Below are 1,153,433 nucleotides of genomic sequence, written 5' to 3' on the forward strand. Positions count from 1 at the left end.
CCCCTCAGTGCCGCCTGAAAGAAGAGAAAGCTATGTCTTGTTTACCCTACTGTTTCTGTTTTTCCGATTTGTTCTTTGTCTTCTGGTATGCTTGCTAGGGTGGGTCTGTTGGCTTCAGTTTGTCTCAAGTTTTTTCAGTATTAGTACTAAGGTTTGCAATAGAAGAGAACTTGGAGCATTAGAAGGGGGTGAGAGTGTTGGCATATGGGAGTGCTAAGAGTATACTGTTGAGAGTGTGCATCAGAAATCAAACTATTTATTTATTTATTGTATTTATATCTTGCCTTTTCGTCTATTAGTCCAGCATGAAGAACAATAAAAACACAAAAATACAATTTAATGAAAGTAAGTACTGAAGTAAGAACAAGCAGGACGGGAGAAATTTTGATTGCCAGGAAGAGCAATGGAGTGCAGATCATGCTAAGAGGAAAAAGAAATGGATGGGAAGGTTCAGCTGCAGAGTAGGCAGCTCAAGGAGGTAGAGGAAGGAGGGCATTGTTAAGGCCCAGCAGACATAGGAAGGAGGAAAACAGGAGAGGATAGGAGGGGGAAAGGGGCAAGGGAGGAATCAGCAGGGAGGCTTGACAGCGCTGCCCTGCAATGTACATGCAACGTGAGGAGGTAGAGGCAGGACTGAGCACCTGTGGCACAGAGCTAATGGCTTGCTTGAGGATGCTCAAGTACAGCCAGAAGAAGAATGGCAGGTTGCTGGAACTTATTCTTGACAATTACTGTATCTTGTTCGGCAAGGATTCAACATGAAAGTCCTTGGCAGCAGAGAAGCACATCAGGAAAACACTAGCAGCAGAAGTCATCAACTTGTGACAAATGCCAGGACAATCAAATTCTACATTGATACCAGGAATGGATGTGCACTACCAGGAAGAAGGCAGCCAGGGCACAGCAATATCAGATCGAGATAGAAAGTGGGTAGTGCTTGTCCTTATCAACTGAGAAGACTTCAGGAAAGACTCAATGGCATTATGGGCATGGAATCCATCTTTGATCTTTCCGAGATCCTGGATAAGCAAATAAGTAGCTTACTATCTTAAAACAAAGTTAAATGTCCAGTGGACTATTCATCTTGAAACAAGGTGGTTAGGCTTACATGCCACTTGTGCTTATTGGCATGTGGGAGTAGACCCATTCCTCTGAAGTGGGGTAACCATGGAAGGGGGATGGCAAAAAGCTTATGTACAGTTGTGGGCAAAAGTTTAGTCAACCCCTAGTCAAAATGTATTTTTTTCAATGAATGTAAGTGAACAGAAACTAACACAGCCTCTACATAGTACAAAGTTAAATGTAACAGCTTTCTGCAATTTTTAATGCAACATTACTAATTTTTTTTTGCTGATTTTTAACATATTGAAAATGATAAAAATGTTTGGGTACTTGCAAGGTACTTGTGACATGGTTTGGCCACTGTTGGAAACAGGATACTGGGTTTGATGGACCCTTGGTCTGACCCAGTATGGCAATTTCTTATGTTCTTATGAATAAGGCACATGCAATAGTTTGGACAATCTTCTAGATGATTCATTACTACTTTTATTAAAAAGTTATTAATAAGGCCCAAACAGTTGATTGATTCATTAGGGCTTCAATTAGGCAAAAAACAATTCCATGGTTAAACAAATGCTCTGACCCTTCTAATCTCTCAAGTTGTGATTTCTATTCTGGAATACTTTCAACAACTATGGGTTCCTCAAAGCAGTTGTCTGAGCATTTGGAAATGAAAATAATTCATTTTTGAAAAGCAAGAAATGGCTATATATATATACAAAAAACAAACAAACCTCCAAACACTTCCAGCTAGCATTTCCAACTGTCAGAAATATTGTTAAGAAATTAAAGTTACATGGAACTGTTGAAATTAAAGCAAAATCTAGAAGAACAAGACAAATCTCTGATAGAACTCCCTAAAAACTAGTCAGACATGCAAAACAGAACTCACAGATCACTGCAATGACCTACTGAAAAATGTATCTGGCTCCAGAGTAGATGTCCACAGAGCCACAGTATAGCATTGCTTATCCAATAATGTTCTGCGTGATAAAGTTGTCAAATATCTGGGTCTAAAAGGCAATGGAATAGCTGCACTTTTAATCCAAGAAGCCAAAATTTAAAAAACAAAACATGTGCTTCCTGACTTATAGCTTTCAGGGAAACAACCAAAGTAATCTCTTACCAGGTAATCTGAGGAAAGAGATCCAAGCCAGCTCTCTATATTGTGGCACAGCCTTGTCCAGAACCAGCAATGAAACACTCAGCAGACAATGGCAGCAGAGAGTTCTCTGCTGGCTAGCACTTAAGAACAGCTGGGCTTACCTATAGCCAATGGAAGCCTGACTGGGCATAGTCCAGCCCACAATACCTGAGAAGGTAACAACACTACAGCTTCTGTAAATCCTCATGGGTAAAATAGCTTTCTCTGCAGAACTCCTGTCTACTCTCTCCAGGGCTAGTAGTTCAACTCTCGCCCCCGCTGCCGTAATAGCAAAAGGAAGATATGTGAGTGCCAATGTGGTGGCCTGGATAGCAAACTGGATGAAGGACAGAAGACAATGTGTGATGGTAAATGGAACTTACTCTAAAGAGAGAGCGGTGATGAGCGGAGTGCCGCAAGGGTCGGTGTTGGGACCGGTCCTGTTCAATATCTTTGTGAGCGACATCGTGGACGGGATAGAAGGTAAGGGTTGTCTATTTGCGGATGATACTAAGATCTGTAACAGAGTGGACACGCCGGAAGGAGTTGAGAGAATGAGACGGGATTTAAGGAAGCTGGAAGACTGGTCAAAGTTATGGCAGCTGAGATTCAATGCCAAGAAGTGCAGTCATGCATATGGGGAGTGGAAATCCGAAAGAAATGTATTCGATGGGGGGTGAAGGGCTGATGTGCATGGAGCAGGAGAGAGACCTTGGGGTGATATGTAAAGCTGTTCTATGTAAAGCCCCCTTATCTATGTTGGGCAGTTTATCGTTATATGTAAACCGGAGTGATTTATAGTCTCTATAAGAACCTCGGTATATAAAAATTAAAAATAAAAAAAAAAAATAAATAAAATAAATAGTGTCTAACGATCTGAAGTCGGCGAAACAATGTGACAAGGCGATAGCTAAAGCCAGAAGAATGCTGGGCTGCATAGAGAGAAGAATATCGAATAAGAAAAGGGAAGTAATTATCCCCTTCTACAGGTCCTAGGTGAGGCCTCACCTGGAGTACTGTGCTCAGTTCTGGAGACCGTATCTCCGAAGGGACAGAGACCGGATGGAGACGGTCCAGAGAAGGGTGACGAAAAAGGTGGAAGGTCTTCATAGAATGACTTATGAGGAGAGATTAAAGAATCTAAATATGTATACCCTGGAGGAAAGAGGAGCAGGGGTGATATGATACAGACATTCAGATACTTGAAAAGTTTTAATGATCCAAAGACAACGACAAACCTTTTACGTTGGAAAAAAATCAGCAGAACCAGGGGTCACAATTTAAAACTCCAGGGAGTAAGACTCAGAACCAATGTCAGGAAGTATTTCTTCATGGAGAGGGTGGGGATGCCTGGAATGCCATTCCAGAGTAAGTGGTGAAGACAAAAACTGTGAAGGATTTCAAAGGGGTGTGGGATATACAATGTGGATTCATAAAGCCTGGAGGATGGGAATGAAGAAAAGAGGTATGGGGGTGGCTTGCGGGAATGACGGCTACTACCTAGTGATTAATACCCTTATTCAATAAATGGGCTTTCTGTTAGTATCTATTAAGTGCTGTGGTATTTATTGTATGATATTTAAGTCTGGAAAAATCTTGCCTCCAAAGTTTGATGTAAAGTGCAAACTGCTTGAGGAAGAAAAGCCCACAACTGACAGGACAAGACTCTCTTATTTAGCTTTTCCTGCAGCAACAGAGGCAAATGAAGGAAAAATAAAGAGAAAAAGACCTGAAATAGCAAGGGAGACAGAAGGAGAGGCCTCCACAAAAAAACAAACAAACAAAAAAAAAAACAGTACAGACTGGATTTTGAGACCCTGGATCTTACGTCTGGGCCTTCAATCTGTTAACTTCCTGAGACAGTCTTTAGCCTTTTCCTCCATGGTGCTCAGCAGGGCAGGCTGTACGATGAATTGTGGGAGGGGAAACCAGTTACTCTTTTTCGGGGAGAGGGCTCTCTCCCTCCTGCATAATCCTCTCCCTGCCCCTGTGATTCTCTCTCTCACCCAGCTCTTCTCTCCCCGCTACCCTGCACAATCCTCCTCCTTTCTTCATGGTCCTCTCCTATCTCACCTCCCCCGTACCTTTTGGGTGATCCTCTTTTTATCCCCTGCACCTCCCATGTGATCTCTCATTCTATCCCACGATCCTCTCCCCCAACCTTTGGCCGGCAGAAGAGCAGTACTTCTTGTGGCATCTACTGCCTCTACCAGTCAGCTTCACTCTGGTAGCTTGAATGCACGGTGCTGGCAAATCCCGCAAGACTACAGGGTCCTAACACATCCAAACTGCAGAGCGAAGCTGGCCGGCAGAGGAAGCACACATGGCATGAAGGTGCTGCTCGCCTTCTGCTAGCCAGAGGAAGAGTGAGAACATTGTGCTGCTGTTGGGGGGGGGGGGGAGGGCTGGACAGGGCAGTCACAAGGGGATGGGCAAGAAAGGCAACTGCCCTGGATGCCAAACTTGGGGCAGGGCGACGCTGCTCTTTTCAGTCAGTCTATGAGCCTGCGAGTACATGAGCCCAAAAGGGAAGGGGGCATCAAATGGGATCAAAATTTGGGAGGAAGGCAATGGCCCTCTTGGTTCCAGGTTTGGAGCTGAGCTAAATGAAGCATGGCCTCCTTCCTCTGGGATTGGTTGTATCTTTGTTCCCATCTTCTGGGGTAGTTGCTTGCAACGTCCTGTACCTCTTCTTGCAATGGGATGCAGTAAATACACTGGGACACCCCCAAACTGGTGACAGCCTTGGCAATCTCCGTTTCAACTCCTTTGCCATGATTGACCTTTTGCTGGACTTATTCCTGGGCTGAGAAGTTTTTTCTGTCTCTACCATATTGATTCGGATACTGTGGATCGGCCAAAGGTTGACTGTCCTGGTGCTTTTGACTTCCTTCTAAATCCAACAGTTCAGGCTGTTAGGCTGCTCTGAAAAGGGTTTCCTCTATAAATGTAGTATTACTGCACTGTGAATGTACAATTCAATAAACAAATTATTGAAGGCTGCTGACCAACTAAAATGCTAATGTACGTCAAATGTAAAAAAGATATGGGTTTAGTCTTAAGTTTCATTTCTCTCTCTGGGCTTAATTTACAAGAAATCACATGATTTACAAGAATCCAACTTCATTAATGTAGACGTGAGAGAGAATTATAAGACCAACCTATTAAGAAAATGTTTTGTTAATACTAGCCAATTAGGAAATTATGAGAAAACAAACAAACTTACGGGTAGATTTTCAAATAGCGCGAATTGGCCTACTTTTGCTGGCGCATCAGGCGCAAGCAAAAGTAAGCTGGATTTTAGTAGATATGCGCGGAGCCGCGCGTATCTGCTAAAAAACCTGTATCGGCGCGCGCAAGGCTATTGATTTTGTATAGCCGGCGCGCGCCGAGCCGCGCAGCCTACCCCCGTTCCCTCCGAGGCCGCTCCGAAATCGGAGCGGCATCGGAGGGAATCCTCTAACGCCCTCCCCTCACCTTCCCCTCCCTTCCTCTACCTAACCCACCCGCCCGGCCCTGTCTAAACCCCCCCTTACCTTTGTTGGGGGATTTACGCCTCCCGGAGGGAGAAGTAAATCCCCGCGCGCCAGCGGGCCTCTTGCGCGCCGGGCCGCGACCTGGGGGCGGGTACGGAGGGCGCGGCCACGCCCCCGGACCGCCCCGGGCCGTAGCCACGCCCCCGTACCCGCCCCCAAAACGCTGCCGACACGCCCCGAAAACGCCGCTGCGCTCGGTCCCGCCCCCGACACGCCCCCCCTCCGAAAACCCCGGGACTTACGCGAGTCCCGGGGCTCTGCGCGCGCCGGTAGGCCTATGTAAAATAGGCTCACCGGCGCGCAGGGCCCTGCTCGCCTAAATCCGCCCGGATTTGGGCGGATTTAGGCGAGCAGGGCTCTGAAAATCCGCCCCTTAGTCATTAATTTAGAATAGTGGTTCCCAACCTTTTTTGCTTCGTGGCACGCCTTGCACAGGGTTCATTTCATTCAGGCGCACCACCCACTTCCCTATCATCACTTTCTCTTCTCTTCCCTGTCCCCCACCACTTAGCATCATCAACTTCTCCCTTCTCTCTTCCCCCAGCATAATCATGCCTCTCCCCTGGCATCATCTTCTTAATGTCCCTATCCCCCCCATGGCCCTGGAGGCATCAGTATCATCACCTCTCTCCCATCATCTCTCCCCCCTCCCTTGTATTGTCATCACCTTACCTCTCCCTCACTCTCTGGCATCAACATCACCTCTCTTTCCACCTCCTCACCCCTGGAATATCATCATTACCTTCTCTTTCTTTATACGTCTCTCCCACCACCCCTATCATCATCATCTTACCTCTCCCTCTTTCCATCCCTCCCCCCATCCCCAGGCATCATCACCATCTTCCACCAGCTCTTCCCCATCCCATCCCCTCGCATCATCATCGCCTTCCCTCTCCCTTCATCCCCATCTTCATCATCATCACCTTCCCTCTCCCCCTGCCATCTCCTTCCCTCTGCCTCTACCCCTCTTCATCCCTTGACATCATCATCACTTTCCCTTTTCCTCCACCCCTCTCCCTCCATCATCATTTCCTTCCCTCTTCCTCCACCCCTCTCCCTCACCCCCTGGCATCATCAGTTTCCCTCTCCATTCCCTGACATCATTGCTTTCTCTTCACTCTCTCTCCACTCCCCATGACAATCACCTTTCTCTTCCCTTTCTCTTCACCCCCTGGCATCACTTGCTCTCTCCCTCACTTCCTCGCATCATCACCTTCCTTCTCTCTCCATTCCTCTACCCCACTAGCATTATCATCAACTTCAGTCTCCTCCACCCCTGGGCATCACCTTCCCTCAGTCTCACTCCTTGGCATCATTATCACCTTCCCTCTTCCTCCACCTTTCCTCATCACCCCCAATCATCATTATCATCATCATCATCCTCCCTCACCCTCCACCCTTCTTCCCCAAACCCTGGCATCATCACCTTCCCTTCTCTCTCTCCCCACACCCTGTGGCACATTCATCCATCCCTTTCCCCAATGAACCCCCAACCCTTGAACAGCTAAAGTCTGGAAGCAGTTTACAAAATATGCTTCTTCTTTCTTTGCTGGCTTCCCTCTGCAATCTGAACTGCACGAGGCCAGCAGGTCTCACAAGCTTACAGAGACCTGTGCAGTTTCTGTTGCAGGGAGAGCCAGCAGAGGGGAAAGCAGGAGTAGCTGCAGATAAGTGCTGCTCTCTTACGCCCCCTGCTGATGGGAGGACATCCTGCAGACAGGAGGGAAAGAAAAAGAGAATGCAGCCATGGCACACCTAAGAACATAAGAACATGCCATACTGGGTCAGACCAAGGGTCCATCAAGCCCAGCATCCTGTTTCCAACAGTGGCCAATCCAGGTCATAAAAACTAAGTCTATTCCATGTTACCATTGCTAGTAATAGTAGTGGCTGTTTTCTAAATTAATAGCAGGTAATGGACTTCTCCTCCAAGAACTTATCCAATCCTTTTTTAAACACAGCTATACTAACTGCACTAACCACATCCTCTGGCAACAAATTCCAGAGTTTAATTGTGCGTTGAGTAAAAAAGAACTTTCTCCTATTAGTTTTAAATGTGCCACATGCTAACTTCATGGAGTGCCCCCTAGTCTTTCTATTATCCGAAAGAGTAAATAACCGATTAACTTCTACCCGTTCTAGACCTCTCATGATTTTAAACACCTCTATCATATCCCCCTTCAGCCATCTCTTCTCCAAGCTGAGAAGTCCTAACCTTTTTAGTCTTTCCTCATAGGGGAGCTGTTCCATTCCCCTTATCATTTTGGTAGCCCTTCTCTGTACCTTCTCCATCACAATTATATCTTTTTTGAGATGTGGCGACCAGAATTGTACACAGTATTCAAGGTGTGGTCTCACCATGGAGCGATACAGAGGCATTATGACATTTTCCATTTTATTCACCATTCCCTTTCTAATAATTCCCAACATTCTGTTTGCTTTCTTGACTGCCGCAGCACACTGAACCGACAATTTCAATGTGTTATCCACTATGAGGTCTAGATCTCTTTCTTGGGTTGCAGCACCTAATATGGAATCTAACATTGTGTAACTATAGCATTGGTTATTTTTCCCTATATGCATCACTTTGCACTTATCCACATTAAATTTCATCTGCCATTTTGATGCCCAATTTTCCAGTCTCACAAGGTCTTCCTGCAATTTATCACAATCTGCTTGTGATTTAACTACTCTGAACAATTTTGTATCATCTGCAAATGTGATTACCTCACTCGTCATATTTCTTTCCAGATCATTTATAAATATATTGAAAAGTAAGGGTCCCAATACAGATCCCTGAGGCACTCCACTGCCCACTCCCTTCCACTGAGAAAATTGTCCATTTAATCCTACTCTCTGTTTCCTGTCTTTTAGCCAATTTGTAATCCACGAAAGGACATCGCCACCTATCCCATGACTTTTTACTTTTCCTAGAAGCCTCTCACGAGGAACTTTGCCAAACACCTTCTGAAAATCCAAGTATACTACATCTACCGGTTCACCTTTATCCACATGTTTATTAACTCCTTCAAAAAAGTGAAGCAGATTTGTGAGGCAAGACTTGCCTATGGTAAAGCCATGCTGACTTTGTTCCATTAAACCATGTCTTTCTATATGTTCTGTGATTTTGTTGTTTAGAACACTTTCCACTATTTTTCCTGGCACTGAAGTCAGGCTAACCGGTCTGTAGTTTCCCGGATCGCCACTGGAGCCCTTTTTAAATATTGGGGTTACATTTGCTATCCTCCAGTCTTTAATGATAGATTACAAATTTTTACTAATAGGTCTGAAATTTCATTTTTTAGTTCCTTCAGAACTCTGGGGAGTATACCATCCAGTCCAGGTGATTTACTACTCTTCAGTTTGTCAGTCAGGTCTACCACATCTTCTAGGTTCACCGTGATTTGGTTCAGTCCATCTGAATCATTACCCGTGAAAACCTTCTCCAGTACGGGTACCTCCCCAACATCCTCTTCAGTAAACACCGAAGCAAAGAAATCATTTAATCTTTCTGCATTGGCCTTATCTTCTCTAAGTGCCCCTTTAACCCCTCGATCATGTAACGGTCCAACTGACTCCCTTATAGGTTTTCTGCTTCAGATATATTTTAAAATGTTTTTACTGTGAATTTTTGCCTCTACGGCCAACTTCTTTTCAAATTCTCTCTTAGCCTGTCTTATCAATGTCTTACATTTAACTTGCCAACGTTTATGCATTATCCTACTTTCTTCTGTTGGAGCCTTCTTCCAATTTTTGAATCAAGATCTTTTGGCTAAAATAGCTTCTTTCACCTCCCCTTTTAACCATGCCGGTAATCGTTTTGCCTTCTTTCCACCTTTCTTAATGTGTAGAATACATCTGGACTGTGCTTCTAGAATGCAAAAACTACAAAAGGTATCGCCAAAATTATCTTCAAAGAAAGCTCTTCACCATCAGCCAAAAAAATCTTTATATAGGGAATGGTGCAGCAGGAAAGGATCCTGTAGCAAGGACCTGCTCTCCAGGTGATGCATTGTCCTTTCGCACCGAGGATATCTCCCCAAGGCCTACTGCCCAGGAGGGATGGGTTAGGTCAGCCGTCATAGTTGGTGATTCAATTATTAGGAATGTAGGTAGCTGGGTGGCTGGTGGGCATGAGGATCGCCTGGTAACATGCCTACCTGATGCGAAGGTAGCAGACCTCACGCGTCACCTAGATAGGATTTTAGACAGTGCTGAGGAGGAGCCGGCTCTCATGGTACATGTGGGCACTAATGACATAGGAAAATGTGGGAGGGAGGTTCTGGAAGCCAAATTTAGGCTCTTAAGTAGAAAGCTTAAATCTAGAACCTCCAGGGTAGCATTCTCTGAAATGCTCCCTGTTCCATGCGGTCACCAGAGGCAGGCAGAGCTCCAGAGTCTCAATGCGTGGATGAGATGATGGTGCAAGGAAGAGGGATTCAGTTTTGTTAGGAACTGGGGAACCTTTTGGGGAAGGGGGAGTCTCTTCCGAAGGGATGGGCTCCACCTTAACCAGGGTGGAACCAGACTGCTGGCGCTAACCTTTAAAAAGGAGATAGAGCAGCTTTTAAACTAGAACAAAATTAGGATGGGGGTTTTGAAAATTATAAAAGTTGATGGTATGTATAAGCTATATGTTGTACAGTAACTCTTCTTTGTTTTAGCATGCCACAATAAAGAAATTTGAATTAGGATGGGGGTTTTGAAAATTATAAAAGTTGATGGTATGTATAAGCTATACGTTGTACAGTAACTCTTCTTTGTTTTAGCATGCCAAAATAAAGAAATTTGGAAAAAAAAAATAAACTAGAACAAAGGGGAAAGCCGACAGTCGCTCAGCAGCGCATGGTTATTCCTAATAATCGAATCACCAACTATGATGGCTCCTGGGCAGTAGGCCTTGGGGAGATATCCTCGGTGCGAAAGGACAATGCATCTCCTGGAGAGCAGGTCCTTGCTACAGGATCCTTTCCTGCTGCACCCGGTTGATGCTCTCCAATCATGAGACCTTCTTCCTCCACCTGCACGTAATCTGTACGTAATCAATCCAAACGTAATCTGCACGTAATCAATCCAAAACAGCACATCAGAGAAAAGAGCACTCCAAAAACAGTTATCCACACAAAAAAGGAGATGCAAACAAATAAAATACAGTCCAGATGTCAACATAAGTTGAGAAGAAATCTTTTTAAAGCATTTATTTCTTATAAGTTAACAGCATGTTTTGAGCTGTATATTATGGGGCGGATTTTCATACTCCGCGAATAGGCCTACTTTTGTTTGCGCTCCAGGCGCAAACAAAAGTATGCTGGATTTTAGTAGATACGCGCGGAGCCGCGCGTATCTGCTAAAAACCTGGATCGGCGCGCGCAAGGCTATCGATTTTGTATAGCTGGCGTGCGCCGAGCCGCGCAGCCTACCCCCGTTCCCTCCAAGGCCGCTCCGAAATCGGAGTGGCCTCGGAGGGAACTTCCTTTTGCCCTCCCCTCACCTTCCCCTCCCTTCCCCTACCTAACCCCCCCACCCGGCCCTGTCTAAGCCCCCACCTTACCTTTGTCGGGGGATTTCCGCCTCCCGGAGGGAAGCGTAAATCCCCGCGCGCCAGCGGGCCTCTTGCGCGCCGGGCCGCGACCTGGGGGCGGGTACGGAGGGCGCGGCCACGCCTCCGGACCACCCCGGGCCGTAGCCACGCCCCCGTACCCGCCCCCAAAACGCTGCTGACACGCCCCTGAAACGCCGCGACGACCGGGCCCGCCCCCGACACGCCCCCCTCGGAGAACCCCGGGACTTACGCGAGTCCCGGGGCTCTGCGCGCGCCGGTGAGCCTATGTAAAATAGGCTCACCGGCGCGCAGGGCCCTGCTCGCCTAAATCCGCCCGGTTTTGGGCGGATTTAGGCGAGCAGGGCTCTGAAAATCCGCCCCTATCCGTCTCCCTCAAAATAGTCAAAATAGTGTGTAGTTTTTCTCTTAATAAATGTTATCAAGCGGGAATCAATTTAAAACTGAGGGCACACTTGATACCAAAGCTAAATCCGTGACTTACTTTTTCAGTCCTGGCATGGATTCTGCCAAAAGTAGGGGGAGGAATAATCTCCTTGATCCCAAGGCGAGCTGCTGGCAAGTACCAAAGGAGACTCTAGAGACCCAGGTATGGTGTTTCAATATAGTAGTCTTTACTGAAAAAAATTGTTTAAAATGAAAAATTGCAATTTGTATAGTCTTTGCTTGGTGAGTCCAGGTACAGGTACAGAAATGTATAGTGGCTAACTGATCCTTGCACATAAAACACTTGTCGTGCCCTCCTGGGTTCCTTGCACTTCATTGTTTAAAGTTTAAGGACTCCTTTGGATGGTTGAGGGCTCCCTGACCCCAAAGACCCTTGTTATACCTGAATGCTCCAATGCTTGAATCTCTCCTGTACTTTTTCTCCTGTCCTTCTGGACTATAGTATCACTGAATGTACAGCCCTAGCTCAGTGGCTTACTCCTCGCCTCTTCCCATACATCTGGTCACTTCTGGACAGGTAACTGACACTTCCTATCTTACTGGCTCCTATGAAGATCTTGTTTGCCATGAACTTAGACCAGGGCTCTCTTCCACTCTCCCCCACCCCGCCAAAAAAACAAAAAACAAATAAGACAGACCCAGGGTGAAACGTTCACTTAGGAATGGGATATTCTCCACCCCACAGCTGGCACCAACAGAACACAATTACTCTAGGAAAGGTATTTGAAGCACCAGCATAGGGAACAATTTGTGTGGCTTTCTTTTCCTACCATAGAGCACTGGGACAAATACAGGTTTTACCTTCCCAAATCTCTGTCCATCATGAGAGAGATGAAAGATTAGACTTCTCACTTCCTCTACTCCAAACTTTCCTTCTGAATAGAATTCCTCCGGCTGCTCTAACCCAACCCAGGATTGCATCACTGTGGCCACTCCTGGAGGGGAAAGCCATAGCAAAATGGTTCTGTCAAAACCTCTGCTGTGACATCATAAATATGTCCTACATTGGGAGGACAATAGACCTAGTGAAGAGACCATGGGCCCATTTGCATTAGTTTCATACACAGGACGATGTTCACTGTTTGTTTTTTTCCCAAAGATAATTTTAGTAAGTCGCCTGCAGTAAACTTCCAAGATTATCATATTTTAGTTCATCTACACCTTTATCTCCCTGTGCCTCAGGCATGGCAGAAGGGCAGAGCAAGCCCTTCTTCTGCCACTCCAAATGATGCCAGCTGACTTCACGTCAAAACTTTAAATTGCCTTCACAATATTTAGGATCTATATACACAACTGTGCTGTCTACATGAGATTCTAATGAAGGTCAACACAGTAGTGCCCTCATTTATGTATAGTCATAATGGCAGAAGTGAATAAGCAGAAGCAGCAATGTAGGACTTAAAAGCCCTCATCTCCTCGGCAATTAAATAGCAATCAGAATGAAGTATTTGAACTGCTAACTTGAACATCTCAATTGTTTTCTCAGTTACTACTGCCTTAAATAACTAATCAGCTAAGCCAAACATACAGCATACTAAAATGTGAAATATGTTAGCATGACAAATATTCAGCATAATTGCTTGTACTCTATTAACACCGCTAATGTTTATCATTTAATATATTTCTCCTTGTACTCGGTCCCTGGCCACTGATTGACTGCGGCACAGTCCATTCAGTTTGACTGGGTGTTATTATGCAGTCTGTAAAATGCTTAAGACAAATAAATCATTGTGACTATACATTGATTAAATACACAGTCAACAATCCAAGGCCCTGATCTATCCGACACAAAGGTGCCTTCACCAATGCAGCAGCTGCCGGCTCTTCTGCCAGCACTCTCTTCCTGGGCTAGGGTCAGACAGGGTGAAACCGATGGACCAGGGGATGCTTTATATTCTCCAGGGTTCCTTTTTAAAAGAAAAAGGAAAATGGGAACCTAGGTAGCAGTTACGGATTTCATTTTTATAACTCACTTTTTGTCCTATGGCTCTTTCTGTGCTGACTTTGTTCCTGTTGAGAGATCTGCCTTCTCAGCCCTATGGAATAATAAGGCCAGTAGTGTCCAGGAGGTGCCAGTGCAACAAAAAAAGGTAACAGCTAAAAGAAGGGGGGGGGGGGGATTTTTTTCTAAAAGTATTTTAAGCACTTCCTTCTCACTTTTTTTCTTTTCTTTCAAGGAACGAGGGGAGTTCCTGTAAAGAAACGAATGCTGTGAAATTTTGGGCTGACACAATAACCCCCCTTTTAGAAGGAAAAGACAGATCAAATCTGTTTAAAATATAATCAGTAAGGGGACGAGACAAGCAGCAGTAATGCAACCTTCCTCATAACCTCCCAGTAGTGTGCCTCAGCCTTGCTTCTGAGGGCCTGCAGTATCTTTAGGCAAAGGATAGGAAAATTGGTTCTTGCGTGCTAATTTTCGTTCCTGTCATACCTCAGATCATTCCAGACCAGTCGGTTTATACCTCCCTACCAGGAGATGGAGGCGGAGAACAAAACCTTGAGGCACTGCAATAAAATCGAGAGTGCCACCTGTAGTCCCTCAATATGAACCTGTACCCAAGCCATGGAAACAGTACCCCCTAATAGCATGGCAAACTAGAAATTAGGGTTGGAATATCCCGAACTGAACAGTATCAATTCCTCAGCCAGCTGTGGAACTCAGCCAGATTAAAAATTCTCAACAACAAAACTTTTTTTTTTTCTTTTGCAGAACGCATTAGAAACCTAATCAGGAATCAGTCTTTCAGCAGCCATACCGGGGTGGGCCTCTGGAATGATCTGCAGTATTACAGGAACGAAAATTAGCAGGTAAGAACCAATTTTCCTTTCCTGGACATACCCAGTTCATTCCAGACCAGTGGGATGTACCAAAACTCCCCTACACTGGGCGGGAACCCCAAAAAACCAGCTCTAAGAACGCTTTCCCTAAAATTAGCTGAATCCGGAGCATGCACATCCAGGTGATAATGCCTGGTAAAAGTATGGAACGAGGACCAGACGGCTGCCCTACAAATCTCCTGGGGAGAAAACAACTGACATTCTGCCCAAGAGGTCGCTTGCACCCGCATGGAATGCGCTTTAAGGCCAGTCAGGACAGAGCAACCCTTGCAAATAAAGGCCAAAGAAATCGTGTCTTTTATCCAGCGGGCACGGTAGCCTTTGACGCCCTTTCCCCTTTCTTCGCTCCACCGAACAAGACAAAAAGGGTGGTCTGACCATCTGAAAGAATTAGTGAACTTCAGATAACGTAACAAGACGCGATGAACATCAAGGGGGTGAAGGTCCCTGCCCATAATAGAATCCCGAGACCACTCTGGGAAGCCCAGTAATCCCACCATCTGATTAACATGAAAGGCAGATACCACTTTAGGCAAAAAGGAAGTCACAGTACACAAGGACACCTTGTCGCTGGAGATCTGCAAGAAAGGATCGTGACACAAAAGGGCCTGAAGCTCTGAAATGCATCTAGCGGAGCAAATGGCCACTAGAAAGACCGTCTTCAAAGTAAGATCCTTCAGGGTGGGCTGATGTAAAGGCTCAAAGGGAGCGCCACAGACAGCCCACAATACTAAATTGAGATTCCATTCTGGGCAGACCTTTCTAACTGGACACGAGAAACTTGTTCCTGTACCTTTCGTATCCTGTCAACCGACAAGAACATTTGGCTGTTCAGGGTGTTGAAATGGGCTCCTAGATACTTGAGAGACTGAGATGGAACCAGGTGGCTCTTCACCACATTGATCACCCATCCAAGTCCCTCAGAGTCTGCATCACTCACCACACCGAATGAGCGCAGTCCTCTTCCGTCTTCACACAGATGAACCAATCGTCCAAGTACGGATAGACCAACAGTCCTTCCATCCTCAGGGCCTCATCCATAACCATCACCTTCGTGAATGTTCGAGGAACCATAGCTAGGTCAAAAGGGAGAGCCCAAAACTGAAATGCTGACCCAGCACTTTGAAGCGCAGAAACTTCTGATGGTTCTTTTGAATGGGAATGTGCAGATGGGCCTTGGTCAGATCCAAGGATGCCAGGAACTCGCCTTTGCGGACCACAGCAAACACTGTACGCAGCATCTCCATCCTGAAACGCGGCACTCGTAGGCTCAAGTTCACCTTCCATAAATCCAAGATGGGGCGTAAGGTGCCCTCCTTTTTTGGAACCATGAAATAAATGGAGTACCTTCCCGGTGCCTGTTCGTTGGGTGGCACCAGTACTATGGCATCCAGAGCTATTAATCTTCGAACGATCACCTCTATTGCTTCCCGTTTGTTTCGGGAAGAACAGTGCGACTCCAGGAAGGCTTCTTTGGGAGGCGGCATAATCATCTTTCACTACCTCTAGAACCCACTGGTCAGAGGTGTTTGACCCACTCCTCATAAAAATGGGACAGCCTGCCCCCTACCACTGTTCGAGAGGAGTGGGCCAGCCTGGTATCATTGGGACAGCTTGCCAGTTCTGGCCCCTGACCAGCACCACCTCTGGAGGATCTGCAAGAGCCCCGAAAGAACTGCTGGCGACCAGACGGCTGCTTGGAACCTAAAGAAGAGGCCCCTCTGCCTGACCGAAAACATCTCAACTCGCATAAACACGGACGAGACGAATAAGGCTTCTTACTGCCCTTTTTGTCTTTTGGCAATTTAAGGCCCTTGGTTTCACCCAGGGACTTCATCAGTTGATCCAGATCTTCTCCAAACAGAAGCTTCCCCTTAAAAGGCAAATTACATAACTGAGTCTTGGACAACATGTCTGCCAACCAGTTGCGCAGCCACAGGAGTCATTGTGCAGCAACCACCGAGACCACAGTCCTGGCCGTTGTGCCCATGAGATCATACAATGCATCCGCCACATAAGCCACTCTTCCTTCAATGTGCACTGCCCGATTGGGAGATAGCACTCCTGAGGATGTTGGCTCCTGCAGTTTCTGAATCCAACATTATCAGGCGCGTTGCATTAAGCTAGCACCACTTCAAATGCCCTTCCAGCTTGCGATCCTGGCCATCCTTCAATGCAGCCGACCCTACTACTGGAATGGTAGTCTTCTTGGTCACTGCACAGACTGCTGCATCCACCTGAGGTGTTCTCAGACAATCCAAATGCTTGTCCAGCAATGGATATAGCTTGGACATTGCTCACCCCACCTTCAAGCCCACTTCTGGGGAATCCCACTCCTGTCTAATGAGCTTTTGAATCCTCTTACGAATGGGAAAAGTGCTGGGAGGACCCCGCAGACCATCAAGAGCTGGGTTGACGCCCTCACCATCCGACTCCTCTGGATCCAACTTGACTCCCAGCTCATCTAACACCTGGTGAATGAGAGGGCAAATCACACGAGGGTCATCACCATCCGTCCTGGAAGCCTTCACAGAATCTGTATCATCCTTGGTGGCATCAGGGTCAGGACGCAGACCCACATCTGGGTCTACCTCTGGGTCCTCTGTGGTTCATCTGAGTCATCCAGGTCCCTGGGAACAGGGTCCAGACGAGAGTCCTGTAATCCACGACACTTGGCTGCACGGTCCAGAGAGCCCGCATACCCAGAGCATGGTCTCTTGGATGTCCAATAGGACCTTTCCCTGGTTCTCCAAGAACCTGCCTTGCGAGCCAGGAAGGCATCGTGTATCAGCCAAATAATCTCTGGGGAACAGCATCCTGGACCCCCCAAGGCCCGAGTCCCTGCACCGCAGGGGAAAGAGGAGGAGGGGATTCAGCGACACAATGATCTCCCGTGGGAGCAGCAGGTGGGGAAACACCCCCTTGCCCCCTGCCGCGGACCCCCTCTCCCAATCGTGAGGCTCTCCTGAGCTTGTGCCCCTTGGAGGAGAGCTCCTCCCCCCAAGGCACAACCTGTGAACAGGGAGAGGGGACTCAGGCAGGTGGCCCAGGTCCCATAGGCCTTGCAGGCCGCTACCCGCAGTTTTTCTGCCATCCTGGCAGAAATTCAATCTCCCCATTAAGCAGACGCACTGCTGCACGAAGTGGTCCTCACCACATAGTGGCTGCGCTGCCACAGAGCAACCATCAGAGCGCGGGACAAAGGCCAAGATGGAGGCAGAGCGCACAAAATATGGGTCTACAGAAAAAAAAAACGCAGTGTGCTGAAATCACACGTCCCCTATCGGGAGAAGGCTCCTGCATCTGCCCACACTGCTCCCACTCCCTTACCAGCCCCAACAGCTCTGGAGGCCAGCCACCCCTGGTACAGCCCCCCTGGCTGATTACTCTCCACAGAAGCAAATGCAGGCTTTTTTTTTCCCAATTAGCTTTACCCATAAAGAGAAAGAAGCAAAGATCCCTAGCAGGGATACTTCCCTGAAGAGTCCAGCAGCAGCAGGAATGGACCTCAGAGCACCGAGAATGAACATAAGAACATGCCATGATGGGTCAGACTAAGGGTCCATCAAGACCAGCATCCTCTTTCAAACAGTGGCCAATCCAGGCCATAAGAACCTGGCAAGTACCCAAAAACTAAGTCTATTCCATGTTACTGTTGCTAGTAATAGCAGTGGCTATTTTCTAAGTTAACTTAATTAATAGCAGGTAATGGACTTCTTCTCCATAGAGTCTAACAGGATAAACATCCTGCATGAGACTAAAGGCAAAATTGAATCTTTATGGGTAGAAATCCCTTGTGTGTCGGGGAAGACTATAGTGATATGAGTATACTACCGTCCACCTGGTCAAGATGGTGAGATGGACAGTGAAATGCTAAGAGAAATTAGGGAAGCTAACCAAATTGGTAGTGCGGTAATAATGGGCGACTTCAATTACCCCAATATTGACTGGGTAAATGTATGATCGGAACACGCTAGAGAGATAACGTTCCTGGATTGAATAAATGATAGCTTTATGGAGCAATTGGTTCAGGAACCGATGAGAGAGGGAGCAATTATAGATCTAATTCTCAGTGGAGCACAGGATTTGGTGAGAGAGGTAACGGTGGTGGGGCTGCTTGGCAATAGTGATCATAATATGATCAAATTTGAATTAATGACTGGAAGAGGAACAGTATGCAAATCCACGGCTCTCGTGCTAAACTTTCAAAAGGGAAACTTTGATAAAATGAGAAAAATTGTTAGAAAAAAACTGAAAGGAGCAGCTACAAAAGTAAAAAGTGTGCAAGAGGCGTGGTCATTGTTAAAAAATACCATTCTAAAAGCACAGTCCAGATGTATTCCACACATTAAGAAAGGTGGAAAGAAGGCAAAACAATTATCAACATGGTTAAAAGGGGAGGTAAAAGAAGCTATTTTAGGCAAAAAATCTTCATTCAAAAATTGGAAGAAGGATCCAACAGAAGAAAGTAGGATAATGCATAAACGTTGGCAAGTTAAATGTAAGACATTGATAAGACAGGCTAAGAGAGAATTTGAAAAGAAGTTGGCCGTAGAGGCAAAAACTCACAGTAAAAACGTTTTTAAATATATCTGAAGCAGAAAGCCTGTGAGGAAGTCAGTTGGACCGTTAGATGACTGAGGGGTTAAAGGGGCACTTAGAGAAGATAAGGCCATCGCGGAAAGATTAAATGATTTCTTTGCTTTGGTGTTTACTGAAGAGGATGTTGGGGAGGTACCTGTACTGGAGAAGGTTTTCATGGGTAATGATTCAGATGGACTGAACCAAATCACGGTGAACCTAGAAGATGTGGTAGACCTGATTGACAAACTGAAGAGTAGTAAATCACCTGGACCGGATGGTATACACCCCAGAGTTCTGAAGGAACTAAAAAATGAAATTTCAGACCTATTAGTAAAAATTTGTAACCTATCATTAAAATCATCCATTGTACCTGAAGACTGGAGGATAGCTAATGTAACCCCAATATTTAAAAAGGGCTCCAGGGGCGATCCAGGAAACTACAGACCGGTTAGCCTGACTGCAGTGCCAGGAAAAATAGTCGAAAGTGTTCTAAACATCAAAATCACAGAACATATAGAAAGACATGGTTTAATGGAACAAAGTCAGCATGGCTTCACCCAAGGCAAGTCTTGCCTCACAAATCTGCTTCATTTTTTTGAAAGAGTTAATAAACATGTGGATAAATGTGAACCGGTAGATGTAATATGCTTGGATTTTCAGAAGGCATTTGACAAAGTTCCTCATGAGAGGCTTCTAGGAAAAGTAAAAAGTCATGGCATAGGTGGTGATGTCCTTTCGTGGATTGCAAACTGGCTAAAAGACAGGAAACAGAGAGTAGGATTAAATGGACAATTTTCTCAGTGGAAGGGAGTGGGCAGTGGAGTGCCTCAGGGATCTGTATTGGGACCCTTACTTTTCAATATATTTATAAATGATCTGGAAAGAAATATGACGAGTGAGATAATCAAATTTGCAGATGATACAAAATTGTTCAGAGTAGTTAAATCACAAGTAGATTGTGATAAATTGCAGGAAGACTTTGTGAGACTTTTTAAAACACAGCTATACTAACTGCACTAACCACATCCTCTGGCAACAAATTCCAGAGTTTAATTGTGCGTTGAGTGAAAAAGAACTTTCTCCGATTAGTTTTAAATGTGCCACATGCTAACTTCATGGAGTGCCCCCTAGTCTTTCTATTATCTGAAAGAGTAAATAACCAATTCACATCTACCCGTTCTAGACCTCTCATGATTTTAAACAACTCTATCATATCCCCCGTCAGCTGTCTCATCTCCAAGCTGAAAATTCTTAAACTCTTTTGTCTTTCCTCATAGGGGAGCTGTTCTATTCCCCTTTTCATTTGGTCGCCCTTCTCTGTACCTTCTCCATCGCAATTATATCTTTTTTGAGATGCGGCGATCAGAATTGTGCACAGTATTCAAGGTGCGGTCTCACCATGGAGCGATAGAGGCATTATGACATTTTCTGTTTTATTCACCATTCCCTTTTTAATAATTCCCAATATTCTGTTTGCTTTTTTGACTGCCACAGCACACTGAACCGACAATTTCAATGTGTTATCCACTATGACGCCTAGATCTCTTTCTTGGTTGGTATCATCTAATATGGAACCTAACATTGTGTAACTATAGCATGGGCTATTTTTTCCTATATGCATCCCTTTGCACTTATCCACATTAAATTTCATCTGCCATTTCGATGCCCAATTTTCCAGTCTCAGAAGGTCTTCCTGCAATTTATCACAATCTGCTTGTGATTTAACTACTCTGAACAATTTTGTATCATCTGCAAATTTGATTACCTCACTCGTCGTATTTCTTTCCAGATCATTTATAAATATATTGAAAAGTAAGGGTCCCAATACAGATCCCTGAAGAACTCCACTGCCCACTCCCTTCCACTGAGAAAATTGTCCATTTAATCCTACTTTCTGTTTCCTGTCTTTTAGCCAGTTTGTAATCCACGAAAGGGGCCTCAGAAACATCGGGCTGAAACAGTCAGGGATATCCAACCCCTCGTTCGCCCAGCTCGACCCAAGGGATGGCCCGCAAATCGTAACTTGGCAGCTCGGGGAGCTGCACCACGTCACAAACTTCCAAGTCAGTCAGGACTGCAGGTTTGCACCTCTACCATCTGCTGGAAACAGAGAAATACTGAGGGATGCAGGTGGCACTCTCGGTTATGTAGCAGTGCCTCAAGGTTTTGTTCTCTGCCTCCATCTGCTGGTAGGGAATAAAATTAACAAGAGAATGTAAGAATCTCAACACAACATACTAAGATGTGAAACTTGCTATAGTATTTTATTTTATATCCTAGATCTTTAGTTAACATGCACCGGAAAATGTCATTAGAATAGATACATGTTAATGCCTCTTCATGAATACTACCTCTGTAACCCGTCATTATTTGTTGATTTATAGCTATGAATGTTACTTTTGTAAACCGTTGTGATCTTCACTTGGAATGACGGTACATAAATGTCTAAATAAATAAATAAGTAAAGTATAGAAAAGTATGAGTACTACTTTTTTTGTTCCTTAGTTTCCTTTTACTTTATGAGGGCTTGTTGCTTAACTAGAAAAAAAAAAACCAACCTAGGGCTATGATAGCATGAGCTTTTATTGATAGCCAGCTGCATGTGTGTCCGAGGATGGTGTTCCTATTTCTATCCCTTTTTTCTCTCTTTTTTTTTTTACCCTCTCTCCCCTTTCTAACACAGCCATTATAGACTGTGACAATCTGCAACCTGGTATGCATGCTCCTTTTAAACCGGTCATCATGCATTGTTATTGTACAATGAACAGAGCAGATGCCCTCCCTCCCAGAGGCTGTGAACATTCCCTCTGCGGCTTGTCAGCCCCCGCTGGCCTGAGTAGCAGGAGCCATGTCTGGGGAAACAAACCCAGGTCCTCTGTATGATGATGCAATAGTGTCAGAACACATGAAAATGATCTTTTGAGCAACCTAACAAGTACTACAGCTCTTATATCACAAGAACATAAGAAGTGCCATGCTGAGTCAGACCAATAGTCCATCAAGTCCAATATCTTGTCTCTGACAGCAGCCAATCTGGATTAGATACGAATGGGGAGAACCTTTCCCTGTTCCTCCAGAAGGACAGGGTAGCAACTTCCACATCTATGGCCACTAAACCTCATGAATGTTTGTAAAAATATCCCCATACACACGTCCATCCTATAAATATGGCATATTTATTTCCAGGTTACCTATAGCCTTAATCACATCATAAATAGTATTTTAGAGGACAAATAAAAATATTTATCACATTTTCAACTAGGTTATGTGAGATCTGAATCATGCACTTTTCTGATTTGTAAAAATGGTTTAATTAGCATCACTTTGAAATGTCAATCTTGATTATTAGCCCTATTGTTCACAAATTTCAAACTGGGTGCTACTTCAAAAAAATTTATTTTACATATTTTACCATGTGGTCAATATAGGCTCATGGAGCTTTCTGATTCACAGTCCAGTCCAGTTAATAGAAACTCATTTTGGAATTGTTTGGTATATCCCAAAGCCAAAGTTTCATTTTTCTCTTATGCTTCATTTTCATGTAAATGTTACAGTTTGAGTACAGGCTGTGGCTAAAGATGTACCCAGGCATTTGCAGCAAAAGCAAAAACTAGGTCTGTCACCTCTGTGCAAAGGTTTACAGACCATGTCTACTTCTGAGAATTTTTCTAGAAGAAAATTTAATGGGTATTATTACATTTTTTTTTTTGGCTTGGTGTATCTTCTTATATACCTGAATGTCAAGTTGGAACTTGCCCAAGGAGGGAATGAGAAACTGAGGCACCCTGGGTTTGCATTTCTGGTTTGCAATTTTTCCCTTTCTCCCCAAACCCTTGATTAGTTTTACATTCTGCTCCCTCTATAATAAGGTGGCCAACACCGGTCCTCAAGAGCCACAAACAGACCGGGTTTTCACGATATCCACAATGAATGTACATGAGAGAGATTTGCAGTCACTGCCTCTCAAACATATTCATTGTGAATATCCTGAAAACCTATTTGTGGCTCTCGAGGACCAGAGCTGGCCATTCCTGCTCTATAAAAGTTAGTACAGCGGCAGTCCCGATGGAGGTCCACTGACTGCCATTTCCTTCTGAACTCATTCTAATGTAATAATATTTAATGAAAGGCAAACAAATGGTACATTTTTCCCATTTTACTGCATTTCTAAACTGAGCTCCATTTCCTTTTACTTGGTGAAATTGGCATATGCCCCATTTTCCATGGAAATGTTTCTATTATGGCTTAAGGTAAATACGTTTCCAAATATTGTGGAATATTCTAGGTGAAAGCTGGTTTGCTGCCAAGAACTATTGCACTCTCAGTCTGCATATGGCTGCTCTGATAAGGCTGAACACTCCAATAGTTTTCTGACATGATCTATCTCCTAGGAACGTGCATTCATTTTCTTTTGTTAAATTTCTGTGCATCTGTAAATTTTGTATGCATATATAATTGTATTTACGTGTATAAAATTGATTTTATGAGTGTAAATGTGACTTTATTTATATAAAGTCAGGAAATAAAACTAAATCGAGAAACACAAAAAAAAAAAAAAAAAAGAAACAACATTTTTGGCACTCATCCCTAATATCTACTAGCTGCAACCTACTGAAAATTCAACGGATGATAATGGCCCTGCAACCAAATACACAGACTTTTTGTGTTCTACAGCAGCATTTCCCCAGCAGTGTGCCTCGGCAATCTTTGGTTTCTCTTTTGCTATAACCGTAGGCCTGCAGGATATCCTCCTACCAGCAGGCGGAGCCAGAGAGCAGCGCTTAATTGCTGCTGCTTCTGCTTTCCCCCCCCCCCCCCCCTGCCGGCTCTCCTCCACAGTTGACACGGCATGAGGACTCTGTAGTCTCAAAAATCCCGCTGGCCTTAAACAATTCCGATTACAGAGGGAAACAGGCAGAGGAAAAAGAAGCAGCACCAGGTAAGTGCAGCTGGAAGAGGCAGCTGAATTTGCAAGGAAGCTGGGGGTGTGGGGAGAGACGGAAGAAAAGCGAAAGTACGGATGCCAAGGAGGGAAGAGGGTAAGAAAGGGAAGGTGATTGGTAGAGGGAGGGGTGGGTTGGAGTGAGAGAGTAGGAGAAAGGTTGCTGGAGATTATATCGGGGGAGGGGTGGAAGGAAAGGGGAAAAAGGGAAGATGATGGAGATGTCAGGGAGGTAGAGGGAGAGGTTAGGAAGCGGAAGTCAGGGGGGTAGGGGTAGAGGGAGAGGTGTGGAAGCGGAAGAGGATGTCAGGGGAGTGGAGGGAGAGGTTAGGAAGCAGAAGATGTCAGGGGGTGGAGGGAGAGGTTAGGAAGCGGAAGAGGATGTCAAGGGAGTGGAGGGAGAGGTTAGGAAGCAGAAGAGGATGTCAAGGGAGTGGAGGGAGAGGTTAGGAAGCGGAAGAGGATGTCAGGGTGGGTGGAGGGCGAGGTTAGGAAGCGGAAGAGGATGTCAAGGGAGTGGAGGGAGAGGTTAGGAAGCGGAAGAGGATGTCAGGGGAGTGGAGGGAGAGGTTAGGAAGCGGAAGAGGATGTCAGGGGGGTGGAGGGAGAAGTTAGAAAGAGGATGTTAGGGAGGTGGAGGGTGAGGTTAGGAAGCGGAAGAGGATGTCAGGGGGATGGAGGGAGAGGTTAAGAAGCGGAAGGTGATGGAGATGATGTCGGGGGAGGGGTGGAGGGAGAGGTTAGGAAGCGGAAGTTGATGGAGATGATGTCAGGGGGTGGAGGGAGAGGTTAGAAAGATGATGTCGGGGTTGGAGGGTGAAGTTAGGAAGCGGAAGAGGATGTCAGGGGGATGGAGGGAGAGGTTAGAAAGATGATGTCAGGGGAATGGAGGGAGAGGTTAAGAAGCGGAAGGTGATGGAGATGATGTTGGGGGAGGGGTGGAGGGAGAGGTTAGGAAGCGGAAGTTGATGGAGATGATGTCAGGGGTGGAGGGAGAGGTTAGAAAGATGATGTCAGGGGGGTGGAGGGTGAGGTTAGGAAGCGGAAGAGGATGTCAGGGGGATGGAGGGAGAGGTTAAGAAGCGGAAGGTGATGGAGATGATGTTGGGGGAAGGGTGAGGGAGAGGTTAGGAAGCGGAAGTTGATGGAGATGATGTCAGGGGGTGGAGGGAGAGGTTAGGAAGTGGAAGGTGATGGAGATGATGGGGGTGTGTTGGAGCGAGAGAGAAGGGAGAGGAAGGTGATGATTCCAGGGAGAGAAAAGGAAAGAGAAGGTGATATATCTAATCCACTCTCTACTGCCACCAGAGGTGGCAGTAGAGAGTGGATTAGATAGCAACAGTCTGTGATCCTCGGCGGAGGAGACCCATCCCACAATGCTGGTATAAGGCCCCGATGCAGATATCCAGTGAGGCGCTGTAGGAGAGACAGACTGGCAGAAGTGGTACTCACTCGTTGTAGCTGATAGGTAGTGTTCCAGCAGGTAGAATTGGTAGCAGACACCAGGATAGACACACAGGCCCTCGAGGTGCGAGTACCTGGATTCAGGATAGGCACCTGGAAATAAGCAAAGGGCCCCCTAGGAGCGGGTACCCAGGTTAGTAGAACCCCGGAGGGTGTAGATGGCTTCCAGCAGCAGCAGAAGCAGCAGAGCAGCTTCAGACCAGAACGAATCCAATCCGATGCTAACTCAGCGAGACTCAGCAAATGGGCAACCTTTGTAGTCGGTAGTAGTGACGTCACTCGAGGGGGACGCCCCCGAGGTACGCGCCAACACTGCTACAAGATGTGAGGCGTGTGCACGCGCGCACCCTAGGAGACCTCAGGTACAACAGGGTGGGACGCCGCGCCGAAGCCGCTCTGGGGATGCCGGATGGTGCAGCAAGGAGATGCTACGGATGCCATTCTCCTGAGGCTGGTGGAGAAGGCTGAAATAGAGGTGAGGCATGTCGGGCGAAGCCGTCTGAGACCGACGGACGCAACAGAGAGAGGGGAGAGAAAAAAGGAAAGAGAAGGTGATGATGCAGGGGAGAGAAAAGGAAAGAGAAGGTGATGATGCAGGGGAGAGAAAAGGAAAGAGAAGGTGATGATGCAGGGGAGAGAAAAGGAAAGAGAAGGTGATGATGCCAGCAAGTAGAGAGAAAGGGAAGGTGATGATGGTGGGAGAGAGGGAGATGGGAGGAGAAGGTGATGGGGCAGGAGAGGGACGGGAAGAGAAAGTGATGATGCCAATGGTGGTGGAGAGAAGAGGCTTGCAGTGGAGTGAAGGAAAAGAGAGGAAAAGATGGTGATGAAGGGCGGGGGTGGGAGATGGGAGAAAAGGTGATGATGCAGAGGGGCAGAGAATGAAGGGAAGGTGATGATGCCAGGGGAGGGAAGGAAGAAAAGAGAATGATGATGCCAGAGGGGTGGGGAATAGGGAAGGTGCTGGTGTGCCATGATGAAGTGAGCCCAATGCCAGGGGTGCCACAACACAAAAAAGGTTGGGAACCTCATATAGAAAGACATGGTTTGATGGCACAAAGTCAGCATGGCTTTACCCAAGGCAAGTCTTGCCTCAAAAATCTGCTTCACTTTTTTTGAAGGAGTTAATAAACATGTGGATAAAGGTGAACCGGTAGATGTAGTATACTTGGATTTTCAGAAGGCGTTTGACAAAGTTCCTCATAGAGGCTTCTAGGAAAAGTAAAAAGTCATGGGATAGGTGGCGATGTCCTTTCGTGGATTACAAACTGGCTAAAAGACAGGAAACAGAGAGTAGGATTAAATGGACAATTTTCTCAGTGGAAGGGAGTGGACAGTGGAGTGCCTCAAGGATCTGTATTGGGACCCTTACTTTTCAATATATTTATAAATGATCTGGAAAGAAATACGACGAGTGAGATAATCACATTTGCAGATGATACAAAATTGTTCAGAGTAGTTAAATCACAAGCAGATTGTGATAAATTGCAGGAAGACCTTCTAAGACTGGAAAATTGGGCATCCAAATGGCCAATGAAATTTAATGTGGATAAGTGCAACGTGATGCATATAGGGAAAAATAACAGATGATATAGTTACACAATGTTGGGTTCCATATTAGGTGCTACTACCCAAGATAGAGATCTAGGCCTCATAGTGGATATCACATTGAAATCGTCGGTTCAGTGTGCTGCGGCAGTCAAAAAAGAAACAGAATGTTGGGAATTATTAGAAAGGGAATGGTGAATAAAACGGAAAATGTCATAATGCCTCTGTATCGCTCCATGGTGAGACCGCACCTTGAATACTGTGTACAAATCTGGTCGCCGCATCTCAAAAAAGATATAATTGCGATGGAGAAGGTACAGAGAAGGGCGACCAAAATGATAAGGGGAATGGAACAGCTCCCCTATGAGGAAAGACTAAAGAGGTTAGGACTTTTCAGCTTTGAGAAGAGACTGCTGAGGGGGGATATGATAGAGGTGTTTAAAATCATGAGTGGTCTAGAACGGTTTAATGTGAAACAGTTATTTACTCTTTCAGATAATAGAAGGACTAGGGAGCACTCCATGAAGTTAGCGTGTGGCACATTTAAAACTAATCGGAGAAAGTTCTTTTTCACTCAAGGCACAATTAAACTCTGGAATTTGTTGCCAGAGGATGTGGTTAGTGCAGTTGGTGTAGCTATTTTTAAAAAAGGATTGGATAAGTTCTTGGAGGAGACGTTCATTACCTGCTATTAATTAAGTTGACTTAGAAAATAGTCACTGCCATCTGCTATTACTAGAAATAGTAGCATGGAATACTCTTAGTTTTTGGGTACTTGTCAGGTTCTTATAGCCTGGATTGGCCACTATTGGAAACAGGATTCTGGGCTTGATGGACCCTTGGTCTGACCCAGTATGGCATGTTCTTATGTTCTTATTCTACAGCTGAGTGCACCCTCTTGTGGTCAGAGCCAGACCAGTGCAGACAGAAAGATATCACACATTTTGAAGGCTAAGCATAAACATCTGGAGGCAAATATTCCAAAAATAGCTAATTTATCCGGCGAAAGTTAACCAGATAAGTTATCGGTAGGGACTTTTCAGTTTTCACTGTATTATTTTCCTGGAATTTAATGTGTTTATTATAAAAAATGAGAGAAAAATTAGGGGGAAAAAAATCACTCATTTTTGTTCATTATAATAAACACTGATAAGTTTCAGAGAAAAATAAAATATAAACTGAAAACGATGGTCCCTAGCTATCAGGAATAGTCAGCAGGATAAACATTCTGCTGAATGTCCCTGAATAAAGTTTTCCGGCTATATGTAGCTGGGTAACTTTGAAATCTAATCAGCTATCTTTAAATATCTCTGGTTAGGTTTCAAAGTTATCTGGGCATGTGTACCCAAATAACTTTACCCTTAACCTACCCCAAAGCCTCCCGCTTCACCTGGAACTCCTCAAACCTCTCACTGTTGCCAGGAGCTTAGAAGCAGTACTCCACTCTTGGTACATCCAGCAATGCTTTGACAGCATTGTTTGGTTGAAGTGTACTGGCGAGGCGTGGCCTCTCTGAATGGAAGGGGGCAGTGCTGTCACAGTATTGCTTTGACAGCAACACTGGTAGGTTATGGAACCAGCTTTGCTCTCAAAGCAAAGATGGATGTGCCCAGAGGTTTTAGGTGAAGTGGGAGGATTCAGTGTGGGTTGACGGGGGGAGAGAGGGGAAGGTAGGCCTCTACCAGCACATTACATTATTGTGAATTCTGCAGTTTTGTGGGGGAAGGGAAGGGTGGGTTTTCAGGCCTATAGGCCTGCTTCCTTTATGCCTTATCTTGGAGGGGATTGGGAGGGGAGAGAGGCTTGATTACCAGGTGCCTTATGTATTTCATTGCGGTGGAGTTTGGACAGAACTAGTAGGCCCACACTGCAGTCTCTTTCTTTTTGTGATAGCATTGGAACTTTACCAGCTATATCCTTTGAATATTACCAGTTAAGGGAAAAGTTATTTAGGGACACGTATCCAGACAACTTTAACCTTGCTCTTGTCCATGTCCACAGTTGGCTGATAAAGTTACCTAACTAACTCGGAATTAGCCAGACAACTTATTCAGCTAACTCGACTCCACCTTGGAATGCCCCAAAATGCCTCTTACTTATTTAGCTAAAATGTAGTCAGATAAGTGCCTTTGATATTCAAAAGTCATCATTTAACCAAGTAACTCATGAGTTATCTGGATAAATGCCTTTGAATATTGGCCTCATGGAGTTTTCTTTTCTCACCAACAGATTGTAGATACTGAAATATCCTGGAGCTCAGTGCATGCATTTGCATTCATACATGGGCATACTCTACAGCCTATATTCATTTCAATATAACAAAACAAAAATCCATCCTCCCCTGGCCTTTTCTGAATGTTGTTAATGTAATAGCCAAAAATTTAATAGCCTTAGGGATACTGAGCTAAAAAAAAAATAATGTCATGTTGTCTTTTTTTAATACCATTGGCTAGTGGCATTCAGCATAGCTGAGAAAAGTGTTTCTGGGACATGTTTAAATGCCTAAAACAGCATTTGCTTCTCTTGTGAAGAACATCAAGCCATAATAGGCAAAGTAGCATTGCATGCTTAGATGGAACGCAACATGTTCCCATCTTTATTTAAGAAGGATGGGAGGAGGAAATGCCCTTATGGTCTGTGACAAGTGCTTACAGATGCAGGGCTTATTTTTGATCCGTATCTCAATTTATCATCACATTCATGGCTCAGCTCCATTATTTCAATTGTCTTCAGATTTGAATTTTACCAGTTCTAAAAACCGATTATTTTTTTTTTTTTTGAAGGACAATGAACCAGCTGGTACCTGCACGTTTCTCTCCCCTATTAATTTAGGAAGGATTTGTGGTCTACCGGTTAGATATTTGACCTACTGGTCAGAAGAAATCCATGGATAAGAGTCTTAAGAATACATTTGCAAAGGGATTTCACGCATAAAAATGCCATGTACCTGCACACATTTGATGTGCCCATGTACAAGTGATTTTAAAAAGCAGGCAGAGTATGTGTGAACTCACATGTTCTCATGGAAAAGCATGTGCAAACAAAGTGGGCATGGTTTGGATATTTGCACCTACTTTGCTATTTTATAACAGATGGACTCATGCACATCATCAAAAATGTTCAGGCACTTTATATCTGCTAATTAACGCATCAAATTCAAACTTTCATTGTCTTTTCAACCTGGTGTTTGGCATGCTGGATTCTCCTGGTGAGTGGAAAGGGCAGCTTGCTAGAAGCAGAGGCAGACGTGTGTGTGTGTGTGTGTGTGTGTGGCTATCTGGCAAATCGTTGTCCTTGCCCATATACTTGTTTGTGCTGGGCTGTGACTGTTTTGCAGGTTGGTGTTTCTGTCTGATCCAAGGTTTGCTTACATTCTTCGGGGGAAGCTTTCGGTGAAGGGCGCTGTACTTCTTAGTGTGTGTGTGTATGTATGTCTGGTGAGTGGAACTGACTAGGAGTGGGTGGTGCTGGAAGAATGTCACCGGGGCTGACTGTAGGGATGGGAAGTGGTGGGGAAGTGACATTCAACATCAGTATTATAAACTTATGGATACTCAAGAGTGCAGCATTTAAGGAGTCTGACCAAATGGTCCATCCAGTCTGCCCAGCAAGTTGCTCAGGGTAGAAACTGTTCTGTGAAGTTACCCCCATGCTTTCTGTTAAGGTCGTAACTGCTGCTCAGAGCAGGTTATCACCATGCACCCCTTTCTTCATTTCCAAAATCTAGCATTTAGGGATCCGCAGTGTCTATCCCATGCCCTTTGGAATTCATTTACTGTTTTCGTCCTCACCACCTCCTCCAGGAGGGCATTCCAGGCATCTACCACCCTCTCCGAGAAAAAATATTTCCTGATGTTGGTTCTGAATTGTCTCCCCTAAAGTTTTTTTTTGTGACCCTTAGTTCTACAGTTTCCAACAGCAAAGGTCTGAAGATTGTGCATCATTAAGACCTTTCAGGTATCTGAAGGTCTGTATCTTATCTCCTTTGCACCACCTCTCCTCCAGGGTATGCATACTTAGATCTTTCAGCCTCTCTTCATAAGTCTTCTGATTCAGACCGCATACCATTTTGGTCACTCTTCTCTGAACCGCCTCCATCCTGTCTCTATCTCTTCTGAGATACGGTCCCAGAACTGAACACAGTACTCCAGGTGAGGCCTCACCTTCTATCCCTTCTGCAATTGTTTACGGAGATATTGAACAGAACCGGTCCCAAAAACTGATCTTTCAGGCACTCCACTTAACACCGTTCTTTCTTCAGAATAGGTTCAATTTACCATTACATGCTGTCTCCTGTCCGTCACCCAGTTTGCAATCCACTCTACCACCTGGTGCCCACTCCCAGGCTTCTCATTTTATTCACAAGCCTGCTATGTGGGACCATATCAAAAGCTTTGCTGAAATCCTAGTAAATCACATCGAATGCTCCTCCCGGATCTAGTTCTCTTGTCACCCAATCAAAAAAATCAATCAGATTTGTCTGACCGAACCTTCCCTTGGTGAATACATGCTGCCTTGGGTCCAGCAACCCACCAGACTGGAGGCAGTTCACTGTCTTTTTCTTCAACAGAGTCTCCATTCATTTTCCCACCATCGAGGTAAGACTGACCAGCCTGTAGTTACCAGCTTCCTCTCTGCTACAGCTCTAGTGAAGTGGGACCACAACCACTCTTCTCCAGTCCTGCAGTACCTCCCTCATTTCCAGGTATATTTCAGCGGACCCGCCAGCATATCTCTGAGCTCCCTTAGTGTCCTGGGATGTACTTCATCCGGCCACATGGCCTTGTCCACTTTCAGTTTTCTTAGCTCCTCCCATACATTCACTTCTGTGAATGGGGTTACATCTACCCCACTCCCATCCATGGCCTTGTCAACCAGCAAAAGTCCATTGCCAGGGTCAGCTTTAGTGAACACCGAACTGAAGTATTTGTATAATTTTGCTATTTCTTCATTTTTCCCCCACACATTGCTCTTTTTCACCTTTCAGTTTCACTATACCAACCTTGGAACTTCCTCCTTTCTCTGATGTATCTGAAAAATATTTTGTGACTTTGGTTTATCTCTTTGGCAGTTCTTTCTTCCACTTGATCTTTTGCTTTCCTGATTTCTTTCTTAGTCTCTCTCACTTTCATATTATTCTCCCCATCTTCCTGTTTTCGAGATCCTTTATACTTCTTGAACACTGTTCTTTTTTGCCTTTATTTTTTCAGCCACCTCCTTTGAGAACCAGATGGGTTTCTTTTTCCTCTTACCTTTGTTTAATTTTCTGACTTATAAATTTGTTGCTTTTGTAATAGCCTCTTTTAATTTGACTCACTGTTGTTCTACTTTGCCCATTTTCTCCCAGTCTTCTTCCTTCAGGTACATCCCCATTTTGACAAAATCCGAACTTTTTAAATTCAAAACTTGGATCTTCGTGTGACTTCTCTGTATCCTATTAGCTATATCAAGCAGAGGTGCAGTGAGCGTCTCCAGAACCCAGGGGCCAATGCATATGTGTTGTCTCCCCTGCGGCTCCTCCACCAATCCTCCTTGTAGAAATGATTAAAGGCAAGGAAGTCTCACTGATACAAACCCCAGGAAAGGATTGAACTGCCAGACTGTCGTGAACAGTCTATGGGGCAAAAGCTTCTCTGCCTGCAGACAGACTGCCAACATTGTCCCTTCCATCCGTGACAGTGCAAGCAAACAAAAACATTCTCTGATAAAGAATAAGATCAAGAGTCAAGGACTGTGATGTCAGATTTATAAATTCTTCCCAAATTTCCAATTTTTCCACTTCTGACCATCAGAGAGAGAAAAAAAAAAAAGGAAAATCCATTCTAAATTTGGCCTTTTTTCCAGACCTGCACACATCACTGCAGCAACATTATGGCACTGTCTGTCCCTTCAGCAAATGCAGAATATACACATGGAGACAAAAGCCGAACTGGAAACCCTAAAAAGCCAAACTCTGCCTGTAGTACAACACCAGAGAAATAAAAACAAATTGCATTTTCCCTGTACTTAAAAATATAGACATATTCAGATGCACATTTCTCAAAAATCACACAGAAAATCAAAGTTTTACCACTTCCCATCTCAGAGAAACAGAAGCAGTAGCAGTCTCCTACCCTCCCAGGCCCCAGCAATCTTGTTCCCCAGCTCCCTCTCCCCTCCCAGACCTCCCAGCCAGGCTCATATGCAGTAGAATAATGAAAAACAGAAACATCAGAATTCTTCATAAATAAAATCAAGAAATATAAATCCCATCATAATAGTAAACCATGCTAATAAAAACAAACATAATTCTAAACAGATGTAGAATAGACCATCTAATAAATAAGGATAAAAACAACTTTAAAATAGAAACATAGAAATGATGGCAGAAAAGGACAAAATGCTCCATCCAGTATGCCCAGAATGCCCACGGGAGCATCTGCTGTGCCATGCAGATTTCCCCTATGCTTGATAGATTCCCAGTCCATAAAAGTTGAGCCCTCATTGGTTGCTGTTTGAATCCAATTCCCCGTTACCTTTTGCCGTTGAAGCAGAGAGCAATGTTGAGTTGCATCAAAAGTATCAGGCTTATTGGTTAAGAATAGTAGCCGCCGCATCAGCAAGTTACCCCCATGCTTATTTGTTTCCCCATACCATAGAAGGCAGGGTCCTTGTTGGTTGCTGTCTGAATCCAAGTCCCCTTTTCCCCTGCTGTTGAAGCAAAGAGTGATGATGGAGTTGCATCAACAATATGAAGGCTCATTGGTTAAGGGTAGTAACTGCCACACCAGCAAGTTACCCCCATGCACTCATTTCTTCATTTCCATCCTGTAGTTTTAGTATCCACAGTGTTTATCCCAAGCCCTTTTGAATTCTTTCACTGTTTTTGTCGTCACCACCTCCTCCGGAAGGGCTTTCCAGGCATCCACCACCCTCTCCATGAAGAAATATTTCCTGATGTTGGTTCTGAGTCATCCTCCTTGGAGTTTCATTTCGTGACCCCTAGTTCTACTGATTTCTTTTTATCGGAAAAGATTTGTCAATTATGCATCATTAAAACCTTTCAGGTATCTGAAAATCTGTATCATATCTCCCCTGCATCTCCTCTCTTCCAGGGTATACATATTCAGATCCTTCAGCCTCTCCTCATAGATCTCATACAGACCCCACACCATTTTGGTTGCTTTTCTCTGGACTGCCTCTATCCTGTCTTTGTCCCTTTTGAGATACGGACTCCAGAACACAGTACTCCAAGTGAGGCCTCTCCATGGACCTGTACAGGGGCATTATCACCTCCTTTTCCTTATTGGCTATTCCTCTCTCTATGCAGCCCAGCATTCTTCTGACTTTAGCTATCAACTTGTCACATTGCTTTGCCATCTTTAGATCTCCAGGACAGTATTACCCCAAGATCCCTCTATTGATCCATGCAAATCAGTCTTTCATCCCCCATCACATACAGTTCTTTTGGATTACCACACCCCAGATGCATGACTCTGCACTTCTTGGCAATGAATCCCAGCTACTAAGTCTTCAACCACTCTTCAAGCTTTCTTAAATCATTTTTCATTCTCTCTACTCTTTCAGATGTGTCCACTCATTGCAAATCTTAGTATCATCAGCAAATAGACAAATTTTACTTTCTATCCCTTCCGCTATGTTTCTTACAAAGATATTGAACAGAACCGAACACAATACTGAACCCTGTGGCATTCCACTTAATATGGTTTTTCTCTTCAGAGTGCATTCCATTTACCATTATTCTCTCTCTCCTTTCAGTCAACCAGTTTGTAATCCATTCCACCACCTTGGCACTCATTCCCAAGCTTCTCATTTTATCCACAAGCCTCCTATGCAGGACAGTATCAAAAGCTTTGCTGAAATCCAAGTAGATCACAACGAGTGTTCTTCCCAATTCAGTTCTCTAGTCACCCAATCAGATTTGTCTGACAGGATCTTCTTCTGGTGAATCCATGCTGCCTCGAGTCCAGCAACCAACCGGATTGTAGATAGTTCACTATTCTTTCCTTTCCTTTATTCAATTTTTAAATTCAAAAAATAAATAAAATTAACATAAAAAGGCAATAAACAGTGAACCATTCAGGCAAACTTATTACAAGAAGACTAATACAGTCAAAGGTAAATTTGATTGTCACATTTATCCAATAAATGAGGGTCTTTATACGGTAAAGAAAACTTACATAATGCAATTAACAAGGAGGAGAGGGGTAGAAATCTTTATTTTTACAGACCTGTTTCTGCTGCTTCAACCTGATTTTCCTTTACTAACTCTTTATCTCTCAAAAAACTTTCTAGATGTTGTGGCATACCAAAAATAAATTTCTTGCCTTGATAATTGACTAAACATCTACATGGGAACCTTAAATAAAAAGTTGCACCCAATTCAATAGTCTTACTTTTCAAAACCAAAAACTGTTTCCTGCGCACCTGAGTGGCCCTTGAAACGTCTGGAAAAACATACATTTTTTGACCACAAAATAATAGTTCCCTATTTTTTTAGAGATTTTTCAAAAATAAACTCTTTATCCTTTTCTAGGGAAAAAGATACAAGAAGAGCTCTCTTATTTATGATGTCAAGATTCTTCCAAAAAAGTAGACACTCCTGGGGATTGTAGGTCTCCCTGATTCCCAGGAGTGTCTCTTAATTGGAGAGGAAAATAATAGATCTTAGAAATGATTGGAATCTCATTATTTTTATATGCTAAATTTTCCTTAAAATATTTTACAAACATCTCATAAGGAGACAAAAGTCTTGTATAAGGAAAATTTACAAACCATAAGTTTTTAACTTTTAAACAATTCTCCAAATTCTCTATCTCATTATGTAACACTATATTATATGAAATACAGTTAGATTCAACACTTTGAGCGTTCTGAATCTTCAATGATAAACTATTTGCCTTAGATTCCAATTCAGTTAATTTTTTCCCCGATCTTTAATCATTGATCTATTTCCACCTACCATAGCTGAAAAGGATAAATTCATTTGTGTTACATTAGTATCTAGTTTCTGCAGCATTCTCCACAAGTCACCCAGAGTAACATTGGTGGCATCTTCAGCAGTCGCCTGTATGCCACCAATGTTTACAGAGGGACTTCCATTTACTCCCTGTTGATGAATATTCAAGGGCTGTGAAGCTGCTGAATCTACATATAACTCACCTACATTTGCAAAACTCACACTTGCTGCTTCATTTTCAATGGAATTGCCCTCCTCTGTAAATCCTGGGGGCTGTATAGGAGTTGGCCCAGCGCCAGGATTTAAAGAGACATCTAATATGTCTCTAACACTGTCCTTTCTTGGCAAGTTGAGCCTACTTTTCAAACCCACTTCAAATTTTACAGAATGCTGCAGCAAGAGTCCTAACTGGCAAAAAGAAATCTGACCACATTACACCAGTCCTCAATAGCCTACATTGGCTTCCAGTCGAAAAAAGAATCGAATATAAAATACTCACAATCCTCCACAATGCAATTCACAAAACAGACAACACAGCCTTCGATAATGTCATACATGTACTTAGACCAAGTCAGACAACCAGATCAACAAGTAAATTACAACTAGAAATTCCTTCACTCCCATCAGCCAAACTATACAACACAAGGAGAAGAGCCATATCCATAGCTGGTCCAAAATTATGGAACTCTCTACCCGCTCACTTATCCGCTCAAAACAACATCAAGACATTCAAAAAAGAACTTAAAACTTGGTTATTCTGTCAAGTTTCAAAGATGGTATTGGCTAATTGCACACATCATATCTAGTTTCACAATTGTTTATCAGAACATTTACAAACTAAGGACTACATGGTTTGATGATAAACACATTGAATGTTAAACGTGTTCTTTCTCCACACCTGGAGTTAATTGTTAAACTTATTAATTCTGTTTATTCTATAACATTGCTAATTTCAATTAATTAGTTCACGAATGTATCCTCTGTTTTCTTCTAAGTTCTCTGTTTTTTGTAACATGTTGTTTTAACTGTGAACCGGGGTGAAGGCTTATAGCTAAACCTCGGTATAGAAAAACTCTGCAAATAAATAAATAAAATACTTAGATAAGCATCCATCGGACCGAGTCTTAAAGTAGCTGGAGAGGAGGTGATCTTGGCCTTCCTCTTGTGCCCCATATATCCCAAAACAATTGCAAAATAAAATACGGCAATCAGAAGACAGTCAAAGCCAGTCTAAGCCATACACGGGGTTTTAAAGCCCCAGTCCAGCTGATAGTCTGTCTGTAGAAGCCCTAGCTGCAGCAGCTGATTTCAATCAGGGCTTACCACGAGTGCTTGGAGGGCTCCGACTGAGCTCCCTTCTCTGTCCCTTCAAGGCCCTCAGTTCACTATTCTTTCTTTCAGCAGAGTCTCCATTAATTTTCCAACCACCGAGGTAAGGCTAACTGGCCTGAGTTTCTGGCCGCCTCTCTGCTATCACTTTGTGAAGTGGGACCACCACTGTTCTCCAATCGCGTGGCACCACTCCCATTTCCAGGGATCTATTGAACAGGTCCTTCAACGGACCTGCCAGAACATCTCTGAGTTCTCTCAGTATCCTGGGGTGTATCTCATCCAGCCCCATGGTTTGTCCATTTTCAGTTTGCCTAGCATTCTCTTCTTTAAATAGAGTTTCATCTACTCCATCCAATCATGGAAATCAGTGAACCAGGTTTCCATAACAGCAACAGAGTCCAGGTCCGACTCCAAGATTAGAGCCTGTAGGTCTGGAATTTTGTTGCCCAGACTGCGAGCATTTGTAGTCATAGCTTTCCAACTGCTCTTTGTAGTTACCTTTTCTGCTTTATTGAACTGATTGATTTTGTTACTTTCCCTTTCCTCTTCCTGTTTTGCTTGGGGGTGATATGCCAAATTCACAGGCCACCTCCTGCCACCCCTGCTCCCTAGTTTAAATGCCTGATAATGTATGATCTGAATTTTTCAGTTAGCATCCTCTTTCCTGCCACAGACAAATGTAGGCTATCCTTACCATATTTTCAAAGATCAATTAAATAATTTAAAATAGACCTATCAAATAACACCAAATGAAAACTAATAAGAAAAAATTGTTCCCATCTCCATCCCTGGGAACTTTTGATTTCCAGTCACCGAGATTGTCCTGGATTAGTGGAGAGGAGGAGGGGGGGGGGGTGGGGGGCAGGAGAGGAGGGAACACCCAAACTTTCTTCTCTCTCTCTCATATACACACACTTTCATTCAAACACATGTACTGTTCTACCCTGTTCTTCTCGTTTACCTCTTCCATGTCCTCGCCGCACCTTCCCCCTTCCTTCCCTTTCACTCACCTCTGTCATTTATCCCCTCCTCTTCCCTCTCAGTCCTCAACACCCTTTCCCTCACTCTTACCTCCCTCCCAGTCACTCACCTCCTCACCTCCTCACTCCCACTCAACCCCTTTCCTCCCCTCACTCATACCCCTTCCCTTCTCTCTCAGTCACAACCTGCCATATGACTTCCCCCCGCCCCTCCCCCCGTGATCCATGTCTTCTTCTTCCTGTTGGCTGGAAGCCCATCGGCAGGTCTTCATTTGGCCTACCATATTCACACAGGCTCTCACATACACGCAAGCTCCCTGTCTCTCATATGCACTCGCAAATGCTTCCTTTCTCTCATACACACAGGCTTTCATGCACATACATAACAAGCTCTCTCTGTCATGCACATGCTCCCTCCTTCTCTCTCATGTACACATGCTTACACAAAAGCTCCCTTTCTCTCATACGCTCTTGCACAGGCTCCCTCTCTCTCTCTTATGTACATATGCTCTCACACATACACACACGCTCCCTCACTCTTATATATATAGGCTCTCACACACATACATACACGCTCCCTCTCTCATACGCATGCACAGGCTCCCTCTCTCTCATACACACACTCTCACTCCTCCCTCTCACCCAGTCCTATGCCACTCATGGAACCTGAGTGGCAGAGTGCAGTCTCCTCCTCTTACGCTTTTGGCAGATTGGGGAGTGCTGGTGGGTCATTCAGTCTCTTGATTTCAGCAGCAGCCGAGAGGGGTAATTATATATATATATAATTTTTTTTTTTAATATTTATTACCTGCCCTTCCTTGGTTTAGGGCAGGGTACAGTAAAACAGGTGTGCGGCTCACGTCGTCTTTTTGATTTTAGCCAGTAGGTGGGTTAGAGTACACCAGTGGCTCGATGGACCTCTTCTTTCGCCTCCGCGAGATGGGATCTGCAGCAGCCTCGATGGACTTTTCCTTCTTCATGGCACATGGAAGCCTCCATGAGCCTTGCTTCCTTAGGCAAGTGACCCTGTGACATTTTCATCTGGGCCTACTTCTGCAGCAGAGCCTGAAGTTTTCAGGAAAGCTCCCAGTATACACTGATAAAAAAAATATCAAAAAAGGCCCCTACATCCCAGTGGCCAGGGTCCTTGGCCCCACCCCCTGGCTACACCATTGATATCAAACCGTACCATCTGATGATCGCTGGTGCTCAGGTGAGCACCTACCCTGACATTAGAGACATTTATACCCATTTTTGAACACTAGGTCGAGTACACACCCTCCCTCGTGATTTATTTTATTTATTTAAAACATTTTTATACCGCCTCTGAAAAAACTATCCAAAGCGGTTTACATCTCACAATTTCAAATACAAGTTGAAAAATAAAAATAATATAAAAATACACTAAAAATTCAATGATGTGGATAAACAAAATGAGATGGGGCTTTGCCAGTCACCAGAAATGATCCCGTGTAATATTTTCCATCAATGGGTAGTGGGAGGGTTTTTGAGCTTTGTTGGGTCCTCCCATAACCAGAACCCCACCTTTTTGGGAGAAAGGCTTCTAGGGGATATATAATAGAGATGTGAATCGGAACCAGAATCGGTTCGGATTTCAGTTCCGATTCACATCTCTATAGATATGAATCGGAACCAGAATCGGGTCGGATTTCAGTTCCGATTCACATCTCTATAATCCCTTAAAGCATGTTCATTCTAGAGGGCTAGTGGTTAGGCTCTGGAGAGTAGATCGGTGGGTCTAGAGATTTCCTCAGGATCTCAAGACACTGACTGTCGACTTTGTGGACAGAGTTTGGAGCTTGACTGTGGGATCTTTTATTTATCTATTTATCTATTTATTTATTTATTTATTTATTTAAAAGTGTTTGTATACCACTTTTACAAAATATGTTTAATCAAAACGGTTTACATAAAAATCGTTTGTAAAAATAATTAAATTAAATTAAAAATCAAAGAAAAGAGAGAAACAGGGAGAAAAATTACAAAAGACATATTATAACATAAAATGGATTATTAAAATATAAAAGAAAAGCTAATTAACATGGTAAAAATAATAAGATAAGAATATAAGGTGCCATATAATTAACGTGGGTAGTTAGTTGGTAGGTGTAGTTTTGTAAAATTATGTTATTTTGTAGATGAAATTTTGAATGCAATTTGGAATTTCCCCTCATCCCTGGAGGGGTGGATCTGCAATTTGGATTTTTGGGTTTTGGAACAGAAATAAGGGATTTTGTGATGCAGACAGGATCAGCCTGGATGGAAGGGCATTCCCCTGGGATCCTGAAGGACTGAATTCAAAGGATCTTTTTTTTTCCTGAGCATAAGATGCAAGAGTGAGACGTGTTTTTTGGACTCTTGTATTAGAGACATCTGAGAAGAAGGATGGAACTCTTTTGCTAGAGATAATTGAGATCTTTTTGGATATTTTTGAAGCTGGATTACAGTTTTTGACCCAAGTCTGAAATTTTTGTAAACCTTTTGTGCTTGGTGATAATTGTTCCACTTTGGCCAGCCTATGTTGGAGCGGTACTCTAGTTATCCTACCCTACAAGGGGAGGAAATATTGGCTGTGAATGAAGGTGCCAGAGAAGGGAGAGTGTTCAGAAGATCAAAAATGGACAAGGAAGCCTTTTCATTGTGTTAATATTTTAATGCTATTTTTGATTCTTGTGATTCTGGCTTGGATACTGCTATTTAAGTTACAGCAAATACACTTTAATTTGAACACCACATTGAACTCTGGTTTTGCATTTTGCCCTTTTTCGAGTACACTGGCTGAATGGACAGATACTGGTGTGAGTATTCCCTTTTACTTTTGGCTTAATTCCTCTTTTTTGGACACTCTTCATCTGGTGGTGATCAACAAACTAGAGTGTAAGCTTTTGATTTAAAATTCTGATGGACTGTGCCAGGGGCCCTGAAAAACCTTCTTTCTACCCATCTGGATTTGGACCCTGACCTGTAGCACCCTTGGATGTAGTTTTACCGACCAAATGGGGGACCAGCTACAACAAGATGTTACTAACTGTGATGTAAAATAAGACATATGCCCTAGTACCAGCATACTATTCGATCTGCAACTCCTGAAATTCATTCAAGAATTTGTCCACACAATGCTACCCATCAACAAATGATATAACAAACCCCAGACAGCAAGTATACATTGACAGGCCCTGGAATATCATGTTCTAATAAAGCCCAAAAATTCACAAATCCACCATGAGCAGACTACATTAAAAACCAAACCCCGGCATCTCAGAAATGTAACCCTCCAATCAGACAAATTAATCATTAGTAACCTCAAGAGTCATAATACAATCAGCCACACACAAATCAACTCTGACCTGCAGCAAAAACACAAGTTTTAAGCTTTTTTTCTGAAGGTCAGTAGTTGAGTTCAGATCTTATATCAAAAGGGAAACCATTCCAGAAAAGCTGAACCATGACTGATAGAAGAACCCTTGACAGAAAAACAGGCCTTCCTATCTCCTCTCCCTCTGCCCCTTCTCCCGGAGATCCATTCTTCAGCTCCCTCCAACAAAACCTTTCTGATGCAGCAAACCAGGGGCCTCTGACTATAGCTTTTCTTGTAAAAGTAATTTCTTTGATAATACATGTTGCCTAGTGACAAGGCAAATTGATACTTTGCAGCTGGTGAAAAGGAAATGCTCCTGCCTAAATGCATTATCATTTTACTATTAAGAAGGTGTTTACTTGTCTCACATAGAGCAGAAGATTTGAAAGTGTGTAATAGGAATAAAGTAAGTGTACTATCTTTCCCTGCATTATTCAGATTAGACATGTATCTGCTCTAATTTTTCATCCCTACCGTTGGGAAAGCCTTTAGCTATGTTGGCACAATTCATTTGTTCATTGGGGGGGGGGGGGGGGGGGTCATTTTCAAAGCCATTTACATGGCCAAGGCACGGTTTTATGCCCGTTAATGGCTGTTCTAAAATTGACCATGTAGTACACGTTTAGCCCTGTTATGTGGTTACATTTGCACGAACTGCAGAGAGGCATTCCGGAGAGGAGTTGGGGTAGAGTTGGAACTTATGTGCAAACATTTGATTTTAAAAAGTATGTCCATATCTTAACCCACACAAGGTATGCCCTCCAAAGAAGAGAGAGAGAATTTGCAATTTATCTGTGCTTGTACGTGCCAATTATCCAACCATTTTTAAATTGAACTTAAGAAGTTTGCCTTGATTATATTAGTTAAAGTCTGCTTGTACAATTTAAATGCAGGCTTTGACCCTACTGTAGGTGGGCTACCCCCACGGGCCGCCACTCTTACCTCCGGGCCCGGGCTGATTTTATTTATTTATTTATTTAGCAGGTTTTCTATACCGACATTAAAATACACATCATATCGGTTTACATAATAACAATAGGTGGAAATTACAAATAACAGGGGAAGGGGGGAGAGGGACAACTGATAGAGGTCCGAGAACAGTGGAAACCTGAACAAGGTAGAAGAGAGGAGGAAGAGATAACAGTCTGGGCTGATGCAACAGTACGCTACCAAACAGTACGCTACCAAACAAGTCCAGGCCAAGCCGATTGCCACTTCCCGATGCGGTGAGTTGCTGCCACCCACCCCGATGCGGCTGGTCGCAGTTTTTCCAGTTCCTCATCTTCATCTTCACTTCCAGTTGTGTGTCTTGTCCGTCTCTGTGGTCGACTCTTCAGTTCTTCAGGTCTTCATGTGTCTTGCCTCCTGTGCTGCCCTGCCTGTCTTGCCTTGCCTTCCTGCCCTGCCCTGCCTCTCCACCCCACCTTCTCTGTGGACAGATACCCAGTATTGACCTCCGCCTGATTCCTGGACACTCTTGAACACCACCTGCCATTGACCACTGCTTGACTTTTGGACTTGCTTTGAATGTTGTCTGCCAGTGATCCCAGCCTGTCTCAGGAAATGCCTGGTTTGTCTGCTCTGACCCTGCGACATCGAAGAATCTCCGTCACCTGCAGAGGCCCTGTCCTAAGTCCTGCTGGCCCTGGCACCTGCAGGCTCAACCAGAGGGCAATGAGGGCTGGTAGAGGCAAAACTCCAGTTGGGCCTGTTCCTCATCCGCCTCTGCCTGCCAATGGTGGGGATCTGCAGGGCTCCTCCCTGCAGGTTGTGACAACTTCCCTATGGCCCAAGGGTCCACGCCCACAACACCTATTCACATAGTTATAAAATTACTCTCCCTAAGAACAGATGCGATCCTGGTCTCAAATCTGAGACCTTTAGTATTCTATGGCCCATGCTTAACCACTGTCTAACATTTACTTAACTTCTACCCATAGAAAACAAAAGACTAAATTAGTTTCAGTGGTGGATGGAGTAATATGGTATTTGTACCTTTAAACGTGGTTGGTGTCATATGATGACATCTAGTGGTATAATGGGTGAGACTTGCAGACAGTGAGTGACATTTATTTGCCTTCCAGTTTGTCTGCTTTTTTCCAGCTCTCTGCTGATTAGCTTTGTATTTTTGCTCCCTGCCAGTTGAGGCAACACAAACCATGGAGAAAGTACAATTAGGCTTAAAGCCTAGCTCTCTTTTTGGAGGAGCTCCTGAGAGGAATCATGGGGACACCGCTAGAAAGAATAGCTGGGTTTAGAAGTTTCATTATTTATCTCACCTTCTGAGTTGATGCATTTCATTTTTAAGGACTTTGCAGATATTTTGGAAAGAAGTCCCTTTTGTGAAGAATTAGTGATACTGTTAAACTGCTTATTTTGCCTACTGGCTGCTTGTTGAAATTCTTGTTGTGGAAGCCTGTGGAACTTGTTGAATAGTTATTTTTATTTATTTATTTATCTCTTCAGCTTATATACCGCCCATTCATAAAAAATTCAGGCTGGTTTACAAAAACAGTAAATGTAAAGGACCTGATACTCAGTGCCACTTAGTCGGATAAGTTTGGACTTATCCGACTAAGTGGTGGATTTTAAATATTCGACTGCATTCAGCAGCCATCACTTAGCCAGATAACTATTTATATGGCTAATTAGTTATCAGGCTAAGTGGTGGGCAGGATGAGGTTTCAGGGCATGGCTGCTTATCCAGCTAACTTAGCTATATAAGTGATTTTATTCACACTTAAGAACATAAGACTTACCATACTGGGTCAGACCAAAGGTCCATCAAGCCCAGCATCCTGTTTCCAACAGTGGCCAATCCAGGACACAAGTGCCTGGCAGGATCCAAAGAATAAACAGTGGATTTCTGCAACTCTACCTTAATATTGGTCAATGTACTTTTCCTCCAGGAACTTGTTCAAACCTTTTTTAAACATAGCTACACTAATAGTTTTCACCACATCCACTGGCTATGAATTCCAGAGCTTAATTATGTGTTGAGTAAAAAAAATATTTTCTCTTATTAGTTTTAAATGTATTACCTAGTAACTTCATTTGTGTCCCCTGGTCTTTGTCCTTTTTTAAAAAGTAAACAATTAACGTTTACTCATTCCATTCCACTCATTATTTTATAGAGCTCTATCATATCTCTCCTCAGCTGCATCTTCTCCAAGCTGTGAAGAGCCCTAACTTCTTTAGCCTTTCCCCATAGGGGAATTGTTCCACCCCCTTTATCATTTTGGTCGCGTTTCTCTGTACCTTTTCTAATTCTGCTATATAGTAGGCTATTCCAGCCTTTGTTGTCTTCCTGTTTAATTTTTACATTCCCAGACTTAATTCAGCATCCAGACCCTTTTCCATTTTTTCCTCACTAAAACTAGTGAGGCCATTGTCCAAAATTATCTGGTCTCCCACTGCTCATTGATGTTAAGGTTTTAGCCATGCTTTCTCCCTGCAGATCACTACAGCCTTCTTGGAAGACTCCTTGCATGTTACCCCAGAGTTGTTAGGGTTTAACTGTAATGCAGTCTAATGCAAACCTAATATAGTTCTACCTCCACGCTCTGATCATTGGCCTCTATTTTTCCATGTATGGCCTTCCAAATTTCATATTCCTGGGTAAACACTCAAGCCCCCTCCAGCATTTCATCCACCTGTCACCTGTTAACTGACCTTACTGTGTTCTGTGTTTGTCCCAAGTGTTTTTAAACTGTGCCATAATTTTAGTTTGCCATCTCATTCTCTCTTTTTGTTTCCTTTTACCCTCTCCAGCATGCCCCACTCTAAGCTGTTCCTCTAGTGCTGTTTCATAATATTCATTCTGTGCTTTTCTAAAATGGAAACAAATTGAAAAAGCTAGACATACAGCAAAATAAAATCTGAAACTAACAGCATGATTTATCTTTACAAGTAAACTCTTTGCATCAGATGGTGTTTTTGTTTTCCGAAGAACATATTTTATGTCACTGTTCTGCATATCTTATAGACTCATACTGTCTGCTAGAGTGATAGAGGTAACAGAGATATTAGTAAACTTCTATATCATATTCAACAGGTTGCACATATTTTATCAAACTTAAATGAAGATACTGTTTATATGCTTTAAATAATGAGGTCCATATTCAGTAAGCCGGCTTGCACTGGCAAAGCTGCTAACTTTAAATGGACAAAAAAAAGAGTATCTTTTTGCTGGTAGGGCCTATTATGATCGGCTAAAAATCAAATGTATTTCTGTTTATATGAGGGTTTTTCAACAGTCTCATTATTATCATTTCCCCTCATTTTCCTTAGCATTTGTATTTTGAATGTCTACCCCATCTTTGTCTTGAAAATGTATTCATTAATCAGGAAAGAAAATACTTTTGATAAGGGTTGCCAACAGCCTCCAGATTTTCAGGACAGGGTGATCCAGTCCTGGTTTTACTTCCCTGCCCACAGGTACTTATAGTCTTGATTTTCTGAGGGAGTGCAATAGGTAAATCAGAATAAGTCCCAGCATGCAATGGGGTAAAACCAGGACTGGATCAACCTGTCCTGAAAATCTGGAGCCAGTTGGCAACCCTGCTTGTGATGCTGAACAGCTACAACCAAAAGCAAATGTACATGTGATAATTTTACATGTGAAATACAGTTTCAAAACAATTATCTGGCTGCACCCATATAAACTTACAATTTTTTCCACTACTTGTAAGAACCCTTATGTGTAGGCTTTGTGATCCAAAGACAATGACAAACATTTTCCGTTGCAAAAAAAATCAGCAGAACCAGGGGTCACGATTTAAAACTCCAGGGAGGAAGACTCAGAACCAATGTCAGAAAGTATTTCTTCACGGAGAGGGTGGTGGATGCTTGGAACGCCCTTCTGGAGGAAGTGGTGAAGACCAAAACTTTGAAGGATTTCAAAGAGGTGTGGGATAAACACTGTGGATTCATTAGGTCTAGAGGATGTGAATGAAGTGAAGAGGCATGGGGTGGCTTGCGGGAGTGACGGCTACTACCTGGAGATTAATATCCTAATTCAATAAACATACACACGGTTAATGCGATTCCAACATTGCTCTATGCTTCAACGGCAAGAGGAAATGTGAAAAAAAGGATTTGCATCCACAAAAAAGCAGGGGAGTAGCTTGCTTGATATGGCGGTTACTACCCCAAACCAAATAAGCCTGATACTTCACTTTCAATGATATCCAGCATAGTTCTCTGCTTCAACGGCAGGGGGAATGATGAAAAGATCTCTGCTTCAACAGCAGGGGGGAATGTTGAAAAAATGATTTATATTCAGACAACAAGCTACAAGGACTGAGTTGCACAGGCTGGATAAACATGCGTGGGAGTAGCTTGCTATGACGGCGGTTACTACCCCTAAACAATTAGCTAGATACTTCATTTAGATGCAGCTCCAGCACTGATACCCCTAACCAATTAGCTAGATTCTTTACTTAGATGCAGCTCCAGCACTGCTAACTTCATTGAAGGCGGGGGTGGAAGGGAAATAGATCGATGACAAGGGTGGAAGGGAAATAGATTGATGGCGGGGGTGGAAGGGAAATAGAACAAAAAAAGTCACTTACAAGGGACAAGAGTAACATAAGTATGGGGGGGGGGGGGAAGTGAAAGTTTGCTGGGCAGACTGGATGGACCATTTGGTCTTCTTCTGCCGTCATTTCTATGTTTCTATCCCCAGAAACCTTTCTTTATGGAAGCAGATGCTTTACCAGTTGGGTTCAGTGCCTTACTTTCCTAACCTAATGCCAGCAGCAGAATGATCCTGTGTTTCTTCTTTTCAAAGAAGTTTACACCCACTGAGAGAAACTATACTATTGATGACCGGGAGCTTTTGGCTATAAAGCTTGTCCTTGAACAGTGGAGACATCTCTTGGAAGGAGCTTTTCATCCCATCACCACTATCACCACTGATCATAAAACCTGTATCTTCAGCAGGACCACAGGTTGCACCAATGGCAGGCAAGGTGGTCACTCTTTTTTAACCGCTTTGATTTTCAGCTAACCTATTGCCCAGCCAAAAAGAACCAAAGAGCAGATGCCCTTTCATGTTTTTTTGAACAAGTAGATATCCAGGAAACACTGCAGGACATAATAGATTCAGTCAGCATTTTGGCTATCACTTCCATCATGGTACCACCCAGGAAAACAGTGGTATCCAACTGCTGCCGGGAGAGAGACTTCAAGTGGGCCCATAATTCCAGATTGACTGGACATCAAGGCAACCACAAGACTTTGACGCTTCTGTCCTGGCACTATTGGTGGTCTCAGCTTGCCAGGGACGTCCAGTGATTTGTCGAATTTTGTCCAATCTGCGCCACCCACAGGGCTCCCCACACATGCCCTTGGAGGTCTTCTGCAACCATGACTAGTTTCAAAGAGACCATGGACCCATATATCTATTATAACTGATCTTCTGCCCTCCAAAGGATGCACAGTAATCTGGATCATGGTGGATCAATTTTCAAAGATGGCACATTTTGTGCCTCTCCCTGACCTAGCCATGGCTCCCTAACTGGAGCCACACTTCTTTCAAAACTTGTTCCACCTATATGGACTACCCCAGTACATCATCAGCAATCAGGGAACCCAGTTCACATTCAAATTCTGTAAAAACCTATGCCAGAAGTTCAGTATAATGCTCGACTTTTCCTACACTTGTCACCCCCAATCTAATGTCAAACCAAACATATAAATCAAATCCTGAAGACCTTTTGTAAGGAACTATACCAACACCAGGCAAGATGACTGAGTCTTCCTGCTGCCTAGGTCACAGTTCTACTACAACAATCATGTGGGAGAGGCAGCGGGGTCTTTGTCTTTTTTATTGTATATGGGTAAACCCTAGAATTCTGGTCCTGGTATCACTGACTATCTCTTGCCCCATAATGGACAACACTGCTCAAAATCTTGAAGGACTTTAGAAAAAGACTCGTTGGCTTCTCCTTCAGACCACGAGTGATATAAAAGAGGGGCTGACAGGAGATGCCGTCCAGCACCCCAATTTCATCCAGGTTTGGTTCTGCCCTTGGAATCTCTACATGAAAACCCCCTCTATGAAGTTCACTCCCTATTTCATCAGACCCTTCTCAGTGGGGCCCATCAGATACCAGCTTCAGCTGCCCCCAGTGCTACAGATTCACAACTCTTTCCAGGTATCCCTACTAAAGCCTCTGGTCCTTTCATGGGAATCACGGTGGACACCTCCTCCAACTATCATGTCCATCAATCCAGATAAGGAATATGAGGTACAGATCTTAAATGCCAAGAAGATTTAGGAAAAACTCCATTATTTAATCTCATGAAAAAGATATGGTCCAGAGGAGAACCCTGGGAGAATACAAAGAATATCCAAGCTCCAAGATAACCAGAAGATTCCACAGCCTCTTTCCTCATAAGCCTAAACCAACAAGTTTGGGGAGGGGGTGTAAAAGTGGGTACTGAAATAAATGTTACACCGACCATGGTGCCAATCCCATGGCCAGTGCACCTTACCCTCAACCAGGCCTGGCTCTGACATAACACCAACACCACACTGCTGTGGCCATGGATCACCCTAAGAATGCATACATTGTCATTTCTTAAGTTCCCACCGAGGGACCTTTGTCCATGGTGCTCCCTGATGACATCACCCTGACTTGGGCATTTAAACCCCAACTGCATTCCCAGCCAGCCCCTCAGCAACAAGTCCTTCTGCATTCACTGTTGTTAGCTGCTGTTCGTTCCAGTCTTCGTTCCTGCTCCTTGCCTTGTTCCTGTTCCTGCCTGCCTTACTCCTCACTTTGCTCTTGTACCTGCCTTGTTCCTGCTTCGCTACATGCCTTCCCAGTTCTTGCCTGCCTCCTTCCCTGCCTTGTTCCAGTATGTCCCTACAGCTCTCCTATACGTGTCCCTTGCTTTCCTTACTCTTCTGACTGATCTCTGATTGCCTGACCTCTGCCTGGATTCTTTTTCTGTCTCAACATCTGTCTACCTCGATCCCTTGCCGCTTGACCTCTCCCTACCTCAACTCATTACCTGTCTACTGATCCCTACTGACTGCTGCCTGCCTGATCCATGGATGTTTCATCGTGCTGTGGATATTTGTCCAAGTCCTGCTGGTCTTGGAACCCAAGGGCTCAACCTGTGGGGGAAGAAGCTGATATAGGTGAAGCCTTCTCTGTCACAGCTGTAGTGGGTCTGCCTGCTGTCAGTGTGGGCCCAGCATTCTCGTGAGCTGGGTAGTACCAATCATACCACAGCCCAAGGACTCTCACTCTGTGACAATTTGCTCCACATTACAAAAGCTCAGGGAAGACTACTGTTTCCTGCACGTGCTCTATACAACAATGACCTTATGAGCTGAAGCCTCAATGTGGCACTAACATTTTCCAGGCAAATCAAATATGCTATTTGTTACCACATCTCTATATAGCCAGAACAGAGAGACATCCATGAACAATGATAGCCTTTCTAAACACGTTTCCCACAGGGCATGCACAGAGATATAAAGGATTTGTGGACCATAATACTTGGAAGATTACCTGCTAGCAACATAATATGCAAGGGATCAAGAATATAGGTAACAAAATCATTACCACATGGGCAGTGCGTACTATAAAAAGACCAGCCAAAAGGATTTGAGAAGGCATTTCCTAAGAGGCATTGTGCTGAGAGAGTCCTAGCTTTTGTGTTTCCGTAGTTTTGAACAGCTCGGTCATCTGAAAGGTTTCAGAAAGTACCAGAGATTAAACTCTGAAAGTTTCCCAGTACTACTCCTTTACACACCTGACACTGTACTCTGCAAACAACCTCTCTACTGTTAGGTATGGCATGAAATCCATTTGTTCACATGTGGTCTCTTTTGGCATTACCACCATTTAATATAACAAAGGCTAATGTATTAACTATCTACAGGCTGTTGCATAACCTAGTGTTAACTGTGTAGTTCAGATATTCTTCCAATGCTATGTCTGTGACATTTGAACATGCCTTTTGTTCTAATTTTGAACCATGTCTGGCTATGCTAATTTAATCTGTTATATCACACTCTCCAGTAAAGAGCTTAAATCACCAAAAATAGACACCTTTAGACATATTTATTATGACCTATCATCTGGGGACTTTCAAGTACCAGCACCTGAAAGTGCTACTTGCCATGCCTAGGGTAGCGCATGCTGTAAAGCTGGTTTCACATGTAGCTCTAGTACCGGGCTGACGAGTTATTAAGCTTGGTGCCAATCCTATCGCTGAGACTCCATGAAAGAGCCTAGGATCTTTTTTTTTTATTTTCTCTTTGTTCAATTTTCATATTTAAACATAAGCATTATTACATGCCTTAATTTCAGGAAGAACATGAAAACTTATCACATATCATATCAAATAAAGGAAACAGAAAAAAAATAATTACTTGACAAAATGTTTCTATATTCAGCATAATAAAAGTTAATCATGAAAGAAATATTTCTCACTATTTCTGCTTGACTATACAATGCAATTTAGGAGAGAACAAAAAGTAATATAGGAGCAAAAATGTTTTTTTGTCTTAATAAACAAATAAACTGAAAAAAGAGAATTGTAGGGTTACTTAATTTGTGCTGGTATTACTAGGTGGATCAGATCTGAATTCACTTTTTTGAATTAAAAAATATTTCCAATTGGTCTGGCTCCATAAATACATATCTACGATTTTCTAGAAAGTATACATTTGCAAGGAATTTTTATCATTACTTTTGCGCCAATTTGACATGCTCTAGGACAAAGAGTAAGAAATTTTTTTCTTCGTAGTTGCGTTGATCTAATAGTATCTGGAAAAATCTATACTTTTCCTCCAAGGTATAGCTTTTCTCTATTACGGAAAAAAATCTTTAATGTCATGTCTCTTTCAGCAGAAATTGCAAACTTCACAAATAAAACACCTCTCTAAAATCCTGACAGATCTTCAAGTGGAGATATTGACTTTGAATGACAACCTCGATTTTCATTGTCCCCTGTCTCTCCACCACTTCTCTGTTCTAGCCCAGGTAGAAAATAGGCTTTTAGAATCGAAGGCATTTTATCATTATTTATTTTATTTATTTATTTAAAATCTTTTCTATACTGTCGTTTAGTAGAATACCGTCACAACGGTTCACATATAGGCACATATAGTACATTGTATATGCAATTGTTCCTATTATTAGTAATGGAGGTGCCTGATGATCTCGGTAACATCGTTTCATAGTAGTGGCTAAGAGTTTAGTGATTTTGGGAGGTCTGACTTACTTAGCAGCCAATCCCTTGAGATTTCTTCACAGTCAAATTCCTCTGTCAGGCCGGAAACATAGAAATGACGGCAGAAAAAGACCAAATGGTCCATTCAGTCTGCCCAGCAAGCCTATGGCAGCATCTGCTGTGCCGTGTAGGTTACCCCCATGCTTAACAATTTCCCACACCGTAAAAGTCAGGGCCCTCATTGGTTACTGTTTGAATCCAATTCCTCATTACATCTTGCCATTGAAGCAGACAGCATTGTTGGAGTTGCTTCAAAGTATCAGGCTTATTGGTAAAGGGTAGTAACCACCACATCCAAAGATACCCACATACTTATGTTTCCCCAGACCGTAAAAGTCGGGGCCCTCATTGGTTGCTGTATGAATCCAATTCCCCTTTTCCCTCTGCCGTTGAAGCAGAGAGCAATGATGGAGTTGCATCAACAATATCAAAGCTTACTGGTTAAGTTAGTAACTGCCGCACCAGCAAGTTACTCCCATGCAATCTTTTCTTCACTTCCATCCTTTAGCCTTTAGGGATCCACAGTATTTATCCCATGCCTCTTTGAATTCTTTCACTGTTTTGGTTTTCACCAAGGGAAGGGCATTCCAGGCATCCACCACCTTCTCTGTGAAGAAATATTTTCTGACTTTACTTTTGAAACATCCTAGCTGAAGTTTAATTTCATGACCACTAGTAATATTGATTCCTTTCCAATGGAAAAGGTTTGATGTTTGTACATCATTAAAACCTTTCAGGTATCTGAAGGTCTGTATCACATCAACTCTGAGCCCCCTCTCTTCCAGGGTATACATATATCCTTCAGTCTCTCTTCATAGGTTTTCTGATACTGATCCCACACTATTTTGGTAATCTTTCTCTGGACTGCCTTCATCCTGTTTCTATCCCTTTTGAGATAAGGGCTCCAGAACTGAACACAATACTCCAGGTGAGGCCTCAACAAGCACCTGTACAAGGGCATCACCACCAGTATTTCTTACTGTTTATTCCTCTCTCTATGTAGCCCAATATTCTTCTGGCTTTAGCTATTGCCTTGTTACATTGCTTCACCATCTTCAGATCGCCAGACACTATCACCCCAAGATCCTGCCCTTGGTCCATATATTTCAGCCTCCCCCCCACCCAACACATACAGCTCTTTTGGATTACCACATCCCAGATGCATGACTGTACTTCTTACTGTGAAAAAAACTGGATGTATCAGTGGTAAAAATATAACACCTTTTGTGAAAAAAACCATGTCATATGAAATGCCAATATTATTAGAGAAATGACAAAACCCTTATTGAAGAGCCAATGTCCAAAAATGGCTATGCATTATTTTCTGTTCACTTATAGGGTGATACTTTCTATTGAACGCCTTGACAACATCATTGAGAAGCACAAGAACGCTTTAGAGGACTCTCGATCATCCTTAAAACAAGCAAAAGTCAAGAAATTAAGAAGGGATGAGAATGATTATTCAACAAATAATATTTATCACTCTTTAAATAAAAACGATGAACAGTTCCACGCCAAGTGGCTTTTGAAGATTCCAGTGATAGTTCTGACGGTTCTGACAGCGATGGATCACACGGGGCTTATGGGAGAGGCCTTTTTTAGGCCGCGGCAGGAGAGATCGTTGGCAACAGCGGGGTCATCACAGACAACCACGCAAAGACCCAATATCGCAGGCACACAAGGATGGGGAAGGCCACCAGACGAGATCCAAAGCACGTCATCATCCACAATAATTAATTTATCTCATGTCACTCTTACAGATACACAAAAAGAAATACTGGATTTGGGACTATCGTTTGTTCCTCACAATTATCATGATTCTTTTGACAGTCACATTTCCCTTCATTGTTTCATAAGGAAACTTCAACTAAAGCTATACTGCAAATCTCATGATGTTCCTCAAGACATGATTTCTTTAGTATGTCCCAAATCTAAATGGGTTCCCCTGGGTCCATTGGACCCCCACATAGCCACGTTCTGTGATCTTATGTTACATGATATTGGCAATATAGAATCCACCTCGAGGAAACAATATATCAATTTTTCATCCGGAATGAGAGAGGCACTACGAAATTCATCAACCAATCCCGGAATAGTGATTAAACCCGCAGATAAGGGGGGGCAGCATGGTCATTCAGGACAAAGCACAGTACATCAACAATTTGAAAGAACAAGTAAAGGATGTCAAATATTATCGGATACTGTCAGAGGACCCTACTCCTCATTTAAAAGCACACATAGAGGATTTATTAATTGAAACCAAAACTCCATTTCTTACTAAGAAAGAATGTCAGTTTTTGGTTGTTTCACATCCTCGCATTCTCGTTCTTTATGGGATTCCCAAAGTTCATAAGAGTCTTGACAGTCCTCCATTAAGACCCATCATCTCAAGTAACGGGTCAGTTCTTGAGCCACTAGCTGTATTCCTTGATAAATTTCTACAGAAACATGTAAGAGAAATGCAATCATACTTTCAGGATACCACACATGTCCTTAAGAAACTGGAAAACATTTCAACAACTTTAGAAAAGACCATTCTTGTATCCATGGACGTAATATCTCTTTACACTAATGTCTCTCAGACAGTGGCACTTGAAATAATTGTAGAGGTGCTTTCTACTCAAGTTCATCGTGTTCCCGGTACTTTTTTGATATCTATTGCACGTTTGGTTTTGCAACAAAATTATTTTCTATTTGAACAGCAATTTTATTTACAGATTCACGGTATAGCCATGGGTTCTTCCCTTGCCCCATCAGTGGCTAATCTTGTTATGAAAAAACTGGAATCCACACATATTTACAAATCTTTATTTTTTGACAATATATCTTTTTGGGTTAGGTACATTGATGACCTTTTGTTTTTTTGGAAGTCAGATGAAAATCAATTAAAACATTTTCTTTCTTGGTTAAATTCGATTTACTTACCAATATGATTTTTGTCAAATTTCTTTTCTGGACATTACAATTATTAAGGAAAGCAGTGTCATCAAAACCATGCTTCATCTTAAAGTTACCGACAGGAACACTTTTCTTAGATATCACAGCTTCCACCCAAAAACCTTCAAAAATGGTTTACCTGTTAGTCAATACTTCCATTTGCGACGCATTTGCTCTTCATTGGATGACTTTAAACAGCAGTCTTATTTTATGGCTATAAGATTTTTGGAGCGGGGTTATCCTTTGCAATACGTGCAGCATATAAGAGGGCACGTTATTCTCCACGTCAGTCATTACTGGAATATCAAACCAGAAATTGTACTCGGAATGTTTATGTTGTTCAACACTCTGATCAATCTGCATCTATCATCCGCAGTATTCATCAACATTGGCACGTCCTCACATTCCATATTTGCTGAACCTCCTTTAATATAATTCCAAAGGGGATTGAATATTAAAAATCATATTGTGTGTGCATTATCCTTTACCTCCAATGTGCCATCGCAACCGGTGGGTCATAAAGCATGTGGTCAATGTGACATGTGTATCACCACGTTGGAAGGTCATTCATGGCAACATCCACTGACAGGAGCTAATTTTAAAAAACATTTTCCTCAGATTGCAATACGGACCACGTAGTATATGTTATACAATGTGGGCTAGATTTTATAATTTTGCGCAAGGGCGTACTTTTGCATCAGGCGCGAACAAAAGTATGCTGGATTTTATAAGATACGCGTATAGCCGCGCGTATCTTATAAAATCCGGGGTCGGCGCGCGCAAAGGGGTGCACATTTGTGCAACCTGCGCGCGCCGAGCCTGGCGCGCGCTGCCTGTTCCCTCCGAGGCCGCTCCGAAATCGGAGCGGCCTCGGAGGGAACTTTCTTTCCACCCCCCCGCACCTTCCCCTCCCTTCCCCTACCTAACCCACCCCCCCCGGCCCTATCTAAACCCCCCCTACCTTTTGTTGGCAGATTTACGCCTGCTGAAAGCAGATGTAAATCTGTGCACGCCAGAGGGCTGCTGGCGCGCCATCAACCGACCCAGGGGCTGGTCCGGAGGCCTCGACCACGCCCCCGGGCCGGCGCCACGCCCCCGGGCCCGCCCCCGAAATGCCACATCACGCCCCCGAAACGCCGCATCATTCACGGAACGCCCCTGACACGCCCCTTTTATGAAGCCCCAGGACTTACGCGCGTCCTGGGGCTCTGCACGCGCCAGCGACCTATGCAAAATAGGCGTGCCGGTGCGCGTGTGCCCTGCGCGCGTAAATCCGGCTGGATTTACGCGTGCAGGGCATTTAAAATCTGGCCATGTGTGTCTCGACCCATCAAAATCCATCTCAGAGAACATAGTAGTCGCCTGAACACTAAAAACATTGAAGCTCCAATAGTGAAACATTGCCTAGCAGCACACCATGAATTTTCTCAGTTGTGTTGGACCATTTTGGATCACATCACCTCTACCTGTTGTGGAGGGGACAAGCGTTCATTGTTAAACTACAAAGAACAACGATGGATTTTTAAATTATCCACCAAATATCTGTTACGAGCGCGCGCGGGCGCGGTCGTCTCAAGCGGGTGGTGAGCCCTTGGGCCACGGCAGGACTCAAGGAGGAGCCCAAAGCCACACCGTGGGAGGTGAGCTGAGCAGGCATGGGGAGCCAGGCGGGTACAAAAGCAGGGAGTCCGACCCTCAGCCGGACCTGCACGCCCATGGTAGCCAACACTGGGGAGTTGACTGATGAACGGTCCTCCGACTGTTCCCGGCCCTTTCGGACCTGCCGCTGGGAACGGCAATGGGCAGCAGGCCGGACAGAGGCGAGGGCAGACAGAGTCCTTTACACTGAAGACATCGTAGACAAGGCAGGTGCAGACATCGTAGACAAGGCTAGTGCAGACATCGTAGACAAGGCTGGTGCAGACATCGAAGAAGAGGGCTGGAAGGAGACATGGCACTGTCCAACAGGGCGCCCTACTCAGCCCACCCACGGGACTGAGTCGCGGACCACCCCGTCCCAGACACGCCCTACACAGCCCAGGAAGGCTGGTCGCGGACCACGCTGAGGAAAGGAGGGTGCAGGGAAAGGTCCAGTGAGAAGGAACTCCAATGCCGGGACCAATGACATCCGAAGCCCCGTCGGCTGGCAGGAACAGAAGCTCAAGAGCCCGGGGGACGAATCCCTCCTGTTGGCCACTCCAGGGCCCAACAGGACAGAAGGCTCAGGAACCAGACGAGGACATAGGGCAGAACAACCGGAACTGGAACAGGAACAGGCAGCTTCAGGAACAGACATCAAAGCACGGACTGGAACAGACATCAAAACAGGACAAGGCACCATCAACACAGGCAAGTCCACGGATGACCTGGATCGAGGAGAAGGTTACAGGCAACTGTAGAACCCGATCCGAAGGCCAGTTGCAAGTGACAAGAAAGTCCTTATATACTGGAGGTTGTAGGCAACTCCCTGGGAGGAGTTTGCCAGGACCGCCCCTCACTGGTCCTATAAGTAAGGTGGAGAGCTGCGAGCCAGCCCCTAGGGAAATGGGCGTGGCTGGAACCCAGGAAGTCCAAACAGCCAAGCAAGCCACAGGAACAGCTAGGCCTCTCAGGCCCTGGAGCAAGTCCCGGATGGAACACAGGCGAGGCCCTGGCTTCGGAGCGGCCTCCGGTGGAAGGTGAGAGACCACCTGTAGCGCAGCAACAGGGGGGATCGTAACAATATCCCTCCGGTATGAATGAAAACATAGAATGGATGACTCTGGTTTAAAGGGCTTGTTCAGAGTCACCCATTGGTTGGTTCAGTTTGTTTCTTGTTTCCTATTGGTCAGTTCATGAGTCAGTAATACACTTAAATATCGTGGGTTTCAATATGGTGGTTCCATCCTGAAATGCCGAATTTCAATACTATACTTGTAATTGTATATTTGTTTAATTGTTCAATCTGTTTGATGTAATTTTCTGTTCCTTGTTCTGTGTAAACCAAAGTGGTATGCACTAGTGCATGAACTCTGGTATATAAAAGCCTTTAAATAAATAAAATAAATATACTTGGATGAGTTCAACGCTCAAAGACATATATGTTATGCTTTTCAAAAAATGGACTTATAATGTGGGATAATTTTTTGTTATCTTAATTATACTTTTTCATTTTTTAGAAACATTGCTCCTGAGCCCCTGACAAAGTTTAATCGAAACACATGCCGTTTCGGGCGAATGAGGGCGCAATGAGCAGGGCATTAGAACTTCCTTGCCGCTGCACATACTCTAACAATAAGTGTCTTTTCCGTTACTATGTGGCATTAAAACAAAGGTTAAAAAAAAGGTTTAAAATAAAGTTTAAAAAGAACTGTTGAACATCTTGAAATATTCATGGCAAACCCTATGATTAAAATATTTTGAGCGGTCCATTATGTGTCATTTGGGTATTGAAAGTATCACCCTATAAGTTAACAGAAAATAACGCATAGCCGTTTTTGGACATTGGCTCTTCAATGAGGGTTTTGTCATTTCTCTAATAATATTGGCATTTCATATGACATGGTTTTTTTTCACAAAATTACTGTATTTCATGGCATTGAATCCCAGCTGCCAAATCTTCGACCACTCTTCAAACTTTCGTAAATCACTTTTCATTCTCTCTACTCCTTCAGTCATGTCCACTCTGTTGCAGATCTTGGTATGATCTGAAAATAGACAAACTTTATCTTCTATCCCTTCCACAGAATCGCTCACAAAGACACTGAACAGAACTGGTCCCAATACCGATCCCTTTGACACTCCACTTAACATGGCTCTCTCTTCAGAGTAGGTTCCATTTATCATTACACGCTGTCTCCTATCAGTCCATCAGTTTGTTATTAAAATGTTTTAATCACCTTGTGCATGAGATCAAAGCAATTTACATAATAACATACATAATAATTAACAAATAAAATTAACATAAAATTGAGAACAAAAATTACATAAAATTATGAACATAATAGGGAAATTGACAATCATTTGTAATCCTCACCACCACCTTGGTGCTCACTCCCAAGCTTCTCATTTTGTTTACAATTATATTTATTTATTTAAAAATCTTTTATATTCCGTTTATATCAAAATTATGTGCTAAACGGATTACAACTTTACATATGAAACAATAATAAAAACAGATAAAACAAATCTTTGACAATACAATAACCTACATTATAAACAGAAAATTCACAGGATCATAAATCACAATATATCAAGAGCCTGTCTGAAGAGTTCAGCCTTCAATAACCTTCTAAACTGTTTCAAATCATCAATCGAACGCAAATCGGATGACAAGGCATTCCCCAATATCAAGCCAATGACAGAACAAGATCTTTGACAAGTTTCACTAAGTCGTAACGTTTTTATTGTAGGAATAGATAATAAATTTTGATTTGCGGACCTTAATTTTCGTTTGGAAATATAGGCCAGTAAAAGGCTTGATAGATAACTTGGTGCATCAGATTTCAAACATTTGTATACTAACATAATAATCTTAAACTGTATTTGGTACTCATTGGTAGCCAATGGAGTTCTTTTAAAACAGGAAGAATATGCTCACAACATTGGCAACCAAGTATCAGACAGGATGGTATCAAAAGCTTTTCTGAAATCCAAATAGATGACATCGAGCGCTCTTCCTCCATCCAATTCTTTAGTCACCCAATCAAAAAAATCAATCAGATTTGTTTGACAGGAGCTTTCTCTGGTAAATCCATGCTGCCTCAGGTCTAGCAACCTACTAGCTTGTATATAGTTCAGTATCCTTTCTTTCAGCAGCATCTCCATTAATTTTCCCACCACCAAGGTAAGGCTAACCAGCCTGTAGTTTCCAACCTACTCTCTGCTCCCACTCTTATGAAGCAGGACCACCACCGCTTTTCTCCAAGCTCGCGGCACCACTCCCATTTCTAGGGAACTGTTGAACAGATTAGTGTACCTGTCAGGACATCTCTGAGTTCTCTTAGTATCCTGGGATGTACCTCATCCAGCCCCATGGACTTGTCTACATTCAGTTTTCCTAGCTCTTCCCATATATTCTCTTCTATAAAAAGGAGTTGTGTCCAGCCCATTCCCTTCTACGGTCTTGTCAACCAGCACTGGTCCTTCTCCAGGGTCTTCTTTAATGAACACAGAACTGAAGTATTTTTTTTAAATTTCCACCATTTTCTTGTCTGTCTCGACACATTGCTCCTCGTCACCTTTCAATTTCACTATACCACTTGGGCTTTCCTTCTTTCTCTTATATATCTGAAAAATGTTTTGTCACCTCTCTGTCTCTTTGCCAATCCTTTCTTCCGCTTGACCTTTTGCTTTCCTGATTTCTTTCATCTCCCTCAGTTTCAACAGGTATTGTTCCCCTTTTTTGGATCTTTTATACCTCCTAAACGCTGTTCTTTTTGCCTTTATTTTTGCAGCTACTTCCTTTGAGAACCAAATTGGTTTCTTTTTCCTTGTACTTTTGTTTACTTAACTGTGCGAGAATGAAAGCATTATGACAGGATCCTGGATACTTGGCAAGGACATCAATGATTTTGCCCTTGGCGTAACAAATGACCTGCATTTTCATTAAATGAAAACCTTTCCTGTTTAATGCTGCATTGGAGGCCTTAAAGCCATAGTTTCTTCTAGAGCCATAGCCAGGCCATTTGGCACCTATGGCCAAGTGAAAAGGTGCATCCTCACTCTGAACACAACATATAACACCATGAACTGGGAGACTCTGTTACATGGAGGGGGCTTTAATCTTCATGTTTATTTTATCCCAGCAGTTTCCTCCTGCTCCTTTGGGCTTCCAGCTCAATCGAAACCAGTTTGGAGATCCTGGCGACATAAACCTTCATTCCAAAATTGATCTGGAAACCTCCAGAAGCCAGACTATGCATGCCATGCAATACCAAGGAAATAGAAACACATTTCCTCTTGTATTATGCAAAGAAAAGATATCATGAGCTGCACATTCCCAAAGTGGACATATTCCATTCACTAAACAGAATATAAAATGCTTTTTTCTACTCTAGCTGTCTGGACTTTTTTTTCCTAATCACTTTGGTCCTCATCTCTTTATATTGCTTTCCTCTTCTTGGTCTCCTAACTCCTTTACAGGATCTCCTAACTCCTTTTCTGTTTTATCTCTCTCCTGTCTCTTCAGTTCCTCCCCTATGCCTCTGTCTAATATCGATCTTTCCCTTTTCTTCTCCTTTTTCTTCCTTCTCTTTATCTCTTTATCTCTGCCTCTATGCATTCTTCTAGGTTTCATCCCCCTTCTCTCCCTCCAGTTCTCTCTGTGTCAATCCTACTCCTCACCAAGTTTCCCCTCTATTGCCCCCTCTCTGTCCTCCATCTCCTCCTCATTGAGTTGCTCCTTTTACCATCTCCAGCTGTCTGGTCCCTTATCTTTCCCCTCAACAGCTGCATCCTTTCTTGTTCTCTTGAAACTCCCTCACCCCCAAATCTTCCTTCTCTTCCTCCCCCCCTTCCTCATCTTCCTCTGTCATCTACCAACCAATCATATCTTCCACTCTTACCTAAAAATGTATGTGTATTAAGCACCCTAGGTGAACCTTACAGCCTTGCACCCCTCTCCTCCCTGGTTGCACCCTCCCCACACACACTATAAAATTGTGCATTTAAAATAACAGATTTTACATGAGAGAGGACTTTCTCAGGTAAAATTATAATTTACAGCATGTATATTATATTTACATGCACTGCTCCGGTGCCAACCAGAAAGCCCTGCCAAAAAATAGTAAAAAAAAAAAAAAAAAAGACACTTGAAACCCATAAGGAATTAGGTCTATGCTACCACATAGGTTGGGTGTGGGTTTGGCCCTGGAATGCTATGAGTAAACTGAATTGCAATTACAATATTGTAAACCTCCCATACCAAAACAGTTCTAACTGCCAGCACTCAAACAGTAGAACTCCTACCTATGAAAAAGCAACACTGCAAATATTACACCAGGTCCTAAAACACCAATATACCTCCTATTAGAAAAACAAAACAAGCCAGGTTGCTGTAGATCCTTACACAGAAAATATACGCTAGCAGAATACCTCACCTCTGTCACAGGTACAGAACATAGACAGACTCCCACTGAATACAGAATAAAAAGACCATAAAGTATAAATAGACATGTGCAAACAAAAACTGAACTGGAAACCGCAAAAAGCTAGAATTTATTTATTTTATTTATTTAAAAGATTTCTATACCTTCTTTCACAAATGATAATTTGACCAAAACGGTTTACAAATGTCAGAATAAAATCAGATAAAAATAAAATAAAATACATCCAATTAAATAAAATAAAATAAAAACACAACAAAATTAAATGAAGAAAAGTAAAGTTAAGGAAAAAAAATACAATGTATACTTTAGGCCCTAATTCTAACTAATATATTCTTAGATTAATTAATTAACTATACTACATTTTTACACAAAAAGCAGAGTAAAGGCGGAATTTTAAAATAAAAAAGAGCTAGGTTTCCCAACAATTTCATATGGTTTATAGCAATATGAATCATTGGATAATCACAAATAACAATATATGAGGTCTCAAAATGATTTCATTTCTTCATATTCTGCGAAAGCTACTTTGAATAGGTATGCAGTGCAACAAGGGAAAAACAGAAACAACACCAGTCCTCAAAACATCAAACAATAAAATCAAGAAATATAAAACATCAATTATATTAGTAAAATCATACTAATAAAAAGAGATATTTCAAAACAGCTGACAAATAGAACAGCATCTAATAATTAAAAACTCATATACCGGTAAAACATTTCCAAATGGCAATAAAATATTTCAAAACAGCAGAATCATCAAATAACATTCAATAATTAAAACTAATAAGGATTAATAAATCCCCTGCTTTCCATATCTGGGAACATTTGATTTCCAATGCCCTGAGATTGTCGTGGATTAGCGGAGTGGGGGGAGGTGGGTGGTCTGTTGCACACAAATTTTCTTCCCTCGCTCTAACACACACATGCTCATTCACTCTGTCACTCTTACATGCTCAATCACATACACACACACTAACATGCTTGTTCGCTCTCTCACATACTCAACCATGCATATACACATGCTCATTTGCCCTCTCACATGCTCAATTACACACATACACACTCGTTCGCTCTCTCATATGGTCATATACACATACACACTTGCGCTCTGTCCCACATGCTCATTCTCAAACACACATGCTTATGCTCAAACACACATGCTCATTCTCTCTCCCATGCTCAGTCATGTACATTTGTACATGCTCGTTCACTTTCTCTCATGTGCATATACACAGACACTTGTTTGCTTTCTCACATGTGCAATCATATTCACACATGCTTTTTTTCTCACTCTTGCATGCTCAACCGTACACACAAACACATGCTACTGTGCTCACACAAACACATGTTCAAATATATATACATGCTCAGTTGCTCTCACACATCATACACACACTTCGCACAAGCTCAGTCATACACACAGACAAATGCTTGTTTGCTCTCACATGCTCAATCTTACACACACACATCATATACACATATGCCTGTTCACTCTCAAATGCTCAATCAGTCATGCAGCCACACATGCTTGTTCTCTTTCACATGCTCACAACATGCTCCTGTGCTGTCCCTCTCACACACACACACATGCTCCTTCTTTCTGTCTGCAGGCAGTGCTTTTTTTGACTGCTGGAGCAAGGTGAGAGGCCCTTTTTCGGTCCATGGGACCCTCGCTTCTTAAATGCGGAAGAGGTGGAGGAGGCCAGTGCTATTTCTCGGGCTGTGCTCCTCCTGACTTCTGGGGTGGTAGGTGCATGCTGCTTCTTGCATCTGTGTGAGCCGTGCTCATTCTGACTGCTGAGGTGGGGTGGGAATCTTCTTAGAACTCTGCAGGCTGTACTTCTTTTTTCAGGGTAGAATGGGAGGCTGAGGTCTCTTTTTCTGGCCCACAGGACACTCTCTCTCTGACATGGAGGAGGCTGACACTGCTCCATGGGTGCACTCCTTCTGACTTCCGGAGTATGAGGCTGATACCGCTTCTTGCAGCTCCACGGGCCTCTCTGCTCCTGATAGCGCACGCAGGTGGCAGCATTGGTGATTTTTTTTTTTGTCCCAATTTGAAGGGGCGCTGCTGTTCCTCCACCTCTTTTTCCCTCCTGCAGCTGAGCTCATGAAGTGCCAAAACTCTGTTGGTGAAGGGTAGGCTTGCAGATCGCCTACCATATTTTGAGAGTGATGGCACTCCTATTGAATGGCGCTCATGGCCGAGGCCATATTGGCCATAGGCTAGCTATGACTCTGGTTTCTTCTCTCTGCTGACTTGCCAATGACAAGGATATATAGTCATTCATTCTTTGGCACAGAACATTAATAAATTGTTCTATGCAATGAGAAGTGGCTGATTGAGTTATGCCAGTAGTGTCGCCTACAGTGGTTTGGAAACTACCAGCGGCTAAGAAGACCATGGCTGTGGTGACTTTTATATGTACTGGCAAAGCATGGCTTCTCTGCATGGCATTCTCTAGATCCTCTTTGACCAAGCTACAAATATCCAAAATGGTTTGTAAGGTAAAATGATACCTAGTGAATACTTGCATTTCTGAGAGGTCAAAATAGTTAATTCTGGGTCTGCACACGCTTCCTGGGTGATATTTGCTTCTTATCTGCTGCCTTTTGCCTTTGCATATCATGTCTTTGCAAGCCTACAACCAGAAGTCATGCTGCTACAGACATTTAAATTGCTATCCAGAGAAACCTCTTCACATACATTGAAAGGCCTGCTGCTGCAGACATCTAAAAACTATCCTAAGTCTAGCTGGGTGCACATCATTTAGGCTCCTCTGAAAAGCTGAATATGGGACTTATCCAGATTTATTTTGGTCACACCCCCGACACAATCTGAAATAGCTTCTTTTTTTATCTGGCTAAATGGTGTCATTCATCTACGATATTCAAATAAGTTGCCACCACTGAGAGTACCCTGCAGATGGATAAGTACTATTTATCCGGTTAAGTGCTGACTTTTATCCGGTTAAGTGGCGCCTACATTTTTGAATATTGACCTCAACATGTACATGGCTACATTTCTTTTACAGCGTGTATGGAGATTAGGAGGGCCTGATTAAGGTAATACTGGTCCTGTTGCCCCTCTCCCTTCATTTCTGATCTGATCCAATAGGGCAGAATCACGAAAGAACAAAGGGGCTTGGTTGGGGTATTACTGCCTTGAGGGATAAGAGCTGAAATACAGTGCTGTATCTTCCTTAGTTACATACCTAGTCATCTGGTCGTAATACAGCTGTGATGAGAAGTACAATGGGGAGTAGAGGGGCAAAGGGATGGGATGGTTCTCAGTGTCATAGCAAGCAGCTGTAAGAGACCTGAGTCATTACCCCAAGGAGAAGGTACTGTCAGCATTCCTGGTCCTTTCGAGCCAGAAGACGTTGGCTGGGCTGCGGTAGTACTGATTTCAAAATCCAAAGGTGTCATTAGAATCAGGGCTGGTGTTAAACATGCTAGAAACCAGGGCAGAGACATTCCCCACCCTCAATCCTTGGCTCTCTCCCTCCCCCATTCAGTCCCAGTGGCTGGTCCACTCTAGTACCGATTTCAAAATCCAAAGGTGTTTTAAGAATCAGGGCTGGTGTCAAATATGCTGGAGTCCAGGGCAGAAACATGCCCGCCACCTCTTTGATCCTTGGTCCTCTCTCCCTTCCCCATTCAGTTCCAGCTCTTGTCCCATCTCTTTCCAGTATACTCTTGGTATAATCTTTGTAAGCTTATAATGGTGTTAACAATTCATTTTCCCCAATGTTCTGGTTTCTAATAAGTTTGCCTGGGGAGGAAGGGAAGTTCAGGACTATGGGGGTTAGAGCACCGGGCATGGAGGAAGGGGGTGAGCTCTAATTACCCTTGGTAAGGGACAGGGAACAGGCATAGAGTGCTACTTACTGGCAAAAACAAATTGGCCAGTAGGGGTGGAACATCACTTGTCTAGCAGTCTGGGACAGAGGTGTTCAGAACCGTTTTGTAAAGAGGACCTACAATGGAGGCAGAATGTTTCCTTTAGTCATGGATTAGAGAGGCTCATAGTTTCATTATATTGTTTGTACATGTTTTCAAAGCCCTGCACAACATAAGCACATCAAGACGTTGTGGGGTTTTTTTCTGTAATAACCTATGCCTCTGGTGGCTGAAGGTATTTCTCTGTGCCTTTGCCAAATGAACCACTATGAAATTAGGCTGTTACAGCAGAACAAGCACATGTGTTACTGTTTACACATGATATGGTGCCCATGCAATTTGATCACTAATTCTGAGGAATTTTGTAAATTTCAGAAATAGTCTGTAGAGAATAAGGCAGTTACTGGCATTAAGAGGCTTATTTATCAAATTACGTTAACATGTGTTGCTAGTAAATAGGTCCCATTAATCTCAATGGGCTCCACTTGTTAATGCATTATCACAATGACAATGCATAGTCCAAGCTTTAATTACCTCTTGTATTGACCTACTGTAATTCGTTATTGGTAGGATTACCAAAATGTCATTTACAAAGGCTTCTGCTCATGCAGAATACAGCTGCCTGGATGATTACAAGAACAGCCCTAGTAACACATACCAAAAGCTTTAAAATCTCTTTACTACTTGCCCAAATCCCAGAGAATAAATTTCAAAATCTTATGCTTGAGTCTTCCAAACTGTACATAAGCATGCACTACACTATCTATTCAAATCTTTACATCTCTATCAATCACAAGGATCCTTGCACACCTCGCGCAGCAAATGTTGTTACAGTTCCCCTTATTCCAATTGGTAGAAAATAAACACAGAGCTTTCTTTTCTGCTGGCCTCTGCTTCGGAATGCTCTGCCTTTATCCATTAGCTTCATTGATGATTGTTCGACCTTCAGAAAGATGTGCAAGACTTAGATTTTTGTTAAAAGCTTTGAATGATTACTTTTGTTTCAAAATGAGTCTGCACTCCATTATTTTATGTTTATGAATCTGCATTTATGTTGTATGTTTGCTATTGCTGAAAATTATGTTTTGTGTAATTGGTACTATTTGGATTGCTTTATTTATGTACTCACTGATTTTGTTTATATTGTATTTGCTGTACACTGCTTTGTAGCCTAATGGGAGAAATGGTTAACAAATTTAGAAATAACTAAATAAATACATTTGATTAATAGGCTTCTTAATGAATACAATGCCACAATACAATGGGTTTTTTCCCATTGTTTTCCATTTATGATCTTTACAAATTGTCTGCATAACCACTAGGTCATATCTCACCCAATCAGATTTTATGCAGAGGTACCAGCAGGTCTATTTAGTTGTGCAGTTCTAGCAACCATTTTGGTCCTGGAGAAAACATCTCTTAGTAAGTGATGACATCTTTTAAAGATATTGAGAGGTACATGAGCTTTTAAGTCCACACAGATCCCTTTTTTAAATGTCCCTTCTTTGTTAGCTGACAATATTTATCTACTAGATGCTTATATTAATAAAGGAGAGCTTAGATATTGTAGCACTGTATGGACTGCGAAGCAATTGCTATTTAGCTGGCAGCCTGGCATATATGGAGAATGGCTGAGATGGGCTTTCTGCAGAAAAAATAAATCCAACTAAACTCGGATATCTTAAACGTGAGGCCCAAGAATGCAAACTTAACTAAAAAAAAAAAAAAGTCTAAAAGTAAAGCTTTCAGCTCTGCATGGTGGAAAAGCTGAGGCTAATTTATCTCCCCCTTTGAGTTAAAATTACCTTTTGATTGACTGAGGCTGAGTTTCGTAACGGCAGGGAAGAGCTGATACTTGTGTTATAAGGCTAACCTAATAATTTCAGGGGAAAGGTTCCAAGTCCAAGTTGTCATGGGGGTAGTGCCTGGGGGGAAACTAAGGGAATTGAGCAAACGTGTGTCTGTTTCTCTGTTTACATTTTTTTTTTCTCATTTATTATTGTGGAAACTAATTGGAATAAAACTTAGCATGGGATCCCAGAGCGAAAGCATAACAACTTTGAAATAAAGTCTAAGCATACTCTGTAACTCTGTGTTTAGCTGTAGTTTGCTGGTCTACAGGCCATGGGTTTGTTTGGTATTGTGGATACCAGAAAACAAAGCTTTGGAGATGGGGCACCGTTTGCTGGCTTCAGTTGCTGGTTGCAGGAAGCTGGCCCTCCCAAAACAGTTGACTGTTTATGGATTATAACTTTAGAAAACTGCAAATGACATTTTTGAGCCATGTTATCTTTAGGCATCAGCAAGAATCTTACACCAGGAAGCATTGGGTTACTCCAAGAAAAGCTGTTGCCGTATTTCAGTATCATGCATAACCTCTTTGGCTTCATCCATGTAACCTCATAGAATTACACCATCTAGACTGCTTTGAATAGTGATTTATTTTCATCTTGCCCTATATACATAAATACAGTTGCTGAAACCTGCAAAAGTAATAACATAATTACAACATTACTTCTGCACCTTCAAGATGTCTAGTTATGCTTGCACCAAAGACTTTAACAAAATCACAACTTCAGGGGAGAATCCAGACTGAGAGAGAGCAGGAATGATCAGGAACGAGGCGAGACAGGGAGGAGGCGTCCCTCCCTTAGCTCCAGTTCTGTTCCCCCTTGCATTTTCACCCTCTCTCCCCCACTCCCTAATCCCCTCCTTTCTGATCCCAATCTCTGGAGCCTTGTATCCCTGATACCTGTTCAAATACATACTCATCCCCGTGCCAGTCTTTTCTCTCACACACTGATTCTTCTCCCCACCCATCAAATACATGCACACATACACATACACCAAGACAATCCCTTTTTACTCTTCCCAAAGCTTATCCCCTTTTCTACCCTGCAAAGCCTATTCCCTCTAACTCTCCACTTTCTCACCCCTCAGTCAATTCCTAACATTTTCTATAGCCAATTCTTTCTCTCACAGTCCCCAAACCACTGCCAATCTCCTCTCTCACCCCATGTATTCCATCCTCCTGCTGCCTGGCATCTGCCTCCTATGCAGCTCCCAGGGCACCTGGTACCACCTTTATGGCGCACTGGCCATGGCCTCACAGTGCTCTCAAAGCACAATGTAGCCAATGCCATGGCCTTCACTGCCACTATCACTGCTGCTGCCAAGTCACCAGTCCTCCCACTGCCTGTGTAGCATCAAGCATCAAGGACTCACTAGTAGTCCATTGACTCTTTCCAACCTTCGCTCGATTTAGATGAACACTATTTGTCCTTCTAAAGTCCCAATCACTAGATCATTTGCCAATACTACTGTCTCATACCAATTATAACCCTTGTAGACTTTATATATAGTTTTGAGTTATACCCCTGTTTTCATCAATTCATGATCCTAGTTTGTACACCCTGTTTCAATGTAATTGCTCTCTCCGAGGCACTGTTAAAGTTACAATGTAAACCGAATTGATTTGTAACCTCTTACAAGAATTTCGGTATATAAAACTGTTAAATAATAAATAAATAAATAAATAAATAAATAAATAATAAATAAGTGCCCAGCCGCCTCCACCCACTGGTGGTACACCTGATGCGGCCCATCCCTGCTGGTGCTGATGCTACTGCAGTTGGTACAGCCCACTTCCCCAGCAAACACAGCCCACTTTGGCATCCCTCAGTCTCCCCGGTGTACATTTTTGGTGTGCCTGCTTCTGATGCAGTAAAAGGACACTGCAGCCCCACACAGACCAAAGTTGCAGTCTAACTTTATACTTTTGCACCATGGCCTAACTCTACATGTAGAGATACTGTCTATTATAATAATACTCTCGTTTGATCTATTCAGCGAACATGAGAGGCAGCAGTATTAGCAAGGTGTCAGTATCTTATATTAGAGGATGCAGTACAAGCACTGGCCAAAGGGACAGACAAACAGGCTGATGTAATATAGTGTGCTCAGCCGAGTGCGTGGCTTTGCACGTGCGTGGATGCACGTTTTGGACACGTGTCCAAAACCCCTCACGTGATAAGGGGATTAGCGCGTCCAAAATGTGTGTCCAAACCAGCGCGTAGCTAATAGCGCTCATCACATGTAAATTCATGTTGATCAGGCGATTAGCTATTACCCACCGATGTAAAAAATTGCTGTGCGGTCACGGCACCCATTTTAACATTGCCAATTTAACGCCTGCCTGGGAGGGAGGCATTAAAGCACGCCTGCTCAAGGGCTGACAAAAACCCTGCTTTCTATGACTCCTCCTATTAGTATCCTGGCGATACTAAATAGGAGGAAGCACAGAAAGCAGAATTATGTCCCTCTCAATGGCTTAACAAACAAAAATCCCGCTGCCTGCAGTTCCTCATAGGGGGAACCAGAGAAAGCAACATCCCCAAGGCTTGGCCCAATTGAAACCGCTTCCGGCACTGAGTGAAGAAGTGAATACATTAATATTAAGGGTTGGGCACTTTGATATTAATTTATTGACTGCTTCACATGTCAGCGAAAGGACCGATCCCCTTTCAGAAGGCTGTCAGTGAAAAGGACCAATCAGGAACAGCCCTGCCAGTGGTGGGGCGGGAGCTCTGGCCAGGCTGTTCTAGACAACAGCCCCTTCTCCTCGGAGCCCAATGCAGAGCGCTAGGGACGCACAAATCACCCATTGCGCATCCCTTTTAGCGCGGCAGCACATTTGCCTATTGTATCGAGCGCCCAGGGCAAGTGGATGTGCGTGCATTCAAAAAAAAAATGCGGGCCCAGTTTGGACGCATGTTTCTTACGTGCTGATATTGCATCATCCTGAAAGTATTGTCTGTTACAAGAGACTGGAGTAGATTAAATGTATTCTTGAATATGTTCTGTAATTTGATCAACTTCTTTAAATCATGATTCGGAAGGTCAAATGCTCCAAGGAGCACTTATCTAATAGCCACAATCTCGGCTACTGTAATGCTCTGTTAGAAACCAACTCATAGTACAATAATGATATCTGTGCGCACCAAAGAGGGATAAGCTAAAGGGAAAGAGTGAAGGATTGCTGGCCTAGCGTTTACACACAGGGGGTCGTTGCTAATGAAGAAAACCATCAAACCACACTTTTCAGGCTTCTTGGAAATGGGGTTTATACCACACGTTTCACGAATACAGTATATATCTGGGAGACAGCTCTGATTTTGAAGTACTTCTAATAGGATGGGTTTTCACAGTTTTCTAGCTTATAATTAATATTAATTAGATATTAATGGGAACTTTATTTCCCCTATTACCTTGATCCAATAAATTTCATCCAGTGATAAAGATCTCAGTAATGCACATGGTTCTGGAATATGATGCATAATGGCTAGTATCTCTCTCTCTATATATAAATATATTAACGAAAAGTTCCTGATGTTGCTCGGATAGTTATTCTATGTGTTCACCTATGTGTGTCTACATGTGCCCCGGGATGTGGGAGCCTGTGTGTGTGTATGTGTGTGTGGGTGCCTCTCTGTGTGTGTGTGGGTGCCTATGCATGTATGTGTATTTTGGGGGAGCCTGAGTGTTTGGGTGCCTGTATGTCTCTGCCTGTAGTCTTTGCCTGTGCATACTCCTGTGTGTGTGTGTGTGTGGGGGGGGGGGGGCATGTGTTTGTATCTGTTTGTGGTGCCTCTGCCTGAGTATGGGGGGGGGGGGAGGCTGTACCTGTGTGTATGTGTCTCCCTGTGAGTGTTTGGGATGGCCTGTGTTTGTCTGCCTGTGTGTGTTTGGGAGGGGGTGGCCTCTGTGTGTGTGTTTGCCTATGCCTGCCTGTACATTTGCCTGTGTGTGTTGGTGTGTGCTTCTGTGTGCTTATGCAAGCTTGTATGTGTTTGAGTGTGTGTGTGTGTGTGTGTGTGCCTATGCCTGCCTGTCCCTGTGTGTAGGAGCGTGAGAGTCAGGGCTTCATAGACAGAGCATATTTGTGAACAGTACCCAGCATTGTTCAGGTTGTCAGGTCAATAATAGCCTCTGTGTGTGTATGACTATGTATCTATGCCTGTGAGTGTGTGTGTGCCTATGGGGGCCTCTGCCTGTGTGTGGGGGAGGTGCCTGGGTTTGCATGTCTGCCTGTGTGTTGTGTGTGTGCATGGCGAGGTGCCTGTGTCTGTGAGGTGCCTGTGTGGGTATGTGTGTCTGCCTGCATGTGTTTGTGGGAATGACTGTGCCTGCGTATGTGTGTGAGCCTGCATGAGTGTGTGCCTGTGTATGCATGCGCGTGTGTGTGTGCCTATGTATGTGTGTGACAGGGCTTTGCAGACCAAGCATGTTGCCTTTACACAGTGCATCTTCCATTGTTCTGGGTGCCACCCGGTGGCCACCGTCAGACCCAGCAGCGTGACTGGTCAACCATTCAACACAAGCCTTTTATATATAGAGATAGAGATCAGAAGCATAAGCTGTTTGAACCCTTTAATTGTTTTTAGGTTCTAAACATGCTAAGGCAATAAAGTATCAGTTTTTACCACTGGGTGTATTAGAGCATAACAATGGCAGCTTTTGAACTTCTGACAATGGAATGTCATTACTGCTGCCTGAACTAATCATTAGTGCTATGATTGTTACTCCTTAGCAACAGTTATCTATGTGTCTGTAACAGTTTCAAATACAGGGACTTCTCTGTGCGATTGCATTAACATCATATTATATTGATCGCATTCCATCCGGCGTTCGTAGTCCCAGTGACATGTTTTGCTACTAACTTGTCTTCTGCAGGCAAGATCTGCAGTACTTCAACATGTGTTTTTCTGCTTCTTGTAGATTAGAATTTCCCAAGATACTCCTAATCTCTGGAATAAAGGTTCATGTCTATAATAGAATGAAGTAAGTTTTTTCTTAAATGTAAGTTCCATTCTACAAACTTATGGTATTTCAAGTGTTTGATCATGTTGACAATGATCAAAAGGTATCATATTTCAGGAAATAACTACAGCACTGTTACCTAATTCAGTATCTATGTGGTTTTTATAGCTGGGTCACAGTGAAATCCTGTTGACAGAGGAGCAATGCAAGATCCATTTATCATTGCTGCGATCTGGACACTGTGCAGAGCCTTTTGGCACTGCCGACCCATCTTCCAGGGCAAAGCATACAAATCAAAGGAAATTTCCGTTGCACAAAATAAATCTCTTTCACTTTCATTGTTGGCCTGAGTTGCAGCTGCAGTGCTTGTTGTGCTGAGACACAGAATACAAGACCATGCTTGTTATAGGAGTCTTTTAAAAGAGGACTAGTTTCTCATTTATATTTTAACCCTGAATTGACTTTAATTCTTGCAATTCTAAGAGTCCTAACTCATCATAATTCATCATGAATTTGTCCTAGAAATATATTGTGTATTTCACAGCTACTCTAAATCTGGGCTGACTTATTTTGGGACATAAGCTATATATCGCATACTATAAGATACCATTTCAGTAATATCAGTTGTACTGCTGTTTCACGATACTTACTAGATTAATACTCCCTTTGGATGGCACCAGCCACCTGTGCATGAAAATCTTGGAGGAATTTAAATGTCTGAATCATATCTTTCCTATCCCACCTTTCCTCCAGGACATACATGCTTAAAGGTGAATTGTCTAAAGTTGTGCGAGTTAAAAATGGCACTTACATGTGTAAAATAGCATGGGTGCGAGTATATGCCATTAGAAACCTCAACGTACATGCATAAATCAAGGTCTGCCAGTAAATTTACACATGTATAAAAGGAGCAGGCTAGGAGCATTCCAGGGAGGGATCAACATTTAAGGGAGTAAGTTGCTATTTTATAAGCAGTTTACGCATGTAAATTTTGCAGCTTACTCACATATATTTACTTCTGCTCAATATCAGCCCAATTTTAAAAGGGCCATGCGCATAAAAACGGGGGGGCTATGCATGTGGCTGGGCCTTACGCGCACAGCGCACATTTTCAGAAGGGCCTGGCCACACGTGTAAACCCCATTGCACGCCGAAGTGCCGGGCCTCTCCAAAGGGGCGGGTCGGGACATCGCTGTCCCGGGGAAGCGTGCGCCGGCAGTCGGCCGGCATGCGGAGGTTACTTCAACTCAGAAGTTGAAGTAAGTACTAAAACAAACAAAAAAAACTAATAGGTAGGCGGTAGGGGGAGGAGAGGAGGAAAAGGTAGGAAGGTTAGATAGGGGTATAGGGAAGTTCCCTCCCAGTCTGCTCCTTAATTGGAGCGGACTGGGAGGGAACTGGGGAAACCCTACTCGCGTTACTTTGTAAAATTCCCTACCCCCCCCCCTCCGGCACGCAAGTTGCAGGCCGCCCGCACGTGTGCGCGCGACCATCAGATTTTATAACATGCGGCGGCAACCACGTGCACATGGACATGCGGGTCTTAAAATCGACCCCTATCTGCAGTAAGTGATCGTTAACAAATTAAAAGTAAAAAAACAACTGAGTCTTGATGAAATGGGGGAATTTACTGTAAGGCTAAAGAGGCAGGAGGGTCTTTATGAACTGCAAATGGACTGTGCAAACTGGTAGACTAATTGGTAATACTGGTAATTTCATTGCCACGTGCATGTTACAAAATCCCCTGACTTACACCTGCAAAAGCCGACTTACAGAAGATAAATGCTTCTAAATAACGTGTGTAAAATCTACTTGTGTATCACTTTAAAATTTGAAGTAAAAATACATGGTCATGTCATTTGCGCACACTTATCCAGCTAAATTCTGACTTCTCTGAGTAAGTAACACCTTTACTACTATTTACACAAATTCTAACTTATTTTGCTATGTAATGCCATCTATCTGGCCAAAATCTGATTTATCCAGTTAAGTAGCAGCAGACGCTACTTAGCTGGATAAGTCTGAAGAGTGCTATTTGTCCATCTAAGAAGCACTTTTCGGATAGGTCTTAAAACACTACTTGCACAGCTAAATTAGATAGCCAGATAAGTCTAAAAGCATTACTTATCCTGCTTTCTGACTTAAGTGCCACTACCTATCCAGAAAAGTCCAAACTTGTGCAACTTGCAGTTTTTACATATGTGCGCATATGCACTCGTATTTTATAGCCTGCACATATTGTTTGCATGCAGGTTATAAAATACTGTAGCAACTTGTGCACACCCATATACATGCAGATATGGGCACATGCTAGCAAATATGAAAGTTATTCTCGCTGATTTTAAGTCTGTCCCCATATGCTTTAGAACAAAGACCACTGACTATTTTAATATCATCCTTTGGACTGACTTCAACTGGTTTATATTCTTTTGCATTTGTGGTCTCCAGAACTGCACACAGTATTCCAAATGAGGCCTCATCAGGGACTTATATAGGGGCAATATCACCCCTTGTTTCTGATGACCATTCCTCTTCCTATGCAGCCAAAAGCCAAAAAGATGCTTGGCTGCAGAGGAAGAGGACTGGTCGGCAGAAAAAAGGAGGTGATATTGCTCCTTCTTACCTACCAGAGCTCTTTGAATTGGTTGAAGAGTGAAGTGATGTATGATAAAGGAGTCATAGTAGGACCCAGGCTTCTGGCCACTACATTTAGAATAAACATGCAAATATCACACACCATTTGAACATTCAGGGAAGAAAAGGATTTCCTGTTCCAATAAATCCTTTCCATCTCATGATGTGGCATAAGCACTATATCTGTGCAATCTATTACACCCATCATGTTAGACAGGCTGGTAATATAATTAAAATCTCTTTTGAGGTCATGCCAGTTTTACCACTGATAGGAATATTGAATATACATTCCAACTCAATTGTACAGGGCTAGCAGTACTTGATGGAAATATTTGAAGAAAATGCCTTGTTCCATCCCACCAACTGCAACCACTGTGGTTTGAAAAGACCCAAAGGCAAGATACTAGGCATGTGCAGAGTAAAATAATCAATTTAGATTTGTTCATTCATTTCATAAATCACATCATTCATTTAGTTTGGTTTATTAAAAAAAAATTATTTGTTCATTCATTCACCATTATAGCCAATGGAGGAATCAATGCAGTCTAGTTTATTGGGCTCCCAAATTAGGATTTTCTAAGCATTTCTAATTAAATTAGACATTATCAGAAGAGTGAAGGCATGCCACCACATCAAAACTATGTCAACGTTTCACCAAAAGTGGTATGAAGAGCCCAAGGACCCGCAATGGAACAAACTGGTACCAGCAATGGCATGGGTTCTTCAAATCACCATCTTAGAATGCAAAACAGTATCAAGAGTAGCTAGAGCACCCCAAGGCTGCAAAAGTGGAGCAAAGGGCGCCAACAACAGTAGCATGATCACTCCCAAGGGTGCATAGGCGGTGCATAGCAACACCAAGTGTGGCATGGAGAGCTCAGGGGATAATGAAGGGGGAATAAAACACCAAAAGAGGTAGAAAACTCCCCAAGGCAGAGACAGAGGGTCAAATCAATTGAAAGAGGGGCAAGAAGAACACAAAGAATCATGCGAGGTACAGAGCGTCCACATAGAGTGTGGACCTTCTAGGTTCCAAATGAGGGGCAAAGAACACCAACCAAATTGGTAGAAAGCCCTAGGCAGGGAGAAGCCAGAGGAAATCCGTGGAGGAGACATGATATTATTTGCCTATGGCATCATTAGCTGAAGGAGCTGGCAGTTTGGGCTTGACATTGGGCCCTGGAGGCTAAGATGCTACTGGCTACCAATACCAATGTTCTTTAGTCACTAATATTCTGTGATTTAGGAAATCCAGGACACAATTCTTTTTTTAAATCACGTTTTGCAAATACTATCTCCATTACCTCAAAAAGCAGTAATCATGGACGAGCACAGTCCTGGTTTTGGGTGATGCACTTCTGCAGTCTTTGCCTTTTGCTGTGGTATAATCTATCAAAGGCAAAATACCAAATGAGACTAATAATTGTAAAAACCATTAGGGACCAAAGTTTGAAGAAAATGTCCATGAGGGCATGGGAAATTAAAGATAACTGGGTGTGTAAGGCCTGTGTAAAGCATCAGATGGTCAGGATAAGACCAAGAGTCATCACATACCACAGGGAAGGAGAATTTGAAAAGAACCTTGAAGACAAATGGAGCAGATAACAAAGCACCCTAAGGTACCAAGACTGGCTTGGTTCAGTGGCAGTAGCAGTGGCACTGGCAATTTAAAACAGAAATAGTAGGAGCAGAGCAATGCAGCAAGAAGAGCGATTGAAAACTCCTTAAGGTTTATGTCAAGGGTTGAAAAGGGATGAGGAATGGCATCAAATCCAAGGCACTAGGAGGGGAAAATTGGTACCAGGAATGACAAGAAGGACCTGAGAAATTGAGCAGAAAATTTGCAAAGGAGCAGGTAGACAGGGCAAGACTAAGAGTTAGCAAGAACCATAGGGGAAGGGGATTTGGAAAGAACCTGGAAGCACCATAAAGTTCTAAGACTGGTTTGAATCAACAGTGGCAGCAGCAGTGATGCTGGTTATTAAAAACAGAAATGGTAGAAGTAGAACATTACAGCAAGAATAGTGGCTAAAAATGCCCTCAGGTATATATATCTGGGGGTGAGGGGAGGGAGAGAAAGAATAGTATCAAAAGACTCAGGAGTGGTACAGCAAGCATGCAAAGTAATGGATGGCCAGGGCAAGATCAAGAGTTGGCAAGTACCATAAGGGAAGTCAATTTGAAAACCACAAAGCAGCCCACTGGAGATGCCTGTCCCAGTCAGAGGCAAGGCTACCTGGTTGATCCTTCCAATAGCATATACTTCTGTCAAAGTTTAAGCCATGCATGTCTTAAGTATACATGGCTGGTACAGTAAAACTGTAAAAGAATCATTAAATCAGTAATGGTTCCATCTGTTATTTGGATAACTGTGGTATTTATAGAGCTAAACATGCTGATAAGCACTGACTCCCAAGAAATAGTGCAGGGGAATCACAAACAGCACAAAAGTGTCAAAATCCATAAGGAACACAGTGCAGGGAAACACAAACAGCACAAAGGTGTCAAAAACCCAAGTGTAGCGTGCAGGAAATCACAAACAACAAAAAAGCATCACACCCCCCCCCCCCCAATGTGTACAGTGCAAAAAATTGCAAAAAGCATTAATGTATCAAAACCCAAAAATCATAGAGTGCAGTCAATCAAACAGCGCAAAAGCATCTTAACCCTGCCAAGGCTTATATGGCAGTCAATTGCAAACAGCACAGAGTTGATATAACCCCAAAGGTATGGAGTGTGTTCATTCACAAGCAGGGAATGTGGTCAATTGCAAACATCACAATGATGTCATAACCCCCCCCCCCCCCAAAGCATGGAATGCGGTCAATCACAAACAATACAAAGGTGTCATAACCCCCGAGGCATAGAGTGCAATAATTCGAAACAGTACAAAGTTGTCATAGCTCCCAAGAAATAGTGTATGGTTAATCACAAACAGTACAAGGTATCATAATCCCCAAGGCATAGAGTAACGTCAATTGCAAACAACACAAAAGACCTAGACAACAAGATGGACAAACAAAATAGAAGTGGAATGGGAGAAGAAACGTGTATTTTTTTTGTCTTTTTTCACATTTTTATTTCAGGGATAAAATACCCCACTATAACCAAGAAAGAGAAGCAGAGTAGGAGACTTAGGCTAGGATTGTAGAGAGGTAGAAGAAAACATTGAAACAAGGAAAAAGAGAAGAGGTGGGGTGAGAGGAGAAGCTTGTATGTTTTCTTTGCTCATATTTTTATTTTTGGGCAAAATAATAAAGTGTGGGAAAACTAGGCTGGGATCTAAATAGTAAACAACTTGGAGGCATCAAAACTCCCAAATAGGTAGGCATAGTGGTAGCAAGACCCCAACGATGGTACATTAGGGGCAAGATAGAGTGGTATCAAGACCTTTAAGGTGCTTTCAGTCATCTTCCCACTTGCATGGAAATTTTATTTATTTAAAAAATTTCTTAATCGCACATATCACTATAGTTCATGGTGATTTACATAGATAATATTCATAAGATGTAATTCAAATAAAAATAAGTATAAAAATACAAAACAGTCAGATAAAGGCCACATCATATAAGAAATTCTGGAAAGGCCAACAAAGTTCAGATTGATTTTCAAAAACACCAATTTTTCCATCAAGTCTGGCACCAGCATGGAATGATGAGTGTTCATGATGTCCCCTGCCATTTAGAAGACATGTTCACTGGGAATGCTGGCTAGTGGGTAAGAAATATAGTGCTGAACCATCTTGGCTAGGACTGGCCAGATTACTGACTTGCATTCTTAATATGCCAGTCATCTGTGCCCATGTCATCGATGGGCTCTGTGAGATAGCATGTCACAGACATTTCTGCTGGGGTCTCCTTATAGTGGAAGGATGTCAGCATTACTTGAGCCATATGGCAGCTATAGGCTAGTTAAAAAGATGTTTCACTGTGATCTGTCTCCATCTGGTCTCTTTGCCAACTTGTCCTGCCTTGGTTCCCAGGAGGCTGTGATGTCACACAGACAAGAGTTAGTTGCAATAATTGTCAGCTGTATATTTGCTCAGCCATATACTCGAATGTGCCGTAGACTTGAATGAGAAACAAACAAATGAGACTAAAATTTTTGTTCAAATTCATGGACCCTTCCATTTATTACGGCAGTCTACAAATGTCATGAAAATGCACTCATTTGTTGTATTTTACCCACACATTTAAACAAATGCATATTCCTACAAGATAATGGAACAAACTGAAGAGATGGATAAGCCTCTGAGCTCAATCTGTACATGCAGATTACGTCTTCCTCTGGCAGGCCAAGTAGAGTGATTATGCACCTGAAAATGCTTGCGTTCAGCTGCCTCCTTGCTATCTTCTTCAGCTCCTAGCCTTCACCTACCCCTCTGTCTCTAGCCCTTGTCACTTCTCCTCTCCATCTTCTTCTCTTCCTCTGTCTTCTCAGCCTCTCGCTCTCTTCCTTCTATCTTCTCCTCTTTTCCCTCCATCATTCTTTCTCTCCTTAAGGCCTCCTCCACTGTTTTTCATACTGTCCTTCTCTATGTCTCCTCTGATTCTCTCTCCATTGCTGCCACACTTTCTCCTGCTCCAACAACAAATACATATTGTCTATTATATAACCCATAATACATGTTGGCAGTTGAGCCCTTTATATAGTATATAAGCTAAAAAGCTAACACATGGTCCAAGGCAGGTGTTAAAAATTAGGCTTAAGCAAGCACACAATTTAGTGTGCACTCACTAACTACTAATTTGCATATTATAACCATTTATATTTGCTTATACGCTAACATCTTTTCATAAACTGTGCATGCTAGTACCTTCTTGTACAGCATGCTATTTCTTACACCCACTAAATGGCCTTTGCAGGCATGTTAAGTTTTAGTGCATAGGTTCCAATGTTTGAAATATGTGTCTTAAGTTTTCAGCACAACTAGAGTTTCACTTTTAAAGTTCTCAGATAGTTATACTTTTTTTCTTTTTCACTTTCTATTCATCTCATTCCCTCCCATCAATTACTTCGCAGACATACTAACAATGACAGGTCCTCCTATAGTATATACTATATTTTGTTCATTCCTAAGCTTGAAATATTTTCCAGGTCAATGTAACCCAGAAAATGAAAGGTGGATATTTACAGAAGAGAATGAAGTAATTCCTTTTTTAATGTAAGTTCTATTACACGAGATTGTAGTACTTCATCATGTTTTTCATCATTTGACAATGATTAAAAGGGCTATTGCTGCTGTCTTACCTATTTCAGACTATCTGGCTTTTAAGCCTAATGATAATTGGATTTAGTTTCACAGTGTTGATGTTTCCCATCAAGATTACAGGAGAAAGTTAATTTGTATATGGAAATATGCAGAAATCTTCATAGCACTTTTTTTGTAGTCTTGTTGAGTTGTTAAACTGTATCCTGTGATTTTTACCAGTTTCCCTCATCTTGAAAACTTAAGTGCAGCAAGTTAGGAAGAGTGATTTTCAAACTGCCCAGAGAGCAGACTACCAACTATTTTGAAAGTGAATTTATGCACAGAAGTTTGCTTTAAAAATGCTCAGGTAATTTGCCCTAATGCACACACACATCACATTGCACAAAGTGACGCAATTTACATGCCTACATTTTTAAATCAATAAAATGTGTACATAAATTCCAACTATTCTCCAATTCTTCCCTCAGAATGCCTTTCTGCAGTTTGTTTAAAAGTATGCACAAAACTAGGTTATGAGTATACTTTCATGCATCCAGAGACCGAGGCTATTTCAGTGCATCCATTTATGCACATAAAAGCCTGATTTTATGGGGGTAATTTTTAAAAGCCTTTCCACATGTAAAACATGGTTTTATGCATGTAAATGGGCTTTTTGAAAATTACTCGTGTTTTGTGCATGTAAAAGTATACACAGAAGTGATTTTGCTCATTCTTTTATGCAATCTTGAAAAAGGCATGCCCGAAGATGGAGTTGGGGCAGGGAAACAATTTACATGCATATATTTGATTTTCAGAAGTATGAATGTAAATGTATGCATATACCTTTACATCTCCTACCAAGCAGGCATCAATGTCTGCACATATGCTGTGTAAAGTTCCACATAAACTCAATAATTTTCAAAGCAGACTTATGCACATCAGCCCTAATTTTCAAAGTGGACTTAAGTCCATGTTTATAAGAATAAATATTCAATGTGTTACAGATCTTACATAATTCCCATTATTGATAATAATATTAATATTCTTCTTCTTCTCATGTCCATCCAACAAAGTCACATTTCTTTCCATGGATGAGCACATTTCAATGCAAATAAGAACACATTCAGGAGTCATCCTTAAGCAATGCACAAACAAAAAGGTGTTGCATACTCTGCCTTTCACCACAAATGGAGGTCTCAGATGTAGTAAAGTACTTCCATTGTTCCATGTTGGCCTATCACATGCTGACTTCGGTCCAGAGGTGATTTAGGGTCTTCCAAATGGTTCATCTCCAGCCCTGCAAGAAGATTCTCAATTGCCCTGATGCCCATTCTAACTTCAAAGCCAAGATCTCCAAGCCATATCTGCCACATCTCCTCACTGGCAATCACAAATGTAATTACCTCTGTTTAATAAGGAAGCTCATATGCAAATATTAATAAAATATACAACCTGAAAGCTAAGATATTACTTTATGAACAAGAACACTGCTTCAACGGCAGGGGGGGGATGAAGAAAAAAGGAATTATATTCAGACAAAAAACAACAAGGACTAAATTGCACAGGCTGGGCAAACAAATAAGCGTGGGAGTAGCTTGCTTATTGCGGCGGTTATTACCCCTAAACAATTAGGCTTGATACTTCACATTGATGCAGCTCCAGCACTGCTCTCTACCTCAATAGCAGGGGTGGAAGGAAATTAGAACCAAAAAGTTACCAATAAGGGCCCTGGCCTCAGCGGTCAGAGTAACAGATAAGTATGAGAAAAATAAGTATGGAAGCTTGTTGGGCAGGCTGGATGGGACATTTGGTCTTTTTCTGCCATCATTTCTATGCTTCTAAGAATGACCTTGCTTGTATACTTACAATTTGGTACCAATTGACATTATTATTGGCAGTCTCAGTAGGGAGGTGGTCCTGCAGAACAGAGTCAAGGCCAGCATCACTAGCCTGCAGCTCTTCTGCCATGGCAAGAGCCACAAAATCTGGCTCATGCCACAGAATTAGTTAGTCCATGAAAAACTGCAGAAGACTAGGGGCTGGATCAGGTCAGATGGTGGTAGGAGCTGCTTGTGCATGCAGGTAGGCACCTTCTACTACATTTATTTATTTTATTTATTTAGAGATTTTGTATACCGACATTCATATCGGTTTCCAGGTAACATCAAAGGTAGCAACAGTGCTTTACAATTAACAGGGAGAATTGGAAACTGGGAATAACAAGTGATATGTAGTAATCAGAGGCTAACAATATTGCAGAAATAATACAAAGGAAAGAGGAACAGGGGGTAGAAGGGATAAGGAGGCTAATAATATTACAGATGTACAAAAGAAAGAGGAGCAACAGTGTTTAACAATTAACAAGGAGTATTGTAAACTGTGAATTACAAGTAATATGTAATAATCAGCGGCTAATAATATTGCAGATATAATACAAAAGAAAGAGGAGCAGGGGGCAGGGGGATGATAGAGGGGGTGATGGAAAAAGGAAATGGGGTAAATAGAAAATTTGTACATATTTACAGTAGTTTGGAAAAATAGGTATAAAACAGGTAGTATTTACGTTAATAAAACAAAATGAGAGAGGTGAGGGTTATGTCCTGCTCCAAGAGGTAGGAGAGGGTTATGTCCTGCTCCAAGATGATTGGCCAGTAATAGAATGAAGTGAGAATCAGTGCCATGGGTTACTCTTTTTCTTCCTTTGCCCTCTGTGGTCCAACTTGTGGTTCAGACTGCAAGTTAGCCCCAGATAGCAATGGCCTGAATGGTGTTATATTATGCCATAGAACATACACACACAATCTTATAAAAGCAAAACTCAGTTTAGTAAATTTAGTAAAAATTGTATAAATCAGCAAAGACAAGTAATATTACACAGCATCACAACAATATTGTATAAATCAGTGAAAAGCAAATATCGTTATAATAATAACAGATAAAGATCTATACAGAGAGGATAAAATGAGAAAGAGATGATACTTTCCTCACAAGTTTCCCTATTGTGAGTCAATGTATCTGTGAAAACCAGGGAGCCAAAGCAGGCCTGGAGACCCCATGCACAACTACCAGCTTTTGTCCATGGATCATCCAAAGAATATCGTCAATTGCTATTCTCTTATATTCTCATTCTCTGGCTTTAATCCAGGGTCTGCAAGTTTTAGGTGTTCTAATTTGCACTCACAACTTTGACAAGATTTATGGTTCCGCTGTAGCTCGTTAGAGACATCCTGTGCCTAACTCTCAAGTATTGGTCTTATTAGTTAGAAGAACAGATGTCTCCTGCCTTATCTCAGCTCATTAGTATCAGGCAGGCTAGAGAAGGAAAAATAAAACCCAATATACAGCAATATTATGTTTAAAAATGTCTTGCCAATTCTTTATGCTAAGATATGCACTATATATTGATCCACATTTATTGGTGTATGTGGGACCCAGCGGTGATACCTCCAGGCCTGGAGACATAAATGTAACCTGACTCCAGTCTTTCTTAAAACACTATATTTTTATTCAGCTTTACAAGCAGTCAACAATAGACTGTCTTTCCCTTCAGACAAGTATACTTCAGTTACTCACAGTTCAGTACTACTTCCCTCAGTACTCACAGCTCATTGTTTGGACAGTGTTACTCAAAAGGAGCTGCCTTCCTTCTGGAGACCTGGGCCTGGTCTGACTATCCCCACCTGGTTCCCAACTCTTAGTTCTCCCCTGCTGGGCCCCACCCACAGAGCTCTTTCTCACAAGGAGAATTAAGGTGGACCAGGCATCCTGCTTGGTCCCACACCGGTTTAAGGGGGAAAATAGGGACACTGCCCCCAGTGTATTGGTGATTGCTTTGATCCACTATTAACCCCACCTTTGCATACAATGCTTTTCTGATCCGCTAATTAACTAGCTCCCTATATCTTCAAACAGGCAAAAGGGAGGAAGAAGTGATCATTCTTCTCCCTATACTGCTGGCCCAATTAGTGAGGAGGAGTAGGTATGAGAATGAGAAAGGAGGTTGGCTGGGGAAGGTTTTCAGAGGGGGTAGGGTTGAATGGGGTGAGAGGGGATTGGCAACAGAAGGATGTAAGAAAGAGGTGGATGGGATGAGAGTGGGCACTTAGAATGGAAGGGATGAAAGAATGAAAGAGGGAACCTGGAATGGGGAGGAGCAGAGAGAAAGTGAGGATTTGAGGGGTAAGGAAGGGAGGAGATGTAAAGGGAAACAGAACAGTTTTATGGAGCAATTGAATTAGGAACTGATGAGAGAGGGAGCAATTTTAGATCTATTTCTCAGTGGAGCACAGGATTTGGTGAGAGGTAACGGTGGTGGGGCCGCTTGGCCATAGTGATCATAATATGATCACATTTGAATTAATGACTGGAAGGGGGACAGTAGCAAATCCACAGCTCTCGTGCTAAACTTTCAAAAGGGAAACTTTGATAAAATGAGAAAAATAGAAAACAACTGAAAGGAGCAGTTACAAAGGTAAAAAGTGTGCAAGAGACGTGGACATTGTTAAAAAATACCATCCTAGAAGCTCAGTCCAGATGTATTCCACACATTAAGAAAGGTGGAAGAAAGGCAAAACGATTACCGGCATGGTTAAAAGGTGAGGTGAAAGAGGCTATTTTAGCCAAAAGATCTTCATTCAAAAATTGGAAGAAGGAGCCAACAGAAGAAAATAGGATAAAGCACAAGCGTTGGCAAGTAAAATGTAAGACATTGATAAGACTGGCTAAGAGAGAATTTGAAAAGTTGGCCGTAGAGGCAAAAACTCACAGTAAAAACTTTAAAAAATATATCCAAAGCAGAAAGCCTACAAGAGAGTCAGTTGGACCATTAGATGATCGAGGGGTTAAAGGGGCACTTAGAGAAGATAAGGCCATCGAGGAAAGATTAAACAATTTCTTTGCTTCAGTGTTTACTTAAGAGGATGTTAGGGAGATACCTGTTCTGGAGAAGGTTTTCATGGGTAATGATTCAGATGGACTGAACCAAATCACGGTGAACCTAGAAGATGTGGTAGGCCTGATTGACAAACTGAAGAGTAGTAAATCATTTGGACCGAATGGTATACATCCCAGGGTTCTGAAGGAACTAAAAAATGAAATTTCAGATCTATTAGTAAAAATTTGTAACCTATCATTAAAATCATCCATTGTTCCTGAAGACTAGAGGGTGGCTAATGTAACATCAATATTTAAAAAGAGCTCCAGGGGCGATCCGGGAAACTACACACCAGTTGGCCTTACTTCAGTGCCAGGAAAACTATTGGAAAGTGTTCTAAAGATCAAAATCACAGAACATATAGAAAAGCATGGTTTAATGGAACAAAGTCAAGGCAAGTCTTGCCTCACAAATCTGCTTTACCTTTTTGAAGGGGTTAATAAACATTTAGATAAAGGTGAACTGGTAGAAGTAGTGTATTTGGATTTTCAGAAGGCATTTGACAAAGTTCCTCATGAGAGGCTGCTAGGAAAAGTAAAAAGTCATGGGATAGGAGGCGATGTCCTTTCGTGGATTACAAACTGGTCAAAAGACAGGAAACAGAGAGTAGGATTAAATGGACAATTTTCTCTGTTGAGGGGAGTGGGCAGTGGAGTGCATCAGGGATCTGTACTGGGACCCGTGCTTTTCAATATATTTATAAACAATCTGAAAAGGAATATGATGAGTGAGGTAATCAAATTTACAGATGATACAAAATTATTCAGAGTAGTTAAATCACAAGCGAATTGTGATAAATTGCAGGAGGACCTTGAGAGACTGGAAAATTGTGCATTCAAATGGCAGATGAAATTTAATGTAGATAAGTGCAAGGTGATGCATATAGGGAAAAATAACCCATGCTATAGTTACACGATGTTAGATTCCATATTAGGAGCTTCCACCCAGGAAAAAGATCTAGGCGTCAGAATGGATAATATATTGAAATCGTCGGCTCAGTGTGCTGCGGCAGTCAAAAAAGCAAACAATGTTAGGAATCATTAGAAAGGGAATGTTGAATAAAACGGAAAATGTCATAATGCCTCTGTATCACTCCATAGTGAGTCCGCACCCTGAATACTGGGGCGGATTTTCAGAGCCCTGCTCGTGTAAATCCGCCCAAAACCGGGCGGATTTACGCGAGCAGGGCCCTGCGCGCCGGGAAGCCTATTTTACATAGGCCTCCCGGCATGCGCAGAGCCCCGGGACTCGCGTAAGTCCCGGGGTTCTCCGAGGGGGGGCGTGTCGGGGGCGTGTCGGGGGGGGCGGGCCCGGTCGTCGCGGCGTTTCGGGGGCGTGTCGGCAGCGTTTTGGGGGCGGGTACGGGGGCGTGGCTACGGCCCGGGGCGGTCCGGGGGCGTGGCCGCGCCCTCCGTACCTGCCCCCAGGTCGCGGCCCGGCGCGCAGGAGGCCCGCTCGCGCGCGGGGATTTACGGCTCCCTCTGGGAGGCGTAAATCCCCCGACAAAGGTAAGGGGGGGGTTTAGACAGGGCCGGGCGGGTGGGTTAGGTAGGGGAAGGGAGGGGAAGGTGAGGGGAGGGCAAAGGAAAGTTCCCTCCGAGGCCGCTCCGAAATCGGAGCGGCCTCGGAGGGAACGGGGTAGGCTGCGCGGCTCGGCGCGCGCCGGCTATACAAAATCCATAGCCTTGCGCGCGCCGATCCAGGATTTTAGCAGATACGCGCGGCTCCGCGCGTATCTGCTAAAATCCAGCGTACTTTTGTTTGCGCCTGGAGCGCAAACAAAAGTAGGCTATTCGCGCGCCTTTTAAAATCCGCCCCACTGTGTACAATTCTGGTCGCCGCATCTCAAAAAATACATAGTTGCGATGGAGAAGGTACAGAGAAGGGCGACCAAAATGATAAAGGATGGAACAGCTCCCCTATAAATTTGAATCGGTTATTTACTCTTTTGGATAATAGAAGGACTAGGGGGCATTCCATGAAGTTAGCATGTAGCACATTTAAATCTAATCAGAAAAAAATATTTTTTACTCAATGCACAATTAAACTCTGGAATTTGTTGCCAGGGGATGTAGTTAGTGTAGCTGGGTTTTAAAAATGTTTGGATAAGTTCTTGGAGGAGAAGTCCATTACCTGTTATTAATCAAGTTGACTTAGAAAATAGCCACTGCTATTACTAGCATCAGTAGCATGGGATAGACTTGCCAGGTGCTTATAGCCTGGATTGGCCACTGTTGGAAACAGGATGCTGGGCTTGATGGACCCTTAGTCTGACCCAGTATGGCATATTCTTATGTTCTTAACCAGAAGCATGAGAGTGACACATCCCTCCCTCCATATCTCAGACCCTCCTTTCACCGTATATCCCAGAATATGCCCTCCTGTTCCTTCCCACAGCCTTCCCCCATCTTCTTCCTTCTCCCCTCATTCCTTCTCCCTCCTAGATTCCAGAAATTCCATCCTTCTGTTTCCTCTGTCCATCCCCGATTCTCCTATTTACAATTCTACTTCTTCCCTCCTCAGTCCATCCACCTCATTCCAAAGTTCTTCCTCTTCTTCTCCCTCCCATCCTAAAGATCTCCTTTTCTTCTCCTTTGCCTCACCCTGAGATCCATTCCTCCGCACTGATAAAAACCATCAGAGAACAAAACAAATTATACAAACCCACAAGGAAGGTTGTAAATTACTTACTTTTTATTGTGTAAATAATATTTTTCAAAATGATGTACATTTCTGAAACTGTGTCATAGAATTGCTGAGAATTTCAGAAACTTTGCTACAGAGCCTACCAATGAGTTACACAGGAAATTTGGGGCTGTGGTTGGGGCACATTAGGGAAGTTATCAATGCTGTGCCTTTCTGTGCATAGGACTTCAGTTTCCAGTTCTAGTAATCTGGCACTTTTCATAAACATTAAATTACTTTGATGTCATTTGGGTAAATTATTAGTAGGACCTTCTAAATGGCAGTCTGTGTGCTTAATTTTTTAGCTTGCACAAATCCAGCTGACATTCAATCATAAGGTACCTGTGCACATTTTGTTTGAATAGTGGATTGTTATGTGGCCAAAAGTACACATGCAGACTTGCTCCATCTAAAACAATGGTGTAAGATGCACCCATCCACTCTGCGTGCACATTATTTAAACTTTCATGTATGCATGTAGATTTTTTCCTCAACCGAGTTCTGCACCCAGGAATGTCTCTTTTTTTACTCTGCCTAGAAGCATGCCTATTGTAAAACTATGTGAATAGCTTCTGCAGGCCGATTCACCGGTTCTACTCATATACTAGGCATTTGAACAGTTACCCCATTATTTTTTTGCATGGCAGCTGGACTTGTAACCTAACCAGAACTGGCTCCTATTGAAGCCTTGGCACCGTGATCCTTCATTTATAGCTATCAGGGATTATTTCTCTCTTTTCAACCCTCTCCTTCCTCCCATCTAGCTCAGACATCCCAGTGGCAATCCTAGACCAGTAGGTGCTGCTGTAGCATGATGACTGGAATTCCTTTCCTTGTGTGCTGCTGTGAAAACATTGAAATAATAAAAAAAAAAAAGACCCATACTATATACACAGCATCACTCTTCACTGTGTCTTCTCCACTTTTCTCCTCAAACTGCATTCTCTTTTCCACAAAACTCAATATCATACTGTTTCAAAGAAAAAAAAGGAAACCATCTAAAGGGAATTCTCCTCCTTGTTCTCATTTCATGATGCCTTTCTTTTCTTCCAGCTCTCCTCCACATCAATCCTTGATTTGCTGTCCCCAGTATCTGAATCTGAAGTTTGTTTCTTTCTTTGCTTTTATTTTTCTACATCATATTTCCTTGATCCTTTACAGTTCCATCTTCTTTTTGCAGTTTTCTTTTCTCTTTCAATCCCTGTTGCCATTTCTATTCCATTTGCCTTCAAATGCCTTGAAAGCTTGAATCTATACCAATGCTCTCTCTTTCCTTTCCACTCAGTTCCCATTTTGGTTTCTGTCTCAACTTCATTACAATTAGGAACATAAGAAGTTGCTGGGTCAGACCAAGAGTCCATCCAGCCCAGCATCCTATTTCCAAACAGTGGCCAAGCCTGGTCACAAGTACCTGGCAAGATCCCAAGAGGTAGATAGATTACATGCTACTTGTCCCAGGGATAAGCAGTAGATTTCTGCGTCTTCACCTCAATAAAGGTTTATGGACTTTTCCTCCAGGAGCTTGTCCAAACTGTTTTAAAATGCAGCTTCACTAATAGCTCACACCACATCCTCTGACAATGAATTTATTTATTTATTTATTTATTTAAAATTTTTTTCTATACCGTCGTTAAGTTAAATACCATCACAACGGTTTACAGAAGGCCACGATAAAGAGAAACCCTGCTTAATTATGCATTGAGTAAAAAAATATTTTCTTATTAGTTTTAAACGTATTACCTAGTAACTTCACTGTGAGTCCCCTGGCCTTTGTACCTTTTGAAAGAGTAAATAACTGATTTAATGTTTACTCGTTCCATCCCGCTCATTATTTTATATGTCTCATCTCAACCATCTTTTCTCCAAGCTGACGAGTTAATCTCTTTAGCCTTTCCTCATAGAGGAATTGTTCCATCCCCTTTATCATTTTGATCGCCCTTCTCTGTACCTTTTCTAATTCTGCTATATCTTTTTTTAGATGTGGTGACCAGAACTGCACACAATATTCAAGATGAGGTCGCACCATGGAGCAATACAGAGGCATTATGATATTCTCTGTTTTATTCTTCACTCCTTTCCTAATAATCCCTAACATTCTATTTGCTTTCTTGGCTGCTGCTGCACACTGAGCAGAAGATTTTAATGTATTATCAACAATGATGCCTAGATCCTTTTCCTGAACAGTGACTTCATATTTTGCCATTCAAAATATCTAATGATCTTCTCCTAATCTCATAGTCATGAACTCAATCTTAACCTTAATCTCTCTGTAATGTTCAGTGCCCCTGTCTTCTCCATTTCTATTACTCTAGGAATCCACAACTTTTTTCCTCTCTCAGTTTTTTTCTTTAGTGCTTTATGTTGCTCCTTAAGGGGGTAATTTGGTAACTGCCTGCACTGGTGAAAAGTCAGTGGGTACTTTTATCAACAGATTTTACACTAATTTTCAAAGAAAATTATCTCACTAAAACTACCCATACACATTTATACCTTCTTTTCAAAAGTATGCCCATAAGCTCAAATTCCATCCGAACACCACTCCCGGGAACACCTGCGATCACTATGAGTAAATGTGCACGCATACAGGCTATTACAGGTATACGTTTACCTGCATACAGGGTGGACGGTTTTTCGAAAGGCCATTTCTGCAGGTAAAGCACTGTTCCACCCATGGAAATAGCTTAAATTGTACTCCCTCTGGCTTTTCCTCTTCTTTACCATCTCTTTCAGTGTGCATGAACCAGGGTTCTGTCTTTAGCCCTTAATACAATAAGAAAAGACTCTAGTTATGAAAAGATTTTAGAGGTAGAGGGATAAGGGATAGGTACAGGATAGGTACAGGATAGGTAGTTGCTGCCTCTCTATACTGTAAATATATCAAGTAAGCTCTTTTCCTTTTTCAGTTTTCTTCAGAACCATTATTTCATTACATGTTTTCCTGAGCAACATGCAGGCAAACACATTCCAAATTTCTATGATTCTTTCACACAGCTCATAAATAGATCTTCTGTTTGCTTAAGCACTAGTTTATATATAATTCCAAGATATCCTGTGCCAACATGCCAATGGGATTAAGCTGGTTAAGAAAAAAAAACATTTCTTTCTCTAGAATATACCAATGGGGTTTTTTTTGTTTTTTTTTTTTAAACAGTGAAGGCTTCATAACACTACTGAAAAAGAATCGGTAACTCAGTAACTCTATCCCAATATCCTTCTTTTCCCAGCATTTAATGCACACAGAACTTATTTTAGCTCCTAAATTTTTTTTCAGCCCTGTAGTTTCTTCCTGCTCCTCAAGGCAGGTTACAAGAAATTTAAACAGAGGCAACAGAACAGATTACAGTCAAATCAGAATTTGCAATTAATGAAGCATTGGGATCCAGTATAGGAAATCCCATTTGTGAATATTTTCAAGACCCAGTTATGTGCCCTTGTCGTATATAGCACTGTCCTTCATAGAGAGTTCAGGAAGTTGGATCAAAGATGTGGATCTTAGGGGAAGGCCTGACTGAAAAGCCATGCCTTCGCTTTTTTTTTCCTGAACTAAAGGTAGCACAGCTCCAGGTGCAGGGTTAGTGGTACTTTGTTCCAAATTTTTGGTGCATAACAGCTGAAAGCACAGAGTCTTGTGCAGGACAATTTGGCAGCTGTCAGAGAAGGAGAAGAAGGAAGAGCCATTTCGGCAACTGACATTCTTTTAAGGGTGTGTAAGTGGGAGAGAAACTGAGCGAGGTATTCCGGGGCCTGTTTATTCAAGCATCTGTAGACTAAGCGGAGAGTTTTAAATTTGATCCTGCTTTTTACCAGAAGCCAGATAATGACGAATAGGCTTGATATGATAAGTTGCTTTTGCACTTACCAAAATTCTCATGGCAGTACTTTGTATAAGTTGGAAACCCTTCATACTGTATTGTATGCCTTTGTATAAGGAATTGCAATATTCGATTCAGCTAGTAATTAATACATAGATTACAGTAGCAAGATTGTGTTTATCAAGGAAATTTTATGGTGTTAGTGGATCTCACGCAAATAATGATACATGAAGAAGAACTTTACTACTTTCAAATTTTGAGGTTCCATTTTGACATTTTGGTTGAGTTGAACCCCTAGGCTTTGTACCAACTCCTTAGGAGATTGTCATGGTGCCTGTGATCAGGGTACACCCCTCCCCCCCCCAGGGGTGGTATAGGGCTGCAAGGCAGGACATTGGATTTGACAAGAGGCTGGTCTTCCGCCTAGCCAGTCCCCCTTCCGCAGCATGGACCCTTGGGCTCCGGGGGCTAGTAGGGCTTGACTGCGGTGGCAGTACATCATGGTGAGTCAGTACTATTAGAACACAGCTCAACAGGTTGAGCAGGTTGGATAAGCTTGGTAGACTGTAGCAAGGCTGGACACAGACACTGGATAGAAGCCTGGATATGAAATACAGACAGGACTTGGACACGCAGTGCAGGCAAGGATTGGCAAGGATTTGTAGAGGCTGGATGAGGCAAGGCTTGATGCAGGCTGGAACAGAGTAGGACTGGATACTGGTGGTGAACACAGAACAAGGACTGGGGCTGCCTATAGACAGAGACAAGGCAAGGTAATGAGCATGATTGGAAAGATACAAGCAAGGCAGGATATAGGGCAGGACACTAAGCAAGGACTGGGACTTGGTACAGACACAGGCTAGGACAGGATACTGACCATGAACTGGGACAGAGAATGGATGTTAGGGGCTCAATTGTCAGGGCACAAGAAGACCAGACAAAGATCAAACAAGGAGTAGGCAAGACAACAAAGAACAAGGAAAATAGAAGCCTAAAGGCAGCAAGGCTAGAGGCCTGTAGACCACTAAGATATAGGCCAAAGGCCCCTAAGGAAACAACAGAAGAATAGATGTCAGATGTCTTTGAACGTATTTATTGTAGTGGAGAACTGCTTTTATAAAAAGCCCGACTCAGCTGAGTTTTGCCACACATCTAGTGAAACCAAAGCCATGTCGGAATATATACAGGAAAACCTGGGATGGTTCCTAATCCTCTTTTGGTTCCTTCTCTGGCTGCGCAGCTCTCCACCCAGCAGATGCTGGCACTCTGGACTCATACTCAAAGGAACCTTGGCAAAGCAGGAGACCAAGCCAAGAAAATAGCGACAAAAACAGGAGACCAGCACCTCTTGTCAACCGCGGGGACTGAATGTGGCTAGGCACTCACCACATCCACCTGCGGGAACCCTCAATGTGATTGGCTCTGTGATACATTGGCCCTTTTGCCATCACCGAGCACCTTGGTCCAGTTACCTACCGTCTAAGACTCCCATCATCCTTGAAGTTACATAACTCATTCCATGTGTCTCTCCTCAAACCGCTGATACTGTCATGGCCCCAACAGAGCCACAGCGACTGGCAGCAGAGGAGGAGCAAGTATACCAAGTGAGGGAGATCTTAGACATAAGACGCCATTATAGATGATGGGAATATTTGATGGCTTGTCTGCTGCCTGCCCTGATCATCAACCTAGTCCACCGTTCCTGTTAAGAACATAGGAACTGTACATAATTTTCTGTACTTAGGGCCAGGCACACAAGAACACTTAGACTCAGTAAACGGTATAAAGTAAATTTTATTTGGCATTATAAGTGTTCCTGGAAGATGCTGGATACTGGGTGCCCTTTGTCTTTCAAAACAACCAGCATCTCATTGAATACAGGAAGTGACCCTTCTTTTATAGTTAAACACATACATAGAAAAAATGCTTGTCAAAGGATCATTCACCCATTTGAGAGTTTTTCTCCACCTAAACCTGTCTATCCTGAAACCACCCTCCCACCATAAAAGTTCCTTTATCAACATGGCTTTGATGCACTTTGTTTCTTCTGATCTCCTTTTGATCTTCTGTGTTGTGTAAACAGATAGTAGGTCTGTGTTCTGAATAGAGAGTAGGCCTGAATTCTGTTGCTGGTGCCAGGACTTTAATTAAAGCTGTAACCTTAGGGAATCTTCGTTCACCTGGCTCCTGTTAGTAGAGATAGGCATCTGTGAGACACAAGCTTGTATTTTGGTTTCGTGAGAACCAAGCTTCCTTGTATTATGATTTAAATATTGCCATTGATGCCCACCTGGCCTTTAATTATAGGCTTTGCAGAGCATACAAGTTTCCCAGATCTTCTACATTCTTGAGTCTGAGATGGTCAGAAATTCACTGTATTTCAACAGTGTCAGTGTGAATCAGCCAGCTGAGGATTCTGGGACTGGCTAAATGAGCCAAAGTTCTGAACCAAAGTTCTGAATTATATCATTTTCCCTCTTGTGGCACCGTCAATGGGAAAGGTGACACACCAACCAGTCTTCGATGATGAGCCATAACAAAGGAACTTAAAAGTGTGTCCTAACCACTAACCTTGGTATTTATCAGGTGTAGTGCATAGTTGTGTATCCCTCTAGATTCCTAATTAATGAGAATGATACTCCCACAAGCATTCACTAGTTAATCAAACAATAACATTAAAACTGAATTACAATAGAAATTATCCAGTTCTATGGTTAAAGTACAAATGTAATACTATCATAATTTTAGTCTTACACTCAAAATTTCATTGCATAAGAAGGAAATACTATACTTAAACTAATAGTATGAAGAGAGTGATTTGTTCCTACTAGAAAATAGTCTGTATGCTACAAATCATATAATATTGCATCACATACTAATATAACTAATTTTCACTAGGTAGCCATTAGCTCTATAATTGAGCTATACAGATACCTGCGTTATAAAAAGGACCTACTTTATAATAACAAGATCACATATGTTATCTTTCAGAGTCAAGTAAGTACATAATTGTGGTGTAACAGGTAAAGATAAGAAGAACAAAGAGATGATACAGCTGTGGATGCAAGGTGACTAAACCAGTTTCGGTCAAGGGGTATAAGTTATTAAGATAGATGAGGGCTAGTAATACTGCTTCGTCTTCAGGTACTTCTAGAAAAGTGGGGCTAACACCCTTCTTAGATGATGGTAAGTCTAAGTGTATTTGGGGATAATCATAGAAACAAGAAAAAGCTGACTGTGAGAAAGTCTTTAGCATATTATGTGATCTGAAACAAAATAATGTACTTTGCAAGATTGATAAACCATCAGTGTGAGTCTTTGCACAAGGAAAGGAAGGAATGTAATACAAATAAAAAACAGAAATAAGGAAAATTATATCTTCCCCTTTGGAATCCTAAATGAAAACAAACTAGCTTATAAACAGAATATTTTAAGTCACAGATAGGGTTTATAGTAAAGGGGCCAAGATAAGAAGAAAAGAACTATGAGCAATTAATATACCAATGATATAGTAATAGAATTGGTGCAGATCCCTATGACAATGCTCCTCATGTGTAAGGTATGTATTTGTTTCAAGGAGAACAATCTCATAATAAATATCACAGGCTACACTAGTAAGAAATCTTTGTGAAAGAGAGTGAAACAGTCATTAGGTAAAATCTAATAGATAGTGTCATAGGAAAAAGATATTTAAAAAAGGTGCAGCGAAGAAATTAGAATAAAAAATAGAATATTGAGATATTAAAGATCAGCAAAGTGATTACCATAAGTGCAAGCTGCAAAACAAAAGAATAAGAATAGCTTATAACTTATGCTGGTGTGGAAGAGAAATATATATATAGATCTCCCTCTTGAACCCTGAATTATCATATTTGAATCACACTGAGACACATTGCCCTCTATGTGATCAAAGCAGCTTCCATAGATAAAAATAAAGAAAAACCTAGTACATATGCATTTAAGTATTAGAAATTCTAAGACTGAAAAATACTACTAAACTTGAAACATACAAACTAATAAAAATAGCATCACTTCAGATGATATCATTAAACTTGAACACCTAAGTACTGGCAGAGAATGAAAGAGCCTAGATTCTGCATAAAGTCACTCCCATAGAACGAAGAGAAAAGCAAAAATCAGGTATAAATTGTAAGCATTTCAGTCCATATAGTATGTAAGAACTTCTGTGGCCAAGGATAATTTCTGCAATCAGTGCATATATAGTTCTTAGTAGGATTCAGTGCTGATGGCCGAGCCGAATGCCTTAGCTCATTAGATGAGATGCATGTGTATGGATTTAAACCTAAATAAAAGTACAACAAATCCGATTAAGTAGTAAGAAAATACTATTATGTCACCTACTCCCTATATTTAATTTGCAAAATAATCCCCACATTATTTCAAAACATCATGCAATGGTCCAAACCACAAACATAAATACTCAGACATTACATTAAAACAGATATTTCACAAAACTGACTACATAATGCATGCATTCATTCATTCCACCTTCAACACATAACAGACCACATGACATACGTTTGAGCTCAAAAAATTAAAAAGTACTTTAAAAATATAAAAGAATTGGATCGATCCACAAAAGAAAACAAAAAATCAGGATTAAAATTAAAATAGATCTATTAAAAAATTGAAAAGGAAGCAAACTGGAAAAAACTGTAACCTTCATCTTCCATGGAACAGAGACAGATGTGCTTTGTGCTTTGGTACCCTGGAAAGAAATCTAGTATATAACAGTTAATATAATGATTAAAATTAAATTTAAAAATGACATTACAGGTTCCTTAAAAGTCAAACTGCTGTTATACCTTAATTCAGCAAAAAGCAGTCATAAAGCTATTTTCCTTTCTATTGTTCCACCTCTAGGAGGCGCTGTCCCCTGTGATAAGAGCTACTTCCATTTACAAATCTAAAACCTTTTTCTTTTTTTCTGTACTATAAACTCCTAACTCACTTAAAGGATAGACGTTGTTATACCCAAGAGCAATTCATTCCCTACTGTGCCCAACCCTGAGCACTCATTCATATGCATTAGCCAGAACCTGCAATTATATATGAGGCATCTCCCTGTTTTATTATGTTGTTGTTAAGCTATTTCTCCCTTTGGATCTATATACCTAAGCTCCCCTCAACAAAAACCCCAATCATTCCCTTCATCTAAAAGTTAGCATCTAGTGAGGTATAATCAAAACTGAGAAATATTATCTATTATCATTAGAATATAACATAACTATTGTAATTAACACATACTGCCGCATGGAGTTCATGCATATTAGTGCCTTCTGTTTGTTTCTGACCTGTGTTTAATTTAAAATAAATCATATCTTCACACAATTGTTTAAAAGCAAATCCATAGTAAGAGGTTTAAATGCAACTGACTCACATTTTTTCTCTACTTCATACAAAACATTCTAAATTTCGCACCACACAGCCTTCTGCATATTCATTCTGACATTGTAAAGCACTTTACCTACCCACGTCAGCATCAAAATAAATCTCTTCCCTCTTTAACATTACTATGTCCCTGCGAATGGCATCCAATTCACTTTCTTCCACTTTCCAATGATAAATCAAATCTAATTATGAATGGCTTTAAATAAACACAGTTTCATGCTTTCTTTCTTACCAAATGAAAATCTGGAATTTCTCAAAAATGAAACACACCTCACATTGTGCTAAAATCTCTTCACAATAAACCCTCATTAATAACCCGTTTCTAAAAACTTAGATGCAAATAGGAGCATCCCTACATTAATGGTGGGAAATAGAACCAAAAAGCTAAGAGAAACAGATAAGTATAAGAAAAAATGTGTGAAGCTGGCTGGGCTGGTTGTTCTTCTTCTATGTTTACAGTAAACATAGGAGTCCTTGTAGCCAGCAAGGGCTACATCACTCGGCCCTGTACTACCTTGAGGGGGAGGGGGGAGAAGAAAAACAGCATAGAACTGAAAGATTCCTTTCTCTGTTTAATGATAACCTAACAGCAATCACGCGTTAACTCCAAAGCAAACTTAAGTATGAACTTATAAAAATAAATCTCATAGACTGAAAGAAACTGGATGCATTTGTGTACCTCTGATCACAGACAGCTGTAAACTATAATATCCAGCCATGCAGTTTCTAGTTTTAAAAGCACCACATTTTTTTTTTCACTCCTGCTTTCTCTCTGCTCTACACAAAGAATGCCTACTGCTCCAATAAAACAAATATCCATTTTAGGTTTAACTACAATCACTAATCTATTTAGCAAGGAAACCTTTTACACAAAATCTTAACCTATATAAATAGATGCACACCGACAAAAAATAGGCTTCCTTGTTAAAGCGAATCAGAGGAGGAAAAGAAAGAAATTAACCACATGTAGCCTGCTTTAAAAGATTAAAGCCGTTAGCACCTTCCTGTACAAAAAACAAACAACCAAACTTTGGTAAAAAATCCACTAACTAAAAACTCCTTATCATACTAATTATAACTTTCAAACTTACCCAATTTAACTTCAAACATTTCATAATTCCCTCTTCCTCCTTCTGAAGCTACACAATCACCACTGCTCACTCTGCAGCGTCCCGTCTCCTCACAAACCGCTGCTTCTAAGCCATGCAGTCTGAGGACAAAAGACCCCTATTGCTACCTAACCCTCTGTTTTTTCAACTGTTCAATCGGAAGAGAGCATAACTTAATTTGGATTTTAATCAAATCATCCACTCATTTCCTATCTCCCTAACATATATTAAAGAACATTTTGCAAAAAGTATTCTGATCCCGATGTAACACACAATCTATACACTGTACAACAGATAGAATAAAAACATTGATACTTACAGATTTTTTTTCTGAAGAGTATTTATATACAAAAATGGATCCTGCAGCTTAAAAACTTCATTAAACATCTTCTCTGAGCTCTTCTGTCATCCGGGTACTACCTCCAGTCCATCTGGGCAAAACCTTCGGACGGAAAGCCAATTAAATGTTCGAGAACTTAGTGTACACTTTTGTCCACTAAAAGTAACACTACAGCAAAGAATAATAATAATAATAATAATAGCAATAGCTATCAAGCCCCACGTTGCTGACGCCAAAAATGTACATAATTTTCTGTACTTAGGGCCAGACACACAAGAACACTTAGACTCAGTAAACGGTATAAAGTAAATTTTATTTGGAATTATAAGTGTTCTTGGGAGATGCTGGATACTGGGTGCCCTTTGACTTTCAAAACAACCAGCATCTCATTGAATACAGGAAGTGACCCTTCTTTTATTGTTAAACACATACATAGAAAAAATGCTTGTCAAAGGATCATTCACCCATTTGAGAGTTTTTCTCCACCTAAACCTGTCTATCCTGAAACCACCCTCCCACCATAAAAGTTCCTTTATCAACATGGCTTTGATGCACTTTGTTTCTTCTGATCTCCTTTTGATCTTCTGTGTTGTGTAAACAGATAGTAGGTCTGTGTTCTGAATAGAGAGTAGGCCTGAATTCTGTTGCTGGTGCCAGGACTTTAATTAAAGCTGTAACCTTAGGGAATCTTCATTCACCTGGCTCCTGTTAGTAGAGATAGGCATCTGTGAGACACAAACTTGTATTTTGGTTTCATGAGAACCAAGCTTCCTTGTGTTATGATTTAAATATTGCCATTGATGCCCACCTGGCCTTTAATTATAGGCTTTGCAGAGCATACAAGTTTCCCAGATCTTCTACATTCTTGAGTCTGAGATGGTCAGAAATTCACTGTATTTCAACAGTGTCAGTGTGAATCAGCCAGCTGAGGATTCTGGGACTGGCTAAATGAGCCAAAGTTCTGAACCAAAGTTCTGAATTATATCAGAACATGCCATAATGGGTCAGACCAAGGGTCCATCAAGCCCAGCATCCTGTTTCCAACAGTGGTCAATCCAGGCCATAAGAACCTGGCAAGTACCCAAAAACTAAGTCTATTCCATGTTACTGTTGCTAGTAATAGCAGTGGCTATTTCTAAGTCAACTTAATTAATAGCAGGTAATGGACTTCTCCTCCAAGAACTTATCCAATTCTTTTTTAAACACAGCTATACTAACTGCACTAACCACATCCTCTGGCAACAAATTCCAGAGTTTACTTGAGTGTTGAGTGAAAAAGAACTTTCTCCGATTAGTTTTAAATGCGCTACATGCTAACTTCATGGAGTGCCCCTAGTCTTTCTATTATCTGAAAGAGTAAATAACCGAATCACATCTACCCATTCTAGACCTCTCATGATTTTAAACACCTCTATCATATCCCCCCCTCAGCCGTCTCTTCTCCAAGCTGAAAAGTCCTAACCTCTTTAGTCTTTCCTCATAGGGGAGCTGTTACATTCCCCTTATCATTTTGATCGTCCTTTTCTATACCTTCTCCATTGCAACTATATCTTTTATGAGATGCAGCGACCAGAATTGTCCACAGTATTCAAGGTAGGGGTGTGCATTCGTTTTGAACTTAAATGGAAAACGCAACTTATTTTTTTTTTTTAACTTAAAAAAAAGATGAGGCTTAAACGATCGGATTTCCAACTTATTCAACATAGCTATGTTGAATACGTTGGAAATCACGATTGTTGATCTAAATAAAAATTTAAACCCCTCACCCTCCTTAATCCCCCCCCCCCAAGACTTACCAAAGCTGGCCAAAAGTTCCGTGAGGGTCCGGGAGCGGATGCGTGGGGAATCACGTGACGTCCGTGTCACGTTGGAGTGACGCGGCGTCACGTGATTCCCCTCGGGTTCGCTCCCGGACCCCTCGTTGGGCCCAAAAGGCACTTTTGGCCAGCTTGGGGGGGCCTCCTGACCCCCCCAAGCTGGCCAAAAGGGGGGTCAGGAGGCCCCCCAAGCTGGCCAAAAGGGGAGTCAGGAGGCCCCCCCAAGCTGGCCAAAAGTGCCTTTTGGGCCCAACGAGGGGTCCGGGAGCGAACCCGAGGGGAATCACGTGACGTCGCGTCACTCCGACGTGACGCCGACGTCACGTGCTCCTTGCAAAGGAGTACAGGAATGGCGTCCTGACCCCGCTGGACCACCAGGGAGTTTTGGTAAGTCTTGGGGGGGGGGGGATTAAGGCGGGTGAGGGGTTTAAATTTTTATTTGCACATATGGACATAGACTCAACTTATGGAATTCTCCATATGTCCATATTGACCGCAAATGGGACCCCCTTTCGACTTATGAACTTAAACTTTTGGTCTGCACATCCCTAATTCAAGGTGCGTCCTCACCATGCTGCGATACAGAGGCATTATGACATTTTCCGTTTTATTCACCATTCCCTTTCTAATAATTCTCAACAGTCTGTTTGTTTTTTTGACTGCCGCAGCACACTGAACTGACGATTTCAATGTGTTATCCACTATGACGCCTAGATCTCTTTCTTGGGTGGTATCACCTAATATGGAACCTAACATTGTGCAACTATAGCATGGGTTCTTTTTCCCTATATGCATCACCTTGCAATTATCCACATTAAATTTCATCTGCCATTTCAATGCCCAATTTTCCAGTCTCACAAGGTCTTTCTGCAATTTATCACAATCTACTTGTGATTTAACTACTCCGAACAATTTTGTATCATCTGCAAATTTGATTACCTCACTTGTCGTATTTCTTTCCAGATCATTTATAAATGTATTGAAAAATAAGGGTCCCAATACAGATCCCTGAGGCACTCCCTTCCACTGAGAAAATTGTCCATTTAATCCTACTCTCTGTTTCCTGTCTTTTAGCCAGTTTGTAATCCACGAAAGGACATCGCCACCTATCCCATGACTTTTTACTTTTCCTAGAAGCCTCTCAAGAGGAACTTTGTCAAATGCCTTCTGAAAATCCAAGTACACTACATCTACCAGTTCACCTTTATCCACATGTTTATTAACTCCTTCAAAAAAGTGAAGCAGATTTGTGAGGCAAGGCTTGTCTTGGGTAAAGCCATGCTGACTTTGTTCCATTAAACCATGTCTTTCTATATTTTCTGTGATTTTGATATTTAGAACACTTTCCACCATTTTTTCTGGGACTGAAGTCAGGCTAACCGGTCTGTAGTTTCCCGGAATGCCCCTGGAGCCCTTTTTAAATATTGGGGTTACATTAGCTATCCTCCAGTCTTCAGGTACAATGGATGATTTTAATGATAGGTTACAAATTTTTACTAATAGGTCTGAAATTCCTTCAGAACTCTGGGGTGTATACCATCTGGTCCAGGTGATTTACTACTCTTCCGTTTGTCAATCAGGCCTACCACATCTTCTAGGTTCACCGTGATTTGGTTCAGTCCATCTGAATCATTACCCATGAAAACCTTCTCCGAACAGGTATCTCACCAACATCCTCTTAAGTAAACACTGAAGCAAAGAAATAGTTTAATCTTTCCGCGATGGCCTTATCTTCTCTAAGTGCCCCTTTAACCCCTCGATCATCTATCGGTCCAACTGACTCCCTCACAGGCTTTCTGCTTCGGATATATTTTAAAAAGATTTTACTGTGAGTTTTTGCCTCTACGGCCAACTTCTTTTCAAATTCTCTCTTAGCCTGTCTTATCAGTGTCTTACATTTAACTTGCCAACGCTTATGCTTTATCCTATTTTCTTCTGTTGGCTCCTTCTTCCAATTTTTGAATGAAGATCTTTTGGCTAAAATAGCCTCTTTCATCTCACCTTTTAACCATGCTGGTAATCGTTTTGCCTTCTTTCCACCTTTTTTAATGTGTGGAATACATCTGGACTGTGCTTCTAGGATGGTATTTTTTTAACAATGACCACGACTCTTGCACAGTTTTAACCTTTGTAGCTGCTCCTTTGTAGCTGCCTGCACTGATCTTCAGCCTGGCCCATCATTCCTGCTCGTCCGCTGCCTGCCCAGACCTCGGACTAGCCTCTATCTCCCTTAGCCTGCTGTCTGTCTTGACCTTGGCACATCCGACCTGTCTTCTGCCTGCTCTCTGAGAGACCCGCTCCTAAGTCCTGCCGGCCTGGCACCCAAGGGCTCAAGCTGTGGGGAAAGTGGGCTGGTATAGGTGAAAGTCCTGTTGGGCTCTCTCCCTCGGAACCACCTCCCGACGACGAGGACCACCGAGGGCCTCTCCTTGGGTAGTGGTAACAATGTCGTCTCGGCTCAAGGGTCCACCTTCCTTACTTGTTGCTTGGGTGTGGCCCAAATATGCGTATATAGGGCCATTTTTGCATGAACAATGCTTTTATAATCTATCTGTTATCGCACTAGAGTCAGAACTCAGCTTGGTATTCAGTTGTACCCTCTGCCCTGAGGATGACCAGGAAGAGGTGTTACAACTACAAAATATTTGGTAGGGGTGCTGAAGGGAAAGACATAGGGTAAGGTTTGTGTAGGATGAATGGGGAAAATAATGCATTGGTAAGGAATTATAAAATTAAAATGGGGCAGGAAAGCACTCATGTTAAACTGCTTTCTGGGCCGGGAACTCAACCAGACATTAGGTTAATGATACGATGGAGCAAGCTGAGTCTCTCAAAGGATTGTTAGCATTACTACTCCTTCTAAGGAATTACCAAGTTTATGCATGGGAATAACAGCTGCATCTATGGGATTAGGAATCAGGACCACTTGGGTCTAGGGCCAGCACTGCGGTTTATTTCCTGAGCTTAAGCAAACCACTTTACTTCCTCGTGCCTCTGCTATTGTACTTGGATAATGGTTATAAATATCATTCTTCCTCTTCTGTCTTTCAGAAGCTATCTGGCAGAGTGAAAACACTAAATCACTTGTAAGGCCTTTCACTCCGGAGACAACTGCAAGTGTACATTTAAAAGGCTATGATTGGAAAGCTATTAGAATGAGAGATACTACATAAATGCACAAATATTCTAAATGTTACCAAGTTGGCAAGTCTGCTGTAAAATACTTGAGAAATCTTCTACTAATGGGAAGTCTTTGATTCCATTTTGTCCTAAGGGTATTTCCTTTTTGCAGCACAGTACTGTGCCGTTGTCGCTGCAGCAGAGAGCAGTTGATATGAAGAGAACTAAATGTACCAAAATAGTGGTTTCTGTGGTCTTCTGAAAGCATTGCATAGGTGAATCAGACAACTAAAAAAGCTCATTCTAATTCCCAAACACACTATGGGGCTCACTTTTAAAAAGATTAGATCCAGTGCTAACTTTTTTCTTAGCAACTCACTAATCAGTGCTGAGTTCTCGTTGAAATTAGGGATGAATTTACTAAAAAAAAATATGCAAACTGCTGGCAGTTTGTGGCTGATTGCCCTGCTACTTCATTACACTTTAAGGTGAATTTTCAAAGAATTATGTGCATAACAATTAGCATATATATGTATAAGTAGCTTGTATTTGCGTAATTTGTCATTAAGTTTCGCATGCACATAGATGTGAATCCTGGAGTGGGGCCAGTTGTGTGTGTAAGTTGCTATTTTAAAAGAGACACATGCATATTTGGCAACTTTGCTTGCATAATTTTACCCCTGATAATTATTGAATGTCTGTATTGTATAGTATGGGCTGGGTAGGTGATCTGGATGAATTGTGAGGAGTTCAGCTGAAGAACTAAGAGGGCCTTCGTGACCTGAAGAAGGGTGAAGGGGTGGAGGAATTGAAAAACTGGTAATTTCAATAATGTGCACATGTTTTAAAATATGATGACTTACAAGAGCAAGTCTTACTTTATTTTGCATATAAAATATACATGTGTATATTTTTCAAATTGGTAGGAAAATTACATGTATTCAAAACATTGAAATTCTTGCTTTCAATGAATTGCATGTATTTGCACATAAGCATACATACGCACACATTTTGCGGGGTGGACATCAACATATTTTATAATATACATGTATCTGATATGCGTAGGTTGTAAAATATTAACATAGGTCTCTGTGCGGCCTTATACATGTACATATGTGGCTGGGCAGAGTTGTCTGAAAGTTATTTTCACCGTGTCAGAAGACAGGGCTAACAGTTAATGAATGCAAATTAAAACAAAGGGAAAGAACAATGCTGTAAATTGCCATTTAGGAAAGGGTACATTTTCAGTGGATCACTCAACTGGCGATATACATGTGTACTTTTCAGTCCCCCACGATCTAGATGATTCTCAGATAGAAGGTACCCATTTTTTAATATTGGCTTAATACATGGCTAGAAGTATGTGTGTACATTTACACAGGTTTAAACAATGGCACAAAGTATACACTTTAGTGGTGGCATGCCTACTACATGAGTACATTTTTGAAACTTAATCCAATCCAGTCTTTTTATAGTCTGCCTTTCAAACACTTCAGTGTGGATTACATTCAGGTAGGTATTTCCTTGTCCCCAAAGCCTTAGATTAATCAAAATGCTATAAATATAGCAGAAATAGCAGCCGCAATAAAAAGGGGTGTGTTTAGGGAAATTAGCAGCCTGCTGCATCACATAGGTAAATTCCGCACATGGCGTTGCGTCAGCACGCCGCACATTGTGTCAGCGTGTGCTGTGTCATTTTATGCGATTTGCTTAAATTAGTGCATGGTGTGGGTTTTTTCCAGTTTATATATACATGCTTCCTGCAGTTGCCTCTTTGAGGGTGTGTCGCGGCATGGGTTAGAGGAGAGGAGGTGAGTAGTGGTTAGTGGATTAGGAGTTAGTTGTTATTGCAAATTCTGAGTCCGCTGTCTCTTTACCTTGACCTTTGTCTTTCGTCTATCTCTGTGTGTGAAAGCTTTTGTTTGTTTGTCACATTTGTCAGTTAGGCTTTTTCTGTGAAGGAGGTGAGTGGAGGAGTGAGGAGGTGTGTAGAGAAGTGAGGAGGGGAGTGGAGGTTATGGAGAGGATGGAGCATGAGAGGCGTGAGGAGAGGAAGGGGAGGCGAGGAAGGGGAGGAGAGGAGACAGGAAGACGAGGGAAGGAGGAGTAGGAGTAGGGACAGGAGTAGAGAGAGGCAGGAAGGAAGGGATAGGAGGAGGGGGAAGGAGATAGGCAGGCGAGGACAGAAGGAGGAGGACCGCAGGCTAGGGATAGACAGAGAGGGCGGAGGGGAAAGGAGTTGGCAGGGCAGGGGCAGGAGGGGGGAGGAAGGGAGGGAAGAGGGGAGTGGAAGGGAAAGTGAGGAAATGGAGACACCTATCCAGAAGCAGAAATGGCACCCCCTTCTGGCAGCCAGGCAGCAGGAAGCCCTCATCTCAGGGCTCTCAAGTTCAGCATGCAGGAGAATGAGATGGTCATTGCAGGGGTCCTGGAACATTATGCCATGCTGTTCAGCAACTGTGCGGCCAAGACTTTGAAGGCAGCTAAGGGACAGATCTGGCGCAACATAGCCCAGGGCATCACCAGACGCAGTGGAGTTCTACGAAGCAGGGAGCAGGTGGCGCACAGGTACTGGGACATCAAGACTCAGCAGAAAGCCAAGGTGGTGGCGAGAAATAAATATCAAAGGCAGACAGGAAGAGGAGCCCCTTGTCCAATTGTCCTCACCCCCATGGAGGAACGCCTCGTGGAAAAGCTGGGACCAGAAGTCTTCGAGGACATGGATGATCGACTGGACACCACACGAGCCACAGCCGCTAAGCTCACCTTACCTGTGAATGGGCAGGCAGCAACAAGTGTACATATCATTTGGCATAAGATGCTCACAAGAAGCAAAGTGTACCTCTATTGCCAAATGAAAAAAAGGATACTAGCTGCCATTGGTACTTATGTCTTATGCTTTGTTTCCACAGCTCTTGCCCATGAAGTTGCTGGTCTCAGCCAGGAAGCCCCAGGGAGCAGCCAAAAAGCCCCAGGGACCAGCAGCGCACTACCACCTGTTCACAGGCCCTTCCTCATAGAGCACAGACCCAGGTCTGCGAGGAAGAGGAAGAGCAGCAGCAGCAGCAGCAGGCACAGGAGCCATTGGCGATGCTGAAATCCCTGGGTTCACCTAGCCCACTCAATGTGTCCCTCATCCTGTCTGGCTTCATGGAGGAACAGAGCCTTGACTGGGAGGCTACAGATTGTGCACTACCTCAAGCCAGCACAAGCATGATTGTGCCAAAAGGATAAGAGATGCCATTTCAAACAATGTATGTACACGTCTACATAGAATGTGCTGTGCATATAATGTACTATGTTTTGTGCTGTTTGCTATCTTGTCCATGCAGATTGTGATTACCTAAGATATTGACTTGATTGTAGTGGCCTACATGTCTTCCCTAATAAATTGGTCACTGTTTTGAAAAATACACTTCCTTGTTGGCTCCTTTTAATGTGTGGTTTTTGTGTAAAGGCTTCACAAAATACAAGGCTTGTTTTCCGCATGACCTTGCATGCTAGAATGCCCTGGAACATTCCAAGTAGCCAGTTATCTAGCAGGCAAGATCATATGGGCTAGACATATAACTGAACGCTCAGTGTATGCTCCTAAGGAAGACAGCAAGAGGTAAGAATTTTATTACTGGGGACCTTCAGTATTGCCTCCTGTTGCCTTCTTCACACTGCATACTCTTAGCTAACTCCTGCTTACATGGGCCTGTATGCGAGATGGACACTAGCTAGCTACCAAACACAGTATATTGTATACATGTAGAGCTTGTGTGGTGTTAAGGGGATGTTAGAGTCATCATCACACAAGACGTGATCTTCGGACTCCTTATTTGTTTCATGACTCAAAAGCTATCTGTAACCAACCATTTGTAGATTTCACATAAAACCAAAGATGACATCTACTTGCTGACTGTTAGAACTGAGTGTAAGTTGCTGTGTGACAACTAGGGAGGAGGAGTGAGGAAGTAGTGTCTTGTCCAGAATGTCCATAGGTGAAGAGCAGAGGGCCGCTGGTGCTGCTTGGGACCAAGCAGACTTTCGCAGACTGGCTGGCACCCCTGAATTGAATTGGCTTGGGGATATGTATGAATTGTGTAAGGTAAGGTAAAGTAATACACATCCCCTACATTCTACAGCACATATGGGTGCGCCACCTCTATGTATGCACAGGAAAGACTTTGACCTACATATGGCAGAAAGAAGGTAGCCCTACCCTGGCAGCATATATAGAGGACAGAGTTAGTGTCAAATAATGCAGCCTGGAGTGGCAGCCTCTTTGTGTATTGTGCATGATATGATCAACTGAGTGGAGGCTAAGTAGACCAGTGACTGCAAAAAGGGTCTGAAAGAGGACTTCTGCCTGGCCTCAGCCAGCTGCCAAACCAACCCCTCATACACACACACCCCGGCACTGGCTATCTCAGTACATGCTGCCACCAAACCATCATTATGCCAACCATTCATCTGAATCAGTCCAATATCGATGGCATTAGGCTGGTCCTTGACACTCCACGTTCATTGGACAGCTTCATAACACTAACTACCTCCCTCCCTAAAGTTGCAAACCTTTGTGAATGCTTTAGCTCTGGGTAGCCTGCACACCCCCTAATAACTGGACTATTAGGCCAACTCCAAGTACTAGGTGGAAAAGGCTCAGGGGGGGAGAATGTGTGCATGATAGGAAAATGTCTACTAATACGTACATGTAAGACTCCACATTAGACATGTCACGCTGGCTACTTTCACACCTCTGCCACTCTCTCAATGCTAGGTATAAACTGTGAGTGTACTAGGGCAAAACTGAGAGTACAAGGCGTTGAGCTCATATGCTCAACTATCAGAGGTGCACCTTCTTAAGAGTGCAAGCACTCGATAACTGCTGTCCAAAAGCTGTGTGTGCTCAAATAATGCACACACTGCCTGTTCTGGGTTATGGATTTCTGTGGCAAGGGAGAGAACTCTGAGTGCAACAGCACCCCCAGACACAGAGATTGACAGAGACTAACACAACACATCATTCACTGAGTCGCACACTCACACACTTATCTTTTGAATTGGACTACCTGCAGCACTTCCTGCATCTACACATGGCCAATGCATACGTTCCTGGAATGTTTGTCATCAAACAATTGATGTCTGTGGCTGCTTGTCCCTAACTGATAATGAGGAAGTCTGAGTCTTTCCTCAGCACTTATTATCTATACCTGGTCACATAAAACACATCTGTCAGAGGCATATATGCACCTACTTTGACTGAGGTACTAACATGGGCCCCTCAAGGGCTTAGGTGACACTAAATGCGTGTCTGGCAAGAGACCATCAGCCATCATGGCAACCACATGAGACCTCTGGGAGCAGTAGGTCTATACATTCAGCACTGTGTATGGAGGCAGCTTATAAGCTCATTAAGTCATTTAGCCATAATGTTATACACAGAGCAGATAATTGACAGTGTAGGAGCTCACCAGCCTTGCTCACCTCTAACTGTAAAAGTGACTAACACCACCTAGACTAACGCCTAGTGGACAGCAGCTCTTCCTGACTGGCCACAAGTTGTGGCAGCCATGTGGATCTGCCAGGGACTGCAACCACAAAACCACAGAGTGGCAGAGGTGTGAAAGTAGCCAGCGTGACATGTCTAATGTGGAGTCTTACATGTACGTATTAGTAGACATTTTCCTATCATGCACACCATTCTCCCCCCCTAAGCCTTTTCCACCTAGTACTTGGAGTTGGCCTAATAGTCCAGTTATTAGGGGGTGTGCAGGCTACCCAGAGCTAAAGCATTCACAAATGTGTGGAGTGATGTTGCCAATGGAGCTATCTGAAAGCTGTTTGGGGCAGGAGTGCACAGCCTATGATCTTTAAGGGTGTTCACAGATCACAACAGGACTGTAAGTGATATTAGCTATTGCTACAAGAAAACTATTCTGCATATTCTGCGGGTACATACATATGTACATACTGCAGTGCCACATGACTATCCATGAGCCATTATGGCGAAGGGCCTTGCAGCATCCTGACATATCCATATCTGATTAAGGCTACCTATGATGGCTCAGTTGAAGCCAAGAGCTTCTAAAACACCTTAGCGTTGGGTTCTATGAGGTCAACCTTTGCTTAGGAGAGATGTGTGTGCTCTTAGAGTCTTTAGAAAATATACTGTGATGGTAGCATCTCAAAGGTCATTGGAAATTACAAATGAAAGGACACCATCTGATTCCCAATCCTGCCTTCACAGATCCAGTCATGCATCCTTGTGTAGCCTCCACGAGAAGCTAACCGAACCTACTTGACAACCCAATGGCCAAAGCCCTCATCTTGTGCACATTATCATTTACAAATTGCATAGCTAGGTATAGTGGGGTGCATCTGTGTAGGGGGTGCATGCAACCACCAAGAGGTATGCTGGCTTGGGAAGTCCTGTGAGCATTGTGGGAATGGCACCAGGTAGCAGAGGCGCTTTACACAAGGCTGTAAATGAAGGCTTCCTACTTGAGTACTCTGATGTCAGCAGTAGGGTTGGCAACTGGCTCCTATTTTCAGGACAGGTAGTCTGGTTTAGAAGCCATTGCATGCTGGGATTTCATATGATTTCCCTATAGCTTTTCCTAGCAAAACAAAGACTATAAATAACTACATGCATGGGAGTAATACCAGGACTGGATCAATATGTCCTGAGAATCTGGATCCAGTTGGGAAACTTAGTCAGCAGTGACTCTGAAACTGCTGAGGCAGTGGTGTCAGTTGTGTCTTGGCACGTCCATGTGACACTCAGCCTCCCCAGTACAGGTCTATAACTTCACATGCACATGTATCTCGGCTATGGAATGAAGCATTAAAATGGGAATTCTGTCATTAAAACCTTCAATTGTCTACCTGAATCTTTAGGCTGTGCCTTTAAGCTTCACTGCTATTTGAGATTTACAGCATTTCTAGAACTGTTGCTCTGCATGCTCGAGGCCCAGCTGGGGTCCCATCACACTTATGGCACTATCTAATCTACATGTGAGTGCTAGGATGGGGCCCGCTGAGGAGGACCGGCAAGCCAAATTTATTTATTTATTTAAAAGTATTTATATACCGCTTTTTAAAATAAAATTTTATCAAAACGGTTTACAATATGTTAAAATAAAGTAAAAATAAAATATAACTAAATAAACTTAAAATACATAAATTTAACTAAATAGCTAGATAAATGTTAGCTAAAACAAATTATTAAATAACAAAATAATAATAATGGTAACATGCCATGGGTAAAGAGTAGGGAGGGTAAAAGGGATGGAGGGGGGGAGGGGGGGGAGGAGAGGGGGGGGGGTAGCAACTTATCGAATTGTAATGTCCTAGAAAGAACATGGATGGGATAATAGAAGAGAGACGATAATGTAATATGTATCTGATGAGAGAAATTTAGGGGATGGAGTTTCATTTTTGATCGGGGAGATGTTTAGTGCTAGCTGGGCCAAACTATTACATAGTGTTGGCAGTCATACACATACTCGTGTGCCACACATGCCTCTTTGTGTGTCACTATCAGGCAGAACACATTATGGCAGCCACATGTATTTGTTATCTTTACTTTGACTATTGTTTTTCAAGTACAGTCTACTGCTCCATTGTGAAGACAATTCCTGAGTAGGCATACATGTTTTCTGTTACACAGTGACCCAGACAGAGAAGCAGTGAGAGAAAGAAAGATGATAGAGAGGAGAGCAGCAGCTAACACTCTACTGGCCTCCCTTCCCGGGTAGGTGAGGCCTGTCAGGCAAAGTAGCATTGTATAAGGTTTTGGTGAAGCTGACTACCACTCACCGTGCTTTCCTCGGCTCATGAGAGGACACATGGGGGATCTGGGGGGAGATCTGGTTGTATCTCCATTCGTAGTCCGTGGCGTAGAGCAAAATTATGGAAGACACAGCAAAGCAGCACTATATCTGCAACTTTGGGTGGTGCATACATTAAAGCTCCACCCAGCGAAAGTGATTTTTGAGAACTCCGAAGGTGCATTCAATGACACAGCGGGTAGCACTTAAGGCCTTGTTGTACCTCGTCTCTGCCAGCATGTTGGGAATGGCAATGGGGCTGAGAAGCCAAGTCCTGCAACTGTACCCAGAATCTCCTGCGGCAATCACAGATTTTAGCCATCAATTATAGTATTGTCACTTGCAGATCTGGATGGCAAACTGCAGCATCCTATAAGACTGTGTAAGGTAGCCTGTACCCTTCCTGAGCTTTAAAGGGCAATTTGCCTAGCCTAAGTTCATATCACAATGTTCTGGGCAAATATATGTGCAGGATAGCAGTAGCCAAAGGTAGCTCAGCTCTTCAGGACTAGTAAATGGCATCTGGCTATTCCAACAATTGTGTGCCAGGCCCTCACAATCAAGCCAAGGCTACTGGTGTGTAGCAGGCTGCCAACCTTGAAGCAATACATAAGAGCTGCCACAAAAACGGTACCTCATGGTGTGATTGCAAATTTCCCTGCTGGCTCTGCAGTATGTCCTTCATAGAAACCAAATTGTGAGCCCCGACACAGGGAATATGGCACACCACCAACATGCACAATACACTGCTTCTGGTTGAGTTGTGTGATGGTCAAGACAAACTGAGGCTGACAATCTGGATGACGCCTCACTAATCGGCCACATGTGATTGGGCAGTACCAGCAGTGTGGACACTTCAAGCTTGTCATTAATCAGTGAGATTTAATTAGCTCCCAATGGGAGGATAGGAACAGGGCCATTTTAAAAATGAGCACATTGAAAGTGTATAGTGCCTGTTCACACAGTAAGCTTTAAGGCAGGAGCATTGTTTTCCCTGACAAGATTTGCTGGCCTCTGCAGCATGAGGCGAAAAAGCCAGACCCTGCGCCAATGGCCTGAAGATGTAACTGTACAAGCCACTTGTCATGGCAGCAATGCTTGCCCACTCCCCCATGTCCCCCATTTTTGCCACAAACACATAGCTAGAGATGGAATATAGAAAGAAGCATCTCTCTTACCTATGAGCCAACTGTCACTATACAGGCCGTCCTCAAAATTTTCAAAGAGGCCTGATTGCCTAAGTATAAAGGAATTGTGCACAGCTCCCAGGAACCTGGCCACCATGTCAAGAATGTGTATTCGAGCATCGTAGACCACTTGCACGTTGATGGAGTGGAAGAGCTTTCTGTTGCAGTACATCTCCTCCCTATCATGGGGTGGACTGATGGCCACATAAGTGCAGTCGATAGCTCCCAGAATATTGGGAAAGTTTGCAAAGGCATAAAAGCCTCACTTCAAGTCCATCAAGTCCTGCCTGTCCTGAGGAAATGCTATGTAGCGATTAATGTGGTCAGAGACTGCTGTGATGGCCTGGTCCGACAGCAGGAAAAAGTGGTTTGGGACATTCCCTGCATGACAGTAATCAAAGTGTGTCAAAATGATTGTTTGAAGGACAAGCCATAAATGTTAGGCTGAAAGAAAAGGGTTTTTTTTTTTAATTCTTTATTTATCATTTTTAGACATTACAAAAAACCAAATACTGAAAAATATCATAAAGAAGGGAAGACAATTTTTTTTTATCCATACATTACCAAAGTAAAATAAATTGAAATACCTTACTTTATTAATCCATAAATCAATATAGTATATTTACCAGATCCAGAAACTTGAGAGAGATAATTATAGATAAAACATAATAGATAATCAACTGCACGTCTTCATTCGTTATCTTAATTTTTACACATTTATGGGAAATGAAGTAATGGGAGTTTTTAATTGCAGGAAAGTTTTCAACTGTTCAGCTGTGAAAAAGATATTTACTTCTGAACCTTTCTTTATTACACATTTGCAAGGAAATTTTAACTTAAAGGAGTATCCCAATGAAATTGTTTCTTGGTGCAGGGTTAGAAAGGCCTTGCGCTTCTCTTGTATTATAGAAGAAAGGTCAGGAAAAATTTTTACATTTTCAGCAAAGAATGAGGTCGGAAACTTTCTAAATTAATTTTTCATTATAGATTGAACATCCACCGAGGATATACAAGAAACTAATAAAGTACCTCTATCCAATACTTCTAGTGATGAACTTTCTAGTATTTCAATCAAATTATCTTGTAGGTTAATTCTATTTGTGGAAACAGCTTTAAGGAAATAATATTTATTTATAACAGGTAAATTAGTTTCTTCAAAGCCAAGGACTTCTGAAAATATCGTTTCAAGGAAACATATGGAGTTTCACCCAAGACATGGGGAAAATTTAAAATTCTAATATTTAAATGTCTAGAAGTATTTTCAAGGGCTTCCACTCTTCTAGCGAGAAATTCTTTATCTTTAACCACAGCAACTTTAAATTTCAAATTTTCACGTTCCTTCTCCTCCAGCAAGTCCACTTTAGTTGAAATCAGATCAACTTTCCTTTGAAATTCTTGAGAGGTAAAGGCGTTTTGAGACGCCAAACTCTCTACCTTCATACTCAAATTATTTACCGTGGTAGCTACCCCCACTATCAGGTCCCACAATGCGGCCATGGTGATGACCTCAGGGCGCTCAGGAATTATTAGAGGCTTAATTTCAGGGGTAGTCACTTGTAACTGCAGGATGTTGCTCCCGTGACTTACCCCTATTACCCCTTCTTCATGGCCAGCTCTAGATATCCCCGCATTGGGCGTCTCATCCGTTGTTGCCGCTGTAGCTGGTAAAGCCTGAACAGCAGCGGTGAAAGTTGGTGACTCGCCTCCAAACCCAGAAGAGGTTCCCTCGCTCAATGCTCTGGGCTGAAACTGCGACCCTGATCTTTGCGTCGGGGCTGGCCTCAGGTCTGGGCTCAGTGTAGTCTCCTCCGGGGCTGGAACCGCTCTCTCGGTCTCATGCTCCAAGGGCTCCTCGACTCCTGGCGTTTCCAAAACTGATGAGGTTAGGAATCGGATAATCTCCTGCTGCATCGCTGTAGACGTTGAAGGTAAGCGTGTAGATGGGTAAATCCTAATTTTCCCTTTCCTTTTGGGAGGCATTATGATACAGAAACAAAGTTTTTCCGCTTGCAGTCAAGACACCACTCCGCTCCTAGCCGCGACGTGCAGCCATCTTGAAAAGAAAAGGTTTTAAATGGCATAAAGTTCATAGTTTGAACAATGATGACCTAATTACTTGTTGAATGTACATTTTCATTGGCAAGTCTGATTCCAATAACACATCCAAATTCGTACATATTGTGAAATCAAAACAAAAAATGGATGGACGATCTGGCACAGGAATCCAACTTAGAAGGATCAGCTCTGTCTTGCCAATGCTAAGGAGGAGTTTATTGTGATGTAGCCATTGTTTAATAGTTGAAAGGAAGATAGAGATAAATTTTAAAGTAATAGATCAAGAAGAATTAATGGGAAAGAAGAACTGTATATAGTCTGTATATAATTTATAACTAAGGCCAATGCCTGCTAAAAATTTGCATAGTGGAATGAGATAAATATGGAATATCATGGCAGATAGAGCTAATCCTTATGAAACACCCATGACCAGATCATACCATTTAGATATGTTAGGTCCGATCCTAACTTGGGATCATACAGAGAGAAATGAAGAGAACCATTGAAAAACAGTATCTGAAATACTTATTTCCAGTAGCCAAGTGTGTAGGATGCTATGATCAATGGTATCAAATGTGGAGGACAAGTCTAGCAAAAATAGAAAATAACATCTTCCATCCTTGAACTCCCTGCAGGTGATATCACAGGAGAAAGTAGCATCTTGGGATTCAGATTTTTACGAAAGCCATTTTGATGAATGTTGAGTAAGCAGAGATTATCTAAGTACTCACTTAACTGCTTGAGTACAACAGATTCAAAGACTTTTATGAGAAAAGTCTGGGAGGATATTGGTCTGTAATTTCTCGGTTGTGTTGGGTCTAGAGAAAGTTTCTTCAAGAAAAGTGTTGGGTGATATTTGATATTTTATCATGGAAAAATATCGCAAATAACTCAAAGCTTAAGGAGGGGTCAGGAATTAGCTTGGAATTGCTATATGACATTGTCAGACTTTTGACTAAAGAAAAGAGTTCTTGACGATTATTACTTGCTGCAGCTATTCTGGAACTAAAATAATTTTTTTTGGCTTCATTTGTATGCAATAGATATCTGGGCTGAGCCTTTCTACAAATTAGTAAATCAGGGAGGGTTCAGGTTTTGTGCCATTTTCTTTCAGCATACCTTAGGGATCTTTTAAGTAGGCTTAGGTCATTGAAGCAATACTGGGCCCCGACCCCTCCTCAGTCACTCTCCTGCACCTCCCCCCCCCCAAACCTCAAAAAGGATTCTGCGTCAGGGCTGGGTATGAGAGAGGTCTAGATTTTTATTTGATGGAGCGGGAGGAGGGAGGAGGTGGCGTGCCAGGGGCCTGGACCCTAATTTGGATTTGGGGGGAATGAGGGGTGGTTATGAGAAGGAGGCCGGAACCCTAGTTTTACTTTTTTAGTTCTTGGGGTAAATAAAGAAAGGGTGCTGGGACCCTAATTTTTATGTTTTAGCACTGGAGGGGAGGGTGGGGGTCAGAAGCGGGACAACTTTTTTATTTGATGGATTGGGGGGGATGGGGTGCTGGAGCCTTTGCTGCACAGGCTCATTTTTTAATTTTTACACTTTGAGGGAGTCAGGTACGCCTCAAGTGGCGGCCACTGGTTGAGACAGGAGTCTGTCCTGACCCCTGCTCAATCTCCCCATTTGAAAGCACATTTTTTTGGGGGGGGCCAAGTGGCTCCTTAAGGCCAGGGCAGTCCCTTGAGGATGAGGCTGCCATAGCATTAAAGGGCTGTTGGGCACATTCTTTTGCCACTTGGTGTTTGGCCATGAGACAAAAGAATGCGCCATGCAACCAGGATGTTTTTTAAGGGGAGGGGCCTCACTATTGTGCTGACACTCCCCACCATAGTGGGGCCCCTCCTGCAATATTATCTTGCAGCTTAATGCATCTACGGGTATGTTTGGCAACTGACTTTTTGGGAATTGATTGACATACAGAAAATGAAATTAAATAATGGCCTGACCATGGAATCAATTGTGATGTTGTAAGATCATATTTCAGTGTAAAGAAGGATTTAGTATGAGTAGATTGTTTAATACATTGGTTCCATCCCAACAAGGATATAATGCTCAAAAGCAACTCATGAGAAGAGTTACAGATGGATTATCCATGTGTATATTAAAGTCACTCAAGATAATGGTGGATTTAAGACTGTTATTAAAACTGGTCAAAAATTAAAATGTGGGAAAGCTGTCGTGTTCCAAAACACATGGTGGAAAGTAAAAAAGGCAGACGCTGAAAGTATGAGAGGACAACACTGGTCACTGGGATCCCCATTAAAAAGGCAGTAAATAATGGTTACAATTGCCCATTTCTAACTATGATATTTTATAAAGGCTCATCACTTATTTATGGTAAGTAACATATTTTGCTCTCACTGAAATCTGAATACTGACCGGGTCATTTATCAACTCACGTTATGGCGTTTTCGCATGCAAAAAATGCCTTAACGCATGGTGCAATGCAAATTTTTAAAAGGGGAGGGGATTGGGGAGGAGTCAGGGGTAGGATTTCTGCAAAAGTGGGTTGGCTTCACGAAGCCATAACACATTATATCACACAGTTTTAACATAGAAAATAACTACAATTGTGTTATGCCACACAATTTGTTCACAAATCTTTCAGGGAGGCAGAGGGAGAGAGAGAGAGCCTCTGGGGAAGACACCATAGTAAGCAGCTAATTATGTTACTATAGGAGGCCCACCTAGTAACTTGAGGTGAGGATTAGGTAGTAGTGTAGGGGTTAGGGGCCACTTTTACATGCAGAGTGAGACGTACGAACAGAACAGTGCACTCTTGTGAAGATTTGATGTCCTTTGGAGTGAGGAAACTCACACAACGATGAGATTTGTACAATGTTCTCTCAACCTAGCTTGATGTTACCCAGGTAGAGTCTATCAAGCTAGGTTGAGAGAACACTGCACAAATGTCATAGTGAAAATGCAATTATGTAGGTATTATCGCAAAGTGCGAAAATTAACGCCACTTTGTGGTAATACCTATGCGAAGCGCTAAGATAATGCACATTGTAATAAATAGGCTATTACCATAAAACATGCTCCTTTTTCTATCGCATGCGATATTTACTGAATTTTGATAAATCTAGGCCTGAGATTGCTAAAACTGTTTTCCTGAAGAACATTAAACTAGAAGAAGCTCTACCTTTTTCAACTTTGGGGTGATTTTTCTAAGCCAGGGAGGATAACTTTCAAAGAACTATGCATGGCCCCATATACACATGTATATGGTTGCATGGAGATCTACTACAGTATTTTATAACCCACGCATAATAGATCCAAGTATATTATAAAATGTGCATTTATATACCCACCATATATGCACATATGTTTGCTTATGTGCAAATACATACAATGAATGAAAGCAAGTATTTCAATGCACTGAATGCACGTACCTTTCCTTCCAATTTGAAAACCATGAGATAGATTTCAAAAGCATTACTCGCATGTATGTGGGCCATGCACAAGGAATTTAGATTTTAAAAAGATGCAAAGTATGCGCATCAAAAATCAGAGGGCGGAAAAGGGGCCGGGAATGGGCAGAGCATTGGTGTTTCAGAGTTACGCATATAACCCTGCATTTAAAAACTGGAAATTGCAGCGAGTATAGACTTGTTATTCATGTAACTGTATGGCTGCTCCAGACGAGCAGCAGTAAAGCTCCATGGATAATTTGAGATTTTGAGGACAGGGTGTTGCCAATTAGCTCCAGATTTTCAGGACAAGTTGATCCAGTCCTGGTTTTTATCCTCTTGCCTGCATGGACTTGTTGTTCTGGTGTCCCTATTGATTTCTTTCAAAAAGCAAAATTACAATTCCATGGTGACAATAGAGTAAAACCAGGAATGGATCAGCCTGTTACGAAAATCTGGAGCCAATTGGTAACACTAATATGGGTTTGCTGGGGTGTGTGCAGGATGAAGAACCAGAGAGGTCTGGAAGATCTTGATATTAATCGTGAAAACTGGTGGACTAATTGAAAAAACAATTGTCCCTCGCGTGCCCAACCCCCCTACTTCCCCCACTCCCCTTGTTTCCATTCAGCACCCTAGCTCCCTCCCACCTCAACCCCACTCTCCCCCTCTGCACCCCTCATATTACGGCCCTGATGCAAACATTCCAACCGTTTTAGCTCTCAGCTCACATTACAGCTCCCCCACTAGAATCTCTATTCTCACTCTTGCTCCATCTAAACACACAATGATACATCCTCTACCAATCCCTATACTCAAATACCCCTTCGTACACTCTAGACCAGTGGTTCTCAATCTTTTTTTCTGTCGGGACACACCTGACAGATGATTCTCACATGCATGACACACTGACTCATGATCGTCAGGGGACTAGATGTAAAAGTACAGTTTGCATCTACGAGAACCCCTCTGACCCACAATAATGGATGTAAAGCAGAATTATGACATTCCCCATTCAACTCACCCTACAAAAATGATATCCTGGTTCTGGTGTCATCTCAGTAACAGCAACTCAAACTCCTTCTACTTCCAGGCTCAATAGCCCTACTTATGAAAAGACAGCAGTTTACCACCAATGCATGTCCTCTTGAGAAAACACAACAAATAAGACTGATACAAACGCTTACATGCTAGTAAAATATCTCATCTCGATAACAGACACAGAACTGAACTAACATACTCCCGGGATCTGTAGTAATGCACATAAACTAAGCTGCACACAGTTACACCTGTATTATGGAATACACTCAAACAGGAGCAACCCTATATATGAAAAGGCAACACTACAAATATTAAATCAGGCCCTAAAAATCAATACACCTCTTATTAGGAAAACAGAACTAGCAAGCAGCTATAGATCCCCTCACAGAAATAATTGTAAAACTATACTAATAAGCAGAATAAATGTTACAAAACAGTTATGAACAGAATAACATCCAACAATTAAAAACTCATAAAAACTATTAAAAATTCTCCAAACACCAATAAAATATTTCAAAAAGCAGACACATCAACATAATATTAAATAATTTAAATGGCAGTCAATCAGAAAAATAAACTTAAAAAGCCACCTTTACTACCCCCTCCAGCAGCTCTCCTACTCCCCTTCCATGCAGGCCATGGCACATACTAGAAGCAGGCAGTAGAAGCTAAGCTCTATACTCATGGTTCCTCTTCCTTAGGGCCCATGTCTCTCACCACACACACCATACCAGTCATGCCCCCATGACCAGTTTCTGGTCTCTCACATACCAATCATCTCCCAAAAGTCTTTGACACACATACCAGTCACCTTCTGAAACAGTTTCTCTAATGCCATACACACACACAGGCTCCCACACCCGTGTTTTACTTACATATATGAGCTTCTCACTCTCATAATCACTTTCCTCTGTCTCACACACACACACACACCACACACACCACACACACAACACACACACCACACACTCACCAGTCTCTCACTCCCATGCTTGTTCTCTCCACATGCACAGGCTTCTAATTCCCTTAATCATTTTCTTTCCTCTCACACACACACACAAACACACCAACAGTCACCTGACCCTCTCATGCATACACACACACACCACACACACCACACACACCACACACACACACACACACAGGCTTCCCCCACTCCCATGACTCTTTTCAGATATACAGGCTTCTCACTCCCATGCTGTGTCTCACACACACCCAGGTTCTCAATCCCAAGCTCACTCTTCACATGCACAGGCTTCTCATTCCAGGCGTGGGAAGAAGAAAAGGCCAGCCGCAGGTGCCACAGCTTCTTCTAGCACCGCTGCCATTCCCATTGGGCTTGAACGTGCTGATAGCCCGGCGGCAATGGCAGCAGGGAAGGAAGAGCAGCGGGAGAGACCGGGAGCACGCGACACACCTGCCGGTGCTTGGCGACACACTGGTGTGTCGTGACACATCGGTTCAGAAGTGCTGCTCTAGACAACCTCCCCACACTCATCAACCCCACCATAAAAGATCCCTCATTCCCATTATGACTTCACTGCTTACACAATTTCTAGGCCTCACCTTTTTCTCCATAATACTATTTAATGCACAATGCCTGGTAAAAAAAAAAAAAAAAGACTACCATCCTCAATGACCTCCTACTTAACTCCAAGCCCGACATCTGCGCCATCACGGAATCCTGGCTGAAACATACTGACACAGTACTCCTAAACCAATTACCAAACACACATTTATGATATACTTTCCATTCCCAGACCCAAAAAAAGAGAAGGTGGTATACTGCTAGCTACAAGAAAAGAACTTAGACTTATTCCCCAAAATGTCACCATCCCACCTAAACACGAAATTGGCCTCTTCAAATCCTCACAACTACAAATATGTCTAGTCTACTCACCCCCAGGTCTCCCTGAAAACAACCCATCCTTTCTTATCGAATTTATTACTGAAAACCTTGACCTTGACATCCCAAAGCGATTGGGATGTCAATCCCAAGGCGATTTCAATCTCCATGTGGACTCCTCCCCTCAGTCTCCCTCCTTTGAAGCTTTTCTTTCCGCCCTCAATGCCATGGGACTCCACCAAAATATACACTCACCCACACTCAAAGCCGGACACACACTGGATTTAATCTTTACCAATGAAACTATAGCGGGGCCTCTGATCATGGACGTCCGGAAAGAGGCGGGAACGTCCATGGCGTGGTCTGAGGCAGGGCCTCGCTACCTTCCAACGTCCATGGCCACTGTGCCTGCATGAAAACAACACAAGAAAATCAGCATAACCTAATACATCTTGATTATTCATTTAACAATAGAAGCGGAGCCTCAGGGACGCCTAATTCTAGACGCCGGAGGAAGGCCTGGCGTGGCATTCTTCTCTATGGCATCCGTAGAAGCGTCCATGTCTACGCTGGACCCACAGAGCCTCAGAGACGCCTAATTCTAGATGCTGGAGGAAGGTTGGGTGCAGCGTCCTTCTCCTGGCGTCCGTAGAGGCATCCGTGTCTCCGCTGGACCCTTGGAGCCTCTGAGACGCCCAGACAGAAAAATGCTACCGTTGGATATTCACAAACAACACATAATACATACCTCTTGCAGTCTTTGTGCCGGGTTCCCCTGTTGGCTATTGTCTCCAATAGGCCATCTAGAATTCGCTCGCAAAGCATTTCTTAATCTGGTTCTCACCTGTAGAAAAAAGATCGCCAAAGCCAATATATACATGTAGTCTATGACACTGTCCGATGCTGTCCATTGGATATTCACTGACTGTCAAGAGCACAGCACCACATTAACGCCAGGGTCAGGGTAGGCGGTAAAAATAGAGGGTAAAGACGTGGAAAATGTGCAGGTTAAAGATGTGATATTTTGGACGCGCGTTACTGTATCGAGGGGAATAGTTAATCTGGTCATTAAATACCATTAACATACCATCTACATGCTGCGGGCGCTAATTGTAATGCGTCGTTTTCAGCATGTGCTAAGGACGCATTACAGCATATACTGAATTGCGCATCCATCTTACGCGCCTAAAATGCGAGTCTAATTCGCGTTAAAAAGCGCACAAGCTGGGCCACGCTTTACTGTATTAGCTCGTTAGTCAGCAAAACAGGTGCTCTTATTGATCCAGCCCCTCCACTCCCAGGCAGCCTGCAGGGAACAGGAGGAGAAGGGGTGAGTTTGGAGTGGACAGTAGAAAAATGAAGCATTCAGGTTTTGCATGCATATTTCTGTTTCTAAGTTGTGGTCACTTGTTCTGTATTCGGGGAGAGTCTTTCCATGTTCTGCATGTGTGACCAAGGTAAGAGTATTTGCTAGCATGTAGTTTCTATGTAGGGATCTGTAGCAGTTTGGCTTGTTCTGTTTTCCCAATAGGAGGTGTATTGGTGTTCTGGGACTTGCTATAATATCTGCAGTGCTGTCTTTTCATAGATGGGGTTGGCGCTATTTGAGTTCTGAGTTAGTTCTGTTTTGGTATGGCAGATTTGCAATATACATAAGAACAAAAGAAATTGCCATGCTGGGTCAGACCAAGGGTTCATCAAGTCCAGCATCCAGTTTCCAACAGAGGCTAAACCAGGCCACAAGAACCTGGCAATTACCCAAACACTAAGAAGATCCCATGCTACTGATGCAATTAATAGCAGTGGCTATTCCCTAAGTAAACTTGATTAATAGCAGTTAATGGACTTCTCCTCCAAGAACTTAGCTAAACCTTTTTTGAACCCAGCTACACTAACTGCACTAACCACATCCTCTGGCAACAAATTCCAGAGCTTTATTGTGCGTTGAGTGAAAAAGAATTTTCTCCAATTAGTCTTAAATGTGCTACTTGCTAACTTCATGGAATGCCCCCTAGTCCTTCTATTATTTGAAAGTGTAAATAACCGATTCACATCTACTCATTCGAGACCTCTCATGATCTTAAAGACCTCTATCATATCCCCCTCAGCCATCTCTTCTCGAAGCTGAACAGCCCTAACCTCTTCAGCCTTTCCTCATAGGGGAGCTGTTCCATCCCCTTTACCATTTTGGTTGCCCTTCTCTGTACCTTCTCTATTGCAGCTATATCTTTTTTGAGATACGGCAACCAGAATTGTACACAGTATTCAAGGTGCAGTCTTACCGTAGAGCGATATAGAGGTATTATGACATTTTCCGTTTTATTAACCATTCCCTTGCTAATAATTCCTAACATTCTGTTTGCTTTTTTGACTGCTGCAGCACACTGAGCCGACGATTTTAAAGCATTATCCACTATGAGGCCTAGTTCTTTTTCCTGGGTGGTAGTTCCTAATATGGAACCTAACATCGTGTAACTACAGCAAGGATTATTTTTCCCTATATGCTTGCACTTGTCCACATTAAATTTCATCTGCCATTTGGATGCCCAATCTTCCAGTCTTGCAAGGTCCTCCTATAATGTATCACAATCCGCTTGTGATTTAACTACTCTGAATAATTTTGTATCATCCGCAAATTTGATAACCTCACTCGTCGTATTCCTTTCCAGATCATTTATGTATATATTTTGAACAGCACCGGTCCAAGTACAGATCCCTGAGGCACTCCACTGTTTACCCTTTTCCACTTAGAAAATTGACCATTTAATCCTACTCTCTATTTCCGGTCTTTTAACCAGTATGTAATCCACGAAAGGACATCGTCTCCTATCCCATGAGTTTTTAGTTTTCTTAGAAGCCTCTCATGAGGGACTTTGTCAAACACCTTCAGAAAATTTAAATACACTACATCTACCGGTTCACCTTTATCCACATGTTTAATAACCCCTTCAAAAAAATGAAGCAGATTTGTTAGGCAAGACTTCCCTTGGGTAAATCCATGTTGACTGTGTTCCATTAAACCATGTCTTTCTATATGCTCTACGATTTTGATCTTGAGAATTGTTTTCACTATTTTTCCCGGCACTGAAGTCAGGCTCACTGGTCTATAGTTACCCGGATCGCCCCTGGAGCCTTTTCTAAATATTGGGGTTACATTGGCCACCCTCCAGCCTTCAGGTACAATGGATGATTTTAATGATAGGTTACAAATTTTAACTAATAGATTAGAAATTTAATTTTTGAGTTCCTTCAGTACCCTAGGATGCATACCATTTGGTCCAGGTGATTTGCTACTCTTGTCTCTCCCATCTTACTTCTTAGACTTCTGGCATTGGCATACAGACATTTCAAAGTGTGTTTTTTGTTTGTATTAAAAACCTGCTTTTCAGTTGTTAGGGATAATTCAGAAATCATTAGCTTCGGTGACTTTTTACATATAGGCACATGGACCTTGTTTGCTTTTAATGGAACCTCTCTGTTGGGATGCCCTAACTCTCCTGTTTCACTAGTATCCTTCAAGGATACATTTCTCCGAACCATGCACTGCTGAGTGACTGTCGGCTTTCCCTCTTGTTCTAGTTTAAAAGCTGCTTTATCTCCTTTTTGAAAGTTAGTGCCAGCAGCTTGGTTCCACTCTGGTTAAGGTGGAACCCATCCTTTCGGAAAAGTCTCCCCTTTCCCCAAACGTTTCCCCAGTTTCTTACAAAGCTGAATCCCTCTTCCCTGCACCATCGTCTCATCCACGCATTGAAACTCTGGAGCTCTGCCTGCCTCTGGGGACCTGCACATGGAACAGGAAGCATTTCAAAGAATGCCACCCTGGAGGTTCTAGATTTCAGTTTCCTACCTAAAATCCTAAATTTGGCTTCCAGAACCTCTCTCTGACATTTTCCTATGTCATTGGTGCCCACATGTACCACGACAGCTGGCTCCTCTCCAGCACTGTCTATAATCCTATCTAGGTGACACGTGAGATCTGCTACCTTCGCACCAGTCAGGCAAGTTACCATGCGGTCCTCACATCCACCAGCCACCCTGCTATCTACATTTCTAATAATCAAATCACCAACTATGATGGCTGGCCTAACCCTTCCCTCCTGGGCAGTAGCCCTGGGAGACTTATTCTCAGTGAGAGAGGACAATACATCACCTGGAGAGCAGGTCCTTGCTACAGGATCACTTCCTGCTATACCAGGGTGCTGTTCTCCTACTGGGAGACCTTTCTGATCCAAGGCAGCACTGGGATTGCCAGACTGGATTTGGGACTTGGCTACTATGTCCCTGAAGGTCTCATCAATGTACCTCTCTGTCTGCCTCAGCTCCTCCAAGTCTGCTACTCTAGCCTCAAGAGATCAGACTCTTTCCCTGAGATCCAAGAGCTCTTTGCACCGAGTGCACACATACAATCTCTCACTAGCGAGTAAAAAATCATACATGTGACACTCAGTGCAAAAGACTGGAAAGCCCCCCCTCTTGCTGCTGGACTGCTGCCTTCATCTTAGTTTTATTGAGTTCCTAGTTAAGTTTAGGATACTAAGGGAGTTGGAATGAGAGTACTTTAAGTTTACAGGTGAATTTACTAATTAATCAGCTAGTGTCCTACAAGGGAATGATTAACTATTGTACCACAAGGTCCATGTGGTACAATAGTATGATGTAGATAAGACCCTGATTGATTTTTAATGAGAAAGTTTCTCGTGCCTAAAAATCAAGGGTTGAGTGGGTGGGAAAGATAGACACTAGAATTAACTATCTCTGGCTTGCTTATTACCTCACACACACACAAACTCTAAAGAACATATCCCTTAATTTCACCTTTCACCAAACGTTTATAAGCCCAAAACTTTCTGAAAGCTATACTTACCAATCCTCTTTAACCACCGTTAAATTAATCTTCACTCAGTTAGTTGAAGGGTGTGCTTCCAGTCCTCCTCTACTGCAAAGGGTGTGGGGCCTCTGGAAGCTGGGGCTGTGGAAGTCAATCCCTGGATCGCTTGCAATGACCTCTGGACTCCTCTCCTGGGGAATGCTGGTAGCAGTATGCAGATGAGCCTTCCGGTCCTCCTCTACTGCAAAGGGTGTTTGGCCTCTGGAAGCTGGGGCTGTGGAGGTCAATCCTTGGATCGCTTGCAGTGACCTCTGGATTCCTCTCCTGGGGGATGCTGGGAGCAGTATGCATAGGAGCCTTCCAGTCCTCCTCTAGCTTTAGTGTCCTTTGAAGGGTTTGTTACAACATACCTGGTAATAGAAGGAATCTGTGTCACTGTTAGTGAATTAGGAACAGAATTTGAATTTCTTTTGTATGATGATTAGTGAGGGGAAACATCATAGTTCAGGCCAGGCAGCCACTAAAAGAGATTATCTGCAGGAGATGCGATATGGATTTCTTTTACTTTATATTTCTTGATACATTTTTTGACGTCTACCCCCAAAAATCACAGATTGCACATTCATCAAACACTGTGATATGATTTCTGAAACATATTTGTGTGTGTGGATAAATCTATATATCCACACTCACACACACAATCTTAATATTTAAAAGTATGATGTCCAATTATATGTTTTTATTGTTATGGTTTTGATGAAGTTGTGAACCCCGGCCCGAGGTGAGAGATGTCTCCGCCCACAGGGAGGAGCCCCTTGGGCCTCACCATCGCTGGGTGTGGTCTCAATGACGTAGGACACAGCTGTGAGAGAGACTTTATTAGGGAGAAAAGCTAGTACATAACCCGAGGAACGGGAAATGTAATAAACACAGTCTTTGAGCAAATACAATTGTCAAGATGATAATGTAGATACGAAGATCCAGTAGTGGCCCGCAGTGCGGGGTACACCAGGAGATTCCTGTAGGCTGATGGAAATACCTCTGAGTGCAGTTCTGGTAGTGGCCCGTAGCGCGGGGTATGCCAAGGAAACTGTACTATAGATGCCAAGGAGGCAGAGGTCTGTGATACAGGAACCAGGCTGTAGACCTTGTATAGATGGAGCAATATCCTGAGGCACAGGGTGAGTAGCATAGACAGACTGAAGAATGGTATTGGCCCGAGGAACGGGGTATGCTGTGGAATCTTCAGTGAGGCTGACAGAAGTTGGAGAATGTACTTACACAAGGAAGTCCCAGCAGATATACCTGAGGACCGGGTCAGGAAGTCCTAGGCAGGAGGACCTTCCGAGGAGCGGATAGCCAAGATGTGGAAGAGCCCCCGAGGAGTGGGTACTCAGAGCATCCGAATGCCAGGAGGAGAGCCTGGAACAGAAGGTCCAAGTAGAACGAATTTAACAAGCGAGAGAACTCCTTGCTAACTCGTTTTAGCAATGGGCCAGTGAGTTTAAGTACACTAGCGGTGATGACGTCATCAGGAGGGGATGCCCCCGAGGTTTCCGCCATGACGTATACATAAGGACGTATACATAAGGCCCTACACGCGCGCGCCTGGGTGATGCCAGAAGTGAGATCGCGGTTGGCAGCGCCCAAGCTGTCCCGGGGATGCTGGGGATGTTGGCGTTGGTGGCGGAGGCCGCCATTCTCCCAATGATTGACGGTGCAGGGAAAAAGGTGAGCATGAGAGGTTGCAGCCGTCTACGACCAACGAGCGCAACATTTATAAGATTCTCTGGAATGGGTGGTGGCATCCTAATGATTGCTGAATTAAATTATCAAAAACTCATGGGTGGGGGGGGGGGGCAATGGGCTTGAAAGTTAATTTGGGAAGGGAAGAGGTATGCTCAAAGCTGATGATTTGCCTATGGTTCTTAATACCTTGCAGCAGCCTTGTACACCGGTATCCTTTGTCTGAAAATTGGCTGATTTGTACAGGCTAAAATGTTGGCACCCTACTGAAAATATCCCCCAATAAGGAATAAAGAAGTGAAAGACTATTATAGTACATTTATTTTGATTCTGTTCTTAGGTTGGTTCAACTAAATTAGCCAAACAGCAAGATTTTTCACCCAGAAGCACAGAACTCCAGAGTGCTGATGTTCTACCTTATATAGATTTAGAAGATTAATGGCCCTTGTAGGTAGGACTTTAACTATGGGTACACGCACGAAGAAAGAAATGAGCTCAGGTGTTAGACCAATCAAAACAAGGTTTGGATAATACTCAATAGTACATCTCCGATGTTTCTCTGCAAATAAATTTGTCTTCATATAAAGCAAGCTACCACTGTTTTAAATCATTAAGTCTGAGCGGGGAAGGATGTCATTTCTGCAGATCTGTTATCTCAACATTTTGCATTTAACAGAAATACTCCAGTTTTTGCACATACCTGCGTTTTCCCCCCCCTCATTGATATTGCTGACCTTCCACCAGCTGCAATGATTTACTCTTTTTCGTTTCTGACACATTTTATTCCTCCCACTTGACCTTTCTCTCTGTACCCTTCCTCTCTCAGCCTCTGAAATACTAATGGGGGGGGGGGGGGGAGCACATTGGTTAGCTGTGAAAACTACAGTCAGGCATTATTCAGACTGCCACGCAATAGTCTGCCACTGGGCTGCTATAACTCAAACAAAGTGCCAGCTAAGTAGTCCATAAGTATATTAATTGACTCTGAGTCCCCTTTCTTTTGTTTTTTTCCCCAGATGATGTTTTATTTCTTAGACTTTACTTTTAGAGATGGAAAAATCTTAGTGATCTAGAACTCTGCCTATTATTAGGGGTGTGCATGGTGAATTTTAAAAGACGGGTGTGCACCAAAATCAAGAGATGTGCACACATCTAGCACATGCGTGTGTCCACCTGATGCTATAAACCGCCCACATGCATGCACAAGTACTGATGCGTGAATATCTTGCATCAGGAAAAAAAGGGGCGAAATGTGTGCGAGGATGGGCATTTCGGGGCGAAGCCAAGAGATATGCATGCAAGTAGCTATTCGCCTGGGCATATGCCCAGGTATATTTAAGCGCAAATTTCCTTTTGCTATGGAGGAGGTGTAAATTTTTATAAAACTATTTCCAGGCATCTCTGCAGTGTTTGAGGTTTCTGAGTTAACTGGGGGGTGGGGCGCAGGCTAAAGAACCAGGTGGGTTTGGAGGCCCTTGCTCTAGACTGGGCAAACTGGAGGATGAACTGGTGAAACTGGTCAGGGCTGGACATATGTCTGTTATTGTTGCGTTCGTGCCTGTTCTCGCCTTCGCTCCACCCTCTCTACCTTAGTGGCGACTCCCTTCGGGTCTGACAGACAGATGCTGCCACGGCTTCTCCTCGCCGCTTCTCCCTGGAATCCCCGGGCTGGCCTGACGCTGCGGATCCGCCATGTTCCTGATGATGTAAGGGTGCGCGCTCCAGAGTTTGTACCGGCAAGGGGGTGAACCTCAGGGGCGTCCCCCCGTAGTGATGTCATCGCTTCCAACTTAAAAGGTCTTTGCTTGCAACTACGAATCGAGTTAGCGAGGGGAATTCTTTCTCCACTGCTCTGCCTCCACAAACTTACCTAGGGGTACCCGCTCCTCGGGGGCCCCGCTCTCTCTCTTCTTGATTTCAGATTGCTAAGATCCGGTACTCGTTCCTCAAGGGCCTACGTCCCTGAATGCTCAGAAGACTCCTTACTAGGGATGTGAATGGTGTGCCCGATCGTTTTAACGATCGGGTTCGGCTGGGGGGGGGGGGGGGGAAATCTGATCGTTACGAGATGTGAATTGGAATCAGTTTCCATTCCAATTCACATCACTAATTTTTTTTAGTGAGGCCCACGCCGATAAAAAACCCCACACCCGACCCTTTAAAATTACCCCCTTAGCCTCCCCCACTCTCCCGACACCCCCAAAACCTTTTACACATACCTGGTGGTCCAGGGGGGCCACGGGCACAAGATGGTGCCAGCCGACCTTTACTCCTACCATGTGACAGGGGCCAACCAATGGCACCGGTAGCCCCTGTGACACAGTGAGGGCAAAGGCTATTGGCGCCATTTTGAATACCGGCAGCCGACAGCCCGAGGGCAGGAGATCGCTCGAGGACCTCCGCTGGACCACCAGGGACTTTTGGTAAGTCTTGGGGGGGGGTCAGGAGGGTGAGGGGTTTATTCGTTAGATACGTTGTATTCGCGGGGGTTCGCCATTCGTTTCGTGACCCCACGAATACAACGAATAGGGACATATATGTTGCGGATTGCCAATACGTTGAAAACGAATGCACACCCCTACCATGTATTGACTCTTCAGCTCCTCAGTAAAAGAGGGTTTATTGAGCAGGTCTTTTGGTGGGTGGTTTTTTTTAAATATATTGTTTTATACTTTGCATTTATTAAGCATAATGTTTTAAATATATTTCTTTCTTTCAGATAACAAATCAGACAGATAAACCCCTTGCATTTTAAATAGCTGGGAAGGGCATTCCAAATTAGCCAGTGTGTGATGCACCACTTTGGTGGTGCTGGAGAGAGAGAGAGAGAGAGAGAGAGAGAGAGAGAGAGAGAGACTCTTTATGGGGCTCAGTCTGATACTCTATATATGGATCGTTGTAAGGGGGCATGTTGATTCGGGGTTAGTTTTCGGGAGATAGGTTGGGGTTAGGGGGGTGGTGTTACAGACCTTATAGTGACCTTATAATTGATGAAAATTCTAACAAGAGGAGTTGATTTGTACACTACAGTCTCTGCTAGCTGCAGTGTTCAAATGAACTCCTTTTCATCACTTATAAGGTCAAAAATTCTTTAATGAGGTCAATAATACAATGGTCCATATAGAGAGTATCAGACTGAGCCCTATAAAGAGTCTCTCCCCCCCCCCCCCCCCCGGATGTTCTCCTGCATCTAACAAGGAGTAGTAGCAAAGTGGTGTATGTATGTGCGTACAGCTCCAGACTTGTGCATGTGGAGAGTATTTTATAACCTATACATGTATGTTATAAAATAGTGTGTATTTTTGTGTGCGGTGAGATATATGCATTTATGGGTGCATGCTCAGTGCTTTTAAAATTTACCATATAATACCATTAAACTACTAAGAAACTCTAGATTTCTGTCCCATTAATAACATACCAACAGGTATCTTAGTTCATCCAAAGTGGATGAGCTCTTCTTATAAACCATGCCTACCAACTGCCATTCTAAAAATACATCTCAAACCCATTCCCTATCTTTTCAAACCATTAGCATCTTAATTAGTATTGTCTAGGAAGAACATTCACTCTCCAAAAGCTTGTTGAAACAAATGAGTTTTTAACAACTTCCAGAATCTGACTATTGAAGTTTCACTTTTCATTTCATTTGGCAAGGCATTCCATAAACAGGGCCCTGCTATGTAGAATAAACGGTCCCTCGATTCTGCTAAACGCACCTGCTTGGCAGATGGAATATACAAAAGATTTTGAGAAGAAGATCTTAGGGTTCGGGTTGGCTGATATATTTTTAATGCTGTGCTGAAACAAACTGGGGCAAGGCCATGAATGACCTTGAGTACTAGCATGACCCTTACCCAGGCTGTTTAGTCCCGAGGGCACACAATCACATTTATAACCTCTGGGGCTGCCCTGGCTAGCTGATTCCTTCCCAGTTTGACTCTTTATTCCTGAGGGGTATTCTTTCTATGGGGGGAGACTCTCGTTTATGGCCCAGACAGTGAGTAAGAACGTTAGTTGTCTCTTACGGGGTTTTGTAGCTGTGGCATTCCCGGGAGGGAGACGCTGCAAAAGAACAGGCAGGACCAGGAGCTGGGAGTTAAATAATAATTTACTGATTAGTTTAAGGCAGGATAAAGTCCATAATTCAGAAGTGTGAGATTACATCTGACCGATGGTACAGGAATGTCTTTTGAGTAGGTAGGTGTCCTTTGTTTCAGACGTCTGAGTAGAGCCCATGGTGATTTTAAAAGCCCATATTCTCCCAGCAACTGTAAGGGATTCCTATGGAAGGGGGTCCCACTTGCATTGCAAAAATCCTACCTTTAGACCTCTTCTTCCCCTTAGAATACCCAGCCTGTCCTGGTTCCTTGATGTCCAGAGATCTGGAAGGGGTCTCCTCCTCTTGCTCTTTCTTCCTTTGACTCAGTTGTTCATTTTCCTTAGCTATTACTTCTGGGATTTCTCTTGTGGAAAAAATCATGGGATCAGGCTATTTCTCAGCACTGCCATCCCAGTGGGGAAGGGCAGGGGCGGATTGTGGGAAAATAGTGGCCAGGGGGATTTTTCTCCATACTGGCCCATGGGTACCCAATTACATATACAATATAATTTACATATATAATTTACATATATATGTACACACCCCTATATTTCGGCATGGTCCTCCCGTATCAACACAGTACTATTTGCCAAAACTCAAAGAATAACAACCCCATCTATGAAAAAGAATACCACAAATATTACACCAGAATCTAAAATATCAATACACCCCCTATCAGGAAAACAGAACAGGCCAAGCTACTACAGATCCCTACAGAGAAACCATATGCTAAAAGAATGCTTCATCTCAGTCTTTGCATGCAGAACACAAACTCTCACCAAATACAGAATAAAGCCACATAAAGTATAAATAGAAATGTGCAGACAAAAACTAAACTGTAAAACGTATCACACCAGACTCTGTACAGTGCAACAATGGAAAAACAAAAATGTCACCATTCCTCATGAAACAATCAATAAAATCAAGATATATAAATCATGAATCATAATTATAAAATCATACTAATAAAATAATTTCAAAACAGCTGATGAATAGAATATCCAATAATTAAAGACTCAAGCAAATTTTGAAACCTTTACCAAACACCAATAAAATATTTCAAACAGCAGACACATCACATACTACCCAATAATTAAAATGGTAGTCAATCAAGAAAAATGAACTTAAAAAGCCACCTTTACTTACCCTCTCCAGCAGTTCTCCTACTCCTTTCCCTTGCAGACCACACCAGAAGCAGCAGTAGCTGCTGAAGCTGTCCTCACGGTCCTCTTCTTTAGAGACCACAACCAGTCTCTTCTCTCTATCTCTCTCATACACACACCAGTCATATCCTCAAGACCAGTTTCTGTCTCTCACACACCAATCATCTTCCCAACCAGTCTTTCTCTCTCTCTCTCTCTCTCTCTCTCTCACACACACACACACACACACACACACAAGCACACACATACCAGTCATCTCCCTGATCAGTCTCACACATACACTCGTCACCTCTCTGGCCAGTCTCTCTCAATCACACAATGCTCTCACTCACTCTTACACACAGGATTTCAATCACACACATGCTCTCTCTATTTCACTCACACACAAGCTCTCAATCACTCATATGCCCTCTCTCACAGCCACAAGCCAGCCAAAAACGTGCTCCATCTCTCTTGCACACACACACATTGACACACAAGCACCCTCCCTGACTCACATATACATCACACACATACAGAAGCACCCTCCCTGTCTCACATACACATTACACTCTCACAGAAGCACCTTGCTTTCAGACTTGCAGCATTTTTTCACTTTTACTAAAAGTGAAAGTGATTATCCCAACCATTAAATAAGAAAACCACATTCCAGTGAGCCTGACTTCAGTGCCGGGAAAAATAGTGGAAACTATTCTCAAGATCAAAATTGTAGAGCATATAGAAAGACATGATTTAATGGGACATAGTCAACATGGATTTACCTAAGGGAAGTCTTACCTAACAAATCTGCTTCATTTTTTTGAAGGGGTTAATAAACATGTGGATAAAGGTGAACCGGTAGATGTAGTGTATTTGGATTTTAAGAAGGCGTTTGACAAAGTCCCTCATGAGAGGCTTCTACGAAAACTAAAAAGTCATGGGATAGGAGGCGATGTCCTTTTGTGGATTACAAACTGGTTAAAAGACAGGAAACAGAGAGTAGGATTAAATGGTCAATATTCTCAGTGGAAAAGGGTAAACAGTGGAGTACCTCAGGGATCTGTATTGGGACCGGTGCTTTTCAATATATATATATAAATGATCTGGAAAGGAATACGACGAGTGAGGTTATCAAATTTGCGGATGATACAAAATTATTCAGAGTAGTTAAATCACAGGCAGACTGTGATACATTACAGGAGGACCTTGCAAGACTGGAAGATTGGGCATCCATATGGCAGATGAAATTTAATGTGGACAAGTGCAAGGTGTTGCACATAGGGAAAAATAACCCTTGCTGTAGTTACACGATGTTAGGTTCCATATTAGGAGCTACCACCCAGGAAAAAGATCTAGGCATCATAGTGGATAATACTTTAAAATCGTCGGCTCAGTGTGCTGCAGCAGTCAAAAAAGCAAATAGAATGTTAGGAATTATTAGGAAGGGAATGGCTAATAGAACGGAAAATGTCATAATGCCTCTGTATCGCTCCATGGCGAGACCGCACCTTGAATACTGTGTACAATTCTGGTCGCCACATCTCAAAAAAGATATAGTTGCGATGGAGAAGGTACAGAGAAAGGCAACCAAAATGATAAAGGGAATGGAACAGCTCCCCTATGAGGAAAGGCTGAAGAGGTTAGGGCTGTTCAGCTTGGAGAAGAGACGGCTGAGGGGGGATATGATAGAGGTCTTTAAGATCATGAGAGGTCTTGAACGAGTAGATGTGACTCGGTTATTTACACTTTTGAATAATAGAAGGACTAGGGGGCATTCCATGAAGTTAGCAAGTAACACATTTATGACTAATCGGAGAAAATTCTTTTTCACTCAACGCACAATAAAGCTCTGGAATTTGTTGCCAGAGAAGGTAGTTAGTGCAGTTAGTGTAGCTGGGTTCAAAAAAGGTTTGGATAAGTTCTTGGAGGAGAAGTCCATTAATGGCTATTAATCAATTATACTTAGGGAATAGCCACTGCTATTAATTGCATCAGTAGCATGGGTTCTTCTTAGTGTTTGGGTAATTGCCAGGTTCTTGTGGCCTGGTTTTTGGCCTCTGTTGGAAACAGGATGCTGGGCTTGATGGACCCTTGGTCTGTCCAAGCATGGCAATTTCTTATGTTCTTATGTTCTTATGTTCTTATGTTCCTATCAGAAGGCGAAATGACACCCTTCCTTCAGGTTCTGTCCTCCCAAGGGACAGCCACCCACACCGTACAGCTTCTCTTGTTTTACGCTTTCAGGCAATAAAGCAAGTGTCTTTCTTCAAACTATCAGTCATATGATTATTCATGTGGGAGATATGGAACCGAAAGACATCCTTAGTCAACTTCCCTTTTAAATGGGAAGATTCCAGTCCTAGTCATTTAAAAATATACATTTTCTAAAGGCTTAAAAAAGATAGCAAAACCGTTTCAGATTGGAACTATTCTAGTCTTCATGCTTAAATAATACTTCAAAAAAAAAAACCTAAACCCCACCTGGCATCAGTATCTTAAATTTGTGATTTTGCTGAGATGAACATTTTAAATATTTTAATTTTTTTTTGCTTTAGTATTTGTCTCTACCCACTTTGCTAAATTGTATTTTCCAGAAGAGGGATGCTTAAAATTCAGTAATTTCTAGGGATGTGAATCGTTTTAGGACGATTAAAATTATCGTCCGATAATTTTAATATCGTCTTAAACCGTTATGGAACACAATACAATAGAGATTCTAACGATTTATAACGATAAATCGTTAGAATCTCTATTGTATCCCCAGGGGGATACAATAGAGATTACAATATCCTCTATTGTATCCCCAGGGGCAGATTGGCCCACCGGGGGATGCCCGATCCCCCGGTGGGCCAATCTGCCCCTGGGGAAGGGGGATCCACTTAACTCAAAATTAAAATCATACTTTCAAAGGTTAAAATAAACATCTTCACTGCCCTCGCTGTCTCTCACAGCAGGATCAATCACTGGTGCTTGCCTACCTAGTAAGTAGAGTAGGCTCACAGGTCTTTGGTCCCCTGAAAACAGTCCCTTTGCCCCAAAGGGGTATCAGGCTTAAAATCTATCTCTCTGTAAAATAGGAGGACTCTTAGGCAGGGAGAGCACTGGGAGGTGTCACTTCTAAAAGAAACTCCTTGGGGCGAGACTGGGAGGCCTTACCAGAGTGTGGAAAAAAATACATCTTGCTCTCTGAGGCCTCTCTAACTGATACCCATGGTGTCTTAAAATGGCCGGGCTAAACAGCACAGAATCATCCAATCAGAACCTCCAGATGGGGGGGACTGAAGGATATGGATGGATCCCTTTCTACATGTATTATAAGGACAGGGATAGTGACATCTAGTGGCCAGACCGGGAGGGTCTGCCACACTAGTAAAATCATTTTAAATCTAATACGAAATTTCATCAGTAACCAATCCAACTTTTCTAAAATAGGGGATGTACATTCTTGTATTCTTGTGCCAGTCATGATCCTGGCTGCAACATTTTGCGCTAACTGTAAAGCTTTTAAAGTAGAGTCAGACAATCCAATGTATAATGCATTACAGTATATTTCATTAAATATTGGATTATGTATATTTAGAATGTTTGTGATTATGTATTTATATATTTAATTTTCATACATTTGTTTATGTAATACCTCATATATCTGATTATGCTGGTTTATTTAATTATTTACTTACTTTTTTTACTTTTTGTTTGCAGTAAACTCCATGGGGTAGTCCATTGATGAACCAGAAAGATATTATATAAACTCCAGATTAGATTAGATTGTTCAATATTTTTTCACTTTTTATTTATAGATTTTAATGTTACAACACAAGCACAAACTTGTAGCAGAAAAACAAGAGATCCACGAAATATTTGTTATTCCAAGTCTGAATATTAAAGGTAATAAGGAAATTGAAGAATCAGCTCCAAAGAAGTGTAAGACAAAAACAAAAGAAAATGTTAAAGAGAGGGCAAAACATTCAATTTTAATTCTTCCTACGAAACCACAAACTGAGAGGGGTACAGTTTTCTGTTTATTGAATTGTCAGAATAATACAGTATTGGCTTTCATTTCTTATTACTGGTTCTTTATTGTGTGTATATTATCCTCTTACTGCATGGACTGAATTAAGAAAAAGTGTTACGATTCCTCCTGTAGCTGTGCCACAGGAGGCCTCTCACCTTTTCTCTGGAGGCCGCACAAAGCCGGGGTCTTGCCTGGACAGTCTATCCCGATTTTGCTCTATGGCCTGGGAAGCCTTCGACACCCTTGGGGCCTGCCTGAGGCCTGCTCCAGTCCCAGTTTGGACTTCCTGGTTTGGGCCCCGCCCTTCTTCCTAGGAGCCGGCCCGCAGCTCTTTGCTTTAGTTATAGGGCCAGCTGGGTGTGGTCCATCTGCACTCCTCCCAGGGAGTTGCCTGCTTACAGCATTATAAAAGGATCTTCACTTCAGTTCCTGTTTGCCTTCGGATTGGGTTCCACAGTCATCTGTGTCTTCTGACTGGTCAAGGTCTGCTTCTGCTTTGACGGCCTCGTCTTCATGTTCTTGGTTGGAGCTCCATGTCTCGTGTTGGTGTCGTGATACAGTCCTGATGTTCCACCCTAATGTCTTCGCTTTCGCCCCTGCCTCTGGCTCCTTGATGTCCATCTTCCTGGCGTGCCATGTTGTGGTCCGTGACCAGCCCATGGGTAGTGGCTGTGTGGGGCGCTCATGGTACTTGGCCATCTACAACTGCGCAGTACAAGCCTCCGGAAGAATTCTGCTTCAGTTCTTGCTTGCTTCCGTCCCGGTCTTCAGAGTCCCTTGATTTGTATCCGTCCATGCCCAAGACTCTGACTGAACCTTTGCCTTTCAGCGTGGTCCGTGACCAGCCTAGGAAGTGCTTTGTAGGGTGTGCCTGGGTACAGGCTTCTACAGTATCTTTGTCATGTTCCAGTTCATCTACTCCACATCTCGTCTGGAGCCTGTCTCGTGTTTGGCGTGGTCTGTGACCAGCTCATTGGTAGTGGCTGTGTAGGGCGCGCTGTGTCACAGTCTCAACCCAGCTCTTGACCTTGCTTCTGAATACCTTTGCCTGCAGTACCTAGCTTCTGAACCTTTGTCCAAGTCCCTGCACGAGCCCTCGTCTGTGTACCCAAAGCACCTCGTTCCTGAGTCTTCGTCTCTGCACCCAAGTACCTTGCTCCTGAAGTTTTCATCTAGAGTCTCTATGTTCCAGAGCCTTCATCTGCCCTCGTCCTCTGTCCGGCCTGCCGCTTATTGCCGTAACCAGCGGCAGGTCCGAAAGGGCTTGGAACGGTCGGAGTTCACTGATCAACATTGTGTTGGTCATCCTGAGGCGTGCAGGTCCGGTAGAGGGCAGACCTTCAGTTTCCTTGTGTCCGCTTCCACCATGTCCTGTTCCTCGCTACCCATGCTCGCACTAGCTCACCTCCCGCAGTGTGTCTTGGGGCTCCTCCCTGAGTCGTGCCGTGGCCCAAGGGCTCACAACACCCGCTATAGAAACGACCGCGCCTCCGCGCTTGTAACAAAAAGGAAATAGAAAAATAATATACAGTCTGGGAAAACGGAAGGGTGTTTAACAGTCTTTAACATGATCTGAGATTTTGTAAAAAAATGTACTACAATTTTCCTGTGTCCTTTTTTTTTTTTCTGAAATCTGTGATGGTGATAAAAAAATCACAGTTAACCAATAATACTTGAATAATGGATGGAGTTTCAGATTTTGATCATTTTGCCTCTATCTTTTTCAGATATTTTGGGTAATCAAACGTGTGCACCATTTATTTTTTACAGCCCTTTATTTTTCAAAATCTCCTCTACTGTGGTCACTCACATGAAAAGATCCTTAAATTCCCCCCCCCCTCCCCCAGCCCCATAAACAGCGTGTGTAATTTTATGCGTGGGAGAAAAAAGGTGGGGGTTAGCTCACAGGGAGGAAAGTATCCCCAGGCATTCTTTCACATGGGTGCTTTGTACCTGCTTCAGAACAAGTGCAAAGACAGAGGTGCATAGAACCTGCCTGAATTTTCAAAGAGAAACCCTGTGGAGAGTTTCCCTTTGAAAACCAATGTGCAGGCCTGTGGGTACATTGCAAGCTAATTTTCAATGTACCTGTGGGCCTGAAAGCTCTGCAGGCAGACTCAAAATTTGTAATAGAGGGAGGGGTTTCTAACAATTCACAGCAGCACCTCCTTTGCTTTGAAAGTTGTTTGAACCCTTTGGGGTAGATTTTCAAAGGGTTACACGCGTAAGATACGCGTGTAACCCCCAAAAAGCTGCCTCAAGCTTCCCCTGCGCGCGCCGAGCCTATCTTGCATAGGCTCGGCAGCGCACGCAAGCCCCGGGATGCCCGTATCTCCCAGGCTTTCAGAAATGGGCAGGGCGGGGCTGGGGGTGTGGTGGTGGTTCTGGGGCGGGGCTGGGCCGTGGTGACGGAGCAGGGCCAGGGAGTTCCCGAGTCCTCCGGCACTGCAGGCTGCTGGCGTGGGCAGGCATAACATTTGAGAAAAAGGATGGCAGGGAGATTTAGTTAAGGCTGGGCGGTGGGTTAGATAGGGGAAGGGAGGGGAAGGTAGGGGGGAGCAGTTGAAAAGTTCCCTCCGAGGCCGCTCCAATTTCAGAGCGGCCTCGGAGGGAATGGAGGCAGCCTGCACGGCTCGGCACGCGCAAGTTGCACAATTGTGCACCCCCTTGCGCGCGCCGACCCTGGATTTTATAACATGAGCGTGGCAGCGTGCACATGTTATAAAATCGGGCGTAGATTTGTTCGCACCAGGTTGCACGAACAAATCTGTGCCCACGCGCAGGTTTTAAAATCTGCCCCTTTGAGTATAAGGAGCTTTCAAGAACTCTTATCACCTATTTCTCCACAGGGATGTTATAAAACTCAGAAAACAATAGGAGCACCTGTAAAGTCTGTATATTTTCTAGCTACATCAATTATTACTAAATCTATTAAAAATATTTTTGGTCGTGCTACAAGTTACCACTGAAATGGAAGAGATCTCTTGCTTTGAAAAAACAAATTGGGGGTAGGGGGGAATGCTAAAATCTAAAACCAGATATGTCTTTAGACAGTAATTTTCAAACTGACGGACAGGTGCACATTTGTGCACATGCATCAGCTTGCACCCAGGGTCGCGGGTATTCTGTAACTTACCTGCGTATATGTACGTATGTTATAAAATAGGCTGACCGTGTACATGTGTGACAAATTTTAAGTGAGCATGTGCATGGGTGCGCAAATCCCGTTTCTATTGCGTAAATCGGGGAGATTTTAAAAGGGCTGTGCGCTTACGCCATTCCCAGTTTTACCAGTATGTTCGCAGTTAAGAGACAGTTCATCCAGTTAAGGGACCAAAACCTCCTAGTTCAATAGCCTTCACTTCCCCTAGCTAGCTCCGATTTTTAAAACCCCATAGATCTGCATAGTTTTCTTTATTTTTTAACCTACACCTCCTCCGTAGCAGAGGTAAACTTACGCAACAGGGTTCTGGACGCGTGCCAAGGCGCATAAGTATTTATGTGCACATCTCTGGTTCACACCCCAAAATGCCCATACCCTGCCCAGACCATACCCATGCCCCACTCCTTTTTGAAACTTTTGAGATGTGTGCTTATCTGGGCAGCTTTTCAATTATGCTTGGCGTGCACGAGCCCGATGAGCATCCTCTAACTGATGCATGTGCCGGGCTTTTAAAATTCACCTTTTAGGCTCTTGGGATGCATTCATGGCAGCATGAATTATCTTCCTCATTTAAAGTTGAATTTTCAAAGAGTTGCGCAGATAAAAATCAGCACATACGTGTGTAAACAGCATATGCTTGCATATATGCTATTTTGTAAACCTTAAAATACACGTGTAAGTAAGATGCAGCCCCACTGAGATGTGGCTGACTCTATAGCTGCTGCAGAACTGCACAATGCACAAAGTACTTTACTGGAATTCCTTTGTTAATAGTTACTTCCAATTGTTGCAGTGAATCGGCGCCGGGAAGCTCCGCCCACCACAATGCTGACGCCACTGATGCTGCTGACATCATCTGCCAAAGTGCTGCGGGATGCTAAAAGCAACAGTCCCGCTTAGAACTGGCTGACTCTATAGCTGCTGCAGAGCTACACAAAGTACTTTACAGGAATTTCTTTGCTGGTAGTTACCTCCAATTGTTGCAGTGAATCGTAGCCGGGTGGCTCCACCCACCACAACACTGATGACGCTGACTTTACCTGCCAAACTGCCATGTGAACTAAAAGTGGCAGCCTGCAGGTGGGCCCTTCAGTGGCTGTCTGTCCACGAAGGGCCAAGGCAAAGGGCCGTGTCCTTTTACTTGGCTATTATAAAGTACTTATCTGTTCAGCAAATTGACCCTATTTGGGGAAGAGGTCGCTATGGCTCTTTGGGGCCTTGTAGGAGAGATTATTAATTACATTCCCGAGTTTTAGTTTATCCAACCTTTCATCCTCTCCCAGCATCTCAGTCTATTGCAGAATGTACGACAGTTCCTTTACCTCTGGGATATGTTACTATCTGTTCAATTATGGGTAAAGTTGAAATTGTATTTGATTTATTGACTGATCGCAATTTTGATTTGTTAATTTTAACTGAAAGTTGGCATAGTGAATCTGATATGGCTATTCTACAGTTAGCCTGTCCTAATGAGTTTTCATTTTGCCATAAAGCTCACCAAAATTGACAGTGAGAGGGCATTATATTGTACTATAAATTCTCTCTTTCATTAAGGATTACTGCTTTAGAGCTAGGGGGATAAAGTGACAGCCTGGCGGTAAAGTATGATACTTGATTTTTAGGTTTGGTATATTGTCCACCTGGTCTGTTTAATATTGATCTTTCATTGCTTATGGTTTTTTACTTTATTGCTGTCTAGGGCGCAAAGAATTTTAGTTTTGGGGGATTTCAATATCCATAAGGATAGTAGACCAATGAATGTTTTTAAGGATTATCAGTTACTTTCATCTTCAATTTCTTTTTCTCATATTATCCAAGAACCAACCCATAGTACTGGCCATTCTTTAGACTATATTTTTGTTTCTGATTGCTTATTGGTACAGAATATTGATTCAGGGTTGTCAATTGAACCAGTGGTTTGGTCTGACCATTTTTAAATTACTTTAAATTTTCTCTTTGGAAAAGTTTCTAGTCCTGTTCTGAATATTCAGTTTCATTTAAGCTCAGGAGAGGTCCTATCGACCTTTCTGACTACAAAACTGAATGGCTTAAACAAAAGAGTATTGTTTGGCTTGAATCATCAAATAACTTAGCGGGTTCTCTAGTGCAAACTCTTCAATTAGGTATTGACATGCTTGCTCCAGTTAAACCTGTTTCAATTACCAGTAAGCATGGAAGGTTTTCATGATTCTCTTCCGAACTCAAATTAAAAAAGCATTCCCTTCGAAGAGCTAAAAGGCTCTGGCGGAAAAGACCTTGTACTGAAAATAAGGCTAGTTTTCAAGGCTATACATTTGGAGTATAGATCTCTGTTTATTTAAGTTCAGAGACAGTATTTTAATTCACAATTAAAAACTTCTCTTAACCACTCTTTTGACCTCTTTGGCTTGGTTGATAAATTACTGGAGGGATCAAATCAGAAGCTGGGAATTTATGATATTTCACCCCCAGTTTTTGCCGATCATTTGAAGAGCAAGGCAGGGGTAGTTCCACAGGTTGGGACTTTTCCCTGGCTTGTTGAGTTGGTGATTTTGTCAAGTTGGTGATTTTGAAAATAATAGGAGTTGGGATATTTTTGATGTAGCAACTAAGATTGAAGTGGAGAAATTGTTATTGTAGATGGCGACCTTCAAATGTTCTTTAGATCCTTGTCCTATGTGGGTTATTAGGTCCCTTAAGGTTGAGTTTTTGGAGATCGTTACAAAATTGGTTAATCTTTCCCTGACTGAGGGTTTGGTATCTGATATTTAAAAAAAACAAAACAAAACACTAGTTCGCCCAGTTAAAAAGAAAGGAAAACTACTGTTAGACGACCCTAAAAGTTGCAAGCCAATTTCTAATTTGTCTTCGTTAGGCAAGCTGTTAGAAAAAGTTGTCTTTTGACAATTGAAGAATTACTTGCAAGACTATAATATTTTACACAACAATCAGTGTAGTTTTAGTACCGAAACTGTTCTAGTTTCAGTTTATGATTACCTGCTAAGGGTAATGGATGGGGGAAGGTGGTTATTGCCATTTATTTAGACCTGTCATCAGCTTCTGATTTAGCAGATCATGATAGTCTTCTTTTTAGCCTTAAATCACTTGGAATGGGTGGGAGTGTTTTATAGTGGTTTACCTCTTTTCTGTCTCAGCATAAACAACAGGTTAGAGTTGGGCAGAAGTGTTCTGACTGAATAATAGCAACTGTAGGGGTTCCCCAGGTCGCTGTATTGTCCCCTACTCATTTCAGTATTTTTATTCAGCCCTTGTGAGAGTTGTTGGATTCTTTTAACATTTACTTTAAGGCTTTTGCTGATGACATCCAGCTGTATTTTGAGGTTGCAGCTCATCTGCAGACCACATGTGATTGGATTCCTTCCTATTTATCCACAGTGAGTACCTGGCTGGGGGAAAATGCTTTGATCCTTAATCTTTCTAAAACTGAGGCCCTTTGGTTTTCCAGAAATTCTTGGCCAGAAGGGTTCCCCAGTATTTTGATTGATAGGGTCAATATTGAATTCCGTGATTTGGTTCGAACCTGGTGATTTATTTTGATCCTTTACTTACTTAAAACAAGCAGTTAAGTTCTGTTTGTTCTTCTGGTTATTACAAACTAAAATAATGTAGACATCTCAGATCTTTAATAGAACAATCTGATTTTTGGACAATAATCCAAGCTTTCGTTCTCACCACCTTGGACTATGGTAATTCCAGGGGTGGATTGTGGGAAAATATTAGCCAGGGGGATTTTCATCCATACTGGCCCATGGATATACAATTGCACGTACACACACAAAAAATGTATATATATATATATATATATACAGTACATTAAATATGGGATAGATTTTAAAAGGAGAGCGCGCGCATCCATGTGTGTGTGGTTCCCGGCGCACACACATACATGTGCCGATTTCATTAACATGCACGCTGGTGCGCACAAGTCATAAAATCTGTTGGCCGCAAGCGCAGGGGAGGGCACATTTTCAATTAATTTGTGCGGTGATGCAATCAGGCCTCCCCCAGTTCCCTCCCAGTCCGCTCTAATTAAGGAGCGAATTGGGAGGGAACTACCCTACCCTGCTACCTAAACTCCCTCCCTCTTCCCCCTCCTCCCACACCCCCTAAACCCTTCTTTTGAGCTTATGGGGGTTTTTTTTGTTTTTTATTACTTACTGCTCCTCTGGAGCAGAAGTATTCTGTACACGCTGGCCGGCTGCTGGCATGCGCTTACCCGGGACAGTGGCTAATGGCCGCTGTCCTGGCCGGCCTCCGTCCCTCCCTGCCCCTCCCCACCCAGATCACGTCTCCCCGGTCCGCTCCTTTTTCAGGGCCTGGCATGTGTGCACGATTTGGGACTTATGCACGTGGCCGGGCCCTTTTGTATTTAGTAACTGCTGAGAGGGGTGTGCCGGCCACGTCTCTCTAAGCCTCCTATTTATTTCCACTAGTTCCTTCCTTCTGCCGTAGGTAGGAAGATTGGGTTTTTGATTCAATCGTGGGCAGGAGGGGAAATATCAGTGGTATAAAATAGGCTGAATGTGCACACATGTGCGTGTAATTTTAAGTGGGTGCGCGCATGTGCGCACAAATGCTGCTTCTGCCACGTAAGTGGAGCGGTTTTAGTAGTCACGCACATTGACACAATTACCAGTTTTACCAGTTTGGTCCCAGTTTACCCAGGCAAGGGATAGGACTTCCAAATCCCCCAGGATTAATAGCCTCTCTTCCTCCATTAGTCCCGACCCTTAAAACTCTGCAGACATTCAGGCCGGCTCAGTATGGTGCGCATGTTGATGAGCCTATTAGTGAGTCCCGCGCGATACAGAAAGTAAAATGTGCAGCCAAGCCACACAATTTACTCTCAGAAATTAACGCCTGCCCAAAGGCAGGCGTTAATTTCGGCCGGCACTGGGAAAGTGTACAGAAAAGCAGAAAAAACTGCCCCAAAAAGTAAAAAAAAAAAAAAAAAATCTGCCCGCAAATTGGAAAACGGACGCTCAATTTTGCCAGTGTCCGTTTTCCGAACCCGTGGCTGTCAGCGGGTTTGACAACCAACGCTGGTAAAATTAAGCGTTTGACTGTCAAACCTGCTGACAGCCGCCGCTTCTGCCAATAAGGAGGCGCTAGGGACGCGCTAGTGTCCCTAGCGCCTCCTTTTTACCGCAGGCCCTCATTTGCATAGAGAATCGCGCGTCCAGGAGAGTGGCCTGGGCACGTGTCAGGAAAGCGGGCGCTCGCCTCGGAGCGCCGGCTCTCCCGCTGAATCGGCCCGATTGTTAGATTTTTTTATTTTATGACTTACACACCATCTATAGCAGAAGAAAAGTTATGCAGCGGAGGACCCTGGTGCGCGCTTGTGCGCTTAAGTATTTACTCGCTGGCTTCATTGAGAAATCCAGGAATGCCCGTGCCCTGCCCGCACCATGCCCACTCCGTGCTCCTTTTAAAAAAAAGGTTTTGTGTGTAGCGGGAGAGCCACACATACTCAGGTGCCTTTTAAAATCTGCTCGGCGTGCGCCAGCCCTCTTGTGTGCGCATCTCCCAGTTCTGGCATGCCGGGCTTTTAAAATTCACTTATTAGTGTTTAAGTCAGTCCAAGAAAACACCCCATTTTTAATTGATCTTTTTAAGACCTATGTTCCTAACAGATCATTATGTTCAGCTGACAAAGGACTCCTTGAGATGGCATCAGCAAAAGCCATACATTTTCAAGATACTAGGCAATGAACACTGTCTATTGGAGGTGCTGTCCTTATCAGATGATGTTCGAGGAGCAAAGCAGTAAAAAGTGCTTTATTTGTAGAAGCGTTCCAGCAGGTGGAATTTTATAATTTTAATGTTTTGATTGTGATTTGTTTTACGTTGTTCATTTTTTATCTTTACTTTATAATTCGCCTAGCATGATATACTCAATGTTTTAAATAAATAAATTTGCATGTGTTAAAAAAAGGGAGGCCAAGGACATTCTGAGGCAGGGCTACCTATACATGAGTAAGTTGCTATTTCATAATCAAATTACGAATGTAAATTTGACAGCTTACTTGTGTATATTTACACCTGCTCTATATCTGGAGTAGGTGATTGTAAATGTCATAAAAGTAAAATACTGACTGGGTAGAGGGACTGAGTGACATGGGTGGCAGTTCAAAATGAAAAGCCAGGAGGGTCTCGATGACCTGCAGATGGACTGGGGAAAGTGGTAGACTAATTGGTAAAATTGGTAATTTTATTTGAATGCGAGTGTTGGAAAATCTCCCAATTTACACGCATAAAACCTGACTTACAGGGTATAAATGTGTGTAAATTATGCAGGTATATTCTCCACGCGTATATTTTTAAAGTTAGATGCAAAAATATGCAAGTACAGCAGTTGCACGCTTTTTTATCTGGATTAATTCTGATTTATCTGGTTAAATCTTGAAGAGGCACATATCCGGATAAGTTCCGATGTAACCAAATTTATATGCTTGTGCATGTTGCAGGGTGTATTTATGCATATATGTGCAGGTTATAAAATATAGGAGTAGATTTTTGCACGTCCATATACATGCATGTATGGGCACGTGCGCAGCTCTTTGAAAGTTATCCTCCCTTTGCATTGCCTTACCTATGTTCACCTTGCACAATTTCAATTCAACAGCAACTATAATAATAATAATAATAATAGTAATAATATCAAAGCAGAGGAAATAGAATTCCTTTGTAAAGGAATCTTGATTATGCTTTGGTAATGACACACATGGGAGATCAAATAATATGTACAAATCATTCAAGCTCACAGATGTAGTGGAAAGGGAAAGAGGGATAATATTTATTAGCCAGCTAGGACACTTAAAATGTGACAGTGGCTGTATGTAATCATCTGCCCCCTCAAAATGTTATTAGTCCAGAAAGACATTGCAGTCTAAAAATGTAAAAACTGCAACATAAGCATAACTAGGAGCATGGTCACCCAAAAGATGGCCACTGTTTGAATAAGAACTCCTGCTTGAAGGGTTGAACATCTGTCAGTGTAATCTCATAGATGGTAACTCATCTTGTTTAGAGGTGAGCTGCCCGAGGAGAGACATTTTGTCCACTATCCAGTGCTAGGACTGTAGAATTTTTTAAGAAGATAAATTACTTTCAGTGAGGTTACACACTGACAGATGTTTTACCCCGAAGTAGGAGTTCTCTTCAAAACAACGGCTACTGTCAGGTGCTGCCTTTTAGGTGACCATTTTCCTCTTTCGATTTTTTATAGTAATTTTTACCTAGCAGATGATTTCATACAGCTAGCTGACTAATAAATACGATACCTCCCTTTCCTTTAATAAGATTTATTATTCTCTGTTAATCAACTACACTTGTTGACTATGGAGGTAATTTTCAAAGCATGTATGGAAGAACAGCATGCAAGTGCATCTGTGGTGCATATGCACGCACACCCAGTTTTACAAAAGGGAGACATACTCACAAACTGTATTCTCATGTTCGTGAGCAAACGTGCAAGTGAACAAAGTGGGCTTGTTTGGAGCATGGTTTGCAACTTCACAAGTGCTTCGCTATTTTATAAAGAATGTACAGGCGAACGTCATCAAGACTGTGTGAACATTTTTACTACAGGTAATGTACTTGCCAAATTGAAGGGTGTTATTTTTTTTTTATTTTTGTTATTTATTTATTTAATTTTTTCAAAAAAATATACAGAACACAACGTTCATGATTTAGACAACAGGTTTCGGAATTTGATACCATATAGCAAAAATCAATAACAAAAACATAAAATTTCCTCCATTTGTCATATTTCTAGGAAATTGACGGATTCAAGATGTAAATCAAGCAGTGATACTAGGAAATACAAACAAATGTAATATACAATTGCTTCAATATTAACCGGTGCTTTACTTTTATGCCTTCCTATCCCTTTGGAGGTTATTCAGAGCGGGAGTCGAGGTATACTCGCAGTTGTTCTGGCTCTCTGAATATATACCGTGAGTTCTGATAAGTGATCAAACAATAGCACGGATATCTAAGCATATACTTAGCTCCTCTTGCAAGGACTTCTGCCCTCATGGCAATACATTTTTTCCTTTTAACCTGAGTGTGCTTGGTTATATCCGGAAATATCTTTAATGGATATCTGTAGAATTTTAAATGCTGGTTGCCAAAAAAAAAGTTCTCAGAATTAAATCTCTGTCGGATGAAGTTGCAAATTGAATAAAAAGAGTAGCGGGGGCGTTTCCAAGATGGCGATCTAGACGGTGTCCCTGTCGTGCTCCCGCTTGCTGTTTCTACTAAAAATAAATTTTTCCCACTTATTAAGTGGTTTTTGACTACTATTATGCCGCATAAACGCAAGGCCAAGATTAGGGTATTCCCAGTGGACCCTGATCTTGTGGTGGAGCAGCGTTTGATCACCCAGTACGCCGTTACTGCAAAACCCAAACCGACGGAGAGCCCCATTGGCGGTTCGGGGAGAGAAGCCACGATATCGCCTGGGGAAATCACCTTAAGCCCGCCGGACCCAAAACAACCTCTAATAGCATCCTCACCGAATCCTGTCGCCCCTGCACTAACGCTGACGGAGGGTGGGGGTCTCATCGAGGCGTTCGTGCTGGCGGGGAGGAGCGGCGGTGAAGCGGAGAAGCTACCAACTTCCGTGTTGTTGAATGCCCCGGATCCAGCGGAGGGAGGAGCGGTTGGAGGTGGGATCTCTCAGGTTGGAGAGGAACGGGACCCAGCTAAGGAACTTGGATTAAAAGATCTGGAAATAGAGGAATTTGTCAAACCGGAGGTTGTCTCGATGGATTCCCTATGGGGAATGATGGCAGGTATGGCAAAACTGATTAAGGAACAAACCTCTCAAATTGCAAGTTTGGGGAAGAAACTAGATTTGGTGTCAAAAGACAGTTTGCAAGCGCAACAAGAGCAAGTGCATGTGACTGAGACGCTAAAGATAGAAGTGAAAAAGTTACAAGACACATCAACAGGCCTAGTGCGGGACTCTTTGGCTTCTTCAAGGCGTTTAGAAGTAGTCGAGAATTTTCTTAGACATTTGAATATTAGACTCCTGAACTTTCCTAAAGTTTTGGGCGAAATACCTATTGTGACTTTCAAGAAATATCTCCAAGAGGCCTTAAAAATCCCAATTGATCAGATACCTCCTGTTAAAAAAATCAGTTTTTTATCTCAAAGAACTGGTAATGTCTCTTTAAGGGAGGGGAATAGGCCTGATTTATCTAATCTTACCCAGTATTTGGAAAATTCTGAAATAGAGATAACAGAGAGAGCTGTATTGTTTATCTCATTATATTCGGAACAGGATTTCAGCTTTATAATGAAAGCTTATTTTAAGAATATGAAAGAATTATATTTAGGTCAACTGATCCGCATGTTTCCTGATTTATCTCGACCCACTCAATTGCGACGAAAAGTTTTCCTATCGATGAGAGCGGAAGTGTTGGCACTGGGAGCGAGGTTTCATCTTCGATACCCATGTAGATGTGTAGTAAAAATTTCTAGTAATGTTTATGTATTTTTCAACCCGGACCATTTAAGAGAATTCCTTGTTAGTAAAAGCCAACTGCCTCCCACTATTGGGTAAAAATTAATGTTTGTGCAAGAATTTGTGCCGTCTTATTTTCTTCTCTTTTTTTTTGTATTAGTCTTATTCTTCTCAAATTGTAGAAAATACACCCCCACTCTTTCAAGATTACTTATATAAATCCGATGGGATACAAAGTATGAGAAGGATTATATCAATGATGTAATTAGACTCATGTGATGTATGTAAATTTTATTTCTCTTTATTTTTAATTACTTGTATCTCATGGAAATGTTATCAAACAAAGTTTATTCTTGTGAATTATGCAAAATTGATTAAAAAAAAACAAACAAAAAAAAGAGTAGCTCTTTCTTCCACAATTAACTCATGTGATTTTTCTAATATAGATGTTAGATCAAACGAAAGATTTTCCTTCTCATTTTGTTCTGAATTTTTCCCTTTATCAATCTGAGGCAGATAATATATTCTGACAATCGTTGGAATAGCTTGCTCAGGAATTTTGAGCAGATTCTGTAAATAACTCTTGAATAGTTCACGATGAGATAACAACCTGAGCTTAGGAAAATTTAATATTCTTAGGTTATTTCTTCTGAGGTAATTTTCAAGATTTTCCATTTTTGCCATCTGTATATTTTCAGATTTAATCAGGTTCCCTTGAATTTTTTCTAGCTCTACAACTTTTTGTTCAATTCCCTTGACAGAAATTTCCATATTTCCAACTCTATTTTCTATACTTTGGTGTTTCTCAATACTTTCTTTCACCATTGAAGTTAAGGAAGTGATCGATTTTTCCATAGATGATATAGCTTTCAAAATTTCTACTAATGTTACATTATTTGGATTAAGTTCAGGAACTCCACATACAACGCGAATTCCCTCATCACCCTTTCTCTTTTCCAAGGGCTCACCTCTCTCCTCGGCTCGATGCTGGGCTAGGTCTGGTCGGCCCCTGGAGCCCTCTGTCTTAAGGATCTCCGAAGGAGATAGACCACTGTCTCTCCTTCTCCGGGCGTCGTCCTCCCCAGCAGTACTTTCCTCCAGCAGAGCAGCTGAAATCTGCTCAGGAATCATCTTCCCGAGCGGGGGTTCCGGTGTGGAAGGCGCGCCTGGGCTCAAAGATGTCTCGATAGCCAGGGGGCTCGGAGTCTGCTCTCCTCCAAAACCGCCAGTGGCTCCTCCCTCAGGCTGCTCCTGCACCAGTCTGGTGAAGACCTCCTCGAACCGGGGCTGCCTTGTTGTCAATATCAGGGTCGAGGTATTATCTCTTATTTTTGCTTTTCGCTTCGTGTGGGGCATCTTGCAGCCCAACCTTTAGGAAAATTATAAAATTTTGAGGCCAGCGGGGGCCGAAGAAATTAAAATCGAGGTCGGCGGGGACCGAAGAAGTGAACACCGGTGCTGCTAACCGCCGGAGACCAGCTGTTCAACCTTGGATCTGAAGGGTGCTTCTGTGTATATGTGAGAAAGGAACGGTGTGTGTGTGTATGTGAGAAAGGAATGGAGCTTCTGTGTGTGTGTATACGGTGTGTATGTGAGAGAGGAATCTGCCAGTTAAAAAAAAAAACTTTTGTGCTAATAGTGCAACTTTTGAAAAGTTGGATGAAAGATTAAATTACTGAATGTTAAGCATCCCTCTTCTAGAAAATAAAATTTAGCAAAGTGGGTAGAGACAAATACTAAAGGAAAAAAAATTAAACTTTTTAAAATGTTCATCTCAGCAAAATCACAAATTTAAGATACTGATGCCAGGTTTGTTTTGTTTTTTTTTTAGCATAATTTAAGCATGAAGACTAGAATAGTTTCAATCTGAAATGGTTTTGCTGTTTTTTTTAAGCCTTTAGAAAATGTATATTTTTAAATGACTAAGACTGGAATCTTCTCATTTAAAAGGGAAGTTGACTAAGGATGTCTTTCGGTTCCATATCTCCCACATGAATAATCATACGACTGATAGTTTGAAGAAAGACACTTGCTTTATTGCCTGGAAGTGTAAAACAAGAGAAGCTGTACTGTGTGGGTGGCTGTCCTTTGGGAGGACAGAACCTGAAGGAAGGGTGTCATTTTGCCTTCTGATAGGAATGTGGTTTTCTTATTTAATGGTTGGGATCATCACTTTCACTTTTAGTAAAAGTGAAAAATGCTGCAAGTCTGAAAGCAAGGTGCTTCTGTGAGTGTAATGTGTATGTGAGACAGGGAGGGTGCTTCTGTGTGTCAATGTGTGTGTGCAAGAGAGATGGAGCATGTTTTTGGCTGGTTTGTGGCTGTGTGATAGAACGTGTGTAATTGAGAGCTTGTGTGTAAGTGAAATAGAGAGAGCATGTGTATGATTGAAAGCCTTTGTGTAAGTAAGAGAGAGCGAGAGCATTGTGTGATTGAGAGAGACTGGCCAGAGAGGTGACATGTGTATGTGTGAGACTGATCAGGGAGATGACTGGTATGTGTGTGCTTGTGTGTGTGTGTGAGTGTGAGTGTGAGTGAGAGAGACTGGTTGGGGAGATGATTGGTGTGTGAGAGACAGAAACTGGTCTTGAGGGTATGACTGGTGTGTGTGTGAGAGAGAGAGAGACAAGATTGGTTGTGGTCTCCAAGGAAGAGGACCATGAGGACAGCTTCAGCAGCTACTGCTGCTTCTGGGGTCGCCTGCAAGGGAAAGGAGTAGGAGAACTGCTGGAGAGGGTAAGTAAAGGTGGCTTTTTAAGTTCATTTTTCTTGATTACCATTTTAATTATTGGGTAGTATGTGATATGTCTGCTGTTCGAAATATTTTATTGGTGTTTGGTAAAGGTTTCAAAATTTCCTTGAGTCTTTAATTATTGGATATTCTATTCATCAGCTGTTTTGAAATTATTTTATTAGTATGATTTTATAATTATGATTCATGATTTATATATCTTGATTTTATTGATTGTTTCATGAGGAATGGTGACATTTTTGTTTTTCATTGTTGCACTGTATAGAGTCCGGCATGATACGTTTTACAGTTTAGTTTTTGTCTGCACATTTCTATTTATACTTTATGTGGCTTTATTCTGTATTTGGTGAGAGTTTGTGTTCTGCATGCAAAGACTGAGAGGAAGCATTCTTTTAGCATGTGGTTTCTCTGTAGGGATCTGTAGTAGCTTGGCCTGTTCTGTTTTCCTGATAGGAGGTGTATTGATATTTTAGATTCTGGTGTAATATTTGTAGTATTCTTTTTCATAGGTGGGGTTGTTATTCTTTGAGTTTTGGCAAATAGTACTGTGTTGATACGGGAGGACCATGCTGAAATATTGGGGTGTGTACATATATATGTAAATTAAATATGTTAATTATATATGTAAATTATTTTGTATATGTAATTGGGTACCCATGGGCCAGTATGGACTAACAAAAACCGTTAGATTTTGTTACTTTTAGTTAGTTTTTGTTAGTGTGCGCTAACCGGAGTTAGCGCGCACTAACGGGATTTAGCGTGCACTAACGGGGAGATAGCGCGCACTGACTCCCGTTAGTGCGCACTAATCGGAAAAACGAATTTTTGCGAAAAAACAGGAAAATCCTGATTTTTTTCGGGCTCCCTGAAACATGCCGAATTGGACAATTTCATTGCAATTTTCCAATTCGGCAAAAACGAATGCACATCTCTAGTTTTTACTACTTTTTAACAAATTGGTTGCTGGGAGGGATACGTTCTTATCCTTGGTGAAGATTTCAATATCATGGACAATCCCTTGGTTGATTGTCATCCTCCAAAGACACTAAAATCAAAATGATATAGGGATAGGTTTCTTAACACAGGAACTCCAACTAATAGATAGCTGGCATATTTCACACTTACGGGCGGATTTTAAAAGCCCTGCTCACGTAAATCCGCCCGGATTTACGCGAGCAGGGTCCTCATGCACCGGCGCGTTCAGAGCCCTGGGACGCGCGTAGGTCCCGGGGTTTTTTGAAGGGGGCGTGTCGGGGGCGTGTTGGGGCGGGGCCGGATGACGCGCCATTTCGGGGGCGGGACGCGGCGTTTCGGGGGCGGGACCGGGGGCGTGGTGCCGGCCCGGGGGCATGGTCCAGGCCTCCGGACCAGCCCCTGGGTCGGATGACGGTGTGCCAGCAGTCCGCTGGCGCGCGTAGATTTATGTCTGCTTCTAGCAGGCGTAAATCTAGGGACAAAGGTAAGGGGGGTTTAGATAGGGCCGGGGGGGTGGGTTAGGTAGGGGAAGGGAATGGAGGCAGGCTGCGCGGCTCGGCGCGCGCAGGCTGCCCAAAATCGGCAGCCTTGCGCGCGCCAATCCAGGATTTTATAAGATACGCGCGGCTATGCGCGTATCTTATAAAATCCAGCGTACTTTTGTTTGCGCCTGCTGCGCCAACAAAAGTACGCGATCACGCTTTTTAAAAAAATCTACCCCTTAGAAGATAAGGAATATTCTTATTACTCTGACATTCATAATGTGTAGTCCCGCTTAGATTATTTTCTTATTTCAGAGTCTTGGTTTGTTAAAATACAATCTTGTGATATGTTAGAGGTGTCGTTTTCAGATCTCTCCATGATACTTACGAAGTTGAAATTTGCCAATCATAGGGGCAGAGTTTCTAAATGGAAAATGTCTCTGCTGCTATATTATGATAAGGATTTTGCTAAGTTTTTGCATTCACAATGGGATGAGTATAGGCGCTTTAATTCAAAACCCGAGATTAATGTTCTAACATTTTGAAATGCTGCTAAAGTGTACTATGGGAGCACATTATTGCATATCAAACATGTAAACGTTGTGACCATTCCAAAGAAACTCTGGTAGATTTTAAAAGTGTTGTTTGTTCAAAATCTGCCCCATACACATGTACGTAGGCCGTGCGAGCACGCAAATTTTAAGAAGCTGGGAAGTATGTGCATACATGCTTGTGTGCGTTAAGAATAAGGAGACAGAAAAAAGGCACTTTACTACTAGTCCTGATGAGGTGCAAGTCAGGAGAGAGAGAGAGAGAGAGAGAGAGAGAGAGAGAGAGAGAGACAGAGACTCTGTTAGAAAGACAATCTGACACTCTATATATCTCCCACTGTAAGAGGGACACTTTCAACACAGGGTGGATTTGGGGGGGAGGGGCAGTTTGACATTGGTCTACTTAGGGCACAAGGATCTATAGACCCTTGTAACACCACCTCTCCCCCCAAAAAACCCACCCTGAGTTGAAAGTGCCCCCCTTACAGTGGGATATATAGAGAGTGTCAGAGTGGCCCTTTAAAAGAGTCTCTCTCTCTCTCTCCCAGTACTTGTGAGTATTCACACATCTTTTAAAATGTACTTCTTAGAACTTACCAAATGATTAACAATTCTTAAAAGTTTACACATACAAATGCTCACACCTACCCTTTAGCAACAAATAACTAATACCCATAGGGAAATTAGCTGCATTGTCAATGATCTCATAGCACTCAGGCACCGCTAATCATTCAGCTAACCAGATACCAAATCTCCAATGAAGATACCTTGCCTAAATTCCAACAATGTTTTATTCCAACAGGTAATCAAAATATATAACTTATTGGTTGCAGTCTTCTGGGGGAGGGAAGAGGAGAAGTTGATCTCAGGTTCAGAGCACTGACTCTAGAGTTGAAATAGCTGTTGTAGAAATAGTACTGGAGATTTAAGTACACTAGGGTATAATTCAATGGCATATATTGTAGCAATTTTCAAAAGCCCACTTACTCAAGTAAAGTACATTTACTCAAGTAAAACAGTTTTATGTGTGTCAATCCTTCTGAAAATTGCCCCCTTATTATATGATTTTGTATGGTAAAGAGGAAATGCCTTTTCAAGGAACAGGAGAGATCAGAGGCAGCTTGCTTCTTCTTTCTCTCAGAAGCATACATGCACACTGAAAGTCTCCCAGCAGGCATGAACCAGAATCTGAGCCAGGAGGAAGTGTCCAGAATCAGTGGGGCTTGAAACGTGACCATAAAGGGTTAACAGCAAGACTACAGGCTTATAAGGTCTTGTAATCCTTCTGTGACATCACACTAGCTTATAGGCAGGATCAGAACAATAATATATATATATATAAAACAAACAAATCTGCTCACAGTTAATGGAGCCTAAACGTGTTATTAGACTTTAAATCAAAACAAAATATGTTGTATTTTCAATATAATCTTTTTCAAATAGAGCAATAAATCTGGTAAGCTATTAGCTAATTTGATAAGGAATGCCAAAGCTAAGTCCTTTGTCACCAGACTATCATATGACAACCGAATGTATAATAGTTAATGTAAATAGGTTATTTACTCTCTCAGATAACAGAAGGACTAGGGGGCACTTCATGAAGTTAACAAGTAGCTCATTTAAAACAAATCAAAGAAAATTCTTTTTCACTCAGCGCATAGTTAAGCTCTGAAATTTATTGCCAGGGGATGTGTTAAAGCAATTAGTATAACTGAGTTTAAAAAAGGTTTGGATAAGTTCCTAGAGAAGTCCATAAATTGCTATTAATCAATAAGCAATAGTAGCTTAAGATTTATTTAATGTTTGGGTACTTTCCTGGTACTTGTTACTTGGATTGGCCACTGTTGGAAACAGGATACTGGGCTTGATGGACCCTTGGTCTGACCCAGTATGGCATATCTTATATTTTTATGTTCTTATGTTCTAATAGCACTTTCTCGAATTTGTCGTGTTGAGTCCTTTTTTAAACAGCTATATACAAATAAATTTACATCCATTGATAACAGATAATCCTGTTTTCAGGATATCATTTTCCCTCAGCTATCACAAGAAATACAGATGCTTTTGTAGCTCCTTTTCACAAAGAGGAAATTAGAAAGCTATTGCAAAGTTAAAATTAGGGAAGGCCCAGGACCGGATGGCTTTGGGGTAGAGTTCTATAAAATAATGAGGGTGATGTTTATAGTAGCTCAAGGGTCTGGATACTTTGACGAGGGGCATAATAAATGACTATTGTGTTGTTGTTGTTGTAGTTGTTAAGGCCTAAACAAATTGGAGTGGAGGAGGTTATTTGGCAGGAAGAAGATAATCAATATGTAGCAGAAATAGCAGAATAGATCTTGCAGGGGGGTCAGTACTCTCACCTCTATTATTTAATGTCTCTGTGAGCCCTCTGATTTCAATTATAAGGGAATTTGAAATTAATTGTCATATTTATGCAGATGGTGTACAATTGCGAGTCAGATTTGAGTGGAAGCAGGAAGTAGCAGTGACAAATTTGAGCAAGTGTTTGGTAGCAATTGCATCTTGGTTAAATATGAACAAATTAAAATTGAATCCAAAAAAATCTGAAATTTTATGGATCGGTACTAGTCATGCCTGAGAATTGAATGTGTGTCCTAGTGTCCAAGATGTGATGTTATGACCTAAGTCAGTGTTAAGGAATTTAGGGGTTCTTCTGGATTTGGTGCAGTGACACATAAAATGTTTGCTAATCCTCATTTGGTTCATTGTATCCATCATTTAATAAAAAAAAAAAACCAAAAAACTGTAGGACTTGGCAACTATTACTCATTCTAATGTAACATGTAGGCTGGATTACTGTAATATAGTATATGAAGGTTACCTAAAAAAGGAGTTTGAAATGGTTGCAGATCATGCAAAGCACTGCTACAAGATTGTTATTGAATAAGAAGGGGTTGGATCACTCTAAACCTCTTCTTTTTAAGTTGCTCTGGCTGTCAATTGAGCAAACAGAGATATTGAAGGCAGTTTATATGATTTTTAGAGCCTATCGCTCAGGTATTCCTAGGTATCTGGTCAACTTTGTTGGTAGACTATGTGCTTTCATGACCTCTTCGGTCCTTGTAACAGGCTCTACTGGTAGTTAAAATTAGGGAAGGCCCAGGACCGGATGCATGGGATGACACAAGTTAAATTGACAAGTATATGGCAGAGGACATTTAGCTATTTCTGGCCTTGGTTGTGGAACTCAATGGCCCTAGAATTGTGAGCTGCATTAAATTGTTTGACGTTTTGCAAGAAGTTGAAATCATGGCACTTCGTAAAATCATTTGAAGGTGCTGAGCAGAGTTTAGTTTTTACTAGTTGATGGTAAAGCATGAGCTGCAGAAAATGTGAACAATTATTTTAACAGAGTTTAAGGGGAGGTGGGTTAAGATTGGGGTTGTATTAGGGGGGATGTTGTGAATGAGAGTGGGGAGGGATGATGGGGTGGGAAGTGAATTGGTGGAATAGGTTGGGGTAAGAGGAATTTGTAAGTGTAAAGTCATAATTGTTAAATGTTTAATTGTAATTGTGATATAGCTCACCCTTTTGGTGAATATGTTTATTGTAACTTATTATTATGTCATAATGCCTCTATATCGCTCCATTGTGAGACCACATCTTGAATACTGTGTACAATTCTGGTCGCTTCATCTCAAAAAAGATATAGTTGCGATGGAGAATTACAGAGAAGGGCAACCAAAATGATAAAGGGAATGGGAACAGCTCCCCTATGAGGAAAGGCTGAACAAGTTGGGGCTGTTCAGCTTGGAGAAGAGACGGCTGAGGGGGGATATGATAGAGGTCTTTAAGATCATGAGAGTCTTGAACGAGTAGATGTAAATCTGTTATTTACATTTTTGAATAATAGAAGGACTAGGGGGCATTCCATGAAGTTAGCAAGTAGCACATTTAAGACTAATTGGAGAAAATTCTTTTTCACTCAACACACAATAAAGCTCTGGAATTTGTTGCCAGAGGATGTGGTTAGTGCAGTTAGTGTAGCTGGATTCAAAAAAGGTTTGGATAAGTTCTTGGAGAAGTCCATTAATGACTATTAATCAAGTTTACTTAGGGAATAGCCATTGCTATTAATTGCATCAGTAGCATGGGATCTTCTTAGTGTTTGGGTAATTGCCAGGTTCTTGTGGCCTGGTTTGGCCTCTGTTGGAAACATGATGCTAGGCTTGATGGACCCTTGGTCTGACCCAGCATGGCAATTTCTTATGTTCTTATGATTCTGTAACCTGGCAAGAATCTGCTATATCCTGAATCCTACCGCCCTATATCACTCCTTAACCAGGATATAAAAATCTTGGTATCAGTGTTGACAGATAGAGTTAACAAGGTTATACAATCACTTGGCTCTCCTGATCAAACCAGGTTCATCAAAGATAGGCACTCTTTGTCGAATGTACTGAAAGATCTAATGGCTGTTTACAGAGCCCAAAAAGATCATAGAAGATGGCCTTTTAGTAAGCTTAGAAGCTGAAAAGGCCTTTAACTGTGTTGCATGGCCTTATATGTGGTGGGTCTTCAAACAACACAATTGTGGGGATCAATTCATGAGATGGGTACAGGTGTTATATACTAACCATACTGCCCAAATCTTGGTTAATAGAGCATTTTCTGAAATTTTTTTTTTGAACAGAGGCACGCAACAAGGATGTATGCTATCCCCGTTACTTTATGTTTTAGTGTTAGAGCCTTTGGCCATTAAACTGCATCATTTACCCATTTTTCAAAATATATCGATCAAGAGGAAACAAGTTAAACTCAGCTTATGTGCGGATGACAAGCTGCTTTTCATAGGTAATCCTAGGAATAGTCTGATGGATATAAATCTTTGGTTCCTTTTTGGTCCTGAAGATAAATTATAGTAAATCTGAAGCATTTCCATTGGATCCAGACCTACCAGTCAGGTGGGACACTCCTTCCTATTGAGATGAATTTTAAACTCTATGAGATATTTGGGAATATGGATCACACATTTAGTATGAGACTTGTATTCCTTCTAATATTATTTCCACTCTGGATAAGACAAAATCATTACTAAATAGATGGATAGCTTTTCCTTTATCTGTCATGGGAAGGAGTGTGGTGGTCAAAATGGCAAGTCTCCCTAATGTACTATATGCTTTGCAAATGCTTCCTTTATGGATAAAAAGATATGAAATGCAAGCTTTTAATTCTATGATGTTTAGTTTTATTTGGCGAAATAAGTGTGCGCGTCTAAAATTTGATGTGTTGATAGGGGAGAAAGAATTGGGGAGGTGGGGGATCTAGCATTATCTGACCTATGCATCTATAACATTGCTTCTTCAATGCTATATATTCAAGATTGGGTATTATATCACTCGATAATAAATTAGATGGAGAGAGTTTACTGGAAGACTGGACCTGGCCTCACAAAACTATCAATCTGCTTTATTTTCCCAAGGAAAAGATACTCTTGCTGAGACTCTTAAGCTTTTGGGTCATAGCTTTTTGGAAAGCGTGGAAATGATGGAGACAGAGTGCTCAACATTCTCACTCTCTCCTTTGTAAATTTTTGTGGGCAATAATGACTTCCCCACAAGACTTAGAAGATTGGTATTTCACCTTTGGGAAAAGAAGGGTCTTTACTGTTTAGGTCCACTGATGCATTCAGATCTGAACTGTTTGTACTTGTTTCAACAGCTGAGAGAAAACAATGGTCGATTCCAGCTAATAGTTTTTTCAGCTACCTTCAAATTAGGCATTACTGTAACAAGGTGTGTAGTGGTAATCTTAGTCACATCACTTTTTGTGATGATGATGATGAGACTTTTATTGACACCATTCCCAAAGTCAATAAGATTGGCATCTGGGTGTCATTCCTAAAACAACATCTCAATGCACCTCATTTGTACAAACTGGCGACCAAACAAAGTACAGATTTAGGTCTTGTTCTGGATGATACGGATATTACCACTCTTTTTTGTCTATTTATAGTCAGATATTGCCAGCTAATTTTAGAGAAATTCAATTTAAAGTGATATACCACATACTATATATATTACTCAGTCAATGGATGTCAAGATGCATTTGTGGGACTCTATGTTTAAAATGCAATTATCTCACAGGAGACTGATGTCACATGTTCACTGAGTGTTATAAATCACAAGCTTTTTGGAAACAGATTTTGTATTCTTGGAAAAATGACTGGGGAAATCAATCGAATGGACGGGTAAATTGCTATATCTTCATGTAATTGATGTTATTCTGCTTAGTGAGGGCAAAAGATTTCTAGCTGTCTCGTTCACACTGGCAAAGAAGATATTCACTCTCAGTGGCATAGTGATCAGCTGCCAGCTTTTCGAGCCTGGAAATCGGCAATGCTAAGCTATGCATCTTTGAAATCACTGCACAGGTGGAAAGAGGTACATGGTCAGAGGACTCTGCTGTACCAAAGGGGATATTTCCAATAATGGGATAAGCTGTCCCACAACTGCTTAATGGGGTTAGTGGGATGGTTTCCTCCTAATAATGGTTTGTTAGTTATGTGAATGAGTGAAGGTAGTATGTAATTTGGCTTTGGGGCTCTCTTTCACCCAGTGAATTGTAATACTTCATGTGTATGGTGGCAATTTTACTCTGCTGGCATATATGTTTCATATAACTTGTTGCATTGTTTCATTCATAACACTTATCCAAACTCATTTCAATAAAGATAATATTCCAAAAGAAAAAAGGAAAATTAGATTGCCCAGGAAATGAGGATGTGGTAAAAGCTGATTCCAAATTACTGGAATCAATTGCTACTAAGAGGATTGTGGAAAAGACTAAAGAGAATACATAAGGAGCCTAACTTTCAAACCTATTTGTGATACTGCATTTGCACATGTAAGTGGATGTGCTGAGATTTAGCCTAGCATTATATAAAATGTGCAGTGGGTTGCTGCACAGTTTATAAAATATAGTGTACTTTGGCTCTGAAAGCACACATATAAAATTTAGGGGCAGATTTTCAAAGCCCAACGAGCGTAGGGCCTATTTTCAAAAGACCCGGCAGTGCACATAAAGCCCCAGGACGCTGTGCCCGGGATCACGGGCCGGCCATTGGCCGGCGTGCACAACCTACGCCTGCCCGGAGGCAGGCGCAACTTATAAAATAAAGGTATGGGGGGGGGGGGGGGTTTAGGTAGGGCTGGGGGGTGGGTTAGGTAGGGGAAGGGAGGGGAAGGTGGGGGGGCGGAAGGAAAGTTCCCTTCGAGGCCACCTTGGAGGGAACGGGGAAAGCCAGCAGGGTTCCCCAAGGGCTTGGCATGTGCAAGGTGCACTATTGTGCACCCCCTTGTGCGCACTGACCCTGGATTTTATAATATGCGCGCGGCTGCGAGCGCATGTTATAAAATTGGACATACATTTGTGTGCGCCGGGTTGCGCACACAAATGTACGCCCACACGTAGGTATTATGGCCCTTAACATGTATGCATAAACCCCTCAATTTATACACAGAGGCAGGCATAATTTAAAGTGCATGCATACCACTTTGAAAATACTTGGGTGCGTACTTGAAATAATCAGTCTTCTGATTTATTTATTTATTTATTTATTTTAAAACATTTCTATACCGACATTCATATAAGCATATCACATCGGTTTACATGGAACTGGAATAAAGTAAAATAACATGGAAAAGAGGCAAAGTTACATTGAACAGGGGGAATTGAAACTTGGAAGTGGGAGGAAACAGATATCAAAATTCGAGGTTAATATAGTAAAGTGGTAAAAACGGTGACTAACTATGGCGTAATTAAGCTAACTGTAGGTACCATAGTTCTTACAGGGTTCTTACTAAGTTCTTACTAGGTTGTGAGAGGGAGTTGGGGGTGAAGTGGTAGTTACAAAAGGGAGGGACGGGGCAATAGAAGTTCATTAATAGCAAGGGAGATACAGTAGAGGAGGATGAGGTTATGAAAAGGCTTGTTTGAACAACCAGGTTTTTAGGTTTTTTTTAAAGGTTTGGGTGCAGTGTTCTAGGCGTAAGTCTGGAGGCATAGAATTCCATAATGAAGGTCCTGCTAAGGAAAATGCACGTTTTCCGGTGGAAATGTGGTGGAACAGTTTGGGGGATGGTATGTGAAGGGATCCTTTGTAGGCGGATCTGACGGGTCTGTTGGATGTGTAGTAGTGTAGGGAATCATTTAGCCAATGGTAAGGCTGTTATGGAGTATTCCAAAGTGGATAGGGAGCCAGTGGAGATCTTTGAGGATGGGTGTGATGTGCTCTTTTTTGCGGGTATTCGTGAGGATTCTAGCCGCCGTATTCTGGAGCATTTGGAGGGGTTTAATGGTGATCGTGGGGAGGCCTAGGAGCAGGGAATTGCAATAGTCAATTTTAGAAAATTGATATCTTTGCCAGTTCACCCAGTCCACTTCCAAATCACCTTAGCCCTGAATTCTACCTAGTTCACCCAGATCTCCCACCCAAAAATTCCAGACAGCAGACCAGTCCAATTTCACATATGCTAGTCAATTTGCAGGTGTAAAATTATATGAATAAGTCTGATTATTTATACATGTAAATCTCTTATAAGATAGCAACTTCCATGCCTACCTTTTGACCCTGCGCAGAACACCCCTAGAATGCTCCTTTTATGTGCTGGTTAATGTGTGCTTGAAACAAAAAATACACACGAACCTTCAAGGTTTATAAAGTAGCATTTATATAAGTACATGCTACTTACACACATATAAGCTATTTTTCTCTCTGAAAATGTAGTTATTAGGTGTCTGTATGCAAATGCAAGAAGTCTAAAAAATAAGATGGGAGAGTTAGAGTGTATGGCATTAGATGAAGATATTGACATAGTAAGTATCTCAGCAACCTGGTGGCAAAAGGATACCAAGGTACAAAATATATCACAATGAGAGCAGATTGAAATGATGGTGATATAACAATATATATATTGAGGATTCCACAGACTCAAGCACAATACAGATTCTACAGGAAACTATCTGCACTCTGGACCCTCTATGGATAAAAATTTCACTTGTGCCATCCACCGAACTAGAATGGTGAAACAGATTTTGAAATGCTAAGTGTGGAAACATCATAATTAAAGATTCAATTACCCTGATACTGGAGATTCAATTACTGTGATATTGACAGGGCATGTCAGGGAGGTTAAGTTTCTAGAAGGCATAAATGACTGCTTCAAGGAGCAACTGGCCCTAGAACCAGTAAGGGAAGTGGGGAGCGTGGAGAACGAGCTACTTTAGATTAAGTTATCACTGGAACACAGGAACTGGTGCAAGGTATAATGGTGCTGAAACTGCTTCTCAATAGTGATCATAATTCAATCACATTTGAGATAATCACTGGAGGGAAAATAATAAACTTACTACAATAGCATAACTATGATAATAAGAAAAAACAAATTAAATGAAACTAAAAGGACCAGTTAAAAGTCTGTATGAGGAATGGATAAAACAAATGGCTTAAAACAAATCAAATCACGTCAAATCTAAAAGACTACGTAGTACACAATGTTACAAAATGGAAAGCAAGAGCAAAGGAAGAAAGTAGGAAGGTATATAAATATTACCAAATTAGATGTAAAACCTTAATAAAGCAGGCCAAGAAAGAATTTGAGGAGAAACTTGCCAGAGACAAAAGCTAATAATAGAACCTTTTTCAAGTACATTAAAAATAAGAAATCTGTAAGGGAGTGAGTTGAGCTATTAAACGAGCAGGAAATAAAAGGGGCACTCAGGGAGGATAAGGCCAAAGTAGAAAAACTAAATAAATTCTTTGCTTCAGTCATTACTGAAAAGGATGTTGGGGAGATAACTTGTAAGTAATCTTTCAGAGGAACTAAATCAAATCACTTTGAATCTAGAAGAGGTTTTAGAGCAAAATGTCAAACTAAATAGAGACAAAGCACCAGAACCTAATGGTAATCACCTCAGACTTCTAAAGAATTCAAGTATGACATTTCAGACTTGCTACTGATAATCAGAAACCTGTCATTTTTTAAAAATTAGCCCTTGGTTTGATGGGTATTTTATGGTTGTTATGCGTGCCGTCCCCGGCAGACCCGCAGCATGGCCATCTCACCTTTCTTCAGGGACTCCAGCCTCTGGTTCCTCCTCGCGGTGGGCCATCAGCTCCATCCTCGGGCCTCCCCCGGTGCCTCCGGCTCTGCAATAGTCCTCGGCATTCCCGGTCCTGCTACCACCTCTCATCGGGCCTCTCCGCATGGCCCGCGGAAAGATGCTGTTACTCGCCCCACACCCCTCCCTAGGCGCACGCACCATTGATCCTTAAGTAGGGACCGCGGCAGGAACCTAGCCGCAGCCCCGGATGACGACATCAATGCAACTACAGTATTTAAACTCAGGCTCCGCTCCCTAGCATTGCCTTTACAACAGGTCTCCTCGCTGGCTGAGTACTCATTGCCTCCTAGAGATTCGTCTCATTCTTGCGTTCCTGTTCCTCATTGTTCCTGGTTCTTGTCTCTTTGTTCCTATCCTGCTTCATATTTTGGATTGACTACTCGGACTTTGACTTTGCTTTGCCTGACTTCGCCATTGATTATATCCAGACCCAGACCTCTGCTTCGCCTGACTACGCTATTGCCTATCTCCAGACCCAGACTTCTGTTTCACCTGTCTACACTTCTGCCTATCTCCAGACCCAGACCTATGCTTTGCCTGACTACGCTATTGCCTATCTCCAGACCCAGACCTCTGCTTCATCTTACGTGACTGCCTATCTCCAGACCCAGACCTCTGCTTCGCCTGACTACGCTACTGCCTATCTCCAGACCCAGACCTCTGCTTCACCTAATTACGCTACTGCCTATCTCCAGACCCAGACCTCTGCTTTGCCCGACTATGCTATTGCCAATCTCCAGACCTATACCTCTGCCTTGCTTGACTACGCTCTTGACTATCTCTGTGATCAGACCTCAGCTTTGCTTGCCACTGCCTTCTGATTGCCACCAGCCCTCACTCAAGCCTGCCCTTGGACGCCTCTTCAGCTTACTCCCTGGACATGGTTTCTTCAAGCTTTGGCCTGCTCTTGCTTGAGCGCCCTCTGTCTGCCTCTGGTCCATTGGCGCCCGAGTTTCCAGGACATTACCCAGTCCAGGGTAAAACTGTATCATCTCTCACCTGCTGTCTCTGGGCTGAACCAACTACTACCGCAACTACATACTGAGGCCCACCTAATTCCTGCCGACCCCGGCACCCAAAGGCTCAACCCACGGGGAACGAGGGTTGGTATAGGTGAAGCTCCAGCGGCCTCTTTCTATCAGCCCACTCTGCCTGCCGATGGTGGGGGCCCGTAGGTCCTTATCTACGGGTTGCGTCAACCCCACCTCAGCCCAAGGGTCCACTTCCGACGCAACAGCTTGCAAAGGCCATGAACTCGGGGGAGCCACATGCCCCTCAGGCCATTCCAGGCCTGGCATCCAAGGTACAAGAACAGCTGCAATTTCTTGAGGCATTGGCCTCCTCCATTGATCATCTCCATGCCCGGCTTGATGCCCTCACCAGTAACCCGGTTTCTACGCCGGCTCCTCCTCATCCACAGCCATCACCATCGATGCCTCGGGCCCTTCTGGCCCTACCAGTGCCCCCATACTTCAACGGTGACTCCAGACTCTGCAGAGGGTTTATCAACTAATGCTATATGCAATTCGCTCTGCAGCCCTACGTCTTCCAGGATGAACTGGCCAAAGTCACCTTCATCTTATCTCGTCTTAAAGGGAAGGCACTGGCTTGGGCTTCCCCCCTATGGGAATGGTCAGACTCCCTCCTAAGGGAGTTATCTCAGTTTGTGGCTGTGTTTCGACAGACATTTGATGATCCTGGGTAGCATGCTGTGGCAAGCACCAACTTATTACATCTTCGTCAAGGTCAAAGAAGTCTCTTCGACTATCCCATTGAGTTTCGGACTTTGGCTTCCAAGCTCCCCTGGCAGGAAGACTGCCTACGAGCTATCTACCTGGATGGACTTTCTTCACAGCTGAAGGATGAGCTAGCTGCAAGGGAGCTCCTTTCCCCTCTTGAGGGACCTTATAGACTTGACAGGCTGAATCGACCACCATCTCCAAGAACATCACCGGGAGAGTCGGATGCCCAAGAAGCCCTCTTGGGTTCGATCCCGTTTGCCACCGACCATCAGCCCTGCCCCGAGCAGGGTCACTACTGTGGCCAAGATGGAAGAGCCCATGCAGTTGGGCCATGGGCAGCTGATACCGGAAGCCCGCTTCTGGCGGAGACAAACTGGTCTGTGTCTGTATTGCGGGGCACCTGGCCACCATCCACAGACCTGTCCTATCCATCCGGGAAACTTCCCAGCCTAAGTTCAGTAGGGGTCCTGAACTTGGGAGCAACTTCTCCAGCCCCTCAATTGTCTGTACCGATCACCTTGATTTGGGGCTCTCGGTCCTTCCCAGTTCTTGCTCTGGTGGATTCCGGAGCAGGAGGTAATTTCATTCTCAAGGAACTAGTCCAGCTCCTGGGTATAAAGACCCGTCCTTTAGAGACCTCCTTGTGTATAGCGTCTATTTATGGAGAACCATTACCCGGTCAAATCTTCCTTACCATGGAACCAGTCCAGCTGCGCACTGGCGCCATGCATACAGATGAACTTGAACTGTTAGTATTGGAGAAATTCATCCATCCGGTAGTCCTCAGACTTCCCTGGCTTCAAAGGCACTCTCCCCAATTTAATTGGGGTTCATTGCAACTGGTGGAGTGGGGCCCTGCCTGCCACCAGTCCTCATTTCAGAAAGTGGTACTGCCTATCTCCAGACCTAGACCTCCACTTTGCCTGACTACACTTTGGACCATCTCTGTGATCAGACCACTACCTTGCTTGACTACACTTTTGACTATCTCCGTGATCAGATCTCAGCCTTGCTTGCCACTGCCTTTGGATTGCCACCAGCCCTCACTCAAGCCTGCCCTTGGACGCCTCTTCAGCTTACTCCCTGGACATGGTTTCTTCAGGCTTCAGCCTGCTCTTGCTCGAGCGCCCTCTGTCTGCCTTTGTTCCATTGGCGCCCGAGTTTCCAGGACATTACCCAGTCCACGGTAAGACTGTATCATCTCTCACCTGCTGTCTCTGGGATGAACCAACTACTACCGCAACTACATACTGAGGCCCACCTAAGTCCTGCCGGCCCCGGCACCCAAAGGCTCAATCCACGGGGAACGAGGCCTGGTATAGGTGAAGTTCCAGTGGTCTCTGTCTATCAGCCCACTCTGCCTGCTGACGGTGGGGACCCATAGGACCTTACCTATGGGTTACATCGACCCCACCTCGGCCCAAGGGTTCACCTCCAACGCAACAAGGGTGTCAATGTTTTAAATGTAAAATTGAGTATGATATTAGTTATTACTTTTATTTTAATATGTATGTAGTTTTATTATGATTTTTGATTTATGTGCTGCATATATTGTTTTATTATACACTGCTTGGGATGATTCAATGTCTGCATCAGGAAAGTGGAATAAAAAACTTTTAAATAAATCTGACTCTATATCTGAGGGCTGGAAGGTAGCAAATGTAACACCGATATTGAAAAAGATCTTCAGAGATGACCCAAGTAACTACATCAATGTACCTGATAATTGTATCAGGGAGGCTATCGATAGGAACAAAGTTACCGTCATATGGCTTAATAGGGAAGGGCTAACATGGATTTTGCAAAGAGAGATGGTGCTTTATAGGGATGTGCAGGGTCAAAAAATTTGTTTCAGTTTGTTCATTCATTTCATAGGTCACAATCATTCATCAGGTTTGTTTGAAACAAAAATAAATATTTGTTTTTTCGTTTCATTTATTTTTACATTGAAATCAATGGTGGAAGTCCAGGCCTGGGCCTACAACATGGCCTGAGATGAATGAAAATATAGTTGACAATATAGAAATATGTTTAAAAATAAAAAAGTCTGTTATATATTTTTTCTATACAGTTTATAAGAGTTATACTGCTCTTCAGAGAAATGCAAACATGACTGTACTTTCCTGTGGGTGTGCAGTAACTTCAGCATTACTGCACACCTTATTGTGAGCTCACCTACATATGCTGTTGTTGAATGAGGGATTCATGGGAGAGGATTATGTCTTGTATGTATTTGTTTATACAGAAAATGCTCCCCTGTTTAAATCTAAGGTCAGTATTTTCCGATGGTAAAGATATAATAGACCAGAGGAACATAATGACACTGTGCTGGGAGTCCTCTGACAGATCACATTCTGCACATTCAGCTCTTGGCTGAAGCATCACAGATGCTGTGTAATTTAGAACCACTTTTCCCAAATTGCAGACCTTGTACTGCAAAGCCACCCAGTTCACTGTGAATTGTGACCATCCTCCTGCCCTCTGAAAGAACTGACTATGAAGGTGGAACAAAAGAATGGATATTGTATTTTTTAATATTGTTTTCTTTTTTCTGACTCTCATGGATTGAATTTTGAACAGTTCAAAATTCAATCTAGCAAACTAATACTTAATGTCAATTTAAAGTGAATATTGGAATTTACATTGGAAATTGTAGGCATTCTGTTCATACTATATATAGATAAGATATACACATATATACAAATATATACAGTATGAAAGATAATGGCTTTAAACAGTTTTACAATATGTGGGTACTCAAAATCAATTAATATGCACATATAAAAAAGAAGTAACATCATTAGTATCTCAACCAATATTGCTGTGATTTACAAACTCTATTATCCATTTGTAAAAAACTATCATTTCATAAAAAGCTAACCGGGCAGTAGATAATTGAAAAAGAACCAGAATTCAACATATACCTATTAACATTCATACCTTCCACTACTTAGACTCAATTCACTATCCACTCACACATACCGTAAAACCTTCCTAAAAATATTGCACTTATATACCGCTATACGTATTGGGGTAGATTTTATAAATTTGCGCGAGCGCGAACAAACGTACGCTGGATTTTATAAGATACGCGCGTAGCCACGCGTATCTTATAAAATCCGGGGTCGGCGCGCTCAAGGGGGTGCACATTTGTGCAACTTGTGCGCACCGAGCCCGGCGCGCGCTGCCTGTTCCCTCCAAGGCCGCTCCGAAATCGGAGCGGCCTCGGAGGGAACTTTCCTTCCACCCCCCACACCTTCCCCTCCCTTCCCCTACCTAACCCACCCCCCCCGGCCCTATCTAAACCTCCCCCTATCTTTGTTGGCAGATTTACGCCTGCTGAAAGCAGGCGTAAATATGCACGTGCCAGCGGGCTGCTGGCGCGCCATCACCCGACCTGGGGGCTGGTCCGGAGGCCTCGACCACGCCCCTGGGCCAGCGCCACGCCCGGTCCTGCCCCGAACTGCCCCCTGACCCTGGACACGCCCCCCAGACACGCCCCCTCCCTGGCCCTTTTACGAAGCCCTGGGACTTACACGCGTCCTGGGGCTGTGCGCGCGCCGGCGCGCGAGTGCCCTGTGTGCGTAAATCCAGCCGGATTTACATGCGCAGGGCTTTTAAAATCGGCCCATTACTTATTACACATTTAAGTTATTGCACATTTAAAATGCTCTTTCACAATATCTCAGTTCACTCACACTGAAAACACCTCAAAGTCTACCGCTTAATTTCCACTTATTGCCATTACTCTAATTAATCACAATATGTTTAAACAATTCCAGTATTCAATCCTTTTCACCAGTCCCAATATTCATTTCTCTAAAGCGTTATTTATCCAGCTCACAGGGTCACTCTTTAAACTGCGATGTGCCATTATCGTGTGCGTTAAGGGCCCTATCACACACGATAAGTCCCTAATGCATGCGATACCAGCCGCATAACGGCAGTACTCAGGGGAAGGAGGAAGAGTTTGGACGGGGTTATCGCTGGCAGTACTACGGGAAATAACAACACCTTTTCCCGTGGCACTATGGGGGCGAAAGTGTGGAGCCCGGCTGTAACCGCGTTGGGCGAAAACGCACTGCCGCGATGCGGCCGGCTGCATACTTTCACCCCCCACCCCTTATATTTATAGTGGAATGATGAATCCAGGGGTAAGTAAGATAGCTGGTTAAGTCTTCAAATGCTATTTATATGGGTATTTTATTTATCTGGCTAAGTAGCGTTTTTGAGACTTATCTGGCTAAGTTGCAGCAAAACCTCAGATAGCACATATTGACTTGAAGATACAATAGTGAATTAGTGCTCAAAAAACCCATCTTAGGAAAAAACCCTTTTATTGAAAAACAAAAGCACAATACATTTACGGGCGGATTTTAAAGGCCCTGCTCGCGTAAATCCGCCCGGATTTACGCGAGCAGGGCCTTGCGCACCGGCGCGCCTATTTTCCATAGGCCGCCGGCGTGCGCAGAACCCCGGGACGCGCGTAGGTCTCGGGGTTTTTGGAAGGGGGCGTGTCGGGGCGTGTCGCGGCGGGGCCGAACGTGCAGCGTTTTGGGGGCAGGATGTGGCATTTCGGGGGCGGGCCCGGGGGCGTGGTTTTGGCCCAGGGCATTTCGGGGGCGTGGCCGTGCCCTCCGGAACCGCCCCGGGTCGAGTCTCGGCGCGCCAGCAGCCCGCTAGCGCGCGTGGATTTACGTCTCCCTCCGGGAGGCGTAAATCTGTGGATAAAGGTAGGGGGGGGGTTAGATAGGGCCGGCGGGGGTGGGTTAGGTAGGGGAAGGGAGGGGAAGGTGAGGGGAGGGCGAAAGAAAGTTCCCTCCGAGGCCGCTCCAATTTCGGAACGGCCTCGGAGGGAACGGTGACAGGCTGCGCGGCTCGGCACGCGCCGGCTGCCCAAAATCGGCAGCCTTGCGCGCGCCGATCCAGGATTTTAGAAGATACGCGCGGCTACGCGCGTATCTTATAAAATCCAGCGTACTTTTGTTTGCGCCTGGTGCGCCTGGGGCGCTTTTTTTAAAAATCTACCCCACTATAGTTGCCTAGGGTTAATTTCTTTAGCACCTCAGCTTGTCATCTCACAGACCCATGATAGTCAGTTTTGTACCTTACATGATTTGCACTGATCTTTCTGAAGACAGATCAGTTGCTCAGAGGCCTTCCACTTGGCCAACCTGGTGTCTGGCTGCTAATTTCTACAGATATGCAAGCAATATTTTTTCATTTTCTGATTTTTTTTTGTTTTTCATTTTCAGGGATTTTTATTTTTTATAGTTTTTGTTTTAGGCAAGTAGTGAGCACTATTTACAGTAAACAAAAAATATACAATTTTGTTTCTTTTGGTTTGTTTGAAACAAAACAAAAATGGGCTCATTTGTTCCATTTTACACTTTTGTTTCAAATTAATGTGCATCATAGCTTACAAGGAATGTGAAAAAAAGGTAGCCCAAAAAAACACCCATCGTTTTTTTTTCTTTGATCCTTTCACTACCATTTTCTGTTTACTTTATTCTATTTTACTTTTATGTGCTTTTATGCTAGAATCTTGGTATTTTATCCTTTATCTATTAACACTAAATTTTAAATTTTACTAATGTGCTTTATGCTTGTGTGTTTTGTACCTTTTATCCTCTTATTTATTATTACTAAGACTGACTTCTTTAATTTTATGTAATCCTGTATTTTTACTTTTAAATTGTAAACTGTTGTAATGACATGTCTGAATGACGGTAAAGAAAAAGTTGATAAATAAAAAATCCTTACAGGTTTCCACCATCCCTGCTAGAGACACATGCATTGCTGCACAATACAACTGCTTCCTCTCAATATGATCTGCTTCCTGGAAGCTCCAGCCCTTGAATGGGACTGCTGAGGATCATTACAATGTACTAGATAGTAGAGATGTGAATCGTGTCCTTGATCGTCTTAACGATCGATTTCGGCTGGGAGGGGGAGGGAATCGTATCGTCGCCGTTTGGGTGTTTAGAGTATCGTGAAAATCGTTAAAATCGTGAACCGGCACACTAAAACCCCCTAAAACCCACCCCCGACCCTTTAAATTAAATCCCCCACCCTCCCGAACCCCCCCAAATGCCTTAAATTACCTGGGGGTCCAGCGGCGGTCCGGAACGGTCTCCTGCAATTGAATCGTGTTGTCTTCAGTTGGCGCCATTCTGCGCCGCCATTTTGCAAAATGGCGGCGCAAAATGGCGGCGGCCATAGACCAACACGATTCGACTGCAGGAGGTCGTTCCGGACCCCCGCTGGTCTTTGGCAAGTCTTGTGGGGGCCAGGAGGCCCCCCCAAGCTGGCCAAAAGTCCCTGGGGGTCCAGCGGGGGTCCGGGAGCGATTTCCTGCCGCGAATCGTTTTCCGTACGGAAAATGGCGCCGGCAGGAGATCGACTGCAGGAGGTCGTTCAGCGGGGGTTCCGGACCCCGGCTGAACGACCTCCTGCAGTCGATCTCCTGCCGGCGCCATTTTCCGTACGGAAAACGATTCGCAGCGGGAGATCGCGCCCGGACCCCCGCTGGACCCCCAGGGACGTTTGGCCAGCTTGGGGGGGCCTCCGGACCCCCACAAGACTTGCCAAAAGTCCAGCGGGGGTCCGGAACGACCTCCTGCAGTCAAATAGTGTTGGTCTATGGCCGCCGCCATTTTGCGCCGCATTTTGCAAAATGGCGGCGCAGAATGGCGCCGGCTGAAGACAACACGATTCAATTGCAGGAGGCCGTTCCGGACCGCCGCTGGACCCCCAGGTAATTTAAGGCATTTGGGGGGGGGGGTTCGGGAGGGTGGGGGATTTAATTTAAAGGGTCGGGGGTGGGTTTTAGGGGGTTTTAGTGTGCCGGTTTTCCTGCCCTCCCCCTTCCCCCGATTTACGATTTTTTGACGATAAATCGGGGGAATTGGTATTGTATCGTGGCCCTAACGATTTTTGACGATTTAAAATATATCGGACGATATTTTAAATCGTCAAAAAACGATTCACATCCCTACTAGATAGTAACATCTGGGCATATATATTGGACATATGGTAACAAACACACTACAGTTTTGAATTGGCGTTAGGTTTGAAATTTCAGAGCAGTAGCATCAATCCTCTAGGCCTCAAACATAGACTTGTATTACATAGAAAGATAAGAAAAACACAAGTACAGTGAAGTAATTTGTAACAATGGAAGGAAGGCAATGCAGGAAGACAATATAGGAAAATTATCATCTATTAGTTTTATATGAAAAATCTACCATATGCTGTAATAAGTAATCTTCTGCAAACTAGTTTCATATTACTAACAAGTACTGAATTAATAAAACTATACATAGCTCTCTGCACTATCTTTATATTTTCTTCCTAATTTTTTCATGAAATACGTCTAAGTAAATATTCACACATTTTCCACTTATTTATTGTCATTTACCAAATGGCTCATGCCAAGGGATATTTATTCTGAAACAGTATTTACTTTTTCCCATGATTTTCTCTGATTTTTTTTAGAAGTAAATGCTTATAAGATTGATTGTAAATATTTAAGAAGTAATTTTGCCCATTACTAATTATCATGTGTTAGAACAGCTAATAATGAACAATGGTATCTCCTGTTTTAGGTAACCAGAACTTGAATTCATAGGTAAAGCATAAATGCAGTCTCTTTATAATGTTTTCAGAGTTGGTCTCATTCACCAAAAGGTTCATTCACCCAAATTCCAGACACTGAAAAATTTCTGGCATAAAATTATTTTCTGAGTTTGACATGTAAAAAAAACAGGACACATCCTGTATTTAAAAAACTTGGCTCAGGGTTACTGCATAACTCGGGAAAAGTGAGTAAACCCCGTTTATGCAGATCTTTCAATCAACCCTTAGTGTCCCTGAAGGCTTCCTCTACATACCTCTCCATCTGCCTCAGCTGCTCCAGGCCTGCCACTCTAGCCTTCTCTGAGAGCTAGGAGCTCTTGGCACTAAATGCACACATACAAAATCTCTCCACCAGGCAGGTAATCATACATGTGGCGCACAGTACGAAAGACAGGATAGCCCCCAACATGTTATAAAATTGGTGCGTCCATGTGCACACGCCGGGAACCACGCATACATGGACGCCCGTGTGCGGCTATTAAAATTCCCGTTTTAGGTTTTAAAACGAGTGTTTTGAAGTCCAAAACTTTGTGGCCTTAGAGGTTAGTTTAGGAATTTAATACATCTAAGCTTTCAAAGGTTTGATACTGTTTAGGTTGTAATAGCCTAGTCCTTCAGTGTCTTTCCCCTATAACCTAATTCTTACAGTAGATCACTCTGCCAACAGCTCATTCCACAAGAGGGTTTCTCTGCTTCAGCAGAGCGCTCTTACAGGGAGATTTTAATTTATATGTAGCGGGAACCCCGTTTGGGTGGGGTGCTGCATCCAGGGAGCTACATTGCCAGGGATCATCCAGTGGGGGGAAAGCTTAACTTCCTGGGGCCCTTGACGTGTCTGTGGGTGCTTTACTCCAGCCACCAACCACTGCTCTTTCTTTCCTCCACATCAAACCAGAGAAACCCTTACTCCTCCTGGTCAGTCCACTTGAAGTTTTCTTTTTTTACAGTTTTGCCCTGAGCCTTCTGACTGGCAGAATCCCCTGCTCGGTGGGATTCAGGAGGGGGCTGTGAGCCTCTTTGCCCAGTTCAGTTGTTGTGCCTTTATGTGAACCCTTGTGATGGTGAATTAACTTAACGATGGTATAGAAGAGTTTTTAAATAAAATAAAATAAATAAATAAATAAATAAAATAAAGAGGAGGCCGCAGTGACCATGCAGAGAGAAGTGTCTTGATCAGAGATTTAGGTTCTTTACCAAAAGGGAAGGAAGCTGTTTCTGCCACTCTTCCTTGCCCTAAGCTGGAAGTTGTCAGTGGCTGGCCTTTCCTCCTGGAGGGCTGCGGCTGCATCTGTTTTGAAGAGGAGTCCAGAGGGAGAAAATAGAAGAAGGACATCTGGAGACCCCAAAGGAGTTTCCACCCTGGGATACTTCCAGGGGAAGTCAGGATTCACCGTGGACCTCAGGTACTGTGGGAAGGAATCCAGTCACTGTTAGGATTTCCCGGCCCCCGTGGTATGAGCATCTCTCCCTACCATGGAGGATACCACAGTTCCAAAGCCCTGCCTGGAGGGTCATTTCCACAGACTCAGAGAGGCCTATCTCATGTAAATCTGGCACCACTGGAAGTATCTGGACACTTTATGTTTTGTATCCATTGATTCTATTACACGGAATTACAGTAAACTATAATTTGAACACCCATCCGGTGAGTCCTGCCTGGTTTGTCAGAGTACCTGTCCCAAAGAGCTATGGTAATACACACACATAGGAGAACACTACTGCCTGGCCAAGAAGGTTAGCCTTTACCCCCATAGAAAGGACCCATATCTTGGGGTCTCAGGAAAGAGGAGTGAGAAATGTGAGCATGGCCCCAGCTATAAATTCTTTTATGGCCCTTCAGGATATGTGCCATCTGCCAAGAAAGAGTTACACTAACCTCCCACAAAAAGGTGGGGATAAGACAAAGGAAGAATCCCAAAAATGCCCACCCCATACTACACTAGAAAAGTAGAGCAAAACTCCCTGACAGGTAAAGTCTAGATTGAATGATTTGTTCTTTAAGGGACAGCTCCTCTTTGAAGAGGAGCTTGACGCCGTGGCAAAAGGGTGGGTAGAGAAAAGACCACAGACTTTCGGAAGATGGAGGTAGAGCAGTTGGGAAGGCTTTCAGAGCCAGATCAAAGGAGATGACGCTTTATAGGCCAGTCAGAGCACAGACCACACAGTGGAGTTAAGCCCCAGCCGAGGCAGTCCTTTCAGGGGAACTAGAGATGAGACCTCCCCAGGAATCAGGGGAATCTAAGGGCACTATATATGATGGTTTGGGGACTCAATCCTTAATTCCCCCAACAGGCAGCCTTCTAGCACTTTTTTCAAGGAATGGGCCTGGATAACCAAAGACAGGTGGGTTCTGGAAGTTACTCAGCAGGATTATGCCCTAAAATTTGCTTCCCCAATATCAGAGGTTTTTTTACTATCCTCTTACAAGTCCCCCATAAAATCAAGGGCCACCCGAGAGACTCTAGATCTCCTTCTGGCACTAGGAGCGATAGTGCCGGTACCCATTCTAGAAAGAGGAAAAGGGTGCTATTCCCTGTATTTTGTAGTTCCCAAGAAAGAAGGGACATTCCACACAGAATTGGACTTAAAAAGGGTGAACAAAGCACTCAGAGTGCTTTGATTCAGAATGGAAATGTTAAATTCTGTGATAGCAGCGGTCAGGAAGGGGAAATTTCTCATGTCACTGGACTTAGTAGAGGCCTGTTTACACATTCCCATCAGGTAAGCTCATCGGAAGTTTTTAAGTTTTGCGGTTCTAGGAAGCCATTTCTATTGGGATTCTGCCTGCGGGCTTAGCCACAGGCAATCCCTTACTTTCCCGCGGCAGGCCACTGTTAACGCCATCCTTCACGCGGCCTGGAGGCCGCTGCTGTGCTGGCTTCCCTGCGGTCCTAGTGCCGCTGTCCAGCCCGATGCTTCCTGTTTCTTCGCGGCTCCTAGCCGCCACTGCCGGTTTCCTCTTCGCGGCAGGGATGGCGCTGCCTGCTTGGCCTCTCACGTGGCAGGAATGCTGTCAATGCAGCCTTCCCCTCCGGACGTCCTATAGGTGCGGGCGCACACCCCAGCTGCACTTTTAAAGGGCCAGCGGCGGGAAAAGCCCCACAGCCCTCATCGATGTTGTCATCACTCTTCGCCTGCTTCAGCCCTATAAAAGGGCTGAAGCAGGCAAAGAGTTCTGTGGTCTTCTTCGGATCCAGGTCCTCCGTGGTCTTCCTGTGCCTTGATAGATCTTCGTTCCCTGTTCTTCATATTCCTGAACTTCGTCTCCTTGATGTTCCTGGTCTCGTCTCTCGTCGGAGTTCCCTCGTCGCCTGTCTCGTGTTCCCGAAATTCCAGATGTCCAGTTCTGATGTCCAGATGTTCTGTGTCCTGAGGTACCATGTTTCACATTCCTGATGTCCGATGTTCCTGTCCTGACTCCATCCATCTCATCTTCAGCTCTTCGTCCAGTTCCTAGGTCCCTCGGCTGTTCACCCTTCCTGTCATGCCACCATCGTGGTCCGTGACCAGCCCATGGGGGGCCGTGTAGGGCGCCTCGTGGCACATGGCCTTGTTCTCGTTGGCAGCACAAGCCTCCAGAAGACTCCTGTTTTTAATGCCTTACTTCTGATAATCCTGAGTCTTGAATCCTGTCCCGGTCTTCGGAGTTCCTTGTGCCTGCTTCTGTCCATACCCAAGACTCTGCCAGAACTTGCTCCGCTCTAGCGTGGTCTGAGACCAGCCACAGGCAGCTGTGTAGGGCCTGCCCCGGTCCAGGCCTCTACTGAATCTTCGTCATGTTCCAGTCTCAATTTCCACTTCTTCACCTGGAGTCTGCTTCACGTTCAGCATGGTCCGCGACCAGCCATGGGTGGCTGTGTAGGGTGCGCTGCGATGCAGTTCTCACCCAGTACTTTCGCCTGACTCCTGAATCCTTGCCTGAAACCTCCGAGCAACCTGAATCCTTGTCCGAGAATTCTGAGTAATCTGAATCCTTAAGAACATAAGAACATAAGAAATTGCCATGCTGGGTCAGACCAAGGGTCCATCAAGCCCAGCATCCTGTTTCCAACAGAGGCCAAACCAGGCCACAAGAACCTGGCAATTATCCAAACACTAAGAAGATCCCATGCTACTGATGCAATTAATTCTATAACATATACCAATACAAGGGATGCTTGTGTCCTGGTATTACTTATGTACGGTGGCTATTGTTCAAGGACAGCCAATTTTATGGGTGTCCTTCTTTTTAGCCCCGTCTATTAATCTTTATTATCCAAAATTCAATGTAGATTTTCTATTTTGTCTTTTTCTTTTTTATCTAAAAAGATCCCCTTATCTCCCCGTTTTATGAGGTGACCCGCTACTTGTTTGTCAATACTTATCAGGACATCCGTCTCAATTGCTTCTCGCGGGGATCGCGTCTGCCTGCCCGACATGGGCCATGTTTCGGCACTCTTGTGCCTGCTTCAGGGGCTACGGGGGGGGGGGGGTTGTGCTGTGTCCTAAACAGGTACTCGATATCTGTTAGTTCTCCAGTGTCATGTTGATAATGTTCCTACTCGTGGACGGCGCCTACCTTCTGTAGGTAGGCGCCTTCTGTAGGTAGGTGCCTACCTTCTGTAGGACGGCGCCTACCTTCTGTAGGTAGGCGCCGTCCACGAGTAGGAACATTATCAACATGACACTGGAGAACTAACAGATATCGAGTACCTGTTTAGGACACAGCACAACCCCCCCCCGTAGCCCCTGAAGCAGGCACAAGAGTGCCGAAACATGGCCCATGTCGGGCAGGCAGACGCGATCCCCGCGAGAAGCAATTGAGACGGATGTCCTGATAAGTATTGACAAACAAGTAGCGGGTCGCCTCATAAAACGGGGAGATAAGGGGATCTTTTTAGATAAAAAAGAAAAAGACAAAATAGAAAATCTACATTGAATTTTGGATAATAAAGATTAATAGACGGGGCTAAAAAGAAGGACACCCATAAAATTGGCTGTCCTTGAACAATAGCCACCGTACATAAGTAATACCAGGACACAAGCATCCCTTGTATTGGTATATGTTATTAGGGATGTGAATCGTTTTTCAACGATTAAAATTATCGTCCGATAATGTTTATATCGTCTTAAATCGTTATAGAACACGATACAATAGAAATTCTAACGATTTATCGTTAAAAATCGTTAAATCGTGTTAGTGCGCACTAACTCGAGTTAGTGCGCACTAACTCGATTTAGTGCGCACTAACTGAAAATGATACAAATAAACACTTTCCAGGTCACTGAAGGTCAGTTAGGAATGAATATGTGTTCCTATTGGCTGGCTGCCCTCTTATCTATTGATGTTACCAAGGTTACCACTGAGGTGATGGTTGGGGGGATGGGAAATGGAACTGGAAACTAACGAACACCAACAGAAAATGAAACAAAGTGTTCACACTTCCCAGGTCAGTAAAGGTCACTTAGGAATGAATATGTATGTATGTATTCCTATTGGCTGGCTGTGCTCTTATCTATTGATGTTACCAATATGGTTGGGGGGATGTGAAATGGAAACAGTTGGAAGCTTGACAAAAAAAGTAATGTAATGATCAGCACTCACGTGACTAGAACTTGTTTGTTTATTATTTTTGTTAGCAGGCACCTGAAATGCTAGTGCATGTTGAATTTGCCAATCACTGTGCATTTTAGAAAGGTGGTCCTGGCTGGAACTGTAAACAGTTCAAATATATGTAATTGATTGTTGGTAAGTGTATTTTTTAAGTAGCCACACTGGCACCAGTATGTTTACTTTTCCTCCTACTTAACTCACTAGCTCAGCTTTGTAAGAAGGGCTTCTCTGCTTGTGTGTTGTTTTTGTTTGGTGTGAGGAGAGCAGAAACATCAGATCTTTATTCAATCTACTACAGTCATCTCTTACAGTGCCCTATCCCTATTAATACCAGGAGTGTTGTGATCTTCCTGCACACAGTGCCCTAACCCTGATACCAGTCTGAGACAGCTCCCTCCCTGCATTACTAGTGAGAGGCTGGCTTCACAGACAGGGGGGAGCTGCCTGACCCTCACTCCTGACTTCCCCCATGTCCCAGCTAGTGAATGGTGTGTGGGTGAGGGGGGGGGGGGAGGATGGTGAAGTCTGAGACAGCTCCCTCCCTGCATTACTAGTGAGAGGCTGGCTTCACAGACAGGGGGGAGCTGCCTGACCCTCACTCCTGACTTCCCCCATGTCCCAGCTAGTGAATGGTGTGTGGGTGGGGGGGGGGGGGGAGGATGGTGAAGTCTGAGACCGCTCCCTCCCTGCATTACTAGTGAGAGGCTGGCTTCACAGACAGGGGGGAGCTGCCTGACCCTCACTCCTGACTTCCCCCATGTCCCAGCTAGTGAATGGTGTGTGGGTGAGGGGGGGGGGGGGGAGGATGGTGAAGTCTGAGACAGCTCCCTCCCTGCATTACTAGTGAGAGGCTGGCTTCACAGACAGGGGGGAGCTGCCTGACCCTCACTCCTGACTTCCCCCCATGTCCCAGCTAGTTAATGGTGTGTGGGTGAGGGGGGGGGGGGGTGGATGGTGAAGTCTGAGACAGCTCCCTCCCTGCATTACTAGTGAGAGGCTGGCTTCACAGACAGGGGGGAGCTGCCTGACCCTCACTCCTGACTTCCCCCATGTCCCAGCTAGTGAATGGTGTGTGGGTGAGGGGGGGGGGGGAGGATGGTGAAGTCTGAGACAGCTCCCTCCCTGCATTACTAGTGAGAGGCTGGCTTCACAGACAGGGGGGAGCTGCCTGACCCTCACTCCTGACTTCCCCCATGTCCCAGCTAGTGAATGGTGTGTGGGTGAGGGGGGGGGGGAGGATGGTGAAGTCTGAGACAGCTCCCTCCCTGCATTACTAGTGAGAGACTGGCTTCACAGACAGGGGGGAGCTGCCTGACCCTCACTCCTGACTTCCCCCATGTCCCAGCTAGTGAATGGTGTGTGGGTGAGGGGGGGGGGAGGATGGTGAAGTCTGAGACAGCTCCCTCCCTGCATTACTAGTGAGAGGCTGGCTTCGCAGACAGGGGGGAGCTGCCTGACCCTCACTCCTGACTTCCCCCATGTCCCAGCTAGTGAATGGTGTGTGGGTGAGGGGGGGGGGGGAGGATGGTGAAGTCTGAGACAGCTCCCTCCCTGCATTACTAGTGAGAGGCTGGCTTCACAGACAGGGGGGAGCTGCCTGACCCTCACTCCTGACTTCCCCCATGTCCCAGCTAGTGAATGGTGTGTGGGGGAGGGGGGGGGGGAGGATGGTGAAGTCTGAGACAGCTCCCTCCCTGCATTACTAGTGAGAGGCTGGCTTCGCAGACAGGGGGGAGCTGCCTGACCCTCACTCCTGACTTCCCCCATGTCCCAGCTAGTGAATGGTGTGTGGGTGAGGGGGGGGGGGGAGGATGGTGAAGTCTGAGACAGCTCCCTCCCTGCATTACTAGTGAGAGGCTGGCTTCACAGACAGGGGGGAGCTGCCTGACCCTCACTCCTGACTTCCCCCATGTCCCAGCTAGTGAATGGTGTGTGGGTGAGGGGGGGGGGAGGATGGTGAAGTCTGAGACAGCTCCCTCCCTGCATTACTAGTGAGAGGCTGGCTTCGCAGACAGGGGGGAGCTGCCTGACCCTCACTCCTGACTTCCCCCATGTCCCAGCTAGTGAATGGTGTGTGGGTGAGGGGGGGGGAGGATGGTGAAGTCTGAGACAGCTCCCTCCCTGCATTACTAGTGAGAGGCTGGCTTCACAGACAGGGGGGAGCTGCCTGACCCTCACTCCTGACTTCCCCCATGTCCCAGCTAGTGAATGGTGTGTGGGTGAGGGGGGGGGGAGGATGGTGAAGTCTGAGGCAGCTCCCTCCCTGCATTACTAGTGAGAGGCTGGCTTCACAGACAGGGGGGAGCTGCCTGTCCCTCACTCCTGACTTCCCCCATGTCCCAGCTAGTGAATGGTGTGTGGGTGAGGGGGGGGGGGGGTGGATGGTGAAGTCTGAGACAGCTCCCTCCCTGCATTACTAGTGAGAGGCTGGCTTCACAGACAGGGGGGAGCTGCCTGACCCTCACTCCTGACTTCCCCCATGTCCCAGCTAGTGAATGGTGTGTGGGTAAGGGGGGGGGGGGGGAGGATGGTGAAGTCTGAGACAGCTCCCTCCCTGCATTACTAGTGAGAGGCTGGCTTCACAGACAGGGGGGAGCTGCCTGACCCTCACTCCTCCGGGGTATTGTGATCTTCCTGCACACAGTGCCCTATCCCTGATACCGGGGGTGTTGTGATCTTCCTGCATGCAGTGCCCTATCCCTATTAATACCAGGAGTGTTGTGATCTTCCTGCATGCAGTGCCCTATCCCTATTAATACCAGGAGTGTTGTGATCTTCCTGCATGCAGTGCCCTATCCCTGATATCGGGATGTGTGCAAGAAGATCACAACACCCCCGGTATCAGGAATAGGGCACTGTGTGCAGGAAGATCACAACACCCCCAGTATCAGGAATAGGGCACTGTGTGCAGGAAGATCACAACACCCCTGGTATTAGGGATAGGGCACTGTGTGCAGGAAGATCACAACACTCCTGGTATTAATAGGGATAGGGCACTGTGTGCAGGAAGATCACAATACCCCTGGTATCAGGGTTAGGGCACAAGTTCTAGTCACATTGACTGATCACATTACTTGTTTTGTCAAGCTACCAACTGTTTCCATTTCCCATCCCCCATATACTGTCAGTAGGAAACTTGGTAACATGAATAAATAAGAGGGCAGCCAATAGGAATACATATTCATTCCTAAACTGACCTTAACTGACCTGAAAAGTGTCAAATTGTATCATTTTCAGTTAGTGCGCACTAACTCCCAGTTAGTGCGCACTAACTCCCGTTAGTGCGCACTAACTCGAGTTAGTGCGCACTAATCGGAAAAAAAACGATTTTTTAACGATTTTTTAACTAAAAAATCGTGCCTAAGACGATTTTCTTGCCCTGCCACACGATTTCTATCGTTAAGACGATATGGAAAACGATTCACATCCCTATATGTTATAGAATTATTATTGAAGGGAAGAGGTTGGTTGATGAACTGATGCAATTAATAGCAGTGGCTATTCCCTAAGTAAACTTGATTAATAGCCATTAATGGACTTCTCCTCCAAGAACTTATCCAAACCTTTTTTGAACCCAGCTACACTAACTACACTAACCACATCCTCTGGCAACAAATTCCAGAGCTTTATTGTGCGTTGAGTGAAAAAGAATTTTCTCCAATTAGTTTTAAATGTGCTACTTGCTAACTTCATGGAATGCCCCCTAGTCCTTCTATTATTTGAAAGTGTAAATAACCGAGTCACATGTACTTGTTCAAGACCTCTCATGATCTTAAAGACCTCTATCATATCCCCCCTCAGCCATCTCTTCTCCAAGCTGAACAGCCCTAACCTCTTCAGCCTTTCCTCATAGGGGAGCTGTTCCATCCCCTTTATCATTTTGGTTGCCCTTCTCTGTACCTTCTCCATCGCAACTATAACTTTTTTGAGATGCGGCGACCAGAATTGTACACAGTATTCAAGGTGTGGACTCACCATGGAGTGATATAGAGGCATTATGACATTTTCCGTTTTATTAACCATTCCCTTCCTAATAATTCCTAACATTCTGTTTGCTTTTTTGACTGCTGCAGCACACTGAGCCGACGATTTTAAAGTATTATCCACTATGATGCCTAGATCTTTTTCCTGGGTGGTAGCTCCTAATATGGAACCTAACATCGTGTAACTACAGCAAGGGTTATTTTTCCCTATATGCAACACCTTGCACTTGCCCACATTAAATTTCATCTGCCATTTGGATGCCCAATCTTCCAGTCTTGCAAGGTCCTCCTGTAATGTATCACAGTCTGCTTGTGATTTAACTACTCTGAATAATTTTGTATCATCCACAAATTTGATGACCTCACTCGTCGTATTCCTTTCCAGATCATTTATATATATATTGAAAAGCATCGGTCCAAGTACAGATCCCTGAGGCACTCCACTGTTTACCCTTTTCCACTGAGAAAATTGACCATTTAATCCTACTCTCTGTTTCCTGTCTTTGTCCGAGTCTTCTGAGTAGCCGGAGTCCTTGTCCGAGTCTTCTGAGTAACCTAAGTCCTTGTCTGAGTCTCCTGAGTCTCCAAGTTTTCATCTGGGTCTCCTGAGTATCCAAGTCTACATCTGAATCCTCCGCGTATCCTGAGTCTTCCTCTGAGTCTTCTTGTTCCTGCCCTCAGCCTCCATCTGGCCTCACACACTCGTCGTTCCCAAGCAGCGGGTCCGGAAGGGCTATCGAGTGGCCGGAGGGCTACTCTCGAGACCAGCATTGCATTGCTGGATCTCATTGGTGCATGGATGTCCAGTGGAGGGCTGAGCCTGCCTTGTTCCTGTTCCGGATATTCCTCACCTTGTCTTCAGTCCAGCCTTGCTCCTGCTCCACCCGTGCTTGTACCTGCTCACCTCTCGCGGTGTGTCTTGGGGCTCCTCCCTGAGCCACGCCATGATCTAAGGGCTCACATTCTCCCTTGAGATGGGACCGCGCCTCCGCGCTCCTAACAGGGCCTGAAGGGCGCGCTCCCTAACAGTTTCTAATTTAAAGCCCTACTTTTCGGTTTGGCACAGCACCACAAAGCTATACAAAGATGATGGCAGCCTCCTTGAGAAAGGAAGGCATTCCAGCCTTCCCATATCTGAATAACTAGTTAATCAGGGCTGCATCAAGCAACAGAGCGAGATTTTTACCCAGCGGATAAGAGGCCATCCCAAATCATTAGGTTGAGTGGTGAACGAGGCCAAAAGCTATTTGTATCCCTCCCAAAATTAGTGAATCTGGGAGCCTTATTTGATACTAGTCAAGGGAGAGTGATCATGATGCAAGAAAGAGCCAAAAAACTGAGAACTCTGGTGAGGAAGTTGGTAATGAGCAGAAGGTCAAGAGCAAAGGAATATCTGCAGGTATTAGGCTCGATGGCAGCAATGATAGATGTGGTTCCCTAGGCAAGGATGCATAGATGCCTGCTGCAGAAAGCATTACTCTCCCATTGGAATCCCAGTAGCTGAAGATAAGAGGAGAGAATCAGACTGCCATCTGAGGCCAAGACTAGCCTCCAGTGGTCATAAAAGAAAGCCTGGCCCCTCTGCTATGGAGGTCAACATTCAAAAGATTGTTGAGTTAAGTTTGTGACAGCTTGACAAAACAGAGATTTAAAATCTCCTCCCTCCACATTAAGGCCTAGCGCCAAATCCCCAACCCCCAAAACATTTGTCAATGTTAGTGAGAATAGTGGCCTGAGGTGCTCCTCAGCCCTAGCAGATATGAAAATTGAAGAGCTGGCTTGGATCCCCTGTTGTTCCCCACCCTCCTGTCTGAGCCGAAACCCTGCTACCCCACCCCACCACCCCCAAACCTCCAAGGCCTAACCAGGAAGTGGTACACTTTCATTACGCTCCTAGCTGTTTGCAGCATTGCTCTGATAGCAATTCTGGTAGTGTACACCACCATGTATATGGACCTCTAGGTGTCCACTCCACGTTGAGCCAGACAATTTTTCTATTGGATGGTGAGAACTAAGGAAGTAGGATCTGCACAATGAGGACTCAATAATCAAACTGTTCGCATTGCTACCAGTTTTGTAGGTACTTTCTACCTGCAGGGTTTGCATCAATAATCAATAATAATGCCTTTATTATTACCCCTGTAGAGATTTGTGTCTGCTTTTTCTGTGAGTGCTTTGTCCAGTGAAAACAATGTGTTTTGAAAACCCAAAACTATGCACGTTTTGTCCCCCCAATTTAAACTTGTCCACAAGAATACCTCCAAACAATGCAGGTAAAAAATGCATGCATCGTAGAGCAATGCTTATCATTTTATCCACATTGAGAATGGTCAGTTTGTGTAGAGCCCATTTCCATGGATAAAGTATTGTTCAACTTGTGGAAATGGCTTTGAAAATTGCCCACTGAATGAGTATCTGGAAGAAGAGAAATACAATTATAGACCGAATGCAGAAATATTGGCCTTGGCATAGCACAATGCCTAAATATAGGAAAAATGAGGACTGTGAACACTGCACCATAAAAATGGGCCTAAATATGCAAGTCTGACATGTGGAAATCCAAATGACAAACTTATTGTGGCATTAGTACCAAAGATATACTTTGCATGGTAACTTGTATCTCCTTCAGCAAGTTGTGTTTCAGTCTAGTGGCCTAAGACTGATCAGAAGACAGCTAGCATATGAATCTTTTGGCTATGATTAAAATGATTTTTGTTTGGTTGGCCTGAAATCAATTGTTCAATGATGTATTATATCACCTATCTATAAAACAAACCATTCTTCACAATGTTTTATTTTTGCCTCCAGACTGCATTTCCTGTAGGTCAAGCTTAGGACATGCTTAGTAGTTTCCAGTTCTGATGTATTTTTTCAAAGTCATGGTACTTGAGCTGTAAAACGTATGACAAAACTATCATTTCAAATGACAAGGTCTGACATTTGTCATACACTGAGGAACTGGCAAGTGAGCACTGAGTTTGAACCAAAGCATCCGAACTGGCCAGACAAATGTAACACTGCAGACCTGAGGGTTGGCTCTGGGGTTTTTTTCCCTAGTGTTTCTAGGTCTTACTGGTGGTTGCTCTGTATTTCAAAAAGCAAAGGAACAGTAAAAAATAAAAATGAATGCCACACATAGCTGTGTTCCCAAATAGTCTTTAACTTGAGTACAGTATTCAGGTGAACACTAGATTGGGGTGGCCAACATGCTTATTCTGGAGACATCCCTTACAATCCTGGAGAGCCACAAACAGGCCAGGTTTTCAGGATATCCACAATGAATTAGCATGTGATAGATTTGCATGCACTGCTTCCATTGTATGCATATCTCTCTCATGCATATTCATTATGCATATCCTGAGAACCTGCCCTGTTTGTGGCTCTCGAGGACCAGAGTTCACCTCCCCTGCCTTACAGTGTTTCCCCTTTAGCACCATTGAAAGAAAGAGTCCAAATACTCTTATAGGTTCTTGGTCCATCCTCTGACCACCTCTGGCAATCTATCCCTTATTCTCTGGAACAAGAGTCTGTTTCTCTACCAACTCCCTGGTGCTTCTGAAATCACACCTATACTGTTCACTGCCAGGTTCTTCCTCCTACATCCTTTTGTAATGGCTCTCTCCTGTTCAGGTTTTTTCTTTCCTCCTCCATCCTTAAACTCATGCCCCTCTGCAGGTTCTGTTTCATCACCTCGTTTCATCACCCTAGACTGCTCCACACATAATGGAATAAGCTAACCTGTACCAGTTTTTTGGTCTTACTTTTGATTCTCCTTTTTTCCTAGTCTAATATTTAGATATATTTTGTAGGCATTCTGTTAGTCCCCTATTAGAGTTAGTTAGGACTTTATCATTTGATATGGGGAGAGACAGATAGGGATAGACTGTTGCAGCCCCCCCCTGTGGAATTTCTTTCCACCCTCTCATTCCATTTATTTAAGTTCGGAGTACCAAATTCTTTTGGACTCATTTAACCTAATTTAAATGTACTCTTTGAAACAATGGGAGGAGTAGCCTAGTGGTTAGAGCAGTGGGCATAGACCAAGGAAAGCAGCGTTCAAATCCTGCTGTTGCTCCTTGTGACCTTTGGCAAGTCACTTTGCTTTCTACAAGATTAGCCCCGTGGGGCTAATGAAATACCTAGAGTAGCTTGAATGTAATCTGCTTTGATTAAAAAATATGTGGGAGAAGTTCCCTTCTAGGAAGAGGAATCTGCCGTATCCAAGAAGAGGATGATTTCCAGCCATCCTGTGTGAAAGGCAAAAGGGGAGAGAAGGTGAGGAGATGGCCCACCTCAATGGCTCATGAATGTCTACTGAAGGTTGGGGGGTGAGGAGGTAAAGGTATCATCCTTCCTGTTACTTCAAGAGGAAGCAGGAGCTAAAAAGACTAAAACTTTAAAGTACACCTTTGATACTTCAAACTGGGAGGGAAGCACCAAAGCTTTGCCCAGAACCCTAGGGGAAGGAAGAGATCAAGTAACTAAAAGAACTGATTTAACTGGAGAAACATCTGAAGTCACAAACTTACTAAAAGCACTTGTAAGAACTTGAAAGTGAAGTGCACAGCTGTAAAGCCTTTAAATCATCATCTGCACCTTATCAGAAAAAGAGAAATGTTGGAAAGCACCAAATCCCTTCTCGTATGATTTATTGAGTAGTCAGGTCATTATTCTCTAATGCTGTGATTATCTGTGCTGTGTGCAAAGTGATTTAAATAGTGGGAAGCAATAAGGGTCTTGAAGGGAAACTCCAACCCCCTCCCCCCCCAGGAAACCCTGGAATATATATCATGTGATAACGTGACAGCATTCCACCTTTAATAGAAATGTGGGCTATGGCCTCTGGAACTGTTATCTGGGTTCGACCATCACATGGTTACATATTGTGCACTTTTCTGGAACCAAAGGTGTAAACCTCTTATTATAGATCCATCCTCTGTTTCTAAAACTCTTTGTTCCGGAGTTCCCCCGTTGGCTGCTCGTGTTTTAATTGTGCTGTACGTGTGTCTGTGGGAGGCCTACATGTGGTTCTAATAAGCAGTACTACTGCAATGTTTTTATTTACCCAGATTCACAGCAATCAGAACAACTATGAAGTTGTTTCCATCCTCCAGAGTGAAAGAAAGCACAGAATGAAAAGGGCAAATTTTATAAATAATTATTTGTTCATTAGAACAGACAAGCAGACAAATCATAAATTCAATTTTCATTTCCACATGGGGTGTTTCAAGAATACTATTCCCTCTCTGTCCGCATTTTAAGAAGTTCACTTGCACTGTGGTTTTCTACAAACTGGACATAAAGAGCTTAAGACTCAAACAGGAAGTTGGCAAAAAAACCCAAAAAAAACATAAATTAACATGTCAGCTTTGAAAATGATCCCACCAAAACTACCCTGCACAAGTTACACCTGCAATTTGGCATGCACAGAATGTTCCTGAAAAGTTATCCTGCCTACTGGTGAAAGTTATAAGTTGTGCAGGTAAATCCAGACCCTCCCCCGAATCCGTCTGCCAGCAATGCCTCCACTCAGTCTGGGTAAAACTACATGCAAGCGTGACATACATATGTAAGTTTATCCGCATTTCAAGCAGGCAATTTTATAACAGTCGGAATATAGACTTCATGATTTATGGATATAAACCATGAGGCCTATATTCAGATACAGTCCTTTTAGCAACGTTAGCTGGATAAACTTATCCGGCTAACTTTGGAGATATATTATATTCAATAGTGAAATCGCACTTTCACTATTCTCCTAACTTTAGAGCAGCTCTTTGGCTCTTTGCTAACTAACTTCTGAGTTAGTCGGCTAAATGCTTTTGATTATGGACGTCCAAATTTTCTCTGCATAAAATATGTTTTATGCGCACAAGAAATGTTTTCTGTGTAGGTTTTGTTTGCAGAAATCATACTTTTTGTGTAGAAAACAATTTCTGTGCACAAATCAGGTTTCTGCACATGAATCCTAAATACAGGATCCTCGCACCACAGTTCAGCCCCATAGGCTAATTCAGGCTCCAGGAACATTATGCCACACCTGAGGAGGAGTTAAATTTCGAGCATTAAGAATATATGAGTTAAGCCTGCGCACTTCTCTGCAATGGGGATAATAACCAAGGCCTTCATTAAAATTAGATTAACACGCAAAGGCGCTAATACAAGTATTTTTATGTGCACATTTTTTTTTTGTGTGCATCAGAAGTAAAGTCTATACACAAAACATGTGCACAAAACTGTGTGCTCTTTTGAGCACACCCTATTACATTGGGTCCTAAATTTGTTTGCCTTTTTACCTATAGTCCTGCTGCTTTAAGTGGAGCAGGCTTCAGCTCCCTCTGCCTTAGGTTGCCTGTGGAGTGGAAGAACAGCCTAAAGCAATGGGCTGCAAGCCAGAGTTCAAATCCCGCTGCTGCTTTTTGTGACCTTGGGCAATTCACTTTCCCCTCCATTGCCTCAGGTACAAACTTAGGGCCTCGTTTACTAAGCATTTTTCCCATAGACACAGAATGGGAGAAAAGCCTTAGTAAATCAGACCCATAGATTGTAAACCCTCTGGGGTCAGATAATTACCTACAGTACCTGAATATAATCTGCTTTGAAGTCCCTGAAAGGCAGATTATAAACCAAATAAATACATTGTCTGCAGAAGTGCAAACAAGTAAATCCATAGTTCTTTGTAATATTGATTCCTCTGTGATCAGATAGGCAGAGTAGTGAAATTAAGCACACTTTCAGCCCTCCCTTATCAAGCTTTTGTTTGGATTAAATTGCTAATTCAAGCACAGGGGCTGTCAGAACAGCTGGAGAAATATTTTAATGAAGGGCTGGCTTGTTTACATCCGTGATCCACTTCTGTTTTGCCATTGCATGGATATTTCCATTCACTCTGCCATCACATAGAGCTTTCCAAGGGACACAGGAAATACCAAGCATTTTTTATGTCCATCAAGAGATTTATGAAGCATGCTTCATCGCAAGCACGCAGCTCTACACATGCAAGCAACCAGGAGAGAAAGCCAGACTTCAGAATCTGGAGCACAACCCCTTGCACTGCCCCAGAGTCAATATACTGCTTATTCATTTCTAAAGTGAAGCACAATTCCAAGTTTCCAGTCATTAAGCTTTAACATATATATATATATAGATATAGATATAGATATATATAAAATCTATCTATCTATCTATATATAGTATCTTTCAATCTATAGACACTGCTATTTCCACTGTTTCAGTTACCTCCTGTTTAGCTAAGTATAAATAATACTGTCTATTGTGCTAGTGTACAAAAATGACAGGGGAAAAACAGCATACACGCATGTAGACACACTCCCCCGGTAACATCCCTTTTCTCTACTGCATACTTGCAGAAGGGGGTAAAAATAGGCTCACTGTTACACAGAGCGTGCACTTTTATCTGCAGGGATGCCAGAAAATGCTCAGAAGCAGGGTCTACAAGCATACACACGTATGCATCCACCGGAAATGCAAAGAAGGCAACACATTTTAATTGTATTTCTTCTTTAATTGTAATTCCCAAGGGACAATTTTGGGTGGAGTAAAAAAAAGTGCATCCTAAGGAAACAAAATTGAACATTAAATGGCCCAAGAAGGCACGACAAACATGCTGTTTTGAGCATGACTAGAAGAGTGACCATAGAAGTGATTATAGAAGACAATGGGCCTTATTCATAAAGGGCCTTTTCTCACTCTTGTGTATGTGGAAATTTTTTTTTTATTGAAAAAGGACAAATGCCGTATAAGTAGGATGCTTTTTCTTTATATCACTTTTCTACCAGTTATAGTGATGGCAGCTTTGCTCTATGATAAGGCCTATGATGAGATGACTTAGTAAGTGCCAGGCTGAAAAATTTGATAATTACTACTGAATTCTTGTGTAATTAGAGATAGTTATGAGGTCCATATTCAGAAGCATGTAGCTGGAAAACTCAAACGTTATCTGGATAAATGCTGACTTTTGAATATTTTGGGCACTTATCAGGCTGAACTTTAGCTGAATATCTTATTATCAAGGCTAAAATTTAATCTGCTAACATGAGACATTCTGGGGATAAGAACATAAGAACATGCCATACAGGGTCAGACCAAGGGTCCATCAAGCCCAGCATCCTGTTTCCAACAGAGGCCAAACCAGGCCATAAGAACCTGGCAAGTACCCAAAAACTAAGGGGTACATTTTAAAAGACAGCACGCATGTGTACGTTTGTTCGCCCATCAGACGCGAACAAAAGTACACTGGATTTTATAAGATACGCGCATAGCCGCGCATATCTTATAAAATCCGGGGTCGGCGCGCGCAAGGGGGTACAAGTAGTAACTTACGCGTGCCGGCACAGCAGGCCCCAACACAGGCCGCTGTGTCGGGGCACTCGGCCACGCCCCCGGACCACCCACACGCCCTGAACACGCCCCTGATCGGAAACCACACCCCTGGCCACGCCCTCGACCATCCCTTTTTGGAGGCCCCGAGACTTACGCGCGTCCAGGGGCTTGCACACGCCGCTGAGCCTATGCAAAATAGGCTCAGTGTGCGCAGGGGGGGTTTAAAAGGGTTACGCACGTACCTTGTGCACGTAACCCTTTTAAAATCCGGCCCTAAGTCTATTCCATGTTACCGTTGCTAGTAATAACAGTGGTTATTATCTAAGTCAACTTAATTAATAGCAGGTAATGGACTTCTCCTCCAAGAACTTATCCAATCCTTTTTTTTTTTTTTGTTGTAAACGTTTTTTATTGGTAATCAGTACAACAAACAACATATCACATCATATTCTTCTATGAGCCAAAAGTGAATACAACCCAACACTGACGGAACGATGTGAGGATTACAGAAATAACATCTGGAAATAGCAACCTGCCACTGATACCATTTAAAGAACCTACCATACAATCCCCCTCTGCACCCCACCCCCCTCCCACACCTCCCCCCTCCCCGGACCAGACCAGTCAGGTACTGTACATGAGGAATGATCTGCCTTCAGGAACCAACTTGTCAGCTGATCGCATAGTGTATGCCGGCAACAAGAGAACCCACCCATTCAAACCAAACTATATGACATAGACAGAAAAGATTACGGGAGAACATCAGGGAGCTGGCAAATTTAAACCTGTGCAAGAGTCCTGTAATCGTAACCAGTCCGTATAAGGCCTCCAGACTTTATGAAAGTCCGCGACTCTATCTCGATGTAGCGCCGTGAGATGATATAACCTGTAGTAAGCATGTAATCGCTGCTGAATAGCTGCCAGGGTCGGGGCCCGTTCCTGTTTCCAGTGCAGTGCTATCTCTGCTCTGGTCGCGATGAAGATCTGTAGAACTAGTCTCTGTTCCATACGAGTGGCTCCAGGAACCGGTAGCCCTAAGAGAGCGTGCCATGGTTCCACCGAAACAGCTATATAAAGGGCTTGAGCTATCCAGTCCAAGACCCTCTTCCAGCAATGGGAGACCTCAGGACATTGCCACCATAGATGAAAATATGTACCCCTTGCCGCACATCCTCTCCAGCAGGTGTCAGGAACGTCCGGTGCGAATTTGTGAAGGGAAACTGGAGTGTAATGCCATCTGTAAATTAATTTGTAACAGTTTTCTTGGAGCCCCGCTGAGATGGAACATTTTCGTGCAGCCAGGTATATTTGCTCCCATTCCTCATCCCGTAGAGGAGCACAAAAGTCGCTCTCCCATTGTTTCTGATGCCGTGGCGTGTCCAGTCTCCGGCCATTCAAAAGAGCATAAATCTTGGAAATCACTCCTCTGATAACAGAGGCATTCTTGCACAGAGATTCAAACAGTGTCCCTTTAATTCGGAGAGAACCTTTGCATAACCCCTTACATGTAAAATGGTATAGCTTAGCGTAAAGAAAAAAGTCAATCCTGTCAAGGTTATATGCTGTACATAATTGTTCTTTAGTAAGTAAAGACCCTTGTTGAAACACATGTCCAAATTTACAAATACCCGCTTGATTCCAGTGCTGTTGATCCCTGGAACCTTCCCCCCATGGGGTAACCACATCAGTAAATAAATAGGACATCAAAGAAAACTGTTCCGGACCCACCAGAACCTTTTTCCATTGCTTCCAAACCTGCAAAGTAGTGTTCAGAGCATATGTCACTACTATATTCGTAGCGGTAGGGAGTGACGGTTGCCAGGGGATGGCATCGATGGGAAATCGGCCCAGGCAGGCTTGTTCCAATTTAACCCATTGCGGCCTATCGTTATTGCTATGAAAAACTACCAAAGCACGCAGCTGAGCCGCCCCATAATACCAGAGAAGGTTAGGAACCTGTAATCCACCCCTCAGTTTGGTCTGAAACAATGTAACTCTGGCGATCCGCGGCGGTCGCCTCCTCCAGATAAATTGACCCAATATTTGCTGCCAATTCTGAAGCAATTTACTAGGGAGATAGATGGGTATGGTAGTAAAAAAATATAAAAAACGCGGTAACACAGTCATTTTGATAATGGCTAGTCTACCCAGCCAGGAATGTGAATGCTCCAACCATTTATCCAGATTAGCCTGTATCTTAGCTATAAGCGGTTTATAGTTCAGGTCAAAAAGTGAATCATTGTGAGGACCCAAACGAACTCCTAAATATTTAAGGGAGGTATCTGCCCATTTAAATGGAAAACGGCGCTGCAACACAATAGCTGCCGAGGCCGGTACCGTTAAATTTAATATTTCTGATTTGTCATAATTAATTTTCATTCCCGACCTTGCTGTAAACTTCCCCAGCTCCTCCATGACTTGGGGCAGTGAGCTATTCGGATCCGTAATGGTGAACATAACATCGTCCGCAAAAAGGGAGATTTTAAACTGAGCATCCCCTTTCTGGATCCCTCGGATGGCCCCGTTATTCCGAATGCGTATAGCAAAGGGTTCCAAAAATAGGGCAAATAATAGGGGAGACAAAGGGCACCCTTGCCTAGTACCCCGCTGAATGGGAAACTGCGGGCCGTAGCTCCCATTAACCTTCACCCTAGCCACTGGGTTATTATAAAGTTGACGTAACCAGGTAACAAACCTAGTCCCGAAGCCCATGGCTTGTAGAGTGTGAAACAAGAAATCCCAATGAACTAGGTCAAACGCCTTTTCGGCGTCTAATGCTAGTAGAATAGCTGAATGACCTTCCCTGTGAACCAGATCGATAATATCCACTATCCGCCGTACGTTATCCGCCGCTAGGCGACCCTGCACGAACCCCACCTGATCATTATGAATGAGCCCAGGTAAAACCCCATTCAACCGAGCTGCTAAAACCCTGGCCAGTATCTTCAGATCTATGTTAATGAGGGAGATCGGTCGGTACGAACCGCAAAGGGTTGGGTCCCTCCCAGGCTTAGCAAGCACAGTGATACCTGCAGTGTTGGCGTCCATCGTGAAAGCCGAGCCATCTAATAAGGAATTAAAAGCTTTAACCATCGGCTCCACCACCACATCCGCCATTTTGCGATAGTAGCTACCCGTGAAACCATCCAATCCGGGTGCTTTACCCTGCTTCAATTTTTTGATGGCCGCCAGCACCTCCTGGGAAGTGATGGGTTTTTCTAGAAAAGCTTGTTGAATAGGTGTAATGTGAGGCAAAGAGACATCCCACAGGTAAGCTTGTATATCATCAGCCCGTATGGAATCCTCCCTAGTATACAATTTAGAGTAAAATTCGGTGAACGCCTGACGTATGTCCTCAGAAGCGGTCACCGTTTGCCCCCCAGAGCTAGAGATCTTGGTTATAACTGTTAAGGCTCGCGCCGCCCTCAATTGCCTAGCCAAAAATTTACCAGCTTTATTTCCCCCTTCGAAGTATTGCTGTCTTAAAAGCGTGAGAGAATGACTGATAGCAGAGTCCTCTATTGACTGGAGTTGGGATTTAACGGCAAGGATTTTCTGATATAGTTTTGTAGATTGTGATCGACTATGTTGTTTTGTCAAATCAGCTAGGTCTGCTAGCAGCTGTGTCCATCTGGCATTACGTTCTTTATTACAATGCGCAGACTGCGCTATGCAGTGCCCTCTAATCACAGCTTTGGAACACTCCCACACCGTCAAAGGGGACATACCCTCCGTTTGGTTATCCTTAAAAAAATCTTTGAGATGTGATAGCAGAGTGGCGGCAAAAGATGGATCAGCTAGGAGACTGTCATTGAGTCTCCAAGACCTGAGGCCTCCCCCTGACTCGCTTAACCTACAGACCATCCACACTGGGGCATGATCTGACCAGGTGATGGGGTCTATGTCTATTTTGTGTACTCGGGTCTGAATAGTAGCAGAGGTGAAGAAGTAGTCAATGCGCGTATATGTAGAGTGGGGGCAAGAATAAAATGTGTAAGACCGGGAATGCTCATACCTGGATCTCCAGTTGTCCACCAGCCCCCAGTTGGTCACAACCGCTTGCCAAGCCTGTCTTATCTCAACATGTGACTGTGCACCTGAACTAGAATCCAAACAGGGATCCATGACAAAATTAAAATCCCCTCCCACAATGATCTCCCCTTCAGCATGTTGGAGCAGCAAGTTAGATATATGTTTAATAAACATTTTCTGACGTTGATTGGGAAAATACACATTTAGGAGCGTAATAATCCGATTATCTATTTTAATTTTGTTAAGTATATACCGTCCATTAGGGTCCTTGACAACTAAAATCTGCTCATGCACTACAGCAGCAGCAAACAAAATCCCCACCCCAGCATATCTAAGTTCCCGAGTACTTGCTGCCCAAATAGCAGTGGGAAATTGGTGAAATTGCAATAAACTCTCATGATGTTGTTGCACATGAGTCTCTTGTATAAAAACTATGCCAGCTGCCTGTCTTTGCAGTTCTCTCTTCAGGAGCTGCCGTTTTTGGGGCGAGTTGAGACCCTTGACGTTAAAAGAAAGCAATTTAGTGGCCATATTGGGTCCACGACCTCTGTCTCCTCCCCTTCCCCAACAGTGTGATAACCGTACTTGCTTCAAATCGCACCCTCCGGCTCTCACTAAAGCAGAGCTGACCCTGAAATGTCCCCCCATTCTCCAAACAAACTGATCTGTAGTGATCTGGCCTGAGCCCTACACATCCTTCGGTATCCCGGTGCCAGCCATAGGATACCAGGCTCCCGAGGGCCCGTGGGCTCCCGATCAGAGGTAGCCGCAGTTGTATAACTCCGTCCTCAATCCCCCCCCCCCCCCCCCCCCCCGGACTCATGAGAACATACCCCATGATGCAGAACAATCCGAAACTATAAACATGATAGATAACTATAAACCTTCATAAAGTAGACCCATCCTTATAAAACCAATGAAATACCAAACATATTGAGAAACAGGTGAAAGAAACCCCTCAAACACCAGCGTCTGTGTCCATTAGTTACCAAGTGTGTGTCCGCTTAAGCCTCCTCAACCTGCAGGCCACTAAAAGACCTAAAACTTGCAGTAATGAAGGCACAGCCATCTTCATCCCTGTTCATGTTGCAAGGCTTGAGACCCCTCAGCGTGGCGACGAAGCCTCTTGCCACCTTTCCCAGCTCTTTGCCATCCTGAAGCTTTAGCTGTAGTTGCAGCCGATGCTGTTGTAGTAGGAAGGGAAAAAGACACCGGCAGTTGGGCCGTTAAGAATGCTTCATGTGCCTCCGCTAGAGAGGCCATTTTATATGAGATGCCCTGATGTTGAAATAACAATCCGAATGGATAAGTCCATCTGTACCGTATGTTTCTTTCCCTGAGTGCAGCGGTAACCTCACGCATCTCATAACGCTTTTTAAGGGTAATAGGAGCCAAGTCCTGATACAAGGCAATATTACAGTTTTGCCAGGTGATTGTCTTCTGTTGTCTGGCTGCCGCCAGAATTCTTTCCTTCAGGGGAAAACTGGTTAAACATAACACAATGTCTCTGGGCTGCTGATCCCGACGGGGACCAAGTGCTCGATGGGCCCTTTCAAAACTTATAGAGGGCGGGAGGTCCTCACTTTCCCCCTGTGCAGTCCCGGCTTGTTTTAGTATAAAGAGGCAGATATTAGACGCTATTTGTTTTACGTCTAAAAAATCAGGAGTTTCAGGAACCCCCCTGATCCTAAGGTTATTTCGTCTGCCCCTATTGTCAAGATCTTCCAGTTTGTCTTGAATTGCCTTGATTTCAGCATTAGAGGCATCACGCTGGGTCACCAGCCCATTCAGCAACTCACCCTGGGCATCGATGCGGGTTTCAGTTTCCTCCACGCGGCATCCGAGAGCCGCCATGTCCGCCTTCAGATCCGCTACAGACGCCATGATGTCGGCCTTATTTTTTTTTCAGATCGGCTCTCAGCTCCATGAACCATCGGCGCACCTCATCACGATCCAAAGGAGTGAGACTGGTTCCTGCTCCGCTTGCCGTATCAGGCTGCAAAGCACCCGCCATCTCCTCCGCGTCAGATAAATCGCCATCTCGGCCCCCGGCGCCATCTTGGTCTGGATCTGGTGGCAGTTTGTCATAAGAGAATTTTCGGAGGTCGGTCGTTTTTCGTTTGCTGGTCATCTTGAATAAAAGCTGGAGCGATACCCCTCAGCCTCAGGGCAAAGTATGTCGAGAAAAAATGCGTTCTTTACCGGTTTCGGAGTGATTTTAAGCCCGGGGAGAGCGGAGCTAAGGAAACCTGCGTCCTCTTACATCGGATGCAAACCACGCCCCCCCATCCAATCCTTTTTTAAACACAGCTATACTAACTGCACTAACCACATCTTCTGGCAACAAATTCCAGAGTTTAATTGTGCGTTGAGTGAAAAAGAACTTTCTCCGATTAGTTTTAAATGTACCACATGCTAACTTCATGGAGTGCCCCCTAGTCTTTCTATTATCTGAAAGAGTAAAAAACCGATTCACATCTACCCATTCTAGACCTCTATCATATCCCCCCTCAGCCGTCTCTTCTCCAAGCTGAAAAGTCCTAACCTCTTTAGTCTTTCCTCATAGGGGAGTTGTTCCATTCCCCTTATCATTTTGGTTGCCCTTCTCTGTACCTTCTCCATCGCAATTATATCTTTTTTGAGATGGGGCGACCAGAATTGTACACAGTATTCAAGGTGCGGTCTCACCATGGAGCGATACAGAGGCATTATGACATTTTCCATTTTATCCACCATTCCCTTTCTAATAATTCCCAACATTCTGTTTGCTTTTTTGACAGCCGCAGCACACTGAACCGACGATTTCAATGTGTTATCCACTATGATGCCTAGATCTCTTTCTTGGGTAGTAGCACCTAATATGGAACCTAACACTGTGTAACTATAGCATGGGTTATTTTTCCCTATATGCATCACCTTGAACTTGTCCACATTAAATTTCATCTGCCATTTTGATGCCCAATTTTCCAGTCTCACAAGGTCTTCCTGCAATGTATCACAATCTGCTTGTGATTTAACTACTCTGAACAATTTTGCATCATCTGCAAATTTGATTATCTCACTTGTCGTATTTCTTTCCAGATCATTTATAAATATATTGAAAAGTAAGGGTCCCAATACAGATCCCTGAGGCACTCCACTGTCCACTCCTTTCCACTGAGAAAATTGTCCATTTAATCCTACTCTCTGTTTCCTGTCTTTTAGCCAGTTTGTAATCCCCGACAGGACATCGCCACCTATCCCATGACTTTTTATTTTTCCTAGAAGCCTCTCATGAGGAACTTTGTCAAACGCCTTCTGAAAATCCAAGTACACTACATCTACCGGTTCACCTTTATCTGCATGTTTATTAACTCCTTCAAAAAAGTGAAGCAGATTTGTGAGGCAAGACTTGCCTTGGGTAAAGCCATGCTGACTTTGTTCCATTAAACCATGTCTTTCTATATGTTCTGTGATTTTGATGTTTAGAATACTTTCCGCTATTTTTCCTGGCACTGAAGTCAGGCTAACCGGTCTGTAGTTTCCCGGATATTTCTGGGAGGAGTAAGGTTAGTGGTATAAGTTATCCAGATAACTGATATTCAGAATTAGGCAGATAACATATCTGGCTAACTCTGATCGTGGCATAGAGGAGTCCTAAAGTTAGCTGGATAAACTTATCTGGCTGTCTTTAAAGATAGCTGTCATTGAGTGGTGTAGCTGCACCACTAATTATTCCTCTAAAGTTAGCCAGATAATTTTGTCCAGCTAACTTTGCAATCCAGCTAGTGACTGAATATTATCCCCATAAGTTCTTATGTAGTGATAGCTTACTCTGAGTATGCGATAGACCTAGGGGCTTTTGTCCAGTGGGGGAAGATTACTCTTCAAGGACCTCTGATGGGAAACATACTTTAAGTCTTGATTTATCTCAGAAGTGGAATGCCTTCTTGGTTTAAGGTCCCTAATACAGGGTCACAGAAAGCCATAAATAATTACAATTACAATACAATAAACCTCCCATACCAGCACTACCAGCACTTTCATAGGAAGCACTACCAGCACTTCCTATGAAAAGGCAACACTGCAAAACTTATACCAGGCCCTAGAACACAAATATATATCCTATTAAGAAAACAGAATAAGTCAGGCTGCTATGGATCCCTATATAAAAACTACATGATAGCAGTATAAACAAGATGGCCCAAACAGGGCATGAGGCTTGCTAGGTGAAATTTAGAAGGCCCGAAGGCCACAAAGTAGGACAAGAAGGCCCAAGAGACCACTGAGCATGACAGGTAGGCCTGGAAAGCCACAGAGCAAGGTGGGAAGGCCTGGAAAGCCACAGAGCAAGGCAGGTAGGCCTGGAAGGCCACAGGGCAAGATAGGAAGGCCTTGAAGGCCACAGTGCAAGGCAGGAAGCCACGGTAGGTCACAAGGCAAAGCAGGGAAACGATACAACGATGGAAGCTCAACGAGCCGAGGAGACTTGATAAAGAGGCAAGGAGGGAGTAGACAGACTGGGTTAATTAGGGCTGGAACTGCCGGATCATGTGATCAACAAGGTGGTGGCTAGAGCATCTGTGAGCGAGGCTCTCTGATGACCTCTGTTGGCAGGGAGACTGTGTAGCAGGAAGAACCGTGATACCCAGACAGCAAGAAAATATTTCAAAACAGCAAACACATCACCAACTCTGTTCTGGTTCTCCCTGTTCCAACCAGCAGACACCTTTGAACCCGATCACACTCCCCCTGTCTCCGTGGGCTACCAAAAAAAATCCCCTGCTTTCCATACCTGGAAACATCTGATATCCGGATACCCTGAGTTTGTCTTGGATTACTGGGAGGGGCTAGGGGGCAGCACAAAATTTCTCTCACACACACACGCACAAATACACATGCTTTCTGTTGCGCTCGCGGGAGGACACTTGTCCTGGGGCAGAGGTGGAAAGCCTCCTGAAAGGGAACAGGAGGTAACTGCCTCCAGGGGGCGGAGCACTGGAGGAGACAGAGGCTGTGAAGAGCTTCACCACTGGAAGCCCGAGGTCCCCCCGGGAGGAGCCCGTAGGGACCCGGGCCGCTTGGACTTAGGTGGGCCTCGCAGGGTCTCCTAAGAGAGTGAAAGTCTGGCGTACCCACGGAGACAGGGGGAGCGTGATCGGGTTCAAAGATGGCTGCTGGTTGGAACAGGGAGAACCAGAACAGAGTTGGTGATGACAAGGCGAGGAAAAGAGTCAGAATCTGGAGACGAGGTCAGGCAGGCAAAGGTCAATGTCCAGAGGTCAGTCCGAGGAGTGGTCAGCAAAGCAGAGGTCAGGCACCGAAGGTCAGATGAGTTCAAAGGCAGGCTGAGGTCTTGTGGCAGGCGGCAGGCAGGCAGGTCAGGAGCAAGCTGAGGTCTTTGAGGCAGGCAGGCAGGTCAGGAACAGGCTGAGGTCAGTACCAGTAAGACAGTCTGAGGGCACTAACTGGGTAGACAGACAAATGAACACAGGATCAAGCAGGGCACAGGAACTAGGATGCAGGAACGAGTCAGGAACAGAACTGGAACAGAAGGATCCTGGAACGAGACTAGGAACAAGTACAAGCGCAGAGGCAATATCAGAACAAACCGACCCGATTGCCAAGGCCAGGAAGCAGAGACAGGAACTTTCTTATATCGGGGGATCAAACAGGGTGCGCCGCGGAGCTAGGACCCGCCCTTGGCCCTACATGAGTTTGGGCAGTCCGCGCGCGTGTATGGGCGTGGCCAACATGGCCGAGGACGCCGAACCTCAGCGTGAGGCCCGGTGCTCAGTGGAAGGCCCGGCGACCGCCGTCGCAGGACGCCGGGGCCTGGCAGGACTGGCAACTACTGCGAGGGAGGTCGTCCCGGGACCCGCTGTGGAACCATGAAGGTGAGCAGGCCCACACGTAGGATGGCCGCGGGCGGGGCGCGTAACACTTTCTCTCTCTCACATGCACATACTTTCACACACACACACACACACACACACACACATAGTTTCTCACACACAAAAACATTCTCTCACAAACATACATGCTTTCTCTCACACCAACATTTTTTTTTCTTACACACACACATGCTTTTTCTCACTCACACACACTTTCTCCTAAACACATTCATACCAATTCTTTGTCTCTCATGTACACCGACACCTACACACACACACAGGCATTCTGTCTCATACACACACAATCACGCTTTCTGTCATGCATACACACATGCTTTCTTTCTCGCACACACACATACACATATGGTTTCTCACACAGCCTTCTCAATCTCATTCCTTCCTTTCTCTGGCTGCTGGCATGATGAGTTCTACTGGCAGCTCGTTGGAGCTTCTCTCTCTCTCTTGTGCCAGGCCCAGCCAAGCAATGGCGAAGATTGCAGGGCTGGAGAGCAGGAGTCGGTTGTCGGTGGCAGAAATCCATTCTGCCGCTCCTCCCTGTGTGCCAACCCTGTATCATGTTTGAAACCGGTGGGGCTTGTACTTCCTCCTTGCTGATCTCGTGCATTGCGAGATCAGTTTCATGGTAGTACAAACCCCGCCAGTTTTGAATATTGCAGGGCCCTCACATGAGGAAGGAAGTGCAGTGGAACGGGTTCCCTCTTCTTCTTCTTCTTCTTCTCCTCCTGGGCCAGGTTTTGCAGGGTCTGAGGTGTGGCATGCACAGCTACATATGTACGTACTTTGAAAGAAACACTGCTTGCCAGTAGCTTAAGAGGAAAAGCCTATACTCTTTTTTTGGTGGGTCATGAGGATTCTTTCTGTCTTTTATAGCGGATAAGCCCTCTCCCTTTCTTCTGCTGCTGCTGCCACTGCCCTCCTAGGTGTGTCAACCCACACATTTGCACAGCCTGCACACCGAGTTGCCCCATGCCTATGTACTTATATCATTAGATCTATGTTAATGTGCTGATAGTAACTTAGAGTTGCATGGCTTTAAAATCTTTCACCCTATAGGGAGGATTTACATATCCAAAAAGATCTAATTAGACAGATTATTTAAGCAATCTTCTTTCCAAATGCAGATGCCCCTTCATGCAAGAGATATGAACCAACTCATCGGGTTGGAACAAAGTTGTTAATTTGGCTGAAGGAAGATATCAATCAATTTTCCTTCAAAGTTATGCTGTATATATATATATATATATATATATAAGTCACAAATGTCTGTCTGTATGTCAATTACACTTTGTGGGAACATTTTAGATGGAATTAAGGAGTGAAATTTGGCACACATTGAAGACTGTAGTTTATGGCCTTGAAAAATCTAAAATTTTGGAAAAGTGGCATGGATTGAGGCCCAAGATGGATTTTCCTTCCAGTATTTTCCTCGTCAACAACAACAAATCAGAATTTGAAAATACCATGAGGTAGACCATAAAAAAGGCGAGCTCTAAGCACAGAGGTAAGAAACGTATGGCCTATGGGCCACATGTGAATAACAGGAGGTTTCCATCTAGCCCACGGCAGCAAGTCAGGTCTCTGCCCACATTGGCAAGAACATGTCACTTCTGGTCAGAAGTGAAATCACTGGGTTGTGACACTGCTATCAGCCCATCAGCCCATTGCACCTCCAGGGGAGATCCTCTGTTCTTCAGACTTCCCAGGAGACTCCTCCTTGACCATCCTTATCCATCTCCCCCACCTGGACCATGTCCCCAGTGTAGCCTTCAGGCCCCAAAATTTGTCCACCCCGTCTTAACCTGATTCCAGCTACAAGAATGGAAAAGAAGATAGGGATTAATTTAAGTAACAAAGTATATTGAAAGGAAGAACAACAAATACAGAAGCACATAGATTAGTTCACATGAATGAAGAGAAGAGCAAAAAAAGAAATATTGACGCACATAAGGTTGTATGCATAAATGAAGCGAACAGAACATCAAGGAAATACGGAAGCAACTAATATCATATTGTTAGTGAGCTAGGGGGAAGCCATCATGGTCCAAAGTACTTAGGATTTGATGGTGTTGGGTCAATTCCTGGAATTAAAACTATATTTGATTATCACAGTTTAAATGGGCAGACTAGTCTGTTTCTGATCCAGAGGAAGTAAAAAAAATCACATGCAGAACTTACCTCCTTGTTTCTGAGTTTAATCAAGTATAATTAAATAATCTACTTGGAGCAAGTTAACTGTGGCCTACCTTGGAAGCTCTAGGTAGATCCAGTTGCCAAACCTTATTATAGTGAATTGGAAATTCAGTTTGAATTGATTGGACCTGAGTCAGAATTTCATCTACATCAGAAATCTCATGAAAACCTGCACAGAAATAGGTAATGGAGGGCTGAGTTGGCAATCCTAGAAGAGAAGAAGATTTACCTGCACAATCAGGAAAGGTAGGGTGCTGTGTACAATTTTGAGAGTTGCTTCTGGGGGAGACCATCAGTGTTTGACCTTCCAGGTTAGAGCGTTACATAGGGTTCACAAAACCTTTGAGCCATGGGGCATCCATATTCAATCGGAACCACTCTGCCCTACTGAAAATATGAATCCTTCTTTCCTATCCCCTCCAAAAGTGTCCTATAGTGCACGTGTTTGTATACATTATTTCTAATTTTCTACTCAGAGATTCCTGCCTGTCCAGACAATTTCTAAAATAAAATTTCAAAGCAAATTGAAATTCTGTGTGGATGAATCTTTCCTTATAAATTCTGCTTTATAGAGATTTAGAAAGAAAGATCAGTAAGCAAGTTGCTGGAACAGTATTTTTATTATAACTTTCATGCTTTTTATTTTCACAGGGAAGCTGAATCTGATAGAGAGTAGTTCATGTCCCCATTCTACCACTTACATAGAACAATCTTTACCTTCATGTTCTTCAGTTCACCCAACTGAAAGTGAGTAATTATAATAGTAACATCATCCTCTCTGTCCTTCAGAAGCTCTCATGCATCAATCTTCTTCTAAACACCCTGCTGTGATATCTACTTTAGAGGTAACCAACTACAAGTTTCTGGATGATAAAGAGATGATTGAGATCTGATGAGTGGATGAAAGATAGTATGTAAATTCAATTAATGTTGTACTATCTTTAGCATGTTTTAAGATAGCTTTTAATAGCTATTATATCATAGCAAAGTCCCTTCTGATTGCTCAGATTTTCAGTAGCACCCTTATGACAATGCTTGCTTTTTAATAACACAGAGCATGATTGATTTACCATCTGTTACCAAACTCTGGAAGTGAGAGGTCCATATTCAGTTACTGTCCGGACAGCAAAGTTAACTGGATAAACTTATTTGGCTAACTTTGGAGGTATATTTAATTATAGTAGCACTACTGAATATAGCTGGCCAGCTTTATCTGGATACCTTTAGGAATGCTCTTTGGTCCGACTAGACTTAGCTAGCTGTTATTTGGAGAAATCTGAATATCAGCATTAGCTGGCTAATGCAACTCTTCCCAATTATGCCCCGGAACTTGTCCAGCTAGAATTTAGCATGTTAACTTATTAGCAGGTGAGAATTTAGCTAGATAAGTGCCTAAATCTTCATTTATCCAGATAAGTTTGAGTTATCTGGCTAAATGTTATCTGGACCTCTGAATGTCTTGTGAAATTCGGCTTTTCTCTGAACAAAAACTGTCAGGAAAGGGGATAGTCCATAGATATTTAGGCTGGTCAAAAAGATATTCATCACCGTCTGAAAAAAAACAAAAAACGGTGCCATTAACACCTGCTGCTTCACCCAAAAAATTGCCAGAGAAGAGTTATTTACCCACACACACACATGGACAACTTGTATTCACTTCCCGACCTAAATATATTTACTCTGTTTGTTATCTCCGGCCCTGAGCAGCTGCACGGATCTCATTGTAGTCAATGGGAATAATTTTGATACATTTACATTTGTTCCCTCTCATGAGGATCCATAGCATTTTACTCTTTCACATGCCATGAGAAGAAAATCTGAAACAATCTTCTGTTTAAAAATGACTTCCTTTTCAGATGACAAAGGACAGTGTCTCTTTCTCTTCTAGGGATTTTGGCACTCAAAATGATTTGGCTCTGACCACCAGTGCCCTTCATAACATAGACATTTATTTGTATCCTCATCTCTTCTATCTTCTGTTCAACATTATTTCACTTCCCTTTACCCTTCAACTCTTCTCTCTCACACATAGATACCTAATACATACCTGCATTTGCAGCTCATCACCAGCCTCCCTATTTTATCACGCTTCTCGTCTAGGAATTTCATTTAAGTAAAAGGCCATTTTTCACATTTGTAACCGAAAGAGAAATCTAACACATTGATGGAACGATTCCCCTACGAGGAAAGGTTAAAGAGGTTAGGGGCTCTTCACAGCTTGGAGAAGAGACAGCTGAGGGGAGATGTGATAAAGGTCTATAAAATAATGAGTGGAGTGGAACGGGTAAACGTTAATCGGTTATTTACTCTTTCAAAAAGTACAAAGACCAGGGGACACACAAGGAAGTTACTAGGTGATATATTTAAAACTAATTGGAGAAACTATTTTTTTTTTTTTTTTTTACTCAACGCATAATTAAGCTCTGGAATTTGTTGCCAGAGGATGTGGTGATAGCAGTGTTTAAAAAAGGTTTGAACAAATTCCTGGAGGAAAAGTCCATAAACCATTATTAAGTTGGAGTTGCAGAAATCCACTTCTTATTCTTGGGATAAGCAGCATGTTATCTATCTAACCCTTGGGATCCTGCCAGGTACTTGTGACTTGGATTGGCCACTATTGGAAACAGGCTACTGGGCTTGATGGACTTTTGGTCTGACCCAGTGTGGCAAGTCTTATTTTCTTATGATCATTGAACAACTGAAAGAAACCTTCAGTTCCCTTAACAGAAACACAAGGAAAACATCATGATTCTGCTGTAAGCTACCACCTCTGCATGCATGTAGATTGCCTGCTAGCACAACAGCTCTAAGTTAAGCTTGAATCCCAATGCATGAAGCTGATGTATAACATGTCATCCTTGCTCCAGAATTTGCCCATTCACCATATCCTCTTTCTTCTTCCTGAAGTGACTTCCACCTCTGCTTTGGGAAATCTGAAACTCATTGGGAAAATTCTTACCAAGATTCCCAGGGCCAAAGAAACTCATGGGAAGGAGCAGGGGAGGGGAATGACTTCCATTCAAATGCTAACATGTATCTAACACGTGTCAGCTCAGCACTGAGTATCAGCTATGCTCCTGATTGTGATCCAAGTTCATATCTCTACTGTAACTTCCTGTGCGGCTTTTGTCTCTGCAGGTCTGCTCTCGCTGGGATCCATTGGGCTGGGATCCACTGTTTGCTACCCTGCTTCCGTTAAGTGCCAAAAATATTGCTATTTTGTCTGTAGCCATCATCTCCCTGGAGCTGTACACACTGATCTGGTTCCTGCCTCCATCCATAGGCAGTGACTCTGTACTGTGGTTGCTGCAACCTCACTTTCTGCCCTGACAGATGATGTCATCCCTGAATGACTGAAGTGAGCCCCTGCAGTCCTGGGTGAATTCTTTCAGCCAGGCAAATGTGGACCCTAGGCAACAGAACCACGTGGTGGTAAGGCATCTTCTGCAGCCATAACTATGGCCACTTGCATATACTACTCCACCTGCATGGACAGGACTGCTTTCCTTGCACACTCACCCAAACTGAAGATAACCTTCTTCCCAGGGATATAGTCTATGCTATTATTAGCCTACATTATCTGACCAGGCAGTAAGCCTGTACCAGACCTACTCAGTCACTTCACATAGACCCCAGAGCTTTGCTGCAGTACAGATGTACTCTTATTTTTATGCATCTAAACCTCCACTATCTGCTGCAAACAGTGAAGCATACAAAGGGTGTGCAGCTGTATTTCTGCAAATACTATCTAAACTTGGCCCACATTGCAGACTTATTCATATTAGGCTTGTCACATCAGCAAAGGACAGTCTGGATCATTGGCAGGGGTGCTCAAGGAAATCTGCTGCCTAAGGTAAGGAAAGTTGCCACCCAAGGCCCGACCCAGGTCAAATCAGCGAGAAGGCAAAAGGGGGAAGGGTGTCCTCCTTGTCATCTAGACCTTTTGGCTATTTTAAATGCTGGGGAAGGGAGATGTGAGGTCAGGATTCTGAAGGAACTCAAAAATGAAATTTCAAATCTATTAGTTAAAATTTGTAATCTATCATTAAAATCATCCATTGTACCTGAAGACTGGAGGGTGGCCAATATTACCCCAATATTTAAAAAGGGCTCTAGAGACGATCCAGGAAACTATAGACCAGTGAGCCTGACATCAGTGCCAGGAAAATTAGTGGAAACTATTCTAAAGATCAGAGCATATAGAAAGACATAGTTTAATGGAACATGGTCAGCATGGATTTACCCAAGGCAAGTCTTGCCTCAGAAATCTGCTTCACTTTTTTGAAGGGGTTAATAAACATGTGGATAAAGGTGAACCAGAAGATGTAGTTTATTTGGATTTTGAAAAGGTGTTTGACAAAGTCATGGGATAGGAGGCGATGTCCTTTTGTGGATTACAAACTGGTTAAAAGACAGGAAACAGAGTAGGATTAAATGGTCAATTTTCTCAGTGGAAAAGGGTAAACAGTGGAGTGCCTCAGGGATCTGTACTTGGACTGGTGCTTTTCAATATATTTATAAATGATCTGGAAAGGAATATGACGAGTGAGGTAATCAGATTTGCAGATGATACAAAATTATTCAGAGTAGTTAAATCATATCCATAGTGTTTAAATTGCAGGAGGACCTTGCGAGACTGGAAGATTGGGCGTCCAAATGGCAGATTACATTTTTTTTTCAAACTCTTTATTTTAAATTTTACATCAGTAGAGCAGAAACAGTGACTGACATTCCAAAACATTACAGAGTTAAAACCCTTTCCACCCCATATCCTCCCCTTCCCCCCACAAAAAATCATATATCCGCCTGGTCAGCAATTATACCTGTACACTTCTGGGGATGAAAGCATCAAACAAGGAACATAGCTACACAGACCCCATCACAGTAAGCCCTGATACCCAAGATGACACAGATATTCCACATTAAGATAAAGAAAATAGAACACTTCGTGCTTTAGAGTTCAAGTACATAATGTATGCATGCCAAATATAAAAAAAAAAGATCATATTTTTTCCGGAAAGAGCGTCTCGCTGATATTTGCTCAAACACCATCAGCTAGTGTAATTTTAATTTCCATTGCACCAACAATGGTTTCTCTATTTGTATCCATTGTTCCAGGATTGTTTTCTTGGCCAACAGAAATGCCTTTCTCAAAAAAAAATTTCTGTGGATTTGTGGCTACAGAAGGGACCAGACAGAACAGATAGAGAACTGAGGATTGCGGTACAGAGAAGCAAAGGATTATTTCTAAATAACCCAAAACTGCTTTCCAAAAGACCATTATCTCTGCACAGACCCAGAAACAGTGAAATAAAGTTTCTTTCTCCCCCGGGCATTTGGGGGATTTATCCATCAATGATAAGTGTGCCTTAAATGCCCGTGAGGGGGATACATACATGCGATGAAGAAATTTGAACTAGGTCTCCTGGAGAGAAATATTTTCAGAAACCAAAATGGAATTTTCAAAATATGTTTTCAGCACCTTAGAAGAGATTGGAACCTCCAATTCCTGATTCCATTGTAATGCCAATTCTTGTAAATTGTCATGTATTTTAATATTTGTAATTGCTTTCATCAGAGAGGCATAAGTCGGGCTTGGAAAAACCAATTAAACAGTTGAACCTGTGGCGATGCAGATCTGGCACAGAGATCATGCTCAATGAAATGTCTGACCTGCAAGCATGCATAAAAGTCTTTGTGCGATAAATCAGACCCAGACTGCAGCTCGGTAAAGGAACAAACAATTCCACTTTCTGCATGCAAACATTGTGATAAAGTAGCTAACCCCTTAAGGGCCCACTGAGAGAATATCAAAGTTTCCTACCCCGGGATGAACCTAGGATGTCAGAAATCAAGAGAAAAGGGGACACTTCCCCGTGGGCTTGTAGCCTATCACATAATTTCTGCTCTGCTTGTTGACAGGCAAGGACAATTGGCTTCTGTTGTACATACTCAGGTAAACTGGAACACGGAACATGTAATACATTTCCCAAGTTAAACAGTTTGCAACATTCTGTCAAAAAAAGCAGTGGTGGAAATCCTTTGCATACCATGCAGCCAGTCTTTCACATACCTTAGTAGACAGGCTAAATCATAATTCTGCAAACTAGGGCACCCCATCCCCCCCCTTGCCCAAGGTATACATTATCTTGTGTATGGCCAAGTGTGCCCTTTTGTTCCCCCACAGAAATCTCCCTAAAGCTCTATATAACTCCTCAATATGTCTACATTTAATCCAAATGGACAGCATTTGTAGTATATAGAGCCACCACGGTAGTTCCATCACCTTAAACAATCCCTGTCCCTGCCATATAGGACAGGGACAGGGATCCCTGCTCTGCTTTTTGGTCTTGTCTAATAAAGGTAAAACATTACTATCCTACATGTTTTGGATAACTACTGGGATTTTTACCCCGAGGTAGGTCATCTCCTTCTCCCCCCAGCGTAAGGGAAAAGGACCTGGCCACTTGGACCATAAGGAACCCAACACATCCAAGGTCTCTGACTTGTCGAGATTGATTTTAAGCCCCAAAAATATACCAAATTGCATTTGCATGCCCATCACTTTCAGCAAAACCAGGATGTGATCCACAAAGGCCGCTATTTTGAAACATTCTTTGCCGATTTCAAAACCCCTTATATATGTGCACTCATCTATCTTCCTTAAAATAGCGTCCAGGGTGAGGATATACAATAACGGGGAAAGTGGACAGCCCTGCCTCGTACCCCGTTGTAACTCAAAACTCTTGAGACATACACCCATTTGCCAAGATGATGGAACAGGGTTCCTGATAGAGTAAAGAAATATTATGGACCACATCACCCTCAAACCCATACTTACTTAAAACTGAAAATAGATAAGATCATGATACCTGGTTGAATGACTTTCCAGCATCGAAACAAGTGCCTGGGACTGAGAATATCTACTCTGCACTATAGCTGACCATAGCCTCAAAATATGTTTACCTGCGGGTCTCCCTTTCACAAACCCCACTTGATTATAAGAAATCAGAGAAGGGAGCACTACACTAAGCCTATCTGCAAAGATTTTTGCAAAACGTTTCAAATCAAAGTTCAAAAGGGATATAGGTCTAAATGAAGCTGGATGACAGGGGTCTTTACCTTCCTTGGGAAGAACTGTAATATATGCCTGTTTAACTTCTTTGGGAAAGGAGACCTTAAGAAGAGCTTCTGTAAAAAATCCCTTCAGCATGTCTCCAATTTCCCCCCTTAAAATCTTATAAAAATCAGTGTTGAACCCATCCAGGCCTGGGGTGTTGTGTAGTGGGCTAATCTAAATACTGCCAAGATTTCTTGTGGCTCAAGTGGCCTATTCAGCAGTTAATCTTGGCAAGGTTAGATCCCGAAAGAAGCTCTCCTCCACTTCACCCTCAACCTCCACCCCTCACTATTAGGATCATTTATCAAAATGCGTTATGGCGTTAATGCGTTATTGCACGCATTAACGCCATAACGCATGCAAAAAGTATAGCAGCGCATGGCGTGAATGCAAATTTTTGAGGTGGGCAGGATCAGGGAAGGAGTTTGGGTGGATTTTAGTTAAATTAGGGGCCATAACGCCCTGTGCAATAGCATAACACATGCTATTGCATGGTTTTTTGTTTTGTTTTTTATATTTTATTGATTTTGAAATACAAATAAAGAACAGTTACATTAAATTGCAAAGCAGAATAATTCAAGTAACCCATGAAGAACAAGACATAGGCATGAATTCTTTGTAGAAATATGTCAGAAGCAATTCTAATACAATGGTAGCTATTACACCTCTCAAATCACACTGCTGGTTTTACAAGTATCATTCATCATGAGAATTCCCCAATCCCCTACCCTCCCCCCCCCCTTCCCCGCAAGATATCGTAGATAATGTGCAGTTTCCATTGATGACACTAGAAAATAGCGTCTTTATTCAGACATTTCTCTATTAACCACTAACAAAACTGTTGGATATACACAGCCGTATCGAAACTAATCATCTTCCAGAGGGTTTGTGACCCTGATAGAATCCTAATAATGATGATCCAGCCATGGTTATTCCCCATCTAAAGTTGTCAAACAGTCTACTCAGTTCAGTAAAAGAGCCATTCACAGCAGATTAGGAGTAGTAAGTATAATGCATAAATAATAATAATCGGCTCAGAATACCCGCCTTGTGTGGAGTAGATCATCACTCCTTAGCCAATACTGCCAGGAGGGCTGAGTGGTTTCCATACTAAGACGTGAGCAGATAATCTCTCACTTCTTATGGCCGTCAGATAATCTAAGCGACGATGAATCTGTAATTGGTTATAAACTTCACTCATGGCTGGCAATCGTTTAGATTTCAAATATCTGGCTATCAGTATGCGAGAAGCCAGCATAATATACCTTCCACGCATAATATACCTTCCACGCATAATATACCTTCCACGCCAATCCTTACCTTCACATACACCATGACTAACCTTCTTGTTTGAATTTTATATTATTTTACACTATCGTTACATGTTTGAATTAATAACCTGTCCTTTCTCTTCTCTCTCTGCCAAGTTCTAATCTCCCTGTTATTTGTAACTGCCTTTTTCCGCACCATTGTTTTAGTTTTGTTTACGATGCACACTTGTTTTAATGTGAACCAGCATGATGGGACTGCGTTCTCGAATGCCGGTATATAAAAACCCTAAATAAATAAATAAATAAATATATGTACTTAACCTTTGTTGATGACCATTAAACCCTTCAATGGGTGCATTTAATAAAGCTGACCCAGGAGGCAATGAAATATTAGTCTAAAATAAGTGATTAAGCCATAGGGAGATGGCTTGCCAAATGGCAGATGAAATTTAATGTGGATAAGTGCAAGGTGATGCATATAGGGAAAAATAACCCATGCTATAATTATACAATGTTGGGTTCCATATTAGGTGCTACAACCCAAGAAAGAGATCTAGGTGTCATAGTGGATAACACATTGAAATCGTCGGTACAGTGTGCTGCGGCAGTCAAAAAAGCAAACAGAATGTTGGGAATTATTAGAAAGGGAATGGTGAATAAAACGGAAAATGTTATAATGCCTCTGTATCGCTCCATGGTGAGACTGCACCTTGAATACTGTGTACAATTCTGGTCGCCGCATCTCAAAAAAGATATAATTGCGATGGAGAAGGTACAGAGAAGGGCTACCAAAATGATAAGGGGAATGGAACAACTCCCCTATGAGGAAAGATTAAAGAGGTTAGAACTTTTCAGCTTGGAGAAGAGACGACTGAGGGGGGATATGATAGAGGTGTTTAAAATCATGAGAGGTCTAGAATGGGTAGATGTGAATCAGTTATTTACTCTTTCGGATAGTAGAAAGACTAGGGGGCACTCCATGAAGTTAGCATGGGGCACATTTAAAACTAATCAGAGAAAGTTCTTTTTTACTCAACGCACAATTAAACTCTGGAATTTGTTGCCAGAGGATGTGGTTAGTGCAGTTAGTATAGCTGTGTTTAAAAAAGGATTGGATAAGTTCTTGGAGGAGAAGTCCATTACCTGCTATTGAGTTCACTTAAAGAATAGCCACTGCCATTAGCAATGGTTACATGGAATAGACTTAGTTTTTGGGTACTTGCCAGGTTCTTATGGCCTGGATTGGACACTGTTGGAAACAGGATGCTGGGCTTGATGGACCCTTGGTCTGACCCAGTATGACATTTTCTTATGTTCTTATGGACATGCGAGTATGTATGAGAGAGAGGATAAAGTTTGTGCGCGCCCCCCCCCCCCCCCCCCCCAATTCACAACAATTTTAGGGTGACTTGAAATCTAAAGATATCAGGTATGGAGAGAGGGGAATTTTAAAAATTCTTATTAGATTTAATTGATAAATGTTATTTGATGTGTCTTGTTTTGAAATATTTTTTTTTTTTTAGAACATTTAATAAAAAAAAGTTGGTCCTGTTCATCAGCCATTTTTAAATATTTATTCTTTCTATTAGTATAGTTTTGCTATTATGATTAATGTTAGATTTCTTGATTTTTATTATTGTTTTATGATGAATGATGGTGTTTCTATTTTTCCACTGTTGCACTGCATACAGGTCTGGCTTCATGCAGTTTCCAGTTCAATTTTTGTCTGCATATTTCTGTTTATATTTTATTCTATATTTTGTGTCGATCCATCTGTGTTCTATATATGTGATTGAAGGGACGTATTCTGCTGGCATTTAGTTTCTGTGTAGAGATAAAGCAGCCTGACTTATTTTGTTTTCCTAATAGGAGGTGTATTGATGTTTTAGAACCTGGTGTCATATTTGTAGTGTTGTCTTTCAAAGGTAGGGTTGTTACTGCTTGAGTTCTAGCATTTAGTGCTGTTTTGGTATGGGAGGTTTATTTATTTAAAATATTTCTAGGCCGCTTATAGCAAACATATTGTACTAAGTAGATTACAATGTAAATATAAAATACATCATAATAGCTTTACTATATTATCATTGTTATTCAGTTTACTCATGGCTTTCTGAGGGCCAAGCCCATATCAAATGTATTTTACAATAACAAATATCTTTTATACAGAGTTTTCATGTTTGGCACCAATGCAGTGCATTTAAAAATAATATACATGTTGCTGTGATATTTTTACCTTGGAAGACTATGAATATCTTTTTCATGTAAAATCAGTTACATGATTTTACATGATTTACAGTTTTTAACAGTGTGTGGTGAGGGCTAGTGTGTAAAGTTTGCCTAGTGTGCCTGATATCCTTACACCGACCTGGAGAGAGTGTTCCACACACCGACCCCCCACTATTCACCCATTTCCCACTTCTCCAGGAGGCAAATGCTTTGGAAATGTGGGAGGCAGGTTGTAGTGTTCCTGGGAGTGTAGCAGGGTTGCCAGCTTCCAAGAAATATCATCAGTGATACACTATCTGCCATTTCTTTGGAATTCTGACCCTTCTTTTCCCCCTTCTGTAGAATTTCTAATCATCGGAAGGGCCAGACTCCAAGGGGACTCTCTGCACCCCATGACCCGCTCGATGATTTGACCTGTGCTTTGCCTTTGGGGCACGGGTGGGTGCCATCTCATCCCTCGCCTCAGGCAACAGATTTCCTTGAACCACCCCTGATCAGTCACCTGGAAGCCCAGGCAGTCCAGTTGGCACGCTTGCAGTTCAGCCACAGGCTGCAAGATCAAGAGGTCCGCATGATGTCGGACAACGCGTAAGAGTGAACTTTATCAGCAGAGAGAGTCTGGACCCAGGAGAATGTGTGTTGTCTGCCGAGGTATTTCAACTGATTGTGGATCATTGGGGCCTTCCTTTCCTAGACCTGCTGGTGACTTCTCCTAATGCGAAAGTTCCTCGATTCTACAGCCACAGGAAAGATTCGTGGTCTTGGCATAGATGCTCTTGTACAGGTCTGCCCAGAAGACAGATTGCTTTAAACCTTTCCTCTGTGGCCATTGCTAGGCAGGATGATTCGCAAAATCGAAGGCCACAGGGGGCTAGTACTCCTGGTGGCACCAGATTGGCCCAGGTGTCTGTGGTATGAGGATTTGCGAAGACTTCTGGTAGAGACCCCTCTTTGGCTTCTGCTGCACCGAGATCTGTTACATCAGAGTCCAGTTCTTCATGAGGATCTGACTCGGTTTGTCTTTCGATTCTGTCTTTTGGTTTGGTCCTTGAGAGGGCTCGCCTGTTGAAGAGTCGGTATTCTTCCGTGGTGATTTCCACCTTATTCCATGCTCGGAAGTTCTTCACTTCCTTAGTCTATGTGCGGGTTTGGAGAGTATTTGAGACTTGGTGTGAGGAGCGTGGTGTTTGTCCTCATTCAGTTAAGATCCCACTCATTCTGGATTTTTTGCAGGATGGGTTGAATTTCTTGAAGGTGCAGGTTGTGGCTCTTGCCTGTTTCAGGAGTCTGATGAATGGTGATTTCTTGTTGTCCCATCCTGATGTGGTGGAGTTTTTGTAGGGACTGAAGCATCTTAGGCCTCCCTTGAGGTTACCGGTCCCCTTGTGGAGTCTTAATTTGGTGCTGGATTTCTTGGCGGGCCCTACATTCCGACCACTGCGTAGCCTTTCCTTGCAGTTGTTGACCTTGAAGATGGTGTCCTTGGTAGTTATATGTTCTGTGTAGCAAATTTCTGAGCTGCAGGCCTTGTCTTGCCAGGAGCTGTTCCTTCAGGTGACTCCAGCGGCGATACAGCTGCATTCTGTTCCATCCTTCTTGCCCAAGATAGTCTCAGACTTTCATTTGAATCAACTCATCTCCTTGCCATCCCTGGATAAGGTCAAGGATGAGGAGGAGTTTCACTTTTTGTGCTCCATGGATGTTAAGCATCTTGTCATGTGGTATCGGGAGATCTCTGAGTCTTTCTGAAAGATGGATCGCCTGTTTGTTCTTGTTGGATTAAGGAGGTGGTTATAGCCGCATATGTGGATGCTGGAAAGCTGTTGCCTATTCAGGTTAGGGCTCATTCCACTAGGGCTCAGGCAGTGTCTGTTGTTTCCCTTCAATATCTGCAAAGCTGCGATGTAGTCCTCCTTACACACTTTTTCCAGGTTTTATCATCTGGATGTGCAGGCCCAAGAGGATGCAGACTTTGCACGTGCAGTGTTGGCCCGGACCACAGGCAGCCTCCTACCCTGTTGGGGAGTAGCTTTGGTACATCCCCCTGGTCCTGAGTCCATCCGTCTACATGAAAGGAAATGGAAAAATTACTTACCTGATAATTTTGTTTTCCTTAGTGTAGGTAGATGGATTCAGCTTCCTGCCCTCGGCTGCCTCATGAGTGTGTCAATAGTCCTTCTATGGGGCTCTGGGTCCCAAAGGATTACTGGTAAGTGTTCGAGTCCCTAGCTTGGGGTACCTTGAATCATATGTGAGTTCAGTGTTTATGGTTGGTTGAGTACAGTTCTGGTTATCTATTTTTAATCAAATTTTTAATCGTTTTTTGCTAGTCTGTCCACAGTTGCTTTTGAAGAGAATACTGGCAGGCTGGGGTCCCTGCAGGATTATATGTACTGTAATGTCAGCTTGCTCCATCTCCATCTGCTGGCAGGGGAGCATAAACCCACTAGTCCTGAGAGCATCTGTCTACACTAAAGAAAACAAAATTATCAGGTAAGTAATTTCTCCATTACCAGCATTCAAAGCTTTCATTGCTTAATAGATTAATTTATGCATTTCAGAAGCATATAAGAGGAACGAAACTCCTCTGAACTTTAGAGCACATTCTACAAGAGCAGTTTCCACTTTGTTTGCAGAAAAAGTTCATGCCTTGGTGGAGGAAACCTGCATGGCAGTCACCTGGTGCTCTATTCATACCATTAGCAAACATTACACAATTGACAAATGGGCTTTGGCAGATGAGATCTACAGGGTGTTGTCAATCCAACCCAATATGTTGCTAAGGTACTGTACTTCCCAGATGCTGCTCTGCTTCTACTTACCTATTTGTTTTCTTTCTGTTAACTCCAAAAAATCCCATCCTGGTTTTTCTTTTGAGTGGCAATGACATAACATGTCTTCTTAAAAGGTAGTTCATTTATGCACTTTCAGTGCACTTACGCATCTAAGAGCTATTGATTATTCTTCCTCCCCATCTGGACTCCACCCGGACCTCTAGCACTCCTAGCTAAGGCTGAAGCACAGAGAATGGGGGACCTATGACACATTTCAAACAGTTAAAAAATAGATTATCAGATAATTAATATTTCATATAAAATGTATAAAAAATTTTCCAAACACCAATAAAATATTTCAAAACAGCAGACAATACCCAACAATTAAAACCAATAAAGATTTAAAAATCCCCCATTCTTAAATAATTAACATGTTTCAGAACATTTTCTTTTGATTCCAAAAGCTCAGAGATGGTCAGGAGTGAGGGATGTGCACAGACTTTCTCCTTTTGCTCTCATATACACACATTTAACACATCCACACTCTCTCCGGAACTCACTGACACACACATGTTCAGACACACACAGTCACACACACTCATTGACTCATACGCACAGGCAGTCACATAAGCTCACTGACTGACACTTTCTCACATGCTGACACACAAATCCTCAGTCTCACACACTTTTTCAGACATAAAAATGCTCAGTCTCACACACACTTTCTCAGATACTCACTGATACAAATGCTCAGTCTCGCACACTTTTTCAGACATAAAAATGCTCAGTCTCACACACACTTTCTCAGATACTCACTGATACAAATGCTCAGTCTCATACATTTTGTCAGATGCTCACTGACACAAATGCCCTGTCTCACACACACTTTCTCACATGCTGACACACAAATCCTCAGTCTCACACAATTTTCTCAGTGTCACACATGCTTACTCACACAGTCACATGCACTCACATATTGTCTCTCCTCCATCCCCCCAAAAATGCAGAAGCAATAGCAGCAGCCTATTAACTTTAAAAACTCGGGGTTTCTTTGGTTTTTTTTTACTCACATTGGTGGTTAGGGGGATACAAACAAAGCCCTGGATTAACAGGTTCCTGGTGAGCTGACTGCCTGTTGCTGCGGGAGGAGGCAGGCTGTAAGCCTCCATACTGGTTTTTGTTTTTTTTGTCGTGGCCCAAGGAGTAGGGGGACCCGCAGCAGAGGATCAGAAGTTCTTGCAGCATGGAGGCAGCTGTGAGCCAGCAGTGGGAGGCCTACAGCCCGCCTCCCGAAGGGAGAGAGACAACCCGAGCCGACGAGGGGAGTGCCTACATAGTTTCAGGCCTCCCTGGTGATGATGGGGGGCGGGCCTAGCCAACACAGCTGCAGCCCTGCCTCCTCAGACCTTGCAGCTTCTTCCTCGACCTTGGGCTGCACCACCCCGCCGACGCAGCTACGGCCTCTTCTCCTTGTGCCGTGAAAGCCCCCGCCGACACAGCTGCATTGCGCCGCCTCCTTAGCGAGAGCTAATGCTGAGACTCGGGCAGGGCCGATGCAAGGGGATTAGGTGCCCTAGGCGAGCCTTCTCCCTTGTGCCCCCCCCCCAGTCTCGACCCCGACTCGTACATCGTTCTCGATCACGCCCACCGGCTGTGTGGTTTTCTGGGTCGCAAGCAGGTTGGGCACTGCTCACAGCCCACCAAATCTCCACTCCTCTTTGCTGCCACTTGCGGCCCCATATGGTTCGCACCTAGTGGCGTAGCAGGGGTCTCCGGCGCCCGGGGGCTAATGCCTTTGTGTGCCTCTCCAGCATTGCCCCCTTAATCCTTCTTGTACTAATGCTTAAGGTCACAGAAAATCAGTGGCATCTCTAGACAGAAGAATATTTTTTTTTGGGGGGGGGAACCAAAATGACATTTCTTCATCACACCCACCTCTATAGCATGGATCCTGCTTTAAAATTGGTTAAAATGTATTTATTTATTTATTTGCTTTTATATACCGACATTCGATCGAAATATCACATCGGTTTACAATAAACTGAACTTATAAGACAAGGACTGCTTATTTTACATTGTAACAGTAGTAACTTAAGTGTTGGATAAGAGAAATGTTATATTACATTATATTGTAGCAATAGAAACTAGAGTAATAATAGAAGGGAAACGTTTATTTAAAACTTTGCAACATTGAGGATTGGGAGGGTAAGTTATAGAAAAACAGTCTATATAGAGTCTTGGGGTGTTGGAGTAGTTAACTCGGGTAAGGGTATGAGGAGATAGCGTGTATTCTGTGGTGTTGTAGGGGGAAGGAGGAGGGATGTAGGGAGAGATTGGCTGGGTGGGAAGATTAGGTTGGGGGGTTTGATTTTAGGGGTGGATATGAGCCCACTGTTAATAAAAGTGTTAATAAAAAAAGTCCAAAGGGTCTTCTGCGTAATTTTAAAAAGCTGGCCAGTTTCACACTTCTAGTAAAACTACTATAAAATTATTTGATAGCCATATAGAATTAGTTGAATGAGGCTATGAGAGTGAAGTCTGGAATATATAGTAAGGGACAGAATGTCAATACAAATCCTGCACCTCCAGTTCTGTAACTCTGTGCATCCACTGAAATTCCTCCAAACAATGGAGCTTGGATGTTTCCCTTACAGCTCATCATTCTAAAAGATATTTTCAAATTCTGGTGTCACCTCACAGTAACAGCAGCACAAACAGCTTCCACTGCCAGGCACATTGTGAACTAACACAAAACCCCGCAAAAAAAAGACACTCAAAATCTATACTGCAATCCCTTCGTAACATAACAGTAATAACACCAAGGACTCAAACAACAATAACCCTACCTGGGAAAAAGCAAGGGTAAATATTACACTGGGTCCTAGAATACCAATACACCACCTACTGAGGAAACAAAACAAACCTGATTGCTATAGATCCCTATACAGACACTACATGCTAGCAGAATCTCTCATCATGGTCACACACACAGGACAGAGACAGGCTCTCACCAAAAACAGAATACAAAATGAAGGAGCACAAATTAGACAAAAACTGAAATGGAAACCCCAAGAAGCCAGACTCTGTATATTAACAATAGAAAAATAGAACCACCATTCCTCATAAAACAAATAAAATCAAGAAACATAAAGCATCAGTTATAATAGTAAAACCATAATAAAAGAATATTTTAAAACTACTGATAAATAGAATTTCTATTAATTAAAATCATATACATTTTTTACAATTTCCCAAACACCAATAAAATATTTCAAAACAGCACATATATCAAATAACATTAATAATTAAAACTAATAAGGATTTTAAAAAGCCCCTGCTGTCCCCTTCTGTGGGAGCTCTTGATTTCCAGTCACCCTGATATTGTCGAGGATTAGGAGGTTATCCTCTCTCTCTCACACATACTTACATGTCCATTCTCTCTCACACATACACTGTCACATACATACACATTCATGCTCTTATATCCACCATAACCTCTCGCTCTCACTGACACTGACATACTCTCAGGCTCTAAGACTCTCTCTACCCCTCCACCCCCCCCCACAAACTCTTACTCCCTTGGATTTTCTCATACACACTCATGCTCTCACACTCACTGGCTCCCTCACATACACACAAACACAGGCAAGCTCCCAGTCATTCACAAACACACACACACACACACACACACACACACACACACACACACACACACACAGTGACCCCCAGGCAGGCTCCCATTCATTTTCACACCACTCCCTCCCCATCTCCCAGGCATGCACACATTCATTCTCACACACACAGTCCCCCAGGCAGGCACCCATGCATACACATACATACACCCCCAGGCAGAGTCCCATTCATACACATGCACACACTAAAGGCAGACCCCTCTCTCTTTCTTTTGCCAGCAACCTCGGAACCTCTCTCATTCCTCTGCTGCCACTGTCACTGCTGCCACATGGCTATTGGGGAGGTGCCGATTGCTGTTACTGACACTGAAGCCCATTCTGCTGCCTCCATTGTGCAGGCCCCATGGGCTTCCACTTTCTCCATGCTGATCTCGTACATTGTAAGATCTGCATAGAAAAAGTGCTACTCTTGCACATTACCAGAGATTACATTGTGCCAATCAGTAATAAGTAATTTATTTTTTTTTACATTTGCTGTCTGATCTTAGTTTTCTAATCGGTTGGTCACAGGCTTTTTTTTTCCACCTTCCCTTTCTTATTTTTTTGCCAATTCCTTTTATATTGTCTTTTTTTCTATTTCTTTTCTCCCCATCTTCTTCCCTCAAACACACAGTCAGGTTCTCATTCTCACATGCATTTCTCTCTCATACACACACACAGCCTCTCACTGGCACATGCTGTCTGAATCTCACACACACAGGCTCTCTCTCACTCCCACATGCTGTCTTGCTCAAGCACAGGCTCTCACTATCACATGCTCTCTTTCATACAATCATTCATACACACAGGCTCTCACTGTCACATGCTGTCTCTCTCACACACACAGAGGCTCTCACATGCTGTCTCTGCAAACATTCAGGTCATCACTCCCACACACAGTCTCTCAACTCATCTCATACACACGCACACACTCACTCTACAGACCCTCAGCCTCTCACCTCTGGGCCTCCTCTTCGTGGGTCTCCACAGGATGGGCTCTGCAGCGGCCCTGATCTTCTCGGGCTGCAGCGGCCCTGCTACCAGGCCTCTTCCTCTTCTTGGGCCGTTGCGACTTGGGATTCGTGGCGGCCCGTAAGCGCTGCTCCTCTTCTGCATGCGCTGATGCTCCTCCTCCTTCCTGCCCGAGCGGCTCCAGCAACGTTTACTTCCAGGGCCACAGAGGCAGGAAGGAGGAGGAGCACCTACACGTTTAAACACGATCTTTTTCTTTGGGCCGTGGTGACGTGAGCTTCACCACGGCCCTGCCAATCTGCCTGCTATGTGCGTGTCGCTGCTGAACCGCCAGTGGGATGAGGTCCACTGGCGGCCGTATGAGCCTCCCTGCGCCCGGGGGCATTGGCTCCCCTTGGGACACCGCTGTTCGCGGCGCCCCCTAATACTCAGCGCCTTAGGCCCAGGCCTAGTTCGCCTAGTGCTTCCACCGGCCCTGGACTCGGGGCACCGATGGGGCTAACGATGCCCCTGAGGGAAACTCTTGTAAAAGAAACGCAACTGGGGACCCAGTGTTAGTCACAGCAGCCTTGCAGGCATGTGGACTGCTGCGACCAACACTAACCACGTGATTCACTGGTCGGCCCCCTGGGGCATGCCTGAAGCCCCGATAGGCCAATCCGCCCCTGCACCAAGCCATGCCAAATCTCAGGGTGACCTCAATTCAAAAGCTCCCTAATAGCTGCATGCATACAACTGGAGAAGATCTCAAACTGGCTAACAGCTTCTGTGCAGCTGCTGCTGTGAAGAGAAAGGAGGAAGAGCTGAGAGTTACACTTTCTAGTGGACCTTAATGGTAAGCCTGGTTTATTACAATTCTTGAGTCAGACACAATGGTTCTGACTGATCTTCAGAATACACCCTGGGAAATTGTGTGATTATATGGGAGAAGAGGACGGAAGAGGGGAAGAAGGGGAAAAGGGCCTGAGTGGGCAGCAGCAGATCAGATTCTTAGGGTGATTGGGGTAGCAATGGGAGGGATAGAGGGAGAGAGCCCAGGGTGAGAGGGAAAGAGAGCAGGGTAGCTGGAGAAAAATAAAACACACCTGACACAGGTAACCCGAAAAATGTTTATTCTGTACTACTTAAAATTAATTTGCTTACAAGATTTTCACTCACTACAACAAAACTTCTTTTATTCTTGTATTGCAGTCATAATATCACTGCACCATGTTTGATGCAGAATTTTCACACCAGTTGTGTACACGTGTGTGTGTTTATGGTTTTGTGTGCATGTGTGGGAAATGAATAGGGAGTAAGGGGCATGAGCTGTTTGGTCCCAGAAATATTCTTTGATCATTGGAACGATAGAAGTTTTATCATCATTGTAATGTGCTGAACTACTTGCATATGTTGCTAAGAGTGCACAGACATTTTTATTTAATATATTATAAAGAATTATATCAATCAATGCTGCATATTTTTTACATTTTTGGAACATAATTTAGATTTTTTAGCACATAATTTTGATTTGTTTTTGCCTGCAATTCTGAATTTTGTGGCGCATAATTCCCTGTGGTGTATTCAAAGTTACTAGAAAGAAAATTGACAGGTAAGAACATTTTTCTTCTGTTCAGACTAGGAAAGTGCAACAGGATTAGTTTTCTTTTGTGCTAGTGGGGTTGATGCCAAAATTCCATTCACTTACATTCCTACAATTTCTACTGCTTCCTAAACACTGAATTTTGGAAGAAATCTGCCTCCATAGTTAATGAGGAACTTACTTCTTAACTTCATTTTACTAGGAACACAAAACAAGCAGGAGCAATTTATGAACAATATAACAAAGACCCCTCCTTCTCCCCCAGAACAAGTGCATATCTACTACTCTATGAAAAGGTTTGTATCAGACTCACATCCATTTAGCTCCTGTTGAGGTCTCTAGGCTTTATGGAATGAATGCGGGATGAGCATGGACTAGCTCACCTCGCCTCTCACGTTTATTAAGCATTCAGTCTTCAGTGCCAAATGACGCATTGGTGAGTGAAAAGCTGATAGAAAGGTTGACAAATTGAGACATATTAGAAAAGGCTCTTTCGTCTATCAATCCTGAGGCTTGATTTCAAGGCTATTTCCTCCTATTATATACGCAGCTAGGAGGTGAAATGAGAGATGTCTTGCCAGATCTGACTGCTTGTATGATTTTTTTTTTTTAACTAAAATCAATACTCCGAGTTTTCACAAAAAGGCAATACATTTTCAATTTATCAAGAAAATATTAGTGAAGAGAGAAATTGATGTATATATTTTTGTTCTTAATTGACAGGTAACCAAAGAAAACTAAGATAAATCCCTCCCCAGACATTCACCCTACATCTCAGTTTATAGTATGCAATATCTAGTCCCAGACTCACATTTTCTTTTTCTTGGCTTAGCAGTTTGCTCCTGCTCCTGTGGGCTTCCACATCAGTTGGAGTTAGCAACTCTTGGACTATTGCACCATCACCTTATATACTCTTTCAACTCAACCCAGTCACTGCAGCAACAAGCCTGAACCTGGGGGTCACTCATGAAAGCTCCTTCCAGAAGCCCACAACTGTAGGCCCTATGAATGAAGAAAGGTGGATCTATATACAGACAACAACCAACGAGGACTGAATTACATAGTCTGGGTAAACAAATAAGCATGGGTGTGGCTTGCTGTTGGCGGCAGTTACTACCCCTAGCTAGATATTTCACTTAGATGCAGCTCCAACACTGCTCTCTGCATTAATGGTGGGGGTGGAAGGGAAATAGAACCAAAAGTTTACTAAGGGCCAAGAATAACAGATAAGTATGAGAAAAAAAAAAAAAGGTGCAGGACTTGCTGGGCAGACTGGATGGGCCGTTTGGTCTTCTTCTGCCGTCATTTCTATGTTTCTATGTTTGGCCATTAGATATCACTGCTGTGCAATGGATGGGATTCCCACCACCCACTGATGCACCCAGCTAGATCCCATACTGAAATTGTAAGCTCTGAGAGGCCAATTTGCAGTCTCCTCGCTGAGCTTGCAGGCCACATGGGAGCTCTGCACCTGCTGGTCTGCGAACCAATCATCGAAGAAAACTCCTCATGGATTTTCCCTTTGAAAATCCCATTGGTGACCCCCCCCCCCCCCCCCCCCCCCCCCGGTGCGTTGCCGGTGCAAAGTAAATGGCCTAAAGAAACATAAGGAAGATGGCGGGATTTCAAAATGAAATGCAGCTGCATTCTTTCAGGCGGCTTTTCCTAATCTCCCCCCCTCAGCTCCACTGCTCCCCTCCTCCCCCCCTCCCTGGGGAAACGTATGCGTGCTGTGGCAGCGCATGTACCTTTCCCTGCAGGGAGGGGGAGAGTTTGAAAGGCGTTTCTCCCTGGGTATTCAGCTGTTTATCCACAGACAACCTTTTGAAAGTTGCCCCCCCCGTCTGAAGGACCTATGCTGTGGAAGATTTGCTTGATATGAAAAAGGGCCATTGCCAAGTTTACCAGCCGGCAACATGTTCTGTGGCAGATGGAAAAACATTGCAGGGTCCTACAATCTGTGGCAGGTAGATTCCTGGACATCAGCATTTTATGAATCTTCTGGTAAGCTCGCTATAGCTACTAGCCAAACTATTGTATACATTTTTTCCTATGCTGCATATATTTAGCTATATGCACATGGGACCCACATTTTTTTTTAATTTAGTATGGTATAAATACAATAAAATATAATTGTACTTAAAACCTGAGAATAAAAATCATAAAATGGCTTTCTTTCCTCCATCATAGTGATCCATACTTGCAGTCACGTCTTTTTTGTTTCTGGTTTTCTCCTTGTTAATTCACATTTTGCAGTGCTGGTGATTACTGACATTTTCCTTGGTCTAAATAAGTATGCCAGCATACAAAGGTGAATTTTAAAAGCCCTACCAGCGCCAAAGCCGGGAGATACGCACAGAAGTTGGGCTGGCGCACGTTGCGTTTGGATTTTTTTTTAAAAAGTGTCCGCGTAGGCGCACGCAATTTTTTTTTGCACAAAAAAAGGGGCGGGGTGGGCGGGGTCCGGGCAGGACATGGGCATTCCTGGATTTCTGAATGAAACCGGCGGATAAAGAAATTACGCACACAAGCTCACGCCGGGGTCCCCTATCGCGTAACTTTACTTCTGCTATGAATGGCGTAAGTCATAAAATAAAAAAAAAAATCAAGGCATGTCAGCGGGGATTTTAAGGGCAGTGCTCACAGGGTAAAAGGGAGGCTATTTAACTAGGGGGAGGGGGGATTAGGAAGTCCCATCCTTTACTTGGGCGAACTGGGGACACTGGTAATTGCGTCAGTGCATGTCTTTACTAAAACTCCCCCACTTATGCGTTAGAGGCGGCATTTACTTGTCCCTATAAAATTGTGTACACACGTACGCGCATGCAGCCTATTTTATGCCATGTGCGCATATACTTGCATATGTTATAAAATGGCCGCGTCTCTGGGCACAAGCCGCCATGTGCGCCCGTGCATTGCTATCAAAGTTATTCTCCCTGGTTGCCTTAGTAACTATGGAGAATGTATTGGGTGTGCTCTAATGAAAAAAAACCTCACCAGGACAGCAAAGAAGATAACTTTCAACATATTAAACATGATTCTTGTCACAGACTTACAACCCCACGATAAAGACCTAGTTTAGTATGATATGAATCTTTATTCAACCACATTTACCTTTGGGGCCAGTCAGATAAACATACAGTATATTTGGAATATAAATCTTCAACACATTTATTTGCTTTTATAATCTAATACCTTTCCATGTTCTTATTACATATGCAATTATAAAATAGAATATGTAAAAGCACATTAGCAGAAAAGTATTTCATCATGACCTGCAATTCGACTTGCTCATAATTCCTGCGTATGCAATTTGATGCAAATTTTTTGCTGAAAAGACTGCTCGCTACTCCATTAATAGACCTAATGGGTGAGAGGCCACAAGCACTTTGGAATAAAGGCTTTGTAAAATAATATTTCTCCTTTTTGCAGCTTCTTGCATACGCTATATATATATATACCAGAGCAGCTACATAAGGAAGCTAAGAAGCATGCACTGCATACTTAAAAATGAAAATGTCAGATATTGAACATTGTCACATTAAATAGATATATAGGCATGCCTCATCCTTCAGATGCAAAAAAAAAAAAAAAATTGCCAAGGAGTTACAAAACTAAAACACGTTTTATTAATGGCATATGTACATCGTATAGGCAGAAGAAGAGAGAAGTGTGTCAAGATGTTTCTTCATTTACTCTTTGGTATTGCTTTGAAACTGCTCTTCCCTGCCTGCACATATGCATACATTAGAGTTTTTTCTTTTGATTAATAGATCCTAAGACAGTCTTTCAGGTTAATTACTAATTCATTTATTTCATTTTTTTTTTTAGCAGGAAGTTATAGTAACAAAAGTACAGCCTTGCTAAGCTATTAGACTCATTGTAAAGAATATTTACAGTTAACAACCTTTAGAAGGGAGTTTTTCTTATCATTTTTTCACGCTCTCATTTTTTAATTTTTTTTTTTTGGTTTCCAGATTCTTTCGCTTTCTACTGGGAGACAAGACACTTCTTTTACCTGCCACCTGGAGATTACAGTGCTATCCTGTGCATCTTTACTAACTCAGTGAGTCATCTGAGCCCTGTCTCAGTGGCAGGCTGGTATCTTACCTTCAGGGAGGGTAACATTTAAACAGGCGCATGGGTGCACATGTGCGCATGTTTGCTGGCTCGTGTCCAGAGACGCGTCCATTTTATAACATATGCACGCGTGTTCTAAAATAGCCTGGATGTGCGTGCGTGTGCGCACAATTTTAAATGGATTCACGCATGTGAGTGCAAATACCGCTTCTACCGTACAAATGGGGAATTTTATAAGGGATGCACGCCGATGCCATTCGCCATTTTCCCAGTTCATTCTCAGGTTCGTCCAGTTAAGGGATAGGACTTCCAAACACTCCAAATTTAATAGCCGCTCTTCCCGTTAGCCCCAACCCTTAAAACCTCGTTGACTAGCCTACATTTTTTTTTTTTTTTGATGCCATCCACAGAAGTAGATTTACGCGGCAGGGGACGCCAGCACGCGCAAGGCTGCATAAATATGTATGCATACATTTCTTGGCCAGGACCCGAAATGCCCAGGCCCCCACCCAGACCGTACCCATACTCCACCCCTTTTTAGAAACGTTTCACTGGTGCGCAGAGCGGGAGATACGTGCAGCCATGGCCGGCTTATAAAATCCGCCCGCCGGCCCGACTTGTGTGCGACTTGTGTGCCGGTTTTGGCACGCGCAGGGGTTTCAAAATTTGCCTTTGACAGTTTTAGCCATGGTTCAGCTTTATTCCTTGCTGCCTCAAAATATACCCCATGGCATAAACATGTGTCCTTGAACATCCACAAGATAAATCGAAATGCAAAACAAGCAAAAGAAGGCATGGAGGAACTTTTTTTGGCTTCACTAAATGAGATGTACAGACTGATAACGTGTGAGCACTTTGTGTAGACTGTGAGCCACGATGAGTAGGCTCGTGACGGCTCAGGTTAATTGAAAAGGACACTTGTCATCACGTATACGTCTGACGGTGAGAACCTCTTTAATCAGTCTCAAATTTTACATTGAGAGGAAATCTATGCAAATGTTTTATCTTCACTTTAGCTAATCAAGAAATGCTTGTTAGAGAGTTATACTTAAACAATGTGTCTCTTGCTAAAAGAGCATTCCTGATTAAAATTGCTTTGGAAAAGGTAGGCTGTGTTGACCTTTAAGTCAGTTGTAAACGTCTGGCTTTTGGATCCTCTCATGCACAGGGACCCAATTTTATTTCGTTTTAGTTCCAAGAATTTTATCAAAGGAAAAAAAACAACATTTTTTCTTTTTTTTTTCTGACTTTTTACTTCCTACCAACACATGGGAACATAAACATAACCTGCGAATTAAGGGACAGGTTTCAAAACTGCGTGAGCAGTCTGTGGCTGCTTTTGCCCAGAAATTTTGTTTTTTGCTGCAGGTACTTTTTCTGACCAAAACTGCACGCCTAGGTTTGAAAATGCAAAACTAAGCAAGCTGTTGCCTCCGCCAGTTTAACCCCTACCCCAGGAACACCTCCAGTTAAATGCAGTTAAAAGCAAGCAAGCAGGGTGCGCAACGACATGCAAATCCCCCCCAGTTTCCATCCACAGAATGGGCAGACACCGTGGCACGCTGAATCAAATACAAACAGATCACGTGTTAACACTGCCTTCAGGGAAGGGGGGGGGGGCCAGTACTAGCCTAGGGACCCCCAGCTGCCAGTCACAGAAGCAACAGGAAGCAGCATCAGGAAAGTGCTAGAACAGAGGAAGTCACTCCCCCTAGCTGACCCCCCCCCCTGGGTCCTATCTCCAGTGAGGTGACAGTCAAGGGGCCCCCAACCCGGGTAAAAGGGCTTTTGGAAAATCCCTAGGCTAGTACTGACCCCTCTTCCCTGAAGCCAGTGCCAACACGTGTTCATGATTCAACATGCCACTGTGTCTGCCCATTCCGTGGATGCTCCCCTCTCTTTCCATCCGAGTTCCAACCACTTATGCCAATGCCACTTTGGCTGCTGGGATGCGGGTTCAAGCCCCGCCTTGGGTTGAGGATTACCATTAACCATTTAAGATTCTCCACATTATTCGTGGTATAGAAAGTGCTCACCCTGGATAAAGGTCCTGTAGCAGGCCGACACCAAAGCGCTATGCTAAAGGGCCTGACTCTTTGTGGGCACCTTAGTGCATACAGTGCACCTAGATGTGGAACTGAATTATTTTTTTTATCTTTCTCTGATTTTTCTGAGATGGCGGGTTTTGATGCTTCATTAGGACAGATTAAAGTGTTGTGGGAATAAAGGATGGACCCAGTGATTAGGCATAGTTGTTCTGCAAAACCAAAAAGTGAGAGTTTTTTTTTTCTGGATTCGATATGTCTGTGGGGTTAATTAATGCATAATCTGTTCAGAACAAAATTCCAATTATATCACATCTAATCATGGAATATCATCTCCAGATCCTGATTATCACTGAAACTTGAGTTATGGAGGGTGACACTTTTAGTCTGACCCAAATTTGCCGGGAAGGTTTTGCTTATGTATACAATTGCAGGGTAAAGAAAAAAAGAGGATGGAGTGGCAGTAACACATAATTTCTAACAAGCTCATTTGAATTACAGGACAAACTCTAATATTTCTGAGTTTTGGGGTATAACCATTTTTAGGAAGAACTGAGTTCATTGTGTTGGTAATCTATCAGTCACCTAATAGTGAGATTAGAGCATTGGATAAATTATTGGGTTGGATGTCTAGTAAGAGTCTGTTCACTCACCCTTTATTTATTGTGGGTGATTTCAGTATCCATGCCGTCTGCCCCTAAAGTAGTGTAGAAGCTTATTGGACTCTCTAGAGGACCTGGGATTCCCTCATTTGGTTCAGCACCCTACTCATACTGCAGGTCATATACTTGATCTAGTCTTTAGCTTCCATCTAGAAGTATTTTATTTATTTTAAAATGTTATATACCGTCGTTCCAAATCAAGATTACAATGGTTTACAAAGTAACATTCATAATATTGGAAAACAAATTTGACACATTTCAGATGCAGAATGCTATTACAGTCTTATTACAGATAAGATATCTAACAGCTAATACTTAATAATCAGCACATTATAAATTAATACATGATAGCAGTACATTATAAATCATTGTGTTTCATTACATTTTAACCTCTATGCAAGTCATTTTATATTTGTAATTCCCTCACTCTCTTGTTATAGTTAATTCCTCATGATTCAAATATCGATTTCTCATCATTCTTAATATCGTGGTTCTCTTACTCTCTCGATATTAAGTAAGATTATAAGCATTTCTAAAGAGTCATGTTTTTAGTTCGCATTTGAATCTTTTTCTATCTGGTATCAGATGTAGCATCTCAGGCAGTGAATTCCAGAGCTTAGGACTGGCTATGGAGAACACACAATCTCTTATTTGGGTCATGTGTGCACTCCAGAGGATGTGGTTCGTGCAGTTAGTGTAGCTGTGTTTAAAAAAGGATTAGATAAGTTCTTGGAGGAGAAGTCCATTACCTGCTATTAATTAAGTTGACTTGGAAAATAGCCACTGCTATTACTAGCAACAGTAGCACAGAATAGACTTAGTTTTTGGGTACTTGCCAGGTTCTCATGGCCTGGATTGGCCACTGTTGGAAACAGGATGCTGGGCTTGATGGACCCTTGGTTTGACCCAGTATGGCATGTTCTTATGTTCTCCTTATTGTTGGAATAGTCAGCAGTCCTTTATTTTGTGTTCTCAATGTACGCTGAGATGTGTGTAGATGTAAAGTCACACCAATCAGTCCAGTGTCATTTGAATGAATAATTTTGAATATTAATGTTAATACTTTGTAATAATTTCAAAATTGTACTGATAACCAGCACAGTGCGTTCAGTGTGGGTGTAATGTGGTCAAATTTCTTAGTTCCTAATAGAAGTCTGGGAGCAGCATTTTTTAGTAGTTGTAATAGTTTTAAGCAGCTTGCGAGAAGGCCCAGTAATAGCGAGTTACAGTAATCTAAGTTTGAGAAAGTAAGAGTTTGTAATACTGTACGAAAATCTTTAAAGGATAATAAAGGTTTCAACCGACATAGTGGGGCAGAATTTAAAAGGTAGGCGCGCGGTGTACATTTGTGTGCTACCCGGCGCGCACAAATGTACACCCAATTTTATAACATGCGCGCACAGCCGCGGGCATGTTATAAAATCAGGGGTCAGCATGCGCAAGGGGGTGCACACTAGGGCATCTTGCGCACGCCGAGCCCTCGGGGAGACCAGCTGGCTTTCCCCGTTCCTCGGAGGGAACTTTCCTTTCCCCCCACCTTCCCTTCCCTTCCCCTACATGTCCCGTCCCCCAGCCTGAAAAAAAAAAACAAAACCCGTACCTTTATCTCACAAGTTACACCTGCCAGAGGCAGGCGTAAGTTGCGCGTATCAGCCAACTGCTGGCGCGTGATCCCCCGGCACAGCGGCCGTGCGGAGGCCTCTGGCCATTCCCCTGCCCCGCCCCCGGACCGCCCCGCCCACGCCCCACCCCTTTTTGCAAGCCCCAGGACTTACACGCGTCCCGGAGCTTTACGCGCGTCGCTGGGCCTTTTGAAAATAGGCCCGGCGCACATAACCCTCCCTACGCACGTAAATCTACCTGGATTTACATGTGTAAGCCTTCTAAAATCTGCCCCTGTATGCGCAATTTTGTGTAACCCATATTAACTAAATTTTTGATGTGCTTTTCCATTGTGAGATTTTCATCTAACTGGATATCTAAACCATGAACCTGGTTTGAGGGTGCAATTTGAAAGATACCCAGGGACAGCACCCAGTGTTTATCCATATTGGAGTTTCTGCCCAGCCAAATGATATCAGTCTTCTTAGGATTTAATATAAGTCTAAGATTGGTCAGGACTTGCTGAATAGCTTTCATATAGGTTGATAGCATCGAACTTTTATTTTCAAAAGATTTAGAGTGGAATGTAAAACTGTATATCATCAGCAAACAAGAAGAAAGTTATCCCTAAACCTGCCAGTAGTTTACACAGAGGAAGCATATAAATGTTGAATAGTGTAGCCGAGAGGGATGAACCTTGGGGAACTCCCTTTTCAATGTTAAATACGTCAGATAGGTGATTTCCTAGTTTAACTTGAAAGAAAGTTTTAGCTAGAAAGAAAGAAAACCACCTGAGAATACTACCATCAATCCCAATATTGATCAGCTGTTGATAAAGCAGGGTATGATCCATGGTATCAAAGGCTGTCGTTAGATCAATTAAAACAACAAAGTAGGATTCAACGGTGTCAAAACCTCGTAGAACAGGATCCATAAAGGAAAGAAGTAAAGTCTCAGTAGAGTGTTGTTTTCTAAATCCAAATTGATTAGGAAAAAGAATATTTTGGTCTTCTAAGTGATTCACCAATTGAGATACAGCTTTTTCCAGAATTTTTGTGAGAAAAGACAAGTTAGATATAGGACAGAAGCAGGGGTAGATTGCAGGAAAATATTAGCCCGGGGGATTTTTTCAAAATCAGTTCATGGGGGTAACTGACGCACTCAATGCACTTTCCCTGCAGCACTTGTCAACTGCTCCGAAAAGAATGCCAAGTTAACTCTGGAACTCGACAGAATTGAGCCAAAATATCTCCAAAATAAACTTCTTCTTTCCTAAATAACTTACATTGAGCACATTCTAAACCAGGGGTGAGCAGAGCTGCAGCCCCCCGTTTTATCCATGCAAATTGGTTGGTTACCCTACATATCTGCTTTAATCTCTTATAGAGATATATCCTCGATTCCTTGTCTGTCTCTTGAACTAATTGAAACTGCCAGCCAGTGTCAGTCACATAAATTCTCAGTCACAACCAGATCTTTAGATTTCAGAAACTTTATTGGCACATACACACTGACACAAAGACACACAGTCTTTCTCAGACACAAAGGCACACCCACAGAGAGTATGTGTCTGTGTCTGAGAGAAAAATACCCACCCACACACACTCTCTCTCACAGATAGTGTGTATGGGTGTAGATCTCTCAGGCTCTCTGACACAGACACACAAATACGCTCTCTGACATGTTACTGTTGTGCTGCTGCTTATGTACTCACGCAGTGATGGCCCCCAGACCAGCAATGCTGCATCGTTCTTGCTGGCTGCCAGCCCTTCCCCATTCTGCAGCAGCCTCCTCCCTTTCCCAATCCCATTCTCTAGGAGACTCAGCTGGTTCCACAACTAACTGCTTCTCTCAGAGCTCAGTACAGTCACCTCAGACAGAAGCCTCCCCAACAGTGCACAGGCACTTCCTCCTGGCTTGCTCTCTTCCTTCCTGTGTCTGTAGCTTGCCTCCACTTCTCTGCAACCCTCCCACTATTCTGGTTCATCCCCACTGATTGCAGGCTACACAGTTTGCTGCTTTTATGGTTCCCTAGGCTCTGCTGTGCCTACCGACTCCTGGGGAGCGGGGGGGGGGGGGGGGGACCAGAAGTGACCCATACTCTTCCCTGGGCTTATAAAAAGAGAAAATTAAACTCTGGCCAAGACTGGGGAGAGCCTCTAACCCAAAGTAGCACATTTCCAGATGGAATCCTGCTTTTCCTTGAAGAGCCAGGGCTGGTGCCAAGGGTATTAGATGTGATAAGTGAGCCTTACAGCCTGGCCCCACCCTTCCCACAAATATTTTAAAAAATATGCTTTTATAGTAACAGATTTTACATGAAAGATCATTCAGTGTTCCAAGGTAATAATATCACTTACAACATGTATATTTACATGCACTGCTATAGTACCAATCAGAAAATTGCAAAAAAGACACCTGCGGCCATATGGTATTAGGACTATTGTAAAGCATGTCGACCTTCAGAAAGCTTTAAGTAAACTGAATTACAATATAGTAAATCTCCCATACTCAAACTGTAACAAACCTATCTATGAAAAGACAACACTGCAAATATTACATCAGGCCCTAAAACACCAATACACCTGATATTGGGAAAACAGAACAGAACAAGCCAAGCTGTTATAGATCCCTAAACAGAAACTATGTGCTAGGAGAACATCTCATCTGAGTCATACTTGCAGAACACAGACCCTCACCAAATACAGAATAAAGAGACAATAAATTATAAATAGAAATATGCAGACAAAAACTGAATTTGAAACCGTAACAAGACAGACTCCATATGTAGTGCAACAATGGAAAAAAACCAGAAGGATCACCATTCCTCATTAAACAACAAACAAAATCAAGATATATAAACCATCATCATAATAATAAAACCACACTCATAAAAAGAATAAATATTTTAAAGCAGCTGATGAGTAGAGCATCCAATGATTAGAAACATAAAATATTGTTTTTTTACATTTTCAAAACTTCAATAATAAAATATTTTAAAACAGCAGACACATCAAATAACACCAAATAATTAAAACTAAGGCTAAAAAATATCCCCTGCTCTCCATATCTGGAAACGTTAGACTCCAGTCACCATGAGATTGGCATGGATTAGCAGGGATAGGAGGTATGCACAAACTTTCTCCTCTCTCTCATACATGTTCATTCTTACACAAACTCCCTTATATTCTCTCTCACACACATGCTGATTGACTCACAAACTCTGGCTCACACACATGATCACTGACTTGCTCTTGCTCTTATTCAAGCTCACTGGTTTAAATAGTCCTCTTGCTCGCACATATGCTCACTGGCATGCTTGTTCTCTCTCACTCACACACATGCTCACGTGGCTGACTTACTCTCACTCACACATATGCTCTGGAAAGCACAGAAAAACTGACTGCACTATGCAGTGCAACAATTTAAAAACAGAAACATCATCATTCCTCATAAAACATTAAGCAATAAAGTCAAGAGTTATAAAACATCATTCATAATATTACAACTATACTAATAAAAATAATAAATATGTCAAGCAGGCAACAGGCAAGGAACATCCAATAATTAAAATGACTCATAAAATTTTCTAATATTTCCCAAACACCAAATATTTCAAACAGCAGACACATAAAATTGTTGCTCTCATACACATACCGTCTCTCTCTCAACTACACATGCAGTCTCTCTCTCACCTACACATGCAGTCTCACACACACATTCACCTTTCAGGCCTCCCTCTTTTTTCTGGGCCTTCTCTTTGCTGGCTTTGAATCACAGCACTGCTCCTCACTCCCTGAAGGAAGGTGGAAGGAAACCATGCTGCTTTTGCAACATGGGGGGGGGGGGGGTATCTTGCAGGCCTCTCTTCAGGCTGCGGCAGGATGGGCTATGCCACGGCTCGCAGGCAGGGCCGGGTCAAGGATAACTTACTGCCTGCCGCCCCCCTCTCCCCCGGTCACATCCTCCCCACACACAATTAAAAATTATGCATTTATAATAATAGATTTACATGAACAAGAACATTTAAATACAGTCTTGTGAGGTAAAAATATTACTTACAACATGTATATTACACTTGCATGCAGTGCTGTAAAACCCTGCAAAAAAAAAAGTTAAAAAGTCCCTTGGTCTATTGTAAACTGGATTACATTTTCAATATAGTAAATCTCTATATCAAAACTGCAATATGCCAGCACTCAAGCACTAACAACCCGACTTATGAAAAGACAACACTGCGATTATTACACTAGAACCTAAAAAGCCAATACACCTACTATTAGGAAAACAGATAAACCTACAGATCCCTACACAGAATCTACACACTAGCAGAATATGTCAAATCAGTCTCACATACAAAGTACAAACAGACCCTCACAAAAATGCAGACTAAAGTAACTATAAAGTATTAATACAAATGTGCAGACAAAAACAGAACTGTTAACCGCAACAGGCCAGACTATTCTGCAGTGCAACAGTAGAAAAACAGAAATATTACAGTTCCTCAGAAAACATCAAAATCAGTAAATATAAATCATCAGTAGAAGTAAGACCATACTAATAAAAAGAATATTTCAAACAGCTGACAAATAGAACAACATCTAATAATTGAAAACTCATATAAATTTCCCAAAGACCCATAAAATATTTCAAACACCATCCAATACTTAAAACTTAGAAAGGATAAAAAATCCCCTGCTGTTCATACCTGGAATCTTTTGATTTCCAGATGCCCTGAGATTGTCATAGATTAGCAAGGAAGAGATGAGGGGTTGTTCCTCACAATCTCTCTCTCTCTCATATATATATATACACGTGCTCAATCATAGAACATGCTCTCACACACACAGACACAGATATATTCTCTCAGGCACAGCAACACACACACACACACAGACAGACATGCTCTCACAGACACACACACAGACATGCACAAACACATGCTCTTCCATATACATACACGCAGACATACCCTCACAGACACACACAGAGACATGCTGTCACACACACACACACACACACACACACACACACACACACACAAGCACATGCTCTTCCATACACATACACACAGACATGCCCTCACAGACACACACAAAGTCATGCTGTCACACACACACACACACACACACACACAAACACATGCTCTTCCATATACATACACGCAGACACACAGACACACACAGAGACATGCTGTCACACACACACACACAAACACATGCTCTTCCATACACATACACACAGACAGACAGACATGCTCTCACAGACACACACACAGACATGCACAAACACATGCTCTTCCATATACATACACACAGACATGCCCTCACAGACACAAACAGAGACATGCTGTCACACACACACACACGCACAAACACATGCTCTTCCATACACATACACACAGACATGCCCTCACAGACAGAAGTGCTCTTTCATCCACACATGCTCTCACACACACAGAAATGCCCTCACAGACACATACACATATGCTCTCTCATTCACTTCCTCCCCCCTCCCCAGTAGAAGTACAGCGGCAGTCTCCTCTTTGATACCCCATGGCAGAGGGACTCTTCATTTTTCTTGAGGCCCTGGGAGCTGGTGCTGCTCTGTTTCCTACAGGGGGGCACGGGTGGGGGAAGGTGGCACTGTTGCTTTTCCTCCGGTGCTTGGTGTCTCTTCCTGTAACAGCCCAGGGATGCGTTCTTCTTTTTCCTGCATGGCCTCTTCTTCTTCCCGCCCGTGAGGACCCACCACTTCCTCTTCCGGGCCGCGTGGGCTTCCACCGGCCTTGCACGCAGGTCCCTCTTCAGCGGCCCCGCAGATCTCTCTTCATGCCGTGGCAGGATGCAACTCGCAGGTCCTCTTCAGGCACAGCAGAATGACGCAGCCCACAGGCCTCACTTCCAGCCCGACTTCATCGGCTCTGCTGCGACTTTGTAGATCTCTCTTCAGGCCACAGCAGCCCATCTCATTTTCTTTGGCAGGAATCTTTATTTTTAAAAAAATCAGGAGATGGGAGCAAGCGGCCCACCAGGGGAATCCCGATCCCCCAGTAGGCCAATCTGCCTCTGGACGGTAGTTGTCCCAATCATCAGTTCTACTGGTTTTGTTTTTTAGATTAGGCTTTTTAACCCGGATGGAACAATTCCTTCTGAAAGCGAAAGATTGATTAAGGTGGTGATTGTGGGAGTAATGACATAGGGGCCGATTTTAATTCCTACGCGCGCAGGGTACATTTGAGCGCGCTACCCGGCGCGCACAAATCTACACCCGATTTTATAACATGCACGCGCTACCGCGCGCATGTTATAAAATCCGGGGTCGGCGCGCGCCGAGCCCAAGGGGAGCCCCTTGGGCCTCGGAGGGAACTTTTTTTTGGATCCCCCCCCCACCTTTCCCTCCCTTCCCCTATCTAACCCCCCCCCGGCCCTACCTAAATCCCCCCCCCCCCTACCTTGTTCGATGGAGTTACGCCTGCCTCTTTTTTACTAATTATCAACAAACCTCCACCTTTCCTCATAGGTCTAGGAAAATGAATACATTATAATTAGAATTTGAGATTTGGTTTATAAGGACATTATCAATGGTATTAAGATAGGTTTCAGTGATGCAAAGAATAGTAGGATTTAAATCCTCTAGCTGGTCATTAATCAGAGGGATTTTTTTTTTTTGTAAGAGATTGAGCATTTAGTAAGAATAGAGTAAACATTAAGCAAGAAGGAATAGCTGAGATACTGTTGCTTATAACTGGAAAAATCAAATTTGTGTTCTTCCTTCGAACTTTCTGTGTCTGATTTGGTGTATTCCTGTATCTTGGTCTGATCACTATTTCGGTCTTTTCCAGGTTAAGAATAAAATGCAGGGTTCATCAAAATAAGGTCATGAACCACTCTTCTAGAAATTTGGGGGATGTTGACCTTGTTACCTTTTCTACTTAAATTAAAATGATTTTTTGGGTTATCAAGCTTGGGAGAGAATATCAGTGGCTCAGATGTTGGGGAATTCGAATAATTTGTTGAATGATATTTTGAATTAGGTTGTTCTGTTAAAAAATATTCCAAGGGTGTCACTCAGTTTTAGTGTCCCACTGTTTCATGGGGGACTATGTTTGTTTAAAGCAGCAAATATTGCCAAGTAGAATGTAATTGCTGTTAATTGCAATTGGCAATCTTATTTGAGAAATGTGGAACTGAGAGGCAAATCTACCATGAGGTGATGAAACAGGCCAAACAAAGTTCTCACTGAGAAGGTAATAGCAGCAGAAAATCGGTTGAAGAAACTGTTTTAGTTATCTGTAATTCAGCTCCCATGTTGTTTCATGATAGTGAGGTATTATCAGCTGATGTATTTGCATATTTTTCTGATGACAAAATTACTTAAATCCAGATAGAGCTGAATGACCTGAGAAAAGTTTAGAACCTGAGGAAGGGCTATGTCAAAAGAACTCAAGAGATACAGAGACACTTATCAGAGCCCAAGCAGGCTAGGGAAAGGCTGGGAGATAGTGAAGATTTTAGCCAAAAGAGTAGGAATTGGAGGAGCTTAAGAAGTTCAGCTAGTTTGGTCTTGAGCAAATATTGCAGGATATGAATGGAACAGTTTGTTCGCTCGATTCATTTCCTGCTGGATTTATTGAGAAGAAGTTAAGTCTTTGGCATTTTTAACTCTTATAGTAAATATTGGTCTGTCTCAGAAAACAAGCACTCATCCATCCTCTGCTGAAAATAATAGGTTTGGGACCAATGTAATAAGTAGCAGGTTTTTACTTCTACTTAGTGTACATTTTTGCTAATTTTTCAGATATTTCAAAGAGTTTTAATGCATATTTTTCTAGTTTTAAAAGGGTTTAAACTCCAAAACAAGTGTGCCAAAACAGGAGTAAACACCAACACTCATATTAGTGAGTTGCAAGCAAATTCCATGTTAAAGAAGGCACTAGCTATTCTCCAGCAAAGCAGAGAGGTGTGTTAAAAAGCAGACAGCATAAGGCACATTTTCTTATTGCTGGAAATGTAACTCCTGGGTCAGAGCCGGAACATCCTGTTCAGCTGTTCAGGTAAAGCAAGAAACCCTGTGACTGGTGTCTGTCTCAGAGAGCTTAAGCTGAAATGTAACGCCTGGGTCAGAGGTGGAGTAAACTCATATTTCTGGTGGCCACTGTTATCTATCTTTGTGCCCAGTGTGGTACTCAGAACCAGTAAGAAATTAAATTTCCAGAATAAGATCTCTGGGGCAGACACCTACTGTTGCGATCCTGCCCGCGAGGATAATAATCGTCGGGTTCCTCCCCGGCTGCCTCTGGTCCTGTGCGGCAGGGTCGGGCCGCCGGGAGCTCCCTCATGCGGCTGGGGATTGCCGCTGCCGCTCCTGCTTCCCCGAATCAGCTGGGGCCGTCCCCACAGCTGTTTCCACGAGGCTGGGGTCTTCAGCCAGCAGGGAGGCCGTCCCTGCCGGTGCCTGCTGCAGTCCGGGTCCTCGCCCGGCAGGGAAGCCGTCCCTGCCGGTGCCTGCAGCCACCTTCAGCTTCCTGCTCTTCCTGCAGCCAGCCCTTCTTCTCTTCCTGCGGAAGGCGATTAAAATTATCGTCCGATAATTTTAATATCGTCTTAAACCGTTATGGAACACAATACAATAGAGATTCTAACGATTTATCGTTATAAATCGTTAGAATCGTGAGCCGGCACACTAAAACCCCCTAAAACCCACCCCCGACCCTTTAAATTAAATCCCCCACCCTCCCGAACCCCCCCCAAATGACTTAAATAACCTGTGGGTCCAGCGGCGGTCCGGAACGGCAGCGGTCCGGAACGGGCTCCTGCTCCTCAATCTTGTTGTCTTCAGCCGGCGCCATTTTCCAAAATGGCGGCGAAAAATGGCGGCGGCCATAGACGAACACGATTGGACGGCAGGAGGTCCTTCCGGACCCCCGCTGGACTTTTGGCAAGTCTCGTGGGGGTCAGGAGGCCCCCCACAAGCTGGCCAAAAGTTCCTGGAGGTCCAGCGGGGGTCAGGGAGCGATTTCCCGCCGCGAATCGTTTTCGTACGGAAAATGGCGCCGGCAGGAGATCGACTGCAGGAGGTCGTTCAGCGAGGGTTCCGGCGCCTCGCTGAACAACCTCCTGCAGTCGATCTCCTGCCGGCGCCATTTTCCGTACGAAAACGATTCGCGGCGGGAAATCGCTCCCTGACCCCCGCTGGACCTCCAGGAACTTTTGGCCAGCTTGTGGGGGACCTCCTGACCCCCACGAGACTTGCCAAAAGTCCAGCGGGGGTCCGGAAGGACCTCCTGCCGTCCAATCGTGTTCGTCTATGGCCGCCGCCATTTTTCGCCGCCATTTTGGAAAATGGCGCTGGCTGAAGACAACAAGATTGAGGAGCAGGAGCCCGTTCCGGACCGCTGCCGTTCCGGACCGCCGCTGGACCCGCAGGTTATTTAACTCATTTGGGGGGGGGTTCGGGAGGGTGGGGGATTTAATTTAAAGGGTCGGGGGTGGGTTTTAGGGGGTTTTAGTGTGCCGGCTCACGATTCTAACGATTTATAACGATAAATCGTTAGAATCTCTATTGTATTGTGTTCCATAACGGTTTAAGACGATATTAAAATTATCGGACGATAATTTTAATCGTCCTAAAACGATTCACATCCCTACTCAGCATCCATTCCAGCTTTGCCTTCGCAAGGAGTTGGTCACTCCTGGGATCCTGCTGTCCTTCGCTCCAGGAGTCATCCTTGTTTCAGCACTTCTTCAAGGTCCTGTGTTTCCTGTTCTTTGTTGGAGCTCCTCGTCTTGTCTTATTGTCTACGTTCCAGTCCTGATTTTCACCTGCTGTTCCAGATGTCCGTGTTCCAGCCCTAAGGTCTGTCTCCTGTTCCAGTATCCGTGTTCCAGTCCAGATGTTGTTTCTGATGTCCGTGACCCAGCCCCGATGTTGCTTCTCCTGATCCTGAAGTCCGTGATCCTGTCTTGCTCTCCTGAACTCGTGGTTCCTCGTTCCTGAGTCTTCTGTACGCTTGGTACCCCGCGGCAAGCCATGTCATGGTCCGCGACCAGCCCCACGGGCGGGCTGAGTAGGGCACTTCATGATGCAAGCTTTGTACCTTGTTCCTGAGTCTTCTGTACGCTCAGTACCTCACGGCAAGCCATGTCGTGGTCCGCGACCAGCCCCACGGGCGGGCTGAGTAGGGTGCTTCATGATGCAAGCCTTGTACCTTGTTCCTGAGTCTTCTGAAAGCCAAGTACCTTGGTCCTGAATCTTCTGAAAGCCAAGCACCTCGTTCCTGAATCTTCTGAAAGCCAAGTACCTTGTTCCTGAGTCTTCTGTATGCTTGGTACCTCGCGGCAAGCCATGTCGTGGTCCGCGACCAGCCCCACGGGCGGGCTGAGTAGGGTGCTTCATGATGCAAGCCTTGTACCTTGTTCCTGAGTCTTCTGAAAGCCAAGTACCTCGTTCCTTCCTGCGCTGGTCCCGCTCCCGCGGATGTAGGACAGGGTGGTCCATGACCAGACCAGTAGTACTGGCTGAGTAGGGCGCCCTGAGGGATCGTGCCACTGTCCATATACCCCGAAGTCTCGTCTGTGCATCCAAGTACCTCGTTCCTGAGTCTTCATCTGTGCATCCCAGAACCTCGTTCCTGAGTCTACGTCTGTGCCTGAGTCTACATCTGTGCATCTAAGTACCTCGTCCCTGAACCTCATCTGAATCTCCATGTTCCGATCTTCGCTGCCCTGGCCTCCATCCAGCCTGCCGCTTCTTGCCGTACCCTGCGGCAGGTCCGAAAGGGCTTGGAATGGTCGGACTGTTCATAAGACCATCATTGCGTTGTTGGTCTTCCGAAGCGTGCAGGTCTGGAGGAGGGTCAGTATCTCCAGTCTTCAGTCCAGCCTCGCTCCCGCCCAGCCCATGCTCGGGCATGCCTCGCTTACCACGGCACCTCTTTGGAGTTCCTCTGGGGTTGAGCTGTGGCCCAAGAACACACTCCTCTTGGTAAGTGGGACCGCTCTCCTAGCGCTCCACAACACCTACAGCTAAATAATGTATAAGCTCTTAGGAATGGGCACCTGCAGATGAACAGCATGCCAAAGTTTGGATCCACAGCACCAAAGTGTATACTGTTCAGATGAAAGTGCCTTTCCAAGAGAGCTTACATTAGAAATATAACTGCAAAATTGTATCCTGACTTGTGCACATTTTTGCATACAAAGCCATCTGGGCAAGGCATGCCAAGTGAAATGAATGGAGTGGGCAACTACAGACATACAGTTCTCACTCTTTTGTACCCTAGTCGGGATGCACAAAATCAAAATGTGTACTGTTAGGCTGCCCAAGAGAGCTTATCTTTTGATTTCACTTGCCATTCTCTACCCAAATCGTCTTGCATGCAGATTGTGCCCAAGTTGGGATGCTCAGAATTCTCCTGTTTTAAAGAACTTTTTAAGCACTTTTCTGTATTAGTGCAGATTTTAAGGTATGCTTTTTTTTCACTCCTGCTTGATTTGCATCCCATCAGTTTACTGCATCCTGTAGTATTGCTGGTTTCTACTGCACATGAGCTAATCAAATCCCATACTAAAATTTAACTCCTGTTTGTTGTGCTCCGCGGCCGTGGGAGCCACAGCCGCGGACCCCCTACCGCACCGCGATGGCGACCTGCCGTGGGAATCCCGGGGGAGGACCCCGACACTAGGTCCTCGTTCCGGCATGGGTTCCCCATGCCGACCGCCGCAGGACGAGCCGTCTCTGCTCCTCCCTCGCGGCATCCTGCAGCGTTTCCCCTGAAGAAAATCCAAGATGGCCGCCACCATCTTTAGGGGTGAGGCCATGCCCCCTTCCAAGGCTTAAAGGGACCTGATCCCTTTAACCAGCTGCACCTGTGTCTAATCAGCCTGAGCAAGGGAAGTATAAAGGAAGGCTTCCTCTGCTCATTCCTTGACTTGGCAACGTCCTTCCTCGCTGTCTAGTCTGCTTGCTTCGGTGAGTTCCCTGCGCTTGGACTCCGGTTCCTGTTCCGTCTTGGTGTTCCTGGTTCCTGACTTCGGCTTGGCTTCGGTGATTCTCTGGTTCCTGACTTCGGATTTGCTTACGGTGATTCTCTGGTTCCTGACCTTGGATTGGCAAGCGGTGATTCTCTGGTGTACGACTTCGGACTGGTGAGCGACGACCCTCTGGCACTCGACCTAGGACTCCTTCAAGACTCCATCTCCAAGGGCCCACCTAAGTCCCAGCGGCCCGGGTCCCTATGAGCTCCTCCTGGGGGGACCGCGGGCTTCCAGGGCGAAGCTCCAGTTGGCCTTTGCACCGTTGCTCTGACCTCCCTAGATCCACCTAAGTCCCAGCGGTCGGGTCCCTACGGACTCCTCCCAGGGGGACCGCAGATCACCAGGGGTGAAGACACAGCGCCTTATCTCGTCTCTCCATCGTCTCCGTGTTTGCCTCAGTCTCCAGTGCCAAGAGTCAGCTTGTCCTGCCTCCTGTTCTGCCTCGCCACCCGACGAGAGAACCTACGGACCCCCCGAAAGGTATACCATCCTCTCGCCGGCCAAGGGTCCACAAGCCCGAACATAACACTGTTTTAGTGTGGGTTTTAATACATCTGCTCCTTTATGGTAACGTCTTAGAGAAGTTCTTAAAGATATACCTCTTGTTAAACTTCTATCTTCCTCTTCTTTTACTCCCAGTTAGAATCATCCCTGTTTTATTGTAACTTCTTCTTCTGAGCACTTGTTATAATTTGTTATAATTTATTATAAGTTGTAATGTATACATTCAAGTTATAATTTTGTATTGCTCACCCCTTGTTTTATGTAAACCGACATGATACGAACTCCGTGAATGCCGGTATAGAAAAATCACAAATAAATAAATAAATAAATAAATATAGGGCCTGATTAAAAAAAAAACATTTACATGCTTAAAATTGGGTATTACACATGTAAATGCACTTTACCCATGTAAGTGAGATTTTGAAAATTGCTACAGTATATACCATTGAATTGTCTATAGAAGAATTGATCAATCACCACCCATATCACGGTGGTGCCATTAGAGATGGAGAGGTCCATGATAAAGTCTGTAGACAAGTGGGTCCTGGTTCCCTGGGTGTTGACAATAGCTATAACAACCCCTAGGGTCGGCCATGCAGAGCTTTTTGCTGTACGCAGGTGGAACACGAGTCGACATAGGCTTTGACATCTTGCTACATTTGGGGCCACCAATAATGCCACTGAAGCACTTCAAGGGTACATGCTCGTCCAGAATTCCCTGCTACACAGGAGTTATTGACCCATTTTAAAACTCTCACACAATCTGGAAGTTACTACCATCTTCACTGGAGGAAAGGGTCCTGTAGAGGCCAGGAGTATCTTAGCGGGATCAATGATGTGCCTAAGAGGTTCCGGAACATCCTTGGAATGGAAAGAATGAGAGAGGGCGTCTGTTCATTGATTCTTGAGCACCAGGCAATATCATAACTCAAAATCGAAGCAAGCAAAGAACAAGGACCAATGGGCCTGTCTAATATTGAGCTGCTGATCTTGATGTAGATGTTCGAGGTTCTTATGGTCTGTGTATATAGTGATGCGGTGTTGAATCCCCTCAGAAAAATGTTGCCATTCTTCGAGAGCCAGTTTCACTACCAAGAGCTCTCAATTTCCAATGCTGTAGTTGCGTTCGGCCAAGGAGAACATCTTAGAAAAGAAGGAGCATGGATGAAGAACCCCTTCAGGAGTGTGTTGGCTGAGGACAGCCCCTACCCTCAGGGTAAAGGCATCTACCTCTAAAATGAAGGGTTGTGTGGGATCTGGGTAACAAAGGCAAGGTTTGTCAGCAAAGGTGTTCTTTAATTTCTGGAAAGCCTCAGTAGCTCCTGGTGGCCAATCTTTGATGTTAGCACCCTTGCAGGTAAGGGCAGTAAGGGAGACTGCCATGGAGGAATAATTTGGAATAAACTGGCAGTAATAATTAGCAAACTCCAGAAATCTTTGTAAGGCCTGGAGCCCCACTGAACGAGGCTAGCCCATGATGGCTTTTACTTTGGCAGGGTCCATCCAAAATCTGTCTCGCAAGTCTATGTTCCCAAAGAAGGGGAATTCTTCTTGTTCAAAGAGACATTTTTCCAGTTTGGCGTAGAGGTTATTCTTTTGCAGGATGGTGCAAACATCTCTATGATGGGAACTCAAGGTCTTTGTTGAAAGATCAATATGTCATCCAGGTATACAACCATGAAGGTGTACAGCAGATCACGAAAGATCTTGTTGATCATTTTCTGGAAAACCACCGGAACGTTGCAAAGCCTGAAGGGCATGGCCAAATACTCGTAGTGCCCATTGCAGGTGTTAAACGTGGTCTTCCATTCGTCACCAGCCTTGATGCAGATGAGGTTGTATGCAGCCCCAAGGTCCAATTTCATGAATATCATGGCACCCTGTAGTTACTCGAAGAGCTCCACTATTAGAGGTAGTGGATAAAGGTCCTTCTTAGTAATAGCAATAAGGCTGTGGTAGTCTATGCATGGCCTGAGATGTCCATTTTTCTTAGTGATGAAGAAGAAACCAGCTACTAATGGAGAAGAGGAGGGCCAGATGAATCCACGTTCCAGATTCTCTTGGCTATAGGTCGACATAGCCTGATATCTGAAAGAGATAGGGATAAATCCGGCCCCGCGGGGGCATAGCTCTGGGAATGAAATCTATGCCACAGTCATACATTCATTGAGGAGCCAAGATCTTGGCACTCTTCTTTGAAAAGACATCCTTGTAATCTGCATACTGGAGAGGAAGCCCCAGAAGTATGGAAGCCATGGTCACCAGATAAGAAGGTTCCATAGGTACCAAGCAAGAATCTGTACACCCATGGCCCCAGCGGGCGAGTTCTAAGGTGGACCAATCAAAGGGGCCGATGCAATAAATGAGTGTGGAAAATGAGCGCTCAGTGTTGAGTGTCCGCTTTCCGAATGCATGCCCAGGCACCTCTTCTGAGTGCGTGTTTCAATATTTAAATAAGGGGACACGTTGCCAAGGAGGCGCTAGGGACAAATGTGCACCCCTAGTTCCTCCTTGGCAACAGGTGCCCCGGAGAGGTGTTAGTGTTCGTGGTAGTTGTGGGTGGATCCTTGGGCCGGTGGCAGATGACCACGCCCCTGGGGGAAGATCCCGAGAGGGACCACCGGTCAGGCTCAGAGTATGGAGACAGACACACACTAGTTCTTTTATTAAACAGTATATCGAACCACCAGAGGTGGCAGTAGTGAGCTGGAAGTGCCCGGCTGGTCTGTAGTCCTTCAGATACTGGAACAGCGATCCTGAATAACTGAGCTATAGATAAACTGAATGTAGTGAGTAGGCAGGGTATGCAGAGTTCAGGAACAGAACCTTGATGGTAACACTCACACAATAGTCTCTTAGAAGCAGCCCAGGAGCTGGAATGAAGTAGGCCCTCGAGGAGTGAGTACCTGGTTCCAGGGAACGCTCTAAGAGAGAGATGGTAACTCACTGGTGTTGTAGGCAGCGATGACTTCCTGGCAGAAGTGGTATTCAGTAGCAAGTCCGAGAACGTGGGCCCTTGAGGAGCGAGTACCGGTTCCAGACTACGACCTGAAAAGCAAAAGAGAAAGCAAGGCCCCTGAGGAGCGGGTACCCCTGGTAAGTCTGAGGCAGAGTAGCAAGGTATGCGGAGAACGAATCCCATCCGCCGATACCTGGAGGAAAGCCCTTGCTAACTCGGTTAGAGAATTCAGAGACCTTAAATATCCAGTGAGGATGACATCACCTCAGGGGGATGCCCCTGAGGTTCGCGCCACTGCTGGTACTTGAGTTGGGGCTGCGCTGTGCGTGCGCCCTTAGGCTCCTGGGAAACATGGCGGAGTGCAGCATCTAGCTGGTCCAGGAACGCCGGAGGGGAACGGCAAGATGACGCCGCGGCAGCCAAACTTCCAACAGGCAAAGAGGGAGTCACCAAAGAGGTAAGGTGGGCGTAGTGGAGACGTCGGGCAGCGACGGTCGCAACAAGGGGTGGCTGTCAGCAGGTTAGGAAAACAGATGCTCAATTTTACGAGCTTCTATTTTCCTAGCCGGTACACAGCCACTGGTTAGGAAAATGGATGCTTGTTAATTGAGTGTCTGTTTCCCTAACCTGACTCCAGCGCTTTTTTTTTTTTTTAAACCTTTTGTTTCCTCTGACTTAATATCGCCATGATATTAAGTTGGAGGATGTACAGAAAAGCAATATTTTCTGCTTTTCTGTACATTTTTTTGGGCTGCTCAGAAATTAACGTCTGCTCTAGGCAAGTGTTAATTTCTGAGTGGAAAAATGTGTGGGACGGGGGCACATTTTTTTTTTTAGATCAGGAAGAATAACTAATAGCCTCATCAACATGTATTTGCATGTGATGAGCACTATTAATTTCGCTGGGGGTTAGACACACATTTTGGACGTGCTAATCCTCTTATAGCATAAGGGGCTGTGGACACGCACCCAAATTGCACATCCAACCATGGGTTAAACAGTGCATTTGGCTGAACGCACTGTTTTTCATCGGCCCCAAAGTGTGATTGATGTAGTTGGAGCCACGGCAAACCTAGTATAATGGGATTAACAGTTCTGGAGATTGCATGGAAACTGATCTCTAAGTACAAGAGGCTGGTGCGTAAGGCTACAGGCACCTTGGTCCGGGTAACCTGGCTTGGAAGTGGATCTCCCTAGACTGAGGAGATCACCAGCGGGGAAGTCATCTGGACCGTGAGGATTTGGAGTTGAGTGACCAGGTCTTGCAAAATGAAGGTTCCCCTAGAGCCGGAGTCTACAAAGGCCTGGGTGGAGAAACACATGGAGCCCAGCAGCAGCATCCCAACTGCATCACTTCTTTAGGAGGAGGAGGAGAGGTGGAGGGTATGGCAGCCAGGGGCAAGAGCGGATGTTGGAATCGGGGTGCCAGGAATGGGACTCTCGAGCCCTTTGCTGCAAGTAATGATCTATTTTGCTGGTTAGGACAATGAGAGCCTCTAGTGAGGTGGGGAGATCCCAGGCAGCAAGCTCTTCCTTGATTTTCCCAGAGAGATGGCAACCAAGCTATCCCCCTGCCAGTTTAGCTCTGAAACCAGTGTCTGAAATTCCACAGCATACTCTACAAGGTTCAGGAGCCTTGACGGAGATGGAGCAGATCAGAGGCCATCGCCACTGCATGACCTGGCTCCTCAAAGATGGAGAAAACTGTTCCATGCACTGTTGGAGGTCGAGCAAAATAGGATCTCCTTGCTTCTAGAGGGGACAAGCCCAGGCCAGTGCCATTCCATCTAATAATGAAAGGATGTACACAGTCTTGGCTTGGTTGTCAGGGAATAGTGGACCCTGTAACAGGATGTGATTTCTGCACTGATTAAGGAATCTCCGACCTCACTTAGGATCCCTGGCATACGGGGTGGAGCTGGCAGCTGAGGGACCAGCCGACTGGGCACTGAAGGAGGTGGTGGTGCTGGTGTGGATGGAGGTGGTGCCACAGGAGTGGTCAGGGCGTCCAGACGTGGTGAGGGGTTCTGTAACTGCAGCCAGGAGTTCCAAGGCACCCTGCCGGTCCTGTAGCCTGCAGGCTATACGACGGATGGCTTGGAACATAGTCAAATCTGCCAAGTCCATGGCCTCAGCAAACTGTTGTGTCTGTGGACCCTTGGGCTGAGGTGAGATTGACTCTACCTGCAGGGAGGAGCCCTGCAGGTTCTCACCATCAGCAGGCGGACCCAGGCGAAGCAGAGACCAGTCAGGAACTTCACCTTTACCAGCCTATGTTCCCTTCGGGTTGAGTCTTTGGGTGCCGGGGCTGGCAGGACTTGGGCAAGGTCTCTGCTGATGACTGGAGAGGTGGTTCAGGGCTTGGCTAGAGTCATAGGAAGTGGTCAGGTGTGTCAAGGGTTCAGTCAGGGGTCAGGGGCAGGCAGCGAACAGGCATATCCAGTGTCCAGGCAAAGGTCCAAGGCAGGCAGTGGTCAAGTGTATACAGAGTCCAGGCAAAGATCAAATAGGGATCTGTCTAAGGAAGGGAAGAGGAATGCATAGGCAGAGGCAGGCTGGGCGGGTAAGGCTGGAACAGGCAGAAGCAAAGGCAGGATCAGGCTGAGGAAAAGCCAGGAACAGGATGAATAGCAACACACACTACACAGGGTAGCTGGACCTGTTGCTGAGGCAAAGAAGTACTGTTGGTGAGATCCTTAAATAGGACCCAGGCGGGTGATGTCATCTTTGGGCGCAGTGGCCTTTTCTCACCATGGGCCCTTTAAAAGTCAGGCATCAGGCATGTGCGTGCCTAAGGAGGCCGCGGGGATGCAACTGTCATGGCAGCATCCTGCTGTGCGATGAAGAAGCTTGACGTGGGGGGTGAGTAGCGTGGTTTGGGGGTGTTTCCCACGAGCTGCGAACGCAACAATGAGGAATCAACAATGCTTATGAAGAGAAGAACACCATCCCTACAACTATCACAAAAGACTGCAAGCCATCATTGATTGAAAAGGGGGCAATACATGATATTAAGAACTGAGGGATAGATTTTAAAAGGGTGAATGCAAGTTATAAAATCAGGGGTCGGCATGCGCAAGGGGGTGCACAATTGTGCACCTTGCACACGCCAAGCCGAGCTGCCTTCCCCCATTCCCTTCCCTCTAGCCTAACCTTCCCACCCCTTCCCTTGACCTTCCCCCCCCCCAGCCCTACTCTAACCCCTCTGACCCTTGTCTTACCTTTTGCGCCTGCCGGCACACTATCCTCTGACACAGCAGCAGGGCGTGGGCTATGTCGGAGGCCTCTGTCCCCGCCCTGCCGACACCCTGCCCCCGGACCACCCCTTTTTGCAAGCCCTGGGACTTACACGAGTCCCAGGGCTTTACACATGTCGCCGGGCCTTTTTAAAATAGGCCCAGCGCGAGTAACCCCCCTTTAAAAGGGTGAATGCAAGCTATAAAATCAGGGGTCGGCATGCGCAAGGGGGTGCATTTCCTCACTCCGAAGGTCATCAAATCTTCACAAGAGAGCACTGTTCTGTTGTACGTCTCACGTTGAATGTCAAAGTGGCCCCTAACCCCCTACACTAATACCTAAACCTCACCTCGAGTAGGGCTTTTAAAATCCCCCAAGTGTATGTAAACTTTTAAACAGGACCATTTAATTATTTTCTTTATTGCTATGGTTTGTTTAATGATTGGGCTATTCTGTGATGCATAACAGTTTAATTTGAAACACATTAAAAATAACAGATGTGTTTTGTCTGATCACTCATGTTTCTTTTAAAATACTACATATGTTATAAATTCTGCCAGGGATATGTAAACTTATGAGCACAACTGTAATTATAGGACAGCCAAATAGCTTTCATTGACTTATTTGGCTATCAGGTCGATACTGTAACGTGCGGTTGAAGATTTCCCGTCTGTAACGTGCTGGGAGTGCACAATTCGGACGCGTAAGGCGATCCAGCGATACAGTCTCCAGTTTCATGTGTCCTTAGCGCTTCTTAAAACAGACGCATAACCCTTTCCGCACGCAGCATGTATATGATATGTAAATGAACGAATTAGCTGTATAATGAAGGAATTAGCTATTCCCCTCCGATACTGTAACGCGCGCCCCGACTATCGCTGCCATTTTGCCCCACGTTTAACCTGCTAACTTACCGCCTACCCCTATCCCTGCGTTAGAGGCAGGGGTAAGGGTAGGCGGCAAGCTTTCCCCCAGCCCCCTCTCACCTGCCCTGGCCGCGTCCATGGATGCTGGCCTCCGGGGCAGCCCCAGTCCTCCCCCCTCCTCCTGAAGAAAAAAAAAGCGAAAAAAAAAGTTGCGAGAGAGAGGGGAGAGGACGGCAATCCTACGCTCGGCGACTTACTTTTGCAGCCCCCCTCCTCCGGACATCGTGGCTTCCCCCGTGCCAGTTCCCCCTCCCCTCCTCCCGAAGCAGGGCGCGAAAAGCAGCCTTGTTCCGGGAGGAGGGAAGAAGGGACTGGCAGTGTAAAGCGGCGAAGCGACTTACTTTTTGCAGCCCCTTCCGGACATCGGACGACCTCTCCTGCCTCCAGCTGCTCGCGAAGATGGACGCGTACACGGCCTCTGAAGACGTGATCTAGGAGCATGCATCCTAATGAGTAAGGGATATAGTCAGCTGGGCATGGCAGACTGTCTCATGCACAGTAATTGTGACTACCCAGAAAAGCTGACTCCCTAGGTGCAAACCAGTCCTAAGGGTACAACGTATTGATGGACATAACAGCAGGAAACCATTTTATATTCCATGGGAAAGTAACTGCCATCTCTTCCTTACAGCATTTACAATACTTATAGCAGTAAGGCTTCAACCATTCCATGTAAATTTGGCCTAACGTCATTGGTACCTAGTATGACCTCATTGTAACTATGATCATCCATGCAAATAATCTTAGGTCTTAACATTACAGTTTCCATCCATAACCATATCCTATAACACTCTAAATTGCCCACTAGCATCCCCCCAGGCATAACCTGACCTTCACACTCCCACAGTGCCTCCCATATGCAGTAGCTTACATATCTGTAAAGACTGTCAACTTACATCACGGCGGTGGGAGGCACTCTGGTTAAATTGCAGCTGGAGCTGTCTCCAGGACCTCCTCAGCAGGTGGAAATTGGTGCGCCGCCCTCACACCAGGAAGAGGTGTCTCTCTTTTGCCACCACCAGGTATGCCAGAAGAGCAACGTCTCTGGTGGTGAAATTGGGTTGTCTCCCTCTCCTGGCCACTTTGCACGCAGTGACGAAGAACAGGAACTCTTGCCTTTGTGTTTCCTTGCGCATTTATGGCCGTGTGCGCATGTTTTAAAATCTACCTTCCAGATTCTTAGATGCTTTGCATAGATTCTGAGTTTAGAGATGTTTTTTTTTCTCTTTCCTTCAACAATTGCATTCCTCAAATTCTAATATTTGCTCTTCTAACGTAGATAAATACTTGCATGCAGTATCCCAAATTTAAATGCAAGAGATTATAAAGTAGGACAGAAATAGAAGTTTTGAATGCTATGAAGCCTAGAAAAGCTAATACATTGCTTGGTATAGATGGCTTGACTAATCTTTTAAGAAAACTTTTAGGTGATCTTCTCATTGCTCCCCTGCTAATATATTTAATTCTCTGCTAATATATTTATCTCTAGATGAATGCTCTATACTACCTTGTGTGCTTGACACATGAATTTTCCTTATATCAAAGAAAGGAAAGGATATAATTAAATGTTTCTTACATAGGCTTACACCTCTGCTAAAAGTCAATGTTAACTTTTTAGCAGATTTTAGAGACTAGATGAGGTTTTTCCAGCATTGATATATCATGATCAGTCTGTTTTTGTTCTGGGCTGTCAAACATCTGATAATATTCATAAGTGGTTCAGTCAGCTCATTATATTGTATTATTATGTGCAGCTGGGATGACCCCATTTAATGCATTGTACTAGATGTGATAATTGGTTAGTACATAGGGTGCTGCGTTTACAATATGACAAACATTTATCTCAGTTTAGTACATCTGCCCCTTAACTTTTCCCTGGGGCTGTTCTCCTACTGAATATTTCTAGGACTCATGTGCAGGGCTGTTCACCCTATCACAACGTTTAGTTTATCAGACACCTCACATTCTGTCCCTTTGACAAAAGTTTTGATAATCTACACACAATATATTGATATAATAGAGAGTATCGCGTTCACTTTGATCTGCCTTTCACGTTTCATGTAGCATGTCTTAGATTTGTATCATCTGGTTTACAAGTGTATAGCACCAGCATAACTACTGTATAGAGTAGGCATTAAATTTGCTCACAAAGAAACAGATTAGTGTCAGCACAGATGAGGCATTGCTTAGCTTGTGTAACTGCTTACTGTTAACGTCTGGGACTGTAGTAAATACTCCCCAAATGCCATACTTCAGACCCTATCATCTGCTTGCTTACAGCAGACAGGAAAAGCAATATTTAACTAGCAGGGCAACCTAGAGGGGCCCACTAATGCCTGACAACAGCACTCAATGTGACATATTAACGAAGAGGTGTCATTGCTTATTTCTGACATGGTGGGCTTCAGTTGTTGTTAAATGTTCCTCAGACACCAGTATACATTCCCCATAATGTGCTTCGCTTAAATCAGAGACTGAGAACAGTATTTAGCATTCAGTGGGGCCGCACGGGAGAGAGCCTCTAAACAGATGCCAGATGCTCTGCCGTGACATTGCACTCTAGGCAGGTTCTTTAAAAAACCCTCTGCTGTACTGCAAAGGAAGCTACCACTTCTCTGTTTAAATAGAATTTAAATGCAATGTTATATTCACAGTATAACTTATATATATATGATTAGAGAGAGAAGGGATGAATGGAAGGAAGTGATGGTGAGAATGTATGCATATTAAGGTAAACCACAAACAAATAAATATAGATATACACACAGTGTAAAGAAAATAAGGTAAAATAAGCTAAGAAAAAAAAAAAGAAACAGAGTACTTTCTTGTATATTAGGAAGTGTGTGTATTGGTTCTTGAGTGCAGAGACATACACACCAAAGAACCAAAAGTGAAGAAATGCAAGAATAGATGAGTGAAATTACTTTAAGCAGAAAATACTGAAAAATAAATTTATACTGAAAATACATGTGCAAAAATGCAGACAGAAAAGCATGAAAAACAAATGTCATACAAGAGTGAGAACTAATTTCAGATAAAAAGACATGTATGTCAGATAACGGTAGACTTTAAAAGAGCTGTTGAGTGGTGAAGTTAATTGGTTAGTTTTAACTGGTTAACTTTTATTGGATATTGAACCGCAGCTAACTGGTTGAAGTTGCAGCTGAATATCCGGTTAAATATAACTACTGAAAACTTGAGTGGTCAGATTTAGGACAGGCATTGGTGTGGTTGCACTCAGGGGGTCAAATTTAGCAGGTTAGCACTGAATATTGAGCAAAGCAATTCAATTTGAAAACCTTATCTTTCCTGGCCACGCCAGCTAAAGTTGCTCACATAGCAATTGTGTGCTGACAGGATTTAGAGCCTGATATTCCAAATGACACTTAGCTGGCTAAGTGGCACCACTGAATATCCGGCTATAGCCAGCAGGCACCATTTAGCTGAATAAGTGGCTTAGCCTGATAAGTTTTTAATTGGCTAAGACAGAGGCGGGGAATGGGTGGATCATTGAGGAGTCAAGTTGGCTGGATAAATTAATCGGCTAACTCACTATTCAGAGGTAACCGGATGATTTATCCGGCCAATTTTGGTCAGGCCAAAGGGCTATCTTAAAGTTAGCCAGTTATACATAACCGGATAATTTTAAGATAGCTGGGTATTTTCAGCGGTTTGGTTGTGCCACTGGGTGGTCTGGTGGACAAACTGGTGAAACTGGTCATGGTGTGGATGTGCGCTGATTTTAACATTCCCTCACTTATGTGAATGAAACCCAATTTGTACAGTCAGGCATGCCTACTTGCACACACACACGGACACCTCGGCTATTTTATAACATATGTGCGTTTTTAATTGAAGTTTAAAAGATGTCATCCTGTATTCCCCCTGATGCAGTCAGAAATAAGCACGGGCAATTGATGGTGGATGATGAAGGATTCAAGCTCTGCACCTGAGTTTATTTTATATGCATAAAAATAAAAAAAAACTATATTAAAAAAAAAAATATCTGAGCAAATAAATAGAGCACAGAATTCACAGTATTAAGTTCACTGCTTGACTGATGTGTTTGGCCGGTAGTGCCTATTATGAATGGTCACTAAGCAGCATTGAATGACATACGGGGGATCTTTTAATCAATAAATTGAGTCCATATAAAAATTTGATCCACAAAAGGTGCGGCATAAATCCAGTTGTTCTCAAAATTGGCCATACACAAATTGGCCAGTGAGGGAGCCAGGGTGGCACCCATGACAGCTCCTGAGTTCTGAAAATAAAAATGACCATTGTAAATGAAAAAAACATTTTTTGAGAGCCATAGCTCAAATTAACAAAAAATTCTGATAGGCCATTATGTGGTCTCTTTCTAGCTTTAACTACATCAAAATCACTTTTAAAGCTTTGTCTTGAGGTATTTGAGGTATATAATGATGGTAACTTTTAAACAGGTGCATGCATTTGCCAGCCCGCATACAGGGAAGCAACCATTTTATAACATACGCGAATATATATACCCGCACATTATAAGATAGTATAATGTTCTCGGCCACTGGGGAGGACCTGTGCGATCGGCGCCGAGCCCCACCGGGGGAAGGTCAGTATAGCACGCTCCCCACCCGGAGGGCCTCAGCGCCGACAGCGCGATCAAAATAACAGCAGAACCTGCAAAGAAAAACGAAAATCGCGCCAAGAAACAGGACCCGCCCACCACCCAGCGCAGCCAATCAGAGCGAGCCCTGCTAGGGCTTTAAATTCCTGCTCTGACCGGCGCCGCGCGCCGAAGGAGCGCGACAAAGGGGCAGGCCCCTTTGTTCGCCCCTTCGTGCAGCCCCGAGGGAGCCCCGACCCACACCCACGGAGGCAATCACATCCATAATACGGTAGCCGCCAGCAAAAAAAAAAAAAAAAAAATACTGAGCCAAACAGACTTCACTGCCTGGTATAAATCCAGCACCTACCACAGCCACGTCAGCATTCAACCAACCGCTCCTGCTTCCACTCCAGCCGCTCCAGCTTCCACTCCACTCCAGCCGCTCCAGCATCCACTCCACTACAGCCGCTCCAACTTCCACTCCAGCCGCTCCAGCTTCCACTCAATTCAAGCCGCTCCAGCTTCCACTCCAGCAATCTGGGAAGAAGGTCTCCATCATTCCCAATCCCAATCCTCCCACACTGTCCATCTTCCAAAGGACATTCAACTCGTCACGCCCATCACCACAACCTTAAATCCCTCTCTCCAATCATGATCACTCCCATTACCCAACTGCTAGGCCTCACACTATTCTCATTAACACTGTTCAATGCTCAATCCCTAACTAAGAAAGCAGTAATACTAAACGACTATCTCATCGATGTGAAACCGGATATATGCGCAATTACTGAGACATGGCTCAAACCTTCAGACACTGCAATAATCAACCAATTACCCACAGAGACATACAACTTCTTCTCCATCCCACGCCAGGGAAAAAAGAAAGGAGGAGGAATCCTCCTAGCTACAAAAAAGGACCTCAGATTCACTCAGCATTCCACCAATACTGACTCGAAACTCGAATTTGGCTTCTTCTCGTCAGACAAACTCCAAATTCTACTTGTCTATGCTCCTCCAGGTGTACTGGAAATAGACGCCTCTCCTCTGGTCGAAATAACTACTTCCCTTATCAATCTAGATGCCCCAGCTATAATCTTAGGTGACTTCAACCTGCACGTTGACAACTCCATATTATCACCTAACTGCGAAGCCTTACTCACAGCATACTCCGCTTTAGGTTTCACTCAACTAGTTAACAAATCCACTCACAAAGCCGGACACACATTAGACCTTATCTTCGTCAATACTGCAATCAAACTGGTCCAGCACCCCACCTGCACGAAGGTACCATGGTCAGATCACTCCCTCATAACTTCCTCATTCTCAATAAAAGATACCATTCCATCTCGCATACCCTCACATTGCTTCACTTACAGAAAAACATGCACCATAGAAGATCTTAGCAACCACTTATCATCACATCTCACCCAAATAGACTGCACCAATCCGAACTCAGTGCTTCGTTCGTGGAACAACATCACGGAATCAATAGCCAACAAGCTATGCCCTCTGACAACAAAAAAACCTCACCCCAATTCTTCCAAAAGACAACCATGGTTTACCCTAGAGCTAAGAAAGCTTAAACTACTGCTAAGACAAATTGAGGCCAAATGGCGTAAAAACCCATGCACCATCACCCTATCTACCTATAAATCAACTCTTCACCAATATAAATCCAATACATTAAGATCCAAGAGGAACTACTACGCATCCAAGATCCACCATCTAATCTTCGACGCTAAAGCCCTCTTTAGCTACGTCTCTAACCTCACACAAATAAACCCATCAGAAATCGCTCTCAACCAAGCCAAATCTAAAGCGGAAGAACTAGCGCTATTTTTCAATAACAAAATAAGCAAACTACTAACTCAGCTGCCCCATAACATCACAGCTACTTCAACACCACCTCAGACCGCCTTCAAAAATACCCGCTTAGAAGAACTAGAACTCACCTCTTCCATTGAGATCCAAGGTATACTACGGAAAATGAAACCATCTTCTCACCCTTCGGATCACATCCCCTCGAAATTGCTTCTATCAATTCCTGACTCCATCGCCAAATCCCTGTCAGATATCATAAATTGCTCAATAACACAAGGATCTTACCCAGATGACCTAAAATTGGCCTCTCTCAAACCACTACTCAAGAAACCTAATCTAGATCCTAATGACCCAAACAACTACAGACCGATCGCCAACCTCCCCTTCATAGCCAAGATTATGGAGAAATTGGTGAACACCCGACTCTCAAACTACATTGAAGAAAATAACCTCCTATCCCCATCACAATACGGATTCCGCAAAACACTAAGCACGGAGTCCCTCCTCATCTCCTTAACAGATTACCTCATCCTGGGCCTCGATAAAGGTCAAGCCTTCTTATTGATCCTACTGGACCTTTCTTCAGCCTTTGACACCGTCAATCATTCCCTACTCATTAACCAGTTAACCTCCATAGGCATTTCAGGCACAGCACTATCTTGGTTCATATCCTTTCTCAGCAACAGAGGATACAAGGTCAAGATCCAGAACAAAAATCCTCTCTACACCCGTCGTCAGTAGGAGTCCCACAAGGGTCCTCCCTGTCTCCTACTTTATTTAACATTTACCTTATACCATTATGCCAACTACTCACAGACCTCAACCTCAAACACTTCCTTTATGCAGACGATATCCAGGTCCTGATACCCATTAAGGATTCCTTCGCAAAAACTCTGGCTTACTGGGATACATGCCTTCAAAAAATTAAACTCCTCCTCACCAGCCTAAACCTGGTATTAAATTCCGGCAAAACTGAACTACTGCTCATCGCCTCAGAGAACAACTCCATTACCTCTGCACAGCAAGCCACGCCAACAATCACACAAGTGAGAGACCTAGGAGTCCTAGTTGATAATCGCCTGAATTTCAAAGCCACTATTAACAAAACCACCAAAGACTGTTTCTATCAATTACAAGTTCTGAAAAGAATTAGACCTCTTTTCCATGCCCAAGATTTCAGAACCATTCTGCAAGCAATCATTTTTTCAAAATTAGACTATTGTAACACCATCCTACTTGGCCTTCCCGCTTCATACACCAAACCGCTTCAGATGGTGCAAAATGCAGCTGCACGAATTCTGACAAATACCAGGAGAAGGGACCATATAACCCCTATTCTAGAGAACCTCCATTGGCTACCGATACACTTTAGAATAATATACAAGGCCATTCTCACCACATACAAAAACATCCACCAACTGGCTCCCATTGACCTACAGATCCCTCTCCGACTACACAATTCGTCAAGACCGACAAGAGATGCATACAAGGGTTCGCTACAGGTACCACCGTCCAAATCCACCAGACTCTGCACACTAAGAGACCGGGCTTTCTCTACAGCCATTCCACCGTTATGGAACTCCATACCCTCAAATCTCAGAATAGAACCATGCATCTCAACCTTCAAAAAAAGACTAAAGACCTGGATATTCATACAAGCCTTCCCAGACGTCAATTGATCTAATACTTCCAAGCCACCCCTAATCTCCATCTACACTATGGTTGACCTTATCTCCTATCGTTTACTTGTGTAAATTAATAACCTGTCCTTTCTCTTCCTCTAAGCCAAGTTCTTATCACCTTGTTATATGTAACTGCCTTTTCAGCACCATTGTTATTGTTATGTTTACTTTGCACCCCTGTTTTATGTGAACCAGCATGATGTGACTGCTGTCTCGAATGCCGGTATATAAAAAATTTAAATAAATAAATAAATAAATAAATAAGTGTGCGCAATTTCAAATGGACAGCGCATGTGCCTCTACTGCATAAGTGGGGGAATTTTATAAGGGTTGTGCGCTGATGCCATTTGCTATTTTCCCAGTTCATTTCCAGTTCACCCAGTTTAGAGACAGGACTTGCAACCCCCCCCAGTTTATTAGCCTCCCTTTCCCCTTGTTAGCGCCAACCCTTAAACCCCCACTGATTAGCCTATGTTATGAACTGCTGCCCGCGGGTCTCCCCGCGAGCAGGCTCACTCACCCTCGCTGCTTCTCTTCAGCCGACGCGGCAGGACGCCGCCGCCGGCCTTCCCGTGCGGCTGGTGCCGCGGACTGTAGTTCACCACGCAGCCCAGAGGCTGCCCCAGATCATCCTCTTCGCCATGGTTGGAGCCGCGGACTTCCTGCCGTCCTCTGCGCGGCCGGGACCGCCACTGACGTCCTTGTGATCTTCTCGGCCTGGAGGCCGCATCCCCGGGCTGGAATAGCGGCTGGAGCCTCCCCCGGGGTCTCCTGCAGCAGCTGGAGCCACTGCCGTCATCGGGCCTGCTCTCCAGGCCCAGCTCTGCGTCTATGCGATGACGCTGTGCAGGCCGCTGTCCATGGTCCTGCACAGCCCTGCTTCCTGCTCCTTTGGCGCCGGCGCACGCCTCTCTTCAGGATTTAAAGGGCCAGGCACAGGAAGTGTGCTGACCCCACCTAGGGAGTGGACTTCCTGCCCAGCTCTATAAAAGGGCTGCTCCGTCATTCTGTCTTTGCCTTGCATTGGAGTTGCTTCACTCTGGAGGCTCCTGCCTGCCAGAGCTCCAACAGGTCTTCTTGTCTTCTCCATGGAGTTCTTGTTGCTTCGTCTCGTCATGTCAAGCCATGTTCATGCCTGAGGTCCCTGTCCAGGTGTCCTGGTGTCTCGTCTTGGTCTTCTGTTTCCTGATGTTCCAGGTTTCTTGATGTCCTGTTCCTGAGTCTTCGTCTTCTGCGCTCTTGAGCCTTCTGGTACCTGTGAGGCCGGGGGTCCCTCGGATGAGGTTGTGCCCGAGTGGACCAGCCTACAGGTGGACTGGTGTCCTGTGCTCCTGAGCCGTCATGTCCTGCCAGCCGTTGGTGGAGCTTTGGGCGACATCGGCTCCGTCGTTGGAGTTCTGCTTCGACTGGATCCTTCCCTGCGCTTGTCCCGCTCCCAGCGTGGTCTGTGACCAGCCTCCTCGGGCTGTGTAGGGTGCACAGTGGGACAGGGTGGTCCGCGACTCAGTCCCGTGGGTGGGCTGAGTAGGGCGCCCTGAGAGACAGTGCCAATGTCCTTCTGCCCAGCTTCTCGTCTCGTCTGGACTTCGTCAAGTTCCTCGTCTCGTCATGGATGCCGTTGAATCACTCTTGGTATCATGTATTGTTCCTGATGTCATCGCATCGACCCTGGTCCGGGATGCCATCGCATCGACCACTGGTCCGTGATGTCTTTGCATCAGCTGTGGTGTCATGTCTTCGTCCGCGATGCCGTTGCATCGATCCTGCTGTCTTGTCTTCGTCCGCGATGCTGTTGCATCGATCCTACTGTCATGTCTTCGTCCGCGATGCCGTTGCATCGATCCTGCTGTTATGTCTTCGTGTCAAGGCCCGTCTGCCCTCGACCTCAGGCCAGGCCTGCTGCTCCATGCTGTTCCATGCAGCAGGTCCGAAAGGGCTCGGAATGGTCGGAGGACCATTCACATTCCAACATCATCATGTTGTTGGCCATGGGAGCTTGCCGGCTTGGCAGAGGGTCAGACCGTCAGCCACGGTGGAACACGCCATCAACCCCCGGTCCGGTCCTGGATCCATCTGGGGTCGGGCGGAGGCTCAAGGGCACACTAAAACACCCTGGTGGGGATCGCTTCGTAGCGCCCCCGTTATTTGACAGAATGCAAGGCCTTTTGAGGCCGTCCATCATGACAGAATGCAAGGCCTTTAGAGGCCGCTGCTTGCTGACAGCCTAGAATTGTTTTTATACTTACACAATCCAAAAGGTGGGTAGCAAAATCAATTGCAAAGGTCCATGTAAAACAAACCAGAAAAAACAATTTAAACAGGAAAAGTTCAATAATTCCAAAATGCCAAATCTTTATTGAAATGTCAGTACCCCGACATGGACTGTGTTTCGCAAAGGCTGCATCGGGAGGGACCAATTGCATGTGGTAAAATAAAGCGGCATTATTTCATTCTTGAGAAATGTGTCCCAAGTGTTGTGGTGCCCAGCCAAGGTAGACCTCGGCCAGTCCCCACTACCTCCTTCGCCGCCCGTCACTGCCGCAGCCTGGCACGGCGCGGCTCGCTATGCGGCAGGCCGACCGTGGCCCTCCACATGGCCACTAACACCGTCTTCCTCCGACCAGCAGGGCTCCTCCTAGGCGTGTGCGCTCGGGGAGGCCCCGCCCTTTAAAGGGGCCGCAATGGGAAACCTCGGCCCAGCCCCGGGAGATGATATCATGCTACCAGGGTATTTAGACCCCACAGCAGTGTCCAGCTCCTTGCCTTTGCAACAGGTAGTCTCCTTGGAGTGCTAGTTGCTGTTCCAGACGTCTCTTCTTCCTGTTCTTGCTTTGATCCTGTTCCTGGTTTTGTTCCTGCTCCTGTTCCAGTCCTCGTGATCCTGTGTCCAGTCCTGCGTTCCAGTTCCTGCCTTCCTGACTGTGCCTTCGTCCCTGCCTCCGGCCTCCTCCTTGATCCTCAGTTCCTCGGCTTGATCTCCTGGTTTGACCTCGGCTTCTCCTCTCGTCTCTGCTTGTCTGCTGCCCATCTTGACCCTTGGCCTGGTACTCCATTCTTGCTTGACTGCTGCCTGCCCTGGTCCTTCGGATAGGACTCCATTCCGCACCTTCGCTGCCAGCCCTGACCCGGACCTCCGACCCTGTATTCATCTTCAGCTTCGTCGTCTTCACCGAGGCACCTGCACCTAAGTCCTGCCGGCCTCGGCACCCAAGGGCTCAACCTGCGGGGAATGAGAGCTGGTATAGGTGAAGGACCTGCCGGGTTGTCCTTGCCAGCTCCACCTACTGGAGACAAGAACTACTGGGGGCAATCCTTCAGTGTCACACCATCACTCATCCTGGCCCAAGGATTCACAACCTCAACAGTTTACAAAGGCCATGGACCCGGTGGACTTGTCTGGTCTTCAGGCCATTCCGGGCTTGGCTCAACGTTTGCAGTAGCAGCAGCAGCAGCAGCAATGCCTTGAAGTCTTGTCTGCTACAGTGGAGCACTTGGCTAATTGCCTGGAGCCTGCTTCCGGGTCCGGGGCTGCTGCCCCTCCCCCAGTGGTTCCTGCTTCACTGTCTCCATTGCTACATTTGCCTGCTCCACCTTGTTATGCTGGGGATCCAAGGCAATGCCGAAGGTTTTTGAACCACTGCTTTATGAGGTTCTCTCTCCAGGCCTTGCAGTTCCCAACTGATCAGGTTAAGACTACATTCATCCTGTCCCTACTGGACGGCAAGGCCCTGGCCTGGGCTTCTCCGCTGTGGGAACGCGGGGATTCTGTTCTCGGAGACCTGCCCCGGTTTGTCCAAACCTTCCTTCAGGTGTTCAATGAGCCTGGTCATCAGTCCACTGCCGCCTCTGAACTGCTTCATCTCCGCCAAGGTTCCCGAACGCTGGACAAATATGCGGTGGAGTTTTGCACCCTGGCTTCTGAACTGGGCTGGCGAGAGGTCAGCTTACACAGAATCTTTCTCGAAGGTCTGTCCTCTCGTATAAAGGATGAACTGGCTGCTTGAGAACTCCCAGAAGAACTAGAGGCTCTCATTGACCTGGCATGCTGGATTGACTGGCAACTTCAGCAGTGCATGAAGGAACTGAAACCAGCCCGTCAAGCATTTCCTTTGGCTCCTACCTTTTCTCGCCCCTTGATCTCACCAGTAGCCCCTAAGACTCTGCTGGAATGCAGGGAGGAGCCCATGCAACTGGGCCAAAGCCATTTAACCACTGAGGAGAAGCAGCACCGCAGGTCCCTTGGACTTTGTCTGTACTGCAGCGGCAAGGGTCACCTATTGGCCCAATGTTCTGAGCGTCCGAGAAACTCACGGGCCTAGATGTCACCAGGGAGCTGACCCTAGGCTGCATCAATCCCACTCCTCATTGTACGGTTCCGGTGACACTCCAGTTTCCCAGTGGTTCTTTTTCAACTCTTGCTTTCGTTGACTCCGGTTCTGGAGGAAACTTCTTTCTGGCCGAATTGGTACACCAACTGCAACTACCAGTGATGCGTCGTACCCCGCCATTGCTGGTCTCGTCCATCCAGGGTGATCTGCTTCCTGGGCGAGTCACTCTCTGCACCACTCCATTGACCCTCCATACTGTGGTTATTCACAAGGAAGAAGTGTCCTTCTTTATCCTGAAGAAGTCAATTCACCCGGTGGTTCTAGGTCTTCCTTGGTTGCAAAAACACTCGCCTACCATTGACTGGAAGACTCTACAAATCATGGCCTGGGAGTCCAACTGCTTTACTACCTGCCTACAACAGAGACCTCAACCACAACTCATGCTCGCAGTTACCGCCCTTCCTCTACCTTCACAGTACGCAGTCTACTCTGACGTGTTCTCCAAAGAGGAGGCAGAGACCCTTCCAGAGCAGCGCCCTTTCGATTGCCGCTCTCTCTACCTGAGACCCAAGCAATGTCCAATTACATTAAAGAAAACCTTGACAGGGGCTTCATTCGCCCCTCTTCTTGGGGCGCTGGATTCTTTTTTGTAGCCAAGAAAGATGGCTCATTACGACCCTGCATACACTACCGGGGGCTAAACGCTATCACTCGCAAGGATCGCTACCCACTCCCACTGATTCCAGAACTCTTGGACTGCCTCCACGGAGCCAGAGTCTTTACAAAACTGGACCTCTGCGGGGCCTATAATTTGGTCTGAATAAAGCCTGGGGACGAGTGGAAAACCGCGTTTAACTTGCACGATGGTCATTACAAATCTCTCATAATGCCATTTGGATTGTGTAGCGCTCCCACGGTTTTTCAAAACCTAAGGAATGAAGTCTTTTGGGACATGCTCCATAAGGAGGTAATTGTCTATCTTGATGACGTCCTAATCTACTCTAAGGACCTGGTTACACATCGCACTGACGTCCGTTGGGTTCTCCAGCTCCTAAGGGAACACCGCCTATTTGCAAAGCTTGAAAAATGCCTCTTTGAATGAGAGTCCCTGCCCTTTCTGGGCTTTATTATTTCCACCACCGGCTTCCGAATGGACCTGGACAAGCTAATCAGCATCCGGGAGTGGCCGCAACCTGTGGGACTTTGCTCGCTTCAGCTTCGCCAATTTTTACAGGAATTTCATCCCACGTTATTCCCATATCATGGCACCTCTAACAGCCCTAACCAAGAAAGGCGCTGACCCTAGGCATTGGCCCGCTGAAGTTGTCCAAGCCTTTGAGGAACTAAAGAGATCATTCCTACAAGAGCCTTGTCTCCACCACCCTGACCCTGCTCACTCGTTCATTGTGGAAGTGAACGCCTCTGACTTAGCCGTGGGGACAGTCCTCAGTCAGCATTCCAGCCAAGGGGCTCTACTCCCCTGTTCCATCTTCTCCCGCAAATTTTCCCTTGCAGCGAAGAACTACGGAATCGGAGATAAAGAACTGCTGGCCATTAAAATGGCCTTTGAAGAATGGAGACAATGGTTAGACGGGATGCAACACCCCATTACGGTCTACACCAACCATAAAAATTTGGAGAACCTCAGCAAAGCACAGCGTCTGAACCTGCGCCAGGCCCGCTGGTCTCTTTTCTTCAGCCGGTTCAACTTTGTACTGTGCTATTGTCCCGCAATGAAACACGTCCAGGCGGATGCTCTGTCTAGACTTCACGAAGCAGAGGACAAACAGGATCTACCTTGCTATATCTCGGACCCTGCCAAGGTTCTACTGGCTGTTACTGACACCACACCTCAAGGGAAGACTGTGGTCCCACTCTGTCTTCGACCTAAGGTATTAACTTGGGCTCACGATTCCCTCACTTCCAGACACCCAGGCAGAACCTGAACTTTGGAACTGCTGTCTCGATATTATTGGTGGCCCCAGATGGCCCAGGATGTTCGGCCTGTGTTAGTTCCTGCCTGACATGTGCGCAACAAAAGCCACTGCCCGGCTGGCCATGGAGACTTCTACAGCTTCTTCCAGCTCCTCAGGAAACGTGGGCCCACATCTCCACGGACTTTGTGATAGACCTGCCCACCTCCTCCAGCAACCACGTGATATGGGTTGTAATTGACAGATTCTCCAAAATGGCACATTTTGTTCCTCTACCCAAGCTGCCTTTGGCCCCTGAGTTGGCACGGATCTTTACCTTGCATATCTGCCGCCTACACGGCCTTCCTCAGCACATCGTGTCTGATCGTGGCCCCCAATCTACGGCCAAGTACTGGCGTGCTTTGTGCAAAACGTTCAGGGTGCAGTTGGACTTCACTACAGCCTTTCACCCTCAAGGGAATGGACAAGCCAAACGGATCAACCAGGGGTTGAAGACCTTCCTCCGCTCTTTTGTGTGGAGCTGCCATGATGACTGGTCCACACTACTGCCATGGGCAGAGTTTTCACACAATTCACATGTCCATTCTGCCTCTGGGACCTCTCCCTTCCAAGTTGTCTATGGGAAGCATCCAAGGCCTCCATTGCTCTTATCTCTCTCCGTACCTTCTCCGGCAGCCCAGCTCATGGCTGAACAGATGCATGAGTTATGGGAGCCCACCAACACTAACCTGTTGAAAGCTGCCAATTCAGCCAAGCGCATGTCGGACAAGCATCTTCGCTCTGCTCCACTCTTTAACTCGGGGAACCGGGTTTGGCTCAGCATGCACCACATCCGACTTCGGGTCCCATCCATGAGGCTGGCACCTAGGTACATTGGTCCATTCTCTGTCAGTGAAGGTCTGGGTCCTGTGACCTATCGCTTATGGCTTCCTTCCAGTCTCCAGATACATAACTCCTTCCATGTGTCCCTACTGAAGCCCTTGGTGCTCTCTCCATACCACGCTGCTCCACCCAAGCCCCCAGAGGTGGTTTCTGCAGATGACCCTGTCTACCAGGCCTGGGATATTCTGGATATCCGTTGTAATCACAGATGATGGAAATATTTAATCTCCTAGGAAGGCTTTGGTTCCGAAGAGAACTCGTGGGAGCCATTGTCTAATATCTTGGATAAATCCTTACTTCATTTCCATCAAACACACCCCGGCAAGCCTGGTCCTTCTCGGAGGGGGGAAGGAGGGTACTGTTGCAGCGCTTGGCCGTGGTAGGCCTCGGCCCGTCCCCCCTACCTCCTTCGCCGCCCGCCATAGCCGCAGCCCAGCGCGGTGTGGTCCGCTCCGCGGCAGGCCGACTGCAGCCCTTCACGCGGCCGCCAACGCCATCTTCCTCCGACCAGCAGGGCTCCCCCTAGGCGTGCGCGTGCGGGAGGCTCTGCCTTTTAAAGGGGCCGTGGCGGGAAACCACAGCCTGGCCCTGGGAGGTGACATCACGCTACTGGGTATTTAAACCCCACAGCAGTCTCCAGCTCCTTGCCTTTGCAACAGGTCGTCTCCTCGGAGTGCTAGTTGCTGTTCCAGACGTCTCTTTTTCCTGTTCCTGCTTTGATCCTGTTCCTGGTTTTGTTCCTGCTCCTGTTCCAGTCCTCGTGATCCTGTGTCCAGTCCTGCTTTCCAATTCCTGCCTTCCTGACTGTGCCTTCGTCCCTGCCTTCGGCCTCCTCCTTGATCCTCAGTTCCTGTGTCCCAGTCCTCAGCTTGATCTCCTGGTTTGACCTCGGCTTGTCCTCTCGTCTCTGCTTGTCTGCTGCTCGTCTTGACCCTTGGTCTGGTACTCTGTTCTTGCTTGACTGCTGCCTGCCCCGGACCTTCGGATAGGACTCCGTTCTGCACCTTCGCTGCCAGCCCTGACCCGGACCTCTGACCCTGTGTTCGTCTTCAGCTTCGACATTTTCATCAAGGCACCCGCACCTAAGTTCTGCCAGCCCCGGCACCCAAGGGCTCAACCTGCAGGGAACGAGGGCTGATATAGGTGAAGGTCCTGCTGGGTTGTCCTCACCAGCTCCATCTACTGGAGACGAGAACTACTAGGAGCAATCCGTCAGTGGTCACACCATCACTCATTCCGGCCCAAGGGTCCATAACCTCAACATCAAGGGGAATTTCCATAGGATAATTTGGGGGTTTGAATCAATTACAATTGGAAGAGCACCGTTCTAATGTGTGTGAAGAAGGATGTTATATCCTAGAAAACAATGGCAGTAAGAGGCAGGTTGATCAAAATCACCGCATCTCATGTATGTGAATGAAGTGCCTTTCAAATGTGCACTGATGAGGTGTCAACATTTGAAAAGTCACTTGGAGTTATTTAGTCTGAGGCATTCGGTCACGATTCAGGAATGATCCCTCAGTATAAGGAGAACTTGTATTAAGGTGCAGCTGAAGCTGGTACAAAGTTAAGCAGTCTTTGCGAAACATGGTCCATGTCGAGGGACTGACATTTCAATAAAGATTTGGCATTTTGGAATTATCATGCCTTACTGTAAACCGTTGTGATGGTTATCTAACTTAACGACGGTATAGAAGAATTTTTAAATAAATAAAATAAATATTGAACTTTTCCTGTTTAGTTTTTTCTGGTTTGCTTTACATGGACCTTTGCAATTGATTTTGCTACATACCTGTTGGATTTTATTCATATTAGTGTGTTTGCCCATCGCTCCACACTTCATTGTGGGTTTATTACTTACATGCCATCCATAGCAGTAGTCAAGTTACGCAGTGGGGGACCCTGGCATACACATCTGTTGGCCTTCCCTGGCACACCCATGCCCCGCCCACGCTCCATCCCCTTTTCAAAACTTTTAACTTATGTGCATAGTGGGAGATAATGCGTGTACACGAGTGGTTTATAAAATCTGCTCGGTGCGTGCCAACCCAACTTGTGCGCATATCTCCTGGCTTTGGTGTGCGCAGGGCTTTTAAAAATCGCCTTAAAGACTTTACTTCAATTCTTGCTGAAGACTGGACATGCTAGAAATAAAAATTTCCAATATGAGTGGTATTTTTAATGTAAGAAGGTATCTTATTTACAAACGTTTTATGTACATATTGAGACAAGGGTTCTAAGAAAGTCATTAGCTGATACGTTGGGGCTTACTGGGGACCAATTAATGATATATGAATTTTTGGTAATATATAAAGCGTCGGAATATTAGGGTATGATTTGTACAAAAAGGAAAATTCTTAAGATGTTAAATAACTTTCTTTTAAAGCTTTTGTTGTGATCTGATGAACTAACGCTTGAATGCTCTTTTATAACATGAAGCATCAGACAATTGGCATAGAACTTCTTTATGGTAATTTTCTCGATTTTGTATAACAAAGAATTATGATTTTGAGATTTAGATTCAAGATTAGTTTTTCACTGTAAAGTGTAATAAGTTGTACTAAAATTTATATAGGTTGTTTTAGACATTATTATTCCTCCGCTGTGAATCTTGATTCTTATTCCTAGCAGGCTTACAAAGTCTTTTTCCTTCCTTAAATAATTTACCTTTTAGGGGATTTAAAATCTTTTGTGCAGATTTTGTTTGTGTATAGTGTTATCTCTTGTACATCTCCATTTGATAGCTCTAGTGCTTGTGGTTAGTTGGGTTCTTTCAGTTAACATCTGACCTGAGGCAGGGGTTCAGGTTTAGCTTTTATTGGGTGCATTGCAAATAGTGGATGGAGGGAAGCAAACCAAATTAAGTACTGTGTGCCTGCTAACGTATTCTGACCCCAGTTTTCATGTGCATGCGTGGAACATGGAAGCCAATATGCAAAGAAAGCTGAGTGCCTGATCTAGAGGTCTCAGTTTTAGGAAAGTAAAATTAGGGACATTTTCAGCCAAATTTAGGCCTGGATTTATCAAAATGCACTAAATATCGCCTGCGATAGGAAAAGGGGGCGTGTTTTATGGTAACAGCAGTTTATCGCAAAGTGCGCTATCTTAGTGCTTCGCATAGGTATTATCGCAAACTGCGATAACTTTTTCGCACTTTGCGATAAGTGCCAGAATTGTATTTCCTATGTACAACCACTGGGGTGACCATTTTAAGCTGCTGGAGATCCAGCCTAGCTATCAGGGCCCTTCTACAATCACTGGGGGGGGGGGGAGGAGAGAGAGAGAGAGAGCTTAAAACTACTAAAAATGGTATTTGTGAAAACATCGCAAAACGCGATAAACGCCCTATCGCATGGCTTTACGCAAATGAAAAAGTTGTAGTTAAAATACACGTTAAAGTTGTGTGATAGGGCTTTGCAAATCATGAAGCCAGCCCACTTGGCCATCTTATGCGTGTAAATGGCTTTTAAAATTGCTACGAACATATTTTACATTTACGCATGTAACATTTAAAATTACCTCCTTTGTGAGGACTGTTCTTTTGAACGACTGTGCTTGATTCCATTCACCCCCCCCCATGAAGAACCTTATCCCATGAGTAAGCTTGAGGTACAACTAAAGCAATTAGTTACTGGCGACAGAAATCCATCAGTTGCCTTGCCTTGTGCCAAGAGGCACAATGGTACCAAAAGCCTGTACCTCATACACAGTAGGCACACACTAGAGAGAAAAGGCTGAATTGACCAATCAGCTTGGCTTTACATATCTCCTCTGTCTCTTGCTGCACCAGCATCACAGATTTGAATCATAGGTTTCTCCGTTCTGTCAGTTCCATGTCTTTCAACGCTTAGTTCTCAAAATCACAGTAACATAGAAACATAGTAATGACAGATAAAGACCAAAATGGCCCATCCAGGCCGCTCAAACATTAGAAGCAACTGCCCTGCACAGGTATCATTGAATCTCTGAAAATAATCAGCACTCTCCTGTAAAGGATATCATGTGACATTATTTCAACCAATCAGCTGAAAAAAGATGGTAGCTGACGTGGGAAGCATGCTGGATATTCTGGAAATTTGTTATCTTCCAGCTAGTTGCGGCACAAATGGCATTTAACAGAAAGGTCATCTGATCTATCGAACTTACAAATGGCAACCGTATTAACCCAAGGTGACCATGCCGTAAGGCCCAGGCTGAGCCAGTCTTGGTTTTATCTCCCTGCAGCTATGCACTTACAAGTCCACAAATGCACTGTGGCAAAACCATGATTGGCTAAGCTGATTCTGTACGAAATGGGAGCCATCTAGTCCCCTTAAAATAATCAATGGATGACAAACAAGTGTAAATAACTTGTTACAATGAGATGAAGGAACCTCTGATGGAATGCAGAACTCCCCCACCAATAGATTAGCAAAGAATTGCTCTTTCCAAACAGAGTATCTTCATAAACAAACACAAAAACAATCAAGCAAGCTAAAAAATGTGCACACCACTGGGTTTAAATTTTTTTTATTGTGCTGCTGAGAGTCAAATTACAAGAAACTGCTTTACAGGAACTTTTTTTTTTTTTTACATTTTTTTTTAAAAAAGTAAACAAGCAAACTGCAATATTGCAATGCACTCCAAGTGCACATATGCATCTATTTTATTGTATTTTTTTTATATTTTACTCAGGAAATCATATCTGCATTTCTTTTACAAGAGCACAACAGGAACCAAAGTCAAGGAGTGTAATGGATACAGCACATAGGAGAAATCATATCATCTTTAAAATAATAAAATAATAAATCATTAAAAAACAAAAAAAAAACATTTTACACCATGTCCTACATCCTGTTAGTATATATTTTTTCTTCTGAATATGGCCTTGATTGTAAAACAAAAAGCAAGCATTGAAATTGGTTTTGGATAAAGACTGCTTTTTTTCCTCTCTCTCTCTCTCTCGCTCATGCAAGGGAACGGATGGTTTTGTCTTGACAAAATCTTTGTGCTATGAAGAAGGCAGAACTGACTCAGCTCCGATCCTCACCCCCCCCCCCCCCCAAAGAGGGCTCAGTTAAATTAAAATTTATTTTTTTTTGGAAAGCCAAAACGTCCCAGGTTTCTTAAAAACGTATAAATTATTCTCATGTTTTCAGATGGCAGATTAGTGATACCCCCAAACTTTAGAAGACCTAAGCAAATCAGTTTTGGAATATTTTGGGTGGTATTTTGAAGTTAAAAGACATCTACTGAAGTCCTGGTTGTCGCATCAGGTTTCTTACAAAGGCAAGGGGACATTTTTCCTTGGGTTTTCTTTCCGAAACCAAAAGTTTCCTTTTGGAGTGTGGTTTTTTTTCTCTCTGATGCAAACAGCTATTATATCTTTATTTTGATATTTTAAATCAAAATAATTTTTTTTCCTGTTAATTTTCAAATTAATAAATTAGGTCATAACAATAAATTAGTTTTTTTTCTTTTTTTTTTTTTAATTCAGCAAGCTTTGTCCAAGTATTTACAACAATACTTGAGAGTTGCGTTACAAAAAAAAATACATTTTTTCTTTTCTTTTCACATTAAGCATAGCGGGTATCTGTATTTCATGATGAGCATTTGTAAAAGAAAAAGGCATTACATAAAGGGGTAATTGGTATAAAAGTGCCAAGACCTGTCCAAAAAAAGTTAACTCCATATAGGTGTACAGTCAAAGTTATTATATAATCGAGGCAAACTACAATAAACTTCCAGGTTATTGTGGATATTCCAGTAGTTCATTTCAAAACATTTGCTCATTAAAAAAAAAAAACCCACCAACAATAAAAACAAGACACAAATGAAATCCAGATATGGGTTGGATGTTATTCTGTAGAGCTGCTGCTTAGAGCTGTGAAGAGTCTCTAGCCATTGTGATCATTTAAATGCTTTGCCAAGGTCAAGCAGGAAAAGAAAAGAAAAGAAAAAAAAATCCAAAATACTTTAAAACACTTCCACCCTCAAATCCGCAAAATAGCAACAACAAAAAAAAGTCAACATATCAAGCAGCAAGAGTGATCTTACCACTTGATGTCACCCACGCAGACGTCCACAATGTACACGCATATGCACTCATGACCCCTTCCCCCCCAAAATAAACCCTTTTCAAATAAAATGGTAGGTAGAATGAGATATTCTGTCTTGTCCTATCCCCCCCCCAAACCTCACAAGCTATTATTAAGCTCGGATATGGAATGCCTGTTCTCTGTTTCAATATCGAGCGAAATCATCTCTCTTTCTCAGATAAAAATACATTCAACAGGAAAAAAAAACATAGAAAATTATATATATATATATTTATATATATATCTATATACAAATACTTTTTTTTGTCAGTTTTTTAGCGCAATATATTTACATAAATATTCCTATAATGCTTAAGTTTAAAGACACATAATCTGGGTTCTTTTTTGTTTGTTTTTAATTCTGAGCTTCAAAAAAAGGTGCTTGAATAATATACAATTAAGCAGCTTCCTAGTACGGAAGCAGTTTCTAATCTGCATAAAACTGTAAATAAAAATAAAGAAATCCCCCTCCCATTGAAAAACACCCCTGCATCTCTCCCCTCAAAAAAAACAAACAAACCAAAAACAACAAAAGTCTCAGCAATTCTCTTTCTTTAAGCAAGAGCTTTGTCCAACAGAGAATAATTTGTTTTTCTCTTCATTTTTTGAAACTCTACAGAGATCTAAAGTGGATGAAAAAGAATAAGAAAATATAATTGTGATAACTCGAAAGAATGCGATCTCCACTGGAACCGCATGGAGTTCTTGTCGTTTTCCTTCCCTCCGGGCTGTTGTCAGACAGAGATCCGCTGTTTGTGTGATACTGAGGCCCCAGTCACTCACTAACTCTGTTAGCGACTGATCAGCTTTGCTTGGGGGGGGGGGGCGGTGTGAGGACATTGGAGAGGAGAGAAAGCAAAAAAGGGAAAAAAGAAATAAAAGAAAAATCTAAGAAAGAGAAAAAGAAGACACAACATGAAAGAATGAAAAAAGGAAGAAAATTAGAAAAGGAAAAGAAGACATGGGAAAGATCAAAGAAAAGCAAGGAAAAGAGGAAGAAAAATGAAGGAAAGGACATAGGAAAGAAGCATCCCATGGTATGACTATACATATCTAGAACGAGCCCACCCTTTCTGTTTCCTGCTATAACTCATTTTCTTCTTCTCTGGCTGGCATCTTTCTTAGCTCCTGCAGCCCCCTGACTGCGTTCGAGACACTGTCTGCAGCTCTAGCAATTGCCTGTGATTCCCTGCCATACAGCAGGGTCTGCTCAGGGAGTGATCTCCTGCATGTAGTAACAGCTCAAAACATCAGATGCTCTTTTTACATGTGGGTTTTTTTTTTCTCTTTTAAAGTGGATTAGACTGCGTCAGAAATGAATGCGGGTTCAGAGAAGCAAGAAAAGCCACTAATCTTTAATGCTTTGCAAGCTTTTATTTAGGTTGTCCTTTTTTTTCTTTCTTCTTCCCATTAACCTTCGTGTCCTCCCCAAGGCCCGAACTAAGCTGACCAACTTTTTCTTCCAAGAAAAAACTTCTTCCAAGAGGTTCCACCTTTCTGCCTCTCCCCCTACCACCTTTCTTAACCCCCTTCCCTGTAAACTCCCCTCTTCCCCTGCAAATAGTTCCTCCCCCCCAACCACAAAAAAAAAATCTCTACAGCTATGTTACAAGCAGATACATCTTAGCAAGTTTTTTTTTTTTAAAACTTTGGTTCTAAGAAAACACTTGGTCAGTTATCGCAAGGGAATATGGGAATGCTTGTTCTGACACAATGCAGGAGCCAGAGCCTGCCCTGGGAAGGTCTCAGAGCTGTACATGGAGTCACACAATCCAGTAAGCAAGTGCACAATTCTAGCTGTATTTTAATAGCAGGTTTAGTCTCTCTCCGTCTCTTTCTTCTTCTTTTGTTTTGTAAATCCTAGGCAAAGGTGCAGTTCTTCACACTGTCTGATAGAAATTATCAGCCTGTAGGTTGTTCTGTTTTTGCATGCTGTAGAACCCACTGTATCTAGAGTCTGGGTCCGCCATTCTTAGCATCCTCTGGGAACTGTCCACCTGCACCATAGTTCCTTTCTTGCAGTCCACATACACCAGTTGGTTGTTGAGGCAAGATGGCTGTTTGAAAGAGAAGAACAGACAATAACTGCTGCATGTTTTCTGAGGAGACAGGGTAGTGCAGAGCTTTGCTCCGGGGTTTTTTTTTTCACTTTCAAGACCAGTTTACAGGAGACCTGCACCAGCTCTGAGGTCACCCATACGGCAGATGAGAAAGGTGTCCTTTCTGAAATAACTAGCAGCAAGGGGGGAGGAAGGTTGCTGCACCCCTCCCCCGACTTCTCAGTTTGTCCGAGGGACAGCAGATAGAAAGGGCCCTTCATTTCCAGTCTTTATTTTATTTTCCCCAAGAATTTATCAGTGTTTATTATAACCAACAAAAACTGGAGATAATCAGTGGAAAAAAAGAAGTCATTTTTTTCCACTGATTTTGTGCCATTTTTTGTTGTTTTTGTAAAATTCCAGGGAAAACGAAGAGCCCTACAGATAGATCAAAACTATGTCCCTTTTGGATCTTTCCTGTTTCAATGCCCCGTCAGAGCTGCTGGCCATTGTAGGAAATCACTTTGCGCCTCTGCTGTGAGCTTCTGTTAAGCTAAGGGAAATGCTGCAGCTGTGTGTGCTCATTAAATACAGATTTGCATTTCTTTTTTAATTTTCTCTGCTTCCAAAGCCAAAGAAAATGCTCTGTCCAATTTAGTGCTTGTAGCATGTGCACGACTGACAGTACTGCCGCTGTATGTCCTCCATGTATCCACAGAGTAGGTACAAGCACAGGTGGCAGCAGGGCCCAGCTTCCCCACAGTGGTCCTGCCAATGTCTCCCTCTGCTCTAGAATTCAGACTCCATGCCTGTGCAGTCTTTGTTCTCTCTCTCTGCTAAGATTGACGTCTGGGATGCCCATGACACCTAAACTGCGATGGTGGTTTCTGTCATGTGCACAATGGTCCACTGAGGACTGGGACGAGACCACCAACTCACCAACTCACCTTCTTAAGTACCTATTGCCCGGAACTAGTTCTGAACCTGTGAGATGGGAGGTGAAAGGCTCTGCAGCCCTGTGCTATTTCCCTTGCCCCAGTCAGTCCTGAATACCCCTTTACATTTAAAGAACAATGGAGCTAACCAAAGCTTACATCCAAGCGTACACTGCGATGGCTGGGCTGGACCAAAAGGGGTGGTGGGTGGGTGGGTGAAAACTGGGAGAAAACCCCTACATAGCTGCAAATGAAGGTCCATGGTACCATAGCCTCAAAAGGGCCTAGTTTCGATTGAGATGGAAGCCCAAAGGAGAAGGCCAAAAAAACCCAAAACTGAAACCAAAATAGCCTAAGAAATCATGCAAATGCATTTCAATTGAAAAAGGATAAAGCATAATTCCACATGCATGTATGTGGATTTAGCAGTTCATTACTGGAAGGGGGCAATACGTTTTCCTACCTTTGTTGGAGCTCTGTAGCAGGGCACTGGTATCCACTGCTTCTTCTGATTGATGAGCAGAAGGGCTATTATCAGGACCAGGGCTGTCATGATGGGGACTGTCACCCACGCCACAGAGTGGAGGGAAGTATCTTCGCTCGCACTGGGTATATTACCATCTCTGTAGCCCACCTGAAGGTGGCCCATATCTGAAAGTAGAAAACTGGCATAAGTAGTTGTTAGCATGCCTGTCCACTTCTACACTGCCATGAACTACAATTTATTGAGGTAATGATATACTCGTCTCAGCACACCATGGCAGGGTAGCTATGCACTTTTTTATATTAACTCTTGGCAGGAAGGTGTCATCATTTTGATAGCAATGATTAAAATCAACTTCAGATGAACAGTATCTTGAGGGGATTCTCATTTCTTTTGGCACTTGTCCAAAATACAAGTCAAAAGCTGGATGGAACTGAAATAGGTCTAGGCTTCTTGGTTTTTTTGGGGTTTTTTTTAATAAGCTAACTCTTTTTCACTAAATTTCAGCTAAAGGATCCAGGTCTCACATTTTCCCATGATGCAAGATTGTCTCACTGTCATAAAGCCATGGCATGCACCATAAAATAAATTCCCCACTTTAATCAAACAGCTGCACAGGTGTTTTCCCATTGCTGTAATGCAGTGGACCAAACAAGCACATAGAGGAAAGCGCTCCCATATCTGTCCTACATTGGAGGGTGGTGTGAGTGTGTGAGAAGGGAAAAGATAAAGAATAAACATTACCAACAAAACAGACCAGAGCAAAAAGCACAGAAAAAAACTTGTACTCTACCGGCAAAAAAAAAAGCCATAAAATCGCAATCCATGGCAAGTCTCGTTAAAAAAAATATCTAAATTCAATTTAATGTGGCCAACAAATATCAAACATGGGCTGCAAGTCCAGCAACTCGATAGCATTTTCCACAGATGCTGTTCTCACAGGGGGGGCCTCAGATGGATTATCATTTTACATTTTGATGGCAGCATGTGAGACTTTTTTTTGTGCCACTACTAAAAACACGGCAAGCAAAGAATTCCTATCCCCAGACTGGAAATTATTAGAGAAGAGAATTGTTTGCTCTAATTGGGTGACGATTCATCTACTCCTGTGCTGGCATTAACCTTACAGGTACATGTACACGGGCTGACTGGACTTACTATAAAAGTTGAGGCTAGTTTTGTTTGTTGATTGGTGACAAGCACTGCAAAAAACTTATACTGGATAAAGAAACTACAGAAAGGGAATCATTGCCACAAATCCTTATTAAAATCAAGAGGGTCTACAAAGAAATCCTGTCAAAAAACTGGAGAAAGAGGAATACCATGAAAAAAAAAAAAGCTGCAAAAAGCTATGGATGTGAATTAAGAGCTTCAATTAGAAAAATCAAAGACGTATGTGAGAATTAACATCTTTATATATATATTAAAAAAAAGGGCTGATGCAGAGTAAGAAACAGAAAGAAAATGAGGAGATTTGGAGAGAAGCGATAGAAGAGAGGAGCCGGAAGAGCCAAGAGCACCAGACAAAAGACATCAAAACAGCCCCAGAAGAGGGGAGCCAGAACAACTGGAGGAGTTAATGGGAGAGATGTCAGTGATTCATAATGGTGCAACACAGGAAGCCGAGAACAATGAAAGACAAACCAGAAAGCAGAGTGGAGCAACCAGGAGATAGAGTGGTTGAGCTCCTTGCCTATGTGGAGATGGATATGCATGCTGAGGTCTAGGAGAGGTAAAGACTATCTCGAGTTAAAACTGACCCCCAAAGCAAAAAGCATGATTAGTAAGCAGGGGCGGACTGACAGTGATCTTGGCCCCTGGGCAATAAGGGTCACTGGCCCCTAACGACCCATCTGAGGCTAGGGGAGAGTGATGTGGGCCCTTGGGCTCTGCCCTATTGCACAAATGGTGAGTTCGCCCCTGTTAGTAAGATCAACAAGGCCATAACCAGCATAAAGGGACTCTCTATTGGTATCACACAAATAAATACAGTATTGTGCAGCAAAAATCAGTACTTGAGAGTCCTACCAATAAGCATACAAGGTCTGAAGAAAAGGAGAAAGATAACAATTCCTCCTTGGAAAAAAATGTATAGAAACAAAAAATAAAATCCCAATGTGTAGAGATGTCATTGGAAAATGAGTACCTCAAAGGATCAAGCACATCAAAAATTATGAGAAAAATCCAAAATATCAAGCTGAAACATGCGGCAGTAACAGAAGACCTCAAATTCATGTACTCTAATAACAAATTGAACAAAGCAGCAAAAACTCAAAAGTTCAGGAAATATGAAGAAAATAGAAATGATAGACAAGAAAATAAAATGTTTAGAATGTCAAATTCATCTGCTGGTCAAATAGGAATGTTAGCCAGATAAACTCATCCGACTAACTTAGCAGTGGTATGGATGTACTGCTGAATATAGTTGGCTATTTTAAAATTATGTGGATAAGTTTATCAAACTAATGTCAGGACTGCCCTTTAGCTGTACTAAAGTTATCAGACTACGTTAAACGAAAAACGCTGAAAATCAGGGGTATCCGGATAACACAGGGAGATTCATCAAGCCGTAATAGTGCTCTATTGCGTATTAGAGGGATTATATCCTACAATATACACAATATTTTGAATATACTGCCAAAGTTCCCTCCCCTATTACAATGACTTTCTTTGCATGTGATTTGAATGTATGAATAATGCAAATACATGCAAAGATGGTCATTAACAGGCAATCCCATGCAAACATTTTATCACAGCTGACTGAGAAGGTGGTCAGCTGCGATAAAATAACAACATCTTTTTGAAAAGCATTAAATGTGAGGCAGGAGGCCCGGGACCTGCCACCTCACATTTAAAGAGGCGGCAAAAAAAAACAAAAAACCACAGGCAAACAGGGAGGTTGAGCAGGGGTCAATGCTGACCCCCTCTCAATCTTGGGCCGCCAACCGAGGTGGCCCTGACTCCCCCAAACTGAAATAAAATTGAACATGTAGTCAAATGTCAACTGGCCCTGGGTTGAGATGGGTCAGCACTGACCCCACTAAAAAGTACCTCTCCATTTGGTGGTACTTTTGTTTTGGGCCAGTGGCCCTTTAAGGCAATGGTGGTCCCTTGAGGATGGGGCCTCCATTGTATTAAAGGGCCGCTAGGTGTGTTCTTTTGCCTCGGGGGGGTTTGGTCGAGAGACAAAAGAATGTGCCTTGCATCTACAATGCTTTTTCGGGGGAGGGGCCCCACTATTGCGGCGACACCCCCTGCAATTAAAACATTGCGGCTTAATGAATCTAGGCCTTAGCCAGTTTTTAGCTATAGCTATATCAGGGGTGGTCAGACCTGTGGGATTTTTAAATTTCAGAATCTGTACCCACGGTAAGAAAAAGGGACATGTTTAGAATTACCACACCATGTGCTAACATAGCACTTTGCATAAGTATAGTAAAGTTTTCATGCTCCACAGAGAGAGAGAGAGAGAGAGAGAGAGAGAGAGAGAGAGAGAGAGAGAGAGAGAGAGAGAGAGAGAGAGAGAGACTATATACAATGCCTTCATATTAGTCAACTATTTATATCACTATAGGAGGGCCAGCTAATAACTCGAGGTGAGGTTTTGGTGGTGGTTTAGGGGCCAGTTTTACATGCAGAGTGAGACGTACGAACAGCACAGTACACCTCGGTGAAGATTTGACATCATTTGGAGTAAGGAATGTCTCACAAAGATGATATTTCTACAATGTTCTCTCACCCTAGCTTAATGGACTCTATAATAGTATACTATTAAGCTAGAGCGAGAAAACATAGTAGAAATCTCAACTTTGTGAGACTTTCCTCACTCCAAATGACGTCAAATCTTCACCGAGGTGTACTGTGCTATTTGTACGTCTCACTCTGCATATAAAACTGGCCCCTAAACCCTAAACCACCACCAACACCTCACCTTGAGCTATTAGCTGGGCCTTCTATAGTGATATAAATAGTTGAATACTGTGCAGGCCTTCCCAGAGCTGCTCTTTCTCTCTGTCATTTCGGGGCATATCACACAGCTTAACACCAGGAAGAAAGGTGTAGTTATTTCCAGTGTTAAAAATGCATGATATTGGCCTTCATTTTAATTGATCCTGCCTGCCCAAACCCCTCCCCAATCCCACCCCTTCAAAAAATTTGCATTCGTTCCGTGCGGTAACATGACTATTGCATGCATTATGACTTTAATGCCATAATGCATTTTGATGAATGACCCTATTTGTCAGACAAATGTGATGAATATAGCCCTCTTAGAACCCAAAGCAATTTTCCAGAGTACTGCGAAAGAATACTGGTACAATTAAAACACTACCAACCAAAGCTGAAACAAAAAAATGTTCTGTACAAATGTATATGAGGATCCTGTAGAACACAACAGAACATCAGAATGGCTTACCCAGCATACAAGAGAACACGGAAAAGGCAAATATCAAAACTACGGTATGGTCTGAAGTAACAACAAAAGTGCTGGAAACCTAGCTGTGAAGACTTTCTGCAAGAGTTTGTTCTTGTAAACAGAACAACAGAGCTCTTTTGCAGTCCAATGCATGAAGAACCTTCTTGCACTTACTGGCATGCGGTCTTGGAAAAACTGTTGGGGAAACCATGACTTTAAATGAAATTGAGGGATAAATTTTGGTATAAATTTAGGATGAGTTTGAAAAAACTACTTTGTTATGAAAAATATGAGTATGTGTGGAATAAAATGCCAAGGCTTGTAGCTCGCCTATTCTCTGGGCAGAGGTAACCTGCTATTAAAAATAAAACTTTCTAAGAAAGGAATTTCAGTTCTGCTTTAGCCCTAGGTTTAAATGGCGGTTTCATGGGTTGAGCCAGAACTACACTTATATTCCAGGGTATAGGAGAATCTTTAATCAGAGGCTTAAATTAAGGTGATTTAGGCTTTATATGAATCTGGCAATAGTAGGTTGATGAGAAATAGGAAGACCCTTGAAATGTTCATGGCATGCCGCTATAGCATGGATATGAACTCTGAGAGAGTTGGTCTTCAATCCTGTTTTAGAAATTTTCAACAGATATTAAAGTAACCTGGGAACATGGCACATAGATGGATCTTGTTGTACAGTAAAGCACCAGATGTGAACCTTTTCCATTTGAAGTTATAAGATCTTCTTGTTGAACATTTTCTAGATGCTAGCAGGAATTTGCCCACTTCAGAAGGCAACTGTGAAGAAGATATTAGTTTGCTTTCAATATCCATGCAGTCACAGCCAATGACTGAAGGATGTAGAAGATTCCCATCACTGAGTGAGATCAGGGAATGGGAATATGTGTCGTTTTACTGGATGTTGAATATCTAGGTATCGTATCAATGGAACCCAAACCCTGCAAGGCCAAAATGGGGCTATGAAAATCATTTAACCCTTCTCTCTTCTTATTTTCTGAGTACTTTGGTTATTAGTGGAAATGAGGGAAATGGTTCCACAGAATTGAGAAAGCATCTGCTGCTAGTCAGTTCTCCACTGGTATCCTGGATCAGTACGTGAATTTTGTTGCTTAATGATGTCGCAAATAGATCTGAAATTAGAGTGCTCCAGAATTAGAGCAGCGCTTGGGTTACTCCATTGTTTAATGACCATTGTGTGGCTGTTACTGGTGATTTAATCTGTCTGCTATTGGGTTATCTCTCTCCAGAAGATAGCTTGAAATTCTTTGGGAAATTGCTCATTTTCAAATCTTACAGGTTTCCTGACAGGGATGGAAAGAAGCTATTCTTCTCTGTTTGTTGATACAGGACATAGTTACTTCGTTATCTATTTGGATTAAGACGACCTTGGTCTTTAGCCAGGGACTGAATAACTTGAGAGCACTGCATATGATTCTTAATTCATGATGGTTTGTGTAATGACACTAGCTGCTAGGTGGCCCCCCCCCCCCCCTGCCAGCAGTGGCCATACTGAATCCTGCTCTAGTTTCTGCCTTGAAGGCTGCATGACACAGTAGGCCAGCCCTATAAAACCCTCACTCCTTCCTGCTCAGGGCCTCATCATCGAGTCACCTTGGCTCCTTGCTTTGGCAAACCTTGCACTTAGCCTTGTTTCCTGTGTAGCCTACTAGAGGCCTTTTTGCCTTGCCTTGTCCATGTTCTCAGTGTGGTCTGTTTAGGCTTTCTTGTCTTGTTCTGTTTGTTCCTGTGTTCCGTGCCTGTCTGTTTGTTGTGCTGCTCCCTGTGGCCATCCCAGCTCAGTGCCCTCCTGTGTCCTGTCTAGGTCTCCTGGTGGCCTAGTTTGTACTGTGCCTTGTTCCTGTCCTGTCTGGGCCTCTTAGTGGTCCTCCTTGTTTGTGTATCCCTTGCCCTTGTGATGTCTAGGGGCTAGATTTTCTAATGACGCAGATCTCTCTGAATTTCGCGGTAACGGGGGGGCGGGCCTGCAAAAGCCGGCAGCGATCTCACCACCGTGGTGTTATCGCTGCCAGCTTTCGCACCCAAAAGCGCCAACATTAAAGGTGGTGCTATTGGGCGCACTACTGGCAGCGATAAGGGTTCTTACCTTTTTGCCGCCAGCAATTTTTCTGCCGCATCTGCCCGACTCCTCCTCTTCTGATGCTGACGCCGCCCCGACTCTGCCCCTATGAAGTTATCGCACTTGAAAAGGGACTTTTTGCGTGCAAAAAGTCCCTTTTCATGTGCGATATCAATAGAAAACGACCCCCTAGGTCTCCCATTAGCCTAGCTTGTACTGAGCCTTGTTCTTGTCCTGTCTCTGTGTTCCCTGTCTTGCCCTTGTCTTGTCCAGGCCTCCTGATGGCTTTCTAGCCTGTCTGTACCATGCCTTGCATTCATGTTCCAGTTCACCCTTTGTTTCACCTTGTTCCTATAAGTGTGTTCCCAGCCTTGTCCATACTGTTCCTGCCTGCCTTACTCTTCCTTCTGTATTTGGTTTGACTTCCTGCTATTGAGCCTTGCCTGTTCCATGACACTACCTTAACTCTGCCAGTCCTGACTCCAGCCTGCTGGCCAGCAGAACCTGCGAGCTCAACCTGTCATGGCCGCCGGCCGCGGCGGTCCGCAGCCGGGACCAGGTACTCACCCACATCGTCAGGTGAGCCCGGAGGCTCCTGCAGGAGCAGGGAGCGTCCTTCGGCGTTCTTCGCGCAGCCTTGGCCGCTGCCTAGGCCGGCCGCGGAGCCCAGCGGGGCTAAGCTGACTTCTCCCCCTTCCTGGCTGCCTTAGAGCCGCGCGCGTGGCTGAAGATAAGATTTAAAGGGGCCACGACAGGAAATGGTCGCGGCTCCCTTCTGTGACTCCTTCATCCTGGTATTTAAGGCAAGGTCTGCCCCTCAGACCTTGCCTTGGTAATGAGGCTTCTAGTTCCGGATTTTGCGCTGGTGTTCCTGGTCTCCATTCCTGGTTTTCGTCCCGCTTCTATTCTCCTTCCTTGTTGGACTGATTCTTGGCTTTTGACCCCTGGACTGGCTGTCATTCTTCGTTTAGCTTGACCTTGAACTGGCTGCGGACCCTTCTCCTGGCTTGCTTCTGGACTGGCTGCGGACCCTTCTCCTGGCTTGCTTCGGGACTGGCTGCGGATCCTTCTCCTGATTTACTCCTGGACTGGCTGCGGATCCTTCTCCTGATTTACTCCTGGACTGGCTGCGGACCCTTTTTCTGGCTTCGACCCTTGGAACGGCTTTCGACTACTCTTCAGATTCGACTCCTGGACTGACTCGACCTGCTGGAGACGCCAGCTGTCTGGAATCAACAACCTGCAGGAGGCGCCTGCATCCAGACCAATCTTCAGTCCTGAGGGAGTCTCCTAAGTCCCAGCAGCTGGGTTCCTATAGGCTCCTCCTGGGGGAACCGCAAGCTTCCAGGGCGAAGTCTTTTACTCGACTGGCGAACCTTCAAGCCTTGCCCTCCGACGGTAAGGACCAGAGAGGGTTAACTCCCCCTTTGGCAGTGATAATCTTACCTTGGAACAGGGGTCCACATCCGGAGGCATAACACAACCCAAGGGGGAGGTAGCTGACTAGGCAGAAGACTTTGCCCTGCTCTGCTGTAGAGCCCTGCACTGCTCTTCTCAGCCATGGTAGATTATTATGAAGACATTTTGTTTTTGACCAGGATCTTTGAGAACATAGGTGATTGAAATGAGCTCCTCAGCTCTGTTTGGAAGCATCCGTTGTTATTGTTTCCTAATACTGAAGTTGGTGAGAGAACTGATCTCAGTAAGTTGAAAGAGTTTAATCACCATTTGTGAGAATGGATGAGAGTGTTGGATATTTGCAAGTTGTGAGATAGAGGCTGAAGATACTGGTTCCATAGAAATTTTAGATGCCATTGAGCAAATCTCATGGCAAGACATGCGCAAGGGATATTAATTGTTGCTGCCCTGTGACCCAACATTTGAATAAAATGATGGGCCATAATTTTTCTTTGTTCAGAGTATGTTGGGATTTTGTTAATCAAAGAGGTTGCTCTATGAAGAAGAAGAAAAGGTTTCCCCTGGGTTATATCAATGGCTGCCCATGAAATCTATCACATGAAAGGATTTTATGTTGGACTTTGGCAAACTGATAATAAATCCTAGGGACTAAAGGGTTCTCATAGCCTTTCATAAGCTGCAAGGCAGTTCCTGATCACTCTTGGAGCCAACTCGATATTGATAATGATGATTCTGTATAGTAAAATGGAGAAATTACCTGAAATTTTTATGAATTGAAATGTTTGTATATGAATCCTTGAGATCTAGGGAAGACAGCCTCCAGTTGAGGATGATACTTAAAGGTGTTCATCTTGAACTTTTCCTTTTTCATATGCTTGTTGAGGTTCTTAAGGTCCAGGATAGAATGAAGACTTCCTGTCTTTTTTGGAATTAGAAAGTTCTTGAAGTAGAAATGTCTTCCTTTCCTGTACTAGCACAGGCTCTACTGCACTTGCTGAGGGTAGGGTTGATAGTTTTCATTGCTGAAGTTTGATTTGAATTGTAAATAGTCTTCTTGGAGGATTGTTTGGGAGTGTTGGAGAGCATTATCCCCACCGATGGAATAAACACTGAACACTGGCAGTTGGAAAGAAGTTCTTTATTAAGTTAGAGAGTTTCCCATGGAGCAGTGCACAACAGTACACAAAACTGCATAGAGTTGGAGTGTAATTTGGCTCACAGCTGCTCTGCTCCTTTTTCTATTTCCCTGTACACTCCTAATATATTTACCAATGCAATAACCCCCCCCCCCCTTTATCATTTCTACCACTTAAGAGGTTACTATACTTCTCTTATCTAAGCTTAGCTCCAATCAACTAATTTTAAAGTTTGGCTCGTGATCATAGCTTACTTCAAAGCAATGGCATACATTCTTGTTCAGCATGCACTACCAGCTGGTCTGTTTCCACACAGCAAGCACCATTACAGGGGGAGGGAATTAAAATTTTAATTGTACCTTCATGCTGTAAATACCCAATGATCTGTTGTTATCAAAAACCATGAAGGAATGAAGTACTGAATTCCCGCCCACTTTAAGACTGTTTAAAGCTCAGAGTTCTGTTTTATGTTATAATAAAAAAATCTGGTTTGATTTGGTTTGAGAAAGCTACAAAGATTTGGTTTGAGAAAGCTGCAAAGATTTGGTTTGTGTTCTTTCTCTGGCACACTGTTGCTTCTACTGCTGAGGATACGGTCTTTGAAAAGGATAAGGATTATATCTTCTTCCTGTATAAAAGAACCGTCTTTTGTCGTAAAGTGGTTGAGGCTTTTTAGACATAGAAAATTGTTCTATCATCACTGCTGATGATGTCAGGAGAGTGGAACAATGGTCCTTAATAAGATTTACTATTTCTTTCACATTTTCTCCAAAGAGATTACCTCCTGTGCATGGAACATCAGCAAGTTTTTCAAGTACATCTTCATGGAGCCTTGAAGCTCAAAGTCAAGCTAATCCTCTGGATCCAATGGCTATTGCTAATGTCCCAGAAGAAGTCCCATAGGTTGATCGGATGAGGTACTTACTACAATCTTCAGCTATGTGGAAAGCTGATATGAAACGTTGCTTGAAATCTGCTGGAAGTTCTTGAGTCATATCCTGCATTTTTATAAGTAAGAATACAAATACTGCACCATGTATAATTGATGCACAGCTATTCTAGAGCTTAACATATCTAACTGGAAAGCCTTTTTTGCTGTGGTATCCAACAAGGCAGAATCATTCCCCAGAGGAGTTTTAGAATGAGGTTTAGATTTTTGTTTGCCTTTCCTAAAGCTGATTCTACCATTAGTGATTGGTGGGGCAGTTGGACAAGACTGAATATTATTCATGATATCCAGTTTTTTTGACACTGGAAGTGTTGACAAAGGTGTCTACCACATCCTTTTCTGAAGTTCATGTTGTAGTCTACATATTGGTACCACTACAACTTTTTTTTTGGAAGTTCAATAAACTTTAATAAACCTTCTCTAGGTTCTGTCTTTTAAATTCAGTGGAAAGGAATCTCCTGGGACATTTTTTGGACAAAAGCAGAATATGGCATATCCTCAGGAGGAGACGTACTCTTATATTTCTCCACTGAATGGTACAGTGGAGAAATATAAGAAGAAACAGACTATTATAGGAGGTTCATCTGACATCAACCTCTCCCTAGATGAGAGTCATGAAACTTAGGCTGTGATATGTGTTCTCTACCTGAAAAGGTGAAACAGAAGACTGGCTTTCCATCTTAAATGTCAATGACTCTAAAATGGGAGACATTTGCTACAAGGAATTTTACAAATTCAATCCATAACTTCCTAACCATGCAATGTTGGTCAATTGTAGGAAGAACAGTAAAAAAGAGCCTGTCTGATTCAAGAACCAAAATTGGGATTAGAATGCTTTGTTCTTGTTTTGATTTTTCTGTGCTGAAAATTGATTCTCCATGCCGAGGTCTCTGTGCAGAAGATGGCACAGTGACTTTGCTTGGATATGGTGGCAATAAGTTTGGCACCAAAGAGATATTATGCTAAACGGGTTGTCTCTGTGCTGATAAAGAGACTGTCAGTGAGGAATATGACTCTTTTTAGACCCATGGTACTGTTCATGAGAGGACTATGCCTTATTTAATTTAGGTGATGGCCTCTTCGCTGAAAAATCCTTCGCTTTAACTGCTGTTGTGGGAGTCTGAGATTTTAAAAACCTTTCAAGATATCACCTCTTGACATTATGGCCCTTGGTGACCTGCATAAACAGGCCACACAGTTAGGAACATCATGGGAAGGACTGAGACCCTGGATTCATTGGTCATGCTGATCCGAGACAGTCATTTTAGAAGACCAGCAGAGACATCTTTTGAACCCCCATCTTGTTGTCCACTGTCTTGAATACGAGTGATGCTAAATCAAATTCAGTTCTGAAGAAAAAAAATGCTACTCTATTGTTACTTTTTTTTTTTAGGAGGAAGAAACTCATGAACAAAAAATAAAAATCTTGTCATGAGCAAGAAAAAAGAAAAAACCCTTGAGGGAAAAAATGACTACGAGTGGCTGTAGTTTTAAAGAGCAAAAACACATCCTTTTGCGCCAAAGGAAGAACATAGATTGAGGAGACTTGTTCTGAGGCAGCTGTGTGGGAATAACTGTGTATGCTCAGAAAGACCTTCTTGATCTTTTTGAGTACTGAGAGTGCCATCTGTCTCAGTGCTGACAGAGGACTTCACTCACTTGTGTGGCTGATACTTCTCCTGTTTCTCCATGGAAAATAGGAAGAACATTTTTTCTTCCAAAGTGAGACACAAGTAGCATTCTCAAAAACTGAGCACCAATAACTTGTTGTAAGTTAAGCCCTTGGACTTGAACAAGGGCTTAACGTGTTGGAGGGCTTGTGCTCTACTCATGACCCACTCGATGGATCTTTGCATTTGCAGCCAAGCAAGCTGAGAAGGCTTGCATACTTTTTTTCAGCCCAGACATGCAACCCCACCTCTGAGGACTTGGACTGATCTTTGGGGGCTCATTACAGATCACTGGGGATATCCCTGAGTTCCTGGCAACCTGAGGAACTTGAGAGCTGCCTGCTGTGCTGTGAATCGTCAATCCATAAGATTCATAACCTTGTCTGAATTGAATACCTGTGAAATAACACTGATCTGACTGTGAATACTGTGAATCCACGTTCATATATTGGGGCAGATTTTCAAAGGGGTATGTGCGTAAGATACGTGTATATCCCCCGAAAACATGCCCCAAGCTCCCCCTGCGTGCGCCAAGCCTATGTTGCATAGGCTGCCGGCACGCGCAAGGCCCCGGGACGCGCGTAAGTCCCGGGGCTTTCCTGGGGAGGCATATCGGGGGGGCGTGTTGCGGCCGGCGCGTCATCGGGGGCATTCCAGGGGAGTGGCCACAGCCTCCGGACCAGCCCCAGGACAGAACCATGGCGCGCCGGCAGCTGGCTCGGCGCGTGCAAGTTACGCCTGCATCAGGTAGGCATAACTTTTGCGATAAAGGTGTGTGTGTGGGGGGGGGAATTAGTTAGGGCCCGGGGGCGGGTTAGTTAGGGGAAGGGAGGGGAAGATGCGGGAGGGTGGAAGGAAAGTTCCCTCCGAGGCCGCTCCGATTTCGGAGCGGCCTCGGAGGGAACGGAGGCAGGCTGTGCAGCTTGGCGCGCGCAGGCTGCCGATTTTGCGCAGCCTTGTGCGCGCCGACCCCGGATTTTAAAAGATACACGCGGCTACACGCTTATCTATTAAAATCCGGCATACTTTTGTTTGCGCCAGGTGCGCGGGCGTACTTTTATAAAATCTACCCCATTATGTTCAAGTTAATGAAGATGAAGAGAAGCTATTACCCTTTATTTTATGAATAAACCTTACACTAAATGAGAAGATATTTGAGAACTTTGTTGTTTACTGGTGTTGCAAATAGATCTATGTTCAGAGTGCCCCAGAGCTGGAACAGTTCCTGGTCTAGCAACCTGACAGTTGTGACTTTGAACTGTGTCATGTACCTTGCCAAGCCCTAGCCTTTTCTACAATCTACACTGCAATTGATGGAGAGAGAGAATATACAATCACAGACTTTAATTACATCATTGAGACAGACCGAAAGGGCAACAAAAGAGGAGCATATGGAACCAGAGACCAGTTGAAGCTGAATAAAGCCATCATGGCCAGCGGCAAGAAAAATCAAAACCTCAGTATAGCACAAATTGACTATAAAAAAGCTTTCAGGAGCATCCCATGTTCTTGGATAATAAATTGTCTTGAAATGTACAGGGTGAACTTTGGATTGATTAAGTACATTGAGTTTGCCATAAAAATGCAGAAGACTACACTCCATCTGAATTATCAAGAGCCAAGTAGGAATATTTTAGTGAAATTCTTTGTTACCACTCTTGTTTTGTCTGGCACTGATCAATCCACTGAGTTCTCTTATTAACTACATGGGCTGTAGATTTAGTCTTACTCCTATAGATATTAATGATCAACAGATAGCTTTGCGCCTACTATTTGAAGATGTTTTCAAGGTTTACAGCTTCTTTGGTAATCACTAAATAGAACAGCTCAGAGTGGTGAAGAGCTTCTCAGATGGCATCAGGATGACATTTGGCTTGGACTAATATGCTAACGTAAATTTCAAACCAAGAAAAACCGAGGACATCTCTTTCACAAAGCCTGTAACAAAAGAACTTGGGCAGGAAGATGTATATATATATATATATGTAAAGAATAGCACAGGAGACTGAAAATGACTTTGAAAAATAATTTAACAGCACAGAATAAGATGCAAGCTATCAATCACCTTGCAATCCTCTGCATTCTCCTTTAGTTTTGGAATTGTAGCTGGCCCCATAAAGATCTCAGATAGTTAGATGGAAGGACAGGAAAATTCCTCCATGCCCCCCAGGTAATCTATAAGAACCAGTGTATGCCAAAATTGTATATCCCAAGAGATGAAGGTGGTATGAGTCTTATAGAAATTGATTGCACATATTGAGTTGCTAAAATAGACATCCAGGCATATCTAACTGAATCAGCAAACTTAAATACTCAAAAAGTGCTGAAGTTTGACACTGAACAGCCAGAACTGGTCTCCATCCTTAAATTTGGACAAGTATTCCGACATATGGAAGGAACAAGTGAGAATCTACAAGCACATATGGGGAAAGAGGCAACAGAATTTGCAAAACAATAAAAAATGTTTAAAGAATCAGACCAAGAAAAAAAGAAAAATATTTGGCAAAAGCATTAAATACAAAGAGCTATTTCAACAATTACATATAGATCAAAAGCTGACACAGGAATGGCTAAGGAGAGGCGAATTTAAACCTAAAGATGAGAGATTGAGACTTGCAGCACAGGACAGTGGACTTCCCACCATGAGGTATGGGTGGGGGAGAGGAATGGTAAAATAGATAAATACAGAATCTGTAAATCATCAGTGGAAAAAGTCACACATCTCATCACTGGGTGTGATGGGCTGATGTCAGAAGGCCTGTATCCTGAAAAGCACAGTAAGATCGCACCGCTCATCTACTGTAAACTGTGTAACACCGCTGTGTCAGAAAAGCACTGGGATCATGACCCTGAGAGAAGGGCAGAGAAGGAAGAAGAGGTGATCACCTGGGACATTCGCATTTCAAGTCATAAAAAGCTTGATGAAGAAACTTGGACACTGTGGTAAAGAAGGAAAACATAAGAACAGCATAGCCAAGAGAGTTGTCAGTGCCAAGCAATCATTCTGTACAATGTATAGTGAGGGAGAAGATCTTTAAACTTCAAGAAGTGCAGTCGGAGACCAAGAAAATGAGAATACAGAAGGATACAAAAATAGTCCCAACTGTATTAAGCGTCAGTAGACTGATTAAAAAGAACTCCCATGTACATCTTGACATGCTGCCTGTGTATGGCACGTCCTAGAAACTCTAGAAGGAAGCTCTCTTTGATATAAAGAACATTAGAGTAAATTGGAGGGACTGAGATCATACCCTAAACACCCTGGCTTACGAGTGAGATTCATTCCCGTCATGGCATGCCAAAACTAACCCATCTGGAGACAGTACCACAGGGTGCAGGAATGGAATCAATGCCATCATACATTCTTGTGGTATATAGCCTTATGTTTCAATAAACACTACAACAATCTAATGGCAGGAAAAGATATTAGAGCGCTGTATTTGCAGAGCTGCGTATGGTTGTTATTGCATGTGCGCAAATCCTACAGCTAAATGGGACTGACAAGGGCAACTCAGCCCCATGTTGCCCTTTCAAGAAAATATTTTTGATTACTTCGCAATGGAAACGTGTCCTTCTTTGAGTCTTTCAATTAAAGGGCCTGGCTGCTGGGCCTTTTACTTTATCTCCAGTATCTTTTCTTTAGGTGTTCAAGATAAACACTCAAGGCACGTATTTGGATAGTGTGTGCCTCTTTGCTTGGCCAACAGTCAGAACCATCTGAACTATGCAGGTGTTAGATGAGCTGCCACTAGTACAGATGTGCCACTGATTGTGGCATGTCCCTTGCCCTCAGCTCTTGAGGCAACCCCACCACTGCCTATATCAGAATGCATACATTCATAACACTTTGGGAGACGAAACCTGGACAGAGGAGGAGGTTATTTTGTTTATTTATAATTAGACTTTTATTCCACTTTTACAATATTAACTTACTGTAACCCATCCTCCCCAATTTATAGTCATAAAGAATAATTTAAAACATTATTAGAATGGAACAGGTTGCTTAGTTATTCTACAGTAGCTATGGACATCCATGCCAGATAATTTTCCAAAATAATTCAACTGATGGTTCATGTTATCATTTTTTTTCTTTTTACTGCAGGATAGATATTGAGTAATATGCATGAGTTTTATCATGCTGGATGCAAGCCAACATCTGCATGACAGCTGTGAGCTCTGAAAACATCATGATAAAGCTGCTATAGGCCACTCCACAAAGTTCAGTTGGCAGTCCAAGGTGGGTCTTACCTCTGTGGTGATGGATGATGTCATTTTCACTGGGTGTGGGCCACATGGGTGCAGCCAGCTCAAACTCTCCCCTCCGATCTGTCTTTTCAATGGGAATGTTTGTGGGCTCCGGTATGTACATCTCTGCAAAGGAAGAGCAGCAGTGTTGAAGACCAATGCACTGTGCCCATGCCAGACTAACTACTGTTGCTTTATACATTGTGACTAAATTGCGAAACACTAGGCACGTGCTCAATAAACATCATTATTCTTGTTTTTTATATGGCAGCTTCTTCCTGCTACTTTGCGCTTCCAGCTTCACCAGAACTGGTACCTACTGCGGCTATGACATCATAAACCTTCATTCCAAACTACCTTTTTTTTCTTCACTGTATTTACCCATTTTTAATCCTAACTCTCTCCCCTTCTAGCTTGGTCACCGCAGGAACAATCCTTGGATAATGACTACAGCCTGCAACTCCTTTCAGAACTCTTTCTTTGTATCAAGGGCTCTGAGTTTTACACTGGCTGGGGCACTGTCCTCCTGGGAGATATGGTCACCATCTCCTACAACCATCCCTATTCTCTCCTGGCTCAAGGAACAGAAGTCAGGCTTGGGGACTGAACCCAGGTCTTCCACATGGCAGCTCTGTCAGACAGGCCTTAATAGACCCTTCTTTGACGTTTGAATGGATTTCTGGGGCCCTGGTTCTTCTGGACCTACAGTAGTTGCCTGCAGTTTGAGGAATGTGCTAATATGTATTTTCTCTTGGTGCTGCTTCTTAGCTTATGTGCCACAGTTGCCCACTGCAAAAGGGTAAATGGCAGAATGTGGGTTTATTATCTTTGCAAAACTGTTTGTAAAACATTTTTTTCAAAACTTTTACTATCCCTATCAACTGGAAAATCGATCTATGAAATGTGGCTGTTTTCCAATTGTATCCCATAATCCATTCCATTTCCCCAACACATGTCCCAAGAGAGGACTGGCAAAATCTACTGATGTTCTTTTTTGGCATCTTGAAGAGAAAACAAGGCCACTATAAAGTCTGTGGCAAATCTTTTCCTGAAAGATGTCAAGTTGATCAAGCTTTTGCTATACTAAATGAAAAAATATGAAATATTTGGCTTTGTACCCATCCTTTGCCACTATATTGACTGTCATGGATTCAAAGAAATAGTCAATTTACACCTAGATATATATATATATATATGAAATATGGGCCTGACAATAATGTTCACAGTGGGTAGTATGGATGTGAAAAGAGGAATAGTAGCAGAGATGGAAGCCAAAGGCTGGCAAAGTTTTCTGCTATGAGCCAAAATCCCAATTTGCATATCATTTCTGAAACCCTGCTGAATTTTGAAAGTAGGTAAAACAAACAAGGGATGAGCTGATGCAACTTCTGCTCAATTGAAGGGGTCGTTCACTTTTTCTTTACTTGAGAGAATTCACCTTCGTTTGGATAACTATTTTCGCATTCTTTGAATCTTTCCCATTTAATGACATTCTTGAGATTGGTTTTGTGCACTGAGAACACAGGAGTCTTGTTAATTCAATAGTACTAGACATTCAAGATGGCCGAGAATATTTGTTTGTGAGGAGACACGAGGGTTGCCTGGAGTTTATGATAAAATCAAGCTGTGCATAGCCTGGCTCAGGCGCATGGGCTGAGGCTTCAGGGGACATGCATGCATCTGTTTTATACAGTGGTACATGCATAAGTCTTTATTCTGGGACATTTTGAGAGCGTAATAATGCTTCCCCACACCCCACCCTGTTGGACAGTATCAAAAAAAATATAGCATACATTTAAGGGTTCTAGATAATTGGTCATTTATGCGATACAGGAGTTTTGAACAATCAAGACTGATTTTTCTTTTCACTGGGTCACATTAAAAGGAGGGATTTCTGTAACACACATTTGGCAAATCTACAAGTCAGTTATGGACTCCTTCCCATGCCATGTGCTTTAGTATGGAGTAAAAGTGCACTGACCAGGCCATGGAAGATTTTCCTATATACTGGTCCCACACTGGACTCTAACTTCATCTTCATGCCTTAGCTCCAGGCTATAGCCCCTTCTTAGATAGCTATTGCTCTTCCCACAGTCATTCAGGCCTGTGTGATCTCTACCTTGATTACTGCAACTCGCTTTACATCGCAATCCTAAGAAACCCCCCCCTGGCATTTGCAACTCACACAGAACACTACAGCTCGAATGCTGTTAATGCTAAAAAGTCTGGGAAGATTATACACATCTTAAAATCCCTATATTGGTTAAAATAGTTCACTGAACAACTCTACCTGAATCACTGCTGAATTCCTACATTGCCTTTCTACTTTCTGAGGCCACTATCACAAACCACTCAAGGACCAGCATCTTAGGTGCAATGCCAAAACTTTGCAACTCCCTGTCTCTCAACATCAGACTAGCAATGGACATGCTACTAAAAACATAGCTTTCTATACCTGCCTTTCCAACTTAAAACTCAGCTTAAGATATGCACCTCTGGCAAATATGCTACTCTGAACCTCAAACACACTTATAATATGGGTATAAAACAATATTTCTTACAGCCCTTACATTATTAATGCCTACACTTCAGTAGATATATATTCTCTGATGTCCAACAACCTACCCCAAGTGATACCCAACCTAATTTTTATTGTTTAATTGGTTTTGAGAGTTGTGGTTATGAGCTGTTGTTAGTTCTCATTTATTTTTTTTTATTTGTCATTTGTTATTATTTATCATGGATATTCAATTGTACCTCACCTAGAAATATTGATAGGCGGGTTAAACAAATAAATTACACTGCAAATGTAATCATGCATCTGTATATGCGGTTGTATTTTATATGCAATCCCCATTTATGCTTCTGTCCCCTACTGTGCTGTATATGTCTGTTCTATTTTAACATGATTTGAGGTCCCTTGATGGAAAAGCATGAAATAAATATAGGATGATGATATCCTAGTCAGCTTACTATCTGCTCACTGTATGCCACTGCTGTCAGAAGCTGTCCAATAGCTTTGCAAATCGACATATAAATTATTAAAGGAAGGCAGCAGGATCATGGGATAGCCATGTGGCTGTATACAGACAGGAGCTTGTGATGCTCTTTGCTAAAACTTCATGTGCCTGCTCCCTGTTAAATAATGGACGGTGTTACAATACAGCTGTCCCAGCCTTGGCCCTAGTGCCTCTGAATACTACTATCATGTCAGTATCAAGACCAAAATGCAGAATGTTGGGGTACTGGTTTAAAATTCTGACCAATTCCAAACCTTGTAATATATTCAGTATGTTCCATAACGCTGCAATACTTAAATTATTGATGCAACAGTGAAATCGACTTTAGGGACCAGAACTTCAGATGTTTGCAAGTAAAGTCAAGAGCATATAATGAGCGGCAAAAGCACGTATCTGATAAAGATTTATGCCAAGAGTACTGCTGCTGTTAGAAAACAGAATTACAAAAAAAACCAAGTGCGAGACAATCTATGGCCTAGATTCAGCATTCCTGCGGAATGATGAGCTGCCACGGTAAAGGGGGCGGGGGGAGAAAAAAGGGGTGGGGGCGCTAGTGTGCAGCCAGCCACGTCACGGCAGTGCAGATTCGCCTGCCGTGGTACAGCCGTGCCGCACACTATCGCCTCCATAGCGCCACACTAAAAAGCGGTGCTATTTCCTGCGCTACTGCTGGCGATTAATGTCCAAAACATTATCGCCGCCAGCGGTGCCACCGCCCAATTTCCCTAAACCCCTCCCTAACTCCACCCCTTCCCCTAATTTTAATGTTACCTCTGCGATAAGCCCATCGTGGCGGGCGTTAGGGCGTTATCGCGAGCGATAACGCTCTAACGCACGTGATGATGGGCTATCGCACCTTGGACAATGACCCTATATATTTGAAATGTTGTGCTTTATTTTTGAACTGTGTCGGGTGGCAAGGTTCAACGGGTTTCTGCTACGCAAACTAGATAGGCCTTTTGGACTTTATCCGTCATCATTTATTAGATTACTATCAGCTAATATCCACTGAATCTGGTTGCCGATTAGCCAGCATATACGTTCCATGGGCTAATTTGAACTTAGGAACCATAGTGGACCACTCTTGTACGCTCTATTGGCAGAACTGGTTACGAGCTGCGATGGGGTATGTAGTGGATGTTGGGACCTGGATGACCAATCCCCAGTGCAGAGCAGGTGCTATCCCTCTTGTTACCTGGACACATAGGGCAGCAGCTTCCCTCGACGTTGATGGGCTGCACGCAGGGCAGAGGGGGGCAGCTGACGGTGGAGCACAGGGTCTGCCCCTGCAAGCAGTAGCAGTGTGTGCAGCTGTCAATGTCCCATCGCTCCTCATCAGCGTACGTCTTCCCACTGAAGTGACACACCACCTTCTTTGGTATCGTATCTTCTGCAGAAGGGAGACAAGCACTATTTATTTATTTATTTATTTTTGTGATCGCCTTACAAGACAATCTCTTCCCCCCAAATACAAGCAACACAAGAAATCTTCACAGGGACCTTTATAGGCAGTAACGTTTTCTCAGTTCATCAGTCAGTTCTCAAGGCAAAAGTCATTTGAAGATACAGCCTGGTGAGGCAGTCTATAAAAGAAGAACTTTTATAAAGTAGGAAGAACAACCAGAACCCCATATCCCCTGCAAATGTACTAAACTCACAAATATACCAGTTTCTATATGTTTTATGAACTCGTGTCAGAAGGGAAAAATGTCAATCATAGTACATGTTAAATGTCTTCCGAACTGCAAACTTATCTATGAAAGGTTAACAGAACAAAAATGTTGCCAAAATGTGGCAAGTAGGTACTGTACATTTCAAATATAAAACTTTTTGGTTTGGTTGCTCTGTGTATTTCTTCCTCGGTTTTTCTTATTAAGTAGTATAAATTTTAAATTTAGAATTAACACAAGAAATAAATCAAAATGTTCCACCTTCTCCTCCCTGCCTACCTCTGCAGCAGCAGGCAAAGAACCACAGGGTATGTAAAGGTTAAAATAATTATTGAAGTCTGGGAACCAAAGTAGTGATGCATGCTTTTCCAGCTTCTAAGGTTTAACCCTTTGCAGGCCCTTAGAATATACCAGTGTGTTCTAGGGGTTTCCATCTGCCTGATCCCTAGACTGTTCAGGGTAAATTTTTAAAGGCTTAATTGGAAACTGTGCATGTAAAATAAGGAGTTAACACAGGTGGGTTGGCTGAATCTACACGTTTGGTTTTCAGCAGCCAAAAAATATGTATGTGCTTTTACAGCCTGCGTAATTTTGGCCATAGTGAAAAGATGTGCTCTGGCAGATGGGGGAGGGGAGGGGGAGGCATTTTGTAAGGGTGCCTGTAAACTACACACATACATTTCGGTTTAAAAAATGGATTTGTGGAGCTGTCATAAGCCATGGTTTTCTACTCACATAATAACCTGAGTACTTTGTATTTGAATATCCCATTGATTTGCATGGGCTTAAAAGTAGAAGCGTAACAGGATGTTAACTAACTTACGGCTCGATACAGTAAGGCCGCGGTAAAAATAGTGCGGCAGTGTCAGGCGCACCCTTCCTCCCCGCACCCACAGTTCTCTTCACTAACTCCCCGATACTCTCCTCTAATCGCATGCAAATGCATGCCGCGGCTGTGAAGCATTAGGGAAGGGTTATGCCCGCGCAACCCATTTTACTGTATAGGCGCTGTAACAGCGCCTATACAGTAACCTGGGTGCGCTGGTACCTGTCATTTCAAATGACATTTGAAATGACAGGCACCAGGAAGTGTAAAAAGTGTAAAAAACAAAAAACCTGTGTGTTATATAAAAAAATAAAACAATTTTAAATACCTGTCGGAGGGCCGTGGGTCCAGGCGGCCGGTGGGCGGCGGGCAGCCATCAGCGGCATCCGGTAGTCCCTTCTCCCTTCCTCCCTCCCTCCCCTGCCTGGATGAGCGCCAAAATCGCACGGGCGGGGCAGCGGGGGGGGGGCGGCAGCAGGATCCGGGAGCGGCGGGTAGGCAGCAGCGGGGTCCGGGGGGGCAGCGGCAGCGGGGTCCGGGGGGGCAGCGGCAGCAGGATCCAGGGGTGGCAGCGAGATCCGGGGAGCGAGTAGCGGCAGGTGTTCGATCGGGCAGGCAGGTAGGTGGCAAAATAAAGATGGCCGCCTGCACGGGAAAATCGTGCAATTGGCCGCTGAAGACGTGACGTCACACAACGGCGTGACGTCACACAACGGCGTGACGTCACGTCTTCAGCGGCCAATTGCACGATTTTCCCGTGCAGGCGGCCATCTTTATTTTGCCACCTACCTGCCTGCCCGATCGAACACGCTGCCGCTACTCACTCCCCGGATCTCGCTGCCACCCCTGGATCCCGCTGCCGCTGCCCCCCCGGACCCCGCTGCCGCTGCCCCCCCGGACCCCGCTGCTGCCTACCCGCCGCTCCCGGATCCTGCTGCCGCCCCCCCCGCTGCTGCCCCCCCCCCCCCGCTGCCGACCCGCCCGTGCGATTTTGGCGCTCATCCAGGCAGGGGAGGGAGGGAGGAAGGGAGAAGGGACTACCGGATGCCGCTGATGGCTGCCCACCGGCCGCCTGGACCCACGGCCCTCCGACAGGTATTTAAAATTGTTTTATTTTTTTATATAACACACAGGTTTTTTGTTTTTTACACTTTTTACACTTACCATAGCAGGCCCGAGCCTTGCTACTTTTTCGTTTGTTTTTTTTTTTGCTTCGGGAGGAGGGGACCGGACGGGGCTGCAGGAGACCGGACAGGACCAGGGCGGGTAAGCAATTTTTTACACTACACTACACTAACTCCTACTAGGGGGAGGCGGTAAACTAGCAGGTTAAGGCCGCGGCAGAACAGCGGGTTACGGAGGAGATAATATCAGCGCCCGTTACAGTATCGCAGGGGAATAGCTAATTCCTTCATTATACAGCTTTTTCGTTCATTTACATGCTGGGTGCGGAAAGGGTTTAGGAAGCGCTAAGGACGCGTGAAACTGGAGACTGTATCGCTGGATGGCCTTACTCGTCTGTATTGTGCGCTCCCAGCACGTTACAGACCGGGAATCTTTAACTCAACGTTACTGTATCGACCTGATAGTTAAAACTTAAATGGGATTGAAATGAGTTTCCCTTGACGAAAGCTATCTATGGGAAAGTGTTAAAGACACCGGTTGCAATATGTTCAGAATTTAGGAAATTTTATGAGAGGCTGTATGAAGCCAAGATAGGAAATGCAGTTAACAGGGAACAGTTTATGCATGAGCTATATGCTCAACTTATTCATCAACTGACGCAGAAATCTTAAATAGGCCTAGTTCTAATTTAGGAATTTTAATAGTGATTAAGACCCTGCCAAATTTCATATCTCCAGGTCCAGATGGATTAGATACATGTTTTTATAAGATTCTTTTTTTTTTATTTATGAATTTCAAATTACATAGCCACATTCTTAAGACAAGCAAAGGCAAAGCAGAGGGAATATTCAGATTACCACAGAGAAAATAAATACATAGCCATAGTCCACAGTAAAAGAGGGGGTGGAAATATAAGCATTATGGGAGTTGTAAACAGGAAAATGGTAACAATAAATAACAAAAAGCATTAACTTGCTAGATGGTCATGGCAACATAATTAAATGTAAACATTACCTTCAGGCACTACAATTGGAGACTTCTTCTAGTCAAGGAATAACCGCAATTGGTCAGGAATAAAGAAATGATATATATATCCAGCATATGTGACAACACACTTACAAGGGTATCAAAGCAAAAAAATAGCACCCATAGACAAAACTTCCGTCGCATAACAAAGAACAATTTCCTTCTCTCCTGTGTAGATTTAACTACATCTGGATAAATTCCAATGTGTTTCCCATAGAACAAAGATTGAGCTTTATAAAAGTAAAATTTCAATATCATATTCAAGTCTTGCTCGAATACAAATGAAACCAAGAGTCTCTCTATTTTCAACATCTTTGATGAAACTCTCTAGTAAAGCAGACACATCCAATGGAGAGTCAGATGCCAAAGATCGAATATTCCCTTCTCTTCTCCAAACTGTCAAAAAAATAAGCTTTACTAATTGGTGGACAACTCTCAGATGGTAAACCTAGAATTTCAATGAAATGTGTCTTTAATGTGTCTCTAACAGGAAACCTTGATATCTTGGGGAAATTTAGAAAGCGCAAATTGAATCGCCTTGAAATATTTTCAAGCTGTTCAATTTTCTTGTGAACAGAATTCTTATCTTGAATTTGAGCAGCATTTACTTTCTGAATATCCTGCACTTGTTTTTCCATATTGTCTACCTTTGATTCAATCAATGAATCCTTTGTGAATGAACTTCATGGAGTTCAGAGACTGTTTTCACCAGCAAACTGAGGTCAGAAGCACACACACCAAAACTGTCTAAAGAATATCTAAAGAGACTTCAATTGGTCTTATCAAAGTTTCTAGGGGACGGTTCAGGAGAAAAGCAGATGAAGCTCCACACTGAATGCTCCACAGGATGCTGCCAACTAGCAACATGTCCTCATTTCCCCCAAATCTGCTGGCATCTAGCCGAGGCAATTCTTCTCCAGCAGTGGCCCCTCCCAACAGAATAGCCATCTTGTCATCTTCCTGTGACAACCTCAGTGCTGTGTTGTTGGAGTGTCCGGCTAAAGTTGGGGAAGGCATTCAGGAGGGCTTAGAGTGATGTCCAGAGGATCTATAGCCCCCGATAGAAAAAGCAATGGAGCTCTCCTCCCTATTCTCACCCATCAACCTTCAGATCAAATTATCCAACATGCACTGACCAGGCAAGACCACCGGTTTGGAGGGGTATTGCCTGGGCTTGCCTTTCCACTTAGGTGGCATTACTTGCAGGTAAAATATCTCCGATGTGCACAAAGAGCCTAGCAAGTCACCATATTGGCTCTACCCCCCTGCCTCCACGTATATCATTTTTAAATGATATACGTGGAGGGAGGGGTAGAGAATTCAGGTTGACCTGAGATGCTTATATGGGTCAATACCTACTTTGGATTGTATGCCTGATACCCTAAAGAATGCTATTATCATCATTATACCTAAAGCAGGAAGAAATTTGATGGACTCAGCTTCTTATAGGCCAGTATCATTGAATCACGATATAAAAAATGCTAAAAAAAAATCGTGAACAGATTAAAATATTATTCCCAAATTAATCTTCCTGTTATGCTATGCAAGTGGTCTTGGGCTTTAGAAAAGGGCTGAATAGTCTGGATGCCAACATTTCTCCACAGAAAATGCTTTATTCACAGTGAAACAATCAATAACACTTCACTAGCTCCTACCTGATAAGTCTTTATGCTCCCTGAGTCTATCAGGGCTTGTATAGAGACCTCTTCCAGCTCAACTGGGATCACAAATTTACTAAGTTCAGGGCGAGGAAATATCTTCAAAGTTACAACTGTAAGATGTTAGATGGACATCCATAACTTCTTCTTCAGTCCAGGGACATCCTTTGGTGACGTGCCCTCTCTCCCCTTAATGAAAGCATGTCTGTGGGTCTAAGCTCTATGTCCATCGCTTCTCTGGACATTTTGCTTCCCAACTGCAGACTTTAGGATCCAGTGCCGAACGTCTCTCTTGTACCATGGGATGCTCCAGCACTGATTGAGCTTGATATAAGGCATCAGTGACTTATAAGGCAGATTCAAGGGTAAGCTTTGAATGCTGGCGTAGCCACCCTCTAGTCTATAAACTGCTCCAAGAGGATGAGGTTGGCCACTTCCATATCAGTTTTTCCTTCAGGCTGAAGTCACTTCCATTCTATATCTTTTAATTAATAGAAGAAGTTCCTGGGACTTTCTCCTGGGTAGAGGTTTCCCTACTGGAACCATTGTCAGTACGCTTCTGGGGTACACCCTGCTCTCTCAAGTGTGGCACCTTTAACCTCTGCGTAGTTGGCCTTTCCATCCAAGTTTTCCATTTGAACAGCAGTCTGGATGCTGCCTGTCAGTAAATTGCCCAGATAGGTGGTCTAAGTAGACTTTGGCCAATCTGCAAGCCAGGCAGTTCATTCAAAGTTCAATAAGAAACAGTCTTGGGCTTCTCCTGGACCTATCTTAGGTATCATGTGGTTCAAAGGGGTAGATCAGGTTATAACAGCTTGCAGGGCTTCCACCATGTCCATCAAGGAAACCTGTTTGCTCAGTTGATCCTGCAGTATTTGCTGCTGGGCACCCTGAACCTGTATAATTGTTTGTAGTTGCTCTTGCAAAGCTTCTGTAATCTGTCCCAAAGAAGCCCACTGCTTATTCAAATTCTTTTTGTAGGGCTTGTACAACTATTTGCAGGTGCTGTTGTCACTCTGCAAGGGTCTGTAGTATTTGCTCCAGTTTAGCTTAGTGTGCCCTGGTACCACAGAGACATCTCCTCCTAAAGGGTCGCTGCCCTGTTCAGGAGCACAGAAACAAAACCTTTCCCCTTTGCTTCTTGGCTATTCAAGCAGGGCTAGTAATCTTAACCTGCTGTATTTGACTCTTGGGCTGCTACTGCAGCCAGGCCCAGGGAAAAAGAAAAACAACCCCCCCCCCCCCTTTTTTTGTTTCTCTACTGGCTTGGCTCTCTATCTTTGCAGCGCTTAAACCAGAAATCCCACTGCTACCACCATATGTAGTACTGTGTGAGTGGTCTTGGGCTTTAGAAGAGGGCTGGAGGACAAAATTGTCTGGAATCTACCTTTCTCCACAGAAATTGCTTTACTCATAATGAAACAAACAATAACAGAAACAGCCTGCTTACCTCAGCAGCTGAAATCAAACATTCATAGTCTCAGTAAGATATCTGTCTTCCTCAAATGCCAGGGCCTTTCTCCTTCCTATTAGACATCCTCTCTTAAGCCCCTGCTCAGGGAAACGTCCTGGGCCTGTGCCTTAAGGTGGATCAGGCTAAATGTCTTGTCCTGCTCTTTTAAGGGGGTCTTGATATACACTTCTTTACACTCTTCTAGACAGATGGGCTTTGTTTATAATAAAAGTTCTAGTATCAGTTTGCGTACCCAGCTCACAGCTTTAGAAGTTGAATGATCCAAGACCTAATGATTGTTAGATTTGACGCCGAGAAAACATTCAACAGGGTATGTTGGTTATTCTTAAGATATATATATTTATATGCCTTCCAAATGTAGAGCCCCCCTAGGCCTCCAATAGATGGCCCTAGCTCCCTGCCCTTGGGTTAGCCAGCTGTAGAGGGGCATACCATTCTGAACAGCACCTTCCCAAAGGATTTGTTGGAATGGAGTGCTAGTGCACAAAGGAGGGTTAGGAGAGAGCAGCGTGTGGTCACTTGGGTTTGGAGTTGAATGAGGAGCTGATTTTTCTTACTCTATGATTTGAGTTTGGGCCTATCGACCTGACATTTCGTATGGGAGAAGGATTCCTTTCAGTGCACCCCTGGCCTATCAGGGATTTGCCTCCAATTTGGAAAAAGAACTATTGTTAGTAGTTCTGAAGATATACTTTTGGGACTTTTTTTTTCCTATCGTGAGAACCTGGTCTTTTCTGGAGTAAGGACATTCCTATATCCAGAAGCTAAGGGCAAGATGACCTGCCTGTGAAGGAGCAGCAGTAACTCATCACCTTAGAGAAAGCTTTGGACTTTGATAGATTTTTTTTGCCTTTTCCCCTGAAGTTGGAGAGGAAGTGTTGACACTGCACTTCCTCACCCTGAAGCCGGGTTGGAACAGCCCTGCATGTGTCCCTCAAGAGACTTTTCTCCAAGAGAGGTCCCAGGAGGAGTTTGGAGTGCAAAGTAACAGTGAGAAGAGCAATGATCTTTGGAGATCCATCACTAGTATCTCCACCTTCAGGGACACGGGACATGGATTGGGGTTTGAAGACCAGGACTCTCGTGGATCTCAGGCCTGATTGTTTGGAGGAAAAGGGGTATCCCCCTCTCACCTAGGAGTACCCTGCTCCACTGGGACACTTATCCATTCACTTCAAGGAGGAGAAAGCCCTGTCCCAAGGACAACTGCACAGAGAGGGACGAGGAGTCTAGTGAGGAAAAGGACCCAGTTCTAACACAGATGTTTCTTGGAAAGTTTTTTTTCAAAGTGACTGGACTTTATTTATTTTGATGAAACCACAGTAAACTTTAATTTTTGAACACTCGTTACTATGGTGTGTCTGTTCCCCTGCAGCATTTTTGTCATGAGGGGTGCAGTAACACAAAATGGAGAAGGATTCCAGCACATACCCTGGTCTTAGGAGGCCAGTGTCCTTCCCAAATATTAAGAGCTCACAACCAAGGCAAAAATGGATTCAGCCCTGGCTCTATGAGAATTCAGTCATCACTCTGAATTGGGGTTACATAAAGAAAGATATTTTATTATATAAATGTTCTATATACCAATCCTTCAGCTCAGATGGCATTCATGGCTGCTTAGTAGAGCTGTTTGCATTATGCAGAGATACATGGCAGGGATACCCCCTTTCCCCATGTTTGTTCATTTTGGAGCCGTTGATTTGTAGAGTGGAAAAAGAAGAAAGCACAACAAGTATTGCAATAGGAACAGATCCCCAGCAATGCTTTTGTTTGCTCATGATGTGTTGATGCTTTTGTCAAAGGCAAGTGATCTTTACCTAAAATTCTATCACTTTTTGTCAGCTATGGAGATTTCTCAGGTTTAAAACTAAATTTAGACAAATCAGAAACCTTAGGCATATATAAGTCCTAGAGAGGGTTATTAACAAACAACTAACGGAGTTTTTAGAAGACCACAATATCCTCCACACTCAACAGTTCGGTTTCCGTAAAGACCGAAGCACCGAAACCTTACTAATAGCCATGACAGACACCATACTTAAAGGTATGGACCACGGAAACTCGTACCTACTCGCCCTACTAGATATCTCAGCTGCCTACGATACTGTCAACCATCAGATACTAATGACACGCCTAACAGAAATAGGTATCGCCGACACAGCCCTCTCATGGCTCTCCTCCTACCTCACACACAGAGAGTATCTAGTAAAAATCGACAAGCACGAATCCTCACACATACCTATCACGCAAGGCGTACCCCAAGGATCATCCTTATCCTCCACCCTATTTAATATTTATCTCATACCCCTATGCCACCTCCTCTCCAAACTAGGCCTGAAATTCTTCCTGTATGCAGATGACGTGCAGATTCTCATCCCGTTTCAGGGATCCATAAAAGAACCTTTGCAACGCTGGGAATCTTGCCTCGCCACCATAAGCGCCTCACTATCCAAACTCCATCTAGCTCTAAACTCGTCAAAAACAGAATTACTCGTCATCTCTAAGCAGCCTGAACGTTTCACTCTCCCCATGCGACAGAACACTCCTCAAAATACAACCACAGCCACCCCTCAGACCCAGTTTGTAAGAGATCTGGGCGTCTACATAGACCAACACCTAAGTTTCAAACCCCACATCAAAAATCTACTAAAGGGGGGTTTCTATAAACTTAACATCATAAAAAAACTCAAACCCCTCCTCCACACCCACGATTTCCGCACAGTCGTACAGACCACAATGCTCACAAAACTAGACTATTGCAATTCCCTATTACTAGGACTCCCCGCCACCACCATCAAACCCCTCCAAATTCTACAAAACTCCATGGCTAGAATCATAACAGGCACACAAAAAAGGGACCACATCACCCCATACTATAAGACCTACATTGGTTACCCATCTCCTTCCGCTCACAATACAAAACCCTCACCATCCTTCACAATTCCCTACACAAACATAATCACACCTGGCTCGACGAAATGCCTCGTTACCGTTCCTCCGACCGACCCACAAGAACAACCCATGCAGGTACTCTACACACCCCATCTCTAAAGGCAGCACATTCTACTCACACCAGAGAGAGAGCCTTCTCCGTCGCTGGCCCCACCATCTGGAACTCCCTCCCCACCCTCCTACGCCAAGAGACATCCCTGCAAATTTTCAAGAAAGGAGTCAAAACATGGCTATTCCGACAGGCCTATCCCGACACAAACCAAATTTAATTTCTCCCCAGCCCCCCTGTTCGAACTTCTCCACCCCTTCCTATGTTTCCCCCGCACCACCCATGGATACCCTAGAAGAAACAACATCCCCCCCTACTGCTTAATTTATCTCTTTTTGATCATGATCGGTTAATGTGTCCTTTTGTAAGAAATAGTATTTTGTTCTAAGGTTACATTGTTATGGTTTTACGTATATTTTATTCTTTGTACATTGTTTCATTGTTTTATTGTATCGCCCACCTGAGTTCTTTGTAAACCGGTATGATGTGCTGCACGAATGTCGGTAAATAAAAGTTAATAAATAAATATATATATATATATATATATATATATATGTATGTAAGATATATGGTCAGACTTTCCTTTAAAGTGGCCTCTGATATGATAAAATATTTGGGAATATATATTCATAAAATTCATAAATTTTGGTATGTTCATAATATGAAACCTATCAAAACAGAATCTGAAGAGAAAACACAAAGCTGGCTGAAATTCCCAGTGTCACTGCAGGGTAGAATAGCTTTGGTAAAAATGATTCTCGCTGCAAAATTATTCTATCTTTTACAAATGTTCCCACTTAAGAAGGATATTAAGCTCATTAATATTATCTGGAGGACATTTTTATGGAATGATAAAAAAGGTGAGAATTTCGTTTTGGAAGTTGATGGCACCAAAAAAAAAAAAGAGGGTGGGATAGGATTTCCCAACTTTCGACTCTATAATATGGCAAGTCTGATGCAGATAATAAGGCATATACTGATTTAGAGTTAAATAAGCAAATGATATATTTATTTAATTTGAAATATGTTCTTCATGTGAAGAAAGAAATACTGACTGAATCTCTTGGTCTTTATTGGTGAAAGATAAGAGGGCAGCATGGCAATTTTTTGTTTTCGAACAAATATGGCTCTATCGCGTTTTGTCTCCCTTCCTTGGTTCAGTTTTAAAATTAAAATCAAAATGGGGCTCTCCCCCTTCACCCACCTGCAATTCCTAAGCCCTGGGCTGCCCCCCCCAACCCCCTGGACCCCCCTGATCTTAAAAATCACAGCCAAGAGCGAGGTGTGCACTCCTCCGCTCCTGGCGCTTCCGGCGATACTCTGTCAGAAGCAGCGCTGGAAGCATAAACTGCAGGTAGCTTACGTTTCCCGTGCTGCCTCTGACAGAGCGGCAGTGGAAACAGGTGAGTACACAACCTCGTTCCCGGCTGAGGTTTTTAGGGTTGAGGTGGGTTAGGGAGTGTCGGGGGCGGGTCACGGCGGCATGTCATTCGGGGGCGTTCCGGGGGCATGGCCGCGGCCTCCGGCCCAGCCCCCGGACCGGACCATGACGTGCCGGCAGCCGGCCTGGTGCGCGCAAGTTACGCCTGCCTCGGGCAGGCGTAACTTTCGTGATAAAGGTGGTGGTGGTGGTGGGGGGGGAATTAGTTAGGGCCGGGGGGCGGGTTAGTTAGGGGAAGGGAGGGGAAGGTACGGGGGGGTGGAAGGAAAGTACCCTCTGAGGCCGCTTTGATTTCGGAGTGGCCTCGGAGGGAACAGAGGCAGGCTGCGCGGCTCGGCGCACGCAGGCTGCCTATATTGCGCAGCCTTGCGCGCGCCGACCCCGGATCTTAAAAGATACGCACACCTACGCGCGTATCTATTAAAATCCGGCGTAGTTTTATAAAATCTACCCCAATCTGTTCGTCTTGATAATGGGATGAAGCTGACCCTCTCTGGTAGCCCTGTAATGTACTGAACATTGCTCTCTCTTTGGTCTGGTTCTGTATTTGATATGAGTGAAGGGAGAGATATATGGGACAAAAATGTTTTCATTCATAAATGGTGTTGTAATTGTTTTTTGAAATCAATAAAGAAACTATTAATTTTTTTTAAAGTACAAGCATAATTAAGTTTAAGCATGCTACTGAAAATGTACCTTTATATGAATATATATGAATGCATGTATACATCCCACTGAACACACCCACTGCTACATAGGTGATCCCTTTGCCATGGCCCTGCTCACATCTCTTGGAGGGGTGGAGAACCACAGTCTTGATCCTGGGATGGAAATAAAATTGAATTGCTTGGCAGTGGGTGAGGAGATATGCTGACCAAACCACCACTGTGTGCATTCTGCTTTTTTGCTAGCTGCGGGCCTCCTCGCAGAGGCATGGACGCCATTACTTCCGGCTCTGATGTCGGGTCCTCCTAGGCACGCGCGTCACAAGTCCCGTCTTTGAAGCCACCTTGGCGGGAACCTCGGGGGCGTCCCCTGTTGATGTCATCGGACTCTGGTATTTAAGCTCCTGCTTCGCCCCCAGCAAGCCGACTTGGCAACAAGTTCTGTTTGAGTCCTACACCTGCCTTGTTCCTGAGATGCCGCTCCTGCCTGCATCATGGACCTTGTCTGGCACCCCCTCCTCGGGGGTCAGTGTGCGCTCTGTGGGGACCTGTTTGCTGGCCTACCCCGCTCATCGGGCTGGCCAGGAAGAGGGAAGTAATATTATGGTAGACATATCAGACATGGTTGAGAAGATGAAAGATAGCTCTAAAAGATTAGAACAATGGTGAATAGTATGGCAAAATCCATTCAGAAAATGGATGGCCCTGCTCACATCTCTTGGAGGGGTGGAGACTTGAGAAAGAGGTATCACTAGTAGGAAGAGGGAAGTAATATTACTCTCTACAGGTTTCTAATGAGATCCCACCTTGAGAACTGTGTTAATTTCTGGGGACTACATCTACAAAGTATAGTTTGCTAATTCAAAGAAGGGCCACCAAAATGGTGCATGGCCATGCACAGAGAAACAGAAGGAACTAAAGCTTTCTTCTTTAGAGGAAAGAAGGGATAAGGGAGATATGATACAAACATTCAAATATCTAGTAGGCTTCAACAAAGTACCAGAAGTTAGCATTCTTTTTTATAAAATGAAAATTTAAAGGACAAAGGGTCATCCTATGAGGCTGAAGGGAGAGCAGCTCAGAAGGAATGCAATGTGACAGGTCTCCCAAGAAGGAGCCATTTTTCAAGACTAAGAAACCCTTGGAAAGGACTCTGAGTGAGAGAGACTATCTAACCTCTTTTGGGTGCGATTGATATACATGTGGAATGAATGGGGAGTGTGGATATACTGTAGGACCGCAGAAGCTGCAGTTTCTGCAAAACTCCTGTGGATAGTGTGGTATCATAAATGACCACTAGATGGCTTTGTTTCTGGTAAAGGTACAGGATGCATTAGAATGGAGCAAAATGTGGGAAGAGTGGTTAATGGTTTACTGTATATGGGAATGTTCTCCTTTAAGAAGAAGGTGGAGAAACGTCCTGTTCCTCCAGTATAAAATGCTGGGTTTAGGATTTAGAGGGAGGATTTAGAGTGTGTTTGATGGCTTCTCTTCTGAGAAAGCCCTGCAGGGGTTTTCCTCTTCAAGGGGAAAGGCCTGAGGTGAAGAAGGGTTTCTCCTCAAAGGGAAACAGCCAGGGGATCCGACCTGAGTCCTGGAGGTAGAGAGGATAGTTTGGGAATCCCACACTTGGTAGGGAGAATATGAAGGGAAGAAGCCTCAGAAAGGTGAGAGCCAGGGACACTAGGGAAGTCCTTTGCTATTGCTTGGCGGGGCATCAGAAGAAACTTCTGAAAGGCTACAGAGTTTCTATAGAGAATGAGGAGAACTATTATGTTTCTGTATATTGGGAGGAAAGCATGTTTCTAATCATATTTTATAAAACACTGAACACCGATCACAACCAACACAGTGCCTGCACCGCAAGAATGTCGCTTCTCCATAGACTACACTCCCAAGTGATAGAATTATAATATCTAGGATCGGCCCGCCAGATCATAATCATCAGACACAATACCAAAAGAAATTCAAGTGCCTGTCTGCCACTAGGTGGAGTAACAAGATCACACAATACAGCAGTTCAAGCTTTTTCAACAATGCATCTGCAACTCTGCACTGCTTATCCTGTTTCAGGGAGGGACAGGAAGGTGAAAGAGGATGTCCCATGGCCTTTTCTACTCATAATTACAGAATACCTTTGCTGACAGCGAGAGAGTGTTTTAATACCATACGGAGCATGTATTGCATGTAGAGAGAAAAAAAGCCATCCAATTGTCACTGGACATTGTTTTGCACATTGTTGCGGTAGTAATCAAAGATTTTCCACAAAATTACATTAAGATTCTTAGGTGCAAACGAGACTTCAAACACAGAGATTTGCTACATAATTATTTAAGTACAGCTGGACAACTGGCAGCACTGTGACATAAGCAGTCTTACCCAAGATGACAACGAAAACAACGCCGGGCTGCTAGCTGTTAACGCTTTCAACAAGTCATAACAAGGGCCACAGGTTGAAAACTACCGAGGTCTCTTATTCAGATTCTGGGATCCCTGTGTGCTCAAAAGCTTGTGCACTGCAACACCTTTTTATGTTGGTCCAATGAAAAGTACTACAACCAACAAAGTTTCCAGGCTTCCCATGCACTAAAACTCGGCAATGCAACAATGTACGAGCAGCAGGATCTACAATTCCTGCCTAGAAAACCTGCAAGCCAACAGAACAGCAAGTAAAACCGTCTCCTTTTTCAATTTAAATATCACAGGCATCATCAGTCTGACTTGGCAGACCGATAAAATTCCTTTCCCCTGTTCCATTTCAATATAATTTGCCTTTGAGCAATTTTATGTAGTATGCAATGTGCTTTTAAAAAGTTTTTAACGGCACTAAACAAAGCATACTGCATGTATTTTTTTTTCAAGCTCAGTGTATTTCTGTTTTCCTGAGTGAGAGTTTATAGCACTGTTCTGCCAAACCTCTGCCAACTGAGAGCCCAGTGTTATCGTTGGGTCTCACAAAAGGAAGGGGAGAGGAAAGGCATGTAGGCAAAGGGATGGGGTGGGCAGAGTCTTTTAAGCCCTTCTAGGGACTCCTTAATAAAGGCTTAATAGATCTGGCAAAAAAAACCCCAAATGTCAGTGGTTCAGACTAAAACTCTTACAGTACATGTATGAAGCCTGAGAGCTTGAATTCACTAAGACATTGGACAAATGGCCAACAGACACTAACCGGAGGGATGCAAAACTGATAACTTGTACAAGACGGGTGGGAGGGATATGTGAGGCATGCGGTCGGGAGACACACAGGATCTCTCTTTCATAGTGATTATATGAAGGCAATCTGGGATCGGAAGCTGTAACCCTTCCTCGGATTTCTGTTCAATTTTAACTCCATGCAGTCTGCCTTGTGGGAGAGGTCGTTAATACATTTTTAAAGAAAATAAAATCTATCCTCTGGTTATTTTTTTTTCTTTTTTAAGTTTTCACAGAAGTTTGAAGGTGAAATGAGATGCATAGATAGTTAATACGACTCCCTTCTAGTATTCAGAGGCCAGGATTCAACTTAACTTTCATGATAAACATTTATATGCAAACTGAACTATTTGTTAAGTAAATGTCTGCACAATATGCAAATTGGGGCTGTAAAAGTTTAAATGGTAGACATCAAACTGCTAAAAAAAAACAGTAGGGGTGCACCTGGCCTTTAAGGCTCTGAGATGAACATCGCTGTGTTCCAGGACGTGTGAGCTCTCTGGCAAACAGTACATGTGCCATACAACCTCTTATCCATAATACTCCCATTAAAAGTGGCACATTAAGGAGGAATCCGTTCCCGAGTGTTACTGATGGCCATTAAAATGAATACTTTATTTTATTTATTTTTAAATTAGGAACATCCTATATGTTGTTGTTGTTGTATCCCATCAGGCTCCCCTATGCATCAGGCTGCTTGCTGCTCATTACAGAAAGGCACATGTGCTGCATGCAGGCACTTCTGCAAGGAGTAATGGAACTGGCTACCAGAATCAGTCCCTGGGGCCCTTCTAACCCACAGAAGAACCACTCGCCTTCCTGAATGGTAGCTACAGATCCAGCCTCTTTGTTTTCCTGGTTCAAAGTGTTTGGGGTAATGCAATGTTTGCCCATCTGAAGCTAAGAGATGCCGCCACCCGCGGGCCTCGCTGTTCGAATCTGCTGCCCTGGGTGAGGTTTGGCTGTGAGGACCTTGAGAGGAGCAGAGTGAAATAAGAGGTTCTCATAAACCAGGCCTTTCTTGGGGGAAGGGGAGAGTGGAAAAGTGCCATCCACTCTAAAGTCTCAGTCAAATAATTTCAAGTACTCTAATGTGTAGGTATGCTGATATTTTTTTTAATCAAAATAATAATCAACCTTCATTTTTAAAGACTTAGCAGAACAGAACAGTTTGTGGAAGTTAATTACATCTGCTGTCTTAGTTTTAGAGGTATTTTTTCACATTTTTGGTAGTAAAATATATATTATATATACATATATATATATAAACAAAAACAGGAAAGAAATTAAAATTAGTTGACGGCCTGGAAACATGCTGAAATGGATAATGCAGTAGTTAGTTCAATGGTATATGCCCAGAATCCTTAAGATTAGCTAATGCAGATCAGTCTGCAGCAGATGCTTGCCTTCCTTTTGTTTTATAAATAGTTTTTGGTTGCACTGTAAGAAAGCAGGAAAATAGGGAGAGGTGAGCAGAACTGTCCACCCTGACACATCCACGGGGCTACAGAAGTGAGGGGCACCACCTGGCCACGCAGGATCAGCTTTCATCTCACGTCCGAACCCTTCACTGCAAAGTCAGGGCTCACTGTGAAGTCTGGGCATGAAGAAGGGGGGGGGAACGACGACACGGGACATCGCCTGCTTCCCTTCTTCCTAGTCTGAGGGCACCACTAACGTTCAGACTGAAGGCAGGAATTCAGCCAGCGAAGGCTGCTGCACGTGGCGCGCCTCCTGAGCCGCGCTGCATGTCTTAACAGCAGGCACAATAACTTCAAGCAACGAGGAATGCAGAGGCCGGGGCTGCCTCTGGCACCATTCCTTATTCCCATGGGTTGTGCTGCATTTTCACTTTTGGGAGCTGAAGAATTCCAGCGACCCAAACATGGAGATTTTGTTCATAGACTTTCAAAGTCAGAGTTAACGGGGACCAACCCCTGAGTTTAAAAGAAAAAGAAATATATATATATATATATATAAAAAACAAAACTCGGTTACTTTCACGCCCTGGCACTTGGACATCAACAGCAGCCCTGCACACCTTGACTCCAGTACGAATATGGGGGACGAGGGAGGGAGGATCAGATAGGGGAACAGGGAAACCAGGACACCTCCCGCTTTGGAGCTTTAATAAGTTTTCACCATCAAAATGACCCCTAAAGGCACGTCATCCTGAACTCCTTTATTCAGATCTTCGTCCCTCTCGCTGAAACCAACACAAAGGCACAGTTAACCCCGGTGGAAAAAAAAGCTATGGTCTGTCTATCGAAACTCAGAACTATGAAAAGAATTCAGCTTTGTTCAATGAATGCAAAACAGATGATTGGTTCTTGAGCAATAAGTTATAGTTCCCTTATTTTTCTTATTTCTACAGAAATAAAAGATTATTTCTAAGGTCAATTATTCTTAAATGCTCTATGCTCTAAATGCATGCAAAATGAACATTGCAGAAAAGCATATACCCCACTAATAGGGGGGGCGAGAGGAGGAGGTGGTCATGGAAACAGCCAAACCCTGGGAGTGGAAGACACCGATGGACAACTGGAGAAGCAGCAGTGACAATTCAGCTGAAAATTCAGCTCTGATGTTCACTGGAACAAATCAGAAATCAGGCAGTATTCTTTTCAAGATCTGCTCTTGCAGAAAATTGAAAGGCCAGTTCTTCATGCAGGCTGCCGCCTGCCTGGAGGTGGAAGGACAGAAAGACAAGGAAATGGAAACCCAAGCAAAAACCTTTAAAGTGGTTTCCTCGGCATGCAGCTGGATCTACCCTCTCCCCCGACCCACGCTCGTCCCAACTCCCCCAAGAACTATCTTGCCTTTGGATTTAAAAAAAAAAAAAAAAAATAGCGCACAGAAAGAATCACCCTGGGAAAACTCCAGTTATGACTTGTTTGAAAGCTTGCTGTGGTATGTGATATAAAGAGCTAACTGCTTTTTAATGACATGTAGGGCAACAAACTCTGTGAACAAAAATGCAAGGTATTTCACTGCTTTGCACCTGTCTGGTGCTTAAATTCATAAAAGGGTGGGGGGAGGAGGAGGATGTTGGCAGTTTACGGACTTCTACAAAAGTTAGAATCTCTTGCAGGCCAAAATCCTTGGTTTCACACAATTTCTCATAACCAAAGGAGACCCAGCACTCTTTAGTAATGTTGCCAACTGTCCTGATTTTTTCCGGACTGTACAGAAAAAAAAGTGGAAAGGATAAAATACTCAGGCATGTCTTGGTTTTAGCTCTTCAGCTGCAACTCGGTGTCTGATCCTCCACCGTGTGCGCTTTGGTTGCTATTCTGCATTTAGTATGAGCTGGATACATTTATTCTGTGTCACTTACATAGACTTCAGTCCATGATTTAATCAGAGGCCTTACAAAACAGTAGTTTGGTGCTGGGTTGCTAAAAGCAAACCTTTTTTGGTGGTAAAGAAGTTTGAGAACTGGTGATCATGATATGAGGCTCCAAAGAAGCAGGAGCAGGAGCAGAAAACATTTCTTCTTATAGAGGCTGGTGGGTGCATGGAACAATCACAGTTCAGGAAAGCACAGGGGCAAATACAGAGGATCATTAATTGGAAAGAAGCAAAAGGAGAGCCTGAGATCAACTCAGGTCTATGACATTATAGCAGGATGGAAACTGGGCAGACTCGATGGTCCTTTTCTGCTGTTATATTCTACCCGTGTTTTTCTAATGGTGAAGAGTGGCAATTAAAGTTGCATGTGTGGAAAAAATAATCAGCATAGATATTAAACAGCATCTCCAAGTGTCTGGAAATCTGATGGTTGAAAGTTGGTAACCCTACACCTTACAGTTATTAAACTTCAGATGCACACAGGCAGCAAGCTCGTCGGCAAACGACTTTGCAGAACGTTAGCAGGATGGAACAGGAAAAAATAGTATTAATTATTATTACCTATAATCAACCACACTATGCGAAAGAGCTGAGCAAAACTATTTGCTATGAAAGCAAAAATGATGAAAACTAGGTCACCTCAAAATTTAATGAGAAAATATTTCGACTACATAGGCAAAAAAAATATGACAAAATTAGAACTATTACTGTATTTGTAACACTCCCCCCTTTTTCAAACGAGGACTATTGCCATCGTTTGCCTTCTCCTCTGGCGAATAGGTTTGCATATATATGAATTTGCAAACTATCATGCACTATGAAAATGTGGACTTTCTGAATGCCCTTAGGAAGGGATGCGATAGTTCTTGGGAAATAAACATCATTTCCCCAAAGCTGCACAGAGAGTCACTGGCAAATGTGGGCCTAGATCCCAGGAATCTGATTCCCATTACATAAACCAAACTTTCTCTTAGATTTGCTATGCAGAATCATTCAATGCGTGCACTTTTCTTCTCCTCCTCCATGGTGGCTAGAGGGGTTCATGCTTACTAACAGAAGATAGGGAGAGGCTAGCTCTTATGCTGTAGAGGCTAATTTTCAAAAAGGCACAAAATGGATAACTTACATCAAATGGATAAAATTTATCCAGATAAGTAGTAGCAAACTACAAAAGTGGGCATTTATCCAGATAATTCAAAAGTTAGGCAGATAAATGCCTTTGAGTAGTGACCTTTTATTTTTCTCATTTTACCTATGCAATATGGGCAGCACTGTCCCTTTCGCAACACAGGCCTCTCGCAGGACACCGGTGGGCAGGACTCAGAGTAGCAGCTGATCATCCCATCCATGCACACACAGCTAGTACAGACATTGGGCTTCCAAGATTCAGCTGCCAGGAAAATGTCACCTTCGTCGTTTTTGCAGTAATTGGGCATGCTCTCGTTGCCTGGTGTGGAGGGCTGCAGAGGCTCATCTGGAAGAGTATACACACAGATCCATAGTTATAAAGCGATTGATTGATTTATTTACAAGTTATAAACGGGCTATCAAAAATGTCTAGGTGATTTCCATAAAAACATTCATAATATTATATATTAGCATAAAAACAATACAATGCAATACAATAAAACAAATGAAATAATAAAAACAATAAAACATTAAAGAATATCATCAACATCATAAAACTTGCAGTATCTGTTCCCAGCCATATTAACAAACATAGGTTAAAAGCCTGTTTATCTTTGTTAATTTAGGAAAAGACCATTTAAATTCTATGGGAGGTTGAAGAAACATCCTACCAATCAAAATCCTGGAGATGTTAACCAGATATGTTTCTCTAGTTAACTTGTTCAGCCAGAGAGCGGCTGAATATCAACCTCTTGGTTTACTAATAGTTCTGCAGATGCTTGATCATGGTTTACCATATTAAGGCAATACCTCCTGTCCAGGTTTGATTCCATTCAGACTATTTATGCAAATGTATCATATGCATATTCATTTTGGGTACAGTGAAAATCTGACTGCTACCTGCCAGCCCATGAGAACTAGAATTTGATTACTTTTGAATTCAATTATATCACTGGATTGGACACTTTTCAAATACCAGGCAATAGTAAGAACTTTGGAGTCACTTCCATGTGAAGTTTTCCCCACAAGAAAGACATTTCAACCTAAGTTACTCCATAGTTGTACCTACTATATATTCCTAGAAATAAGGCTATTTATGTATTATTTACTTTTTATGAACATTTGATAAGTTGGTCTCAAGGGGGATTACAATAACATTTAAATGAACAAGAGGACAGAACAGCTTACAGTCAAATCAGAATTTGTACTTAATGAAGCACTGGGATCCAGTATAGGAAAACCCATTTGTGAATAGTTTCAAGACCCAGATGTGTCCCTGTTATGTTTAGCACAGTCCTTCATAGAGGATCAGGAGGTTGGGTTGAAGCTGTGGATCTTAGGGGAAAACCTGGCCTAGGTTATTACAAAACGAAGGAGCAAGGACAGAGCTGAGTCAAGGCATCCAGAATGCAGTATCAGAAATAGTCTTTAGCTCAAGACCTACAGTCTGCAAAGGAGTTGAGGAAACCTATTAAACCAGATAACAAGGAAAGTGCTTAGCACACCGTGGGTCTGATGTACTAAGGGATTTACCCCCGTTTTGTGTCTACAGGAAAAAAATCTTAGGACATCTGGCCCTACATTTGTAAAGTTATTTCTCTCTTGTTTCCCTCGAAGTTTCCCTTCAATTTAGGCATCTGCCAGCTACTGAGTTTCTTTGGAAAAAGAGTTCAGCCCTGCCTGTTGCCAACTTTTCAATGAAAGACCAAGAAAAGACAGGAGCTGCTATATTTAGCAACTGCAGTTTTAAGCACAGTAAAGTTTTTGTATCCATCGGTTTGTCTTTCAGTTTGAAAACAAAAGTATGAACTCAATCCAGGACCTCCAGTCTAATGAGACAGCACAGTCCAGGCCAGAGGAATATGCCTACCGTGGAAACCGACAGACGCTGGATTGGAAGCTTTTTTTTTTTTTTTAATCACTGCCAGCTTTCTTCTTTTCAAGGTAGCACATTCCAGAGCACAGTACTCATTTAACCCTCGCTTAAACATCTCGCTGCCCCATACACATTCATTTGAAAGTGAAATGGAATGCTTTCCAAGCTCACTGGAGTGAAAATTCATGGAGGACTTGTACTGCGCTATACAACCAAAACAACAACAAAAAAAAAAAACCCGGCACAATCTCCCAGCGCCTAGAGTCAAAATGTCAAATTACAAACAGGGTGTGCATTAGCAAATCAAGTAACATGGAAGATTTTTACAGAATGAAAATAAACAATCAAACCACAAGTAACTTGTCTGACTGGAATCCAACAAGTTATTTAAAAAAAAAACAAAAAAAAAACAATGGGAAAAAAAGGGGAGTCTCTCAAAAGTGTCTGCCTCAGGAGCCAAGCATCTGAGTAGCATTCTCAAAACACCTTCCACCCCTCCTGACCTGATGACAACACCATGAAGTATAAGGCGTCCTGAAATAGTGGCAAGCCCAACCCACAAAGGTTCTGGCATGCCGGACCTATCCATGTCTGTGTCAAAGGAAACCTTTTTTTTGTATACACATAGCAGACACCATTCAGGTGTAACACTATACAAGCTGTTTACCTTCCTGCAGGATATGCTGCCCCTGTCTGTGGCCTGCTCCTCCACTGTTAACTCCCAACCCTGCGCTTTTCAACTTGCTATGCTGTATGCCTGGAAACAGCCTTTCTAATTTGGTGAGCCACATCCAGATTTCACCTAGAAAACCCTATCTCTTGAGGCCACTTAGCTGTTCCTGATTATAGCCGTGTTGATTTTAAATCATGTTTTCTTTAATAAATGCATTTCCTGAAGCTTGTCTGTGCATTTTGACTGGATTGAGTGTGGAACAGGGACTGTCTCTTATGTATTTCGCTAGAGTGTTGCATACATCTGGTAATGCTATAGAAATGATAAGTAGCAGTGGCGGCAGTAATATGCACCCTTCCAGTTGCCACAGCACAAAGCTCCCTGTCAAGGCTACAACATGAAGCTCTTCTATGAAGCAAACCTGGTGACAATGCAGATCTCAGGAAGCGTACGTGAGTTTTCCATGTTCTTTTGAGAATGCTAAAGTTTCTACTGATCCTTACTTTGCAATCTCATGGGGAGGATCAGGTTTCTTTTGACTGACAAGGCGTTGTAGATGACCGTGACCTTGTAACCACACAGGACAGCACTGGTTGGTCGTTGACCAGGGTTCTATTAAGTTTTTCATTTCCAGAAATTCAAACATTTCCTGCATCTGAATTTGGAAACAGCCTCATCTTTTGGGGGTAAAACTTTATATAGCATGCTGATGCTTTAGATCTTTGTTTGGAGGGTTTACGCACAGGTTGGCACATTATCCCATATTTTATGCTTTTGTCCAGTGATTCAGGCGCATTGGAAAGAAATTACGGATGCATTCAGGGCAGTGTTTCCCTTAGATGTACCTGATGACCTAAGAAGCTTTATTTTATATTATGGAAAAGGATTTATTTATTTATTTATTTATTTATTTATTTAACAGTTTTTTATACCGACCTTCATAGTAATAACCATATCGGATTGGTTTACATTTAACAGGGAATAACTGGAGTAACAATTCAAGTAAACGAGAGCTAAACAATAGGAGGGAATAAGTCAAAGTTACAATCAACAGGGAAAGAGAACTTGGAAGCTTGCGACAAGCTGGAAGGAAGATAAGGCAGGAGAAATATAAAGTATTACCGTAGAGTGTACGGTTAAATGCTTAATAGGTGCTTTAACCTGGAAGAATCAGAATCAGGATGATTGCTCCGCTATGAAGCTGATAGCTCTTGGGAGGCGTGTGCTGCTCCGCTTTTGGAGAAGATTGTGCTCATCCTCTTTTACGGAGTGGTCCGAGGAACTCTGCAAATGGGTGGGACTGGAGTTACTTTCTGCCAGGATTGTTGGGAAGGTAATCTAGCCAGCTAGTACAGGATCCGAAGATTTGCCATTTTAAGGCGACGCCAATAAATGTATGGAGTGCTTCTCCATCTTTTACACTTTTATTTTATTTTATTCTTCTTTTCACCGGGCATTCTCTGGAGGGAGCTGGGTGGGAAAGGGAGGGGAAAAAAAGGGGGGAAAAATTTGTCTGAGTGTATTGATATTGGCAACTCTGGTTGCTTGAATGACCGTCAGAGATATATGTATTAGATATGCTTTATTACTTGTGGCTTGATTGTTCTTAGACTAGTTAAGATTATTTCGCTGGCCTGTGTTTTTGCATTGTATTGAATTTCAATGATGGATGGACTCAATAAAAACATTATAAACAAAAATTACATAAAATTTTCCCAAAGTGCATGAAACAAATTTGGAAGTCAATTTCTTCCATCCTCTTTGTAATTGGAAACAGAAAAATAAAAGTCCTAATCAAATGGAGGGTACTCGCTTTCCTATGGAGAAAAATGGTCACCTGCATACAAGAAACAGCATTATTCTGAGGATATTCTGTATATAATTTCCCCTGTTTACAGTATTATCAAACCTCACATACTATGCCTATGCAGATGACCTACAAATCTTACTCCCCTTAAAAAAAACCATCAAAAGCACACAAAAACCTGGGACCAACTCCTATCTAAAATAACCCAGCTACTCTCACAACTATCCCTCTCCTGCAATCAAAACAAGACTGAAATCATAAACATAACAAACAACCACACAACATTCCCCTCCATTGACCCCCACACCCAAACGCACTGGGACCCAGCTCATGCACACGGTAAAAAACCTCGGAGTAACAATTGACAGCGAACTAAACCTCAAACATCACATCTCCACAACGATCATGGACGGCTTCTTCAAACTACAAACCCTGAAAAAGCTCAAACCGCTCCTCCTCGCCCAAGACTACAGAACCTTCCTCCAAACTCTCCTCTTTTCCAAGCTCGACCTCTGCAATTCGCTCCTCCTTGGCCTCCCTGCCTCCACCCTCAAACCCCTACACATACTTCAAAACGCCGCTGCCAGATCCATCGCAAACATCAGAAGATGTGACATCACCCCCATCCTCAAAGACCTTCACTGGTTACCCATTATCTACAGAGTGCAATACAAAACCCTCACCCTCATCCACAAAAAAATGCTCAACAACAAGATGACTGGCTAACCCAGCCCTCCTCCCCTACACCCCACAAAGAAGCCTCCGATCTGCTGAATCCGGACTCCTCACCATCCCCCCTCCCAAAGCAGTACACCTCACCTCAATCAGAAAATGCGCCATATCATAAGAACATAAGAACATGCCATACTGGGTCAGACAGGGTCCATCAAGCCCAGCATCCTGTTTCCAACAGTGGCCAATCCAGGCCATAAGAAACCTGGCAAGTACCCAAAAACTAAGTCTATTTCATGTTACCGTTGCTAGTAATGGCAGTGGCTATTTTCTAAGTCAACTTAATTAATAGCAGGTAATGGACTTCTCCTCCAAGAACTTATCCAATCCTTTTTTAAACACAGCTAAACTAACTGAACTAACCATGTCCTCTGGCAACAAGTTCCAGAGTTTAATTGTGCGTTGAGTGAAGAAGAACTTTCTCCGATTAGTTTTAAATGTGCCACATGCTAACTTCCTGGAGTGCCCCCTAGTCTTTCTATTATCTGAAAGACTAAATAACCAATTCACATCTACCCGTTCTAAACCTCTCATGATTTTAAACACCTCTATCATAGCCCCCCCTCAACCGTCTCTTCTCCAAGCTGAAAAGTCCTAACCTCTTTAGTCTTTCCTCATAAGGGAGCTGTTCCATTCCCCTTATCATTTTGTCGCCCTTCTCTGTACCTTCTCCATCCCAACTATATCTTTTTTGAGATGTGGTGATCAGAATTGTACACAGTATTCAAGGTGCGGTCTCACCATGGAGCGATACAGAGGCATTATGACATTTTCCGTTTTATTCACCATTCCCTTCCTTATAATTCCCAAAATTCTGTTTGCTTTTTTGACTGCCGCAGCACACTGAACCGACGATTTCAATGTGTTATCCACTATGACGCCTAGATCTCTTTCTTGGGTGGTAGCACCTAATATGGAACCTAACATTGTGTAACTATAGCATGGGTTATTTTTCCCTATATGCATCACCTTGCACTTACCCACATTAAATTTCATCTGCCATTTCGATGCCCAATTTTCCAGTCTCACAAGGTCTTCCTGCAATTTATCACAATCTGCTTGTGATTTAACTACTCTGAACAATTTGTATCATCTGTAAATTTGATTACCTCACTCGTTGTATTTCTTTCTAGATCATTTATAAATATATTGAAAAGTAAGGGTCCCAATACAGATCTCTGAGGCACTCCACTGCCCACTCCCTTCCACTGAGAAAATTGTCCATTTAATCCTACTCTCTGTTTCCTGTCTTTTAGCCAGTTTGTAAACCACGAAAGGGCATCGCCACCTATACCATGACTTTTTACTTTTCCTAGAAGCCTCTCATGAGGAACTTTATCAAACGCCTTCTGAAAATCCAAGTACACTACATCTACCGGTTCACCTTTATCCACATGTTTATTAACTCCTTCAAAAAAGTGAAGCAGATTTGTGAGGCAAGACTTGCCTTGGGTAAAGCCATGCTGACTTTGTTCCATTAAACCATGTTTTTCTATATGTTCTGTTATTTTGATGCTTAGAACACTTTTCACTATTTTTCCTGGCACTGAAGTCAGGCTAACCGGTCTGTAGTTTCCCGGATCACCTCTGGAGCCCTTTTTAAATATTGGGATTACATTAGCTATCCTCCAGTCTTCAGGTACAATGGATGATTTTAATGATAGGTTACACATTTTTACTAATAGGTCTGAAATTTCAATATTGAGTTCCTTCAGAACCATGGGGTGTATACCATCTGGTCCAGGTGATTTACTACTCTTCAGTTTGTCAATCAGGCCTACCACATCTTCTAGGTTCACCGTGATTTGGTCCAGTCCATCTGAATCATTACCCATGAAAACCTTTTCCGGAACGGGTATCTCCCCAACATACTCTTTAGTAAACACCGAAGCAAAGAAATCATTTAATCTTTCCACGATGGCCTTCTCTAAGTGCCCACACTATGGAACTCCCTTCCATCCCAGCTCAGAATGGAACCCTCCACTCAAACCTTCAAAAAACACCTCAAAACATGGCTATTCCTGAAAGCCTTCCCACCAAAAACCTAGCCTACCTCCCCTACAATCCCAGATATCGAAGAATACACCCCTCGGCCCTAGCCAATGCCCGCAAGTGAAAGCGTTCCCTCCATCCCGAATCCCCCCCAAACCCCCCCCCAACCCTCAACATAACCACCCCCTCACCCCTACTCTAGTCAAACCCAACCTATAAAACCCCTAACACCTCACTCTCCCCCTCACCCCCTCTCCCCCCAACCAATCCCTTATTCCTCGGTTCTAGTTTATTCGCATTCAAGTTGTCATGCACAAATCCTCTTTACTCCAAGTTACCCTTGCACCCTGTTAAAACAGCTCATGTTAATCTATTCCTAAACCATGAATTAAGGAATCCATTCCTTAGCTATGTTTCCAACCTGCATGCCACCAATTTTCCTGGACACATGCATTATATACTTCTCCTTGTTAACTGTTCTAAGTTATACTATAAAAATAAGGAACCCCTGTCTTATTTACTATTCAGTTTTATGTGAACTGATGTGATATCTCGATCGAATGTCGGTATACAAAAACAAACAAACAAATAAATAAATATTATGATAAACTTTTGTTCCCTGTCAGGTTCTCATTCTTTATGAGATCCTGATTTATCACCTTCTTCATGGAATAATCAACATGGTGAAAGGGCTTTAAACTATCTAATTATTGTATACTTGAGCAGGGACATAAGTGGCTTCCACTGTGTATTCAATTAAAAATTACAGAAAACAGGATCAAAGAGCCCTGGGGGTGTCAACAAGTTAATGACAGCAAAGCTCTTCCATTTTTCTGTTTATAAACTGCATTTCCACTCCTAAACCTGTGCGTCAAGTGAGACCATTTTGAACTGGGTCTTTTCTTCTCTCCTCCATGAAAACAAAATCAAAAGTCCTAGCAACGGACCCTTAAGGTGTTATTTGAAGCATTTGACAGCAGGGTTCACCCACTCAGAAAGGTTCTTTCTGCCGGGCGGCAGCACTTTGGGTGGAAAGGAACTGCCGATCCCCTTGTCATGTTTGTTTCCTAGTAACCAAATACAGGTGGCATAATCTAGGATATAAAAAGCATCTCTGCATCAGAAATATCAATGGATACCTCGTACAGGGAGTGCGGGAGGGAGAAGGGGAGAGGGCTGGTATGGGGTGACTTCTCTTAATGTCACTCCTTCATTTCCTCTGGCTAAGACAGTGAACCTGAGTGCCAGAAACACAATCTCTCAACTCATGTCCCACTCTCATACAAACAAAATCTAAAAGTGTGCTCTTAGCCAGATTATAGCTGTTGCTTTTATATAATGTGCACTATTTCAAAAGAGCACTTAGTAAACAGTAGCATTACATTAGCTAAAATGTTACTATTCTAATAGCCATGCATGGTACTGGAGAAAAATCTGCAGCTTTAGATATTTTTTTTATTGAAACAACAGAAGGATTAGCCAGAGATTATTCTTTATAACCCATAAGCAGATATAAGAGTAGCCCTGGTTCCAAAAATGCGACCCTTAGGTCTGTATGGATGTGATCCTTAATCTCTATCAAAACTGACCCTTAACCTCTATCCAACTGATTAATAATCTCTATCTTGTTAAGCCTCAGAGAGTTGAAAAGGGAGTATGTGCCTTTAAGTCAAGATGATGTCAAAGTTCGCAAGGAGAATTTATGTTCAAACCTTGGCAGGGAGTTTGCACCTACCTCATTTAGGAGAAGCACTGACAGGGAGCGTGTGTTTTGGGCAGGATCGCATAATAACACCAGTAGATTGCATTTTCTACGGGTTATTCTCGTTGCAAAAACTCTCCCCGCACAAAAAGCAGATGCAACATTCCAAGGGTACTTTGTGTATACAGCAAGTTTAAAAGGGAATGTGTGACACTTTCTCTTCGAAACCTGATGCAAAGTCCACAAATATAAAGTACCAAGGAACCTTATCTCAAAGCGGACAGCATGAAAATTGCCCCATTTCGGAGGCATATTCAGTTTACATCATTTTCTTTTGTTTGTGAAGAGTAATTCACTAACCTTACACTTATAGGTAACATTCTTTGCAGCCTCATTACAGGAGAAGTTGGCATAACGCTATCATTATCTGCTTCGTGGTTTTGCTAAACTCCCGTGAAAAGTTTGCAAGGAAGACTGAAACGTGTGTTACCTGGGCACTGCGGACAGCAGGAGTCTTGCGTACGGATGGGATTCTGGCAAAGAAGAGGTGGGCAGACTTCGGTCTCACAAAGGACGCGTCCACTGTGACATGTGCACTGGGTGCAGGTGTCGATATTCCACGTCTCCCCCTCCACAAAATACTCTCCACCAGGCGCATGGCAGATGGAGGGGTTGCTGAGCTCTGGCTTCCGTACACCTGAGTCATCTGGCAAAATGCAAACCAAGAAAGTACATGCAATTACTGATTATTACCAGCAACTTATGTTGGCTTCAACGTGGTTAGAGGGAAGGCAATTTTCAAAAGGGTACCTGCAAAAAATGGCCTTTAGGAGACTTGCGTGACCGACATGCACGCACCCTGTGTGCCCATTCTTTAAGCACCAAGGGGAGTTTCAGGGGATGGAGTCTGACTGGGGTTGGAACTTGTGCACATACTTTTTCATTTAAAAATGTATGCAAGTAAATACTCTGCAAAACTATGCACACCAAATAGCAGGTGTGACTGTGGGCATGAGGGCTTTCCAGAATGATTATCTAGCGGGATTTAGGCGCATAAGTCCACTTTGGAAATGGTTGGAACTTATGTGTCTATTTGCCAGCCAACTTATGCAATGTTACAAAATTACCCTCCCTTAAGGGCAGATTTCAAAAAGGCCACGCGTGTAAAATCCGGCCTAGCTCACGCCGAGCCTATTTCCAAAAAGGCCCGGCCACGTGCGTAAAGGCCTGTACGCACATAAGTGTGGGTCTTCCTGAAAGGGGCAGGCCGGGGGGCATTTTCTGGGTGGGGTGGTCCGGGGTGGGGCTAGAGGCGCCCGGTACAGCAGCCATTTGCTGCTGTGCCAGCGCGCAACTTGCCAGTGCGCGCATGTTATAAAATTGTGCGTCCATGTGTGCGTGCCGGGTAGCAGGAGCACAATGTTCGCATGCGCATATTTTTTGAAAATCTACCCCTTACAGTTGAAAGGTTTCAGTTCAGAGTCAATCAGAGTCCATCAACTTAAGTGCCATTTAGACTTTTTTCTCTTTTAGCTAAGATCAAAGTGATTTACAGTTAATTTGCCATCCTTATTCTTTCTTGTATTTACATATTTTGTCCAGCTAAATGAATCCTCAACTTCCATGGTGCCTAGGATTACCAGATAATTCCAGTTCCTAAGGAACACGACAAGCAGTTCTGGCTTAGCCCCACTGAAACACAGGCCTGAAAGGTCTTAAACGTTCATGTATTGCAACATTTTTTATTGATCCTTTCAAAAAGTTTCAAAATGTACTACTGCTGCTGCTACTACTATTTACTTCTTACATGTCTTATTGTCAAAGGTGTCCAAAACGTGATAGAATACCACATACAATCAATAAAAACAACTACAAAAGATCCATTCTCATCCCCTTCAAACAGATGCCCCCCCTCAAAAAACAAAACCTCCATTAAAACATCATTCATTTTTTTTATCTAAATATACCTCCATCCATTTTCCAAGACCAAATTCTGCCTCACAACTATCCTGAAAAATCATTACCAGACGTAACATTATAACCAACAGATCATTACCAACCTTCTGGAAATGCCAGGAAAAATAACCATGCCATAAGGCTCGTCTTATAAAAAAAAGAAAATCTTGACTAGAACTCAGCTCCATAAAGAATCTGTTCCTGAGGTCAGGAGGTGCACAAGAAAAAGCCCCTCTTCCTATTCTTGGATAATAAACTTCTTTGATTGATGGGATAAGTGGCCAGATTGCCATAAGGGATAGCAATGTCCTTTCGGGCCCCTACAACTTTAAGCAACCCCAAAGAAATTTAGGAGCTTAAACTGCACTGGCAACCAGTGAAGAGACTTCAGTGCCGGCATTATATGATCCGTGCCATGAGTCTTGCTGCAGCATTCTGGACCTGCTTCAATCATTTTAGAGTCTTTGAAGGTAGACCACAATAGATATTATTAATTATAGTAGTCCAACCGAGACAATATCAAAGCCTAGACCAAAGTATGGAGGCTAGCTTGGTGCAAAAAAACATCCACATCTGATGGATGTCATGAAGCTGGAAAAAAAAGAATATCCTTAGAAATGTTTTCCTCCATTTTCAACTCGCTATCCAGAATCACACCCAAAATTCCTTGCATGCTTAATTAATGGAACTGACATATTCCGAATAAACACTGGTAATCCTACATCTCCTTTTGCACAGATCCCCACTACCAGCATTTTTGCTCTTTGCTGGATTCTCAGGGATCTTCAAAACAAGGAGACAAAAAAAAGGATTCCGCCAGCTTCTTCCTCTTCAGAAAGGAAAAGAATTAAAGCCAATGCATTTCCAACCACACCAGCATCATAGAGTCTTGCCAAAAGAAAAACAAACCGAAGGGTGTTAAACGCTGCTGTGAGATCTAATAAAATAATTGTGTTTAACATACTTCTATACTGACTAACCCTGGATGCCCAAAGCCCTTTCATCAGTATCAAAGAGCCCTAATAAATTATCCATCAGGGCTGTCATCAATGTTCCAGTATTAAACAATACATGGAAGCCAGATTGCCTATCATCCAAACATCCCATTTGCTCTAAACCTTGGGATAACTGGTTTATCGCTGCCTGTTCAATCACTTTAGCTAAAAACAGTAAATTGGCTTTAGGCCTATAATTGTTCAAATCTTTCAGATCAAGAAAAGGTTTTTTTTTGGGGTTTTTTTTTTTTTACAATGATCAAATAATTGACACCTTCAAAGGATGCCAAAGTTTACTCTCAGAAAATGAAGAATTTATAATCAGTGCAATCCAAGGGATCAAACTTAACTATATCTTCTTCAAAAGCCATGGGGGCCAAGGCTCTAAAACTGATCCTGTACAGTTAACTTTTGAAAGCGTCCCGTTAACCTCATCCTCTGACAGCAGCTGCAATTTCTTCGATAGTTCGCGCCCTTTGGCCTCTACTGACGTACCTCATTTACCCTGACCCCCACTCCCAGCTACTTCCTAATGTTTACAGTTTTCTCTGAAAAATGGAAGGCAAACTTCCACTGATGGCGCCAAACCATGGAGATCTCAAACTTGAAACAATTTTAAACTGTTCTTTTGTAGCATTTTCAGCTTTCCCTAGTCTTCACACAAATCAACCTTTCTTAGCTGATGTAATTACCAACCATATCAAAATTCCCCCGTGCTTTTTAAATGCCGTTCTTCCAGGAGGAGATGGGTGCTTTATCCACTGTCACTCCAACCCCTGCTTCTCCAACTTCAGATCTTACAGCTTCTCCTAGCAAACCAAGGAGCAGGAGGTGGATCAGAAATAATACTTCTCTTAATAGGGGCAAGCTCTCTTCATTTCTCAATCCCACAACATAACTAACTCTTCTCCCCCATCCACAACTTTCCCTAAACATGATCTATCTAAAACCTTTAAAAACTAATCGGCATCCATTTTATGCCTGGGGCAAACACTTCACCACTGCTGTTTCCAACCTTTCAGCTCAATAGGTATAATAACATCATAAGATACCAATGCAGCACCGCAATTTGGTAAAAATACAAATTCTGTGTCCATTCCCCATAGACCCTGCAGTTCAGGCCAAAAAATGTAATCTAAAATATGCCCGGCCAAATGAATGCACGTCGGCACTGTTTGCATGAAGCTTAGCGCAGCCATACATGGGTGAGACACTGTAGGTCCCACTTCCCAATGGAAATTAAAATCCCCCAACAAGATTAATTCATTCATCTCAAGTCATATGTCAGGGAGCTATTCAATCAATTCTACCCATGAATTGGCTCTAGAAGTAAAAAAACAAAATTGGGACATGCTTGTTTTCTCATACATTGTAAATACAGATATTTGCACCCCAAAGTTTGTTTAACAAGCAGTTTCTCCCATAAAATCAGTTTCTTCTAAATCATTGCTAGTCCTTCTTCTTTGTCCTCTGTTCCAGGCTGTTGTTGAAACATCCAACCAGATGGCACAAGTTGAGAAATGATTACACTGTCCTCCAACGTTAACCACACTTTGGTGAAAGAGCAACGACCTGGTTGGCTTTCTTCTACCAAGTCAAAAAAATCAGAGCAATCTTATTTCTCACAGTTTTACAAAGATTATAATTCAGATGGTCCAGATAAATAAAGGCATTGAGCCAAAACTAAGATTGGTTCAGCTTGCCCCTTATGACTTAAAAGCAACTGGAGGCCCTAAGAACGATCCTTTGCTTCTCATATTTCATGTAATATATATGACCTTTATTGACATGTGTAGGTGTGCAGTACTGATTGTGACCATCAGTTTCTTTCTGCATGTCTGATCCCTGCCCACTCACTCGGAAACTGCCATTCAGCTTATCAGAATAAATTGCCAAGAGACCTTTTGAAAGGGGGATGACTGAGATTCCAAAAAATGATAAAAACTATGTAATTTAGGGAACCATTTGCTTACATGCTATGACCCTATTGTTTCCATAATGTATGTGATCCAGTTGAGTTACAGTTTTTTTAAGAATTTGTATTATTTATAAGTGTGTTGTATATTTAAATGTTTATGTATGTTTTGATGAGTTTCACATTGGATGTAATTGTGGGTTTGTAGAATACAAAAACATTAAATACATAAATAGATAGCAATTATGCAGTTCAGTACCCAATGATTTGGTCCTATTTTTGTGTGCTAAATCGACAGTGTAGTATGTGCAAACCTGCAAAATAAAATGCATTAATATTAACAGTGCCAGTCAGCTCAGTTCAAATTTCATTTCATTTCCTTAGGCTCCAAGAACAGTCTGATATTTAGAGAAACACATTGGTATAATTCCTCAAAAACTCTGTATTGCACCCAGATGACAAGCACCACATTTTGGAAAATTAAGCCTGCATCAGGGAAAACAAAACCGCTTTATGTTAAACATCTATACACAGAGAGATCTTTTGCTCTGGCTGAGAAAATTTCCAAAACATTGCTAGAAAATAAGGCATCATGGGCAATGTAACAGACAATGGATCAGGACAGCATCAACCATGATCGCCAGCAATGGCTGGCTGAAGGACAAATTCACACCCAGATACCGTATTTTCCAGTGTATGAGTCACAGGTTTTTCAGCAATTACAGTGACTGCGACTTATACACTGGTGCGACTTATATACTGTCACAATCTCTCTCTCTCTCTCAGTGTGTGCTTTAACATCGTTGTACAAATAGATGTGCCTTATCAAAAGGTGTGACTTATACAAAGGTGCGTCTTATCTACCAACTTTTTTCCATCAAAATGGCAATTTATAGGGGGGTGCGACTTATACACTGGAAAATATGGTATGCCTTTCATTCACTAAGCCTGTGCTGCAGAGGGTCTGCAGAGTATCACCAATCAACTGGTAAAGTAACACAGACATGCCAAAATGTGATGTTCATTCACAAAACACATCACTGCAGGTACAATCAACGCTGCCCCCCACACACTAGGGATGTGCAATTGTTTTTCCCTAATTCGGAATGGTTCTGGAGAAATTTCAGAAAAAATTCATTTTTCGGGATGTGAATCGTTTTTTGATGATTTAAAACAATCGTCAGATATATTTTAAATCGTCAAAAATCGTTAGAGCCGCGATACAATAGCAATTCCCCCGATTTATCGTCAAAAAATCGTAAATCGGGGGAGGGGGGGAAGGCGGGAAAACCGGCACACCAAAACAACCCTAAAACCCACCCCGACCCTTTAAAACAAATCCCCCACCCTCCCGAACCCCCCCAAAATGTTTTAAATTACCTGGGGTCCAGTGGGGGGGGGGGGGGGGGGGTCCAGGCGCGATCTCCTGCACTCGTGACGTCGGGTGACAGGAACCAAAATGGCGCCGGCGCTACCTTTGCCCTGTCATATGGTAAGGGCAAAGGGCCACCGGCGCCATTTCTATTAACACAGCCGTGGCCCAAGAGCGGGAGATCGCGCTGGCACCCCCCCCACTGGACCCCAGGTAATTTAAAACATTTTGGGGGGGTTCGGGAGGGTGGGGGATTTGTTTTAAAGGGTCGGGGTGGGTTTTAGGGTTGTTTTGGTGTGCCGGTTTTCCCGCCGATTTACGATTTGACAATTTTTTAACAAAAAAACCCATGACGATCAGATTTCCCTCCCCCCCCCAGCCAAAATCGATCGTTAAGACGATCGATCACACGATTCACATCCCTATTCATTTTCGGGTTAGTGCACGCTAACTCCCGATAGTGTGCACTAACATGGCAGAGTTAGCGCGCATTAACAGGGAGTTAGCATGCACTAACCCGAAAATCAGGGCGCCTGGAAAAAAACCCCCGAACTGCGGGAAAAATGAAATTCCCGTGGGCCAAAACGAAGCCCAACACAATAAAGCAACCCGAAGCACATTTCTACCATGCACAGGTACAGTATAAAGCTAACTTGAAAAACCTTCATGCACACATTGAAAAAAGTACTCTTTACTTGCAACTATTCTACCAGGTTCTCCAGATTTCTCTCTATATCCATTTACATTAGAGCAAAATCTATGTAAATGAAATAAATTAACATACAAGAAGATTGTGTTTATATCTATATGCATGAAAGCTCTGAAAGTGGAGCAGGGCATTACAGTCTGATACTTTGGATTGCTTGGGTGCCTAGCACTGAGTCCTTGATTTATGACCTTTGTGGATGTTTTCAGTCGTCAGCATATCACACTAACAGAGACACATAACCGCCATGTCATATAATTCCATTATTGCATTAGTTCTTTGGAAGGCAGCCTCTGTCCCACTTGGGGCAGAATTGATTTTATTGGAAATTATGTTTTCCTGTGAATGAACACCCCATTCACTGGTGATACACTAAAGACTATCTGTAGGATCATGATTCATGATGTCCGGATGTGCTGTTGGTTAAATCGCCCATGGTGTTCTTTTGTCTGTCAGGGCATCAGACGTTTTTTTTTCTGCAAGAGTGGATTTCTGCGTATAGATCTTTGACATAAAGCAGATCTGTATTCCCTGATGCAGGAATGATTTGCACACAATGCAGTCTGTGCCGGATGGATTTGATACATAGGTTTTGGGGAAAATATCCCAATGTGTTTTCCCAAACCTTAGGAGACAGCTATTCTCTACAGTTTAATGAAATTGTTATGATCCGCTGCCCGCGGGCCCCCCCGCGAGCAGAACTACTCACCCGGGCTGCCCTTCTTCACCCGACACGGCATGGACGCCAACGTCGGGCCTGCCTGTGCGGCCGGAGCCGCAGTCTAGCCTTGCCCATGCGGCCCGGAGGCCGTCCTGGATCTCCTCCTCTGCCGCGGTTGGAACCGCGACCCTCCTGCTCCTCCCTGCGGGCTGAGCCTGCCCCTGATGTCACCAGCATCTTCGCGGCGTTAAGGCCGCATCCCCGGGCTCAAGCGGTGGCTGGAGCCACCCCCGGAGCTTCCAGTAAGCAAATTCACCAACACAGGTTCTAGTAACCTGAAAGTGTCCTCTTTAGCATGACATGTGGGATTAATATTTTTCTTCAAGCCGCAATACTGCTGGGTTCTTACCCGAGACTGTGCAGTTAAATTACGGAAATGTTTTTGTGGAAAGATGAGTTTCATGCATAATAATCAGAGTTGTTCACAAGTGTTTTGAAGCAAATCAGACCGTATCTCAAAAACATGCTAGCAGCAGAGCTGCAAAACAGCAGCTGTTATTTAAAAAAAAAAAAAAAAAAAAGGAGTAAATAACTATCGTTTCCTTGTAACAGGCTAATTGTGGCTGTAAGATATGAAGCTCCAGAGTAAGACTGTCCTGTTTGTACTTCATACTATGCAAGTTGTATTGCATTTGTCAGTCATCGGAATCATAACCTGAATAGACCACTACATAAAGTAGTTTGCTGCAGAAATATTTGCAACTTGCTGTACTCAGCTGTGGTTCGGCATGCAGTTATCTCATCCTCAAAGCTCAGAATAGTTGTTGTCATGGAATATCCAAGAAATGTTCAAAGGGAGAGCAACAAGAACTGGGGATAATTGGTAAAGATGATACATTCCAAGGTAGTGAGACCTTGTGGTAACCCTGTGATGAGCATATTGTAAACTCTCATGCCTTAATGCTGTTATAAAGATGTTTTTGAGTGTTACACATTCAAGTTATTAATTCTTCCTACTTTGAATGGGTGTATAAGAAATTTGGTTTAAAGAAAAGTGATAAATCCAATGTAACAGATGCGTAATAATAATGACTCTTGTACATAACCAGGGTAGAAGTGATGCTGTTTAGGACCCAGTTCATAATCTTTGGTCCACAGTTTTTTTGTGCTACAAAGACAGTGTGCAAACTCTTAAAATAGGGAGGGTAATTTTCAGAGGCATTTTTACCAGTTAAACAGTGTTTTATCGATGGAAATAGTGTTTTATAAAATTGCCCATGTAATTTGCGGGTAAAGTTACACAGAGATAACATAAAAACATAAGAAATTGCCATGCTGGTCAGACCAAGGGTCCATCAAGCCCAGCATCCTGTTTCCAACGGAGGCCAAACCAGGCCACAAGAACCTGGCAATTACCCAAACACCAAGAAGATCCCATGCTACTGATGCAATTAATAGCAGTGGCTATTCCCTAAGGGGCGGATTTTAAAAGCCCTGCTCGCGTAAATCCGCCCGGAATTATGCGAGCAGGGCCTTGCGCGCCGGCGCGCCTATTTTCCATAGGCCTGCCGGCGCGCGCAGAGCCCCGGGACTCGCGTAAGTCCCGGGGGTTTTTGTTGGGGGCGGGGCCGATCGACGCGGCGTTTTGGGGGCGGACGTGGCATTTCGGGGGCGGGCCCGGGGGCGTGGCTTTGGTCCGGGGGCGTGGCCGCACCCTCCAGAACCGCCCCCGGGTTGTGTCTCGGCGCGCCAGCGGCCCGCTGGCGCGCGGGGATTTACTTCTCCCTCCGGGAGGTGTATATCCCCGGACAAAGGTAGGGGGGGGGTTAGATAGGGCCGGGGGGGGGGGGTGGGTTAGGTAGAGGAAGGGAGGGGAAGGTGAGGGGAGGGCGAAAGAGAGCTCCCTCCGAGGCTGCTCCGATTTCGGAGCGGCCTCGAAGGGAACGGAGGCAGGCTGCGCGGCTTGGCGCGCGCCGGCTGCCCAAAATCGGCAGCCTTGCGCACGCCGATCCTGGATTTTAGCAGATACGTGCAGCTACGCGCGTATCTGCTAAAATCCAGCATACTTTTGTTTGCGCCTGGAGCGCGAACAAAAGTACGTGAACGCGCCGTTTTTAAAAATCTACCCCTAAGTAAACTTGATTAATAGCCGTTAATGGACTTCTCCTCCAAGAACTTATCCAAACCTTTTTTGAACCCATCTACACTAACTGCACTAACCACATCCTCTGGCAACAAATTCCAGAGCTTCATTGTGTGTTGAGTGAAAAATAATTTTCTCCAATTAGTCTTAAATGTGCTACTTGCTAACTTCATGGAATGCCCTCTAGTCCTTCTATTATTTGAAAGTGTAAATAACCGAGTCACATCTACTCGTTCAAGACCTTTCATGATCTTAAAGACCTCTATCATATCCCCCTCAGCAGTCTCTTCTCCAAGCTGAACAGCCCTAACCTCTTCAGCCTTTCCTCATAGGGGAGCTGTTCCATCCCCTTTATCATTTTGGTTGCCCTTCTCTGTATCGTCTCCATCGCAACTATATCTTTTTGAGATGCAGCTACCAGAATTGTACACAATATTCAAGGTGCAGTCTCACCATGGAGTGTTATAGAGGCATTATTACATTTTCTGTTTTATTAACCATTCCCTTCCTCATTCTGTTTGCTTTTTTGACTGCTGCAGCACACTGAGCCGATGATTTTAAAGTATTATCCACTATGATGCCTAAATCTTTTTCTTGGGTGGTAGTTCCTAATATGGAACCTAACATCATGTAACTACAACAAGGGTTATTTTTCCCTATATGCAACACCTTGCACTTATCCACATTAAATTTCATCTGCCATTTGGATGCCCAATCATCCAGTCTTGCAAGGTCCTCCTGTAATGTATCACAGTCCGCTTGTGATTTAACTGCTCTGAATAATTTTGTATCATCCGCAAATTTAATAACTTCACTCGTCGTATTCCTTTCCAAATCATTTATATATATATTGAAAAGCACCGGTCCAAGTACAGATCCCTGAGGCACTCCACTGTTTACCCTTTTCCACTGAGAAAATTGACCATTTAATCCTACTCTCTGTTTCATGTCTTTTAACCAGTTTGTAATCCACGAAAGGACATCGCCTCCTATCCCATGACTTTTTAGTTTTCGTAGAAGTCTCTCATGAGGGACTTTGTCAAACGCCTTCTGAAAATCCAAATACACTACATCTACCGGTTCACCTTTATCCACATGTTTATTAACCCCTTTAAAAAAATGAAGCAGATTTGTTAGGCAAGTCTTCCCTTGGGTAAATCCATGTTGACTGTGTTCCATTAAACCATGTCTTTCTACATGCTCTACGATTCTGATCTTGAGAATAGTTTCCACTATTTTTCAAACTGTGACCCCTGGTTCTGCTGATTTTTTTTCCAATGGAAAAGGTTTGTCATTGTCTTTAGATCATTAAAACCTTTCAAGTATCTGAAAGTCTGTATCATATCACCTCTGCTCCTCCTTTCCTCCAGGGTGTACATATTTAAATTCTTCAATCTCTCCTCGTAAGTCATTCGATGAAGACCCTCCATCTTTTTGGTCACCCTTCTCTGGACCGCTCTCTGTCTCTGTCCTTTCGGAGATACGGTCTCCAGAACTGAGCACAGTACTCTAGGTGAGGCCTCACCAAGGACCTGTACAGGGGGATAATCACTTCCCTTTTCTTGCTCGATATTCCTCTCTCTATGCATCCCAGCATCCTTCTGGCTTTGGATATCACCTTGTCACATTGTTTCACCGACTTCAGATCGTTAGACACTATCACCCCAAGGTCTTTCTCCCGCTCTATGCACACCAGCCCTTCTCCCCCCATCGAATACTGTTCTTTCGGATTTCCACACCCCATATGCATGACTCTGCACTTCTTGGCATTGAATCTCAGCTGCCATATCTTCGACCACTCTTCCAGCTTCCTTAAATCCCGTCTCATTCTCTCCACTCCCTCCGGCGTGTCCACTCTGTTGCAGATCTTAGTGTCATCCGCAAAAAGACAAACCTTACCTTCTATCCCATCCGCAATGCTGCTCACAAAGATATTGAACAGGACCGGTCCCAACACCGATCCTTGCGGCATTCCACTTAACACCGCTCTCTCTTCAGAGTAAGTTCCATTTACCATCACACATTGTCTTCTGTCCGTCAACCAGTTTGCAATCCAGGCCACCACCTTGGCACTCACTCCTAAGCTTCTCATTTTATTCACCAGCCTCCTGTACCGGACTGTATCAAAAGCTTTGCTAAAATCCAAGTAGATGACATCGAGTGCTCTTCCTTGATCCAATTCCTTAGTCACCCAATCAAATGGGATTGATAGAGAAGAAAACACCTCATGCTTCTCTGAGTTCTTTCCTAATGAGGGGGGAGGGTGGGTGCTCTACGTTTGTGGAATGTCCTCTTGCACCTCCCAGTAGAAATACATACATGGCCACATAGTCTATAATGTTACAAAATAAATCCTTTTGCTGGGCATCTTGATGCAGATATACTATCTAGCAAGGTGCACCTGAGACTCTGGGTGCCTTCCAAACAGAATATAAAGCTGCCACAGGGTCTGAAAAGTTACAGTCACTGCAAATCTGCACTCTCTAGCGATTGGTACTCTTTAGAAAAGGAACCTTCAGGGCTTTCTCCTTTAGTATTATTTATAATTTGGCCGCATACTCCCTCCTCAGAAGAAGCACTATACTACTCCTCCTGAAAATACTGACGATGAACTCCTGCTGACACTGTTTAGTAGCAGCTATGAAACCAGTTCTCAAGTATGTTTAGTCCTTCTTCTGACTCCTGTTTAAAACTCTTCTTCTTCGAAAAACAAGGAGGCAAAGGAAGAGTAGGGGACTAACCCCCCTATCTTCCACAAGATCATATTCTGATTTTCTTTATACTCAAGATCCTCTTTGGACCCCAAGAAATCTCTCTGATCCTCAGGACATGGGAATCCCATCCTTGGGTTCACAGCCAACCTCGAAGGACAGGAGATAAAGGAGAAAGAACACGAGCCAGAGTGGGCATATTAGTTTTGTTCAACACACATCTCCCAAAGACCACTCTCACTGGGGAGTGTCCAAGAACCACTATGCTACTACTTTCCTGCCTCACTCTCAATATCTCTGAAGACTGATGTTTCCAGTGAGGAAACCTTTACATGTGGATGACCCAATGCCACTCACCTCAGTCGCTCCGAAGTCTCAGTGTCTCCTCTGTTCATGGCAGCAAGGCCCATGCCGCTGCCTCCTCCGCTGCCAGGCATGGCAGGATGCTACTCCTTCTTCCCCTGCCTGACAGCTGGGTGTTGCTGCATCCTCTACCAGAAAGCCATGCTGATTCCTGGACTGGCCATGCCATAAATATAAGATGAGGTAAGTTTTGAAAAAAAAAAAAAAGTTGGTTTTTTTCATAAAAATCCACTTCTTAAATTCTGGCCAATAATGTGGCTGGAGGCCTATGGTGATGAGATCTAGGAAGTGTGCATTATTTATGACTACAATTTATCACACTCCTTAGTTTCACCTATCCATGCCTAATTCAGTTCTTGCAATAGAAGGCAACCAGCATTTCAAAGTTCCCTCTGAGACTATATGTTCTCTCTGCCTTTCAGGATCACAGAAAGGTGACTTCTAGGAGGAAAAGATTGTTCCATTTTCTGATGGTGTCATCTCTGTAGCATTTGTAGTCCTTCATGTTCTGAAGTACCTGAGGTCCAAAATGTATTCCCAAGCCATGATCTCCTAGGTGGGAACTTGTTCCTTGATCTGCTGAATTAGCTCCACTAACTCACTACTTGCTGAAGACATGATCTATATATGGCTCAAGAAGTACCACTAATTCATGGATGTTTTAGGGGTATGAAGGTGCAATGCAAATGTTATTTATTTATTTAAAATACCTCTATCCTGTCTACCTATAAACTTAGGTGGCTTACAAAAAACATACATACTGTATCAACATAAAATTACATTAAACAAATAAATGATGCTCCATTGTTGCTTGATTGATCGATTAAAATGGAGCTGACCTGAAGCCAGGGCTGGTTCTAGGGCAAATAGTGCCCTGGGCAAAATCGTCTTTGTGCTCCAAACCAGCATAACGGGCAATGTCTAGGATGCCCCTCACTCACGGTGCCTTAGGCGACAACCCAGCAGCCCCTGCTCAAAGGCTGGCATTGCCATAACCATCAGTCTGCATAAGTTTGCTCAAACAGGAGGCCTTTTCGTTTCTTCCTAAAAGTTTTTATACAGGCCTCGGCCCTCAAACTCTTTGGCGAGGAATTAGTCTACTAGATTTACTGGAAACAAATATGACTGAATTACACAGAGGTCTCAGAGACACATAAAATAAATTAGCCACCTATATCAACCACATTTTAAAAAAATGATTTAACCCTAAAATAGACAATTTTTAATTGTTGCTTATGACATGGAGATTTCAATCCAGTCTACAGCTGAGAAAATAAAAACATAAGAATTTTTGATTGAGAAAAAGGACTGAATATATCCACAATTTTTAATTGCAGGCTAGAAGGATTTTTTTTTTTTGAGTTTTTACACTGCTGACATGCCGGCCTCTAGGCTATTATTTGAATATTGTGTCTTGTGTGTAACATTTTGATGCTTGTTCAAGCTGGATTTTGCTTTTTGATATAAAAAGATAAAGAGCATATTTGCTTTAAGCCAACACAAGCAAAATTTGTCCACTTCTCAGCCTCAAATGACAATCTAGCATCATCCTTAATGCTTTTCTTCACCAATAACATTTTTATTACATGTTATTCTTCAGTTTTGAAATCTAGACCTAACTGTTGCACAAACCAAACTACTTCCTATATATAAGCTTATACATATAACATCACTGTTTGCTTTTGTACGTACAGCTACAAGAAAAGCTAGAACTAAGGACCAAATGTGCTAATAATTTGTCCTCTTAGACACAAATTGGGAAAAAGCCCTTAGTACATCATTAAAATATTGACCAAGAATCAAGAGGTGCAATTTTCAACAGTTGCAAATTATGCAGGCACTTACAGGTCGATTTTAAAAGCATTGCTTGCGCAAAAATGGCTACAGACGTGTGAATGTGGGCCTCGCGCGAGCTACGTGTATTTTAAGAAGCCGCGAAGCAGGCGCGTAGAAACTTGTGCAGGCGTCCAAGAAGAAGGGGGCAAAAAAGAGGCAGAGAATGGGTGTTCTGCGCTGGGGGTCAAGTTCGCATTTTAAAACAGCCAAGCACGGCACGCGATGGCTTTTTATCTGCATAACTTTACTTCTGGTCCTGATAAGGAGCAAGTCTGGAGATCTCGAGTTTTAATGCGTTTAGCAAGGGTTGAGGGTTCGGGGTCAAGTGGATGGCTTGCAGAAAGACGAACCAGAGGGATCTTGAAGACCTCGATATGAACTGGGCAAATTGGTGGACTCATTTGAAAATCCATAAACCAAAAATGAGAGTCAGAAGGTGACTGCAGCGCCGAATAGTCCAATCAAAGAAACAGCATTCAATTTAAATTTAGTTATACTTCTCAATTAGTAGAGAGCGACACAAATACTACAAATAGGAAAATAGCAAAAGGGACCATCATAACACCCATACGTGCAGATCAATGTTTCAGTACGAAATGCCCGGGTCATAACTAATCATAGGCCCATCATTTAGACGTGTGTAAAGTGTCCCATCACTCTTAAATTTTTTGAGAATTTTTTATGCAAATTAAAAAAGGGAAAACTTCCCTTAGCAGTTAGGAGCAATGGTTAGAAGTATTTGGCAGCAGTAGAGTTTGTTCTTATGGGTGCGTGTGCCATAAAAGCAAGCTCTACTGCTGCCGATACCTCTAACCGGGTGTCTAAACGATGGACCTATGATTAGTTATGTCCCGGGCATTTCGTGCTGAAAAATTGATCTGCACGTACGGGTATTATGATGGTCCCTTTTGCTATTTTCCTATTTGTAGTATTTGTGTCGCTTTCTACTAACTGAGAAGTATAACTAAATTTAAATCGAATGCTATTTCTTTGATTGGACAACTTTGAAAACAGTTTTTTCCCTCACGTGAGCATGTTTTAAAATTCGCTAAAGCCATTAAAACCCTAGCTGAAATACGCGCAGGAGGGGTACTTTAATTGATATGCACGTGCTCATGAGTGCAATTTAAAAATGCAATGTCTCTCCGCTCGCATGCCGATATGCTTGTTTATGGGCGCATGCATGTTCCTTTTAAACTTACCCTTTTAGGGAGGGTAATTTTCAAAAGAATCTTTGCGAGTAAAAACAGTGTTTTATCCACAGAAATGAGGTTTTTTTCAAAATTGCCTACTCAATGTGAGGGTATACTTACACATGTAAGTCATGATTGTGCGTAAGTTTTCCTGCACTGAGCAGAGGTCTTCCTAGGGTCTTTGTACTTATGCGCCTACCTTTGGATTTTCAAAAGCACAAATCTAAATTTTCCTGGGAAATCTGTGCAGGCATTTTAAGCAGGTGCAGCTTCTGTGGGACAGATTTGGTGGGATAATCTTCAAAGCAGCTTTATGCACACGAGCCTGCTTTGAAAACTGGTGAAATGTATGCGCATATTTGCCGGCTAACGTAATGAGCGATTTTACAAAATGGGAAACGTATTGGGTAGTTCCCTTTGAACAGGAGCGAGTGCAGAGAATGTGCACAGAAAGCACTTGTACATTTTGCCCCTGCGGTTTCTGTAGGTGGCTAAGGAGTAACAAAGGGTGCATATATTTGGAAATGCAAACGCATGTGCTCTGTTTACTCCCCAGGAACGTCTCCTTTTAACCCGGCTGAAAGGGCACGTGCTACAGAACCCTGCACATGCTTCTTGCAGGATTCAGTGAAGGGTCATTTTCAGACTGCCATCCCACCTAGGTAAAGTGGATTTGAATGTTGCCCTCCCCATGTATTTAATTTGGACAAAAATATTTCGCTCTTTGGCAGACTACAATCTGAAGGTCCACATATGGGGGAACATCAGTAAGACTAAGCATGCCTCAGTCCCTATATCGAGCTAACCACATCTGTATCAAATGCAAATTAATGAACCTGAATGTTGTAGAATATTGCTAGACTGGATTTTTGACAAGGGACTGCAAAAGGTGATAAATGATATCCAAAGGCTAAGAAATGCCATTGGTGACTAGGCGCAAAGTTTTCTAACCATTACTTGTACTGTAGGACATATTTTTGGTCATTACCAATCCTGAGACAAACATATCCCTAACTGCTTGGGTCTAAAGTATTTTGCAAAATGCTGTATTGCTATCTCTTTAGTCAATCAGGATCAACAGCAGCCCATGAGGAGAGGCATATGCTCAATACTTAAGGCTGTTAATATTTGCATGACAAAGCATATGTGTAGGATGGCATTTACACAAGTATCAAAGTGCTCGCAGAAAAAGGCAAAATGAACATCTATTTACTAACGCTTTCTCCTGAGTACAGTAAGTGTGCTTAAGTGGTACTTTAAGCTCCAATAATGTATTTAAAAACATAGCATATGGAAAGAGGAAAGCAAAGTGGTAATTTACTCTCAATACACTAAGATGCATTACAGCAATGCTGAACTGTATCTTAAGCATTTCTGTAGGAGCTGCAGAGCTGTGTTGCTAATACAAACCAGGACTGTATGTGTATGTGTGTCTGTGTGAAAAGGGGAAATGTTTATGCCGCCTCACCACCTAGTAACTCTTTTTTTGTATGAAATTGCAGCTTCTATGGAATGTCAAGGGAGACAAGCACTATTCATAATGACCATGAAAAATTAATAGATCAAGTAATTAGTAGGAAAATTTAACCAGAAATGCAAAAAAAATAAATAAATAATAATTCCAAAATATTAATTTATCATTAACAAAAGAACCCATCCCTCCCAAACTTAATCTGAAATCCAAACAATGTTGAGAGAGACCTTGAAAGAGATGGAATTTTACTAGGTATCATTCCTGGTCACTAATTACTGTATTTGGACAGTGGCTTGAATTTAATCAGAGGAAAAAATAAATAAATTGCGCATTGCAATATTTTAGTAGAAATAGCAACACCAATTAACTCAAAGGAATAGATAAAGGCTACTTGTTAATTCTTGCACTTCTAGACATTTCAGCGGCCTTCGACACCATAAATCACAACGTGCTCCTTGATCGGCTATCCGAAATCGGTATCACAGGAACCCCCCTCTGCTGGTTCACCTCTTACTTAAAAAACAGACAATACAAAGTTAGAATAGGCAACCAAGAATCCAAAGCATTCAATCTACTACAAGGAGTCCCCCAAGGCTCCTCACTCTCCTCAACCCTATTTAACATTTATCTTCTGCCCCTCTGCAACTTTCTTTCAAATCTTGGTCTCAAACACTACATATACGCAGATGATGTACAAATCGTCATCCCAATCACAGACTCACTAACTAAAACCATAAAAGCATGGGAAACCTCACTTGCAGCCATCAGTAACTTCCTCTCCAGTCTCAATTTGGCACTCAACACTGCAAAAACAGAAACCTTAATAATAACTCATCCATTGAACCAACTCATCCCCAACCAAAGAAACAATCCCCCTATAGCAAGCCTTACGCCTCAACCTCCTCAAAACTCAATCACTACATCTCAACACGCAAGAAATCTAGGAGTCATCATAGACGATCAATTCAATTACAAAAATTTCATTAAGAACTCCCTCAAAGAATGCTACTTCAAACTGCAAACACTAAAAAAACTGAAACCACTCTTACATTTTAACGATTTCCGGACAATACTCCAGTCCACAATTTTCACAAAAATGGATTACTGCAACTTACTACTTCTTGGCCTTCCAAAAAACACCATCTCACCCCTCCAACTGCTGCAGAACGCAGTTGCACGCATTCTCACCAGCATGTGCAGGAATGAACACATAACCCCTATCCTCAAAGAATTTCATTGGTTACTTATCCAACAACGCATACATTACAAAACCCTCACCATAATACACAAATCCTTAAACAACCCAGATATGAAGTGGTCACACAACACCTTCTCCTTCCGCAAGACAAACAGACCTACTCGATCACACTATCTAGCAACTCTAAACATTCCCACACCCAGACTCACCCATTACAACACCACCAGGGAACGCGCCCTATCGATTGCCGGCCCCACACTCTGGAACTCCTTACCCGCTGACATTCGCCAAGAACCCTGCCTAAAAAATTAAAAAAAAACAAACTAAAAACCTGGCTTTTCACACAAGCATACTCATAATTACAAGAATTCTACTCCACAGCCTACAACGACACATCATATACCACCTTACTCCAAGCCCCACATGTATGCACACCCACGACACACACCCAAACAATTCAACACAAAGTAGCTCCCATGCAAGGAAAACACTAAACTTCACCTCCCATATGTTAGTCTATCTAAAGTACCACAGCCCTAACACAAAATTGTAGTATTTCTGATTAAATCGATATCTAATCAGTAGATTAAACCAAACATCTATGTACATATCATTCCAATGCAAAGCCTATTGATAAATACACCAAGTGGTACTCTGCATAGCAGGCTCTACCAAAGTGATCCTGGTAAACTGTTAAAATGCCATTTTAGTTAAGCTGTAAATATTGTAAGATAGGTTATACTGCTAAGCACTGTCACCAGCTACATGCTGCCTGTAAACTGTTAAAAAAATGTCATCATAGTTACTCTTGTTAAATAGTTATCCTGTAAAAATTGTTATAGTGGTTATACTGTAAAGCAATGTTGCTGATCCCATGTTATCTGTAAACCGATCTGATGTCCAACAACGAAAGTCGGTATAGAAAAACCTTAAATAAATAAATAAATTAATTAAAGCACTGGGAGTTAAAACCTCATTTCTTGTATAGACTACAAAATTATAAGACAACATGCTTTAAACAGAACACGCCAATTAAAAGAAAGGGCTGTGTCCTTACAACCATTAAAGCATCTTTTTGCAGGACTAAGACGTTACACCCATAGCAGAAGACAACCTGAAGCTGTGTTAATATTATGACCCCCGAACTGAATTCTGAATGGTTGAATCACTTTGAAATGCCAAAAAGCAGAATATAAATAAAAAATCTAAATAAAAAAATTGATCCTGCCTTCTTACTGTGTAATAAGGGTTGGAGACATCTCCAGTAGCATAAGAGGTGGAAAGACGGAAGAGATATGGATACCACACTTGCTGTGGTCAGGCCAGAGGTATGAGGAATACTTTTGCCTTGTTCTGGACAGTCCTAGTAATGTAGGCAATTGGCGCATAAGCATAGATTATTACCTACCCTCCAGTCGAGCACAAAAGCATTGGAAGCTGATCTGTAATTGCTCGCTTCCATGGAGCAGAACTTCTCAATCTTCCTGTTGACCTTTGAAATGAACAGGTCAGTTGCTGGTGTTCCCCAATTAGTTAACAAGATGTCCATAACCCCTTGCTCTAAGGACCACGTGTGCATTTGTAGCATTCTGCTAAGATAGTCCACCATATTCTGGATTCCTGGTATATAGGGCATGGTGATGACCAGGCCATGACCAGATTTGGAGGGCTTCCTTGCAGAGGACATAAGAGCCCATGACTCCTTGCTTGTTCATAGAATATGGCTACCTGGTTGTCTGTCTGGATCAAGATTCTCTTTCTCGAGTGTAGGTAAGAGAAAGCACTTAGGAGCAGATTTTAAAACATATGCGCGGGCGTACATTTGTGTGCGCAACCCGGCGCGCACAAATGTACGCCCGATTTTATAACATGCGTGCGCAGCCGCGCGCATGTTATAAAATCAGGGGTCGGCGCGCGCAAGGGGGGTGCACACTAGTGCAAATTGCGTGCGCCAAGCCCTCGGGGAGCTCCGCTGGCTTTCCCCATTCCCTCCCCCCCACCTCCCCCTCCCGCCCCCAGCCCTAAAGAACCCTCCCCCCCCCGCCAACTGCCGGTGTGCAATCCCCCTGTGCTGGAGTCCTCGGCCACGCCCTTAGAGCTTAACGTATGGCTCACAGCCCCAGAAGGTTAATTTGCAGATACTTTCTACAAGAAAGCATGCCATGGATCCATGCAGCACTAGTATGTGCTCGCCATCATCTGGTAGTTGTGTTGGTAGATAGGATTACTCAATGCATTGGAATGCTTAGTGAAAAACCCATTGTTAGAATTTCCAGGTTCATCCACCACTGAAGGAATGCTATTATCTTAGGAATTAGAGATTTGATGGGATAATGGTTGATAGATTAGATCCCATTGGCTTTGGAGGGCCCACTAAAGTCCATGCATGTGCAAGTAAATCAGACTACATACACTGCTCTAGCTATGTGCTTTAGAAGAACCAGGACCAGCTTTTCTGTACAAAGGGCTTTAGAAAGATTATCAACATTCTGGCTCTTTAGATGGGCAGAATTGCCCATGGAAATCCAGGTTCCTATGAATTGAATTCTTTGCGATGGTACAAGTTGGAGAAACTGACCAGGAAGCTCAGGGACTGGAGAAGCTAGTTGGTTGTTTTGAGAGACTCTATGACTCCTGTCAGAGATAGCCAGTCACTAACCAATCATCCACATATGATAACCTCTGTTGATGAAGCTGTACAGCCACAACTGATAGACATTTTGTTAACACCCTCAGGGCAAGTATGAGGCCAAAAAGGAAGCACCTTATATTGGAAGTATACATCCTTCATCACAAACCTGAAGAACTTCCAGTGGGAAGGGTGAATGGGAATGTGCACATAAGCATCTTTCATATCAAAATCACACATCCAATCCCTCATTTGACTGAAGGGAATAATCTGGAGCGAGTTCATAATGAACCGACAATTTGTTCATCTTCTACAAGTCCAGGATGGGTCCCAATCCCCTTGACTCTTTGGAAATTAAAACATTTGAGGACTAGAACCCTTGGCCACCTTCCTGCAAAAGTACAGGCTTGACTGCCTTCTGCTGAAGGAGGGACACCACTTCGAACTGCAGCTAAGCAGGTTCAGAGGGATTGGAAGTGAATACTGACAACCATCTGTAAAGTTGAGGGTGAGAGAAGTGAAGCAGTAGCCATATTCCACAATCTTCAGGACCCACCTGTCCTTTGAGACAAGGAAGAACAGGACCCCCCCAAAAGGAGACAGAGAAGCAGGTCTCAAGGGGATCAAAAATTGGTCCCAGGCTTAGGTTGCGACTGCTGCTGGGGCTTTAGTTAATGTTGCTTCTTCTCCTGACATCTAGCAGGCAGCTGCTGCTTCTGCTGCTGGAGAGTTGGAGGAGCTCGATTATGTTGAAAACAGTGGAAAGAATGTCTTTGGAATAGACACTTGTAGGAGTAGTACTATTTTTGGGCTGTGGCAGGATGGTCCCCTTCCACTGCAGGGTGGATTGATGCTCCTTAATCTATGTTTCTATTAATCAGAGATAAACAACAATAAAATGAACCTAATAGTCTATATATCAATTTACCCACAGGTATATTTACTTATTGTGAACTAAAACATCTTACTGACTGATATAATTGAGACCGTCATAAAAAGAGCATGTAATGCCTCATTTATTAGCGGTTACACAACCACTTAGATGGCATACTGCTCAATAACTTTAATCATAGGGATACAAGATCGTGGATCAAAGAGATGCACAAACAAGATGTTGCTGAATCATGATCCTTTTATACGAGTTTCTATTTTGAGAGAAAAATTTACAACAAAATTTAATAAATGACTGGGCACACACAGCCCCTGAAGAAGTACTGAAACACGATTTGTGTTGGGTTGGTGTTTTTTACTCCTAGATTTTCACAGTGACCAGGAGATCAGGAGATACAGATAAGTGTTGACCTTTTCAGAAACTCTTTTTATACACATAAAAGATGTTGAAAAATTTGTAGAGGCTTATGATTAAAGTTATTAAGCTGTATACCATCTTCAGGATCTGCTCTTTCTCAACAGTAATGGACAACATCATAACTAGCTTCTCCAAAAAGCATGAGTATCCAAGATCTTCCAGAGGAGAGGTATCTTGAGATAGGTCTGACAGGGGATCTGAAGGAATCCCCATGGAATCCTCCTCTCCTGACCACTGGGGAATGCTGCGGGAAATCAAGGAGGAAAGGTCTCAGTTCAAGGGCAAAACATCTGGTAGGAATGCAGCATGATCTCACGCCTTCCCCTTTCAATTCATGAAGTGACTCCCCTGGAGGAGATGAATCTACCACCTTAGGAAGTGGGCTTACTCCTTCCTACCACCAGGAGCCCATGAGGCTAGGTATGAACCTCTGGATGATTCTAAGTAGCCCAACTATATGAGAAAAAAATCCTCTATCTTAAGACAGGAGAGGTTCCAACCTCCCTCTCTGGTCTTCAGGGTTAAAGGAGGAAAAGAAAGTCTTCATCAGCTTTGACAGCTGGGCTCACACTGGCTGAGGGACTATTTGGGGATAAGCATCCTCTTCATAAATCCAGATTGCTTCATCCTCGCTAAAGGCTGCTGATGTGGGAGGTACTGAATAGGAGCTTAGTGCCACAGTGGTTGCAATTGTTGAATTGGTGGGTTCTGAAGTGCTTTGCATTGCTGTGCCATCACTACTTTCTGACTGGCGCCTGGTCTGATCAATGGCACTAGTAGAACTTCCTTCTGTGTCATCACTGTACTCTATGGTGGAAAAACTCATGCTTACGTGCCAAGGTGCTCTGCTCCAATGAAATCTGCCAAGTTGAAGGGCTGATTGCGTACTGGTATGCACACTCAGCACTGATGACATAGATAGCACCCTAGTAGGTGTCAGTTCTGTAACGAATAAATGGCTCGCACCATGTGAATTTTCTGTGCCATGAAGGACAATGGTACCTAAATTGACAAGATTTCTAGTCTACGTATCGATGATGAATCTTCTCTGAAATAGCCCTGCACTGATGGCGCTGGCTTCTTTGTTGCTGAGGGAGACAACCCTAGAGGGATCTCTCCTGCTGCTTATGCACACTTCTGGGTGCCTCATCAGGTGCCACATTGTTCCACCTTTCTCCCAACCCCTGACCTGAGTGGATTTGAGAGATGGATCTACAGGGGATGAACCTTCCCTGACTTGTGGGAAAGAGCAGCATCCTGCCTCAACTTCATGCGGTGCCGAGAATTCAGTGATGCCTCTCTTTGAGAAGAGGAGCAACTCTGCTGCCCACCTCACTCCAAGGCTTTTGGATCTTACCCTGTGGCACCTTCTGTAGAGCATCCATCTTTCAGGTACAGTTCTGCTGTGCTCTCAGGGACCTTTGATCATAAATATAACAGTTTTTAGTGTCATGATCTGGGTCTAGGCAGCAATAGCAGATGGAATGGGTATCTGTAATAGACATCCAGCACCCACAAATGCAGGTCTTAAACCTGCTGACTACAGGCTCTTGGCCTTGAATTTCTCCACTTCTATTTTTTATAACTGAAAAGTTCTGTTGAGGGGCTGCCAAGGCAGCGGCTAGAGAAAAAGGTACAACAAGGCAGCAAAAATTAGGCCAAAGAAAAAAAGGCCAACAAATCTTAGAGAGAGAGATTGGGAACATGTCCTTGCGATACTTTGGATGAAGAAAGACCATGGGGCTCACAAGGCAGTGTGCACAGGCGGGAACTCCCACACATGCTCAGTAAGACTTTTACTGAGCTCTGAGAACTGGGTCCATTTTTGTACCATCAGATAACATCACCCATACGTTATGGCTGATTCATGCCTGCTTGTCTATGGAGAAGGACCATAAGGCCTATCCAGTCTACCCATGCTCACTTCCTGCCCAGCTTTACTATCCCTCAGAGATCCTCTGTGCTTGTCCCTTGCTTTTTTTGAATTCTACTATTTTTGACTCCACCCTTTCCTTTGGGATTCTGTTCTAGGCATCTACCGCTTTTTCTGTGAAGAGATTTTTCTTTAGATTACTCCTATGTCCACCCATTTTTATCTTCATCCCATGAGGCCTCTCTCAATGAAAGCTTCCTTTCCATTGAGAGAGGCCTGTCTTCTGTGCATTCATTTTTTTGGAGATATTTAAATGTCTCCATCATATCGCACTTCTCTCCTTTCCTCAGGATATACATATTTAGATCTCTGTCACCATATACTATGTGATACAGACTGTTGATCATTTTAGTAGTTGTTCTCTAGACCAACTCCATCCATAGTAGTTGACATATAGCTGACAGCAAAAAAAAAAAAAAAAAAAAAGGATCAATTGGCTTATCTACTCTTCCCAATGATCTCTGTTCACACCACAGAGGCATGTGCAGCTGTAGAAACTAAATCATGTGCAGAGCATTGCTGCTTTGCCAGTTCAATTTTTGTTTGCTTCCTCATAAGTTCTCCACCGCCCTAGAAAGATATCCACACAAATTTCCATCATATCATATATGATAGGCATATATGTATCATATGTATCTAGTTAAAAACCCCTGCTTCTTTTCTCTGTTCCAAGTTATATTACTACCTTGTTTTATTGTAACTGCAACCCTTAACTTTCACTTGTATATTGTTACTATTACTACTACCTTTTTAATTTATGTTATTTATTGTTATTTATGACCTCTTGTTACCTTTTCACTTGTTAATTGTAAACCGACATGATGCGATACCCATCGCGAATGCCGGTATAGAAAAACTTAAAATAAATAAATAAATAAATAAATAAATAAATAAAAATCACCAATCCAACTCCCAGACCCCCACCCCGCCCCACCATCAAACTACCTATTAACCTAGAGAAGGGACCTCCAAACTCAGTCCTTGAGGACTGCAACCTGGTCAGGTGTTAGGATTTCCACAATGAATATGCATGATATCTGTTTGTATGCACTGCCAGTATTGTATGCAAACAGATCTCATACATATTCATTGCTGAAATCCTGAAAACTTGACTGGGTTGCATCCTTAAAGACCAAGTTTAGGGACCCCTGAACTAGAGAGCTAGAAATCTAAACAACCAGTCTTCTAGGCCTTTGTATCCTTTTGAAGGTGCAGTCTCCACAATTGTACGGAATATTCTACATGAGGTCTCACCAGAGCAAAGTCAATATCACCTCCTTTTTCCTGCAGGTGATTCCTCTTCTTGTGTACCTCTGCATCCTTCTGTTTTTTGCTGCTGCCTTATCAAGCTGTTTGGTCACCTTAAGATCATCAGGTATGATCATCCCCAGATCCTGCTCTCGATCTGTGCACATAAGAACTTCACCTCCTATACTGTACCATTCCCTTGGATGTCTGCAGCTCAAATGAATGACCTTACATTTTTAAGCCTTAAATCTTAGCTGCCAAGCTCTAGCCTATACCTCAAACTTTGTTAGATCCCTCTTCATGTCTTCCACACCCTTCAGGGTGACTATATGCAATCTGGTGCATTATGCTTTTCCCAAAATCCTGTGCATTGGATTGAGAATCTAAGCTGATATTAATGCAAAGATATGTTCTAAGCCTTAGACAACCAATACAAAAATACTTGTTTTGTAGTGTCTCACATTTCTTTTAAGCTCTTCATATGATGATGCCCATCAGCTTCCATTGCTAATATAGGATTTTATTTCTAAATATGAGCAAAACAGATGCTCTAGCACTTGACGGAGCTGTGCACTTATGCCAGACATCTGCACTCTTAGTTTTAGCTAAATATGCAATTTTCTGAACGTACATGCCTAATTTAAAAAGCTGCGCCTGTAGCAAAAAAAAAAAAAAAAAAAAAAGACGATGCAAATGGTCAAGATTAAGCATACAGGTCTACAAACTGGGCAAGACATTACTTTGCTCACTTTGAAAACAGAGCTTTGTCTTGTAAAAACAAACCCATGTAACAGCCAGCAGCAACCAGACAGAAGTTAATCTGAAGGGTTCCTGCAGGGATAGTCTGAGACGCAGAATGATATATCACAAGGGTGAGACGATTTTTTTTTTTCAGTTGAAAGTTTGCAGATATCACAATATAAATTTGATTTAGTCTGACAGGACCAGCTTTATCCTTTAACATCCCCCACCCCTATAATTATTTTATATCAAAATTTACAGCAGAGTAAAATCACTATAAAAGCCTTAGTCAATAAAGATTCTTTTTTTCTATAGCCGCAGAATGAGAAAAAGTCCTTTTTGAATAAGGCCTTAAATCTGTTCTCTAATTTGCTGAGCTTAATTCTTAGCCAAGCCAAACAGAATTACCGAAATCAATGAAAAGACTAATATGAAATCATTCAGGAGCACCAGCCCACCTCAAGGTAAACATCTACGGCTTTCTCAGAGAAAATGGAAGACATAATACTAGCTCATGGCTATTCCTGCTCAGTAAATATTTTTGTTTCACTTCAGGTTTATAGCTTATAAGAAACAGGAGCTGAGTTATGCTAATTTGGGCTGGCTGTAGCTCTGCCAGAGACTGATGGAAAAAAAAAATGAAGGCAGTACGAGCGAAGAGAGAGCTGCAGTGACGTGCTAGAGAGAGAGCTCTCAGAGTGGGGAATGAGGGGTTCTGATAATAAAGCATGTCTCACCAAATGCGAGGACCCACTCATTAAAAAAACTGGAGAGACGGTGGGGAGAAAAGAACCGTGAACCCAGGGTATGCGCGCCTGTGGGTTTGGGTGCGGTGGGGGAAGGGGAAGAGACAGAAAGACAAGAAGAAAGAACAGAAATAGGCAGTGGAGAGGCAAGTGAGGATGGGAATAACCGGCAAGAGGAGAGAGCTAGATAAAAAAAAAAGATGGGGAATGGTAAAGGCAGAAGGAGGCAAGACCAAGCCTTGGTCAGGATTGCTAAAAAAAAAATAAAGCCGATTGACATCACCAAGTACATAATTTATGCAAATTCACTGTTGCACTGATTTAGGTTTTAGTCACCCGAAATCTGTAGCGACCCCGAGGCGAGGCTGGAGAAAGACTACAACGCACTGCACGCCTCGGTCTTAACTTGCTGAGCATTTGAGAGGAGTCAGCAGCATCTCTCTGCCGAACTCAGACAGCACCACTGGGCGGTAAAAACGTTCAGGCTCGCTCAACGCTTAAGTAGCTCTTCACTGGGTTTCTTTGGGGGCCCAGTACTGGACAAGACAGAGCAAGCAGAGTTAAGCATGCCTACTTCCCATCCCGTTCACTTTCTTTCAGAAACTAAAGGGTATGATTTCACGAGGGTGCCTCACAGCACAAGTACGCGCATGCTTATAAGTCCACACTAAAGAAAACCTAGGGAAATTGTATTTGCATATTGGGATGTTAACACGGCAAACTGTACACATGCGTCCTTATACCTTGTTCGACAATGGCATAAAGTAGGTGCATTCAAGGCATGCCACTAATATGCATACTTTTATGACTTGATGCATGCAAATAGTTTAAAAACATGCCTCCAAAACACTCCCTGGTTTGCTTCTTTTCTATGTGGTCAAAAATGCATGCATTCTGACAGTATGTGCATACTAAATATTCACTACCACTTACACTACATATATTCATAACAGCAACAAAGAACAACATCACCTTTTAGTCATGTACCCTTCCCCTTCCTACAGCACAGCAAAAGAGTAAGCCAACCTACTCTAGCGGCAACAGTTACTTGTTTTTCCATTAGGAAGAAAAAAAATGTCCTTTCTGGGACAAAGTAATTGAGAACTTGATTCATTCTGTAGAGATGATGTAAAGCAACTTACCTGGACAGGATGGGCAGCATTGCCCAGGATGTATGGTAGGGCTGGCACAGTTGGGTACAGGACAGGTGATCAGGGCGCACATCTCCCGCCCCGTTTATGGCAGTAGCATTCTCGACAGCCATCATGCCAGCTCTCCTCATTTTCATGGCGGTGTCCATCCATTGACAAGCAAGAGCCTGTCTTAACTGGGGGCCCAACTGAACCTGGTGCCTCTGCATAAAATGATCATATAATACCCCAATGAGAGGGTGTGATCTAGACAACATAGTTTCTATCTACATCACATTTCAATGTTTTTCATACTACTAGGCTTCTGCCCCATGAGGCTTCAGTAACGTACTGCAATCCATTCCTTCTACTGGAATGTGCAATGCACACATCCTTTGCTAGGATGTGCCCTAGTATTATTTGAAAGGGTAAATAACCATTCAGCCAAGTAGTGGCAAATACGGGGATATTCATCAGCATAGCGTATTGACCTCACTGAATTCAACTATTCTGTAATGGTACAGTGAAAAGCAACAAAAATCATAAAGGGAATGGAACAGCTCCATTACGAAGAAAGGCTCGACAGGTTAGCGTTCTCCATGCTGGAGAAGAAACAACTGAGGGGATATGACAGAGGTTTATGAAATCATGAGCGGGGTGAAACAATTAAATAAGGAACGGTTATTTACCCTCTCAAATAATACTGGGACTAAGGGACCCTCCATGAAACCAACAGGTAGCAGATTTAAAACAAATTTCTAAAAGTATTTTTTCAGTCAACGCACAACTAAGCCTTCAAATTTGATACTAGAGAATGTGGTTTGGACAAGTTTCTGAAAGACATGCCCACCAAAAATTATAAGCCAGGGAATCGGAGAATTGATCTCCACTTTAGAATCCATTGAGGACTTCTTCCAAGCAACTCAGCTTGGTCATTGTCAGTGTTGTCAGTGACAGCATGCACGGCTGGTTCCTAGCCCCTGCAATGGTGACACCTAGAAAGAGCTATGCATGGCCCCCCCCCCCACCCCCCGGTCGAGGACTGTCACTGGGATGACTGGGCTAAATGAGTTTGTAGGTGACAGAAAACAGGGGGAAAAATAATCCATGGGCAACTGCGAATGAAGACTCCCGGCACCGGGATCCCAGTGCTGGGTCCCCTAAGGAGGATCAGAACCAGGACCTGGCCCCCAAAATTAAAAAAGGATAGTGGGCTGGATGGGCCAGTGTTCTGATTCACCATGGCATTATGTTCTTGGCGGTACACATGCTTCCACATTTTTATTCCCATAGGTAAAATACTGCAGTCACATGCACAGCAACTTTGCTTTCAAGGAGACGCAGTAATGGTTAACGATTATAAAGAAGGTTAAAAGCTCTACAGCAATTAGGCAAATCTCTTGTGGGCGCTGTAAACCTTTGGAGGGAAAATATTCTCCTCTTGCAGACATGAAATTTAACCCATCTAACTGAACTCTTTTCTAATGTGTGAAACCTTCATGGAAATGCCCTGGTTTTGCCGTTGCACTGCTCTAGCTTCCTGATATTATATGACAGTGTGAGAGAAGGGGCAGACAAAGAAGAAGGGAGGCAGTGAACATGAAAACAAGGAGAAGGGGAGAAGGCACTGCCAGAAACCTGAGGGAAGAGAATGAAGGAGGAATAAATCATTACAGATCCCAATGCGAGCATCACCCGGCAGCCCCCATGCCTTTTTGTTGCTTTCTGTTCAAGGAATGAGTCTCTCTTATCGATATGAAAGGGTCTTGGGTACAGTAGTGAAATCACAGCTGACTGGGGAATAATAATAATAATAATAATAAAAAAAAAAACAAAAACCCAAGTCTGACGCGGTGGCGTGAGGCTTTCAAATAAAACAAGTCCTAGCAGTCTTAGCCCAAGAGCATACTTTCACTACAGTTTGTCCCCCTGTCTGTCCTGTTCCCTTTTTTTAAAGCAGATAATTAGACAAACAAGATCATTCTGCGGCCCGTTAAAATAATTCCTTCCAGGAAAATCAATAATGGCAGAATTCTTTTTAACGGACTGCGGCATCCTCCGACGAAGGCTCTATCAAAGGGTTTCACAGGAAGCCACAGTGATAACCTAAAGTAAATCTGATCAATCTTTTAAAACTCTTGCCTTTAAAATACAGAGTCAAGAATTTTGGTACAGAGGAATTCAGAAGTAGGCTCTTAGCTGAAAATGAAACCACACCAAGGGCTCTCTCTTTATGATCCTGTGTTGTCAAGGGAACAAAAACCTTAAGTGAAATAAACTTCTAGCCAAAGGCAGAGAGCAATCTTTTGTTCCCTATATTGTCTTTTGGGCAAAGCAAAATCACTCTGTAAAAACCTGTGGCGCTGAAAACATATTTGTTTCATGTTGTTTCACATCACACAAACAGTCAAATAATATTTCTAGTCATGGACACTGCAGAGCCAATCCGGCTAAGGAAAACAAGGCCGCGTTCCTGTCTAGACAGCGATGCCGAGCTTTTCGCAGTTGGAAGTCTGCTTTCTTCTGCTTGAAGAGGGATCGTGGGAAAGAAGTAGAGCTAAGTTTTGGCCTTCTCCACTTGGTTTTCTGTGAAGTACCTGAGATTGGCAAACCGAAAGCACAACTTGACTGGTAAATTAGGCGACTTTAATGGAGGAGGTCATCAAAGGCAGATATTGGTGCTATAATACGGGCTGACTTTTCTACTCGGACTTTACTGCACTGAAAAGCAGCAGCAGGTAATAATAGCGTAAAATTATCGAAGCGGTTCGACCCCCCCTGATCTCCTTCTATTTTCCTTTCTGCTACTTAAAAACTTATAAGGCCCAAACAAACTTTAACATTTTTCTTTTCGGTTATACAGTAAAACAATATGTTTTTTTTCCTGAATCTCTTTCCTAGCTAAAAACATTTGACAAACATGAACTGCTTTGTTAAAACCCTTGTACACTTAGTAGTGCTAAAGTAAAACGCCCCTCCTATCAGACAGCGAGCTTTGAAAGATGCCCTTGAAAATCCCCACCCTCGTATCCACACGCAGAGCTGTGCATTTCACAATACAAAAGAACAAAAAACCCCAAAAGAAACAGTGTAGAACCCGAGCTGTCCAGACCGCGCAGGCCCCTTCTTCAGGTGTAACTTCCTTTTTCCAGCCACCTTTGAAGAAGGGGCCAGGGTGGTGTTCAGAACTCGGGGACTATAACTACGTTTTATTTTTGGGGGCTAGTGCTGCAAGAGGGTCATTTTACCACAGCCCACACAGGGCTGAAGCTTGCGGGCACTTTCACCCAGGGACTTTAGCCTGAATTCTCAAAATGAACGTCGGCATGCACGTCCGTTGCCCCGGTATGTTACGCCTGCTCCCAAATGGATGCAGCTTTCTGTGTGCGTTTATGCGCGTGATGAAAATTCGAGAATTGCTGCAAAAGCCGGCGAGGAAAAGTTCCCATGGACTTTGCACCTACTTGCATAGTTCTGAAAATTGCCCCCGCTCCCCCCCCCCTACATGACTAGACCAAAAATTCTCACTGAAAATGTGCAGAATGCATTAAGCAGGGCCTCCCCTCCAGTAATCTGTATATATTGTTCGTGAAGCCGGCTGGGTAAGCAGGTAGCTGGTACCCACTTTCCAGTTGGGGTTGCCACCTCCAGGCCAAACCAAAAAGGTTTTATGCCACTGCCTGCATGGATTTGTGGTTCTGATTTCCCTAAGGAAAGGAGGACCATATTTTCATGCATCAAATGGGACAAAGCAGAACTAGATCAGCCTGTTCGGGGCTGACCCAAGTGGAAGTGGCAACTGGATTTCTAGCTGAGCTCTAAAAGAAACGTTTCTGTTTACAGATGTCTCTCAGATCTCCCATTCTTTTTCATTAAAGTAGCATGGTAGCCATGTTAGTCCACATATCACAGGACCCCCACAATCACCCACATGGGTAAAATATTCAACAGAAGGGGATCCTCCTCTCTTATGTGAGGCAGGCCACGCATTAAAGGCAGGAGTCAATTCATTCAGACACAGAATCATTCACCACAGAGAAAACCAAAGCGATCCCTTCACTTTTTTTGATCCACATCACTGCACTGATGACCTTACGATCAGAATAATTACAGGAATTCAGGAACATAAGGCTTTTGAAGTTAAAATGATTAGGTTCTCCAGAACTGACAAGATCAACAAAGACCTGGGTTTGCTAACAACTTATTAATCATAAAGTTATACCGCCTGTCACCTTCTGATCTCCCATCAACCAATCTCTACCTCCCCCTTCCCTTTCCCACTATCAATGGAAGACCTTTTATGAATCGCTTATATCTCCTGGTAACATCAGTTTTTGCTCATCACTTCTGACCCAAGGAAAGGAAGCTAGTCAAGAAATGATTAAGTTGGTCCAATACAAAAGTATCTCATTTTTTTTGTTCATTAACCTTTATTTCCATAAAGGAGAGCAGAGTTCTGAAGAAAACTGATTCTTTGCATGTGGTGACTTCTTTTATTACACTATCTAGTAAGGATGATGCTGTGAAAGAGCTTTTTGTTGTGCAAGAGCACATTGATTTGTCCTTTAGAAGATTTCTTTTTTTTTTTATAAAGTGCCTTTTTTTTTTATTAGGACCAATTTCAGCCTGCTTTATAATATCAATAAAATTCGTCAGGGTCAGGTTATGCCCTGATTTCTCAGGAGTTGGCAAAGTTTAACTACTACACTGGAATGCTGGGAAATTTCCTAGTGGGTGGTTACAACATTTCAAGCCCAGTCCCAGCTGCTGAAAACTGCCTTTCCTTCCACCTCCTGGATCCAGGAGCAGATCAATGCTAGTAGAGCCAGGATAGAGTGCAGAGAGAGTTATGCTGTATCTGGCAGTACCCCTTTACACCTTTTGTCACATAATACTGGTGGAGAGGGGCCCTTGGGACACAGGCAGCTCTCACTTCTGTTTTCCTCCGCAACTCAGGCTCTTTCTTTTGCTGCTTGTCATCTGCACCATTTTCAGGCAGCTGGCACCTGCCAAGGCTCAATCCTACCCCTCCTCTCTCTCAGGGTGTGTGTGTTGTGGGGGAGCAGGAAGAGTTGCTGAAAGCTGACTGAAGAAGAGGAGACTCTGGTGACAGAGAGATCCTGCTTTCAATCACTTATCTCTACAGCTCATCTTTCACAAGCTGGGGAGAGATGGGAGGAACTACAGAGGGCTGGGAAGGGGAAAGAAATAAGGCAAGCGATGGGAGAAGGACACAGAAGACTGGGAGGGGTGTCACTTGTGGAAGGCAGAATGCTTGAAGTGACAGATAGTTGGGAAGGAATGAGAGACCAGGTGGGGGTGGGGGTAGAAAGAGGGCTTGAAGGGGTGAGAGATGGGGGAAGGGGCTGGAATGTAGCAAGAGACAAGAAGAAGGGGGTAAGGGAAATGAGAGAGAGACAGAGGATTGGGAGGGGTGAGAAGTGAAAGGACATAGAGAAATCTAGAAAAGGCAATAGGGCTGAGGGAAGGTAGGATATGAGAGTACAAGATGGGGAGCAAATGGATGACAGGTAAACGATAAGTGAAATACAAAGATGGCAGAGACATGAAGAAATGGTGATGTAAGGAAAAGAAGAAGAGAGAAGTGACATGAAAGAGCAACGGATGGAGAGATAGCAAAGGAGCCTAAGGAGGTGAGCCTTAAGAAAAACAGAGTGAAAAAGAATGGAATTGGGAGAAGATGAAAGCACAACAGAAAGAACAGAACAATATAGGAAAAAAAACCCCAATGGTAAACACATGTATTATCAATGTAAACATCTGATTATGAAGTTTTAGTTTTTCAAAAGGTCTCACAGCCTATTTTGCATAGGCTCGGCGGCGCGCGCAAGCCCCGGGACGCGCATAAATCCTGGGCTTGCATGGAGGGGCATGTCGGGGGGGCGTGCCGGCAGTGATGCAGCGTTTTGGGGGCGTGTCGCGGCGTTTCAGGGTGGCGCCGCGGGCGTGGTTTCGGCCCGGGGGCGTTCCGGGGGCGTGGCCGCGGCCTCCGGACCAGCCCCCGGGACTGGAACTCGGAGCGGGGCAGCCGGCCAGCGTGCGCTTCCAGCAGGTGTAACTTTGCCGACAAAGGTAGGGGGGGTTTAGATAGGGCCGGGGGGGGGGGGGGGGGTTAGGTAGGGGAAGGGAAGGGAAGGTGCAGGGGGGTGGAAGGAAAATTCCCTCCGAGGCCGCTCCGATTTCGGAGCGGCCTCGGAGGGAACGGAGGCAGGCTGCGTGGCTCGGCGCGCGCAGGCTGGCGATTTTGGGCAGCCTTGCGCGCGCCGACCCCGGATTTTAATGGATACGCGCGACTACGTGCGTATCTATTAAAATCCCGCGTACTCTTGTTCGCGCCTGGTGCGCGAACAAAAGTACGCGATCACGCTAATTTATAAAATCCGGACTCAAGTGTACTAGAAAAACGCTTTAAGGGCTTGATTTTCAGAGCCCCTTATGCACATAAAACCCTATTTTATGCATGCACTGAAAGTGGCATTTGAAAATCAGTCTGGGACCAGTGCACGTAAAAGTACGCACACAATTTGGTTTCACGTGTACTTTTTCACACATTAAGAGCAGGCGCAGCTGGGATAAAGTTGGGATTTATGGGCACACTTTTTGACTTTTTGTGCGAGGTAATGTGTTTGCATACTTGGCCAAGTACCTGAGGTTTTTCAAAGCAAATTTATGTGCACAAGTTCAGTTAGAAAATTCTCAGTAAAGTCTGTGTGTACAATGCCAGCTGCTTTAAATTACCCTCTACGCATCTATTCCTGAAAGTTTACCAAAAGGTAGCTAAAAAAAAAAGATGTTTACGATGATTTTTGATGTGGTGTAAAACGTCTCTCTCTATATTATAAAAATATTAAGGGCTCCGGGTGAGAATTGCAGCATGTCTGTGCATGTGTGCAACGACGTTCGCCTGGAGCAGGTGGGGGGGCGAGGCCACCATCGTGGATGTCAGCAGAGAGACAGAAACAGCAGAGCCACGCTGTGGGAATGGATAGAGAAGGGTTGGTGGGGTTCCCTGGGCTCCACCAGCTGAAATATGAAAAAAAAAAGAGTGTTGATAGCTAAGATGTGAGAGGAGCCAGGGAATAGGAGTGGCGGCACGATGGGCGGCCGAGGTGGACTGGGAAAGGCTGGTGGGGGTTTCTCGGGGCCCACCAGCCAAAAGAAGCAGTCCAAGTGGAGGAGAAAGAAAGAAGAGAGCAGGTGGCTGGGTGGGAGGGAGGGCAGTTTAAGGTCAGTAATGAGTTCATCTTGCTGATTCTACCTACTCTCACTTCAGCGTTTGTTCCGGTTCCTGCTTCCGTGGTGTGAGACGATCGGGTACCCGCTCCTCGGGGGCCCTTCCTCGTCTCTTGGCTATCCGCTCCTCGGAGGGCCTTTCACCTGGACTCCTGCCTGCCTCGCTTCCCGAGGCTTTCTTTGGAACTACTCCCTGTCTTCAGTTGCTGTGAGTAACCATGCTGTGGACCTCTGCTGTGATATCTATGTTGGAATCCTCTCTGGTGTACCATGCTCTGCGGACCATTGCATGGTATCATTAGAGGAGCCCTCTACGGGACTACCCCGCTCTGTGGACCCGTGCCGTGATATCGCTAGAGGAACCCTCGCCGGTGTACCCCGCTCTGCGGACCACTACCTTGATCTCCCACGGAAGGACCCACTTGTGTACCATCTCTACGGACCCTGTGTAACTTCAGTTATTGTAACTATTGCCTGGCACCCCCGCTTCTCGGGTAGTGCCGCATCTATTGCCTGACTCCAGTCATCCAAGCTGAGTCTGATGTCAGCTTCTGCGCTGTCGCTCCGTGGCCCGCCTCTTGGGGTCACCCTCTCCTTCTCCTTCTCTGCTGTATACCATGCCGCAGCCGAGGCTCCGCCTCCCAACGGTGAGGCTCAGCAGGGCTCCTCCCCTGGGCGGAACCATCTCTCACCTCGGCCTAAGGGCCCACATACTTACAAATCCTAACAACGAGATTGTGACTTCTGTGATCCATGAGGGTGGCCTTGTTCAGAATCTCTGTACTGGGTATTGTTCACGTTCGTGTACCTTGGGGCATTGCTTATGGATTTGTGTCTGTTGGCTGATCTCCAATCCTGGCCTATTATTAATTATGATTTGGCCTGATTTGTAACATTGTTAGTTTATTATTTTACTTGCTCTACACTGCTTTGTCAGGGAAGCAGATAGGAAAAAAGTTTTAAATAAATACAACAAGCCTTCCTTATTTCAGGGTTTGAAACAGCCCTTTACATTGGTTCTGCCAAGATAATATGACCCAATGTAAAATGAACAAATAATCGTTCACATAGCAGGCAAGGGCCAATTTAATAAAAAGAACCCATTTCCTTTCCTTGCACTTCTTTTTGGAATGAAAACTTAAAGCAAACACTCAGTCAAAGGCAGAAATATTGTCCCTTCAATGTTGAGCAATATAGACCTCTGTCATATATTAATTACCCCCTGCCTTTAGTGATCTCCTTGACAGATCATCTTTGCCTTGCAAATACACATCTCTGTCTCTGCTATTCTTCTACCTATCTCTATCTTGCTATACATATAAGTAATTATAGATACAGTGCCCATTATAACAAAAAGTTCTGAAGGTGATCATGTGTGGATGGAGATATGAATATAATAAGATAAACAACAAAACAGGAATGCACAGAAGCTGCAACTTTTGTTTGCCCGAATCACAAAGTAGCAGTTTTATGGCATTTAATGGTTTATCATAGAACACAGTGTGTCGTCTCGGGATATGTTCCAGGGATTTGGGGGAAAGAACTCATCATTCTTCTGTACATCCTGAAGAGTTGGCTGAGTAAATATACATGGCTGGGGAGGGGGGACAGATAAATATAGTGCACTGGCTTTCTTCGCTTTTACAGTGGGACAAAGAACACAGAAATCAAGACCCAGAGAGAGAAGGAGATAGAAATTCAGTCCATCCTTTTGCCTTAAGTATCAGCTCATTAAAAAGTCATTCTGATCTCCGTGATGGGTTACTTCATTAGAATGGAGTAATTAAAAAAGAAATGACTACAAATGGGAAACAAAGCCCTAATAAACAGGACCGCAACCGACATCTATTTCTGCCCTAGGACCTATAAATATCACTTCATAGGTTTCATTACTATAATTTACTTTTTCTATCCATCGCTGGGCCCACTGTGGATATCCCTGAGAGAGCAATAAAGACACAGAGGAGAAAGGCGTGCACCTACCTCTGCAACTGCAGCTGAGGCAGCCATGACTGTCCTGTTCAAAGCCCATTGGACAGGCCTTGCTGCATGGCATCTCCGGGCATTTCTTGCAGCGACAGAGATCACAGCCATGTTTGTTCTTCCTAGATGACAAAAGATCAGCAAAGCAGAAAACGCAGATGAAAAAAAAAACAACAACAACAAAAAAAAAACTCTTAGGCATTTAGACCCCCAGGGCCTCTTCTAAACAGACTGGCTAAATGCACTTCCACTCCACATTCGCAGGTTTGATCAAGACCATCACGGCAGCGTAGATTAAACTTTGAATCAAGGCCAACGTGGATAAACGGCCGCTGCAGCAGTTCTGGACAGGCTTAAGCCACCGAAATTCTTTGCTTACTCCCCCCCCCCCCATCCACGAAAAATACCAGCGTGCACAGAACCCCGGCCCCCCCACGTTTTTCCAACTTAAAGGACTTGCTGAATTTCATTACAAGACAGAGCACAATTTTACCCGCACAAAGAGCAGGCAATCTTTGAAAAGCACTTTTCTGTGGACGAAGCTCTTTTTTTTTTAACCTGCGGAATTGGCTTTAAAAACAATCCCCCCCCCCTACAAGAATTTTCAACACTTTGTAGGCGAGAATACGGGTGTTTAGCCAGGGGAAAAGGCCTGACTGGTGGATTTTAAAAGCGCTCAGCGTGTCAAAGCCGGGAGATACGTGTGTGGCTCGGCCCGGTGCGCGCCGTACGGATTTTAGAAACCGCGCGAGGATTGCGCATGAATCGAAAAGTTCAAAAAAGGGGCAGGGCAGGGGCGAAGCATGGGCGGGCTTTGTCTATAACGTGAGGTTTGCGCGTAAGTATTTACACGCATGAGCCTGCTCCAGGGTCCCCTGCAGCGTAACTTTACTTCTGCCACGGAAGGCGTGTAAGTAATAAAATAATAAAAACCAGGCAAGTCAGGCAGGGTTTTAAGGGTCGGGCCTAACAGGGTAAAGGAGAGACAAGTTAGCTAGAGGGCTTAGGAAGACCTCTCTCCTTTACCGGGCGAACTGGGAATGAACTGGGGAAACAGGTCATTGCATCGGCACACGTATCTACTAAAATCCACTCCCCCCCCACTTACGCGACTGAGACGGCATTTGCGCTCGCCAGTATAAAGTCGTGCGCACATGTCCACGCGTACAGCTGATTTTATAATAGGCGCACGTAGACGTGCATACTCGCGCGTACGTTATAAAATCGCAGGGTCCACGTGCGCGAGCCGGCAAATGCGTGCACAAGTGCTCCCGTGCGTGGCTCTTAAAATTCACCTCTCGGCGAGGGGGGAAGTATTTGTTCTGTGAACAGCGCGTGCACTTTTACTCGTGGGGACGGAAAGTACACGTGAGGATTTCACTTTGAGGTGCAAAGTGCCCAGCCACAAAGCACCGAACGTTCCCCCGCTGTCCCCAGTTTTCCAACTTAGCTTCCAGGCCCGCGGGTGCTTTCAAAATTGCCCCCAAAATGTTAAATATAATTTGTCATTGCTGAGAAAGCAAAAGTTTCACAGTCTGGCCTTTCTATTTCTGTGAGGGAGCAAGAATGTACTATAGGACATTTTTCCAGACTTTATATTTTTTTGGTGGCCAGCACCATCTGATGTGCAACCTTCCCAGTGCCTTCTGACAAACTTGTAGAAAAATCCCAGGCGCACGGCACACTACAGTTTGTATAATCCTGAGATCACATATAAAAGAAAAAAGTTCTCAGCTCCATGACAGACATGCCGGAAATGTCTTTCACATGCGCATCACTGGAAAGTATATCATTTGGTCATAAGCTGGAAAGCAGCGCTGGAAAAGACACCTGAGAAGAGCTGGTGGTGATGGGAAAAATAATTTGGCCGGAAAGGAAAGAATAACAACACAATATTTTACTCCTGTGCACCACAATGTCAAGAATGGCTGCTCTGAGCATCAGGGAGCCCAGGTAGTGGGTTTAAGATATCTGAGGTTAGTTAAACACTGGATCTCCTTTGAAATGCAATCAAAGGGCTACAATTGGAGCTATACTTTTTTTTTTTTTGCATAATTCTTACGTTTCTCATTATTACAACCATTTGCATTATGGCAGCCAACCTACTTTTTTTGTTTTCTGGTAATGTCATTCAAATTCCGACCTGAGGAAAACAGTTTGAGCTCTTGAAAGCTAGTCAAGAAAGGTATTAAGTGATTCAACTAAAAAAGGTACTGCCTGATATATATATATATATATATATATATAGTTTTTTGCTTTTATTTGTCGACCTTTATTTCTGTGCATACACTGGCTCTGCATTAACACTTAAATTATCTACAAAGATATGGGGTGGGTGGCACGAAGCAGAGTGGAACTCTTGCCTGCTTTGAGGTAGATATCAGAGTCGGACTGCAGAGAAGTATGGCAAGGGAAAAGAGGATCGTTTTACATGTACTGGTAGTTGTGTTTTAAGTAGATATATTATGTGCTGTTACATTCCATCTAATAGACAGATTCTGTGTTGTGTGTTGGTTTTCTGCACCATTAAACTCCATTATGTTAGGCTCTTTGTAATGTCTTCACATTACTTAAAAGAAAGTTAACACAGAGAAGTTTCATGATGTTGAAATCCCAGAATCTTCAGATTAGATGAGACATTATGAAAGAGTAGAATGAGAATCAAAACATTCCATTACTTCCTGAAATTCTGCCGGCACGGAGCTCGTGCTGTCATGCCACTGAACGAATGCATTAGCAGAGCCCCGTCAGCAAATCCCACCTGCTCAGGCCAAAATCCACAGTTTGATTTGATTCCATTTGAACACTCTTGTTTGCTGCCTTTTCTGACATTACGCTAAAGTTTTTTTTTCTCCTGAGATTGCCGGATGCTTCCTCGCAGACTAATTCTCATTGTCTGAGCAGACACCTTCACTGGTGGCAGGCAGAGCTGTCAGATTTGTTGCAGGCTCCCCTTTCTGTTCGCCAAGCTATCTCTGCTTTCTGCCATTCTTTTCGAAAGGCCAGTAAGGGTTCTGCATTGTCCTCAGTGTCAAAAACGTACAATCTCGAAACCTTTCAGCCTGACCCTTGACAAAGGAAGAAAGCTTAGACCTCCCCCATCCACCTCCCACCCCCAGTATCACTGCCAGGTCTAGGAGTGACTGGAAGGAAGAGCTGCAACCCAATACAACAGATTGTTGCTAGGTAAATAATTGTGATAGCGCCAAAAAAAGAGCAGGTCAAAACATTACAAGATCAAGGGAGAAAGAAAGAACACAGAAAAGAATCCTCAGTGACCAGAGAAAGGGAAAAAGCACTTAGCTATAATTGCAGAGAAGTAAAACAGACACAAGAAAGGTGAATTGTTTTGGGGGAAGACTTTTACATTTTATTTTTAAAAGTGAAACTTTCATCCTCTTCCAACTGAACCTGTTGCAAATATACTTATACTCAATTCATTCATTTCTGTGACAGAAATAATAAGAAAAATCCCAGCAATGTGTAAACAAGCCAAAACTGTTTGTTTTTACTGTGCAAGCTGGCAGAGCACTACTGAAGGATGCCTTCCTACAGCCTAATGAAGGCTGCTGTCCAAAATGTGGCCAAGTCCTGGGAACATACCCCCCCCCCCAAAAAAAAAATGTCGCCGGATCCTACAAACCCCCCCTCCCCCAAACAAAGGTGCTGGGAACTACCCTGGCCCTTCCATGGAGATCCTGGTTGGTAAAAGGGGCAAGATAGATGCCCACTTGTCTCCTACCCCTCCGAGGACTCTTTACAATATGTCACTGGTTGACCCTGAGACTCTCGCTATAGTGAAGTTGGACTGGTGCAGGTCTCAGCAGCAGCTGGTGCATGTATGGGGGCTGCACACCCCTATAAACTAATAATCTGCCTTTAAAACTTCAAAATGGCAGGACCTGACCGGTCTACAAATTACTTTGGTAGATGCTATTTCATACAGGATAAATCTGGAAGAAAAAATCGTACTACCGTGTGGTCAGGAGTAACTGGGCCTGACTGGACTGGTCTTTTTCTGCTGTCATTTACTATGTTATTATGGATGTAATAACTCTAAAATTCAGTTATCCTGATTGCTTCATAATTATCATTAATTGGGTGTCCCTGTAGCCCTGAATTCATACTTTTGCTCCTAAAAAATATAGCTCATGTATTCAAAGAATACTTCAACTCAAATGATGAAGACTTCGCTTTGTTTTGACTAAGTGGCTGTAAATGAAGGACAGGCTGTCAAGAAAGAACAGAAAGTGGTGTAACATGCAACAGAGGATAAGAGAAGAGTGGAGATTAAGATGGCTAGACATAGGGGTTATGCTAGTACCCTTGTGAGACCGCTGCAAAAATTCTATACACGGGGAATATCTGAACAGGCAACATGATACTGCAGGGTGTGTCCAGTCTATCAGCTAGCGCCATCTATAACCGAGAAAAAGGGCTTCGTTAATTCCAGTGCTGATCATACACACTCCTTTTTAAGAGCTCGGCAGTGGATATAACTGAACCTGTACTGGTGGCAGTGAATTACGTCACCAGATATTTGGGTTCCAGAAGTATAATTCTAGGACACCGCAGAGAGGACCCACCAGAGGAATTGCAACCTGTAGAGTGGACTAAAGGTTGATTTCACTATTTGGACCCTGCAGGGAAGATTGGGGAAAGGGAATCTCAGGTGGTGGCGTGCACTGAAATTCCTTAGCACTTACATTATTGCATCACATGATCAGACAGGGAACTTGCAAGCTCATCTCCGCTGAATGGCAGAGAATAAATCAGGGAGGGGGTCAGCACAAACGTGACCTGAGAAAAAGCGCCAGAGGTCATGCTCAAGATTCTATGGCTGGCTGCTGGAATCCACTGTTCCCTTAGCAGCATGGACTAGGAAAAGTGGGCAAGCTGGATGGGCCAAGTGGTATTTACTCTGTCACTAGTTAAAAACAAGTGTATTGCTAACAACAGTGAAGTTATGTGAATACTTACAGGTATCCGAGAGGACAGTGTTTGTCGCACATGATTGGCTTGCATTTCTTGGGCCGTGGGCGGCACTGGCAGATCTCACAGTTGTGGATGTCAGTCTGGAAGCCGAAAGGACAGTCCAAGGCACAGCCCAGTATAAGCCCCGTGCACAGCTCTTCTCCTGTAGAAAAAGAAAAAAGGTTCAGATCCAAGAATCCTATCATGCTTTCTTTTCAGACCCATAGAGGAAATAAAAAAAAGCCATCTGAGTGACAATTAAAATCCAACCACAAAATTACTCCAGAACCTGTTTCGGCATTCTTCCTTAATTACTTTGATGGTCTAATGTAATTTTTTTTTTATATAGGTTGGGAGGGTCACATTAACAAAATCTGTGGTTTGGTACTGGGGAAGGGGAAGGTTGGAGGCAAATTATTTAGACTTCCTCCCCTTTCCTTTCACAGATATTGCTAAAATGAAATAATATGCCAGTGTGTCAACATTACTTCACAGTTTCTATAAAATAAAAAAAAATATGCAAATTAATAAGTGGCAATGATACTAATGATTTAAGAACCCAGGTCACAGCATAAAACTCTGCCAGCATGAAATGGGCAAAATACTGGATGAGTTACAATAATATCAGAACCAGAGCTGTGCATGCCAAAGTGATAACAGCATCCGAGCAATGAACTTTTCATTTATTTGCAATCCAGATTTTCATTCTTTTTCTCTGTAGTGACAGCACAAACATGTTCCAACATTTGCATGACAGACAGAGCATGTACAGTTGAGGCCAGAAGGCCATGGAATAGGACGAAGCCTGGAGCTACAGAACCCTCGGCTCTCCTTTCCAACCCTCAGTCTGGTCCTGTAGCTTTATAACTCGGCAATATGTGAGATCAATAGGGAAGCTCATTCTAGTATGTAATGCACCTGCAAAAGCAATGCTGAAATTAGGATTTTAATTATTGTGCCTAGTGCACAACAAGGCAAGAGGCAATGACTTATATTGTTGTTCAGTGGAAAAAACCTTCCTGAATCCTATTTTGCTTTGTTTAGGCAGTTGCACTGAGTTCTGGGAGAAGTGTTGTTTGTTGGAGATTTTAATCTGCCGGACATAGACTGGAGAATCCCTTCTGAATCTACCAGAAGTAGAGAGAGAGCAGATGCCGTGCAAGGGGCTCTGTTCAAACAAATAGTAATGGAACCCACGAGGGAGGGAGTTATACTCAACCTAGTGCTCACTAATGGGGATAATGTCTCTAATGTCCGGGTGGGTGCCCACCTCAGCACCAGCGATTATCAAACGGTATCGTTTGATATCGCAAATAGGATACAGAGAAGTCACACGAAGACCTGAATTTTGAATTTCAAAAATATGGACTTTGTTGAAATGGGGACGTACCTGGAGGTAGAACTAGAAGACTTGGAGAAAATGAGAGAAGTAGAACAACAGTGGGCCAAACTGAAAGGAGCAATTAAAAAGGCAACAAATCTATATGTTAGAAAAGTAAAGAAAAGCAAGAGAAATAAGGAACTGATCTGGTTCTCAAAGGAGGTGGCTGATAAAAAGCAAAAAGAACAGTGTTTAAGAAATATAAAGGATCCCAAAAAGAAGAAGACAGGGAAGAATATCTGGTGAAACTGAGGGAGACGAAGAAATAAATCAAGAAAGCAAAATGTCAGGCGGAAGAAAGGATAGCCAAAGAGGTAAAGCGAGGTGACAAAACATTTTTCAGATATATCAGAGAAAGGTCCGAAGTGGTATAGTGAAATTGAAAGGTGACTAAGAGCAATGTGTGGAGAGAGACGAAGAAATGGCCAAAATATTAAACAAATACTTCAGTTTAGTGTTCACTAAAGTAAACCTTGGAGAAGGATCATTGCTAATTAACAAGACTGTGGATTAGGGTGAAGTAGATGAAACTCCGTTTACAGAAGAGAATATAAAGGGGATGGAACAGTTCCCCTATGAGAAAAGGCTAAAGAGGTTAGGGCTGTTCAGCTTGGAGAAGTGATGTCTTTAAAATCATGAGAGGTCTTGAACGAGTAGATGTGAATCAGTTATTTACTCTTTCTGATAATAGAAAGACTAGGGGGAAGTCCATGAAGTTAGCAAGTAGCACATTTAAAACTAATCAGAGAAAATTATTTTTCACTCAATGCACAATTAAGCTCTGGAATTTGTTGCCAGAGGATGTGGTTAGTACAGTTAGTGTAGCTGGGTTTAAAAAAGGTTTGGATAAGTTCTTGGCGAAGTCCATTAACTGGTATTAATCAAGTTGACTTAGGCAATGGGCTCTGCTATTACTGGCATTAATAACAAAGGATCTATCTAATGTTTGGGTACTTGCCAGGTTCTGTAGCCTGGTTTGGCCTCTGTTGGAAACAGGGTGCTGGGCTTGATGGACCTTGGTCTGACCCAGTATGACAATTTCTTAAGTACTTCTGTTCTTATATGGGAAAAGCTAGGAAAACTGAAAATGGACAAAGCCATGGGGCCGGATGAGGTACATCCCAGGATGCTGAGGGAGCTCAGAGATGTGCTGGCAGGTCTGCTAAAGGACCTGTTCAATAGATCCCTAGAAACGGGAGTGGTGCTGAAAGATTGGAGAACAGCAGTGGTGGTCCCGCTTCCCAAGAGTGGGAGCAGAGAGGAGGCTGGAAACCACAGGCTGGTTAGCCTCAACTCAATGGAGGGACAATTAATGGAGACTCTGCTGAAGGAAAGAATAGTGAACTATCTACAATCCGATGGGTTGCTCGACAAAGCAGCATGGATTCACCAGGGGAAGGTCCTGTCAGACAAATCTAATTGATTTTTTTGATTGGGTGACTAGAGAGTTGGATCAAGGAAGGGCGCTCGATGTGATTTACTTGGATTTTAGTACAGCTTTTGATACGGTCTCACACAGAAGACTTGTGAACAAAATGAGAAGCTTGGGAGTGGGTGCCAAGGCAGTATTGTGGATTGCAAGCTGGTTGACTGACAGCAGGCAGCGTGTAATTAAAAATGGAACCTACTTTGAATAAAGAACGGTGTTACGTGGTGCCACGGGGACTGGTTTTGGGACTGATTCTGTTCAATATCTTTGTGAGCGATCTGGCGGAAGAGATAGAAGGTAATGTTTGTCTGTTTGAAGATGTTACTAAGATCTGCAACAGAGTGGTTACGCCTGAAGGAGTAGAGAGAATGAAAACTTGAAGAGTGGTTGAAGATTTGGCAGCTTGGATTCAATGCCAAGAAGTGCAGAGTCATGCATCTGGGGTGCGGCAATCCAAAATAGCTTTATGTGATGGGCGGTGAAAGATTAATATGCATGGATTGGGAGAAAGACTTAGTGTGATAGTGTCTGATGATCTAAAGATGGCAAAGCAATGTGACAAGGTGATAGCTAAAGCCAGAAGAATGCTGGGCTGCATAGAGAGAGGAATAACCAGTAAGAAAAAAGAAGTGATAATGCCCTTGTACAGGTCCTTGGTGAGGCCTCACCTGGAGTACTGCATTCAGTACTGATGCCCATATCACAAAAAGGATAAAGACAGGACAGAGGCGGTCAAAAAAAGAGCAACAAAAATGGTGAGCGGTCAGCATTGGAAGACTTTTGAAGAGGGACTGAAGGACATGAATATGTACACCATGGAAGAGAGGAGGTGCAGGGGAGATATGATACAGACCTTCAGATATCTGAAAGGATAATAGCATATCAGCGTTTAAACTGAAAAGGCTACATTGCTACCCCCTGAAAGTGCAGGGCAAGCTAATAGAAACATAGAAATGATGGCAGAAAAGGACCAAATGATCCACCCAGCCTGCCCGGTTCCATCAACATGTGAAACCCCTCCTGATAGGATATCTGCGACCTTCCCGTGAAATGCAGGTCTGAATTCAGGCAGAGAGCTGAGCTGAGACGAGTCCTGCGGTAGCTCAGCTGAGCTGAGTCCTGAGCTGAGTCTTGCAGTAGCTGAGCTGAGCCGAGTCCTGCGGTAGCTGAGCTGAGTCCTGCAGTAGCTGAGCTGAGTCCTGAGCTGAGCCTTGCAGTAGCTGAGCTGAGTCCTGAGTTGAGCTGAGCCGAGTCCTGCGGTAGCTGAGCTGAGTCCTGCAGTAGCTGAGCTGAGTCCTGAGCTGAGTCCTGTGGTAGCTGAGCCAAGTCCTGAGATGTGCTGAGCCGAGTCCTGCGGTAGCTGAGCTGAGTCCTGAGCTGAGGTGAGTCCTGCGGTAGTTGAGCTGTGCTATCCTGAGCTGAGCTGAGACCTGCGGTAGCTGAGCTGAGTCCTGTAGTGTGGTAGCTGAGCTGAGCTCTGAGTTGAGCCAAGCTGAGTCTTGCAGTAGCTGAGCTGAGTCCTGACTTGAGCTGAGTCCTGCAGTAGCTGAGCTGAGTCCTGAGCTGAGCTGAGTCTTGCAGTAGCTGAGCCGAGTCCTGCGGTAGCTGAGCTAAGTCATGAAATGAGCTGAGCCGAGTCCTGCGGTAGCTGAGCTGAGTCCTGCAGTAGCTGAGCTGAGTCCTGAGCTGAGCTGAGTCTTGCAGTAGCTGAGCTGAGCCGAGTCCTGCAGTAGCTGAGCTGAGCTGAGTTCTGAGCTGAGCTGAGTCTTGCAGTAGCTGAGCTGAGTCCTGCGGTAGCTGAGCTGAGTCCTGAGCTGAGCTGAGTCCTGCGGTAGCTGAGCCGAGTCCTGAGCTGAGCTGAGTCTTGCAGTAGCTGAGCTGAGCCGAGTCCTGTGGTAGCTGAGCTGAGTTCTGAGCTGAGCTGAGTCTTGCAGTAGCTGAGCCGAGTCCTGCGGTAGCTGAGCTGAGTCATGAGCTGAGCTGAGTCCTGCGGTAGCTGAGTCGAGTCCTGAGATGAGCTGAGCCGAGTCCTGCGGTAGCTGAGCTGAGTCCTGAGCTGAGCTAAGCCGAGTCCTGCGGTAGTTGAGCTGTGCTATCCTGAGCTGAGCTGAGTCCTGCAGTAGCTGAGCTGACTCCTGAGTTGAGCTGAGCAGAGTCCTGCGGTAGCTGAGTTGAGTCCCGCAGTAGCTGAGCTGAGTCCTGAGCTGAGCTGAGTCCTGTGGTAGCTGAGCCGAGTCCTGAGATGAGCTGAGCCGAGTCCTGTGGTAGCTGAGCTGAGTCCTGAGCTGAGCTGAGTCCTGCGGTAGTTGAGCTGTGCTATCCTGAGCTGAGCCGAGACCTGCGGTAGCTGAGCTGAGTCCTGTAGTGTGGTAGCTGAGCTGAGCTCTGAGTTGAGCCGAGCTGAATCTTGCAGTAGCTAAGCTGAGTCCTGACTTGAGCTGAGCTGAGTCCTGCAGTAGTTGAGCTGAGTCCTGAGATGAGCTGAGCCGAGTCCTGCGGAGGCTGAGCTGAGCTGTCCTGAGCTGACCCGAGTACTGCGGTAGTTGAGCTGAGCCCTGTACTGTGGTAGCTGAGCTGAGTCTTGCAGTAGCTGAGCTGAGTCCTGAGTTGAGCTGAGCCAAGTCCTGCAGTAGCTGAGCTGAGTCCTGAGATGAGCTGAGCCGAGTCCTGTGGAAGCTTAGCTGAGCTGTCCTGAGCTGAGCCAAGTACTGCGGTAGCTGAGCTGAGCTGAGTCCTGAGTTGAGCTGAGCTGAATCTTGCAGTAGCTGAGCTGAGCTGAGTCCTGCGGTAGCTGAGCTGAGCTGAGTCCTGTGGTAGCTGAGCTGAGTCCTGAGTTGAGCTGAGCCGAGTACTGCGGTAGCTGAGTGAGCTGAGTCCTGAGTTGAGCTGAGCTGAGTCTTGCAGTAGCTGAACTGAGCTAAGTTCTTCGGTAGCTGAGCTGAGTCCTGAGTTGAGCTGAGCTGAGTCCTGCAGTAGCTGAGCTGAGCATAGTCCTGAGCTGAGCTGAGTCCTGAGCTGAGCCGAGTCCTGCAGTAGCTGGGCTGAGCTGAGTCCTGAGCTGAGGTGAGCTGAGTCTTGCAGTAGCTGAGCTGAGCCGAGTCCTGCCGTAGCTGAGCTGAGCTGAGTCCTGAGTTGAGCTGAGCTGAGTCTTGCAGTAGCTGAACTGAGCTAAGTTCTTCGGTAGCTGAGCTGCGTCCTGTGGAAGCTTAGCTGAGCTGTCCTGAGCTGAGCCAAGTACTGCGGTAGCTGAGCTGAGCTGAGTCCTGAGTTGAGCTGAGCTGAATCTTGCAGTAGCTGAGCTGAGCCGAGTCCTGCGGTAGCTGAGCTGAGCTGAGTCCTGTGGTAGCTGAGCTGAGTCCTGAGTTGAGCTGAGCCGAGTACTGCGGTAGCTGAGTGAGCTGAGTCCTGAGTTGAGCTGAGCTGAGTCTTGCAGTAGCTGAACTGAGCTAAGTTCTTCGGTAGCTGAGCTGCGTCCTGAGTTGAGCTGAGCGGAGTCCTGTGGTAGCTGAGCTGAGCATAGTCCTAAGCTGAGCTGAGTCCTGAGCTGAGCCGAGTCCTGCAGTAGCTGAGCTGAGTCCTGAGTTGAGCTGAGCTGAGTCTTGCAGTAGCTGAGCTGAGCCGAGTCCTGCGGTAGCTGAGCTGAGCTGAGTCCTGAGTTGAGCTGAGCAGAGTACTGCGGTAGCGGAGTGAGCTGAGTTCTGAGTTGAGCTGAGCTGAGTCTTGCAGTAGCTGAGCTGAGCACTTCGGTAGCTGAGCTGAGTCCTGAGCTGAGCTGAGCTGAGTCCTGAGCTGAGCTGAGTACTGCAGTAGCTGAGCTGAGCTGAGTCCTGAGCTGAGGTGAGCCGAGTCCTGCGGTAGCTGAGCCGAGTCCTGCAGTAGCTGAGACCTGCAGAAATTCCTGCTTGTCAGAGTATCAGTATCGCATAAGCTTACACCGGGTTTATCATTTTCATGCCTTAAAACCAAGAAGGTGATTCCCTATGTGATACAATCTACCCCAAGAAGCCTACATCTCCAATTCAATTCCAGGCCACAGCTATCAGTCTCTGCAAAGCTGTCACAAATGCTTGCTAGTGATGGCACCAAGTGTGAAATATGCCACGTTGTAATTTATGATCCGGTGCTACTTCTCCATCCCTTTCCGTTCCAGCTGTAAAATTGCTTGCAGGATTTAAAGCTGACAAAATATTCTATGGTAACTCTCCCGGTAACTAGAACAAATAAAACTGTGATGACTTCCCCTTTATCTGTTCTTTTGTCCTTGCTAATTACATTCCTTGGGCAAACTTTAGGAAGATTGTAAGAATATCCTCTCTTTGGTGCAGGCAGTAAGTTGGAGTGCTGATGTCCTGATCGACCTCAGGAAACCAAACTGGTAGCACAGTGACCTATCTGAAAACCGGAACACAACATGCAAAGCTGAGCAGCAATCTCAGGAAAGGCAATAAAATAAAATGGGGCTAGGGACATAAGATAAGGTGTCCAGTCTTTATGCCACGCACATGACAGCCTGCAACTGTGGGTGTCTCCCAATCTGTGTCTGAGATTTTTAGCAGGTGGTGATACTTTTTTTTGGTCCAACACTGGAATTATTCAAAGATGGCGGGTAAGAACTTTCTAGAGCACGTCATTTTCTTCTTCAGATGTGTCCATTGGAGAAATACTTAGCAAATCTAGCTCAACAATCGTTTCTTTTCTTGTTTGCCTCTAAATATGGTACAATTGGGCAGAATGGAGGGCCAGTTGGTCTTCTTTGGTTGTCATCTACCATGTTTTGGTACTATGGGGTCTGTTTACTAAAGTGTTCTAATGTGATAGCATGAGGTAAACTGTGTTTACCGCACACTAAAACATGTTAGCGCACAAATAATAAGCAAAATATGAAACTGTGGCATGTTATTTCCTTGTCCACAAATCTAGCATAATGTGGATATGGTAATGAGTTGTTGCATGCAAATATGTGCACGAAGCTCATTATAATGAGAAGCAAATAACGTGGCTTGCATTGAAGTTTCCAAGCCTTGTTATTCGCTGAACGCTAATGACTGTTCCAGTGCTCTCTGGGTTGGAGTTTAAAGGCCTCGAATTTCACCAGACTCCTTCTGCCTTATAAATACAATTCTTGAGGATCCAGTGGAAAAACTTTCCCACCCCTTCCCTTGCACCTCCAAACCACTGCAAAAATAACCCAAAAAATGTGTCATCCTAGACCCACGTGGGCCTGCCCCCCATGCATCAATGTGACCCCGGAACCCCCCTGACTTGAAAGCCTGTGGTCTAGAATGGGCAGGAGTGATCCCTGCTCACTCATGCCCTTCTGGGGGGCAGAGGAGGGGTGAAAAGGAACACCTGGGATCAGCTGGCACCATTTTGAAAAATGGCACCGGCGGGAAAGGAGTGAGTGGAGATTGCTCCTGTCCTGACTAGGCCATTAGGCTTACAAGTAAGCTGAGGAGAGTGATCCAAGGGGGCAAAATGCCACAAGAGGGCAGTTGCTTCTACTTAGGAATTTTTTTGCAATCGTCAGCTGGAGGTATAGAGGGATTTTTTTGACATAAGAAATGGGGGAGGGGCACGGGTTCTGGGGCAATGTGGCCCCTTAAAAATATAGTGGCCCAGGACAGGGGCCGCCATCCCATGTTGCAGTGGCCAGGAACACGGGAAGTTCCTGACTGCGGCAAAGCACAGAAAAGTACTACATGATTCACTAAATTGCAGTACTTGGTACTACAGTTTAGTGAATCCCTGGGTACTTTTCCATGTGGCAGTAATGCCATGGCTTAGTAAATGTTTAATCTACTTCTTGACTATATATATGCAATTTATACCCAATGCGCCCACTTCCTAATGCACTCCACTTCTTACATATTTATTTGCAATTTGCCTCATATCTGTATATCATATCTGTATGTATCCATCACTTATGTATTCAATGCCTTGTTACTTTACAGAATCCGCCTTGGGCCTACCTTTAGGAAAAGGCAGAATATGAAATGCTAACACATAAATTTACAAACTAATAAATAAATACACACATCTGCTATTGCTTGCAAATTGTAATCCTCTGATGCACCAATGTCCCTGATCCTTATTACTCAGCCAAAATTGGATGCAGCGCGCTTTGAACTCTCATGATAGAAAAGCATGACACAGATAAACGATGTTGATGTTATGTCAGTACGTAGTCCAACTTGATATTCTGAGAAATGTGCTGTAGGTAGTTGTGTTGTTGTACACAAACAGAGAAACATGATGGCAGAAAAAGACCATACGGCCTATCGAATCTGCCCATCCATACCAACTATTTAACTTTATAACTCCTATCACTCCCTGAGAGATCCTCTGTATTTGTCCCATGCTTTCTTGAATTCAGATATTGTCCATCTTCACCATCTCCATGGAGAGGCTGTTCCATGCAACCACTACTAGAAATATATAGGGCCAGACTGAGGGTCTATATACATGTGTGTGTGTGTGTGTGTGTGTATACATATATATATAAATATATATAAATGTGTTCCTTATTTTGATCTTAAATGTTGACACTTAACCTCTACTTTTGGTTATGTAAAGATTTTCCTATTACAGAACGAGTGTGGCCTGATTCCTAGTAGCCTTTTTAAAGGGGTGAGGGTGAACTTCTAGGGGAAATGTGCCTTGATCAATATAAGCTTGTGCTCAGAATGGGAGTTGGCTCTCCTCTGCAGTAAGACCTGAGAGATTGCATCCAGTATTCAACAGGGTCTGCTGGTTTACCTAGCCATGACACTATGGGAATCAGAGTTTAATTTCTAGGCTCCTAAGTAGTGTCCAGTGACCTCTTTGGGGACTTATGGACCACAACATTTTTGTGGGAATTACTAAGGAATTTGCTGATCTGTACTGCTGAGACTATAGCTGGGAATAATTGTGTGAAAAGATTGAATACTAATAACTATGGGGCGGATTTTCAGACTCCGCGAATAGGCCTACTTTTGTTTGCGCTCCAGGCGCAAACAAAAGTACGCTGGATTTTAGTAGATACGCGCGGAGCCGCGCGTATCTGCTAAAAACCTGGATCGGTGCGCGCAAGGCTATCGATTTTGTATAGCCGGCGCGCGCCGAGCCGCGCAGCCTACCCCCGTTCCCTCCAAGGCCGCTCCGAAATCGGAGCGGCCTTGGAGGGAATCCTCTAACGCCCTCCCCTCACCTTCCCCTCCCTTCCTCTACCTAACCCACCCGCCCGGCCCTGTCTACACCCCCCCCTTACCTTTCTCCGGGGATTTACGCCTCCCGGAGGGAGAAGTAAATCCCCGCGCGCGAGCGGGCCTCCTGCGCGCCGGGCCGCGACCTGGGGGCGGGTACGGAGGGCGCGGCCATGCCCCCGGACCGCCCCGGGCCGTAGCCACGCCCCTGTACCCGCCCCCAAAACGCTGCCGACACGCCCCCGAAACGCCGCGATGACAGGGCCCGCCCCCGACACGCCCCCGACACGCCCCCCTCGGAGAACCCCGGGACTTACGCGAGTCCCGGGGCTCTGCGCGCGCCGGTAGGCCTATGTAAAATAGGCTCACCGGCGCGCAGGGCCCTGCTCGCCTAAATCCGCCCGGTTTTGGGCGGAGTTAGGCGAGCAGGGCTCTGAAAATCCGCCCCTATTTGTTTAGGTTGCTGCTATAGCAATGCAATCAAATAGTTTTAGAGGAGGAAGGGAGGAAAGACAGAATACAGCCCTCACCTATGGGTGGTGGATACCTGGAATGCTCTTCCGGAGGAAGTGGTGAAGACCAAAACTGTGAAGGATTTCAAAGGGGTGTGGGGTAAACAATGTGGATCCATAAAGCCTGGAGGATGGGAATGAAGAGAAGAGGTATGGGGGTGGCTGGCGGGAATGACGGCTACTACCTGGTGATTAATACCCTTACTCAACAAACGTTCACATGGTTAATGCGACTCCAACATTGCTCTATGCTTCAACGGCAAGAGGAATTGTGGAAATGAGGATTTGCATTCAGGCAACAACTAACAAGGTAGCACAGTCTGGGTAAACAAATAAGCGTGGGAGTAGCTTGCTTGTTGCGGTGGTTACTACCCTGAACCAATTAAGCCTGTTACTTCACTTGGAAAGCATATCCAGCGTAGCTCACTGCTTCAATGGCAGGAGGAATGAAGAAAACAGGATTTATATTCAGACAACAACCAACAAGGACTGAACTGCACAGTATCGGTAAACAAATAAGTGTGGGAGTAGCTTGCTTATTGCGGCGGTTACTACCCCTAAAGAAATTAAGCCTGATACTTAACTGTGAATGCATATCCAGCGCAGCTCACTGCTTCAATGGCAGGGGGAATGAAGAAAAAGGATGTACATCTAGACAACATCTAACAAGGCATTGATCTGAGCAGTATGAGTATACAAACATCGGGGTAACTTGCTTGATACGACGGTTAATACCATCAAACATTAAGCTTTATACTTCAATTTGATGCAGCTCCAACACTACTCTCTGCATCAATGGCAGGGGTGGAAGGAAATTAGAATAAAAAATTACCAATAAGGGCCCTGAACTCAGCGGTCGGAGTAACAGATAAGTATGAGAAAATAAGTGTGAAAGCTTGCTGGGCAGACTGGATGGGCCTGTTGGTCTTCTTCTACCGTCATTTCTAATTTTCTATGTCAGGTCCACTACACCATCTGCCTGACCATTTTTGTGATATTTAAACACAGAAAATTCTGTCAGCCTCCACAATGCACCATCACTCATTCATTTATTTTATATTCCCCTGCATGTGGTTATTTTTATTTATTTATTATTTTTTTTTTTATTTTTAATTTCCTGTATAGGATACATATTGCACCGGTTTACATGAAACTGAACTGTCGCCAAAGGGTGGATACAATGAAACATGAGTTACAATGAACATGCGGAAACAATGGACAAGTGGAACATTAGAAATACACTATAATATAATAATAATAAGAGTAAAAGTAATAGTAAAAATAATAATAACAATAATAATAAGCAATAGAAACATAAGCTATGCATAATGGAACTTTTAAATAATCTTTAGGATTATATACAGTATATATGTAAGAACATAAGAAATTGCCATGCTGGGTCAGACCAATGGTCCATCAAGCCCAGCATCCTGTTTCCAACAGAGGCCAAACCAGGCCACAAGAACCTGGCAATTACCCAAACACTAAGAAGATCCCATGCTACTGATGCAATTAATAGCAGTGTCTTTTCCCTACGTAAACTTGATTAATAGCAGTTAATGGACTTCTCCTCCAAGAACTTATCCAAACCTTTCTTGAACCCAGCTACACTAACTGCACTAACCATATCCTCTGGCAACAAATTCCAGGGCTTAATTGTGCGTTGAGTGAAAAATAATTTTCTCTCATTAGTCTTAAATGTGCTACTTGCTACTTCATGGAATGCCCTCTAGTCCTTCCATTATCCGAAAGTGTAAATAACTGATTCACATCTACTCGTTCAAGACTTCTCATGATCTTAAAGACCTCTATCATATCCCCCTTAGCCATCTCTTCTCCAAGCTGGACAGCCCTAACCTCTTCCACCTTTCCTTATATGGGAGCTGTTCCATCCCCTTTATCATTTTGGTTGCCCGTCTCTGTACCTTCTCCATCACAACTATATGTTTTTTGAGATGCGGCGACCAGAATTGTACACAGTATTCAAGGTGCGGTCTCACCATGGAGCGGTACAGACTTTATAACACTTTCTGTTTTATTAACCATTCCCTTCCTAATAATTTCTAACAATCTGTTTGCTTTTTTGACTGCTGCAGCACACTGAGCCGACGATTTAAAGTATCATCCACTATGATGCCTAGATCTTCTTCCTGGGTGGTAGCTCCTAATTTGGAACCTAACATCGTGTAGCTACAGCAAGGGTTATTTTTCCCTATATGCAACACCTTGCACATTAAATTTCATCTGCCATTTAGATGCCCAATCTTCCAGTCTTGCAAGGTCCTCCTGTAATGTATCACAATCCGCTTGTGATTTAACTACTCTGAATAATTTTGTATTGTCCACAAATTTAATAACGTCACTCGTCGTATTCCTTTCCAGATCATTGATATATATATTGAAAAGCACCGGTCCAAGTACAGATCCCTGAGGCACTCCACTGTTAACCCTTTTCCACTGAGAAAATTGACCATTTAATCCTACTCTCTGTTTCCTGTCTTTTAACCAGTTTGTAATCCACGAAAGGACATCGCCTCCTATTCCATGACACTCACACACACACACACACACACACACACATATAAATATATACACAAGCAACGGTAATAAACAAAAAACATACCTGGGTATATACAGTCTGTGCATGATATGCCTGGAACTACAGGAGGGTGAGAAGATGTTGCTATCCTATCTATACAAACCAATATGTCTGTTATCATCTCTGCATCTTCTTCAAGCACATCACAACCATACAAAGCACTATGAAAAAAATCCAGTATGGCGGTGGTGGTGGGGGGAGGGAACGTATTAGTGAAGTCATCATGGAAAAAACTGTGCTCCAGACAACACCTCTGCTTACGAGGCTCCAAAGTTCTGCTCCATTTCAGTGTGGGTAACTCATGGTATGCATTCAAGTCTAGGCTTACACTGCATTAAAGGGGGAGAAAAGGACAAGGCCTGCACTGCATGATGTTCTTTTTCTGTTCTGCTGGCTATCAGAGGTGACTGGTACAAGATGTGCTGCACGTTGCATGAAGGATTTACTCATAGCTGCTAAATGCACTATATCATGCCACAGAAACACAGAATATGATGGCAAATACATACAGACCAGGCCCTTATAGCTTGCCATCAGCCTTTCCTGCTGCAGTACCGCAGAGCCTACTTGATCATTAGCGTTGCCTTCATTCTCTCCTGACTAACAGCTCTCTCTTTCCTTATCTCATGTTTTCTTGAATTCTGCTACTGTTCTTCCTTCCCTCCATCACCTCTGAAGAGAGGCTGTTCCATGCCCCATTCACCCTTTCTGCGAAGAGGTATTTCCTTATTTAACTCCTGCGTCTGTCCACTTTGAGCCTCATGTTATGACCCCTTTCCTCTGAAAGCATGCACAATTCTGGGGAATTATGCCTTTGAATGCCTCATCAAATTCCCCTCCCCTTCCTCACTTCTAAGGTACACCATATTGGGTCCTTGAGTCTCATTTCTTGGGACTTATGGCGTCTATTCTCACCCATTTTGGTAACTCTTCTCTGAACTGCCTCTACTCTGTCTATGGCATTTTGGAGATTTAGGGCCTGGTTTTCAAAAGCACTTACACGCTTAAAATTGGGTTTTACACATGACAATGCACTTTAGCCATGTAAGTGGGCTTTTGAAAATTGCTACAATATATGGCACTGAATAGTCCATAGGATATGCACGTGTGTAAGGGCACTTTACGTGCGTAGATGGCTTTTTAAAATTCCTATGATAGTATGTTACATTTCCACGTCTAACTCCTTTTAAAAATTATCTCCTTAAGCCTCCAGAACGGGACACGGTGTTCCGGGAGGTCTCACCAATGATTTGCAAGGAGGTATCACCACCCCTTACTTCTCCTTATGCGTCCCAACATTCCTCTTGCTCCTTCCTTGTTACATTGTTCACAGACCTTTTAAGATCATCAGATACAATCACCCCCGAGAACTCTGTCGTCCCTGGTGTACATCAGTGCCCCACTCTCTTGGATTTACTGTACCTCAAATGCACGACTCTACACTTTTTCTGAATTAAATCTTTGTTGTTATACGGTTCATCATTTCTCAAAATTCCTCAGATTGCTCATTTTTATTGCTCTGTCTGGTGTGTCCACTTTGCTGCAGATCTTAGTGCTCTTTGTACAAAGACAAACCCTTTCTTTCTAACCACTCCTGTCAGGGGGGAAGAAAAGGGTTTTTAGAAAGCCTTGAAGCAGGGTCTGCCAGGTGGAAGGTAGGTGTATTGCTAGTGAGGCTATAAAGAATGGTTCAAACTAAAGCAGCCTCAGACCTGTTTTATCCTAGAACATGGCCATGCCTCTGAGGATTCAGATTCATCCTTGGAAGACTCAAAAAAAAAAAGGTTCCTGGGGAGGGTGTAGGTGTGTTCAGAGCAGCTGATGGCTGGGGGCTTTACGGCGGAGTTGGAAGGCGAGGCTCAACTGCTGCAGGGTAAGCTTGGGCTCTGAATGGGGAATACCAGTGAAGTTATTTGGTGTGTCCAGATCTGGAAAAACACCCACCGTGAGTACTAGATTGCTGAATTAAAGGTTGTGCGAGTTGTAAAGAAAATCTGTGTCTGTAGGTAAAACCCATGTATTGAATATGAAGCAGAACTATATTTATGTCTGGAAGGGGCCATAACCTGACACCTCTGCAATATCGCTGATGAGAACACTGAAGAGCAGGACCGAGGCTCTCCACTGATAGCCCCATTTCTTTGTAGTGAAGTCCATTCCTCATAGCCTCTGTTGCTTAGCACCAGGGCCGGTGGAAGCACTAGGCAAATTGTGTGTGTGTGAGATTGAGGACCTGAATGTTTGCAGAGACAGCATGTGAGAGCCTCGGTGTGTGTGAGAGAGACAGCATGTGACAGTGAGAGCCTGTGCTTGAGCAAGATAGCATGCGAGAGTGAGAGATCCTGTGTATGTATGATTGTATGAGAGAGAGCATGTAAGAGTGAGAGTTGTGGGTGCGTAAGACAGCATGTGAGTGTGAGAGACTTTGTGTGTGTGTGTATGTGTGAGAGAGACTATGTGTGAGAATGAGAGCCTGAGAGTGTGTGTGAGAGAGAGAAAGTATGTGAGAATGAGAACCTGACTGTGTGTTTGAGGGAGGAAGACAGATGGAGAGAAAAGAAATAGAAAAAAAGATAATGTAAAAGGAATTGGCAAAAAACAAAAAAGGGAAGGTGGAAAAAAATCCTGTGACCAACCAATTAGAAAACTAAGATCAGACAGCAAAGGTAAAAAAAAATTTACTTTTTAGTGATCTGGCACATGTAATCTTTGGGAATGTGCAAGAGTAGCACTTTCTCTATGCTAATCTCACAATATACAAGATCTTCATGGAGGAAGTGGAAGCCCTGCAAATTTTTAGTACTGCAGGGCCTGCACAGAGGAGGCAGCAGAATGGGCTTCGGTGCCAATAGCAGCAATCGGCGCCTCCCCAATAGCCATCCGGCATCAGTGACAGCGGTAACAGAAGAATGAGAGAGGCTCCAAAGTTGCTGGCAAAAGAAAGAGAGGGGGGTCTGCCTTCAGTGTGTGCATGTGTTTGAATGGGAGTCTGCCTGGGGATGTATGTGTGTGAATGCATGAGTGCCTGCGTGAGGGTGTGTTTGTGTATGAGAATGAATGGGTGTTTTCCCTGGAGTCTGTAAGTGTGAGAATAGGTTCCTGCCTGTGTATGGTGTATGTGTGTGTGAGAATGAATTGGAGCCTGCCTGGGGGTCTCTGTGTGTATGAGAATGAATGTGTACATACCTGAAGGGTGGGGAAGAAGTGGTGTGAGAATGAATGGGAGCCTGCCTGGGGGTCAGTGTGTGTGTATGTGTGAGAATGACTGGGAGCTTGCCTGGGTGTGTTTGTGTGTATGTGAGGGAGCCAGTGAGAGATTGAGAGCATGTGTGTATGAGAGAATCCAGGGGAGTAAGAGCTTGTGTGTGGGGGGTGTGGGGGAGGAGAGAGGGTCTTAGAGCCTGAGAGTGTGTCAGTGTCTGTAAGAGAAAGAGGTAATGGTGGATATAAGAGCATGAATGCGTATGTATGTGACAGTGTATGTGTGAGAGAGAATGGACATGTGAGTATGTGTGTGAGAGAGAGAGGATACAGTTCATGCTCTCCCCTAACCTCCTAATCCTCAACAATATCAGGGTGACTGGAAATCAAGAGTGTTATTTGATATATGGGTGTTATTTGATATATGTGCTGTTTTGAAATATTTATTTGGTGTTTGAAAAATTTAAAAAAATGTGTATATTATAATTAATAGAAATTTATTTATCAGTAATTTTAAAATATTATTTTATTAATATGGTTTTACTATTATAACTGATGTTTTATGTTTCTTGATTTTGTTTTATGAGGAATGGTCGTTCTATTTTTCCATTGTTACACATAGAATCTGGCTTCTTGGGGTTTCCATTTCAGTTTTTGTCTTGTCTTTATTCCTTTTGTCTTGTCTTTGATCCTTTATTCTGTATTTGATGAGGGTCTGTCTCTGCCCTGTGTGTGTGACCATGATGAGAGATTTTGCTAGCATGTAGTGTCTGTATAGGGATCTATAGCAATCAAGTTTGTTTTGTTTCCTCAGTAGGTGGTGTATTGGTATTCTAGCACCCAGTGTAATATTTACCCTTGCTTTTTCACAGGTAGGGTTATTGTTGTTTGAGTCCTTGGTGTTACTACTGTTATGTTACAATAGGTTTGCTGTATAGATTTTGAGGGTCATTTTTGCGGGGTTTTGTGTTAGTTGACAATGTGCCTGGCAGTGGAAGGTGTTTGTGCTTCTGTTACTGTGAGGTGACACCAGAATTTGAAAATATCTTTTAGTATGATGAGCTGTAAGGGAAACATCCAAGCTCCATTGTTTGGGGGAATTTCAGTGGATGCACAGAGTTACAGAACTAGAGGCGCAGGATTTATATTGACATTCTGTCCCTTCCTATATATTCCAGACTTCACTCTCATAGCCATATAGAATTAGTTGAATGAGGCTATCAACATAATTTTATAATGTGAAACTGGCCAGCTTTTTAAAATTACGCAGAATACCCCCTTGGACTTTTTTATTAACACTTTTTTTTCATAAGCAATTTTAAAGCAGGGTACATGCTTTGGAGGTGGGCGTGATGAAGAAATGTCATTTTGGCTCCCCCCCCCCAAATTCTTCTCTCTAGAGATGCCACTGATTTTCTGTGGCCTTAAGCATTAGTACAAGAAGGATTAAGGGAGGGATGCTGGAGAGGCACACAAAGGCATTGACCCCCGGGCGACGGAGACCCGTGGTACACCACTGGGTGCGAGCCATATGGGGCCAAAAGCAACGGTAAAGAGGAGTGGAGATTTGGAAGGCCACGAGCAGTGCCCAACCTGCTCGCAACCCAGAAAACCACACACTTGGCAGGCGTGATTGAGAATGAGAATGTGGTAGGAGTTGGGGCTGAGACTGGGGGTTGGCAGCGAGACAGGGTGGGGGGAGGGGGGTGGAGGCGCAAGGGAGAAGGCTCGCTTAGGGTGCCCTAATCCCCTTGCACTGGCCTTTACTTAGCACTCAATCTGTTTCTCACCACCTCAGAATCCAAGGCTGTTTAGCTTATTTATAAGCCTCCTGTGTGGGACAGTTTCGAAGGCCTTACTGAAATCCAAGTACAACACTTGTAACCACTCATTCCTCATCTAAATCTTTCATTAATGGTTCATTTATTTGCATTTCAAATTTAACACATGTACAAAACTTGATCTACCCTCATCTAAATCGTTGATCACCCAGTCAAAGAATACAACCACATTTATTTGACATAATCTCCCTCTGGTAAGGCCATGCTGCCATGGATCCTGTAATCTGATGGATTCAAGACACTCTACCATCCTTTCTTTTTGAGGTGACTTAATTTATCCTCTCACTGTCAGATCAGCCAGCCCATGCATACCAGCCTCCTGCTTACTCCCACTTTTATAAAAGGAGACACTGGCCCATCTCCAGTGCTCTGGAACCATTCCTATATCCAGAGGGACAGTTTTTTGTTTTTTTTTTAGCATTCTTCTTTTTTCTTGTCATCTTCCACATGTTCTTCTTTTTTTACCTTTTCATTTTACAATCCCACTATCAGCACTTCCTCTTTTGACTGACATATCTACAAAATAGTCTTGGCATCCTGCTTTACTGCACTAGCTATTTTCTGCTCTGCTAGTGCCTTTTCTGGAGCTCAGTTGCCAAAGTGACAACACACTAATATTGCATAAAGCTTTCGACAGAAACACGTTTACCCGGGGAGTTGGGGGGAATCCGTCACTGGACTGCCTTAAAGAGCAGATTAGTTAGATAAACACTGTCGGAAATGGTTGAGGTGCAGTGGATGCTGCCCGAGGGCTGAGAAAGGACCAGAAGGATGTCTGGAGGTTTCTTCCAGCCCTACCTTTCCATGACTCTGTGGAAGCAACCCTCAGTCCTTAACATGCCATGCTACTTCCCGGCAGCAGCTCTCCAGTACTGACCAGGGAAATGGGTTAGGCTTTTGCATGCAAACAGGAGGCAGCACTGCTGTGATCCTGTACAAGTCTGGATCCAAAACAGAAGCGGAGGACTAGCCTACTGGTTACAGCGACAGGCTGCGAATCAGGGAATCCCAATCCCACTGCTGCTGCTTGGGACCTGGGGCAAGTCACTTCATCCCTCCACTGCCTCAGGTATAAACTTAGATTACAAACCCCTGAGGACAGGGAATCTGCCTGCATGTAATTTGCTTTGAATTACCAATGAAAAGATGTGAGCTAAATAAAATGGTAAGTCTGAATTTTTTTTTTTAAAAAACCCTGCCACATGTATGTTAAAATAATAATTTTAGTCTTTAAAGTTTTAAATAATGGAGATCCACAATATCTGAGAGATTTATTTCAGCCCTATGTTCCTAGATGGTCACTGCTGTCCCTCTCACAGGGAGGCCGCCGACAGACAGCACACGGACGTCCATTTCCACTGTGGGGTCCACACTTTGGAATGCACTGAACAGCAGGAAATTACAGATCTTACGCTTTTTTCACAAGAAATAAAAATCTCATTTATTATCGCAAGCCTCTGGTTAATTAGTAACGTTTCATGGTGATTACATTTTCCAAAGTGTCAGTGCCGGGTGTGCATTTGAATGTTTATGTAATTCCTGTTCCTTACTTAGCATGAATGACTGTGATCTATGATAAGCGAGACACAAGAAACCTGAAATAAATGAACAAACAGGGGCAGCCTGTCCTCCCCTCGCCTTTCGGGATGTAAATACACATCCCAGTCAGTATAGAAACAGTAATCAATTATGTATGTTAAAACTGAAGTCCGTCCTGAACACGACATAAATAAATAACCCTGCTTTTCCAGCATAACAACACCGCAGATTCCCAGGCAGCAATTAAAAACATCACAACTGGACAACGGGTCCAGATTATTTCCGTCGTGACTGCACGGGGATCTCCACGAGTCAGTGGCGCTAGCGTTTAGGGCTCATCGGTATAATTTGTAGGACGGCCTCGCCCTGTTGCCACAGCCTCCTCCATCCAGAGGCTGCCGCAGTGGTAGGCCCAAGCCTGCTTAAGACCAGGGCTCAGCACAGGTTTTCCGTCTGGAAGTGGAAGGGATCTATTCTGTTGGTTCCTCTATCATGGCTCATTGTTTGCTGAAACCCTTGAGCTGAGCGAGGTTAAGAAGGGAGAAAAACGCCCCCCCCCCCACATCTTCTGACTCACAGACAGTGGTTGGATTGTGGCAACTCTGTGTTTTGAATAAATATATATAATTTTTTTTGGAGTGTTGCTGAAGTTATGATTTCAGGGGGAAGTCTCCTGCCCACCCTTCCTGCCCAAGAGAAGAGTGGGGGAAAGAAGAGGATTTTGCTTTCCCTGCTGTGTGACTTTGGTATCTTTCAGCCCAGAAGATCCATTGAAACATCCGAGAAGAGAACTGGGAGTATGAAGGAGGACAGCTGTAAAGAAGGGGTGAGACTGGAGATCTCTCACAGGGGTTTCCACCTCAGGAGAACAAGACGGAGAGCGGTGAAGTTTGTGGCGTCAAGCTTTGGACCACAGGTAATTTTTGGAAAGGGAGAACCACCAGGGACAGTAGATTCCCTTCCACCCTTGGGCATCTTATTTTCCACATACTTGGAAGAGAGGGAGCCCAGGGTCAAATACCAAGGAGCCCATCACAGATTAAGTTTGAAACTGGCATTCATGGCTAATCGTGGATACAACTAGAAGGAAGTGTGTTTGGTGCCAGCTGATACAAATAGACCAAGTATCCATAGTAAACTTTTATTTTGGAACAGCCAACCAGCGTGCACAGTTTGTGTGGCACCAGTAAACTGAGAGACTTAAGCCCTGAGCTTGCACCCATAGAGAGACTTTGCACTAACAACCTAGACCCTGAAGGTCTATTCCCCCCCACTCCCACCCCCACCCCCATCATCACCACCGCCCACTCGGAGAGACTTTACCTGGCACTGAGAACTGAGCCCTGGTACTGAGTGCGATCCCGACCTTCCTAGCCAACCTAAAAGAGGGGTTACATTTCACTCATTTGGTCACTAACTTTAGGTAAAAATTGAGGAAAACTGAAATAGCACAGACTTATTTGGAACCATCTGTAATGGGAAGTGTGTCCCATTCTCCAAGTCAGCCCGGAGGAAGGCTCCAAAAGTTTCAGGTATAGACAGGGCTGGCGGAGGGGCCTATGACCGTGCCCAGGGAAGCAGCAGAGCAGAAAGTCACCAGAACATGAACTCAGGGGCTAACATCATCTGGGGGGGGGGAGGAGGAGCCACAAGAAAGGGAAAAGCAGATGGTGGAAGGAGGAGAGAAGAGCTGAGCAAGGCTGTCCCACTTCCAAACGTAAAGGGCTTCTATGGAGCCACTGCTTTCTGAAACAAGGGAGGCCATAGGACCGTGGGAGAGGGGCAGGAACAGACTGCAGTGAGCAAGCAAACTCAGAGGAAGCGCATTGTCTAACTATCCTGCAAGCAGGAGTGCTGTGCTGGGGAAAGGGAGAGCAAGACCCCGTGAACTGAGCTCAGAACCTTCCGGGATGTTTTGGGGGCCCCGGAGAAATAAAACCCCTGTTGAACTGTGCGTGGCAGCAGCTGTGCTGAGGAGAAAGAGAGCAAGGCCCTGGGGACCGAGGTTTGAACCTGGTGCGGTATCTGAGACTTTGGAGAGATATAACCTTTTTCTTTGAACTGTATGTGGGAGCAGCTGTGCTACTGGGTGTTTTGCAGGGTCCTGTGGTGCAAAGAAGCAGTGTTTTATGACCTAGAACTGTGGCCCAGGCGGCTAGGTGTCCCAGGATACTGCACCGGGAATCTGGCTGTGAAGTGAACCAAGGTACAGAGAGGCAAGAGCCTCATACATATTATTCAAACAATATGAAAGTACAAAGAGGAGAGAGTGCAAGCAGAGATTTCTTTTATACTCACTGGTTTTGCACTGGCACACCCGGCAACCATTTTGATCTAACTGGAAACCGTAGACACAATCCTTCTCGGTCAGTGTGCAGTTCACCAGCACCTCACACGTGGGAGGGCCTATTGTGATGTATGTGGGTTCTACAAAAGAAGAGAGAAAAAACCCCAAAATGTAATTAGGCTTTTGGAGGGGGGGGGGGGGGGGGGGTGACAGAGGAGAGTGGTAAGAGGACATAAAATGAGCAACCAGGGTAATGGAGACAGGCTTCTCCTGTTTATTCAGCCATGGAAGCTGGTCTTTTAGCTCAGATAAGAGTGCTCTTGGGTCAGGAGGTGCATGTCCTTGGCTGGTAAGCATCACTATGCAACACTGAAGGGTGCTGCAGTAAACATGGAACACTTACAGGAAAACTCCAGTCACACATAAAATATACACACAAAAGCAAAAAAAAAAATTCCAATATGGATCCCACAACTAAAGAACCTTCGTCGGCATCAGCATCACCGTGGTTTTTTTTTCCTTATTCACCTTTTCATTGAGGTTGCTCAAATCGAATTATAACAAAGCAAAACCAGCAACACACACAATATTAAGTGCATAAAAAAACTTAAGTAATTATTAAATTAATAAATAATTACAACAGAACAAATACATAGCCTAATACAAAATCAAAGCACTGTAAACAATAAGGATGAAAGAATAACTTCTCTCCACCAATTCTGAGAAGAAGGAGCCATGTTTTAAATTTCTTTCTAATGAGAAGGCAATCTTTAACTTGCCGGGCCTTATTAGGAATGGGATTCCAAAGCTCAGAGCCAAAGGCTGCCAAAACTCGTCCAAGTTTAAGCTCGGACACAGCAGTTTTTAGAAAAGCTTATGTGGAAGTAATCGCTATCTTCCTCTGGTCTGTCCTGATAAAATGGAGCTGGGTGGAAACCTACCTCTACTTCGATGTGCAAAGAAAGGTTTATATTGCTACGGATATCTCTGGACTCCTTTCCAATGAAAATAAATTAAACAATTCTACCATGGAAAGTGTTTTAATAAAACACAAGAAAGCGGTTTTTCTCAGCTACAGGCTACACAGAATGAAGGCGTTACACCTCATTGCTTCCAGCTGCCTCTGCTAGGTCTGCCACTGAGAATCAAGTTCACTGCATACATACGTAAAGACAGCAAAACAAATGAAACAACTAACCAACTAACCAAAGTGCTGCACAGTGATTTATTCCCTGCAAGTTTTAATCACTGGAACACATACGGGCCGATTCAGTAAAGTCCGCGGCGCGCGCACAGGCCACTCTCCTTTTGGACCGGAGCGGCGGCTGTCAGCGGGTTTGACAGCCGATGCTCAATTTTGCTGGCGTCGGTTCTCGAGCCCGCTTCGTAAAAGGGGCGGGGGAGGGGGCGTGTCCGGGGGCGTGTCCGGGGGTCAGGGGGCAGTTCTGGGCGGGGCATGGGGTGGGGCGCCGGCCTGGGGGCGTGGTCGAGGCCTCCGGACCAGCCCCCGGGTCGGGTGATGGCGCGCCAGCAGCCCGCTGGCGCGCGCAGATTTACATCTGCTTTCAGCAGGTGTAAATCTGCCAACAAAAGGTAGGGGGGGTTAGATAGGGCCGGGGGGGGGGGGGGGTGGGTTAGGTAGGGGAAGGGAGGGGAAGGTGCGGGGGGGGTGGAAAGAAAGTTCCCTCCGAGGCCGCTCCGATTTCGGAGCGGCCTCGGAGGGAACAGGCAGCGTGTGCTGGGCTCGGCGCGCGCAGGTTGCACAAATGTGCACCCCCTTGCGCACGCCAACCCCGGATTTTATAAGATACGCGCGCCTACGCGCGTATCTTATAAAATCCAGCGTACTTTTGTTCGCGCCTGGTGCGCGAACAAACATACCCGCTCGCGCAAATTTATAAAATCTGCCTCATAGTGAATCAGGTACTTAGATTGTAAGCTCTTTGAAGCAGGGACTTATTCTAACTAAATATGAATAATGCTGTAAGCCGTCTTGAGCATCATTTGGAAAGTTCAGCAAATAATATAAACAGTATTAAAAAAATATTAGCCCTTTAGATATGTCTACTATATCTTGAGCTAACAACACAACGAACACATGTATACCCAATTTGTTTAGTGAGAGTATAATTGTATGTAACATGTGCATGTGTGTGTGTATGTGTTGGGATTAGAGTTGTTGAAAATATACCTTAAAAATAAAAGCATAGTATGCAGTATTCCAAACCTTCCCAAAAGCAAGCTTCTTATTCCATTAACTCTGTCCCTTGGAATCCATTTTCCTGCCAGGAAGCAGAGATCCTTTTCAGGGATCATTTTAAGGGAAGGCGATGGGAAATAGTGTAAAACACTGTTGTCTAGCAGCTGAGGTCCCAGGATAATGAAAAGACAAGAAATTGTTACTGGAAGTATCTCGCAGGAAATGTAGGATCTATCCTCTGTAGATTAGATAAAGAACACTCATGTTGTTCTTGGAGAACGGTTGTGTTCTAATTAAAACCATGCAGCCCTTTATCCTTGCTTGTATATAGAATATTGAACATACACATTCTTGCCCTATCTAGCCATGATGATAAACGTATGTCGCATATCAAGCCTCCTTGCATTACAGTGGGAAGAAAATGTACTGAATGTCTGTAGTTGAGGCTGGGCCACCTGCTTCTGTTTTCTCTGGGAGTCCACGCTCCATTCGGTCACAATGAGTACATACATGAGGTTAAGATTTCTTTGTAAAAGAAGCAGTGTGGTTGTTGGGTTAGCCCATTTGAACGCGCAGAAGTAAAGATCAACAGACCAAAGAAAAAAAATATGCAATACCTTTTCACTGGACTAACATAATACATTTCTTGACTAACCAAATGAGCAAGTCAAAACAAAAGATGACATTGCCTGAACATACAAGTGAATTGCAGATTACATTACAATGGTGGAATGAAGGGGAAGGGAAAAGGGAAAGGCAGATGGGGGAGAGGTTCGATATGTTAACAGAGTGATAAAAAGAGAAGAGCGTGGAAGGGAGTGTTAGCTCCTGAAAGATAGCCAAGATATGTATTAAGGGTGTCCAACAAAAAGGGAACGCCTTGTATTTTTTTGTTTATTGACCTTTTTGTGCTTTGCAAAAAAATGAATCAACAAGTGATCCAATAAAACCTATGCAGTAATTTGGAAGGCTGAGAAATATATTCAGTAATTTTCAAATTATACTCAACGTTAAAAACATGCTTAGCAGAATTAACATATGGCACAATGCCCCGGATCTTGATTTTTCCTGGTCTCCTAACAACATTTATCAGCTGGCTAGCATGAACGTTTTGTGCCCAAGAGGATTTAATTTGCACTTCATACCTTGAAATCAGGGTAAGTGGGCTGTACAACAAAAGACAACTTGTGAGCAAGAAGGGGACATAATTAAATTCCAGATGTGATTCACTCATTCTTACAGTTTCCTTTCACTGGTGCCAGCCAGGCTGGGGATCTGACAGTGGAATTTAAGGTAGAAATGCCTGCAATGTCCCAGGTTTTGATTGCCAAGACAGGAAGCTCTGCATGCCACATGGTGAGCTCCCAAGGGGCATGGCTGCTGTGCCAATCACCATAATAAACCTTTTTTTTTTTTTTTTTGCTGAAGTGAAGGGTGCTATTTGAATACCTTGGCATGGCACCAGGCTCCATGAGACTGATCTGAGCTTGAGTCCAATCTGATTTAAAAATTAACAGGATTTTATTCTTCTTCGCCAAACAAATTGATTAAATTGCCCCTAATCCTTTCCTTTAGCGCTGCGGCAGACACAGAGCCTGCCAGTCAGCTCAGTGTGGCGTGCATACTACTGATTTCACGGCCCACATAGGCAGCGGGTTTGCTGCCCGGCTCAGAGGAATGGAATGTCTCCTGGGTTAAAGCTTATGAATGCCAATGAGATCCAAAATGCTGGCCTTATCAGATACAGCTCCTGTATATGCCAGCCTTCTAGTGGCAAACTGCTATGAATTAGTTTTCAGCAGATCAATATTGTATGTTAAATGTACCAAACCCTCTCTCTTTTCCTTTTCCATTAGAAATAACCTAAATTGGCTTGTTTTTGCAAGATCATTTTTAGCAATTTGTGGCAGGTGATACTGACTTTCTGAAGGAAAGATCCTTTGAGGGTGGGAAAGGTCGTTAAGCAAGCGATAAGAAGTTTGACCACGGACCAGCTTTCTTGACATTTTTTGGAGCAGCCGATATGGTACACAGCAACAGTTCACGTTGATTGAGATTTTGGAGGGGTTGCTTGTGAAAAGATGATCTAATCCTCGTGCTGTATATTTCGTGAAAAAAGGGGGAAATAGCTGCAATAAGAAAAAAAAACAACCATCATTGTATTATTGTGAAGACGGGAAAAGCCAGTTTAGAAAGCGCATCTCCGAGGTGTTTCAATGTGAGAGCAGCTCTACCTCCTGACCTTCCAGAGACGATCTCCCACCGGAGCCTGTCACAGGCTGATTAGCAGCTCATGGTGACATAGTAATCGGAAAGAAAAACAGGCACGTCTCTATTGTGTCTGACCCCTCTTCCGAGCGCACCAGACAATCTACGGCCTCAGCTGCTTATGTGCCCTTAGCTGAATTTGTTTGCATGTTTACTAGCTACGAATACACAGCCAATAGTAAGGTAGCAAATATAGGCTGACTAGACGGGACTGGTGGCTTTTATCTGCCATCAGTTTCCATAACTGGACTGCTGTAATGGCCTGCTTGCCGACCTCCCTGTGGCTGCTCCGCGGGTTGGCGGTCGCAGAAGGGGAATGCCAGCTTTTCCATTATTACACTCCGTGAACTGGCCATTGATTAAGCGAAGGGGTCCGATTTAAGATCTTAACGCTGGTATTTAGAGTCCTGCCTGGAAACGGGCCTCTGTTTAAAAGAGAAACTGTGCTGCTGTACGCCCCCACCCGAGAAATGCACTCCGCTCAATCTGCTTTATTGATTGTGCCCACTGGCAAGGTAGTTACAAGATCCAGAGTATGTGCCAGAAAGTTTTTTTTTGCAGTTGCACTCTCTCTACAGAATAAACTCCCACTGGATGTCAAGTTGGAAATAAATTACTTGGCTTTCCGGAAGAAAGTAAAATCCTGGCTTTTCCCACCTATGGTGTGGGTGGTAATTCTGCGTCCTTTGGGCTTATCAATTTTGTGTTTTTAGTGTGCTTGCTGTTTTCTATTTGTAGTGTGGGATCTGAGATTTTAATTTGTACATCTCCTCGGCTGGTCACTTTTAACCAGGGAGGAGGTTTAGAAATGACGGCAAATAAATATATCTCTATATGCATTTCTTAAATTCTTGTATTCTCTCTACTGAATATACCGTATACGGTGTCTGAAGTTAAAGAGGCAAGCACGTCCTGGAAATTCAAGGCAGCTTCGTGTAGAGCAAGGTAAATGTGCTCCCACGGCTGCACTGCTGGCTTTTGTCCTGGGCGACCCGACTTACCAAGGCCTTACCTCTCATTCTCAGCCCTATGAGCCCTATGAGCTGCCCTGTGCGTGCTGAAAAGGCCTTCCTGCTGCTGCCAGGAGCACTCATTTTGTGCTAAAGCATCAGAATGGTCACTGAGTAGGCTTCATCCGATTTCCAAAAGGATAAACAGGAGCAAGCGCTTCTCAGCCTTTAGGGCACATAAGGGCGGCAAGGCCACTCTAGTCGGCACGATTTACTGCTTGGTGCAGCGCCTCGCGGTTAATTTCCGACTTTTCCTTCACTTTCTTCACAAATACGGATCCTCTGTGCTGCTGATCCCATGCCTTCTTGAATTCTGACCATATTTTTGCCTGCCTATGCTGGGAAGCTGTCCCATGTATTCAGCACCTATGTTTTCTGACATTACTACCCAGTTTTCATCCTTGAAGTCTCAAATTGTAACCTCTTGTCTGAAAACTTTCCAAAAGAAAAGCTTTACTTCTGGTGCATTAGTTATACCTTTGGGAATATCAATATCTGTATCTTATCCCCCACTATCTCTTCTCTCCCCTAGGGTAGAGCTTTCCAAATTCCCTTAAAAAAAATAACCATATATATTGTTCCTATTAACCAATCTATTGAGTGGATAACAAATGAACTCCAGCTGCCATGAACTGCTAGGCTAAATTATGGGAATAAGAAAGGAACTTTAGAAGAGCTCCTTATTTAAAAACAGAAACATTTCGTAATCTTTTTTGTTCTTCATAAAAGTGGGTGAGGATTCCCAGAGGTCCATATTCAGCTGTTGGCTGGCTAGGAAAATGAGTTTATCCAGCTAACTTTAGGACTACACTTCAGCTGAAAAATAAGCCTTATCCGGTTATCTTAGCCGGATAGGGCCGCTCTGCCCCCACATAGTCAGACAGGTTTTGTGTTGATGCCCTGTATAAGCACGTGTACATTACTCCCTTTACAGAAAAGCTAGTAGGGGCTGAATAAATATGACGGCTCAGGCTCCTAGGAACGGAGCAGCACGGGATATATTTCCTCATCCTAGTAAATATTACAATAAATGAATAAATAACCATCTCCGTGCTGCTTCAAGCTAAACCTGTGGCATTCAATGAGTATCTTCTAGCAGCTGCTCGAATTTTGAGGAACATTTGGGCATTCTTTCTCCATTGGGGATGCGTGTGTGGGGGAGGGGGTTACAGTCTTTCAAGGCCCTTAGGCTTTTGGGAAGTCTTCTGACCCCTTCCAGCAAAAATAACGCACTGCCACACAGTTCGGAGGTGTTCAAAAGTTAACCATTTTCTGGAATAACTTGATGCAGATGAATAAAATCGATGGAGTGCACAGTGGAGAATAGTGAAGTCCATAGTCCAGAACAGAACAGTTTGGAGATCACAGTGAAGGGGGTACAGCCTTTATTACAGGGAATTTTCCAGCAACGGGAGGTTCAGAGGGAGTTCATGTGAGCAGGGAGCGATAGGAGGGCTCTTCCCCAAAGGGAATGGGCAAATGGGAGTATAAAGGGTACTTCCACGGAGCCCTGGGAGGAGATCTCAGGAAGTTTATGAGTTGCAAGTTGCTATGCGTGGGGCACAGGCCCATAGGACTCAGGCCCATACGGTGTTCCCCTGAGATTTTGATAATTGAATTCAACAACCATGATCTACCTCTATCCCCCTCCCACCACACACACACACACTCTAACAATGATCCTGGGAAAACGCAGGGCACTGGGGTTGCTGAGCTCCTGCTGGAACAGCTGAGGAGATCGCCACACTGGCTGATTCTTTACACGATCAGCGGCGTGCCTCCAGTTTCTTATCGAGGAGCTTTTACCAGTTCTGTTCCATTTGGTGAGGTGCTCCTCGTTTCACAAAATGATTTAGCTCTCCACCACCTTTCTCAATATAACAAAAACAAATTATACATAGAACATACAATAACTTAATACTGACAATTACATTCCATTTATGGGATTCTAGGCAGATCCTGAAACCCTTTACTGGATCAGCGTACAAATTATCTATAAATATTGTACATGAGCTTTTGAAACCACAGAAGTCTCTTCTTCAGATGACACATCAGAGACATTATTCACATCTGAAGTAATATGATGTAACATTGATCCAATAAAAGCCATTGCAGCCTGAGAGAATCCAGTTTGCTCTAGGAGGCAAAAACTGTATTACATATTCCAGTCAATTTTCCTGCATTTCTCTCTTCTTTGCCTCTAAATCTCTCCCTCACATCAGCATCGTTTCACTCTTTCTGTCCTCTCACACTCGGATCTCATCCCTCTTCATCCTTCCTATCCATCTCTCACCCTCCTCACTGTCCCAATACTTCACATCAGGTTTGTCCTCCAGATTATGCTTTTTTCCATCATGCAAGGAGTGACCACAAGGTGTGGAGTGGGGAGGGGGAAGTAATTTTGATTTACTGAACATCACTGCCTATTCGTTGTACCCAAAATAAGATGGCTCGAGGTAGTGAAAGTTTAGTTGTCCTCATAGAGGATTGGGCCATTGCTTTTCTATATCACCCACCAGGTCGTGAAGGTATACTGGTAGAGATTTTATTAGACTCTCTGTCTTCCCTTTATTTGCGCTATGGGAAACTGACAGCCATAGGGGATTTTAATGTTAGAGTAGATTGCTTTAAAGAAAAGAAAGTTAAAGTTTTCTTAGCTGCAGTCTCTTTTATTGGTTTATCCCAACTTGTCAATTTCCCACTCACCGTAAGAATCATTGTCTTGATATATTTCTCCCTACAGACATATGCTCTAATAATGTCATTCCTGAATTAAACTCTGAGGAGGTGTGGGTGGTCTGACCATCGCCTGCTTAGTTTTAAATTTCACCCAGCCACAATCGTCACTGGCAGTCATATGAAGGACCTTCACCACTTCTCTAAAGGCAAGATAGATTTAGAGAAATTTTAAAGATGAATGGACTCTTGTCACAGACCATCTCAATCTAATTCTGTCTCCTCCTTTGCTATTTCTCCATGTGATTCCATAATAAAGTTATTGATAAGGTGGCTCCACTCAAACCTTACTACTTCTAAGTACATGAGTCCCATAGTTTATTTCCACACTAATTGAAATGAAAAGAGCAATGAGATGCTCTGAGAGACTGTGGAGAAAACCAGGTACATCTACAGCAAAAGAGAGCTATTGTACCGCACGGATATCTTATCATTCTGAGTTCGATAAGGTTGGAAATCCTATTTTACTATATGCTTACGATCTTCTTTAAATCACCCTTATGAGCTGTTCCAGTTGGTATCTCGTTTGACTACACTCATTATGATTAATGAACATATAATTATATCAGATTGTGAATATACTGCACAATTTTATAGGGATAAAACAGAACATATACATTCTCATGTTGCATCTGGTCCTAACCCAGATAGTATATCCTTTACACCTCCTGCAGACCCTCTATGAAATGGGCAATCTTCGATTATGTAGGTAAAACTAAGATCAAACCAGTTCACTCCAAATTAAGGTCCTCTTATTCTTCTTTAGACCTGTTTGGCTTTTGTGCGGATTGAAAGATCTTTTTATGGATACATTGCATACATTTATCTGAAGGAGTATTCCCCATTTGTTTTAAGAAGGCAATCGTTTGTCCTATTCCTAAGAATACCACTCCCCCACCCGTTGGATCAGGCTGGTTACTGGCCTATATTGGCTTCCTCCTCTATTTATTTATTTGTTTGTTTATTTATTTATTTATTAACTCTTTTCTATACCGACATTCATGATCAGTATCATATCATATCAGTTTACAAGGAACAAAGGGGGATTATAACTTTAATGAACCATTTAACAAGAAGCAAGAAAGCAAAAGGTTACAATAAACAAGGTGAAATGAACTTGGGAGCTAAAGTAGCCGGAGACAAAGGATAGAAGAGGAAAATAAAACTTAAATGGCGGTGGATGGGGGGGTGGGGGAGGGGGTGGTGCTTAGTTGCATGTATAGCTAGGTATGACTAGGTGGTATGGGGAAGTTAATTGAGAAAATTATATCAACTCAGTTTGATTTGTTCCTTAGTGAGAATAAAATTTTACACAAATCTCAATATGGCTTTACAGCAGGTAACAGCATCGAGACCCTTCAAATATCTATTTAGGACTTTATCTTGCAGAAACTTGATCAGAAAGTACCACTAATTGTTGGTACTGTTCTGTTATACCTGCTGTGATGTTGCAATATCTAATAGAAGTTGGGATTGTGGGAGTCGTACTAGACTGGTTTTGATCCTTTTTTGCCGACTGCTGCCAATAGGTTCGTGTAGGCCAAAGAACTTCTAATTGGCACACTGTTGTTTTTGGGGTTCCTCAAGGCTTCTGTCTCCTGGCATTTCTTTTTAATGTATACACAAGCCCTTGTGCTCTAACAAGATTTGGGGATTTCCTTTAAGATTTATGCTGATGATTTACAGTTGATTTTTCCAGTTGCCAGTGATCTTTCAGAAACTTATCTTTGGATCCAACACACTCTGACTACTATTAAACATTGGATGGGTGAGAATAGCCTTTTATTAAATTTGTGCAATTTTGATTTCACCCCTAGTTAACTCTCTTCAGAACCTCCATTTTTGATGGATGGAGTTCTGGTCCCTTTTTTTTAGATACTACGCATTTTTGGTTTCTATTTTTGATTGCTCTTTTAAATTCTAACCTCAATTAAAGTTAGTTGTAAAAAGATGGCTTTTTCAAATTAAGGAAGCTGCATTGTCTCAAATACATGCTGGAACGTGAGAGTTTTAGATCAGTTGTTCAGGCTTTTGTTTTGTTGGTCCTCGAATCTTGTAATGGCCTTTATTTAGGCCTTCCTAAACAGAAAATGTCATAATGCCTCTATATCGCTCCATGGTGAAACCGCACCTTGAATACTATGTACAATTCTGGTTGCCGCATCTCAAAAAAGATATAGTTGTGATGGAGAAGGTACAGAGAAGGGCGACCAAAATGATAAAGGGGATGGAATAGCTCCCCTGTGAGGAAAGGCTGAAGAGGTTAGGGCTGTTCAGCTTGGAATAGAGACGGCTGAAGGGGTATATAATAAAGGTCTTTAAAATAATGAGAGGTCTTGAACGAGTAGATGTGAATCAGTTAATTACACTTTCGGAGGATTAGGGTGGGGTGGTCTGTTGGGAGTGGGAAGGGGGGAGGGATTTAGTAGAGGACGGAATGCAGTGGCCTTTATATTCCACTTTGTTGAGCCTATGGAGCTTGGAGGGGCAAAGGAATGATGCACCTTGGGTTCCAGAATTCACTTTTGGTGGTTAGGTTCCAGGGGAGTTGGGAATGGGGATTATTCTATTCTAAAAAGAAGTGATTACGTAGCTATTTTCTATGGTCTATTTGTCTGTACCACACCTGTTCCAGTTTATATGTTTCAATGTATTGATTACGATTTTGTGATGCTTATTCTATGTTTCACTTAATAAAAACATTTGAACATAATTACACTTTCGGATAATAGAAGGACTAGGGAGCACTCCATGAAGTTAGCAAGTAGCACATTTAAGACTAATCGGAGAAAATTCTTTTTCACTCAATGCACAATTAAGCTCTGAAATTTGTTGCCAGAGGATGTGGTTAGTGCAGTTAGTGTAGCTGGGTTTTAAAAAGTTTGGATAAGTTCTTGGAGGAGAAGTCCATTAACTGCTATTAATCAAGTTGATTTAGGGAATCGCCTCTGCTATTATTGGCATCAGTAGCATGGGATCTTCTTAGTGTTTGGGTACTTGCCAGGTTCTTGTGATGTTGGGCATGATGGACCCTTGGTCTGACTCAGCATGGCAATTTCTTATGTTCTTATGTAGCCGCTTTACAACTGTACGCTTTACAGAGAATAAAGTGCACTTTTTGAGCACTTCATGAAGAAGAACCACAATATCTTGCTGAATAGTTAAGATGGTTTCACAATACCAGAGGATTACAGTTTGAGAATTTGTTCTTGCTTGTTGTTTAATCTTATTAAAGGAAATTTGCCACCATGCTTTTTCTTTGGTGGCTCCTAGTTTAATGAATAGCCTTCCCCTGCAAATTTGTAAGACCCAATGATTACAAAAGTATTAGGAAACATCTAAAAACGAACTTGTTTCTGAAGCCTCTTATTAACTCTTCTGGTTGTTTCTTTTAGTTCCTTTATGATGTTACCCTGTTTACTGATCAATCTCTGCTTACTTTGTTTATTGTATTTGTTGTTTTAATTTAGATTGTGATTATTGTTTCATTTGCTTTATTTCTTGTTTTATTTTATTATTTATGTTATGCTTTTGGAATCTGCTCAGAACAGAGCCTGGAAATAGGCAGAATACAAATTGTTATAAATAAAACAAATAAGACTTGGAAATTATGTGTTACATTTGCATTATTTTGCGATTTAAGTAATGTCAATATTTTTACTTTATAAAAATAAAGTCGTTTTATGTCATTTCTGAGTTCACTTAATTTATTTGGTTCTTTGTTAGAGGAAAAGGGATCTTAGTGATTGGGAAGGAAGAAGGGGAAGGGATCTGGGAATGGGAAGAGAGGAGATTGCAGAAGAAGGAAATGAAGAAGGAAGTTTAGGCAGGAAGAGTAAAGAGTTAAGGGATGAAGGTCAAAGGCACAGAGGAAGAGAGAGAAGAGGATGGGGGATTCAGGGAGGATAAGGAAAGGAAAGGAAATGAGAGGAAAGGAGGGAAGAGGGATCAGGAATGGCGAGAAGGGATGCAGTAGAGGAGAAGGAGGGAAGATTAGGATGAAGTGGATAAGGAAGGAAGCCTCAGCCCACTCCCAATCACACCCCCATATATTCCCTTCCAATGCCCCTTTGATCCCCTCATACCCCAATACCCCCTCCAGTCTCCTCACTCCACTTGCATCCACAGGGGATCCCCTCATTCACACTCCATTCTCCTCCATTTCCTCCTCCCTCGCTGGGGCCCAAGCGCCATGCTTTGAACCACACAGTTAAAAGCACGACAACTGGGCCCCGGCAGGGGAGGAGGAGAACGCACCAGAGGCCCTGCAACGCCACTTTCCTCCTCCTCATGTTTTGTGACAGGAGAGGGGGAGCGGGGAAACCCAGGAGGGCAAGGGGAACAGAAGGGAAAGATTATGTCATCCCACTGCCACCAATCCTTCTTTTCCAGAGAGGGAAGGAGGGAGAGGGGCTGTAAGAAGAACAATGTGCCATCCTAGTGCCACCCATGCTCCTCTTCCAAGTGGGTCGCTGGTCTCCCGTGGCAATGTGGCCAGGACTGGACAATTCCACAGCAAGGGCCAAAGTTTGCAGCCCTTTAACACGGCTGCAGAACTGCGGGAGATCAGGGGCCCTGACCTTTGCTTCTGTTTCTCTCTCCACATGCTTCTTGCAGAGATTTCTCAATCTCATTCTCTCCCTCTCCTGTGGGGACATAAGAACATAAGAAATTGCCATGCTGGGTCAGACCAAGGGTCCATCATCCAATGGATGCCAAACCAGGCCACAAGAACCTGGCAATTACCCAAACACCAAGAATACTGATGCAATTAATAGCAGTGACTATTCCCTAAGTAAACTTGATTAATAGCAGGTAATGGACTTCTCCTCCAAGAACTTATCCAAACCTTTTTTGAACCCAACTACACTAACTGCACTAACCACATCCTCTGGCAACAAATTCCAGGAGAAGAGGGTGGATGAGTTTGGAGCGGACACTGTAGAGAAGAAAATAACCGTTCTGTTCCCCTTTTCCAGCCCCTCCCTTCCTGTTCCCCGCAGAGAAGTAAGCAGAACCGCTGTCTGAGTTTGGGGGCACCAGCCCTGTGTGCCCGTGACTAGCGACAGCCCTGGCCGAAAGAGTTTCTGCTTGGGAGTTTGGGCCTTGCTGGGAGCCAGAGAGGGTAGCAAGAATCTGTGGCCCGTCCTGGGGTTCCACATTTTGGTCTGTAGGAGACAATGGACCTTGCCCTGCAAGTGGCAGAGGTACTCAGGAAATTGAAATCACTGGAAGCCAGTGGGAAGACCTGTCTTGAGCAGGCCAGCCAGTTTGTGAGTTTGTCGAGGAATTTCAAGGACTCCGTATCGTTTCCCAATGAAAGGCTTTTGGGAAGGAAGTGAAAAGTGTCCTGTGAGTTTAAGAGGCTGAAGCAGCAGTGTCTCTGAGATTTTTCTAAGGAACTGTGAGCTGTGGCTGAGTTTCTCTGCCTTGCGCATTTGTGTTGTATTTTTTTTATTGTCATCTGCTGGAACTTTAGCTGTATTTTCTTCAGTAAACTTTCTTTCTGTTTTGGCATGCAACTTCTGGAGTGGACCGCTTTCATTTGTTCTCTACTCTGCACCGAGTGGTCGAGTGCTCCGCACTGGGAAGTCCTTGCACAATCTTCATGCCCTAGGGGTTTCTTTCCTCTTATTACCCACAAGCTCTGAGGTACTCTTTGGAGATGGGGCCCCCTCCCTGGACTCTCCCTTCTCGACATCTGCTGTTTGATGCAACCCAGCAGCTACACTGGAACACTCTTCTGGACTGGTGATCTTCTGCTGGCTCCTTCCAAGCAGCAAATCTGGCTCCAACCAGAAATCCACTCTCTAAACCCTCAAGGCAAATCAGCAGTGAAATGCAAGGCACATGGGGCTAGCTGCACTTTCTCTTCTTGTCACCACCTCTCTAGGCGTTCTCAAGCTGAGGATCCTCTGTGGACCCTAAGAAACCCCCCCTCCTCCTGGAAGGCCTGAGGGCTCCAACCTTGAGCCTCCGTCCCCCTTTTCTCAGGACAGAAGCCAAAAGAGAATATGGTCCCACAATGCAAATCCTTTTACCCGCATATTGCAGAGGCGTCTCTGGGGGCAGGATTAAGTCAGGGGAGGCAAATAACACATATAGTTTGGCCCAGAAAAGAAGACGCAAATCTCTGTGGCTAACATATCCCACGACAATAAGAAAAGCAAAATTACCTGCAAGTATTTTCACCATTGTGGGGAGTTTAATTATTGCTTCCATAATGTAGATGCACAAAGCCTAATAGATATAATAACGAATGTCACATTAATTGTGACTGAAGTAAGAGAAAGAAAACTAAATTGGTGGGGGTATAAAAGTCCTTTCCCAAATAAATTCAACTCAATTATGTTTTATTTCACACAGCCCCAGCACTCTCCCACCACAGCCCCAGCACTTTTCCCCAGCACCCCTTTCCCCGCACAGCCCCATTACTCTTCCCGCACAGGCCCAGCACTTAGTGTACATCCCCAGCGCTTACAGCCCCCATTCCCATCACCCTTTCGTGCCCTCAGCCCTTGCAGTCCCAGCCCTCCTCCCTCACAGCTCCTGCTCCCGCAACCCCCTCCAACTAAGCTCTCTGGACTCCACGGCCCTCGCCCCCCAATCACTTCCAGGTAAGATCTGCTGCCCCACCCACTCAGACCTCAGATAACAAAGTGGCCAGGCTGGCAGAAGTGATGCACCACAGAGGACAGGCGGCATTGTGAAGGCTACTGTCTCTGCAGGGTGCAAGTTATGCCATGATGGCGGCAGGGGCAGCGGCAGCGGTGTGAGGTTGGTGGCCTGAAGAGTAGCTAGGTCAGCACGAGAAAGCTGGGGAGCCAGAGCAGGAGAGTCAGCAGGGCTGGGAGGAAACCGCAGCCTGAGCAGAGGGGAGCAGTGGGAAAAAGAGAAAGCCACTGCTGTCTCTTACAGCCCCATTGGGGGTGAAGGAGCTGTCTGTTGGTATGGGCAGACACCAGGGCCAATGCAAGCCTATTTGGTACCCTACATGAACCTTCAGTTATTCATCCTGCCCCCAATTTATCTACTAACAGCAGCTCCAGCATAGTGCTTCCTCCTACCCAAAACAGTGGCTCCAGGACTGTGCTTCCTTTTTTGGCAGTATTGGCTCTGGTACGGCACCCCTCTAGAACTCACACTTGTGGGATTTTTCCACCCTCAAAATCTTAGCGCCCTAGTTGACCACCTAGTGTGCCTAATGGAAGCACTGGCCCTGGCACACACGAAGCAGCAGTTCCAGGCTCAAGTGACAGCTGAAGTCACAAGAGCTAGAACAGAGCTGGAGTCTTTATTCCAGTTAGACACAGAGAGAGCTGGCTCGGCTGAAGTGCTGTGTGCCAGTGAAGGGAAAGGCCTAATCTTAAAGGGGCCATATCAGAGGTAAGCAAAACTCCACTGGAGAATCTTCCAGTCCTGGTCCTCTCAACTTTGAAAGAGCCTGGGGCTGCTGCATAAAACTCATAGAGCTGATGTAGGCGAGGCTGCAAGGTTTATAGCATATATCAACCATGTGTGTTTTATGGTCAAGGAGCCCCCCTGTCCCTCCAATGGAACTGCTGCAAGGCGACCCCTCCCCCCACCCATCCTCCAACTGGAGCTCAAAGAGAGGACCCCCCCTCCCCTCCAGCTCCCTGTCTGTAGAGTTCTGAGAGTGGCCCCTCATGGCCCCTGGTGTCAGGAAAAAACCACAAAGTTTGCCCATCCCTGCTCTTACAGTAACATCAGAAACAAAGTTTGTTTTCATGGGCAGGCTAACCGCCACATCACTCGTTGCTGGGTCAGCAGGTCATGCAACCTGCAGCTGGACACCTCGTGATGCCCCGTTAAACCATGTGGATAATCATGTGGGTCAAAACGAACCACAGCCTAAGACTGCGGGCGGTGCGTGCTTTGCAGGAGCGCAGTGTCGGAGGTGTGGCTGCGAGTGTAAGACGACGGTCTCCTCTTCCGCCAGGGATGGGGGGGGGGGGGGGGGGGGGGGGGGGGGGTAAAGGGTAAGAAAGAGCCGCATGCGGCTCAGGAGCCTCAGGTTGCAGACCCCTGATCTGAGGGAACTAGCACTGCTGCTAAGCGGGCCACTGCTTCAGACAGATGTGTCAACCCTGCAAATGACAAAATTAGCATTGACAGAGTTCAGTGCAGTGGGTAGCCTATTCAATGCAGGACTCTCTCTTGGCAGGAATCCTCCTTTAATCACTATATAAATGAACATATCAGGTAAGACAATGCACTTGTGTATGCAGCAGCCCTTCCCGGCATCTCATAATTAGTTATAGGAATGAATACCATTACTTTGTAGTAACTTTCAAATCACGACGCCAGTTCTAAATGTCACTGCAAGGTCATGGGCACTTATTCTTCTCTGTCTTTCCCTTTTTCTGTCTCTTCCCAATGGGCGGCGTGACTTTTGTCTCAAACTTTTTTTTTCTCTCTCTCTCTTTCACTTCCTCCACAGCTTTTCCTAGCCATTTAACATTAAAGTGTTCCTTCTCCAAAGTAAAACTGCAGCAGGGTAACATTGCCCACACTGAGGAATGGACTCTGCATCTTTTCCATTATTCTCATTCACACCCAGGGGCTAAGAACAGTGGCAGTCGCATCTGGGGTTCGATCACTGCCCCTCCCAAACACCCCAGGGACCGTCTGCAAATTACATACAGAGGGATTCATCCATCTTCTGTGCTAACAAACCTAGAGGCATGCTAATGCGCAGGAGCTGCCTCTCGGTAACTGCCTAGGCAGCCAGAGTTTAAGAAATTAAAAAAATAAAATCAGAATAAAAGCAATCACATCCCAGTGTCAGCTGAAACGTCAGCAATGGAACACGGGTACGTTTAGGGCCCATCTTTCCACTGCGCTGGATGGCAATTTTCTCACCTGACTCAGGGGGAAACCGTTTTCTAGGCTGAGGAGGGCAAGTTACGCTGGGTGCTGTGGTTGAAAACATGATCCAGGTGCATTGAGACTGAGAGCAACAGCATTCTGCAATTTGGGAGGATGCAAATGGACCCTGCTGCAAAAACATCATTAAGTTTCGGATAGTATTGTTCGGATGGTTGGATGCAGATACTTTACCGTGTTGTGGCTATTTATCTTTTCAATTCATCCGCATCCCACCCCACATATACTTAGAAAGATACAGGGCACACCGTGTTCAATAAACCTTGGTCTAGTGCCGACGAGGCTCAGCCGTGTAAGGTCTGGTTCCACAAGACCTTATCCAATACATAAAAAATGGGAACAGATCTCTGAACTAATTCTAACTTGCACAAACATGTGTAAAAAGTGACTTACAAAATGAATGTGCTGCTCACGGTACCCTTCTGCTTTTCTGGCAGAAGCACAGCTGAATGTTATCTCTTAAGTGCCTGTGAGGAAGCTTGACAAGGATTTACAGTGCTATTTATATCAATATAATTTGTAATTAGTGGTGCTCGGCTTGCATGGTAATCACGGCATGAGCACTCGAATCTCTATAAATAGCATTATTAATGCTGTCAGAGCACCAGCACTGAGTGATGATATCACGTAAACATGACTTACAAGGCATTTCTTTTCAGCTATCAGTCTTCCTGTTTATCAAGAGCCTGATACAGCCACCTTGCTCAGGGGCCACTTCTGAAGTCTGCCATTCCACTGAGGGAACCAAGTGAGCAGCATCTTAAGAGCAGATTTCTCAACTAACAATGTGGATCATATCATTCTCAATTTCTAACACTGTAAATTTCATTTCTTAACAACATCTGTTCTATTCATTTAAGCTGTCAACAACATATTGGGCTCATCTCCCTGCCTTGCAATATTTTTGCTACTATCAGTCCCATTATCACTCAAAAAGCTGCAACTTAAAAAAATGAAAAATAAACCAAATTAAAGTTCTCCTGTAGGGAACTACACCCCCACCAAACAGTCAGAGATACAGGGGCCGATAAGCAAGTCAGATCTTTGAAGAATGGCAGAGAGGTAGAGGATACTGTGAGAAAAAAAACCCATCAGGCAGAGGGCACAAAGTGAGATCACTGAAAAGAAAGGCATGCTGGGAATTGTAGTCTAGCCTTAAGCCTAACAGGAAGAGGCAATGGCTAGCACATGCAATGGATGGAGATTGACAGGAACAGGTTGGGCTCATCAGGTCCCTGCTTAGGTCCTAATGTAATAAAGTGTGCTCGGCTGTGTGCACATATTAGAGCGCAGTTGTGTGCACAGTTTTACTCTTAGTGCAACCAACAGTTTTAACATACAAAAAATGTGCACATAAACCAAATTAAAACTGTGCATACAAATTAGTCCTCCTCCATACAAATCCCATGTTATTCAAGGCATTAGCTATTGCTCTTCTATATAGAGAGCTGCATAAGTTTAACTCGTGTTTTCTTAATGCTGGAATGTTCACTTCTGGTCAGAAGTGGAGTCAGGTTTCTGGGGCTAGAGTTACTCTGCGGGGCTGAACCAGGAATTTGTGATGCAGGGCATTCGGGTGCATAAAACACAATTTGTGCAAAAAATCCTGCTTTCTGTACATAAAACATGGCTTGTTTGCATTGTTGTGTGCAGAACATGATTTATGTGCATTGAAGTTGTGCTCCTAAAAGGTTTGTGCACAACATGAGTTAGGAGCGCAAAAGGCTGGCAACCAGTGAGATTCACTGAAACCACCTGAGTAAATGTGAGAGGCTGAACGAAGCACTGGATAGCTGGGAGAGAGCCAAACACTGCAGACTGGAAGCTGCGCCCGGACCTAGCCAGACCACACAGAGGGTCATGGATAGAGCTGCAGGAGCAGCCCAAACAGATAAGAGAGTTGGAGGGAGAGCTAGAGATGCTAAAGCATATCTGGGGACAAGTAGATGGTTGAGTAAAGGGAGTGGTGCCAACTTGAAATGCTGTGCTTTTTCTTACAGTTGATAAGCGGACTTGGGGTGTGGCTAAACCTACCTGTTTTGGAAGGGCTGATGTAAAAGTCTTAAGCAGCAACATTTTAATTTTGGTAAAGTACCTAACCTATGGTGGGTGTAGTGGGCCTTAATAAGGCAGTCTGCACTTGGTTCTCGCTTTCCCTTTCTTACAGGGTTGCAACTGGAAAGAAGAGGTCAGGAGAAGCTATGGGCCAGACTAGGGAAGTGTGACGGTGGACCCTGAGCTGGTGGGAAGAAGCTCTGCAGGTGGCCTGGGCCTGCAGAGCCTTCCCTGAAGAACGATGGAGCAGAAAGTTTAGACCAAGGAGAGGTCCTGTTAAAGTGGATATAAACTGTTCGCAGGGGATACCGTTTTCTGACTCCTCCTTCACCGAAGCATTATGAGGAGAACTGGTGATTACTGGAAACAGAAGGAATAGTAAAAGAATCCAAGAAAGGCCCCGAAGTAAACTGAGACAGTTAAGGCAGCCTAAAGGAGAGGCCCGGCATCCCATATGCAAGTATAGAAGCCAGGGAATTGCCCCCTTCAGGGAAGAAGATGGAATATAGTTTCTGTTATAATAAACTTAAGTGCTCCCTGTACTGAATTCTGACTTTCTCCTGAGTGTAGGGGAGATGTATGGACATGTGGAGAATACTATGAGGGGAGTGATGAAGAATACGAGGTTAATGAGAGAAGATTTAAGAAGGAAAGAACCCTAGGGATACCTCAGAGAAAAGGGGGAAAGAACCAGGGGTCCTACCTAATTTCCATTTTGTGGTGTGTGTGGCCACAAAGCGGAGCTCTGCCCATGTGGTCCACTGGAACTAATGTGCAATAATATGATGGGCGGGGGAAGGAAGCCGAGGGGCATCTCAGCAAACGGAGAAAGGTAATGAGCAATCTCCGCTGTCTTGGCTGTGGTCAGAGCGGTCATGAGACTGAGTTTTATCCTGGTGATGATGAATGAGCCGCAAGGTATTTGAAGAGGCTAATCCTTACTAATGCTTTGTTTGCAGCCAGAGACCACGAACCCAAATCCTGCCCTTATAAAAAGGTGACGGATGGTAAGCAGTATGGCAGTGAGAGCCTCATCTATGGTCCCCTTAGTTATGAGACTGATCACCCAGCAGGATTCTAGTCCTGTGACAGGGGAGAGCATTACAAGCCCATTGAGGGAAAAATCCACATCACAAAGGTAGCAAGCTACTATAAATCAGGTTCTTGCCCCCATGAGCTTATCATGTGTTGGAGCCTTACAATGTGGACTGAGCTGCATCTGGATCAGAGTGATGCGTGTTGGATCTGCCCAAAAGGGTTTTTCAACTTTGCAGACTGCAAACCGCTGCAGCCAAGGTGAAGGAATACAAAAATACATCAAAACACCTGTGTGCTCTCCTGTGAATGATAAATGTTCTGCAAGAACCTGCATCCAGCACTCACAATATTAACAAGTTGGGAAAAGGGCTGTACTGTTTAGCCTGCCCAGAGAAAAGCACTAAATAGCCAGTAGAGGAGGAAACCAAAGGAATCCTGGGAGACCATTTAAGGTAGAAAAGACACAATTTAGATGGCGCTGTCTGTGTGTGTAGGGCGGGGCCAACCAGGAGTTGGAGCTAGGAACCAGGAAGAGAGGAATGAATCTGGCAGCTCTGCAGTCGGTTCTTCTCCTTAAGAGCTAATTATCAAGAGGGAGAGATAGAAGTCTGTGCTCTGAGGAAATAGAGAGACAGACAGCTATTCTTTCTTCATGTAGCCAAGCTATATGTAAAATCCCAACAAGAAACAGAGGAGCCAAGAGCTGAGAGACTCCTTCCAGAGATATCCAGGCCCTGGAGCACATGGCTGGGTCACCCTCCTAAGAGACTGAATTAAGTAATTTAAACTTTGAACAGAGTATTTTAGCAGAGGAGGGAGGTTTATTTGCTTGCCTTTTGTCCCCAAATTCAGACTTCATCTTCATTGCTTCAGCTTTTCTGCTGAAGTCAAGCATATATATTTGTTGGAGCCTTACAATGTGGACTGAGCTGCATCTGGATCATAGTGATGCATGTTGGATCTGCCCAAAAGGGGTTTTCAACCTTGCAGACTGCTGCAGCCAAGGTGAAGGAATACAAAAAAAAAAAAAAAAATCAAAACACCTGTGTGCTCTCCTGTGAATGATAAATGTTCTGCAAGAACCAGCATCCAGCATGGCAGGTATATCCACATGAGATAGGACTGGGAAAGAAATACTGGTGGACCGTGATCTTTCTGTAAGAGACTTAAACCAGGCCAGCTTTCTGTTTAGTACCAAGTAAACCATTTGGGGAAGCTCCCCAGGAGAGAGAGCAGTGCAGTGCTCATCTATTTGGTTTGTCATCTAGCACCAACTCCACCATCAAGAGGGACCTCTTCATTTTATTGATTTTTTTTTCAACACAACATTGTGTTTGGGACAAGTTGCACCCTTTACAAACTGATAACATTGGGGTGGATCTGTTTCCTCGCCCCCCCCCCCCCTTTTCGAGTACTCAGGAGTAAAGACACTGCCTCCCCCTCCCCCACCTTTCTCTATTAGTGTTCCTTATTTTGGCATTGTTTATATTATACGTCACTACTGTACTTTTCCCATTTAATGTTCTGGTTGGATTTACTGTCTACTTACACAATACTAGTAAAAGGGTTAATTACTGTTTTATTCTGGTGTGATGATTTTATCTGGTCTGTGGTGCCACAAGTGAGAAGTTGTTTGGAAGGGCACAGAATTGTGGTATCGGTGTGACCGGGACCCTGTCTCATCCCCCACTCAGGCTATGAACCCAAAGATAAGTCATATTAGTAAATATTATTTCTTATGTGGTACTCCCCATCCCAAGCATAGGGGTAATTCATAGTCCAGACAAAGGGGGAGGGGGGGCCCACACATACAAGGGAATGCCACGAGTGGAGGTCAACTATGCTGGGGAACCTGGTTCTTTGGGAGATCTTGGGGAATACTCTTGCAAAGGGGATGATGGGAGCGATCTATCTCAAGGCCTTAGCCATAGCAGATTGAGGCACAAAATAAGGAGAAGTCTGATTGATGGGGAGGCATTTAGAGAGCCATGGGGAGGGAAAGTGTTGTCGATGATGGGTGGATGGGGCTGTTAATTGAAAGGAGCCATTGCCCAGAATGAGTGTAAGGCAGTTAAAGCTTTCAGGGGGCACTACTGTAGTTGAGAGAAGCATCCCAGGGGTTAGCCATGAGAATGCCAGTGCTATTCCAATACCAAAAATCAACCTGGGGGGGGCGGATGTCACGTGATGTGGTGAAACAATGCAGACATAAGTCCATGTAGCTCTGGGTACCGCTCTCTTAATTATCTTTTATTTCGCTTTACCAAGACCCCCCCCCCCCTGCTGTTTCATTTCCAGACCTCGGACAAAGTAAATGGGTGCAGCCACGCCAGGTGATACTTTTAGTGGCTATGTCCACTAAAGTAGTGCGGAAAACTACTGAGAAAAGGATGAAGCAAAGAGGAAAAATGGCGGAGGTGCGAGGTGAGGAGGAGATAAGCAGCCTTAATGAGCACACGATCTTCACTTTAATGGAGGCCATGGTATATGCGATTGATCAGAAACTGGATCAAAAATTGTATGAGCTAATGGCTCAAATACAGATTATTCTAGACTCCCTAGAGCAGGGATGGGCAATTCCAGTCCTCGAGGGCCGCAAACCGGTCGGGTTTTCAGGATATCCCTAATGAATATGCACTAGAGAGATTTGCATGCACTCTGCCTCAGTCATATGTAAATCTTTTTCATGCATATTCATTAGGGATATCCTGAAAACCCAACCGGTTTGCAGCCCTCGAGGACTGGAATTGCCCACCCCTGCCCTAGAGGCATTAAATAACAGGATGGATATGGCAGAGGCCCGCATGTGCTGCAACAAAGAGGAGGTGAGTGCGATGCAGATCAAACTTGCCAAGTTGGAAAAATCTATGAACGAATAAAGAAGAAAAGTTGGAGGATTTGGAGAACAGGTCCAGGGGCAATAATATTCGCCTTGTTGGCTTCCCTCTACCAGACAAAGATTTGAGTGAGAAGCTTGAAAAATGGCTGCCAAGAGCATTGGAACAGCCGTCCTTGCAAGGCCATCTGCATGTATGTTCGATGATGTTCTTACGAATGTCGGTAGATACAAGCCTTTAATTAAATAAATAAATAAATAAATAAGTGGAGAGAGCGCACAGGATGGGGCCACGGCGGGACAACTTTGCGAAGCCGCAAGCAGTCATTGCCTGGATTCTGAACTTTGCGCACAAAGCAGAACTAATAAGACAATTTCATTAAAAAAAGATTATTGGATTTTCGAGGAAATTTCCCAAGATTACTCTGCTGCGGTTTCGGTGAAAAGAAGGGAGTTCTCTGCCAAGTGTATTGAACTTGTGAAAAAAACAGAGCAAGTTTGCTTTAGCTTACCCTGCGAAGTTAAAAGTATGGCAAGCCGGGAAATTGCTACTTTTTAACTCAGTGTAGTCGGTGCAAACTTTTGTAGCTGAAGTGGTACAAAAAAATGGCACATGGTATTACTGCCGAGACCACGGGAAATAGCGTTCCTGACTGACCCATTTGAAATTGTATGTGGAGAACGATCAGACTGACTTTTCATGGATAAGGCTGCGCTGGTATAATGGAAGCAGAAGATGATTGCACTCTTATGGTTATATCCTTGAACATTTTACTAGCTTAAGTTCCTAAAGTGGACCATTTGAGCAAATTTAAAAGGGTTAGCTGTGCTGGTTATATATTACCTGTATTTTTGGTGATCTCTTTGCAAACTATTTAATGTATTGCATTGCGTCTGTTGCTTCTGAAAAGTTTTGCACAAGCTATATCGGGCGCCATTTGGGGTCGGGGATATTTGATAGGGGGTGGTATCTGAGCACATCAATGTGTCTACCTGAACTCTGATGCCGGAGACGAATGTGCACAGAGAGTGGTGAAGGGGGGGGGGAAGACAAGGGAGGGAGGGGAGAGGGTCTGAGGGGGTGATGAGTGTTTAAGGGAAAGGACTGAGGGAGTGGACTATTTAGGAGTACTGTGTCTATATTGGTTCTTGGCAATAGGCAGAAGTCCATAGTCTATACAGGCATACGTTTGCAGAGAATACGTGGTAACATTAAGTATCATGAGGGAGCTCTGGTGATGTTGGTACATTGGTTTAGGGCTGTCATATCACATTTGAATATACTACTAATATGGGGTGTGTCATGTGGAATGTAGCAGGTTTGGGTGTGCCCGTAAATAGGGAAAAAGTGCTGTCCCAAATTCAAAAGTTACATGGTACCAAAGCATTCTTGCAAGAAACGCATATGTCCCATAAAGAGCATATGAAATTGAAACGTAGATGGGTAGGGCAAATGTTTGCATCTCAAGGCACCTCTAAGAGCCAAGGAGTGGCTATTTTAATGAATAAATCTGTTTCTTTTACAGAGGAGAAAAAAAAGTAGATGAGGATGGGAGGTTCGTAGTGGTAGCTGGTTCATTGTTTGGGAAACCCACTGTATTAGCTGCTATTTATGGTCCCAGTACCTATGATCACAAGTTCTTTACAAAGCTGATGACAAAAATTGTGGGGATGGGGCAAGCAATGCTTATCCTGGGGGGGGGGGGAGACATGAATTGTATCATGGACCCTAAAATGGACCGGTATCCAGAAAATTTAAGGGCTTATAATCAAGCTGCTAGAAGGTTGAATTTTTTTTGTACTACACTACAGTTACTGGATATTTGATGTATATTAAAACCTCACACCAAAGATTATACCAACATAGCCAGGTACCATCCATTCAAATCTCAATTGGATTATATCTTTGTGTCTAGAGCTCTTTTTGGACAATGTTCTCGGGCAGAGATTGAACCATTGGCCATACTGGACCATTGTCATGTGTCATAGAGTTGGGGTTGCATCGGCCTAGTTACAGTACCTGGAAAATGCCAGCATGGTTACTACGAGACAATGATTTTAAATGGTTTATTAGTGAGAAATGGAGAGAATTTGAAAGCTATAATGAACAGCATAATTTTCAGGCCACACCGTTCTGGGAAACTGCAAAGGCAGTTTTACAGGGTGAAATAATCAGGTATACCATAAGGAAAAAGGGAGACCTAGATCGGGACATTCTGGATTTGACCAATAAAGTCAAAGAAACAAAAAGAGAGTTTGTGAATTTGAACTTGGAAGCAGATATGCAAGCATTTTGGTCTTTCCAGAATCTTCTTAATGACAAACTACATCATAGAGCAGTAACATCGTTGACTGCTCTTAAATATAAAAGGGTAGATTTTCAAACCCCAGTGAGCGTAAATCCCAGGGTTTATGCACGTGGCCGAGCCTTATGCGAGCCGGGCCAATTTTCAAACAGCCCAGCTATGTGCATAAACCCCGGGACGCGTTTAAGTCATGGGGCTTGAAAATGGGGTGGTCCTGGGGGGGGGGGGGGGGTGGGGCTAGAGGCGCCCGGCACAGTGGCCATTTGCCGCTGTGCCGGGGGATCGCGCGCCGGCAGGGTGCTGGCACACACAACTTGCTCCTGCTCCTTGGCAGGAGCAAAAGGTAAAACAGAACAATTTGGGCTAGTTAGGATAGGGATAAGGGTGGGGGGGGGGGGCAGGATAGGGGAAGGGGAAGAGAGGTTAGGCTAGGGGGGTTGGGAACTGGGGAAGGCCCCGATGCATCGCCATGCGTATTTGCTAAACTATACCCTCCACTGCGCGCATACGTTTTGAAAATCTATCCTAAAGTGTATATCCATGGCAACAAAGCAGGTAAGCTGCTGGCAAAATTGGTTAAACCCCAGTCGGGGGCCTCATTTATGCCCTGAAGGATGGCAATGGGGACTTGGTATCCATTTCAGAGGGAAATGGGAGAATCTTTGGGTAATATTATCACTCTCTATATTCTAAGGAAAATACTGATGCAGAAGCAATGAAGAAATACCTGCAGGGGATTCATTTGCCAGCATTGATGGACAACTAGTTGGGATTTTTGAATTGCTTAATTAATGCCGTAGAAATTCAGACAGCTATAGCCGAGCTCAAGCCGATAATAGCTCCTGGGCCTGATGGGTTGACTGCGTTATTTTATAAATCTCTGAACCCAGAAATAGTGGTGTCTCTAAAGAATCTCTTTCTAGGTATGATAGAGAAGGGGGAAATGCCAGACACCTTGAAGATGGTACATATTATAGTATTGCCCAAACCGGGAAGGGATCACCGATTAGCTTCATTTTATTGACCTATATATATCTTTGTTAAATGTAGATATTAAATCATTTGCAAAAATCTTAGCCAACTGATTGAAACTAGTCCTGCCAGATATCATTTCTGTAGGTCAAGCAGGCTTTGTTAAGGGAAGGAAGCCTAGTATGAACATACGACGATTAGCAGTACTACAAACCATATGTCTGGAAAAAGGTGTAGAGGATCCAGTTCTAATTGGATTTGACGCGGAAAAAGTATTTGACAGAGTTGACTGGTCCTTTCTAGAAAGCGTGTTAGATCGGATGATGTTTTGGGGATTTATTAAACAGGCGATTAAGGTATTATATAGCAACTTCACTGCTAGCATTTTTTTTAAAGGGAACTTATCTCTCCCCCCCCCTCTTTGCTTAACCAGAGGACCCAGACAGGGGTGACCCCTATCCCCTCTACTTTTCATAATATCGATCGAACCACTAACTCAATTGTTATATGGGTACCTTCAGCAGATGGAGCTAATTCGACGCTATAATCTTCCAGCATTATTCCTGTTTGTGGATGACATATTGCTCTTTCTGCCTGAAGCTAAATGCCATTTGGAGGAAGTATTAAATATTTTTAGCCAATATGCACTTTCTCAGGTTTCAAGATTAACAAAGATAAATCTGAGGCGTTAGCTTTGGTAGAAGGGTTGAAAGAGACCTGGGCAGGATTTCCTCTACAATGGACTAAGTCTAAATTGAAATATTTGGGAGTTTATATTCATAGGGATCTAGGGCAATGGTATGGTTGCAATGTAGATCTGATTATAACCACATTTAAAAGCAAGATGCAGACTTGGATGGCCCTACTGTTAAATATACTTGGTAGAATAGCCTTGATCAAAATGATTCTGCTGCCTAAGCTATTGTACATATTACAGATAATACCTCTTGTGCTAAAGAAGAATAATCTTCAGAATTTACAGAGGCTTTGTTCTGCCTTTATTTGGCGGGGGAAACGAGTGCGTATAGCTCTTTCCAAACTCGCAGTCCCCGTAGTGGATGGAAGTTGAGGTTTTCCTTATTTACTGTATTACAATTTGGGATGTATGATGAGGGTTTTGGGGGACTGGATTGTGAACTCCAGTGTAAATGATGACACTAGCTTAGAACGCTTGCTCATGGATCCTGTGGATCTACGTTCTGTGCTTCATGCACGCGCAGAGAAGTTATCTCCTCATAAGATCCAATATGTTAGTGAGTGGTATGCATCAAGCGTAGAGAGGGCTACGACAACATTTAAATTTGTCCTGGGAATTCTCTCTATGGTTACCTATTTGTGGAAACTCTGATTTTTATTCTGGGCCAGGCCAGGATTGTAGATACTTCCAAGATTTAAAGCAGAGAAATATGATACTTTAAGCTTCTTTGTTGAAGCTCAAAATGGTACAATACACATGAGACATGTCAGGAGTGACTTGGTTTTCAACAGTGAGATTTTTTGGCCTTTAAACAACTGTTTATAGGGGCTACCTATTACCTCTACAGCTTTTCAAAAGATTGCTATATATATATATATATATCGTACAAAACAATATAAAATATCTCATATGTACAGATTTTTGCAAAGGGAAGCCAAATATGATATAATGGAGAAGTTGGCGACTAAATGGGGGTCTGACCTAGGAGAGTGTCTTTATGCTCCTGATGTTCTTGAAGGATCTCTTACTGCATTCATAGATATTGTCTCCACTGCTTTGAGAGATCAGCATTTGCGTGTTTTATATAGACTGGTGGTTTCTCCTAAGCAGGCATTTCAAATGGGAATTGCTGAGTCTGCAAGTTGTTTTATATGTTCCACCCTGAATGCCACATTAATGCATAGTCTCTAGGAATTCCCGTTAGTAGCTGCCTTCTGGAAGGGTGCAGTATCCAAATTGACTGCATTATTATAGATTCCAATCCCATGTTAGGCATCACGTTGCTTACTAAGGTTGGAAAAATAGATTTATGTGGAGAGCCAGGAAGTTTACAATTTGTAAACAAGGGCTTAGCGATTGTTAAGAAATGCCTTCTGGCAAAATGGATTATGGTAGAGGCTCCAATGATGGCATTTTGCACTCGGAACTATTAGCACTGCTCACCTTGGATTACAGATCTTGGTTGTTGCAACCTCGGAAATCTAAAAAATCCTTTCTTGAAGTATGGAGTTCTTTTTTACAAGAGCTGCCAGATGAGATTCAAAGTAAATTCAAGGTGGAGGACCATTGTATGAGCGTTCCTCTAGGGACCAAGGGGTGTAGATAATGTTCTCTCTTATTGATAATCAAAGTAGTGTATGATATATGCACTGTTAATATATATTGCAAGCCAAGAAGGGCCAGTAAAATAAGATTGTCAATGTATATTTGAGGTCTGGGGTAGTTGGGTGGGGAGGGGGTAGGGAGGGGGTAGAGAACAGGGGAGTTTTGTATGGCGAACTGGAATATGTTAGCTTGTATTAGCATTGGAGTTAATGGAAATCATAGGCTTGTCATGTCTACCTGTTTTGTTGTTTATAACTATTATGCCAATAAAGATATTTACACAAAACAAAATCAACCTAGAGGCTGAACTCAGAAAAGTGGAAGTGTGTCTTCAGCAGAAAGTAGCCATGATCCCCACTACTTATGGGGATTGGGTTGATAAGTTGAAGAGGCAGGTTAAGTCTGAAGTGAACGGATTTAGCTAGACTTGCCTCAAACAGACTGAGAGAATTCCTTGGGAAAAGCCCTTACAGTACAACCTTTTTAAAACCAGATTTTTCATCTAAATTACATTATAATAGGCTACATCTTGCTCCATATGTTAAGCAAGTTCTAAAAGACCCATTCTGGAATAATCATGATTTTTTTTTTTAAAACAATGGTTTGTTTAACAGTTATTACACCAGTTTCGTGAATATGTGAACAGATGAATGCATGAAAATGATTTGCTGGGTCCTCTGCTGAAAGATTTGCATGGTGTAGCTGGGCTAAATCTATTTACAATCTTAAAATTCATGATTCAATTAAATCAGTTTTACTCTATAATTAAAGATATTTTTGCCTTATTTAAATAATGGCTGAGAGTTTGCAGGTCAAGGAACACATTTTTGGACTGTGAAATCCAAACAGGAGCAGGTCTCCGGCTCAGCCCACGGACGCAGCCTGTAGATTAGCCAGCACATGAATTCTGATTCAGGAGTGTGAGTTATCGAGTACTTGACTAGCCTAAGAGGAATATATTTTGGAAGCTCCAAGTTCAGTCTCCAAAGAGAGCTGCCACTTGCCAAATATCCCTTCCTTCATATTGCAGTTACCTTTACTTGAGTCCCCAGAGACAGAGAGGTAGAAAGAGGAAAACAGACAGACAGATGTTAGCCCTTTTAGAATTCCTTTGAAGAGCTTCTTCTAATAGTGTACACTGCATAGTAGGCAACAATTAAAAGAAAATGAGAGAGTGCGGAAGAAATAACAATTGGGGCTATGCTTTTGCTTCATCGGCGCACTCAGGAGTGAATGGTTGCAAGGAGGATTGTACCATTACTAATACTACTAGTGCAAGGCATGAATGTCAAGGACTGTAAAGCCTTTATTTTCAGGCCTGCCGCTTTAATCTTCCGGCAGGAGAGGAGGGGTACGGATGATCATGCTAGGCTCAGACAGGAACGGAAAGACTTACAGTGATTTAATACGGTCAGCGGTCACGCTATGTACATTCTGCCTCTCTGGCACATCGGTCACTCAAGCGTTCTCTGCCTCTAAATCTTCTGCAAGGTTAATATTCAAAATAGGGCCCTCTCTTCCTTTCTCCCATTTCCCCACACTTCAAATAAAGACCCTACACGAGCTGCGCAGTACAATGTTTTGTCACGCGAGCGATAGGGACACATGCATTGTTGGTGCTCCAGAAGAGCGGCTCCCAGACCATTCTCTGCCTCGGGAGGTTTATCTCTTCCATAGCTCCTGGGTCAACAAACAACCAGTTTAAAACTGGGAAGCTGCCGAATATAACTTTTTTTTTTTAACTATCCTCTTCGCCTCCACTCTCACCCCAAACAGAAACTGTGACTCTGTGGAATCGGCTCACACAAAAAAGCACACAGTGATGTGTTATTTCCCGTTGGGGTTACATTTACAGGGAGAAGATGATCAGCATGAAAATGCTAATTAACTTCTCCACTGGTCATGCCTGCAGCCCCACTGCTTCACTCCTTGCTTGCAAAATATGTAAGGACTTCCAGGGGCATTACTTACTGTGCAATGGTCGTTTAGCATGGTCATTAAAGCAAACTGCTCTTATTAGTGATGGACTTCATAATGGACATGTATGCAGCTGGGATATATTGTACCGGAGAATAATTTATGAAAGCAAGCTCTTCTCTAGAAGCAGCTTTATAAGACCATCACTAATAAACTCTCGTCCCTCTCTCTCCTTATTCATTTTTAAGCACAAAGAACCTGCACTTCGGAATGCATTATTCAAGCCTCCGACCTTGATGACATCAAACATTGCCTCCTTGCTTAAGAATTTTCAAACTGCTTGTGCGGCAGATGATCTCATGCCAGTTCCTTCCCGCAGGCTATCTGCCTAAAGCTAGAAGAAGCTGCATATATATATTTTTTTTACTTATATTTTGTTTTTCGAAGAACTATTTTCTTTCCTCTTTAAATATATATTTTTTTTTGGGGGGGGGGGGGGGGGGGTTCTAGGCATAAGCAGCAATGCAGGCCTCTCCTGAACAGGCCCATGTGTACGTATGTGTTTAGTATTTTGCAAGCCTGACATAAGCGTGCAGATACCTGTTCAGTACTGCTGTAAATGTAAGGGTGACGCCAAAATGTCCCTTGCTAAAGACATCAGAGCCCTTACAGACACTGAAGTCAGAATAGGAATCCATAGTGTTTCCTGACCCTCCCCCAGGGGTGACTCTGGCTTGTGTTCTTTTCCTCTTGTCCACTTCTAGGATTTAGGGAGGTTTTTGGGGGGTCCCAAAGGATCCTGAGACCAAGAAGACCCAGAGGGTCCGAGTGTTGAACAGAGGAGTTAGTGCCAAACTCCTAGTGGTTTCACTGAAGTGCTGCCTTAGATTTCTAAAAAGTGGATTTTTCCTCCAAGAAACGTGTTTCTGGGTGAAAGAACTGATCTGCATCTCGTGTACTGGCACCAAGAAGGGGGAGAAGTCCAGGAAGTGTCCCTCTCCAAAGAGTGCATTTGCTGGGTAGTGGTGGGTAGAAGAAACCCCTGGTGTGTCCAGACTGATATTGACTGCGATTTTGGACCGTGTATCGCCTTTTGCTTTTCTATATGACTGTCACCAGTTACAGATGTACCATATCCCAGAAATTCTTTTATATCAGAAAATGATTTTTTTTTAACTGAACGATGCATGTTTCCTAACCCTCTGGGCCCGTAGGATTGCTTTTTCTCCCCCGCTGAAGAACTCCAAGGGCTATACAGCAAGCTAACCGAGTCTCCTGCAGCAGCCCAGATGTGCCCCTTTGCCTATGCCAAGGATGGAATGGGGGGGGGGGGGGGGGGAGGTTACATAAACAATTTACAAACTGAGTAAAATCTTGGCAACATTTTTCCCACTATGTGGCTGGCACTGATGCCATTCTTGTAGCAATCCCAGAGGAGTTCGGTCTCTCTCAAGACATTTCATTCACTTCCTCCTGAGCTCACGAGGGGAACCCTTCTCCGCCAGAAGAAATACCGAGTTAAAAAAACCCCACACACTTAGATAAGTCCCGGGCGATCTCTCAACTGATCAAGGAAGATTGTATGCTCAGAGGAAGAAGAAGAACAACAACAACAAAAAAGATGCTTATTCTTGTGGGAGATGAAACAAGCCCGTTGTGCAGTTTTCACCTAGCAAATCCGATGTGTAACTTTTCAGTCTGACGCCTGGAAAGAAAATATGCAGATTTGGCCTTCACAGTCTGCACCGAAGGCTTTTTCCCTTTCTAAGCCACAGTCACAACGTCATTCAGACATGCACAGTGTACGTACACAGCTGCAGCTACAGCAAAGGACAGGGAAGCAAGTTCAATCACTGCTTCCTGGCATTTGAAAAAAAAAAAATGAAATTGATATTCAGGGCAGCGAGAGAGACTCAGAAGGAAGGAATAAGCTTGGTTTAAGAAGACCCAGAGAGCATCCTGAAAGGCTGTTTTGATGTCTGCATAGAATCTCATTCCCAGTACATTAGGTGCACTCTACTAGAATGTAAGCTCCATGCAGCAGGGACTTCCTCTCATGTGTGTCTGGATAGTGCTGCACACTCGAAGTAGTGTTACAGCAATTTTAAGTGGTGGTGGCAGCTGCTCCCAATACACTGTTCCAGCCAAGAGCACCTATGAAAATCCACTGCCTGCAGTACGTGAAAAAACTTTTAAAATGATCACCATGAGCTGAGCAGGGGGGGTGGGGGGCAGCTCTTCTATGTCCCCTAGCTTATTGTTGAAATCATGTTGTGTGTGTGGTAAGCTGCGCTGACTGGCAGCGGTAGCGGGTGAGGGCTTTGAAGTTCAACTAGAGCAGAGGTTCCCAACCTGGAGTCTGCGAGATCATCCCAGAGGGTCTTCCAGAGGGATGCAAGAAAGCTTAGCCGGGGAGAAAATGAGCGGGCTGCTGCTAGCTGTGATTAGCTGAGCTGCTGCCACGGGCCTGGGGAGTTACAGCGGAGCCTATGATGGCCCTGAAAACGTCATCCCCACATTGCTGCCGACCAGGGGTAGGAGGGACAGAGAGGGGGCCCTGTGTACCCTTGAGAAGCGTCAGACCGCACTGCCACATGTTTAGTGGAGGTGGGGCAGAGAGGGGCCAAATGCAGCTGTCAGAACCTTTGCGGCCTCTGCTGCTCGCTGAGGAAAGCTGGGTTATCACAGCGGTGAGGAACGTTTCTCACCACTGCCACGTGATCTGCCGCTGGCCTATCAGAGAGAGAGAGAGAGGAGAGGAGAAGAGAGCTATAGCAGAAAAGTGAGCAGAGCGGCTCAAAGGAAAAAAGGAGGAAATGAGACTGGGATTGACAGTATGAGGGGAAAGACAGGGGGAAGAAGGAATGAGATAGGAATGAAGAAATGGAAGATAAAGAGGGAGACAGGAATCCACGCTTGACCTGGTTAAGGGGAGTGAGAGTGGATGGCAGCCTATCGGGGAGAGAGAAGGAGAGGAGCCCCAGGAATCATGCAGGACAGAGGTAGAGAGAGAGGGAGGGACATAGGTCCAGGTGGGGGAGGGGGGGGGGGGAGAAGGGAAAGATGACCAGGGATCAGCGAGAAGGGAAGGCGGGACGAAAGGCAGTTGTAGAGATGACATTAAATACAAAAGCTGTTTAGGGGGACACTCAGACAGACATGGAGATCTCATCAGACCTCCTCCCTTTGACAAGTAGGCAGATCTAAATGACTTTGTAACTATCATTTTCTGTATATTCATTATTCTGTATATATCATAAAAGAAAATAAGTATAAAAGAAAAGCAGGCTTAAAGGGAGTCAATCTCCAGGGAGTGTTAGTTTCACAGCTTTTTATGTGGGTAAACACCGGTTTTATCCACGTGAAACGGCCCTTCTGGAAATTACTATTCCCCGCCACCGAGGGTACAAGTAGCTACGCTGTGATCAGCAGGCAGGTTTTTAGAAGAAGGCCTAGTTTGGGGGAGGGGAAGTGCATGCAGAGGTCTAATTTTGAAGTCCTCGTGCACACCTTTACACATGTACTTTGTACCTGCTTCAAAGCAGATGAAAAGCAGGCAGGCACAAAAGTACTGGCTTTCCCCCGCCGGCCCGAGCTTTCAAAAGGAAGCACCGCGAGCAGTCTCCCCTTTGAAAATGAGATTGCAGGTTTGCAGGTACCGGTGCTGATTTTCTGCCAGGTCACCCTGAGTTTGCCATCCCGGAGTGTTTTTTTTAAAAACTTGCTTCCTTTTCCCCATTGCAGCTGGATTGGAAGGTGCAATGGACTCAGCCTTCAGTTATGAGAGCAATTTTTCAATAGCCTTGGAAACTGCCCTTCCCCAGACATTCAGTCAAAATCAAAGTTCTATACATTCTGAATGATTCTGGAGTGCCTATCATTGTTCCTTTTATGTCATGCAAACATTAAAGAGACTTGAGTGGGGGTCCGTGAGACCTTTAGACGCTGAAAAGGGGGTCTGTATTTCTGAAAGGCTGGGAACCCCTGAACTAGAGAGCAGACCTTGGAAGCAGTAGTAAGCAAAGACGCTAGGGACTGATCACGCTTGCTGGCACTGATTTCTGTAAGGTGCGAGAGTGCGCGGGCGCAGGGATAATTATACAGCCCGCACAAGACCCGGACCCATTCATCTGCCCCCTCCTGCTGGGCCAGCCTCGCTAATGCATTGAAAATTTGTGCAGAGGGTAATGGCCCCCCACGCCTCCTCCCAGGCTCATTACCATTGGGCCTAGTCTTTCTCTTTGGCAGGCCGGCAGCCCAGCAATAGGCCTGAAGTGAGATAATAGGCAGGGGGGTAGACTGGCTTAAGAGCAGGATATGATGGGCAGGGAAAGGGCCAGGAAAGGGGTACAGGCATGTGCAGAGGGAAAGGGGATCACTACAGTACACTATATATGTTTTTGTTTAACATCAGGTAAATTCAAAGTTGCTAAGGGACAAGGCATGGGTCCAGAGTGAGACCTGAGGGGGGTGGGGGGGTACAGCCTATAGAGCAATTTCCCCAGACAGCTGCAGCTGTTGACTGGACTGTGAGAGACCCTGTGACCCACTCCCATGTATCTATCTCCCCTCTCCCCCCCTCTGTGTCTCTCCCCTCTCCTCACCCTGCACTTCCATCTGTCTGATTGTTTCTCCACCTTCTCCTCTGTGCCTGTATCTGTCTCGACTGGGCTCACTGCAGCCCCTCTCTGGGGTCCTGGCTCAGCATGCTCTGGGAGGGGTGGGAGGGGGGGGGCGTCCAAGAGGGTGATTACTACAGAAATCTGTGCAGCCACAGGTTGCTGATGGCTCTGCTGTGCCCCACCTACTCTCCCTATGCTGCCCAATCACAGCATAACAAAAGAGGTGGGGGCAGGAATCCAATACATTTTACCTCTTAGAGGCTCCCCACCCTGCCTGTCTCTCCGAGAGAGAGGAGGAGCCACCTGCAAAACCGGACTTTTAGCTTCTGCACAGCACGCCTAAAAACCCGGCTGTATGGTCCAAAACTGGGCAGTTGGCAACCCTAGTGAGACAGTGAGTGAGACAGCCTGCCTGTGTGTGTGTGTGTGTGTGTGTGTGCGGGTGTGCGCGCGCACGCATTTGGGTGAGACAGTGAGTAAGACAGCCTGCCTGTGAGTAAGAGATGATGAAATTTGTGCAACTCTCTTTCCCTCCCTGTCCCTGCCACCCCCCCCCCCCCGACGATTCCATGACAATCTCAGGGTGATTGGAAACCAAAGGTTGCCAGGCATAGTTATTTAGTTGATTAATTTGATTTGATTTATCACATTTCTGCCATAAGGAAGCTAATGCGATTTACAATAAAAATCAGGATCACAGTTGGTTCAAGACCAAACACAGTTTACAAGAAAAGGAAATAAAAATGTAGTGCGATGGGACTTTGCCAGTGTTATATTTTCCAACAATGGGCAGCGATTTTGACCCTTTTTGAATCCTCCCCCTGCCATAACCCCTTCGTTTTGGGGGAAGGCTTGTGTGGGATATAAATATCGCCATGAGCATGCTCAGTTTTCAGTGGGTTAGGAGACACAGAAGCACTGAGAGAGAAGCTAGAGATTCCCCCCAGATCTCAAGACAGCGATTGTGGAGTTATGAGAGGAGAAGGAGTTTCCTCATCCCTGGAGGTTTAGATCTACAGCTGAGGCTTGCGGATTTTTGGAAATAAAGAAGAGAATTTGGGGCACAGATTCGTTCAGACTGGGTGGAAGGGCGTTCCCCTGGGGTCCTGAAGGACCGAATTCAGAGGGATTCTTTTTACCTGAGCAGAAGAAGAAGCAAGAGTGAGAAGAAGTGCGTTTTGGACTTTTGGTCTAGAGATAGCTGAGACCTTTTTTGAGATTTCTGAAGACGAATTACAGTTTGAAAGTTTTGGGATTTTTTCTAAAGCTTTTTGAGCTTGGCGATTATTTTCCATCTTGACCAGTTCATACTGGAGCTACCCTCCAGTTATCCCACCCTCACTGGGGAGGATTTGTTTGATATGGAGGACAGTGCAGTAGAAGGGGGATTTAGCAGAATACCTAAAATGATCTTCTCCTATTTTTGATGCTATTTTTGCTGTTCTCAGTCTTGGCTTGGATACTCGTACTTAAATTACAGTAAACAATTTAATTTGAATACCTCAAAGGACTCTGAGTGGTTATTTCCGTCCATGCACCAGTGAGTGGATGGAGGGACATTGGATTGACTGTTTTTTCACCCTGTTATTGATTTTTACTTCCTTGCTCCTCTCTTGGGTCTTTCTGCACTTGGTGGGCATCATCCTGCTGGAGTGTGAGCCATCCGGTTGAATAGTGATTGACTGTGCCAGGGACCAAGAAAGATTTTCTTTCCTGCCACCGGACTTGAACCTCGGAAGGCCCGTGGCACCCCTGGATGAAGTTCACAGCACATGCAGGGACCGACTACAATAGTATAAACTAAACATATAACACTATAAATTGCAAAAGTAGTAAGTACCGAATACTACAAGAATCAAAAATAGAGATAAGATGACCTATCAGGAGAGCAACAAGACAAGGAAAATATAAATCAATTTCAAAAGCTTGTAAGGAAAAGCAATAATAAATAAATCAAATATCTAAAGGCAGAAATGAGATAATCTATCGGAAGAGCATTAAATAAATAAAAGTATAAATCAATTATCAAATGCTTGTAAGAAAAGCACAGTTTTAAGGCCTTTCTATTCATAATGGGGTCGATTTTAAAACCCACACGCGCACGTATATGTGCGTGAGGTTCCCGGCATGCGCAATGGACGTGGCTATTTTATAACATGTGCGTGTCACCGTTAAGACCTTCCCCCTAACTACCCTTCCTACCGTTTCCCTCCCTGGCCCATAACCCCTACCTAGCTATCCCCAATTTTTTTGTTTCAATACTGTTCCTTTGGAGAAGAAGTAACTTCCACAGCATGCGCTTCCCCAGGACAATGTCTAATGGCGCTGTCCCGGCCAGCTCCCGCCCTACTCCCCAGCCCACCCATACCCCACTCCCGGCTTGCCCCTTTTTGATCTGCTGGCACTTCTGCACGTACCGCCAGATATGCACGTAGCTGGGCTGTTTCTAAAATGCACTTGGCTTGTGCATGGCCCAGCCACGCGCCTATCTGCTGGATTTTTATGCACGCTGGTCTTTTAAAATTCGGGAAAAGTGAGAAGGGAGTTCCAAAAGTTGGGAGCTAATAGGAAAGTGCCATTCTAATTCCAGGGGCAGTTCTATCATTAAGCAGAGAGAAGTGGTCACCTCAGGCGGCAAGATTTTGGGGTGGCAGCAAGTGCCCTCTCCCATAACAATGTCCCTACAGTGACATTTTCCCGCCTGACAAGAGAGCCCCTGCTGACAGGAAGTGAATCACACTGTATGATTTACTGGCATGCTGGTGGGGTTTCCACCCTCCACCGGCAGAAAGAGCATGTCCTACCCCAGCAATGCGCAGCCTGCAGTTCAGAAGAACTACTGTCAAGCTAGTGAAAGAAGAGTGGCAGAGCCTGTCCTGAAGAAGAACCGCTGACGGTGAAGCCAGGCCCCGAGAAAGTAGAGTGGTGGGGCCACCATGGAGTAGCTGTTGGTGGGAAGGCCAGGCCCAGCCAGCGAATGAAGACTGGGCTGGACCTAGCTACTGAGGTGAGGAGGGGTTGAAAGGGAAAGGAAGGAAGAAAGGATTAAGTGAAAAGGAAGGGAGGAGAAAGGAGTGAATGAAAGGTGGGTGTGGGGGGAATGAATGAGAGAAGTGAAAGAAAGTTGCAGACTGAGGTGAATGAAGGGAGGAGAAAGAGGGCAGAAGGGTGAATGAGAAGGAAGGAATGGAATATAAGGGGATGGAACAGACTGACAGGGTAAGGTGGGATGTGGGGTGAGAAGGAAGGAAGTGAATACAAGGGGAGAAGTATGAGTGAGAGGGAAGGGAGGGACTATAAGGGGTCAGTGGAGAGAGAGGACATAAGACCTATGTGCCAGCGGAAGAAGGACAACCTAGAGTGGCAGTGTCCTAATTTGCCAGCAGAAAGAGAAGGAAGAAGATGCTGATTTGAGGGAGGTTGAGGGTGTGAGTGAGAAGGGAAGGAAAAGGGAGGAGACAGTAGGTGAGTGAGAAAGAGAAAGTGGAGTCAGGCCTGATGTTACTAGGTAGCACAACCGAGGTCAGCGGCAGCGGTGGAAGAGAGGATGAGGCCTGGCAGGGTCATCACAGACAAAGAAAAGAAGGAGCGAGACAGGGCTGGCAGTCAAAGAAACAAAGTCCATCCAGCCAGCATTGACAGAAAGGAAGGAGAGAGGCCCTGGCATGAGAAAGCATGTGTGTGTTAGACTGTGTGTCTATGAGAGAGAGAAGAAAGTGTGTGTACCCCAGTCACAAGTCCATGACAATTTCAGGGTGACTAGAAACCAAAAATTCCTAAGTATGGACAATATTTTTTTTATCTCTATCAGTTTTAATTATTGGGTGTTATCTGATGTGTTTGCTATCTGAAATATTTTATTGGTGTTTGGGATATTTTAAAAAAAGTTTATGAGTTTAAATTATTGAATGTTCTATTTGTCACCTGTTTTACAATATTCTTTTTATTAGTATGGTTTTGCTGTTATGAATGATGTTTTATATTTCTTGATTTTATTGTTTGATGTTTTATGCGGAATGGCAATGTCAGTTTTTCCTTTATCTTTATTGCACTTCATACAGTGTCTGTCTTGTTGCAGCTTCCAGTTCCATTTTTGTCTGAAGGTTTCTATTTATGCTTTATGGTTTCTTTTTTATTCTGTATTTGGTGAGGGTTTGTCTGTGTTCTGCATGTATGTCTAGGGTGAAGTATTCTGCTAATGTGTAGTTTGAGCAGGGATTTATAGCAGCTTGGCTTGTCCTGTTTTCCTAATAACAGGTGCATTGGTGTTTTAGTGCCTGGTATAATATTTGCAGTGCTGCCTTTTACATAGGTAAGGTTGTTACAGTTTGAAGGCTGGCAATTAGTACTATTTTGGAATGGAAGGTTTACTATATTGTAACTGTAATTCAATTTATTCATGGCTTTCTGAGGACTAAGCCCACACCCAAAACATGTTACAAAAGGCCTAATACTATATGGGTTCCAAATATCTTTATTAAAGGGTTTTCTGGTTGGTACCTCAGCAATGTATGGAAATATAATATACATGTTATTTTATGTGATTTTTACCACAGAAGACTGTACGTTGATATCCTTTTTCATGTAAACTTTATTATTATTAGTGCATAATTTGTAATTGTGTGTGGGAAGAGTCAGGGGGAGGAGGGAACAAGGCTGTACGGTTCACTTAGGGCTCCTACTACTCTTGCATTGGCCTTGAGTGTGCGCCACACACAAATGCCCACCATTTACCCATCTCCCACTTACCCAGGGTGCAGATGCTGGGGAAGAATCAGAGACAGGTGGTAGGATTCTTGGGAGTGTGGCAGGGTTACCATCTTCCTAGAAATATTATCATTGACCCTCTACCACTCCTCTGGGAATCTTGATCCTCCCATCTCCACCTCTTCCTCTGCATTTCAAATTACCAAAAGGTCCCGATTCCATGGAGTCCCCCTCCCCTTTACCTTCTCGCTGATTTGATCTGTGCCACGTTTTAGGGGGGTGGGGGGCAGGCACCATCTCATCCCTTGCCTCAGGCAGCAGATTGCCTTGAACCACCCCAGTCTAATTTGATTTCTTTATAAGATGGGATCCTTAGTAGCTCATGCTGAGAGGAACAAAGTATGCAGCTAGCATGTTGATAATGTAGGAAGGGTTACCCCAACAGAGTGCTCTGAAGGTGAGGTAGCCGATGAAGCTCTTTTGGCAAAGGGGTGACGTAATCAAATTTCTTTTGGTTGAAAATGAATTTAGTAGTCATGTTTTTTATAATTTGGAGGCAGCTGACTAGTTGAGAAAAGAGGCCAAGATAAAGAGCATTACAATAGACCAGGTGATTTAACACAAGGGGATAGGCCTATGATTTCAAGTCAGATTGAGCCAGGAAAGTTCTTAAATGCCGAATGAAGTCTATAATGAGCACTAGACAAGATTGGAAACTTTGGATGTCAACTTGAGTGAAGAGCTGACAGTAAAGCCCAGGGTGGTAATTGTATCCTTGTTGAATCTGTGTCTCTGCCATTATTAGGAGGTTCAGGATATTTAGCTTCCTAGAAAACCACATTGCTTTCGATTTATCAGGGTTTACTTTCAACTTGGATGAATGCAACCAATTTGCCATCGTGGTGAGACAGTTACTGAAGTCTGATAAACAGATATGAGAACTAGCTTCTAGACTGGCTGTGATCTGGATGTTGTCAGCTTAAAAATAATATCCAAACCCGAGGCTTTGGATGAGGGTAGCCAGTGGGGAAAGATATAGATTGAAGAGTGTAGGGAAGATGATTGACCCCTAGGAGATGCCACAAGACAGGTGATGGGACTGAGCTAGGTGGAGGTCCAATCCAAACTGTAGGACTTGTTACTGAGAAAAGATTTAAACCACTTGAGTGGCATGTTATGTAGTCCGATGTCAATACGGCATTTGACCAGGAGGTAATGGTCAATCATGTTGAGTGAAGGACTGATGTCTAAAAAGGCAATGAGGACAGATCTTCTGGTAGTCCAGATTAAGGGTAATATCATTTAATAAAGTGAGAGAGCCTTGCGAAATCCAGATTGCTTTGAATGGAAGACAAATGGCTTATCTACAAAGACTGTGAATTGAAATGAAACAACTTTTTAAATCAGTTTTGATGAAGCAAGTATGTTAGAAATGGGCTGGTAGTTTTCATAGAGGAAAGGATCGGAATTCAATTTTTTTAATATAGAGCGTGCCCTTGCTTTTTTAAGTATGTGAGGTGCAATGCCCTATTCGAGACTGGTATTGATGATGTGAACCAAAAATGAAAATAATCAGAGAACAGGGTTTTTAATGAGACTGAGAGTCAAGGAATCATTTGGAGAAGAAGATACAGCTTTCATTTGCTTTAGGATCACTTCTAGGCTGACCTGCTTAGTAATCTTGACCTTATTGAATGCTGAACATTTACTGGTGATGACTTTAGTATCTTCATCATCTGGCAAGGAAAGGTCAAGGATAGAAGAAGAGCTGGGAGGAGGTCTTACAGAACCAAAAGATGCCTGGACAGAGGATATTTTTATCCTGATTAGTTTTGATTATTGGGTATTATTTGGTGCATCTGCTATTTTGAAATATTTTGTTGGTGCTGGGGACATAAAAAAATGTATAGGATTTTTATAATTTTGGATGTTATTCTGTCAGCTATTTTGAAATATTTACTCTTTTTATTTATATGGTTTTACTATTGATTCATATTTCTTGATTTTATTGTTTTATGAAGAATGGTAATGTTTTCTGTTTTTACATTGTTGCACTGCATACAGAGTCTGGCTTTTTACAGTTTCCAGTTCAGTTTTTGTTAATATGTTTCTGTTTATACATTATAGTCTCTTTATTCTGTATTTGGTGAGGGTCTGTTTGTGTTCTGCATGTATATGCATGAGCAGATCAGTTTTGCAGAGGTTAGTCAGTGGGCGAGGGGGCCAGAGAGAAGGAGAAACGGAGGTCTCTAGAGGGGGCCTAGGAGGTCAGGAGAAGAAAGAGATACGCTGAGGCTTGTTTACTCACACATTTGAAAACAAAGCCTTGAATTTTATCCTGCTTTCTAGCTGAAGCCAGTGAAGCTTGTGTAATTATGGGCATTATATGGTCTGATGCTTTAGCCCCTACAAGTTTGTGGCCAAGGTATTTTTCATGAGTTGGAGGCATTTACAATTGTACTGGGAGATACCATTCAGAAGTGAGTTACAATAGTCTAATAATTGACTGGTGATTAGTGCATGAATTAGAGAAGTGAGGTTACACTGATCCAGGTTGTTGCATAATCCAGGTAATTCCCTATCCTTGAACCAGTTGCCAATCCACAATAGGACACTGCCTCCTATTTCAATGTACTGAGTAGTCTTTCATGCCTGCTTAAAATCCAGACACACTGTGTCAGCTGGCTCACCCTTATCCACACGTTTATTTTTATCTTCACATAATTCTAATAGACTGGTAAGTAAGACTTCCCTTTTAAATTCATGTTGTTTCTTCCACATTAAGCCATGTCATATTAGGAGGGCGGATGCTGGGGAAGAGGGAGAATTAAACAGGAGGGTGGATGCTGGGGAAGAAGGAAAGAGAAGGTGGTTGATGGCAAAGGTTATGAATGGAAATGGAGACTTCCTATGGATGAGGGGGGTGGTGTGTATAGATGGAGGGATGGGGAGGGAGGAGGAAGGGATGGGAAACAAAAGGAATGTAAGACTAAGAGAGAGGAAAATGGTGACGCAGGTGAGAGCTGAAAGATGAGAAAAGCATGGGAGGAGGAGAGATGGTAACGAGTAGAGATGGAAGCTGAGAAGGATGAAGGAGAAAGACAGAACTTGGGTCCTTGGCTAACGGCAGCAGTAAGTAGTGGCACTGTGGTAGAAAAAGCCTCCTGGGGGGGGGGCTCCTGCCCCCCCCCCTATTTCATAAGCAAAAGCAATGTGCCCAACAGCAGGGAACATCCGCACCCACCCTGGAAAAAAGTTAAGAGGGAACATTGCTCCTTGGAGATGCAGCTTGCATTATAGCCAAATTGCAGGTGTCGTAATTCTTTGCTGTACTGGTTGTTTGAAAATTCTGTTTTAAAGGTGGTTCCTGTGGTGCTTCTGAACATTTGCTTAGTGTTCTAAAGCACCTTTGAAGAGCTGATTTGATTTATTCAAAATCCCTCCCATTCTAATGCCTTTTTTTAAATATATAAATTATAGAAGGACATAGGACTAATTTCCTACAGTTTTGTGCAATTTAAGGAGTCCTCTTTCCTTATGTAGAGACTCCCTTGGGCCCTCCATTGGAAGGCCTTAGATTTAGAGGTAGGGTAGAGGAGTTAGAAGAGGAGGGGGCACCATTTTCTTAACAGCACTTACCTAAGGCCTGCTGGAGCGGTGAGCTCCTGCCATCTAAAAGGCAGGAAGAGTTGGGGAATGCAGGGTGGGACATTGCATTAGTAGTCACAGAGGTGTATTTTTTTTTCTTTGGTTCCCTGACTCTGGTGGGCTAGGCCTTCCTATCCAGCATTCCCAGGATAGGAAGGAAGCCATTTACCTTTCTGATTCACAACCTGGCTGGAGGGCTTGCCTCAAGGTTTTTGTAATTTATTTATGTAATTTTAGATTTTTACTGCTTTTTCCTGGATTCCCTGGTCCTTTCTCAAGGAGGGAAGAGGATTAGGACGAGACACGACCTGCTGTTTCCGGCTCACACTCAGCGGATGGGCAGGGGCAACTCTGGTGTGAGTGATTTGGTATTTGTAAAGGATTGGTTTTTTCTTTTTTTGTTTTGGGAAGAAGTTTGCTGTCACCCTTCCTGCCCCAAGAGTAGCTAAAGGAGAGTTTGTGCTTTTCCCTGCTGCCTGGATCGTTCATTCCTGAAAGAGCCCAAATTACCATCTGGAGAGGAGAGATGAGAGAAAAAGGTTTTATTCATCTGGAGAGCCCCACGGAGACTCTCCTCTGGGAAACAAAGGAATGAAAGTATTTTGGAGAATCTGAAGTCTATCTGGACCTCAGATATTATTTGGGAGGGAATCTGTCATGTCTAGGAGACCCTTGGCTCACCTGGAATGCTCACCATTCTAAGTCCCGAGAGGGGGTGGTGGTGTGAGAATGTTTTAGGACCCCAAAACTGAGGGGCACATTCTCAGATAGAGAGGTATTTGGAGAACAACTTTGAGACATGGATATAACCAGAATCAGGTGTGTATAGTGCTAATTAATTATCTTGGAAGATATGTAGTATGATTGATTTGGAAATCTCATCAAGAGTGTCCCATCTGTTTATTTGGCACCCACACCCATTCACAGTGAACACCTGAGATAGTACCACAGCAAGAGTTACTCCCCTTCACCTTGGGCTGTGGAGATCTAACCTCCTCCCTTCCGGTCAGAGAATCCATGCCGCCGAATGTCAAAGGACTTAACTCGACTCCCTGCCTTCCCGGATAAAGACCAGAAGAGGTGATACACTTAAATAATGCCAAAGCCTTTATTCAGGGCCAGTGCAAGGGTTTCTGGCTGTCCTGTGTGACTTCAAAATTTGGTGCTCCTCCCCCAGCCCTGGTAATACCATTGTAGATGACCCCCATCTGCTCCATCTCCCCACCAATGGTGCCCAACCTCCCCTCCCTCCTCCTACCGCTCAAACCTCCTGCTGGACTCCCACTGCTCTCCTCTGGGGCCTCCATCACTGCTAACATCCTCTGTTCTGCTTTCCAAATGTACACTGGGAGATTGAGAAGTGCCTGAACACAAGGACTGTGAGCAGCCTTGTGGCTCCACCTTTTCCTCTTCTTTTGGAAGTATGTCCAGGAGGGGGAGGAGGGGGTACTGCAGCATTGCAGAGATCGTGACTATGCTGATACCTACAATCTGATCCATGGCTGTCTAGCATTACAATGAGGGCGTGAGTGAGGAGTTAGGTAGCTGCCACAGCAAAGGAGTAGGAGGGAGAATCTGGGAGAGCATCAACTGGGTGGAGGGAAGGGGGCAGCAGAAGGCCCCCCCACTTGAAGCATGTCACTTGGGTTGTACCAACCCTGAGAAGAAACTCTACAATTCATATTCAAGACAATGTCACAAATTTCAATGTAAAATACTAAAAATGTAAAATGTTAAAAATGTAAACGACACAATGTTCCATTGTAAAACAAGAAGTCCACTCTAACAGACTCCTCTGTTTCCAATGTAAACCGGAGTGATATATCCGATGAACATCGGTATAGAAAAAACAAACAAATAAATAAAAATAAATAAGACAGCTAAAATTTAAAAAAACCAAACAACCATACATATAAAATAACTTACAACTTTGAAAGCTACATAATCAGATATTTAAACTGAAAATTAAAAAAGAAACATTTTTATCGTTGCCTTTTTCTCTTGGTCATACAGTCTTCTCTCCTCTCCTTTCATTTTTTGAATTCTCCTGACTCCTTTCCATTTTACTTTCCCTTCTATGTCTTCTTCTTCCAGCTCCCCCTCTCCCTTCTCTCCAGCTGACAGTTTTCTTATGTTCTTCTCTTCATATCTCTTCTCTTTAACGTCCTTCCATCTATCAGCATTTCACATCACTTATTCTTTTGCATCTCATACATTTTTAAATCTCTCTTCCTCATATGTATCATCTTATTCCTCTGGCAGACCATCCCAACTCCCCCCCCCCCCCCCCGCCTCTCACTCTCACCCAACTATCTATCTCTTACCTCCTCTCAGCTCTCTCCTTTTTCCCCTAACCCATCCCAGCCTTCCAACTATCTATCTTCCTCACCCTCTCCTCCCTTTGTGCCCCATTTGTCATTCTTTCTCCCTCTCCTTTTGTCCTCTCTGTCCTTCTCCCACTCCTGTGGCTCCCTCCCTCTCTCTCTCTCTCTTTTGACTCCCTGTTTTTGCCTGTGATTTCCCCTTGTTATTTTTCTCTTCTTTAATTTCCTGTTTCCCCATCTTCACTCCCATTACCTCTTGCCTCTTACATTTCTCCCCTCCTTTCCCCACAGCGTCTCTTTCCTCACCTCCCTCTCTTGTAGCCTCTTACATTCCCCTGTGGTTCTCTTCTATCCATTTTTTCTCATACCCCCTCTGTCCTTCCCCATTCCCTTCCTTTCTCTGCGATACTTCTATGTTCCTCTCTCCTCCCTCTTCATAGCCCTTCTGTCACTCTCTCCTCCCTCCCTCCCTCCTTTCTTCTGCCCTTTGTGCCCCTCTCCTGGGTAAAATTTATCCACTTGGCAGGGTGGGAAATTTAAAACTCTTGGTTTGGCTGGGTAACTTGAACAATTACCCAGACAAACCCTTTTGAATATTGACATCAAAGTGATTAAATGCACTGATATTTGTTGAGTTTGTATGGTTATCAGGACCTTTTGTTTTATTGTGACTCCTGCTGCTCTTTGTTATCACTCTGTGCTAATGCACTGTTTGCATACCCAGTAGCAACAACCCTGCTTCTATTTATTTTGTCGTGTGTCTTGACCAAATTGTAAAGTTTCACGGAGTAGGAATTTTTTCTTACATGTTTCTGTACAGTGTTGTGTATGTTTATTTTAATTTATTTATTACTTTTATATACCGTCAATGTGTAGACAATCTTAACGGTATACAATAGATAAAATGCAAATCAGGATACAATATATAAACAATCAGAGATGTTTTCATTCCATTTTACAGTTTACAAGACCATCACATAAAATGTCAACATTCGTGTAAGCCATTTATTGTTGTTGCATTGTATTTCTAAGTAGGGTCTCTTACCCCCCCAAATTACAACATCTAGAGATCTTTTTCTGCAAAAGTGCTGACAGATATGCTTAGATGCTACAAAAGCTTTAGATGCTACTTATTTCTTGTTCATTGCTGATTTCTTGTTCATTGCTGGGTGAAAGATTGCCTGCTGGATATTTTGCATGGAGAGGCGTGCTATGGAAATTAAAAAAAAAAAATGGGGTGGGGGACGGAGAGGATGGCATAAGGGGCTATTGTCATAGGGAAACAGAACCTTTCACCTCTAGGTCACCATTTAAAATTTGACTCATGTCAACAGTGACCAAAGATCATCATCATTTCAACATTGTTGTGAAATGAGTTGATAGTCTCTATCCAGTTCCCAGTGGAGAGGTGTCTGCATCACTATAAATCACCTTCGCAGTCTGGCACTTCTTGTCACCACTGCCACCATTCTTGCTAAAAAGCCAAAGATCAGTGTGTTATGGAAAGTGAATCATCCTTTCTCCCTTAAAGGCGCCCCTTCCGGAACAGGATTTGGACACATTTAGTAGGGCAGTGTTTAACGGATCAAGTTCTCCCCTGAAGGAGAAACGTTTTCAAGTGACAGGCAAGGAAACAGTTCTTGTTTACATCCAAAACAAGGGCCTGTCTAGGGGGCTGGTTCAATAAAGTCGCGTAGAAAGCAGGCGCTGAACAGTCAACGCCTGCTCTCTTAACGCGCGCATGGCGCCCCAAAGAGGGGTCGCCATGCAATATTCAAATTAGGGGGTCGTGAACCCAAACGGTTTTCGTGACTGCCGTTTGCAGGTCACGAAAACCGACGCCGATAAACCCGGCAAGTGTCCCGCACAGACGGCCAGACGGGTGGGGGTGTGCGCTCACTCGCTGTGAAGCTGAAGGGGAGGCGCAGCAGCACCTGATCACCCCCCCCCACTTCGGAAGAAGAGGTGGAGGGAGGGACTGAACTCTCCTCCTGCAGTGCCACAGCGTATCGGGATTGGAGGAAGTTTGCCAGGGAGGGACTGGATTGTGCCGCGAAGGTCGCCGGGGTCTCGCGTCACATGGAGGAGGTGGAGGATGAGCTGGGCTGGCTGCTCTATAGTCCCAGAGAGAGAGGAGAATGTTTGATTGCTAGTGGGTTTCTCACTAAAAACCAGTGCCGGGTTTATCAGTGTTGGTTTTCGTGGCTGCCCGCCGCTAAGGAAAACCGACGCCGATAAACTCGGCATTGATTTTTAGCAGTCACGAAAACCAACGCCGGGTTTATCAGCGTCAGTTTTCCTTAGCGGTGGACAGCCACGAAAACAGATGCTGATAAACTTGGCGTTGGTTTTCAGCAACCTAGTCATGAAAACCAACGCTGGGTTTATCGGTGTCGGTTTTCGTGGCTGTCCGCCAGTAACGAAAACCGACACTGTTAAACTCGGCGTCAGTTTTTGTAATGGGCCCGATCATCAAATTTTTTTAAATTTTATTTTTCTTCTTTTTTCGATGCACTCATCTATTAACGCCTGCTCCTGGCAGGCGTTAATAGATGACAGTTAAATGTGTGTCGGAGACGCACATTTTTCTTTTTGCATCGGGAGTGAATGCCTACTAGCCTCATTCACATGCATTTGCATGTGAAGAACGCTATTAAATTCACTCCGCGTTAGATGCGCGTTGAATAGGCACTAATCCCCTTATTGCATTAGGGGATTGATTAGCGCCTATTCTACCCGCGTCCAACTGCACGTTAAGAGTGCGCTCAGCTCAGCGCACCATATTGCATCGGCCCCTAGGTTTGTCCTCTGGCCCCAGGTCAGTTGAACAGGCTGTTTTTGCACCATTGCATGCATGGATTTATAGTTCTCTTTTTCTTAGGGAAACCAACGGGAGTATAGAAAATACAAATCCATGCATGTGATGCGGAAAAAACTGGGACTGGATCAACCTGCTTTGGTTATCCTAGTGGTGAGGTGGTGACCCTTAAGCTGTCCCTGCCTGTGGTAGAATGACCTGGGTTCACCTAATTTAAGATATCGGTGAGTTCAGAGCTGCAAGGACCGTTAGGAAACATTGAAATAATGTGTTAAAATAAATGACTTTACTAGTATTGACTTTAGCGCATTAGCAAATTATCCCTGCTGCTTCTGCTGTTGCCATCCTGCTTATAATTTACTGTCTGATAATGTACAGTATAATAAAGCACAAACTATACTGTTGTTCATTAGGTTCATTTTGTGCTGTCAGTCCACACTGTTTTGATATAAAAAGAACATCACAAGATCAATATTCCTTAATCTGGTAAGCAAATATATAGCCGGAAAAAGTTATCCAGATAAAGTTGTCTGGGATATTCAACAGGGCTTAGCTGGGTAAGTGTGCCACTCAATATCTTCAGATAATTTTAGCTGGATAAAGTTATCCTGCTATATTTAGGACAGTAGTTTCCCTCACTAGACTCACCCAGCTAAATTTATCTAGTTACTACTGAATATCGGCACTAGCCAGATACATTTTAGCCACACTGCAGGAATGTCACTCCCCACTGCTTTTTTTTTTACCTCGCAAAGTTTTAGCTTGGTAATGATTATTTATTTATTTATTTATTTATTTATTTATTTAAAGTTTTTGTATATCGACGTTCGTTTAGAAAACATCACACCGGTTTCCATAGAACAAAAAATGGCCAACAGGACTTTACATAGAAACTGAGTAAAATAACTAAAAGGGGGGGGGGGGAGGGGAGTAAGGGCTTTACTCCCCTCCCCCCCTTAAAAATTGTACCTTAAAAGTTAGCCAGACACATCCTTTTGAATATTAACCTTGAATGTTTAACAAAGATACTGCAGATAAGAAGCATTTGAATATCGGCTTCTATATGTCTATTGTCTATCTTCAGTATCAGATCTCTTTTGTAGGTTACAGGATCCCTGAGGAATATCACACATACAGTACAAATACATCTTTATTCTGTTGTATGATTTTTTTGCTCTTCCCCTATATGAGTGATATTACTGGCACATTGCTCGTACACAGGAGAATTCTCAGCTGAATATCCTGCTGGATTTCTTTACTTCTTTTCTGAGATACGTTTATTCCTGTACTTCCCAATCAGAACAGGAGGAAGAACCCTGTCTGTGTCTTTCTGGTAAATCTTGTTCCCTTCCAGATTCTCACTGATCTCCCAGTAATATGTCCCTGTAATACTGTTTCAGAAGATTGGAGAGTGGCATAGGATAAAAATAGGGAATCCCTACTGGTTAAAGGATAGAAATGGAAGAAAGGGTAACCCATGTTAATTGGGGTAACTTGTATGGAGCAGCAGTTCCTACCCTAAGGAATACAAAAATATACAAAATAAAATAAAAATACATTTGTTGGGCAAACTGGATGGTGCTGAAAGAAATCCACTTGGATCTTTCTCTGCCATCATTTACTGTGTTAATCTGTGTTAGAACCAGAAAAGAGATGGAGTGGGAGGAGAAACTTGCATTGTTTTTCTTTTTTAACATTATTTCTTTTGGGGGACAAAACACCTCTAACCAGGAAAGAAGAAGGGTGGGAGAAATAGATTGGGATCCCAACAAAATAGTAAGATAGAGAACCAGAAAAGAGATAAAGTGGGAAGAAAAACCTGCATTTTTTATTTTTATTTTTTGCATTTTATTTTGGGGACAAAACACCCCAGTATAGCCAAGAAAGAAGTGAGTAGAAGAATTAGACCGAGATCCAAGCAGCAAACAACAAGAAGGCATCAAAACCCCCAAGATGGTACATTTGGGGCATGGCAGCTAGGCAGAGCAGCAACAAGACCTCCAAGTTGACTTCAGTTATTCTTCCACTCACATGGAAATTTTGGAAAGCCCAGCAAAGGCAGATTGATTTTCAAAAAGGCCAACATTTCTATTATCTGTTGCCAGCCTTGAATGATGGGGGCTCACTATGTCCCCTGCCACTGAGAAGATACGTTTACTGGGCATGCTGGTTGGTGGGCAGGAAAGATAATGCTAAGCCAACTTGGTTAGGTCTGGCCAGACTGCAGACTTGCATGTCCAATATGCCAGTGGATCTGTGAGCATGTCCTTGAGGGCTCTGTTATATAATGTGTCACAACATTTTCTGCTGAGGTCTCCTTTGCTGGGGTGGGGCAAGAGTCTCTCTTGGCATCTGATTTAGTCATGGCCTATGTCAGGAGAGATGGTTCTTTAGGGGGCAATGTGGCTTTGGTGTATTAAGGTAAGGAAGGACGTGGTAGCTGATAGGGTGCTGCTCCTGCTGGCACTACTCTCTGGAGTGCTCACTCTTTCCTGTGCTACATCCTCACTGTGCCTGCTCTGGTGCTCCTGTTTACGTACGCTAGCTGCTAATATCTCCTACATGTATATGAAGCCCTGGGATTGAAGTGTGAGACTCCCTTTCATTCATGGATCACATCTTGTAGCAAGCATGTATGTACTGTTTTATGTCAGAGGTCACTTGCACCTGCTGCTGCAAGAAGTCCAAAAAGTTCAACACTTCTGTTTCCATATCCACTTGCTCACAAAAAACCTCTAACTTTTCCTTTATAATATTTACTACAGGGAAGACCCTGCTCAGGGTGGTGCTTTTGGAACTCAGATCCTCAGATGTATTTGTGGCATTTTTGAAGGGCTTCAGGAATTGTATCAGCTGCCTCATCACTGTCCAATGTACTTATGACAGAATGGGCTGGCTCTGCAGCAATACCCAATCCTCTGTTCCTGCCATGCCCTCCTCCGCTCTTTCCTTGCAGTGGCATGATGAAATTTGAAGTTCAAACTAGGGGTTTTGATATCAGAAAATAATTCATTGCAGTGTACCACCACTCACAGTACCACTCTAGTATGTGTAATAATTTCTGTCTCATACACATGGCACAGACACATATATAATGTATGTGTGTACAGTGCAGACTGACTCATTTTGCACACACACACACACCTGTTAGAAACAAAACTAAGAATGCTATTAAGACTGTGCCTCTCTTTATGTCAATGTGTTTGCAAATAACTTCACTGTACTGCACTGTGTACTGTTCTGCATCAGAGACACAAAAATCACTGGCACTTTTTCAGTCTCTATTCCAGTCTACTCCTACTCTAGCCCTAGTGAACAAAGAAAACAGTGCTACTGCCTCTGTCATTTTGTCACAGATCTCTGCTGCCACTGACTGCAGCTGAGATTAAAAAAAGCCCTTTACCAGTGCCAAAGCCTAGTTTATTAAAGCTTTTTTAAAACTCTCACAGATCTTCAGAAAAGAGATCCTTCTCTGCTAAATGAAACAGAACAAATGGACTTACTTGGCACATACTCAGACCTTTCAGTGAGAGGATGTCTGCATCACTTGATCCAGGTGGTACCTAAAGGCTAGTTAAAAAGATATTTCATTGTGATTTGTCTTCCATCCTGTCTTCTTGCCAACCTATTCTGCCTCAACTCCCAGGAATCTGCCATGACACACTGCTATAGTTACCAGTTAGAACTTGCATCTGTTGTTTACTCAGCACAGCATAGACTTGAATGGGGAACATAAACAAATAAGACAAACATTTTTGTTTAGATTTGTGGGCACCCTTCATTCATTTTGGGGGTCTGTGAATGAAACAAAAATGGACTCATTTGTTGCATTTACCCATTTATTGCAAACAAATGTACATCCTTAGTTCTTATGGTATAAGGGCATCTACTGTTGAGTCTTAAACAAATATGCCACAGTAATCAGAACCATCTGAAAATGTTCATCATGGGAACTTTTTGTACCAAGGGCTCAATCATTCACTAATAAGAGATTATAGAAAGGAATCTTTGATTTAAGCGTCTCCTTGATGAGATCAAGGATGATATTAACCCTGTAGTTGCCCTGACTTTGAGCTTCTGGTTCTGGTGCCTATACTCATTGCCAATGTTGTCTTGTTCTTTCTTAATTCTCTTCTTCAATGGATATGAGGAAGGGGAAAGTCAGAGTCTATCCCTCTGAACATCTCCTAGACTCCATGGAACAGTTTGTAGTTCAAGGTCTCTGTGTTCCTCTAAAGAATTCCTTATCATGATTAACTTTGGCATTGGTGGCCCAGGCAGAATGATATATTTATTTTATTTATATTTTGCTTTTTCATGCCTTTAATCCCCAGAGCTTGATCTCTGATTGCTGAGAATGCTGCACCAGCTGGAGCAACAGAAGCTGTATCAGGTTCAGCAATGCTGAGAAGGGATATCTTGGCTGTGGCGGATACAGAGAAAAATAAGTGGTTATCTTTGGGAGAATGTGCTAAGGCAGGATGCTTTTCATTAGGGCCTATTGCAGTGGTATTCACTCCCAGCCCTTGGATGGCTGCCAACAGGTCAACTTTTCAGGATAACTCTAATGAATATGAATGAGATAGATTTACATATAAAGGAAGCAGTGTGCATGCAAATCTGTCTTATGTATATTCATAAGGGATAGCCTGAAAACCTGATGTGTGGTCGGTCCTCAAGGGCAGGAAATGGATATCACTGGCCTATTGTATTGCTGATGAGGACCTTGATTACCAGACCCAGAACACCACTGGGCACTGAGAAAAGATTATGAAGAAAGATTCTTGGCAGGAGCTGTTGGGGATAAGAGTGTGCTATATGCCTCCCCCATTGCTGCTGCTGCTAGAGTTGAGAGGCCTAGTGCTATGATGAAACCTAAGAATATAACCGTAGAAGAAATATAGACTGCCATTGTAAACCTATACCTTTCTATATCTGGATGGGTAAGTGAACTGTTTTCCATTACTTCAAATTTAAAATCCAAGTCCCAAACACAGACCCAAACTTTGCTTAACTATACTACTCAGATTGAGAATTAAAAAAAAAACAGGTTTCTGCCCTCCCAACAGTGAATTTGATGGTGCTAAAATGAAATATTCCAATGAGACATAAATGGGAACTCTGGAAAATGTTGATCAGCGGTTTAACTTGTGATTTATCAATTTCCCTCAAGTCTGAGCGTGTTTTGCCTGAAGATATGTTTAAAAATATTTTCTTGAACTTTTTGAAGATTCTTTCTGAGGCTATGTCACCTACATTCAAGGCTTTTTATCTTTCTTGGAAGAAACAGCGGGGCAGGCGTGAAGAAGAACTGATGCACAATATATTGTCTACTGTTAGCTACAGCTGACTCCCGATTCTAGAGTTACCTTGGGAGTAAGACGTTAACGGGGCTATATTAATGATTGCATTTGTTCTAGAGCCTGATTGCACCTGGATTTTATGACTCTTTTTCAGGAATACTGATGTGCTTTTTCTGGGGCATTATAATTTCTAACAGTGCTCAGGCCAAGGGGAAGCTCTTTTGATTATGCACCAAGTTTTCTCAATAGAAGAGGAAACATTTTGAAAATCCCTTGTAAATGGCTAGACAAATATCACAGAAACCTATGAGTCTTTTATGATCCCTTGCATTTAAGAGTCAGACACAGGGCAGGGGCTTGGGTCATGGATCCTTCTGCTTTTTTACGTCTGTATCAATACAGGGGTGAGATAAAAATATGATTTTGTTATCTGTACATAGCACATGTGTTATACACAGAATATATTATTAGTGCTACTAAATTATTACATTTGTAATTTAATTTAATTTAGAATTTCTATTCCACCTTTCGTCACTTCAAAGTGAATCACAGCGTGGTTGATCTCGTTAAAAGGTAAAAATATTACGGGATAAATTTTAAAACCTGAGCGTGCGTGTCCATGTGTGCACGGTTCCCGGTGCATGCACATGGACGCGGCAATTTTATAACATGCTCACTTTGGCGTGCACATGTTATAAAATATGATTCCCGCACGCACATGCGCACTTGATTTTTATATTGGATGGGTGGCGTCTTGCATGCGCAAGGGGAGGGGGATTTAAAAAAAAAAAAATACACACAGCAATGCGATTGGGCCTACACCAGTTCCCTCCCATTCCGTTCCAATTAAGGAGCGGACTGGGAGGGAACTTTCCTATCCCCTTCCTACTCTGCTTCCTTTTTCCCCTCTCTTCCACCATCCCTATAACCCCTTTTCCTACCTCTTTTTTTTTCATTTTGGAAATGACTTCATCTGAATAGATGAAGTAAGTTTGGTGCAGCGGCAGCCGGCCGGTGCGCATTTCCCCAGGACAAAGCTTAATGGTCGTTGCCCCGCCCCTTTCAAGGAGCCCGGCACTTCCGCGTGTACCGGGGGATACGCGCGTGGCTGGGCCATTTCTAAATGCACTCAGTGCATGCACGGCCCGACCACGCACGTATCCCCCGGTTTTTGTGCGCACCGGGCTTTTAAAATGTATTTATTTATTTATTTGCGGATTTTTCTATACCGCCATTCATTTAGTGAAAAACATCACATCGGTTTATATTTAACAAGAAAGATAGCAATGGCACATTATAAATACAATTATAGGGGATACAAGGAAATATTAAAACTATTAAATAACTATTTAAATTTGGGCCTACGTGCAGATTTATATTTATTTATTTATAATTACAATTTGATTATCTACTGCATTTCATAAATCCTTGAATGGGTTACCATAAAACTAGGTTAACAATTTTATACAACCATCAATATGAAGATTAAAACCACAAACCTTTTCATATACAATAATTCAGCATTAAAAATCCATTGCCTACACATATCTCCTCCCCCACCTCACATACAACAAGCAGGCTATTAAAATCTCGGCTCCACCATTCTCCGAGCCCACTTCATCAACCCTACCCATCCCTTATCACTCCTTACCCCTCAACCTAAAATAATAAAACCCAAACACAAGGACTTGCACCACAACTCCTAAACCCCCCACCCCTACACTCTCCTTCTACAACCTACATGAAGACTTTGCTAGAATAACCAGATCTTGACCTTCATATGACATTTTAGATAATTCAGATCTCCAATGGAACAGATTTCCACAACACTTGACTGAAGCATGAAAACACAGATTTTCTGATTCAAATTAATCTTATGTATGGAAATACTGGTATATCGTAATGAAGAGATTGTAATGATTTCTGTAGCTTGCAATATGACAGCAACTCTCCTAAATATGGAGGCTTAGCCCCATGAGGGCATTTAAAGATTAAACAAAGATCTTCAACTGGATTCTATGCTAGACCAGAAGACAATGCAATAACCCAAGAATGGGTATGTGTGTGTGTGTGTGTATGTGTGTGTGTGTGTATGTGTGCATGACATGGTCTGAGCTTTTCTGCCCTTCTATCAAATATGCTGCAATGTTTTGCAGCAGTTGCAACTGTTTTAATCTTATCTCTGGAAGACCCTGATAAAGGGCATCGCAGCAGTCAGTTTTCCCTCTTGTCTAACAATAACTGTAACTGATGAATATACCATCGGGACATAAATACACTCTTCACCCCATGAAGATATCTGTGCATCCATTCGTAACTGTGAATCCAGGTACATACCCAGACTATTAACCATGTCCTTGAGTTCCAAACTATGACCCCAAATTGTGGGATAAATAGTCGGTTCCCTCTTATGCCTACAAATCCAAAATAATTATCTTGACTGGGTTGAGGTTCAGCTTAAACCACCACAACCAAGCTGCTGCTGCTACTGCTTCTAAGCACATAGAAAGATTTGACATGCAAGAAGATCCTTGGTCACCGTTAACAGCTGCCACTCACTGAACGTCAACGGCGAACGAAACCCATCCCAAACCCCAGAATTGGCTCCACTAAGGGAGCCATAGATATTAAACAAAAGTGGTTACAATGCTGATCCTTGTGGGATAGCAAATGCCAGAGGATGCAGAAAAGACTGCAACTAATTTCACGGAGCAATATGCACCTGTCCTGAATTAAATTATGACAGCCAATCGAACATCAATCTATTCACATCAACCTCACCTAACTCATCCAACAAAATACCATTACTGATAGTGTCAAATAAAGCTTAGGGTACAATTAGAGGGGGAGGGGTTATATAATGACTGAGTTACATCAAGATGGTGATAGAGATTATCCTTTATTTCTTTTTCTCTTTAGAGCTTGGCTCTCCTACTCTTGAGGGCTACAGAAAATTTTGTACATGGGTAATTTTTTTTCTTCCTGCTGCCTCTAGCCATAGGGGTTATATTTATAATTTTGCTTTTCTTCAATCCCATGACAAGGTATTTACTATTCCAGTGTTTGCTCTTAGGATGTGAATTCATTAATAAAAATACAATACAATAAAAAAAAAAAGCCTCCTTGATGCCCAGTCCAAAAACACTAAATTAATTTTCCTTACTCCAAAAAACATGCAATGTAAGCAAGGAACGAGCAGACATTATTATTTTTCTAGACCAACTGTTGCTTCTTTTACGTGTTGCCTTATAAGTTTGGCCCAGTGCATGTTTAAAAAAAACCAAACAAAACAAATGATCGCTCTGTCTATGAATTTGTCAGCAGCTTGGTATTTCTGACTAATGGGACAAAACGCTGCTGTGCTAGACCAGTTAAAGGGACCTCTGCTAATCCCTCGTTTGTTGTACCCCCGTCATTTGATTGCCTTCTCTCTGCACCCTTTTGTGCCTACTCTAAGCATCCTGAATGCACCCAGACGAACTTGCAAATCTGGTCCCCCTTCTCCACCTCCCTTGTCCATATAGGTAAGAACTCCAAAACAGTTATTTTTTATGCATGCCTGATTCTCAATGAGCTGCAAACAAAGGACAAAAGAAATAATTTCACACCCCCCCCCCCTGAAAAAATGCAGCTTAGGGGAAAAAAAAAAAAAAGGGATCTGTCCTTTTCACTTCGCTAGACAAGACTCAACAAATAAAGCCCGCTCCGTGGCTGCCAGACTTTGGAGCAGCTGAATAGGCAAACAGTAGTTAAGCTTGAAAAAAACACACAGGAGTCCACGTGATCCAGGTTCGCCTTTCACTGCTGCTCCCGCCAGTGGCAAGAGGGAAGAGGCGAACAGACAACAGGTGGGATTGGGGAAAATGGTCAGCAGCCTCTCTTTGCCTGTGCACGCACCTAGACAGTAACTTTGATACCAGTGAGCGGGCGCACCTATCCGTGCGTTTGCCGGCTCGCGCCAAAGGACACAGCCATTTTATAGCACAAGCACGTAGATGCGCGCATGCTATAAAATAGGCTGTACGTGCGCATATATGTGTGCGCGATTTTATATGGATGTGCGTAAATGCAGCCTCTACTGAGTAAGTGGGAGGATTTCGGTACACACACGCGCCAGTGCAATTACCAGTTTCCCCAGTTAGTTTCCAGTTCGTCCAGGTAAGGGATTGGACTTCCTAATCTCCCTAGCTAAACAGACTCTCTTTCACTCTGTTAGCACCAACCTTTAAAACCCAGCTGACTAGCCTAGATGTTTTTATTTTATGACTTACATGCTATAGTAATACGCGGCAGGGGACCCCAGCATGCGCTTGTGAATGAAAATACTTATGTGCACATTTCCTGTAAAGTCCCGGATTTGCCAATGCGCCGCCCATGCCCTGCCCAGCCCATGCTCGGCCCTTTTTTGCAACTTCTTATTTGTGCGCGTACATGTACGGCTTCTAAAATCCGCTTGCTGCGGGCCGACCAGACATACTTGCATATATCCTGGTTTTGGTGCGCACCGGGCTTTTAAAATTCACCCCTTTAAGTTTTAACAGGGAGAAAAGGAGAGCGAGCGAGCTGCGGAGCATGTGGAGGGAGGAAAGCAAAAAATGTGAGGTGAATGGGTGTGGGGGGGTAGAGAGAAGAGAATGAGAAGGCTGCCAGGAGGACTGCAGGATGCGACGGGATCACACTGGGGTGGGAGGTGGAGAGGAGAGTAAAGGGCTGTACTCATGTGAGGTGGGAGGTTGCACACAGACGAAATGCACTCCCATAAACTCCTGCTGCCTCCCCCGCCCCCGGCGTAGCAGAAGTACATGACAAGTGCAGTTAGTTCTGCCCTGGAAGGTAAGTCCTGGAGGAATTTTCAAATCCCTGCTTGGGACAGATATAGAAGGCAGTGATAAGAGTAGGTTTGAGAAGCTGCGTATGACAGTTGGGGGAGGGGCATGATTTAATATGAGATCCTGGTATGCTGATCAACCTGGAATGGTAGAGGACCCAAGAGGGCTAGCAGCGATAAACACGAAGAGAAGGATCGGTAATAAGGACTTTTTATTGAATCTTGCCCGACTCTGGCCGAGTTTCGCTCTTCCAGGAGCTGCCTCAGGGGCTGATCTAGAAAAGATGCTGAAGATGTTAGAAGGGCAGCGGCCTGTTCATCCGACTGATGTGAGGCCCAGCCCCGGCAGGTCTTGTTTGGGATGTTTCTCTATCTGCATCCCTCGGTCATCGGCGGGAACAAGGGAGTTGCTGGACAGTGCCTGGAGAGTTTCAGGAAATGTGCTGTCCACTGGAAAGGTGTAAGACTAACATCCTGAGGTGCCATTGTCCAGAAAACTTACTTGTCAAAAGGCCATTAGTCAGGGAGCTAATTTTAGTACACTCAGTCCTGATTGGCCCTTGAGACAGAGAACTGGCCCTGAAGGTGTGGAACTTCTCTAATCTCAGCTGGGATCTCCATGTAGAGACCCTGCTCTAATTCCAGTGGACAGCACATTTCCTGAAACTCCCCAGGCACTTGCTCCCACCGATGACCGAGGGACGCAGATAGAGGATCGCCCCAAACAAGACCTGCCGGGGCTGGGCCTCACATCGGATGGATGAACAGGCCGCTGCCCTTCTAACATCTTCAGCATCTTTTCTAGATTAGCCCCCTGAGGCAGCTCCTAGAAGAGCGAAACTTGGCCAGAGTCGGGCAAGATTCAATAAAAAGCCCTTATTACCGATCCTTCTCTTCGTGTTTATTGCTGCTAGCCCTCTTGGATCGGCTTCCGCTTTGTTTCTAGAGGACTCAAGAGGAAAGGCAACAAAAATGATGTGAAAAAGGCACAATATCCTACAGGGGATCAAGCTTGTATGGTTGACAATTGAGAAATACCCTTAGCCAGAGCAGTGCACACTGGAACAACCGAGCAGGGTGGATGAGGTAATTGGTCCTCATCTGCTATCATCTACTATGGGACTACGTTATATTTTTAGGGGCTCGTTAACAGGAATACAGAAAGTGCTGTAGGAACACCTTATCTACCTGATGATGTTTCCATCTGGGTAATTTTTCAACTACACATGTGCAGACGTTTGTGTGTTTAACTTTCCTGGCAACAGAAAATTATGCAGATAACAAGACAAAAAGTCAGGAAGGATCAGTCTGAAGCAGACCCACCAACCAGAGAGAAGGAGGAGGAGCAAATACTGGAGCAGCATAACTGGCAGGGTTCCCTGGGTCCTGCCAGCTGAAGAAAATGTTACGAGCGCGCACGGGCGCGGTCGTCTCGAGCTGGTGGTGAGCCCTTGGGCCACGGCGAAAGCTAGGGAGGAGCCCCAGCCACACCGTGGGAGGTGAGCTGGGCAGGCATGGTGAGCCAGGCGGGTACAGAAGCAGGGAGTCCGACCCTCAGCCGGACCTGCACGCCCATGGTAGCCAACACGGGGAAGTTGACTGATGAACGGTCCTCCGACTGTTCCCGGCCCTTTTGGACCTGCCGCAGGGAACGGCAATGGGCAGCAGGCCGGACAGAGGCGAGGGCAGACAGAGTCCTTTACAAAGAAGACGTCAGACGGGGGCTGAAGCAGACATCTAAGACAGGCTGAAGCAAGACGTTGAAGAGGAGGGCTGGAAGGAAACATGGCACTGTCCATCAGGGCGCCCTACTCAGCCCACCCATGGGACTGAGTCGCGGACCACCCCGTCCCAGACGCGCCCTACACAGCCCAGGAAGGCTGGTCGCGGACCACGCTGAGGAAAGGAGGGTGCAGGGAAGACAAGCGGAAGATCCAGGCGAACAGGAACTCCGATGCTGGGATACTGACATTCGAAGCCCTTTCGGCTGGCAGGCAGGGAAGCTCAAGAGCCCGTGGGACGAATCCCTCCTGTTGGCCACTCCAGGGCCCAACAGGACAGAAGGCTCAGGAACCAGACAGGACGTAGGGCAGAAGCGAGCAGAACTGGATCAGGACATCAGGAACACATCAAGGCAGACATCAGGAACATCAGGAAGCAAACATCCGGACAGAGACAGGACAAGGCGCCATCAACACAAGGCAGACCACGGTGGACCTGGATCGGCAAGGTTACAGACGACTGTAGAACCCGATCCGCAGGCCAGTTGCAAATGAAAAGGAAGTCCTTATATACTGGAGGTAGAGGGCAACTCCCTGGGAGGAGCTTGCCAGGACCGCCCACCGCTGGCCCTATAAATAAGGAGGAGAGCTGCGGGCCGGCCCCTAGGGAAGGGCGTCGCCAAACAGGAAGTCCAAATGCTGGCATGCAAGCCACAGGCACAGCTAGGCCTCTCGGGCCCTGGAGCAAGTCCCGGATGGAACACAGGCGAGGCCCTGGCTTTGGAGCGGCCTCCGGGAGGAAGGTAAGAGACCTCCTGTAGCGCAGCAACAGGGGGGATCGCAACAGAAAAGGCTGTAAGGCAGGGCCAGAGCAGTGGACCTGGCAGAGATTTTGAAGGGCTCAGCAGTTGAAACAAACACGTTACCCATTTCCTGACGTGATCATGGGAAACCACCTTGCTTTCCAATGTAGCAGAGTCTCTGGTAGGGACAATCAGAATTACAAGTCCCCGCATATAACAAGGTAAAACTAGGATTGAATTAAACTGTTTCTTATGACATGGATCCAAGTGGCAACCCTAATATCTGCCCCCATCAGACTTGGCCTACAGAGTGCTGCTGCATGGAAGGGGTAAGTACATGGAAGAAGAAATGCACTTACCATGCACGCCTGCCATCTGCCACCTTCACAACAGGGGGGGAGGAAGGGAGGCAGAGGTACATGGTGATTTTAGTTCGCCTCTGGTCAATGTGTGTGGGAGGTAAAGAGCACTTTTGGAAATTGTGTGTACTCCATGGAGTGCAGCTTTGCAATCTTGTCTGTCCCAGTATTTTATTTAGCCTGCATCTACGTGATGCCCACGTGAGGCTCTGAAGAAGATAAGAACAGCAGCTCCCAAATATATTACATTGTGAAAAAAGTGGCTCTAAGCCCTAATTCCTCTCCAGAAGTTAATTACAAACATATAAAATAGGTAGAGGGCAATTACTGAACTAGCTCCAGGTTTTTTTTTCTTCTTTCTTTTTTTTTGACCCAGTAGTTTCCTCATCCTTCTCTGGGCCTTCAGCTCAATTGAAACTGGAGCAGGGATCCTGGCACCATGAGACTTCATGCACAACAAACCTGGTGATTTTCCCCCCTGTTTTATACCTCTAGCGACAGCCCTACGCCGGGGGCCATGCACCACCAGTTCTGTCAATGGACTCTGAATCCGGCCACTAGGTGACCTCTCCAGTGATGATCATGACTCCCTCCCCCTTCCCTGCCTGTGAACCTGTATTTCAGGTTTGTTCTCCTAATACCTGGATTTCCCTTTCAGTTTATTCAGAGGACAGGCTTAGTTAAGAATCTCCCCAAAAACAGTAGCAGCTATGCAGAAGGGACGGAGTGTTTTATGCCTCTTTCCATCAAGAAGTGGAAACAAATAATGGACTAATCTTAAGAACATAAGAACATAGTCTTTCCTAGGCTTTAACTCTATTCAGTGGCCTGATATGGTATACTGTGCTCTAAAAATGATCTGCCAATAAACATAAGAACATAAGTTTTGCCATCCTGGGTCAGACCAAGATTCCATCAAGCCCAGCATCCTGTCTCCAACAGTGGCCAATCCAAGTCACAAGTACCTGCCAAGTACCCAGACATTAAATAGATCCCATGCTATTATTCCCAGCAACAAGCGTGGTTATTCCCTATTAATTTCTAGCAGTTTATGGACTTCTCCTCCAGGAACTTATGCAAACTTGTTTTAAACCCACCTACACTAGATGTCTTAACCACATCCTCTGGCAACGAATTCCAGAGTTTAATTGTACGTTGACTGAAACAGAATTTTCTCCAATTAATTTTAAATATGCTACTTGCTAACTTCATGGAATGCCCCCTAGTCCTATTATCCGAAAGTGTAAATAACTGATTCACATCTACTCGTTCAAGACCTCTCATGATCTTAAAGACCTCTATCATATCCCCCCTCAGTTGTCTCTTCTCCAAGCCGAACAGCCCTAACCTCTTCAGCCTTTCCTCATAGGGAAGCCCTTCATCATTTTGGTTGCCCTTCTATTATTTTCTCCAGTGCAACTATATCTTTTTTGAGATGCGGTGACCAGAATTGCACACAGTATTCAAGGTTCATTCTCACCAATGATCCAGAGAGAGGCATTATTTATTTATTTATTTATTTAACATTTTTCTATACCGACCTTCATGGTTAAATACCATATCAGGTCGGTTTACATCGAACAGGGGTAAATAACTGAGATAACGGATAAAGGAAACAAAAACAGAAAGTTACATTGAAACTTTCATTTCAATGAAACTTTCATTTCAACAGAAACTTTACATTGAAATTATAACATTCACCATTTTATTCACCATTCCCTTCCTAATAATTCCTAACATTCTGTTTACTTTTTTGACTGCCACAGCACCCTGAGCCAACAATTTCAATGTATTATCCACTATGACGCCTTAAAATGGAACCTAACATCGTGTAACTACAGCAAGGGTTATTTTTCCCTATATGCATCTTCTTGCACTGTCCACATTAAATGTCATCTGCCATTTGGATGCCCAATCTTCCAGTCTCCCAAGGTCCTCCTGCAATTTATCACAATCCACATGTGATTTAACTACTCTAGGTAATTTTGTGTCATCTGCAAATTTGATCACCTCACTTATCTTACCCATTTCTAGATCATTTATAAATATATTGAAAAGCACCAGTCCAAGAATAATTCCCTGGATCCTCTTTACTCATCTCTGGAGGTGTCCAGGTTTGGCTAAATGAAAGACTACTTAGTAAAATGAACGGCAGCTCCTATTCTGAACATTCGGCTGCAGCTTCCTGATGTCAGAGGCATTGTTCTGCAGCCTCTGCTACTTCTGTCCTTATGATCCCTCAGTCAGGGACACTTCAACCTCCCCATTCTCACTCTTTCTCATCCTAACCCCTTCCAACTTGCTGCTGGACAAAGAAGCAGGTAGAAACAATCCCAGTGACGCAAGGAGAGAGCCACTGAAAAGCAAGAAATAAATTGACATATTTTTCTTCAGTCCAAAAGAATAACACAAGAAAAAGACATGCTGGAACACACAGCTGAGATAAAGCAAAGCTTTCTTTTTTTTTTTTTTTTTGCAACTGTGGCATTTACATTTATTGTTCCTTTGCCTATATGCTTTTCATTTATTCCTTACCTTCCTTACTGCAGTAACCCATTTTGCAAATGTATCTTCAAAATATCAAGACTCATCCAGTGCTGGCAGGATTTTTAGTTTTAAATTGATAGATTGTTATTTAATAAAAATATTCATATATAATGGATATGCACCCACACATTATATGTATGTGTGTGTGTATAGATACTGTATATATATATATATATATATATATATATATACAGAGAGAGAAATATTGCTACTGTTTTTATCAAGCCAGAATATAAAATTATTCCGTTAAGACTGAAAATGTTGACAGCACTGTTTATTTTTAATTGGTAAATTCAGCTCTCTTCTGACACTGTCAACCTGATGTGTTCCACTTTGCCCTATTTTATTTAACATGAGCCGGCTAGCACAGATTACCTCTCCTGCACGCAGTCACAGAAATAAACAACACATGAACTGCCATTAAATGTGGCAGCACAAAGGCCAGAGTTTGATTTATGCAACAAACCCATAACTGAGAAAACAATGTGAAGCAACATCCACTGTAATAAACTGCCAGGGCTCACAGGATGCCAACGTAGGCCAGCATAACTTAACTTGTTAGGGAGTCAAACTTTGTATTCATTCCTATCCATAGGTGAAGCAGATCTCGTTGCCTGAGCTGATATTAAAACTCCATCTGTGAACCTTGGGTCCAGCTGGCTATAAAGATCTGTGTATCTGATCCGCCACATACCTTGCCCACAACCCTCACCCCCTCCATCACACAGCCCAGTAGGGCCCTTCTGCAATAATTTGTGATTGGTGGAGTCTATTTCCACCTCATTTCTAGGTTAAGATGTTGGTGAGGGGTCTCCAAACTTCACGTTAGGTAACCAATATTCCCTATTTATAAGGTGGTTTGTTATGCACGGGGGCATTCTAAGCCCATGTACGTGGCAGCCAGTTTTCAACGGGAAACCGCACATGTCGTTCCCCTTTCCGAATTAGCAGCAGCCAGGTCCGCATGATAAAAGCAGATGCCTGCTTGGCACAGCCCAAGTGTAGGGTAGGGGATTAATAAGTGTTATTAAAGAAATATAATAAATAAATATAAAACGGGGCACGCCCATCTGAAAATCCAAAGTACGTGCTGTGTTTCACTTTCCCTGTCTATACATGTGCCCCCACCCCAAGGATCGCCCTCTTTTCAACCCAGCTCCTCAACTGTTTTAAGTCTTGAAATGGGTGCCCACTGTCCTACTCTGTTGCTGAGACTGGAAGTTATAGGAGAAGAACCTCAAGGTTATATCACCAGCTTAGCTGAAAAGAAAGTCTGAAGAAAGGAACAGAGGGAAAAATATTGTGTGTGTGTGTGAAATGGATCCACAGTATTCCTCTCAGATACGTCAACCTTTCTTCTTTATACTCCTCAAAAAAGGGGAGATACGCCACACAAAGCAGAGCCGTGCAATGTAAAGAAACAGAAGCATCTACAAACCATCTGAAAGGGGGGAATAGCAGAAGACAAGACAGCTGCAGAAATGAGCCGAGCGTGGGAGGGCAGCTCATGAATGTTGCACCTATGACAGCCTCAAACCTGGGAGATTCACAGGAACCTTACTTATATATCTCTTTGTCCATTTACCTGTCTCTCTATCCATCCATCCTTCCCCATCCATGTCTATCCATCTTTTTATTGATTAGGTGTTTAGTTATTAATCAATATGTCCTCAAATAAACTGAAAATGTATTCCGTCTGCCTTTCAAGCTCATTAAAGTAGACGTGTTTGGAACACTGTACGAATGAATCTCAAAATCATTTGAGGGAAAATTAAATGAAGACTGTGCTGTATCTGTTTATCCACAGAACCACTCCTGTATGTATCATTGATAGAACTTTGCATGGCTATTATCCCAACTTAATATGCAAATCCACCAGGGTGCACAAGGAACAGGAATTATGCTTACCACCTGCTAAATTATGCCACGCCCTGGACACTGATTAGGTTCACATGACAAAACTCCCCAACCGGCTACCTTCATCAGATTCTTCTCAATGAGTTAAAATGCATGAGAACTGTCCACATTGTCTGGTCTTTTGTATATTGCTGCTGACAAATCATATTGACTACATCCTCCTTCTCTCTCTTTGTCTGCTTCTTTTTTTTTTTTTTTCTGATGCCATTGAAATCTCTTCCCCCTCTTCCCTCCAGTTTCAAATTTCTCTTCTTGGCTGCTCTAATAGCAATGGGGGAGGGGGGGTGTAGAAATTCAAGTCAGTGTTAGTGTTCCATAGCTCAGCTGCTGACACAACATCTCCTCCTCTTTCTCATCAAGATTCTTCAGGCTCCTCCACCCCTCCACACCCTCAACTTAAGCTGCATGGCCTAGCAGGCTGCTGGTGGTGATGGCTTTTTTGTCCTTCCTTTTGTCAGTCACAAAGCTTTTGATCAACTTTTGTACAATGCTAAAAAGTCCTATTATCCCTACAGAAAAGAAGACTACCCCTGGGGTGGCTTTTAGGGTTTCCTAAATTACTTTCTAGGAACAGCCCGGTGCCGGCTATTACCTGCTGTTGCAAATGGGTGGTGACACTGTTGCAACTGAAGCTTCCTGAAAGCCTCTGGTGGGGGGGGCAGTGAATAGGCTGATTCATGCTGAGGCACTCCCTTCCTTTCAATAGTTCAAGTCCAGTTACACTGCCACCTCTTTTCCTCTAATCTCTTTTCCATTCGTTTCTGAGACTGCACACTGAGACCTAGTTTTACAGTAATACAATGCAAAAGGGAAAAAAAAAACAACAAGACATGGAACAGAATAGAAGCATCTTGCTATTCCTCCCTTACTTGCCTCATTCTCCAATTTCATGTTCTCTGCAAAGTTTTACCAGTGACAATGTTCAGCTCTCATTGTTATGCTAAGCGAAAGGTTTCTCAGGATTTTTTTTTCTTTAAAAACCCGCTAATGAAAAAAATCTCCAAACTTTTACAGTCTGTAGGTTTTGAAGCTGGATTCATTAAAGCCAGGAAAGCTGTGAGAGGTGGTCCTTGTCACAGAGCGTATGCCACCCTACGATAAACACAGGAGGGCTCTGCCAATAAAGGGCTTGACTTACTGTCCTTCTTTGGTCTTTGGAAGCCCTGAAACTGTGAGTCAAGAGCTTCCTAAGATTAGTTATTCTTAGAAATCCTTAGTAGTGGAAGCAACATCTGTGTCGGAATTCAAGGACAAGCATAGCCAGAGGGGGGAAGCAGGGTTCAAGCCAGAGATCAAGCAGGGTCTACAGTAGGTAAGCAGCAAGGGCAGGTTCGATGGGCCCCTGGGGTCTCTATCTGTGATCATATTCTATGTTCCTATACAACTGGTAGATATCGGAAAGCCACACAGAAAGAATAGTTATGGTAAATTTTTTTTTTTTTTTTTGGGAATAGCACCATGAATTTCTAAGAGTATTTGAACATAGTAAAAGGCAATAGTGTTGCTTATTCAACTTTTCTAAGTTGTGCTACTCAGTAGTGCTACATACACCTTGGGTCAGAGTTCTGCTGAGCTGAAATATAGAGATACGCTGAACTTGTCACCAAAAGTCTATTTTCCGAGCCTTCTTCTCTTTTGGAAATGCCATGGTGCGTGTTACCAGGGTTGGACAGTTGACTGCTGACAGAGCAAAGGATAAAGAACAGTGTTACAGGAGTATGGCAGTACTGTAGCAAGAGCAAAAAAAATATGTCCAGGCAAAGAACCTGAGCTGCTACTTGGAAGCATTTCATGAATATTCAACTTCTTACAAAGCTGTGTATTTGAAATATTTTGCATTATGAGTCTTCAAAAAGTGGAGAATGTACATTGTATAATGAAGCAGAAAGCAGGGCGTAAAAGGATGAATCTAATATATTTTCTGAGATGGCAACTATTTACCTCGTACCCTATGCTGCATGAGCATAACATACTTGCTGGCAAGATTAGGCAGACGGTTTTCTCCCATTCCCGCCTACGGCAAAACTCCTTCAAAAGTAGAACCTTCTATTTTCATCAAAAAATCATCGCTTCTTAGGGTGCGCCAATTCCATCACACAGAGCACAATTAATCAGTCTGCCACTGGCCTCGGCAAAGAAGGGAATTTTCACAGCAGTACATCTGAGTTTCTTTCCCCTCTATCCCCATCATAGCCACTCGAGTGGAACAGTCCAGATCATCTGAAGGCAGAACAGTCAGACTTCTACCAATAATGAAAGCAGCGTGCTCTTTACAAAGCAGCTAAAAACAACTCACAAAATGTTCTACCCATCTACCACCTTCACGCTTTTACTTGGCACTGAGATTACTCTACAAAGAGAGTGTCAATATTCCATGTACATAAATCTGAGCTCTGCCGATACTGATGTGGGAGGCAAATCAGAACTCCTAACCTATTAAGCCCCTTTCATACTGAAATGCTCCTTTGTACATCGAAATGTGAAGGGAAAATTGATTAATAGCCAAATGACAGTGGCCACAGAATTAGTTTTCAGGCATTTGTCAGCATATCGGTCTGACTGAAGCATAGGTCTCTTCTGAACGCTCGCATTCAGGTTCTGCTGCGGTGACAGACCTACTGCTTCCATTCACGGGTCTCAGCGGTGCCATTGTCAAATATAAACAGACAATTTGAATTCTTTATCAAATGTTCACCATGCTGTTCATTAATATGCTGATGAAAGGCAGGCACTGCAAAGTCGAGCGGCCCTGACATCCAAAGAATATACATGGGACCACTCTTACAATCGTGAAAGGGTCTCTACCAGAGCAATTAGGATTAGAGGAAGAGGAAGAAGGGAAACAGGAGGCTAAAACTGTTTGTATTTCTTTTCTACTGAGGGAGTAGACAAGACTCTCCACAACAAACTGAAGCCATGTCTCCCTCCCCTCGAAGTACTCTACTGCAGGGGTGCCCCCACCCCCGCCCAGCCAGTTGGGTTTTCAGGATATCCCTAATGAATATGCATGAGAAAAATTTGCATACATGGGAGATGGTACATGCAAATAACTTTCATGCATATTCATTAGAGATATCCTGAAAACTCAACTGGATGGGGGGGGGGGGGCACCCAAGGACCAGTTTGAGCACCCCTGCTCTTCCGTACAGTCAAATTCTGCTATAACAAAGACTTGTTATAATACCTTGGTTGGATCTCTAATAGTTTGACTTTAGGAAGGGCCATTTTAATTCCCTTTTCCACTCACCATTACTTTTCATTTATCCTTCTTATTTACAATGCACTGCTGTGACATTATAACTGGGACAAGCGTTGTGATGCTGAAAATCCAATGACCTTCATGTAGAAAGAGGCTCCTTGTGCCATCTCACTAACAGAGCGGTGATGGTTACGTATTGATTTATAATGGCATCCTCAAGTAAATAAGAATGGTAATTTAAAAGCTGAAAGCTTAGTACAGATTGCAATCTCAAAGGGAAAAGAAGGGCCTGGGCTAGCTGAAACCAGAAAGATTCACGAGTCCAGTGGAAGAGAGAGCAGATTGGCTGGATGCCTTCACTAATGTCTACTGTTCAGCTAAAAAAGGGTCACTCAGCAGCTGCAGAGACTGCATGCTTTGATTACTTACACTGTAACAGAAAAACCGTAAAGAAAAACCGTGCAGAAACCACAATGACCTGCAGTTATCCGAAATCAGAAAAATGTTGACCAAATAAGGTTTACAATTTTCTCATCTTGCCCCACCAAAAAACAAACAGGGACCCTGATATACTTGTAATGTAAAAGCAAAAGAAAACTCATTCTGAACACAGATTACATAAAGATTTAAAACAAATTTGCCAAACTGTGCTATGCTACCCACAGTGTACTGTTAATTACACCTAAAGGTATGGTGACTAATTATTCTCCAACCACTGCTCCCTCTTCTGTTTCTTTTCAGACCACAGAATAAAAGGTCCTGTGAAACATGATTCAGCACACAACTCCCAGCCCTACGTTGTCTCCTGTGGGAATTTAATGCTAGTCACGTGATATTACAAAACTCCTATTAGTCTCAACAATGCCAGGTATGCTGCAGGAAATGCTGGTTTACTGTACATCTCTAATCTTTTGTACAGTCTGTAGCCTAATTAAATCAATGTTGCTTAGGCAGAAATCCCACAGCTTCTCATGAGGCTTTCCCGGCAGCTACTATACTTCTTCAGGGACCAGCATGCATTTTGCATGCAGCCAATACTGAGTCTACATTTAATTTGAAAAAGCATTACCTAAAGCCATTTTAATGACGGGCCTTCATTCACAAGTGTCCCATTTGTTGGGAGTTGACCTTTGGAGGCACTCTGATCAAAGCTAGTGCTGCGATGAGAGGATGCAAATGTTCATCTTCTTGACTCATAATCAGGGCTAGAAACATCCCAGGGCTGAGCCAATGTGGCAAGTCCAGACCCAGGAAGAGATGCTGCAGCAGGGCTTGGGCCCAGAAAGGGGTGCCACAGTCTGGAGTGCCCCCTGCTACAGTGCTGCAAAGAAGAAAAGAGGCTGGAGGGAGGGGAAATATTTGGAAAAAGAGAAATACCTAGAGGGTGGGGCAACAGCTGGAAACTGAGAGAGAGTACCTGACTGCCAGGCCGATACAGTAAAGCACAGCCGCAGTTGCCTGTTTTTTAACCCGCTTTGGACGCAAGTTTTGAGCGCGTAAGGCGGACCCGCGATTCAGTATCTGCTTTTACGCGTCCTTATCGCTTGCCGAAAAAGACGCGTATCCCTTTCCGCCCGCCGCATGTATATATGTTAATGATCGGATTAGCTATTCCCTCCGATACAGTAACGTGTGCCCAAATTATCGCCTTTTTAACCAGCTTATTTACTGCGTCTTTAACCTGAATATTTACCGCCTACCCTGACCCTGGCATTAGTGTGGTGTTCAGTCAGCTTCGTACTGGACAGCGCCATGGACAACATGCATATATTGGCTCTGGCAATATTTTCCATTTGGCACAGACGTCCGTACAGGCAGCTGGGCCTCCGATCATTGACGCCCGGTAGAAGCAAAAACTCACAGTAAAAACTTTTAAAAATATATCTGAAGCAGAAAGCTTGTGAGGGAGTCAGTTGGACCGTTAGATGATCGAGGGGTTAAAGGGGCACTTAGAGAAGATAAGGCCATCGCGGAAAGATTAAATGATTTCTTTGCTTCGGTGTTTACTGAAGAGGATGTTGGGGAGGTACCCGTACTGGAGAAGGTTTTCATGGGAAATGATTCAAATGGACTGAATCAAATCATGGTGAACTTAGAAGATTTGGTAGACCTGATTGACAAACTGAAGAGTAGTAAATCACCTGGACCGGATGGTATACACCCCAGAGTTCTGAAGGAACTAAAAAATGAAATTTCAGACCTATTAGTAGAAATTTGTAACCTATCATTAAAATCATCCATTGTACCTGAAGACTGGAGGATAGCTAATGTAACCCCAATATTTAAAAAGGGCTCCAGGGGCGATATGGGAAACTACAGACCGGTTAGCCTGACTTCAGTGCCAGGAAAAATAGTGGAAAGTGTTCTAAACATCAAAATCACAGAACATATAGAAAGACATGGTTTAATGGAACAAAGTCAGCATGGCTTTACCCAAGGCAAGTCTTGCCTCACAAATCTGCTTCACTTTTTTGAAGGAGTTAATAAACATGTGGATAAAGGTGAACCGGTAGATGTAGTGTACTTGGATTTTCAGAAGGCGTTTGATAAAGTTCCTCATAAGAGGCTTCTAGGAAAAGTAAAAATTCATGGGATAGCTGGTGATGTCCTTTCGTGGATTGCAAACTGGCTAAAAGACAGGAAACAGAGAGTAGGATTAAATGGACAATTTTCTCAGTGGAAGGGAGTGGGCAGTGGAGTGCCTCAGGGATCTGTATTAGGACCTTTATGTTTCAATATATTTATAAATGATCTGGAAAGAAATACGACGAGTGAGATAATCAAATTTGCAGATGATACAAAATTGTTCAGAGTAGTTAAATCACAAGCAGATTGTGATAAATTGCAGGAAGACCTTGTAAGACTGGAAAATTGGGCATTAAAATGGCAGATGAAATTTAATGTGGATAAGTGCAAGGTGATGCATATAGGGAAAAATAACCCATGCTATAGTTACACAATGTTAGGTTCCATATTAGGTGCTACAACCCAAGAAAGAGATCTAGGCATCATAGTGGATAACAAATTGAAATCGTCGGTTCAGTGTGCTGCGGCAGTCAAAAAAGCAAATAGAATGTTGGGAATTATTAGAAAGGGAATGGTGAATAAATCGGAAAATGTCATAATGCCTCTGTATCGCTCCATGGTGAGACCGCACCTTGAATACTGTGTACAATGCTGGTCGCCGCATCTCAAAAAAGATATAATTGCGATGGAGAAGGTACAGAGAAGGGCTACCAAAATGATAAGGGGAATGGAACAGCTCCCCTATGAGGAAAGACTAAAAGGTTAGGACTTTTCAGCTTGGAGAAGAGATGGCTGAGGGGGGATATGATAGAGGTGTTTAAAATCATGAGGTCTAGAACGGGTAGATGTGAATCAGTTATTTACTCTTTCGGATAATAGAAAGACTAGGGGGCACTCCATGAAGTTAGCATGTGGCACATTTAAAACTAATCGGAGAAAGTTCTTTTTTACTCAACGCACAATTAAACTCTGGAATTTGTTACCAGAGGATGTGGTTAGTGCAGTTAGTATAGCTGTGTTTAAAAAAGGATTGGATAAGTTCTTGGAGGAGAAGTCTATTACCTGCTATTAATTAAGTTGACTTAGAAAATAGCCACTGCTATTACTAGCAACGGTAACATGGAATAGACTTAGTTTTTGGGTACTTGCCAGGTTCTTATGGCCTGGTTTGGCCACTGTTAGAAACAGGATGCTGGGCTTGATGGACTCTTGGTCTGACTGAGTATGGCATGTATTTATGTTCTTATACAGGTGGGAAGGTCCATGAACGGAAGCCCTGACCTTGGACGTCCGGCCAGGCGCTCAAGGCAGCGGCCATGGACGTTGGAAGGCAGCGGGGCCTCTGATCATGGACGCCCGGATACAGGCGGGAAGGCGGAAGCCCCAACCTCGCACATCCGGACGTGGAGGGTTGGGGGTGGCCTCCGAACAAGAGGACATCCGGATGCTCAGGGCAGTGGCCCCGGTGTCCATACGGGGTCTGTAGAAAAGAACCATCCACTTACCTGGTGGAATGACATTTCAAATGACATTTGAAATGACAGGTACCAGCGCACCCTTGATACTATATAGGCGCTGTATACCGCTCTATACAGTAAAATGGATTGTGAACGCCTACCGCTTCATTGATGCGCTTTGGATGCTCTTTTGCCGCCGCTTGGATTTGCGTCTAATTTGAATACTGAATCGAGCGGCTTGTGAACCAAAATGTGCGAGCGTCAAACGAGCGGGCGCCCAGCACTGCCGCACTTTTTCTTACGTGTCCTTACTGTATCGGCCTGTGGGAGAGAAGTTAGGAGGAAGGCTGAAAGAGAGAGAGCAGACAGCAAAGAAAAAAATGGACAAAACAAACATACCATAAAAACCCAAGCAAAGAAAAAAATGGACAAAACAAACATACCATAAAAACCCAAGCAAAATAAGAAACAAAATACAAACAACAACAACAACAACAACAAAAAGACGAAACATCCCTGTTTCCTAAAACATTTGGGCTGGTGCCTATGGTTTTCATCATTTCTCTAAGCCTTCTGACGGTCATTTAATTTGCTTAGCTGTCCAGACACCAAGGGTTAGCCAGCTTTGCGATAGTTGAAGAAAGAAAATTTTCTTACTGTAAATGGTATTTTCTGTAATAGCAGGATGAATTAGCCATTATGTGTGGGTGACATTAGCCGGCAGAACCAAATGGACTCCTCTCTCAGATAGTAGAGCTTTTGCTCTACTATACATGTGCGGGAATTCCGCGCACATGTTGCCTTGCGAGCCTCATCTATATCTGAGCTAAATCTAGCTATGTAGTCAACTCTCCAGGGAGGAGAGTGGGTACTCCATGGATAATTCATTCTGCTATCTACAGATAACACTGTTTATGGTAAGCAAACTTGTTTTTTTTGTCAACAAGCAGGCTGAATTAGATTTTACTTGTGGGAATCCAAGCTGAGGGTTGCAGTGGAGCATTTACTGAATAAGCAACTCGGACTCCACCATGCAGAGTAGATTGCCAGAAGAATGGGCCAATGAAACTGCTTGTCCAATATTACTGTCACTCTGTGAGAGTTTATTTGGATAGTAGAGGGTCATAAGTGTGAATAGTAAAATCCACGTTGCAGCTTTGTAGATGAAGTCAAAGGGGAGTCTGGACCACACTTAGTAAATTCAGACACAAATTTAAGAAAGCATGGATACTCTCTTATAGACCCCAAAATTCAATGTCAATTAATGTACTTTTATTCTTTATAGAGCTCCTGTAGTACGTTTAAATAGTACAGTAACTTTTGTGTCCCCCAACATGGTTCCGTGTTTCATCCGTAGGCTGCGTCGGGAAGGACAAAGGAAATGCAACTTTAAACATTCGATCTCAATTCAAGCCAGCGACTGCAGGAGTTTACAGAGCATCTTTGTAGATGCCATGTTTTGGTACTGATCATAGATGAACTATTGATGTAACCGTGGCTCCATGTAGGAGAGCCAGGCATAAGTCTGATGATTGTGGAGCTGCTAGCAAGCAGCAACGAATAACGAATGTAGTTGAGCAATGTACATTTGGACACTACTACTACTAGAATGATAGAATCAAATGATATGAAAAATGGTGATGGCCTACAAAACTGAATGAGACTTTCTCTTATAGTAAGGTAAGGTTGGTCTATACACCATTGTGCACATAGCTAACTCATCTCCACATGCATGTGGATTTAGAGAAAAAACAAAGAACGTTGGTAACAGAACTGCCTTTTATAAGTTTAAATTACTGTGGCCGTTGAAGATTCTAATACCAGGAGAGATGTTTAGGATAGTTTTACAATCTCTGGTTATTAGGCCAGCTGGACTACTGCAATAGTTTTTAGGTTGGTCTTCCAAATAAGCTTTTGCCAGTTTTACAGTTGGTAAAACATGCCACAGATATGTTGTTGAGTGGCTGTGGCTAGGATCTTCATATTACCCCTATTTTGCAGAATTTTCATTGGCTGCCAGTAAAATATGTGTCCCGGTTCAAATTGTTGGTACTGGTTCACAAGCTATTATATATTGTTGCTAATAAACTGCACTGGTATGAACCATACTGTGCATTGTGTTTAACGGGGACAAAAACACTGTGATTATCGACTTTAGTCAACAAGAGTTAGAACCTTTTCATATGGGTCACCCACTTTGTGGAAAGCTCTCCCAAAAGATCTTATAGCTGAAAATAATTTAAAAGTTTTATGAAGGAGGTTAAAGCAAAGTTTTATCAGGAAGAATTTAAGGGTGTACACTGCTACCCTCCAGAGGCTGAGTGCAAGGTTTTGGCCAGTATGGATTGTGTACAGTCCATGAGAATCATATTCATGCACTCAACACAGAGCTTTTAAATACCTTGGTTTTTATTTTATTTTTTTTACAAGTACAAATCTTTCTCTTGCAGTGGTGGTGGTTGGAAACACATTCATTTGCTGTGGCTTTCTTCTAGCTCATTCCTTGTTTTATTTATTTTATTTATTTGTTTTGTTTATTTTTTTACGAATTGATGGATGAAGTGGATTTTTGAACCTCAAGTTTAGGATCTAAAATTATTTGTGGCCAGGACTGTGGAGAGGAAAGGCTGTTGGTCTAGCCTATGAGTCCAGATGTTGGAGAAGAGCAAGGATGTTTGCTCGATGTAATAGGAACATTAAATTCCAAGTGCCTTCCCTAGCGTGTTTAGGAACCTATGGAAGGGAAAGGCTTTCTAGTGAGAAAGAGATTCCCTAAGGCTATGGGAGGAGATGGGAAGGGATCTCTTCTGGCCCTTGTACCAGAAGTAGAGGTGAAAGAATACCAAGCTAGGATGCGAGTAAGGGAGAAGGAATCTCACCTCAGAGTGGCAGAATCCTAGACCTTCCTTCATTGGGAGGCTCTGCTGCCAGTGAATACTAGTGGGGGATCCAACTAGCCACCCGAAGAGGAGATCCTGGAAATCTACCCTCCATTTTCATTTATTTTTGGTAAGCCATTATGGTCTACTAAATCCCCTTTCTATTACTTTTTTTTTGCTTTAGAAACAATCCGAGCTGGAGCACAGTGCTACTTATGACCTAGCCAGTTGCCTCTCAAAGTAGACTACATGCCAGGGCAAAAGGAAGGCAGAAAGTTTCATCCTTTTTTATTAAAACACAAAAGTCCACTCCGATCAGGATGGAAAAGTATCAATACACCCGCTGCCCAAAGCAGTTTCAGTGGTGCTGGCCCTTGAATATGCGTTGGTTTGATGGTTGCCTAGATCAGTGTCGGCAGTGCCCCCCCACCAGAAATTGCGGCTGTGGTGTGGCCCCCAGGAAGATGGTGAGTGTTGGAACATAGCATATGGCATACACCAGTCGTGCACTGGTGTATGCCATATGCTATTATCTGTATTATCTGGAATTTGGTGCGCCAGCCTGCATCAGCTGTAGCCATGCATCAGCCTGGATTGCATCGTGCATGCAATGGCTGCACTTTATCAGGCATGCATAGACCTGCATCACATTAGGTGTGTATTTGGTTGTATCGCATTAGCTGTGCATCGCACTGCATCGCATTGATGCATCGGACAGCATCGCATTGACCTGGTTTGACATTGGTCATGCATCATCCTGCATTGGCATTGGCCGTGCATCATCCTACATTGATATCAACTGTGTGTCATCGGATTGCATCCTCATCAGTTGTGCATCAACATCAACTGAACTTGGCACAACGGAATTGGCTGGAACACAGGGCATCAGCTCATCTTGGCATGGCGCATCTGCTGGAACTTGCGACTTCCTACATCGGCTGGAACATGTTGCCTCAGCCAGAACTTGACTTTCATCAGCCTCACCGGTGGAAACTTGCAGAAGTCAAGCCTGTCAAGTTCGTTTTAGAAGAAACAACAGCACAGGAATCTGCTTGGCTGTGTACCGGCTTTCATATTTCCATTACTGACAGCTTTAGAGGATACAGAGCAGGAAGATGAGTCTTTCTTTTCCTGCAGGATCCCAGCGGGCAGCTAGAGAACATGTAGAGTGCTATGAAAAGGCTGTTAAGCCAGCGAAAAAGAACTGGAAGAACAGTTGATAGACGTACTTACCATGGTCTTTCTTATGTTCTAAAGTAAAATAATTTGCCTCTATTTTGCAATATAGCAATTGAAAAAATGTTTTGATAACATTTTAGAAAAGAAATATGAAAGGAAAAATAAAGAGAAATATGAAAATATATACTGAAAAAATGGAGGAAAGTATACATGACCGTGCTGGAGCACGCACAAAACACGTCTGAGAAGGCTTACAAGGCAACGCCCACATGGGAACTCCTGCCCATGCTTCGTAGAGCAAAAGCTCTACTATCCGAGGGAGGGGTCTATTCAGTGCCGCCAGATGATGTCACCACACATTATGGCTAATTCAGCCTGCTTATCGATGGAAAGATCACATAACCCTGCAAAACCAACAGAGCACACACAACACATTAAAGGATGCACAATCAAGGTTTTCTTTTCATTGTTGTAAATACAAGACTTGCATTTTAGTTTGGGATGTTTGGTAAGGAAATTACTTCAACATGCTACCAGGCATGACAGGAAACTAGTAAAGGAAAGAGGATTTTAGAATTCCTAACTTTTACAGATAAAATAATCTATGGGATGTTACTGCACATTATGAGGGCAATATTAAAACTGCTTGCCCGCAATACGGGTAAAAGTATCTGCGTTCAGCCTGTATGTGCATATGTATATCTGCATCCCAGAGAGGTGCTCCTAGGGACGGGACTACAAAGGGGTTCCGACTTATGCGCATATTTTGAATTTTAAAAAATATGCGCAGATATTTTGTCGGGAAAACCCCCTACACATGTTAGAAGCTGTAAATATGTGCGGGCAGGTTTCCCGGGGTGATTCTCAAAGTGAAAGTAGGCGCTTTGAACATCAGTGTAAAGTGTGTGGGTGAAAACTACCTGCTTACTTTGCACTGTTTGAAAATGACCTCCCATATACAGCGTGGCAGATATTCCATATCATGACAGGTGTGAATGGTATAAAGTTGTCAATAAAGGTGTGAGGAGAAGGAAGATAGCATCTGGACACATATTGTTCCTGACCAACCTGAAATATACATTGCCCACAACTCTCTTCTAATCAACAACATATCCATACCTCTAAAAAGCTCAACAAAGGACCTCGGCGTATGGATTGATAAAGATCTCAACCTAAAAACACACATAGCAGCCAAAACCAAGGAAGGTTTCTATAAACTTCATGTACTAAAACACCTAAAGCCGCTCCTCCACCATCAGGAATTCCGAACAGTTCTACAATCCCTGATCTTCAGCAGCTTAGACTACTGCAACTCAATGTTATTAGGTCTCCCCAAATCCACCTTAAAACCGCTGCAGTTACTGCAGAATGCCGCTGCAAGAGTACTGACCGGAAATAAAAAATCGGATCACATCACCCCAATACTAAAAAGCCTACACTGGCTACCAATCATTCAAAGAATTGAATACAAAACCCTGACGATCATCCATGACGCTTTACACAATTCAGTTAACTCCGCAGTCAGTAAAATGTTCCACACCCACAAACCTCAACGGAACACCAGAACTTCTGAAAAACGTCTACTCGAAATACCCACATATCCCATGGCTAAGCTTACTAACACCAGAAATAGAGCTCTCTCCATAGCGGGGCCTAAACTCTGGAACGCCCTACCATGCTACCTCACCACTATCATCGAAAATAAATCATTCAAAAAAGAACTGAAAACCTGGATCTTCAGCCAGACTTTCAATGATGATTTAAGCAATCCACAATTGTGATGCCTTAAGCTTCCCATCCTTCTCCCCTCTTCTCTTCTCCGCATACCTACCCCTTCCTACTTCCATTACCTACCCCATCCCCCCCTCATTTCCTACTTTTCCCATTCAGACTTTCTTGTATTCAGAGCACGAGTTTGTACATACCTTCCTCGTTTTTCGTTTCTATTTTCTTTTTCGTTATTTGAATTAAATTATTTTTTAGTTATTCCTGTTACTTCCTTCTCCATATGCTAGTTGCATATACTTTTGTTTCTCAAATTGTTCTATGTATCATTGTTTCGTTCCAATGTAAACCGGGGTGAAGGCATGTGCTAAACCTCGGTATATAAAAGCTTCAAATAAATAAATAAATAAATAAATAAATAAATACATCTACAGCAGTCCTGGTGGTGAGAGTTTGTAGCTGAAAACCATCTAAGACATCACTGCTCACAGAGGCACAGTACAGAACAAGGTTAAATGACCTGCAGCTTCAGTGACTTCTAAACGAAGTCTTTGTACTGCAGTATAATAACCTGAACCAGAACAGTTTAATTTCTTAAATTGCATTACACTGCTTAAACATCCAAGGAGTCCAGGCCTGTCCCTGAAGGGTGTGCTGCTTAATAACCTTGCATTAGGTTTTAAGTACTTGTCTGAGTGTTGTCTGCAATCCAAAAGAGTTAACACTACCCCCTAAGCCATACAGTATGTGTTTACTTAAGCTTCCTGGAAAAACATTCATATCATTCCAAGAATGACTAAATGTTTTCCAGCCTCATAGCTTGCATTCCAGGTCTTGTTTTTTTTCCGTTCATTAGAGGAAAATTACCAGCCCTAAATCTGAACCTAGAAAATTTCCTTCCTGATGCCTAGAGTGACTCAATATAGATAAAGCAAGCTGTTGGGATTTGTTTTGAGAAAATGGGAATCTTTTTTTTTCATATCCTTGAACATAACTCAGCATCTGGCAGTTATATTTTATTCTTTGCAAGACCTATGGAATTCTTGTCAGACATATAAATATCAATCTATACAGATGACAAAGGTCAAGATTAAGATTGCCATAATGATGTGGGTGGTGATAGTTTAATAAAAGCCTGGGACCCAGTGGGATGCATCTCTGCATGGTCAGGATGATCTGCTCTTATTCTCTACCTGAAACTGTTCGCAAGACTGCAATGCCAAGAGAAGCCACCATGTTCCAGATGGACTAAAGAAGGTTCACATCTTGTTTATACTAAACGGCTATTACCGTGAAAGTTGCCAGGAGACAGAAATGAGATGTGACTTGCAGGTCCTAGACTATAATACAATAGGTGTCATGGAGCCATCTCACTAATGCTGGCTCAAAAGTGAACAACACTGGCACCCTCTAGTAAATGCTAATGGTAATTCAAACACCGAAAGGCTAATTCAGATTTAGATCCTGCAGGGAAAATAATGCCTGTATTATTTTCACTTCTCTGGATTTGGTAGCACGCTTAACTGCAGGCCACCTACACAGAGAGAAGAAATGAGAAAGATTTTAGAAATACAGAATGCAACCTAATGACTGAACGCTTTCAGACTGCATCTGCATCTATTCATTGTTCCTTTTCATGTATTCATGCCTAAGAGTGTAATAAATTACCTGCCAAAAATGTTTTGAACTGACAAACAGATACACGTATATATTAATACTTCTACACAGCCTTAGCTTTTTAGCACCAATTGTTTTTGATTCACATGACCAAATAATACAGAAACAACTATTGGCCTTTTGGAAGGTTAGTAGCCCACACACTGAGTACATTGCTGATTGATAGCATTATTAACTTTTCTTTTCTTGCCTTTATCTGAAAAATTTCCTGAAGCAAAAACAATGCTCATTTGCTTAGAAAGACAGGGAAAAGGGATGGGCCTCTCCAACTTCAGCTTCTGGCACTATAACCCTGCCAGTCGTGATCGCCTCTCTCAGGATCCATATCCAGTATATAGTCAAACTCAATAACTGTGATTAAGAAAACAAAACAAAAACTGTTCTAAACAGTCGCTCAGCAAATTTCCAGGAGAAACTACCAAGCAAGACTTTGTGGCTTTTTTTTTGTTTTAAAAAAATTAATGTCTCATATATATATATATATATTTATATATACCTGATGAAATGCAGAGTTCTACTACCTATATTAGTCCTGAAAAAATGTTGAATTTATTGCAGGTTGTGATATTCTATATTGAAGCAATATGAGAATTATCCTTAGATGATATTGTATATGAGCTTTCGAGACCATAATAGGATAAGGGACTTGTGTGCTCTCCAAAGCTCATGTACGTTATTATGGAGTAATTCTTATATGTTGGTCCAACTCTACTTGCAGTAAATCAAGGCTTCCTGAAACTGTCTTGGAGATGCCACAGCCAGTTAGGTTTTTCAGGATATTCACAGTGACCATGCAAGAGATATACTAGGACTCCAGAAGTTTGCAAATTCATCTTATGGATAATCCTTGTGGATATCCTGAAAACCTGACAATCTGGGGGTAGGGACTCCTCAGGATAGGTTTGGGTTGCCTTGCTGTAAAGTTTAAATCTGACAAATTATGACAAGATGAAAAGATGGAGGAGGTGGGTAAGCCAGAAACTCCATTGGCTACTTACAAAGACATCCAGCAGTGTTTATCATGATTAAGGTGACTAGATTTCTCCATTTCAAAATTCACCCCTGCCCCCCCCCCCCACCTCCTTAAACGCAGCCGAAGTTATGAATATCGTTTCACAATGTGTGATTTCTTGGCCATGTGGATAAGGGGTGGGTGTGAAGCAGGCATGGGGCAGGGAAGGGAAGGTATGAAATCTCAATGTGTGCTTTCCCAGGCATTCTTTACACTGGCTGGGAAGCAGGACTAAAAACCCTGGGTACTTTTGTATCCACAGTTCCTGCTGGCTCGGCATTTTTGAAGGGAAGCTCCCTGAGTAATATCGCACAGGTCTGCAGGTACAATGTATTGCAAGCTCCCTGGGCAATTTCACAATTCCTCCCTTAATGAGAACACAGATTATATTATCTTTAAGTCCCTTTTAATACAAACACATCTGAAATTGCATGGCAAGTTAAAAAAAAAAAAAAAAAAAGCGTTTTATGCTATCCTCCCAAATCCACAGTTCCTCTGAGCCTCCCTCAGTTGTTTTTCCCCCTCCTTTCAGCATGGCTTTTGTAGACAAAAAAAAAAGGAAGTGGAACTGTGGAGGAGGGTCAGATGGGCAGGGCCAGGAAGTGGAACTGTGGAGGAGGGTCAGATGGGCAGGGCCAGGAAGTGGAAATGTGGAGGAGGTTCAGATGGGCAGGGCCAGGAAGTGGAACTGTGAAGAAGGGTCAGATGGGCAGGGCCAGGAAGTGGAACTGTGGAGGAGGGTCAGATGGGCAGGGCCAGGAAGTGGAACTGTGGAGAAGGGTCAGATGGGCAGGGCCAGGAAGTGGAACTGTGGAGGAGGGTCAGATGGGCAGGGCCAGGAAGGTGAAATGTGGAGGAGGGTCAGATGGGCAGGGCCAGGAAGTGGAACTGTGGAGAAGGGTCAGATGGGCAGGGCCAGGAAGGTGAAATGTGGAGGAGGGTCAGATGGGCAGGGCCAGGAAGTGGAACTGTGGAGGAGGGTCATATGGGCAGGGCCAAGTGTGACTTGTGCAAAGAGGTGGGACTAGGGCCAGTTGTGAACTCTCTCACACACCCAGGTTGGAAAGTAAGCAACTCCAATGCTCTCTGTTCTTCTCTGCTTCCTCCAAGGGCTAGGGCCCATAAATAATCCATGCAACTATTGGCTGTGTTCTCTTTCCTTAGGGAAGCCAGAACTGATATCCTCCACTTTCTAGGCTCCCAGAAAAATGGTGGAAGAAAGCTGTTCTGGGTTGTTCTGCCAGAAATTAAGCCCTCAATAATGGATTAAAAAATGGGTGGAATTAGCAGAAGTTTAAAAATTGTGAGCAGTAGTGCCATTCATGAAGCCTTGATGAATGGCACTACTGCTTACCAATTTCAAACTGGTGCTAATTCAAAACCTTTTTTTTATGTCTGTTCTATGCTCTGCAATATCTACTTCAGCATCATCCCCTTCCCCTTCTGTTTCCTGCAATACAGGAGGAGAGGTGGGGAGAGGGGCTGGATTAGGGAGCAGAGTCGTTGCTTTCTTCACTGTGTGCTCCAGGCTCATCCCCTCCCCTACTCTTCCCTGCAGACTGCCTGCGGGGAAAGGCTGGAGCAGAATAACCCTGCTGCTCTGCCTCCTAAGCCTATAAGTGCCGGAACTGCATTTCAGGCCAATCCCCACAAATTAAGCCCCACCTTTCAGCATACACCCCTCTCCCAAGTTCCTTCCCTCCTTCCAGTTTGCTCCTCCCAACTGCTCTCTCCCTCCTTTACACCTCCTGCACTTAGCTTCTCCCTTCCCCTCAGCTGCTCTCCCACCTGATTTCAGCCTTTCCCCCCACACCCACCTTCTTCTTCATCCCCAGTTCGGGTTTACGGCTTGGCTTCCCCAACTTCTCCTCCTGTCGCCGGCTCGCTACCTTAGCCAGGGCCCTTACTCAGCTACTGCTGCTCTTGGCTTTGGTCTCTTCTGCAGTAGTGGCTGCTCCCTGGGTCTGGGCCCTTTCAGCAACAGATCTCCTGGAAGCACCTCTCCCCCACCCCCCAAGTGTTCAGCCTGTCTTCCTTCCCTTCCCCACAGAATTCTCCAAAGTTTGCTCCCTGATTCTGCCGCCAGAGCAGTCTGTACCTTTTTACGCAACCAAAGCTGCTGAGCTTGTCCCGTCCTGACAGCTCCTACAGTTGCCATCAAAACAATCTTTTCCATGGTGTGGTGGACCGATTCTCACCGGCGCACCCTACTGCCCACCTTCACCCCAATGCAGTTTTCTGCCGCGGCAGCCCTGAGGCAACCAGGGGATGCCATTGGGAGCTGTTTCATTTCCGCACCTGTCAGCTGGTCCCCAAATGTGACATCACTGTCACAAATGGACCGATGGACAAACCAAATACATAAACATTTTCTATTGTAAAATGGCCAACTCTGGGCCTGAAGAGCCACAAACAGGCCTGGTTCGCAGGATATCCATAATGAACAGGCACGAGATATATTTGCATACAACAAAGGCAATGCATGCAAATCTATCTCATAACTATTCATTGTGGATATCCGGGAAACCAGACCTGTTTGTGACTCTTCAGGACCGGAGTTGGCCAACCCTGGCATAGAACATGTTACAAATGCAGACAGTGGTGGTTCTTATTTAGATTATTTAAGCTTGCCCTCATAATCACTGCCCGATTTAAATTTTGGATTCTGATTATGTTTTGCTTGCTACTCTGGAAATGGAATATAGTAATGTGTAAAGCCCATCTGATTGATCAGGTATGACTGGTCTCAACGTCAGTGATTCATGACAGCAGCTTTAACAATGGCCAGTGGAACGGACAGAGGACATCCATGCTGCCTCACTAATGCCATAGGAGTATATTATAATAATAGAACAAAATACCAACAGGTTGTATCCTACCAACTGTGCCCAGAGAACAAATGAATGTTTCATCAGCAGATTTGAGCAGCTTCTCTTGCCTTCTATTTATTTATTTATTTTTAGGATTATCTTCAGCTCATGCTGTGAAATCAAAGTGTATACCAGGGTGTGATATGCAATGTAGTTAAAAGACTTAAAAAGGATGCTGGATCCATTGATCTGAGCTTTCTTCAACTGTCTCAATGGCAATTACTTGCTAATCCAGAGCAAAGGAGAAAAAAAACCTTTAATAATGATACAAGTTATATCTGTCCTGAATGAAAGTGAATTGAAATGAATGCTGTAGGGCTAAAGAATAATTCTGTACTAGAGAATAATCCAGTCCTTTAAAGATCACCTACTTGAACACCAGACTGGAGGCACACGAGTCCAGTCTTTCAGGGCTGCAAAAACGTCTGGTTTTAAGGGCTGTTCACAATGAATATTCATTAAAAAAAAACAAAACAAAAAAAAAAACCCCTCTGCATGCATTTGGTCTAAGAACTGGGTTGATTTGTGTACGCTGGTTACCCTGGAAGACAGACTGGTTTCTGGACTTCAAGAGCCAGAGCTGTGCCCCCTCGTTGTAAATCAAGCCATCCTATTAGCCAGGCTGGTCCACGGGGTGAATGCCGCTCCTCGAGAACAGAGGGCAGCTGTGCCCCTAGCTTCCAGTCTCCTCCGAGGCAGAGGTTTGCTTAAGGCAACTCAGCCACTCACATACTTTTACTGCTTTAAACACAATATACAGTCCAGCGATGGTCAGGCTCGACTGAACCAGCCGTCTCAAAGAAAGCCCGCACAGTGAAGTAAGGTCAGGGGTTAAGCCATTTCTCACTGTACACAGTATTCAGGCTTCTGTTTGTTAACTCTTGCTCACTTCATGTCATCAAAATGCCTCATAAAGGCCTCATCTTAGCTTCAGATAGGCAGGAAAAAAAAAAAAATCAAAACATCAGTTAGCCTCTGACTCAAAAGGTGCAGCAAACAAACTGCCTAGAAATGGTCGCTACTGTTTAAAGGTGTCAACCGCTGTTAATCCCATGTCCTTCCTTACCCTCTCTCCAAGCCCACTATAATTCAATTTGAATTTACAGTATATTTGGGGAGGGGGGGGGGGTGAGGGGGATAATAATTAATTTTAGAAAATGTCCCTCTGTGCTAATTAATTTTTTCAGTGAGTTTAATTACTCTTTTCAAAAGTACTTTATACAATTGAACAAGGGCTCTGCCAGAGCTATTCCCAGGACAGGCCTAAACACATGGAGGGTGTACATAGAAAGGAGAAAGTGCTGTTGTGTGACAGTCCAAAAGGAACTCTTCCTCCTTCCATTTTTTTTTCACAGAAAAGAAGATTAACAAATAAAATTAAGAAAAATATATTTAAGGTGATACCTTTTTAGTGGACTAACAACGCATTTCTTGACTAGCTTTTGAGAGCTAATACTCTCTTCTTCAGATCAGAATTCATATGGACAGAAGATGACGTAACCAGGAAATACAAAGCAGTATGGCTGCCGTTAAGTGAATCATAAAAGATTTTCCAACAACTTGGTGAAGGGGGAAGGGGCGAGGGAAGACTGATGGGGCATCGGAAGGGGACACTTGCAGTTTTGAAAGTATCTCTATCTTTTGACATAGGTCCCTCCTTGCATTTAAAAGAAAAGGCAACCTGAGCCTCATAAACATGCTACCAAATGTTTGGGTTTCTTATAAGGTTAAAAAAAGGCTATTTTATTTTAAATTTCTTGTTACTTTTTTAACTAAATTCCACTCACCCTACTTCACCCTACTGGTGGTCAGTTTACAAAGTGTTAGAAGGGGAGAAATTTGGGGACTGGAATTGACTTCAGTGCATTATGGGTCAATTTTCCCCATCCAGGGCACTTTGCCTTCCTATTTTTAAAGCAAGGCAGACAGGGGCACATCAGGGAAGATGTCGGAACTTTGTCTTCCCATTTTACTTTGAATTGCACAAAGCTAGTCTGTTGCCACCTTCTACCAAACAAACCAAAAGCCTAAGAGTTCAGCCAGAAGAAGAAGCAAGTTCAGTAACATAACATTATAATGATGATGATTAGTATTATCAATGATGAGTTTATCTTTCAACTAATTTTAAACTCTGTTTCCGGATGCATGCAGTCTGGGCCTTTCAGTTGGAACATCCTGCGATGTTGGCTTGGCCATCATGCCATCGAGGGTGGTGGATGATGTTTTATATCTCCTGGCCATGTCATCTTCTGCCCATTTGAATTCTGACCTGAAGAAGAGAGTATTAGCTCTCGAAAGCTAGTCAAGAAATGAATTGTTAGTCTACTGCTCTGGCTTCTAAACACAAAATGGTTGCCAGAAGCTGGAGGTTCGTATCAGTTTCACAACACATTTTTGTTGTGCTTTTTAACCAGCACCCAGTCAGGATAACAATCTTTTCTGGCTTGGAACTAAGGATGAGAATGTTTGCTTTTAAAGGATAATCTTCAAGGTCTGCCAGGCTAACATCTTTGATCCAGAATGAATACCTTCTAATCTTGCCAAGTAGCAGCACTCATACAAAAACCCCCACAAATATTTATTTATATTCAGATCTGTTTATCACCTTTTCTATACTTACTCAAAGAAATTTACAGCAGCAAATCATTATGACCTTGGGCAAGTCACTTCACCCTCTGTTGCCTCAGATGGGTGTCGCTGTGATAGTGGGACCCTCCCCCCCAAAAAAACACTGCGGCTGTATGGCGTGTTGTTTTGTCTTGCAGCAAAACTCTGTGGGACAAAACAAAATTGGCAGTGGCCCTTTTAGGCACAATGGCAGCTCCAACCTCAAGGGACCGCCATGGCCTTAAAACGCCAACCGTTTAAAAAATAAATGTGTCCGAAAATTGAAACAGTTGAGCAGGGGTTAAAGCTGACCCCTTGTTCACCCTGAGGCTGCACCTTGAGGCGGCCCGACACCCAAAAGTGTCCAAAAAATCAAAGTCCTTACGTGACAATGTCCCCCCCCCAACCCTGTCTTCCTTAAATAAAATGCCCCCCACCTCCCTTTCCAAAGACGCAAAGGCTGTCACTGTTCTCCACCCTAATATTTCAATCAAATCATTGGGGGTATAGTGACCATCCCTCTAATACCTTCTCTTCCCCCTCCATCCCCTTAAATGTACCAAAAAGGCATTGGTCTTCAGTAGCACATATTCCTCTCCCCACCTTAAAAAGTGGAAAAGGATTCCGTATGAAGCCCAGGATGTCTCCTAACCCTGGGCCCGGTCGGCACCATTTTTCAAAATGCCGGCGACATGACCTTGCCCCTATCATGTAATAGGGGCAAGGTTGGGGGATCGCACCTAGGTCACGTGGCTTAGGTCTGATCCCTGGATCTTGCCCCAGTCACATGGCAGGGGCAAGGTCAGGTCAGCACCACTTTGAAAAATGGTGCCAACTGGGCACGGGGCTAGGGGGTGCCCAGGGCCCCCTCACGGGATCCTTTTCCACTTTTTAAGGTTTGGGGGTGTGGGTGCCCCTGAAGGCCAATGCCATTTTTGTACATTTGGGGATGGGGGAGATGAGGTATTGGGAGTCACTGTACCCCCAACGATCTGGCTGAAACATTGGGATAGGGACACCATAGCAGTCCTTATGTCTTTGGTAAGGGGGATAAGGGACATTTTGAAGTTGATATTCAAAAGCCATTTAGGTGGATAACTGAAAAGTTATTCGTCTAAATGGCAAAACAGTGATATTAAATGCCATATCTGGTCGGGGGCATTCTAGAGCCAGTGGGGAGGCGTTTTGGGGAGGAGCGGATATCCTTAGTTAGCTGCTTAATTTATGCGGCTAACTCTGGTCATGCCGCTGACCTGTCCTAAACTTAGCCACATAAACATATGCAGCTAACTTTAAGATGGCTGGGTATATTCAGCTAACTAGCCAAGCTGCTCAGTGGCTGAATATTGGCCCATTTATTTAATGACTAGCCGTTAAGCCCGTAATAACGGGCTACATTGAAATTTTTTTTTCGGTCCATTTTCTTCCCCCTCATTCTCCTTCCCCCTCCCTCTCCCTTCCACCTCCCCCTCCCCCTCATTCTCCCTTCTCCCTCCCCCTCCCTCCCCCTCATTCTCCCTTCCACCTCCCCTCCCCATTCTCCCTCCCACCCCTATTCTCCCTCCCACTCCCTCTCACCTCCCCTCAGTCACTCCCCTCCCCCAATCCCCTCCCCTCCCAGCTCATTCATAACCCCTTCGGAGGGCGCAGACGGAAGATCTCCAGGGGGGAAGGTCCCTCCCTCGCGCGTGCCGCCGCCGCTACTGCTCCTCCCAGCACCATTTTTGTAAACAGGCAAGCTCTGATCAACGTGCTCGCCCGCGCATGCGCGGTAGAGCTGCTCTCTACTGCGCATTTGCGGCACGTCGGTCAGGGCTCCTTTATCTAGTAGATGACAGGGTGGGGTGGGGGGCTGTCATTATGCAAAGTCTTTGATGTTTTTTTTACACCTTTAGGTGTTCAGGCCGGCTTGAGTGGCAGCTCCAGGGTGAACAGGGTGTCAGCCTTGACACTTGCTCAACTGTTTCTTATTGGCATGGGTGTTTATTAATTATTTGCATGGCCCTTTAAATCTAACACAAGAACCTCGGGACCTGTGTTAGGGTCCCGAGGCTCTCGCGTTAGATTACTGTTTTTCAGGGAGCTGCTGTAAAATTATCGCGGCTGATCACTTTCTAAGTTGACCGAAATAAGTTATTTGCGTCAAATTGCCTATTAATGAGCTGCTTTGCATGGATTTGCAAAATTCAAGCATGCAACTTGCATGCAAAGCAGGGTATTGTAATAAGGGAGGGAACCTGACAGGCCCATGGAAATAATTGCGTGATATTGCCGTGACAGGGCTATATCATGCAATATACGCTGTTTAACATGCATTATCTATTGCAGCTTGATGCCTCTCCCAATTAGATTGTCAGTCCTCTGGGAATAGGGAAAAACCTACAGTACCTGAATGTAATCCACTCTGAAGTGCGGAAAAGCGGATTATAAATCGAATAAATAAATAAAATAAATCAATAAATATAAATAATAATAATTAGAAACAATTCCTTAAAATCTAATACCCCAGTTCTAACATATCAAACCTTCCTTCGAGTTTATCACCGGTGTCTATGTCTCTTTCCCCTTCATTTAATGGCTTTTTATCATTCTGCAGCAATAAAGAATACACCGTTATTATGTCCTGACTTCAGTCCTAAAATTTCTCTTGAATCTTTTCTCTATAACATATATACATTAGCTGATGACAAATGCGCAAGGTCATTTTTTTTGAGAGCAAACTGTTCTCATACATTTCCTTATGTTTTTTTTTCTCTTTAAATTGACAGCCTTACATCTAAATTTAAATCTTGAGCTAGCACTGATTGCATAATAAAGGTTGGCTTCAGCACTGGCTTATGGCACGGAAATGAGCTGGAAGAGGTTAAAGGGGAGCCGGTCCCATCGAGCTGTGCTAAAACATTCATCTAGTATGGATGAAGAGGGATCTCCCGGCCCACACAGCTGTCAATCTCTCACTTCAGAGAGAGAAGGCAGGAAACACCTTCCCCTCTGCAGGACGTGCGTGGCATTGTGGATTAAAAATCTGGGGAGACAGGAGGGTTAGGGAAATGTTGATTCCTCACGTCAGTTGTTCATATTTAGTACTTTATTCATGAGCTGCTCCAAGACAATTCATAAACTAGTTAACTGGAATTTTAGGCTGTGAGGCCTTTTATTGGATCAGCATAACAATAATCAGACAATGCTGTGGTAAGGTACAAGAGCTTTTGAGAGCACATATGTCTCCTTTTCAGAAGACTGATGAGGTTTTGAAAGCCATGCCCCTTACATCTTTGGATTATTCCAATATGCTATCACAGCCTACCACAATTCTAGTTTCCTTCAAAGCAACCATGTCCATAGAAATTCAGTACTATAACCAGCATTTGGAGATGAGACAAAAGACCCATTTTTTTTTCTTACCAAAACTTATCAGTGGGCAACAGACTTTACAGTCATTTGTTAGTTTGGGTAAATGTCTAATATGTACACATGCAGTGTAATACTGGGCCCACACAGGGTGATTATGTCTGAATGTATGAACCTTGCCAACATCTTTCTTAAGCTCTCTTTCAAAACCCAGCTCCCTTTGTTCCATTCTTTAAATCTGGGCATCTGCAATTACTCCTCTTTAAAAGCAGATGTAAATCTACAGTGTTCTGAAAAAAATGAAATAAAATATCGCTGTACAGTAAAGTCCTAATGATTTGATGATGCCGCACAATGAGCAGGAGTTTGGCATTGTATTCCTGGCATCAATATCAATGAATCTCATGCTTCTACTACTTAACACTTCTAAAGTGCTACTTGATGTTCACAACATTGTACAAAAAACATATCAAAGAAAGTCCCTACTCAGTTCAGTTTACAATCTAATCAAGACAAACATACACGGTAAAAGACATTTTGGGAATGTCATTTATTAAGGCAATGGTTAAAAATTAATGAGGCTATACATGGAACAATCAGGGGTTACGATTTAAACACAGCCTCAAAATGGTGGGTTTTTAGTTGGGATTAAAATAAGGCAAGAGAAGGGCACATGATGCACCGGTCCAGGAAGTCTATTTCAAGCATATGGTGCAGCCAGATGAAAAGCACCGAATTGTGAATTGGTGGTAGAAGACAAGGGCAAAGGAGTGACTTGCCTGATGAGTGGAGTGCACAAGGAGGGCTGTAGAGAGAGATTAAAGGTCATGAGGAGGTGCAGAGTGAAGGCTTTTGCAGGTAAGAGGAGCTTGAACTGTATGCAGTAATGGATAGGGAGCCAATGTAGTAACTTGAAAAGAGGGATTATATGGGCGTAGTGATTTTGGCAAAAGATAAGTCACGCAGATGAATTTTGGATACATTGTAGAGGAGAGAGATGGCTCACTGGGAGACCTGTGAGAACAGGATGCAATAGTCTAAGTGGGAAGTGATGAAAGAGTAGATAAGGTGGTGTGTTCAAAAAGGAAGGGATGAATTTTGTGATGCTACCGAGAAAGAAAAGGAACATTTTAGCAGTATTTTGGTTATACATATAAGGAGAGTGGAGTTGAAGATAATTCCAAGGTTATGGGCTGAGAGGACTGGTAGGATTACAGTGTTATCCACAGAAATATAGAAAGGAGAACGAGGAGTAGTGGGCTTGGGGGAAAAGATAAGGAGCTCTGTCTTAGCCGTGTTCAGTTTAAGGTGGTAATGGGACATCCAGGCAGCAATATCAGACAAGCAGATTGAGATCTAGGACTGGATTCCTGGTGACAATTCTAGTTTAGAGAGGTAAATTTGGGAATCATCAGCATAAAGAAGGTATTGAAAGTCATGAGAGGAAATCAGAGCAACAAGAGAATTAGTATACCAAGAAAAGAGAAGAAGGCCCAGAACAGAACCCTGAGGCACATCAATTGATAGTGGGATGGCAGTAGAGGAGGTTTCACCAGAGGAAATACTAAAACTGCGATGGGAGAGGTAGAAGAAACTGCTTCATCAAGTAACAGACAATGTAGTGGAAGAAAGGAGAGTTAAAACAGTAGTAGAAAGGATACAAGGGTTGACATTTTGGAGATTCCTGAAGGTGTTGGTGATAACTGGATGAAGCCGTGGAGGAGGGCAGTTTAGTGTGAAAGTTATCAGATGATGGTCTGAGAGAGGAAGAAGTGAGGTGGAGAAATCTGTGAGACAGCAGTTGGAGGAAAGGACTAGTCAAGGAAGAGGCCATGCTTGTGAGTAGGGAGGGTAGAGCAGAGTTGGAGATCAAATAAGGAGTTTAAGGAAAGGAAATTTGCAGATTAATAATTTGGGTCATCAACATAGAGGTTAAAGTTGCCAAGAATAAGGAAATGGGAAGATGGGTCAAGGAAGAAGGAAAGCCAAGAGTCAAAGTTGGTGAGAAAGAAGGAGAGGGATTTATGATGGGGGATCAATAAATGACAGCTACCCAGAGAGGCAATAGGGTAAATAGGCTAAAAGAATGGACCTCAAAAGAAGAAAAATGGTGAGACTGAGGTGGAAGAAGGAGCTGAAACCTACAGGAGGGAGAAAGTAGCAGTTTAATGCCACCACTGAGGCCTACTGTGTGAGGTGTTTGGGAGAAAAGATAACCACTAGAGTTAGAGTCCTCAAGGTAAAGCCAGGACTCAGTGAAGACAAGGGGATGAAGAATATAAGAGATTAAGAGGTCATGAATATAGGCAAGCTTCTTGGAAATAAAGTGGGCATTCCACAGGGAGCATGAAAAATGAAGAGATGAGGGAGGGAGAAAGGGAATCGTGATAAGATTGGAGGGGTAATGATTTGGTATGCACCAATAGAGTGAAAATTGCCTTGGAGGACCAGGATTAGGACTGATATCCCGGGCTGAGAGCAAGAGGAACAGGAGAATACATAGAAGAGAAATAGAGGTGTGATGACAGCGACAATGATGAGATGCTGTCAGAGAGAGAAGACAGTTGGATGAGAGGAAGAAAACTTTGAAGTTCAAAAGTAGTGGACAGAGCAGATGACAGAACAGTAGGTGAGATAAAGAATGTAGGAAATGGGAAAGATTGACTTGGTGCTACTAGTGGTTTCCAATAGGGAATGATATTAGTATCAGGAAGAAAAAATATAGTGGAACCAAAATAGAGTGCTGCAAACTCCCCCAGTACCTGGCCAGCTACTCAAGGAATGCAGGGTGGGAGCAGCTCAGGCATGAAATGGGTTGTAGTGATTTCTGGCGTCGACCACTGAGGCAGCTGGGAGAAGTATGCAGATGGACTGCAACCTCCCCAGTAGCAAAACGATGCTCTTGGCCTTTGGGAGGAGGAGGAGAAGCGGAGTAGGAAGAGGGAGAAAAATGTTAGGGGGGAAAGTCAATCAAGATACTCTGGCACATACCTTTAGGAAAAAGTGAACAAAAACGTTCATCACCTACAATCATACTGTTGGTGCCCATAGCACTAGGTAATGTGTACAAATGGCTTGCAAGTAGAGGAACAACTCTCTATATTTGGATATAGAAAAATGACTAATTTTTCTACCTGTTCTTTAAACAAATGTATTTCAATGGGGCTTTAAAACATACAAAACTTGTCTACCCTAGCACCAACCTTTCACTTAAATGCATTTTGTTAGAGCACCTCAGTCCTGGATATTGTATCATAGAAACATAGAATATGACCAAAAGGCCTATCTAGCCTGCACAAGTACAAAGCCATAGACCTCTGTGGAACTCTGTCTTTCCTTCATTTCTTTGCAAAAAGAGATCCCTTGAGTTTATCTCACGGCTTCTTGAATTCCATTATTTATTTAGTTATTTACAAATTTTTATATTCCACACTCTTGCCAAAAATATCGTTAGAAGCGTTTTTGCCTTCATTGTTTCCCCCGCCCCCCCCACCGAAGACTGTTTCATGCACCAATACCTTTCCTATGTAGAAAGTTTATGATGTTACTGCTGAGTCTACATTTTGCTCTAGAACATTATTTCCACTGAAAAAGGTTTGCTTCGTTTTTGCATTATTTGTAGGTTTGGAGATATCTGAAGGTCTCTGCCCATATCCCTCTTGTTTTTCCTCTCCACTAGGGCACACACATATTTGTGTCTTTAACTCTCATATAGATGGTAACTTTCATAGTGGTGCACGGGCTCATATGTAGTGTGTCTGTCCGCCCATGCCCAGGGATGCGGTTATTTTATAACATACGTGTGTATATGCGCAGGTTATTAAATAGCCTGACTACGCGCATATGTGCGCTCAGTTTTAAGAGGTTGTGCACGTGTCTGAGCAAATACCGCTTCTACCATATAAGTGGGAGGATTTTAAAAAGCCACGTGCACCAATGCCATTGGCTGTTTTCCCAGTTCATTCCCAGTTCACCCAGTTAAGGGATAGGACTTCCAAATACCCCTACTTTAATAGCCTCCCTTCTCCCCTGTTAGCTCCGACCTTTACAACCCAGCTGATCTGCTTAGAACCTTTTGTTTCACAACTTACATGTCATCCATTGCAGAAGTAAAGTCACATGATGCCGGCACACTCCAGTGTGCATAGTTACGGGCTAATTTCAAATTTAAATCCAGGAATGCCCATGCCCAGGCCAGACCACGCCCTATCCCTTTTTAAAAACTTTTCATTTGTGCACACAGCGGCAAGTAAGTGCGTATCTAACCGGCTTTTAAAATCCGCTTGGCATGCGCCGGCCCGATATATTCATACATCCCCTAATTTCGGTGTGTGTCAGGTTTTAAAATTCATCTTATAACTTTTAATGCCATTCTGGGGGCTCTTTTCTGGAGCACCATTTCACAACTGGCCACAATACGCTAGATGAGGTCTCTCCAACAACACACAGAGAGGCATCACCATCTCCTTTTTTCCCCCCCACTTGTTCTGCCTCTCTTTATGCATCCTAGCATTTCTATATCTCTGGACACTGCCTTACCACATTGTTTCCGATACCTGAAAACCTTCTCAGTCCATCCCCTTTATTATATTGGTAGCCCTTCTCTGTATCTTCTCCAGTGCAACTATATCTTTTTTGAGATGCGGTGACCAGAACTGTACACAGTACTCAAGATGTGGTCTCACCATGGAGCGACAACAGGGGCATTATGACATTTTCCTTTTTATTAACAATTTGTTTCCTAATAATTCCTAACGTTCTGTTTGCTTTTTTGACTGCCACAGCTGTTACGAATTCAGGAGGTGGACCCCTGTTCCGAGGTAGAGTTGGTGCTACCCAAACGGACAGAGAACCCGTTAGGTCCCTACCATCGGAGGGTAAGGCTCGATGAGATGAGTGTTGAAAGAAGACTTCACCCTGGAAGCTCGTGATTCCCTCAGGAGGAGCCTGTAGGGATCTGGCTGCTGGGACTTAAGGAACTCCTTGAAGACTAATGAAGGTCTGGACGTAGGCGCCTCCTGCAGGTCGTGGATTCCAGACGGCTGGCACCTCCAGCTGGTCGTAGATAGTCCAGGAGTAGAAGTCGAAGGAGAATCCAAAGCCGGTCCAAGGGTTGAAGTCCAGAGAGCGGTCCAAAGCCAGTCCGGGAACAGATGGGAGAGAGGTCCGAAGCCAGTCCAGGAGCAACACAGGAGAAGGGTCCAAAGCCAATCCGAAGTCAATGCCAGGAACTCACCACAGCCGGTCCGAAGGTCAGGAGCCAAAGAATCAATCCAACGAAGAGGAGAAGCAGAAGCAGAACGAGGAACAGAGCGAGTCCAGGAACACGGGCACCGGAAACCAAGCACAGAGCCTCAATACCAAGGCAAGGTCTGAGGAACAGACCTTGCTTTAAATACCTAAACATGAGGGAGGAGTCTCAGGAGGGAGCCACAACACTTCCTGTCATGGCCCCTTTAAATCCTATCTTCAGCCGCGCGCGCGGCTCTAAGGCAGCCAGGAAGGGGGAGGAGTCATAGCAGCCTAGTAGGACCCTGCGGCAGGCCTAGCAGCGGCCATGGCCATGGGGAGAATGCTGGAGGAGGCCCCCTGCTCCTGCAGGAGCCTCCAGACCAACTCAACGCTGCGGGTGACTATTTGGTCCCGGCCACAGACCGCCGCGGCCGGCGGCCATAACAGCCACAGCACACTGAGCTGATGATTTCAAAGTATTATTCACTAACAGGCCGATACAGTACAGTGCAAACCCGGGTTTGGATGCGCGTTTTTGACGCGTTAGCTTTACCCCTTATTCAGTAAGGGGTAATAGCACGTCGAAAACGCACGGCCAACCCCCCCGAAACTAATAGGGCCCGCAACATGCAAATGCATGTTGCGGGCCCTATTAGTTATTCCTGCGCGATTCAGTAAGTAAAATGTGCAGCCAAGCTGCACATTTTACTTTCAGAAATTAGCGCCTACCCAAAGGTAGGCGTTAATTTCTGCCGGCACCGATAAAATGTACAGAAAAGCAGTAAAAACTGCTTTTCTGTGCACCCTCCGACTTAATATCATGGCGATATTAAGTCGGAGGTCCCAAAAGTAAAAAATAATTAAAAATTAAAAAAAAAAAAAAGTTAAAATCTGCCCGCGGGTTGGAAGACAGGCACTCAATTTTGCCGGCGTCTGGTTTCCGAACCCCTGGTTGTCAGCAGGTTTGAGAACTGATGCCAGCAAAATTAAGCATCGGCTGTCAAACTCACTGACAGCCGCCGCTCCTGTCAAAAAAGAGGCGCTAGGGATGCGCTAGTGTCCCTAGCACCTCTTTTTACTGTGGGCCCTCATTTGAATACTAAATTGTGCACACAGGAGAGTGGCCTCTGCTCGCCTGCGACTTTTACTGTATCGGCCTGTATGATGCCTAGATCTTTTTCCTGAGTGGTAGCTCCTAATATGGAACCTAATATTGTGAAACTACAGCATGGGTTATTTTTCCCTATATGCACCACCTTGCACTTATCCACATTAAATTTAATCTACCATTGGGATGCCCAGTCTTCCAGTCTCAAAAGGGCCTCCTGCAATTTATCACAATCCGCTTGTGATTTAACTACTCTGAATAATTTTGTATCATCTGCAAATTGATTACCTCAATTGTCATATTTCTTTCCAGATCTTTTATAAATATATTGAAAAGCACCAGTCCAAGTACAGATCCCTGAGGCACTCCACTGTTTATTCTTTTCTACTGAAAAAAATGATCATTTAATCCTACTCTCTGTTTCCTGTCTTTTAACCAGTTTGTAATCCACGAAAGGACATCACCTCCTATCCCATGACTTTTTAGTTTTCTTAGAAGCTTCTTATGAGAGACTTTGTCAAACGCCTTCTGAAAATCCAAATTCACTACATCTACCAGTTCACCTTTATCCACATATTTATTAATCCCTTCCAAAAAACAATAAAGCAAATTTGTGAGGCAAGACTTCCCTTGGGTAAATCCATGTTGACTGTGTTCCATTAAACCATGTCTTTCTATATGCTCTTTGATTTTGATCTTTAGAATAGTTTCCACTGAAGTCAGGCTCACTGGTCTATAGTTTCCCAGATCACCCCTGGAGCCCTTTTTAAATATTGGGGTTACATTGGCCATCCTCCAGTCTTCAGGTATAATGGATGAGTTTAATGATAGGTTATAAATTTTAACTAACAGATCTGGGGTGCATACAATCTGGTCCAGGTGATTTGCTACTCTTTAGTTTGTCAATCTGGCCTACTACATCTTCCAAATTCATAGTGATTTTGTTCAGTTCATCTGACTTATCACACTTGAAAACCATCTCCGGAACCAGTATCTCCCCAACATCCTCATTAATAAACACCGAACCAAGGTATTTATTTAGTCTTTCTGCAATGGCCTTATCTTATTAAGAGCCCTTTTAACTCCTCAGTCATCTAACAGTCCAACCGACTCCCTTGCAGGTTTCCTTCTTAAGATATATTTTTTAAAGTTTTTATTATGAGTTTTTGACTCTACAGCCAACTTCATTTCAAATTCTCTCTTAGCCTGATAATCATAAATAAACTTGCCAAAGACATAAAAAAGTGAACATATTTTGAAACTTTAAAGGCTGCAGAGAGCATTCAATGTGGATATGGTTGCCTCAGTGCCTGCAGCAGATGATACAGTGGAGCTGTATGTGCATATCTGCCATGAAACTAACTGAACAATTCTGCAAAGTATGTGACTAGTCTGCGTGTTAGATCTGGCAGCAGGACCAGCAAAAGCAGCACAAAATTGAAAAGTATTTAGAGTCAAATTCCTGCTACCTGCTCATTCATGTACCGTCTTCTCACGGCATTCAAAGGTTGAGTCTAAAACTAAGTATCCCATTACAAACATAAATTTAAAAAAGAACCCAGAGTGAATTCGCATGGTGAATTTACACTGAACACAACACAGGCTGCGGGATATCTTTCAGAATACAGAAAGGTGCACTGAAAACATTACATTTTATCGCTGTGTACTACCATTTGTGGCAAAGCTTCCAGTAAGCAGGGAGCTGATTTCTTTTACTTTCAGCATGACGTAGTTCCATGCTAACCAGGCCACTTTTGGCCTAAAGTCTGTTTTTATCACTTCCATCTTGCACTACTGAGTTCTAATACTCATACTGTGGAACACCATGCCACTGGAGTTAAGGTTGCAAAAAGACAGCAAAGCCTTCAGAAAAGGCTTAAAAACCTGGTTATTCAAGCAAGCCTATCAAATAGAGAAGGGGAAACAGTGAGGCAGGCGGTGAGAGTTACGAACAAATAATCTATCTCTGTTTTTACTTTACCTTCTCGTCCATCACCAGGAGGTAAATTTGACACTTATAAAGTTAGAATTATTTTTAAACTGATAAATCCTGGACAGTATTGTATCACAAACCAATTATATTATTTAGAAATCTATGTACCGAACCATTATGGCACTTGTGTAAATTAATATAGTTCAGCATCCTTATTTTATGTGCCCTATTGTAAACCGTTCTGACGGATCCTTCTTAACGACGGTATAGAAAAGATTTAAATAAATAAATAAATAAATAAATATTAACTTCTCACCTACTCTTGTACCAGCCTAAGAACAAACCAAAGAAACTGCACTGCAAGAACCTTTGTGACCATGTTGGTCTGAATACAGGACCTATGAGGTCTCAAATGGTTGCGTATATCATCTTTGGATAATTTGTCTGTGGGGCCACCCATAGGCATTATGACCTGTAACGAATCGGGTTTCCCCGGGAGTAATACAGCTACAAGAACCAAGAGGCTTTACTCTCAGGCCATCTCATTCCAACACTGCATTTGCAGTCCTGCTTTTGCTAATAAAGGCAACAGAGCTAGCTCTCTTTCCTGTCCTCACCCCCATACCCCAAACACTCTGGCATGTGAGTAAAAATTCAGAAAGATGTCCTGGTGAATTCTGAGCCATCCAGTCACCCTCCCCTGCACAAAAAAAAGTTCTTCAGAACACTTTAAGGCTCCAGCAAATTCTTCTCAGCCACCATGCCACATTTTTAACAAAAAAACAAAACATAAAGTGCATCAGGAAAGTAAAGTAATTAACTTACAAATTGTCTGTGATCCCCTGACACTTTTTGAATTTCCTCCAGTAATGCAGATATGGAAAAAGATTTGTGCTTAATTAAACTATATCCACCAGGCATTGTTGCTTAAAATGTGGTTAGAAATGAATTTATCGAAACAAATAAATCTTTTGTTCTAGTCACTGGGATGCGATCATTTAAAAGCAGAGAGAGAAATGTGTGTAGTTTGGAAGGGGGAGGCACTGCCCCCAGGATGCAGCACTAAAAATGACCCCCAAGAACAAATGTGCCACTTGTGTCTGTCACTGTGATGTCTGCAGGCAGGTAAAGGCTGACCTGCCATTGATTCCTGCTTAACAGACTGGAAAACAATGAGGTGGGATTATCGTGCTGAATGTGTCAACATCTGACCACTATTTCAAAGGGTCACTTGCAGCCAAGCCGGAGGGGGATCTGTTAAACAAGTTTTTCCTTTTGTACTGGGTGAGGCCTACCCAATCTAAGACAATCGAAGTTTATTTACATTGCACTTTTCCATACTGTTCAAAGCAGCTAATAATGATAGTACAAACATGGAAATCACAGAAAAAAAATCAGTAACATACAAATCAATACAGTGTAAAATAGGCAAAAATAAAAGATAAAAACATAAGCAAGAGCTTGGCAAACAACAGGGACATTCAGCAGTCAATATTGAGTGTTGCAGGAAGCAGGAATTTAGGCATCTAAACTTATCCAGCTAAATTTGGCCGGAATATTCAGCAGGAAACCTAACCAGTTAGTTGAGAAAGTTTACCTGGCTAACTTTAGACTGGCCCTCTACCATGACCAGACCTACCCAGCTAAATGTAAGCCCTAGAATACCTCCACATTACTCTTTTTTTATCTTGGTAAGTTTTAGCTATATAATGATTTACCTGGCTAAAACCTTCCTGTCCGGCAGGCAGGAAATTCAAAACTTGGGAGAAGGGAGGCTTGTCTAGCTAAATCCTAAACTTAGCCAAAAAATCCCCTTTGCACATTGACCTCTTAGGTTACACATATATTTATCAGTTTTTTTTTAAGTGTATTGAGACAGATTAGATGTCACTGTGACTGCTGGAAAATAGGAGGATTTAGGGTAAAGGATGGGTTGAATATTCTCTGGCTGAATGCTGAAAGCTGAAAAGATACTACTGGGGATTTCAATAAGAATAAGTACATTTTTTTAAAATTAGTTTTGGGAAGGATACTCACACATATTTTCAGAATTTGCCCAATGCTAAGTGAATTCTGGGAGAAAAGTACATGACATTATAGACATTCTGTAAATTTTGAAAAGAAAATGTAAATGAAAATGTAACGTATTATCATAGCAATTTATTTATCTTTGAAAATTGCTAGAATTGTCAATAGGTTTTACCCGTGCTAAGTGCATGTAACACAGGTAAATAAATGGGCTTCTGAAAATTGTTACAATGGTATGTTATGTTTATATTTTCCTTTGAAAATTATCTTCATAACCTGCAACATCCAGAGATATAGGTATACAAGGCCTCACACTGAGGAAAATTAGGTCAAAGACATGGAAATACTCTTATAAAATCTTTAACTTGGCAACAAAGTGCATTCTCTGATTCTCTGTCTATGTGAAAAAATCTGCAACACTTGGGGCCCTATGTTAGTCACAAACGAATCAATAATTGTGGCTGGACAAAATTCTAGAAATGCAGAACACAGAAAGGCTAATTAAAAAAAACTACATAATATCACAAAGAAGGATAATCAGATATGGGCATTTTTTGACTACTGGGCTGCAAACCAAAGGGATGAAACCTCAAGGCCTACCTCTGCCCAGCAGGCAAAAGCAGGCATTCAATATAACTTGCAGGTAGGGGAGACATATCTGGTTAGCAACCACATTAAAGCTGTACCATGCAGACGTTCTTGCATTGCGTTTTTACAGAAAAATCAATACAAAGGTTATTATCTAAAAAGTCTTTGAGGGAAATTTTCTAATTGTTTGCATCGAGACACCTGCGAGTATGATTCACTGGCAGCTTTTATACCGATTTTCAAAGATAACATATTGGGTAAGTTTTAAAAAGACCTGCGCACGCCGAAGCCGGGAGATACGCGCACCTGTGGGGGCCAGCGGGCACCATGCGGATTTTTAAAGGCTCCCGTGTATGTGCGTGACTCCCAGTGTGCGCACAAATCAAAAGCAGGGCGGGGCCGTGGTCTGGGCAGGGCCCGGGCATGGCGGGGGAAGGCCCTGAGATGTGTGTGTAAATATTTACGTGCACAGGCGCCCGCCGGGATCCCCTCTGCTGCGTAACTTTACCACTGCTACAGATGGTGCGTAAGTACAAAGACAAAAAAAAAAACCTAGGCTAGTCAGCGGGGTTTTAAGTCTCGGGGCTAAGAGGGGGAAAGGAGGCTAATAATTTAGGGGGGGGGGGGGTGTGTGGAAGTGCTATCCCTAAAGTGGGAGAACTGGGAACGAACTGGGAAAACACAGTACAGCGTCGGCGCGCGTCCCGTATAAAATTCCCCCCATTTCCGCGGCAGAGACGGCGTTTGCACGCACACGCGCCCGTTCACATAAAATTGTGCGCGCATGTCCGCGAGTTCTGCCTATGCGCCCAGGTTATAAAATGGCCGTGTCTCTGGGTGCGAGCCGGCATATGCGCACCCAGGTGCGCCCGCGTGGCTATTCAAACGTTACCGTCTAAGTGCATAATTTTACATTCGCACCTGCTTTTTCTGAGCGTCTTTTTTCACTGAAAATAACATGCATAAAGCTGAACATGTGAGCTGTAGGCATTTTTCCTCTGCCCCCCGCCGCCAACCAAAACATGCTGCGTGGAATGTCTCCTCATAATCCGGCTGAAAGCACGGGCAAGTACTTTAAGCCACATTGAAAGCGGGACATTTTCAAACAGCCAATTAACGTGGGTGCGATGCTTTTCACCAGTCTAAATCTCTTTGGAAATCTCCCTGCCATGCTTTGGTTCAAACTGGCGCAAATTCTGCAAAACGTACTCAGAGAAAGCATTCATCAAAATTCACGGTTTTATTCAGAAACCGAATCTCTTGCCCACCCTTGGGAGGCAACGTCTTACCTTCGCATACCGGGCAACATTCCCCAGGCACTTTGACGGGGTTCAGGCAGCTCTGCCCGCAGGCTGTGGCCATGCAGTGCGGCTCTCCATTGATACACTGGCAGAATGTGCAGTCATCTTCCCTCCAGCGATCTCCGTGCGCCCGTATCTGGCTGCTGGCATAGCAGCCGGCAGGGTTGTGAACAGGGTATACTGGATCTGTGTGCAAAACACAGGTTGACAATCAGCAACAATCCTACAGCAGTGGCTAAGGTGTTACTCATCTCAGACATCATGCAGGCCAACGTGTGCCAAGTGAACCTTTCACATGTGATGTTCCTCTCCAGTATCTTTAGAGCAATGCCTCTTAGACAAAATGCACAAGCAGAAGCAGCAGCTGCACAGCACATTTTCTGCTTACATTTGCTTGCAAACCATCAGAGACACTTCATAACTACTGTGGTTTAGAAGACTAAACATTCCCTTCAGGCCAGTCCTCTGCAATAAACGGAGAAGATGGCTCAAATCAACTTGAAAAAAAGGGTGATTCTGGGCTTCCAGTTCGATTAATTGAACCCCTGAATGGCAGTTACAGACTGGATGGACCGTTTTGCTTTTTGTCTGTTGCCTTTTAGTACGTTAGACCTAGCCTCTAACTGAGGCCACCCAGGACCCGTCGGACTTCATTTGCAACTATCAGAGATTTTTCCCCCCTATTTGAACTCTCTCCCCGCTCTTGTCTGGCCCAGGTGTTGAAGAAACAGTCCTCAGCCCGGAGCTACCAACAGTGACTATATCTGGCAGCGGGTACACATGCATCGTGAGTTCAGCCACTCAATCCTCGGCCTCAGTTCACTCAAGAAGCAAAACGTTCTCTGTTCTGGAAGATAAAATCCGCCTAAACTAATTTTTCTTAAATCAAGTTTCCCTTATGTTTTCCAATAGTGTTTTGCTCTGCATTTCCTGTTTTAGTTTTCTGGGTAGCCCTGAGATATCGAAGCTGGGTTTTGATCTAACAACTGGAGAAAACGCCTTTCTGCTTGGAACCCCCATCTGCCAAAATTCCACAGGACCGAGAAGACCATCCACTGAAAACCAAAGAGGACACACAATAACAGCAGCTTTCTGCTTGGCAATTATATTTTCCTATTTTTGGGGGTGGGGGTGGGGTGGGGTGGTCTAACTTCAAAACAGTGATCGATCACTAGAAAAATCTGATCAGAAAAAAAAAAAAAAAGCAAACGGCTAAATCAAAAAGGCTAGTGCTTGTTCTAATTCACCCCCTTGTTTGTCCGTTGACAGTAATTACAAGACCTCAAAGTTGGTCTGTCTGCCTCAGCGAAAGTGTGGTTACAAGGAGGGGTTATTAGCAGTGTACTGTCTGGTGCAACGTGATACCACCTTTGCGACAGAAGAAAGGGCTTTTTTCTTTTCTCCCTGTGATACAACAGGGACTGGTACAATGACTGGTACCACTGTTTACAACGAAGGTGTGCACCATTCTATTAAGCAAGTTGCCTAGTCTGTAAGTGCTCCAAATAGCTTATATCCTGTATCTTTTTATACTGAATCCCAGGTCACATCTATTTGCATAATCTCTGGCCACAACCAAGCTGTGGCATAAACGAGTGAGCGGGCATGAGAAAACGTAAAGCCCATACTGCTATCAGAATTCTGCAACAAGTTCTCTTCATTCTCTCTTCCATCTACTAATGAGCGACACAAAACGACAACTTTTGCTTCCCTTTTACATTTTAGTAAACTTGTGGTTTCCATCAGAGTTCCGATTTCAGGGTTAGCTCTGATTACATGAGTTCATCTTACAAGGCCCATCTGCTACTCTAGTTATCAACAGCTGGTGACCTTAACACATCTAAAGTGGCTCCAGCTTCTGGGAATCAGTATCCAGAGCAGTCTGTGTGCTAAGAGACGCCTGCAAACCCCTGACTTGGCCTGTGCAGTATTTTGCCTTCTCTTTTTTTTTTTTTTTTCTGCTTTGCATGATTCAGAATCACCCACCCTGCTGCTCTGGCCAGGTCAACTACTGAGCCAGGTTGTGTTCCTGCATTCTGCAAGACACCAGGGCTTCCTCTACTCGGAACTTAAAACCTGAGACGCTTGATGCAAATGACAGCTGCAGCCTTGGCGCGTGCTTTGCCAATCACCAGAATTCTCCGGAGGCTCCATTTGCTCCCCCCCCCCCCTTCTCAGCTTGATCTCAGCATACTCTGACCCCTCCTCCCCAGCCCAACTCAACCCAGAAACTCTCTTCCCTCTTCCCCCAAATACTTTCACTCCCCTTTATCAGTCCATGCCCAGAACTCTCTTCTCCCCCCGCCTGCCCAGTATCCCCCCCCCCCAATCCCTCCACAGCCTGAGCCCAGAACTCTCTTTCCTCCCTCCCCAGCTTGCCCGGCAACCCTCCCCTCCTCCCCCACACACTCTCCTGCAGCCTGAACACAGAACCCTTAATTTAATTTTTATTTATTTTTTTTATTTATTTGAGTTTTTCTATACCGGCATTCACGGAGATTCGTATCATGTCGGTTTACATAAAACAGGGGTGATCAATACATTATAAACGTGTATAAATATAACATGAGTATACATTTTATATATTTACAAATTATAACAAGTTATAACAGTGCGCAGAAAAAATCAGTTACAATAAAACAAGGATGGTTCTAACTGGGAAAAGAAGAAGAATAAGACGATAGAAATTTAACAAGAATAAGAACGTGTAATGTTTGGTATGTCCGTATCAGTTTAGTGGGAGATAGACCGTCTTTCTGTATTTGGTGAGATCCCTTCCCGGTTCAAGCCCTTAACTTCCTTCCCACCTCCTCAAACCAACCTCCTTCCACAGCATGACTCCAGCACACTCTGAACCCCCTCCCCAGACTGAGCCTAAGACTCTCTTTCCCCCAGCCCAGCCGCAACACACTTCAACCCCCTCCTCCCTAGCCCAACCCCAGCACTTCTGCACCCCCCTCCCCAGCATTTTCCCTCCTGTCATCTTCAACCTGGATACTTGCCACCCCGGCACTCCCAGCTTGAACCCAACACTCCCATGCCCTCCAACCCTTGGCTACAACCTGGCCCCGTTCCAAGCCATCTTGCTATTTTCCCTTCTCCAACCCATTTGTCTGCTTCTCTCCGGTTCTGCGGTCCTCTTCCCCAGGCTGCCTGTCACTGTGGCTCCATCTGGTCCCACAGATCTCTGGTTCCCAGTGGCCCTACAGACGGCCCTATCTCTTACATGCATAGACTTCTCAGTGGAGAGTGCACAACCTGTCACTCCCTTTGTCCACTAATCTTGCATGGGAGTGTGCGCCCATAACCTGGAACTCGTGTGAGTGCGCGTGTAACTTGGAAATGATGCATGTGCATGCTGAGCTATGTGTCCAGTTTGGCGAGCATGCAACTTAGTTTCCGCCTATACGTGTACATTCCTCAGCTGCTGGAAAAGTGTGCATGAGCCAACAGATAGATACCAATTTAGGATAAGTGTATTTTATATTTAAATATATATATATATATTGATTGATGATAAGACTCTGTTTAGAGTAAGGTGGCCAGATGTGATAAGGCTTAGCCAGTCTTAGATTTAACCCATACACCCATGGGTTTTTATTTTAATTTTTTCTAAGAAAAACAAGACTACAAATCCATTGATGCAATGGGGTAAAACCAGTACTGGGTCAGCCTTTCCTTTATAAAGGGGAGTTTTACAATATCGCACCTCAATCCATGGCTTGAACTACTGAAATGTTAATGGTCCATGCATAAAATGATATTCCTGCATACAATCAGCTATCTTGGGGCTCTTATGAGATACCGGACTCTGGATGGTCTCTTATTTACTATTTATATTATACAGAGATTAACACTCTTATTTCTCTATTTATTTAAAATAGTTCAAGAAAAGATGGCAAGATCTTCGGGCAATCCTTTTCTGCCATGTTGGTAAGTTACTCTAGGTACAGACTATGAGGAAAACTTTAAAACGTGCACGAGCGCGCTCACAGATGCAGCTATATGGACGCATGCGCATGGACATGTATTTTATATCGTGCGCGCAAATGCAAACACACTACATAAAATACCCATAAATCTACCCAACAACATGTTTGCGTATCATAAAATACGTGACAAGTATTTTAAACATAGCCACATAAGTTTAGACTTATCTGGTTAAGTGGCGACAAATATCCGGCTCAGTAGCGCTGTAGCGACTTATACAGCTAAGCAGGGCTGTTTAAGATTTTGCCTGCTAAGGGCCTGATTCATCAGAGTATTTTCTCATAGACACAGAATGGGAGAAAAGCCTTAATGAATCAGGCAGTAAGTAAGATAGCTGGATAAGTAAAAGAAAAGTATGATAGATGGATAACTAGCTTTTGAGATTTATCCGACTGTCTTACTTATTCAGCTTTAAAGACTTATCCAGATAAATGGTGGTTTTTCCACTATTCAGCTGGATAAGTAAAAAAATTATTGCTGGATTTTAAACACCCCCCCCCCTGCGCGTAAAAAATGGGGGTGAAGTGCATGGCCGGACCTTGTGCGCGCTGCGTGCATTTTAGAAGAAGCCCAGCCTCTGTGAAGGGGCGGTCCCGGGGGCAGGGAGGGGCGGGCCAGAGGGGTGGAGCGGGCTGGGCCGGGACAGCGCCATTTCTCGCTGTCATGGAGCCTCGCACGCTCGCCAGCTGCCGGGGTGCACACAAGTTACTTCAGGTCAGACCCTGAAGTAACTCGCGAAATACAAGGTAAAAAAAAAAAAAAAGGTTTTTAGAGGGTAGGGAGGAGAGGGAAAGGGGAAGGGAGGTTAGGGTAGGGGGTAGGAAACTTCCCTCCCAGTTCTCTCCTTAATTGGAGCGGACTGGGAAGGAACTGGGGAAGGCCCCGATGCGTCGCCATACAAAAGTTTCCAAATTCAACTCCCCCCCCCTTTACACGTTGAGTAGCGTGCACAATGGATGCATGTGCATATTTTCTAAAAATCTACCCCTGTCTGGATAAGTAAGGACATCTGCTTTGCTCGCATATTTACACTCCTAATTTTAATGATTTACACAAGGAAATGTAACTCACGTATTTTACGCACGTAAATTACCAAATTTTATAACACGTGCGGGTGAAGGAAATTGCCAGTTTTACCAATTAGTCCACCAGTTTGCCCAGTCTATCTTTAGGTCATCAAGACTCCCCCTGTTTCTTCAGCCTGCACGTCCCCCAGTTCACTCAGACCCCTCACCCGGTCGCGTTTGCAGGTTTTGAAAGAGCACCTTATATGTGTAAGTGTTGGCCCCTGCTCCTAGCCTGCCCCCTTTTTATACAAGCAAATTTATTCGTACACCATTACCTGCGCGTGTATGTTCAAGGTTTGATTAAATAGCAGTTGCGCGAATATGCGCTATTTGTGCATGCGTGTGCTCTTTTTTTTTTTATGCACACGACTCTTAAAAATTCACCTTTATGTGCCATGCTGTGTTAAAAGTACATCGTAAGGAGCAATATATTTTGCAGAGGTCTCTGACTTATGACATGACAGAAAAGAAAAATCATGGCAGCTGAAACGTCCACAGATCTGAGGCCGCAAATCCAGTCAAGTCCTCTCTTGAGTAAAAAAAAAAGAAAAAAAAAGAAAAAAGAATTCTAGATACGCCACAGCCTTGCACTTCGCTAGTAGAGGTACGGGCATACCACCCCCTGGTGACAAACAAATAAATGAAACAGGACGTGCCGCACTTTGGGGTTAAATCCTAAAAGTATGGTTTAGCAAGAAGTGTTGAAATGAAAGTTGAATGGCTGCCCAAATACAGCACTGCCCTTATTCAGCTTTCACTTGAAGCCACTTTCCAATCACTTTTGCATATTTTTCATAGTGGGGGAAGACCGCTAACTTTGCAGGCTAACATCCCCTTTGGAGACAGTTTAACGAGCGGGGGTATTGCCCTCAAGTTCTGCCCCCATTCTCATTTTGGGAAAAAGAGTCGATAAGGGCAAAGAGCAGGTGGGGAATGCTAGGAAGGAAGGAAGGAAGGAAGGAAGGCAGGCATACAGCTTGGGCTGTGCCTAATGCCCCGGGGGAATGCAGAACCTGCCTAATGCTGCAGGCAGGGCATACCAGCGCCCTACTGGAAACCCACACACAGCTTACGCAGAACGCTGAGCAGGAGCAGACAGCAATGGGTTAGTGACACCTCCTTTTCTGCCCTCCGATATGCTCCCTTCTGTTTTTCAATGTTTCTTCTAGTTATTTAATGCCAGCCTAAACACGCTGCCTGACATTCTGGAGAGACAGAAGGCAGCGTTTGTGCGGGTTTATTTTAATCACGTTTAGTCATACTTATGTTCCTTGCTATTTTCAGGTTTTTGTCAGCCGTGAGCTATATTAATGATTTCACTGGTTTGCTTAATGGTACTTGCCACTAAATTGGACATGAAGGATTAAAAAAAAAACCAACTAATCATCTCCAACAGGAATACAAAAGTCTTCTTTCAAAGGCTCATAAATAAAAGCCGTTTGCATTTTCTGACTGATACATTAAAACCAGCGCTGTATTAGGGCACTTTGGCGCCCATGGCCAAGTGAAAATCTACGCCCTCCCCCTTTATACAAGACATGACACCACGAGTTGGGAGTTTCTGTTCAATGTTTGTACAGCAATGCCCATGGCCAGTGCAAGGGTATTAGAGGCCCTAGGAAAACATTTTAGCCCTGCACCCCCCACCCCCTCACACCCTCCTCACACACAATTAAAAATTATACATTTATAATTCAGAGTTTACATGAAAAAGAATATTCAAAGCACAGTCTTCTGAAGTAAAAATATCATTTACAATATGTATATTATATTTACATGAACTGATGAGGTGCCAACCAGAAAACCCTGCAAAAATGCAAGAGATGCTTGGAATCTATAAGTATTAGGTCTACTGTAATGCATCTTGGGCATGGGAATGATCCTCAAAGACCACGAGAAAAAAGAATTCTATATAAAAATAGCAGTAACTGCCAGCACTCAAACAGCAACAATCCTACCTATCAGGCCGATACAGTAAAAATCGCGGGAGAGCGGGTGAGCGTCCAGGCCACGCGCCTGTGCACGCGATACAGTAAATAAATGTATTTAAATTAGGGCCGGAGGTACAAAGAGGCGCTAGGGACACTAACGCGTCCCTAGCGCCTCTTTTCGGACAGGAGCGGCGGCTGACAGCGGGTTTGACAGCCGACGCTCAATTTTGCCGGCGTCGGTTCTCGAGCCCGCTGACAGCCACAGGTTCGGAAACCGGACACCGGCAAAATTGAGCATCCGGTTTTCAAGCCACGGGCCTATTTCAAATTTTTTTTTTTACTTTTTTTTAACTATCGGACCTCCGACTTAATATTGCCTTTGGGTAGGCGCTTATTTCTGAAAGCAAAATGTGCGGCTTGGCTGCACATTTTGCTTTCTGAATTGCGCGGGAATACCTAATAGGGCCATCAACATGCATTTGCATGTTGCGGGCCTATTAGGTTCAGGGGGGTTGGACGCGCATTTTGGACACGCTATTACCCCTTACTGAATAAGGGGTAAAGCTAGCATGTATCGGCCTGTATGAAAGTTAGTTACTGCAAATTCTACACCAGGCCTAAAACAGCAATAAACCTCCTATTAGGAAAACAGAACAAGCCAAGCTGTTATAGATCCCTACATAGAAACTACACACTAATGGAATAACTCATCTCAGTCACACATGCAAAACACAGGCAGATCCTCAAATACAGAATAAAGAGACCATACAGTATAAATAGAAATGTATACACAAAACCTGAACTGGAAACTGCAACAAGTCAAATTCTGTATGCATTGCAACAATGTAAAAAGCAGAAACATTACCATTCCTCATAAAACAAAATTAGTAAAACTATACCAATAAAAAGAAAAACTCAAAACAATTAATTAATAGAATAACATTCAATAATCAAAACCTCATATAAAAATCTTCCAAACATGAATAAAATATTTCAAAACAGACACATCAAAATAACACCCAACGATTAAAATAAGGATTTTAAAAACGTCCCCGTTATCCATACCTTGGAACTTTTAATTTCCAGATGCCCTGAAATTGTCATGGATTAGCAGGCACACATATGCTCCCTCTCATATGCTCTCTGTCACTCCCCCACATACATACACACATGCTCTCTCACTTTCCCACACCCAAGCACATATGTTCTCTCACTCTCCCACAAATATGCAAACATGCTTTCTCTCTCGCACATATATGCTCTCTCACTTTCCCACACACATGCACACATGCTCTCACTCTCCCACACATAATAATACATGCTCTTTCACTCTCCCACACATAAGCACACATGTTCTCTCTCACTTTCCCACACACAAGCACACATGTTCTCTCTCACTTTCCCACACACAAGCACACATGCTCACTCTCCCTCTCCCACACACATGCTCTCTCACTTTCCCACACACAAGCACATATGCTCTCTCACTCTCCCACATATATGCAAACATGCTTTCTCTCTCGCACATATATGCTCTCACTCTCCCACACACATGCACACATGCTCTCACTCTCCCACACATAAGCACACATGCTCTCTTACTCTCCCACACACAAGCACACATATTCTCTCTCACTTTCCCACACACAAGCACACATGCTCTCACTCTCCCACACACAAGCACACATGTTCTCTCTCACTTTCCCACACACAAGCACACATGCTCACTCTCACTCTCCCACACACATGCTCTCTCTCACTCACTTCTTTCCTTGACCTAGCAGGTAGCAGCAATCTACTTCTTCAGCTCCCGTGGCCAAGGGAACGCCTTTTGGCCACGGGGCTGTGCCAGCATGGACTACTTCCGGCAGGGGTGCTACTCCTTCTCCAAAGCAGCGTGGCCACACAAATTGTTGGTGTGGTCAATGAAGTCCTAGTAAATGGAAAAGCGGTGCAGCCCCACCAGAATCAGCAGCATTTCCAGTGGGACTGCGTCGCTTTTCTACTTACTAAGGCTGTGCTGATCATGCCATCACTTTCGAAGGGGCAGCGCTGCTTTTCTTTTTCAGTGGACCCACCAGCAGCCGGCCACACTGTTCTCGTTGGTGCCTTTTCTTGGCGGCGTCTGTGGCCATGGCCATATTGGCCATAGGCATGCTGCGGTTCTGATTACAATTATAGCACTAACCAAAAAAAAAAGTTGTTGTAGGTTTCTTTTTCCAAATAATTCAGTTGATTGATAAACAAAAATCATTAACATATCTCACTTTTGTTCTGACTTGAGAGTCATGAGTGCTTAGCATTTCTGAAAGCTCCTATCCCACAGCAACTTCCTCCATCAGGAATCTAAATCTATCGGCAGCACCGCTGGGCTGAGACTTGGGCAGGCATCACACTAATGACGATAACATATGATCCTTTGCATCAAGCGATTGGGAGTGGAGTCAGTGAATGAGATTTTCACCAACGGGGGTGTGTGTGTGTGTGTGTGTGTGTGTGTGTGTGTGAGACCTTAACAGAAAAGATGCAACTTTATTCCACAGTGTCAAAATACAGGAAATACAAGCCTTTCAGTGTGAGAAACAAAAATGATAAAAATCTAAGAAACTGATCAAAGGAAAACATTGGGGGAGTCAAAGGTGAGTTGAACAATGTTTTTATTTTTATATATACTGACATTCAATCTGATTGATATAAGGTACTTCCCTCTCTCCAGAGGGGAGTCAATGGAGGGTAAAGTGACTTGCCCAAGGTCACAAGGAGCAACAGCAGGATTCAAACCCTGTTCTTCTTGTTTGTAGTCCACTGCTCTAACCACTAGGCTATTCCTCCTCCCTAGACCAGTGTTTTAAGTAATCTTCACTGCTAAATAAAGTATTCCACACTGCCATCAACTGAAAAGTGGCAGTCATCAGAAGGAATTCTCAATAAATTAAACATCAGTCACACCGTTACAAGTGATCAAACGGCTATGACGCCACTTCCAAAGGAGACAGCCCTCTCAGTGGCACATGCCATGCCTTGAAAAGAGAGCCATTCACCAATTACTAGCCACTGTGTCTATATCAGGTCTTCTTTAAAAGGAAGTGAAGAGCTATTTTCATAAAATAACTAATCAAACTAATTCATTCTGTTGCGCAATAATTTTTCTGGTGCTCAATTAAACTTTGTTCCATTAAGGTTTGGGGAGTCCTTCTTTCCTTTATAGCTACAACAAAAAGCCACAACTGGCAAGCTATTCCTCCCATAATACCATCAAGGAGAGGAAAACTTTCCTGTCAATGTGCCAACTTTCAGAGGGTAATTTTAAAAAAGCATTTACACGCTTAAAATTGAATTTTACCCTTGTAAATGGGCTTTTGAAAATTGCTACAAAATATGCCTTTGAATTGTCCATAGGATAATTCATGCATAAGTGCATTTTACACACGTAAATGTCTTTTGAAAATTGCTATGATAGTAAGTTACATTTACACTTGTAATTCCTTTTAAAATCACCCTTTATATGCAGAAAGACTGTTTAGAGATTGATAGCTGCTGAAGAATTGGTGGACCGTCATGGGCTATTGTTACTAACAGGACTGCTAGCAGCTCCAGTTTTCACGCATAGAGGAGGAGCAAGTGGCTATGCCTCCTACTTATGGCTAAACTAAAATGTGTTAAGAGTTAAGCAGAAAAGCCACAACAGCTTATGTATCCTCTGTTCCATCTCATGGTGGAATGCAGGGGCTCACGTGGGACTGGGTTTTGACCCATTGCTCATGGGGTCCTTTCCTGATGGGGGAAGGGAGGGGTCTTCTGGCAAACGCCCAATACAGGAAAAATCACACAGCACACCAAATAAATAATTCACTTAGCAAATGGTATATCTGCATCGGGCGCAATACACAGAGAAAAGCAAAAGACAGTGCACAATCCAAAAATCGCAGCCCATATTGTTATCAATCTGGACACACCAGGGGTGACTTCTATCAAAAACTCCCTAGCATACAGTGGCTTCGTGTACTCTATCATCTTCCCACAGCGCGCATAAAGGTTAATGGGGGATATGGGAATGAGTTCCCGGTACAACGCGGGACTCGACAGGGATGCCCGCTATCGCCCTTATTGTTTGCTCTCTTTTTAGAGCCTTTTACAACGCGAATCCGTAACTCTGCTAAAATTACGGGTGTCAGCCTAGGGGATCTCCACATGAAATTGTCTCTCTTTGCAGACGACATTCTCATGACTGTCACCAATCCTGACACCTCCCTCCGGGAAATCACCTCGGAGATCGCAGCTTTTAGTGCGGTTTCTGGTTTTAAAATCAACCTAGATAAATCCGAGATTCTCAATGTATCGGTCGACCCTAACACTATCCAGGACTTACAACGGCTATACCCGTTTAAGATAGCAAAAAGTGCCATTAAATATCTTGGGGTGCATATTGGGGCTGACATTGATGCTTTATACAACCTCAATTACACACCCCTTTTGGGTAAAATTAGGAAAGATTTACAGTCTTGGGATCGGGGTCACCATTCGTGGATGGGGCGCATAGCCATTGTAAAAATGAACATCTTACCCCGATTTTTATATCTGTTTATTACACTCTCTATTCATCTCAGCTCTGCCTTGTTGAAGTCATGGCAAAAGATCTTATTTGACTTCATTTGGCGCAGGCGACCCCCAAGACTATCACGTCGTTTGTTATATTTACCAAGGGACAGGGGAGGTCTAGGAGTGCCTCATCTAGCGAAATACTATGTGGCGGCTCAGTTACTTGTGATCACAGATTGCCATAGGGTCACCACAGCCAAACAATGGGTCGCCTTTGCAGATCGCATCTTGGGGCATATGCCACTAGAGGCATTGGCATGGCAGCCACGCGATACCTGGGTTTTTGTGGATGCATTATCTCCATCCATTAACACCACTATACGATTATGGGATAAGTGGAAGAAGCTAATTATAGGCACCCGCCTGTATTTCTATTCTACGCACCTTACCCATTTAAACAACCTCCCTGCTGGGCATCATAATCCCTCTTTCCGGGGTTGGAAGTCTAGAGGCCTGTTCCAAATTGAGCACTTCTTGGGGGGCGGCTCTGCTATGACTTGGCCTCAACTTCAGAGCACATATCGGCTACCTGCCACAGACTTTCTTACAGGATTTCAAATCTCCCATTTTCTCAAAAGTGCTTCTGTATACCCCTCCATCGCACAGGGTAAAACCCTATTTGAACACTACTGTGATGCTGTGGATAAGAAGCGGGTATGGTTTCTAAATATATGTTCTCTTGTCTGAGGGTGCAGGTGAGAGCTTCCCACATACTAAAGCTTGGGAGCAGGATTTGGAGAGGGCCATTACGGTTGAGGAATGGTTACAATTATATACTATAGTAAAAAAGTGTTCTGTTTCAGCGAGTATGCAGGAGAACTGTTATAAGATGCTTACCAGGTGGTACTTAACTCCTCATGTTCTCCATAAGCGTTATCCCACCCTCAGCGCAAAGTGCTGGCGAAACTGTGGCAGTTGTGGCACGTATATGCATATGTGGTGGTCCTGTCCACTGGTGCGTTCTCTGTGGACCCAGGTGGCACGATGGTTGGAGCAGCTACTACAAGTCCCTGATCTCTTAAATGCTGGGTTCATGCTCATTAGCTTGCCGCACAAAGATATGACTAAACACCAAGCTTTATTATGTCAACAGGTTTTTATTGCTACCCGAATGGTTATTGCACAACATTGGAAGCAGCCTGTGATTCCTGCACTTACACGAGTACAGCAAAAGGTTCATTACATATGTCGGATGGCGGCAATCACAGCGGACTTACACAGAACTTTAACCCTCTTTCGGGATACTTGGAAACCCTTTCTGGACTGGGAAAACTTGGACACTGCCTAATCTTATTAACTTGTGATGTTACCCCTCTTAGACAACAGAACTCTAACAGAGTATCTGCTCAATCATCAGCAGCGGTCCGTTTTAAGTGGCCATTACTTATACGTCATTAGACAGGAACTCATGGTGAGGGAGGTGGGGGGATGGGCAGGGACTGGGGATAAAAGATGTTCATTCCGTTTGAAAATGTTGAAGGACAATACGTTTGTCATGTGTTGCTTTGTTGTTCACCTTTGCTTGTCTTTGCTTCAACACAATAAAATATAAATTTAAAAAAAAACAACTCCCTAGCACATGTACCTTTGGGACACTCCCTGGACTTTCCCCTTGTCGCTACTGAATGCAGATCAGTTCTTTCACCAGAAACATGTTTGTTCATTCCCGTTGAATCCCTTTCAGACAGGAACTCTATAGACTTCCTCCTTGAAGGGCAGTCATCCTTCTGACTCCCAACAGAAAAATCCACTTTTTAGACACTTAAGCTAACTCTTTGGTAAAACACTAGAAGGTGAATTGTAAAAGCCCGATGCACGCCAAAAGCAGGAGCTACGCGAATATGTTGGGCTGCCGAGCGCCAAGCGGATTTTAAAAGCTGCCCAGATAAGCAAGTATCTCCTGCTGCGCGCACAACCTTTTATTTTTGTTTTTCAAAAAAGGGCAGGGCATGCATGTGGTCTGAGCGAGGACTAGGCATTCCGGGATTTTGTTTTGAAATTAGCGTGTAAATACTTATGCAATCTTATGCGTGCCGGGGTTCTCTGCTACCTAAATTTATTTCTACTATGGATGGCGTGTAAGTAATAAAATAAAAAAATCTAGACATGTCAGCAGGGTTTTAAGGGTCCGGGCTAACAGGGGAGAAGGGAGGCTATTAAACGTGGGGGGGGGGGGGGGGGGGGAAAGGGATTCAAGAAGGCCGCTGTTGAGCAGTCTGCGTGAGCTTCGGCGTTTTTCCTTCTTGCTGTGAATAGGCTTTGCCTTTTACCAAATGCCGCATAGAGCCCGGAAACGTAGGGCAAAGGAGAGGACTTACCCCGCAGTTCTTCAGGTTTCCCCATTTCAGGTCCAATGGATGTCCACGTCCAGCGTGGGAGCCGATCGGATGTGCTGTCCATGGGGGAGGAGGCTGGAGAGGAGTTACCCGCCTCTCCCTCGGACCTATCGACATCTCTGTCTCCAATCCTTAGGGCTCCTCTGGCTAACCCGGCTGCCTCCAGAGATCAGGGCGTGCTGTCGGAGGGGGTATATGCCAATGATGCTGATGCCCTGCGAGTCCGTGTGGGGTTGGGACGTCCTGAAAACGCTGGAGGAGAAGCTGGAGATGGCCATGTTTTGGGTAGTGCTGGCTCACCGAAGGAGGGAGATGTTCAGAATCAGGCTGAACATACTCTTATCTCAGTCTCAAGCCCGTTAAGTAAATTCTCAGAGCCTACCCTGGTAAGACCTAAACTAATTACTCTTGATTCTGTCTGGGAGGTTATAGTGAACTTGGGGACTTCTATGACTTTGCAATTTAATCCTGTTGTTGATAGAGTAAATAATATCGAAAACAGAGTTACCTTGTTGGAAAATTCAAATCTGTCTTTTTCCACAGAAATGGTGGCAGTGAAACAGGATATGCTAAGTCTGAAGCCTAACCAGGATTTGTTGATAAAAGAGAATCAACAGCTTCAAAATAAACTTGAGAATCTGGAAAATGCAATGCGTGGGAAGAATATTCGCTTTATAAATTTTCCTAACCTTCTTCATATTACAGTGAAGGATATGTTTAGGAAATATCTCTTGGAAATTCTCAAGGTTCCTGAGACGGCAGTACCTCTACTATTAAAATCATATTATCTACCTCCATTTAAAAAAAAAAAAAAAAAAAGACAATTAAGAAGGTGCCCAGGGTACTGATTCCAATAATGCATTGGTACAAGCAGCCACAATGGTGGTCACTTTTGCATTTGAACTTGACCGAGATTGGGTTTTCAGATTATTTTTTAAGCACCGCACTGAAGCTTTTTTCCACTTAAGTATCAGAGCATATCCAGACATTTCCAGGCAGACAGAGAACAGAAGACAACAGTTTCTTGTGATGAGACCTAGAGTTTTACAGATTGGGGCTTCTTTTGTTTTAAAATTCCCATGTAAATGTTAAGTAAAATATAAGGGTCTCTCATATGTATTTTTTACTCCTCCTCAATTAACTTTTTTCCTTTCTGATAAACCGGTCTTGCAGTCTGTGGGTAATGATTTAGTTCAGTCTATGCCTCCTCTAGAAGGTTGAGTGCCTATATATTTTTTCATACCCGCTGTATTTTTATTTTAATTCATTCTGGGCATTTCTTTAATAATAACTGTTATTGGATCCCTTATTGTGGACTCATGGAATGGAAGAAGTGTATGGATTTCTCCTTTTTTTTTTGTTTGCCTTTATATGTAATATTCCGTTCTTCTCTTCCTTTTCTAATTCAAGATTGTTTTCTTGAAAATGTATTTGGAAAATGCATAAAGAATTAAAAACAAAACCTGGGGGGTGGGTGGGTTTGGAAGTCCTATCCCTTAACTGGACGATCTGGGAACGAACTGGGAAAATGGCCAAGGGCGCAAGCACGCGCCTTTTAAAATCCCCCCACTTATGTGGCAGAAGCTTCATTTGCATGCATAGGCGAACACTCGTTTAAAATTGCACATATATGCACACGTGCTCAGCTTATTTTATAACAGGCGTGCATATATGCGGGTATGTTATAAAATAGCTGCATCGCTGGGCGCGATGCGGCAAACACGCGCACATGTGTGCCCACAAGCCTGTTGGAAAGTTACTGTCTAGGAGGAATATGAGACTAACCCCACTGTTCACCACTCTGTGCCTTTGGTCCTGATCTCAAGATCTTTTGGGATCAGAAGAGCCCCCTTGAATCCTGGGTGCCCAAGTGCTCCTCCCTTGAGCCTTAGCACACTCCTAGAACAGGAAATGGACAAGAACATGAGCCAAAGTGGACTCATGAGTTTTATGAAACAACTATTCACTGGATATTTCCCACTGGGGAGTGTCAAGGAACCATATAGGCTCCCATTATGATATCATTATTTAGTGTCTGCAAGGGCTCTGATACCTCTGGTAAGGGATTTATTTTCAGCCTACTTTCCAAAGGGAATGAAGTCTTATGAGAACTACATGTGCATTTTTGGGTGTGTGTGCAGGTGCTTCATCCTTGGTAGCCTACTGTCAAGAAATTTTGAGGATATGTTAGGCAGAATAAGAGGATTCTGACCTGGGTTGGGGTTTTTGGACTAGGGGCATGCACACACATGCGTCTCAAACAATTGAGATGTATTAGATCTGGGTGTAATTTCTTTCCGTCAAAGAATGCACATGAATCTACGTTCACTGGCAAGCATGAAGATAGCCTGCGGAATCTGTTTCCTCCTTCTTCTTCCTCCTCCCCTTTTTATCCTCTCACCAAACAGTGCCATTTCAGAAATGGCTTTCGGAAGATATCCAGGAGAACGCCATCATACCGCTGCAGCACAATAATGATATTTGAGGTGGTTTTTATAGATCAATGGACTATGAAGCAATTTCATAAGCAAAATCTTCTTCTTTTAACTTTAACTTCTTTTAACTTAAAAATTTTCAAAAAACAAGTTGTGCCCATTGTTGAAAAAAAATGTCATTGTCCTGCCAATCCAATACTAATAATGCTCTCATAGCCTTTGCAATGAAATACTTAAGCAATAAGGGAGAAGAAGCAACACATTTCTGCAGGATTACTGCATGCCCCAGCTGACTTGTGAGGAATGGCACCCATATGTTTCATGGTTATTTACTGAGTGACTATATATCACGAGCATACAATTGGGTTAATTTAGGTTTTCAACTACCAAAGGATAAGTGCCTATAAATGCATAGATTGGAGTGTCTTACTTTAGTTATGAAATATATGCAGCTAATGCAAAATACGACTGGGAAAAGGCAGAAATCATTAGATTAAATTATATCCTAGCTCTTGCAGTTACTGGAGCTGATTGATACTCGTGTGATCACATTTAGCCAGTTAGATTAGTCAGTTTGTGCTCAGAGTTGTACAACCATTTCTGGTGTTACTATACAGGGAAAATGCTACTTTGATGAAATGGCCAAGATTACGCTCGGCTTAGATTTTTGTTTGATTTTTTTTAATTTGGCTCTAACTCAGGCTACTTCAAAACACTAATTTTTCTTCTGGGTCAGCTGATATTTGCTTGGCTCACATTAGTTCACTCAGTGGTCCAGGCTCACAAGATTTCTTGTGCTCTGATCACTCGCCTACCTAATCTATGAACACTGGCAACGACCTTCCAAGAGCTTGATACAAAGAGGTCAAGTTTGGTACAATATGGCATCTAACTTCTCAGACTTATGACACTTTAATCTGCCAAGTTTTCACAGTATTCTCTAAAACAAAGGGGGCTATTTATTAAGCTGAGGTAAAATTAGGCATTAACGTGCAACTTTCGTGCTAGCAGCACAGATAAAGATGAATTTTCAAAACGTTACGTGCATAAAAATTACGCGTATTCCGTATTGTGTAAATATCCATAATATGCATGTATTTTCACTTTCATGGCACATATACATGTAAAAAAGGGGGTGGTCTTTTAAAATAGCACATACATTTTCCAATTTACTTGCACATTTTTACACCCGCTGATTACCTGGCCTAAGTGAGATCAAACTTGTTAATTGTATACTACTGGCTGAGTGGGAGGTCTGGATGAACTGAGGGGAGTTCAGGCTGAAGAACCAGGAGGGTCCTGAAGACCTGGAGAAGGACTGGACAAACCAGTGGACTAATTAGTTACTCATGCGAGTATATTTTAAAATATACCGATTTACGCATGTAAATACCAACTCACGCAAGTAAGTCTTACTTTATTTTCGCATGTAAAATATATGCATGCAAATTTAAAAAATAGGTGGGTAAAGTACATGCACTCAATGCTTTAAGATATGTGGTTTCAATGCATTGCATGCATTTGTACATTGGCCTACATAGATGATTATGTTGCGGGGTAAACATGCACATATTTTGTAATATGCGCATATGAGATACACATGTTATAAAATACTATGGTAAACTTATGGGTGGCCACATGTACACGTATATATCGCCGCACGCATTTCTTTTAAAATTATTTTCCCTATGCCCAATATACTAAAGTGTGAAATACTCTGTGTAGCTAGGAACCTCCCATCCGCAACCCCCGTTCCCCGCTTCCAATGCGTACCCCTTCAAATGACTATCTCGACTGAGGCAAGAAGATGCTAATGCAAAAATGTTACTACACCTCCCAAGAAATAGATACATTTTTGCATTACTGGGTGGGGTAATGTTACGTGTCCCAGCCTCCCAGGAAATGTGCTCGGGCCTACTCACCCCAGGAATCCAGCTGTAAACCATGGTTCACCTTCGCTTGCGGCGGTGGGAAGCCACCTCTGTCCCCAAGTGCCTGCAGCTTCCTCTGCCGCTTCTGACTCCTCCGCGGTTCCTCACTGCGCCTAGCGGGCCTCCCCGTGTGGGCCGCAGAGTGATGCCGCCATCCTGCTTCCTCCAGGCCCTGGTTTAGGTGCATGCGCATGCAACTCTCACTCTCTTAAAGGGGCCTCAGTGGGAAAGTACGGAGGGCCTCTGTATATAAGGCAGGGCCCAGCCACTTGTTCCCTGCCTTGGCAACAGGTCTCCACGTTTGTTCGTGCTCGTTGCCCATTGTTCCTGATTCCTGTTCCTGTTATTGTTCCTGGCTCCTTTACTGTTTGTCCCTTCGTCTCCTTCTTGATCCTTGGACTGACCCTCTGGTATTGACCTCTGCTACGATGGACTCCGCTTGGACCGATCCTCTGGTATTGACCTCTGCTTCGTTTGCCTACGCTTCTACTCATCTCCTGGCTCTGACCCTTGCGCTATTCCTGGTACCTTGCTTGCTTGCCGCTTGCCCTGACTCCAGCTTGCCTAGTACTCTTCTTCAGTATCCTACGGACTTGGCCTCTCAGGCTTCGGCCTATCATTACCTGGATGCCTCCTGTTCTACCCTGTTCCTGTCGGTGTCCAGGTCTCTGGAACCCTGCCACATCTGGACCATCCTTGGTCCTCTGAATCCTCTGCTGGTCCTTGGCCTTCCCTTGTCTTCACCAACTGGGAGTTGTCACATGGAGGCCCACCTAAGACCAGCCGGCCCCGGTACCCAAGGGCTCAATCTGCGGGGAACATGGGCTGGTATTGGCGAAGCTCCAGTCGGCCTCTGTCTCTTAGCTTGCTCCGCCTTCCGATGGTGGGGACCCATAGGGCTTGCCCTGCGGGTTGCGTCAACCCAACCTCAGGCCAAGGGCGCAACAGGTAAAGCAAATTGTGTGGCTTAACATGATTTTCAGTAATGAAGATTAATATTAAATGAGCTGCTTTGCATGAATTTGTATGTGAAGCTTATTAAAATATTTGTAGTGATAATCTGATTTTTTTTTTTTACATTAACCATAATCAGTGGGGAATACCATTAATGAAGCAGTTTAATGTGCTAATGCAAGCATTCAATGTTCATTAATGTATTAACACTCTTTAGTAATTAGACCCTTGGGTGTACAAAAATAAAGCAACAGACATTTTGCCAACTTATAGTGCATATACTGTAGCAAGGGATATATCTTAGTTTATTTAATGTGGCTTTACATTTCCTGGGAGGTTCTTGATTTATTAATAAGCCTGTTTTAGTGAGTTCTAATAGAGCTCTTTTTATTTTATAATGTGGTTGATTATGTCACGTGTATGATATTTGCATTGTTTTTATGTTTTTAGTTTTACCGCACCTTGAGCACTATTGGAAAGATGGGTAAGAAATCAAAATGAATACATAAATAAAATATTCCCTAAACAGTGATAAGTTAAGATAAGCTCCAAGTACTACAGCTTCAGGAAGTGCTGCTTCTCTCCCCATTCCAGAATGTTTCTACCTTGGCTGCAGCTTGGCCCCCTTTGAGAAAGCATACCTTCACAAAAAGGGGAAGAGGAAGCTGCTTCAGCTACCCAAGGAAACAGTGGGCTGGTGTTCCTTATTTTGGGGCAAGATACTTATTTGTGTGTATTTGATTATTCTGTAAATGACTTTGGGTTGAACTTTGGTTTAAGGAAGGCAGTATAGAAGCACAGCATAACAAGAGATCTAAAGTGATTTACAGATCTGCCTTTGGTTTGTCTTGCTGTAAGGAAAAGCTGTGCAAGATATTTAACACCAACAAGGGCAACTCAAGGCAATCTGCTGCCTGTGGCGGGGACTGAGATGGCACGGTGCAGGTCAAATCACCAACAGATCTATACAGTAAAGTGCGGCCGCGGTTACCCTGCTCCTAACTCGCCTTCTACTCACTTTCCGGCCGCGTTAGCCCTTCCCGCGATACACTATCCCCTTTAACTCATCCCTACCGCCTCTTAAAATCCCCGGGTAACCCTTTCCGCACTCGGCATGTATATTAAATGTAAACGAGCGAATTAGCTATTCCCTCCCATACAGTAACGCGCGCCCCGACTATCGCTTTTTTACCCTGCCATTTTGCCGCGCGTTTACCCTGCTAACTTACCGCCTACCCTTACCCCTGCGTTAGAGGCAGGGGTAAGGGTAGGCAGCAAACTTTCCCCCAGCCCCCGCTCACCTGCCGTGGCGCGTCCGGTCTCCGGTGCAGCCCCAGTCCTGTCCCCTCCTCTCGAAGAAAAAAAAAAAAACCCCGTAAAAAAAGTAGCAAGAGAGCGAGGGGAGAGACGGGCAATCCTACGCTCGGGCCTGCCAGTCCCTTGTCCTCTCCTCCCGAAGCAGGGCGCGAAAAGCAGCCTTGCTCCGGGAGGAGGGGGCAGTTTAAAGCGACGAAGCGACTTACTTTTGCAGCCCCCCTCCGGACATCAGTGACGACGACCGGGCAATCCTAGGCTCGGGCCTGCTAGTCTCTTCTCCTCTCCTCCCGAAGCAGGGCGCGAAAAGCAGCCTTGCTCCGGGAGGGGGGGGGGGGCAGTTTAAAGCGATGAAGCGACTTACTTTTGCAGCCCCCCCCCTCCGGACATCGGCGACGACCGCGGCTCCTGCCTCCAGCCTCCAGCTGTCAGACAGACGCATCGCACATGGGAAAGCGGCCCCTATGCGTGCAATTGGCTGCTCAAGACGTGACGTCACATGCCGTGACGCCAAACGTCGTGACGTCACGTCTTGAGCAGCCAATTGCACGCATAGGGGCCGCTTTCCCACGTGCGATGCGTCTGTCTGACAGCTGGAGGCTGGAGCCGTGGTCGTCGCCGATGTCCGGAGGGGGGGGGCTGCAAAAGTAAGTCGCTTCGTTGCTTTAAACTGCCCCCCCCCTCTCCCGGAGCAAGGCTGCTTTTCGCGCCCTGCTTCGGGAGGAGAGGAGAAGGGACTAGCATTGCCCGTCTCTCCCCTCGCTCTCTTGCTACTTTTTCGGTTTTTTTTTTGCTTCGGGAGGAGGGGATAGGACTGGGGCTGCACCGGAGACCGGATGCGGCCAGGGCAGGTGAGCGGGGGCTGGGGGAAAGTTTTCCGAGCATCGGAGAACATAACTGTCCACTTCCTGGTACCTGTCATTTCAAATGTCATTTGAAATGACATTTGAAATGACAGATACCAGCGTGGCCGTGAAGCGTTAGGCCCGCGCACCCAGGATACTGTATAGGCGCTCTATACAGTAAAATGGGTTGCGCGGGCCTAACCTTCGCCTAACGCTTCGCAGGCGCGGCATGCATTTGCATGCAATTTGAAGAGAGTATCGAGCGGTAGGTGAAGAGAACTGTGTATGCGGGGAACGAGGGTGCGCCTGGCACTGCCGCACTCTTTCTAACGCGGCATAACTGTATCGACCTGTAAGTGAGTCAAGGCAGAGGGGTCCCCACCCTTGGAATTTGGCTGAGCTGGAGTCCCTTTCAGTGCTTTGAAATGCTGGGGAAGGGAGGAGGCAGGGGTCAAGATTCCCAGATAAGTGGCAAATACAGTGACAGTGATAATATTTCTAGGAAAGCTGGAAAGCCTTCCACACTCCTCAATGATTTGGTCTGTATTTGATCTGTCCTGTAAACCGACATGAAGTTAACACGAATGTCGGTATATAAAAGTGAATAAATAAATAAATAAATACATACATAAAAAATATCGCCGGATTCCCATCCTTCCTTATCATCTGTCCCGTGGGGAAGTGGCAGATGGGTGAATGGTGGGAGTATGTGCATGTCATTTCAATACAGTCTAGTTCCCTCTCTCAGGGATGATGCAAGGATATTAGGTACCCTAGACGAACCTTGCATGCCCCCCCCCCTCCAGCCCTCTCTACACATGATTAAAAGTTATGCATTTATAATAGATTTTACATGAAAAAGGACAAAGTACAGTCTTCTCAAATAACAATCTCACAACAACACATATATTATATTTATATGCACTACTGCGGTGCTAACCAGAAAACCCTGCAAAAATAGCAAAAAAGACACTTGGTACCTACATGGTATTTGGTTTATTATAACAAGGGTAGAGTGAGGCCCTCAGAAAGCCATGAGTAAACTGAATTATACTTTCAATATAGTAAATCTCCCAAACCCAAACAGCACTGTCTATATTACACCAGGGCCTAAAACACAAATACACCTCTTATTAAGAAAGCAGAATAAGACAGGCTGTTGTAGATCCCAACACAGAAACTACACACTAGCAGAATACATCACCTCAGTCACACATACAGAACATTGATAGACCATCACCAAATACAGAATAAAGAGACCATAAAGTATAAACAGAAACATGCAGACAAAAACTGGAAACTGAAACAAGCCAGACCCTGAATGTAGAACTACAATGGAAAAGCAGAAATTTCATCAATCCTCATAAAACATTAAACAATAAAATCAAGAAATATAAAACATCAATCATTATAGCAAACCATACTAATAAAAAGAATGAATAATTCAAAACAGCTGATGAATAGAATCATGCAATAATTCAAAACTAATATAAAACTTAAAACAAAATTCCTAAGCACCAATAAAATATTTCAAAACAGCAGACACATCAAATAACACTCAGTAATTAAAACTAATAAAGATTTAAAAAAATTCCTCACTCTCCATACCCAGGAACTTTTGATTTCCAGTCACTCTGAATTAGTGAGGGGTTAGGAATGGCCTGCAAACTTTCTCCTCTCTCTCTCATACACACACACACACTATAATACACACATTCAATCTCTCTCATGCTTACTTATATTCTCTCTCTCTTATATACTCACATATGCTCACTCAACACTCTTACATACAGGGGCAGCTCAAGGCAATCTGCTGCCTGAGGCGAAGGATGAAATACCCCCCCTCCCCCTCTCCCCATGGCCTGGTGCAGGTGAAATCACCTCCTGATCTAAAATAGAACTCTTCCATTTCCTATTGCATGCTTCTTACTTTTCTCTAGGATCTGCCCCCGGGGGAGTGAGAGGTTGGTGAATGGAGGGAGTGTGACACATTCTCACTTAGAGCTGATACAAGGGTATTAGATGCGCTAGATAAACCTTACAGCCTTTCATTACCCCTTCCCTCCCCTCTCCACATAAATAAATGTGTGCATTCTTTTCCATTTTAAAATGTATTAACTTCCCCAACCTAAAAAGGCAGATTGCATACGGAAAATAGGCAAAGTACAATCTTCTGAAGTAAAAACATATATAACATATTTTGTAGGTATTCACTGCAAAAAACCACACTTTCAATAATAGTTTTATAGACTAAAGCCCGGGATGTGCTGTCGTTTCTCAGTTCATTTTGATTAATGCACATTTAATTTTCTAGTGCTTGCTAATTTTTGAGTGCACACTACAACAAACAGAAACAGAAAAAAGACATGGAAAAATCCCCCAAACAAAAAAAAATTAGATTTTGCTGGCTGCACAGCCTTACTCTGCACTAACCAGCTCGTTAGCCGACAACTACTTTCCTATGCTTCGCTTTACTTCACCAGCCCCATATCCTTTCCTGTCACACATCCCTCACCTTTCTCTCTTTTACCTTCTACCCAGCCTCCCATTACTCCTCTGCCACCTGCACCCTAGCCCCTCACCACCTTCACAGACCATCCCTTTCCTCTGTCTCTCACTCCTTTCACACTTCTCCACATCATCTCTGGACACCTCTCCACCCCCCATGTCACTTCCCCTAGACCATCCAACATACTCTTACTCCCTGCCCACTCAATCATTAAGTTGCTGCTGTTTCCCCCCCTCTCCAGCTCAGGGACCCCGATCCCTACCTTCTCTCTCAACGCAGTCTCCAAGTTCTTGCCCTCTTCCCCTCCCTTTATGCCGGCTCTCCCACCCTTTCCCCCCAATCCCAGAGTTTCCTGTTGCCTCCCCTTATCTGCTTCCCCCTTCCTGAGTCTTGTGCTTGTTGTGGCTGCTGCATCCTCCCCTCCATGCCCCTGTGGCTTGTCTTGCCACCAGCGCCTCTCCTCTCCCTCCCGCGGATTCATAAATCTTGCCGGCAGCCAGGGGAGTCACCAGGTCAAGCGTGTGAGACAGGGGCATGGAGGAGGGAGGGAGCGGAGAGCGCAGCCACAGGGCCCGGGCCCCCTGTTGGTTGAGAATGAGACTGACCTGGTCAGTGGAGCCTCCTCGCCCACCTACAGCCGCTCGGGGAAGGGAGGGAGCTGAACTTGATATCTGATCTGTAAAGAAGGGAGGGAGGGAGACGGGCTGGCTGTTTCAGATTAGTCCCGTAGAAGGGGGAAGAAGCAAGGGCTAGATGGATGGATGCAGCCGAGGGCTGGCCTTGAGGAGTGGCTGACTGCCTGCTGGTTGCAGGGAAAACTCTTCTTTTTTGCTGGCAGAGTTTGCCTGAATGAAGGGAGAGGGGGCTGTGGCAGGAAGGTTTCAGGGGGCAATTTTGCTGCCTGAAAATCTTGGCACCTGAAGCGGCCGCCTCACCTTGCTTCATTATAGAACCGTCCCCTGCTTACATACTCACTCTTACAATACTCACATTCGCTCACTCACTCTCACACTCACACACATGCTTGCTCTCACTCTTAATCATACACTGTTACAAGAGTACATTTACTCTTACACATGTACTCTGTTACATACTCGCTCTCTCACTCTTACACAGTCACTCTCAGTCACACATTCACTCTCTCTTACACATCCATTCTCAGTCACACCTGGGCCTCTCACTCCTTTTTCAGCTGCCTCCAGTCCTGCTGGGCCTCACCTTATTTCTTCAGCCGCCAGTGAGCTGGGCTCCTCCAGTAGCCCCGCTGGGCCTCTCCTTTCTTCTTTGGCCACTGGTGGGTTGGGCTCCACTAGCAGCGCCATTGGGCCTTTCCTTGTTTGTTTTGGCTGCCGGCGAGTTGGGCTCTGCCGGTGGTGCCGCTGGGCCTTTCTTTGCTTCTTCGTCTTCTTGCGGGTTGGGTTCCGCCTCGAGGCACTTGCTACTCCTTCGGCCACTATAGGTTTGAGTTCCACTAGCAGTCCTGCTGGGCCTTTCCTTATTTCTTTGGCTGTCAGTGGGTTGGGGCTCATTCAGCAGCCTCATTGGGCCTCTCTCCTCAGGGCAGAGGCGTTTTTGAGTGCACTTACTGCTGCCCCAAAATTTAACAACCTGAGGTGACCGCCTCACCCTGCCTAATGAACACCAAAGTCCTAATTATATATTCATTAGTATTACTACATATAAAACTAATTGTTTTTTTTAATTCCTAAGCATAAAGAAAAAAGATACATGCTTACATTAAAAAAAAAACTGTATCAGTGGCTTCTTGTTCAGTTTTCACTAGGAGTCTGTACACAAGTCTACTAATTTTCATACAGGTATATAAATGAGAAAATGTAAATACTGTACAATATGAACAATTTCCAGTTTTAGATGGAAGGAAGTGTGTAACCAATTGAGACTAACAAAATAATTCAGTCCTGATATCCGGTGATCCTATGTGCTAGAGGAAACTTATCACTCCCACTTTTAAAGCAGCTTTTGCACTAACTACATCAGGGGTAGGCAACTCCAGTCCGGGAACGCCACAAACAGGTCTGGTTTTCAGAACATCCACAATAGATATGCATGAGATATATTTGCAGACATTGGAGGCAGTGCATGCAAATATACCTCATGCATTTTCATCGAGGATATCTTGAAAGCCAGACCTGTTTGTGGCACTCCAGGACTGGAGTTGTCCAGCCCTGAACTATACCTTTAGAGAGCTCACTACAAATGCCAAATAATTTTGTGTCAAGAAATATCTTCTCAAGTTTATTTTGAAGTGATGACATTTACTTTTCTTCTGTAAGCCCTAGTTTTTTCTATTAAAGAAATGTTCAAATAGTTCCTCACAGAATCATGATTTACATCTCGTCAAGCAGGATCAAGTCATTTCTTAATCTTCTGTATCCTAAGCTGCATAGTTTATCTAGTCTGTCTCAAAGAGGGCCACCATTTTGCTGGCCCTCTTTGGAACACACTCAACTGTTGGTTTGCCATTTTTCTACTGTTGAGATCCATATTCAGACACTTGGCGAGTGGCAACTTACCTGGGTAAGCTTAGCTTTCGCCGAGATATTCAGCAGGAGACAAGTCCCCAACAAATATACCCGGTTGGGGTTAAATTTTAATTAAGCTTCCCTGGTTAAATTTAATCCTGCTCTCCACCATGACCAGATCTACCCAGCTAAATCTAGTTAGGTAATACTGAATACTGGCGCTACCCAGCTAAGTTTAAGCCTTGCCCCCGTAATGCTTCCCTGCTGCCTCTTTTTTTTTATCCAGGTAAGTTTTAGCCGGGACAAGAAATTCAAAACCATGGGCTTGTCCGGCTTAGCTGAAGAAACCCACTGAATATTGACCTCGGTAATGTCCAAAACTATGAGCAATATTCCAGGTGTGGAGGGATGAGTTGGTATCATCACCTCTTGTTTCCAGCTGTCAATAGCTTTTTATGCACCATAGGATCCTCTTTGCTTTTTTGAGAACTGCCATGAATCATCTTTCTTCACTTGATGTTGTTGGAGATAATCACACATAGATTCTCCTCTTCAATAATGACCCTGAGGATTTATTCTTTTGTTGTAAATTTAACTACTGAAATATTACGTACTGCATTATATTTGTAACATATCAATTTTCTGTTTTACAACATGTCAGAGCTACAGTGAATAAGTACAAAAAGTGTTATAAAGCTGATTGATGGATGGCTCTTCATCTGAGATTACATAGCCTATCAATACTGTACTCTCTCTATACCTTTAGTTGTACAGGCTGACCAACCCATCAAAAATATCTAAAGGGTAATTTAAAAAGTGTTACATGTGTAAAAATTAGCATTATGGGTCTGATTTTAAAAAGCATTTACATGCGTAAATCTGGGTTTTACGCATGTAAATGCACTTTACTCGAGTAAGTGGGCTTTTGAAAATTGCTACAATATATGCCATTGAATTGTCCATAGGATTTATTCGCATAAGTGCACTTTACGTGAGTAAATGGCTTTTGAAAATTGCTACAATAGTAGTTACATTTATGCGCATAACTCCTTTGAAAATTACCCCCTATATGCGTGTAAGTAGCTGCTATACGTACAGGGCCTGATTTTAAAAAGCATTTACTCGAGTAAAAACCAGGTTTACTGGAGTAAATTCATTTTACTTGAGTAAGTGGGTTTTTGAAAATTGCTACAATATATGCCATTGACTTGTCTATAGGATTTACTCACATAAGTGCACTTTACTTGAGTAAATGGCTTTTGAAAATTGCTACAATAGTAGCTACATTTACGCATGTAACTCCTTTTGAAAATTACAATACAAATTACTTATCATCATCCATAACCTAATCCATAACAAAACCTGCTGGCTTTCTTCCATCTTATATCTATATACTCCATCGCATATTTTAAGATCTCAGAACCAAATGTTACTTCATATACCATCTCCAAAATATACCAGGCTGGTCATCACCCGGGAAAGATCATTTTCTATTGCAGGCCCCATCATGTGGAATACTCTTCCAGCACAAATCCGTCTTATTTCTGATGTCAAAGAATTAAAAAAGGCACTGAAGACCCATCTTTTCAATCTTGCTTTTCCAGAATACTCTATTCTTCCACTCCTGTGCTTCCTCATTTTATCTCCGTATTCTATCTCTCCCCCCTTACCTTTGTCCGATTTTTGCTTTTATCCTCTTTATTTAATCAGTATTTATGTTCATTCTATTTTATTTTAATTCTATTGTGCTTATTTTAATTGCTAGATTGTTTTAAGTATGTATTTATTGTACCTTGGAGGGCATGGTATATAAGTATTTTTAAATAAAAATAAAAGAAAAAGGTTTGTCTTTTTGCAGATGATATCAAAATCTGCAACAGTGTAGATACTCAGGAAGGTATGGGTAACATGAGGAGGTCTATGATGAAGCTTGAGAACTGATCTAGATTCTGGCAGCTAAGATTTGATGCTAAAAAATGTGGAGTCATGCATTTGGGATGCAAAAAAACAAGCAAGCAGTACAGCATAGGGGTTGAAATCCTTCTATGAATGAAACAAGAATGGATTTGGGGGTGATCATAACCAATGTGGATAAGTTGACGTTAAAAACCAGAAAGGTGCTTGAGTGCATACAGAAAGGAATGATAAGCAGAAAAATGGAGGTGATATTGCCCCTGTATAAGTCCCTTGGTTCTGGAGACCGAATATTCAAAAGAATATAAACCTGATTGAGCTGGTCCAGAGGGTGGCTACTAAAACTGTTAGTGGTCTTCGTTCTGAAGCATATGGGACAAACTTAAAGATCTAAACATGTATACCATAGAGCACGGCTCCCAAACATTTCAAATTATCATGAGGGCGGGGGGGTGTCCCCTTAGAGTTTCCTGAGTGGGAAGGAGGGCATATCTGGTCCTTCGATGATGAATGGGAGAAAAGAGAGTTCCCAGGGCTGGCAGATAACATGCCAGGAAAATGTTTTGAGATTCCGCAGACGTTGGTCATCCTGCCATATCCCAGACAACCCTTCCCATGCATCTGCCCCCTGAGGTGTGTGTGCATGTGTGGCGCACCCCCTCCTTTCCCTTTCCACATTATCACCGGCAGCACTGCGGTAAATAATACCACCTTTTCCTGTGGCGCTATGGGTACGAAAGTGTGTGGCGCGGCTGCAGTGCGGTGGGCAAAACCGCAGCGCCGTGATGTGGCCAGCAGCCCATTTTTACCCCCACCTCTTTTTTTTTTCATGACTCATCATTCTGCAGAACGATGAATCTACGGGAAAGTGACTTGCAGACTCTCAACACTTTTATTTTGCCTGGAACTTAAATTTGACCTTTTCTTTTGATTCATGGAGCCCATCAGCAACACAGTTATGGGCTTTCTCTTTTTCACTCCTGGTTTTTTTTTTTGTTTTTTTTTATTATTATTCAGCGCACAGTATCAAATGCTTTAGTGAAGTTAGGTACATGATGTCCACAGCTATCCTACCTGCCAGTTATTTTGACATTTCTTGCAGAGAAAGCTGTAATATATTGTAGATGTTCTGCTCTGACAGGAAAGACCAATTTCTTTGATTATGAAATGTCAAATCCTGTAATATTGACTTTTTTTTTTTTTTTTTTAGTAAACACTGTAGTGCATTGTCTCCGATTACAGGGAGGTGTTTGTTCTGATCAGTAAAAAATAGGATAAGGTAGGCCTATTTATGAATATCGGTTTTTTTTGGTTTTCATAGTTTTATGATTCTGACTTATTTAGCCAGACAGGAGTGAAAAAGAAGAAGTTACATTTCATAATGGATCTAACTCACATTAAGGTAATGAGGCTCATGAAGTTATAACCCAGGCCAGCGCGGTGCCATTACCAAAGAGCTCTGATTCGCCGACAGGATAGCCATGCACCCAATTTCCTAGTGTCGTGCCACAACCTCATCTCATAGAGATGTACCCCTAAAAGTCAACAAAATGTCTTCACTCACCGATGCAGGAGATGTTTCTCGTATGAGCTGGCTTTCAATTTAAACTTTTTTTTTTTTGCTTTTCATTTTAAGATTTAGTAAACTTCTCTTTCTGGTCATCTCTGACGAAGTCTGGGCCCTTTCCTGCTTCTTCTGCTGTTTCTGCTCAGAGGGTTGATACTCACAAGGCTTTGTCCGGGTTCACTTTTGGAATTTTACCCCCAAAACCGAGATTTCACAATTTCTCCCTGCTCCCTGGATAAATTTTATCGGAGGGACTCGCTACCTGGGCAGAATCTAGCTGAGTAGAAAGAGAGCGCCCGGGGGGATTCCAGGGGCAGGCGGCTAACCTTTGGCCACTGAGGGAAATCTGACTGGAAAAATCGCTTTCCTAAAGTTATTGAGGAAACTTTAGCCAGGTATGGTCAGTGGATCACTTAAGCTAGTTCAGTTCTGCTGATGATCCAGGCAACTTCATTGCTCATACTGCTGAATATCGCCTTCTCGGGGCATCTGTAATAAACTCAGACCTTCCTTTTCCTGGTTTGGCTCATGTGAGCTGATGCTCCAGTGTGAAGAAGGATGGGGCTCGGTTATACAGTGTTTTGGGGAAATCACCAGAATGCCCTTGGAAGCATGTTTAAAGTCTGCCCATAACAACTATCTTCAGATTTATTTTTCTATTGATTCTTAGAGCCAGGGGGTAAAATAATTGAATTAGTGTAGAGAGCGATAGAAAATCACAATAAGCCTCACTAAACTATGACCCTCATTGAGCCATTGCATAGCACTGACACTTCAGGCAAACTAGGAAAGATAATGGCGGTAATGAAAGGCACATTTTGATCTGTTCTCCCTGCAAAAGTTGTTTTTTCTGCATGGATCAATACCCGAGTCAGAAATTTTACAATAGTAAAGAATGTGAAATCAGGTAGCCTGGAACACCTTACCCTCAGAGGTTAGAATTCAAGCATGCTTGGGACTGTTACGGTAGGCGGAGTAAGGGCAAAGGAGGGAGCTGGCTAGAGGTTAAGCCTGGTTTACTAGGGTAGACTGAGACAAATGGGCAGAACCGGTCGGCTTTTATCGGCTGACAGTGATTGTGTTACCATGTAAGTGTGTCAGAGTGTTTCACACAGCTTGTTTAAGATAATACTGTGTGTCCTATGAAAGATTTCTGTTATATGAAAATCATTCTATACAGCTTGGAAAATAAGGTTATCCAGATCACATGAGATGACAGACATCCATCATGGTGCTTGCCTTACACTCATAAAGGTGAATTTTAAAAGCCCGACACGCATCAAAACGGGAGATATGTGAATATGCTGGGCTGGCACACACCGAGTGGATTTTAAAAGCCGCCCAAGTATGCACGTATATCCCGTGAAGCGCACAAATGACGTTCTATAAAAGGGGTGGGCGAGGTCTGGGTGGGGCAAGGACGTTCCTGGACTTCACCTTGAAATTTGCACGTAAGTGCAACTTTACTTCTGCTATGGATGGCACGTAAATCATAAAACAAAACAAAAAAACACTAAACACATCAGCAGTGTTTTAAGGGTCAGGGATAATGAGGAGAAGGGAGGCTAATAAACTAGGGGGATTTGGAAGTCCTATCCTTTCCTTGGGCAAACTGGAAACAAACTGGTAAAACTAGTAATGGCATCGACCTGCATGTGTTTTAATATCCCTTCACTTAGGTGGTAGAAGCGACATTTGAACATATAGGTGCGTGTCCACTTAAAATTGCGTGCACATATGCATGCGGTCAGGCTATTTTATAACATGCACACATGGCCGAATCCTTGGGTGCGAGCTAACCAGCACATGCACATGTGTGCTTGCGCGACTGTTTAAAAGTTTCCGTCATAGGGAGGATAATTTCTTCCCTGTGTGTACAGACTTTATAACTTGTCTAAGCAGATCTCATGCCACATTATTTCAAAGCAAACTTATGTGCATATGTTCGCTTAGAGCATGTTTGAGTAAGTGGCCTGGTGGGCACACAAATTACCGTGCACAACGTTACACCTGATCTTCGCAGGGGAGAACTTCTGCATGTACGCTTATGCACAGCCTTTTTAAAATAGAAAATGATATTCGGAAGTCTCAACTCGGCTCCAACTCCTCACCCCCCTGCCCCCTCCCCTGGGAACGCCTCTTCCCACTGCGGGTAAAAGCACGTCCAAAACCGGTTTTTCGCACCTACTTTTATGCGCACCCAGTTTGGGCTAATTTTAGAATGGCTATTTACGGGCATAAAATCAGGTTAGAAAATCACCCCCATTAAGTCTGTGGGAGAGGTGTAACCTCAACAACCGACAATAAAATGTTTCCGCTTCTACATCTCTCTTTCCCTGAGTTCAGTCTAATGACTAAAACAACACAGAACCACGTGGCCCAGTTACATGAGAGTGCCAGGAGGCTTTAGAGGGAATGCGGGTGACCTGTCAAACCTTCCGCTCTGGCACAAGAGACAGATAAACAGATTGGGAGAAGTGGAAAGAAAGCTTTGGCAGACAGGCTTTGTTCTCTCACCCTAACCTGACAGTTCTGCATCACTGCACTAACTGGCCAACCAGCTCCTGAGGCACATTAGCAGGACTCTTGCACTGGGGGCTGGCAGGAAGCGACTGAGTCTTTCACTGCCCACACAGAGAAGGACTTTACCACAACCTACACACCGACTGCCTTAGAAGCTGATCAGTGCCTTCAGATAAGGTTGAGCTGGACAGAGATGGGGAAAGAGAAGGGAGACAGGGGACAAAATAGTTTATGGGGATACAAGAAACACAAAAGAGAATCAAGAGGTGCACTTTTTGTGGGTTGGAGGGCAGGCAAAAAAGTCACACCCCCCCCCCCCCCCCCCGAGACAGACACAAGGCAAGAGGCTGGGGAACAGGTGAGAGATGAAGAACGAGCAGTGAGACATACAGTAGGAGAGAAAAAGAGAAAAGAATAAATGAAACGCACACAGCACTTCACTCTAAAATCATGACAAAGGAAGTGTCTGTTTGTTCCAGAGGAGAGAAACGCAGCACGGGGATCTGAAATTTTTTTTCTCTATTCTCTCTCTACTAAAAAGCTTAAAGCTTTCTGTCTGACTGGAAAAACACAGTCCTCTCACTCTATGTCGGGCACACTAGCTCCAAAAACAAAAGTTTAACAGCGTGTCATCGTGTGAGACGACATCAGTGCAATTAGAGTTCGGCATGCTTATTAAACAGATTACCTTCACAGACTGGGCAGCACTCTCCCTCCGGCACATAGTACCTGTCGCAGCGCAGCTCACCGCACCGAGCGGCAAAGCAAATCGAGACGCCACCTTGGCAACGGCAGAAGCGGCAGGCGTCCATCCGGAACATGTCCCCATCATAGTACTCGACGCCATTGAATACGCAGGCTGGCTTTGTTTCTGAAAGAAATCGCAGAGTTAGGAACAGTCTCTATTCTGTGGTTCCAGTGAGGACTTCGTGTCACTACCCTCGCAACCCAATATTCTGCATACGGGAGGAGAATCACAATGGATGCTTCATGGATAGTTTTCATTCATTTTAGTGAAATACGAGCAATAGGAGGGATTATTACAATCAGGTTTTACTAATGAGTTCCCCAGGCAGTCACTTTCCCTTAAATTAGGTTTGAGTTCATCATTCAGATATGTGCATTTTTAAAGTACTTTTTCTGCCACTAAAATAATTGTTTTTTAAAATAAGCCCTATAAGCTATGTTACAAAAATAAATGATTAGCTTGAACAAGACAGATGCTGTTGGGCAGTAGATGGCAACATGGGCCTACTAGGAGTGGTTAAGAAATGAGGTTCAGATGAAAATACTTTTCCTGTAAAAAGGAACTTATCTGATACTTAAAACCCCTTTATGAGGGAACATACAACAAGAGAGAAACTGAGTTGGACAAAAAGCAGGATATCCACTGATGATTCTGCAACTGGCCTTGCTGATGCAGAAAAGGTTAATCAGTATTGGGCTGCATTCAGTATTCCAGGAGGATGTCTCTTTAGAAACTGATGGCACAGGAGGGGTGTGCATTTACTGGCACATTATTCAGTGAACTGCTATCCGATAGGATCACAGAAACAGACCAATTAGAAGCAATCTATCACCCCCATCACACTAAAAAGAATTCTAGATTTCATGGCTTTTTGGGCCAACAAAAATCGGCAACGATGGAAAACATGTGGAATTCTGTGGACTTTTTTAAATTGGTGTCTGCATTTTATCTGTGATTTGATAAAGCTTTAGTTTTCGCTAACATTCGACAACAGCTGCAATAGCACCCTATTTACTAAACATTTTTCCCATAGATACAAAATGGGAGAAAAACTTTAGTAAATAGGCTCGAAAGAGGCCTTATATACTAAAGTGCCTGTTTTTGCATGCACTATCACATTTGGAGAGCGCTACTTTTCTAAACATGGAAATAAGCCTGAAACAAAGATACTGCGCTTGCTTTTTCTACAGCAAACTTTGCAGACTCCTTCTCAGTGAAGTGGAATTAAAGTTCTTGTGAGGTTTCCTGTAGACTAAGCGTGCACAATATTTTTCTTTCAGGCTCATTTCCATGCTTAGAAAAATATCACTTGCGAAACGCGATAGTGCACTTTAGAAGCCTCACTGAGATGTAGTTAAAATTTTGCGAAATTAGTCCTGTGAAGCTAATTTCGTATGTACTTTTACTATCTGTGAATAGTTAAGTTAATGAGGCGCATTGCATAATTTTGCACTGCCGCAAATCATTAACTGTAAATATAAATACAATTATATAAGCATAAAGGTAGGCATGAAAGTTTAGTATTAAAATCTGCTTCATGTGCTAAAAGGAAAAACAGTGTACGCAGTCTCAAATAACATGCACTATTTGCCAAGAAGATTTTGTGAAATTTATCTCATTTTAGTATGTAGGCCTCAAAGTAATGGAGAGCAATACTGTTATCTACTAGCAACTACCAAGTGGTTTGCTACATCTGATTTCTGTCCATGCTACTTTAACTTCGCTGTATTCTATCCTTTTCCATTTGGAAGAAGACTCAAATATTATAATTATGCTTTCTAGTGCATGCAAAAATTAAAATGTACAGCAACTTGCTCTACCGAGCAAGACCTGAAAATACAACTACAATTGCAACAGCAGCCCAAAACTCAGATTCAAGCTCTGATCACAAATCTTTCTTCCAGAACATAGGATGAATAAGACAATCAGTGCCAAATGACTCTTCCCAAACTACGTGAATCTTTGTAAATTTCTTCCCACAAAATCTGATGCATGGTAGTACTCTGGCAATCATCTGGTAATGACATGAAGAAGACATGGCAATATCTTATGGATGAAGATATCATAAGGTCCACAGGCAATAATCGGTATCACACACTTACTGCTTAGATTACAGGTCAAACTCATTCTCTGGAAACATTTGAAGCACAGTATTTAAAAGGTCGTCAATGAATCTGGCACCTTGTTGCCTGATATTATCACAGCATTGTTATGCCAGTTGTATGGTAGCACTGTTGAAATGTGCACTGAAACACTGCGTTCAACACTGGCTTCCAACTGTTGCATATTGGCTTAATAGCAGCAACTGCAAGTAACACTTTAAAAGAGGCTATTAACTCTGACACCTCTCAAGGGCTATTACTACACTGATTCTCAATCTCTGTCCTTTCTTGTTTCTTCCTTCAGTTCTATCAATATCCTGTGCATCTGTGCGGCCTACTTTGGGATCACAGTACCCCACAGATTTGTTATAGCATCACATTATTCAAATCCATTATGATGACAAATGACCAACGCTGTCAAGCATCAGCTTTGTGATGGCCCAAGTTCTGTGGTAGCTGATCTCTTTATTGTATCACAGGCCATCCCCATGAGACTGTTTTCATTTTTATGTTACAAGAATATCTGTAGAAAGATTTACACTTCCTCTTTGCCATAAAAAAAAAAAAGCCCAATGGAAAAATACACTGAATAATTGCTGTCTTCCAGAAAAAGCATGGTGGACCCTTTGAATCAAGTGCAAGATGTCAATAGTTATATCTCAAAAAACCTTTCAAGGTCCAGACTCTGAGACAAATGTACTAATGGATTTTGTGCATTTTAGGGTCAATGAATTAATGTGCAAAAAGGCATTTATTTACTTTAAAAAATGTATATTACACATTGTCACCAACTCTAGGCATATTAAAATGCTACAGCCATAAACTAAAAAGCAAGCAACATAAAATAACATAAATACAAATGGAGAACAAAAGGAGCACACTGCACATGTTTATTACATGTTAAACATCTTTATAGTGTGAAAACGTCTTCTGCTACGTAATCACAAGTCACAGTAAATGGTGTTACTGTGGCCACAGTAAGTGTCATGTAATATTTAAATGAATTCTGAGAAATACTTGCCTAAAAGATTTTGGTGTTTGGTGAAAAAAAATGGCAGTGAATTGTTATGCTGGTTAACAGAGTTCAAGTATTGTCACGGCTTAGACTTTAAACACTATCCCACTGCCCTTCCTTGCCCCTAATGTTCTGATTTACAAATGTTTCAAACTGGAAATCAATCTATAGGTTAAATGTGAAAATCATACAATCTGCAGTATATCGCTGCCATATTACTTTCCTAATACTTAATTATCATAACTTTATTCACATCCATTGTTAATCAGAGGACACACAAAACCTAATAGTGCACAGAAAACTCATCCAGTTGCAATTATACTAATGATTTAGCTATACGTAAAACAATCATGGGAAGTGTCTCCTGGGGGCATCATACTTAGTAGCTGACCACAGCACTAAAATTGTGCTGGTACAATATACTCATCACCCAAGTAGAGCTCTACAAGATAAACCTATCCATTATTTAAAAATAATTTTAAAAAACACCCTAACCCTAAAGGCACTCTAGTGTCTAAAAGGACATATTGGGGCGAATGAACTAAAATATGTGCAAAACAATCTTTAGCATATCCTCACCAAAAAATGAAAGGTATATGCTAACATATTGCTTAACTGAGGAGCACGTGGGGGAAGTGCCCTTGGAGAATCAAGGAGTAGGGGAGAGGCCCCCCTCCCAAAGCAGTGCCCGATCTAGTTGGAGCTACAACAGCAGAATGATACAGTCAGAGATGGCCTCAAACCTCTATGAAAAGGCTTCTTTAGTCCGAGAACTGTTGATCTAAAAAATGCCCTTGTCACCTTCATTGCTCTTCTAGATTAAGACAAGAATGCCTGGAATGGTTTTTGGACAGACCGACCACAGCAAAGAATGCAATGGCTGTCACGATCGTGCCACTCTACAGGAACATTTTAACCTTTCGTTTCAATAGACATAATCAATGAGTCAAAGGGAGGGTCATTTTCAAAGTTACTTCCACAGGTGAAGTGGTGCTTTACCATGAGAAATGGACTGTTGTAAAGTTGCCTGCCTGATATGTGGGTAAATGTATTCAGATACAAGTACATTTGAAAAGCCCTGCGCACACGAATTATGGGGGTTACGCGCCAACGTGCCAGGCCTTTGAAAAGGCGCCAGCTGGGGGGGAAGGGGGTAGTCTGGGCAGGGAGGGGCGGGCCTGGACAGCGCCATTTGACGCTGTCCCGTGGTAGCGCATGCTGGAGCCGGCCAACGCATGGAGATTACTTCTGCTCCCGAGGAGCAGTAAGTAATCAAACAAACAAACAAAAAAAAAAAAACCAGGAAGGGTTAGGGGTCAGGGAGGAGAGGGGAAAGGGTAAGAAGGATAGGTAGGGGTATAGGGAAGTTCCCTCCCATTCTGCTCCTTCATTGGAGTGGACTGGGAGGGAACTGGGGAAGCCCGACTCCTGTCGCCGTACGTGGCCTTTTAGAATTCTCTCCCCTCCCCCCCCCCCCCCCGCCGTGCATGGAGGAGGCCACCCTCCCGCGTGTTACTCTTCTGAACTCACTGCTATGTTACGTTTCCTAGATTTTGGTGATCTGTGCAGGGGATGGCGTTAAATCTGATGTTCTGATTGCAACGGTGGAAAAGCGCTGTAACAATTAAGACCTCACCTTACTGTGGAAGCTATACTGAACGCTTTGTTTTTGAAATCGATATCTGACTGGAACTCTTCCGATATTAAGAAGAAATATATTGCAATTTAATGTTTCATAATACTTGGTGAATGATGCACAGTGAGCCCGTGAGTTTGGAAGAGTAACAACCTTTCCAGCAATACTGTTGCAATAACAGCTGAACTAATTTTTTTCTCTGCTGCCATTTAAGACTGGTGCTTCTTCAAAAAGGTTTTTGTACTCTACTGTTTTGAAGCATTTTTTGGAGGTGAAATTTGCAGTGTTTAATCAAAAAACTCTCAAAAGCATTTTTTTTGTTGTCTTGCAATTGTATTTCAATTTTTACCTCCACTAAATTTTTCACTTTGTAGCATCAAAGACTGTTGCACTTTCATTGTCGACAGCCCCATGGTAATAATTCATATACTATGTATGTACCAATAATTAATCTGGGCAAGTCTATTTCTGCCTATAAAATAGAAACATTCGAATCAATTTTATTGTACTTTCATTCATTTGTATTTCAGATTATGAAAACATCACTAAGGCATCATTTACCACTTTTTATTAAAGCATATATTGCTGAAGGTTAGCTCACATTATACTATCTAATCTGTTCACGCTCTGACAAAGTTAAGCAACAGAGATCAGAGCAGGCAGGCCATTAGCCCACAATACTGATTATATTCTGTAAGTGACATTAAAAGAATTAGATCTCATTAACCATCTTCTGAGTTGATATTTTTCAGCAAGTAGAAATTAATTTGGCAGCTAATAAAATAAGAGCTGACTCAGTAACAACACAAGATTCAGAAAAAAAAAATAGTACTGTTGCAAACTTCTGGTCAGAAGTCTTTGAAAATGTCAAACACTCATTCACTGGTGCCCAAAGAACAATGCAACATATAATATTATGGTTCTATGCGACAACAGACAAAGCAACTATTTTATAAAAGGGTTTTGCTTCATGTTGTGCCTCTGAGAAAAACTAGGTTGTTTTTTTTTTATAGTACATTTCAAACATTTGAAAAGTACTATTGATTTTGAGATGGCTGTCTGGCCGTCTGTCTGTCACAGGAGCTGACCATGGTGCTGAATAGCAGTGAACTGCAATTTAACAAATTCCTAGGTTTATGGGTCATTTTTGGGTTATTTTCACAAATAAGGCCTCCTATCCCCCCAAATATCTGAATCTTTGCTGCCTTACCATATCAAAATGATATATACTATATCATAAGTAACTCATCCAAAATAACACGTTCATTTTTTTTTGTTTATCAATAACAACCTCAAAATATTCATGTGTTCAAACATGTAAAGCATAATTTTCCTCTCTTTATTAACTATATTCTGTAACTGAAAAAATACAATTTTCTATCAGTTTCCAGATTGTTCTTTACAGCAACAGATAGCTGCATGTGCAGTGTATGCTGTTCTTTTGTACTTCTAGAACAAGGGTTCCCAAATCAATGCTCTTAAGCCAACTGGTGTGGCTTTTGGGATATGCACAATGAATATGCATGAGGTATATTTGTATACACCAGAATACACAGACACACACACACACACAGACACACACACACACACACACACACACATTCGCAACTTGGTGAAAAAATGCTGCATGTTAAATACCTCATAATGATTTCTGCTGCATCTGATTTGTTTCAAATTCAGACTGTGACCTGCACTGCTACACTCACACTGCATTTCTGTCGAAGCTAGACAAGCTCAGAGCATTTAGCTGTGCATATTCACCTATATGATAATTTGAAAATATAGATGTTTTTAAATATATCTAGATATGTGTCTATAAATATAAACAAATAAATTCTATGGAAGAGATTAATGCAGATATGCTCGAACTAAGTACTCAAAAGCGCTGCACGTCTTGGCCGAAGAGTGTAGTCACTTACCAGTAATCACTGATAACACTATATTTTTCTATTTGGAGTACAGAACTGCCAGTGCTCAATAATCATGCACATGAATGGAGCAAATAAAACCAGAAGTGGCCCATTTCTCTCACTGAATCTATGCTGCAAATTTATCTGTTACTACAGGGTTCCCATATTCAAAAGGTTTTCTGTATTCTGCATCTGGGAGATGGCGTAGCCTAATGCAGTGGTTCTCAACCTTTTCCCCATCGTGACACACCTGAAAGACCATGCTCACATGTGTGACACACTGCTCATTACAATTCAAGCCGCAAATAAAAAATAAAGGTCCAGTATTATTTCTATTGTTAAGAATGACACAAGAAAAAGATAAGTACTTTGTCTGAACAGAAACTGCATAAATAGTAAACATCCCATACCAAAACAGCACCAATTTCCAGCACTCAGACAGTAACCACCTTATCAAAGAAAAGGCAACAGTGAAAATATTATACCAGACCTTAAGACACCAATACACCTCCTATTAGGAAAACGGACCAAGCTAGGCTGCTATATAGCCCTACACAGAAACTACTCGCCAGCAGAAAACCTCACCTGAATCACATGTGCAGACCCTCACCTAACAAAGAATAAAGAGACCATAAAGCATAAACCGAAACATGCAGACAAAAACTGAACTGGAAACAGCAAGAAACCAGAGAGACTGTCTGCAGTGTAACAAAGGAAAAAGAAATTTCACCAGTCCTCAAAACAAATCAAGAAATATAAAATCAATAGCAGTAAAACCATACTAACAAAAAGAACAGATTTCAAAATAGCTGATGAATGGAATATCCAATAATTAAAAACTCATAAAAAATTTCTAGATACCAGTAAAATATTTCAAAATAGCAGACACAAAGACCCAATAATAAAAATAAGGATAAAAAAGGGCTTTGCTCTGCATACCTGGGAACGTTTGATATCCAGGTGCCCTGAGATTGTTTTAAATTTGCAGGTGGAGGGATGGTTTGCTTGCAACTTTCTCCTCTCTCAGTAACACACAAGCTCTCTCTCACACACTGGCTCTCAATCACACACATATACACACGCTGTTTCTCTCTCACTTATATAGGCTCTTAATCACACATTTACACACATGCTGTCTGTCTTTTCACACATACACACACACACACACAGGCTTTTAATCACACACTTATATTCCACGCTGTCTCTTTCTCTTACTTACACACAGGCTCTCAATCACATATTCACATGCTCTCTTATCTACACCATCTCTCAATCACACACAGACACACAGGCTCTTTCTCTTACTTATACACACAGGCTCTTAGTCATACATACACACAGGGGCGGATTGTGGGAAAATAGTGGCCCGGGAGATTTTTCTCCATACTGGCCCATGAGTAACCAATTACATATACAATATAATTTACATATATAATTTACATATATATATGTACACACCCCTATATTTCGGTATGGTCCTCCCATATCAACACAGTACTATTTGCCAACACTCAAAGAATAACAACCCCACCTATGAAAAAGAATACCACAAATATTACACCAGAATCTAAAATATCAATACACCTCCTTTCAGGAAAACAGAACAGGCCAAGCTACTACAGATCCCTACAGAGAAACCACATGCTAAAAGAATGCTTCATCTCAGTCTTTGCATGCAGAACACAAACTCTCACCCAATACAGAATACAAAATGAAGGAGCACAAATGACAAAAACTGAAATGGAAACTCCAAGAAGCCAGACTCCATGTATTAACAATAGAAAAATAGAACCACCATTCCTCATACAACAAATAAAATCAAGAAACATAAAGCATCAGTTATAATTGTAAAACCATAATAAAAGAATATTTTAAAACTACTGATACATAGAATTTCTATTAATTAAAATCATATACATTTTTTACAATGTCCCAAACACTAATAAAATATTTCAAAACAGCACATATATCAACTAACATTCAATAATTAAAACTAATAAGGATTTAAAAAAGCCCCTGCTGTCCCCTTCTGTGGGAGCTCTTTATTTCCAGTCACCCTGATATTGTCGAGGATTAGGAGGTTATCCTCTCTCTCTCACACATACTCACATGTCCATTCTCTCTCACACATACACTGTCACATACATACACATTCATGCTCTTATACCCACCATAACCTCTCGCTCTCACTGACACTGACACACTCTCAGGCTCTAAGACACTCTCCCTCCACACACACACACACCCCCCACACACAAACTCTTACTCCCTTGGATTTTCTCATACACACTCATGCTCTCACACTCACTGGCTCCCTCACATACACACAAACACAGGCAAGCTCCCAGTCATTCACACACACACACACACACACACACACACACACACACACACACACACACACACAGAGTGACCCCCAGGCAGGCTCCCATTCATTTTCACACCCACTCCTTCCCCATCCCCCAGGCATGCACACGTTCATTCTCACACACACAGACCCCCAGGCAGGCACCTATGCATTCACACACATACACCCCCAGGCAGAGTCCCATTCATACACATGCACACACTAAAGGCAGACCCCCCTCTCTCTTTCTTTTGCCAACAACCTTAGAACCTCTCTCATTCCTCTGCTGCCACTGTCACTGCTGCCGCATGGCTATTGGGGAGGTGCCGATTGCTGCTACTGACACTGAAGCCTATTCTGCTGCCTCCTCTGTGCAGGCCCCGTGGGCTTCCACTTTCTCCATGCTGATTTTGTACACTGTGAGATCCGCATAGAGAAAGTGCTATTCTTGCACATTACCAAAGATTACATGTGCCAATCACTAAAAAGTAATTTTTTTTTTTTATCTTTGCTGGCTGATCTTAGTTTTCTAATTGGTTGGTCACAGGCTTTTTTTTTTCCACCTTCCCTTTCTTATTTTTTTGCCAATTCCTTTTATATTGTCTTTTTTTCTATTTCTTTTCTCTCCATCTTCTTCCCTCAAACACACACTCAGGTTCTCATTCTCACATGCTTTCTTTCTCTTCTCTCACACACACACACACACACAGGTTCTCACTGTCACATGCTCTCTCTCATACAATCATTCATACACACAGTCTCTCACTGGCACATGTTGTCTGACTCTCACACACACAGGCTCTCTCTCACTCCCACATGCTGTCTTACTCAAGCACAGGCTCTCACTGTCACATGCTCTCTCTCTCTCACACATACAGAGGCTCTCACATGCTGTCTCTGCAAACATTCAGATCCTCACTCACACACACAATTTCTCAACTCATCTCATACACGCCCACATACACTCTACAGACCCTCAGCCTCTCTCTCACCTCTGGGCCTCCTCTTCGCGGGTCACCGCAGGATGGGCTCTGCAGCGGCTCTGATCTTCTCGGGCCGCGGCGGCTCTGCTACTGGGCCTCTTCCTCTTCTCGGGCTGCTGCGATGATTCGCGGCGGCCCGTAAGCGCTGCTCCTCTTCTGCACGTGCTGATGCCCCCCCTCCTTCCTGCTCATGCGGCTCCGGCAACTTTTACTTCCGGGGCCGCACAGGCAGGAAGGAGGAGGAGCATCAGCGCGTTTAAACGTGATTTTTTTCTTCGGGCCGTGGTGACGTGAGCCTCACCACGGCCCTGCCGATCTGCCTGCTATATACGTGTTGCTGCTCAGCGGCCGCATGAGCCTCCTTGCGCCTGGGGGCATTGGCTCCCCTTGGGATACCACTGCTCGCGGCGCCCCCTAATACTTTGGTTGGAAATTTTATAATACAAAAAAAAAAAAAATCACGTGACAGGAGTGACCGGCCCACCGGGGGAAGCTCGATCCCCCGATAGGTCAATCCGCCCCTCCATACACATGATCTCTCTCACTTACACATATAGTTTCCTCGATCATACACTTACATTCATGCTCTCTCAAACACAAAGGATCTCAGTCACACACCTACACATATAGGCTCTCAATCACTCACTTACATACATGCTGTCTCTCTCTCTCTCACACACACACACACTCACACACACACATATGCTTTCTCACTCACACTCTCTCTCTCTCCCCACCGAACTAGCAGCAGCAGCAGCAGCAGCCTCCTCTACTTCTAGCCCTTGCGGCCTTGAGAAAAGAGTCCCATCGGCCGTGGGGGCTGATGTTGCTCCTCGTTTGCACTGCGCTGTGCTGCTCTTCTTCAGGCCGTGCCTCTCTTCTTCAGGCTGATGCTGCATGCATCAGCATGGTCTCTTCTTCCCATGTACGTGGCTGCTGCATACCACTTCCTCTACCGGGCTGCGGGGGGGGGGGGGGGGGGGAGAGAGGAAGAAGAGACCATGCTAGTGCTCCAGCTCTTCCGCTGCGTTCTGCCCAGGCTATCAGCATTTTAAGCCCGGGTGGAGGATGAATTCCTATTTTCCTGGGGCAGGGGTGCAGCTGGGTCAGCGGGGGACCGGGAAGTGTGGCAACACACCTTTGGGTGCTTGGCGACACACTGGTGTTTCGCGACACACCGGTTGAAAACCGCTGGCCTAATGGACTGAGGAGAAAGAGTTCTTCTTTTCAAAATCCTACTTCCCCCCCTTGGCATGCCTCATGACTGGGAAGGTCACTTTGGGGGTAACTTTCAAAAACGTACGCAGGGATTGTGCATGCAAAAATTGGAATGTTATGTGCCTACATGGCCCCTGCGAGCGATAATTGGATTTTCAGAAGGGCGGTAGTGTATTTACAGTGGTGCTGCCACACAGAAAAGTCTGCAGGTATGAAGAGGGCATTCCAGGCTGGGGTTTGGAAGTTTGTGCACATAAACATTTTTATATAAACGGAATATGGCCATACATCATCGAACATGCATGCAGGCTTTTTACACCTGGAGGTCAATTCTGAAAGCCATTTAGATGGATAACTCACCAAGTTATATCCATCTAAATCCAAGTGATCCATTTAAATGTTTAGTTTTGAATACTGACCTCCTGCTAACCAAGTCGCGGATATTAAATCCGACTTCTCCTTTGTCTAAAGTTTTTGGGTGGGGGAAGGTGGGGTCTGCAGCAAGTGGACAGGGTGTGGGAGAACTGGTGAAGGGGTAGGACTCAGTGAACTGGTGCTTGGAAGCGCAAGTCTTTTCATATGCAAGATTCATCAGCCAACTTCGTAGGATGCCTGCCTTCACACCTAAACTGAAGGCTATTGTGCATGTATTTTACAATTATTTAACCTGAAAAGCAGATACACATACTTTTATAAAATAGCTGTAGAAACCGAGTGCATTCCTGCAATTAAAAAAATGTGTCTTTACGGAAGCATAGGTGTATGCTTTTGGGGCGGTGATATATGGTATTTATAAACCGTGTGGCTCTCGCGTAACTTTAGGCACACCTACTTAGGTGTGCAGTGCTGAGTTATGCACACTATTGAAAATGACCCTCCCAGTCTACCACTGCCCCAGGCACCCACTTATATTGAAAGCTCTTTGGGGCAAGGCCTTGTTGTGACCTGTTTATAATCTGTTGTAAACCAGACTGCTATACAGAGCTACATAAATGCTAAAATGAGTAAATAGGGAACCTCTTCTGAAAACAAGGTCCAAGCAGTTTGCCTTTGGCCTAGATCAGGAAAACTCATGCGAGGCCACATTTTTCAAAAGTTCTTGGGGATGGGAGAAAACACTTGGCAAGCTGTGGCCTGGCATGCCTTTCAATATCATACCTTTTCCCCCTTCAGATTGTGCTGGGGAAGTGCCTGCCTATTCCTTGCTCCTAGATACACTTGGAGTCACATGTGAGAAAAGACAGGGCCAGTGCATGCATTAGGCAAACAAGATGGCTGCCGAGAGCGCCAAAATTCTGGAGGCGGTAAAATCCCATCAGCATGAAGCCAAGAGGGGTGCTGTGCCAGAACCAATACCATCAAAGAAGGGAGAGATGTGCTGGAGCCTCTGCTGCTGGAGGAAGGGAGCACTGTCTGTTGGGAGAGTAGCAGTGCACTCAATACTCTTGCATTGGCCTTTAGGACAGATCCTATATTTTGTACATTGGAACGTTTTTGTGAAATACCTTTCTTTTAAAAGCTGCCCCTACTTTTCTCCCTCCATTGACATTCACAACCAACACTTCTCAGTCAGAACGGGAACCATTTGGCTGAGGCTGAGAGGAAGAGGCTTAAATATCAAACGGCGACAACTACCCCCCTCCAAAAAAAACAATGAATATCGAATTATTAAACAAAACTCTTAAATACATTAGCACTGCAGATTAAACTAGCTATCCACCTTCTAATTAAACTGTGATTTCCGAGAGAAGGTGGACTTAGCAGTGGAATACAAAACAGGGAGCACAAGTGAAGGATGGGGCTGTCAAACTGTGGCTTAATTCAGTCTAATACAGACACACTTGTTCATTACTGCAGTTTAATTACACCCTCAATGGAAAGGCAAATCTCATTATTTTTAATGATTTATGCATTTATCCTTTTTTAAATTCCAAGCAATTACTCTCCTCTTCCTGCCAGGTTCAGACGCACTACACAGTGTCCTCAGCACCAGCACCAGTGGAGAGGCGACGTCGCCATGCCATGACCCACTCACCAGTTGTTAAGAGTTACAGAGAATGTGAACTACCAGCTAAAAGCAGCACAAAACCTCTTTTTTCTTCCGCAGCACCATTTTAATGACAAAGGCTGTGTTGCACTCAGTTTCCCCTGGAATTTCTCAGGGAAAACATTTACACAACCTATTTTTGACCCTATTGGTTGAAAGCGGCCATAGAGTAGTTTGTGCTAGCTGGGCCAGTTGTGGATCCGGCAGGGACAATCTGCAAGAACGTTTCCTTTTGATAGAGTGCAGAACACATCCATAGGGTGAGGGGGTGGTTTCAAAGGAATCATCCTAAGCTCTCTGGAAGGATGGCACCCATTTTTGGCTTATAAGTCAAGTCATCTTTATATTTTATTCACTTTTGTAGCCAGTTCTTGACATTTCAAATTCCCTACAGCATCAATGAATGTGGTAAAGGGTCAATATTCCTGTTTTGTACTATTTCAGTCATGAATTTAAAAAAGAAAAATGAAATGTCTGAAAAATAAAACTATGTAGAAACTACGCATCCCTGACCCCACAAACCAGTGCATGCTGCCCTTTTGAAATTAAATTATACAGATGATAAAATGAAAGCGAGAAGCAGAGAACACATTTTACTTAAAAACAAAGGGCCATTTTAGCAGCACCACATGCTTTTTACCTCTTATCTTAAAGTATTTTTAGGTGCTTAATATCCTCTGACCAATAGACAAGCCTGAATTACAGGTTCAAAGTTGTTGTGAGAAGGGACTTAAAAAAAACCAAAAACTGGGCAAAATGTCCCTCGTGAACAAGGTGCAATCCAGCCAACTCAGACTTAAACAAAGGAGAGGTATAATTTTTCCAAGACTCATACAAATGTTGAATTCAGTCTATGTAGGCTTTGAATGCCACAAAGGCAGGACATCTCCAGCCAACTTTCATCAGCCAAGGTAAGTTTTTCCCATTTTATATGTATGGCAAAACTTGTATTTATAAAAAGAATACTTAACTAATTAAATCATATGCTTCCAAAGGTTCATTTTGCACAGGTCTTCTTACCTAATCTATTTGGCAATGTCACCTGCACGAGTTGAAGTAGCCCTCAGAGTATGAACATACGTATGGGAATCACAAGAATAAATATTCTGTATGGGCTATTAGTCAGTAAATGTCACCGGCTAAACAAGCAATGTCAAGGAAATAAAAATGGTATTACACGCTGCTGACAATCAGAAGATGATGGATTCGACCTGCTGGGAGCTCCAGTTTTTTCTTCTGGCCACCTAACATTATTGGCAAATACTGAAAATGGAAAAAGCCGTGGAAGCCACGAATGTCCAAAACCAAAATCTTCCTCTCCAGAATACATTTATCTTGGTTTTTTTCCCCACTTAAATTGCCACTTGGCACAAACAATGTACGTGAGATCCTTTGCATCCTGTGGGAATTTACTGTGAAACAAGAGAGAAGATAAGGCTGCAGTATTATCTACTTCATGCTCAAACCCATCATCAGAATAATAACAGACAGGTAGGTTTTTAAAAGCGCTGCTCACGCCAAAACAGCCCCATTCCATGCGTCTGTGGGCCGCGCGAGAGAAACGCAGATTTTAAGAAGCCGGGAGGTAAGCATGACAAGAATAAGGAGTCAGAATGGGGGCATGGGTGTTCTGGGGTGGGACCGAGACTTACAGGCATAATCCCAAATTTTGCAGGGCAACGTGTGCCTGTTACCTGCATAACTTTACTGATATTCCACATGAGGTGCAAGTCTGGAGATTCTGAGCCAGAGGGGTCTTGAATGCTTTGGGTGGGGGGTAAGAGAGACAGAGAGAGCGACAATATGACACTCTATATATCTCCCACTGTAAGAGGGACACTTTCAACTATGGGTGGGTTTTGAAGTTTTACATTGGTCTGCCTAGGGCACAAGGGTCTGTAGACCCTATGTAACACCCCCCCACCAAACCCACCCTGACTTGAAAGTGTCCCTCTTACAGTGGGAGATATATAGAGTGTCATACTCTCTCTCTCTCTCTTTTTCTCCCTTTCTCCTTCTCCCACCCCCCTTCAATATGGTCACTCGTGCGAGTACACGTGTAAAGGCGTGGAAGGGATATTTTAAATGATACGCGTGTACTTGCAGGCATGATATAAAATTAATACTAAATAGAAAAAATTCCGCTAAATGATAGAGGCTTCAAGTGTATGTAAAGAGGGACCATCAAACAGCGCTCTTGCAACTGGAAGCTTATACTGAGCAAGCTTTTATGGGTGCTGGGGCTTTATAATCATAGGTCACTTCTTGTGTGCAAGTCTATAAGAGAAATGTATTCCCCCTTCTTCTCTTTAGTTATGGAGGGCTATTTGAAAATGCACTTATCTTGCAATGAAATATCCAAAAATGCAGCTGTACTGAGATCTTCTGCACTTGTCCTTTGGAACGACGGATCAATATTGATCAATATTGATCCGTCATTCCAATATTGATCCGTCATTCCAAAGGACAAGTGCAGAAGATCTCAGTACAGCTGCATTTTTGGATATTTCATTGCAAGATAAGTGCATTTTCATATAGCCCTCCATAACTAAAGAGAAGAAGGGGGAATACATTTCTCTTATAGACTTGCACACAAGAAGTGACCTATGATCATAAAGCTCCAGCGCCCATAAAAGCTTGCTCAGTATAAGCTTCCAGTTGCAAGAGCGCTGTTTGATGGTCACTCTTTACATACAATTGAAGCCTCTATCATTTAGCGGAATTTTTTCTATTTAGTATTGATTCAAGTTTTTCTGCTACTTTCGGGATAATTTTACTTTCAGATATATGATATAAAATTAAGCATATCTTTGCTTGCACGCCCAATATGCGTGTTTATGGGCACATGTGCGCTCCTTTTAAAATTGACCTGAGAGTGGATAAGTAGTCTAGTGGCAGGCTGAGAATCAAGAAAACCAGGATTCAAACCCCAGCAGCTGCTCCTTATGACCTTAGGCAAGTCACTTCATCCTCCACTGCCTCATGTACAAATGTAAAGGTGAATTTTAAAAGAGATGCGTGCGCACAAAATAGCAGATGTGCACGCATATTCACGCAAGTGCTATTTTTTTAAACCTTGCAGGTATATGCGCAAGCATGAGTACGCGAATAAATTTGCTCGTGTAAAAAAGGGGCGGGTCGGGGGGGGGTTCCAGAGAGGGGGCAACATGCATAAGTTATAATTTTATAACCTGCGAACGCAGTGCACATCCGGCTTTTATCTGCGTATATTTACTTTGGCTATCTATCAGTTATAAATCAGAATACAAATCTTTTAGCCAAATACTGACTGGGTGAAGGGTCAGGGTAAACTGGAGGAAGTGCAGGCTGAATAACCAGGAGGCTCTCGATGGCCTGGAGAAGGACTGGGCAAACTGGTGGACTGGTAATTTCCTTCACAGGCACATGTTTTTACTTCTTTACTATGTTTACTTTGTTACTTTTTTTATGTTTACTTTTTTTTTTTATGTTTACTTTTTTACTTCTTTACCATGTTAACATATTTAAGGTTATCGTTCCCCAGTTTTCTGTAAACCGACATGATATGACTCTGTCATGAATGCCGGTATAAAAAAGCATCAAATAAATAAATAAATAAATAAATAAATAAATAAATAAATGTTATAAAACGTGCTGACCTGCGTGTGTTAAAAGCTGACAAGTGCTAAGGAAAATAATGCGAATAACATTTCCTGGTGCAAATTCTTAAAATTAGGAGCACACGTATGCACAAATAGGCATGTTTTATATAATGTGCTTATGTGTGCTCGCACCTATATACTATGTGCAGATGAACAGCGTGCAAGCTTGTTTTAAAGTTACCATCCTCGGGGGTCATTTACCAAGCCGTGGTAAATGCCATACATTATAAGTCGACATGTGGCGGGCCAGCACTGTTTTACTGTACAGGGCCTGGAGCCTAGGGGGGGTGCTCTGGACCCCACCAGGATACCAGGGGTTTGACTGGGGCTGGGGAGGGGTTCAGAGGCTGGGATGGGGGTGATTTTTTATAAAGGGACAATTAGAGAGGGCGGCGGAGGGGCCTGCACCGCACGTATTTTGTTAAATATTGGGCACTGGGGCTGCCTCTAGGGGCAGTGGGGGTTTGGGATGGGAGTCTCACAATACCCCGGGGGGGGGGGGGGTCCACATGTTGGGGAGTTCGTTCGGGCCACTCTGGCCCTTTAGTATGATGGCAGCCTTGGGCTGAGGGCTGCCAAATCTCCACTGCTTTTCAGAATCGCACACACTCAGCTCACTGGAGCAGTTAATTTTTTTTTTATTTTTTTTTTAAAGATATATTTCTTTAATCCTCCAACAGTTTCCAGTTTTCATGAGTCAGTTATAAAATACAATCACTATATAACAGTCATAAAAATATAACCACTGCAGTCACTGGTTGGGTCATGAATAGTCTGCATGCCATGGGCCACACGTACTAAGACCACACACATAAGAGGCTCTTATCTTTTCACTTTTTTTTTTTCAATCCATGTGCAATTTCTAAGTTCCAAGCAGGTACATGCGCCTATAAAGTTGAGCACGTGTCAAAAATGTGCACAAGCGCACATGAAGGGTGGGTGGCTCACGGGAATGACGGCTACTGCCTGGAGATAATGCCCTTATTCAATAAATATACGCACGGTTAATGCGACTCCCACATTGCTCTAAGCTTCAACGGCAAGAGGAGATGTGGAAAAAGATTTGCATTCACAAAAAAAGCGGGGAGTAGCTTGCTTGTTACGGCAGTTACTACCCCAAACCAAATAAGCCTGATACTTCACTTTCCATGCATATCCAGCATGGCTCTCTGCTTCAACGGCAGGGGAGAAAGTCTCATAGTTCACTTTCAATGCATATCCAGCATAACTCTCTGCTTCTACGGCAGGAGAGAAAGACTGATACTTCACACATATCTAGCATAGCTCTCTGCTTCAACGGCAGGGAAGAAAGTCAGATACTTCACTTTCAATGCATATCCAGCATAACTCTCTGCTTCAACAGCAGGGGGAATGAAGAAAAGTAGATCTATATACAGCCAACAACCAACAAGGTCTGAATTATTTAGTCTGGGTAAACAAATAAGCATGGGTATAGCTTGCTTATTGCGGCAGCTATCACCCCTGGCTGGTTGGGCTGGATATTTCACTTGGAGGCAGTTCCAACTCTGCTCTCTACATTAATGGTGGGGGTGGAAGGGAAATAGAATCAAAAGGTTACTAAGAGCTAAGAGTAACAGATAAGAATGAGAAAAAAAAAGTGCAAAACTTGCTGGGCAGACTGGATGGGCCGTTTGGTCTTCTTCTGCCGTCATTTCTTTGTTTCTATGTTCTTTTTTTTCTACACTCAATTAATAGCCTTTAATCTTCTAAAAAAAAAAAAAAAAGAGTGTCTGTTTAAAGCATGGAGGTTGGTAGCTCTGGCTTACTGACTCCCTGTTTTCTCCTTCCTCACCCACACAAAAGGTATGCTTAAGGCCTTCTGAAAAAGGCAGAAAGTTCCTGTCTTGGCGAGCATCAGAGGAAAAACCCTCGAAGGGAGACAAAGCAGTGGATGAGGTATTATTCTGCTTCTTTCTAGGGAAGTATTTTTTTTTTTCTCTTTTCTACCTCTCTGGGATGAGTGTCCTAAGCAGTCCAGCTGCACTTGGTGGCCAAAATCTGGAGACAACAAAACTTGGACTATAATAAATCCATGATGTGACCATACCATGCCTCGTGTTGCTATCCATACTACTAGTCAAGGCCAACAGATTTCAGTCAGGCCACAAAAGGGTTATGGAGTGGTTGGGGGAAGAGGGGGATGGCAGTGGTCTTTGGATTTAGTAATGCCAAGTTACATATCAGAGGTATCCATGAAAACATAAAGAAACGCCATGCTAGATCAGATCGACGGTCCATCAAACCCAGTATCCAGACTTGGGATGCCTAGAAGTACCTGGGAAATCCGAATATGAACTACGTTGCTATGAAATTCTTTTTCATACTGTTCTCTGCAAGAAGTAAAAGAAACCAATTGCTATCTGGCTAATAATTATTTATGCACCTGTGATGCAGAAACTTGTCCAAACATTTTTTATCTCACTTATACTACCAGCTTAATTGCATGTTGACTGAAAAATTACTTTCTTAAATTTGTTTTAAATCTGCTACCTGTTAGTTTCAGGGAGTGTCTCCTGTTTAAAAGTTTAAATAACAGTTCAGTTCCCTATTAACCTTTTCCATACTACACATGATTTTATAAATCTATATCATATCCCCTCTTAGTTGTCTCTTCTCCAAGCTGAAAAGCCCTAACCTGTTTCGCCTTTCTTCACAAGGGAGCCATTACATCCCCTTTATCATTTTCGTTGCCCTTCTCTGTACTTTTTCTAGTTCTCCTATATCTTTTTTGAGATGCGGCCACACTATGGATGGATACAGAGGCATTATGATATACACACTGTATATCAAGGCATCTAAGTACTCTGTTCATTCTATTTGTTGTTCTACAAATCTGCAAAAAAAGTGTATTTTCTCCATTGAAGAAAATGTTCTAGACATGACCTTGAGGGTGACATCAAATACAACACAACATGAAAGTCAAAGAAAGGAAGAAAAAATGTTATCAGAGATAACACCTGCAGTACAGGCAAAACAGCCTTAAGTCCCACCATGGGTCAAGAGACCCAGTGATGAAGTAGTGATATTAAAAATGAATGTGCATGATATAAAGCCTGCTTGCCCCTTCATCAATCTTTCTTTGCTTCAGCCAGAGATTAAGCTAGAGATACAAGCACATTAATTTCTCATTGCTACAAACTTTAGTACCTTAGCATTTATTCTTTTCTGAATAACAAGACATGTATGATCTGTATGCCAGATTTGGAGACAGTATGGAATATCACAGTAGTCACATATATAACTCGGTTTTCCTTTCAATCTAGGGCATGCTTTGAGTCATGTTAGTGTGGACAGTGATCTATATCAGCACGAAATATAGCCTAAAGTTCAAACAAAAGTGGATGGAGGCATTAACAGTAACCAACAAAAAAAAAAAAAAGAAAAGAAAGTAGTGAACACTAAACAAAAAATAAAGAGCATACCATGAGTATCTAGGCTATTGCTGTAGGTCACCCACCCGAGTGTACTCCAACTCACCACACATATAAAGAAAATGTTGGTGTAACTGTGGTGTAACTGTGGCTAGTGCTTATGGCTATCAATCTCAGTTCTTTTTTACTAGTGTGCAGATGCCATAGATATATATCCTAAGTCTCTAGGCAGACAGTACAGTGCATGAATGAACTATGATGCAGAAGCTGGTACATGAAGCACATCTGATCTCCAGTTTCTACATTTTTACTCCTTTTTTTTTGTTTACCCTATCTCAGAAAAAGGGGGGGAGAGAGAGAGAGAGCAGAAGAAGAAATGCCAAAAGATCTTGATGTGTCCTGGATGCCAGCAGTGATCTCATAGGAAAACCATTCACACAAGCAAACATTTGTGAAACATTACGACCGAAAGAGCTATTTAAGTCATTTCTCGAAAGAAGAAGTGACCAGTAACAAAAGAGAGTCTATTGGCACAAAGTTCTATTATTTCAACGGGTGGCCTCCAGATGTTCCAAACCTCTTCCCAACAGAAGCTCCGAAACTGTGCTTGATTAGAAGAGCGCTTGCCAAGGATGCCTGCACTGCTACAGACTCCCACCCCATGTACACCAGATTAAAAACAAGAATGATAAGAATAAAAGAACAGACTCCTAAATTAAGACACTATCAGATTTTCTAACTATGTGGCTCAGTATGAAACTGGTACACGTAAACCAAGGCAAGCAACATATGGTCAGTTCAGGATGCTTTGTAGTAGGGCGCTTTTTTTTTTAATTTGTAAGGTTTTCAAGGATACAGACTCAGTGGAACTGCCTAACCTTTTCATTGTTTATGAACTGAAAGGTAGAATCATTCTTCTTTTAATGAATTACTTTCTATAAATAAACAGCCTATTGCAGCAATCCAATCAACCATCATAATGCCATCATGCTAATAGTCCCAAGTTCAGCTTCAATCAATAGGAGGTCAATTTTCAAAAGCCATTTAGACGGATAACTCACAAGTTATCTGTCTAAATGGCAAGTGTGGCATTTTCAGCCTTTTATCTGGCTAAATTAACTACTTAACCAGCTAGAATTTAGCCAAAACAGGGCGTTCCAGGAGCGTTCTGGGGAGGATTTGAGTTATCTGGCTAACTTAGCTGAATAGCGCATATATCCGGCTACGTTAGATGGATACATTTAGACCTGCTCAGAAGCAAGTCTAAAGATATCTGGCCTTGTGTGGCCAGATAACTTGCTGCTTAACTGGATATTTTTAAAAGATATCTGGGTAAGTAGCACCAAGAAAGTAAAAAAAAAAAGAAAAAAAGAAAGAAATACAGGGCCCTGTGGCCTGATTTCCTCCCACCCCCATCAGTAAAGAGGCCATAGCGGCCTTACCACACCACCGCACATCACGTCCTACAGAGACAAAATTCTCCTTTCCTGGTTCCGTTCTTCTCCCCCCTCCCTCCCCCCGGATATAAAAGGATTGCATCAGGCCCTCCTACCCCATTCCCCCCACCTTCATGATAAAGAGGTCTTGCAATCCTCAAGTCCCCTGGACCCTCCCTCCATCCCTCCGAACCTGTAAAAGTCCCAACAGTAGCAAGTCCGAACTTACCTGCTCCCAGCGAAGTCCAGCGCAACCTGTCAAAGCTGCGCTGGAAGCATAATCTATACTCTGTTTATGCTTCCAGCTCTAGAAGGCACCTCCACGGGGGGGGGGGGGGGGATGGAGGGAGGGTCTGGGTTGGGGGTTGCAAGGCCTCTTTATCATGAAGGTTGGGGGGGGGGAGTGGAGTTAGGAGGGCCTGATGCAATCCTTTTAAATCCGGAGCGGGGGGAGAAGAATGGAACCAGGAAAGGAGAATGTTATCTCTGCAGGATGTGATGTACGGTGGTGTTGTAAGGCCGCTATGGCCTCCTTTCTATTTGTTGATGGGGGTGGGAGGAAATCAGGCCACAGGGCCCTGATTTTTTAATTTCTTGGTGCTTCTAATCCGGATATCTTTTAAAGATATCCGGATAAGTAGCAAGTTATCTGGCCACATAAGGCCAGATTACTTAAAAACCTAAAAAGCCATATTAAAAAAATAGCTGTTTATGTTTTTATGTTATCTGGCTACATGTGCCAGATAACTTTAAGCAAGTATATTCAGCGGGACATTTATCCCACTTAATATATGGGACAAGCTATCCAGCTAAGGATAGCCAGATAACTAATCCACTAAACGGCCTATTGAATATTGGCCTCTAGATGACCAGGATGTAAAACATTAGTGCTTCATTCATATAAGGGTCCCTTCTCTTGGCAATGAGTATGCAGCAGGTCCTAAGAATGATGACAGAACACTATACCTCATCAAGGAGCCATACAAAGTACTGACTAGTATTGGTGCTATTTATTACATCTGACTTCCCTGCTATCAAGCTCAAAAGGCAAGTCAGGGAGGTGGACAGAACTTGGACACCAGACAGATATGTAGACGACTTGAGGGTAGACAAGGGCAATGTATGTGAAACAAATATTAACACAAAGAAAGTATAGATGTATTACGAAAATGGCACTGAAATATTTCAAACTTAAACTATATATTTGGAATTTAATATTGCTTTCTGAGGAGTTTTAGTTGCTATCTTGTAGATGTACTTACATTTTATATTTAGTACAATGTTTTCTGACATAACCAAACTCCTGTTTTGGTTACCTCTGAAACAAACTAGCAGATCTGGCCAGAGTTAAAGGTGATCTTAATGGAGTCACGGCCCGGATCTACTTAATATTTTTGCACATAGAGACAGGAGTGATAAGTTTCAAAGGGGCGAGCAGGCACACACTGACGCATGAGCATTGGCATGCACCAAGGGACGCGGCAATTTTATAACATATGCGTGTATTTTATAAAATAGCCTAGGTGCGGGAATGTGTGCACCTAATTCTGCAAGTAGGTGCGCCCGGCTGCGCAAACCGGGATTCAGCCATGTAAGTGAGGGAATTTTATAACCGGTGTGCATCTATGCCATGACCAGTTTCACCAGTTCATCCACAAGTTCGCCCAGTGTAGAGTTCGATTCTCCAAACCTCCCTGGTTTAATAGCCTGCACTCCCCCCAGTTACCCCAGACCCTTTAAACCCCTCAGGAGTCTGTGTATATTTTATTTTTTTTAACTTAACACCTCTTCCATAGCTGAAGTAAAGGTACGCAGCTCTGGACCTGGGCCCGCTTAAGAATTTGCACGCCCCACCCCGGAACGAAAACTCCATGCCCCTTTTTGAAGTGGAGTGAGATATATGTGCATCACAAGATGCACGTGCATGTAGGTGGCTTTTAAAATCCACTGGGCGCGCACATCTCTCAATTTTGGTGTGCGCCGGGCTTTTAAAATTCACCTTAAAATGGGTAATCTCTATTTAACACCCCTTTAGGCCAGTAGGTAGGTCTTAAATATAATAAATAATACTAAATATATGTTCTTCCTTTAATAGCTATTAATTTCAAAGGGTTAAAACAGGGCTTGCCAAGCTTTTAACCAACGTAATTGTATTTCAGCACTCGAAAATTCACATGAGCCCAGGTGACGACCAAAACAAATTAGCAGGAGGGTGCTCACCTTCCAACAATCACTCCAATCTCACATTCCAGCTGATCCCCACTCCTCCTTGCGTTTAATCTTTTCCTTCAAACAGCCCCTCCTTCAAACATCCCACTGCCCAGGTTCAACAGCAACATTTTCCACTGGGCCTCAGGCCAATGGTGGATGACAACTAGTGGAAAAAGAGGGCAGGCTGATGACAGGGGCAACATTTTTTCTCTTGGCTAAGTTCAGTGGTGGGTGAGGAAAAAGCAGCCGTATCTTCACCAGCCGTTGCGCATACTCAGCTTTCTCCTCCCCATGTGGCTGATCCCAAGCCCAATGGTGAACTGAAAGTGGAAGCAGCAATACTAATGAAAGTCAGGGCCGGGCTGTGAGCCAATGCAAGCTCACAGGTCCTGCATCATGCGCGGGTTGGGTCACTGTATGGGCCACACAACCCACAGTTTGGGAAGTCCTAGGTTAAACCATATTAAATGCACAAGGGCATTCTAACATTTAACGGGTTAGACTTGTGAGTATCATCACTGCCCAGTGTCTTAACTTAATTCTCGGGCAGTTCCCTATGCCGGACATTCCATTTACGTTTCAGTTTGACGACCACAGTATCGCCACTGTCAAACAGGCCAAGAATCTAATGGTATGGTTAGAAGTGGGCCTATCAATTAGAGCACAATTGAAGGGGGTGGTAAAAGCAGCTTTTTTAAAATTAGGAACATTAAGAAAACAAAAACCACTTCTCTATGAAAATGACTTCCTAATAGTGCGGCAGGCACATACGTATTTTATGAACATTTCTTGCAACCCACTTAGAATTTTAGATAATGTAGGATATAAATATTTTAAACATTAAACAAACATTAAACTATAGGGGTAGATTTTAAAAAGGTGTGCGCGCTACCCGGCGCATGCAAGTTATAAAATCAAGGGTCGGCACGCGCAAGGGGGTGGACAATTGTGAGGGAACTTCCCTTCCTCCTAACCTGACCTTCCCACCCCTTCCCCTAACCTTTCCCCCCCTAGCCCTACTCTAACCGCCCCCAAAATTTTTGTTTTACCTTTTGCGCCGTTGCGTGTGCCGTCCAACTGCCGGCACGCGATACCTTGACACAGCGGCAATGGCCGCCGTGTTGCAGGCCTCTGGCCCCACCCCCGCCCCGTCCCCGGACCGCCCGCCCCGCTCACGCCCCGCCCCTTTAGTAAAGCCCCGGGACTTACACGCGTCCCGGGACTTTACGTGCGCCGCCGGGCCTTTTGAAAACAGGCCCAGCGCGCGTAACCTTTTGAAAATCCGGCCCAAAGACTTGAATTTTAAAAGCCCGGCACACGTTATAAAATGCCCGCAGATCGAGGGCATGCGCTGACGCACACGTGCCAAATTGTGCCTGTGTGCCAGTTTGAAAGTTACCGTCAAACTGTCCACTTTAGATTACTGGTCTGCCAGCAAGCAGTATATGGGCTCTCCAAACAGTACAGAACTCAGCAGGAGGACTGACAAATACCAGACTGGCAGCACACATCATACCAGTGCTTCACTCTCTGCGCTGGCTGCCAATCTGTTGGAGAATTAAATTCAAAATGGCAACGCTTATCCATAAAATTGTTAGGGAACCATAAATCATCATGGATTTGCGCCACATCGCAGGTCTATAAACCATCTCGGGCATTGAGATCAGCCCAAAGTTGTCTCCCTGAGGCTCCTTCACCAAGACTGGCACATCTATCTGAAACTAAAGAGCGAGCTTTCTCAGCGGCTGGACCTGCCTACTGGAATGCACAACCCATGAGCTTACCATACTTTAACATGCACAGCTACTTCTCGGAAGCAGCTAAAGGCTTTCCTGTTTCGGCAGACCTTGGAATCTGAGTCCTAGATTTCTCTTAGGCTCATTATTATCTTTATCTGGGTAAATGGCATGAAGAATTTAGTGTGGCATTCTTTTTGTCTTTCTGCATGTTAATGCTGGGTTTTAGTGTATCCATGCTAAAGAACTGTTTTTGCGATTGCGGCATGCTATACCCTGCCCTGAATGGTGGAAAGGGCGGGATATAAATCTTTTTCAAATAAATAAAATAAAATAATGAGGAGTGTTGTCGCTGCCCTCGTTATATGCGTGCATAAGTTAGCTTTGAAAATTCCCATGTACGTGTACTAACCTACACAAAATTATGCCTCTTCTTTGGAGGATGTAAATTGTATGTGTGTGTGTGTGTGTGTGTGTGTGTGGCGGGTAACTTATGAACATACTTTTAAAACTACAAAATCACATGTGTGGAAACTGCAACTCCACCACTTTTCCCCCACCCGCCTCCCCCGGGAATTCCTCTCCCCAGTGTGCGTAAATGTGCATGCAAAATCAGGTTATCCACACAGTGGGCCCTGGGGCTGTCTGACACTGTGTTTTGTGTGCATCAATGGCTTTGAAAATTCATCCCTAAATGCACCTGAAATGCCACATTACAAGCAACCAAATAACCCAGGCTGGCGAGGGCACTCCTTCGCTGCCTTCGTTAGATGTATTTCTCCTCATCTTCACCCGTATCAAACCATTTTACACAGAGCACCATGCATGTTCTAACAGCTTTTCCTGCTATGGAATTTACAATACTCTGTATTTTCCACCCAGATGCAAACTATTACTGTTATTATTCTTATTACGGGATTTACGCCCCCTCCAGTAATTGCATGTGCTGCGACGCTATTTCACATTTGCAGAACAGCATGAGACAAACTGCGGCTTGATCAAACTCGGCCGCACTGGAAGCAGCTGCCTCAGCTAAAGAGTACCAGACCAAGGAAACTCTCGTTTAAGACGTGCAGCCTGGTGGGGCCCAGATTTCAAGAAGTGATTTGAATAGCAGCAGGCAAAAAAAAAAAAAAAAGCAAGAGGGGGAAACCCTGGCCAATGACTGCAGAGAACCGAGGAAGATGGCATGCTGGGGTTGCCTCCTGGGGCTCAGCACAACCGTCTGTCCGTCCATGTCAACAGAAATGAAGTGTCGGAAAGAAAGGGAAGAGAAAGATAAGGCACTGGTGGTCCATGAGACAAACCCCCGTAGGGTGGGATGGAAATGGGAGTGGTGGGCGGGAGTTGTGATTGTGATTGGATGGGAGGAGAGGACAAATGGAACAACTGCAGTAAAAGGATTGTGTGGCATACCCTTGAGAGGCCTGGGGGAGGGATCGCCTCAATAATAATCAGGTACCACTATTTTTTTTTTATTTGTTGCTCTTTATTTTTTTTTCCAGTCTTGACATGCAAACAATTAAGCACAGGGCTGGGGTAATTCACAATGAAGGAAAACCCTTCTACCTACCTCCAGCTTTTCTGATCTGTGTTAGATACTGTGAGGTCCGTTGTCAGCAGCGCACGGTAAGGTTACCTGGTTAACCTTACTTGTATATTCAGTGGAAAGCAGCCAGTTACGGGTTCCACTGAATATACACTGATAAAGTCCAAAGTTATCTGGATAAAGTAATCCAGATATCTTTAAGACTGCTCTCTGGCATGACCAGACTTACTAGGATAATTTAGCTGGATAATGCTGAAGATCGGTATTGTTACCCAGCCTAGCCATTTGGTTAAGTTAGTCCCACTCCAGAACACCTCCAATTTCTCTGGGTATTATCCAGCTAAAAACTTACCTGGATCAATCAGCTGCAGTAGGCACGGGGGAAATTCGAATCCTGAGATTTATCTCGCTACGTCCAAACTTATAGGGTCATTTATCAAAATGCTATAAGGGGTTTTCGCATGCGTTAAGGGCTTATCGCATGCGAAAAGCGCTGATAACGCATGTGAAAACGCCTTTAATGCATGGGATAGCACCATAACGTATGGTGCGATGCAAATCAGAAAAAGAGGAGGAGTGGGTTTAGCATTTTGTAAAGCCCTATTGCATGGCTTTAATGTGATTTTACTCCAGTCTAGCTGGGAGAGAGAGAGAGAGAGAAAGCACCTAGCCTTAATGCCCGCACCCTAGATAGGTATTTATATCTCTATGGGAGGCCCACCTAGTAACTCGAGGTGAGGTTTAGGTATTAGTGTAGGGGGTTAGGGGCCACTTTGACATTCAAAGTGAGACACACGAACAGACCAGTGCTCTCTTGTGAAGATTTGATGACCTTCGGAGTGAGGAAACTCACACAAAGATGAGATTTGTACAAGGTTCTCTCAACCTAGCTTGATGGACTCTCTACCTGGGTAGAGTTAGCCAGATAACGTATTTGGCTGCACCAAAGAGCTGTCCCTAACGTTAGCCCGATAAAGTTTATCCGGCTAATTTTGCTATCTGGACAGTAACTGAATATTACCACCTGTGTCAGGAGTTTCACATAAAGGGGTAATATTCTTTTGCGACATTAGCAGATGACACCTTTCACAACAGGGTTTGTAAAATGCTCAGTTAGCTTATGACGCACGCTGCATTTCCTTTAAAGGAATGTGCTGCCCGTATACATTGCTGCCATTGATTAAATGAAGCTGCAGCCTTTTGTTTCCCGCTGGCCTTGGTGTCGCTGTTCAGTTACTGGGTTGGGCCGGGATGGGCAGGGGTGCTGGTGCCCATGTTGGGAAAACAAAATGGCAAGAGGGAGGAGGGGAAAACTGTGAAAGGAGAAAATGTGAACGAGAGCGAGGAACAACAATGGAAATTAACAAGCAAAGGTGAAGCTGAGGACAATTTATGAAATGCACGCTGCAGATGGAGTATGAGGACAGTTGTATAAAGGTACTGTACAGTAAAGTCTTTACCTCTAATTCTAAATAAGGGGTCAGCAATGTTTTGGGGCGAAGTGGCATTAAAAAAAACCCTCCTGCAACTTCTACTTGTAAGATATTGGAGTGCTGGACCAACAAAACAGGGTGGGGGTCATGATTAGGATGTCTCTCTCACACACAGATTTCACTATCTCACTGTTTGTGTCTCTCACTCTGACAGCGCTCCCTCTGTCACAGCCTGTGCTGAGTCTTAGCCCTCTCTCTCCTCCCATGTGCGTTTCTTGCATATCTTGTAATCTCCTTGCCCCTCTCTCTCACAGTTCTCGTTCTTGTCTTGTTTGTGTGACTCTCTCTCAGCTCTCTCTCTAGAAGGGCCACTTTAACTGCTTACGGGGCCCTGGGTAAACTTTTGTCTATGGGCCCCCTTGTGTTTTTCCCAGGTTAATCTCACCCGCATGTAAGGAACAGAGGAACGTTATACTATTACACAATTTATTTTAAAGCAAGCTTTACATGCATGAATGATTACTTACAAAAGATTATTAGTACATATACTGTTGCATTTTGTGATGTTTTCTGCTGTCCAAACTGAGCATTTCCAGTCTATGCAAGACACAGAATACAGGGTGGGCTAAGTCCCTTGATCCTTATGACCCCAGTCTCCCCTTGGCTCAGTTCCCCACTACCCTCACCCAATAACAGGTGCAAAGCAGAACTAGGATATTTCCCCTTAAAACTCACCTTACAAAAATATATTCAAATTATGTTATCACCTCAGTAACAGCAACAGCCTCCACTGCCAGATATTTTGGGGTCGATGTAGTAAGCAGCACTAAAGCTTCTGCAGGTTCTGCGTGCGTTTTTCCAGCAGTAGCCTTACGCGGTATATTAAAAAGTGTTCAATGCGGGGAAAACTCGCGCCATAAACCCCGCGGCTGGTTTAGCGTGTGTGCATGCAAATTAGGAAATTAGCTATTCACGGGCTATGCAGGGAACCACACTTTGGTTAGTGGGGGTTTTTGAATGCAGGATTTTTTAGCGCCCGGGTCAGGGCAGGACTGAAGTTAAAGCGTGTGTCTGGAGACCGCTTTACTCTGGGGTAATCATGGGTTACCTTCACTTTTTCAGGATGTTTGGAACATTTGTAGAAATCTCCGCTGCATTGCAGCATCTGCTGGCATCCTCCAGTAAGGCTGCCATGGGGTCGGGGACAGAACACGAAGGGGTTAGATATTGCTCCTCCCATCTTCAGCTCCACTTCCAGACCACAAAATTCTTCACTGTTGTATAAAAAGGGAAGGCTTTCGCCCCAAGAATCACTCAGAGGTCACCACATTAATACAGGTTTCAGTGTGGGTTCCTGCGCGGTTTATTGCATGGGACCGCGAGCATGCATTTTTTGCGCGGGTTTCACTTTTGCACAGATTTTCTGTGCACATTTCATTTGCAATTATTATATCTCACAGAGGCGCCTGCTTTTGTTGCACGCACTAAAGGGTGGGGGTGGGAGGGGTCTTAGTACATCGGTCCCTTAGTGAGGTAACACAAACCCTGCAAAAGAGAAACTGAAAAGCCCATCCCGTCCCTAGCACCTCCTTTTGGACCGGAGCGGCGGCTGTCAGCGGGTTTGACAGCCGATGCTCAATTTTGCCGGCGTCGGTTCTCGAGCCCGCTGACAGCCACGGGCTCGGAAACCGGACGCCGGCAAAATTGAGCATCCGGTTTTCAACCCGCGAGCTGCGGGCCCATTTAAATTTTTTTTTTTTAATTTTTAACTATTTGTAACTTTTGGGACCTCCGACTTAATATCGCCATGACATTAAGTCGGAGGGTGCACAGAAAAGCAGTTTTTACTGCTTTTCTGTGCACTTTCCTGGTGCCCGGAGAAATTAGCGCCTACCTTTGGGTAGGCGCTAATTTCTGAAAGTAAAATGTGCGGCTTAGTTGCACATTTTACTTTCTGAATTGCGCGGGAATACCTAATAGGGCCATCAACATGCATTTGCATGTTGCGGGCGCTATTAGTTTCGGGGGGGTGGGGGGGTGGACGCCCGTTTCAGCGCACTATTACCCCTTACTGAATAATGGGTAACGCTAGCGCGTCGAAAATGCGCATCCAAATGCGGGTTAACAGTGCGCTCCACCGGAGCACACTGTACTGTATCGGCCTGTATGTTTGTAATCAGGGTGGCGCTGGTCTCTCTCACTTTCCTCTGGTTGATCTTCAAAGTTCATTTCATTTCCTATTTCTTCTCTCTCCTCCCGTCTTCTTCACTTTTCCCTATATCTGTCTCTGACATTGATCTTTCCCTTTCATGTTTCCATTTCTTTGTTCTATGCTTCTCTATCCTCTCATAGCTAGACTTCACCACTCCTTCTCCAGTCCTCAATCTCCCTTTTTCTTTTTACTTACCTATCACTCTCACCCCCCGTCCTCTCAGACCCCTTCTGTCCCTCTCCAGCCTCTCCTTCTCTCACTCACTCACTCCTGAGTCCCCTATTTCCTTTGTCTGTATTTATCTACCTTCCTCTGCCATTCATTCCCTAAGCAACTTCAGCTCTTTCTACCATTCATCCCCTTTTTTCTGCCTCTTAACCCCTACATAGTCTCTCATACCCCCTTTCACCTTCTCTCTAGCTCCCCCGTTTCCACTATCTCTGACGCCCTTCACAGACCTGTCCCCCTTAACATAAGTGCAATGCTAGGCAACATCCTCTCTCTGACAGCGGACATACTGGGTCATTTAGAAATATAAGAATATAAGAACGTGCCATACCGGGTCAGACCAAGGGTCCATCAAGCCCAGCATCCTGTTTCCAACAGTGGCCAATCCAGGCCATAAGAACCTGGCAAGTACCCAAAACTAAGTCTATCCCACGCTACTGTTGCTAGTACTAGCAGTGGCTATTTTCTAAGTCAACTTAATTAATAGCAGGTAATGGACTTCTCCTCCAAGATCAGGAAGATCACACCCCCCTTGCTTATTCACAAATTCCCTCTTTCTCTCGTTCCATCCAAGGCTGGCGGAAGCATTAGGCGGGGTAGGCAGTGGCCTAGGGTGGTGTGGCAGAGCAGTCGGTAAGGGAGGCAGTTTTGAAAGGACAGACATGATGAGAAGTGGCGTGGGTGAGGTACGGAGCTGGAGGGCATTTTCCGTTTTTGGGTATGTATTTCTTTGAGCAGCTGGGGTCATTTGTTGTGTGCAGTTTGAGAGAGAGAGAGAGAGAGATGTCATGATGACATCACGGCCTAGGGTGGCTGGATACCCTTCCACTGACAATGGTTCTCTCCATAGACCTCTGATTCTTTCCATTGCCTCTCAAACCCTCCCCACGTCCTTCACATCATCCTCTCAGCCCTCCCCCATCTTTCTACACCCTGTCTCACATCCCTAGCCCATCTAACACAGCTCTGCTCATACCTCCCACCAGATTGCCCACATCCCATCCAATCCCACTTTTCTCATAATCAAAGTCCATTTTTCCGTCCAATTCTCTCTTATCTCTTCCTTCCCCCTTCCTATCCTCCTCTCGCCGTCCCCCTTCCCATTTTTCTTCTCCTCACATCTTGCCTTCTCATCTCTGGTCTCTCTCCTGCCTTCACTCTTCTCCCTTATTCCCAGACCCCTCCTTTAAACCTCACACCTCCCTCTCTCATCTCCCCCTAGTACTCTTCCCTCCTGCCTATTGCTGTCATCCCCATCTCTCCTTCCCTCTCTCCTCCTCTTCCTCCCATTCTACTAACGCCACCTCCCACCCTTTTACATCTTTCTCTTGCCCCAACATCTCCTCCCACCCAACCTTCTTTTCCCAGTTTCCCTCTCTCTCACTTCAGAGTGGGAATGTCGCCCGGGCAAGCAAAAGTAGCAGCGCTCTGTGCTGCCTGTTTTCTAGGTCCTATCAGCAGCGCAGCACGGAGGAGCTTTTACTGCACGATGGGCCGTGGAGACTGACAGCATGCATAGCACTGCTTTTCCCCGCAGCCCCCTCCTTCTACTGGCATGCTTCCAGATTCAAAGCAGAGCCAGGGCAGTGAATGAAAGAAAGACTTTTTTTTTAGCCCTTGTGTCCAGACGTAACGACACCCCTGGCTACTGCTACTGTTGGCCTTGCCCTCTGGGCTCTTTTTAACCTATGGGCCCCTTGTTATGCTGGGCCTAGAGCAACTGCCCTTTTTAGCCATAGGTAAAAGCGGCCCTGCTCTCTAGTGTGGAGGTCTCTTAACAGTCTCTCTCGTTCACAGGCTATCTACCTTCCTCCCTCCTTTTTGAGAGTCTAAAAGCTGCTTTTTAAAGGAAGCATCAAGCCAGGAGGCTACAGGCTCTGGAAATCCATCCTCTATCTGGGCTGGCCCTGGAGTGTGCCTGAAACGACGACGTAAGGCAGGGTCTGGACTAGGCAAGGTGCCGAGTCAAATACTGTGCCCCAGCCTGGCACAACTGTGGAGTGCTGACCTTGTATAAATTGCTAATGCAATTTATACAAGTTCAGCTCTGACAGCCCATGAACTTCACAAATCAGAGTTTAGACAGCAAGCACATATACAGAGAACTATCTCCCTCTGCATGCCTTCCACCTCTATCCTCTGTTACAGAAAACACAATTATGACACTAGCAGGGAACCCCTCTTTTACAGTGACTATAGAAGTCACACTCTTCTGCATAATCAGGTCCAAAGTAAAAATATTAGGGAACAGAAAAGGAAAATGCTTTTCACAGCTTAGGCCTTCAAGCCAGGTAAACGGAGTGAGTTTTTCTTTGGGAAAAAAAAAAAAAAAGCAGCCCATATCTCACCACAAAGTGCAGTGGTCTGTGCGCAGATACATCAGGAAGGAAGGCCTTTGTCTCTGTTCTGAGTTCCTTAGCAGTGCCAAAGCCATCCAGGCTCAAACGATGGCTTCAGTCTTCCCCTGCTTCTATCTGTCCGCTTTTGCCAGATACCTGGCTGCAAAAATATGTCAGCACAAAAGTGAGACAAATGGGAGAAAGAGCCAGGAAAAAAAACCCAAACCACAAAACAAGCTGAGCACGCCTCAGAAGGGCTTCATTCACTGGCACGATGTGACTTGACAGAACAGCAATCTCCCTCCAGCTCACTGCAATAATTCGAGCCTCGAGAACATCACCCCCACCCCAATACAGTAAAAGTCCTCACACTGGCCGTACATTTCCATGCAACGCCAAGACAAATATGCTCCTCCTGACAATGAGTTTTATCTCATTTTTATATGGCTGTGGGCAGCCATGCACAAACTCCTCCCTCATCAGAGAAACCTCAAGGGAGTGAAGTCATTGAAACAGATAATTATCTGCCACACGGCAAATAAGCTACCGATCCGGGCAGAGGTCTACTGAAAACACATTTTCCACTTCAACCCAGGGTGGCTGACAAACAGGTTAGGGAATACAAGAAAGTGAAGCGAACGCTGCTGGAAAACCTCGCAGTAGAGTTTTTCCCTGTCATCCTCCGAAGGAAAAGTAACGGCTTTTCAAGTCAAGCGCAGGTAACTCATTCAGTCTTCAGCTTCGAAAGCCTGCGGAGCACGGGCAGTCTGCATTGGGTCCAATTCCTTGCCTCTTATCCTCTAGAGGCGTGAATTCTCATTGACATGAGCCCTAACCTGGCGTTTGTTTAGATGAGCAGTGGGTATCTTACCTTCCTCTAAGCGTCCAGTGCCGCACATAAGATTTCTGGAATGCAGGTCTCTCGCGCTATGCTCTCAGGCCTTAGCGTGCTCGCTAACATAGCCCTCGAACACCTTAATAGATGTGTGCAAACATTTATGTGCGGCCACATGCAAATCCTCACCAGGGCTACCGCTCTGGTTACAGGCGGTGTTTCTTCTTCTTCTTTGCCAGCTCGGCTGGTCTGTCCGCCAGAACCTTTTTTTAATCCAACCGATGGGGCCTGGGGGGGTCCCCTCTTCCAGCCCTATTGCTTCCACTCCTGGCAGTGTCTCTTCTTCGTCATCCAGCAAAGCCCGAGGATCCCTGCCAGCCAGTGGGAATTTTCTTTAAAAAAAAAAAAAATGAAAAAAATTGGTATCGGGTTGGGGCCAGCAGCGGCCTCCACCTCAGGGTGGGATGGCAAAAAAAATGAAGCGATTTATCGTAGTCCAAAAGGGTTCCAGTTTGCAGATCTGGGTGTGATCTGGCGAGAGATCAGCATCGCCACTGGCCCTGCTGCTCCCCCAATAATGTATATGGTTTCTATTCTGTCAGTCCGCCCACCGCTCCTCCCAGCCTGTGACGTAAGTGTCACAGAAGGATGGACAAACCAAAAACATATGCACTTTTTTTTAGATAAAAAAATGATAAAAACTTAAAAGGCCAATAAAATGTATAACGAGAGCCCAAATCATCATGACACAATTGAACTTTTCAACCCCCAGAGTTCCATGCAGTTTTGACCAATGGGCCGATGCAGTAATCTGAGTGTTAAAAAACTATGCACTGGATTCCAGTGCACATTTTTAACACTCAGGTTAATTTTTTTTTTTTTAAACTACCAATGTACAGGCCGAATGCACGTTTTAACATAGGAAGGGAGGAGGAGGGATATATATATATATATATACTTCCCTGACAACAAGTGGCTGCAGCCACGGCCACCACGTAGTCAAATAAATACTGATTTATCCATCTATCTGGCAATGGGAAGTAGTACTTATCAATGTATCTGGTGCGGGTCACCGCTACTTAGCCAGATAAAGTTCTTATCTGATCTGCGCCAGAAAGACGGAACAGTACCAATCTATAAGGCATTTTTCTGCTGCTGGATAAAAGGATAAGTCAGTACTTATCCAGCTAAGTCAGTACTTATCTGGCTCAGTGGCGGTGGTGGCTATCGCCATTTACCCACCTGGACATTTTTTTCCCATTTTAACTATTTTTTTCTAGCACTGAAACTTAACTCTAACCTTGACCCAGGGTTTAAAAGGTAGATTTTTAAAAAAACACGTGGGCGTCCATGTTTGCTCAGTTTCCGGCACGTGCACATGGACGTGTTATAAAATACAATTCCCGCACGCACATGCACGCTGGATTTTAATGCCTGTGCACGCATGTGCAGGAGGGTGGCCTCTCCCGCGCACAAGGGGGGATTTTTAAAAAAATACGTGTCGACGCAAGTAGGGTTTTCCCAGTCCCCTCCCAGTCCGCTCCAATTAAGGACTGGGAGGAAACTTCCCTATCCTCCTTCCTACCTTTTCCCTTCTCCTCCCCGACCCCTAACCTCTACCTAGCCCGCCCAAATTTTTTTGTTTTATTACTCACTGCTCCTTCTGAGCTGAAGTAACTTCGGTGCGCCGCTTCCCCAGGACAGAGCCTAATGGCTGCTGACCCGGTCAGTCCCCGCACCGTCCAGACCCCGCTCCTGCCCCGCCCCTTTTCAATGGCCCGGCCACATGCGGCCGGGCCATTTCTAAATGCGCTCGGCACGTGCATGGTCCGGCCACATGCGGATTCCCCGGATTTTACGCACACGGGCTTTTTAAAATTCGGTCTTAAATTTCCAGCACTAAAGAAGTTGCACAAGTCCGATGCAGTCTCTCTGCATCAGGGGATTTCCATGAAAGGCCGCTAGGTATTACTCTCGTTGATGTACACACGTTTTCTGCACGTAAAACTCCTTCCTGCACTGGGAGTAAGTTTTGCCCGTTGAAAACGCGCACACAAATGCAGGCTATACGGTGTGTTCCACCGAATGCACCGTTCTGCATCGGCCTGTAAATGCTTTCTATGTCCGCTATATGCCTGTGTATGTAACTATGTAATTACACTTCGGCATATTTTGCATATGTCCTAAGGATCCTCTTTATAGCTGGAGGGAAATAGGTCCCTGCTGAGGCTGAAGTTTGTCACTTGGATGCGAGAGTGCCTGGAAATTGTATTTTGAACTACAGTGGAAAATCTAAAAGACAGAATAAACCAAGCTCAGAAATGTTGATAGCAAGAGGGCGGGGATGATGTCAGGATCTGTGGTAATGTGCAATTCTTCCTGAATTTTTATGTTTTCGGCATCACTCCCCAGTTCAGAGTCCTAGCTACTAAAAGGAATATGCTTTCCTCTTAGCCTTCCCCAATCAAATTTCCCTTAAGTAAAACACCCCCCTTCTTTCCCGACTGATAGTTATTTCTTAAAGCCCTTAAGAGCCAGCATGCCCAGCCTTTCTTACCAGCGTAAGCCCGAGATGAATGAATAAAAGGTTTACTTTCACTTTTAATACTTGGAGTTGATTTAATTTAATTACTAGTGCTTATTAACGATGTGCAAATGAATAGTCAGTCATAAGTTGAAGCTTTGGATTGGCGAGTTTCAGACTTGCAATAATTCAGCCCCTATGTATGTCTGTTACGATGATCCCAATACATGCACACACATTTCACTAATGCTTTCCATAAATTTCTACTGAACCTGTGACCTTCTGGTGATTGGTAAACCGATCATGCCTGGTGAGGTGCTTAATTGTTTTTTCCCTTTAATTAAATAGACAGATAATACTGAGAAAATTAAGAGGCTACTATATTGGAGTTCAGCAGGGGTTACTGTTTGTATCTTCTGTAGAAGGAGACTATGCTAACCCAGGTTGGCTATTAGCAGTTCTTCAGTTGCAGAATTCAATTTATATATTCATACTAATAAAAAAGTGACACTATTTCACAGAGGGCAGCTATTATCGTGACCCCTCCTTTGTGCAGGGTGCCAGGAAATCGATGGATTAATCATGGCCTACCCTGGCCTGTGCTGCGAAAACTACTAATTGGAATTTAGATAAAATATTACACTGATGCATACAATTCAGAGAGGATCTTATAGCCTCTTCCAAGTGTGCACGAAAACCAGTGTACACTTAAAGGTGAATTTTCAAAAGTTGCGCGCGTAAAACTGAGCAGCTAGGCATGTAACATAGCTTACACCCAAGTATGTGCTATTTCAGAAGCCTCAACATAAAGGCATGAATCAGGGTTCATGAATAAACCTGTGCCTGTAAAAAAAGGGGTGGGCTGGGATGTTCCGGAGCAAGGCCAACATTTATGTGAGTAAGTTGCTATTTTATAAGAAAGCCACACATGTAAATGTGGCGCCTTACTCGCGTATATTTACTCCTGCCCAATATTAGGAGTTAAGGGATCGTAAACATCTTAAAAATGACTGGGTGGGAGTCTGGGTGAACTTCAGGTTGAAGAGCCAGAAGGGTCTCGGTGACTGAGGAAACTGGTAAAATAATTGCTCAAACTGGTAATTTGATTGCCGCATACGTAAAAAAAATCTCCTGAATTTCGTGTGTAAAAGCTGATTTACGGGGGGCGGGGGGGAATGCATCTAAGTAACACGTATAAAATCTACGAGCATATCACTCTAAAATTTGAAGTAAAAATACCTGGGTTTATCATTTGCGAACGCTTATCTGGCTAAGCATTGCTTTGCCACTACTTAGACGGACAACTTCAGCGTTATCCAGATTAGAAGAGTCACTTATCCGGATAAATTCTGATTAAAACCAACAACGTAGCGGCAAAGCCGTTACTTAACCAACTAAGGGCTGGATTCATCATTCTTCGCAGAATGATGAATCCTGCGAAAAAGGGGGCGGGGGAACAAAGAGGGGGATTGGCCTGCGAAAGGGGCCGCAGCCATTCGCACCCCAGCAGTGCGATTTCGCCGGCTGCAGTGTGGCCGGCTGCAGCCTTTCACACAAATAGCGCCACCGTAAAAGGTGGCGCTATTCACCGCGTTACTGCCGGCGATAATGTCCCTCACATTATCGCCGGCAGCGGTGCTGTGGCCGACGCCTCCCTCTCCCCGCCCCGACTCCTCCCCTCCAGCTAATTAACATCCTCTCGCACGCGAAAAGCCCCTTAGGGCACGCGATAAACGTTTAGAAAATAACCCCCTAAGTCTGATAAATGCTATTTGTCCATCTAAGTAGCTCTTTTCAGAATTGCCCAGTTAAATAAGAAAGCTGGATATCCCCTCTCTTAAACAATAGAAGGACTAGAGGGCACTCCATGAAATTAGCAAGTAACTCATTTAAAACATATCAGAGAATATTCTTTTTCACTCAATGCGTAATTAAGTTCTGGAATTCATTGCCAGAGGATGTGGTTATGGCAGTTAGTGTAACTGGGTTTAAAACATGTTTGGATAAATTCCTAGAGGAGAAGAACATAAACTACTATTAATCAATAAGGTGTAGTAGCTTGGGATCTTCTTAGTATTTGGGTACTTGCCAGGTTCTTGTAGCCTGGATTGGCCACTGTTGGAAACAGGATCTGGGCTTGATGGACCCTTGGTCTGACCCAGTATGGTAATTTCTTATGTTCTTATGACAGTAGAGGGGGCTGCGGGGGAACTACTGGGAGGGGGTAGAGTGAGCATGCCAGGACTTTATATTTTTTTATTTTTTTGCATTAATTCAATTCAGTGCTTGGGAAGTGAGAAAACTGTTGGGAGGGACTGAGTGTGCTGGAGTTTTGCTGGGAGGGACTGGGAGTACTGGAGTGGGAAAGTGCAGGAGCTGTGTTGGGAAGGTGGTGAGAGTGCTTGGGCTGTGGTGTTTTTTGTTTTTTTTTTACAAAAAATAGAATTAAGCTTTATTAAATCAACCAATAAATGCACCTAGAAGTACTGTCGATGCAGGAAAAAAAAATAAATACACACCTATTTTTAGTATCCTCTACTGCCTGAAAAATAAACACAGTGGGGTTCATATTCAGCTGCTGTGTGGCTCTGTTGGTCAGCAAGATAAACTTATTCAGTCAACTAGTGTTGTATATTTAGCGGCAGGTGTATGAGCCGACCAGAGGTAGCCAAAAAAGTTATCCGGCTAACTCTGAACATCGGAGTTAGATGGATAACTTCTCCGGCGAACTCAGCTCCTCTCCTCTCCAATCCATCCATTCCCAGCTCCTGAGTTATCTGGCTAAATACTTAGCTGGATAAGTGACTTATCTGGTTTAGGTGGCGACCACTGACCATAACCAGATATTCAGGGGCGTCGCTTAGCCAGATAAGACTGTATAACCTGATATCAGGTTCCTACATTTGCAATTAATAAGCACCTAGAAACTGAAGCCCTAAAACATAAGTCACACAACACAGTTTTAACTTCTTTAGGTGGCACTTCCAATCTCAATTATTATATTGACAGTGCATGCAAATACAAGCACATTCCTCATTTAAATATCCCACAAATGAGTCTGACATGAATTTCATTAAAACTTCAAAGGCATTTGAATAAAGGTGTTTGAAACTGAAATGCAATTGATTGTAAACTTATCCAAGAGACAGTTTAATACCCTTACATGTACCATAAAGAATACAAATATATTACTGTATTTCCCACAGACCCTTTTTTTATTTTATTATTAGCAGCTTTTTTCCTTCCTTTTCAGTGGTTGGCCATTATAACAAGAAATGCTGGTGCTTAACATGTCTTGCCTGCCTTACTAACGGGCCGATACAGTAAAATTCGCGAGAGAGCCAGCGCTCCAAGGCGAGCGCCCGCTCTCCCAAAAGGAGGCACTAGGGGAACTAGCGCGTCCCTAGCGCCTCCTTTTTGACAGGAGTGGCGGCTGTCAGCGGGTTTGACAGCTGATGCTCAATTTTACCGGTGTCGGTTCTCGAACCCGCTGACAGCCATGGGTTCGGAAAACAAACGCTGGCATAATTGAGCGTCCGTCTTTCAACCCGCGGGCCGCAGGCTGATTTAACTTTTTTTTTTTAATTTTTGATTTTTTTTAAATTTTGGGGCCTCCGACTTAATATCGCTATGATATTAAGTAGGAGGGTGTAGAGAAAAGCAGTTTTTTCTGCTTTTCCGTACACTTCCCCGGCGCCGGAAGAAATTAATGCCTACCTTTGGGCAGGCGCTAATTTCTGGAAGTAAAATGTGCGGCTTGGCTGCACATTTTACTTTCTGGATCGCGCGGGAATAACCAATAGGGCTATTACCCCTTACTGTATAAGGGGTAAAAACAGCGCATCGAAAACGCGCGGCCAAACGCAGGCTAACAGTGTAAACAAAATGTTGATATTTATTTTATTTAAATTGAGTTAAAAGAATTTATAAAAGCCACACATGTAAAAAGGTTTGAGGCGATGTACAAGAATCTCGTGCATAAAACAACAGTCTTAAAACAAATACAAGAAATCGGAGAAAAATCTCTGCACACCGACAAACAAAGCCTGCTCAAATTCCTAGAAGGCTTGGCCCTTACCTGGATGGTTCTTCCTGAATCAATGCCAGCATGAACAAATGTGTTTTCAAAGCTTTTTTTGAAAGTCTTCCTGCATGGTATCCTATGGAACCGACCAGGAAACGATTTCTAGAGAAGTGAGCCAGCAGCTGAGGAGGCTTTTTCCCTTGTAAATTCGAGATCGGCCAGCTCGATAGATGGAACTTCAAGCAAGTTTCTATTTGCTGATCTCGGCATCCTGGTAGGTTTATAGATTCTTAAGACTGCATTAGTCTGGGGGCTAGAGTCACCCTATAGGATCTTATGTATTAAAGAGGTCAGCTTAAATTGGGTCTGCCATTTAATAGGTAACCACTATCAACATGGGGGGGGTGGGGGGGGGGAGTGATGTGCTCGCGTATTTGCGTGCCCATCAAAATTCTTGCTGTAGCGTTCTGGACTAACTGCGTACATTGCTTTATCAGCACAGTGGCTGGAAAACCAACATATAAGGCATTGAAGTAGTCCAGACCTACAAGGACAAGGGCCTGAAGAATTGTGCAAAAGTCCTGGGGCAGAAACCATATCCATGAAACTACATTTCAAAATGCAAGACAGTGGGTCCCATTACTAAGTACAGTATATCAATGTGTGTGTTGCCATAGGAGGGTTTCTCGTTTTGCTGCATTTCATTCATTACGAAAGCACCTATTCATTTCGGTAGGTTTGTCTGTCTGTCAGTAGCCACCTATCTGCAGTGCTTTGCTTCCACGAATTTGCACCAACTAATGCTAAAATGTGAACCCAAAATAAGACCTTTTGTGTTCAGAAAATGCATCTAGGAAGATTATTTCTCTGTTTATATTTTGCATACACAGTACAAAGCAGTGCATACACAGGTCCTTATAAATCTCACTGCTCCTCAGGGGTGCTTACGCTCTGCTGGTGTCTTCATATTAGCCCCTCTCACTCAGCCAGGGACCCCACATACTGTACTGCTTGAGCTAACTAACTAGAGGATTAATAACAATGCTCTTTGAAAGATGCCAATTTTGTGTTATGCTGGAAATTCACGTCTCCAATATTTTAGGAAAAATATTTAGAAAGAGCGAGTACACTTGGGAGTAAATGATAGAGAGGACCAGTGACTGTCAAAACACCATGTGGTGATAGTGGCTTTCTCATACTCCCCTTTTTCATAGAATCATTTTCCAGCTGTCGGTGCTGAGTTACTTTTGTCTAGCAGCTTGTTTCTGTATTTTATTGAGATTACATTTGAGCAAGGAGCACCCCATTTGTTTGTTTGGGTATTCCAATTTTTTGGGAACATGCTTCGTAGCTTTGGGCATGGATCAAACACCAGATGCAGGCCCTGGGCTGAAAACTGTAAGGCTTTATCTCGTATTTCATCCTCCTGGCACCAGATGGATAACATTCTGTATCTGATGACAGCAGACGTTTGGGCAGTAATTCATTCAGTCGCCCTGCCTCTTCTTATCAGAGACGTGCACCTATTAGACTCAAATCCTGGTGTAAAAAAGAACTGACTGAAACAGAAACTGTAAGCTCTTGTCAATCAGATCAGCCAGTCATGAAATGGTGCTGCACTAGGTGGCCATTGCCTGGAACCCAGAGTAGTATATCACAGCTACAGCATAGGATATAAGTAATCAACCACCTGAAACGTTAAGGGGAACAAATCAGTAAAACCACAGGACACTTCAGCTTGGGAAAAGGAAAACAGTCTCCTTCAATTGTTACTGATTAATTAAAATTGAAGTCTTGCATGCTCTTGGAAATTATTGTAGTGGCCATATCATTTTGCTAACCACTGGGAGGCTGATATTTAGCCGGATAAGTAGCTAAGTAGCAGCAGCTGAATATTTGGTCCTGTTCAGCGGCCGCCACTTAACCCGATACGTATTTATCTGGCTAAGTAGACAGCCAGATAAGAGGTGGGCAGGAAAGAGGCATTCCAGGGAGGAGCTACTTATCTGGCTAACTTACAGGGTCATTGAACATTTCACATTAGGGCCTTAACACATGCGATAAAGCTGTAACGCTTGCATTAACTAGCAATAGAGTAACATGGGTTTTAATGCCAGAAACAGCATCATGTCTTACCGGTTGTGAGCGAGAGAGAGAGACAGACACTCTGTAGAGAACAAATGCCACTCTACTATTTATACCACTATAAGAGGGGGCACTTTTAACTCATAGTGGGGTTTGCAGTAGGCTTGGGGGGGGAGGGGTTATATACACAGTAGGAGGTACGAACAGCAAAGTTGACATCACTGATGATGTTCTGCTGTTTGAATCGATGAAAGGTACAAGAGGAGTTGATTTGTACAATGCACACTCCTCCTAGCTTGTTTAAAGCTAGATATAGAAATTCTGTGTGTGTATGTGTGTGTGTGTACAGACACATCCATTCGCACACAGAATTTCTACTAAAAATGTCTACTATAAAAAAAAAATAGTGTATATAAAGACTGAAAGAACACCCTCGGTTTTATTGAGTCTCTTGAAGGGGACAGTGTCCCTTTAATGTAATGATGTAGCACAGCTATAAATGATTCAGTCCACATGATTTTAGCTACACATAAGAACATAAGATATGACAAACTGAGTCAGACCAAGGGTCCATCAAGTCCAGTATCCTGTTTCCAACAGTGGCCAATCCAAGTACAAGTACCTGGCAAGTACCCAAATATTAGATAGATTACAAGTTACTATAGAGTATTAATTACCGTCATAGCAGTTCATGGATTTATCCTCTAGGAACTTATCCAAACCTTTATTAAACCCAGTTACACTGACTGCTGTAACCACATCCTCTGGCAATGAATTCCAGAGCTTAACTATGAGCTGAGTGAAAAAGAATTTTCTCTGATTTGTTTTAAATGAATTACTTACATAGAAACATAGAAATGACGGCAGAAAAAGACCAATCGGCCCATCTAGTCTGCCCAGCAAGCTTCCACACTTATTTTCCCATCCTTATCTGTTTCATCAACCATCAAGTTCAGGGCCCTTGTTGGTAACTGTTTGATTCAAATTTCCTGCCATCCCCTGCCGTTGATGCAGAGAGTAATGTTGGAGTTGCATCAAAGTTGCTACCTTCATGGAGTGCCCCCTGGTCCTTCTATTATCTGAGAAAGTAAATAACCGATTTACATTAACTTGTTCAAGTCCTTTCATGATTTTTAGACTTCTGTCATATCCCCCCTCAGCCGTCTCTTCTCCAAACTGAAGAGCCCTAACCTCTTTAGCCTTTCCTCACAGGGCAGCCGTTCCATGCTCCTTATCATTTTGGTTGCTAGGCAAAGCTCATTAAGCACATACAGGCCGATACAGTACACGTGTAAAGCCGCTTCAAAAATCAGCAGATAGTAGGGATCATTCGGTGTAATCGGGCCGGGGACATATACCATCTATATAGTAACTTATAGCCATTTTCCTTGACATTTGCAGAAACGGAACTCCTCCCCATGATCATATGGCATTTGTCCATATGGTTGGGGTGGTATGGCTCCTCGGTGTGGGTGACAGTTAGTTGGGTATTTTGTGCTTATAGTCTGTTCCACTGTACATGTATGGAACCCGGACCTCGTCATGTGTTGTAACATTGTTTTTCATGCAAAATAAAATAAAAACTTACAAAAAAAAAAAAAAAAAAATCAGCAGATAGGTGTTCACACATTTATGTCTTCTTGGGTGCGGGTGTAAATGTGTATGTGGACATTTCTGTGCAAACATTTGGAGTTTCCCTGCCCCAACTCCACTCCCTCCCCTGGGAAGCGCCTCTTTCAAGAATGTGTAAAAGTATGCGTGAAATCGCTTCTGCGTGTTTCTTGGGTGTGCGCCGCCGCTACGGCAATTTTCAAAAAGCTGTTTTATGTGTGTAAATGCATTTGAAAATTACCCTGCCCTAATACAAAATGGCTACAATACCTTTCATTTACAGCTGATACTTGGTATTTGTCTACAAAGACGTGAGAGTGGGGGGGGGGGGGAGGGGGGCTGGCACTGCTGCCATGGCCAAGTGGGCGATATGAAAATGTCCTTCATGCCAACTGCTCCTCCTGGGCAGCAATATTGGACATGGACTGCACAGCTCCTAGGCACCACGCTGGGCATGAAATACCAGGGCGGGGCATGATGTCCATTCCTAGGTAGCAAAAGGACTCCCATGTAAACACTTTTTAGCTCTTTTCTACTTTGGATAAAGTTGCCTTAACCCAGTCTGCATCACAGTTTAACACAGCCAACATTATGAGGACTGCCATGATGAAAGCATGCTTACAGCTCAAGGCCTAAGATAACAGAGGGGAGACAAACCTAATTTAATCATTTCATCAACCCTGTGCCACTCAGAAAGGGCTTTCTGCGCCACAGTATCAGGGCAATTTTCAAAAGAAAATGTAAATGTAAATTAGTATTGCAGCAATTTTCAAAAGTCCATTTCCCCGCATGAAGGGCACTTAACACAGATAAAACCTATTGACAATTCAATATATTGTACCAATTTTCAAAACAATTTTCAATTTTCAAAGAAAATTGCTACAACATATGCTACTGAATTGTCAGTAGTTTTTCCTGTGTTGAGTGAATTTAAAGAGGGTAAATTGCTATGACAGTATGTTACATTGATATTTTCCTTTGAAAATTATCTCCTTGCACTTGGCATTCTTAGGGACATTGCTATCCAGCAGCATCCTGTTTCTGGCAGGGTTCTCCTTGCTCGTCTGCACAATGTCTGTGTTTTTCTTCAGTCTTTATTACTGGAAGCCGCTTGTTTCAGTCTTATTTCAGCTGTTACTCAGGAGTGACATGTGGCCCTTGCAGGTCCTCGGCTTGTCTTTTTACTACCGCAGACATTTTGAATGTTTAACAATAAAATAAAAAACAGAGCTAACATCTCGTTGCAGAAACTGAAAAGCATTTGAATACAGCAGCTTTGGGACACAGCTTATCGCTAAAATGGCTCCCTGAATGAGAGAGGTTGTGTATCACCGCTTTATGGCATTCCTTTTTCACACAGAGCTGTGTTGAAAATGTAACGAGTCTGACCTCCTTCTGCTTACCTAATAACTATGTCTACACGGTGATTTTGGGACCCTCCCCAGTACGTTTGAAACATTCACGTTATCCTTCACCACTACTGTAGCTAAAAACAATTCTGATCTGGAAAAATGTGCCAGAAGGCATTCTGGCAGAAGCGCAAAACTATGATTGGGCCAATTCACCAAGAGATGGTTCTTCAGCCTCCCGTATGCAGCACCGTGCACTCAGTCCCCAGGACGTCCTCCGCAGTTTGGCGCTTCTGGGCCGTTGTGCTGTTCTGTCAACTGGCATTGCATTACGCCTGCCCCGCGGGGAATTCCCGAGGCCCGGGCTCTGCATAAGGAGCCGTTTACCACTGTGAGAGGCTCCTGCCCGGCCCCATGAATTAAACATAGCACTGATCACCTGGCGCCAGGAGCCCAGGTTCTGAAAATAATCCAGCAGACCGTCTGCTCCAATGTGTTTTCAGTGCCTCAAGGTGCCAAGTATCACTGGCAGCAGATGGAAGGATGTTAACAGGGAACGAAAAATGATGCCCATTAGCTCAGCGAGGGGTCAGTCTACTCAACAGCCGCATACAAAGTAGGAAAATGGTTCCCTTTTCAGCTTTTAGAATTATTTTTTTTGGGGGGGGGGGGGGGAGAGGAGGAGTTTGGGAGGGGGCTTATTCTGTTGTTTCTTTCCTCCCTGTGTTTTTCTCATGGCACGTTCTGATCAAATGTGGCCAGCCTGCTGCTATTCTCTTGGCATTGCTCTTGTTTTTCTCCAGGGAAAGGGCTTCAGCGGGGAAGCTTCAAGCAACAACATCCACTAGGTTTGTCGTACCCCCTTCCTTTGCCTCCTCTTTCACCCTTCCTTAGATCTTCACGTTTATTTTACTCCTGATATATGCTGCTCTTCTTCTATTTTCAGACTCTTGTTTTTGTTGGAATACAAGGTTTGTATCTTTTAACATGGCCGCAGCCCGTTTTTGCTTTTTAATATCCTTTTTCGAGTTTACGCGCCAGTCGTTAGTACTATCTGCCTATGTTACTCGTAGCAGCTTGTGGCCCGCGTCATGTTCTCTCGCTTGGATCCATCAGACTGAGAGCAGCTTAGCAGAAGCTGCTGTCCAAAACTTAAAACCCTAATCTTTCCTCGGGATGAAAAGCAGTTCCAGGATTGGAATCGGATAAAGAAACACGAATCAAGAGCAGGGATCTTGACGCTATTTGGAGTGCCTACCAGCAGGGACTGATTTGGGTTTCTGTCACCCCCGGGCACTGTTGGTGGTGTTGCGCCCTCTCCCCCCAGGTAAGGACATTACCAATGAAATTCACACTGACCAACTGAAAACAGAAATAATGTAAGGGTGCTTCTCAACCTTTTTTTTATTTTAGTTTGCTCACGCCTTGTGGTGCACTGAACCAAATTTTGCGTGATTCTCACCTTCCTTCCCCTTCCACCGACAGGAGGAGAGCAGTGGTTTTCCCCTGTGTGTGCCTCATTCTGCCAGCTTCCAATCTGACATCTGAACACGCGGACCCCGCTGATTTCACAGCCCGACACATTCAAACACCAGCCTGAATGTGGCAGAGGCCTCACACACAGGTCAGAAGTGCTGCTGACCTCCCAGTGGGAAGGAGGGACGGAGGGTAAAGGTTACCAGGATTCTAGTAGGTGAATCTGGGACACTTGTTCCCTGTAGTGCTTGTAGTGAATTAGCAGCTCATTTTGATGGGAGGGGGGGACGTCCAGTGGACTGCCCCCATGGAAAATTATACGAATCTACTTTCAAGCACCTTCTTCACGTGATGTCATCACAAAATATTTCTGAGTGCAGTATAAAAGCCTCCATGTTGGTGGGTATGTCCTACATACAAGAGAATTAATTACATGCCAGACAACATCGAAATTAGCCAACAAAATCAAACAGATCCGAAAGGAACCCTTTCCCCCCCAAGCCTAAGGATCCACACCCTGGGGAAAGGGGCAGAGAAAAGAGCAAGCCAGGGTTCCTGCCGCCAAGAACTTACAAATTAATTTATGGTCCCAACCGTGCAGGAAATGCACACCAGGGTGGTGTTACACTCATACTCACTAACGGGCTGATACAGTAAAAACGCGGGAGAGGCCCGGCGGTAAAAACAGGCAAAAGGAGGCGCTAGGGACACTAGCGCGTCCCTAGCGCCTCCTTTTGGACTGGAGCGGCGGCTGTCAGCGGGTTTGACAGCCGACGCTCAATTTTGCCGGCGTTGGTTCTCAAGCCCGCTGACAGCCATGGGCTCGGAAACCGGACGCTGGCAAAATTGAGCGTCCGCTTTTCGACCCGACAGCTGCGGGCCGACTTCAAATTTTTTTTAAATTTTTTTTTTACTTTTTTTACTCTTCGGGACTTCTGACTTAATATCGCCACGATGTTAAGTCGGAGGGTGCACAGAAAAGAAGTTTTTACTCCTTTTCTGTGCACTTTCACGGTGCCCGAAGAAATTAGCGCCTACCTTTGGGTAGGCACTAATTTCTGAAAGCAAAATGTGCGGCTTGGCTGCACATTTTGTTTTCTGAATCGTGCGGGAATAACTAATAAGGCCATCAACATGCATTTGCATGTTGTGGGCGCTATTAGGTTCGGGGGATTGGACGCACGTTTTCGGCCCCTTACTGAATAAGGGATAATGCTAGCGCGTCGAAAACGCATGTCCAATGGCCATGTCCAATGGCCGCGTCGAAAACGCGTGTCCAATGGCCGATACAATACAGTGCACTCCGATGGAGCGCACTGTATTGTATCGGCCCGTATGTCACACACATTTGCATGCATGGTGACACACATGCACAGTCACTGACTCGCATAAGTGAAAAAAAAAGTTTCTACTTACTTTGGTGGTTAGGGAGCAATACAGGCAGTGGCTAAGGCCCCAGGAGAGCAGGGTCTGGGAGTTGAAGCTCTGGGAGAGTTGGGGAAGGGGCGAGCGGCAAGGCCCCGATGCTGCTTTTTAAATAACTAGTTTTTGTTGTGGAGAACAGAAAACCCTCGCAGCAGCAGCGCCGGTGAGTGGAGGCGGGTCACATGGTTTTCGGCTGCCGCTGAAGGCGGGGGCGGGGCATGAGTGTGACCGCCTAAGATCTACTGCTGCTGCTGAAAGAGAGGCAGTATGAGAGGGCCACCGCTGGTGGCGCAGAGGAGCGGCTGCTGCTGAAACGGGCTGAGAGAAGCCGCCGTGGGAAACAAGCTGAAAACAAGATGCGAGGTCTGACATGATATCTGAGAGGCGGCACAGGCTTTTTTTTTGCTGCTGGAGGCAGGATATTTTTTTTTTCTCTGCCTGCCGCCCCCCCAGACAACTGCCGCTCTAGGCACAGGGCATTGTGTGCCTGGTGACAAATCCAGGCCTGCCTACCAGTTGAATCAGATCTTTTGGCTAGTCCTGCCGCTTTACACTGGTTTTTACTTTGTCAGATAGTAAGATGCCTCAGGACTGTACTATTCAAAACTAGATGGAACAGTGGTAGGAGGCTGGTGCACCCCAAAACAGCAGGGATTGGGTGCTGTAGTAACCTTCATGGCAAACCCATGCTTTCAGTGTTATGCTCAGCCCCCCAAAACACTGTTGTAAATAATTAGTAATAGAAATATTGGCCTGGCTTCCAAAACAGTGCTGGTAAGTGTGAGTCACTTCAGGGCCTTAGTTTTGCTTTATAGCTTTTGTCCTTTCCACTTGTCACTGACTGACCGGAAAACCACCTCCTTCATGAGCTCAGTTTCTTAATATTTTTGCTTGATCTCAGAAAAGCAAAGATTCCCATAGATAAAATACTTTTACAGGGTGTCTGAAAATGCCGTTTACCTTTTTTTTTTTTTTTTTATCTCACAAGGTAGCGCCTTGTAAAATGTATCTGTCTAGTCTGCTACCTTTTCTCTCGTCTTAAACCAGCGCAGAGGAGGACCTGGCACGCATTGACCCTGAAGAGGTTCAGTTCTTTCATTGGCTCAGTACAGACAAAAAAAACCGGGAGAAAACCTATAGCATATCAGGCTCATAGCTCTAGAATGGTTACAGACCAGAGACGAGCCACTCATTAGATTAAAGCTTTAAAAAACGAGTCTCCGCTTGGTTACAAGTCTTTTTTCTTTTAAAGGATCATTTACAACAGGGTGAAAATACCTCAGGACCTGGGATGTGTTTCTTCTCAGGAAGTCACATTATTAGGAAATCACAGTCATTGTTTGATGAGGTCAAGCCCCGAGAGAACCATCCAGAACTTTGCATCCCATTCTAGCACTTTTGTCAGCAGAGGGACGCTGCAGTCAATACATCCCTGTCCTCCCAGGGAACAGGCAGCCAACAAGGCTCAGCAGTTCATTTCTCTTTCAGCTCGGTAGCGACACATTTTAATCCATGTTTCAGGGGCATTTAAACCGCTAATGCCACCTAGACTCTTTTATCCAGTGCCCTGTGAAAGCTATAAAGTCCTATTGAAATTTGTTTTAGTCCAAGATGAAATGACTAATCCAAAATAAATCTTCCCCTCTCGGCACTCTCATACAATTTCCCAAGCACTGGAATGGGAATCCTTTGAAGCAACCCAGCACAACAAGTGGTTCTTACTGCAATTAGAGGGATTATCGTGGACCCTAATTACTGGTGGGTTTTTTTTTGCTTCATTCATTAATAAGAAAAGGTGGGGGTGAGGTGGATAAGGAAAAAAAAAACCCCTCAAAACAAGAGAAAGGCTTGAAAATAAAGTTTTACAAGGAAGAAATGGGTCACATTAATAAATATCAAACATTAGACAGACACTTCATATCCCATCACCCAAGGACTCCAAGCTCAGCTCCACTAAAGCTCGGGCACTTTCCCCTAGCTGCACCCGCCCTCTGGAACAATCTCCCCTCCTCCCTACGTCAAGAAGCCTGCCCAAAAAAATGTAAACAGTACCTGAAAACATGCCTCTTCAGACAAGCATACTCCGATCAGCACACCTCCCCCTCTTGACGCCTATTCCCACCTCTGACCTCCACGACTTCCTTGTAAATAGTTATATACATTTTACCCTACATGTCCTATATTTTTTTGCCTTACAATTGTAAACCGTTCAATTTTATATCTGTATTGTCACATGTTCATTGTTTCACTGTAAAGCGCTTGTTTGCTGACTTTTGTTTAATGTGAACGGATGAGATGTTCCCACCGTTCATCGGTATATAAAAACCTCTAAATAAATAAATAAACAAACAAATAAATAAATAAATAAATAAATAAATAAATAAATAAAATAAATAAATACAGATTTCAGCACATTCTGAAAAGGCTGCTCATGTGGGTTTGAATTATTAGTCCTCAAATGTCTAAAAATACATTAGCTGACATATTCTGAAAGCTTGCTTTAAGAGCCACCAAACTTGTCAATGTAGAAAACTTTCAAAACAAGGCTGGAATGCTCGTCCAGTAAAAAACGGGCTGCACCGAACAATGAAAGTACACTTAATTCCTGTATCTGAAGTCATGTTTTTTAGAAAAAAACCATACAATAATGATATAATCCAATTTCAACTGGTACTGGCTTTATCTAATTAGAAGGGTTATGGGTAGAGTTGGCTACAGTAGGCTCTCGGCCTGTATGAAACTGAGCAGACTGGATGGCCTTGTGATCATCTATTGTCATGCTCTATCAGGCCAATGCAATATCGGTGCGCGGTAAATGGGCACTGATGATTGAGTGCCCACTCTCTTAACGCACACCAATCCACCTCTCCCGGGCACCTGATTTAATATTTAAATAGGCTGTCATGGTAGAAAGGAGACACTAGGGAAAATTTGCGTCCCTAGCGTCTCCTTGGCATCGGGAGCCCAGGAGAGGTGGCTGACAGTGGGTTAGGAAAATGGATGCTCAGCCACAGGTTAGGAAAACGGATGCTCGTTAATTGAGCATCCGTTTTCCTAACCTGACTGCCGGCAACACTTTTTTTTTTCCTGTTCTCCTTTTTTAGGTTCCTCCGACTTAATATCACCACAATATTAAGTCAGAGGAACTACAGAAAAGTAGTATTTCCTGCTTTTCTGTAAAGGTTTTGACAGTAAAAATGTGCACGTCAGCCGCTCATTTTTTTAGCATCGGGGGTAATAGCTAATAGCTCAGTGAAAATGAATTTACATGTGATGAGCGCTATTAGCTTTGTACTTGCTTGGATGCGCGTTTTGGACACACTAATCCCCTTATTGCCTGAGGTGTTTTGGATGCATGCAGGCGCCAATAAAGTCATGCGCTTAGCCGAGCACACTGTATTGCCCTGACCTGTAAGTTTCTAGGATTGCAAAGATAATAGAGGTTGCTGTTTTGGACAATAGTTACTTCCATACCATAACTCTTGCTTGCATGATTTGTTTTGCTCAGATTTTGCTGAGTCACAACTTTCTATTTTTCAGCTCAGTCTCCACAGGCCCAATGGGGGAAAAACAAGTATACAAAAAGAAAGCGGAGAGTCTTCTCAAGCAAGTGACCAGAAACAGGGACTTTCTCAAGCAAACCCTAGTCACGCTATCCTGGAGACATCTATACTAACCAAAACATCAGAACATAAGAACATGCCATACTGAGTCAGACCAAGGTCCATCAAGCCCAGCATCCTGTTTCCAACAGTGGCCAATCCAGGCTATAAGAACCTGGCAAGTACCCAAAAACTAAGTCTATTCCATGTTACCATTGCTAGTAATAGCAGTGGCTATTTTCTAAGTCAATTTAATAGCAGGTAATGGACTTCTCCTCCAAGAACTTATCCAATCCTTTTTTAAACACAGCTATACTAACTGCACTAACCACATCCTCTGGCAACAAATTCCAGAGTTTAATTGTGCATTGAGTTAAAAAGAACTTTCTCCGATTAGTTTTAAATGTGCCACATGCTAACTTCATAGTCTTTCTATTATCCGAAAGAGTAAATAATCGATTCACATCTACCCGTTCTAGACCTCTCATGATTTTAAACATCTCTATCTTATCCCCTCTCAGCCGTCTCTTCTCCAAGCTGAAAAGTCCTATTTATTTATTTATTTATAGGTTCTTCTATACCGCGGTACGTATAGCAATACATCACCTCGGTTTACAGTGAAACATTAATTTAGCAACAGGCTTTACATGTAACAGTATAAAATAAACAGTAAAACAATTAATAGCAACAGGCTTTACAGAAAAACATGGGTTTCAAATAATATGCATAAATATCGAACAATCCTAACCTCTTTAGTCTTTCCTCATAGGGGAGCTGTTCCATTCCCCTTTATTATTTTGGTCGCCCATTCAGGAAATATATCACGATGTCTTCTCCCTCCTCCTCCAACTCTTTCCTCCATGAAATGTGAGGGCGAATTGTCTGACCACTGAAAGAGTCACTTCCACTTTGTAGCTTATGCTGAAACAGACAGGTGGATTTTCAAAAGGTTTACCCTGCTAACCTCAGAAGTTAGCCTGGTAAACCTCTGAAAATCTCCCCTCCTCCCTCAGCCAGATAAATCTGTCCACCCAAATTCAGAGTGCGCATACATTTGGCCAGGCAGAAAAGGGCAGTGGTCCCCAAGCTGCAGGTTTTATTTAGCCGGTCAGCGTAGATCTCAGGTAGCAACTTGACGACCCGGCTGCACATGCAGCTCTCCTTATTCTAACTGGACAAATTGACCCCTGGGCTTCCCAAGTGACTCCGTTTCTGGAGGGAGGTGAAAGGCCAGCCCTGACTTTTTAAATGCCTCTCCTGATACATTTTGGTATCTGTACCAGTGCTGACCTCAAATACCAAAATGCACTGGGATGTGAATTCAAAACCCAGGAACGATCAAAATTCTTCTCCCATAAATTGTCACTTGGCAGGTCTGGAAATTCTTTGTGGGGGTTTTAAACTCTCAAATACGGCAGCACCTTGAAACAGAAAATAACTTTTAGATCAAATTCACAATTTTCTCTAAGAGTCAGGGCTTGGCCAGTTCCGCAGTGATGAACTGAGCCCCACTGGAGCTTTTCTGTGAGTTAACTGCACCAGCAACAACTCCCTGATAGGCTTCAAAGAGGATTAAAGGACATTCAAGGAAGGAATACGCCAGCCCCCAAATAACACAGAGAAAATACATTTCAGCTTAAAAGCTACTTTCCAGGGATGGATTTACACTGATTGCACTCTAAAGGCATTTTAACAATGCCGACTTTCCAAAATGGCAAAGTTGTTTTGCTTCTCTGCAGATGCAAGCACAGCTGGTGTGCTGCATCTATACTGTTGTATTAATTATATAATATTCTGATCAATAAATATTATTATAGTACCTCTACACCGGTGGGTATGTCTGAAATAATATCACCTGCCTTGTGTTAGAACTAGCTATGCCCTGGCTACGGACCTGCAATTTTTTTTTTTTTTTTTTTTGCACGCTTGAGAAGGGAGTTCAGTTTGTTTACTGGTACCGCCAGGCAACACACTGCACGCAGTCTGAGAGTATTAATTAATTTAATTTCTGAAGCTCCGTGGTGGTTTATAGCGAAGCCTACTTAACGGCCAACAAAGAATCTGGCATTTCAGTCTTTAGTGCAGAGATGCCCCTTATCGGAAAGGTCTGGCTGTGCAACTTGCTCAGTCACACAGTAATAGCTCATCCCCCCATGGTGAAACTACACCGTTTAAAAACAAAACAAACAAAAAAAAAAGCTCTAATAAACCTGTTTAAAAAAAAATTAATTATCCAGTGAGACATATGATAGTCTCACTACAAAATTCGTCATGTCGCCTTCCTTCAGTTTAGCTGTGTGTTCCAGGACACAGACACTGTACATACGAGATTTATTTGTAAAAACATTTTAGAGCCTGCAAACTATGAGTGTTTGGTGTGGCTCCCACCGCCTTGTGTGCCCAGTTTTTTAAGAAGCAATGCACTGACAGGCACACCACGACTGGCTCAGCCTGGTCCTTTTGACATATAGCTATCTAGTCGCCCGAGGCACCCCGGCTTTTTATTTCCAAAGCTGCTAGTTGCTTCCAAGTGGCCGATTCTTAGGGGAAAGGATTCAATGGTTAGTACTTATAGGAGTGCTCTTTAAATATAGCCGAGTGACAAAATGTGAGTCTCTCTTTAATGGTTCTTCCTGTATATCAATATATATATATGAAGAGTTTGGGGGGAGGGAGCTGGGGGGCTGGGTGGGTTAGGGGAGGGGGTTATGATATGTTCCAGCATTTTACATAACGGTTTAACTGTTCTTATCTTGGACACTGCTACAGCTTCTGGTTGTTTGTTTATCTGTAAATGACTATATGAACGTTTTCTTTTTTGTATATGGAACATGCATAATGTGCCAATAAAATCTGTTTTAAACAACAACAACAAAAAAAATAAGTGCCGCATCTACTATGTAAGTGCCATCAAACACGCAGCTAAGCTGAGAGCAATATTAGCGAATTAATTATATAGTACATCATGGCTTGTAATCATGGAGCTTAATATGGGCCTAATGGCTGCCTATCATCACATCCTGAGCTGGCTCAGTGCTGCGTTCCAACTCCACCCAGCACGAAATCTGAGGCTCCGAGCAAAACATTCGGAACATCAGAGCTGATGACGCTTTCAGTCCTTGACTAGGAGGATCATTTCCAGACATCGGTCTGGCGTCCTGCAAAAGCACACCTCGACCTTTACCTGTCGCATCAGTGCACGTTCCAAATCCATTCCTGAAACCAGTGTGATGGGCCAGGAGATTTTCAGCTTGGCTCGGAAGGAGAAAGAGCAAACACCAAAAAAAAAAGACCCAAGTAACAATTCAGGTTCCCTTTTTAAAGCAAGAGTCAAAAAGTATGTCCATCTGATGTAGACTGCCTATCCCAAGCTAAATATTGCTAGTTTGTCGTGCCATTTATTTTCATCTAACTGCAGTAAAACAGCCAAATTACCAAAAAACTAAAATAAAAATAAAGTAGAGATAATGGTATAGAGAGACTTTCAGAGATCTTTCTTAGTCAAAGCTTCCCAGAATTATTAGTAAATTGAGGACTCCATTCTGCACCAGAAACTCCTCCCGACATCCTCACACCATACACAAGGTATGAATACTAGGGATGAGCAAGGCCAAAACCTTTCTTTCGGTTCGTCTCTTTCATTTTCAGGTAATTTTTGACTGGGATTTTGTTTGGGGAGATTTTTTCATTTTTTTTGTTTGCGTTTCGTCAAATATTGTGTATTATTTGAAATAGCATGCTTTTTAATGAAACAAATGACCCTGATAATTTTTAGGGTTTTCATGGTAAAATGAACTAAAGCACAAATGGCCATTTCAATTCAGATTACCATTTATTTTTAAATAAATGCACATCCCTAATCAGTATAACATGAACATATGAAGAGTGAACTACGGAAAGGAGATTTCTAAAAACAGAGGATACAACCATGATTAAAAATACATATCTTTTATTCCATAAAATAGGAGAGAAAATATATAAAAGTTGACAACTTGGGAATAAGACCAAAAGAGAAATAATAGAACTAGGAATTGTGCAACTTGATCATTTTAAGCATCTATTACTGAAATCTAAAAGGCACAGATCATGAAAAAAACAAAATCCTTTTTTTTTTGTATGTCTGCTGCTCTTTCTTACTTCTGGCCAGGATCAGTAAGAGCAAGGCAGTGTCTCGCTGAATCCTCCAAAGACAGATCAGAGCTAGCAAAAAGTGGACCAAGAGGCAAAGTTAAACAGAGTATGATTTGTGCTTTATATGATAGCTTATTTCTATATACATATGTGTAATATTACATTTGAGTCTTCAGTTTCAATGCCAGATTCAATCAGATAGCCTCCTTACTAGGGATGGGCATTCAGGAGAAAGGAAATAGGAAATGAGACAAAATTTACTATTTCATTTTGGGTTGTTTTCAAAATGGAGCGATTTAAATTCTGATTAAGTTTCATCGGCATTTCATCTTGTTTTGAAAATTGGTGGAAAAAAAAAGTTACCCATTGAACTTAGGCCTAGGCCTGAAGACAGGGCCTTGAGTAGGGAATAGGCCAAGACCCAAAGCAGGGGCCCCAGCCTATGCCAGAGTACGATGCCAGGGTCTTGGCCTAGGCCCTGGCCTGATATTGGGGTCTCAGCCGAGACTCAAAAAAAAAAAGGACCAGGCCTGGGAAATTTCCCAATCCCACTTAAGCTTATCTGTTCAGAATGCTGCTTTCAGGCTTGGTCCCTACGCCTGGGTCTCAGCCCAAGCCCAGGCTTGACTGCAGTACAACAAAATGGCACCCTCTGCTGAGGAGGATGCAGACAGTATCATTTCAAGAAAGAAAATGAAGACGAAAAAGGCAGCGGACCTATGAGGCCTGGGCTTCTGTGGCCGGGCCTGGGCCTGAACCTGAGCCAAGGCCCAGGCATTGGGACCCGGCCTCCAGACAGGGCACCTGCTTCAGGTCTGGAACCAGGCCTTGGCTTAGGCTATGCCCCGGCATGGGGAACCAGGCCTCCAAGCCTGGGCCTTGCATAGGACCTAGGCTGAGGTCACAGTGAGCTACTCTGGCCTAGAGCCACGTAAGGCCGAGGCTCTGGCCCTGGCCTAGGCCTTGTTGTCAGATATCCTCAACTGGGTAAGTGGGAGCCAAGGAGGATCCTGGCCCCAGCATTTATTTGGGTGGGTACGGGAGGCCTTGGGAGGCCCCATTTCTTATCTTTTCCATTTTTGTGGGTTTTTTAAAAAGTTTATTTCATTTTTTTTTAATTAAATAAAGAAAACAAAACATTAAACGGACTGAAATTCATGGGGAAAAAACAAAAAACAAAATTAAAAAGTAAACTAATTTTTACTTCTTCCCACCCCTAACTCCTTACATCTAAAATTGTGTACTGTCTTAAGCTCACACAATAAAGTCCTCGAAGTAGCTCCAGTTCATCAGTTCTTTTCTAATCTGCTTAGTATCTTAAGCCACAAAAACAAAATAACATTTAAACAAGGGCCTGCCATTTATCTCAGCAAGTTGAAGGTTCCTTACAATAGACAAATGATCCCCATAACAGCTTCACAGGTGGGGAATACATCAGGTTTCAGCAAAGAAGAGAGACATTGTCTTGCTTGGTGAGTCTATTACTATACCTCCTAATAGGAGGTAATGTGCAGCCTCTTTTAGGCTAAGGTCCAAGCACAAGGTCTGAACAATGAGTTGAGGATGGTCCTGTTTTGGCCTTTTGATTGATACAATATGGGAGGGTTATTGCCCATGGAAAGTTGTCATGTAGTATTTGGGAAATGATGGTGTTCTCGCTATTGCCCAAACAGGAAGATTAAATATCCTGCTATCTATAAATAAATATAAAAGGGCGGCACTGGGTTTGTCTGATAACCTGTATACTACCTGATTGATTTTCCCAGGACATATGCTTCCCATCAGCTCTTTGCCTTGGGTGCATCAATCCAAGGTTCAGGTCTTTTGTGAATTGGGTGCTAGCTAGAGATTTTAGGCCCAAGGTCAGGGAGAAGCTAACCATCATGTCATGCATGGATAATCTCTGACCTGGCTGAAGAGCGCTAAAAGGTTCCATCTCTGGTAGAAAAACTTCACTTCCAGTCAGTGTGCAGCTGGAAAATCTGATTCCCTAGCAGCCCCTTCACAGTAATGTGGAAAAGACGGGAAAAGGCAAAAAGGTGTGCTTAATTTAAAAACCATGCCACGAGACAACTTTTCAACCTAACTGATGCACTGCACAAATGGAGTTCAGTGTCTGCTCAGACTGGAATGTAATCACATCATAAGCCGATTCATTCAGACAACAAAGTCACCTGTCTAATTAACTAAAGTTACCATACAAATGCCATTCACTCCTGACAGTCTGATTCAGTGCTATATTTTAAACTCCCATTTCAAAACATTTGGGGATTTTCATTGCAGGGTTTCCCCCACAGATTCAATAATATTTTGAGATGGGAGTTCAAACCCCACCTCGTTCCCCCCCCCCCCAAAAAAAAAACAAAACAAGACTAGCTTGTCCTCAATAACCTATGTTAAGCTATGTAATCACTTACTATCGATGATCAGCCCAGTCCTCTTTAAAAAAGTCAAAACAGCAAAATGCATCACCCTAATCATTGCAGAGAATGGCTGTGCACTGAGCTTAAGCTCTTCCAAAATCTTCTCATTGTATATCTCTACTTCCTAGTGAAAAGGACTGCCATCCACACACACAAAAAAAGAGGAAGTGACAATTGTTTGCTTTAACCAGATAGAGCACATTAGCTACCAGACAGACATGACCTTTAGAACCCTACTGTCAGCAGACCAATGGGCTCTCACAAATAACTTTTTTTTTTCGTTTTCTCAACTTCCCTTTCAGTGTCTGCATCTCATAGTAACCTAATAGCCCAGCAGCACAGAAGATGTCTGTAGATAAGGACCCACTGGCCACCCAGTGTGCCTGGTTGTCTCCTTCTACCTGACTCTAATACTCATCCAGCCGTTAGCTCTATAAATGTAACTACCTGCAAGGGATCACTCCTTGTCCATGGCAGTTTTGTTGTCTCTCCTCTTTGGATCTGGTCTATTCTGGCTGGATAAGCATACACATTTCCATGCCTAAATCTTGACTTAAGTAGCATGGTTGCCATATTAGACTACTTGGATAGATAGAAATAAAAGTCAACAGACAAGCTGTAGGTGATATCTTTTTATTGGGCTAACTTGATACACTTGTGATTACCTTTCAAGTGTTAATCAAAAAACACTGAGCTGATGAAGGGGGCCAGAGCTCTCAAAAGCCAATCACAAACATATGAAGTTATGCCGATAAACAAGCGTCACTTGCAGTTTGTCTGTTGACCTTTATTTTAACATACCTAAGCCAACATCCAGCTTCCCCAATGTTGGTTACCCACCCTCTTCCAAATCCTGTACTATATCTGTCCCAAGCATGCTTACATTTTGACACCTCTTCTGGTAGGCTATTTCAGGCATATACCACCCTCATCATAAAGTAGTGTTTTTTAAATATTTCCTCTAAGCTTTCCTCCCTCCAACACCATAGCAGGATTGTTTTGTAATTCACTTTCTTTTCTATGGAAAATTGCATCACTTTATTGCAACATGCTATATATTTGCATGTTTCTACCACATCCTACTTTCTCTTCCTTTCTCCAGCGAGTACATTTTATCATCCTTCTTTGAACTATTTCCATCTTTTCAATGTCCTTACAAATGTACAAACTCCAGAACTGAATATACTAATCAAGGTGAGGTCTCAATAGTGATCTATACAAGGGCAATCTTATCACCTTTTTCTTCCTGGTGGTGCCTCGCCTTAGGCATACTGATAGGGATCCTTGCTGCTTTATTAAACTGACTGGTAAAATTCAGGTCATCTGAGATGATTGCTCCTAGGTATCTTTCCTGTTTGGCATCTTCCAATTTTTTTTCCCACTAATTGATAAGGGGATGATGAAATTTGTATCCCATATGCATGATTTTACATTTTTTTGCACTGAAGTACAGCTTCCAAACCTCCAATTCTTTACAAACATCACTATTTTTAAACAAGCTTCTAAAATAGAGTCATATTGCACAAGTGGATGTTATTGCGGCAACAAATTAATATGTCCATATACCTATAGAGAATTATTTATCTAGACATCTATCTATATCAGTATTTCCCCATCTTTTCAAGTTCAAGGTACAGCTACATTAACAAAAAGTTTGTGTAGCAAACCAGCCCCACGGAGCAGGCAGAGTAGACATGGAGAGGACTCATATAGCCAAAAGAAGAGCTAAAGAAGCACTGGAACCCCCCATCAGTCTCTCTTCTAAATTTTAAAACAAAGAGATAAGAGGGGGCAGAGATTCTCATGAAGCCAACATAATGCACCAGCTCCCTCTATATGCAGTGTAAGAGAATTCAGTGTGGGGCAGGCAGCCGGCTTGGTTAGTCTCTTTGGCTGCCACAGCTCCTTCCACTGCTGCTGCTGTTCCTAACACTCAGAGTGAGTCACAGCCACTACTCCGTGCTTAGTCTCCCCATCTCACTCAGCTCAGGGATGAGACAGAGGAAGGACTCGCAGGAGAAGGCTCAGGATGGGGGAAGAATATGAGGTGCTGTGCCCTGCACAAAGCAGGTTCAAGCTATCCATGCCCTGCAGGCTGCTCATTAATTACCACACGGCAGGAGTTATGCTGTGGCTAAGAAGAAGAAGAGGCATGCATGGTTACACATGTTCTCAGAAAGGAGCACCCACATGTTTGAAAGTCACTGCTGCTGTGTCCTGTTCCTACGAGGTGCCGGAAGCAGAGTCCATGTGCTGGTTTTAAGCTGAACATCAGACAGTGGTGACGATTCTGTGACATACCTGATCAGATCAGAAGGCACACTGGTTGGGAAACACTGATCTATATCAATCTCTACAGCTCTATATAGAGCAATGTTTTCCCAACTCAGTCCTGGAGGCACACCTAAACAGTCTGGTTTTCTGGATAGCCAAAAGGAATGTGCATGCGATGGGTTTGCATAACTTAGGTGTCTGATGTTTGCGAATCTAGGTCATGGGTATTGATTATGGATATATTGGAAACTAAAGGAGAGGGAGTGGCTATGAACCAGAGAAACCAAATCCTACTTCTCCCACTAACATGCTTTGCAACGTTGGGCAAGCCACTTCATCTCCTGTTACCTCAGGTACTCATGGGGACGATAACTTTTAAACAGTCGCTCGAGCATACATGTACACACGTATGGCGGCTCGCACAAATTGACATCGCCATTTTATAACATACGCGTGTATATGCACGTTAGATACAAAATCGGCTGTACACGCGCACATGTGCACGCAATTTTGTATGGATGCGCCCTTGTATGTGCAAATGTCGACTTAAGCGCTTAAGTGGGGGGTGATTTTATTAGATATGCGTGCCGAGGCAATTACCAGTTTCCCCAGTCTGTTCCCAGTTCGACCAGGTAAAGGCTCCCGATTTCCTAAAACCCCCCCAATTAACCTTTCTCCCTTTTACCCTATGAGCCCTAACCTTTCAAACCACGCTTACTAGCCCTGATTTTTCTATTTTAAAACTTACATGCCATCCAGAGCAGAAGTAAAGTCATGCGGTAGGGGAACCCTGGTGCCTGCTGGTGTGCGTAAATACCTACACGCACATTTCAAGCGACCTTTACGGAACGCCCATGTGCTGCACATGCTCTGCCCAGAACACGCCCATTCCCCGCCCCTTTATTGCACTTTTTTATTTGTGCGCGTACCAGGAGATACACGCGTACTCTGGTGCTTCTTAAAATCCACGCGGTACGCGCGGGCCCAAGGCATGTGCATATCGCCTGGCTTTGGCATGCATGCGGCTTTCAAAATTCACCTTTAAGACTGTAAGTTCTTTATGGCAGGGGTTTTGTTATATCTGAATTTCTAATAATGCTGTCAGTCGCCTTATTGTTTGGAAAGGAAGGCGAAAAATCAAATTTACTATTAAGAATGCCTCCAGAACAAAGTTAGGAATCACTGATAGCAGAGTAATATCTAACTAGATAGCAATATATCAATACTATAGATATGACCATATAAGGGTCTTCACCTCAAATCTATCACCCAACGCACTTGATATGAAACATAAGCAAAGCACGTTTTTGACAAGTTAGTTTGCTATATACAGTAGTAACTTAAATAAAGGAAAAAAATACCACTTCCCTTATCACTAGCTTCGGTCTCATGCCTCATAACCCACACTATTTATCTGCTGATTTCATCAGCAGTTGCTGTCAAAACAACAAGCAACTGATGCCGTGAGAAAAATAGACACATACTTTTGCTTTGCTGAATGATAAAAATAAAATGCTATTTGCAACTGTTTCAAGACTTGTGAACACCCACAAAAATATCTGAATTAGGTAAAAACATATAACTTGTGAACAGGAACACCAGTCGTCAAAGCTTCAGCCTTAGCTACTGTAACATTTACTCATCTTTCAAAAACCTTCATAATTCAAACAGCTTTCATAAACATACATGCATGTTATATTCATCTTTCCCCACACTGATCCTTCTCATGCTTTCAACATGGGGATTCCAGCCAGAACAGAGATCAAGGGGCTAAGTCAAGGCTACACTGAGGTGGGAGGTGGGAGAGGGTGGAGAGAGCACACAAGTGCAGAAGAAATAGACTTGTAGCAGTACTAAAAAAAAACAAAAAAACCAGAGCATCTAGGATAAATCCTTACCTATGACTGAACCTGACATGACCCCTATCCTCTTCCTACATAAACCTCCAAAGTTTCACTAATTCCGCACAAACGCATTGATTGCCCCTGCTTGGTGACAGCATAGTGAAGAAGCTGAAGAGGCCAAAAGAAATGACAGTGGTCTCTCTGTCAAATCTCTTTCTTTTGTACTTTCCCCTTCCTTAAACTGCTTGTGCCTCTTCTCCATTGCTATTTAAACTCTCAAGTGCAGCCTTTCATGACCCTTCCGGTCCCTCACCCAGCTCAAACCCCTTCTTGTAAGAACGAGATGCATCCACATGGAGTCCGGTGAGTATGAATGTTTATTAAAAGGCATTTGAATGATACATGTTTAGGACAGATAAGTGATGCTGCCACAGCTAAACTTAGAAATAATCACCTCCTGCGTCATGTATTATTCGGTTCTACCTAAGTGGCCAGAAGATGGTCCTTCATACTCTGCTGGTGCTAAAGAACTGTCACTTAAGTATCCCTATTATTGAAAACAGAGGACCATGAAAGGATTTGTACCACTACAGCTCTCGAGAGTGGGAGAACGTGAGTGCTGCACTTAGCAATATGTATACTTCTGAAGAGTGCACAACTAAAGCAGAAATCTAAGCACCCAACACAAATAGCATTGCCTTTCTGAATGCATTTTCCGACTTCTCTTTCTCCTTCATTTTCACAAAGCACAGCCTGAAAGACTGCAACTGTCTAAAAACATGAACTACTGTGAACTGCAATGTGAAAGACCTCAGCCTCAATTTCTGAATCCCAATTCAGCTCAGCTGGCTGGTACTGGCAGGGAGACAAAACTTGATACGGGGGAGGGGATTCAGGATTCATGCGGAGTTGAGTACTGAACGCCTCCTACCTAAGAACTGTGACTACAAAAATTGGGAAACAGAGGGAGGAGATAGGGTGAAGGAATAAAAACAGAGGCCTCCCTTCACCGGTAGCTGCAATAAAGATATATATGATGCTGGTTCCAAATGAGTTGGAAGCTCATATGAGGAGGAGGAACTTTCTGCACCAACCTTCACTGCTCCCGTCTGAATTAACTTGCAAATATTTTGAAAGGTTAACAAATTGACTACAAATCTCCTCTCCATTATGCATTCATCTAACACAGCATCCAGTTCCAGCTGGCTTGCAGGGTAGTTTCCTAAGTTCTGATACAGACAGCGTCCAAAGCAGTATCTTAAAGACCACAAGTCTCTGTCCTTCCTCCTACTCTCTGCATACAAATTCACAAAGAATGAGAAACTCTACCTACCATTAACACATTCAAAAATGTCGCAGCATTTGCCAGGTGTCCCGTCTCCACGGGAGGCTATCCGGGGGATGGATCCTGCCTCACACATGGGAAACCCACATAAGCCAGAGAGACACTCGCACCTGAAACAGAGAAAAGGCCAAAAGAGAAGGCATAAATAAATGAAACCACCATGAGTGAGAAAAGAGTAAATTGCATAGAGTTTCTTATACAAGGTGAGCCATAAATTTAATCTATAAATAAAATAAAAAGAAGCAGTAGAAGTCCTCACATTTATCACTTATTGAGAACAAAGTCTCCTAAAACCACACTCTAATCTCAACGTTTGCTAAGCATCAATTCCAGTTTGGTTCTTTTTAACATTTAAATCAGTCATGAGAGAGAAACACATAGTGACGGCTTCGAGGAGCCTAGTGCAAACAGTGCAACCCCTGAATATGTGTCATTTGGTTAGGTCTGCTGCTGGTACGGGCACCCAATGCAGCACATGCTGCAATAAGGGAGGCGACATGGAAGAAGCTGTCGTTGACTCAATGCAACTCTCCAAGCACATTCCAGACACAGTCAGGCCGATTCAGTAAAGTCCGCGGGAGAGCGGGCGAAGGCGCGCAAACAGGCCACTCGCCTGTGCGCGCGATGCAGTATTTAAATTAGGTCCGGCAGTAGAAACGGGCAAAAGGAGGCGCTAGGGACACTAGCGCGTCCCTAGCGCCTCCTTTTGGCCGGGAGCGGCGGCAGTCAGCGGGTTTGACAGCCGACGCTCAATTTTGCCGGCTTCGGTTCTCGAGCCCGCTGACAGCCACGGGCTCGGAAACCGGACGCCGGCAAAATTGAGCGTCCGATTTTCAACCCGACAGCCGCTGGCCAACTTCACATTTTTTTTTCTTTTTTTACTTTTGGGGACCTCCGACTTAATAGCGCCATGATATTAAGTCGAAGGGTGCACAGAAAAGCAGTTTTTACTGCTTTTCTGTGCACTTTCCCGGTGCCCGATGCCCGGTGCCCTATTAGGTATGCGCGCAGGCGCGGGTTGGACGCGCGTTTTCCGCCCCTTACTGAATAAGGGGTAAGGGAAAACGCGCGTCCAATGACAGGTTAACAGTGCGCTCCGTTGGAGCGCATTGTACTGTATCGGCCTGAGTGTTAAGCAGACCTAAAAATGGTAAACAGCAGGTGCTAAACTTCATTCAGGATGTAAAGCAACAGCCTGTTTAACTTTGATAAGAAAGTGGAGAGCGTAGGTTGTGGTATAGAAATAAGGGTTTTTAAAAAAATCAATCCCTTGTTATTGGAGGAATGGGAATTTCCCATAAATGAAATCTGTGTACCTTCTGTACTATGTAACATTTGAAAAGTACACATTTCAAGCAATGATAACCACCTTTTATCAAGTCAAATTCCACCTTTAACTTTTTTTTATTATTTCTTTACCCTGCTCCCCCTCAGCTCTCCAGCATCCCAGCAGCCATATTTGAAAGCTGCATCAGACAGACTGAAATCTGATTGGTCCTTGCCTCTGGTGTCATTTATGACAGTAAAGCTAACATGGGCCAATCAGATCCAGTGCAGTTGATGTAGTTTCTTGTTAACTTGACTGCTCCTAGAGAAATGGAGAAATTGCAGAAAAACAGCTTAAGGAATTTAAAAACTATTGATTTAAAAATACATTCTGTATCATGAAAATTCTTATTCCTTGCCATACCTTTCGAATGTTGCATAGTAAACACAGAACACAGCTTTCATTTAAAGCAGCAGTTCTAGCAGGATCATTTTTGATAATTCAGTTTCAAGTCTAAATAAAGGGCCTCATATAGCAAAGGGCTTTTCTCATTTTGGGCCTGTTTAACAAAGCTTTTTTGCCCATAGACTCAGAATGGGAGAAAAACCTTAGTAAATCGGTCCCTTTGTGTCTATAAGGAAAATGTTTAGTACATAGCACCCATGATTCTTTTTTTTTTTTGGTTCTGATTTACATTTAATTTCTGAGGAGAGATTATTTGACATTTTTGAAATGCTCCTAGATGGCTGCTCCAACTAGAAATTTAGCTAACTTGATGTGCTGCCTTGCTATTGTTTACCAGTACCCTCTGCAGACACCAAACTAACACTTGCAATACATTAACACAACATAAATAACTGAAGAATGAATAAAGAGACTTTTTATGAAAAGAAGTAGGTGCAGCCATAAGAAAAAAAAACAACAACAATAACAGTGACAACAAAACCTGTTTCAAAAAAAATAAGAAAAAAGATAAGAAATAAATGACCCTATGTGGTAATCCTTAGGGGTAGATTTTCAAAAAACGCGAATAGGCGTACTTTTGCTGGCGCATCAGGCGCAAGCAAAAGTACGCTGGATTTTAGTAGATACGCGCGGAGCCGCGCGTATCCACTAAAATCCTGGATCGGCGCGCGCAAGGCTATGAATTCTGTATAGCCGGCGCGCGCCGAGCCGCGCAGCCTACCCCCGTTCCCTCCAAGGCCGCTCCGAAATCGGAGCGGCCTTGGAGGGAATCCTCTAACGCCTCCCCTCACCTTCCCCTCCCTTCCTCTACCTAACCCACCCGCCCGGCCCTGTCTACACCCCCCCCTTACCTTTCTCCGGGGATTTACGCCTCCCGGAGGGAGAAGTAAATCCCCGCGCGCCAGCGGGCCTGTTGCGCGCCGGGACGCGACCTGGGGGTGGGTACGGAGGGCGCGGCCACGCCCCCGGACCGCCCCGGGCCGTAGCCACGCCCCTGTACCCGCCCCCAAAACGCTGCCGACACGCCCCCTAAACGCCGCGACGACCGGGCCCGCCCCAGACACGCCCCCGACACGCCCCCCTCGGAGAACCCCGGGACTTACGCGAGTCCCGGGGCTCTGCGCGCGCCGGTAGGCCTATGTAAAATAGGCTCACCGGCGCGCAGGGCCCTGCTCGCCTAAATCCGCCCGGTTTTGGGCGGATTTAGGCGAGCAGGGCTCTGAAAATCCGCCCCTTAGTGCGCATACTAAGGCCCTTGTGTGTACGCTAAGAACGGTGAGTTATGCAAAATGGTGATCTATGATTGTTTTTCTTGACTAATTTTCTCCTACTTTTGTTCATTATCATAAACACTGATAAATACCTAGGAAAAATAAAATAAAAACTGAAACTGAAGTCCCTAGCTATGCAGAAAAGCCTTAAAGGTGAATTTTAAAAGCCTGGTGTGCGTCAAAACAGGGAGATACGTGCACAGGTCGAGCTCGTGCGTGCTGAGTGGATTTTAAAAGCCCCCTGGGTACCTGCACACTCGCCGCTGCGCACATAAATGAAAAGTAAAAAAAAAAAAAAAAAGGGGGCAGGGCATGGGCGTTCCTGGATTCAAACTTGAAATCTGCGTGTAAAACAAAAAAATTCTAGGCAGATCTGTGGGGATTTAAAGGTTGGGACTATCAGGGGAGACTGGTGACTAATAAATTAGGGTGGTTTGGGAAGTCTTTTCCCTTACCTGGATGAACTGGGAACGATCTGGGAAAACTGGTAATGGCGTCGGCGCCTGTGCTTTCCAAAATTTCACCACTTACATGGTAGAAGTGGCATTGGTGCGCACAGGCCTGCGCCCACTTAAAATTGTGCAAACGTGCACGTGGTCAGGCTATTTTATAACATGCGCACATATATGCACATATTAGTGGATAAAAATGTGTGAGCCCGTGCATGCTAATGAAGGAACAACATATGCAAATGCTCAGCAAATTACATGGTAATTTCATCCTCCGCAGTAGTGACCTAGTCTCCTCAACTGAAGCCTATTTAGTACCTGCCAGGAGCATGTTACTTAGTAAGAGCAACCTGACCCTGCTAAACTGAGTATGATCTTGAGAGGACTCAGCCTACTGGAGGCAGAGGGCTTGAAGTTAGGGTCATGGACAAGAAATGACACTATAGAACCTTACCCATAGGCCCTTGGGGATGACTACATTTGACCGCACTTCCTTTTGCCAAAACAAAACACACCCAGCGCGCGCTTTTTGAGAGGCTTCTTACACATTCAAATATTCACACCACAAATATGTCTTCTCAAACAAAACAGTGACATAGCACAGAGACTCACAATGTACGAGGTTTCGTGCTGGTGTGGAAACGGACAGGATCCAAGGTATTGGCAAGATTCTCAGGATCACTGCTGTCATTGCTGTGGTCAATATGGCCACTGGACGCTACAGGAGTAGAAACTTCATCCTGAACTGCAATGTTTACCACCTGAATAATTGTAAAAGCAGGGGATCTTTCATGTGAGGCAGCTCCTCCCAGGGATAAGTGATTAGCCAGCGGGCCCCTTCTCTGGTTCTTTCTCACCCTCCTCTGCAACGTGAAAACAAACTTTTCACTGGATGCCAGAAAAACAGGGGAGGCTTGGACAGGGCCGCCATCAGGAATTTTGAGGCCCCATACAGCCAAAATGTCTGGGCCACAAGCATTCAGTGGATAAAGTATATGCAACAATGTTTATACCTATGTGTAAACTCCACCATAGGTGTAAAAAAATAAAAACAAGTCAACAAACTCAAATCACTTAGATAAATGCACAGTATCTGAGAAATCCAGTGGGTTCTATCCAATAAAGCAGTTCAGTGTGAGTACTGAATTGTGTCCATCTCGACTCATAGTGGAAATAACAGCAAATTCAGGTTTATGAAGCAATCAGTCTTCTTACTTTCTGATTTGCAAAATCTTTAATTAAGTCTTTGTAACTGAGTTGTCTGGCAAGCTCATGCTCAATAGAGAGAATTGCCAGGCCGTTTAGACGTTGTTCACTCATTGTAGAACGCAGATAGTTCTTGATTGATGAAAGTTTGCTAAATGCCCTCTCTCCTTCCGCCACTGAAAGTGGGAGGGTGGTGAAAATCCGAAGAGCAATACACACCTCTCCGAATATTCCTTGAAGCTCTAGTTTGTAGATTGAGTTAAGCAAATCTAAGGGACCCATGTCTTCTGGAAATGTAGCTTCGTACACTTTCCGAAGATGTTGCAGCTCACTGAGTAAAGATGATGTAAAATCTTCAGGGTATGCTGAGATCAATTCCTCAGTCGATGCCATCAGATCTTCTTCACTCATTGTTCTCACTTTTAAGATTGGAGAAAATAGCTTGCAGACTTCCTCCATAGACTGGACACGCATAGCATTGATTCTCTCCCTTCTCTGGGGCCCGCACCCAGGGCCGGCTCCAGGTTTCAGTAGGCCCCTGGGCGACAGACTGTCGGAGAGAGCCTCAGTGGGCCTCTTTGCCATGAACTAATACATCCCCCAAGCGCACCTGCCGCCTGGCGGCTGCGGGCCCCCATATGTGGCAGTAGATCCTGGGGCCCCATACTGCAGGCCCAAGAATACTGCCCTGATGGCGGCCCTGGGCTTGGAGGAGAAGGAGAGAAGGATGGAGAGAAGATGGTGACAGAGCAGACCCACTTGAGAACTTCAAAAATAAATCCACCATTCTTTACACAAGACGAATACATTTCCAAGCAATAGGTTCCCAGAGGAAAAAATGTTTTTGCTGTCAGTGACATTGTCACTGTGGCCAAAGATCACTGCAGGTATTCACAGGCTTGCCGCTGAAAAGCAGTCTGATCCTCTAGAGCTTTTTGGAATTGATCCTTTGTTTTGGTTTGAGAGAAGAGCTCTTGTCTATGAGCTTTCAGGTAGTAGAAGACAGCGTGGTGCAGCCATTGTAGTGCCTTCGCCACAGGGTGATGATGGGGGGGGTTGGCAGGGGGACTGTCAGATGTCAGTGCTCTTCCGAGTCTGTGCAGCCTCATTCCAGCCTCGGTCTCTCCCTTGCATGCTTCCTTCTGTCCACAGCCAGGTCTTCTCACACCACTCTTTAAAGATCCTTAGCCATGCAGATGAGCACGTCAGTTTTCTGTTCTTATAGAACTCTCCACTCTCTTTTGACCCCCTTCATCTGGAGTGCAGTGGCACTCCCAATTCTTCCCTTCGCACTGACAAGCAACGCCCATGTGTCAGGCTAATTTCTATACCCTGTGGCAGCCGGCAGGAGGAATCAAGAGGAAACGAGAACTGAACATTAATGTTTAGCATGCTCACGCTGTTTAGTTTGCCTTCAATAAGTAACATGCTCACCCTGTGTTAAATCAATGCATTCTGGGGTTTTTAAGTATGAGAATAGTGTGGGCACGTTATTTCTGACATTTTCTATTGTGAGCACACTACATCTTTTTGCCATCACTAATTAATGTCTCTTCGATGTACTCATTAAAAGCTTTGTGAGTCCACTCTAAAATTTGTTTTGACCCCAAAATGTATTAGGACACAGAAGCCTGGAACCTAAAAATGAAACACAGAAGTGAGAGAGCCAAGAAATGGACAGGTGGATACCTTAAGGAACATAGCTAGTACAGCTGCTTAAAGCAATCAAAGTATAATCTTTCCTTTGGGTCTCCTGAGGCTACTTCAGGAAGATTCTTTTAACATCTCCCACAAGCCAACAAGAGCCAGCACAGCATTCCTACGTCCCTTAATCTGCCAAATAAAGAGAGAATGAGCAAGTGCTGTACCTGGCCAAGAAACCACAGGTATGTGGTGTGCCTATAAGATATGTCCTCTCACCTTTCGTCTCAAAAGAGAGCACTTTTAAACTTAGCACTGAATTTACTTATGGTACAGCCACATTACACAATTTGGATATATGGGTATTACTGTATAGTACTATAGGAACACTGCTGCTTTTCATTTAACAATTGTCTCTACATTTGGCTATATTTTTAGTACTAAATGATTTACTTGCCTTCTTATTAAATGGTTCAACAATGAAACACCCTCTTCTTATCCCACACACACACAAACTAGCCCCCTTGCTCTAAAGTGGAATGTGCAGTAACACAGTAAGATTACATTAAATTTCCATTATAATCCAGTTTCACTTATGGTGTAACATAAAAGTCCAGTGTTCAGGAGCAAAATGTTCTTGGTTAATGCCTAAATTGTTCTGAGCACTAAGAAAGATTACATTAGTTTAAGCCTTTATGTTAACAATACATTTATTCAAATACTCTGTAGAGCACTGAAGGTTCATGAGTCTCTGTATTAATGCTCGTTCACTTTCATCTTTTCCACACACAGCTCAGAAAGCAATAGGGCTGCTTCCTGCTCTAGGATTACACTGGCCATTCACTGATGGGGTTAACAAGCGTCACTGCAGGCACTTCTTAACACGTTCAGCGGTCACCACTTATTCAGCTAACTACTTAGCCGGATATCTAGTGGACGGGCAGTGGGAAGTTCGGGATGGCACTGCTTATCCAGCTAACTTACAGGCCGATTCAGTAAAAACGCGGGAGAGCGGACGAATGCCTGCTCTCCCGGAGCGTGCACCAGCCACTCGCCGGTGCGCGCGATACAGTATGCAAATGAGGTGGTGCGGAAGAATCGGGCAAAAGGAGGCGCTAGGGACACTAGCGCATCCATAGCGCCTCCTTTTAGCCCGGAGCGGCGGCTGTCAGTGGGTTTGACAGCCAACGCTCAATTTTGCTGGCATCGGTTCTCGAGCCCGCTTACAGCCACGGGCTCGGAAACTGGATGCCGGCAAAATTGAGCATCCGGTTTTCGGCCCGACAGCCGCGGGCCAAATTCAAATTTGTTTTTTAACCTTTTTTACTCTTCGGGACCTCCGACTTAACATCGCCATGATATTAAGTTGGAGGATGCACAGAAAAACAGTTTTTACTGCTTTTCTGTGCATTTTCCCAGTGCCGGAAGAAAATAGCACCTACCTTTGGGTCGGCGCTAATTTCTGAAAGTAAAATGTGTGGCTTGGCTGCACATTTTACTTTCTGTATCCCGCACGCATACCTAATAGGGCCATCAAGAGGGCGCTATTAGGTGCCGCAGGTTGGACGCGCGGTTTCCTCCCCTTACTGAATAAGGGGTAAGGGAAAATGCGCGTCCAAGAGCAGGCTAACAGTGTGCTCCGTCGCAGCGCACTGTACTGTATCGGCCTGTTAGCCAGAAAAGTGCCGATATTCAAACTTATCCAGTTAACTGGATAAATTAGACCTGCCATACAGCAGGTTTAACTTAGTCAGATATAACTTATCTGGTTAAGTGGCAGAAAACACAGGGATATTCAGCTGCTGAATAAGTTAGCCGGATAAGTCTTATCCGGCTAACTTACATAGACATTTTCTTTTCAATACTGGGTCCAAGAAAGAGCACTAACAATTCTCTCTCTGTTAGTCTTTTGCCAGTCTGGACCACATAAGGGGGTGAGGTGGCATAACACCACCTGTTGGCCAGTCTCCTTAGGAAATGTTCCCACAGTGCTTCCTTCCTCCCAGGATCCCTTCTCTTTCTGCTTCTCCTCCCTCAGTTCAAGGACTTTCCCAGCAACACTGCAGGCATAAGAATACTGAGGTAACTTAGGCTATGAGCATAAACCCACTTATAATTTGTACCAAGTCCATACCCTCACGTATATATTTATCAGTCTGACAGAGACTAGCAGAAAGTGAAATGACATATAATAGGGATTTATTTTGACATTATATTTTGACATTTATTTTGACATTATATTATATTATTTTTATATTTTCATATTTTCATATTTTATATTTTATATTTAAATAAATATTATATTATTTATTTTGACATTATATTATATTATATATATTATATAAATGACATATAATAGGGATTTATTTTGTAATTAATTTGTTTTAATCATTTTATTTAAAGCCTCGGGTTTGTTTCAAAACCCAGAGAGAGTTACCATATTACTGTTCTATGGAATCGTTCTGTTTAATCTGTTTCTTGTAAAGCCATGGGCACTGATTCAAGGCCGTAGGCATTTTATGTTCCATGTAAACTGGATTGATTTGTTTCCCAACAAGAACTTCGGTATATAAAAATTCTAAATAAATAAATATAAGAAAAGTTCTTTTTCTGCTCTGCCTCCACCAGTCTGTACTAGGGAGGGATTTACCTCAGCAGTGCCCTATTTGGGTGGGGTAAATATTGCTTGAAGAACTCTTCTTCCAAACATCACACATACCTGTCAGTACGATAATGTTGACTATAGGTGTATACTAAGTGGCAGCTACTCTCTCTACCTTGGAAGAAGTAGAGAGTAGCTGCCACTTAGCTATCTTTGGGGCCTACGTACTGCAAGTGTGCTGAAAAAGTTTGTGCTAAAAACTTAGCATCCATTAAAGAAAGGTTTTCTACCTATGTAGTAACTTAATGATATGCACTGCATACATGCTTGAAAAGAATGTTAATGCAGTAATAACCGGTGTTAAGCATAGTACACGCTTACCACATAGGCCAAAGTTCCCCTGCACTAAATGACCAAAAACCAAAGGGCCTCTCTTTTCTGATCCTGCTGCCCTGCCTTCCAGTCACATAAACAACTACATCTTCCCAACCCTCACATGAGATGGCAGGAGTAATCTCTTACTGTCAACTGGCTCAACTTCCAGCAACAAGCAATGTAGGTCACATCAGATCACTGCCGGAGGCCCAACTGAAAAGCGGTAAGAGACTTCTCTTTCCAGCTCGACTTCAGGTCCTGTGGTGGGGGGTCATTGAGGAAGACAGAGAGGGCATTGAAATATAGGGTGTCTGAGGCAAACCTGCTTTGTGTTGAGGGTTCAGGCCTAGGGGAAGATGCTGGGTGGGTAGAAGGGGGACCATGTTGTTTTGAGGGAAGGTTCAGTAGATGGCATCCATCCATCTGTAGACTGTTAGCATTCTGAACTGGTGCACTGCAGCCCAAACAGGAGTTACATTTCATGCACTAAAAGGGAACATAAAATTTATCTCCTGGCACTGGGGCCTAAGCACATAGTATGTTAATGACTAGTGAGATCATCTGCATGCTATTTATATGCTTAATCTATGCAGGCACATGTGGTCTGGCAAACCCCCATGGGTAGTTTTTACCTGTGAGGTTTGCTACAGTAATCAAAAGTAAACCATGTGGGTAATTTTGCTTTGATTATTGCCCCCTCAAAATTGCCTGCACAAATTTGCACCTGCTTTGTGTGTGGGTACTTTCTAAAGGCAAAACTAGCCTAGCCCTGCCCCAGAAGCACCTACACAAATAGGTGGCTGAAAGTACAAATGTTGACCTACGTGCATACAACCGCTTGGAGAGTAAACAATAATCAAACAACTCATTCCTGCAGACAGAAGTTTTGCGCACAGAAATGACTTTCATTATTGCCCTCTTTTGGCCTACATTAGGGGCTTAGGATATATAGCACATCAATTAGTGCACTAGGAAACAGCGGTTAGCAAGGATATTAGGGTGTAAAGCACAGTGAGTACACAGACCCCTTTCAATCGGCTCTCAGAAAGTATGGGGTCAAAGAGCCCTCTGCTACGGAAGCCTTGAGGATACGTCTGGCAATGAATATCCTAAGAGCTGCTTGCTTTTCTTGTTTTCCCCATACAAAACAAACACATGATTTTTTGAAAGATTTTGACCTCCTCAAATAACATTTTAAAGCGTCTCATCATCCAGGCAGTGTACGGTTTTCTCAAATGGGCATGAAGTAGGCAATACCACTTCCTGATTCAAATTAAATGCTGAATTCACCTTTGGGTGAAACTAGGACCTGCCCTTAAAACCCCCTTATTCCTAAAGAACAGAACAAGATGTGAAATGGGGGCGGAGCCTACAGCTGTTCGACTATTTTTGCTAAAAAAAAAGATTGCCAACGGGAAACCGTTCTGATTGTCAAGAAATACAAGGAAACTGAAGCCAATGGTTCAAAGGTGGTTTCATTAGCATCTGGGAAACCAGATCTAGGAGTGGAACTAATAAAGCCAGGTTAAAAATGGCAGTTGGCATTATTTTGGATGCATGCGATTCACACACATTAAAAGCGCACCTTCCGCCAGAAATGGAACACCGACAAGTGGCATGAGGAAGGCACTTGTGTGCTGCTCACATGGCGCATGTACCATGACTTCACTGCTCATGCCATCAGCGTGCACGCATTATAACGATGTGGAAAAGCACATTCTGCCTCGGGCCCTGCCAGCACTGGACCCATGTGTGATTTCCGGTCAGTGCTGAGTGAAGTGGGGAGAGTGGAGGAGAACACTAAGAGACACCAAACCAAGGTGTGGAGGTAAGTCAACAGGATGAGAAGAGAGTTTATGATTCTGGCAGTCTGAGAAGGGATACCCGAGTACATTGTCTTTTGTCTTGCTTGTATTTTTTTAGGCCTGTTATCTTTTATATTTTATCCTGCAAGTAGCTGTCTGTGTGAAGGTGTTGTATTTGTGTATTAGTCTATGTTTATCCCTGTTAATCCTCTATTGGTTCTTAAGTGAGAAAGAGGGGAATGAGTGTGCATGACTGTGAGTGGCTGGGTGACTAGAGTGGGGAGAGAATGATCCGACAGAGGAGAAGTGGTGAGGAGGGGTAAAAGTGAGTAGAAGAGCACGGCAGGGAGAGGAAAAGGAGTAGTGACAGCAGTGGAAGGAGCAGGAGGGGAGAGCAGGGGGAAAGCACTGGAAGAAGCCTTACTAGAGAAGAAAGGGAGGAAGGCTAGGGACAAGTAGGAGAAGGAGGAGGTGGAAAAAACATGGAGGAGGAGGACGACAATAACAGTATTTATTTATTTATTTGTTTGTTTTTCTATACCGGTGTTCGATCTGGAATATCACATTGGTTTACAGTGTAACTAAGGTTTTTAAGAGGTCGGGGAGGACGGGTGCTACTTATTATACATTAAAGCTTTATAATACATTGAACTTTATAATATTTTACCTTGTATTTCAACTGAACAATGGGGCAATAGTGTGTCCTGTAAAGCGTCTAACATTCTAACAGCACGGTATGTGATGACTTCAAGATTTCTTACATTATTTTTAAGTGAGAGTAGGGGGAGCAGTGTAGGGGGAGCAGTATGTCATGCAAGGAGTTGTACAAGGTATTTTACAATATAACAACATACATCATGGTAGAGAGAAGTGGGAGAAGGACAGTAGTAACAAGGATGAGGAGGAGGTGAAGGTGGAAGGAAGGAGACAGGCAGCCAAGATGAAAACCGAAGAGACACTGGGAGGAAGCAGTATTGGGACCCTTACTGTTCAATATATTTATAAATGATCTGGAAAGAAATACGACGAGTGAGATAATCAAATTTGCAGATGACACAAAATTGTTCAGAGTAGTTAAATCACAAGCGGATTGTGATAAATTGCAGGAAGACCTTGTGAGACTGGAAAATTGGGCATCCAAATGGCAGATGAAATTTAATGTGGGTAAGTGCAAGGTGATGCAAATAGGGAAAAATAACCCATGCTATAATTACACAATGTTGGGTTCCATATTAGGTGCTACAACCCAAGAAAGAGATCTAGGTGTCATAGTGGATAACACATTGAAATCGTTGGTACAGTGTGCTGCGGCAGTCAAAAAAGCAAACAGAATGTTGGGAATTATTAGAAAAGGAATGATGAATAAAACGGAAAATGTCATAATGCCTCTGTATCGCTCCATGGTGAGACCGCACCTTGAATACTGTGTACAATTCTGGTCGCCGCATCTCAAAAAAGATATAATTGCGATGGAGAAAGTACAGAGAAGGGCTACCAAAATGATAAGGGGAATGGAACAACTCCCCTATGAGGAAAGACTAAAGAGGTTAGGACTTTTCAGCTTGGAGAAGAGACGCCTGAGGGGGGATATGATAGAGGTGTTTAAAATCATGAGAGGTCTAGAACGGGTAGATGTGAATCGGTTATTTACTCTTTCGGATAGTAGAAAGACTAGGGGACACTCCATGAAGTTAGCATGGGGCACATTTAAAACTAATCGGAGAAAGTTCTTTTTTACTCAACGCACAATTAAACTCTGGAATTTGTTGCCAGAGAATGTGGTTCGTGCAGTTAGTATAGCTGTGTTTAAAAAAGGATAGGATAAGTTCTTGGAGGAGAAGTCCATTACCTGCTATTAAGTTCACTTAGAGAATAGCCACTGCCATTAGCAATGGTTACATGGAATAGACTTAGTTTTTGGGTACTTGCCAGGTTCTTATGGCCTGGATTGGCCACTGTTGGAAACAGGATGCTGGGCTTGATGGACCCTTGGTCTGACCCAGTATGGCATTTTCTTATGTTCTTATGAAAGGTAGGAAGGGGAGCATGGGAGGAATGAACAGGGAGGGAGGGAGTCTTCCAAACTGACCACAAGGCACCAAATGGCACAACAGATTGCAGCCCAGACTGGATCCCCTGCCTCCAGGAGATAAAATCACAGAGGAAGAGAATGCTTTGCTGCTGGAAAGGCTGGTGGAGAAATATAGGGGTAGATTTTTAAAAGGTGCGTGCGCGCGGTTCCCAGCGCACACACATGGATGCACACACATGTGCCCCAGATTTTATAATCAGCGCACGCATCTGCGGGCAGCACGTGCAGGGGGTTTGAATATTGGATTATTCCAATTAAGGAGCAGACTGGGAGGGAACTTCCCATACCCACTGCCTAACCTTCCTTCCCTTTCCCCTCTCCACCCCGATCCCTATCTAACTATAAGCATTTTTAAAAATTTTTTTACTTACTGCTCCATTGGAGCAGAGGCAACTTGCGCGTGCCGGCAGCTGGCCGGCTTCCCCAGAACAGCAGCTACTGGTCGCTGTCCCAGCTGGCCTCCGTCCCGCCCATGCCACGCCCCCGGTCCACCTCTTTCAGGGCCCGGCCGCGCGCGTGGCTGTTTTAAAATTTGGCTGATAATGTCTATTATGATAAGGAGTCCATCAGAAAGTCAATGCACACAGCAACTAGCCAGAGGTGTTCCGGGGAAGGGGTTGGAGCAGCGTGGGGGAAAACATTTACATGCAGTCACCAAAATTGCAAGTCTACGTGCAGACGTTTTCCCCGCCCTGACTCTGCCCTCTGAAACACCACTCGAGAGTCTGGAAAAACGGACATCCAAAATGACAGTGTTCCACATGCGCTTTTTCCCCAGACTAAATCCCATTACCCTCGGAAAATCTTCAAAAGCAGATTTACTGCCCAAACCAGGTTCTATGCATTGAAAATTCTTTTGAAAATTTCCCCACAAAGGGTTTGCTTTTCTGACGAAGAGCACTGGTGCAGTACCTTTAAACTTCACCATGCAGCGCTGTGATAGCAGGAGCAACTTGTTTTTAAGTTATGACCTAGATTATTTTCTAAACTCTCTCCCTCTATGAGGAGTATTTTTGGTGTGCTGGAAACACTTTTTTTTGCATTTGAACTTACCAAAAAAAAACAACCCCTAAATGGCGCCAACTCTTTTCTGCAGTGAGTCCTGCCACTTCCGGCAGTTCTGCAAAAGTAGAATAGGCAGCGCGGGGAGGGCTTTGGTGGAATGGTGACTATGTGGTGCTTTTGTTTATTCCCTTCAAACTCCCAATGCACTGCCTCCTCACTCAGTCACCCTTAGGTTCTCCTTATTGAAGCTATCATGCAATGAGATTTTCCTACCCACTGGCCTCAGTCCCTCCCTCAGGGCTGTGCAGCTACTGTTTCAGCACAGCACTTTTTTGGAATGAAACTATTAACATCTGACTTATAAATCTGTCAGGGAAGATAAATGTGTTCTAAAGGTTCCCATATTTGCCTTTCACTTAGCAAGCTTTCTCTTTGATGCCAGCAGGAGCTTACTGTCAGGATGTATTGTTTACTATATTTTGATTCTTCTGCTCTGGTTTTTTTTTCCAATCTTTACTGTCACTTCAAAGCCTGTATTCAAAAGCATTTAGCCGGATAACTAAGAAGTTAACTGGCTGAATGAAAACGTGGCCACTTATCCAGCTAGAATTCTAGCCGGATAACTAGTTAGCTGGCTATAATTTGGTTGGACAAGTCAAGGGGTTTCCAGGAGCAGTCCAGAGGGCTAACTGGTCAGCCCACACAACTGTCCTAAGGTTAGCCAGATAAACTTATCCGGCTAACTTTAGGATATCCATGTATATTCCGCGGTGTGCACAGCAATTGAAAAGGAATTCTCTCTCTTCCCTAGGATTTGAAAATCAGTTGCTTCCTCTTTCAGTATTGGCCATGTTGTGCCTAACTGCTGTGTATAATTCAACATGCGCTCAGAGGGAAGGGAATGACGCCACGCGGAACTCGAGTTTATAGAAACACGGAGAAAAAAATAACCCCCCCCCTCTTCTTATTCTGCAATGCAAGCATTTGATCTGCACATTAACCACACAGTTTGGTTGTTTCTCCATTCGGACGGAAATTGGAGTCTTGGTGTAGGTGTTGCGATCCCGGTCGCAGGTCCTGCGACCGGCCTCTTACCTTTTTCAGTCCGCTCCGGCAAGCAGCCGCACTCCCCAACACTGTGCAGGCCTTTCTCTGCAGCGGCGTCTCCACAAGGGAGACGCCGCCAAGCTCTCTGCTATGGCCCCACCAATTAGGCACGCGCGCGCAAAGAGCAAGAATTTAAAGGGACAGAGGCGGGAAACCTCGGTCGGCCCCCGGAATGACATCAGACGCCGGCAGGGTATTTAAACCCAGTCCCTGCTTCAAGACTTTGCCTTGCAACGAGGTTCACTCTTGGAGAGTTTCTAGTTGCAGTTTCAGCTTCCGTTTCTGCTCCAGCTTCCGTTCCTGATCCAGCTTCCGTTCCTGATCCAGCCTCGGTTACTGATCCTTCAGCCTGTCTTCCTGGTTCCTGATTTGGCTCATCTTCTGGATTTTCCTGTCTGCCTCAGCCCTGACCTTCGGACCGTCCGTTTGTTCTGTTCTGCTCCACTTCGGTGGCACCCGAATTTCTTCTTGGACTTTCATCTCCAGGAGACCGCGCCTAAGCCCAAGCAGCTTGGGTCCTCATTGGCCCCTCCCGGTGGGATCTCAGGCTTCCAGTGGTGAAGCTCTTGATTGGTCTCCTGGCTTCATCCTCCTCCCGGCCACTACATCCTCTGCGGAGATCCTCTGCCTGTTCTTTCATCATCCTCAGGCCGGCCCAAGGGTCCACAACCCATAACAGTACATTGTCGCACCTTTTATTGGTACCATAAGGAAATATAGTACATGAGCTTTCAAGACCACAAAGGTCCTGTCTTGAGATGTTAGGAACAGGAGGCAATTACAGTGGGAGTCATCCATTATTGGCTATAAAAAATCATGACACCCTAACTTTAATCTCGACTGCAGAAACAATCTGTTTTACATTGTCTTCTACCAGACTAGGGACTGATGCACACATTTTTTTGTATACATGTTTGGCAGTTTAGCAGTCCCCATGGTCCATGAGGAAGAGAGATGTCAGGCAGAGAACGAAGGTGCGAATGAAACAGGGAGAAGTAACTGCTGGCAGCAAAGAGGACAGAGTCAAGGCTAACCTACTGCCCGGGGAAGGAAAGGATCTGATTTCCCAGGTAACTGTAGAGTGTAAATATGGATTAAGGCAACAACATTGGGGACAATCAATCGCCTAGGATGCCAAGAAATAGATTGTTAGATGATCAGCTATGATACCAGAAAATTAACTACAGTATCCTTGATAGAGACTTAAAAACTAAAAAAAATATATATTTTTTTTACCTGTACTTACTGGGTTATTTATTTTGGAATAAATGTTACTTATTGCTGATATTTAGAACGGATCAGTGGCATTCTACAGCTCATCTAGCTCTTTAGGTCTCTCGGTTATTGCATTGTAGCACACTGGCAGATCAATGCAGTAAGACGTGCGCTCATAATGGGTGCTCATATTGAGCGCCCGCTGTCCTAACAGGCGCGCAACCACATCCCTTGGGTGCCCAATGCAGTATTCAAATGAGAGGGAAGTTGAGGCAGCGTAAAAAAAGAGCGCACTAAAGGAGAATTGTGCGTCTGTAGAGCTCAAAAGTAGTTTACTGCATCGGGCACCCACCCACTCTTGCAACGGGTGCTCAATGCAACTCTGTCTTTTTTATTTTGCTGAGGTTGCTGGTATATTATTATTAGGTGCTCATTGCTACAGGTGTCTAAAATTTGAGTGGCCATAAGAAAAGTGGATCGAGTCAATGTAAATTTATTTTTCTCCACTGCAAGCAGTAAATTCAAGAGCCACAAGGAGGAAGAGAAGGACCCATTATCGCAACACAAGAGCCCTTGACTGCGAGTTAACTTTACTTCACCTCCGGGGCTGGAGTTAAATTCCAGGCGTTAAAAAGTGGGCGTTGAGCACCCAGCCTTTGGATGTGCTTTCCTGTATCGGGCGGTAAAAGCTTATAGCCTCACGTACATGGAATTTAAATGCAGTAAGCATTGCACGCGCGTTATGGATGTGCCAATCCCCTCACTGCTTTGGACACTAGTCTAGCGCGCCCAAAACGCGCATCCAATTGCGAGTAAACCTTCGGGCTAGGCTGGGCGCATTTTCTTGCATCATTCTGTGGAATTTTAAAACCGAGCTATGGAACAAAACCGAGCTATGGAACAAAACCGAGCTATGTGGTAAACTGTAACATCCAAAGGAGAGGCTTTAAGAGGGGTACCAGGCTGACAGGCAAAGGTCGGGTACCATTGGACAGCAAAAAAATATTATGAGCTAAGCTATGCTAACCCAAGCTGCACTGGAAACCCAGCAACTTATTGGTCATACTAAAGGCTTCAGTTTGATAACTATTGGGCCCTGTTTTCAAACCACTGTATCTGTAGGCACAAAATGAGGACAAAGCCTTTAGAAAAGAGAGTCCAATGGCCTCCTGAGTCAAAAATAAAGCAGAATATCAGTAAATCTTTAAGCCATGGTATCTACTTTTGTAATCATGCCACACAACAGATAGTCAGACTGGCTCAGGGCACAACTTTGGCTCTGTGCATAATTTATTTTTATATACCTCCAAATTCCAAAGAACAGAGATCTTTATGCTTTTTCTGCTTATCAACCAAATTCTACATGTAGTACATATTTTCAGCAACATAGTGTCAAGGCCAATGCATTGACAGAGGAAAACAATTGGCTTATGAAAGACCAGAGTTGGTTCAGCCTTGCCTTTTTGACATAAAGCAACAGCAGGGCTTCCAAAACCTCTCCTGGTGACCCCACAGCCAGTTGTTTTTTTCAGGATACCCACAATACATATGACATGAGGTACATTTGTATACACTAAAGACCTGGTATTCACAAATCTATTTCATGTACACTCATTGAAGATATCCTGAAAACCTGACTGGCTGCAGGCTCCCCAGGACAGGTTTGGGATGTCCTGAGCTTTGCTTTCAGGAGCCTATGCACTAAGGGGCAGATTTTCAAACATACGTGCGGGCGTACATTCGTGCGCGCAACCTGTACTCATGCGCATGTTATAAAATCAGGGGTCGGCGCGCGCAAGGGGTTGCACACTAATGCAAATTGCGCACGCTGAGCCCTCGAGGAGCCCCACTGGCTTTCCCCGTTCCCTCCCCCCACCTTCCCCTCCCTGTTCCGCCCCCCAGCCCTAAAGAAACCCCTCCCCCGTACCTTTGATTTGGAAGTTACGCCTGCCAGAGGCAGGCGTAACTTGCGCACGCCAGCCAACTGCCGGCACACGATCCCCCGCAATGTCCCAGACTGTCTGCCCCGCCCCCATCCCGCCCCCTGCCCGCCCATTCAGAAAAGCCCCGGGACATACGCGCGTCCCGGAGCTTTATGAGCGCCGCCGGGCCTTTTGAAAATAGGCCCAGCGTGCGTAACCCCCTACGCGTGTAAATCTTCCTGGATTTATGTACGTAGGTCTTTGAAAATCTGCCCCTAAAGGTTTCCTCCTATTTTGCGCGTATGGGAAAAATGCTTAGTCCATAAGGAACACATCCCTGGCTGCCTCACAGCTAAGGGAAGCAGAGAGTGCCATGTCATAAAGGGACAGGCTGAGCCAGCTCTGATTCTGTGCTCCCACAGCAAGCGTGGAGATGTAGTTCCAAATATTTAAGAGTCTGCGCACGCCGTAGAAGTAAACACAGAACTAGTTCAACCTGCCTCTTGTTGAATTAGGGGAGGCCCCTACTCAAAGCTGAAGGATTGTACCATCAGAATGGGCTATGCTTTCCCACTGCTGATGACTGACTTTGCTTTTATCATTATTATTATTATTATTGGTTGTGTTGCTAAAGTTACTATTGAGTTGATTTGTTTTATGTACTATCATTATTTTTATGTAGTTCTATTTTGAATATATTTGTTGGGCTATTATGAATGTATTTAATACTTGTAAGCTGCTTTGATTATGGCAGAAAGGTGGTATACTAAGAGGAATAAAAAATAAATAACCTGGATTTCATGCAGCTAAATAAAAAATAAGAATGTCTGCTTCTTTGGAAGGAAATGGGTGAGCCGGTACCGCTTTCATCGTTGCCTTCAATCAGGATTTTAAAATTATCTGAAATGAGAAGTGGCTAGCAATATACCCGAGAAACAAGACTGATGCCTTTAACACGGCCTGAGGCCTCAAAACTCTGCAGATCACATCAGCTAAAATTCCAGACAGAGATGTCGTGAGCAAAAAAAACCAAAACCTTTTCTCTCAGGTGTGATTGGAGCAAAAAGAGTGCCCTAATGGTTTGAGCAATAGGTTGAGAACAAGCAAAGCCAAGGTTTAAATCCTACTCCCCCCTCCCCCATCACGGACACTTCTTGCAACTTTGAGTAAGTTCATTTTATCTCTCATTGCTTCAGGTCCATGCTTAGATTGTAAGGTCTTTGGGGCAGGGACTTATTGCACCCAAATTCTAAAAAATGCTGTAAGCCACTTTGTGCATCTTTTGAAAAGACAGGCTAAAAATTCAGAATTATAATTATTATTGTTTGTGAAAGGTAGATGGTACAAACCTGGTGGGCAGGGTGCAGCAGCCGTCAGCTGTCAGTCTCACTTGCGTTTCATAGCTATCCGGCGGACAAACTACTTGCTGGACCGAAGGGCACTCCACCGTGCTGCAATCCACACTGAATACTGAGGGAGGAGAAAATGCAAACAACATGAGGGTTACTTGGACTCCTGGATAAGGTAGCACAAGAATTATAACACATAATCCCCTAAATTCATCAAAAAGTCTTAATAATAAGGCCTGTGCTAAGAAAAAGGGGTGGGTTATTGCTTTGCATCACTTTTCTTGCACAGTAAGTTAGAGAGAGAGAGAGAGAGAGAGAGAGAATATACCAAGACCGCTAGTAGTTAGTTATTTATCTCTCTATAGGAGGCCCACCTAGTAACTCGTGGTGAGGTTTAGATAGTAGTGTAGGGGTTAGGGGCCACTTTTACATGCAGAGTGAGACAAACTAACAGAACAGTACACTCTTGTAAAGATGTGGTGTCCTTCGGAGTGAGGAAACTCAACCAAAGATGAGATTTGTACAATGTTCTCTCAACCTAGCTTGATGGACTCTCTACATGGATAATATCAAGCTAGGTTGAGAGAACACTGTACAAATCTCATCTTTGTGAGTGCACTGTTCTGTTCGTACGTCTCACTCTGCATGTAAAAGTGGCCCCTAACCCCTACACTACTACCTAAACCTCACCTCGAGATACTAGGTGAGCCTCCTAGAGAGATATAAATAACTACTACAACACCTGTATAAATAGTCTCTCTCAGTCTTTCTCTCTCTCCAAACCGGCATTTATGAAAAAAATGTATGACTTCATGAAGCCAGCCCACTTTTGTGGAAATCCTTCCCCTTTTAAAAATTTGCATTGTGTTATGGTGCTTATCGCATGCATTAAGGCCATTTTATTGTAAACCGGTTTGATATGCGTTTTATGCAGGAAAATCGGTATAAAAAAACTTAAAATAAATAAATAAATAAATAAATAACGCACTTTGAAGAATGATGCAGAATGTGAGCAGTCACTGTCCTCCTTTTCAAGTCTAGAAATATTAATTATATAAGCAGCAAACATTGTGCTCCCCCACCACTGCCCCTGGACCACTGAAACCGAATCTCCTAATGCAGCAACAGTGTTATCAGTGGATCAAAAAAACTTCTTTGCAGGCACTGGTATGGGCAGATGTTAAGGTTAATGGTAATTTACATTTCTAGACAGCCTTCCTGGTGCTAAAGTGCCGACCAAAGCAGGTTACTAAAAAGAAAAAATATAATAATAATCAATATACATCAATACATCATTAGGCTATCCCATCAAAAAATGAATACATCAATATAGCAAAAACAGTTAAAACATCAAAAGAATTCATCAATAAGAACATAAGAACATGTGATACTGGGTCAGACCAAGGGTCCATCAAGCCCAGCATCCTGTTTCCAACAGTGGCCAATCAAGGCTACAAGTACCTGGCAAATACCCCAAAACTAAACATATCCCATGATACCTATGCTAGTAATAGCAGTGGCTATTTTCTAAGTCAACTTGATTAATAGCAGGTATTGGACTTCTCCTCCAAGAACTTATCCAAACCTTTTTTAAACTCAGCTACACTAAATGCACTAACCACATCCCCTGGCAACAAATTCTGGAGTTTAATTATGCATTGAGTGAAAAAGAACTTTCTCCGATTAGTTTTAAATGTGCTACATGCTAATTTCATGGAGTGCCCCCTAGTCTTCCTATTATCAGAAAGAGTAAATAACCAATTCACATTTACCCATTCTAGACCACTCATGATTTTAAACAACTCTATCACATCCCCCCTCAGCTGTCTCTTCTCCAAGCCGAACAGTCCTAAACTCTTTAGTCTTTCATCATAGGGGAGCTGTTCTATCCCCTTTATCAATTTGGTTGCCCTTCTCTATACCTTCTCCATCGCAACTTTATCTTTTTTGAGATGCGGCGACCAGAATTGTACACAGTATTCAAGGTGCAGTCTCACCAAGGAGCGATACAGAGGCATTATGACATTTTTTGTTTTATTCACCATTCCCTTCCTAATAATTCCTAACATTCTGTTTGCTTTTTTAACTGCCACAGCACACTGAGCCGACGATTTCAATGTATTATCCACTATGATGCCGAGGTGGTAGCTTCCTGGATGGTAGCTCCAAATATGGAACTTAACATCGTGAATGGGTAATTTTTCCCTATATGCATCACCTTGCACTTATCCACATTATTTATTTATTTATTTATTTATTTATTTATTTAATTAAAGTTTTTTCTATACCGGCATTCGTGATTAAAAATCACATCATGCTGGTTTACAGATAACATGGGAAGTGAGTCAATAACAGAACATTAACATTCCATAAACAAGTGCGAAGGTCGTAAAGTTACATTAAAACAGGGTAAAGTCAAACTGTGGGAAAGAATTAGAGCAGGAAAACTGATCAGTTAAGGAATAAATATTTACAATATATTGTGAAGTCTCTTAGAGGATGTTGTTGTCATTCAAACGGAATCTGGGAAGGCTTGCTTAAACAGCCAAGTCTTGAGCCTTTTTCTGAAAGTGGGTAGGCATGGTTCTTGTCTCAGATCCGGGGGAATAGAATTCCATATTGATGGTCCGGCTGTGGAGAAGGCTCAGTCTCTAAAAGTTAAATGGTGAGTAGCTTTGGTTTGAGGGACGAGAAGTGATCCTTTATAAGCTTCTCTGATGGGTCTAGTGGAGGTGTGTCGTCTGAGTGGGATTTGTAGATCAAGCATAGCATGGTGTTGGCATCCAAATGCCAGATTTCATCTGGCATTTGGATGCCCAATTTTCCAGTCTCACAAGGTCCTCCTGCAATTTATCACAATCTGCTTGTGATTTAACTACTCTGAAAAATGTTGTATCATCTGCAAATTTGATTACCTTACTTGTTGTATTCCTTTCCAGATCATTTATAAATATATTGAAAAGCATGGGTCCCAGTACAGATCCCTGAGGCACTCCACTGCCCAACCTCCTCCACTGAGAAAATTGTCCATTTAATCCTACTCTCTGTTTCCTGTCTTTTAACCAGTTTGTAATCCATGAAAGGACATCGCCACCTATCCCATGACTTTTTACTTTTCCTAGAAGCCTCTCATGAGGTTGTCAAATGCCTTCTGAAAATCCAAATACACTACATCTACTGCTCACTATCTAGGATCACACCCACATTCCTTGCCTGCTTATCTAATGGAATCGAAATATCCTGAAGACATGGGTAAAATGGTATCTGATTTTGCATAGTTCCCCATTACTAGTATCTCACTCTTAGTAGTTAGAGGAGCAGGTTATGAACCAGGAGACCAGGGTTCAAGTCCCACTGTCACTCCTTGTGACCTTGGGCAAGTCACTTTACCCTCCATTGCCTCAGGTACAAACTTAGGGGTTATTTTATCGCGTGCGATAAGCCTCTATTGCACGTGAAAGTCCCTTTTCGCGTACAATAGCATGCTGGGGGCGGAGTCGGGGAGGCGAGGGGAGGAGTTGGGGCGGCGAGGGGGCGGACTCGTGATGTCTTCGCTGGTGGCAATAAGGTTAGTAACCTTATCGTCGCCAGTAGCATGCCTAATAGCACCACCTTTCACTTTGGCGCTATTCGGTGTGAAAGCCAGCAGCGAAGACACTGTGATGGTGCGAAGGCTGCTGGCTGCCCGCCCCCCGTTTTCGCAGGATTCATCATTCTGCGATAGAATGAAGAATCCAGGCCTTAGATTGTAAACCCTCTGGGGATAGGGAAATAACTATAGTACCTGAATGTAATCCGTTTTGAAGTGCTGAAAAAAGTGTGAAAAGCAGAATATAAAAAATCTAAATAAATAAATGTTCTGTGATTTTGATCTTTAGAACACTTTCCACTATTTTTCCTGGCACTGAAGTCAGGATAACTGGTCTGCAGTTTCCTGGATTACCCCTGGAGCCCTTTTTAAATATTGGGGTTACATTAGCCCCCTCCAGTCTTCAGGTACAATGGATGATTTTAATGACAGATTATACATTTTTACTAATAGATCTGAAATTTCATTTTTTAGTTCCTTCAGAACGCTGGGGTGTATACTATCTGGTCCAGGTGATTTACTACTCTTCAGTTTGTCAATCAGGCCTACCACATCTTCTAGGTTTACCGTGATTTGGTTCAGTCCATCTGAATCATTACCCATGAAAACCTTCTCCGGAATGGGTATCTCCCCCAACATCCATTCAGTAAACACCAAAGCATTTAATCTTTCCGCGATGGCCTTTCTGCATAGTTTAAACCAGCCTTAATCTCGCTAGAAGAAGACTAAGCCATGCACTACCTAACACAATACACATTTAATACAAAAATCACCCACCCAACCATGTTGCAGTACCCTCAAATCTCAACCTCGAGTCCACTAAATAACACTGACCTCCCCCCAGTTCCTTGAGATATTTAGAAGTTGAAATTAAAAAACAAGCTTACATAATGTTTAACAGGTGCACACTCGGTCTTTCCAACTCTTTTTCAGCTAGAAGAGTGATCTGCCCTCCCCCCTTTATTTGAAAGATGATACTCTTTATGACCCTCACCCCCCATTATTTATTTCATGTAATCTCAGAAACTGATAGCAAAGAGAGATCAAGGCCATTTCAACTCAGTCTGCGTTCCTATTACATGGAATTCAATAACATTGCTTCCCCATAAATAACAACATTATTCCATGAAACTAGGACTGCCAACTGTCCTGACGTTTTTTATACTCTACATATTTTTTTAGTACTGTATAGAAATAAGAGAGAAGGCTAAAACTGTCAGAGATGCCCTGATGTTGGCCCTCCAGCTGCAGTTTAGCATCTGATCCTGCCCTATGAATACTGTGTACAATTCTGGTCGCCGCATCTCAAAAAAGATATAATTGCGATGGAGAAAGTACAGAGAAAGGTGACCAAAATGATAAGGGGAATGGAATAGCTCCCCTATGAGGAAAGACTAAAGAGGTTAGGACTTTTCAGCTTGGAGAAGAGACGGCTGAGGGGGGATATGATAGAGGTGATTAAAATCATGAGAGGGCTAGAACGGGTAGATGTGAATCGGTTTTTTACTCTTTCGGATAATAGAAAGACTAGGGGGCACTCCATGAAGTTAGCATGTGGCACATTTAAAACTAATCAGAGAAAGTTCTTTTTCACTCAACGCACAATTAAACTCTGGAATTTGTTGCCAGAGGATGTGGTTAGTGCAGTTAGTGTAGCTGTGTTTAAAAAAGGATTGGATAAGTTCTTGGAGGAGAAGTCCATTACCTGCTATTAATTAAGTTGACTTAGATAATAGCCACCGCTATTACTAGCAACAGTAACATGAAATAGACTTAGTTTTTGGGTACTTGCCAGGTTCTTATGGCCTGGATTGGCCACTGTTGGAAACAGGATGCTGGGCTTGATGGACCCTTGGTCTGACCCAGTATGGCATGTTCTTATGTTCTTAATAAAGTGTGAGTTTTGGTAACTATTCTGCCTTTAATATATGTTTCGATGCATATCTTTTGTGGCATGTAGGAATCTGCAAACCAAATTATAGCTATGCAATGCAAGGTTCCATTGGCAGTTACCACCCAGGAAAAGGAGTTAGGCATCATCATGGATATTATGCTAAAGTCCTCTGCTCAATGTGCGGTAGCAGCCAAGAAAGCAAATAGAATGCTAGGGATATTAGAAAAGGAATGGAGAATAAAACAGAGAAGTGGTTCCTGCGGATGGCTTCCCTCTTACTGTTAGAACGCCTGGACTTTCTGGTAGGCAAGCGAAAACCAGACAAAGTGTACGGGGCTTGCTGGATCGCTTGTGCTCACTTATTGCCGGATGACATTAAAGATGGATTGCGAGAGAGTGGTTACACTTTTGGGTGGCCGTAGCCCTGGTCTCCATGGGTTGGGGAGGGGGGTAGGGGGACGGGGAGGGGAGGAATGGGTTGCGGAGGTTTGTGTTGTAGGGGGGTGCGAGTGTGGTGTGAGAGTGATAGAGTGGGGAAATGGGAAGATACAGGTGATGGGGATAAAAGCTGATAAAATGTAATGGGATGGAGATGTTCCAGCTGTTACGTGTGATGCTTATTGACACTACTTGTTCTGCCTAAGTTACTGTGCTGTTCAGTCTGTGCTGCTTATATTGTGTGTTTATTTGTTTGTTTGTTTTTTTGTTACAGCATGGTAATGTTGCCTTTCCAATAAAAACTATTTGGGGAAAAAAAACCCAGAGAATATCCTAATGCCTCTGTATCGCTCCACGGTGCAACCACGTCATAAGTATTCTGTGCAGTTCTGGTCATTGCATCTTAAAAAGACATAGAAGAATTAGAAAAGGTACAGAGAAGGGTGACCAAAATGATAACAGGTATGGAACAATTTCCCTATGAGGAAAGGCTAAAGACGTTGGAGCTTCTCACCTTGGCGAGAGATATGCTAGAGGTCTATAAAATAATTAGTGGAGTGGAACAGATAAATGTGAATTGATTGTTTACTTTTTGAAAAAGTACATTGACTAGGGTATATTTAATGAAGTTACTAGGTGATATATTTAAGACAAATAGGAGAAAATATTTTTTTACTCAATGCATAATTGAACTCTGGAATTTGTTGCCGGAGGATGTGATAAAAGCTGTTAGTGTAGCTGGGTTTAAAAAAGGTTTGGATACATTCCTGGAAGAAAAGTCCATAAACCATTATTAAGGTAGACTTGGGGAAATCCGTTGCTTATCCCTGGGATAAGCAGCAAGGAATATATTGACCTTTTGGATCCTGACAGCTACTTGTGACCTGGATTTGCCACTGTTGGAAACATGATACTGGGCTTGATGGACTTTGGTCTGATCCAGTTCTAACCCCTTCTCAATAAACATCAGCCATTATTACAGCAAGATAGAAGCTAGTAGCAGAAAAGGGCTCCTGGGTCTACTCAATTTGCCCACTTGTATCTACCTACCATGCAGTCACAGGTTTTATCTTGTGAGATTTTATATACAATGTTCAACATTAGAAAGATTCAGCTGGGCAGAGGTCTAGTCACTCTATCCATCTTGAAGAAAATGGGGTTCTTTACAGCTTGAGACTGTATAATTCTTATGTTGCTTCAATGTAGACTAACATTAGATTACACTGATCTCTTCATCAGATGTCATTTAGGATGAAACCTGAAGAAGGAACCTATGTAATCTTGAAACAGTACATGAGCACCACCACCTCTTGAGAATTCTTATGTTGGATCAAGAAAAGGTTATTACAGCCTGCAAAAAATCCAAGAATGTTTCAGGAAGCTTTAACAACTATCTAATTTTCAATAGGATGTCTAACTGCAAAAGTACATAGAAGCTTGCACAAAACAAGCTAATTTCCCAACACAAGATATCCTCTTGCATTGTCTTTTTTCATAATTCATTCTGAACTAACTGAAAATCACAAAAAGTAGACTCTAAACTTTAAATGAAATTAAATATTGTGTTGCTATGCAGCTAAAACCTCTTGTGAACGTACCCTTATGCATTTCTAAATGATGGTACAAGTTATATACATTGCCAGCATGTGTAAATAATGCGTGTACATTTTTGGGAACCAAATGTACATGTAGGGTTTCTAAATATGCCTCTGAACCAATCCCTGGAATGCCTCTTTTCTACGCAGACAAAATTGTGTGCATTATGGAAGTAAGAGTGGACTTTCATTTGGCCAGAAATCCAATTGCCCAAAGATGTAGGCAGGTTAACGCTGTCTTTCGCTGTGGAAAAAGGTTCCCAAACATTTGGAAATTGACTCCTAAATATTTACTACAATCCCATTAATAGGGAAGGAAGCATTTCTGCCATTTTTGTCTCATTTATGCTGAAGTGTGGAATAAGGGCACTGAATAAAACGGCAGGTTCAACTCAATTGTCATAACAAACTCTCGCACAGTTGTCCACTTGTTCATCTGCATTGCTCTTGAGATCCTTAAATCACAGTGGTGCCATCAGCTAATTGTTCTCAACCCAGTCCTCAGGATATACTCAGCCAATGAGGATTTCAGGATATCCACAGTGACTATGCATGAGATAAATCTGCGTACAGTGGAGGCAAAGCATGCAAAATCCATCTCATGCATATTCGTTAAGGGTATCCTGAAAACTTGACTGGCTGGGTCTTGTTGCGATCCTGCAGGTGGCCGGAGCCACGGGCAGTGACTCACCCCATTTTGATGACTTCTTCTGCAGCCGGAGGCCGCTGACGCCCAGTTCGTGTGGTGGGAACCGTTGTCGCCACTGCCGCAATCCGCGGCGGGGAACCACCGCCGCTGCTGTTTTCACTCGCAGGAGGCCCGGAGGCCCTTGACCTTTCCTTGTCCCCTCCAGGAGGAGGGGCCTCCACCCCCAGCCTTGCCTGCAGCCTGGAGCCATCTTCAGCTGCGTCTCTGCGGCAGGGGGCCTCTCCCACATTGGGCTCCGCTCTGCTGCCTGCTCCTGCTTCCTGTTTCGTCTTCAGCGGTGGGGACGCCGCTCTCCAGGGTCCTGCACTCCTCCTTCCTGGGGTTCCCAGGCGCGCGTGTGCGCCCCTCCTCTTTATTTAAAGGGCCGCAGCACCCTATGCTGCTGTCCCTCCCGGATGACATCATCTCGCCGGGCCTATTTAAGGCGAGCTCTGACAGTCAGAGCCTGCCTTTCCAATAAGGTACTTCGTTCCTTTTGCCTCCAGGTATCTTCGGAGTTCCTAACCTCTCCCGCCTGCCTGACTATGCTGACCTCTCCAAGCCTGACCTCTGCCTTCCTGACTACGCTGACCTCTCCAAGCCTGACCTCCGCCTGCCTGACTACTCCGTCATCTCTCCAGGAGACTTCCAGAGGCCTACCTAAGACCAGGCGGCCCGGGTAACCAAGGGCTCTACCTGAGGGAATCCCGGGTTGCTATTGGTGAAGCTCCTGCAAGCCTTTGTCTCTTCCTGTGCTCTTCCTCCTGGTGGCAGGTGCTCTCCGGGTCCGACCAGAGGGCTGTACCAATCCTGCACCAGGCCAAGGGTCCACCTCCAGCGCAACAGATTGTAAAGGCCATGGATTCGGCGTCCTCCTCCGCCTTGCAGGCCATTCCTGGTTTCGCTTCCAAGGTATAGGAGCAGCAGCGATGTCTCGATGCTCTGTCCTCCTCCCTGAAGCGTCTGCATGCCCGACTGGCTTCCTATCCCGGGATCATTCAGAAGCTCCAGTCAACTCTGGACCAGGTGGTAGCGGACGTGAATCGCCTTGCTACCCGACAAGACTTCCTGAACCGGTTAAACGTCCCATTACCCTCACCGGTGACTCCCACGCCGACCCCTGACCCTGGACGTATGCCCATCTTCTTGCCAGTGCTGTCTCGCTACTCGGGAGATCCCAAACAATGTCGCGGGTTCCTAAATCAATGCCAGATGCATTTCACTCTACAGTCTGCTCTTTTTCTGAATGACCTGGTCAAGACAACATTTATCTTGTCCCTTTTGGAAGGTAAGGCCCTGCCCTGGGCCACTCCGCTCTGGGAACATTCCAATCCGCTGCTGTCCAGTCTCCCTCAATTCATGTCTGCCTTCAAGCAAGTCTTTGATGAACCTGGCAGGCTTTCTACAATGGGCTCCAACTTGTTGCAGCTGAGACAAAGGAACCGCTCCCTGTCTGATTATGCAATTGAGTTCCATTCGCTGGCCACAGAACTGAACTGGCAGGGGAGCAGCCTACATGCCATTTTTATGGAAGACTGGCACCCAGGCTAAAAGACGAACTCCCTGCACGAGAGATTCCTGCATCCCTCAAAGGGTTGATGGACCTAATGGGAAAATTGGACTGAGACTCCAGGAGCGGGCCCAAGAAAACCGGCCTATTTTGAGGAACCGCTCGAGGACCTCATTTCCCGCTGTCGAGAACCATCTCCTGCTCTCGGAGAACCCCGAGGAACCTATGCAAATAAGCCGTGCCCATATATCGGAGGATGAGAAATCCTGTCGTCGCCAGCTCGGCCTATGCCTGTATTGCGGGAACCAGGGTCACCTTTGTCTTCACTGCCCTCAGAAAAAAAGAACCTTCTCCGCGTCAAGGGTTCACGGGTTCAATAGCCCTCGGTCTCACCACAACCTCACCGTTGCTCCTGTTGCCGGCTTCAGTGGAGACATCCTCCATCAACTTTACTACTCAGGCTCTAGTGGACTCCGGTGCGGGGGCCAACTTTATTCAACAGAATCTGATAGACCAGTATCAAATTCCCATGAATGTCTTAACTCCACCCCTGGCCCTTTCATCGGTCCATGGGGACTTCACTCCTGGAATAGTGACTCAGGCTACCCAACCTCTTACACTGAGGGTCAGACAGGGTCACTCGGAACTCATTTCCTTTTATATTCTTCCTACAGCGGTTAACCCGGTCATTCTGGGCCTTCCATGGCTGCAAAAGCATCAACCTCAGTTCGACTGGGCCGCAGCCGATCTCATCCAGTGGGGACCGCAGACAGTGGGGACTGGCTGGAATCAATTGAGTCTCCTCTGTCTGTAATCATGGCTACCGCCATGCCCACCCTTCTTCCAAGTCAGAAAGACCAGGAGAGCCAGACCAGATCCAATTCCCCTCGAAAAGATGTTTTAAGAACAGTCTTTGCCCAACTGGAGGGACAACTGAAACAGAAAACGGCTGAACATGAAACTCTTGTCGAGAAGCATAAATAAGCCATGAAGGGGTTCTTGTCCCTCTTGGCCTTCAAGGAAGGCAAAATTCGAAATCTGCATGCCCTTCTTTCTCGCCCTATGGGACCTCAGCCTCCAGAATAGCACGATTTTGAGGACACCTGACACTCCAGTCAAGAAAACCCTCAGAAGGGGGGCCTTGAGGAGGGGGTACTGTTGTGATCCTGCCCGCGGCCAGAGCCGCGGGCAGTGTCTCACCCCATTTTGGTGCGCACATGTTATAAAATCTGGGGTTGGTGCACGCAAGGGGGTGCACAATTGTGTGCCTTGTGTGCGCCGAGCTGCGCGGCCTTCCCCCCTTCCCTCCCCCCCTAGCCTGACCTTCCCACAACCTCCCCCCCCCCCAGCCCTACTCTAACCCCCCCGACCTTTATTTTATATTTTGTGCCTGGCTCTGGGCAGGCGCCGGTTGCACGCGGTGGCCAACTGCCGGTGTGCGATCCCCGGCACAGCAGCAAATATGGCCGCTGTGCCGGGAGCCTGACCCGGCCCCTGGACCACCCCGCCCCGCCCACGTCCTGCCCCCTTTGTAAAGCCCCGGGACTTACATGTGTCCCGGGGCTTTACGCACATCACCGGGCCTTTTTAAAATAGGCCTGGCGCACATAACCTTTTTAAAATCCGGCCCTAAGTGTATCCGGCTAACTTACCTAGCCGCTCAGTGGTTGAATATGCACCTCATAAAATTTTAAAATTTCCAACATCACATAATCAGATATTTAAATTAAATTAATTTACAACATTTTGCCTCTCAGCTTTTCCCCCACATCATACTGTTCTCTCTCCTCTGGTTTCATCTTCTGGTTTCTCCTTACTCTTTTCCCTTTCTTTCCCTTTACCTTTTTATTCTCAGAGTCTTCTCTTATCTCCAGCCCTCTCTCCCCACTTCTATGTCACTTCTCCCCATCTCTCTTCTCTGTTTGATCCATGCATCACCATTTCCCAACTCTCATTCTTTTGTATTTCATCTATTTTTTGACATCTCACCCCTTTATCCCCATCTTATTCCTCAATCACACTATTCCAGCCCTCTCCTGTATCTCACTCCCATCCAGTCATCCTTCTCTTATACCTTGATCAGCTGTCTCCCCGCAGCCTTCCACATTCAGAGCTCCTCTCCCCATCCCTCCGATTCACCCAAACAATACCCCAACAAATTCATCCTGCCCGTTTTCTTTTCCCCACACCCTATTGAGTTCCCCCACTCCTTGATCCAACCCTCCAGCCGACAATCAAGCTCTTCGTTCCGCTTTCCAATTCTAATCCCCATTCCAATAATAGCCCCCATTCTTAGCAAGATCCTCATTCCCAGTAACAAAGACCCCCCCCCCCTGCATTCACAGTAATTCCAAACTCTTTTACAATTGCTCCCTACAATGCCCCATTAAAACTCTTGCTAGCGAGAGTGTAACTCACATGCATCCTGCTGGCAGCCATGTCTATTAAAGCATGCATGCTACAGGACATGCACGATTCAAGCAATGATCACCTTCATTCTTCAGTGGACAGGAGGCATGTGAGTAACTCTCCTGCCAGCTGAGGTTGTACCTAGGATGGTAGGGGGCAGTGTTGTTATATGGTTGGAGCAGCTTTGAAAGGGACATGGCATTTGCTAGAAGAAGCGGGCGCATCATTGGGTGGCGTGGGGATCTTGACTGGGAATGGGAAGTCAGATCAGGCAGGAAGGTTTTCGATGGAGGGGACTTGGTGAGTGGGAGGAGAGGCACTGCGTGCTTGCAGCCCTTCCTCTCACCAGAAAAGAGAGTTTGCATGCAGCTCTCCCTTCACCTGGAAAACGTTTGCATGCTCATGGGTGGGGGCAGCACCAGCCTCCCAGTTTTTGCTATGGGAACCAGGCTGCTGTAAATTTAGGGTCACTTAGCTGCAGAGGCTGACATAGGTTAGGTTAGGAGGTGACATGCTGGATCCTGAGAAGACAGCTGCTGCTACTGTGGCAGCCACTGCTGGATCATCTTGAAGGCCATGTCTCTCCAGCCTCAGAGCTGGTGAGAGTTCTTGGTGTAGCCCAGGCATAAATGAGAGGAAAAGAGGAGAGGGCAGAAGTATTTTGCTTGTAAGAGCCTTTTGTTATTGTTTGAGGCTGAATCTACTTGGAGTCTGATGTACTGAACAGTACTACAGGCCTGGAAGTAAGGGGTAAGAGTCACATTAATCACTAACGGGCCGATACAGTAAAGTCCGCGGGAGAGCGGACGAACGCCCGCTCTCCCGGCGCACGCACCGGCCCTTCGCCGGTGCGCGCGATTCTCTATTTAAATTAGGTGACGCGGTAGATCCGGGTAAAAGGAGGCGCTAGAGACACTAGCGCATCCCTAGCGCCTCCTTTTTGACAGGAGCGGCGGCTGTCAGCGGGTTTGACAGCTGACGCTCAATTTTGCCGGCGTCGGTTCTCGAGCCCGCTGACAGCCACGGCTCGGAAACCGGACGCCGGCAAAATTGAGCGTCCGGTTTTCGGCCCGACAGCCGCAGGCCGAATTCAAATTTTTTTTTTTTTTTACTTTTTTTACTTTTCGGGACCTCCGACTTAACATCGCCATGATATTAAGTCGGAGGATGCACAGAAAAGCAGTTTTTACTGCTTTTCTGTGCACTTTCCTGGTGCCGGAAGAAATTAGCGCCGACCTTTTGGTCGGCGCTAATTTCTGAAAGTAAAATGTGCGGCTTGGCAGCACATTTTACTTTCTGTATCCCGCGCGCATACCTAATAGGGCCATCAACTTGCATTTGCATGTTGAGGGCGCTATTAGGTGCCGTGGATTGGATGCGCGTTTTCCTCCCCTTACTGAATAAGGGGTAAGGGAAAATGTGCGTCCAAGAGCAGGCTAACAGTGCGCTCCATTGGAGCGCACTGTACTGTATCGGCCTGTAAGAGGGTAATAATTACCCCGTGAATACTTTACCCATGGGGCTTACAGCAATAATCAAAGCAAAAGTGCCTGCGTAGTTTTGCTTTAATGATTGCTTTAAGAAAAAGGACCCATAGATTATTTGCATCAGCTTTTTCTGTGGGTACTTTTTCTGGGCATACTAACACACGTAGTTTCGAAAAACCAAACTACGCACACACATGCCCTCGCTCTAATCCCGCTGCCAGGAAAGCCTCCACGCTCTACGGGCGAAAGTATGTGCGTTGAGGAATAAGGCGTGAAATTTTCCCCACATGGAAGGTAGGCAATTTCAAAAAGACCATTTCATTATTGCCCTCTAATGATTTATTGTGGGAGATAATCTGTGCTAAATCACTTGAAGCAGGCCGTGTTAAATTCAAAGATGGACTCATGTCAGCCTTGGATTAAGCAAATTAAGCACATGCACAGGGCACCAAGGGAAGGGGTGGGGGGCACCACAGTGTTGAAAATTTGCGGTTTTCTGTTGCCCCCTAGTTATAAGCAAATAATTTGCTTATATTGCTTACTGCCATTTAATATTAAATAAATAAAATACAATAAAAGTTTATATTTAATATAGATGTGGGATCTGGCCTGGGGAATGGCCTGGAAGAAAACTGAATTTTTAATCTCTTATTTCACGTTCAGCACTTACTCAGTCTTCAGGTCTTGTCAGTTAAGCAATGGAAGGGCCGAGGGGGGGGCACCATTGTTGGGACTGTGCGAAGGACAACTGTTGGCCTTAATCCGGCCCTGACTCATATGCAAAGCACATAACTGGAAGATGATGAGTTGATTAGCTATTATTCCCCTATGCACTAACCTATGCTACCTTTTAAAAACAGTCTTGCTCGTTTTCGAAGTAAGCCTATTCGGAGTATTATGCCCATGTTAAGCTCTGCACTACAATATATATGAAGAAAAAGATTAACCACTCCAAATTCAGAAACACAGAGAGGGGTTGAAAAGCCACAACAAGTGTTTCCATCTACTGAACCACATGCACTTCAAAGACAGTGATAGAAAGGAAGCCTGCGATTCGGAGACATAATAATCTTCATAAAAAAATGTTCCTTCTGGGTCATATAAACTAGGCCTCAAACAATGTTTAACCAAGCGCTTCTGGTAATGTAGCAAGTCATCAGTCATTGTGCCTTCCTATTATTAGTTTGTACTAAATTTTCCTTGGATGGTGATTTGGTTAACTCCCCAATATAGAGGACTTTGATGGTATTTGTTATAAGAAGAGTGTTTATTTTCAAATTCTTGCTGTTTAAATGTTTCTGTAAAACAATACCTGTTTTCCATTCAAGATTGTTCTTGTATTCAAATTTGAGAAAATTCAATAAATAAATAATTAAAAAAAAAAAAAAAAAGAATAGTACACTCTCTGCAGTATTTCTGACTATGGTACAGGCACTGCCTGTTCTTAAATTCTGAAAACTTTAGGCGGTAAACCTGGGATTTGTGTAGCAAAATATTACAAAACAAAAAAAAAAAAAAAAGGGTGGGTTTGCTTATGCGCTACTGGCTAAAGAGTTCAGTGTCCTACAAGAGAAGCATTATGCGTGTTTACCTGGTTTACATTTGTACAGGTCACAGCACTCCCCCGGCTTCCCCGATGCCTTAGAAACCAGGATGTTTAAATGGCCCGGCTGGCACACTTTCCTCAGGCACCCTGCAGGGTTGCACACGCAGCGGCTTGGCAACGGACAGCACTCTCCAGGAGGGGCATAGCCTTCTATCAGGACGGAGTCTTCCGGGCAGCGAGGGGAAAACTGAACCTCACAGCGGGCCTTGGAGCAGTCAGGCTTCTCCTCTGCGAGAAAGGAAGAGAGGAGAACAAAGGGGACACTTTTAGAAACCAGAACTTCTGCGGCAATGCGACTCCGCCGCTCAAACGTCTTCACGTCACCAAAGTCACCACGAGTCTCCACGCCTTTGGTGCGATAGGGCCTGGGGGGAAGGCAAGAACTGACGCATTTTAGGTAAAATGATGCACAAAGGGCCCCCTGCAGAAGCAGCATTTCAAAACTAGTCAGCCCAACAGGGAACGAGGCTAAAACGCTTCTTCTAGGTCCATACAGAAGATCCTGCAGAAGAAAATACATGGTATTTTTTTTCTTTTTAAAACAACTTTGGTGTTGGGCGGGGTGAAGAAGGTTGGTGCTGGCTGCTCTAATACTGGCTGACTTTAAAAGCCCTACGTGTGCCAAAGTCGGGAGATATGCGCGTGGCTCGGCCCGGCATGTGCCGCGTGGATTTTAAAAACCGCGTGAGTATGAGCGTATATCCGGTATGCGCATTCAAAAAGTTCACAAAAAGGGGCAGTGCACGGGCGTGGTCTGGGCGGGGCTGCACGATGAAGTCTGTGCATGAGTAGGTTACGTGCGGAAGCGCACTCCGGGGTCCCCTACCCCATAACTTTGGTTCTGCTATGAACGGCATATAAGTCATGTAATAAAAAAAAAACAAAACAGGCTGCTACGTGGGGTTTTAAGGGTCAGGGGTAATAAGGTAAAAGGGAGAAAATTTAGCTAGTTGGATTAGGAAGTCCTCTCCTATCCCGGGGCGAACTGGGAGCGAATTGGGAAAAAGGGCTATTGCGTCGGTGCGCGTACCTACTAAAACTCCCCCCACTTGTGCATGTGAGACTGCGATTGCGCGCGTCAATGTAAAATCATGCACGCATGATTGCGCGTATAGCCAATTTTATGACACGAGCACGTATGTTATAAAATTGCCACGTCCATGTGCGTGTGCCGCCAAACACATGCACGTGTGGGGCCGCACATGGCGCTGAAGATTCACCTCTATGCCTCTATATTAGGAACTGGTCTAGGAGTAAGGCCTGCAGCAATAAGGCCAAATGCCATCAGGCAGCAAGGAGCAAAGAGTTCTAGCTGAAAAACGTATTTCCTTCTGAAAAGGATCAGCACTGCTTACATTTTAACACCAGGTATGTTGGTAGAAACCAGTGGAACTCATTTTTTGGGTGGGCCCAAGCTTAACAACATGGAAGGGCAGTAAGTATACAGTTCTGAACTGTACCAGTTGTACTCTTAATCGATAAATAAGGCCTAAGAATGCACCCGACAATGGATTTCTAAGCAGGCTGCAACAGCCATTATGCATCATGAGTGAAAATTTTAAAGATTTTAATTCAATTATGTCAAGCATTTACCAACATTCAAAATTCCTGAATGAATCTCTATTAATTTATTTTAAAGTTAGTGCAGTTTATAAGCACACAAGACGAATATCATGTCAAAGAACTCATAACAAATATCGGATCCCATCAATCATACAATAAAACAAATATCAATGTACTCTTTCATGAATTCTCTTTCCTGAAAGTCAGAGAAGTTCATAACTACAATAAAATAGCAATAACCTTAATAATCACAAGAACAGGTGCAGAGCAGAACTAGGCAAGCACACGTTACAACCCAACACGCAAAATATATTCACATTCGGGTATCACTTCAGGAAAACACAATAGCTCTACTGCTAAACACTTTAGGGTAGATTTTAAAAGGTGTGCGCACACATGGATGCGCCGAATTTATAACATGCGTGCACCGGTGTGCGCATGTTATAGAATACGTGGACCGCGTGCACATACGTGCCGGATTTTATAATCCGCGCGCGTATGTGCGGGCAGTGTGCACAAGGGGGGGTAAAATTTTGCAAATTCATTCAGAGATGAGATCAGGGCTCCCCCATTTCCCTCCCAGTCCGCTCCAATTTAGGAGCGGACTGGGAGGGAACTTTCCCACCCACTACCCAAACCTCTCTTCCCCTTCCCCTCTCCTCCCCACCCTCTAAATACCTTTTTCTTTTACCTTTTTTTCTTTGAGTTACTTCAGGTCACGACCTTGTGTGCGTGCCGGCAGCCGGCCGGTGAGTGAGGCTCTGGGACAGCAAGGAATGGTGCTGTCCTGGCCCGCCCCCCCCTGGACTGCCCATTCCCCCCTCCCAAGCTCGCCCATTTGTCAGGGCCCGGCACTTATGCGTGCATCGCCACTTGTGCGCAGGGCCCGGCCACGCGTGTAAGTGGCAATTTCTATGCGTGTGGCAGATTTAAAATCGGGCCGTTTGTAAAATAACACAAAGCCCTGCAAAAATAATCACCTAGAACCTTGCTATACCATAAAACAACAGTACTAACTCTCAAGCCTCAAACAGCAGTTACCTTATCTATGAAAAGGCAGCAATACAAATATTGCACCTGGCCCTAGAACACTAATACACCACCGATTAGTTTACAGAACAAGCTGGACTGTCTCAAATATTTACAGGGAAACTACATGCTGTCAGAAATGCTGCACCTCAATCACACGTGCAGAACACAGACTGACCCTTATCTAATACAGAATAAGGGACTACAAATTAGAAACAGAAACATACAGAAAAAAAACTGAAATAGAAAGTCCAAGAAACCAGACTCTGAAAAGTAGAATACTGAAGAAAGAACTAAATACGCATTCCCATAGATGGCATATTCCAATCACTAAAAACTCAATATATATATATCTATTTTTATTTTTTTTTTACCTTTATCTGATCTTTTTATTGTTCTAACTGATTGGTCCCAGTCTCTTTTTCTACTTTTCCCTTGTTGGTCTTTTCCCTATTTTTTTGGGATCTCTTTTCTCTTCCTATCTTCTTTCCTTCCTCCCTCACACACATATTGAGGCTCTCACTCTCACATGATTTCTCTCACAGATTCCCTTACACACACACACCGATGACTCTCATATGCACTCTCACAGGCTCACAACACACACACACACAAGTTCTCACTCTCATAGGATCTCCTCCCCTCACAAAGGTTCTCACACACATACAAGCTCTCACTCTAACATACTTTCCCTCACTGGCTCATTCAGACCCATACACACACACAGGCTCTTGCTTTCACAGGTTCTCTCTTCTCTCACACACAGGCTCTCTCACACATATAAGCTCTCACTCTCATATGCTTGCACTCACAGCCTCACTCTCCCTCTCTCACACACACACACAGAAACATACACACACACACACACACACACACAAAGAGGTTCTCACTCTCACCAATTCACACACACACACACACACACACACACACACACTCACAGGTTCTCAGGCTCCCTCATATACAGGTACTCAGGCTCCTATTCTCACACACAGAGTTTCCCACTCTCACATACAGGCTCTCCCTTTCTCAGGCTCTCCCATACACATACTTACACAGGCTCTCGCTCTCACATAAATAGACACACACATATACATACGCACACAGGCTCCCACTCTCTCTCTTACACACACACACACGCACGCACGCACACACACAAACACTGGGCCTCTTCTTCAGCTACCATCAAACCCCCTTCTTTAGCCTCCATGGGTATAATTACAGGGGTCCACAGCAGCCCTCTCCTTCTTTGGCTGCTATGGGATGATATTCACAGCAGCCATGCTGCAGGCATCGTCTTCTGAAGTTGAGCAGCCCAAATTGGATAGGCTGAACTCAGTGGGTGAGCCATGGCCCACCCAGAAACATTTCAACTTGATCAATTTTCTCTGGTCAGCCATAAAGAAGTACTACTTTAGCAAACACTTGCGTAGCAAACTCATTGTTACAGAAGCAGCACTCCTAAAGCAAGCAGGGTCCAGGGACACTGTCCAGGCAGCACTCACAATCCCCAGGAGAGAGTTGGGGCGTTCCAACCATCGCTCAATAGTGACACCTACTGGCTGGCTTAAGATCAGCAGGAGCCCACAGTCTGTGGCTCTCAATCAGAGGGCTGCTTCTTGAATGGCTGGGCTTGATGGAAGGGGGAATAAAAATGAGGGACTAACTCCTGGATATCTGTGAATAAAATCTCATGATACCACAGCTCCTGCTGCAGCTGGAAGCCCATAGCAACAGGAAGAAATTGGTGGGGAAACCCTATCCTTCCACACTTCCCTCAAACACCCCCCCCCAAAAAAAAATAAATCTTAACAAATAACAGTCACATCAATCCACAAATCAAAGACAACATAGTCACAGTCAGTGCTACAATAATTTTACTCCAGTGGCAGAATAGCAGCAGTCACCCCAGTGTGACCACATAATTACTTCTACTGCAATTTACCGGAAGAATAATAAAGTTAGTTCTATTAAAGGGAAAAAAATGCTAATAAAAGAAATCACTCTTGCTTACACTAAAAGAATTCATCTGTTTTTTATGTCTTTTCCCTGCGTGCGACTGGGGAGGAAAGGCAAAGCCAGAGATCAAGTAAGACTCTTTGGTATGGCAGTCGGTCGAGCGGCTGTGCTGACTAGAGGGGGCTCACGGTCCATATCTGACATCGCGCTCTGTTTCTATAAAGTTCTGTGAGATTCTGCAAAGTTATACAACGTGCCAGTCTAGTCTCAAATTAACACAGCCCCTCCCTCCCGAAAAAGGCCATAAACTTGTACTTTGTGCTTCAATTCCTGTTGCCACCGCTCGCCCTCGCACACAAACCACCACCTTCTTCCCCCCCCACCCTTCCAAAAAGTACAGCTGCAATAAAAAGATTTACTGTAATTATACTCCAAAAAGCCTGCATCCTATCAGTGACAGATCTGAAACTAAGGATCTCGTTACATCAAACATGCAGCACACAATTACATAACAGGCTTGGGTTATAATTATGGCTCTGTCTTTCAGAAATATTGTTTAGTTTACCATCGTAAGTGGCAACTTCATGCATAAAATTGTCCCTAATGATACTGCCTTGACTATTAAATTAGAATTGAAACTGTGTTATGATGCATTTCTGAAAAAAATATTTTTTTTCAAAACGCTATGAGGCTCAAAAGTATTTCCTGCTCTACCTTGACATTTTACCCCCTTTGTTTCATGATGTAAAATGAGCCCTTCCTTAGCAGAATTATACCAGGTTTTAGAGGAGGGTAGCGAAGCAGAATTTAACCCAAGTGTTAGCACACAGCCTGTCAGACAAGCAATGATTGTTGTCGGCAAGCCAGTCACTGTACAATTCTCTCTCCTGCAAGCAGACTCCAAAATGCAATCCAACATATTAATGCATTAAGCCAATCAAGTGCTGATTACTGTGTCTTCCAAGCAGCCTGATCCCTTGTAATGAGGCGGAAATATAAGACTGCAGGTTAATGACGAGAAATTGTCATTCAGATACAAATCCAGCACACAGCCTGAAGATTCTTGATGAGTCTTCTCATGTGTTGGCGCTGTAAGAATTTCCCATATCACCTCACACCATATGGGGTAGCATAGGAATTACATTATCAAGATTACTGCCAGTGGTTCAGGATCAATTATTCCTCAGCTCTATAGGATTAGGAAACTCAAAGCAATTGCGCTGTCTTTCAAAGCTTGTATCGCCAACCCAATGCAGCTTGAGACCACACTAATAATCTTTTGATGGAGGGTCCCCACCAAGGGGCGCCTAGTTGTCTAACAATTTCCACCAAGTCTGTAAGTACAGAAATGCCTGGTGGCACCTGAGAAACTGCTTGCACCAAAGGGGACAAACTCCACCTCCCTGTCCAACCTTCTAAGAAAGTGAATTCTAGTAGCCTGGGATTTGTAAGTACCAGTTTGGGCCAAGAAAAGTATGAAAAAAACAACCTGTAGTACAGGACCATTCTTGATGTACTTGCCATTGCTTAAAAGACTCCACCTTCTCTCTTATATATAAAAAGCAATTGTTGTTTGGGTAATGTTACTCTTACTGCCAGACATGGTCCTGTGTGGCCTGCACGCAGTGTGAAGTACTATGTCCAATTCTCTATTGCACATGGTGCTCATGTTCTTGGCATACGGCAGTGCAGGAGAGTGTGGAGGAGTGGCAGTGGACAGCTACGTGCAGCAACGTGGGGAACTTGGGTGGCATTAGCTGTGGCACTGGCCGGGCCTGGAAAACTCATGCACCGGACGAGGTAAATGTGTAAATTTGGGACCTCCAGGTACATGTGATGGAGCCATGTCCACCTGTCATTTGTGATGGTCTTTTTTCTGCTAGCAAAAAAAATTATACTAATGGACCAGCACATTACATGACATCTATCCAGTGGAGACATGAGTTACCAATAACAAAATCATGTTTGCTCACATAGGAATTAGCACTAATTATTAATTTTGGATATTTTTACTATAGGTATTTATAGTGAAAACCAAAGAGATTCCTCCATAATTAGCTCCTCGTTGCCCACTTGGAAGCCAGTTTATGGTATATTGATTTGAATAAGATCCATCTGTTTTATTGTTACTAAGAAAGGTTGTCAGGGATGATTCCTCTATGCTTTTGAAACTTATTATAAACACGTGCATGTGAATTAATTAGAAGGTCTGAATTTAATTTTTCTAATTTAGTAACCCTCAGAACAATCGGTTGGGAATCAAATAAAGAATACTGCTCAATAACATGAACCAGTGAGCTATTGAACAGGTTCTTTTGTGGTCTTATCTAAAGAACACAAGAGGATTTTCCTGAGATGTCAAAATATCTTACAATTGTAGTCTGTCAATGGGACAGAGGTAGCCTAGAAGTGGGCAAACCTTATGTGATTCACGGTCAGGAAGACTTCTAGGATGAGTCCCTGATGTGGAGTCCCTGATGTGGAGTCCCTGATGTGGGAAAGGCTTGGTTACACAGCCACATTTAGACTTTTTTTCTAGAAGGTGAGGTTTCCTGGTGCAGCGTTAACAGTAATTTGTTCTATACTTTATGGGCAGAGCAGCTGAATGCACAAAGTCTCGTGCATGTTAGCCTAGCTGAAGCCAGTGGAGGGGAGGATAGAAGGGCCCTGTTGGGTGGATCAAAGTTCCCTTGTCAGGGTGTAGGAGCACAGAAGTTAGGAAAATTATTCAGGGGCCCAGCTGGTTCACCAGTTCCCATTTCTAGTGGTGGCAGTGGGATGAAATGGTATATTAAGTGCTATTGTGTGGTGTCCTCACAATTACACCAACTGCTTTCATCTTGAACTTTAGCAGTTTCTAAACCATAATTTTTAGGGTGATGCAGAATCTGCAGCCCAAACCAGTTTCATGCCTTCCCACACAAACCACATATTTAAACAAAGAAGAAAATGAAATCCTACAAGTTAGGGAAACACAACAGGAATTCAAGCCCAAGGGAACATATGAATGAGGTTGGCAGCAGCAGCAATAAAGCACAAACAAAAGTGAGCAGGAAAACATGGCCCGAAGATGGTACGGGATTGGGTTTATTTCAGAGCTGAGTCAAACTTGTTAAAGGCCGAATGCATGAACAAATTTGTCAAGTATTTTAGACAAGCTCTAGACTTGTGGCTCATTTGCAGGAGAGGATCTTTTGCACACAAATGAAAACCAGGCTACTGGGACAACGTTTAAGAGTCCCTGTTGATGTACAAACAATAACTTACATTTGTTATTTTTTCATACACCAAAACCACAAAATTACAGTTTGCTTTCACCAAAAAAACATCTGAAAGCTGCCACCAAAGAGCTGAAATATTAGCTAATTCTTTGCATGCCCTGAAACTTACATAGAAATAACAGTCGCCTTTCATTTGTTACTCCTTAAATTATGGTAGAATGGTGAAAGCACTGAGAAAGCAAAATATCTAGAAACCTGCTCAACCACTATGCAAGTAACCAGAGATAAAGCTCACACTGAAAAGGTTTAGTGTGGTCGTGCAAAATAAATGAACATGCATGTTAAAATGCCACTTAATAGTCATGCTATTATCATGCATAGCAACTGAATAATACAATGGCTATATTAGTATAAACATGAAAAAGCAACTAAATAGCATAATCCTACTAAACTGAGCATGCTCACTTTGCCTTTCCTCTTGGCTCCCCCTGCTTGCTTCCAAATAGCACAATGAGGGTAGTTTGTCATGGAAGAACTGCTACACTCTAGGAAAGGAGGGGAAAGGAGAGCAGAGCAGCAAAGTGACACCAGTGCATATTTAGATACATCTGCCTTTTGTGTCAGTAAAGATCTTCAAAGAATAATGTGAGAGGATGAGGTTGGGCACAAAATAGAGCATGGAAGGGGGAGACCCAGGGAGGAAGCTGGATGACTCGTCTCAGACGAAAAGTGACATCTGACAAATATTCCTCACCTCTATGACCAGCCTGTAGTGTAGGCACTACAACGGCTGCATCATGCTGTCTGCTAGTGCCTCAAAGCTCACGGAAATTAGCTCTACAGTCAAACCAAAACAACTGGTCAGTTCCATTGAAGCTTTTGAGGCTCATGCTACTTACTGTTCAGCCTCAAGCCTCTGAGTGCTTATATTAACCATATTAACAATGTCCAAGCATTAGGTTACTAGAGGACAGCAAAGACCTTTGTCCTCTAGTAACCTAATGCTTGGAAATACTTTGTGTAAATAAAGGTGTGTGTAAGTATGTCTTCTCTGTCAGCTTCTTCTTTCTTTCCGTCATTTTCTGCCCCTCCTCCATATCTCCATATCCTGCTGGTAGCCTGTGAAAACTTTCTTTATCTATTGGGGGAAGAAGAAGAAGACTGGGGATACCCACTGGCTAGTTACCTGCCCTAGGAGGAGCCTCCCTGGATGGAGGCCCCAAATTTTGCATCTAACTAAGGGGTGGGGCCAGGACCCCACAAAAATGTCTATTCACGGTCAAGCCTCAGAGAGCCTGCAGCACTACTCACTGGCCAGACTAACCACAGCGAGGACAACAGCGTAATGAAAGATGGCAAAGAAAAACCAATCAGAACGTAAGAGCATGAGAATTTGCCACACTGGGTCAGAGTGAGGGTCCATCAAGCCCAGCATCCTGTTTCCAACAGTGGCCAATCCAGGCTAAAAGTACCTGGCAAGTACCCAAACAGTAAATAGACACCATGCTGCTAAATAGGTCCACCTGGTCTGCCTAACATTTTGTTTTTGGGATAATAACAACTGCCGCTCCATTAAGGCTCTCCCCAAGGTTTAATAGAAAAGTTACTCCATGTCTTCATTTCCATTCTCTAGCCAGCAGGGATCCTCTGTGCCTTACACCCTTTCCCATTCCATTACTGTTCTTGTCTTCATCAGCTCTTCTGGGATGGCATTCCATGCATCCACCACCCTTTCCATGCAGAAATATTTCCTAATATTGTTCCTGAGTCTTCCCTTCTGGCATTTCATATTGAGATTCCTAGTTTTACATTTCCTTTTCACTCGGAAAAGATTTGATTTTTGCGCATCATTAAATCCTTTCAGGTATTTGAAGGACTGTATCATATCTCTCATACATATTAAGATCCATCAGTCTCACCTCAGATGGCTTTCTGAACAGACCTCACACCATTTTGGTTGCCTTTCTCTGGACTGCTTCTGTTCTGTCCTTATCTTCTCTGAGATGAGGTCTCTAGAACTGAACACAATACTCCAGGTGGGACCTTCCCAAGGATCTGTACAGGGGCATTATTATTATTATTTTTTTTTTTTGGACTTTCTCTGCAGCAGAGAGAATCCAATCCACAACCGGTAGAATAAAATCACCAACAAGCAACACTTCCTCCTTCCTTCCTTCCTTCCCACCTTTTGGGTGTCTTCAGCTAAATCTTTATCCAGTCTTCTGACTGATTTGGAGGACTGTAGACCACAACAGTATAAATGGAAGTGCCATCATCTGCTTTTAAGACAGCCCACAGTACTTCCTCCTTTCCCCATGCCCCCATTTCAGTTGCTCGGATATTGTTTTTGACATAAAGATCTATTTCTCCCCTATTTCTGTCTTCTCTATCATCTCTAATTAGGTTATAGCCCAGTATGGCTGTGTCCCATTCATGAGGCTAGCTGAACCATGTTTCTGTAACCATGAGGGCTTGCAGATCTGGAATTTGTTTGCCCAGACTATGAACATTTGTGCTCATAGCATTCCAGCTTTTCTCCCTTAATTTCCTGCCATCCTGGACACCTTTTCTGACTGACAATCATGCCAATACCTTGGAGCGGTGGTTCTCAACCTTTTTCCCATTGTGACACACCTGACAGACCATGCTCACATGTGTGACACACTGCTCATTACAATTTACGGTGGAAATAAAAAATAAAGGTCCAGTATTATTTTTATTGTTAAGAATGACACAAGGAAAAGATACATATTCTGTCTGAACAGAAACTGCATAAACAGTAAACATCCTACACTAAAACAGCACCAATTTCCAGCACTTAACAATAAGCACCTCACCTAAGAAAAGGCAACACTGAAAATATTACACCAGGCCTTAAGACACCAATACATCTCCTATTAGGAAAATGGACCAAGTCAGGCTGCTATAGAGCCCTACACAGAAACTACACGCAAGCAGAAAACCTCACCTGAATCACATGTGCTGACCCTCACCTAACAAAGAATAAAGAGATCAAAATGCATAACTAGAAGCATGCAGACAAAAACTGAATTGGAAACCGCAACAAGCCAGAGTCTCTGTATGCAGTGCAACAAAGGAAAAAAAGAAACATCACCCATCCTTATAAAACAAATCAAGAAATATAAAATCAGTAGCAGTAAACCATACTAACAAAAAGAACAGATTATTTCAAAACAGCTGATGAATGGAATATCCAATAATTAAAAACTCATATCAAAAATTTCTAGATACCAATAAAATATTTCAAAATAACAGACACAAAGACCCAGTATTGAAAAATAATAGGGATACAAAAAATGTTTTGCTCTGCATACCTGGGAACGTTTGATATCCAGGTGCCCTGAGATTGTTTTGAATTAGCAGGAGGAGGGATGGTTTGCTTGCAACTTTCTCTTCTCTCTTTCTCACACTGGCTCTCAGTCACTCACATATACACATGCTTTTTCTCTCTCACTTATATAGGCTCTTAATTACAAATTTACACACATGCTATCTTTTCAGGCTTACACACATAGGCTTTCAATCACACACATACCTGCTGTCTTTTTCTCTCACACACAGACTCTCATTCACATGCTTACAAACATGCTCTCTCTCTTTCTCTCATTTACACACAGGCTCTCAATTACATACTCACATGCTCTCCCACCTAAACCAGCTCTCAATCACACACAGACACACATGCTGTCTTTCTCTCACTTTCACACGTGCTCTCAATCACATACTCACTTGCTCCCTCACCTAAACCAGCTCTCAGTCACACACAGACACACATGCTCTCTCTCTTTCTCTCATTTACACACAGGCTCTCAATCACATACTCACATGCTCTCTCACCTAAACCAGCTCTCAATCACACACATACTCTCTTTCACATGTACAGGCTCTCAATCATTCACATACATGATATCTCACTCACACACACACACACACACAGGATCTCAAACACACATGCATGCTCATTCACTCACTCTCCCCCCTCCCCTGAACTAGTGGCAGCAGCAGCCTCCTCCACTTCTAACCCTAAAGACAGCAGCAACCTCCTTCACTTTCAGCCCTCGCAGAGAAAGGAGTCCCATCTGCCGTGGGGGTTGACGACGTTTTTCGTTTTTCTCCGAGCCGAGCTGCTCATTCCTCAGGCTGCGCCTCTTTTCTTCTTCAGGCCCACGCTGCCCATACTAGCATGGTCTCTTCTTCCCGCGCACGCACCTGCTGCTCACCACTTCCTCTTCCGGGCCGTGGGGGGGGGGGGGGGGGCGGGAAGAAGAGAGAATGCCGGTGCCGCTGACTCCAGCTGTCCGGCCGTGTTCCGCCCAGGCTGACAGCATTTTAAGCCCGGGCCGAGGAGGACCGGGGAACAGCTGGGTCAGTGGGGGGACCGGGAAGTGTGGCGACACACCTGCGTGTTCTTGGCGACACTCTAGTGTGTCGCAACACACCCGTTGAGAACCACTGCCTTGGAGGTTGTCTGTTTACATACCATTATGAAACCTCTATGCCTTGTACATTGTGAGGTGTGGAACACTGCTTGAAAAAACCTCTGTGATGTGTAACTGTTTTGTTTGAAAAGACATACTTGTGGTGTGAAAATGTGTATTCCAGAAAAAAATGTGTTTTGACTGTGTTTTGTTTTGGTAAAGAAAAGTGTGGTCAAATCCTCAAGAGCATGCGTGTGCCATCTTTTTACCTTTCAGGCCCTTTGCAGTTAACTGAGTCATCTCCATTGTGTGCATAGTAAGTTATCTTCTGGTCCAAGATAGGTATAAATAGCATGCCATTAAAGTCGGAGCACACAGTAAATAGCGTGAAGGATGAGCATTTCACACTATTTACCTTGCATATGCTAAAGCCTGATTTGCATATGATGTTCCTTCATTTATATATGTAGATATACTTTCAGCTTTCTAGACCACTTTGGCATGCATGTTAAAACCTTACTGTATACCATGTTATTTTCTGTGCAAACAAGAGATCCTCAATGTGCATGTTACTGCATAGGCCCCCCTTAGCTACCAACTTCTCAATACTGCAGTAATATAGCTTTCCTGACTGCACTTTCTCTACCAATATCTCTTGCTCACAATAGATGCCTATTCACCTGTGACTGAACACCAAAATTACTCTTTTACTGTACTACTGTGAAAGTGGTCAACTAGTATCATTTGGTCAACAGTACAAATAACCAGCTTCTGCTGCTAATCTGGGATTTTTCTCAATTAGCTGTCAGCAGCAAGCAGTGGATGTTCCATAAAGCTCACCAACCCCTTTGCATCAAGTCCTGCTTTTCATCACACCAAGCTTAAAAATAGAACCAGAAAACCAGTTTCCAATTACTTTCTTCCTTCCTACAGTTTTGCATGAAACTGAGAACTAGTGCTACTTACACTCAGGAACTAGGGCTCTTAAGAGCCACTTATGACACACATCAATTCACAATTGTTTCACAAGACGCCAGTCTCCAACCACTCTGGCATGGGCTGAAAGTGATACCTGACATCATTAATATTCATGCCATTGCTGTTAACAGCAATAAAAATACTAGAAGTAGATATATGGGCTTAGTAATTACAATGCTATGGATCTGACATAGGAATCTTTGCCCCGCAAGGCAAATAGGCTGCATTGTACATACTAAACATTCTTACTGGTGTGTATTCATTAGCCACGTCACATTGTAATGAAGGGTTTCGGTACATTTTAGGTTTCTGTTTGAATCTGAATGAACCAAGCCGTTCAAAATTCTTTCCATTTTAGAAGCCAACTCTTATTTTGAATGGATCTTTGTGCGTCTTTGGCATTCTATTTTTTTCCCTTTGGCTGGGTGATAAAGGCAATCACTGTGATTAAAAGTAATTACTAAAGTCAGAGGGTGGTTTGCCCTACAGAAGAAAGACACATAGAGGGAGGTATGGTGTGATCAAAAACAAAACTTAGCAATTGGGTATGTGGTACTCTGAAGAACAAGGCACATGGAGGCCAGGCATAATAAGAATTTTCCTACAGTCAGAAAATAAAAGAAATGCCGTATGACACCTTGTATTTGGGAAACTTGCGTCATAAAGCAAGGTAACATGAGAGCTGACATTGTTATGACCCTCAGTTTTGCTGGTTGATTAGGTCACCCATCTGTCTCACTATAATACTAGATGACACTAAATAAAGTAAAAGAACAAATAAATTGCACATTCGTTTTGATCATGCTATAAGTCTGATTTGCAGTTTCTGCACCATGTATTTATTTAAAAGCATGTTCAAAGCATGTTCAAGGTGGGATTCAAAATATACAATAAAAACATAATAGCATACAAAAATTACTAAACATCCCACAAAAACAATATAAAAATAACAATAATAGCTTATAAAGAATATAAAACATAAAACAAATTTGAGTCTCTAGATTGGGCCTTGGATCACTAGAGTAAGGCCTAGGTGGGGGGAGGCCTTTGACTTGTTCCTGCGGTCCTGTACATGGTTCATAATGTTTTTGGAATGTTTTGATTGGGATAAAAAAAAAGGAGGTTAACAGTAACTCTGAACAACCACTAGATGGCATAGTGAAAGGTAAAAGAATCCTATGTATGGTAACTCATGGGAAGGTTCTGGAGGGAATTCTTATTGGATTTCTACTGCGTGTTTCCTTTAAGAGATATGGGAAGAAGAAGTATTCTTTAGAGCAGCACTTCTCAACGTGTGTGTTGCGATACACCAGTGTGTCGCCAAACACCAGCAGGTGTGTCGTGTCTCCAGGTGTCCCACTGCCCCGTTGTACTTTCCTTCTCCCTTTTTCCAGCCCCCGCGGGCCAATTGAAAGCCTCCTTTCTTCCAACCCCCACTGCCCAATGGGAAGCCTCCTTCATTCTGCCTTCCCCCACGCAGGCCAATCAGAAGCCTCCTCCCTTCTACCTGCCAGTGGGAGTAGGAAGAAGGGAGGAAGCCTTTGATTGGCCAGTGAGGCAGATACGGCATAGCCCGGGAGTGGGGTGGGAGGAATGGCAATGTAGAACACCGACGAAGCAAGGCCGCTATGGGAGCCCATCCATGTAGCGGTGAAGAGGAAAACCCGACCCCGACAGTGAAAGGGGTGCAAGGCCGCTAAGGGAGCCCATCCCCGTAGCGGTGAAGAGGAAACCCGACCCCGATGGTGCAAGGCCGCTACGGGAGCCCATCCCCGTAGCGGTGAAGAGGAAAGCCCGACCCCGACGGTGCAAGGCCGCTATGGAAGCAGCGAAGAGGAAACCCGACCCCCAACTGAGGCACCCATTCCCGTGGCACTGAAAAAAGAAGGCCCACCGGATTAAAGCCACGGCGGAACTGGAGCCCATCCCTGCAGTGAAGGAAGAAGTTGTTTTTGTTGAGAGTTGGTGTGTCTGTGTGTGAATGGGTGCCTGGGTGAGAGCTTGCGTCTGAGGGTGTGAATGGGTGCCTGGGTGAGAGTTTGTGTCTGAGGGTGTGAATGGGTGCCTGGGTGAAAGCTTTTGTCTGAGGGTGTGAATGGAAGCCTGGGTGAGAGCTTGTGTCTGAGGGTATGAATGGGTGCATGGGTGAGAGCTTGTGTCTGAGGGTGTGAATGGGTGCCTGGGTGAGAGCTTTAGTCTGTGGGTGTGAATGGATGCATGGGTGAGAGCTTGTGTCTGTGAATGGATGCATGGGTGAGAGCTTGTGTCTGTGGGTGTGAATGGGTGAGAGCCTGTGTCTGTGGGTGTGAATGGAAGCTTGGATGAGAGCTGGTGTGAATGGGTGCTTGGGTGAGAGCTTGTGGGTGTGAATGGAAGCCTGGGTGAGAGCTTGTGTCGGTAGGTGTGAATGGAAGCCTGGGTAAGAGCTTGTGGGTGTGAATGGGTGCTTGGGTGAGAGCTAGTGTGTGTGTGTGTGGGGGGGGGGGGGGGGTGAATGGAAGCCTGGATGACAGTTGGTGTGAATGGGTGCCTGGGTCAGACTGTAGATGGGGATAGGGTAGACAAAACTCCATTTTACAAAACAGAATGTATGGGAAGAATAGGCAAACTGAAAGTGGACAAGGCGCCATATGAGGTAGATCCCAGGATACTAAGGGGGCTCAGAGATATGCTTGAAGTTCAGCTGAAGGACTGTTCAATAGATCCCTGGAAACAGAAGTGGTGCCGTAGGACTGGAGAAGATAAGTGATGGTCGTGCTTCACAAGAGTGGTCGCAGAGAGGAGGCTGGAAACTACAGGCCAGTTAGCCTAACCTCAGTGGTTGGAAAATAAATGGAGATGCTACTGCAGGAAAGGGTAGTGAACTATCTACAAACAGGTCAGTTGCTGGATCCGAGGCAGCATGGAAATACCAGGGGAAGGTCCTGTCAGACAAATTTGATTGATTTTTTGATTGGGTGACTAGAGAATTGGATCAAGGAAGAGCACTCAATGTGATTTACTTGGATTTCAGCAAAGCTTTTGATACTGTTCCGCATACGAGGCTTGTGAATAAAATGAGAAGCTTGGGAGTGAACGCCAAGGTAGTAGCATAGATTACAAGCTATTTCACTGATAGGAGACAAGGTGCAATGTTAAATAGAAATTACTCTTAAGAGAGAACAGTTTTAAGTGGAGTGCCACAGGGATCGGTATTAGGACCGGTTCTGTTCAATATCTTTATGAGCATCTTTGCGGTAGGGGTAGAAGGTAAAGTTTGTCTATTTGCAGATGATACAAAGATCTGCAACAGAGTGGACATGCCTGAAGGAGTAGAGAGAATGAAAAGTGATTTAAGAAAGCTTGAAGGGTAGTCCAGGAATTGGCAGCAAAAAACTGCAGAGTCATGTATCTGGGATGCGATAATCCAAAATTGCTGTGATAGGGGATGAAAGACTGATGTGCATGGACTGAGAGGGATCTTAGTGCCATCTGAAGATGGCAAAGCAATGTGGCAAGGTGATAGCTGAAGCCAGAAAAATGCTGGGCTGCATAGAGAGAGGAATAACCGGTAAGAAAAAGGAGGTGATAATGCTCTTGTACACATCCTTGGTGAGGTCTCACCTGGATTACTGTATTCAGTTTTGGAGCCCATATCTCAAAAAGGATAGAGACAGGATGGAGGTGGTCCAGAGAAGGGTGACCAAAATGGTGTGGGGTCAGTATCGGAAGACTTTTAAGGAGAGGCTGAAGGATCTAAATATGCATACCCTGGAAGAGAGAAGGTTCAGAAGAGATATGATAGAGTCCTTTAGATACCTGAAAGGTTTAATGATGTACAAACTTTGAATCTTTTCTGATGGAAAGAAAACAGTAGAACTAGGGGGTCATGAAATAAAACTCCAGGGGACGATGACTCAGAACCAATGTCAGGAAATATCTCTTCACGTAGAGGGTGGTGGATGCCTGGAATGCCCTTCCGGAGGAGGTGGTGAAGACAAAAATAGTCAAAGAATTCAGAGGGGCATGGGATAAACACTGTGGATCCCTAAAGGCCGGAGGATGGAAATAAAAAGGTGCATGGGGTAACTTGATGGTGCGGTGGTTATTATCCTTGATGCTTTTGATGCACCTGCAACACTGCTCTCTGCTTCAACAGCAGGGGGGAAAGGGGAATTAGATTTAAACAAAAACCAACGAGGGCCCCAACCTTTACAAATTGGGAATTGATAAGCATGGGGGGTAACCTGCATGGAGCCGCAATTACTACCCTTAGCAGAAGGCATGGGATTACTATCTTTAACCAATAAGCCTTGATTCTTTTGATGCAAATGCAACATTGCTCTCCACTTTGACAGTCGAGAGTGGGGGAAGGAATTGGATTCAGATGACAACCAACACGGGCCCTGACATTTAGGTCTGGGGTACTGATATGCAGAGATAAGGGAAAAAGCATAGGACTGCTTCTACGGCCAAGTCCATAAGCAATGCACGTCAAGCAGCGTTATCTGAATGTTCAACAAGGATCATCACCCAGTAAAAAGTTTGCTAGCAGTAAATTTTGTATGGGTTATCATAAGGCCTGGGGAGAAATGCACAGAGCGGCACTTGCACCCCTTAAGAGAAACATAGGGGTAACCTGCATGGTGCAGCAGATACTACCATAAGAAGCTTGCTGTGCAGACTGAATGAATCATTTGGTCTTTTTCTGCTGTCATTACTATGTTACGATGTTACAGAGTACACCTTGAGAGAAAGCACCCACAGCGTGAATCACCCCTTGCATCTTTGGCTCTGGAGGTGTATCCTGCCCCCATCAGAGAATCCATGGCCTGGAGCTGTTGGACTTTGTGTAGACAGCTCCAGGACTGATTATGACCCCCTGCCTACTTGGTTAAATACCAGAAGAGTGGCTACATTTAAAAAAAAAAAAAAAAAAAGACTGTTATAACCAAAGCCCCATAACTAATACAACTAATATATTTAAACCTACAACAGTCAATCAATTTACTTGGCTAAATAGTCAGGTTTGTAAAAATTGAGGAAAACCTAAAATGTCACTTAAACTACCAATGTTAGTGGGCAATTTATTCCGCAAACTGGCTTCCGTCAGAAAGAAACAACAATAAATGCTGCAGTGCTTCGAATATTTCAATATTTTAGAAAACCTGGGATATTTCCTTTCCACTACAGTATTATCCTATGTAAAATGTACTTTCAGCAATCCTTGTTCCTTCCAATGCTAAAATGTTTTGCGCTGGGATTTATGGAGTTTCCTATGGACATTGCTTATTGAATGGCAGTTCCTTTCTCAAAATTCAAGTCAACTTAATGTTAGCCAGGCTGAAGCGTGCCTTAGTCCAACGAAATGCTTTAGGCTCTGTCAGGCTGGAAGAAGGTGCTGTAATGGATCATGACTGAACTGTCCTGGCATCATGAACGGCTCAATCGCTTTGCTATCTCCTCTTCCTTATGAATTTCACAGTTTTATAGCTCAAAACTGATCGCAAATGTATTAGGTTACGCCTATAACTTTTTTTTGGTTCTCTTATAATTTATTTGTTGACCTTTACATTAATTTTTAAGGTGGATAAAGATGGCAAGCACAGCACCTCCTCGGTGACAGAATTCAGCGTGGTTGAGGCACATTCTTCATCGTTCGGCATTTTTTTTTACCATATTATAGTATTAGCAGCCAACAAAGGGCAACCATTCCAGTACAGAACACAGTGAAATGAATAGCAGGACATTTCAGCTCTGAAGAACCTTTCATCACGCTGAAGTCTTAACAGCATGGCCAGAACACAGAATAGCACAGAGAGTCTGACCAGTTCCTCTTTGCTTTCCATTGCTGGGCCTGGAGGTGGGGTTTTTTTTGTGCTACACACGACATCTGGCTGGCACTGTAAATATCAGCTACTGCTGGATCTTTACAACTTGCTTCAGACTAGCATTTTACCAGCCGCCTGGGGAAGGGAGAATTTCAAAGAACAAAACTCCTTGCAGCAGTGTAAAATAATTGCCGATAGACCCCCCCACTCCAGCTGTGCATGCTACAGATACTCCACTCCCAACGTGCACACTTAAAACACACAGAAAAAAAAAAAAAAAGTCGGGAGCGCTTGTGATGTCTGAAATGACTTTGAGGTGTTTTCCAGTGCCTCGGCTTTCAGAGCAGATGCTTCATATTTACTCGGTTGCCTGATCATATTGCTTTCAGGATTCACCGTGAAGGACATGGCACCTCGCTGCCAACGCTCTCAATAAGCACATTTATCATCCCCATTTTCAAAAGGGTGGCTCCCATTCTGCGACCTCAGCATGCTTTCATAGGAGCCCAATACAAAGAATACAAAGATATTTTCAACAGGCCAGCAATAGAACAAAAGGCATACCCTGTGCCATGCATACTGCTTTCCTGGCTGGCAGTAACTCACGCGACGTAGTTAATGCCTGGCAAACATAAATCACTGGTCAGTACATATTGAAGGAATACTTTTATTGTAAATACAGTCACATCAGTGGTACACACTCATTAAGGAAATTGTGCTTCATAGTGTAGAAGCAAGGACCCCCGACACGGCATTGTGTTTCACATCAGGGCTGTGTCAGGGGGACCATATGTTCCCCATATATCTTAAATACAGGAGCTTTTTGATGCAAACAAAATTTGAAGATGACTGTATGCAATAAGGCATACACTCTATGATTGTGTGAAGAAGTTTGGGGTATAATGGAAACCCAGACACAAACATATAAGTGCTTGTAGACAAAGCCACAAGACGGACTCTTACATCTGAAATAATCGGTTTAGAATAGCGGGGTCAGACATTTTTTGCCGTGGGTCGACAAAGGACAGCCAACCGCGGCATAAGACGAGTTATCAAATCTTTAAAACAGCGAGAATTCTTGCGAAACTTAAAAGAAGTGTCAACCCCAAAATAAGGCTGTAGTGATCTCTTTATAATTCTTTCAGAGAACTCTGTGCAACCGAATATAGAATGGCGGTGTAGCCATAACTCACTCCTGCAAATAATCCCTCTTCTTTTTCTTCATTAACATTTAAGGTTTCAGGGATGCTTTTCTTGGCAGCCTTTGTCATGAACGTTTATTTTCTCTCTTTCTCCGCCAGCACTCTTCCTCTTCCCCCATTCTTTCCCCTCCAGATTTCCATCCTCAGGGAATACAGGTTCGACATTTCAGTTCTTTTATAAATAGAAAATGTACTTTCCCTGCACCTCCTTCTAATCTGTTGTTTACTCTCTTGTGGGACATATAACAGCAAAAAATGCAAAAGGACATGCAAAGAAAACTCATCATCACTGTCTGAATTATCCTCTCTAGACCCCTCCGTTCACACCACCGACTCCTGCCAATTCCATTATGGGATTCTAAGACCTTCTGGGTCCTCTGTATCCCCAGAACACCTTCCAAATCAGTCAGGCACAATAAAAACATTGAGGTCAATATTCAAAAGCCATCTAGATGAATAACTGAACAGTTACCCATCTAAATGGCAAAACCAGCATTTTATAGACTAATCCAGCTAAATTCTAGCCAGACAAGTCGGGGATGTTCTGGGGGTGAGTGGGAGGTGTTTCGGGGGAGGAGTGGAGTTAGCCACATAAGTAACTCTGATATTCGGAGTTTGCTGGTTAACTTATGCGGCTAATTCTGTTCGTGCCGCTGATTTGTCCTAAAGTTAGCTGGCTAACTTTAAGATAGCCGGATATATTCAGCAGCAGCACGAACATATCCAGCTAACTAGCCGAGCCGCTCAGTGACTGAATATTGCTCCCGTTATATAATTATATACATTCACAGTTATAATCAAGGTTTCTATTTTAGGTGTTTATAGACAGTAGACTGAGGTGTTTATTTTCCAGCTAATTAGGTGTTCTTTGAGGGTACAAAAAATTGGTGTTTATCAGTGGATTTGCAGTGCAGCCACTACTGCTGAGTGCCTTTCCTGGCTGAATCAAATACATACGTTTTCATAGCTCACGTGCACTGACATAACATCACAATACTCACGCTCTTCTCAAGAGTCAGCACTCACATTCCCTCACCAGCGCACCACCTCGCACTTTCCTCCAACAGAACCCATCTTCCCTTCCACCACCACATGCCCAGACCCAGCACTCATCCCCTACACAATGCCAGCCTCTTCAGTCTTTCTCCCCATCAGGCTGTCCTCAACTTCTCCCCCACCTCTGCGCCTACTGCTCTCATGCACTCCAGCCTTGCTCATTCTATCCTCTTACCAGAAGCTCCAACACTCGCTGGGAGGAGAAGGAAATGAGAGGCCCAGCAGCTGCTGAAAGCTTGTGCAGCTGAAGGGTCACCAGTGTGGAAAAGGCACCGAAACAGAGTGGAGAATCCAAGGAAAGCTGGGAAGGGATGAGAGTGGGGAAGGAAGTGATGTTTTTCTTCCTCCTTCTTTTAGGTGTAGCCCCTGTCCTGGTCAGCAATTGGGCATGGGGACGAACGGGGAGGAGCACAGACTACACAAGGCCCCATGACCTCCTGCAGGTCTTGCACAGGGGGAAAAGTTGAAGTCTTTAGGATTTTGTTCACACAGGGGCTTTTCCTGCTCCCCAGTACAGTCACTCCCAAAGATACACCCTCTGCACCTGTGCTGTTTTCAAAACAAAAGTCTTTACTGAACTGATGGCAGGGAAAGCAAAGTTCAACGATTTCTGGCACTCCACAACACAATGTATCAGCGCTGTAACACAATCCAAAGATGTCCAACAGAGTTAACTCAATCTCCTTCACTGTCTCCTCCACATTCCTTCCCAAACATAGGTCAGCTCTTTGGGATGGGTACTCCTTCCACCCTGGACCCTCATAGCACCCATTGAGTAGCTGAAAATCTTTTTCCACAAGGGCTCCTTTTCTTTTCCTCTCTCTCTCTCTCTCTCTGGAGTCTCTGTCTGATCTGGGTTAGATCACAGCCTCTTTCTCAGGCAGGATGCCACTCTTCTGGCACCTTTCAGCATGGTTTTAAGTTTTTGCCAATTCTTAGCCACTGTTGGAGCTATCGGAAACCCAGTCTGCACCAGTGGGATTCAGCAGCAGAGTTCTGAGGAGTTTGATTTTTGAGAGGGGTGCTGTGTTTTTTTGGACCTGCTCCCCATTTCAGGAGAGGACAGGATTGGGTGCTGTTTGTCCTGCTGCCATTCAAGGTGGGGTCTCCAGTTGCCCGAGGTGCCACTTTGCCCTACGTCTAGCAAAAGTGGGGACTGTAGTAATCCAGAAGGAGAAGAAGACATTAAGTTTTTGCAGAAGTTTCTGTGTCATCTTGTTTTGAAGGAGGGAGTTTGTTTTTCCACCACCAGCTCCCTGCCTTACTTTTGGAGAGAAGTTTTTCTTTTCCCATCACTGGGGAGAGACTTGGACATTGGGACACTGATTCAGAGGCTGACCTGGATAGAGACTGTAGCACTTGGAGTTGCCATCCTATTGTTGTTTCTTTTTGATGATTTTACCATTCTTGTGAGCGAGACTATTGTTTTGTTGAACACCACTCCAAGCCTCTGCTTGCTCTTTTACGCCTCAAGAACCAGCCTGCTGAACTGAGAGATCTGCCTACGTGAGTACAAGTGGGAGAGAGACTGTTTGGTTGTGAGACACCATGCAAGGCACCTACCCCCAAGAGCTTAGGGCCTGGGAGGCTTGTCTTCCTCCTGCCAGTTGAACCCTGGCCCCTTTGGTGGCTTACTTTAGTGTTACGGACGGTGTGAGCAAGACAGAAAAGTAAGCTGGGAGGCAATGGCCCCAGGGACTTCTGCTGTGACCCTTGTATTAGGGACCTGAAAACCAAGGAAGGGCTGCAGGAGATATTCCCAGTGTAACAGGACAATGACTAGTGAACTGTCAGTCTCTGTACAAAACCTGAGGTTTTAAACTCTGGCTCCTGGCATCAGTGATCTGAAGCTTTGAAGATGATGGCGGGCGAGCTAGTAAATTATAGTCCTGCTTTATCCCCTGCATAAGCTTCTGATGAACAGGTGAAGAGCTGGTGAAGGAGGTTACCTCCCAGTGTGGCATCCATCTGTCTTCCAAGCCCTTATAGTAATTTAAGATGCTTGAGCTCATGACTTGGATGAACCGTTGATGCACTGCATTCATAACTACCATCTGCTATACTGGTACCAGTTTTATGAAACATGCTTCTTTAAACAAAGCACGTTCAAGCAGCACTGCCTGAATTATCAAGGCTGCTCATCCCGTAAAAATGTTGGTAGTAGTATTTTCATCTTTAACATAAGGCTTGGGTGTAACCTGCACGGAGCAGCAGCTACTACTTGCTGGGCAGACTGGATGGACCATTTGTTTTTTTTCTGCCATCATTACTATGTTACTATGTAATAGTTATTCAACATGAAGCAAAATGGAGGGAACCACTTTAAAAATCAATGATCAGTTGAACTGTTGGAATCACATGAACCGAAATGGTAACAGATGGGCAACAATATAGCAATCCCTAGACTTAGATGTCAGACTGTCAAAATCAAGAAGTGGAGATCTGTCATGCAGAAAGTCAGGCGACCATGAATGGCATTCAGAACACATTCTGCAATTCTAAATGCTAATTGTGCTGGCAGTGTTGTCATTATGAGGAGAGCACTGATTAAAATAAGCCTTTGGTTTACAGTTTTTAAATGGAAAAATAACAATCTAGAATATCGTTCAAACGTAATGCATAAAATAAGTTCCTCCTTGCTTTCTCAGCATTAGCCCCGATGCTGTTATTAATGCTGCTTCCGGTTGGCAGAATTTCCACAGCAGCGGAATTAACTGAGCCTGAATAAGTTCTCTTTGCGTAGGTGTTAAAAAAATACTATTAATAATGCTAATAGGAGAAGATGGGAAATCTGGAAATGAAATCATTCAGAAATACTTGCTCTGCCACAGTGGCCTCTCCCTCTCCTGTACGACCTTCCGATCCCATGAGATTTCAGAAGTTAAGGGTTGAGCTTGGACAGGCCTTCCTCTGACCCCGCTACTGCATCAATAGCTCTGCTTTTCAGACCAGACCGAGCTCAGGCAACTCCAGTCCTGGAGCACCTCAAACAGGTCCCGGCTTTCGGGATATCCAAATGAAAATGCATAAGAAAGATCTGCAAGCACTGCCTCCACCGTATGCAGACCTAAGTCCTGCACATTCTCTGTGGATAGCCTGAAAACCTGGCCTTTATCTGGCATTGTAGGACCAGCGTTGCCTACCCCTGGGCTAGATGTTAAAGGGGCAATTTTCAAAAAGCCCACCACGCTGGTACTTTTGCTGCACACACTTTGTAGTTAATATTCAAAGAGAAAGTACTCAGGTAGTTAGGTAGCATAAAATCCATGCCCTAAAAGTGCCCATGTGCTTTGCAAATGCTGTTTCTAGGGCTGTCAGGAAGAATGGCCGTGAAAAGTAGAGCGTATACTTTTGAAACTGCCAATTAGGTACGCTGTTTCTCACCTGGGACCTCACCAACTCTCCCCCCCCACCACCACCACCACCACACATGGCAGTAATCCAGATAAAAGCATACAAACGATGGACAGCCACACTTACTGTGCAGAGGATAACTTTGGACAGGTCACTATTCGTCGGCAAATCGCCGCTTTCCAGACTCGATGGCTTTGATCATGGTCCTGCACGGGTCCAATGGCAGAAATGGTAATCCCAGGCACGGGAGTATATTTCAATGCGGGTTCTGAAATCTGAACAGCTGAAACGCCTCCCAGAAAAAAAGAACATGGCTAACCCTCGGAAAGCTATGCCGCTTAAAAGTGGCTCTATAAGCAAGCGAGCGATCGAGGAAGCATCTTCTAATATGTGTATCTTCTAATATGTGTATCCCTTTATGGAAAGATCTACTTTAGGTAGATCTTTCCATATCAACCTACAAATGACCAATATGGTGCTACACTAGTAACATCCAGCGAAGCAAAATTCTTCACATGGCTTTCTTCACATGGCTGCCAGCGCTCCGACTTCCTCCTTTCACACACTTGTTGCTGTGTGGCACTTGGCTTGTTCCTCCGTAGGCAGTGTGTGTATGAGTGGGGGGAGGGGAGGGGGATTTTTCCCTGTGGCAATGGAAAAGCAGCAGCATTATTTTCCCAAGCCACATGCCCAGGTGAACTTACTTGATCCAAAATTACTTTCCTGTACCCGGCTAAAGGTCCGAGTGGGATTCTCTAGAGCAGGCAAATTCGTAGGCAGGTTCCACTTCTCCTGCGAGTGTTTAAGTCGATAGAGGAAAACCGTGCGTTGTCATTTTCAGATGTCGTCAGGCTATTTTGCCCCCACCCCCCACCCCACCCCTCGCCGCTTGGCTTCCAGCGCAAATAGGTGAAAAGCACCCAGGCGCTTTTGAGCCTGCAGATTTTGTGGCTGTGAATGTTTAAAGAGGAACAATGCGCGTGGTTTCCCTTTCAAAACTGAGTGCATCACGCGTGAGCTAAAAATGCCTGCCAGCTCGGCCACTGCCACAGAGCTATTCAGAATCGCCCTCTGTGAGCCACATATTGCACAGCACTGGCAAGGAGAAACTCATACCTGTTTTAGATTGATTTAATAGGCCTTGTGGGCGCTATCTTGAATTGCCTACGGTCGTGGTCACTGGGAGATACGCCACTTCTTGCGGGACTGTCGAAAACAGCTTAAGAGACGCAAAAGGACGAAGATAGGTTTTGATGCGTTTATTAACTGCCGTCTATGTTGCAGCATTTCTATTGATTTTGCCCTGCAAACCTGCAACACAGAGAGTGAATCAATCAGCAGAAGCTCAAGCTAGCACGCTGCCTTTTTTCCTAGCGGGCAGGGAAATCCTATCAAGTATTTTGCTTTGGCTGTCAGGTTACTTAAAGTTTTTCTTTTGACTGATTATGTATGCAATGTATGCCACCGGGAGCCCTGGCATTGGTGGGTTATAACGTCTTATAAATTAATTAAATTACATGAAGGAGAGGAGTGGGAAAGACGCCCAGGCCTTCAACGGACAGAACATGACAACTTCGGTGCTGCGCAAGCAAGTGAGCCAAGCACGGAGACACTTTTGGATTACTGGGACAGAGCTGCATTAAGAGCAGGATACAAGGAGGAGACAAGGGAGGAGAACTTGGCTGAGACACCAACCCCCTTTGGATTTATGAGCTAAGAATGTCAACCCTAAAGGAATACATAATAATCTGGAATCTTCTTCATCTTTAGGAATCACAAATTCACCCTATGTGTTGTCAGTATGTGCTTGCATATTTTTTTTTTCCTGCTGGTCTCTTTTATGGTATCAGCTCTCTGGAAACCTGAGGAATAAGGGTAGATGTTTGCAACCAAGCTGGAAATGTATTTAAGAGACGCACAATGCTGTGAATGCCAGCTCTAAAGATGAAAGGCTCTGGGACTGATACATGTCAGTTCTTGTTTCAGGTTGGGTATGAGCTAAGCTCTGTTTCTTTATTACAGGCCACATTATTCCCAGTTCTAAGTGGCTTACATAGATACCAATAAAACAAATATTCGTAAGAATACAACTTTACATGGCTTGAAAAAAAAAACCCTGCTTCTTCTTATAGCAGTTCCAGTAATGAATCTAAAATTTCCTTCCATATTTTTTTACTGAGTACACAGCCCCGTTTTTAAAAAAAATCTATTTGCTTGAATTTCGATGTTGGTTTTTATTTTGATTTGTTTTACAACTTTTGTGCAAGACTTGCCTTGTTTGAAAGGCTCAGTCATATGCAGGTTTTGGACCTCATGTTAATATTCTACTGTTTCTTTCTTTCCACTCTATCCCTATGCACTCCCTATCCCCATCCCCAACCTCCTGCACTACTTCATCTCCCTGCGGGTGATATAAAATATTCCCAGTATGCCATTCCATCTTCTCAAATGGCTACTAAAAGCCCCAGAAAAAAAAAAATTAAAACTTCATAGCAACAGAAGAGAGCACAGTGATGGGATATATATACAGGGAAAATATGATTCATTATACCAAAACAGAAGCTGTGCATTCATCACTTAATTCTCAGAGGACACCCTTTATTCAACACCCTACCATCGGCAAGATTTCCTAAAAAGACCAATTAAAAGGCAGAGAGGCAAAGCTATTCCTGCTTACACTATAACCGACAAGCCAGACAATGTGGTTTTACCGTTCTTTATTACCTAACTCCCAGGCAGGCCCTCCCACCTAAGACTAACGATCGTGCCATCTCCAAAGCAAAACAAAGCAGCAAGAAAGACGGTGAACCACATCGCCCAGACCTCCCGCCTCAAAATCGCTTCTGCCTTATTTGTACAACACCCAGCCAGCTAATTCTGCGAATCGACCGTGGCTTGCAGGAGCGGATTGTTCTTGTGGCTGCGGTGCACCCGTCTCCAAAAGCGAGAAAGAAGCCACGGGAAGAGCTGGAGCGCGACCAGCTTACAGGTTAGACGAGAGGCCCGGGTGTCCAGCGTCCGGATTCTTCTTCACACAGCAGCCACTGTGCCTTCGCCGGCGCATGTGCAGGAATGGGTACATCTCGCAAATAAGACTTTCATTTTGCCCCTTACTATAAAGCAGCAACAGAAACAAAAAAGGGTTTAGATAGTTCAGCAAGAAAATGAAAACAAACCGGGGGGGGGGGGGGGTCAGAGGCACTGAACACTGTTCCCATGCGCGCGCACACAACGGGAGAACAATTTCAGTGAAGCAGACTCACAGTATATCTGACCCTAAATCATGAGGATTCCCCAAGAGCAGGAGAAATGGAGGGCCTGGATATTTTCTGCCATTAGTAATTGAGGTAAACAATTCAAACCTCGCAGATTTCCATGAACTGCTTAAAAAAAAATGCTTCTCCCACTGGCCACAGTATTTCAGTGACAGGTACTATCTTCCCGCCTACTTTGCTGCACTGCTGAAAGAGTATTTGGCAGCCTAGGTGAACCTTTGAGCAGGTTACCTGCCACCTCCCACTTCCCTACTGGCAGCAGCTCCAGCACAGCCCTCCCCTTCTTTGGCAGTACTGGCTTTCCCCCTCTGGGCCTCGTGCCGGTGGGATTCTGCCTCCCCCTGGCACTGGGACATGCTTTTTTTTTGTTAATACTTCAAGCAGACATCCAACAAACTGAATGGGTTGGGGTATTTTTTGGCTTGATGGTTTCCTCCTGCTCCTTTGGGACTTCCAGCTCAAAAAAGAGCCAACCTCCATTGGGCTACGCTGCCATGAGCCTTCATGAGTAGCTGGATGGGGAGTTTTCTTTTATTTCACGTCCCCCTTCCCAATTCATTTATAGCTCAGTTATTGCAGGGACCGTCCTTGACCAGGGGCCAATTCCGGACCTCTGGATCTGTGGACCTCAAATCCCGCTGCTGGGTCTCCTTTACTGTGCAATGACTGGGATTCCCTCCCTCCAGAGCACGCTCGTCTCTGGCTATTCCAGGAAGCAGAGGCTTGCCCCCAGCTTTGGACCTGTACTGAGCATCCCATGATTCTTCAACAGATTTAGTTATTTTAATTGATGCTAATGTGCTGGATAACTGCCAATCTGGTTTCAGGCACCTCCAGAGCACTGAACTGGTTTTCTAAATTGTTTTTGATAATCTGTTGAAAGAGCTGGAAAAAGGAAATCATTTGATTCTTATTCTTTTGACCTGAGTGTGGCATTAAACAGAGTAAACTATGTTATTCTGTTAGATTGCTTGGCTGCTAAGGAAGCTTTCAGGAAAGTGCTTTATAAGTTGCTTCATTTCTGTATGACAGAGCCATTTGTAAATATGGGAATCTGCCCACTACATGAAGTTAATAAGTAGCACATTTAAAACAAATTGGAGAAATATTTTTTACTCAACACACAATCAAGCTCTGGAATTCTTTGCTGGAAGATGTGGTGAAGGCAGTTATTATGGCTGAGTTTAAAAAGTTTTGGATAAATTCCTAGAGGAAGAGTCCATAAATTTGTTTTTAACCAGGTAGACTTGAGAAAATCCAGTACTTATCCCTGGGTGTAAACAGAATTGAATATACTATTTAGGATCCTTCCAGCTGCCTGTGACCTGGATTGGCTACTGTTAGAAAGAGGACATTGGACTTGATGGACCCTTGGTCTGACCTAGTCTGACGGTAATTATGTTATGAAACGTGGAGTCCCACAAGGGGTACTGCTCTCCCCACTCCTACTTAACATCTGTCTGGCGTCTTTATTGAAGATCATTTTTCAGATGTTCCCTGACAATATCCATTTGTATGTCCCCCTGGGGGTTGACAGTGATGGGGCCCTTGAGAAGTTAGATCAACATCTAAGGGACATTGCACTTGGGATGGATGTGATCAAAGTAAAAAATAAATCCTCAAAAAACAGAGGCATTATGAGTGAGGAAGAAAAACAGGGCAGGCTTATAACTCAAACAAAAGACTGTTCACGTAGTTTGGATATCCAAAATTACGCTTCTTAACTTTGAATCCACAAATCTCCGGCATTGTGGAAACGTGTTGTTATTATTTGCAACAGCTGAGAGTTATTCAGTAGTTTTTTACTCAGGCAGACTTTGCACAAATATTGTACATCATTGTATTGTCATGTATTGATTACTGTAATGTCCTGTATTTAAGTTTACCAGCAAAAAATTACAGCTAATTCAAAATACTAGAGCTAGGCTGCTTATCCAGGCAGAATTCAAAGAGCATGTTTCACCCTTTCTGACTGCCCGCCACTGGTTACCAGCTGCTCAGTGTATTAACGTTAAAGCTTTAGTCTTGGCATTACTTGATCCCTACCTATTTGGCTAAGTGGTTGATCCCTACATTTACTGCAGTCACATAAAGGTGATTGTCTGATGATTCCAGCAACCAGAAGCCTTTAACTCAGCTATAGCTCAAGACTGCTATTTTTCTTATGCATTTTTAAATTGGTAGAATAAGTTAACGCAAGCTGTATACTTATCAACTGACCTTATGACTATTAGATGTTCTTTAAAAACCTTTGTATTTACTGCTGTTTGATGTTCATTGATATATTGTTTGATTTTATGCCTTGTTCTACATCTGAGACAGAGCAACATAGCCAATATCTTTAGTTACTTATTCTGTAACACTGTATTGAGTGTTAGATGTTAGCCACACCACATAAAAGAGGGTGCATTAAGGAATTCTGAAGTGCACTATGTGCCAGATTAATCAATTTGTTTTTAAATATGCAAACATATAAGTTGAAACAATCGAAATGTCCAACGAACAAACACTGAAAATAGACTGATGCTTGAAAACACACAAAAAATAACCCAACTCCAATATGACCCAACTCCTGCAAGTTCAAAGTCATTTTTGTGATGTGGGTAAAATAAAAATGTACTTAGCTTAGATTTACTTAGCTTAATCAGGCTTCATAAATCAATTCAACATGTTTTCCCTTGCTTCTCTAGAAGGTGAAACCACCTCTACCTCATTCCCGAAACCATCAACACTGATAACTCTCTCTGAAATATCTGAGCACTAATGATCCATTGAGTCTTATTATGATATCCAGGTTTTCACGTGACTTTTTCTACCATGTTTTCATGTTGCTTATTAAGGGGCAGATTTTAAAAAACTACGCCCGCACGTACTTTTGTTCGCGCGACCGGCGCAAACAAGAGTACGCCGGATTTTAATAGATACGCGCGTAGCCGCGCGTATCTTTTAAAATCCGTGGCCGGCGCGCGCAAGGCTGCACAAAATCGGCAGCCTGCGCGCGCCGAGCCGCGCAGCCTGCCTCCGTTCCCTCCACCCCCCCCCCCGCACCTTCCCCTCCCTTCCCCTACCTGCCCAAGGCAGGCGTAACTCACGTGCGCCGGCCGTGCCATTCCCCGGCCCGGAAGCAGTTTCGGAGGCCTTGGCCATGCCCCCAAAACGCCCCCAGGCCGGAACCGCTCCCGCGGCCCTGCCCCAGATGACGTGCCACCGCGACACGCCCCCCCCAGGAAAGCCCCGGGACTTTCGCGCATCCCGGGGCTTGCACGCGCTGCCAAGCCTATTCAACATAGGCTTTGCACGCGCAGGGGGAACTTGGGGCAGGTTTTCGGGGGGTACGCGCGTGCCTCTTTGAAAATCTAACTATATACTTTTTTTTACTGTATCAGTCTGAATGAGGAATGACTTCCTGTCCTTAAAAGTTTAAATTGTTCCATGGATTCCCCCATTTCCACTTGTATTTCACTTTTGTGAATGTGTGAGTTTAATTGCACAGTACTATAGTAAGTGAGGGTAGATAAAGACCAAAATGGTCCATCTAGTCTGCCCAGCCAAGGTGTTTAGGATTATAATTGCCACTCCATGCAGAAATGTTACTCCAAAAGTTAACAAGGGTTACCCCCTTTTCTTCATTTTCTCACTCTAGCCATTAGGGATCCTCTATGTTTATCTCACGCTCTTTTGAATTCTGTTACTGTCCTTTAGTGTACACCTTGGACTAATACTGAGGACAAAATCCTCATCATCACTGACAGTCTAAAACAGGTGATAATGTTAACCTAATACATGGGTATCAACTATTAACATACCTGGGAACTCTCCAGGTTTGAGCCAGAGACTCTGGAATTCTTAGGGTCTTACAGCAAACACCGGAAAAACTCCAGGTGCGACAGAGACATACCCACACAGGCCCTGGAGGAATCCCTGTCACATGGGCCTACATGGGTGGAAAGAAGGCGGGGAAATCTGGTATCTGAGTGTGCCAGAAGAAGGAGGCGGAGGAGGTCATCTCCACGTCTGCCTGCACAGCCCAAGAAGAGGCACGGGCCTGACGAAGGAAGCTGCTGTTGCTTATGGGTTCTGGGGAAAGGGAAAGCAAGTCAGGGTGATAGACGGAAAGAGAGAGTGTGAGAGTATGTATGTAGGAGGGAGCGTGTATGTGAGCGAGTGTGTCACGGTGCGCGAGTGTGTTAGTGAATATGAATATGCGCATGAGAGAGCGTGGGTGTGTGGGATAATGAGTGTGACAGTAAGCATGCGAGTGTGTGTATGAGAGAGGAGAAAGTTTATGTGCAACACCCCACCCCCTTCTCTCCCCCACCCGCCCGCCAAGATCCAAAGTTTTCTGCAATTTATCATGGGCAAAGCAATTATTAGATGCCTACTATTAAATCTATTATTAAAAGTTCTTTTACACAACAAAAACATTAATATAACTAGCCTGATAAATACACTTATACACCTCTCTCTCCTCACTCCTCCCCCCGTCCTCCCCTTACAGCCTTGCAGCAAAGTCCTTTTTCATCCAGGATCTGCATTCTCTCAAGTTCCTGAGAATTTATGGAGTGTGTTAGCATAGCAGCTATTTGCCACTATCCTGTCACCGTATTTCACAAGCAAACCAAGTTTGCTATGTGGGAATTGCCACTTTTATATCAAGATTTTAAAAAGCACCCGAGGAAAAAACAGTTATGCATTTATATGATTCTTGACCTGGCTGGTTTATAAAGACCCTTATGGAGCAGCAGATTTGTAGCAGTTAAAATGCCAAGGCTAATTTTGTTCCAGAAAAACTGACATCACAGCAAAATTCATTGAATTATTATAGCGCTGATTTACACGATTGACAAAAGTCACACCGACCAAAGGTTTTGAAGGGAGCCTTTGGATTTGTAAGTGCAACTAGCTTCCTGATTTCCTTCAATTACATGCAGGCAATCTGAATTTCATCTTCCAGAGAAAGGGGTCCCTTGTCTCCACTCTCTCTTTTTCTCATTTTCATAAACACTGCCAGCTTGGAGTGATTTACTGAAGGAATAAATAATAAATATAAACACTTCCAAGGGCAAAATAATTATAGGTATGGCAACAGTAACAAACCCGGTGTCTCAGGGGACGCGAAGGTATGGGAAGTAAAACAGGAGCTGGAAAGGGTAATTAACTGGGGCAGTCTGCCTTCCTGAGCAGCTCTCGTTATTAAATTGGGCAACGTCTCTGGTGCTGAATACGTTTAGTATGGAGAAATAAAGGCCAGGTACTTCCATCTGTGCGCTCACAATGCTGCTGCCGTCCCGGCCTTCCTGCCGGACCTGAGACAACGGCAAGTAGCGCAATCCAGAGCAGGCCGCCACTCTGTGATGTCTTCCCCCCCCACCCCCGGCATGGCTATGTACAGGTGTGTTGGCTAATGAGATTCTAATTAGTGTCCGTTAAGACGTGGACTGCTCTCGCCCGTTACTTCATTCGGAATAAGGGATTGCGTGCAATCAGTTGAGCATGTGCAGCCTTAAGACTGGAGCATGCTGGGTGCTCTAAGTCTCAATCAGGTTGCAATTATGCAGCTAACCTTACATGTAAGCTTTCCGGAGCCCTTTCATCACTTGAGTTACGTTTAATGAATCAAAATGAACACGGTGGGAAAAGCCATTAGCAATGTTCAAGGCATTTTTCATTGAAATTGAGAGCACATGTTCCTCATTAACATGGGATACATTTAATTTGATTATGTTCAGCTTGCCTAAATAATTTAAGGGCAATTTGCAATAAGCTTGTATTTTGTTTCATACCGGCCAAAAAAAAAAAAGAAAAGATTAAAAATCCCACCTTTGCGCTTATTCTGATTTCTCTGAGGGGGCCCGAGACAATGGCCTCTGCGATTTTGCATAACAGCGGGGATTCACATTCATTTACAAGTGGACCCAGTAGGCTCTGAAGAAGGGGGGCGGAGGGGGTGACACAGTGCGAAGTCATTAAGGACCAGCGACTTTAGTGCTGGGTTTTGGCTTCCATCCAAGAGTACACGAAGACGTGTATTACTTTTTTTTCGTAATAGGAAAAGCTCATCCCTGAAGCGATGTCTCGGGAGCTTCATGTAATATAGAGAATTGATGTAAGAGAAAAATGGAAAATACTAGCGGCAACGCATTATGGCTCCCTAGCGAAAGCCAGACACTAAAGAGCACGGAGAGAGGGAAAAATATGAAAAAGAATAAATGATTTGTCGCACAGATCTAAACCTGTCTGCTTCAGAGCGCCAAGACAGATGAGCCGTAAGTGGCTGTGGCAGGGTTTGCACAGAAGGTGGCCAGGGTCTGCGGGTATCCCTGGGAACAGCACTGGGAGGAGAGAGAGAAAGAGAGAGAGAGAGAGAGAAAGAGAGAGAGAGCAAATCTCCTAGCAGAAAAACTAGCACGGAAGGGTTAAGGCACTGGCTTTCCATCCTGTAGCTGATCCTCCCTGCACTGGAGAGGGAGACAGCCTCCTCCAATGCTCCTCACCAGCAAGACGGTGCTGGCTTCACCTGCACGGTGTCTGAGAAACATGGGAAGGCCAATTCCCCCCCATCGTCACGGGCCACAAGTCAATTTTCAAAGAGAAATACTCTGCAGAGTTTCCCAGGGGGCAGTGTCTCCAAATGGGTTTGTTTCTGCATATTCCTCACCAGGGTATGTTGGGAATGAGATCATATCTCTCAATCTGACTGCTAATGCCCTTCTTAATCATTGCATTGTGCAAAAGGCCTCCTTCTGGAGTTTGTTAGGTGTAGCACGTACGGGCAACATGTCAAAGTGTGCTTGGAAACGCTTCTTAATCAATATAATTGGGACTATGTCTGGGTTTCTAGTATAGATCTTCCTATAGGTTGGAATAGGGATGGCCCAAGTGATCGCTTCCTCGCTCTCTTCAAACCTGTTTAGGGATGTGATCCCAGTGTTTTCTCGATACAGTTGTTTTGATGTTTACACAGTTTCCAATGGTCAAGTCATGCCACCTTTTTTTTGTACCTTTCTATAAACAGGCCTTCTGACCTCAGCACATCACATCCAGCGATGAGATGTGTAACCATTTCCAGTTCTACTTAACAGAATCTGCGTTTGTCTGTTTTACCATTTTTTCTTATGCTGCCTGCGACTTATCTTGTCCATAGTCCACTATCCTGTGCTGCAATCATCAATCTCCTGGACGGTTGGTGCCGAGGAGATTTGGCAAAATGCATACCGGCATACACAGCTTGGTTATCCGGTGATATACACTGGAAGGAATAAGAAATGCAGGTGGTGGAATAACCTGTCTATCCTAACTGGCTTGCTTAAAACATTCTTCAGTCATGACATTGGTTCTTCCTCTGCTTCTGCACAAAATTCAAACTTATCGTACTTGTTGACAAGGGCATTCTTTCCGCAGTTCCTCCTTACCTCTTTTCTTTTCTTTCCCCCTTACAGTCCTCTTCCCAAACTTTGTTCACCGAGCAAGCTGCTCTTATCTGAGCCCTCCTTCCACATCGCCAAATCTCGCCTCGCGCTTTACATCCTGCCACACCTACGATCTGGAACAGTGCGCCAGGCTTCCTCTCTGGCCAGATTCAAATGCAGCCTGAAAACAAGGCCGCTTTTAAATCTTCTTGCTCATGCAAAAGATTTGGCAATCTGGGCTAGGACTGACGTGAATTTCTTAAACTATTCAGAAAGTACCTTGGTCGGTATTTTCAGCCTATTTGCACTGAATAAGAATAGGCTGAAAATTTGCACTGAATAAGAATAGGCTGAAATAAGAATAGTAACACTCAAACAGGCCAATGCAATACCAAGCACAAAAAAACGTTTGTCCAAACTGGGGCGCGTTTTTTTCAATGCAAGCAGATCCACCTTTCCTGGGCGCCCGATACAGTATGCAAATGAGCTGCCAGGCTAAAAAGGACGCGCTAGGGATAAATTGCACGTCTCTAGCAAGCCCATGTCATCGGGCACCCAGCAGGTGTGACTGTGCGCCGGTTAGGAAAACAGACGCTCAATTAATAAGCGTCCGTTTTCTTAACCTGCACGCAGCCACAGGTTAGGAAAATGGATTCTCATAATTTGAGCGTCCGTTTTCCTTAGCTGACCATTATCAAGAATTTTTTTTTCATGCTACTTCCTATGGTTCCTTGAATCACAAAAAAATCAGTATTTTTGGAATTTTTGTGGCGGCTTGGAGAGCATGAAGTCTTAACACCAGCTCCGGGCTGGCGTTAAGTTTTGCATGTTAAAACATGAGCGTCGGGCACACAGTGATTTTATGCATTGGGGCAATAGCTAATAGCCTCATCTACATGGCATTTACATGTGATGAGCGCTATTAGCTCTGCGCTGTTTTCGACACGCGTTTTGGATGTGCTAATCCCATTATTGCATGGGCAGATATTGTAGCACGTCCAACCCCGCGGCAAGCTGAGAGCACTGTATTGAAACGGCCTGTTAACCAGGGTTCTCCTTTCAATACTTAACGGCCCCAACATTACATTTGATAATCTTCAATTTACTCCTCACCTACTTTACATCTTCTCGGTCACGGCTTTGCTCCCCTTACTCAAAGCCTCTTATTTGTTGTACCTTGTCTGATGGTTTTGACTAGACTGTAAGCTGCAAGGAGCTGGTGCTGTCCATTATGGGGGTAATTTTGTAAAAGCCTTCATAAAATTTAAATCAAATATGCACATTCGTTAACACCAATGCCCTTACTTTCACTTGGAGAATGACCACACCAAAACTACCCAAACACACTTAGACCTGTTAATTTGTGCACAGATTTTTCCCAAGACAATTTGCATGCATATTTCTGAAGAGGCAAAAGAATGCACATAAGCTGGCCTGGATTTAGGCACAGGCAACTGCCTGGGGTGCCAGATTCTGAGGGAACCAAACACCCAGGCTGCAAGGAATCCTGCTCCTGCTTGCCTTGGGGCAGTGTACTGGCATCAATTCATAGGCCTGCTGCTGTGGTACTCGGTCATGCCCCTGCCATCCTGCCCTGCTCTCTGATCTATGGGAGACTCCCATCCCTTCCAGGCCTGACTATGGGCACCAAAATCTTAAATCCAGCCCAGGGAGGAAGGGCAAAGGTCTCCCCACCGCCACCCCCCCCCCCCCCCCCCCCCCCCCCCGGGGAATGCCTTTGCTCACTGTGGGTAAATTTACATGCACGCAGGCTATGGGGACATATGTTTACCCACATATCAGGTGGGCAATTCGATAACAGGCCATTTCTTCATATAAAGTTTTTGAAAATGACCCCCCTTGTGCCTCTTTGTACAGTGCTGAAACGCCTGGTATGTGCTATACAAATGATTATTAATAATAATAATAATAATAATAATAATAATCAATCACATTTTTATATGTACGTGTGTTCCTGGAGGGTAATTGCTAGCCAAAGAGGGGAGAAGCAGAGAATGCAGCGTCATGTTGAAGAAGACAGAGCTTTGTGAATGGGATGGTCATCCTTGATGTGCAGTCCAAGAGAGGGTAAGCAAAGGGAGGGAGGGGTCTCTCCCCCCCCAATACATGCAAAACTTTCTCATCTCTGGGACAGCATTCTCTTTAACTTCCTTCCCCTTGGGACAGATTTTACTTCAACCAGAAATGCACAAATTCTATTTTTCCCTGTCCCCATTGATTCTTAAAGACTTGGGCTGCATAAGAGCTTTGGAGCGCATTTAAATGAGGCAGTATTTTAATCCAAGAGTGGGCACGCATTTTGGGCTTCTTACTCTTTGAGATGACATGATTAGAGCTTGCCTGCTGGGCTTCCTCTAACCCAATTCCAGATGCTGATGACATCACGAGAGTTACTGCATACATGAAAAGAGTTAACACAGGTACTGCATATTACAATGCCACTGATAACATATTTTGTTATTCTGAGCACGGTTTGCATCTGAAAAATAACAAGTCCAAAGGGTGGTTTGTTTTTTTTTATTTTCTTAAGATGTGTAGGGCCTCCAGGTCATATTTCTGTTAGTATGAGATGCAGTTAATTTTATTTTGCATTCTGAGAAAATATCTTTCTGCAGTAAATTGTTAAAAAGCCAAAATTTGGGTGAATTAAGAGCATAGAAATTAGTTTAGGGAAATTAGGTATACCATTCTTTATTTTATCGAATGTTTTCAGTCTCAAAACTTTGCTATTCAGTTGTATTCCAATGGCTCTGGTTAATTATATAGTTTTTAATTGCTTAAAGGTGAAAAGATGAATTGTATTTTGACAAAACTGGTAGCACTTTTGGAAAAAAAAAAAAAGCTATTTGCAGCACAGTGGAAGTTATAGGACCAAGTGATAAACTAAGTGGAATTGTATGTATATCTTTTCACAGGATTTCAACAGCATAACACAGCATTTTAAACACATCCCTGTCAGTATCCACAAACTGCAAGGTAAAATAACGTTCTGAAAATATTTCAGATTGAAAATCTTCAAGGGCCTGATTTATCAAAAGTCTTTTCCTATAGACAGCCAATGGGAGAAAAAAGCTTTGGCAAATCCAGCCCTTTGAATCACAGATCACAAAAGAGTGATATCTCCATGTTTATTTATTTATTTAACACTTTTCTATACCGACCTTCATGGTAGTAACCATATCAGATCGGTTTACATCGAACAGGGTAAAAACTGAAACAGAAATAAACATATGAACGGAGGCGGCAAAGTTACAGTCAACAAGGAGGGTGAACTTGGAGGCTTAATCAGCTGGAAAGAGAGGCCTAGGATGGCAGAAAACTAGTAATATAATACAATAGGGTAAGCGGTCTAGTGCTTAATGAACTTAGAGGTACAAGGTTCCATCGCTCATGAAGGGAATTAGGTCATCTAGTGTGTATCCGGGGGATCTGAGAAGCCTTGGCGGAAAAGCCATGTCTTGAGTTTTTTCCTAAATGTTGGGAGGCATGGTTCCAGCCTAAGGTCTGAAGGGATGTTATTCCAAATAGTTGGTCCTGCTGTCGAGAAAGCTCGGTCTTTGGTCGAGGTGAGTCGCGTGGCTTTAGTTGGAGGAGCTTGCAAAGTTCCTTTGTGGATTTCTCTAATCGGTCTGTTGGAGGTATATCTAACAAAGTGCGCCTACCATCAATGAAGAACCAGAAGTAGGAGATAACATGTATCGATGTTTACAAACCATTGCAGAGAAAACCTGCTGAGCATTTCTCATGAGTCACTGCATCCATCTGTACTTTCTTTACAAGCGCATGACTAGAGCAGATAACGTACCACAAACATCGGGGATGTTGATAAAGGGGAACTCTCCTCTCTTTTTCCGTCACCCTTTTTCAAAACCCTCAGCATGGAAAACCTCACGGCAGCCTTACTCCGCCATCTACCTATCCATAGAGTTCCGCCGTGTGCTGACATAACATTCCTGTTCAAATCTTTTTTTATTGAAATAACAGTGAACGCACGTACAGGTGAGCGCGAAGAAGGGAGAAATACATCATGAACGGTTAGAACTAGATACAAGATCAGACGAGCACATCACCATGTCCGCGAATTGAGCTGGCTACGACTGAACAAAGTTATCAATCGAGCGCCACAACCGGCACAAGGCAACCACACGACTGTGGCGAACTGCTGCCACTTTTTCATATTTATAAAATAGACAAACTTTATTTCACCAAAAATGAACATTAAGAAGAGAAGTATTTTTCAGATTCAGTAAAATCTTTTGTACCGCAACAATAAGCAAAAAAATCTAGTAGCATAGCCTTAAGGACGGGGCAACTCGGGGTGCACTGTGAAAGATTCCAGGACAGCAATATTATAAGTAATTGGCAAAGTAAGATACAGTATTAAAGAGATTTTATCCCAGACATTAGTTAGGTCGCAAGAAAATAAAAGCTGGGAAAGTGTGGCCTTGGAGGCCCCACAGGACCAACAGCAATGGGAAGGAGACAACCGAGCTCAAAACAAGGTCTGTGGGGTCCATATCACATGGTGAGCTAGAAAAGACATAGATTTGAGTCAATTGGGAGGATATGGAAATACAAAGGGATCCCAGCTCTTATTCCCCAGTCTCTGGTTACACCCTCTGAACCCTCTGCAGGATCCTGCCCATAGAGCATGCTCTCCTTAAGGCATTTAAGGTGGACCAGGCATCTAGCCTGGTACTGTACAGGTAAATAGGGGAACACTAGGGGCATTGCCTCACAAAGAGAATGAATCATAATGTGAACTGCAGCATTTAGGGAAAAAATATATATATATATAAGAAAAACACAGAAAAAAAAGAGCCAAAGACTATACACCAGAAAATACTAAGTACAGAATGATAAAATTGAAAATAGAGAGATCTTAGGTACCAAAAAACAAAAGTCAAAGATGAATAATCAAGCAATTGCATAAAGTGAGAACATAACATGGAACCCCTCTGATCTTCCAATACTGTGAAAAGGAAGATGAGGAAAGACACCATCGGTCTAATATGGATCCTCCTCGAGAACTTCAAGTAGTGACCATCTCCATTGCGAGGGAGAGATTATCGAAATAGGATTGGAGGTCTTTGGGGGAATCTCAGGTCTTAGTCCTGTTGCAATGCGTCACCCTCATCGGGGCAGGATACAGGAAGTCATATTGCACCCTGATGTCTTTCAGCTGAGGCTGCATTGCCAGGAACAGGTTTTTTTTATGGTGAGCAGTGGTGGGAGCTAGATCCGATACAAAAAGTAGGCGCATATCTTCATAGGAAACTGGTGCCTTCCCTTTCACTGTAGGGAGGAATGTAAGGGCTTGCTGGTGTCATACAACTTTCAGGATCACCGGTCAGGGATATCTGCTTTCTTGCAGCCACGATGGGATCTGGTGCACCCGTTCTATTGCCAACGAAGGATCAAATTGTAAACCGAGGCAAGCCGGAGGAAGGGAATCATGTCTGAACCCTCCCGACCCTCAGGTATGCCTAAAATGTGAAGGTTGTTTCTTCTGTTTCTATTCGAAAGATCTTCCATCAAGCGCCGTAGATCTACCATTTTAGATGCAGCTGCACGTAGTTCAGTGAGTCTACTAAACAGGTGTCAACCCTCTGTTCTAATGTTTTGACACAAAGGTGAAAGGCAGACATATTATTAGCTAGGACTGTGAGATCTAATTTAATGGCGCATGTGGTCTCCGCATTCTGTCACAGCTTATCCTTAAGAGCATGAAATTCCACCAGGATCGGGTCTGTAGTAGTCGAGGCCTTGAGCAGCACTGATTTCTCCAGAGTCAGAGGATCATGTTTTGTGCCTGTGAGGAGGGCAAAAGCCACCTCAGTTTTACCAGTTTTTGTGGCTGACATGACTTCAGAGAGGTATGACAAAATTCTCCGTTAAGAATAAGAGCCAAGCTGCTGTTTATCAGGAAAAAGATAGCAAAGAATCGAGAAGCTTAGGAATCAAAAGGCCATCTTTTCGTGGTGAGCACTAGCGCCCCACTCACAAAACTTTCCTTCACCTCTTCCCGTTAGCTCCAAGTGTCAAACCAGTTTGGATGACAGCTCGGTCACAAGGGAGAGTACCACCTAAAAACAAGCCATTTGCAGTTTGTCCAGGTACACTAAACCATGACTTTCATATTAGCACTTCATGCGAACTGAAAACTCTACATCATCCCATCTGTTTTTTTTTTAATCTTATGGGGGAGATATGATAGATTTCTATAAAATCATGAGAGGACTACAACAGGTAAATGTGAATCAGCTATTTACTCTTTCATATAATAGAAAGATTAGAGGGCACTTCATGAATTTAGCAAGTAGCACATTTAAAACAAATCAGAGGAAAATCTTTTTCATGCAATGCATATTTAAACTCTGGAATTCGTTGCCGGAGGATGTGATTAGCGTAGTTAGGGGCTGATTTTCAAAGCCCTACACACGCCGGGCCTATTTTATAAAGGCCCGGCGATGCACATAAAGCCCCGGGACGCGTCTAAGTCCTGGGGCTTTACAAAAGGGGCGGACCAGCACAGTGGCCATTTGCCCCTGTGCCGGGGGATCGCATGCCAGCAGGCTGCCGGCGCGCGCAACCTGCGCCTGCCCCGAGGCAGGTGCAGAAGGTAAATTAAAGTTTTGGGGGGATTAGGATAGGGCTGGGGGGGATAGGTTAGGGGAAGGGGTGGGAAGGTTAGTTTAGGGGGAAAGGAACGGAGGAAGACCACGAGCCTCGGTGCGCGCAGGGTGCACAATTGTGCGCTCCCCTTGCGTGCGCCGACCCCTGATTTTATAACGTGCGCGCGCCTGCGTGTGCATGTTATAAAATGAGGTGCACATGTACGCCCGCGTGTACCTATGAAAATCCACCCCTTAGTGTAGCTGAGTTTACAAAAGATTTAGATACGTTTCTGGAGAAGAAGTCCATAAACTGCTATTAATCATGTTGACTTAGGGAATAGCCGCTGTTTATTACCGGCATCAGTAGCATGGGATCTACGGTACTTGCCAGATACTTGTTACCTGGATTGGCCACTACTGGAAACAGGATGCTGGGCTTGATGGACCCCTGTTCTTATGTTCTTATGCACTCATCGGACGAAAAATAAGCAGTCTTGTTTATCATACATTCAGTTTGTTATAAAAACATCTGATTAAAGGCAAAGTGCAAACTGTATGTGCTAGAAAATGAAGAACCCAATGCATGGTCTTTCTACGAGGCCTAAGAAGTGTGGTCGCTTCATTTCATTTCATTTTTTCGCATGTATTTGTAACCTTTCCAAAGGCAGCGCGAGGAGGAAATTACAGGCGCTTCAAACAATGGACAATTACATAAACATCGTGAAGTCTCTGTTCAGCAAAACAATGTTAATCAACTTCTTCCTCACATAACACTTTGTTATCTGTGAAAGCATTTCTCTTCCTAATTAAACTGCATGCAAAACCACACCGTAATGACCTTAGCATCGATTTGCCTTACTCTCACATCACAGTAGATACAACGGGTTCACAAGCTGTAAATTCCTCACTTACACTGTTTCTGTGCCAAATGTTTTCGGTGCTGCATTTTATTTCGCTTTATGTGAGCGAAACAGTGAATGAAATGCAGATAACTGTGACAGCCCGTCCTTCATGAAGACTATCTTTGTTACCAGATTCTCAATACACGGGGGTCAGCCATCTCTTTTCCATTGATTAGTACAGAAATGTGGCAGTTTTATACGTGTCATTGAAAAGCTATGCAAATGTAACCTCTAACCATAGGGCTGGTAGCGCAGGGCACTTGGGGGGGGGGGGGGGGGACCAGACAGCCGTGGCCAGATTTAAGAATTTGACTCCCATAGGCAGGAACGTAGGTGGGCTAGGAGGAGCGCGGGACCACAGTTACACAGTGGTGTTCTCATGAAGCGGAACTGGCTCACAGCCCTAAAGCAAGAAAAGGCCTGGGTATTTTTGGACGTCTTCAAAATTTGGTGCCTTAGGCGAGAAGTTTCCAACCAGTGCGCTGCAAAATTTTGAGTCAAAGAGGACAGGGGCCTGTCTCGCTGCTGCATCACTGTTCTCCGGTGGCAGCCACTTCCAGGTTGGTCATGGGTCTTACCAACTCTCCCCTTCCCCAACCTCACAGCAGCGGTGGGAGTTGGTCAAAATGCTCCCCACTGCATCCTCCTGTCTCTCTCTCTCTCCTCTCCAGCCTCCCTGCTGCAGTGGTGGCTTTCAGCAGCACCGTTCTCCCCGCCCGGCTTTACTCCCAGGTTTGTGGTAGAGCTGCTGTGCCACTGCTGTGTCATTCTCAACCCCCCACCCCCAATGACTGACGGCAACAGAGATCTGAATTGAAATTGCTCCCACTGATCTTCCTGCTCTCCCTCTTCCCTTGGGTTGTCGCAAAGAGCCGCCCTGCCATCACCTGCTGTAACCTCTTTCCACCTGAGTCTGGGGAAAAAATAAACATTGGGACAACCCCTCTCTCGCAGCCTCTACTCCCCACCGCATGGGGGAGGGAGGGTAAATAAGACTACGGGGCCCCCGTATGGGTCCTGAATTCAGAAGGAAACCAGCAAAGGGAAACCATGGGCTTGGGAGGAAAGGGGTGATGCTAGGGCGATGGGAGGGAAGGGATGGTGCTGATGCTGTGGGAGGGGGAAGGTGGGAAAGGGAAAGTGATGATACCACAGGGAGGAGGGGGAGGGAAGGTGATTGTGTGTCATTAGGAAGTGAAACCAGTGCCTGTTGAGCCATGACGGTTGGGAATCACTGTACTAGGCAGTTGCCTACATGGCCTATGTCTAACTATGAGCCTACATATAGCTCTATATCAAGGAAGACAAGGGGAGCCAGTCCTAGATGTCCTAGAGATATTGGTAAGAGTTTACAGTAAATCACAGAGTACTCATTGGAAGGATGTTCTGTTTAATGGCTTCAGCACCCTGGTAATTAGGTTCAATGAATTCATGTAGAATATTTAAGAATGTAACCCCATTCTTCCTATTTTCTCACCTGAAGTCACATGATGTGGTAGCAGGACAGCACCACTGAACTGCAGCGGACGCCCTCATGCAACTGCTTCTTTCGAGATAAAATGCCCACAAGGGGGCTCTATCTGGCTGAGCGACTCCATTGATGAAGGGGCTGGAGTGACACGAAAGATTAATGCGCCACTCATAGGTTAGCCAGTCAGATGCTGACACAAGTATTCTGACTTTTAGAAACGCCAAAATCCCAGACTGAAGTGACTGCCAAGACTCGGAAGCAAAGCCGGACGTATCTCCGTATGGCTGAGAGTGTCTGAAGCAAAAAGGAGCTCTGCCTGCAAACGGGAGAACGCAGTCTGCTTGTAAGGTGCCCACTTCAACAGTCCCAGCACCAGCTTCCGATATTTAACTTGGAATCTGAGAAATAATGGATAATTTAGAAACTTCATGAGCTTATTGCACTGGTTAAAGCTAATGAGCTTTTCCACCATGATGGCTCATCTTCTGAGAAAAGAAATTATATCTGTGAAGTTCCACTGCTTGTATATACATGCAACTAGAACTAATGAGAATACAGACCTAATTAGAGTTTATGCCGAAGTTTATTAAAAAAAAAACATCGTGATGCTGCTGAGCCCGTTTTAGTACCATGAGCATGTGAGAGGAGGCTGTGGATATATTATTTCAGAAATGCCAGTTTCTTCTGCTCTGCATTAGAGGAGAGTGATGTGAAAGAGCCTTGTTTAATGATTTACTGTGTCATAAAATGTAAAATTCGGAAATGTAAGCGGTGTGGGATGGTATGTGGGCGAGTCAGTAAGGCAAACTGCTTGCTAAAAGGTGAGGCAGTCAGTTCTTTGACACTGCGTCATCATCTTCCCTGCAGCTTTCTGAAAATGAAATTATCAGTACAGGAAGACTCAAAAAGGACAGGCAGGGGATGAAACAGTTCCAGCTATTCGGCTGCAGGCTGATTCTGGAGAGCTTTTTTTTTGCCTATATATTTTCACAGAGGTTTAAGTCTGTGATGTACAGTTATGATAAACAAAAGGTGGTGTAAGAGCCCGTAGTGGTGTATTTCAAACACAGGGTGTCATATTTTCTCATGGATTTTTATGAGGAAGAGTTATTATCACTGGAGTGACACATGAAGGAAACGGCAGCTGCATTTGGATGCAACATAAAATACTGCAGAAGGAAGAAAAAGATTTTTGGAAAGGTTTTGAAAACTGAAGGCTACGTTTCCATTCTTGCCTTCCCTTGAAAGGGGTTTACATACTAACGTAATGTGGGCAGATAAGAGGACTGGTCCGCTGGCTCAGTGGTGCTGCTCCTGCACCCTGCTGTGAGGAGAGACCTAGATATGATTTCAGTTCTTCTGCTTCCCATGGTCAGTTGGGGCCTGGGGATGCAGCAGAGGCAACGTTTGCAGCCTCTGAGAGGAGGGGAGTCTCAGTCAACTGAGACTGAGAACTGCAGCTTCAATGACCGGGCAAACTGTGAGCAGCGAAAGGCTCACGGAGCTATAGCAGAACAATGGACGGCTCTGACTGAGCCTGAAACCCAAAGCAGTAGGAGGGAACGACCAGGCCAAAAAAAACCCAGCAGGTAACACATTCTAACGCCCATGTTAAACTTCTGTTTAATGAAACATAGGCTAACTATAGATCACGTGGCAACAGCCTTGTTAAATAAAAGGCATTACTGTTGGCCCCCAGAGCCCATGGTACCTGGGCTGGAGATGCAAGTCTGGACAGCACAGGCTTTGGTGGACCCAAAGTGGCGAGCATCAAAGCAGATCCTCTTACCTATTGCTGAAGTGGTTGATTGCTCCCACTAGTTCCCAAGCCTCACCCACCTTCCCCGCTGGGAATCTTCTCTTGTAACTCAGGATGGGGGAATCAGTCTTCGTCAGAATGGCAGCTTTGCTGCCTCATACTGTTGCCTTCATAATAGCACTTTACAACATAAGACTCACAAAAGCTTGGAGAATATCAAATGTCACATCAACTGAGGACCATTTCTCTATTTTATAAGGGCCCGATATCCAAAGTGCATTCAGCGCTCAATAGCCGGATAAGTAAGACTCATCCGGCTGTCTAGTGGGCCACTGAATATTGTGATGAAGTACAACCAGCTCTGAGGCAGGAAAACATGGGCTGGATTAAGGCTGGGAGAACCAAGACCCGAGTTAGGCAGCAGAGGGCGCCTGAGGGCCGCAAAAGAACTACAACTCCCAGGTTCACGGAGGCACAGCTGAGCCAATGGGCAAGAGAAGACGCTGATCAGGCAGCTGAGCTGAGCTCCAGTGAATCGGACACACCCGCACCAATGGTGGTAGAGGAGGAGGGCGTGCCAGAGTGGTTCATATGGCCTGAAAAGCAGAGCTCCTCAGTAAATGAGGAGGAGATGGACATCGATTCCTCAGCGGAGGAACCCTTGGACTCCAGCATGGAAACGGAGTGAGTGATACAGCTGAAGGAGGGGGGAATTTAGTATGTTTTGGGGAATGTTTTTGCTTTAGTTTTGCGGCACCGTGTTTTTCTGATTATTGGAGTAGGAAGGCCGCAATCTCCTGCACAAGCGAGGGGAGTTGGGGCGGGTTGTGCAACTCCCAGGCAGGACGGTTTATTGGCTGGAAAAGCCAGATGGAGTGTCCCTGTGCAACGGGGAGTTTTTGTGGCCCATCTGTGGTTGGCAGTGGGAACTGTAGAAAAGTAAAAGACTGATACATTTTGACCACGAACTGTTTTGGTGTTTGTTCATTGGGAGCTTGGCTGGACTAGTTGCCAGGCAGATTCCTAGCACGAGGGCAGGCTCTGCAGAGGCCTGGAGGCCCACAGCGGGCTCTGGAAAGGAGAAGGGCAGTTGAACCCAGCAACGGCGGTCCCTATAAAAGGGAGAGACTGGGGACCATACGGCGCTGGAATACCCTCCTGTGAGTGACGTCAGAGGTGACCCACGATAATATCGTTATATTCAGTGGCTGCTAAATAGCCAGATAAGTCACTTAGGCCTGGATTTTCTAAGGTCGCAGACCTTAAAAAATCTGTCGGTAATGGGGGACGGGGTGGCGAAGCGGGGAGCGGATCTGCGAAAGCTGGCAGTGATCACACTTCCACGGTGCTATCGCTGCTGGCTTTCGTGTTGTGCGTCAGTCGTGGCGCACCCCCCATTTTATGTGCTGAGGATACTTTCTTGGGCACTATGGCACCATGTGTCGAGGCAGTCCTAGTGACACCTTTGGCATATGTGACTACCCTGGGGAGGCTGGTCAGCGCTCCTGTCCAGGGTTTGCCCGAATTCTTCCTGGAGATGAATATGAGGACCACCTGCCTCCATGGTTGGGTCCTGAAGGCAAGCTTTCTGAAGCTGAAACTGAACAAGTCTCTGTGGCCCAGAGTGGGGCATCCTCTGAAAATGTGCTATTTTTTCTGCTCTCTGTTTTTGGGATCTTGGTGACATTCTTCCACAATCGTAGCAATTAGTGTGGAGGTGGTCAGGCCCCAGACACAAATAGAAATAATTATAAGAACATAAGAAATGGCCATGCTCTCCAAGGCTTACCTCAACAATATGATCATCCTTGGCGACTTCAATTTACATACTGATGTTGAACCCTCACTTCCACATTGTTCTTTTTTTTAGACATTTTGGCTTCACTTGGCTGGCGTCAAATCATCTCAGGTCCTACTCACAGACTAGGTCACACACTCGATCTTCTTTTTGTCAATAATGCTCTTCAGCAGTCTAGCATTCAATCATTACATGTTTTTCAGATACCTTGATCCAACCATTTTTGTATTACTTTTTGTTTTTGCATCTCTTCATCTGTGTCACATTGCTCTCAAACTTTAAGCAATTCATCTAGACAAGGTACTATTGATGGTACCTTGTTCTCTACTTCCATTTCATCTTTCATATCTCAAATGTCTTTTCATAATATTACTGATGCCCTTTCCCAATAGGACGATATATTAGAGTCTGTTGTCAACAGATTAGCTCCCCTGAAGACATTCACCTTACATAACACCAAATCTCAGTCTTGGATCACTGCTTCTATCAAAATTGCACGTCAAATGCTTAAGAAGTCCGAACATAAATGGCGGAAGTGGCCTTTCTCAGAACTTGCCTAAGCCTTTCGGGCACCTCTCAAAACTTACCAGTCTTTAATCAATGAAGCCAAAAAACAGTACCACTCTAATCTAATTAAAAGATTGGCTATGACCCCGAAATCCTGTATGCTATCGCTAAACATCTCACTAACTCTAAACCTCTGAATAGTCCCTCACATGAGTCTCTTTCTGCTGAATCCTTCCTCATTCACTTCAATTTAAAAATTGAAAAACTCTGTCTCAATTTTCTGAATGTTCTCAATTGATTCCTTAGTGACCCTGTCCAAGTGGTGCCCACCTGGCAACACTCCAGTGAAGTCAGCAATGTCATTTCTATTCTAATGACACCAAATGTCCTCAAGCTACTTGCTCTTCAGCACTTTTCAAGGCTGCCCAGGAAACCTTATCCCCCATCTTTGTTTGTTTAATTAATTTATCTTTGAATGAAGATGTTGTCCCCAATAGTTTGAAAAAGGCTGTAGTTCGTCCACTTCTAAAGAAATGCAATCTGGACTCTTCAGATCCAAGGAATTATAGACCCATTTCTGCCCTCCCTTTTTTTCAAAATTCCTTGAGGTTTTAGTTCTATCTCAATTATCAGATCTTCTTGAAAACTTTTACCTACTCAATCCACATCTATTTGGATTTCAATGAACTCTTACCCCTCTCCTTAACAGATACTCTCAGAAGAAGAATAGACACTGGTTATCAATATCTCCTTGTTTCCCTCGATATTTCCTCAGGTTTTCATATCATAGACCACAATATTCTTCTTTTCCACTTTCAAGATTGCGGCCTGTCCAGAACAGTTTTGGAATGGTTCCGCTCTTACCTTTCCAATCGATCGCAATATGTCAAATTTTATAATGAAATTTCCTCTTTGTCTCCTATTAAAACTGGTGTCCCCCAGGGTTCTTCTCTTTCCTCTGTTCTCTTCAACATTTATTTAGTGTCGATCTGTAAAATTTTGTCTAACTTGACAGAATCCCACAAAACATACACTGATGACATTCAGTTTGTCATTTGTATCCGCTCTTCCTGGAATGAAACACTAGATCATTTTAACATTTGCTTCTCCACTGTCAATTCTTGGTTAAAACATAACAAACTAACTCTAAACATGTCCAAAATGGAGTTTTTAGCTTTGTTTAGTCCATATTCCTCTTTTAATGAAACTACCGTGCACCTTATTAACTCATGTTTTCAGATAAAAAACCAGGTGAAGAGTCTTGGCATCATACTAGATAGTACACTATCTTTCAAGTCTCAAGCCAAACATGTCATCCATCAGGGTTTCTTCAGATTACGAGTCCTTGTTGGCCTTAAAAAACTTCTGCACGCTCCATAATTTTGCACCGTACTGCAGGCATCCATATTTCTCATTGTTGATTACTGCAATTGTCTTTACCCTGGTCTTCCTTCCTCTACTCTATGCTCTTTATAGCTATTGTTAAATTCAGCGGCTTGCCTCATCATTGGCTTGAAGCGTTTTGACCACATAACTCCCGCCTTGATTAGGCTACACTGGCTTTCGATTCAGGAAAGAATTAAATTTAAACTAGGAATGACCAATTTCAAATTAATCAACGATGAATCTTGTCCGTGGGCAAATGCAATCCTGAAATTTTATCAACCCTCCCGAACTTTACACTCTTCTCAACGAGGCCTATTAGATGTTCCATCTCCCCGAGCCACATGCTTACACACCACTCGAGAATGTTCCTTCTCTGTAGCTGGCCCAGAATTTTGGAATTTTCTTCCTTTAGAGATTCACCAGATTCACCAGTGTGACTCAGTCAAGACCTTTAAGGGACTTCTAAAAACTTTTTTGTTTAAAATTTGTTATTATTAATTTAATGCCTTCTTTTAACTTATTTATTTATTATTATTATTTATTTATTTATTTATTATTTTTATATACCGACATTCATCTCAATTGAGATATCAACTTCATTTTACTACTGAATTTTATTTGTTTTATCATGATTTATTTTATTTTTGCATACATATTGTTTTTAGTTTTGTGGTTTTAGTTTGCTTTTACATTTGATTTTTGTTTTGCTGCTTTTAATTATTATGTATGTTTTATTATGTTCATCGCCCAGGCCTATTTTGAATTAGGCGATTCACAAATTTAATAAATGTAAATGTAAATACGAGTCCCCAGGGGCAAGGTTGCAGGTCTGGGCAGGAAGCATGCATGCAAAGCTTTTCAGCCAGTTTTCCTGTGGTTCATGGTCAGTCTACAGAAGGGTAGACCCCATTTGAAGACTAGCCACAATACTTTTTGCCCTAACACCTATGAACTCTCAGTATACTAATATTCAGCCCAAATTTAAACTCTGAAATAAAAAAATCCAGAAACTGAGGCTTCCAAGCCCCTAATGTGCTTATCATTGTTTCACAGGATAAAGTTGGAATAACAGGCTTTCTAGAAGAAGTCTTCCTTCTACCCCCAATAACAGGTTTTAAATTATTCTATCGGCCTACTCCTTGATTTTCAGGGCATTCTTTTCCACCCCCAGGACAGCAGATTCAGAAACTGCAGATTGGGATTACAAAAGGGGGCCTTGTATTTTGATGTTAGGAACTTTTCGTTGCCTAAGAGATTGTTCACATCCAAAAACTCACCAACTCACCACCTCCAAACTCATCAACCAGAAAGGTGCTATTAGTATTGCTTTGCATTAATATCATCTTTACTAGCACTAGCTGTCACACTGCCTGCAGAAGAAAAATATACAGAAGTGATTTTTGTTTAGTCTTGGACAAATGCATCCATTCTTGAAGCAACAGAAGAACCTCGATAACTTTGTCTTGTGGAATGACATCATCAGACTGAAATGCTCCACTGAACCCAAATAAATTCAAAGATGTATCTTTAATTCTTCTTTCTAGGGGTGTGCATTCGTTCCCTATGAATTGGGAATCCGCAACGTATAGGGCCCTATTTGTTGTATTCGTGGGGAAGTGAAACGTATCGCGATTCCCCACGAATACAACAAATCTTCGCCGAATTATTCAGCCGTCTAAAGGAGCCAATTTAAACAAACCCCCCACCCTCCTGACCCCCCTAAGACTTACCAAAACTCCCTGGTGGTCCAGCGGGGGGTCCGGGAGCCATCCCCTGCACTCACACCCTCAGCTGCTGGTTTCAAAATGGCGCCAATAGCCTTTGACCTACTATGTCACAGGGGCTACAGATGCCATTGGTCAGCCCCTGTCACATGGCCATCGGCACCATCTTGTGCTCCTACCATGGACAGGGGCTTACCAATGGCACTGGTAGCCCCTGTGACATAGTAAGGGCAAAGGCTATCGGCGCCATTTTGATTACTGGCAGCCGACGGCCCGAATGCAGGAGATCGCTCCTGCACCCGCGCTGGACCACCAGGGACTTTTGGAAAGTCTTGGGGGACCCTCCTGACCCCCACAAGACTTGCCAAAAGTCCAGCGGGGGTCCAGGAGCGACCTCCTGCACTCCGGCCATCGGCTGCCAGTATTCAAAATGGCGCCGATAGCCTTGCCAGGATTCAAAATGGCGCCGATAGCCTTTGCCCTCCTATGTCACAGGGGCAACCGTCGGCTCCTGTGACATAGTGAGGGCAAAGGCTATTGGTGCCATTTTGAATACTGGCAGCCGACGGCCGGAGTGCAGGAGGTTGCTCCCGGACCCCAGCTGGACTTTTGGCAAGTCTTGTGGGGGTCAGGAGGATCCCCCAAGACTTGCCAAAAGTCCCTGGTGGTCCACCGGGGGTCTGGGAGTGATCTCCTGCACTCGGGCCGTCAGCTGCCAGTAATCAAAATGGCGCCTATAGCCTTTGCTCTTACTATGTCACAGGGGCTACCGGTGCCATTGGTCAGCCCTTGTCACATGGTAGGAGCACAAGACGGCGCCAATGGCCATATAACAGGGGCTGACCAATGGCACTGGTAGCCCCTGTGACATAGTAGGTCAAAGGCTATCGGCGCCATTTTGAAACTGGCAGCCGAGGCTGTGAGTGCAGGGGATGGCTCCCGGACCCCCCCGCTGGACCACCAGGGAGTTTTGGTAAGTCTTGGGGGGGGGGTCAGGAGGGTGGGGGTTGTAGTTAACTTAATTTTAGCGGGGAAACGAATAGAAATTAACATATAAATGTATCGGGGGCCCCCTTGCCGAATGCAACGTATCTGCCCCCCGACAAATACGAATCCCGAATGCAACGTATGGGGTCCCTCTGCACATCCCTACTTCTTTCTACTGCAGCCAATGTTAGTCTGCCTGCATGTTTAGACAATATCCCATAATATGAACTGCTGAGAGGGTGACCATATTTGGTTCTGCCTGGGTTCAAACAGCTTACTGTCACCACACTGTCAGATCTAATTCTGATGATGCATGATGAATCTGATCTTAAAAAGTTATCAGGGCCAAAAAGACAGCACTGATTTACAGAACATTCATGTGCAAAGGCCTGTCCTATCAGGAGCAATGACCTTGGACAGACTAACGTGGGAAGCTGAGTCCCCACCGCCTGAGCTTGCATCTGTACTAATAGGCATCTATTGTGCCATATTCATGCTTTTTCTTTTATCTGTATTAGATCCCATCATCCACCACAGCAAAGAATCCTTGACCTCTTATTCATGCTCAGCTGAAAGTGTTTGATCCAAGTGTGGAGCAACTGCATATGAGCCAATACTGCATTGTTTATTTCCATTTATATAGCACCCATACCATAACTCAGGGTGGTTCACAATAAAACATGCAAAATTAGCAACAAATATAAAGCAAATATTATGATATGATACCACCCCCATCTTTAATAGTGAGCATGAGTCCTAGGACCATAGGTAAAAATGAAGAAAGAATGCATTCAGCATGCATAAGGGCCACAAGTTCAGCAGGATAGAGGAGACTTTGCCCCAGGCAACCAACTAGTCCCAAATCGGAAAAGAGGCATGGAGATTGTTTAAAAATACCATCTACTAAGACCAGATAAAATGTACTCCACATATTAAAAAAAAAAATCAAATAACTGTCAGCATGTTTAAACTGTGCCATGAAGGAGGATATTAAAGCCAAAAAAGGCATCCTAGAAGAAATGGGCCGTGGGTCTAAAGGAGGAAAATAGGAATGAGCATGTTAGATGTAAAACATTAATAAGGCAGGCCAAGAGAGAATTTGAGGAGAAAATTGCCAGAAAGTCAAAAAGTAATAATAAAAGATTTTTCAAGGACGACAAAGGCAAGAGGCCTACGAGGGGTTGAATTGGATGATTCAGGAAACTGTAGACCAGTGAGCCTGATGATGATGATGATGATGAAGATGCAAGGCAAAATGATGGAAGCTACTGTGAAGAGCCAGCATGGATTTAGTAAAGGAAAGTCTTGCCTTATTAAACTATTAGAATTGTTTTAAGGTGTAAATAAGCATGCAGATAAGGGACAAGCCCATAGTGTATCTACATTTTAAGAGGCATTTGATAAATTCTCTCATGAAAGAATCCTCAGGAAATTAATAATCCATGGGATGGGAAGCAATATCCTATAGTGGATTGGTAGAATAGGAAGCAAAGAATAAGACTAAATAGTTTCCAATGGAGAGAGATGAAGAGTGGACTTCCCCAGGGATCTTACAGGCTCAAGTGTTGTTTGACACGTTCATTAATGATCTAGACCTAGAAAAGGAATCAATGAGTAAGATAATCAAATGTGCAAATGACACAATATTATTCAAAGAAATTAAAGCACAAGCTAATAGTGAGGAATTACACAAAGACCTTATGAGACTAAGGGACAGGGCATCTAAATGGCAAGTGAAATGTAATTTAAACATGTGCTAAGTGATGCACGTAAGGAAAAACTGATCACACACAATGCTGTGCTCCATATTCAGAGTTATCATGCAGAAAAAGGGCCTTGAACTCAGGGTGCAGCAGCAGCCAAAAAAGCAATTAGAATGTTGCCATTTACTTGCAAAGGAAGAAAAAACAAAACTTGAAACATACCGGGGGCAAGATAGCTGCTGTACGGGTGCTGGATTTCTTAAGCTATCTTGCTGATTGATGAACATTATAAAAGAGCATGTACAGGTGAACAACTGTATAGAAAAACTTCTGGTAATTTCTAGAGGGGTTTAAATGAGAAGGTATTGCCCCTAAAGGTTTTTTCAAGTGAGCAAGCACCTTCCAACTCCTCAGGTACCACGCTGACACATCTACGCCATACACATACACAAGGACAAAGGAATGGTAACGAGGGACACAGCAGATTGCATATACTATTTTGAAATATACACAGTAGACCCAATATAATGCAGCTCGATATAATGCAAGATTGCTTATCAGTCAAAAGTTGGCTCCCAATTTCACGTCTTTCAAATTTGATAGATATTCAGTGCCACTCAGCCAGATAAGTACGGACTAAGTGGTGATAACTGAATATCTGGCTGCGTTTAGCAGCTGCCACTTATCCAACTAAGTGATGGGCAGGATATAGTCATAATGGGGAGGAGCTATTTATACGGCTAACATAGTAGTGATATTCAAATTTTCTGGCTATATTAGTCGGATACGTTAGACCTGCTCAATATAATTCAATATAACACACTTATAATGAGGACCACATTTTTGGACCCCCATCGCCCGTGTTATATCGGGTCTAGGCGTACTTGCTTGCACACCAGTTCTCTGATACCTCTGCCAGTTCACCTAGACCCTCTAGCACTTCACCATAAACCTCCATCAGTTCACCCAGGCCTCCCCACTCGAAAACTGCAGCCAAGCCCAGTTTCACTTGTGCCAGTCAATTAGCAGGTGTAAAATTGTACAGACAAGTTTGATAAAGTACATGAATACATCTCTTATAAAATAGCAGCTACCCGGAATACTTCTTGACCCCGCCCTGGAAATCCCCTAGACTGTCCCTTTTTTGTGCCGGTAAAATGTGCCCACAAAACTGAAAACATGCCTGTACTTTCTGTGTTTATGGAAGAGCATGTGTGCGAATACAGACTACTTAGGCATGTATATGCTATTTTTCACACAGAATCCCTTTGAAAATGTACTCATTACATTGCAAGCATTTGGGAACAGGGAAATACCCTATTTCCTTTGAAATGTCATAAAAGGTAGAACACAATTTTTTTGGTTTTAAAATGGACCTATATAACTGCCCGATGGGATGCACACTCTGGTTTTAACTGCACATGCTCTCCTTCACCTCTGGCATGTTAGCACTGCTGCCTCAATGCCTGCAGCACCAACAAAGTTTTTTATTTTGATTTTAAAAGTCCCTTCTGCTCATGGGGCTGAGCCAGTGGATAGACAGAGAGAAAGGGAGCGAGAAAGAAGTTCTTTTGTGAATAAAGGAAGCCACTATTTGGAAAGACGAATGAAAAAAAAAAAGTTACATTACTATTTGTTCCACCTCATCTTATAAAAAAAATATAATAAAAACCAGAGCAACTATAGAAATAGTTTCAGCATCCTCACGGAAACATTAGGACCTGGGTGTTCTATTATGGAAACGTGCTGGAAACGTGCGGGCCTCGTCTCCACGGAAACCAGGCGATGGCCTTCATGGTCACACGAGGCTCTGACGGGATGAGGCGGATTTCTCTTCTACCCGAAGCCGCATGGTACTGCCCTCCTTGGCTTTTCTCCATACCGCCCTGCCCAGCACTTGCCAGGCTCCTCTGCTTTCCTCGGCAGAACAACGCGTGCAAAGGAAGGACGAGAAGCTGCTGCAGAGGGGGAGCTCCACATTGTTAGCAGTAGGCCTTTCGTAGAGTTCCCTCTTTTTTTTTTACTTTGTGGGCGTTTTATTTCTTCATTTTCTTTATATTTTTTAACTATATTTCTGGTTTGCTACGCAATTCTGACACCAATTGGTTCATTTTCTCTGCTACAACTCCACCCCCGGTTCTTACAAGGCTCATTTACTGTCGCAAACTGTGAAACATGCCATGAAGGCTAGTGTGGCTAGCAAGGCTTAAAAGTCGTAAGTTGTAAACCACATTAGGTGACCGTATTTGGGTTGGGAATGCGAATTAAAAATCATATAAATAAATAAATAAATATAATTTCCACTTCCATACAAAACAGCAGCTACTAAATAAGAACTTCCTTTTTTATTGCAGGGCTTGATGTGGCAAAAATAAACCAAAAAAGTTTCAATCATGCAGTTCCAGGTTCCACTTGAGTACAGTTACATAGTAACATAGTAATAATGGCAGATAAAGACCAGATGGTCCAGCCAGGCTTATGGTAGTAACTGCCGCTCCGTGCAGGTTGCCCCCATTCGTTCTGTTAGGGGCAGTAACTGCCACTCCATGCAGATTACCCCCATGCAGATATGTTACATTACATCGTCCCTTTCTTTATGCCTTTAGGGATCTGCAATGTTTGTCCCGTGCCCTTTTGAATTCATTAGCGTCTGAATTTTAAAAGCCCAGCGCACATAAAAATTGGGGATTACACATGTTGCAGGGCCCTGCGTCGCGTGCATTTTCGAAAGGGCCCAGCCACACACGTAACTCCCGATACACGTGGAAGTGCCAGGCCTGAAGAAAGGGGCGGGGTCTGGGAGGGGAGGGGAGTGGGCCAGGACAGCGCCTTTAGATGCAGTCCTGGGGAAGCGTGCGCCGGCAGCCAGCCAGAGTGCGGAGTTTACTTCTGCTCCAGAGGAGCACTATCTATAAAAACAAAAAAAATTGGGGTTAGGTAGGGTAGGTCTAGTGGTCGGGGAGGAGAGGGAAAGAGGGAGGAAGGATCGGGTTAGGGTTAGGGAACTTCCCTCCCAGTCCTCTCCTTAATTGGAGCAGACTGGGAGGAAACTGGAAAAAAGGCTGATCGTGTCGCCGCACATAACTGAAAAATCCCCCCCCTGCACGCACAAATGGGGCACCCACTCGCACATGCACGTGCTGACTATAAAATCAGGCGCGCATGTGTGTGCAGATATTGTATTTTATAACATGCGCGCGTTGCCGCGCGCATGTTATAAAAATCGGCGCATCCTTGTGCGCACTCCGGGAACTGAGCAGAGGACGTTTTAAAATCGACCCCTAATTGTTTTGTCTTCACCACCTCTTCTGAGAGTATTCCAGGATTTCACCACCCTCTCCATGAAGAAATATTTCCTGATATTAGCTCTGAATCCTCCCACCTGGAGTTTCATATCATGACCCCTAGTTCTACTGTTTCCTTTCCAGCAGAAAAGGTTTGAAGTTTGTGCATTGTTAATACCTGCCAGGTACTCAAGGTCTGTATCACGTCTCCCCTGCGCCTCCTCTCCTCCAGGATATACATATTTAGATCTTTCAGCCTCTCCTCATTGGTCTTCTGAAACAGAGCCCACACCATTTTGGTCGCCTTCCTCTGGACCGCTTCCATCCTGTCTCTATCCTTTTTGAGATATGATCTCCAGAACTGAACACAGTACTCCCTTTACTCGTCCAAAGCAGTGATCGAATAATGAAGCATAATTATTTATTTATTTAATACGTTAAGGTTTGTGGATTATTTATTAAGATGAAACTGCAACGTGACCCATAACCCCATTCCTTTCTTTTCTTAGCTTCATGGCCCTGACTGTATTCCATTCTGTACATGTAGGAAAAATACCCGGCTTTTTAGAAAGCCCTAGAAAATATTCAGTAATTCCGTATTCAGGTTTCAAAACTGATAGCAGCGTTCATACACTTTTTTTTTACATCATATAAAACCTCAGAATGGCAGGCTTACCTTGAGTATTTTTACATGGCGAAAGGATGGCTAATAATGGACAGGATGCCAGATCTAAGGTCTGGAATAGAAGTCTGATTCCCCTGTGAAGGTGATATACCAAACTATGCATGAGAGCTTAATTGTACATTTCGAGGATGATTGCTGACATCTTGGAAGCAGCTTCCGGTTTGGAGGCTGCTCCTTGCTCTGAGTGGATTGCCATGATCTGTTGACTCAGAGCTCTGTTTAGTTCCACTGCACAGTTCGTTGGTAACCCCTTGCTTAACTTTCTGGAGCAGTTAAAACCCTTACGAGAGAGATATCTGTGCCTAGAAGCATTGTTCTAAGAACCCCCCACTTCCACTTCCACTTCCACTCCCTCATCTCTCACCCATGTCACATCTGAAAAGCAGAACTCTACTGAAATTTTACTACCAAACAGCAGCAATTGTTTAATCTGATAAAGGTATTCCACTGCATTCTCTTCTGATATGCCAGATTACAGAGACTGATGAACTGTGAGTTTCTGTTATATATTTTTTTATTTAACATTTTTGTATCACGGCGGAGGGCAACATCATAGAAAATAAAAATGCATTAACATGACTTTAAAATTACATAACATCTACACGGCAGCAAGCATTGAAATATCATCACAAATAGTAATAAACTGCCATTAAACATACCTCATAAATTAAACATATACCCAAATAGCCATTAAATTGTTGCGTTTGGCGGTCCGCAGGCTAACCCTGTAAACTGCCACTCTCACCTCCAGGCCCGGGCTGGCCTCGCCGTGTCCCCATGCGGCGAAACGCCACCAACCCAGCATGCCGCCTCCTGGCACAGTGAACGCTGCCAGCCCTCCGTGCAGCAGGACACCGACACCAGCAGCACGACGTAGCTCCACTAGGGCGTGCACCTTTTGCCATCATTTAAAGGGACCGTGGCAGGAAAGTCCCCGCGGCCCCTAATGATGACATCACTCCTGCTGCCCTATATAAGGGCAGACTCCCAGAGGCAACTTGCCTCAGCAACAGGTCCTGCTACTCCATAGTAGTGCGTGTTGCTTCTCAGCATCCCAGTCTTCATCCAGCTTGTCTTCAGTCTTCGTTCCAGCCTGTTCCATCTTGCCCGCTTGTTTCAGCCTTTGCCTGCCTGCCCAGCCTATCCGTCTCTCTTCCTTTCCTTCAGACAGATACCTTTGCCTGGACTTCAGATATGCTGGACCTCTGCCTGTCTCTGACTCCTGCCTGGACTTCAGATTCACCTAACATTCGCCTGCCTCTGACCCCTACCTGGACTTTGGATATGTCTGCTTGCCAACGGCCTATGACTCTAGTTGGCTTCGGACCTTCCCTTCTTTCATTAGCAGAAACCCCACCTAAGTCCTCCCAGTCCCAACACCCAAATGCTCAACCCGAGAGGAACATGGGCTGGTATTGGTGAAGGTGGAATAGGTCTCTGCCTCACCTGGGTCCATCAGCCGAAAATGAGAACCTGCAGGGCTCCTTCCTGCAGGGAGAGCCAATCTCACTTCGGCCCAAGGGTCCACAGACATAACATAAACATAACCAATTAAAAAAATTATACATATATCCCCAAGATAGAAAACTCTCAAATCGGCCAAAACAAAAAAGAAAAATCCTTGTACAATTTTCAAAAATGGACCAGCTACTAATTAACTTCCATTTCACTTTTTCACTTATTTTTTTTTCAAACTTGAAAATAGTTCAGTCTGCAGACATTTGGCCAAGAACAGTTGTAATCTCGACACACTGCTTTCTGCTGATTTGTGCACGCACAAGACCCATTTGGCTCAAGATGCCAGGAAGACTACCTGAAACACATGCTGTTGTATGCGCCTTTTACGTATACTATAAGGGTGACAGCAGGACTAGGAGGCTGATGAAGGAACAGGAATATAAAAGGAGCTAGTCAATGCATTGATCAAACCAAGAGATGAATAATCTATAAATTGTAAGATCCTTTGCCAACAACAAAGACAGCACAGATGTATATTCTAAGGGGACAGTTCCACTCTTAGCCACCTTTCCGAATGCCATAATTACGTACATGTTAATTTAAGATCTGCATGGTGTCCATCAATTCCATAATCCACCACTTTTGTATATTTGTGTGGCTGCTTTTCTTTGTTTTATTTTTGCCTCCCACCGTCACCCGACATGTTGCTGGCTGACCTACTCAAATTTTTCCTCAGAGTTTCCAAATATCTAATTTACCCCTGCAAGCCCCAGAGGTAAAAAGGTAGCAAACAGTGGGATTTCATTGTAATGATAACCTGTCAACAGTAATGATAAGTCAAGCTCAGAGTGTCATTCATCTGGAAACCACATTTCTATCCCATCCTTCTGCCACGAACAGCAGGAAACCTTTTTGACTTTACTGCAAATACACCAAGCTTAGACACCTGTACCAGGCAGCTGCACATACAGTCTCTGTTGTAGCTTTAGTGATTTCTTCAAATTTAGTGCTTTAAGGGTGAACCAATTTAAAATGCAAGGAACTTTTTATCTCAGCAACAACTAATGTTGGAAGGAGCATTTTCAGAAGCGCGAGAAGTATAATACTCTCTATTAAATGCCTAAATCAAGTTCCCTGTCAGGGTTAGTCTGATTGCACTGGTCTGGACTGTAGAAGTCTCAGGCACCATGTGATATAGTTTAGATTAATGAATGCCAATATCGGAGAGCTCTTCAGCTTAGCCAAATCTGAAGATCAGCTAGGGCAGAATACTGTAAAAGTATATAAAGCCCTGAAATGTAGAGCTATACACTCATATGGAGAATTTTCTGTGTACGGCTACCTCCTTCAATAAAAAATAGTTTGCAAACCAAAAAAAAAAAAAAGGAAAGGAAGGCGTGGGATACAACAGCCATTCAGAGAGAGAGAGAGAGAGAGAGAGAGAGAGAGAGACAGAGACAAACACAGATTCAGATAAATCTAAATGCACACAGGCAGAAACTTTAAGAACATCAAGACATGGTGGCTGACTGCTTCACACAGTACATGGCAGCATCATGAACAGGATTTTTAAGAGTTTTGTCTTAAAGCAGCCTAACTCCATCATATTGTCAACATACCATGGATTGCTTTAAAAAAAGGTAATTGTACTGTCATTTTCTTGGCTGATGAGTTCTCTCTTAAAACCACGGGATATAAAATGAAAGTCAAAGCCATTTCTACTGGTTCACAGTGTCCCCTACACCACAAAATCGTTACTCAAGGAAAGTATTCATAATGGATTTCGGATCCACCTTTCAAGTCTCTGGTGGGTAAACAAAGAAGATCAAAGGCAGGACCTGCACACTCGGCAGACACAAATAGCAACAAGAGGCTCAACCCCAGTCTCCAAACAGCGCTCTCAACTTTCGGCAAGAGAAGGAATACCTCATGAGAAAGCTTCTGAGGATCCAGAGTCCTACAGTGACCCAGCCCTTGCTCCAGGGAGAACCTGCTGCAGTGTACCAGAGAGAGAGAGAGAGAGACTCAGACTCTGGAAAGGTTCCCTGGTTATACAGCAGAAAGGCTTAAAAGGCAGTGTCAGCTTCACTGGTTTACACATCAGAGAAAAGAAACTCAGCCGCGCCACAGACTGAACAGGAATGCTTCACTGTATACAGAGATACCTGAAAAATGAAAGCGAAGGCGGAACACTTGTCTGATAACATCCTCAGACCGACAATACGTGATGAGGCCCATTATCTCCACTACCAAAAATCAGCACTTTAATACTGTAACGTCAGTGGGACTGAAGAATATGTTCCTGCCACGGAAACAGCGAGGCGTTAGCCAGACAATCACTGTCATGTGAAGAACTGTACAGATGTACCCAGGTTTAAGAGACAAAAAGTATGCGCATGTCGTTCAGGAGCGCTTTGTCCTTTTTTGCATGGATATGTTTAAATGGTACTTTGCTAATATTTATTTATTTATTTTCGGTAAGTGAAATAAAAATGTGAACTAAAAAAAAAAAAAAAGAGAGAGAGAGTGGGGTAAACTGAGTCTTCCTCAAAAACTATAGCTCACGTTACCTTTAAAAGAGTTATTGCCTTTAACCTCAATCCAGCTACACGTTTCATGGCAATCGGGAATCAATATGGGCAGGTCATTCTCCTGAAGTTGAAGGGGGGGGGGGGGGGGGACGACAGTGCGCCTGATCTGTTAATCCTGTCAGTGTGACACTTCCGCCTGGAATAAAGACATTCCTGGACAGACTCAAAACTGGAGTGGTGCTTTTGGAGCATTCAGCAATAAGACGGTCGGGTCCTAAAGAAGTCTATTCAGTTTTGTTAAGGCCTTATAAGACGGGCTCAACTCCTAACTTGCTGCGCCAGTCTTTTCTGATCATTTTTATTTCTCCTATCATATTTAGGGGCATCTCCTCGCAGTTGGGTCACTAGCAAGTGTAACGTGATCGCTAATTGGTTAGTCAGAGAAAAGGTCCAGTACCTCTCCTGACTTCTTCCCTTCTTCCATACCAAATCAAACCTCTGAATGTCCAATCCTCTGCCACTCATTATGTTCTTGCTGTCTTTTTTGCCTGACAGATATACTTGGAGAACAGTTCTTGTGCTACGTAGGGGTGTGGGATCCCCCCAAGACCCTAATGGAATAGGGAAAACAGCTTCCTATTTCTTCTTGAGTCACAGGACCATGCATAGTTAACATGGTTTACCTCAGAGTGGAATCAGTTCTCCCATGGTTCACAGGAGTACAAGGCCCTACCTCTTTGAATGTATGCTTAATGCATTTAGATACATCGTGGTTCTGCTTGCTACTCACGTGCAAGGGAGAATGAACGTAATTTGCTTGGGTACAGGCAGACCCTGCTAGGATCACTGCAAAAGCTAGCGCTTTCTGGCTTCTATTTGTCTATTATACCATTGCCATATTGTTCCACTAACAGTCCGGGGCCATTTAAGACCACTCTGCATAAAGTGTCAAAAATACAATGCTGGGGCACTGGCTGAGAGCTGCTGGTTTGCACATTGTCTGCCTCTGCAGCACCCACATAACTGGAAAATGGGGAGGAGGTTTGCACATCCGAGGAATAATGCATCATCTTGTAAAGATCTGGGAGGGGGGCAGTGTCTCCAAATGGGTGGATTTTGCACATACCTTAACAGGAATAAACCTCACTCCTAAGCCAGGGTATGTTGGGTCTGATGTCAAGCTCTCAAATTTACTGCTAATCCCTTCTTAATACTTGCATTGTGCCAAAGAGAGTTTACTTCTGGACTTCATAGGATGTAATATGCACAGGCAACAAGTCTAGATACCCCCTGGAAGTTCTTTTTAATCAGGCCAGTGGCACCTAATAATATTGGGACGATTGCTGTATCTTTCTGCCACATTTGTTTGATCTCTGATTGCATCATTTGTCTTTTGAGGATCTTCTCTATCTCCATGCGATCCACAGAATAGTCGCTTGGTACTGACACTTCTATCAGTAATGCTGTTCATGTCCTTTTCCCCTTTACCACATCTGGTTTTCTTGCATTAAGCTTTTTATCTGCTGTAACAGGAATCTCCTGGATGATGACTTCTTCATTTTCTACAATTCTCTCAGGGCCTTCTGACATCAGCACTTGACATCCAGCGACAAGGTGTGTAACTGTTTCTAGTTCTGTTTTACAGAATCTGCATTTGTCTATTTTACCAAGTTTTTTTTTCCCTATACTGGTGTGAACCATTTGTCCTTAATCCATGATCCTGTGCTGCGATTATCGATTTCTCATCTTCAGCTTTTAAGCTCATCTTTCTTCTTCTATCATTCCTGAGTCCGACCTTGATCCATGTGGGGTTTCTAAAGCAACTCTGTATTTCTCACTATATTTATGCTTTTGCCTTGTTTGCTGGTTATATTCTTCAAAGCGCTTTTTTCCCTTGCTCTGCAAATTCCGTTGCTTCTTTCCCCTCATGTGGTGGTAGATTCTCACTCCTTCCAGTCACCAAAATGATTGCCCGAGCCATTTACTTTAGTACTTTTTGAGTATTAGGATCTGTTGATGCTCTTGGGTATGCTTGAAGGCCTATAATAACAGGGTTCTGTCAAAATCTTTTATTTTGATATCTCCCCTTTCTATTTCCTTCAAACATCCACCGCTATTTTCAATGTATTATTGGAGGATATGAATGTAAGGTCTTCTTTTGTTAGTGCAGCATTTTTCAGCTTGAGATTTTGAATTTTTCACATTATTTTTGATGCCCTCATTTCTTTGAGGTACTGGTCTACCAGTGACACCGTCACGTTTATTTTTTTTCTTTATGTTTTTTTGTTTTACAATGAGGGATTGTTGTTGTTTTTCTTCTTTGCTTCTAACCTTGTGTTCTTATTGGTAAGACTCTTTCCGTAATGATGTTCAATGCATAATATTGTATTCGATTTCTTTCGATGATATCAATAGATGGTCCCTTTATGCAGAGGATGGCCTTGTTTATCTTACTGGTCATGCTTTTTACTTTTGAGATCAGGTTTGTTTTAGGCAGTCTTTCCTGGACAACAGTGTCTATTCCCATATGTCAGGAACTCAACTGCCAACACATCCATCTTCAGAAGCTCTCTCTGCCTTTCCTCTTCATTCTGCTTCCTGGCCTGTCCTATTCTGCTTTCATTCTAAGATGTTGCACCTTTCTCATCTGGTATCTCACCTGTTTCCTCCTCCAGTTTTTCTAGCCATTCTGGCACCTCCTGTGAGGATCTATTTAGCTGTTCCAATGCCTTTCTTCTGGCACGCCTTGATTGCTCCTGGGCCTTCATTTTGGTAATCTTTCTTCCTCCTCATTGTTGCACTATCCTCATTCACTGGTCTCTCACTCGTTGCTTCCTCCAATTATTCTGTCTGATTCTGTATCTTTCTCCTGGTGCTTCCTGGCTGCTCCTGCAAATTTCTTCTTTCAGCTTCTGTTTCTCTCTACAGCAGCTCTTAATTGCACTTGAATTGTATTGCTTTCATACTTCTTTTCCTTAATTTTTGTGGTTAAAGATCTTTGGTCTTTATCTGCTGTCACATACCATATTATTGGTGTGTTCAATTTTGGTCAGTTACATTTTGCAGATTTTCCTCGGATTTCATGCCTCTTTCTTCCAGTTTTTGACATGCTCTCTTTGTGAAGCCTCTTGATTTATTTTTTTATGAACATTTGATATTCTGCCTTTTCCCAAAGTTGTTCTCAAGGGGGACTACAATAAAATTTAAATGAACAGAGGAAGTAGAATAGCTTACAGTCAAATTAGAATTTGCAATTTATGAATCATTTTGATTCAGTATAGGAAATCCCATTTGTGAACAGTTTGAAGACCCAGTTGTGTCCCTGTTGTGAATGGACAGTCCTTCACAGAGAGCACAGGAACTTGGGTAAGATATGAAGGCCTGGCTGAAAAGCTATGCCTTAGCTTTTTTTCTGTGCTTGAGGTAGCAGGGTTAGTGGTACTTTGCTCCAAATGTTTGGTGCATAACAGCTGAAAGCACAGAGTCTTGTGCAGGGCGGGTGCAAGGGGATTAGGCACCCTTGGAACCTTCTGCCTTGCCCTGCCCCCCCCCCCCCCTCCCTTGTCGTATCGCCCTTCCCAGTCTTCCCCCCCAGGCCTAGTTCGCCTAATGCTTCCACTGGCTCTGGTCTCATGCAGGACAATCTGGGGGACCGGAGTTCCCTTGAGGGTGTGTAAGGGGAGAAGATGAAAGAAATATTCAGGGGTCTGTTTATTCCAGCATTTATAGACAAAGTAGAGACTTTTACATTTTATCCTGCTTTCTACTGGGATCTAGTGAAGATGATGTAGAATAAGCTTGATATAATCAATTGCTTTTGCACCTACCAAAATTCTTGTGATAGTACTTTGTAGAAGCTGGAGGCACTTCAAACTGTAATGTGAGATGCCATTGTGAAAGGAATTGCAGTAATCGATTTGGATCTGTCCCTTTTTTCCTGGCTAAAGGTACCTACTTTGGATTCAAGATGGCTGCAATGCAGCTTTCAGCATGGTGAGCTCCTGTCTTGGTCCCAAAAAACAAAGTGGAAGCCGATCCAAGGTGGCTAGCAGCAATGAACACGGCTTCCGCTTTGTTTTTTGGGACCAAGACTGAGGAGCTCACCATGCTGAAAGCTGCATTGCAGCCATCTTGAATCCAAAGTAGGTACCTTTAGCCAGGAAAAAAGGGACAGATCCAAATCGATTACTGCAATTCCTTTCCTTTCTTGGGCAAGATTCTTGGGCAAGATTCAATAAAAGTCCTTTTTTTCCGATCCATCTCTTCATGTTCAGAGCTCCTCAGTCTTGCATCGGATTATTTTTCCTGCTAATTTTATTCCTTAATAATGGGCCGTAAGAAGAAGGCAAAGTTGGGAACTCACCCTGCAGTCCCAACAGTGCCTCCATTTGAAGGACATATGGACGCCCATCTTGTTCGTCAGCATCATTGAGCACGGCTGCTGGAACACCCCCGTTGGATCCTACTGCTTATTGTACATCCTGGCATTTGAGTAGCAGGAAGAGACACTGAATGATGAGGTCTTTGCATCAATTCCATAGTCAGGGAGTGTGGAGAGACAAGCTGGGACAGAGTTGGTCGAGCATACTATTTGCGTGGATCCTGTGTTGTTCCGAATTTCAATGGAGGAGATTGGTGTGGATGCAGTCCAAGCAGTGGATTTTTAGATTCCTTCTACCTTGTTACAAGCTATTCAGAAGACCTTCATTCTGGTGAGACCAACTCTGTTCACTCTTAAATCTATATGGGGCACTATTGAAAGATTGGGTAGCACTTATCTCAGATAACTCCTCTGGTGGAAAACAGTCTTAATTTTTGAGGCATGGATTCAATCTTTGGAAAGCTTTAAATCCAACTCTGCTCAAGAAAATTTGAAATTAAATTCTAAAATAGATCAAATGCAATTGGTACAAGAACATTTGGTTAAGGAAAATTCCTTTCTCTTTGCAAGAATGGAAAATCTTGAAAACACGATTAGGAACAGAAATTCGAGGTTTATTAACTTTCCCAAACTGCCATTTGTTTCTCCTAGAGAAATATTTAAAAGTTTTGAAAGTTCCTGAACAATCTGCCACCAGTGTCCAAGATTTATTATCTCCCTCCATTTAAAAAGGATAAAGAGATAGGACAACAAGTACCAAACTAGTCTGTAATGAATCTATCTCATTCATATTCATTGTGGCTATCCAGAAATCCGGTTTGGTTAGATGTGCCTCCAAAACTGGATTGGAAAACAATAGTTTAGACAACCTTTCTCTAGCTTAGGGGGACACCAAGCTTGGTCCTTGAGGACTGCAATCTAGTCAGGATTTTTGGGATTTCCACAATGAATATGCATAAGAACTCTGCATACAGTAGAGGCAGATCATGAAGATAGATCTCATGCATATGCACTGTGGAAATCCTGACTGGAATGCAGCTCTCGAGGACTGAGTTTGGGGACCCCTGCTCGAGCTCCTTATTACAATGGTGAAATTGTTTTCTTCATTTAATTCTTCATCACAATAATCAAGTGATCTTTTTAGCCACCTGGATACAGTTCTCTTTGTCATCCTTTATTACAGGACTCCCCAAACTCTGTCCTCAAAGGCCACCACCCAATCGAGTTTTAAGAATTTCCACAATGAATATGCATGAGATGTGGGTGGTGGCCCTTGAGGACCAAGTTTGGGAGCGCACCCTCTTCTTTATTACATGACATTAAATCTAGAGAGATCTGGAAACAAAGAAACCCATCAAGTTATATAACGTGTTTCTAAAAAATGTCTTAAGAGAGGAACTATAGCCTTTCTCCCTTTCTACAGATTGCCAAGGGTACACTGCCCATATCTGCGAGCTATACAGTACAGTATAATACAATTCACATTTACCTAGACCCTGAATGAGTTTGAATGCTCATCAAATTTATTCTGAGGCTAAGATAAACAAGCACTGTATTGAAATTAGCATGAAATCTTTTAGAGCATCTGAACTCATCTGTTTTCAAATGCATCTAGTGTGATAGTGGGCTTTAAAATACTATTTTAAGTCTGAGTTTTCCCATTGAAAACAAAAGACCATGATTGGATCATATGAATTTAACGCTGTACTGGTGTGCTCTGTTTCTGTGATAAAAACTTCTCAAGGCGAATTGTCCACCAAAGGTTTTAGAAGCAAGTGGGAGAATTACTAGTTTCAAAAAGCAAAAGGGTGGAGGGAATGTTACAGTGAAGGGGACAGGAATCCATGGTACTGGCCCGAGGCCTGCACTGGAAGGAAGCATTTCTGCACAGCTTTAATAGTGGGTGCGTCTGCTGCAGGGAAAGTAACTAACACTGGGGAAACCTTTCCTCGAAGAGAAACAGAGGACTCGCAATGTTCGGTTGAACTTGCCTTGAATTTTTTTCAATTTGTGCCTTTTTATTCCAGGTCATGGCTATTCGTACGAGGATTAATTGCATGTAAATACTTTTAGAAATAAAGGCATCCAACCAAATTCATGTGAAAATCTGGAGAACCAATTTGTTTCAAGTTCGGCTTTATCTGATATGGCAGTAAGGCATGGCCTACAGAGATTCTTAAATTCTCTCTTAATTTGCAGTCAACAGTGCAATGATGACCTTTTGTACACTTCCAGGGAAGAACAATGGACAAAGACTTTGTTTACAGGGCTTTTTAATTCATACTTCCTTCAATTTCAACACCAAGTCGCAGTCCAAAGATTCTTCTGCAACAAAACAGGATATGGCAAGAAAAAGAGAATGGCATAGCATACAAGCACACACAAACACACAGGGATCAGGAAATATTGTACCTGCAAAAATAGTACATCTATTTACATCTACATTTATCTATATCTATATATACATACACACTGTATATATAAGCAATCCATATGTATTGCATCAGAATGAGGTTGGAGCCTGAGCCAAAGGTCATTTCCAGTTGGGACCTGATTTACTAAGTCTTTTCTACCATTCTGTGACTATGGGAAAAATGCTTAGTAAATCAGGCCCTTATGTTAGCTGAGTCAGAGCAAAGGCATTTACATTGGACTTGACTTTGAAGTCAAGTATTCTTCCATTGACATAAAATGGTTGATGTTAACACCAGATAAATAAACGAGCAGAATTGTTTTTGTCATGAGAACATGAAAACACAATATCTGACAAAATGCTCAGTCTACACGGGAAAGAACAGCAGACAGGAAATGTTATGAAAGTATATATTATTAAAAAGGAAAGATACAGCAGGGAAGATGTGTATGCAAGAATCAATACTTTTTTTCAGCCTCACACCAAAGAAAAGCACCTGGACCTCTTCCTATCCCTTCTTGCTTGGGCCTGTACTTAGTACAATACACAACCTAACAACTCTTTCCTTTTTAGCTTGTTGCATGGAGCCCTGTGAGCTGCAGGGCCCAGTGATACCAACTTTCATCTCCTGTGCTTTTTTTTCCCTTCCCTGTTTACCCTATCTCTCTTTCAGGCTGATATACCAAAATGTTTGTGTTTGCACACGCAACTGCGTGCAAATCGTGCACGTAATTGTGTTCGCAAAGTTTTACCCATCTTGTTTTTTGTGTATTATTTTTCACATGTGAACGCAACTGCAAAACATGGAAAATCCCTGATGCGCTGAAAAATCATACAAATCAGCTCTTTAGCCATTTCTGCATTGTTAAATGTTGTGTGGCATTGCGCAGATTGGCGATTTGCTGCACAACCTCACCTTAGACAGGTGTAAGTTACTTTTTTTTTGCGGTAATGTTTAAATATTAAGTAAATGGCCCAGTATTGAAGAAAGATTGCTTGCAGTACTGGGCCTTTTCTGCAGTCTAGAAAGATCTGGAAACAGAGAAACCCATTCAAGTTATATAACGCATTTCTAAAAAATGTCTTAAGAGAAAAACCTAATATCCTTTCTCTCTTTTTACAGATTCCCAGTGTTGCAATGCCATTATTAGCGAGATATAAAGTATAATACAATTCTCATTTTCCTTTACCTTGAATGAGTTTGAATGCTCTTCAAACTAATTCTGAGGCTAAGATTATATTTAGCATGACAATCCTTTAGAGCATCTGTAAACTAATCTGTTTCCAAATGCATCTAGTGTGATAGTGGGCTTTAAAATGCTATTTTAAATCTGAGCTTTCCATCGAAAACAAAAGATCATGATTGGATCATATGACTTTTAACGCTGCACTGGTGGTGCTCTGTTTCTGAGGCAGGTACTGTTTCACTCTCCCGAGAAAACCATCTCAGGTTGGATTGTCACCCTAATCTCTTTGTCCTTTTACCACAGTGACAGCATCCCCACCTTCATTCGCCCAGCATCCTGTTTCTCTCTCTCTCAACCCTGCCAACTTGCTTTCTGTATCCTGTCATAGTACACTCTCCCTCAACCCCCAACCTGTTCGGTATGCACACTCCCCCATCTCCACTCACTCAGCACTCTCTCTCAGCACCCCACTACTCCACAACTGCCCTGTGTCTCCTCTCTCTCTCCATCCCTCCACAATTACCCAGCATTCATTTCCTTCCCTCTCTCTCCTCCGAATAAGGAAGCTCCAGGCCTTTCCCTCCATTTTTCGACTTCTTATGGGATGGTCTCCATCCCGGGCCTCTTCCTGATCTTTGCTTGCTAGTGAGAGGATCCACCGGTGGTCCTGCCTCTGGATCTCTCTCCCTGTTCTTCAGCTACAAGCAGGATGGGCTCCACCAGCAGCTCCAGCTTTGACCAGGCAGGATTTTGCAGCTCCCTAGATTGTGGAGCAGTAGGCCACCGCCCAGTTTGCCTTAACAGAAGCCCTAGCATCACACTGTCAGAAGATGAGTCCTGGTCATTCAGTAACCGTGCTGAAGATGGAAGCCCAGGAGTCAAAAGCGACAACATAATTTTTAAAATGCTCTTTAAAGTTTTCCACAAAGCACTTTATGCACGTGCCATAATATGCCTTGGTTGAGCTGCAAGTCATAATCTATATGTGTGAGGAAGACAGTGAAATAAAGGAACAAGAACTCGCACTGAAGGTGCTTGTGATGGGTTGAGGCTCTACACAGCTGGAAACCTTCAGAGATGCAGAAAAGAAACAGCCAGAGCCAGAAGGTGCTCACATTAAATAACAGAGAGGAAAGTAAAAGCAGGGCTGCTTTAAGAAAAAGGGAGTCAAAGAACAAGAGGTTGCTGGGACCTGTAGTTCTGGGAAGACATGACCTTATGCCAGGCAAAAAGATGGAACTGATGGCAGGGAGAGGTAACCGTAATTGGTGGGATCAGAAGAAGTAAATCAAGGAATTGTGCAGAGCGGTTTTTTTTTCCCCGCCAGGGTGCCATGGCATACTGGTGTGCCTTCAGACCTAATCAGTGTGCTTGGAAAAGTTACCACTAATTGATGCTCAGATAAAGACCTGCTCTCAGACATGGACTCTGCTCTCAGCACCTCACAGCAACAAGACCTACCAGCAGCGGCTCTTAAGCATGTAGAAACTCCTTCCTGAGAACATGTGCAACCCTGCAGGCCTCTTCTTCCTAGCTGTAGCATGAGTCTTGCATGCAGGGCATAAATAGCTGGGCTCCGCTTTGTGCAGCACGCCTCTTGCAAGCAGCATGTTGCCTTCCCCCTACTGAACTACCTTCTTTGAGTCCTTCCCCTGTCTCATCCCTAGGCTGGGAGATGGGGACAGCGTGCACTGAGTGCTGGGTGTGACTCACTCTGAGCGTTGGGAGCAGCGGCAGCAGTAGGGGAGCTCCGGCAGCCACATGTGGCAGCCAAGGTAACTAAACGAGCCGGCTGCCCGCACCACGGGGAATTCTCCCTCCTGCTGCACTGCATATGGATGAAGCTGGCCCATTTGGATGGCTTCCTGTGTGTCTCTGCCCCCCCCCTCTCTCTTTTTCTTTTTAAAAATTTGGAAGAGAGACTGGTGGAACTTTCAGTGTTTCTCTCGCTCTTCTTTTGGCCATATGAGTCCTCTCCATGTCTGCACTGCCTGCTCCATGGGGGCTGGTATGCCACATAAGAACATAAGAACATGCCATACTGGGTCAGACCAAGGGTCCATCAAGCCCAGCATCCTGTTTCCAACAGTGGCCAATCCAGGCCATAAGAACCACACAACATGTTTGATAATGTAGGTGTACCTTGGGCTTGAAAAGGTTAGAGAACAAAAGCCTCTCTTGGAGGACGCTGCTTGGATGGCAAAGGCCTGATTTGCCCGGGCATGGACTACCTAACAGCCTACCACTCTGGAAGGGCATATCTGTGTAAAAAGCTGTGCGAGCCTGCTGCTAACCTGACAGCCGGAAAGCGGCTTCGTTTGTTATATGGAGTTTGTGCCAGATGGATTTAGAAACCTCCTGTACAAATCATGTCTGAAAGACCTGCTTCAGCATGGGAGCTTTGTTATTATCTGTGAAGTAACAGAGGTCGTCCTACAAGTTATCTAGCCATGTAGGTGTTTTCTGGCTACTGGTTAACTAGCTGGAGCAGGGCCACAAGCAGTGGCCTGTCACAGTGGCAAAGCTACACACTACTGCAGCAGACATTTGAGCTCTGAAAATCAAATGATACATCCACTCCTTGAAGAAAAAAATATTTTAATGCTTGAGAACAGAATTATTCTCCTGGGAAAAAAAAAATCTATCTGTAACAGTCACTATTCCCAAACGACCACAATTGTTCTTAATCCTTTGGAACCTGATTGATTTAAATTCTTTTAATATGCCGAGACTCAAGACTAGGTCTTATGATGTCACTATTGATGTTGCTGAGAATACTACCAGTTAAGGAAAGCATAGGGTCAAATTTGGGCAGATACTCTTTCAACCAGTAAATCATTAAAAGCTTTTAAAACTTTTTTTAATATAAATCAAATCATAACTCATGTCTGAGAAAAACTCTCTTTAGAATGCGGTAGCATTGTCACCGAGTGTGACAATGCTATGGCTCGCTGCCACCTTATCAGGAACACTACACAGCCAGGTACTTGTAGTAAAATAATTTCTTTAATTCTTTCTACTGTCTGTTTCGCCACAGCAAACAGCATAATTTCATGCCCCATGAGGCACCAAGGTAGACATGTACGGTAAAACACAGGCTGGCACAAACTCCATGCAATAACTAAACACCCTTCTCAGCTGTCACTGCCCTCACCAGCAGGCCCTCTACTGGGGATATTCCCTTTCTAGAGGGGCAGCACTCAGCTTACCATAGTCTCCTCTGACTGGCCCCTGCTCTCTGAAAGCCCTCTGCCTTCTTGGCAGGCTGCTCCTGCAAGAGAGACTCTGCTCTGTCTAAGTCAGGGGTGGGCAAACTAAGGACTGCAGGCCAGAACCAGCCAGGTGACATAAGAACATAAGAAATTGCCATGCTGAGTCAGACCAAGGGTCCATCAAGCCCAACATCCTGTTTCCAACAGAGGAAAAACCAGGCCACAAGAACCTGGCAATTACCCAAACACTAAGAAGATCCCATGCTACTGATGCAATTAATAGCAGTGGCTATTCCCTAAGTAAAATTGATTAATAGCAGTGAATGGTCTTCTCCTCCAAGAACTTAGCCAAAACATTTTTGAACCCAGCTACACTAACTGCACTAACCACATCCTCCGGCAACAAATTCCAGAGCTTTATTGTGCATTGAGTGAAAAGAATTTCTCCAATTAGTCTTAAATGTGCTACTTGCTAACTTCATGGAATGCCCCTAGTCCTTCTATTATTCGAAAGTGTAAATAACCGAATCACATCTACTCGTTCAAGACCCTCTCATGATCTTAAAGGACCTCTATCATATTCCCCCCTCAGCGTCTCTTTCTCCAAGCTGAACAGCCCTAACCTCTTCAGCCTTTTCTCATAGGGGAGCTGTTCATCCCCTTTATCATTTGGTTGCCCTTCTCCATCGCAACTATATTTTTTTGAGATTGTGGCGACCAAAATTGTACACCATTATTCAAGGTGCGGTTCACACCATGGAGCAATATAGAGGCATTATGACATTTTCTGTTTTATTAACCATTCCCTTCCTAATAATTCCTAACATTCTGTTTGCTTTTTTGACTGCTACAACATACTGAGCCAACGATTCTAAAGTATCCACTATGATGCCTAGATCTTTTTCCTGGGTGGTAGCTGCTAATATGGAACCCTAACATCATGTAACTACAGCAAGGGTTATTTTTTCCCTATATGCCAACACCTTGCACTTGCCCATTTGCCATTTGGATGCCCAATTTGAATATATGTCCATCTGCCATTTCGATGCCCAATCTTCCAGTCTTGCAAGGTCCTCCTGTAATATATCACAATATATCACAATCTGCTTGTGATTTAACTACTCTGAATAATTTTGTATCATCCGCAAATTTGATAACCTCACTCGTCGTATTCCTTTCCAGATCATTTATATATATACTGAAAAGCACTGGTCCAAGTACAGATCCTGAGGCACTCCACTGTTTACCCTTTTCCACTGTGAAAATTGACCATTTAATCCCACTCTCTGTTTCCTGTCTTTTAACAAGGTTTGTTATCCACGAAAGGACATCGCCTCCTATCCCATGGCTTTTTAGTTTTCTTAGAAGCCTCTCATGAGGGTCTTTGTCAAATGCCCTTCTGAAAATCCCAAATACACTACATCTACCGGTTCACCTTTATCCACATGTCTTTTGGCCCATACAACTTTTTCCAGTCCCAATTATATCTGGCCTGCTGATGGTACATCATCATCATGGGTCTGCTTGGCAATCGGGTCGGCACTGTAAGTGTACTAGTTTGCCTCCGCGTTCATAGTCTTGTTCCAGTCTTGTTCCAGCATCCTTCTGTTCCAGCGTCCTTCCATTCCAGCGTCCTTCTGTTCCAGCGTCCTTCTGTTCCAGCGTCTGTCTGTCCTGCTCCCCAGGTAGTACCCTCGGACTGACTCTCTGGTACTGACCTCGGGCCTGCTCCTTGACCATTCTGTCCGTTGCCTGGATCCTGAACTCTGGCCTGCCTTGTGACTTCATCTGACCTCCGGAACCTGACCCCTGCCTCGTTGACTACTCCTCGGACTGATCCTCGGATTCTGATCTTGGGCTGCCATTGACTACGTCTCCTCATTCTGGCTCTGTCCCTTGCCTTGTCATCGCCTACGCTATTCTGGTCTTCCTTGCTCCTCCAGACCTACAGCCTAGAGTCTGACCGCGCTCCCTTGCTGTTCGTGGGCACGCCTCTCTACTACCTCTCCAGGAGACCCTGCAAAGCCCACCTAAGTCCAAGCGGCCTGGGTCTCTACGGGGCTCCATCCAGGGGGATCGCGAGCTTCAGTGGTGAAGCTCATCACAGCCTTTGTCTCCTCCAGTGCTTCCGCCCCCTGGGGGCAGGTGCTCCTGGTCCCTACCGGGGAGCCGTTCTCCACTGCTCCAGGACAAGGGTCCACCTCCAAGCGCAACAATATTGTAACCTTCTTCTCTTTGCTTTATCTCTATATCACACAGTCTATTGTTCAAAAAAACAGCCATAAATATTTTTACGTAGCCTTTTTTTTTTACTCTAATCCTTTTTATAAAATCAAATTCAGGCTGAGGGAGGGTAAAGTTTAAAAAGCTGTTCTGAGGTCCATCCCTCCATTATACAGCACTTGTGGTGTGTGGGAATCAATATTTTCATATAAGGTTGTGTTTATATTTTGGTTCCAGTCTCTCTTAATTTTGATATTCAACTTATTAAAGTGAGAGCTTGTACACGTGTGTGTGTGTGAGTTGAGAGTGGAGTATGTGTCTGCTATGTGTGTGTGTATGTGAGGGAGCCTGTGAGGAACAGCATATGAGAGTGAGAGCTTTTGTGTATCAGAGATCATGTGAGATTGAAAGCCTGTGTATGAGAGAAAATAGACATGTGCGAGCACGATCCTGTGTTGTATAGGAGCCTTGAAGAGAGCGCATGTGAGACCCCTGTGTGTATGTGTGTGTTTGTATGTGAGGGAGCTTTTGAGAGGAAGCATGTGAGGGAGCCTGTGTGTGTGTGTGTGTGTGTGAGGAGGAAGGGAAGAGGATAGGAGACAAGAAGAAGAGAAATTATCCCTGAATATCAGGTATGGGGGGGGGGGGGTGTCAAATAGCATCAACCAGCTATGCACAGGAATCCTTCAATACAGCATCAGCATCAGCACACTGTGAGGCAGTAATTCATAATCCAGAGAGCCCTAACAACACTTGCTGATATCACAGTGGAAGATTGCAGTTACTCAAGTGATGGAAAATGCAGTTGTTCTTTATTTGAAATGGAAAGTTTGTTTTCTTCTGATTGGGAAGATGCTCTGAACTCAGTATCACATGCCAGGGGTGCGGCATACAGAGCCTGCTGCAGAAGGTTCCTCAACCCTCTGGTCTCGTTGTTAAAAGCATAATTACGTAGTTGGCTACGCTGAAAGAGGAGTAGAGGTCCATCCTCAACACACCTGAGACACACAGTGAAACACACACTATCCTTTAATGCAGTGCCTGGGGCTTCCTGAATGCAATTTCTCTTGTATTCATTAAGTGTAAATGCAGTAGAATCCAGGCTTACACCCTTTTCCAACCGTCAGTAGACGATATAAAAAGACACATGTTTTAAAACGGGCGCTCGTATGAGCACCTTTTTTTCCTAATGCACGTTCCAGCCACCTCTCCTGGGCACCCAATACAATATTAAAATGAGCTGCTGCATTAAAAAGGATGCGCTAGGGAACAATTGTGCGTCCCTAGTGCTCAAATGCATCAGGCACCCAGGAGACATGGCTGTGTTGCAACGGGCACTAGGCTTGATGGGTGTGGTGTTACTAAAAAAAAACAAACCCATCCCCATGAATGTCCGATATTCCCTTATTTTCTCCCTCTTCCCTGTGGAATGTTTCTGGCTTTACATGTAGGACAGTTAGCCAAGCTCAGGAGGAAGAAAATAATAAATAAGCAAGTGCATTCAGGGTGACTATTTTTATTTTAACAAACTGAACAAGAAAGGCCCAAGCAGGCAGCTGGGCTTTGTGTCAAAGCAGGGAGCTGGAGAGGCTTCGTGGGGCAGGATTGTTGCCCCTGCTGCTACACTTGCAAAGCGAGCTCCGCACATCATGGCCAGAGCCAGCAGCAGCCCCCAGGAACTGCCAGAGGCAGCTGTTGCCACGAGCCCCTGACTGGCGGAATGACAACGCCAGCTCTGGGGCTGGAATGAAGTTTGGGATTTTCTGCATCAGGGAGTAATAGCCTTATCTACATGGAAATTACGCGTGATGAGCGCTATCGGCTAAGCAGTTGTTTGGACGCGCATTTTGGACGCGCTAATCCCTTTGTTGCAATGGCCCCCAACCCTGGCCTAGGGGCCCACCAGCCAGTCGGGTTTTCAGGATATCCACAATGAATATGCATGAGAGAAAATTTGCATGTCGTGGAAGCAGTGCATGCAAATTTTCTCTCATGCATATCATTGTGGATATCCTGAAAACTCGACTGGCTGGTGGGCCCCCAGGATAGGGTTGGGGACCACTGCTTTATTGCATCAGGTGCTAGCTTAGTGCGTCCAACCTCGTAAACTTGTGCCCTAGGCTGGGCGCACTTGCTTGCATCGACCCCCTGTATCATTCATTCACCGGCGTCACTACAAAGGTGGCATGATGTCATTATCAAAGGTGTGCTGATATCCCTGAATTAAGCACATCAGAAATAACAATGTAAAAGAGGGTTTTTCTTTTACAAATGGAGCTCTTCAGATACATACAATGAGAGCTACGAGAGGATCAATAAGAACACTAACACATTTTTCACGGTATGCAGGCATGAAGTGAGGGTCTTGTGGGGTTTTTTTTTTCACTTGTCGGAGACCTGCCCTTGGTTCCTCCTTCTGCTGATTCTGCTTCATTATTAAATGTCAAAATAAATCACAATTAAAACTCAGAAATACAATTACACAGCGTTTCAGGGAGGAGGGAGAAGCGAGCGCTTAACGATTTGGCAGGGCATCCCTAGTAACCTGAGGGCTTGAGATCATTGCCAAGATGTGCTAGGCCAAAATCCAGATAAACAACCTGCAACGCTGTAACAAATATCTTTTGGTAAAGTCTCAGTGCTATTGGGGGGGGTGGGGGGGGGGGGGGGGGGGGGGAGGGGGCGCCGAGCAGTTTCCTTCTGCTCCATTGGGTTTCCAGCTTTATCAGAAACCAGCCTCTCCTAGGTGTGGTACCATGAGCTCTCATTCCCAATGGACCCAAAGACTCCCCCCCTATTTTATATCCCCCCCCTCCCAACTCAGTCCAGGCCATCGCAAGTGACAGTCCTCAAGCCAGAGGCCATTAGGCCGCAGCTCCCTCCTGCCCCCGGCTAGCGTGGACCCTTGGGTGTCACTACTGAGTCACGGCTGAGAATCCTTCCCTCCCCCAGGGACTGTGAAACACTGCCTCCGTTGCCTCCCTAGCCCCCGTCTGGCCCAGGGAGCAGAAGCCTGCCCCTGGAAAATGAATCCAGGCCTCCTGCGCGGCAGTGGCACTTGCCGCTTGAGCCACTGGGCTAAGTCTAGGCCTCGGTGTTTTAATGTGAGCGAAAAGCGTAGAGAGGTACAGATTTTTTTCCCACATCACCTGCAACACGGCTCACTTCTGCAGATGCGCAATCTACGTTCCTTGCATAGAGCAAATGATAAAATAATAAATAAATAAATTTAAACAGAAAAGAAGGAGGGGTGCTCTGGGCCTGAAAAGCTGCTGTTCCTGCAACCGATACTGCCCACACCACTCAACATCCTGTCTTTGCTAACGATAATGGTGTGCGGGTTTCCGTCTGTCTCTGCTTAATTTCTGTTAATGTATTACTTTTTCAGAGACTTGGATTCCTTCTCTATATACGTCTTGCATTGCTCAGTTCTTACACTGCTAGTCACTAATGAGGGAGATTACTAGAACGCTCATGGGGAGCAATTCGGAATTTCAAAAGGTCATAGCTATTTTATCTTATTTAATAATTTTTTATATACCAAATTTTTCCATGCGAACATATCAACCGGTTTACAGTAGCTAACAGATATTCATTTTAAAAATATTTGCATTCCAAAAGAGAAAAGGAAGTAAATACATAGTTTCATAATATAAATAAAATATAAACTAAATAAAATAGCAAACTAAATAATCATAATATTTAAACTGTTAGAGAGGTAGTATAGTAAGAGCAGAGATAGTAAATTCAAAAACATATACAATACCTTGAATTATAGTCAATAGACTGAATGATTAAGTTAGCAGCTTGGTTGCCTGTTAAATACAGGGCTCAGCATAAAAATCCTGTCCCCTAATTCATAAAACGCTCAACAATGATAAAATTGAATGGTTGAACTTCATCACGTCATTTCCATATCCCTTTCATGAACTACCAGATCAACAGGTACAGGGATGTTACCAATTCCTTCCCTAATATTGCGCATCTAAATAATGTTTAGAGAAAGAACTATTTCTATTGCGGGGCCCCAGTTATGGAATTCTATATCACAAGAATTACGACTGGAAACAGACATTAAATTATTTAAAAAGGGCATTAAAACATGGCTATTCAAACAAGCCTTCCAAGAGCTGCTACTACTACAGAAGCCCATAGAAGTAAATGACTTGGACAACACAGTAACATAAGTACATGACAGGCAGTTAAAGGCCAAATTGGTCCAGCCAGTCTGCCCAGTTGCGATTCTTCTGCTTTGGGTAGATGAACATATAAATTCCTATACTCCACCCAACACCAACACTCCCATCTTGTCTTTTACCTGACACCTCGACTCTTCATCTAATAAAGCAGGCTACAGCTTAGATGGGCAGTTCTCCTTGGGAGGGAAATAACTACAATGTTTGAATTGTACCTCGCTTTGAGCTCGGATTTGGAAAAAGGCAACTCATTAAATTTAAAAAATGCACAAGCAAAGATAATGTTCTCCCAAAAGGAAAGTGAAAAGAAGGTGGATCAGATATAACAGGAAACAGAAATACTATATTGGTTCGAATACAAGTTGGCCTCAAATATAGGGAAACCCCCGTAAATCAGAGCATGAGGAAAAAAATATTCATTATAGGGTTTTTTTTCTTGCCTTTTGTTCTTTTCTGGTTTTATCTCCCTGTTTGTCTCACAACTTATAAACGGGCCCCTGTTCGGCAATCCCTATCCTTTCTATAGCTCATGAATTATTATTGACTTGCATTTTATTGTGAGCTATTCGTGCCGAGGTATGCACGTGTTGATTGGTCTCACCTTAATTAGGGGCCGAAGCCAGGTGGGGAAATGGTGAGCTGACGCTCTTCCTCTGCGCCTGGAGAGCCCTGAATGAGGAGGAGGCCCTTCCCTCCTCTTCCTCTCGTCAGGTGGCTGGCTATGTGCCCGTGGAAGAGCAATTCTACAGCACCCAAAGTACAAAGCGGAGGCTGAGCACAGCCTCCCTCCACCAGCTCAGGAGAAATCGCTGCTGCAGAGCTAAAAAAAAAAGCGTCTGCATAAACCAGAAGTCTTGACAGAGGGAAGCCTGCAAGCCACCCGCTTCCCTTATCAAGGCAGGGAGATGCTATTGTAGTTTTTGTTTTGTTTCAATGTATTGCGCGCAGAGAGGATAACTTTCAAACAACTGTGTGCAGCGACATAAATGTGTTTATATGATGTTTTGATATAGTATTTTTTAATCCGCACATAGGATATGTGCACGTTTCATAAAATATCTGTAATTTCTACCACGCACATACGCGCATGTACATAAGCTTACACGCGAATACATGAGATGCATTGAGACCACGTATCTCGATGGACTGAACGAGCATACTTTACCCACCCATTTTAAATATATTCGGGTACATTTTACGCATGAAAGAAAGCTAACGGGCTACTCGCGTAAGTCCTGATTTACAGCTGTCAGTCAATGTTAGAACATGCGCCTGTTAAGGAAATTAACCAGCTCACCATTTCGTCCACCAGTTTGCCCAGTCCTTCTCCAGGTCATCGAGAGCCTCCTGGTTCTTCAGCCTGAACTCCCCCCAGTTCATCCAGGCCTCCCACCCAGTCAGTGCTATACAATAAACACGTTTAATATCACTTACATCAGGTAACTAGCAAATGTAAAAATACATAAGATGGACAATGTATGCGTGTTAAGTGTCTTTTAAAATAGCAATTGACGCACATAACTGCTAGCATCTCCCCAGATTGCCCCTAGAGTGCCCCTTTTTTACTCGCATATATGTGCGAGTGAAAATGAACATACATACATGTATTTTCAACTTTTATAAAATACAAAATACACGAGTAGAGGCTACTTATGCATGTATATGCTATATTTTATGTGCATAACATTTTGAAAATTCATCTTTTTCTGTTTTAGTGTTCACTAAAAACCTTAGAGGATAACTTTCAAAAAACTCTGCATAAATATACGGCCACATGGAGATTTACTACAGTATTTTATAAACTCCATGTATCAAATACAGGCAGATTATAAAATACTCATATATCTACCACCTAACATATGCACGTATGTTTCCTTATGTACAAATATCAGCAATGGATTGAAAACGCATACTCTTCCTGCCTAGTTTTAAAACATACACACGGATATTTTATGTGCAAAACAACTGTGACTTGCGTAAAACCCTTTACGTGCGACAGCTGGAATATTTTCAATGATACAGGCGATTTCAAATTACCAGTTTGCAAAACCACCACCAGTTCACCCAGTCCTTCTCCAGGTTATTGGGATTCTTCTAGTTCTTCACCCTGAACTTCCTCCAGTTCACCCAGACCTCTCATCCAACCAATAGCAGATAATAGATGAGTCTGATATCAATTGTGCAAGATAATTATCAGGTGGAAAATTACGCAAATAAGATGACAAATGTACGCGCGTTCCTTATAAAATATAGTCCGGGGGGAATTCTGCGCTACTGCGGAGCACAGAATTTGCGCAGCATTCCCCTCCTGCGCAGAATTGCCAAACTCTGCTCAGAAAATAGCACAGAAGATGAACGCCCAAGCATACTGCGAAAGGAGCGCACCATTTGTGGCGAAGATGAAGCCCCGGTGCGCCTTGTGTGACGAAGATGAAGGCCTGGCGTCCCGCGAACTGAGTGCGTGCCACTCGCAGTGAAGATGAAGGCCGCAGAATGACACAAATGGAGCAAGCACAATCGCAACGAAGATGAAGACCCCTGCGGGATGTGCTCTGCTCGCGGCGTAGATGAAGACCCTGGTGAGAGTGAATGTGTGTAGAGAGGTGTGTGTGTGTGTGTGTGTGTGAGGGGGAGGGGGGATAGGAGAGTGAGAAAAGCGGGGGGGGGGGGGAAGGGTGAGAGAGGAGGAGGAGGAGGGGAGGGGTGTGAGAGAGAGAGAGAGAGCAGGGGGGGTTAGCAGGAGGGTGTAAGAGAGAGCAGAGGGTGTGAGAGAGAGCAGTAGGGGGTTGCTTGAGTGTGGGTGCCAAAGAGAGGGAGCCTATATGAGGAGATTGTGAAGGAGTGTGTATGTGTGTGAGAGATTGGGAGCTGGTGTGTATATAAAAGGGATCGTGTGTATGTGAGGGTGCTAGCCTGTGTGAAGGGGTGCATGAGAGAGAGAGACATAGGTAGCCTGTGTGAGGGTATATGAGTGAGAGAGAAAGGGAGCTTGTATGGGTGTGTATGCAAGAGAGAGAGGGACCCTGTATGAGGGTGTGTGTATGTGCCCTAGAGAGAGGGAGCATATGTGTGAGAGAGAGAGGGACAGAGGGAGCCTGTGTGAGGGGGAAGTACTGAGAATGGGGTCAAAATCTGGGAGTGGTGATAGAGTGGAAGGGGTTGAGCCTAGAGGTGAAAGGGAAAGATACTGGCAGGTGGAGGAGTTGGGGCCTGAGAGGGCAAAGTGGCCAGAGGAATAGGGAGAGCGATAGGAAGGAACACTCTTACAGTGAATTTTTAGGGAAATTCTGCTCAAAATATTTAAAATTCTGCATCTGTAAGGAATAACTTTTTTCTGTATTAATTTAAAATATAATTACTCAAGACTACTGTAAATTGTGTTATTTTGACCAATATAAAATATGCAGAATTTTGCGGAATTTTACGTTTTTGTGCACAGAATTCCCCCAGGAGTAAAAATAGCAACTTGCATGCACAGCTCTTGGCTGCCCCTAGACTTCCCCTTTTTATATGCATAAATGTGCCAGTGAGGCCAAAAATATGTGCCTACTTTTGATACTTTTAAAATAGTGTGGATACGAGTACAACTACATATGCGCGCATATACTAATTTTATGTGTGAAAATGTTTTGAAAATTCACCCCTGAGCGTGCACTAAATTGAAGCAGTACACACTAAAACAAAACAAAATGGGAGGAAAAGACGGAAGACACCAATAAAAAGAAACAAACATGAAACAAAAAACGAAAACTTTTTAGCTGCACCCCTACTGCTAGGCCTGAATGGGCAGTACCCCCCTCACCCGAACATAACTTCTTGTTCCTCCCGCACTGGGTTTGCTTCTTCTTCTTTCATAGGCCGAACTTCGAATACAAAGCGATTTTGGCTTTTGGACAAGCAAAATATTTTTTTTTAAAAACCTTCTTTTCTAGTTGGGCCAATATGGTAACATACTGTAAGTATGTCTTATTTAGACATACATTTGTTCCTCTATTCAAAATGACGAAACACCTTTAAGTATTAAAATGTATTTTAAGTAAATCATTTGTAATAGGTCTCCTCGAGCACAAGCTGTTATGATATCATGCTCCACAAAGTATGTACAACCTCTCATCAGTATACCTAGAGATGAACGTGTCGTGAACGTGCAAACGAAAGCCAAGAATCAGCCTACACTACGGAAGTCTGCCTTAGAGACAAATGTATAGCCACAATATGGAGCATACAAAGTGAACAGAAGAAGATCCCAGCGTGAAATGTCACTCTTTGCTGTACTTTTCAATTTACTGCCCGATCCCGGCAAACTCTTCTTTTTGATATTCATTCAAGCGCCTTTGCTCCAAGGACAGAAAATTGCACTGATCTTTATTTTTCAAGAACCCACAGCAACGTGAAAAAATAAGTATTGTGGCAGTATAATTTGCAAAGAAACCAATCATTAAAACCACTACTGCTTTTGGCATTCAGATTGAGCGAATCCTTAAGGCACCATCATCATAATAATAACAACATCAATACTAAATAATAATCATGCGTGCAGGTGAGGGCCTTATAATATGTCCTCCTCAATCTCGCTCTGCGCCCAGCGCTGACTGACTGACTGACTTGAGACAGACAGTTTTTCCATCTCCAACTCAGCAAGCTTTCCAGAAAAAGAAATGACACAATCCTTTGTTCCTGTATGCAATCCTTATTCCTACCAATAAGACTGAAGAGCATCGCTTATAATCATTGGACAGGGAGTGTGCGCAAGAGGTAGGGGGCACCTGAGCAGAACACACTTTTCATAAAAAAGTATACTATAGTGACTAATGATTAATTAGCAGAGCCTCGGTTTCCGCATACACCATTTACTTTATTAGCTGCCTGCAGTCAATATTAGTAGCTCAGTAATAGAGAATTTTAGTAGCTCTTCACATTTTAATGTCTACAGCCTATAATTTTTTTTCACTTGATATTTAGCTGGGTAGTAAGGCAAGGAAGCTGAGAACAGCATCCTCCCAATAAGACTCCATAGGTAGGTTTTCTAAAGACTCTGTAAATCCTTTTTTTTTTTTTTTGGCATTTTCATGTCAGCATAATAGCAGTACGTCAGTAAGAGCTCAATTACAACAATTTTCATGGCTCACAACACTAACATACCCAGTAAAGCTTAACATGCAGATAACTTGGTTATAAATAATAGGCAGCCTACACAGTCATTTCCAACCTGTGAGGAAAAGGCAGGGTGAATGGCCTTAGAGCAGAACTTAACTCAGAGAAAAAAAGAATTGTTTAGCTGAGTAACTGGGTATAATTAAGTCAATTAATTTTATGAATAGCTCTAACAGAGTTTCTTTGTATGATAAGTTTACTCCATTAAAACATATTGGTTGTACAATGTAATGACATCCATAGGAGGGGGGAAAAAGCAGTTGTACTATTTTTACCAAAATAATTTTTTTTTCAAATTTAGAATGTAAAAGTTCAGATTAACGAGGAGACTCATTGCTTTAGCAGCTTTCATGGCTATCTCATGGAACCTTGCACCACTGGCCGTGGCTGAGGAAAAGGAGGGAAAATTCTGTATAGAAAGAAACCAAGTGGCACCATTGATGTTAAAATTATGCGTGGCGATTTTAAAGTGCTACATTTTAAAGACTCCGGAGAGAGACCCTTCAGCTCATACAGTAGACAAAGACAGAAAAAGACCAGCTGGCCCAGCCATTCTGCCCATTTAATTCCAGTCCACCCTGCCAGCTAAAGATCGCAAGACCATCTGTAGGTGATCGCCCCTTTCCAAGATAGTTTTTGTGGTCTTCTTCCACTGTACTGCTCCCTCCTGGGTAGCTGAACATACGAGATCCCCCTTTTTAAGTCACATCCAGCACCCTTCTCCTCCCCCTCCTGTGTCCAATCCAAGGTCACACAATCATCAGCACCAACATGCAGGCTCCTAGGATCCCTGTGGCCTTTCTGGATGGCACCCCCTCCATTGCCAACCCACTGCACTGACCTACTCCACAGAAGAAATGCATCACCTACCAGACAGACATGGCTGCTGGAGCACAGCTTAGGTTATGGACACTGGAAGGAATCATTTACCATTACAGGTGTTTTTGAAAAATTGCTGAAACATTGATTCGTGTATGAGTACTTGTATTTTTATATTCCAACAAAATGCAAATCAGAGTGGACTCTCATTCCAAGTGTGCAAACGTGGGGGCCTTTATAAATTTTGTAAGATTACTAATGATAACCCTTGGTCTGATCCAGTTTGGCATTTCTTATGTTCTTATGTAAAACAATGCTAGTGCTACAGTGAGTACATGCAGCAAAATTCAGTTTTAAGGCCCACAGACTGAATGGTGTACAGACAGAAAGGTTGTATATTCCAGAGCACCCCTGGATTGGGTTGAGAACTGTTTCCCCCAGACAGCAAAGGTAACAAGACATTTCAACAGTACCAACTCTGAGAAGAGATAATGCTTACAGCAGGGCTTCCCATACCTCTCCTAGTGACCTACAACCAGCCAGGTTTTGAAGAGGTCTATAATGAATATGCATTAGATAAACTAGCTGTTACGGTCCCGGGCCGTGCCCCGGTCTCTCCACCCACCTCGGGGCCGGCCCGGGCACTGGAAGGCTTCTTCAGCCGTCTAGGCCTGACCTGGCTCCTGCCGCAGCATTCCATGCCTGGCCCTGCCCCCTAGGTGAGCGTGCGCGCGCAGGGGGCTCCGAATTTAAAGGGGCCAGCGCAGGAATACAAAGGACAGCCTGTGATGACGTCAGACGCTGCAGGGATATTTAAACCCTGCAGCTGCCTCAATGCCCTGCCTTGCAATGAGGTTCACTCTAGTTTAGAGTCACTAGTTGCTGTTCTTCTGACTTCTCCTGCTTCTGATTTCGACTTCTGACTTCTCCTGCTTCTGACTTCCGACCTTGGCTCGTCCACTGACTCCAGCTTCAGCTTCCGTCCCTGGCTTTGACTCCGGCTTCTGACTTCTGGCTTCCGACCTTGGCTCGTCTACTGACTTCAGCTTCAGCTTCCGTCCTTGGCTTTGACTCTGGCTTCTGACTTCTGGTTTCCGACCTTGGCTCTGACTCTGGCTTCTGACTTCTGGTTTCCGACCTTGGCTCGTCCGCTGACTCCGACTTCAGCTTCTGTCCCTGGCTGGACTCCGGCTCCTGACCTCTCACCTTCCACAGGTATCCGGTTCCTCACCTGCCAGGAGGTCTCGCCTATGTCCCAGTGGCTCGGGTCCTCACGGGCTCCTCCCTGGGGGACCACGGGCTTCCAAGGGTGAAGTCCCTTCTGACCTCCTGGCTCGGTCACTTCACTGGACTACCTCTTCAGGATCGCTCTTCAGGTCCTCAGTCACAGAGGATCTCACCTAAGTCCAAGAGGCCCAGATCCCTACGGCTTCTCCTGGGGGTCCTCGGGCTTCCAGTGGTGAAGCCTTCCCAGGACCACCTCTTCAGCGCCGCCTCCCGGCTGCGACGTCCACTGTGGGCTCCCCACAGTGCATCACCATCTGTTCCAGCCGGCCCAAGGGTCCACAAATCTAACACTAGCATATATTGGAGCTCTCTGATATGTAAATTTATATCATGCATATTCATAGTGCATCTCCTGAAGACCTGATTAGCTGTGGAGTTGCCTGGTTTAGGATCTACAGCTTTCACCTGTCTTGGGTAACCAGGAGAGTGGGAACAATAGAGACCCTTAGCCGATGGGTTCTCTATGTAACAAGATGGTGAGGAGATTATTGTGTCCTGGTTACAAGGTTCTTGATGGTCAGAGCTTGATCAGGTGTTGCAGTGGACCTGGGGTTGAAATATCTTTGAGATAAGGCTAACCGAACTGGATTAACTTTCCTGTCTGGTCAGACTCTGTATATTCTGAGGGGTACCACTTCTGACTCTCTGATAGCCTTTCCAGAAGTAAGCAAAGTTGGTAGACCTCTCCATTAGTTGTGGTTCCAAGCAGATCAGGAAAGAATGCATTTACAGTACAATCCTCAGATAACTTCAGAGAAGGTGTAATTAACTTCCTGAGTTGCGTACAATGATGGCAGGATTCAAATTACAACTCCTGAGGCATGCTTTCCTGGGTAGGGCTAAACCAGTTTAAAATTCAGACTCAAAATCACCACATGAGCAGAGCTGAAAGCTGGGTGTCTACTTCCATAAGCTGACTGGCAATGCATGGAAATCCCAGTAAAAATTCAGGCAGTCCAGCTATAGGATCTGATCTCCTGTGCAGTATTCAGATGGGATAAAATGTGCTTACTTTCCAGAGGAAAGTTTCAGAAGTCCCTTCTGGGAAGGAGAATATTCTAAGGAATGTCCTGCATCTTTCCGCTTAGGAGAAATTAAGCTTAGCCTAGGAATGGGCTGGATGGCAGACAACCTCCGTGCTGGACAGGAGATGGCCCGATGAGCTGTTTCATCCTCAGCTTCCTCCTGCAGACCTGAAATTACAGCTCTTAGGACCAAAACTTCTAAGGGACTCTAAACACACATAGGCACGTACAGGGTCTCAGCCTAGTTTACAGGGGCAGCTGCATCCACACAGGACTCCTCGCAGCTCTATACAACTGAGGATTCTTACAAATATGATGGCGCATTAGGTTTTACTGCACACATGCTATAACTAGGATAGCATTCTCTGGGAACAGAGATTCAGGAGTAACCTGCGGTAATGCTGGGAGACAGGAGAAAATCTCAGAATGAACTATGTACGGCCAAATAGTAGTCATCTTGATTTAACAGAGTGGACTGAAGTCAAGTGGAAATTGCTCAGTGCTAGGAAAAAAACTTCTGTATACTGTAACTAACTGGAGCCTTAAGATTTGCCAGGGACTGAGGCAGACATTGCTCATAGTAGTTCTGGCACTGGCGAACGACAGTAATCGTGAACTTGGAAGAATAAGGCATTTACCCATCCAACAACTCCTTTGACTGACTGTAAATAGTCTGTAAATGTTATTTTTTCCTTCTGTAAAACTATTCTTCTATTCATTGTTTGAAATAAAGAGAACAGTTTTGGGAACAAGTCAGCCTGTGATGCAGTGAATTGTCCTGTCTACCAGATCCTACCAGTTTGGCTTTGAAGTACAAGCTTCCCCTCCTACGGAGAGAGATGCGATGGTCCCTCTCATAACTACTAGACAGCCCAGGCTACATAAGCTAAGTCTGTGTGGCCATACGCATAGGTTTCTTTGAGCATGGCTGCACTCTGCATATAATTTGCATCCTTCCCAACCCCCACACTAACTGGCTGAAAGTTAAAAGTTTGTTTAGCTCTGGGATGGGAGGGAAATACTCTCCTGGTCGCATCAGAACTCTAAATGGGGAGGGCGAGCTTTCTCCCTGACTCCCTTCTAATAATCCCTTCTCCCTCCCAACGGTACCCTGTTTCTGAGCCCTCCTTGGCAAAGAGAACTGCTACAGTTTACCCCCTTCTGATCCATCTGGCAGCAGAACCCACTAACTGAAATAACTCCCCTTGGATATCGAATCCCCGCCCCTAAATACCGGTAGGTTGGCCTAACAGGATAAGAGGCGTGGCCTAGCTGCATCTTGCTGACTCACCATTCTCTTAGTAAGGCTGCCATGTTGGTTCTCTGTTTCTTAGTTGCACTCAGCGTCATCTCTCTTCTGTGCAAACTGCCTTTGCATGTCGGGCTCATAATTCTTACTGTAGCTCGGACCCCCTGCAGTCTAGGCATGCAGCCAGTTGATATATGCATGCATCCCCTGCGTTCTGCTCTGGAGGTGAAGCTATGCCCCCTATTGAATGTGTGGCTGGTAGAGCTGCCTTCTTTCCTAAGCTGCACCAGTTTCTTTCTGTGTTTTTTTTGTGAGGCATCCTGACTGACTTGTCTTGTTTTTTTCTCTGTCAGCCTTGCTCAGGAGCTTATGCTCCTCTCTCTTCCCCAAACAGGCTCTGGGAAACCGCTACCATCCCCTCCTATCCCCCCTCTACAGGCATTTGGGTATAACTTCTGTGTCCTGTGCATGTTACTGATTAGATTTAGAGACGTGTGAGCAGGTGTGATGGGGCTGAATGCATGTGTGCAGTGTAGATCCAGGTAATGTAGTAGGTGAAAGAAAGTAAGAAGATAATGTACAAATGCTGGGGGTGGGGAAGGCTTGTGTGGTTAGCAATTATGTTAAGATGCTTGTCAGGAAGGTAGGGGCAGTCTTAGCTGCTTTTCAACAGTCAAGTGCAGTGATGTGCTGCAACAATCATGACACTGTCTCTTTAAAAGAGGTAAGAAAGGGCCTCAAAATGGCACTGGAACTGAATAAACTGGAAAGAGCGGCAAAAGCCAGCTCCCATAATTTTTGACGTAAGGAAAACACAAAACAAAACATGCATTTTGCGATAGGAAAGAACATGACCTACACAGGCAAAAGAGAGGTCACCCAGATTTACTCTTGTTCAGAAGAGAAGTAAATCTGTCTGGGGCAGAGGCTTCAGGGAGACCAATAAAACTGTAGATAGCTAAGTAACTCTGGGGAGAGGGGAAGGACCGGAGTCAAAGCTGTGCTAGATAATGGAGAGTTTAAGTGAGCTACACCCCCTACATGCTCCGAATATATTTTTTGGGCCCTTCCAAATACATTTTGGCGTATTTGAAAAAAACACCGAATAGCTGACGAATCTCACCTTTTACAAGGTCAGATATTTGCAAAAGCCCGATATCCAGCTGCTATTTCCCCTAGGGAAGGCCCAAACCTCTGGAGATGAATCGGGCTCATTACTAATACGACAAACCAGAAATACATTATATCACAGGCAAATCATCCAACTCTAGAAGGCTCCTCCAAGAAGAAATGTTGCTTTGCATACACTGCTGCTAAAACTAACCTCCCTGATAAATAACTAACACCATTTTGCTCACACTTTTCAAAAGTTCATCAGTGGTAAATGCTCCCAGTCTGAAAACGCCACCACATGCTATGCCTGCCAGCTCTTCCCTGTAAGATAGAATCTCCTGGCAAAACGACTTCAGTGAATTTAAAGTCTGCACATGCTTGCTCATTATTTCATGCCCTCCTGAAAAAAAAAAAAACCCAGATGGGAGAATTTTGCTGAGTTGGGAGGTGGCGACATTATGTTTTGACCCCGTTTTTGAACTGCGTGAGCAAAGACAAATCTTTACACAAGGCAAAGCGCCCCAGGCCTCAGACAGAACAATAGCCCAATACAGCGTGCCCAAATTTCATCAAAGCTCTTTCAGCAGCTTTTTGATCTCACAGAAGGACAATACGGAACGATGTTTGTTTTAGGCTGCTGCAAGCTTAGCTGCTAGCCTACTGTCTGGACGACAGATCGCGGCACACTGAAAAGCAGCAATCGGGCTGGCCCGAATTCACCTGCTTTATAATTCATGCACAGGGCCTGAGCATTGTTTTTAAACTCGTCACTTGGTACCATCCACAGAAACAGTGGAAAAGTGATTGATGAGTAACTGTGGTGCTTGATAATGACTTGAGTGTCTACAACTACAGCACAGTGAAAACTATACATAGTAACAGTAGTTAAAAAATATAGATAGATAGATATTTTTTCCAGAAGGAGGAAGCTTGCTTTCCATTTGTCCTCTGAGGGTTACTTATTCACCAGGTTAGTTAAAGGGCTCTTTCATTCTCAGCTCCCTAGGACCCTGTCAGAAATTCCCATCCTAGTACTCAAGGGTAAGGTTCCAAATTCTGAAGAGACTGAAACACAGAAAGCACAGTGACAGTGCACAGGATTTGGATGCTCGTCGCACGATTGTACGAACGCCCGGCCAGCACTTGCAAGCTCACAAGGGAGAAATTTGGCAAGAAAGAGATGGATCTTTTAATCCCATATTGTGGAAATAAGGGTCAATAAACAAGTTGTAGGTGAGGCCTTCTTATTAGACTAAATCAACACGTCTGTGATTAGCTTTGGGGAGCTAAGCTCAGGGCCCCTGATCTCCCCCGTGATTCTGCAGACACGGAAAGGGGCACAAAATCTGTCCCTGTCTGTGGGAACTGGCTGCTTCCCATGGAATGACTGTGGCAGTCTGGAGGCGACACAGGGGAGGCAGGGAGGGGGGACTGTGAGGCAGTGGATGGCTCTGGCCTGTCTGCTACTCTCTCTCCCCTCCCTGACCGACTCTCCTTCTCCCCACACTGATCAAGCCAGTTGAAGGAGGAGGAGGAGGGCAGCACTGAGCAGTGCCCAGGGCTGTGCCGTCCTCCTCTGCAGCCTGGGGGCACAACTACTGCTTTGAACCGCGTGGCGACGAGGGCGTCCCACAGAGTTTATAGCAGCAGTCGGGCTCTGGGCGGAAGAGTAGAAGGGAATGGCCTCAGGCACCAATGCTCGTTTTCTCCCACTTCTAGCTCAAACACAGCAAGGAGAGGGCAATGATGGCGAGGCAGGGCTGGTGGGTTAAAGTGGGCTTGGGGGGATAAGGATGCGTATGAACGTCGGGCTGTAGGATGTGAGGAGTCTGTGAAAAAGGGGTAGAGGGGACTGAAGGAGTTGTGTGTACGAGGGACTGAGGGAAGAATGTGTGTGTGTGTGTGTCTGTTTATATAGACATTCGGTATGGGAGGATGAGAGAGAGGGTACCTGGGATGAGGAGTAGGGGGAGGAAGTGAAAGGGGAGGGAAAAGAGAGGAGGGATGAGGAGAGGGGTTGAGGACCAGGGAGTAGAAATGTGAGGGGGAGTGGAGCTGAAGCTGGAGGAGGGACACATCCCTTCCCCCCCCCCCCCCCCCAATCCTTCCCCAAGATCCCAAAATCTCTTCTCCCTCCTCTGGATTTTCCCAGGATCCCAGACCCTCCATACCCTCCTCTTCCCCTATGCCCATTCTGTATTCCTTATCTTACCTTCTCCCTCCCTTCTCCACTTCCCATCCCTGATCATCTGCCCTTCTCATTTCCCCATTCTGATCTTCCATCTCTCTCCTCTCCCTATCCCTGATTCTCCCTTCCCTCCCCTACTCTCTCAATCACCGTTCCTCCCTCATTATTCTTTCCCTCCCCTCTCCCCATGCCTGAGATCTCCACTTCCTCTCCTCACTCACATCAATACCTAAGATACCCCAGCCATAAAACTCCCAAAGTAAATTATACAGACAAAAGGCTAGGCTGAAGAACTATTTTATTTTTATGGTTAATAGAACGGAAAATGCCATAAGGCCTCTGTATCGCTCCATGGTGAAACCACACCTGGAATACTGTGTACAATTCTGGTCGCCACATCTCAAAAAAGATATAGTTGCGATGGAGAAGGTACAGAGAAGGGCAACCAAAATGATAAAGGGGATAGAACAGTTCCCCTATGATGAAAGGCTGAAGAGGTTAGGGCTGTTCTGCTTGGAGAAGAGATGGCTGAGGGGGGATATGATAGAGGTCTTTAAGATCATGAGAGGTCTTGAACAAATAGATGTGTATCGGTTATTTACACTTTCGAATAATAGAAGGACTAAGGGGCACTCCATGAAGTTAGCAAATAGCACATTTAAGACTAATCGGAGAAAGTTCTTTTTCACTCAATGCACAATAAAGCTCTGGAATTTGTTGCCAGAGGATGTGGTTAGTGCAGTTAGTGTAGCTGGGTTCAAAAAAGGTTTGGATAAGTTCTTGGAGGAGAAGTCCATTAACTGCTATTAATCAAGTTTACATAGGGAAAAGACACTGCTATTAATTGCATCAGAAGCATGGGATCTTCTTAGTGTTTGGGTAATTGCCAGGTTCTTGTGGCCTGGTTTGGCCTCTGTTGGAAACAGGATGCTGGGCTTGATGGACCCTTGGTCTGACCCAGTATGGCATGTTCTTATGTCCTTATGATGCACCCCCCCCCCCCCCCCCCATTTATATTAATTTGCAAAATGACTCATCGATGCAGCTGTGCTACAGAAATTGCAAAAGAATTTCAGAGTCCTGGCCGCAGAATTGTGTAACTCCTGCCGCAGAATCTACCCTGAGCTGCCACCGGAAACTGAGGGCTGTGGCTCTGCTCTCTTTATCAGGTCAGTGCGGTTATACCAGGTTTAATTGTACATAGTCAGCTAGACGGCAGATTACATGCCAAGAAGTTGCAGGTTACATTACAATTGCAGCTCAGTAAAGGGATGGGGCCCGGGGCTTGACAGAGCCGATGGGGCCCTAGGTGTGATAATGGGTAAGAAAGCCAATGTATTTATTAGGCCTTTATTTGTTGGTTCCAAAGTATTTGATCTTCTTAATTTCAAATGGTTTGTCTTCTTCTGCACTTATTATTTCTATTACCACTATTTATCATTTTCTAAAGCGCTACTAGGCATGCATTGCACAGTACAGACACAAATGTGAGACAGTCCCTGCTCACTGGAGCCTACAATCTAGTCAACGCAAACATAGACGACAAATCAAGAGTCTGTGGGTCGTGTATTTATTGTAGAGAAATGATGAAGAAATAAAAGCAGCCTCAAAAATGTTCCATTCTGAAATTCCTTCTAACTCGGGGCTATGAGGTTGGCTAGTCACAGATACACGGTCACAGCACAACATATTGGCAAACTAAGCCAGGTGCACGATAGATGGAGTGCTTGTGAAGTTTCCTTTTTACTGTACCAAATCTACCTTAATTAAACCAAAACTTGACAAAATCTTTCACTGTTAAAGTCACCGGTGAGAAAAGCAAAATATTTTGCGCAGCCAAAATGAGCAACTGTAAGATAAAATTTGAGATTTGTCTAGCCCCCTCCCCGCCAGCTCCCCATAGCAAACTCTGCAGAACACCACAATACATGGCATGGCACTCAGAACAGACCTGAGTAATATTAATTAGCGTTACCTTCTTCAGGGTGGGGGAGGGGGGCGGCGAAGGACACAAATATTCAGTTCCACCCTTTTAAAATGGGATGCCCATTAACCAGAATCAACTGACCTCTCCATAAAATGCTGGCTGCGCGCCTGCAACATCTCCTGCTCTCTCTCTCTCTCAGGAATCTGGGAGACCGACCATACCGGGTGGCTCAGCCTCTCGCCAGTGACTGAGCATAGGAGCAGGAAAGAGCGAGGCAGGAATCCGCCCAAAGCTAAGTCATCAATGAGACCTCCGCTTATAAACCTGACACCTAGCTTTAGGCAACAGAAAAGGGGAGGTGGGTACGAATGGTGCTGTTTTCCTTAAGTCTACCTCCTACTTGCCTCGAAAATTCTGTCATGAGTAGGAGTCAGTTCTGCCTTCTTTTTTAAGCAATCAATTAGTGCAGTCCCTTTTGTGATACAATATTTCTCCTGATCATGGGGAGAGCCTCCTTTGCTATCCGAATACTGACCGCTGAGAAATGCAGCAAACGTAAAGAAAGGTCTTTGCTCGGTCTGCTTTGCCAAACCTGTCCCGTTAGCATCCAACAGTCTCGGGGCTGCGAGGCCTTGTTACGCCCACGCGGGAATTTCAACACAAGTGCAAGAGGCTAAACTGCTGAACTGGAAGGGAAGGAGGATTTGTTCTGCCTGCCTTCAGGGGAACTTTTATTCTGAGAGAAGTCAATGTGCGCTTAAAGAGGGCCATTTTTCCACAGCTGTTTACTAAGTACCCATTTACCCGTGTAAAAGCCGGCTGTCCGAAATGAGAGGTCGGGTAGGCTTCATTTATTTATTTTATTTATTTAATTCTTTTCTATACCGACATTCCTGACGTAAGTCATATCACATCGGTTTACATCGAACAAGGGTGTATTAACATTAACTTAATCCTAGTCGTAGCTAGGAAGGTACTGGTAGAGTTAAGAGAAGAGGTAAGTTACAATGAAACCAGGGTTACTAGAACTTGGAGGAAGGAAGAAGGTGCGTGGTAAGAAGGAACCCATTGGCCCGGCCAGGATAATATGGCGCCAGGTGGGATGGAAGCCTTGAGGTGGACGGCCGGCCACTCAGGCTCCTCGTGCTTCCTGCTGCATTGGGATTGGTGGTTCTTTTGAACCTCATCGTGGTGGGAGCCGGTTGACTCCTAAGTTGATTAATTGGGAGTGGGGGGGGGGAGTTGGAAGAGAGACTACCTGATTCCTTGGGTCTATCTCTCTTCTCGGCCGGGCATCTGGTGCTGCATCTGCCCGCCCTTGTTGCTATCATTTGTTGTGGGGGCTTTATCGTTGTCGCAGCTTCAATTGGGGGAGGGGGGGGTGGCAGGTAGCCTGAGTTGATTGGTGAAGGGGTTGTGCTTTGGTAACTGGTGGCTGACCTGGCAGGGGGCAGGTCAGTGGTCCGTAGCCAAACAACTGGGTGCAGTTGTGGCTGGTACAGCTCCTTGCTGGACGGCGGCGGGGGTCGATTTATTCTGCACCTTGCTGGACAGTGGCGAGGGTCGATTTATTCGGCTCCTTGCTGGACGGCGGCGGGGGTCGATTTATTCGGCTCCTTGCCTGATGGCGGCGGGAGTCGTGGGGACCTGATAAAGGTGGGCGCTTCATACAGGCTGGGTTAGCCTGGGGAGCATCCATCCGGCAGGCTGGGATAGCCTGGGTTTACACAATTTGCAGGCTGGGATAGCCTGGGTTACCCATCTTGCTGGCTTGTGGCGGATGGGTGTAAATGGGGGAAATTCAAGGTTATATGTGTATGGCTCGGGCTCCGGGGTGTTTAATAAAGCTGCGGCCTGTTGACTCCCAAATCTGTGTTTGTGTATTATGTGGTTGTAAAGGGGCATGCTTGGGCAGAAGCGTCAGTCCTGGCTGCCCATATTAACCGTCTACCCTTAACCCGGCTGATAGTATGCATAGAGGGACAGGGATGGGGGGGTTTCACAATGTGAGTGCTCTGAGCCACATTAGGAGGAGGTGTTTTTTTTTTTTTTTTGGGGGGGGGGGGGGGAGGGAGCGCGTGTGCAGGAAAACAGTGCACGTTCATTGCACCATCAACTCTATCGGCGTTAGTTTACAGTCAGAAAGAAGTGGCAAGAAAAAAGCAGCTGTGCCAATGTTCACAGGGACATCATGCCCATGGCGAGTTTCAAAGCCAAAGCACACACACACGATCTGTTAGGGTCCCCGGTCGCGGCAATAGTGCTCATCTAGAGCGTCGGGTCCTGCCGAAGGCTCCTGCGGAGGCAGGCAGCCTTCTTCGACCTTCCCGCGGGACTGCTGCTGCTGCCCAGCCCAGCTCGGCCGCAGGGTTCCTCTCGGCCGGGCTGGCTCCTCCCCCTCTGTTGCAGCTAAGGGCCGCGCACGCGGCTGAAGAAGATATTTAAAGGAGCCATGACAGGAAATGGTCATGGCTCCTCCTGGGACTCCGCCTCCTGGTTCCTGTACTTAAGGCAAGGTCTGACACTCAGACCTTGCCTTGGTATTGAGGCTCTGTGCTTGGTTCCTGTATCGGTTTTCCGGATCCGCTCTCTGCCTCGATTCTGCTCTTCTCCTTGTTGGACTGATTCTTTGGCTCCTGACCCTCGGACCGGTGGTGGTGATCTTCTGGTATCGACTTGGACTGGCTCTAGACCCTTCTCCTTCTTTGCTCTTGGATTGGCTTCAGACCATTCTCCCGTCTGCTCCTGGACCGGCTCTCGACCTCTCTCTGGACTTCGACCCTTGGACTGGATTTGGACTATTCTTCAACGTATACTCCCGGACTTCTCACGACCTGCTGGAGGTATCAGCCGTCTGGAACCCACGACCTGCTGGAGGCGCCTGCATCCAGACCATCTTCATTCTTCAGGGAGTCTCCTGAGTCCCAGCGGCCGTGTCCCTACGGGCCCCTCCTGGGGGGGTCACGAGCTTCCAGGGTGAAGCCTTCATCTCAACATCTTCAACAGGCCTTGCCATCCGACGGTAGAGACCGACGAGGGTTAACTTCCTTCGCGGCAGTGCTGACTCTACCTCGGAACAGGGGTCCACTCTCCGATTCATAACACCATCGTTCTGAAAACTGATGCAAAGGCCCGCTGTTTAAAAAAGTGCCCCTGGCTTCGGAAGTGCCAGCAGTTTTGAGAGATGACCCCGCACGAGGGTGATTTTCAAAGCCGTTCACGTGGGTAAAATCAGCCATCTTTAAATCGCCCCCCCCTCCCCACCCCTACCCAAATGCAGCTAGGAGTCCACGCACTGACCTACAACGGCCGTCCTTTTACCACCATCAGAGGAAGCAGCCCCAGGGTGCCGGGAGGAAAAGTGCGCGTGGAGGTTGCAATTTCAAACCTTCACGTACTTTTCTGGCTACAATCCGTCCACAGAAAAACTGGGGCAAGCGAACGAGTGCACTTTGTACCCGAGGCAGGTTCCCAAGCGCAAGGCACATGCTTCCTTGTTGCTTTGAGAATCCGTGCAGAAGCTGCGGATAAACGGCATGTGGGGTTTCTCCATCCCAACGTGAAGAGTTTGAAAGTGGCGAGAGGGGCAAGGCCGCTCAAAATAGAAACTTGCCCAATTCCTAAGTTTCACCGTTTCCCATTTTTAGTCAGATTCTCAGATCTCAAACTTTTTCCAGCTATTTTACTTTTTCACATATTTTTGTAGCAAGAGTTATGCACTTTCTATTCCAGACTTAAAATATTGCTTCCATAAGTCTGCTCGTTAGCTGTTCCTGCTCTATTCAGACTTTGCAAGTGCCAGCAAGATGTTTGGTGATAATCAGCAAACCGGCCCCATGGCGGATTTCGATGTCCATTAATGGAAAGAGCTTACTACGAGGGGGCTTTTAAAACCTTTCAACACATAATATCTCCTTAGAAATGACAGAGAAAGCAGAATGAAAAGTGGCATCTCATTTGAGTTTGTTCGCATTAACCAAAACGAATTATTAAAAAACTGACATGTCCTAATATTTTGGCTTTAATATGGCAGTGAGCAATGTGTGAAGGAAGAGCTTCAGGATTTCCAGAAGGTGCTTTAAATCTATTTCACCTTTGGCCTTGGCTGCCAACCCCCCTGCAGCAGACCAGACAGATTAAACACAATCGTGTGATAACAGAATATTAGCAAAGAGCTTACACCAGAAAGGTAATGGAGGAAAAGCTGACTGCCAGAACAATATCTTGGAAAACAACAGGAGGAAATAGTCCCAAATGACAGAAGCACTCCTCCCCTCCCCCCTTACCCTCCATCCCGTGAAAACAAAACAAAAACAAGACAGGGGTCAGACTGAACAGGAAACCAGTGACACAATAGCAGGAAACACCAGTCTCCAACTCTGGGAACAGGAAGTCTGTGTGTATGGTGAAATGGCATTGAGTACAGCTCAATAGAGACCCGCACCAAAGGTCCCTCCTTCAATCAGCACTGTGGGTTGCAGCATTAAGACATCAGTGCCTCCTAGAAACATATCCAAAAGGACTGACAAAGAGTTTTCCTGTTTTCTACATTTCTTTCCACTGAATATTTTCTTTCCACTGAATATTTTCTTTCGGTTATAGTTGCCAGACCCCCTTTGCCACAAGAGATGTCCAATGTGTTGCTTCTTTATAGACTGCTCTGCCGCAATACTAAGTAGGAGGAACCAAATAAAGCAGTATTTAGTTTAAAAAAAAAAAAAGTGTTAAAAAAAAAAAAAAAAGTTAAAAAAAAAAATTCTGGATGCCCAATACACACACAAGAGGCACGGTCCAAGCTGTGTAACTTGTGCGTGTCTGTGCCGGTAGCGGGAGAAAACGGATGCTCGTAGATTCAGTGTCCGTTTTCCCAACCCGCATGACAGCCCCCTCTCCCGGGGGCCGATGCCGAGGAGGCGCCAGGGACGCACATTTGTCCCTGGCGCCTCCTTTTTAGCACAACCCCCCCCCCCCCCTCATTTAAATATGGAAGTGCGCACCCAGGCCGGACGTGCCTTAGGAGAACGGGCGCCCAACACCGAGCGCCCGTTTTCTGTGCACGATTATTGCATCTGAAAGCAAAGCTCCGCAGCAGTAGCAGCAGCAGCAGCGCACTTTACTAGCTGGTGGGTGCCAGTTTGATTCCTGATCAAGGCCCGCTTTCCTTAGGCTGGCTGAGATTGGAAGCCCTGTGAAGAGGCAGAGCTCACTCAGAGCTTCCTGAGGGAAGGGGGGGGGGCAAGTGTGGCTCTCGTAGCAAAATCTTTCCAGGAAGAGACCACTAGACAAGCCCCAGAAGAAACCCTAACAATAAAATCCTTTGCTGTGTCATAGGGCTGTGTGAAGAACACGTGGAGGTAAAGCTCCTCTGCTGCAAATCAGCTGAAGGGCAGGTGGATTGCGTGGATATTAAAAGCAAGCACATGCAGGCTGTTTATGACAGGGGTCAGGCTGCTGATAGGAGCGAAAGAAATCTAGAATGGAATAGAGCCGAAGCAACAACGCTCAAAACAAAGCATAACCAGTCGGGGATTTTTTTTTTTTTTGCCATGGTTTTCTCAAAGAGCTGTGACTAAAAGTTAGAGCTAGGTGTCTTAGCTGCGCATCCTGTTCCCAGAACGTCGTCAGTTTTCCTCAGTCAGGCTGAAGATAACGTCCAATGTTGCTTAAGGAATTGTCACTTTGGACCCAAACAGAAACTTTGCTCTCAACATATCTCAGAACAGCTCAGAAAGTCACCGTCAATCCGATTGCTCAGTTTCCCCCGACTGAGGAAAAAAAAAAAAATCGAGTTTATTTAAATTGCAGCTGCAAGGATTATTAAAAAAAAAAAAAAAAGAATCCTGGTGTTTGGGTTTCATGCACACTCTATATTGTCAACACAGAAGAGAGGATAAGCAAGAGCGGGGATGATGCCGTACAAGTTGAAACCAAGCCCAGACACTTCAGGTGTTTCTTCTCCTCCCCTCCCCCGGCAGCACACCTGTCATTAAAAGAGCAAGCCAAACATTCCTTACAGGTACCAGTAGCCATTCAAATAGAAAAGACAGGGAGGGGGAATGGAGTGGGGGGGGGGGAGGGGTGGGGGTGGCAGATGAATCTCTTTTTAACTCCCACCTCTCCTTCTTGTAGATTAGTCTTTGCTTTAATAAGATTTGAAGTTAGGTCAGAGATGTTCCTTCTAAAAAGAAAAAAACATTGATTTCACTGTGCCGTTTGGCAGCTTGCCAGATCTCTCTTGGCGTTAGCGGTCTGCTGCAGCCCGGGCTGTTTCAGAAGGCGGGATGTAAAAGGAAGAGGTTTAAAAGGGAATACACACACCCCCCATCATTTATCTGTTCTTAAGTGCGGCTGATCTTCAGTTTGAATTGTGGTTCTTTGAAGGCGGGGGGGGGGGGGGGGGGGAGGGGCATTGGATTCAGGCAACAAGCCAACGCTGGGCCCTGACTTTTATGGTCTGGGTTACCGATATGCAAACATTAGGGGAAACGCACAGGACTGCCAAGTCCAAAAGGAAAGCACATTCAAGCAGCACTGTCTGAATTATCACAAAGGCTGCTCACCCCGTAAAAAATGTTGCTTGCAGTAATTTTGTTATGGGCTTGACAGTTGCTTGGTTTTCATTGTAAATATCATTACCCTTACCCAGCATGGAACAGTAGCCACTACCCTTAACAGAAACACGGGGGTCATTTTGCAATTCAGTTGCTTGGATATTGTTTTTGACGTAAAGAGCTACTCCTCCCCCTGTCCTTCCTTAGCAAGTTATAGCCAGGGATAGCCATATCCCAATCACAAGAATCAGTGAACCAGGTCTCTGTTATGTCCAAGCACCATTAGGGCCTGCAGGTGTGAGATTTTATTACCCAGACTTTGAGCATTTGTGGTCATAGCTTTCCAACTTTTCTGCCTTGGTTTGCTGCTTTTCCTAGTCACCATTGCTGTTTTTTTGAACTGATTGATTTCATTTTCTCCTCCCACCTTCTGTATTGCTTGGGTGTGACACGCTGATTTCCTTAGCCATCTCCTGCCACCCTCACTCTCTAGGCCTAATAATGTATGATCTGGATTTCTCACTTAGCATCCTCCTTCCTGCCACAGACAAATCTAGGCCATTCTTATCATATAACCTTTTATTGCTCCATATACAGCCCCAGCCTGCAATGGGCCCAAAACCACTTTCTTCACACCAGGTTTGGAGCCAGGAATTGAGATTATTTATATGGCACAGCCTTTCTTTTCCCTTTCCATGAACAGGTAATAATTCTGAAAAGGCAATAGTCTTTGCCATGTGTCTAATCTTCTTCCCTAGATTTTGGAAATCTTTCTGTATTGCATGGATACCATTTCTATCGAAGTCATTGGTCCCCAGATGGATGATAACATTTATATCAAAGTCCCTTCTTTCTTCCATAATTGCTTTGACTATCTAGTTTTTTCATTTCTACTAGCTGGAAGGCACTTAACTGTTGTGTCCCCACCAAAATGAATTCCCAGACTGGTTCCTCAAATGACCAATTCTCCCAGCAGAAGCTTTCTTTTATGACATTTGATTAAGGGATTTTGGGTGCATTGGGTGACTACTTCCCTTCAGACATCATATTACATTGCTGGGGCTTCTTCATTTTCTAATGCAGAAAAGGCATTATGTAAGGGTAACAGCAGGGAGAATGGGTGTCTCTTCATTATAAACCTTATTCTGCCAGAGCCCACTGTAATCCAATTATTCCTGGATTTCTGAATCCTGGATGTCTGACTTCTCTGTTGGAATGAAGGCGAATATACAGGATGCTTCATAGTTGAGGAAATTGGGTGTCTCGATGTCACAGGTCTTGTTCTACCAGAGCACAATTTATACCACTTATTCCTGGGTTTCTGAATCCTCTCTGGGTGTTGGGAGAGATATTCTGGATGCTGCAAGGAAGGGGAGGTTATTTGAAACCTGGATAATTCCTTTTTCAGATGAGTCAGTTCCTTTTTCATTGCAGACAGCTGAACAGAAATTGGACAATCCTTAATTCTCCAAATGGTAGGCCTACAGACATAAGCACCACAATTGTTATACTGAATAAAAGACATTTTGCTAATAGTGACTAATATATAAGTTGTAATATTTATACTTATTTATTTATTATTTTTTATATACCAACATTCGATCTGAGACATCACATCAGTTTACATTCAGGTACTGTAGGTATTTCCCTATCCCAGAGGGCTTACAATCTAAGTTTTTGTACCTGAGACATAGGTCATATATTATTCACTTAGCCTATGTCCTTAGTCTGGAAACCTAGGATTCACCATTTCTGAAAACCTCAAGTTAGCCAGTCAATGTAGTAAAGCAATTGGAAAGATAACAGTATCATCAGAAGGAAAAAAAGAGCTAATATTGTCTTTATATAGGTCACTACTGAGACCCCTCCTTGAGTAGTATTTTCCGACCTAGAGAATGTTAACAGTTCAGAAAAAAGCTGTTTTAATGACAGAAGGCCTGCAACATAAACACTGCAAAGAAAGGCTTTTAGACTAATGCCCGTTGTCTTCTATCATTCCATAGTTGTGATAAGGGCCACAAAATCTATCCCTCTGGAACTTCCTGTTGTATGTGAATCATTAAACCGGAGTGAAGGCATTGTCAGCTGTACCTCGGTATATAAACAAATGCTAAATAAAATCAAAGACCAGGAACCAGGAGGATGTAAAAGTGGCAGCAGTGACCCTGCGCATCTCTCTCTCCTCCTTATCCCACACCAACAGTGCCTTGGACCACGTTTTCCTTCTCTGCTGCTCAGGACTGGTGATGTGCTTTGGACTGTGCTGCAGATCAAACTGTGACACTCTTGCACCCAACAGCAGAAGAAGAAGACGTAATCCAAGGCATCACACTGATACTGCCCTCCTCTTAACACATAGCTGAGAACAGAAGGTGTGGGGGATTGGAGAGGGGGGAATGAGTGAGATAATCAGAAGGTGGAAGGAGAGAGTGAACTTGGGGATCAAAGGACCTAAGGGGATTGACTGAGGGGACTGGAAGGTATGTGAGTATAAGATGGGATAAGTATCATGATAAGGGGTGTGAGTGGATCATGCATCTCTTTCCTGATCTTGTAAACCACTCCCCAATCCCAGGATCTCCTCTTTCTCCTCCCCACCCTTCTTTTGTTCCCTGATTCCCCCATCCCTCTGTGTCTCGAGCATCCCACTTCCCCTCTATTCCCTAGCTCCCCTCTCTATTCCCTATCCATCTGTCTCTCCTCTCTGATATCTCTTATCCATCGTTCTCCTCCGAAGTCTACTCTCCCTTCTCATCCTCCAGATCCCAATCCTTGCTGCTATTCTAAACCCCCATCCTCTCTTCCCAGCACCAATAACTAAAGTCTCTTCCCCACCCCCAAAAAAATTAACCAAGTAGATCCACAAGAAATGCCAGAGAACAGCTATTTATTTATTTATTTACAAGTTTTTATAGCCCCGCTCTCCAACGTTTGGGGTGGGTTATAAAGCAAAATGCAAATGTGCATTTAATATGTAAATGTATTCAAATACGCAGCGTAATTGATGCAGATTTTCAGCATCAGAGAAAATGACAAAACTCAACGAAAATAATTTAAAAACTTCATAATCATGGATTCTCACAATAGTCATGCCACACATCTACCAAAACGTCACACTCAAACAAGAGTCTACAACACTACTTCCACTTTACCTTCTCCACATCCTCAGTGTTATAAGACAGCAGATCAACATGGCAATGGGAGCCCTTGATAACTGGCTCCAAGCAACAACCACTTTTCATTAAATTTGGGCTTCTCACCCACTCATTCTCATTTCAAATTTTTGTTGCTGCCAAAGAATTAAATAATTGTAATAGAACACGTATTGCCAATAATAAAAATTTCACAAAAAGATGTTATAAACTTATAAATTTGGGACCATCATACCACCCTTTTCATCTTGGTGGTATGATGGTCCAAAATTTATAAGCTTATAACATCTTTTTGTGAAATTTTTATTGCTGACAATACGTGTTTTATTACAATTAGATTTTTCTCATTTTGCTGTATATTGGGCTTTTTTTTGTGTGATTAAAGAATTAAATAATGACAGAACTGAGACTCTTCTTTAGCTACAGTTTTAGCAGAGAGAGTTTGTCTACTGCCGAAACCATTTTGTAGAAGAGAAAGACCAAGGCAAAAATAATAAAGACACAAATAAGCAGTGTATTGATACGCCCAGCCTCTGGCATTGGCTTTCTTTGCGTGTTGCCAAACTTCCAGGGACTAACTAGCTGAACAAGAAGTTGAAGCCATCTAGCAGTTTGCTGAAGCAGTGGAAAGGAGTGATTTTCCCCAATAACCTGGGAGTCAGGAAAATAAAACAGAATCATGGTACACGCAGACTTTACTACTGTGCGGGCTGTTTGATAATTACCTTCTAAAAGGCCTGATTCATCAAGGTCTTTTACCCATGGAAAATGAGATGGAGAAAACTCTTAATGAATCCGGCCCTAAGTGTAAAAGCAAAAAAATTACAAAATATAGAAGAGAAATAGCAAAGAAATAGCGTGCGTCATAACATTATTTTTCAGTCCTAGTGGAAAGATGTGACATTTTCTATTGCTGTAGTTGTTGCTTAATCTGTTTTCCCAAGAATTATAGGAGAGGCAGCAGCTATAGCACCAAAATAACGCTGCATCCTGCCACCAGGGCCAGCATCTCCTTTGGTATCTTACATAGCCCCCTTGACAGGATACATAAAATGATAGAGGGTCTGGTGCCTGTTTGGGAGCTGAGCCTAAGTAGGTTCAACAGAAAAGTAATGGCAGTAGACCAGTCTCAGAGGCAAGGGTCCTGTTTTGCCCTGATGAATAGGGAAAACTCACAGTTGATCCCCTCTGCGACCTCTCTAACTGCACCCAGCTTCATCCTTGTCCTTGCTACAGTGCTATACTCCAGATGTATTTTCAAACAACACAACTTTTATTATAAATTCTGGCATCTTCCCACAGCAGTCAGAATGTACACAAATATTCAAAGGCACTGATTTAATCAGGATTCACAGGTTTTCACAGCGGCGCTGTGTCAGCAACAGCAAAAACATTTTTGTCCTTCAAATTTGTACACTATGTAGCTATTAAGGAAAATTACTTGCTCCCTTCTTTCTCCACACAAAATACTACATCATATTCCTCTCAAAGTTCTCTTGAAGCATAGTCACATCAATTCTTATTTCTTAAATGCATCAGATCCAATCAATCATGTCATAAAACAAATATCACTCAGTACTCTCCCAGGATGTCACAGGAACATTCCTTGGGACTAGTGGAATAGCTATAAGTGGTCCATGGTCCACCCACTTTGGGCTCTGGTCCACCCAATCAGGGTTGCCCAACACCAAATGAGGCCTGAAGAATGGCCTCCGTCAACTCCATTACAGAGCCTGAAGAAGGCTAGACTTTAGGGAGGAGGACTAGCCTAGTGGTTAGAGCAGTGGACTATGAACCAGGAGACCAGGGTTTGAGTCCTCAAGTCACTTTACCCTCCATTGCCTCAGGTACAAAAACTTAGATTGTAAGCCCTCTGGGGATAAAGAAATACCTACAGTACCTCAATGTAAACAGGTGTGATATCTCAATTGAGATTGAATGTTGGTATATAAAAATAATAAATAAATAAAATAGAGTTCATTGAAGGAAGGCCACCCTGTGACAGCAAAGAAGAAGGCCCATTGGAGAAAAACCATGGTGGGGAACCCATCCCCACAGCAGTGAAAGAGAGGGCCCACTAAAGCAAGGCCACCATGGGATCCAATCACCATGGCAGTGAAGAAGAAGGCCCACCAATTTCAGAGTGGCCTTGGAGGGAACAGGCAGCACATGCCAACCTCAGATTTTAAAAGATAAGCGCGTATCTATTGAAATCCCGCGTACTTTTGTTTGCGCCTGGTACACGAACAAAAGTACGTGCTCACGCTTTTTTTTTTTAAATCTACCCCATAATGTTTAGCAGTTGAGGAGGGTCTTTTTTTTTTTTTGCTGAGGGGACCCCAGAATTTGAATATAGGTTTTTTTTTCATTTTGGGCTGTAATGTGAACTGTTGTAGTTTTTGCTCTGCACCTGTTCTTATGATTATTGCTATTTTTTTGTAGTTATGGTGATCTCTGCCTTTCTGGAAAGAGGATTCGTGAAAGAATACATTGATATTTGTTTTATGACATGATTGGATCTGATGTTGTGTTCTTTTCTTTTTACCTAATATTCTTGTGTATTTTTAAATTGCAGTAAATATAAAATAAATTAATACAGATTGATAAGGAATTTTTAATATTGGTAAGTGCTTGAAAAAATAGAGTTAAAATATTCTAAAAGGTTTCACTCATGATGCATAAGGGCTGTTGTAGACTACTTAGAAACCCACTGTAAAGTTCATGCTAAGGCACTTTTTTATCAATAAGAGTACAACTAGTAGAGTTCAGGCCTGTATGCCTACAGCCCACCCTTGTCAACCTTGGGCCCACCCAAAAAATCAGTTCTGGCTACGCCACTGCTTGGGACCATAAGCCAGGGATCCCCAGTCTTCCCAGGCCTTAGCCCTCCAAGACTTCACCTCCTAGGGTCTCCACAGACTGTGGAGCCCCCAACTCACATCTTCAATCGTCAGGACCAAATCCGGATCCCCTGGTTTCTTCTCCTTGGGCAAAAACACTCCTTCTGCCCCAGGCCTTTCCCCCAGAGGTGGAAAGCCCCTGAAAAGTCCTCTTCTGGATGAGAGGAACTCCGGGCGCACCAAGCTTCTGGTGGCTACCCTGGATCTCATTGCCAAAACTGTGAACATAGGTTTTTATCGATTATCAAACATACTTCCCCCCCCCCCCCAAACTACCATTTAAATGGGACACCCGCTAAACCAATCAATGCAATTATCATGACACTACAAACATCTTTTCCTCAATACCACATTAAATTCACTAGAAGACACAGTCATTTCGTGCTCTGGCTGATTACCATCACCTGACTTTTCATTTGAGGATGGGTTCTTATGATCCCCTGTAATGTCAAGGTAACTCTCTGCATCAGTCTTTTTTCTCTCTTAAACCCCATCCTTCTCCATTCAGATGCTCAAAATATCAATATTTACAGGAAATTTCCAGAAGGCTACGGTCATCCTGATGCACTATTAAATTACCACCAAGCACTTCTGTTACCATCAACCATCACCAAAACCCCAAGCAGAGGTCAAGGGACACACACACACTGTCCCTAAGAATCTCTCCAAAAGCATAGGACCGAGTTTAGGGGCCCATTACACTTATGCAATGCTAACCTTAAACTAGGCATCAGATGGTGATGTGAGAGTGCTAAGTGACACAGCCAGATTTATGGGAGCTATGAGCATGCAACTTAAGCAGTCCTGTTAGGCAAAGCCATCAGAAGGAGCAGGAACATTAGATCATCCAGCAGATTTTGTGAATGCTAAGACATGGTGGAATTATAAATAGGGCTACTGATTTTAGTTTTTTACAAATTGTAAAAGTAGATATTTATTTTCCAGCTAATTAGAAGGTAGTGTGGAGTACTGAAAATTTATGTGTTGGTGTTTTCACAGCACAAGCAATACTTTTAGGCACATTTTTTTTCAGTTAATCCAATTTATTAAAACTTGTTTGCTTTTCTTTAAAGCTTTCTCTTCAGTGGGTCCCTGCTTTTGCTCATCCTCATCTCCCTGCAGTAGACCCTTCCAGTTTCAGGCCTAAGTGGGCACTGCAAGGGTGGGGAGCTACAGAGCAGCAACAGTCACAGGAAAAGACCCGGCCATGGGGGGTAGAAATTTGTGTAGAAATGTATTTTTATTCAAAACGAGCAATGGAGTTGCTGCTTTGAATAAAAATACATTTCTACACAAAATTATAAAGTTTTTGGACCTCTTAAGTTTCTTTGCATCTCCTTTGGCATTCGATATTGATTATTTGGAGTGCACATCCCTGGTTCCATAATTTGTGACTTCTAAATTTAAACCCAAACAGGGCTAGCTACAGCAGGAAGACTATGGGTGTAGCATCCACTGCTTGGGAAAAGGCAGACAAACTGAACTGCAATGAGAGAGAGTTGTGATACAACTAAGGTAAAGGCATTGCTCTCCCCCTTTAGAAACTGATAGCAGGAACTTGGTGGAATGGCATGTGCATACCGGCAACGAACATTATTCTGTGGCGTGCAAACTAGACAGGACTGGAATGTTGGAATGTTTTCAAGAGTCGGCGAGGGGGAGGGCTGTGTCTCCTCTGCCGAAGCCCTAATCTGCTTCCTCCAAGCCACCAGAATGACAAAAACGGTGCCCTGGTGCCGTGCCCATCCAAGCTCAAAAGTCACGGGAGAGGCAGGGGAAGGAATCTATAAAACAGCACGAACAGGCGATAAGATAAAATAAAATAATAGGGGATTTCTCTGGCCATATGAAGAGGACTCTGTCCTAACTGGATGAAATTAAACAAACAGGTAGAGACAAACAGGAACAGCTCAACAAAACCCTCTGTTCCAAAAGGCTTTCGAGACAGAGCTCATATTACCTAGTAGAGGGGGCTCTTATTATTATTTTTTTTTTTTTTAAAGTGAGATCATGCTAATGGTTAAGAGTGGGAAAGGTTGCTTTAATAATGAAAAAAAAAATAGTGAGCATGGAAATAAATGTTTTTTTTCTTAATTGGACAAGGAAGGACGCTGTTATTGCAGCTATGTAACTATGTGTAATGATGTTGATCCTCAGTGGATCTCCTTTAAGTATGATCTCTTTTATAGCAGTGGTAAGAAACAATAGTATGATATTACTGCATACCTGCATATCCTCAAGAAGAGAAAATTGTCTTTGCCTGGCCACATTCAATCAATGTTGAAGGCTCAAGGCTCACACTGAATACAATAAGTAATGATTATTTTTAAACTCTGCATTCCCATTCTCTTCACTTACTTCCTTTCAGCCCTTTACATATGCTAATCGATTCAACCTCAAGTTGTTTTGTAACATACAGAAGGATTCTCTTACCTGATTAAAATGATCATGATTGTTTTGCCTGCTCCATATATTCATATCAATGTTATTATCTGCCTGAGGCTTCCTTTGAAAATTTCTGTCTGCACAAAAAAGCTTTTGATTTTTACACCTTGTAACCTGCTCATTTTGCTTCAACTTGATGAAAGCAGTTTAGCCCTCAAAAGCTAGCCAGAAATAATTTTGAGTACATAAATAAAAAGCTAACATCTACAACTATTTTGCTTACCTTTATTTCTCTGTATCCAAGTGGACAGAAGCAGCAAACATACAACTTTATGTTATGTTTTAGTGTCCCTAAAACCCTCCTTAAATAGCAGTGGTCCACCTTAAACGTTAGACAAACAGCTCTGTGGGTGTCTCCCCTGAGAGCAGGAATAAAAGCCAGAGGAGAACAGACATGCCCTGGGTCTCCAGGAGAAGGCAGCTCCTGGCACATCTCTGTCCTGAAGAAGAACCTTGAATGTAAATGCTGATTGTCACTGCTGCTGAAAGTAAGCAATTTATGTGGAACTTGCTGGTGGAAAATAAAGTTTTATCGAAGAAGAGCCAGAGTCCAGTGTGGGTCTGTCCTCTGGCAGGCCACAGTCTCTCAGCTATGCCACAGCCACTTTCTGTAATTTTGTTGATTTTCACTCAGTTAATAAGGAAAATGTAGTGGATTTTTCAGTATGAAAATGTTGAAAAGGAGGGATTCCATAGCAGTCACCCACGCGTGGCAATACGCACATTCTTCATATATGGAAGCACAGAGAAGGCCTGATTTTTAATTCCCTGCCTGCAGGGAAAACGGGGGTTACGCATGCGTCCGGGCCTTGCGTGCGCTGTGCACATTTTAGAAGAGGCCTGGCCACACGTGTAACCCCCGTTATGTGCACAAGAGCCAGGCCTCTTCCAAGGGGCGGTCCAGGAGGCGGGGAGGGGCGGGCCGGGACAGCACCATTCATCGCTCTGCCGGCGTGCGCAACTTATTTCAGGTTGGGCCCTGAAGTAAATATTGAAACAAACAAAAAAAAACAAACCAATGAATTGGTCAGATTTAGGGGTTGGGGAGGAGAGGGGAAGGGGAAGGGAGGTTAGGGGAGGGGGGAGGGAACTGGAGAAGGCTGCGATGTGTCACCGCGCAAATTTGCAGACTTTTATCCCCCTTTGCGCCTGCCGCATGCACATGCGTGTGCAGATTATAAAATCGGCGCACACCTTACAAAATCTACCCGGGAACCGGGGGCCTTGGTCACAGCTGAGTGTGCCACAGTATAGGAGATACCATTGTGCAAGTATGCCAAAGCTCTTCCCATAAAGTCCGACCTTGTAAATATCTGTACTGTTAATAAGGTACGATTAATTTGATCCCCAGCCCTTTGCGCCCCCCGCTAAATCTAGTTTAGTTTAATTTTAATTATATGTATTCAGCGATGTATCATTATTTAAATATGTTGGATTGTAAAGCTTGTTGCTAATTTAATGTTCCTTGTAAACCGAGGTGATGTTTGCAAACGAGCCGCGGTATATAAAAACCCATAAATAAATAAATAAATAAATAAATAAATAAAACCCTGTTTTTTTATTCTGGAAGATCGCCACTTGTAGCTACATTGGTCCTGGAGAAAGCTGGGGGGGTTTTCAAGACCGCATAGCTTGACAGATGAAGACGGGACTTGCATAATCTCAAAAGCTCCTGTCCAACTTTTCTGGATAATTTCAACATTGGTCTAAGAAAAGGTAGTGCGTCCTGCACACAGCCTGTGAGAAAACAAGGAGTGTACATGCAGACATCATAGCAAAACACGTTTGGTAGCTGCTGTTTGAATCAGTGGGATGTGAGCAGATGTTCTCTAGCATCCAGGCTGCCACAATTCCTGTATGCGCTCCGGCAATACGAGCAATTACCAAGAACAATATTCCTTGCACTGCTAGTTCATGAGAGCCTTAAAATACAACTGCAGTTCACTTCCCAGCCTATTGGCATGTCTTTCCAGACTGCCTTTACATAGTAACATAGCAAACAACGGCAGAAGAAGGCCAAATTGGTCCATCCAGTCTGCCTATTTGAGATTATTTCACTTTGGGTAGACGAGCACAAATTCCTATACTCAACCCAACACCAGCATCCTCCCCCCCCCCCCTCTCCAACCCGTCTCCCCATGTCTTTTACCTGAACTTTTAGCCCTTTTCCTACTACTGCCCTCTATATCAGTCCTAGCATGCTAAAATCTGCTAAAGGATTGACCTTTACTATCTCCACTAGTGGGTCACTTTGGGCTTTGTCATCTTCTTCTGTAATTCTTACAAGACCAACATTAAATCCAACACCCAGATTCTTTTCCATATCTTATTACCAGTTGCCCTAATAATTTACTCAGCTACCAAAACTAGCAGAGCTTGCACCCAAAATAATCCAGCCTTGCCGTGCTCATGGAAGTTAAGATTTCAATCAGGTTCACTTCATTGGAGATTACTCCAGTGCCTTCTTGGAAGCCTGATGTAGCATTATGCAGATTACGCCCTTTTCTTAGTGAAACCAATCTAAAGACTCTTGTGCATTCTCTTGTTATGTCGTCACTAGATTACAATAATGTTCTGTACCTTAGTCTTCTGCAGACAACTATATGAGCGCTTCAATGTGTTCAAAACTCAACAGCTTGCATTGTGTTTGGTACTTCAGTTCCACAGCATATAAACCCAGTTTTGACAAAACGTCATTGGTTGCCAGTTTTGTTGGCGTGCCAAATTTAAGGTTGCACATGCTTGTTTTTAAGGGATTAAATGGGCTTGCCCCCACCTTGTTTTAATGCTGCACTTAAGTTCTACCGACCATCTAGGTCTTTGATATCAGCTTCTCAGAATCTTCTTGATATTCTCTCCATTTGCATGATCAGATTGGCTGAAATATGAGAATGTCTTTTCTATTTATTGCCATAAGATGTCAAGGAAGAGATTTCTATACAAATATTCAGGAAATTAGTAAAGAGCTTTTTTTTAAACAAGCTTTTAGCCAAAAAGAGGCAGGCTCTATATTTTTATTTCGTAGTCTCCTGGAGGTCAGCTAGGTGCATTAAGGTCTTGAGTATATTACATGGTGGAATCTAAGGTCTTGGGTTTAGGTATTTCTTTTATGTTTTAGTTATTGTTTTGTGAGCCAATGTATTATGTTTTATGTAATTGTTTTATGAGTTTATGTATTATTTAATGCTTTTAATTATGTATGTTTTTATGTAAACCACTTAGGAAGTATGATAAGCGGTCTATAAATTTTTAAATAAATAAATATACAACTGCTGTTTGATCGTAATTGCTATTCTATGCAAGTTACCCCAATGCTTTCTTGGAAGCTTGATGCAGTCCTGCCACTTCTGTTTGGGTCATAACTGCCACTCTGTGCAAGTTCCTTCAGTGCCTTTATGGAAGCACAGGCTGTTCGGGTCATAACCACATTCTGTGCACGTTATATCATGCCTTCTTGGAAGGACAACGCTGTTAGAGCCGTAACTTCCATTCCATGCATGTTAACTCTTGGCTATCCTTATGGCCTGTAGTACCACAAGGTCATGTTTCTGTTAGTTGTCATTTTTTGCAAGTAAGGAATATCTGTGTTTATCTTATAACTTTTTGACTTCCACTACCTATTCCAAAAGGGCTTTTCAGGTATTCACCTTCCTTTCCTCGAAAAAATGTTTCCCGATATTGTTCCTGAGTCTATCCCTTTGCAGCTTCATAGCATGACCCCATGATCTACAATTTCTTTGACATTGAAAACAATTTACTATTTGTGCATTATTTATAAACTTTCAGTTATTTAATGGTCTCTCTCATATCTCCTCTGGCTCATCTCTCTTCTAGGGTACACATATCTAGAACCTTAATTCTCATCTCATATGGCTTTTGCTGCAGACCCTGCACCATTTTGGTTGCTTTTCTCTGGATTGCTTCTAGCCTATCTATAGCCTTTCAGAAAGCAAAATATTCTAGGTGATATTTCATCAATGACCTATACAAAGATATTATTGCCTCCTTTTTTTTCCTGCAACTTATATCTTACTCTATGCAAGCTAACAATCCTCCAGTTCTAGCCACCACCTTATCACACTGTTTTGGTACCTTGAGATCATCAAACATTATCACCCTGAGGTGTTCAGCAGAGGATGTAATGAAGTGCTAACTGGATTCGACTAAGTATCAGATGCAGGCTTCCTATAATTTGCATTTCTTTGATGTTCCTGGCACACATGCAAGAAGCATTGTGCTATAAGTGATCGGGACTCTTAAGGAAAAATTAAAAGCATCCATAAAGTCAGAGATACCTTCCTGCTTCTATGTATGTGTCTGGTCTCTGCCCTTGAGGAATGGCCCAAGAGAAATTAAAGTTTGGGGGGGGGGGGCAACGTCCACCCTGCCAGCTTTAACAGAGTGACATTTCCCTCCAGTGTGCATGTTAGCCCGGGCGAGTGAAAGTAGTGGGTTGCCATGGGATCCCGGTTGAATCAGTCTGGGGAGTACTGATTGGCCTGTGATCCTTGGGTAGTTTGGGCGTAAAGAGTGGGGTCTAGGGTTGTTGAGAGTTATCTCCCACCCTCTCTCCCTAATCATTTGTTTGTTGTGGGGTGTGCTGTGTTTTCATTGGATATATGTGTTATATTGCAGTTCATAATGGTAAACCCGAGCCTGAGTCTCAAATGTAAGAGGGAAAATTTTCAATTGGAGAGGGGGGGGGGGATTTGACTAGTGGGGCTTGTGTAGCCAGGGGGGGCTGCTACACAAAGCTGATATTTTGCAGTGAGGTCACTGCTGGGGTTGTTGGTTTTCCCTAGTTGGGACATGGCTGGGAGAACCAGACTTGAGGCGGAGATCCGCTGGCATGAGGGTGGCTGGATGGAGTTTGGACAGCACACCACTGGGGGTGTGGCTTACTCTGTTCAGGGTAGGAGGGGTGTTTCTGAATGTGTTAAGCTCAGGGATTTTAAGGCTCGGGTTTTGAGGTTTGTGAATAAACTGCGGACTTTTATAACTCTAATATATGTGTGTGGCTGTTTTACTGGGGGAGCAAGGGGGAATGGCTGGATGGTCCTGCCTGCCCATGTTAGTGATTCTCCACATAGTACACAGTACATATGGTCACTTCTACCTGCCAAGTGTTGAAATGGATTAGCACTTCCTATGAGGGGAAATTATGCAGAATGTGATTTACAGATCAACAGGTGAATTATGAAAGGAGTTACGCATGTAAATGTATCATACTATCGTAGCAATTTTCAAAAGCCATTTACGTGCATTAAGTGGATAAAACCTATTGATAAATCAATGGCATACATTGTAGCACTTTTCAAAAGTCCACTTACATGGGTAAAGTGCATTTATACATGTAAAACCCAGTTTTAAGTGTGTAAATGCTTTTGAAAATCAGGCCCTCAGTCTTAGTCTCAACTCTGTTTTCTGCACTTTAGCGTGGTTGACAGGAGATCAGCTTGGTTGAAATGTTCCCTGCACAGAACAATCCTCACAGGAGAAAACATTTCAGCAATTTATTTTCTTCATAATTCTCAAGGTTAATTCAAGGTAGTGCTGCAGTATATAGTATACCATGGCTGGACTTGTTAGAAAGCTGCTCCCCTGACAGGGGCCATCAACGGGTTAAGAGTGTCACCAAGAAGGAGGACCTCAGGCATGCTAATACTAAATGATAAAGAGAATATCTCTTTCGTTAAAAAGTAACTTTCTATGTAAAGGTTGTACAGTACTATATTATTATGCCAAGGGGAAATTTTTTTTCATTGAGCCAACTCTTTTGAGTTTGCCAGGCTGACATGCTGCTTGAAAAGAATGTCAGAGGTCAGAATTTAAATCAAACTCACATTCTCCTACTCAGATACACACACATTTTCCATCTCTCTTCTATTCTAACAATTTTTATCTCTCTCAGAGAGTAACCTTGTTGGCTTAGATCCAAAGGAGTTCTAGGCACTGGGTAACCATCTGATCTACCATAAAATGAATGTGGCTTTTTTTCTTTTGCCTTTAGCTGATTGTGCAGATTTTATTCTTTGTAACTCTGTGCTACATTTTAATTATTATACTGTTATTTATTATAGGACTGGTTTTATTTTCTTTGTAATGTATGATTATTGTATATATTGATAGTATTTTCTTCATCATTTATTTATCTCACACTTCCAGCAGATGAGTTCAGAGCATATTACAAAATTAAGAGTTCTATAACAGGCAATAGTTTTGTTTGTTATATTATTGTATTAAGTATTGTATGCATTGTCACTTGCTTGGAGCCTTTTATTAGATAGGTGCTGAATAAATTCTAAATTACAAATAAATAAATACATTCTGTTTGTTGCCCACTGTCTTGCTAAATTGTTTACGAGAACAAAGAAGCCACTGCAGGCCTCAAAAGCCAAGAATATGCCTGAAAGGGTTCTCCATGAAGCCAATATGGAGAACATTTGCTATTGCATTACTACACTACTTCATTGGTAGGGATCAGTTTGCAATAATACAAAAAATACCCTGTAGGCAATCAAAGCAATGAATGTCAAATTTAAGGAACACAAAGATAAAAAATTATAAAATTAGAATACAGTGATGCCATTAGACAAAACATTTCCATTATTTACTGACTTGTGAAGGTCACTCTAATTTTCTCTCTACTACTATACCCACCCAGAAAGCAATAACTAGGCAGCATGCATCAAGGTCTACCATCTGACAAACAAACACAATGCCACTGCTGCAGCAGCTAAAAATAGGAGGCTAGAGGTTTACAATAATAATGGGAGAGCAAGTTGTTTATTAAAACTGACTTTAAAATTCTCTGCGAAGGACGTGTAAACATTAGACAATATTTGCCAGGCAACCAGTGTTCTATGGATTTTATGGATTACCATTTAAGTGTTAGGGAACATTTTAGGGCTGCTGACAACAGGCAATAATTGGAAGATTTTTTAAAACTAGGCAATATGATCATTCTATTCTATTTTACTCTTATGCTTGTATCCTTCCTTATTGATCCCACTGGACCGCACAAAGTGGTTTACAACATTAAAATATTCAGTTACAACAAATTAAACATAACATATGCAAAATACAATTCATAAATACACATTAAATACAGATCATAAAATAATAATTCAAAACTGCTCATAAATAATTCATGATAACAAAACCAGGATTTGAGAGAGGGAAGATCAGCTGAAAGGGTGGATGAGAGAGCAGAAATTAGATAGGGGTTATAAATTTTGAGGCAGGGGAAATTGGCTGAAGAGTTTGAGAGAGGATATCAGCTGGAGGGGATTTCAGATGGGGATTTTACTTATTTATTTAAAATATTTCTATCCCACTCACTCCAGACATTTGAAGTGGTTTACAACAATACATTCATAATCAGTAAGATAACAACATAAAATCAGAACAAAATAAAAAACAGAGTAAACAAAGGCCAAAAGTAAAAACAAGTTTCAAAAATGTAAAAAAATACAAAATAAAACTGAGATAGGAAACCCAGAATATTCAAATACCTGAGATCTTATCTTATAAGATTAACTTCTTTAATTCAAATTCAATCATAAGACTCAACCATGTGACCATGATTAATCACCTAACTCGAATGCCAACTTGAATAACCACATTTTAAGTGCTTTCCTAAAGACATTTACATCCATCTGTAAGCAGTCAAAGATGTTCTGGTAATTAATTCTATAGGAAATATCTTGTAATTGAAATTGCTCTCTCTCTCTCTCTCTAGTTTCTTCTAAAAGTATGAATCTAGGGGCTGGAATCTCAAGAAAACCCTTTTGCATGGATCATAAAACATGTGATGGTCTATATATTTGTAAGATAAAGGAAATGCAGGGAGAAGAAACATTCTTGATCAATTCAAAGACCAACATCAATTTAAATACCATCATTTAGGGCTAGATTTTCTATCGTCGCGCGGTACCGGGGGGGGGGGGGGTGAAGTGGGGGTGGGCCTGCGAAAGCACCTCTGTGAAAGGTGGTCCTATTGGGTGCGTTACTGACGGCGATAAGGGTCCTTACTTTTTCGCCGTCAGCAATGTCTTTGCGGCATCCACCCCGGTGCCACCCCAACTCCTCCCCTTCTGGTGCAGACGCTGCCCAGAACCCGCCCCGATCTCGGTATCGCACGCGAAAAGAGACTTTAGAAAATGACCCCCTTAGTTTTTGACTGAAAAGGAAGCCAATAAACAGAAAACAAGTCTGGTATAACGTACTCTCTACAGGTGTACCTGTTAAAATACACGCAGTCAAATTCTGCATTATCTGTAAGGATCTTAACATATTTGCTGGAAGGCCCAATAATTATGAATTGCAATAATCCATCCCTGAAAACAGCAATGCCTGTAGTATAGATCAAAATATGTAGGTTCCAATAAAGGCTTTAATCTCTGCAATATTCGTAATTTATAGAAGCCATTCTTAATATTTTTAATCTGATTCTTCTGGATAAATCAGCCACTAGAAAGACTCTGAGATTTCGAACACATAGTTGGATTGGCAATGCATGCCCATCATATTAATAAAAAAGAGGGGAGATTATCATTCGTCAAGTGCCACTTAGCACAATGACCTCAGTTTTTTAAATATTCATCATTGGTATATTTTGTCTTAACCAGCTTTTAACTGCAGATAAATATATATCTACTTATTTAAATGTGATGTCCCATGAGGTATCCAAAAGGATTAAAAAAAAACCTGAATGTCATCAACCTAGATTCAATAATTTACCCCTAGTCCAGCCAACAATCTGTAAAGTGGTGCGAAATAGACATTAAAAAGGGTGGTGGACAAGGCTGAACCTGAGGAACACGGGTTTTAACTAGGTGCAATCTGAACCTGTTGCTTAAGTCCGCATTAATAAGATGTAAACCAGCTCAACATCGTTCCTGTAATTCCAGCCTCCTGGAGACACATTAAAAGTATATGGTGATCTAGTGTATCAAATGCTGTGGAAATATCTAAAAGTATCAGCATTTATCTTTTGCCACCATCAAAACTTTTTATTATACTATCAGATATTGAGAGAAGGCGTGTCTCAGTGCTATAGAATTTTCTAAATCCAAATTGATATTGATCGAGAATGGAGTTATCATCAATATGATCTGAAAGCTGAGATTACTCCACACTCTCTATCACTTTTGCAAGGAATCGCAAAGAAGATATTGGTGGATAATTTGTCAGTATATACTGGGATAGGCTCTTTTGTCTTCGAGTATTGGGTATATTTCATAGAATTAGGGAATTGACTGGAAGTGGGGATTTGAGGGGGTTTCAGCCGGAGGAAGACCTATGGGTAAACAGTAGAGTGCCTCAGAGATCTGTACATGGACCGGAGCTTTTTAATATATTTATAAATGATCTGGAAAGGGGTATGACAAGTGAGGTGATCAAATTTGCGAATGACACAAAATTATGCAGAGTAGTTAAATCTCAAGCGGATTGTGATAAAATGCAGGAGGACCTTGTAAGACTATTTATTTATTTAGAGGATTTTATATACCAATGAACGTTGGGAACATCTCATCGGTTTACATGAAACAACATATAGCTAATTGAGCTTTACAGAGAAACTTGGAACCAATAAACAAAAAGGAATGAATACATAATGGGGGTCATTTTCAAAAGGAGTTATGCGCATAAATGTAACTACTATTGTAGCAATTTTCAAACGCTATTTACTCACGTAAAGTGCATTTATGTGAGTAAATCCTATGGACAATTCAATGGCATATATTGTAGCAATTTTCAAAAACCCACTTACTCGAGTAAAGTGCATTTACTCGAATAAAGCCCAGTTTTACTCAAGTAAATGCTTTTAAAAATCAGGCCCAATATTGCTAACAGAGAGATTCATCAATTAACTTACAAAAGGGCATCAGTTTAAAAAAGGGGGAGAAATAAAATACAATATAGGGAAAGAAGGAAGGAGCTATTTACAGGAAAAATGTGTGGTTAAATAAAGAGAAAAGAAGTTAAATTACAAGTAGCAAAAGGCCCAAAGGGAAAGCTGTTATGCAAATGCTTGCTTGAAGAGGCAGGTTTTTAGATTGTGTTTGAATTTTTTTGGGCAGGGTTCCTGCCGCAGAAAGGTAAGGGAGTTTGTTCCAGAGGGCAGGCCCAGCTAAAGATAGTGCCCGTGCTTTAGTGGAGGCAAGTTTAGATTGCCTGGGTGAGGGGATAATGAGGGTAGCCTTGTGTTGCTGCCTTATCGGTCTGTTTGAATTGTGAAAGATGAGGTGATCAGAGAACCAGTGCATGTCTTGGTTGTGGAGGGCCTTATGTATCAGGGTGAGGGTTTTATAAGATATTCTTTCGGCGACAGGTAGCCAATGCAAGTTTTTAAGAACAGGGGTGATGTGGTCACTTTTGTGTGTGTTAGTTAGAATCCGTGCAGCAGCGTTTTGTAGAAGCTGGAGCGGTAGTAGTGTACTTTTGGGTAAACCTAGTAGTAGAGCGTTGCAATAATCGATTTTGGATAAAATGAATGCTTGCAGGATGGTGTGAAAATCACTGAGATGCAGAAGGGGTTTGATTTTTTTGAGGGTGTGCAGTTTGAAGTAACAGGCTCTAAGGGTGTTATTGATATATTTTTTAAATGAGAGATGGCTGTCAATAGTGCTGCCAAGACTGCACACCTGTTGGCTGAAAACAATGGCGGAGTCAGGGTTGCAGGCAAGTTGTAGCGGAGGGGGAATGCTTTGTGGAGAGATGTGCAGTAGCTCAGTTTTGGCCGCGTTGAGTGCCAAAAAGTTGCTTGTCAGGAGTGTGTTGATCGCTGATAATGTGGAATTCAAGGTCTTAATAGCTTTTTGAAGAGTGTCTTTAACGGGTATGAGAAATTGCACATCATCAGCGTATATGAAGTGTGGGAGGCCTAGATTGGCTAAAAGATTGCATAGAGGGAGAAGGTATATGTTAAACAGGGTGGAGGAGAGGGAGGAACCTTGGGGTACACCATGTGGCAGTGGAATGGTTTTGGAGGTGCAGTTGCCAATTTGTACACTGTATTGTCTGTCTTGCAGGTAAGATTGGAACCATTGCAGCGCAGTACCTGCAATGCCAATATCTGAAAGACGTTGCACCATTATTTTATGACTGACAGTGTCAAAGGCGGCTGAAATGTCCAGGAGTATCAGGATATGAGAAATGCCTGTGTCAAGGCTTTTGAGAATGTAGTCAGACATGGTGATAAGTAGGGTTTCAGTACTGTGGTGTCACCGAAAGCCATATTGTGAGTGTGAGAGAAAGTCGTGTTCGTCCAGGTAATCGGATAGCTGTCGATTGATTGCCTTTTCAAGGATTTTAGCAATAAATGGTAGATTTGAGATGGGGCGAAAGTTGGTAAGGTCTGAAGGGTTCAGCGAAGGTTTTTTTAAGATAGGTTTAATGATAGGTTTAAGACTAGAAGATTGGGCATTCATATGGAAGATGAAATATAATGTGATTAAGTGCAAGATTATGCATATAGGGAAAAATAACCCATGCTGTAGTTACACAATGTTAAGTTCCATATTATGAGTTATCACCCATTGAAATTGTCACCTTAATGTGCTATGGCAGTCAAAAAAGCAAACAGAATGTAAACAAACAGAATGCGTGCAATTCTGGTCACTGCATCCCAAAAAAGATATAGTTGCAGAGAAAGGCAATGAAAATGATAAAGGGCATGAAATGGCTCTCCTATGAGGAAAGGCTAAAGAGGTTAGGGCTGTTCAGCTTGGAGAAGAAACGGCTAAGGGGGGGAGATGATAGAGGTCTACAAAATCATGAAAGGACTTGAACAGGTAAATGTGAATCGGTTATTTACTCTTTTGGATAATACAAGTTAGCAAGTAGCACAATTAAACAAATTGGAGAAAATTATTTTTCACTCAACAATAAAGCTCTGAAATTCATTGCCAGAGGATGTGGTTAAGGCAGTTAGTGTAGCTGGTTTAAAAAAGGTTTGGATAAGTTCCTGGAGGAGAAGTCCATAAACTGCTATTAATCAATAGGGGATAGCCACTACTTATTGCTGGCATTAGTAGCATGGGATCTATTTTATGTTTGGGAACTTGCCAGGTATGGAGACTTGGACTGGCCACTGTTGGAAACAGGATACTGGGCTTGATGGACCCTTGGTCTGACCCAGTATGGCATATCTTGTGTTTTTGTGTGGTTGTAGGGAATGAGAGAGGAGCTGGAGAGGTAAGAGAGGGGCTGGAGGAAGGAGAAAGAGGGGGGATGGGCTGTGAGAAAAAGTATGTATGAGAGAGAGAATTAGCCATGGAGAACAAGAGGGGGTATAGAATATTAGGTAGGCACACGTCCAGTTAGAAGAAGCACACAATCGCACTCAGTATAATATGTAACAAATAACTTGGTGAACACAGCATCAGACAAACGGTGCTATGAATTTTAATAACCTGTCTCTTACCAAGCAGTGGGCTACAGACAGCATCAGATAAAGCACCTTCAAGATCATTCATTTGCTGGTTCAATAAAGCAAAACATTCTACCCACTTAAACCCAAAATCATGGACTCACAGACTTCTTTGAATTTATAGCTATGAACCATTCAACTTATAGGTAGAGCCAGCAGATATTAACCAACTTTTATTATGTATACTAGCCCCCACCTATATCGGAGCAGCACAACTAGACAAGATAAAAAAAACAAAAAACAGGAACAAGAAGCATCTAGCACAAAGAATAAAAGTACTGTATCTAGCACAAAACCTGAGCATTATGTACAACTGTAGCGCCCACCTCCCACTCCAGCTAATGTAATCATCCAGTTGCAGGGGCTACTCACAACTGTGCCGGTTTCTATAGGCCACCGTGCTTAACTGGTGGTTCAACAGTCTGCACATCAGTCTCAGTCCTGGATGAGCCCAAATTATTGTCTGCACACAATGGTGGCTCTGGCAGGATATGCATGTCCCGAACTAAATGAGGAATCAGTGCCTCTGGGTCAACAGTGTGCTCAGCATCAGGAACTTCTAGTCTCATGAGGCACTTCAGTCTTTAAGGATGAGTGGTCTCTCAGATGATCAGTGTGACGATTGCTAGATCTGCCTATCAATGGTCTGGTCCTTGTTTGACAGAGGTCCAATAATCTCGATGATGGAAGCAGGGACCTATTCTAGTCCAGTCCCATAATTTCTAGCAAGTACAGAGTTTAATTAGCACAAGATAGGTGAGCCCAGGGAGGAGTGTAGCTCCTGTTCCTGCTTGAATTATAATTCTGCAGTGAGAACAGGATTGAGACAGTGTAAGCACCTCTTCAGGTGGCATCCCATAAGCAATTCTGCCAGAATGACTCCTGTAGATTTACAAGGCATGATACATTGCTAGATGAGGAGCTGGGTAAACCTAGTAGGCCAATCTATTTCAATGATTCTCTTTAATGTATCTTTTGATGATCGTACCATCTGCTCTGCCAGGCCATTTGTCTGGGTTCAGCAAAGTAAAACTATGATAACCCTAATGGGGATTTTTTGTACAACCTCCTTGAAATCATCAAATATGAAAACAGACCCACTGTCTGACACAACTGTATCCAGTAGCCCATGGGTTACAAACAGCTGTTGAAGTGCTGTAATTGTTGCAGCAGATATCTGTGAGGATACTGCAATCATCTTGAGCCACCATGAATAAGAATCTACCACAGCAAGGAAATTCTTCCCTTGAAATGGACCTGGATAGTCAAAGTGAATCCTTGACCACTGTTTTATACTCACTTCTCAAGAGAAAGTAGAGGTATTTGGAGGGTTCTATCTAGACATCTGGCATGTGTCACACTCCTTGATAACCTTTTCTATGTCAGTATCTATCACGGACCATTAGATGTAACTTCTGGTCAGTGCCTTCATATGCACAATTCCAGGAAATACAGCATGTAACATGGCTAGAATGACCTGATGATCTATCTTTGGAAAAACAATAGGGTTTCCCTAAAGAAGACATACCTCATGGACTGATAATCCATGCTGACTACTTGAAAATGGTCTGAACTCTTCAGCTAGTTACCATGTGACCATCCCCTCCGCACCCAGTTCGGACAGGGTTCTTTGTAGTCAGCCTAGCTATCTGGGTAGCCTGGAAGGAAGCATCAGGAAGAGCTTCATCAAAACTGCAGCCAGAGGTGGAACAAGGAAGTCTGGTATCCATAATCGCAGGCAGCTCAAGGCATCAGCATGGACAATGGCTTTGCAGGCTTGTACACCAATGTACAGTCATAAGCACTCAACATGAAACTCCAATGCTGCATTTCTGACATCAAGACAAGGGGTATAAGCTTTTTTTTTTTTGGAGACTATGTCTAGTAGAGGCATGTGGTCAGTACAGATTTTAAAAGCCTGGCCATACACACAGTTGTTGAACTTTTTAACCCCAGCTACCAAAGCAAGTGCCTCTCTATCAATCTGAGCATAATTCCATTTAGATAATGCCAAGGTTTGAGAACAATTGGTGCCTCCATGCCATCTGGAAACGCATGGCTCAGCACACTCCCATCACCATATGATGAGGCATCTCACGTGACAATGAGAGGCCTCTGCTCATCATAGTGAATGAGCACAGAATCTGACTCAGGAGTTTAATGTTACAGAAAGCATGCACATGTTGGTGGGTCCATTTTCAAGAAGTTTAGCATTTCCAAAAATGACCTCAAGTCATCTTTAAAGGGAAGATAAGATTTCAGGAATTGTCTTTACCTTGAATTCTGTTGGATGGATTCCTGAAGCATCAATGTGAGAGCCACAAAATGTGACACTGGTTGTGCCAATTTCACATTTATCTTTCTTTCGCTTGTCTGGGCATCTGTAGCTTTTTCATCCATAATCAGCTGCTAGTAGGCAACTGATTATAGATGAAGCAGTTAGTTAACACCAGGCACAAGGTGCAGGTGATCTTTAAGCACCTTGTTAATGGTGCACTTATAATCTCTGTACAGCCGCACATCTCCATTTTGCTTTAGCATTGGTACAATGGCTGTGGCTCACTTTGCATGTATAACAGGTTCTAGGATACCTTGTACTCTGAGATGCTCAAGCTCTATCTCAGTCTTAGGGCATACTGCAAAAGGGACATTCCTGCCCTTCAGATGAATGGAGACAATGGCTGGATCCAGGAGGAATAACACTGTTGGTTCCTTGAGATGCCCATCAATGATGACATGGACACCTTGAATACTGTTTTGAAAAAGTGTGTCCCAGTTCCTTCCTAAGACACTTTTATTTTTACCCCATGTGACTATGAGTGGAAGTGTTCCCACAAAAGGGCTGTACCAGGAATTTACAACACAGCTTCCTGCAAGCACAATGATCTGTCCATTGTAATTGCAGAGGTTGCACTGTAGGCAACTTGGAAGGCTTATGAGTAGGAAACAACTCCTTGAGAGTGTTTTTACTAATAACGGACCCAGCATCAACCTCCATTTCGCATTCATGACCATTAATACATACTGTATTGACCCATTCGAATCATGTAACTCCATATTCTGTACAGTATGGATGTGATATAATTTCTCAATTTTATCACACATTGATGTGTCCGGTGAACCAGGATCCTTTTTCTTCCCTCTGCACCTCTTACCACTGACTTTTGATCTGCAGACTCATTCAATGTGGACTTTCTTTCTTCAGAAATGACACTCTGCCCTATAAATCTGCATATACAACATCAATGCTGTCTTCAGCAGCTAAGCATGAGTTTGGAAGCATAGCCCTTGGATTGACTGCTGAGTGACTTTCTTATTGTGGCTGACAATGTCCACAACTGACACTGTGACCCAGTTTTCTTTCACACACTGTAGAATTTCAACTGCCAAAGCCTTTTCATGTGCTGTTGCAAGGGTCAGATTTGGCTCCTCTAGGAGATGACACTGAAGTGTTTCATTCTGGACCCTGCAAACTAGATGGTCACAAAGTATGTTGTTTAAGAAGTTGCCAAATGTATAATGCTCCATGATTCTGTGCAGTTCAGCCATATAGGGGGGGGGGGGGGTAATGCTCTCATTACAACCTAGTGGAACTGAAACTTGTTTGCAGGTCTACAATCTATTGGCATTACTGATACAGATCTTAAATGGTTCACCTCATTTTTGTCTAATCACCCTCAGCAAAACATTGGTTCACATAACTCGAATGATACACGATCCCGTCAGATGTTCCTCAAGGATCATCGCTCTCAGGTCTACTGTTCAACATTTACCTACTTCCCCTTTGCCATCTTCTAGCAGACCTTGGTGTAGATTTTAAAATGTACGCTGACGACATCCAATTTTTCATCCCTTACAGTATGTCCTGGCCTAATACACTATCGTTTGTCATCTTTGCATCTGCTCTGTTAATATCTAGTTATCCCACAACTGCTTAAAATTTAGTACCTCCAAAACTGAAATTCTACATTTATCCACTATTCCTCATTCTTCATGTCGTCCACTGAATCATCTAATATTCAATGGTCATTCCATCCCCATATCAACCAAAGCCCACAATCTTGGAATCATCCTGGACTCCGAACTATCTATGTCACAAAACATAGTCAAAACCTCATTCTATAAGATTCACTTGCTGAAGCGACGTAAACCTTTTTTGTATCCAAATGACTTTCACACAGTTTTGTGAGCTTTGATCTTGACAAGCTTAGATTATTGCAACACACTATATCTGGGTCTTCCAGCTAACGCTTTACATCTATTACAACTAGTTCAAAACACTGCTGCGCATATCCTTGTAAAGCATAAGTCTTTGAGAACACAAAACCCCTGTCCTTTGTTTGTTACAGTGGCTCCCTGTGCCTCAACGTATACAGTATAAAATTCTTACTATTATTCAGAACCTATTACATAAAAAATCTTCATTTTGGCCATGCTCTAGTCTACATATGTACCAACCCGCGAGACACCTCTGCTCCATGAATAAAAACCTCCTCAATGTTCCACCAGTCAAATTAATTAGGCTTGATCTCACTAGAAGACGTGCCTTTTCTGTCGCAGGTCCTATCCTTTGGAACTCTATACCCAATTCTCTTACTCTAATATCTAATATTAAGGAGTTTAAGAAAAACCTGAAAACTTACTTTTCCCTCACTTTTAGACAGTCTGTGATTGATTGATAATCATCTGTCTTAAACCTTTTGAGGTGCGATGTCGTACTGCTATTTATTTTGTTCTGTCATAACTTGTTGATTTTATGATTTCTTTTCCTTTTTAATCATTATACCACACTCTGTGTTATACGTTTTATTATTTATGTATGTGTTAATTTAACCGCCTCGATCTAACCCTATTGTAGAGTGCGGTATATAAAACATTTAAAATAAATAAATAAACTTTAAAAAATATATAAAATAAATCTTTATACTGTGATAGACAGCATAGGTGAGAAATGGGCCTTTAGCAAGGCTATGATCCAGACCTAGAATTAGGCAACCTGGCACTTTTGGCCAGTGAAAAAGTGCACTCTCACCATGTATATGACATCATGAACTGGGGAGATCATTTTTTAAATTTAAAGAATATCACTTTTATTATTCATAATCTATAAGTAGACATACGTGTGACCTAAGTCCTAAATGTGTGACTCTTATCTGTATAAATATGATCCTGAACGTCTCCCAAATGATTAGTACTCTCTACCTTGTTAAGTAATAGGGATTCAGAAAGGAGTATGTGCCTTTAAACTATGATGATGTCATCCACAGACAGACCCTCAACAAAAACAGAACAAGTGATCACAATGTAGAAATAGAAACTTACAAACAAAAACTGTACTGGAAACCCCAAGAAGACAAACTCTGCATGCAATGGAACACCACAAAAACAGAACAAAAAATGTGTTTCCTTCTGTACTGCGCAAAATACAAAGATATGATGAGATGCACATTCCCACAGTGACATATTCCATTCACTAATCAGAAAATAAAATGCTTTTTTTCTGTCTTTGTTGTCTGGTCATTTTTCAGATCAGTTTAGTCCTTTTCTTTTTTTCTGATTTCCTCTGTCTCCTAATCTCTTTTTTAGGGTCTTCTGTCCATTATCCATTTCTTCTCTCTCTTTCAGTTCCTTCCCTTCAACTCTCTCTGACATTGATCGTTCCTTGTCATCTCATTTTTCTCCATCCCTCTCTCTCTCTCGCTCTCCCTCATTATAATCTCACAGCTAGATGTCATTCCTCATCCTCCCCCTCCAGTTCTCCATGTCCCAACCCCATATCTCCCCAACTCTCCCTGCTATTGCCTCCTCTCAGCCCTTTTATCTCCCCCTTTTTGGGCTGTGTGCTTATCCTCTCCAACTATCTGGCTTCCTGGGTCTTTCCCTCAAAAGCTGGCCCCATTCTTCTTTTCCGAAAAATCTCATTTCTCCCAAATCATCCTCATCTATCATCCTCTTGTCTCTTACTGCTCACCCTCCTGTCCCCCTCCCACTCCCATAGTTTTCATCCTCCCCTCTCCTCTCCCAAATTATCCTCCCTCATCTTCCATCATTCCCTCTCCTCTTTCTCCCACCTTCCATCCTGCCTCTTCTCCCACCCCCCACTCCCCCACTCCTCCACTCCCTCACCTTCCAACCCTCTCATCTTTTATTTTCAGATTTCATTAAAAATCACCCTTCCAGCCTTCCCTCCTCTCTCTCTCCTTCCGACCCCTTTCAAATTCCGCCCGTTTTCTCCTCTCATTCACTTTCCATCTGCCCTCTTCTTCCCTTCCCTTCTCTCTCCCTTCCTTTCCTCCATTCCTTCCCCTCTCCATTCCAACCTTCTATCATTCCCCTGCTTTCCATCTCTCCCTCCTCTTCCTCCCCTGCCTACATTTCCCTTCTCCCACCATCTACCCTACCTCATCTTCCAACCTCCCCTCCTCCTCTACCTCACCTTTTATCCTTTCCCACCTCTCTCACATTCTATCCCCTTCACCTTCCTCCCTCCCAACCCCCTCTCCTTCCATCCTCCCTCACCTTCCCTTCTTTTCCATTACCTTCCTTCTCTCTCCTCTCCTTCCAGTCCCTCTCACCTTCAATTCCCCTCCTCTCCTTCCAATCCCTCCACCTTCCACCCATTGCTTTACTTTCTTACTTCACCTTCCATGTAGCCTCTTCTCTCTTTCTCCCTTTCATCCTTCCCCTTATCCTCTCACCTTCCAACCATCCTCACCTTCCATTCTTTCTCTCCTCTCCTTCACCTTTTTACCTCTTCCATCCTTCCCCCTCCCCTTTCAATCCCCCTTCCTTTCCATCCTTTCCCCTTATGCCTCACACTCACATCCTAGGCAGGCAAAGGGGACTCTGGTGGATTATTGACACGCAGACAAAAATCACCACACACAAATTCCCCTCACCCTAACTTCTCTATGTCTCGCTCTCTTGTCATCCCGTGCCAGTCTGAGCTGGAGAAAACGATCACAGCAGCATGTTTTTCTCTTGCACACGATTTGGCTGAAACGCAGCAAAAGAACCAAAATAAAATGAAAGTGGCCAAGCATGCAATGATCCCTTAAGTTTCCCCTTCTCCGCCTCCTGCCACGTGCAAGAAAGAGAAGGAGCACTCCCAGACACTGTGCTCCTTATTCCCAGCTGTCACATCAATCCCTGCACTCTGGCCTCTGGCAGCATGGAGTCATCTGGTATGAGACTCTCATTCAGTCTGCTTGCTCGGTCAGAGAACTAATTCCTGTTTATAGCTACCACCCTTGGCTTGAAGCTCAGCGCTTTCTCCTCAGGACCGGCTCAGACCACCTGGGCCTCAGATGAGGAATGAGGAACCCAGGCTACACCCAGGCTGGTTTCTGGTCACCAGTGCCAGGTGCAGGCAGCTCCTTTTGTGCTCTACCACCCTTCTTATTCAATCCTGGGGCAACAGCAGCTCCCAAACCCCCAAGAGCAGGAAGAGAGAGAGGAAGAGGCAGCTTTGTGAGCAGCAGTGAGAGGGAGTGCTGGCATCCTTAGAGCATGGCGCCTATGGCCAAGGCCTATTTGATCATAGGATAGCTATGGCTCTGCTATGATCTCCTCAAACATCTAAGTGTTTGGCAAGGCTGGATAGGCCAGTGAATGTATGATGGCGAATGTTTTTTTTTTCCATACACACACAATCAAAAAAACAGCCTATTTCTGTTCAGGGATCTCGATCTTATTGCTTCCAACATAATGACGATCTCTCTGATAAGATTCCCAGAGGTGGTTCTGTCCTACATCAAATTCCTGAATGTGACCAACAATGGCCACAGCCACAGGTGAATTACGTTCCTTTGATTTCTAAGCACATCAACAGTAGCAGGATCCCACCCTCATAGTCAGAAAATGGATGTAGAATTTTAGGTGGCGTCAACAGATTATTAACCAAATTGTATTATTTATTTATTGTATTTATTTAACGCTTTTCTATACCGACATTCGTTTGCACGTCACATTGGTTTACAGTAAAACAATCTGAAGCAAGAAAGGAAGTTAAATCGTAACAAGTTGAACTTCATGGCATTTTCGGGCAGGGGGAATACAGGAAGGGAATAAAATTGTTAAGGAGATTAGAGGCATGAAGACCATAGGAACAATTAACAATTAATTATGTACACCAGCACCCACCTAAGTGGCAGTTGAACAGCCAGAAAGATAAAGACTGAAACAAGAAGCAAGAGACTGTCTAGTATTCTCCCGGCCGCATTCATAACGGGGGGGGGGGGGGCATCAGCTGGGAGGATGTGAGAGAATAGCTGGGGGTGGGAACAGAGTGAGCAATGTGGGTTGGGGGGGAGGGGTGTGAGCAATGAAAAGTAGAAGTCTAGAGGTCAGGGAGGGAAGGGGGCTGGAAGAGTGATGGGAGCTAGGAAGGGGCTTCAGTGGAAGTGGAAAGAGAGTAAGCACTATAAATAAGAGAAAGGGCAAGGAACAGAAGAGCAGACCTGATATGTGGACCATGCTTTCATCTTTTTGATCCAGCTTGGAAGGTGATCAGGAAGAGGCAAGCCTACCCATCGCACATTCACATTAAACGTAAGTGAAACAACCTGATCTTTTTGTTACCGTATTTATTTTATACTATGTTTGTTGTTTCTTGTAAACAACTGGAATGTCTAATTTTCATTCAGCTCGATATTCATGCGCCGCTTAGCCGGTTAGGTTTGGACTCATCCAGCTAAGTGGTAGCATTTTAATATGTGGCCACATTAAGCTGCCACCATTTAGCTGGATAGCTATTAATTTTTCTAGCTAAATAGTTACGGTATATGTGGGGGTGGGACAGGGGTGTTCTGGAGCACAGCTACTTGTCCAGTGAACTTAGCTGGATAAATGACAATATTCGGACCGATTTGGCTACATTAGCCAGATAAGTTACAACTGCTATTGAGCAGGTCTAAAGTTAGCCAGATAAACTCATCTGGTTAACTCTTAAGTTATCTGGGGGTGTATTCAGCGGTGTGGCCGGGCTGCTGAATACCCCGGACAAGCCGGCCGGATATGTTTATCTGAACACTGACCTCGTTATTGCTAGTTAGAAGTAATTCAGAGACTGTCATGTAAGACAGTGATGGTTTTATTTCTGAGGCACAATATACTGATATAATCATTTCACTGAGTTAGCGTGTTAGGTGAGTGCATTGTTATTGTTCAAGACTGTTTATTTGTGCAGGCCATTTATTAATTGCCTCCCCGGCCTTTCAATCAACGCCACTCAAAGCAGTGCACAGCTTTATATAGAATATCAGCACAAAGAGAACGAATTCAAGCTAAAAAAAAATTATACACTTCAACAAAACACAAATAACAAACAAAACCAAGCAATGCAAAAATATCATAAGACACACATCGGGACCATTCAAGCAGATTACTCCACTAAGAGCTGGATTTTCTAACGATGCACAGCTCTATGAATCACGCGGTAATGGGGGGGCGGGCCTGCGAAAGCCGGCAGCGATCGCTCCACTATGGTGTTATCGCTGCTGGCTTTCGCACCCAATAGCGCCACCATGAAAGTGGCGCTATTGGGTCTTACCTTTCGCCGTCAGCGAAGTTTCCCCGGCATCCGCCCCGACTGGTCCCCTGCCGGTGCGGACTCCGCCCTGACCTAGCTATCACACACAAAAAGGGACTTTTTGCGTGCGAAAAGTCCCTTTTCGCGTGCGATACTGTTGGAAAATGACCCCCTGAGACTATTATTATTTGCCTGTCAACATTTGACCAGAAGCTCTTTTTCACAATATATTTTGTATTGCTTTTTTACACATAAATTTATTTGATATATTTTCCTAATCATTAATAATGTAACTCTTCCACCTACCCCTCACTGACTGATAGTGAGGAAAGGAGGAGGGGTGACCACTTTCGTGTACGTGCTAACCTTCCATGCACAATATTCGTTCAATCGCCAGAACTCCAGAAAAGAAACCTACAGTGGAAAATTGGCTGGGACTGCCACTAAACAGAGGCCCTAGGACTTGGCCTGAGTCACAAATTGCTCTTCCGGCAGTACCTAGAGGTCAGCCGAACAGATGAACTCGTTAACTCCACAAGGGGTGCATCCTGACATCTTGGGTATTCCAGGCTGTTACACTATTTGGGAAGAGATATGGAAGAATAATGGGAAAATATAGGAGGCACTTGGTATCTCGGATGTCCATGATGAGAGTGACATGGAAGGAGAAGCTTAGAAAAAAAATAGATCACACATCCACAGAATGTCAGAATGCAGGAAAAATCCACTGTCAAACACCGCTTCCGAAAGTACTGCTCGTACTGACATTTTCTAACCAACTAGGCCTTACAGATATCAACCTTTAGATTCTGATCTAATAGCAAAGCTAGAGTGTCTTGGGCGTCAGGAAATGAAATCATTTGATTGGCAGATGGCTTCAGAACGATCTGCAAGCACAATTATAAAATGGCAATTTTCAATTAAGTGAGCATTGGGCTCCCTTTTTTACACAGAAGAATTTATGTAGCACCAATTAATGCCAAATTATTATGCTGATACTGCCAATTATGCCTCTGCTCCCAACTTCAGTGAAATGTACTAATTGTATTTAAATTGATAAAAACAAGACAGAAAAGAAAACGTCACTAAAAGTGAAATTCTACCTTGCAAATTTATGAACTGATGGAACTGTAATTTATTTTATGTGACCTCACACAGTGAAACTGTCAAAAGAAAACCCACAGATTCCTCCAGCCTTCTCCCAAGCACGTGTATGCTTTCCTTTCTGCATCTTCTCCATAAAGCACCTAGATCCATGGGCAGAACTTATTCTAGACAATACTGCCCGAAAGAATATATAATAAAACGAAAATCTAGTGCAGTGCAGCAAATGTGGGTTTTAGTTTCCAGCCTAGCAGGGCTCAAGCATGGCCCTGCATGGCATGAGTACAGGCATCTAGACAGTTAGCACCTTCTTCTAGTGTGGCACCGACTCCTGGTGAGAAAAAAAAGAAGCTGAAGGGATCAAAGGATTAATATCCCAGCATTAACATTTTACAAGGACCTTGCCAGTGGGACAAGAAGAAGGATGACTCCATCCTGCCCCCATCCGCTGTGGCCTAATTTCAGATGAGGTAGGTCAGAAGGGGGCTTAGGATGCTTGAAGGGGGTTGGGGGATGGCCCTAGGTGAAGTCTGTTTCTTAATGAAGGGGGGGGGAGGGGAGGAGGAGATAAGCTTCAGTGTGTGTTGGGGGAAGGGACAACAAGCAGGACTGTATCTAGGCTAACTGCTGCCCTGTGTGAAAACTGAAACTGGCGCTCTCACCCGCACCTCTTTGGCAGTAGCTGTGGCACAGTACTCTCTCTCCTTTGGAAAGGACAGTGGCTCCAGCACAGTACACCCACTGCTCTCCTCCACACTTCTCTCGCCCTCTGCCCTGCTCTTACCCGCCCTGCCCAGCATCCCACTCTCTACTCCCTTTCCTGCCCAGCAGCATCTCCCTCTTTTTCTCCCCTCCTCTGCTCCTCTTCCTTCCTGCAGGCTGTTTCTTTACATAGCATCACAGACAGGAGCCTCCTTCTTCCTGCACACTGTTTCTGAGACTCCTACTTGCAGACATTATACGGCAGGATGTGCTATGAGCAACGGCACCTCCCTTACGCATGGCGCCCTGTGCAGCCACACGGGTTGCACACTCCAAGAGCCAGCCCTGACATCACGCCCCAGATCAGGCCTTGAGTTAGCCCCCAGAAGATAATACAAAAGCTTAGCTACACCTAGTTACGTTTTGTGTCATCCATGAGTTTTTAACTCTTAAAGATTTTAGGGGCGTCAGGGCCGCTTCGACTGGCAACCCCGGGTTGAGACGGGGGTCAGCACTGACTCCTGCTCAATTTCCCCATTTGGCTGCAACTTTTTTTTTTTTATTTTCTGCTCCTTTAAATGTGCGGCGGGAGCCTCAGGACACACATTAGGGTCCTGATCCTTCCGTCGCACATCTAATGCATTTCAAATAGGTGTAGATATTTTATCACGGCTGACTAATTCTCGGTCAGCCATGATAAAATATTTACATAAAATTGACTAGTAATGACTTTCTTTTCATATATTTGCATTATTGCAGGCTTGCAAATCACATGCAAAGAAGGTAATTGTAATTATTGTAATTATTGTTATAGTTATGTTTACTATGCACCCCTGTTTTATGTGAACCAGCACGATGTGACTGCTGTCTCGAATGCCGGTATATAAAAATCTGAAATAAATAAATAAATAAATAAATAAATAAATAAATAATAGGAGAAGGTAACTGGGAGGGGAGATGCAAAACATTGTATATATATATATTGCACGATATACTCGATAATAAGGTGCATTAGAGGCCTAACATGGCTTGATGAATCGCCCGGTTAGTTTGCTATTATGAACCATCCATGAGAATGTATGAGATAAATGTTTTATTTAAACTGGGAGAAAGGAAGAGGTCCATATTTAAAGGGCTTTATCCAGCTAAATGCAGGACAATCTCCATTTTTTAAATTTCTCGCCATTCTCAACTCCTCCGACTGATCCAGGTATATTCAGTTAAAGACTTAGCCGGATAAAATGTATCCGGCTATGTCAGAGGCCTTCCGGGGACATTTTGGGGCAGGGTTAAGTTAGCTGGCTAAGTTAGCCGAATAACTCTGATATTCAGAGTTATCAGTCTAACTTACCCAACTAATTTTAGTCATGTGGTGAGCAGTCCTTAAGTTAGCAGGCTAACTTTATCCGGCTTATATCCGGCTTTATCTGGGTATATTCAGCAGACTGCTTAATCGGCAGTGCTCCACCGAATATCCCCGATAAGTTATCCAGCTAACTTTAGCTAGATATCTTGTTTACTGGTCGGCTTTCTTATGGACCTTATTAGTGGATAAATACCTGCAATGCCCACTCATTTCAGGGATAGTATATTTTATTTATTACATTTGTTATCTGCCTAAACAAAAAGCTCTAGGTAAGATACAATACAACAACAAAAAAACATAAAAGATAACAATCATATACATTCTAACTATCTCCAAGCACATAAACATATGACACCAAAGAAGTTCTAAATCTGCAGTTTCCAATCATTACGCTGTACTTTTACACCACCTTATTTCATTAATAAAAGCCCAAAGTGGTTTACATCAGATAAAAATACAATAAGATATAATAATCAATACAGAATAATCCTTAATAGTCAAAATTGCCCCATCCCCCTCTCTTAATGGGACACAGGTCACTCTGCAATACATTAGAAAGTAAACAATCATTCCAAATAAATCCACAAAATGCCACCCCACACCTGCCGAAACAAATACCAAAATACAATTTATTTCCCAAATAACATTCCCCATTCCCCCAGATGGTCCCTGAAGGAGCTCCCCAAACTATAGGTCATGACCCCAAATGAGCTAGTAAAATCAGTGGATGGGTCACAGAAACACGACACTTCCCCTCCCTCTGGGCCTCCACGCCAGCCTGCAACCGGCATGGCTGTTAGCGGGGTGCCAGGCACCCAGCATGCATTCACACGCCTTGCCCCTTCCAGCAGTCTTCATGTTAGAAAGAAAACCCAGTGTGCTAGAGTGTGGAGTGATGGGGGAGGGGCTTATTTGCTGTAGGAGTATTGTGGGCGTTTAATGTACAAAAGACAAGAGACACGGTTAACTCTGTACTGTTTTTATTTATTGTTTGATTCCTGTATTGCTGTTATTCGACTCTTTGTAGAGATTTCTTTTACGTACATGCTGTCCCTTGAATAAAAAGACTTTACAGAAAAGAAAGAAAACCCATGCAGAAGGCCAGGGCCTGTCAGCACACCCTAAACGCTGCTGCTGCTGCTTCCCACTCTGGGTGCATGGGGTGAGGAGGGGGAAGTCTGCTGTTTTGCTTTGCTTATTATCTGGGGTTGTGAGAACTTTCAAGGGTTAAAATGGGGTCAGATTGGACAAATGTTTGAGACGCACTGTTCTAACTGATCCGTTCTGTTCCGGCACTTCCGTCTTTTGTACACCTGAGATGTGATTAAGAATTGTTACCTACAAGCCTTGTGCAAAGGAATGCTAAAACATGCAAAACTGGAAAAATAAACAAGAACAAAATGATGGCTGGTAGAGATTCCCTTTTTACACCCAAAAACTTCCAGATAGAAAGGGGCTTTTTTTCTATTCCAAGTGTAATCCCTGGGCCTAGCATCTCTCCTCAGGACCCCAAAGACCACACCTCAAATAAGAGTTGATGCTGTTAAAGACCTCTCCTGAGAACATAAGAAGCTGCCATACTGGGTTAGACCAAGGGACCATCAAGCCCAGTATCCTGTTTCCAGCAGTGGCCAATCCAAGTCACAAGTACCTGGCAAATACCCAAACAGTAACTAAATCACATGCTACTAATGCCAGTAATAAGCAATGGCTATTCCCTAAGTCAATTTGATTACTAGCAGTTTATGGACTTCTCTTCCAAGAACTTATCCAAACCTTTTTTAAACCTAGCTACGTTAACGTCCTTACCCACATCCTCTGGCAATGAATTCCAGAGCTTTAATTGTGCATTGAGTGAAAAAGAATTTTCTCTAATTTGTTTTAAATGTGCTACTTGCTAACTTCATGCAGTGCTCCCTTGTCCTTGTATTATCTGAAAGAGTAAATAACCGATTCACAATGACCCATTCTAGACCTCTCATTTTATAGACCTCAAACATATCCTCCTCATTCTTACCTTCAAACTGAAAAGCCCTAACCTCTTTAGCCTTTCCTCATAGGGAAGTCGTTCCAGCCTCTTTCTCATTTTGGTCACCCTTCTCTGAACCTTTTCCAGTGTAACTATATCTTTTTTGAGATATGGTGACCAGACTTGCACGCTGTACTCAAGGTTCGGTCTCAACATGAAGCAAAAAGAGGTACTGTTTTTTATTTTTTTATTTATAAAATCTTATATTCTGCCTCTTCCTAGCATTGAGTGTTCAGTGCGGATTACAATCTTAATCTAATAAAATCAAAATCATATCATATACATACAATTAAAACCATATGTAATAAAATACTAATACAATATCCTTCATCCATCTGTCTCATTAAATAGGGTTGCATTCACCTTTTTTTCTAAACACGTTGATTTCCCCTTCTTCCCGGAGCCATGCTGGCAGAGAGTTCCACATAACTGGGGCAACTCAGGAAAAAGCTCATGTGCAGGTTTGCTGAAGCTGATGCCCATGGATTATAGGAACTTTGAGTAACCTTGTTCCTCCAGATCGTAATGCCCAAGTTGGGAAATACCACTGTAATTTATTTCTTATTAAACACGGGTAACTTGTGTACAGCAACTTGTGTATGATAATCAGCATCTTGAATTTTGCCCTAAAGGCCATGGGTATCCAATATAACTCCTGTAAGGCAGGCTGAATATGATCGTGCTTTTTCAATCCTTTTCAACATCCTTGCTGCGGTATGCTGGATCAGCTAAAGAAAATGCATTAAATTTTGAGGCAATCCAACATATATGCTATTTCAGTAATCCATCTGTCCAAGGACTAGTGCCTGCAGAATCATCCAGAAGAGGTCCTCTGGTAGCAGAAAGCGAAGTAGTCGCAACATTTTTAGCTTAAAAAATGCTGTCTTTGCCACTTGTCTAATATGCTAGTGCACTGCAAATCGTGAATCTGGCACTGTGACATTCTCCATTGTATTCACCATTCCTTTCCTAATAATTCCTAACATTCTATTTGCTCTTTTGACCGCTGCAGCACACTGAGCCAATTTCAAGGTACTGTCTCTTATTACACTCTGAAAGTCCAGAATTCCTGACAAGGGGAAGAGCACTGTTCAACAGTCAAGTCAGTATTAAAGTCTCTTGTATACAACACTAATAATTACTCCAGAAGCAAGTGGTAGTTTCCAACAACTTTTATTGATTAGTGATGGAAATCGATGAAAATATTAAGCTACAAGTTCTTGGTATTTAAGCTTTGGAGTTTAAAATCTTCTAATGAAATGAGTGACTTTAAACTTCCAGTTAATTTATGATGTTAATGAAGTCAATTACTTATTTTAAATCCACTCATCTAGATGGCATACACTGAGCCAGCAGGCCCTAGGGTTCTCAGGCATGTTGGAAAAATAAAAATCTTAAGGGAAGCCAAAAAAAAGAGAGAAACAAAGGGTGGAACAGCTTTCTCCTTGAAAAGCAAAAGGTTTCCAAAAGAGTATGTCAAGGTTAGGGAAAGACGCCCTTTCCTCTTTTCCTTACCCCCAAGCCTAACCCTTAGATACCCAAGGGTCCTTCCCTAGGTAAGCCAAACCGAAACAGGAGACAGCATAGGGACATGCTGCCCCTAAAAGGGATTATTAAAAAGTCTGCACCCTAAGATGGTGGCGGAGGTTTATATACCCTGAGAGCTCACCATATCAGGCTCCCACAACACCACTATTCCTATTCCTCCTCTGACAATGGAACAGGCCTCTTTAGTAGAGATCCGTTAGGCTCTCTACACAAGAAATTAGCAAGCTCCTCCCATTAGCACCTGGAGAGTTCAGACAGGTAAAGCCTGGGGCTGATTCACAGGCATCGTCGTCATGATCCTGTGGAAGCTGTGTCGGGCAGGAGAGAAACGCAGAAGACTTTGGCGGATAAGGAGTACTTGGGTCCACCCAGCCTTGTCCATCCATGCCAGCCTAGAGTTCTGTCGCAGATCCTGCTCTCTCTGTGCTCGTCTTCCTCACTCCCACTGCCTACGGAGGTCCCTTTGTGTCTGTCTCGTGAGGGCTTGGATTCTGCTACTTTTCTGGCTCCTGCCACCTCCGCTAGAAATTCGTTCCAGGTGTCCACCCCCAGAAGCACACATCGTCTTTGGAGAGAGAACTACTGCTGGCCTGGATATTAAAATAACAGCACTGAAGAAAAATTGTACAATTTTTCTGCGTATGGTAGGCGATGCCTAAAACAAAGCTAGGATTAGTAATAGGAAAGGAAGACTTGGCAGACTTTTCCCACTATATGGCTAAAGTTACACCCACTGTGCAGTGCTCAATACTGGATTTCAAAAGTACACACATGAAGAAGTAAAGACACCGTATATCAAATGCTGTTCTACTGCTATGACATTATTTGTTGCAAATCTTAGAGGTGCTCGCCTGCAGCTCAAGTTTGGAAGTAGCACAAATTTCCTCTCCATTGGTTAATATAGCGCGTGAATGCGTGTGATGTAATTTGTGGCGTCACAGTGAAAATTATTATTCATAATTAGGATTTATTACCCGCCTTTTTGAAAAATTCACCTAAGTTGGGATATAACAACTTAAATAAGCAGACAATGGTGTAAAAACACAACTTGAAATAGGCAAAAACAGGAAAGGCAAACAAAGTGATCCTGCCAGGAGTGGTAAGGTCTGAAGCAGTCACCTTAGAGGGCAGAGGCTGGGAAGCTGCAGAGGAGCCACAAAAGCCAGATCAGGGAGAGGTCGGACTGTTTGACATACCTTCAGAAGGTCTCATTGGTTCAGCACAGACAGGTTGACAACATAAAATGCCTGCAAAAAAAGGCACACCTTTGCTGGTACAACAGATTCATGGGATACATCCTCTAGAACCTCTGCTTGCCTGGTCTTGTTCCTGCTCTGCCTATATCCAGCCTACAGTCCTGCTCCAGTGTTGCTGCTCTGCATCCAGCTTTGCAGTCCTATTCTAGTGATCCTGCCTCACTGTTACCGCTGCATGCCGAGATGCCTTCCAAGCTAGGCCTGGTTTTACTAGCCTTGGCTCAGCCTTCATCTGGCTAGCCAGCCTCATCAGGTACACGCCTTCCTAAACGTAGTGCCACCAGCAATCGGATGTACTCTGACAGTCTATGGAATCATGAAACCAGCATGAATAATGTAACAGCATAAATAAGCAAATATTGGTATGATAAAACACAAAGGTCCAAGGAATCATGGATCTTGCAGATGGTACCTAGGATAAATGAAGCATACGGAAATTGCTAGATGCATATTCACAAACATATACACAGGGTGCAGTAGCTAATCGATGAGAGTTATCACTCATTAAAGGCCTGGCCAAAAAGCCATTATGTTCTTAAGTTCTAAGTTACCAGAGAGGTCAAGGGGCCACAGGACTAGCTCTCAACATCCAGGCTGTCAGAGATAGTGCCCAGAGGTTGGGATGGCACAGCCTGTCTCGAACCTGCGTGATCAGATCTGGGGAGGACCCCAGACTGATCGGTTCCCTGACAGAGATCCTGAAGGATTGGGAACCAAACCCCCAGGGGAACACAAGAATCATGGTCCCCCTGTCCTGCTGGAGCTTCAGGAGGGTCCATCACCAGCGGAAGCAGAGGATATGCATACAAAAGGCCCTTGCCCCAGTGACAGGCAAAGGCATCTGAGGCTGGTCTCCCGGTTCCCCCTGTGTAGGGAGCAGAAATTGCTCACCTTGCTGTTGCAGGAGGAGACGAAGAGATCCATGTCCGGCACTCCCCAGAAGCAGAAAAGGCAATCTGCCTACACCTGGTCCAGGGACCACTTGTGAGGGTGGAACACTTGACTCAGGCTATCAGCCATCACATTCTATGACCATGCTAAGTATAAGGCCCAGAGCAGAATTCCCTGGGACTAGGTCCAAGACCAAATTTGGACAGCCTCCTGACAGAGAAGGAGCAATCCTTCTCTGTACCACATCACTGCCTGTGTTATCGGTCTGGACCAGGAGCACTCGACTGGCAGGCGATCCCGAAACACCCAGATTGCATATCTGATTGCCCGAAATTCCAGGAAGTTGATATGACATAAAGCCTCCTGGACCGACCAGAAAACTTGTGTGCGGAGGCCGCCACATGGGTCCCCCCCCAGTCCAGGGTAAAAGCATCCTTAGTGAGTACAACCTGGCACGGAGAGGTCTGAAAGGGAACCCCCCGCTCCAGGTTGGGCAGAATTTCCCAACAGGACAAGGAGTCTTGGAGGAGAAGTGTGACGCGCGCTCGCACACTGACATCCTGGGAAGCCTGAAGCCACTGCAACCGCATAGTCCACTGGTCTCTCCGCATGTGCAAGTGGGCCAAGGGGGAGATGTGGACAGAGGCGGCCATGTGACTCAACAACCGAAGCATAAAGTGGGCCAGCACCTGTTAGCTGCAGTGGACCAAGCTCGCCAGAGACACTAGAACAAGTGCTCAATCATGAGGAAGAAAAGCCAGGCCCTGATAAAGTCCAACTGAGCCAATGGAACAAGATGGGATTTCGAGTAGTTGATGACAAACCCGAGGGATTTGTCATCAACTACCCCCTTCACGTGTGGCCGCCTTGACCAGCCAATCGTCCAAGTAGGAGAAGTTGTGCACCCCTAGCCAATGGAGGTGTGCACCCACTACTGCCAAGCACTTGGTGAAGAGTGAGGCTAGGCTGAACAGCAACACCTTGCAATGGAAGTGATTGTCGCCTACCAGGAATCTTAGATACTTCCTGTGACCGGGAAAGATTCCTATGTGGGTATAGGCATCCTTTAGGTCAAGGGAGCAAAGCCAGTCCTCTCTTTGCAGGAGGGGGAATCAGGGTGCCCATGCCCAGCGAGACCATCTTGAACTTTTCTCTTTACAGATGTTTGTTTAAGGTCCTCAGGTCTAAGATGAGGTGTAACCTCCCTGTTTTCTTTGGAATCAGAAAGTGTTTGGAGTAGAATCCCAGTCCCTGCTGATCTGGAGGAATGGGTTCTACTGCTCCCGCCATTAACAGGGTGGAGAGCTCTGTTCAAAGGATCTACTGATGTGGGGCTTGGCCCCATGACAAACAGGGGGGAGAGTCTGCCAGGATATTCAGAAATTTTAACCGATACCCACGATGGATGGTGGACAGGATCCACTGTAGCCAACCTCCGACAGGGGGTGACAAGGCTGAGGAGTACGGGCATGAGGCTTATGCTCCCTTGGGACCAGCCAAAACCCCATGGTGGGACTTTGCTGGGGAGCCAGCTGAGGTCTGGGAGTTTGCTGCTGTCGAGAGCGGCCCTTAGAATTCCCTCACAGCACACGAGTACATGAGGCCAGAGGATAATATCTCCTCTGGCAATAAAAGGACCTTCTGCTGCCCGGACGTGAGGACTTCTAGACAGAGGACGGAGGGTCCGAAGTGCTGGCAGAGAGATGCTGGAGGTTCTCATGGTGGTCTTTCAGCTGAGCCACAGCATCCCGCACCTTGTCTCCAAACAAGTTCTCCCCAGTACAGGGCAGGTCTGCAAGTTTGTCTTGGACTTCCGGCTGGAGGTATGATGCTCGGAGCCATGCCAACCTACTGGCCCCAATGCCTGCTGCTGCCACCTGTCTCGAAGACATCATAGGTGGAACACATCTCACACTTGCCGCACTCCAAGCCCTGCTGGGCAACGGCCAGGAGGACTTCCTGCTGCTCCTGGGGGAGGCGTTTGGCTATCTCCTGGACCTGCTCCCAGAGATTGTGAGTGTACTGGTTTATATAAACTGGCAGGAGGCGATGCAAGCCATCAACATTGTACCCTGATACACCTTCCTACCCAGGGCATCTGCAGCCCAGTGTTCCGGCCCCGGAGGCGTCGAAGCGTGGGCACAGAACTATTTGGATTTGGATTTTATGAGGGCAGACTCCACCACCACTGACTGGTGTGGGAACTGGCACCTTTCAAGTTCTAAGGCCTGCTGGACCAGGTGGAGTGAATCTGCCTTATGGTGCACTGGTGGTACTGAGCCTGGGTACTTGCACATCCTGAGGAGCAACTCTTTAAAGATATCATGGATGGGGATAACGAGCATCTCCTTTAGGGCATCTACGAACTAGAGAATCTCCAGCGTCTTGTGACAGGTCCTCCTCTGCCAGAAGCCATGGCCCGCACAAAGCCAGCAGAGGTCAGATCCTCCGGTGGGGATCTACACCTCTTATCTGGAGGAAAGGGATCTGAGGGGAGGACGCCAGAGTCCTGCAAAGAAGACTCTGAGTTATCATCCTCCCAGGGATCATACGGGGCTTCCTCCTCACTGAAGTTCCCTGGGGTATCCCGAGGAGGGCCCCTGCCTGAGACACCTGGCCTTGGAACTAAGGCACCGACGGCACCAATGGAACTGGGGGCACCGATGATCTCGAGGGCCCGAGGAACCAGGAACTGGACCGGGCAAGAGTGGGCACAGTACCAGCGCCCCCGTCGGTGCCCTCAGATGGGAGGCATCCTCCTCCAAGGACCCCATAATGGGGATAACTCCAGAGGGAGGAGGACTCAGCGGCCACTGGGGTATTGAGGGACCCCCGGGTTTCGGTAGCTGCTGCGTGGGCAAGACGCCCAAGTGGATGTTGAGTCGCTCCAGCAGTGGCGCTAGCATCGCAGGGTCAGGCTTGGACACCGGGGGCACTGATAGAGCCGACGACTTGATGCCCTGAAGGGGCACCGCCTGTTACACTCTTTGGTCCAGCTCCTCCTGGAAGTCCGCTGAAGCGAGGACGGAGGGAGGAGAAGCAGGACGAGACATCATCGGATCCTCCCCAGTGCCCCAGGGAGGCTTGGTACCCAGCATCAGTGGGGAACGCCCAGGACCCCCAGGTACAATGGAGGTTGATGCCTCCTCTCCATGGGGTCGCTTTGGGGGCAGTATGGCAGACCCGTTGCTACCCCGAGCACGGCACCTTGCGATGATAGTGATCGGTGCTGATGCTTCCGAGGTTTCCCACAGTGCTTGGCAGTCTTTCCCTGGTGCCGAGGATGGAGATGATCCAGAGGTCCTGGAGCATGACGACGCTGAAGAAGGCCTATCTCCGGCCCCACACTCATGCGAGGATGCCAGAGGTGGGAGTGGAAACCAACGGAAGCAGCTCCATCAGTTCCCCATGGTTTTTGGGTGTAGGGGCACCCGACGCTGGAGTCGAAGGGTCAGATTTTCTAGACCCAAAGTTTTTCCATTTTATCAAGCCAAGCCTGATGACCCTTGGGGGTCATTTGGTCACAAAGATGACACCTCCGGATATTGTGCAATGCCCCCAGGCAAAGGATGAAAGACCTCATGCGGATCCGTGATAGACATGGGCCGCGGGCACTGGGGGCATCAGCGAAAACCCTACAATGCCATAAAAAAGAACCAGCGAGCGGTCAATGACCGGTGGATACTGAGGAATGGCACAGTCGGGAATCAACCACAAAGTAGGTACAAAAGAACTTACCAAGCCGCCCTGAAACACTGTCGGGAGAAGGGGGACCCAGCACAGAAAAGTACCAACAAAAAAACACTAAAGAGCAGAGCTCCAAAAACCCAAGAGGCAAAAGCTCCACGGAACAGAAGAGACTGAAGGGGGACCCCGCATGGACATGCGGATAGAGGCATGCTGGGCATGCTCAGTGTGCCTAGTCAAAGTTCTAGAAACTTTGACAGAAGTTTTCCATGCCGGGCTCCATCTGATGATGTCACCCATGCGACCTGTCTTAGGAGAAGCCTGAACTGCTGCACAGTTCACAAAGGAGCCGATGCAATACAGTGCGCTCAGCCGAGCACACTGTTTAACCTGCAGTTGGATGCAGGTTATGTAGGCGCGTCCACAGCCCCTTATGCTAAAAGGGGATTAGCGCCTCCACAATGTGTGTCTAGTCCTGCGAAACTAATAGTGTTCATCAAATGCAATGCTATGAGGCTATTAGTTAGTCACCGCAAATGCAAAAAAACAAACCAACTGTGCGTCCAGTACGCACATTTTTGCGCTCAGAAAGTAACATCTGCCCAGAGCAGGCATTAATTTCTGAGCGCCCCCAAACATTTGTACAGAAAAGCAGAAAATACTGCTTTTCTGTACATCCTCCGACTTAATATTGCCATAGGAAACATTTAAAAAAAAAAAAGTTTTTAAAATGCCGGTTTTGGAAGGAGGTTTGGGAAATGGACTCTCAGTTAACCAGTATCCGTTTTCCGAACCCTGGCTGTGTGCCGATTAGGAAAACGGACGCAAGTGAATTCAGCATCTATTTTCTTAACTGGCTGACAGCCCAGGTGCCCACTGTCAATTGCCCACTGTCAATTGCCCACTGTCGATTGTGCGCCAGGGGCGCACAATCGAACCTAGCACCTCCTTGACAGCGCGACCCCTCATTTAAATATCGCATGGCGCCCCCCAGGAGAGGTGCTGGGGGGGCGCTCTGCATTGGAGGTACTGCCCATCTCTTGCTCAAGGCAGCTCACAGACTTCCTGCCACAAGGGCTGAGAGAATGGATTTCCTGCACAGTTCTCATGCGACATGATACTTAAGCCTACAGGAATCAAGGATTGACTGCTTATTGAGTTCTCTTAAAAGTTAATTCTCCAGATCAAAGAATCTCAAGCTTTACAGAAGCAGAGGTAACAAACGCTTTGTTCAAGTTCAAGAGCAGCTTTGGTCTGTGGGCTTAGGATGTACTTGATCCATCAAGACCCAAAGAAAACTCAGGCAACAGCCAGCCATGCTTCTTTCACTCGCCAGAGAAGGCTACCATTTTTACTGAAGACTTTTTTTTTTAAAGAAAGAATCATTTGTGAACTTCCACTGTTTCATAGCATTCAGTGCTGCAGGATTTGCTACATGCTCTGTCGCAAGTAGCACAATTTATTTCCAGAGCCCGGTTGGGTTGCGTTGTCTGTGCAACATTCTATGTAGACACATATATTTCTTGAATTGATTATTTTCCATCTATTTCAGATTGGCTTGGAGTGGATTTATAGGAGAAATGCATTCCCTAATGATAAATAAAAAAAATGGTTTGTGTACACAGAACTACTGAATGCCTGTTCTTTAAGAAAACACAAATGATATTCTATGACAATCTTTTATAAATATATTTCATGGCTGTTTCCTTTAAATATTAATTTTCCATTTCTGTAGTGTACTGTCTGATGCATACAGCATACACGGTATGTAGAAAAATGGACATTTCATTCTAGTATATACATTATACTGTGTTAAAGCGGTGGCTCCCAACACTGATCTGGCAGGTCCCCAAAGGGTTGCCTTGTATGATACGCACAATGAGATATATTTGACAAATTTTGTTTAAAAACCACATTAATTGGCGTATTTTGACCTGTTTGTGGGCCTCAGCAACCAGATCTGTAAAATCACTGAATTATACCGTTCTGTGCACAGCACAGAAAATAATGAAACTGCATAATCAGGTCAAGGCAACTCCGTTGTTCATTCTGCCAAGGCCTGACTCATTAGGTACTCATTTATAAACTAATGTATGCACTTTTCAACTGCGGCGTACTTCTTGGAGGACCCCCCTGAGTGCACTCTGCCCTCAGGGTCTAGTCACGTATTTGCCTGGCAACTTTATGCAGAATTCAGTTTGCTCGAGCTGTTATCTCTGCAGAAGTTTTCTCTTCATCTTTGTTGTCCTTCCACTGATTTCAATATGTATGTCTGTTTTGCACAAACATGGGCGCTAATCCGTAAGGGTCCTTCCCATTCTTGCTCTGTGCCTCTGGTTACCTTATTAAACAATTTACGCAAATAAACTGAGCAGCTCCCCATTACACTGCAAACCAGGGCGCCTTTTTCTACGAGCGGAGTCAATGCGCTCCGAGCCCTGATCCTATCACGCGGGCTAATCCAAGCAATTGCTGTTGGCCATCAAAGCATTTGTTATGACTCCTGCAGCAGGGCCATGACTAAATATTTGTTTCTCCAGCTAAATCCCCACTCAAGGCGTACAGCCGGACTACCCGTACTCTGCACTTGACCATCTGCTCTTTTGATAATCGAAGGGCTGGCTTGGCCTGTCGCTCATCTTGGGTTATGGACAAACACTTGTGAGGGCGCTATTGTTGCTTTACGATCCCATAACCAGAGAGAGAGAGAGAGAGCCACATTCTTGAAAATCTTGTTAAACAGTATGCAACGAGGCACATGAATAATAAATGCCTTGCCAGATGATCCACTGACAAGCTGTTATACCGCACTTTGCGAGAGGCAGCTGCTGCAAAAAGCAGCATCTTTAATACATGACCTTGACTTATAATCAAACCAGCTGCGATGTACAATACACTGTGGTTTCATAAATTAAAAGTAGCAACTGTCATAATGAAATACATAGTGACTCCTTAAAATAAAACCTTGCCCATCCAAAAAAAAACCCCAAAACTGTTGTTTGCCTCCTTCCTGTTTACTATCTTCTATTCCAGGAAACACTTTATGGACAAAGACACACATTAGGAAAGCATCTTTGAAATATCATCCAACAACTCTTCCTTTCAGAGCCTACGTTTTTCTCCTGGCTTATAAATCTTCCATTCAGTTCAATTTTTGATAACTGACAAGAGTCTCAAATGTTCATTTTCAGCCTTGCAATGAAAATTCAGCTGAGCAATTTTGGTTTACCCGGAACATCTCCATTTACCCAAAACACAGTATATCATCAGATCCTACAGGAGAAAAAAATTATATTTGACTGATGATATAAAACAGTTTTCTCTCTCTCTCCTGCATCACGATGGTGGCAGAACTGCTTTAAAGTGCACAAATTTCAGGAACTGCATTTCCAGAAAATAAATTAATATTAATGCACCAAAGGTGCCCTTGTCGGAAGATAAACGAGATTCACCGCACTCATCCTTTCTGCATGGTGACCGGTCAAACTTCAGTGTCATTTGATTTAGGTCCAGTGGCGGAGCTATTACTGCTGTACTGGGTTTGATTCCCAGACCTGAGCCTTTGCACGTGGCGCACGAGTTATCACTCTCAGGAACACGCACAAAATTTCTCCAGCGGTGTCACCGCCTACTGTACACTCACAAGAGGCAGGTTGCCTGCTCTGCACACATCTTCGGTGTCACTGTCTAGGCTCCTGTCGGGTAAATGCCTGCCTCCTGCTGCTCTACTGCTTTGTCTCAATCTCCGCCCCCTCCTCCCATCCTTGCTCGTCAGTCACTCTCCACACTCAAGCCAAGAAAACATTTGCTTGCTTTCTTTTTTTTGTCATGTTCTTCAAGAATGTTTAAATATTAAGCGACAGGCAAGTTTAATGCTGAAGCATTAAGGAAGGGACATCCATTCTAAGTGCTGTAGCCTATGCTCAGTACTGTAGAGAGATTAGGGGAATATACAGAAATATACAAAGAACGATATTAAAATGTAAAAAGAACCCACTTTCCCTAGCATTCTAGCTTTCCGTGCAAACCAAATAAAGCTGTTACCTACAACACATTATAGCACAAGACGCAAGTCCAATTAAATTCCTTGCATAAACGGCCCCATTCGCGGCCTTATTCAATGCAAGCTTTTTGCAGGAGGCATAAAAACGTAAACCCCTCTGTTGCAGCTGAATCTTGTGGTCACAGATCTGTAGGCAGTGGTGGTTAAAGAACAGAGTTGCTGTAATTAACTGCAAGAATGACCCAGGAGCAGCAAAAGGATCAAAAATAACATTGAGAAAGTGAACAGACTACAACTAAAATACTTAGGGGCAGATTTTAAATGCCCTGCGCGCGTAAATCCAGCGCAGGGGATTTGCGTGCCGGGGACTTGCGCACAGGGGACTTGCACGCCGGCACGCCTATGTTGCATAGGCCGCCGGCATGCGCAAAGCCCCGGCGCGCGGCAGCATGTTATAAAATTGGGCGTAGATTTGTTCGCGCCAGGTTGCGCAAACAAATCTACGCCCGCGCATAACTTTAAAAATCTACCCCTTATTCTTTTTAGGCCAGCATCAGTGAGCACAATGCTGCAGAACATCACTAGCATGGCTCTAGTGTCCTCACTTTAAACAGCTTGCCATTTGAGTCTGAGGTCAGGGAAGTAAAGTGGCTTGCTCATGATTAGGCAGTAGAGATATGCAGAGGAAGAATATTCATTTCAGTTTGTTTGTTTGTTTGTTTCGTAGGATACCTTCAATTGTTTCATTAATTTCAAACAAAAAACCAATTTTTGTTTGTTTTATTTGTAGATTTGTTTACCATTATACAGAATGGGGGAAGTTCGTGGTTTGTTTTATGTTAACCTATGAGGTAGATTTTAAAAGCAAAGCTCATGCAAAAATGGCCACATGCACGCATATGTGGGTCACGTACGAGCGACACGAATTCTAAGAAGCCGGGAAGAGCATGTGTGCGTGTTCAGAATAAGGAGGCGGAAAAGGAGCATGTCCAAGACTGATGTGCATAACTACAAATTTTGCACAGGCAACGCGCATATGTTGCTTGTCTAACTTTGCTACTGCTCCTCATGAGGTGTGAGAGAGAGAGAGAAACTCTGTACAGAGTCAGGTTGACCCTCTCTATATACGTACCACTCTAGAGGGGCACTGTGAATCGGGGTAGGGTGGGTTACAGACACATTCAAAGGTCTTCATAGTAAAATTGACATCAGCAAAGAATTATAGTCCTTATAAGAGATGAAAAGGAAAGCTAGCACTGCAGTGTACAAATTAAGTCGTCTTGTTAGACTTTTCATCATTTATAAGGGCTATAATTCTTTACTGATGTCTATTTTACTATGAAGATCTCTGAATATGTCTGTAACAACACCCCCCCAACCCCAACCCACCTCCCGAAAACTGCCCGCGGCCCCGGATGTTGACCTCGGACCCTATTTTAGGCAGCTCCTGCTGCCCCATCCTTGCCTCGGTAACAGGTCCCGCTCTGCTCAGAGCTGCTGGTTGCTTCTGCTCCATGCATTCCTGGTCCTGCTCCGCGTGATCCTGATCTGACTCCTGTTCCTGCTCCGTGTGTTCCTTTTCCTGCCCATGTGTTCTTGTTCCTGTTCCAAGTGCTCCTGCTCCTGCACCGTGTGCTCCTGCCCCTGTTTCGGCTCCTCGTCCCCTCAGTTTGCTCTTCTGCTTCTTGACTCGGCTCGTCACTGGATTCTGCATTGTCTGCCACCTGCCCTGACAACTTGCCTGCTCACCGTTTCTTCTGCTAGCTGCCTGCCCTGACCTCTGGTCCATCCCAGGATTCTCCTGCTCACCACTGGCCCCGACCTCTGGTATGGTCGACCTCACTTCCGCTCTCTGTCTTCAGGATCAGCTACGTCCGGAGACCCGCTCCTAACTTCTACCGGCCCCGGCACCCAAGGGCTCAAACTGCAGGGAACAAGGGCTGGTATAGGTGAAGGTCCAGTTGTGACTCCACCACCTGCGTCTGTCTCCCGATGACGAGGACCTATAGGAGCCCTCTCCTAAAGGTGGCACCAACCTCGTCTCGGCCCAGGGGTCCATCTCTCCACGTAACAGATATAGTGTGTCAGACTGAATCTATACAGAGGAGCTCTCTCTCTCTCTCTCTGTAGAAGTATGTGCATACTTTATAAAATGAGGTGTATTTTGCTTGAACTGCTTTAAAATGTACCTGCATGTTTTATGTTTGCTTTGTAATCCATCTAGCACGGCATAGTTACTATAAGTGGAATATAAATATTTCAAGTAAATAAATAAAGGTGGCCTATTTTGGGCTCTCAAATTATTGTTTGGGGGGGGGGTTACTTTATTTATAAATTTTCAACAATACAATACCAAGCAAAAAATACTTGCTCCTTGGGGGCTAAAGCTGGGGTCGAGGGTGAACCCTGAGGAAAAATGCCAGGGGTTCTCTGTGCTGGCTTCTTTTGCTGGAGATTGCTCTCATCACCATCAGGATCATCATCTATCTCCCCCCTCACTATACTGGAGGCTTAGATGCTATTGACTAATCCTCCCAAATTTTCTTCAGCTACTACCTGTTAAATTTCTGATTCAGGGAATCCCAGATAATATTCTTCCTCAGAATCAGTTACCAAAAATACTACTCCATTGCTTTAGAAGCAGTAACCAATGTAGAGAAGCATGCAGCTGGTTATGGTTTTTGCACTTTTGCTGCCCCAGCCATGCCCCTGCACTGCTATTGTCTGCCACAGATGGCTCTCCCACCTTTTAGTTTGTATATCTATCTATCTATCTATCTATTTATTTATTATGCTTGTATTCGGTAACATCCAATTTAATCAGTGCGGATCACTAAATAACATACATAATAAAAACACAACATAATATATAAAACATAGTCACTGTAATAAAATTCAAATAAGATTTAAAACTCCAAACTTATTACTTATGTAAAACATTCTATATTGCTGCCACGCAATCGAAAATGCTCTATTTCTAGTTTCTTGAGTGTGAAAATATCTAAAATTAGGTATACTCAACAAATTCTGATCTACAGAACAGAGAGATTGAGCACAAGTAAATTCCATTACGACTGTACCAAAGGATACACTTCCACATTAATACAGTAACTTTTAAACAGGCGCACAGGCACACATTTGCGTGCGTTTGTTGGCCCATGTCCAGGACACGACCATTTTATAACATATACATGTATATGCGCTTATGTTATAAATTGGACTGAATGCACACACATATGCAAGCATTTTTAAGTGGACACGTTTCTATACATACAAATGCCACTTCTATAGCGAAACTAGGTGAATTTTAAAAAACACGTGAGCAGATGCCATTACTAGTTTTCCCAGTTCGCTCCCAGTTCACTCAGGTAAGGGATAGGGTTTACAAACCCACCTAGTTTAATAGCCTCCCTTCTCCCCTGTTAGCCTTGGACCCTCAAAACCCTACTGATCTATTAATCTTTATTTTATTACTTATGCATCTTCCATAGCAGAAGTAAAGCTACACAGCAGGGGACCCGGCATGCGTCTGTGTGCGTAAGTATTCAAACACAAGAACATCCATGTCCCACCCAGACCACGCCCATTCCCTACCTCTTTTTTTGGAATTTTAAATTTGTGAGCGTAGTGGGAGATACACACGTACATGAGTGGCTTTTAAAATCCGCTCAGCGCTCCACCGGCATGACTTGTGTGCGTATCTCATAATTTTGGGCTTTTACAATTCATCTTTAATAAGCAAAGTTATCACCTTAAAAAATATTCTTTCAGGTACAGGCAACCAACGCAGCACTTCAAGCACTGGAGTAATGTGTTCATGATACTGTCCCTCTGTATGTACTTGTGCCACCTCATTCTACACAAGCTATAATATTCTTAGCAACACTTTTAAGTAATCCCATACATAACACATTACAATAATCAATTCTGCTCAAAACAAGGGATTGAACCAGTGTTCGGAAATCAGATTCGGTCGGCAATGATTTTAACTATCGAACGATTTTAAGTTAAAAAATACAGATTTAGTAACAATTCTTACATTTGTTTCATTGTCAATCTGGTGTCTAAAACACCCATAAGTAACTACTGGAATCAAAAAATCTCCAAATCTGATTTCCTGAATTTCACTATCAGTGCTTTTCCTAGTAATTCACAGTACAACTTCTTTTTTTACAGTCAAGATCAGTTTAAATTTCCCCAACCAAATCTGTACTTCTACCATGTGCTCCTTAAAACTGATGAACAGGCAGACTACCATCCAAATTATATCTTATACATGCAGAACTTCATTGTCATTTTTTAGTTTGTTTTTCTTAGAAACATATCAGTGTTTATCACAACAAGAACAAAAATGGGAGAGATCAGTGGAAAAAATATGATACATGATTTTTCTGGGCAAATGTAATTTTTGTTCTCGTTGCAGTAAAACACTGATACATTACGGGAGAAATAAAATAAAAACTAAAACTGAAGGTCTCTGCTTATACAAAACTGCAGATCATCAGCATAAATTCGATAAGTGACATTTAAAGATTTAAAACACTCACATATCGGCAGAAGATAAATATTAAAAAAGATTGGAAGCTTTATTTATTTATTTATTTAAGAATGTCTGTATACCGCCTTTACAAATAGAGATTTAGTCAAAATGGTTTACAGATTTAAAACATATATAATTTAAATAAAAATTCATCACTAAAACAATAGACAGACAAAAATCTTTAACACATCAATTTCATAAACAAACAAGACAGACAAACAGCACCTCGGGGATGAAATATTGGTAAGGACTGGTGGAGAAAAATTGTGGTGATGATTATAAAGGAGTGTATTGTGAATGATCATTTTAAAGCAGAAGTACTGAAAGCTTTTTGGGACGACTACCCTTGTGGATCTCCTGACGAAAGACATCTTATCTTCATTCAGAGGACCTAGCCACAATTTTGTTGAATCCTGTTAGCTAAATATGGGGCAAACTACAACAATACTGACTATGATAGTCCTAATGCTCGTAACTGGGCCAAAAATTTCATGATTGAATCAAATGCGCCTGCAACATCCGATTTAATCAACAACACTGAATCACTCATATCTACTTCTTGCTGCAAGTGATCAATAAGCAATGCCAACAGTATCTCGGTCTCGCAGTTTTTTCTAAAAAAGCAATTTTTAACAATCCAAAACACCATTTTCACTAATATATTACTCCAGTTGTAAAGACACCCATTTTTCCAAAAGTTTACTGAACACTGATAAATTTATAACTGAGCTGAAGTTAGACAGATCAGTTCCCAGCAAATTAGTTTTTTTTTAAATATATCTGGCACATAACCCTCAATTAAAGATTTATTCACAATAGGGGTAATTTTCAAAAGGATTTACACACTTATAACTGGCTTTTAAATGTGTGAATACACTTTTACACTGAAAATTGCTACAGTATTTGCCATTAAATTGTCAATAGGTTTTACGTGGTGCTATTTGGTGCGAAAGCCGGCGCACCGCCATGGTGCGAAGGCTGTAGGCTTTTGCAGGCCTGCCCCCCCCCCTCTTCGCCCCCCTGCCCCCGTTTTCACAGGATACATCATTCTGTGAAGAATGATGTATCCAGGCTTTAATTATTAAAGTGTTACATAAACAGGACAGGAGAAATATTATGCAATCATAAATGCACAAAAAGACCTAAGTTTACAATTTATGATTAAAACTCTACTAGCTACGCAACAGACAGACATAAAATTTGAAAAGCCCGGCGTGCGCATCAGTTAGGGAATGTGGAAAAAGTTGGGCTCATGATGTCAACTGTATTTTATAAAGTGCCCATATATGCGTGTAAATGCCATGGCACGCACATCTCAAAACGTTTACTACATTCCACTTTATCAACTTCCAACCTACTTTTCCCTTTTAATATGCAACTCCAATGATATCCATGAAATTTCTTCTTACCATCACTTAAAAAAACCCAAACACTCTGGAGCCATCTGATTATAAATCGATCTTAACTGCTCAAACCATTGAGAGGTTAGCTCTCAGAGTTATATTACAAAGACCTGCCTCAAAACCAGCTTTTTCTTTACCCACTCCTTTGTAAATTGACTTACATCAATTTTTGGTCTCTCATTCTTCACCTTTTTTATTTTTCCAGTCACTAGAATCAATCACCTGCCCCATTCCAGTAATAGCTTAATGGTCAGACCATAACACAAGGGACGCTCTTAATTGAGTCATAATACTAGGAGCACACATATTATCAGGACACAGAATAAAATCTAATGTGTGACCTAACCGATGTCTAGGAACTTCAATCAATTGTTTCTTGCCAGCTATATTCATTGTATCTAAAAACTGCTGAACCAATACAGAAGCCACATTATCCATTTGTAAATTAAAGTCCACAATTAAAAATAATGGGGTAGATTTTTAAACTTGCGCGAGCGCGTCTGTGTGCACGCGCTACCCGGCGCACACACATGGACTCGCGGTTTTATAACATGCGGGCGCAGGCATGCGCACCTTATAAAATTGGGGGTCGGCGCGCATAAGGGGGTGCACAATTGTGCGTCTTGCGCGTGCCAAGCTGCGCTGCCTTCCCCCGTTCCCTCCCAGGCTGCTCCGAAATCGGAGCGGCCAGATAGGGAATTTCCATTTCCCCTAACCTAAGCTTCCCACCCCTTCCCCTAACCTTTCCCCCCCTAGCCCTACTCCTAGTCCCTCCTAGCCCTACTCCTACCCCTGCGTACGCATGTTATAAAATCGTGTGTCCATGTGTGCACGCCGGGTAGCGCTCGCACATGGACGCGCTCGCGCAAGTTTAAAAATTTAACCCAAAGAGCACAATCAGAGACTTAAAATGTGCCATAGAATTGAATGGGGGACATAAACAAATGAGACAAATATTTTTTTGTTTCATTTGTGGGTCATGCTCCATTTGCTTTGGGGGGAACACAAATACAATTAATATGACCTTATTAATTATGTTTTACCCATTTGTTTCAAATAAATGCACATCCCCATCAGATTGTGAATGGTGGATAAAGGAATGGAGCCAGAATCTTTCAGTTCACAACTCAGCGCTCAAATTGATTGATTTGATTTATAAGAACATAAGAAATTGCCATACTGAGTCAGACCAAGGGTCCATCAAGTCCAGCATCCTGTTTCCAACATTGGCCAATCCAAGTCACAAGTACCTGGCAAGTACCCAAACTGTAGATCCCATGCTACTGATGCCAGTAATAGCAGTGGTTATTCTCTAAGATAACTTGATTAATAGCAGTTAATGGACTTCTTCTCCATGAACTTATTCAAACCATTTTTAAACCCAGCCACACTAACTGCAATAACCACATCCTCTGGCAACAAATTCCAGAGAATGATTGTGCATTGAGTGAAAAAGAACTTTCTCCAATTAGTTTTAAATGTGCCACATGCTAACTTCATGGAATGCCCCTAGTCTTTCTATTATCCGAAAGAGTAAATAACCGATTCACATTTACCCGTTCTAGACCTGTCATGATTTTAAATACCTCTATCATATCCCCCTCAGCCGTCTCTTCTCCAAGCTGAAAAGTCCTAACCTCTTTTGCCTTTCCTCATAGGGGAGCTGTTCCAGTCCCCTTATCTGCTATGCTGCCAGCCCCAACCAGATACAAAAGTGCTTGAACCGTGTACTACATTTACATAAAAATCTATCCATTGGACCTCAGAGCACAGTGCAACCATAAAGAATGTTTTAATACTTAACCTGCTAACTAGTAAGATAGTGCATTATGATTTATAGCCTATACTATATAAGTTAAAGTATAGTTACCTGAAGCTCACCCCAGTGCTAAGGGCATATTAACATGCTATTTCTTATCATTTGTGCAACCTTTGCACATTATTTCTGAAAACACACTGGTCAAAGACTGTCCTGGTATGCACTCTGAATCCAAACTGATTCTTCCACAGAATAAAACAGAACCATGATTCTGATGAGAAATTCCATCATCAGATTTCCACGGCATAATTTTACTTCCCCGGTCACAGCCATTGCCCTGCACTAATTGCAAATTACTCTGAATGCAGGCATTGGAAAGAGTGCATTTCCCCTGTGCTCCAAGCCAGGACACATAACTCTGAAGTTTAGGGGCTTTGTACAGGTCTGACTTCCATAAAAATACAAATATACTTCCAGCTTGGAATGTATAGGGTCCTTATTTTAAGTTACAGAAATTAACATTTAGCTGAACTCCCACTAGCAAGTACAGGTTTCTACTACTAATAAAAAAGGTTATGCTGAGACCCAAGAATATGCTCTGAAGAACCTTTGATGAAGATAGCAATTCTTGTAGAAGAGAATGGCAGGGTAGGAGCTAAGGAGGAACGGAAAGGTAAGATTGCAGCACAGTCCTACCCTGACTACAATATGCTGCTCTGTGCCCCGTTCTGAATGTAGGTGTCCTTGCCATGGTCTACTTTACACTGTATACTATGGGGTAGATTTTAAAAGATTTGCGCATGTAGGTGGCCTTACGCATGCCGGGCCAATTTTCAAAGGCCCAGCCACGCATGTAAGACCCGGGGCTTCGGGAAAGGGGCAGGGAGGGGGCAGGGTAGGGCTAGAGGCCGCTGTGCTGGGGGATCGCGTGCCGGTGCGCACAACTTGCTCCACACAACGATTTGGGGGGGGGGGGTTAGGATAGGGCTAGGGGGTGGGAAGGTTAGGGGAAGAGGTAGGAAGGTTAGAATAGGGGGGTAGGGAACTGGATAAGGCCTTGGGCGTCGGCGCACGCACAGGTTGCACAAATGTGCAACCCCTTGCATGCACCGACCCCCAATTTTAAAACATGCGCGTGGATATTATAAAATCGCGGGTCCATGTGTGCGCGCCGGGTAGTGCGCGCACATGGACGCACGCGCGCTAGTTTTGAAAATCTACCCCTATATGTGCAGTGCGAATCTATCAGGATGAAGTTCATCACACAATATGGGGAGAGTGGCAAATTTTTAAAGTTGTTATTGTGACTTTGTGTGTGGATTATTGATTGTACACTGCTTTGAATGGATTTTGTTCTGGAAAGTGGTCTAAAAGCATTTTCTAAATAAATAAATAAATAAATAAATAAATAGATAGATAGATAGATATGCTAAACCCCCAAAAACTTTCTGAGATTATGTTAAAAAAAACAAAACAAAAAAAACAATGGGGCAGCTTCAGGCAAAATCCACCGGACATTTGCACAAGTCTACTGGGGACTTCCAATGGATCTGGCTAAGATCCACAGCCCAACACCAGACAGCATTTTTGCCAAATGTCTCAACAAAGTCTTCCGAGCTTTGCAGAATTAAAGCGGGCTGAGACCCACCTGGTTCAATCCTGCTTTCAGCGCTTCGGCACATCCCCTACCCGAGACAGGCCCTGCCTGCTGTCCTGATGACAAAACTGACCAGACTGCAGCAACATTACCGCATGCCATCTTTTCCGTGACTGTTATTCTTGAACCACAACAAAAGCCCTTGTTCATTTAAGCAGGGTCAATCTGTGCAGGCATACAGTACTCCCATTGCCCGGGCAAAGCAGCTGTTTTATTAGCTGTTAAGAGAGAAACAAAATCTTGGGTTATAAAATTACAGTCATCGTTACCTGCCTCTTCTTAGCTGCTCTCTCCTCTGCCCCCAATCCACTTTCCCTACGCCGAAAAGTAATGAAGGACGATTCAAAGAGAGCCTACGTTACAAGGCAGTAAGCACTATACCTCATTCATTTCCCAACAATCATTACAAGTCCAGCCTGGAATTAGCAATGCCAAAAAGTCCTAAGACATATATTTTACACACAGCAGTGAGTGATTATTGAAAACATAACATTGCATAGCATAACCAGGCAATTTTGAGGTCAAGCTGAGCTACCCAACACCAGTAATTTTATTCCCAACATGGCCTGTATTCTGGTTTGAAAGCTTGTATTTTTTTTTTTTTTTTTTTACATCTGTGGTTCTCTTCCTGCAAGCTCACCCCTAGATTCATCAAAATGCTGTAATACTGCAGGCCTAACACCCGTGATAAGGAAAAGGGGTGTGTTCAGAGTAACTTTTAGATGGATGCAAGCTAGGATGTGAGTACATAGTAGAAATGTCATCTTTGTGAGACTTTCCTCACTCCAAATGACGTTAAATTTTCACCGAGGTGTACTGTGCAGTTCGTATGTCTTACTCTGCATGAAAACCTGGCCCCTAAACCCTTCAACACTTCATCTCGAGCTATTAACTGCCCCTCCTGTAGAGATATAAATACTTGACTACTATGAAGGCCTTATAAATAGTCTCTCTCTCTCTCCCTCCCTCTCCCCGAAATGCAATTTAAAATATTTATCGTGACTTTCGTTATGGCCATTTCGGTCATAACACCAGGAAAAAAGGTGTAGTTATTTCTGGCATTAAACCGTGCGATGTGCTATTGCACGGTGTGATATTGCCCCTCATTTTCATAAATCCCACCCAAACCCCTCCCTAGTCCCGCCCCTTCCCAAAATTTGCATTCGCGCGGTGCACCAGCTCTATTATCGCAGGCAGTATGGCGGTGATGCGCACGCCATAACGCATTTTGATGAATGACCCTATCAATGTCAAAAAACAGTCCTTATGTTTTCTGACAAGATACCTGGTTATTCTACATCCAGCACTTAAGACTGCAAAACACACACCTGGGTGAAAGAATCTGGAGCCTCCCAAATTCCCCCTGTTCAAGGGAGGCTCTCCAAGCTAAAGAACCAGCAGAGAAGGAAAAAAACAGAACATCAGACCAGAAGTATTGTAGGAATACTTCAATATTTAACTGATTACAGCAGCAATAGGGAAGCTTTGGACCTCAAAGGCTGCAAACTAGTTGTGTTTTCAAGATAACCCAAATGAATATGTATCAAATAGAGGCGGTGCACATGTAAATGTATCTCATGCATATTCATTAGGGATATCCGGAAAACCCAACTAGCTTGTGGTCCTCGAGGAATGGAAGTTCCCCAATCCTGAACTACATTTTCTTAAAGGCAAATGCAAAATAACATGATTCTGGTTGCACAGACACCCTCTCCTCTCCATAAATTAACGGGAGGTGGACTGCTGAGTTAACTATATTCTGTTACAACCTTGAATCCATTCATTGTAAATAAAGTGAGTAGGAGGAATATAATCAAAGGAGGACACCTCAAACAGTCACCCATGAGTGGTTTTCCTACCAGTCAGTTGGCAGAAGGCAAGGCCCAGAATTTTGCTCTCAGATGCTAATTCAACACAGTGGTTTCCAAGCTGTTAGTCAAGACCCACTAGCAGGCTGCTGAAGACTTGGCAGGCAGGACAGTGATGATGAAGCAGATCCACTATTACTGTCTTAAGTCTAAAATGATAACCTAGCTGAAGTGTCACCTTAAAGTGTTTTCAACATTTGCAGTATTGAAGCTGCAAAAATAAAAAAATGATTGTTACAAATGTTGATTTACTGCGATTTCATTACTTGCTCGGCTGATTCTTTGCATATGCTCCAAACTTTAGACAAACACCACCTTCAAATGAATTGGAGCCTTACCCAACCAGAAACTTTCCTATATACAAAGCAGGAACAAATTCAGAGTCACCATAACACTCAGATTGCATCTTAGGTATCAGCACAAATAGCATGAAGTCCCATATCAGATCTCTTGTTACATGTTCTTTCTTTGTTAGATTCAAACAAAGTTAAAGGAGAGAAAGGACCAACGGCAATGAAACAAACAATTGAAAGCAGCAGTTATCATGTAGGGTATTCTGAAAACCTAGTCACGAAACAGTTTGTAGCTGATAGATGGACCTTTTACTATGTCTCTTTGAATAAAGTCATCTGGCAATATTTGATGGCTATTACAGTGGTGCATGGAAGACCCACATAAAGTCCCAATATTATGAACTGCTATTGTTAAAATATTAACTCAAACTGCAGAGGTGGCCAACTCCAGTCCTCAACAGCCACAAACAGGTAGGTTTTTCAGGCTCTCCACAAGGAATATGCATGTATGTAAATCTCTCTCATGCATATTCATGGTGGATGACCGGCAAACCAGACTTGTTTGTAGCTCTTGAGGAGTGAAGTTGGCCACCCCTGCTCTAACAGTATTCTTGTAGCTATTTGTGACTCTGAATGCTTTGAAATTTCATGTGTGCCCCTGCTCCCCCATCCTCGGCCTGCATTTTCTGCAAAAACACCATACAGTGCAGGTTTCTGGGATCACCTCCCATCCTCCATGCCCATATTCAAGAATTAGTACCACTATTCTTTGCCCTAGCTAGTACTACTCTAATCCAATCCTCAGGTTCCCATCAACAGGCATAGTTTTAAAACTAACCAAATCCGCAATATGCCCACAAATTATGCAAATATATGCAAATCAACTCATGAATATTAATTGTGAATTTTCTGATAACCCGTTGCACCGTGCAAAGGATGAAACGGATGATACATTATATTCATGAGGAGTCGCGATACGTTTCGCTTCCCCATGAATATAACGAATAGGGACATATACGTTGCGGATTGCCAATACATCGAAAATGAATGCACACCCCTACAATCTGCCCTGAGGGCTGGAACCAGCCCATGACCCTGTCCCGGGCAATAAGGTGAAGGACAGGAGCGCCTCTGCTTCTGCTGCTACTGGGTGTGTTTCGCATATATGGGTGTGAATGTTTAGGAGAGAGTTCACACCCAGCCCTGGTCCCTCCCTCTGACAGAGGTCACACCTGGTCCTGGCCATTCTCCCTTACACATGTTGGAGTCACTCTCCCCACTTCAGCTCATCTCTGCCCCCTCTCCCGCTCCACAGCATCATTTCCTTTTTGTCTACAAATTAAGTCCTAAAATATATGCATGCATTGGAAATAGGCCTTATAGCAACCTGTGCTCGCTGCTTTACCTATTTTCTGACCTGTACATGTGGGTTATTGGTTAGAATATAAGACTAGAAAAGACCAGACTCAGACAGTTACAAGTCCTGCTCTTGGCTGTGCCACAAATTCCCTGTGTAACTCTGGACAATCGATCATGCTACCTGTTTCTTAATATAATTGGTTTATGTCAAAATTGACCTTTTTCTCCCTCTTGATACTGTCACACAGTATTCAAGCACTAAACTCCATTAAAGGTACCCACTCTGAATGGGGCTGCCGTGTGTACTTCTAAAACACCACTGTCTGACTGCGGGGCATGCTGACGTCTTGTTTTTGTGAAAGTCACTATCCCGCTATTATTTCCAAAGCCTACAAAACGCTATTTACATCAAGTTATTTTTAGACTTTTTGCTTACAGTATAAAAGTCAAACTGCAGGAAACCAACAAAATGATACCCTGTTCACAGACGTGAACAAACAGACCACTCTTTACCACTCTTCCCCAAGCCAATTTAGCTAACTCTTATCAAAGGTAATCATAATCATATTTCACCTGCCATATAAACTAGGCCAGGCAAGTTTGCTCTGCTGCAAGTAGCTCCAATTTTGAAGTACAATAGTACAACATGGCCAGTTTGGCTATATGTAATGGGTCTGTGCACTGTCTCCATTGCGGCAGCAATGCCAGGCCTGGATTTCCACCAGCCTATTAGATCTGTGCCTAGGGTGGCAATATTCCGGGGGGGGGGGGGGGGGGGGGGGGGAACAGCACAGTTTGGCCAGGTGCATATCTTCATATGTACTGTATGTTCCTCAAAGGAATTTGCGATGTGTGGATAAAGGTCTACTTGAAGTCCTTTCATTATAATCAAGCCCATCTAGGGGAAGTGAGAGACAGAGCCATATCCATTATTGACTCAAGGCTATGGACTTCTATGCCGGAGTCGCTGAAAGTGATGATGGAATTTAAGATGTTCAAAAAAAGCCTTGAAAATTTGGCTTTTCAAGGTTGCTTTTGATGCTAAATGATTTTGTGTCTATTCTCATATGCTTTAGAAAGTTGAAACTGTATTGTTTTATGTTTTATAACAAATTATGTATAACTCAACTGTAAACCACCCCGATCATCGCTGTTTTAGAGGGACCGGTATATAAATAAGAAAACAGCAAAGGGATGTAAAATATTGTGATGGATCCAGGCTGCAGCACTCCAGTGCTTTTGCCTCATCAAACAGTACAGTAACAGATTTCATTGACGTAAGAAGAGCTCTGCAATTGGAGCGGTCTGTGATGGGCCTGGTTGCTTCTTTTCAAGATCAGTCTACCCACCCACCACCTCTGCAACGTTTGCTGAGTGGTACAGAGACTGCGACACAAGGCCAGGCCACCAAAATGCTATCGTGGACTTCCTAGGAAGGAGGGGTTCGCGGCAGCACCAACAGTACTTAGGGTAAGCAAAAGCTAAACCCTTCACCGAGCAGCAGTCCTGCAGGCAAGCACTGTATCATATATTATCCAATACCTGCTTATGTTTGCCGCTGGCTGCTTAGGATTAGCATGCACCTATGAGCTTTTCTTTTATTTCAAATTCTTAGCATTAGCTTGATGTGGCCTGAATACATTCAGAGTGTTTTGCTAGACGTGTTTTTAGTGCCGAGCTTCAAGGTTCAGTGCAACAATAAAGCCAACGCAGAGCAAGATGGAAAAAAAGATGTGAAACTCAGGGAAAAGCTCATAAGGGAAGGGGGGAAAAAAAGCCAACGGCAGAGCGAGACATAAGTATCTATTAAAAATACATAGTAGTAGGGATTGCGACCCTTGGAAGTGCCTCTTGTTTCCAATTAAAAAACAATGTAGTCATCCAACTGGCTGTAGTGCGTTAAAAGATTAGATAAGAATGTTAATTCTGCCTCGGAGATATGATTTTAACCCCTTTAACTTATTTAACTTCCAGTCTTCGGTTATCTGCATTTTAATGAGTCCTTTCTCATCCTGCACTGCCGGCACTGCACATTTAACATAACGCGGGGGTGCCAAGTAACAAACAGCCGATGCAGTACGGACTTGGAAAGTCGGAGAAGATGAGGCAGTGAGACTGATGCACAGATCTAGGGGGTTGGGAAGGGGAAGGGAGTCGGAGAAATCACGGGAGTAGGGAAATGAGACAGAGGAAAGGAAACTGGAGAAGAGGTGGCAAGAGAACAGGGAGAAGAATGGCGAGCGGGGCGAAAGAATATGAGGGGTGACTGAAAAGGGAGTGAGGAAGTGGAAGAAGAGATAGCAAGAAAGAGGGTGACAGAATAAAGAGGAGATTGCTGAGAGAGGGGGAAGAAATCACAAATGGGAGGTTGTGGGCCGCGAGAAGGTGAGAACTGGAGACGAGGGACTGGAAGGAGGGAGGGAAGTGGAAAGCACGATACTGAGCACCTGGAAGGGCAATGGAGGTAGAAAAGGACAAAATGGAGGACTGAGAAACAGAGGATGCGACAAAGAAGTAAAGACCAGAGGAGGAGAAAGAGGAGAGAAATGATAAATGGTGTGGAAAGATGGAAAGAAAGGGGAAGATGAAAAGATGAGAGAGAGAGAGAGAGAGACACAGCGAGAGGTGAAGAGAAAGATGGAAAGAAGTGACATAAAAAGAGAACAGCTGGCAGAGGGCCAGATGGAGAGAAGGATGAGATAGAGAAAAAAGGGAAAGAAAGGAGAACGAGGAAAAGGAACCACAAGAAAATGGACAAGAGGAAAGTGGAACAATATGATGTAATAAGACACAGGTAAAAAAAACATTATTTTCATTTTAAATATTGCTTCATGACTTTTCCAAAATTGTGAGTTATTTTGAAAACTGGCTAAATTAAAAATGTACTTTAAATAAATAAAATTGCCATAGATTTTATCATAAATTATTTATTTCAATCATGCATTTATGGGGTGATTTTTCAAAGCCATTTATGTGCGCATAAAGCTTTTAAAATCCAGGCCTTTGTGCGCATCAGGCTGTGGGTGTTCTATAATTTTCAAAGTGAAGCTGTGCACAGAAATTCACTTTACAAACAGGTGGATCGTATGTGCGTAGCTGACATAAGAACATAAGAACATACCATACTGGGTCAGACCAAGGGTCCATCAAGCCCAGCATCCTGTTTCCAACAGTAGCCAATCCAGTCCATAAGAACCTGGCAAGTACCCAAAAACTAAGTCTATTCCAGGTTACCGTTGCTAATAATAGCAGTGGCTATTTTCTAAGTCAACTTAATTAATAGCAGGTAATGGACTTCTCCTCCAAGAACTTATCCAATCCTTTTTTAAACACAGCTACACCAACTGCACTAACCACATCCTCTGGCAACAAATTCCAGAGTTTAATTGTGCGTTGAGTAAAAAAGAACTTTCTCCGATTAGTTTTAAATGTGCCACATGCTAACTTCATGGAGTGCCCCCTAGTCCTTCTGTTATCAGAAAGAGTAAATAACCGATTCACATCTACCCGTTCTAGACCTCTCATGATTTTAAACACCTCTATCATATCCCCCCTCAGCCGTCTCTTCTCCAAGCTGAAAAGTCCTAACCTCTTTAGTCTTTCCTCATAGGGGAGCTGTTCCATCCCCTTTATCATTTTGGTAGCCCTCCTCTGTACCTTCTCCATCGCAACTATATCTTTTTTGAGATGCGGCAACCAGAATTGTACACAGTATTCAAGGTGCGGGCTCACCATGGAGCGATATAGAGGCATTATGACATTTTCCGTTTTATTCACCGTTCCCTTTCTAATAATTCCCAACATTCTGTTTGCTTTTTTGACTGCCGCAGCACACTGAACCGACGATTTCAATGTGTTATCCACTATGACGCCTACATCTCTTTCTTGGGTTGTAGCACCTAATATGGAGCCTAACATTGTGTAACTACAGCAAGGGTTATTTTTCCCTATATGCATCACCTTGCACTTATCCACATTAAATTTCATCTGCCATTTTGTTGCCCAATTTTATTTATTTATTTATTTAACATTTTTATATACCAACCTTCATGAAAAGATTCATATCAAATCGGTTTACATGGAACGTAGGGACTAACTAAATAAATAACCATATAACAAGAAGGCAATAACAAGTTACATATAACAAGGGTATCAAACTTGGGGGGACTAGAGTAGCCGGGAAGTAGAAGTACAGCAAAAAAACTAGAGGGTAAATATATATGTATACTGAGAATGGTCCGAGTGACTAGTTAGTGGGGTGGATCCTGGTTGGGAGGTATGTTGGCATTTTAGAGATTAGGGGAAGGCTTGGAGGAAAAGCCAGGTCTTACGTTTTCCAGTCTCACAAGGTCTTCCTGCAATTTATCACAATTTGCTTGTGATTTAACTACTCTGAACAATTTTGTATCATTTGCAAATTTGATTATCTCACTCGTCGTATTTCTTTCCAGATCATTTATAAATATATTGAAAAGTAAGGGTCCCAATACAGATCCCTGAGGCACTCCACTGTCCACTCCCTTCCACTGAGAAAATTGTCCATTTAATCCTACTCTCTGTTTCCTGTTTTTTAGCCAGTTTGCAATCCACGAAAGGACATTGCCACCTATCCCATGACTTTTTACCTTTCCTAGAAGGCTCTCATGAGGAACTTTGTCAAACGCCGTCTGAAAATCCAAGTATACTACATCTACCGGTTCACCTTTATCCACATGTTTATTAACTCCTTCAAAAAAGTGAAGCAGATTTGTGAGGCAAGACTTGCCTTGGGTAAAGCCATGCTGACGTTTTTTCCATTAAACCATGTCTTTCTATATGTTCTGTGATTTTGATGTTTAGAACACTTTCCACTATTTTTCCTGGCACTGAAGTCAGGCTAACTGGTCTGTAGTTTCCCGGATCGCCCCTGGAGCCCTTTTTAAATATTGGGGTTACATTAGCTATCCTCCAGTCTTCAGGTACAATGGATGATTTTAATGATAGGTTACAAATTTTTACTAATAGGTCTGAAATTTCATTTTTTAGTTCCTTCAGAACTCTAAGGTGTATACCATCTGGTCCAGGTGATTTACTACTCTTCAGTTTGTCAATTAGGACTACCACATATTCTAGGTTCACCGTGATTTGATTCAGTCCATCTGAATCATTGCCCATGAAAACCTTCTCCAGTACGGGTACCTCCCCAACATCCTCTTCAGTAAACACCGAAGCAAAGAAATCATTTAAACTTTCTGCGATGGCCTTATCTTCTCTAAGTGCCCCTTTAACCCCTCAATCATCTAACGGTCCAACTGACTCCTTATCAGGCTTTCTGCTTCAGATATATTTTAAAATGTTTTTACTGTGAGTTTTTGCCTCTACGGCCAACTTCTTTTCAAATTCTCTCTTAGCCTGTCTTATCAATGTTTTACATTTAACTTGCCAACGTTTATGCATTATCCTATTTTCTTCTGTTGGATCCTTCTTCCAATTTTTGAATGAAGATCTTTTGGCTAAAATAACTTCTTTCACCTCCCCTTTTAACCATGCCGGTAATCGTTTTGCCTTCTTTCCACCTTTCTTAATGTGTGGAATACATCTGGACTGTGCTTCTAGAATGGTATTTTTTAACAATGACCACGCCTCTTGCACATTTTTTACTTTTGTAGCTGCTCCTTTCAGTTTTTTTCTAACAATTTTTCTCATTTTATCAAAGTTTCCCTTTTGAAAGTTTAGCACGAAAGCCGTGGATTTGCACACTGGTCCTCTTCCAGTCATTAAATCAAATTTGATTATATTATGTTCACTATTGCCAAGCGGCCCCACCACCGTTACCTCTCTCACCAAGTCCTGTGCTCCACTGAGAATTAGATCTAAAATTGCTCCCTCTCTCGTCGGTTCCTGTAACGTGCAAGTTACCCAAAAAGATCCTCCCTATCTTAGTAACTAGTATGTGCCTGTGTGCTCCTCTTGTTAGTGCTATCTCCTGCACTTTGGCAATGTGACAGGGAATTACATGGTGGACGCTGTAATCTTTAGGCTCTACTCTCCTCCTCCCTCTCTCCCTCCTCTACCACAGGTTTGCCTGAAATCAATATTCCAGACTTGAGTTGTTTGGTTAAGTCACTGATTGCAATAAATCTCCCTCCCTTGGTGCCTTGGAAGAATTCATTCCTGCTTCCCCGCATATGTGCTCTTCACGGACACCCTATAACAGGACAGGAAAAATTTGGATAGTCCGGAGCTCTCATTAACTGTATCCTCTCCACAACTGGAAGGAAGCAGTCATTTTGGCAGCTGCAGTGAAGGGACGGATCAACCAGGGCACAGCTACATCATAAAGCTTTACCATGAACACTGCATGTGACACACAGGGATTTGTTTGGTGGAAAGAATGCACCAGGCCACTAACTTCAGCCTTCTTCAAACTGCTGATATATGGGTCATTTTGTACTTGCAGTGATACAGAAATGGCGGAGGAGCCGGTGGACATTCAGCCAGGTGAAATACTCCTTTCTGGCCTTGAGAAGACAAATCAGATAAAATCCCTGGATGTGGGGATGAGCCAAATAATTCTAGAAATGCAAGAGCTGTAAAAGTCCAAACCTGTTCTCCCCCTCCCAACAATAATGTAAGAATCACTTCAACTGGGCAGGCTCAGAAGACAGCTACACTGAAATCTCTCCTTCTACCTGCCAGTGTATATTGGACAAAAATACAGTGCTTGATCCCCCCCCAAATGAAGCAGTTATTTTATCCCTGATTTGGGAGATGACATACATTAGGAGCCAGCGCTCTTGTTTTCTCCGTGGCCAAGCACCGAGGCCCCCACTGAGACCCATCAGAGCGTTGTGTGCTCCTGCTGCAGCTCTCCCCGGGAGAGGGGCGAGAGGACAGCCGGGGGACGTGCCAGGAATAAAAGCCCTGACTCACAGTGAAATGCCCAGAACCACATTTAAAAAATATATATATTAAAAAGTAAGAACAGATAATAAAGCCTGCTTGGTAATACAATAATGCTGAGAGATTTTTCATTGTTTTTTCTTTTTTTTCCCCTGAAATCTGCACAATAATAGATGGTCACTTCTCTCTGATCTGAATTCTTCCAGGGGCAAAGTGTTGCACGGTTTTAGGAACTTTTGATGTGAACAGAAAACACCACGCTATGACCAGAGAGAAAAGAATAGTGCAAATGCCTAGTGCACAGCTGGAAAAATATTTAGAAAACTTAGACCCTAGTAAAAAAAAATGTAGGAGCCAGGGCAAAAGGTTTAACTCCCCCTCCTCTTTTTTTGGCTCTTCTGTCTTGTCTTTGTTGCACTTTTCCTACTTTTTATTCTTTGCTCTCCCCTTCCTCCAGTTTACTAGCCTTTTCTTCCCTCCCTCCGGTTGCTCCTCTCCCCGTCTTGCTGCTTCACCCACCCCCAGGGTCTTCCCTCCAGCCTCTCTAGTCTCTTATGGGACCCGGACCGGGCCAAATTCAGTAGTATGTGGCCCGGTCGGGTAGCAGAAGCGGTAGTCACCTTGGCCAGGGCCCAGTCACAACAGCCCTGAGGCAGCTTTTCTTGGCCTGCACCCGGCTACATTGACCCTTTCTGGGGCCAAACTTTAGATGCCTGGGTGAGCCGACAACCCCACGTTTTTCCAGCCCTGTTTTGTGTTATCTGCAGACGGGCAGATTTTCCTCCTCAGGTCTCTCTGCAATGTTGCCAATACAGGTATTGAAGCAAACCACTGAGGACACAACTATGAATCAACAGAATGTACGGTGATGCTAAATATATAAAATGGTGCCAGTCCAAATAATGAGTAAATGTATTTATGAAACGGTGAATGTGTAAAACCAAATACATTCAAACAGAGGCACATATCAATTAGCAACATCAGGAGCCAGAGGAAGTCTCTTGGGGGATCCCTTTCATCTGCAAACAAAAGAAAAAGCCATCAAAAATAAAAGTAATTGGGACATAAGGCAATTTCTGCTAAATCACGGATGAAATGAGTGGGATACACTGAGGAGCAGGCCACATCTGCAAAGTGTGTAGGATGATCATGTACGGCGCCTTAATATCTAACATTGCCAACCTAATATATTATCCTGCGAATGAATGCAGCTCAAGTGGCATTGCATTACACACTGGGCAGAAGGGACTAGACTAGTCAAGTGTGTCAGGGATGCAGATTCAATTCCCAGATCAAATGTGTACTCCTCCTCCTGCTAGCTGGAGCTGAGAAGGACAGACAACCCCTTTGAGGCAGGAGGCTGGCTTGTATCTGGCTCCAAAAGCATGTTCCTTGACTGGAAGGCTGCTGCTGTAATTCCTGGGTTGTAAGGAGCTTTTTAATTGCGCAGTGGAGAATGAGATTGTATTTGTCAAACGGCTAATGAAGGCTCAGAGCAGAGGCATAGCCAGAATTTTTCTTTTTTTGTGTGTGTGTGGGGGGGGGGGGGCGGGGGGTGAGGGGGAGCTGAAGGTTAACATGGCTGAGCACTTTGCCAGCTCCCTTACCCCATCGTAAGTGGGTCTTCACAGCAGTGGCTACAAAACCCTTTAATTTCTGGCACCATTCTGTCTCTTCTGTCTTTTCACTCTCTCCTTGCCCTGCTTGTCTCTGTTTCTCCTTCTTCCTCTGTGGTTATGGCAGCTGTTGAACAGCAATTATGCAAATAGGCGTCCACCCAGGCCAGGCATTCCTGAACTTTTAAGGTGTTGAAGAGAGAGGAGGGATAATTACAAGACTAGCCTAAGGGCAGTGTTGTTTCCCTGTTTAAGTTAGCCTCCTTAAAGGAACAGGGAAGCATGGACTTGCAGTGTTTCCAGTGCCTCCAGACCCTCTAACTGCTGCTACACTTTAAGGGCTGACTCAGATGTAACAAGGGGGGCCTGAGCCAAATGTGAGAAGGCAAAGGCCTCTGAGGCCTACTCCTACCCATGCCCCTGGCTCAGTGCCTCAGCTCAGGGTCCCTCTGTCAAACTGTTAGTAAGTGGGAACCTAGGATACATTCTGACTGAACTTGAAGAGACTAGCCAGCAAAAATAAAAAAAGACAACAAATGAAAATAGCAGGCAGTATACAGGAGGACACAGGGAGAAGGAATAAAATCAGGAAGATCAGTACTAGTCCTGCTCAGTGACTCGGAAAAAGCATGCAATGCCAAGCACAGCATGGCCTCATGCTTTCATATATTTCAATTTGACCTCTGGGATTCCAAGGACAGCTTTAACAAGGTGGCAACCTCCGTAACCAGTTCATAACCGGACTGCAACACATCTTTCTAAAAGTACAGCAAGCATGGAGTTGACCCTTGTACTCTTCTGCCACAACAAGCGGTGAAATTAAACTAGGATGGCATGATCCATAGAAAGGATGTAAAACTATGAATGGGGGAGCTCTGAATAGTGAATACCAACACGGATTTTCAGTAAAAGATGCCCCAATTATTTTCTCTCAGTGATGTTAATACTGCAAGGCAACAGGGTTACTGCATTCTAACAATTTTCTTTTTTTAACACTTTCAGGTTGCCAAATTAGGAATACCGTGATTTCTTGGGCTAACAAATAATACATAAAGCTGTCAGACCTGAGCAAATTGGTTTTAAATCTAAGCTTAAACATAGGGAACTGAAGTGAGATAGGGGAGGGGGTAAGGAGGAACTGTCTAATTTTTTCTGGACTTAAAGCTTAGGGCACAAGAACACTGCGATTCAGCAAGAGGTTTTAAAATTTAGTTTATTTGGCTTTTTAAAAGAAGAGGCAAAGACAAGTGTTCTTGTGAGATGCAATATGCCCTCTATCTGTAATAAGTAGCATCTCCCCCAACACAGGAAGAGAGCCTTCTTTTATAATTAAAACATACAGAGAGCATAGGTGTCAAGTTTACAGTCTTGTGCACTACATGTTACACTTCATTATGCATTTACACACTCTGTGACACCGGTAAAATATTTTGCCTAGGCTACTTGCCTGCCATAGTGTTTTTCTGGAGTCACTGAGGTCCGGTCTTGCCAGTCTAATACTTGGCTGTCCAACTTGTAGTATTCTTATCAAGTTAGTAAATGCTTAGGGCCTTCAGCTGTGTATATTACATTGTAATTGGAGCATGAGTTTGCCCCAGGAATAGCTGAGATGTTTGCACAAGCTATTAAACAGCCAGTAAATTAGTCATTTTTATGAGTAACATTTTCCACTCAACTAATGTTTTGCTTCCATCTAAACCCAAGACTGGATGCAGCGGATATACAATATTTACAGAAGGCCACAGCATAGCCATTCGAATTGTTTATATTTATAAGGCTGACATCATTACTTGGCTTCTCAATAAAACAATCTTTTCCGACTCTCAGACTCAAGCAAGGATTCTTAACACTCCAAGTAATGCAATAATTGAACTATGGTCTGTTCCTAATGCTGTCCTTAACCATTCAAAACAAGAACATCTCAGCCAAAGAGAATGCATTTTTATATATTTATGAATCCAGCACCAAGACCTCCAAAGATGACTGAAAAAAAAATCATAAACAAATGAGCTAAAGAATGACTTAGCCTCAAGAGGAAACCCATTTTTCAGAACAGCATTTACCGAGTATATGCATTTCCCAAACGTTAATGTGGAATTTTTGAGATACGAATCATTCGCACGCTGCCTTGATCCAAAGGCAGTGACTATACCTGTCTTGTATGTCTGCTAGCCAAGTAACAATACTGTCCCACTAAAGCCCAGCTCATCATAATGCTTGATGGAAAAATGCTACCTATTATTAGTAAAGCCCACTAACGTATATTTTAGGGATTTTTGTACCACAAAACTAAACTGGAAAGGCACATTGTCAGTTGTGTATTAAATTAAAAAAAAAAAAAAAAACTTGCTTGGCTGGGGCAACTTTCAAGCACACAAAGTCGGACCTTGCATTTCACTTTCACAGTTTTTCCCTTTGAAAATTGTCTTAGGGTTCCAAAGTATCTGCGGGCTTGGCACCTGATTGTTCAGCAGGCGACCTTTCAATGAAGCATTATGCACGGAGATTTGAAAATCCGGTCTATGCACGTTATTTTCCTCCCCCAGCCCAAGCATTGCCTCTGGGCACGGCCCCTTGCAGTCCAGCTAAACGTCTGCTCGCTATGGAAGACCGCATTAACTTTTAGCCGGGGGAGTGCAGAAGGACAGCTCTCAGACGGCCAATTTCCCGGGTAAACTGCTCTGAAAAATTACCCTCTTTGTGAAGCAGACCCCCACCACCACCACCTCCTTGCTGTATTCTAACCGTGGAAAACATTCACGAGGGCAAGAAAGAGTGCCGGTGTCCAAGAGCATCAAAGTTTTAATGCCATCATTTTTGCATAGCTCTTATGGTCCAAGAACAATCAAAAGGAACATCAGTCTTAAGAGGAAAGACAAAGGAGAAAAAGGAAGAATGAAAATGCGGGGTTCAGGGTGCACCTCTTAAGTCAGTAGCAGGAAAGTGTACTGCTAAACAGGAGACCCAACTTCGGTTTATCAGCTTTCTGCTCTTCAGGATCAAATACAGAAGGTTTTGAGAAGGCTCGCCCAAGTATTTTTCAGACATGATCCCTTACATCTGCCTTACTTGTCTCTTGGCAAAGGCCCGGTGTTCAGGACTGTGAGGTGTGATGGTGGAGAAGATTATCTTCAGTATTTCTATGAATTTCCAATGTAACTCCGCTCTATTTCCGTCTTCTCTTCACTTCCCTTTATCCAAATCAACATAACCAACTACCACTGAGCTATGAGTATGGCCAGATGCCAGAAAATACAGGCTGACCAAAATCAACAAAAACCTCAATGATCCTCGAAGCACAGTGAAGAAATTAAATTGGCAGTCCTTAAAATACTCCGATTATTTGTTACTGTATGAACTTCCTACATATTGTGCTATTTCCCTTCTCCACAAGCATCATATTTATTTATTATTTATTTAACAGCTTTTAATATACCGGTGTTCGTGCGGGCACATCACGCCGGTTTACAATAAAACTTGAGAAAGGAGGAAAATTACAAAAAACAGGGAGCGGGTGAGGGAGCAGGTGAGAAAGAGGGGCGGGAGTGAGGGGGATAGATAGAGGAGGAAGGGATAGCAGCTGAGAAAGTAGAGGAGAGTAACCATAATTGAGGTGGAGGTATTTACAGGAGGAGGTATTTACAGTAGAAGGACTGCAAAGGTGTGATAATTTAAAACTATAACTTATTTACATTGTATATTCTGTACATTATAACTTATTTACAGCAGTGTGTGATACAATTTATTTATTTATTTATTTATTTATTTAAGGTTTTTATATACCGGCAATCATGAGAACATATCTTGCTGGTTTACATGAAACGGGAGTGCATTAAATACATCAAACTAGAACTGAGGTGACCGAAGGTACAGTTACAATTAACAAGGGTAGCAAAACTTGGTGAAGAGGAAGAAATAGGAAAGAATAAATGGTTAAACGATATACAAGTCAAATTACAGGTTATGTACAAATGGCATGATTAATGGCTGAATGTCAGCTAATTCAGGTGGTGTGTTAGAGAGAAATCCATAGGAGCGTACAGGAATTGCGGTGGGGGGGGGCGGTATCGAGGGGGGAGGGGGTTATCTGGTTCTTTCAGTCTCTGTCATCCTGCCCTTCTTCTCCACCCCCTGCCCTGTCAACCTCCTCTTTCCCTCTCCCTCTCTCAGATTGTAATAGTAACTCCAGAAGGATAGATTAGAGGCAGTCAGGGAAGGGCTACCAAACTGGTACAGAGTCTTAAGGATATAAATATGTGTACTTTAGAGGAGAGGAGAAAAAGGGTAGATGTGATAGAGACATTCAGATCCAGGAAAGGTGTTAATAACACATCAAAAGAAAATCTTACTCAGTGGAGAGGAAGTTCTAAAACAAGGGGTCATGATATGAGGCTCTACGAAGACAGACTCAAGAAAGCAAATATTTTTTTGCAGAAAAGGTGGTAGATGCATAGAATACCCTCCTGCAGTAGGTGGTGGAGGCTGAAACAGTAACAGACTTCACAAAGGCATGAGATAAGCACCAAGGATCCACACTGATAAAGAAGAAAATACAGAACAGATGCAAAATACATAAATAAAGAAAAATAGTTCAAAAAAGTGAAAAGATAGGGAAACGGTCACGTGTTTAAAGTGCTTTATTTGAATGACAAGCCGTTAAGCCCGGGCTACATTTAAAAAAAATGTCGGTCCGTTTTCGGACACTGCACCCGTTTAAACTTCTTTTCCCTCACTCCCCCTTCCCCTCGCTCATTCACCTCAGTCACTCATCCTCCTCCCCCTCGGTCACTCACCCCCCCTTCCCTCCCCTGCCCCCACTCAAACTTCCTTCCCTCACTCTCACCTCCCCCCCTTCCCTCATTCTCCACCTCCCCCATCATTCTCTCTCCCACTCCCTCCCCTTCCCTCACTCTCACCTCCCATTCTCCCCCCTCATTCTCCCTCCCCTTCCCTCCCTCTCACTTCCCCCCTCACCCTCACCTCCCCTCCCATTCTCACTCTCACCTCCCCCGTTCTCACTCTCACCTCCCCCCCCCATTCTCACTCTCACCTCCCCCTCCCACTCCCTCCTCTCACACACACCCTCCCTCCCTCCTCATTCTCCCTCCCACTCCCTCAGTCATTCCCCACCCACTCTCAATCCCCTCCCTCACTCTCAATCCCCACCCCTTCCCTCTCCCTCTTATGCTCTTCAGCGTGGCCTGCTCATGGAGACGGGAGGTCTCCGGGGATCCCTCCCCAGCGCACACGTCAGCTGCTCCATGCCACCGCCGCCACATTGCCTCCTGATATCGCTGCCGCCGCTCCTCCCACCTACTGTAGCTTGGCCCGCCTGACACTCGCATACCGCCGCTGCTCCGCCCGATATCGTCGCCGCCGATCCGCCGCTGCTGCTCCTCCCAGCGCCATCTTAGTTCCGCTCTGACCGACGTACTCTCCCGCCCGCGCATGCGCAGTAGAGCTGCTCTCTACTGCGCATTTGCAGGCCGTCGGTCAGAGCCCATTTATAAGGTAGATATTATGACAAGTGTTTGGATTGTCAGAATGCATGGCAAAGTATGTAATAAGAAATGTTAGAAATCTTAGTGGAAAACACAGGCAGCCCGGCAGCTGATTCAGTCTGGCATGCTGTGATAACAGAATAGCAGTAATAACTAGAAGTTGCAGAGGAAATGTAGGCAACCACGCAGCCATCCTGGCAGGCTGTGATGAAAGAATTGACTAGTAATGGGTCTGGTAGGCTGCAATAACTAGGTGCTTGCATAATCAGGTTCATCTGGCAGGTTACATACTCATCATGTCAACTGGTTTAGTGTAGTTGGTTAATGGTGGATGGATCCCATCCAGAAAGGCCACAGGAACCTACCAGTCCAGTTCAAGTAACAGCCATCCTAGTTTTTGGGGTTATTTAGATTATTACTTAGCTTTGTGGTTAGACATGGGAAGAGTCAGCTGCTGAGAGTGCACTAAACAGTAGATCTTGAACAAGTTTCTTCTTTCGCAAGACCAGAACTTCTGAATGCTGCCTGACTTCCAGGGATGTGTTGAGGCAAACTTTTTTTTTTTGATTCATTAATTCACTTTGTAGGTCATATCCATCTGTTTGGTTTGTCTCAAACACAAAAAAAAATTGTTTATTAATTGTTTTTGTTCATTCATTTACCATTAAAGTCAATGGGGGAAGCACTGCAGCCTATTTTGGGATCCAAAGTTGGGGGTTTTCTCATCAATTCTAATAAAACTTGTTGGAAGACATCATCAGAAGGGGAAAGAACTCCAAAGCACTAAAACTGTGGCAAAGTGGAATTAAAAGTGACATAAATAACCTAAGGCACCATAAATGGGTAAAGGTCTAGCAGCAGTGGCAGGAGTTCTGCAAGGCATCGTGAGAGGAGCAAAGAAGCAACAAGAGTGAGAAAAACACACTAAGGCTTCAAAGAAGGCACCAACAGTGGCATTAACTCTCGAAGGCAGCAGGAGAGGCAAGGTGGCACCAAGCATGGCATCAACATTCTAAGGCACCAAGAAGGGGGAACAAAGCAGAAAAGGTGGCTGAAAAAACACTAAGGTACTGATAAAGGGACAAAGCAGCACAAACAATGGTATTAACACACCTAGGCACCATGAGAAGTACAAGCAGCCCTCCACAGTGGCCCCCAAGATGTAGTCTGGAGTATGATAGCAAGGCAGAGTGACAGCAAGACCGTCAGGGTGCAAAGTCTGGGTATAGCAGCAATGCAAAATGGAAGAAAAAGTTCTATGGTGTAAGATAAAGGGTACAGCAGCAAGAAAGAGTGGCATAGAAGATGTCTGTCTTCCTGTCGATGCCACTTGTTGGATATAGTTCAAGAGATGATCTGTCATCAGTATCATTTTTATGACATCAGCTTTTATTACATTCCCTACTTGAAAGTGATCTTGCTGCTGGGTGGAATTTTGGGCTGCTTGTGAAATCTACTTTCCAATTGAAACTTTTATCACAATCTGAACATGACAATGATCTTTTACCAGTGTGACTTTCCTGGTAATTTGTGAGGTTTGCTTTATTTAAAAAAAGCTTTTCCCATATTCTGTACCTAAATTCTCTCTTCCTTTCTTAATTTCCTGGTGTTGCATTAGTTCTCTCTTTCTACTGAAACCTTTCCCATATTAAGAACATGTCAAAGGTCTCTCTTGTGCGTTTTCCATTGCGCCTACATTTCTTCTTTCTGACTAAGGGTTTGCTATAGTCTGTATATTGTCTGTCTTCAGTATCAGATCTTTCAAGGGCTGGTATCCTGCTGATGAGGCCACTGAATGTTTTAAAATGTTGCAGTCTCATATGAGTTGTTAGCCCGAAACACAGCCATGTCCCCAAAGATCTGGATTGGTCCTTGGAAGGCTTAAAAGTGGGTGCTGGTAAAATGTATAAGTAGCTAGATGTGGCTGAAGGCTGCAGGGAGGAGCAAGACTCCCAAGATGGTACTTCTGGGTCATGGCAGGTAGGCAGAGTGTCAGAAAGACCCCCATGGTGGTACATCTGGGTCATGGCAGCAATAGTTACCAATTAGACTCTGCCTGCGCCTGTTGTTTGCTCAGCCATAGACTTGAATGGGTCATAGACTTTATTGGGAAACATAATTGAATGAGATGAAAAATTTTGTTTCATTCATGGGCACCTTCCATTTGTTTCATTGTAACAATTTGTTTCAATTGAATACACATCCCTACTAACTTCATTACTCCTAAGCACGATAGTTTGCTCCTAGTGGTCTTCTAATAAGCAAGGCCAAAGAAAACCTGTAGAGTCCATGACAAATGTTACTTCAATAGAACCAAGACACTGTTGTACTTAATCTTTCTGAAAAAGCAAGAAATGTCACTTATCACACTCCTCCCCACTGAAATTCTAAGCAGACTATCATTTTGAGAAGAGCTGAGGATGTCCTAGCAGATGGAACCTGAGAATTCCCTTTCCCGCAATAGAAAATGTGTTTCATTGAGAAGTACATTTTAAATATAAACAAGCTGACACAGAGTCTGGCACTGTGCCAGCGTATGTCTGTTCTGCAAGTACTCTATCAGTCTGCATCATCAAAAATGTCTACTTCCACATCATGATCATTGTAATGTTGATTCGAAATGGACCAATACTAAGCAGGAAAAAGTATAACTACTGTACAATAAGTACCACTGAAAGGCAATTCTCTGGTAAATTTCATATTACTGATCCTCCTCATATATTCCCCCCACCCCCACCCCCCACGAGACGTGGACCCCTCAAAGAAAGGGTTTTGAAACACGGAAAAGATTTTCCATTGGGCAAAATAGTATCCTTTTAGCATTCTTCAAGATAGCATTCTCATACCAGCGACTCCTGTATTATATTATTGAAACTATGACTGCAATACTAACAGGACAGGATGGAAATTTAGCAGGGCGGGTGAATTTTCAAAAGGAGTTACACATGTAAATGTTACATACTATTGTAGCAATTTTCAAAAGCCATTTATCCACAGTAAGTGCACTTAGCAAGGGGAAGAAGACCTATTGACAATTCAATGGCATCTATTATAGCAATTTTCGAAAGCCCACTCACTCGAGTAAAGTGCGTTTACACATGCAAAATCCAGTTTTAGACGTGTGAATGCTAATGAAAATCAGGCCCATGGGGGACAATTCAATAAACTTTGCAGGCACATACGCAAGCAATAAACAGACATTTGCACCCATGTAAAGCTCCGCATTGTTCACTTAAGAACTTTTGCAGCAGAAAGGGAAACTGGCACACTCCGGCCACAGCACTCCACAAATTATGACAGCGACTTTTAAACAGGTCGTCAACCAGCGCCCAGGGACACATCCGTTTTATAACATCACACACGTATATGCGCATACGTTATAAAATAGCCTGAATGCTGCACATATGTGCACAATTTTAAGCGGGCGCGCGCCTATGCACACAAATGCTGCTTCTGCTGCGGGAGTGGGGGGATTTTAATAGGCACGCGCGCTGACGCCATTACCAGTTTTCCCAGCTCAGGGAGAGGACTTCCAAACCCTCCAATTTAACGGCCTCCTTTCTCCCCTGTTAACCCTGACTCTTAAAATCCTGCCAATCTAGGTATTTTATTACTTATATATCCTCCATAGCAGTAATACAGATACACGGCAGGGGACCCCGGCGCACGCCTGTGCACGTAAGTATTTACGTGCTAATTTGAAGTTGAAACCCAGGAATGCCCATGCCCCACCCAGAACACGCCCACCCCCTCACCCCTTTTCATTTGTGTGCGCAGCAGGAGATACGCACATACTTGGGTGGCTTTTAAAATCTGCTCGGTGCATGCTGGCTCAACATAGTAGCATATCTCCTGGCTTTGGCAGGTGCCAGCTTTTAAAAATTCATCGGTAATGTCGCAAAGAAGAAATTCTGCAGGCACACAAATTAGCACATGATTCACTAGCGCGCACAAACCTGCTCTACACTTACACCGTCATTTTTGCTTGGAAAATTTTGTGCCGTCTCCAGACCTCCTGTCAGAAGAGGAAAGCCAGTTTCTCATACTTGCATGCCCATGGTAAGCACTGACTGGCACAGCTACACAAGGGAGGAGGCTGCACTCATCTAGATTTCCACCAAAGGGACATGTTCTGGGTGCAGGGAGTGATACTGGCAGATGGCTCAAGGCTGGCACAGTTATGGACTTTGTTCTAGGTTGAGGCATTTGCAATCTGAGAACACCAATGCTTTGCCTCGGAGTATGACATTGACTGTCTAGTGCAGTAATGATTTTGTCAGCGACTTGCTTGATGGTCATTTTCAAGTTTTGCACTCTCTTGTCCAACTGCAGGATTTCTTTTAAATATTTATTTATTTATGTATTTATTATATTTATAAACCACCTCGTTTCAAAGACTTGAGGAAATGTAAAATTTCACACATAAACAATGTAGCAAAAATTAAATAAAACATAAAAACATATCATCATCATCAACTAACAATAAAAGATAAAAACTAACAGCTATAGATAGGTTAGGGTCATTCCATGTCAAGTGGACCAGGGGTCCACGCTCAACCTCCTCCAAAGGGAACACAATTTTACATAGATGTTCTCTAGGGTCTCAAACAAAACCATACTAAATTTTTTAACCTGGATCTCCATTGAGTGGAGAGCTAGAGGCAGTTGAATGGAGGTCATCTCTGAGAACCATGTTCCGCACACCCTAAAATGGCCATTTTGTCTAGGTGCTGCAGCCTGACAACACATCTCAGAGGTCTGAAATTTTGTGGATTGGTACAATCCCTGGTGGTAAGTTCCAGTGCAAAATTTGGAACATAACGTGAGCTTGTCTCCCTTTTATAGGCCAGCAAAGTATGTGAAAAATGTTACAAAAGAAATATAAGGCCTACTTTGACTCCTCATTGCTCCTGACCTATACTTTGATTCAGGGCCTGACTGGACCAGCAGTCATGGCCCATGGTATATACGAATAAGATTTGCTCTAAGAGGCTTTGCAAGCAACTGGAAGCAAAGATATAATTACATAAAGACACAATGTCACTTTTTTAATGCAAATTTTTGCCAATTTCCAGGTGCAAATATTGCTACTATGTAGTTTTTATTTTCTTTTTTATGTCATTTGAAATAGCATCTTTTTTTCTACAAAAGTTGATATAAAATCATGTGCGCGGGTAGCAGATTTTACAACATGCACACATAGACGTGCGCATGTTATAAAATCAGCGCGTCCATGTGCGCGCGCCGGCAAATGCACACACGTGCACCCATGTGCAGCTCTTAAAATCTACCTTTATGGTAGGTTATATCATGTTAGCAGTGTGCTGTGGTAGAGATTTTGGAACATGCCCTGGCCTGTGACACCATTGTGTTCTTTGTGTCCCTGGTATCAAATTTTTCTTTGTGCCAAAAGAGGACATTGAAGCAATCAGACCTGTTCAGAAAGAGAGGTTTAGCAAAGCTCATACAGTTGCTGGCACAAGGAAAAATCATCAATTCAAGCCCACTGATGCAATTTGAATGACATCATCTCACTCACTGCGAGTGTTCTAGAACATGAACATGAATATTTTCCTGCCCTTCAGGTATCCAGCTTCCAACCTGGTCAGTATTTAGCTTGCATCTATGATAAATCCTGGTGGATTGGCCATATATGCGGAGTCTCGACTGAGGAATGTAATGTCTTGGTCAATTTCTTGTACCCCAAAGGTCCTGCCAGGTTATTTTACTGGCTGCCCCGTAGAGACACCTGTTGGCTTCCAGAAGAGCACCCATGACAACTTCATCAGGCAGGCAGTACATTTATTCACAAGCCACTTTGTCAAGCATTGATGGGACATTCAAAAACACGTGCAAGGCAGGAAAAATCACTAAGGGGTACATTTTAAAAGAGAGCGCCCGCGCGTACTTTTGTTCGCACATCAGGCGCGAATAAAAAGTACGCTGGATTTTATAAGATACGCGCGTAGCCGCACGTATCTTACAAAATCCGGGGTCGGCACGCACAAGGGGGTGCACATTTGTGCAACTTGCGCGAGTCAAGCCCTGCGCGCGCTGCCCGTTCCCTCCGAGGCCGCTCCGAAATCGGAGCAGCCTCGAAGGGAACTTTCCTTCCACCCCCCCCCGCACCTTCCCCTCCCTTCCCCTACCTAACCCACCCTCCCGACCCTATCTAACCCTTCCCCCCCCCACCTTTATCTGAAAAGTTACTACTGTCTCCGGGCAGTAGTAACTTACGCGCGCCGGCACAGCAGGCCCCGACAGAGGCCGCTGTGTCGGGGCACTTGGCCACGCCCCCAGACCACCCACACACCCCCGAACACGCACCCGATTGAAAACCCCCCTGGCCATGTCCCCGACCGCCCCTTTTTGCAAGCCCCGGGACTTACGCGCGTCCCGGGGCTTGCGCGCGCTGCCGAGCCTATGCAAAATAGGCTCGGCGCACGCAGGGGTTTTTTAAAAGGGTTACGCGCGTACCTTATGCGCGTAACCCTTTTAAAATCCGGCCCTAAGTGAATTTTTGTGAAATCTGCAGTTAAAGCAATTCTCATATGTAGTGTCTTGCCTTTTCTTTCTTTTTTTCTTTCTTTATTTAAAATTCTTGTATACCGCCTATACAACTGTAGTGGATCTAAGCGGTTTACAGAGAGTACATACATAAAAATATAAACAGAAATAACAATACAGCACAAAATGGACAAAATAAAATCCAAGTTGGAATAAATTAAGATAAAAAATTGCAAGATCACAGCGAGTGTCAGTGGGCGAAGCAGGGTTTCAGGTGCCAGGTCCTGCCATCTCTAACCTCTAAGCCACCCTCTCGCCCTTGTTTTGTTTCTTGTTTTGTGCTTAAATAAAAGCTTGGAAACCTGTGGCTGGTACTTTGTCTGGCTGTCTGGAGTGGCCCCTATGCAATGGGGTTGTCAATTTGGCTAAATTAGCAGTGGCTCAGCCATCACTGACCAATGCAAGGTAACTAATCAGCATACAAAGTTTTACACTGACTTTGATGACTAATTTATGAAGACATGTCTAAACAAATATGTATCAAAAGCTAAAAGTGTTGTAAGCACAGTAAACTGAGCTGCATTCTAAAATTTCACATCTCTAGCTTATTTCTATGTTTCACAGTTGGGTGTCAAAGATGGCTCTTTCTAACATAGTGCATTCACACATGCAAATGATGCTTCAGTATTTCAAAGCAGATTACATTCAGGTACTGTAAGTATGCTTGACTTTGGAACTGTAATTCTGACCAATGCAAGGCTGGGTCCAAGATGAAATAGAGTAACCTTTGAGGCAAAAAAGGTGCTCTTTCAAATGACGTTAGAAAGAAAAATATTGAAAGCTACATAGTAGAGATGTTTGCAACCAAAAAGTAGCAAAAATGTGATTAAAATGGTTTTTATGTAACTATATCTTTGTTTCCAGTTGGCTGCAAAGCTTCTTAGTGCAAATCCTAGATGTACATCATGGGCCATGACTACTGATCCAGTTATGGCCTGAATCAAAGCATATATCAGGAGCAATGAGGAGTCAAATTAGGCCTTAAATTTCTTTTGTAAAATTTTTCACGTAGTTTGCTGGCCCATAAAAAGGCAAGCTCATGTTAGGTTCCAAATTTTGCATAGGAACTTAGCACCTGAGGTTATAATAATCCACAAAATTTCAGGCCCCTAACAGGGGTTGTTTGGCTGCAGTGCGCAGACAAAGTGGCCATTTTGTGTTGCATGGAGCATTCAGCTGACTCTTGCTCTTGAACCAATAGAGAGCTAGCCAAAACCTTTTGCATAGTTTTGTTTGAGACCCTAGCGAACATCCACACAAAATTTTATTCAATTTGAAGGAGGTCGAGTGTGAATGATTTCTAAATTGGCCCACTGGACATGGAATGCCCCATTCGAGTATTTACCTCCAGCAAGCACTAATTAAACAGCTAGGCCTTGCATAATTTCCTGAACTGTATCACAGTATTGGATTTCCTAAGATTTAACTGTAATGGTTTCCATCATATTGGACCACAAGAAGAAAAAAACTTTATGGTATCAGTTAATTTTAGCTTAGCTGGGACTTCTAAAAGCAGTTCATCAGCCAAGCATAATTGTCCAAAGGACTTAGAAACCAATGAAAGTATTTTAAACTTAATATGGAACAACACAGGGAGCCAATGTAATGACTTGAAACAGGAGTTATGTGAACATAGCATGTAAAGCCCGATCATAAGAAAGCCACTATGTTTTGGAACAGTTGAAGGCAAGATAATTGAACTACTGGAAGGCCTAGGTGAACCCTCACCCCTCCTTTGAGGGATAGGGCTGTGTTCCCAACCCTGATGAGCACTGGACTGCTCACAAAGGATGAGAGAATATGGGAGGAGGCAGAAAATGTCCCGCAGAGCCTCCAAGAGGGTTTCATAGTTCAACAAAATGTACAAAAGCCCAAGTCCAAAAATAAATCAATCCACTCTAGTAATATGTTCCAAACAGAAAAAAAATGTACTTAAAACAAAAAAATAAGTTCAGCAGGTACAAAATACTAGAAAAAACACAACTGCAGAAAGCACAATAAATCTAAGACAATTCTTATGCACCTCTCCAATTCACAGGACAATTCCTCATGCACTTTGAAGAATCAAGCAGGAAAAGATTTCCCAGAGCTGAAAGGTTCTTTTCCTGATATCCTAAAGCTAAGGAATCCTCTTCTCTCTCTTAAGTAAAGTTTATCTAGTACCTTGTTGGATCAAACTGCCTCCTGGACCATTTCCCAACCCAGAGTCCTGGGGATAAAACCCTCCATAAAAAAAAAGCTCCAACATTCAAGCAGATGGGAGACACTCATTCTCCCTAAGGGAAAAAAAAGAAAAAGGCTGTCCTTTTCCTCACTGGAGCTCTGGAAGAGCATAGCTCCTCTGCTACCTCTCCTAAGCTCCCGCAATGAAAGAGACTCATGGGGTTTCCCTTTTATAGCATTTAACTCCCTGACCAAACCTTTGGGAATGGACTCTCCCGCACTCAGACATACCTCTACATCTCCTGAACTCTCTATGAACCCTCTACTGCTGGAAGATTTTCCTTTCCAAATGTAACCACTTACTCAGCCAGGGATCACCTTTCTAGCCCTGGAGAGCACTAGATTCATTCAACCAGGGTGGGGAAAAGAGTTATTTGGGGTTCTGTGGATTGGGGTCAGGATACATCTGGAAGGTCAAACTGGGCATAAGTTACTTTCAAAATAAAACAATGTCCACACCAAGGCTGTGCTTCAAACAGTAGAAAATTTTACTTGAGAAAAATAACCAAGTTTCAGTTAGCAGAAAACATAATCCTCAGAAAAATAGCAGAAAATCCAGATACAAGAATACAAAGATTCAAAATTCTTCCTCAATTACTCTTCAGATAAGCAGATCTTATGCTCTGTAAGTCTCTGCAAACCTCAGAACCCTGATCCTTCCTTCACAGTTCTGTACCATTGCCCAGAAGAAAATTACAGTCTCTCTTGATCTTTTCCACAGTACTCACAACTCAGTAGATGACCTATGAGAATCCTCCCCTTATTTCTTGTGGACAGATATTCCAGGTCTCACTTCTGAATTATCCCAGGAAAAGGGTTCTCTTCCTTTCCAGAGACACTCCAAAGGACTGGAGAGGCAGACCAGGACAACGTCTTCTTGTTGTTCCTTCCTTTTCCCCAGCTCATTACCCTTCGCTGCTTCTCAAACTCAGCTCTATATACTCTGGTCCTTCAGCAACTGAAATTCCCAGCCAACTCTCTTTGGTGCTATGTAGGAGGCATTCTAATACTCCCTAAATTGTTCCATCCCCTTTAGGAGAAGAACCACCTTGTCAAACTAATAAATTATATGCCTCCCCGAATTCCCTCTGAACCTCCTGGTGAAGGAAGATTTTAAAAAGTTAATACATTTATCCTCTGAACTCCTAGTGAACCCTCCACTGCTGGAAGATTCTCAATAGTAAAACAGAGACACTCTGGTACTTCTATTACAGCCCTAGTAGCCAAGCAGGGAGTCACATAAAGAAAAGAAAGGCCATTCTTGTATTAGTAAGGACTAGATCCCTTACCCCATCTATGGTGCTGAGAAAAAGTTTATAAACCCCAAATATAATAATGATAATTACAAGTTCTTACCATGATACCCTTATTTAATTGAAACCAGTTGCTTCTTTTATTCAATAAAGTGAGTATAAATTACCGTAAGTAATTCCATGTTTGTTTTTTGAGGCAAAATAATGTACAAAGTAGGAACAATAAGACGAATTCAGAATCATTATGAGTGAAATAGCAAGTGAACCCCTAGTTTCCTTATCACAATTAATCACCCTGCAGAGTAAATCTGCATGACTGAATCTAGGCATCCTTTCCTATATAACAGTACAAAAATGTTTTGAGTTCGGTCTTCACCTTAAAAGTTAGTGGAAACTCATATCACAATAAAAAAAAATGTAAGAATAGATTGCAAAAAGAAAAAAAAAAGTTGATGATCATCTGATTGGATAGGATTACAAGACTTTCTAAACATTTAGGGCTCCATTCATCCACTGTCAGACAGATAGTCTACAAATGGAAAAAAGACTACAATGACTTTACCCAGGAGCAGTTGTCCTGCCAAGATATGCTCGAGAACAAATCAGAAAATCATCCAATACATCACAAAGAACCAAAGACTAGCATCTAAAGACCTCTCTTGCTATGGTAATGTGAGGGTTCATGCATCAAGAATCAGGAAAAAACTGAATGGGAAAGATGTTCATGAAAGGATGGCTAGGAAGAAACCATTGTTTTCTAAAAAGAACATTTCTTCCTGCCTCAAGATTACCAAAGACCATCTGGATGACCCACGAGACTTCTGGAACAATGGATAGATAGTCAAAAATTGAACTTTTCGATTACAATAATGTTTTGTTTGGCAAAAAACAAATATTGCCTTCCAAAATAAGAATCTCATCCTGTCAAGCATGGTGGTGGAAGTATTATGGTATGGAGCTGCTTTTCCACATCTAGATCTAGACTTAATATCATTGATAGAACTATGATAGAACTATTAATTCTGCTTTATTTCAGAAAATTCTAGAAGAGAATGTGATGCCATCTGTTCATGAGTTGAAGCTGAACTGAAAGTGGATCATGTAGCAAGACAATGACCCTAAACATTCAAGTAAATCTTCTATGGAATGGTTGATTTTGTGTTTTGGATTGGCCAAGTCAAAGTCTCAAACTGAGACTTATTAAAATGTTGTGGCAAAACCTGAAGCAAGTTCTTCATGCAAGAAAGCCCTCAGAATTGAAACAGTTCTGTATGGAAGAATGGGCCAAACTGGTGGATAAAGCGATGGTAAAAGTCAGAAAAATGCTTGGCTGCATAAGGAGAGGAATGGTCAGAAGAAAAAGGGAGGGAATATTGCCTCTATATAGGTCCATGATGAGATCTCACTTGGAATACTGTTTACAATTCTGGAGCTCGCACCTTCAAAAAAGGATATAAACAGGATGAAGTTGGTCCAGAGGGTGGCTACTAAAATGGTTAGTAGTCTTCAATCTAAAGTATATGAGGATAGACAAAGATCTAAACATGTGTACCCTAGAGCAAAGATGTGATAGGAGAGATATAATAGAAACATCCAAATATCTCAAAGGTTTCCATGCACAGGAAGTGAGCCTTTTTCAATTGAAAGGAGGCTCTAGAATGAGGGATCATGATATGAGATTGAAAGGGGGAAGACTCAGGAATAATCTTAGGAAATATTTCTTTACAGAGAGGGTGGTGGATGTGTGGAACAGGCTCTGAGTAGAAGTGGTGGAGACCAAAATAGTATCTGAATTCAAGAAAGCATGGGATAAATACAAGGGATCTCTAAGGAAGTGATGAAAATTATAATGCTAAATTAATTGGACGGATGGGTAGGCTGAATGGGCCATACGGTCTTTTTCTGCTGTCATGTTTCTATGTTTCTAATTCATCAGAAAACCAAGGAGAATTCTTGCTCATAAAAAAATGAGACTTTTCTGGCGCCAGTAAATCTAAAATATGTGATAAAAAAGTATCTACAAGTTCAGAAATTTTACCCCACACCCAAATACAAGTCTATGTGTTCTGATAATACTTACAATATATTAAGGCCTGACAGATTTTTGTAAAAGCGAGTAATTAAAGGAGAATTCTCCAAAGTACTTGCAACACCCAATGTATATACTAGTACAAAAGTAACCTGGATATGATTGGCATACTAGTGATATTCATAACATTATTGGCAACTTCATTCCAAGGGTGTAAAAAAAATTAAATCTAGTATCTTCCCCTTTTCATGAGCAGGGCCCAACATCAGTTGGAAAAATCAAAGAGCATTCAAGGTATCCATAAAATCATTGACTCTGGTAGACTCTTTGGGGAGAAGATGGATATTAAAGTCACCCAAAATTAGTAAGTTAGAGATAACTGAAAATTTATATCTAGTTGCATGTAGAGTAAGGCTTCACTTTTATAGACAAGTCCAAAACTAGCAACAAATACTGAGCTCCAGGAATGGGCTGGAGAGGAAGTTGTTTGCAAGCTAAACCATAACGTGCTATTAAAGCAACCCCACCATCCGACCTCGTCTGACGGGGAGAGGAAAAAGTGGTGTAACCTAGAGGATAAGCTTTTTGCAACAAGGAGCCAACATAGACCAACAAAGCATATATATATACCCACTCAAATGACACAATAGAAGATATCAGAAGGGTATGATGAAGAGTCACAGAGCGCAGAGAAGACACTTTTATCCAAGAAGACTGAAGACACCTCCAAAAACCCACAAACTTTGCAAGTAGACCCCCTACTATTTAGTCCTGTTACTATCTTCCTACTCCTTCCTCTTAGCATTGACTCAGAGGGCACATGCAAAATAGCATTTTATCTGCTCCAGCCAAGGGTGGCAGACAGGAAGCAGGATAATTTGTTTGCAGGTGCATGTTAGGCTCAACAAGGTCCCATGAGCAGCTGAACCCTATTGTATGGCTTTTTCTTGCCATTGAGTTGTGCATTTTTACTGAATTGTGTTTTTATGTTCACGTCTGTCACATAATAAAAATACTATGCAGGGACTTATACAGCTTTAGTGAATTGGCCCCGTAATATTTTCACAGAAATGATTTTCTTCATTATTTTATCTCCGTTTTAAGACTCACTGAGAGCATAAAGCAATGCATGCAGTTTTGTGGTTGTGACTGGATTCTCATATGAAATTCACATTCAATCATTTCATACGTTCTATCAGCAGAAAAGGATGTTGTAACTAGCTTGGGCAGCAAAATATTTTCTCTCAATAAATCTGTACACCATCCCTTGAAATATTCATTTCCTGCTCATTCTGCGAAACTGGAAATTAAGGTTCTTTTACTTTGAGTCTTAAGTTATGTGTTGGCGGTAATGTAAAAAAGACATTTTTCAAAGGAAGGAAGGAAAGGTCAACATGCTAAGAAATTAGAAATGCTTTACAGCAGGTCAGCTTGAATTTAGACACAACTCTCTGCTCTCCTTGACCTGTCAGCTGCCCTCGGTAAAGTCGCTCATCATATTCTATTGATCCTCTCTTCTCTTGCCTTCTCTGTCACAGTCCTTGCGTGTTTTTTTTTCTCACCTGTCCAACTGCTTTTTGACTGTTCTTGTCAAATAACTCCTTTTCTTCTCATTCTCCTCTTTCGGTTAGTCTACCACAAGGACCTGTTCTTTGGGCCCTTGTCTTTTCCACTTATGCTCACTCTCTGGGGGCCTGTCGTTTCCTTCTTCGGCTATCACTGTCTCTCCTGTGCTGATGATATACAGGTCCATCTACATTTTGTAACCCCTCTCCTACTGTTTCTGCCCAAATGTCATCTTGCCTGCCTGCAGTGTATGCCTGAATGTGCTCACACTTCCTGATGGCCAGTCCCTTCAAGACCAAATTTCATAGCCTCTGCTGTGGTTCCCAGTTTCCTCTCAATCAGCTCGGTCTCTCTCTCTCTCTCCCTCCACCTACAACTCTGTGAAAAGACCTGGAACCGCTATCAACCCATCTCTTGCTCTCTCCACTCCCATATCTCTCATCTGCATTTACTTCCCCAAAATCAGTTGTTTAATTTCCCTCAAATTAGCTCTTCTGGAGTTTTGATGCTTGCTGTAATGCTGTCTTTGTTTCTTATTTTGGGCTGCTGTAATACGTTTCCCATTGGCACTCCTGGCACGACCCTTTGTCCACACCAAATTTTACTAAACTCTGCTGTTTATTTCCTCTATTGCTCCCCACACTGTCATCAGCTCACTCATATGCCCCACTCTCTTCACTGACTTTCTATGAAATATTGGACAATGTTCAAACTTTTAACCATTATAAAACCCATACATTGCCTTGCTTCTGACTGCCTTCTCCTTTCTTCTTCTCCAGTATTGATCCCCCCCCCCCTCTCCAGCATTTCCTCCTGCCTCCATGGTTCCCATTCATGTGCCGTCCACTCTGTTCCTCGTACCAAGAAAGCTATTTCTTGTTTTAGTTCCTACTTCTAAGCCCTGCTCTGTAGAAATAAGCTCCTTTGAAGATGCCACCCTTCTCGTTGCCTTCTGATCCACAGTAAAAGCTTATTTATTTCAACAGGCCTATCCTGAACACACCATTTGAATTACATGTTAACCCTCTCAATAAAGAAGAAAATAAACAACTGCATTTGCCTCTTACGAATGCAAAATGCTTAAAAGTGCATTATGCCACATGAAGGAACATTTCAACACTCAATGTCTGCTGCTTTCACTTTTATTTTCATCTCCCTCTTCTCTGGTCTTTCTGCTCCATTGAAATCAGCTTCTACTAAGCTACATTACCATAAGTCTTCATTCACAACTATGTAGGGTTCCCCCAAAATCTGTAACACCGCCCCCCCCCCCCCCCCCCCCCCCCCATCTATTGCAGCAACAGTTCTAGGCAAGGAGTCAGAGACTATGGCTAGTACATTTATTTATGTATTTATTTGCAGTACTATGCACCGAAAACCTGATCACTAGGTTTTGCTGTTGTGCAGTGGCTGGGACTCCCTACCCCATGGCTGTGAATGTTGGCCTTGCAGCATCTCCAGGTCTGGCCGGCCTGGGAAGCAGAAGTCAAGCTTGAGAGTCAAATCCCATCTCCTGCACTGCCACTGAGCCGGCCGCAAAATGCAGATAGCCTGGTTGCCAAGAATGAGATGGTAAAAAGTTAAAATTATAATCTCTTTGCACCTCAGGATTCCTTGGTAGGAAAGCTGCCTAAAGATAGCACTGCATCTGCTGCACCTTAGAGAGACGGCTGGCTCCTGGCCAGCTACAGCTGAATATGTTAACTCCAACGAAATAATGCTGAACTCTTATGCACATAAAACATGAGAACGTGAAAGCATGATGAAGGAAGGTCTCTGTGGACTGCTGCTTCACAATTCGAGCTCCCCACCAAAGTGCTGGATATATCTTGTGTGAAGCTGAACAGTAATGGCCACAAGTCAGCTTTCTGGTATAGAGGAGTACATTGAAATTTACTAAAAAAAAAACAAAACCGTGGGCTGCACACTTGCATTGACTTGTGGCTATCAAAGTAGTTTGCACAGTTTCAACCAGCAGCAGAACCACTTTTGGCAAAGGGAAAGCTGCAGCCTTGATAAGAGGTGCTGCTCTAGGAAGCAGTGCGGTTGCCGTGCTAGTCCAGTAGAAAGTACAGAAATAAAAGTCAACAACCAAACAAAACAAGCTATCTTGTTACTGGATTAACAAGACATTCCTTGATTAGCTGAAGTGGGATAGGAGTATTAAGTCTCAAAAGCTAGTCAAGCTAGTCCAATTAAAAAGGCATCGCCTTACACATTTTTGGTTTGTTGATCTTTATTTCCGTGCTCTGGGAAGGAAACCCTTGAGCCAACTATGTTAAGACAGCAGGGCAGTGTCGTCATTGTCCTTGACTGCCTGTAATCCATAAAGCAAAGGTACCTTTGACTTGACTAGTACTCCAGCCACTGCACAAGGGACACCCCGGGGCAGAAGGTTAAGACATTTTCAGCCATGTGCTGTGCACTGTTTACTGAGCACAAAAGGAAAAAACAGAAGATGACGGAAGAAGCACAAGCAGTCCCTTGTCTTCCTGGCCAAGCTCTCCTTAGAAAATCTCTGTCTAGGTAACCTGAGAGCATTCTGCAATTTTTTTTTTTTTTTACAGTGTTGGAGCTGTTTCTTTTCTATTTAGATTCCGTTCCGTATCTAGTAACAGACAAGCATTTGTGCGTTATACTCAGTTCGCACAGACACGGCTAACTAGACTTCCCCTCTCCACTGCAGCAACTGCTGACCTGACAGAACCCAAATTAGGGCTCGACTGCAAACAGTGAAACTCCATGCCAGCCCTGGCTGACCTGCCAATCAAAAAAAGCCAATCTGCCCAGTCAGTTACTTCAGGGATCCAATTTACGTGCTTTGTTTTCTTCACCGACACTACGCTGATGCACTCGGTAGCACTGCCCTCCTGACACCCAACAAAATGTGAGCGCACAAGAACCCTATTTTCATCAGAAACAGAATTCAGCGAATCGCATCCTTACTTCCAAAGAAACTGAACAGCGTTAAACAATTCGGGAGCAACGTCTCCGTGGCGACTACCACCAGCAACGTTCAGGGCCACTGACTGGCCAGAAAGAAGCTCTCTGTCTAAGCTGTAGAAGCTCTTATCTTCCCTCAGCTCTGGTTATGACAGTGAGGATGCCATGGCTCATGAACAGAATCGTGAATACACAGGGCCTTGCTGTCTGAGACTCTGGGTTCAGAACAAAGGTGACCAGCCAATATATAATGGCCTCTCTGCTCACCGGCAATACCTAAAAAGCAGAAAAAGAAAGGTGTCTTGGCACCAGGCAAATATTCAAACATTTGCCACAGCCGTAAACCTTGAAAACGATACATTTTTAGCAGTGCAGCTACCAAAATATTTTGCGTGGCATACTTGAAATGTCTCACTGCTTAGTGTTCCCACCAAAACGATGGCCACATGGCTTCCTTTTCTATCTCTTGAGTTGCTCCTAGGCACATCTGCTTTACATGAAATGTGTGGGAAAGATCTTTAAAAGAGGCAGCCCATGCTATCATGGAGATCATCATGTTAAACTGCTACATATTCAGAACATTATAGCAAGAACAAGGGGGGGGGGGGGGAACCCAAATGTTTGCAGAGTCAGTCTGTTGAAGAAAGACAAATGAAAGCGTGCCAGTCATCTGGAAGTGAGTTTGGCTAGCTATATCCACAAAACCCACAAGTGCCTGCCTCTTCAAAGTCTGAAAGGATTAGTAGCAATATATTCTTTGCAGAAGAAATACAGCACTAATTTAATCTGCTAAAATAAAGGCCCGGGAGCAAAAGTGTATTGACTCCATTCATTATAGCATGACTTGGAATGTTTGAAAATTCTGCAACTTTGACACCTGAATAAGCAAAACCTTGCTACTAAAATAAACTCTTCAACATTTTTTTTTTCCTCTTCTGGTTTATCTACTCCTTTTGCATTAGAATTTTTTTAACATTTGGTACCACTTACTGGAGGCGGCTCAGGGCGAGCCAGGGAAGTATAACGGCACAACATAATACATTATTGCCTTTGGAATCCATGTACTCTTAGGGGTGAAATTTCAAAGCCATTCGTGCGCATAAGCCATAGTTGTATGCACACGAATGGCTGCTCTAAAGGAGCCCGGGCTGCGTGAGCGTAAACGTATGGCACAGAACCCCATTTTGCACGTGCTTTGACCTACACTGGGGCAGAGTTCGGGCAGAGTTCAGGCCGCCGGGCATTTGGAAAACGTTAACTCGCACAAGCCGCGCCCTCGACAGAGTAGGCATCACTTTGTAAAGGGGGAGTTTCTGCGCGCGGCAGGGCACGTGCGTGGTAATTTTGAAAGTGAAATTCTGTACATCAATCTGCTTTGTAAGTGTGTGGGAGGAGGTGTGTAAAACTTACAATGCAGACTCCACCCCCTACCCGCCCAGTTCTACAATTGCTCTCCTAGAGGACAATTGTCCAAACCGTTTTCAGTAGTTCTGAACACCATAATCACAGTAGCAATAAGGGGAAATACCTGGAGGGTCCTGGTCTACTAACAGCATCTCAGAGGTAGGAGAACGTGGAGGAAGAAAACCTCTGATGTGTGAACATTTGCAGTGATTTGCGGTAAGAAAAGCCTTTCAAGTCCTTAGGCTTTTGAGAGGTCTTCTGACACCTTCTATAAAAATAAGACACTGCCACACAGTCTGGTGTCATTCAAAATAAATCCCTGAGTAACCACATTTCTATTCGCCAGTGGAACCGGGGCTACAGGTGGATGTGCAAGGCTCCTTTGTCTTAGCTGAGCAGATTAATTTCTCCAGATGGGGAGTTGCGCATGCCGGCGCTCCCCTGTGAACTCCCTTTGTACGAGTCCTTCTAGAGGGATGTGCACAGAGAGGAGTCTGCAGGACCTTCACCAGGATAAAGAAGCGCCAGGAGCACAAGAGATCTCCTGGTAGAAGTGCACCACAGGATGCCAGAGATATGGATTTCTGCGTTGGGGATTAAGCTCACTAAAACCCCAAGATACGGGATCTGAAAGCAGAATCCCACTGGGAACTTGAATCACTGCCAAAATCAATATTTCTACTAGAGATGTGAATCGGAACCAGAATCGGTTCGGATTTCAGTTCCGATTCACATCTCTAATTTCTACTGCTATGAGAAAGGCGTGAAAACCCTTAGGTATTTGAGTGGTGTCCAGGCAAATCATTAAACTTGGGCTGGACGTAGATGGCAACTGTTCTGTTCAGCAGCGAGAACTATTCCTACTGGTTTGGGATCAAACATCCAACAAATAACTATGACTGAAGTGAGAATATACCCCCTCTAATAGACTCAGGAGGAAAAGAGCAAAAGTGTTGATTATAGCCACACATTATTTATTGGATGACAAATAGACTGTTCATTCTTCTGTCAATAAGCGCACCCTATCTATCTCTGAACAAAGGAAAAGGTCCTTGGGAACAAAAAAAGCATTCACGAAGTGCTTTTATTTGTGGGAAATACACAAAAATGGTGTATTGTTCTCCCCACTGAAGGGCCTTGAAGATCATTCTTCCCCCCTACAGAAAAGAACATCTGCGCCTGCATCTATACTCCAGCGCACACATTATCCAGAGATAAATGAGTTGTCAGACAACAAAGGATTAAAGACAGAAGTCTTGCACCCAGCTGTAGAAATGCGTCTTAACCAATCTGTGTTTACACACTGAAAATGCACTTTTATGTTTTTATTTCAGTTTAGAATTTACCACTCCCCAAGGGTCCAAGGTGATTTCCTTAATGGTTGGCCAAAACCACTATTTTATTCAGAAATGTATAACACTACATTTTAAGGAGTCTGATTGTGAATCAGAGGATTTTATAAAAGACATATGAACATGCATATTTTAACATACTGTGTACATAATCATAATAAAATATTTTTGTAGGAAGTGAGAAGCATTTTACAGTTCTTTCAGAATGAAGGAGAGTAAAACAGTGCTACAGTGTCACAGAGCTGTTCTATATTTTCCATCAGTGATTAAGTCAGAAACCAGGAAAATACATATGAAAATATGTCTGCATGTAAAATTGTTTTATAAAACCTGAATTATATTTCAACTACATAAGAACATAAGAAAATGCCATACTGGGTCAGACCAAGGGTCCATCAAGCCCAGCATCCTGTTTCCAACAGTGGCCAATCCAGGCCATAAGAACCTGGCAAGTACCCAAAAACTAAGTCTATTCCATGTAACCATGGCTAATGTGAGTGGCTATTCTCTAAGTGAACTTAATAGCAGGTAATGGACTTCTCCTCCAAGAACTTATCCAATCCTTTTTTAAACACAGCTACACTAACTGCACTAACCACATTCTCTGGCAACAAATTCCAGAGTTTAATTGTGCATTGAGTAAAAAAGAACTTTCTCTGATTAGTTTTAAATGTGCCCCATGCTAACTTCATGGAGTGTCCCCTAGTCTTTCTACTATCCGAAAGAGTAAATAACCGATTCACATCTACCCGTTCTAGACCTCTCATGATTTTAAACACCTCTATCATATCCCCCCTCAGTCGTCTCTTCTCCAAGCTGAAAAGTCCTAACCTCTTTAGTCTTTCCTCATAGGGGAGTTGTTCCATTCCCCTTATCATTTTGGTAGCCCTTCTCTGTACCTTCTCCATCGCAATTATATCTTTTTTGAGATGCGGCGACCAGAATTGTACACAGTATTCAAGGTGCGGTCTCACCATGGAGCGATACAGAGGCATTATGACATTTTCCATTTTATTCACCATTCCCTTTCTAATCATTCCCAACATTCTGTTTGCTTTTTTGACTGCCGTCCAAAATGACTCTGATTATTATCTATGTAAATATGAGTCGGATATTGACAGAGCCAAACTCAGATATGAATTGGATTAAAAGAGGTTTGCCTATTCCTAGGTTCACAAACCTATTATTTCTATAACTTAGTTCATAAGAAGGGGGAAAGGTTAGAATAGAAGGGTGCTTCAGTTTACAATTAACCTGACAGCATTTAGGGCTCTGTATAGTAATCGGCTTTAAAACCGGCATGGTAATGGGCTGATTTGACGGCTCAGCGGCAGAGCTTGGCGCTGCTGAGCAGAGGACCCATATTCAATTCCTGTGGCCAGCTACTGCTCCCTGGACTAGCTAGCAGAGGCAACACTCCAGAGGTGGGGAGAGAGCCTCAGCCATTGCTCACCAATGACATCAATTGCTTAGACTTCAGGCATGTAAGTACTGGGTTCCCGAGGGAGCTGTGCTCTGTGGCTTGGGGTTTAGGACTGTCACTGGGCTAACTGGAGGTGGGGAGAGTATGTTATGCAACAGGGGGAAATCCCTGGCTGGTTGCAAATGGAAGCTAATGGTGCTGCTGCCCATCAGAACCAGGTTCCAAATTAGCTGGATGCCCAAAAATGCAGGTGGAAAATGCCAACTCAAGATATATATATATTTTTTTATTTTTTTATTTTTTTTTACTGTTCTAGCTTCTAAAAGAATGGTTGTCAAAATATATGCTAGACATTCATAACTATAATCTAACATCTTTCCCTGAAGTTGCATCTATTCCTGCTATTCTGTTACCTTCAATAGAAAGGAAGGCTATAATTCAATATGAAGTTGTTCCAAATTATCATTTTTATTAGTATCATAGCAAGAAGGAAATATAGAAACGTTTATGAGGGCAGAGAAGGACTGTAAAGCATTTTGAGGGGTTGATGTAGTAAAGTATAGCCACATTTGCAAACATGATTTTGCATGCTAAAATCCCTGATAGCATATGTTAATGTAAATGCATGTCATCAGCGATTTTAACCATACTTGCTGTTATTATTTGTGATATTTGTGGGTGGATCCTTGGGCCGGTGGCAGATGACCACGCCCATGGGGGAAGATCCCAAGAGGGGCCACCGGTCAGGCTCAGAGTTGGGAGACAGACACACACTGGTTCTTTTATTAAACTGTAAGTGAACCACCAGAGGTGGCAGTAGTGAGCTGGAATAGCCCGGCTGGGCTGTAGTCCCTCAGGCCCTCAGCGATCCTAGGATGGCTGAGCTGTAGAGAAACTGAAATATAGTGAGTAGGCAGAGTATGCAGAGTTCAGGAACAGAACCTGGATGGTAACACTCACACAATAGTCTCTTGAGGCAGCCCAGAGGCTGGAATGAAGTAGGCCCTCGAGGAGCGAGTACCTGGTTCCAGGGAAAGCTCTGAGAGAGAGATGGTAACTCACTGGTGTTGTAGGCAGCGGTGACTTCCTGGCAGAAGTTATATTCGGTAGCAGGTCCGGGAACGTGGGCCCTCGAGGAGCGAGTACCAGTTCCAGACTGCGACCTGAAAAGTAAGAGAGAGAGCGAGGCCCCCGAGGAGCGGGTACCCCTGGTAAAGACCGAGGAGGCAGAGTAGCAAGGTATGCGGAGAGCGAATCCCATCCGCAGCGATACCTGGAGGAGGAAGCTAGGTAAATCTTTCCCTTGCTAACTCGAATAGCTAGCAAAAAGGAAGGCCTTAAGTATCCGGTGAGGATGACGTCATCTCAGGGGGACGCCCCTGAGATGACGTCATCTCAGGGGGACGCCCCTGAGGTTCGCGCCACAGCTGGTACTTGAGTCGGGGCCGCACCGCGCACGCGCCCTTAGGCCTCGAGAGAACATGGCAGAAGGCAGCGTCTAGCCGGTCCGGGGACACCGGAGGAGGTTGGCAAGATGACGCCGCAGCAACCAAACTTCCATCAACCAAAGAGGGAGTCGCCAAAGAGGTAAGGAGGACAGAGTGGAGACCTCGGGCAGCGACGGTCGCAACACTGCAAAGCAAAATAGGCAATAAGCTGCAGAATCATGCAAAGCAGCTTATTACCTATGGGGATAACTTTCAAAAGAAGTTACATGCGTAAATGTAACTACTATTGTAGCAATTTTCAAAAGCCATTTACTCGAGTAAAGTGCACTTATATGAGTAAATCCTACGGACAATTGAATGGCATATATTGTAGCAATTTTCAAAAGCCCACTTACTTGAGTAAAGTGTATTTCTTCAAGTAAAACCCATTTTTATGCATATAAATGCTTTTTAAAATCAAGCCCTATCTTTGTATAGCTATGTACACAGAAACAGGCAAATCGATAAGGGGGATTTTTAGTTAAACCTTGAAGTTTCAAGCGAACCTTAACACAAGAAAATTAATTTTAACCTGATTTGCATATCATGCAAATGGGTTGTTAAAGCATAACAAATATGCATTAACAGTGATTTGCTTCATGGATTATTTATTTGCTAATTTATTTTAAAACATTTATTACACAAATTATCCTTCATTCTAAGCGAGATACAAGATAACACTCATAAAACTTTACACATCCTGTTCTGAATATCAAATAATGACTCATAGATCCATTCTTCTATGTCCATTGGGCTCTACTCAGATGTTAAATGCTTGCCTCAGCATAGGGAGCATAACTTTAAAAGACCTGTGTGCGAACCCATAAACGTGTGTATATAAGGTCACAGGCAGATCTACTCCATAGTTTATAACCCGTGCATATCGTATATGCTCAGGTTATAAAATACGCATAGATCTATTCTGCAACATTTGTGCACATGTAAAAGATACATGCAAATAGATATTCAAGTTAGTTGGATAAAATTCTGACTTATCCGGGTAAGTGGCCTCTCCTCTGCTCACAACGCCGCTGGTATGGCCATCCTGATACCACTGAGACCTCCCTTAGGCGCACACACACAAGGAACTTCACCCCTTAAAGGCCCCATGGTGGGAAAACCTGACTCGGCACCTCCTGCTGACGTCTATCGACCAGCATATAGAAGAAAGGGTCTTTCATCTAGTCAGCGCTTCAGCAACAGGTACTCCTACCTCGATAGTGCGTGTTTCTCTAGTTCCTGCTCATCTCATCCTGCCTCGCCTTGTCTCTCCGTCCTGCTTGTTTCGTCCAGCCCTGCCTGGCCCTCTCTGCCTGTCCTGCTGTGTCAGTTCCTCTTCTTTATTCCCTGTCTTCTCTGCAGACTGACTCCTGCCTCTGACCTTTGCCTGGACACTGACTAATCTTGCTCGCTGCCTGCCACAGACCGTTGCCTAGACACTGACTACTCTCGCTCCCCACCTGCCTCTGAACCGTGCCTGGCCTTGGACCATCTTCCACGCCACTCCCCGAGAAACTCTCGCCTAAGTCCTGCCGGCTTCCAGACCTAAAGGTGCAACCTGCGGGGATAGGGGCTGGTAAAGGTGAAGCTCCAGACCAGTTCCTTCCCAGGGTATTTTCGCCAGCTTTCGGTGTGGGCCTATGGAGTTTGCCCCCTAGGCTGCATCAACCACACCACAGCAGTAAGGGTTCACTCCTATTACATCTACACGGCTAGAACAAAGACTTACTCGAGCCTGTAATGTACGTTTCTTCTAAGAGTTCAGCTGAGATATCTTTCTCAAATCATAAAAAGAAAAAACTCCTTATCAGTGTATTGGTGCAAATCTCAATTCTGGTGTTCTCAAACTGTATAATTGTAAGTTTCCAAAAGGTTACATCTGCATTTAGCTTCAAGCTTTTCCCAAATGACCCAGAAGCTTATTAAAAAAAACAAAAAACATTTTAATAAAGAAGGTAAGGTAGAGAAAATGGAGAGAACCTTTTTGGTCCGTATACTATATAACCAAAAACTCAAACTGACAGTGCCAGAGATGCTTCACTGCCTCCATCTCTTTAACTTGAACTGTTATCCTTGATCAGGATATTCTCTAAGATACTGCAGGGAGCAGTATCTTAGAGAATCATATCACCTTCTTGATATGCCTCGTTTTATAATGGCTTATACATATCCAAATCTTTGGATATGCACTGAACCATAAAAGAAAACGGAGACTGCATTGAACAATTATTCTATTGCTGTTTTGATAAAATCAATAAAATGTTATATTAACACTACAGAACAGCGGGAAAGTGATTAAATTATTATTTTGAAAAAAATCCACATAATCAGTATTTTCTGTGGATAAAGGGGAATTGTGGTTTCAACTAGAGAAGTCCTCCAATTTGGAATTATGCAAGGCCGCTGAAGCCCATGTGAGAGGCAGAATCCTGTCTAACTTTCCCACATCTGGGTCCGCACAAACCTTGCCCGGGGAGAACACCATGGACAATTCCCAGTGCTGAGAGAGAAGATGTGCTTTCGAGCTGCAGCAGATCATTTATACAAGCCAGGCGCTTGCTGTATATCCAGGGATTTCGAAATAAAGCCTACGAGCACAAGTCTCAATAGAGCTGCAATATACAGCAGGCCACACTAATGTAACAGCTCAGACAAATAAATTCAGTCCCTGCACCACATAAGCGACACAGCTTCCCTAACATAGTCTGTGGCAGGAGAATGAAATATTTTAGCACATATTCTTGAGAAAGCTCCTGGGCTACATTGTCTTTCTGCCTTAGTTGCTCTGAGTCTTTGCACAAACTCGAGCGTCAATAAGCTTGTTTGAATTCCAAAGAAAGCAAACGTGTGCAGAAGAATATAAAATATTACCTGGAACAAAATATCTCTTCTTGCTGGATTTTTCTTTTTGTGCATTATTGCTCTGCAGCTACTCATCTTAACATAAAATTCAGCCAGTATAACTTGTTAAATAACTACAGTAATTCTTTGTACCCTTTGGAGTTGAATATGGGACCAGCTTAGAATTTTGTTTCTGTGTCCCTCTTCTGATCCCTGTAAAGCAGCTTGTGCCCTGCCAGTTGCTTTTTGATAGGCCCACTGGGAGGTCATAGGTCAGTCTAGAGTACAGGAACAGGAAATTGCTCTGAAACTTACAAAGATGATAGCCTTTCTTTTCATTACATTCTTTTTGCCTTTCCAAGTCTGTACAGCACTTTATATAATAGCACTGTATGCCCGCAGCTGAGTATTTCAATTTAGGCAACTCTTGTATGGCCACGCTGAAATATTGCTTTATTGGTTGATGGAAATCACGTAGGCACTGTCTTAACAAAAAAAAAAGAAATATCCTCCAAATTGCCAGGTTCTTGTGGCCTGGTTTGGCCTCTGTTGGAAACAGGATGCTGGGCTTGATGGACCCTTGGTCTGACTTAGCATGGCAATTTCTTATGTTCTTATTCTCTTTTTCCCTCCTTAAAATACCCTCTTTGATGAAACATACAGATTTAAGAATAATGTTAAAGGGCCGGTGCAAGAGTATTTAACACCCTAGGCGAACCTTTGGGCACACACCCCCACCCCCGCATACCTACAGCACAGCACTCCCTCCTACCAGAAGCAGTGGCCCCAACACATCTTTGCTGGTACTGGTTCTGGCACAGCATCCCCCCTGGCCTCATGCTGGTGGGAGTTTGCCGCCCCCAAATTTTGGTACTCTAGGCAACTGCCTAATTTCCCTAATGGAAGCAGCGGCCCTAAGAACATAAGAAATTGCCATGCTGGGACAGACCAAGGGTCCATCAAGCCCAGCATCCTGTTTCCAACAGAGGCCAAAAACCAGGCCACAAGAACCTGGCAATTACCCAAACACTAAGAAGAATCCATGCTACTGATGCAATTAATAGCAGTGGCTAATCCCTAAGTATAATTGATTAATAGCCATTAATGGACTTCTCCTCCAAGAACTTATCCAAACCTTTTTTGAACCCAGCTACACTAACTGCACTAACCACATCCTCTGGCAACAAATTCCATAGCTTTATTGTGCGTTGAGTGAAAAATAATTTTCTCCGATTAGTCTTAAATGTGTTACTTGCTAACTTCATGGAATGCCCCCTAGTCCTTCTATTATTCGAAAGTGTAAATAACTGAGTCACATCTACTCGTTCAAGACCTCTCATGATCTTAAAGACCTCTATCATATCCCCCCTCAGCCGTCTCTTCTCCAAGCTGAACAGCCCTAATCTCTTCAGCCTTTCCTCATAGGGGAGCTGTTCCATCCCCTTTATCATTTTGGTTGCCCTTCTCTGTACCTTCTCCATCGCAACTATATCTTTTTTAAGATGCAGTGACCAGAATTGTACACAGTATTCAAGGTGCGGTCTCACCATGGAGAGATAGAGAGGCATTATGACATTTTCCGTTCTATTAACCATTCCCTTCCAAATAATTCCTAACATTCTATTTGCTTTTTTGACTGCTGCAGCACACTGAGCCGACGATTTTAAAGTATTATCCACTATGATGCCTAGATCTTTTTCCTGGGTGGTAGCTCCTAATATGGAACCTAACATCGTGTAACTACAGCAAGGGTTATTTTTCCCTATGTGCAACACCTTGCACTTGTCCACATTAAATTTCATCTGCCATTTGAATGCCCAATCTTCCAGTCTTGCAAGGTCCTCCTGTAATATATCACAGTCTGCCTGTGATTTAACTACTCTGAATAATTTTGTATCATCCGCAAATTTGATAACCTCACTAGTCGTATTCCTTTCCAGATCATTTATATATATATTGAAAAGCACCGGTCCCAATACAGATCCCTGAGGTACTCCACTATTTACCCTTTTCCACTGAGAATATTGACCATTTAATCCTGTTTCCTGTCTTTTAACCAGTTTGTAATCCACGAAAGGACATCGCCTCCTATCCCATGACTTTTTAGTTTTCGTAGAAGCCTCTCATGAGGGACTTTGTCAAACGCCTTCTGAAAATCCAAATACACTACATCTACCAGTTCACCTTTATCCACATGTTTATTAACCCCTTCAAAAAAATGAAGCAGATTTGTTAGGCAAGACTTCCCTTGGGTAAATCCATGTTGACTGTGTCCCATTAAATCATGTCTTTCTATATGCTCTACAATTTTGATCTTGAGAATAGTTTCCACTATTTTTCCCAGCACTGAAGTCAGGCTCACTGGTCTATAATTACCCGGATCGCCCCTGGAGCCTTTTTTAAATATTGGGGTTACATTGGCCACCCTCCAGTCTTCAGGTACAATGGATGATTGACTGAATGTTAATAATTTTTAAAAAGCAGTAATTGTGGCTAAATAACAAAGTATTGCACTATTACCATCCAAATACAACTTACAATACATCAGCAAAACAGACACTTACTTAAGGTATGATATCAACTATACAGAGCTAGCTATCCAGCTTGAAACACTGGCAGCCAAAATGAGGCAAAAATATCAACAGACCAGATGTACTAGTGAAAGCTTACTTTTAGAACGAGGATTCTAGTTTTCATGATATGCAATGAATATTCTCCAGATGTATCTGCATACACATGTTTTAAGAATGAAGCTAATTTGTATTTCTCAGTTAATACGAAAACCAGCCCCGTTTGCAGCTGAGAGCCTACGTTAGTTATCGAAAGCATGGTTTAGGGAATTGACTGAAAACACAGCAAAGGGAAGACTGAAGACTCATCATCTTTTCCCTTCTAGGGTTGCCTACTGGTTCCATTTTTTCCCCGGACAATCTGATTCAGCCCAGCAGATGTAGGTTGACCCAGCAGACATGAACATGTGGCACTGATTTCTCACTCCCTTCCCACCTTCTCCCACCCCACTAATAAGAAAGCGTAGGTCTACATTTCCATGCATACAGTAGGGTAAAAGCAGGACTGGGTCTGCTGGCAACCTTACTCCTCAGGTTCTTTTTTTTTTTTTTTGCCATGCTTCCGACTTTCTCTATCTAGCCATTAAATAGGTTCAAATGCTTTCTACCTGAGCAGATGGCGGTATGGTTAAGCTATATTGGTAATTATGATTATATGGGGTCTCAGAAGACGTTCAAATGGATCACAAAAGGAAATATCACCAGAATAATCCCGAATAAGATGCAGAGCACGCCAAACACAAGAGGATGGGTTTATTTATTTGTTTATATGATTTGTACCAGCTATATCATGAAAAACAATATTTAACTGTAGAATACTCGCCATAGAGAGCTATGAAACAAATGCTGAAATCTGTGAGCATGGAGGAATTTGATTTTGTGGTGGGTCCCACATCTCAGAGGCTGAGTCCCAACAGCAAGTGAGATTAGGAGGCACGGAGTCGGAAGACTCTTTCCAGTCACGAGCCATAGGGAGAGGATGCCAAGCACCAGCACTGGTATTTCGGCTTTACGTTTCCAGATCTGTTTTAAGTTTTCCCTTCGGGTCATCGAGTTCTTAAGTCCTAATACACGAACAAAGCCCACAAATGAAGCAAGACTTGCGAATCACAACCCAGGAACAAGCAGCCTTCCACATTAAGTCCCTTTTCATTTAAGAAAGGCCCAGCGAGGCATTTGAACTCCCTTCTCACCCCACAGAGATTAGTCGGCTGGACCAAAGGTTAAGCAGGAGCACGGGGACACTTGCTTTTTCTCCCTGCCTGCACTCTAACTGACCTCCAGACTGGAGAATCCTAACATTCATCAGCACATGCCTTCCGGTAGAGAATCCCTGAACTCAGCCTGTTGCCGGGGTGGAACGACTTTACTGTACAAAATGATGGCCGTGTTCTGCATTCTAAAAACGAATTTAAACCTTCGTTTTTCAGCAGGGTCGCACGGTTTGACACGCCCCGTCACAGCTGTGAAAGAAGCGCCAAAGTAAATTCACTTAAAACAATATCAGGGCTCCATTCAGCAACAACACTGTATTTTATTAATGCTCTGCGTTTTGGGGTGGCTCTTTAATCCTATTTTAATCCCTCTTTTCAAGGAGCAGGCTATGACTGCAGTATGCCCGGATAGCATCTAGCAAGACAACAGAGACAGGAAGGCACTTCAGAGATTAAATGCATTGTGGGGGTTTTGTAACTGCCCCGTATAAATTTAAAGTTCATCACCCCACAGGCTCTGCACCGATTTTGAAAGGGAAAAGTGCGCCCGGATTTTCCTTTGAAAATGTTCCCACCAAAATGAGCCACGCACATTTATACTTGCTAACACGTTCGCAGAGCATTTCTGAGGAATAAAGTGTGCGTACTTTGAGAATTCAGAACCATGCGTGCAAGGGCAGACTCCTCCCCAGCGCCATTCCTGGGCGTGTGCCTCTGCTCACCGTGGCTCAACGCACAAGCACACAGAGACCCTGCACATGCACTGCTGCCCGCAGAAAGGCCGGGCAGTTTTGTAAAAGCCCGTTTCCGCGGGAAAAGCACTGTTTTACCCACCGAAATGACTCTGAAAAATCCCCCTCTGTGTGCCCCGAAGTGAGGTCCATAGAAGAGCGCAAGAGGTTTTCGGGAACTTTATCGGAAACTGGCAGTGGCCTCTTTTTAAGTGCTGTGCCTCAAAGGCCACCAACGGAGATCTGCCGTGAGTATACAGGAAATTTTACTTGCACACGGTGACTCTACTTTACGGTCAGTTTATGTGTTATGGTTGTCCTGAATTCCACAGCTGCTCACAGCCCTTAAGGAAGGGGGTTTGAGAGCCCTTCTCAGATGCTGAACAAGCAGCTCCTACACACCGGACAGAGCTGCGGATAATGCTAGAGAATTCGGCAACACGCTAGATCCCAGGAAGGCGCACCTGAATACTTCCTCCGAGAGAGGGTCCGACCTCAGCAGGCTTCTAATGCACATCATTTGATTTTTTGGTTAACTGGAACCCTAGAATAAATTCCCATTAGATCAGAAACAAAAGGGTTGGTTTCCTGTTCTAATGGACCAAGAGAAAATAACCCTGACCCTGCAAAAAGACCCAGGTCCCTCTGCATGGCAGTCCACAGCATTGCTACTGAGCCACCGGGCCTAGTTGTTCGCTTTTTAACACATGTTTTTTTTTTGTTATCCAGTTCAAAGGAAGGATCATGAATATATTTGTTTTAGAGGCACACCGTTTTCTGCATTAGCACAGTACTTGTTTCACAAAAACGCAAGACTTGTCTGCTGAAGTAAACTGCACCGGCCTCAAAATGCGGTTAGAAAGCACTGAATTTACAGTGCTAATTGATCCAGTCTCTTTGAATTCCACTCTTCTCTACAAGTCGCAGCTACCCACTGACAAGTGCTGGCGAGGCAAGATTATTTTATCTGTGCGGCGTTCAAAGAACTCTGACAGAACAGAGCAGGCTCTGATTTCTGGCAAGCAAACCCCCCCCCCCAACGGTTCATCCTGTGACTCAGGATACTTTCGATGCAGGGAATGTACTGCAAAGCTAAAGCTGTCCAACACTTTGCGTCACGGACATGACTAGGCTTTTAGCCCCCTGCCCTGCATTGGATGGGTGATTAATCAGTGCCTGTATCAGCATCACCATCAGATGAAAGGATGCTTACCTGGCTTATTTCCTTTCCAGGGGTTTCCAGATGCACATTTGGCATTCTGTGAAAGTGATCTGCAGTCTGGTGCCAAAGTCGTCATTGTGATTCTATCCAGCAGCGACCGCATGCCCACCTTCTCCCCAAGAACATAAAACTGTCAAACAGGAACAGAAATCCGAGCTCATTTTCCCAGACGAGGGGGGAAAAGAAAAGTTCTAATTGTTGCAGCGAGTACAAAGAATTGAGAATTTATTTCAGAACTGCCCATTACAAGCTGTTATTTGTTAAAATTCATTCAGCAGTTAGATTGCAGGAAAACACCAGCATACCCTATTTTCTTTTTTTTTTTTTTTGGGGGGGGGGGGATTTACATCACTGCCAAGTAGAAATGTAAAAATATGCCCATGTATCGCTACATTATGGATATAAGATGTTGCATATAGGGCTTTTTTGTTAGCAGAAACCAGGGTGGCCTTTGTCCTGCAATACAATCTGAGGCTCTTCCAAGTATTCTGTGTGCATTTTTATGCTGCAGAACCTTCTAAAACAAGGGGAACGCAAGCTGTGGGGGGGACACGTGAGGTGAGGTTTCTCATACTGTCCCTACCCCCAACCTATTCAGGTCAGAGATGGAAGCTGAAGAGGAGGGGGGGGAGGGGGGCACTGGAGGGCTGGTACACAGAGAGAGAAGGAGATGGAAGGGTAGCAAGCAGAGTGAGATATGTACAGGGAACAGGGAGAGAAGACAAAGGGGAGAGAGTCAGGCGAAAGGTTAGATATGGTGAGGGGGTGATGTGTCAGAGCGTACATTGGACATCAGTCATCTTCTCGTTGCCATTTCATGGAATTCCTGAGTGCTGCTATATAAATAAAATATATCGTTATATACCGATTTGTCATATTCCAGGCCAGTCCACTATAAAGGAAGGGAGAAAATAATGCTAGAGGCTACAGAGAGAGAGAAGGGCGTGATGAAAGGGATGAACTTTCTAATTTGTTATTAGATTCATTTTCTGGTAGTTTAGCAGGTAAAGTTACATCGGATCGCACGGTCCTGATTGGTCAAACCCTGGACTAGCCTGCGATGATATGCCAAGAGATTGTCAGGGGTGTGACCTGGCTTCCGCCCAACAGCATGCGGAATAAATAAAGACCGTGAAAAGGCTTGTCCTGCAGCAAATTTGAGTTTGCTAGAAAGAAGGGGGGGAGGGGAGGGGGCGTCAGGGATAGGGTGGGAGGTCTATGTGCATATAACAAAATTCTGTTGGGATCAAAGAAGCAGTGCAGCAGGACTGAAATGCCAGTCACAGGGTCGCATGTCAAACTGTATGCATTAAACACCCTCGAGGAAGAAAAAAAGGAGATTGCAACTGAGCCCCCCCCCAACTAGGGATTGATCCGTTCCGTTCTTGCTCACTTCCAGATGAAAGAGGGGGTGAGGCCCGAGTTTATCTGGCTAATGGCTGTTCCCGGACCTGCCCTCCAGAACTTTGTCCAAAACCTTTTTAAAACCCACCTATCCAACCAGACAACCAAATACACTTACAATTTATACAGGTTCTAATAACAATCAACTATGCATCTAAATTTCTATTTAATCTCCTCGTATGACTCCCCATAATAATACACTCTCCCCTGTTAATTATTCTCCTTATAGTTTGATATGTCTACAAATAACTATCTCTTTGATCTACCTATAATGTTCTCCAATCTATATCCCTCCTAAGTTTTTGTGTTATAATGTAATCAGTTTTTTTGTTCTGTTTTATGTAAACAGTTGTTATTTCTGTAAACCGTTGTGAAGGCCTGCTCCAAACAACGGTATATAAAAACCCACCAATAAAGTAAAATAAATCTTCTGGCAAACAAATTCCACGGTTATTTTCAAAGAGCATCTCCCGGCCCTAGTACAATTTAAAGAGTAGCCATTTCCTACTGACGCGAACCATATCGCTCTTGATTTAATAAACCTTTCTCACGTTCCCTCTCAGCTGACTCTTCTCCAGGCTGAAGAGCCCTAACTCGTAACGCCTTTCTTCGTCCCACGCCCTGCAAAGAAAGCCGCTCCAAGTCCGAACCCGCGTCCTCGGTTTCACTCCCTGATTCGCCCTTGGAAAATTAGTATTCCAGTACGTTCAGCTTAACGTTAGCAATTGGAGAGCCAACGAAACGCCAGCCAGTTTGCAATGCTCCTCACTGGTGGGTGGGAGGCTTCTGATATCGTGGCACAGTAACTTTAAAATTTCTTATTCTCAGATTAAATTTGTATCCTTCAGATTCCCAAGCCAGGATTTTACCACTTAAGGCCTGGTTCACTAAGGACATAATCCCACAGACACAGAAATGGGAGGGGGAAAAAAGCCTTAGTGACACAGCTCTTAAGTCATAAAAGCAGTTCTTCCGCGCAGAAGTTATTTAGCTTCTCTTCTGCTCCCCCCCCCTGGTAGATCACTCATAGCCTCTTATTCACTCATCATATTGCAGAAAACTTCCTGCTCCACAGGGTAACCCCTCTCCCCGCTTACGATGCCCCTCAGCCTGCCCCCCGAGAACTAAAGTCAAGTGAAAATATTGTGAGGAAATTTTAAAAAAATACGTAGAGATGTTTTAATGGAGCTATACACATTCCCCTGAACATAATACTCTCCTTCCCCTGGAGTCACAGCCTATACTGGGGGTTGTTCTAAGGTTGGCACCTCCTGTCCCTTGCCGCAGTGAAGGTGTGCATCCCAACCCACAAAATCTGAGCAACGTTCTTTAAGCAGGTTTTATCCTACAGCAGACAGTGTGTTCTTGTAAGTGATGTCTGAATTGACGTGTTGGGTTTTTTTTTTTCCTTTAGGGTTGCCAGGGTCTCAGCGGAGCGTACAGTTTTTCTCCTGTGCTATGTTCACAGGGTATCAACGAGCAGGGCTGTGATGCACAAATGCTGAATGAGTATTAGAAAACACCCAGGCTCGCTGACAGATTTGTAGCTGTTCTCTGCAATAAAGCATGGCTTCAGACCTGTATGGCTTCCAGCCTTCTGATTCCTCAGAGAGCATCTGGTTTCATTCCTGACTTTAAGTTATAGCAAAAAGGCATTTTAGCTCATTTAGTCCTGCCGTTTTCAACCTGGGGGAATAGGACTGCAAGTCTCAAGATACTCAGTTAAAAAGCCAGTCATGGGATTAAAACTTTCCTCAAGATTTGGCAGGCTGAACAGAAGCTTGGACCATTCAGAGCAGGGGTAGCGATCTCCGGTCCTCAAAAGCCACAAGCAGGTCCGGTTTTCAGGTCACCCACAATGAATATGCATAAGAGATATTTACCTACAAAGGAGGAGGTGCATGCAAATCTCTCTCACGTATATTTACTGTGGCTATCCTGAAAACCAGGCCTGTTTGTGGCCCTTGAGGACTGGAGCTGGCCACCCCTGATAACAGAGTTTCCCTGTTACTTCAGCACTTAAAACCTATGTAATGCCACACAGTACTGCTTACCTTGCTTAAACAATTAAGCAGCATTTTGCCCAATGGCATCATTATTTCTTGGCTAAATACTTACTGGGAGATAGCAGGCTAGAGTTTAAAGACTTAGTTTATGGCCCTGTGTTGAAACCGTGGGGAGTGCTCCCCTGCCTGTCTCCCAGCGGGTGGCAATAACACCTACCTATCTACCATCTCTGACAGCCGAGTCTTTGCCCCTCTCAAAGATGTCTCCTCTGCTGCCGTAATGGTTTCCACTCGCCTAGCTAACAGCCCTGGTTCCAGGCTTCCAGAGACGAGCCCAGTCAGTTTCCCTAATCAATAGAGAACGAGTTCATGCCAGCACTGGGATGGAAGCTTAAGAGCAGGACAAGCGCAGTCGCTCCCTAATGATCTGAAATCACGTAACAGCCTCAAAAAAAAGAGTAAAAGCAACAGCCAAAACAAAAATCATGCTAAGACGTTTGCACCTTTCCAAGGATAGCAGCTGTCACAGGTACTCACTGTGGCAGGAAAACTGATATAACAAAACAGAAAAGGTTATGGCAAAGTCTTAATATTGATTTGTGAGTAAGGAAGTGCACACCGCTGTTTACATCACTGGGCACCTCCGGAGGGTCATTACTGACCATCAGTATGACCACGGCGCAAGTCACTAATGCATTCTGCCTGCCCTCCAATTCTCCAGTCACCTACACAATGACTGACCCGCGCGACAGAGGCAGAATGTTATCATTGGCCATGTCCGTAAAGGGCTCACAATTACATTTTTTTCTTGTACTTTTGAAAACGCACGGCAATGATGTACAAGAGACCAGATGCCTGCACTCAAGCAAACATCATGCAAAGATAAACCGTCTCCAGATTACAACGCATATATCATTAAGCATTTTAAGTGTTCCATTACCAGGACCGGCATTTTCTTTGGAAGTCTTCCCAATAACTAATCAAAATGAATTTATGCTGGTAGCAGCTTCTATTGGAATTCCCACAGCAGCAAATTATGTGCAGATTACAATAAAGCATTACCCAACTCCTGGGGAGAGATTTATGGGAGCAGTGCAGGAGCACACAACAGGGTGCGCGTTAATTAAAGGATGGCGACTCACAGAGCTGAGCGGGTGAATTGTGAGATGCCCTCAGCACCAGGAATAGCCAGGAAAATCCTTGCATAATGTCATGGGACCCAACCTCCCACCTAATGTGGATTTTAAAATATAATTCTGTTCAGGTCTGATCTCCGTTGGCTGAGCATTCATCAGTCTTGAGTTGGGATTTCAGGGCTTTGGCGATCTGATCCAAGCACTAGTAACCTTGTCGTCCCACGGGTTAGTGCTTCATGATGTACTGACCATGGACTGAAGGTATTTCAAGGCACAGTTCCAGGAAACTGTTGGACATTTGTGAAACCTGATATCAGAACCTGGACTATAAGGTTGCAGCTGTCAGGTTGGAAGCTCCTGCGCGGTACAAATCATGCTGAGGACGGTGTCTCGGTGCTGGTTTATTAATAGATAAGGTGATAGCATAAATATTCCTTGACTCACGATGCACTGCAGGTACAAATAAACAGGTAACTTCAATCAAGGTTGTAAGCTCTCACAGCTGGGGCAAAGAGTAAATCCAGTCCAGATCAGTTTCCACAGTAATTCCTCTTTATGGACAAACACAGTCAATATTTGAGTTACAACTTCTACTTATAAGAAGACTAACCCAGAGCTTCAAGATTTTCACATCACATAACTCATCGGTGCACAGGGCAAGAAGAGCTCACAAGTATGCCATCGGGATCCTATCTGAGTCTTCTAAATGCCAGGAACACAATCCTGGCATCCCCGGGTGACTTTTGAATCCCGGGAGGACCAATCCGGACCCTGAGGGGGAACAGGACCATACACCAGGCTATCAGGAATCTGAGCTCAGCTTCCTCAGAATGATTCTGTAGCTCTACACACAGCACACTGGCCTCACCCAGGGCAGACCCCAGTTCAAGGCTGGCTCTGGCACCCTTTGTCCTCACATTAGCCATGGAATAATGCATCCGTGTACACTACCTTGCTGCTTACAGCTGCATGCTTCACAAGTCAGGGTGCTGTGTTCACCAGTCCAATGGTGACAGGCAGGGCCATCACTACTTAAACACAGTAGCCTGGGCAATGGTGGTGGTCTCTCTCTTTCTCTTGTGACACACTATCCCTTCACCCTGGCTGGCTGCAAAGCTCCTATGCCCCACCACACCTCCAGTATGGCAAGCTTGGCTGCTGTTGGCCTGCTGAGGAACCATGCAGGCCTGACCGGGGGTAGGAAAAAGGATACAGAAGGGAGCTGGGCAGTATGCAGCTCTCTTCTATCATCTCTGTCTTCCGCTGTTCCCCTGGCTTGGTTTGCTGGGAGAAAGCCCAGCTTGGCTCTAGTCACATTGCCCCTTATTCTTGATTTTTGTTAACTTTCATCCCAAGGAACTGCACCTGCTCAAAAAAATATAAAGGGCACTTTGCATACTTGAAAAAAAAAACCAAAAAAACCCAGCACTGGAAAACTGTGTTCTCCATAGTGAGCCATGTCTATTGTTTGTCTTTTTTGTGATCTTTGTGGGACTCATTACTTTGTTCATTAAGCTCTACAATAATAGTAAAGGCTCGGTGTGTTCCAGTAATTGACTTCCTTGGGTACACACTGCAGTACGCTTTTGAAATGTGCGGCTGATTCTGTAGGGCACGATAACACGGAGGCGCTGCAGTCCCGATGCTCCGAGTCCCAGGAGATGTCGGTGAAGAAATGCCTGCAACGTTAAGCCATCGGGGAACAGGAGTGACCAACTCTGCTATGCCAGAGACACAAGCAGGAGACCCGTAATGAATATTTCTCAGATATTGGTCTAAGACCTGTCCTCAAAAGCTTCAACTGCAGAGCCTTCACGCATTTAGCAGCGGCAGCAGGGTTCATGACAAAACAGGTTTACAATCTCGTAAAGGCTTCAGCCCCATCTTGGAGCAACGGGGAATCGAAGGCTGTGCGGTTTTGCATTTACTGCTCCCGCAAAAATCAAAAATATAAAATGCAAAAATCAAAAATATAAAATGCATTTCATTTTAACAAATTGGATTTCCTAGACTGAGGGAGTCTGTAAGGAAAGGGCTGCTTTAGACATCAGCATGGTCCACTTACACCCATTCCCACCAAAGAACCAGTGGAATGGGCGAGGTGACCTGAATTGCTTTTTAAGACACTGGAGCACTAGTAGCGAACAAAACAGGGATAGCAGCTCTTGGAAGTCCCATGAGAAACATAATAAGGTGCACATGCTGCGTTACACTTTCCCACATGCAGTCTCACACTTTTAAGACTGAACTACACGAGGGCTGAAATACTGAAACAACGCCTTGCAAATGTCTAAAACAGAAGAGAGGTGATCAACCGTCACAAACACGAGCATCTCGGACACCCCACGCCGACCCTGTAACTCCTTGAGATCATTATAAGTGGAGGGTGCGTAATTTATTCTCAAGTACCCTCAATGGAAAATGCCAAAATTTCAATCCGATGTCAGACTCTTGAACTCTAGCAGCCAAACTGTAAAAAAAAAAAAAAAATGTTTCCCTTGCTTTAAAAGTGTACTTATCCCTGAACAGTTTTAACCTATGCCCTCTCTTTCATTCTGCAGGTTTTCTTTTGATTACACACACCTTTAATCAGTCCTTAAAAAACTCTTAGCGTTGTTTACCACTTCATCTGAAATAGAGGGTAACCAGGATCTGGTGTGATTGCACTAAGTACGTGAGAGACCTTTCATTCTACCTCACGCAGGTTAACACACAGTACTTGTGTGTTACATAAAGCTTGTACAACAGGATGACATTGATTGCAGAATGCATCTCCTTGATCTGTTTGCTATTAGAATACTTAAGCTTAGTGTGTGGGTTGGAGTCAATGCAAACAATAGAAAGTATGAACAGGAGTGATTTAACCAAAGAGAAAAAAGGTTTCTGTTCCTTTAGAAAGAGGTTTAGCATACGACATAGATAAATACCAGGCATTCTAGTGGCAGTAACAGTGCAAAAGGCCGAGGCGCTGCGGGTGACAGGTACAGGGCTGCTGTTGGTGGTGGCAGACAGTGGTGCTGGGTGGGTGGGCTAGCACAGTAAATGACAATAGATAAAGACCAGTTGACCCAGCCAGCCTTCCCAGTTGTCTTCCTCACTGGTTCTCCACAATTCTGAGCAGATGAACATATAAATTCCTGTGCTTAAGCCAATATCAGCTCTCCCATCCCCATGACATTTAGCTGACCTGTTATCTCTGTTCCTACCCTCTATCCACTAATTCTGTCCTAAGAATGCTTAAATTCATTTACAGCACTGGCCTCTACCACCTTCACTAGTAAGCTGTTCTAGGCCTCATTGTTTTCCCCTTCGGTTCTTACACAACCCATCCGTAATCCAACACCCAGATCCCGTCCCATATCTTATTGCTTTTGGTGATGGTGATAATAATAATAGTGCCGGTGGTGCTGGTGAAACTAGTGACAATAGTGTTGATGGCAGTGGTACTGATAGTGGTGTTAGTGCCAATGGTGGTGACAGCAATGACAGTGGTGCTAGTGCTGCTAGTGCTGCTGCTTGTAATGGCAGTAATACTGATGGTGCTAGTGGTGTTATTGGTAGTGCTGTTGTTGGGAAAAGTGGCAGTGGTATTGGTACTGCCGGCAGCCATGACGATGGTGCTGGCGCTGATTGTGACTGTGCTGCTGGTGCTGGTGACAGTGGCACTGATATAGATTGCCTGTGGTGGTACTGACAGCAGTACCGATGCTGATGGTGTGGGGGTACAGGTAGGCGGTGGTACAGTAAAAATTCTACAAACGGATACCAAGAAAATAAACTGAAAGAAATGTGCAAGAAAAAACCCAGGGATACAATAACACAGGTATTGACTAGTCTGCCCAACTTTATCATCAACGAAGACTGAAACTTTACTCTTGAGACCCATCTCTGAGTTATTTTCTTAATAGATTAAAAAGTAATAGCTCAAGTGCTGAATCTTGAGGTGCCTAAATTAAAAATGCTCTAACCTGTCAATCAAAGCAGTAGATAATTGCAACAGGGCAGGTGTAGCACTTCAGCAATAATACATGATCGAAAGGTGAGTGCTGCTGCACCAGGCATACCCTTTATTTTCCATCTAAACTGACTTTTACTACATAAAAATCTTGGGCGATACAAAAGTATTCGGTTCTTACTGATTTCCCACCTTCACTTTGGTAAGGCTCAATGACCAGAATTTTGTTTTCGTCTTGTAGACTTTGTGACTGGCCCAGACCCCTGCACCCTAGGCACTGCAATGTCCGCCCCTCCCCCCCCCCCCCCCCCCCCAGCACGATCCCTGGTCCTCCTGTCCTGCTCCCCTCCCCCAGCACTAAATACTAAAAAAAATAAAATAAAATAAAATTGTGGTTCGGAAGGCTAGAAATACTTTTAAAATAAAAATGTTTCTGCGCTGATTTCTCCTGGTGTTTTGTTGTTGTTCTTGCAATAACCACTGATAAAATGCTGGGACAAATACAATAAAATCAAAACCGTAAAAGGCGAATTTTAAAAGCCTCATGCGTGCCAAAACCAGGAGATACACACACAAGCGGGTCGGGCCCTCGCCGAGCGGATTTTAATAGCCGCCCGAGGACGCGCGTATCACCCACTGTACGCACAAGTACAAAGTTTCTAAAACGGGGTGGAGCGTGGGCATGGTCTGGGTAGAGGGTGGGAGTCTCGGGCCTGGCCAAGAGATGTGCGCGTAAATGCTTACACGTCCTTGCGCGCACCAGGGTCCCCTGCCACGTGGATTTACTTCTGCTGTGGATGGCGTGTGAGTAGTAAAACAAATATAGGCAAGGCAGCAGGGTTTGAAGGGTCAGGGCTAACAGGAGGGAAAGGTGGCTATTAAATGGGGGGGGGGGGGTGTGTTGCACGTCCTCTCTCTAAACTGAGTGAACCGGGAACGAACTGGGAAAATGGCGAACGCGTCGGCACCCGTCCCTTATCAAATTCCCCCACTTATGCGGTAGAAGGGGCATTTGCGCGCCTGCGCCCGCGTCCATTTAAAATGGCACGCATTGCACACGTCCAGGCTATTTTATAACATGCGCGCATATAGGCGCGCATGTTCTAAAATGGACGCGTCTGTTTAAAAGTTACCGTCCCTGTGAAGAACCTTGACTGAGGGGGCACAGGACGCAGCTGAGTGCACGATGTGACTAAGAAGGGGCAGATCTTCTGCACTGTGCTTGTCCTGCAATGTATGAGGATGAAACGTGCGGCTACATTTTCTTACAATTGAAAGCATTTTGATAGATGCTTCCAATCTGAAAAACAATGGGAGAACTGTTCTTCTGTCTCTTTGTCTCCCGTCTGTGCATTCCTTTGCCCTTCTGTCTGTGCCTCTCCATCCGGCTTCCTGCTTTCTCCTTCCTCCCCCCTATACCACCCTCCTCCAAAGTGTGTTAGCAACAGGGAGCAGAAGAAAATAATACATTTTAGTTGGATTACAACTGGGGGCCTTCGTTTTCAGTTTTTATTTCATTCTGCCTGAGAATTTCAATATTGCAACAAAAGGGAAATCAGAGTAAAAATGACTTTTCCACTGATTTTTCCCCCTGTGCATTAAAACAACATCATTTTTCCACTGACTTTTTTTTGTTAAAAAATTGAAATTCCCAGGCAAAATAAAATGAAAACTGAAAATTAAGGTCCCTAATTATAACCCATCAGTCTGGGGCCCTCTCCTGTCCAAAACTAAGGTTTCCCCCATATTTTTTAATTTGCATAGTCCCGCCTCACTCCAAAGCTGCAGGTGCTGGCAGGGTCAAGCCTTGACAGTGGTCTCTTCCTCAGAGTGAAACATCATTAGAGAAGTGACTGATGTCGCTTGAATCTATCCCTGCCTCCCATTGCTTCCATGGCTCTGGAGGTGATAATGGTCTACAGAAGTTAAAATTACGGCAAAAATCGTAGCCTGAAGTGGCACAGAACTCCAAACTAATCAGTGGTTCATTTCTGTAGAAGGATAAGGAGAGGTCCTTGCAGTGATATGATACTGATGGGCAAAACTAGGTATGTCCCAGGACAGTGTACCAGGATATTGTCTTGTATCTCAGTCAGCCAGGATGCAGAATTTTTCCCAATCCCATTTCACACTTAGCAATGCCTCTGTGCATCTACTGAACATTCCTACTTCTGTTCAGATGCATCTGCTCCTATGCAGGTCCAACTGTCAGAAAGAGGGTCAGAAAATGTTGCAGCCTATCCGGGTCACAGCACCTTGGCACCTGACTTAGGAAAAGGTACAGTTATGTGTCCCATTGAGGGTAGCAGATTTTTGCAAGCCCAGTGGTACATGTGGGGCCATGGAGGTTCTTTACAGTGTTAGCCCAACTGCTGCTTCTGCAGCACTTATTGCAGATCAGAGGCTATAACACAAGGGCTGGGCCACAGAGGTGCTACAATGGGCTCCTGCAGTCGAGCCATATAGGCCTTCCTAGAAGGAATGGAGGAAGAGTCGCCGACAGTGCCTGATATAAGACAATAAGAAATGCCATACTGGGTCAGATCAAAGGTCTATCAAGCCCAGCATTCTGTCTCTGGCAATGGCCAATTCAGGTCACAAGTACCCAGCATAATCCCAAAGAATAGCTCCAATCCTTCTTGCCCATAATCGGAATAAGCAATGGCTTCCCAAGTCTATATGGCTAATAATGGTTTATGGACTTTTCCTCCAGGAACTTGTGTAAACCCTTTTTAAAATCAAGCTATGCCAACTGCTTTCACCACATCCTCTGGCAACAAATTTCACAGTTCAATTGTGCTCCGAGTGAAAAAAACACTTTCTCCATTTTGTTTTAAATGTGCTATCTATTACCTTCAAGGAGTCCTAGTCCTAGCACTACTAGAAAGGGTAGGTTTCCAATAGCACTAGAACTAGGAGCAGCAAAAACCTAAGACGGTGACTTTCATATCGGCACATGGACTCACATGTGCGTGTGTTCATTGGCCCACACCCAGGAACGCAGCTATTTTATAACATACACTCGTAATTGTGAATGACAGGGCCGGTGCATCCCAATAGGCGAACTAGGTGGTTGCCTAGGACACCATTCATTAGGGGGCAGCAAAGAGCAGCCATGTGCAGCTGTGAGCGGAGCCCATCCCACTCACAGCCGAGAGGAGTAGAGACTCGGTGGGCCGCAAGCAGAGCCTATCCCACTCATGGCCGAGAGCATGACCTATCCTCCTCGTGGCCGAGAAATGCAGACAGTCAGCGGGTCACGAGGAATGCCTATCCTGCTTGCGGCCGAGAGAAGTAGAGTCTCGGCAGGCCCCGAGCAAAGCCTCTGTTTATGTGTGTGTGTGTGTGTGTGTGTGTGTGTGTGTGTGAGTGAGAGGGATTGTGTGTGAACGATAGAGAAATGGTGTGCACTCAATTTTAAAGGGACGCGCGCCTGTGCACGCAAATCCCGCTTCTACCACATAAGTGGGGGGGATTTTAAAAGGGTCGTGCACTGACGCCATTGCCCCTAAAGCCAGTTCGTTCCCAGTTCGCCCAGGTAAGGGATAGGTCATCCAAACACCCCTAGTTTAACAGCCTTCCTTTCCCCGTTAGCCCCAACCTTTAAAACCCCACTGATCTGCCTAGATATTTTTGTTTTATCACTTACACGTCATCCATAGCAGAAGCAAAGTTACGCGGCAAGGAACCCCGGCACGCACCAGTGCGTATAAGTATTTATGTGCAAACTGAACACCCATGACCCGCCCCTTTTAAAAAGATTTCCACTTGTGCGCACAGTGGGAGAAATGCGCGCGTCCGGGCGGCTTTTAAAATCTGCTCGGCGCGCTCCAACCCAAAATATTCGTGCATCCTCTGATAGATGCGTGCATCGGGCATTTTAAAATTCACCTCTAAATCAATCAATGCTTTTATGGGATTTTTTTTGACGGTGCTACACCCCCAAATCAGAATCCTTTTCAAGTCTTCCAGAATGCAGAGATGAGATCTTTCTGTTCTGCACTTCTTCCTCTCACCTCTTTCATTTTCACCTACGATATCCTCAAAAACAACAATCTATTCAATGGTGCCCAACCCCAGAGCCCAACACCAGAGCACCAGAGTTACTGTCCCCTGTCCACTTTTGTGGAAAAGTCTATTTTGACTGTACTGTGGGGAAAAAAAAAAAAAAAAGAGGAGTCGAAGACAAGGTCTACTGCTGTAATGGAGCCAAAAATCCATAAAGACACAAACCCAGATGCAGGAATCTGAAGCACTTCCTTTGCTGTGCGACTCTGTCCTTTCACTGGGAAGGTCAAAAGAACAAACTGGCGAAAGAGAATTCAATTTTTTTTAAGTCCCTGTTGAATATTTGTTTTGGAGTTAAACATGCCAACACCAAGCATGGCGAACTTATCCACGGGTGCTAAAACTAATGCTGGCCCAAGTTACCTAACCACACTCCGAGAATTTTGCTGCAGTTGAGATTCATGGAGGCTGCTTTGTGACCATGGCAACTTCCTTCATTTTTTTTAAAGTAATGCATGCACGTTTTCCAAGTTATCCTTATGCCTGCCTGATGGCACAGCTCACTTTAAGGCACCGCGCGGATATTCGGAAGCGTCCGAGAAGTACACAAATGTGAAAGGAAAAAAAAGGGGGGGGAGGGGCATGGGCATGGTCTCGGTGGGGGATGGGCGGTCCAGGTATGTAACATGAAATGTGTGCGTAAATGTTTGGGTCCCCTACCACGTAACTTTACTTCTGATATGGATGGCGTGTAAGTAATTAAACAAAAAAAAAACCGAGGCTATTTAGCCGGCTTTTAAGGGTTGGGGGCTCAAAGAGTAAAAAGGAGGCTTATTAACTAGGGGAGTTAGGAAGTCCTATCCTTTACCTGGGAAAACAGGGAACGGACTGGGGAAACTGGTAATTATGTCGGCAGACATTATCTAATAAAATCCCCCACTTATGCAGTAGAGCCGGCATTTGCGCGCACATGCGTGCGTCCATAGAAAATTGCATGCACATATATGCGTGAACAGCCGCTCTTATATCATATGCACACACACGTGTTTATGTTATAAAACGGTCGCGTCTCTGGGCGCTTGCCCACATATGCACATACACGTATACCCGTGCGGCTGTTTGAAAGTTACCGTCTTTTTGTTTCCTGCTTTCCACACGAAATGCTGCACACTTCAGCTTAGTTCCCCAACCTTCCCCCTTGTTCTCCGGTGAAAGGTCCTTAAAAGATTGCTTTTCTCTCAATTGCAAAAATTCTCAAATGGTTAATAGATTCTGAACAAAATATCCGAGCAGAGCCATTTTCAATATGGCACTGGCCTGCCTGAGCTACCCTTTGCCCCTTATTGAGGCAATCCAAAAGTATCTTATGGGGGGGGAAAGAGAGGCCGACCCCAGTTGGTGCCTGGATCAGCAGGGATCAAAAGTTAGATTTGGAAGGTACTGTGGGGGCCGAGAGACAGGGTCTAGGGTCTTGTTTTCTACCAAGTGGGTGGAGTTTGGGTACTGGGAAGGGTGGGGAAGTTGGAGATGGGGGGTCACACTGACCCCCTACCGATTTTAATATTTGGGGCCATGGTGGTTCTGGGGCCGGCCAGGCCCTTTAAGTAAAGACTCCGGACACATCAAGTGCATGTTTGCATTCCAGTGATGTGGAGGAAAGGCCGATTACACCTTTTGAGTGTATCAAATAACACAGCTTGTGAACTTTGAATGCAAGCCGTGTTATTTGATTGCCATATTAATCAACTGATGCTCATTAACATACCCATGTTGTGCAGGGTTGGTTAAGTAACAGGTAACATGCAGAATTTCAAATTCCATGCATTATCTGTGCGATAACAACACATTGTAAGCTTTACCGAGCAGGGACTGTTGACAAACTATGTACTTTTTCAAAAGGCGTGGTCAATAAGATGACAGATCAAGATAAGATGAAGATTTCCTGTGTGATCTTAGTCTTCAGAAGTGCAAATAAAGTATCACAAGTTTGCAGATGTTACAAGCAAGACTGGTTAAAGATCATCCTAATTTGTCATATAAACTTGAGATATTGGAAAATAATTCAAGGACATGCAATCTTTGGTTTACAGATTTTCCCAGGGTGTTGACTATCAGTCCTAGAGACATGTTTCACAAATACTTAACTGAAATTCTCTCCTGAGTCACTGCCTCCCACCATTAGGATCAAATATCTCCTTCTTTTTTTGGACTTCTGAGGCTGGTATTGGAGAAATTAAGCCTAAATTTGGCCTGACGTGTGGGGACATTAACTTGACTGAGTTACTGGAGCAATTTCAGGAAGAGGTGATGACCAGAACAACATCCTTTGTATTAGAGTCAGATAGGAATTGGACATTTAGAGGCCGATATTAAAAAAAAAGCTATGCTCCTAAATTTAGAGCTCTGGCGGCCCACTTTTAAAAGGGCCACACACGTAAAAACAGGGGGGGGGGGGTGGTTACGTGTGTGGCTGGGCCTTGCGCGTGCTGCTTGCATTTTCAGAAAGGCCCAGCCATGCATGTAAACCCCCTTACGAACCTAAGTGCTGGGCCTCTCCAAGGGGGCAGGCCCTGGGCATGGTCTAGGCAGGGAGGGGGCGAGCTGGGACAGCGCCATTAGACGCTGTCTAGGGGAGGAAAGCGCAGGCAGCCAGCCGGCGCATGGAGGTTACTTCAACTCAGAAGTTGAAATAAGTAAGAAAACAGACAACAACCAACAAAGACATTGAACTGTACGGTCTGGGAAAACACATAAGCATAGGGGTAACTTGCTTGGTGGGAGTAACTTGTATGATGCGGCAGTTACTACCCTTAACCTAAAGCCTGATTCTACACTTCTGATGCAATTCCAACACTGCACATTACTCTCTGATTCAACAGCAGGGGGGGAAGGAAATTAGACGCAAACAGTAAACAACAAGAGCCATGATCTTGGCAGTCTGAGTAACTGATAAGTATGGGAAACTAATAACTATCAGGCCGATACAGTACTGCTATTGGACGCGCGTTTTCCCTTACCCCTTATTCAATAAGGGGAGGAAAACGCGTATCCAATCCGCAGCACCTAATAGGGCCCTCAACATGCAAATGCATGTTGAGGGCCCTATTAGGTACGCGCGTGGGATACAGAAAGTAAAATGTGCAGCCAAGCCGCACATTTTAATTTCTTCCGGCACCGGGAAAGTACACAGAAAAGCAGTAAAAACTGCTTTTCTGTGCACCCTACGACTTAATATCATAGCGATATTAAGTCGGAGGCCCCGAAAAGTTTAAAAAAAAAAATTTGAATTTGGCCCGCGGCTGTCGGGCCGAAAACCGGACGCTCAATTTTGCCAGCGTCCGGTTTCCGAGCCCGTGGCTGTCAGCGGGCTCGAGAACCATGCCGGCAAAATTGAGCGTCGGCTGTCAAACCCGCTGACAGCCGCTGCTCCTGTCAAAAAGGAGGCGCTAGGGACCTAATTTAAATACAGAATCGCGTGCACCGGCTGGGAGAGCGGGCATTCGTCCGCTCTCCTGCAGACTTTACTGAATCGGCCTGTTTGGGAGCTTGCTGGGCAGACTGGATGGGCTGTAAGGCCCTTTTCTGCCATCACTTTCTATGTTTCTATGTTTCTAGGTAGGAGGTAGGGGTCGGGGAGGAGAGGAGAGGAGGAAAAGGGTAGGAAGGTTAGATAGGGGTATAGGGAAGTTCCCTCTCAGTCCACTCAACTGGAGAGGTTTCTTGATGAAGAAACACATGCTTAGCGGTGGGGAGGCTTCCTTAATGCCCAGCAGATTGTTTATATTTGTACAAGTGCTGCTACAGTCCTGAATGTAATCTGCTATGAGGTGTCAATTGTGGAAGATAAATAAATAAATATATATTAAGATTATATGCCCTTGGGAAGGGAGTGGCACCTAGGGGCTTTCTTTTGATAAGTTTCCTTCTTCTGTAACTTTAGGAACTCTCCCCCCTACTACGATTGGACAAATTACTATATATAGCAACTTCATTTACACTTTCGGTCTTATTTTTTTTCTTCTTTTTCATCATTAAGCTGCAGTGTTTACTTTTTTTCCCTGTCAAATGTTTGGCTAGATATTTTGGAAATCATAGAAAATAAATAGTTCAAAAAAAAAAAAACAACAAACCCCTAAAATGCACATCCAGGTGGGGCCAAGGAGAAGAAAGTATCAATCCATGCAAGCTAAATGAGAGAGCCATCCTAAAGGCAGACGCCTGCCGCCAAGGGAAGAAGCTTCTAGAGGAACCAGCCTGCAGGCACCGGGATTAGGAAGGGTAAGTTCGTGATGTGGCATCGGAAAGCAGGAAAGCTGCTATTGCTTCATGGCATGTCCACAACTACAGCAAAAAAACGCTTTCTATTGAAAGGCTGTTTTCCTCCATGTTGGGGGGGGGGGGGGTGTACCAGTCAGTGTAATATAAATTACCTTTGGATGACCTTTACGACAAAAGAGCATAAAACAAGTGATATAGTAATTTAAGAACATAATTTGAGAGTTTTAATGGCAAAAACAAACCAATGCATTAGCAAGGGACCCTCATAAAAAGTTGTCCCAGGATATAGATGATCACCACACTCAAAGCCCAGAAGATTTTTAATTACCGTTCATTGTCCATATTTACCTGTGCTTGGCTTCTCACTGCACATAAAAGCATTCCACAAATCATGCAGTAAAACTGGCAAATAAAATATTCACTCCCAACAAAAGCCCAGCAATGCACTGAAGAGAAAGGGAGGAGGCTCTTCTCTCAACCAGCAGCTGATTCCACAAAAGCAGAGAGAGGTTGCCAACCTCGTTTTTCTAAAACCAAAACAGAGAGGAAGAGCTCAAACCTAACCCAGCACCGTCCTGTGTTTCGACCCAGGCCTGTCTCAAGGGGAAATCCAGCGATGGCAAGGGACATTTGGTGAAAACTGCTCTCCCTCAATGCGTGCACTTTTAGCCAGATTTGGGGGGAGAGCTTGGGAAATTATGCTCGAACCTGGTATTTTGAACTCTACGCGTGTCATTTTCCATGAAAAAGTGGGTGGGGAAAGTCCACTGGCCCATTCCACCTACTGGCAAGTCTCAAAGGGAAACGGAGGCACGTACTTTCCCTTTCAAATTTGGTGCAGAGTCCGTTCCCGCAGACATGGCCCAAAAGCACGGTCAGAAACCTGCCCCCTTCGTGAGCCCGCGCCCCCTGCTATTACTGTAGTTCAGTTTTAAGTTGATGTTCTCAAATCAATATATCACTTGTTTCGTGATTTTTTTTTTTTTTTTTTTAGTAATACAGTGATATCTGGGGCCTTATTCATAGTGATCTGACCTCTAACGGTCTTTCTACAAAGCGCGGTATTTTAAAAGACTCTGTCAGAAGTTCTGGTGTTTTATAAGCTCTGCAGAGAAGCAAGCATGGGAGGGTAGGAAGAAAGGCATCTGTTGACTTTTCAAACTCAGAATATGTATCTCTTATTTCCAATGTCCATGGACTTTTCCCCTCACATAAAATACTTGCAATTTTTGAATCAGTAGCACAGTTTCCCCAAAGGGCCAGTGATTTCCATTTTCTAGAACTCCTGCCAGAAATAAAAAACAAAAAAAGCTAGGCCAAAAAAAACAAATCAAAGGCTACCAAGAGTAAGAATGTAGTCAACCGGCAAGGAGTGCCATTCTAATCCATCTCAGAGGGCTTGCTGCAAAACAGATTTGTTTCATTTAGGGAAACCCGACTCATAGTACTTCCAGGTCAGATCACTGTGATGTGTCAATAGAACAGCTATTCCCCCATGGTATAATTAAATAAGCATGGAGCTGGTTCCAGCAATTGACAGGATGACCAACTTTGGCAGTCTAATCACAGACCTGCACTGCGGAGGATCAATTCTAAAGCAATGAAGAACAGATGGGGAGTGAATGGAGTCATCATGTGGCTGTGCAACATGAGGCACCTTACAGAGTAGCTGGACTTTTCTTAAGAAGCAGCCATACCTTATTCATTCAGCTATGCTCAGCTTTAAAGAATCACTCTCTCCGTACAACTCGGCCTCAGGATTTTTATGGGTTGTGCGTTACAGTTTCCTCCTATTCCTTTGGGTTTCCAGCTCAGTCGCAGCGGGCCCTTGCTAGGGCAGCAGCACCAGGAGCCTCCATCTGCAACTCCCCAGGGGGTTTTCCTCCATTTTTAAACGTCCCCTTTTCTGCCTAGCCCCAGCCGTTACCGTGACTCTCTGCTGCTTATTTATTTAGTTATTTTATATTCCGCTTCTTGGCACTTCAAGGCAGATTACTATATTCAAGTATTGTAGGTAGCAAGTACTGTAGGTATTTCCCTATCTCCAAGCTAAATTTCTACCAGAGGCAATGGGGACGGCGGGGCAGCAAAATCAAGGTCCAGCAGTGGGCTTTGAACCCTGGCTTCCCTGGCTCTAACCACTAGGCTACTCCTGCGCTCTCGAGCCTGATATGCTTGCAGTCCGAGTCTGACCATTAGACATCAGTAATGCACAATGGCAGGGTTCCCTTCCTCCCACCGCCAGTCTGTGAACGCCGCTTACCCAGCATTCCCTAGCCCTGGCTGACTCAGGAAGCTGAAGCTGGGCATAAGAATCCACATGGTGGCATTCAGTACTGCCACCGAGGCTGGCCAGGGATGGATGAGGGGTGCTTTGGATGCCAGATTCCATGTGGCCCCTTACTCCGTTAAATTCAACCTTATATTGCCCCCTCCCCTACTAGGTTTGGGCCCCAAGCAACTGCCCCCATCCCTGTCTGAGAGTCCCAAGACTGAGGGGGGGTCATTTTCTAGGCAGATCGCACGCGATAAGGGACGTTTTGCACGTGATACCAAGATCGGGGCGGCGTCAGCCCCAGAAGAGGAGGAGTCGGGGGCGGCACCGGGGCTGACGCCGCAAAGACTTCGCCGACAGCGAAAGGTACGCTTCTTTTTCACTGCCAGTTTCGCGCCAAATAACTACACCTTTTATGGTGTAGTCATTTGGCGCGATGCCGGCAGCGATCGCACCGCGGAGGTGCGATCGTTGTCGGCTATCGCGGGACCGCCGAATTCACTATGCCTTGCAGCATTAGAAAATCCAGCCCTAAGTTTGTACGTGATCAAGAGATGTGACCTGATTCTAGCTTATAAAGAACATATAACTCAATCCTGGCTGAAAGGGGCAAGATTAAGCATTTTGGGAGCATGAATTGCTTTGAAACAGGAGTTCAGTTCCTTCAGCTAGTCGTCTTGTCCCATCAGACATGGAATCTACCTCTGGTTCTAATGGATTATCAATACTAAGCTGCCTGACTTAGTTACTGCCACTCATGGTCTCACTGTTACAGCTTAATGCCATCTGTCTGTTTAATATTTTATTTATTTAGAGTTTTATACTCCACTTTGTGGCACTTCAAAGTGTAGGCATTTCCCTATCCCCACAGAGCTTACAATCTAATTCTGTACCTGAGGCAACCCAAGGTCACAAGGAGCAACAGTGGGATTTGACCGGTAGTTTCCTTGGGTTGTAGCCCACTGCTCTAACCACTAGACTACTACTCCACTTGAACCTGATCATGCAAAAGCTTCATCTATCTGGGCTCTATACCGGGCATCCATTTATCAGTTTCTTATAGAAAACTGGGGTAGGTATTCTTGGCCTACTTCCACTAAAAAAGAAAAGCTGACTAGTAACAATAAACCTAACCAGATTTCTCCTTTGCATATTTACAGATCAACATATTTCATGATAGTCAGATAGTATCCCCAGTTTAATCCCACTTATAACTACCTATTTTAATTCTTCTCAGTTGAGGCCTTGCTGTTTTAGCTCAAAACCTCTGAATTGTTTTCTCTTGCATGTCCTGTCTCTGCCTTGACTAGACTGAAAGCTCCAAGGAGTACAGCCTGTCCATTATATGTCTTTGTACAGCGCTACGTACATCTACTATGCACTATAAAATCATGATGATAAGAATAAGAATGCTCAGGTGGGGAGCCTGTCGGCAATTGACTTTTGAATTCGCTTCAGGGACCCAGGGGTAACAAAAAAGAACCTGCCTGTAAAAAATTCAAATGCAGTCTTCAGACTGAATGACAAATGTCCTTTCCTGATTACGAATCCAAGCATGTAACTACACAGGAAATCACAGATAGCAAGTCTGCAAATTTAAAACAGAGGGTGTTTTAAACAGCTGACACATTTTCAAACAGGACACAGCTCCCTTGGGCAAATACAGAAGTTGTGAAGAAAAGCTTGCTGGTGCCCTTTTTCTTGTATTCTTTATATCCGTACTGCTTATTTTATTTTATTTTTTTATATATATATATTGCCCAGTTTCCCCTTTCTCCTCTGGGCTTCCAGCGCAGTTGAAACTAGCCTCTATCAGGCAGCAGCATCATGAAACTTCATTCAAACCTACCCAGTGTATGTCTCCTTTTTGTTTTTTTAAACCATCCTTATTCTGGCCATTGTAATGACATTCCTTAGCCAGGTGCCACTGAATGCAGTTCCCTCTGGAACTCGGTACACGCGCACCCTAGTTCCAGCCTGTGGGTGTCACCACTGAGCAGTGGCCAGGACTTGTCCTTCCGCCAGGGATGTGATAACTGCCTCTCTCTGCAGCATCCCCAGCCAGGCTGATTGGCCAAAACCAGACTCGGGGAATCAAAGCCAGATCTTCCACATTTTCTACAGAGCCATACTTTTGAGAATATTATGACAATCCTATAAAGACACTGTCATGGAAAAAAAAAATAATCATACGTTTTTCAATTAATTCAATGTTCTTTACTGATGAGTGAAATGAGTGGGTGTCTGTGTGTGTGTGGTAGAAGTGGCCACAGCAATTAAGCTCCAGCCCTCTGGAACTGTGTTTGATGACTTACACTAAGACACTTAAAGTGCTGTTAAAAACTTTTAGGCTTGCATTTGCTTGAGCTAGGCTGGATGAAGAAACTGTTGAGTTAATTGCTCTGGTCTTGTTTTGTCACACTTTTGGTCTTTCTCTTTTCTCTTCTGTGCAAATGATGTATGCTTTTATTGTTCACCACCTGGGGCTTCGGTATTGGTGACATCTGAATCCAAATAAATAAATAATACATGACCATAATGAATTCAAAGATTTGGTCCTGTCGTGAGATATCGGACCTCACCTCCAAATTTAACATGGCACCTCCCAGGAACACAGGGCACAGAAAAGCAGCTTTCCCATGGCCATTATAAAGCCACAACCAGGAAATGTGGGTTTTCAAACAATGTTGAGCTGAACAGGAAAGCTTCCAGTAGTCAGTGACAAAAGGCAATTTAAACAGCGGCCTACAATTTACACGGACAAAATCTCTTCTGGTCAGGCTTAGAAAGGTCTCCTCCGCCTGTTGCTTCAGACAAGTACCCTGGTTTAGTTCTGACTTTTAGGTGACAGTGAGCCACCAGCAGAGTCACTTGGCATGAAGCAGCACTTTCAAAATTAAAATCGTGATTTGGGTTGCTTGTTTGTTTTTTTTTTACCAGTTGAAAGCGGAAGATGAGGACAGTGTAACCGAGTTAACTCTTCCCCTGGAACCAGACTACGCCTTGAAAAATCTATTTTCATAAAAAAATACTGAATTGAACTGGAAGACCCCCATTGCCTCGAGAAGCCATCGTTGTGCTAATTCAGCATATGCCAATGCACCCTGATCTGCTTCCAGTATCTTGAGCAGTGCACGTACCCTTCGCTGCCCCTCCATGAACAAACAGCTGAATTATTCAATACAATTGGTTTGTTAGGCTTTTTTTTCCCAGCCCATGCATTAACCTCCCTCCTCCCCCCACGAAATTCTGTGAAAATCAGGGAGCTACTTAAGGAACAAAAAGTAAAAGAATGAGTCAGCAGGGATATTTCACACTGATTTAGACCATGTATTAGTGGTGCGCACTTAGCACAATACACAACAAGAAGAAAAAAGCTACAATTAACAAGGCTGTTTTCTGTTCAGCTTGGTGGAAAATGGCTTGGGGTTGGGAAAAATATTCTAAACAAGTAGAATCTGTAAAAAAAAAAACCCAACAAAACACGAATCAAAAAATTGCCATGGAACTACTGCATTAGGTTCTGCAAAGGTCACTCCCTTCAGCTAAATTCCTAACTCAGCTTGCGATTAATTTATAATAATAAGCAGAAGTACAAAATATCGGTTATGCTGTATCCTGTCCTCATAACCTGGCATCCTTAGGCATATGCTGGTGAAAAGATCATATCCTTTCACGCAGCAGAGTTCAAAATATGGAAGAAACTCCGTCCAAGAGCTACTTAGTTGTGTCTTACTGCCATCCTGAAGAGAGACAACACAGGGACAAAAATAAAATTCAGAAAAATGCAGCCACTTCTGTCCCTCACTGGCCCAATGTGTCTCTTCTTCTGACAATGTGAGATGGATGATCATGGTTTTTATGTGTTGTGTGCATTTTTAACTAGGGGTGTTTTTTTTCTAACTCGCCACCAACTGTGCAATGAGCAAGACACACATTTATTATTTTTATTATTATTACTTTAATTCGTGTACCTCCACTACTTCTCCAGAACGAAGCCATACATGCATTTTCTTTTTGTTAGGAGAATTCATATAGCAACACAACAGATGTCTCTTACTGACATCAGGTGGCAGGCGCAACATGACATACTCTTGCTTCTTCTGAGTCAAAAGCAAATTATAAAAATAAGCAGAGGAGGAAAAGGGGAGAAACACAGTAACATAGTAAAATGACGGCAGATAAAGACCAAAATGGTCCATCCAGTCTGCCCAGCTGAGATTCATCCCAGATGCGACCTCACATCTTGCATCTTCCACCCAATCTCTCAACCCTCCTCTCATATCAGTCCCACGCATGGCCAAGACCATGGCAATCATCACACTGTTGGGCTCCCCATGTTTCCTCTGAGCCCTGATGACATCATACCAGTGTTGTTTTAGAGTTGTGACTGCTGCTCCATGCAGGTTACCCCCATTTAGGTATACCACTGATGTTATGTTATATTTACATAGCACCTTCCTGGGGCACAGTCCAATCCAAAGCGGTTCACAAAGCGTGGAGATAATACAATAAATGGCAATACATCATACAAATAACACATTAAAAATGCAATAAATAACAATATGCATTATAAAATAATACAAACTCAACAAAAACACAATAAACATTAATAGCTAGGGTCATAGCTCGAATCTACCCCACTCTCATTGAGGCACGACAGAGCTGCTTCTCCAGCTATTCAAATATCAACTAATAAAAAATGACCTTCTTAGTATCCACTAGCCCATCCTGCATCCCCCAAATAGGTAGTACACTAGTTAGAATCATGTTTCAGGTGCAGGTGATTTGGGAGTGTATCTGCCGCTCTATGCAGATTACCCCCTTGCAAGTGTTCAACTGCTGCTTTGGGTTGTAACTGTTGCTCCATGCACGCAACCCCTCATGCTTTTTTGGAGTCCTGATGCATTTGTAGCACTGCAGTGTTGGGCTGTAATGGCTGCTCTTTGTGGGTTATCCCAATGTACCCCATTCTCATCCCCTTGCCACTATGGATCCTCTGTGCTTATCCTGTGCGTTGTTTAATTCTGCTACTGTTCTTGTCTCTACCACCTCCTCCGGAAGGGCATTTCAGGCAGACATTGCCCTTTATGTGAAAAAATATTTCCTGATGTTGTTCTTGAATCTTCCCTCTCGGAGTGTCACATCATGACTCCTAGATCTACAACCTGCCTTCTGTTGAAAAATGTTTGCCCCCTTGTACACCATTAATACCTTTCAGGTATGAAATGTATCTTATCATATCCCCCTGTCTCTCCTCTCCTCCATGGTATCCATATTTAGGTCCTTCGGACTCATCTCATATGGCTTTAGATATGGCAAACACGTCCCCCGACAGAATAGAAACTCACAGCAAAAACAAGAGCAAACCACACACCTCAAAAGGGAAAACAATGTGTACTTAGAACTGCTACTCTCTTTGGCGTGTGCCCTTTGGGGGCCTTGCTGAACTTGCACCGAGTTAAGTGCATTTTCCCCCTAAGGAAGGCATTGCCGAAACATTTGCCGATGTCTCAGGGTTTTTCCTGTTCAATATCTCGCATTGTACTTTGTAACATTATGTAATTTTGAAAGATCTAATGTTACAGTACACTTTTTCTATATATACGGGGATCAATGATTGAGTTTTATGGGCATTAGAGGCTGTGCTCTCAAGGTATGATACCCCCTTCTACATCAAATTTCATACTATTTCATACTGCGTGCCACTGTTGTATGGTTGCTGGTTCATTTGAATTTTACACTTTACAGATTATTTTTCACCACCCTCTGTGTCTTTGTTTCCCCTCCACAGATTATGACAAAGAAACCAAACGCAATTAAACCAATAGCTCACCCTCACACAGATCTTCCAAGATCTACAGCAACTGCTCTCTGCACTGTACGCAGATTGCTCTCATGCAAATTTATTGTGGATATCCTGAAACCCTGGCTGGCTGGGTGCGACCCAAGGACAGGACTGAGAACCCGTTTTCTATGGAAGAGCCAGGGCAACTCATAGAGATCCTCAACCAGGGGTGGAGGAAAGCGAATTAGTTGCCAAGGATCAAACCTGAGACTGTTGTTTCCCTCCCCCCCCCACCCCCAATTAAAGATATTGTAATTCTATCTAGAGTCGCTAACATGTTTCTAGAAGATTTCTGGAAGGTTTCCTGCTCTTCAGGATTAATGAGAGTTCTGTGTACAGGCAGAGCTCCTGCAAGCATCCTCTCTGTTAAGGAAGGGTGCAAGGGGAATGTAGAGAACTGATGCAGCAAAGGATGATGTAACGTAGAAGGTAAGGTGGTAAGTAGAGGAGGTACTTTCTCTTCACGGGGAATGGGTTGGGTTTAGTAAGAGTCTATATTAGATGTCCGCAGGCATCTGTTGGGTGTTGCCTTTAGTCCTGAGGAGAGACAGGGCTTGGGAGGCTTCTAAGATTGCTAGTGGCATACTAGAGGGAGAAAAAGGGTAAAATCCTTGTCTGGGAAAGCTCCAGTATATGATCTATCTAAGAATGATGATGCCCCAAAGGCTTTGGGGCTGAAGTGTTGTGTGAGTAGGATTTCTCCTGCTCGGCGAAGAGTGATAATTTACTGAATCTGTTTCATTTCTTGTGGGATTATATCCAGTTATTCAAGTCAAGATTCTATTATTTTTTTCTACTGTCTCTCCTTTGGATCTACAAATAAGTTTCAATTTGGAACCAGCACAATTGTGGACATGTATGTGTTGAGCTGTGGTTAAGTTTTCCCCTGGGCCTCCTAGAGTCAATCTGGTCCCCACTGGCAATCCCTGGTGGACTTTATCTGATCCCAGGGCTGCAGCAGTGGCACTCACCTCCCTCTGTAGTCTCTAAAGGTGACCCCCGAGGAAAGAGGGGGCTACAATATCAATAAATAATAATTGTTAGTGTATTGGGAGTTGAAGTAGCTTGCTTGTTGCGGCGGTTACTACCCCAAACCAATTGAGCCTCATACTTGACTTTGAATACATATACAGCACAGCTCACTGCTTCAACAGCAGGGGGGATGAAGATAAGAGGATTTACATTCAGACAACTACCAACAAGGACTGAATTGCATAGCCTGGGTAAACAAAAAAGCGTGGGAGTAGCTTGCTTGTTGCAGCGTTACTACCCTGAACCAATTAAGCCTGATACTTCACTTTGAATACATATAGGGGCAGATTTTCAAAGGCTACGTGCGTAACATACGCACGTAACCTGAGGAAATCTGCCCCTGCGCGCGCCGAGCCTATTTTGCATAGGCTCGGCGGCGCGCACAAGCCCCAGGATGCGCGTATGTCCCAGGGCTTGCTTAAATGGGCGGTCCGGGGGCATGGCCGAGTACCCCGACACAGCGGCCTGTGTCGGGACCTGGCCAGCCAGCACACGCAAGTTATGCCTGCGAGAGGAGGGCGTAACTCCATCGAACAAGGTGGGGGGGGGGGGATTTAGGTAGGGCCGGGGGGGTGGGTTAGAAAGGGGAAGGGAGGGAAAGGTGGGGGGGATCCAAAACAAAGTTCCCTCCGAGGCTGCTCCAATTTCAGAGCGGCCTCGGAGGGAACGGGGAAAGCCATCGGGGCTCCCCTTGGGCTCGGTGCATGCAAGGTGCACATGTGTGCACCCCCTTGCGCGCGCTGACCTCGGATTTTATAACATGCGCGCGCATGTTATAAAATCAGGTGTACATTTGTGCGCGCCGGGTAGTGCACACAAATGTACCCCGCGCACGTAGGAAATAAAATCAGCCCATACAGCGCAGCTCCCTGCTTCAACAGCATGGGGGGATGAAGAAAAAAGGATTTATATTAAGACAACCACAAGGACTAAATTGCACAGGCTGGGTAAACAAATAAGCATGGGAGTAGCTTGCTTATTGTGGCGGTTACTACCCCGAACCAGTTAAGCCTGATACTTCACTTTGAATACATATACAGCGCAGCTCACTGCTTCAATGGCAGGGGGGGAATAAAGAAAAGCAGATTTATATTAAGACAACCAACGAGGACTAAATAGCACAGACTGGGTAAACAAATAAGCGTAGGAGTAACTTGCTTATTGCGGCAGTTACTACCCCTAGCCAATTAGGCTTGATACTTCACTTTTATGCAGCTCCAGCACTGCTCTCTACATCAATGGGAGGGGTGGAAGGAAATTAGAACCAAAAAGTTACCAATAAGGGCCCTGACGTCAGCAGTCAGAGTAACAGATAAGTATGAGAAAAATAAGTGTGAAAGCTTGCTGGGCAGACTGGATGGGCCGATTGATGTAAGAAAGCAATGCAATGCTGCTTGTGCTGCTGACGCCTGACTAATGTAGCATACTAGTCCAGACCCGGCATCCTCACTACCAGAGTCAGATCCTGGAAATGCTCACCTGGCAGTATTTGCTTAACATTTCCGATTGCATCTTCCACTACTTCGACCCTGTCAGTTACTTTTCAGCAGCATTCATGCAGAATGAACAGCCAGGATACCAAAGAGAAGCTGCAGTCACAACAAAACAATAGTTCTCTTTTGGTACGGCAGGGTTGCTCTCTAGGTTCGGAGCGGCTTTTTTGTGTTACTCACAACGTGCCTGTTAATAGAGGGAGTACGGGTCACTGTTACTGAAGTAATGCCAGAATGTCACTCTTTTTTTTTTCCATGGTGAGTAGTAAGGGAAACATCCTAGTTTAGCCCAGCCAGCCACTTCAGAGAGTACCTTTGGCAAATGTGATATGGATTTCTTTTTAATTTATAAACTTATATGATTTTTGAGTTTATTTGCAGTCTAACCCCAAAAATCACAGATGATACTTCATTAAGAGCCTTTTCAATTGCCTCAACAAACTTTGGAACACCCTACCTAAATTCCTGAGAACCCAAACACGACCTAAAAACATTCAAAAAAGACCTAAAAACACTAATGTTCTGCAAATTCTACACTGACCCTCAGACGTCTGATCATCCCAACTCTCAACTGAACTCTCAGTTGTAAACCTCTTAATACATTTTCTTCACCCTGAACCTGCTTACCCTCCTCATCCAACCTAAGAATGCTCTCTGGACTTGATATGCTTATTTCTGATATTGTTCAAATTGTTTTTACTGTTACACAACTGCTAAGAAAAATGTATACTTTTGTAAACCGTTGTGATGGCTCTACCGAATGACGGTATATAAAACTCAACAAACAAACAAATCAATCAATTAATTAAGTAATTAATTAATTAAATACTGCAACATGATTTCCGAAACATATTATGTGGAGATATATATATATATATATATTTGTCTTTTTTTTATTATTTAATTAATTTATATTCCGCTTTTCAGGCATTTTAGAGCAGATTACATTCAAATACTGACAGTATTTTCCTGTCTGCAGAAGGTTCACAATCTAAGTTTGTGCCTGAGGCAATGGAGGATGAAGTGACTTGCCCAAGGTCACAAGGAGCAGCAGCGGGATTTGTCTTTCTTACACCCACACATACACACATACACATATGTATATCTATATATAACATAATGTTTTATTTAAGAGTCAAGGGAATAGGGGTAGTGGGGTGATCATGATTGTTGAGTTTAGCTATTAAAAATCTAGGGAGAAGGCTAAGGTCCTGAAAGTCAATTTGAGAGGGGGGGGGGGAGAGGGGAGGCGCAAGGTTGAAGGCTCACCTAGGGTGCCTAACGGGATTGAGCCGGCCCTGTGAACATTTCAGTCAGCCAGACGCCCTAAGGAAGGTCTGCGGGAGCGCACGCCCTCCTGCTCGCCAGGCCAGGATTCTGCAGGACGTTTTGCTTTACCTCCAATCAGAACTCTGACACTTCCCCTCCTCAAATAAGGAATCGCACTCTGCCGCGCCTGTCTCACAAATGTTTTCTTCAGAAACCACTTTTCATTTGCTCTTCTCTAAATAAACCCGCCTTCCCCACCCTATTCCCTTTCAAGGTGCACGGACCCCTCCTAGTAAAGCTCAGCCCCCAAGGCTCTTTCTTACAGGGACGCCGCGCTCCTCCGTCCTCCCTTCTTGGTTGCTGCTTTGATAGCTCACAATACAGTTTGGTTTTTTTTCCTTGTTTATCATTCCTTCTACATCTTTTACCACTGGCTAACTGCCTTCACGTTGCCTGGGCGCTCAATCACCGTGACAGCCTTTCACCGCCTTAGACCTGCCAGCCATAGGCATTATCAGTAACAACAGTCAGAGCCCTGCAAGCATCAGCTACTCTGCTTCATGGCTCTACTGAATCTTCTCTTCTGATCCCCACCCCCAGACATCTCTTCTTGCTTGACCCTAGATATACATTTTTTGCAGTGGTTGCTATGCATTAAGGCAACACCCCCGACTTTACAAATCTCTCTTCTCCAGCTCTTCTCGTCAGGTGTGGCTGGTTGTGCTCCTGCCCTGCCTGCATCATCAGGATACCTGCATGGGACTCTAGGGGACGGAGAACACAGTGGCAGCCCCATTTTCTTAAATTCATCCTGGCAGGAGGGACTGAGCGAAAGACGCTATCGGAAACTTTAAAGACTGCTACAGATTAAAACAGCATTAAAAATCACAAATAGCAGGATGCTAATGATTCTGTCTGTTCTAACTGTCAACTGTAAGATCTAAAAACATTTTCCTAGTCCTGCTGCTTTAAAACACAGGGAAGAGCTTTGTCTATTGACCTTGTAGCACCCACTGCATGTAGTCACAGAAATGTTCTGGACTGCAGCAGGGAATATACCGAGAACTCCACTGAGTGAGGGCCTGCATGGACCCAATGCAGATGCATTCACTTGCGATGGTGCACACCGAGAAGGCATATTGGGATTTTAGTGTCACACCCAACACCGGTCCCTTCTTTTATGTTTTGAGAAGAGCTGCTAACGATGTGACATGCTCGCTTTAAGGGACCTCTTTTATTACTGCATGGACCCAATGCAGATGCATTCACTTGCGATGGTGCACACCGAGAAGGCATATTGGGATTTTAGTGTCACACCCAACACCGGTCCCTTCTTTTATGTTTTGAGAAGAGCTGCTAACGATGTGACGTGCTCGCTTTAAGGGACCTCTTTTATTACGTCATGCCAGCGGATGCTCCCAGTGGACTGAAAAGATCGCCCTGAGAAATAAGAGGCTCTTCCAGTTGGGTCTGGTTTCCTCAGTGCCCTTCCTAAAAAAAAAAAAAAAAAATCTACCTTTCTTCTCTTCCTGCCTCTCCCCACTTCCCGCCTTAACAAGTCAAAGGGGTCACCCAGAAACCATTATCCATTTAAAAGAAATATCGTTTTTATTTTCCCTCCCTTTCCACATCTGCTCCAAGCCTTGACACGGGAAATGTTTAACTTCTGAAAACACATCTGATTATGTTTTTCAGCATATGTCCAGCCTTCATTTCTAAAATCACTTTGGTCATGCCCCAGGGCAGACTGTTTCTTAAGGCTGTCCAAGATCCTGGACGTTTGAGGTGCTCAAGCGGCTCCAATAGGATGGGTCCAGTCCTAGATTACCAGATTATATGCAGGGGTCTTGTAAACCTAGATTTCTTAGGGTTATAGTACGATAAACCCAGGATTGGTTCAGCATTTCCTGAATACCTGGGGGCGAGCTGATGATCTTAGAAACTTTCTTCTATGGCAAAAAATCAGGCTGTAAATTCAGAGAAAAAGATTTTGGTAAATAACCACTATCAAATATGTGCCCCTGTGGAGCTTCCTTGGGTGCTCCTTTAAAGGCAACGGAGGGGCAGAGTGCATGAAGACAGGAGAAACCCAGTAAAACAATTATCAAAGCTTCTTTCATGCTTCCCTTTTCTTCTCTGTACTCCAGTGTTTTCTTCATCCTAGCAACCCACAATCCATAAATAAACCAATATCTGACTGAAAGTGACCCTCCAGCGATAAAGTCACCACAGTGAAATGCAAAGCTCAGGAATGGCAGCCACAGAGAGTTAGATTAGATAGTAGGAAAAGCTTTCCGATTCCAAGGGTGCTCAAACCCAGGAACAACAAGTTAGTGAGGGAAGAGGTGGAATCTCCAACAGGAGAAACATCTATCTGGGATAGTTTAGGTAAAATGGAGGCGGGAGGATGGACTCTTGAGGTCCTTCCAGCCTCATCTTCCTCTGAGCCTATGAATGGGATTATCTAATGAGGCCAGCTGAATGTATCAGCTTAATTCTCAATGGAGATATGACCTGTACGTCTTAAATCAGCCTCCTACAGGCAGCACGAAGGCCTCATTTTTACCAAGTGGCTTCGACGTCCTACATCCTGCTTAAGAAGAACTGGGGTTCTGCCATTGTTACAGATTTGCCTAACATGGCCCCACCTACAGCTGCCAGCTGTTTCATTCAGAAAACGCTGTAGAATTTAGTTGCAAGAAGTTACAAAGTTTTCCTAAGCTGACCCGAAATGGGCACTGCTCCAAAGCAGGAGGAACCAACCAAAAGGTCCCTCGTCATTCCTCCCTTCCTTACCCCAGTCCAAACGGAGGAACTGGCAAGTGTAGCCTCCCGGCCAGGGTAACTGCCAGCTGGGCCATGGGGTTTGATTAAGCAATTGGTTGGTTAGATCTTGAACTGAATCATGCGTATTTTAAGTTCCATGCAGGGACAACCTCTTCCCCCCCCCAACTCCCATCCCTGCAGTGATGGGCTTATTCATTTATTTATTTTGAAATGCAACCCTCTTTTCCTGTGGGCATGCCCAAAGCAGGTTTTCAATTTAAAAAAAAAACAAACAAACATAAAATTACAATAAACACAAGGTTCAGCAAACAAGGCACGTGATCCCTTGGTATTCTTCAGAGCTAGCTGATTTGAAATGAGGTTGTGGTCGTTTGGAGAGATGAGGGAAGAAATCTGGGAGTAATGAGGGTAAGAGGGAGGGTTGTAGGAGAGTGCAAACACAGAATATTTTTAAATGATTGTGTTAGCTAAGAAGAAATACTATACAAGGATAGTGGAACATTCAAACTATAATCCTAGGGTGTGGTTTAAAATAGTAAGATCTTTGCTAGGAGGTGGTGAGGGGAGGAATTCGATATTTGAGGACTTGCCAGATAGTAAGAATTTAGCTTTTTATTTTCAGAAAAAGGTGATACAGTTACTGAGTGGCACAGAAATCTTTGGAAAGGGAGAGCAGAAGAATGGAAGAGGGGTGGAAATACAGGAAGGATGTGATATCATTATTGTAGTTGAAACTGAGTGTGGGTCGAATTAGGCCACCCAGTTTTCTACTGGATCCCTGTCCCTCATCTTTGATGCATGGATGATCAGATAAGGTATTGGATTGGCTGTTGACATTAGTTCATTTTTCTTTGGAGAAGGGAAGTGTTCCGGCAGTTTTTAAAACAGCAAGTATCTCCCTGCTCTTGAAAAATGAGAAATTAGACCCGCGGGAATGTAGTAGTTATGGATCAGCCTCCAGTGGCAAAGACAATGGGAAAAGTAGTTACTAAGTAATTAACAGAGTTTTTAGAGAGTTGTGATTAAACTGGATATGGCCTGGGCAGGATTTAAAAGAGGTGTCTTTGATGGATGAGATGCTTCACTGTTTGGAGGGAGGTGAGGTTATCCTTTTGGCAATGCTGTGACTTATCCAGGGCCTTTGCCTTAGTGGACCGTGCCATTTTGTTAAGAGGCTGTGCAGAGTTAGGGTTGAGGGGGGCATGTTTTAAAATGGTTGATGGATTTCCGACAAGGTAGAAAACAAATAGTGGTATTTCAGAGGAAGAAATCTCTCCTTAGGTAGATGGGGTCAGAGGTGCCACAGGGCTCGTCCTTGTCTCCACTACTTTTTAATGCTTTTTTGGCCCATTTAGTGAGAATTGTGCATCCCTTTGGATACTATTGTGCATCCTTTTGGATACTATTATACAGATAATATACAAATAGTAGCCTCTCTAGGCCAAGATCAGGCTATTGCTTGGTAGAATGCGTGCTTACAAACGACTGTGGATAGCTTGGTGTTAAATTCTAGCAAGATGGAAATGCTACAGTTGGGGAAGGGGGAATGTTAAAAGGGGGCCTAATTTGAGTGGGGTTTCACTGAATCCTAAAGAGAAAATTAAATCATTGGGGCTAGTTACTGATTCTAAGACTGGAGAAGCAAATTGCACAGGCTGTGCGGAATACTTACTTTAAATGACAAATAGTGAAACCGTTTCTGGAATTTACAACTCTAAGAGCAGTGACGTACGCTTTGGTGCTTTCCCATGTTAATTATTGTAATGCAGTCTACTTAGGGTTATCTGGGAAGGCAACTCATAAATTACAGTTCATCCAAAATACGGCTGCCAGTATTGATACTGGAAGGTTCCTGAAGAATATCGGCCACACTGTTGCTTCTGAGATTGTACTGGTTGCCTGTTATGGCTCGCTGTAAGGTTAAAAGTTTGGTGGTGGCATTTAAAGTTCCGAGAGGAATTTGTCCACCTCAGGTGAGGAACAGACTGAAGTGGTACGAGGCAAATAGGAATTTGAAATCGGTGGGGAAGCATCAATTGCAATTGCCATCTGCAAGAACATTCCAGCAGGTGCGTCTGCAGAAGAGAACCTTTTTCAACTGCCACTCCGAGTTTGTGGAATCTCCTGCCTTTTAATTTAGGAGAGGAAGGTGACCCGATGAAGTTTCGGAAGAAGCTGAAAAAATGGTTACTGTCAACATCATTTAATGTTTAACATCTAGGGGCAGATGTAAACAGCGTAAGTACTGTGACTGAGAACCTGTTATGGAGGATGTGTTTTGGAAACTGAATTTTATTGTAATCTTTGAATTTTGTTTTGTACTCCGTTTTTGGGTGATTTTTATCTGTAAAGCGATTCATAAATGCTGTTAAATAAACAAAATTTATTTTGTTTATTTAACACACTCAGGACTTCAGAACAATCTTGCAAGCAATAATCTTTTCCAAACTAGATTATTGCAACTCATTACTATTAGGCCTCCCAGCTTCTTACACCAAACCTTTACAAATGGTTCAGAACTCTGCAGCCAGAGTCCTTACAAATTCCAGGAAAATTGACCACATTTCACCTATTCTCAAAAACCTCCATTGGCTTCCGATCCACTATAGAATCATGTACAAAACCATTAACATCATTTACAAAACTATCAACCAACACACGCAACTCGACCTACAAATACCACTTAAAAAATTCACCTCCGCCAGGCCTATCAGGGAACACTACAAAGAGTCACTCCAAATTCCAAAGGCCAAAACCTACCAACATAAATCCTTGAGTCTCAGAGCCTTCTCATCAGCAGGTCCAGCTCTCTGGAACTCGATCCCACCTGATTTGAGACAAGAGCCATGCTCTTTAACATTTAGGAAAAGACTAAAAACTTGGCTTTTCAAAAAAGCATTTCCAAGCCTTGAATAAAACCTCCTCTCACTAGCACTAACTCGTATGCAATAATGGAATGTAAACACGAATCAACCAACCTCAAACCCTCTCTCACTAATTCCTGCTGAATATTTATCATACTATTACCATTCACAACTGTGTCATATTTATTCATTTGATTACCTATGTACCGTTTCATAGTCTTATTTTTTCACTTGCTATTCTAATGTATCAATAGGCTGAAATGTAAATATTGTGCTGTTCAATTTCTCCCCTTCCATCCCAAGTTTATTTTCCTTGTTTTTTGTAACTTTCCCTCTCCCTTTTTCTGATTCACTGTATTTAAAGTTCAAGGTTCTTATTGAAAATATTGTTTTTTACGTTACGTTTTGCTTTACACTCCTTGTTATTTGTAAACCGGGTTGATGTGATGCCTATCATGAAACTCGGTATAACAATAAATAAATAAATAAATAAATAAATAAATAAATAAATAAAATAAAATCTACCTTATAAATGGCCTGTGACCGACGGCCCGCAAATGCGCAGTAGAGCGCAGCTCTACTGCGCATGTGCGGGCAAGGACGTCGGTCAGAAAAAAAATGGCGGTGGGGGCCGCAGGAGCGGGAGGAGAAGCAGCGGCGCCGCGCGCGCGCGGTGCCGCTACTTCTCCTCCCCAGATCTGCCGGCAGATCTCGGGGGGGGGGTGTCACTCCCGTGCCCCCCCCCCCGAGATCTGCCGGCAGGAGCGGGAGGAGAAGTAGCGGCACCGCGCGCGCGCGCGGTGCCGCTACTTCTCCTCCCCAGATCTGCCGGCAGATCTCGGGGGGGTCACTGCCGCGCGCGCGGGAGTGACACCCCCCCCCCGAGATCTGCCGTCAGGAGCGGGAGGAGTTAATGGAGCCGGGTGAGGGTTGCGGGAAGTCGCGCTTACGGCGCCGGGAGGAAATGGAGGTGGGTGAAGGGAGGGACTGAATGGGAGGGAGGGGAGAGGGGGACTGAGTGAGTGGGAGGGAGAGGAGGGAGTGAGGGAGAGGGGGGACTGAGTGAGAGGAGAGGGAGGGTGGAGAGGAGTGGGTGGGGGAGGGGGGTGGTGAAGAGTGAGGGGAGAGAGAATGAGGGGGAGGTGAGAGACAGAGGGATGTAGCCCGTTTTAACGGGCTTTACGGCTTGTAAATAAATAAAGCATCGTAGTAGCAAAAATCAATAAAACATCAAGAAAATAAAACATATATATGGGTGCAAAAAAAAAAAAGGCTCTTAAAACTTCATAAAACATACTCGAGGAACAGAATCAATTAAGAGAGCTTGACATTTTCTAGAGTTTCAAACTGTCCACTTCCATTCGCAAACCACAAAACAGATACTTCAGTCCAGAGGACAATGGAAAGTGATTAATCTTCTCTCTGCAGCAGATGTCACTTTGAACTGTTTATACACAGATGCAGGCTCGGATCGTTCTGTCACACAGCAGCACTTAAACCCTACTCGCTCAGCCACCGAGTGTGCACTTCACCCCTCTTAACCCCATGCCGGGCTTTTCACAGTGTTCGTTACACAGATGCTGCCAATGACGCTGCTCCCAGAAAGGAGGGCACTACACAAGCCTGAACTGGCAGCTGCTTCTCTGGAGCTCCTGCTGCTCGGTAAAGGCACTGGGATCCGTCGAGCTGGCTCCCTGCTGCAAGCTGCTGTAGAACAGAGCGGAGAGAAACACACATGCACCAGTGCCTCCAATGGGACGCCACACGAGCTGGCTCTCTCTCCACTTGCAGCATATTCACTGCTCGCCCGGCTAGCACGTTACTGCCTTCTGCAGAGGGTGGCTGGCACATACCAATGTAACCAGTAACAGCGGATCACACCAGCCTGCTCATAAAACAAAGAGCCAAGGAAACCCAAAGGGTGCGCCGGAAGACAGTGGTATTAGCCAAAGATATCTGGCTACCAAAACTTGGTACCCATTGCTGTGCCATACTGCCTGTGTAAATTTAAAAAATACAGGCATGAAGAACCACAAGCTTACCACAGTCTGAGCTGCAGCCAAGACAGAGCAACTAACATTCTGAGCTATAATAAGCTTGTACCAAGATTCTTAGGTGCTATGCAGGTTTTCTTTATTTTGCGTGTAAACATGAAAGGCACAGAGCCCTTATTCAGCTAATCAGAGGTTCTTTGGGGAACCAAATATCAGTGTTTACTGGTCTTTTGGCGGAAGAGGAACACCTTTTCCAGTTGAATCAAACACATACATTTCTGCATCTAAGGAGTTATTAGCATGGAAAAGGCACAAAATCAAAGCAGAGGATCCAGGGTAGGTAAACGAAGGGTGAGAGAGTGCTGAGGGAGGTGGTGTTTCTCCAGTGTTTATCTAATAAATACTTTTTTTTAATTTTTGCATCAGGGGTGTATTTTGTGGTTTATGGGTTAAAACCTAAAATCAGAAGCCATTTACATATATATATATACGAGCGCGCGCGCACATACACACACACACATATGGGTAGATTTTATAAATCTACGCGCGTGCGTGCTTTTGTTCGCGCCTGGCGCGTAGATTTTCGGGGCGTTCTGGGGGGGTGCCGGGGGCATGGCGCCGGCCCGGGGGCGTGGTCGAGGCCTCCGGACCAACCCCCGGGTCGGGTGATAGCGCGCCAGCAGCCCGCTGGCGCGTGCAGAGTTACGCCAACCTCCGGCCGGCGTAACTTTAGCAACAGAGGTAGGGGGAAGGGAGGGGAAGGTGCAGGGGGGTAGAAGGAAAGTTCCCTCCGAGGCCGCTCCGATTTCGGAGCGGCCTCGGAGGGCCTTGCGCGCACCGAGCCCAGAGCACGCTGCCTGTTACCCTTCTACCTGCCTGTTACCCTTCTACCTGCCTGTTACCCTTCACGCTGCCTGTTATCCTTCTACCCCCGCACCTTCCCCTCCCTTCCCCTACCTAACCAACCCCCCCGGCTCTATCTAACCCTTCCCCCTACCTCTGTTGCTAAAGTTACGCCGGCCGGAGGTTGGCGTAACTCTGCACGCGCCAGTGGGCTGCTGGCGGGCCATAACCCGACCCGGGGGCTGGTCCGGAGGCCTCAACCACGCCCCCGGGCCGGCGACACGCCCCCGACACGCCCCCGGAATGCCCCGAAAATCGCGCCGCCCACCCGACAAGCCCCCCTGCGAAGCCCCGGGACTTAAGCGCGTCCCAGGGCTTGCGTGCGACGCCGAGCCTATGCAAAATAGGCTTGGCGCGCGCAGGGGTTTTTTAAAAGGGTTACGTGATTACCTTATGCGCGTAACCCTTTTCAAATCCGGCCCATACTGCTTAAATCTGGAGAGATGAGAAAAGGTTTGTTACATGACTGGGGCAATCTGGACTACAGCAGTGTGCAGCCAGGCTAGGTAATCCTAAGCATGTGGAACAATACTGCAACGACAGCTCCACCTCAGGTACTCTAAGCATCTCTTTCACAGAACTGTGGTATTTCAAGGGATTCGCCTTTACATCAAAATAATCAGTCTGCCAGTCTCCATACTGAAGATATCAGGTCTCCTTTAAACTCTCTCCCTTCCTATCCTCTCCCATCCATTCCCCCCCCCCCCAAAAAAAAAAACAACCCACAATAAAAGTACAAGTTAGCAAGTCTTCAAAATACTCTTTTAAAAACTGTACACAGTATTAGAAGCAAAGATTCAGTTCAAACGCTTTTTCAGGCCCGCAGAGTATTCACAAAACCATGAAACAGTTGATATTTGTTCTCCCAGTCCCCTGTTTAAACAGCAATCAGATCCTACTATTTTTCCAAGGACGAAGCCCCTACAGTGCAAACTGTGCCAAGGAATTAACTGCACTTACACAACAGCAGCAGCACCAAACGTCTATCCCAACGCACAACGGCGCAATCATCCAAACTTTGCACTTTCAAGGGCCCTGTGTCCCAAGGCAACCACACAGGGCCCCGTAGCCTCTGTTCTCATATCTCAGCACATCTGGGATGACAGCTTTGACAATACCGCCTGACTCGCAAACCTCATGGGGTTAACTTTCTGCCTCGCCAGCTGCTGCAGCCTCCAATAAAAGAAAGCAAGCACATCTGTCTGCTCCCCTAACTTGCATTCTCAATGAACACCGCCATCTGAAAATGCCTCTGTTTGAGTCTTCAGACAATCCTCCCTAATCAGTCAGGCCAGAGCGGAAGCCGATACACACAGCGAGGGATTAGAAGCAGAGCGGTACTCACCTTCAATCCGCCTCAAGGCTGACAGGCACGTCTCCTGGCTTTGAAACTCAAACGGACTGTTACAGGTCCGGATGGTGTCGCACTCGCATTTCCCATTGATGATGTTGCAACCCGTTATAAGGTTTTCGTTGCAAGGCTCAAATCCAAGCAGTTGGTCATCATCCCAGTTTTCATCTGGAAAAACAATGAATATCCTTTGTGATGCTTCTGTGGCAAACACCTGCACCTTCATGAGCAGGTTCCATGCCACACCCCCTTTCCAACTACGGCAAAATCTGCAGGCTCCCCATGGCCTCTACAATCTAAAATGACCCCCAAATTCAAATTCTGCAGTGGCATTTGTCACAACTTCTTTGCTGTAAATATCCTGCCATATGTTTACATTCACACACTCCTGGCTTGCACTTCTAATTTTCCTGCTTGAGCACAGAGGGCTTCCCAAGCTTGTCCTGGGGACCCCATGGCCAGTCGGGTTTTCAGGATATCCACTATGAATATGCATTAGATAAATCTGCATACCATGGAGACACGTTATATGCAAATTTATCTCATTCATGTTCACTAAGGATATCCTGAAAACCCAACTGGCTGAGAGGTCCCCCGGCAGGTTTGGGAAGCCTTGCCCTGGTGGGTCCAAAGAATAATATTTTTCAAACTGCCGATCAAAAGGATCTCTCCAGTTAAGGTAAAAGCATTCTTTGTTCAGTGTTTCATTTTCCATTCTGAGCTGAAACTGCAGCACCTATGTTTGGCAAACCACTGGAAACACCTCATGCTCATTCACTGGCTAAGTAAACGCTTGGAAGAAAGGGACAAAAGGTTCCCTGTGCCAGTGTCCCATTAGGGCCACTGTAGGGATTATTCCAGACTGCCATGGGGCCCGGCCCTGGGAACCCTTGTCTCTCTCCTGCACTTTGTAAATCTTCCTGCAGGGACGCCAAGACTTGGCATGGACCAGTTCGTGTTTGAAATTGCCTATTCTGAGAGTTTCCTAGCCTTCACCTTGTATTTTTTTTTTCCTTTAAAAAGGAAAATGAGTGAGGAGAGAGACACTTTAAATAGGTCAGCACATCAACCATTACAATTACCTTACCTCAGTTGCCAGCCTTCAAAACCCTTTTAACAGTAGGACTATAGAGCTACAAAGAAATATTCATTTGTTAGGGAGAGGAAGGTACATATTTTAAACAAAGCACAGTCCACTCAGGTAGTGAGTAGCTGCTGTGCTGAGAAAGCCTCTGCACAAACCAGAAACCTCCACAAACTCATCCACCTTCAATGCATTAAAAAGGAACAGCAAGTCTACCAATTGTGGAAACACTGAACAATTCTTTATTGTACTCCTGGGAGCACAGATAAAGCCAAGAAAAAAGTTTTGGGAGCACCAAAAGCCAGTGAGTGAGTGGGGCTTATCCTTCTCTGGCCACAACGGCATAAGAAAGGGTTGTTTCATATTTTGTATCATAGGTGACCAGGCTGTTCCACTCTGATTTCTGGGAGAGTCGCCTAGCACGTTGGATATTTTCAGGGGAGGCTGTTTCACCGTAAAGCAAACCTACTTCCAGGAGTCTCGCGTGGGCGGAAAAAGTACCAAAAACAGTTCAGCCCGGCTGGTCAGAACTGTGCACCGCCAGATGGAGGACTAGTTATTTGTCATTTCTGGATATGTTATTTTTTGTTGTATTTTTAAAAGTGTGGGAGGGTAGATACATCTATGGAGAGATCAGGTATGAATTTGTTTTTGTAGGATTGTTGGGGTATGGGTGGGTTGTTTTGGATATTTGTGTGTAGTTATTTGTTTATTTCATGTTTTTTGTGATTTGATTTGTTTACGACCGATTTGATGTATCTACTAGATAAGGGAGCCCTGACCGACGTGCTGCAAATGTGCAGTAGAGAGCAACTCTACCGCGCATGCGCGGGCAGCACATCGGCCAGAGCGGAGCATGCCCGAAAAAAAAAAATGGCACCTGCTCCTTAGGAGCAGGAGCGGCGGCGGCAGCAGCAACGAGCAGGAGCGGGAGGAGCAGTAGCCGCGGCGGCGACGACGACGAAGACAACAAGCAGGAGCGGGAGGAGACAACAAGCAGGAGCGGGAGGAGCAGCGGTGGCGACACGCGCGAGGGAGGGAGGAGCAGTAGCGGCGGCAGCGCACGTGCGAGGGAGGGACACCCCCCTGTCTGCCGGGTGTGGATGAGCTGAAAGGGGAGGGGATTGAGAGAGGGGGAGTGAATGAGGGGAGGAAGGAGAGAGTGAGCTGAGAGGAGGGAGGAGAGAGTGGAGGGGGAGAGTGAGGTGGGGGGAGGGAGGAGAGGGGGGGAGGTGAGAGTGAGAGTGAGGTGGGGGGAGGAGGGGGTGAGAGTGAGGTGGGGGGAGGGAGAAGAGGGAGGGAGGTGAGAGTGAGGTGGGGGGAGGAGAGGGGGAGGGAGGGAGGAGAGAGTGGGGGGAGGAGGGAGGAGAGAGAGGGGGAGGGAGGAGAGAGTGGGGGGAGGGGGAGGGAGGAGAGAGTGAGGTGTGGGGGGAGGGAGACCAGAGGGGGGAGGAAGTGGGAAGGAAATGGACCGAAAATTTTTTTTTAAATGTAGCCCGTTGTTACGGGCTTAACGGCTAGTTATTATATATATTATGTATATTGTTCAGAAATATTTAGATATTTGTACTGTTAGACTATTTGAAACCTCAATTTTAAAAAAAATGTATTTTTTATTTTTTTCATTAGTTTTTTGTTGTATTTATTTTGTCCCAAGCCCGGCTTGTGCTCATCAAGCCAGCTGAGGCCAAGGAATGCTGCAGAAGCAGCGTTCACAGCCGCTGGGAGGAGGGAGTCTGCCGTCACGCAATGGTAACATGGTGTGGTCAGACTCAGAAGGAACTGTGGCCTTTGGCCCTTGACCAAGGACTCTCACTACAATAGCTGGTTGGTTTGCTGTGAATGTCTTTAATGGTAAGGCTCTTATTCTTTCATCAGCTGAAAATGTTTTTTGTTGGAGGTTTTTTAATATATGTTATTTTGATTTTTGCAGTTTATTCTTTGTATTCCTATGGTTATTATTGATGGGGCTCTCATGTTCTTGATTCATTAATATGTGGATAAAAATGAATGTTTGTCTTTACTCATTGTGAGTTTCTTTTAGGTTGTTCTATTTTTTGCTGGTTTTAATTTTCTTCATGCATTTGCATGTTGTGGGCGCTATTAGTTTCGGGGGGTTGGCCGTGCGTTTTCCACGTGCTATTACCCCTTACTGTATAAGGGGTAAAAACAGCACGTTAAAAATGCGCGTCCAACCGGGGGCTAACAGTGCGCTCAGCCTGAGCGCACTTTACTGCATCGGCCTGATTGTGAGGTAAAATATAGGCCAGTGTTGAGGATATGGTGCCATTGAGAGTCCAGTGCGATGGGAGTTGGTAGTGCTGAAAGATCTGCATGAATGCATTGTAGCGTTGGAAGACTTCAGATGTTGCAATGCCAGAAGATTTGGAAGAGATATTGCAGCACTGGCAAATTCAAATAAGAGATTGCAAAAGGTAGTTTGTTTTGCTGCTGGAAGTGAATATGCATATTGTGGTAGATTTAAAAGGTTGCACGCGGGCATACATGTGCGCAAGCTACCCGGCAAGCGCACATGTACACCCGATTTTATAACTTGTGTGCGCAAGTTATAAAATCAGGGGTTGGTGCACGCAAGGGGGTGCACAATTGTGCACCTTGCGCGTGCCGAGCCGCGCAGCCTTCCCCCATTCCCTCCCAGGCCGCTCCAAAATCGGAGCGATCTGTGAGGGAACTTCCCTTCCCCCTAACCTGACCTTCCCACCCCTTCCCCTAACCTTTCCCCCCCCCTAGGCCTACTCTAACCCCCCCCCCCCCAAATTTTTGTTTTACCTTTTGTGCCTGCCTCTGGGCAGGTGCAAATTGCGCCGCCGGCCAATTGCCGGTGCGCGATCCCCAGCATAGCAGCAAATGGCCGCTGTGCCAGAAGCCGCTGACCCCACCCATACCCTGCCCCCGGACCACCCCGGACCACCCACGCCCCACCCCTTTTTGCAAGCCCTGGGACTTACGTGCGCCGCTGGGCCTTTTTTAAATAGGCCCGGCGCGCGTAACCTTTTAAAATCCGGCCCATTATGTTAGTGCAGGAGCTGCAGTATTCTTTTGTCATTTCTGGATATGTTATTTTTTGTTGTATTTTTAAAAGTGTGGGAGGGTAGATACGTCTATGGAGAAATCAGGTATGAATTTGTTTTTGTAGGATTGTTGGGGTATGGGTGGGATGTTTTGGATATTTGTGTGTAATTATTTGTTTATTTCATGTTTTTTTGTGATTTGATTTGTTTACGACCGATTTGATGTATTATTATATATATTATGTATATTGTTCAGAAATATTTAGATATTTGTATTGTTAGGCTATTTGAAACCTCAATTTTAAAAAAAATGTATTTTTTATTTTTTTTCATTAGTTTTTTGTTGTATTTATTTTGTGCACTTACCCTTAAGAATGTTTATTTTGGGTGGGTCTGCGTTAGTTTAGCCAACTTTATTGTTTCCTGATTGAGTTTAACCCTTGGACCAGTTGGTTTATTTGGTTTGCGAATCATTAGGTTATAAGACGTATCAGGTATGAGTTTGGTCATTTTTAGCAAATGGCTGTTCATCTTCATGGATGGGGAAACTGATAGTGGCTACAGCAAATGCTCCCTTTGCATACAGGATTTGAGACTGATAAGTGATGGGCTTGTTTTTGTTTCCATCTAATTGCATTATGTTGTTTTGTGGATGAATGTTTTATTACTGCTGTTTGATGGGGCATGGATGATTTGTGTAGCATTTGCTAATGCCTGTGATATTTTAAATTGCCTGTTTGTAATCCGCTTTGTACAGGTTCCTCCCTCAAAGGTGGAATATGTTTTTATATTAAATTCAATTAAATCCCAACATGACAACCTCTAAAGCTATGCCTGAATGTAAAGAAATGCTGCTAACTGGTGCATTGCCCCCAACTAAGAGGCACAGTATGGTTGATAAGGTTAACAAGAGTGACACCAGTCATGCTGTGACTTTAGAGGATGGAAGTCAAATAAAATTAACATTCAAACACCTCACTCACTGGCAGCCACAGCAGCAATACTAAGGCAAGACAGGGCTTTTTTTTTTTTTTATCTCTGCTGGTACTTCATAGCAGTACCATTTTTCCCTTCTGTATCAGCCCCTGGGAAATGACAGGAGGGGAAGGGATGGATTGGGGAGCAGAGCACTTCTACTCTGTGCCATTCTGATGTCTGCAGAGCACCGGCCAGCAGCGCTGGGGCACAAGCTTTGTATGCTATACCCAGGGACAATACAGAACAGCCCCTGAACCTTGTAACAGTCCACACTAATAACCATTCTGAACCCAGTCATTTAATTACTGTCATTAGCACCGTTGTATACTTTTTCTTTTCTTTTTTTTTCACCTTTTAACCACTTTATGTATTACTTTGGCAACACCTTTACAAATGTTGTCATGATAAGGATTCCCAAATCTAAATCTGAGAGAAGCACCACTGATGCTTTTCTCTCTTTCAATCTCTTTCCCCCCACACTGGTGCTTTTCCCATTCCATGATGGTGGCAGAGGAAGTACAGTAGGTTAAAGTGCTTTAATTGATTTCAGTTTAAAACCCTATATCCACCTTTTCCGGAGGAACCCGTATATAGCAGATTGCAAACAGGCAATTTAAAATATCACAGAAGGTAGGAAGGAGATAGGATCGTGCTGTGACTGAACCCATGGAGGACAGGGCACTGGACAGGAGCCCTGATCTCTCCCCCCCCCCCACCTCTTCCTCCCACCCAGCATGATCCTGCATCTGAGTGCCAATACCTTTCTAGGAAAAAAAAAGCATGAGGTTCAATGAAGTAATTTATTGATGAGTAGGGTTCCCAACTCATCTCAGGTCAGACAGGCAGGCTGATCTAATCCTGATTTTGCTCCAAAGCATGCCCAAAGTTATCGTTCTGATCCTCTAAAGGACAATCGGAATGACAACGCCATGATCACGACGGGGAAAACCCAGAACTGGAAGAGTCTGGTCAGTCAACTTGTTTTGAGTTGGCAATTCTGCAAACGTGCTTTCCTGTGACATGTTATCCTGTACCACAATCTTCCTGCACAGATACTTAAATCAGCAATCTCCCCCACCACTTGCAAAATTCACCAAGACCCATTTACTCAGAATGTTAAAAAAAAAAAAAAAAAAAGAAAACATGAGGAAAACCACAGAGGGTCCTGTTCCATAAAATGTGTTGATTAGCCCAGAATGGGAACATGTCCCTTTCTAATAGGGGTGGGAAAGGGGGAAATTTTGTTTCGTTTTGGGGGGGGCTTTTCCCCCACAAATTTCATTTCATGGAATGTTTACTTTGATTCTTTAGTTTATCAAAAAACAAAATAAATATTGAAAAAAACTCCCAAAAACAGAAAAAAGAAAGAAACAGGGCCTCCCATGCCACCCAGAAAAATGCTGGGGCCAGGATCCTCCCCGGCCTCCACTTACCTGGTCCGGGGGTGATCTGTAGACAAGGCCAAGGCCCTGGTCCAAGCTGGAGTCTTGTGTGGGGCCTAGCCTAAGGTCGCGGCGACCTACTGCAGCCTAGGCCTACGGAAGGCCAAGACTTCGGCTTGGGCCTAGGCATCGAGAACTTGCGTAGACCTAAGCCACAGTAGGATGCTGTGACCTCGGCCTAGGCCCTATGCAAGGCCCAGGCTTAGAGGTCTGGACCCGATGCCTGGGCCTCAGCCTAGACCAGGGCCTGGACCAATGCCACAACCTGGCCTCTGGGGGTGGGAGGGGGTGTCGTCGAGAAATTTCCAAGGAATGGGCCTTTTCTCGGGTCTCAACCTAGGCCCTGGGATCGAAGATAGGCCAAGGCCCCTTGGTTGGGCTGTGGCCTATGCCTAGGCGAGGCCCAGGCTTTGGGCCTCAGTCTAGGCCGAGGCACCAGAGTCACACTTGGGCGTAGGCCAGGACCCCTGCTTTGGGTCTTGGCTTACTCCCTATGTGAGGCCCCAGCTTTGGGCCTAAGTCTGACCGGTGACTTTTTTTTTTAAACAAATAAGATTCTGATGAAATTTCTTCGGAATTTAACTCGTTCCATTTTGAAAACATCTGAAACAAAATAGGAAATTTCATCTCATTTCCTATTTTGTTTCTCCTGAATGCCCATCCCTATTTTCTAATAAGAATCATCAATGGTGGTGTGAGGCACTGGGTAGTAAGCCCTCGCTACAGAGCTTATTTCTTTTATTGTTAATGCAATTAAACATCAGCTCCACTCTACCTTACCATCTTTCTCCAAGAGCCTTTCTTTTGTCCTGTTTCTAGGTCCTCAGGCTTTTTACTTTCAGGTTATTTTAGCTCCCTCTCTGACCCCCATGCATGCATAAACACACATTCCTGTGACTATAACTTCAGACAAATTAAATGCTTTGGCTTTTTATTTTTCTTTTAGTACTCTTTACTCAGTTTTCCTCTATTTTTAATATCCTTTTACCTTCTGGTAACCTCAGTCACTTCTTCCTGTCCTCCTCCAGTCATCTCTCCCAGAGAACTCCAGCTTCACTCCTCCCTGCATGGCACACTATTGATCTTCTTCCTATTCCTTTCTGGTCATCCCTTCAAAGTAAATAATACTGCAGGAAGCTGTTTCTATCTCCCCCTCTCCTCACAGCAGCACAAACAGTACGGATCCTCTTCACAAAGAGACACGAGACAGTCCCCCTCTTTTGCAGCATGAAGGTTACTTTCCCTCTCTTCCATTCACACACAGTGAAACCTACCAGGTCCCCTCGTACCCCCTTTTCTTTCCACACGATGACTGGGGATAATCTCCCAAACCGAATGGACAGAATATCTGCACAAATTATCTGCACCACTTTTCAAATCATGTCTCCTTCTCTCTCTCTCTATTAGTGATCTTAACAGCACATTCATGCTAAACCTAAATGCGTGGTGTCACACTTGACACTGTCTAGCAGGTAAAAACCAGTGAAAAAAATATTAAAAAAGGAAGTTGTCGTTAGGACAATCCAATAAAGTTCTCTTATTCAAATAAGCCATAAGACATATATCAAGGAAAAGATGTACAATTCTAGCTGTATTTCAATGCTGGTCTTACCAATTCGTTTTTGCAGAAAATGATCAGGCTGTTATGAATGAATTCAAGCTTCCAGAACAGACATTTATATAAGTGAAAAAAAAAATAGTACATGTACAATAACAATAACAGGGCATAAAATTTCATGTCCAGCTTCACGAGTAAAAGAAACGTTTATTTCTCGATCAGCATATTAGCAGGGTTTGGGGATGTTTAAAGAGATCAGCATTTTATGAGTTCTATAATGGTGGCAGAAATCGGAGCGTAGGTGCAGGTGAATGCCATCAACAGAGAGTCTCTTCTTGTTTCTTTCTGCTTACTTTGCTGGGGGAACCTAGCTGCTGGAATGGTTTCTTGCACTAGCATGTCTTTCAGAAAACACTGAGTTAATGTATAATTATCAATCTCATCCCACCTCACAACACCAATTTCAGAGTGAGTAAAATCCAAAAATTTCCAGGTACGCCCAGATTCTCCTCCCCCTCCTCCATGTTCTCTCTCTTCCCCTTAGTTCTGTCTCCCTCCCTCTTCAGCCCTGCGATATGTCTCTTTCTTCCCCATTTGCTATCCTCCTCTCATCTCCCTTTGCTCGTTCTCTCTCTCTCATTCCCCATCCCCTTGCTCTCCCTCTCTTACTCTGTTTTCTTGACCTGGCAGTTTTCTCCTGTTCCTATGGGCCTCCAGCTCAATCAGAACAAGAACATGGATCTGACACTACCCGGGGAATTCTGCCACCCAGCCCTTCCCCCTCCCTCCACCAAAACACCTAGTCTGGTCACTAGAGCAACGGTCCTGGACTAGGAGCCATGCACCAGGGCTTCTTCTGGAACCCAACAATCACTGGCCCTGACCCTGGCCACTAGGTATCACCCCTAAGCAATGACCACAATTCTGTCCTCACCAGGGTCTGTGAACACTGCCTCCACAGTAACCCAAGTCCCAAAGAGTACAAGACACAACTTGGGTATTGAAAGAGGACCTCCACCCCTACCCTTGCTCTCACTCTTTCTTCTGCCTCCCTCTTCCATGTCCTTCCCTCTTGCTTTCTGTCTGTCTTTCACATCCACCTAGGCTCTCTCTCTCTTTGGTTCCCTACTTTCTCACGCTTTCTTTTCTAGTCCCTGCCCGCCTTCTCTCTTTACTGCTCCCTGCTTTCCCTATGTCTTTGTGCACCCTCCCCCCACCCCTGATCTCTTTCTCTCTTGCAAACTCCTTTCCTGTTCTGGTCCCCTTTGCAATCACAAAAACTCAAGAAAATCTTCAAAAACTGACCAGAAACTGCTCAAGTTTCTCTGCATAAGTTTCCAGGGCTGTACAGGAAGTGACATCACACCTAAAGTGTGATGTCACTCCCTGTGACCCCCCCTGCAGTACTACTGATAAGAAAATCTGTTCTAGGACAAGCCCTGCAAGAGCACTGCTGGAGAAGTGGAACCACATTTAGAAAATCTGAGGACTGGAAAACGTTTTTAGGAGCCAGGGAAAACATTTTTTCCCTAAGAATGTAACTTTTTTTTTTTTTTGTTGGGGGGGGGGGGAGTGAGGGGATGAAGAAGGATTTGCTCTTGTTTTTCTAGTTTTCTTTTTTTTGCTCCACTTTCTTCTTTCATCCTCTCGCCCTATCTCCAAACTCTTCCTCCCTTTCCCTCTTCCTCTCCACCTAACCTTACTGGCTGCAGCACCACAGTTTTTCCATTCCGCGACAGAGCGCTGTGGCTGGCTCTGTGATGACTCCCTTTCTCCTCAGCAGCAGTGGCATCCTAGGGCCCTGGAAACCGAGGGCTGCCCTAGACTGTAGAAGCAGAAGTGACTTTTCTCACCTGCAACAGGGCCAAGTAATGGTGCCAACATTTTTCCCACTCATAGAGCCATAAAGGATTGCATCTCATCTGGCCCTCCAACTCCAGCCTTCTCTCTCTCTATCCCCATCCCCCACCCCTTTCATCTCATGCAGCAGTGGTCACAGGCAAGCAGAAGGAAGCATTTCTCTCAAGAACTGCTTCCACCTCTTCCTCCTATAGCCTATTAATTATTTACACTATAACATCAATAAGTGGCACAACAAGGTAGGAGGAACAGCACAAGAAGAGATGTGAAGAACGGCCCAGGAGAGAAATATTCTTGGTCCTGCTTTCCAACGCTAGAGCCAGTGCTACCAAGCCTCTCAGCAGGCCTGAACTTCAGGCCCTGACAATAAACTACGTGAGTTTACTTAAAAGTGGCTCTATACTAAGTTTAAACTCTCTTTCTGTGGCAACGTTTCCATTATTTTGTGTCACTGCTGTATGTGAAGCATCACTTTCCTTTTTAAACTGCCATGTTGAGGAACAGACTGCAGATGAAGCACAGGGAGCCCATTCATTTGATTTCCATAAACTGTACTGTTCTGCTCGTCGCCTGTGCAAGCAGGCAGCTGCCTGCTGCTTTTAGCACTTTGGTACTGACTTGGCCGTGAAGATGCTCCTAGAAAGGTAACAGGAAATGGCGTGCCTTAAATCTGTGCCTTTTGACCCCCAACTGAAAATGTAAGTAAGGAAGTAATTGGACCTGAAAGTTGCCAATTATGGTATTAAGCAATGGAAAAGGCATCTTTTAGAGCCACTGGGGAGACGATGGCCCAGTCTTGGACTGCCCCTTCCCCGATAAGATTTCAGTCACATCAGCTGCGAGTGAAGCTACAGATTCGCTCATCAACCATCACCTATGTATTTATTTATTTATTTATTTATTTATTTATTTATTTAAAATTCTTAGAGCCCACACCATCCTCAGTGTCCAAAATAACATGTCCAATAGAATAAAAGATAAATAATTAACAAAACAAAATAGACACATACTAATGCTAACTACCTGTCAGATGCATTGTACCAAGACCAGCAGAACCATTCATAAAGAAGCTTATGACAATTCTGAATCGCAGAAAGGGGGAACTGAAGTTGATGTATCAGACAAATGCTTTCCAAAATAGCAGGGTTGTTTTTTTTCAGTTCAAATCTCTTTTATTAGGTTTAATATAAAGAAACAATACAGGTAACCGGAGCTGTGGTTTCTTTCATTCCGGCTCCTCTTAGTATTTATCTAATCTGTTAACACCATATGTTCCAGGACATATACTTTGTTCGTCTCAACTCAATCTGATTCGAGTACCCCTTTTTAAGCAGATTGTTGATGAGACTACTCGGGAAATGTCTTTTGCTTTTTTGGCCCACTCACTGTAAAATTCCCTCCCTTTTACATTTCACCTTGAAAAAAAATATATTAAATTTAGGAAATTACTGTGGACCCTATTATTTTGCAAGGCCTTTCCAAACTGATGTGTTGATATTAGTTTCATTACTTTTATAATGTTATTTCACAGCTTATTGCCTGATTATGATTCTCGTATTATATGTTTTATAATTTTATGTTTTTAATATTTTATACTTTATTAATGTTTTTATTTAATAGTTACTTACCTTAATTATGTTATTTTACTTTTAATGTGAATTATTTATTTTGATGGGTTTTTTTCTATTGTAAATTACTTTGATTTTGGTAAGAAATGTGATCCATCAAATATAATAAACTAACTAACTACAACTAATTAACTAACTATAAGATTACACATATAACATTAACAAATTAGTACAACAATTATTAAACATATATGGCGAAACCTTGATCCCTCACTAGATGGCCATAGGTCCCTGCCCTGGTAGGTGATTGCGAAGGAGACAGACAGTGAGGACGCCTACAATGGTTCAGTCCTTGTCCAGAGGTAGGGGGGTGGGGGGTTGGCACCATACTGTGTGAGGTCAGTTGAGTTTGGGTTTCATTGAGAGAGGAGCTGGTTTTTGCTCCTGTTCTGGTTTTGGATTGGCAGATTACTCTTTTTCCAGTGCACCCCTTGCCTGGTAGGAGTTATCCCTGCCTGAGAGTAGAAAAGACTTTAGTATTTTTCAGGATTTTGTTTGTGCCGGGGTGAATCCTGTGCTTGTTGGTGAGGCAATCCCCATAACCACAGGGCAGAAGGGAGAAAGCCTGTGTCTACCTTTCCAGTCAGTGAGAGGACTACAGTGATTCCTCACTCAGTGGTGAAGTTTGGATTTTGGTGCAAAGTTGGGTTGTAGTAAGGAGGTATTCCTACCACTCTACTCACTGTGTGGCTGAGCTGTAAAAGCCTTGCTGATATCCAGAAAAGGATCTTTTCCCGTAAGAGGTCAAAATACAGATGGAGTATAGAAGAGCAGAGTTAAAATTCAACTGGAGACCCCAACCAGATCTCCACCTTGGGGAACACAGGACACAAGCTGGGAACATATAAGACTCTGTTGGACTGCAGGAACGAGACTTTTTTCGGGATTTAGGGGACTCCACTCAATAAGTTTCCCTTGCGCCACAGACAAGAAAAGGAGGTGAGCTGTTCCCAGAGAGTGGTCATAAGGACACCTGAACAGACTGAAGAAGAGAGAGTTCCCTATATATGACCCAGATTGAACACAGATGTGAAGTAAAACAAGTACATTATTTTCATTTTGCTGCAATCAAAGTAAAAGTTAATTTGAACACCTGCTCTGTGTTCTGCTTGATCCTGAAGTAACAACACCAAGAAATGGGAAGGTAACACACACCTCAGGGAGGATTCCCATTTACCACCTGGGCCTTAAAGGTTAAGTCTTTCCCCAGAGAAATAATCCACTCCTTGAGCTTGGTAAGGTGGCAAAAGAAGATAGCCCCCCCCCCCCCCAATTCTTTTGTGTGCCTTCTGGACTACCATAAAATCCAGAAAAAGGGTTACATATATGAATAAACCATATTTATTGCAAAGCAAAGAAAAAACATATCTGAGTAAAGTAGAAAATAGGGCTTATGGTACAACCACCACATAACATAGTGACAAAACAGAAAACATTAAAGATGGAAATAATGGTCTACTGAGCTCCACACAGCTATCCAACTAGCAACCCGCTGATAGCGGAACACTGATGCTTTTTCGTATTTATAATATAAACTGAATGAATGCCACCAACAACATACATTTAAATTAGTGGGTTTCTTCCAGTTAGCCAAGAGTAATTTAATAGCAATAATAAGCAAAAAAGTCTAGTAATTTCCCTTTCGAGTGTGGTAATCAAGGCTGCACAACTAAAGATTTGAACACTATGATTTTATAGCTCAAGGGATTAGTAAGGTGCAGCATGTGGGAGATTTTTTCCCAAATGTCCTTCCGCTAATCATTCATCCTGGCACAGTAAATAGAAAATGAGAAAGCATAGCATTCGGCAACCTGCAGGACCAACACCTGTGGGATGGAGCTGACCCAGTTTGATGTAAAGTCCAGGGAGTTCACACCATTCTGTGTGCTAGAAAGAATATAGATTCAGTTATATGGGAAGCGAGGAACACTCTTAATGTTGCAAGCCAAGAGTAGTCCCAAGAGAAATCATCTGCCAAGGACAACTGGTGAACCCAAACTTTGTCCAAACTGGTACAAGAAAAACATGATTTTTTTTCAAATGTGTATAAATGAGAGATACTGCATGACCCTGCCCTGATAAACAAAAACAAAATAATAAAGTTGCAGCTTGTAGAGGTTGCGAAAATAGTCATAAATCTAGTAACACAAGGCTCAAGGATTGGGATTTTGTTAAGTCAAATTTATCTACCAATTGTAAGAAAGATATGACTTGTTCTTTCTCCAGCAACTGATGAAGGGACTTTATATGACTTTGGTACAATAATGGCCAATCAGTTGGTTTCCCATCAATCAAAAACATCAAATTGGACCATGGTCGAAAAGGCTGATGATTTTCACAGGAATGAAAGTTCATTAATGGACTGTTCCAATATCACACAGGCAGCATATATGATGAGAAAAATCTGCTGGGACCTGAAATGAGCCATAGATTTCAAACCCGGTATAGCCCAAAGAGACTCAGGAAAAGCTTATGCAGATTCCAATGCAAACCATATAGGAGCATAATCCAACTTAATTCCCCCCCCCTCCCCCCACCTAACCATGCCAAGTCCTGTTGTACTAGAAAGGCAATACGATAAAAATAATGGTCTGGAAAGTTAATTCCTCCCATATTCCTGGGAAGCTTCCATTTCCACAAGGCTATAAATAGAGCTCTGTTGCCCCATATAAAACAGGACAACAGGGTAACTCAAGCTTTTGGTAAAATTTGTGAGAAAAGAGCATGCTCAGAAAGAAATTGAAATGTGGAGCCAAGACTATTTTAATCGTATTTAAACATTCCCACTAAGAAAGGTACAAAGGAAACCAATGAGCAGCATCTGTAAGCAAGACAAGGATTCGCTCTTCAATTTTAGATAGCGCCATAAATGAATACAGGTATATACCCAGGTATTTCATCCTTTCAGGAATCCAATGGAATAAGGGAAACAGAAAGGCAAGATTACATGCCCAAATATTAAGAGGCATCATTTCACATTTATTCGAATTCACTCGATAACCAGAAATCAGAGCAAAGGAAGAGATACAGTATGTTGCATAACAATTGGTAACGTAAGGTCAGGTTTACTCACATAAAGCAATATGTCATCAGCATAGGCAGACAGTTTATGCTCAACATCCCTATAGCGAATACCAGTCACATGAGGATCTTGTTGTAGCAACTGTAGTAAATGTTCAAGAGAGAGATTAAAAAGAAGAGGGTACATGGGACAGCCATGTCATGTACCTCGTTGTAGAAGTTATCTTGTCAGACAGAAAACCATTAAGAGACAAACAAGAAAAAGGATGGTGATAGAGCAAACATACATAAGAGATAAAGGAATCTCCACATCCATATCACCATTAAGACGTCCATTAAGTAATCCCATTCTACATGGTCAAAGGCCTTCTCTTTGTCCAAAGATATGGCGACCACCGTATCTTTTAAGCCTTGGACAATCAGCGACATATGAAAGAGGTGGACATTGTCAGAGATAGAACGGCTTTCAGGAACACAGATTGGTTAGGATGTATGAGTTTGGACATCACCATGCCCAATCAAAGGGTCAAAAAGTTTAGCAAGGATTTTATAATCTACATTAAGCTGAGAAATCGGTCTGTAGTTAGTCACCATCATGGGGTCATGTTGAGGTTTACGAAAAATCTAGTTTTAGTGGTTTTTAAATGCTCAGGTATCAGATGTAGTACGCAAGGAGGGGGATAACAAGTTCCATAATAATGGACCGGCTACTGAAAATGCCCGCTCTTGGGTTTCTGTTAGATATGCAAAACGTGGAACAAGGACTTCAAAAAGACCTTGATTAGCAGATCTCAAAGTAAATCTGAACCAATCCAAGAAGAAGTGGTGTTATACAATAATTTATGAATAACCATTGCCAATTTGTACATGGTGCACCACTGAACAGGGAGCCAGTGAAGTGAAAATAGAACTGAGGTAATATGATTTTTTGTATTGGAGCCTATTAGTATACGAGAGGCTGTATTCTGCATTTTTTGCAGAGCTCTCAAGTTTGCTGGAAGACCAGTAAACAGTGTGTTACAATAATCTAATCCTAAAAAACTTAAGGATTGCAGTACTATGCAAGAGTCGCCAGGATCTAACAGAAGCTTCAAATGACATAATAAACATAATTTAGCAAAAGCGCTATTCACGACTGCTTTTAAATGCAGGCACATTAATAGGGCTGGATTAATTATTACACCTACATTTCACACTTTTTGCATTTTTGGGATCTTGCATTCTTCAAAGACATACATGAGGAAGCTCTCATAATGAAATAAGAGTTAAGATGATGATCTGCGTTTTTTTTATTTCTCCCCTAGTTAGAAATTATTATTACTTACTAATTTGTTCATAGTCTATTTCCTATTACCTGTATAGAAACATAGAAACATAAAAATGACAGCAGAAGAAGACCAAATGGCCCATCCAGCCTGCCCAGCAAGCTTCACACTTTTTTTTCTCATACTTATCTGTTTCTCTTAGCTCTTAGTAACCTTTTGGTTCTATTTCCCTTCCACCCCCACCATTAATGTAGAGAGCAGTGTTGGAACTGCATCTAAGTGAAATATCTAGCTTAATTAGTTAGGGGTAGTAACCGCCGCAATAAGCAAGCTACACCCATGCTTATTTGTTTACCCAGACTATGTAATTCAGTCCTTGTTGGTTGTTGTCTGTATATAGATCCACTTTTCTTCATTCCCCCTGCCGTTGAAGCAGAGAGCTATGCTGGATATGCGTGACATATCGGTCTTTCCCCCTTGCCGTTGAAGCAGAGAGCTATGCTGGATATGCGTGAAGTATCGGCTTTCTCCCCTGCCGTTGAAGCAGTGAGCTATGCTGGATATGTGTGAAGTATCGGTCTTTCTCCCCTGCCGTTGAAGCAGAGAGCTATGCTGGATATGCGTGAAGTATCGGTCTTTCTCCCCTGCCGTTGAAGCAGAGAGCTATGCTGGATATGCGTGAAGTAACGGTCTTTCTCCCCTGCCGCTGAAGCAGCGAGCTATGCTGGATACGCATTGAAAGTGAAGTGTCAGGCTGATTTGGTTTGGGGTAGTAACCACCGAAACAAGCAAGCTACTCCCCGCTTTTTTGTGAATGCAAATCCTTTTTTCCACATTTCCTCTTGTCGTTGAAGCTTAGAGCAATGTTGGAGTCGCATTAACCGTGTGTATGTTTATTGAATAAGGGTATTATCTCCAGGTAGTAGCCGTCATTCCCGCAAGCCACCCACTCTTCATTCACGTCCTCTAGACTTTATGGATCCACAGTGTTTATCCCACGCCCCTTTGTATTCCTTCACAGTTCTGGTCTTGTAAATGTTTATCTTTCTGAGTCCAAGATGGCTGCTGATTAGAGTGGTAGCACACAACCTTGCTCCACGAAAATTTCCACTTATAGCCTCACTGCTTTTGAAACTTTTTCCTGAAATGGCTCACACAAAAAGGAAGGCAAAAGTAAGAACATCTATTACCTCTACGCCTAATCTGGACATAAGACAGCCGCGTATCGAGTCAATGTTTGCCCGACCCATGCAACAAACGCCGGAGGGAGGAGCCACAGGAGATGTCGACGTTAAGCAGATGCCGACAGAAGGAATCCAGCCCCGGCGCACCGACTACCCCAGAAACACTGTCGAGGATTTTTGGACAAGCAACAGCTGAATGGAGAGAAGAGCAGACAGCTTCATTAAGATCTGCAACCCTGAGAAGAGATGTGGATATATCACTCTCTTTGGTGAGCCCTGTTTTACAGGGCTCCACGGGTTCTGAAAATGGAAGCAGAAAACAAGATGAGGGAGACGGGGACCCTGTGGAATCAGGAAAAACTGAACCAGAGGTACACATTATTTGTAAAATGCCATTGGATAAACCTCCAATAATAACTTTAGATACAATATGGAAGGTATTAGTTTCAATGGACAATTCCATAAACACTTTAACTGCTATGTTAAAAGAGAATTTACAAAATACTAAGAGGCTAGACTCTAAGGTAACAAAGCTGGAAAATAATATGAAAGAGATGGAGCAAAAAATTAAAAAGGTGGAAGAAGTTCAAATTAACCTTGCTAAGTCAGAGCGTATTTGTTGCGATCGTCGCTGCCCGATGGCTTCACTCCGCCTACCTTTCCTTATCTGCGACTCCTCCTGCTCTTGATGGACGCCTGGCTGCCGTGGCGTCCATCTGCCATCCTCTCCGGCGTCCCCGGACCGGCTTGGGCGCTGCTTCCCGCCATGCTCTCCAGATACCTTAGGGCGTGCGTGCCACGCGGCCCTCATTCTTATTTCCTCATTGGCGCGTTCCTCAGGGGCGTCCCCTGTGATGACATCACACTGCCTGGATAATTAAGCCTACTGTTTATTGCTAGCCGTTAAGTTAGCGAGGGGTGATCTTAAGGATGGGATTCGCTCTCCGTACACAGCTACTCTGCCTTCCAACTTCTATTGGACTCTTTCTGCTAACGGGGTACTCGCTCCTTGAGGGCCCATGTTCCCTGACCCGCTGCCTGCACCTATCTCCTTTTCTACTTGGAGGAATTCGCTACAGACACCATCAGTGAGTACTACTATCAACTTCTACTCACTACTGCCACCTCTGGTGGCTTCTCAAACTGTCTAAATAAAGAACTATCTGTGTTTGTGTGTCCAGAGCTGAGCCTGACCTGTGGCCCTTCACAGGACATCCTCCCATGGGCGTGGTCAGCTGCCACAGTGTCCAAGGGTCCACTCAAAACCTCACTAACTATAACAGTATTTGCCTTAACAGAATGGAAAAATTGGAAAATCAAAGCAGAAGAGTTAACCTGAGAGTACTAAACTTTCCAAGGCTGAAGGCAGTATCCCCACGAGAACTGTTCAAAAGTTACCTTATAAATGCATTGAATTTTCCTGCAGAAGGGATTCCCGCTATATCTAAGATATATTACATATCAAGGTTCAAAGAAAAAAAGGAAGAATTACAATGACAAGGACAAGAAACACCCCTAAATGTTACAGCATTGTTGGATCTAACTCTAGAGACAGTCATAGAAACTAGAGACACATTGCTGGTCTCCTTTGTGTTTGGAACAGAGACTGGTCTCCTTTGTGTTTGGAACATGCCCATAGAGTTTGGATATACCCCAATGTGACAAAGGATACTCAGGAAAAAAGAAAAACATTTCTACTGATGAGGAATGAAGTTATAGCAAGGGGGAGCAAAATTCATTCTTCATTTCCCTTGTAAATGTATTGTAATTTACCAAGATTCTAGATACATTTTCTTTGACCCTTTACAATTAAGAGTATACCTGGATTCACATTCCTGAGATAGTTCCACGGGGGTCTGGCGCTTAGAAGTGTAATAGCACGGGTCACACTCTAATAGGGCTATATTATTGTTGTTGGAATATTACCTCTTTATAACTGCTCTATGTGTCTTGGACTCCCAAATTTCCTATTACTTTTCAGATAAGTGATTATATGTTATACTTAGATTTCAAAATTTCCTTTTTGAAGAAGAGATATATTTGATTTATCTGATATTCTTAGAACAACTGTGTTCTGTAAGATATGTTGAAATTACAATAAAAATAAAATTTAAAAAAAAATTTATCTTTCATTATTACTAATTTGTTCATAGTCTATTTCCTATTACCTGTATGTTACAATTGTTACTTGTAAATGTTTATCTTTCATTATTTATTCACCTGCTCCATGTAAACTGATACGATGTGCAAACGGTTATTGGTATAAAAAAAAGCCTTAAATAAATAAACAAACAAACAAACAAACAAACAAACAAACAAATAAATAAATAAATAAATAAATAAATAAATTATATTAAGGACAAGCCTGTTGTGATACAGCCAACATTTAATAGAAGTCAGATAGACTGACACAAATTAAAAAGTGGTAGTCCAAGATGAATGGAAAGGAAAATTGAATATCATCTACATATATTTTATAATTTACAATCAGATCTGCAAGTAACTTACATAAAGGAGTGAGGTAGATGTTGAATAGTGCAGCAGATAGGGCAGAGCCTTTGGGCACCTTGGTCTTGATAGAATGCCCGGAAGAGACATTCAAGTTAACTCTAATTTGCTGAATTTGATCAGTTAGATAAGATTGAAGCCAGGATAAAACATATCCAGTAATTCCAATATTGGATAAACGTATCAATAGGATATCATGGTTTAGCGTGTCAAATGCAGCAGAAAAGTCATCATGTAATTTGTTCCAGTATCAAAACCTCTCCTAATCATGTCAAAACTAGACAACAGGGTCTCTGTCCTAAAATGGTTTTCAAAATCTGAACTGATGTTGATCCACGACTTTCTCATCCATAAAGTGGAAGAGATGATTCAGAACTGCATTTTCAGTTATTTTGGACAGAAATGGAAGAGATAAAATAGGACAGTAATTGGACAGAATTGTAGGATCAGCACAGGATAGGGCAAAAAGAGATATGTTTTAGTGAACAAGGGAAATCTCCAGTAACCAAAGAGAGATTTACAATATTTGCAATATATCCGCTTATGTCAATGCGGATTATTTTGCATAGGGATTGAGTGAACAGGAAGATGTATACATTTTTCCTCTATAATATGCACAATCTTGGTATGAGAGACAGTTGAAATTTTCTCTCATTTTCTCCCATCTGGCCTTAAGTTAATACTAGAAGATACAGTATTTGCAGTGAAGGTGTTACATAAGCTGTAAATTTTAGTAGGGAAAAAAAGGTGGCAAACATCGCCACTGGCAACTTGGGTAATAGGATTTGTCGAACAGCTACCCCTAGGCTTGAAATGGTGAGATGTTTTATAGTAAGGAAAGGTTTACGAGGGTTATTGCTAGATGCTTGAATTCAAGTTGAATAATATGTTTTTTCTTTTTGCATTACTAACAGTAGACTGTATAATTTAAGTTGAAGCAGGTGTTGCGTTCGACAGTCGCAGACGGCTGCAACCTCCTTTGCTCACCTCTTTTTTCGCTGCACCATCAATTCTTGGAAGAATGGCGGCCTCCACCAGTCACCGCCACCCTCCCTGGCATTCCCGGGATGGCGTGGGCACTGCCAACTGCCATCTTGCTTCTGGAGTCACTTAGGCGAGCGCGCGCATGGGTCACCTATGTACACGTCATGGCGAGAACCTTGGGGGCGTCCCCTCCACATGACATCATCTCGCTACCTGTACTTAAACAGACTGGCCCAATGCTCCTACGAGTTAGCAACAAGTTCTTCTCGTTGCTGAATCCGCTTCTCCTTGGACTTCCGGTTCCTGTTCCTGTCTCAGTGTGTGAACGCTCTGAGTACCCGCTCCTCGGGGGCTCTTCCGCGTTCCTAGGCTATCTGCTCCTCGGAGAGCCTTCTTGCCTTGATCTCTGGGAACCATTCCTTGTGATTACTCTTCACTCATCTCTGCCAAGCCTTGCTGGAATTCCACGCGGTGTACCCCGTGCCTCGGGCCACTACCGCGTCTCCACCAGCAGGATTCGCTACACCTTTCCCTGCGCTGCAGGATATTGTTTCTTCATCCTCAAGTACCTTCTGAGCTCCTGGACCTCAGACTACCTCAACACCATCATCACCGTACAGTCATCTTCGGCGTACCCCACTCTGCGGGCCACTACCGGATCATCACTTCTGAGGTATCACCCTGGGAATACCCTCAGCTCAAGAACTGTACTTTGCATTACCCGCTTCACGGGTTCTGCTCCAGAACTGCAACTTTAACTGCATTCCCCGCTCCATGGATTATGCTCTCTCTCTCTCTCCCTAATAAAGTCTATCCTACAGCTGTCTCCTAGTTACTGAGACCGCGCCTACCGGCAGTGACGCCCACAGGGCTCCTCCCTGTGGGCGGAGACATCTCTCACCTCGGCCCAGGGTTCACATCCATACCAAAACATAACAGATGCTAATTCCATGGACCTGGCTCAGGTCTCAGCCCTCCAGGCCATCCCTGGTCTGGCCCAGCGACTCTCCGAGCAACACAGGACACTAGAGACTTTAGCCAATGCTTTCAACCAGTTGAGTTCTCAGCTGGATTCTGCCACGACACCTGACAAACTCTCTTCCACTTCACAGGTGTTGCCTATACGGCACTCCATACCCTTGCCTGCACCTACACGTTTTACAGGTGATCCCTTGTTATGTAGGGGCTTTTTGAATCAGTGCTGTATGCACTTTTGTTATGGTTTAGCGGTGTTTGGGTGGATTCCTGGGTACTGTGGCAGATGACCATGCCCACGGGGAGGAACCCCTTGGGGAGCCACAGTACTGGGCTAGACTCGGGATGCACAAACACAGAGTTAGATCTTTTATTATACAGCTTGTAGTATACCACCAGAGGTGGCAGTAGTGAGGTGATCCAGAGGTAGCAGTCCAAGGACCCTCGGCAGAGGGAAATCGTCTCACCAAGTTGGTATAGGGAGATTCCGGTGTAGGCTTCCCAGCACAGCAAAGCTGTAGGTGAGATAGACTGAGAATTAGATTACTCACTAGATGGTAGCTGTAAGGTTGGCAATTCCACCAGGTTGAAGTAGATGGTAACAGGCACCGATGCAGGGAGAGCAGGCCCTCGAGGAGCGAGTACCTGATCCCAGTAAGGCACCTGAAAGGAAAGCAGAGGGCCCCCGAGGAGCGGGTACCCAGGTTAGAGAATACCCCGAAGGGAAAGGTAGAGCTTCCAGCGGCAGCAGGAAGTGGCAGAGTAGCGTAGACCAGACGAATCCAATCCTTGCTAACTCAACGAGCTAGCAAACAAGTGAAGACTAAATACCCGGATGTTGTGACGTCACTCGAGGGGGATGCCCCCAAGGTTCGTGCCATAACTGGAATAAAGACGTGGGTAGCACATGCGCTGGCACCCTAGGAGGCCCTTGGGAGGAACATGGCGGAAGGCACCATAGCCGTTCCGGGGACACCGGAGAGAGCGGCTTGCAGACGCAGCGGTGGCCATCTTCCCAAAGCTAGTGGGGAGAGCTGAGAAAAAGGTGAGGCACAAGGGTCGAAGCCGTCTGAGACCGACGGACGCAACAACTTTTCACTACAACCTACCTACTTTCCAGACATAGTGTCTAAAACTACGTACATACTGTCTCGTTTAGACGGAAAAGCCCTGCCCTGGGCATCACCTCTTTGGGAGCGTAATGATCCACTTCTCCAAGATTTGACTGGCTTTCTTGCTCTCTTTCGTTCTGTATTTGACTATCCCACTCGCAAGACTGTCACTGAATCTGCTCTCCTATGTCTCCACCTAGGTATCAAACCTTTAATTGATTATGTTATTGAGTTTAAAACTCTGTCCTCGGAACTACATTGGGACCTGGGTTGCCAACGGGCCATTTTCCTGAAAGGTCTTAATTCTTGTATCAAAGACGAATTAGCAGCACATGAGCTTCCCGATCACCTGGACTCTCTCATTGACCTAGTCGGATGTATTGATGTAATGTCACAAGAGCTTAAAGGTCCCAAGAATATACAATCGGGGCTTCCTCGCTCTTGTCCACCGCCTGTTACCCAGTCTACGCCAGTACCCTGTATTGAGGAGGAGGAACCCATGCAACTGGGCTGCAGTCACCTATCAGCTAAAGAAAGATATCACCAGAAAAGACTAGACCTCTGCATGTACTGTGGCCAATCTGGTCACGCTGTACCCACCTGTCCTATCTGTCCAGGAAACTTGCAGACCTAGGATCCGCCGGAGGACTCCTTCTAGGTCTAACATCTCCATCTCCTCCACTGACCCTTCCAGTCTCCATTAACTCAGATGCTCTTGAGTTCCATACATTAGCTTTAGTGGATTCCGGTGCCAGTGGGAACTTTATACTCAGACAACTAACTCGTGGAGCACCTACGAATTCCTGCAGTTCGGACACCCACACTACTGCTCTTGTCTTCTATCCACAGCGAGCAATTACCTGGTGAGGTCTCTTTTTCCACTCAACCTATCCATCTCCGCAGGGGATCCCTCCACACGGAAACCATCTCGTTCCTAGTCCTAGATAAAGCAATATATCCGGTGGTACTCTGATTACCATGGCTACAATTGCTTATACCTCAATTTGACTGGAGCACCCTGCAACTATCCCAATGGGGAGAATCGTGCCATGGGAGATGTCTCGAGGCGATGACTCCTATGCCATGCATGACCACTACCACCACTCTACCGGGCCTACCTCTGCAGTATTCCGCTCACGAACTGTACTTTGACTGCATTACCCTCTCCACAGGTTCTGCTCCGGAACTGCACATTTAACTGCATTCCCCGCTCCACGGGTTATGCTCTCTCTCTCTCTCCCTAATAAAGTCTATCCTACAGCTGTGTCCTAGTTACTGAGACCGCGCCTACCAGCGGTGAGGCCAACAGGGCTCCTCCCTGTGGGCGGAGACATCTCTCACCTCGGCCCAGGGTTCACATCCATACCAAAACATAACAGCCGGTATGTCTCAAGGCACTGGTAGACTTATGCCAGCAACATTCTAACCTGTAATGAGTTTGCTTGGCAACTTGAAGATTACCAGTTAACCATGGAGCATTTTTCTTTCATTTATAAATTATAGGTTTTAAGACTATTAACTCATCATTCATGGATTGCAACATATTGTGCCAAGAATCTACTGCACTAGTTAAAATCATTTGCAATAGGACATGTAAGTTGAAAAGTAATTTTTTCTTAATTTCATGAAGATCAATATGGCCACAATTGAAAATGAGTCAGATTTTTATTCACTGTTTGTATATAGGGGAGTAGAGTAGCAATCAATCAAAGTAGATAATGACCTGACCATGGTATTGTTTCAAATGTAGTAGTAGCTGAATCAGGATAGAAAAATAAGGGGTTTACAAAAATAAGATCAGCATTGCCCAGCTTTATGGGTTGGGTAGTCAATCAACTGCTCCCACCCAAGGGAGGACATAGCTTCTAAAAAGACTTCACACACAGATGGTAAAGGTTATTTGTCTACATGTCGATTGAAATCTTCAAGAGCAATAGTGGACTATAATTCAATATTGGCACGTTAAAAATACAATAAAAGGAGAGGAGTTATGCATGAGTAGACCTGGCACACAAGATAGATGTTAACAAGAGAAGATAACAATAATAAAATTTCAAATGAAGACAACAGAATTTCAAATGAAGACAATGTCAATGATTTTCTAAGGATGACCAGAAGGCCACCAACCCTTGTAATTTTCCTTGATTGGCAAGAAATGAATATTCAGGAGGTCAACTCTGAAACAGAAGTACTGTATATCAATATCAGAAAGCCAATTTCAGTTACACAAAGATAGTCAGGAACTTCAGCAGTAAACAGGATGTAAATCATAGATTTTTTGGGGGGGAAATAGACTGAACGTTTACTAGCAATAGAGAAAATGTGGTTACCATAGCAAGCAAGAAGATGGAGTAGAAAGGTACAGACCATAAGCAAGACCTTGCCAACCCCTTCACCTCAACTCTTTAAATATACTTCCACTAAGGCCCGCGCCCTGTCACTAGCTGGCCCTACCTTATGGAATTCTATGCCCACCGAACTACGACTAGAACAGTCCCCAAAGATCTTCAAAAAAAATCTCAAGACATGGTTATTTACTCAAGCCTATACTTGATCCCCCCTGCTCCTTCCCTCTTCATTCCACTCATCCTGCAAGCACAATAGACATTATCCTTCACGTTCTACCTCCTTCCTTTTGCAATATCTCTAAATTTCCCTGCACGGCCAATCCTCTCTTCCTCCCCCCCTCTCCCCTCCCTTTTTCTCCCCCCCCTCTTGCCCCCATTCTCAGTTTCTACCGTTTATATTACTTAGTTACTCTTACTGTTAGTTATTTATGTATTAGTTCTTAATTATTAAGTTGTTATATGTACAATGTTACTTCTTCCCTTAGTTATTTATTTACTAGTTCATAATTATTACTACCTTGTTCTATGTACAACGCCTGCCGTTTTGTTTACTGTAAACCGACGTGATATCCTAGGATGAACGGCGGTATATAAAAACCAATAAATAAATAAATAAATATGGTTTCCCTTTGAAAATGATGGAAAGAAAGATAACTGGACCTTCTGCAACTGGTCACCACAGGAATGGATGTGTCAAAGTCCAAGTCATCAGAATATGATGCCATCAAAACAAATAAGAGAGTTCAACTCAAATAGCCGCACAAGGGCCTACACAAAGGAGCTTTTCAGTTGCACTCTTTCATGCATGCATGCCTTGGGTGTACGCCTTCGCAGTACTCCCAGACCTATGTACCATCTTTTCTAGTGATGTTGCCGGGGCCAGATGTCCATAAGATAGTTCTGATAGGTGGAATTGGGAGCGGGAGGGTTGAAAGCAGATGACACCAGCTCAGAGATGGTAATGCTCAAGGAGCCCTTTCCTTGATGTGGGCTGAAATGGCAGCCCCTTTGGGGTTCTCCCGGACCTATGTGCCCTAATGCTACATCTGGTGTCAAAGTACACCAGATGTAGCATTAGGGCACACCTACTCTTCAGCATACCTCTTTTCCTTATTCAGTACTTTGTATGCATGCACTATGATATATTACAGTAGTGTTTCATGAACAGTAAGATATTTAGTAAGTAAAAGGAGAAGTCTAGTCACTGAGTGATTATGCTAGTTCATGTGACAAGGTGGGGATATCCTACACCACAAAGAGACCATGAAACCCAGGTGCTAAATCACTACAAGTCTGCTGGTACTACGAGTACTGTTGCGATCCCCCCTGCTGCTGCGCTACAGGAGGTCTCTTACCTTCCTCCAGAGGCCGCTCTGAAGCCAGGGCCTCGCCTACGTTCCATCCGGGACTTGCTCCAGGGCCTGAGAGGCCTAGCGGTGCCTGTGGCTTGCATGCCTCTGTGTTTGGACTTCCTGGTTTCCAGTCACGCCCGTTTCCCTAGGGGCTGGCCCGCAGCTCTCTACCCCAGTTATAGGACCAGCTGTGGGCGGTCCTGGCAAACTCCTCCCAGGGAGTTGCCTTCTACCTCCAGTATTTAAGGACTTTCTGTTCACTTGCAAGGGGCCTGCGGATCAAGCTCTACAGTTGTCTGTAACCTTGCCTGATCCAGGTCTACCGTGGTCTGTCTTGCTTAGATGGTACCTTGTCTCGATGTCTGTTTCTGACCTTGCCTAGATGTCTGTTCCTGTTCCTGCCAGCCGTAAGGGCTTCGGATGTCAGTATCCCAGCATCGGAGTTCCTGTTCGCCTGGGTCTTCCCCGCACCCTCCTTTCCTCAGCGTGGTCCGCGACCAGCCTTCCTGGGCTGTGTAGGGCGCGTCTGGGACGGGGTGGTCCGTGACCAGTCTAGCTGTGCTGGCTGAGTAGGGCGCCCTGATGGACTGTGCCATGTTTCCGTCCAGCCTTGTCTACAGTGTCTTGCTTCAGCCCTTGCCCGGATGTCTTCGTGTCTCTGCCTTGACCTACGTCCTTGTCTGGTTCCTGAGCCTTCTGTCCTGTTGGGCCCTGGAGTGGCCAACAGGAGGGATTCGTCCCACGGGCTCTTGAGCTTCTGCCAGCCGAAGGGGCTTCGGATGTCAGTATCCCAGCATCGGAGTTCCTGCTCGCCTGGATCTTTCCTATGTCTCGCTTCTGCCCTTGCCCTGATGTCTTCAGTGTCTTGCTTCAGCCTGTCTTGGATGTCTGCTTCAGCCCCCGTCTGACGTCTTCTGTATAAGGACTCTGTCTGCCCTTGCCTCTGTCCGGCCTGCTGCCCATTGCCGTACCGAGCAGCAGGTCCGAAAGGGCCGGGAACAGTCGGAGGACCATTCATTAGTCAACTTCCCCGTGTTGGCTACCATGGGCATGCAGGTCCGGCTGAGGGTCGGACTCCCTGCTTCTGTTCCTGCCTGCCTGGCTCTCCATGCCTGCTCAGCTCACCTCCCACGGTGTGGCTGGGGCCCTCCCTAGCTTTCGCCGTGGCCCAAGGGCTCACCACCCGCTTACGACGACCGCGCCCACGCGCGCTCGTAACAAGTACTATATTAAGAAGATTTTTTTAAAAATGGACACTAGTCCTAGAAAGGAGCAAATTACTTTTATTAGAAAACTGGTGACAAAGAGGAGCTGATTATTATTTGAACTGACTGGGGGCAGTCTTCTTAGTTTAAATGGGTCCCTAAAATGAAGGGCTAGGAAAAAGGTGGGTCTGGAGCTCCGCAGAACATTCGCTCAGGGGACTTACATCACTAAATAAGGGACTATAAGAAGCAACCGCATGTTGAAACACATAAGAAGCAGAGAGCGCGTCTGCTTCCAAATATCCGGAGAGAAGTTTTTGTTCCTGCAAAGGACAGCATAGCGTTGGCTGATTCCTCAGCCTTCCTTTTGGGTAAAAGACTCCTTACACTTGAGTTTTGATACTGCTTCATGCACACGAAAAAGGGCCAAAGCTTTTGAAGAAACGCAGCCGACTTCAGTCCAAGATTCCCTGCTTTAAAGGAATTCAGCAGGTCGAGACTGCAGCCCTATAGCTAAGCGTGAAAAACTTGTTATTGATTGGTCTTTAATTCCCTCAGGTAAATGAGGAACTGCTTTTTTAGCCATTTTAAGACTTTCATAAAAGACCTGGATGCCTTTGAAAGCAGCTACAATTCCGTTTGAAACTCATTTGTGCATGGGGTGAATCTCCATAGGAGAAAGCAATGTGTCGCCTGAGCTGGTCAGAATACTCTTTTTGCAGCAGTATCTCCAAGTGTCTCAGCGTTTTATGGCAGAAAGGAGTCCACTGCAATTAACGCTAGGAATGTTGATGAATCCCACCTTCATATTATCTGTTCATTAAATAATAATTAGTACCTTCTTGATGTTTATCTTGAATACAGCAGAAGAAAATTCCTCTCCCTGGTACATACTGCAATTAGGGTGTTGTGCTCATTATTTCTAAGCAGAAAGAAACTGTTGAATGTAAAGTGCCTTGGATCAATCACGAAGAGAAATAACAGACACCATTCTGCAAACTGAATACTCTGAGCTAACCCTCATCGCAATGGAGTGCCATCATAGGAAGACTGTTACCTTGCTTCCATGGCATTACTCTCTTTCAGGTTTCTGCACATTACTAATCTTCACTCATCCTCTCAAACATCAAGGAAGTACAACAACTCGTAACTCATTAGTGGCTCAGAAGGTTGCAAGGAGTGCTTCCGTGACTATCCCCAAGCTCCGCAATGGCGTAAAAAGTAAGTCTCTGCATTTCTAGCAGGACTGCTGATTTGACTTATCAGCATAGGCAGGCACTTTAGCCCTGAGCTTTGCTATTTCTTTCCTTATCAATATAAACTTTTTTAGCCTTGGTTCTATCAGAAGAGAGGCTTATTGGATCGTACTAATGCCAGAGCGTGTCACTTTTGCGAATGAGCGTACTGCCCGCACCCAATTACTTGGAAGCAGCTAGAGGTGCTATGTTGAAACTTTGGAGAGTTACAGCAATGTGGAAGGAGATCGGACCATTTGTTGCACGGCGATTAGAGGACAGGTAATTCTGGCCGAGAAATCTCTGCATGGAACATTGAACACTGCATAGCAAAACGCCGCAAGAGCAGAGTTACAATGGACATGGGAAAGTAGAGGTTATTTCAGAATGCTTGGACCTTCTGCTTGTCTTTCATTTATTCATCTAACTCTCCGTGACACCATACTGGCCTTTGATATCAATTAAGAATCCTTGGTGTGAGTTTTTTGCGCAAGCTGAGCACGCTCCCTAGTCGGCCAAATTTTGGCCAGTTAGGGCTAGGTGAATCTTCAGCCAGCCCAAATCTGGCTTTTTCAATTTAGGCCTGCCTTTTGTGTGCTATGCTGAGGTGTTCCCCTTCAGTCTGGGGAACACCTCCAGGGATACCCATTCTTTTGTGTGGCTAGATTTGGCCACTCAGCCCTAGTCGGTTTTCAAAGGGACTCATCTTAACCACCTCAAAGCCAGGCGGCTAGAGCTTTTGAAAACTGGCCCCAAAGTAATAAAGGAAATTCTGTCATCAACAGCAGTATAAGCTATCAAATGGTACTTAGCTTCTATTTTTCAACATTTTAACATACAACCTAACAAGGAGGGATTCATTCTGTTTAATACTGATATTGTCAATGGCACACACTGGGGGCCACTTTTCAGCATCCCATGTTGTTGGAAAGCAGGCGAGCACTTTTGTCCCTGTGGACTGCACAGTCAAACAGCGCGAGCAGTTTCTCTTTGAAGACCGCTCACGAGGCAGGCAGGTATAAAGCGCTGGAAGATTTTGCCCCCTGCTGCTTCTGCAGGTGATAGGACGGGGTAAAAACAATGCAGGTGACTGTGGCACACTGCACTGTAGACGTGCTCAGAACACCTCAACAGACCCGTCCCAGCTGCCTGGATCCGGTCCACCTTTACATGGGGCATTCTGGGTACAGGGAGCCTCCTCTGAGCAGGAATAAAGCCAAGGCTTAGAGGAAAGCAAGAGAGGCCCTGGAAAGACGAGGAGAATGCAGCTCCATTTAAATACTGCTGGGTTGATGTGTTTTGGTAAGAAGTATTGCTGATGTAAGGTACAGTGCCATTTGATTGTATATAATAAAAGGGTGCAAGAGAAAAACTGGAGCCCAGAGTATAATCTGCCCTCCAGCCAGCCCTAGACAGCTCGTGCTGCGTGACCATGACATTTGCGTCATTTCCTTTCCCAACCTAAATTCCCCCTGGCTCCAGGAAAGGTCCCTTTTTAAAGTCCTCAAACACCCGAGCCTTGTGAAGACTCGTGCACGCTTTTAGCCACTCTGGAGGGGAGGGGAGGAAATTTTAATGGCCAGCAGAGGCCATAATCAACTCTCCCCCTAATCTGAAAACCCCCACCAGAGAGGACTTGTCAGATCCCTGTCCCACCCCCACCCTGCTGCTTCTGAAGGCAGCCTGCAGGGCTTATAAGAGAAAAACAAATGGCATACATATTGCACGGCTATGGCCATTCCCCCTTCCCCCCTTTACACCAAGGACTACTCCCCCGGCCTTCAACCCCACCCCAGCAGCAGCAGCAGGAACCTCACCCGTATCACCCACCCGACCCCTCCCGGTCTAACCTTAAACATGCATGGAGTGCCCCCCTGGGTTCCAGGCCCTGCATCGTCTAAGGGAGAAATGGTGCACGTACGTTCCCCACCCCTAACCCCATCCACAGATACAGCAAGGGCAAAGTACACCTTCGTGCTGCTCTGTGCAAACGAGTCCTGTGTTGCCACAGCACCTCCTTCCCTAACCCCCCTCCCCCCCCCCCTCCACACTTACGTTCCAGCGAATTCAAAGGGAGCCCCTTCGCGAGCTTTCATTGTTTTCAAGAATAACTTTAGTGTCTGAACAGGTGCAGCAGTAAGGCTAGCAGATTTCTGGAGGGGAAAATCTGGAAGGATCCGTTTCCCACAGTGGCAGCAGTGAGCGAGCAGTTCACTGGTGGAGGAGGGGATGTTATCCATCCTGTAGATTGTCTCCATGGAAGACTGTGGCCATCAACCCTCAAAACATACTTAAGAAATGCATCCAGGTTTTAACGCACAGTCTTTCTGGACCCAATACAAAAGCCTCAGGGCTGGTGGCATGTCCTGAAATACGATAAGACTTATGCCCCAGAAAAAAAGTCAAATCAGTCAAAAACCATTCTGCTGTACCCAATATATAAATTCCATGTGAGAAACATATCCAGGTCAGAGACCCCAGGATATTTTACACTGATGAGTTATCAATATTCTCTCCCAGATAATTTGTTTCCAAGCATTGGTATCTCTGGCTTGATGTTCTGATTCAGTCTCTCTCTTCCTCCATTATTTGGTCTTGTCTGTTTCTCTTTATCTCTCTCTGGTGTCCTTTTTGGTTTAAGTTCTCTCTCCTTTCTTTCAAAGTAGATATTTGAATACTTTCTCTTATCTCTTCTCCGTTCTTCTCTTCCACCTTGTCTCCTCTTCCTGCCTGCTGGTCTTTCCCCATTTCCTCCTCTTTTTCTATTCTCCTCCATTCCTTATCCCCTTCCTAGATTACTTCTCCCCTTCCAATGAGTCCTCCTTCTCTCCCTCCTTATCTACCCCCACACTCACCACCACTCTTCCATCATGGATCCTTTTCCCTTTCTCTCAACAGTCAGACCTGTCACCCTTTCCCTCCATCCTCTCTCCCCCAGGTCTTGGAACCTCTCCCTTAGAACCTGGGTCCTCTCTTCATCTCCTATCCTCTCTCCCTCCGCCTCGTCCCCCATTTTAGTCTTCCCTCTCCTCCCAGAAATCTCTCCCCACAATACCACATCTACTTTCCCTCAGCCCCAGAATGCACTCCTTACACCCTTTTCCCCTAGAGGACTGCACCACCCTCCAGCGCAGTCTGGCCTGGCCACCCATCCCCAGACCTCTTTCTCTACCCCCCCTACCCATTTGCTGGTAAACACTTCCTTATCTCCCAACGGCCTTGATCCAACCCCTTCCCCAAGGGCTGTCCTCTCCTTCTCTAAAAGCCTTCCTTCAGAGGCTCATCAGGCTCTTACCACCTCCTGCTCTTCCTGGCCAAGTCATCTTCTCTATGCGCTGTCACGGCCTACGCACCAGGCAAATCCTTCTGCGGCTCCTCGGGGTAGAGTGGGTCACAGAAGCGCCTCCTCTTTAGAAGGCAAGATGGGCTTCCCTTGGCGCTTCCAGGTGAGAGGGGGAGGGGGGTCAAATCTTTTGTGGGGGGGGGGGAAGAGAGATGGGAGGCTTTCCATGGTTCCTCAAAGTCCCAGCTTGCCTTCTTCCTCCCGCAGCCGGCAGAAGAAGAGGCACTTAACACACTGCCGGCTTCCTGTGCTACGCAAGGCCTGCCTTATGGTATGGGCCACAACTGACTCACACCACGAAGACTGGCCCTGCGCAGCACAGGAAGATGGCGCTCTGTCAGGCGCCAGCCACGCGGGGAGCGGAGGGATGATTATCTGAGCCGTATCGCTACTGTGCTGCTCCTCTCGCTGGCTGCTCCGAGACAGAGGAGGGGGGGCCTCTTCTCGGCTGTCACGCGCTGCTCCTTCATTGACCGTTACCGCTGCCCCGACAACTGCCGCCACGTTCGAGCGCACAGTTTGCAGACCCGGTTGCGCCAGCCCTGAAAATACATGGTACATTTGTACCCATGGAACTGTTATCAAATTTTCAGTGACAAAGTACCCAGGTAGTTTCTCTGAAAAATGGCTACAGTTATGCGGGTTCAACAGTAATACATACTTTGCTGCTTGGCAGCTTAACGAAAGCCGCCCCCTTGATCCTTCCCATGATCCTTCAAATGTCATCTTTCATTATCTTGACAAGTTAAATCAGGTCTCCCTGTATTCTCACCTACATAAATATCTGTCCTTACAGTTGCAGTTCTGCAGTTTTTTTGCAATCTTGCCAAGTCCTTTTTTTACTACAGTCTGGCACATAGCTATGGTTACCTCTCATTTCCAGCTGACAAAACATCTTTTCATGCCCATAATGCACGCCATTAATTATCTAGATGTAACATGGTCTAAAGCTGCACTGAGATCAACTGGAGGCTTTACAACTGAAATTAGTGTAACAAGTGCTCATAGGGCCATTTATTCATTATTCCAAACAACATAAAAAGTGTTAAATGGAACACTCCCATTATGGAGTTCACTCAGATCATCTGTGCTATTTTTTTTTTTTTGGTCCAGCAGTTTGCTCCTGCTCTTTTGGGCTTCCAGCTCAATCATAAATGGCTTCTACTAAGGCTATGGCACCGAGAGCCTTGATGCTCCACCCAGAGGCCTCTTCCCATTTTCTATCCACTCCCCCTGCTGTCTAGATTAGGTACTGCAGCGACAGTCCTTGGCCAAGGATCCCTCCATAACCCTGTACACGCTTGCCTGAGTTTGGCCATTAGGTGTCACTGTTAAGCAACGTCTGGGACGCCCTCCTCTTTCCCCTACCCCTCCAAGGTCTGTGACTGCTGCCTCCACAGCACCTCACTCCCAGCCAGTACAAGGACAGAAGCCAAGCTGAGGAATCAAGCAAGGGGGCCTCCCATACGGCAGCACCCGGCACTGCCACCAAGTCACTGGGCCAGCCCCAGGCCACCCTTACTTCAAGGACGGCTCATAATCGAAATGGCACAGCCCTGAAAATGTGCCACCATCCAAGAAATCCAGATCTTAAATCTCCAAAGGATTTTTCCCATGGAAGGATGTATTCAACCACAGTGATTTCCTTTCTCTCCCTCCCAGTGCTTGTGATCACAAGGTAAGCAGCCAGCCTCCACAGAACAAGAAGGCCTCTGCCATCTCAAAACAGGGATTTTCAGTGCTATCAGGAAAGGATCCTCCAGTTCAGTAAGGAGGAGATCGGCTTTCTCCCCCACACGCTGTGTCCTGTAACAAGCAAAGCTCCTATGTTTCTCCAGCTTGTTTGCACCTGTGTTAGCCACTTAATAGTTGCAGATAATTTGCTTTAATTCTCACCCAAATAACTTTTATGAACATTCCTTAAATTCCAAGTGTCTTTTGGCATATTAATTGAGTGACTGTGAGTCTCCACAGCTGGCAAAGGCAGAAGAAAGGCTCTGGGCTAGAAGACAAGATTAACCTTTTCCCGCCCTGTAATAACTGGTTGGTAGTTTCACATGTACCCTGCATTAAAGTTAAGAGTTGCTTTCTCCCAGGGGTGTCACACAAAGCTGAAGTTCACCTCACTCCATCAAGGTCCTTTCCCACACCCACAGAATGAGAGAAATGTTTTACCGAATCAGGACCTTAATCTGCTTGTTCAATAGACAATTTTGTTCTCCAACATATCTACCACACCCTCTATGTTGGTGTTGTCTGAAAGCCTTGCTATCCAGTTCTCTGTGTCCTTTCACAGTCACTGATGTACCAGTTTAGCAGCTGTAGGGCCTAACACGGATCCCAGTAGGACTTCCACTGAAATAAGCATGCATGAGTAATAAAAATTGTGCTAATAGGTTTGACAGACCTGAGCTGTCACGAATGTAACTGAGACATTGCTAGCTTACAAAGGGGCCCTCTCTGTGTTGGCTGGCTTGTATTTTACTGAGGTAACTAAAATGCTGAAAACGGAATATATTTTTAATCAGATTGCATGGCTTTGCTACCACGGCTATCCGCTCCCGCAGTATTCACAGGAGAGGACAGTTGTGTTCCTTTGAAGTGTAAAAGCTTGAGACAAGACACTTTTTCAGGCTCATCACATGCTTCCACCATGCAAGCTGTTAAGACGTTCTGCATGATTAAAATAATGTGAGGATAAACAGCCTTTCTGGTAATATTGATACTAAAAACATATGGCGTTGATGTAAACAGTGCACGAGATGGCTTTGTAAATGATATGTACATCTCATTAAATATGTGACTACAAGAAACTGAAAAAGATTTAAGGAAAATGAGTATAAGAATTCTCTGATGACAAATAGTGGTAAATGTCTATCAGTCTCTCTCAACCGGCATGTGGAAGAGACATTGTAGATAATACAATTAAATACTTCTGATTTGTAGGCGATTTATAGTTGGATTTTTCAGCAAAGCAACCCTAGATCTAAATTCACAGAGGCTCTTCTCAAATATCTGTAGAATACTGTTCCATCTATTTTTAAGAAGAAAATACATCTTTGTGGGAATAAATTTTCCACGGCTCACAACCATCTTGCAGAATAAGAAAGGTGGGGGTCTAGCAATCCATTGGCTCCACATCTTTTGTTGCCTCAGAATACTGCATCAGTGATAGCTTTTTCTTCGGGATGCTGAAGGGTCAATTAAGTGATCCCTAAATCCTTAAGCTAAAGTTAGGGGAAAAAAATAATAATAATACAATTCAGTCAGCAAAAATCTAAGTTCCTCTTAGGCACCCATGGCTTGAAGAAAAGCTTTGAAAATAGGCGTATTTGAGCCTTCATGACACTCAGTAAGATCACATGAGGGAATTCAAGCAAATGGGAGGTGGGATTTTACCTTCCGCAGGTCACAATGCCTCATCCTTCATGTTCGTCCAGGGCGGCAAAGTTTCTGGATAACTTAGTAACCAGCCAAAACATGTAGGAGCCAGGGGTGCTTTTTTTTCACCTTGCCATGCCTTTATTTATTTATTTTTTTTGGCCACTCTTTTTTCACCTTCGCCACACCCTGTGGGCACCAAATACCCCATATCTAGGTTAGGTTCGCGTTTCTTTTTGTAATCCTAAGTTTTCCATGTTATGCTTTGTCGACAAAATAGAGTTGAGAACCTAAAGAAGGGAGCAGGACGCCGGGCACCTAAGATGCGGCCAGCGGATGCCCTGCCGCCTGGGCGGAGGAGCTGAAGCTGAGCACCCCCGCAGCCCCCACCCGATGCTGCAGAAGAGAGGAGGCTGGAGTAAGAGGAGAACAAAAAAAAGTCAGAGAAAAATAAGCCAAAAAGAAAAAAAAAACCCTCCCCCCCCACCCAAAAAAAAAAAAAGAAGAGAAAATCTCGCTGGCTACTAAGAATTGAAATGAGTCTAAATGCTCTAGAACATTTTACGTTCGGGGTTTCTGCACGTGGCTGTGTCCTGCAGGCTCCCGCCTTCCCCGCTGGCGTCTCGATGGGGCGCTCGTGCAGGATTCCGTTGTGCGCCGGCGCTGCTTCTTGCTCCCAGGCGTTCCTGCTAGGGCTGCTCGCTTACTTTTGTTTCATTTTGCTTTGTTTGTCTTTTCTTTTTTTTTTTTTGGTGATTTATTTCATTTTGTTTATTTGAAACAAAAACAAAAATATGCGGTTTGATGACTCAACTTATATCTTGTTTTTCTGCTAAGGAGGGTGGGAGGGGGTGTGTGAAGGGAGGAAATTGAGTTTCGGGGAACCATGAATATTGAGGAAGCTGAAACGTATCGTTTGTATGTTCTTCTTGTGTTTTGGCCCTTTGCGGCTCTACTGCAATATGATTTGTACCAGGTTGTACCCTTTTACTCAATAAACAGATTTGTTCCTCCAATAAACAAACAAATAAAGAGCAAAAAGGTGGGGACCAGGGTCCCCCTCCCGTCCTGCTGAAAAATACCAGCACTGGTGCTGTCAAAAGTTTTCATTTCGCTTACCAAACCCAGAGAATGACCAATGCGGAAATTTCATCAAACTCGGATTAATGGACAATGAACTGCTTTTAAACTGCAGAAAGACAAACATTTTTATGGTTCGGGAGCCTCCTGGCTCCCCCATTAATGTTTCTGAATCTGGAAAATTATAAACTACCAGTGAAAACTGAGGGGCCGATGCAAAAAAAAAAAAAAATGTGTTGAGTGTTCAGTGCCCGCTTTCCTAATGCACACCCAGGAACCTCTCCTGGGGGGGGCGCCATGCAATATTTAAAACAGGGGTCGCGCTGCCAAGGAGGCACTAGGGTTGATTGCGCAGCCCTAGCGCCTCCTTGGCAGTGGGCGCCCAGGAGAGGTCGGCTCTCCGGGGGTGAAGAAGACGGACGCTGAATTTATCAGCGTCCATTTTCCTAACCGGTGCACAGCCACAGGTTACGGAAATGGACGGTGGTTAACTGAGCATCCGTTTCCCTACTCTGACTGCCGGCACTCTTTTTTTTTTTTTCTAATTTTTTAAATTTTTAAAACTTTTTGTTCCTCCGACTTAATAACGTCACTTGGCAACAGTGATCATAACATGATCAAATTTAAACTAATAACTGGAAGGCGGACAATAAGTAAATCTGCAGCTCTAACACTAAACTTTCAAAAGAGAAACTTTGATAAAATGAGGAAAACAGAAAAAAACTGAAAGGTGCAGCTGCAAAGGTTAAAAGTGTTCAACAGGCTTGGACATTGTTTAAAAATACAATCTTAGAGGCGCAGTCCATATGTATTCCACGCATTAAGAAAGGTGGAAGGAAGGCAAAACGATTACCGTCATGGTTAAAAGGTGAGGTGAAAGAGGCTATTTTATCCAAAAAATCATCCTTCAAAAATTGGAAGAAGGATCCATCTGAAGAAAATAGGATAAAACATAAGCATTGTCAAGTTAAGTGTTAAACATTGATAAGACAGGCGAAGAGAGAATTTGAAATGAAGTTGGCCATAGAGGCAAAAACTCATAATAAAAACTTTTTAAAATATATCCAAAGCAAGAAACCTGTGACTGAGAGGTTAAAGGGGCTCTTAGGGAAGATAAGGCCATTGCAGAAAGACTAAATGAATTCTTTGCTTCCGTGTTTACTAATGAGGATGTTGGGGAGATACCAGTTCCGGAGATGGTTTTCAGGGGTGATGAGTCAGATAAACTAAACGAAATCACTGTGAACTTGGAAGATGTAGTAGGCCAGATTGACAAAATAAAGAGTAGCAAATCACCTGGACCGGATGGTATGCATCCTAGGGTACTGAAGGAACTAAAAAATGAAATTTCTGATTTATTAGTTAAAATTTGTAACCTATCAATAAAATCATCCATTGTACCTGGAGGGTGGCCAATGTAACCCTAATATATAAAAAAGGCTCCAGGGGCGATCCAGGTAACTATAGACCAGTGAGCCTAACTTCAGTGCCGGGAAAAATAGTGGAAACTATTCTCAAGATCAAAATCGTAGAGCATATAGAAAGACATGATTTAATGGAACACAGTCAACACGGATTTACCCAAGGGAAGCCTTGCCTAACAAATCTGCTTCATTTTTTTTGAAGGGGTTAATAAACATGTTGATAAAGGTGAACCAGTAGATGTAGTGTATTTGGATTTTCAGAAGACGTTTGACAAAATCCCTCATGAGAGGCTTCTTCGAAAACTAAAAAGTCATGGGATAGGAGGCGATGTCCTTTCGTGGATTACAAACTGGTTAAAAAACAGGAAACAGAGAGTAGGATTAAATGGTCAATTTTCTCAGTGGAAAAGGGTAAACAGTGGAGTGCCTCAGGGATCTGTACTTGGACAGGTGCTTTTCAATATATATATATATATATATATATATATATATATATATATAAATGATCTGGAAAGGAATACAGCGAGTGAGGTTATCAAATTTGCGGATGATACAAAATTATTCAGAGGAGTTAAATCACAAGTAGACTGGGATACATTACAGGAGGAACTTGCAAGGCTGGAAGATTGGGCATCCAAATGGCAGATGAAATTTAATGTGGACAAGTGCAAGGTGTTTCATATAGGGAAAAATAACCCTTGCTGTAGTTACACGATGCTAGGTTCCATATTAGGAGCTACCACCCAGGAAAAAGATCTAGGCATCATAGTGGATAATACTTTAAAATCGTCGGCTCAGTGTGCTGCAGCAGTCAAAAAAGCAAACAGAATGTTAGGAATTATTAGGAAGGGAATGGTTAATAAAACGGAAAATGTCATAATGCCTCTATATCGCTCCATGGTGAGAACACATCTTGAATACTGTGTACAATTCTGGTCACCGCATCTCAAAAAAGATATAGTTGCAATGGAGAAGGTTCAGAGAAGGGCAACCAAAATGATAAAGGGGATGGAACAGCTCCTCTACGAGGAAAGGCTGTAGAGGCTAGGGTTGTTCAGCTTGGAGAAGAGACGGCTGAGGGGGGAATATGATAGAGGTCTTTAAGATCATGAGAGGTCTTGAACGAGTAGATGTGACTCGGTTATTTACACTTTCGAATAATAGAAGGACTAGGGGGCATTCCATGAAGTTAGCAAGTAGCACATTTAAGACTAATCGGAGAAAATTCTTTTTCACTCAACGCACAATAAAGCTCTGGAATTTGTTGCCAGAGGATGTGGTTAGTGCAGTTAGTGTAGCTGGGTTCAAAAAAGGTTTGGATAAGTTCTTGGAGGAGAAGTCCATTAACGGCTATTAATCAAGTTTACTTAGGGGCGGATTTTAAGAGCCCTGCTCGCGTAAATCCACCCAAAACCGGGCGGATTTAGGCGAGCAGGGCCCTGCGCGCCGGGAAGCCTATTTTACATAGGCCTACCGGCGCGCGCAGAGCCCCGGGACTCGCGTAAGTCCCGGGGTTCTCCGAGGGGGGCGTGTCGGGGGTGGGCCCGGTCGTCGCGGCGTTTCGGGGGCGTGTCGGGGGCGGGCCCGGTCGTCGCGGCGTTTCGGGGGCGTGTCGGCAGCGTTTTGGGGGCGGGTACGGGGGCGTGGCTATGGCCCGGGGCGGTCCGGGGGCGTGGCCGCGCCCTCCGTACCCGCCCCCAGGTCGCGGCCTGGCGCGCAGGAGGCCCGCTGACGCGCGGGGATTTACGCCTCCCTCTGGGAGGCGTAAATCCCCCGACAAAGGTAAGGGGGGGGTTTAGACAGGGCCGGGCGGGTGGGTTAGGTAGGGGAAGGGAGGGGAAGGTGAGGGGAGGGCAAATGAAAGTTCCCTCCGAGGCTGCTCCGATTTCGGAGCGGCCTTGGAGGGAACGGGGGTAGGCTGCGCGGCTCGGCGCGCGCCGGCTATACAAAATCCATAGCCTTGCGCGCACCGATCCAGGTTTTTAGCAGATACGCGCGGCTCCGCGCGTATCTACTAAAATCCAGCGTACTTTTGTTTGCGCCTGGAGCGCAAACAAAAGTAGGCTATTCGCGCTCCTTTTAAAATCCGCCCCTTAGGGTAGAGCCACTGCTATTAATTTCATCAGTAGCATGGGATCTTCTTAGTGTTTGGATAATTGCCAGGTTCTTGTGGCCTGGTTTGGCCTCTGTTGGAAACAGGATGCTGGGCTTGATGGACCCTTGGTCTGACTCAGCATGGCAATTTCTTATGTTCTTATGATATTACGTCGGAGGATGCACAGAAAAGCAGTATTTTCTGCTTTTCTGTACAACGTTTTGGGGTGTTCAGAAATTAACGCATTGGACGTGCTAATCCCCTTATAGCAAAAGGGGCTGTGGACGTGCCTATACAACGCGTGTCCAACCGCGGGTTAAACAGTGCACTCGGCTGAGCGCACTGTTTGCATCGGCCCCCAGAATGCGGTAATTTAGGTGCGGTGTTGGATTTGGCACACGTGAAGAGGGTTGCGCAGAAAGCATTTCTTAAATTGACGGTTTTAAGACCATTAAGGGCTAGGTGACCAAGGGAGGATTTCCAAATTATTATTCAGGCCCTGGTTTTAAGTTATTTAGACTATTGTAATGCTAACTAAATAGAAATGCCAGTAAATTTGGTCAAAGTGCTTCAGCTGATACAAAATGCTGCAGTGATTAGCTGTTGAAATCGCACTGACTTCCGGTTATATGCCGGATTCAGTTCAAGATGCACACCACGAGATATAAAACTGTAACGCAGGAACCTTAGGGGCTGGCAGGTAATTCAGAACACTGTGCCCCAGCGCGTTCACTAAAGTCCCCCACCAAGGAATGGTTCAGGATACCTTCTGTAAAGGATTTCCGGCTATCCAGAACAAGATACACCCCGTTACGGGGAACAGGTTGCCACTTTGGCTGCGCCTAGTAAAACATTATTTGCGATTTAGAAAATTGATAAAGGCAGAATGGTTTACAACTGCATTTACTGGAGAAGATGAAAGAGCGCTGATTTGAGGTGGATACCTTCTGAAAGTTGGAAAAATATGTTTTTAAAATGCTGTCTTAAACTGTTTTCAATGTAGTGGTATGGTTTTTATCTTCTATGCTTGTTCTTTTGTAATCCGCCCTGAACGAAAAGGATTTTGCGGAATAAAAAGAGGAAATAATAAATAAAGATTAAAGAAGGAAGGGGCCCCCCAACCCTGATCTTCCCCCACCACATCCCTTACGCCCAAACCCCTTGTACTCTGTCCGCAGAGTCGAGACAGCTAAAGGGGCAGCAGCGATCCTCAGACGCTCCTACCCGGGTCGGTATTTAAAACTGGCGCCAGCGAGCCCCGTGCCACTTTGCTGTACCTCCGAAAACAAAACGAAGCCGAAAATGTTGTTGAAAATTCCTGTTTCAAAGAAAAGCACATCCCTGGGGACTGAACAAAAACAAATGTCTAACTAGCTATGTTGCCACTTCTACGGAGTCTGCTCGACACTTGCCCGGAATAGCAGCGTGCACTCAGAGCTTAAATATTTGGGGGTTTTTTGGCCTGGAACTTTATTTGCATGTGTTAAAAGCCGGCCGGAGTTGCACGTGCTATTGCGGTTTGTGGACTCCTCCTGCGCTAATTCATGCAGGCACTGCAATATCTACCCTGCAAGGAGCGCCTGCTCTCCACCCCTCACCGGAGCTTGTCTTTGAGCTGTGCCACTAAATGATGTTGGTCTGGGATCCCCTGGCGAGCTGTGACACCTTTTATTGGATCAGCTGCGCAAAAAGGATCAGCCAAGGATCTCAGGCACATGAGCTTTCGAGAAGGCACAGGGCTGAAGGCGGGCTCTCGAAAACGTCACGGACTGTGACAGCTTTGGACGAATCTCCGTGCCGGTTCGGGACAAGCGATCACAACCTGCAAAAAGAATCCACGAATGGAAAAAAAAACGACACGCGCAGGAGAATTCTGAGGCACGTTAAAAAAACAAAAAAACAACCCTTCCCAGGCTCACAATAAAAGCGGTGTACGCATCAATGGCAAGTATCTGATTTGCTCCAAACAATGACTCTAGGTGGTAATCGCGCTCATCTTTCCTCTAGGGCGAGCTGAGAACCAAAGCTGCACGAATTATAAGAGGTACAGAACACAATTATTGGCAAGACAGTCCTGTGACTATGTATAGAGACAGAAAGAGCAGCTTATTTTGCTTAGCAGGATCAATAACCATCAAATCTTAAAAGCACCTGCTGTATCAGAGAATACTTTTTCCATTTCCCTTTTCTCTGTTAGGGGCAATGCTTGGTTGCTGAATACTTGGCCTAGGAAGTCCTGACATGCAGAATGCTAGGAAAAGCCAGCATGGTTATTCTTAGCCGCTTGTATGCTATTCGTGTAGCTTTATTTTAAGGGTGCGCTTCTTGTAACATGGGGCCCTTACAGCTTTGCAAACAAAATAGCACCCCCGATGAGACCTGAGAAGTAAAATCATCAGGCCCGATCAGATCCGAACTCCAGGGAAACAAGCATTTCAGAATAACAAGCGAGAAAAGGCGCGGGGGGGGGGGGAGGTGTCCCTAAACCTGCCGGCTCGGCAATCTCTCAGCATACTCCTGAGCCATGGCTTTTGCGAAAGGCCGCGCTGCGAGGAAGCCCGCCCGGGAGAACGAGCCAGGCACCGGCGAACTGGTGAGCTGAGCTGCGTACACAGAAAAGTGAGCCCACAGGGAAGCCCCTTTCCATCAGCGAGGCGTCGGGAGCTGATGACCAAGTCTCAGCACCCCCCCCCCCCGCCAGCAGGGGTTTCAAAGTATCGAACAAACGTGTCCGAAAAGCAGCATGGATCTCCCACGGAAATTCTCGCTCGTCAAAGCCGCCAGCCAGGAGGCTGCAGAAAATGAAAAAAAAAAACACACTTCAGCTTCTCCGGCGGCGTCTCAAGGCCGAGCAAAAAAAAAAAAAAAGTCAGTGCAAAATTAGCTGAAACGCAGCCACTGGGAAGCGATGGTGCCCTTCAGAAAAAGAAGAAAACGCTGCGAGGATCCAAGTTATTTGTGGGTTTGATTTATTAGCTCGCACTTCCAAACTGCAAAATTCTACGAAAAACCTGCTGAAAGCACCGTGCAAACATTACAGCGCAATGCCCTACAAAAAGTACCAGAATGAAGAGCGCCGAATAACCAATTCAACCGAACTAAAACTATTTCTGGGGGGGGAGGGAGAGGGGCTGCTCAGAGCCCCTTTCTCGGGGAAAGAGCTCCTGCCTGCAGGCCGGCTGAGGATGAAGCATTCAAAGAGCTCCCCCTGCCTTCCCCACCCCCGCTGGCCGCTAAGGAGAGGCGCAGGGGAGATGCTGACAGCTGCCCGGGGCCTGCACTCGCTGAGGGACACTGCAGCCCTGACGTCTGTGATGAATGAGAAGTCGGGGCTGCCGACCCTTTGCCCTACGGGGTACACACAGAGACAGTTCAGATGAGGGCATGGCACGGGGCGAGCACAGCCCGGCCTGAGCCGTCAGGGGTTTGTTTGAAGTGTTTTTTTTTACATTTTCTCTCAGGCTTTCTGTTTTCTGTTTCTAATTCCGTGTGCCATTGCATAACTGCATGCTACCGCAGTCCCTTACGAGGGTAACACAGTCACTGCAGACACCAGTGCTGCACTCCTGGTTTCTGCAGGCTCTCAGCCTCCCGCCAGCAGCACCGGGGTAATCACTGGACCGGCCCCGAGCAGCCAACGCACGCCCTCAGACAGGCTGATGGGAAGCAGGGGTGGTAACAGGAGAGGGGCCCAGCTCTTAATACATTTCGCTCCTGGTGACTCAGAAGGCTATCACATATCCTGTATCAAATAACAAAACATGCCAGTCATGAGCGACAGTGGGCTGGCAGAACTGGCAAGCACGCAGTCTGCAAGTGTCAAAACGCAAGGAAAAGTGCGAGGTCACAACTGACCTGCTGGACTGACCCGCCTAGCATTCAGCAGCTGCTCTGGGGCTTGTATTTGTGGACTGCCTAGGAAACGGCATCAAATGCCCGTTCACCTCCATTGGTATCTCAGATGCCATTGTTTTACCATGTTTTACCTTCCAAAGCTATAGACAATATTTACAAATGCGGAGGAATGCTGTGCCTACTTCACCTTTAAGGATGAGATTGGACTCAGGTGGGAACAGGAACAAATGAAGGGGAAGAGTGAAAAACGCACGGACTCTAAATCTGAAAAGGGAGCTGTACCTTCACGGTACTGTTCAATGTGTCAGCTGGTCACAGAGCAAACCACAATACTCATCCTCTAGCAGTTAGACGCAGCCTCCTTGATTTGCATGGGACCAAATGATTGCTCTAGAATCACAGCATTCAATAAGGGCCAAGTTGGGGCAACTTTTCTCATTGGAAGGCTCTCTGCTACCTGGCAAGGCCTTGTAGGTTAAAGGTTATATGCCTGCCCAGCAACAAGGGCTGGGAGGTGAGTTTCCCTGGATGATCGCCCTGCCTCCTCTTCAACCACCCACCCACTTTCTTGTTTTTCTTCTACAGATTTTGGGTCAGGCATTCAATTATGTAAATTGGTCCCTATCTTCAATTAAACTCCATCTGTTAACTCACCTTTTAAGATTTTAAATCTTTTCCCTGCATCTCTCTGTACAGTGCTGCATACTCATTGTAGTACAATACAAACATATACTAGTAGTGGTCAGGTCTGAATAAGTCAACAGGGCACTAGGCCTGTGCCAGGGGTGGAAATAATAATCAATAGCAGGCTGGCTGATGTGCTGCCTTCCAGTTGTGCTGAACCTCACTCAGCAAGGAAAAGCCATCTGCAGCCTGCTCCAGCCCCTCCCCTCCCAGAGCCCAGGGGAAGGGGCAAGAACGGGACAGAGCAGAGCAAGGAAAAGCTGCTCTGCTCCCCAATCCAGACCCTCCCCTCCTGCCCCATCACTGCCATTGCTCTCCTCCTCCTCCTGCCCACAGTGGCAGGGGTATTAAACGGAAATGACAGGTGGGGCCTGGGAGTAAGGATGTGAAGAGAAGAGAATGTGAGGAGATTATTATGGGGGGGGGGGAGGGACTAAAAGAGAGATAACGGGGAGGATGAGAAAGAGATCAACTGGAGGTACGAAGGGAATAAAAGGAGATCATTTTGAAGAAGTTAGGAGTTTCTGAGAAGGGGATTATTGGGGAGTGAAAAGAAAGGCTATGGGATGAAAGGGGATCAGCTGGGTGACGTGTTTGTATAAGAGAGAGGGGAATGGGGGTAAGGAACGGTGTGTGTGCCAGATTAGCTGAGAGGTTAGAGAAAGAATATGGATACAGGAGGAAGCAGGACCAGAGCAGGGTAGGGACACCTCCCTCTCTCCCTCCCAATCCCACCATATTTTGGATCCTCCTTCCTTTCATCTCAGATTCTGTCCCCTAGATCCTAGAAACTCCCTCCCCTCCCACCTCTCTCTTCTTCCCAGATCCTGGAGCCCACTCCCAAGCCCAGATGTGAGATCCTAACCCCAGACCTCCCTTCTCCTCGTTGGCCTTCCCTGTTCCCGGTCCTCTCTCCTCACTCTTCTCCCATCCCCCCGGTCCATAGACTTTCTGTTCCATGTTGTCTGATCTTCCTGGGGAGGGGAGGGGAGCATGCGCCACAGCACCATCAGTGCCTAGGGGGTGGTAAAAACTTCAATATGCCACTGGTAGTAGTGCTTAAAACAGTTTGAGGGTAATTTTCAAAGGGACTCCTGAGGGTAAAGTAGTGCTTTTATGAACAGAAGTGGCCCTTTAGAAAACAGCAGTTCCTGGGGGGTGGTCCGGGCAAGGACGCTGTATGCGTGTACTTGGAAGCGTTCCAGAAGGTCGATTTGAGGACGCATACGCGCCACTTGCTTCCGCAACACTGCACGTGCTGAACAGCAGGGGCAGTCGGGTGCAAGCAGCGTCGCCGGGAAAATGTCCACATTAACTTTGCTTTGAAAACTGGTTTCGCTTATGCGCACATTTGCTGGATAGCGTGCGACGCTACAAAATGTCCCGCTACGGGGTTATGCGCTTATGGTGGAATTATTTCGGGTGCTCCCCTGCAATTCCACGGAAGCCCTGCAGAGGCAGCCATGCTCGCAAACCGGCTCGGGGATCTGATTGGTTTGGGCAGCGGGCGCACGCCCGCGTGACGCCATTTCTATCGACCAACTGGGTCCGGCAAGCGGGAGGTAACCTGGCGTTCCCATGTTCACCTCACTGTTCGCACAAGGGTTCAGGAGGAATACAAGAGAGAGGCTCAAAAAAAATAATTCAGACTGTAAAAAGAAAAAAAAATACTGGCATAGGGTGCAGAAGGGGGTATTGTTACTCTGCACAGTGCACAAAGTACGACTTCCTTTACAAATCAAACCAATGCCAGAAACGTGTGGGAAACGAAAACTTCCTGACATAGGGGTTTCACAATCACGTGGAGGTGATTTGCAAAGGAAAATAGGAAGGGCTCCTGCCCATGCCAAGAGGCCCGGAACGAGAGGAACCCTTCACTGAAATGGGTGGCACGCTGCGTCGCAAAGTCCATCAAGATCCTGTGAATGTAAATGACAGCTCTGTCACAAGAAAGCCCTGAAGTCAAAACGCAAATCTAAAAATAATCTCTACTTAATACACACACAAATTATATATATATATATATATATATATATATATATATATAAAATCAGATATTGACTACAGAGCTCTCTGGGTTGTAAGTGATGCTCATTCTGATTGTGAGCAACATCTAAGCTCTGAACACAGGATATCCGTTCCCTCTAAAAGCCACTCTACTGGCAGAAATATTCAGAATGTTCTTTTTTTTTTTTGGATTCTTTTAAAAAAGAAATCTTATAAAAATCTCAGCTTGTAGGAGCAATAACGCCCTCTGGGTAAGGTACAGTTATTTCATGCTTGCTTCGAGCTAAAAGCCCTCGGCTTTGCTTTGGGCCTTTGACCCCTCCAGAATGGGGCATCCCATCGGGGAACTGGGCTTAATCAAGCCCCAGCCAACTTCACGGATACGCAAGCGTGAGCACTAGCCCTGCAAAACCACACGTCTTGGGCCCACTAGCTTTCTTGAATCGGACTGCAAGGTGATAGCCAACCTTCTGTCAGCTAAAGTCATCACAGGGGTCTGCATAAGCAGCACTGCGAGCCTGTTCAAGGAACATAAAAAATAAGAGAGAGAAAAAGGTTTCTCTGCAACTCATCCTTTCAGAAGCCTTACACTGAACAGCTACAACCAGTAGGGGTCATTTTAGTGTAAAAATTGCACGAGAAGTGTAAAAAACAAAACAAAACCATAAAATTCTATCACAAACCTAGTATTGCTTATGTATAACGAATCTCGCTCATTTTTCTCTTTGCCTGAAAACATCTGTTGCGGAAGGAAAACAAAAAAAGATGCTTGCACAGCCACAGAAGGTGAATAAAGGGGAGATCCGCTTCCACCAGGCTGACAGCAATATATTTCCAGCGTGCCCAGCTGAAGGCCTAGCCTTCCTTACACATTTGGGAGAAGTGCTATTAATCAATATGGAATTGCCACTGTTTGTTGCCGGCACTAGTAGCATGAGATCTGTTAAGTGTTTGGGTACTAGGGATGTGTAATCGTTTTTCCCGAATTAGGCAATGTCAACAAAATTGCCTAATTCGGAATGGTTTGGGAGAACCGAAAAACGATTGAATTTTTTCCGAAATTTCGGAAAAAAATTCATTTTTGAGTTAGCACGTGCTAACTTTGCCAGGTTAGTGCGCACTATCGGGAGTTAGCGTGTGCTAACTCCCGATAGTATACACTGACCTGAAAATCAGGGCCCCTGAAAAAAAAACCCTGAACCACGGGAAAAGCGAAATTCCCATGGGGGGGGGCCCCCGAAACGAAGCCCGACACTAAATTTTTACTCAAAGCACATCTCTATTGGGTACTTGCCATGTACTTGTAGCCTGGATTGGCCACTGTTGGACACAGGATGCTGGGCTTGATGGACCCTTGGTCTGACCCAGCATGGCATATCTTATGTTCTTCTATGTTCATTAAATCTGCCTTTTTGCTGGATCTTTCGCAAGTTGGGAAACCTTTCTTTGGGAGGGACAGCAGGGACCCAACATGAAGGCGTCATCCGGAGCTGCTGTTCCAGCTGAACTTTTGAGAGCACCCGCCCCAGGTCCCTTCTTCAGATGTGAGGAGTCCAGATTCAGACTAATTTAAAGACAGATATGTTAAATCGTTTCCCAGCTCTCAGTCCGTTTTGCATCACAGGCAAACATAGCCCCTGAGCGAACGATCGCCAGAGCATTGCTGATTTACCGCCACTGGTTTTCTTGTAAAAATCCATTCCCGCCCAGGTGGAACTGTATCCGAGTGGACTGCGGCTTTCCTGTACGGAACTTCCCTAAAAACGCCCCCTTGAGGGCAGCCACAGAGACGGCTGGAGCTGGTTTTCCCCGCTGCAGAATGCCGCGGGAAATCTAACTTCGCCGCGCAGCTCTTCCGATCGTTTTCCCGGAATAACAGCGCAGCACGGAGGATTGGGGGTGCGTTACCGGCGAAATAAAGCAGAAAGCACTGTACAGACTGCATCACTTAGGGGGGGGGCCAACGAAAGGAGCCAAACTTGCCCGACAGCTCCATACTGGGATACAATCAGGATTCTGGCAAGAAAGTAGCATAGATAGAGAGATATACAAAGAACCCCCTTTTCGTTAACATCGATTTTTGTACTGTTGCATGACTCCCCCCCTCCCCCCGTCAAACAAAAAAAAAACAACTTAGAAGAAAATGATTTCGTGCAAAAGAGCGACCTGTATTTAAAATCAGGGGTGGGACCCGTTCTTTCCAGGATCTGGGAATTCTGCAAGAAGGTGTTATCAGCTTTTGACAAACAGTTTCAAAATATTTGTTCTTTGCTCAAAAAAAGTTTAGGTCTTTCTTAAATTCTAAATGTTATTATTATTATTATTATTGTTTTTAATAAAAATGACACAATCGGCGAGGTTTATCGCATGTGCCGGCGCAGCACAGTTTCTCCAACCAAAGTACGTGGAAATAAAGGTAAACCAAAAAAGCAGCTGGTGACACCTAACTTAATAGACTAGCCTTGGAGAACTAATCCTCCCTCAGATCAACACAGAGTGAGCAGGTGAGGGCCCAGGGTGCCAGACTGCACTGCAGTAATGGTGTTGTGAGGGGGGAAGGAGGAAGGGGGAGTCATGTATTATCAGAGTGGTGAGATCTGTTAAACTTCCCCCTCCCCTCATGCCAGCACTGTAATGCAACCTGAGGCTCACCTGTATTGTTGAGGAAACGTCATTCCTTGCCTTGACTTGCACAGCCATTTTTTGTTCACCTTTTATTTACAGGCACTTCAGTTGCAGAATGCGCGCTTCACCACTGCGGCCACTGCCAGCAGACTCGCAAAAAGAGGCAGCCCTGTTGTACCCGCTCTCTGGATCCATCGTTTGCCTTGGGGGGGTGGGGAGTGGGGAAGGAGAATGCTGGGCACCATCACGTGTGCAGCAAAGGAGAAAAATCAGTCCCAGGACTTCCTCGGAGCGGTGGCAAAACCTATCCCATCTCTGTGACCGGCCCACGTCCCGATGTGTTGGGTTCCCTATCAGCACAACTAGGACCCTTTGGGATCAAGCAGAGGAACTATGTCGTCCCCCCCCCCCCCAGAAATTATCTTACTCTGGGCTGGGATGGTCTGCAGCCCCAAATAAAGCAACACACGTCTCGCCAAGATCAAGGGCATAGCTAAGTCTGCAGAAAGGAGGGGGTTCCTGAGATAACGGCCAGAGTCAATAATGTCATCCCTGCTGCCCCCCCCCCCAGTAAAAAGACAAAAAAAACCAAAAAAAACCAAAAAACCAACCAAAAAAACCAAAAAACCAAAAAAAAACCAAAAAAAAACCCCAAATAAATAAAAAAACAGGAAAGGGCTTTGTCGGATGGAGGATATCAGCAAAGCTGCCAGTGGATTGGCAGGCATCAAGGGAATGCTCTACCACCCCCCTAAAGCCCCAGAATCCATAGGCCAAAGGGCAAGAGATCTGGGGCCCATCAGCCCTGCCAAAAGAACTTCTAGCAAAAGGGAAAAAAGGAGTAAAAAAACACCCCAAAGAATCACAGACTTTGTAAAGGCCATGAAGGCACATGATCCTCCCGTGCTCTCCTGGGAGGAGCCACAAAGCTTCAGTAAGAAGTGGAGGGTAAAGGGAGAGAGGGATGGGATCCTGGGGTCTTTGAAGGGCACAACATCAACACAAAAACAAGATTAACTGGGACCTCCTCTTCCCCCACTGCTCTCGATTTTAGTCCCAAAAGGCGAGAAGTCACGGGAAGTGGAAGCCCCCCCCCCGCCCCCACCCTAGTTAGTGTCTGGGGCCCCCCACTGTCCTGACTAACTGGAGCAAGCAAGGGCCCGTGTGATCACACCTCCCACCCCCGCAACCTTTTGTTTACCATTAACCAACCTGCAGAACACGGTTCATGTGGAGGTTAAAGAGGAAGCGGATCGGTGCCACGGCTACATCCAGAGAAATGGGCAGGGAGCCAGGAAAGCACACACTGGGATTACAATCCATGGCCTTAGGGAACAGTGGGCCCAAAGGGGTAGCCGGGAGCCAGCGGCCTGCAAGGTTATCAAGGAACCCTGCACTTGGGCACCGATACTGATGCCAGGGAAATGCCTGTGTGGCAGGGGTCAATGGGGTTTGAACCTATGGTCCTGGAAGTGGCAGGCTGTGAACCCGCCGTGGGCCTAGAGACAGCCGGGTCGCCAGAGAGTCCTAGCATTTTTACCCTGTATACTAGGGTGCGCTAGCCACAACCTGTGAGGCAGTCCAACTGGACCAACACTGGGTTTGCGCTAAATTCAGCCCAACATATAAAACACTCCTAGAAGGCACACAGGCTGGTCCAACATCCGCCCCACAGAAGCGCTACCCGTCCGGCCCCTGATCCTGTTGCAGTCTTCCTGCCTTGTTATTTTGTTCCCTGCAATCTAGCTGTAGAACCCCCTGCTCCACATCTCTCTCCTGGCTCCTGTCTAGCCCCTGGGTTCCCCATCACACCTCAGTCCTAGCCTCTCTTAAGTACGCACCTTCCATCTGGAGCGGCCCTTGACAGTTTGGACTAGTCCAAGCCTGAGGAGAGACTGAAGGTGAGCCCCATGGCCAGGGTTTCTGATAGTACGAAAGACTGGGCTCTCGCCCCACAGCAAGCAAGCTCCTTTGGGGAGCCCATTCCAGACTGCAGCAGCAATTCCCAAGAAGCCAATCCAGCCGACACCAGAAAATTAAAAGACTCCATTTCAGGTGGCCCCGGCCAGTTTAATCTGTACATCCATGATTCCAGCTGTCCACGCGGCTCCAGCTCTTGCACAAGCAAAACCCGTTTCTAGCTGCTACTTCGATGACTCCATTCCAGAGAGTGCCAGCTGCTCCTTCCATGAGTCCAGTGTTTCCGGCTAAGCCGGCTGCTACTACGATGACTCTAGTGTTCCAGGCAGTGCCCGCTGTTCTTTTCAGGACTCCAGCGTTCCAAAAGACTCTTGCACCAGACCCTTAAGGCCTCTTGCAGATCGTTTTGACGGTACTCAAGGGACGTTCCTTAAGTTCAAGGAGTAATGGGATTTCTGGTTCCAGAAAATTCCTCAAGACTTCCCCAGTGATGAGGCTAAGGTCGCCCTGCTGATTCTCCTACTATCAGGGAAGGCCTTAAGCTGGGGCTTGTCCCTTGCTAGAGAGTAACAGCCCTCTCCTGGAAGACTACCCAGGATTTAGTTATTCGTTATTTATTTTAAAATATTTATGACCCGCACGTTTCTAGTCATTCCCAGCAACTTACACGTAAAGCATACATCAAGTTAAAAGTACAATAAAAAGAAATCCAAATTCAAGAACAGCACATATCATTGTGAGGAATAGTTTGTTGCGCTCATTCCAATGCATTACATTTTAAAGCTAGAGAAAAAAGGATGGTTTTCATCAGCTTTTTTCAAGGGGAGGGAATTTCATAACGGCTCTGGTATAGAGTTCCACAATTGAGGACTGGCGCCAGATATTGCTTGGTTTATGGAAAGATCCAATTTTGCTAGTTTAATAGATGCTACCTCCAAAAGATTCTTAGTCGTGGAGTGTAGCTGTCTGGGAGGTTTATATAGCCAAAGTATTGTAAACCATAGTGATAAATCATTGTTAAGAAGGTTATAAATCAGAGTTAGCACCTTATATTGTGTGCAATACGCTCCAGGAAGCCAGTGGAGAGTAGTAGTCCGGGATGATATGTTCAGAAAGCGCTGTCCCTGTCGAGAGTCTAGCTGCCGAGTTTTGCACTAATTGCAAAGGATGGATCATTTCTACAGGCAGGCCAAGATACAAAGAGTTGCAGTGAATAACGGAATTCGATATCAAACTTTCTAGAACTGAACAAAAGTATTTGGCCTCAAGCAGAGGTTTCAGCCCTCTCAACAGAGGGAGCTCGTAAAAAGAGGTTCTGACTACAGCAGAAATGTGATATTTCATAGAGAGTCTGGAATCAAGTTCCTAGATTCCAGGCACTTTGTCCGAAGGGTAAGCAGTGTTCTTGGAATATGAGAGTAGTTGGAATTGAATAAGTTGGAGATTCAACTGCTGAGAGTAAGATGATTTCAGTTTTAGAAATGTTTAATTGCAACAGATGACATGTGAGCCATTGCTTTTTAGAATTTACACAAAGGGAAACAAAGTCAAGAGAACAGATCCAGGAAATAGAAAATGACACAAAAAATTGGATATCATCTGCATATATCTTGTAATTCACACCTAGGCCGCAAGGACTCTGCAAAGGGGGACTAGATACGTATGGCAGACAGTGTGGAGCCTTGGAGACCACCTGAGGACACTGAGAACCAATCAAAAGAAGTGGAGCCAATTCTGATTTGCTGAGTTTGGTCTGTTAGGAAGGACAAAAACCAGGCTAGAACCGAACCAGAAATTTCAACTGATTGTAATCTTGATAGCAATATTAAGAACATAAGAAGTTGCCATACTGGGTCAGATCAAGGGTCCATTAATCCCAGCATCCTGTTTCCAACAGAATCCAATCCAGGATACAAGTACCTGGTAAGTACCCAAACATTAAACAGATCCCATGCTACTAATGCGGGTAATAAGCAGTGGCTATTCCCTAAGTCAACTTGAATAGTAGCAGTTTATGGAATTCTCCAGGAACTTGTCCAAGTCTTGTTTAAACCCAGCTACCTTAATTGCCTTAAGCACATCCTCTGGCAGTGAATTCCAGAGTTTAAATGTGCATTGAGTGAAAACGAATTTTCTCCGATTTCTTTTAAATGTGCTACTTGCTAACTTCATTGAATGCCAGTCCTTGTAGTATCTGAAAGAGTAAAAAACATTTACCCGTTCTAGTTCTCTCATGATTTTATACTATGGTTAATAGTATTGAATAGAGCAGGTATATCTAATAGGACCAGTATGTAATCTTGATTTGCATCAAACGTCCAGATTATTGTTATCAAAAGAGGATGGTAGTAACGTTTCTGTACTATATAACCCTTCCTAAAGCCATGCTATTAGTTGTCAAGCCTTGGTTCAATCCTTTGGGGGACATGATCTGAGGAAATTTTCACCCCAGAACCAGTTTTGGACTTTGTCTCACCTGGATCTGTCCCCTGAAAGGGGAGGTATTCCATCTGTGTCTCATTCTAGAACCAGCCTCTGTCTTTCCCTCACATGAACTTGCCCTAAAGATGGCACTCACCTGTACCTGGCCCCAGATAGAAAGCCACTTCCTGTGCTTGCCTGGTGAAGCCAGTGGCAGCTATCTTTACAGCTCCAGTACCTGTCTCTGCACCAGTGAAATCAGCACTTGCTGTCCATACAGCTTCAGCTCCAGTTCCCGAGACAGTCCGACTGGACAGGCACTGGGTGTACCCTAAACTTAGCTCAACATATGAGGCATTCCCAGAAGGCACACAGGTTGGTCCGTCAACCTTCTCGGCATCCGCCTCATGGAAGTGCTACCCTTGTGGCCCCTGATCCTGTTCCAATGTTCCTGCCTTGTAATCCTGTTCCAGTGTTCCTGCCCTGCAATTTAGTTCTAGCACCTCAGCTCCACATCAGGCTGCTGTCCAGCCCCTGGGTTCCCCCATCACACCTTGGGCCTAGCCTTTCCGGGTACGCATCTTCCATCCAGGGCGGCCTTTGATAGCCAAGCCCTGAAAGCCCTGACAATGATCAAAGACAAGATAAACACAAAAACAGGTAACCAATAGCTTCCACTGAGGCAATCACTCCCATCCATAAGCAAAGCCCCAAGACCCAATCAATCTTCTGCAAGGAAGACGCATACTTCCCTTGTGAATGTCAAAATTATGCAGAGAAGCGAGGATCCCTAAATTAACAGCTAAGGAAGAAATCCCGTTCTCTCCCCGATTATTCCTGACAGGGGGTTTCAGGCCTCAGCTCTAGCGAGGTTGGGGATGATGGGATTCCTGAAGAAGAAAAGGCAATGGTGACCACTTAGCCCCCATCATTTCCACAGAGGAGCTGGTGCTTTTCCTCAGAGAAAGCATCAAGTAAAACAGTGTGGATAAAGCCATTAGGAAGTGGCTGGATGTGAAGCTGGTTTGTCACTCCCTCCAAGCTGATGGGTATATTGGACTATGTCCATGCCTGTAAGTTTTACATGTAATTGATAGACGATAACCTTGACAATCAGCACTCTTAATATTAAAGGCTCCAGATGCACTCTTTCCAATAGGTGGGAGAATACTCAAGAGTTTCCTGCAGGAGGTCCACACCACTCCAGAGGTTGAGGCTTGCTGGCTTCTGGAGTGGCAAGGCAAAGTGTTGTCTTAGCCACCTCACAGGATAGTCCTGTGAAGCGGCCTTCCTGTTTACTGAATCCCTGCAGGCAGAGATGCTGTGTCCAAGTCATCCTGCCAGGCCAAATGCTGTATTTCTGGGTCTGGCTTAAGAGTTGAATTGCTAATTAGATTATGCCCCAAACATAAGGCTCACAAGGGTGGTATTTTTCCACTAGATGTTGGCCTTTATTGACACCTTCAATGCCAGCAAAGATATTGTACTGGGGATCTCAATTGCACCTTGACCATAATGGCTGGGAGCCTTGCACGCTCTCGTCAATGTCTACCAATGCCACAACCTGGGGGCACCGGTCTTCTTCACCTTTTTCTGAGTGTGAGAGAGCAGTGTGTCCCCCTTCCAGATTGGCCAGTTCTACTTTTTGAGCTACTTAATGTCACAAGCCTCTCGAGTGCAACTGAGCTGCGCCATTCTCAAACCGTTATGTCGTGTCTGGGAAGATGGGATTCAACTCAGTTGAGCCCCAGACCAGCCACTAGCACTTTAACAACTCCCTCTTGGAAAAGGAGGGACTCATCATGGTGATCCGGTAGATTTGCGTGGACTGACAAAGCTCATTTAAATTGGTGGTGAAAATCATGGGGAAGAGCCGCCTTAGGCTTCTTTGACAGTTCGCCTAGGCCAGGGATGTTAGCAGGGGGCGCCACTTTGCCACTTGAGGGAGAAGTTCTGAATCTCAAGGGATGGCTTCTCGATGTCAAAGGTTACTCTGCAGAAGAAGAAGGGCCATCTACCAGACCCTCAAGGAGCAGCGAGACCAGAAAGCACCTGTAAGGCTGATCATTCCAGTTCTTTTGAGTTATGAATCAAGGCTTACACTTCTATGGGCCATGGGCTGGAGAAAAGAAAGGGGGGACAAAAAGCAGACAGCCTGTTTGCTATCAGAAGATGGGAACCTCTTTATGGAACTGGAGAACTTCAGGATGAGGGCAGGGGAATTGTGCTCCGCTCTCTTCTTCCTGGACCCTGTCAACCTAAATGCTTTCATGATTTTGTGGGAAGGGCTTCCTGCCATCAGTTAGGATGCCAGGAAGAGGCTGGATGAGCCTCTGTGTCTGTCTGATATCACTGCCCTGGGTCAGATGCACTATAGTAAAGAATCGGGCCTTGATGAGCTGAAGATGGAGTTTTTCCATCATTTTTTGGACTTGCTAGGACCTGATTTCCTGAGGGCTAGCCAGGAGTCAAACCCTCAAAACCAGGGAGCTACCTTTCATCCTGCCGACATACAGTGTTGACTCTTGCCCGACCACAGTGATCCATGTGACTTATGGAATTGGTTCCCAGTCTCACTGCTCTGCATGGATTATGAAATCTATGTCAAAGCTGGGGCTGCTGACTGGTCAAAGTGCTCGAGGCTTCTCGCGAGGCCACAGAGGGTGAATGAGCTCTCTTGAAAGTCTGGTAACATTTTCTGGAAAAGGGAGCCCCTTTAAATACCTAGATTCCACCTATCCACTATGGACACCACAGCATCAACTGGCTGGAGAAGGTGGTGTCTTCTCATCTAAGGACATGATTGGGTCTGTTACATCATGCCCTTAAGGGGAAAAATCTTGGTGAATCAGCTAAGTATCCAGCATTGTCTACACCCAGAGAAAGTTATGGAGATTCCTTCTGGAATGGGAGAAAGCACTGGATCTCTGTAGGTATCCTATCCCAAGCCTTCCATTGGAGACAGTGGACAAAGCCTGGGGTAGACACCTTCTGCCTGAAAGCCCTACAGATTCCTACCATATATGCATACCCATGTCCGCAATGGCATGCACTGGCTACATATTTTTTCTGCCAGCTGCGTGGTCTGTAGTACAACTGGCAGCTATTTTTCAACAAAGCAAGAGGTTATGCTCACGACTTCTCAACACTGCCACACTTCTACCAAGAAATTTTTGAAGTCAGGAGTCTGGTTGCATATAAGTAACACCTACAAGTGAGAACGTTGTGGCTGAACCCCTTACAACTCCGCTCTGGTGGTGGGGGATGCTGGAATCCCCTGCTGTGTGTGTACCCGGCTCATCTCAGTCGAAGCCAGAAGAATCAGCGATCCCCTGGATGCGGGCTAGTGGCAGTGGGTACAGCCAGAAATGCTGGCCCGGCACGTGAGCTTGGCGCACCCAAGTGCCACTGATTGACTACTTCAAGGGTTAACCATCCTGTTGGAAAGGGTTGTAGAAGCTGGAGCTCCCCACCCGTCTCATACCCCACCCCCCCATACTATACGTCAGCCCTGTCAATCCTTAAGAACCCCCTCTCAGCCTCCCTGACTGCACAATCCGAGCAAGGTATGCCTTTTCCTCTCGTCACAGCTATGCAGCATGTCGACAGGGCTCAGTGGGAGGAACGGCCTGGAACTCAGTTCAGGCACTACTTTTCAGACTTAAGAGGCAGAGCAGCAGGAGTGTTCTCCTCCAGCCCTCGCATCCAGGCAGCGTGTGGGAAAGAGGAGACGTTAAACCTGCAGCAAAGAGACTCTGCTCCTAATCCAGACCCCCCCCCCCCCCCCCACATCCCTTGGTTGTTCCCTCTTCCATCCTGTTCTGTGGGGAGCAGGAGGGAGAAGGTGATCCTGAGGCAGACATTGCAGACCAAAGGACACCAAAAAAAAAAAAAAGGGTTGAAATAGTACAAGTTTGAAACTTGTGAGCAGTATGGGCAGATGATCGGGACGACTGCTCACGTCTTTCAAACTTGTGCTAAATTCAGCGCCCCTTTGTGTCCGTTACCTAAGGTCTTAATTTCTGGCAAAATGACCCTGAACAATATTCCGGGACCCAAGGAAGCAGAGTAGAGCCGGCAATGTAAATCAGTTCCTTTTCCCCTGTGGAAACGGAGCAGAGCCAGTAGCGGCATGGAACCCGTCTGGCCCCCAGCACCTGCAGGAAGCAGAGCAGAGAATGTCGGAGCTGCTTAGCCTGAGACAGGGGTAGTAGCCACATGGCCTTGATTTTTGTGCAATTCCCCAGCACAACTAAGGCAGCTGTGAGGGAGAACAACCGAAGTCGAAGACACATGGGGTGAATGCCTGCCAGCCCCACTTGCTTTGCCGTTACTGATTACTGGCCCCCACTGCTGCTCTTGCTGGCATCCCATCCTCTCTGCCCCTGGAGACTACACTGAGGGAAGGAGAGAGTTAGTGATCAATAGGTGGGAAAGGAGAGAGGGGCAGGGAAGGACAAGCCTAAGTGAATGAGGGGATCAGCGGGAGAGGAGGGCAAGAGTGAGTGAACAGATCGGAGGGGCTGTGGATTATGTGGCTACTGCACGGAGCGGCAGTAGCCACAGTGGCATTCAAACACTGCACGGAGTGGCAGTAGCCACAGAGGCATTCACGGAGCGGGATGCCAGTGGCCAGTAGTTGGTGTTCCACCTTCAGGCAGCAAAACACTGCACGGAGCGGCAGTAGCCACAGAGGCATTCACGGAGCGGGATGCCAGAGGCCAGTAGTTAGTGTTCCATCTTCATGGAGCGGAAGGATGGAGGGCTGCTATCTCCAAAAAAATAAAAAAACAAACAAAAAAATAAAAACAGGGGTGGGTAAGAGTATGGGACAAGGGGGTGGCCTGCTTGTTACAGCGGTTGCTACCCCTAATTGAGCTGGATGTCACTTGGATGCAGATACGGAGCTGCTCTCTAAATTGGTGGTGGGGTGGAGGGGAATTAGGGCTGGAGGGTACTGGAAGCCGATAGTAACAGGTGGGAGAGAGAAAAAGGGAAAAAAAATGGATAAAGTGTGTAGCTTGCTGGGCAGACTTGATGGGCCGTTTGGTCTTCTTCTGCCGTCATTTCTATGGATGAGAGGGTGGAAGTGAAAGTGCTGCGGGATGCAAGTGCGGGCATTAGAGGGACTAAGGTGCAAGTGTTTGAAACAGAGTGAATGAGGAAAGGGAACTGAAGGGGAGGATAAGGAAAGCATGTGGTGCTGCTCCCTCAAGGAGGCTAAGAGCAGGTCGCATTTTTTAATTCTTGCCCCTTCTTAATCCAAGGAAGCTGAGTAGAGCGGGCGGTATGCACCAGTGTGCCCTCATCTGAGGAGAGCAAGCTGATTCTGGCTAGAAGAGGTCTGTGCCTTACTGGCTAAAGAAAGAGAGGAGTTGATGGAGAGGGTAATTTTCTGGTGGTAGTGGTGGGGGGGAGGGGAGTGGCCGAAGCTTGAGGACTAAAGGGATTAGGGTTGAAAACTTGAGCCTAAGGACCACTAGAGAATTCATGGAGTGGGAGACCAGGACCTGGAGGACTAGGATCCCTAGGGGAGGAGGAGGAGGGCAGTGAGAAGGGGCCCCTATCTCTTTACCTTCCTCTCCTTCTCCTTACCCCAGTGATCCTGCATCCTTAGCCCTCAGCAGTGCTCCGGCCTCCAGCCATCCTCCGCTCACCAGTGCTCTTCAAGCGAAGAATGGCTGGGGATGGAGGATCGCTGGGAGAAGGAGCAAGAGTGTTCACATGGGTGTGAGAGAGAAAGAGAGCGTGTGTGTGTGTTTGGGAGGCGAGAGTCCAAGCCCGCCCTGGCCCCGTCCTATCACACGGGTCACACCAGGCCCAGATCCGCTTTTCCCTTCCCCCATTGTACAGTTCCACTTCCCTTCTGTCTACAAATGAGGGCCTGCTTGTCGATGAAAATGCTGCACTGGCTAATGCTAAACATCGTGTGTTACAGCAGGACGTACTCGGGATCAAGGCAAGTCCCTAGTGAAATTATACCACTGTAAGCATGGTGCACTGGTAAAGGTAAAAGGTAGTGCCATTTACTGACTCTCCTCCTCCTGCATCCTTCGCAGAGCTCCCTCCCTGTCCCACCCAACTCCATCCCACATTCATACATAGGTTTCTTTGACATTCAGGCGGTGGAAGGCTCGACAGGTTTGTACGGGACCGGTGAGATATTCCTGAGCTTGGGGCTACAACCTGGGAAAGTGGAAGTCATCCTTAAACCCAGCTTGCCATAGTTATGCTCCCCTCCCCCTTTTCTTTCTACTGTCTTGCTCTCTGCTCTCTGGTGAGGTTCTTTTACCCGATTTTAGAATTTTTGAAGGCGCATCCTTTCTATTACACAATGTCTTTGTCCAACCTTAGTTAAACCTGGTTTCCAGGTGGGCCACAGTGGCTACTAATAGTTTCATGAAACTACTAAGCTATAAGTCTGCATAAGGAGCACTGGCTTTATCTTGTGCTGTTTCCTGCGCCTTCGCTAATGGAATTGGGATCTGTAAATCTGAAAGCTTGCATGCAGCATCTCTGCAATTCAAGTGGTATTACGTGTCAGCTACTATCATTGTCAGCTGCTGGCAAAAGATACGGCACCATAAAAAATGAATGTCAGCACTATTAGGACAGAACGGCTGCTTTTCTGTGGCACACTCTCACACTCTGGACTGCTTCCTCCCCTCACAACGCTCTTCTGGACTCTATGCTGCCGTCTACCTTCCAAGCCTAGAAAACCAGGATCTCTCCCAGCTCTCAAAAAACAATTACGCACTTTCCAAACAAGAAAAAAGGAGCAAGTCTTGGGCAGTTTCTTACTTGTTTCCAGGCAGCATGGGGACAAGGGTTTTTTTTTTTTTTAAAGTCTGTCCTCCCCTCCCTGCCATGGCCTGTCTGGTTTGGCAGCTGCTGTTATTATGCAGGACCCATTGCTGCTCCTTGCTTAGCAGATCTATACCAGGGAGGGGAGAGCATTCCAGTCTGTCTCCCAGGGAAGAAAGGATCCACTTTGTCCGTAATACATGAACCAAGCAGTAATACGCTTTCATTTGCTGGGGGGGGGGGGGAGAACTCATATTGTGTCTTATTTTCCCCCTATTTTCTACGTGTTTTGAAAATCGATTTTTTTTTTTTGCTTAAATTATAATGGGTGACAAGTAGCGAGTGATAACTACAGAAAGGAAAAGTCTGCAGTAAAAAAATGAAAAAGCTGTGTATGTATGTGTGTAAGCGTGGGGTGTATGTCTGTGTTTTACAGGGAGGGAAATCAGACAGAACATCAGACACAGTCTGCTCAATATCAGGCCATACAAAGCACAAAGCGCTGGCTTGTTTTAGGGATACACTGCTTTAAACCTTCCCCCATTACCTACAGCTTTTGCTGGCCTTCTGATTACTTGCCAAACTACTGCAGTTCCAAAACACAAACCTCACGGCCAGACGACACACTGCAGACAAATCGATTTCACACAGAGGTTAATAAACTGACCCAGAATGACCAAAAGGGTGAAGGGGGAAGTTGTCTTCATCTCTCTGTCCTCCTTGAAATGGATCATTCAAAAAAAAAAAAAACCCAACAAAAAACACATTCCTCATACACACACACACAGGCAGGGGCATTCCCCACAGATGATGGCTCACTGGCACAGGTTTCAACTGCAGAGGAAAAAGTAGCGACCCAAGATTGCAGCCTTCCGAATCGGGTTCTGCATTCATCCCCCTCCCCCCAGTCCCTCCTTAGATGCACAGCCACACGAATCCCAGCCCAAGCCCTGACAGGCAGGTAATGTCTACCAGTTAATCTGCCAGCAAAAAAGCACAGGGAACATTCCCCCCAACCACCACCACCCCTCCCAAAAAATAAATAAAGCTAGCAGAAAAATGCCAGAGAACTGGCACCTCATCAAGGAATGTTATCACCTCCAAACTAAATCGGAGAGAACAGAGGTTGCACAAGCAGGTGGGCTCCCTTCCTCTCTCCAAAAGACAACTTGTTCCTAGTCCTTTTCATTTCAGGAGGGACTCATTTTATGACTGAAATCGGCAGAGCAACACCTCTAGGAAAATCCCATGCCCGAAGTGACATTTCCAGAGGCTTTCAGGTTGGTTGATTAGTCTCTTTGGCGGTCTGTGGGTGCTCCTGCCTTGTATTGCAAGTTCATTGGCAAAACTGAAGAAAACTACCACTGACGCACGAGGAAAGTGGTGAGCAAGATGAAAGCTAGGGATGAGCATCGTGGGGGTGGGGGAGGGGAGCATCCGCGCCTCCTTCTCAGCCTAAAAACCCAGCCTAGATTTCAGCCAAACACTGCTGCCCCTAGGCAAGAGGAAAAACTCCGAGATCTCCAATTCCATACTCCTGTGCCTCTGACGGGGGAGGGGCTGGCAAAACTTTCAACCCAGGAGTGCAGCTAGGAAGCAGCATCCTCTGGGTCCAGAGGAAGGCGCAGGGTGGGAGGCACCCGAGAGAGAGCAGAACTCGGGGACTCGCTAATATAAATAAATATAAAACTACTGTAAATAGGGGATCCAGAAGCAACTTTCGGCGCTTTAGTGAAGTTGTTACAGATTAAAGGTTTCAGCTAGGAACTTCGGTGGGGGGTTGGGGGTGAGGTGCCAGGGCATTAGCTCAAGCCGAGCCGGTGACACTGGACAGCCACATGCGGCTCTCCAGAGCCCTGCGATCGCCTCTTTCACACCCCGGAAGTGTCAGAGCGGCCCACAATCAGAGCTAATATTTACCCTGGAAAGGTGAAGAGCAAAGCTAACATTTCAGAGTGGCTCGGCAGCTGTCACACCGTGCAGGTACCCCCAACTCCTTTTTTTCCTAAACTGAATTGTGCTTCGGGGGGGAGGGGGCGACTTCTATATATTTGAGGGGGAAATGGAAGTGCAAACGCTATAAAGTAAAAAGATCGTACAATGGGGGGGGGGGGAGGTGAGGATAAATTTAAAAAAAAGCATCTTAAAGGAGCCCCCTCCCCCCGCCCCCTACCTTCACAGACGCCCACTTCGTACTCGGTGATGGAGTCGCCGTGCAGCGGAGGTCGGATGACACAGCGCAGCCCCCGGTCGCAGGCGCCGTGCAGCCCGTACACGCCGCCGCAGCTCTCGTTCTTCTGGCGGGCACACATGAAGCAGCAGCCGCAGATGCCCAGCACGATGCTGCCCGGGCAGTTGCGGGGCTCCTCGCACTTTGACTCGTCGCAGGGCAGACACACCAGCGCCCCCCCGGAGCGCGCCAGCAGCGAGACCACCAGGTGCCACGCCGCTAGCACTTTCACAGTCAGGTACATCCTTCGCCCCCGATCGCGGTGCCAAAAGCAACAGCAAGTGTAAAAAAAAAAAAAAAAGAATATAAATAAAGAGAAGGCCAAATACAAATACAGAAACCTCTATGGACTGTATTCCGATAAGAGAACAGGCGATCAATGCAATGCTGCGGTACAACACTTCTACACAGGGCTCGGATTTTAAAAGTGAGCGTTTAATTTCCCCTCCGACTTCAGGATGAAAGCAGAAACTGTTTAGAACAGAAAATTCTTGTTTCTTCTTCTTTTTTAAATTACTTTTAATTTCCTTTTTGCAAGTAAGGAATCAAGCGAACCTCCTGACACCAGATCCACTCTGCATGATCTGCTCACACAGCAGGGGCAGAGCGCCCAGCGACAGCAGCACCAACAACCAGGAGAACATCCGCAGGGGGGGTTGCAAAAAAAAAAAAAAAAAAGTTTCCTCCTTAGCTCCGTGCCACCAAAACTTCTCCGGGAAATCCCATTCCACGCGGCAGCTCCACGCCAGGAAACGTCTCGCCTCCTCTTGAATCTTCCGCTGAAAGTTTCTTTTCCCCCCCACCCCCTCCCCTCCTCCTTTCAGATTTTAAGCCATAAATCGTGCGCTTTTTCCTTTGCAAGGGTTCTCGTCTTAATCCGTATCCCCCCCAAAAAAAGAAATCAGTGCAGCCGAAGATCGGCGCGATTCCTGCGCCTTGCAGCAGCTTCCTTCCTCCCGAGCACCTCTCCTCTTTGATGTTTCCAGGGAGTCCCGGTGAAAGCCAAGCCTCCTCGGCGCTCGCCTGTCACACTCCTCGCTTCTTCCCTCCAGTCTTACGAGATTCTGGTTTCTTGTTTATCGCCTCTCTGCGAGCCCAGCTCTCGCAGCTCCGGGTTCACCCTCCCCATTGTTACGTCACGCTCCGAGCCACGCCCTCTCCCCTCTGTTTGCTCACCTGATTGGAGGTTGCCCATTGTCTCGGCCCCCCTCCTCTCCTTTGTGCCATATCGGGGAAGGGGGCACGGCACGGCTCCTGAGCTATGAGCCCCCCTAACCCCAGTCCTTTCTTGCCTTCCTATCCCTGCGTATATCTTCTGTGAGTAAGTGCTCAGGCAGGGGCGATGCTTGCAGGCTTCCCACTTTCTAGAATGTTATTTTTTTTTTTTTTAGCAGGGTCCAGAACTCGAAACCGATCGGCCCTCTGAATCACCAGCCTGCAGGAAGCTGCGGGTATATATTTGTTTCTGTCTCTACATCTGAAGATCTGTTGTAATGCAACCCGTCTCATGTACCTCTCCAGCCACATTCCTGACACTTTTCCAGCAGACCTCTGAAAATGAAATCCCTGGAGGAGCGAACAAGGGTCTTATGTCCTGATCAGGAAGATGACGCTGTCAGGAAGGCGAAGAAATGGCTCATGTCTGGCTACCTTTGAGCCTAGAAATAAACTTTTCGGGCGTGATTATTTTAATAAATCAAGATCGCACATGAAGCAAAGTCGTGGGGTAGGAGGGGAGAGAAGAAACATACGTAGGCATCCCAAGAAAAACTAATTGACTGTCAGTAGCTCAAATTGGATTTGAACTGCCCGTGAGCACGAGATAGTCTAGAAATGTTCATAGGCTCGTGAATCGTTTATTGAATACGACCTGGCCACGTCGTTTATGAAATAATATGCAAACTGGAAAATATGTGGGGGGGAAAAAAAAGCAAAAACACCCCTGCTTCCTACAAACTCAGGCTGAAACATTTTTGTGCCTCAATTGTTCTCGGTCTTAATTCCGAAACAGAATTCATGGAGGTGAAGCCAACGTACGAAAGCCGCTTGCCGTGCATTCATTCAGAGGTGCTCCGTTTAATTGCAGGTTACCGTAAAGTTTAATTGTACCATGCCAGTGAAATATTTGCATGGCCTCTATACTGTAGTTCCGAAAAAAAATATGTAGCTGCATTGCTGCCCCCGACAGGATGATTCTGAAAATGAGTTCATGTTTTCTAAAGTGGCCTCTTTACGTATCACAGAGCTCTGCTTATCAAAGAAGCGTGGCAACCCTTACCCTTTAATTAAAGAGAGCACAGTCTCATCTCCACTGCATTTGTATATTCCAGGCTAGTAATGTACCTTCCCTCTTCCAAGTGACATTAAGGTGCTGTTAAGCTACTCTGTCCAATTCAGTTTCTATGAGGTGTTGGTGAACCAAAACAAAGGTCACGCTCATAAGTCATTCCATTTGCTCTTTGTTTTGCATAAAATCTAAGTTGTGATTAATGCAGCCTCCCAGTTGAGGTTTCACTATACAATAATTCCCAGTATTCCTGAATGGAAAATTCTTCCAGACAACCACTTGACAGCTCCTTCCTCTCTGCCCCCTCTCCCCTGCCCAAAATACACTCACTCTCTCTCTCTCTCTCACTCTCCTTTTCACAGTGGAAGAATACAACAGGCAACTCTGGGCAGGCACCTTCAGCTGAACAGTGCACCTTGGCATACTGTTCAGCTGCAGGTGCCTATCCTAGACCACTTGTGATTTGATTTGTTCAATTGTAGATGCCCACCTCAGAGAGCTTACACTGGAGATTTAACTCTTTCCTGCGTCTGGGCACAGTAATAGACAATAATAGCACTAGAAGTGTAAGTTGTTCCACTTAAGCTCCAGGAAGGAATTACATTTCCAGTGCAAGCTCTCTGAGGCAGGCACTAGTCACAGGTTTTCTTGCTTTTCCTGAACAGCTGAATACTACGTGCACAGTGCCAAAGTGTGTACTGTTCAACTAATGGTGCGCACCCCAGAGCACTTATGCTTTCTTCAGCTAGAGGTAGATACTTTCCTAAGGGAGCTTATGCATTGATTTTGTTTGCCATTCCTTTCCAAAATGGCTTTGAATGCGAGAATGTGCTCAAAAGTGAATGCACAATGCCAGTCTCACATGCAAGCCGTAGTGCAAGTTCCAGTTAATATCTTTGCAATTGGATGTCTCTCCTTTTGTTTAATATGCTTCCTGTTATGCCTTTTGCTCAATTGTTAAAAATCTTGCATTTTGAACTTTTGTAAACCGTTATGACGGTATATATAAAACTCAACAAATAAATAAATAAATGAATGTAATGCCCATTTGGCAAGGCATGGCAAGTAAAATGAAAGCATAAGCTCTCTGGGCGTGCTTCTGCTTTCTGAATAAAGTATAAGCTCCCTGGGTCAGGCATCTACAGACAAACAGTATGTCAAAGTTGGGATGCAGAGCGCTAGCGTACTTTTCAGCTGCAGCTGCCTGTACCAAAAACTTACACTGGAAATTACTAGCAGCAGTAACATGGGATTTATTTATTTATTTATTTATTGATTTTTATATACCGCCGCTCATCAATGATATCACGTCGGTGTACATGGAACAAAAATACGCGGTTGCGTGTACATGTAACAGTATAATAATATCTGAATTCAACAATACATTAAAACAGTAAAATATGGTATCAAAAAACATTAAAACAGTAAACTATGGTATCAAAAAACAACTTATTTAGTTAATATTAGATGATATAATCGAGTAAGAATGCCTTTGATTGCACAAGATAATCTAGCATCAGGGATAATCTAGCATCAGGGCAAATACTGGGAAGGAAGGAAGGGGGTGGGGAGCAAATTGGAACAGGAAGGAAAGAGAATGGGTTAGGAAGGAACAGGTTATTTACATATATACAGAAGGCGGGATCAATGGTTAAAAGAGGGAAACCAAAGTACTAGGAATGAACAGAAGAGGGCATAAATAATCTAAAGTTAAGAGAAATAATTTCGAATAAAGTGGAAGGATTGACAGACTAAAAAGGGAGTACTAAGAGTTAAGAAAGATCGAATGAGTTAGTAACAAGTAAGGAACAGAAGAGTTAAGGGGGGGAACACGTAATAATCAAGTGTAGGCTTTAGTAAAAAGCCATGTTTTGAGCTTTTGCTTGAAGGTCTTAGAGGACAGTTCAAGGCGTAGGTCAGTAGGCATAGCATTCCATAGTTTAGGGCCTGCTATGGAAATGGCACGAGCTCTGGTGGATGCATATTTAAATAGTTTATGTGAAGGGGTTTGTAGTGTAGCAATATAAGGATTTCTAATTGGCCTATTGGAGTTATTGAATTGAAAGGTGTTAGAGGGCCAGTTCATTTCTGGATTGTGGAGGGATTTGTGAATGAGTGATAATATCTTGTATTGTATACGATAGTGTACAGGGAGCCAGTGTAATTTCTTAAGTATGGGAGTAATGTGTTCCTTTGAAGGAGTATTAGTTAGAATACGAGCTGTCGTATTTTGCAGGATTTGTAATGGGTTTATGGAATTTTTAGGCAGACCTAATAGTAACCCATTACAATAGTCAATTTTTGAAAAGACCATAGATTGTAACACAGTACGAAAGTCAGAGAAATGAAGTAGTGGTTTAAGTTTTTTAAGTGTATGGATCTTAAAGAAACATTCCTTAAGTGTAGCATTAATAAATTTTTTGAGGGACATTTGGTCATCTAATAGTACTCCTAGATCTCGGACTTGTTGAGAAAAATGTGTGTGTGGTGATATAATATTTATTGAGGGTGTCGCAAGAAGGGGGGTAGGAGGTGAAATGACCATAAGTTCTGTTTTTGAGGCGTTAAGGGCCAGCTGAATGGAGTTTAAGAGATTGGTAATTGAATTGATTGTGGATTGCCAAATTTCCAAGGTTTTTGGAATGGAGTCAGTAATGGGAATAAGAATTTGTACATCGTCAGCGTACAAAAAGTGAGGTAACTTGAGGTTTGAGAGGAGTTGGCAGAGGGGTAGAAGGTAGACATTAAATAGGGTGGATGATAGTGAGGAGCCTTGGGGGACTCCCTGCGCAATGAGGATTTCTTTGGATTCATGGTTACCAACTTTGACTCTGTAATGTCTGTCACTGAGGTATGAACTAAACCATTTGTGGGCATGTTCAGTTATACCAATATCAGAAAGGCGCTCAAGGAGGATCTGATGGTTTACAGTATCAAAAGCAGCAGAGATATCTAATAAAATTAGGAGGTGGGATAATCCTTTATCTAAGCTTTTGATTAGGTAATCAGAAAGAGAGAGCAGAAGGGTTTCTGTACTATGTAATTTCCGAAAACCGTATTGCAACGGAGAAAGGATTTCTTGTTCATCCAGGTAGTTACTAAGTTGGTAGTTAATAGTTTTTTCTAAGATTTTTGAGATGAACGGGAGATTAGAGATAGGACGGCAACTGGTGAGATCCGCTGGGTCAAGCTTAGGTTTTTTTAGTGTGGGCTTAAGGATGGCTTGTTTTAAAGGGTAGGGAACTATACCAGAATCAATTGAGGCGTTAATGACCTTTGAAATAGAAGGGGCTATAATGTCTGGTATGGTGAGTAAAAGTTTTGTAGGAATGGTGTCAGAGGGGTGGGATGAAGGTCTCGTTTTTTTGAGTATGGATTCTATTTCCATGGTAGAGGTGTGTTCAAACATTGTAAGTTTGGTGGAGAGTTTGCTAGGCTGCACAGTGCAACTATTTTGGGGAGTGTGGGAGATGGTCGGAAAGCGTGTCATGATTTTGTTGACTTTATCATGAAAGTATTCAGCCAATTGTTCACATTTATTTTTTGCCTCTTCATCAGGAATGAGATTAGGGGTGAGGTTGGTGAGTGAGGTGACGTAATCAAATAGGGCTTTGGGGTTGAATTGGTACTGGTGAATTTTTGAGGCATAGAAATTCTTTTTGGCTAAATTGATTTCATTGTTGTAGTTGTATAAGGAGGTCTTGTATTGTGCCAGGAGAGTGGGGGAGGGGTCTTTGCGCCAGTTTTTTTCAATTTTTCTTAGGGCTTGTTTCCGTTCTTTTAGTATGGTATTGTACCATGGTTTTTTTGCATTTCTTTGAGAGGATAATTGTTTGGTAATAAAGGGGCAGATGTTGTCAGCAACTGCTTGTGTATGCTCATTCCATGATGCAAGGGCAGTATCAGCATTGCTAAAGTTAAGGTTGTTAAGGGCATATGACAGTGCGGTCGTGAGCTCATCCTTGTTACAGGATTTACGGATTTGTAGAGTTGTGGATACAACAGGCAAGGGAGGGGGCTTGTTTAGTGTGTTGGTGGTTCTTATGATGTAGTGATCAGACCAGGGAATAGGTGTACATGTAAGGGATTCTGTGGTAATATGCTGATTGGTGAATATGAGGTCGAGCGAGTGACCAGCTTTGTGGGTAGGCGAGTTTATAGTTTGCTTGAATCCTAAGGATTTCATGGCTTCGAGGAAGGAAGAGCAGCTGGGTGTAAGCGGGACATTATCCACATGCAGATTAAAGTCGCCTAGGATAATGGCTGGGGAGTCACTCGAGATATTTTTTGCAATGTATTCAATTAGTGAAGAAGGGCTGTTGTTGAGTGTACCAGGAGGGGCGTAGATGAGGCATATTTGAATGCTAGGTGCTTTAAATAGTCCAATTTCAAGTTTAGGAGGGGGAGATGTAGCTTGTAAAGTGAGTTTAAGTTGTTTCTTAGTGGCTAGTAAAATGCCTCCACCCTTCTTTCTAGGTCTAGGGATAGAGATGATATCATAAATATTGTTCGGAAGCTGGTTAAGGAGAACATTATCAGTGTCTTTTAACCAGGTTTCAGTTATTGCCAATATGTCAGGTGTTTCATCTAGTAAGAGGTCATTAAGGATTGAGAATTTTTTGTTTAGTGATTGGGCATTAAAAAGAATAAGAGCCAGTGCAGTGATTCCGATAATTTGAGTGAGTGGAGGAGAAACCATAGTAGTAGGAATGGTTTTGAGGTATGAGCGGTGGCGTGAAGCATATTGAGAAAGGGGTCTGTATCTATTATAGCTGAGTTTTGGGATGTTCAGCATGTTTGCAGTGAAGTAAATAGGAGGGAGGGTCACCAAGAGTTTACGTGTTGGGGAGTAGTTGCAGACATTAGCTGTCCTGGGATAAGAGATGTTGCAGAGAGGAGGGAGCTGGATACAGGGTTACTGTCAGTTTGGTTGTAAGACAACAATATAACAGTTACTATTACTGACAACGGAAAGAATGCTGTAGCTTACTATACAAAGTAGTAATGCAGGTGCTCACTATAATGTCAGGTATATTTGTGTGATGTAGACCAAGGAATTAAGATACCTCAAAATCAATGTTCTTCAGGCACCGGAAGGTCACACGAAGGGGCACACAAAGGGGCAGGCCCCTTTGTCGCGCTCCTTATGCGCGCGACGCCTGGCGCGAGACGCCTAGGGTATAGGCGTTAGTTGTATAGGGTTGTTTGGCCGGATCTGATGTCAGCCGGGTGGGCGGTTCTCTGGCGTCGTGCTGCGGCGTGATTGGTGGGCGGTAGGCTCGGGCTCTGACTCGGACCCCGATGGGTCTCCCGGGCCGAATGCCACGAGCAGGGAGGGTTCGAGCGGCGCAGAAGCGGAGGATGCAGGTGAGCTGATCCGGCGCGAAAAGAGGGAGGAAGGCTTGCCTGCAACAGATTAAAAGGCTTGCCTGGCCGGATCTGATGTCAGCCGGGTGGGCGGTTCTCTGGCGTCGTGCTGCGGCGTGATTGGTGGGCGGTAGGCTCGGGCTCTGACTCGGACCCCGATGGGTCTCCCGGGCCGAATGCCACGAGCAGGGAGGGTTCGAGCGGCGCAGAAGCGGAGGACGCAGGTGAGCTGATCCGGCGCTGATAGGCTCTGATAGGCTGATAGGCGCTGATAGGCGCTGATAGGCTTAGGGGTAGATTTTCAAACCTGCACGAGGTCGTACATGTGCGCGCGCTACCCAGCGTGCACACATGTACGCCCGATTGTATAACATGCACGCGCAGGCGTGCATATTATAAAATCGGGGGTCGGCACATGCTGCCTTCCCCCGTTCCCTACCCCCCCACCCCACGTTCCCTTCCCCTTCCTCCCCCACCCTTTCCCCCCTACCTTTTTCTTTGTTTTTCTTTTATTTCCAAACTTACTTCAGCCCTAGGGCTGAAGTAAGTTGCATGCGCCAGCCAACTGCCAGCGCGCGATCTCCGGCACAGCAGCCATGCGGCAGCCTCTGGCCACGCCCCTGCCCCCGGACCACCCCTTTCTGCAAGCCCCAGGACACACACGTCCCGGGGCTTTACGCGCATCGCCGGGCCTTTTGAAAATAGGCCTGGCGTGCGTAACCCTTTGAAAATCCGGCCCTTAGTTTTTGGGAACTTGCCAGGTTCTTATGGCCTGGATTGGCCACTGTTGGAAGCAGGATGCTGGGCTTGATGGACCCTTGGTCTGACCCAGTGTGGCATGCTCTTATGTTCTAAAACGCCTGGATATGGGGTGAAGTAGGCACTATCACATTGGGCACAACTATAGAATAACATGGCCACCAGAAAAGTGAGTTAAGTTTTACTCCTGCTCAGCTCTAACCCAGGAGTTAAATTTCCAGTGATAAGAAAATGTGCTTTAAGCTGTCTGCCCTTTAACTCACCATCCTGCATTGCTGCGGAATAGCTAATGCCTTCTTTTACATGATATTTGCATGAACCCATGCCAGTTTTAGCATTGCTGTGTACTCCTTGTTTAACGCTTCTTTTTTTCCATGCTAAAACCCTTGTTAAATACCAGGATTAACTTACTGCGGAAAAATCCATGCTAAAACAGGAGCATAAAGCCTGTGCTAACATCGGCATGCCTTATTACATCGGCCCTGCGGAAATGCTGCTTGAAATAGAGATGTGTGAAAGAATGAATCGAGGCAGGAGAGGGATTAAACAATGGACTTTACAATGGCTTACAGTAGCTAGAAATTTGGATCAAGAGCAACGGCGTTCACTGAAGGCATAACATAGGGAAGGAAGACTATGCAGCTCGCTACCTCTCCCCCCCCCCCCCCCCGAACAAAACACAGGAACAATTGCATGGCTTTAAAACACAAGGCCGCAGTTTATTACATAACATAACCCAATTTATTATACATGAATACAAAAAACACAACCCCCCCCCCCTCCTTCTTGCCCCTCTTCACTTACCACCGCATCCCAGTGGTAAGACTACGTCGACGCTCCCCTCTGTCTTACCCCGCCGCTGCCCCAGCGAGGGTAAGCGCACGGCCTGAGCATTGGCCACCCCACCCCCCTTGCTCATAGGCCTTCCCGTGTAGCAGCCCCAAACTACACGAGATTATCCCTCTCTCCCCCCCCCCCCCCCAATGTCCTTACAATACAATACATTACCACTTGGGGCTCGGGTTTCCGCCCTTACTGCGACAAATAACATCCTCCAGCATCACACTCCCCGGTACAGAAACATTTAACGGGAGGGAGGGAGGGAAAGCAGAAATCTGCTGCTTGCTTCGCTGCCGATCGCTGACTGCGATCCTGAACCGCGCCAAAACCTGTCGCTCCCGAGCGGCAAACAATGGCAAGGCAGCAATTCAAATTGTTGCCATCGCCATTGGTTAGCCTCACCCCCCCTCCCCCTACTCCTTGACCCGCTCCCTGCTACTTTTCCCATGTTATTAGCGGCGGCGTGAGACAGCCTCGTGCCACCTTCATTAACATAGGGAAGGAAGACTATGCAGCTCGCTACCCCTTCCCCCCCTGAACAAAACACAGGAACAATTGTTTGGCTTTAAAAATCAAGGCCACAGTTTATTACATAACATAACCTGAGCCTCTCCGACTTATTATACATGAATACCAAAAATCACAGTCCCCCTCCTTCTTGCCCCTCTTCACTTACCACCGCGTCCCAATGGAAAGACTACGTCGACGCTCCTCTCTGTCTTACTCCGCTGCTGCCCCAGCGAGGGTAAGCGCACGGCCTGAGCATCGGCCTCTCCCTTGCTCATAGGCCTTCCCGAGTAGCAGCCCAAAACTACACGAGATTATCCCTCCCCTCCCCCAATGTCCTTACAATACAACACATTACCACTTGGGGCTCGGGTTTCCGCCACAAACAAAGACAACCTATGGTTGTCTTTGTTCCCCCACTACGGCCCTATACATGCAGGTTCTTGAAATCCTTCTTGCAAAGCATTGTTGAATAAGTCAATGCCAACCTCAGAAAGATGTACTCCATTCGCCCGGAATAAACCTCCCAACACTTCCCATGACCAATTGTGGCGTACCCAAAAACTTCCCTGTTTTATCATCTACTTTCCAATTTGCCGGTTCAATTTTTTAACCCCTTGTGCCACAAGGGCTCCTTATGGTGTTTAATGCGCACTATTATATCTGACCAACCCACCCTAGTACCTGGCATCCCATTCATAATACATGCCAAGTCTTTCCTCATGTGCGCTAACAATTCCTGACCCGACAATTTCCCGATATCATTTCCACCCAAATGAATAATCATAAGCCGTGGTACACCCCATGTTTTAACCAGCTCCTGCAAGAAAGCTATCAACTATCCCCAATGCATGCCCCGCCTGCTGAACCAGTGGATTGTCCACCTTCTGGTATCCAAGTTCAAATTCTCTCTGTACGGACGCTTCGCCACCCGCCGCTGAGCCCAGCAAACGAAAGAATGGCCCACGACCCAAGCACATTCCAGATTGCACTGTACCCCTCTTGTTTCTGCAAAGAAAAGAACCACATTAACATCTGCCAAACTACCCCCCACCCCCAATCTCATTGGATCCTCATTTCCGAACATACGACCTATAGGCATTGGATTTCCATCACCCAATAGATTGAATCAACCGTACTGGCAACCCTAACTCCACAGCCGTGGTCGCTGCTCCTATGCAGAATAAATGCGGTGTAAAATGCTCAGCTTCCCAACATAGCCCTCCACCACCCATTGCAAAACCTTGGAAAATTGAAAAATGGTCAAAGGCGTACCATTCTCATGTATCAAAAAAGAACCCTGAACGTCCGGCCTCATCTGCACGAAAGCTTGCGTGCTACGTACTGGGCATACTAGCGCATCCTGCGCTTCCACCAACGAAATCCATTGCCCCTTACCCTTTTGATCCATCTTAGACTGGCGAATACACAGAGTCACCATATAAACCCACACATGTTGCGCTAATAACCCAACCTCGGATGCATTCACCTGGGATCTGGCCACCAACTCACTGACCCGCATTGCTCCAAAAAACGCCAGTGAAAATGCTGCTCTGAATAGCAATACCTCATACCGAGACCAGCAAACCCTAGCCACCTGCTCGGCTATCCGCAACAAATCCGCATACCGAATGGGGCGCCTTTTATCCCGTTCTCTATCCTGGGCTCTCCCCTATCCCCCCAACACCTGCATCACTAAGAAACTGCTGGCAGGATTTTCCCAAACCCCCCCCCCCCCAATTTTTGAAAGAAGGAAAATCCTGCTAAATGAGCATGCACAGGTGCCAGCGAATAACCAGTCCACCTTGCCCACAAAATGAAGTGGACCATATCGCATTCATAGACCACCCCTCCCTTCCATCCCAAAATCTGCAAAAAACGAGACACTACTCCTCTGCTCACCAAATACGATTTCCAAGTGGCCGGTACCATTGATTGCCGAATCAATCTCCACGTATCTGCCTGCCAAGGTGCCAGAGATGCTCCGGAAATGGCTGTCCCATCAAACTCACCTGTGGCGCCAGTGCCCTGAAGACGTTCCACTTGAAACGAGAAAGAGCATCAGCAATCAGGTTCTCGTTGCCAGGGACATTCCTAGCCATGATAGTCACATTTCAATGCAAACACAGGAATACTAGCTCCCTCAACAACACCGAGATGCGTAAACACCTAGCAGACTGCTTGTTGATCACTTGAACGACCCCCAAGTTGTCACACCAAAAAACCACTCTTGTTCTGGAGTCTATTCCCCCATATCACTAAGGCTACTACTATGGGAAACAGCTCTAAGAATGTAATATTCCTGGTGATCCCTTCTGCCTCCCAATCCGCCAGCCACTGCTCCGCACACCAGTGCCCCTGAAAATAAACCCCAAAACCCGACGCCCCAGCTGCATCCGAATACAACTCCAATTCCTTGTTGGATACCTCCGCTTCTTGCATAATACACACTCCATTGAATGATTCTAAAAAACCCTCCCAAACCCCCAATTCATCCTTCACGTGTCACCCGAATAAAATGATGTCCCAACTTAACGCCTGCAGTTCTCATGGAAAGCCAATGAATAAAAGCCCGACCCATCGGAATCACCCTGTATGCAAAGTTAGGCGAACCAATCAATGACTGCATCTGCTTTAACGTCACCTTAGTCAACCCTCTAACCAACCTCACCAATTCCCTTAACCTAACCACTTTATCTAATGGCAAACATGACACCATTCCAACCGAATCCAATTCGTTGCCTAGTAACCGGTCCCTCAGTTTTATCATGCGTAATTGGCACACCTAACGCCTGGGTTTCTTTCAAGAAACCGTCTAACTCAGTGGTTCTCAACCTTTCTAATGCCGTGACCCCGCAATACAGTTCCTCATGTTGCGGTGACCCCCTCGCCCCGCCCTCGCCCCGTGAGGGTGGGGTGAGGGCGGGGCTTTGGTCATATGGGGGCGGGGTTATGGATGGGGTTGGATTTTAGTGCACACTTATCATTTAATTATGACATTTATAATGTGAATGTAACTCAACTCACCATAGGTTCTCACATGCATGGCACACTGACCCATGATCGTCACGGGGCTAGATGTAAAAGTACAGTTTGTATCCACAGGAACCCCCCTGACCCACAATAATGGATGTAAAGCAGAATTATGACATTCCCCATACAACTCACCCTACAAAAAAGATATTCTGGTTCTAGTGACATCTCAGTAACAGCAACTCAAACTCCTTCTATTTCCAGGCTCAATAGCCCTACTTATGAAAAGACAGCAGTTTACCACCAATGCATGTCCTCTGAGAAAACACAACAAATAAGACCGATACAAACGCTTACATGCTAGCAAAATATCTCATCTCGGTAACAGACACAGAACCGACCTAACATACTCCCAGGATCTGTAGTAATGCACATAAACTAATCCGCACACAGTTACACCTGTATTATGGAATACACTCAAACAGGAGCAACCCTATCTATGAAAAGGCAACACTACAAATATTAAATCAGGTCCTAAAAACCAATACACCTCTTATTAGGAAAACAGAACTAGCAAGCAGCTATAGATCCCCACACAGAAATAATTGTAAAACTATACTATACTAATAAGCAGAATAAATGTTTCAAAACAGCTATGAACATCCAACAATTAAAAACGCATAAAAACTATTAAACATTCTCCAAACACCAATAAAATATTTCAAAAAAGCAGACATCACACAATTAAAATGGCAGTCAAGAAAAATAAACTTAAAAAGCCACCTTTACTTACCCCCTCCAGCAGCTCTCCTACTCCCCTTCCCTGCAGGCTGTGGCACTCACCAGAAGCAGCAGTAGAAGCTAAGCTCTATACTTATGGTCCTCTTCCTTAGTGCCCATGTCTCTCACACACACACACCATACCAGTCATGCCCCCATGACCAGTTTCTGTCTCTCACACACCAATCATCTCCCAAACAGTCTTTGGCACACACACACCAGTCACCTTCCTGAACAGTTTCTCTCATGCCATACACACACACACACACACACACACAGGCTTCCCACTCCCGTGTTCTACTTACATATACGGGCTTCTCACTCTCATAATCACTTTCTCACACACACACACACCAGTCACCTTCCTGAACAGTTTCTCTCATGCCATACACACACACACACACACAGGCTTCCCACTCCCGTGTTCTACTTACATATATGGGCTTCTCACTCTCATAATCACTTTCTCTGTCTCTCTCTCTCTCTCTCTCTCACACACACACACTCACTCACTCACCAGTCTCTCACTCCCATGCTTGTTCTCTCCACATGCACAGGCTTCTCATTCCCATAATCACTTTCTCTCTGTTACACACACACCAGTCTCTCTCATTTCCATGCTCACTCTCCACGTGCACAGGCTTCTCATTCCCTGAATCACATTCTCTCACATTCACACACACACACCAGTCTTTTTCTCTCACACACACCATCACCTTACCAAGCAGTCTCTCTCTCTCATGCATGCACACTCACCCTGGTTTCTCACTCCATGCTTTCTTTCACCCCCCACAACACCAGGCTTCTTACGCCCATGCTTTCTCACATACCCAGACTTCTCCCTTCCATGCTTTTTCTCTCTCTCACACACACACATCAGTCACCTCCCTGACTAATGTCTCACACTCTCACACACACATCAGTCACCTCCCTGACTAATGTCTCACACTCTCACATACACATCAGTCATCTCCCTGAGCAATCACTTTCATTGTCTCTCACATACACACACACACATCAGCTCTCTGACCAGTCAATCACACACAGGCTGGCTGGCTGTTTCTCTCTCTTTCTCTCACTCACTTCCTCTTCTCCCCCGAGCACAAATGGGAGCTGGAGCAGCCTCGCTGGCCAAGAAAGAAGAATCCCATCGGCCGCGGGAGGCTCGTGCTGCTCTCTCCTTTCTCCATTACCGGCTGCTTCAACTGCTCGGGGGCCGATGCTGCAGCCGCCGCTGCTACTTTTTCGCGCGGCTCTCTCTCCTTCCCGCGCACCACGATTCACTTCCTGTTCCGGGTCACGGGAGAGGGGGGGGGCAGGCGCAGGAAGAAGAAAAGGCCCAGCCGCGGGTGCAGAGCTTCTTCTAGCGCCGCTGCCGTTCCCGCTGGGCTTGAACGTGCTGACAGCCCGGCGGCAACGGCAGCGGGAGAGACCGGGAGCGCGCAACCCCTGCGTTTTGGGCGTTCGACCCCCGCCGGGGTCGCGACCCATAGGTTGAGAACTGCTGGTCTAACTGATCCCGACAAACGCTAGCCTGACTTGGTCCCACGAACAAAAAATCATCTAAGTGGTGCAACATGGCTCCACAACCAGTATGTTGCATAGTGGCCCATTGTATGAAGGTACTAAACGCCTCAAAGAATGCATAGAAAATCGCACAAACCATGGGCAAACAGCGATCCACAAAGTAACCTCCTTCAAAGACAAAGCCTATCAAGGGAAAGCTCCTTGGGTGAATAGGTAACAGCTGAAATGCTGATTCTATGTCCACTTTGGCTAATAAAGCCCCGTTTCCCACTCCTCTCACTAAAGCTACAGCCTCATCAAAAGAAGCATATTTCACCGTACACTCTTGTCGCGGAATAAAATCATTGACTGATGACCCCTCCGGATAAGATTCAGAATCAACCTATACTTCCTTGGCTCCTTCTTTGGTATAACCGCCAGCGGACACAAATGCATCAGCTCAAAGGCGGAGTATGAACGGACCTAACACCCCTCCCCAACTGGATCTCTGCACGCAATTTTTCCCTGGCAATGTTAGCCAGTCGATATGCCGACCTTGCATTCCATGCTCGACCCCCGCAACCAGGACCCTCATAAGGGATACTAAAACCAACACTGAAACCAATACTCAGAAAACTAGCCGCTACCGCACCTGGATAACACCATAACCACTCCTTTAACACCGAGACAGCTACTGGTGAATCCGCCTTCTGCCCCAAGATCTTACAACTTTCCACCTTTATTAGTGGCAGTATTCTGCCCCTGTGGACACTTCGTGGTGAGATGCGCTCTGCCGCATGAGGAGCAAGCATGCCTGAACTTGCATGCTGGGAAAAGACACGTGAGCTTGTTGTATTGCCAACAAATGTTGGACCCTCCTCCTGACATCTTGTTACCCATTTCGAAATTCCTAACACCCCCTTGTCCAAGAAAGGAACCACCCTTACTGTCGCTGCTCCCATACCCCACTGTGTTGCCACTCACTCCTCCCCCAACTCCTCCACTTTTAGCTGTGCTAATCCCTTTATTTGTCATCTGGATTAACCACAGGTGAATGTCCTGGGTCCCCCATGACATAAATCTATTCCCTGCCATTTTATTTCGAAACTTCTCATCATAGTTGAGCCAAGCCCAACCTTCATAGTCCTTGAATGCCCCCAGAATGCTGTCCGCACAGGACAGCAATGAACCATATTGGGTCGGGTCGAAGTGTCCTATTACGCTCGCCAATCTTAAGAAACCCTGTACCCAATTGACTATATTCTTGGAAATCTTGGGCCCTGAGCCCTCACGTTTTTCTTCTTGGCTTTCTTTTTATCCTTCCTACCCCCTCGTCGTCCCTCTAATAATTTGAAAATATTCACGAATTTACGTTTTCGAATCCACCTAAGCAGCCGCTTTGGCACCTCCTCCCACAACTCCGTTAACGATGCCAACGCTGGATGCCCCATGTCTTGTTTAGGACCCTCTGCTTACACTGCCTGCTGAATTGCCCCAACTCCCCCGAGCTAGATGACGAGGAAGACGAACTGGAAGAACTACTAACTTTCGTCCTCTTTTTCTTCTTTGCTATCCCCCGAGACTCTTGCTCTTCATCGCCCTCTGGCTTACCTGCCCTCGCGCTTGCAGCACTGCTGCCCGGAACATCCCCTGGAGGCACCGCCGCTGTCGCCCCTCGTGGAAAGTGTACCTCCTGTCCCTGTGGGAAAGCTTGGTGTCTCTATGCCTCCTGTCTCGACATTCCCGGAAACACCTCCTCCACCACATCTGGAAAAGATGACGCTTCAAACTCTGCCCTCCTCCTGCTAACCGGACCTTTGCTATGAGTTCCCTTACCCTTCGCCCCGGCGGCCAGAACTGACCCTTCCTGACCCCTTACCCCGCTATCATTCCCCTGCCAATCCAGCCGCCCTCCACCCACTGAAAAATACCTGGCCTCGTTTCCACGCCCATACTCCAATGGCCAACCCTCGACTCCTCCCCTCCCCCAAAGGCCCTCCCCTCCCACCGAAAAGGGTGCTAGCCCTAAATGGAAACCCACGTAATGCCCCAAAATATACGCTATCAACTCCGCTGTGTGCCCTCCCATCGCCCCGTATATCCCCACCACTGGGACTTCCCTGCTATGCCCCTGCAATCCGCCTGAACCCACTGACATCCCCCTGGCCTCCGACCTACGCGGTCCACCTAAGGGCCTCTTAGCCATCTGTTTTCCCCGCCCTGCCTCACTACTTGTTTTTTTACACATCTGGGAAACCTCAAGGGGTGGGGCAGGCGTAGGGCAAGGTTGCCCTACGCCTGCATGGACGCCGCCCCGCTACCCTGTGTACTGGTCCTGCTTCTGTGCAGCGGGGCCTTACCCTTGCTCCCACCATCATGTGTCACCACTTTGCTGCCGCGGACCGATGCACTAAAGGGGCCCAAAGGATGATTAACACTAGACCCTGTGCCTGGGAGTAAAGGATCACCTGGGTATGAAGCTTGGGCCTGGTGCACAGGTGGACCTCGTGTCTTGGGGTCCAGACTGGCAGGGCTTGGCTGAAACAACAAGTCACCAGAAGAGGCATTCAGAGAAATCTCCGCTGCAGAACCCAGCGAAGAACGGGGGAAGGGGTGCCGAGGGGGGCGGCAGCATAAAAAACCGGAGCGTCAGCAGACTCCGGGGCGCTTTCCCCCGAATCGGACACTTGCTGGGGGAGGGGCGGAAGGGCCGGTGGCACGCGGGGGGGGGGGGCGGGGTGAAAGCCACCGGGGAAACCGACCTAGGGAGGGCCCCTGCATGCAGTCCACTCACCATAGGGAACCTCGGCGAAGCAGCCACAGCCAGCTCCGGGGTGCCTTCGCATCGGGCCACCGGAGGATGACCGTCATACGCAGCCAGAAGGGGAGGAGCAGGGCGAGCTTTAGAGCGCTTCATCGGGATACCAATGGGACGCTGCGCCACCAAAAAAGGATGGAAAAAAAAACCAACGCCGAAAAATCAGGGAAAGCTGCGGAGCAAAAGCAGAAATCTGCGATCTTGAACCACACCAAAACCTGTCGCTCCCGAGCGGCAACCAATGACGAGGCAACAATTCAAATTGTTTCCATCGCCATCGATTAGCCTCACCCCCCCCCCTCCTCCTCCTTAACTTGCTCCCTGCCGCTTTTCCCAATGGGAGCACTGAGAGGAGAGCATCACCTTCCTGGTGGCTGAAAGGAATCAGTAAGCTTTGCTTGGGACATTTTCTTTTTTAAAAGTATTGGGGCGAAGTTAACTATTTGGGAATATAATTTAGTGTGTTTGTGTGTTTGTGCTTTTAATAGTCAGTAAGGCAGTGAATAAACAGAAGTTAGACTATATTTTTAAATAGTAAGGCAGCTAGTATGCAGTAGTTAGTGTGTTTATTTTTAATAGTCTGTAAGGTAGCTAGTAAGCAGAAGTTAGAGTGTTTGTATATTAAAAAAAAAAAAAGTAAAGAAGCCAGAAGCTAGAAATAAGCTAGGAGCAGTGTATACCTAAGTAAAAAGGTTGAAAAGTTCAGTTCAGTTACTCGCCTTGGAAAGGTGTTAAGGTAGTGTGATTTGGTTTGATTAGGTACCAACATTTGTTAATCAACAGAGCAGCGAGTCACTCTGGCAGACTAACTGAAGTTAGACTGTTTGGATTTTCATGGGTAATGATTCAAATGGACTGAACCAAATCATGGTGAACCTAGAAGATGTGATAGACCTGATTGACAAACTGAAGAGTAGTAAATCACCTGGACCAGATGGTATACACCCCAGAGTTCTGAAGGAACTAAAAATGAAATTTCAGACCTATTAGTACAAATTTGTAACCTGTCATTAAAATCATCCATTGTACCTGAAGACAAAATCATGGAAGGACTTGAACAGGTTAATGTAAATCGGTTATTTACTCTCTCATATAATAGAAGGACTAGGGGGCACTCCATGAAGTTAACAAATATTTCATTTAAAACAAATCGGAGAAAATTCTTTTTTACTCGGTGCATAGTTAAGCTCTGGAGTTCATTGCCAGAGGATGTGGTTATGGCAGGTAGTGTAACTGTGTTTAAAAAAGGTTTGGATAAGTTCCTAGAGGAAAAATCCATAATCTGCTATTAATCAGTAAGGAATAGTAGCTTGAGATCTGTTTAATGTTTGGGTACATGCCAGGTACTTGTGACTTGAATTGGCCACTGGATGCTGGCTTTGATGGACCCTTGGTCTGACCCAGTGTGGCATATCTTATGTTCTTAATGCGAGCGCTGGGCTTTTAAATTTCACCTTATAGTCTTTATTGAGGATATTCAAAGTGAAGATCTGCGCATGCAGGCAAGTGACCAGGTAAGATCCTCTCTTTGGAGCTCACAAATATTCAAAAAAGGATGTGCATAAGCGCACGCCTCTGCTCATCATGCAGAAGTGTAGGCAGAACCGGCTCATGTGCACAGAGTCCCAGCCGGTTTTATTATAGCTATTTACACGCATAAAACCAGGTTTTATGTGCAGAAATTACTTTGCCAAATTTTCCTGGAAATATGGAATAACTGCACCAGCTGAACCAAAAGAAAGATTGTATTTATTTTTTTTGAGACCTTCTGTTCCTTCGGATGCAAAAGGTGTTACATTTCATTAAAACAAATTTTTTTTTTTTTTTTACTAGCAATGCAAATTTCACAACACAGAAACTTAGTATTCAAATATTTAACACTTTATTCTTATGGGATCTTCATGTCATCTAATAGCCATATATATATGTATATATTGACACCCAGTGTTGCTATTCAGCAACATTGGGTGTCAACACACATGCTGTTTCTTTCAAACACAAAAAATTGGGGATAGAGTAGGGTTAGGAGGTGGGGAGGAGAGAAGAAGCGGGAGGAAGGGTAGGGTTAGGTTTAAGGAAGTTCCCTCCCAGTCCGCTCCTTAATTGGAGCCGACTGCGAGGGAACTGGAGACTGGATGATCGCGTCACCGAATGTGGGTTTTAAAATTCCCTCCCCGCGGCCATTGGATTTTATAAATTCACGCGCTGGTGCACGCATGTTATAAAATCAGTGCATCCATGTGCATGCACCGGGAACCATGTGTTTGCTGTTTTTAAAATCGACCCCTTAGAGAATAGCTACTGCTAATACTTGCATAAGTAGCATGGGATCTAATTAGTGTTTGGGTACTTGCCAGATACTTGTAGCCTGGATTGGCCACTGTTGGAAACAGGATGCTGGGCTTGATGGACCCTTGGTCTGACCCAGCATGGCAATTTCTTATGTTCTTATGTACTTAACCTGAGCTGGTGAAAGTTTTACCTCAGAAAACTCCAGTTCTCAGGTCACCAACCAGTCGCATTTTTCAGGATGTTGGCTCTGAATATGCATGAGACAGATTTCCAGACATGCAGATTTCTCTCATGCATATGCATTAGGGATATCCTGGAAACCTCACCAGTTGGTGGCCCTCAAAGACCAGATTTACCCACCCCCAACCATAGAGATTTAATGAAGCCTACCTATTAGCAAACCTTTATTTTATTTCTGTTTGTATTTTACACTTACTATTCTGCCTTTTCAGTATATCAAGACTGCCCAAAGTGACTTACAACTTGTTAAACTATTTCAAGATACATAAATATTTCAACACCACCCTGTGTAAGATGACAGTCCTGAAGTTCTTAAACAGGGCCTTCCCAGAAAGCAAGCGAAGGTTTTATATCAGGGATGGCCAACTCCGGTCCTCGAGAGCCACCAACAGGGCTGGTTTTCAGGATATCCACAATGAATATATATGGAAGAGATCTGCATGCACTGCCTCCATGGTATGCAAATCTCTCTCATGCATATTCATTGTGGATATCCTGAAAACCTTCCCTTTTTGTTGCTGTCAAGGACCAGAATTGGCCGCCTCTATTTTCTACCCATAAAATTACTTTTAGAGGAAGTACGGAACACATTTTTTTTTTTCCATATAAGCCTAATAGCTCCCTATCTAATGACAAACCTGACAGAAAAACAAACCATTTTAGTGGTTCAAAAATAGCACCACCAAAGACCTTTCCAATGAGGGGTCTCTCAGCTCTCTCCCATCTGCTTAATCTCTTGCTAAACGTCTTTATTTACTGATAAGAGGGCTGAGGGTCACTCACAGAAAGAAAGGTGGCTGTGCCCTTTATTTTTTCTTTGGCAAAGGCAGGAAACAGAAGGCTCAGAGAGACCCTGCAGCCATCAGTGCTGCCCATCTCCCACCATGCAGCCCTGGCCATCATGTGGGGTCCCTACCCCCATGAGCTGGTACCCATTACCCCTGCAAGCTCTTACAGCCTTAGTGGGCCCTACTTCACTCACTAGTATGCATTGGGCACTTTCAGGCTCCAAATGTGTGTGTGTGTGTGTGTGTGTGTGTGTGTGTGTGTGTGTGTGTTGGGAGGAGGGGGACAGGGGAATTTGCCCAAAACTCCTGGGGGAACTCTGAAAGTGTCCATCTCTTGCTGTTTGAAGCCTGATTCAAGCTACTGTTGTCTGATGTCTGCCTTGCTGTACTCAGCAGGCAAACACTTCTCTTCACCCTCCTACTGCCCAGTCCTTCCATGGCCACCAAGATTTAAAGGGGCCATGAACCATAAACCCCCCATCTGTTTCTGTCTCTCTGCTGCCTGCAAAGTGCCTCTCACATTAAGTCTCTCTATTCTTGTCTCTCTGTTCTGACTGCCAGTTACTAATGCAATCAGTCACTGTTATGACTGCTGTCAGATCTCTTAAAGAGCCAGTGGCCTAAACTAAAATTAGCAAAAACAATTTTTTTAAACCTCTGGTTACATTATATGAGAGGGAGTCGATTCTTATAGCATCAAAATAGTTTAGTTTCACTCCCCCTTGTACTTTACTAAATATTTACACAGAAATTTAAATAGATATTCAGGGTGAAGAAAAACAATCTCCTGATGCATAGACAAAAAATATTCTCCGTTTATCTTGTGTACTGCTAGATAAAGCAGGAAAAATCCAAATTCTATTCCCAAAGAAATTAACTTCTGTAAAATAAACAAGCAAACAGACAAGCACAAAATCCAATTAAGATCTTGCTCAAAAAATGCATTTCATCTCAGCTGTAGCAGAACTTTACAAGAAAACCCTGTAAGGTCTAGGGCACTGGTTTCCCACCCCGTCCTGGGGGAACCCCAGCTGATCTGGTTTTCAGGTTATCTGCAATGAATATGCATGAGATAAATTTGCATGCGATGGAGTTAGTGCATGGAAATCTCTATCATGCATATTCTATGTGGAAAACTGGTCTGTCTGGGCTGGGAATACCGCAGGACAGGTTTTGGAATCACTGATCCAGTGTACTCCTAGCAGGCTGGGTCAGATCAAGGGTCCATCAAGTCAAGCAACCTGTTTCCAACAGTGGCCAATTCAGAATACAAGAATCTGGCAAGTATGCAAACATTAAATAAATCCCATGCTACTAATGGCGGAAATAAGCAACAGCTATTCCCTAAGGGCCGGATTTTAAAAGGGTTACGCCCGCTGGGCCTAATTTAAAAAGGCATGGCGACGCGTGTAAAGCCCCGGGACGCATGTAAGTCCTGGGGCTTTACAAAAGGGGCGGTCAGGGGCGGGTCAGGGGCGGGGCCAGAGGCCTCCGACAGAGCGGCCATTGCTGCTGTGTTGGAGGATTGCTTGCCGGCAGGCTGCCGGTGTGCGCAATTTGCGCCTGCCCAGAGGCAGGCACAAAAGGTAAAATAAAAATTTTGGGGTGGGTTAGAGTAGGGCTAGGGGGAGGAAAGGTTAGGGGAAGGGGTGGGAAGGTCAGGTTAGGGGGAAGGAAATAGGGGAAGGCAGTGCGGCTCGGCGCACGCAAGGTGCACAATTGTGCACCCCCTTGCGCGCACCAACCCCTGATTTTATAACTTGCGCGCACCTGCGCGCAAGTTATAAAATCAAGTGTACATGTGTTTACGCTGGGTAGTGCGCGCTCATCGGGTAGCGCACACACATGTGCGCTGCTTGCGCTTCTTTTAAAATCTACCCATAAGTCAAGTTGATTAATAGAAATTTATGGACTTTTCCTCCAGGAACTTGTCCAAACCTGTTTTATTTATTTATTTATTTATTTATTTAATTTTATTTTTATCAATTTTAAACTTTACAGCAAGTCAAAACTCACTTACAGAAAATGAAAATACAATATTCAAGCAATACTTTTACAAAAAATTAACGCCTTCAACTAATCCATATTTGCATTCTCTTATAAAGAAACTTGTCAGAGGAGGCAGAAAATAAAGGGAGTAACTCACTGAAAAAACATGCAAGTATTAAGCTTAACACAGAAAAAGGCATTCATTTATACTATGATCCTATCTCTAAGGTTTTAGAACGGAGGTAACAATTACCCTCCTAGCATTAATGAAAGATTTTAACTGCTCAGGGTAGTAGAAAATGAAACATTCCTTTGGTGATTTTACGACACAGTTACAAGGGTATTTTAAAACATATGAAAACCCTAATGCAATTACTTGAGATCTCAATGCAAGAAATTCTCGTCTCCTGTCTTGGGTGACAGGAGCAAAATCTGGAAAAGCACGTATCTGTACTCCCCGAAAGGAAAGATCAATATTTCTCAAATATCTTTTCATTGTTTCAGTAAGATCTCTTTCAGAAAGACAAGAAACCATTAATGTGGCACATTCGTAGAATTCAACAGTAGAAATCTCCAGAAACTTGGTCAAGTTCCCTTTATTCACACTTGTTTGTAGCATATCTCTATTTCTTGCAGATACAGAAAGATAATACAACTTATTCACTGAAGGGAGTTCTCCTTCTTGAAATTTCAAAACTTCAATGAAATATTTCTTAAGTGTGATATAGGGGAGCTCCCCAACAATCTTAGGGAAATTTAAAAACCTCAGGTTTAAATGTCTTGAGTAATTCTCTAAGTACTCCAACCTTCGTGATACCACATTAATGTCTTTAACAATTTTTGCATTGCATTCTTGGGATTTCACTACACCATGTTTCCAGTCTTGGCTTAATTTCTTCCATCTGAGTGTGGTAAGTCTCTTTTTGCTCTACAACTTCCAAATTATCTTGATACTCCCCAATCAAATTCACTTGTGTACCCAAATAACCTCCAAGGTGATCCTTTCTGGCTTACAGGGCATCTGAAAGCGGGTTCTTGAAGATAACTCACCTGCTTTCACCACTGGAGATATTCCGGCCAGCAAATCTTCCCCTCCTAAAGCCGCTGTCGCTCCTTCCAATTCCTCAGTCTCCCTCTCCTGAGTCGGAGTAGATGCAGGAGGCGCAGAATTCAAACTTTCCACTCCAGATGGTTGCTGGCACACTGAGAGGTGCAACGGAGTTTCAGCATCTTCCGCTCTCTGACCTCCTTCTGCTGGTGTCGCGCTTGCCTCATCATGGGTCAGTGACCCAGCGGCCTGAGAGAGACCGGGAAGGGAGGCGATTTCGGGCTTGAGATGATCCAGGGACTCGAGACCAGCGCTCCCTCGGTGGTTCCCACAGCAGAGACCTCTCCTCCCATTTCGAGTGCCTTTGCAGGTACGTATGAGCTTATCAATCATTGAGTAGCCATTGCTTCCGATTCCAAAGGAAAGATTCGGAGCTTTCCTTTCCTTTTTCCAGGCATTTCTCCAGCACCAAAAATTGCAAGTAATGAAGCTCAGCGTATCCGTGCCTGCCTACACCGCCATCTTGCCTCCAGAAAAGTCCAAACCTTTTTTAAACCAAGCTATGCTAACTGCCTTTACCACATCCTCTGGTAATGAATTCCAGAGCTTAATTGTGCATTGAGTGAAAAAGAATTTTCTATGATTTGTTTTAAATGTGCTACTTGCTAACTTCATGGAGTGCTCCCTATTTCTTGTATTATCTGAAAGAGTAATAACCGATTCGCATTTACCCATTTTAATTCTCTCATAATTTTATAGACCTCTATCATATTTCTCCTCAGCCATCTCTTCTCCAAGTTGAACAGCCCTAACATCTTTAGTCGCTCCATCCCTTTATTATTTTAGACGCCCTTCTCTGTACCTTTTCTAATGCAACTGTATCTTTTTTGAGATGTGGTGAGCAGAATTGTATACAGTTCTCAAGGTGCGGGTTTAACCATAGAGCAATACAGAGGTAATATGACATTCTCTGTTTTATTCTCCATTCCTTTCCTAATAATTTCTAACATTCTGTTTGTTTTTTTGACCACTGCATCACGTTGAGCCAACAATTTCTTTTCTTTTTTTTTAGTTCTAACATTTTTATTGGAAAGTAAAATACAAAAAAAAACAAGAAACAGTTGCACAAGCAGAAATCTGACATAGTATCAAAATAATAGGAAACAAAAATTAAATAATTCCAGTAGTAGTACAAATCAGCAATATTCATACTAGAAAATATCTATCAGACCTCACATTGCTGAGAAATTATTTTATTTAACTGCTGACAGTTTTTCATATTTATGAGCCAACAATATCACTGTATTGTCCACTATGATGCCTCAATCTTTTTTCTGGGTTGTAACTCCTAACATCATGTAACTACAGCATGGCTTATTTTTCCCTATGTGCATACTCCTGGGGGAATTCTGCGCAAAAAATTTAAAATTCTGCACATAAAAAGTTAAAATTCTGTGCACAAAAGATTTTGCAAAATTCTGCAAACTTTATATTGGTAAAAATAGCACAATTTACATGACAGTCTTTAAGTAATTACATTTTAAATTAATACAGAAAAAAGTTATTACTTAAAGATGCAGAATTTTAAATATTTTGAGTAGAATTTCCCTAGAAATTCACTGTAAGAGTGTTCCTTCCACTTGTTTTCCCTACTCCTCTGGCCAGTTTGCCCAGGACCCAACTCCTCCACCTGCCAGTATCTCTCCCCTCCACATCTAGGCTCAACCCCTTCCAGTTTATCGCCACTCCCATAGTTTGACCCCATTCTCAGTACTGCCCCTCACACAGGCTCCCTCTGTCTCTCCCTCTCTCACATACATGCTCCCTTTCTCTAGTGCACATACACACACCCTCATACAGGCTCCCTCACTCTCTTGCACTCACACATCCCCTCATACAGGGTCCCTCTCTCTTGCATGCACACTCTCACACGCTCCTTTTCTCTCTCATGTATACACCTTCACAGAGGCTACCTATGTCTTTCTCTCACGCGCTCCTTCACACAGGTTCTCTCTCTCACATACACAATCCCTTCACACAGGCTAGAAACCCTCGCATACACACGATCCCTTTTTCATGCACACCAGCTCCCAATCTCTCACACACATACACACTACTTCACAATCTCCTCATATAGGCTACCTCTCTCTCTTGCACCCACACTCAAACACCCCCCTGCTCTCTCTCACACCCTCCTGCTCACCCCTCTGCTCTCTCTCTCTCATCCCTCCTCCCCCTCCTCCCTCATATCTCATCCTCCTCTCCCCCTCCTCTCTCTCTCCTGCCCTCCCTCTCTCATACCCTCTCCCCTCCCCCTTCTCATACTCCCTCCCTTCCCCTCTCTCACACCCTTCACCCCTCTCTCACACCCTTCTCCACTCTCTCACACCCCTCCCCCTCTCACACCCGTTCCCCTTCCTCACACACACACAACTCTCTATATACCTTCATCTTTGCCGCGAGTGGAGTGTGTCCCGAGGCATGCTGGGGCATTCATTCACCGTGAATGGCAACGCAACGTTCCGTTTGGGCACACCCGGGGCCTTCATCTTCACTGCGAACTGTGCGCTGGGGGGTCTTCATCTTCATCGTGACCGACGCACTGTTTATCTTTCCGCAGTGAGAAAACTGACTATTTAATCCTTTTCTTGCTTTCCTGTCTTTTAACCAGTTTGAAATCCACAAATGGACACTTCTGTTCCTTATGTGCTTCTCTGTTTCCCAAAGGGGAGATAAACACCTTTTGAAATAGGAGAAACTGGATCTTCTGAAAATATTATCTGAGAAAGTCAATCATGTGGATGTGGCGATTTTAGGGAAACTCAGACATTTAAAATTTATATGCTTAGCTTACTTTCCAGTCTTTCAGGTTTGCGTGAACAACTGCCTTATCTTGAATTAAAGCCAGCTTAGAGTTTTGCAATGTGTCCATATTCTAGTCCAAGTCAGTCCCCCATCATGATTTATACTCTTGCACTTGAGTTTGTAATGATTCAGCGGACACTGAAACATCTTCAGTTTGTGTGAAAAAAAATCCCTCCAGTCTGGCAATAGTGGTCCAAACAGAATCCAAAGATATGACATCTGGCTTAACTAGGAGCTCCTCCATACCAGTCCAACAATAAGTAGAGGGCCAGCAGGCACATCATCCATGGAGTATGGTGGTTGCAGTGGTGGGAAACTCCCTACCTGAGTATCCCTGCATCTCACGGCCACAGCCAATGTAAAAGTCCTGGTCTGGGCTGCTTTTGGTTAAGAGTCATCATTCCATCGGTTAGTGGGGGGTACTGAGTAGTTGGGCAGTCCAGCAGCAGTGCTGGTAGAAGTTGGCGTGCCTGATGAGTCCTCCATCTGGCCGGGCATGGGAGGCTTTGTACAGATAACGGGGCTCAATGAGCTCTCTAGCTCCATTGTCATTCCTGGTAATGGAGGCATCTGACATAAGAGCACAAGGTCCTCGATGAACAAAATGCTTCATAATCGTCTGAACAGGTAAGGGGGAAGCCAGAGGATAAACCTCACCTTTCTTTTATATTTAACCGTGCCAGAAAAATAGCCAGTCACAAATAATAAGCAAAAGAAGCCCGTGGATATTTGGAGCTCTGCAGAACGCTGCCCTCAGCTTGCCACCATCCTAAGACCCACTACCTTTCTACATTTCATATTATACAAGGCACATGCTTTTATCAAAGTCATGTAAGGTTTCACTGACAGAAATTAAATAGACCATAATATTGCATTCTGAAAAGAGAGAAAAGGCCAGACTAAAGAATTTTCCCACGTGTCCCAAACAGGAGAATCTTCTCAGTAAACAGTACCAACAGAGTTTAAGAATTTCACATGAACCTGAGACAGTGAGAAAGGCCTCTGTCTTGAAAGATTCCTGAGCTATGTAAACGGTTGGCTATCAGGCAATATTTGGCCTGCAGCCTTTTTTCTCAGATATCTGGGCCAGCTTGGGGGGACGTGCAGCTCTATGGCACAGAGATCTACTCCTGTGCATAACTTAATGCACCCCTCTGGATTCCACACAGTTCTCGCCCAGGACTCTCTCCGTCCTAGCCATCCAGCCCCAGGGACCAGCAGTGAAGAGCCAGGGACCAGATGTGCAGCAGCACTTTTCCATGCTCCCTTGCTTATGGATTTCTCAAAAAAAGTTCAGCGAGAGGAGGAGGAGCAACAGCAGCAGCAGCCTCCTGAGCACAGCCAGATCCTGCAGGCCCACTGAATGTGAATTTAAATCTTTCAAGCTTCATGGAGGAACCCAGCCTGCAGTGGCACACAGTTGAGCCAGTGCAACCTCGCTCCAGCACACCACATGGCCAGCACGAGGCAGCAGACACTGAGCCGGAGTAACCCACCAGCCCCCTCATGCCACTTTTGGAGGCTCAAACTTCCACTCCACCCATGACCAGCACAGCACCAGCACCAACTTTGGCACCAGCTCCAGCACCACTACCGGCACCAACCGAGGCTTCAATGCCCGAGCAGCTGGACTGGGTGGAAAGGAGCCATGGTGTCCACCTCCACCATGAAGGTTCACAACTGATGCCCTGTAATGCCTATAAACAAGACTTGTTGAACAAGCCTGGTCAGGTCTCTGGAGAGAGTTCCTATGCCAGCTAAATGGAAGAAAACTGCTGTGCCTAATCTCACTACAGAGTTCCTGTGACGGCTAGATGGAAGAAGACTTCTGGGCCCTTTCTCACTACAGAGTTCCTGTGCCGGCTTGCTGAAGGGGATGGCCTACTGTCTGACACTGTTGTTCTGCTGCCTAGTTCTAAAGCTCTCCTCAATGCTTTGCCTGTACTCCAGCCTCCTTGATGTGGTCTCCAGCAAAGGTCCAACTGCTGCCTCTTCTTATCATGTCTTATCTCCTGCTCCTGATGCTGGTGTCTGTCTCATCTCGTCTTATCTTGCTGCTGCCTCCAGACTGGTGTCTCATCTCATCTTATCCTGATGCTTCCTCTATGCTGCTGTGTCTTCTCCTGGGGCTCCTGCCTCCATGCTGTGGTGTCTTCGCCTGGTCCTCAGTCTCCATGCTGCGCTCTCCGTTTCTGGTCCTGCTGCCTGCTACTTAACCTTAGCTGCTTTGGCCCTTAGACTTTGAGTGCACTCTTTCAACATGGACTGTCTGGGGCCTTCACTTGAACTTTGCTGCCTTGGCACTTAGGCTGTCCCCCTTTTAAGTGTGCTCTTTTAATATGGACTGTCTGATGACTTGGCCCTTAGGCTATCCCCCTTTTGAGGGCGCTCTTTCAATATGGACTGTCTGAGGCCTTCATTTGAACTCTGCTGCCTTGGCACCTTAGCTTGTTCCTCCTTTGAGTGTGCTCTTTCAACATGGATTGTCTGGGGGCCTTTTGGTTTCCATCACATAGTTATGCTGCTATCAGCTCTAACAGTAGAGCTGTACTGTAGCTATTTAGGTGCCACTTCCACTTCCTATGTTCTTTGCTGTAATCATGATTGTGCAAAAGGATAATAAGATGCTAATACTGTATATGTAATGTTGCCATTGAGGTAACAATGTATGCAGAGGTATACACTCAAATTGTTGTTCATTTCAGTTACAATGTGATGTGCAATTACATATCTTGTCCTTGCAGATGTGATTACCAAAGATGTTAACTTGCTTTCAATCTGACATTTGTTGTGTAATAAAGTGGCCACAGGTTTGAAAGAACACTTTCTGCTTGTCTGTTTTTATTGTGTGCTTTTTCTCTTAAGGGTTCACTAGGTCAAAGGTTTTAGACCTACATGACTTTGCATGCTACAGTGTCAATGGCCATTCGAAATAGGCCCTTTTCTGACCATATGGCCTACAGCATACAACCAAAAAGCTGACTGTATAGTCCTAAGGAAGACAGCAAGAGCTAAACAGGAAACTCCTTACTGTAGAGCTTCAGTATTAGCTCCAGCTGCCTTTTCCAGAGAGCATATTCTTAGCTAACAGTTGGATACATAGGCATGTATGTAAGACGGCTACTAGCTAGCTAGTGTTCACCTCCATAAGCAGTGCAGTGGAATAAGTGTTGAAATGTTTGGCTAGAGGTGCAGTATCTATGTCTTCACTGTGTTGGGGGACCAATTGGTTGTCTAGCTATGCGAAGGTAATAGTGTACCTATTACAAACCATTGGCCTGCAACTTTGTGAAGATATATCATCTCTGACCAAGCAATGGCCCTTCTCTCTAGCTCTGGCACCGAATGCTATAATGTCATGTCTTCAGAAGGCTACTTGAAAATGATATAAAGCCCTAGGTGTGTTTTATCTCTAGTGAGTATAAATATGAAGCTGCAGGGTCTGGGACAGAGAATACATAGTGTACATGTAAAGCCAGTGTGGTGTTAAGGGCAAGTTATACTAATCATCCCACAAAACTTAACATTGGGACCTTTACTTGGGTCCTCACTCCACTAAAAGGCAATCTGGACAAAACTCCTTTTAGGTTTCATACTAAACAAAATGTGCATAATGCACAGGTTGTGTAGAGGACAAGTGATATGGGGAAAATTGGCTGCTAACCCTGTCCTCTAAAATCAACTGCAGAAATGTGCCACCACTTCTATGTATGCACATAAAACATATCGAGCTACATATGGCAGCATCTTTGTAGGCGCAAGCTGCCAGCATATACATCTGGCAGAGTAAGGCGCAAAAGATGTAGCCTGGTGTGGCAGCCTCTATGTGGAGTGTCCAGGATCTGTTCTATGGGAGGAGGGTAATTAGGCCATGATCTGGAAAAAGGGAACCTCTGCTAGCAGGCCTCAAGCAGCCCTCCTCCCCCCAAAAAAAAACAACCCCTCAGTGGCAGCTGAAGCTCTTGGAACAATGCATACCCCCAAAATACAGGTAAATTAGGCTCATTCCAAGTTTTAGGTGGAAGAGCATCCAGGTGGGAGAGGTGGAAGGAGTACACTACAGGCAGATATCTACTCATCCAGAAATGTGACACACCATATCTGAAGTCCGACACTGTCAAGTTTCACATCCCCCCCTCTCAACACAAGGAATAAACAGTGTGAGCCGTAGATGGAATGGTCTTTGAGTAAGTGTGAGGCCATTTTCTCACCCTATGATTCAATGATATCTCTGAGGCACCTGTTGTAAACAGTGGAAGCACAGGATCACTTGTGCTGAAAGACAGTCTGCTCTGGGGAATGTATAGGTGTGGTAATGGAGGGAACAATGAGGCAAACATCATCCCTAGATACCGAGGTAGACCAAGGCTAACACAGCACCCCACTCACCCAGATGCACACAGTCACACATTTATGTTGGCCCTTTTTGGGGACAGACTATCTCCAACAGTTTGTGCACCTACACGTGGCCAGTGTAGTCTTCAGCCGGCGCCATTTTGCAAAATGGCGCCGGCTGAAGACTACACTATTTAGTGTGCCGCTTTTCCTGCTCTCCCCCTTCCCCCGATTTAGCTACGGACCGCCACTACGGAGGTAATTTAAGGCTACGGACCCCCAGGTAATTTAAGGCATTTGGGGGGGGGGTTCGGGAGGGTGGGGGATTTAATTTAAAGGGTCGGGGTGGGTTTTAGGGGGTTTTAGTGTGCCGTGTTTTAGTGTGCCGCTGGACCCCCAGGTAATTTAAGGCATTTGGGGGGGGTTCGGGAGGGTGGGGGATTTAATTTAAAGTGTCGGGGGTGGGTTTTAGGGTGTTTTAGTGTGCCGGTTTTCCTGCCCTCCCCCTTCCCCTGATTTACGATTTTTTGACGATAAATCGGGGGAATTGGTATTGTATCGTGGCCCTAACGATTTTTGACGATTTAAAATATATCGGACGATATTTTAAATCGTCAAAAAACGATTCACATCCCTACTGACAACACCCTCTCTAGCCTTTATGCTATACACAGAGCTGATGATTGAGAGTATATCAGCACACTTGTCCCACTCACTACTAACTGTAAAGGTGACAAACACTTCATGAGACACAGCTTATAGGACAGCAACTCTTCCAGCCTAGTCACAAGTCCTGCCAGCCATGTGGATCAGCAAGGGCTTGCAACCATAAAACCCCTGAAAGGTGATGACTGACCTTGGAAATGGACCATTCTGCAAGCTGTTCACTCCAGGAATCCTCAGCCTACGTGCTTTAAGGGTGGCTACAGATAGCATAAGGACTGGAACTGATACTAGCTACTACAACAAGCAAACTACTCTGCATATTTTCTAGGTACATACATACAACAGCACCACATGACTAGCCCTGAGCTAGACCAGCCAAGGGCCTTGCAGCACTGCGACATCTCCATATCTGACTAAGGCTATCTGTGACGGGTCAAGTGAGGCAAATAGCTTCTAACACACCTTTGCATTGAATTCAATGACATGAACCTTTTTTTTAGGAGACATGTGGGTAATCTTAGAGTCATTAGATACTATACGGTGATGTTGACATTTCATAGATGACTTGCAAATACAAGTGAAGGCTTGACACCATCTGATTCCCAATCCTGCCTTCATACAGTTTGACCAGCATCCTTGTGCCGCCTCTCTGAGAAGCTTACCTCATCAACATGACTTCCCAATGACCAAGGCCCTCACCATCTGGACATGATAGTTGACATTTTGTCTAGGTAGGGTAGCAGGATGCATCTGTGTATGGGTGCATGCAACCACAAAGAGGTGTGCTAGCTTGGAATGTCCTGTGAGCATTGTAAGAATGCCACAATGTTGGACAGGACCTTTACTAAAGGCTGTAAGTGAAGGCATGCTAGGTGAGCACTCTGATGTCAGCAATGGCTCAGAAACAGCTGAGGTAGTGCTGTTAGCAGTGTCTATCCAGGCCCATGTGACACAAAGCATCCCAAATACAGGTGCATAACTTCACATGCACACATTTGTCAGCTATGGGATGAGGCTGTAAAATGGGAACTTTGTGACTGATACCTTAAACTGTCTACCTGTAGCTTTAGGCTATTCCTTTAAGCTTCAGAGCTACTTATTTATTTATTTATTTATTTTTTATATATACCGATGTTCCTGTATAGGATACATATCGCACCGGTTTACATGAAACTGAACTGTCGCCAAAGGGCGGATATAATGAAACATGAGTTACAATGAACATGCGGAAACAACGAACAAGTGGAACATTAGAAATACACTATAATATAATAATAATAAAAGTAAAAATAATAGTAAAATATTAATAATAATAATAACAATAATAATAAGCAATAGAAACATAGGGCTATGCCTAATGGAACTTCTAAATAATCTTTAGGAAAATGCCATCGGGATGGGAAAGGAGGCGTAACTGATGGATAACAGGAAAAGAACTAACTTAGCAAGCGGGCAGATTAAGGGGGAAGAAATTCACAAAGTGCAATAAGGCGTTTAACTTAATAGGAATCATAGCGGGACTAAGTGACTTGTAGCTGTGTGAAGGTCCGCGGCTAGATTGGGAATTGATGTAGTCTTTGTCTCCCGGAGTAGTCCCAGATCTGGGGGATAAGTGGAGTGCCAGTATGGATAAGAGGGCTTAGAGTCGTGAATCTAGTCTATAGTTGGACATAAACCAGGGTAGCCTTAGTGCGAGGAATTATCTCTCCGAGAAGGCCTGGCTGAAGAGCCATGTTTTCAGTTTCTTTTTGAAAACCAGAGGGCAGGGTTCTTGGTGGAGGTCCGGCGGGAGCGAGTTCCAGAGGGGAGGACCAGCTGTGGAAAGGGCGCGCTTCCTTAAGGAGGTTTTAGCAGGAGGGGTATACAGCGTGTCCTTGTACGCTCTTCTGATGGGTCTGTTTGAGATGTGCGGCTGTATTTGGAAGGTTAGCTTAAGGGGGGAGATATTATGCAGAGCCTTGTGGATCATCATGAGGGCTTTGAAGAGAATCCTGAATTTGATTGGTAACCAGTGAAGGTTCTGAAGGATGGGGGTGATGTGTTCCCTTTTGTTGGCGTTTGTGAGAATCCTGGCAGTAGCGTTCTGGACCATCTGTAGTGTTTTAATTGTGTTGGTGGATAGACCCAGGAGGAGGGAGTTGCAGTAATCCACTTTAGGTAAGATGATAGATTGTAGCACCAAGCGGAAATCTCGGGGGTGTAGGAGTGGTTTTAGTTTTCTTAGTACCTGCAATTTGAAAAAGCATTCTTTGATGGTGTTATTTACGAATTTTTTCAGGTTGAGTTGGTTATCGAGCAGAACCCCCAAGTCTCTCACATGCGGTGAATGATTAATTGATGTTTTGGCTAGTTGGGAAGAACTTGAGGGGTTGAGGATAATGCTGTTGTTGTCCTGAGCTATACTTGGAGAGCAACAGCTCTAGAAATCCTATAAATCACATATTTGTGATTTATAGGATTTCTAGAGCTGTTGCTCTCCATGCTCAAGGCCCAGCTGAAATCCTATCACACCTATGGATGAGCGGATTCCTGCTGAGAACTGTATCAGATCACTTCAGCAAGTCCATCTTGGCAAAGACCCAGAATCTCTGGTATTGCCCAATCTCCTAAACGAGATCCTGCTTAGTGAGCCATTGTCTGGAGAAAAACTAGGAAACATTCTTCAAGGAAAGTGACTGCTTCTTTTTTTTCGGTCCCCCCCACCTTCCCCTCCCTTCCCCTATCTAACCCACCCCCCAGCCCTACCTAAATCCCCTCTCCTACCTTATTTTATTTCTTACACCTGCCTGAAGCAGGCGTATCTTGCGCGCGCCGGCCAGCTGCCAGCACGGCTCCATGAAGGAGGCCTCGGGACCGCCCCCGGACCCACCCCCAGACCTCCGCCATGCCCCTGGACCCGCTCCCAGACCTCCGCCATGCCCCTGGACCCGCTCCCAGACCGTCGCCATGCCCCCAGATCTGCCCCTGGACCGTTGCCATGCCCTGGACCGGGCCCCTTCCCGCCCCTTTTCGAAGCCCCGGGACATACGCTCATCCGGGGCTTGTGTGTGCCGTCGAGCCTATGCAAAATAGGCTCGGCACATGCAGGGGCAGATTTTCTCAGGTAACGTGCATATGTTACGTGCGTAGCCTTTGAAAATCTGCCCCAATCTGTTTTGTTTGTTATTGTCCCAGATGTTTTTATAAGCGCCCATTTTACATATATTATACAAAAAATATAGCTTTTCATAATTTCACATAAACCATAGTCAGGTGTCATTCTTTTCTAGTGCTATGTGTGATGCAGACTACACAAGGCAAACACCCCAATCCTTCCACCCACTATACCTGGCAGTTAAAAGGCAGTTTCTCTTTGAGAGCTGCACAGTGTTTGACTGAAACTAAATCTCCGAGTCAATAACTGGGGAAAGAAAATGTAATGAAGATTTCTCTGCTAACTAACCCCTAGATTCATCATTCTGCTATATTTATAGCTATATTTGTAGCAGAATGATGAATCGTGAAAAAAAAGGGGCAAAGGGGTGATAGTGGGCAGCTGGCCACATCGCGGCAGTGTGGTTTTGCCTGCCACGGTGCTGCCGCACCACACAGTATCGCCCCCATAGCACCATGGGAAAAGGTGTAGTTATTTCCCACGGTGCTGCCAGCAATAATGTGAAAAACATTATCGCCCACTGCGTTGCTGGGAGATAACTCCATTCAAACCCTGCCCACATTCCTCCCCTTCCCCTAATTTAAATAATACGGCCGCGATGTGATAAGGCCATACCGCACGCAATGCCGGCTCATCGCAAAATAATGAATGACCCTATAAAATCCTTCTCCTTACTAGAGCTGTTGTTACAAAGACAGTATATTTCTGGCCAGAAGCACAGACAGAAAATACACACGTGTGTGTTATAAAATCCGGGGTCAGCGCACGCTAAGGGGTGCACAATTGTGCACCTTGCGCACGTTGGGCCGTGCGGCCTTCCCCGTTCCCTTCCCCCCACCCCACCTTCCCTTCCCCTACCTCCCCTGCCCTTTCCCCCCTACCTTTTTTGTTTCTTGTTGTTGTTTCCAAACTTTCTTCAGCCCTGGGGCTGAAGTAAGTTGCACGCGCCGGCCGGATTCCAGCACGCGATCCCAAGCACAGCAGTAAACGGGCGCTGTGCCTGGAGCCCTGCCCACGCCCCGCCCCCACCCCTTTTTGCAAGCCCTGGGACTTGCACACATCCCAGGGCTTTACGCGTGTCGCCTGGCCTTTTTAAAATAGGCCTGGCACGCTTAACCTTTATAAAATCCGGCCCTTAGTGTTCTCACCTCTTGAGTATTGAAAATAATCTCTATTTACCTGGTGGTTTTCTGAGCAAGAAGCAAACAGAGAAAATATTTTGAAAAAAGACTCATAAACTTTTTAAAATAAATTTGTACTACAAATTTATGTTGATCATTTGAATTAAAACTTATCTGATTTTTGTTGTTGGTGAATCCTTGTACCTGAAAAGTAAAAGAAAAAAAAAAAGAAAGTTAATGCTTGAAGTTCTTTGAAAACCTGGAATAGACTTAGTTTTTGGGTACTTGCCAGGTTCTTATGGCCTGGATTGGCCACTGTTGGAAACAGGATGCTGGACTTGATGGAGCCTTGGTCTGACCCAGCATGGCATGTTCTTATGTTCTTATCCCTCTCAATCCTGTGGCTCTCCACTGAGATTTCTTTACCAATTCAACCTGGTAAAAACTGCTGCTCTTCTGGGTACAGAAGCTCTGTTGCTGCAGATACAGCCCCTGGAGTTCATCCTGCTCCTGCATATATGCCCCTTTCTTTTAAAGAGACTAGTGAGCAAGCTTCACTGGAATAGGGCATGCGGAAAGGACGTCCTGTCACTGGATTCCAGCTTAGACCTCTTCACAGATGCTTTCAAGCACTCCCTCTCAGGAGGTCCAGGGGGCTTAGATCCCCACACCAGAGGGAGTTCTTATGCTCTTATTGGCTCTTCGTGGGTTCTGCACATTATTAGGGACCAGAGGGGAAAATGCATTTCTTGTACTGTATGTCTGTAATTATTTAGCTTCGGGTTTTCTCTCTCTTCTCAGATCAAGGACTTTGCTTAATTTTTCAGATGTTATCATCCCCCCAACGCCTCCCTCAGCAATCACTTTCTCCTCTGTCTCAGGCCAGCCATGCATGGAAATAAAATAATAATAAAAACAGCCCGTGGCAGACTGGGAAGCTGCTGTTAGGATTTGCACCTGCTGCTTCCTCCCTGGAGAAGAAGGAGAACTAAAAAATTAGGCAAATTACCCTTTAGCCTGGGGCAGGAGAGAATAACATAATTCAAAGGTTCCCCATAATATATTTATTCCCTGTTACCTGTAACTAACGTGCCTGAGACAGAGTAGGAAAAAGAAAAGAGAAGGGAAAGGGAGGGAGGGAGAGAGGGAGAAAGAAAGAGGAGGAAAGGAAGAGAGAGGTTTGTATAGTGGGATGGTGGGTGATAGATAGATCCCTCTATACTGGGGTGGTCCTAAATGACAAACAAGATCGGAGATGTAGTGCTATTTCTGGGTATTGCCATGAGTGTGGCCTAGTATAAGCCGTTCAGGACACAGGACTTTTCCCAGCTCAGTTCATAACATCTGTTCAAAATTAATACTTCTGTTTGGATATCTGCAGATCCACTTTTTTAAACTATTCATTAAACATATAGCGGTAGAGCATGCGCAATTGTATAACATGCGCGCCATCCGCCTCCAGCCCCGCCCTTCCCTGCCCCCCCGGGACCGCCACTTTCATTCGGCCTGCCCCGGCACTTCTGCGCGTAACAGGAGTTACGCGCGTGGCCGCCCCCCTTTGAAGATGCGCATATAACCCCTGTTTTCCATGCGTGCTGCATTTTTAACATCTACCCATAAATGCATCCTCACACAGGTTCCACTGATGGCTCTTTAGTAGGGCCGGCCATTACTGTACAGAACGCCTCCCTACTCCTGTCCTGATGCCTTTCCTGGAAACTTGATTTGGGGAGGCCCTTTCCAGAGTTGCATGCATTTTAGTAATACCTACTGTTAATTATTTTCAGATTTTTAAGGACCCCCTGAAGCTTTAGCCTCCAGATGATAGTGTGCTGTTGCCTTTAGCATAATATTTACTGGACCTGAACGTGTAAGACCATTCCTGAAAACCTTCCCTTTTAATTTACAAACACAGTAGCACAGGGTTTGGGGTTTGTTTTTTTTTGGCTTCCTAAGTGATATCCTATGGATTTATTAACATACAAAATGGATACTAAATTCTATAAGTGGTTGCAATGCACACAAAGTATGCCAATACTTAAGAGACAGCATGCCAAACATTTTAATGTACTTCACATAGCAGGATCCAGAAGCTTAACACATTTCAGCTGTAAAGCTGTCTTCAGAACTAACAAACCATTTCTCATGTTCCATGTTAAATAACAGGCAGCCTTTTCCTTAGTCTGCCGAAAATCTGTCCCTTTCCTAGGCAGTGCTGGATCAAACTAATTTTTACAAGGAAGGGTGCTGTGGTGGAGCTCGGTCTATGCATCTGATGGATGTGTGTACACAGCTAATGAGCCTTAAAATGCTTGAAAACTTGAACGGCTTGTCGTCCAATCAAATAGCTGATTTTGCTTGGAAAGAAAATACATTTTAAATCTAAGTAGGCCACCAGGTGCTTCCCTCTGCTAGATGCATCTATTATGTGTCAGCAGCAGGAGCAGACAGCAACCTTGGTTTACTGCCCCATTCTGCTGATGAACTTGCAGGAACCAAACGTCCCCGCTCTTCTGTCGCTGGCGCAAAGTGGGTGCACCCATCATCAGGCAGCCCCTCCTAGTCTGGCTTGGGTCTAAAATTCATTGTCAGCAAGGCAGACACTTTCATTTGGCTGGTCAATGAGCAACTTGGATTTTCAAATGCAAGCGCGTTTGCCTTTAGGTTCAGAATTCAGTGGAAGGTACTCTTTGGCAGCCTCAGAATTTATGATGTTCCTTTGTAATAGATGCCAGTGGATCTACTCCATTAGGTGATCCCACTGTCCTTTTTCATCAGACCAATGAGAAAAATAATATCACCAAATTCTATGTATATTTCAGCACTTGTCAGGGTAGAAAACTGTTATTGTTAGGCCTATTTTGAAGAAGCAACACCTTGATCCTAATCTCCCAGAGAATTATCGACTTATCTCCAATTTTCCTACGCTTTCCAAGGTCATAGAAAAGGTAGTATAATCTCAACTTTCTAATTTTTTGGATGCTATTTTTGATTTATACCAGAAACAATAGGGTTACAGGAAAGGGCACAGCACCGAAAGTGCCCTTACTACTCTGATCAATGAGATTAGCCTACATTTGGATAATGGAAAAATGCCTTATTGATATGTCTAGACGTGAGGTCTGCCTTTGATATCATTGACCATCAATTGCTCCTTGACTGTTTATCAGATTTAGGCATTCAAGCTCAATCACTTAGCTGGTTTAAATCTTTTTTAACATCCAGATCTTATTCTGTTACCTGGAATTCCTCAATGTCTGCAACCAGCTTCACTAGCTGTGGTGTTCCTCAAGGGTGTGTTCTTTCCTCTGTTTTGTTTAATATTTTCCTTGCACCCTTAGCTACCCTGATTCAAAGTTTGGAAGTTCTGTTTATTTCTATGCTGATGACATTCAAATGATGGCTTGTTAACAATCATAATTCTTCCTTTTCTCTTACTGCTTGACAGAAGTGGCCAATTGGCTGAAATCCTCTAAATGCAAAGCCAGTCTAAGCAAATTTGAAGCTATTTGGTTCTCTAGAAGACAAGACATTACTCAGTTTCCTCCCCCCATTATGGCTGGTAATCCAATTCAAGTAAAAAATGTTATCACTACCCTGGGTGTCTATACTGATCCAGCTCTTTCTGTTTCAAATTATATTTCACATTTGTTACAGAGTTCATGCTCCTTTCTTCATTTTATTCATCGTCTTAAACATTTTCTAGATTCTTCTGATCTTAAGACCTTAACGCATCATCTTATTATCGCGACTTGATTATTGCAATGCCCTGTTTCACGGCTTAACATCCGTTCAAATAAGAAGACTGCAAACTGTTCAAAACACAGCTGTGAAACTAATCTTTGGAAAAAAGAAATATGATCACATCACTCCTCTTCTGTATGAACTGCTTTGCCTTTCAATATCTTTGAGAATTCAATTTAAAATAGAATGTTTGACTTTTAGAGCCTTAAGTCGGGAAGTACCTTCCTACTTCTCTAGCTAAATTGTTCCTCATTGGCCTGTTCATTTGTTGCGCTCATCACAAACAGGAATTGCTAGTTTTACCTTCTCTTAAAGAGATTAGATTAGAAACTACCAGGGAAGTTAATTTTTTTGTATCTTGCTCCAAGTCTTTAGAATTCTTTTCCCTTAGACTTGCATCTAGAAAAAGATTATTTTAAGCTCAAGAAAACTTTAAATACTTTTTTTTTTTTGCAAGCCTTTCCATCTAGTTAGTTATGGTTTCTTTTATATTTTAATGTTTAATTTTAGTTGCTAATGGTCATTCTTATTTTCTATTCCTATGGTTTTTGTGATTTTATGTTTTCGTCTTTTATTTTTATTTTTAATATTATGTTTAATTAATTTATTTATTTATTAACTTTTATTTACCGACATTCGTGAAGCACATCATGCCGGTTTACAATGAACTCAGGCGGAAAAATACAATAAAAACAATAAAACAATAAAACAATGTGGCAATAAAACCAGGGAGGAGAGAGGGGAAGGAGAGAGGGGAAGGAGGATAAGAAGGGGGAAGCGGGAAGAGGGGAAGGAGAGAGGGTAGGAGGATAAGGAGGGGTGGGGGAGGGAGGGGATAAGGAGGGGATGGGAAAGGCAGAAAAGAAGGATGAAGTAAAAACAGTATGGAGGAAACTATGTACAGTTGACAATATGTACAGTTACAATCAACTTAAGTAGAGCTAAGGAAGTGTTGAAAAACCGGCAGTATTATCTGGGCGACGGTATTCACTTAAATATATATATATATATATATAAGGGGTAATTAATTAATTAATTAATTGGTGGTTTGCAATATTTAATTACTATTGATGATTTTATTTTATTTCATGTTCTTTAAATTTGAAACTGTTTCTGTTATCATTTTTTTGTTATGTTTACATATAACTGATGTTTTACTTCTTATTGTTTAAATGATTTAGCTTGGTTTTCTTAATTTTTTCTTTGTTTTTTTAATTGTATAATGCTTAGCTGTAGAATAAATGAATAAATAAATAGAATTCATTAAAAAAAATAGACAACAATCCTTGCTCATCTGGCCTAACTTGAACCTGCATGTGTGCCAGATTGCTCATCTCTAATTTCAGGAAGAATCTCTTTCTTCATTGCTTTTTTTTCCTTTGTTTCATTTCAAATACATAATGAGCCTATTGTTGACTCTTCAGTTCTTGCAAAGATGAAGATCATTTGCTGTACAGTTCCAGAGTTATAGCCAAAAGAGATTTGGCATTACAGAATGAAAAAAACAACACTCTACTGTACAGCATCCAATAGGCAAAATATCCCAAAATGTTACACACTTTGGATAACCAAACAAAATAATGCAATGAACAGCACAAAGAGAGTGACAAGAATAAGGAGGAGACACCATGGAGTTTACCGAATGCATGCATGCTAGACTGACACTGTATAAACGCTTTGATTAATTTATTAATGAAGAAATTAAAGGGAAAGAAAAATATGAATTTTCAAGAGGGGAGATTTCAATACAATGCCTTGATTTTCAAGACATAGAAGGGATATAAACATAGGGGCAGATTTTAAAAAGTTGCGCGAGCGCGTACTTTTGTTCGCGCCTGCTGCGTGAACAAAAGTACATTTCATTATGTATTTGAAATGAAACAAAGGAAAAAAAAGCAATGAAGAAAGAGATTCTTCCTGAAATTAGAGATGAGCAATCTGGCACACATGCAGGTTCAAGTTAGGCCAGATGAGCAAGGATCAGATGAGCAATCTGATTTTGTAAGATACGCGCGTAGCCGCACGTATCTTATAAAATCTGGGGTCAGCGCGTGCAAGGCTGCGCAAAATCGGCAGCCTGTGCGCGCCGAGCCGCACAGCCTGCCTCCGTTCCCTCGTCCTCCCCGCACCTTCCCCTCCCTTCCCCTACCTAACCCACCCCCCCGGCCCTATCTAACCCCCCCTTACCTTTGCGCGCGTCGGCCGGTAGCCCCGCTCCGTCCTCCGGTCCCGGGGGCTGGTCCGGAGGCCTCGACCATGCCCCCGGGCCGGCGCCACGCCCCCGGGCCCACCCCCGAAACGCCACAGCCCGCCCCCGAAACGCCGCGTAAGTAGGCCCCGCCCCGACACGCCCCTTACAAAAGCCCCGGGACTTACGCGCGTCCCGGGGCTTTACGCGCGCCGGCGGCCTATGCAAAATAGGCGCGCCGGCGCGCAAGGGCCCTGCGCGCGTAAATCCAGAAGGATTTATGCGCGCGGGCCTTTGAAAATCCGCCCCATATTCTTTTTCTGTTTTTTCCCAATATACAGAATGTTGGAAGGAATTATATAAAAAGGATCAATCTCCACCTGCCTGTCTATTCATCCATAAGCATAATAACTCACCAAAAAAGGGATGGATATTCACCACATTTGGCATGCAGGAAGAAAATGTAAATAATTCAGATAAGATTAAAAAACAGAAACATCAGCTCTGTATTTTCAGAAAACAGAGCCTAAATGGGAAACTGTTTGAATGTTGACCAGCGCTTCATTCCAAATACCACTGTACACCCTCCATCCTACATGCACTTTGCTCCAGAACAACACAAGTAGAGATAGGGAAAATAACTGAAGCAACTGACAAAGGATGGCACAAAAAAGTGTTTCCAAAACACATGCACACACACACTCCACCCTTATACCGCCCCCTCACAAACACACTCCCACGCACACACCCTTCCTACACACCACCACTTATAGCTTTCCCACACAGTCCCACTACACCCTCTCACACACATCCATAGCTACTCATACCTCCTCCACCCCTTACACACACACATGTATATACACATCCCATATACCACCTATACATTCCCGCATACCCCTATTCACATACATTCCTACATCTCTCACAATCATGCACCTCCCCCACTCACATATTACTCACACACATACCTGCTCCAAGCATACACATTCTCACCCACATCTATATGTTTCATTTTGTGTAGAAGCTTGTGTAGAAAGCTTCTGTTGATTATTTCCTGTCTGCAAAGCTATCAGCTTTTAAACTTGGAAACTCTCTCTAGTTTGGGGTTAGCTGGCACAACTAAAAAACTGGGGCATAAAGACTGTTTTTTAAAAAAAAAGAATTGACCAAAAGGCAAAGACAACAGTCCAGTAGTGCCCTGCTTTACCCAGCTTGTCCCAGGCTAAACTGTTTGACTCCCTCCCACCCACCCCTGGGGCTTGTTTCTAATAAAGACTGCCTAGATTACCATTGGCAGCAAGATAAATTAGTACATTGGTTACAGTCAAGGAAATAAAGCCACAAATTACCAAGATGAGGACTATCCAATGTAACTGCTGTGGAGCCTTTATTCTGAGGGAAAGCATCTGGAAACTTAGAGCTTGCCCAATTTGTGCACAACTCTCGTCCTTGAAAATGGAGCTGACTGTGATTAAAGATCAATTAGCTTCAATTAAAAGAATTACACCCACATTGCATTACTCAGAAAATAATTCCCCAATACCACAAACAAACCAGGAGTCAAGAAAAGGAGATCCATTAGGCTCAGGTAGGACCCACAGTCACCCATTCTTGACAGAAGAGCAGCCAACAGGTATACCGCCCCACTCAAACAGGTCATCAGGAAATTCTTTAAAAACCAGGAATACAGTTGGCTCTGGTAGAATTAGACCTGTGATGAGGGGACACACAATGTACCAAATGCAAAAAGAACAACAAGCCTTCTCTAAAATAAAAACTGAAGAAGTTCTTGAGAAAAGCATTGCAGTATTACCAGAAAAGAGAGAGAAAACACAATGCATGCAGTATTTAAAGATCCATAAGCAAAAAAAAAATCTAATTGAGATGGAAAACTCTGTCAACAGTGGCACTACCGCAAAAAGAAATAGTGACGTGAATAACAAATCTCAACAAATATCTCACAAGGAGTCCAGGAAATGCAATAACCGTAAAGAGAGTACCTGGAAGGCTATGACCACAAATGCTCATAGTTTGGGAAATAAAATCCCAGATCTGCAGGCCCTAATGGCTGAGGCAGAATTGGACATTGTTGCTATCACAGAAACATGGTTCACAGAATCTCATGAATGGGATACAACAATACCAGGCTACAACTTGTTAAGGAAGGACAGAGAGGATAGAAAAGGGGGAGGTGTGGCTCTTTATGTCAGAAACAACATCCAAGCAACTGAGCTACAAGGAAGTTGGGGTATTGAAGAAGCTCTATGGGTCGACCTAAAAAACGATGACGGAGCATCCATTTATATTGGAGTGGTTTACAGGCCTCCAAACCAAAAGGAAGAGCTGGACAGAGATCTGGTTAAAGACATCCATAAGATAGGTAAGAAGGGAGAAGTGGTGATCGTGGGTGACTTTAATATGCCAGATGTAGACTGGAAAATCCCATCTGCAGAAACTAAAAATAGTAGAGCGATAGTGGATGCCATGCAAGTATCTTTGTTCAAACAAATGGTGTTGGAACCCACGAGAGAAGGAGCTATACTCAACTTAGTGCTCACTAATGCAGATAATGTCTCAGATGTCCAGGTGGGCACCCACCTCAGCAGCAGTGATCATCAAACGGTATGGTTTAATATCACTAAAATAATAGGGAAAAGAACCACAAAGACCCGAGTTTTACAGTTCAAAAACACAGACTTTGAGGAAATGGGGAACTACCTGGAGGAAGAACTTAAAGGATGGGAGAACGAGAGAGATGTGGATCAGCAGTGGACCAATCTAAAAGGAGCAATCACCAAGGCAACTGCTCTATATGTTAGAAATGTAAAGAAAAGCAAAAGAAAACTGAAACCTATCTGGTTCTCAATGGAGGTGGCTGACAAAATTAAAGCTAAAAGAACAGCATTCAAGAAATATAAAGGATCCCAAAGGGAGGAGCACAAAGAAGAATATTTGTATCAACTGAGGGAGACAAAGAAATTAATCAAGTTGGCAAAGAGTCAAGCGGAAGAGAGGATTGCCAAGGAGATAAAAAATGGTGACAAAACATTTTTCAGATACATCAGCGAAAAGAGAAAGGTCCAAAGTGGTATAGTGAAATTGAAAGGTGGTAATGATCAATGTGTAGAGAGAGACGAAGAAATGGCAGAAATATTAAACGAATACTTCAGCTCTGTGTTCACTAAAGAAGACCCTGGAGAAGGACCATCTCTAAACAACAAGAAACTGGAGGGAAGGGGAATAGATGAAAATCCTTTTACAGTAGAAAATGTGTGGGAAGAACTAAAGAACCTGAAAGTGGACAAAGCCATGGGGCCTGATGGGATTCATCCAAGGATATTGAGGGAGCTCAGAGATGTTCTGGCGGGTCCGCTGTGTGACCTGTTCAATAGATCCCTAGAAACGGGAGTGGTGCCGAGTGATTGGAGAAGAGCGGTGGTGGTCCCGCTTCACAAGAGTGGGAACAGGGAAGAGGCAGGCAACTACAGACCGGTTAGCCTCACTTCGGTGGTGGGAAAAGTAATGGAGTCACTGCTGAAAGAGAGAATAGTCAACTATCTACAGTCTGGAGAATTGATGGACCAGAGGCAGCATGGATTCACCAGGGGAAGATCCTGTCAGACAAATTTGATTGACTTTTTTGACTGGGTAACCAAGGAATTGGATCAAGGAAGAGCACTAGATGTCATCTACTTGGATTTCAGCAAAGCTTTTGATACGGTTCCGCACAGGAGACTGGTGAATAAAACGAGAAGCTTGGGAGTGAGTGCCGATGTGGTGACCTGGATTGCAAATTGGTTGACGGACAGAAAACAATGTGTGATGGTAAATGGAGCCTTCTCTGAAGAGAGAGCGGTTTTAAGTGGTGTGCCGCAAGGATCGGTGTTGGGACCAGTCCTGTTCAATATCTTTGTGAGCGACATTGCAGACGGGATAGAAGGTAAGGTTTGTCTTTTGCGGATGACACTAAGATCTGCAACAGAGTGGACACGCCGGAAGGAGTGGAGAGAATGAGACGGGATCTAAGGAAACTGGAAGAGTGGTCGAAGATATGGCAGCTGAGATTCAATGCCAAGAAGTGCAAAGTCATGCATATGGGGAGTGGAAATCCGAATGAACTGTACTCGATGGGGGGGGAAAGGCTGATGTGCACGGAGCAGGAGAGGGACCTTGGGGTGATAGTGTCTAATGATGTGAAGACAGCGAAACAATGCGACAAGGCGATAGCAAAAGCCAGAAGAATGCTGGGCTGCATAGAGAGAGGAATATCAAGTAAGAAAAGGGAAGTGATTATTCCCTTGTACAGGTCCTTGGTGAGGCCTCACCTGGAGTACTGTGTTCAGTTCTGGAGACCGTATCTACAAAAAGACAAAGACAAGATGGAAGCAGTACAGAGAAGGGCGACCAGGAAGGTGGAGGATCTTCATAGGATGACGTACGAGGAGAGATTGAAGAATCTAAATATGTACACCCTGGAGGAGAGGAGGAGCAGAGGTGAAATGATACAGACTTTCAGATACTTGAAAGGTTTTAATGATCCAAAAACAACGACAAACCTCTTCCGTAGGAAAATAATCAGCAGAACCAGGGGTCACGATTTGAGGCTCCAGGGAGGAAGATTCAGAACCAATGTCAGGAAGTATTTCTTCACGGAGAGGGTGGTGGATGCCTGAAATGCCCTTCCGGAGGAAGTGGTGAAGACCAGAACTGTGAAAGACTTCAAAGGGGCGTGGGATAAACACTGCGGATCCATAAAGTCAAGAGGCCACCAATGAAGAGTGGGTGACTCGCCAGAATGATGGCTATTGACACAATACCCTTATTAAATAAACATACACATGCTTACTGTGACTCCTACATCGCTCTAAGCTTCAACAGCAAGAGGTAACGGAAAAAAGGATTTGCACTCATAAAGAGGGGAGTAGCTGGCTTGTTACGGCGGTTACTACCCCAAACCAAATTTGCCTGATACTTCACTTTCAATGCATATACAGCATAGCTCTCTGCTTCAATGACAGGGGAGAAGAATAACTGATACTTCACACATCCAGCAGAGCTCTCTGCTACAACGGCAAAGGAGAAGAAAAAGGGTTCGCACTCAAAACGCGGGGAGTAGCTGGCTTGTTACGGCAGTTACTACCCCAAACCAAATGTGCCTGATACTTCACTTTCCATGCATATCCAGCATGGTTCTCTGCTGCATCGGCATGGGAGAAAGACTGATACATCACGCATTTCCAGCATAGCTCTCTGCTTCAACGGCAGGGGGAAAAAAAAAACAAAAAAAAAACAAAAACAAAAAACTGATGCTTCACGCATATCCTGCATAGCTTCAACGACAGGGGTGAAGAAAAAAAAGGATTCGCAATCACAAAGCGAGGAGTAGCTGGCTTGTTACGGCGGTTACTACCCCAACCAAATGCGCCTGATACTTCACTTTCAATGCATATCCAGCATGGCTCTCTGCTTCTACAGCAGGGGAGAAAAAAAAAAAAACCAACAAGAGCTGTACAACATAGTCTAGGTAAAACAAATAAGCATGGGTGTAGCTTGCTTATTGCGGCGGTTACTGCCCCTACTACCCCTAACTAATCAAGCTAGATATTTCACTTGCATGCAGCTCCATCACTGCTCTCTACATTAATGGTGGGGGTGGAAGGGGAATAGAACAAGGAGCTAAGAGTAACAGATAAGAATGAGAGAAAAAATGTGTGAGGCTTGCTGGGCAGACTGGATGGGCCATTCGGTCTTCTTCTGCCGTCATTTCTATGTTTCTATGTTTCTATGTTTATACCTCCCACAGGAACTGAGAAAATAAATGACACAGCTTCTCAATTTACACCTCCCCCACACACCCTTGCCTGAGCCACATCCCTGCAACCTTACTCCCAGGTACACAACCCCTCCATACACATCCAGCTTACACACAACTCCCGCACACACTCACACACACACACAACCTCCAACCATAAACACTCTCATACACACTGCCTCACAAGCACATCTGCTACCTACAAACATACAGCCGTACCCACAAAAAAGCACACCCCACAGCCTGCATACACACACACAACCCCTCCACGAATCCTCTCCCCTCCCCCCACACACAACCCCTTACTCAACCAAAAACACACACATGCACATTCATTTCTTAGATACCCCACACACTACAGACAAACCTGTACCCCCCATGTACACACTCCCATATCCCCAAACACAGACCTGTCACCCGTACCCACCCATCTACACAGAAATGTCTCCCCATGCACACCCCACATCATATATGCTATTTATATACCTTTCATAGACCCGCATCCTCCATTCCTCCCAAATACCCCTCTCCCATCACAAACCTCCCCACACCCACACACACCCCTTCCACAAATCTATGTTGGAAAGCATTCTTGAAGCCTTGTCTCTGTATGCTTTGCCTTCTTGTTTAATGATTCCTTTTATTAATTTTCCCCATAAAAAAATGTAACCAATAGACAATGGAATCAGTGTATTAATTATACATTAATGGCCAACAGTACCATAAAATTATATTCCATAGAGCACTCTGTGAGGTACAGGAAAAGCTTCATTCTATATTAAAGTAAAAAAAACAAAAGGTTTCCAAATCCTGTCAAATTTACTTTTATAACCCCTACTGCCTTTTGAAGAGGAAGGATAATCATCACATCTGAAATCCATTTGTGTCTCCAAAGGAAGAGAGGCAACCTCCTACTTTAATACCATCCTTCTGCTAGCCAGAGTGATAATCACCCACAGCAAGCAAACCGAATTTTCCCTAACCTTAGATTTTCAAAGCAACTTAATAGATATAGGAGCTAATGCACTAACATATGCTGAATCTGGCATGCTATTTTGCTACCTATATCTACATTCAAATCAGCCCAGAAGAAAAATGTCCTGGGTAGTTTTGCCACGAAGTTATTCACAAAAACTATACCGCCACCTTATTGTGCTGTAGTAAATTCTTTTTAATGGAAGAGTTTTGCAAAGCAGATTTTGCATATAATTTTACTATATGCTAACAGTTAATTATTTGCTTAGCATAATTTGCATCTCAGCAGCTCATTAGCTATTAGTTTAAATAAAACTGCAGAAGTGTAAAACTTTGCATGAAACATTATTGTTTGTAAACCCGAAAAATCTTGCACAGTCAGCTTTGTGCATTAAAATGGCAAATAGTGCATGCTATCACAAATAATGCACACTATTTACTGTTTTTACATGCAAAATGAACTTTGCAAAATTTCTCTTGGCCTCATAATTAGGGGCTTCTGTTTATAGGCATTCATCTACATAAATAAAAATGTTAGTTTGTACGTTGTCGCTAATCTCGCCAACCGCTTAACCGAATGCGTTAAAATTTGCACACAACATTCACTTCCCATACGGGAAGGATCTTATACACTTACATTACATATAGGTCACACCTGTGACAGATAATACAAGTTAAAAAATTTCTTACACAAAACAGCGACATCTGGTGGCCATCAGCGCAAGCGCAACCTCTTACACCTTTCACACACACTCACACACCACACCCCACCCCCACACAGGGCTATTGTTTTTCATTCACACTCCCTCATAACACACAGAAATCCACATTCATCACACCACACCCCCCCACCCACACGCCTGCCAATGCCACTTACTTCACCCACCCTCCCAAAACACACCAAAACATGAATTCCTGGCTGCTACATTGGGAAGCCACGATTTCACACACCCTCCAAATTTAAATTAAAGTACCCTCTTCCACCCACCCACACACTGCACTTCGATCACACACTACACCTGATACAAGTCCGTGCTTCTCCGCCAGCACCACAGGAACGGTCCGGGACATATCGCATTCAGTAGGGCCATCGGATGCCAGCAACAAAAATGGCGCCGGCGGACCTTGCCCTTACTATGCTATACGGAGACAACAATGACGTCGGTACACCATGTGACATAGTAAGGGCAACAGCACGTCGGCGCCATATCCTCAGCGGACATTTGCCCTTACTAGGTCAGGAATCCTGACGCACATCTTTCACCGGTGAAGTTTTGCGACATGGCAGCCGGCAGAACAAACCCTAGCACACACCCTCGCCACCGGCTGGCAGTTTACACAGGTAGCCGGGGAGGAGCACGGTGGGGGACCGTTCTTATTTTCCGCCACGCATTTTTCACAGGGGGGGGGGGGGCACTGATTCTCCACATCTCCCGAGAGGGGGGCTGTAGCGTGGGTTGCTCTATTTCGCCGGGTTGGGGGGGGGGGGGGCCAGGAAGGCGTGCTTGCATATTTAAACTATTCTTTGCTGGTGCTGTTCATTTGGGGTAAAAAAAAAATAAAACACAAACTGTAACCTTTACTGCTCTGTTCTGTTTTTTCAACTTAACCAGGCTCAGCTACTGCACCAATTGCTTTCAAATTTGGACACAACCTTGCTTTCACTTTCGGCAAGGTTCTTCTCTATCTAGATTACATAGATGTCACACGGTTACAGAAAAAACATGTTTTTACATGTGTGTGGGGAAAACAGCGACATCTGTTGGACAGACATGCAACACACACTATCTACCTTGGGAAATGAAGCTGCTGTACTGCGCATGAGCGGGCGGGAGCGCACGTCGGGTACAGCGGGACCAACATGGTGCTGGGAGGGGCAGCAGCGGTGCACGTCGCGCACAGCGGGACCGACATGGCGCTGGGAGGAGCAGCAGCGGCGGACCGGCGGCAATATCGGGCGTGGTGGTGTCGGCCGGCCGAAATTCGACACCTGGGAGGAGCTGCGGCGGCGATCTGGTATGGCTCACGTGCACGACAGGGAGGGATCCTCGCTGACCTCGCGCCTTCGGGAGTGGGCCACGCAGAACCGCACAAGAGGGAGAGGGACGGGGGGGGGGGGCAGCTGGGAGGGCATTGCAAGCCGGAGGGGATCAGAATCAGGGAAGGAGATTGAGAGAGGGTGCGGTGTCACTGACAAAAGGGTAGGGAGTAGGTGGGGAGAGGTGACAGTGAGGGGAGGGTGAATGAAGGGGGCAGTGAGTGTCAGTGGAGAGACACAGAGGGGAGAGGTGAGTGTGAGGGGTGAGAGTTGGAGTGGGGACAGGGGAGTGAAGGGGGGGTTAGTGACCGAAGGGGGAGGGGTGAGTGGGAGGGGAGAGAGCTGGAGTGGGGACAGGGGAGGAAAGGGGGGGGGGTGAGTGACCAAGGAGGAAGACGATGTGTGACTGAGGTATATGAGCAAGGAGAAGGGGGGGGGGGGGGGAAAGAACCTGACTCTGCCACTGCAACGCGTGGCCGGGCACAGCTAGTAATTTATACTTTTCAGTGTTTATTTTTTAGTTATCTTAGGTATTTATATAGATACAATCAATCAGTGTTTTTTTTTTTTTCTTTTTTAGAGGTATTCCTTGTGTTTTCACAAGGAATACCTTGTGAAATTACCAGCCTGGCCATTATTCCCTCTTCCCACTAATTCCACCAGCCTGGCCTCATTACCGTCTCTCCCTCTACCCCATCACTGTCTGCCCGCCCTCCAACACGCTCTCTTCCCGTGCTCATTTTCTTCTCTTACTCCCAGCTAGGACAATGGCTCTGGTTCCCACTGTCCCCCAAGGCCAGACAGGAGAAGAAGACAAGAGCGATCAGAGAGGCTCGCTGGGCGTGTGAAGAGCGTGATGGTCTGAGGCAGGCAACAGCAATGGTAACTAGATCTAGCATCAAAGGTACCAGAGGAGGCTGGAAAACACTATTTTTTCATTAGGAGTGTTTTATTTAGGCTTTTCAGTTTAAACTGAAAATCCTAAGCCCTAAACATAATGACGACAAAGATAATAATAAAATCTTAGATTTATTTCAGAACTTATGGGGTGAATTTTCAAAATGTTACACACATAAAAATATACATGCATAAGTAGCCTCTACTCACGTATTCCTTATTTTATAAAAGTTGGTATCTTTGTCAACCCAAATTTCCAGATATTTAAATTTAGAATTATGTATAGCTGCGATAATAATTTCTGGCCCTTGAGAGCCAAAATCAGCTCAGAGTTTCAGGATATCCATATTGAATATTCATGAGATAGATTTGCATGCATCCTACCTCAATTGTATGCAAATCTATCTCATGTATATTCATTAGGGGTATCCTGAATACCCAACACATTTGTGGCCCTTGAGGACTGTCACCAATGTATAGTGTAGCACTCCCTAGCTGCAATGGTGGAAATGGCGACTCTCTTCCGCTACAGTGGTTCAAGTTCCCGAGTGGCGGTGGGGTAGGTCGATGGTACTGGAGTCGCGTTGCAACTAAAAGGGTTCCACACATTGCCTTTTTCCCGACTGGGTAATTTAAAAGAAATGGGAACTCCCATCCAGCCAATGGAGCTCCCAGAGATTGGGAGGGGAAGCAGGGAGTAAGAAAAATATTATATAGGAAAGAATCATTTAAAATTAACAAAAGCTTTATTGTGGTAACAATTATGAAATGCAAATAATAAAATAAATTTAACCAGCTGACAATGATGTTAAAACCAGGTTCATTAGCTATTGTGTACCAACAGTAAATGCAATTAACTTTAAGTTAAAAAAAAAGAAAAAACATTTTTAAATGGGCCGCGGCTGTCGGGCCGAAAACCGGACGCTCAATTTTGCCGGTGTCCGGTTTCCGAGCCCGTGGCTATCAGCAGGCTCGAGAACCGACGCTGGCAAAATTGAGCGTCGGCTGTCAAAGCTGCTGACAGCCGCCGCTCCGGGTCAAAAGGAGGCGCTAGGGACGCGCTAGTGTCCCTAGCGCCTCCTTTTGCCTGTTTCTACCGCTCCACCTAATTTGCATACTGAATCGCGCGCACCGGCGAGTGGCCGGTGAGCGCGCCGGGAGAGCAGGAGTTCGTCCGCTCTCCTGCGGACTTTACTGAATCGGCCTGTAAGATAGCAGAAGTCTGACAATTAATATCATTCAGTTAGAACTTTTGTTAAACACAGTACTAAACTTTTATGAAACACAGTCAATTCACAGCTCCTTGATTCTGCCACAGCCATTTTACAAAAAAAATTAAGCACAAGGCTTTCTTGTAGCTAACATCAGCATCCATGCAAATTAGCCCATCACAGGTAATAATATAGTACCATTAATGTATGCAATCCCATAACAAACCGAAAACAATGGTACTCATTTAAATCTTTAATGCATATCAAAATTTCTTAAATGCATTATAAAAATACAAATTGACTATCATATCAATATTAAAAACAATATCCCTAAAGTTATAGTTACCCCTCTTAATATTCCTATCCTATAATCAACATCCCAACTAGGATCCTAGTTTCAACAAACAAAATTAGTCATCTTCTTCAGGGGAGCCCACCCTATTAAAATATATTCCCACCACAAACACAATATACTATAAATGTTACAACATTTAAACTGAACACATCTTTTTATGAACATCTGCATACATCTTCTTATGGCATCTAAAAACAAAAAATGAACAAAAAATAATAAATAAATTATTATTCCTATTTTATAACCAACATCTCCTCAATCCTATTCTATTCATAAAATTACACAATCAATTACCCAATTACCCATGATCTCAATATTATAAAACCTTATTCTTCCACCTGACACAAAACCACTCTTAAATATTTTATGAAAATAAACACAACCCACTAAAATAATCCTAATCATTATTATAAAGCACTTACCTCACAAATTTTACAAATGTTGAACTCAACAATTGTTCTTACATGATATAATTCAATGAGTTCTAAATGGAAAGCAAAAAACTCTCATTATAAACTTGCCAAAAAAAACTTTTTTCCACAACTACACTTACATAAACCCTTCAACTACTATATGTATATATTGGACTTAATCTAAAGCATTACCTTCTCCCAACAATCTCAACCTCAATCACAAGCCACTACCCAAATTTTCCTAAAAGACATAAATGACATAAAAGACATAATCTGCCTAAACTTGTATATATTCCTCTAAATAGCTCGTTACAGTTTTAATGCTTTAATTTCTATGCCCCCTGCTCTATGTATAATCCTCCTTGTTTTCCCCTCCCTGTTGATTGTAATTTCTGCCTTTAGTTACAATGTGAACCGGTATGATGTTTGCATACTAATACCGGTATATAAAAGTTTTCAAATAAATAAATAAATGCCTAATACATCAATATACTACCACAGTCTCCTCAACCATACCACAATAATCTAAAATAACTCACCCATTCAGCTTCAAAACATTATCTTTCTTCTAGCGGCACATTCGCTGGGAAACAAACGAACGCCGGTGCATGCATCCTATAATTCTTTCACCATAGGCAAACTTCAAAGCTCAAACATAGGTTCTAATAGCCCGCCATGCCTGCGTCCTTAAATATACCTATAGAGACCCACCCTCTTCTACATACCTCTTATCAACTGGAGCAATATTATGTCAATCATAGCTGTCAAATACGATGACCTACATAAAGGGAAAAACAACTCACACTACAACATCTTGACTAATACTGGTGGGTGTACATTTTAATAGGGTGGGTTCCCCTGAAGAAGACGACTAATTCTGTTTGTCGAAACTAGTTGGGATATTGATTATAGGGTAGGAATATTAGGAGGGGTAACTATAATTTTAGGGGTGATGTTTTTAATATTGATGTGATAGTCAATTTGCATTTGTATAATGTATTTAAGAAATTTTGATATGCATTAGGGGCCAGATTTTCAAAGATTTTTGCGCGTAGGTGGGGTTACATGCTCCAGGTCTATTTTAAAAAGGCCCGGAGACACGCGTAAAGCCCCGGGATGCGTCTAAGTCCCGGGGCTTCGAAAAAGGGGTGGGGAGGGGGCAGGGTGGGGCTGTCTGGGGGGCAGCACAGGGCCAGAGGCCTCTAGCACAATGGCCATTTGCCGCTGTGTTGGAAGATCGCGTGCCGGCAGGCTGCCGGCGCGTGCAACTTGCGCCTGCTTGGAGGCAGGCGCAAGAGGTTAAATAAAGGTCGGAGGAGGGGTTAGGATAGGGCTATGGGGCGGGAGGGTTAGGGAAAAGGGAAGGGAGGTTAGGTTAGGGGGTTAGGAAGTTCCCTCCCAAATCGTGGCCTTGGAGGGAATGGGTGAAGGCTGCGAGCGTTGGTGCACGCAGGGTGCACAATTGTGCACCCCCTTGCGTGCACCGACCCCCAATTTTATAACATGCATGCACCTGTGCCCGCATGTTATAAAATCGGGCGTCCATGTGTGCACGTGGACGCCCACGCGTAGGTTTTAAAATCTATCCCTAAAGATTTAAATAAGTACCATTGGTTTTGGTTTGATACAGGGGAGCCATTGACATGTGGAACCTTGTGGTGACAGCTGAATGGTGCAGCTCCTTGACCGCCCATAGATTTGTATTGTCTCCAACTTCTTCCTGTGAAACACCATCCAACTTTATCTTCTAAAACTTTTTTAAAGCTTCTTTTTTGAAATAAAAATTATATGAAGGGATTGCTCAATGCTTGCTCACATCTAGGCTGGCACTGGTTTCAATAATTTCGTTCTGGTTTTCTCAGAGTAATTTTCATTACTGGAGATCTGTGCTGATGTCACTTCCTTTTTCCCTTCCCTGCAGACCAGGCTGATTCTAAAGGTACAACTGCAACTTTCTCTGTTCACTCCCTTTGTTAGTTTTTCTGTGAGTCCTGCTTCCTCTGTAATAACAGGAGCTGAATCCGCTGTTCTTTCAGAACTATAGAATCAGGCATGGATGAAATAAAAACACAGCCTGGCTCTCTCAGCCTGTCTTTCCCTGTTTTTAACTACGGCAGCATTTCTGGGATTTCTTTCAACCAGGTATAGAGAATGCAAGTATTTTTTCATTTATTTTTAATAGCAATAGTGACAAACCTGCAAAACAAAAGCAAGATTTTCAATGCCAATGAGGTATAACAAAGATTTATCCCAACTAAGACCAGAAAAACTCTTGCAGCCTAGAATCTCTCAGAGAAGTGATATGGGTTCAAGGGTTCTTTCACACAAGAGGGAAACATATGTTTCAACAGCCTACTAGTGGGAAACAAGGATCTTACTCTGCTCTGTATAACCACCCCACACACAGTCTCCAGGTTTCCAAGGTGTTTCTTTACTTTTCAGGATTAAAGCAGAAGATCACAAACTTCAAACCAAACTAGTCTTTATACACTCCAAAAGCTATAGGCCAGAAATCTTCAGTACAAGTCACTTCTTTCAGATGGTTAACAACAAAGAGAAGTTAGAGTTGTTCCCAGTCTCAGGCCTGAAGTTCTATTCAGACTCTGAGAAATGTATAAGTGATTCGGCCGAACCTTTTGGTTCGGCCTTCGCTATCGGCCCACCGCGGGAAATTTAGTTTTCCCACGGTTCGGACCGATTTTATTTCGTCTGACCACGAATCGAAGCATGAAACCTGCCCCAACCCTTACAACAGGGGGTTGTAAAAAAAAACCCAAACAACGCAAATGCACCCAACCCTTCAAATTTAATGAATTGCAACCCCCCACCCTCCCAACCCCCCAAGACTTGCCCGACCTCCCCTAAGACTTACCGAAAGTCCCTGGTGGTCCAGTGGGGTCCCAGGAGCGATCTCCCCCTCTCGGGCCGTTGGCTGCCACTAATCAAAATTGCGCTGATGGCCCTTTGCCCTTACCGTGTGACAAGGGCTATCGGTGCCATTGGCTAGCCTCTGTCACATGGTAGGAGCAATGGACGCCCGGTGCCATCTTAAAAAATGGCGTGGGCTATCCATTGCTCCTACCATGTGACAGGGGCCGACCAATGGCACCGATAGCCCCTGTCAAACGGTAAGGGCAAAGGGCCATCTGCGCCATTTTGATTAGTGGCAGCCAACGGCCCAAGAGGGGGAGATCGCTTCCAGGACCCTGCTGGACTACCAGGGACTTTTGGTAAGTCTTGGGGGGGTTTGCAATTAATTAAATTTGAAGGGTTGGGGTGGGTTTGGGGTTTTTTTTTAATGTGCCCTTTCTCCCCCCCACCCCCGAAATATGATAAGAAAACCACATGAAATTTGTGGGTTTTCTTATTGTTTCGTGGCCCTCCCGAAATGTAATGAAATAGGAAATATCGTCTCTATTTCCTATTTTGTTGCGAACGAATGCACATCCCATAGGTGTCTTCTACTTGCACTTAGTACTTGCAACCAATTTCCAACTGGCTCAGTCCACAGACAACTGTCTGATGATCACGCCTCTCCAATTAGAGGCAAAACCCAATATTCTTCTAAAGGTTCTCATACCTCATTGGTTTTAAATATAATATGGGTATTGATTTTATGTATTATAGTTTGTTTTGTATTGGAAAGTTTTGATGAGACTGGGGAAATGGTTAACAAGAATGTTAGATAAATAAATAAATACAAATGAATACCCCTGACTGGCAGCACCAGAAATGCACACTTAAACAGGGGTTCATGGAACTAGGGCAATACAATTTTTGATATCGAGCGTGGATTTAAACACAATTTTTGGTAATAGACCACAGGGACCTTACACTCTCTATAATTGTATGTAATGTTTTTATTCTACCAACAGTGTCAAAACTGGGAGACAGATTAGTGAGGAGGTTGAAAGTGGAGAGCAGAAGGTAACAAAGTTAGAAAGGTATGCTGGTGAGGAAGAGATGCTGCTGATGTGGGTTTTTTAAATGGAAAAAATTGCATTTCTTTGAAGAAAAGAAAGTTTGGGAGAAAGAATCTGAGGAGCAGATGACAGAATTTATTCTTTGGAATAGGCAGCAGGGATTGCTAGGAACCACCTGTCCTACCTTTTTTTTTTTTTCTGCCTTCCATGCTAAGCTCCATATAAGCCACACCACAAGTGGCGAGAGATGTCAATGGTTTATAACTTCCATGAAAGATTATTCAATTTATGTACAGAATGTTATAGATCTAAAGGGTAATTACTTGACTTAGATTCTGGGAAATGGACTTGCAGGAGTCCCAGTTTGTCAACAGATACATAGAGTACCTGAATGTAATCTGCTTTGAAGTGCCTGAAAAAGCAGAATATAAATAAAATAATGGAAATCAAATATTTTCCTGTTGTATTGCACTTTTCTGTCAGGTTAGATGACTGTATGTCTCCCAGTAGCAGCAGAAATAGGATTTGGCAGTAATATTTGTCACTGTAGTACTGTTCTAGCTCTAAGGATGACGCTTCTTTTAGTTAGTATATTATTTTCTAAATAGGAGTACCCTAGTTATCTATCTCTTGTTACAAATAGTCTAGCATCTGAAATACAACTTTAAGCTGCAGTGGGCATGCTGCAAAGATGTGGCACACGCGTGCTGTTTTGTGTGTGTGTTTTGACCTTTCCAACCTTTCTCCTACTACTTGGTCTTCCAGCCCATTTAGAACCTGCCCTGAACTTTGTCCTCTGCCATTTGCAACATGGGGAAAGGTAAGATTTGAGGCTGAGATGCCAAAGCCTTCATTCAAGACTACCCCCGGGGTTTATCCACATCCTCGGCCTCTCCCTTCGCCCAGCCATGGAAAACGCAGCATTTCCAGCTCCAGCTGACCCAGGGAACAGGAACTGGGTTTGGGACTCTAACCTGCTTGGCCTGCATAGCAGGGCTATGCAGTTTGGCCAGCCCAGCTCACATGCCTGATACATGTTCTATATGATTCCAGACATTAAGTTATAGCAGTAATGATTTAAAGCATGGAGAGATCACATAATGAAGATAATCGTAATGGTAATAGAAAAAAAAAAAAAGAAACATTCATGGGTGCTTATTATATTTCTGAGAATCACCATAATATTATAATTCCTTTGTTGCCAGCATAGGTTTGGCAGTTGCAAGGCTCCTCCAGTTTAAAGACAAGGACAGGTCCTGATTGATTGATTGATTGGAAATACTTTGCAGCAATGGTTGTAAATGTTTACAGTCACACAGGTCAGATCTAATTTTCACTCATCATCATCTCTTCTAGCAATGGAAAAATCATAGGGTACACAGTAGCCATCAATCCAAAGAATTCAAGCCCCAACACTAGGGATGTGAATCGTTTTTTGACGATTTAAAATATCATCCGATATATTTTAAATCGTCAAAAATCGTTAGGGCCATGATACAATACCAATTCCCCCGATTTATCGTTAAAAAATCGTAAATCGGGGGAAGGGGGAGGGCAGGAAAACCGGCACACTAAAACCCCCTAAAACCCACCCCCGACCCTTTAAATTAAATCCCCCACCCTCCCGAACCCCCCCCCCAATGCTTTAAATTACCTGTGGATCCAGCGGTGGTCCAGAACGGCGGCGGTCCGGAACGGCCCCCTCAATTGCATCGTGTTGTCTTCAGCCGGCGCCATTTTGCAAAATGGCCGCCGCAAAATGGCGGCGGCCATAGACCAAAACGATTCACCGCAGGAGGTCGTTCCGGACCCCCGCTGGACTTTTGGCAAGTCTTGTGGGGGTCAGGAGGCCCCCCCAAGCTGGCCAAAAGTTCCTGGGAGTCCAGCGGGGTTCCGGGAGCGATTTCTTGCCGCGAATCGTTTTCCGTACGGAAAATGGCGCCGGCAGGAGATCGACTGCAGGAGGTCGTTCAGCGGCGGTCCGGAACCCCCGCTGAACGACCTCCTGCAGTCGATCTCCTGCCGGCGCCATTTTCCGTACGGAAAACGATTCGCGGCAAGAAATCGCTCCCGGAACCCCGCTGGACTCCCAGGAACTTTTGGCCAGCTTGGGGGGGGGGCCTCCTGACCCCCACAAGACTTGCCAAAAGTCCAGCGGGGGTCCGGAACGACCTCCTGCGGCGAATCGTTTTGGTCTATGGCCGCCGCCATTTTGCGGCAGCCATTTTGCAAAATGGCGCCGGCTGAAGACAACACGATGCAATTGAGGGGGCCGTTCCGGACCGCCGCCGTTCTGGACCACCGCTGGATCCCCAGGTAATTTAAAGCATTGGGGGGGGGGGGGTTCGGGAGGGTGGGGGATTTAATTTAAAGGGTCGGGGTGGGTTTTAGGGGGTTTTAGTGTGCCGGCTCACGATTTTAACGATTATCACGATAGTTTACACACCCAAACGGCAACAATACGATTCCCTCCCCCTCCCAGCCGAAATCGATCGTTAAGACGATCGAGGACACGATTCACATCTCTACCCAACACAGACCTTACAGCAACCATTTTCCCAATCCAACTGCCTAAAACAGAAATAACAACTTCTTTTTTTATTTTTTCATTTTACAAATTTGTATCTAGCTGTTTTCACCTATCTCAGCGTTTTGGTAGGTCTGGGGAACCAGAGGGCATGCTTAAGGATTCTGGGCCTTCTTTGTTATTTTTAAAGTATTTCAAAGTACACCAAACTATTTTTCAGTGGTGCTATGCTAGGATCCATATAGACTACAAGTAAATATGGCTAGAAAGCTGAGATTCACAGCCTTCAACTGATATAATACATGTTTATGTGACAAAAAAACTCAGAGAAATCATTGCTCCAATTATCTTGACAGGATTGTAAATCGTAGACACTGCAATAGCAAATGATTTTTTTTTTTTTTACTTTGCATGGCACAGTTTCTCCAAGTTCATTATGTGGTCTGATTAGATTGGGAACTCATTTGTATTTATCTTCCCTTTTCTAAATTTCTAAAATGCAGTTGGAGCTCTTCCTTTGAAGAACATTACAGATTTGAACAATTCTCACTGAAATTTTAGTTTATTGTGACATTTTTAGGTGTTCTTTAAAGCAAGGTACTATAATTACTGTACTTGTACCTTATGTGCTTAACAATGTATCTGTGTAATCTTTTAGCAGTGCCATGCACAGGAATTTACAGGCATAGCTTTCCTGGCATCAGAAAATTATATGGGTAACAGGAATGTTACACATCTAATTTTAAAACCAGACAGACAAAAGGCTCAAATGTAGGCATAGGCAACATAGGCAACTACTTGCAGCACCACATTTTGACCAAGATTCATCAAATTGCTATAAATATCGCAGAAATAGCGCCCATGATAAAAAAGGGGGTGTGGTCAGGCAAATTTTCCTGTTACCGTGTTGCATAGGTATTTTCCGCACAAAGCATTCTGTCAGCTCACGTGGTATTGTATCAGCATGACACACGTTGCATCACCGCCCTGCACGTGTGTTACTGCGTACCGTGTAATTTTACTCATCTAGCATAAATAGTGTGTGATGCATTATTTTTTTTTACAGTTCATATATCCTGGCTTCCTGCAGCTGCCTCTTTGAGGGGGTGTCAGAAGTTTGGAGAGAGGAGGTAGATAGGTGTTGTTGGTGGCTAGTTGGAAGTTATAGAGTGATTACTGACTGAGTTGTCTTGTTTTCTGTTGCCATCTGTTTCCCTTTGCCTTGGTCTTTTGTCTTCTTTGTTGGAGTGAAAGTTTTTGTTTGTTAGTCCAGTTTGTCTGTGTGTCTTTTGGTGTGGAGAAGTGGTGGTGGAGGTATGAGGAGGAGTGACAGAGTAGTGGTAGAAGTGTGGAGGTGTGGAGCTGTAAGGAGGATTGGTGGTGAAGGAGTGTGGAGGTGTGAGGAGAATGCTGTGAGTGGAGGAGTGGTGTTGGTGGAGTAGTGTGGAGGAGTGGTGTTTGTGGTGAGGAGGAGTGAGAAGAATGGAGCGTGAGAGGCATGGGGAGAGAGAAAAGGTGTCAGGAGTGGAGGGGGAGGAGGGAGGAGAGGATGTGGGAGGACAAGGGCAGGAGTGCTAGGAGAAGGAGGAGTAGGGACAGGGACAGAAGTAGAGAGAGGCAGGAGGGAAGGGAGAGGAGGGTGTGGGAGGGGGAAGGGGTTAGGCAGGTGAGGATGGAGGGAGGAGGATGGCAGGCTAGGGATAGACAGAGAGGGCAGAGGGGAGGGGGGTTGGCAGGACAGAGACAGGAGGGGGGGAGGTAGGGAGAGGAGAGGGGAGTGGTACAGAGAGTGAGGAAAGGGAGGACACCTCTCTGGAAGAGGAAGTGGCACCCCCTTCTGGCAGAGAAGCAGCACTACACCCTCATCTCAGGGCTATAAAGTTCAGCGTCATGGAGAATGACAAGGTGATTGCAGGGGTCCTGCAAAATTATGCCAAGCTGTTTGGCAACCAGGTGGCCAAGGCAGCCAAGAGCCAGATCTAGCGAAAGCTGGCACAGGCCATCACCAGGCACAGCAAAGTGCAAAGAAGCAGGGAGCCGGTTGCCCATATTTATTTATTTATTTATTTAACAGTTTTATATACCGAAATTCTTGTAAGGGTTTACAAATCAGTTCGGTTTACATTGAACAGAAAACAGTGCTTCGGTAAATGAAAGCAATTACATAGAACATTAACAGAGCTTCAAATGTGAACAATTACAAAGAACTAATAATAAATATCTTATTAACCAACCATATGTACAGGAATATCAAGGCATAGGTGAAAGGCAAGGTGGAGGCCAGAAATAAGTACATACGGTGGCCCAGATGAGGAGCCCCTTGTCCCATATGTACTCACCCCCATGGAGGAGCAACTTATAGAAAGGCTGGGACTGGATATCTTTGAGGGCATGCCTAAATGGCTGGACACCACACTAGCCGCAGCCGGTAAGTTCACCTCACCTATAAATGGGCAGGCAGCAATGCGTGTACACATTCTTTGCCATAAGATGCTCACAGTGCCAACAAGCAAAGTGCACCTCTGATGCCAAATGAAAAAAGGATAGTTGCTGCCATTGGTACTTATGTCTTATATTTTGTTTTCATCATCATCAATAGGGAAAAGGCACCACTTAATTAATTATTCCAGTTGGCTCAGTGTATATCCAAAATTGTATGAGTATATCAAATATACAATATTTTGTAAGATGCTGCATCAGCAAGCCTGGCAACGTGTTCAACCGTGCAGAGTTGAACCGTCTGGTCTGATCTTCATCTGCGGCTCTTACCGGCTGTATAGCCGGTTGTCCCAACTGTAAAGATATCTCTATCTCCAACTCGACAGCGGCCGGTGTTTTGCTGCAAAGGCACAGCTTCGTCAGGGGTAAATAGCCTTTGGAACAAGACAGTGAAAAAAACAACAGTCAGACGTGAAATCAAAATAAATTTTTTTACTTAACTGAATGATGCAAAAGAGCCAACCTCCTTGTTGTGGACGTCAGGTCTCGCAGCGATTCTCCTTGGAAAACGGGGACAGAGACTGCTAGAACCAGGTTATGAAAATTAAATAGCCCGCGGAAAATGGAACGAGCTGACGTCATGACGCATCGTTGTCATGGCGACCATGTCAACAACAGACTGAATGACCTGTTTCTGAGTTGTTATCATAGAAAAACTTGCAATTCTAAAGCAGAATTAAGACCAGTCGGATGTACAGTGTTTAACAAATGAATCCAACGCTGTTCCTCCTGTAGCAGAGCCATATTAAAATCTCCTCCGCGCCAGAGCTGTGGTTCGTGTTTTATTCAAACAAGACCTGTGTTCAATTATCCTGGTCTTGAGAGATCGTCTTGTTTTCCCTACATACCAAAGGTTGCAAGGGCACTGTATCAAATAAATCACTCCAACAGATGTACAGTCTGTGTGATGCCTTAATGTGAGAGTGAAATTTATTCTCGAAAAGAAAATAGCAGAAGTATCTACCATTATATTGCAAACTGAGCAGGAACCACAAGCTTTATGTGATCCTATGATGGTAGTGCGATGAGAGAATCCGAATGAACTAACTGATCTTGCAAGTTGGACCCACGGGTGTATGTGAACCGTGGGACTCGCTGAAACTCAGGATGAAGCTGTAGGATATGCCAGTTGTTAGAAATGATGTTCTTCATTTTGGATGACATAGAGGAGAATGGTCATGTACATGTGAGGATGTCTTCTTCATCATTTGTTTTCGGTAGAAATTGCCACTCCCTAGGGGCAAATTTGGCTCTAGTATATGCTTTTTTATGCAGCGTGTGGGATAACCTCTGGCCAGAAATCTCGCTCCTTGAGAGCGTGCATGAAATTTAAAATTTGACACTGTAGTACATAGCTGCCTTATTTGAAAAAATTGGCTCACTGGCAAATTTTCTTTTAAAGTCCGGGGGTGAGCGCTTGAGAAATACAAAAAGGTGTTACTGGAGACCGACTTGCGGTACAAAGTAGTATTGAATTTCCCAGCAGACTTAAAAATAGCAATGTCTAGGAAATGAATTCTTTCCATCTGAATGTCCGCTGTAAAGTGCAGATGAGCATTACATCCATTAAGCCAGTCCAAGAAAAGGGAAAGAGTTTCAATCGTATCCGACCACAAAAGAAAAATGTCTTCTATATATCGTTTCCATGTGACTATGTTCTGAAAAAAAGGGTTGTTTGTATTTATGTACTGATTTTCAAAATGTGCCATGTATAAGTTGCAAAAAACAATGGCTCACCCCCTCAAATTATTATATCAAAAACGAAAAACAAAAAATGTCTTGAGGGAAAACTGCAAATTGCAGAATACCTGTATTTTTATGTCATTAAAAAAACCTTAAAGAAGCCACAGGGAATGGTATCAGAATACTTGGTGCTGCAGTCTCATGGGCTCTTGCCCACATAGGGCTACAACCCCTCTCTTGTGTTAGCACTTTCTTATAACATCATCTACCACTTCCCATGTGCTCTTTTGGCTTTTATTCTTTTTATCTTTTTTTCGTGCAAAAGCCTCCAATTAAACACCCGTTAAAAAATACCCATTAAAAAGTATGTTCCATAGTACTTTTCTTGTTAATTACAAACACCTTTGTCCTTGTTTAATTTCACTTGTGTCACCAATAGTGTAACATTAACAACTTATCTTCTCTGCTCCTATCTTTTGCTGTGATCGCCTTCCTTGCTGTTATTTATTTTTTGCCCGCCTGACACTGGCAATGTTTCGGCACGAAACTCGTGCCTGCTTCAGGGGCACTCAACAAAGTTCATTCTGACTCAACCCAACTTCTTACAGTGTTTTCCACAAATCAAAAGATGGATCTGCTGAAAAAACGAACCCTCAAAAGCAAAAAAAATTTTTGTGAGAGCTATATGCAGTAGAGACTGTAAAAAATAGGTCGGAATCCTTGTGGCTGTGGTCATGCCTCAAACAATTGAGTCGCTATGTCAATGGCTTCCACTTGTGGGATATTAGTGTACAAGGCCTCCACATCAAGTGTAACCATTATCAAATGGGATGTGTCACCAGAGAAATTTTCAAGAAACTGAATTATAGCCTGAGAGTCTCTGATGTAAGATGCCTGCAGCGGTACATAAGGTGCCAAGAAATGATCAATGAATTTCGATAAAGGTTCTTGTAGGGAACCCCTGCTAGAAACAATAGGTCTTCCAGGGGGTTGTGTAATACTCTTGTGTATTTTAGGGAGGATGTAGAAGACCGGAACTTTCGGAAATTGCTTCATCAAAAAAGACTGAGTAAATCAGCCTTTCTACCGTCCGTTGCAAGCTGATCCCACCAATGAATTAGCTCAAGAAATTGAAGTTTTGGTTAAAACAGGTACAGAAACAGGATTTTTGACCTCTCATGAGGCTTCTTTTTTGATGAAGCAATTTCCGAAAGTTCTGGTCTTCTACATCCTCCCTAAAATACACAAGAGTATTACACAACCCCCTGGAAGACCTATTGTTTCTAGCAGGGGTTCCCTGCTAGAACCTTTATCGAAATTCATTGATCAATTCTTGGCACCTTATGTACCGCTGCAGTCATCTTACTTCAGAGACTCTCAGGCTATGATTCAGTTTCTTGAAAATTTCTCTGGTGTCACATCCCATTTGATAATGGTTACACTTGATGTGGAGGCCTTGTACACTAATATCCCACAAGTAGAAGCCATTGACATAGCGACTCAATTTTTTGAGGCATGACCACAGCCACAAAGGATTCCGACCCAATTTTTTACAGTCTCTACTGCATATAGCTCTCACAAAAATTTTTTTTGCTTTTGAGGGTTTGTTTTCTCAGCAGATTTGTGGCACAGCCATGGGGGCCACCATGGCCCCTGATCTGGCCAACTTATACATGGCATATTTTGAAAATCAGTACATATATCAAACAACCCTTTTTTTCAGAACATAGTCACATGGAAACAATATATAGACGACATTTTTCTTTTGTGGTCGGATACGATTGAAACTCTTTCCCTTTTCTTGGACTGGCTTAATGGATGTAATGCTCATCTGCATTTACAGCGGACATTCAGATGGAAATAATTCATTTCTTAGACATTGCTATTTTTAAATCTGCTGGGAAATTCAATACTACTTTGTACCGCAAGTCGGTCTCCAGTAACACCTTTTTGTATTTCTCAAGCGCTCAGCCCCGGACTTTAAAAGAAAATTTGCCAGTGAGCCAATTTTTTCGAATAAGGCAGCTATGCACTACAGTGTCAGATATTAAAGTTCATGCACGCTCTCTAGGAGCGAGATTTCTGGCCAGAGGTTATCCCACATGCTGCATAAAAAAGCGTATACTAGAGCCAAATTTGCCCATAAGGAGTGGCTATTCCTACCGAAAACAAATGATGAAGGAGACATCCTCACATGTACATTACCATTTTCCTCTATGCCATCCAAAATGAAGAACATCATTTCTAACAATTGGCATATCCTACAGCTTCATCCTGAGTTTCAGCGAGTCCCACGGTTCACATACACCCGTGGATCCAACTTGCAGGATCAGTTAGTTCATTCGGATTCTCTCATCGCACTACCATCATAGGATCACATAAAGCTTGTGGTTCCTGCTCAGTTTGCAATATAATGATAGATACTTCTGCTATTTTCTTTTCGAGAATAAATTTCACTCTCACATTAAGGCATCACACAGACTGTACATCTGTTGGAGTGATTTATTTGATACAGTGCCCTTGCAACCTTTGGTATGTAGGGAAAACAAGACGATCTCTCAAGACCAGGATAATTGAACACAGGTCTTGTTTGAATAAAACACGTACCACAGCTCCTTTGGTATCCCATTGCTTAGAATATTCTCATGCTTTTGACTCTCTACGAGTATGTGTTTTGGAGCAACTCTTCCCACCCTGGCGCGGAGGAGATTTTAATATGGCTCTGCTACAGGAGGAACAGCTTTGGATTCATTTGTTAAACACTAGAGATGTGAATCGGAACCGGAATTGGTTCGGATTCCGTTTCCGATTCACATCGTGTTTTTTTTTTTGTCCGGCCCGATCGCGGTTTTGTTTATCGGCTGCGCCCGAGCCGATAAACAAAAAACCTCCCCAACCCTTTAAAACTAATCCCTTAACTTCCCCCACCCTCCCGACCCCCCCCCCCAAAACATTTTACAGGTACCTGGTGGTCCAGTGAGGTTCCCGGGAGCGATCTCCCGCTCTCGGGCCGTCGGCTGCCACTAATAAAAATGGCGGCAATGGCACTTTGCCCTTACCATGTGACAGGGTATCCGTGCCATTGGCCGGCCCCTGTCACATGGAGGGAGCACTGGATGGCCAGCGCCATCTTTAAAAATGGCGCGGGCCATCCAGTGCTCCTACCACGTGACAGGGGCACTGCACATCCGACTGGTCTTAATTCTGCTTTAGAATTGCAAGTTTTTCTATGATAACAACTCAGAAACAGGTCATTCAGTCTGTTGTTGACATGGTCGCCTTGACAACGATGCGTCATGACGTCAGCTCGTTCCATATTCCATGGGCTATTTAATTTTCACAACCTGGTTCTAGCGATCTCTGTCATCTTTACAGGCTTTTGGAGCCGTTTTGCATGGTGTACAAGTTTATATATACACAAACAGGTTTTACAGCCGTCTCGGATGGATTACAAACAGATTTTTAGTCCGCTCTTGTTTGAACATTTCCTACAGGCTATACAGCTGGTAAGAGCCGCAGATGAAGATCAGACTGGACGGTTCAACTCTGCATGGTTGAACACATTGCCAGGCTTGCTGATGCGGCATCTTACAAAATATTGTATATTTGATATACTCATACAATTTTGGATATACACTGAGCCAACTGGAATAATTAATTAATTAAGTGGTGCCTTTTGCCTATTGATTTTGATACACAGGACCTAAATAGTGCTCTTTTTTGTGTTATATTTTGTTTTCACAGCTCTCACTTGCAAAGCTACTGATCCCAGCTAGGAAGCCCCAGGGACCAGCAGGGAAGACCCAGGGACCATCAGTGCCCCACCCACTTTCCACATGCCCTTCCTCATTGATGCTCAGACCCAGGTGAGCAAGGAGGAGGAGGAGGAGCAGCAGCAGCTATCAACTCAGGAGCCATTGGAAATGCTGCAATCCCTGAGTTCAACAAGCCCACTCAATGTGACCTTCACCCTCTCTGGGTTAATGGAGTAACAGAGCCTTGACTGCGAGCCTCTACATTCAGCAGAACCTCAAGCCAGCATACCACAGCGCCAGCCTGCAGCACCATGCTCTTGGCAGGAGCAGCTTACAAGCCTGGTGATGCCACATTTGGAGGCCTAACTTCTAGCACTGGCACCAGCACCAGGTCCTGCACCATGCCCGGCATCAGCACCGACATCCCCGCCACCAACAGACAGGTCCATGCATGAGCAGCTGGACCAGCTTGAAAGGAGGCATGGGGTATACCTGAGGCACATATGGGCAGAGCTACTGCCACCTCAGGAGGGCTATAACAGGCAAAAAACAGATCTTCCATGATGAAATCACTGCCGACACCCAGAATGTAACCATGCTGGTTAGTGCAATGAACAGCATGTCAAACTTTCTCTCTCAGATCCTGCAAAGGATGCCCGAGCTGCCACCAGTCTTCCCCTGCATCAATGGAGTCTACACCTCACAGACGTCCCCTTACTGACAGACGCCAGAGGGGTAGGCTCCCAAAATCCATTTCCCCCCAAGCGGCTGTTATGGATCACCCCGCCAAGGAGAAGAGTTAGCAATCTGTTCAATGCTGCTCCCCCAAGGGGAGGAGCTAGCAAGTTGTAATACTCCGTAGGCGGAGGTAATGATCTGTTGTGGGTTGGCTCCCACAGAGTGGCAGTCTGTATGATACCGCTCAGCAGTGCCTCCAGGAGGATATCTTGAGAGGGACCACCGGCTAGGCTGGAGTATGGAGACAAACACAGATAATTCTTTATTAGACAGGAAGTAGAACCACCAGAGGTGGCAGTAGTGAGCTGATGTGCCCGGCAGGGCTGAAGTCCCTCAGATACTGGAATTGTGATCTCTGGGTTCCTGAGCAGTAGAGAGAGACTATAGGTAGTGAGTAGACAGGGTATGCTGGATACATAACCAGTAGTAGATGATACACTCACAATTGTATATATCTGTAATGGCTTCTATGCAACAGAGAGTCTTCAGTATATTCAGGAACAGGAGCCGTAGGCGAGTACTGGTTCCTATTTGCAGTCTGGAATAAGAACTCACAATATCTGTCTATGAGATGGCTTCTGGAATAGAAGAGAGTCTTTGGAGGATTTTAGGAACATAGGCCCTCGTGGAGCGAGTACTGGTTCCTATCTGCAATAATAACTCACGATCTCCGTACCTGCGATAACGTCTTAGACAGAAGGGAGTCTTTGGAGATTAGGAACATAGGCCCTCGTGGAGCGAGTACCGGTTCCTATCTGTAATAGAACTCACAGTGTTCACGTCTGCGATCACTTCCAGGCAGTAAGGAGTCTTCTGAGCATTCAGGGATGTAGGCCCTCAAGGAGCGAGTACCAGATCCTGTCTTAGCAATCTGAAATTAAGAAGAGAGAGTGGAGCCCCCGAGGAGCGGGTACCTTTTGGTAAGTTGAGGAGGCAGAGCAGTGGAGGATGAAGTGGGTCGGAATGATCCCTGCAATCAAGCCCCTTGCTAACTTGTTCCATAGTTGCAAACGAAGATCTTTTAAGTTGGAAGCGGATGACGTCACTACGGGGGGACGCCCCCGAGGTTCGCGCCCTTGCCGGTACAAACTCTGGCACGCGCGCACATTACGTCATCAGGAACATGGCGGATCCGCAGTGTCAGGCCAGCTCAGGGATTCCAGGGAGAAGCGGCGAGGAGAAGCCGCGGCAGCATCTCTCCGTCAGACCCGAAGGGAGTCGCCACAAAAATAGAGAGGGTGGAGCGAGGGCAAGAACAGGCATGAACGCAACACTGTGCCAGCTAGATGGAAGAATTCTGCTGGGCCCCTCCTAACTACAGTATTAATGTGCAGTCTAAATGGAAGAATTTTGCTGGGCCCCTCCTCACTACAGATTTCCTGTGCAGCCTAGATGTAAGAATTATGCTGGGCCCATCTGAACTGCAGAGTTCCTGTGCATACATGCAGAAGGGATGGTCTACTGTCAACCATTGTGGCCCAGCAGCCTTACTGTAAAGCTCTCCTCGATGCTCTGCCCATATTCCATCCTTCTTGAAGTGGCCTCGAGTCATGTTCCAACTGCTGCCTCGTCTTATTGCATCTCATCTTCTGCTCTGGATGCTGATGTGTCATCTCATCTCAGCTCCTGCTGCTACTGTCTCCTTGCTGCTGGTCTGTCATCTCATCTCAACTCCTGCTGTTGCTGCCTCCATGCTGTTGTGCCTTTACCTGGGGCTCCTGCCTCCATGCATCTGTGTTTTCACCTGGTCCTGATGCCTTCATGCAGCTGTGCTTTTTGGTCCTGGTCATCTGCCTCCATGCTGTGCTCTGCTACCTTGGACCTTAGGCTGTCCCTTTGAGTGCATTCTTTCAACATGGACTGTCTGGACCTTTTTATACAAACTCTGCTGCCTTGGCTCTTAGGCTGTCCCTTTGAGTGCATTCTTTCAACATGGACTGTCTGGACCTTTGGGTTAACAGCACGTATTACTGCTGCTTTTATCTATAATATTACAGCTGTACTGTAGCTATTGGGGTGCTACTTCCACTTTCTATGTACTTAGTAGTAATCATGATTTTGCCAAAAGGATAAGATGCTATGCCTGTATATGTTATGATCCCATTTCTAACAATGTATGTACAGGTCTACACATAATGTGATGTTAATGACAATTACAATGGTTTCTGTTATTTGCTATCTTGTCCTTGAAGATTGTGATTAACTAAGACATTGTCTTCATTTCAAAGTGAACTACATGTCTTCGCTAATAAAGTGGTCATTGGTGTGATGAATATACTTCCCGGTTGGCTCCTTTCATTGTGTGGTTTTTCTGTTAACAGTTGACTAGGTACAAGGTTTGGCCTCCACATGAGCTGGCATGCTAGAATGCCGTTGCATATTCCAACTTGCCACTTATCTAGCAGGCAAGACCATATGGCCTTGCCATACAACAGAGCACTCAGTGTATGCTCCTAAGGAAGAGCTAAAGAAGAAACTCATTACTGCGGACTTCACTATTGCTTCTTGTTGCCTTCTTCACATTACATATACTTTAACCTAACTCCTTCTCAAATGGGCCTGTATATGAGATGGCCAGTAGGTAGCTGCTGCACGTAGTATATTGCGTACATGTAGAGCTTGTGTGGTGTTAAGGGGAAGTTTGAGAATTTATCATACAAGACTAGATCTTTGGACCCTTACTTGTGTAATGGCTGAAAGGCTATCTATAACCAACCCTTTCACACTTTCACTGTAATCTGAATACAACGTATACTTGCTGACTGTTGGAACTGAGTGCAAGCAGCTATGTGGCAACTAGGGAGGAGGAGTAAGAAAGTAATGTCAACAATGTGCATAGGCGAAGAGTACAGGGCCTAGAGAGCTTGAAGATCTGTTTAATACGTGTAAGGTAAGGTTGACTTTAAAGGTAGCATTCAGATTCCAAAGGCAGCCTACTACAGGGATGGACTTCAGTTTGGGGCAGTCTGCCTGGTCCCAAGACACAGCAGAAGCAGCTCTCTAGGCCCTGTGCTCTTTGCCTGTGCCCATTGTTGACAAGACACTACTCCCTCACTTCTCCTCCCTAGTTGTCTCACAGCAGCTTACCCTCTGTTCCAACAGTAAGCAAGTATACAGTGGTGTGGAAGGAAAAGGTTGGTTAGTGTAGAAGTGAAACGTCTAAAGTCTGTCCCCTACATTCAACAGCAGATATGGGCACACCACCTCTATCACTGGACAGGAAAGCTATTGACCTATATATGGCAGAAAGAAGGTAGCCCTACCCTGCCAGAGTATACAGAGGATACAGTGAAATGATGCTTCCTGGGGTGGCAGCCTCTATGTCAACTGTGCATTATGTGATCAACTGAGAGGAGGCTAAGCAGACCAGAGACAGCAAAAGGGGACAGTCCAATAGAACCTCCACCAGGCCTCAGCACCTGCCAAGCAAACCATGCCCCCCCCCCCCACACACACACAACGCCTATTTGACTACATGTTGTCTATAAACCAGCATCATGCTAACTATTCATCTGAATCAGCCCTATATCAATTCCACTAGGTGGTCCTTGACATTCCACGTTCCAGCCATCACAGCATCCCCACATTCATTGGACAGCTTTGTTATACCTACTACCTCCCTCCATATAGTAGGAGGCTTTTGTGATAGCTGCAGCTCTGGGTAGCCTGCACACCCCCAAATAAGTGGGCTATTAGGACCACTCCAAGTACCAGGTAGAAAAGCATCCATGTGGGAGGTGAGGGTGGGGAGACGGTATCCATGACAGACAAATATCAACCAACATGTGCATGTTAGACTGCAGATTTGATGTGTGTCACTGGCGACTTTCACACCTCCAACCCTCTGTCAAAGCTAGGTATAAACTGTGAGTATGGTAGGTGAAATTTTTTGAATACAAGGCGTGAGGGCATTCATACTGCAGGTCATATGCTGAACTGTTAGAGGTGCCCCTTCTCAAGAGTGCAAGCACTTCATGACTGATGTCCAAATGCTGTGTGTGCAAATTTCAGGCTCTGGAGTATGGCTTGCTGTGGCAAGGGAGGGACCCTCTGAGTGCAACAGCACCCCCAGACACAGAGATTGAAAGACAGTAACACAGCATGTCACTCACTGAGTCGCACTTATCTTTTGAGGATGGCCTGCCTGCAGAACTTCCTGCCTGCAGAACATGGGCAATGTGTATGTTCCTGGAATATTTGTAATGCAGCGACATTGATGTCTGTGGCTGCTTCTCCCTAACAGCTGATGAGGGAGTCAGAGTCCTTCCTCGGCAATGATTATCTATACCTGGTCACATAAAACACATCTTTCAGAGGCATATATGACACCTACTTTGTTTGAGGCATTGACATGGGCCCCTCAAGGGCTTAGGTGCCTGAAAATGTGGGTGTGGCAAGTGTCCAACACATAAAAGCCATCAGCCTACATGGATACCAGATCAGACCTCTGGTAGCAATAGGCGTATACATTCAGCACTGTGTCCCGTGTATAATGGAGGCAGCTTGTAGGCTTATGAAGTCATCAGCTGACAACAGTTTCTCCAGCCTTTATGCTATACACAGAGCAGATCATTCACAGTGTAGGAGCACGCCGCCCTGCTCACCACTAACTGTAAACGTGACTTGCACCACATGAGGCACAGCTTAGAGGATAGCAGCTCTGCTACATTCCCCACAAGTCCTGACAGACATGCGGATCAGCAAGGGTCAGCAAGCATTAAAGCACGGAAACATGTGGAGTGCAGATGGCAACAGAACTATCTGCAAGCTGTTTGGCACACACTCAGCCTATATGCTTTAACGGTGGTCCCAGATCGCACCTGGATTGTAGGAGTTACTAGCTATAGCTAAAAGCTAAAGCATCTGCATATTTTCTAGGTACATACTAATATCTAAATAGCTGCACCACATGATTATCATGTGGTGCAGCTGTCAGCTATCAGTGACCCATAACGGCCAAGGGCCTTGCAGCACCTGACATCTCTGTACCTGAGTAAGGTTACCTGTGATGGATGAGTTGAAGCCAGGATGTTTTAACATATCTTACTGTTGCTTTCTATGATGGCAACCTTTGCTCTGGAGAGATGTGGGTTGCTGTAAGAGAGCTTACAAAATATACTGTGATGGTGACATGTCAGAGGTCATTGGAAAAGACAAGTGAAGGCAACGCCATATGAATCCCTATCCTGCCTTCACAGAGCCAGATGTGCATCCTGGTGTAGGCTCCCCAAGAAGGTAATGAAACCTACATGACATCTCAACGGCCAAGGCCCTCACCTTCTGCATATTATATCAGTTCTAAATTGCACAGCTAGGTGTAGTTAGGTGCATCTGTGTCGGGATGCATGCAACCACCTAGAGAGGAATGCTAGCTTGGAAGGAACTATGTGCATTGTGGGAATGGCATCAGGTAGCACAGGTGCTTTACCTAAGGTTGTAAGGGCAGGCGCGCTACTTGAGCACTCTTATGTCTGCTGTAGTGTTGCCAACTGGCTCCAATTTTCCAGACCTCTAGATCCTGTCCTGGTTTGGAACACATTATATACTGGGATTTCATCTGATTTCCCTATAAGTTTTCCTAGAAAAACCAAAACTATCAATACCTGCATGCATCGGAGTAAGACCAGGACTGGATCAACAATATCCAATAAATCTGGATCCAGTTGGAAAACCGAGTCAGCAGTGGCTCTCAGACTGGTGATGCAATGGTATCAGCTATGTCTTGGCATGCCCATGTGACAGTAAGCTGACCCAGTACAGGTGTATCAATTCACATACACACGTTTGTCAGCTACGCAATGAGGCAGTAAAATGGGAAATCTGTCAATGAAACCTTAAACGAGCTATCTACCCCTTTAGGCTGTGCCTTTAAACTTCCAAACTCTTTGAGAATTTCTGCATTTCTAGAGTTATAGCTCTCCATGCTTGAGGAACAGCTGGGGTGGCATCACACTAGTGGCACTATCGCATCCACATGTGAGTGCTAGTATGGGGTCCGCTGGGGAAGGCCGGCAAGTCACATGCTGCTTGCTGGGCCACAAAGTCTCATGCCACACATGCCTCTTACTGTCACTATCAGGCAGAACACAATATGCCAGCCACATGTATTTGATGTAAACTTTACTTTCAGAACTGTTTTTCACATACAGTCTACTGCTCCATTGTCAAGACGAATCCTGAGTGGGCATACGCGTTTTCAGTTACACAATGACATACACAGAGAAGCAGTGAGAGAAAGAAAGATGATTGTGAGGACTGCAGCAGTTAACAGTCTAATGGCCTCCCTTCCCTGGAAGGGGATGTGGTAGGTAAGGCCTATCAGGCAAAGTAGTGATGTATAAGGTTTTGGCAAAGCTGGATGCCACTCAGCGTGCAGTCCTCGGCTCCTGCGGGGACACATGCGGGATCTGAGGGAGATCAGGAACTATATCCATTTGTTGTCCATGGCGTAGAATGAAATTATGGAAGACACAGCAGAGCAGCACTATATCTGCTACTTTAGGTGGGGCATACATTAAAGCTGCACCCGTCTTGTCCAAACTGTGCAACTGACTTTTGAGAACTCCGAAGGTGCATTCAATGACACAGCGGGTAGCACATAAGGCCTCGTTGTACCTCGTCTCTGTCTGCATGTTGGGAATGGCAATGGGAGTGAGAAGCCAGGTCCTGCAACCAGGGCTGGTGCTAGGTTTTTTTGTTGCCCTATGCGAACAATTACTTTTGCTGCGCCCCCCCCCCCCCCCCCCCCTTCATTCATTCTCTGGCCCGAGCCCATCAAAAAAAAGCCCAGCTCCCTTCAGTGATACAAACTTTAAAAACTGATACCCCTTCCCCCGTATCAATGGTTGGTGCAAAGGAATTAGGTGCTCCAGGTAAACCTTATAGCCTTGTACCACGCGCCCCCCACCCCCCCAATTGCACACACACACACACACAAACACACACACAGTTAAGAGTTATACATTTATATTTTACATGAAAAATATCAAAGTACAGTATTATTATGTAAAAATATCATTTACATTATATTTACATGCACTGCTGTGATGCCAACCAGAAATCCCCGCAAAAAAGAACTCATATGATATTAGGCCTATTGTGATGTGTGTTGGGTGTGGCTTGATCCTCTGAAAGCCTGAATACATTTCCTATTAGGAAAAATACCTCACCTCAGTCACACATGCAGAACATAAACAGACCCTCACCAAACACAGAACAGAACAACCATAAAGTAGAAATACAAATGTACAGATAAAAACTGAACTGGAAACACAAGAAGCCAGACACTTTATGCAGTGCAACAATGAAAAAACAGAGCCATCACCATTCCAAATATGAAACAATAAAATCAAGAAATACAATAAATACATAATCATAATACTAAAAATATACTAAAAATATTTTTTAAAAAGCTGATGAATAAAAGATCAAATAATTAAAAATTTATATACAAGTTATTTTAAATGTCCCAAACATCAATAAAATATTTCAAAACAGCAGACACAGCAAATAACACCTGAAAAATAAAACTAAAAAGGATTTTAAAAATTCATGAAACTTTGATTTCCAGTCACCCTGATATTGTCATGGCGTAGTGGAAGTGGGATGCACAAAACCTCTCCTCTCTTTGTTATATACACACAAAAAATCATATACCCATATGCTCCCTCTCAGACAAACCTGCAGGCGTCTTCAGCTCTTCTTTAGTTGGGATCTACCAGCTGCCCCAGGCCCTCGTCTTCATTTCAGTTGCTGGCAGGTTGGAATCCACCTGCACCCCCATTTTTTCTCTCTCACCCCCCCCCCCCCCCCCCCCCCCCAGACAAGGTCCCATTTACACGTACACACCACAGGCAGTCTCCCATTCACATCCACCCAAATCCCAGGCAGGCTCCCATTCTCACACACATAACCCCTGCTCATCCCAGGAAGGCTCCCATGCATGTATGCGCGCGCACACACACACACACATCCACGCCAAGCAGGCTCTCATTCACACACCCATCCCAGTCAGGCTCCCATTCACATATACACACCCATCCCAGGCAGCCTCCCACACACACGCAGGCTAGGCAGCCAGGGTCCATGGGTCATTCCTCCTCCACTGCTGCTGCTGCCAGCCTGTTCCTTTGTGGAGAAAAGCCATTCTGCAGCTCCTCTCCCTGTGCTAGCACAGTGGTAATTCAACACTCGCAGTGCTAGCACTTCTTGTGTTCTCATCTCACGAGAATACAGGAAGTTCTAGCACTGGAGGAGGAGCTGAAGGATGGGCTTCCTCTGCTGTGGCGTCCTGCTTCTGCCGCCAGTGGGTTCGGGACATAACTAGCTTGCTAATGTAAAGCATGCACTGCAAATTTAAACGAAGAAAATTAAGGAAAAGGATTTAACAAGCAATAAAATGGGCCAGCCCAATAAATGAAGATGTCAGGTCAAAATGAAAAAAAAAAATGCAAACTGAAAAGGCAACTAAAATAAACCCCATAGAACTTAAAAGTCTGACTTAAACTATTAAATTTTTACAGGACCATATGGTACAATATTTATTTTCAAATTTGAGACACAGCAAAAAGTTAAAACTGAAAACAATGGAAATGCCAGCGTGGATTTACAGCAACTTTACTTCAGGCTACCAGAACATGTTAGACCAGACACAAGAAATACCCACATCGGGCAGGTAGCTAGCTAGCTACAGAATCCGTAAAACACACACCACTCGAAAGAGACAATCAAAACAGCAGAGATTCTGTTTCTATGCAAGGTAGACTTGAAACTGCTTGTTTTCACTGAAAGTTTTAATAATAAAAATGTGTTTCTGCTTCTGTGCTTCCACAAAATATGTTGATGGCAAGTACGTCAAAGCTTACCATTAAACAACAAACAGCCCCCCCGCCCCCCCCATTATGAAGAGATCTTGCAACCTCCATTTCTTTGGGCAGCAAAGTGCGGGCCGCGCACCCTGTGCCGAGGACAGAGAGTGATGTAATACTTTTAACTGCCTGCTTTTCCTCACTGCAGTCCCTGTGCAAATCCGGGGCCTGGGCGCTTTCTAAAGCTTGCTCTCTCTCCTGCTGGGGTGGCTGCTGGCCAGGGCCTGCACGGCGGAGTTTGGGGCAGGGGGAGGGAAGGTCAGCGTTGGATAGGAGAAGACGGAAAGGAAGCAGAAGCGTCGTCGTCGGAGCCGGTGGACGGTGGCAGCAGCACGTACCCTCCCTTCAACCCCCTGTGCGTGCACGAGGAGCAGTCAGAGAGCAGGCGAGCCCGACCAGCGAGAGAGACAAGCGAGTGTGGGGGTCTCGTGTTTTTATTTTCTCTGTGTGGAGCAAGCTCTCACGAACTTGGCTGATTTTTATTTCTTGCTGTTGTTGAACCAAAGTGGGGGAGGGGGAAGTGATTAATTCGTGGCCCCCCCCCTCCCCCCGATCCAAGGCCGCTCTCCACCGCCGCCTGAATGAACTGAAACAGCTGTGGCTCCAATGTTCGTGCTCTGATGGCGTGTCCACCAGTGGCAGCACAGGCCTCTCCCTGCTCCCGACGCCGCCCCACCGGGTGTGCCGCCCTGGGCAGACTGTCAGTGCTGGACGGCGTCCTTTGTTAAAGATATTTGCAACTTTGTTTTATCAAGTGCCTGCACGGCTCCCTTGAAACTTTGTATCCTGAATTACAAAGATTTGCCTTTTAACTGCATTGGTGAAGATCGTCATTGATCTCCTGTTCTGTCCCTCCTGATGCAGCCAGTGCGAAACACGGCCGTGTCGGGGGACCAATAGTGCAATCACAACTATTTTGCTACTGTATTGATCCACAAGATATGTCTGCCTGATGACTATATTAAGAGAATAAAGTCTTCTTCTACTACATGACGGCCCTTGGGCCTGTTGATAAGTTACCTGACTTGACACACCCCTATATTATTTGGATGTCCTCGTTGGTGTGTCGTGTTCTCCACTTGCCTAGTGGTTGAATGGCAGATTTAAGCCATCAATCATAGCATTGTCACTCGCAGATCTGGCTGGCAAACCACTGCATCCTCTAAGACTGTATAAGCTAGCCTGTACCTTTCCCTGAGCCTTAAAGTCCAATTGGACAAGCCTAAGTGCATATTACATAGTCGTGGGCCAGTATATGTGCAGGCTAGCAGAAGGCAAAAGGAGCTCAGCTGTTCAGGACCACTACATCGCATCTGGATATTCCAAGAATTGCGTGCCAGGCCCTCACAACCAAACTAAGGCTACTGGTGTATAGCAGGCTGCCAACCTTGAAGCAATACATAAGAACTGCCACACCTGTGTTAGCTGCAAATACAGAACCCGATGGTGTGATTGTGAATGTCCCTGCCGTGTTAGCAGTATGTCCTCCACAGAAACCCATTTCTGAGCCCTGAGCCCTGACCCAGGTAAAATGCCACACCAGCATCATGCACAGGACACTGCTTCTTGTTGAGGTATGTGAGGGTCAAGACAAACTGTTGGGCGACAATCTGGATGATGCTTCACTAACTAGCCACACGTGATCGTGCAGTGCCAGCAGTGTGGAGAGTTCAAGCTTGTCCTTAACCAGTGAGCTTAACATAGCTCCCAATGGGAGGATAGAACAGGGCCCTTTGTGACAATGAACACCTAGAAAGTGTATAATGCCTGCTCACACCCCAAGCTTTATGGCCGCTGCATTATTTGTCATCACTGGATTTGCAGGCATCTGCAGCAAGGGGCGAAAAAGCCAGGCCCTGGGCCAATGACCCATCGATATAACTGTACAAGCTAGTGATGCTTTTCCTCCTCCCCAGACCCCCCACCATTTGCATGCTGTTTGTCACAAACACATAGCCTGAGATGGGATATAGAAAGAAACTTCTGTCTCACCATACAGGCCGTCTTCAAAATTTGCAAAGAGTCCTAATTGCCTAAGCATAAAGGAATCGTGTGTGGCTCCCGGGCATCTGGCCACCACGTCGAGGATGCTCATTTGAGGCATCACAGACCACTTGCACGTTGATGGAGTGGAAGAGCTTCCTGTTGCGGTACATGTCCTCCCCTGTCATGGGGTGAATTGATGGCCACGTGAGTGCAGTCAATAGCTCCCAGAACATTGGGAAAGTTTGCAAAGGCATAAAAGCCTCTCTTCAAGTCCATCAAGTCCTGCCTGTCCTGAGGAAATGCTATGTAGTGATTAATGCGGTCAGAAACTGCTGTGATAACCTGGTTCAGAGAGCGTGAAAAAGTGGTTTGGGACATTCCCCCCACCACCCCTACTGTCATTTGGAAGGAGCCAATTGCTATGAAATGAAGGGTGGCCAACAGTTTGGCCGGATCCAATTCCCCTCGGATTTCTTTATATAATTCCAGGATAGCCCGAGAGCTGAGGCGATACCTGCAAACCACAGAGTCCTCTGGCATGCCCAGCAAGGATGTTCGTGGAGAAAAGATACGGTCCCTGTATCTTCTGCACCAAGGCCGCCAGCGTGCCTGGCGCTGCCATGGGCCGCGACCCTGCGGGGCCTGTGCCTCTGCCTGTGGTGCAGGGACTTCCCTAGAAGGGCTTGGAACTGGCCTTGCTTGTTCTTGAGATTGTTGTTGTTGTTCCGCTTGTTGTCTGTGGCGAGCCTCCTGATGCATCCAATATCCCGCAACAATTAAACTTGCCACAACCATAATTTTAGGAAGGTCGACCAGATAAGAGCAGGTGTTTTATTGGGCCTAGAAGGCCTGGTAGGTGTGTCCGTTATCCTTCCTCTTTTTATCGTGCAATCCGCAATATCAATTGCAATGAAAACTTTTTCTATCGTACCGCAAAGAAAAAAGGTGTAGTTATTTCCGGAGCTAAATCCGCGATAGTGTGCATTATTCTATTGCATGCTGTGCTAGCAGACTCTCATTTCCATTTACTGCGCCCAAACTCCTCCCACTAGAATACTAATTTTGAATTTGCATACACAATTTGTGATGCGGTATTTATCGCACACAATAATGGCAATGCGATTTGATAATTGACCCAGTTTAATAGGTGCTGAAATGTTGTCACTCAATGCTTCTACCAGGCCTGCCTCTGGGTCACCACTACTTATGTAGAGCAGTGGCATCCCGACCCCACAATAGCAGCAACAACTTCAAAAAGGAAATTCAACACAGGGCCTCTAAGCGTTATGTGCTCACAAATTCATGCAGTGGCTCCATCCCTTGCACATGTTTCCTTACTAACAGGAAGCCCATGTTGGAGGGGTAAGGATCACAGCAGGGCCTGTGACAGGTGGGTTGAAGGTACTGCTGCTGTGGGGTCAGAACAAATGGTTCAGAGGTGAGGGGGAGGACTGGATCGGCAAGAGTCACGGCACTGGAAAATCCAGGGTACCTCGCTCCCCTCTCCTTCTTCTGTATTGTTGACTTCCCCACCCAACAACCTCATAATTTCTGGTGTGCACCCTGCAAACCCCATTGTCTATGGGTGCCCAAATCATCAGGGACATAGTAGAATGGTCCTACTTCCAGTCTGGCAGCACCTATGCTGTTTTTGAGAAGCAAGCTCTCTTGGATAGCATCACCCTGGTGTAGCAGAAAATAATCCTGAGACGAAAACTGGCCCTCCAGAATGTGTCACCAGGAGCATGTGCTCATGAGATAAGGATTAGGATGGCTGTTGAGTTGGTGATTCAATCATTAGAAATATAGATAGCTGGGTGGCTGGTGGGCATGAGGATTGCTTGATAACTTGCCTGCCTGGTGAGAAGGTGGCAGATCTCATGATTCACCTAGATATAATTTTACACAGTTCTGGGGAGAAGCTGGCTGTTTTGGTGTATATGGGCAACAATGGCATAGGAAAGCATGGGAGGGAGTTTCTGGAAGCTGACTTTAGACTTTTAGGTAGAAAGTTAAAATCCAGAGCCTCCAGGTAGCATTCTTAGTAATGCTCCCTATTTCATGTAGGACCCCAGAGAAAGAGCTCTGGAGGCTCAATGCATGGATGAGGTGATGAATCAGGAAAGAGGGCTTTAGATTTGATGGGGAAAGGGGAGCCTTTTTTTAAAGAATGGGTTCCACCTTAACCAAAGTGGAACCCAGCTGCTGGAGCTAACATTTGAAAAGGAGATAGTGTAACTTTTAAATGTAGAGAACCTACTTGGTCTCTACTAGCAGGAACATTCCATCTGTGTAGGTAGAATAAAAGTATCCCTAGTTAGTGTATAGCTCCCCCTTGTGCATTGCTGGAATGGGAATATCCTGGCTTTATAAAAAAAACAGATACCATATTGCAGTATGGATTTTTTTTACTTGACCTTTGAGGAGGCAGGTTAGAATTTTCCTTGCTCCTGTTTTGTTCCTAGTGTTTTGGAGAGGAGTACTCTTGGGTCTGATGAAATTTAATGGGCAGATGAAATTTAATGTGGATAAGTGCAAGGTGATGCATATAGGGAAAAATAGCCCATGCTATAATTATACAATGTTGGGTTCCATATTAGGTGCTACAACCCAAGAAAGAGATCTAGGTGTCATAGTGGATAACACATTGAAATCGTCGGTACAGTGTGCTGCAGCAGTCAAAAAAGCAAACAGAATGTTGGGAATTATTAGAAAGGGAATGGGGAATAAAACGGAAAATGTCATAATGCCTCTGTATCGCTCCATGGTGAGACCGCACCTTGAATACTGTGTACAATTCTGGTCGCCGCATCTCAAAAAAGATATAATTGCGATGGAGAAGGTACAGAGAAGGGCTACCAAAATGATAAGGGGAATGGAACAACTCTCCTATGAGGAAAGACTAAAGAGGTTAGGACTTTTCAGCTTGGAGAAGAGACGACTGAGGGGGGATATGATAGAGGTGTTTAAAATCATGAGAGGTCTAGAACGGGTAGATGTGAATCGGTTATTTACTCTTTCAGATAGTAGAAAGACTAGGGGGCACTCCATGAAGTTAGCATGGGGCACATTTAAAACTAATCGGAGAAAGTTCTTTTTCACTCAATGCACAATTAAACTCTGGAATTTGTTGCCGGAGGATGTGGTCAGTGCAGTTAGTATAGCTGTGTTTAAAAAAGGATTGGATAAGTTCTTGGAGGAGAAGTCCATTACCTGCTATTAAGTTCACTTTGGGGTAGATTTAAAAGAAGCGCGATCAGCCTACTTTTGCTTGCGCATCAGACTCAAGCAAAAGTACGCTGGATTTTAGTAGATACGCACGGAGCCGCGCGTATCCACTAAAATCCTGGATCGGCGCGCGCAAGGCTATCGATTTTGTATAGCCTGCGCGCGCCGAGCCGCGCTGCCTCCCCCCGTTCTCTCCAAGGCCGCTCCGAAATCGGAGCGGCCTCGGAGGGAACTTTCCCTTGCCCTCCCCTCACCTTACCCTCCCTTCCCCTACCTAACCCACCCGCCCGGCCCTGTCTAAACCCCCCCCTTACCTTTGTCGGGGGATTTACGCCTCCCAGAGGGAGGCGTAAATCCCCGCGCGCCAGCGGGCCTCCTGTGCGCCGGGCCGCGACCTGGGGGCGGGTACGGAGGGCGCGGCCACGCCCCCTGGCCGTAGCCACGCCCCGTACCCGCCCCCAAAACGCTGCCGACACGCCCCCGAAATGCCGCGATGACCGGGCCCGCCCCCGACACGCCCCCGACACGCCCCCCCTCCGAGAACCCTGGGACTTATGCGAGTCCCGGGGCTCTGCGCGCGCCGGGAGGCCTATGTAAAATAGGCTTCCCGGCGCGCAGGGCCCTGCTCGCGTAAATCCGCCCGGTTTTGGGCGGATTTACGCGAGCAGGGCTCTGAAAATCCGCCCCTTAGAGAATAGCCACTGCCATTAGCAATGGTAACGTGGAATAGACTTAGTTTTTGGGTACTTGCCAGGTTCTTATGGCTTGGATTGGCCATTGTTAGAAACAGGATGCTGGGCTTGATGGACCCTTGGTCTGACCCAGTATGGCATTTTCTTATGTTCTTATGTCTTAAGGAATAAGGTCTGAGTTAGAAGAAAGAATGGAGTAGAGGAGGAGGGCGAGAGAGAAGGAGAAAGGAGGGAAACAGCCTGTGTCATCTGCCGCTGGAACTTGAGAGCAAGGCTTTGCCCCGACAACCAGCTGAGCCGGTCTGTGACGCCGGAGGGTGAGGCAGGAGGCAGGACCGAAAGCGGCAATAACACAAGCCGGCGTGCGGCATGCAGTAGAGCCGGCACACCGCTGAAGCCGTGCGCGCTCAAGGGGCGCGCACTTACAGTGGGCTTTGCCGGGCTTTGCCAGAATCTGCCACCAGACCAAGTAAGACTTTGTTCCCCAAACTCCCTCTCACTCAGAGTCATCAGTTTAAAAAAAACAAAACGATCTAGCATTCTGAGAATAAGTAGTAGTTCTTGTAGTTTTCTTTGAAAGTATATTATGCCTCCAAAACGTAAGGGTAGGGTTAGGGTTTTTCCTGCCCTCCCTACCCCTTCTTTTTCACAACAAGAAATTACTAACTTTATGATCTCACCTATACTGCAAAATAAAGGCGCTGAAGATCCTGATGTACCAGGAGGTCAGGGAGGACCTCCTGTGTCAGCAGAGGAGGCTTCCTTAAGCCCTAACACCGGGCTACCGTCAGTTCAAAGGATGAGGGAAAGCCTTCCTGATCAAACTGTGAATGAGAAAGGAGATTCTGGTCTAATTGCGGGAAATTATCAATCCCTCAAAGAAAGTCCAGATGAAAAAAATGACAATTTGGCTACCCCTCTAAGTTTAGAAGGGGAAGAAGAAAAATTGTCTCAGGCAAGCCCAGTGGTTGGGGAAAGAGATCTCTTGCCCAGTAGCCAGTTATCAGGCTTGCTAACCCGTCCTGCGCTGGTAACTATGGACACATTGTGGGATATGATGGCAGGCATGACGATAAATATAAAAAATTTGGAAGGGAAGATGGATAGGTTACATGAGAAAAGTCAGCAAGAATTTCATATATCTCAAAAACAAATTAAAGAATCCAATGACAGGATCAAATATCTTGAAAACCAGGAGAGGAAAGCCTTAGAATTCAATGCAGCAGTAGTAAAAGCAATGTTTAGAAGAATCGAAATGCTTGAAAATAATACCAAACGTTTCAACCCAAGATTTTTAAATTTTCCTAAAATAGTAGGGGAAGAACCCCTTATTACATAAAAAAAAATTCATGGTTGAAAACCTTGGTTTTACTTTGGAGCAATCTCCAACTGTTAACAATTGTTATTTCTTCCCCAAATCTAGGAATGAAAATGTAAGATCAGATATGTTTCAGGGGGATCTCTCCAATTTTTTGGAGGACTCCTCAGCAAATGTGATAAATTGGGGAACTATGCTAGTAACTTTCTATTCTATTGCTGACGTAAATAATATAAGGAAAAGATATTTTAATAAATATCCAATTACCTTTCTAGAGAAACCTGTAAAAATATTTCCTGATCTGGCATCCTCTACGCAATTACGGCGGAAGGCGTTTTTAGCATACCGCCAGGAAGTGATATCATTGGGATTTTCATTTGTATTGCGTTTCCCCTGTAAATGTATGTTAAGAAGACAAGAGGATATGTATATATTTTTCACCCCCGACCAATTAAAAAATTTCCTGGATCAGATGAGATTGCCTACCTCTTCCCCGGTATCCAGTTTAAATTAGAAATTCAGTATAGATTTATGCTAGATGTTGCCAGATATTATTTATTACTTGAAGAGTCTCCCAATATGTAGAAACTAAAAAACCCTCCATGTTGATTGATATGTTTTGGGAAGGTCATAGATATTATGTTTGGGCTATGTGTTTGTGACAAACATCCTGTTTGTCATCCGAGAAAGTGTCTTGCCCAAGGTCTGAAGAACTGGCAGTAGGATTTGAATCTTATCTTCCCTGGTTTTTAGCCCACTAGTCAAACCAATCGGCGACTCCTCTACTCCTTTTTTTTTTTTTAATTCTTTATTTCTCAATTTTCAAAATGATACAATAACAACCTTATTGCATACGAAATAGTTTGGTTTGATTCTGAAAACAACTTCAACTAAGTTTAAGTATTAAACTTAGTTGAAGTTGTTTTCAGAATCAAACCAAACTATTTCGTATGCAATAAGGTTGTTATTGTATCATTTTGAAAATTGAGAAATAAAGAATTAAAAAAAAAAAAAGGAGTAGAGGAGTCGCCGATTGGTTTGACTAGTGGGCTAAAAACCAGGGAAGATAAGATTCAAATCCTACTGCCAGTTCTTCAGACCTTGGGCAAGACACTTTCTCGGATGACAAACAGGATGACAATTCTCACACATGGGTGACCTCATCTGATGTAGCCTGGCACAGAAGTTTGATCTCAAAGATTCTAGAGATTTCAGCATACTCTACTGAGCACGTGCAGCTGTAGCCCCCTCCCTTTCTCTCAGGCAATGTCCCTCAGTCTTTCTTTTTTCGCGAAGCCGTGTGGTAACGAGTTCAGCTTTGTTCTCCTCACAGCTAAGGCTGTGACAGTCCTGGAGCTACAAGCAGCTGTTTTTTCAGATAGAGCCTTGGTTTTTTTTTATTTTCCCTCACTTCTCTTGCAGTAGTTTAGGTCTAATTTAATTTTATCTCTCTTTCTAGCACCTCTCTGTCAGCTGCATGACAAGCTTAGTGCACTGTGCTGCAGACAGAAGTTTTCTTCTTAATAAATAATGCTGCACCTGCAGCATATTCTTATATCCTCTCTTGTCTATTTTTGCCTTTGTTAGGTGCCTGTTTGGACTGTCAGTGTACAGTCTGTGTGTGGTTCATGTAGGCTCTGCTGTGGGAACGTGCCTGATTTCCTGCCCAGGCAGGAGTTCCAGGAAATTCTGTCTGACCACTTGGCATCGATGGAGGCTCAGACAGTGGAGGAATTCAGGACCACATGTTCCCATGGGCTCATCCTCATCACAGTGCATTGAACTAGTCTCTTTGGCTGGTACCCTAGATGATGTAGCCTCCACTCCAGCATTTCAGACTGATCTGGTAATGCATCTCCTTCAGAGAGAGGGTGAGCATAAGTTTGGGAAATCAGCGTCGCTGATGTACCATCAGTGCCATGCCCAGAATTGGTTGCCCACACATTTGTGCCAGAGCACTGATGGTCCCAGGAGAGTGTCGAGTGCTGCAGTTGCCACTGAGCATCAGGGATGCTGTTAAGGGCTATGGCAACCATCAAACACCAAGGACACTATCGAGTACAGTAGACGTCATTGAGTGCCATGGACACCATGACACCGTTGGGTGCCATTGACGTCAGTTGACATTCTCGATCGAGGGCCATGGATCCCATCATATGGAGGCCATTATACACCAGGAGTACCATCGACGCATCATGGAGGCCATTGTGAGCTGGGAGTGTCATCGACACCATCGAGTATCATGGAGACCATTGTGCACTGTGGGTGCCTTCATGGCCAGCGAGCACCACAGACACTATCGGACACCTTTGCCACTCAAAGCTAATTTAAGTGCACTAGTCCATCAAATTCTGAGAGGGAGCTCCAAAAGTGCCCTTTTGGAAACGGATGTGGAAACAAAAGATCAGAGTAAATCATCAGTAAATAGTCATAAATTTATTGGAATTAAAGAATGTAAAAGACTTAGGGGCGGATTTTCAGAGCCCTGCTCGCGTAAATCCGCCCAAAACCGGGCGGATTTACGCGAGCAGGGCCCTGCGCGCCGGGAAGCCTATTTTACATAGGCCTCCCGGCGTGCGCAGAACCCCGGGACTCGCGTAAGTCCCGGGGTTTTCGGAGTGGGCGTGTCGGGAGGCGTGTCGGGGGCGGGGCCGGAGCGTGCGGCGTTGCGGGGGCGTGTCGGCAGCGTTTTGGGGGCGGGTACGGGGGCGTGGCTACGGCCCGGGGGGCGTGGCCACGCCCTCCGTACCCGCCCCCAGGTCGCGGCCCGGCGCGCAGGAGGCCCGCTGGCGCGCGGGGATTTACGCCTCCCTCCGGGAGGCGTAAATCCCCCGACAAAGGTAGGATGGGGGTTTAGACAGGGCCGGGCGGGTGGGTTAGGTAGGGGAAGGGAGGGGAAGGTGAGGGGAGGGCAAAGGAAAGTTCCCTTCTAGGCCGCTCCGATTTCAGAGCGGCCTAGGAGGGAACGGGGGTAGGCTGCGCGGCTCGGCGCGCGCAGGCTATACGAAATGGGGTAGATTTTCAGACGAGCGCGAACAGCCTACTTTTGTTTGCGTTCCAGGCGCAAACAAAAGTACGCTGGATTTTAGTAGATACACGCGTAGTCGCGCGTATCGGCTAAAATCCTGGATCGGCGCGCGCAAGGCTATCGATTTCGTATAGCCTGCGCGCGCCGAGCCGCGCAGCCTACCCCCGTTCCCTTCTAGGCCGCTCCGAAATCGGAGCGGCCTAGGAGGGAACTTTCCTTTGCCCTCCCCTCACCTTCCCCTCCCTTCCCCTACCTAACCCACCCACCCGGCCCTGTCTAAACCCCCATCCTACCTTTGGCGCCAGCGGGCCTCCTGCGCGCCGGGCCGCGACCTGGGGGCGGGTACGGAGGGCGCGGCCCCGCCCCCGGGCCGTAGCCACGCCCCCGTACCCACCCCCAAAACGCTGCCGACACGCCCCTGCAACGCCGCGCGCTCCGGCCCCGCCCCCGACACGCCTCCCGACACGCCCACTCCGAAAACCCCGGGACTTACGCGAGTCCCGGGGTTCTGCGCGCGCCGGTGAGCCTATGTAAAATAGGCTCACCGGCGCGCAGGGCCCTGCTCGCGTAAATCCGCCCGGTTTTGGGCGGATTTACGCGAGCAGGGCTCTGAAAATCTGCCCCAATCGATAGCCTTGCGCGCGCCGATCCAGGATTTTAGTAGATACGCGCGACTACGCGCGTATCTACTAAAATCCAGCGTACTTTTGTTTGCGCCTGGAGCGCAAACAAAAGTAGGCTGTTCGCGCTCGTCTGAAAATCTACCCCTTATTGAACAAGGACTTGTAACATGTTATGTTCATTTAAAATCAACTATCAGTAAAGTTATATTGGAACCACATTCATCATCCAGCATGATCATCACCGTAAGCCTTAAAGGCTGCCAAAACAACTCTCAGAGCTTTGGAGATTATTTCACCCCTCTCCCCCGACAGGAAATCCTGGAAAGTGAGGGGGTTAAGGAAAGCATGGGAGATTATAACAGTATAAGCCCTTGGAATGTGAGGATGGTCCTTAGAGTCCTATAGAGGACATCAACCCAGGTTTACATAACTAAATCCTGGGGAAACCTGGCAGTTGCTCAGGGGGACATGGTTTTGAGTGAGGTATCTTCAAAAGATACTGGCATAATAGGGAAGATAGAATATCCTGATAAAGAGGTTGTGATAGAGTAGAAGTTGCCCAGGTATATTTAAATAAAGAGCAGAAAGATATAAATGATTCCAAACTCTTCATTTCAACTGCTAGGCAAGTTGCGAATACAATTAAAACTATTTTTTGAATTGTCTATGTGCAAATGCCAGAAGTCTAAAAACTAAGATTGGAGAGTTGGAATATATGGCACTGAATAATACACATCTCAGAGATCTGGTGGAAGGAGAATAACCACTGGGACATGTTATACCAGGGTACAAATTATATCAAAATGATAGGCCAGGTCAAATTGATGGGGGGATGGCGCAGTATGTTAAGGGTGGCATCAAATCAAACAGGATAAAAGTCCTGCAGGAGACAAAATGCAATGTGGATTCTGTATGGATAGAAATTCCATGTGTGATGGGGAAGAGGATAGCAGCAGGATATACTATCGTCAACCTGGTCAGGATTTAGAGACAATGATCAGGAAAGCTAACAAATTAGGCAATTTCTGAAGCCGAGAGGCAAAATTTCTCTAGTTCTCATCCTCATTGTGACTCGGGATCTGGTGCAAGAGTGATCATAACTTAATCAAATTTAACATAATCTCTGAAGGGAGGACATTAAGGTAAACTATTACAGTAGCATTTTACTTTAAAAAGGGATATATGTATTTATTTATTTTAAAGTGCTTTTATACTGCTTTTACAAATATAATTTGATCAAAACAGTTTACAAAATTAGTAAAAAATAAAGAATAAAGATAAAATTACAAAAAATATAATAGCATAGAAAATTATAATAAAATAAATCTTAAAACTAAAAAATATAATCAAATCAAAATCAAGTGCCATCAGTACTGCCAAAAAAGTAGAGGTGGGAAAGGCAGGAGGAGAAGGGAATAATGTATAAAAGGAGTAAAAAGACTGGGGGGGGGGGGGGGGGGAAAGGGATATTATGATAAAAGGAGGAAATTAGGAAAGATTAAAAGTTTGCATAAGGCATGTACGCTATTTAAAAATACCATGCATGCATTCTGTGCATTAAAAAGGTAGAAAGCAGAAAAAACAATTTCCAGCATAATATGCAAATCTATCTCATGCATATTCATTGTGATATCTTGAAAAACCGACTGGCTAGGTGTGCCCCAAGGAGCGAGTCACACTTTGACATGCAGAGTGTGATGTACGAACAGAACAGTGCACTCTTGTGAAGATTTGATGACCTTCGGAGTGAAGAAACTCACCCAAAGATGAGATTTGTGCAATGTTCTCTTAACCTAGCTTGATGTTACCCAGGTAGAGAGTCCATATGCAGATATCGTAAAGGAACTGGTGGAGGAGGTGAAATTGTTGTTTCTGGTAGGCGAGGCATATTTTATAACTTTTTGGTGAGTACACTAGGAAATTATTGGTGTTTCTGGTAATTATAGTTATTATACAACCATTTTTTATTATAGAAACAAGCTGTTAAGCCCGTTAAAATGGGTGAGGTGTGCCATCCACAGCTGTCTATTCCACGCAGTCACAGTTGCTCATGGGCCCGTTAAAATGGGCGAGATGTTGGCGGCACGTCGGTCAGAGCTCTCTTCCTCGCAGTCAGAGCTGCTCCTTTCTGCGCATTCACGGCGCAGGCATTGCATCTCGGTGAGAGCTCTCTTATCCGCGCAAGCACAGCATGTCAGTGAGAACTGCTCTCTACTGTGCATTAGGTAAGGGATGGTTATATAAGCGGTGTTTTTGGGAGGTTTGGAATGCATTATGGGTATTTACATTATTTCCTATGGAAAAAATAGTCTTGACTTACAACCAACTTGAGTTATAACCAGCCCTCTGGAACCAATTAAGTTTGTAAGTCAAGGGTCCACTGTATCTCTACCTTAAGCAAGCATAGCACACAGTGCACTTTCTTCTTGGGATCTATCTGAGAAGGTTGTTTGCTAGACTACCTCAGCTCTGCCAGCCTGTCTTGCCCCTATCTAAACCACAGGGACCAGACTACCTCTGCTCTGCCTTCCTGTCTTGTACCTATCATCTTTCTGCCACTCTGCCTTGCTGCCATACACCAGACAATTCTTCTCCTTGTGGTGTTGTTGCCACTATCATAGTTCCTCATAATACTGGTGCTAGTCTTTCTGCTGCTTTGTCCCTTTATCGGCACCTTGTGTTTTTTTCTGACACCCATTCTGCTTGCTATGTTCCCCTTTCACTGTGCTGTAGGATGTTGATGCCACTTGCTTGCCACTTTGCCTGTCGTGCTGCCTTCGAGGGTTCATGCAGCCGTCATCAGTGCTCTCTTTTGAAGCTGTGGTGTGTTTTTGACACTCTCGCTGCTGCTTTGCACCTCTGTTAAAGCACTCTTGCCACTCCTAGTACCCCTTTGCCCCTTTACAGTGCCTTAGGCTATTCATGCCACTTTGGTGCCACTTTGCCACAGTCTAAGTACCTTGGAGCTCTTTTCTCATTCTGATGATTGCTCCCCATAGGTTTCATCAGAATTGATAAGAAAACCCCAATTCTGCAGCCAAAAATAGGCTGCAAATACTTCCCCCATTGACTTTAATGGCAAAACGAAAAACGAACGAAACTAATAAACAAATTGGTTTTCCCCCCTATGAAACTAATGAAACAAATTTGGGTCCCGACAAAACGAAAAATGAAATGAAACAAATGTTTTCCTTCTACACATGTTACGAGCGCGCGCGGGCGCGGTCATCTCGGGCGGGTGGTGAGCCCTTGGGCCACGGCAGGACTCAAGGAGAAGCCCCAAGCCACACCGTGGGAGGTGAGCTGAGCAGGCATGGTGAGCCAGGCAGGCAGAAACAGAAGCAGGGAGTCCGACCCTCAGCCGGACCTGCATGCCCATGGTAGCCAACACGGGGAAGTTGACTAATGAACGGTCCTCCGACTGTTCCCGGCCCTTTCGGACCCGTCGCAGGGAACGGCAATGGGCAGCAGGCCGGACAGACGCGAGGGCAGACAGAGTCCTTATACAGAAGACGTCAGACGGGGGCTGAAGCAGACATCCAAGACAGGCTGAAGCAAGACACTGAAGACATCAGGGCAAGGGCTGAAGCAAGAAGGAAAGGTCCAGGCGAGCGGGAACTCCGATGCTGGGATACTCACATCCGAAGCCCCTTCGGCTGGCAGAAGCTTAAGAGCCCGTGGGACGAATCCCTCCTGTTGGCCACTCCAGGGCCCAACAGGACAGAAGGCTCAGGAACCAGACGAGGACAAAGGTCAAGGCAGAGACACGAAGACATCAGGAACATCAGGCAGAGACAGGACAAGGCGCCATCAAGACATGGAGGACCTGGATCAGCTAGGTTACAGGCAACTGTAATGCTCGGATCCAAGGCCCGTTGCAAGTGAACAGAAAGTCCTTAAATACTGGAGGTAGAAGGCAACTCCCTGGGAGGAGCTTGCCAGGACCGCCCACCGCTGGTCCTATAACTGGGGTAGAGAGCTGCAGGCCAGCCCCTAGGGAAACGGGCGTGGCTGGAAACCAGGAAGTCCAAACGCAGAGGCATGCAAGCCACAGGCACAGCTAGGCCTCTCAGGCACTGGAGCAAGTCCCGGATGGAACGTAGGCGAGGCCCTGGCTTCAGAGCGGCCTCTGGAGGAAGGTAAGAGACCTCCTGTAGCGCAGCAGCAGGGGGGATCGCAACAACACATCCGTATTATTTATCCTTTCCAATAGTACTAGGACTAGGGGACACTGCATTAAATTGATAGCACAATCATTACAAATCAAAGAAAGTACAGTGGCTTGGAAAAATATTCAACCCCCCTAAAAAGTCATCAGATTTGTATGGATTACAAATTACTCATGCACAGATGGTTCCAGACAGTATGTTTATTGCAAACCAGTATGCTCTTAAAGTAAATTTTCAAAGTCACAATTCATTATTTCCCCTGCATTGTTTAGTAAAATAAAAAGTCCATAAAGCATTATTAGGCATGTAGGCTTGGGAAAGCCACTGCTTATCCCTGGTTATGAGTAAGAAACATTGGATCTGTTCTTTGGGATCCTGCCAGGCACTTGTGCCCTGGATTGGCCATTGCCAGGAGACAGGATGCTGAGCTTGATGGACCTGTGATAAGAACCAGTATGGCATTTCTTCTGTTTCTTATCCTGGGACCCAGTTCAAAGTCTCTCACCTGGATATGTCTCCCACATAGAATTTACTTGTTGAGAATAGCTCAATTTTTTTTGGCTAATTTGACTTTATCTGGTGTATGCAATATATATCCATCAGCCCGGAGGCTTTTGTACTATGCCCAAAAATATTTATTTATTTATTTTATTTAAAGGCTTTTAATATATTGGCGTTCGTGGGGCACATCACGCCGGTTTACAATAAAACTCAAGAAAGGAGGAAATTATAAAAAACAGGGAGCGGGGTGAGGGAGTAGGTGAGAAGGGGAATGGGGGGGGGGGGGGGGGATAGACAGAGAGAAGAAGAAGAAAGAGCAGCAGAGAAGGTAGAGAGGAGTAACCATAACAGCATAGGAACTTATTTACAGCAATTTGTTAAATACAACAACATTTTGTTAGCATACTATCGTAAAATACCTCCAGAGGAGAGTTCCATCATTGAGAATGAGGTGGGGACGAAGGAAGGAGCCGGTGTCTACGAGGGGTTGGTATCAGGGTAGGCCTGCCTGAATAGCCAGGTCTTGATGCCTTTTTTGAAGGTGAGCAAGGAGGGTTCAAGACAGAGGTGTGTGGGAAGAGAGTTCCAGAGGGCAGGGCCTGCAATGGTGAAAGCTCTTTCTTTGGTGGTGGTGAGGTGTGCGATTTTAAGGGGAGGTGTGTGCAGGGTACCTGCATGGGTGGATCTCGCAGGATGGTGGGAGGAGTGGAAGTGGGGCATTTCCTTGAGCCAGGGGGAGTTGTTTTTTGTAGAGTATGTTGTGAAGTATGGTCAGGGTTTTATACTGAATACGGAAAGGGATGGGTAACCAATGTAGATCCATAAGAATAGGGGTGATGTGTTCTTTTTTATGGGTGTTAGTTAGTATTCTCGCCATGGCGTTCTGTAGGGTTTGTAGGGGTTTGATGGTAGAGTATGGGAGGCCTAGCAGCAGGGAGTTGCAGTAATCCAATTTAGAGAAAATGGTTGACTGCAAGACTAAGCGGAAATCCTGTGTGTGAAGTAGAGGCTTGAGATTTTTAAGGATGTGGAGCTTGTAGAAGCCCCCCCTTTAGCAAGGACTTGATGTGTGGTTTGAGATTGAGATGTTGGTCAAGCGAGACTCCCAGGTCTCTTACAGAAAGGGGTTGGGGGTGGGTTAGGGTGGAGGGAGGAAAGGTGGAGGTGGAAGAGTATTCAGGTTGCTTAGATATGATGAGTATTTCGGTTTTTGCTGCATTAAGTGTGAGGTGGAGGTTGGATAGTAGGGAGTTAATGAAGACTAGACAAGATTCCCAGAAAAGTAGGGATTCATTGACCGTGTTTTGGATAGGGATGAGAATTTGCACATCGTCTGCATATATGAAGAAATTCAGGCCTAGGTCTGAGAGAGGGTGGCAGAGGGGCAGTAGGTAGATGTTGAAAAGGGTAGAGGATAGGTAAGAGCCTTAGTGGTAACAAAAGTTAAAGTAACTAATTTTAAGCATATTTTGAGAGTAGATTATGATACTTTTCTACCAGGACGGTCTGCTGGACTTCTCTCCTACAACCAAAAATGAATTGCTCACTCACTATTAGCACTACATGGTCAAGTGTTCAGATTCACCCGTCAGAAATCTGACGGGTGAATCTGAATCTCTTTCCCTCCTTCCTACCAATAGGAGGTCAGCACTCCAGTGCTTCTTATCTATGTGTGCCTCCTTTGCCGGCTTCAGTATGAATATGTGGGCAGCAGGGCTAGCTTAAGGCTATAGCAATCAATGTGGCTGAATTGGGTCCTGGTATCCCTAAGGGCACCGAGAGGGTCAACTAGGATCATTTGTGAAATATAGCCCTCAATACTCCCCGCATTACTTCTGCCTATGTTACTGTTTTGCTACCACTTCTACCCTTTAGGTGAAGTAGTCAGGCTTCCATCTTCAGCTCCACAATTTGAAAATGTTCCTATGATTTTTCTATGCTATAGCAGGTAAGAAGAGGAAAGGGGAGGTGATCCCCCGAAGCTGTACCTCCCTCCCAGACCTTGATGCCTCATTTAGTGGTGCTGGTGCAAACAGATTAAGGAATTGGTGGCTCTGCTCGTAGCCCATGGAGAGGAATGAATGTCTCCTGGGGTTGAGGCAGAGGTATCTTTCAGTCCTAAGGGCCAAGTCCCTCCACTGGCTCCAAGGTCTGTGAAAGCTGTGCCAGCCAAAGAAGCATTGGGAGCTGCAATGAAGCCTCACTCAGGAGTCCTGTGATGGAGTCGGGCAGTGAGAAGAGAGTGGTAGGAGTGGCAGTGTTTGCGATTAATTCTACTCATGTTCTTATCCTCCTATTCTGATTCACCACCCATGGCCCCTTCATCAGTTCTTGTCCTCCTGCCCTCCTCTAACGGTCTCCTTCCTGAGTGCTCACTTTCCTTCCTTTCCTAAGTGCCTTCCCTCCTACCCTTCTTCCACAGCTATGGCCATTTCCCAAATGCCTTCTGTCCTCTTTCCCTTGATGCCTCATCCCCAGTCTTCTCCCTCCTGCCTTCCTCCCTCCCTCTCAAGGCACCTTTCCCCTCTCCTCATGATCACTTCCCAAATGTTTTCTCTCATGCCATGCTTCGCCACACCTATGGCCCCTTCCCAAGTGCTCTCCCTCCTCCCTCTCTCTCTGCCCGTTCCTGAGTGCTGGCCCCATGGCCTCCCTCATGGTCATATTACTCAGTGCAGCTTTTCTCTCTCACTATCAATCCAGCAGGCAAGCCCGAGCACATGCAGTGGTGGCCAGAAATTCTGCTCAGGGTTATCACCGTGCTTGCTTCCTCCTCTGGTGGTGTGGCTCAGCGGCTGTTGAAGGTACAGGTGGCAGTGCACTTCCTCTTCTTCTCTTGGCGTAACTTCAGGCTCCTCAGGATGGTAATCAGCTGCCCTCGTCCCCTCCTCCTCCTCCTCTCTCTATCGGTTTGGGCTCCTTGAGGCCACGATCTTCCTCTCCTGGGGATTAGGCAGCAGCAAAGCTCCTCAGAGCTGAGGTCAGCCTGCTCTTTTTCTTAGCTCCTGCACTTTGGTTGCCTCTCGTGTGGATGCCTTGTTGTGATGATTTCATGGACCCCTAGCAATACACAGACCCCAGATAGGAAACCACTGCTCTCACCTATTTTCTAATGCAAGCTGTTGCTTGTAGAATATTTGTAAATTATAAAATAATAAAAAATAAAGCTTGCTGCCTTCCCGCAGGAATGGAAACATTCCTGGGGCCCTTAGCTGGCTGTCTTGGAGCAGTGATGAGATATAGCTCCCAATTCTCCTCGTTTTGCCCACTAGGCTGTTCAGCTGTGTCTTCTACCCCACAGGACTTAGAAAAAAATGTTTTTTCTTTGCTCCATGCCTCATTTGTGCCCTGCAGGGCTTGTAAAAGCGCCTTGTTTTGCTGCCCTGGAGCAGGAATGGAACAGCTGGGTGACAAAACTATCACTGCTCCATGAAGAGAATTGTTGAAGTGCTTTACAAGGTGAGAGAGGAGATTTTCTATTTGTTTGGCAAAATGAGAGAAGGGGAATTCTTTTTGTAGCCAGGTGTGGGGTATAATTATACAGTTCTTTGCCACAAGTGTGTGTGTGTGTGTGTGTGTGTGTGTGCATGTGAGTGTTTGGGATGAGGGAGCCACCAAATCTGGTGTTTCTTTGAGCCAAACATTTCTTAAACCAGACCTGCCAGTAGAGCCCTGTAATCTTGCAAGACACACTGGCTCTGCATGTTAAAAACATGGGACTGAAGCCAGCAGAATGAGGCACTCAAAGGTTAAAAAGTGATGCTCTCCTCCTGCTGAGTGGGGGAAGGGGGGATGGATGATCATGCAAAATTTGCCCTGAGGACTGAGCAAACTTGAAAGTGTGTCATGAAATAGAAAAGGTTGAGAAGCATTGCCTTAGAGAGAGAGAGAAAGAGCCCTGGAGAGCTGAAGAAAAGACAGTAGGCCTGAGGATGTAAATTTACCTGCATGCACTATTTTCAAAATAATTCAAATGGTGTGAAGAAGAACTGCCTGCCTAGGCTACCCTTTATTTCATTTTTTTTTTTGTGCCCAGCTGCTTTTTCTGTTTTATTTGGGCTTACATCTCAGTCAGAATTGATCTTTTACCGGCTACTGTACCATAAACTATCATATCAAACACTCTGGGAGGTTGTTTCCATTGTTTAACCTGCTTTCCTTCAGCTAGCTCAGTCACGGCAGCAACACTCTTCCACCAGGATCCACAGGCCTCGGAAACTTGGGATATGTGCACCCCGAGTCGGGCCACTAGTTATTAGCATTGTGCAATGGCTGAGCCTCCTTCCCCAGCAACCCAACCCTGACCAGCCCAAGAAGCAGAAAGCATGTTCAGGAATTAAAAACCATGTTCACCATGTGGCAGTGCACTGAACTGTCAGATCGACCCCTGGGAGGTTCCAGGCAACAGCGGTCTCTGGCATAAGGATACATCTTTCTGCTAACTACTGTGTAAAGCATTGTTTGTTTTGGCAATTGGGAAGTCAGGAGAATTTCTCTACTTTTTTGACTGTGAATATGCATACAACTGTGTCTAGAACAGATAAGTAACTGTCAGTGTTTGAGAACCCAGGTGAATTTCCCAGTTGATTTGAGATGGCAGCAGTCTACCAGACTTGGTTTGGGGGACAGAAGGCCTCCTGCCCTCGCGTCTCCTGCCTCCTGGCTTCTGGATTGTGTTTATGTAACTGTGCTGGAAATATCTACATAATGCTCAAGGCAGACCAGGTGACTATTTATTTATGGACTGGGAGTATATTCCTGGGAGCTGAGGTAAAGGAGGGGAGGGTTAAAGCTTAGAAAACTGGGGGTGAAGGGTTTTTTTGGTTTACTGTCTGTAGATCTGTATTGGGATCTGTATTGGGACCCTTCCTGGGATCTGTATTGGGACCAGTACTTTTCAATATATTTATAAATGATCTGGAAAGAAATACGATGAGTGAGATAATCAAATTTGCAGATGACACAAAATTGTTCAGAGTAGTTAAATCACAAGCAGATTGTGAAAAATTGCAGGAAGACCTTGTGAGACTGGAAAATTGGGCATCCAAATGGCAGATGAAATTTAATGTGGATAAGTGCAAGGTGATGCATATAGGGAAAAATAACCCATGCTATAGTTACACAATGTTAGGTTCCATATTAGGAGCTAGCACCCAAGAAAGAGAACTAGACGTCATAGTGGATAACACATTGAAATTGTCGGTTCAGAGTGCTGCAGCAGTCAAAAAAGCAAACAGAATGTTGGGAATTATTAGAAAGGGAATGGTGAATAAAACGGAAAATGTCATAACGCCTCTGTATCGCTCCATGGTGAGACCGCACCTTGAATACTGTGTACAATTCTGGTCACTGCATCTCAAAAAAGATAAGGTTGTGATGGAGAAGGTCCAGAGAAGGGCAACCAGAATGATAAAGGGAATGGAACAGCTCCCTTATGAGGAAAGACTAAAGAGGTTAGGACTTTTCAGCTTGGAGAAGAGATGCCTGAGGGGGGATATGATAGAGGTGTTTAAAATCATGAGAGGTCTAGAACGGGTTAATGTGAATCAGTTATTTACTCTTTCGGATAATAGAAAGACAATGGGGCACTCCTTGAAGTTAGCATGTGGCATATTTAAAACTAATCGGAGAAAGTTCTTTTTCACTGAATGCACAATTAAACTCTGGAATTTGTTGCCAGTGGTTAGTGCAGTTAGTGTAGCTGTGTTTAAAAAAGGATTGGGTAAGTTCTTGGAGGAGAAGTCCATTACCTGCTATTAATTAATTTGACTTAGAGAATATCCACTGCTATTATTAGCAACAGTAGCATGGGATAGACTTCATTTTTGGGTACTTGCCAGGTTCTTATGGCCTGGATTGGCCACTGTTGGAAACAGGATGCTGGGCTTGATGGACCTTTGGTCTGACCCAGTATGGCATGCTCTTGTGTTCTTATGAATGCTTTTGCTTACCCTGCTGAGAGTCAAGGAAGGTGGGTGGAAAGAATCTTTAATAATTGGAGTTTGGTGGCCATCATGACAGAATGGAATTAGCAGAGGAGTTTTAGATTGTATAGTTTTGGAGTACTCGATAAGGAAGAACCTTTCGCACATTTAAAAGGTGCCATGACTTGTAAGGGATCCAGGACCATTAAGTTCTAGAACTCTAAATAGTGCAAGCCAATTGATACTTAATAGATCTTGCTTAACTGTTATCCAAAAATGGTGAAAACAGTTTTTGCAATTGCTTATAAAGAACAATCAGACAGCCCAATAATTTATTTATTTATTTATTTATTTTAAGTTTTTCTATACCGGCATTCGCGATAAATATCGCATCATGCCGGTTTACATTTAACAAGTGGATAGGGAACAAAAAGGTAAAAAATAACATTGATCCTAATAATAGTAATAAATAATGATAACAGTAATGATAAAACATTAACACATTAAACAAGAGAAAGGCTAAGGAATGCAGTTACAATAAAACAAGGGAGTAATACAACTTGGAGCATAGAAAAAGAAGCAGGGGATTAAATAGAGAGAGTATATATGTCAGACAATGTGCTTGAAGCATTAATGAATTGCCCTTATGAGGTAGGGATGTTAATTACCATGATTAAGGCAAAGTCTGAGCGACTATTTAATAATGGAATAGGTTCAGTTTTTAATAATGGAATAGGTTCAGTTTAGTTCGGGAAAGGCTTTCATGAATAGCCACGTTTTGAGTCTTTTCCTAAATGTGGGAAGGCAGGGTTCCTGTCGCAAATCTGGTGGGATGGAATTCCACAGTGTTGGTCCTGCAGTGGAGAAAGCTCTGTCTCTGGTGGTTATGTGCCTCATGGATTTGGAGTGTGGTACTTGTAGGGTTTCTCTATAGGATTCTCTGATTGGTCTGTTGGACGTAAATTTTTTGAGAGGAATTTGAAGGTTGAGCTGAGAGTGTTGATGTATAGCTTTGAAGATAGTGGTTATGGATTTATATATGATTCTGTAGTGAATTGGCAGCCAGTGCAGGTCTTTGAGGATTGGTGATATGTGGTCTCTTCTCCGAGTGTTAGTTAATATTCTCGCAGCCGTGTTTTGAACCATCTGAAGAGGTTTAGTGTGAGATGAAGGAAGACCTAATAGCAGGGAGTTGCAGTAATCTAGTTTAGCAAATATTATTGATTGCAGAATAGTTCTGTAGTCTTGAAAGTGGAAGAGTGGTCTTATTCTTTTTAAGACTTGGAGTTTATAGAAGCAGTCCTTAGTAGTTTGATTTATGAATGCTTTTAGGTTTAATCTGTTATCAATGATAGCTCCTAGGTTTCTTACTTGTGGAGCTTGTAAATTGGGTGGAGGATTTGTGTCGATGTTACTGTTTTCAGATGAAATTAGGAGGAGTTCGCTTTTTGAAGAGTTTAGTATTAGATTAAGGTTGGAGAGGAGTCCATCAATTTTTTTAAGACAATTTTCCCAGAGTTCAAGAGTTTTGGTGTAGGATTCTTTGACGGGGATGACTATCTGGACGTCATCTGCATAAAGAAAGTGTTTAAGGTTTAAATTAGTTAGCAGTTGGCAAAGAGGGAGCAAGTAGATATTAAAGAGCGTTGGTGAAAGGGAGGAGCCCTGTGGAACTCCCGTAGATGAAGAGTAGTGTTGAGATTCTTTGTTGTGAATTTTTACTTTGTATTTTCTGTTCTCTAAGAATGATTTCAACCACGATAGAGCTGTTCCTGTTATTCCGATGTTTGCTAATTGTATTAGCAGTGTGGAATGGTTAACCGTATCAAAGGCAGCTGAGAGGTCCAGGAGGATCAGTAAATAAGTGTGACCTTTGTCCAGGCCCATGATGAGGTAGTCGGTCAGGGAAATTAGTAGTGATTCAGTACTTAAAGCTTTTCTGAAGCCATATTGGGCCGGGAACAGAATTTTATGTTCCTCGAGGTAGTCTGAGAGTCTGGAGTTAACTAATATTTCCATTACCTTGGCTATGAAAGGGAGATTGGATATAGGACGGAAATTGGTAGGATCATTAGGATTTAAGTTAGGTTTTTTTAAGAGCGGTTTGATGGATGCAGTTTTCAGGTCGTCCGGGTAGATTCCTTGTGCTAGGGAACAGTTAATGATGTCTGTCAGGGCGTTGGAGATTGTGTCTGGTATTAGCAGGAGAAGTTTGGATGGGATGTGGTCTAATGGGTGAGATGACGGTTTTATTTTCTTCAATGTAGAAAGTATCTCCGTAGTAGTGATGGGTTCGAAGGATTGTAGAGTGATGTTTTTGTTGTGGTGGAAGTATGTGTTGGATGGCGTTGAGGTGTTTGTTCTCAGCTGTGTTATTAGGTTGGAGATTTTGTTGCTAAAGAAGAGGGCCAGTTCCTCTGCTTTTTCTTGTGCTAGGTTGGCAGGGATGTCAGGAGTCGTGGTTTGCGTTAAATTAGATACATAGGCAAAGAGGGCTTTGGAATCAAAGATAATATGGTGGATCTTCTGTGCAAAGAAGTCCCTTTTTGTTTTTAATGTAGTGCTTTTGTATTGGTGAAGTGCGAGTTTGTAAGCAGATAGGGAAGTCTGTGTTGGTGTTTTCCGCCATTTGCTTTCCTTCTGTCGGAGGGAGTGTTTCAGTTTTTGAAGTTCTTCTTTGAACCAGGGTTCTCTTTTGGAGGTGTTGTGATCGAGTTTTTTTGTTGCCAGAGGACAGAGATTATTAGCTGCTGTTTCTGTTATCTTGGACCAAGAGTGGAGGGCTGAGTTGGGTGAAGAGGTGTCTATAAGTGGGAGTTCTGGGCCAAGATGATTGTGTAATTCCTCGGATGTGCACGATTTCCTGTATATGAATTCAGGTTGTGGGACAGGTTTTTTGCTTATTTGTTCTAGCGAAAAGGCGGAAGATATTAAAGTATGGTCAGACCATGGAACAGGTTGGCATTTGGGTGTAGTTGATTGAGAGATGTTAGAGTGCATCAATGTGTCCTTTTCATTTCTCATACTATAAAAGAGGAAATGTTTTCATGCTCTAATAAAATAATGCTGTTACATAGGAGAGCATCAACTAATAAACCGGGAAGAAAATTAAATTATTGTGTAGTCCCTGCCCCAGCTCTTCCTTAGTGACAGCGACTCAAGAGGGAGTACTGGGGACATATTTTAACCCATGCTCCTGGGTTCTTCCTGGACAGGGTGGGAAAGGAAGAATCTTTCGAGGCTCTTAGGGTTTGCCTAGACGTCATTTGCAATAGTTCAGCTCAAAAAATATGCAGTCACTCCGTGGCAGTTGTTCATACTGAAATCCTTCACCAAGACCTGATTGCAGGTTTAAATTCACAGGTGGTACACAATTGCTTACCACACATCAATACAAAAACATAGTGTCCGGAAGAAAACGTACAGCCATAGTTTGTGAAAAATCTGTACTCTGACAGTAGGCACCTTTCCTTGGGCACGTTCCCAGAGGTACCTGCAAACATGGCTGCAGCCTCCTCAGCAGACACTGGAAACTCCCGCTGAGACGGCGGAAATTCCTAAACTGATGTTATTCTTTAGGAAACAGCTCTGTGAGACCTTCTCCCTGTAAGGAAGGCTTCCCTCTCATTTTCCCCAAAGATTAATTTGCTTTTTCCAACATGGAAGAAATTCCTCTCTCAGTCAGGAGTATGAGCATTGCTTCCCCCTTCTTAGAGACCTCTTTCATTGGGTCATCAGGATAGCTCAGGAATCCACTCTTGGATCCCAAGACAAAAGCTCCCAAATCCTGGGCAACACTGACCGTGGGCCCCCTGCCACCTTCCTAAGACAGGAACTCAAGCAAACTGTCCTCTCCTTGGAGGGAGAACCCCTGAAGAACCTCTCTCCCTGTGAAGGAAAACCAGAGTCAAATGGGCCCACTGAAAGTAGAGGCACCTTCCACCGGGGAATGTCAGAGACACCACTCCTATTCTCTTGGAGACAATAAAATCACTAGTAATCATTTTAGTGACCCCCCCCCCCCTTACACCTGAAAAACAAATGAAAGAAAATCAGAGGCTTGGAGAGCTGGAGGTGGAGTTCAGTTGTTCTGTAATCCCCTACTGGGTTCCACATTAATTGGCCCTGCAGGCCGTAGCAAGAGTCAGGGAGGAGAATATGATTGTATTTGTGTTGACAACCATGGGGGAGGGAGAGAGAGAGTGTTATCCAGCCCACTGTTTCCCACTTTTCAAGCCAAACATACATCTACGTTCACAAAAAGGTTGGTTGGCATACCAGCCTCCAAGGAGCAGGCAATGCAGACATGGGGCCGGATTTATTAAGGCTTTTCTCCCATTCCGTGTCTATGGGGAAAAATGCTTAATAACTGAGGCCCATGGAGAGAACTCATATAGCCAAAAGAAGAGTTAGAGAAACACCAATAGCGGCACCAGTTTCTCTTTCAGATTTTAAAACAAAGGAGGGGGGGTGGGGGGTGGGCAAGGACACACATGAAGCCATCACAGTGTTCCAGCTTCCTCTATATGCAGTGCAGAAGAAGGGAGAATTCAGTGCGGTACAGGCTCAGTTAGTTACTCTGACTGCCACATGTGGCTGCCAGAGCTCCTTCAATGCTGCTGCTTCTTCCAGCATTCAGTGAGTCACATCCAGTGCTCCGCGCAGGCTCTCCCTGTCTCACTCAACCTTGGGATAAGAATACGCTAGAAGGACTCAAAGGAGGCAATTCAGGAAGGGGGAGAATCTGCGTGCAATATATGTGCTGCACAAAGCAGGGTCCAGCTGTCTATGCCCTGCATGCTGCTCATTAATTACTATTCTGCAGGATTCATGCTGTAGCTAAGAAGAGGCTGGCATGATTATACATGCTTTCTGAAAGGAGCTCCTTCATGTTTAAGAGCCACTGCTGGTGTGCAGTGTTGTTTGCTGGGATGGCTTTTCTGAGGCATATCTGATTGGGTCTGAAGGTGCACTTATTGGGAAACACTGATCCAGCCTGTCCCTATTCTTCCGTGCCTCAGGGAGAAAGCAGGAGAATGGCAGTCTTTCATAATATCATTGTATTCTGTCATGTTTCTCGGACTGACAGTGAACAAAGAGACAGCCTTATTCCAGCCTTGCATGCTCTATTCAACTGTTACAACCTCATATAAAAGAGCAAAAAGCTGAACCTCAATACAGTATGCAGAGAAATGTATCCCCCTCAGAAACAAGAACCCAAAGCAAGGTTCTGCTGCACAAAAGAGCTGACCAATTAGAGTGGCTAAATACACTTCAGAATAGAAAAAAATCCCTGCGATGAGACAGGAAGTCAGCAGTGAGTCTTCTGGAAGGGGAAGAAGAGTCAGAAGGATCCAGAGAAGAGGAACAGGAACCGCCTTGGAACATCAGATCCTGCATCAATAGTGCAGCTTGCCATCTTTTTCAACCATTTTACACTCAGAAGATCAGGCAGACCCTGATGGATGACCACAGGGCAGAGTGTAGCAGTTAAAAGAGAGATTCCCCCTGAGTCTCCAAATCCAGTGAGGGATTTTACTACCGTAGATCTCTGCTAACTGTGCACCCAGGAGTCTAGCTTCTGTCTCTGCAGATGGAGAAAGCCTCAGAAACCTGTTATTGTACTATTTCAAATTGGTGAAACCCTGAAGGGAGCAGACGGTGGTTTGTCCAAAACTCATGTATAGATAGGAATTGCTGGATAACGAGCTCATGTGAGAGACTGTGTAAAGTAGCCCTTGAGGTGAAGAGTCAGCCAATGTCTCAAGACCAATTTTCAGAGACTGCTTTGCTGTATGGTTGACACTCACTATCCATCTTCAGCCCTTTTATTCAGAATGAAAAGAACTGATAGGTCACAAGGTCAAATATATGTCTGTAAGAGGCTGCTTGCTTGGTGTCCTTGAGGGGGATAATTGTATCTGGAATTATCCCAATTACTTGGATGAAATTATATGCTCTGGAAGAAAGAAGACTAGTCATGGGATTATGCCAGGACATGTCTGTTTTGATGTTGGTAACTGCTAGCTGACAGCAGTTCATCCTATGTCTCACTCACAGACTGGGCTTTATTCAAACAGGACTATTTCCTGTTCTGTGCTGATGGAAACATTCTTTATTGAATAAGGCCCTTTGTCTACTTAGAAATATCCCTTATGGCCTTGCATTTCTAAAGATGAATCCCTGGCAACCACCTATAAATTTACCAAAGGTTTGTGCTGGTCTGAAAAGAGTTTGAAATTTATAAAAAATAAAGCACAAGAAACTTCATCATTAAACAGTAAAGCAAGAAACCAAGGTGAAGCTTTTTACGTGTAGTAATCCCAATAGCTAACAGTTAAACAAGTGTTTATGCAATCAATCTGCAATTTTATGCCTGCAATGTCATAAGAAGCACTATAAATGTAATCATGTACCACTTCATTACCTTATAACATCACTTATATAATCTAAAACTTCTTTAATATCCCTCCATCAATATAAAAGAGCCACAAAAGCTTCTCAAACACAGTGCTACATACAAATGTAATTCAGAACAACCAAGAGATGCTTATCAAGAACGGTGCTTTACAATCTTGCCTCTCACAACGCATCCCTTGGGATTTAAGGGTAGCTAAAGAACCTCATTTTTATACTCTGATTTGGTTCAGAAATGGAATCAGATATTGAATAAATGTTCCTTTGATTTAATGCTTCTCATTGTTGAAAAAGCCCAATCCGTGGCTAACCAGATTAAAATAGAACTTGACCAATTGTTTGATAATCTACAGTCTCATACCGAGTCTGATACTTATCGACAACAACTGGTTGATTTTCAGCAATCTATGAAAACCTTTATCAATAATCTAAGACATTTAAATATAGTAAATTTCTTTGTGATAAACAGGATTATAAACATGGCTATGTTTATTCATGGTTGAATCCTTCTTCCAATTGGCCTCGGAAGACAAAGGTAACTTTTGACTTTTCCACGAATAATTCATCTGGAGAGGAAATCGAGTGACTTGGTAAAAACCTTTTATAGTGTCCTGAGGGTGTTGGTCCATATTTGCATATTTACGGCCTGATTTTAAAATGGCCACGTGCTTAAATTTTGGGGGTTACAAATATGGCCGGTCCTTGTGTGCACCATGCGCATTTTACAACTGGCCCGGCCACGCACGTAACCCTTGTTAAGTGCCAAAGTGCCAGGCCTAGTGAAAGGGGGCAGTCCAGGTGGCATGGTTTGGGTGAGGAGGGGCAGGGTGGGGGTGAGTTGGGACAATGCCATTAGCTGCTGTTCCAGGGAAGCACACGCCAGAAGATACTTCTGCCCCAGAGGAGCAGTAATTAATAAAATAAAAAATTAGAGGCTAGGTAGGGTTAGGTTAGGGGTCGAGGAGGAGAAGGGAAAAGGTAGGAAGGGTAGGGTTAGGGCTAGAGAAGTTCCCTCCCAGTCCGCTCCTTAATTGGAGTGGACTGGGAGAGAACTGGGGACTGGCTGATCGTGTCACCGCACATAGGTTATAAAACCTCCCTCTGTGTGCGAGTTGCAGGCTGCCTGCACATGCGGATTTTAAAATCTGGTGCGCATGTGCACATGGTCATTGGATTTTAGAACATGCGCACGCCGGCGGCTGCATATTTTAAATCAGTACATCCATGGATCTTAAAATCGACCCCTAAGGAAGAGGTTTTACACATGATTTTCAACTGCACACAATTGTTCTTTCCTGGGACTGTTCTGAGACCGTAATCTCAACTCCAGAGGAATATTCAGTCATAAACTTGTCCAGTAAAATCTTGACTGCCAATAAAGTAGCTATATTGAATAAAGGTCTTTCCTTTGTGCCTACTAATGTTTTCATTTATTTATTTAAAAGATTTATTACCTGCATTCTTCAAAGATCAAAGCAGGGTACAATAAAAACATTTATAAAATCAAAAAGGTATAACACAAAAAACATCAACAAGCAAACATAATTGCTAAAAGCAGCAAAAATCATACATATAAAAATACAATATATCTTAAGAGAGACCAGAGATTGCAATACCTGGGAAGACATCAGACAAAACTGAAGTAACAATATTAGTAACTTCACCTGATAGGAAGTAAATCAAGATAGTGCAGTACCTCCTAATCCTACCTCATATGATCAAGCAATTAATATATGATGATTAATAGTATTAAAGGCAGTAGATATATCAAGAAGTACCAGAACGTATTTTATTCCATTGCCCAAACCTTGCTGTATCATATCAATACTTTTTGTATTCAAATGTTTTTGGAAACTTAGTTGTTGGGAAAAGATGGAATGATTGTCAATAAAATCTGTTAGTTGCGGTAATTTACAGTGGTTTCAATGATTTTTGAAAGGAAAGGCAGGGAGGAGATAGGACTGTAGTCAGCCAATACAGAGGGGGTACATCCCAGATTTCTTCAACCATGTTTCAAGGATGTTGGTAAAACTCCTTCAGGTAAAGACATTCACAATGTTCGCGCTGAAAGGGCTTATATTCTTTCTGATTGCTTTGAGTAATACTATAGAGCAAGGATTTAAAGGACAAATAAAATGATTCATTTTCTTAATGATTTGAACAATCTCATCAGATGTTACAGGAGAGAAAGAACCCCAACTAGTCCTGGCTGACACACTTATTCATATGCACACATTAAACAGCAGGCTCGGAGGAGAACCTGCTGTACATGAAAGATATTTTTGTTGAAAAGAAAGCTGCAAGTGTATGACATTGTTCAGGCTCTAAATTTGAATCGGCTTCATCATTGATTCTTTTTAAGTCAAGCAGTTCCTATATAGGTTTATCAGAATGCTGTGTTTGAAATTGTTCTTTGTCTGATGCTAGTATAGCATCAAGCAATCAATCTGTTGTGTCAAGGGCTTCAAAGTGAGTTCCCCTGGGATGTATTGATCCTGTCATACATACTTTTTATTAATTGATTAAAAAGGATCTAATTGACATCTGCTCCAGACCGGTTAGGCACTTCTATAACACCAGACGTGCACAATGTCATGCTTTATTGGAGCACTGAAAGAAACAGTTATAAAACCCACCAATAATGGTGCAGTTGTGGTGGTTATGAAGCATGTAGACTATGCAGAGGAAGAACATCGACAATTTGCTGATAGCTCTAGCTTCCTCATTCTGCGGACCCCATCTTTGAAATGAAAAAGTAGAATTCATTGGTGTTTATTGGCCACATATCCACCGGGTTGGATCACCCAAAAAGAACATCAATTTTTACAAGTTGAAACTCCTGTGATTCCAGTCTTGTATATTCTACCAAAGAATTATTTCAAGAAGGATTCGTTGCCAGAACCGTTGTCAATTTTTGTTGATCATTTTTAAGAACATTTGTCCCTTTGATTCCATCATATATCAGATATTGGTTTGATATCATTTTATGTTTAAAATGTTTATTGAAACAAACAATGAACAACCACTGGCATCTGGAATACCTGTGACAGTGAGGCATGCCAGAGCTAAATAAACATAGTACAATCAGTTTATATTTATCAGACATATAGAAAAAAGGAAGAATATATGTACAGATCATCCCTCCCCATGAGAATCTCTCCCTCACTCCCCTAAATGTACATCAAATACAAAAAAATCAGTCTCATCATAAAACCCAGAACCTATATAATGCAGTCAAGAAATATTGTGGAACAGAAGCATCTTAAGTCAAACTAAAACTAAAAAAAAATTAAAAATCAAAGAATTATTCAAAAGGATATCAAGGATAATTGATTACCATGCTCCTCGCCCTGCAAAAGTGATTGCACATATTTTTTCCAGATGCCCACAAAAGCGTTTCTTGTATTTTAAGGACCATGCTGTATCTAAATTCTCTGTCTGCATTAATGAATGGAATTGGTTCCTCCAGGACCAAATAACGGGAGGAGTAGGGTCACACCATGATGAGAGAATAACCTTCTTCCCCAGCAAACAAACCAAGAGTATGCTAAAAATACTTTTAATAGCAGCAGTTTGTCTTGCTGTTAATTTTACAGAAAGAGATGTGGATATATATTGGAGTGGATGAGTAGCCTGGAGGACTGCAAACCAGGGAAACCAGGATTCAGATCCCACTGCTGTTCCTTGTAGGGTTGCTAACTGGTTCCAGATTTTCAGGACAGGTTGATCCAGTGCTGGTTTTACCCCATTGCATGCTGGAACTTATTCTGATTTACCTATTGCATTCCCTCAGAAAATCAAGACTATAAGTACCTGCATGCAGGGGAGTGAACCAGGACTGGATCAACCTGTCCTGAAAATCTGGAGCTGGTTGGGAACCCTGGTTCGTTGTAACCTTGGGCAAGTCATTTCATCCTCCATTGATTTAGGTACAAACTTAGATTGTGGGCCCACTTAAGACAGGGAAATAACTACAATATCTGACTGTAATCCACTTTGAAGTGTCTGAAAAGTGGAATATAAATCAAATAAATATGGACGGCAGCAGCACTGCCTTCCATTTGAAAAGTATCATAGGCATCAAACCATACCCTTTTGGGAGTAAACACAATCAATTGACCCAATAAACCTGATAGATATTGTCTGAGCTCAGCCCAGAAATTTTGAATACCAGGGCAGGACTCAAAAAAGATGATCCAGTATACCCTGTACCCTGTGCCTTAGAGCACATAACACAAAGACCAGAGGCAACCACACCCGCTTTATATTTATTTATTTATTTATAAAGTTTTTTTATACCATTGCACAGAAAATGAATTTCTATCTCCACAGTTTACAAAGCAAGAACTCAAAAATAAACACATTAAATAGGAATAAAAAATACAATAAAATTATCCAATATAAAATTATAAAAAAATTATTAAAGGAACTATACATTTTTCATTGTAACAACTAAAAGATAATGGTAAAGCATGAGTTTTATGTGGATCTTAGCTAGTGTCATGGGTCTCAGCTGGTATCTTGAGTATCAATCTCAAATGCCTGTTGGAAAAACCACGTCTTTAGGTCTTTTTTAAAATCTCTTCAGATTGTGTTGAAGTCTTAAATCTTGAGGCAGATTATTCCAAAGTTTTGGTCCTGCAATTGAGATGGCACGATCTCTAACTTTGCTCAAATGGGCGGATCTTATGGTGGGTATTGAGAGAAGGCCTTTGTTAGCTGACTTTAGATCACGCTGAGGTATATGTAGTCTAATAGTAGAGTTTAGCTAGTCTGTCATTTCGCCATACAGAATCTTGTGAATATTGCATAACATTTTATGCTTTATTCTATATTCATCCGGTAACCAGTGCAGGTCTTTCAGGACTGGAATGATATGATCTTTCTTTCTCGTGTTTGTTAAAAATCAGAACTGCAACGTTTTGAAGTACCTGTAAGGGACAGACAGTTGCTTTTGGGAGGCCTAACATAGTAGAATTACAATAGTCAAGTCCCGTAAATAACATAGCCTGGAGCACAGATCTAAACTTTTCGCGAGAAAGTAATGGCTTCAGGCGCTTTAACATCATTAATTTACAAAAACCTTCTTTTACTTTTCTTGAAATGTGGGCTTTTAAATTTAACTCATAATCCATAAAAAGACCTAAATTCCTGGTTGCATCAACTAACTTAAAACTTGCTTTGTCATTAAGAGTGATCACTTTCTGCTCTAAGTTAACATGTTTTCTATCTAGGACCATAAAAACAGATTTATCTAGATTTAAAATCAGTTTCATTTGAGCTAGTAGCTGACCAATTATTTTCAAATACATTTGAACTAGTTTGAAAATAGAGTCTAAGCTGTTTTCAATTGGAAATAAAATCTGAATATCATCCGCATAAATAAAACAAGTTAAGCTAAGACCAGTTAGCAGGCGACACAAGGGGAGGAGATAAATATTAAAAAGGGTGGCCAACAATGCTGAACCCTGTGGCACTCCTGTTGACAAATTTACCTTATCTGATATACTATCTTTAATTTTTACTGCAAAGTTTCTGTTGTCTAGAAAAGATGCAAATCATTTCAATGTAATATTAGTCAGCCCTATAACCTGTAATCTATTAAGGAGAATATTGTGGTCCACCGTATCGAATGCGGCTGAAAGATCCAACAGCACGAGCAGGTAGCTTTGGCCTCTATCGAACCCTCTAAGGACAGTGTCTGATAAAGAAAGTAACAGCGTCTTGGTGCTGTATAATTTTCGAAATCCATGTTGCAACGGATATAAAACCTTATTTAATTCCAAGTGCTCCCTTAACTGTCTATTAGCTACTTTTTCAATTAATTTGGCCAAAAAAGGCAAATTTGAAATCGGTATAAAATTTTTTAAATTAGCAGGATCTGATTCCTTTTGTTTCAGGATCAGCTTTACTATAGCGTTTTTTAATATAGCATGTATACTTCCTTCATTAAGGGGTTGCTAATAAAAAGGGGCTGATTGTTTGTACACATTGCTTTAAAGCCTGAGTAAGGTGACATATAGGCATGCCAAACAAACTTGTACTACATTTCAAGTAAATTAGCATCTATCAAGTATGGAATCTCTTTAAAATAAATGACAAAGTTGTACATTCATTAACTGAGTAGAAAGTTCCAACATCCATTTATGTAACAAAGTCTCATAGTTGGTTTCAGGAGTTAAAACTGAGAAAGATTTATAGAGCCTTTAGATATTCACTTTGGGCCGGATTTTAAAAGGGTTACGAGCATAAGCTACACGTGTAACCCTTTTAAAACACCCCTGCGTGCGCCGAGCCTATTTTGCATAGGCTTCCGGCGCGCGCAAAGCTCTGGAACGCGCGTAAGCCCCGAGGCTTTCCTGGGGGGGGGGGGCGTGTTGCGATCCATGCGTCATCGGGGGGCATGTTGGGGGGGGCGTGACATGGCCGGCGCATCATCCGGGGCGGTGCCGCGGGCATGGTTTCGGCCCGGGGGCATTCCAAAGGCGTGGCTGCAGCCTCCGGATCAGCCCCTGGACCAGAACATGGCGCGTGGCAGCCGGCTCGGCATGTGCAAAGTTACGCCTGCCTCGAGCAGGCATAACTTTCGCAACAGAGGAAGGGGGGGGTTTAGATAGGGCCGGGGTGATGGGGAAGGGAGGGGAAGGTGGGGGGAGGCGGAGGGAATGGGCAGCGCGTGCAGGGCTCGGCGTGCGCAAGTTGCACAAATGTGCACCCTCTTGCACGCGCCAGCGTACTTTTGTTTGCGCCTGGTGCGCGAACAAAGTACACGCACGCGCTGTGTTTTAAAATGTACCCCTTTAGCCTGTTCTTCAGTTTGAAAAAAGCTTTCAATTTTTACCCTAGAATCTTCAGCAAGATTGGTTTTAGACATAGAGGGGCCGATTTTACATTTTGCGCACGCGGGGTACATTTGTGCGCACTACCTGGCACGCAGAAATGTACACCTGATTTTATAACATGCGCGCGCTGCCGCGCGCATGTTAAAAAATCCAGGGTCATAGCGCGCAAGGGGGGTGCATATTTGTGCACCTTGCGCGCGCCGAGCCCTAGGGGAGGCCCGATGGCTTTCCCCGTTCCCTCCAAGGCCACTCTGAAATCGGAGCGGCCTTGGAGGGAACTTTTTTTTTGGTCCCCCCCACCTTTCCCTTCCTTCCCCTATCTAACCCAACTCAACCCTACCTAAATCCCCCCCACTTTGTTTCGTAGAGTTATGCCTGCCTCTGGCAAATGTAACTTGCGTGCGCCGGCTTGCTGCCGGCACGTCAGGCCCCGATACAGGCCACTGTGTTGGGGCACTTGGCCATGCCCCCGGACCGCCCCTGACTGCCGTCACGCCTCCGGACACGTCCCGGACTGCGGCCCTGCCCATGGCCCCACCCTGGACCGCCCATTTTTCGAAGCCCCGGGAGATATGCGTGTCCCGGGGCTTGCGCGCACCGCCGAGCCTATGCAAAATAGGCTCGGCATGCACAGGGGTAGATTTTCGGGGTTACACGCGTATCTTACGCGCGTAACCCTTTGAAAATCTACCCCAGATTGTAAATAGTGTTTCAGCTGGAAATATGGAAGAATATGCTTGGGATCTAAATCAAACTGCACCAGTAGATCATGAAACAAAGGAATCTTCCCTGCCTCATTATCTATGTGAGCCATATGTTGAATCCCTTTGGAAGCCCAAACAGTAAATATCCTAAATTGGGTGCCTGGAGTAAAATCAGAATTCCCCTGAATGGGTGGACACAACAATTTTCTGTGGCTATGGTTCATTTAATACATAAATGTGTCCATGCTTTTTAAATAGATGCTAACAGAACACTCATTCAATGATGGATCAGGAGAGTCAAAGGACAGGCATGAAGCAGAAAATGAAGCTGGAGAGGAACAGCCAATCACTGTTTGAATTCCAGTGGAGTATGATTGGAGGAGTCAAATAACCAATCTTTTAAATGGTAGAATAAACAAGCTATATTATATCCTTTCAAATTAAGGATCCCCAAATCCTCTTACTTCCATGGGCCTAATATCTGTCAGATAGTTAGTCTAACTTTGTTTCAGTGCCACAGAAAACAAGAAAGAATAGCATAAACCTGGTTTTATATATTTTTTCTGTAGCATATTGATAACACCTGCAATACATATAATTTTAAAAAGATTTCGTCTCCCCATCACCACAACAGAAGGAAATACCACAAAATAAATTTATATTTCAAAGTAGTGAGCAATGGATGAACATTCAAGTCATATATAAATGACTCAGATTCATGGATAGAAGAATTCACAAGTATCAAAAGGAATCTTGGGTCCATCGAAGAGGAAATGCATCACTCCAAAGAGTTTTAATGTATAGAGAAGGTGCCAAAGTCTCAGATTTCTCCAGGTTTAACTTAAACCCCAAAATGTACCAAACTGAGAGCATTCAGCCATCAATTCCTGCAAAGAAAGATAAGGGTTAGTAAGATGTACTAGGAAGTCATCTGCAAAAACCACTATCTTGAACTCACAGTCTTCTGTGCAAACCCTGATAATGTGATCTTTGTTATGAATGACCCACAAAAGAGGTTCTCATGATGATAAAAACAAAAGAGGGGATAGTTTTGCACTGGGAGTAGACCCTTGGCCTGGTACAGGATTGGTACGGCCCTCTGGTCAGACCCGGAGAGCGCCTGCCACCAAGAGGCGGAGCACAGGAGGAGACAGAGGCTAGCTGGAGCTTCGCCAATAGCAACCCGGGGTTCCCTCAGGTTGAGCCCTTGGTTACCCGGGCCACCTGGTCTTAGGTGGGCCTCGCAGGGTCTCCTAGTCAGACAGTTCAAGGGAGCGCCCACCACGAACAAGAGTGCATGGTCGGTGTGTAAACAGGAAAGTCCAGAGATCACAGGGAGGCCAAAATAGAGTGTCCAAGAGTATGGCGAGGAACCAAGGCCAGAGTAGTAGTTGGTGTTCCAGGTAGAGGTCTGGTCAGGCGGCGATCAGAGTAGTCAGAGTTCCAGGCAGAGGTCAGGTCAGGAGGCGATCAGAGTAGTCAGAGTTCCAGGCAGAGGTCAGGTCAGGTCAGGCGGCGATCAAGAGACTAGTCAGAGTTCTGGGCAGAGATCGAAAACCAGGCACAAGTCTGAAGAGGTCAGCAGACAGACGAGCCTTGGAAGCAACTAACCCCAAGGAAGGGAGAAGTTGCTAAGGGGAGCCCTGATTGTCAGGAGCCGCCTTATGTAGTTTTGTGAAGGTGACGTCATCTGGAGAAGCCGGCAGTCCTGGCGCGTTGCTGCCCCTTTAAGAAAGGGGGAGGAGCATGTGCATCTAAGGGGCTCCCTTGGAGAAGACGTCGGCGATGTCTCCGCCACGAGGCAAAGGACTGCAGCTGAAGGCCGGGCCGAAAGCGTACCGACAGTTGTCGGAACGTCTCCCCTGCTTTGCTCCGGAGCAGGGCAAGCTCTGGAATGGCGCGGGAAGGAAGGTAGGAGAGGCCGGTCGTGAGTCCTGCGACTGGCCATCGCCACAGATAGGAGGCATCTCTGATGAGTTCCCCTTTGTAACTTAAATTCTTCAGTGGCCTATCTGTTTATCAGAAGCATGGCTGTAGTTTTAGAATAAAATAACTGCAGTAAATTCAAATAAGTATCAGAGAAAGCAAATTTATATAAAACAGAAAAGCAAATAGCCCCAATCTACATAATCGAAGAGCTTTCAGATATAGAAATCAAAACTTTCCTAACATTAAGGACTGAATGCCTCCTCCTTACAAAACCCCACTTGATGCTCATCTATCAAATCCAGTAGAATTAAGGACAGCCTATCTGCAAAGATCTTTGCCAAAAGCTTATTGTCAAAATTTAGCAGTGAAGTGGAATATATTGAGAATGCTTTAAGACATTTAAACCTGCGAGTTTTAAACTTTCCTAGAGTGGTGGGAGAAATTCCACGAATTACTCTCAGAAGATATTTCTTAGAAGTTCTTGATTTCACAAATGGATCTGCTCCCCCCCCCCTCCCTGCCCTAGATAAAGTATACTTTCTGCCTACTCGCTCAAATAAGCAATCTCAACCTATTTCTGTTGATTTGGGAAATTAAACAGCAATGTTGGAATCCTCAGCCTATGAAATACCTGAGAGAGCCACATTATTGATATCCTTCTTCATAGGAAAAAGGTAATTAAAAATTATATCAAAAAATCTAATACCAAGTTTATGGGTCAAAAAATGAGGATGTTTCCTGACCTGACTAAATCTACACAGGAAAGAAGAAAAGGTTTTCTGGCCCTACGGCAAGAGACACTAGCTATAGGTACAACTTTTTTTCTAAGGTTTCCATGCAAATGCATAGTCAAATATAACAGCGATAATTATGGTTTTTTTTTTCCAGCCAGAACAGCTGAAGAGTTTTGTAGATTCAAAGAGAGTACTTCTGTGAAGTAGTTAAATCCTGGTTAATTCCTCCTATGTTAGAATATGCATGCTAGCTCAAGCTAAGTTATTTCTTTTTGAGCTTTGATTATTACCTCTGATCTCCTAGTATATGTACCCTCTCCCTTATTTTTGTGGTCTAATGGGTAAAGTTGTATGATATTTCTAAGAAAGATTGATATTTCCTAGATTTTTTTTTAATGTGTTTAGATAAATACCATATTTCTGTAACAAAGTGGATGCTTTGTGTAGATTTGTAAAAATGAATAAAAATATAAATTTAAAAAAAAAAAAAGAATTTCCCCCATACCCATCAGGGCTCAGAGTCTTATAGAGTGATTCTCATTTATTTCCCAGCTGAATCTTTTATAGGGTAATTGGGAAATTCAGTACCTGTAACTTAGAGACTGTTATCAGCAGAAGCACCAGCCTTTGAAAGAAAAAGGCCTGAATGATCTCATAAGTACAATGTCTAGAATATAGTCATCGAAAATAGTCCAAAAAAAAAATCATATTTAGATACACTAGAGTTAACCACCTTATTTTCCTTATCACTAATGACGGCAATACATTTGTTACCAATGCTACATTTCTCCAAAGTGGCAAGCAACATTCCAGCCTTGTTTAAATAAATGATATTTGTAATATAACATATATTCCTGCTCCCTTTGGTGAATAAGACAGTTTAGAACCACCTGTGATATAATATAGTTAGACATTGCCATCTCATGGGTGTTTAGCCAACTGAAATATATCCCATTTGACCTATTTCTCAAGCCTTAATCTCTTGACTACTTTCCTTTTTTTAATCATATAAGCAATAAATAGTTATTTATTTATCTATTTATTTATTTATTTAAAATTCTTATATACCACACTTTAAATTTGTATTGATCAGGGTAGTTTACAGTATTACATTCATAATATTCCATATTCCATAACAATATATACATCATACAGTATAAAACAAGTTAAAATAAATAACAGACAATGGACAGAGCCTCTATTAAGTAAAGGCATGTCTCCATATCAACGATAATAATGCGATGGGAAAGATATTAACCTGACACTTCAAATGCTTTTTTGAATAGATAGGTTTTCAGATTTTTCTTAAACTCTTTGCTATCTGATTTAGATGGAGAGAGTCATGTAAAGTGTTCCAGAGGGTTGGGCCAGTGATTGAGAATGTGTACTTTCTGATGAGGTCAAGTCTGGCAATTTTAGTGGTAGGAATGTCTAAGAGGTTTTTATTTGCTGAACGTGTGTGAATCATAGAAATAATTTTGTATTGCATACAAAAAGAAATAGGTAACCAGTATAGAGAATGAAGGATAGGCGTGATATCCTTGTGACAAGTAGAATTTGTTAGTATATGGGCAGCTGAATTCTGAATTAGTTGAAGTGGGTTGATAGAGTTAGTAGGCAGATCAATGTAAAGAGCATTGCAGTAGTCCAGTGTCTCCTCTCAGAACTGATTTGGCAGTTTCCTAATTCAAGGTAGTCATATCCATTTGTTCTTTATTGTACTCATGGAAAACCTCCCATTTTTGGAGTAAGAAGGCTTGAAAATGAAGATATTGAAACAGAAAGGCAGGGAATTTCCAATGGCCCCTCCTATGTCAGGAGTCAGTCCTGTGTATATCAACCCAGATGAGTGTTTCATCACAGATTTCTAAAGGTCCAATAATAGGAGCAGTAACTTTAGAAAAGAGGCAAGAAGAAACAAGAAGATAATCAATCCTGGATTGTGAAGCATGAGCATGGGAGACGTTTGTAGCCCCATTTCATTGGATGTAAAATCACCATGCATTCAGCAGATCTAACTGATTGTGCAGCACTGGAATGCCTTTATGATGCATATACTTCTTTATCCAAAGAATCACAGACCATGTTTTAACAGAACACTCAGAAAATTTGCATAGATGCTGCAAGATTCTCATATAAAAGGAATATCAGATAGTGCCCAACGGGGTCCTTAATAAGTTCCTCCATAAGAAAAGATAAGGCTTTATGTATCAAAATAGCAACCCCCGCCCTTCTTGAGCCCGAGGAGGCCCAAATACCTCACCAATCCACCACCACTGTAATTTACTGTGTTCCAGCTCTATTAGGTATGTTTCTTGAACCATAGTTTTATCAACATTATGTTTCAAGAGATTTTTAAGTATTTTATGTTGCTTGATTGGAGAACCCAAGCCTGCAACATTCTAAGAAATGAACCTAAGGTCATCCATACCCATGAGATAACCAAGTAAGACCAAACAGCCAAGATATAAAAAATACAATCAACTGAAGTTCACCCTTCCACCCAGCCTAGGGCAAACTCCATTAAAGCAGACAAAGAAATACCACCCCAAACCAGAAACAGGAGCCAGTATACTCTAGTTGACTCCACAAACTATTAATTTAGCTCACTCTCTCCTTTACTTCTGCTCCCCAGTCTTCCCCAAACTCAACCCCATCCCAACCCTCCCACCTTCCCCTCTCTCCTATCAAATGTAGAAATCCATCAAATGTGGACAATCATGTGATAATGCTAAGGGCTCCCCCCTTATATAGATATCCTAAAAAACCCCCTTCGTGCACACACCCTATTTACATTTCACAGTAATGTCTCAAAAACCAAGATAATACCAGCTCTGCTAACAGGAGCATCAAAAGATCTAATAAGAAGAGATAAAGCAGCATTGCAAAGTCCAATGATACATCTATATAATACAGGCCTTGACTGTTTCCAGGACTCGCTGCAGCTCGATCAAAACCCTTTAAGTGCCGACCGCAGGTAATCAAGAAATGAAAGTCACATGACAATGAACACAAAAACAATGGATCTCCAACTGAAGGTTTGGAGCCAAGAGAGAGAGAGTGCCAAGAAAGAAGGAAACCATGCCTTGCAAACTCTGAAATTTTCATGATTGCAGAAAGATGGCAGCATTGGAGCATGAACTGAGCAAAGATCTACAACCGTATCTTAACCGCAAAATCAGTCGGTCTGAAACTCAATGTTCCTATTGTCAAAAAATAAGAATTCAGGCATCCCAAGTCTCAGCAGCATGTTCAGATCAAGTATAATAGCAGAAGCCTCACTTATGCAAAGAAATGTGTAAAATCACAAGATTAAAACTTTTAAATAACGATAGATACATGACATAGGAGAACCCACACCACTCCCATGTTGTAGCCATGCAGATCCCAACATCAATGTAAGTTGACGTCATAGTTCATCACAGCATTTTCTCTAAACAACTCAGATTACTAATCCTTAGCAGTAGGGGAAAATTTGTCACAAAAAGCTTTTGCTGCTTCCAGCATGTTGTAGAATAAAATCTCACCTGCGTGAAAAGTCTCAAGTCTTTACGAATATTGAAGAATGAATTGTGTCTTTGGTTCAAAACCTTAGTACAGATGTGAGAAAAACCCCTGTGCAACGCAGCCAATTTAACAGAATTTTCTTTTCTCCATACGCAGGCTATGCACCTCTATGAAGAGCTTGTAGAACCACTACCTTTTGCTCTTGGCCTTCCCAGATTATCTTGCTGTGTCTCTACTCTGTGGGTCCTTTCTATGGTGATAGGCTTCACTTTTGCAGCTAACTTTAGCAGCCCAGGAATCCAGATCTCCAGAAACTTACGAACCACAAATTATTGCAGTTTAAACTGTTTTCTAGATCCTCTAGTTTGTTCAGCATGCCAGTCTTTCCTTAAGGGTACTCACAGCAGTTCCGGCTATCTTAGCCTCATCCTACACATCAGAAGCTCTTTGTTTCAGAGTAGAAACACAGTGTGTAAAGGTCCCTATGTTCATAGACATTTCCTCTAGTTTAGCTTCTCAAATTTGGAGTTCAGCACTCTAACTACCGCATTGGCAACACTCTCAATCAGGGCATCTCCAGAGCTCAGAGTTGAGGAGGCTGCACTCGGGTTCTTTGCTATTTTGGCATTAGGTGGCTGTCTTTGTTCTGTTTAGTTAGTTTAGTAGCCATTATGACAGGAAACCCGCCCCAGAGGAGATAAAATAGATGCAATCTAGCAGCAGAATTAAAGTTTGGCAGTGTGTATAGCAGAAGGATTACTGAATAAAGCAGTAATTCCTTGAGTGCTGGGGAAGACTATAGTGATAGGAGTATACTACCGTCCACCTGGTCAAGATGGTGAGATGGACAGTGAAATGCTAAGAGAAATTAGGGAAGCTAACCAAATTGCTAGTGCGGTAATAATGGGAGATTTCAATTACCACTAAAGAAAGAACAGTTAATTGCTGAAGTGCAACGAGCTCCACTTATCTATACACGAAAGACGTCGCTAGCTATGGTTTTTTTTAATTTTCTGTGCAATGAACTTATTAAAGGTGATGGACCATCATACCACCCTGGGTTGATTTAGGCAGTAAGCCAAACTGTCAACCACAGTGGGTCATATTTAATCATCGGTCCCTTGTAGTTTTTAATTCCTCAAACTGTCGCTTTATTATTAAATCAATTTTTTCTTTTTCTTTTTGATATTTTTCTTGTTGTATTTTCTTCTTTTTATTAAAATAATTTTGAATATGACGGTGTTAACTGTAATAAAGGACGGTATTTGCCTTACTTGTTTTGAGCGCCACCGCGCTTCCAAAAGATGGTGTTTCCTTACTTGTGCTGAGCGCTTCCGCGCTTCCGATTTCGTCTGCAGCGCTACCGCGCTTTGCAGGTGAAGGTTGTTCAGGAAAGGCTTTGAAGGGATGAACTTTCGATGTTAAAGATGCTTGCGCAGTCCGACGTACGTTTTGCTTTGCGCTGCTTCAGGGACTGTATCCACATCAAAAGGTTGTTATACCTGAACTCAAAAAATGGAAGGTTTAATGCCCGTCAAAGGTTTACTTGATACTCAATATCTTGGTTTGACACCCGTCCGGTTCACATGGTAATTAATACCCGCATTCAACCGCCTAGTCCTCCCGACGTCATATTCAAAATTATTTTAATAAAAAGAAGAAAATACAACAAGAAAAATATCAAAAAGAAAAAGAAAAAATTGATTTAATAATAAAGCGACAGTTTGAGGAATTAAAAACTACAAGGGACCGATGATTAAATATGACCCACTGTGGTTGACAGTTTGGCTTACTGCCTAAATCAACCCAGGGTGGTATGATGGTCCATCACCTTTAATAAGTTCATTGCACAGAAAATTAAAAAAAACCATAGCTAGCGACGTCTTTCGTGTATAGATTTCAATTACCCCAATATTGACTGGGTAAATGTATCTTCGGGACATGCTAGAGAGATAAAGTTCTTGGATGGAATAAATGACATTTTTTATGGAGCAATTGGTTCAGGAACCGACGGGAGAGGGAGAAATTTTAGATCTAATTCTCAGTGGAGCACAGGATTTGGTGAGAGAGGTAACAGTGGTGGGGCCGCTTGGCAATAGTGATCATAATATGATCACATTTGAATTAATGACTGGAAGGGGGATAGTAAGAAAATCCATGGCACTCATGCTAAACTTTAAAAGGGAAACTTTGATAAAATGAGAAAAATAGTTAGAAAAAAACTGAAAGGAGAAGCTACAAAGGTAAAAAGTATGCAAGAGGTGTGGTCATTTTTAAAAAATACCAACCTAGAAACACAGTCTACAGTCACACAGTGAGCCCCTCCCCATAGTCTCTCTCTCTCTCTCTCTCCCTTCTCCCCTCCCAAGCCCAGAAATGAACCAAAATACAATTCCAAAAATGTATTGTGAATTGCATTATGGCCATTTCAGGCATATTGTAAAGCCTAACGCTAGGAAAAAATGTGTAGTTATTTCTGTCATTAAAACCATGCAATAGCATGTGTTATGCTATCGCACAATGCCCCTCATTTAACTAAATTCTGCCCAAACTCCTCCCTGTTCCCGCCTCTCCAAATAATGTGCATTCGCGTTATGAACAATAATGCACGTGTTAACGCCATAATGCATTTTGATGAATGACTCAGTAAGTTAGCTGGTGTAGTAGTGCCAACTCGATCCACTCACTGTCTGCCCATAACTTATTCAGCTATCTACTTAGCCAGATAAATGACTTACATAAGAACATAATATATGCCATACTGGGTCAGACCAAGGATCCATCAAGCCAAGTATCCTGTCTCTAACAGTGGCCAGTCCAAGTCACAAGTACCTGGCACTTACCCAAACATTAAATAGATTCCATGCTACTAATAGCGGCAATAAGCAGTGGCTATTCCCTATTGATAATAACAGTTTATGGACTTCTCCTTCAGGAACTTATCCAAACCTTTTTAAAACCCAGCTACACTAACTGCCTTAACCACATCCTCTGGCAATGAATTCTAGAGCTTAATTGTGCATTGAGTGAACATAAGATATGCCATACAGTGACCGCCATTTAGCAGGATAAGTCTGACTTATCCGGCTAAGTAGCATTTCATTATCGGGCTCTTCATATTTATCTCTGACACAGACCCTTTTCAGCCGAATTCCAATACAGGTGGTTTTGCTCTGTGTGGAGAGTGATCTCTCCACACAGAGTACTCCAAGGTAATGAATTACCTTTTCCTACTTTATCTAATTATCAATTGAGGATTCACCCTACTTGTTTAACCACTAGGATACACTACCTTGCTTGGTGTTTTTGTTAGCTAAGGTACGTAGGAAAAACCATGAGGATGTTAAAGATCAGAATGATGGAGCATTGAAACTGTATTAACCAGATGAGGACGGAACATTGCACAACAGCATCACACTGTTTTGAAGAACTTACATTTTCTGAATTTGGATAAACCTTTTAACACTAGACGTGGTGAAGATTTCAATTCTTGTATGTTGTGAGCAGAAATAGATATATATACTTTGATCTATGCATCCTTTGTGACCCAATAAAGAAGTTGGAGTATTTTTTATTGATGCCATCATTATGACATTTTCACCTCACTTTTTTGGTATAAAGGATTTGTTGTTTTTTAAATGTTTTTTTTTAAATATGATGGATTGTGTGCTATGTTCATTGGGTATAGTATATGTCCCATTTGGTATTTCTTTGTATGTTGCAGTTTGTGTTGGTCATTCTAAGCTTCTAGTTTTAGGTGATGACTGTCTAAATGAATGTGATGTCATTTGTTTTTGATTGCTTAGGTATTGAGTGTATTGGCTATTTAGAGCAAAGAGCTGTTTGCAAATTTTAAGACTATAGGTCTGTTTGAGCTGTGAGTGGTATGTGCTTGAATGAATATCCCTTTCAACTTCCTTTAAAAACATTTTTTTAATTTTCTGGGTTTTTTTGTCTTTTAGCACCACTGAAATGTTAACCCCTGAGGCAATTGTTTGCCAAAATGCCATTGGTGTTGAGTTTTGTGGGTAAATCTGCAGTCTCCTATGTTTAGAAGTGGTGTTGTGTAGAATCGATGTTGTAAAGCACTGTTCTTGATAAGTATCTCTTAGTTGTTCTGAATTACATTTTTATGTAGCACTGTGGTTGAGAAGTGTTTGTGTCTCTTTTATATCGATGGAGGGATATTAAAGAAGTTTTGGATTATACAAGTGATGTTATAAGGTAATGAATTGGTACATTATTATATTTATAGTTCTTTTTTCAGATAAGTCTCTAGCCCATTGCGGGCATATGACTGCAGATCAATTGCATGTTTGACTGAAACCATTTCTTGGTTAGCTATTGGGATTTCTACATGTATATTGCTTCACTTTATTTTGTTGCTGTACTTTGAAATTTACAATGAAATAAGAACAACTGTGGGAAGTGTGATTTCTCCAAGAAAGTATTGATCTATGGGGATAATTTTCAAACTCTCTAAGTGAAAAGTTCTTGTACCTAATTTTCAAAAGGAAACATGTGCGGATTGAATGCGTGCTAGTTTTCACACATAAAGTGCTATTTAGTTGGGAAAATGGCTTTCAAGATTGCCCTCTTGATGTATTCCTCTATCAGACTTGGAAATAAATTCAGGCTCTGTTTAGAACTGCCTTTCCTGAATCCAGTCTGGACTTGAAGAGAACAGGAAAATGAATGACTATGTTTTGTTTTGTTTTTTAACACCATGGTACTTAGTTATTTTTGTAGATTTGCTACCTGTGGTCCAGTTCAGCAAATTTAAGACCAATTTTAGACAAGCCCATAACTCTTCCTTAATTGCCCCAGAGGGGTCAGGATATACAGTACTTTATTTCCTCTCTCTCTATATATATCTACACACACACACACACACGCACACAGACTCATTATTAAAATGACCAACCACTCTGAATTGCCTGAAGAGTGGAATATAAAATAAATAAATAAAATACAGGCAAGAGAAGACCAGAACACAGGGAAATACTGCTGTTATCCATATCAGACAAGGGGTAACAATATGAAGTGCTGAAAAGTTCGATTCAAGCATAATGTCAGGATTTTTCCTTTCGTGGAAAGGGCGGAGGACATGTGGAACACCCCTCCTGGAACAGGTAATGGAGGCTAAAAGAGTAACAGACTTCCAGAAGGCTAGGGATAAGCACAGAGGATTCTTAGCAACAAAAAAGGGGAATTATAGAGCAGTAGCATTTCTTTGCCATGGGATATCTAGGATGGTACCAGCAGACTACCTCTGAAAAGTAAGGAGGAAAAGAAAGAGAGTGGTAAAAATAAATTGGAGAGTTGGCTGGCTCTGTCTGGCAGGTAGCATAGAACTAGTAGTCATTAACTGTACTGAAATTGAGTAAAATCAAGTATGAGAAACCATACGTGTGGCGTCTTGATGACTATATATAGAAATATAATTCAACATAATATATTATTGATGATTGTTAAAATTACGATTATGTAACTAAAGTTACCATTCCTCAGAGACTGGCCAAGTTGGTGTGCCAGATTGCGGACCTAGGAGGCCAGATGGTAGTGTATTTAGAATTGGGGGAGAGGGGCTGAGAATGAGTTAAGTAGGGGGATCTTGTGTGCATCATGAGTCAGCACTGAGACACTATTTCCAGCCTGGTTTGTCCTGCAGGGGCTTCAAACCTGACAGCCACACTCTCTGGGGTGGAAGCTGTGATTTATCTTTAGCAGCATGGAGAAGAGTAAATGGCAGACTAGATGAGCCAGATGTTTTTTTTCTGTTGTCATTTAATGTGTGACTATTTGCAGAAAGACTAATATTGATAGGGCGAACATTAAAAAGTTTACATAAATGAGAGCTAAAAAGTCTTGATTTGGAAGTCTAGATAAGCAGCTTAAACTACTTGAATGATAAAAGTGTCAGGAAATAAGAGGTAAGTTGTTAAGAAACAATTAGTTTCCTGCTAATAAAAGATGATGTGAAATTGCACAGTTGGAGGCATGTCCGTTTTTATTGTTCCTTCGAAAGGGACCAATCTGCGTGGGGTGCTTTTTGCAGTACTACAGTTATGGGAAATTTCTTACCTTTCAACTAATACTGAAAATGAATTCTTACTACATAAGTTAAAAGCACACCAAGCTGTACCTGAATTTGGTGGCCACAGTTATTTCATTAGTGTAGGTCACCACATCTCAAAAAAGATATAGTTGCGATGGAGAAGGTACAGAGAAGGGCAACCAAAATGATAAAGGGGATGGAACAGCTCCCCTATGAGGAAAGACTAAAGAGGTTAGGACTTTTCAGCTTGGAGAAGAGACGGCTGAGGGGGGATATGATAGAGGTCTTTAAGATCATGAGAGGTCTAGAACGGGTAAATGTGAATCAGTTATTTACTCTTTCAGATAATACAAAGACTAGGGGGCACTCCATGAAGTTAGCATGTGGCATATTTAAAACTAATCGGAGAAAGTTCTTTTTCACTCAACGCACAATTAAACTCTGGAATTTGTTGCCAGGGGATGTGGTTAGTGCAGTTAGTATAGCTGTGTTTAAAAAAGGATTGGAGAAGTTTTTGGAGAAGTTCATTACCTGCTATTAATTAAGTTGACTTTGAGAATAGCTACTGCTATTACTAGCAACAGTAGCATGGGATAGACTTAGTTTTTGGGTACTTGCCAAATTCTTATGGCCTGGATTGGCCACTGTTAGAGATAGAATGCTGGGCTTGATGGTCCCTTGGTCTGACCCAGTATAGGCATGTTCTTATGTTCTTATATTGCTCTTTAGTTGGAAAAAAAACACATAAACCATACATTACAGATTAGACTTGATCTATCCCTGTCATTAGGTTTTATAACCTTATATTTGCTCGAAACCTAACAAAATGTTATGCCCAAGAAACTTAAGATTGAAGTCACTCATTTCTACTAGTTAAGACCTTGTGGGAAGCAAGAAACCTTTTAAAAATTATTATAGGTGAGCATAACAACTGAAGACTCACAGTTTCTTAATGGGTTTTGCGATAGTTACAATTCATATATTTCATGCGTCTCTCTACTATTTTTCTAGTTACTCCTCGGTATTTTATTTATGCAGGGAGGAGAAGGGGAGGAGCACACAGAGAAGAGCACACAGAGAAGAGAACAGCTACTCTGCTCCCTAATCCAGCCCTTACCTTCTTGTTCTCTCTCCCTCCAACTTCTCCTCTTGTATTGCAAGGAACAGAAGTGAAAGGGGTGATACTGAAGCAGACATTATAGAGTAAAGAACAGACACAAAAAAAGGATTTGAATTAGCATAAGTTTGAAACTTGTGATCAGGAGTTCCAATTGTCAAGGTTTCAGTCATGGCCTTGATGAATGGAACTACTGCTCACAACTTTCAAGCTGGTCCTAGTTCAACCACTTTTTGTGCATATTACTGAGGGCTTAATTTCTGGCAGAACAACTCAGAAAGAGACCTCCTGCCTCCTCGGCCTACGGAAGGCCGAGGCTTCGGCCTGGCCCTAGGCCTCATCAGTTGATCTCCACTGGACCAGATAAGTGGGGGTCGTGGGTGGTGGAGATGCTTGAAAATAAAATTTAATAATTAACCAGGTCATTCATCAAAATGCGATATGGCGTTAACACCATAACTCATGCAATAATGATAGCTTGTGGTGTGAATGCAAATTTTGGGAAGGGGTGGGATTTAGGAAAATGAGGGATGCTATCATATGATTTTAATGCCAGAAATAACTATGCCTTTTTTCCTGGTGTTAGATGTGTGATATGTTCTGGGCTTGGTGGGTAGGGGAGAGGGAGAGCCTCTAGGGAGGCCCTCAAAGTGTGCAACTATTTATATCTCTATAGGAGGGCCATCTAATAGGTCGAAGTGAGGCGTTGGTGGTGGTTTAGGTTTTAGGGGACAGTTTCTCATGTAGAGTGAGACCTATAAACAGCACAGTACACCTTGATGAAGATTTGACATCTTATGGAGTGAGGAAAGTCTCACAAAGATGAAATTTTTACTATGTTATCTTGCCCTAACTTGATGGTACCCTGTTATAGAGTCCATCAAGCTAGGGTGAGAGAACATTGTAGAAATATCATCTTTGTGAGACTTTCTTCGCTCCAAATGATGTCAAATCTTCACCGACGTGTACTGTGCTGTTCGTACGTCTCACTCTACATGCAAAACTGGCCCCTAAACCACCACCAACACTTCATCTCGACCTATTAGATGGCCCTCCTATAGAAATATAAATACTTCACTACTATGAAGGCCTTGTAGATAGTCTCTCTCTCTATTTCTCAAAATAGGAATTATTGCAGGGTGCAGTAAGTTTACTGCACCATGTGATACTACCAATGCAAAGTGATATGTTTTCGTGTGTTGCGGTAATTCTAAAATTTCCCTAAACGTGCCCCTTTTTCCTATCATGGGTGTTCTCTATGCATTAATAACGTATTTCGATGAATCTAGGAGTAAGTTAGAACTAAAAAGAAAAAAAAACTTTGAAATTTGTGCCACATTGGAGGAGGGGCCTTCACCAATGCTCCACTAGTGTCCTCAACTTTGCTCAAAGGCCTACGTGTTTGCTTTCTAGGACTCATATACCCAACTATATCTTCAGTATTTATTTCGCCTTCTGGATCCCTCAGACCTGAATGGAGAAAATTTGCCTGAGAAGGGTGCTGCAGGAGCATGGGTTCTGTTTAAAAACTGATAAACACTTTTTATTAATTTCATGTGTTTTTGCTCTCCTCACTCCTCATCTTTAACCCATAAATATCTCTTTATTAAGTTTTTCCAAATAGCATCAAGAATAACTGAATCCAGTAATAACAGAAAAAAATTCACAAAACCAAATGGTTGACCCTAATAAACAATGTAACATATTTAGATCAGTTATAGAGGAGAAGGAGAGAGGCATCGTTATAAAGAAAAGGAAAAGCTTAGGTGATATTTAATCTTAGCTCTACTAATTCCCTGATTATGAAGCAGTGGCAGGAGAGACAGCTCTTATTTGGAGAAAGGTTTCAAGTTGTTTGAGATCATAGAACAAATACCTAGCACAGGGATTCCCAAACCTTTCCTGGGGACCTCACAGCCAGCCAGTTGGGTTTTCAGGATATCCATAATGAATATGCATGAGATATATTTTATGCAATGCAAATGCAGTATATGCAAATTGTTCTCATGCATATTCATTGTGGACATTCTGAAAACCCGACTGACTGTGGGGGACCCCAGGAAAGGTTGGGGAAGCCCTGACCTAATAGTATTCCCAGATTTCACTAAGCATTTACATGGAGAATCCAACATAAAACTAAACCCTAAAGCAATATGGGGTGGATTTTAAAGGGTTACGCGCGTAACCGCGAATACCCACTTCTGTGCGCGGCGAGCCTATTTTGCATAGGCCCAGCGACACGCACAAGCCCCGGGATGCGCGTATGTCCCGGGGCTTGAAAAAAGGGGCGGGGAGTGGGCGGGGTGGTCCAGGGGCGGGACCAGGATGGGACCGAGGCCTCTGGCACAGCGGCCATGCCGGGGGATTGTGCGCCGGCACTTGGCCGGTGCACACAACCTACGCCTGCCCAGAGGCAGGGGCAACTTACTAAACAAAGGTCAGGGGGGTTTAGATAGGACTGGGGGGGCGGGTTAGGTAGGGGAAGGGAGGGGAAGGTGGGGGGGGCGGAAGGGAACGGGGAAAGCCATCGGGGCTCCCCTAGGGCTCGGCGCATGCAAGATGCTCAAGTGTGCACCCCCTTGCATGTGCTGACTCTGGATTTTATAACATGCACGCGGCTGCGCGCGCATGTTATAAAATTGGGGCATAGATTTGTACATGCCGGGTTGCGCGCACAAATCTACGCCTACGCGTATCTATTAAAATCCATTCCTATATCTTTATTTTAGTTACAAAAAGATTTTCCTCCTGTCCTGAGACACTCTACATACCTCTGGAAAAATGGCAACTCTATGTCCCATAAACATTTTTGATTTACTAAGAAAAAACCTTTTCAATGTCCATTCCCTATAAAATTCCAAAAATAAACTACTAATAAACTAACTCTAGATTCTATTTTGGAATCTTGTAAGCAATTATAATTAGTCAATTGATTGAGCCTCTTCTCACACCATATCCTTTACTAAGAGTTCCTGACTGAATTGGAAGATAATAAGCCTTTGATATGGGGAAAAGCATTCAACGGGAATTTGTAAGACATCCAAATACAATTTTTTGAGCAATTAATGGAGATCTAGGAAAATCAATGAACTGAAGATTAAATAACCTCATATTGTTCTCATAATTCTCCATCCTTCGATGGGAATATTCTTTGTCTTTAATTAAAATTATATTTTTTTTTTTGTAGCTCAATTACATATCATTCAATTCTTGGAGCCTCACATCATATTCATTCAATTTTTGAAAATGAGAAGCAGTTGTAGCAGAAAGATCATTAACAGAAGATAGAACATTATCAATTTGTGCACCCCTTCGTGCAACCCTTGTGCTTGTAAAAAAAAAAAAAAAAAAATCTTTTATTTAAACTTTATTCCAATTCTTTACCTTTTTTTTTTTTTCGCTTGTTAATAATTTTAATTAGAAATGTTCTTTGTATTAGACTATGAAAATTTATTTCCTGCTATTCTGTTTAATGTAAACCGGTATGATTTACATCGGATGTAAGAATGTCGGTATATAAAAATAAAAAATAAATAAATAAATAAATAATTCTAGTAATCAGAGAGCACTCTAAATCTTCTAATAGGAGGGACAACAGTAGTAACGTTAGATTGAACCTTGGAAGAAGATGTTTGTACAATCCCAAATACTGTAGATTCTGTAGGATTATTCCCATCACCAGAAAAGAGGAACTATATACCAGCATCTCCTCTGCCAGAGACCCTGCAGAACTGTTCTGTCCTTTTTGAGATACATGATGAGCTGCAGGACTCATGGAGACATGAGTTTCACTGTAGATGGAAGAAGACCTTCCAAGTCCTTCTTGACCTGCCTTTTGTTTACCTTGATTAAGTAATGTCATAAAGGTCTCTATGGCGGGTTGAGAAGTGCAGGAAGAAGAGGCAGTCCCAGGTGGGAAGGGTCGCACCACCCCATTCCCTTTCTTCCCCATATCAAAGCAACTCTATAACTTAAACTGAGCTGGATTCTCATAGGAATCTTCAGAAGAATCAGTCCCAGGGGTGCACCCCTTTGGTGTGCAGCTTCAGCTGCATGTAACAGGGTGTCTCAATTTGAAGAGAGATGTTCTCTGCACTCAACGATGACCTCAGATGCTGCCCCCCCAAAGCACCAACCCTGATTGGCTGCCAGTCATGTCGTTTGGGTAAGACCAGCAAAACACCCAGCCTCTCTGAATCAACTCTAATTCTTGCCATCCCTTGAAAAGAGATGCTCCTGAGGCTCAATGATGACCACAGATGCCGCCCCCGAAGCACTGACCTTGAGTGGCTGCCGGTCACTTCACTCAGGTAAACCAACAAAACACCCAGCCTCTCTGAATCTCCTCCATTTTTAACCCTATAACAACAATCCTAGTATAGAAATGTTCTTGCACATTCCAGAATTTTATAGGTATTTTTTTTTGGCCTGCCAAAGCTGCTTTTAAAATGCATCTGGTGCTTTTAAAGGTCCAGTGCAGGTTTCTCTGCCATTTTTAGAAAGTTTTATCTTGTATTTGGATTTAATTACTCACCTTTCAAAACCCATGCTTAAGGCAGATTACTTTCTAAATATTGGATTTTTTTTTCCTCCTGAAGGGCTTTAATATGTGTTATAACCTGAAAATAATTTTCTCATTGCCTCAACTTATTTTCTAAACCTTTAACAATAATAAATCCTTGGTTTTGGGGCAATCTTTACCATTGATGCATTAAGCTTTTATGCTATAATCAATTGTGTTTCTTACATGGTCATTATCTCCCATTGCTCTTGCTTCATAAACCCTACTGAGGCATACAAGTATTTATTTATTCTCACATTTTTCCCACGTTTTATCCCTACATCTTTGACGCCACCCTTCCAAATAGCGTGCCCAAACGGCTGAGAGCCTGCACAGCCCAAGGGCTCTTAGAGTGCCTCCTGAAAGACACATTCTCAGTGCTGCTGTGTTTGGCCAACAGAGGATGCCACAACAGGGACAGCTGTCTTCTCAACCTCCCTGAGCCTTCTGGTGCACCTCCTCTATAGCACGTCCAAAGAACGGGAATCTGAATCTGGATGCTCCACATTACAGTGCATAGAGCCAGCCAAAGTATTTGTACTTGAATAATGTATGGTTTGCATGGCTTTCTGTACTATCTACCTACATTTAGGATATATAAGAATCATCCTAACATACAGGACACAAAAGAGGTGCAAAGGGATTTCTATGAATTAAGTCACTTCCCTAGTGCGATAGGGGCTGACATCATAGTCATGTGGGCTAGGTCCCAGGAAGCTGTTTACCCTAAGAGCAAATATGCCACACGTGGCTGTGCTTTGGTCACTGGATGTTGGTGACATTATATTAAGAAAAAAGTACATGCGTGGCCAGGATCTGTAAGAAGAGGTTGTCCTGGGAAGATGTGAAAGTGATTGCCTGTTGGAAATCATGGTTTTATGTGAGAATGAATATGTTCATATTTATTTATTTATTTATTTAATGGTTTCTTATATACCGAGGCACGTTTGCAAAACATCACCTCGGTTCACAATGTAACATAACTTAGCAACAAGCTTTACAATAATAATAATAATAATAATAATAATAATAATAATAATAACTTAGGAACAAGCTTTACAATAATAACATTAACAGGTAGCGGTTAATAGGGCAGGGGATGATAATACGAGATATATATACAAATGTACATGTTAGTTTTAACAATAAAGTTATATAAAGCAATCAGGAAAATCAGCAGGGTGAAGTGAACGATGGAAGGGGAAGGTGAGGAGAAGACCTAAAGAGGTTGGGAGGGGGGAAGAGAAGATAGCGAGGGTGAGGGTCAATTGGGTAGGGAGAGAAGAAAGAAAGGGCGAGGGTCAGGTGGGTAGTCGGTTAGGCGGTAAAGTCATATCTTAGGTGAGAGACAAATCATATGATGGATGGTATGTGATGCAAACCTATGATTCATGTTAAGCAGAATAATTGATTTCTCATTTTATTTTAAAAGTCTTCTGTTTTTCATTGATTCCTGTAGCATTAGATAGCTAAAACTGCATTAAAGTATGGCATGCTTAAGACCAAAATATGGACGAGTCCTTGCAATCATGCACTTCCTCTGTGCTGGCATCAATGTGTGAGAATGCTCAGCGTAGTCCTTGCACTACAGTTCCAGATGTGCATAACATCAAGGTGATGCACATGTTGGAAAAGGGATAATGATGCTCAGGTATCATAATATGAAGCTCCTATTATTACTTCTGTGATAGGCAGGCCCTTTGAGACCTATTTTATTTTTTAAACATAAGATCTGATGTTTTATTATTTTCCAAACAGTGAGTGTCTTTCTGCCAAAAATGTTTCTGAGTCCCATATATGGAATAAAGGTTGTGCACTTACTGGTAAATCCCCTCCCCTGCTTTGTAAAATTTGTTTCCCTGATTCCACTGATTGTTCATGCTCTATTCATTATTTATTTATTTATTTTCCATTCCCCCCCCTACCTTTCCACATATGCTCAAGTCTGTTTACAGCAAAAAAATGAATTAAAAAATATAACTGTATGATAATATTTGAAATAAACTACATAATAAATAACAATATAACAAACCAATAAATAACAATATAACAAACCATATAACAAACCAGGTGAATGCTGACCATCATGACTATAAACCCCAAGTCAAGATAAGCAAGCATGGGGCTATGATAAATATAAGTACAGCAGCGCTGGGATTTACTGAGATTCATAATGGTGGGAAGAGGAGTTTTCCAAAACACTGAATACTACTGTCTTCTCAGTTATAAAATGAACATCAGAACAAAACAAGAAGGCCTTGATACATTTGTTTTAACTGGCAATTGAGTTATGGATTTATATCTGTTTCTAACTGTTTTTATATATTATCATGTAAACCGTATAGATAGAATTTTGTATTCTGTGGCACGGTATATAAAAGTTGCATAAATAATAAATAATAAAATTATCTTCATTTTACTTTTTTGGGTGCTGGAATACACTGTAAATTCTTGTATTCTGCAGCTCCAATCCAATTGTCCAGTGCAATCGCACAGAGCTTTTAACTTTAGTAAAAGCACTATGACATGGGAACTAGAGAAGCCTATATAGTTTGGAAGCCCCAGCCAGATGATTAGAATTGATATATATTCTGTGGCAAAAGTACAGAACTCCTCAGATTATTCCCAAAAATCTTAACGGTAACAGCAGTGATAAATTGGCAACATTCCACATGTTGTTAGACTCAGGATAAGCTTCTAGGGACTTCTGGCAGCTATCCTGCCAAGTCTTGTGGATTTGTCTTGAATTAAGCTTTTTTGCATTTGTCTTGAATTGAGCTTTTTTGCATTTCCCTCTATACCAGCTTCCTCTTTGACAGTCTCTTCCTTTCCTTTCTATCAGAAAGACAGGGAGGAGCTGTTCCCTAGAGTTTCTTCTAGCGTTTGTTTTTTAAGAATATTTTGGAAGGCAGACTCGTGTTCGCTAGTTTGCAGCAGAATGTTTGCTTTTCGAGACAGCTAAAATGGCTCCATCCTATAACTTTGCAATTGAGTTTGTTATTCCAAAGAGAAACTGTCTTTTGATTTGGCACGTTGACAGCCTAGGCCGATTGACATTGTCAAGTGCATAGCACGTGCAGAATCTGCTGGTACGTGAAAGGGGGTCAAGGAAAAGTTCCTATGCAAAAGAATTGTTTTGATAAGAAGCAATAGTAGACTTTATGCTGGTAACAATTTAGGATTGTCAATATAGAGTCTTACGTAATAAAGATTTCTCCTATAGGCACAGAATGTGAAAAAGTTCTCTCTGAATAAAACCCATGTGTTTTTAAAAAAATGTTGCTGGGCTAATATTTCCATCCTAGCCTCATGTTTTTTTTTCACTTGCACATGTAGACTTTTACTTAGTTAACTATGTCAAGAGGGAAGAAGCATAAAAGAAATGTGTATATGAGCAATTGTGAAACTGTTGCTGTAGCTCTTCTGAACATTTTGTTTCATACTGCTTGTTAGATTAAAGATGGAAAAACAGAAACAAAACAACTCTATTATTATGGGTTGAACATTACTTATATCAGTTTGTCTCATGCATATTCACTGAAGATAGCCTGAAGACTCGAATGACTATGGGGTTCCCAGGACAGGTTGGGAAAGCCATGACTTATGCAGTATATTGAGAGACGGGCGTTATTTGCTGTCCACAGTAGCAGGATCTGCTGTCAAGAAATGATCCAGGGTTAGAACGAGTTGATCTCAGAGCTGAGAGCAGGTAAGGGTAATTAAAGATAACCTGCCCTGGGTGAAATGTATTCTTGGAATAGCGGGCTATAAGAGAGCATAAATAAATAAATACACAGTAGTATCTGCAAGCAAGAGCACTGGCTTTTAGAAAATGGAATTTACAAAACTTAAAAAAATTATTACATTCTTTTGCTCGGTTTAGCTATTATACTTCTGTAGTGAGTTTCAATCTTTCTGTTATGATTATTCCTTGGCAAGATACTAAGATTTGTATAGCCTTGTGGCATTTTCTGACATTTTCAATTTGTAGCCCAAACCAGTGTTATACAGATTAGAAAACTTTCTAAGACTTCCCCTGGCTTTTTCTCCATTAAAATGGCTGCATGTAAGTCATTTCTATTACAGCAACCGTAACAATTACATCTTAATTTTCAGAAAATGTAGAGGTAGAAACTAAGTTAAAAATAGTGAGCATATTCCAAAAAGAATAACAGTACACATAATACAGCATGCTAGCACGGTGCAGTATTTTTTTAACAAAGTAAAATGGCATTCCTTTGCCAGCTGTTACATAACTGGTTTCTTTGGTTTTCAGATTTTCAAGGTCAGCGTAAGGTCAAGCTTAGCCTCTTGGCCCACATGCTGTAAATAAATGGGGCCATGTGCTCAGCCCCTTTTAATTTTTTACCTAAATCCTCCTTTTTTTTTTATCAGAATCCTAAAGGATTATAAGATTGAAATATAGATAATAATATAAAAACAGCAAAACTCCCAGAACATTGCCCCATTCATCCTAAGGGGCTGCTTTCTCATATTCAGAGTACAGCATAAACAAAGTCAGCATACTTAGGATCTATGAGAAAATAAGGAGAGAAGAATTACAGAGCAGAAAGTGAACTCACTGAGTGTGGAAAGCTGTTAATATCTTAGACTACCTGTTTGGAATGTGTGGTAAGACAAAAGGTTAAATATCTGCTTACCCTACCAAAGGCGATGCTAAACAGTGTTAAGGAGAAAGAGATTATTGGGTTAACCAGCCGAAAATAAAATGTGACAACAAAATCCAACCAAATAGCTGGACAGAGATAACACCTTTATTAGCCTAACAAATGTTTTAAGATACAAGATTTCAGGACTGCCTGAATTACTGGAAAGATTTAACTCCTGAAGCAGATACAAGGAACGAAAAGGAAGGGAGTTGATTATGGTTTCCTAATTTAATGCTACATTAAGAGAAGAAATGTAAATATAGTCACAACCCCCTTTGTCCTACAGAAACTCAAGGGTAGATTCTGTGGCACCTCTATATATATTTGCATTAAATTATATGTTAAACAATGTAAATATGTATTTTACTTTATAACAATAATTTTCTGACATTTGTTATGTGGTGGATAATGTATTTTGTTGTTTTATAGGGATCTAGTTATAAGTGCTGGGACGGTGGAAAGGGGATAAAGAATAGGGGTTAGGAAAGGGATCTGGGTGATTGGGAAGGAGAAGGAGAAGGATCTTGGAGGAACAAGATAGATTCCGGATCTCAAAAAACAGAGGGGTAGAAGGATGAGGACGGAGGGGGAATTGGGGACGGGGAGGAGATATCAGAGAACAGAGGGAGGAGGGGGGAGCTGAGAAAAATAGGATCGTGAACAGAGGGAGGAGAGAGAAAAAGTAAACGAGGAGGAAAGGAAAGAAGAATGGACGAAGGGGAAGGAGAAAGCAAAGGATTTGGAGAAGACAATCTGGAATCAGGCGGTAGGAGGATCCATATAAGAACATAAGAATTGCCATACTGGATCAGACCAAAGATGCATCAAAGCAAAGTACCTGGCAGAATCCCTAAATAGATTCTATAGTGCTTATCACAGGAATAAGCAGTGAATGAATTTCCCCAAATCCACCTTAATAATAGTTTATGGACTTTTCTTCCAGGAACTTGTTCAAACCTTTTTTAAACCCAGGTCCACATCTTCCAGCAACAAATTCCAAAACTTAAATAGGCATTGAGTAAAAAAAAAAAAATTCCTCCTGTTTGTTTTAAATATATTACTTAGTAACTTCACTGAATGTCCCCTAGTCTTTATACTTTTTGAAAGAATAAACAGTTTGTGTTAACCAATTCCATTCCACTCATTATTTTATAGACCTCTTTCATATCTCCCCTCAGCCGTCTCTTCTCCAAGCTGTGAAGAGCCATAACCCCTTTAGCCTTTGCTCATAGGGGAATTGTTCCATCCACTTTATCATTTTGGTCGCTTTTCTCTGTAACTTTTCTAATTCTGCTATGTCTTTCTTGAGATGCGGTGACCAGAATTGCACATATTACTCAAGGTGTGGTCTCCCCATGGAGCAATACAGAGGCATTGTGATAGAAGGATGAGGACGGAGGGGGAATTGGGGACGGGGAGGAGATATCAGAGAACAGAGGGAGGAGGGGGGAGCTGAGAAAAATAGGATCGTGAACAGAGGGAGGAGAGAGAAAAAGTAAACGAGGAGGAAAGGAAAGAAGAATGGACGAAGGGGAAGGAGAAAGCAAAGGATTTGGAGAAGACAATCTGGAATCAGGCGGTAGGAGGATCCATATAAGAACATAAGAATTGCCATACTGGATCAGACCAAAGATGCATCAAAGCAAAGTACCTGGCAGAATCCCTAAATAGATTCTATAGTGCTTATCACAGGAATAAGCAGTGAATGAATTTCCCCAAATCCACCTTAATAATAGTTTATGGACTTTTCTTCCAGGAACTTGTTCAAACCTTTTTTAAACCCAGGTCCACATCTTCCACATCTTCTGTTTTATTCTTCACTCCTTTCTCCATTCTTGTTTTATTCTCCATTCCTTTCCTTCTCACTCCCCTTCTCTCAATGTCACTCCCTTATTTCACTCTCTCACCAACACACACACTCATCCCACACTCCCTCCAATCCCCTCATTCATTCACTCCCCACACCACCTCTAATGTCCTTAACTCTCACACCCCACCCCCTCTGATCCCATCTCTCATTCATTCCCATGCTCCCATGTTAAACCTCTCCCCGGCTGCCCTCACCTACTTGTCACGCTTTAACCCTCCACTGATCGGCTTTCCCTACTATCTCTTTCACCCTTCACCCTAGACTGATTCCTTCCCACCTCTGATCCGAGCTTGGTCTTAGGAGGAGGAAATCAGCAGTGTGTGGCACCTCAGACCACATACTTTTATACTTTTTGAAAGAATAAACAGTTTGTGTTAACCAATTCCATTCCACTCATCCCCACTGGTATCCCCACCCTCCATCCTCCTGCCTGAGGATGGAGGGTGGGGATACCATAGTGTTATGCAGTCCAAATTGTGACACTTCAGCCCCAGGCAGCAAAGGAGGAAGGCACTGCTACTATTCTCCTCCTATCCCCATGCTGGGATCGGCATGGGTGGGGGAAAGAAATATGTGGTTTGCCACCGCCACTGTTTCTGGTTTGACCCAGCTCCTGGTCTCCTCTGGTGATTCTGCAGAGATTAGGGAAGTCTGTGGCAAGAACTGAATTTTGCTGCCCTTCCTGCTGCCTTGAAATTGCAGAAGATCCTGAATACAGTATATTTCTTTTTTTTTTTTGGGGGGGGAGGGTACAGTTAATCATGATGGATTCTTAATTGGGGGGTGGGTAGGGTTTCTGGGATCCAATTTAACTATATGTATTTCAGTAATATTCTACCACTAGTGGTTTAACTGGGATTCCAATTAATTTGCAGTTTGATTATAAGGGACAGAATGCTTTGCACTTTTCATAGATGTTGGGAGTCACCTGGAAGCTCCCACTAGGGTTATGTCATAGGAGCAATCCAATGGGGGGGAGGGGCATGAGCACCAGGCTGTGTGATGACCATTAAAAAGATGTGAAAAAGATCAAGCATTTATTCTGCTTATCCAAATCAAAGTTCAATGACACCATCATGATAATAATTAGCATGACAGGGCTGAAAGGAGATGGTAATATCATTTAAAAGGACACCATCAGGGTAAGCATAATGGGAATATGAAAATATCCAAAAATAAATCTTCATATTTTAGTCTTATTTGTTGTCACCTATTTTGCTATCCTTTACATTTTTTCTTGGTCTTCTGGCTGCTCACTAACATATTTTTTTTTTATCCTTCACTCTTTCCTCTTGCTCCTTTTGGCTTTCAGCTCCTTTGGAACTGGCTTCCAAGGGGCTACACTGCCATGAGCCTTCATTTGCAACTAAATTAGAGCTTTCCCCTATATTTAGAACCCACCTAATCCAGCCATTGCAGTGAATGCTATTGCCCTTGGGCCATAACTCCCTATGAAAGCAGTGCACTTGTTGCCAGAGCAAGTGCACCCTAAGGCTGACCAGTAGGGGTCATCACTGAACAATTGCCAAGACTCCTTTGTCCCCCAGGTACTGTGAACACTGCCTCCACAGAATCTGTGACTGGCTTGAGGAGCAGAAGCCTGATCTGGAATTCAAACCAGGGTCTTCCTCATGGCTTTGTACAGTACTTGCTACTAAGCCACAGATCTGGCCCCATTCAATACTTTAAATAAAAATGCAAAGTTTTTGGGTCAACATAATATGAAATTTGTTTACGGCTGAGATGCAGGAGAGAGTCAGGCACAGTTCATTGAGAACCTATTGCATTAATTTGCATATCAGTGCTGCATCACCACCGATGTAAAGATTGTCAGACGTTTTCAGTCCACATTTGATAAAATCTGACAATATTCCTTACAACTTTTAGTTGGATCATTCAAATAGAAACAATTGACTCATCACTGCTTAAGACAACTCTACTATTCACATTAAAAAATTAGAGATAGCGTACCATTATATTTCTAACATAAACATCCAAAAGTCATGAAATTCAAAGTTATGGTAGTGCTTGCAGCAATAAATTAGCACCCTTTTGAACATACTTTATGGTGCCTATGTATTTTCATGAGTTTTAATACATTTTAATGTGGACTCACAAAAAAATGTAATGGGCTAGGGTGCTTGCAGTTAAAAATGTCGGAAATAGTGGGTTCATATTACTGTTGTGCACGGAATCTTGAAAATGCATTGGCTAAATAGCATGAACTTGTACTTCTGAGGGCACATTAAATAGAGTGAGCACACTAAAATGAGCCTGCTCCATTTTCTTTTGATCCACCTGCTGGCTTCCAAGGGCTATGCAACTAAGCCTGGTACAAGAGGGGTGATTGTCAGTAGAATGGGAAGAAGTGGGAGAGCTAGTATACTCTAGGTCAGGAGGACAAAGGAGGAGCATAGAACATTGATATGATTGTGTGCCAAATCATCTGACTTATGTGTCAGCAAGTGAGGTTGAGGACAGAAGGGGCGAGACAAAATAACATAGCCATGACAGCAGAAAAATACCACATGATCCATTCAGTCTGTCCAGCAAGTTTCTTATGGTAGTCACTGCCACTCCATGCAGGTTACCCCCCATGTTTCTGTTAAGTGTAATAACTGCTGCTCCGCACAGTTATTACCCCCCCAATCCTTATGTTAACGGTAGAAATATTAACAATCAAATCCATGCAACTGTCAAAGCCATAACATAATTACTGCTAGGAAAAGTTCTACAGGGTGAGCAGCCTTCTTGATGATTCAGGCAATGCTGCTTGAACATGCTTTGCCCTGCACTTTATCTCTAATGTCTGTGTATCAGTACTCTGGACCGTAAAAGTCAGGGCCTAGTGTTGGCTGTCATCTGAATCCAATTCCCCTGCCTCCTTCCGCCATTGAAGAGGAGAGAGATGTTGCAGTTCCATCAGATTCATGAAAACTAATTGGTTAAGGGTAGAGTGGCCGACCCTTTGGTTTGTCACTAGATGGCCCTAGGTCCCTTACCATCAGGTTAAGTAACAGCAGTGGGGTTTTCCATTCTCTTTCAGTCTCTTCACTGAGCTGACTGGATTGGCTTTCCCAAGGGCATAAGACGGAGCTAAAGGAAGAGAGTGTGTGGTCATTTTGAGTTAGGCTTTGAGGAGTAAGGAACAATTTTAATTTCTCCCTGCTGAGTATGGTCCCACTAACCCAGTTTGGTATTTTTCTTGCATTTAGAGAAGACTCCTCATCAGTACACACCTGTCTGAGAGGGTCTGCCTCATTTTAGAGAGATTTTTTGTAGATTGTGGTCAACCTATGTGTAACCCAGTGGTTAAAATAAAAGAACGGGGGAGGGTAACTTTTTTTTCTTTTTTGGTAAATATAATGGATGAGAAAATGCCTTAAAACTGAAATTTATGGTAAAATTGGGTATCACAGTATAGAGTTTCAGGGATTCTATCCCTAACTCTAAGTTGAAGTTGTCAGCTGACTGGGACTGTCGTAACCCATGCTGGCCTAAGAGCTGCTGAAAACTGTTAGTTTAATGTATCCATGATAACCCAAGTGCTTCAAGCTAATCTAACTGGACAGCTGTTGCAGTTGGGATTCCAGTCAGTGAGTGGCAGTTGAGAGAAACAGAACAGAAGGGATTTTATGTCCCAGCTCTACCAGAGTCTTCTCAGTAACTTTAAAAAGTAGGAGAAAACATAGAGAGGAAGGCACACACCAAAGAGTCTATGAGTATTATGTGTGTGAGTGTATACAGAGAGTTTTAGTAGTGGTGAAGTCAGTATATTCCAGGTAAGTCAGGATAAAGATGATTAATCCTGTAAGAATAATAATTTTGGCTGCAGCGCGTGTGGGTTCTGTCCCATATTTCTTTGGAAGAAGACCCAGCAGGAAAAAGAGCATCATATTTTTCCTCTCTCAGTCGATACTTTGATAACATCTGTTAGTGACCCTCTTATTAACAACTGAAACCCCATTAGTTGAAATTTCTCACTCAGCCACCGAATGGGGAGAGTCACTACCACTAAGTGTCCAATTGGTGAGAATTGGTGTCACAAACAGATTACCTATTACATTTTTTCCATATCTTTATTTTATACAGGGATTGGTGAAACTGGTTTTATTGTGGTGTTTCTGGAGATGGTTTTCAAGGGTATGAGTCAGATGAACTGAACCAAATCACTGTGAACCTGGAACATGTGGTAGGCCAGATTGACAAACTAAAGAGTAGCAAATCACCTGGACCAGATGGTACAAACCCCAGGGTTCTGAAGGAACTCAAAAATGAAATTTCAGATCTATGAATTAAAATTTGCAATCTATCATTAAAATCATCCATTGTACCTGCAGACTAGATAGTGGCTAATGTAACCTCAATATTTAAAAAAGGCTCCAAGGATGATCTGGGAAACTATAGGCCACTTAGCATGATTTCAGTGCTGGGAAAAATAGTGGAAACTATTCTAAAGATCAAAATCACAGAACATATAGAAAGACATGGTTTAATGAAACACAGTCAGCATGGATTTACCCAAAGGGAAGTCTTGCTTCACCAATCGCTTCATTTTTTTTGAAGGGATTAATAAACATGTGGATAAAGGTGAACTGGTAGATGTAGTGTATTTGGATTTTCAGAAAGCGTTTGACAAAGTCCCTCATGAGAGGCTTATAACAAAACTATAAAGTCATGGGATAGGAGGTGATGTCTTTTTGTGGATTACAAACTGGTTAAAAGACAGGAAACAGAGAGTAGGATTAATTGGACAATTTTCTCACTGGAAAAGGGTAAAGAGTGGAGTGCCTCAGGGATCTGTATTTGGATCACTTTTTTCAATAAATATATAAATAATCTGGAAAGGAGTACAATGAGTGAGGTAATCAAATTTGCGGATGATACAAAATTATTCAGAGTAGTTAAATTACAAGTGGATTGTGATAAATTCAAGAGGTATTTGTGAGACTGGAAGATTGAGCATCCAAATGGCAGATGAAATTTAAAGCGGACAAGTTGAAGGTGATGCATATAGGTAAAAATAACCCATGCTGTAGTAATACAATGTTAGGTTCCATATTAGGAGCAACCACCCAGGAAAAAGAGCTAGGTGTCACAGTGCATAATACATTGTAATTGTCAGCTCAGTGTGCTGTGGCAGTCAAAACAGCAAACAGAATGCTAGGAATTATTAGGAAGGGAATGGTAAATAAAATGGAAAATGTCATAATGCCTCTGTATTGCTCCATGGTGAGACCACACCTTGAGTACTGTGTACAATTCTTGTCGCTGCATCTCAAAAAAGTTAATATTTGCACTGGAGAAGATACTGAGAAGGGCAACCAAAATGATAAACGGAATGGAATTGGCATCCCTATGAGGAAAGGCTAAAGAGGTTAGGGCTGTTCACCTTGGAGAAGAAACGGCTGAGGGGGGATATGATAGAGGTGATTAAAATCATGAGAAGTCTAGAACAGGCAAATGTGAATCAGTTTTGTTTTTTTTCAGATTATTTAAGGACTAGGGGCATTCCATGAAGTTAGCAAGTGTTATGGAACCCTGCCCGCGGGTCCCCCCGTGAGCAGGCACTCACCCCATGTTGCTTTTTTCTTCTCGGTGCGATGCCGCCGATGTCGCTCCCCCCCGCGTGACCAGAGCCATGGACTTTGTTGCTCTTCGCTGCCCGGAGGCTGCCCGTGTCGCCTGCCTTCACCGCAGCCGGAGCCGCGGACTTCTACCTTCTTCGCGGCATGGAGCCGCCGCCGCCGTCACCGTCCTCCTCCCGGGCTGCAGGCCACATCCCCGGGCTCAACTGGCGGCTGGAGCCGCCCCCGGGGCCTCCCGCTGCGGCTGGAGCCGCTGCCATCTTCGGGCCTACCTCCAAGCCCAGCCCTGTTGCTGCGTGGAGACATCGATGCTGTGCAGGCCACTGTCCACGGTCCTGCAGAGTCAGCTTCCTGCCCCTTAGGCTCCGGTTCGCGTCTCTCTGCTGAATTTAAAAGGCCAGGCACAGGAAGTGTGCTGGTCCCACCTAAGGAGTGGACTTCCTGCTTGAGCCCTATAAAAGGGCTGTCTTCACAGTACGTCTTGGCCTTGCATCGGAGTTATTTCACTCTGGAGGCTACTGCCTGCCAGAGCTCTGTCAGGTCTTCTTCATGGAGCTCCTCTTTGTTTCGTCTTCATGTCAAGTCAAGTCAAGTCTTCGTGCCTGAGGTCCTCGTCCAGGTGTCCTGGTGTCTCGTCTTGATCCTCCGCTTCCTGATGTCCCAGGTTCCTTGATGTTCTGCCCTTCTTGGTGTTTGCTTCAATGCTCCTGAGCCTTCTGGTCCTGTCAGGCCCGACTCCCTCGGATGACGTCTTTCCCGAGCGTGGAGTGGCCAGCAGGTGGACTGGTGTCCTGTGCTCCTGAGCCTCATGTCCTGCCAGCCTTTGTGGAGCTCTGGGCGACTTATGGCTCCGTCGTCGAAGTTCTGCCTTGGCTGGATTCTTCCCTGTGCTAGTCCCGTTCTCAGCGTGGTCCGTGACCAGCCTTCTCGGGCTGTGTAGGGCGCACAGTGGGACAGGGTGGTCTGTGACCAGCTCATTGGGTCTGCCCGTGAAGGTGGGCTGAGTAGGGTGCCCTGAGAGACAATGCCAATGTCCTTCCTTCCTACTTTTCGTCTCGTTTGGACTTTGTCAAGTTCCTCGTCTCATCCTGGATGCCGTTGCATCAGTCTTGGTGTCAAGTCTACGTCTTGTTCCTGATGTCGTCGCATCGACCCTGGTCCGGGATGCTGTCACATCGACCATTGGTCCGTGATGTCCTCGCATCAGCCTTGGTGTCATGTCCTCAACTACCTTGGTGTCATGTCTTGATATTGCCCTCTCTCTGATGCTGTCTGCATCAGCCTTGGTGTCATGTCTTCGTCTGCGATGCCGTAGCATCGATGTTGGTGTCATGTCTTCGTGTCAAGACCCGTCTGTTCTCATCCTCAGGCCAGGCCTGCTGCTCCATGCCGTTCCAAGCGGCAGGTCTGAAAGGGCTCGGAATGGTCAGAGGACCATTCACATTCCAACATCATCCTGTTGTTGGCCTTGGGAGCTTGCCGGCCTGGCGGAGGGTAAGACCGTCTGCCAAAGTGGAACACGCCGTCAACCCTCGGTTCGGTCCTGGATCCGTCTGGGGTTGGGCTGAGGCCCAAGGGCACACTAAAACACCCGATGTGTAACAGCAAGCAGCACATTTAAAACTAATTGTAGAAAATTCTTTTTCACTCAATGCACAATTAAGCTCTGGAATTTGTTGCCAGAGGATGTGGTTATTGCAGCTAGTGTAGCTGGTTTTCAAAAAGGTTTGGATAAGTTCTTGGAGGAGAAGTCTATTAAATTATATTAATCAAGTTGACATAGGGAATAACCACTGCTATTACTGGCATCAGTAGTATGGGGATCTACTTAGTTTTTGTGTACTTGCCAGGTACTTGTAGCCTGTATTGGCCACTGTTGGAAACAGGATGCTGGGCTTGATGGGCCCTTGATCTGACCCAGTATGGCAATTTCTTATGTTCTTATGTTCTCTGTGTTGGCTGTTCTCTTTCTGTCTTGAAGAATATGATTGATCAGTTACACAATATTAGGAAGGAAAAATACCCAGACGCCTCTGCTGTACTGTGGCCTGTCAGAGGTGAATGAACTTTGAGTGCCTTTCTGAGCATGACTTGCAGAATGTCCCTGAGATAGACCTACTGGCACCAACAGGAAGAGGCCTATTCAATGGCAACATTTACTTCATAATACAATGAAGCTGGGTTCGCATGAAACCAGGATGCAAGCTTTTGTCTTACAAATGCATATCTCAACGGACAGGAGCCAGGTGAAAAGATTCTTCTTTTAAAGTTACAGTTTTAATTAAGTCCTGGCTCCAGAAAACGGAATTCATGCTGAGCTTCCTATTCAGGCCAGAGACTTGCAATTTGTTTACACAACAAAGAATGTCAAGAGAAGAACAGAAGAACAGAGTGCATCAAAGCCGTGTTGATAAAGGAACTTTTATGGTGGAAGGGTGGTTTCAGGGAAGACAAGTAAATAGTATGATTTTTACAAATGAATGGAGGATGTCCTCACAAGCATTTCCTATACATGATAGATTGTCATGACAACAGCATCATGTGTTTTTGTAAATGAGGTTGTGGGCAGTTACATGATTCTGGAAACTTCGGTAGTGCTGTATTTTGATTATATAAGTCAGGGCATGTCATATATTCATGGAGATGCTAGTTATTACAGATAGAGTGCATATAGCATCTCCCAGGAACACTTGTCTTTGACTCTTCTTTACAAAGCCAAAATAAACTAAATTTTAAACCTCTTGCTGAGTTGAAGTGTTCTTGTTGCCCGGGCTTTGAGTCCAGAAATTATTGACAGTCTCTACACTTGAATTCCTTGGGAGGGTCTGATTTCTCTTTCTTCAGTGAGAAGCATCTTAAGCAGAAGATCCAGCCATGGGAGCCTGGCGAGCTGAAATGCAAGAAATGCAAGCCAAACTGGATGCTGAACTATCTTTGGGTTCTCAGAGAAGGAAAACTCCTAAAATTAATAGAAATGCCAAACCATGTGGCAGGTACCAGCGATGAGACATACTAGCCAGGAATGTAGAATGCAATTGACTTATGATGCACAAAAAAGACAAATGGAGGATGAATGGCTTCCCTTTGAGAGAGAGTGAGATGAATCACTCTATTTTGCAAAGAAAGAAATAGAAAACTGAGTGAAGAAATGGAGTATTGGCCTACAGAAGAAAGAGAAAAGAATGAGTGGAAAATGTAGGACATTAAGATGAAATCTTAGTGGCTTACAGAAGGTAAAAAAATTAAGGGAGAATGAAAATCCTGCAATAAATCCAGCTCAAGAAGAGATACTGCTGCAGGAAGATATAAAAGCCAATGAAGAATTTAAAAAGCCATATTTATGAGGGTCCTCCTGATAAGGGAACCTGAGAGAGAAACTTGGCAGGAGAAATTGGTAACAGCTTGGAACCTTTTGAGGCAAGAACAAGAAGAATGGCTTGGTACTGAATGGGAAAAATTAGACAAACAAGCTGAGAAGGCAAAACAGTGTGGGGTGAAAGAGAGAAAAGAGCATGAAGAAATGGTAGTTGATATGAGGCTGAGGCTTCAATGGTTTGCAGAGGAATGGCAGTATAAGATAAACAAAAAGAAAATACCTTCTGCACAGGATAAGGAAAAGGAATCTCCAGAGTAAAAGATGGCAAAGTAAACTATGACAAAGAGAACAGCAGGATCTTCTGCTGAAACCTGGTCAAAGGAACTTCCAGTGATAGATATTGCTAAAGAGCATCATCACTCTTCGCAGTTAAAAAGGTAAGATGATAACTCTCCTGAAGAAAAGGAGGCTCAGTCTGTGAAGATAGACAGAGAATGGTTGATGCTAGGGAAGTCACCCATATAAGGTGGAAGAGGTGTACAACCATAATGGAAGCACCTGAACAATTTTTGTTGATGATAAAACTAAAATGGTACAGAAATCCCATTAAGAGGGTCATTTTCCAAAGCGATCGCATACGAAAAGGGACTCTTCGCGTGCGATCACTAAATGGGGATGGTGTCAAGACCGGAACAGGAGGAGTCGGGGCAGCACCAGGGTGGATGCCACGAAGACATCGCGGACAGCGAAAAGGTAAGAACCCTTTTCGCTGCCAATTTTGCGCCCAATAGCGCCATCTTTTATGATGGCGCTATTGGGTGCGAAAGCTGGCAGCGATCACACCACAGAGGTGCGATCGCTGCCGGCTTTCACAGGCCCGCCCCCTGCCCCCCTGTACCGCGCGATTCAAAGAGCCCGGCGGTATTAATTAATCTAGACCTTAGTTATTTCTGTTGATGGAATGTGAATTAAGAGGAAGAGTGATAAAAAGGGGAATATATATAAAAGTGATAATTTGTTTCCAATTCTTTCTTCTATTCAAATGGAGTCCTACAGGAAAATGGAGCTAAAGAGAATTTGAAAAGAAAATCTGAGTTGGGAAAGGACTTTAGGACTACTCAGTAGAGTCCTGAGGGAGGACTTTTCAGACATTCCAGTAACAGAGTCTGAAAGAGATTAACTTGATGGAAATCAATATGGAAAATCTAAGTTTTAAATGACCCGTACAAGTCAATCAAGATAGGTAACTGTGATTATATGTTGAATTAAATGCCATCATTGCATTAATTCTTGTGACTGAAGTTAGTTACTTTGTACCCTCACTGTGAAGGGAGCTAAGCTGGTGCCATAAGGGAAGTAATTGTAAAGTTTTCTCAAAACAATTATCCTTTGGGGGAACTATGGTTTTTTGTACCACTTACCCTTCCCCTGTTACTTGTAATTTCCGTTGCTTTTGTTCCATGTAAACCGAGGTGATGTTTCGACTAACATCGGTATAGAAGACTTTTTAAATAAATAAATAAATAAATAAAATAAATAAACTAACACCTGTGTGCACAAGTGTTTAAATGATAAACATTGAGACTCACATCTCTTGATTGAGATTGGCTGGAAAGTTGACAATTTTGAATTTTACCTGTAATATGAGATGAGTGAGAAAACATGTTGAAGTCAACTATGTTTAAGAAGGGGGGACTGTAACCCAGTGGTTAAAATAAAAGAAGGGGGAGGGTAACATTTTTTTTTGTTAAATATAATAGATGAGAAAATGCCTTAAAACTGAAATTTATGGTAAAATTGGCTATCACAGTATAGAGTTTCATGGATCCTATCCCCAGCTCTCAGTCCAATTGGTCGTCAGCTGATTGGACTGTCATAGCCCATGCTGGAACCTAAGTACTGCTGGCTTGGTGAATGGAGAAACAGACAGCTTTAGTAATCTGGAACAAGTTGTCTGGCAAACTAATATTGGGTTTGAGGATCAATTCACCTAAACTGCTGGTCAAGTGGCTGGTAAGATAAATGAGTACCAGAACTCCACTCTAAGAGCTGTACTGATAAAAAAAAAATAATAGAGAGTGCAGTATTTCAAAACAGCATCTCCCATCCAGTGTGAGAACATTAATATTAGGGAAACAAATCAAACAGTGGAAACAGATTAGTGCTCAGAGTTTAACACTCAGAACTGAGAGTGCTAAGATAAAAACAGATATAAGTGCAGCGGTGTGATATCATATCTATACTACAGAGCAGAATGTAAAGCTATAATCTAATCCTAAAAGGGTTATAAGAACTGACTTAGCCTTATATTATTTAAATACCTAGTCTTGAAAACAGTGTCCTGAAGTAAGTTTGTGAGTACAAAGAGAGAGAGAGAGAGAATGTAGTTTCTGTAACACATGGAAGAAACCGCTGAAGTAATTCCTCTGTGCATAGATAGTGAGAGGGAAATTTAATTATTTTTTATTTCACTCACTTAGCTAGCCAAGTTCAATAAGGCTTCCCAGACCTCAGCTTGAGGGAACTCAACTAGAACACTTGCGGAAGAGACTGTCGGTGCCAGTGTAATTAGGAATACACTATTTCAGTTATGTACAATGTAGTTAGGCACAAAGTCAAGCCAGGAGACTACGCTCCCCAATTGAATCTGGTAACAGGGTCTCTCCAGTTGCAAAAGCTGCGATCCCTAACAGCAATTTAGCCAGAATTTATCAAGAATCAGTGAAGGGGACAAAGATTGACTGCAGAGCAAAGGAAATAGCTAAGTGCATACAACCCAATAGGGATGTGAATCGTTTTTTGACGATTTAAAATATCGTCCGATATATTTTAAATCGTCAAAAAATCGTTAGGGCCACGATACAATACCAATTCCCCCGATTTATCGTTAAAAAATCGTAAATCGGGGGAAGGGGGAGGGCAGGAAAACCGGCACACTAAAACCCCCTAAAACCCACCCCCGACCCTTTAAATTAAATCCCCCACCCTCCCGAACCCCCCCCCAATGCTTTAAATTACCTGGGGATCCGGCGGTGGTCCAGAACGGCGGTGGTCCGAAACGGCCCCCTCAATAGAATCGTGTTGTCTTCAGCCGGCGCCATTTTTCAAAACGGCCGCCGCAAAATGGCGGCGGCCATAGACAAAAACGATTCGACGGAGGAGGTCGTTCCGGACCCCCGCTGGACTTTTGGCAATTCTTGTGGGGGTCAGGAGGCCCCCCCAAGCTGGCCAAAAGTTTCCTGGGAGTCCAGCGGGGTTCCGGGAGCGATTTCTTGCCGCGAATCGTTTCCGTACAGAAAATGGCGCCGGCAGGAGATCGACTGCAGGAGGTCGTTCAGCGGGGGTTCACCGCCGCTGAATGACCTCCTGCACTCGGTCTCCTGCCGGCGCCATTTTCCGTACGAAAACGATTCGCGGCAAGAAATCGCTCCCGGAACCCCGCTGGACTCCCAAGAAACTTTTGGCCAGCTTGGGGGGGCCTCCTGACCCCCACAAGACTTGCCAAAAGTCCAGCGGGGGTCCGGAACGACTTCCTCCGTCGAATCGTTTTTGTCTATGGCCGCCGCCATTTTGCGGCGGCCGTTTTGAAAAATGGCGCCGGCTGAAGACAACACGATTCTATTGAGGGGGCCGTTCCGGACCGCCGCCGTTCTGGACCACCGCCGGATCCCCAGGTAATTTAAAGCATTTGGGGGGGGGGTTCGGGAGGGTGGGGGATTTAATTTAAAGGGTCGGGGTGGGTTTTAGGGGGGTTTAGTGTGCCGGCTCACGATTTTAACGATTTTTCACGATAGTTTACACACCCAAACGGCAACAATACGATTCCCTCCCCCTCCCAGCCGAAATCGATCGTTAAGACGATCGAGGACACGATTCACATCTCTACAACCCAATACTTACCCAAGGAATGCTAGGAAAAAAACCCTGAGACTATATTACTTACCGACCCCGATTCAAATATTATAGAGAAAAGAAAGAGAACACCTACAGAGATTTACAATAGAGACAAAAAGAAAGTATCACACATATATAAGTTAAGTAACAAAGAGATACACCAACATCAAATAACAAAGGTGAGTAGCAGTTTATACTTACTTTCTTCAGAGACCGTGGAAATACTTTATGCCTGTAAAACAAGAAGTAAATACAAAGACTCAAGCAGTAAAGAAAAACACTTTTCAAAAGTTACAAGAGAGTAAAGTAGTTTGTTTTAAAGAGGCCAGCTTATCTGATAAATACCATTTAAATTAAAGAACCAGTTCTTTTTTAGGTGAAGTTGCAGATAGCTGTAGGAATATAAGAAAAGAAAAGTATTGTTGCTTAAAGTTTGTTTATATATAACTGCAGTCCATCTGAATTATTGCTGTCTAAAGAGACTCTGCCTTCCCTCTCTACCCCTGGGAGACTGCCTGGGTGGGTTCTGTCCCATATTTGTTTGGAAGAAGACCCAGCAGGAAGAAGAGAAGTCACATTTTTCCTCTCTCAATTGATACTTTGATAAGATCTGATAGTGGCTCTCTTATAAACATCCGAAACCCCATTAGTTGACATTTCTCGCTCAGCCACCGAAGCGGGAGAGTCACTATCATTAATCATCTGATTGGTGAGATTTGGATGATTTTTTCTTGTTCTGGGGAACACCCTGTACCCTTTGGAGAGGGGCAACCCCCCACCCAATCTTGATAGCAGGGGCTGGAAACCTGTGAGGGTCTCCTCTACTCTCTAGTAGGGATGTGAATCATTTTTTGATGATTTAAAAAAAATCATCAGATATTTTTTAAATCGTCAAAAATCGTTAGAGTCGCGATACAATAGAAATTCCCCCGATTTATCATGAAAAATCGTAAATCGGGGAAGGGGAGGGCGGGAAAACCAGCACACCAGAACAACCCCTAAACCCACCCCGACCCTTTAAAACAAATCCCCCACCCTCCTGAACCCCCCCAAAATGTTTTAAATTACCTGGTGGTCCAGTGTCCCGGCGCGATCTCCCGCTCTTGGGCCATCGGCGCCATTTTGGCTGCCACTAATATAAATGGCGCCGATGGCCTAATAAAAAAAAACCCCACCCTGACCCTTTAAAATTACCCCCTTAGCCTCCCCCACTCTCCCGACCACCCAAAAAACTTTTTACACATACCTGGTGGTCCGGGGGGCCGCGGGAGCGATCTCCCGTTCCCAGGCCATCAGCTGCGCTAAAAAAAAATGGCGCCGATGGCCCTTTGACCTTACCATGTGACAGGGCAAAGGTAGCGCCGGCGCCATTTTGAATATATTATAAATACGGCCTGAGTGCAGGAGATCGCTCCCGGACCCCCGCTGGACCCCCAGGGACTTTTGGCCAGCTTTGGGGGGCCTCCTGACCCTCACAAGATTTGCCAAAAGTCCAGCGGGGGTCCGGGAACGACCTCCTGCACTCGGGCCGTATTGCCAGTATTCAAAATGGCGCCAGCGCTACCTTTGCCCTCACTATGTCACCCAAGCTGGCCAAAAGTCCCTGGGGGTCCAGCGGGGGTCCGGGAGCGATCTCCTGCACTCACTGTCACATGGTAAGGGCAAAGGGCCATCGGCGCCATTTCTTTTTAGCGCAGCTGATGGCCTGGGAACGGGAGATCTCTCCTGCGGCCCCCCGGACCACCAGGTATGTGTAAAATGTTTTTGGGGGGGTCGGGAGAGTGGGGGAGGCTAAGGGGGTAATTTTAAAGGGTCGGGGTGGGTTTTTTTTTTTATCGGCACGGGCCTCACTAAAAAAAATTAGTGATGTGAATTGGAATCGGAACCGATCCCAATTCACATCTCTAACGATCAGATTCCCCCCCCCCCCCCCAGCCGAACCCGATCATTAAAATGATCGGGCACACGATTCACATCCCTACTCTCTAGTAGCAAGATCAGTGACAGCACTACCCAGCGTGAGATATTTTGGATAGAGACATTTGGGTTTTCCCCTTTTTATTAGTGTGGATGTTTTTTTACCACCCCCCTGGAGAGATTCATACCGGGACACGGTTCTGAAAAACGATTAGTGTGGTAACAACCCGTCTGTTGGAGTTTTGTTTTACAGAGAATAATTCCCCTTAGGAAAGACCGACAGTCTGAAACATGTACGTGTCGGGATCTTCACAAAAGATACGGAATCATTAGCCGCGTTTAAGGTATCCATACTTTAAAATAATCAGAACAATGTCAGATTTGAAAAATTGAGAAAAGAAGGCAACAATTTAAAAAAAAAAAATTCTTTTGAAAAGCGTTAGAATTGATCAAAGAAGATAATATCTACAAAACTGTATATCTTATATCAAGAATGTTGCCTAATGGATGTCACATATCACCACTGGGACTTTCAATTGTAAAAAAGTTTTTTTGCAAAAAAATTCACATAAGGAGGTGGTTGGAAGTTAATGATTATAATTGCATTAAGGTGCAGGGAAGCCTACATGAGTATATGAAACTTTCAACCAACTTCAAAACAATTTTCTTCACAAAATGTTTTTGATGCATTAGTGGAAGTGAGACAAAAGTGATTTTTAATAATTTATGTGTAGGCTTAAAAATTCATAATAATATATATAAATCAAGTTTACAAGAAAAAGTCGATACGTAACAATTAAGAATCAAAAATTTACAGTGATTGAACATTTTTGTTCCATGTTTTGATCAATTGATAATTTACAGATCACTGTTAGGTGGTGTTGATATTTCCTGGTTTGTAACTCAGAAGTAAGCCAGCTAAATGAATATTTGGGCACATATCCAGCTTGATTCTAGCTGGCTAATAAGTTTGCTAGCTATATTGTGTCTGAATATGCATCTCACACTTTCTTCAGTTTGTTTTGTCTGTTACCAGTTAGTTTTCTGGCGTTTCCCCTAGACCCTAATATTATTAGAAAGAGTAAATAACCATCCCCTTTTTAACTTTTTAACTTGCTACTCATGATTGTACAAACCCCTACCATATCTCCTCTCTCTGCTGAAGAGAGCCCTTTGAGATTGTTTACATTCCCCTTTATCATTTTTGTTGCTCTTCTCTGCACCATTTCTAATTCCGCTTTAGCTTTTTTTTTTTGATTTGTGATGATCAGAAATGCACACAATACTCAAGGTGTGGCCGCACCATGGAGTGATACAGAGGCTTCATTACATTTTCAGGTTTATTCTCCAATTCTTTCCAAATAATTCCTAACATTCTGTTTGCTTTTTCTTGCCTACTGGTGCACATTAACTGAGGATTTTCATGCATTCACCATAATGAACCCAAGGTCCTTTTCCTAAGTGCTAACTCCTAATATGGAACCCACAATTATGCACATATTAGGATTAATTTTCCTATGGCCATTACTTTGCACGTGAATTTCCCCTGCCATTTAGATGCCTAGTCTACCAGTCTTGTAAAGTCATTTTGCAATTCCTCACCATCTCCTGATGTTTTATGTTGTCTGCAGATTTGATCCTGTTACTCATTACTCTTATTTCAAGAACATTAGGGCCAGATTTTAAAAAGGTTACACGCGTAAATCCAGAGGATTTACACACATAACCTGTCTTACAGGCACCAGGCCTATTTTAAAAAGGCCCGGCGATGCGCGTAAAGCCCCGGGGCTTTACAAAAGGGGCAGTCCGGGGCAGGGTGGGGACGGGGCAGGGCGGGACGGAGTCAGGCTCCCGGCACAGTGGCCATATTTGCCGCTGTGCTGGGGATTGTGTGCTGGCAGTTGGCAGGCAGGCGCAAAAGGTAAAATAAAGGTCAGGGGGGTTAGAGTAGGGCTGGGAGGGGGAAGGTTAGGGGGAAGGGAAAGGCTAGGGGGAAGGGAAAGGCTAGGGGGGAAGAGAAGTTCCCTCTCAGGCTGCTCTGATTTTGGAGCGGCCTGGGAGAGAAGGGGGAAGGCAGCGCGGCTCGGCACGCACAAGGTGCACAATTGTGCACCCTCAAGTGCGCGCCGACCCTGGATTTTATAACATGCGTGCGCGCCTGCGCACGCATGTTATAAAATTGGGCATACATGTGCGTGCGCCGGGTAGCATGCGCACATGTAGGCCACACATGCTTCTTTTAAAATCTACCCTTAATGAATAAGTTAAACAGCACTGGTCTGAGCACAAATTCCTGGGGCACTCTAAAATCACTTACCTGTCTCTAATGTGAAAGCTGACCATTTGGTCTTACTATTTGTTTCCTATGCTTTATCCTGTAATCTAGTGAGTAATATTATTGGTCAAAAATACCTGATAACAAAAAGCAGAGTTATAACTTAGAAAATCTTTTTTTCACTATCTGAATATGTTATGTTACCCATTTTGGGAACAATAATAAAACGGCCTGTACTTTGTACACTTCATGGGTAGATTTTACCTGTGGAGTTTGCATCGATAATTAAACTATAATAATTGCTTCTGCGCATACTTTTATGCATGTAACCCCGGGGTCATTTTCAAAAAGCCCATTTACATACATGTAAAGTTTTATGCGCATAAATACTTTGGAAAATTTGATCTAAACAAATGAAAATTTGTACTATATGTAAATCATGTTTTACATGAATTTTAGACATTTACTGGGGGGACTTTTATCTTTTTCAGTAAAAACGTTTGGACTGCTAGCACGAGAGAGCTGAGATTTCTTTTTATACGCAGGGCAGGTATGCAGGGAGTGAAAGACACGTTTGCTGACATCCTACCCATCAGTCTTACACTGTTGCAATAACTTTCTCCTGATAAGAGAAGTGACTGTCACTATCACTTAACCTGAGGTATAGAAGGAGGTTCTACTGACAGGGAGGAGAATTTGTGACCAAAAAGATACCTGCTCCTGTTGGTACAGGAAGAGGAGATATTCATCACTAAAATAACACAGACTACTGACGTTCAAAACTGACTGATAAAGAAGTCAGTTTTGAACGTCAGTACTCTGTGTTTTTTTTGGTGATGAATGCTGTCATTGTTACTGCAAGTCTTTTGGGTTCTTTATAACTTTTGACAGGAAGAAAAGATGCCACAGTTCAATAAAATGCATTAAAATATTTTATTGCAAACATTACATTGATATTAAAGCATCGTTTCAGATTAGATTACCAAACATTTGATGGGCTGTAGTGAAATTTAATGGCATAGGAAGCTATAATGTATTATATACCCTTCAAAGGTCTCAGTAACTTTATAAAGTATAGTTAGTTACTATGTGTGTCTTCCATGTTCTGAACTCCTGACTGCCCTCTGCTGGTCCCGCTGAGAGTGCAACACTTTGAAACTGAAATCCTTGTGAGCATATGGCTAGAGAGCTTTTGGGGGGGGGGGGGGGGGGGGGGGGGACAGTTCCTGGTGCCCACTAAGCTCTGAAATTATAGAATAGATAATTTTTAAAAAGGGCCTTTTTTTTGCTCATTTCATGTGTGTGAAATACTGTAGTGCAGTAGCAGTTCCCAGGATAATAGTGATGGATTTTGGTTTTATTCCAGAACCTATGAGTGTTGCTTGAGATTCCACCCCACCTTCCTTAGGGGATGTGGGTGTGGCTTCTAATCATGAACTATCCATTTTCTTGTAAAGGAGCTCTCCCTCTCTGAAAGTTACTTCTTGACAAGGGGCCCTTATCAGCTCATCATCTCTATGTGATGAAACACACTTGTTGCATAAAATGATTTACGATGATGTTCCCACAGTCCCCCAGGTGTCCTTGCCAATGGTGTATCCATATATGGCCCACCCAGTTTGGACTTAAGCGCACCCAATCATGCAACCCAGTGGCCAAAGAAGAGGCAATGCAGCAGGTGGCTCTAGAAGAAATGAGACTGCAATGCAACATGGCCGCTGTGGACCCCATCCCACAGCAGCCCAAAATGAAATGAGGCCATATTGCAACAGGGCAACCACAGACCCATTCTGCGGCACCCCAAGAAGAGGGAGAGTAAGAACCTCTGTGTGTGTATGTGTTTGAGATCCTGTGTGAGAGAGAGAGAGTGAGAGCCTGTGTATGTTTATGTGTGTGAGAGTGAGAGCCTATATGTGTGTGTGAGAGAGTGAGAGTCTCTGTGTGTGTGTGTGTGTGTGCATGAAAAAGTGAACACTTCTGTGTGTGTCAGAGTCTGTGAGAGTGAAAGCCTGTGTGTGAGCCTATGTGTGTTTTTGTGTGTATGTGAGAGAGAGCCTGTGAGAGTAAGAGCCTGTATGTGTATGAGACAGCCTGTGAATGAGAGTATGTAAGAGTGAGGGCCTGTGTATATGTAAGAGAGAGCTTGTGAGAATGAGAGCATGTGAGAGTGAGAGTCTATGTGTAATATCTGTGATATCATGTGAGTCTGTGTGTATACGTTTGTGTGTGTGTGTGTGTGTGTGTGTGTGTGAAAGAGAGGGAGCATGTGTGAGAGAAAGAGCCTGTGATTGTATATGTTTGTGAGGGAGTATGTGAGAGTAAATGTGTGTGTATGTGAGAAGGAGTATGTAAGAGCAAGAGCTTGTGTGTAGGAGCCTGAGTGATAGCCTTGTGAGTATGTGTGTGTGCGTGTGTGTGTGTGTGTGTGAGGGAGAAAAAGCAGAAGTCACGAAGAGAACCGAAAAAAAAAAAAGATCCTGAATATGAAATTAGGACAAGAACAGCAAGGGGAAAGTGGAAAAAATAGGCTAGGACCAACTGAGTAGAAGAATAAGATCAGACAGCAAAGGTGAAATAAAAAAAATATTTTAGAATTTTTAGCAATTGGAATATAGCATCTTTGGGATGTGGATTTTTTTTTTTATATTTTTGCATTTTGCTCTTTCTTCATTGTTCAGAGTCTGGTTTCTCAGGCTTTTAATTTCAGTTTTGTCTGCATGTTTCTGTTTCTAATTTGTAGCCCTTATTCTGCTTTAGATAAGTGTTGGTTTGTGTTCTTCATGTGTGACTGAGGTGCAGCATGTCTGCTAGTGTGTAGTTTCTCTGTAGATATTTGTAGCTGTTTGCCTTGTTTTGGTTCTCCAGTAGGTGGTATATTAGTGTTCTAGGGCCTGGTGTAATATTTGCATTGCTGCCTTTTCATAGATAAGGTTGCTGCTGTTTGAGTCCTGAGATTTAGTGCTGTTATGATATGATATGTCAAAGTTCTAAGTGCTTTTTTTTTGCAGGTGCTTTTGTTAATTCACAAAGGGGTAGATTTTCAGATGTACGCGTGGGCATACATGTGCGGGCGCTACCCGGCATGCACACATGTACGCCTGATTTTATAACTTGTGCGTGCAGGGGGGGTGTACAATTGTGCACCTTGCGCATGCCGAGCCACTCTGCCTTCCCCCGTTCCTTCCCAGGCCGCTCCGAAATCGGAGCGGCCTGGGAGGGAACTTCCCTACCCTCCCACCCCACCTTCCCTTCCCTTCCCTTCCCTCCCCCGCACTTTCCCCCCTACCTTTTTCTGATTGTTTCTTTTGTTTCAAAACTTACTTCAACCCTGGGGCTGAAGTAAGTTGCGCCAGCCAACTGCCAGCCAACTGCCGGCGCGAGATCCCCAGCACAGCTGAAAATGGCTACCATGTCGAAGGCCTCTGACCCCGCCCCTTCCCCACCCCCGGACCTCCCCTTTAGTAAAGCCCCGGGACTTACACGTGTCCTGGGGCTTTATGTACGTCGCCAGGCCTTTTGAAAATAGGCCCGGCGCGCGTAACCTTTTGAAATCCAGCCCAAAGTGTTTGCCAGTGGAAGGAGTTTGTTTTGCATTTATTGAGGTGATACCAGAATTTGAATCTAATTTTTTTTCATATATACACTATGGAGGGATTTTTTTCAAAGAATTATGTGGGGATGATGCTTATGTAGCATGTGTGCACCTATATGTCATTTTATAAACATCAAGAGTACACATGTTCTGGCAGTACCATTTGTATATGTGAATAGGGAAAAAAGGAATGGTGTTCCACGGTGGAGTTCAGAAGTACGAACACAAATAAGGCATTTGTAATGTTGGTAAATGCTTGAAATAATTGAGTTACAATATGTTATGTTTAAATATCTTTATTATGAAAGCAATATAATACCATATGCAAGAATTTAGAAGACTAAAGAAATACATATCAAAAAACATAGATAAGAACATCGGAGGCACTCTTAAAAACAAAGCAATTACAGCAACTGCCCTTTGAATACGTTAAACCAAATTCCTTCTTTTCTTTATTTTATCCGCCGCCTTGTCACAGATTTCTAAAATTATGATAGCTTCTACCTACACAATTGGTCCAGACGCCTTGTTTCTGGTATATCCAGACCCAATAGCTGTTATAATTCCCAAATAAAACAGCACCTATCTCTCCACTCCTCTCCCATCCCATGTCCCATATTCCTAATTTGCTCCAACAATACTTGGGGTAGAAACCTCAAACACACCACATGGGAACAACACAGTGGACCTTATAAACACCTTATAAGTTATTCAAAATTAAACTTCTAGTTCTACCTGACAGACTCTGATTATATTTGTCCCAAGTATCTAAAAAATGTCTCTTACATATAAAGAAGGTATGCACAGCCAAGTATTCCTTAAACATCATGCTATGCAAAGCATTATGCCACTGCCAGAAGGAAGGAGCACCCACTTCTCTCCAAGCCAGCAAGATAGATCTCTTACCCTGCGCCAATAATTTCTTAAGAAGGTACTTTTCTCCCCCTTTTCTCACATATTTGTTAAGCTCCATATCAAACAATACTAGTTCTGGGCCCAAAGGAATATCGCAGTCCAAAAGATTACTAATGTAAGACATGACTGTCATCCAAAATAGTAAAATTACAGGGCATTGCCAAAAAGCATGAGTCACAAGCAGATTGTGATACATTACAGGAGGACCTTGTGAGACTGGAGGACCATGCAAGACTGGAAGATGGGGCATCCAAATGGCAGATGAAATTTAATGTGGACAAGTACAAGATGTTGCATATAGGGAAAAATAACCCTTGCAGTAGTTACACGATGTTAGGTTCCATATTGGGAGCTACCACCCAGGAAAAAGATCTAGGCATCATAGTGGATAATACTTTGATATCATCGGCTTAGTGTTCCGCAGCAGTCAAAAAAGAAAACAGAATGTTAGGAATTATTAGGAAGGGAATGGTTAATAAAATGGAAAATGTCATAATGCCTCTGTATCGCTCCATGGTGAGACTACACCTTGAATACTGTGAACAATTCTGGTTGTCGCATCTCAAAAAAGATATAGTTGCGATGGAGAAGCTACAGAGAAGGGCAACCAAAATGATGAAGGGGATGGAACAGCTCCCCTGTGAAGAAAGGCTGAAGAGGTTAGGGCTCTTCAGCTTGGAGAAGAGATGAGGGGGGATATGATAGAGGTCTTTAAAATCATAAGCGGTCTTGAATGAGTAGATGTGAATAGGTTATTTACACTTTTGGCTAATAGAAGGACTAGGGGGCACTCCATGAAGTTAGCAAGTAGCACATTTAAGACTAATCGGAGAAAATTCTTTTTCACTCAGTGCACAATTAAGCTCTGGAATTTGTTGCCAAAGAATGTGGTAAGTGCAGTTAGTGTAGCTGGATTTAAAAAAGTTTGGGATAATTTCTTGGAGGAGAAGTCCATTAACTGCTATTAATCAAGTTGACTTGGGGAATGCCCTCTGCTATTACTGACATCAGTAGCATGGGATCTTCTTGGTGTTTGGGTACTTGCCAGGTTCTTGTGGCCTGGTTTGGCCTCTGTTGGAAACAGGATGCTGGGCTTGATGAACCCTTGGTCTGACCCAGCATGGAAATTTCTTATGTTCTTAACCTCTCCCCTGCAAACATTTTGGACAGATCTCGGAAGAGGTGATATGTGCCTAAAATATAAGCCTTATGTACAAATTTAAATTGTGTTTTCCATAAATAACTATTGGAAGAAATATATCTCAAAGTCTTAAAACAAGTTAATAGGGCCTTCTGGGAAACAGTAAAACCACTCTCCACTTTCCATCTGTCCCAAAGAGTGGCAACACAGACTTCCTGATCTAACTTTTGCAACTCCTTGGGAAGTCTAGAAAGAGAGAGTTTCCTATGTTCTGTGTAAAAAGAACTATCAACTATGTCAACCACATCTATATTTAAGTCTTCTTTACTTAGGGACAGAAAATAATGACACAATTACATATAGGAGTAAAAATCTAAGTCATTCAGAGCAAACTGATTTTTTAAACAGCTGAAATGGCAGTAGTTCACCCTGTTCTGTCAACACATGTTGAAACTGATCTCTCCAATAAAGGAAGTATCTAGACTGAGAACCTGGTAAAAAATCTGAATTACCCCATATTGGCAAAAATGGGGTAATTCATTAGCCTCCTTCATCATTTTTGTGAGTTTCTTCCATGCCCAACATAAAGGTGCTACCATCACCTGGCTTGCTAAGCCTATTGGCAATCTTGCCTGTGGCGCATGTAAGACATATTGTAAATCCAAGTTTGAAGTTTTCACCCTATCACTAGCAGAATAGGTATAAATGGAGCCATCATATAACCAATCCCTGATCACCCTTAACAAACCAGCTAGATTATATCTTTCCAAATCTGGGAGCCTCATTCCATCCTGAGGCCAGCTTTTCTTTACCTGTTGAAGTGCTATTCTAGACTTCTTACCCCTCATATACATTTTATGATCAATTTGTCCAAGGCCTTTTTATCCCTCCTAAGTACATGAATAAGCAAAGTCTGGAATGCATGCAACCATTTTGGAAACAGGACCATTTTGAAAAGGTTTACACGACCTCCCAAAGATAAGGATAAATTATGCCAAACCTTCAGCTTGGATTTGGTAAGAGCAACTAAAGAAAAAATATTAAGTGCATATAACTGCTTCAATTTCAACATAATTATGATCCCCAAGTATCTAAAGGATCCCACGATCCCAAGAACACCAGGAGATCATCAGCGGATGCAGCATATTTAAAAGTTACCGATCCCAAAGAAAGCCCCCGAATCTTTGGATCCTGTTGTATGGCTATCAACAATGGCTGTGACCTCAACAAGAACAGCAATGGAGTTAAGGGGCAACTTTGCCATGTCCTTCTATGAACAACAAAAGTAGATGATTTTTCTCTATTCACCGTCACTACTGCCTTCGGTTCTTTGTATAATAATCTGATCCCTTGTAAAAAAAAAAGACCTTCCAGATTCATATGGTTTAACAGTTCAAATAAGTATTGTCATTCAACTCTGTCAAACACTTTTTCAGTGTTGAAGCTGACCACCATGAATGGCGTTTTGTTACTAGTAAATGAAGATATGGCAGCAAGTAATCTACGCATATTCATTGTGGTATATCTTCCTCTAACGAAACCCATTTGCCCTGAACCAATGAATTCAGGCAGGACCAGTGCCAAATGGACTGCTAATATCTTAGCTAAAAATTATTGGTCAAAGTTTAACAAGGAGATTGGATGGTTTTGAAGATACCGAGGATGGATCTTTCCCAGGTTTGGGGATGACCATTATAACTGCTTTGTTGGCATCAGTAGAATAGCATCCCTTATATCAATCAATGCTGCAAGTGCTTTACTAGGTGGCATAGTAATTTGTTCTGCTAGTATCTTATAGAACTCTGCATTAAATCTGTCAGGTCCCGGGGCTTTCAATAACTTAGCCTTTTGAATTCCCAAAAGTATTTCATCAGATCTAATAGACTAATTAAGCTTTTGTAAATGCTTCGCTTCAAAAGATCTCAACCCCAAATTCTTTAAGAATTTCTGACATTGAAATTTATAAAAACCACCAGAAGTATATAGATGTGTATAAAAAGCTTCAAATGATTTCAATATGTCAAGATTAGAATTTAAAATTTTCCCGCCTTGTGTTTTTAATAAACCTTGTCCCTGAGTCAGATTTTATCAAATGAGCCAGTAATTTACCAGCTTTATTGCTATGTTGATATAGCTGGAATTTATAATATAATACATACACTCTTTTTAGCCCTTTGATGTAAAAGTGTATTCAGGGCTACTTGCACAGAGAGATAAGCCTCTCTGTTAGCTACTATGTTGGCACCAGCCAAGATTCTTTTTCGCTTGTATAAAGCAGCTTCCAAAGCTAACAATTGGTTATCCATAGTCCTCTGTCTCCATATCAGAAATGAAATTATATCTCCTCTTAAAATGACTTTAGCTGCATACTAGTAAAGAACAGGGGCCTCTTCGAAATGTAAACCATTATTAGCCATATACTCTGTCCATCTTTGTTTCAAATATTCTTGAAAAGACCTATCTGTCACAGGGAGCGACGGTCGCTCCCTGTGACAAGGTAAGGGCAAAGGCGATCGGCGCCATTTTGAAACCTCCAGCACCGGCACCGGCACGATTGAAGGGATGGCTCCTGGACCCCCCGCTAGACCACCAGGTACATCTAAAAGGTTTTTGGGGGGGTCGGGAGGGTGGGAGAAGCAAAGGGGTAATTTGAAAAGGGCCGGGGTGGGTTTTTTTTTCGGGCCATCGGCGCCTTTATATCAGTGGTAGCCAAAATGGCGCCGATGGCCCGAGAGCGGGAGATCGAGCCGGGGACCCGCCCCCCACTGGACCACCAGGTAATTTAACATTTTTTTTTGGGGGGGGGGGGGTCGGTGGGGTTTTGTTTATCTGCTCAGGCCTCACTAAAAATTTAACAATGTGAATTGGAATCGGAACGATTCCAATTCACAATCTCTAACGATCCGATTTTTCCCTCCCACCATCCGAACCTGATCGTTAAGACGATCGGGCACACGATTCACATCTCTACCAAACGCTCCCTCCAGCCACCCAGGCAGTATGTACGTTCTATGTGAGCTAGTGACCTAGCTCACTCACCAGCCATGGCTGCAGGAATTGAATCAAATCCTTATCCGTAAGTGATTCAGGTAGGCCCACAAATTGCAAATTGTTGCGCTGGGAGCGATTCTCAAGCTCTTCAAGCTTTTCTTCCTGCTTCTGAACTGCTACTTTCATACCACACAATTCTTCCCCGGCTGCAGTGATGTCATCCTGATGATTAGAAATCCTCTGCTCCATCTCAGCAAAACGGGTTTTATAAGTAGCCTCCTCCAAATTGTCCACAATTTTTTTAAATTCTGGTTCAAGAGCAGCAACAACCGCCACTTAGCTCCACAATTGCCATTTCATGCAATGCTGACTTGTCCAAATTCAGCTGGACATCTGCCATTTTCCCATTTCCCAGCTTTGATTTTTCTTTTTCCTTCTTAGCTAGGTGAGCCAATATACCATGAATAGCATTCAATATTGCCAACGATGCATTTAGCTCACCCTCTGAGCTAAGAAAAGGCTTGGGGAGGAGGATGGAGACGAATTTGGTGGAAAGGTGGTCTGAGTGAAGAGAATCAAATCTCACCCTGCTCAAGGCATCATGTGATCTCCTATTTTAAACTATCACTCATGATGCATGATGATTTAGAAATCCATTGTCGAGTGTACTCTAAGGCATTATTTATCAATAAGAGCCTAGACCTGTATGCCTACTGCTCAATCATGTTAGCTTTGGGCCCCTCCAAAATATCAGCTCTAGCTATGCCACTAGTCCTTTCCAGCACATCCTTGTTTACATTTGGATATTTACAAAATGTTGAGAGCATGAATCGGAGCTTGAGAGCATGAGCCCCTGTGCAACGACACGACTGACACAACCATGGGGCTGGCCGTGGTCCATGCCACTGGCAGGTGGGTGAGCACATCTGGGCATTGGCTAGCTGAAACAAAAACACTCTTGACTTGAAACAGGAACACTTGGTCATCCAACATGCACCAAGAACTGCAAACCAGCAACCCATGCTGGTCTCTGGAGTAGCCCTCCGGCACTCCAAAAGCCCTTTCGGCTTGGAAGCAGTTTGAGTGTGAGGACAGATGAACACAGAGGAATCAAAGATGATTCTGGAGACATGGACAAGATGCTGGAGACTTGGATGTAACACTGAAGACTTGGACATGGCTTGAAACAGGAACATAGCTTGAAGGAACAAGATGAAGGCTCAGGACTTGGAACAGGCAAGTAGCTGGAACAAGAACTCTGGAGACCAGGGATAGGACTCTGAATTTGGAACTCAGAACTTGGACTTGGTTCTCAACTAAGGAACTTGGACTTGGAACTCAGACTTAGGAACTCGAACTAGGATCTTGGACTCAGGAACTCTTCTTGGAATGTAGACTCAGGAACTCGGACTTAGGCTCAGGAACTTGGACTAGGAACTTGGAAAATACTCCAAAGACTTGAACCAGTGGTGAAGACTTAGACAGGACTCTGAAGACTTCAACTGAAGGCTTGGACTCAGAACAATGGCTTGGACCGAAGACTTGGACACAGGAATGAAGACTGGGGCTGAAGACTTGGATACAGGAACCAAGACTTGGACAGAAGATTTGGACACAGGAACCAGGAGACCAGGAACTAAAGATGTCGAGAAACAGGAGACCTTGAAGGACCGGTAAACACAGGACATCCTTGCGATGGCCTGGAGCAATGGAGGAAGTGGCCTTTTAAAGATCCAAAGCAATAACATCATCAGAAGGGGCCTCGGGGCTTTTTCCACTGCAGTCCCTTTAAATTTCAGACAGAGGCATGCACGCACACATAGGGAGTCAGCATGCCACGTCAGAGAATGTCTGCAGCATTTCGGGCCATGCAGAAAGCAGAAATGGCATTGGATGGGCAAGAGGCCGCTCAGGAAGATGGCAGCGTCGGCGGTGACTCTCCCACCGCAGGGCATGGCTGGGTCAGGTGAGTGAGGCTGCTTGTGGGACCCTCCTGCAAGTGGTATTGCAGCACAAAAATAACAACAAAATAGCAATAGGGGGAAACCTCATACAGTATAATTGTAGGTAAAGGATAAGTTGAGCACCCTATGAAATCAGACATTCCAAATTAAATATGCTTTATTTTGTGCCCTCCAATATTACAAGCTGGAAGAACACCTAGTAAGCTCTTCTTAACTGAACAAAAGATATATCATATAGGAATGTTTTCTTTCAGATGTTTTGCCTGTATTGTAAATATGGTGACCAGACCACATGGTAATGAAGAGATCCATATCCAGCTGCCATGTGGCTCTGCTAGTTAGCTGGCTAAATAGTGCTATATATTCTGTGGCATAGCTGCACCACTGAATATACCCGGCTAGCTTAAAGTTGGCCAGTTATGTATAACTAGCTAACTTTAGGATAGCCCTTTGGCCTGACCAGAGTTGGCCAGATAAATATCGAGTTAGCTGGTTAATTTATCTGGCCGACTGGACTCCTTTCTGATCCACCCATTCCCCGTCCCGACTTCTCTGGCTAAAAGCTTAGCTGGCTAAGTGGTGTCCACTGACCGTAGCCTGATATTCAGAGGTACCACTTAGCCAGCTAAGTGCCATTTTGAATATCAGGCTCATAGTTGTACATTTATTATGTAAGGATGTGGAAAGTTCCTTCATGGCAACTACTTCCCAGATCTTGTGGAACCAGTGCCACTTATTAGAATATTTAGAGGTTTTCCAGACTTAGGCAATATAGAATGTAGTTGCCATCACTAGCAATGCTGTTAAGAACTGATGCACCTCAGGTCAGAGGCATAATAAATATATTCGTAGTTCCAGGGTTAAATTTTCCTGAGTGAGTTCATAGATAGTGTCCCTAACTGTTGGCCATAGTTCTTGTATTTTTGGAGAAGACTGCCTCATATGCAGACACATTGCCTTCAGTATAGGTCAGGATTATGATGTGTTTTAGATGGCTTTAAATAGGTTTTATGTAGTAATATAAGAGCCCCATTCTTTGAAGGACACTAATGATTGAGGCCTTTGTAAAAGAACAAATTAATTCTCAATCCTGGGGTAATCCAATTAATCTGAAGTTTCTTCCTACTTAACCCAGGTATGAGTGGAGCTAGGGTTGGAGATTTGATATAATACAGCATATAACACAATGTTAATTTCAGAACCTTTACCAAGACTACATATAAACTCTCAGTTAAACTAGTCATGATTTTTTGGTAAGCAGCAAACCAGCTGATTATAAAACACTGACAGAATGGAACGTTCCATCCCAGCTTTCTTTGTAGCTGGTCCATTGTCAAAAAAGGATCTTGTGAAAATGGATTTCTAATTGTCTGATTCACTTGGCTTCTCTTCCATTATGGAGCAGATAATGGACTACACAGCAAACCCTGAAGGTAGCTTTCACCCACTGGGTTTGCTTTGTTTATTGCAGATGGAAAAGTACCTGTACCATGTTGTGCTTGCTTTATGCGCAGGTACTTTTTCAAGGCAAACTTACGCTGATATCTCTCCCAGCAAACCCTGCCCCAGTACTGCCTTTAAATACATGGGCAAATATGGATGATATAAAGGAGAACTTTTACCTAAGAGTAAGGTAGGCAATAATCAAAAAAGCCCATCTATTTGGGTAAAACAGTGTTTTATTCATTGAAAGGGCTTTGATTATTGCCCTCTCTGCGTCCATGGGAAAAAGCTCAGTGAATCAGGCCCTAAATGTATTTATCCCTTTGACAGACATTTTAGTTACAAGCAGGGACATTGCTAGGTGCTTAAAAGATCCAGGACACGGGCCCATAGAACTTTTCTTTCCCCCCTCCCACCAGGGTTGCCAATGTTTCCACAGGCCAGGACTGGACACTTAAGGACTGGGGAGAGGAGAGACACCCAACCATCTCCTCATTTACATACATTTGCATACATTTGCCACCACTGTCCCTAAACCTGCCTTCTCTCTGTCGACCCTCTGTTCTTTCTATTCTAGCATCTCCAGGACAGTGGCAATGGACAATCTACTCATGGATCAACCGAACCAACAGACCTATCAATGATGCGTGATTCATTCATGAATCTATTTGAAACACCATAAGAATGATGGAGCATAATCTGCATAGATGCATGCATTCCATTGATTTTGTATGCACATGTGTATTCCGGGTGTATTGATAATTTTTTGCAATGTTATGGAAATATTATGAATGCATCAATCATCCATACCCTTCAGTGATCTCTTCTTAAAGTGCACTCACAGCTGGCTGAAGAACCCAGATACAGCACAGCATATCGCACAGTCACTTACATCCAGCCTTTGGGTTACAATACTGTAGAGAAGTAAAAATTGTGCTGGCTTTAATTTGAAGCAGACAATAAACTGGCAATTAATCCTCTGAAAAAAGTGAATTACAATTACAATATAGTAAACCTTCCATACCAATATAGCATTAACTGCATAGTAACAATCCTACCTAGAAAAGGCAACATGGAAAATAAGATACTAGAACCTACCACATCAGTACACCTTCTATCAGGAAAATAGAACAAGCCAAGCTATTATACAACACTATACAGAAACTATATGCTAGCAAAATACCTTGTCTTGGTCACATATGCGGAACACAGACAAACCCTCACCAAATACAAACTAAAGAGACCATAAAATATAAAGAGAAAAATGTACACAAACTCAAAACCACAAAAAGCCAGATTCTGTATGCAGTACAACAATGGAAAACCAAACATCATAATTCCACCTAAAATATCAAAAAAATAAAACCAAGAAATATAAAACATCATAATAATAAAACCATATTCAGGGAAAGAATAAACATTTCAAAACAGCTGGAAAAAGAATATCCAATAATTAAAAAAATTCCCCAAGCATCAATAACATATTTCAAAACAGCAGACATCTCAAATAATACCCAATAATGAAAACAAATAAGGATTAACAAATCCTTTGCTCTCCATACTTGGGAACTTTTGATTTTCAGTCATCCTAAGAGAGTTACAAACTTTCTTCTCTTTCTCTCTGTCACATACACTCTTTAATAAGCACACACTCATTTGCTCACACACACACACACACATGCTATCTCTCTTCCCTGAACATAGAAGCAACAGCAGCCTCCTCCTTTGACTCATGCCGCGTCTCTCTCTTTCACACTCAAACACACACACACACACACACACACACACACACACACATACATGCTTTCTGTCTCACACACACACCCATACACATAGGCCCTCTGTCTCTCTCTATCTCTTACACATATACTTGTTCTCTCTGTTTCTCACATACACACAACTCTCATGCTCTATCTTTCACACACAGACATGCACACTCATGCTGTCTCTCATACACATGCACCTACTTATGCTCTCTGGGACAAATTTTAAAAGCATTGCTCGTGCTAAAAGGCCCATATATGTGAATATGTGGGCTGCACATGAGCAATGAGGATTTTAAAAGCTGCTAATTACACGCATAAATGTGTGTGTGCAAGCTAAAAAAAGTGGTGTGGAAAAGGGGCAGGGCATGGGCATTCCAGGGTGGGGCCAACAGTTATGCACGTAAAGCCATATTTTAAAACTGCCCGCCACAGCAAGTGGCAGCCTGTTAGCCGCGTGTATTTACTGCTGCTCCTGATGAGGAGTTAAGGATGCAGAATTCTCTGTTTAGACTTAGATCGACCAGGTGAGGGGTCTGGATCAATTGGGGGAGTGCAGGATGAAGAACCAGAGGGATCTGAATGACATTGAGACAGACTGGGCAAACTGGTGGACTAATGGTAAAACTAGGAATGGCCTTCACACGAAAATGTTTTAATATCCTCTGTGTGTTTTAAAGCTGACAAAGCCTTAGCAAAGATACAAACGTAACATTTGCTTGAGTAACCACTTAAAATTAGGAGAACACATATGCACGGTAGACGTGTTTTAAATCATAAGAGGTAGATCTTCAAAAAATACGCGATCGCGTACTTTTGTTCGCGCACCAGGCGCGAACAAAAGTACGCTGGATTTTATAAGATACGCGCGTAGCCGCGTGTATCTTATAAAATCCGGGGTCGGCATGCACAAGGGGGTGCACATTTGTGCAACCTGCGCAAGCCAAGCCCAGCGCGAGCTGCCTGTTCCCTCCGAGGCCGCTCCGATTTCGGAGCGGCCTCGGAGGGAACTTTCCTTCGCCCTCCCCCCACCTTCCCCTCCCTTCCCATACCTAACCCACCCCCCCGGCCCTTTCTAACCCCCCCTAACTTTGCGCGCGTCAGCCGGCAGCCCCGCTCCGTCCTCCGGTCCCCGGGGCTGGTCCGGAGGCCTCGACCATGCCCCCGGGCCGGCGCCATGCCCCCGGGCCCGCCCCCGAAACGCCGCAGCATGCCCCCGAAACGCCGCGTCGTTTTGGGAACGCCCCCGGACACACCCCCTCCCGCCCCTTTTCGAAAGCCCCGGGACTTACGCGCGTCCCGGGGCTTTACGCGCGCCGGCGGCCTATGCAAAATAGGCGCGCCGGTGCGCGCGGGCCTTTTAAAATCCGCCCCTAAGTGTGTAAACGTGCACTTGATTTAAAATTCCAGCATATGTTTGCTTGCGTGCCCATGTTCAGGTATATGGGTGCCTACATGCTTATTTTAAAGTTACCGCCCCTGTGTCACATGAACACATGCACCTTTATGCTCTGTCTCTCAGACATACATACATGCATACACATTTATGGTGTCTCACTTGAACACATGCACACTCATGCATTCTGTCTCACCACACACACACATGCGTACTCATGCTCTGTCTCAAACACATGCATACTCATGTTGTCTCTTGCACATATGCATACTCATGCTCTCTGTTCTCTCTTACACACAGGCACTCCTGCTCTCCCAAATACACACAAATGCTTTCTGTTTCTCTTTCCCTGGGTCGTGCAGGGTAAAGGTAGAAGCAGCCTTCTTTCTTCAGCCCGGCGGGCCAGCTACCTCAGCAGTCTTCTCTTTGTGCTATACTGGCCTGGCTGACTCAACAGCCACCTCTTCCTCCTTGGGCTGCACAGGCCCAGACAACGCAGCAGTCAACTTCTCCTCCTTGAGCTGTGTGGGCCCAGCTGTCGCAGCAGCCACCTCCTCCTCAGGCTGCACGGGCCCAGACAATGCAGCAGTCACCTCCTCCTCGGGCCGTGTGGACCTGGCTGACGCTGCTGTACTGTGGCCTCCTGTTTAGCGGGTATGGACTTGGGGCATGGGCCCCATGTGCCTGGTGCTAACAACATCCCTGGCTACAAAGCTATTGTATTCTATGAGACCGATATTTAAATAAAGCTGAGCTTCTTACTTTAGATCCATAAGTTAGGTGCTAAATTAGGAACATATTTTCAGTCAAACTTTGGTTTCCAAATTTTCTGCTGAAAATTCACCCACATTTAGGGCCCTAACTTTAGGAGCCCAATGAAACTGGAAGCCTACACTTAGGGACTCAGCCCGAGTACATTTTCAGAAGGGCCAATTTAGGATTCTAACTCTAAAAGTTAGGGGCCTAGACCCTTTAAAAATTGGCCTTTCTTTGTCCAAAGAACAGGGGGAGATGCCATCTGGGATCTCTGTCTTCCTCTTGATCCTCTTTCATACAGTGAGTGCAGTCTGTACGAATGGATGGATTGGCAAACCAGGTGTAGAGGGGTAAAGCCAAAACAACCTGTTTCCTTGGCAGTCTTCTAATCACCTCCACAATGTTCACCCAATGCAAGGATCCAGGACTTTTATATCTACAGGACTGCAGCCCAGTACAAAAGCTTAAAGCCCATGAACCCCGCAAGAAGAATGTTTTCCCTGTTACTAAAAGCTACAAACTATTTTCCAGAATATCATTTTTTAAATGCATGTTTACCTTTTATGTTATACCAATGGGGGGGGGGGGGGGAGAAAAAAGATTTCACATATGGGAACTAGCTGATCTGAGCATAATGAGAGGAGAAGTTTTCTTAAGAAGGAGGAGGTTGCTCCCAGTGACGACTTGATTTCCCTGTGAGGAGGGGGCAACTTCATCCATAAATAAAGACTGTTCTAGTTACTGTTTCAGCTACAGAAGGGACATTGTTTTTCTAGTTCTATTGTTTGTCTTATGCTTTATTGCAGAGCATCCATTCAGTTTGTGCTGTCCCAGCTACAGAGAATTATGCTGGGGTTCCAGTATGCATAGACTGTTAGCCTATCCTCCAAGGGAGGGTAAAGATTCCTACTCTTGTGAGGAGACAGTTAGCCTGTCCTCCGCGGGAGGATGAAGAGGGTGGAATGCCTTTTCGCCAGAGGCCCAACTTCAATCAAGAAGACATAAAAAGTTCTACAGTTATGGACTGTGCCTAAGCCCTTCAGAGAATGGCCATACATTTAAAATTAATTCTCACCTGAGAATCGCTTATACCAAAAATCGATTGCCTTCATTAAAGAAGTTTCGATGTGACATGTTTAAATGTTATTATCCTTTTTAGAGGTTAATAAAATTATAAAACTTCCATAAACGGGTGCTTTATTTATATGGGATTTTGTGATTAACTATAGTTTTCCTTCTCAGGTGCAGTCTTCTAATAAGATTTGACAGCTTGCACTCTAATTCATTATTTAATTACAGGAAAGTTACACTGCTAATAAAATGATGATCCTGGTTTCCAGCCTTTTAAGAAGAATTCTGTTACTCTCTATCAGGCCGATTCAGTAAAAGTCGCCGGAGAGCGGGCGAGCACCTGTTCTCCTGGCGCGTGCACAGGCCACTCTCCTGTGCGCGCGATTCAGTATTTAAATGAGGGCCCGCGGTAAAAAGAGGCGCTTGGGACACTAGCGCATCCCTAGCGCCTCTTTTTTGACAGGAGCGGTGGCTGTCAGCGAGTTTGACAGCAGATGCTCAACTTTGCCGACAGCCACGGGTTCGGAAACCGGACGCCGGCAAAACTGAGCGTCCGGTTTTCAACCCGCGAGCCGCGGGCCGATTTTACATTTTTTTTTAAAATTATTTTTTACTTTTGGGACCTCCGACTTAATATCGTCATGATATTAAGTCGGAGGGTGTACAGAAAAGCAGTTTTTACTGCTTTTCTGTACACTTTCCCAGTGCCGAGAGAAATTAATGCCTACCTTTGGGTAGGTGCTAATTTCTGAAAGTAAAATGTGTGGCTTGGTTGCCCATTTTACTTACTGAATCGCACGGGAATAACTAATAGGGCCATCAACATGCATTTGCATGTTGCGGGTGCTATTAGTTTCGGGGGGGGGGGGGGGGGGGGGGTTGGACGTGCGTTTTCAACCCTCTTACTGAATAAGGGGTAAAACTAGCACATTGAAAATGCTCATCCAAACGCGGGCTAACAGTGCACTCCACTGGAGCGCACCGTATTGTGTCTGTCTGTTTGTGATGGGAGGCAAAGGAGTCCAAGAAAAAAAAGTCAATTTGATTCCATGAAGTATTTTGCCAGGGAAAGAATAATGATGGGTAATAAAGTACTGAAATATATTGAAAGTTGAATGGTGTCCCCTCATTGAGATGCACTAGTAATACTTTATTTATTTATTTATTTAACAGTTTTATATACCGAATTTCTTGTAACAGGATTACAAATCAAAACGGTTTACATAATAACAATAACAGTGCCTCAAATAGTGCAATTACATAAAACAGAGTAATGGGCAAAATGTTGACTAAAAGAAGTTTAAATGGCTTTCATTACAGGGATAGTGGAAGAATATGCTGCTAATAGAGTATCTACCTCATATTGTATAAACTGCTTTCATTACAATTGACAGTGAGAGTTATTTAAGGCTTAACTGGGATTAGGTGACAGGATGCTATCCCTACCCCCATATTCTGCAGCTACTCAGTCTCAGTCAATTAGTCAAGAAAGGACCATCCTTAGCTCATGACTCAGACCTTGCATTTGATCTCAAGATTGACTCAGTGCTTTATCTCTTCATTAAGACAGTAAATCCAAGGAAATATCTTCCTCATTTGCCAATATTTTAAAAGTATTGTTGAGTCTGTTAGCATTGATCAATACAACAAAAATGAGCAATTAGTTTAGTTTAGTTTACTAAATTTTATTATAACACCTTTCATGCATATGTCAAGGCAATTTATAAATATAAACATTAAAATATAGCAATAAAAAATCCTTAAAACATACATAACATTAATGACAAAAATATACCAACATTAAAAGACAAACTTTAAAATACATTCCTTATAATTATGAACTTATCCAGCTAACTATAACACAGTGTCTTGGCAGCATCACTAAATATCTTGGCCAAGTTATCCAGACAAGTTTATAACTTGTTCAGCCAGATAGCAGCTGAATATTTGCTTCAATGCACTTAAATCTGACACAATCACTAGAGGGCAAATATTAAGGAAAACTTCTGCAGTAGCATTTAACTATAAAAAGAAAGACTATAATAAAATGAAGAAATTTGTTAGAAAAAAACTAAAAGGAACAATTCACAAGGTAAAAATACTTTCAGGTGGCATGGACATTGTTTAAAATCACCATCTTTGAGGCTCAGACCACATGTATTCTGTGCATTAAAAAAGAGTAAAGGAAAACCAGTCGAGGGAAGGTGAGGTTTAATAGTGTGGTGAAAGCCAAAAAGGCATCGTTCAATAAATGGAAAGCAGACCCAAATGAGGAAAATATGGAAGAGTTTTAGCACTGGCAAGTTAGATGAAAAAAGTAATTAAGCAGGCTAAGAAAGAATTTGAAAAGAAGCATTGCCGTATAAGTAAAAACAAGAATAAAACAATTTTCGACTACATTTGAAGCAAAAATCCTGTGAGGGAGTCAGTTGGGCTGCTAGATGACTGAGGGATAAAAAGGGTGCTCAGAGAAGACATGAAAATAGCAGAAAAAATAAATCAATTATTTGCCTCTGTCTTTACTGAAGATGTCAGTGACATTATCCACATCAGAAACATTTTATGATTGTGATGACTTTGAACAACTAAACAAAATCACTCTGAATCTGGAGAAAGTGAAAAATCAGATTGACTGACTAAAGGGTTAACAAATCACCAGGACTGGATGGTAATTACCCCAGTGTTTTGAAGAAACTAAAAAATGAAACTACAGATCTGTTTCTGGGGATTTGCAACCTATCATTAAAAACAGCCACATTACCTGGAGGGGGGCCAATGTGATGCCAATTTTTAAAAAGGGCTCTAGGGGTGATTAGGGAAACTATAGACCATGAATCTGATGTGTACACCCAGCAAAATGGTAGATGTTATTCTTAAAAACAAAATTACTGACCACATAGACATGGTTTAATGGGGGAGAGTCAACATGGATTTTGACTTACCAACTTACTAGATCTTTTTTTGAATGTGTAAATAAACTTGTGGGTAAAGGTGAGCTGGTTGATATAGTATCTTTGGATTTTCAGAAAGCATTTGATAAAGTCCCTTATGGCAGATTCTTCAGGAAATTGGGAGGTTATGGGATAGGAGGCAGTGAACTATTGTGGATTGGTAACTGGACAAAGGAAACAGAGAGCAATAAATGGTCAGTTTACCAAATGGAGAAAAGTCATTAGTGGAGTGCCCCAGGGGTTTGAATTGGGACCTGTGCTGTTTAGCATATTCATAAATGATCTAGAGAAAGGAATGAGTAAGGTGACCAAATTTTTAAAATTATTTTGCGTCATTAAAACAGCAGCAGATTGTGAAGAACCGCAGAAGGACCTTGTGAGACTAGGAGAATGGGCATCTAAATGGCAGATTCAATTTAATCTGGAAAAGTGCAAAGTAATGCACGTAGGGAAAAATTATCCCAACTACAGATACACAGTGCTGGGTTCCAGGTTAGGATTCACCACTCAAGAAAGGGAGCTCAGAGTCCTTGTGGACAATACTTTGAAATCTTCGGCTCAAAGTGAGGCCGCGGTGAAAAAGGCAAATAGAATTTTAGGAATGATTTGAAAATTAACAGAGAACAAAACTGCAACTGCTCCTTGAGTACTGTGTACAGTTCTGGTCACTCCATTTCAAAAAAGACATAATGGACATAGGAAATGATAATGGGAATGCAAAAGCTCCCTTATGAAGAAAGGCTAAACAGATTAGGGCTTTTTAGCCTGTACAAGAGATGACTGAAAGGGATATGACTGAAATTTATAAAATCATGAGTAGAGTGGGACAGTTGAGTAGGGAATGGTTATGTACTCTTTCAAAAATACTAGGACTAGGGGACACTCCATAAAACTAGCAACTGGCAGATTTAAATCAAATCGTAGGAAATATTTTTTCACTCGGTCCACAATCAAGCTAAGGAATCTGTTGCCAGAGAATGTGGTCAAAGCAATTAACATAGTGGAGTACAAAAGAGGACTGGACAAGTTCCTGAAAGAAAAGTCCATAAACCGCTATTTGCCAAGAAGACATGGGAAAACCAGTGCTTATCCCTGGGAGTGTGATATAAGAAATAGATTAACTATTGGGGATCTTATGGATACTTGTGACCTGGACTGGCCACTGTTGGAGTCAGAATACTGGGCTCAATAGACCTTTGTCTGATCCAGCATGGCACACCTTACCTGTGGCATTCCGTTTGAAAACTAGTGCAACATTTACAGGTAAAAAGTACCCACAGAGCTTGCTGCAACGCATCTAGTATTACAATTACCCCTTCTGTGCATTAACCATGCAGTGAACTTCAAGCCCTGTTTTTCCCAAATGCACATATTCTTCTTTTGTTTTCAGTGCTTAACGGTGGGTAGGCTTGCCAACTCACCCAAGTCAACCCGAAAAAACGGACCCACTCCTGCTTTTGCCCTATTGCATGCATGGAGATGCAGTCCCACTTTTCTTATGGAAATCAGGACCACAGCTTCATGCATGCAGTGGAGCGAACCAAGAAATGGCTCAACATTGTCGGGATGACTGGAGTGAAGTGGCAACCCTAATGTCGCGGGTTGGGTTGCATCTGTTGGGTTTAGCTGCTATTGACTTCAGGATGTCTTATTGGTTCCAAGCTGATCTCCATTCTACTCAAACCTTTGTTCCATTGCTGGCTGCCACTGCACTCTCAGGCTGACCGGCATGTCAGTCTATGCTCCCTGAGGAAATTTATAATACTGATTTTGTGCAAACACTGAGGCTATAATCTGTGATTTTGTTTGTTATACTGTAGGAACTGACTAAATCCTCTGTCTTCCCTTCTGTTATGCTTCACATTTTTATTGGCGAGAAGTAGACAGTCAATTAAATTGCCATATTGAGGGGTTGATGTAATACGGGAAATTGGAATAAGAGTTCAGTTGGGCTGAGAACAAAGTTTAAAGCAGTTATTTATATCAGAGTTTTATGGCAGAGGCCAGAGAGCTTTACAGCAAGGGTCCAATGCTTGCTTTGCCTGCCGCTAACAGTTTCTTGCTCAGAGCCAGGTTAACTTGTGCTTGTATGATGTTTCAATTAGGGAATTATCTATAATATATAGGAGCCTATATAGTGAACTTTAAAACACAGCGTGAAAGTGCTTGCTAAGACAGGCCTCAGTCACAAGAATGTGTAAGCGCTGATGGTAAATAGGGAAGCATCACATGCAAAATAGACTTTACTGGCACCATGGGAAACAGTGTGATATGCCCTCCACACCTGATATATTCTATGAGCTTGGAAGAGCCTGAAAATGTAATATCTGCCTCAGACCAGAGGCAATTTTCAAAGCCTTTAGGACCTTAAATTTTGGACTTAGGGAACAAAATTGGCCCTTTTGAAAATGTACAAGGCTGGGTCCCTAAATTTGGGGGCCTAAAGAGTGGATAGATACAGGGCTGGAATAGGGCAAGGAAACAAAGTTAGGAACTTAGCACTGTTTTTCAGAACTAGGTTAGAGGCCTAAGTTTACAGACCTAAATGTTATGATCCTAGATTTATATGCATTTTCATGAGACAACTTAAAGGCAAATTTTAAAAGCCCTGTGCACGCCAAAGCTGAAAGATAAGCGCTGAAGTTGGGCTGGCTCGTGCTGCACGGATTTTAAGAAACGTGTGAATATGTGCGTAGCTCTCGGTACATGCACAAAAATATTTATTGCAAAAAAAGGGGTGGGGTGTGAGCATGGTCTAGGTGGGGCATGGGTATTTCTAGATTTCTCAATGAAATCTGCACAAAATATTTACACGCACAAGGGACGCAGGGGTCCCCCGACCACGTAACTTTACTTCTGCTATGGATGCCGTGTAAGTACTGAAACAAAAAAACAAAGAGGTTACCAGAGTTTTAAGGGTTGGGGCTAACCGGGTAAAAGGTAGGCTAGTTAACTAGGGGGGGTTAGGAAGTCCTATCCTTTAACTGGGTGAACTGGGGAAACTGATAATTATGTCTACGTGCGCATCTATTAAAATTCCCCCACTTACGTGGTAGCGGCGGCATTCATGCACATATTAGGGGTGTGCATTTGTTTCCTATGTATTGGTAATCCGCAACGTGTAGGGCCATATTCGTTGTATTCATGGGGAAGCGAAACATTTCGCGATTCCCCACGAATACAACAAATCTTCGCCGAATTGTTCGGCCGTCTAAAGGAGCGAATTTAAACAAACCCCCCACCCTCCTGACCCCCCAAGACTTACCAAAACTCCCTGGTGGTCCAGCGGGAGGTCCGGGAGCCATCTCCTGCATTCACGTCCTCGGCTGCCGGTATTCAAAATGGCGCCGATAGCCTTTGACCTTACTATGTCACAGGGGCTACCGGTGCCATAGGTCGGCCCCTGTCACATGGTAGGAGAAATGGATGGCCGGCGCCATCTTGTGCTCCTACCATGTGACAGGGGCTGACCAATGGCACCGGTAGCTCCTGTGACATAGTAAGGTCAAAGGCTATCGGCGCCATTTTGAATACCGGCAGCTGACGGCCTGAGTGCAGGAGGTTGCTCCCGGACCCCTGATGGACCACCAGAGACTTTTGGCAAGTCTTGTGGGGGTCAGGAGGGTCCCCCAAGACTTGCCAAAAGTCCCTGGTGGTCCAGCAGGGGTCCGGGAGCGATCTCCTGCACTCGGGCCGTCGGCTGCCAGTAATCAAAATGGCACTGATAGCCTTTGCCCTCACTATGTCACAGGGGCTACCGGTGCCATTGGTCAGCCCCTGTCACATGGTAGGAGCACAAGATGGCGCCGGCCATCCCTTGCTCCTACCATGTGACAGGGGCTGACCAATGGCATCGGTAGCCCCTGTGACATAGTAAGGTCAAAGGCTATCGGCGCCATTTTGAATACCGGCAGCCGAGGGTGTGAGTGCAGGAGATGGCTATCGGACCTCCTGCTGGACCACCAGGGAGTTTTTTTAAGCCTTGGGGGGGGGGGGATCAGGAGGGTGGGGGGTTGTAGTTAATTCAATTTTAGCCAGGAAACGAATAAGAATTAATGCATGAACGTATCGGGGGCCCTCCTTGCTGAATGCAACGTATCTGCGCTCTGACGAATACGAATCCCGAACGCAACATATGGTGTCCCTCTGTACATCCCTAGCACATATGTATGAGTCCATATAAAATTGTGCGTACACCTACACGTGTAAAGCCTATTTTATACCATGCGTGCATATACATGCGTATTATAAAATGGCTGCGGCCATTAACCCATAGACACAAAATAGAAGAAAAGCCTTAATGAATCTGACCCTTACGGGTCTAAATTTAGGGGCTCAGCTTTTTTTGAATATTGACTCCTAAATTTTTAGTGGACCTGATGCTGGACAACATCCTCGGTGCTAACAGGCCCAAAACAAAAACAGGGGTTATAATAGGGAATTCCTCTCTCTTATTCTGCAAAACATGCAAGGGGCCTCTGAGCTCCAATCCTTCCCCCACTCCATGTGAGTCAAGCTTATGGGAGCCTTCAGTATACAACAGTCCCCTACTCCTTCACATCTCCCTATTTTGTCTCCTCTATTTTTTTCTTACAGCCTTCCACCTTGCTTCTCAACCACTAATCTCCATATCCCCCCTTGGCTTCTTATCTCCCCTCACTTACTTTTATTCTTGATGTCTCACATGCCTTCCTTAGCCCTCCTCATGTCTATCCCTCAATCTCATTGTCTGTCTATTGCATTTAAGCCTAAACTAAGCACCTAGCTATCCTGTTTCTGATCCTCAGCTTTCCATCTTTCACTTTCAGCCCCACTCCCTTCCCGTCTCTTTTTCTCCTTCTCACACACCCGTATTCATCTGATTCCTTACCCTCCTAGCCTCAATCTTTCTTTCTCTCAGTGCCCCTCCCAACCTCAATCATCTCCCTTCACTATGCTCACCCCCAGTAATCTTCCCCAGCTGCTAACATCAGAGTGTAGCTGACAGCATGTACTGTGGGGACATTGAATGAGTGCATTGCACGCTCACCAACCCTATGGCAATCCTAATGCCTGTCACCTCTAGTTGCCTTTTCTGATTTTCAGAAGCCAGACTTCTGCAGAAACAGAGAGCATGCACAGGTGCTCATTCATTCTTCCCGTGGTGTATGCTGTCTGCCTCACTCTGCTGTTGTCGCCCTAATGTGACACATAAAATCAAATAAATCAGTATGGAATTCTATTGCATTGAAAGAAAATTTAGATCTTCAGGTTTATTACCAACACTCTGAAATCATTTTCAGCAAGCAACAAAGCATTTGCATTGGTAATATAAATAACACTTAACACTTTTGACTTTTACCGTACTTATGGAGGTAGTAGGCACAGTAAACCTAATGCATGAAAGAACCAGTTCTTCTAACTAGTTGGAGCAGTCATCAGGAAAGTATCTTCTACTAAAAGTAACTTTACTTCCTCTGAATGTGATCTATTGACTGATACTCTTTTAAATAATTTGAGTCTTTGTGCTAAAATTTAATATTTCAGGTGAGTATGGCTACTCTCCCAGGAAAAAGTAAGTATCAGAAATGCTTGCTTCCCTAGTGTCTGTCTTTGTATTTCTCTTGTTTCGTTCTTTTCTTTTTTTTTTTCTTTTTTTTTCTTTTTATTAATTATAACATTTCTTTTACAAATGTAATAATCAAGGCATACAGGAAAAACTTTTAACCTTAAGATTTTCACAACAAAATATCACAATATACTCATTGTATAGTCCACATCTAGGGGTTTTGTTCTTTTCTTATATGTTCTTTTCTTTCTTTCTGCCTCTGTGAACCTTAAATCACGCTATCTGTAATTCTCTCTCATTACTAAATCAGAGTTACCGTGTTCTGATTTCTCAGAGTCTCTTACTTGTTTTATGTCCCTGGCTCAGTTTTTGTAGTCTAGCTGGACTGGACTGCGTGTTTGTCTCATTAAATGTACACTTAGCTGAATCTGCTAGGCTCATGCTGTTGAGCGCATGCTATACTTCATCCCCTCCACTGAGGCTAGCTAGCATGGCTGACAGATCACTGGTGGCACATGTGGCTTGAGTAGCTAGAGGGGCTCTTTCTCCAGGACTGTATGGGGAGCGTTGTCTCCTGGCTTGTTCCTTTACCTGCCTATACTTTCAATAAAAGAATAGTGTATCTTCTGTTAACACTGTCACCAACAATTTTCCGAGGGTGTGATAAAATAGAGTTCCCTTTTCTGTTGTCTTGTAGTCATGTTGGACTGGGCTAGCTAACGCCCAAATTTTAAAAGCCCTGTGCACGCAAAAATCAGGGGATACGCACGTGGCCAGGCCATTCACCCATCTGAGCGCATTTTAAAAATGACCTGGCCACATGCGTATCCCCCGGTATGTGTAGAAGTGCTGGGCTCCTGGAAAGGGGTGGGCTGGTGTTGGGGTCTAGGTGGGGCAGGGGGCGACTGGGACAGTGGCCATTAGGCCCTGTCCCAGGGAAGCAGATGCTGGCAGCCGGCTGGCGCGTGGAACTTACTTCATCTATTCAGAAAAGGTAGGAAAAGGGGTTTTAGGGGATGGGGAGGAGAGGGGAAAAGGGAGGCCGAGTAGGAAGCGGGATAGGAAAGTCCTCTCCCAGTGCGTTCCTTAATTGGAGCAGATTGGGAGAGAACTGGTATAGGCCTGATTACGCCGCCACGCGTAATTTTTTAAAATCCTCCCCCTTGCACACGCAAGATGCCACCCGCTTGCACATGCGCGCACTGATATAAAAATCGGGTGCCCATGCGCGCATGGGAATTGTATTTTATAACATGCGCGTGTCGCCGCACGCATGTTATAAAATCAGTGCGTCTTTAAAAATCCACTTCTAAATGATTTAAATAAAAAATAATAAAGTTTCCTTATTATGACTAATGCATAAAGGAATTTCTTCAGAAAGCTTTCAAGTGAGATGTGTGGCCTCTCTCTCTCTCTTTTACACACACACACACACACACACACACACAAACACACTTGATTTAGTTCGTTTCCCAGGGCCAGTTATTTACTTTTAATGATTATAAGCCAGATTCCAACCGGAGTATGGATATAACTGTCTTCTCACACGAGTTTAAGGTATGACCAAACACTGCTATAATTGTCTTTCACTTCCCACTGTTTCCTCACACTGTACTGGAATTAGGACCCAGTGAAACTAATTTTTCCCAGAATGTAATTTGTTTCCCCAGGAATAATGTATTTGTCCTTCTCACTGACTGTGATGTGCTGTACACATTCACTCTGTTAGAACCTTAGCCTCTTTCACTGTTTCAGGTTTTGTAGTAGGACTCTGATGCAGGCTAGATCCATAGACAAGCAAGCTGCTTCAGAGAATTCGGAGCTAAATTCAGAATTAGATCCTGAGACACAACCTAGCACATGTTATTGAACAGTCTGTCCTTTACGTCAGCCTCTTTACTTCAAAAGAGAATCTGACTATAACATGACAGGGGTAATCAGAGAATCTATTTATTCAGGAGATGCATCTCCTAACACTTCTGATCTCTCTTACTGGTCTCCTTATTGAACAGACAAGTATACACATAGATACCAGATCAGAGGTAAGAGTTTACATAGCCTTGTGATTAAATGTGTAGGCATATTCTCACTTCACAGTTTCTCTCCCAGGTTCATTCAGTTCATATTTTCCTCTGGCAAAAGCTGATAAATCAACAAATGCTTCAGTTACTATTTTTAAAATCAACTGACCTATCCTGGCTCTTACCTTGTTGTTTCTGATTTTCCACAATTACATTCCTTAATTTACATTCACACATACACTATACATTCACTTTGAAGTATGTGTTTTCCTCTTTGTGCTTTCTAAAACTTTCAGGTACTTTAGAGTAGGCTCTGGACAAGCTGAGATATAAAACCCTTCTGTTCCTTTTCACTGCCAACTGTCATACTGACTGACTCCTCACTGTAACAGCTTGGAAAAAAAACTTTAAACTGACAATGACATTAGTTTAAATAGTTCCGAAGGATTCCTTGGGAAAAGTTTTAGTACATTTTATCACAGGAACACCTCCTTCTTTATATTAAATTATCAGGACTAACTTTTAGGGATTTTTGAGCATCCTGATAAACTGATTGAAGGTCCAGATGAGCTAATTAGCTGGGGACTCAGGTTATACGTCCACCTGTCGCTTCACTGTAGCTCCTCACTTTTTTCACAAAATGGTGAAGGTTAGCTAATTTGCATACCTACTGATTGGAAATTTCAACAGCACTTCTATGAAATGGAGTCTGCAGTATGAAAACCCAGGACTGGATCTGATGTCTAAAAATCTGACATTTTATTAGTCAAATTTTCTCTCTCAACTGCTTCTGTTATCCATTTTAAAGTGATTCACAGTATTTCCCAATGTCACAGACCCAACCCTTTGGTGTAAAAATAGTCATACAGTATCCTAATAAAATGAACACTTTCTCAAACAGATTATTCCCAAATAAAAATTATTTAGGGGTTCCCCCAACTTCTCATTTGTGTTCACTGGTGCCTTGGTACAGGATCTTCCTGCTTTTAGCACTCTTTTGGGTCCTTCCTTCATCATCCCCAACTATCAGATTTTGAGTCCATTCAAACCCTTCCAACATTTTTTAAAGGGCAGAGTGGAGGTAAGAGACCTCCTCTTACCTGACTGCCACCATCATTTGGGTCTAACTAGGGCTATTTGGGGTACTTTGCCACTCATTTAAATCAGGGTTCAGCAGGGCTCTAAAAGCCCATGTGGTTACTTGAAGAGGTCCTCATGACCTGCTCCCAACCTTTGTTTTTCCCTTTATATGATTTAGGGGCGATTTGGGGTAGTTTAGAACCGGGTCAGACAAAGCTCCCCCAGAGCTCCCAAATTAATGTGGGAGCTCAAGCTGGGTCCTCCCCACCCAGGATCGGGTGTTATTCTTCAGTTTTGCTACATAGATCTCTTTGTTTTTAATTTTAAAAATTGCCTCCATTTCTGCTGCAAAACTGGAAATGGCTTGCACTGTCACTTCCAGTGCAGCCCACAGGTTGCTGGTGCCAGGGACATTCCCATGTGTCCCTGATGTTAGATACTGGTTTCACTGGGGCAGTGGCAGCATCTCCATGATGCTGCTGCAGAATGGAAAGTGATCTGAGGCAGCCCTGTTCTCTTGCTATCATGGAGATAGCTCCTTCTACTCTCCTAGCTGCCACCTGGGACCACAGGATGCAGGCCCGTTGCCACTGGTTTATTTATTTATTTAATTTATTTATTTGTTTTTATATACCGACATTCATCCAAGAGTATCACATCGGTTTACATAATATCTAGTGAGATAGTGTGATAACAGGTCATACTATCTTTACATTGAGACATTGTAAAATTACAGCGAAGTATGGTTTAGTAACGTATAAAATTATAACATTGTAAAATAAGCAATTTGTTATCTTAACAATATAACAGCTAATGTTTGATTTGACTATTAAGTGTTCTCATTGTAGGTTATGTGCGGGGTAAGAGTTCTGTTTGGTAGTGGTTGTTGGGGATGACATGGGGTTAATTGTTGGCTGGATAGGCTTTTTGGAATAGCCATGTTTTTAGTGAAGTTCTGTGATGAGGGTTCTGTTCTGAGATTTGCTGGTAGTTTGTTCCATAGTGCGGGGCCTGCTATTGAAATTGCTCATTCTCGCGTTGAGGCGAGGTGGACCTGTTTGTTGGATGGGATGGAAAGTAATCCGGTGTTATTGGATCGTAGGTTTCTTTGGGAGGTGTATGGATGAAGGGTGTCCCTTAGCCAGTCTGTCTTTTCATTGTTAAGGGATTTGTGCATTAAGTTAAGGGCTTTGTATTGAATTCTGTGGGTTATGGGGAGCCAGTGGAGGTCTTTAAGTATGGGGGTGATGTGTGTGGAGCGTTTGCTGTTTGTGAGGGATCTGGCTGCCGCATTTTGAAGTAGTTGGAGGGGCTTGAGGGTGGAGGTTGGGAGCCCAAGGAGAATGGAGTTACAATAGTCGAGTTTGGAGAAAATGGAGTACTGAGTGATCGATAATCTTGAATGAGTAGTGGTGGTTTGATTTTTTTTGAGCACTTGAAGTTTGAAGTAGCCTTCTTTTATTATGGTGTTGACGTAAGTTTTCAGGTTGAGCTCGGAGTCTAAGGTGACGCCTAGATTTATTGCAGTTGTAACGAGATGACTCGTGCTTTGCGTGGAAGGGCCGTCTTGAATATTCCATGCTGGGGGTTTGCTAGAGATGTGTAAGATTTCTGTTTTTGCGTGGTTAAGGATGAGTGCTATTTGTGATAGGAGTTTTTGTGTTTGGATAAGGATGGAGTTCCATTGTAGCAGGGTATTTTGTATGTTTTCTTTCGTGGGGATAAGGATCTGGACATCATCGGCATAGACAAAGTATTGGAGGCCCAGGTCAGTGAGGAGTTTGCATAGTGGGAGCATGTAGATGTTGAAAAGGGTGGAGGAGAGTGATGATCCTTGAGGGACGTTGTGTGAAAGGGGGAATTGTTTTGATTCCTTGTTGTTGAGGGTTACTTTGTAGGTTCTGTTCAATAGGTAGGAGCTGAACCATTTGATTGTGGTGCCATCTAGTCCAATTTCACTTAGTCTGTTTAGGAGGGTGTTGTGGTTGACGGTGTTGAAAGTGGCGGATATGTCAAGTAGTATAAGATGGTAGGATTGGCCGGCATCAAGACATCTGAGTGCTGAGTCGGTAAGGGTAAGTAGGAGTGTTTCCGTGCTGAGTGTTTTTCTGAATACGTGTTGGGATGGGTATAGTATTTTTTGGGTTTCCAGGTGTTTGGAGAGTTGATGGTTTACCATTTTTTCAAGGATTTTTGTGATAAAAGAGAAGTTCGATATGGGTCTGAGGTTGGTAGGGTCAGCGGTGTCAAGGTGTGGTTTTTTTGAGTATAGGTTTGATGATGGCACATTTAAGGGCCTCGTAAGTTTCCTTGCTCTAGCGATACATTGATTATATCAGCTATAGGTTTGGCTATGATATCTGGGATTAGTTTCAAGGTTTTGATTGGTATAGGGTCAAGGGGGTGGATTGCTGGGTTTATTTTTTTGTATGATAGTTTATATCTTGGAGGAGGCTGTGGATTCAAAGGTGGTCCAAGTGGGGACAGTGGTGGGCTGGGGGGTCAGTGTTTCCTTGGTTGCTTGAGGGTTGGAAGTTAATAGTTTGGTGGTTTTGTCCAGAAAGAACTGTGCTAGCTTGTCACATGTTATTGTCGTTCTCATTAGAGGGTGGGGTTTGGATGGGTTGATTCAGCTTGGTGACGAAGTTGAAGAGGGCTCTTGGGTTGTATTGGTGTTCATGGATTTTCTTTGCGTAGTATTCGCGCTTGGCCTTGTCTATATCAGTTTTGTAGATGTGGAGTATTGTTCTGTATTTGTCCAGGTGGGGTGGGGTAGGATCTTGTTTCCATTTTTTTTTTTGTTGGCTTGACGGAGTAATCGCTTTATGTTTTTCAGTTCGTGTTTGTACCATGGCGCTTTATGGGTGTTTTCAGTTCTGATTTCTTGGTGAGAATAGGACATTTTGATTTTGCAATTTCAGCGTTGATGTTGAGCCATGAGTTTGTGGCTGTGTTTGGTGTGTTGAGGTTAAGATCTTTTAAGGCGGTGGGGAGGGCTTCTGCAATGACTTCACTGGGGCATGGTTTGGGGAATGTGATGTATTTTTTGTTGTTGTTGGTTTCTGTATGGTTGATTTTGAGTTGTAGTATGGTTTGGATGAGTTTGTGGTCGGACCATGGGATGCTGGTCGCTGTGAGGGGGATGTTGGTGCGTGCTGTTTTGTTGTTGATAAATATGAGGTCATGGGTGTGACCAGATTTCTGAGTTGGTGTGTTTACTATTTGTTTGAAACCGATGACTGACATGGTGTCAAGTAGTAGTTTGCATGTGGGAAACTGGGGGATGGAATCTATGTGGCATTTGAAGTCTCCTTGGATGATTGCTGGTGTGTCCATGTTAATGTGTGATGGGATGATTTCAATGAGTGATGATAGGTGGAGGCCCAGGGATTTGGGTGGGGCATATACCAGCATGATTTGAAGGTTTATTTGCTTTGAAGAGGCCTATCTCCAGGAGTGGTGGTTGATTAATGTAGTGTTGTGTGAATTTGAATTTCTTTGAGGCTAGAAAGAGTAGTCCACCTCCTTTTCTTTTTGGTTTTGGTAGTGAGAAGATATTATATGCTAAGTGGGATAGTTAGTTGATTAATGCTGTGTCGGATTTCTTGAGCCATGATTCTGTGATGCAGAGGATGTCGGGGCAGTTGTCTGTTAGGAGATCCTGTAGTGTGGGGATTTTCTTGGAGACAGATTGTGCGTTAATCAGGATGAGTGATAGGAGGGATAGTGTTGCCATGTGAGTGTTTGGGTTGTGCAAACCATGCAATTGCATGGGGCAGCACACCTGGTTGGCAGCGTTGGGAGCAGGGAGAGGCCCGTGTTGCTTCTGGTGGACCCAATCCCACTGGTGGTGGAAGATTTTTGCTTTTTCTGTCGCCAGTGGATTGGGCAGGAAGGAGGAGGAGCATCGGCCGTGTGCAGAGGAGCAGTGGAGATTGTAGCAAGGCCGCCACAGATCCCACCTTGCAGTGGTCCGAGAAGAGGAGGCACGGAGGCAGGGCTGCTGCGGATCCCACCTCGCAGCGGCCCGAGAAGATCAGGTCCACCACAGAGCCTGTCCCACAGCGACCTGCGAAGAGTAGGCTATGAGGTGAGGCCCTAAAGAGAGTGTGTGTGTGTGTAAGAGAGTGAATTAAGAGATTGTGTATGAGAGATACTGAGTTGAGAAATTGTATGTGGGAGTGAGGGACTGTATGATCGAAGAGACAGCATGTGAGAGCTTCTCTGTGTGTGTCTGTGTGTGTTTGACAGCATGTGAGCATGAAAGCCTGTGTGTTTGTGAGAGTGAGAACCTGTGTGTGTTTGTTTGTGACAGCATGTGAGAGTGAGAGAGCCTGTGTGTATGTGAGACAGGCTGTGAAAGAGAGAAAGTGTGTATTTATGTATGAGAGAGAGCAATTGAGAGTGAAAGCTGTGTGTGTGAGACAGCATGTGAGTGTGAGAACCTGTGCCTGTATTTGTATATGTGTGAGGGAGAGAGAGAGAGACAGTGTTCGAGAATGAGGGCCTGAGTGTCGGTGTGTGAGAGAGACAGCAGGTGAGAATGAGAGCCTGAGTGTGTGTTTGAGGGAAGAAAAGAAGAAGACAGGTAGATAGAGAAAAACAGAAAAAAAAGAGACCCTGTGAAAGGAATTGACAAAAGACCAAGAAAGGGAAGGTGGGGGAAAAAAAAGCCTGTGACCAACCAACTAGAAAACTAAGATCAGACAGCAGAGGTAAAAAAAAAATCATTTTTGATTTTTTAAAGATTGGCATATGTTATCTTTGGGAATGTGCAAGAGGAACACTTTCTCTATGCTGATCTCGCAATGTACGTGATCAGCTTGGAGGAACCTGAAGCCCTGCAAATTGTTAATACTACGGGGCCTGCAAAGAGGAGGCAGCAGAATGGGCTTCAGTGCCAGTAGCTGCGATCGGCGCATTCCCAATAGCCACATGGCAACAGTGACAGCAGCAACAGAGGAAAGAGAGATGTTACAAAGTTGCTGGTAAAAGAAAGAGAGGGTGGGCGTCCTGTCTTCAGTTTGTGCATGTGTATGAATAGGAGCTGTGTGTGTGTGTTTATGTGTGTGTCTGAGAATGGGTGCTGCAGGTGGATTCCAACCTGCCAGCAGCTGAAATGAAGATGAGGGCCTGATGCTGCTGGTAGATCCCACTAAAGAATAGTTGGAGACCCCTGTGGGTTTGTCTGAGAGAGAGCATATATGTGTATGAACTTTTATGTGTATATAAGAAAGAGAGGAGAAAGTCTGTTCATCCCACTAATCCATGACAATCTCAGGATGACTGGAAATCAAAGTTCCCAGGTATGGAGAGTTTGAATTTTTAAAATCCTTATTAGTTTTATTTTTCAGATGTTATTTGCTGTATCTGCTGTTTTGAAATATTTTATTGGTGTTTGGGACATTAAAAAAAAACTTGTATATGAATTTTTAATTATTTGATCTTTTATTCATCAGCTTTTTTTGAAATATTTTTAGTATGTTTTTAGTATTATGATTATGTATTTATTGTATTTCTTGATTTTATTGTTTGATATTTGAGGAATGGTGATGGTTCTGTTTTTTCATTGTTGCACTGCATAGAGTGTCTGGCTTCTTGTGGTTTCCAGTTCAGTTTTTGTCTGCACGTTTGTATTTCTATTTTATGGTTGCTCTGTTCTGTATTTGGTGAAGGTCTGTTTATGTTCTGCATGTGTGACTGAGGTGAGGCATTTTCCTAATAGGAAGTGTATTTGGGCTTTCGGAGGGTCAAGCCTACACTCAACAAATGTCACAATATGCCTAATACCTTATGGGTTCCAAGTATCTTTTTTGCAGGGATTTCTGGTTGGCATCACAACAGTGCATGTAAATATAATGTAAGTAATATTTTTACAACAAAGGGACACCTTATGCCGTGGAAAGATTTTATTATTATATTCTATTATAGAGCCCGACTCCGGCCGAGTTTCGCCAATTAAGGCTGCATCAGGGGCTCAAGTTGCTTCAGATGATTATGAAACTACATAAACATTCTTTTATGTAGCAACAGAGTGTCAAACAAAAGCCTTAGTTGTGCGAGCCACTCACACTGCTTCAAAAATGAAGTGTGTCAGTCAGATATTTTACATATGCGCATGGCCAGGCCTTTTTAAAATAGACCCGGCGCGCGTAGGCCTTTTAAAATCTGGGCCTATGTGTGTGGAATGGGGCGGGGGCATTGTGCAAGGCTATAAGGTACACCTAGGGCACCTAATGCCCTTGCACCAGCCATGGGTTCAGGGGGTTGGTGGTGATGTCATTTTTTAAAGTTTGTATCACTGAAGGGAGCTGGGCGTTTCTTTGGTGGGCCCAGAACAGAGAATGAATGAATGGGTGGGGAGGGGCAGCACAGGAATTGTTCGCACAGGGCAGCAAAAAAGTTAGCACTGACCCTGTCAGGATGCTGTCAACACACTTTCCCTTTTCAGCCCCGCAGGGCAGGGAATCCTCTAGACTGCACTGCCAGCTGACAACAGCCTCACCTATGGTTTACAGCTCTCCCAGGTAGCACTTCTCTGCCTGTTTCTGCAGCCACTCACCAGCTGCTGCTCTCAGCAGTCCCCAAATCAGGACCAGGACACTCCAGCATCCTGAATCCTTATCCATGGGCTATGACAGGGCCCACCAGCACTTTTTAGCAGCTAGGGACACAGCCAGGTAAACACAAAATTTTCCCAGTCTCTCTTTGTTCTCTTTATTAGAAAAAGTAAATTATATCCCCCTATTCTTAATTTTAACCCCCTGGATTGAACAGGGGTAACTACTACTACTACTACTTAACATTTCTATAACACTATATAACATATGCAGTGTTGTACAAACATACAAAAATGCAGTCCCTGCTCTATAGATCTTACGGGGTAGATTTTAAAAGGGTTACGTGCATAAGTTATGCGCATAACCCTCTAAAAACCCCCCCTGCGCTCGCCGAGCCTATTTTGCATAGGCTCGGAGATGCGCGCAAGCCCCGGGACGTGCGTAAGTCCTGTGGCTTTCCTGGGGGGCGTGTCGGGGGGCGTGTCATGGCAGCGCGTCATCCGGGGACGTTCCGGGGCGTGTTCCGACCCGGGGCTGTTCCAGGGGGCATGGCCGCGGCCTCCGGACCAGCCCCCAGACCGGAACCTGGCGCGCGGGCAGCCGGCCCGAGCAGGTGTAACTTTGTCGACAAAGGTAGCGGGGTGTAGATAGGGCTGGGGAGGTGGGTTAGGTAGGGGAAGGGAGGGGAAGGTGGGGGGAGGCCGAAGGAAAGTTCCTTCCGAGGCCGCTCTGATTTCGGAGCGGCCATAGAGGGAACGGGCAGGGCGCGCAAGGTGCGGGCGCTCGCAAGGTGCGGGCGCACTTTTATAAAATCTACCCCACAATGTAGTTATTCAAAGTTGTTAAATCACAAGACAATTATGAGAAATTGCAAGAGGACATTGCAAAACTGGGAGACTGGGCGTGCAAATGGCAAATAAAATTTAATGTTGACAAGTACAAAATGATGCACTTAGGGAAGAGTAATCCAAATTATGGCTACACAATGCAAGATTCCGCATTAGAAGTCACCAACCAGGGAAAAAAATCTAGATGTCATCACTGAAAATATGTTGAAATCTTCTGCTCAGTGTGCAGCAGCAGCAGCCAAGAAAGCAAATAGAATGTTAGGGATTATTAGGAAAGGAGTGAAGAATAAAACAGAGAATATCATAATGCCTCTGTATTGCTCCATGGTGCAACCTCATCTTGAGTATTGTGTGCAGTTCTGGTCATCATATCGCAAAAAAGATATAGGGGCAGATTTTAAAAGCCAGCTGGATTTTCGCGCGCAGGGAACTTGCGCGCTGGCGCGCCTATGTTGCTTAGGCTGCAGGCACGAGCAAAGCCCCGGGGTGAGTGTAAGTCCCGGGTCTTTGCTTGGGGGGCGTATTGGGGGCGTGCCGGGGGCAACTTGGCATTTGGGGGTGTTCCGGGGGTGGGGCCATAGGCATGGTGCTGGCCCGGGGGCGTTCTGGAGACGTGGCCGAGGCCTCAGAACCAGCCCCTGGGCCGGGGAAAGGCGCGCCAAAAGTTACGCCTGCCAGGACAAGAGACTTGGGCAGGCGTAACTTTCTGTACAAAGGCAGGGGGGGTGTAGTTAGGGCTGTGGGGTGGGTTAGGGAGGGGAAGGGAGGGGAAGGTGGGGGGGGGGGGCTGGAAAAAAAGTTCCCTCCGAGGCCGCTCCGATTTCGGAGCGGTCTCGGAGGGAACGGAGGCAGGCTGCTCGGCTCGGCGCACGCAGGCTGCACAATTGTGCACCCCCCTGCGCGTGCTGACCCTGGATTTTATAACATGTGCGTGGCAGCGCGCACATGTTATAAAATCGGGCGTAGATTTGTTTGCGACAGGTTTTGCGAACAAATCTACGCCCGCGCATAACTTTAAAAATCTACCCCATAGAGAATTAGAATAGATACAGAGAAAAGTGACCAAAATGATAAAGTGGTTGGAGCAATTCCCCTAGATGAAAGGTCTATAAAATAATGAGTGGAATGGAAAGAATAAACGTTAATCATTTGTTTATTCTTTTGAAAAGTACAAAGTCTAGGGGACACACAATGAAGTTACTAGGTAATACATTTAAAACTAATAAGAGAAAACATTTTTTTACTCAAGCATTATTAAGCTCTGGAATTCGTTGCCAGCTATTAGTATAGCTGTGTTTAAGAAATGGTTTGGTCAAGTCCTTGGAGTAAAAGTCCATTAACCATTATTAAGATAGAGTTGCAGAAATCCACTATTATTCTTGGGATAAGCAGCTTGGAATCTATCTACCCCTTGGGATCCTGCCAGGTATTTATGATCTGGATTGGCCATTACTGGAAGCAGGATACTGTGCTTGATGGACCATTGGTCTGACCCAGAATGGCATGTTCTTAAGACAAACATACAGGACAAGAGACTTGGGGTATTTCTTAAAGCAAGACAATGGTTTAAAAAGAAAGGAAAAGAAAATTATTTTAAAAGACTAAAAGCAGACAATCAGGTATTACATTGAAAAGTGGTTTCAAAAAGGTGGGTCTAGATGGGATTTAAACCCAGCAAGAGAGGAAGCATGACACACCAGTTCAGGAAGACGATTCCGACAACCACATGGCACAGCCAGGTGGAAAGCAGAGTCGGGAATTGGTGGTAGAAGAGAAGGGCATAGATACAAGGGCCGGTACAAGGGTATTAGGCGCCCTAGGCGAACCTTCTGCTTTGGGTCCAGCCCTGGCTCCAGCCCCAATCCTAATCTCATTCAACGAGATGCAACTCATGGCTCGCCGAGTGTGTGCTTTTCTTGGCCGCAAGCAGGATGGACACCTGCTCGCACACAGCCAATTCTGTGCTTCTCTGGGCCGCGAGCAGGATGGACACTGCTCGTGGTCCACCAAGTCTCTACTCAACTCTGCTGTGAGCAGAATAGGCTCTGCTCGTGGCCCCACATGGCTGCTTTTCAGTGCCCGCTAATGACTGGTGCCCTAGGTGACCGCCTAGTTTGCCTAATGGGATGCACTGGCCCTGCACAGATAGGAGTGACTTGTCCAGTGAGCAAAGTGCATGAGGAGAGGTGAAGAGAGAGATACGAGAGGAGAGGTCGTGAGGTGCTGCAGAGTGAAGGCATTTGTAGGTGAGAAAGAGGAGCTTGAACTGTGTGTGGGAGCAGATAAGAAGCCAATGCAGTGACTTCAGAAGAGGGGCTATGTGAGCATAGGGACTTTGGTGAAATATGTCAGGCAGCTGAATTTAGGACAGATTGCCGTGGAGAGAAAATGGCTTGCTGGGAAATCTGTGAGGAGCAGGTTGCAATAGTCTGAGCGGGAGGAAATAAGAGAGTGATGTGGGGGAGCTTGAATGATACGCATAGTGCTCATACACTCAAAGGACTGCGCTCCCCTATGAGGAAAGGCTGAAGAGGTTGGGGCTGTTCAGCTTGGAGAAGAGATGGCTGAGGGGGGATATGATAGAGGTCTTTAAGATCATGAGAGGTCTTGAACGAGTAGATGTGACTCGGTTATTTACACTTTCGAATAATAGAAGGACTAGGGGGCACTCCATGAAGTTAGCAAGTAGCACATTTAAGACTAATCAGAGAAAATTCTTTTTCACTCTGGAATTTGTTGCCAGAGGATGTGGTTAGTGCAGTTAGTGTAGCTGGGTTCAAAAAAGGTTTGGATAAGTTCTTGGAGGAGAAGTCCATTAATGGCTATTAATCAATTATACTTAGGGAATAGCCACTGCTATTAATTGCATCGGTAGCAAGGGTTCTTCTTAGTGTTTGGGTAATTGCCAGGTTCTTGTGGCCTGGTTTGGCCTCTGTTGGAAACAGGATGCTGGGCTTGATGGACCCTTGGTCTGACCCAGCATGGCAATTTCTTATGTTCACTTTAATGTGTTCCTACAAGCATATGTGGTCCTCCAGATGTCTTTCTCTTTCTACATCTGAGTGCTGATCCTTGTTGCAGCGTGTGGGGAAAAATGAGTATTGAAATTAGACCCTCCAATTCCTTCATACCTTGAGAGGATAATTTTCCAAGCCATTTACATAAGAAATTAGCAATTAACAAGGGCAAATTGACTTATCTGAAAATTGCCCTCCCTCGATCCAGCTCACAATGCGTGCCTTTCCCCCCCATTAAAAAGGAGCACTTCTCTGGGTGAAAGCATGAGCACATGATTTCCTCAAAATTATTCATGCTTTCCTACCCCCTGCCTGCCTGCACAAAAGGGTGCGTGCAAAGCGAGTGGATGATTTTAATGCTCACTGTTTAACATGTGGATATTTACAGGAAAAGTCCACATGCATGTTTTTATGCTTCTAGCGCATTGTAATGCAAAGCTTTAATGCTATTTAAGGAATGGTAAGTAGGTTCTGACTCATCATCTCATACACTCTGCTTCACTGCTGCCCCAGTCCATCGAACCTAATTAGAGAAAGGCAGAAAGTCCATTTCGGAGGCATTTGATCTGACTATCTGACCGAGCCAGACTGGAGTTTATGAGCTGGAAGGTCAGACTCCTATGTTTGTACACAGTAATCCTGGTTACCTTTACCACGCTCACTTGAATGATTTATTTCCTCTCTGCCATTCTGGATTAGGAAGAAGAATGATGGGATTACATTTTCTCATAAGGATTTGTGTTTAGCATTTTTATTGGCGATCTGTTCACAAGCTACAAGTGAAATTAATTTAAGTAATAAATATGACTGCCCCTCCAAAATTTTCCAGCCTTTGACTCTAGAAATATCAATTGTATCTGTGAAATTCTTTGCAAAAACTGACAGCCCTGGTGGGTATGTGCATGTACAGATTAAAACTTCCTGCCCCATGCATTCAGTTCTCTGTAGGTTTTGCTGCATAGAATAAACAGCTTGGGCTGCTGCTGTGCTTTCAGTGGAGTTGTGACCCTGTTTCTCCAGGGTTAAGTGCTTTTCTGTATGCAAGGGTTTGATATCAATTTTTAAACAAGAAATTCTATTAATTCACTTGGCAGTCAAAACAAGCAAAATCATTAGGATCCTATCCCCATCTTGTTTTGATGGTTAGGTCCTTTCTGAGATGTTATTCATGCTTAATATTTTAAAAGTAGTTTCAACTTAGCCAGTGCTACCATTACGAATCTAAGAAAATCAGGGTGCCACCTATTTATTTATGATTTTTATCTGTTGCCTTTATCCTGGGTGCCTTAAAACCACTGAGCCCACAAAGAGAATGTAATGCTGGAGGGGGACTAGTTGAAGCTAAGATTGTAGAAATTAGTTTTAATTTGCATTTGAAGGTAGATAGAGAAAGTGAATTCTGGACATGAAGGGGAGAGCAGATGCCAGGAACTGCAAGCTGGGACAGAAACCACTCTTAGAAATACTGGAAAGTTGATCATTCGAGGAAGAGCAAAGTTTGCAGACGTGAGACCCGAAGAATAGAATGGAGTTGAATACGTCGCCCAAGTGGGGGAAGGAGTAAGGTGTAGAGTCAATAGAAATAAAACCAAACAGCGGGCATGGGAAGTGTGAGCCAGCAGGAAATAAGAAGGCTCTGGGTCTGAGTGCATTTAGGGTGAGGAAATGGAAACACATATAACAGGCAACGGAGGAAATTCAGGAAAATAGGGGAGAAGCTTCAGGAGGGGAAAGGATAATAAAAGTTGCATGCTTTATATTGGATAAAGTATAAATTCATGAAGTGACTAACTTGGGCGATGGCAGAATATCCAATGTTTCTAAATAAATAAATAGTGCCAGTTGAACATAATTAGAAACCCAAATCTTTGCTTGTCAAAAAAAAAAAAGGAAACAGAAAATAGACAACAATACCTGTCTTCCGCTGCTCTTTCCTTATTATCCCTTTTTGTTCAGAATGTTTATTGTGTAGTCTGTTTATTAATTGATTGTTTTTGACTTCTTTTTGTATTTTCTGTTTTTTTTTTGGGGGGGGGAGGGGGCGTGGCAGTGTCCTTCATTGCCAGTTTTGGGACCCTTTTTTGAGGATGCCTTATGCAGATTTCACACCCAGGCAGCAGATTCATTTCATTCCAAGCCCAGCACTTTAGTTTCCTTGCTTGCTCATTTACAGAAAAAAAAAAAAATCTAACAGCTCTATCCACCTCTTGCCTCCTCCCTAGATTTGTGGTCTCCCTGAAGTACGAGATGCATCAGTCTGGCGTTCCTGACAACAAAAGTCTCACTGAAGACCTGGCCAGGATTTCACCTGAACACTACAATTTGTTCTTTACCTGTTGAATAATGATTTCATTTCGTTGACTTCTGTCTCTTTTGCTTGTGTGGCAGATGACAGAGTGATGAGTTGTGAGTGCAGGTGCATACTGGAATGAGAGAGAAAGTGAAAAAAAATGCTTTGGTGGGGAGAATAGATTGTGCATGTTGTGAAAAATAACATCAAGGTCAGGACCTAGCACTTATCGAAAGGTGAATGTTGTGATCTCCTGTGGAGAAAGTGGCACTCGCTCTTCAAAATTAGCTTTTGCCATAAGAAGGAAGACTGTTTTGTCACATCTCTGTGAATTGGCATGTGATCCAGTAAAATGTCACAGCTTGTTTACTATTTTTACCATAAGATGATAAGAAAATAAAAATAACAATCTTGCCTTCATAGACTGCCATAGGAACTACACAGTTGTGTCAAGGGATGATCATCTGGAGACGTTCCAGCCTGTAGCAGGAGTAAATTTGTTTGGGCTTTGAGAATCTAGAAGGCAAATGTAAGCTTCATGAGCGCACAAGTGAGGAATGTTTTGGGGGTCATTTTCAAAGGAGTTACGCATTAAAATCATCCATTGTACCTGAAGACTGGAGGATAGCAAATGTAACCCCAATATTTAAAAAGGGCTCCAGGGGCGATCCGGGAAACTACAGACCGGTTAGCCTGACTTCAGTGCCAGGAAAAATAGTGGAAAGTGTTCTAAACATCAAAATCACAGAACATATAGAAAGACATGGTTTAATGGAACAAAGTCAGCATGGCTTTACCCAGGGCAAGTCTTGCCTCACAAATCTGTTTCACTTTTTTGAAGGAGTTAATAAACATGTGGATAAAGGTGAACCGGTAGATATAGTATACTTGGATTTTCAGAAGGCGTTTGACAAAGTTCCTCATGAGAGGCTTCTAGGAAAAGTAAAAAGTCATGGGATAGGTGGCGATGTCCTTTCGTGGATTGCAAACTGGCTAAAAGACAGGAAACAGAGAGTAGGATTAAATGGGCAATTTTCTCAGTGGAAGGGAGTGGACAGTGGAGTGCCTCAGGGATCTGTATTGGGACCCTTACTGTTCAATATATTTATAAATGATCTGGAAAGAAATACGACGAGTGAGATAATCAATTTGCAGATGACACAAAATTGTGCAGAGTAGTTAAATCACAAGCAGATTGTGATAAATTGCAGGAAGACCTTGTGAGACTGGAAAATTGGGCATCCAAATGGCAGATGAAATTTAATGTGGATAAGTGCAAGGTGATGCATATAGGGAAAAATAACCCATGCTATAATTACACGATGTTGGGTTCCATATTAGGTGCTACAACCCAAGAAAGAGATCTAGGTGTCATAGTGGATAACACATTTAAAATCGTCGGTTCAGTGTGCTGCGGCAGTCAAAAAAGCAAACAGAATGTTGGGAATTATTAGAAAAGGAATGATGAATAAAACGGAAAATGTCATAATGCCTCTGTATCGCTCCATGGTGAGACCGCACCTTGAATACTGTGTACAATTCTGGTCGCCGCATCTCAAAAAAGATATAATTGCGATGGAGAAGGTACAGAGAAGGGCTACCAAAATGATAAGGGGAATGGAACAACTCCCCTATGAGGAAAGACTAAAGAGGTTAGGACTTTTCAGCTTGGAGAAGAGACGACTGAGGGGGGATATGATAGAGGTGTTTAAAATCATGAGAGGTCTAGAACGGGTAGATGTGAATCGGTTATTTACTCTTTCGGATAGTAGAAGGACTAGGGGACACTCCATGAAGTTAGCATGGGGCACATTTAAAACTAATCGGAGAAAGTTCTTTTTTACTCAACGCACAATTAAACTCTGGAATTTGTTGCCAGAGAATGTGGTTCGTGCAGTTAGTATAGCTGTGTTTAAAAAAGGATTGGATAAGTTCTTGGAGGAGAAGTCCATTACCTGCTATTAAGTTCACTTAGAGAATAGCCACTGCCATTAGCAATGGTTACATGGAATAGACTTAGTTTTTGGGTACTTGCCAGGTTCTTATGGCCTGGATTGGCCACTGTTGGAAACAGGATGCTGGGCTTGATGGACCCTTGGTCTGACCCAGTATGGCATTTTCTTATGTTCTTATGTTCTTATGTGACATACTATCGTAGCAATTTTCAAAAGCTATTTACTCGAGTAAAGTGCACTTACTTGAGTAAATCCTATGGACAATTCAATGGCATATATTGTAGCAATTTTGAAAAGCCCACTTACTTGAGTAAAGTGTATTTACTTGAGCAAAAACCAGTTTTGCTCGAGTAAATGCTTTTTAAAATCTACCCCTTTGTGCGCAGGTCCATGAGCAGAGCAGAGTGCGTCTGCCATCCATGTGCTGTCTACAGTGGCTCCTTTTCTAGTGCTCCCTGAATATCTTTTTAAGCCATTTCAAACATCTTTTTCACCACCCCTAATATTGCCCAAATATTCCCTTCTTTGATAATTTTTGTTTGGCAAACCCCAAATAACCAGATATTCTCCCTCCAGAATAATAAAAATAGTGAGGATGACTTGATCTCTGGTAATTATTCTTTCAGAAAGAGTAATTACACTTTGGCTCATTAAAGTACACTTGGAACTGAAGATCATTTCTAGTCTCTGTCTGTACTGAAATACCACAGATGCGATCTCTTCCAGTTATTCCTCAATTTTTTATCCTCGTGAGCTTTTTTGATCTTCCCTTCCATTTTAGAGTAGTTGACAGTGAAGAAGATCTGGTTGTTTTTGCCAGATTCTTGGGATTTTACATAGCTTCACACCAATGAAAATAACTGTTACTATTTTATCCCAGAAGTTTTGAATACCCAAGCAAATGTAGAGGATTTGACCCAGACTGGCTCTGTTTCCAGAAAGCCTCCAATATTGATCAGAGTTAGATTTGGTTATGGTCATCATTCTGATAGGTTTAAGATAGGCCTTCATTAGGATACACTATTGTTGCTTTATAATCTGAACTCCAGTTGAGGACTTCCATATTCCTGTTGTTTACTACTTTGAATGGCCAATTGATCAGGAAAGGGGTATATAAATTAAATAAATATTAAACATTATCATAACCAGATCCTAGTCCTCTGGATACAAATTAGATGCTGAAGCTCCTTTGACCCCTGATGAAGGATTTCAACTGAAACCTGGCCATGTTGGGAACATCGAGCACCTAAGTATTGAGATGGGAACAATAAACAGCTAAGAATTGGGACTGATGAGTGGGAACAATGAACAGCTAAGAATTGAGACTGATAAGCAGCAGGAATAACGAGTGGCTAAGATTTTGGAATTACAGCTAAGAATTTGCTTTTACCTAAATGTGACTGTTGAGCAATCATGGTGCTGAGACATACTGAGATCAGTAATTAGGGTGGTATTAATATGAACAGTTTATTTTCCACCATAATAAGATTTTTTGTGAAATATATGAAGTATATATTATGGGTGGATGATGGTATGTTGATGATTACAACAAGCTTATTTGGGTAACCTGGATGGTGCCTGCATAACAACATTATATATTTCTTAGAGGGATTCCTTCACTACAGAAATTATAAATTCCGTATTAAAGTTTTTTCAAAATAGGTGGTACTATGTGGGTTTTGATTATAGTGTGACATTTGGATTTACCTACATTTTTGGTTTAGGGTTGTTTTGTTTGGTATGAATCTCCTTTCTATGCCTCCAAAATTCCCAATGGTTTAGGTTCAACTCTGTTATCCATACAGGGTAGACCCAGAGTGGAGTGTGTGTTTTATTGGGCCATTTCTCTACTAAACTCAGATAAAGATCTTAGCTAAGTTCCTGGCTAGCAGACTGAAAAGAGTCATAGGATGACCCATTTTCAGCACATCCTGGAATACCCTCAGCAAAGCTGGAGGAGACGTGACCCATATAGGTCTTGTAAAGGCATGCCTAAGCTTATGCCAAAACCATCGAATCCACAGAACTTGCCCAGTTTTAACTGCTTAATTACCTCAAGGGCATCTAGCTCTACAATTGAGTATTCCAAAGAAGCCATGTCCCTTCACCACCAATACTGGAAAATCTGCTGTCTCCTATAAGTCTATGATAATATACTGGTCACTTATCCATTGGCATTCATCTACTTGATCATAGTAACTCTTAAAAGCTTCTGCTATTGCTCTGGGAGAATTAGCCAAGAAACTCTCTCTATGTATTTCCATAATCATATTAAACACGCTTCCTCCCCTCATTTGGCATTCCAAAATTTCTTCCAGCTTTTTACCTTTCTTGAGGAAGAAATATGTAGTTAACTTCATAAAATGTTCAACTCTTTCATTCAGAAAGGAATTGAGCTGACTCCTCACACTGGGGTATATTTTCAAAACTTATGCACGCACGTCCAGGTGCGTGCACTACCCGGTGCGCACACATGGACGCGCGCATGTTATAAAATACCGGGTCGGCACGCGCAAGGGGGGGGCGGGGTCCACTTTTGCAATTACGTGGGCCTTCCCCAGTTCCCTCCCAGTCCACTTCCCAACACCCTAGCCTAACATCCCTTCTCCTTCCCCTTCCCCTATCCTGCCCTCCCCCTTTCCCTATCCTAACTAGCCTGAATTTTTATATTTCACCTTTTGCTCCTGCCTTGGAGCAGGAGCAAGTTGCATGCGCCGACACCCTGCCGGCGTGTGATCCCCCGGCACAGCGGCAAATGGCCGCCATGCTGGGTGCCTCTAGCTCTGTCCCACCCCCCCCCCCCCCCAACTGCCCCACCGTGCCCCCCTGGACTACCCCTTTTTCAAGCCCTGGGACTTACATGCGTCCCGGGGTTTACCTGAGTGGCTGGGTAGTTTGAAAATTTGTCTGGCGTGCGTAAACCCCAGGATTTCCACCACCGAGGTTTGAAAATCTACCCCATTATGTAACTCCTTAAATATGGCTTCTTCCTCACATCTCTTAATTTTCATCTCCTTTTTCTTAAATGAAACAATGCAGATAAGACGACTCCCTACTGTTGCTTTCCCTTCATACCACAACCTATTAATATCCATCCCATCCCTCTCTTTATATTCAAGATACTCCCTTCAGTGATTCATAATTTTTTCACATGTCACAGGGAGCAATTGCCATCTTCCTGCCCCATTAGATTCTGAGCTTCACAGGAGCCAAACAGACACCAGAATGTGGTCCAAAGTTTCAATTACCCTTATCTCACTATACATCACCCGACTTTGCCAAAAGAATAGCTACCCCTCTTTTCCTACCTCACACACAGGAAATTGAAAAACACTCTTCCACTCATCTGGCTTTGAACTTAGCAGGGTTTTCCTGGTCAGGAGGTGTTTCCTGCTACATCACTATGCATCCTATATAGGGAAAAGCAGCACTTTCATAGTTTTAATCGACTGCTTAACCCGTTGACATTCTAAGCAGAAGCCTTTAGGGAGGTCCATGTGTTTCTCAGATCAAACTCTTTAGACTGAGCACCTTCAGACTTCACCACTTTTACTTCAGCGTGTTCTCACCTCCACCAAATCACCCTACCCCCATAGCAAACACAAGCATTGCACCTTCCAGCTCCCATAACTCGCCCAATATAAACATCATTCTAATAACTCTCTTCCTCCACTATCATCCCCTTCACACCCCCAGCCCACCAGAACAAGAGCACCCTCCCACACTCCAATCAGCAAGACCTTCTCGTCAGCTGATAAACCTTGCTCCCCCACCCATGGTAGTCTCCCTCCCTCATATATATTAGATATAAAGCTGTCTAGGCCTCTTTATAGGTTAAACTGTGGACATTTTCTGCAGGAGGTGTGTAATGGGGGAGGTAGTCAGTGAGCAATGGTGTGGTCCATCTCCTTTTGGGTGGGTCTACGGTCTGAAGTTCATAAAAATGACTCTCTGTGTCCCCAAGAGGAGCTAGGGAAAGGCAGCTCAGGCTGTAGCTTTCCAGGTTCCAGGAAGAGAAAGGACAGATTGCTTTTCTTTTCCTTGAGAGAGTGGGTTTTCTCTCTTCTTTTGTTTGGAGTGAATCCCATGAGAGGTCCGGCTTGCTGTCAGAAGTCTGGGAGGAGTTTTCTCTCCCAGTCATTGGGCATAGGATGCTACTTCATGATTTTGCTATTTCTGGCAGATATTTCGGAGTGTTGGAGTAAAAGAAGAGTCGTTTACAGTTCTTGTAGGGTTCTGAAAGAGAAAGGGCCTTGCAGAAAACAAGAGCAGGTTCCGGTAGTGCTGAATTGTGATTGTGGGATTTGAGAAGTCATTGACAAGTTGCTGCTGGAAAAGGAATATTGTGATGAAGGATATATTGGAAGCTGGAAGCTGTGCTTGTTTTTTTTTCTTTTTTTCTTTTGTATTGCTCCATTTATTTACTTTCTGATTCTCATTAAAATTATTTTTGTTGGGAACAAACTTGCAGGGCGTGGATTGTTATTCTGAACTGCATGATATCTCCCACTGGATGAATTCTGATCTGGGACTGCAGTTTTTCCCCCACCTCTGAGCACTTGGTGACCCCCCCGTGAAAAGGGGGGGGGGATGTTGCATAGATGTAAACCCGTCTACCCTCAGGGAGGAGGGGGACACACCTCCCACTCTTGAAGAGCACTGGTTTCCGCACTGAGGGTGAGGTAAAGAAAACACAGTTGGGTTCTGTGGAATGCGGTCAGGAATACTTCTGCAAGACCAACCAGGAGAGCTAACAAGGCACAAAAACATAAAAGTCCACACCCAAATGAAGGCTCCACACAGGAGAAAAATTTAGTAAAAAAAAAAAAAAAAAGATGGCACAGTATCAAGCAATACAAAAAGGGCAAAGTCCAGGAAAAAGCAATAGTCAGAAAACAAGTTACAGTTCTCTTAGAAATTCTAAAAGCACATTGGTGCAGGTAAAGATTTTATGCTTTTTAAAATCCCAGTAAATCCAAGGCACTTCACATTTCCTCCCAACCAGCTTGTCACTTTTAAGCCTCAGAGGGGAGAGTATAAAGTCCTTCTTGAAACATCTCAAAATACTCACAAACCACAGGATGGCCTCAAGGCAAGTCTTCCCACTTGCTTCTAGAGGTTTGAAGTTTCCAGGGCCACTCCACTTCTTTCAGAAAAATTCTTCCTCTTCTACAAACAACTGCTGGGATGCCAGAACAGGAACACTGCCCTCTGAAGCCTTCCCAGCCCCCAGAGTAATGTCCTCTCCAGCAGACTCCTTGGGAAGTCCTGAACTAAACGCCCAAGGACTCCTGTAAAATCCCCTCCTCACTGTTCATGGGAAAGCCATATCTGCTCTTAGATTTTTCCCTTCTCCTTTGAGAGAAGAACCCTCCTCTATATCATCCCATACACCAACACTCTCTGAACCTCTCATTGCTGGAAAATTCCATATTTTAAAGCATAGCTCCCTTTAGTGAGGTTTACATCAGAGATGTTGCTAGGTACCGTCAAGAAAAATGTAAATTAGCTACGCATATAAATTTCGGGGTCTACGTGCGTGGCCGGGCATGGCAAGCTCCGTGCACATTTTACAATGGGCCCGGCCACGCGCATAAACCCCGGTATGTGCCGGACCTCTCGAAAGGGGCGGGCTAGGGGGCGTCACTTTTAAAATCAACCCCTGTGTGCAATTCTGACCGCTGCATCTCAAAAAAAGATATAGTTGCACTGAAGGGCAACCAAAATGATAAAGGGGATGGAACAACTCACCTATGAAGAAAGGCTAAAGAGGTTAGGGCTGGTCAGCTTGGAGAAGAGATGGCTGAGGGGGGATATGATAGAGGTCTACAAAATCATGAAAAGACTTGAACGGGTAAATGTGAATCGGTTATTTACTCTTTCGGGTAATACAAGAACTAGGGCACATTCCATAAGGTTAGCAAGTAGCTCATTTAAAACAAATCGGAGAAAAAGCTTTTTTCACTCAACACATAATTAATCTCTGGAATTCATTGCCAAAGGATGTGGTTAAGGCAGTTAGTGTTCTGGGTTTAAAAAAGATTTGGATAAGTTCCTAGAGTAGAAGTCCATAAACTGCTATTAATCTATAAGGATTAGTATCTTATGTTCTTTTCATTTATGGCTGAATTTTAAATCGGCCACACGCGTTAAAAACAGGGGTTACACATGTGGCCGGTCTCCTTTAAAAATGTGCGCGGCGCGTGCAGGCCCCGGCCACGCTCGTAACCCCCATTATGGGCAGAGGTGCCGGGTTCAGAGAAAGGAGCAGTCCGGGGGTGGGAAGGGGTGGGGTTGGAGGCAGCCGGTACAGGGGCCATTTGCCGCTGTGCTGGGGAAGTGCGCGCCTGCACCCTGCCGACGCATGCAAGTTACTACTTCTCCGGAAGAGGAGCAAAGGGTAAAATAAAAATTAGGATAGGGATGGGGGGCAGGGAGGAGAGGGGAAGAGGGAGGAACATTAGTTAGGTGGTTTGGAAAGTTCCCTCCCAGTCCCTTAATTGAAGCGGACTGGGAGGGAACTGGGAAAAGGGACCATTGCGTCACCCCGTGTAAATTAAAAATGTACCCCCTCTGCGCATGTGAGTCATGGGCCACGTGCACATGGGCGTGCCCCTCGTATTTTATAACAATCCATAGTGGGTCAGACCAAGGGTCCATCAAGCCCTATCCTGTGTCGTAACAGTGGCCAACCAAGTCACAAGTATCTGGCAAGTACCCAAAAATGTCGGGGTCGATTTTTAAAGCAGCGAGCGTCTGTCCATGTTCGCGTGGTTCCTGGCGTGCACACTCGGACGGGCAGATTTTATAATATGCATGCACCGGCGCACGCATGTTATAAAATCTGATGGCCGTGCACGCATGTGTGGGTGGTGCATGCGGGGGGCGGGGGGGTGTCGAATTTTCACTAAATACGCATGGCAATGCAATGGACCTCCCCCAGTTTCCTCCCAATTAAGGAGAATTACTGGGAGGGAACTTCCCTACCCCCCTGCCTAACCTTCCTTCCCTTTCCCCTCTCCTCCCCACCGCCTAGACCTAACTTAACTTTCCCCAGATTTTTTATTTTGTTACTAACTGCTCTGGAGCAGCAGTAATCTCTGCATGTCGGCTGGCTCCTGGTGCCTGCTTCCCTGAAACAGCAGCTAAAGGCCGCTGTCCTGGCCAGCCTCCATCTCGCCCCACCCCACCCCACCCCTCCCTGCCCAGACCCCACCCATCAGGCAGCCCCTTTGGAGAGGCCTGGCACTTGTGCGCGTACCAGGGTTTATGCACGTGGCCGGGCCCATTACAAAATGTGCACTGCACACGCAAGGCCCAGTCACACGCACAAACCCCAGTGTTTACGCGTGTAGGCCTTTGAAAATTCAGCTGTAAATGAATAGATACTAAGCTGCTAATCCTTATTAATTAATAAGGACTTCTACTCTAGGAAGTAATCCAAGCCTTTTTTAATCCCAGCTACACTAACTGCCATAACTACGTCCTCTGGCAATGAATTCTAGAGACTAATTATGTGTTGAGTGAAAAATAATTTTTTTCTGATTTGTTGTAAATGAGCTACTTGCTAGCTTCATGGAGTTCCCCCTAGTCCTTATATTACCTGAAAGAGTAAATAACTGATTCACATTTACCCATTCAATCCTTTCATGATTTTGTAGACCTTTATCATATCCCCCCTCAGCCATCTCTTCTCCAATCAGAACAGCTCTAACCTCTTTAGCCTTTCCTGATAGGGGAGCCGTTCCATCCCCTTTATCATTTGGGTTGCCCTTCTCTGTACTTTCTCCAGTTCAACTATATCTTTTTTCAGATGCGGTGACTAGAAATGCCTACAGTATTCAAGATGCGGTATCACCATGGAGTGATACAGAGGCATTATGACATCCACCATTTTATTTTCTATTCCCTTCCTAATAATTCCTAAAATTCTTTTTGCTTTTTTTGACCACCATAGCACAATGAGCCATTGATTTTAATGTGTGATCCACTATGATGCCTAGATCTCTTTCCTGGGTGGTAACTCCTAATGTGAAACCTATAATCATGAAATGACAGCAAGGATTATTTTTCCCTATATGCATCACTTTGCACTTGTCCACATTAAATTTCATCTGCCATTTGGACGTCCAATCTTCCAGTCTCACAAGGTCCTCCTGCAATTTATCACAATACACTTGAGATTTAATTACTCTGTATAATTTTGTGTCATCCACAAATTTAAGCACCTCATTCATCTTGTCTCTTTCCAGATCATTTATAAATAAATTAAAAAGCACCGGTCCAAGTGCAGATCCCTGAGGCACTCCACTTTTTAACTTTTTCCACTGTGAAAACAGTGCATTTAATACTACTCTCTGTTTCTTGTCTTTTAACCAGTTTGCAGTCCACAAAAGGATATTGCCTCCTATCACATTACTTTTGCATTTTTTTAGAAGCCTCTCATGAGGGACTTTGTTGAATGTCTTCTGAAAATCCAAATACACCACATCTACCTGTTCACCTTTGTCCACTTGTTTATTTACCCGTTCATAAAAGTGGAGGAGAATTGCAAGGCAAGACTTCCTTTGGGTAAATCCATGCCAGCTGTGTCCCATTAAACCATGTCTATCTAAATGTTCTGTGATTTTATTCTTTATAACAGTTTCCATGATTTTTCCTGGCACTGAAGTCAGACTTACTGGTCTATAGTTTTCCAGATCTTCCCTGGAGCTCTTTTTAAGCATTGGAGTTACATTGGCCACCCTCCAGTCTTTAAGCATAATGGTTGATTTTAGTAATAGGTTACAAATTTCTACTATTAGGTCTAAAATTTCATTTTTGAGTTCTTTCAGAATTCTGGGGTATATACATCTGGTCCAGGTGATTTACTACTCTTCAGTTTGTCAATCTGGCCTACTACATCTTCAAGATTCACCATAATTTGGTTCAGTTCATCTGAATCATTACCCTTGAAAACCATCTCCAGAACAGCTATCTCCCCAACATCCTCTTCAGTAAACACCAAAGCAAAGAATTCATTTAGTCTTTCTGCAATGGCCTTATCTTCCCTAAGTGCCCCTTCAACCCCTCGATCATCTGACAGTCCAACCGACTCCCTCACAGGCTTTCTGCTTTGGATATATTTTAAAAAGTTTTTATTATGAGTTTTTGCCTCTATGGCCAACTTCTTTTCAAATTTTCTCTTAGCCTGTCTTATCAATGTCTTACATTTAACTTGCCAATGCTTATGCTTTATCCTATTTTCTTCTGATGGATCCTTCTTCCAGTTTTTGAATGAAGATCTTTTGGCTAAAATATCCTCTTTCACCTCACTTTTTAACCAAGCTGGCAATTGTTTCCTTTCACCTTTCTTAATATGTAGAATACACCTGACCTGTGCTTCTAAGATGGTATTTTTAAACAATGTCCATGACTGTTGCACAGTTTTTACTTTTCTCACATACTCACAGGCAATCTCTCTTTCATGCAAACAGGCTTTCTTACACACTCACAGGCACACACTCACTAATGCAAAAAGGCTTTCTCATATTCTCACAGACATTCTCTCTTTCTCTCACTCAAAGACACACTCACACACAGGCTTTCTTTCACTGTCATACAAACAGACAAGCTCATTCTAGGCCTTGCCCTCCCTTCCTCTGCCAGCTGCAGAAGAAATGCTGGTGGCATTGCAGGGTCTCTTTGGGCGCTGGCTGCAGGAGAAACACAGCGGCCCACAGGGCCTCTTTGGCTGCTGGCTGCAGGGGAAATGCAAACAGTCCCAAGGGCCCTCTTCTGTTTTGCCAATGGCTGAAAATGCAGAGACTCGGGGCACCAAGGAAGAGACTCGGGGTACAGGCACTTTATGCCCACTGCTAACGATACCCTTAGATTACATAGATGATAAAAATATGCACTTAGAGTAATGTCTGAAAAGTCTCAAGTCCAGTTTTCTCAGCACTGTGTTAAAAGTGAATAATATATCAGCAAGTGGTCAAATGCTGAAAAGAGTTTAAGGTTTGGAAAAGTAATATTTGAATTTTCCTTTGAAAATGTGGTCATGCAGAGGAACACTTTCAGCAGGTGCAAAGTCCCTGCGGGTATTGTTTGTTGCCTTACACATTGCCAAATTGAATCTGGAAGACTAGCATCTTGCTAGATTACAAATCTATCATTTAGCAATTAAAGTGAAAACAGTATCCAGGCATCCAGAAAATACCTATCCATCTTGATTCAGACATTCTATCTAGGAATGCATTGCCCATGTAGAAGGGCATAAGCACTGGATAAAATGCAGATCAATCAGCGGGATTGGATGGCTCAGTATTTTTGTCAGATAAAAGTCCCTCAGGATGGGTTGTACATACTGGAATGGGCTAGGCTTATAGTGAATGAATTTAACCTTTCATTTGTAACAATGCTTTCATTTCAGTCAGTCAGAAACCATCTAATTTAATAAAGTACTGTAATATGCAGAAAATAAATTTTAGGGCACAGGACTTTTATCAAAATGCTAAAAACAGCACAATTTGTGTTTGAGTCACAATTTTGCTGACATAATGATAATAATAATAATTATTATAATGCTTTATTATTGTTCTTATTTAGTGCCTTTGTCCAAAGGACTTTACAGATGTGGTATACACTTTTTATGCAATTACAGTTGGCACTCGGTAATTGCCTGGTACCATAAGAGTCCAGTTAAAGCACACAATTACTTCCATAGCAGCCAGCCTTATACATTATAATGAAGTGTGTTTTTACTTCTGGAGCAGCGAAATAGAGAATTCCTTGTATAGAGACTTCTGAAATGTGAGACCACATAAGAGATTTATGGTATGCTAGATAATCAAATATAATGCAATCAAACAGATAAGTCTAAGTCTCTATAAAGCCTACTGTATTACATAGCAAACAGTAGAGAAGAGTAAATGAAATATAAAACACAGATATGGCTAGTTGAGTATAAAATATGCCATTAGACACAACAGAATGCAGGTCTATGATAGAGGTCTGGAAGAAAAATTTGGAAATAAGAACAAAATATGTGGCAGAAAGCAGTTGGCAAAAGAAACCAGTGTTAGTCCCAATGAAGAGAAAAATATTTTCTGTTTAAAAACCAAGGGAAGGGAAGAGTAGTGGGAGCAGGCTGGCCAGCAGCAGCAGGAGCAGCAAGAGTGGCAATAGTACGGCAAGGTGTTGAACCAGAAGAAAGGCAAGGAAGCAGGGACAAGCCAGGCAGTGACAGCAGGAGAGTAGCAATCGTTAATAACACAGCAAGGTGCTGAAGCTAAAAAGTGTGAGCAATGGTTTGGTGTAGCTGTGCACTCATTCCTCCTGCTGTTCACACGGAAGTTCAAGGAAACCCAGAAAAGGGAAGGTGATCAGTAGACCAACCTTTCTACCAAACTCCGGTGCCAGCTGTGAATGATGTTGGCACACAATGTCTCCTGCCTTTAAGAATACCCATTCACTAGGCATTTTGGTGGATGGGTAGGAAAGGAAATGCTGGGGTAACCTCAATGGGCTCTCCAAGATAGTGCATGACTGCAATATGTTCAGGATTCCTGGTTCTCATTCTATGCCGTTCATCATCATTACTGGTACATATGCTTGCCCCTGGTCTCTCTGGAGGAAGAATAGTTTTCCCGCTTCCATTGCCAGGTTTATATTTATTTCTTGCATGCTGGTCTAGCTAAGATTCAACATTCTTGCATAGAGAAGATACAAGTACACTAACAGATAATCTGCTCACTAGTTGGTCCATGAAATACAAGTATCCTTTACTGCTCTTCTCACTACACGGGATTTCTTCTTTCTTCTTTCCTTTCCTCCATTCCCACATTCTTCTTCTCCGATCTGCTGAGATGGCAACTACATAGCCTAATTAGCTGTTCAATTGCTTAGATTTCACCAAGCCTCCCCTGAACCAAAGCAAGAATCGCTTATTCCTCCATCTTGTTTCTCAGTAGTATATGTATCTGCTACAAAATTGCAAATAAATATGATGTAAACTCACAACCATAGCAAATATGTTTATGGAACATAAATGAACAATCCTCAGCTCAGGACGTTCTCAGGAACTAAGATGAACACATCATAGTGATCAGAGGCATCTTGCTACCATCCAACAAGTAGGATACATTGTTTACACTTGCTGAAGGTTTTTGGCCTATTAGCATAATTTTGCCTGGATTCCATCTCTGCAATTTTATTTTAGTTATTTTTCATTTATAATTGCAGTTAACTGTCTCAGACCTCTTCAAGTTTTCGTACAGATGGCAGTGACTCAATGGAATTTATTCAAATGGATCGTTTCTAGGTAGTAGCTTTTGTTTTACAATGTTTGTATAAATGTAGATGCACTGACAGCAGAGCAGTCAGTCACTTTTACCACAAACAGGACAGTACATAGCACAAACACAGTGAGTGAACTGATGATGCTTGCTGAGTGTCTATGTGCACTAAAAAAAATAACTAGTCAAGCTTAGTGCAAGAATCACACACACCAATTAATATACTACACTGTCACATTGACTTTTTTTTACAGAGAGAAAGAAGGCTGCCTCTATGCTGTGCAAAGACTACTCTGGTGGCAAGAAACAGACAATCTGTGCTTGTATCTTTCCTGTAAAATGAATGTTGCTAAATATTAGGGATGTGAATCGTTTTAGGACGATTAAAATTATCGTCCGATAATTTTAATATCGTCTTAAACCGTTATGGAACACAATACAATACAGATTCTAACGATTTATCGTTATAAATCGTTAGAATCGTGAGCCGGCACACTAAAACCCCCTAAAACCCACCCCCGACCCTTTAAATTAAATCCCCCACCCTCCCGAACCCCCCCCAAATAACTTAAATAACCTGCGGGTCCAGCGGCGGTCCGGAACGGCAGCGGTCCGGAACGGGCTCCTGCTCCTGCATCTTGTCGTCTTCGGCCGGCGCCATTTTCCAAAATGGCGCCGAAAAATGGCGGCGGCCATAGACGAAAAAGATTGGACGGCAGGAGGTCCTTCCGGACCCCCGCTGGACTTTTGGCAAGTCTCGTGGGGGTCAGGAGGCCCCCCACAAGCTGGCCAAAAGTTCCTGGAGGTCCAGCGGGGGTCAGGGAGCGATTTCCCGCCGCGAATCGTTTTCGTACGGAAAATGGCGCCGGCCATACGCGTATGGCCGGCGCCATTTTCCGTACGGAAAATGGCGCCGGCAGGAGATCGACTGCAGGAGGTCGTTCAGCGAGGGTTCCGGCGCCTCGCTGAACGACCTCCTGCAGTCGATCTCCTGCCGGCGCCATTTTCCGTACGAAAACGATTCGCGGCGGGAAATCGCTCCCTGACCCCCGCTGGACCTCCAGGAACTTTTGGCCAGCTTGTGGGGGGCCTCCTGACCCCCACGAGACTTGCCAAAAGTCCAGCGGGGGTCCGGAAGGACCTCCTGCCGTCCAATCTTTTTCGTCTATGGCCGCCGCCATTTTTCGGCGCCATTTTGGAAAATGGCGCCGGCCGAAGACGACAAGATGCAGGAGCAGGAGCCCGTTCCGGACCGCTGCCGTTCCGGACCGCCGCTGGACCCGCAGGTTATTTAAGTTATTTGGGGGTGGGGGATTTAATTTAAAGGGTTGGGGGGGGGTTTTAGGGGGTTTTAATGTGCCGGTTTTTCGATTTTTCGATTTTTCGATTTTTTAAACGATTTTTTTTCACGATTTTTCACGATATTTTACCCCCCCAAAACGGCAACAATACGATTCCCTCCCCCTCCCAGCCGAAATCGATCGTTAAGACGATCGAGGACACGATTCACATCCCTACTAAATATGACAATTATCAACTCAGCAACCTGTTTTCTTGGGAGAGGAAGGGGAAGATGTAAAGGTGCATTTTCAGCATGAGGCAGCATGCTTGACTTAGTTGGTCAGATTTTGGCCAGCTGAATTAAGCACATTTTCAGCTGAAACTAACTGGCTAGCTTCGTGGCTGAAACTGAGCTTAAATCTAGCCAGCCAGAATCTGGGTGGCTGGACTAAGGCCTGCCATTGAAGTGCCTAGGTTTGGGTGCCTAAGTTAGGCTGCCTGTTAGCACTGAAAACCAGCGATAGCTGGCTTACGTCTGTTCCCAGAACTAACCACGCCTGCAGGACCATCCAGGCTTGGAGCGGCTTCATTTAGATTCCCAACCAACCTCTTAACTCCGATGTTAAGCAGCTTGGTAGCTTTGAATATAGGTCCTTAAGTATACTGAATCATGATTACAGGCATCTGTCTTAATCTATTCGTGACCATGTTTTGATTAAGCATGACCTTGATGAAGCTCTGCACTTTTACTGCTATGCTTTCAGTAACTGTGCATTCGATGAACTGTAAATAGTAATGCCATAACTGTGCCATTGTTTTTCAGTCATCCATCTGTCTATCCCTATATAACCTTGCCGTATCATCATATATCTTCGTGTAGTTGACCCTGTTTAAAAGCTTTGGATGCAGTGCTCACATCGAAAATGTTTTGTTGTGCTGTGGGCTGATCTCATGTAACCTTCCCTGTAGATGCTGGCATTAAATTCGATAGGTTGACCATATGTAGCTGTGAGAACACTGTCTACTTTTATTAATACTAAGTGTTACCATGCATTCAACTGCCAAATACTATGCTGCACTCGCCGTGAGGAACTTAATATAGTGGCCAGTGGGAAGTGAGCAGGCTCTCTGTCGTCTCTGCAGTGTAGTTAAATGCAGCAGCTATTTTGATGATATAAACACGTACACAGATGGCTTCTGGGTAACCACATTTGTTCTTGAAATTAGTATAATTCTTCATCATACCTAAAATATGAATGCATTCAGATTACTTGATTTATCATTTCAGTTTGTTTTCCCCTATTTTTCTTTCACTTTCCCCTTTTAATGATTGGAGTGCCAAAGTTTGGATCAGACAAATAGCAAACAAGATTAACACAGTGATTATATTTTAAAGCATATAGTCAGTTGTAATGCTTCTGTGATCAGTTATACTCCTATTATATTACTACATGCATTTGTATACTCTGCTGAGCCTGTGGAAGGTTTGTTTCCCCACAATAACTTTCCATGTATCTACTTGGCAGGAATCTGAGGCTATTTTAGTCAGCAGGAGAGGAAAAAAGATTTAGGTTTGCAAAAGCAGAACATTGCAGGATCTTCTACTTGCATTTTGTTTCCGAGGAGATCTGAATATTAAAAGGAACTGGCTCAGATCTCTGTGCTGTCATCTAAATATCTCATAGTAAAGTGCAGTGGCCCCCTCTGTTTCTTTGTCAGGCCTATATGTAGTAGCCAGGTTGTTTGTATTGCCAGGAAAAGATGTTAGGTTCCATTTTAGGAGTTACCACCCAGGAAAAAGATCTGGGTGTCATAGTTGATATTACATTGAAATCGTCGGCTCAGTGTGCTGGGGCAGTCTGAAAAGCAAACAGAATATTAGGAATTATTAGGAAGGGAATGGTGAAAAAACAGAGGATGTCATAATGCCTCTGTTTCGCTCACTGGTTAGACTGCACCTTGAATACTGCAGGCAATCCTGGTCGCAGCATCTCGAAAAGGATTTAGCTGCACTGGAGAAAGTACAGGGAAGGGTGATCAAAATGATAAAGGGCATAGAACGACTCCCCTATGAGGAAAGGCTAAAGAGGTTAGGGCTGTTCAGCTTGGGGAAGAGATGGCAGAGGGGATGATAGAGGACTACAAAATCATGAAAGGACTTGAACGGGTAAATGTGAAATGTTTATTTACTCTTTCAGATAATACAAGGACTAGGGGGCAAGTTAGCAAGCAGCATATTTAAAGCAAATCTGTAAAAAGTTTTTTTCACTCAAAGCACAATTAAGCTCTGGAATTCATTGTGAGAGGATGCGGTTAAAATGGGTTGAAAAAATGGGTTGAAAAAGTTCCTGAAGAAGTCCATAAACTGATATTAATCAATAGGGATTAGCTACTGCTTGCTGCTGGCATTAGTAGCATGGAATCTATTTAATGGTCACTGCTGGAGACAGGACACTGGGCTTGATGCTCCCTTGGTCTGACCCAGTATGGCATTTCTTATGTTCTTATGTTATGCTCTTAAGCTAACCTTCATGAATTAAACTTCTCAGAATCCATGAAAAGGGCCTTTTTTATGCTAAGAAGAGAAAGTTACCGGTATACCTTTTAATGAATGAATTTATCCAACTTCAAAGCAGAGTCCGTGCTATATCAGTGCTGAGAGCTATCAGTTTCCTGTCTAATGGGGCCAATGGGGCTCGAGCAAGGGAGAGAAGGTAATTTTTGAAATTGCATTCACCCATTTTGGCCAGAGAGAAGTGCTGAGGATTAATCTTGGAGGTATCACTTGCAGATGCTGTCTGGGGACAGGAATACATTATACCGTGGATAAAAATGAAGGTTAAAAAAAAAAGGTCCCAAGAAATGGCAAGTGAGAAAGAAATAGCTAGCACTTGATAGAAAAACAGTATGCTTATTCATTATAGGAAGCATTCATTATGGGTTTGTTTGATTTCATTGGGGGGGGAAGGTTTTTTGTGCCATTTTGAGTTTATTTCATTTCGTTTCATTTTTGTTTTAGTGTGTGCTATTGGCCAATAGTGCACAATAGAAACTGTCTCTCTGTCCTGCACCCCCCCCAAACTATATGCACTTCAAAACATTTTTAACCTGTGGATAACTCTCTCTCCCCCCCCCCCCCCCCACTGGATTCCTCCCAGACCCTGCCCCTACCAGGTCTTTCTTCATCTATTGGGTCCGAAGTGGGAAGAAATGATGCCCCAGTTGTTTATGCCCTGCAGGTGAGTATTCCAAAATAACACAGGTCTTAGGTAAGCTGCTTCCTTTTTGGAATACTCATTGCAGGACTTTTTAAGGGATTTATTGCAATCCAATAAGTAAAGTGCTACCTTTCCTTTAAATGCTTGAGGCTGTAAGAAGATTCGGGCTGATTCAGTAAGGATGCGTAAGAAAAAGTGCGGCAGTGCCGGGCGCCCACTCATTTGGCGCGCGCACATTTTGGTTCACAAGCCGCTCGATTCAGTATTCAAATTAGACGCAAATCCAAGCCACGGCAAACGAGCGTCCAAAGCGCGTCAATGAAGTGGTAGGCGTTCGCAATCCATTTTACTGTATAGAGCGGTATACAGCACCTATACAGTATCCAGGGTGCGCTGGTACCTGTCATTTGAAATGTCATTTGAAATGCCATTCCATCAGGTAAGTGGATGGTTCTTTTCTACAGACCCCACATGGACACTGGGGCCACTGCCCTGAGCATCCGGACGTCGTTTTGTTCGGAGGCCACCCCCAACCTCCATGTCCGGACGCCTGGCCGGACGTTCAAGGTCGGGGCTTCCATTCATGGACGTTCCCGCCTGTATCTGGGTGTCCATGATCGGAGGCCCCACTGCCTTCCAACGTCCATGGCCGCTGCCTTGAGCGCCCGGCCGGACGTCCAAGGTTCTTATTTCAGCGTCTACTACAATCAGCAGCCTAATTCTAGATGCATGAGGAAGGCGTCCGTATAGGCTTCCGTATAGGCGTCCATATAGGTGTCCATATAGGCGTCTGTAGGGGCGTCTGTAGGGGGCATCCATGTCTCCGCTGGACCCCCCCCCCCCCAGAGCCTCAGGACGGCTAGCAGACACCGGATGAAGGCCTAGCACGGCCCCCATCTCTCCAGCGTCCGTAGAGGCATCCATGTCCGGAGCCTCAGAGACGCCCAGAGATGGATGGTACAGTTGAACCCAAACAGAACACATACCTCCTCTGGTCTTGCTGCTGGGTTCTCCGGTTGGATGGGTTCTCCTTGCTGCTAGGCTCCCCCGTTGGCCTCTCCAATCTGCCGGGCATTTCGAGCATTTCTCATTCTGCTTCACAACCGAATGAAAAATATCGCCAGAGCCAGTATATGCATGTTGTCCATGGTGCTGTCCAGTACAAAGCTGACTGAACACCAGTCAGCTTCTTTATCAGCAAGCGATAAAGATGTGTAAAAGCCGATACTGAATCGCGGGTCTGCCTTGTGCGCTCAAAACGTGCATCCAAAGCGGGTTAAAAAACGGGCAACCGCGGCCGCACTTTACTGTATCGGCCCGAATGTTAGTAGGGTTGCTAAGTTTTCCTCAGACCAGGATCGGGGGAGGGGTGAGGGGTGGAGTGTACCTCTCCCTCCCCTCCTCCTTATTTGCAAAAATTTGTCTTGTGCCATGCCCACCTCCCCATGGCATTCTCAACACATGGACAATTAAGAATTATGCATTTATATTAACAGATTTTACATAGAAAATCACTTTCAGTGTCCTGAGTTAAAAATCACTTACAGCAACATGTGTATTATATTTACATGCATATCCATGGTGCCAACCAGAAAACCCTGCAAAAAAGTAAACAAGACTCTTGGAACCCATATGGTATTAGGATTATTATGACATGTTGGGTATGGGCTTGACCCCTCCCCCAAAAGCCCTGAGTAAACTGAATTAAAAATATAGAAAACCTCCCATGTCAAAATAGTACTGCCAACATTTAAAGAGTAACAACCCTACCTTTAATAGTAACACAAGACTCTAAAACACTAATACACCTCCTATTAGGAAACAGAACAAGCCAGGCTGCTATAAATCCCAACCAGAAATTACATGCTAGGGAGTACCTAATATGCAGAAAACAGACAGACCCTCACTAAATACAGAATAATAAGATCATAAGAATAAATAGAAACGTGCAGACAAAAACTGAACTAGAAACTACAACAAACCAGAATGCAGTACAACATTACAATTTCTCATAAACAATAAAATCAAGAAATTCAAAACAACGATAATAGTGAAACCATACTAATAAAAAGAATAAATATTTCAAAAAAGTTGATGAATAGAACACTTAAAACTAAAAAATCATATATACATTTTTATAAATTTCCCAATTACCAATAAAATATTTCTGTCGCTGGTTAATAAGGCATTTGATGGGGGTGGATTTGATGAAACCCATTTACAGAAGAGAATGTGTGGGAAGGGCTAGAAAAGCTTAAAGTGGACAAAGCCATGGGGCCTGATGAGATTCATCTGAGGATACTTAGGGAGCTCAGAGATGTGCTGGGGGGGTCTCTGAGTGACCTGTTCAATAGATCCCTGGAAACGGGAGTGGTGCCGAGTAACTGGAGAAGGGTGGTGGTAGTCCCATTTCACAAGAGTCGGAGCCGAGAAGAGGCTGGAAATTACAGGCTGGTCACCTCGGCGGTAGGAAAATTAATGGAGACTCTGCTAAAAGAAAAGATAGTAAGCTACCTACAATATGGTGGCTTTCTCGATCCGCGCCAGCACTGATTCACCAGAGGTAGGTCCTGTTAGATGAATCTGATTGATTTCTTTGATTGGGTGACTAGAGAATTGGATCAGGGAAGAGTGCTTGATGTGATCTACTTATAGTTTAGTAAAGCCTTTGATTCGATCCCATATAGAAGACTCGTGAACAAAATGAGAAGCTTGGGAGTGAGTGCTAAGGTGGTGGGGTGGATTACAAACTGGTTGATGGATAGAAGAAAGAGTGTGACAGTAAATGGAACCTACTCTGAAGAGAGAACAGTGTTAAATGGACTGCCTCAAGGATCGGTATTAGGACTGGTTCTGTTCAATAGAGATGTGAATTGGAACTGGAATCGGTTCGGATTCCGGTTCCGATTCACATGTGGGTTTTTTTGCATCGGGCCCGATCGCGGTTTTGTTTATCGGCTGCGCCCGAGCCAATAAACAAAAAACCCACCCCGACCCTTTAAAACTAACCCCTTAACTTCCCCCACCCTCCCGACCCCCCCAAAAAACATTTTACAGGTACCTGGTGGTCCAGTGGGGGTCCCGGGAGTGATCTCCTGCTCCGGGCCGTCCTCCCGCTCCCGGGCCGTCGGCTACCACTAATCAAAATGGCGCCGATGGCCCTTTGCCCTTACCATGTGACAGGGTATCCATGCCATTGGCCGGACCCTGTCACATGGTAGAAGCACTGGATGGCCGGTGCCATCTTGTGCACCTACCATGTGACAGGGGCTGACCAATGGCATCGGTAGCCCCTGTGACATAGTAAAGGCAAAGGCTATCAGCGCCATTTTGAATAATGGCAGTCGACGGTCCGAGTGCAGGAGGTCATGCCCGGACCCCTGCTGGACTTTTGGCAAGTCTTGTGGGGGTCAGGAGGGTCCCCCAAGATTTGCCAAAAGCCCCTGGTGGTCCAGCGGGGGTCCGGGAGCGATCTCCTGCACTCGGACCATTGACTGCCAGTAATCAACTTGCTCTTTGTATAAAGGTGATGGCATGATGATGTAGTTTTTATATTCCCCCTTTTTATTTTAATCACTTTAGGTACTGCTTTGGCAGCACATGGAAAACTGTCATGCCAATAAAGTTATTTGAATCTGAATTTGTAATATACAGATTTAGAAGTCATAGTCAGCAGTTCACTACTATTTCTGTCTCTCTGTGTGGTGTTCGCTCACCCTAGTTCTAGTAGATTGTAATACTATCAATCCTCTACACTGGCAATCTCTTATTTTTCTTTTTAAAGTCCATCATCTCAATGGCATTAACAGGAAGACTTGGGACTGGGAATGGGAGAGGGCGGAAGCCTGCTCAAATGAAGACTGTGCCAGTAGCAATGGTGATGATAACCATAGGATTACCAGTGGCAGTGCTCAGCCAAGATCAATTATGACTTTTTAAAGAAAAGTAAGCTAGCTAGAAGTTGGGTCAAAAGCTGGAAGAGCAACTGCTTGCTTCCACTTAAACAGTAACACAGCAACAAAGAAATGATGGCAGCCAAAGATGGTCCATCCAGTCTGCCCAGCAAACGTTTTATGGTAGTAACTGCCGGTCTGTGCAGGTTACCCCCAAGCCTTATGTTAAGGGTAGTAATACTAAAAATCAAAACCAAAATTAAAAATCAAAATCATGCCACCTTTTGTGTTACTTTGCCTCACTCTTGGTGCCTTGAGCTGCTGTTGCCTCTGCTCCCGATGCCTGCCTACAAGGTTAATAAAACTTGGATGCAAAACCTTAGGATGCATTGCTACCCCCATTGTCTTTAACAGAAACAAATGACAATGAAATAAATGACATAACTTGGGAAATGATTTGAACAAAATGACCCAATGGAAAACTAAATGAAATAATGACATGAAACAAAAGATTTTTCTGTGCACACCCTACTAAATACCTCTTGGTCTGTGTACCCCTGAATGTACATTAGCCTCAGCTTTGACCATGTTTGGCCTTGTGTAGGAGTTTTTTTTTTTGCTTCCCCATCCTTCAATGCCTCCCCATTGGCAAGCTGGCCATCCAAACAACAGCTACCTCTTTTGGGTGTTATGCCACTGGTAAGCACTCATTCTCATTCCCAATGACAGACTTATTAATGTCCCTACCAATCTATCAGTATGTGCGCTGTTCATGATGGTGGAGGTCTACAGACATTGACATAAGAACATAAGAACATGCCATGCTGGGTCAGACCAAGGGTCTATCAAGCCCAGCATCCTGTTTCCAACAGTGGCCAATCCAGGCCATAAGAACCTGGCAAGTACCCAAAAACTAAGTCTACTCCATGTTACCATTGCTAGTAAGAGCAGTTGCTATTTTCTAAGTCTACTTAATTAATAGCAGGTAATGAACTTCTCCTCCAAGAACTTATCCAATCCTTTTTTAAACACAGCTATACTAACTGCACTAACCACATCCTCTGGCAACAAATTCCAGAGTTTAATTGTGCGTTGAGTGAAAAAGAACTTTCTCCGATTAGTTTTAAATGTGCCACATGCTAACTTCATGGAGTGCCCCCTAGTCTTTCTATTATCAGAAAGAGTACATAAATGATTCACATCTACCCGTTCTAGACCTCTCATGATTTTAAACACCTCTATCATATCCCCCCTCAGCCATCTCTTCTCCAAGCTGAAAGGTCCTAACCTCTTTAGTCTTTCCTCATAGGGGAGCTGTTCCATTTCCTTTATCATTTTGGTCGCCCTTCTCTGTACCTTCTCCATCGCAATTATATCTTTTTTCAGATGTGGCGACCAGAATTATACACAGTATTCAAGCTGCGGTCTCACCATGGAGCCATACAGAGGCATTATGACATTTTCCGTTTTATTCACCATTCCCTTTCTAATAATTCCCAACATTCTGTTTGCTTTCTTGACTGCCGCAGCACATTGAGCTGACGATTTCAAAGCATTATCCACTATGACGCCTAGATCTCTTTCTTGGGTGGTAGCACCTAATATGGAACCTAACATTGTGTTACTATAGCTTGGGTTATTTTTCCCTATATGCATCACCTTGCACTTATCCACATTAAATTTCATCTGCCATTGCCCAATTTTCCAGTCTCACAAGGTCTTTCTGCAATTTATCACAATCTGCTTGTGATTTAACTACTCTGAACAATTTTGTATCATCTGCAAATTTGATTATATCACTCGTATTTCTTTACAGATCATTTATAAATATATTGAAAAGTAAGGGTCCCAATACAGATCCCTGAGGCACTCCACTGCCCTCTCCCTTCCACTGCGAAAATTGTCCATTTAATCCTACTCTCTGTTTCCTGTCTTTTAGCCAGTTTGTAATCCATGAAAGGACATTGCCACCTATCCCATGACTTTTTACTTTTCCTAGAAGCCTCTCATGAGGAACTTTGTCAAACACCTTCTGAAAATCCAAGTACACTACATCTACTGGTTCACCTTTATCCACATGTTTATTAACTCCTTAAAAAAGTGAAGCAGATTTGTGAGGCAAGACTTGCCTTGGGTAAAGCCATGCTGACTTTGTTCCATTAAACCATGTCTTTCTATATGTTCTGTGATTTTGTTGTACTTTTACAGGAATTGCCTCAGATAGCTTTTTCTCATGGCATCAATTTGAGAAACATGCTTGCATATTCACATTTTTCTACCTCCATGCCAACTATAGATACAATACTGCTGGGTCATAGCCTTTGTGGACATTGTTCAATGTATGCGATTTAGATGCATATTGTTACTCTAGTAGTGGCACGTGTTGACAATTCATTTCTATTTTTGGACTATCTGTCCAAATATCACTGAGGTAGCTCAGTGATATTTGTGAAATGTTGGCCTTGTCATAAAATCTATGTTGGTAAGACTACACATTCCATCAGGACCTGCATAATTGAACATTGAAGCTATTTAAAACAATCTCATGTTTTAGCTCCTCTAGCATTCTCTAATCTATGTTTTTTTGTTATTGACCATTGGCAAGAGGTGAAGTGTTTCCAAGATACTTCTTCAAAAGGAACAACAATGGATTTATCGGCTTAATACAGTTATGCCTTTTGTCTTAAATTTGGAATATGATTTTTATGTATTGTTCAAATGGTATAATTATTTTTCATTGGGTTCAGCTTCTATCATTTTTTCTTTCCACGCAAGATTGGCTGAGTTCATCACGTCGATCGGGATGTTCCATGGTCACGGAGCTGTTGATGTCATTTGCCGTTTTATTTTAAAAAGTAAGCATTTTTGGGGGGCTTGTATTGTTTGGACTGCTCTTTACTTGGTTGTGAGATTATGACCAGTCCAGTGACAGCACCTGATTCAGCTAAGTAAATTTTCATTAATTTTTCTCCCTGATCCTGGATTATGAAACATCAGCTGATATGGGGAGGGGGGGGGGGGGGAACAGATCTCCTATGTCTGTGTTTTGGGGGGGGGGGGGTCTATGGATTTTTTTGAGCTCTGTGACAGTGGTTTCCACTGTTG

General features: G+C 43.9%; 1 protein-coding gene across 1 annotated transcript; it reads right to left on the minus strand.

Moving 5' to 3' along the window:
* Positions 1-271,386: 271,386 nt before the first annotated feature.
* On the minus strand, positions 271,387-932,650 carry LOC115087101 (cysteine-rich motor neuron 1 protein-like). The gene is given in 18 exon segments (XM_029593829.1): positions 271,387-275,027; positions 276,408-276,595; positions 292,354-292,476; positions 296,566-296,760; positions 316,052-316,273; positions 325,200-325,415; positions 352,981-353,074; positions 353,077-353,192; positions 362,206-362,327; positions 367,186-367,342; positions 389,164-389,292; positions 491,957-492,154; positions 525,055-525,237; positions 589,486-589,607; positions 609,269-609,389; positions 624,470-624,712; positions 868,883-869,056; positions 931,472-932,650. Coding segments are annotated over 18 exon segments (3,081 nt in total). The 5' UTR covers positions 931,773-932,650; the 3' UTR covers positions 271,387-274,850.
* Positions 932,651-1,153,433: the final 220,783 nt, after the last annotated feature.

This window comes from Rhinatrema bivittatum, chromosome 3, assembly GCF_901001135.1.
Source record: "Rhinatrema bivittatum chromosome 3, aRhiBiv1.1, whole genome shotgun sequence".
In the NCBI taxonomy this organism is placed as follows: Eukaryota; Metazoa; Chordata; class Amphibia; order Gymnophiona; family Rhinatrematidae; genus Rhinatrema; species Rhinatrema bivittatum.